Source organism: Cydia pomonella, chromosome 5 (genome assembly GCF_033807575.1).
Source record: "Cydia pomonella isolate Wapato2018A chromosome 5, ilCydPomo1, whole genome shotgun sequence".
Lineage (NCBI taxonomy): Eukaryota > Metazoa > Arthropoda > Insecta > Lepidoptera > Tortricidae > Cydia > Cydia pomonella.
Window position 1 is genome coordinate 19,153,300 of NC_084707.1, and position 1,111,299 is coordinate 20,264,598.

At 37.6% G+C, this 1,111,299-nt stretch overlaps 38 protein-coding genes, 2 long non-coding RNA genes and 2 other non-coding genes across 65 annotated transcripts; 18 read left to right on the forward strand and 24 right to left on the reverse strand.

Moving 5' to 3' along the window:
* The first annotated feature begins 3,313 nt into the window (after window positions 1-3,313).
* LOC133518001 (mucin-2) lies at window positions 3,314-63,380 on the forward strand. Its single transcript, XM_061851538.1, has 6 exons — window positions 3,314-3,453; window positions 9,451-9,580; window positions 50,393-50,507; window positions 59,537-59,694; window positions 60,154-60,302; window positions 60,434-63,380. The coding sequence occupies exons 1-6, from the start codon at window positions 3,397-3,399 to the stop codon at window positions 62,252-62,254; spliced, it is 2,430 nt and encodes an 809-aa protein (XP_061707522.1). The 5' UTR covers window positions 3,314-3,396; the 3' UTR covers window positions 62,255-63,380.
* A 38,424-nt stretch (window positions 63,381-101,804) lies between these two features.
* On the reverse strand, window positions 101,805-101,876 carry Trnap-agg (transfer RNA proline (anticodon AGG)). The gene has a single exon. It is a non-coding gene; the product is annotated as a tRNA-Pro (tRNA).
* Window positions 101,877-103,309: 1,433 nt separating this feature from the next.
* Window positions 103,310-103,381, reverse strand: Trnap-ugg (transfer RNA proline (anticodon UGG)). Its single transcript has one exon. It is a non-coding gene; the product is annotated as a tRNA-Pro (tRNA).
* A 71,017-nt stretch (window positions 103,382-174,398) lies between these two features.
* On the forward strand, window positions 174,399-177,811 carry LOC133518002 (uncharacterized). The gene is made up of 6 exons (XR_009799431.1): window positions 174,399-175,149; window positions 175,564-175,694; window positions 176,081-176,209; window positions 176,589-176,718; window positions 176,957-177,040; window positions 177,533-177,811. It is a non-coding gene; the product is annotated as an uncharacterized LOC133518002 (long non-coding RNA).
* A 43,206-nt stretch (window positions 177,812-221,017) lies between these two features.
* LOC133518012 (uncharacterized) lies at window positions 221,018-227,604 on the reverse strand. The gene is made up of 4 exons (XM_061851547.1): window positions 227,213-227,604; window positions 226,261-226,411; window positions 225,244-225,334; window positions 221,018-224,068 (listed from the first exon to the last, which is right to left on the reverse strand). Exons 1-4 carry the CDS (start codon window positions 227,405-227,407, stop codon window positions 224,029-224,031), a joined length of 477 nt encoding a protein of 158 aa, XP_061707531.1. The 5' UTR covers window positions 227,408-227,604; the 3' UTR covers window positions 221,018-224,028.
* Window positions 227,605-227,771: 167 nt separating this feature from the next.
* On the forward strand, window positions 227,772-229,593 carry LOC133518008 (secretion-regulating guanine nucleotide exchange factor). The gene is given in 4 exon segments (XM_061851543.1): window positions 227,772-228,049; window positions 228,123-228,161; window positions 228,163-228,979; window positions 229,055-229,593. Coding segments are annotated over 4 exon segments (1,134 nt in total). The 5' UTR covers window positions 227,772-228,031; the 3' UTR covers window positions 229,315-229,593.
* Window positions 229,582-231,572, reverse strand: LOC133518011 (coiled-coil domain-containing protein 43). The gene is made up of 4 exons (XM_061851546.1): window positions 231,393-231,572; window positions 231,083-231,304; window positions 230,835-230,980; window positions 229,582-230,432 (listed from the first exon to the last, which is right to left on the reverse strand). Exons 1-4 carry the CDS (start codon window positions 231,555-231,557, stop codon window positions 230,360-230,362), a joined length of 606 nt encoding a protein of 201 aa, XP_061707530.1. The 5' UTR covers window positions 231,558-231,572; the 3' UTR covers window positions 229,582-230,359.
* A 234-nt stretch (window positions 231,573-231,806) lies between these two features.
* Window positions 231,807-233,508, forward strand: LOC133518010 (proteasome subunit alpha type-7-1). Its single transcript, XM_061851545.1, has 3 exons — window positions 231,807-232,035; window positions 232,196-232,666; window positions 233,268-233,508. Exons 1-3 carry the CDS (start codon window positions 231,934-231,936, stop codon window positions 233,442-233,444), a joined length of 750 nt encoding a protein of 249 aa, XP_061707529.1. The 5' UTR covers window positions 231,807-231,933; the 3' UTR covers window positions 233,445-233,508.
* A 13-nt stretch (window positions 233,509-233,521) lies between these two features.
* On the reverse strand, window positions 233,522-243,103 carry LOC133518009 (uncharacterized). The gene is made up of 6 exons (XM_061851544.1): window positions 242,657-243,103; window positions 242,409-242,553; window positions 241,261-241,356; window positions 234,921-234,990; window positions 234,163-234,442; window positions 233,522-233,677 (listed from the first exon to the last, which is right to left on the reverse strand). The coding sequence occupies exons 1-6, from the start codon at window positions 243,026-243,028 to the stop codon at window positions 233,522-233,524; spliced, it is 1,119 nt and encodes a 372-aa protein (XP_061707528.1). The 5' UTR covers window positions 243,029-243,103.
* Window positions 243,104-243,929: 826 nt separating this feature from the next.
* On the forward strand, window positions 243,930-265,288 carry LOC133518006 (protein FAN-like). Its single transcript, XM_061851541.1, has 13 exons — window positions 243,930-246,054; window positions 246,215-246,824; window positions 247,510-247,581; window positions 251,395-251,597; window positions 251,985-252,228; window positions 252,380-252,502; window positions 253,240-253,501; window positions 253,829-254,252; window positions 254,823-254,911; window positions 255,993-256,125; window positions 256,494-256,701; window positions 258,168-258,312; window positions 262,283-265,288. The coding sequence occupies exons 1-13, from the start codon at window positions 246,041-246,043 to the stop codon at window positions 262,381-262,383; spliced, it is 2,628 nt and encodes an 875-aa protein (XP_061707525.1). The 5' UTR covers window positions 243,930-246,040; the 3' UTR covers window positions 262,384-265,288.
* A 333-nt stretch (window positions 265,289-265,621) lies between these two features.
* LOC133518007 (uncharacterized) lies at window positions 265,622-268,780 on the reverse strand. Its single transcript, XM_061851542.1, has 2 exons — window positions 268,262-268,780; window positions 265,622-267,935 (listed from the first exon to the last, which is right to left on the reverse strand). Exon 2 carries the CDS (start codon window positions 267,927-267,929, stop codon window positions 265,698-265,700), a length of 2,232 nt encoding a protein of 743 aa, XP_061707526.1. The 5' UTR covers window positions 267,930-267,935; window positions 268,262-268,780; the 3' UTR covers window positions 265,622-265,697.
* An 18,090-nt stretch (window positions 268,781-286,870) lies between these two features.
* LOC133518003 (class E basic helix-loop-helix protein 22) lies at window positions 286,871-292,087 on the reverse strand. The gene is made up of 4 exons (XM_061851539.1): window positions 291,526-292,087; window positions 288,932-289,028; window positions 288,439-288,578; window positions 286,871-288,122 (listed from the first exon to the last, which is right to left on the reverse strand). The coding sequence occupies exons 1-4, from the start codon at window positions 291,723-291,725 to the stop codon at window positions 287,978-287,980; spliced, it is 582 nt and encodes a 193-aa protein (XP_061707523.1). The 5' UTR covers window positions 291,726-292,087; the 3' UTR covers window positions 286,871-287,977.
* Window positions 292,088-295,114: 3,027 nt separating this feature from the next.
* On the reverse strand, window positions 295,115-319,637 carry LOC133518004 (ras-related and estrogen-regulated growth inhibitor-like protein). The gene is made up of 7 exons (XM_061851540.1): window positions 319,252-319,637; window positions 304,689-304,780; window positions 303,859-303,915; window positions 303,402-303,502; window positions 300,336-300,530; window positions 298,248-298,425; window positions 295,115-297,997 (listed from the first exon to the last, which is right to left on the reverse strand). The coding sequence occupies exons 2-7, from the start codon at window positions 304,759-304,761 to the stop codon at window positions 297,894-297,896; spliced, it is 708 nt and encodes a 235-aa protein (XP_061707524.1). The 5' UTR covers window positions 304,762-304,780; window positions 319,252-319,637; the 3' UTR covers window positions 295,115-297,893.
* A 52,487-nt stretch (window positions 319,638-372,124) lies between these two features.
* Window positions 372,125-373,765, reverse strand: LOC133518005 (uncharacterized). The gene is made up of 2 exons (XR_009799432.1): window positions 373,356-373,765; window positions 372,125-373,085 (listed from the first exon to the last, which is right to left on the reverse strand). It is a non-coding gene; the product is annotated as an uncharacterized LOC133518005 (long non-coding RNA).
* Window positions 373,766-393,136: 19,371 nt separating this feature from the next.
* Window positions 393,137-433,754, reverse strand: LOC133518031 (alpha-tocopherol transfer protein-like). The gene is made up of 6 exons (XM_061851579.1): window positions 433,660-433,754; window positions 411,512-411,653; window positions 410,792-410,886; window positions 397,630-397,780; window positions 397,079-397,272; window positions 393,137-396,554 (listed from the first exon to the last, which is right to left on the reverse strand). Exons 2-6 carry the CDS (start codon window positions 411,648-411,650, stop codon window positions 396,207-396,209), a joined length of 927 nt encoding a protein of 308 aa, XP_061707563.1. The 5' UTR covers window positions 411,651-411,653; window positions 433,660-433,754; the 3' UTR covers window positions 393,137-396,206.
* A 10,731-nt stretch (window positions 433,755-444,485) lies between these two features.
* On the forward strand, window positions 444,486-479,833 carry LOC133518028 (alpha-tocopherol transfer protein-like). 2 transcript variants are annotated; one of them, XM_061851571.1, is made up of 7 exons: window positions 444,486-444,701; window positions 468,956-469,135; window positions 474,241-474,335; window positions 474,936-475,089; window positions 476,824-477,017; window positions 477,896-478,157; window positions 478,535-479,833. In XM_061851571.1, exons 1-7 carry the CDS (start codon window positions 444,611-444,613, stop codon window positions 478,564-478,566), a joined length of 1,008 nt encoding a protein of 335 aa, XP_061707555.1. In that variant the 5' UTR covers window positions 444,486-444,610; the 3' UTR covers window positions 478,567-479,833. The 2 variants fall into 2 exon arrangements, with proteins under 2 accessions (XP_061707555.1, XP_061707556.1); XM_061851572.1 differs by lacking the exon at window positions 444,486-444,701 and adding an exon at window positions 463,358-463,517.
* Window positions 479,829-499,108, reverse strand: LOC133518030 (alpha-tocopherol transfer protein-like). 3 transcript variants are annotated; one of them, XM_061851576.1, is made up of 7 exons: window positions 498,873-499,108; window positions 495,772-495,866; window positions 495,110-495,263; window positions 485,847-486,040; window positions 484,607-484,753; window positions 482,813-482,927; window positions 479,829-481,260 (listed from the first exon to the last, which is right to left on the reverse strand). In XM_061851576.1, the coding sequence occupies exons 2-7, from the start codon at window positions 495,820-495,822 to the stop codon at window positions 481,214-481,216; spliced, it is 708 nt and encodes a 235-aa protein (XP_061707560.1). In that variant the 5' UTR covers window positions 495,823-495,866; window positions 498,873-499,108; the 3' UTR covers window positions 479,829-481,213. The 3 variants fall into 3 exon arrangements, with proteins under 3 accessions (XP_061707560.1, XP_061707559.1, XP_061707562.1); XM_061851575.1 differs by lacking the exon at window positions 498,873-499,108 and adding an exon at window positions 498,621-498,866; XM_061851578.1 differs by lacking the exon at window positions 498,873-499,108 and adding an exon at window positions 496,282-496,595.
* Window positions 499,109-509,494: 10,386 nt separating this feature from the next.
* Window positions 509,495-533,580, reverse strand: LOC133518013 (clavesin-1). 2 transcript variants are annotated; one of them, XM_061851548.1, is made up of 6 exons: window positions 533,451-533,580; window positions 530,477-530,714; window positions 518,971-519,127; window positions 518,052-518,194; window positions 512,109-512,270; window positions 509,495-510,880 (listed from the first exon to the last, which is right to left on the reverse strand). In XM_061851548.1, the coding sequence occupies exons 2-6, from the start codon at window positions 530,702-530,704 to the stop codon at window positions 510,695-510,697; spliced, it is 876 nt and encodes a 291-aa protein (XP_061707532.1). In that variant the 5' UTR covers window positions 530,705-530,714; window positions 533,451-533,580; the 3' UTR covers window positions 509,495-510,694. The 2 variants fall into 2 exon arrangements, with proteins under 2 accessions (XP_061707532.1, XP_061707533.1); XM_061851549.1 differs by lacking the exon at window positions 533,451-533,580 and adding an exon at window positions 533,262-533,406.
* Window positions 533,581-539,580: 6,000 nt separating this feature from the next.
* On the reverse strand, window positions 539,581-547,569 carry LOC133518014 (general transcription factor 3C polypeptide 5). The gene is made up of 8 exons (XM_061851550.1): window positions 547,364-547,569; window positions 547,079-547,286; window positions 546,570-546,675; window positions 545,944-546,241; window positions 544,789-544,999; window positions 543,409-543,578; window positions 541,645-541,824; window positions 539,581-539,684 (listed from the first exon to the last, which is right to left on the reverse strand). Exons 1-8 carry the CDS (start codon window positions 547,472-547,474, stop codon window positions 539,592-539,594), a joined length of 1,377 nt encoding a protein of 458 aa, XP_061707534.1. The 5' UTR covers window positions 547,475-547,569; the 3' UTR covers window positions 539,581-539,591.
* A 3,645-nt stretch (window positions 547,570-551,214) lies between these two features.
* LOC133518329 (myb/SANT-like DNA-binding domain-containing protein 4) lies at window positions 551,215-553,570 on the reverse strand. 2 transcript variants are annotated; one of them, XM_061851998.1, is made up of 6 exons: window positions 553,036-553,566; window positions 552,770-552,964; window positions 552,582-552,644; window positions 552,102-552,258; window positions 551,391-551,544; window positions 551,215-551,264 (listed from the first exon to the last, which is right to left on the reverse strand). In XM_061851998.1, exons 1-6 carry the CDS (start codon window positions 553,237-553,239, stop codon window positions 551,228-551,230), a joined length of 810 nt encoding a protein of 269 aa, XP_061707982.1. In that variant the 5' UTR covers window positions 553,240-553,566; the 3' UTR covers window positions 551,215-551,227. The 2 variants fall into 2 exon arrangements, with proteins under 2 accessions (XP_061707982.1, XP_061707983.1); XM_061851999.1 differs by lacking the exon at window positions 552,582-552,644 and having other exon boundaries at window positions 553,036-553,570.
* A 243-nt stretch (window positions 553,571-553,813) lies between these two features.
* Window positions 553,814-557,379, forward strand: LOC133518017 (putative nuclease HARBI1). The gene is made up of 5 exons (XM_061851553.1): window positions 553,814-554,327; window positions 554,869-555,059; window positions 555,139-555,271; window positions 555,500-555,641; window positions 555,965-557,379. Exons 1-5 carry the CDS (start codon window positions 554,106-554,108, stop codon window positions 556,345-556,347), a joined length of 1,071 nt encoding a protein of 356 aa, XP_061707537.1. The 5' UTR covers window positions 553,814-554,105; the 3' UTR covers window positions 556,348-557,379.
* Window positions 557,043-575,802, reverse strand: LOC133518016 (nuclear pore complex protein Nup93-like). Of its 2 annotated transcripts, XM_061851552.1 has the most exons (15): window positions 575,418-575,802; window positions 575,149-575,329; window positions 574,493-574,795; window positions 572,532-572,674; window positions 570,247-570,474; window positions 569,912-570,053; window positions 569,482-569,647; window positions 569,260-569,365; window positions 569,088-569,173; window positions 568,555-568,681; window positions 562,067-562,232; window positions 561,523-561,603; window positions 561,130-561,363; window positions 560,461-560,667; window positions 557,043-557,229 (listed from the first exon to the last, which is right to left on the reverse strand). In XM_061851552.1, exons 1-15 carry the CDS (start codon window positions 575,585-575,587, stop codon window positions 557,110-557,112), a joined length of 2,460 nt encoding a protein of 819 aa, XP_061707536.1. In that variant the 5' UTR covers window positions 575,588-575,802; the 3' UTR covers window positions 557,043-557,109. The 2 variants fall into 2 exon arrangements, with proteins under 2 accessions (XP_061707536.1, XP_061707535.1); XM_061851551.1 differs by lacking the exon at window positions 557,043-557,229 and having other exon boundaries at window positions 559,118-560,667.
* A 1,416-nt stretch (window positions 575,803-577,218) lies between these two features.
* On the reverse strand, window positions 577,219-589,072 carry LOC133518018 (regulator of nonsense transcripts 2). 2 transcript variants are annotated; one of them, XM_061851556.1, is made up of 11 exons: window positions 588,253-589,072; window positions 586,769-586,981; window positions 584,702-584,953; window positions 584,425-584,561; window positions 583,596-583,890; window positions 583,279-583,494; window positions 582,846-583,154; window positions 580,964-581,704; window positions 580,234-580,383; window positions 578,058-578,203; window positions 577,219-577,572 (listed from the first exon to the last, which is right to left on the reverse strand). In XM_061851556.1, exons 1-11 carry the CDS (start codon window positions 588,940-588,942, stop codon window positions 577,398-577,400), a joined length of 3,324 nt encoding a protein of 1,107 aa, XP_061707540.1. In that variant the 5' UTR covers window positions 588,943-589,072; the 3' UTR covers window positions 577,219-577,397. The 2 variants fall into 2 exon arrangements, with proteins under 2 accessions (XP_061707540.1, XP_061707538.1); XM_061851554.1 differs by having other exon boundaries at window positions 580,225-580,383.
* Window positions 589,073-589,533: 461 nt separating this feature from the next.
* LOC133518020 (asparagine synthetase domain-containing protein CG17486) lies at window positions 589,534-592,031 on the forward strand. Its single transcript, XM_061851558.1, has 8 exons — window positions 589,534-589,691; window positions 589,762-590,022; window positions 590,181-590,355; window positions 590,448-590,656; window positions 590,761-591,167; window positions 591,259-591,430; window positions 591,509-591,750; window positions 591,825-592,031. The coding sequence occupies exons 1-8, from the start codon at window positions 589,623-589,625 to the stop codon at window positions 592,006-592,008; spliced, it is 1,719 nt and encodes a 572-aa protein (XP_061707542.1). The 5' UTR covers window positions 589,534-589,622; the 3' UTR covers window positions 592,009-592,031.
* LOC133518022 (zinc finger protein 300-like) lies at window positions 591,466-593,527 on the reverse strand. The gene is made up of 2 exons (XM_061851560.1): window positions 593,203-593,527; window positions 591,466-593,035 (listed from the first exon to the last, which is right to left on the reverse strand). The coding sequence occupies exons 1-2, from the start codon at window positions 593,320-593,322 to the stop codon at window positions 592,154-592,156; spliced, it is 1,002 nt and encodes a 333-aa protein (XP_061707544.1). The 5' UTR covers window positions 593,323-593,527; the 3' UTR covers window positions 591,466-592,153.
* A 1,713-nt stretch (window positions 593,528-595,240) lies between these two features.
* On the forward strand, window positions 595,241-600,880 carry LOC133518021 (arf-GAP domain and FG repeat-containing protein 1). Its single transcript, XM_061851559.1, has 6 exons — window positions 595,241-595,443; window positions 595,536-596,033; window positions 596,127-596,257; window positions 597,685-597,750; window positions 597,830-597,963; window positions 598,705-600,880. Exons 1-6 carry the CDS (start codon window positions 595,280-595,282, stop codon window positions 598,753-598,755), a joined length of 1,044 nt encoding a protein of 347 aa, XP_061707543.1. The 5' UTR covers window positions 595,241-595,279; the 3' UTR covers window positions 598,756-600,880.
* On the reverse strand, window positions 600,865-616,317 carry LOC133518019 (cell division cycle protein 23 homolog). The gene is made up of 7 exons (XM_061851557.1): window positions 615,810-616,317; window positions 609,391-609,739; window positions 606,503-606,682; window positions 604,547-604,711; window positions 602,288-602,534; window positions 601,609-601,795; window positions 600,865-601,183 (listed from the first exon to the last, which is right to left on the reverse strand). Exons 1-7 carry the CDS (start codon window positions 616,236-616,238, stop codon window positions 600,965-600,967), a joined length of 1,776 nt encoding a protein of 591 aa, XP_061707541.1. The 5' UTR covers window positions 616,239-616,317; the 3' UTR covers window positions 600,865-600,964.
* A 249-nt stretch (window positions 616,318-616,566) lies between these two features.
* Window positions 616,567-617,910, forward strand: LOC133518023 (heat shock factor-binding protein 1). Its single transcript, XM_061851561.1, has 2 exons — window positions 616,567-616,807; window positions 616,967-617,910. The coding sequence occupies exons 1-2, from the start codon at window positions 616,709-616,711 to the stop codon at window positions 617,117-617,119; spliced, it is 252 nt and encodes an 83-aa protein (XP_061707545.1). The 5' UTR covers window positions 616,567-616,708; the 3' UTR covers window positions 617,120-617,910.
* Window positions 617,911-630,495: 12,585 nt separating this feature from the next.
* Window positions 630,496-637,170, reverse strand: LOC133518029 (CBY1-interacting BAR domain-containing protein 1). 2 transcript variants are annotated; one of them, XM_061851573.1, is made up of 8 exons: window positions 636,932-637,170; window positions 636,693-636,852; window positions 636,213-636,362; window positions 635,341-635,565; window positions 634,679-634,714; window positions 633,856-633,972; window positions 632,503-632,607; window positions 630,496-630,754 (listed from the first exon to the last, which is right to left on the reverse strand). In XM_061851573.1, the coding sequence occupies exons 1-8, from the start codon at window positions 637,066-637,068 to the stop codon at window positions 630,701-630,703; spliced, it is 984 nt and encodes a 327-aa protein (XP_061707557.1). In that variant the 5' UTR covers window positions 637,069-637,170; the 3' UTR covers window positions 630,496-630,700. The 2 variants fall into 2 exon arrangements, with proteins under 2 accessions (XP_061707557.1, XP_061707558.1); XM_061851574.1 differs by lacking the exon at window positions 634,679-634,714 and having other exon boundaries at window positions 636,932-637,168.
* Window positions 637,171-637,282: 112 nt separating this feature from the next.
* LOC133518024 (rab3 GTPase-activating protein catalytic subunit) lies at window positions 637,283-683,107 on the forward strand. 3 transcript variants are annotated; one of them, XM_061851563.1, is made up of 5 exons: window positions 637,283-638,647; window positions 639,120-639,307; window positions 680,556-680,808; window positions 681,577-682,330; window positions 682,942-683,107. In XM_061851563.1, exons 1-5 carry the CDS (start codon window positions 637,406-637,408, stop codon window positions 682,989-682,991), a joined length of 2,487 nt encoding a protein of 828 aa, XP_061707547.1. In that variant the 5' UTR covers window positions 637,283-637,405; the 3' UTR covers window positions 682,992-683,107. The 3 variants fall into 3 exon arrangements, with proteins under 3 accessions (XP_061707547.1, XP_061707546.1, XP_061707548.1); XM_061851562.1 differs by having other exon boundaries at window positions 681,577-682,326; XM_061851564.1 differs by having other exon boundaries at window positions 681,577-683,107.
* Window positions 639,562-680,546, reverse strand: LOC133518026 (vasorin). The gene is made up of 5 exons (XM_061851565.1): window positions 679,666-680,546; window positions 644,793-644,963; window positions 642,977-644,530; window positions 641,425-641,953; window positions 639,562-641,305 (listed from the first exon to the last, which is right to left on the reverse strand). The coding sequence occupies exons 1-5, from the start codon at window positions 679,666-679,668 to the stop codon at window positions 641,043-641,045; spliced, it is 2,520 nt and encodes an 839-aa protein (XP_061707549.1). The 5' UTR covers window positions 679,669-680,546; the 3' UTR covers window positions 639,562-641,042.
* A 17-nt stretch (window positions 683,108-683,124) lies between the features above and the next one.
* On the forward strand, window positions 683,125-751,815 carry LOC133518027 (G-protein coupled receptor 179). Of its 3 annotated transcripts, XM_061851566.1 has the most exons (11): window positions 683,125-684,267; window positions 736,513-736,665; window positions 740,144-740,668; window positions 741,103-741,330; window positions 744,080-744,148; window positions 745,341-745,508; window positions 746,146-746,340; window positions 746,771-746,974; window positions 747,111-747,308; window positions 748,071-748,091; window positions 749,250-751,815. In XM_061851566.1, the coding sequence occupies exons 2-11, from the start codon at window positions 736,537-736,539 to the stop codon at window positions 749,400-749,402; spliced, it is 1,890 nt and encodes a 629-aa protein (XP_061707550.1). In that variant the 5' UTR covers window positions 683,125-684,267; window positions 736,513-736,536; the 3' UTR covers window positions 749,403-751,815. The 3 variants fall into 3 exon arrangements, with proteins under 3 accessions (XP_061707550.1, XP_061707554.1, XP_061707553.1); XM_061851570.1 differs by lacking the exon at window positions 748,071-748,091; XM_061851569.1 differs by lacking the exon at window positions 683,125-684,267 and having other exon boundaries at window positions 735,692-736,665.
* LOC133518235 (lactase/phlorizin hydrolase-like) lies at window positions 706,813-727,323 on the reverse strand. Its single transcript, XM_061851867.1, has 12 exons — window positions 727,307-727,323; window positions 725,850-725,986; window positions 724,948-725,630; window positions 724,536-724,844; window positions 724,037-724,114; window positions 722,508-722,668; window positions 721,210-721,365; window positions 709,080-709,216; window positions 708,288-708,961; window positions 707,901-708,209; window positions 707,135-707,373; window positions 706,813-707,016 (listed from the first exon to the last, which is right to left on the reverse strand). Exons 1-12 carry the CDS (start codon window positions 727,321-727,323, stop codon window positions 706,857-706,859), a joined length of 3,060 nt encoding a protein of 1,019 aa, XP_061707851.1. The 3' UTR covers window positions 706,813-706,856.
* Window positions 751,816-760,525: 8,710 nt separating the features above from the next.
* LOC133518035 (cytosolic carboxypeptidase 6-like) lies at window positions 760,526-782,629 on the forward strand. The gene is made up of 12 exons (XM_061851588.1): window positions 760,526-760,967; window positions 764,662-764,909; window positions 765,295-765,389; window positions 765,986-766,202; window positions 772,424-772,592; window positions 773,073-773,140; window positions 773,358-773,516; window positions 774,442-774,533; window positions 774,771-774,985; window positions 775,505-775,718; window positions 776,018-776,190; window positions 781,197-782,629. Exons 1-12 carry the CDS (start codon window positions 760,961-760,963, stop codon window positions 781,355-781,357), a joined length of 1,818 nt encoding a protein of 605 aa, XP_061707572.1. The 5' UTR covers window positions 760,526-760,960; the 3' UTR covers window positions 781,358-782,629.
* Window positions 782,630-782,633: 4 nt separating this feature from the next.
* LOC133518037 (TATA box-binding protein-like 1) lies at window positions 782,634-791,041 on the reverse strand. 2 transcript variants are annotated; one of them, XM_061851595.1, is made up of 4 exons: window positions 790,771-791,041; window positions 787,958-788,490; window positions 786,499-786,593; window positions 782,634-783,288 (listed from the first exon to the last, which is right to left on the reverse strand). In XM_061851595.1, the coding sequence occupies exons 2-4, from the start codon at window positions 788,473-788,475 to the stop codon at window positions 783,080-783,082; spliced, it is 822 nt and encodes a 273-aa protein (XP_061707579.1). In that variant the 5' UTR covers window positions 788,476-788,490; window positions 790,771-791,041; the 3' UTR covers window positions 782,634-783,079. The 2 variants fall into 2 exon arrangements, with proteins under 2 accessions (XP_061707579.1, XP_061707581.1); XM_061851597.1 differs by lacking the exon at window positions 790,771-791,041 and adding an exon at window positions 790,049-790,203.
* A 170-nt stretch (window positions 791,042-791,211) lies between these two features.
* Window positions 791,212-821,275, forward strand: LOC133518039 (rho-associated protein kinase 2). Its single transcript, XM_061851599.1, has 13 exons — window positions 791,212-792,216; window positions 792,838-794,766; window positions 795,249-795,409; window positions 797,203-797,412; window positions 805,867-806,057; window positions 807,196-807,370; window positions 807,654-807,811; window positions 808,168-808,369; window positions 808,622-808,890; window positions 811,296-811,453; window positions 812,270-812,395; window positions 815,882-816,092; window positions 816,430-821,275. The coding sequence occupies exons 1-13, from the start codon at window positions 792,033-792,035 to the stop codon at window positions 816,521-816,523; spliced, it is 4,068 nt and encodes a 1,355-aa protein (XP_061707583.1). The 5' UTR covers window positions 791,212-792,032; the 3' UTR covers window positions 816,524-821,275.
* On the reverse strand, window positions 821,264-845,976 carry LOC133518034 (villin-like protein quail). Of its 3 annotated transcripts, none has more exons than XM_061851585.1 (17): window positions 845,524-845,976; window positions 841,291-841,380; window positions 829,087-829,200; window positions 828,621-828,829; window positions 828,122-828,323; window positions 827,703-828,008; window positions 827,281-827,431; window positions 826,899-827,044; window positions 826,537-826,707; window positions 826,147-826,233; window positions 825,964-826,057; window positions 825,337-825,567; window positions 824,524-824,661; window positions 824,143-824,298; window positions 823,182-823,288; window positions 822,715-822,900; window positions 821,264-821,956 (listed from the first exon to the last, which is right to left on the reverse strand). In XM_061851585.1, the coding sequence occupies exons 1-17, from the start codon at window positions 845,536-845,538 to the stop codon at window positions 821,843-821,845; spliced, it is 2,517 nt and encodes an 838-aa protein (XP_061707569.1). In that variant the 5' UTR covers window positions 845,539-845,976; the 3' UTR covers window positions 821,264-821,842. The 3 variants fall into 3 exon arrangements, with proteins under 3 accessions (XP_061707569.1, XP_061707568.1, XP_061707571.1); XM_061851584.1 differs by having other exon boundaries at window positions 844,797-845,976; XM_061851587.1 differs by having other exon boundaries at window positions 845,407-845,975.
* A 5,202-nt stretch (window positions 845,977-851,178) lies between these two features.
* LOC133518038 (uncharacterized) lies at window positions 851,179-853,007 on the forward strand. The gene has a single exon (XM_061851598.1). It carries the CDS (start codon window positions 852,455-852,457, stop codon window positions 852,941-852,943), a length of 489 nt encoding a protein of 162 aa, XP_061707582.1. The 5' UTR covers window positions 851,179-852,454; the 3' UTR covers window positions 852,944-853,007.
* LOC133518036 (elongation factor Ts, mitochondrial) lies at window positions 853,003-856,693 on the reverse strand. 6 transcript variants are annotated; one of them, XM_061851594.1, is made up of 4 exons: window positions 856,507-856,693; window positions 855,614-855,751; window positions 854,554-854,805; window positions 853,003-853,649 (listed from the first exon to the last, which is right to left on the reverse strand). In XM_061851594.1, the coding sequence occupies exons 2-4, from the start codon at window positions 855,635-855,637 to the stop codon at window positions 853,128-853,130; spliced, it is 798 nt and encodes a 265-aa protein (XP_061707578.1). In that variant the 5' UTR covers window positions 855,638-855,751; window positions 856,507-856,693; the 3' UTR covers window positions 853,003-853,127. The 6 variants fall into 6 exon arrangements, with proteins under 6 accessions (XP_061707578.1, XP_061707575.1, XP_061707573.1 ...); XM_061851591.1 differs by having other exon boundaries at window positions 855,614-855,763; XM_061851589.1 differs by lacking the exon at window positions 856,507-856,693 and adding an exon at window positions 856,127-856,264 and having other exon boundaries at window positions 855,614-855,763.
* A 600-nt stretch (window positions 856,694-857,293) lies between these two features.
* Window positions 857,294-902,443, forward strand: LOC133518032 (dynein axonemal heavy chain 7). 2 transcript variants are annotated; one of them, XM_061851581.1, is made up of 75 exons: window positions 857,294-858,024; window positions 859,726-859,930; window positions 860,438-860,573; window positions 860,967-861,133; window positions 862,108-862,261; window positions 862,882-863,031; window positions 863,288-863,476; window positions 865,759-865,887; window positions 866,063-866,310; window positions 866,905-867,126; window positions 867,865-867,946; window positions 868,027-868,151; window positions 868,463-868,640; window positions 868,728-868,849; window positions 869,210-869,494; window positions 869,582-869,704; window positions 869,893-870,046; window positions 870,251-870,477; window positions 870,548-870,692; window positions 870,958-871,086; window positions 871,260-871,422; window positions 872,251-872,366; window positions 872,455-872,611; window positions 873,247-873,383; window positions 873,460-873,690; window positions 873,913-874,078; window positions 875,089-875,234; window positions 877,731-877,856; window positions 878,453-878,575; window positions 879,425-879,585; window positions 880,324-880,495; window positions 881,145-881,327; window positions 881,566-881,697; window positions 881,782-881,895; window positions 881,994-882,101; window positions 882,504-882,701; window positions 883,208-883,331; window positions 883,632-883,807; window positions 883,945-884,096; window positions 884,188-884,335; window positions 884,464-884,676; window positions 884,762-884,934; window positions 885,020-885,161; window positions 885,270-885,383; window positions 885,490-885,600; window positions 885,686-885,874; window positions 886,043-886,272; window positions 886,367-886,592; window positions 886,869-887,051; window positions 888,163-888,388; window positions 888,480-888,625; window positions 889,023-889,218; window positions 889,308-889,378; window positions 889,510-889,667; window positions 890,624-890,777; window positions 891,118-891,251; window positions 891,321-891,594; window positions 892,042-892,183; window positions 892,498-892,676; window positions 892,895-893,058; window positions 893,151-893,292; window positions 893,549-893,615; window positions 893,717-893,862; window positions 893,942-894,094; window positions 894,172-894,301; window positions 894,816-895,057; window positions 895,914-896,070; window positions 896,443-896,609; window positions 896,889-896,897; window positions 897,051-897,071; window positions 897,182-897,419; window positions 897,504-897,655; window positions 899,949-900,086; window positions 900,291-900,434; window positions 901,390-902,443. In XM_061851581.1, exons 1-75 carry the CDS (start codon window positions 857,730-857,732, stop codon window positions 901,594-901,596), a joined length of 12,036 nt encoding a protein of 4,011 aa, XP_061707565.1. In that variant the 5' UTR covers window positions 857,294-857,729; the 3' UTR covers window positions 901,597-902,443. The 2 variants fall into 2 exon arrangements, with proteins under 2 accessions (XP_061707565.1, XP_061707564.1); XM_061851580.1 differs by lacking the exons at window positions 896,889-896,897; window positions 897,051-897,071.
* A 531-nt stretch (window positions 902,444-902,974) lies between these two features.
* LOC133518033 (dynein axonemal heavy chain 7-like) lies at window positions 902,975-936,288 on the forward strand. Of its 2 annotated transcripts, XM_061851583.1 has the most exons (74): window positions 902,975-903,529; window positions 903,613-903,837; window positions 903,983-904,187; window positions 905,096-905,231; window positions 905,783-905,946; window positions 906,026-906,179; window positions 906,268-906,417; window positions 908,289-908,480; window positions 908,564-908,692; window positions 908,938-909,185; window positions 909,408-909,629; window positions 910,171-910,252; window positions 910,334-910,458; window positions 910,548-910,725; window positions 911,520-911,641; window positions 913,415-913,699; window positions 914,433-914,555; window positions 914,672-914,825; window positions 915,302-915,528; window positions 915,746-915,890; window positions 916,221-916,349; window positions 916,684-916,846; window positions 916,964-917,079; window positions 917,441-917,600; window positions 917,679-917,815; window positions 918,173-918,403; window positions 918,483-918,648; window positions 918,852-918,997; window positions 919,111-919,236; window positions 919,524-919,646; window positions 919,721-919,881; window positions 920,116-920,287; window positions 921,223-921,405; window positions 921,588-921,719; window positions 921,934-922,047; window positions 922,125-922,232; window positions 922,399-922,596; window positions 922,678-922,801; window positions 923,207-923,382; window positions 923,465-923,616; window positions 923,694-923,841; window positions 923,919-924,131; window positions 924,338-924,510; window positions 924,785-924,926; window positions 925,129-925,242; window positions 925,483-925,593; window positions 925,680-925,868; window positions 925,998-926,227; window positions 926,309-926,534; window positions 926,888-927,070; window positions 927,530-927,755; window positions 927,855-928,000; window positions 928,071-928,266; window positions 928,498-928,568; window positions 928,651-928,808; window positions 928,887-929,040; window positions 929,119-929,252; window positions 929,326-929,599; window positions 929,782-929,923; window positions 929,994-930,172; window positions 930,497-930,660; window positions 930,759-930,900; window positions 930,975-931,041; window positions 931,127-931,272; window positions 931,359-931,511; window positions 931,579-931,708; window positions 931,929-932,170; window positions 932,405-932,561; window positions 932,758-932,924; window positions 933,796-934,033; window positions 934,107-934,258; window positions 934,359-934,496; window positions 934,610-934,753; window positions 935,063-936,288. In XM_061851583.1, exons 2-74 carry the CDS (start codon window positions 903,618-903,620, stop codon window positions 935,267-935,269), a joined length of 11,934 nt encoding a protein of 3,977 aa, XP_061707567.1. In that variant the 5' UTR covers window positions 902,975-903,529; window positions 903,613-903,617; the 3' UTR covers window positions 935,270-936,288. The 2 variants fall into 2 exon arrangements, with proteins under 2 accessions (XP_061707567.1, XP_061707566.1); XM_061851582.1 differs by having other exon boundaries at window positions 902,975-903,837.
* Window positions 936,289-1,022,455: 86,167 nt separating this feature from the next.
* LOC133518040 (uncharacterized) lies at window positions 1,022,456-1,026,783 on the forward strand. 2 transcript variants are annotated; one of them, XM_061851601.1, is made up of 2 exons: window positions 1,022,456-1,022,717; window positions 1,025,159-1,026,783. In XM_061851601.1, the coding sequence occupies exon 2, from the start codon at window positions 1,025,165-1,025,167 to the stop codon at window positions 1,025,660-1,025,662; it is 498 nt and encodes a 165-aa protein (XP_061707585.1). In that variant the 5' UTR covers window positions 1,022,456-1,022,717; window positions 1,025,159-1,025,164; the 3' UTR covers window positions 1,025,663-1,026,783. The 2 variants fall into 2 exon arrangements, with proteins under 2 accessions (XP_061707585.1, XP_061707584.1); XM_061851600.1 differs by lacking the exon at window positions 1,022,456-1,022,717 and adding an exon at window positions 1,024,542-1,025,001.
* Window positions 1,026,784-1,111,299: the final 84,516 nt, after the last annotated feature.

The window sequence follows — 1,111,299 nt, forward strand, 5'->3', positions numbered from 1 at the left end:
CTACAATCATGGACACCCTACAACGCTTAATTAACAAAGATAAAACCTCTTTCACCGTTATGACAGTACTTTGATTATGAAGAAAACAAAATGTCACACTTGAGTGAGATACGATTTTTCAAAAGTAACCAGACTCCGATGACATTAATTTTGTCACTTTGTTATTAATAAACCATAAAGGGTGACCACAAATGTCGTAAATAAATGAAAACTTTTTTTTAAAACAGTAAAAATTAAATTAACGTTAATATCATAAATAATAGTACGAAACAGTAGCTTATAACTTACTGAATATGCAGGCTTGATCCTGCTCACGTCTCCTGAATCATCCTGTATATGTACAAATCGAAGAGTTATGTTACCACTTAACGTTATAAAGCGTAAATATTGTCATAGTCATTTAGTTTATTGTTGCGGCATGAAGCTGTAGATGCCGGCAGCATTTCCTCGCTGTTCATTTACCTCAAGGAAAAGATACCATGATACTTACCATGGTAAGCAACGAAGGTACCTTCTAGGGAGACAATCTGACAATGCATCATAATCATAATAGGCTTGATAGAGAAACGCAAACATCGCAAAATAGTTTCTATTTTGATATATATATCTGTGGTCGACACAAATACTCCACGAATACTGTACTGTTTTAGAACACCTCCCCCGCCTAAGGCGCCTTGTCAGTGCACCGCTATTGTCGCGACACGTGACGTCACGTGCCGATTGGCCATTCCTCGCGCTGGACTGTTTAATGGTAAATACACTCCAAGGCAATGGGAACGGGTGATCTTGTGTGAAAGTTTTAAAGAAAGCGACACGTTTCAATTGCTTTTGAGTGAAAAACTTATATTGAGGTAAAAGTATAAACAATCTATTTTATATGTTTGAGCTACCAGGCTAGCTTCATCATAGTGATGGGTCAGTTGAGCTATCGGAGAAAGAAAAAATCAAGAGACTTCTACCAAATAGCCACTTATACACAGCGCAGTGAAAGACTATGAGACGTAAGGAAAATAGACGGCAGTGATCTTCGAATACATTAAAAAAAAAAGTGGAAAAATTTACTGTCTTGGGTGAGGCTTGAACTCTCGATACTGGATCGCTAGCCCATTGCTCTGCCATGTGAGCAACCAAGACCTCAGACAAGGACAACAAATATTTCTACCATATGGGCTTTTTTAGAAAGGCACCCTAGTGACCTTTACCGTAAGTATATTATACTTCTTAGACAGCTAGCGGAGTTCCAATTCATATTGGAAATTCACCAGCACAATGTGCCACATAATACTAAAACATTTTTTGTATCTAGCAGAAACGTCTACGAATGAATGATGCTATTAACCAGACAAGATTAAACAAGACCGCAAATTTTTCCACTTTTATTATTTATTAATTTAAACTTTGTTGCGGCCTTAACGCTTTGAGGCATCTACCAGTCAACCATTGGGCTAAACACAAATAGACACCGTTTAGGGGCATAAATATCAAATTGTCAGAAAGTCCTACTCACAATGTCCTACTGCCAAGTAGTTCGAATGTATTATTGTCCTAATGCCAGAAAGTGTAGGTGTCGTAACTTTAGTCGCGAATGTTTTCAAATAAGTGTTTACGCAACTTGCTTTAAATGAAAGCTTACTCTGAACTTATTCTAAGTTTAGTAGCATCGTTCGCATACGTTTCTGCTTAATATTTTTTATTCGGTAGTGATCTTCATTCCTCCGCGAAAACGGTCGCCGCCGTGACTGGAAGCGTTTTTATCCTGACAGTTACTTAATTAAACTTTTAACTATTTGTAACTGCAGGTCAACCTTTCAACGGAGGCGGTTGGTAAGAAGTTATTATGGTCAGCTACGGATTACCTGTAGGTATGAAGCGGATTTTCTGTATTATGTTAAGTAATTAAAAATGTAATATTACAGTACGTATGGTTCTACTTTACCGCCCTAGTGCGTAACTCGCACTATACGTGCGTATGTCGAAAATTTCAAGGGCCATGTGTGCTGTAAAACGTTGTACAATACACGTGCGAAAAGGTAATTCGTTTAATTAAGTTTTCTACTTTTCAAATATTTGGACAATTTTCTAATTTTATTAGTCAAATAAGTAACACAGCATTTAAGTAAAACCAAGGCACTGTGAAACTACAAAATAAAATACAATACAGGGAAACAATACCTATACATGAAAACAGAATTGGGTGTGGGTGACGAGTTGACGACATGACAGCGTGGCTCCGTAACATTGTCAGACTCATCGTAAGATACGGCAGGTTGCCCCGGAACCGCCGAAACATATGTGGACCATTTGGTCAGAAGTCCGCGCTTGCAATGGTATCCTGCAGCGGCCGGGCACCACAAATGAACTGAAGAGCATATAGTGACGCGACTGCAGCTGGTGCACCCTCAGCGTGTACCCAGCCTTCCGGCGGACGTACTCCACCATCTCGTCGGCCCCGGCGGAGTAATGCAGGCCAGTGCCTTACTTGGTGTCGCAATCCGTAGATCCGTATCCTGGATACGGATCTACGGATTGCCGGATTAACCATTAAGCAAAATAAGCACTTGCTTAGGGCACCACGTCTAGGGGGGCACCAAAATCGTAGGAAAAAAAACGCGCAGGCTGCATCGCAGTCGTAGTATTTATGTACACGAAACTTTTTGTCGACTTTGACGTGTGCAAGTACCCATCTAATAACGAAGGGTCGTAATAGAGTGAGGACACGTAAGCACATCTCCAACCCTTCGCGGAGGCCCTCAAAGCTCATAGCCAAAATATCTTACCGTCGGGCTTGTGGCCAACCGATTTTCTCGACGTAGATTGCCGATTTTGTAGCGAATTTTGCTCTCTTGCACGCCAGATGTGTCGGCCTGGCCGAGTTGCTGCAGATCCTGTGACATTTTATAAGGGCACTTAATCATTTTAATATTTATGACCCAAAGTCAACTTGTATAGTCAAAATGATTTCTCCGAAACAATATTGCATAATTTTTATATTTAGGTAGGTATGTGATATTTTAGGAGTACCTATATTTAAAATTCAATTGGTATCACACAGATAAAATACACATAGATAAGATAAAACTTGTATATCCATGAAAATGTATCTTTAGCAATAAATAAAAAAGAAAAGCCTGAATTCTATACAACAAAAGCATATCAATAATTTACCAAAGAAGTTTGTTTTGCTCAGTGACCTTCGTTTCGTTGAAACAAACTCAAGGTACTTACACATTTTACTGTCGAATACTTTGTTTACATAATGTACAAGGAAGGTCCGAGCACCGAGGTCGAGGCGGGCAGGCACGCGAGCGGCACGTCGTAGCACGTAGTCCTCGTAGCGTCAGTGCCGCGGAGGCGAGCGCACCGACCGGCCGCTACGACGCTACGCGCGGCTACGCAATGTTGTGGTTATCCGTTACGCTTTTGGCGCTTTTTGCTTCGGTCCAAGGACGAGCGGTAAGAATAACTTTAAGCTTTGCTTCAAAAATGTTGAATTTTATTATTTCTTTATTTCTATGTATCAAAGTTTCAGTCAGTATTTGTTTTTAAAATGAAAATATTTCATAAACAGTGTCATGGTTTTTAATTGTATTAAAAACTTAGGTAAAAAAATAATTTTGTTTCTAGTGAATGGTGCAAAATTAATTTCGCTATAAACCATTGATAAAATTGAATTTAAAGTTCATCAACACAAAAGTTTATGCTATGCCTATTTCAGTAGTAGTTTATAATCAGTGATTAGTTTATTTATTAGGATATAACAATAAATAACATTATTAATGCTAAATTGTAAATACAATTCTTTCTTGCGTCTAAACCCACAAAATTAAATATACTAACTACAACAATGAAAATCGGTACATTTTGCATATAAGTTCCATAAATTGAACAAGCCTTTAAGTTGTCACCTAAGTTTGAACAAGTTCGGAGCTATGATAATAATACACGTTGCATCAGTTTTGAGGCAAAGACAGTTTTGTGTTTTAGTTATAGTTGGTCATATTAAAGCTCAATTAAATACTATGTGCTTGGTTTTTAAGTAACTATATTGTGTACCTACCCTGTATATTAAATATGTTTGTAAATTGTTAACTGTTTCTTTTTATAAAAAAATATATATACGGTAATACTATACAGTATGTATTTATGTTTGATATTGATAGTTTTGAGAAACGATGGTTAGATTGTGTGAAAGAGGATATGAGAATGAAAGTAGTGAGTGCTGAAGTGACGAAAGTTAGAGGAGAATGGAAGAGAAAAACATGTGCTAATCTCACGTAACGTGGGCGTGGGATAAGGGCAGGACGAAGAGAGCTATGATAAAAAATCTAGCATACTATTACGTAGGTATGGTGTAAGTGTTACGTATGCAAATCTAGTTTGGGCTAAGAGAAATGCTGACAGTCAGTAACAAATACAAAAAGTATATTGTATTGTTAAGTTTAGATTATAAAATTATATTTTTTTAAATTGTTAGAAGAGTTAAATTTATGTTAAAAGGGTTGTAACTTATAAAATAAAACTAATAGATATAATTAATCTATTTAAAAAAATAATAAAAGCTACCCGACAAGCCTTGGCGCGACAGTAAAATAATATTATAAATATGTATTTAGTTACTTCAGGATTTTATTTCAAAGACAAAAAATAAACATACATAATAAAACTTATATATATAATATATAAATGTAAAAAGTTAAACACCCATATCTCGGAAACAAATATTCTTGATAAACACACAAATAAATGCAACTACCAGGATTCGAACCCGGGACCCGTACTTCGTCATCAGAGTCACTATCAACGAGACTAGGAGGCCATTGAAAAATAAGTATATTATATTTCTAAGTTAAATCTAAATAATAAATTGTTTTTGTCCATAGAATCTCTTCATAAAGTCTTAGGTACTATTTATGGTCAGCAAATATATTACGTACCAGCACCTTACCTACGCACCTACTAATTTACAATCGACTTCATGTTCATTTAACATACACATCTTACTGGAGCCGTGTATAACTATAATTAGATTAAGTGGATACCTCCCTTGCCGCCGGTGTCTTGAGACTGTCGGTTACCCACCAATCACCTCGACCACATTTCAAGCGTAAGCGTTAAATGGAACACGCTCCCTGGCCGTTTCCAGCGCGTCGGGGGTTCATTTACCCACCTCTCCATATACGATATACGCCTAATTACCTACCTTAAACGACCCGACACACCGCCTTAAGTGCTATCTTAATTACTCTAACGTAACTTACTTTACAAAATATAACTCACAGATCTTCAATCACCTTTATAATCTATAACGGTCTGGAATCTTTAAGGATATCAATATCACGAGTAAATATATTCCCAGTAATCCGATCCGAAAACAAAGATTGGCAATTAATTTATTTGATTGAAAACAGTGTTCTCCGTATACTCGGTTGTTTGGACTCCAAAGTCAAACGAAGGCTTCGCTAATTAATAATAGAACCGGGTTGTTTTGTCTAGTGAAGTCAAAATATATTCAGCAATTATAAGTTCGTACTGACTTGTATTATTGCACGTCTGACACGAGATATCATACTCAAATAGAACCCGAAAGTTAGCAGATAAAAGCGAATATGAAATTAGCTTTAGTGAAGTTGGTGAAACACAGACTATATTGAAGTGGAGGTGGTTGAGACCGCAACCCAGACGAATTTTCAACTGACAGAAGACAAAAGGGGGTTCGATGCATATATTTTGACCGGTGTGAAGTTAGCGGCTAAAGTTATAACAGCATATGACGATAAAATTTACCAACTAGGCATCAAAAATGACTTGAACAGATCCCAACAATACGTACTACACAAATTAACTATAAACGCATTTATAGCCATAAAGACGCTTCAAATCTATTATTCACAGAAGATTTTGAATAAATTCTCACATTTAATGTTTACGAAATAAGTAATAATATAATTTACCATGATAATTAGAGCTTTTGTTAAAAAAATAGTATATACGGCCATAACATTCTAAACATACGAAACTAAATTAAACCCTTTTCTAGACCGAAAGACATTTTCTAATTTATACCAACGGTAAAGAGTAAATATTTTTTAAAATAAAATGCTTTTTGAACCGACTTTCTTTGCTATCTATAGATATTGCAACTGAATAATAGCAAGCAAATTTTTTTTTTAAAGTTAATACAATTCTAGATTATGGAAAGTAATTATTACATCAATGAAAACCGTGAATCCAAAGCTTTCGTCAAAGCTTTCGAAACCCAATCATATCACTTTTCAAAGTTGTTTTCCGAAAAATATACATTGGTCGAGTCAGCTATTTTGTAGCTAAGGGGGAAGGCAGTACAGAGGGGCATTTATGGAGTTCAAGTCAGATACGTACAGTCAGCATCAAAAGTAGCGGATGAAATAACGCGCCAAAAGTATCTGATATTCCGAATAAATTTTCTAAATGTAGATAAAAGCCTAAATTTAACGTTCAAATGTATATCTTTTACAGACCAAATTGTTCTACATGTAGAACTACCGCTTTTTGTTTAGCTGTTACAGAATGGTAGATACTTTTGAAGCGCTGTTTGATCCGCTACTTTTGATGCTGACTGTACAATCAACATTAAAAGATGCTGATATCAGTCAGGCTTTGCGTCAAAAGTATCTAAAGTTCTCTGATAGCTTAACAAAAATAGTATATATAACCATTTAGCTGTTGCAGAAATTTTGAACGCGAACTGTCGAGATATATATATTGGGAAAGTATTTGAATATTGATGATGGCATCTACTTTTGGCGCATTGTTTCATACGCTACTATTGATGATAACTGTACCACAATATGATTATTAAATTTACTATGCCATAAGTAAATATTTTTACAAAAATAGTCAATAAAAAATTACGACATGACCCAAATCTAGTAATAAGGCATAGAATCCACGTAGCGGCGTGGCACCGTTCCGCCGCGCGGCACGGCGGCGCGACGCGAATTTTTGTATCGTGGTGTAGGTAAACCGTCTAGTCTGTGCCCACGATGCCGCGCCACTGTGCGGCGCCGTGAGCCCAGTCGTAGCGGTTTACTCAAATTGCGATACAAAGCTTCGCTATAAGGTTGCCGTCGCGCCGCCGTCGTGCCACGCGGCGGATGGGTGCCACGCGGCTACGTGGGTTCTGCGTCTAAGCTCAAGCAAGTTGAACCAGCGCAAAGGTGTTCATCACACTTGCCGCATTACCACGTTTAATGGTCATATGCAAATTCAAAATTTAATCGAATATTACCTGAATTTTAATTTAGTTATTGACGATGATTGATGATGGTTCATAAGGTATATTGCATGTAATGTTTTTCATAAATATACTTACACTTAGATACACTTTTTTATAAAAGGTGTAATTGATCCCGCTAGTATATTCTAAGGGCTGGTTGAGGCAGTCGTTTGCACTCATACTCATAATCATTTAATCAAATCAAATCAAATCCAAAATCATTTATTGTTCGTCCTTACAAAGTTCGCCCTTTCATACAATAATTTATAACCTTAGGACCTATGTAAAAATATTCTTTTCTGGTATAGGATTCGGCAGATCCCCACTGAAACAGCAAAATAACATAACCGCTCAATATATTATACTTATTAAGTACTGTCACTAAAATTATATTGTCTAGTTCTTTATGCGTTGAAAGCTAAGCTATGTTAATCTGACCACTCACATGAGTGAAAAAACCACCGGTCCAAGTTTTAATGTCAACCACCACAAACGCAGTCCATGAATCATTTCCTTATCAGTGGCTCTGTTCTATTCGGTGGACAGATTATTTCAACCGGCTCGGCTCGCTTTGCAGCCCAATGTGTGAAATCGCATCAAATTGATTATCAGATAAATTTTTAATGGAGTTATTAACTGCTGATTGCTTACTAGACGGTGGTTGGAATATGATATATCTGACAAGCTGGTTTCTATATTGTATTATGCTTTATTTGTTTTCATTTTGAAATAAATTGTTGAAGTAAATGTACTTTCAGAAGTAACCTGTCAGTTAGATTATATTCGATTCTAGCGCCATCTGTGTTAAGCTTTGTTCATTTAATGTCATAAATTTAAATGAAATATTCGTCAGCGCATGCAAGCTCTCTGATTAACCATATATGTCTACCTACACGCTGAGCAGGCAGCGCAACTTGAGACATAGCTTCAGTTTGAAGAGCACTTTAGAACCATTCTGCTTAACCGAGCAGTCCTCGCGGTTATGCATGTAACTTCCAAAAGACCTTATTCTCGTATCCGTAATTCACTTACCAGAATAATCTTGGGGGTGTATTGGTTGTATGCGTTTGCTTTAGGGCGTTGCGTATAGGTTCGATAACAATACTGCTGTTAATACCTCCCCAAGACTATATACTCACTCCACAACAACCATTTGTACACTAGATTGTATGAAACAATGGTTTCCTGCGATATTATCTAGATCGTTGGTTGATCAGCCCGCGTACCCAATATGCCAATCGTTAACGCTCCGTAGCGAACGAAACGCAACTGTCGTGTCTCACTAATATGGAAGAGTGATAGAGAGAGATGACAACGCTACGCTATAGAGCTTTAACGATTGGAATGTTGGCTACACGGGTTGGTTGAGGACCTTTCTGTCCCAGCAGGCATCATTTATGCTTGCGACGTGTACAATTTAGTCATCGGCGCACTGATAATTAATATTGAATTGATATTATTTAGGAGTGATTCGTTTCTGAATACAGTTGTAGTCCGTTCGTGGTTATGCATGTAACTTCCGATAGGTATCCGTGTGCGCTCGAGTAGCACTGACTTCAAAACTTCCCACTTCGCCGCAACTCCACCTAACTGAGTGCGGCGACTTTGCCGTCTATTGCCAAACATAATGGGATCTGTATTGCTTTGCTGTTTAAGTTTTGAATGGAAATTTATTTCATTGTTGATATTTTATCAAGTACTCTGAATCCGCAAACAGCTTCCGAATTATTTGGGAAAGCGATGTATTTCGCTCCAGTGGAATTAATTAAACATTTCTACTTTAGATAAATTCGCGGAACAGTTGGTACGCCAACAGATAATTCCATATCCGCTTTGATTTAATTTTCAATGCTATAATATTCATAATTAGGTATTACTGACGATCGATTAAATGAACATCAAGCACTTTTTATATGTCATTGTGTCGAGTTGATTGTGGTATTTTATAGTTATTAAACCTTATTTATGTAAAGTACGTATTTCTACAAGTCGCCAGAAATATGCAAATTTCAACGAAGTGGCTAATTTAGTGTTTGAAGTGGGTTATTACTTAGCACTACCATAGTTGGTACTTTGAATCTTAATTTACAGCGATAGAATGACGAATGGGATGTCAATCTGCCAATTCTTGCAGGCAATATGTCACACTTTGGGACGTTTACGGTATGCTAACGAGTGACTGTGTGATGGTTCAGGTGAACATCAGCAACACGTGGGTGCTGCCAGAGGAGGGGTTCCCGGTGTTCTACCGCTACTTCAGGGACCGCATCTCGTGGTACGAGGCCGACGCCGTCTGCCAGTTCCACCATGCCAACCTCGTCACAGGTCAGTCAATTAATAAAGTCTGTAATGAATCCGCAAGTACAGCGAGCTGCAAAATTGCATGGACATATTAAGAATGGAATTCATTCATAATGTACCATGAAAATTTGCAGCTGTATGTGGTCAGCTGCTGAGAAAAGTGCCCCCCACCCCCTGGCCGTACATCATTTAATAGCACCATTTCAAAACATTAAAAGGCACACGAACCCGTGGCCAAAAAGCCTCTCCCATACAATTGATAATTACAAATTGTAATGACAAAACACTCTTTAAAAGTTATTCAATCGTTGGATGAACATAAGATATTACAGCAAAGTGTCAAGTTTAATCTTCAATCTTGCTCAGCATTTCCTAAGAATAGCAATTCATACTGACGAAACATAATACCCTGAATAAACACAAAAGACTCCACAACAGAGTTATTAAGAATTCCTCAGCCTCGCTTTTTGTGCGGAAAGCCGGCATGGGTATGGTGGATGAGGTACATTTCAATATGGCGGGGTAATCGGCGGCAATCCAGCGAGACCCCATTACCGCTGATGGCGCACTCGACCCTTGAGCCGCCAGATACCGACCTATCACAAATGAGTATACCCGCCGGTTGCCCGTAACGTAAATGTATAAATAAATACCGCCTATAAAGTGCTATGGTATAAATAAAACGGCAATATCAATGTAGGTTGGAAATATTGTAATTATTCATTTTTAATTTGCTACTATATATTGAAGTTCGTCATTAATTATAATCCGTTGCTTTTATCGCAGATAAAATATTGTATTACATTTGCCTACACCTATATTTATAATTGGGCGCTCAGTTTACAATAAGCAGCTACTTTCGTAATTCGATAAATTAATATTACAAAACAATGTTTAAAAACTTATTTTGTCTATGCAACTCCTAATAACATGAACAAGCGTTTAGTTTAGGAACGGTTAGTTTTTCTCTATAATCAACCACGTTGAAAACAAGTGTAGTTATCGATTTACTTTACATTAATACACAAAAAATGCCATTAAACGTAAATATACCGAAAATATGACCAAATGAAGGCGTCACGATGCCCCGTTTGCCTAATGATATTATGGGAGAGATATTTGAAATGTATTCACGATATCAATGAGTGATAAGAAGGATACCTTAATGGGCGTTAGGGTTGCTCTGGAGAGGGTTGCTTAAGGCGCCGGCGAGGAGTGGAAACCGAGATAATGACGACTACGGCCAATGCTCAATTCCCATGATACTTACACTTGGCAATGTTTGACAGTATTTGGAAATATTTAATTAATACTTGGCAACGCAGTGTATTTAGGCTGGGTGAAAATACGAGTGTAGACACCAAGAACAGACAACAGAAAGAAAGACAGCTAAAAACAAATTGCTAATCTACTACTATTTGATGGTTGAATGCAAAGACGTTGTCACTATTTGGCGTTTAAAAACTAAAGAAGGTTGCTTTAGAGGCCTAGGTGTGTAAGGCTGTATGGAATTCCTTTCCATATCATCTTCACTCATCGAACCGGATACGTAGTATTTCCGGACTTCATTTGAAGTAAATCATGTCAACATTTCATTGCAAGTTTGAGAAAAGTGTGCTTCCATAAATACTGGCGTTGGAACTCTAGGTCCCAGCGCACACAAGTTTTTTACAGAAATCGCGAAGCGTCCGGTTGACGTAACTGGTGACCGAAGAGCGGCTTCTTCGCACAACGTATTGGTATTGCGATACAACGAGGAAATGCCGCCAGCATCCTAGGTACAATGCCTCAAGGGCCTACTTTAGATTTAAGTTAGTTATAGTAATCTTCTCTATATATATATATTTATCCATTATGTGTATTGTTATAAACAGTTTGATTTCGTGTTCAACAGATAACCGCATTCTATGGCAAATACATCTTACACTAGTAACGAGTGTATTTAAATTCAAGTTTTGAGGTGCCAGGCGTACAACAATAGTTGATAAGTTACGCTACAGTTTTCTTGTTGAATACTGTTGTTTCTTTTGCTTTGAAAGCACAAAGAAACACTGTCTCGTTTGTTATCCGGTGCTTCAAAAAACTATAGAGGAATAAGCAAGTAAGTTTGCTTACTTATTTCTCTATGATAAGACCAAGGATTTTAAATGAGGTGAGGTAATGAGGTTCATAGTGTTGTGTTCCTGCCGGTGAGTAAGGTTGCCAGAGCTCAACGAGGGGGGGGGGGGGAGGGCGGGTTTAGGGTCGGCAACGCGCATGTAACTCCTCTGGAGTTGCAGGCTTACATAGGCTACGGAGACTGCTTACCATCAGGCGGGCCGTATGCTTGTTTGCCACCGACGTAGTATAAAAAAAAAAATGAGGTACAAATTTTTAACAATACGACTATATGCTTTTGACATTCATAATAAAATATAAAGAAAAGCTTTTAAGCTTTGGTTGTTTTCAGACCTAAAGTGATCTTAGTGGTCTGTTTACCACATAAAGATGCGGTCCCTACGGAACTTCTCGAACAAGCAATATTGTACTTTTATTACCTACATATGTACCTATATTAAGTAACATGTGCCTTGTTATATTATAGGCTCACAAAAAGCCTGTTAGTACGTGTATTTTTACAGATATTTATTGATATCCAGAATGGGTAATTTGTCGCTTCATACAATTTCGGCTTTTATTTCACGGGCTAGACTTCGAATTGATTGATCACACAAAGAAAAGGTAATCAGTCAATGTCTATCACAAATATATTATTCCAGACCAGTAAAAATAATAAAATGGTGAGCTTGTACTCCTAGTACAGTTTGCCGAAAAATAATTTAGCGAGAAGAGGAGGAATATGACGTAGGCAATCAGTTAGTAATTAGAGAGGTTATTGGAAATTATTATTAGGTGCGATGTTCGCCTCCCTTCCTCGTTCTTAATAGTTTTCGGTCAATACCTACCCAATGTTTTATTCTGTTTCACGACACGAGTAATAGGTATCTTTATTAAAAGTTATAAAGTACAAACATCCGAAAACTTTTTACATTTATTCTTGCTTTATTTATACAAAATTCAGATTTGTAGAAAATATTTATTTTTTTACGTAATTGTGTGTACGATAAAAAGTGCTCATACATCATATGGTAAATCTTTAAAATGAATTTTCAAGCAGTATTTTTAAATAATTTGTGGATATTTCTACATAATAAAAGTACAAACTAAATATAACGTTAGGTTGTCTATGAGTTTTAGCAATATATTAATATCCCATGGTGCCAATATTTTTTTTTGTGAAGCGTCTTCTGGCAGTCTTTTCCAAGTTTTCCTGTTACAAATATACTTTAATTTTTAAGAAAACTACGATGGTAATTTAAATATGATCGATACAATGACAAAACCTAAAAAAAGATTTTAATATCCAAAAACAAAGAAATAAACATACATAATAAAATAAAACTTACTAACAACTTAAACTAAAGATAAAAAATTTGGCCCAAATCGCCGTCAATGGGCAAGGTGCCTAGAAGGCTGGCCGTATTTCCCCGCTGTATGGCGATACTTATACGCTGAGCGAAATAGTGGCCAGCCCTCTGGTCGCCCGAGGCCTCTATTAGGCGCGCCGACAAATCTTTAAAAAGCCGACGCGCACTTGGCCCCCATGGCCCCAAGGTTTCAACGCCAAACGCCGCAAACATGTAGCTGCTTCCTAGTGCTGAATATTTGCGGCGCTTGAGGCTTTCGGCCGAGGATGCCGCAGCGCCAGCGGTAACTTTGGTGCTCGGGACATGGGACGGTGCCAGGGTATCAACGCATGTAGCGTCCCACACTAGCGGCCGACCCATGCTCCAAGGCACCAGTGTCATTCCGTCGGGTCGCTTGCCATCGTCCCTGGCTAGACCGCTGGGCTCAAGTACTGCCGGCACTCTGGCACTAACAAGGGCCCGACGGATAACATCATTGATACTGGCGTGGCGGGGCATTCTTCCAGCGCTTCGGACGCACGAGAGGCCATGGTGGCCTAGGATGTCCACCATGGCGCCGCATTGACAGCGATGTGGTTGGTTAGTTGATGCCCCTAAACGTAAGCTAGCTGCCAGGCGGAAGGTAGTGTCATCCAAAAAAGAATGTCATTAAAACGTCTAAACGTCAACTGTCACGAATGTTTATTTATCTACCAAAATAAATTCGTTTAAATAAAATATATCGGGTTAAGGGATAATTTAAGCATATAAAACGTCATAAATGTGTATATTTCTGCTCCAATAATATGTGCAAAGGTTTTTCGGACATCATGGGGAGAATGTGATGTAAAATATTCGAGTGACAGCAGCACCACGCCTTGTGAATAGATTGTTTTGCGTGAAAACCCCGATTTTATTCAACAACCATTCCAAGGTCGTATGAATTCGCAGCTGAAGGGATACCTCAAATACTGTAAGGACTATCATCTCCTTCCTTGCCGTATCCGGCAATGGCGACCCCATCAACAATTCTTATCCGGATTATGAAATGCCCTTATGTGGCTCGCAAAACCAGCGCAGACAACGTAGGTGGAAGGACTATCTGAAAAGCATAATAAGCGGCAAATATTCTACCTGCTTAATACGCACAAGAGTGTGCATCCCAAAGCGCCTCTAGGAGTTCAAGAGTGCCAACACCCCCTAAAGAAAATCGCATATTTAATTTTTAATTCTCTTTACCTATTTATTTAAGGCTTTAGGTTTATTTTTTGTATTTTATTTTAAGTTGATTTTAAGTGTCGTATTTTTTCTTAACGTGTTGTTGATGCCCCTTGCTAGCCTTTCCTGCCCTATACAAACTGCTGCATCGCCAGAAAACCGTCTCCGTTGCCCAGAATGCCCCAAACCAAGTTTTTTTAAAGGCCCTCGAGGCCTTAACATCCATATCGCCAAAAAACATCAACGAAGCCACACTCAACCCTCATGTCCCGTACTACCCCAGCCTAACGTTCCGCCGCCTTCACAATTACCAGACCACACCAGTTTAGACGTACCATTTCACCAAATTCTTAGTGATCTGAAAAATTCACGCCCGGTTTTAAAACGGATACCACGCGGTGCCCGCGTATCAGTTTCTAAATCCCTCAGCCACACAATTAAAACAGTCCTCTCAGATAATTCCAAACCCAATTGGGAACATTTACTTACTTTCACCTTTAATGTTCTTCATGTAAATTCAAACGAAAATTCAAAGTCACTAACAAAAATCGTTAAAGACAACTGCTGCACTGATACTTTGTTTCAGCCCAAATTCGATAATGTTAGGAATTCCAACAAATCAAATTTATTTAAAAAAGTAGAGAGTAAAGTTTCCGATGGCGACATCAAAGGTGCCGCTCGCTTGCTGTTTTCTGACGATGCAGTAGCCCCAAATAACTCTGATACTCTCACAGCCCTACACAGCAAACATCCACTTCCAGCTACAAACCTTTCTCTACCTGATCCCCCACTAACTAGTGACCTAAGCCTTATTGCTACCACACAGGATGTCTTTGGAGCCGTAATGTCTTTCCCCAATGGCTCTGCAGGAGGTCTGGATGGTCTGACACCTCAGCACCTGAAAGACCTCCTGTGCAGCGGTTGTGGAGAAACTGGGGAAATACTCTTAAAGGACCTGACAGCCCTGGTGAATATCATGTTGGCTGGTCAGGTCCCGGACGGTATCAGGGACGTCCTGTATGGAGCAAACCTTTGTGCTCTTACCAAAAAAGACGGCGGCATCCGCCCTATTGCAGTTGGCACCACGCTCCGACGCCTTGCTGCCAAGATTGCGTGCCGCTCCATCCTTTCGAAGCTTACCCCAGAACTTCAGCCTGTCCAACTGGGGTTCGGCTCCAAAAGTGGATGTGAAGCCGCCGTGCACGCCGTACGAACTTTCCTCGAGCATAAGGCTGGAGAGATCCTGCTGAAGGTGGATGTTTGCAATGCCTTTAATTCCGTAGACAGAGGCGCCTTGTTGACTCAAATAAAAGACAAAATTCCTTTAGTATATAAATTTCTTTGGCAATGTTATAGTTCTCCTTCCAAATTATTATATAAAACCAACGTTTTGGCTTCTTCTGTAGGTTGTCAACAAGGCGACCCGCTTGGCCCAGCAATTTTCAGCCTCGCTATACATCCCATCATTAAGGAACTAAATTCAAAATTAAACGTATGGTATTTGGATGACGGGACCCTTGGCGGCGAGGTAATTTCCGTACTGGAAGATTTAAAAAAAATTAATACAGACATGAAAAAAATTGGCCTCTCACTTAATTTTTCCAAGTGCGAACTTTTTATTACCGATTCTTGTCCGGATAAGGAAAATACAATGAACCTTTTTAAACAACTCGCCCCAGATATCAAAATTCTAAACAATGATTCACTTCACCTCCTTGGTTGTCCCGTCCTAGATCAATCCTTTGAAAATTTCATCGATGAGAAAATTCTAAATTTCAAAGCAACATCACATCGTTTGGCAAAAATTAATCTACATTCAGCATATTCGATCATTAAGCATTGCCTTTTCGTCCCAAAATTTACTTATATACTTCGCGGAACCCATCTTTGGAAATATCCCAATTTGGTCTCAAAATTAGATACTTTAGTCATAGAAACGCTCACATCTATCTTCAACATTTCTTTTGACGAAAGATCTTGGACCCAGGCTAGCCTACCTATTAGGTTTGGCGGCCTGGGAATCCGCAAAATTTCCTGTGTTGCTCTACCTGCGTTCTTGTCCTCGGTGCATGGTGCTCAGAGCCTCATAGGGAAAATATTAGATTCTTCCATTGGATCTATGGAGGCCGCACACTGCTCCGAGGCCAAGAACGTTTGGTCTATAACCTGCCCCAACACGGATCCGCCTGCCAATCCTTGCTCGCAGAAGCAATGGGACGAGCCTCTCTGTCAACTAGTACGGAAAAACCTTTTAGATACGTCAACTAGTTCGACAGACCGAGCTCGTCTCCTTGCGACTGCGGAGTGGGAGTCGGGTCTGTGGCTGCAGGCATTACCCTCTCCAAATATTGGCACTTTTTTCCAAAACCTATAAACCATAATTAAAATTAAGTACCTATAAACGAAGTAAATTAAAACGAATAAACTGTTTAGTTACAATATACTTTATTAAGTACGTTCTCTTTCCACAATAGCAAAAATTTTCCTAATTGTATTCAGAGATAGTTCTGAGGTTTTTCTAACTTTAGTGAATTTAACTTTTGGAAAAAAAAGCCAAAAAATCAACTTTCAGTGCTTGGAGTGGAAAGTCTTCCTGACTACAACAATGAACAAATACAAAAGAGTTTGAAAAAGTATTTTTTTGGTAAAAAATCTTTAAAAAATTTAATGTAATTGTGACATTGTAGCAGGAAGCGAGTGAAGATTGTCACAAAACGATGTACACTAAATTAAAGGTACAATGAAATATATTTGCCGAAAACTCACACATACCCATACATTATAATACGATTGTATTTGTATTATATAGTATTATATATACAGATTATTAAAAATAAATAATTGCTTGAAAATATGCATTCGGTGCAAAGATAAACCCGATCATGCACTTTTTAGTGTGGACAGTCTTTAGATAGGAATATAATAATTACATATAATTCGAAATATAGATTTCGATGAAAGGCTGTGTAAGTAAAATAAGATTATGATCCCTGTCGTTAACAACTGAACTGGATATACATTGAAGGCTAAGCCCCTTCAAAAGCTTCTCTGTAACGTAAGGCGCCATTATTATAAAACTTTAATTAAGTAGCTTTAGAAATAACAAAGGTATTTAATGTCTTTGGAATTTACGAGATCCCTGTGACTATTAAGCGCTATTCAAATGTTTTCCCTCGACGGTAACCTAAAACGGATTACTATTAAAAGATATTTACCCATCAGATGAAATGGGAATTTCGTAAATGAAAAACCAATTTTCGGCACGCGTTGGGAAACTTGATGTCGTGATTTGGTGAACATTGGCTCTTGGGATTTTTAATTTATTTATTTTTCGGGAAGATTATGTTACTCGTACATTCACAAAATAAGACACTTCAAATGATGTCGTCCACTTGATAATATCGAAACAAATGTATTTCAGGCTCATGACTGGCGGATTCCAATTAGTCACACATTATGAAATAAGGCATTTTGTTATAATGACCAATTAAAATATTGGCAAAAACACATGAAGTTTAAATTTGTTTATTAGGTACAGTGAAATTTGACGATTGATGGTTTATGGCTTCTTCTCTATCTTATTGTCCTCTACACGATGGGCCATCATACTGGCCCACTAAGATTGGCCAGTGTGTAGAGAGGGTAGTGGTGTCGGATGGCTTATGGCGCGGCAGGATGGCGATAGAATAGCCACGGTGCCGGTTTTTCGGCCGCACATCAAGGGAGTGGGCCAGTGATGGTGCGTTCACATCTGCACGAGGCCCACCCGTGGATCCATAGTACGTACTCTCAACCATCGCGTGGCCATCTCGCCGGTCCAGCGCTCGGCCATTAGAAATATCGATTGATTCGAAGTTCCGGTGACATGAGTTGAATTCAAGGGGACGTTATAATATCATGTACAAGGTAACATTCAGGTTCAGAATATTGCAACATGAATGTTGGTCAGCAGTTGCTGCAGGAAGCGTTGATATCAATGTCGATGTCTAGAACGTGTGTAGATCGTGACCACAATATAGTAGGAGATACGTTATAAGAAATATATACCCTCATCTGTTATTTATTTGTCATAAGAAATAAATGATAGATAATATTCACATTGACACGTTGCAAATAGGTCGCATAGTTTGTGCAATGTGAATATTATCGATCATTTATTTCTTATCACAAATAAATAATAACATATTACGGTATATATTTCTTAAAACGTATCTTAGACCACAATGTCAAAAGTGTATGAAGAAAAATTGTATTGAGACTTGAACTCCTGAGGCGGGTCGTGTTTGAGGGTTTTGCTTACATTATTTAAGCGCCCTGTAGTCCGGCCCTTCGGATGGAACTCTCGTGTAAATTGCCACTCAAACTTTGAATATTAAGTTTTGGGATCAAGTTCTCCGACGATATTTTCTAAACTTCTATTACGAGAGTTTTGATTGACGACTTGCTTTCTTTGAATAAGAATGCGTATTGAAATATAAGAATTCAATAGAGTTCAGTATAATTTGCAAAAGTTGTTTTATTTAAAACTAATATGTTATGCATTTGTAGACAAATTTTGTAGAAATGAAATAATAGTAGGTAACTAACAGAAAAGTCTTATAAATCTAGTACATACTTAAAACTTTCAGCAGTCAAGACCATGTTTCGTAAACCAGGCCAGTGAAAGGGTAGGTATCCCACGTAAAATTCACTTTATAGGTTCCTACTACTACAGCTATCATTTTAAGCTACAGGATAGAGTGAGATAGGAAGATAAACGACTTTACATGTCTCTTTCTTACAAGACTGGCGTGTATGGTCGTGCGAGTACTTAGTAATATTTTTTCAAGAATCTCACGCGTGCATATACAGCTTTTATACACAAACACACCTTCTCAGTAGAAAAAGGCGCGAAATTAAAATTTTACGTTATTTATTTTTATTTCAGGTAAACTCTTGGCGCCTACAATTTTAAAATTTGCCTCCATTTTCCTTTATTATTTTTGCCTTTTTGTGCTTTTAAAAAAATAGTTAAGAAGGGAAATTGTTTTTAACGTTTTTGATGTGAAGGTTCGATTTGTGTGATGTGCTTATATAATGATTATTTGGCCTTATTTTCTCGCATACCTACTCGTATTTGGAGAAAAGCACTATATAAGCCTCGCTTCGCATCGTGGTTTTCACTTTTGAATTTCAAGTCTCCATTTTCCATTATTAGTACGTTGGACGCATAACAAATATGTCGTGAAATTCAAAAGAAAATTCTTTTATCTAACTACATTTGCACATATATAACTCAAGTCTCAAGGATTATGTTTCAAATTTGTAAAATAATGTAAATGTTAGTTTAAAATGTGTACCTAGTTACCTACTTTGACGATCTCATTATGTGTGCATATTTTTGTTTGTATTAATGAAAATTGTGTATTGCTATTGAGAAAATATCTCTGAATCTGAATTTGATAAGAGGCCAAATAAAATTGTGAAATAGGTAAAAACTCCCCTATTCGGGTATTGTATGTAGCTAGGGGCGCGTGGCGACAGCTGACCTCCGGCCATATATCACCGCGATATATCGACTTGGTGGAGATTTCATCCGCTTCACAGATCATGTGCTCACTAGACGTAGCATATTGGACGATTCGCGGACATTACCCGCCTACACTACACTCATTTAGTATGATCAAGTGCGCGATTGCTTATTTTAAATTTGTTAATTGTTCACTTTTGAGGCCTGGGGCCTAATTCAATAAAAAAGGTGATATAGCGACTATAGCAAAGTATCGACTTTTCTGTGATATATATTATTATAACTGTGTAATATTGCAATGCAACAGGTCATCTTATGTCGTCTTTCATATTAATATGACACTTTGCCATGCCATCTTTGTCATTGTCTCCAGTCAATCGGGCCTCTAAATTTTATTTACCTACAAATATTGACAAAAAGTTTGAGTGGATAAGTTCTTATAGTTTCTTAGCAAAAGAGCAATCATGTGTGGTGTTCTGGTGTGAGAGTATAATGCGTTGTCCATAGAAGGTAGTCAATGATTTCCTTACATAGTGTTTTTTCTCCATTTCCGTTTTGTGGTGAAATGTTATCATCAAAGTCGTTTATAGTGGGTATTCCGCCGGCGAGCGCGTCACTTTTTTAGTAGCAAAAACCTATACGAATTCTTGGGATTACGTAACAAATTAATATATGAAAATCTATTGACTATATGTATTAAGGGACTATCGAGACAAATATATTTATTTTTGGATAATCTTCAAATTAGGAGACAAGTTCAGAAGTCGAATGTGACTAATAGATTTTGACTGATTTTAAATGGCAGTCACATAGGCACGGCAGGGCGTGTGTTGGGGCGGCCATAACGCCCGTAACTTTTTCCAAACATGATCGCCTGGCGGGATGGATAGGAACGTGACACGCTGCCCAGATTTTTATTTACCTACGCGTTTCATAAGTACATGCAGTGCTTAGCTATGAAGACACTGAACTTCTACTTAAGCTTGCCCTTAATTAATTGTAAATCTATGCTAAATAAAACAAACTGTGTAATTCTATATAATATTCTTTATTTAAGCAAGTACATAACATAAAATGAAATTGTAACATTAGTTAAACATTTACACGCACACACATACACGCGCGCGCAAACACACACACACACACATACACGCGCGCGCACACACACACACACACACACACACACACACACACACACACACAGACATGCACATAAATAACAATCTCACAATCACTATCACGCACACACAGACGCACCCAACTATGGGTTCCTATTTAACCGTAAGGATATTATTACTACAACTGCTCTGTCGTCGTAATGAGTAATAAGTACTTCTAGTTTGTAAGTTATAGATAAGTAATTAAATAGTTAAAATTGTTACAAACAACCACTGTTTATTATGGAGGAACGGGACTTCCTGACACAGGTATTTCTTACCTACTAGGAAGACCCAACCTTGTTTGTCATATGTGTACCCAACATTAATGAAATACATCATTTTCATTATCATTTTTTTTTCATTTTCATACTTGTTTATAATAATTATTAAGTATGTATATGGATAAACTGCAAGAAAGTTACAACAGAAAATATATTTTATTAAATAGAATGAAGTAAGCCCTTAAAAATTAAGGTATACTTACAGTAATTCAAATATTGTCTATAGATGTTTATGATCTTGAGCTGATTTAAAATATTGCAAATGGAAAGGACACAATGTTTGACCCTTTTTCTGGATCTGTAAATACTATCTAGGTCCCTTATTATAAACTATCACATAACTTGGTTGCATTGCAATCTTAAGAACGTATGAATAAATCTCACGTCAGCAATCGAATAGCAACATATTATGCCTAATTCCTGTTTTCATTATGAATCAATACATAGAAAGCAGTTCTGATAATAGATATATGACAGATACGCAAGGTAGACATCTTGAAAATTGAAATATGTATATATATTTTATATGGTGTAAACCTCCACTAAGAAAGGATATACAGACATTCAACTCCTAAGAGTGAAAATGGGGTTTAACGTTTTTTCAACGATTTCACGGACGAAACCGCAGCGGGGGCTGTTTTTCCCACATCATCATTTAACGGTGTCCGGGGATCGGTTATTATTATTAGATCCCAATGATTATGCGCGATGGTGAAAAGCTAAGGCCAATATTTTTTTTATATGCTATGGATATAAATATTAAAGGCTAAGCCAATATTTACTACCTACATAAAATAAACATAAATTTAACCGAGTCCGTTCTGAATTTTGATAAAGCGTCCGTTTCGGCATGCATTCAGGCATCGGCACAGCTAATAGAGGCACTCAAATCAGGGCTGCAATTCCCATCGCTCGAAAACATTTTCTTACTGGGATAAGATGATCTCCCATAACGCATCGTAGCTATGGAGCTTGGAGCCACACTTTAGACTAGTTAGTCTGTGAGCAATAGCAACATCAGGGAAGGCTCGCAACGTGCGCGTACGTACACGTTGATTGATCCGTGCAGCTCTGCGGGCCTTTGATAATATTCGCTTTTGATATCGCTTTGGCAGATTAAATTGATCACAAATATTAACATCCCAGGATATTCTCTTTGGAACTAATAATGTTATTGCATGAAATCTATAACTAGTATTATTTCTCTGTCGAATTCAGTTCAATCTCTGATTAAGAGGGGACGTAAAGCCAGGATATTAGAAGGCAACAAAATATATGGACCGCCGCGCGTAACTTTTGACGGAATTCAATTTCAATTTATTTATCCATTACGCAAGTTACATGTAAATTTAATTATTTACATTTACATCTAATGTCTATTTTTATATATCAACAACAATAAGTATCTCATTTTAATAATCATATAAAAAAATTCTGATTCATATATGAGTAAAACCACCGAAAATATGTAATTTTGCTCATCAGATCTCTCGGCTATTTAATATCAAAATTATACTGCTATGATATGCAGGATAACAATAAAACGTGTAAAACTTCAATTTGAACTACAATTTTGTTTCAGGTTTAGGTTAAAGTTTTTTTTAAATACTACCAGATCATTAACAATTTTAATATAAGGTAACATTCGATCACAACAAGTGGGACATATCTTACTTAGTAATACTTTATAGGAGTTATAAATAGTCTATTGCACCTCTGTAATCTATTGTAGGTATTCTTTTAATCATTTTGGCTGCAAAACATGCTAAAGAAATACATATAAATCTTGTACATGTATGATACTTGTCCCCAGAAATATTATGTAGGTACGTTCTTCATTTGTTATATTATACCAAATATACAAATGATTAGACTACCTACAAATATTGCAGTGATATATTCCAGTAGACTATTATGCGTAGTAAAGCTTATCAAAAATATTTTTATTATGTTTATTAGGTCAACATATTTTTACAGCTCTAAGGATATTATAGCCAGATAGGGCAACGTGGAGTAATATTTTCGTTCGGTGTTTATTTTCCCGCTCCCACTCGTAAACTGGGTGCGCCTGAAACTTACGACTGTAGGCTCAATTATCGTAATGTCATGAATGCCTACTAGCTCTTTACATATTTATAAATGTAGGTATTAAAATGTAGTAATGTTTAGTTTTTATAGTTGCCCAATTTCACAGTAGATGTCGCTATTCTATCAGCTACTTCACGCTATTAAAATTTTTCTGCAGACCTTGTGGAAATATGAAGTCTTAAAAACTTTGTGAATTTTCGCGGTAACGTACACTTAGAATGTTTCGTGTAAAAAAATCATTAGTGCAATTTTGAGTGAACAGTACGTATCTACTCTTGTTCAAACCGCCATTATAGTACATTTCTAAAATAAAAAACTGGCATTCCTATTAGGCCTATTAAGAAAACCGCAAACGTGCAACATTTTTGTGTTGCAAATGGGTGACTTTAATTTATAAAACTACCTTTACCCGTGAATGTTACCTTGTTTTTTCATACGTTCTAAGTATTTGTTTATTAACTATTTAATTATCGATTTTACTATAGGTAACTCAATACTGATAGCCCACATTTCTCTTTTATGTTATATAAAACTAGTTTTACGAATTACATGTTTCATCTTTAACTTTTAAAACAAGTGAAAATATATCTATAAGTTCTGTGTAATTTTAACATAGCTCAGGTAATACCATTTATACTGTATGTACCTAGATCGTGTATAAAAATAATATTCAATATTTGCTTAAATTTTCGACAATATTTTCATTTATTTTCCACTGTTAGTTTTAACGAATTATTAAAAACTGTGGCCTTCATATTATGTACGATATATTTTTACACAACTCTCTTTTCTATCCCAGAGAACCACTTGTCGATTAAATGAAATAGAGGCACCAGAGACACCTCCCCGTGCGTAGATTGCCGCGACGTGCTTGCTCTATGTTACACCTATAAGGCCTTCGGTAGCTACTCTTTCTTGTCGTAATTTCCCTCGAGGATTCGCGTCATATATTTCTCTTAGTTCGTGGGATAACTTAAGCCAAATAACTAACTTTGCCTCGCTACCAATCTGTCTGATACTCGCTGTTGGTACAACAAGCGAAACTTGATCAGCCTAGTCACGTCTACGGGAACAATATACTAATAATTGCGTAATAAGGAAGTTCTTGATAGAATTTTCCTTGATTAGGGATGCTTTTGTGTTCAGGTGTATATTCTGCATATACATTTTTTGTTGTATGATGACGATGAGTAACAGTTCAGTCTTTCCTTTTATGAGCTCTTTTATACTTAGGTATTCTTTTGTTTTTGGAGAAGCACAACATTTTTTTAGCCAGCTATAGGCAGCTAGTGACTTTCTTAACAAATAGTGACTGTGATAATTCTTGGGATTAAGTTGCCGCACAACGTTAGGGTACGATGTGCGACTTCTTAACCTTCTCGTTACGAAAAACTGGGGAAAAGGGTAGGGAGAAGGAGGGATATTTATTTAATTGAAGAAATTATATCTTCAAATGAAGTGACTTATAGAATATCAATCGAACTTCACTTCAAGAATTTCCTTTGATCATCAATAATACCTATTAAGTTAGTCCTAAAACGCTTTTAATTATCAAAGTAATTATTATTATTCAGGACTCAAATGCCTATGAAATTCCAGTCGCTGTAGAAAGATAATAATAAAAAAACAGCAACTTTATTTAGTTTATTTAGAATACGAGTTGACTGATATAATTAGTAACAAAAAACAATCTCTTAAATTTACGTTTTTATTTTAATTTACCAAATGTTAGTTATGATATTCAAGATAAAATTACAAAGTAGCAAAAAGCGTTAACACAGCTTCGGCCACATGGCTTGGGTGACATGGGCAGTGAGAACAAAAACTTGCAACGTAAAGCGGTCCAGAACGGTTTTTCGGTCTTTAAGTTAACAAAACTTTTTTAGCTTATGTTCATTATACTCGTATGCTAGAGCACTATTTAGGACATGGGCAAATACATAGGCATTGGATCGCCGTAACGCATCGAGTGACTAAAATTAAAACATAACGTGTACATTCTGCATCACACAATTTTAAGATCATTGTAACTCACAGTATGACAATAAATATTTTAATTTCAATACTTGCTGAACGCGTCTGTCTGAATAGCTGTAAGCCTAGCCATCCACCATGGCTCCACTATTTTGAAAGAAATTCAAAACCTAAATGGACTAAAAAAATCTACATACTTGTCGAACCTGCTCACCAAATTTCGGGGGAATCGGTTGAGAATTGCGACCTGAAGATATCCGGGGGATCCGGATAATACGGAAGACCCAAGATGAAACGGAGATCTTCGCTTTCGCTCGGTCAAAAACGAGGGAATATTCTGATGCGCTTTCATTTTGATATCTCGGAGTATGCTGCACCATAAAGAATAGAGTTAATGTCCTGAGATTTTTTTTCCTTGATTTTTTAAAATACCATGTCAAATATTGACAAATTGCAAATTGTTTTATGTATCTTTCCATCATCTCAACTACACTTTCAACCCACGACCGCAACACGTTCGGGCGGCGTAACTATAATCTCACTTGAAATCCAGACGGTCAATTTGAGTTTAAAATGACGGTCGTTCTCCTTACAGACCTTTGCGCAAACTTCCCTTCGCAGAGTTTGGAATTGTAGCCATTTATTATTTAAATTCGACTGGACATAGGAATTCCAATCCGTTTATGTAAATCGATGCTAATGTTCTCTGTAGCAGAGTGTTTCTTTTTGTACCGGCGTGTCGGTCAGCATCTTTTTAGAATCCTTTTAACTAACTTGTACTTTTATGGTTAAATATTTCGAACAATATTTCGCTGGTTTTAATTTGCGAAGTATTTTGTGGTAGTTCCAATTTCTTATCGAGCGAACTTTATGTAATCGTGTTGCTAACAGCTTAATAATGTCTTTGGAAAAGTTCCAACTAACATTATTAAATACTTGGGAAGTTGAGTATAGAAAATTGAATCTTAAATATCAAATATCAGTAAATTAGGTAAACATGGGATAAAACAACGTGAAGGCACGCCTGATATAAAATGTATGATTTGTTTACGCTTTGACCTATAAAAATAAATGTGTTTACTTACCCTTGAAGGCAAGTCACCTTGTAGCTTGTTCGAAAGGGGTTTATCGTGCGCGTAACGAGGGTTATCGATGTCACACGAGATGTTTCTTTTTTCAATTAAAGTCTGATAGGTAACTTAAATTTCATGGGTCCTAGGCAGTTTGGTATACGATAAAGATACAACTTTTTTACCCGGCTGGTGAAGACCTAAAGTTTTTTTTTTTATTTCTTTGGCATACTCCTGCAAGCCTAACGGAGTAACTGGCAGGCCTAACGGTATTTAATATAAGTTTATTCTATGTATTTGAATTATCAACTTAAATCCAATTTCACCGATTACGTCATATTGTATAAACGTTTCGGTGGCAGACGGCCCGATTCGAACTTTAAAATACGTCAAATATTAGGTCTAGATACGATATGGATCGGATATGTCGGTGTCAAAGTGACGTTTCTTCAATAAAAAACGTCACTTTTAACACTGACATATCCAATTCATATTTGACGTAGGTAACTCAAAGTTCGAATGGGTCCGAGAGTTGTTTCAGCCCGATTAGCCAACGTGCCAATCGTTAACGCTCCGTGGCGGAGCGTAGTCATCTCTCTCTTTTACTCTCCCATATTAGTGCGACACTGACAATAGCGTTTTGTTCGCTACGGAGCGTTAACGACTGGCATGTTGGCGACGCGGGCTGACGCGTCAGCTTTTAATAAACCATCGAGTTATAAAAGGGTTATAAATGTCGCTGTTGAAAATGAATTGAAATATGTAACTCTACCTACTAGTTTCATAGCATATAATATATATTATATTATAAATAAGAGATTGCCCATATTTTATAGTTTGCAACATCTACATAGGTGTATTCTAATTATTTATGTTAAGTATTTAAATGAAAAATTACATTTAATTAAAACAGACATAAGTAGATAAACTGAGAACAAGGTATCGGGAATATCTTATATTTGTAAGCGGTATTTTGTTCAGCAAAGACTCAAAAAGGAATCGAAATGGGAAAGAGCCTTTTGTCCGCCAACAAGCAAAAAAAAAAAACGTCTCATTTTTTTGTTTTTAAATATGCTTCATTAATGTTCATGTCGGGGAGCCATAACAAACCGGTCTAGTTTATCGCCGGTAAATCAGCCATAATCTGTTTCAGCTAAGGTGCGGCTTTATTAGCACGCGTATTAGCTGGCCACTCCGCGAGGTGTGCCACATATCGATCGCCTCAGGTGTCTATTTCAGTCCCGTATATTTCAAGGGTAGATTTAGCTGTAGATATATATTATTCAAACACGTATTTGTGACGTCGACTCGACGAATTAAGTGATTCTTTAAGGGTTTCTTATAATTAGCTGATCTTATAATTGGACACTTCATGAGTGTACCACAAATTGAGCACTTACTCCCGTGGTAATTTGATGGAGTAGATTTACAAATATTAATCTTACCTGATTGTAGATACTTGTACAGTATGTGTATGTATACCTACTGAATGTGTAAACTATTATATAATGATTTTATTAAGGCATACATATAGTGATTTTTATATTTTCATCAACAAATCAAGCATTTACATTTAAATGACATTTAATGAAGTGGAACTGCTGATGCTGATCAGAATGGAACTATTCAACGCCGCATAGTTCACATTTGACAATTTGTTCTCTTTGCGTGTTTGTGAAGAAGTTAGGTTTTTTAAGGCAAATTTTTGTGAAGCTTGAGTTCTGATGATGGATTCCGTCAGAATTAAAGGTACTTTTCAACTCTTTTATGCATACTTGTATCCATTATTATTATTATTTGATGCGGTGGTGTGAAATAATTTAATTTGAATACAGTCGAATACCCTATTGCGGGTATCTTACCAGTCAACCATAGGGCAAATCTGAAATGTGTGAAGGTGGGTGCAGTGACAAAAAAAAAACATTTTACCTCCTTTTCTACATAATTACTTTAGGCGTCGGACGCTGTTTTTTTAATTTCATTGTATGAATGCTAAAATCAAAAATAATATTTCTCCGGTCTGCCTCATTATAGTCGGTTTCTTTTCTTAAAAAATATTATATTATATACAATGTGTTTGTCCACGTATAGTGGAGCCGTTAACCACGTATAGAACGATGAATTTTATCGACAAATCATCCCCTATACTTATGTTTTTTCTCAACCATTTTAAAAATCCACCGTTTCAAAGTTTTATGTTGCCGTACACTACTGCACTTGGTTAATGTACCATTATCTGCCCATTTACCTATCGCACATTAAAAAAAAATCATTCAATAGCTTATGAATTAGGGCATAAATTTGAAGCATAAATGTCACAAAGAGTTTTCCACACTTACTCGATAAAAATTGTCTTAGAAAATTTCCTTTTTTTTACATTTTATCTTTTTTCGAAAACAAGGTCGTTGACCTGTACTTTTTTAATTGTTAAATGATAATACAGGATATCAGCTAAAAGTTGAAATCAAAATGATAGCCCTAGTTAAAATACTTCACAAGTTACACGAGTCCAAACAAGACCTTCTGTAATGAGCGTCAACTTAAATAGTTCTAAAGAAACATTGCCCGCCGCCCGAATTATCATTTGGAATTGAAGCAACTTAGTTCGGATAAAGCGAGTCTTGCAATCCCTGTTCCGGCTAAGGATTGTATAGTGCTTTTCTCAAATAATGTAAGGAAATATTATAATTAAAATAACTACTAAGTAATCACTTAAATAAGTTTAAACTTGACATTTGAAAAAGCTATTCGAGCATCATGTTTAACCGCTTATAAATATAGTACCATAGATTTTGTTTCTTTTTTTTAATCTGAATGTCGCAAGTATGCTTACAGAGAGAGTGGTCGTTGGCTGCAAAGAGCATATAATCACTACGTTTTAAGAGACGGGACTTCCATACTAGCGAGTGGACTCAGTTTGTTTCGCAAATCATTACCAAAATCTACGACAAAGAACTGTCAAGGAACCATAATACCAACATAACCGATTTAAATAGTGTAGTACGCTACACGCTTGCGATTCTTATCGATATCGATAAAATGGGGAGGGTTGAAACATAGGCTCCTGTCTACAAATTTTGTACTCGAAATCAGGTTAGCATCGAGTCCACATTTAAGTTGTTATATAGTGGATAGTTCTTTGAGTGGACTAATATCTGGTCGGGCTTAATGTGGACCCGAATTATTTTAATACAGTTTTTAAGTCGTGTTTTTTTTATTTTATTTAAAGCTTTATTTTCAAAATGTTCTGCACATACATGTTTCAATAAATGTTACTTTTCTATGGGAAGATGTATCGTCAGGTCTTCGTTCCCAACAAATTTGACCCACTGCCTGCATCTGAAAACATACAGCCTTGGACAAACATGACTTTATCTACAGTTTATATTCCAAGTATTTCCTAATGAGATGATCAACTGATTATTTAGCGCTAATATGCATCTATAAATCATGTTTTTCGGCATCCAGTTATCAACAACCCTTTATCAATGCTCTAACTTTTTATGTATTTATATGTCTGTTAATCATGAGAACCGGTCTGGCCTACTGGGCAGTAACCCTGCCTATGAAGCCGATGGTCCCAGGTTCAAATCCTGGTACGGGCATTTATTTGTGTATAAACATACAATTATCGATAGTTTTAGTACATCCCTAGTTCACAACTAAAAATAATATAAAATATCAAATTTTCAATGTGTTTAAAGCCTGCTGCACCAAAATAAGGTCAAAAGTATCTAAAGCAATACGTACCGGTCTTTATCCAAGGGAAATTTTGCCATAAAATCCCTTTTTTCGTGATTTTCTCGAGTGGCTCGCTTGCCACATATTTCACACTTAGTAAACCATTTTCTCGGTGGCATTATAACAAAGTCGCTCTTTACTCTGATCACGATTCACTATTTTCGATATTTTCACTAAATAATAAAGAAATTGCACGAAATACTCGAACAAAACATTGAAGCCTTCATAACAAACAAAACAATTAGGTTGACAGTTGACTTGATGTAAACTTGACAGAATAAATAGCACTGACGTTTTATTTTTCTTTGTTGGCAAAGATTTGCGAAACAAGTTCCATACAAAACTTATTTTGTTCCTAGTTGCGTTAGCCTGGTTGGCTGTATGTAATTTTTTTTTATTATCGTTCCATAATACTGACACTGGCAGGTAGTACTAATTCTTCAGCATAGTTGCACGGAATAAATAAGACGTACCCGTAGTTAGTCCTGTGCCAACAAAGCAGTTCGCTAAGTAAATAAGATGAAATTAACAAGTTTCATTACTTATTTGCATACCCAAACTTTTAACGTGTGAGTTCATAGCATTAAATTACAGAGTAGCAACGAACTACAATTATTACAAACAAATTATTACATCTAAAAGGGTAACACGATAAAGCTCACATTTCAAATTAGATACACAAAAGAATGCTCTCTCAGCTCATTAACTAAGCTTAGGTACACACATGCAATGTTGACATGCGACAGACTTTAGCAGACGGCTGAACACCTTCACATATATTTTATGGCACTATTATTCATTAGCGTTGGCGCTAAGGACACACCCTCGTGAGCTGAGTTATTATACGTCATTAATTCAACGACATGAATTGAAGAGCCTCTCAGGCACTTTTAATGATACCCTATTACTGAGGGCCGATGGGCGATAAGGAAATGAGGACTAAAGTGTCGATCGTTGTCTAGAATACTTTAAAAATAGATTGTTGATAATCCTATCTATCCGTTATATTTCTACCCGTTTTGTGTGCACCTAGTTGTAAATATGTTTTCATTTCTCATACTCTGATAGAGGGTTATTCTAAAAAGTGTGCTGAAAGTCATACGTTTCTGCGCTAGAGCATTTTACTTTCCATGTACGATTTTTAATTTTTTTACGTTAAGAAATTGAAATTTGGTCTGAATTGGATTCGTTATACAATTTCCATTCTGATATTTAACTCCCCATTCCATAAATAACGGCACTTTTACCTAAATAGAAAGTCAAGAAATGCTATACCAAATTATACTTAGGTAATTATGTTTAAAAAAACACAGGTATTTTACTTTTCTCGAGTAAAGTAGAGAGTTTAACTCGGTTGACAGGCAACATTTCAGCCTCGAACTATCGCCCAAACTACCTTGGCAGAAATGAGGACCTTTCATCCCTTGGTTGTCTATTAATACAACAGACCGAACCCAAAACGATTCATTTTTCGAGAAACCGTATTAGGCAAGTGCGACGCACAATCATCGAATCACCGCTGAACTACGATCGTAGCGCTATGTCATAGCCGATAACACATGTTTCCCGGTATGTAGCGAAACTGCTTCGCAGAGGCAAAACGACAACGTGTCGTGATTATATCGCTCAATGGGTTAATGGTGCGCAAATAAATAAGACACCTAACAAAAGACCATTCATCTTCTTAGCGTTGTCCTGGCTTAATAAGACTAAAATATTGTTTTGAGTGATAGAAACACTTGATACACAAAAAAAAAAACTGAATTCGTGCACATAATTTCTACTTTCTCGGAAATTTCCGTTTCGGATGCGTTCCCGTAAACGTTCTCGCTATATATACGTTTGCAAACATTCTCGAGAACGCAACATCCCTACCTACAAGGCAATTATATGTACGTTGCTCTACAAAATGGCCCATTGCTATTTACTACGAAGTGCCCGCAGAATGTTACTAACGGTAGCTCCCTCACCGCGTTCAGGCCTGAATTATAAATAACAATCTGCTAAGTTCGGTAAGGCCCGTAGTTTTTTAAAGGGTATTTTGGTGACATTACGACAGGCATTGTGTATTCTGTGCCATTTCGTGCCGCAGAATAAAATAGTGGAATTATTTACTGTCAAAGATAATATATTTTGAAATTCGTATTCCGAAGGTAAACATAAGAGAAAACTGTGTAAAAAATAAATATAATTCCTATATTCCGACGAACTAATAATCAAATTTCAATTCTGATGAAAGTGTAAACGTCCTGAAAACTCAATTCTAAATAAAAATGTTTTTATTTTTATTAAAGCTATACCTAACTTATGACGGAGTACTATAAAAACAAAATTGAAATATATAAAAAGGGATTGAGAACATCCTACTTTCTTTAATAATTAGTTCATATCTCCTTGGATTTCACGGGCCTATAAATCCCGGTCTTTTGATAGGCTTGCATGGGGATATAGATCCAACACGTAGAGGCCTCTTGGAGAGCTTTAATGTCATGTAGAACGCCTGCTGGAACCCGTTCACGGGCGCAACAATAGACACCAATGAACCGGTCGCAACAGGCATTGGGACTATTGTAGTAAAGTGAACAGTATAACGGTCTATGGATTGAAGTTTGGGAGGACAATGAGACTGGGTTATTGCAAAGACGTCCGGACACCTGCCATAACAATGTTTTCACTAGTTATCGAGGCAGGCGGTGACTCGCCGCCCACTAGATGGGCCCCTGAAAATGCCGTCCTGAAGACGACCAGGAGCAACACCGGTGTGAGCGGCTCAGGGGTGTCGAGAGGTGTACGCCGCTTTCTACCCAGTGGCTGATAACAGCCACTGTGCCAACTCGCGTCTTATGCAAGTTTTCACTTCCACCCCTGAAGCATTTAGCTCTAACGACTCCTCTCTGGACGGCCAATGAAGGCAAGCCAAAGCTGAGAGTCCTGCGGGTCCCCTTGGGGTCCACTCCGACCGACGAAGACACGCCGGAGACGGAGACCCTGACCGACTCTCGGGAGTACTCGGGTCCGTGGGGTCGTTACTCCCCAACAGCTCGCCACAATTATGTTATCAAAATACCCATTCATTCATTGTACGTTGATAGTAAAGTAAATCACGTACACACGGATCCTCATATACCAAAATTCTCATGAACAAAGCCGCGACCTGACTATTTTCACATAAGAAAAATCAAAGCTCTCTACTCGTATATCGACAGTAACGTGCGTTGATATAGGTATTGTTTAGGGCAATCCATCACGCAGGGCATTGTTGTGGCTTTACAGCTCGTAATAGAATTTCAGCTGAAACTGATAAGCCCATGCATCACCCTAATGGCTGGTAGGAAGGTAAACTACGCGTAATACGCATGTGCTGCCCGCTGTAGATAAAGCTAAGTACCGTACTTTGCGCGTCTTCTAAATTGTTTATGACAACTAAGTGTGGCTTAAACCAAATTGGCGTGGGTTCACGAACAACTAAAAGCAGATAGTAGGTATATTATATTCCTTAATAATTAACATACATATTTCTAATTGGTTGATAGTTTTATAAAACTATAGTTAGGTTTGTTGTTTTTTAAATATTTAGCAATCTAGCATTTTTGGTAATTTATATAAGGTGTATACATGCAAAGTCTTCTTCCTCGCGTTGTCCCGGCATTTTGCCACTGTTCATGGGAGCCTGGGGTCCGCTTGGCAACTAATCCCGAGAATTGGCGTAGGCACGAGTTTTTACTGTAAACTACTCAAGAGCCGAATGTGCTCACGTTCATCTTAATTGTTACTTGCTATCAGGTTGCAAAGACAATACAAAATACTCTTTATTAAAAAATAAAAATATTATTTATTAAGGTATAACCCCATTACATTATGTATAACAAATTATTAATTAATATTACACTACAACTACACTAAGATTAAAAAGGAATAAGTGAAACCTTACTCCTACAATAGTATATTTCGTATACAGTCTTAACAAACACCTCAATACAGAAACTACAGGTGCTCTTATCGCTAAAAAAAATCGGCCAAGAGCATGCCGGGCCATGCTCAGTATAGGGTTCCGTAGTTACTCTTCCATCACAATCAGCTAAACTGGAGCTTAAGTATAGAAGATTGTTAACCAAGGGATGAAACGGTACATTTTACCCGAGTTAAACAAATAGGCAAATTTACATAATCAGTTTCTAATTAAAGTAACAACTTACTTGTAATCGGAGACTTTGCATGTCTAACGATAAATCTCCCATAGCGAAAAACATTTAGATTGCTATATAGATGAATAAAACACATATTTTAGCAAACTGCAGTAATTTTAAAATGATTTGGTTCATTAAAGCATGAAAAAGTAAAGAATAACAATAAGTCCTAGTCATAAATGCATCGTGCATGAGTGCAATAAACGAATATGAATATAAAATAACGCGGGATTGCCTCTTACTTGTTAATTTTTACTCTTTTGTTCTACAACTGCCACAAGTCAACGACTTTACTCATACAGCCAATGAAACTGTTATAGACAAATTAAATATTAAATAAAAATACAATGAGTAAAAGAAAAAAATATCTTAAATTTTAGCTTATCTATGTAGATAATGCCAAATAACTTTAGCTACCCATTTATTGTCGTAATAACGTTTAACTGTGGATGTGCGTCTTTTTATTATGAAGGGGAAACTTTTTGCGATAACTCAAAAACAGATAAACTGATCATGTCCGCTATAGTTTGCATTTAATGTCTTTCTTAAGCGCTACTTCTACGATTTTTTACATATATTTTGGACCTATGGTTTAAAATTTAGAGGGGGGGGCTCATTTTTTTTTCTTTTGGAGCGATTATCTCCGAATATATTTGCTTTATCAAAATATGTTTGCTAAATACCACTATTAGTTTTAAAATACCTTTCCAACGATACCCCACACTGTAGGATTGAAGCAAAAAAAAATGTACCCCCACTTTACGTGTAGGAGAGGTACCCTAAAAAAATTAAATTTTTAGATTTTATTGTACGACTTTGTCAGCTTTATTGATTTATATGTCCATGCCAAATTTCATCTTTCTAGCACTAACGACCACGGACCAAAGCCTCGGACAGACAGACGGACATGGCGAAAGTATAAGGGTTCCTAGTTGACTACGGACCCCTAAAAAGCGATCTATTCCAGACAGGTTAATAGCTGGACTGTTTATAATAAAAAAATGTAAGAAAAATACAATTGTCGTAGGTAGACTATAATTTCATATAGCTGATCTAGAGAGTAGACACAATTTTTTACAAAAAATAATAACATGTGGCATAATATATGACTAATATTACTCCTATACTTTTTCGCAGTTCTTCCAACACTCACATGCGTAACTTATTGTGTTTAATATCGCGGACAGGGTGAAAAAAGTAAGATGTAAAACTGGCTCATGTGTCCCCGTCGAGCCGAATAAGCGCATAATGAAAAGAGGCACAAAAGCGGCGCGGTCCGGCCGCCTATATTGCTTCCGCTAATAAAATGCGAGACGAAAATTCAATAAAAATTTCGAATCACTTTTTACAGTTGACATTGACACCGTAGCTTTAAAAGTTGGTTAGAGTTATGGGTTTTTTCAGTTCTTGTCAGACGTGATTTTGGTCTTGGATGTTCTTGACATGTCTATATTTTGGTATGATTTATGAGTAATATGTACACGTGATATCAGTACCTTACGATAGAAAAGAAACTCACTAGTCTTACTGTACTACTGCTTGTACTATAATATTACTAGACGTTGCACTGAACAATAGACTGTAGTAGGTTTGTTACATAATAAGTTTTTGGCAAAAATTTCATTTTTGGGTCAAGCTTTTATCGCTGACTGTACTTTTCTTTGCACAAGCAACTAATACTCATCGAGACAATTCTAAAAACCCTAAACATAATTAGGTTAGGTTGTTTTATCACAGAGTTCCTATGGCCATCTCCTGTCTCCATGATCAGATCATCTCGATGGTACCATAATATTGCATTGTCATCCGACTTACTCGTACATATATGTATGCAAATTTTCAGCTTCATCGGAAACCGGGAAGTGGGTCAAATTTAACTTGTAAGATTTGATTACAAACAGACAACGGTCAGGTAAAAGTAAATAAAAGCTTGTAAAAACCGCACTAGTGCGAGTGGGACTCGCCCACCGAGGGTTCCGTACTTTTTAGTATTTGTTATTATAGCGGCAACTGAAATACATCCCCTGTGAAAATTTCAACTAGTCCCCCTGTGAAATGTCTAGCTGTCGCGGTTCATGAGATACAGCCTTGACATGACAGATGGACAGCGGAGTCTTAGTGATAGGGTCACGTTTTACCCTTTGGGTACGGAACCCTTTTTATTTTTGTTCCCGGAGTGGGCGAATACGTTTACGCACCGTCCCCCCGGCCACGGGAAGGCCATGATGAGGGGTGTGTGGAACTCGCCGCTCCTGTCCCCTGGGTACGGAACCATAAAATAAATACCTACTTCACTGTAAGGTATATTTAAAGTAAACTTCTCTCTCATTGGCTCTAGGCGAGGGACGACTCGAAATTTTTTATTACATTTCTCACTTTGACCCTTATCACGGGTTAAATTTCAAAAAGCTAGCACGGTCTTCGGTACCCTTCACGTACGAGTCCTTGTAGTAATAAAATAAATTGAAACAGCGGCCTGGATATTCGTAAAATTAATAGCATTTTCCTTACACGCAAGAGTATTATGATATGATAAAAAGCTTGGTAAAATACAAAGAAAATAAATAATATTTATGTTTTGTCAAGCGTACTTTAGGGTTGATTAGCTCGGATCGGGAAATATTTTCTAGATAAATAAATTCGATATATGCTCTGCACGTAATAATAACATACCTTATAAATATTACTACATACACGAACAATATAGCAAATAGGTATTCCAAATATGTTTTCGACTTGTTTGAAGTTGACGTTTGTTATTACGAGTATTGTCAATAGTCACGAACTAGCAACATTAAAGTAAAAATAGGTACAGATAAACGTTAAACGTAGCATAACATTTATTTACGTAATTAACTATGGTAGAAATCTTTACATACGAGTATTTGTGACAAAGCTGAACTGAAAGGGTACAGCAAATACTTAATGCAGGAATAGTAGATTGTTAACCAAAAGATGAAAGGCACTCATTTCTGCCGAGGTAGTTTGACGCTCGAACGCAGTGAGATAAACATTCTACTTTTCATTTCAAATACCTACGTGGAAAGTAAAAAACATGTGTTTTTTTTAAACATGCTATTTTTATAGCATTTCTTGAGGGAACTTTCAACTAACCTCTGGTGTTGCAGGTGTCCATGGGCGGCGGTAATCGCTTACCATCAGGTGATCCGTCTGCTCGTTTGCCTCCTCTACTATAAAAAAATAAAAATAAAAATAACCATTCATATAAAAGTGTCGTTATTTATGGAATGGAGAGTGAAATATCAGAATGAAAATTGTATAACAAATCCATTTAAAACGGAATAACAATTCCAAAAATTAAAAAAAGACCGTACTTGGAAAAGTATAACTTACTGCACACTTTTTAGAACAACAATGAGCATGAGAAATTAAAAAATATTTAAATAAGAATATTAATGGTGAGTATCAAGGTCATTGAATGCAAATCAGGTAAGATTTATTTATGTTATTCAGATATAAACATTACCTACATACCTACCTTCTTCATTTTCCTGTTCCCATTTCGCAATTTCATGCCCGAGTAATCAAATATCATGAAATATATTTCACATAAAATAATAAAACAAGTTCCAGTTACGTTTCCAACGAGGAAACACAATCCGGAGAAATGTGTTCGAGAAAGCTAATAAATCATTTGAGTGCCAAGTATTTGTAATATACTCCAATGTTATGGAAACAACCTTGTTACGGGTTATTTTTCCGATGGAAATATATATATTACAATTACCTATGTCTTGCTTTTTATTTTTTAAACCGTAATATTTTATGAGGTATCTTATACGTCCCTAACGTACCTATGATGCCACAAATGATTCTCATTCCGTGCAAATGAAAACGGGGAAAATTATTTCACGATGTCTGTAAAACTACTACCGCTTTGCGCGTTAAATATACTATTACTATTCATCTTTTCTGTTTTCGACGTGTTTAATGATAATGTTTATACTGCAATTAGTTTCAACATAATTAACAAATTAAAACTAGTTTTTTTCTCATTTATGGACAGTATGTCACCGTTTCTTTTAGAAGAGACTGAAATTCACGAAACGTCAAACTTAAACAGCTCTCAGTACCCCTAGTGTAAATATTTTCGACAGCGAAACGTGACGTACGCGTTTGCGTTGTCATTTTGTATGAGATTTTTGACTTTCCTAAACGTCCCGCTTGGCGCGCTGTTCAAAAACCCATACAAAATGAGACTTAACGCAAACGCGTACGTTACGTTTCGCTATCGACTAAATTTACACTAGGGGTACAGATTCTTGGTTTACGTTTCATTATTATTTCGTTTTACCATAGGTATTTTTTTGAAATATAAGTTCTAGCTCAATAAAGCAAGCATAAGTTTATTTGCGATAGTATTATATACTGGGAACGCATATAAAATGTAACAATTACAAAATGAATATCATGGATGATGAATTTAATTTATTACTTTCTGTATCATACGATATGTCGTTAATAGTAAGTATATACATAATTATTTATATACACAATAACATTAGCGAGGATATTAACTACGAGTAATTTGCACTAAGTGGTGTGACACGATGTTGACGATAATGACTGGCGTCGTCCATCGTAGGGCCCCGGGGACAAATGGTACACATGGACTAATTCAATGCGTTGGTGTTTGTTATGCACAATTACGTTTCATTATTAATGTGATACACATACACACAAAATACTTACTTTTGTGAAACATTATCCCACCGCCTTCTTCACTGAGATATAATATAGCAGGTATTCAACGGGCCAGTAATTAAGACATTGGAGTTGTACATTTGTTTATAAATACGAGAGTTAATGGCCTGGAACCAATTAGTAATGGCGATGGCGCTGTAAGCCCGCCCGGGGCTATCGTATCGCTGTTTTAATTGCTGTTAGTTGGGCCCGCGACCCATCTTTGCTACCAAATGTAATTGGGCCTTTATTACTCGATCAACAAAAAAATATTGCAATATAAATTAAATGCCATTCACCAGTCTGGTATATTTTACCAATTATTTCAATTACAAATATGATTGAAATTATCTTAATGCATGTAAGTACTTTACCTACGTAATGATATGATAATTATTAACAATAATATCAAATAATAATTGAGGCGTAGGGATGTGACGATCTCATCGCCCGCTGGTTTTAACACTGCAATCAGTCAACTCAGGGCAGCTTTTGGTGAGCTGTAGGGGAGTAGCGATCCCACGTACCCAAGTGCCCCTAGGGAGTTCTGTCAACCGAAGGAGGGTGGGTGGGACAGGATTATCTACCTCTGGCTTGCCTTAGCCAGCCGTCCAGAGTGAAGCCGAAAGAGCTGCGTTCTCGGGGGTAAATCCGGAAACATAAGTGGCGAGTTGGCTATATGTTTAAAGTCCAGGGACACCTCTCTACCCTCAGCTCTCATACCGGTGTTGCCATTGAGCCATCTTAGATGTCGCTTTTATATATATTATTATGTTTGCTGCTGCTGAATACAGAGTTGTTATTGTTATTAAGATACCTTACCCACACGGTTGTAATACAGGTTTGGTCGACAAGCATGAAAAATAAAAATACATAAAAATTCATGCTATATATTGCTCTGATAGTTAAATTACTTATGATGACATTTGTGTTAAGTGTTTATCAACAAGCCTACTTGAATAAAGAATATTTTGATTTTAACATTTATTTTATATGTACCTAATTAGTAGAAGCCCAATATCATTTTGAATTAGGTAGGTGAAAATTCGTTTATAAAGAATTTTACTAGGAAAAAGTACCTATATTACTTATAAATATTATATTTTCATCAAATACAAGGCTTGTCCTAAAAAACTATAGGTACATGCTGTTAACAAGACGCAATATATAGCTTTGACAACATAGAGACCGATTCTGTTTAAACAATTTGGTTTGGTATGGTTTTGGCAAGCGCGATGGACTGCGATCGAGTTCACGCAGTAACGTAAACGTCAAGTGTCAACTCGTAGTATGGCTACTAATTCAAAAGTAGCCATACCACGAGCTCGCACTTATGTAGTGGTAGTAGAGAGGGAATGCGATTGAGTTCACGCAGATTCTAACGTAAATGTCAAACGCCAACTCATGGTAGCCGTGCTGGGTCGTGAGCACCGATCAGCGTTAGCAGCGAACATAAGCACCTAGTCTCGAATTGCAATTATCGTCTCACTACTGGCAATCAAAGTCGTACCTATTAAAATGAGACGAAACCCATATTAAATTCTTAAAATAAAATCGGACTTGGGGACGTGATCTAGTATTTTTGCACCATACTCACCCATGTAGTAATGGCGGTTATACTCACATAAATTTTACAAAAAGCAGCTAAGAGCCTCTAAAGATTGAGCTTTGATCCAAGTAAGGCCATAAAGAGATAAAGGTAATCCTTCCAATTCGGGAGGCATGACACCGCACACTCAGTTCAACTCACCTAGTGTCATATTAACATTAGGTTGAGAAGTCTTATTATTTTCTAAGGGCAATGTCCTATGAGATTAACGAATTCAGAGTCAGTCATGAGGTCACACATCGCCTCCTCTACGAAATATTTTCGCTACGCGACGCGCAAACTTTGATATACGCTTACTACGTTGCGCTAAGAGCCTAGCATAACAGTGAATGAGGCATTCATTAGCACTGCTATATTATAAAAAATAACACAACCAAGAACTTCGTTCGTTACCGTTATGATGGTGCCAATATTCGCTCATTTGAAATCTATAAAATCAGCACAAATAAAATATGTACATTCGTAGCACTGTGCCATTAGCCTCTGTTTGAGACGTTTGAGTAGCGATAACGTCCCGCAGCCTTCACGACAATGTATCGTGATTACAAGTAACAATGAAGGAGTTAAACAGATCAGCAGCTACGAATGCTTGTGATTGCCAAGCCGCTCTTAAATAATAATGAATATAAAGGTGGTTATGCGACCATTGTCGTATTTAATTACATTATTTTTGCTGACCCAAGTAACTAAGGAAGTACCAATAAAATCAAAAGCATGTTCTTCTATCGGACTATCAAGTAATTTTAATTTCCTTTAGTGCCTCGAAACCCTTTATAATTACTTTAAAAGGGTCGGCTGTTATATTTCTATAGCTCAGTGTTTACTGCTGATAAATTGGTTTTAAATTGATGGTATTTGATTGAAGTGTACCTTTTACGTTGTATATCTAGTAAATTATGCTTTGAAGCTTTCGATAAAAAGAACAGCATTGATTCTACCGCACAATAATCATAAAAGTGTCTGAAAGCTAAAATAAAATATTTTCCCAAAACTTGTGTAATTCAGGAGCTGGGGTTTTCATATGCAGCCCTTCGGGATCCGGCCTAAACTTTTACGCATAAAAAGAAAAACCGAACTAAACGTCTAACTTTTCCATGACCATTTAGGCATATACGTTTTTAGCTTTCGAATTGCACATTTAAATATACTTACTAAGGGCTTGTGCACAAATCACGCGGAGTTCATGGGGGGGGGGGGAGAGGCATAGATCACGTTGGAGGAGGGAGGGGGGATTATAAAAAGACCTCATGTATTTTTCTACAGTAAGCGAAACTTACTACTTTTTCTCGGTTTCGTTAAATATAAATCTTCTCTTCGCACTTCAAAATAGCGAGTCTATTTTACGAAATTTTGGAGCACATATAATAAATATATCATCAAATTATGTCGAATGAAAAAAAAAAACACAAAAAATACACGTGAGGTCCCCACAAACCTCACGTGTATTTTTTGTGTTTTTTGTGTTGTAAATCTATGCCTCTCCCCCCCCCCCATTTCGAGGGTAACCAAAAACCTCACCAAATATCACCGAATTGGTCAAAAAGTAGTCAAAAAAACCTCGAGTGATTTGTGCACAAGCCTCAAGTAAAAAAGAACCATTCTGTAGGTATTGGTAACCAATAACTAATTGTCATATCAATAGTACCTAAATTTCGTTGAGTGAACGTTGCGAAATGAGCATCATGTCACATTACAAAATGACAGCATGCGGCGACACTAAGCACTGGGTGTACACACTAAAAGCCGATATACTTCGATTTGGCGAAAACCGCTTTCCCAATGACTAAATAAATACGTCAAACAATGAAACCACAGAGCACTATTGAGCTGTCAAAGCGTTCTTTGTCACTCGACCGAAGTATTTATCGAATGTTCGGATTGTGCGTCTGTTTTCGTTGCTACGGAAGAAGACCATACACCTATGACCTCACACTTTATATTGATCTGAGGCGAGCAAAAGAGATATTCGCTTAAACGTTATATGAAAATTTCGTGAGTGCGAAAGAGACGTAGCATAAGCATTTGCGTCACCAATTTTGAGCTTAAAATTATTAATCCATTAAACCGCATGAATCTAAGGTTTGTAAGTTTGAAACTCGAAAAGCAGCAATCAAGTTACGTTCTGTTTTCTCATCGCGTTTTGGATTTTTAAATATATGCGTGTGTATTTTTCATTACCTCGGAAGAAGATGTACGTACCGACTGTATCAGTAACTGAATACGTCTAAATAAATCAGGATGGTTTGAGTTAAAGTTAATTAATGATGCTGGATCCCGGAGGCGTCTGTTTAACAGCTAATTCGGCCGGAAAAGCGCCTCCGACGACCTGCCTTCATGGAGGCGCATTCCGATTTAAAAATATCCTGTTTTACTTTCGATAAGATATTAGCTTAAACTAAATGCATTTCACTCGCACCAATATATCAGTACGAGCAAGAATTACTCAGATTAATCAAAGATAAATAATTACAAATCAAAATCATATTTTTTCGGAAATTTGGATCGTTGTGAACACCCGATTTCTTACTAACTACTTAATTAGACATGTCTTGCATGTTTGAAGTTTTCAAAGAAAAGCCCGTTTGCATATTTAAAGAAAGAAAAAACGCATGAGATTTATCGAAATTTCGAGTAGGCTAATACTTGGAATACTTCCCACATCCTCCTATGTTGCCAATACTATCTGCAATAAAGTTGTACCTTTTTTAAAAATGTGATATTTATAGAAAAACCAGGCAAGTGTATTTTCTATTACATAAGTGTCATAAAAGCGTACGCTTACAACTTGAATGGCAGTTTAACATCCCTAGTATTACCTACATGAATTATCTGGGTAATGGATTAGGCCAAGGGTAATGGATATCATTTTTGGCGACTAGGATAATACACAAGTACAGCGATAATGTAGCGATTGTCATTTAATATTTAACATAATCCTAACTAAAATGCACTAATGGAAAACCCCTAAACGGCTCACTGTTTTTGTATCGTATTCTTTCTTCCTTTGCAGAATTCAATAAGTAGTTAAAAAAAAAGTATTATATTCTATTTAGCTTGTGTCGTAACCGAGCTCTTGAGTGCACTGAAGCCGTCGATCAGCGGGTTATCTCAGAGCGGTACATCGATTTACTTACTGAATAGCTCCGACGCTTGCGGTGCGCGCTCGTCTTACGATTAATTTGAAGCCTATTCATCGCAGACTACCTAGCTTCAGAATTGTCAGTGTATTATTACATGCCTAGCTGTTAGGTCTTAGCTACTCTCTCTTGACGTGCATGACACTCATGTAAATAGGTATGTTCCAAAACCTGAGTAATTTCACAAATCGATTGAATGCGATTGACACATTATCACGTTTGGCTATCAGCCAGTAAGTTCTGGCTCCACAAGCTGTTGTTTGCATGGCAACAGTGAAATATTACCTGCATGTTTTCGATGCTGACGACTTTATTAGTAATTTATGTTCAGCGATAGGATCAATTCGAACATAAACATGCAAATAAACACGCAAACTACCTATTACTTGTAAAAGGTGTTGTAGTAGATATTTGTGATATCATCATTTCAATGATATATACCATAAATATCAGTATGAATTGTTTATGTATGTAGTATATCCATAAAAAAAATATTTTGAATGAAACTAATATAAAAAGCCTAAGTTTCCCATAAGCCTAAATGCGCACTTAAGAGTCCGCAGCAAATTCGGCCGAATTTCACCTTCCCATACAAACGGAGTTTCGTTCTAATTTTAAAACTACGTGTTGGATTCTAATGAAACTTACACACACATACAATCACATAAGGTATATCTTTGTCTGTAACTAGTTTATATAACTCCAGCTATATAAACTAGTTACAGACATAGATATACCTTATTTGATAACAAAATAGAGCTCAAACAAGTTTTGGATGAAAAACTTAAAGCCGCTTTTTTAAAACTATGGTATCGAAGCTACATTAACTAATTACCTTATCCTATTGTAAGTTTCAGAGCTAATCTAGTTAGTCATTTTAAAATGAGATCGTAACTACGTTTGTAGCGAGAACCGAGCTTGCTGCGGACTCTTAAGAATTAATCATGAACATAGAAATACTTGCAGATTACTAATTTATAAAGGTGTAAACATTAAGACAAGTGAAGTATGTAATAATGCCTGACTTATCATAATGTTAAAAGTGTATGTTGAGTAAATTTAACAGTGTTTTACTAGTAAAAATATTAAAATAGTATTGCTTTCCATAATATTCCTAGAAAAAGAAAAATGTCTCCTGTATTTCTTTTTATTTCATAGGTAAACACTTTACTTTATATTTCCACTTAACCTGCCATCGTAAATTCTCTTTACATGGCTCGCTGCAAAATCCATTACCACCACAAAAGTGCTCACGAACTAAATTCCCAATATGCATAAATATTGATACAAAAATTGACGTAACGGCAATATCGCAGAATAAATATTGCCACGCGCTAGAGAGATAGGTACTTAAGCTCAAACGCTGTTGCCGGGCGCCTAGGGCTAAATTGCGCCTGCCTTTGAGCTACGACGTTAGGTACATAAATGAATGTATTTAAATATTGCATTTTATAATTATTCATTAAAAGTATATAGTTTCATTGCCCTAGTTTCCGTCCAGCTCTAGTTTACACTTGATGAAATTTGAATATAAACATATCTTGCCGGCCAAATTTGGACTTATTGAAATCAAACAAAAGATCTATCCACATACGATTATACGTCGCAAGTTGCGAATTAAAAATTAAATATATTATTCGCTACTCCGTCAAATGGACGAAAACTAGAGCTTAGATGGAAACCAGCGCAAGGACCCTAATCACACATGCAAAAAGGAAACAAAATTATCGTCAAACTAACTATTTTGAACAATACGGGGGTTGAGTATTAATATATATTTTTTATACACATATTAATGCTACTTATCTTATAAGTAATTAGTTTTAAATACTCAGGTAGATAAATACCTAAAGAACCGCATATTATAAATATAAATGCGTTTGGTAAGAACTTGACCAGTTAAGAGAGGCTCTAGAACCTGGCCGCGTAGCCAACGTGCATATCGTTCACGCTCCGTGGCGAACGAAACGCAACTGTCACAGTCGCACTAATATGGAAGAGTAATAGAGAGAGATAGCTACGATACGCTACGGAGCGTGAACGATTGCAACGTTGGCTACGCGGCCTGTTTTGCTGCTTTAAAGTGTTGCGCCCTATCAGGGTCCACGTACTGTACACCTATCATTAAGTGTGTTTCGTACTTGGTTATAAATAAATAAATAGGAACTGAAAATTGTGAAATATAACTTGCAGCTTTGTGAAATGAGCTCTACGTTATTGTCAATTTCTTTTCAATATGATTTTTGCCTTGCTTGAATGGGATTGAACTGAATGGGAAACAGTTTTCAGTAGACGGAAGTTTCCAGGAATCACAAAACGGCCCAATTCGAACAATACTTTTATTCATTCATTCTTTTAAAATTATGGCTTCAGTCCAGTGGTATTTCGCCAGTATCAAGGTATTAGAAGCTACGACTAAAATTGTACGGTCAGTAAGTAAGTGCAAGACAGTGTACGGTGATTTTATTAGCTCTTGTAAAGCGACAGCTGGACTTTACAAGTAGCACGTGGACAACCGGCCGTTGACTTTAACTACTTTTTGACTTTTTACTACTTGACTTTTGACTGTTGACTAAATAATAAATAAATAAATATTATAGGACATTATAACACAAATTGACTAAGTCCCACAGTAAGCCCAATAAGGCTTGTGTTGAGGGTACTTAGACAACGATATATATATAATATAAATATGTATAAATACTTAAATACATAGAAAACACCCATGACTCAGGAACAAGTATGCATGCTAATCACACGAATAAATGCCCTTACCAGGATTTGAACCCGGGACCATCGGCTTCATAGGCAGGGTTACTACCCACTAGGCCAGACCGGTCGTCAAAATGATGATTAATTGCGTTTCAAGATTAATTCTCCATTCATTGCATACTATCACATTAGTTTACTGTATAGTGAGCTATCGATACTACACTTTAAATAATATTAATGGGCAAAAAATGGGCGAAGGAATTAATCACGAGGCTAACTATTAAGATGGCGTACGACCCGCAAGCCCCGAACAATACTTATAAGAAGTCATAGCGATACGATACCGATCTATCAGAGTCAAAAGTGACATTTATTCAACCAAAAATTTCACTTTTGACACCGACAGATCGGTATCGTATCGCTGTGACATCTTATAAGCATTGTTCGAATTGGGCCGTAAGTTGTAGCTGCAGAAGCATTATGAAAATATTTGTCCGTTTTGTCAGAGATGCTCAACATTCGCTACGTCTTGCAATGGAAATACAATTTCTAGGTCAGCACGCTCTAGAGCGCAGCTGCACTCCACTAAAGTAGACTTTTGTTTATATTTCTTTCACAATCCTTCGCTTATTATAAAAAGAGACAGAGGAATTCTTTTAATCTGATTAAAAACGAAAATTAACAATATAGTATTTCTGATGCGTGCCAGATAAGCAAGCAATTAATATCGTAAGTAGCGTGTGTTGGGACAGTTAAATGGCATCGCAAATATTGACTCGGCGGTCCCGGAGCCGCGCCGCGGGATGCCTGGCGCTCCGCCAACGCCACTTGTGTATAACTACGCGCCGCGCCGTGTCGACGGAGAAAACATCAAAACGTTCTGAAACTCCTAACATTTGTGTAATACAAAACTTTTTCCGACGCCTGAGTTTTACTAATGGTGTTAAAGTTAACGCTGAAGTGTTAAATTCCCCTAAGTAGCTTGCCGTGAAATTACAGGTCTAACATATTCAATGTATGTTAAGTACAATATATAAATATCTAAATAAAAATTCAGGAGAATTTTGATTAAGTGTGCCGCATCTCGCTTGGATGAAAAATTACTTTCAAATAAAAAAAGCGGTTTCGCGTCGGATAATACCACAATGTGTTATTACAGTCCAAGTTAATCTCTTTTGTTATGATTTCTGAAAGGATTAAGGGGATTATACTTCTTTCCTCTCATCCAGCCGGTTCAATAACGGCTCAATGGCTTCATTTCCGCGGTGGAACACCAATAAGATTAAGATAAAGAGAGGTATGGGCATTGTGAATGTCATCTCGCTTTGTGTGGTAGGGCACAGCCAGTGGATATCATTCCAGATCTAGAGCAGAGCCCAACTGGGGAAGTACCTTACAGAAAATCGCAGCCAAATAACACTAGACCCTACTCAAAGTGTTGTGTTCCTGCCGGTGAGTAAGGTTGCCAGAGCTCAACGAGGGCGGGAATGCTAGGGTCGGCAACGCGCATGTGACTCCTCTGGAGTTGCAGGCGTACATAGGCTACGGAGACTGCTTACCATCAGGCGGGCCGTATGCTTGTTTGCCACCGACGTAGTATAAAAAAAAAACAACACCCCAATAGGTTTGACATTATCTAATATTTGTAGGTGTTAGATAATTAATTGAGCTCAACAAATTTGAACGGGAACATTTACTTTTAAGGGTAATTTAGTAGGTTTCACGACGGCAATATCTCGTTTATTTCCTTACACGTAACTCGATAGAACAATAATTTTATGTCGAAGCTCTCACTCGTGCGTGTGTACGTAATTAGTACTGAAAAGCTAACATGTTGAAGGTTTCCATCAGTTTAACCGAAGAAGGATTTTGCGTAGGAAGTACTAACGTATGTCCACATCCGGTATCGCTTTGAGGGCGCGTCGTGCACCCGAATTAATGACTTCAATTTGAATACGAGTACAGACTACTGCCGTCTTGACGCCTCTTGGCGGTGGTTAATGCAAATTTCCGTCTCGTGGCGGGAAATCTCTCGAGCCATCTCTAGTGTTGGGGTTAGGTGACGCAAGAGTAGTCTTTTTCTTCTTCTCGTGTAGATGGTTTCGTGATTCATATTAAGCGAGACTAGAAGGTAGCGATGCTTAACGCCCTGTCTGTCGCATCCCGTAGATCTTGCTCGGAACAGGTGTGCGGGTTCGCTGGGCAGGACAGCATGAGCATCATGGTTTGGAAAGCCGTGCCACATGTACATAGAGCATCTGAGCCGCTTAGACTGCCCCACCTTATCAGGGACCGCAGTTTATTTAAAGCTTTCCAGCTTGGCCACGGCTGTTTATGCCTTGCCGGGAGCTTTTCAGCGTTAGCAAGAGTAGTGTTAATCAGGCATTCTGTACCTGGAAGCTGTCAGCGTGACGCATTGCGCATACCTACTCCAAACATATTATGAAACAGGAATAAATCTAAACTAAAATTACGCATTAAGGTACATTAATTATTCACCGAATAGTAATCGAATCTCTTTACATTTAAGATTTCTGGTAAATAAAATAGTAATTTAAACATTCGACGTGACAATGTAAATTCTGTGTTTATATAATCGAGAAATAGTTGAAAGAATATCCAACAATATTTCTTCTGTCGCCGTTAGCTTCACGATAACAGCCGCGTGATAAGTGGATCTAACAGCGTCCAAGTGCAATTCGTTTTAAATGCACGAATTACAGAAAAGTATTGCACTGTAAAATAGTTTTAGTTTTCTTGTTTTTCTTGAAATAGTTTCAATTCCATTTCCATTTCAATTGTTTCAAAGATTTTTTTTAGAACGTAATCATGAGAGAATTTTAGTTGGATGTTAATTCGTTTGTCATGGTATTCCCTATATGATATTAGGATAGGTACTTTTTAATGGATTAAATATAATTTACGTAGCTATAATTAACGACTTGCCTCGCAAGTATCTGTCAAACTTACATCCCTAGCCGTAATTATAGTTTCCAAAGAAACCCTAACATGATTCCCAAGGCATAAATTTTATGATATCATGCAAAGGCGACCTCGTAAACTCACAATTATTGTTCACAAACAAATTTAGGGACTTTGCGAAACATATAATGAAAGAGATAGATTAAACTAAAATTGGGCATAAATCTGGTTAAGATCACCATGTATGTAATTATAATGGGGGTATAATAACCACCGTAAACGACTCAAGTCGCTATTATGGATATTATAGTGATTCGTGATGCTAAACTAAGTATTTGAATATACTCGTAAGCAATTTGATGCTTCAATTACCGTACCTATTTTTGTTGATGTGGGGAGACGGACAAATACGGGTAAAGGGGTAAAATCCAACACAGTCGGGGTTATGATTACTGCATGTTTTAAATTAGCCTGTTTCTCTCGGAGAGATTGCACAAGCGTTATATACGCTCAAACCAGTTTCCTCTTTGGTTCTTTTCATATTAGAATATTTTTCTTAATTATGACATTTGCATCTATAGCTATGACATTTGCATCTATTGCACCTATAGCTAAAGCACGTTATCACGTTAGAAATGATTCTGCTAGATTCAGACAGACAAAGAAGCACAGACGTGCAAGTGTTCATTTAAACGTCAAAATTCTAGAAATTGTAACGTTTAAATACCACTTGCACGTCTGTGCTATATAAATGGCTGCAGAGTTATCTTGGTCTAACTCAATTAAGTGCTAGTTTCCTCTTCCTCTTTTCCATGGTATCGGCTTATTACATAACGTTTGAAATTTCAAAGTAGTAAATTATTAAAACCTGATACTAGACATGGATGTATTTACTTACATAATTGTTCTTGCCAAGTTTTCAGTTACGAGTATTTCATGTCGTTTTAATGAGAGCGTAACTTTGACCATATGTAACGCTTAATTTACGTAGGTAGGTATCTAAATAAACACAACCGTATATGTATGTAGTTAGTTCTGTATGTAAATATGGCGCGATGAATCAACCTATTTGTTACAGTGGATACAACAGCGCAGTACGACGCTGTGCGGGCTTATCTCAAGGAGCTGGACATCTCCAGCGCCGTCTGGGTCGGCCTTATTCGCAGTAATCCCGATGGAGACTTCACTTGGACGTAAGTTAACTTTTCGTTGTTCACTTTTCGTACTGGAGAAACTTTTGAGGGGCTATATTTTCTAACTTATGAATTATATGATTTCACTTACATTGAGGTTGCGCAGAAGTGTTTTGCGTTTATAGATTAGGCCAGGGGTCGTCAAGCCGCGGCTCGCTGTGGCTCTTTGAACGTACAATTGCGACTCTTCACGTCGTCGCTCAAAAGATTAACATTTGAGTGATTTTAGACAAATTGTGACTGGCTCTTCTTTTTGGCAAAAGTTTGACGATCCCTGAACTAGAAGAAATGAAAACTAGTACCAGGAGCAGATCCTAGAATAGCTTAAATTAAGTCGATTCCGGCATTTATATGCAAACAATTTGATAAAAGGTTTTAAATAATATTTCTTCAATTACAATCCTCTCTAGCCATGATGCTGTTTCAAAGCAAGTAGATCCAAAATTAAGCATAGGTTTCAGTCAAATCTCACTTAAACTTTACTATAAAACTTTAGTATGGAATAGGTTCAGAGGACTGATTTTCGACTGACTGGACTGAAGTATACTTTCTGAAATAATCAAGTTTATATACAAGGTGCCCGCGAGGAAACGGAAAAAAATTTACCACGTGTTCCTGAGGTCATAAGAAGGAAAAAAATCTTATACAAATTGAAGTCCATTCCGGCATTTTTTTTTTTTACTTAATGTATGTTTTTAAACATAATGAGTACATGTTTTTGGAAAATGTATGGATTAATATGAATTGTTACATTTTTTTTTCATAAAATCTATTCAAAGGGTTCATTGTCAATTTAATATCTGTCAATAAGACAGTCGAGACTAATTCACATAGTGGCGGCTTCGCCATCATAAAGGGTTTATGCACTGAAACACAATAAAAAAAACAGTTTTTTTAAATTGGTATTAACTCTGAAACTAAACGAATAAAAAAAAGTTTATATGACATTTTTGTCTCTAAATACGATCCGGAATAGACAGTTAAAATCTTTCCGTTTCCTCGCGGGCACCGTATATAGACAGTTAGTAGGTATCACCAGTTATTAATTAGTATTATGATTATTTTAATTCATTTGCTTATGATAACGTAATTTAGAGAGATACAAAATAGAAATACAAAATTCTTTATTCACTAAAAACACGTAAATTATAATCAAAGGGATGGAGCCTCCCTGCAAGCAAAATAAATTGGTGTTGGGAGACACCGCTCTTCCTTTGGTAACTTGAGGTAATTATGAGATATTGTGTGTGTGTGTTTGTGTGTGTGTGTACGCGCGCGTGTGTGCGTGCGTGCATGTGCATGAGCGTGGGCTTGTGCGTGTGCGTGTGCGTGTGCGTGTGCGTGTGCGTGCGTGCGTGCCTGCGTGCGTGCGTGCGTGCGTGCGTGTGTGTGTGTGTGTGTGTGTGTATGAGAGTGAGTGCGTGTGTTTGTTTTTTATTTATTTTATTTTATTGGTATTCAGGATAACAACAGCCGTAAATATAACTAAACATATAAATGCTTACATAAAAGAAGGCCAATGACAGTCATCCATTAAATTGCAATACATAACAAAGTAAAATAACAAAAAAATTAAAAAATGTACAATATACACACAAATGCTCGAAACCTTAAAAAACCTTAATTTACTTTTGGCAAAAGACCATAAAATTTGCATTAGTAACATCCAAATAAATACCTGAACATAGTATTTGAACTGAATGTTTATTAATGGTAGAATTAGGTAGTAAGAAATAAAAATTTCAACATTTAGAAAGAAACTCCTTTAAAAAAAAAAAAAAAAAAAACCTCTAACAAGTTGCATTGCATTTTCCTAGTACCCATCAACACATAGCTTGAAGAAGTTATGATATGCCTTCTTAGATATTATTATTGTAAGATTTGTACTTGTTTTCTTATTTTACGAACGAATTAGAACAAGTGGCAAAAATAATACAAAACGGATTTTATATTAATTTTCGTTATCTCTGAGCAAAACGGAATATATGTCTTTTTTAAATGTATACTTAGACCCTACAAAAGGATCGGCAGAGCAGAATTCGGTGTTATACAAGTGTGGGATCCGTGATAAGACGGCGTTAGAACCATAGTTAGTGGAGTGGAAGGGAACATGAAACAGAGTTGTGTGTCGAGTTCGACGTCTTGGAACTCGAAACGATAAGCCAGATAACAGTTCAGGGCAGTCTAACCCATTTCTAATTATATCGAAAAGTAGGCTCATGTCAGCCACTTTGCGCCTATCCTCGAGTGAATGGAGATTATATTCCCGACAGTTACCTTTGTACCCAGCAGATGTTTTCTTGAATTTATAATTTAAATGAGCAACAAATTTTTTTTGAATTTTTTCGATGCGGTCTTTATAAACAGCATAACAAACTGACCAGATAGGTGATGCATATTCAAGGATGGATCTCACATATGCGTAATATACGACTTTTAGACATGACAAGCTTTGGAAAGGTTTACAAGTCCTCATGACGAAGCCTAAACTGCGATATGATCTGTTTACAATGGAGTCTACATGATTTCTCATAGTCATTTTGGAATCTAGAATTACTCCCAAGTCACGCACAACATCAACTCTGTTCACCGCTACGCCATTGAAATGGTATGAGTAATTGATTGGCTTAAGGCTGCGAGTAAAACTTATACACTGACACTTAGTAACACTAAGTGTTATCTTATTACGGGAGTAATACTCGACTAGGTTATTAAGATCATTCTGCAGGAGTTCGCAGTCTGCTAAAGATTTTACACGCATGAAAACTTTTTTATCATCTGCATATAACAGATGGCGTGCGGTGACAAAACACGTATTTATATCGTATATGTAAGCATTATAAAAGAGAGGACCGAGATGGGAGCCTTGGGGCACGCCAGAGGGGATATCGATGTAATCTGACCTGAAGCCGCCAAGAACTACAGCTTGGGAACGATTAGTAAGGTAAGATTTGACCCATCTGAGTAAGTCTCCATGAATTCCTAGTGCTTCAAGCTTCATGAGAAGTATGGCGTGGTTGACACGATCAAACGCTTTTTCAAAGTCGGTATATATCACGTCAACCTGACCGCCACCCTCCATTTCTGTTAAAACATGATTTGTGAAGCAAGCTAGGTTCGAAACTGTGGAACGTGCCTTTAAAAAACCGTGCTGTTTATCCGAGATCCCAGAAGACACAAGGGGATAAATATGTTTAAGAATTATAGATTCAAAAAGCTTTCCTATGGTATTGAGTATGGAAATAGGTCGGTAGTTCTCAATATTGGATTTTGAATTTTTTTTATATATAGGAATGATGTGGGCCTTTTTCCAAATGGAGGGGAAAATACAGCTTTTTAATGATTGTTGAAAGAGAATGGTTAGTGGGTATGCAAGGCTTTCAGCACAAGAGGATAAAAAGATAGGTGGAACGCCGTCACAACCTGGTCCCTTAGTTTTATCTAGGCGCTTTAAAAATCTTAGCACGATTTCGCAAGTTACATCGATACCGGACAGTGCATCGCGCTGATTGATATTCATAGAACTATTATTAGGGTTATAAGAGTAGTTTGTAGTGTCAAATACGCTCTCAAAAAATGTATTAAATGCATTACAGATATCCACGCCATTGTTGTAGTGATTACTACCTAAATTGAAACAGTTAGGGTAATTAGAGCCTCCCCGTTTAGATTTTACGTATTTCCAAAAGAATTTAGGGGAGCGTTTGATGTATGATTCGGTGTTGTTACTAAAACGCTGAAAGCATTCACTCTGTACACGTTTCTGCCTAGCTCTAAGCATAGAAAATTCGTCATAATCGCGTGGGTTTAAAAACTGCTTCCATCTTGCATGAACTTTGCTCTTTTCTTTTATTATCTTTATGAGTGCGGAACTGTACCAAATAGGGTATGAGACATTTTTTGGGTATGATATGGGTACAAATTTAACAAAACATTCATTTAGCGTGTTATAAAAAATGTCAACAGCTTTGTTTACGTCGCTTGTGTTTAAAATTGTATTCCAGTCTATACTACGTATATATGCATTTATTTTAATATAATCGCATTTAAAAAAGTTAAAGCGAGGTATCGTATTATGATTTAAAGGTATTATAAACAAATCTAAGATATCAATTAAGAGAGGTGGGTGAAAAACATCTAACTTAGAAATTGGTTGACATTGGGTCACGAGCATAGGCAAGTTACTGAAACACAGATCTAAAATATTGCCACATGAGTTCGTAATAAAATTGTATTGAGTTAAGCCTAAATAATGCATGTCTTCAACGAAAGATAAAGCCGCGCTTTGATAATCCGACCTACCCTGATTTAACAATGAGAAACCTACATTACGACTCCATGTTATACAAGGTATATTAAAGTCTCCTAATAATAGATAGGTACATGAGGGAAACGATTCGATCATACGCGTCATATTAGTTTTTATGTCGTCTAAGTTTATTGGCAAATTTTCCTCAACAGGTGGTAAATATGCTAATGCAGCAATTAAATCGGTTGGGGCGCCGAGAGCTCGGCCCGGTATACTTACGCACAGCGATTCGATTCCCGCGCAAGACCACTCACGGTACACCGCGGCACAAAGATTGCGACGGGCACACACCATAACCCCGCCGCCCGTACACTTATTAGTTAGGAGAAGATTCCTATCGCACCGGAATACATCGTATCGGAAATCACAGAGTTCTGAGTCCAAAATGTCACTCTGTAACCAAGTCTCAGTTAAAAATATTATATCATAATCATTATGAAGTATATTATTGTATATATCTAAACACTTTGTCCGAAGACCACGGACATTTTGGTAATAAATATTTAGCTTAGTGTTTACGTTAGAATATAGCGTGTTATTCACTGTAGAAAAACAAAATAAAGATCAAAATTAGTCTTAAAATCTCGATATGTTTGTAAGATAATTTCGATACGATGTTTATAATTATGTTCGATAAAGAAATATGCGGTATAAATATTTAATAGAGAAAAATGTTTAGCAATAGTAGGTAAAAGGTTTGTTGTTATATGTAATATTGGGGATAAAAATATTAATTGTTGTTCATTACGCTCAGTTAAGTGTTCATATGTTAATTTTCCCTCATAGTGAAGTAATATAAGTTTTATGTTTAACGAATTAAGGGCGTTAATGAGTTGGATCGAATAAGCAATATGGAATAAATAAAGAAATGAGCGATAAGGAAACATAGTAGTAAATATACCTATTAAACAACAGATGTTTGTGTGATGGGTACTAGGGGCATGCAGTAGCGACGACGGTGGCGTATATTTAACAAAACAGACGGAGTTAGGTAATTTAGGTATTGAGACCATTAATATTTGTATAATTTGAGGCTTATTTTGCGGTTTCTGACTTTTTGAGGTACATAAAATAGTACTTAGTTTATTTCCATAAGATACGTAATTTTCTATAAATTTGAACAGGTTATAAATATGATATGAATTAATTACATGATTTTGATAAGCACGAAGAGCAGCAAAAATAAACAACGCTAAGACTAATTGCACTAAAATTAAAGCACTTAAAATAATATTATATAATAGAAGTCACTTAATTTTTTTAATGTCGTTCGCATCTTTTACGTTGATAATAGGAGATTTGTCAGATTTTCTTGCGAATATTTTACAGTTGCGTACCCACACATACTTATAGCTTGCTGCATCTGCCGCGTCCTTTGTTTCCTTGCGTAGTTGCTTGTAGAATGGAATCAGATGTTCGTTTACATATATTTTGACTGGTTCACCTGGCATGCCAATATCCGTAGTGGTAATACCTTTGCGCCTTCGTATACCGGATAAAATGCTGTCCTTGATAAGTTGCGAGTTCAATTGAACGACGATGTTACGTGGCCTGCCAGCTACCTCCACCCGTGGTTGTACGCGGTTCACATGCAGAATATTTGCTGTGGTTATCTCCACACCAGCTGTATTAGCGATCTTTGAGACAGTGATAGAAAGGTTTTCAGCTTTGTTTTCCGGGATCCCCGAGATTTCTAGGTTATGTAGGCGGTCGCGTTGCTGTAGTGAGTGATGTTCTAATTGCAGGTTATTATAAGATTGTTTTAACGTGGAGACATCCTGTTCTAACGATTCGATCCTCTTAACACTGAGTTCCATTGTGGCGACACGTGTACACAGATCATCCTGCCGGCCGGACTGAAAGCTGAGAGAATCCTTGACCTCCGCAATATCGACCTTGAATTGGTTGTGTTCGATAACCAGGTTTTCAGTCGTCGCCCGCATGCTAGAGAGCTGGTCCTTGATATCAGATACATCCGACTTCATACCCGTGATATCTGACTTTTGGGATTTGCAAATATCCATCAGGTCTTTCATATCCTTGCGAAATTCCAAGATGTCATTTTTGAGGTCACTTTCAAAGTCTGGCTGTTTGCGTTTTCGAATTGTGATTTGAGAATCGCTGTGGTGGGTATCCTTTAATTTGTTTAAATCTGGCTGCGAGCCTGTGATACGTGCCAGATTACCTGCACTGGGTTTATCCGTGTTGAGATTGGGATTATCGACCATGTTCACGGGCACGAAATTCGCTAATTGCTTGAAGTCAAAGTGGTTCGAGGTGATTAACGCTGCCACAGTAGATAAGATGCACGCACAATAAAGACGTAAGTGTATCACTGGTGATTTATAGAATGTTCTTTACACTCATAGATATACGATCTATTTACCGGCGGAACAGAAATAATAAAATTTATTTATTTCACGAGCGATTTGTGGAAGTATGCGACGCGTCTGTTGTGAGAGACGGCCGCGCGCGGAAAAAAAGGATTTGTGAAGGATTATCGAATTACATTCTCTGTCTCATCGTACGTTTTTGTTTTAAGCCAGTTTATGAGCTTTTTACACTCATGATTTGGTTTTGTGTGAATGTTTAATACTTTATTTAGTTTATTGTATCCGTTACATTTGTTATCCCAGCCGGGGGCGCTGCTAGTTTGAGGATTTGTCAGAGTATTATAGACTTCACCTAGTGTGGTGGGTAATAATACAAATGAGTTAGATTGTGTAGGGAGGCGATTGAGGTACAGGATCAGATCAGATCGTCTTGAGGGTTTGCGTCAATTTGTTGGGCTAGCTCTTTTCCAATATTAGCAAAGTATTTATTTATGTAGTTGGCTGATTCAGTAGGAGTGTTTTAAACATTTGATAGCTCTACGGTAACTTTATTCTTGTTATAGTATATGTTAGGTTTTTTATATTTTTCCAGAGTAGTTTATTATCATTTACAGATTTAATCAGGAGTTCTCTTTCATAGTTTCTTTTAATTTTTTTATAAGATTATTACAATAGTTTCGGTAGCGAGAGTATGTTTTTTTGATAATTTTGTCATCAGGGTTACTCCGTAACTTTTTTTGCAAATTGTTACGGTTTCGTATACAGCGCAATATCCCGGGAGATATCCATGCTTTTATAATGCGCTTCGTACTAGGTATCGTAGTAGTTGTAGTATTTTCTTTTATAGATTCGCTTAACATGTCAATCAAACGGTCTGTTACAGTGTTGGGGTCCTTACAAAACATAAGTTGAGATATATTTTTTCCTTGAAGATATTTTAAAGCATTTGTAAAGTTTATTTTGGTTTTTGTTTTACAGGCAGGTGACGATTTCTTAACTTTAGATAGTGAGAGAAGTGTAGTAAAGTGGTCTGTTATGGTGGTTTTTAAGATAGCAATAGTGGAGGAGTATTTAATTTTATTTACCTTAAGCATAATATGGTCTAGGCAGTTTTTTTCTCTCGTGGGCTGAGTATGCCCGGCTAGTAATCCAAAGATCGATACGGTATTTAGATAGTTGGTCCTGATTTTGAACTCATGACAAGGTTCAAGCATTTTTGGTTTTATGTTGATGCTAATATCACCTGAAATTATAATACTATTTCCGTTATTAACAGTTTCTAAGTGTGTGTTTTAATGAGTCTATATAGCGGGAGATCGATATATACATAATACCTTATTATGTATTACGTCCAGCTGAAGACATCATGTATCTCTTTCACTCTATGTTTTAGGGTATTTTTAATATAAACAATGATTCCATCATTTTGATTTAACTGACAGGTAGTGAAATATGAGTCGTAGTCAATAAGCTGAGTACTGATAAATTGTGACTTGAATAATGTTCCTGTCTCATAAACATTGCATATTAACAATTATCTATGTTATGAAAGACGTGCATAACAAAGCAATGAGGATTCACGAAAAATAGATAAGTTACATATATTATTTATGAAATACTAAATTTTTATGAAGCATTTATCTAACATAATCTAAGTAAGCCGCGCTTAACCATATTCTCCGCCGGTCTCTTGCCAGCGTGAACGTGCCAGCTCTTCTTGAGCCAGCTGGTATTGTAAGAGACGATGGTAAGAGACCGGACGGAATGTCACTAATTCCGTGGAAGATGTGACGGGTGCTGGTGTGGGACGCCACATGTGTAGACACCCTAGCCCCGTCTCATCTCCACGGCACAACTGCAAAAACCGGCGCGGCGGCAGAGGCGGCCGAAAAATTAAAAAAAGATCAAATATAGGGGTCTCGGCCCCGAATACGATTTCGTACCTTTTGGCGTCGAGACCCTTGGCCCGTGGGGTCCGAATGCATCTACACTGTTCAAGGAATTATCCAAAAAAATAGCAGACGCTACCGGTGATCGTAGAGCTGGCAGCTTCCTCGCACAGAGCATCTACGGCACCATGCCGCAGGGGGATAGTTTTAAATTATTTATTTTAAGATTAGTTTTATTTATTTTTAGATTTAGATTTTAAGTTTTATATGTATTATGTTGTGTTTATAAATACTAAATTGATTATTTGTAAAAGTATACTTTTGAGAGAGCTGTGTTCTTATAAAATAATAACCAGGAGACTTGCATCACCACCGAAACCACTTTTTCCCTGTGTTTGCTGCCGTTTCTTTAATGTACGTACCATTAGGTTCAAATTTGCATGGACAATTAATGAATAATTTCATTATCAATATACAAAATCGAGTGTAATATGGCAGGGACTACCGCGGCTTAAGCGGAGAAGGGTACTGGAGCTCAGCCCCGGACGCTCGCTCCGCCCCGCTGTGTGCGGCCGCAGACCCGGCCGCCGACTACCGCTGGGAGGCTCGAGCCTGCGGCGGGCCTACTGTAGCCTCCTTCATATGTGAACTACCTGGTGAGTAGACTAGCTCAGCCGCAGAGAAAGATACTCTCCGTAAGGTAGTGACGGGCCACAGACTCGGTGGAGAGAGGGATACCGGTGGAAGGCCCAAACCTGCCGCGGCTATCCCTTCCCTTTTTATCTTTTTAGCCTTAACATCTGGCCTTAACATGTGGCCTTCCTGATAAGTCTTTCATAAGCCCGATAGTCGCGGATAACGTGGGCATCCGAACATATTTATCCACTTTACTTATATGTATTCCACGACTCACTTTGGGTCATCGCGCTAGCCAAGTATGTGTATTCCTAAAAATTTTTATCGACATACACTAATTTCATATTACTTATTTCTTAATCTCGCATTGCCAATATTTTAAATAAAAAATCCCCAACTTAATTTCAATATGAACAATATTGCAACTGTGGGTGTAATATCTGTTTGGTCTTAGTTAAATATAAATTATTCTTCACCAGTGCCTCAATGGGCGCTCGGCAAGGACGGTTGCATGGTGCGCGCGCTGCCGGCGCTGACTGCACTGTACCTGCCAGAAAGTGCAGCCGTGCAACTCACCGCCGACTGCGGGCTGGCCGGCGTAAAGCGAGTTCAATGTACTGGCAATGTGGTGAGTTCTTTATAAACCGTTATGATTTAAATTAACACTCGGTAAAGATGGGTGCGATTCGAAGATCATTTTTCATCAGGCTCTTGTTTAGGACAATGACAAATTTAAATCCATTTATTTCTCTTAAACAGAAACGCGAAGAGCTGCTAAAAGAGCTATCCTGTAACGAAGAAGATGAACTCTCGAGTACTCCGAGCCTGACATCAACCAGCACAATATGGCCGGCTACTGACACTACATTCACTGATCAGGAAGTAACTACAGAAGAACTATCTACGTTTGAAAATGTTGCTACCGAAGAAAAGGAGATAAGTAGTTCGCCGCCACATATTACTGAAACGTCTACTTCGTTCAGTTTACATTCAGAACCAGAAAATTCCACACCAACAAAATTGAGTTTAAACATCCAAAATTACGTTAGAATTCCTCTAGATAAAGAATTCAATCTAGAACCTATTCATAGTAATGATATTCCACAACCTGAACACCAAGAAACGATTGGTAAGGATCATCTTAAAAACATCGAGAATAACAAGAGTTATCAACATCGGCTCTTACACGATGAGATGACTCGACTAGGTAATTCAGAAACTATATTTACGCAGCCCACTGATCATTTTGTACCACCGCTTGTCATGGCAAAAGCAAGAATCAGCGATGATATGACTGTTTTATCTCTAGAAGAAAAGCATGCCCAACAAATAGCTGAACACCAGCGCCTCTATAACCATAATAAGTTAGTGGAGCATATCAGTGTCACACCATCTCCAGACACTACCCCTATTGCAACATCAAGTACTCTAGCCCCAACGAACGTTATAAAAGAACAAATATCAACAGATACACCAGTACTTATAGGCAGTGTTAAAAAAGAAACAAAATCGAATGTTCCTAAGAAATATTCAGAAAAATATGATAGTCTAAAGGCAAAAACATACAAACTACAAAAAGCTGTAAAGCTTGATACTCTTTCTACATTGCAACCACCAAGCTCAGAAAAAGAGATTGAAACAGGAATCACCAAATCACAACTAGATTTACACTCTTCTTCAGAAGAGAATCCGAGTATTGATCTCACTGTGATTATAAACGAGCAGGGTGCCGGGAATGGTCAACAAATATTTTATTCTAACCACACTAATACTTTAACAAGAAGTGAGCAAGTAACCAGTTTGACAAATTCAAGTACAAAACAACCTGCAGTAGAATCCTCAACAACAGAAATGCCTATTTTAACAACAAATCCCGTTACTCAACATAACTCACAAGAATCCTCAGCTGTTACGCTCAATCACGAAATAATTAAAATAACAATAATCAATGATAGTACGAGCACTGAAAATTCATCTCCGATTGTATTTGAAGTTTCAACTTTAGTACCACTCTTCAATCTTTCAAATTTTTTGCCTTCCTCGACAATATCTGGTAGCAATAATACTATGTCTCCAACTGTTAACAATAACTCTGTAACATCTACCACTGTCGTAGCTACAAGTAGTTCCAGCAGTACAACACAATCTTCCGTAGAAAATAATTCAGACAGACATTCTACCTCAGAGTCAACTACTACTATTCACATGGCTACCAACAGGGATAAAAATGTTTCTTCGACCGAAGTGCCAGTCACATCACCAGAAATAATAACAGAAGCCGCTACTTTAGCCACAACCACGTTATTAGTAAATGTGAATGCCACCGAAAAGGTTACCAAAGATGCTGCTACGACTACGAAAATAGAAGATTCGACACCAGCACAAACTGAGATATTTAACCACACTGATAATTTTGAAGAAGATCACGAGAACGAAGATCATGATAGAGAAATGATAGATGATTATCAATCACCGTTACTTTCTGCTGCCAACGAGCCACTGCATCGACCGCGGTCCCGGAGACCCATGCCTAACCCGAACCGGATGAAAAAATTTAATCCATTCCGCATATTAGGTTAGGTTAGTCACCAGATGATATGAGTTAGGCACCAAGGCACAAGATGTAATTCTACTGGGGGTGAATGACGACTGATGAAATATACACTCTGCATTTCATTCATATAATTAATATCCCATAACTGTCACATGAGAGTGATATGGTGTACTTAATTTAAAGAATGATATGTTAAATGTGCGAATAGTCATTGCCGTTATATGTTATATATACATATTTTAATAGGTATACACAGTATACCAAGTTTACATGCACGAATTGTTAAATATGTACTTAATTATGTGGTTTTTTCATATCTATAGATTAACTGATTCATTCCGTTCTGTTATATCAATCAATAATGAAAACTATTTAAACATCAATCCTATTATTAAAGAAAAAATTACGTTGGTTATTTTGCTAGGTGTACCTTACAGGAAATGATGATTAGGATAGGATAGTTCGTTATCTTGTATTCGTTATAAACTTCGAACAATTTTTAGTCGAAGGTATTTGTCAATTCTATTGGTTTTAAATATAGCATAGCTATCATTTTTATAATTACATATAACCATAGCGATCGGTCATAGTACTTGAATTCATTTAAAAGTACCTACGTATCACACACAATTTTGAGATTGCCAAAATACACACACACCCTTAATATTAGTATCTACCGTACATAGAACTTTAGATAGTGAGCAGGATTATTTTAATAGAAGAACTATAAAATAAGTGTAATACAATTAAGTATAGCGAGCGGTGATCATGTTCATGTTATGGTAGAACTCACAATCATATCATGTAGGTTAAGAATCTATGTGTTTGATGAAATTATTTTTATGTAAAACTTTTTGGGGTTATAGATGTGCACAAGTGAATTAATTTATGAACAAGGAGGCTGAAAGAAGGTATGAGGGGCTTGGGCGACCTTTGCGGCGGGGGCTTTATGTGGCTTAAATTACTCTATGGAGTCGAATATATTCATAGATATTTGAACTCCGAAGCTTAATTGGAGTTACGCGCCGCGAGGGCTCTTTATTTAGCAGATGATACTATACTTAACAATGAATGTTATCTTTTGTGTTCAGATCTATTTGTCATGTATGTAGTAATTTTAGACTATTAAAATTTTACAATAAATATTAAAAACCCTGCTTTTTTTATAACAACCGCATTTCCCAAATCAATTTGAAATCTACCTAACTTCGATATCAAATCCTGTATTATTTGTTCATGCTGTATATGTCAGTTGAATATTGATATTTTATAAAACAACACCGTAATTGTCAGAGGATTTCCTTTGTATTGTTAGGTGCTTGCCTAAACCAAACCCTTTCCTCACATAAAATCAAGTTAATTCGAAGGTATATTACGGGTGAATTAGATGAATTTTTTTCTGTTTCTGAAAGCGGCGCAGCGCGAGTTCATAAAGGTAGCTAGTTAAGTTCGCGGTAAGTCGCAAGTTTCGGGACACTCCGCCGCTGTCAATATTGGCAGAGCACTCACGACATCTCACTCGAGAGCTAACTTCACCTCAAGCCACCCTGTATTTAGGTACTATCGCAAATAAATTTGAAAAGCAACTACCTCTAGTGACTAGGTATACAGCATGGTATACAATATGAACATATTTTGGAAAAAGCATTCTACTTAAGTAAATAGGATTTTGTTGCCAAAAGTTGTAGCTTTGCTACCAAGAAACGCGCTATAGAACGCACATGTTGCAAATTAAAATTCTTGCAAAAAGACAAGCCCACTTTGCTATAATTTTGGTTAAGGATAACATACAAACTATGCAACTGTAACTTTTTTAGTTTATTTTTTCACTTTTAATTATAAAACAAGGTTTAACATAATAAGCTACTATTGAAAAACTCTAGGGTAATAGTTGGCGAGATCGCGAGGTCCGATCCGCGTTTGCTTAATACTATTATTACACAATTATATTTAACTAGGTAGTATTTGTTACTTATTTAATCGTTATTCGATTATTCTTTATTGGCACACAACGTAATTTTCCATTAGTGGTTTCATAGATAAGTTATATCTTATTAAAATATTGCAATACAAATGCAAATGCAGAATGCGGTATCTAATCTTGGAGATGTCGCGTATAGTACGTCGGTGGCCCTAACCATCGGCAGCTGGAGTCCTGCCCCGCTGCAGATGAAGCTCGGGATAGGTTTTTTGTAACGTATCTATATACGTCTATTGTTTTGTAAGTGTTTTATATATTAATTTTATATTCATATTATACCTCACTGTTAAGTTCTCACAGGTTTGAACCTACGATAATTAGATAATTAAAATAACAATAAAATAAATTGTCGTGGGTTATTTTTAACTTTCGTTATTTTACACCAAAACATCGTAACGATGATATCCTCTTCTACAAACCTTCCTACTTAGCAATATAAATGTTTTAAAACGCACTTCAAACATAAGGCATTGTTCTAGAGAGCGCTATGAAAAACATTTCTAGTCTTTATGCGTTCATTCATCTTAATGCTCACAATGGATATATATACGCGCGGGCTAACGAGGCAGGGACATGGAAAGCCCATAAAACTGGGAGCTCGGAGCCCGCACTCGATGCAAGTGCGGTGTGAACTGCACGGATGCAATCCAGGCGTTTGCTCTGAATAAGTGAGTTAAATGTCACTAGAACCTCAGAATATCATCATACGAAAAAAAACAATTCAATTACTAATTTATGTATAAGTATCACAAATATTTTTTGAGGCTTGAATGCTATGTAAGCAAAAAGTTATATAATGTCGTAATAGATACCTGCTTGAGAGAAATAATTGGGGGAACGCCAATAAATACCCGCAAAATCAAGTTATTTCAATAAACTTAGGATAAAAACAATATAAACTAGGTATACTTTCAATTTACTTTAAAGAACACAGGTACAGTACCAGTTCTTCTTCTTTAGTTACCTCAGCTGGTGTATTCCCATTTATCTCCGCCCCACATGAGCGCGGCCAGACAAATAGGAAACATTCATAGGAATAGCATAAAAATGGGGGCATACCCGCCGGGCACAAATAGGAATACACCCGTTAGCTACTTTTTCAATATAGTTATAGCACGCATATACTCGTAGCACGAATCATACAAGCTACGAAATTCTCCGTCCCAAACAGGGTCACGTAAATCAATCAATGTACTGATGCGCACTGAAACTTACAGTCTGGAAAGAATATGTGTAATATAAATCTTTTAAGGTTAGTACCTTAAGACTAAATGTAGGTAGTGTATGTACATACAAATGTGTTGACAATAAATTGCCTAGTTTTATAATTAATTGCCCAGTCCATTCTTGTGGGTGCCAGTGGGATGATTTTAGGCTGCGCAATCAGGAATTGGAGGGACGCCATAAAAAATGTCGTAGGAATGTAATAAAGTAAGTATAAAAACCCGCATGCAAATGACGTTATGTGGATTCGAAATGTGCTCTTAAATAAATTGTTTGTTAAAAAATAAAAACAACGGGTTGCACTCCGGGAGTGCCGGCAGAAGTGAAAACTTGAATATTAACGTTGTGCATTTTTGATATTATGGAATGGTTAGGGAATAATTTTGCACGAATTGCTTTAATTATCAGTATTAAAGAACTAGGATCATTTATGTGGTAAAATACAATATTCATTTATTGCGCTATCGTACACAAATATGTCAATTTATATTACATTAAAAATGTAACACTTCAGAATTATTATAATTATTTAACATTAAAAAGTTTATTTCTCAGAAAAATCAACTTCCATCCATAATTTCAAGGACTCTTACACCATCATCATTACTATAACCATCATGGAGTTTTTCGATCAGGTCACGTGTCCGTCTTACGAATTTTCAATCTGACGAATCTGTCGGTTACGTGACCAGTCGCGAGTTTAACATTTTTTCCCCATCACAAAAAGTGCACAGCGCCGCTAAAGAAGTTTTCATTTCCAAAATAAACTAACTGTTTTTCTATCCGTAGACGTAGGTAGTAGCCGAAGCTTAGTTTGAGAACAAAGTCAAAATATGCACGCGAAATGTCAATCAATCTCGCAAATAAGAAATCTTAGGGAATCAGAAAGATGCGGTGGTAGATGGAAAAAAAGGTACAACCGAGCATATTTTTATAATGTTTGAGGTGTATTGGAATATAATATGGTTTGGCTTTTAGGTAGACGTTTTACGTTTTAGTGACAATAAAAGAAGATCGGATGACCTATTCATAGCGAACATTTGTAAGACGTACAGCATTCTTACTAATCCCTACCTATAGGAGGTTGGAAAAACCTTTGTGTCTAGCTTAACTTACCTACATAATATGGATTATGCTATGTTTATGCCATTATTGTTTCCACCTAGTCGCGATTCTACACAATATGAATTCCACGCAGCTGAAGTTTATCACGTGCGTTATTCTTCACAGTCATTATTTCAACACAACCTTGACTCTACCTAGTAGCGATTCTACACAATATTTATTCCACACATCTGCAGTTACATGCGTTATTCTTCACACAAATATATGACTATACAATCGTCGCAACTCTTATTAATGTGGTTCTACACAACTCCATTTATTTTTTGCATTTGCTGGGTGAGAAGTATTAGATGGAGGCAATACGGACAATATTATCTATCCACGGATATCAGTAAAAAGCAGATCAGCTCTACTAAGTTGAACGTTTTTATACTTTCGATCTATTCTCACTAACGTACTTATAAGTAAGTAAGAAAGAGATAGTGCCTTTTTACCAGAAATGTGACCGATTTCGAACATTAATAAGAGTTGCGACGATTGTATAGTAATATATTTGTGTGAAGAATAACGCATGTGATAAACTGCAGATGTGTGGAATAAATATTGTGTAGTATCGCTACTAGGTAGAGTCAAGGTTGTGTTGAAATAATGACTGTGAAGAATAACGCACGTGATAAACTTCAGCTGCGTGGAATTCATATTGTGTAGAATCGCGACTAGGTGGAAACAATAATGGCATAAACATAGCATAATCCCATAATATGAACAAGAAATAAATATGCGCCCGAGATAATTAAGTCAGTGGCGGAGTCAGAAATATGAAATAGGTGCACCAATAAACGAATAAAATTTTATGTTTCTCATACGAATAAAGCCCTTTTTACACTATTGATGATTTAGTACTTGCAAATTGTAATTTACAGCTTTGTGAAATGGGGCCCAGGAGGCATATTCTGATTGTAATAAAAGGTTATAGCTTTGATCTAACTAACATTTTATTACAATCAGAAAACGCCTCCAGCACTCCGTTTGCCAGTCCGTATCGTGAGAGTGCTTAGTGTGAGTAATGCTAGCTGAAGTAAGCTTAGCCCGACCTACCACGCGAGGTCAAGGTTGCTCCGCAGCTATTATATAAATAGATACAATACGAGATTTGGCTGCAACCAACGACACAGTCTGAACAATAAGTAGGTACTGCACTTACGAAATATACAGAAGATATCTGAAATGGTTATTTATTTAATAAATGGAGAATCTTTAATGAAGTAAAGATTTTAATTATTTGTTATTACTTTCTGAACATTGCACTAAGGGCCACTTGCGCGTTCCAGGGTTAGCCAACTAACTCGGAGTTAACCGTTTGAGCAGGGTTATACTGTACTGCTAACCCGCAGTTAACTGTTTATACAGAGATTAACTCTGAGTTAGTTGGCTAACCCTGGAACCTGTAAGTGACCCTTACAGTGTTAAAATATAAGGAACTCGCTACTACAACTTCACTGTAAATATTCCGTGGTTGACTATAGTTATAACTTAGAACTGAGTGAAGTCTTATTAAGAAATACCTCGATTTCTATCTCCCTCTAGGATTCACGAGTTAAATATCTTAACTAAGTGCCTAGTTCGACGTAACAGATAGGTACCTATCGTCAACAGCAGATTAAAATAATTCTCCAGTTTAATCGGTTTAGTCTCGTAGGTATGTACCGATGTATATTGAATTAACTTCGATTTGAATATCAATACATCAGTTTTCATCCGCAGAATATAATATATTACGTGCGCAGTGCCTTTATTCAAACAAAGTTTGAAATATTATGTTCAAGGTTCATGGGATTTTTGTAAGTAACATAATTTAACTCGCACAAAAAATCTATTATACCTATGCAAAAATGTTTTACATCATTTAGGAAAAGAGCCCTCTCTCACTCTCATAAATAGAACCACCGCAAGAAAAATCGCTTTCACTTAAAAAAAACGTCATCGAACTCGGCCCATCCATTGGAGCACAACGATGCCACAGACAGAAAGACAAACATATAACACCCCTCCTTTTGCGTCAGTGGTTAAAACCAAACATCAAAGAAGTAATATCTGGACTAAAATCGGAAATGACGGCCCTAATGGGGCGCTTGATTAGTTAGTATACTTGGACACTCCACTACTAAATAGGGCAGAGGTCACACGAGACCCGCCGATCTCATCCATTATTCAGAATTTTGTCGTTCTTGCCGCCATGGGTATCCTACTCAATTTGTGTTAATGGAGATTAAGTGTTTATTGAAGTTTACCTTTCTTGGCGCGGCAGAATCGATGTTGTTTGTCATGTCGCAATTTGCCATGGTGGAGTCAAGATGCCCTTAAATAGAAATACTTACTACGGTTAAGAAACTTTCCAGAAATCAAAGGAATATTTCAAGCGAGCTGCTCGTGATTTTGATAGATTTTAAAAACATAACATCAAAGGTGAGAAACTTCGCTCGCCTTGTTGAAGTTGTTTCATCTTATCTTCGATAATTTTCATAGCGAAGTATGATTACTGTGTTTTGTGTTCATACAAAACGAACCCAAAAAGTCTTTTAATGTTGCTCTGTGTCGGGCCGGCGAAACAAAAATAATAAATTTAAATTAAGCACTCGACTTCCATTTTCTCGGAAGCTTCAAGATATAAGACTGTAAGCTTTTATATGTCTGTTATTTTAGTTCCCGGATTTCGTCGGTTCACTTTTCCTTGAATTTGAGAAAATGTTTTGATAGAAATAAAACATCAGTTGGTTAAACATATTTGAAAATCAATTTATGTAACGAAAATGTACGTACTAGGTTATCTATGTGTAAGTAAGTACGCAGTGCCTTACCACCAATAATGAATCACCGAATGGATCTTTCATTCACAGTACTCGCGGTACAAGTCATACTTATAATTGGTTGGAGTGAGATGCGCTGTAAGTGATAAAAATAAAATGAAATTGGAATGTTTAAGTCAGCATTATTTTAGTACGTATAACCTTCACAAACAAGTTCCTTTCAACTTCATGACGCATAACAGAAATAAAAACAAATAAAAAAAGGAGGAATTTGGATTTCTTGTGTGAAAATGCGGTACACTGTTGTATGAATTTGAATAGTTGTTATACGTATCGTAGTGGAATAGTATACTTATAAATAAATATCTAGGTACGATAAACGACGATGCATTCCTTCCAATTCTTGACCAAGCTAATACCTTTAGTTATCGGCAATAAAGGCGACGCAGTAAGACTAATTGCAGCTTAAAGCCAATAGCTTTTCAGCGCTATTCTTGGGTCAAAACAAAGGGGCAGCTCGAGTGTAGGTAGTATTTCAGGAGAGCAATAAAATTTTACTCTCGGTGCATTTGTGGCCTTCCGGAAAATATTTCGGATCCTAGAGTTCTAATGGTCGGCCTAACAAATTCTAAAGTTTAAAAATTATAACCAGAGTAGTGTGCTAAGTTGGTCATTACACACGAGGCGATATTGTGCGCCCGAGCTGTAAGCGAGCGCGCAATAAGAAAGCCGATGTGGGTAATGACCAATACACTTGCGAGGAAAAAAACAAACTTATAAATTAGTCTTTTTTTGTCAAAACAGTAAAAGTACCTACAATTTTCAAAATGGTGACTTACAGTTTTAACATCGAATAATTGCAGTTGAACCAAAGCGTGCTGGGCTTGTAGACATTTATTCGCCAGTTCATTGAAGTAAGCTACCAACACGTTTTCCTAGAAAGACTGGGCTTTTTTGCTGATTTTCCATTGAATAAAAGTTTCATATACCGCCAATAATTTTTCACCCGATTTTGTTGGTAAAAGGCTACCGTTCTCGGCTCTTGCCTCTATTAGTATTACTAGCAGCGTAAATTTTATGTGAACTTCATTTATTGTCAATATATAAACTAAAAACATGCAAAACTATTAAAATTTTATGACAAATACGGAAAATCGCTGGCGCGTAGTTTTTTTTTACGCACGATTCCAATTCCAATGCACGCGTAAGGCAAAGGCGCGAACGAAATCGACAAACAGCCAATTATAAAAATGTAAAAACCTAATATTTTCGTATTTCTATTCGACGGATGGAGATCAAATCGATAAAATGTTATGTTTATTCATTAATGTAATTTACGAGATACTTTAATCTATAAATTATATTTGGTGTGATAAAACCTCTTTGAACTAATATTTGAAATCCAATAGCAAAGAGCATAATAATCACTACGTGTCCAATAGTTGGTTAAAAAATTTTTATTACTCGTCCAAATTAAGAAGGCTCCGTTTCCATGCATATTATTAGCAATCAGTTACCTTCTTATCTCAGTCCGATAATATAATGAAAAAGCTCGAGTGTTATAATATACTGAGAAAGCACGCGTGTTTAATGTCTAGGATTATAAGCCAAAAATCGGTGGAATAAAAACGTCGTTTTGAACAAGTGTGTTGAAATAATAGATTGTTAACCAAGAGATGAAATGGTAACTTTCACCAGAGCAAAAAACTTTATTTTCATTTCGAGTACGAGAAATGTAAAACACATGTGCATTTAAAAAACCGGGTAAGTGCGAGTCGGACTCGCGCACAAAGGGTTCCGTACCATTATTCAGGGATCGGAACCGGTTTTTTGCAAAAACATCGAAATAACCATATATTTCGGTTTATTTTATACCCTAAATGTAGGACTCAGTTGTGTTTTCAGATAACGACTTCGTATTATTAGATTGCCTAATTAGAAATGAAGTAATTAACAAAGAACGAAAAAATACCGTTTTCGTTCCCATACAAAAAATACCGGTTTCCGATCCCTGCCATTATTTATAAAAACGGCAAAAATGTTTGTTGTATGGGAGCCCTCCTTAAATATTTATTTTGTTCTGTTTTTTATTTGTTGTTATAGCGGCAACAGAAATACATCATCTGTGAAAATTTCAACTGTCTAGCTATCACGGTTCATGAGATACAGCCTGGTGACAGACGGACGGACGGACAGCGAAGTCTCACAGGAGAGTCCCGTTTGACCCTATGGGTACGGAACCCTAAAAATATGCCTAAGTAGGTATAAACTCCAGTAGTATTTCTTGCGGGTTTATTTTAAAATTTATGGAATGGGGAGTTAATTACAATAATAATAATTATACAACAAATCCATTTAAAACCAAAATTATAATTGCTTATCGTAAAAAAAGAGAAAAAAAAACGTGCTTAGAAAGTACAGTGCTCTAGAGCAGAAACGTATCATTTTCTGCACACTTTTTAGAACAACAACATACCACTTTCATAGCATGAAAAACGAAAAAAATATATACATACCGATTCCGACTTTGTAGGTAAGTACCTACTTATTGACAGTTGTATCTACATTCATGCGCGTAGAAAAAACGCAGTCATGTCACGAACAATACTCTAAGCTCGCTCAAAAACCTAATCAAAACCAGAACGACAAACCTTATAGAATTTGGATTTGAAACGTGTGAGATTCACACAGTAGCTCGCAGTAGCAGCTAACTAAACTTAACCTAGCTACGCATCGACTTAATAATGCACTATAAAGGGGTCCACTGATCACCAGTTCTCCGGACTATATCGGTCTGTCAGTTATTCGCAAAAGCTGACAATTGCGATTAACTGACAGGCCGATATCGTCCGGCGAACTGGTAATCAGTGAGCCCCTTTATCAATTTGACTTCTATTCAGCCGGATGTCCCGGCTAATCTGAGGTGTTTGCTTAGGGAACAGTGAAATTTGAGTCGAAGCCTTTGATATGCACCAGCACTGTACAATTCACTGCCCAGTCCGTGACCCTCGAGTCGCACAAATCACAGCGCGTTATCTCTCCGGATTACAGCAGTCACACAGTGTGTGCACAATTAAGCCGGGATTTTACTAATTGACTATGTACCGTAAGGAGGTATAATACAATGCGATTATATTGTAAAAATTATAATTGTTAGCATCGATATCCCAGGCCTTAGACCATGCATCAAATCTACTGACATGAACTACTTAAAAAGTAATGTTGAGTTATAGACTTTCTTTTCAGGCAATGACTGCGTACGTACTTATTTAAATACATAAATAATAATGTTTGTATATTAATGTATAGTCAGCAGCAGGCGAGGTGTTAAGAATGATCTGGAAACAACTTTGTTGTTAAGAGAATAAGTGCGTGCCTGTAAACTATTTTGAACCCTTCTGCTGCATAATCGTAGCTATTCCATCATGGTCCGCATTTCTTTAGGTACCCTCAGAAGGCCTACCGCGAACACCGAAGTTCGCGAATTGCGAGCATCTTTCTCAGTCACTCTAATTATCCCTTAATTGGACTGAAAGAGAAAGATGCCCGCAATGTGCAAACTTCGGTGTTCACGGTAGACTCTCAGTAGCCGGCTTCTGCAATCGATGACGAGGTTCGGCCGCAAATCCAAGAAAGCAACAGCTGTATAATGCCTTGACGTTTAGTGTAATGTTTGATAAGCAAACAGTAAAGTTGGACACGTCAGTCGGCAGATTATGCAAATCACGCGATTTCCTGCCCAGGGTGCGACCCGCTCGAGCACAAATCACTCCACGTTAGCCCTCTGGATTACTGCGGTAACGCTGTCGAGGATTAGCCGGGCTTCTTACAGTACCCGTTTTACTACCGCAATTAGGCCCACTAGTCTATTTCAGATAATGACTTTCCTTTTAGGCTGTGACTTTGTACTTCTAGAGTTAGTAGGAGAAATCAAGCATTGTGCGAATCTAATTTCTATATACCTAACAAACGTATTCGACATTTAAAGAATAGGTGTTTTAAGTAATTTAGAACTTACTCAGTACCCAGTACCAACATGCACTGCGCATCATCAGCTCATATCATAGCAATGACAAATCAAGTTTAAATTTTCAAATATTGAATTCCACTCCAAATTGCTAATTTGATTAAATTATAATTTGATAAAATAAACTCAGCCCTACCTATTTGCAATGGCCGCGCATAGTGCAATGGGTCATGCAAGCAATCCTCACTGTTTTACCGTATTACCTATCGCTGCAGCATTTTTGAAGCATTCGTTCCGAGGCGCCTGGCAGCGTTCTCAGCACTATTCTACTGGTGCAATTAGAACCGCTGCGGATAACGACTCTCCTAATGACACGGAGGGTTTTTGCATGTCTTCGTAAGGTAGGTTCTGGAGAATGTTTAAAATGTAGATACTGCGATGATACATTCATATTATGTCTACTAAAAGTAGTTAGGTGTATTAACGTGGTGTTGTTATACACCCAAGGCCGAAAGTATGGAAACAAGGTTGTTTTCTTTAATATCTTGTGTTTCTGTCTTCGTTTTATAATTGTAACCTAAAATTTACATTAAGCAACCAAAAAAGGTTAAAAATACTCGCTAAATATATCAAAAAAAAAATCTAAAATATTGGCAAATAAAATTAAAACATTAGGAAAAGTAACATAATTATACCCCTTAAATTGTTTTGAAAAATGTTGAACTGCAGTGCGTTAAATAGGATTCCGGTTTGCACTTTTTACAGTGAAATCTATAAGCTTCTGTCTTCTGTCGGATATCATATTTGATGTATTTGTATCTAATATGAGAACATCTTATGGGTAATAATTTATTTTCTCTCTTTCTATAAACTATAAACCAACGTTTTGATTCACAAATTTATAGGCCCTTACACTTATCCCAAGGCGGTTTAGTTAAGAAATTATACGGTAGATCTATAGTTTGACCGCATTTATTTTGAAGAACTTTCCCGACGTAAATTTAGAAAACAAACTACACTACTATGCGGGTATCCATGTTTCATGTCCTGCACGCCCGCCGACGGGCCCGCTCGAGATACCTCGACTGCCGAGAATTTATCGAGTTGCGGAATGCAGCGCGTAAGTGCCCCAATAATTGGGTTGGCGGTGTCGAGCCACGAGCCGAGCCGGTGCAGCGGTATTGATCTAGCGTTTAGACTTCCGCAGGATTCACATTCATTTAGCTTAGAGATTGGTTGGTTTTGTAAATAGATGTAGCTTTATGAGTATGATTTTTGACCCCCGACGCAAAAAGAGGAGCGTTACAAGTATGACCGCAATATGTGTGTATGTGTGTCTGTCTACATAAGTATGTTTTCTAGCGGAGGGTCTTAGAAATGTTTTATCAAAATCCTTTTCATAGCTATAGGGAGATTTTTTAATTTTTGTATAATTTATCCCGCTAATGGAGCAGTGGCATAACTATAATTATAATCATATCACAAATTCTGTGCATGACTGGCGCTCCATGAATATTAATTGGAATAATATGTATATAGCTAATATGACTGCACTTTGAATACACGCAATTGGTAAAATAAACCCGTCATTTCTACTTCGCTTTGCTCGTCTTGGTGGAGGGCACTACCGTGCCCCCAGATCAGACCTCTGGAAGAGCCAAGCTTCTAACTCTACAAGCCTTAACTTCACAAACTCTACTCCTAAGTCAAAATATGTGGCTTGGCCGTTCTGTTACTACAAGAAGTATTGTATAATAAAAATAATTAATAGTGAATACATTTTTCACCTTACGCCCATGTGAAGGTAGTAACACGGCCAAGGCATATATGTCGACTAAGGTTTAGAGTTTGTGATGTTAGGGCTTGTAGAGTTAGAAGCTTGGCTCTTCCAGAGATTTGACCTGAGGGCACTGTTTTTCATGGGATTCATTATAATGGAGTTGATTTGTCTAAATCTAAATATAACATTTTATAAACAATAAACTAAAACAATTAATATATATATTAAGACTTCCTTTCCTAACATAACAATTAACTTTTGCAATCACACAAATAAATCGAGACTTATCGTATGAAAATTTTAATTTCGAAGATCCAATATACAAATCAGACGGCTGAACAATTCATTATATTCGTAAGCGATTGTTTGTTCATTCAGTTGCCTCTACTTGACTTTCAGAGAGTTTCTGAATTGAAATTCTAATAAAATGCGAAGTCAGCCGGGCGGAAATTAAAAACAGAAAAAGGAGAGGAAAGATTTAATTAGCGGCGATCAACAGAGCGCCCTCTTCCATCCGCAATAATACAGTTAGTTATAGAAACGGCTATTCAACGTCAGCTTGTTTTTTATCCTTCGTCGTTTTTCAAGTGTTTCTTAGCAGTTTATAGGATATTCCTGATGAATAATAACCGTGGTCTATTAAAGACATTTTACTCTTTTCAATAAAACTATTAACTGATCAAATTTGGCAATAATAGGTATTTACAAGAAAACTGCATAGTAGTAGTAGCCTTTATTTGTCACGCGAATAATCTTATTATTTAAACTTTTGACATTCGTAAGCATTGAAGGACACGTTTTCAAGTGAGCTTAAGACTAAACTAAATCGCATCACATTACCGTAAACGCAGAGTCTCATTCAAAGGCAATTCAAAAGATTATGTCATTTTATTTTATCCTTTGAAAAGGCTAGCGCGAAAGGGTAATAAATTGTAATAAAAGAAGAACCGGATCCAGCTTCAAAACGTTTAGCAAATTGTAGCATTGTAAATCATTCTTTGTTATATTCTCAAAGACGGGATTGCTTGTAACTGTGTTATTTATAATTATTTATTTATTTAACTCAAATATGTTTGGATTTATTTAACTTATGTAAATGTTTACGGTCTACATTGTAAATGTACCTTCGTTTAAATCTGGCTGGCTCGAAAACCTATCACAATAAAGCCTGTGTAGTTAAATTTAAATCCTGTTTAGGGACCCTCGTCAGTGCTGTCTCTTGCTCCTTATTAGGGATACCAGTCTTCGAATTCGCGTACAAGAACTGATGTAATTATTTATGGGGCTCCTTGCTATTGTGTTTTAGAGACAAGGGATTAAATTATGTCAATAGATAATGAGTAACTAAGGCGAACTGCAATTCTCTTGTATATGTGCTTAGACGTTACATATCATTAGCGTACCTAAATAATAAAGCAAATTGAAGCATTTGTTACTTGTTTCTTTTTTTGATAATTTTTTAAATAATTACAAACTTTAGGTTGTATTTGGGATTTGTTTAAACATATAATATTTATCTATGGATTTTAAGAAAAAACAGCAAGTGATACGCTTCAAATATAATTAATTTGTTAGTTATCATTGCATAGGAAAACCCAATAAAATTTGCGAATTGGGGAAGAAAAATGGACAATATTTTTTTGGAAGATATTTTCATCTTACGTCTAAACAATTCGTAACGTTCTGTTACGTTAAAATGTATTTTTATGTCCATGTCTAATTAAAAAAATACTTATAAGACTAGATTACCTTTATTACTTATATTTATTTGTTTGAAAGTATATTTGTACTCGATGCGATGGTTTATCTTTATCTGTTAGGTATTAAATACCGAGAGTAACAAGACCGACATACCTCACAGCGACCTCAATGCTAGGGGCACAACGTTGGTATTTTATTTTGCAAGCTACCTGTAGTACCTGTCTTTTGAATTCGAACCCAATGTATACACAGTGGGCAGATAAAACCCGACAAATTTTAAAGGTGTATTCTTGACCGCATTTAGAGACTAAAATGTGATACAAAGTTTCCTGAAATCGGTCTTGTTTTAGAGATAATGACAATTTTTGGAAAAAAATTGTTTCTGTAATAACTTAGTGAAAAACGCATTTTTGGCTGCGACGCTACCACTATGTGACTTGGTTTAGATATACCTGTTGGCAGACATAAAAGTTTTATAAGAAACTCGCAATTTTTAGTGTAAATAAAAAAAAACTTTAGTTATTCGTTGTAACTAATTAGTTTTTTTTTCGACAAGATGTAAGAAGAAATCACGTGTTGTATGAAGAAAAAGCAAAAAAAAAATTTTTTTGTCTGATAAAAAACTTGGCTGGACCTTGTTAAAAGTTCTTTAACTTAACAAATGTCTACAACTCCCTGACAAGTATTATAAATCTATTTTAGTTACGCTATTCTTTTGCAGAAATGCCGAGTTGTTCGGTTCGTGTGTAGTCTTCTCGGTGTGGATTGGATCCTTCAAAGTTTTTATCTTACTTGGAAGCAGAACGATTAGAAGTTTTAAGATTGATGAATCTCCTTGCCTTAAAAGTATTTTACTAAGACTTTTTTCAAGATAGCAGGGTTGAAATTTACTGACTAAAGTTTAATTACGGCATAATCTGAAGCCCTGTTCTTCATCATTTAATAGGTTCCGTCGTAAAAGGCTTGTTTTGGTGTTAGAGATAGGGTATTATGACGGAAAATGATCTACTTACTCAGCTGATTTTTATGACGGTCGCCGGTAAACAAAAAAAGGTCGATAAAGCCGATTACGTAAGTAGATGTTATTAAAAGGGTTACTGTTGTTCTGTTACAACTTCTATATTTATACTATCTCCAGGAACTTAGTTTAAATGCTCATATGTAGATGTTATCGCTACTCGAACACAAAGTACTTAATTCTCAATTTGCAAGCCAAAGTTGGCCTTCGGTACACAGACGACAATAATTACCGAAGCACCGCATATTATCGTAATATACAACTGCTATGCAAATTTTATGGTTTGCCCGCGGTACGAATGTGACCGCACTTCGACCCCAGCCTATTACGGATTACCTACATAATGTATGCGAACGACTATCGGTCCAGTCTGTAGGTGCGGTGGTTTGTACGTGGTAATGTACCTTTAGGGTTGGAAGAATTATCCGCCATAAATTACCAGACAGAATAAAATTAGTAATCCTTCTGTGAGAAAATACCTTTATGAAATCCAACCAACGTTGATAACACAAAATGGTTTGGGGAATTTGGAATCAGAAAATGATCTCCGATTTTTCTATTTAGAAATCTATACATCATAATCTCAACTTCACTAGGAAATCAGTTGGCAATACAGGAAAGCAAAGAGAATGCAATATGTGTTGTGGTGGGTTCTATTTGTCAGAACGCTATTCACCAACTCCACAATTAAGACCCAAAAGCACATGCCAGTAGTTTGTAATTAAGTGCCTTCCCTTTGATACAGTTCAGTCATTTTGGGGAATTGCTTGTGCTCCAACGATGTCTTATATAAGGATAAATACACGTAAGTACATAGTTTAAGGCAATATAAAGAAGTAACGGACATGTAGTATTGTAATTCTGGGAAAATGTGACAGAATATGTTGTCAGTAAGCACACAAATGTAAATGCTAAGTACAAAACATACTTTTTAAGGACAATTTTCAACGTTATAATTACTCGTATATATCGGTGTCGTGTTGACAAAAGCTTATGAATCTACCCATGAGCCAAAATATAAAATAAAAAACAATAAAGGTAGGTAGGTAATATAACAAAAGGAATACATCGCACAACCAAACTAAAACCAAATTAAAATTTATATTAATATTTCAAGTAAATTTTTCAGTGAAGAATCGACCTTCATTACATATTATATATGCTTTACGATTAATCTAGTACCTACTGATACGTCTAGTATTTATATCGCTTGTAAATAGGCTAAATATAGGCCTAGTCACTCCGTACACATGCCTACCAACTTGATTCGAGTACTAATTATAGTACTAATTGACCTAAGCGCCACGCCACCCTACTAAACTGGATTGCACTGATAATTATTGACTGTTCACTCACTTTAATGAGAAGTTAGTTACGTTTATTACGACGGAGTTCAAACAGATTTAAATATAAAATCAATTAACTTAAGAAAAGTAGGTGCTTTAAACTTAGTTAAAGGATAATTTCTAAATAGGTATTATGGTTATCACTTACAGAAAACCTAAGTTTATTTAAAAAAATACATTAGGTACTTAACTGCTATGAATAACACTCATTTAAATTTTTACAAATTTTATATGTCATTATTGACTTAACGGGACCATGTGATTAAGTTCTAATATGACCTCCGTTCTTTCGACATTTCCAACTATGAACCTATAAAAATACCTAGCTTACCTATAAAAATATCCGTCTATACCTGAGCTTAGATTTCATGAGTTGAGAATTATCGATGATCCGCTGTTTGAAATTTACGCTTCAGCATGTAATTGATATCACTTAGAGCCGACGTGCGAGCGTGTTAGACGGGCGTGCGGTCTGGAGCAGCGTTCGCAGTTGTAAAACGACGTATATGCATTGAAATACTCGCGTGCACGTGCTCCTTTTAAATAAACTAATATAATCACTTCTGTCGTGGGCAATTTAGATGGCTCTTAGTGCCGCGCCACTCCGTCACGGCGGGCGACGACGCCTCGCGTCCAACCGCCGTGACGACTAGGTCGTGACGAGACGAGTAATCGCATCGTGTAAGTGCGGGGAAACGCTTAATATCTTTAATGGATGTTTGATAAATACGCATGTTGAGGTGCTTGATGGTATTGCTGATACAGACATGAAATGTGTTGCGGTTAATGTTATTTGCCGCAGATATATTAGATGGTATTACAGTGTTTAGTTATTTCTGTAGCATTTATGTAAACAAATTAACTAAGCTAATGGGTTTGAATAGTTAGTGAAAAGCGGCCAAGTGCGAGTCGGTCTTGCCCATGAAGGGTTCCGTACCATTTATGACGTATTAAAAAAAACTACTTACTCGATCTCGTTCAAACCAATTTTCGGTGAAAGTTTGCATGGTAATGTACATCATATATTTTTTTAGTTTTATCATTCTGTTATTTTAGAAGTTACAGGGGGACGACACACATTTTACCACTTTGGAAGTGCCTCTCGCGCAAATTAAGGTAGGTATTCAGTTTAGAAAATAAATATATTAGAAACCTCAATATCATTTTTGAAGTCCTATCCTAAATTTTTGAGTTTCAGTTCTAAGTATGGTGAACCCCCAAAATTTATTGTTTTTTTTTTCTGTTTTTGTGTGAAAATCTTAATGCGGTTCACAGAATACATCTAGTTACCAAGTTTCAACAGTATAGTTCTTATAGTTTCGGAAAAAAGTGGCTGTGACATACGGACGGACTGACATACAGATATGACGAATCCATAAGGGGTCCGTTTTTTTTCCATTTGGCTACGGGACCCTAAAAAGTGGTGTACATTAAACCGATTTTGATTTGACACATAAACAAACTCAAGCCGTAGGGATGGACAATTTTAACAATGCCTATGCTAATTTTTTGACTAAAATTACACAACGATCAAAATATACCAAAGAAATATGAGTAATTTTTTTTTAAATAAATAAATAGTTATAAACTGGGGTAAGTGAACTTGATAAGTTGGCTTCAGGCGGGTCCGTCTAACAGGCATTGAATGACTGTGCAGTATACTTGACTGGTAAAAGAAACACATGAGATATTTCGGGTTTCCGGTTCCACAGGGTGCTGCCGTTTTATCACACGGGAAGGGTCCAAAGACGCACATTTAGAAAATAAAACGAGCTCGTTTTTTCCCCGTTTCCCTTTACAGTAGGTAACTAAGTATTGTGTTCCTACATACGAGAATTTATAGGTTATTAGAAAAAAAAAAATACTTAAAAAGGTTATGCAGGTAAGATGTTTTGCTGATTCTTAAATAAAACAGTTTTATATAACTAGTCAGACTTAAATAAAACAGTTTTATATAATGGGTTAGGTCAATCTTCTGTAGGAAACGAAACGTTTTCATTTCCATACAGTATTTACGTTTTTTTAGCGCTATGTTTCATTTTCTGGAAACGATTTTCATCTCGACTAGGCTTCCAGATGATTTTGATTCGTTGTGATAGATTTTTTTTAGAGGTAGATTTATTTTGCTTGTACGAGTAGTACGAGTCAGGTTACTTTGCATAATAGTTAGTCATCACTAGATCCGGAAAGGGTACGCATATCATCATTAACGTATTGTTAGTAAATTGGGTAAGCAGTCTCCGTCAAAAAATCCGTTACATAATATTTTCTGTGTAAAAATCTCAATCAATTAAGATCATATTTTCTCCAAAAACGAAGTGACATTATCAGTGATCCGCATAGCAAAGGGCCCGGCAAGAAAGGCAGTTAATCAAGATGATGTCTGCTGAGCGCCATTAGCGGCTACTTTTTGTACTAAATTCTTCAGACGGGGTGTGGTCGCGACACTCCTGGAATACTTGGCAAGATTTATCGAAATTAAACATTCCGTTGGAGTATTTGATGGAATACTTGTAGGAAACTGTAAATAACGAACAACTTTAAGAAAGTTTTCGGGACATTTTATGTTCAAATCGGAAATTTGGTAGTAAACACTGATAGGGCATTACAAGTTGGGTCAGGTTAGGTCAATTCCATAAGGTTTGTTAATTTGTGTGATATTGCAAACGTGTTATCTGTGACAAGGGAATTATATAGACTGGCAGTATTATAAAGACACAAGAGTTCACGCAACTTACCTTCCGTGCAGAAAAACTATAGACTAGTAGTTCTGTGAGCTGTAGACCTCACGACCATACCTTAAAAGTGTATAAATGTATGGCTCTACTGTTTAGAAGAATTTATAAACACTAAATTGACAAAAATCCCTAATTATCGAATAGGGTAGTCCAGCTTTGTGAACTTTGTATGTAGAAAAAAACTGGAATAGATTTTATCTTCACCAGGCTCCGTTTATTTGGGTTCCGTAGCCAAATGGCAAAAAACGGAACCCTTATAAATTCGTCATGTCCGTCTGTCTGTCCGATTATTATGTTATGGAATAGTGGTCTATGTGCCAAATTTGAACTTATTTGCAAATAATTTAGTGGTCGCTATGATTTAATGATTTGCAATATCCTCAAAAAATTTAAAAAATGCAAAGTAACCTAAAAGTAAAAAAAAAAACGATCGCCATATTTTTAACATACTTATAACTAATAAATAAAACGTAGAGTCCTTAAAGACATTTCCCAAGCAGAATTATTGATGGGTCAATTTATTTTCTACAATGTTATATAGCAGAATTGTTTCGCAGAGCGACCTGCCCTAAATGCTCAAAATTTTGCTACGATACTTTTTACTAAACCACATTTTTCTACATCGGATAGCTTTCCTAAAATATCAACAGGAGAAATCGTCGCAACACTGTATTCCTGGAAATCCTGCATTTTTGTAGACAAGATCTATAGCAGTCATCGCCGACTGTTAGTAATCTATATACACCAAAATTATCTAAAATATGCCACGAGCCGTATCGTAACTTTCTGCCGCGACAGCCATCTTGAAACATTGCTGCCGAGGCTGGGGAAAAATGCTAGAAAACTGTTTCTCTCTTTTAGCTATGATATTAATTTTGGTAATGAAAGCAATATAGCATACATTTACGTTTAAACTTCTGTTCCTAAAATAATATCAATATTCCGATCTACAACTAATGAAACTAATCTATAGAAAAGCCAAATTTGATAAATTCATCTAAGTGCAAAAAATGCGCCAAAAATTCTGAACATGGATCCCCCACACATCGCACCTGTTTTCGCCTACACAACTGTTTATCTCCTTGAACTTTACCAGCTGAAAAAGAGTTCAGACAAAAAAACTGAAATGAATGCGCAATCAACAATACGAGATATAAGTACAAAAAAAATGTTACAATTCAGGGGATAGATCCAGGAACCTCTCTCTCCCTACTACAAAGCTTAGTCAATCAAAAATAGGAAATTAAAGTGCAAAACAACAGCCAAAACAGAATTTTATGTTCGGGATTGGAACCCAGAACCTCGTCATTGCAAAGCGAGCGTATTCCAACTGAGCCACGAATGGATATACATGGCATGTTGAAATTAGGCCACTTATTCTCGAGTATAATCTAAATATCTAAATACCCCCTAAACCAGCGTTCTGAAATATCTGAATTTTTCGCAAATCAATCTGTTAACATGTCTCATAATGAAGAAACTCTTACGATATGGATACGGCTATTTGTTTAGGCGCCACGTACCTTAAATTCGCCATTTTGAAAAGTTTCCAAAAACTGGATCGACAAAAAAATTCTATTTCATTATAGAAGATGGTCACAAAATTTCATGCGAATCGGTTGAGAATTGCGACCTGTAGAGGAGAACATCCGGACATACGAAAGCAGATTGCCCGAGTCAAAACGTAGACCTACGCTACGCTTCGGTCAATAAATGACATTCGAAACCCATTAAATTGTTTACCATACTCTAGCAAAATCAATGCCAAGTTCACACTGTTTGTCCAATGTCACTTACGGTTGTTATGAGTGGTACGGCTGCATTGCACACCCATATAAGTACTCATCGAATTTAAAATGTCGTGAGACATACTAACATTAAACTAATCGGCGAAGCACGACCGTCGTGAACGCTGCTCGCTCTGTTAATGCTTGAGAAATGAGACCTAGGCACTCGAAACATGTCGCGCGATCGTCTAAAAACACTTGAATTTAAACCGTAGTAGTTATTTACGATACAAGTGCAGACAATAGGTAATTCGCAACGAGTGGTGATAAATTAAAACACGACTGAAGGAAATATTTTAAATCGATACCAGTTGCGAATTTCCTATTCGCACGTGTATCGTACAACGTTTTACAGTACATATGGCTCTTTAAAAAATCGACATATGCACGGAAAGTGGTCATTCCTGCACGCGTGCGGGAAAGTAGCACCATATGTACTGTAAAATTAGTTAAACTCTTATGTACTACCTTATGTAATGCTTTCTCAAAAGTCTATACTACTACACTTTATTATTTACTAGTCTCTGGTTCAAATCCAATATTGTTGTCATAAAACGCTTAATCTAGAACTGTGGACCCGTTTTATGATCTTTCAAAAATAAAGCGTTCATTACGAGAGCAATGAACAGAGTGCTTTTGTAAGATGACTTGATCTTTTCCACTTGATTTGAAATGTTTCCGGAATTGAAATGCGATGAATTAAAAATGTCTTTCTGCAAATGTCATTCAAAGAGCTTTTAGAGGGAATAAAAATATAATTTCGCTGTCCTTTCTAATGTACCATTATGAATTCTTATTCCTAAATCTAATAACTTATGCGTGTATTCAATACCCACTTGCTTTGTAACTTCACAACGTAAAATTGTAGCGTTGTGTCAGAGATGCAATAAGAAATTAACGCATGTAATAATATAATATAATACTACCAATTACTCCAGCAGCAGGTATACATGATTCCATAAAACCTTCTCCATTACAGAATACGGTCGAAAAAGAACAATAAAAATACAAATATTCTTTGAAAAAAACCGATTTCACGCAACATTTTGAAATGCAATTTAACTATTTACAACCATAGTGCATATCGTTATAATTATAATCCTCAAGATTTTTTTATAGTACATTATGATACAAGTGTGCTAAGTTGGTCATTACACACGAGGCGATATTGTGCGAGCGAGCTATAAGCGAGCGCGTAATAAGAAAGCCGATGTGTGTAATGACCATAGCACACGCGTTTCATACGACGTTTTCAACACACTTGCGAGGAAAAAACAAAACTTATATATATATATATATATATATATATTCTTTTCAAAACATTAAAAGTACAATTTTCAAAATGGTGACTTACAGTTTTAACATCGAATATATGCACCAAAGCGTGCTGGGCTTGTAGGCACTTATTCGCCAGTTCATTGAAGTAAGCTACCAACACGTTTTATTGACAAGAAAGACTGGACGTTTTTGCTGATTTTCCATTGAATAAAAGTTTCATATGCCGCCAATTATTTTTCACCCGATTTTGAGTTCTCGGCTCTTGCCTTACTTGTATTACTGGCAGCGTCAATTTTATGTGTTCTTCATTTTTAATGCTTTAAAATGACATTTTCGTCAATATATAGACTAAAAACATGCAAAACTATACCAATTTTATGACAAATACGGATAATGGCTGGCGCGTAATTTTTTTTTACGCACGATTCCAATGCGCGCGCAAGGCAAAGGCACGAACGAAATCGACAAACTGCCAATTAAAAAAAAATTGTAAATATATTATTTTCGTATTTCTATTCGACGGATGGAGATCAAATCGATAAAATGTTATGTTTATTCATTAATGTAATTTACGAGATAATTTAATCTATAAATTATCTTTGGTGTGATAAAACCTCTTTGAACTAACATTTGAAACCTTATAGTTGGTTAAAAAAAATGTATTACTAGTCCAAATTAAGAAGGCTCTGTTTCCATACATATTATTAGCAATCAGTTACCTTCTTAACTCAGTCGGATAATATAATGAATAACCGGCCAAGAGCATGTCGGGCCACGCTCAGTGTAGGGTTCCGTAGTTACTCTTCCGTCACAATAAGCTAAACTGGAGCTTTAAGTATAGTAAATTGTTAACCAAGGGATGAAACGGTACTTTTCACCTGAGTTAAACAAATAGGCAAATTTGCATAATCAGTACCTAATTAAAATAAGTCTTTTTACTATGAAGGGAAAACTTTTTGCGATAACTCAAAAACAGCTAAACTGATCATGTCCGCTATAGTTTTCATTTAATGTCTTTCTTAAGCTCTACTTCCACAATTTTTTTCATATTTTTTGGACCTATGGTTCAAAAGTTAGAGGGGGGGGGACACATTTTTTTTTTTCTTTCGGAGCGATTATCTCCGAATATATTCACTTTATCAAAAAATGTTTCTTGAAAACCCCTATTAGTTTTGAAAGACCTTTCCAACGATACCCCACACTCTAGGGTTGAAGCGAAAAAAAAATTTCACCCCCACTTTACCTGTAGGGGAGGTACCCTAAAAATAATTAAATTTTTAGATTTTATTGTACGACTTTCTCGGCTTTATTGATTTATATATCCATGCCAAATTTCAGCTTTCTAGCACTAACGACCACGGAGCAAAGCCTCGGACAGACAGACAGACAGACAGACAGACGGACATGGCGAAACTATAAGGGTTCCGTTTTATGCCATTTGGCTACGGAACCCTAAAAAGCACGTGTTATAAAATATTGGAAAAGCACGCGTGTTTAATATCTAGGATTATGAGCCAAAAATCGGTGGAATAAAAACGTCGTTTTGAGCAAGTATGTTGAAAAATATTTTGTCGCAGAGACCAAATAGCACTATTTAAATACAAATGCTTTGCTATGAAGAATCGCTGAAACAAGTTCCCTCGATTCCTCATGGATCCCATCATCAGAACTCGAGCTTGAAAACCTAATTGCTTAAGAGGCTGTCAATACCTAAAGCGCGCACACTGTCTATTTGTATCGGAGTAAATGACATAGCACTGTCGCATGTTACTGGGCCTGGGCAAGGGAATAATAAGAAAAATATTTAAATAAAAAAAAGTGGATTATTAGTGTAATATTTTACTCAATAGCGGTTTAGATATACCTAAATGTTTTGAAATTGTAATTTTAATTGCAGACCCATAAGTCAAAACAATAAAGATATAAAACCGTTTAATTGTGATTTTAAGACCAATCTTTGCAATTATTTTCTATCGAGCCGATTTCGTTCAATCATGTATCGAGTACAACCACGGTCTTTGAAATATAATTAATATGAACATAGATTTTTCTTACTTGATTAAAACAAATAGTCTTTCTTAAAAAACTGTTTAAGTAACATCAATTTCAAGGACATTGGGTGTTGACAGCCTCTTAACAAACATATATAACGAATCGCCAAACGTGAACTAGGTACCTATGCGTCGTCATTCCGTTTTGATTATCGACAGCAGTTCCACTTCATCAAATGTTACTTCTTTAAATATTGAAAAAAATACAAAAATCAGTATATGTGTGTTACTGTAAAAGCCCGAAGTACGGTAAAACGTAGGATTTACTGGTAAAACCTAGGTTTTATCGATGCCGATCGGTAAAAGCCCGAAATATTCAATAATTATTGTTCATTTCGGGCTTTTACCGACATGGATTCGGTAAATCCTAGTTTTACTACGGCGACCGGTAAATGTTGAATCATGCACTGGTTCTTGACATTATTAGATGAAAATCTTGTACCAATGTAAGAAACGTTACGTTTAGCGCCATTTAGAGTGATGCTTCGTATTGTTTCGGCTATATTATTACTCATGTAGATCTACATAGGTCTTATGTATGCCTTTATGATTTAAGGACTTCCCTCGATTTCTCGTGGATTTCTCACCATCAGGATTGCCAAAACTGGATCAATCTGTATGTATAATTATACTGTTAATCAAAAAAGAATTTTCAAAAACGGTCAAGAAATGACGGAGTTTTGGAGTAACAAACATTAAAAAAAAAACATACAATTGAATTGAGAACCTCCCCTTTTGAAATCTTGAAGTCGGTTAATAACAACATTACCTAATCTATCATAAAAGCTGAAATCAGAGTTTATAGTCAGAGACTAAAATAAGGTTTTGGCAAGGCACCTACACCTTCACAGTTTAAGTACAAATTAAATATTTTTTTATCGCAGAGCGTAAAAGACTATGGCATTTTAAGTATAAGCGGTTTAAATCCGGTTTATACCATCGGAAGTCTAGCAGGGTTAGAAGACGCCGCAAAGGCTCATAATTGCTTCTATCCATAAGCCGTCTTATGCCAGGAGCCAGCAGGATGTTTACCCGGGCGGGCCTGTTTGCCTCCTCGGTCACAAATATTGACACAAACACCGACTTATGCGCTAATATCAACTGCTATACTTCACTCTTATTACGAGTAGTACTAGTTCGATGTAGCAGTGCATTGTTAAAATTATTTAAGTTACCAAAACTGCACTATAAAACCTATTTAATGGAACGGACGCAAAAAGAGCTTGAAGGAAGAGGTAGAATCGTACTCGGTTGGAGGCCTGCCAGCTATCTAACGAATTCTTGAACGCCTCTCCACAAATGTAATTTAGAACGGATTCGAAAGAAAAGACAAAGCAAATTTTTTTTAGATAAAAAAATTCTCTAGTTGCTTTGGGGCTTCACCGCTTAAAAACAAAGACCGTCCGTCTATCTGTACGTACCTATCTGATAAGCATTACTCAGAAACTATGAGCTGTATAATTAAGTAGATAGTATTAATAATGGATTTGAGACACGCACAGTGTGTTTTATCTACTTACTGCCTCACCAGCCTTCAAAAGAAGGTGTCGAACATGCGAGGAGCGTTGCACGACACACATTTATCAGGTGTTAATTTTTTTAAAGTTTGTACTTACTGAGGTATTTTTAGCTTTTATTTATATTTTAACCAATAAGTCAAGATGTCAAGAAGGCTGCTTGAGATTCAGTAATTGCTCTTTGCTTATTCAAATGAAATTAAAATTAATTATGTCAATTACGCTCTCGTTCCTTCAATTTAGTTTATTTAGACAGGCGTTTCTTTTCAGAGAGGCAAATTTACACTGTTTTTTTTAAATACTTACTGTAATGACATGAAAAATACTATATGTGTATATATATATATATATATACACAGGGTGATTTCTGGGTCATGATCCAACACCACTTTTTCTGAATCTATAAATGATTTACATAATCATACGGTAGTAATTGATTGAAAGATAATTAGATTGATTTTTATTATTTTTGAAGTAAAATTAATCTTATACGAAGTAATCATGGTCACCCTATGACTTTTAACATACGCTGTATAGAAAGCGACAAGACGTCACATTGAGTAGGGTGACCAAACTGTATGCAAACATGTTTTTTTCTACGTTGTAGCGCAGCCGTGCGGCCTGTGACGTCACTGGCCGCATGCTTTTTGTATGAGGCGTTCCAGTTCGCGGTACACACGCCACATTTATTTCCTCAATTTGGAAGTTTCTGGGGTACGTCGATTGTTATCGGTGTATTAGAAAAAAAATATTTCTCTTGTAAAGTAGAAAATCGGTTGATATCATCCAAAACATTCATGCGTAATATACTCGTAATTACAGCCTACATATAAAATTTGACATTATATTCATGTATGTGCTTTTTTTGCTTGAATGTAAATTCCATGTTGACATGTAAAAGTGCCCGTGTGGCCTATATGTGGCAATAAATGGTCTAAAACCAAGCTGGAAAGTAGGCAATAGCTGTAGCACCTGAACCACCACTACTACAATGTTTCATTATTATCATCATCTGTCATTGGTGATGGTAAAAGGTTTTTTATTGGCGCACCTTTTTTATTCAAAAATAAAATTAGGTTATTTATAGGACCAATTACTTGTTTAAAAAAAAAAGAAACGTCAAAAGCATTTAGTTCACGCTTAAGGCGTTTTTACTTTTGTAGCTGTTTGTGGTTTTTTTTAGAAAAAACGCTTCTAAGTTTAGAGTCGGTTTTAAGCAAACAACAGAAAAACTCCTCTTAAAAGTGTAAAAAAAAGGTAAGAAAGGCGGGATCGGAATATACTGACTGAATTGGATAGTGTAAATTGTGTTTCACTAAAAAATACAATAGACACGTATCTTCGCTATAAAAATGAGTTCTTCTAGTGATACATCGCTTTCTTTCAACAACTGTCCTCATGCTAATATAAATATTAATTTCTATTAAAGTACTTATGCATAAGTTTTCTTATTTCCTCACAGTAGTCGTGATAAGCACTATGTAATGCCTCGGCCGGAAATGTCGTATCTCGTATTACTTGAGGGCCTCCACTAACGTGTCCATCATTAAGCCGTTTTCCGGCCTCTCCTACAGTGTACTATATTACGAACCTTGTTTTAAAAGTACCTGCACAGAGCAAAAACACCGTTGGCAGCATTGGCAGTGACCAGTTTCCAGTCGCTGTTTACTTAAAAAAGCATACAAACGGATATTTGCTTTCGGGACATCAAACTCTGTACGTGGAGTTGGAAATTGTTCGATTCAGTTGCAATGTCAGATTGTATGTGTGTTTTAGTTGAAATTCAGCCATCATTTTTGAGCAGATTTTTTGCCTGTATCTCTTGGAACTCGTGGGTATAAATGCTGCAAAAACTTCGTATTTCAAAGAAATGTCATTCATTAATATACGATCCAATATATTATAATCATCATAATCTTCCTCGCTTTGGCTCATAGGCTTGAGGTTCGCTTGGCAACAAATCCTAATAATTGGCGTAGGCACTATTTGTTACGAAAGCTCCTGCCTTCTGACCTTCCAACCCAGAGGAGAAACTAGGCCGTGTTGGGAATCGTTCGGTTACCTCAGGATGTTTTCCTTCACCAAAAAGCGACTGATAAATATCAAATTACATATAGTTACATTCGAAAAACTCATTGGTACGAACAGGGGTTTAAACCCGCGACCTACGGATTGGAAGTCGTACGCTCTTACCGCTAGGCTACTAGCGCTCTACTCGTAAATACAGTGTGTATTTTTGATTTTTTTTAGTTTAGTCTTCACTACCAGAGCATAATTAATATTTGTTTTTTTTTCGAGCGGCAATGTACCTATTCGTATCATAATCACTTGTGACAGTTGTGACGTCGCGTCATTAATGAGACGTTTTGAGTTAAAACAAAGTAGTGATATACATTGCTTGATGAATTATTTTGTATGAAAAAATAATATCGTCCATTTTTTATAAAACCTATGAAAGTGTGTTAATTACAGCCGAAACTAACTGCCCTTTGATTATGTATTCGTATCAAAAATACACGCTGTATAATCATAATCACACATACATTCTAAAAAGTACCTATAGAGATAAGAATGCATGAAATGGCCAGATAGTTTGCCTGAAAAACCTATTTACTGTCAGCCTCTTCATTAGTCCGTTGTGTGCCTCTTTCGTTCTTGCTACAGAGGCAAATAGACAAACGAACAAAATAAGTAGTTCCCCATTATAGCCTAGTTCTTTATAATTGAAGATCACAAAATAAATACTTACCTTATAAAACGAGATCTTGATTGAAATTGCTTTGTACAACAACGCTAAGTAGTCTAAGTACCGCGACGGAAGACTCCTCACTCGTCCCAAATGCATGAAATGCATCCTTTTTCCTACTGCGCAAATGTGGAAACAATTCGCCCGCCTCAAATAAAATTTACGCTCTTTTTACGTGACAACGGCGCTGTAAATTCATCGGAATGAGGATGTAATTTTGGCGACTGTGAACGCGTAATGGCACCGTTGCTAGTTACTAGCTAATGAGTAGGAACATTATTAATTGGGTACCTAATTACAATTTAGTAAGTGAGGGTGTGTACTCAAACTGGTATGTGTGTCAACCTGACAGGCAATAACGATTAGTCATAGAAAATTAGATGTGCTTAGTTAATGTTTATTAAAGAAATAGCAATTAAAATACCTACTCAGTTTTAGCTTCATTGGATTCACAATGAATCCCCGTCACTCGCGATAGCAACTAAGATTGGCAATCGGTTGTCCAAAAGTACCTATAGATAATTGTGTTACTCAACCAGTTGCCAAAAACTAATTTGAACTATGCGGAACATAATCACGTTATCTTTTGGAGCATATCCGAAACGATGTTTGTTGTTTATTATTATTATTAAAAATTATTTATAATTATTATTATTTTATATTATTATTTATATTATTTCTATATATTTTCTCGAGTGTCATCAAGTTATACGTCTCACTGACGTAGGTAAGTTGAGTTCAATAGAAACTGCAAATAATGTAAACTAAACAAAACTTTTGTTTCATTGGATTTTATTATTATTAAGATTTTTGTTGATCTAAGAAAAGAGCAGTACCTCTTAACACAGGTAAAGATTTACTTAAAAAGAGGTACTAAACACTATATGTTATCTGTAAATTACTCTTGATTGAATAAATAATTTTTAATTTTTTTTTTAATTTTAATTTAAACAGATATGACAGATTTTTAAGCATATAACCTGCTGATAAGATCATAATTGCCTTTAAAAAATACAAGATTACGAAGTTATGAAGGTAAAATGGTTTTCCGTTATTTGTCATTCCTATTGAACATCGTTTTAGTCTTCAAATATGTATGTTGACCTAAGTGTGGTTTTTTGTTGGCTTAATTTTGCATGCAGGTACTTATATACCGATAGGTATTCCAATCTCTTTTTATTGTCATAATATGATAATAAAAATATTATGTATGTGTGGGTTCCATAGATAAACCCCATGCCCCTGTTGCGTGGTGAAATTGTATTTAACGGATGATCCCTATTCCGACGCAATTGAAACCACGAATAATTGATGGCAAATGAAGAGTAGACAGGCATACGGTTTTACTCAGTTATTTATTCAAAATATGTGCTTGGTAGCCAAAATCTACCATAGAAAGACAAACCAAATTTTTGGTACCTATATAAGGTATTTAAGGTATTTAATAGGCATCATTTTAATGAATCATATTTTGAAGTAGGTGAGTATCAATGATGTCTGCCGACTCCAGTGTAATTAATTTCTAACTTGTCCAGTGAAATAGGTATACAACTATTGACTTTGTTGTATACTCGTTCGTATATATTATATATCACTACTCATTCCAGTCTCAGGGTTTCGATAAACGCCTACTAACGATATTACAACTCAATTACTATATTTATGAAATTACCCTCTTCATTCCGGCGCGAAAGCTGATTATGATAGACCATCATAGTTTTCCTAGATCCCACTGAATTTACGACCCAACGTCGCCTGTTCTAGGCCCTACATTAGGCTAATTCGAACGGGCGTCTCCCTTGCACTAATACTTACATATGCGATGTTTTACCGTCACTCGATAATATTGTTATTAAAAAATCTATGGGGTAACTTAATACGTAATTAAATTATCTGACGTTTATTGCTAGTACCAGAATTTTTCATGAAATCGCATCATTCGCATCACTAATCGCGATCGGCTGACAGTGAGTGAATAAATGATTGCGCATCATATTCCGCCGGACGAGCGCAACGGAGGCTTTCCTTTAAATTGCGTATTTAATTGCGGTGCCCCGGGCCAGCGAGATATACTGCGATACATAATTATATTTTACGATGTCTACCTACTGTATTGTATTCACTTTTTCTGTGCGATTTATTTTTATTTAATTTATTTGCGATGTAGAAATAACGGCCAGGTTTGAGTCAAAATTACGCTCCAAGTTTACCTTTTTTTGTGTAAAAAATAAAATTTAATCATGGTTATTTAAATACAGTCACCAGACAGAAAAAGGATAGCTAAGGGTTTAGTAATAAAATAAGGTTGCTTTTGTAAATTTTCGGGTACCGACCTACAGAGGCTACATATTTCTAAAAGAAGCCTTCGTTTTACCTTCAGTAATAAACTGACTAGGTATTACATTTTATGTTTATATACAGCCACCTAATTAAAATGCGAGTGCTGCTCCGTATACAGAAGAACAGTCCCAATTAGCGCTACAGGCTTTAATATTAACGATGGTTAAATATACAAGCGCTAATCACTCTAATGTTCCCTTTCTTTGCGAAACTGCATATTATGGGCGACATAATTGTAAGTACGTAAGTTTTTGTATGTATCTCTAACAATTTTATGCCTCTATTATAGTATTTTTTAACTCGCGTAGGGTGACACCTGTCAGCGTACCCATCGAGGTTGAAAAGTACCAGAACTCCCTTATAAATTGATTACTAATTTTTGCATTATTTTTAAAAGACATTGCTCGTTTAATAAATACAGGCGTTATATTTCAACTATAGGTACCTACTCGCCGTAAATTATGTTTTGGATAAATTCAGTAATAGTTCAATTGATAGAGCTAATAGACATATATATAGAATACTCTTTATTGGCATACCTCAGTAAAAGATACAGCTTAAAGGAACAATATTGATTAATAATAAATTTAAAGACATACCTATTTTATGTTCGAATAATAATTAAAAAGTTGTAAGCACTGTGTACTTCGTTTAGTCAATTGGTTATTTACTTAATAGGAAGTGTTGATAAATATAATCACAATAACATTTTTGCAAAAACATAAAAAGGAACCACCCAGCCCGCAGAATAATCAATTGCCATTATAATTATGAGTTAGGGAAGTGGGGTTCTGACCTCCCCTGCTTTATGACGGTTCAACTAATAAAATTATGTGATGGCGTTGGTTACTTAAGCTATCATTGTTAGATACTCTCTACTACCTACTTTTACTATGTAGGTTTATTTTCTGTTTTTCTCTTCAAACTTCACATACTTACAGATAGTATGGTATAGAGTAATTTTTCATTCCTTTCGAATTACAGTAGTCGACACATACAGGTTGTTTATTTAGTTACCTGCAATAATTTACGGAGTGAATTTATATGTAGGTCATACTGAGCAACTTTTACTAAGGTACCATTTCGAAATCGCGACCTTGACATTTTCTATAGGCGAGTATAAATTATTTCGCGATTTCAGGGTTGGTCTCATAGTACAAGTTGCTCAGTATGACCTATATATTCACCCTAAATGATTACGGGTGACTAAATAAACGTCCTGTATAATAATAGGCCTGTATAATAATGTAATGATTAGGTGATATATGTATACCTACTGATGTTTATGTGCACTGTTTTAAAATAATTGGAATTCTAAATTTAAGGTAACGTTAAAGACCTATACGTACTTGGCGTTTTTTATCTTGCATTTAGAATAGTTATTAATAATTTGGCACTTCTCCATACCAAATGATATCAATTGAAATCACAAAGAAACGAATGATTAATAAAAATAAAATGTGTAAATGTGTAATGTTTAGGTCATACTGAGTAACTTTTACTATGGAAGCAACACAGAAATCACAAAAAAATGAGACTGTTTCATGCATTTTGGCTAAGTAGTCTTATGTTGAAATTATCTTCGGGAGGGCAATTTTTTTAGTGATTCCGAGGTTGGAGGATCCATAATAAAAATTGCTCAGTAAGTATGACCTAAAAATTTGCGGGTTTGAGTGAATGGTTTTAGTTAATAAACATACCGTATATTTACGCGTTAACTTTATATAACGTAGTACAGTCCTTTAAATTTACTGATATCTACCTAAATGTAAAATCACGTGTTGAAATAATAAACAAAATGAAAATATAAAACTTGAAATCGTGATCTCAACATCTTGTTCTGACAGAATGACGCATTGAATCCCGCAACTTTCATTAATAAAACATTTGGAAGCAAATTAACTTCCGTAATTTTTCCCAAGGCCATAAATTCTCATCCCAAATCTCCTGCTAGGTAGACGTAATTTCTTGTTAATCGTGATTGTACTTGACAAATGATTTCGGCCTTATATTGTTTTATGATACAAATAAGGAACAAAGTGACACGTTTGCATTGATCATGAGCGTATGGTAGGTCCACGCAGATATTTACCAGAATATTAACGTAAAATCTATCTGCCAGGTCAACCGGAATCACTTTTATCTTTAAGTAAGTTATCTTTAGGAGCTTCAGCACATGGTTTTAAGGCAAGCTGATGGGGTTATATGGACACTTCGCCCCTGTTTCTAAACCATCATTTGTTACACACGGTGCTAAAAATAATTTTGCGCACATGTCAACTGTTGCGAGGGCCGCCATACAAGAGCTTGTACGAGTATAGGTATAACCTATACGTGACATGGCGGGTCGTATTGGGCTCGTTTGTGTAATTGTGTTTGTGTATGCCGCGGGCTTGTCACCGGCCGGCATCAATTCCGGCGTGACGTGGACAAATTGACATGTCCTGCCCTCGCTGCTTGACTTATTCCAACTCGCTTTTTCGTTCCGTAAAAGGGAAATAGGTCGATGAAGACATTTTTTTCATGTTCGCTCATTTGGATGCAGTGTTTTGCCTTTATGTAAGGTTTTATTTTGCGTCGACAATTTTTCAAACAATTGAATTTGTTTCTGTTTTTGTAACGTTGACACTCATAGTGTAAGTGCATATATAATATAACAGTTACCTACTTATTATTATATTAAGCGCCTTGGTTTATTACACTTAGGGCTTATTCGTGATTAAATTAATTAAATTGAAACAAGAAAGGAACTAACCTACTTGTTTTGGCCAAGAAAATCTAATGTGACTTGTGTCTTTCCAATAAAATAGCTACTCAAAACATGAGGTCGTGTGAATTTATTTGTGGTCCTTTGTATTTTATGGACCATCATGCCGTTAAAGTTCATGGCGACTTTATAAATTAATTCATTGATGATTTCTCCATGCAATTTCGCAGCTCACTGTGCAAATATATGCCTATGAACACTTGCATGAACGAGACAAGAAATCATATAACGGATATGTCTATGTAATTCGGTTCCGGCGTCAAAAAAGTAGTTTATTGTTAGTGTATGTAATATCATACTTATGTCGTTTTTAACTAGAATTAATTTCAATTCAAGTCAACATAGTTCCATTATTAAAGTCCAAAAGAGCAAATGAGAACTTAACAGCTTTCGTTTGTAAGCTAGGTGAGAATTAACAAACAATTATCCATCATCGATGATTTTTTTACCATAAAATATATAAAAAATGGAAGCATGAATACAGTGCTGATTGGTTATAAAAAATAGGGCAATATCCACAGCTTCAGCCGCAGGACAGATAAACCGCCGACCCGGGACCCTTCATTTTGCATAACAAATCAATGTCATAATCCCCGATTGTGCCGCCTCGGCCACCGATATTTCACCCCGTGAATGGACTGGGATAACCCGTGTACTTATTGCTCAAATACCGCATCATTCCGTCGTTGGCACCTTTTGGTTTCATATTAACCCTATAATTCATATAAATCAAAATATATTGCCGATAAAAGCTATTCGCACCGTTAGTAGTCACCAACCATCCATCCGAATGGATTTTCTTTCCATGATATATTTTAAGAGCCCATGACCGCAAACTAAAGCTATTTTTATATGGATTTTAATAATTTGATATTTATTTCATTACACAGCTAATAAACATGCAATCGTATTGATAAAATACTCTTTTGTTTTTTTTGGAGTTTGTTAAAAACCACACAGAAAATAATAAATAAATAACAAGTTTTTGGCTGAAATTTCACTTTTGGTACAAGCTTTTCTCGCTGATTGTACTTTTCTTACCACAGGCAACTAATACTCATCGAGAGAATTCTAGAAACCCCAAACACAATTAGGTTGCGTTGTTTCAACAAAGAGTTCATATGACCCCCTGTCTACTTCATTAGATCAGCTCAGTGGTACCATAATATTGCATTGTCACCCGACTTACATATCTATACATCATTTCAATCAGAAATCGAAAAGTGGGTCAAATTTCGCTCTATATATTATATTTATCTATAACTTACAAACTAACAGGGCAAGTTAAATAAAAGCTTGTAAAAACAGGCACTACGAAACTCTTCCTTGCAAATAATCTATGCGTAGGTGTAGATATAGACAAATAATTCACCTAATTCAGGATATAGGATTAAAGGACTAAGTATAGGTTTCCTCGTGGTTCCCTAGAATTATGTAAGCGCTATTATCCAGCTAAATATTTTGGAATAAGGATATCGCTCGATGTATGAGGTGGGTTAATGTGATACGCGCCGAAACAAGCTAAGCGGATAAAAACGAATTATGACCACGATATAAATGAGGAAATTCGCTGTTCACATATCAATATCATGTATGAACACGATGAAACGTTATAATAAACACACACACGCAGTTTATTCAATTACCTACTATTATTAATCTATTCAGTTGACGTACAATTTTTTTTTGGTAATGTTGGCGTATAATTTTGCAGAAAATGTGTTTCTACAGTTTTCGGTAAAATGATCAATTTAAAAAAAAGGGTAATCGTGAAAATGAAGTTACGGGTCCTATCTTATCATTTTTTGGATTAAAAGTATAGAATATTATAGAAGTTTTCTCTAAGTATTTAGAGAAAACTTCTTTATTATACGAGTAACTAATACAAAATGAAAAGTTGTTAAATGCCACCTTCTTCTAAATAATATGACAATCACGTTCTTTGTACAGTCGTGATCAGATATATCAGAGCGGCCAAGGTGCTCACAAATGTCTGGATCTGGACACGCCTCTATTGTCAAAGGGTTAGAGTGCGTGTTCAGATATTTTGGAGCACCAAGTCCGTTCCGATATATCTAACGGCGACTACACATAAAATAGATAGTTAAGTACATAGGTATATGTGTTTAATGATATTGTATATCCTATCGGTATCCGTCGGGAGGATCTTAATAGCTTGTGCAATTTAAACAGAAACCCAAACCCACGCTAGATTTATCTCGTTCTCAGACTAAACTTATTGAGCTCTATTGTTTCCCATAAAGTTTTAAGTTATAATGTATTTGTCCACTTTTTTGATAGTCATAGTTTTTCTAAGGATTGGCATGAAACAAACCTTACTTTATTATGACTAATGATAATCTGACCATCATTACATTATGACTTCCTAGTTATGTAAAACAAAGGGACACGGTATTTATATCTATATTCTGCCAACACAAGGTTCTTTACACATAGTGGCTTGTATTTGCAAGAATTACATAAAATAATTGATGATTTTTTACGACTATGTCGTAGTTGGGGAAATCTAGCGATTCATTAACACATAATCGCGATTCATTGACGACCGGTCTGGCCTAGTGGGTAGTGACCCTGCCTATGAAGCCGATGGTCCCGGGTTCAAATCCTGGTAAGGGCATTTATTCGTGTGATGAGCATGGATATTTGTTCCTGAGTCATGGGTGTTTTCTATGTATTTATAAATATTTACATATTATATATATCGTTGTCTAAGTATCCTCAACACAAGCCTTATTGAGCTTACTGTGGGGAACTTAGTCAATTTGTGTAATAATGTCCTATAATATTTATTTATTTATTTATAATATAACAAAGGATAAGTAATACATGTAAAGTTTTTTTTAAACACACTGATTACATCAATTGCTACAAGCTACTTGACTGTTTTTTGTAAATAATGTCAAACGATCTGGATTTTCCTGAGGATCAAATGTCTATATAGGACTTTTTTTTTTATACTACGTCGGTGGCAAACAAGCATACGGCCCGCCTGATGGTAAGCAGTCTCCGTAGCCTATGTACGCCTGCAACTCCAGAGGAGTTACATTTGACTCATGGCATTTAAGCAACACAAAGGTCAGAAATGAGAGTTAAAGTCTGACGCTCGCACTCGACGATTCAAACGCCTCTAACAAAATGATAAGGTGATGTGACGTCACATCATATAAGTCTGTCCTAAATGTATGGAATATCAAGGAAATTGCCATTTTGACCCTGAAATATTGCGTTTATGTGTATAGTTGTCATATAATTTATTTTTCAATAAAATGTAAGGAATCGAATGGATCCATTTTCTTTTCTATTTTTGAAAGACAAAATTTTTTTGAGACTTCGGAGCCTTGTATTTTTTTATAATCTCAATATATTTTTTTAAATTCCACTTTTTTATAATGGATGGCTCATTTTCTATCCATTTAACTAAATTTTGTTTTAATATTCAATATGTGTCAAGTACCCAATTGTCATCATTATCGCCACCAGCATATATTCGTTGTAGTAGGTACTTCTGGGTAAAAACTGGGCACTCTTATTCTACAAGAGCTCTATCTTTATCTTATTTTACAAGATTATTTATGTTAAAGGTAAATCTATTTATTGACAATAACAATATACATAATGGATATATACAGATGAATACTATAACTAGCTTATATCTAAAATAGGCCCTTGAGGCATTGTACCAAGGATGCTGGCGGCATTTCCTCGTTGTATCGCAATACTGATATATTGTTTATGTTATAGTTTCCAAGTTATCCTTATGCGAATGCAAGATGTAAGCATGTTTCCTTATGATATTTTCCTTACCTAATCAAAAAGCATATAGTAAATATCAAATGTTATTTCGTACAAACCAGGAGCGAGCAAAAGCCATTTTCATTTTCATCGAGTTCTTTAGGAAGGCTTTCGAAAACCTTTACTGACATAGAAATATTCATACAAATATCACTTTGCTTTGTAAAATAATGGAATTGATTGGAACGACGTTTTGCTCTTTACACAAACCATACAGCTTCTTCATCCTAGCGTTTGTCCCAACTAATTGCCACGATTTATGGGACCCTGGGGTCCACTTGGTAACTAAAACCAAAAATTAGCGTAGGTACTAGTTTTACGAAAGTGTCTGCCATCGGACCTTCCGACCCAGAGGAGAAACTAGACCTTATTGCCATACCATTGAGCCTAGTAAACCGAATTGCCGTATGTGAGAGGAGTTAAGGTACTGATTTACAATCAGGTCCACTGTGATTTGGACTTTTGGAGTCCCGCTCTGAATCAGGCACTCGTTATTAACAAAGCCATTGAGGCAGATAATGGGGCTCAAAACAATTTGCAATTCAATGAGAGGCGTCTTGCTCCTTAGTTTACTGTCAGGATTATCTTTTTGGATCAGCTACTCGGAATAATTACAAGTGGGTAAGATTCTTAAGGATTATTTTGTCGCTTTGACCTAGATTGAAGATGTTGGTACCTACACAAAAAATTTCAAGGCATTAGATGCTTCCACGAACCCTACTTATAGTATAAATGCGAATGTTACTCTTCCTAGTCTTAAAACTGGAACTCTGCCTGTCTGTTTGTTATCTCTTCACGCCAACTAAAATCGCTGAATTGATTTATACAAGACGTTACAAAAATAGTGAAGATCCGTCCAATGGCATATTCGGTATCGTGTTCTGATGAGGAAAAAGTTTGTATAAAGGTCGGCCGACTTGGACGACCTGCCTCATAAATTTGTTGTGCGTATTTTTTTTTCTTTTTCCTAATCAGGACACAATATGGAATAATTATGCCCTTAAACGGATCCCCACTATTTTTGTTACACCATGTATTTGGTATGGAGAGGTAGGTTGCGTCCCACCGGGGAAGGACTAAGATCATTTTTGTGTTGTGTTTGTTGTTTAGGCACTCTTAAAAAGAAAATGGACGACTACTTTTCCATTCAAATGTACAGTCAACCAATTTGATTCCTAGGCCACTATAGAACCATGCCATAATGACTTCTACGACAGTGCTTATTGAGTGATGCGTGTCAAGTATCTAGTAGTTAAAGCGACAAGGTTCTATAGTGGCCTAGGATTCTAATTGGTTGACTGTACCTAAATGGGGACCCGTTATCCTCTTTGTGTATTGAAATTAGGAGGTAAGAGTAAAAAAACAAATTTGGAAGGTCGACCATTTTATAATTGTATTGATTAAAATCTAATCAAATCAAACGAAGCAGCATCGAAACAGTCAACGAGCACAGATGTGGTTATATAAACATAAAATGGTGTAAAAATATTTTCTATTGATAATTTTAATATTCAGAGAGGAAAACGGGGACTATGTAAGATTGTATGGCCAAAAGGTCGTCCACTATTGTATCTTATTATTTTTAATAATTTCCTATTTTAAAAAAAATCCATGGCTTTAACTAATCTGTAAAAAACAAAAAAGTTATTTGGGCTCGTCCGGGATTTGAACCCGGGACCTCTCGCACCCTAAGCGAAAATCATACCCCTAGACCAACGAGCCGGTTGAGTCACATGCCGAAAATTTGTATAACATTCAGACATGCGTATACGCAGAGGAGAAAGTTGTTAAGGTGCTTTTGCCTATACACGCCTGACACGCTATAATTACATACCTCCGCTGTGACGTATGTCTAACTAAACTCTAAACTCGGCGGACTACCTGCAAGTCCTGCAACGTAGTAGAAACTCGACCACTATAAATCACTATATAAGTAGATAGGTATTTCTGTTTTTTTTTTTTTTTTTTATTTCGAATGTGAAGAAAGTATAACAAGACCCTAATATGAAAATTTGAAATACAAGAATTTTCAGTACCTGTATCAACTATTTAATAGAAAACGTTTTTCAATTCATCGTCGTTTATATATCGTGTCAATCAAGAAGACGCGTGTCTTGACTCGTATTGTTATGTTATTAAAGGTTAGAGTTGACAAATCTGCTATAATCTGCTGCTGACACGAACTATATCTACAATTCAAAATGTTTAGATTAATGAAAACCCATATATTACCATAAAACAAAACGTTCGGAAACTTGGTTTTAATTATTCCGAAAAATTAGCATTTATCCGCCTACTCCAGTTATTTTTCTTTTTAGGTACGCATCTTTTATTTTTAAGCGTCAACGTCAAAGCCCCTGTCAGCTTAATTGACATGGTTTTAGAAGAGTCTCCTTTTAAAAATAATGGATTAAAGGTAATTACACAAAAACCTTGTATTAAAAATAAAGTATAGAGGTGTTTATTTAGTCACCTGCAATAATTTACGGGGTGAATATATAGGTCATACTGAGCAAATTTTACTATGGGACCAACCCCGAAATCGCGAAAAATAAATTTACTCTCCCATACAAAAGGACAAGGTCAGATAGACATCAGGTCAAAATGTATGAAACGGACAATTTTTTTAGGCCCCGTAAATTATTGCAGGTGACTAAATAAACATCCTGTATTTTTATATGGCGTTTTATTCGACCAATAAATACCTAATTTAAATAAAATAAAAAAATGAGTTTACCATGACTGTGACTATGAATATAATTTTTAAATACAACGTACAGTTTGATCGCGAAACCTAGAATCAAACAACTGATGCATACTCGTACCTACACAACTATTAAAATAGGTACACCAAAACATAAATAATACTTATTTGCCTCTAATTCATTCATCAGATATCTTATCAATATAATATACGTTTTATTAGTTCACTTATCAGCAATTTAGTAGTTAGTTCGTTGACCGGAACCGTTCTCGATTGTGATTGGACATTGACTAAAAAACGAGTCACACATGATCATGACTCAGTCATATCTTAATATAAAAATCTCAAGTCCATCTGTCAATTAAATAATAAAAAAGAGTCTGTAAACTACTATAATTAAAAAAAAGTCAATCATAAACAAGTAGCTTAATAAATAAAACAGTAAAAAGTCGGGCTCGTCCGGGATTTGAACCCGGGACCTCTCGCACCCAAAGCGAGAATCATACCCCTAGACCAACGAGCCGATTGAAGAGTTCGACGAAATTTCGATTCACAATAGCTAAGGTTATTAGAAAGTAATAAACAAAACAAATCACTAGAGATGTGCCGACTACGGTTTTGGCCGACTAGCCGACTAGCCGACTAGTCGGCAGTCAGGTGGCCGACTAGTCGGCCGACTAGTCGGCGTAGCCGACTATGGTCTTCGCCTAAGTTCGGGCGTAATCGGGAACGTTCGGGTCGCCTGATTCGCTGCCGCACGTGGTTGCGTTTTCATGTTTTGACTGGTTTTGTTTACCTTTCCGATTCACTTGTTGCTCCGGTGTGTTATTATTAGAAAAACATACAAAACGATTCGTAATTGTTGTTTAAAAGTTTAAATAAACAAGTAGTGATCTTTATAAACATTATGTCTAAAAGAAAATCACGCGTGTGGACATTTTTTGACGATGTTGAAGGTGATTCAAGTAAAGTAATCAATGCCAAGTACTTATTTCGTGAGGTGGACTGGTACCAATCGGCAAACACTTCGAGTATGGTGGTTTTTTATTTTATTTCCTTATTTTTTTGGAAGATCTAGGCAGCCGACTATTCGGCTCATTTTGCCGACTAGTCGCCGACTAGTCGCCGACTATAAATGTAGCCGGATAGTCGGCTTTCCCGACTAGTCGGCGACTAGTCGGCACATCTCTACAAATCACTGTTACATTGATTACGTCATGCGAACTCAGGCCTCGAGGCGTATCACGTATGAAGAACTCATTAGATCCGCATAAAAACGGCTTTGATATGTTTCCAGTTTTAAAAGTTATCTTGACGACAACGGTAGGTATATTAAAATTGGGTTAAGGTTAGTTCCAACTTTGCGAGTATGATAATTTTAAATGCTATTGATGGAAGTGATTATATGCATACTTTATATTTCGTTTAGGTATAGTATGCATTACTTACGTAATACGGTATTGCGTTATATGCCTTTAAATACATAACAACTTTTAGCAAGTGCAAATATGAGGAAACACCATATTAGTACACACAAAATGGTAAGTAAGTAGTTTGTGTTAAAATAAATAAAACTTATAACGTTATTTTTCCCATATTACCAATTCACATCATTCTCAATTCGTGATCAGGCAATTATTACTTAACTAATGTCATAATAACGGTTTCAGGGTGTTCCTGGGGTTGCCTCGATTTTGCAGTGCGTCGGGGATGTTTGCGGAAGCTCACGTAGATAGCTTTCAAGCTATAATGCGCAAGAGAGTGGCCTCCCTGATGCGCCGTGTTAGAGTCAGCCCCAACAGCCTTCTGAACACTGTTATTGACAGTTTAGATTGTCCAATAGTTGCAAAGTGGAACGCTATGCACATGAACAAATTGAACAATAGAGGTGTTGTTGGGCTATTTTAGTTATAAGACTTAGATTTAGGTTAGTTTAATTTATTGTAAAATATGGATAAATTAAATTAAATTATTGCATTTATATCACGACATTATTATCATCACGTTGTAATATTAAATTAATATTTTTAACTTAATTATTATTTTAAAACCTGACATTTTTTTTTTTCATTTTTAATTTATTCTTATTAGTGATGTTATGATTTGACAATGCTTTAAATTAATTACTTAATGACTTTTTTTATTATTAATTTTTAAATGTTTCTGTTTTTATTATTATATTGTGTAATAAGTAATGTATGGGTCTTGTTATCCGAAATAAATGATGAAATTAAAAATAATTATCATCTCATTAAAATATAAGAAAGGAGGATATTCAGAAACTGAATAATTTTATACCAACATTTGAAACTATCGGACGCGGAGACGAAAGATAAGCTCATTCTCAATCTTTCGAGGTATTTTCACGTAACGTATCACTTTCTGCACATTTCATAAAACAACAAGGACCCACTTTCAGAGCATGACAAATGAAAAGTATTTAAAATTTTGAGTGTAGTGCCAAACCCACGATGAGACTAGGAGGCAAGGAAGGAGGCCTATATCTGAAAGTCATTTCTTGTAATCAAACTGTTATGAACATGATCTATCAATTGTCAACAGTAGCATTTCTTGATTGAAAATCCATAAATAAAAAATAAATAAAAAAGATGCCTTTAATTTCTCGGACACAAAAAAATACACATCTAATAAAATTAACAATATAATAGAAAGTACGATAACCCCTCTACAGGGTATAGGCTTCCTCCAAGGTTTTCCCGGGCGCTGTCTGAAGCTGTCGTCATCCAGGTTGGGCCAGCGACTGCCGTTAGGTCGTCTGACCAGCGCGTGCGCGGCTTGACTCTGCCGCGTTTTCCCGTAGGTCCGGGCTGTGGTCCCCCCCCCCCCCCCAAAATTGTGTCCAAAAAATATGAAAAAAATCATAGAAGTTGAGCTTAAGAAAGACATTAAATGAAAACTATAGCATACATTATCACTTATCAGTTTAGCTATTTTTTAGTTATCGCAAAATGTCTCCCCTTCATAGTAAAAAGACAGTTAAACGAATAACGACATTAAATGGGTTGTTAAAGTTACTTGGCATTATTCATGTAAATAAACGAAAAATTAAGATAAAAATTGCTTATTTTATTCATTCTATTTTTATTTCATACTTAATTTATATAAACAGTTTTAATAGCTCTGTATGAGTCATTACTCACTGCATCCGTTGACTATGGGCAGTTGTAGAACGAAAGAGTACAAAAATAAAAAGTAAGAGGCAATCTCGCTAATTTTATATTCATATTCATATTCGTTTATTGCACTCATGTACAATGCATTATGTCTAGGACTTATTACTGTACTTTACTTTTTCATTCTTTAATGAACAAAATCATTTAAAAATTACTGAAGATTGCTAAAATATGTTTTTTTTTTCATCTATACAGCAATCTAAATGTTTTTCGCTATGGGATATTTATTTTTAGTAAGTCCAAAGGAAAAAAAATGATGGCCATACGTCTATTACTTTAATTAGGTACTGATTATGCAAATTTGCGTATTTGTTTAACTCGGATGAAAGGTACCATTTCATCCCTTGGTTAAGAATCTACTATACTAATAGCTCCAGTTTAGCTTATTGTGACGGAAGGGTATACGGAACCCTAGACTGAGCACGGCCCGTCATGCTTTTGACCGCTTTTACTTCTTTAATTGTCACTTAGCGCACTTTGTCTATTCTTTTGATTTTTAGAAATCCATGACCGTTTGATAATATGAAATTATTATATGAATAGGCCCGTAGCATTTTTCTGTCAAGAGATGTTGCAACACACTATAATGCTTTACAATACATATAATTGTAGCAAGTAGATAATAACGAATTTTATTTGTAAATTAAAAAAAAAATTTAAATACTCAATGGAAAATACCTGGATATTGCATTACTTATGAAAAGTTAATCCGAAATACATAACGTATGCGAAGTACCTATTTATTTCATTAAAAAGAGAAATTCAAATAGGTGTATTATACTACGTATTTAAATTGAGACAAGAATACAAATGTTGTGTACGCCCAATAGAAGAGCGGTGGGTAGGTAGACTCATAAAACTCGAGACTTGGGTGCCTATTTTCTAAACGCTGAAATTTTTCGCAAACAACTTTTATTTCCTCTCCATTTCCTGGTTTGCGACTTTTTTTTGGCGTTTACATTAGGCGATTATTTTTCTATGAAAATTTTTGACCATTAGTCACAGAAAAACAAAACTCTTGTATCTGTAAATCTTTAGAAATTTCGCGTTTACTGGGACAACGGTAGACAATTTCATGGAATGCTCCATTAATCGCTTGATATTGGCAATTCATTGCTGGTCCAAGAAGTAAAAACATTCACAGTATGTTCCGTCGTTACTTACCGACCCAGAAATGAACAATACAATACAATACATATTTTTTTATTAAGCTCGAAAGTTTTACACCTTATACATCATTTCTTATAATATATTACTTAGGAACAACAGAAAAGTAAATTGTCAATTTGGTGATATAGCCGCCAGTTAGTCATATCGAGTATTTCCAGAATAGCAGACCCGTGTCGAACAGTCGTAAACCCCGAGATACCGCGTCCGCCGCGGCCGCCTCGAGCCGAATAAATGTACCGCGCGATTTATTCATGCGGCCCGCTGCACCGAGCTTCAAACTGGTTTTACCATTCCGAGTTATTTATCTTGAATCGAGAGTACATCTAACTAGAGCTTGACCTGCTCTATTGTTTAACGAGTCTATTAAAATGCGGTTGTAAAAGAGTATATGATTTTTTATGGTAAAGGTCAAAACCTTGCTCCAGTGTATGAACATGACAGCGCTATATGCGTACCTATATAGCGATGTCCCACTCACACACCGGAGGGGTGTGCGAAATCGCATCCAATATGAAAACTGTCTTAAAAGGCATAATATGAAAAAATAAAAATATAAAAAAGCCAGTAATGTACCTTCAGTCATATGATTCATCCTTTACGTAAGGCAGGGTATCTATTGGCTATACTATCCGCACACGGTATACTTCGTGTAAACCGTCTATTCTAAATAGCAAGTAATGGCTAACGAAACTATGAACGTAATGTGAATGACTTTGAAATACATAGTACCTACCAAAATTCCTTTTTTAACATTCTCTCCACACCACCCGTGTCAAGAATGCTCTATTTCTGATTATATCGGGTCAAACACGACTTACGTCACAATTCGAGGCCGGATCTCTCCCAAAGGGTAAAGAAATCTTACAGAACAATTACTGAAGACGCCGTGGCACGCAGCTTCGCCGTCGATAATTCGAAATATTTCAAATACGAGGGGCAAACTTTCTTGTTCGGTGAGTAGGTACTCGAAATAACTTAATTTATTTAATCGAAACTTCTGAAGTAATATTTGAAATCTTCGTCTTGTTATCAAATTGAAATGACTACTTTAGGTACATTGTTGACTCGATATTCACGGGAAACGTGCAAGGCTTCTTTCACTCGAGAAAGTAACAAAAGTTGACATGGGTACCACATAGCTATCATATGTGCCTGGATTAAGCCAAAGAAAATTTTTCCTTCGGCTTTTAAAATTAAAAGGTATGCTAAAATGATGTGTATCCTTTATTTACGACCTGGAGGCAACCATTAAGAGTCACATATTTTCAACCATCAGAGATGTTACTGTTGACAGCTGGCAGATCCTATCCATACCTTCATGCGACTGGACAATATTCATATAGGATAATCATTATTTACCAAGCGCTTTACAATGTATAAGTACCTACATTTTACAAGATTTGATATACACTCACAAGATAGGATGTGGCTCCGTGGCATGACATGCATGCCTAATGGCACGTTCCTGAAGCGAATTGGTTGAACTTCATACCTTTGAATTTCTTCGCTGGTGTATGCATGTTTCCATAAAGTGTTTTTCCCGGAAAAACAACAAGTAGAAATACTCAAACAATTACGGAATACGAGTTTTAGAATCAAAAAGTCATTATTTAAGTATGGAGTCGGAACTACGACCTCCGGTCTGGAATATGGCACGCCTGCGGCTCGACTCACAACTGTAGTGCACCTTGTATGTACTCCTAACTCGTTAGCGACAGCGGACTACCTATGTAAAAACGTCTCGGACAAGAAGAGGAGTATAATGGAAATAAACAACCAATCATATGTAAATAAAGCCAATCAATTTATGTCCTTACTCCGCCTATACTCCTAATTCGTTCAAATAGGGCGCTCTTTACTTTTGAAGAATTGAGTATGAACACAAACGATCGAAACGATGAAAGAAATTCAACTAATATATTAAAATAATCCCAAAACCTTATGTACTCGTACAATCCCTATAAACATTTCTATAGCGCGATGTAGAAATCGCCGCTCCCGGTACAGCGCCATCTCGTGTGATATTTGGTAAACATGTTTTATATGACTCTGCGGAAATACGGACGCGAACACACCTCTTTGCACGTTCGCATATCTACATAGTAAATGTGCCAAATATGTATAAAGTGGGTATTTTATACCGGCAACACAACTTACGAACTTTACCGTTCTGTACCTGATCGTGAATGGGTTATTTATGCAGTGAGAGAACTACGGCGCCTAAAGACCATTATTTATTGGCGTCAAAACCGCAGATGGAGCCGTTTAAAAGGGGAAATCGTCATTATTCAAACCATTTGTCGCAGTGAGTTGGCAGGAACTAATGGGAGTCCTTATAGTACGGTCGCCAAATCTCAAAAGCCCTCTAGAAACACGATTTAATTGACTCGGCTCGGCCTTACCCACAACCGGTATCAATGTGTTCGGACAGTTCTCCTGATCACCGTACATGCGGTAGTAAAGCGGAAAAATGGTGGAGGGGATAGTAATGACGTCACAAAGATGGCGGCCGGACCTATTCTTTTTGGCGGTGTATCTCGAAAACCACTTAACCGATTTTAATCATCGAGGTGTCAAATAATAGCTTATATTATGGAGATTATTTCCTTTTCTACAAACATTTACGTGAAACCTATAGGAAAAAAAATAATCACAAAAAACAGTTTTTTTATAAAATTATTTTTTTTTATTTTGTAAAAATCTCCGTAAATATTAGCATTTCGCAAATTTTGTTTAATATAAAACATATTGCTTCATTATCAAGGAATATAATGAGCCTTAAAACATACAGATCGAGTAATAAACAATGAAGCTACACTCATTTATTTGCGCATGGGTAACGATAACTGGCTTTTACCGGTCGAAACTGTGGTGACTGTTACGATACGTATTGAATGGAATTTATAGAGTATCGGTTTTAATTACTGAAATTATAATGACAATTATAAAAACCAGACACAATAATGTTACCTTACTTCGACGTTTAGTCTCTTTTTCGTCTTAATCATAGGTAGGTACATATTTCTTTTTACTTAAAAATTTTATACAGGGTGAACTTTTAACCACCAGTCATACTCTGCGCAGCGACTTTATAGGTCATACTGAACAACTTTTACTATTAGTAGTCCCCAAGCCGCTCCGAGGCCAGATTTAATTGACTCAGCTCGGCCTTACCCACAACCGGTATCAATGTGTTCGGGCGTTTCTCCTGATCACCGTACATGCGGTAGTAAAGCGGAAAAATGGTGGGAGGGGATAGTAATGACGTCACAAAGATGGCGTCCGGACCTATTCTTTTTGGCGGTGTATCTCGAAAACCACTTAACCGATTGTATTCATCGAAATGTCAACTAATAGCTTATATTATGGAGATTATTTCCTTTTTACAAACATTTACGTGAAACCTATAGGAAAATAATAATCACAAAAAACATTTTTTTTTATACATTTGGTTGGTAGGTTTGTCTTATGTTTTAAAGCAGTAAAATCTTTCAAGTCGAAACACAGTATAAATATACATTTTGTTGTCTAATCTAAAAGTATGATGTTCATTGTTTAAGACTGATTAGTGATTACTGAATGAAATAACATGCTATTTGTTATTTTTGTTTTATTTTTTAAATCAGGTATTAATTTATTCACTATGTATCACTATACAGGCAAAATGTGTATCATAGTTGGTCTGTAAGTACTTACTACTTGTGTCGAATATAGGTATAAGATGAAATTTTAACCACCAGCCATACTCTGCGCAGTGACTTTAAAGGTCATACTGAACAACTTTTATTATGGGACCAATGCCGAATCACGCAAGAAAATTTGGATCTGGAATGACACCCACTGGCTGTGCCCTACCACACAAAGCGAGATGACATTCACAATGCCCATATCTCTCTTTTGGACGTAGTTTAAGGACGTACCCGGGTCCATGACGCATGCTCGCCACACCGCTGCTTAAAATAAGCTGACGCACCGTAAATTGAACTGCGTAAAAATCGCAAAAAATATTACACGGAGATCTTATGGCAGACACCGTACCGGTGACGTAAAAGACGCAACTGTTTTGCGAACAAAAAAGATTCGCGTGAAGCACGTCACTGCGATTCCGTACCGTCACCGTTTTTTAAACAGCGGTGTGGGGAGCATGCGTCAAAAACGGTACGCATACGACGCGTCACTGCGATTCCGTATCGTGACCGTTTTTTAAGCTGCGGTCTGGTCGCACCTTGTATTGTATTGTATTGTATTGTATTGTATTCGGGCGATTTTTCCGCAACTCGACGACTTGCGCCTATTTTGCGTGATATGTTGGGGGTGGGCTAGTCCTGCCAGCCCAGCTCCTCGAGGAATCCTATCAAACCTTTGATGTTGAGTAGGACCTCGGGGAGGTCTCTCGGAGATCCGAGATGTTTAGCCCTGTATGGAGTCACTCCGCTGCATTCCAGCACCACGTGAGAGGCTGTTTCTTCTGTCTCCATGCAACCTCGGCACAGGGGACTGTCTGTGACACCTGTTGTGAAAAGATGTTTGTTAAATAGTCCATGACCTGTTATGACACTGGTTACCATACTCAGTCGGACCTTCCCTAGTTGCAGGAGCGCCCTTGTGAGTTTTCCGTTGATGCCAGGCATGGCTTCTTTTGCCTGTCTGCATCCAGTCTGGTTCAGCCAGTGTTCTGTGTGTAGTTTCCCTGTACGTGCCAGCAGCATTGAGCGTACCTTGCTAAATGGTATCGGAAGAATCGGTTCCGGACCAATCGCCCCCGCATTCGATCCTTGCCTGGCAAGCTCGTCCGCAGCATCGTTACCTCGGGATCCACTGTGTCCCTTGATCCATTGTAGGGTGATCTTGTTATTATGACATACCTCCATTAGTCGTTCGTGGCATTCGTGTATAAGTTTGGATGTAACTATATGGCTATTTAGAGCCATTAAGACTGCTCTACTGTCGGAGAGTATGCGGATGGAGGATCCTACTACCTTCACTCAGCTTGGAATACCGAGTTATGGGCTCCTAGCGGAGTGGTGATCGACATGTTCAGGTCTTCTGAGAAGGTTCCAGAGCCCGATCCGCTGTCTGTTTTGGACCCATCAGTGAAGATTCTCCGCTCCCGGGGATTGAGTCGTTCATGATTGTCGTCCTCATATAACTGTATTTTGTACCTTTTATCGAAGATAGCTTGTTTGTGAATCCGGTCCGTGCCTGACCTAAGCACTGGAAATTCGTCATACACCTTTTCCAGGCATTTTGTGTGAAGAGCTCCTGTGATGTTAGACCATATCTTGAGGGTTCGCAACCTTACCGCTGAGAGACTGGCCTCTTGCTGTATGTGTAGGTGCAGCGGTGGAAGGTTTAGCATGACCTCCATGGCTGCAGTCGGGGTAGACCTCGTGCAGCCAGTGGTGGCCGCGCATGCGAGCCTTTGAAGTCTTTGTAGTTTGTCTCGTACGTTGCCTAGGTTTGTTCTTGGCCACCAAACCAGAGCACCGTAACAGAGTAAGGGGCGGATTATCGTCTTATAGAGCCAGAGGGTAATTTTCGGGTTGAGTCCCCACCTCTTACCAATCATCCTTCTGCACTGCCAGAAGACAACTCCCGCCTTGTCTATCCGTTTGTTGATGTGGTTGTTCCAATTGAGTTTATTGTCGAGAGTTAGTCCTAAGTACTTAACTTCATCGGACAGCTGTAGCTCAGTTTGGAAAAGTGTTGGTCTGGTAAAGTTGGTCGCACCTTTATATGGGACAGTCAAATTTTTTTTCGCGATTTCGGAATTGGTCCCATAGTAAAAGTTGTTAAGTATGACCTATAAAGTCGCTGCGCAGAGTATGACTGGTGGTTAAGAGTTCACCCTGTATAAAAATTTTAAGTAAAAAGAAATATGTACCTACCTATGTTTAAGACGAAAAAAGAGACTAAACGTCGAAGTAAGGTAACATTATTGTGTCTGGTTTTTATAATTTTAATTATAATTTCAGTAATTAAAACCGATACTCTATAAATTCCATTCAATACGTATCGTAACAGTCACCACAGTTTCGACCGGTAAAAGCCAGTTATCGTTACCCATGCGCAAATAAATGAGTGTAGCTTCATTGTTTATTACTCGATCTGTATGTTTTAAGGCTCATTATATTCCTTGATAATGAAGCAATATGTTTTATATTAAACAAAATTTGCGAAATGCTGATATTTACGGAGATTTTTACAAAATAAAAAATAATAATTTTATAAAAAAACTGTTTTTTGTGATTATTTTTTTTCCTATAGGTTTCACGTAAATGTTTGTAGAAAAGGAAATAAGCTCCATAATATAAGCTATTATTTGACACCTCGATGATTAAAATCGGTTAAGTGGTTTTCGAGATACACCGCCAAAAAGAATAGGTCCGGCCGCCATCTTTGTGACGTCATTACTATCCCCTCCACCATTTTTCCGCTTTACTACCGCATGTACGGTGATCAGGAGAACTGTCCGAACACATTGATACCGGTTGTGGGTAAGGCCGAGCTGAGTCAATTAAATCTGGCCTCGGAGCAGCTTGGCGACCGTACTATTAGGACTCGGTTCATTTGTTACCCAGAAGCTTGTTTTATTTAGACTTGACAACATAACTCAATTGTGATCAGGATTTTATACAATCATGAATTAATAATTAGGTATCTATCTTGTTATTTGTTAATCCGTTTGAAATTAGTAGTACCAAAATCGATATTCAACCATACGACACCAGATTGACGGTTTCACTACTAGATCAATTCTTGTCAAACTGCTTAATAAAATTGGTTACTTTAGCTGAACTCTTTCATTTTGGTTATGTCCAAAGACCCATCTTAAATGGCGCCAACGCACTTACAACCCCTCTGGTGTTACTGGCGTTCATGGGCGACGGTAACCGCTTACCATCAGGCGATTCGTCTGCTCGTCGGCCTCCTAAATCTTAAATGTTTTTTTAGTTTGCATACCTATTCATATACTTTGGACATAGGTATAGCTTGTAATTTAAAGTTTTCGCGTATTTACTCAGGTTCAAATTACAGTTTCAGATAAAAATTAAACAGGTTTTAATATTATCTTTAATTGTGACTAGATAAATATCAAATTAGTTTCAAACTTTCAGTTTGCTTAATGCTGTAGTTTCATTAACGTTGCCGAAGGTTCTCTTGAAAATATATCTCTTGTTTATCTTATAAGAGTTATAGTAAGTTTGAATATTAAATAACATTTCTAGTTAATTCTATGCGGGTATAAATAATTCTTGTATATTTAATAAACATAAATAATTCTCCTGATTTTACTTGAGTCTACAATAGCGGGCTAGATTATTAACTATCAAGTTTTGATCACGCGTTGACAACAGTAAGTCGCTAGGTTCAGATAGATAAACAAAATACTTAGGTAATACCTATTTACCTTATATAATATGCAAACCTGGGATAACTCAAGGCACTTATACTAAAGTGACGTAGCAAAATATTCTATCAACAATTCAATCGATGTTACTGTCAACATCTACATGTTCTGCAAAATAAATATATTTATACAAAATCGCTTCATATACTGCTTCTTAAATACTAAAAAGGTGTTTCTTGGAAGCATTTATTTTATTTTTAAACCAGGTCAGCATTTCCACATGGGCACTAAATGTATCATTCTTAACATTTTATATAGTTATTTATTATTTCTCAAACATTACCCATTCTTCATTTATTGCTAAAAGTACATAAAAAGTGAAATTTACCTCAAGTCATAAAAGTACCATTAAAATATACCGGAAAGGAGTTGTTTATCAAAACTATTTCGAGAATTTTCAATGAGCACATGTATTATTATATATTGACATCTTTCTTTTATTTATTTATCTTCATATGTTAGGCTTTTTACAATATGAATATAAAAGTAAAATACAAAAACACGTACAAAAACAATACAAAAAATATTTATAAATGTTACTGTAAAAGCCCGAAGTGCGGTAAAACCTAGGATATACCGGTAAGACCTAGGTTTTACCGATGCCGATCGGTAAAAGCCCGAAATGTGATATAATTATTGTTCACTTCGGGCTTTTACCGACATGGATTTGGTAAATACTAGGTCTTACCACGGCGACCGGTAAAGGTTGAATCAGGCACTGGTTCTTGACATAATTAGATGAAAATCTTGTATCAGTGTAAGGGGCGTTACATGTAGCGCCATTTAGAGTGATGCTTCGTATTGTTTCGGCTATTTTACTAGTCATATAGATCTAGGTCTTTCGGTTTTGCTGAAGGTGAGAGTGAACTTTACTCACTGCAAATTCGAACGCCGTGAGCAGGGATGTAGAAGTCGTGAGAGTAGAGTAATGTACAGTGTGTTAATGTACAATATGCCCAGTTGGTAGCATATTGCTTACAGAGCGAACCGCGAGAGAATTTTCGGGCTGTAGCTAGCCGCTGTAATGGGTAACAGAAACGAGTTCCGTATGTGCTTCGCTTTCCAGATGACTAGGGTGCACTGCATAATGCAGAGATTATCGTATCGCGAACGATTTGCATCTTAACTAGGTACCAAGGTTTAGGTATAGTTTACAGTAAAAACAAATTAGGTATCTATTAATAGTTCTCGCTTGTTAAAGCGATCAAATGACACCCAGACGCTTTCAATTAAATCAGCTCTCTCTCAGATCAGAGTTAAAGAGAAAAATAAAAATAAGAACTCTCTTAAGATGTGTGGAGAGTAGGGGCGCAGATTGCCATACTCTATTTCGCTCTCCCAATTGCCACCTCCACCCAAAACTTTATAACGGGGCAGTCGAGGTGCTCAACCAACACCTTGAGTAAACTGTTGCTGCTGCCGCGCACCCGTCTCAGCATGGAGGCGATTCTTTTCCGCCTGGTGGCAAAAAGTCATCTACTTGCGCCTCAGCGAACATGCCGGACGCGCTGCAATGCTTCGGCAGCCGCAACAGCATCCTCAAGATGTTATTATATTGAACACGCAATGCGCTATAGGCTCGTTGTGTAAACTTCACCCACAGGCTGCACGTGTAGAAAGTCTGACAGTAAACTCTAAAGAGCGTCAATTTTACTGATGTGTTACACCGTGCGAACCTGCGGGCAAGCATATTGCCTCTCACTGCCATCGCTCTTTTCTCCCTTTCCAGATCCAGATCGTCATTCAATTCAGTTGTAAGCATATGCCCCAGATACTTAAAGCGATCTACAACTTTTAGGGGTACGCCACACAACATGATCCTCGGCTCTGTAGACGAGTTATACTTACGAGCTTTGAATATAACAAGCTGACTTTGAGCCGTATTGTATTTTAGACCATGCTGCCCGGCGTATTCCTCACAAATATTGATGAGCTGTCGTACCGCGTCAGCCGAAGGCCCCAGCAACGCCATGTCGTCAGCCTAACTTATATTATTAAAACACACATCACCTGTATGGCAACCGACATGTGCCCTGCTGAGTGCCTCGATCAACTCGTTGAGATTGTAGAGGTTGAAAAGGAGAGGGGATGTTAGCCCTCCCTGTCTCACTCCACATTGTAGTTTGTACTCGTCAGACTCGTCTCCCGCCCATCTCAGTCGGTTTACCTGGCTGTTGTACCAATGTTTAAGCAACGCGACATATTCAATGGAATCTCCCGTTTTTGTAAGCTTGTACCATAGATTGTCGTACACAACCAGGTGAAACGCCTTTGGCAAGTCCAGAAAGCACGCATAGATCGGCATGTTCCTGTCCTTGTAGTACCTGACAGCTTGCTTAAGACACAAAATCGCACTTTCGGTCGACAGCAGTCTTACAGAATAGAGCTGTAAGATTCCGGTTCAAATAACCCTTTAGCAGCGCGGTTCCTTTGTTCCGACCGGCCGTACCAATAGTTCCTAGGGACACAGAGGTCTCCACATCAGCTGTCCACGGCGCTTAAAGACGTTCCTGGCTAACCAGGAACGGCCCTCGGTACGACCAACTAGCATGACAGGGGAGTACCAACATACCACGGAACCAGACAGGCTTATTTTTCTACCTTACGAACCACTACCATGAACCATGCTTGGCAAAAGGTTTTTTACTTAAAATAAAATTATTTAATTGAAAACATTTGGGTGTCATTTGATTACCCAGCCATAGTCGCTTCAACAGGCGAGAACTATTAATAGATACCTAATTTGTTTTTACTGTAAACTATACCACTTTGGTACCTAGTCAAGATGCCAATCGTTCGCGATATGATAATCTCTGCATTATGCAGTGCACCCTAGTCATCTGGAAAGCGAAGCACATATGGAACGCGTTTCTGTTACCCATTACAGCGGCTAGCTACAGCCCGAAAATTCCCACCAACTGGGCATATTGCTTACAAAGGGTATGCGACACACTACATTACTCTGCTCTCAGGACTTCTACATCCCTGTTCACGGCGTTCGAATTTGCAGTGAGTAGAGTTCACTCTCACCTTCAGCAAAACCGAAAGACCTAGATCTATATGACTAGTAAAATAGCCGAAACAATACGAAGCATCACTCTAAATGGCGCTACATGTAACGCCCCTTACACTGATACAAGATTTTCATTTAATAATGTCAAGAACCAGTGCATGATTCAACCTTTACCGGTCGACGTGGTAAGACCTAGGATTTACCAAATCCATGTCGGTAAAAGCCCGAAGTGAACAATAATTATTTCACATTTCGGGCTTTTACCGATCGGCATCGGTAAAACCTAGGTCTTACCGGCATATCCTAGGTTTTACCGTACTTCGGGCTTTTACAGTAACATAAACATATTATAAAAAACCTAACCTAGGGTGCCGCCACCAGCAGCGAGGCAAGGCCCAAGCTGCCGGTGGTCAGGGCCGCAGAGAGAGGAACCGCCGGACTATCCGCGCCGTGTCCGAGATCACCGCCTTCTGCATCTGACCCTTGATCCAACCACCTAGCGAGAGTCTCTCTAGGTGTTGGTCGAGACTCTTCGCTATGAGACCGTTATCATTATCAAATCCCTAGAATGTGCCCGAGTTATCACAGGTTTGATAATATGTACCCACCGATAACAACACAAAACTCAACATATATTGCCCCATGTTAAGTCAATAAATTGAAGGTCCGACCACACCGCTGCTTTAAAAACGGTGACGTTACGGAATCGCAGTGACGCAACTTGAGCGTAACGTTTTTATCGCATGCTCCACACACCGCTGCTTAAAAACACTAACGGAGCGAAATTGCAGTGACGCGTCGAAAATGTCACAATTTTAACGCATGTCCTCCTAGGAAAGCCGTAAAATTTACGGTAGGTACGTCAGTAAGATTCCGCAACGTCACCGTTGTTTGAGCAGCGATGTGTGGGATTATGGGATAAAAACGGTACACTTACAATGCGTCACTGCGGTTCCGTACCATCACCGTTTTTAGGGTTCCGTACCCAAAGGGTAGAACAGGACCCTATTACTAAGATTCCACTGTCCGTCCGTCCGTCCTTCCGTCCGTCTGTCACCAGGCTGTATCTCATGAACCGTGATAGCTAGAGCTCAACGAGGGGGGGAGGGGTGTTAGGGTCGGCAACGCGCATGTAACTCCTACTCCTATTTTTTTTTATTTTTTTTTTTATTTATTTATTAAAAAAAAGCTAGACAGTTGAAATTTTCACAGATGATGTATTTCTGTTGCCGCTATAACAACAAATACTAAAAAGTACGGAACCTTCGGTGGGCGAGTCCGAATCGCACTTGTCAGGTTTTTTATTTATTTAGCGGTGTGGACGGACCTTTAGTGTTCATCCACAATTGTAAAGGATAATAATCTATTGAAAATCAAAAGCAGTTAACACCACGCCTTTAATTCTATCAGCCTCCCATTAACACACTCTTAGGGTAATTAAAAACTTGGATAGGTACTAAAAGATAAACTGTCTAAATCCTCAGTAAATTTTGTCGGAGTTCTAAATTCGAATCGCGCACGACATAATCTGTGGTAAGCCATTATATCTGTCCAGAAATCTCATTTCCGGTTGGAGAAAAACGGACTGAGAGCTAGGTTTGTTTCCCACCACTTCTCGGACGCAAGTGAGTCGAAAGCTAAGTCAAACTACCTACACTTAACTAAATTCAGACGATTTCAGATGTAAATGTAGTAAGTTTCCGTTGTGCAAAAGTTAGTTGTAATTTTTCAGTGATTGGAAACTGAAATCCCTTTTATATGCGCTATCAACTGATGTATCTGTAATGGCAAATGAGGCATCAGAGCCAAGTGAATGCAGTGGAAATGCGAGGGTTGAGAAGTGTGTGTGGTGTGAGATTACAAGACAGAACAAGGAACAGTGTGATAAGGAAAAAGTGTGGAAGGTACGAAGATGGAGTGACATAAATTGAGAAAGCTATGTTGTATGACACGTGAAAAGAATGAGTGAAAGAAGGCTAACAAAGAGAGTGAATAAGGGAGAAATAGAAGAAGGAGCTGGAAGGGGTAGACCTCGGCGGACTTTCTCTGATCAAATCGGGGAAATACTGAAAAAAGGCCAGGTCAAGAGCACCCTATACCAGCGAACGTGTATTATGAATGTTATGTAAGTGAAAGAAGCGAAAGAGATAGTCAGGATCGTATCAAATCAAGTGAATATTCATGGTCTCTGCCTACCCCTCTGGTAAATAGGCGTGTATATGTAGAAGTCGGTTTTTTCTTTATAAAAACTAATAGTAGGACTCTTGTAGTTTTCACAAATAGTCAATACCTTTGTCACAAACCTCATAAATTTAGCTACCATGATACATAATTGTAAGATATCTCTGGGTCAATCCACATCGGTAAGCCTGAGCGATCGACTCGTCTGTACTAAGTAAGCATTGGAGGAACACAGCCTGAGAGTCGCGGGCGGTTTGGAAGTGGGTCGCGAGTCGAGCTGAGGGCACTTACCTATATATACCCTGCGGATCGACATCGATACCTCTTGTCAGACGAAAAAATCTAGATATGGATCACATCAGATGTTAATGTTTAAAAGAAAATTTAATTCCTAAGTTTTTTACGATTTTTTGTGTCGAGACGAAATTTTCTGGGGGATGTCAATAAAGTCTATTCGTAATAACAGTTTACAAGAATCATGAGATTTTAGGTGTAATTATTAATTAGTAATACTAAAATACAACAATAACTTGTTGCCACTAATTAGCAGGTGCGTAGATACGACAACCATTAGCGGTTCTTGAATTTCATATACTATTTAAATAAAAGAAAAGAAAACTTAGTAAAATAATGTTATTATTTTACATTTATTTAATAATTATATAATGAAAAAAAAATCCCTCTGGTATAAAATAAGGTTTTATTTTGTATGATCGTGATTATTGTATTTTTAATTAATTAACACTAGCATTCTGAGAAAATTTAAATATTAAAATAAACCAAACGAGCTGAACCTATTTTCGGGCTAGCAAGAAATATCGAAAATAAAAACAGATATACCTTTTTGTACTGTTACTCGTACTCAAATAAAAATACACGTCAAATAATCACAGCTTTCTTCTAGCTGGATAGATACTCAATTTCGAAGCAAATCATTTGTCTGTGAAAACGAAAATAGTAATAATAGGTACGGTTTCCCAGTAATTTCCTGTTTCGGTTAGGAATGAAGGTATTTTCTTACAAATTACCTAATTTCTCTCCGCGGCATCGTCACCGTGTCACATCAATCTGTCGGGGGATTTTCTTTGACGTGAATTGATAGAACCTGTCGGCCGTTTGTATAGTGAACTTTACTTCTTCGCAGGTCGTACTAAGCTCACGTTTCTGTCATTTATTAAATATTGTTTGTAATTCGAATTTTAACCACAGATTATACGATATTTATCGCTATATCAAATCCGGTACTCTTGAAAAATCATGTTTCGCACTATTACCAAGCGCACAGTCGTTCTTGTTCTTTTACGATATTTTTGCGAGTATCCGTTGCGCGATCGGTTAGTAATTTAAGTCTATTTTTGCTTGGGATTGCCAATTTAGTAGAACAATTATATTGGAAATTGTAGCAATATTAATAATTCCTCTTGTTTGCATACAAATGTCCCATCATCGACCTATCATAAAGCTCATAGACATAAGAAATAATAAAAATTAACAACCAATCAGGCGATCAAGTCACCAGACGATTCGTTTGCTTGTCTGCATCATCAGATAATCACACAAAAAATAACAATACCAAACAATTAGAGTACCTGGAAACAGAGGGGTAGCATTAGACAGCATTTTTTCACTATGAAATTATATAGCTAGTTGATAGATTGAACCTAAGGCTGTTGTAATCCAATTAAGTACAGTATGGTCAGCCGTATTCATATGAGTTTTTACTTGTATTTTTCTACTCTAGTCTGTCCCCAGTTACCCTATTTAACAGTGTGTTAACGGCACCAATCATGGGACATTTAAGAGAAAATTTGGAGTATTTCACCTACATCTGTAAAACTTCTACCGCTTTATGCTTTAAAAGCTGAATGTAAAATTCGTCCCTTATATTTTCTATATATTTAATGAAAGCTACTTCAATTGGTTTCAATATTATTAACCATTTTCAATTTCACAAATATCAATGAAAAATTAAACTTAAACATCTCTTTGGCTCTTGTTTATGGTAAAATGTTGTCAGCAATTAAAAACTGATGGTAAATAGTAGTTTTACAGGACTTGTCTATACCTACCATCCCATTACTGGTGCCTGTTCCATTATACCCCTATAATGTTGTTTGTATATGTTTACTTTTTTTTTTGTTTGAGAACGGCGCGGAGTTCTACTACAATGTTCCTCTTTGCAACTACCATTGCCGGCTCACACTTGTTACGAACGGATCCCCGACAAAAGCCTACGTATCCCTGTCATAACGTCGCCACAATACTAATTATGTAAGAAGCGCCGGGTTTATGTAAATTCTGTTCGGCGGCTTATCTCACTGTAACTCGACTCGCCAGTAATTACGGCTGTAGACAAAGATAATTGCCTCGAGATTCAACCTGGCTTACTGTTTTTTGAGACCACAGACTATCTCCTATAGAGTTTGCATTGTTAAGCATTTAGGAAGTCGGTCACTACTAATAAATAGGAGTATTTTTTAATAAGATACGCCGTGTAGTACTCAGTTGTGTCCCATAAACGTTAAAACTTCATGAATTACAAATCAACACTATAATTATATTGTAAATCATTATGAGTAATAAATAATTAGTGAGTTCTAGTTACAAATTACGACAGCATATCTTATATTTATAGAACTAAATTAAACCAAATTAGTTTATAGAAAAAAAAACAAAGGTAATTTTTTTAACATTAAATTGGTTTATGCGTCGTTGGACTAAAAGTAAATATAGCGATGTATAAAAATGTCTACATATGAAATAAAAATTGGTCCAAGTATTAGAAAGCCAATACTTCAAAATGTTTAAGTCTTATCAAGTCGGAATATAAAAATGACTACTTTCAAAGTATACAAATGTCTAAGTCTTATCAAGTCGGAATATAAAAATGACTACTCTCAAATTATATACGCCCGAACTTATGTAAGTGGACATTTTTATACATCGTCATATTTACTTTTAGTCTAGTGCCGCAACATATTTATATTTGGTCTAATGTACAGATGCACATTTTTATACTTCGTCGAAATTATATACGCACGAACTTATGCAAGTAGACATTTTTATACATCGCCATATTTACTTTTAGTCCAACGACGCATAAACCATTAAATTGCGTAATTAATTTAATATACAACTCTGTATGTTTGTATGTCTACTAAAAACATATCCCACCAAAAACATTCTGTAAAAAACTAGCCAAGTCTTGATGGAGCTGCTTATTTATCTCTAAAAAGTAATGAAATCTAGACAAAGTCGTGCCAAGTCTAAGGTTCCTTACTGCCATTTCTTTATTATTATAGTTAATGTTGTGTGACTTGGCCGTTGAAGGGTACACAAGGGTACAAAACCAGGTGCTCCATGACACCATTGCACCAAAAAAAAAAAATTCCAGTACCGACAGACTTCTATTAATGATTAGAAGTCCGTCTGTACTGGAAAAAAAAAATTATACTGTTTGTTTAAGGCTCGCCTATACATAAGTAATATTGAAATACGCAGCTTTATCAAGCCTACAATTGACTGGTTATAGAATCAACGTTTTCTAAGTTGCAATTTTCCATCGTCAATGGGTAGCGGTTCTGGCGACAGATTGGTGCAATGGTGTCATGGAGCACCTGGTTTTGTACCATTGTGTACCCTTCAACGGCCAAGTCACACAACATTAACTATAATAATAAAGAAATGGCAGTAAGGAACCTTAGACTTGGCACGACTTTGTCTAGAATGTTTTTGGTGGGATTTCACTTCTTTTTGTAGAAACGTGGGCTTATTGATTTATTTTATTAGATTTTCTTATTTGACACAGTTTTTTTCTTTTTAGAACTAGTTTTTTTATTATTATTTTGTCCCTGATTAGAAAAATCAGGGTCACCGGGTACTCCAGATCTTCGATTGTCCTAGTTTTTATAGTTTTCCCTTTATGTGGCCATTAAACCCTAACTCTGTACCAAATTTCAGCTCTTTGAGTTTATGGGAAGTACTAGTTCTATTTAGATGATCATGAGTGAGTGAGTGAGTGAGTGTTATAAATGCGAAACTTTTCTTTCGCTTAACTTCGGAACTAAACGACCTACAGACTTGAAATTTTGGATTTTAAGTAGGTATGTGATTATAGCTTACTGGATGACGAAAATTTCTGCGTTCTGGTCTTATCCAGAGGTTCTCAAATAGGGGCCTGAAAATGCGGCGAAATGGTTCCAGTAAAGGATGGTACGGCAATGTTTGCTTCGCGCTCGACTTGGCGGGGGCACTGCCGTGCCCCCAGGAATTAATCGTTATTTTTGTAAAAAGTATAACATAACGATTTCATAATTGACATGACTAATACTCAATTAAATTCGTTAATCAATTAATTAGTTAGCTTAACTAGTGGTTAGCGGGACTGGGCTGATGAGTATCATAATTATGTTTTACAATTTTCATCATAATTTACTTGCAAAACAAGTGATATTTTTTTTCAATGCGGCCGACATTGGTACAATATCGGTTCCTATGAGAATGAGTAAGCTCGAGTTATTTTATATGCTTTATCTAGAGGGTAAAGTGATCATTTCGAGCCTTTGTGTTACTTACTCTTTGTACTCATTGTCAGCTGCATACTCAAGTCGTAATAAGTCCTTGAGTTTGGCTTACAAATCGCCATTGCTACTGTTTACATTGTGACTTTCCAAATTAATTATTCTTTGTCCGCATTTGTGGAATGCTATTACGTGTTTAATTGGAATTTGGAACGTGAACTGCAGTTCGCACTAGGACTGATTGCTGCTGCATTCAAGCTGAATTTCGCTGAACTGGCATTGTTTTTTCGTAAATTAAATGTTTATTCATATAGCAAGACAAGTTCGCATAAATAGATACTATGATTCAAATCTTTGTATAAAGCGATAGACATAAGTACTCGTAACTTAAGCAGAAATGTACACAGTGTTTTTATTGAATTCCGTTAACTCCGGGGTATGGGTAAGTACGTTTAAGGAAACTAAATGCATAGTTAATAAAATAAAATAAATCTTTTATTTTTATAAAAAGTAAGTAATTAAATGTTGCATATAGCGTTGTTGTAACATGGGCATTACATTTAATTCAACCAAACAATTGAAAACTGTGACATATCAATATCATTTCGAACATTAATCGTCCGAGATAGTACTTACGTTTAGTAGTAAATGTATACACTCATACTAAACACTAATTAATATGTAAACAGGCCCTAAGGCAATTGTATACGCACGTAAGGGTGTTTTAAGATAAAAGTAAATTATTGATTATGTCCGAAGTGGAGTTAGTAAGAATACCGGTGTCTTTGCGAAAGTTACTTAATTTAAGCTCAGGAATGCACCCTTGAAATTAACGGAAAGAAAAAGAAAATTCTTCAAGAAATGACGATAAGTACTTAAAGTCAGAAGTCGCTTACTGGGTAAGGTGTTAAATAAGATCAGCACACCATCTTGTTCTCGTAATAATTCTGAATATACAGAATTGTTTAAGAACAAAGAATAGGGTTCTCATTTAATGAAATAGCCTCACGTACGTGCTAGATTCATCACCGCGCGCCGTCGTCAGCAGCGCCCGTTTGATGACGAACACTTTCGCGCTCCGCCCTGGGGTGCTGACAAATCAGTGCCTACTACGTATCGGCAGTCATTTGAACCCCACTTGTTCTAATATTTCTAGTTCCCTTTACGGTATCAAACAAAAGCTTACGGTAAGGTTAATATAAAAATGTAGTATAATCTCCAAGCTACTAGATAAGTATCAATTTTTTTAACACTAAGATGAGAGATATTTTACTCATGTTTTGCAATTTATACCCGTAAATTTTCAAGTACCTCAGTATCTTTTTTACATTACATCTTATAAATTAGTTATGTTACTTATCTAACATAGTTATTAATAGAATTTTGTAGCAACAATGGACAAAAACAAATATCCATTTAATTGAATGAAAGCGTACGTGCTGGATTCATCACCGCGCGTTGTCAGCAGTGCGCGTTTTCCGATGACGGACACTTTTGCACTCCCGAACGCTGACGAGGCAGTGCCTACTACCAGTCAGAACTCTGCTGCACCTTACTTGTTATATAGTGTTGTGTTATTTTTTTTTTCATTTCTAATTCTCTGAAAGCGAGTCGTTGTTGTTCTATAAAGTGTGCAGAAAACTCTAGAGCAATTTACTTTCCAAGTAAGTACGTTGTTTTTAGTTTTTTTTTTACGATAAGCAACTAAAATTATATTTGAAACTAGTGGAAGTTGTACAACTTCCTTTCAGATATTTAACTCCCCATTCCATAAGTAACGATACTTTAAATTTTATATTAAAGGAAAAATTGAAAATTGTACACCTCCGGCAGGACTCTTGCGACCATTGGAACATCGGTCCAATCGCTTCTACCACAACTGAGTTATGGAGGCCTATCATATGTGTGCGAATTTTTCCATTCCTTCCCTCAATGTTTAATTAAACGCCTTAGGGTGGCGTAAAATAACTAACATTAAAACAATATCAAACTAAACTAGGTCACTAATTAAATAGGTTCGTAAAGTGTTCCCGTGTAAGTGTTTCTGCAATTGAATAAGTTAAGTGCGAGTGCGAGACGTATTAGCCCCGGCGGCGCTCGCCTCTGTCACAGGAAACCGACGACTTTGCACCGGCGAGGCGCATTTTGTTTTAGAAAACGGGGAGCCCTTCAATTCAAGTTATATTCTAAATAAGAGCACTTATGTCAATAGAATAAAAATAAACAATCAGTTGCCTGAAAATATTAATTCGCTGGATGAAGTTCAATTTAATCGTAGGTTAAAAGATTGGATGCTGTAGGTAAATTTTATTACGATTTAAATGAGTATTTTTTTTGTAATTTAGACTAGCTATTTATAATTATTCCTTAGACGAGATATATTGTACGCTCGAAATGGGCAAAATTGTTGATAAATACCTATTTATACATGTTAATACTTTTTACACAATTTTCACAATTAAATATTATCTTACTATTCTGATTTTAATATATTGTTCTGAAACTGTTCTGGATTTTATGTGCCAGCTGTCGGGTTTATTTAGTTCAGCTTAGGAAAAAATGGCTTTCATAAATTTTATATCATGATTTCGCCAATATCAAATTGTGCTCGTAGAGCATGACATAGTACGGTAGTTGCTCTTAGTAAAGCGATAGCTGAACTTTACAAATAGCTACGACAAATTGTTAAGTAGGTAATGGTTAAACGCATTTCAAGATTAATTCTTCATTAGCTGCACACTTCTACGTTAGTTCACTGCATAATAAGCTATCAATATTACACTTTAAATAATATTAACGAGCAAAAAACAAAAAAGAACAATATTTTCAACCGGAAATCGTTCAAATTGTTATAACGTTTCTGATTTTATCAATAAAGGAATATGAATATGAATATGATTGAACAAAGCAAACAAATGTCATATCCGTACAAATTCTTAACCTGTTATTAGTTATTACAAACAGAATACACCTCCCGGAGCCGCATTTCTTTAAAAATCTCAACATAATAACGATAATAATTAGGATTAGTGCTAGAACGCTTCAATTTGGCATCGATATATAAAGGGTCAGATGCAGAAGGTGGTGGTCTTGGACACGGCGCGGATAGTCCGGCGGTCCCTCTCTCTGCGGCCCTGACCACCGGCAGCTTGGGCCCTACCCCGCTGCTGGCGGCACCCTAGGTTAGGTTTTTTTATAATGTGTTTATATATTTTGTATTGTTTAGTAACTGTGAGATGAACTGCTATGAATGTCAAGTTTTTATTAAATTGTTTTTTAAGTTCAAATGTAGATTCTGGCTATGAATTCCAACAACATTTATTTACGCAAGTAGTCGTACTACATAATGTTCCTAAACTCAGACGAAACTTTAAACTTCACAATAACGTACATATGTATTTCATTAGGTATATATCTTAATTTATCTTTTTACATTCCGTTTTAAAAAAAATGTTCACTTTTTTCATACCAGCGCGGGAGTGATCTCCGAAAGAATAACAATTGCTACGTAGACACAGACAGCTATCAATTAAAAGTAATATATTGCAGTGCATGTCAATCAAACACGCTTTTGTTTATAATAGGCTTTGTGACTAACAAAGGCTGCACGGAACTGTTCACATAAACAAACAATTTGTTTGAAAAAGCTGTTAGATTTGTGATGTGAGTATTCGATATACACGTTCAAAGGCAATCAAAATGAAAATATATTGAACACGCGCCAATCCTTTGCAAGGACGATTGAATTTAAATCATTTTTATGATTATATAAATACTTTTAGATATCGTTGAAGCGGATCATGTGTAACACAATAATATTATTAGACACAATAGACTGCTCATAGAGATTTGACAAACTATGGTGTACAGTCACTGACTTTAAATGTTGAGCCATTTATGGTTAACTTTACATTGGACATTCATACCGTTAGTATAGACAATTAAATTAGCTTGAACAAAACCAAACCAACCAAATCTGTGACTGTGCGTTTTACGATTTACTTACTCGATGAAATAAGATGCATTTATGTCACCTTCTCTCACAAATAAGCCTAACTCCCTTAGGATATCGTTTATTTTAATAAAATGAAGTATAATTTTTTTAAGATTCTCCTATTATTATGTTTAATTATTGTTTATTTATAACTTAAGTTTCATAAATAAACATGAAACAAATTGCGGTGTTTTAATGCCATTCCATTAAAAATGATCTGAACGGTTTAATATATTTCTTCAATTGTTTAAATATACAATTTTTACAAAAAACAATACAAATACAAGTACAACGACAAGTTTTTTTTTTAATTTTTATTACGGGGACAACCTTCTTATACATAGCTCTACCATATAAATAAAAGCTAATATCGACATATAGGTTTATCTCGTTCGAAAGTATCTCAAAACAGCTTAAACGCAATCCCCAGAGCCCTCCGTCCTACAGATGCTCAACCCTAAATACAGATCATTATTCGAGTTAAATGTATTCACCTATAAAATTTCCCTGGAGCTTTTACTCGCGGTAACGACCGCAGTTCGAACCGTATAATATACATATAGATACGTGTATTATAGAGTGCGAACATCGCGTCGTCATATCTTATGTTTTACTGCCGAAATTCGCGCAACATCAGTCACGGTGGTGACAATACCCGAGACAGAATCGTTAGCAATAAAAATCGTATCTGCTCCGTCGTTCCATCTATCTTGTGCTGATAACAACGACGTTTTGAAGTATTGCTTAGGTAACACTTCAGTTTTTACAACATCTGTTTATTGTGATGCTTTTTGAGCAAATAATATATTTTTGGATAACAAATCGAGCGTTCAAGTACTTCGAGTGCATGAAAATTTATTTAGAACACTATCCTTTTATTTATTACACGATATGAACTAACATACGCGCATTTAATTTGCAACGGGTTAACACTCTCATGATAAATTTATTAATTTACAATGACTAAAGATACACGTTTTTTTTTCTGGGGTTCTGATCTTTTCTACATCTACATCTTTTGTTATTTCTCACTAAAAAACCTTAAAAATAAATACAATCTGGTTATTTGAACTGTCCCGTTAAAGAAACGAAATGGACGGCTGTGAGACGAATTAATAAGGGAATTCAGTGGGATCCACATCAAATGAAACGGATTAAAAGGTGCTTGTATCAGCAGTGAGCAGACCGTTCGACCTGTTCGTCCGACAGATATCGGCAATTCGAGTCTACTACATTTATTTTCTTTTTTTACAAAAACACTATCTAAAAGTAAATTAACAAACCTCGCACAATCACTAATTGAGTTTAGAAATAAAGGAAAATTGTAAAAGCTAACAAGCTTGAGCTCGCGACTTCGGGATATCAGCCCGCCCGCTCTCCCAACCTAAACGAGCCCGTTGACGTGAATACTTCCACCATATCATTCATATGCGCCTTAGGGGGCGCCACGCGACATCTAACGCAAGAACATGCGCTTCTTAAACTGCTACCAAAGTTATAACCAGGGCCCGTACAAGTCATGCGGTTGACGTAAAAATGACAAATGATTAATTATTGCGAAAAGACTAATTGGAATCATACTCTAAATATGTAGCGTGACGTAATTTTTCCGTCTACGGCATGAAATGTACGGGCCCAGGTTATAACACTTATAAGTCATACTCGTATTCAAAATGTACCTGTTAGGATGTGTTACCCCATACTTGCTAATTTGGCGCAATGACCCAGAATGAGTCTAGGCCTCCAACACAAGAGCACGCAATTTCACCCGATCCTGCGCGGCTTCACTCCGTTTTCACTAACGCCGAGCTCCCGGAGATCTACCTCCACTGTATCTGCCCACCGATACTTAGAATGACCTACAGGACGGCGCCCCATACTAAATTAATTTTGTTTTAAGCAGAAACGTCTGCAAATGATACCACAATGGTTAGAAGTAAAGCAGCAGAAAATTGTTCAATATGACCAACATATTTGATTCGCCCCTCAGAGTATGATCAATATAACAAACTCAATCTGTATAAATATCCACTAATACAAGTTATTAGGTGACGTAGGTACGTTTATGACCACATTGTTACTTTTTCCTATTCTGTGGCGGCCGGATAAGTGAAACCTATCTCTTAATCTGTATATATTTAAGAGCCCCTTAGGTTTTATCTTATTAATGTAATGGTATATCTCGGGTCCTTTCCGGATGTTGCTTGTCTAATCAGACCCGAGACTATTATGTTTTTATATAAGTATTGTAGCGGTTTTCTTATGTTTTTATCCTTTACGTGACCAAAGTAACTTGGTACTTGTTTGTGTTATAATATAATCGTATAATTTTTCGGTTATTTATCATTTTTATCAAGCGTGACAAGGGTTATATCTAAGCATCAGTATCTTAACCAAATAAGAATTAATCAAGTACCTAGCTTGTTTCATTTCGACTAGGGTAATGATCAAATCCACATGTATATTGTGTACATTAATTTTTCGTTTATTTATCTCCCGACATCAATTTGACATCATGAAGAAAATTGCCATGTATAACATGGGAAAACCAATTTGTTAAAATACAGACTCAATTAAGTCCTGGAGGCCGATTAAGATTTAAAAATTGGATACAATTTTGAACCTATTTTGATACAGCCTTGAAGATCACTCAAGCTGATTGGGGCATGCGGAATGAAATGAAAGTCATGCGTGGGATGCGCGCGAATCACCTAGATGATCGCCAAGGACTTGTCAAAACCATAAGAAATTGTTAAAATATAATTGACCTCCTGATTGGTTGACATTATGTGCGAAAATTGGGAAGCTTTTTCAGAGAGCTTGTTAAGGTTATTGTGACCGCAATATATGTAACATCAACATCGTAAATAAAATGCGATGTGAAATTCATCATAGCTCACGTCGGCGAAAAGATCGATTAAATGCAAATATAGCATTTAAGCTCTCACAGTAAGGCAGAGGAGCGTGAGCGGCGGCGAAGCGTGAGGGCGAACAACGTCAGTTGATTCAGAGTAGTCCATTTTCCGAGTTGTTATTAGAGAAATTAATAAAGCTTCCACGCCTAAAGTCGAGTGAAGAAAGAAAGAAAGTAAAGAAGATCATTAGTATGATCACAATGATCTTTTTGGAACTAATGTACGAAATATCATTTAATTTGTGTCCATAAGCTGCGTTCACAATTATCAATTTATGTGAATGTTTTTGTTTAATTAAATTAAAATACCTTTTTGTTAATTTTAGACCTAGTTCAATTACTAGCATACGCACCTCTGTAAATGCTAAATCTTGCTACTGTTTATTTTACCTTTTTGTCCATAATCTAGCGTAGAAATGACATCTCACCTCTCTAGCGATAAATTGTAATTATATGTCCTTATCCTTATGTGCACACATGTTTACAGTCATAGTTTAGATCTGAATTGTATGCTAATACTATAATTTCTGCAATTGTATAACTTCTATGTGAGCCAAATAATTAAATAGGCCTTTGTTTTTCCTCTGAGTTGGAAGCTCAGATGCTGGAAAGGGTAGAATAAACATTTTTTGACGCGAAAATAAAAACGATTGCTATGGGGCAAGTCGTCCAACTCGGCCAACTCTATTGTCCAAAAATTTATTGCGTCAAAATATTTTTTCTCCCACTTTTTCCTAATCAAAACACGATACCGAATATGCCCTTAAACGGATCCCCACAAAAAAATTGTTACACATTGTATTAATAATACTGATTTTTATAGAAATTAATTGGTTTAGTAGAAAACACAATTCCCCTAATGAGGGCGCTACTGGACGGTCGATTTAGTCTTAAGAGGGAAGAATAGTTTTGCGATTCTAACGAAATAACGGTAATTTTTCTATGAAATCCCACTTGGGGAGAAAAACGGTTTCCACTAACTAAATCAAAACAAATCACTTCGATTTTGATGTCGATCGCTTCAGCATAATATATTCCAAGTTTATAGGTTTCGCTTTAAAATTATTATTTTTTTGTATTGAAAATTTTGAATAAAAGGAAAACCTATAAACCTATTTTTCTTTTTAATAACATATTAAAAAAATCATGGAGAATGGAAAATATTTAGAAGTGGAAAAAAGTTTTCTTAATGGCTGGAGATAGGTTACTCTCCTTGTCCTTATACTCTACGAGCGGCTAAAACGCGCCTATGAACCGAACGCAATTAGGTCGGCTGATTTGCTCCGGTTTCGCCTGCAGTATTTACCAGGGGAAAGAAAGAGATAGCGCACTCAACGTGCCAGTGGTTAAGACAATGCGCTGGAATTGTGAATATACAGGGCAAACTGATGACAAATAAAAATGTCCCTATGCCCTTGTAAAAATCAAATTTATCAATAGTTTTACGAAAATTCTATAAATATTTGTTTTTTTAAGAAACGGTGACGGTAAATTTAGAGATTTAAAAAAAAATTTACAGATGTTGAGAAAAATTTACAATGTATCAAGGAGCTGTCTTTAAATAAACAATTATGTACATGCGGTGCGAAATTCATCACAGCTCACAATGGTGAGAATCGATAAATGCAAATATAGCGTTTAAGCTCTGGCAGTAGGTAAGTCACAGGGGCGTGCGAGGCGGCGGAGCGCGAGGGCGCGCTGGTGAACCGAACGCTACCTATTAGGACGCCTCAGTCGCTCAGGCTTCACGGCTGCAGACTGGGAAACAAGACTGCCCAACAGTGCATTTACAATTGTAAATGCTATGTGAGCAAGACAATATAATAGAAATAATCATTTTCACCTTCTATTTAAATAGTGTTATGTTTTATCTCTTTAAATTAAAGAACGTAAAACCACCCAAATATATTTGTGTGAAAATCCGGCACTGTTTTTTACCTGCTCTTCGAGAAACATATCATTGCTTCCTTGGCGCTAGCTAGCCGTGCGCTCGCATTACCAGTGCAAGCGAGGTCTTCGAATACGTATCTTTGTTTCGGATCGCAGTGCCACAAGTTAAGCTGGTTTGAGAGCGTTTAGTCGCCTACCTTAGACGCACCAATAGAGATCAGACAGCTATTCTGTTAGAATTCTGTATTAGTTCATAATGAATCTTATTCCGTGCTCAATAGAGTAGTAATTCAATAAACGCTACCTATGCGGCCTCACCATTTTTTCATAGTGGCACGCGCCTTTGCGGTTTTTAAAAAATAGATAAGACGATAATCCGTAGAAGCTCACGGAGAAAAATAGAAACTATATTTAGCTTTTACATCTTTACATCATAGTAGCGACCTACGACCGGACCGGATTGGCCTAGTGGGTAGTGAGTGATCCTGCCTATGAAGCCAAAGGTCCCGGGTTCAAATCCTGGTAGGGATATTTATTCGTGTGATGAACACGGGTATTTGTTCCTGAAAGTGATGGGTGTATACTTAAATGACTTAAAGTATTTATAATATTTATACATTATAAATATAGTTGCCTAAGTGCCCACTACACACTTATTCAATTTATGTAATAAAATCCCATAATACTTATTTATTTATTTTATTTACTAGTTATTACTATCAGTCCCCATAGTAGATCTACTTCCGTTCTTAAGGATAGGGTTAATGTGTCATAATTCACTATCCTGATCATTGTACATACTCGCATCAGTGTTCAACATACAGGTTGTATTTATTTTACCTTCTGACCCATTTGAATTGCTCAACCTGTATAGGTACAATTACTTCAAGCCAGTATGGGAAAACAATGGCGTCAGTTCTGCCCGCACGCCGCACGTGCGATCGAGTGTTTACTTAACCTACTGACTCTCTTGAGCCTATCATTGTTTAGCCTGTAATTGGGTAAGCCAATTTACCCCTCCACACACGTAAATCTTACGTACCTACTTATAACAGTTCTATTTAGATACAAATCATATAGAAATTACAAGGGATAAAATGCAGCAAAATTAATGTTTGTATACAGGGTATTTTTCAACCCTTCGCCATATTTTGGGGAATGAATATCTACGTCATACTGAGCAACTTTTACTCTGGGACCAACCCCAAAATCGCAAGAAAAATTGGCTGTTTCATACATTTTGGCTGACCAGATTTCGATGTTTTCTATGAGAGAGCCAAATCATTTCTCGTGATTTCGGGGGTTGGTCACGTTCGCATTACATACATACATACATACATATAATCACGCCTATTTCCCGGAGGGGTAGGCAGAGACCACGGATTTCCACTTGCTACGATCCTGATCCCTCATACACGCTCGTCCATTTAGGGTGCTCTAGACCTGGCCTTTCTTCAGGATTTCCCCGATTTGATCAGAGAAAGTCCGCCGAGGTCTACCCCTTCCAGCTCCCTCTTCTACTTCTCCCTTATCCACTCTCTTTGTTAACCTTCTTTCACTCATTCTTTCCACGTGTCCAAACCATCTCAACATACCTTTATCAATTTATGTCACTTCATCTTCGTTCAGTCCACACTTTTCCCTTATCACACTGTTCCTAATTCTATCTTGTAATTTTACATTAATTCGCATTAATGGTTCAAAAACACCCCTAATATGGGTAACAATACTAACAATATACATATGTAATAGCGTATATGACACGCCAACTAATTTGTTACAGGTTAACTGAGAGTGTAAATCAGACTATCAACTATACATGCCACCAAAGGATCCTCAGACACACCATACGATTGCTCCGATTTCAACCAGTTCACAATTATGGTAAACAAGATAGATGAAGTCAACAGAAAAATCCACATTAGGTCATATAACTGAAACGAGCAACAAACAGTTTTTCCGTTTCAACTTCCTGGAAACTATAAAAAAAATCAATTATTTAAATTACCCATATTTTTTTATAATATGGAGCTATGGAGCGCAGCATATTAGGTGTCAAACTAAGGGATAGCATCCGGAACACCACGATGCGCTCTAAAACTCAGATTATAGATGTAGGTTGAAAAGCGGCCAAGTTAAAGTGGGACTGGGCTGGGCATGTCTGCCGCATGCCGAATGATTTGTGGGCCAAGATAACCATGGAGTGGGTACCCCACGAGTCAAACCGGGGATCCGGCAGACCTCGTCGGCGATGGCAGGATAACTTATACTCCTTCTTGAGAGACTGGCCAGTTGTAGCTCAAAGCCGGGACGAGTGTAAGAAGAGGGGGAGGCCTTGCCCAGCAGTGGGGCACAATAGACTCGTAATAAATATTAATATTGGACATGTTCAAAACTGCACCAATATCATTAAAGGATAACGAACCAACGATAAGAAGATTGTTTAATAATTAACCTACAATATTATGTATTTTTATCCGTGTACCTACAAATTAAACACACCGAAATGTACCTGTTAATATCTATAAGGAATACCAGTATTCGGTCCATCTTAAATGTATAACAATCTTGGGACCATTATGAAAGTATGTCAGAGGTTTAAAACAGGTATTAAATCAAATCACAGGAAATATCTTGCTGTCTGCCGGGCTAGCCAATGATTGGCGCGACAGTATCTCGCGCGGGAAATAGACTGACTACCCGTCTTTTTCCAAGTGTATTAATTAAAGAGAAACAAGCAGTCTATCTCGCGGGCAAGATAATGACGCGCCAATCATATGCTAGCCCGGCTGACATAGTTCCATAGAGGCCCAGCGTTCCATTTAGTTGAATGTACATTTCACTTGAACAGTGCGACGATGAATGAGAATGAATAGAAACCCTTTAGGACGGCGTGGAAGCTGAACATTCCGAACAACGAAGTAATTGGGATACCGTCAATGATATTATATAACTATAAATAAATATCATACCTACTTATACTTGAGGAGCACTAAAAATACTTCCATATTTATTTCTATGCCTACGAAGAATCATGTTATTTTTAATTTATTTTCACGTTCGATCATCTTTGTCACAATCGTTGTTAAAAACATAATCCCTACTTCAGAACTCTTTCTCTTTCGGCGTGCGGGAGCTAGTAAAGTTAGCACGGGCACATGTCTCGGTTGCCCAGCCGTGAGTAAAGGCAAGTAGTACAATTTATCGCATCAGTTTACGAACGCCTATAACCTATCTTGAGTATCATTGGATACCGTTAGGTAATAGTTATTTATGATACAAGTGCGGAAAGTAGGAAATTCGCACCGAGTGGCGAAAAATTAAAACACTAGTGCGGGAATGAGCACTTTCCATGTGCTTTGTCGATAGTTTAAAGGGCGATATGTACTATAAAACGTTACACGATACACATGCGAATAGGCGATTCACATATTTTCTACTTTCGGCACTTGTATCGTAAATAACTATTGTAGTTTAGCCTTCCAACCATGTTAATCATGTAGCAAATACAATGAATATAATTATGTAAACCTGTGAAAGGGTGGAATAACTGAAGATTTTTTTTACGCAGCGATTCTATAATTTTATTTATTTATTTTTATACTAGTAGTTCGCCCCGAACTACTAGTATAAAACCGCCAAAAAGATAGATCAATTGAATGCACCTAATACAAGTCGGCAAAGGATCGAAAACCGCGTGTGATTTATTGCAAGGTCTATGGAGCCCTTACTGATTTAAGTCACCATAGAGAATAAACTGTATCTGTGGTAAGCCATAATCTTTCTTTTCAAATGTCAAATACAAACATTATCTTTATTTTATTTCGTTCTTATCTTGGTAATAGTTTTACAATCGTAAAAAAAATTGTAAACCCAAGCACTTTCATTTGATACCAAACAAATAGCTTTTTGGCCTTCTAGGCTCTTCTAGCTCCATAACTCCTTGATCAAGCCTACTCATAATATAATGAATAAAATCAGATGCCCTCAACTACACGTTTCCTCAACTTCATTTAAATTACAATACTCGTACATTTACTTAAGTTATTGCCCATCAAACTATCCTCTGATAGTTCATCTTAAAAACATCGAATGCCGGAACGTGCCCCTATTAGCCAGCCGTGTGTGATGTGTTCCAAGTTGAATGTAAGAACGTCGCTACGTCGGTTTCCTCGCTCGTTCAACTACGTCGGTGGCTAACAGGCATACGGCCCACCTGATGATAGGCAGTCTCCGTAGCCTATGGACGCCTATAATGGATAATTTGATGAGAATTTAGACTCAAATTTTAAAGAGCGCGTAAAGTTTAGACACAACTCGTTAAATGGGACACAAATATCGTATACGCAGAGAGAAAGACAAAGAGCGTTTCAATAAGTTACACTTCTAAACAATTCTTTTTTAAGGAAATCATAAGGATTTGGATAAAACCGCACCTATTTAAGAGGGGTTTTAAAGTCAGGTAATTAGAAGGAAACCAATATATGACGATCCGCACGAAACTTGCGACGCACTTCTGATTACATTTGTTATGGATATGATATGTTATTGTCAAATATATCTTCAAGAAATACGCCCCCTAAAAGATTAGGATTGGGATATCGCGCCGGTATAAACCATTGTAAAGGTAAACCTAAATTATTACTCTGAAAATATACTTTAGGATAAAATTCTACTCCTCACGTCGCTTTATGCTAAAATTATATTGGGTACTTACTATGCGATGCAGGATAATAGGTAATATACAATTGAAAAGAAATGAAAATTAGACATTAAAAACTGAAAAAGATGTCATATACCTAAATTTTGATACCTAAATAAATCATTTTTAATTATTTTTCATTTTCAGTTTTCATATACTTATAAAAAAAAGTGACAAAGGCCTTCAGTAATTCGGATTTTGCTTTATAATTTTGAGTAGGGTGCTGGCTATTAAAAAAGAAAGAAAAATTTGATAATCTCGAAAACCACGACACTTTTAGTAGACCTACAAGTCTATTTTCTGAGGGCCTACCGCAAACCACGTTCGACGTGTTGGCTCTCTATCGCACTCGTAAATTCGTACGTGAGTGTGACAGCGAGCCAACACGTCGAACGTGGTTCGCAGTAGGCCCCGAACCCGGCCCGGCCCGAACCGGCCGGCCTAGCCGGCCCGGTAGAGACCGGCCTAAGCTGCCATGTCGGTGGTTAGAAGGTTATCCATTAATTACCGAACACCCGGTTTATTAGTGTGACGACTTAAAAACACAAAGTATTTGTTAAAAAAATATATGTTCCTAAAGTTGTGCAAAAATTAGACGTTTTCGTGTTTTTTTTTTCTATCAAGCCAACTTTAATTTAATAAGGTTCGAGTCTGCCCAGTCAAATAAGAACGAAGAAACGTTACATTTACTACATTATAGTTTTCGTGTGAAATTTTTTCCATGATATTTGCCCTTGATTATATAACATTTAACAATTTAATTTTAATTACTAATTTTGCGTTAGCCTCCTCTTAAGAGGAAAGGGGAAGGCCATAGTCCCCATTTTCCTCTCTGGATATTGACATTATATGTAAAATATTTTTATATAATTTGATGTATTATGATGATATGCCCCTACGTCTGACTTTTATCGATGTTTTGACTATTGTAAAATTAGGAGCGAAAAGCAGATGCCATACAAATTTTTGAATGCTCCTAACACTTATATTAACTAACAATTTGAAAAAATCAAACGTAGGGACATGTTTTTTTTTATTCATCTATTTTTAGGCCTCGCTTACAGTGCGGGCGGCCTACAACTCTTATTATCCGTACTACAACAATTACAACTCTTCTTAGGGACGAGGCTATGGTTGATATACTCGTACAACAAATCGCGTCAAAATATTTTCAATAATGTTTATATCCAGACAGATAAATGAAGACTACGTTTGTATGAAAAAGCCATTTCGCACTAGTCCTCCACTTTCGTCTTAATGGCGTAAGTATTTCATATATGCAGTAAATACCTACGATAATTGCGTCGATGATGTAAGTAATGGCTTATGAGTATATAGCAAATGCGATAATTAGACATTAAATGTCAGTTCTTCAATAACAAATCATGATTTCATTTCCTTTCTGCTGTTAGTATGTATGTTAACATTATGTACCTACTTAATAACGAACCTCTATCATTCTTAAGTATATTAAGTACACTACATTGTACTTCAAATCCATTTCTATATGTGACTGTTTCTGTTCTAAATAAAAAATAAAAATAAGTTCTTATTTGGATACCGTTCATTTAAATTAATTGTTTTAACTTCGTTATTCGAAATTTAGGATTTGGTTACATAGCTTTCACCACAAATCCAATTAATACGGTCGAAAGGAAATGTTTCCAGTAGCTGGTACATAATTTATTAAATAGAAGGGAGATTCAGTCATTAGGTACCTAATCTATAGGTATTAAGCCATCCACTTCGTTATTTATAATTTATAATACATATGAATATTGCTAAGTAGATAAGTATAGATATCCACTTCATTTCAAAGATTTCAAGCGATGAGTTTCGTGTATCGTGAAAAAAAAAATAGAAAACGGGTACATTTTTAATCAGTAATTTATCATTTATTTCTTTCATGTGCACAGTCAGCTGCAGCGATAGTTGACGAACGTCCATGCAGGGGGTCTATTCAAATGCACCTCTCACACATTTGAATGATGAACAGCCATAAACCCTATGAGGGAGAATTGGTAGGTGCTGCACATATGACGCCTCAGAACTCGTGGGCGCCTACACCTGCAATAACCGCTTACCATCAAACGGGCCACCATAATTTTAGTATGCATTTTTGCATAAACGAAAAAAAACAACTCTGGTAATATGCCCGCTCAAGGAGATTAAAATCGAAAGCCGATTACTTACCTTCTTACTCATGCTTTCTCGGAACTTATTTTTGCTTTATTTTCAAACTGAATGGACTTAGTAAATTAAGGCGTGAAGGGCATGAACTTCTAGCCATGAAGGTTGAAAACATGCCTAATGCATTTAATGTTCAAATTAACTAACAATGCGCGCCTGGAGCACACATTACTTTAATGCCTTCATAATGTTATTATAGGGAGCGTGCATGAACTGTAGGAGGCAGCACAGAAGCCGTCAAATTTTTGGCGCGAGGCGTAAATGTGATGTTTTTTGTTTCGATGTAGCCCACAAGGTGGCAGAACCTACTATGCACAAGAAAACACGTGACGTGTACATTTGCATGTTTATGGTTCCGATTCAGACCACAAGATGGCAGACCCTCCAACGCGCACGGTCCCTATTAAATTGGCGCTCACTGACATTAAGCAAACAAAAGACAATTTCGCAAACACGTGTCGTATCTTAGCCGTTCAGTTTAAATTACTTTTAAAATTAAGACAATAAGGCCTTATTCTCGCATTTACTGGCTGGAGCGAATACGAGATTGCTGATAATTTATTGAATTGCGAATTAGTGTGCTGCTGCGCTTAGCATCGGGATCCACTGTAACTGCTTGTGAAACCTCATTCCATTGTGTACTTTGTGCTCATATAATAAAGTATATGTATGATTATATTTTTAATACACTTACGACGTATACGTTAAGTGAGTTGGTGTGGTTTTACAATCACGACCATTTTTAATCTAATTACCGCGTCTCTGTTTAAGTAATTGCGTTGGAATTCGGGACGAGTATGCTGGTTTGAGCAAAAATGATTGTACCTACAAAAGATACATATAACAAAAGCCATATCTATACGTAGCTGGTTAGTATTAAACTTTGTATGTACTCGTATTATACAATCGGGGACATTCGCGGTGAACCAGTTCAGATTTTTTTTGCCTCTATGTCCCTTTGTTGTTGCCTTACGAGCGAGCTTAACTCCGCCTCCCATAGAGTTATTACCAATTACGATGCATTTAGAATTCTTTATCGTAATAATGAAAAGGGTAAAAGCAGGTAATGAGACAAACAATAGGTAGTAAGGACAGTTTATTAGTTGTTGTTTAGGTTAAACTTTTCCTCCCCATAGAGATAAACCAATTAGGAATATTAGGATGCATTTAGGATTCCTTATCGTTCGCAAATGCCGGGATCTACAATGACAATGGACGACAATAAACTTTACCTGAGCTAATCTTTTTTTTCGACACCCACTTTTTTAAGTGCCATACTATTGGTCGTCACTTTTGTGTTATCGCCTCCCCGCCTGCAAGACGTTTAAAAGATTTTCGCCCTTAAGGTCGTTCACCGCGAATGTCCCTGATTGTACCTAGAACTCTTATTATGTGATGGCACGCTGAAGAAATGTGAGTTGAGCATTTTACTTTATATTAATATTTAAATCATTTTATTCCCATGTTTTTCTAATTCTACGAATCTAAACATCTCCGACACTCAATATTTTCAAAACATCTTGTAGCAAACTTTGGATGAAGCTCCGACTTTTGGCGGGTCGCTAAGTACTAATCGATACATAAATGAGAGGTTAATTAAACCGTATAAATAGTTATACCTACATATAAATAGTTATTAGGAGTTAATAATATTGTTATTAATTTAATACTGTCCTAGAAAAAAAACCGTTTTGTACAGTTTGCACTGATCTAGTCCCGAGCTTTTAGGTATAGTGTGTGCTCCAACCTTAAAATTGATTTTTGGGCCTCGTTACGGGAATACCTTTAACATTGAGAATTGCCAGACAGTGTATGATAGGTATTAATCACATCTCGATGGATAAGGATGTTTTTTCCTAGAGATAATAAATAGCAAATAGTTAATTTTGATAATAGAAAATATTTCCATTGCCCAACTTTTTTCGACTATAAGTAATTCACTTTTACTTGTTTTACTCCATACCACCGAAATCAATTGATAAAGTTGGTCGGGAATGTCGGGGCATTTCAGCTACCTATTTTCTTTCACATGTGTCACAGGTGATATTCTAGCTATGTTAGATTATTAATAATTTCTCGGTGAATTTACCCCAGGTTAACAGCAGCGCGTTCGGCTTATCCTTTTTGGCCTCTACGTCTAGCCTGAATTGGTCATATAAATAAAGAAAGCTTACCTTGCGTAACAATTTTATCATCTAAAAACCCTAAAAAACAATATTTTTGTAGCCATGTCTAACGTCATTAAACTAGAAACCGTTACAAATGACAGGAATATCAAATACGAGTATTCATAATTGTCTGTCAATCCCCATGAAATGTCTGTGTCGCTGATAAGAATAAGAAGTTATATTAAGTATATAGATTCATGAGCAAATATAACGGGTCAATTTGTATGTTCATACAATGTCACCTGCTTTCTTTCTTTGCTTAGCACTGTAACGCCATGTTTTTTAAATAATAATAACCTAACTGAGAAATTTAAAAAAAAGGCGTTCCAGTTTTACACAGACATCAAAGCGCTGTACGAAATGCATTATGAGAAACAAACACTACTTGGTATTGCGACTCCGTTCTTTAGTTTTCTTTGTCTTTGGTTATATTAAAGGTAATTATATTTTATGCCTCATTGCATGCTCCAATAAACGAAACGTTAAGCCAACTTAATAAGTAATTAATAAAATTATAGCAACGGCTCGAGCTGTTCCCGTAGCTTGCATTCCTCGACGTGGCACTTAAGCAGAGTGATTAAATTAACGTCGTAATTTCTTAATGGCAAATTGCATTTACGCTCACGGCATATTTGAAGAACCTAGCTGTTCTAATGACCTTTAAGTGTAGTATACCTAGATCTAAACCTACACCATAGATTTTTTAGCTTTGTAGATAATAATTACTCAACGACATCCTGAGAAGGGCGCTCGTCAGCGCCAACGTCCCCGCAGCTCTGGAGCCCCAGATCGTGCGGGACGATGGTAAGCGCCCCGACGGGATGTCGTTGATCCCCTGGAGGATGGGCCGTGCGCTGGTGTGGGACGCTACTTGCGCCGATACGCTGGCAGCTTCCTACTTGCCAGCGACCAGCAGAAACGCCAGGGCGGCGGCTGACGCCCGAGAGCGTTTTAAAACTAATAAATATAGCTGTCTCGGCACCAACTACGAATTCGTAGCTTTTGGTGTCGAGACACTTGGTCCGTGGGGCAAGGGTGCGCGTGGGCTCCACAGGGAGCTTGGAAAGCGATTGAGGGAGGCAACGGGAGACCCTCGTGCAGGCAGTTTTCTCGCGCAAAGGCTTGCCGTCGCGATACAGCGCGGGAATGCTGCCTGCGTGATGGGCACCCTGCCAAGAGGCCAGGGTCTGTTTTAGGTTTCTTTATTTTTTCTAGGTAGGTTTAGTTTTAGTCGTTTTATTTTATAAGTAGTCATAATTTAATTTTAATATTATTATTATAAATAAAATTATTAAATAATGTATATGAAAAACAGACGACCTTAATTAACCGATTATGATAATGTAGATTTACGATATAAATATATTGTAACATATGTACCTATATTGACTAAATGTACAAGTAATTTACTTGCTCTTGCACTTAGATAATAGTGACGTCGTTGTGGTATTCTTAACTTAAGTCAGCAACAGGTATTTGGTATCCAGCCCCGAATAACTTGGTAAAAAAAAACAATAACACACAAAGCAAGCGAGTGGGCCTACTAGCAGAGTACATACCTAGAAATAAACAATGGAAGCAATTTTATTTCAATGACATTCCATAAGGCGGATATTCTCTATAATACGAACGCAAGATGAGACGCAAGGCAGAAAGACAACGCAATCTTATTATGCTAATTTGACAAAGAAGCAAAGAATTACATTGCCCTACGTACATTTTAAATTAGCAAAGCATTCAGGCCAGCTACGTATACGTAATGGGGACGAACTCTTCTCTTCCGGGACAATTTACAGACGACGAAAAATTATCTCTAACATGCATTTTCCTTTTCAATGTTTTGCTCGGCGGAATTTACGGAGACAAATTGTCAGACTTAAGCCGGGTAAAGTCTTCCGGTCAGCCCTAAATGGATGGGAGTTGTAAATAGAAGATGAGGATATTAATACCTAGTACGTTGTTACATTATAATAATTACTGCAAAATGGTTATTTACTATTATAATTCAATATTTATTATTACAGAACATAGATAGATAGATAGAATACTCTTTATTGGCACACCTCAGTAAAAGATACAGATTAAAGAAAAAACAATTGATTAGTGATAGAGGCAGACAACAGGCGGTCTTATTGCTAAAGAGCGATCTCTTAGAGATAACCTTCACACACAGTAACATCACACACAGTAAAGTCAATAAGGCTTGTGTTGTGAGTACTAAAACAATGATATATATATTTAAAATAATTGTAATTAAATACATAGAAAACACCCAAAAACGCTTTTTTAAAACATATTCTGCCATTTCTAGGGATTAGTTGCCATGCGGACCCCTCAGGCTCCCATGAGCCGCATGAGCAAAATGCCGGGACCACGCGAGGAAGAAGACATACTCGTAGAACACCCAAAGACATAAGGACATAATAAAACTAGGCGTAAGTATTAAATGACAGGCCTAGCAGAAATTCATTGTTAGCGAAGCAAAGAATTAGAGACTGAAATAATGATCATCAATTCATGTAAATAAACGAAACAGAGCATATGAGGCTGAAATAATGATCATTAATTTATGTAATTAAACAACAAAAACAAAAAATTATGACTTTATTTCGAAAAAAATTGCTTTCTATCTCAAGGCTCATCCAAAAAATACCCTCGAAACCTATGTCTTTTTCTGCAGGAAGTTGTACCTAAGTTAAAGCACGAGTTATTAACTCGTAGCCAGGCGGGCCGAGATGAACGATCTCGACGCATCACGCTCGCTGGAGTCTGGAGCGTGCTCAGTTTGTGTTCCTCTAATTAGGTTAAAAATAACTTTGAAATAAAAATAATTTGTAATAAATAACTTTTGTGAAATATTATACTTTCCCAACTATTAAGACAACATCACGCCTAGAAATCGTGTAATTAATTTGTTAACCTTAAATAATAATATATTGCTTAATAATAGATAGTACCAAGCTACAATAAAAAAAAACTGTAACAAAAACTAGCTTCGACATTTTTCAGATACTTACGCGGGTTTACGTTTTCTTAAGATATTCAAAACAAGAACCCATACTTATCAAGAAAAATAACTTTACACTTTCGCATCCGCCTCGCCTGTCAAAAATTTGCCATTTATTTAGCAACCATGACATATTCATGTTTAAGTTGAATTTGTTTGAATATATATGGAGCTCCTGCTCCTAAGCATACCAAAGGTTAATACGAAAAGGAAAACCGATCTTCGTCTTTTTAATAAACCCGGGAACCGTTTATTTAGGTACAAATGAAAAAGCTGGGCTTTATTAATGTTCACAAATTCATCACAAACGTAATCTTTTACCTAGATTTCGGGACAGCTTATTATTTTCATTGGATCTGTTTATCTGAGGTGGTTTCTGATATTATTTTTTTAGGTTAACATGATCATTGATGCAAAAATTTTTGAGCATGGGCATATTGGACTGAAGTAAATATAATTTACATAACAATTCGAAAGTGACAAAAATTGTAGTGATCAATTGTTAAAATAAATTAGAAGAAAAAAAACTGTCAAGGCGTCACGTCAAATAATATTATTTCATTTTATTTTGCTATTTTTCTATTTCTTATTTTATTTTGTTTTCAGTATCAAAATTATCAGTGAAATATATCAAAAAATATTTTAAGACACAAATGGACGACGACGACGGAGGAGACGATGCAGAAATAACACCATTACAGCCACAAACATCCACAGTAACAAAGGAACTATGCCCGGCATGTTTTATGCCAAAAAAAAGGTTTAAAGAGGCATATCTTCATGTCCCACCCGAGATAACTTAGCCAACCTACCACATTGAATTGACAATCCAAAATGTAAGACAAGCTGATGAAACAATCCATGCACCTATCAACCAAACACAAATACCAGACTCAAACCAAAACCTATTCCTAAAAGGATTTAACGCTAGGCTACTTAATAGCGAAGGTGGCCCAGACTCAATTTGGAGACAACGTTTAAAAAAAATCGCAGTAAGCAGTACAGTATCCCACAAGGAAACGTAGGCAGAGCAGACAATTAACTACACTCCTCGCTACAGAAATAAAAGAACGCACTAATGAACTACAGAGAGACCCTATGATAAAATCAGGGCAAGAATGGCAGGATATTAGACAAACTCTTCAAAGAAGATATGTGGACCTCAAATCACTATGATGAACGGATTGCTGAAACGCTACTCTGTAATTCAAAAATAACAAAAACAGGACGACGATCATGCTGTCAGAATATTTAGTCACCTTATGCTGCAAGGAAAAATTAGGCAAGCAAATAGATAGATAACTGAAAGATCAGGGGGTGGAATCAATGTACCCCAATGAAAAATCTGGAAATAAAACAGTATATCAAATATTCAAAGAATAACATCACGACCGAGCAACCATCCAAGTTACAGATTTTTTAAACTATCCTGAACTCAGATTATGGAATGGACAATGGAAGTCACCCCTGCTTCGTTTTGGAACCCACAGCTCCGATCTGAGAGAATCAATTGCAGCTCTGACAAGAAAACGAAGCACTGAAATTGTCGAGTGGGACTGTATCAGAACTCTACTAACCCGAAGAGGCATAGCATTAAACAAATGTCCAGGTGCAATACTACAACGCATTATTGTATAAGCAACGGCTACTGCAACAGGGCTAGACGTTCAACAAGCATGCGGATCCGATCAGCTCTGAATAAAATCAGGCATTGAAGGAGAAATCCATGCTATGACCAAATGTTTTAATGAAGGCGATAACGATGAAGACCTCCTTTTAGTAGAAATGCCTTTAACGCCCTGAACCGTCCAATCGCCCTTTGGAATGCTAGAATCTATTGGCCCCGTTGCGCAATATTTATTTTCAATACTTATAGAGGATACGCAGTCATTTGTTTATCAGGCTCCAATGATTATATTTTAAGCAAGGAAGGAACAACACAGGGAGATCCATTAGCGATGTTAATGTATGCAGTCGGGATTGTACTACACTAATTCAAAGCTACAAAGATCCTGGAAAATATATACAAAACTGGTACGCCGATGACTCAGTGTGCTTTGGTAAACTAAACAATATAAAATAATGTCTTGAAAAAATACTTTGAACTTTTTTTCGATAACTCATTTGGAGCATTCGTAATTATATTACACATATTACCACTGCTATAAGCACAATCCACGAGTACTCGTGGATTATATTCATTCCCTCAGAATATAAATCTAAAAACAGCTCGGCCGCATATAAAAAAAGCATTAACATTTTCCCTGTAATATTTTCCACGAGATAAAACACCCAACATTTTTAAATAGGAATATACTTATTTGAGTATTCCCTTTCCCACTGTAATTTTCTTATGAACATGAGGCAATAACGGAAAAGAATAAAAAGCTATTCATTAGAGCGACGGCGGAAACGTGGCCCGCGTATATTTGAGTTTGAAACAGTTGATTTCGTAATCAAGTTTGATATTTTATTCTTATAGAAATACCTGGGGACTCGCTTCAGTAAGGTTCACTGCGTTGTAGCAGTCAACCTGCATTTCATAGTTGAATAAGCAACGACGGCAGTCTACTAAGATAAATAAAATAAAGTTTATTAATAATCAATATGTATAAGAAGCAAATAAATACGCGACGAGAAACGAAATAATGTAATTAGGTACTGAAGTATAATCATCATCATCTTCCTCACATTGTCCCGGCTTTTTGCCACGTTTCATGAGAGCCTGGTGTCCGCTTGGCAACTAATCCCAAGAATTTGCGTAGCGTAGACCCTAGTTTTGCGAAATTGACTGCCATATAAGGCCTTCCCACCCAGAGGGTAAACTAGGCCTTAATGGGATTAGTCCGGTTTCCTCACGATGTTTTCCGTCACCAAAAAGCGACTGGTAAATACCGAATGATATTTCGTACATAAGTTTCTAAAAACTTAATGGTACGAGGGGTTTGAACAAGGGACCTGCGGAAAGTCGTACGTCCTTATCGCTAGGCCACCAGCGCTCCTAAGAAACTAGTGAAAGTGAAAAAAAATCGTAGCTTATTTATCGTTCTTAAATTATCTTCCAAAAATCATTTAAAACGAAAATATATACTAGATTCTAAACTTACGCTGCACTTTTATAGTAATGCCATCCCGAAATCGATATACCTGTATCGAAGATTGATTATGCATTCCCGAAGGTATCTACAAATCCATCCACCTACCTTGTACAACAATACAAATAATAACAGACTTTATACCAACGCTATAAGGACTTGGCGGTAGTTAAGATAAGTTGGTGGATCCATACCTGCTATGCTCGCAAACAGTGTCGCATTCACTTATAGATTACCTTCAATAGATTCCATGAATCCACTATGAACCATAAAACCACGCATAGTAGCACGCAGCCATCGGAAAACCAATTGAGCAGATTATTGCGCGGAAATATGGTAAAAATTACAATGTGATATCCAATAGCTGTTACGGTTGATAAGCCTGGTGGGACAGACATACGTATTACGTAGGTACGCACGAGTACGAAGGTTCACCGTATAAAGTACTACGCCGCTGAGCGCATGCGCACCATGTCCCACACCAGATCGCACAGTCGTCTCTAAAACAACGGTGAATGACCGCTGCACACGGTGGAGCGCGTACGGACACAGTCTTCAAAGCAGGAATGCGGAAGAGATCTCTCACATCCTCACCCAAGGAAGGGTGTCAAATGAAACCCACACACACACACACACACACACACACACACACACACACACACCCATACACGTTCGCGCACCATTCTTTGAAACCCAGCATCTTGCTATACTACATAATCCATGTTTAACTTTATAGTCCAGTAGAAGTTAATAGTTCATGTGGAACTCAATTATTATTGGCATTTTTAACATAGAATAGAAACCTCGTTTTGCCTCATCATCATCAAAATGATACCTTACCTACATCATCAAAAAGGTACCTTAAGATGAATTATGAATTACTATAAAATCAGTCATCAATGTAGGCAAATGATACGTAATCAAACTTTCCAATTTAAGTTCAGGCTTAATTACCATAAAGCATTTGAAACGACCGATGGCACTATCATACTGTATCGTAATAAGGTATTATTACAAAATAGGTAGAATATGCGTGCCAGTGTTGGCCAAACGCTTCTTGCAATTGACCGACGACTGGTCTGGCCTAGTGGGTAGTGACCTTGCCTACGAAGCTGATGGTCCCGGGTTCAAATCCTGGTAAGAGCATTTATTCGTGTGATGAGCATGGATATTTGTTCCTGAGTCATGGGTGTTTTCTATGTATCCCTCAACACAAGCCTTATTGAGCTTACTGTGGGACTTAGTCAACTTGTGTAATAATGTCCTATGATATTTATTTATTTATTTATTTAATAACCATTACAAATTGAACTGTAAACCTTAACGGACTATTACAGTTTACGGTTGTAATGGCTAATGGTCAATTGCATTAACGTTTCGGCCAACACTGGTGCGTGCTAAATGCGAGAAATCTTATCTTACATACGCCGTTTATAAGCAAATGCTCTGTGTACTGCTACTGAGAAATGTCACGTAGACTATGACGGCGCGCGGTCGGGGGAGATAGCAACGTGAAACCGAATCCGATGATACGATGTCATCTGACACAATGTCGCTGTGGGATATAAATGGTTCACTATACAACATCTGTGGGCAAGTGCTCTGTGCACTCACTACTGGGAGATGTCACGTAGATGACGGCGCGCGGTCGCGGGAGATAGCGACGTGAAACCGAATCCGATGATACGATGCCATCCTACACAATGTCACTGTGGGATATAAATGGTTCACGTATCGGGCAATACGATCTCGTAATGTGTTATTAGAGCTTGTGACCGTATGAAGAAAATCTAAGCATACTTACTATAAGACTATAATTAATTTCCGAAAATACCCCAAACCCACGTATTTTCGTGTTCCAATTGTTGCCACCACAATACATAACTTTAACTTTAACAAATTGTTAAATATAAATCGAGCTCCCGTTTTGTAGTGCCATGAGGCCATCGGCCCGATTCGAAGAATGATTAAGACACGTTTAAGATCTTTAAAAGATCGATAACTAAACGACATGTCAAAATGTATGTTTATTTCAATTCCGCTGTGATCCCAATAAGATCTATCTACGATATTTCTAACGTCAAAGTCACATTGGTTGCCCGAATCAAGCTGCTTCTGTCAATTATACGACATACAAATGATATCTAAATGAGAACTTTAGATAACCAGAACTTACCGTTATCGTATCTCATTCTTCGAATGGGGCCGCATGCCATGATCATAGGCCTTAGCTTAACAGTAAATGTGTTTTGAAGCCTTAGCAAGCTACGTAGTACAATGTGCTACGGCGTAGAATATCAGGCGCCCGGTGTATGTGTCGCAGCCAACTGGTTAAATTAGCAAGCTAATTACCTAGCTGGCTGAAGTACAACCAGCCAAGTCATTATTGCAACGTTTAACCAGATGGCTGAACGTCGTGTAGTCATTTAGTTAATTTCGAGATTGATGAATTTGATGTTCGGTCAGGTTACGTTATTGTAAATTTATTAATTATTTATTTATTTCATCTTATGTTATTTCATTTCTTTAATTCTTAGGTTACATTTAAATCACTTAGCTGAGTGAACTAGTCGTTTTCAAAGAGCTGACTTACAATACGCCAAGTTGTTAAACTTTGAGTGATTTTCTATCGGCCTATGCGACTAATTAGCTGGCTAACTTAACCAAATGGCTGCGATATATGCATTCATTATTCATTTTACGCACAATGGTGCCTCTTAACTTGGGGCATATTCGGAAGTGTAGGTGTCAAAATATTGTTAAGTAACGACAAAACGGCGTGACCCCCTTCATGACAAAATGCTGACATTCGCGCGTGCCTTTTGCTCGTACTTATTCATAGTACATTTGCGCGAGGGAGACAAAAACAAAGTGAAATCATTTACATAAGTAGATATCATGCATGTGGTGTTTACCTATAAGTAATTGTTACGCTTAGCGTTAATAGTCAAAACGTTTGTATTTATAACTTACAAAGTGTAAACAATTGTTGGTGAACCAATATTATTTGCCTCTTGTTCAATAGTCTCTATTGCCGAAACATGACGCCCCAGAGTTAGTACTCAGTGCACGCAAGTCTCCTGAAGCGACCGCTGCACGTCACTACAAATGCACGGAAATGCAATATATTGCGAAATTGGCTCAACTAATACAGGCTGTTTATTTATTTAGTCACCAGCAATATATTACGGGCTGAATATATAGGTCATATTGAGCAACTTTTACTATGGGATCAATACCGAAATCGCAAAAAAAATTACACTCCCATAGAAAAAATCAAGGTCCAAAATGTATGGAACAGCCAATTTTTTTTCGCGAGGCCTATATACCCCGGAAATTATTGCAGATGACTAAATAAACACCCTGTGTGTCTGCAAGCGCAACGCACTGAAATCAAATTCTCTGATTTTATCCCTGACAAAGCTATCATAAGGCCCAAAAACTTTTTAGTATAGTTGAAGGTTATTGCATTTTTCCTTTCTACATCATAAAATAAATGCTTTAAATACGCATTTTCTCGCTGGACTCTTACAGGCATGTTGAAACCTTTAATTTTTCTTTTTTTTTTAATTGTCCGCTAATCGTTAACAATTATGTTGTTTACAGAAGAAAAGTCCGTTTTACTACGCGGTTTTGACTCATATTTATTTCATTTAGTTATTTGTTATTTGTTGCAATCCATGTTATAGTCGTTCGGGTTGATGCTGGCCCGAAGCGGCTAATCTTTTGTCTATTGTTAACTAAAACCGCGCGTGCCACTACCTGCAAAAAGAGGGTCGTATAATTCTAATTGGCACCAGAGCGCGGGCTAGTCCAACGCTCAAAAAACCAGTGTAGGTGTGCTCTCCGATAACGCGCCTTTGTAACGCATATCGAGGACACATTTTAGACTGGTTTAGTAGCGTTCGACTCGCCGGCACTCAGTACCGTATAGGGACCACACAAGAAATCGCAAATTATTTTTCCATTTCTTCATTTTGAATCTTATTTCAATTACCATAGGAGTGTAATTAAATAACCGGTTAAAGTGACCGGGCCCTTTTTTTGCAGGTAGTGACACGCGCCGTTTTAGTTAACAATAGACAAAGGATAAGCCGTTGGGGGCCAGCTACAAATCTAACGACTATACATTCAGTTGTTATCTTAAATTAGATTGTAACAACATGGACCCTGAATAGGATGTAGCAAGTCAACCTTAATATCTAAATTTAGTAATCCATGTATACTTCCGAAAATAATTTAAAATACATAACAACCATTGGTTTTGCAGTCACAGTAAATAATTTCACGTAGATATGTAACTGATTCAACTATAAATCCACCAGAATAGTTATCTCAATCTAAGAAACACCAATAGTATTGCGGCACATAAATTATGAAAGTTAGGACAGTTAGCTTAGACGCGCCGCATGCAACACGTGTACGAGACTTGTAACGCGCTTGCATTAAATTCGAGAAATGCGAATGCACGTGTGGAATATTAAATTCTCATCCCGTGATAATTTCAAACTGTGTTGGGAACATGTAATTTTGCAATGTTAGTGACTAATTTAACACTAAGTGTTTAATATTTTCTTAATTTAAATCAAATTAGTTTAGCAGCAGGAATTTGTATTATGAAAACGGGACTTAATCATTACTAAGGGCTAGTTACCCCAGTGACAGTTGATGGACTTATCAAATCCATAATATTAGTTCATACCTTCTCACACCTTTCCCTGTCTAACCTGTCACAGCCTTGCTAGCCATTCAAAGATCAGCTCGAGAATTTAATTGGGACTTGTACCATCGTGGCCTAGGTCCAGGGCGTTAAAGCGTAAGCTGAAAAGGCTGGTTCGATCCCGGCCTCGGCTATCGGAGCGCTTGGTCATTTTTTCTTTAGCAAATGACATCTATTTTAGTTTATAGTACAGTCACGGACTTTAATTGTTGAGCCATTTAGGGTTCAGGCTTATTTGGTTGTCAATACTAACGGTATGAGAATGTCCAATGTAAAGTAAACCCTACAACATCAACTATTAAAGTCCGTGACTAAGAAGGTTTGAATATACGTAGATAGTATCATGTCCTCCCTGCAGCAGCTAGCACCAGTAGTGTTTGTAGAGCCGCTATTACTGCAGCTATTTGCACGGCTCATTGTTATTCCTAGCGCCCTCGGCAAAAATGTTCGCTCTCCACGAACCGAGCGCGAAACACCTACTTTCATTATTTTGAATGTGTACTTTGTTTTAAGAATTAGTTTTGTTGTCTAACATTGGCTGTCTATGTATGTATGTATGTATATACTTTATTGTACATAGAAATAAAAACACGAAAAACACAGTTACAGAGTACATTAAATACAACAAAGGCGAACTTATCCCTGTATGGGTCTATGTGTGGGTTTCGTGTTTTTTTACGAGTTTACGTGTATTTTTTGTTCCCACTTATTTGTCGCCGTGTTCTTCGGAAGCTTAACAGTAACATATATTAAGCAGTGTCTGTAGGTAACTAGTTGTGTTAAAACACGTTATAAGAGCTTAACTAGCTTCATCTCACCTATCTTACATATATTATGTTATAAAAGCGATCGTGTGCACAAACAGATGTGGAATGTGGATCGTTCTACATGAGACTCGTTTTGTTCATTATGCTGAATAATTGAATATTTGATCTAAAAACATATACTAGATTTAGTTATAATGACGACAACAGCAAACCGAAGACGATCGCGACGACCAGACACTCTTTCCGCGATGAAGCGTCAGTAATACGTAGTAAGCATGATGATGATGTTGATAATATACCTATTTTAGAAGTTGATGATATACTATTACGCAAGTTAAGTAGGTAATGTACTTTTCTAGACAATAGTTGCCAGTTCACCAGGCGACATCGCCGCTCTTCACAAAAGTACTATATGAGTCATCAGAATGACTATTTCAGTGTAAAAAATATGAGAAACTTAAACATCAGATATAGGTAGTAACCATGTCATGACCTACCACATAGACGATTCGAGCGGCCTTAATAAGTAAATTTATGAAAAAATACAATTTATAGCAATAAACTCTTCACAGACACGCTTAGAGACAAATTAAGAACGTCAACTTTTAAAACGCCCGTAACTTTTCAAAGAAAAAGTGTCGTTAACAGTTTGCAAAAGAATGTCGTTAAAATGATTTAAATTCAAGGCAGTAATTTCCTATACTCCAGTCGGCCCAGTTTTTTGTTTCCGCCCGGGTGGCGTCAGCAATTAGAAATGTTTGAATGAGAGCGAACCAGCAGAGTTGTTAAAACAAGTTGTTAGCCGCACTGCCATAGATATTCTAATTAGTCGCGCGAGCACAAGCGAATAGAATCCTTTCTTATGGGGACCAGAGTATCTTGAGCCCGTGACCTGTAGCAAATACATATATGTAAACGAAGCGCATATTTATACCGATTCATTTGAACTTTTGACTGGCACGGTAAGTATGATTGAAATTATCTTGCCGTGTATTGCTACTAGGTAAAAATGTGCCAATTATATGTATACACTACCTTAATATATATGGGCAATATACATATTTTTGTCACTTTTTTCGTATCAATATTTTCAGACGTGACCGTACTTAGGGAGCGTAGGCATTTGATTCAGGGAGTAGGTAATTAACGTTTATTACCTACTCCTTATTGGACGTTAGGTACTTATTAATTGCTCACCTATGTACTAACGGTTTTACTCATTAGGGAGTTATTGTATAGCGATATCAATCAATAGGAAGTAACGGGTATCCTTAGAGGACGATCATGGATGTAAATCCCTAGAAAGTAGTTAGTAGTTTTAGTGCGCACAAAACAAAACAACTCATTTATGACCTTTTGTACATTACACTAATATACATGAATTGTAGCTATGTCTCAGTAAATTACTTGCATATTAATTAAAGTGACACAGACTGACAGAGGTCCCCGTACCGTGGCGGCCTTAACAAGCAGTGCCAGGACCCTCGGGAGGTCAGTGGGCGGCGATGTCAGAATGCGACGAGGGCCCACTATTCATTAAACCCTTGATAACCGGGACGGGCGCAGTTTTATACATTAACTAACAACCCGGAAGACTATTCAAACTAAAAATCAACATAAATCTAACAACCCCAACGCCAATACGAACTTTAAAAATCGCAACTTGGTTTGATATTGCCTTGACGTTATCCGTGCTGGTAACAATGGGCATGTCCAAAGCCACAATAGGATTTTAACTGTGTTTCTAGAGAGTACATATAATTACCTCGGTTTGCTACTATATACCTTTTTCGCCAGTAGGATTTTTATACGCACGTCTTAATAATAAAGATTGTTTATGGACTCCGCATTTTAAGGGGCTATAACTCAAAAAGACCAAGAGATTTTGCCACAAACCTTGCAGATAATAAGAGACAAAGGACATTTAAGGTACACCCTCGCGTACGCATATATTTCGTTTACCTTATCTACTGTATCTAGATAAGCGCGAGTTTATGGAACAAGTTTAGAGCAAAACGATTCCCACGGGTGCCTGTCCGTAAATCCAGGTGTGTTTCCTATTGCTTGGCGAGATAGGGTAAATTGGTATCGGTAATAGTACTTTCGAACCAGTAATACCAGTATATAGTGGTCACAAATGTTAACCGGAAGAGCGACAGGATTATCGCTGTAAAAGTGAAAACGTAACACTCAATAAGTGTGTATGCTCCTCAAAGTGGATGTGATGATATAGCGAAAGAGAAGTTTTGGGAGGATTTTGATACAATTACAATGGATATACCACCAAATGAAGAAATAAACGTGGATGGAGATTTTAATGGACATGTGGGAAGAATGAATTGTAGGGTATAAAAGACGGACCCGGGTACGTCCTTAAACTACGTCCAAAAGAGAGGTATGGGCATTGTGAATGTCATCTTGCTTTGTGTGGTAGGGCACAGCCAGTGGATGTCATTCCAAATCTAGAGCAGAGCCCAACTGGAGAAGTACCTCCACCTTACAGAAAACAGCAGCCAAATAACACTAGACCCTACTCATAGTGTTGTGTTCCTGCCGGTGAGTAAGGTTGCCAGAGCTCAATGAGGGGGGGCGGGTTTAGGGTCGGCAACGCGCATGTAACTCCTCTGGAGTTGCAGGCGTACATAGGCTACGGAGGCTGCTTACCATCAGGCGGGCCGTATGCTTGTTTGCCACCGACGTCATGGCGTCTTCAATTTTGGAAGCCGTAACATGCAGGGTGAAGCATTGTTACATGCAGCAGCCGCTTTCGACCTGGCAATAGCCAACACCTGGTTTCAAAAAAGAGATGAACGCCTGATCATCTACAAAAGTGGCAAACACACGACGCAGATTGATTATTTCCTTGTAAAGCGAAATAAAATCAACTGTATCAAGGACATTAAAATCATACCAGTCGAACATCTTACTTCACAGCATAGGCTGCTTGTAATCGATCTGAATATAAAAGTCCAGTCACTTAAAAGAAAAGAACGGCTTCCGCCAAAGATACGATGGAAAATGCTAGAGAAGAATGAATGTGCAGAAAAAAATCAAAGAACGTGTGGTAGATAAAATGGAGAGTAGCGAAAGATGTCTTGAGAGAGTGAGAGATGAAATATATTTGAAGTATGTAACTTATTTCCACCTATTAGTAGGCCTGTTTATCTTCTATGCATTTAACTAGATACAATTATATTATTTACGAGACCAGTTATGCTGGTCGTCCGAGCACCCAACGGACCCGTGCTTAATCAGTCAACGAATGCTAATACAATTCCAGGTGGAGAGATATGCACAGCTTCGATAGGCGGTAATTTCACGAGAGTCGTAAAAGTAATGCCTAAACAGGATTTATTACCGAGTGGCTCGAAAGCCGTGTTAATTGTCTGTACAAAATACTAATGCTATTTAGGCGCAGTTAATTTACAGATTTCAAGCTACTAAAAATAACTAGATTGAGATTAATTGGATATGGGTGAGAAAGGTCTGGTCTGGTTGAAGATTTCGTTAGTGGTTTGTATCTGAACTTTGATTATGATTTTATTTTGATTTGCCGTTATTTTCTGTGCACCTCGTTTGCATTTATTATTTGGTTCTTTTAAATGTTAACATTAGAATTGAAATACTTGAACACCGCGTTGTCGTGTTTTGGTTTTATTTTAGATAATAATAACATCTAAGTTCAATATGAAACTTTACCTTCTACCTACTACATTATTAGTAATATTACTGATTTGTAATCAACACCGTTTACGCTAAAACACGGTATTTCGAATTTTCGGACATTATTAATAATAGGTTCGAAATTTGCCGACTAATATGATCAGTGAAACGGTAAAATTTGTGAGTTAACATTGGAACATTGTTATTAATAGAGCAAACTCGATATTATCAACGAAATTAAATGCGACAACAGCCTGCCATCGAATTGCCTTTTTATAACATACATAGGCATTTTCATTTGTACTTAAAACTGAATTATTAGATTTCTGAGCATGTACAAACTAGAGTAAAAATATGGGTCCATGCAATTTAGCTCTTCATTCACTGACAGCTTTGGGACATATTTATGAGTATGAGCAACTTGTGTGGACCCATATTTTTACTATTGACTGTACCAAGTGTGTTGATGTTCGCACTCAACAATACAGAGACTAGACGTGAACTTTCGTGTACTAACATTTTACCGTATAATAACCGTACTGCTGTGAATCGCGTTCTCACAACGAACAACTATGAAGATTTCTTGTAGTTAAAGAGAAAAACAAAAAATCTCAATAAATAAAATAAAAACTTATTTTAATACGGAGGTAACGCAAAATTGAAGTTTTTATAAAGATTACCTTTATGTTTTAATCAAGGGGTATTGCCATGAAATAAATCGCACAGAAACTAGATTAATTTGCAGACTCAAACCAAAACTTTAAAGTTGGCAAGATTGAAAATATGTCTAATTTTCGTTTAATGTCAGTTGTGTATTTGTATTTTATTGCTGTATAATTTTAGCAAATTTTAGTATAAGTGATATGGCCGAATGACGTCACAAGCAAAATTTTAATCAGAAGTATTTTTTTAGAGTAGGTGATTGAGGTAAAGCGTTTATGTCCTTACATTCCATACTTCGCTAGATTTGCGTGGCGCGCCATATCTTTTGTTCTCTTCTAATGACCATGGTTTTACTGGCTTTAGACCCCCACTTAAAAAGAGTCCCAGGATGCGTAGACAAGACGTGTTAACGCTACGTAGCGAACGAAACGCAAGTGTCTCTGTCGCATTAATATGGAAGAGTGATAGAGAGACAGCTACGCTACGCCAGGTAGCCGTTCTGTAATAGTACCTATAAAAAAAGGATTGAAAACTACATAGACAAAAGGTACTCTACTTTTACAAAAATGTTATAGAATATCTATGGGATTATGTAATAATTTCCAGCCCAGGCAACCTAGTTGATACTACCAAATACAGTTCAAGAACACCGCAAAATTATCACGCGCTATTACGGGCTGAACACTTGGTTCATGAAGAACCCACTGTCATAACGCCTCAGGAGGTAACTCATTTCATAATATGCACGTTCTAGGGAAAAACGAGCGAAATTGCTGCTTATTTTTGATATCGAACAGTTTGCTGCGTTGGCGGGATATGTTCCATCTAGTAGTAAGTAATCTGAAAGGCTAGTGTCACCTCGGCGTGCGCCGTAATCCGGCGCCCATGAATCACGGCGAATACCACAATTTATCGCCGCGCGACGCACCGTACACGCTACGCAGCGCGTCTTTTATTATGTGTTGGCGTATGACCTGAATAATATGGTATCCGATAATCGAACTGGATATCCAATCCAATTATGCACTTGATTTATTTGTTTAAATTTTCTCGCCTCATGCGAGATTCCGCTGTTCTGCGACACTGATCTAGCGAACTGAACTACCGAAACTGGTTTCTTTCTTAAACTACGTCAGTGGCAAACAAGCATACGGCCCGCCTGATGGTGAGCAGTCTCCGTAGGCTATGGACGCTTACAACTCCAGAGGTGTTACATGCGCGTTGTCGACCCTAACACTCCGCACCGTCGTTGAGCTCTGGCAATCGGCAGGAACACAACACTATGAGTAGGGTCCAAGTGTTATTTGGCTGCGGTTTTCTGTAAGGTGGAGGGACTTCCCCAGTTGGGTCCTGTTCTAGATCTGGAATGACATCCACTGTGCTGTGCCCTACCACACAAAGCGAGATGACATGAACAGTGCCCATACCTCTCTTTAACATAGCCTACCGCATTGCATACTCCTTTATACATTATCTTTTATTATTTTGCTTGCTCAAGACAGGCGCCAAAAGGGCGTGTTGATTTACGTCTTAAACTGCATTGAAAATCATTAGTTACAGCTACCCCGTCATTATTAGGTACCTACGTAACTTTCAAAACGAAAACTTAAAAATATATTAAAAAACAATTAGTTATCTTCCTAACAATTCCAAATTTTGAACAAAATTTGATGATTTGTTGCCAATATTTATTTAGGCTGCTTTCTACGGTATTTATATACCTAAGTTTTAACAAACTTTATACAAAAACAAAAGCTCCTATCTCCCAACTCATGATTAAACACGGCATATTTGCTTTAACGCCACAATCGGGCAAGGCGATCACCGCAATAGCGCGAAACGTCTATAGAGCGTCGATTGAAAGACCTCAAACGCCGCGCGTGTCCTCTCCTCTTTGTACCCGCTCTTTTGATCTCGACTAAATGTATAGCTACTTTCATTCCCTTTTACCTTTTACCAATCTTTTCTTTCACTTTTATTTTCCGCTGCGAAGTGCGAATGTGTGATTTCGGGACCCGTTCAATCACGGTGCCCGGATATTCATCTATGTATCTTTCTTTTGCATCTTTTTCATCAAATGTAGCAATCAAAGATACCTTTTATGTACGATTTAAATCAATAATACCAATATAACCATGTTTTAAAAGTACATAATTAAAATACAACATATCTTACCTAACATTCAGAATACAGAAAGTTACTAATTATAAAACGCAAAGTATTGAAAATAGCGATGTACGCGTATACATGACATATTATTTAATACATGCATAGCGTTTAAAAATAAACAACTTACAATGTTTATTGTGACACACTAAAATTTTCAAGTATGTGGCACAGTAAAGGCTTATGCCTTGGAATAACTAAAAAGACTGCACAAGTGTTAAAAAACTAAATAAACACAAAGGTTAGATGCCTTTATAAACTTTGTAATGGATTTTGCTCGTACTGGTACCCTACATATTTAGTATCCAATTATGCACTCATTCTACTCATTTCGTCAAAGGTTAACTGGAAGAGATCCCATATAGGGATAAGTTCGCCATTGTTGTATTTAATTTACTCTGTAACGGTGTTTGTGTGTTTTATTTCTATGTACAATAAACTATATACATTCGAAATAAATGCTTTACAAGTTACGTAAGACTAAGATCAATTTGTTGAATTCGGATTCGGTTTCTCATAGCGCCTATATGTAGTTAGTGATGAACAACTAGTACCTGTTTGTTATTGTTACAAAATTCAAGCTACAGCTTCTACTTTAAAGTGTAGCTTGCACTCAACTAACTCTTGCTAATACAATGAGTTAGAATGGCTTCGTAGAGTACGTAACACCTGCGCTTTGGCTGGAGTGCTCCACAGCTACCGACACTGGACGTAATTGAATAAGAAGGTGAGATGGGGTGGGGTAGGTGTATAAACTACAATAGCAACTATAAACAATGCTGTACAGTTTGTAAACTGAATATAGTTCAAATCTTGGAAAAAATTAAAAAGGCGAAATGTTTTTTTATGCTACGGCAATTAGTATGTCCATTCAGATATGAGAACTTAGTTAGGCCAATAATAGAGAAGTTGCTCTCCTTCGAAGAATGAATAATTTACTTAAATAGTGTAGCTTAAGCATGCAATTTCTCTGTCCTTATAGAATACACTGTTAAATGAGACTGCGTCCGCACTGCAATACGCCACATATTACAAAATGCGCCTGATACTAAGACTCAATGTGGAGTGTGGCGAAATGTGACACTACTGCTCACTTCAAATTAAGCCTTTTATGAATACCGTTACGGTTCAGTTTGGAGTGAGGCGAAACGTGCGGTTACTGCCTGCATTCGGCAACGGAATGACACCTTCTACATTTGTGCGATCCGCTGATTATATTTAAATTTAATATAAGTACTTAATATTAAAAATAAAATGCAAAGTTTCAAAGGAGCTTACGCTGTCTGAAATGCAAGCACAACTTAAAAAGAAATTTATTTTATGCTCTGAGTGGCAGATGTCTTTTTTTTAAATGGGTAAAAATAAATAGTACTATTTTAAATCGATCTTCAAACGTTATCGTAGATCTGTCTGAATTCTCCAAGGTTTGCTTCAATTAATTATATATTTCTAGGTGAAGAACTGTCATTTAACTTTAAATAAAGTTACTTAATTACTAAATATTTGATATTTTATTTAAACTTTAATTGCCTGTTTTGTTTTTACAGCTACTAGTTATTCCATTCACGTCTTGTTACATGCACAGGCCTTACTTAGATTTAATTTATCATTTTCTATTATTCGAAGAGTAGCTGTCAAAATATAAACAATTAGCTCCTTGTACCCTGTAAAAGTGCATACTGAAGAGCTATGCAAGTGTCACTTCACTAGCTCAATATAACAGTTTTAAGTTTCACTTTTAATGAATTGAAATTTGAACGTTGTCATGTCACTATGACTAAGTCTAATTTTAACTATGTTGGACATATAACAAAAAAAACCTTTAAAATTGGGCCAGCGACTTGTAAGTAACCATAATTGCAATTTACAGAGGCACCCGTACCTGATCCTGAAACAAGGAATCAAAGCGCGATTGGACCGTGCCACACAAATTTAGATCACGTAAAAATTGATCGTTCCTTACGGGATCTAAATATGTGTGGTATGTTTCGATAGCGTTTAGATCACTTGGATCAGACTCAGGTGCGGACGCATCTGTACATTGCAATTATGGTTACTTGAAATTAAATCGCAGCTTACTGAATCCCATGAATTATTCTATAGATTTGTAATTTCTAGTAAAAATATTACTGAAAATAAGACTGCTGGTTTATTGTTACCAAGCAAACTATTGTGAATTTTAGTCATGGGATTAGTAAAACCAAGAAACAATACACTAGATAAAACTTCTCGGCTTAATAAATTCCATGACTTTTTTTATAATTCCTAGTAACAGGTATAATAAAACCCATAAAAAATTTACTAGAAATAAAAAACTATTCTTGTCTAATGTTAAAAATAAAAGTTTGCTTGTTTTTAGTAAACAGTATTATTTTTCCAAAAAGGACAAATTTTTGGTGTTAGTAATTACTAGTAGTAAAACTGGTTTTAAACCGTTAGTATAATCTCCTTGTCCGGGGATTCACTAAAATTTTACTAATGATTAATATTTTTTACTTGTTTCTACTAAATTTTTCTTTCCAAGCAAAGCTTGTGCTATGGGTTCTTGGCGACGATATACATATGTATATAGATAAATACATACTTATATATATATATAGAAAACTCCCATGACTAAGGAACAAATATCTGTGTTCATCACACTGCCCTTACCGGGATTCGATCCCCTCGAGTTCGAGTGTAGTTACCTTTAACTATAAAGGTTAACTGGAAAAGATCCCTTAGCTCAATCAGCGCCAATCACAACATGGTTTCGATGTCGTTTTGCCTCTAGCATTTTCGCTTTATACCGGAAAAGCTACTTATGTCATCAGCCATGACGTAGCGCTAAGACCGTGAGCCCGATTCTTATTTAACAACTTGTTAAATCGGCTCACTCTGATTTGTGCTCGCGAAATTAAGTGAAAAACGTCGCCAATCGACGAGAGAATCGTTAAGGTCGTATCAAAACTGTAACAAGTTGTTGAAACTAAATTTAGCTCCGTATTTAGTCATAAATTATTTAACACATTTACTGCCAGCACGAGCTACACGCTACGTGTGTAGCCAGCAACACGGGAAAACCCGTAAATATGTAGCATGTGTGCTTACGAACAGAAAACCGGCCTAGCGAGTCGCTGGTCTGATTGGCCTAGCTAGTTTATGTAACGTGTTAAGATCGTCAAAAATTATGTTTTATTTGGCAACCATTTTTGTGCACTAAAGTATTTGAACTTCACCAACAATTGTTTAAGCCTTATAATTGGGAGCATTAACGATCAAGTTTGCTCAGGGCCTCGAATCTTACAAAGGCACGTCGCTACGTCAGCCGCGCTGCGGTCAGCCTGACAGTTACTTCGCTTAGAAGGAGAAGAAGTTGAGGCTGGTTTACACTGAGTTAACTTTCATTACAGCTTCTTGTTTATATGTAGATATTACTTTAGTTGAATGGTGGCTTTAGACGAATGCGGGAGGTTGATAAATACGAGTAGTAGACTGTTGTATTTAGAACACGGCTAAGTATAAACTTCAGTAGTAGGTATTTCTTGAGCTTACTTTCAATTCAATTTATGTAAAAATATCGTTATTTATGGAATGGAGAGTTACTCGTAATTATTAGAATGGAAACTGTACAGCAAATCCATTCAAAACCAAAATTTTAATTTATAAAGTTTACAAGGGATAACAAGCGATTTAAAAAAATTCAACCCCTAAGGGGCTTAAAAGGGGTTGAACGTTTATATAGCGTTCAAGTTTTATTTTAAGCTAGGAACTTGAAATTTAATGTGTTTTTTTAAATTCATTCCCTAATATGGTAAAAACAGGTTGAAATTTTTTAACGGGAACGACTTGAGTAGGGACTTTAAATTAGTAAGAAGAGAAATATTAGAAAGTACGAAAAATTATTTTAGTTGTATTGTAAATTCAGCCCCTAATAGGGTTAAAAAGGGGTTAAAAGTGTGTTTTAGGAAATAAACCTACGCGGACGAAGTCGTGCGCAACAGCCAGTCTCATATAAATGAAACTATTTTTCTTAGTAAGCCGTATTATTGTAATGTCAGCAAAAGTCGACAAGCTTGTCAGAACCATTAAATCGTTTTCGGATAGTACTTTCGTTGCCTTGCGGAACATAAATTCTGCACGCATTTTACAGGTACTCGGCACTAAAACGTGCTTACTGCTTATTTTGTTCCGTACAAAGGACTAGGAGAAACACCATTAACCGTTGTTTAATGTAATTAAACTCGTCCAAGTATTCTGTAGTCTTTATCTCGCTTTAATTGAACAAACAACCCCCTTTTATTATCCTTAGTTTGTTTGGGATCTTCTAATAAGTGTTGTTTTGATAATTATCGCGAGTAAAGTGTTCGATGCAAATAATTTCGGTCGAGTTAAGCCGTTCTCGGCGGCTTTACTGGTTGGCCGCTCTCATGGGATTAACGAGGATTTTTTTTCAGTCAGCTAACCTCAAAAATTTGATTTTCTTTTTTAATCATTAATTAGCTTGTAAAAATGCGGCTGTACGATATTTTCCCCCTCCTAACAGGTTTTCTTTATGCGTATCGGAGCGGGATCTTTTGTAAGTTATTTTTGTTATAGTTTACCTTTCAACATTCATGTTGTCCATTCCATAGAAGACCTGCTGCAGACTGCTTAACAAAAGGCCTCTAGGATCCCATTTTACGTGGTCACTAATCAAGGATTGCCTTATTGATTTCACCGGCAAATAAGTCTTGTTATTTTTTTAAACTATATCATCGACCATGATTCGGAGTCTCTACCTAAATCGATTTCGCAGAGGTAGGGCACAGCTCCTTGCGCCTTTTGAGTGATTCTTCTTATGGGATTAATTGCGAGTAATCATATCTCAATGCCGTATCATTAATGGTAAATCAATCATTATTTTATGGCACTCTAGCGAATATAGTGAATGAGAAAATTTTAGATACCTGTCTAAACTCAGGCATTTCAACCGAGTTGGATTCGACTGATATGATTGATGACAAATTTCATTGGATATCTAAGTGTTGTATGATCTTGTTGGCACCCAAAAAAATTCAATAAATGACGTAACACGTGATACTGTGATGTATTGGGTCGGTCGCGACTGGAACGGTAACTTATTGCTTGTACGAGGTCGACCAGTTCAACTTGTACTGCAAGTAGGTTGTGCTCCCGATACTGATTTTCTACAAAAAATCAGCCTCGGTAGCAGCAATTTTCGCCAACCAAATTCAGTACCAGCAGGGAGCATTATCTAACTCCAAGCCAAAATGTTTAGGCACACACAATACCCAATAGAACAAATTTATAAAGAAATACAATACAAATAGATAATTACCAGAAGAAAACCTAGTCCCTGTAACCTACATACATTAGTTAGTCGTTGCACGTAGACTAATTTCTCCATGGCTTAATGCATATCCAAGCAATAGAGAGGCAGATGAAGAAAAATAATTTTTTTGTTTTTCGCAGCAGAGAATTAGGGATACATCTTAGTTTTTTTTGACATGGAAATTACAATCAGCCGGGTGTAATCCGGCCCTATTACTCTTTACCCTGAGAAACAATACATGCTCGTCTATGAATACTCGCCTTAGATTTTGCGGCCGTTAGCGCGCGGGCTGTCACTTTGATACTAATGCCGTTTAGCGTCGCCTCAGGAAACAGACGTGACATTCAAAGTACACTTTAGCTAACGCCGATTCGCAAAGCCGATATTTTAGCAATGAAACGAAGATACTCGTACCCTTGAGAGTGAGCTAAGAACCTTTGTACCCTCCCCTACCTACCAAAATGTACCTCACCTTTAAAATTGATACCACCCTTAAATTCTACCCTCATAATTTTACCCCAACAATAATTTTACCTTAACAATAATTTGGCCAAGTGATCGTCTAGTTAAAGGTTAGGACCCCTCGAAGTGAACCGCGGTACTCTAGATTCTTTAATGAGTAACAACTAAATCTTGGACTCTGATTCTACCTGATTAAGTATTACCTAGATGCTAAGACTCAGAAATTTACTATACTAAATAATTTATTATGTTGATAAGAAGTAATCGATAGGATTTTATGTTAAGATTCAACCTTCAGCAAAATACCGTAAGAATATGTTATTCCAAACCCCCTTCTATATCAAATATGACACCCCATAAGTAGAATGAAAATATATAACAATCAACAAGGTATGAGCAGTGTCGCGGTAAAGAATATAGGCTCCGCCCACACTATCAAGATCGTAGGCGACGGGTGTAGCCTTAAGTTACAGAAACTATCAATGATTTTTGATGTAATGTAAGATATATTTTTATTAATTTATTAGAAAGATATTTAGTTATTGCAGCATATATGATTATGAATATAAAAATATTTTTGGTAAAATCCTGCTACTCCTATTAAGTCTTCGGGGTAACATTGAAGCAGCACTCCTGGGATAAGCCCATTTACACACTTATATTAAGATTAAAATATTATTACCTATCAATCCTATCATCTTCTAAACGAGGTGTGAATGGATCACACGTGCTGCCTCTAATGCTAGATGCAGGTCTGAAGACTCTTACTCCGATAAGCAATATCAATCGGGCCACCTACTCCTATCTTATTAGCCAGACGGGCTATGACCAACGCTTCGCAACCCTATGCAAACCTAAGGACTGACGAAAAGTAGCGATAAGTATTCGTCAGACACCATTTACTTATCTCCTTTTTTTATATCCAAAAGCTAAGGCTACTAAGCCATTATCCCAGTCCCCATAGCTAAAAGTAGGCTGAATTCCTAGGCCTTTTAAATGTATAAACGAAGTACAAGTTAACTCATTACTGTACTTTATGAGATCGAACTATCAAGGTGAGTATTATTCCACTCAAAGATTCCAATGGACTGCGCTCGCCTGCCAAAGGGTCTCTAAAACAAACCATTCTTTTATCCCAGAATAGTCTGTGTTCCTAAACCCAACTTGATATTTAAGGATTGAATATATAAATACCTTAGGACCTGATCGTAATACTCAGTACTTCGTCTCTACACCAAAAACCCAGAAATGAAAATAAATAGATATAAGATGTTACAGATAACCCTCAACTTTCCACTCAGAGTAACAGTCTGGAAGATTTAGGTAATTAAAACCCATTACCAGTATCTCACTAATATTATCATTAGTACACGTTATAAAATCATAGCTTCACGTCATTAGAACCTTTTGAAAGATATATACATACACCAACCAATCGAATTTCTAGATCAAACCTAAGAGAGACCCTATAACAGTGTGTGTGACTACCCTATTCCTACCCTTGGACCCTAATCTAGTATGTCCAGAACACAGATCGTACTTACCATTGATCTAGTGATTTGGAACACACACAAGTGTATCCCTAAGTCTAAGCTGTAAGCATTCGGCCGACAAAACCGAGGTATAGCAAACCCTAGTGTCTGTGTGATTGGCCCCCTCCTCATCGCCACGTAGGCACGGTGGATGAGAATAGACCGCCCTAGCATGTCTATAGGTAATCAGCACACTAGCACACACACCCGTACCAGTCACATGGGATACCCTGCCATGACTAAAACTTTATCTGTGTTTGTTACCAATCATGACAGAAGCCCTCCCGTGACCAGCACTAGCATGAGCCAGAGCACCGAAATATATAAATATATTTAATACGAGACCTAGCCTCAATTACTGCAGACTTCAGTGAGCCGAGATTACTCTCAATGGCACGCACGTGATGCCCTCACATTCATCTAACAGCTGGACTTTGAGACTAAGGAGAGTATGCTCGCCTCTTATGTTGGTAAAGAAGAGACGCCAAGTCCTCTCAACTTGGAGCAAAAGACTTCTAAACAGCTGCAATTTGTCACCGTTAGGGAGCAGCTGATTAGATGGACAAACTGTTAGTCCAAACAGTGATCTGGCTTTATAAAATAACAAACTAACCTCATAGAAAGATAGTAAAATAACAAAGTTAAATTTTACTAACAAAAAACTCACAATACAGTAACACAAATAAGGAAGTAAAGAATCTCCACCATAGCCTAAGCTTAGCATTACGACAACATTGTCCCCGCAATGCCAAACACAGACATAATCTTACAAGTTTAAATTCACCAGGATAATTCCCAGCAAACACAAACAAATAGAAAGAATAGTAGAGAAACTTGACTTACTCAAAGCCAGAGATACTGCTAGTCTGATAGTCGAAGAATGAATCCCCCCCTACCGTACTTTCCGGCCCTTTTATACTCTTTAATAGCGACATATTAGCGACTGGCGACAAAATAGCGACATAACAGCGACTGGCGACAATATAGCGACATAATAGCGACACAATGACGACACATTGGCGACTAGCGACAATATAGCGACACAATGACGACACATTGGCGACTAGCGACAATATAGCGACACAATAGCGACACAATGACGACACATTGGCGACACATGAAGATTTATGACGTAGTTCTAGCTTTGATGTACCAGGGCATCAAAATCAGAGAAGAGGTTGTTCGCTTCGCGGCACGTAACGACATACGATTCATGAAGAAAGGTCATAAGTTACATCTTATTTACCAATCCATACTCCCTATACAATAACGTTCACATTAATGCCAATTATCAACTGTGTCTCTTTCGCATACACGGCTCAGAGAAAGACGGAGATAATTTCAACGACGTTTAAGCACACTACCTTGTTCACGCACACAATGTCGTTTACGCTCACAATGACAGCATTTGCTTAATAGTCAGTTTAAGTAGACCAAAACAATCGATAAAAAAGGGATCGTTCCAAAACCTGTCAAACATGAATATGCTATCACCATTATTTAATTTCAGGTATTATAGTTTTGTTTTCTGAAAATAATGCCTGTATTGAAATATTTTATGTTTATTATTAAGTAAGTCAATGTTTTTTGTACCAACACTTATACATTTTACATGCATGTAAGACTACAAATATTCTTTTCAAAGAAAACTAATACCAGGTAACAACTAGCGGTCTTAATATTATTTATTATTTTCGCGCATTGATATAAACCAAAATAATGAATATTTACTGTATGTTACGTATTTAATTGTCATCACAAGTGGTGAAATACGGAAACGTGTCCTTCAAGTCGTAATTGTCAGAATACGCAGTGAAATTATGAATGAAAAATGCAAATGAAGAGGACTTGTTTTTCCAAGATATTTCGTTATTTTTTTATGTATTTTAATATAAAATCGAGGCTAATATTACGCAATAGGCATATGGCTAGTCACAATCGCCCCCAAATTTAAATGTTTTTATGACTTACAGAGAAAGTCATAAAAAATTTCAATTTCCTCTAGATTAGTCGGTAAATATCCCCCCTTTTTTTTTAAACGTGTAGTGTGTATTCCAATACTAAGTGACTGTTAACGACTCAGCTTTGAAATCAGTTCATCAGAACTCCGTCAATGAACCAAGACAACTTTTTCCCCAGAAACCTCGCTCTGCCAGAGATACCAGATTGTGAGTCCGATAGGTCCTATTAACCCGTTCTTGCCAGCTCACCCCGGTCTCGGCGAGATCTTTTTCTCTGTGGACCGTACACTTCCGTAGAAGAGCATCTAATGAGACAGCAAAAACTTCCCATGCAAAACGAAGAATCCTTTAATTTTTATAAGTACGAAGCTTTCAAGTTCCATTGCCAAAATTCGAACCAAATTTCACTGCCTTATCACTCTCAGCCACGTTTTCTTGGCGAGTGTCTCATACTTAAATAAGATACACCGACCTTTAAGTTTGTTTGGGTGTTTTTTTTTTTTTAAACAAACTTAAATTTGACACTAGTGAGTACCTCAATATGGTACAGCAAAGATATTTTTGTCTAAACCAAAGAATTACTGAACCAAGCTAAATAAGGTAAAAAATATTTGCTGTTTATTACACCTTATACCAATAAAAACAATAAATATATTTAATTAATTCTTGGAAAGAGCCTCGTCCCTTCTAGACGCTCACGGCCCATAAAAACATGTCGAATGTCGGATATATCCCATCCAAGATGAGTGTGTGGGTTTCGTAAGTGTATTCATACCTTGTAGAGTACTAACTAGAAAAATCTACCCTTTTAAATGGGTCTAATCCAATGGATTTTAACCTACTGATAAGACTTTTCCAGTTAGTTGTGTTTCCCCTTCCCCCCCTTTCTGTTCCCCTGCAAACACCGACAAATCTAGTTTGATTACACTCCAGCCTTTGTCTATCTGTATCAATCCATTTTTTCCAATATAGGTACATCCGTCTACTATACGTCCATCATCTGATATTCATACATCTCATTCATAAAACCTCACATATTCATAACTATAAACACTCATCATGCATATACATTCCTCCTCAGTTACGCATTCACACGATTTTTACAGACAGCCGAGACTCTTGAGACGCAATCAAAAATTAAATAAATAAAAACACAAAATTTATTATTGTACTGTCACTTGTAATATAAAAAAAAATGTAAGAGAAAAAAAAACATTCTGTCCTAGCCCCATACTAGCCCAATACCGGTTTTATTCATTTAATAATTACTACCTGAATATATTTTGTATTAAATATTTATTTCAATTGACACACGATTTTTTTTTTTTCAAATATTATTTTTATTGTTATATTTTATGACAACGCTCCGCAATTAATTCGCCTGCCTTTTGCTCACTAATGCCGTTGAAAAATGCAGTGTCGTTTACGCATTATACAGTAGACCATCGCGTATAGTCAATTGCCAAAAGTACCCCACCCTGTATTAAAGTTTGTATGCCGGAATGCTATGCCAATATGGAAGGATTGAGAATAATGATCTACGCAGGCGCCTAGCCTACTACTACGAAGGCATTGTGCAGAATGAAAGGCCTCAGTGGACCAAAGAATGACCTCAGATGGCCGGGACCCTGAGTCACGAGGAGCCGAGCAAGAACACAAACGAATAGTATTGCTAACTGTACATACATAATATAATGAAGAGTTAATCTCGAAACACGCCCAACCATTCCACTGTCTACCCCAGAGAATCGATATGATTGCTCTTGATGTCTAACTATTGCTCTAAAAAAAAAACCACGCACTATTATGCAACAATTACATATCAGCTAGATGTCATACAATTTTTGTTCGCATTACCTTGATACCGGGAAAACTGTCCCACTGGGCAAAAGCCACTTATCTACAAAACTTGGGTTAAATTGGAATGCTATGGCAATAAAAACCTTAAATTGACTCTAGATGTACTCTGCTTCTATATGATTAAGCCATATCCTAGGCAGAATATTTCAAAATATACTCAATAATCTATTATAAAACCAATCCGTGTGATAAAATGAAATATTAGGTATTTCTTCCCAGTAAAATTCCGAACATTTCTCAAATAGCATTTGAGATGATGATGATGATAAATAATAAATATTAATTGATCATATATGAATATTTAAACAATGAATTGAATTAAAAATATTTTCCCGCACAATGCATTTGACATAGGTCATTGACATGTCACATTTTCATTACACCAAATATATCTATGTAACTATTACACCCTAATATATAACCAAATTACAGCAAATATGTTTAACAAGATTTGAAACAACAATGTACTTTACTCAAACTATCCGCTTAATTCATTACTTCATAGTAAAATGCAATATAAATTAAAAATGTTAAGAGCACAAAAGTTCCATCTATAAAATGTTTAATAGCAAAGAAAAAGAATTTTATAACAATTTTTTTTTTCATACTTACAGTATCTGTCTTTGACTAACACAAGTTGCTTGTGATTTCACACATTAATCTTCTTCATTTACCACGATGCTCAGTAGGCCTTAGGACAGTTGCAACAGGAAAGTCAGTGATTGTCGTTACTTGGTTTCACCAGCGGCACCAGTGCTTGAAGTCTGGCTATGGTGTCTGTTCTTCTCCAAATTGCCCGGCATTAACTAATAGTCTAGTCCCGGTATCACAATATTCTCTTGAATTATAGTTCAGGTTTTCATTAATTCACTTCAATTATAACCACATTAACACTTTTTACACTATAAGACACTCCACTTTTCACTCAGATACACATAATTTAAACCCCTTTTTTAGAAAATGCCTGCATTTGATATTTAAAATCAACTTATAAAGGTAAAGTTTTTCTTAAGAATATTAAACGGAGAAAAATAATAAGCCACGTAACTACAACAAACTAAAAAAAAAATGAAGCCCTAAAATGATCTAAAATATAGCAATGTAATCGCAAAGTTGGCTAATCATTTAATACCGATTCACAAAAACAAAAAAAAAACTTATTTACTCACAGTGGGATTCGAACTCAGGCAAAAAGCATTTAGTCTACAGGCAACCTACAGAACCATTACGCCACGGGAGAGTAATTGTAAGAGGTGAATTTAGCAATAGATTTTTAGCGTAACCTTTCGCTGATTTCCTTTTGTTATTCAGGTGTTTCACACACGTACTGGCAAGTTTTATTTTTAAATGAAGAGACAAAAAAAATATATATATACATTTAAAACGCAATTAAATACGCATATATCCAAATAAAATAAAATACGAAATTGACGTAGATATAAAATTCAACAACACATGTTAATTAACAATCCGGAATTTTTATAGAATTTGAGTAAGTATATTATTATTATATTTTATATAACGCGAACAGAAGATTTAAAATTTGTTTCATATACAAAGAGCCTACAGATGTTCTTATCAAAATATTCTGTACTCACGTTTCCAATGCAATTCCTTGCTAATGTATCCACTTTTAACCACTGTTACAGCACTTATAATCAATCTCTGGGATAATATCTATATTTGTTTTTGTTCTAAACACTATCCAATTTATTTTAACACTTCCTAATGGCATATTTCTGTCTAGACAAATACTCCCGGTTACAAACACCATTTTTTTATTATAACTAAGATCGACCACACGTCATGACCTCAGTTTGCTAATACACATATTATCCTAAACTTCACAACGATTTTTATTTCTCTCACATACGGATTTCCATTATTAAAACGACCTAGGCTTATTTTTACGATCACTTGAAAACAAAAACAATTAGACAGTCTATACTCCATCTTCAAGGCTTCAAACTGTCAAACATATCGGAAGCGTATATTATAGGCGGCAAACTCAAAATGTATGAGCGAAAAGCTGACTTCCTTAAAGAAAACTTGTACCCGGTGCATTCTGCTGGATTGTATTTGATGATATTGATTTTTAAGAATTTATCCTTTTCATTTTCTTATCCCTAGCAAAATATACAAATAAACTTGACCATAATTATCATCGATGTTGTTGTCATGTCGATGTATCAATAATCGATGTTGTTGTCACCTAGTGCCAAGTAGCGACACTATTACGATGGTTATCTACGTATTCACTTCCGCACTCTAGTAATGTCACAGTTCGCCGTCAGATGACGCCGTAAAGATAAGCTGCCAAATTTCATTTCACAATTCGAAACAACAGATTGGAGAAAATAAATTTTGAAATACATGCTACTGTATGATAATCGATGAATAGTACTAGCCAAAGATAAAGTAAAATAAAAAACGATGATAAATAAAACCTCCTGACTAATTAAATTACTCTAGTATTTTTGATTTTTAGCGCCACCTACTAATTAATTTTAGTCATCGATCAATCATGGAACGTCTAAGTACTTCTACTCGACACTAGATGGAAGTAGTACTCGGAATTTATACATTTTGAGTTTATTCAATTCTCTGCCAAAAGATTATTTCGTATCTGACCTGTTAAAAATAAAATGCAATATTTTATTAACTATTTTTAATACTAAATTAAATCGATCGTGTAAACCCGCTTTTAATCATAAACAATGTTTTCTAGATGTCGGCCATGTGCGACAAATTTAAAATACGTCCAACAAATTATTTTTTTGACATTGGTGATGTCATTTTGACGTACAGAAAGAATAAATCCATTTAAGCCCCTAAAAAAAAACGCCTGCACGAGTGACTTGAACGTTTGTTTTTAAGAAATACGTCCTAGCATCCCTGACAACATACGAAACACTGCCTACATGATTTAATCGGATTGTAGCCGACTTAGTTAATGTTCCCCATAGATGGCGTGTGTAACTAGAAATAAAAGAAAACAATGAAATTTGGCCGTTTTAAGATTTAAATATGCATTTTATATTAATATGATAGTAAGGATGCATTTATCCAATAAGTAAATTAAAGTAATTGATTCAATCATGTCATACCATAAACGATTCTAGACGTACAATGATATTTTAATCATGGCAGCCCTAAGCTCTGACACTTTTCTTACTTCCGTTCATTTAAGTTTTTTTTATTAGTATTTTCTATTAAGAGCATTCATTTTCAATGCCTAAAACTTGTTATTAAATCTCGAAATTATTAATTAAGGTCATAAATACCAAAGTTACCTTAACTATCAGTGTCACAGTGAATTAAAACCTTAATAAGCAAATAAATGACAACCATCTAACCGCCATATTGTAAATAAATAAGCTGTATGGAGAAAGTTGACAAAGCATTATCACGACAGAAATTTTAATTGTACTGGAAAAGATCGTCCTCGCGTGTGCTTTTTACGATTCTCTAAATATTCTACCCATTGCCAATCGCAAGAACTGTACAAGACAAACGCAATAGAATTTCGGATTAAAACACGATCATGTTCTTCACTTTCGTCAAATTTTATAAATCTTCAATGAATCTAGTGCCCTACGATGACCTATGAGTCCTATGACCTAAAGTTTGAACTGTATAGAAACAAGGATGTTTAATTAATGTGCCGAGTTCCTGTTCGAATCGATATACCGATCGAAATGGGCTCAAATATGAAATCTGTCACTCCTAGCAAGGTAAGTTTCTATTTTTATTCTGTCATTTAGAAAAATCACTGCTATTGAAGCCCTGTCAAACATACTCACATACTTAAAGCCTGATAGAAAATAATAACACCCACAAATTGACCTATCTATCAATAAAACTGCTTTTCCAATAAATACGAGTACTGTCTGTTTCAGGCTAGCATTAAGTTTTTCCTAATTTGGTATTATTCTACTTATAGTGGCCTAGAGTATTGTATTGCCTTATTTTTACTGTCTTGTTCACCAATACAAACACATTTCTTTTCGAATAAAACTGAAAATAATCAAAGTACTGACGGGATGACATTCATAATTTTGTTTTATGCTGCCTATCTAATGTTATTTTGATCCTTTACTACGCGTTTTCTATTGCAATAAGACTTACAAACTATATGTGTCTTTCAGTAAACTGACAACTCTATTGGAATAGTCCCTGTTGCCTGACTTACATGAACTGTAAACAATGACAATGTATTGAAATTATGCTGGAGAACCCCGCTTGCTGGATTTGATGAATCTTTACACAACCTTAAAGAGTAAGTATGACATTTTTAATACTAGTACTAGACTACTACTAAACAAATTTCCTTTAGGCCTTACTTGACTGTATTTGGAATTCGAAAAATGTTATTGTTCTATAAGATGATATATGGGTGTCTGTTTTTTTTTTTAAATATGAGTTTTTTTTTTTTTTAATTTGGAAGTGCAAGATGTTATGAAAATTTAAAATTATGTGATGACTTCAGCTAAAATATGAATAGGATTTCTTGCGTTACTGAAAATTTGTTAGTGAATTTGTAGTTTTCTTTCTAAAAGGATCCCGGCAGTTGTCCGGTAACTGAAAAAGTGAACCTAAACTTGAACCTGTCATAAATATTCCTCTTCTTGCAATTAACCTTACAATATATGTTTAATTTTTCAGCAAACAGAGACAACTCTGATGGCTGCCTATATATACCCATACCTAGTGTTTGGTGATGTTTAAGCCGAGCGGAGCAAATTTCCGTTTGCTGTTTTCATGGACTTTTCCGAGTCTCTCGATAATCTCCAAGTAAGTTCAACAACTATGTCACTAAAAGGAAAAGATTTTTTTCTTAATCCTACTTAAAAACAGAAATTTTAGAAAAAACTTTCTCGCTTAAAATTTTTTTTTGTACCTACTAAAATTTTTTTTTTTTTTAAATATTAAAACCTTTCTAGTTTAAAATAAACACTTCTAATAATACTTATAAATAGCTATCCTCAAGTTTATATAATTTCAGACTAACTTTTGTATAAATCCTATTACAGTGTTATTTTGAACATTGACCACGTGCAGTACATTGAGTTGGTCATTTTGATGTTTGCTATCTACTCATTTATTTTTATCGGTCTCAAATATCCTACTTAATGCAATAAAATGTACAATATACATATGTTTAAATTTTCAGCAAACAGAATGGTTTCCTGATACCTGGCCGTTAGGTCACCTAGCAGTCAGTTAAACTTAAGCCAAGCGAAGGAAATCTCGATGGTTATTTTCATGATTCCTGTTTCTCCATGTCTTACCACAATTTTCAAGTAAGTATAGTAACCAATGCCACCTTGAAAAGCTATCTTTAGAATTAAGCCTACTTAGTAAAATAAGCAACTTAATTTTCTTCATTTGTCATAAAAAAATCTGAACTGTTTAGTCTTCCTTTTTCTGAACTGTGATGTATGTGAAGTATCTTATAGTAGAAAATAAAACCCTTTAAAGAGACTTAAAATTAAGTTTTCTTAAATATACCCTACTTAAGCTAAACATTTTCAATTTCAGTGTTCCGGAGAACTAACAGTGCCCCGCAGAGTCATTACGTCTAGCCTCAAAATACACACTATGGAATGCTTCTATTTCTGAAAGGTATTTTTTTCTTTTTGTAATAAATTGTACAAAATGTAATGTTATGTATGGACCTCTTGACTTATGACTGACACTAATATATATTTTTTTTAAAACCTAAGTGATGAGTTCCCAATGAAAGAGTAGAGAAATTAAGTATGTGCTTAGCCTCACATAACCTATTCTAATTCTATTGACTAATTGGACTTAGCCTAGCTTATTTGGGACCTAGATTATAGAAGTATGTCCTGCAAGGCAAAGATTTTCAAACTTTTTAGAATTATTTTATTTGCAAAATTTAAGTACCACCTATTCTTACATTATGAACCCTAATATTTCTATAAAATGTGTGTTATGTATTGAAAATAATAACGCGCCCCCGCGAATGGACGCCTTAAGAAAATTGTTGATATATAGCCTAACTAAAATTGACCCTCATAAAGGAAAATATAATGCTACCTATTCCTCTTTAATTTTAACAGATTTTTTCTAATGCTTGCCTATTTATTTCAGATTACGAAGGACCACACCTCTCCAGACTCCTGTTCAATAATTTTATTTCACAACTTTTGCTGTAACAATGGCTGCTGTCTACTGCCACTTCAAAGTTCCTGTCCCACGGCTCTATTTCTAGAAACCCGCACCCACAACAGCAGTGGTCTACATTGAATACTACTTATAGGGAAAGTGACACTCAAGATCTTTTATGTTAGGTACTTAGTATGCTAGGCTTAACCAATCATGTACTATTATTCGACCGTAGTCAGAATACGATGGAAAAGTACCGTCAACAGACCGTCCGTCCGTACCGTCGTCAGTACTGTAATCCTAAGTCAACCTATGTCTAGTACTACAAATAAGTATGCTTTTGTATGTGCGCCGTTAGTCAGGGCAGCAACGCGTTACAAATCTCAGTTGATTTTTGAAAGATAAAGCACTCATAGAGACCCTAGTAAATAATAGCAATGACTGTAGATAGTAACTATGCACATATTTCAGTGCTATTTTTAATAAATACAGTGGGAGTTCTGAAGAATACCTATGTAGCTAAATTCTCATACATATGTGTATGTTCTACTAATCCACTAATAATGCCTTTATGACGTACTATGACTGTTTGCTTTCCTAAACTAAATGTCCTAACATGTGTGTTAAATATCTCTGTTTGTCAGATGAACTCAAGTAGATCCTAGTTCATACATACATACATGATTATCCTACAATAACAAATGTATGGTTTTTATATACAACAATCAAACCAAACATAGTCCTAACATATGTGGTTGTCATTTAGATCTACGCTTAGGCGATTAATTGTACCTAATAGAATTAACTGTTTGTTGCTACTACTCTATGAATGACAAAACTTTTCTTAAGCGGCAGAAAATGTATGAACTTTACTATCCATTCCATAGCCTAGTGAGCGTTGTTTTATCTGTAACATAGATCGAACTCTTATATTATCACACGCGAGTAGCTATTTATATGATATAGAAAGCAAAATGGCAAACGAATCGCCCGATGGTGAGGGGTTGTAAATGCGTTCCGGCATTTAAGATAGAAAAGTAAGAAAGATGCGGAATACGCCCCCTGTTCCTTAGTATTACAAGAAAATCTACGTGAAATGGAACTATTTCACGCCCCCATGATTTTTCGACTAAAGCATAACTTCTAACACACCTGTGTCTTATCTAGGCTATACCTAACTACATCCTAGATTGACTTAGATAATATTTTCTTATATCTAGACTATTGGCAACAGCCTCCTAACTTACAATGTAACGACCCTGCCTATGAATGCTGTCTGTCAAAAGCATCCACTTGCGCGTCTACCACGTATAAGTGCTGCGGGTCTATCAAGAATATGCGTTCCCTAAGTCATGGATATTATCTATTTATCTAGATTCTGAGTATGTGCTTATGCATAGAAATATGCACTAACGTTGCCTAGTACCTATAGCACAACCTTTGCCTACTCTGAGACTAGGTCGATACGAGTATATGAAAGACTTACTTGAAGATATTTATTTATTTATTTCATTATTGTTATTGGTCCCTGCTATAAATATAATTTCTTAACAAATCTATGACGCGAAAGAAACAAATATAATTATTTTCGCTTAAGATAATCGTTTTATGTACTAAAGTTATACTACATGGGTTTAAAATTTGTTACTATTTTTTTTTCAGGTATCAAGGCGCAAGAAGGTGAATTTATAATTGATTATTATGTGATGACAATTCTTAGCTGAGGAATATGAAAAGAATCCCTAACAACGGCGAGAAGAGAACGAGTAAAGAAGATTGATAAACTTATTAAGTAGACAATAACTCTAAGGTTTTTTCTAAGTAGATAATAACTATGGATTTTTTTGTACATAGTAATAGTTTCAGAAATAAACGTTAGGTTTCATGAGTTTTATTCAAAACACAATAAAAAAACAGAGTCCAAAACTCAGTGTACCCACTCCATCTCACGCCAACAAAATGTAGCCTGAACGGCTACTTTTACTTTCTATCCTAGGTGTCGGTTCCATCAAAATGTGACCATTAAGGTTACGTTCTATACTGGCCACTGCCTACCAAAATGTAGCCTGAATGGCTACTTTTACTATTCTTAATTTTAGAACCCTTGGTATCCAAAATGTGCCCCAAAAGTGGTACACTTTAGATCCCTCGGAAACGGCACCAAAATGTACCCTCCCCTACCTACCAAAATGTACCTCACCTTTAAAATTGATACCACCCTTAAATTCTACCCTCATAATTTTACCCCAACAATAATTTTACCTTAACAATAATTTGGCCAAGTGATCGTCTAGTTAAAGGTTAGGACCCCTCGAAGTGAACCGCGGTACTCTAGATTCTTTAATGAGTAACAACTAAATCTTGGACTCTGATTCTACCTGATTAAGTATTACCTAGATGCTAAGACTCAGAAATTTACTATACTAAATAATTTATTATGTTGATAAGAAGTAATCGATAGGATTTTATGTTAAGATTCAACCTTCAGCAAAATACCGTAAGAATATGTTATTCCAAACCCCCTTCTATATCAAATATGACACCCCATAAGTAGAATGAAAATATATAACAATCAACAAGGTATGAGCAGTGTCGCGGTAAAGAATATAGGCTCCGCCCACACTATCAAGATCGTAGGCGACGGGTGTAGCCTTAAGTTACAGAAACTATCAATGATTTTTGATGTAATGTAAGATATATTTTTATTAATTTATTAGAAAGATATTTAGTTATTGCAGCATATATGATTATGAATATAAAAATATTTTTGGTAAAATCCTGCTACTCCTATTAAGTCTTCGGGGTAACATTGAAGCAGCACTCCTGGGATAAGCCCATTTACACACTTATATTAAGATTAAAATATTATTACCTATCAATCCTATCATCTTCTAAACGAGGTGTGAATGGATCACACGTGCTGCCTCTAATGCTAGATGCAGGTCTGAAGACTCTTACTCCGATAAGCAATATCAATCGGGCCACCTACTCCTATCTTATTAGCCAGACGGGCTATGACCAACGCTTCGCAACCCTATGCAAACCTAAGGACTGACGAAAAGTAGCGATAAGTATTCGTCAGACACCATTTACTTATCTCCTTTTTTTATATCCAAAAGCTAAGGCTACTAAGCCATTATCCCAGTCCCCATAGCTAAAAGTAGGCTGAATTCCTAGGCCTTTTAAATGTATAAACGAAGTACAAGTTAACTCATTACTGTACTTTATGAGATCGAACTATCAAGGTGAGTATTATTCCACTCAAAGATTCCAATGGACTGCGCTCGCCTGCCAAAGGGTCTCTAAAACAAACCATTCTTTTATCCCAGAATAGTCTGTGTTCCTAAACCCAACTTGATATTTAAGGATTGAATATATAAATACCTTAGGACCTGATCGTAATACTCAGTACTTCGTCTCTACACCAAAAACCCAGAAATGAAAATAAATAGATATAAGATGTTACAGATAACCCTCAACTTTCCACTCAGAGTAACAGTCTGGAAGATTTAGGTAATTAAAACCCATTACCAGTATCTCACTAATATTATCATTAGTACACGTTATAAAATCATAGCTTCACGTCATTAGAACCTTTTGAAAGATATATACATACACCAACCAATCGAATTTCTAGATCAAACCTAAGAGAGACCCTATAACAGTGTGTGTGACTACCCTATTCCTACCCTTGGACCCTAATCTAGTATGTCCAGAACACAGATCGTACTTACCATTGATCTAGTGATTTGGAACACACACAAGTGTATCCCTAAGTCTAAGCTGTAAGCATTCGGCCGACAAAACCGAGGTATAGCAAACCCTAGTGTCTGTGTGATTGGCCCCCTCCTCATCGCCACGTAGGCACGGTGGATGAGAATAGACCGCCCTAGCATGTCTATAGGTAATCAGCACACTAGCACACACACCCGTACCAGTCACATGGGATACCCTGCCATGACTAAAACTTTATCTGTGTTTGTTACCAATCATGACAGAAGCCCTCCCGTGACCAGCACTAGCATGAGCCAGAGCACCGAAATATATAAATATATTTAATACGAGACCTAGCCTCAATTACTGCAGACTTCAGTGAGCCGAGATTACTCTCAATGGCACGCACGTGATGCCCTCACATTCATCTAACAGCTGGACTTTGAGACTAAGGAGAGTATGCTCGCCTCTTATGTTGGTAAAGAAGAGACGCCAAGTCCTCTCAACTTGGAGCAAAAGACTTCTAAACAGCTGCAATTTGTCACCGTTAGGGAGCAGCTGATTAGATGGACAAACTGTTAGTCCAAACAGTGATCTGGCTTTATAAAATAACAAACTAACCTCATAGAAAGATAGTAAAATAACAAAGTTAAATTTTACTAACAAAAAACTCACAATACAGTAACACAAATAAGGAAGTAAAGAATCTCCACCATAGCCTAAGCTTAGCATTACGACAACATTGTCCCCGCAATGCCAAACACAGACATAATCTTACAAGTTTAAATTCACCAGGATAATTCCCAGCAAACACAAACAAATAGAAAGAATAGTAGAGAAACTTGACTTACTCAAAGCCAGAGATACTGCTAGTCTGATAGTCGAAGAATGAATCCCCCCCTACCGTACTTTCCGGCCCTTTTATACTCTTTAATAGCGACATATTAGCGACTGGCGACAAAATAGCGACATAACAGCGACTGGCGACAATATAGCGACATAATAGCGACACAATGACGACACATTGGCGACTAGCGACAATATAGCGACACAATGACGACACATTGGCGACTAGCGACAATATAGCGACACAATGACGACACATTGGCGACACATGAAGATTTATGACGTAGTTCTAGCTTTGATGTACCAGGGCATCAAAATCAGAGAAGAGGTTGTTCGCTTCGCGGCACGTAACGACATACGATTCATGAAGAAAGGTCATAAGTTACATCTTATTTACCAATCCATACTCCCTATACAATAACGTTCACATTAATGCCAATTATCAACTGTGTCTCTTTCGCATACACGGCTCAGAGAAAGACGGAGATAATTTCAACGACGTTTAAGCACACTACCTTGTTCACGCACACAATGTCGTTTACGCTCACAATGACAGCATTTGCTTAATAGTCAGTTTAAGTAGACCAAAACAATCGATAAAAAAGGGATCGTTCCAAAACCTGTCAAACATGAATATGCTATCACCATTATTTAATTTCAGGTATTATAGTTTTGTTTTCTGAAAATAATGCCTGTATTGAAATATTTTATGTTTATTATTAAGTAAGTCAATGTTTTTTGTACCAACACTTATACATTTTACATGCATGTAAGACTACAAATATTCTTTTCAAAGAAAACTAATACCAGGTAACAACTAGCGGTCTTAATATTATTTATTATTTTCGCGCATTGATATAAACCAAAATAATGAATATTTACTGTATGTTACGTATTTAATTGTCATCACAAGTGGTGAAATACGGAAACGTGTCCTTCAAGTCGTAATTGTCAGAATACGCAGTGAAATTATGAATGAAAAATGCAAATGAAGAGGACTTGTTTTTCCAAGATATTTCGTTATTTTTTTATGTATTTTAATATAAAATCGAGGCTAATATTACGCAATAGGCATATGGCTAGTCACACCTTTAAAGCATTTGCTCGCTCCAGTAAGCAAAACTTTCTAAATAAAAACAGACATAAGTTTTCTGTGTAATAGTAATGTAAAACATTAAATAAGATAAATAATAATTATTATTATTATTAGTCTAGGGAAGGTATATTAGAAAGAGCTCTATAGAAAATTGACATTTTTAATTCGAGTAAGTGCATGTGTTTTTTCTTGTGTAAGTAAAACACCAGATATTCTGCAATACTGTCAAAACAATGAAAATTTATGCCAAAAATTTATGTAAATGAAATGTTTCCGTACAAAAATATACAGTCTCTCATGCAAATAACTCTCGCCTTGCAAAAAAAGGGATGAAAAACTCGAGCGAGACAGCGCCTTCACTTGTTTTAATTTTATAGTGAAGATACCTATAAAGCCATAACTTTAATAGTGCGGTCACGTCTGGAGCGACGTCGCTAAAGACCGCGCGGTTTCTAACTCGGCAAATATCCATTTTGCTTCGTAGCCGCTAGTTCCCATAAGTTACTTGCTAAGCTAGCCTTTGTGAAATTTTCTCTTCGAGGTGCTGAGCGTAGTAAGTTCAAAGAGCAGTAAATATCTGAATATAAGTACTTACTTAGATTTTATTGGCTTGCTTTTCATACCGCGTTTGAAAGGTATTCGTTTTGTATCTATTTCACATCGAGTAGTCTAATAGCTAAAGGAGTTTTAAATTAAGCAACCTTAATCTCAGTTTTGTACTTATCTCACATCGAGTAGTCTAATAGCTAAAGGAGTTTAAAATTAAGCAACCTCAATCTCATTTTAAACCGACTTCAAGATTTCAAAAGGAGGAGGTAGGTTCTCAATTCGGTTGTGTGTTTTTGTTATGTTTTTTTATTTATGTTTGTTGCTTCAGAACTCCGTCATTTCTGAACCGATTTTATAAATTATTTTTTGGATTGAATTTATTCATCCCGTTTATGTCAAAACTCATTTTTAACGATGGAATCTATGAGGAATCGAGGGAACTCTTCAAATGTAAAAGGCATAGTAAATAGTGTTTTTTTTTTTAATTTCATCAACGTTTCAAGCATTTACATTTAAAAAAGTGACATTTGATGAAGTGGAACTCCTGATGCTGATCAGAATGAACTAGAGGAAACTTCTCAAATGTTAAAGGCATACACCGTGTTTTTTTTTTCGTTAATTCAAGGGTGCATTCTTGAGCTTAAATTAAGTAACATTGTCAAAGACACCATTCAAATTAACTCCATGTCGGAGATAATCAATAATTTATTTTAAGGCCTTTACGAGCGTGTACACTTGCCTTAGGGCCTGTTTACATATTGAGTAGTGTAGTACGAGTTTACACATTTGCTACTTACGGTAAGTACTATCGCGGACGTTCGATGTTCGAATTGATATGTCACAGTTTTCAATTGTTTGATAGAGTTAAAAAAATGCCCGTGTTACAACAACGCTATATGCAACATTTAAATCTTTTTACAAAAAATAAAATAAAATAAAAAACTTTTTTTAATGAACTATATCATTTAGTTTCCTTAAACGTACTTACCCATACCCCGAAGTTAACGGAATTCAATAAAAACACTCTGTTTAGTGATTTTTGTATTTTCATAACAAATAAAGCATTTACATTTCAAAAAGTGACATTTGATGAAGTGAAACTGCTGATGATGATCAGAATGGAACTCTTCAACGACGCATAGTTGCGTTCGATGTGTTTGTTAAGCAAATTCGATTTTCAAGACAAATTTTTGTCAAGTTCGAGTTTTGACGATGGGGTCCATGAAGAATCGAGGGAACTTCTCGAAAGTTAAAGGAATATATATAGTGATCTTAGTATTTTCATCAACAAACCAAGCATTTACATTTGCAGAAGTGGAACTGCTGATTATGAACAGAACGGAACTCTTCAACGACGTATAGTTCGTTTGGCAATTGTGCTTTATTTCATGCATGGTGTGAAATAATTTATTTTAAATTCAGTCGAATACCCAATTGCGGATATCTTACCAGTCAACTATAGGGCAAATTTGAAATGTGTCAAGGTGGGTGCAGTAACAAAAAAAAACATTTTACCTCCAATAATTACGCGTAACACGCTGTCTTTTTAATTTCATTGTATGAAATCCAAAATCAACAATAATCTTTCTTTCACCGGTCTCCCTCATTGAAGTCGGTTTTTTTTTTCTTAAGAATGATATCGATTACTTACGATAAATAATTTATCACTTTAATTAATTTTAATTTTATTTTTAAATGACGCTAATTCATCTTTTCAAGCAAGCGTGCAACCCACCTGAAGTTATGCAGCCACCGCAAAATATGGGCGCTTTTAACTCTAGTGCAGTTACACGTACGTTGCCACAATGCCGACCTTACAAAGATTCAAACCTACACAACACTACATAACTACAGAGTAATTAGCAGCGTGCTGCGAGGTCTTGATTGAAGGTTTGAGTGAAATATCATCTCATTCGAATCTGGAGTAGCCCAACCCGTCCGTACGGAGGTACTCCTGCAGTTGGGCTACTCCGGATTCGAGTGAGATGATATTTCACTGTGCCTTACTTTACATTAAAGATAGGTGGAATAGGAAGAAAGAATTATAGTATCTAAACCAATTTAAAGTATATAAACAGGTGCATCAAGAATATACAAGAATTTAAATATTACAATGGATCCTAAGGCCCACATACCAACCAAAATGTAATTCGTTACATTATGCACAGTGCGGTGTAAAGGTTAATTGACTTAGTATGCGCCGAGCAAGTTCCGGGTTCGTGTTTTATTACTTTTATGCCACATTTGCTTGCTTCCTAATTGCCCTACTTCGCTCATTCTACGTTATTCCGTTTGAGAATTGCATTATGTTTCACGCTGAGGGAAACAATATTGCAACATAATGCAAAACAGTTTGTTTAACTGAAATTCCTAAAAATGCCATGCAGTGTAATAAAATTAATAACATTATTTTCAATTCGAATCATGTTTGTAAAAAACTAAATGGCGCGGTAAACTGAAATAGCTATTGTGCTAAGATTTAACAATGTTAATAAATGTATTAAAAGAAACTTGGTTATTAAGATCTTGTACAAACCACGTGACTGGCTGCATAATATTTTTCAGAATATTTCCAGTGTTTTATTCACCAGCTAAGGAAGCTTGAAGTAAAGTGATGAATATTGAATCCGCCGGGCGGTTAAATAAAACATTGTGGCGGAGCTGAATATTACAAGAGCGGCATACCCTTGGGCCGACCCTTCCGCACCAGAACAATACACGGATTGTGAATAAAATTAAAAATATATCAAGTATCCCAACATTTTACGAAAAAGGGTTCATTGCTTTACGGAGATTAATCTTCGTTTACCTTAGAAACGTACATAGCTTGTTGGCACGGGTCACAAACAGGCTGTTTGTGTCAAGTGCACAAGTCATTTTCGAAATACAAAAAAGCGTCAAACCCGTTTACTGTTGAGACCATTATAGACACTAAACGGTGCATCTTAAGGCTGATGTTCCAATGGATTTTATTCTGGATTTAATGTAGTTTAGATTTGTAGGCCGGCCTATGTGGGGATGTTTTTAAGCCCCGCTAGTGCGGACTTTGCGCCGCCATTAGGCATTCCCTCTCGCGATGCACGTCTGTCACGCTCTGGCGTGGCACGTAGCAGGAAGCGAGGCCGATAGCTACCGTCCGTACCATCTCATTCCACATTAACTTGAATTGAATATATTACTTCTGGAGTTACGAGTACTAACCCACCATTTCATCGTGACTGAAAGTTTTATATCTTAACAAGTCCTTGATGTATGCATGCAACCTAACGTTCATATGTTAAGTAATAATATAACTTTGTTTCTAATTTCGATTTTAACAGGAATTTACGAAAATTATGAAGCAACAGTAAGTCTTAAGTGTACCTAGGTATATGTGTGGTTCAAAATAAGAGCTCATTGACTACCTATCAACTGTACCTACTCGTTTTCGTTGTAACATGTATAACAATAGCAACAAAACAGGTCAGACAGTTCGAAACCAATCAAGACGTACAAACAAACAACATCTATCTCACTGTTAAACGTTAATTCCAATACCAACGAAAGAGAACGTTAAAGCTCGTGATACTTGCTCCAATCCAAATATTTGTCTTTGTACGATAATCGAATCGGATCCATGGGAAACTTTTATAGCAAATGGCTCGTACAGATCTCTATATTTCATTTTATCCGGGCGGAAAATAAAAACATTATCCTCTGCGGCAACCGAGCGTGAATGTACCGGCGAAAAAACAAATAGAAGTTTATCAAACTTTGTTTGCCTTTTATGGTTAATTTCATGAAACAAAGACGTACTTAGTTTGGTTTACTTAGTAAGTTTGGCTTTATGTAGAAATAGGATCCATATATGTAGGTACCTACTTCTACTTCAGAAAAAACCGACATATTCGTTAGTACACTTTCGTACTTTTAGTGCAAAATTTTACATTCATGCAATGAATAACCCAAAAGTTCAAACAAGACGAGACGAAATTAACGAGATATTTCGGAAGACGCAGTCTATTTTTAGTCTGCAGGTAACGAGCTGCCATTAATGTTCAATTATTCAATCATGTCTCCAAGCATTCAGAAATTGGTTCGTTCATTGTTCCAAAACGTAATCGTAATGCGGTTATTATGTAGGTTAGGTACCTAGTATAAAAACCAAGCGAAATAGAAGGCAAAACCGTCAGTCAACAGTCAGCTATAAAAACTAGTTATGAAACTCCGATTCGATTTTGTTGCAAGCGAAACGGATGCAGCGCATCGTGGAATATACCTTAGAAAATTGCTTTATAAATGTCAAATGTTGTTATAGTCGAGCGAGATATGAAACGAAATGGAAGGGAGGCACTGGCCGTGAGCTAGATGGAAATTGCAATATCCGAGCAGTCGAATTAGCCCGTCTGGAAATGCCATCGAAAATGTGCACCTGCCTTAATCCGCCGTGGATTGAAATGCGCTGGATGACGTCGCGCGGACTGTCAAAGAGAAACACCCGTTTCATCCACAATGCGGTTCATTTGCATGGAGCACGTGCTGTTAGTGTTACCGCGAATGCAAAGCTATCTACATAGTGTAGGTACTTACTTACTCGAGTAACTCATTTTCATTGCGCTCGATCGAGGGTATTAAGTATATACCCTCGATCAGTCGATACCCTTCTCTAAAAAGTATTTAGAATTTATTATAATAATGAAAATGGGAATGCAATAAACAGGCCGCTTAGCAATACTATTTAGGCAAGCAATCTCTGTTACGGCCGGGATAAGTACTAGATATTGTGGTTTTTTCAAAAACACAATAAAATATAACCTAAACATATTATCATTTTAATGAATGTAGCCCCAGCCGCACGCTAGTAATAACACAAATAATTTTAAAGTAAGTCGAATTCATAGTCAACACCTCTTTCTAAAGTGCTCGAATGCGATGTATCAGGGTAACTTTAGTATTCGGTCAGCATATCCAGGCGCTACTCCTACATCCTGGACATTAGGCCTGGTGGGAGATTGGATCCCGAGCCGGCTTAACTAAACTTCATTAGTCAAGTTTGGATAACAGTGCGACGGCGGATTACGTCGTTAGTGCTGCGACGGACGCACGCTAACGCTATCATTAGCGACATACATTTATAAATATGTCTGAACGAAATCAGCATATTAATCATTAGATGAATGATTCAAACAACGCCTTCTTCGTGACACTTTCATCACAGAGTATTACTACATTTCAATGCATAAAATAAGGGATTGAAATCAAACCTGTTCAGCCGAAGGTCTTTATATATTTTTTTCTCAAAAATGCCGACAGATTACATAGAAATAAATAATAACATAAATGTTCATAGTAGGTGCAACTAATCGGTAACGCCTCTTCTCCTAAAGCGCTCGAATGCGATATAACTTTCAGGATAACTTTACGGATCTTTATTTAATCAGTCAGCATATAAGTATATCTAGGAGCCTACTCGTGTAGGCCTTGTGGGACATTGGATCGGGAGCCGGCTTAACTAAACTTCATTAGTGAAGTTTGGATAACTAACGTTATCATTAGCGATATGTATTATATATCTAAACAAAATGTGCATTAATGATGAATAATTGAATCAACGCGCACTGTGGTGTGACATTCGCTATCTCGTTCATCAACACCCTCAGACCTTGAAAGGAGTGGGAGGAGTGGGTGGGACTATAACCATAAAGCTAACGTATGTCTGTAAAATTATAGAATTCCGATTCTCATAAAAAACTTTTAATTTAGTATCAATAAACAGTATTTGTGACGATCCACGGTAAAAGGTACCTTATGGCGGTTGGCGCTTACGTTGCATAGCATGGCATTAGTATTGGAGCGTCGTAAATAACAGCGTAAGCGCCAACCGCCATAAGGTACTTTTTACCGTGGATCGTCACATTTAATCACTTAAATTGCTGTATCGGCATTAATGCCTCAAATATTTTTTTTCTTTGGATTTCAAGGCTCATGATTGATGACAGTATACTTGAAACTTTGTTATTGAAACCAACTTAAAGCTTTTTAGCCAGGCATACTCAACCTTTTCCTCGCAAGGGCTACAACATCATATTAACAATTTTAGAATAATTAATGAGAGCGCCAATGTAATTTCCGCGCCACTAAATATGTAGGTACATATCATACAAGCTTAGTGATTTTGCTGAACCAGCATTGTAACTTGATTAATTGCTGTTAGTTAAATTTTGCAATACAATTAGCCAGCCGTTGTTAATTTGTGCTTAACATAACCCCTGTAATCATTGCAAAGTGTACAGATCACGAATCCTCAGCTAAAGTCACCAACTCTTTAACGTCCCTTTTATTTAAACAAACTAAAAAGGTGGAACTTGTCTTTGTGTTATATTTTGAATTAAGCCCAGGGATATATATTAAAATAAAACAGTTCCCTGTCAAATTGCTAAACAGGCAGACTACTATTAAGTAACTTGACCCACGATGATAAAAGGCAGGTGAAAAGCGTTCCTCAGATCACTGTTACATTGAAACAGTAGTGTTTAACCACAAGTAGGACATCACTAACATTCCAGATTTCTGTCATATTTATGAATATGTTTCGAAGATATCTTCAACCATCCTGATCTTGGACACCTCGCAGCAGATGGCGTGGGGGCTGACGTCCATGCAGTGGTCATTCTTCAAGTCCAACATCTTGTTCTTCGGACAGGACTCACTCGTGAGGCAAACTCCCCGTTCACCGAAACAGTAGGGGAACAGTTTTGCAGGCTTTGGGTATGCTGAAATTTAAAAAAAATACTTACTTACTAGTCACTAACGATACAATTACAGGCGAGACGTTCAATAGTTATTTGTGCAACAAGAGAGGAAAGTTAGGTTTTCTCGCGAGTGTTGATTTTGAGTCCCGAGTAAGCGAAAGATTCTATAATTGAATCACGAGCAAAGCGAGTGATTCTAAGTTAGAACCTTGAGCGTAGAGAGGGCCTCAAAAACACGAGATGTAAAATAACTTTGCTCTCGTGTGACACATACAACTTTTCACTCCAGTAGTGAGAACATATAAAAGGTTAAAAAATGTTAACAACAATTCCTGTATTCATGGCCTTCACTAAATTAAAAAGCTACTTTGTCTCACTCCCTGGAGTGACGAAAGTAGGCTAGTTCGAGCTGCTGAGGTGAAAATACTTTTTAGACGGTCAAACAAAGGGTAGTCAAATAAATTGTGGACAAGTTCAAATTTCACCAACCCCGATGTTATAGCATGAAAATATTTATAGATATAAACCAAAAATACTTTAGCTGTCCATTAGTAGTTCATACACATCATTTTACGCTACTTAGTAATACATTTATTGATGACCGTCACCATCAATAATTACTTACATGGTTTAATTATATTAATAGCTAAGTACTCACCCTTGTGCGCATTTCTAATCCCGTAACAGTTTATAAAACCAACAAACATTACAGCGTACGAAACTACATAAAATGTGTAAGCCGCCATTCTCTTCATAACTCTCAAGCAGAATCGATTAGGACGTCAATCAAAATGGAAGAAAAAGGCCGTGCAGTTTTCAGATTTCTGTACAGAAATAACCAATCAGACGAAAAAATACCCTATTATACGGTTGTAACTAGGAGGCATATTAAAGGTATTGAAAATGTGATACCAACATAGGTATCTCTATGTCTCAGTTACACTAATAGCCATGAATATAGTTGCAAGTGACATCACAGTCACAGCACAGTTGGGCACAGCACAGCGGACGTAATTCTAGATCTAGAACAGGGGGCCGATTTTCGAATTTCGAGCGCTCGAATTCGTCACTCGAAAATCTGTGGAAAACGGCGAATTGATATTTTAGAAATACGAGCAATAGAAATTGGGAATCTAGTAATATTGACCACTCTTTTTCAATTATATTAGTAGAATTTAAAGGACTAGTAGTGGAGAAATAAATTGAAGGGAATTACACGAAATCGAACACTCGAAATTCAAAAATCGGCCCCCAGAACCAGTGGGGCGACACTCCTCCACTCGGCTTTTCTCAGCTCCGTTCGGCTCAGCATTGCTCCGAGCAATTATTAGGATTGGCACAACTTGCGGTCCCTATACGTGTACTACACAGATAAGATAATGACGTGAATTTTGACAACCCTAAATGGCCGAAAGGGATAGTGCCATATATTAGAAAGGGACAGCATAATTCGTCCCTGAATAGCTGTCAAACTTCAGTTTTGTAGGAAGTGTCATTCTGGACGGTGGTTCTATTATTTATTCTGTGGCAGCACCCAAAGAGGCTATTCTTGATGGCGATGACTCTTTCTATAAAATATTTCAACCAGATGTTCTGAGCCTTCCTTTTAAGGTTATGAGGAAAAAATGGTCTGTCCGCGGGTCCTGAGCTAAGAAATGTTTCTATCCAGAAATTCAGATATCCATTCCATCTCGTTCATGGTCCGTCCATTTCAAAAACAGATCTCTCTCTAAAAGGCACACTAGTATCACCGTTAGACTTAAATTGGGCCGCGTCTGCTCGTCAGAGCAATTATATGAATTTAAAAAGAAAAATTCTCCCATGTGCGATTGTGGAAACGAAGTAGGTAACATCGATCATATTTTCTTTAATTGTCCGGTTAATAACAAACCCCCTGACCTTTATTCATGTCTGCCAAGGACGTACTAACGTACCGTTACCCGCTAATATGGCCTCACTTTTATATCTAACTGATAGCAAAAAAAATATTTGCGTCGTAAGCAAATGTATGACTAAAAACAACATAAAAATGTAAATATATTTATACACTTTATGTTTATTATTATCAATGCTTCATGTGTTTAAATTCTCATTTTTCGATCAAATGGTTCAAAATTGATGGTGGTTTATGTTAAATTGTGTCCGTTGTAATTTGTTCCAGGTATTACACAAATTAACGATATCTTTCTATTGGACTTTTTATGATCTTCCCTCATGTCAGCCGTGTGAAGCTCGAAATTTGTTTTTGGCAGAATAGGGTTGTTTCCAATTTTTTGAAACGCTTGTATTACGTTCTATATTAACTAAAAGTTGCCCTAAAATTTAACTTTTATACTAAAAACGGCTTTAAATATGTTAAATTAACAAAATATATTTTGACAGATGCTTTCGCGCCCAAAACACTCTTTGAAAATTGTGTGACGTCACCGTTTACGGTATGACACATAACTTCATACACACGTAGAAGATACGAACTGTCAGCTGACATTTGTCATGTGTTGTTTATCGCCTAACTGTCAACAGTGTCAATCCGTGAGTTGTGACGTCATCAGAATCTTCAATGACGTTTCGAGTTTGGTCACGTGACGTGTGCCAAAAGATATTTTAAATTCAATATTTACAAAAATATGGTCACTACAGGTCCCCTAAAAGTAGTTTAACATGTTCTTATAATCCAAAAGAATTTATTGGGATGCAATTCTGTCCTAAGATTTGTAGATGGAAACAACCCTATTGTGCCTAACTGCGCGGTAGCCATAGACAAAAGAATGAAGTGAAGTGAAGTGATTCTGTGGCAGTTCCCAACTGGGGAAGTACCTCCACCTTACAGAAAACCACAGCCAAATAACACTAGACCCTACTCATAGTGTTGTGTTCCTGCCGGTGAGCCTAGTTTACCACTGACGTAGTATAAAAAAAACTAAGATGACAATCGTCAATAGAAAACGCCAATCGAAACTTAATTATTTAATATGTGGAAATTAAATAGTCCCTCGAATTTTCGTAGCATCTGTTATCCCGTTTTCCTTTCGTTTGGTGTTTATCGATGTAGGATAGTCATCTTGGCTAGGCTCCCAGATGTATCCGCGGCCCATTCTCCGGTACACTATTTGTACAAGATAGACTGATAGATAGACTGAGGTTAGTATCATGTTGATCGCATATTTTAATAGAATCGGAATAAACCTAGGTAAGTTTATTGACGAGTTGGAGGCGTTGAGTTTTTCTTTAAATTCACACATGTACACTTGTGTTTGTTATGGGGAACGTGCATGAGCTGTAGGGGGCAACACATGAGTCCCCTATTTATTGGCTCGATGTGTAAATGTCGAGTTTAAGCTTCCAAGTTGAATAAGATGGCAGAACCTACAACGCATAAGAAAACGTACGTGAACTCTAGAGGGCTTTGGCGTGAAGTGTCAATGTATAGTTTACGGTTCCGATTCAGGTCACAAGATGAAAAAATTTTTGACCTCTATATGGAAGGTTGGCCGACTTGACCTACCCCATAAACTACTGTACTACCGTTAAAAAAATCTACTTTTTCCTAATGAAACACGATACCGAATATGCCCTTAATCCCTAGTATTTTTGTTACACCTCGTCTGATACATACTAATTTAAAAAGAAAACACTTGTTTACATTGTATTACATACTTTTGCATTAAATGGCATTTAATTTAAAGTTTGAAATGCAGTTCCAGGTCGCATCTTAGGTTCAGAGGCGGCGCTAGGCGTGGGCGTGTGGGCGACCGTTCACGTGGTGTACGACCTCGCGGTCCGAGGGGCCTCGTGCCTCAAATACGTATAACTGGGAACATGGGAAGTAAAGTAAAAATTTATTCGTTATTTCTTGCGCCACCAGAGGGCCTCACTAAATTTACCTTGCCCACAACAAATTTTGGTCTTGCCTCGCCACTGCTTAGGTTATAATGGAGTCATCTTATGTAGTCACATTAATGACAAATAACAAAATATAATATAAACTTGAATAAAATGCTCTGTGAACAACGAATACACGTCGGTATCCTGAAACGCTAGATCATTAAATATTCAGCCGTATAATTGAAAATTGCAATCAAACACGTTAATTGAACGCTTAATAATTAATAGTCGCAATAATAAAACCTATCAGCTCGACGTCATGGAAATGGTAATTAATATATTATACGACATAATATTATACGACATTATTACACAAATTGACTAAGTCCCACGGTAAGCTCAATAAGGCTTGTGTTGAGGGTACTTAGCCAACGATATATATAATATATAAATATTTATAAATACTTAAATACATAGAAAACACCCATGACTCAGGAACAAATATCCATGCTCATCACACGAATAAATGCCCTTACCAGGATTTGAACCCGGGACCATCAGCTTCGTAGGCAGGGTCACTACCCACTAGGCCAAACCGGTCGTCGTAATTTCCAATAATGAAAACCTAACTAATTCCGTTAAACTCAATTTTCTGGAACTTTAGCTCCACGAGAGTGTAGTGTGATAAAAAAAAGGACATATAGGGACACGGGACCATGGACCCAATATATACACACTTGAACGGAATTTTATGCAATATCTCGCTTGTTGACATAATAATATATAAGTAACGTCCTATTTTCCTTACTTCAGTTCAATGTGATGGTATTATCTACTATTTAAAATTATAAATAAATTATTGAGGCTTCTGAATACTCACCTACTGCCTATTTAAATTCATTTTACTATATTTACTAATTCTGCGTAAACCTAAAATAGAAATGCTCATTAAATATTTATTTAATGCGGTGCCTATCAGCGTCACGTTTGCTCTAAACATTACCATAATTGTTTCAGCATCGCATTCGAAATAAACGTTACAGTACCGCTCGAAAACAACCGACGGGAAAACTCGCCGGAATTAAATGGTAATGTTCATAAATCCTCTTAAAACAATTTAGGAATGTTTCCGATTCCACGCTGATACAATTAGCAGGACGCCTAATGAATTCCTGATACGTTTTCCCGGGAATTGGAACCCGTTTGCGCAACCCGAGTCCACATACACTCGTACCAAATATTTGTGTTTATTTTAAACAGTTTTTAAAGTCTTCTTTAAACATTTTCATATTAGAGATCAAGTGTGGTCCGTGTGGAATGGGTATTTGACCGGCATGAATTATTGATATAGTGAAAATCCTTTAAAATATTATTAACCTGTACTGGCATATACATAGATGACCCACTTGGCTGAAGTAATTTTGTCGAGAACACCGAATTTCAATAGAGGAATATTACATTTTCTCGGCGATGTTCACCAGTAATTGAAAACACTTAATTAAAATAAATTATATTTTATAGAACAATGACTGATTTAGCTTGGCATAGGTACATATTTATTGTATGCAGGGGTGTTAATTAACAGTTTTCCTGACTGTACATAAACATATCTCACACAAATATTTCACCGATATATAAAGGCATAGGTATATAAATGTACGCTTCAGAAACGTGGACGACCTACTCCAAGCAAGAGCGTCGCCTAAACGCATTTCACATGCGTTGTCTGCGAACCATATTAGGAGTAACTTGGAAGGATCTGGTAACGAATGAAGCTTTTCTTTCAAAAACCAAATGCAACAGCATAACGGCTATGCTGAAACAGAGACGACTCCGTTGGCTAGGACACGTTCCTAGAATGGACCCTGACAGATTGCCACGTGAAGTCATGCTCGGACAGATTGCCGACACTAAGAGACCGGTTGGTCGACCCGTACTCCGTTTCAAGGATTCCTGTAAACGTGACATAAATGGCTTCAACATACCGGTTAACTGTTGGGAGGAACGTGCTGAGATGAGACTGGAGTGGCGTCGTAACCTGCGGGAAGGCATGGCAAAGCATGACGAGCTCTGGATGGACCACCTCAAGCAGAAGCGAACTCGCAGAGTTGCTGGACCACCCCAGGAGACAAGACATATCTGTGATCGATGCGGCAAGAAATGCCGATCGGCCATTGGTCTATACGGTCATCGCAGTCGATGTAGGCTGTAGACTACTTCCTCAAAATACCTCCTTATTCGCTGCAACTATCATCTGCAAAGATGCTGTGGCCAATGATGATGATGAAGTATATAAATATGTTAAAGGGCATAAATACACAATAATAACAGAGCGTATATTTGTCGCAAGTCGGAGAATAATGCAACCGTGATACAAGTGATGCATAACTAAACTCTTAGGATAATAAAACATCCCAATATATTTATACTTGGCGAGAACCCTCGCGTTCGTAAATATATTGCCACTCCAGAGTCTCTTCCGTCGAGTGTTGTAGGTACTGAAATGGAGCTCCCTCCAGCCGACAGCCGACAAAGGAAACCAACAACGGGAGCCACCTTTATTAAATTCTGACTTAGATCCCAAGCACACTGTAAGAGTCATTCAAAAATATCCCCTTTACAAACCCCTAATTTGAACAGTTACATACCTATATTATATCTTATTTGCTCAACTTATTGTAACAGGCAAATATATTTCGACACCAAGAAGTCACTACTGGAAAAAAACATTTATTCATCAAACAGTATACAAATTCCACATTATACAACTTCCGCCAAACTGTATAGCAGTTTGTTGGCAGAAATAGGTTCCCTTTCTTCACATGTTGTGTTTTTAAGTTATTTCTTTTCTACTTGTTTACGTATTATGAATTACAAATGTAAGTTAGTTATATAATATAAATTAAATATAATATTTCGATTTAGGTGAAATTTGATATGAAGATAGTGTGAGGCCCGAGTAAGAACTTAGGATAGTTTTTATCAATTATCATTCTACGCAGACGAGTTCGTGGACAGAAGTTAGTTTTTAATAAAAGCAAAATTTCCAACTTCTTTCTATATAAAAACACCAACTAAACTCAATTATGCTCCCAAGTCCAAAAAAGTGACTTTTCCTCTCAAAAATTCCTCTCAAAAAAGGAAATTATTTCACGAAACATCTTGTAGAGCGGATCATCTGGGAAGATAGATGTGGTCGCCTGTACGGGACTCCGTAATACGCACTTAGCAAGTTCTGTCCGACTCGACAAAGTTGCGGCTTTTATAAGTTGGATATTAAATTGTTATTTGCTTAACACAAAGTTTTCAGTCCTATGGTTTTGGCCTAAGGCATAATAATAAATTCATTAACCAAGTTCTGGTAGAAAATATAAGATTTGCACTTTGGAATATTATGAAATTCCTGCATAACTTTAAGGGTCAGAAATTCAAGTGGAAAGGTTTATATCATAATATATATATAAGGGCTTCCCTTATATTATTTATGTCAGGGGCTTCTTAAGGTAGGAATGTTTAGCGGGTTTGTTTCATCCCAATTTAATTGAAATGGTAGTTATGTTTACAATTGTTTAAGGGTTTTACCTACCTATCGTTTCAGCCATATTACGAGGACCTATCTACTAGGCTTTCTGCTGTACGTCCTTTCACTCATACTTCTGTTTGTTTGTTAGCAGGTTGTATATCTCTTAAACTGTAAGACTGTAACACGTATTTATATATATAGTTGAAAAAGAAACAGGGTTTTATTATAATTTACTTAATGTCCCTTAATAAAATAGTTTACGACTAATCTACACTCACTCAATTGAACTAAATTTTTATCAAGTCCCCATTCAATCAAAAAAGAGGACAGTGGTGAACGTGTTTTTCCGTTAAAACATATGCAAGTTAGTTTTTAGGTTATTTCTAGTTTAAATTTTTTATCGGAATGCATCTTGGACCTACGTTTACAATGAACCTATAATACTTAATAAAGACGAAGTACTATCTTCATGCAAGAAGAAAATTAATATTCCTGAAATTAGGCACATCTGCGCAACACAAAATTCAAAATCCATTTAATACCCGTGGAATCATGATGCTGGTTTTGAGTTCCATACTTAACATAAAATAGCCGAGGTATGTTTATAAAGGTTCTTGAGCCTAGCGTCGCGAGCCTTGCAGGGCGCAACGAGGCGCCCTCGTAGATTTGCTGGCGCGAGCCGCGAGCGGCGAGCCGTGGCCACACTAAACACCATAAAGAAACAATGACAGTAACCTATCTAGGACCGTTGAAAACCGGTAGCCAAGATGACAACCGTAAACGTTGATCATATAAACGTAAATGCTAGGTGAAACGAAAAGTGACGCGATCTTTTCCATACGATATTTACGTTTCGTTTGGCATTTCTATAAACGATTGTCTCTTGGCTAAGCCCTGAAATGCTCATGACGTCACTTAGAGCTGGTCTAGAGCTCTATACTTAGCATAAAATAGCCGAGTATATTTATAAAGGTTCTTGATCCTAGTGATGCGAGTCTTGCAGGGCGCAACGAGGCGTCCTCGTAGATTTGCTGGCGCGATACGCAATGAAGGGACATTAACAGTATCCTATCTATAATTATACCTATATTATACCTACGGCCGCTGAGGAATGCTCGTGCCGTCAGTCACCCTTGAATACGATAGCTTCTCCCTACTAAAGACCAAATGACACTGGAAATTCAGATATTCCGTGACTATGAAATTCAGAGATTTAGGAAAACAAGTGACATAGACTACACAAAATCATAATGTATTCCAGGATTATAGACATTCCGGTTTTTTTTATATTTTATTTAGCCCGTGTGCTCAGAAGAACTCCATTGTAGTTGCAGTAGCTGTGCCTGCGTACAGGTATCGTTACTACATTTTCGCACTCGGCCTGTGCATATTTTGGTCAGGCTGACTTAGATTTGATTAAAGATAGACTACTATTGTTTACACCTACTCTAGCTCTACGCCAATAAAAGTAAGCGGCTACGACACACAACTCTTTGCAACGGCAGGTAAGTAAAGCAAGTCGTTAAACGTGCGTTAGTAACTAAAGATGTAGGTATACTTTCTAGTGCCTTAGCTTTTACTCTAAGAAAATACATTTCCAACACATGCAGAAGTAAATTCATGTTAATTGTGTTATTTGTAGTTTTTTCTTAATAAATCTCGACGACAATGACGATCTCGAAAGACAGCGGCGGGCCATAGCGATGAGAAGCAACATGCTGGCACGTCGGTTTGCTCACTGTTCCGACCAAGCCAAAATAACTTTGTTCAAGGCGTACTGTCAGGCGTTCTACACTAGCCAGCTGTGGTACCATTTCACGAAACGATCGTTCAATAGACTTCGAGTACAGTACAACAACGTGTTTCGTGCAATGTTACGGCTACCGTGGCGGTGTAGTGCGTCTGGTATGTTCGCTGAGAACAGAGTAGATGACTTTTACGCTATAATGCGTAAAAGGCACTGGTCGTTTGTCGGGAGAGTGAGCGAAACGGCGAACAGTATTGTTAAAGTAGTGTATACAACCTGCTACTGTATGAGCAAGGTTTCCCCGCTGCACCTATATCTATAGTCTTAATTTTAATTGTATATTTTATTTTATTGTATTGTTGCTTTATTGTAAATTAATGGGTTAATACCTGAATAAATAACATTTTTATTTATTTATTTATTTATTTATTTAAATGGGGCACTTTAATTCAAAGAACGTGAGAAAAGAAATCACGCTTATATTACTTTGATATTGCAAGCTGCAAATACTCGTAATCAGTATTTTATTTTGTTTGAAATGTAAGTTTTTAGAAATAATTAAATTAACGCCAATTTATTCAACACAGCTCGTAAATAATAAAACTCGGTGAATAAAAAAAAATCACAATTTAGAGTAAGATATTCAATCCGCACAAGTTTGAACGAGTTAGATAGGAAAGTCGGATCGAGAGAAAACGGTTCCATTCCACTCCAATAAATAGCCAAGTCAAATGGACATCAAATAAAATCTTTAGAAGTGTTTTGAGATTTGTTTGCTAATTCCAGTAATTTATAGTAAATATCTCCTTACAGATTTATCTGAAACGTGTCTGAAGATCAAGTGAAGATAGAATAACAGAGCCTTTTGCTCGAGTATCGGGTTGCGTAGGTAAGTAAAGTGGTTTCAGAGTTACAAATTACAAATTAGAGCAAACATAACGACTGCGGGTGTATGTTAAATGAGACCGCCTACTCCCGCGATAGATTAGATGCTTATTATTGTGTTACCAATTAAAAAACATTTTTCAGTTTTTTCATTCAACTCTTTTATAACACCGATTTATTAAAAAAAACTAGGCACTTACGTTAAAATTGGTCAGAAATTGATGACATAGTGGAAAATCGCTAGAGGGGAGTTTTCAACGGCAAATATTATATGTACCTCTACAGTCAGCATCAAAAGTAGTGGATCAGACTACACGTCAAAAATATCTCTACACTGAAAAAATATGATCTATCGACACACATTAAAGTGATGTTCATTAAAATTAACTGCTTTACACAATCTCAACGAATATTTGAAAAACAGTAAAATTCAAAACAGTAACGTTAACTGTTTAAACATTTCTAAATATTGAAAAAACAATAAAAATAAACAAACAGCCACTACATTTTAGCTTCTCAAAACAGTATTTTCGTAACAGTAAAATTTAGTGTTTTGTTCGCTAGGCTCATATGGAACTGTTTAAAGCATTATAGAACGATTAGACGGTTACAGATAGTTTTGAACGCGAACTGTAGAGATACTTATTATATCGAAAAGTGCTCCGTAGTGGCAAATACTTTTGGCACGTACATTCATCCCCTACTATTGATATTAACTGTAATCCTATAGTGATAGATATATGAACATTCATTTTAGTACTTTAACTCGTGCATTTTCTCTCGGAAGACACCATTCTGGTGATGTTTTTCAATGAAGTGGAACTGCTGATGAAAACTATTATAAACACTATTTTGGTAAGTCAGTATTTTTAAAGAAGAAAAATGAAGTGGAATAGGTATTCAAAAAAATATTTTCCTCTAATTATGTCTAATATGCCGCTTTATACTTGAGTTGATACCTAGTGTACGCACCTATAGTGCTAGGAATACTCCGAACCTTGTTAATAGGTAGCTAAAGATCTATTAAATTCTTAGGTACATCGAAAGCTTCTGGCCTATAAAGATACTATTTGCTATGTAATATATTAACAAGTTAAAACAAAATTGACCCATAAAATTTCATTATAGCTCATTGCGGATGTTTGGGATTCCACCCGCGTCAGTTCATGGAAATAAAATCAAGCGTGAACTTTACATTCAGGAGAGCCACGAATTTACATTTTACGTAGTCCTTATTTTAAGTCCGCGAAAAATAATGCAAATCGCCGCTTAAGGAGTGGCGGCGCGCATTGGAAAACGTAGCTTTACACACATTAGGTACGAGAAAACCAGCCGTTTCATACGGCATACCTTGGAATTTTTCATAAATAAATTGTCGGAGGAATAGTACTGAGCCTTTATGATTAAAATAACACACGCGATGCTTGAAACAAATTGTGTTATCCTCCCACTGGTTAGCAAGTCATAAGTGAATTAGGTACACATCACACGACGCTAGGTTTAGGCAGATGTCTACTCTTAAATTCAGCCAGTGAGGCTGTAGGGCCACCAGCTCGCCTGAAATATTCAGTTCGGTCGGCTGCCATGTTTTATTTAAGGCCCTGCGCAGTGCGCCTCCTTTCAAATATTAACTAACGACCACTGAGACGAGGCGTTACCTCCGCAGGCACTATTACTCCCATGGTGCACATCTTAAGACACGTGTAACTTAGAGATTGAACGTCATTCATTCTTCACAACGTTAAAGTTGATGTTTGGTATCGCTATCTTTATCGCGCTCGTATCGTCAATAAAATCCATCTTGATACTTTTAGGAATAAGCTTAAAAAAGATATAAAATGAATGCTACTTAAAATGGCGCATTTCGTGGCAGCTATCTTAGTTTATAGCATGTGTATAAAATGCCAATGGCAGATTTGTGGGCTCATAAAGCCTAAGACAAAAATATGGCTCCACATTGTGATGTAACACTGATTCATGACTTTACCAGACTTATTCTAGGTTTATAACACCTGCTATGCTGCTATAATGTGAAGATAGATCTTGAAATAACTGCGCAAGTGAAGAGTAGAGTGCTAATTAGCGTTAAAATGAACGTAGTAGAAATAGAATAATTATCCAGTGCTACTAATTACATGCACGTCCTGATAGCGAGGGCCCGAGCTGAGCCTAACTCCCACTCTAATTACTTTTTAAATGCAAGAAACTTTGTCTTAGTCAGAATATACACATTTACAGGTAAATTAATGAAATGAAAAGTCCGATAATATAAAATAATAATTGTAAAATCAACGAATATAATAATAAAAAAATATATGGGACATTAATAACGCGTTGTTGCACTTAAAAATAAAACCTGTTCGCAACGTTCGATTGTCCATAATTGAGGCACTTCTGTGAGATGCATGATTACTGCAGCCCATATTATGTAAAATTTATTAATGATAATTTAACATTAGAAATAAAAAGTAACATTGTATACTAACAAATTGTATGAGTCTTGTTACTCGAATTAAGTAAATGAAATTTGAAATTATTACACAAATTGACTAAGTCCTACAATAAGCTCAATAATATAATATATATTATTTCGATAAATTAATAACAGGTCTTAGTTGTCACAGATGTAGAATAGAAGTATAACGCTAAATCGTTCAAATAGATAAAAATATTTCATCATATTCTGTTTTTGTATTGAAAAGTTCGCGTTGACAACGAATTTTTGCAAAAATTTTGGTGGTGGCAAAGCGAAAGTTGTTTAAAGATTAGTACCGATTTATATTAAAACTATTAACAGTATGTATCTTATTTTAAGTACTTACCGAAGCAATTGCGGAGCATATTTATGGATCTGAAAAATATACAAAGAGCGAAGCAAAATATACAGTATTAGTGAAAAACTACCGCTCTATATATCTTAATATAAAGGAGTAGTCAAGGTTCTCACAAATATCTGAACAAATCTCTAATATTATCAAAACGTTAAAGTGCATGTTCAGATATTTTGATCACCTTGACTTACAATAACGTCTTGTGATATTTTAAACACATTCGCGTATACATATAATTATGTACTTCTTCTGTTACGGAAATTTTGTAACGATTATCTAGGTGCCCGTTTTATTTTTGTACCTATATTTAATGGACTTTTTAGTATAAGATCCTCTAAATTACGTGCATCAAGCTGAGGGATAAATTGGTATTACACGGGCCACGTCCGACGAAATGCAATAACGGAGAGAGCGCTATCAACCTGCAACCTGTTATTCAATCACTGTGTCACAGGTACACTCGGCGTCAAAGATATGTTTACACTTTTTCACTTTATTCCTTTGTAATAAGGCGAAAAATATATCTTTCACTTCGACTGTATCTACCTAACCCGTGATGCTGTGACATTTTTTTAGGTTTTAATTTAATTTATGCGCGAAAATAGCTAAGTGAAGACCGTACATTATCATATGTGACGATCTACGGGAAAAGGTCCTTACGGCGGCTGGCGTTTACGCTGTTATTCACGTCGCTCCTATACGAACACGCTACTACGACGCGTCGTATAAGGTACTCGTACCATTTACCCGTGGGACGTCGCATATTTTTGGGGGTTACCGCGGCGACTGACTGACTTGAGAGCCTACCGCGAAAAACGAAACGGACACACGTCGAGCACAAATATTATTAATACATTTTTTTTCTCTCATCATATATGATGGCATATAGCATCGCATCGCACGGTTTTAAAAAACCAGAAGTTTAACTTAATGTACAGAATAGTTTTCAGCCAAGTAATGCAAGTTAATCAAGAATCTACTATCAAAGTTTCATGTGAACTGTTAATTTCAAGCTCATCGATAAATTGGTATTACACGGGTCGCGTCCGGCGAAATGCAATAACGGGGAGCGTCATCACCTGCGACGTGTTATTTAATCACTGTGACGTGTTCACAGGCGTGCTGCAGCAATTTTTCCTGTACACGGGTTTTTAACGAGTAACGTAAATGGTCTAGGACTCAATTAGACCGGTGCCAGAACTCGCATGCGAGTTTCATTACATTGCGGTATTTGATCGGTCGGCTGAATTGGATGTATCTAACCTCAATAGTCCGCAATGTAACTAAAATCGCCTGCGAGTTCACGCGCTGTCTAAATGAACCCTTATAGACCGGGCTAGACGAAGGTATCTATTTCAGCGTTGGCCAAAATGCTTTCGGATGTCCGGCTGTTCTCTTCTAGGAAGCCAATTCAAAACTACATTGTGGCATCAAAATTATGTCAGTCGCGCATGCATATCGCTCGTACTCGTCGGTACATGTATTGGCGTGAGCGAGACACACGGGTGACTGATATCATTTAGATATAGGTATAAGTTTGATGACACATTGTAAGTTGAGATTTGGTCTCCATATCACATTTTTCAAACCATTTTTGTGAATTATTGTTAGTAGAACGCGTGGAATAGGCGTTAAATTCCTAATTATTATTATTATATGGAATTTTTTGACAGTCTGCGAATATTTCTAAATAGTGGAGCTATATGAGAGTTCACGAGGGCGTCAATGTCTCGAAATCTACATATTAGTTACCAAAATTATAAGTACATTGCATTTATAAACAAAAAAATCAACTACATGTGGCCGTTTATTAGTAGGTTTGCAAAAACATCACTTTTTGGCACAAAACATATTACAATTATAGTTTTCTTAATCGATTTCCAAAGCACGGGCACGGCCAATAATAGTTAGAGGTATCTATTGATCAATAACGTTTACTCTTTTTTCAATCAAGGTATGATTCGGTACACGGTGGAAAGAAATTGATAACTCAAGATAAAAAATTGAAGAAATTTGAACTGCATAACGTTCAAATTTCTTCAATTTCAGGTATATTTCGAGTTATCAACTTCTTCCCGCCGTGTACGTATATAACCTATGTAACTTTCTGCACTATAAAAGTTTCAGCATTTGATGAGAGTCTGAAAACCCCGTTAGAGTATCGGAGTTTATATTAGTTTAAGGTTAGTGGGAAGGTAACTGCATTACCTTGTGTAGAGTGCACCTGGTTGTGGCCAGCGATTTATCCGTTTTGATACTACGATGCAGTAAAATACCAGCAATATTAACTTTACCGAACCAATTATAATTACATATAACGGCCCGATTCGAAGAATGAGATACGATGACTGGTTTAGGTTAAGTTAGTTCATATATCGTTTGTATGTGGTATAATTGACAGAAGCAGTTCGATTCGGGCAACCAATGTCACTTAGACGTTAGAAATTTCGTAAATTGATCTTACTGAGATCACAGCGTAATCGAAATAAACGTCAATTTTGACGTCGTTTAGCTATCGATCTTTTAGAGATCTTTCCAAGATCTTAAACGTGTCTTAATCATTCTTCGAATCGGGCCGTAAGTCGACAGTCGCGTACCTGTCAGGTATTTTCAGATTTCAATCGCACGTGAACATAACATTAAGTTATGTCCTTCGATTCGATATGCTTGTTTGCGTTATACAGCATTATATATTTTAGTCAGCCAACTCTTGGAACATGAAACGACCCGCAAATTTTGTAGATATAAAATAGTGGTATCAGCTATTTTTTTAATATATATTATATAGCACTTGAAAAGGGAGAGTACAGCGGTTCACCGTCAGCCTCTGATAACATGACTACGTATTTAACAACTGAGCCGCAGGATAGAGGTCGATTCAAATTTAACAATTTGTTACGGGTTTGGACTGGTTTTGATACAACCTTGACGTCGTCTGAGTGATTGGCGTTCATCTCACGCACCATTTTCACTTCATTTAAAAAAAAAACAAAACCTAACAAATTGTCAAATCTGTATCGGGTTCATCTGGGATATTTATAGTTTATAGTCTTTCGCTGCACCTAAGTTTTAGTATCAAGTACATAAAAGTCAGTAAGCCAGTAGAGATAATCTGCGACTATTATTTTGATTTTGAAATCCGTAGACCATAATTCTGTTTAAATAAGAAGTATTACGCGTAACTCTGCGTAGGGAGCGGCACTATTACAATCCAGGATCTACCGCGAAACAAGAAAATCTAAATTTCTTTATCTAACCCCTCTATCACTCTTGCATATTCGAGCAATAAAGAAGGAGATAACCAAATTTCATTAATGTCATATTTTATTACCTGTGAAAACTTGACACAATACAGTTTAAGGCACAATATGTATAAGTTATATGTAGCAATATGTATGTGTGCTCTATGGTTTACGATAGGTGCTAGTGCTTCACTCTGGAGGCAGAACCTTGCAGTTATACCCCCTAACGTCAGTGCGTCACGATGTAGGTACGCGGCCAATTTAAACTTACACTTTGATATCAAAATTACATTTAGCTCATACCTACTTGTTCGTTGGCGCGAGCGACACACACGGGTAAATGATAGCAAAATTACATTATTTCGACGTCAAACTGCACATTTGAATTGGCATCCATATCAATCTGCGTCAAATGGAGACGCATATCAAAAATAGTTTTACTGTGCTGTAGATGAAATAATGCTATAATAGTCTACCCACAGATCAGTATCTCTTTCTGTAATATCCGCAGTCCATGTCCAACAAGTTTCTAAGTAAAGTACCTAGATAGTGTCTGCAACACCATCGCTTGGGGACGCGTCGATGTCTGGGATGTAATAGCACGGATGGCTGCATCCGAAATTCGCTCTAGCATCCGTGTATATTGTATGTTCCAACGACGTATAATCTCGTAAAGGTACGATAGACCGAGCAGTGGCACGTAATCATTATATGTATAACCCATTGAGTTTTAGTGTATACACGTCAGCTTCCTCGAATCTCCCGGCGCTTATGCGCATACGTTTACGTAACTGCTAAAATTGTGGTAGGTATATACTCGTATTTATTCAGAATTACAAGGGATTAGAATGGTGAGGTTTCCTCTGCTCCCAAGAAGAATTCTTAGTAAAGTTAGGTATGTAACTCCACTAGAATTGCAAGCGCCCATAGGTTGCGGTAGCTGCTTAAAATTAGGCGAGCACGCATGTTTGTCATCATCGTCGTATTAAAAAAGTCAACTGTCTTTAATTTTAAGCGTATAATAAATGAGCTTCACAAAAATCGCAAGTCTAAGAAAACATTTAAAAGCCATAAAGGCGTATCACATATATAATTATATGTATAAGTCATTGTGAAATGTATTTTTGCAAAGATTGTACACATAGGTATTTCTCTATCAGAGTAAATTGAGTTAGTTAAAATCAGACTCGTAAAATAAATGATCAATCCGTGCAATTTAAAAATAAAAATAAACGATGGCCTCGTCGAGCGGAAGCAGTGAGCACAGGGCGAGTGGCTCTAAACCCAATCATGCGCGTTATTGGGCACCGGCCTGTGATGCGTCCCGGGTAAGGGGTAAGGATAGCGCAAGCTTACTCTAGTGAACTAAACTAGCGTACGGCCTAAGGGCGGGTTGCATTACGCACAATTGGCGATCGGGTTATTTTCAATGTGAAATTGGCTGCTCTTATTTTATGAAGGACTGCCGACCGTACAATAGTTTTAACGAATTGAGATTGCGATTAACGAATTTAATTAGTTTCAGTTGGTATGGCGGAACAGCTAATCTTAACCTATGGCGCGCAATACTGCTAAGCGCATGCAGAATGAAAACGTCTTTGAAAATGGAGATTGTAGATATCTACATGTCAGAATTCCAAAATTTCCAACAAAATCCGTCTAGAGGATACCTAAAGACGTGCAAAACCAACATCTGGAAAGTCGTTTCCAAATTATACAGAGCGGGCAAATAAGAAGTATACATTTTGTTTTTGTTTTTTTAATTTTAACTATAAAGTTCAAAGAATATTAAGTATTGTTTTAAAAATATTCAGGGTTGGTAAATATTCCCTTCATTCAAATATTATACCTAATTAAATCAGCACGCGATTTTTCATAATATGTAAAATAATTTAGTATACGTACTATACATAGTAACGCATTATTCCTGCTAATTATGGAATTCCCAATATAATTTCAGACGCCGCTCCCGTTAAAATAGAGTAGGTTACTTGCTGTAAAATCTCTTCCGCGTCGTTGAAATTTCCCATGTTTCCTTTGCTTCAAGATAGACATCTACCACACATAGTTATGTTCCCAGCAGAAGTTCTCAAAGCGGATTGTTATACCTTGAAGTGAAACGAGTCGTGTCCTCGAGCGGCGTATTGGCTCAAGCAGCGCTCAACTTTGCTAAGTAGGGGCTCGCCTAGGTATCACGAAATTCACAAAGCAGCCTGAGAACGGCTTCGTAGAAAGAATAAACAGAATCGACTTGCAACTTTTCCGTGGGGACTTTCCATTTGGAAGTTGTTTAGGCATATAAGTTTGTTGCTGACAGAATCAGAAAAAGTCAGGTAAGTTAGGCACGAAGTATTGGTAAAATCGTAATTGGGAAGTACAATTTTATGTTACCTACATTTAGGAAGCTACAAAATTAAATGAACTTTTATTCGTAAAAATACACAATACATACAAAAAAATAGTAATGGTTACAAAAGTAGAGCCGACTGGATTCGCATAAATTTATGTACCTAAATAATAATGTATATTGGAGGTGTATTCAGAAATGTGAAATGTAATATTTACATCATATTAGTGTATTTCATGTTAATAATAAATAAATAAAAATAAATAAATAAAAATGTTATTTATTCAGGTATTAACCCATTAAATTACAATAACGCAACAATACAATAAAATAAAATATACAATTAAAATTAAGGCTAATTATATGTATAGGTGCAGCGGGGAAACCTTGCTCATACAGTAGCAGGTTGTATACACTACTTTAACAATACTGTTCGCCGTTTCGCTTACTCTCCCGACGAACGACCAGTGCCTTTTACGCATTATAGCGTAAAAGTCATCTACTCTGTTCTCGGCGAACATACCAGACGCACTACACCGCCACGGTAGCCGTAACATTGCACGAAACGCGTTGTTGTACTGTACTCGAAGTCTATTGAACGATCGTTTCGTGAAATGGTACCACAGCTGGCTAGTGTAGAACGCCTGACAGTACGCCTTAAACAAAGTTATTTTGGCTTGGTCGGAACAGTGAGCAAAACGACGTGCCAGCATGTTGCTTCTCATCGCTATGGCCCGCCGCTGTCGTTCGAGATCGTCATCGTCCTTTAATCTCTCTGTCAAAACATGCCCTAGATACTTAAAACTACTTACACATTTTAATTCTGTCCCGTTTAACCTAACAGGTGGAACGAAATCTGGGCCCTTATCATATTTAAAAACAATTATTTCAGATTTTTTTACATTGTATTTTAGTCCGTGTGTTGCAGCATAATGCTCACATATCGACACTAGCATCCTAAGGCCCGTGATAGAAGGGCTCAGCAGCGCCATATCGTCCGCGTAGCTAAAGTTGTTGGCACATACGCCCGCGACATGACACCCGACGGCGGCGCTGCTGAGCTCCTCTATCAGGTCGTTTATGTAAAGATTAAACAGCAATGGCGATGTCAGTCCACCCTGTCTAACTCCGCATTGCAACTTATACGGGTCCGAATTGGCATTTCCCCATCTAACGCTATTCATCTGGTTCCCATACCAGTATCTCAACAGAGTGGCTATTCTACTCGGTACACCTGCCTTTGATACTTTATCCCATAATAAATCATAGTCAATAGTATCAAAAGCATGGCTCAGATCCAGAAAACAGCCGTAAACCGACGTCCTTTTCTTAAGATATCGGTTTACGACGTTTTTAAGACAGAATATCTGTTGAGAGACCCGGACGGAACCCAAACTGGGCGTCGTGTAGACGTATGTGTTTGGCAAGTATCGGGTTAATTAATCGTTCAAGAACTTTGGAGAACACGGTAGCTAACGAGATAGGTCGGTAGTTGGACGGGTCACTATGATCGCCAGTCCTGTTTTTAACGATGGGAACCACATTCGTAGTCATAAATTCATCAGGTAAGTAGCCGTGCGCTAAACACAAATTAAATAATTGCGCCATCTTTACATGCAATAATGGGCCCCCATACAAAATATGTTCAATACTTAGACCGTCGTGGCCCGGCGACTTTCCGCGTTTCATTTTTCTAACACATTGCCATATCATATCTTGCGTAATGAATAACTCGGAACCTGTACGATGTAATACGAGTACCCAAACTTATATAATGAATTCATTGTATCTTGTGGGTAAATAAACGCTAGAATTATCTTTTGCTACTAGAGAGAAGACAAGCAAATAAGTTATTCATTAGTTTGTACTAACACGAAGAAATTAACGAATACGTTGCTCATCAAGTATTTAACGAAACAATTGTAGTTAGGTAATTCGAATTATTTACTTGAACAAAAACACAAAATAATCCTACTCATTATAAGCTCTAATAGATCTGCACATGAAAAGCATATGGTCGGATAAGAAGTTAAGCCCAAAATGACTTTTTAATGTATATTTACTAAATTTTTGTTTCTAATTCTAAGACACCAACTCTTATGTTTCTATCTTTGTTCATTGTCGAGATAAATTCATGCATAAAGTCCGATATGATGAATTTCCGAAAATGTTGTAAGGCATGTGGCATTATTTTTATTAATACCGTTATGACATAAATTACGAATACCTAACAGGGACGCATTATAACATAAAGCGTTATGCTTTGAAGTGATATTTTTCGCCGCCAATCTTCGCGTTGGGTGTGTTAACAGATACGTCCTTATGCTGCCAAAGTTTTTAGCGAAATATATATGTGTTTCATAACATATGCCATTATGCTAGTAATTTGTTGTATTTTTCTAGCAATGCATATTATCGCATTCAATTGTGAGACATTATTGCTGTAATATTGACAACATAATAGTTAGAATTATATGCGTATCAAATTATAAAACCTTATGTCTTCAACTTGTTCGTAATTCTTAGTTCAAATTTTGGTCGCTTCCGATGATAGTTCGGATATTTCCTAATAACACCGAGATTGTCGTGCATTGCAGAACCACCCAATTGTAAGTGAGGAGCAAACATTTTTTTTTCTCGCTTTGTCACGACTGCTATTATGCATGTGCGGCCGGCCAGAATTAAAAGTAAGGTACCTACTGTATTAACAAAACAAAATCTCATTACGCGGGTCAGTTAGTTGTGAAAAAATACAATCACAAGTGATAATAAATTGTGTTTAGTTGTTTTATTGTATGGCGTTATGGAGGATAACTGTAAGGTAAGTTATTTAAATCATGTGGATTTTGTAATAGTTACATGTAAATTTGTGGTTTGCAACGCTACACACATATATACTGAATTTACCTTTTCGGTCCGAGATACCTATGTATGTTGAAAAATAATAAGTAAAATTACAAATCTTCTTCTTTAACACACCTACCTATAGGTAAGTAACAGATATTTTTAAATAATGCTTAGCTATCCATTGTTTATACGGGTTTGTAACCACAGCAAAGTAAATGTAACCCTATTTACCCTATTCAAATAAATAGTAGTGATTATGTCGTTAGTCAAAAGCAATTAAATACATCTATTCTTTTACATAACTACACATGGAGATAATATTGAAAACAAGGATGACCCAACTCTTTCATAATAAGTAATAATTACATCGACGTGGAAGGTACAAATAATCTGCATCTGAAGATAATAAATTACGAATAAAAAATTGTGAATACATCGAAATGGAAAAGGAATGCATCCAAAATAGCAAGATTGAAAGGATCTCCATGTCGTTCTGCTCTTGCCAAAAAGATACCTGATGTTGAGGGCCGTAAACTAAAAGACCCTTGTTCATGCAAAGCACAATGTTATTTAAAAATGTAGAATAATCAAAGATTGTAAATATTTAAGGAGTTTTGGAAGAAATGTCAAAGTTGGGATCAGCGTCGGCAATTTATTGTAGGTAATGTGAAGAAAAGTAAAAAGCGATTGATGAAAACCGACGGTGACTTAGAGATGGACAGAAGAAAATTCTCATACACTTACAGTCTTACAATTGGAGGTTTAACTTAAAAGGTCTGCAAGGTTATGTATTTGAACACACTTTCAATAGGAGAAAAAATCGTTAAAATAAGCATTGAAAAACAACTGGCAGGAGGATTGACAATTGGAGATCAAAGGGGCAGCTTGTTCCAGGAAACAAATCACCTGAACTGATGATTCTAAATGTAATGGATCATATACAATCCTACCGATTTTATGAAAGTCACTATTCGCGTCAAAAAAGTGAGAAAAAATATTTAGGCCCAGACTTAAAAATTTCAACCATGTACGCTCATTATAAAATACTAATGAAAGAAGAGAATACACCTCAAAAACTGATTGCAAAAGAATGTATATACAGAAATATATTCAATACTAAATTTAACCTAAGCTTTAAATTACCATCCCTAGATACCGCTGGAAAGCTACCTTGCGTGACACACCGACTCGCAAAGTCAGGAAAACTCACACACGTCATGGGTCGCAAGATCTATAACCACCTCCCGGGTGAAATCATCGCTACACATAGCATAGCAATATTTAAAACAAAACTTAAAAAATGGCTGATATAGCAGGCGTTCTACGATCATAAAGAATTATTCACTAGCAATAGTTCCTAGTCTTAAACTAAAATAAGTATATTTACAATTGTATTTAAAATATTGAGATGTAATTATTATTACCAATAAAATAATATGAATATGACACGTGATGATTATGATGAATATCAAAACAATTTAAAGAACGCAAAAGATGAAACCGAAAAAAAGGAAATAGAAGAAAAGTGTAGATAATTAGCATTCTTATTATTTTTTTTGACTTAAATAAGTTTTAATAGCATTTCCAACCTTTTGCTTGAAATACTTTATTTCCCACTACTAAGAATATACTAACATCTGACTATATGCATTTTAAAAATAATAACACCATAACGCGATATTTCAATATACAATCAGACTTGAGCAATAAAAATTGCTAGCATTAAGTCGGATGTGAACATAACGTACGTGTCAACTACGGTAAATTAGATTATTTCAGGCATAAAGTTGTATTCGTGTGATAAATTTAAATAAATATGATAAAAAAAATTATTTAACGAGAAGTGTATGCAAAACTTAATTAAATAAAACGTATAATAGCTTACCTTCGATGACAGAAAAAAACAGACTTATCGCATGTAAATTGAGTAAATTATTGGCAAAATCATTATTGGTTTTTATTTTTGCTCTCCTGGAAACCTTGATATTACTAGATCCGACCATATGCTTTTCAAGTCCAGACTGATGTCAATGATACCAGATAAGTATCATAATACTACAGAAAAACTGGCAAAGCCCTCCAATGTCGGAGGCCGGATTCGAACGGGCGTCTTCAGCTATCGCGTCTAACGCCATGGACCACTAGGCTACCCTGTTACAGCGGTACCCGTTCCAATTTCTTGAAATACTAGGCGTCTAACTAACTCTAAGGGCGAGCAGTATGTGCTTGCATATATCGTGCTCATGAGAAACCCGAAAGATTTTGACAGTGTATGCTTGATCATATTTAAAATATCCTATAAACTTTTCTGGATTCCCCGTTTCAGGGATACTGCCAGTAAAAAATATTGTTACTTAGTGCAAAACGCCTTTTTGATAACGATTACGGGGCCTAGTCTAAATATCCTTATTGACAGACTAGCGACCCGTCCCGGCTTCGTACGGGTTATACCAAACCTTGATAAATGATACACCTAAACATTCCTCAATAACCACTCTACTAAGAGGTGAAAACCGCATGAAAATCCGTTTAATAGTTTTTTAGTTTAACACGAACATACATACAAACAAACAGGCAGATGCGGCTAGGGACTTTGTTTTATAAAGTGACGTGGTATCAAAAAATGAAAAGTAACACTTTGTAGAAAATAGGTTTTACAGAAAAAAATAGCAATTTAAGTGGTAGTTTTAAACTACTTTTTATATAGGTACATTAAAAAATTGAAATAAGAAAAAAAAATTGGCGATTGTGACCTACTCATATAGGTAACATTTATCCTTCTTTTGGCCCCGGAACTACGTGGATCTTTCAGGTTCCCCATGAGCACGTTGTATAGTCGGTAGTGACCCTGCCTACAAAGCAGGAGGTCCCGGATTCGATTCCTGGTAAGGGCATTTATTTGCGTGCTTTGATCGTAAATATTTGTGTCTGAATTACGGATGTTGTCTATGTATCTGAGTATGTATGTATTCATTTACAGTTAATGTCCTACTGCCAGATACATTTGCAGTGTGACTACTTAAAAATACAACTCAAAACATTTGAAAAAACTATTGATTTATTCCCAAAAACTTGAGTTTTACTCATCTCAGAACGAAACAAGACAGAGGATAAGCAGGTCGGAAGACGAAGACGTGCCGCTACCTACGTCAATATTGCAATTTAGAAGACTCGCTTGAGGCTTGGAAGTGTAAATGAGTTGTACATAGACTGTGGCTGCCCTCATCGGGCACGTTCATCTATCTACCTTTAAATTTATTGTTCCAGCAAATGACTGCGAGCGACCGGGCGACACGTCGACTATAATTTAATTTTAAAATATTGCTCGCTCAACCGAAACTGAAAGGCGAATATTTCTTGTTCAGCTGTATCGGCTATGCTACTGCGCTTTGCCGGATATTGAAATAATGGATAGATATGTGTTCTTTATTTTAAGTAAGAATAAGATAAGAAAATATTTGGAATAAGTAATCGTAGCTAAAATTTTAATTTATGTTGATATGGTACGATTTAACTAAAATAAATAATATTATATTGTTGTAGTTTCTGAAACCGGTATGATACGAAACATTTGGTTTTGCCTAATCTGGGTACCTATATATTTGTCAGTTTGACCTGTCATTCTTGGATCAGGTTGTTGCAGATATACCTAAGTCGTTTTCAGAAGCGTTTAGAGAGGGCAATTAGTTCTTAATAACAGTAAGTTACAATAGTGAGCGATGTCGATGTACGCGATTGTTAAGGAAGTCCATATCATTAATATATACGATAAATTATAATATGATATGGGTCCCTACTGTCTCTAGATATATCGGGTGTGGCCTGTAATACGAGCAAACAATTAAACTGTAGGCTGTACTCCTCAAACTGACCAACATTTGTTCATCAACTTTTAATAAATTTTAAGGAAAAAAAACCGACTTCAATGAGGGAGACCGGTGAAAGAGCGATTATTGTTGATTTCGGATTTCATACAATGAAATTAAAAAGACAGCGTCCTACGCCTAATTATGTAGAAAAGGAGGTAACATGTTTTTTTTGTCACTGCACCCACCTTGACACATTTCAGATTTGCCTTATAGTTGAATGGTAAGATACCCGCAATAGGGTATTCGACTGTATTTAAAATAAATTATTTCACACTATGCATGAAATAAAGCACCAGATAATTATTAAAAAAACTAAATAGGATAGAAATATAAAAATGTGCCTTGAAAACCTAACTGCTTGACAAACATGCAAAGAAAACAAATTGCCAAACGTGAACTATGCACTATGCATCGCTGAAGAGTTCCGTTCTGTTCATTATCAGCAATCAGCAGTTCCACTTCATCAAATAACATTTCTACAAATGTAAATACTTGATTTGTTGATGAAAATACTAAGATCACTATAAAGCGTGTATTTTTGATACTAACACATAATCAAAGGGCAGTTCGTTTAGGCTGTAATTAACACACTTTCATAGGTTTTATAAAATTTGGACGACTTTTATTTTTTCATACAAAATAATTCAGCAAGCAATGTATCACTACTTTATTTAACTCAAAACGTCTCATTAATGACGCGACGTCACAACTGTCACAAGTGATCATGATGTACGAAATACATTGCCGCTTGAAAAAAATGAAAAAAATAATTATGCTCTGGTAGTGAAGACTAAACTAAAAAAAACTTTTAGAATTGTTTTATAGCACTAAATCCTACGTCTAGTTTAAGTTTGAGGTTATATCAAAAATACACACTGTATATATTTTGACGACCGGTTTGGCCTAGTGGGTAGTGACCCTGCCTACGAAGCTGATGGTCCCGGGTTCAAATCCTGTTTAGGGCATTTATTCGTGTGTTGAGCATGGAGATTTGTTCCTGAGTCATGGGTGTTTTCTATGTATTTAAGTATTTATAAATATTTATATATTATATATATCGTTGTCTAAGAACCCTCAACACAAGCTTTAATGAGCTTACTGTGGGACTTAGTCAATTTGTGTAATAATGTCCTATAATATTTATATGCCTTTAACATTTGAGAAGTTCTCTCGATTCCTCATGGACCCCATCGTCAGAACTCGAAATTGACAAAAATTTTGCTTAACAAACACAGCGAAGAGGACAAATCGCCAAACGTGTACTGGCGTCGTTGAAAACTTCCATTCTGATCATCATCAGCAGTTCCATTTCATCAAATGTCACTTTTTTTAATGTAAATATATGATTTGTTAAAAAAAACACACACACAAAAATCACTATATGTATGCCTTTTACATTCCATCCCATCCCATCCCATCATCAGAACTGAGTTTTGACAAAAACGGGACCAATCTGTATATATATATTACATTTATGCATTAAAAAAAAATGAACATACAACCGAATTGATAACCTCCTCCTTTTGAAATCTTGCAGTCGGTTAAAATAAAAGTAACTTTTATTTTGATTTTTAAAACACTTTTAAATTTATTCTTAGACGCAATGTAGGTATTGCGAATTTTGTTATGTTTAAAGCGTGGCAATCAACGTCAATTACACTAATGACAGCGTACATTGAAGGTAATATTTAATTTGTATGAAAAATAGGAAGTCTAAAGAATTCATAATTTTCAAAAATCGCTGAACAAATGTTGGTAAATTTGAGGAGTACAGCCTACAGTTAAATTTATTGCTCGTGTTACAGGCCACACCCGGTATAAAATACTTAAAGTTAGCTGAGTCAGAGTTGTGTCAAATGCCGAAGACAAAAGCAAAGTTTGCAGACGCGGTGATTAATCACATACCTACGCGCAGATATAAGATTTATTACATGCTGTGTAGACCGAATAGGCCGCATGAGGATGATTCTGTTTTATCAATTTGATGTGATTTTCACTTTTCATGGTATTTTGACACGACCTTGAGTCAGCATGCGCCGTTTCACCAATCGCGTGAGCTGAGCAGCATCAAACGCTGATTGGTGCTCATTGATTGTCTGCTGGTGTGAGGCTGAGTGGTGCTCATTGGGGATTGGTGGTCACGAAATGCAATCAGGTGTCGTCTCATCTCATAAATAGCATTAGTTTCTCGCTCGCACTTATTGGTGCGCGTGAGATGCCTGATCTCAAGGTCGTATCAAAATAAGATCAAAACTTTGTCTCATTTGTTAAAACAGAATCGGCCTCTGGGATAAGAACCCATCTTCGTCAACTTTATCGACCGAAATCAGCAGAAAACAAGGTTAAGTGTAATTATGTCACTAAGTATAACACATATTAGGCATTACTTAGGTTAAGATCTCTACAGATATCTAATATCGACTTGAATTTTGATTATCTAAAATCACAAGCAATTAGTTGCAATGTGAGTTAAGCGCTTTATGTAACTAGATTTTACAGAAGCAACTACCATAAAATCAGATTCAAGCCGAATTAGGCTTAAGCCCCATTTAAACGGTTCAAAAACTTGCATACAGAGTACAATTAATTCAGTCGATCGACCAACTACCGCAATGTAGGGAAAATTGCATGCAACAGCGTTGATTTGCTACTCGCTGCGCCGCGCGCCGCTATCGTCTAGTCCGTGGCCTGAGAGTGATTCAGTAAGAAAATCAAAATTAGGGTAAAACTGTAACATAAGATCTTTAGATTAATTAGGTTTTCTGGAAGAGATCGCTTATTAGCATTCATTTTTAAATTTATTTGTAGTTACATGTATGTAAAATGTATAATTGTTGGTGAAACAAAGAGTATTTCCTTACATTAGATTTTTTATATATGCAATACTTGACATTGTTTCGAAATTAACTGTAACCTCTACTTAAATAATATTGGAAGTTAAAAAAAATATCAAGAAAATCGGCTTTTTTACTAACTTACTATCTAATAGAATTGATCTGAAGTGTAACCTTTACTTAAATAATATTGGAGTTAAAAAAAAAACAACGGGTTGCACTCCGGGAGTGCCGGCAGAAGTGAGAACTTGAATATTAACGTTGTGCATCTATGATATTTTAGAGAAATTGAGTAGCAATTTTATAAAAAGAGATAATTCTCTATTATACCTACGTAAATAAATTTGAGTGTGGAAGATATTTTGAAATGCGAATTTTAGTGTTAATATATAACATATACAGAGTAATTCATGAGACGTGAGCAGGACTACAGCCTATACAATCAGTAAATGTTAATGAAACGTTCACCATCATATTAAGTAAAACAATCACTCTTCTTTTCTGTTATTTAACTTTTTGGTAGGTAGGGAAAAATTTGAGTATCTACAATCATGGACACCCAACAACACAACACAACAAAGATTAAACCTCTTTAACCGTTATAAAGAACACTTTAATTATGAAGAAAATAAAATGTCACATTTGAATGAGATACGATTTTTCAAAGGTAATCAGGTTTCGATGACGTTCAATTTGCACGTCACCATGTCACGTGTCCGTCTTACGAATTTTCAATCTGACGGTCACGTGACCCCTGACGTGAGTTTTTCCCTAACATTTTTTCCCCATCACAAAAAGTGCACAGCGCCGCTAAATAAGTTTTCACTTCAAAAATATCAAGAAAATCGGCTTTTTTACTAACTTACTATCTAATAGAATTGATCTAAAGTTATAGTTTTACCCTAATTTTCATTTTCTTATTGACTGCTATTATATTGCACCCAACTGTACGTGTTCCACAACAATTAGTAGTTATACTATCTACTAATTTTAACAACGTCTGTTTTCTTCATTATACTTGTGTTCTTGTTAATTTTTGACGTGAGGATGAGTATTTACCCAACCTCCTTAGTTCGCGGGAGTAATATTGGCTTATATTTCTTGTACTATGTGGTGTTACGTGCAAATGTCATGAGAAATTAATTGATACTAGATTTGAATACTTGCAATCTTATCAGAACTAAATAGGCGTCAAGAATTAATTTAAAGAAGACTCATTCAGATTTTTGTGGATATGTTTGTGGACATTAAGCCATATTGTTAAGTATAAAATAAAATATAACCTTTACATATCTCCCACAATCAATAGTTAGAGTTATTTTATCGTCATATATCTGGGCTATCAAAATCGCAGCCAACTTAGCTTGGTCTAACTCTAATGGCGTTATTCATAAACGCATTACAAGCCTGAATTAGCTACGAATCATTTGTCTTTATCTGCCATTTTGACTTTTGTACTTGTAAGAAAGGGATAAAACATAATTTAACTAAATTAGACTCGTAAAGTTTTATGAATAAGGAGGTAACTCTTTGGTTTAACCTGCGTTGATACCTGATGATTGTGTTTGAACGAGACCCACACGCATTAAAACATTATTAGTTTTCAATTCTTAATCATTTATTTCGGTTTTCAGACAAACCTCACTATAACATGGGGCAAACAAAACAAGTACCTACATGTACGAACGCATTAATTTACAATCTTAAATATTTATTGATAATTAATAAAATGATAGTGTACATAACTTTATATGAAATCGACAGAAGAGGGTGCCTAATTTTAATTGAAAAAATTGAAGGTAGGTATAGGTACTTAGTCATAGTGGTCCCAGAATTCGAAAATGAATATGACCACATTTTTTCGAACATTCAGTGAACAGATATGTATCATCTAATTCTCCATTAAATTCTGATACGGTACAGTCGACATCAAAGATATTATGTTTCCATTTTTCGCCTTATTACAAAGGCGTAAGATGCAAAAGTGTAAACATATCTTTGCGGTCGGCTGTACAATTAATAGTACACAGCTTTTAATTCTAATTTGTTGAGTTCATATGAAACGACCCCATAACTATATGTACTTTATATTAAATATATTATTATTTTGATAACTCTTTTCATGCGATATCTACACATCCATGTAAGATGTTTTAACGTGGTTTACGCTGCGCGCTATTATATCTGAGAATTATTTTTGTTTCCTCAGTACTCTGTTATCTTTTACTTAATATAAAAAAAAATACTTTTTTTAATCAATAGTTTGATTTCTTTGGGCGTTCAGTACCCCTAGTGTAAATAAATTCGATTTCCAAACGTGACGTACGCGTTTGCGTTTAGTCTCATTTTGTATTGGATTTCGAAAGAGCGCGCCAAGCGGGACGTTTTGGAACCTCAAAATCCTATACAAAATGAGACTTAACGCAAACGCGTTCGTCACGTTATGATGTCGATCAAAGTTACACTAGGGGTACAGAACGGATCTGTACAAAACGTTTATGAACTATATAATAATGTTGTATCGTCGGGGATAGTGCTGTGCGCGTAACTGACCAAGTCAAAAGAGTTCGAAATTCAAACAGCATTCAAGGAAGTTGGACTTTATTGTATTTATTAGTTACGGGGTATTGCACTATCATAATCATAAATCATAATCATAATCATATTATATTTTATTGTACTGAGTACAAGGAACCAGGCGATATGAGCTGCGCGAGTGGTGGTTCGCGCGCACGGCACGATCAAAATGTATAGACTTGAATGAACCTGTTTTGGACGACAGTGGTGGCCGCGTGCCGCGTGCGTCCAGTCCGCGGCCTTATGAATTAATGTTATGCCATCGTCGCTTTCTAATAAAATTTTGCTTAGTATGGTACAAAGTCTAGTTCAATAATTTAAAATATAACCTACTTATCGAGTATAATAATATAACAAAAATAAATATACACTTAGTGCAAGGCCTGAGTGGACACTCAAGTTGGGCGTGCAGCGGAGCGGAGCGTGCGGCCTGCATGTTTAACAAATGCAAACGTATAGGAGCGGCCTTAGTGCACGCTGCTCAAATCACTTGTGAGCCCGACGCCACGCTGCACGCCCCGCCGAACGCTCCGCTTCGAGCGTCCACTCAGGCCTCACACTTACACTGATAAACCTTCAACCAGCCCATAGTCAACCAAAACAGACAAAACATACACTTACTAAAATTATAGATAAAATTCCTATTATCTTTTCTGACATAACCATATCAATAAAAAAGTGACGTGTACACACACGTCACTTTTTGTATTGATAACAATTTCCTCTATTTAACTTAGATATTAGCGTGGTTGTCACATCTACATACGGTCAATACAAGTGAGTGTTACCCATAGTGACCTTACACCTCAACCAGAGGTACATTTTATTAAGACGTGTAAAATCTAAGACAATTTTGTGCTTCGAATTTGACAGGTAAACGAGATGGCGCTGTACAGCTCCATACATTTTGCGTATGGAGGGTAGAGGTAAGGAGAACAATCTCTTATGGGAGAACTGTTGCTAGTGTCCAGCTGGCAGATGTAAATAATAGTTCGAAATCTCTCCGGTGGCGCTAGGGTAGCGCAAGGACATGACATGAACTTAGACGTTATTGACGGAGTGAAGTGCGCTGTCAGTGATTTGTATTTTTTTATCAAAGTCAAAAATGTGCTCGAGATGAATTGTGGCGCCACCTATTTAAGGTTTATTGATGGTCACTTTTCATACACATAGATTATTCTCCTTTACCTCTACCCTCCATAATTTTGCGATAACTCTGACTCATTAATTTAATTAATTATTAATATAATTAATTATATTTTTTTTATTAATTTCAGTGATTGTACACTTTTGTTTGTGTTTGTCATTCATTCACCGTTACTTCTGTTTTACTCATTTCCTCAAAGGTTAACTGGAAGAGATCCCATACAGGGATAAGTTCGCTTTGTTGTATTTAATTTACTCTGTAACTGTGTTTTTATTTCTATGTACAATAAAGTATATACATACATACATACATACTGTCAAAAGTTGACGTTTGACAATTCAGTGATCGCAAAACAGCGTAGTACAGCGCCATCGGTTTTAGCTGTCAAACTAAGGGGCACGTTTTTTTTGACTATTCTCTAATACCATGAATTCTCTTTGCTTTAACCTTTTCGCCATCATTATCTTGATACTTGACATAAAGTCAGTATCAGTACATTTAGTGCCCCACACGCCACTGTTATACGGGTTCAGTTCACTTCAGTTTTTAGTTCTTATGGCATCTGTCCATAGGGACAATTTTGCCAGCGTCAAGGTTGTGGGAATGCTGAAGTTCGGTTGCAGGTCTCGATCCAGTCCTTGTAGAATTGTAGATGCTTGATCGGTTCAGAAAATATAAACTTCTAAATAGAGATCAAAAAAGGGGGGCCTACATAAACCAATAGAAAGAAATGAGTTAGCTGCCAATATATATATTTTGTTCAAATGGGGACAGTTTGAGTATACAAACAGGAAAAAGAGTTTGAAAGGAGTTAGAGTTTGATATTAAAATCTTTCATAAACTTAGCAAGAACATAAACAAAGGGAGTGCTAACCAAAGTACGGATATGATTTATATTAATAGGACGTTGGATAACTTGGATATAGTCAGGAAGAAAATTATACAAACTGGCATGAGTATTGGGATAGTTAAAGAAAATGTGGTCAGGGGTGCCCTCCTCAAGGCCACATTCACATAAAGAATGATCTAGTATATTTTAGCCCGCCAAGCAGGAGAAGAATTGAGACCGAGTCGGAGACGAATAATAGAGGTGACCGATTTGTGAATCTTATGGAATTTGAGAAACCAAGGTCTGACAAGGATATCAGGTTGAATACTGTAATAGTGGTAGCCAGTAGATAGGCTAGTAATATGCCACTCTTCAGCCCACTGTCTGACAAGATCTGCTTTCGCAGAGTTACGAAGGTCCTGCATATAGCACTTGGGGTGAGAGAAAGAGCAACCAATTTCAATCGCCTGTTTAGCACAGGTATCTGCCTGGCTATTACCATCAATGTCACTATGACTAGGGATCCAGGCAAGAACCACTTCTAACCTAAGTAAAGAACATTGGTAAAGGAATTGTCTAGTCTTAAGGGTGATATAAAGATTATCCCTAGAGCGAAGTGGAAACTTATGTAAATCTTGAAGGCAGCTAAGGGAGTCACAAAATATGATTGCTTTCGGAATTTTGTGAGACTGAACGAATGAGACAGCTTCAATGATTGCTATTGCTTTCCCTGTGAACGCCGATGTGGGAGGAGAGCTTTTGAAACTTAAGATTATTTTGTAACTGGGGATCCAAACATTATCTGGGTTGTTTACGTGCAAATTGTGGCTTGGCGTTTATGACACTTTATTACTTCATTGATGTGGCGGCGAAAAGGTTAAATTACAGAACACATCAAGTTTTGGTCTTTTTAATAGAATATTTATACAAGTGCTTTTATTCTCAGCACTTTAAAATTGTAGACCTAATAAAAAGGCCTTCATATCTAATATTGTGTGCAACAATACTAACATTTTCCAAATCACGATGCAGCTGGTTGAACTCATTTCTTCCTAGCTAATTCTTCTAACGCGCTGGCTATCCTGAAAGCAAAGAATATACAATTTAGTTATCAATAATAAAACATCCACTTCGATAAGGAAAAATGGGAAAAGTTACGCTTCGCGGCTTACGATTTCAATAGGTTAAGAGCAAACGCACGGATGTCGGAGGTTGCGGGTCCAGTCCTACCGGAAGCGTAACTTTTTCAATTTTTTCATTTAATATAAATTTGGAGTATCACTCGCAGACGTATCTACTTGTTAAAAAAAATACTTTAAATCATCCACTCCTCTTCTTCCTCGCGCTTCTTCCCGGCATTTTTCCACGACTCATGGGAGCGTGGGGTCCGCTTGGCAATCCCGAGAATTGGCGTAGGCACTAGTTTTTACGAAAGCGACTGCCATCCGACCTTCCAACCCAGAGGGTAAACTAGGCCTTATTGGGATAAGTCCAGTTTCCTCACGATGTTTTCCTTCACTGAGGGGCGACTGGTACATATCAAATGATACTTCGCACATAAGTTCCGAAAAAGTCATTGGTACGAGCCGGGGTTTGAACCCGCGACCTCCGGATTGCAAGTCGCTAGGCCACCAATGAGCGCTTCTACTTTAAAATTTTAAATCATCCATTATTTTGAAATAACGTAATTGACCCATCAAATATCAATTTCTACATTTTTTCATGTAGTTACACCAGTACACGTTATGTCTCACACCAGTACATTATGAGTTTATTTAGTTTACTACAAATCAATAAAACTATACAGCAGCACTTTCCGAGTGGGCCCAGTGAAACATAAGATGACATGCTGGTCAAATGGGTTAACAACCGGTACTAATAATATTTAAGACTGCCGAGATGTGGGTCTCGAATTTAGCAGTTTTTGTTAGATGGGTCAGAACCCAGTCTACTTTGAGAAACACTGCTATTCAGTATTTTATAAAATCATGATATAATTTAGCGTTTCAGTCGAGTACCGTAATTAGAGCACGAAGCTTGCTGAGTGGCCTAAGGTTTTAAGGTGAGGTTTTGTCCTCGTGACCAAGGCAAGATGTGATTAGTGAAATTCATTATAATATTATCTAGTTCATTACAGTGTTTCGTAATCAAGTCAATATAGTTCAGTCAGAAGCCCATAGTGAACATTTATTATTTGGTATACAAAGTCTTAATTCAACCAATAAAGTTGACAAGTAAAAAAAAATACATATCTCACCTTGAAAGGACTTCTATCTTCTGGACCTTATATTCCCTTTCCACTTCCAACTTATCTCTTTCTATCCTCAGAATTTCCTCATCAAATGAAGCTGAAAACAGAGCTTAAATACTTAATTTATGATGTATATTTTGAATGTTAGTAAAATTAAGGAACCTCTTCACTATGACCAGAGATCGGACAAATTTGCGTCATTGCTCGCAATAATGTGGACATGACTCCAAAATTAATCAAATATGTAATCATTTAATTAATTTCTTACTTGACTTAAATTTTAATTCCTAGTCCATAAATACAAAAGTTTGTTAAAGTATAGATTTATTAAAGAAAGTAATCAGTATTTTTTCCAAATTTTCTGCAGTCAGTCTATTTCTTTTTACATCAAAAATATACTTAAGTGCTGAAAAACTCCGCTCGCACTCCACTGATGTTAATGGGGCAAACTTAAGTAGTTTTATAGGAATATTATTATTCCAGTATAATTCAGAGTTTATTTTCTGTTCTAAGTTGTGGGCAATAACCTCAAAATCGGGATAAATTAAACAAAGAAATAGACTGACTGCAGAAAATTTGGAAAAAATACTGATTATTTTCTTTAATAAATCTATATTTTAACAAACTTTTGTATTTATTGACTAGGAATTAAAATTTAAGTCAAGTAAGAAATTAATTAAATGATTACATATTTGATTAATTTTGGAGTCATGTCCACATTATTGCGAGCAATGACGCAAATTTGTCCGATCTCTGACTATGACACAGAATTATATTTTGGATTTAGTTTTTATTATTTTCCATTTCCTCTTCTTGTGTAAGATGTACCTTCTGAATATTAAATAAACGTATATAAAATAATATTATATAAACGTATATAAACGAATATTAAATAAACGCGAGAGGCATTTTCCATGCCTCGGCCGTTTCGAGCTTGAGGAAATTGGCTCATGTGAATGCTCGCTCAGTATGGACCTGGCTATTTAGGCATGTTAACATTATTAAAAAAGAGAAAACAAATACCAAATCTTTTCTTTGGAGGCATGTAATCACCATCACTGTTCTGACCATCAGCATGTAAATTATCTGAACTAGGTCCTACACTAGTATCACACAAGGACTGCTGCTGTTTCAGGGCCCGCTTCTTTGTGTTTGATTTCAGGTCTCTCCATGTCTGAAAATGTTAAGGTTCTAATTATTCACAACTTTTATATTATACATTACACAACGAAATTAATGTAATGTATAATATAAAAAATAAACTAAAAATTACAGAATAAGCCAAAATACAGGCCAGTGACACACCTCTTGGGGTTCAAAATCCTTATACTAGTATAAAATACCTTCAATGAAATTAGAACCAAAAATAAATGGAAGTTTTGTTTGATTTTAAAACAATACAATTCAACACTATTTTAAAATATTGTTGATTCAAATTTGACTGTCAATTTTTCTTGTATGGTGGACAGCTAGAGGTTTAACCTCTAGCTGTATACCATGGAGAAAAGAGTACATGGATCAATGTCCTTAAAGATCTGGCACTAGAGAGGACAAAGCAGTAAAACATTGTATAGAAATTACCAGGAAACCCGCAATTAACCGGTATTATCAATCGAAGTAAATATTTGGGAGAATCAACTTTTTAGCGTCACTCGTTGCCATGGTTACGATTAGTTGTCCAGGGGACAAAAGTTCATTGAAATACTGATTCTATGGTACTTAAATGTATTAAACTTGCGTTTTTGTGGTCGTTATAACCAATGTCCATAATGGGCCCCCTACTAAGCATGTTAATAGAACGGCATACAACGTCTCTTCAAACAAACTGTGCCACTGTTGTCCCTTGGACAACGGGACAGAATAACAAAACAAAAAAAGTTGATTCAGCCATTTACCAGTTGCATTCCCCCTATCTGGCAGATGCAATAATATATCAATAAGGAGAAAAATAACACACTACCTATATCAGTTTTACCTGTTTCCATTTTTCCGTAGATTTAACAGCGCCGCCCATAGAGTTGAGCATTGAAGTGAGGTCTCGCCACTGAGCCTCTATGTCTTCCCGCTCAAGTCCTGAACTCATGCCCTTGGCCACTTCTGAATGTTCTTGCATGTAGTCCATCAGTGCTGTCACTTGGGCAGCGGTGGCATGCCTCTTTGTAGTATCCATTTCTCTTAATATCGGCTTATCATGTAAATAACTGATATGGTCCAATCTACTATTGGTTTTAGTAGACCTTCCACTGTATCTACCAGATTATTATGGGACATACGTCGTTTAGTGTCTACATGATGTGTTATTGCATTTTATTATTTAATTTAATCTAATATTTGTAAAATTTATAATGCAAAACACTCGTTTCCTTGTCACTCTTCAGACAAACAAAAGCGATTTTTTTAAATGTCCACAGACATGTCAAATTAATAGTAACCTATATGAAGCTGATAGATAATCAGACTAAATCATGTTAGCCAACATTAGAACTGTTTAATCGACAGCAAAAGAAATTGAGTCATAAAAATGTGAGAAAAATACATCTGCCTTTTGTCAATGTCAAATCTTAAGTTTATGTCATGTTCATATAATAAGATTCATATCATATATTAGCCGGGTCTTATCAAACCCCGACATTGGCAGAATCATCAACACCTTGATGGAGCCATAACACGAAAAATTGATTGAAATAACTGGACTAAATATAATATTAATTAATAAATGTACGAACCCGAGAAATGCAACTGGTGACTAAATCCAATATTTATTGAATCATCTTTCAGTTCTCAGTCATTGAACATGTCACTTTGGTCATGGGTAAGAAAAAACCTTTTTTTATTTAGTCTCATTACATTTTTATCAGATTCTAATAATTTACTTAATTTTAAAGGGTGCCAACTCCCATGGTCAATTAAGCATCGGTGAAAACTAACGAACAAGTTAAAACTCCTACCAAAGTAGTTTATGAATGTTGTAACAGTCATGGAGTGCAACAAGTTGCTTGTGGAGGTGGTCATAGTCTTCTACTAGACAGAGACGGTAAACTGTTTTCTTGTGGCTGGAATATAAAATTGCAACTTGGAAAAGAAAATGAAACTGACATGTTTGAGAGGGTGTGGAAACTAAGTGGCATTAAATTCACTAACATTGTATGTGGCTGGGACTTCAGTTGTGCTGTAACTGATGACAATTTCCTGTTTGTATGGGGCTCAAACAGTAATGGGCAACTTGGATTACCAAAAGAACACTTTACAGATGTAGTGAAACCCATTAGGCTACAAGTTAATGCATGTTCCGTAGCCATGGGATTGAGGCACACAGCTATTGTCAACTCCAAAGGTGAAGTGTGGATTACAGGATGTGGGAAACATGGACAACTTGGTTTAGGTGAAGAAACTTTACAATCTGACAGATTCCAAAATGTACAAAAAGTGGGAAAAGTAACTCACATTGCTTGTGGACAAAACCATACAGCTGCATGGTGTACAGAAGAAAAAGCTTTATATGTTTGGGGGGACAATAAGCATGGACAACTGCTACTCAGTCCTGACAAGTATAAAAAAATTTACACTCCACAGAAAATTGATATTGATGTTAAACAAGGAATTCGGAAGCTTCTAAGTGGCTGGACTAACATGTTACTGTGGCTTGAGAATGGAACATTACTTTGCTGGGGACGGAACAGTTATGGACAACTAGGGACTGAGCAGCCTTTTGTGGGAAAAATCATCAAGGTTAATTTGCCAGGTCAGTTTTCAGAAAACATTGCAGACTATTCCAAAATCATACCTAAATTATGATAATTGTTACTTTTTGTTTCAGATAACAGAGTGGTCCAAGATATAGCACTTGGATCAGAACATACAATCTGTTTGGCTACAGACAACACCCTATGGGCCTGGGGTTGGAATGAACATGCCAACACAGGCACTGACTCAGGGGAACATGTGTTTCAGCCGACACAGATCCTTTTAAATATGAGACCTGGTGAAAAAATCACACAGATATATGCTGGAGGAGCTCACAATTTCATATACATTGAAGATACTAAACAAGAAGTGGAACAAATTACTGAAAAATAATTAATTGTGATTAAACTTACACAAACTTTCTAGTCATACTTTACATGTATTACTTATTTTGATTTTCATGGTGCTTAACCAGTTTTAATTATTCATAAGTGTTATAATAATGATGTCACTTTATTAAAACTTCACAAAATATCATGATTAAAATAGAAAAATGCTAAAGTTGAGAATGAGATATTAATTGTGTATTGTTATCTAAGGGCCCTTGTTGGCTGGAAATCATTTTTTCTATTATTTTTTCTCTATGACAATAATAAAACATTGTTTACAAAATGCAATTTTTATTACAAAATATTACACATGTTTCATTATGATGTATATATATATATATAATAAATAACAACTATTAAGTATAATGAAAGCACTACAATCCAATTATTCTATTGTTTCACTATTTCAATACAAAGGCAAAATACTGTAAGTTACAAAATAACTGGTTATCTTATCAACATATGAACCATTTAGAAATAGGTCTCTTCATACAAATAATATAAAATGAATGACTTAATACAAACTCTTGACAGGAAATAAATCATTTACTAAAATGATAATCTTTGCATACTCATGTGTAAGTTGAAGCATTTTTCAATGTCAGTTAAAGCTAATCATAATCAACTTTATACCAACATTCTCAGCGATTTCATAAATGCAATTTGGTAAGACTGCAATATAAATCATACTTTTTACATGAGTAAAATGTATTGGAATTATAATGTTGTAAAATACAATGTAAACATGTAAGACATGCCACTATAACATAACACTATTTGTTGGTTAGACAATTTAGTTGTAAATACAGTAGGGCCTCACTAATCTGAATGAGCCAAAAAAAATCCGCAATTCTGGATTGAATCTATCTGGATTACAGGGATCACTGGATTAGTGAGTCTAGGTTACCACTGCTCAACTGTATTACAAATACTCAGGCAATTCTTCATGAAGACAACTATAAGGTAATTCCAAGACATTTTAATCTAGTAGATTTATCTATTACTACATAATTTGGAGCACCCTAACAACACTGTAAACTAAGAAGTTGCTACCTCTTCCTCTCTCCCTTTTGTGTTTTGCGCTTTTCTTTCTTTTCTTCTTTTAGTTGTTTTTGCTTTTCTCTGAAAAGAATGTGATGAATTCAATAAAAAAAAATTAAATCCAAACTAAAAGGGTTACTATAAAGCTCTCATGGGCGTAGGCAGGTACAGGCAGGGTTGTCGGCAGCTGCCCCCCTTAGAGCTCAAATTTTATTTATGCCCCCCTCCCCGCTAGTTCACTGGTCGGCTACACCCTTTTGTTTTATTTATTGTTAATTCATACAACACACAACCCTTGAAAGCTCTTGGAGAAAGTTAACTAAATAATTACTAAAAGTAGTGACATACTAAACAGCAACTTTAACTTGTGGCACCAAGCCAAAGGACCTGATACAAAGTATGGTTAATTATGAGTTACACTAATTGTAACAGTGATTATGTGATAAGGCTTCTCACAAGAATTCCATAAAATAAAAATCTCACCTATCCTCTTTGTCCTTTTCTTTTTTACGCTGTGCATCAAGCCGTGCTTGTTCCCGGCGCTCTCTGGCAGCAGCTGCTACATCCAAAGCATTAGTGTTCTTAACTAGGTCAGGACTCTCTGTTTCTTCCAGATTTTCTGCATCAGCCTGAAACATAAGCATTTGTCATTTGGGTATCTATAAGTGCAATTCAAAAAAATAATGATATATGATAAAGACATAAATTTTGATATGCAATTTGCCACCTACCTCATTGTCTGATAGCTGGCTATACTGCGATAATATTGCTTCTCGGATCTTTTTCTCCTCATCTGTGTATTCTCGTCGCGTGGTAGTGGCGAGGGACTGAGATTCCAACATCTTTGTTAACTGAATGTCTACATCTGTCGCTGGTTTGGGAGCTTCTTCCAAAGGGCGACTTGATTCCCATTTTTCTAATATTTCAGTGACATGGATTGATATATCATGCTCCTGTAGATTACATCAGAATATAATTGAGACAATTATTTCATTAAAATAGCTGAAATAACCCTCACGAAGTTGAAAGTCCACGACTTACCACAATTTCAGACAGAAGACCCTCTAAAGCATCTCTTTTTTCGTCAATGGTATCTTCACCTTCTAAAATTCCTGATATATAAGATCCAAACACACCTTCATCGGTTTTTAATGATTTTAATTTATCATTTAACCACGGCTCAAAGTCGGTTAACGCTGCCGCCATATTGACTAAATGTCGCTGTTGTCATTTTTCGTCATAAAAAAAAAACTGGATATCACAATTTATTTTAACGTATTTAACAATGTCTTGAACAGATTTTGACATTGAAAACTAGTTTTTTTTTTACTAAAAAAATAATTTAATTCTTAAAATTGTTTAATTCTGTCTTACAAAACATCACCTTATATTTTATTAATCCTTTATGTATTTATTAGTAACTGAAAAAAAAAATACATTTTTTTTTTAACTAAAACAATTCTGAACGCCTATCATTACTTGTCAAAAAAGCTTCCTTCGAATTTCTCGTTGTCATCTTCGTTCGCATTACGGTGTTGAAGTTTTTGTCATTAAAACACTATTATTTTTGTTATTACTTAAAATGTCGGCTAGATACGACCGGGCTATTACTGTATTTTCGCCGGACGGCCATCTATTACAAGTAGAATACGCGCAAGAAGCTGTTCGCAAGGGATCCACTGCAGTACGTATAGCCTATATATTGGTTACCTGAGGCCTCTTAATAATCTTACAATCTTATTTTACTACGAATCTATAATATTACAGTAGTCTTATTTCTTAATCATTATCCACTTAAAGTTACTTAAATTTGTATAAAAATATATTTGTCTTCATCGTTTTAGGTTGGTGTTAGAGGTACCGATGTAGTAGTCCTGGGTGTTGAAAAGAAATCTGTTGCGAAACTGCAAGAAGAAAGGACTGTAAGAAAAATATGCCTACTTGATGATCATGTTGTCATGGCATTTGCTGGATTGACTGCTGATGCTCGCATCCTGATCAATCGCGCTCAAATAGAATGCCAGTCTCACAAACTGACTGTTGAAGATCCTGTGACATTAGAGTACATCACAAGATACATTGCTGGCCTTAAACAAAAGTACACTCAGAGTAATGGTCGTAGACCTTTTGGAATTTCTTGTCTGATTGGTGGCTTTGATTATGATGGAAAACCACACTTATTCCAAACAGAACCATCTGGTATTTTCTATGAGTGGAAGGCAAACGCAACCGGACGATCTGCAAAGACTGTACGGGAGTTCTTAGAGAAGAACTACAACACTGATGAGGTTGCCAATGAGAAAGGAGCGGTAAAGGTAATAATCTTCTTTTACTTTACAGAATAGTTCAAAATTTTACCTTATAATCATCTTTAACCTTTTCGCTGCCATTGACTTGATATTATAAAGTCAGTACATTTCATACACCCCACAACTTCATATCAAGTCATGGTTTTGGTCAGATTTGTATACATGTAATTTTTGATGTGGCGTTGATGACACTACTTCATTGACATAGCAGAGAAAAGGTTAGGACCACACAAGCCACAAGTACTCTATATTAAATATTCAATTTCTAGTATGACCAATAAACAAGCTAGTATTTTTACATAAAGTAGATCTATCTCATTGTGCCTCGGTCTTTATTACATTAGGTTGAATATAACATACTACCCCTATTTACCGTCTTAGTAATATAGTTTTTTTGCAACTGACTATATAGTTAAACCTCTTGACACTGATTAATAAAGTAATATATTGCTGAAATTTGGTTCTGATATTAAGAAGTTAAATATTTATTTATTAGCACTTCATTATTTTATAGATTTAATACATATATTTTTAATTTTCTACTGTAGACCCCCTTCTTTTAGAAGGAGTTAAGTAACATACTCATAACTGTATTGTACTCTTTTAGCTTGCTATCCGGGCTCTTCTGGAAGTTGTCCAGTCTGGCCAGAAGAACCTAGAGATTGCTGTAATGAGACGTGGACAACCTATTCAGATGCTGGATGCAGATACAATCAACTCGTATGTATCAGTTATTGAAAAAGAAAAAGAGGAGGAAGCTGAAAAGAAGAAGCAGAAGAAGTAATAGGAAAAAAGCATTTTTTCATACTATATTTTATTGGTTTCTAAGTAAATATGTTTGAAAATAATGAATTGTCTCAATTAAGAGTTAAGTAAATCTATAGTTCTTGAGATCTGGGAGTAGAATTCCTTCATATCAGATCCACATTCAGGGCCAGAGCTCTTGTTGCTAATAATGTCATTAAACATTTGATCCCACTCTCCATGGTAATGTTGGTTAGGGTCATCTCTATCTTTCTGAAATTGAAAAACACAATTAATTATAAGGACCACCGCATTTTGCATTTGGTTGTTCCATTGGCTTTTTCTTAATTTCAGTATTTTCTGTACTATAAAGTTGCCTCTTGCTTTACAACATTGCCTACCAGGCCACCATGCCTTGCCTAAAAACAGTGATTTTCTATCAAACAGCTGTCTACATCTGATACCTAATAATGGAAGAATAGCAATTGACATGAGTAAATATTGACAGCCATACAACGAAATTTATGTTACACACTCTTGGTCTACTTGCGCAATCCAGGGTTAGCCAACTAACTCAAGAGTTAACTGTTTAAACTCAGAGTTAACTGTACAGTAACCTTGCATAAACAATTAAGTCCGAGTTAGTTGGCTAACCCCGAAAACCCGCAAGTGGCCCTCATTCTGTATTTGTCACATTTTGAAAATTAAATATCACATAGTTGGAGAAAAAAATGGAATATTGACATTGTAGCACTAACCTCCACATCATCAATTGGGTCATTGCCAATTGAAGGCAATACGCAGTTTAAGGAGTTTAAGACATTCTCGTTTCCCACTCCTTTTTTGGTGGCTATGCCATCATCATTATCATTGTTAATATTAAATTCTGCAAGCAACTCCACACCAGAGTCTTCACATGGTCCTTGATCGTCGAGATCTGGCATGGATAAGAATTGATTCGGGAAGTTATCATTGTCACGTTGAGAAGCTGCTCCATGATTACCATGAAACACTATCAAACTCTCTTCACTTACATCTCTGAAATTAGAAATATTTTTAATTTCTTTTTCTTACAAAAATAAAGACGAAAAGGAAGTCATTGTTTTTGGCATGCCTACAACTCCAGGGATAACTGCAACATGCGCGTTGTCGACCCTATAGAGACCTGTACACTTTTTTACAAGAACCCTATTTTGTAATCCCAGGATAACGCTTCTTCCACGGCCCTAGCGATAGATGGACGAATCTACGGTGACTTAGCATTAGGTACAGTCAAACGGACAAAGTGCCAGAAATATATACTTTAATGTATGGGCAATAAGGTCGTGTATACATAGTTTGGGCACTTCGTTCGTGTCGATATTCAATACCTTGACTGTACAACATTGGCGTATACCATCGATTGTTGTATTAACAACGCTCAAAATAACATACTCGTACCTACTCTTAGTTTTTTCATAAAACCATTTAGACTAGTCTGAAAAAAGGTTATAATATTAGTAAAAATAGCACTTACTCGTAATTATCATTACTTCCCGTGTCAATGGTACTTGCTCTCACATCCTCCGGTTCTGGTTCCTCATTGGCTAAGTCGTGAAAAGGACGGATTAGATAAAGAAAAGGAAATTAAGGTTATTAACCCTTTGACCGCCAAAGTCGTCAACTGGGGGCAGTGCCGGATTAAGAAATTTTGATGCCCTAAGCATTCTAGATCTTGGTGCCCCCTTTGCCTAGGCTCATCCAGATTACATTGGCAACATTGTTTTTTTTGGTAAACTAAGTGACGTTGATGGTCGCATTATTGCTGCAATTTGTATTTTCAATCCATTATTTATTTTATCAAGGAAATGTACAGTGCTGCAGCAGTAACGTTGCAACAGTAGGTAATGCTGGTGCAGTCGCCATCCTAATGTCACCTTTATCAAAGCATGCGTGAACTAAATGACTGAAATTACCTATATCTATGATTTTGTACTTGCCTCTCCGGCTAACTATGTGATTAAAACCTGCTTTGGTTCACTTCACAAATATAACCTAGAAGTAACGTGACCAAAAGTAAAGTAACCCGAAAGTTACATAAAGACTTGTTTCTACCGTGGCGGGCAATCGTGCGAGGCCGAAGACCGTACTGCAGGATAGCAGTGTTTGGAATTGAACCAATGGAGGCAATAGTCAAAAAACGAATTCAACGGCCATGCTCATAAGGTTGAAGATCCGGAATGCCCACTTGGCGCTTCCGAGCAAGACCTAAAGGCGGAGTTGCGAGAGAACTGGGTTTTGTGACTGAAAAAATACCCAGTGTAGGCGAGGACTAAAGGTCGAGCTCCACACAGGGTTGAAAAGAGAGCTTTTCTGAGAAGCGCATTCATGTGAGGCTTAAGGTTGAGCTTCAGCAGGGCCGAGCTCTGGCAAGAATCTATGGCCAAGTGTCTTAAAAACTAAGTCTTTTACGTATGAGGCCAAAGGCCACGCTGCAAGAAAGCAGAACTTGGAATTGACAAATTGTGTAAATGAGGCCGAAGGCTGAGGTCCTCACAAGGTTAGACGCCCGGAGAGTCTGATGGCGGCGCGCTATAAAAAAAACCAATGGCGAATTGTACACAAGGCATAATGCTCAGCCGCGAGAGACGAAAGCCTGGATTTGGACACATGGCCAAATTTATGTGAGGCTTAAGGCTAACTTTTGCATAAAGTAAAAAGCCGAGTATGAATAAGACCTAACGAAATCGAACCAATATGATCATGGCACTCCTGCTGCTCCGCATTTGGCCTCGCTCAAAAGGGCACTTGATTAGAGTTAGTTGCAGCCGATGAAATAGGCGTTTCGAACCGAAGATTTCCTTTGGCAGGATTGGCCCCTAGGAGTTAGGACCCAAGGGTTGATTTAGTTAAGAAGTGGAGCCACCAAGTTTTGTAGTGTACATTTTCAGAGGAGGGGGTGGGCTCTCAACTTTATCTTGTTATCTACATCAGTTAAGCTAGTAGGCTATGTTTGGTATCGTTTTCGTATAAATCGGGAATGCCGAACTCATTTACGAATATGGTATAACATTGACACCATTCCGAAGTGGAAACATGTAAACTTTTAATTTTTTTTAATATTCCTTTTCACGCTTCAACCGCTGAACCAATTTAGTTGAAATTTGGTATACCTAGAGATAATTAGTTTAGTCCCAAGAAAGGACAGGATAATTTTAATTTAAAAAGTCATCGCTAAGGATGTGTAAAGGAGGGTGGAAGTTTATGTGGGGTATCAATAACCGCTGCACTTATTTGAATGAAATTTGGTATGATCTACATTTTAGATTTTGTCGAAAATGATAGTAACTTAGAACCTAAACTTAAACAGTTATTGACCTCCGACTGACCGACTTCGCCGAAGCTGAAATAAACCTGAATCAAAAATCTGGGTGGCATCACTTTTTAATTACATCTTAGGAAAACAAAGATTAATTATGGTAAAGGAAACCTTTGGTTCAAATAAAACCATATGCTTTTGGTTTTCGGCCTTCGTGGGGCCCCAAACCTGCACTTTACCCTTTGATTCCGTCATCAGTTTTTTTATAATAAAACTTTGTCAATTAGTTCGCACGATCGCGGCTCTGCAGCTTGGCCGTGTGCAATACGTCGCAAACCAATCTGGTGTGCAAGAGCTCGGGCAGCATGAGTGACAAATTCCGATCCTCGAAAATCTGTTAAGACTTCGGTGCAAAGCCGAAGGCCGAGTTGCAAGAGAGCGAAATTCGGACACGACATAATTATAAATTAAGACAAAAGTGTAGAAGTGTGTGTGTTAAATTCGACACTCCGAGAAGGCTGAAGAACAAGCCCCACGTAGGGTTTAAGACAAGTAGCTTTCTAAAACTGAGCTCTACGTTGGGTGTATAAGGCCCTTTGGCCCAAAGGCTGACAGATTTGCAGAATATTGGAAATCAAAAATCAACCACGAACCAATGGGTAAAGTATGAGAAAAAAATCAGTATCGTCGTTGCGCTTTCCAAATCTGATTAATGCGCGATTTTAATTAAATGAATTAATACCTTATGTGTATTGTTGCTAGGTAACTATTTGTCAATCAAAAATCGAGCACATTGACGAGTGTATCAGCTTTGGACAGCGCAACGGCGATATTGCAAGCCTGGTGGAATGGGCCTCCTCGTAGGGACCTGCGTTGGAGACGTGCTTACGTGCCCTATACACGACGCACAAAGGTTCATGTACAAACTACCCGTTTTTTTGCCAACGATTTTGGTGCCCCCCTAGACGTGGTGCCCTAAGCAAGTGCTTATTTTGCTTAAGAGGAATTCCTAGTTGTGATTTTTCCATACAAACGCTCTCGACTGATTCCTCCCTGGATTTTTAACCTAGAGCAGTGATTTTTTCAAATAAGATCAATATCATCAATATCTGTGCCGCTATGTTTTGCTTTTTTGGATTATTTTATTTTGAAGAAAGATACAGCGCCTCGAAAATCGCAAAAAACGGCTAAATTGAATTGGCTGTAAAAAAAAAGGCACAGTATACAAATATGACAAAAAATATCAAAAAAATCAAAACATAGCGGCATAGATTATTTCTTCCTCTTGCAATTTCCAAAATTTCATAATGATTAGTTGCGTTTTGGAGGAGGAAACAGTCGAGAGCGAAACCTCGATTTTTGAGTTTTTTGCGAGTGAATTTCGGTCCGAGCTGCAGTTGTCCTTATCGCACGAATTAGAGGCGGAGACAGTTTCTAAATATACGTACACAGAAGGAATAGTGATGGGCATAATATCCTTATTAGGGATTGCAGAACCGGTACTGTTTTAAAGAACCGGGATTTCCCGGTACTTTCGGAACTGGTCTAATTATTTCATTATTTTAAATAAAACGACAGCATTTTGCGATTTGACCACCCTTCGTATTATAATTTAATAATCACATTTTCTTTTATTACGTAGTAGGCAATTTTTTTAGAAATATAGTATTTTACATTGCTCACACTTGTGCGTCACAAGTAAAAGATAACTACTTTGATGTTTGCCACTAGATAGCAAATTTAATGAAATTACATTGACGAGGGGATTTATATATAAGTATCGCAGTCGTATTGTATAATCCGCCGTATTACATTACGGCTAGCCCATATCAAAATAAGGGCCATTTTGAAATGCGGCGGTTCAACGATTAAGGTATGTTGGGTAAATACCGGATGTGGGTGAAGAACGTAGGACATTCATTTCCTCCTAATTTGGCTTTATTTTTTAATGTTGGCAACATTGTGTAAGACGCCATTTCATTGCGCCTCGACTGTCAGTGTCCCCGCGACACTCAGGGAGTTGGGTTAGTGCTATGTGCAATCACAGAGAGCAAGGTAAATTTCGCGAATTCTTCCTTCTATCCGATCTTCGCTCTGTAATTTATTTTGCGTATTGTGATGAAACTGTGTTTGTTTTTGTAATTGTGTTAACAGACCTAGCACTGCTGTAGACCGATATCCGATCTTGACCCTTCCAGGTAAAGATCGGACCAGAAACAATCAGATCTTTACCTTTTTAAAAAACAGCAGTGATTATCAAATTTTAAATTTTCTTCAATTTACCTACTGACCTTAATTATCACATTTATTGTTTTCTTGATCACACTTTCGTACCATTATTTTTATCCAGTACCACTACCAGCGCGACGGTTACTGACAATGTAATTTTTTTAATTTCCACAACTCAAAGGTTGCCTTTTAGCGATAAGACCGCATGTTGTTTACCTGTGCTTATGTGTATGTTTTCTTTTGTATTGTTTTCTTTTATTGAGGTGTGCAATAAAGAGTATTTATATTGTATAGGGATGATGATACATGTTAAAATTTATAACAAAATCGAGTAAAATAGATAGCAAATGAGCAATTTTTCGCAATAAAGTACCTACACATACGTATGCATATGTAGATGTGCACGCATACATACATTGCTAGTTTCGGATACAAAATAGAGATAGGGCTTCGAAATTCGAAAAAAAAAAGATTATATATCAACTATATATATATATATACATACATAATTATATATATATATATACATAATAGCAAAATTAAACCAACAAAATCGCAATTTTAATTATTTTCCATACTTCAAGATGGGCTCTCAGTGACCTTGACCTTTTTAAAGAACTACTTAGTCTTTTTGATTTCTAAGTTTGATTCTTATTTTTTTGGCGACCTTCATTAAAAATGACTGGGCACGATTATTTTTTATTTTGATTTTTGTCCGTCCTACTTAAGTACTTAATATCTTCCAGTACATTCCATTCAATAAACAATACATTTACACTTTCCCTAAACCTGTACAGTTCACGAACTCTTAAATTGTCAAAACTTCGCAACGTATCTATTATTTTAGTGGGTTTTTTTTTATTACTTCGGGTAAACCTTACAATAAGAGGTTTCTTAGCACATTGTTTACTTATCAAATTGCCTTATGACATAGGTATCAAAGTTTGAGAGCCACAATTTTACCAATTTTTGTATCAGGGTTAAGATCGGATACAAAAGGGTAGACACCGGACCTATTTCTTTGTGATACCTTATTCTCTTTCCATTAGAAGCAACTTTTTTTCACCATCCAATGTTCTCCCTTGATGGCAAAACACTCGTTACCTTAAAAAAAAAAGTATGTCTCATCTTTACACAGGTACAAAACTAAAACCGTTCTATATTGAACATTACCAAAATTCAGGCCGAATCTACGGTTATTATTTAACGATTCGCTACGTACTTCAAGAATCTGTCACGTGTTGAGATCTCGAAAAAACATTTTTTCACGAGTTCTCTCAATTGGTCCCAAAATTGTCCGGCATTATCCCAACACACTTTACCCAGATTGTCATTGCGATACGTTCTTCAATAAGGCGGCCCAAGTTTAGCCCCATCGTACTACAAGTTAAATAGATTGTAGTTTAACCATAGGTATATTTATACCTACTTACAAAATTTCACAACACACCATGCTAACTCCCAACTTACTGATACGGATAGGTACAGTCAAGTGTAAAAATATGGGTGTACATATCTTACTCAAAAATATGTCCCATAGCATCTTATTCCAGTGTAATAAGAGCGTAGTACCATATTTATGAGACGTTTCTTTCGATACATATTTTTGCACTTGACTGTACGACGACAACCGAAGCTGAGACATCATTCTTTTTTGCAGTTTTAACCTATATGGTAATTAATATCAATCAATCAATCAATCATTTATTATTTCGTCATCATAGGTGTAAAATACATTTAGTACAGGTGATAGGGTGTTTGGTATTAGGGTGTAATAGATACAGTATAATATAAAAATGAAAAACAATATTTCGTGGTAACAACAAAAACAACTTGCGTCGGGCAGCGCAGAATAAATTCCGTCCGGCTCGCGGGCGATGTCGACGGAACGGCGCGCAATGAGCGAGCGCACGAGTCTCGCGTCTGTGTGCGCGCACTCACACTTAGATAGCTCCGGCTCCCGCCCACCGCAGCGCGACAGAAACATAGCTTCAAAAATTCGAGATTTGAAAAGTCTCTCAGCTAGGAATTGCTCTTAATGGTTAATCCGGCACTGACTGGGGGCCTACCGCAAAAACCGAAATTCGCAAATTGCGGGGATCTTTCTCGTTTACTCTCACTAAAACGTAATTAGAGTGATAGAGAAAAATGCCTGTAATTGACGAACTTCGATTTTCGCGGTTCTAGCCCTGACTCGCGCGCCTACAGCCCAATGTTAACCTTAGTGTATCCGACAAAATTCACGATGACGTGGCCTTCAAAGGATTAAGGAACAATATGGAAAGGACAGTCAAGGAAATCGTGACAAAGGAAAAGTGGATGGAGAGACCTGGTGCAGGGGGTTCTTCAACCATAGCGTTTTCTGTGGTGAGCCAGTCAAACTCGATGTTTTCCTCGCCTTCAGGGTATCCTTCTGCACCGTCATCTGGAAAATGTTTTAGTAAGGTCCTTAGTCGGGCATATCATGACTCATCTTTGGCTCTCGTTATGGGTGAAACTGGTGGAAGCTCACTGCAGCGCGCGACTAAATTATCCCGCCGCTTTGTTCCGAGGGCCTACCGACCGCGAACACTGAGTTCGCAAAGTACGGGCATTTTTATCTTTTACACCAATTAAGGCGTAATAAGAGTGACAGAGAAAGATGCCTGCTCTTTACGATCTTCGTTATAGCCCCTTTAAGATAAAGCGCGCGCTGAGCGATTTTGAGTATTGACGTGGCATAACCAAAAATAACTAACCGGACGAGGTACCTATCTGATTCAAAATAATCTGAACAAACTATCTACTTACCTATATCGTATAGAACACCTGACCCGCTTAGCCATTTTTGATGCCTACTGTAAGAGTACTATTAGGTACTACACACATTCAATTTTGCTTGTATCATCATTATATTCATTATAGGTACAAAGTAAGTTTAAAGTACCTACATAGATATCTAGTAGCCTATTAATGTTACCTAGTTAAAATTTTGTACATGTAAAATGTTTTGTTATTGGAGCAATAAATAATATTGACTTAGTACATTGTGTATTAGGGGCAGTAAACAAGAACGAACGAACGAGTGTGATGTGAAGCCGAAGGCCAGGACTTAATGAATACGAGTTCGTAATTCCTGTAACCGCCCGTGGCGGCCGTGGCACACATCGTGAGGAAAAAATAAAATTTCTCCCCAATCTCGGGTTACGTTTACAGCCCTAGGTCGAAATTTAGGATTTCCGGACCACATCGCCTACGTGTAATAACACATTACGTGTGATTAAAAATACTTAATAAAGATATCATGCTGTCTAAACATTTGCAGAGTCCTAGAGTTCCTGATTTAGCGCAGCGTGCAGTAGTGTAATTAATACCCACGCCAATTCTTGGCCTTCTTGAATATCAGAATCAGAAATAGGCAATGCAGGGGCAGAGGTAGCACAGGTTCGATGATAATTGCATTTTTGTACGTATAGATAACATTGAAATGAGGCTTACCGCTAGAGCCTAAATTGAATGTACATAAGTTTGGAGAATGCTGTATGAACAAGTCCTGGGCCGCTTTTTTAAGAGCTAGGCGTAAGGCGCGACGAGCTTTTTGTAATGGAGTCAGTATGGTTTGATCTGCATAACTGTTGGGGCTCTGAAAATATTTGCAGTTGTTAATTCATGCATGGTGCATTCGGATACTTCCGAAGATAAACTCTGTGATGGAATAATGGGATGATTGAATGAAAGGAATTTACCTTCGGCTTGAAACTTTTCTTCATAGTCAATGCTTTTCGTGTTATTTTATTTAATAACTCAGGCATCCCAAGTTGAAAATAATCATGTACATATTCATGCATGTAAGGATTACTCGAGTTACATAGCGGATCTTGGAGATGAGAAGTTACCTTTCTAAACCCATACAAATTTAACTGCCTGACGAAACTCGAGATATTCGTGGTTTTGAATACAGAGTGGTCGCATTGTAAATAATTATGCAAAATTCGATAATTTAATAAAATCGTCCGTCCTGTTCCTCCCCATAGAATTGCATCTGTATGTAAATTAAGTAAATACCATAACTTTTGCGGAAATCGCATTTGAAAAATTGCACTTTTATCATCTTGCATTTTCTTATTAGTTATTTTATTACTCTACTATCGCCCGCTAGGCTATGCGCTTCAAATCTAAATCCAATAAATCCTATAAATTATTTTTGTTTCTTACCGCCATATTGCACATAGACTTTTTGGAAATGTTTTTTTACCCAAATTCTACAAAAAAGTTGTAACATTCAGTTCTCCTTAGGTTACGAATACATTGTATATTTTGTGTCTGTTTGTATAGAATTGAACGACTGTATAATATTGCTTATAAAATGATGAATAAAGAACATAAATAAAACACAATGTTATACTTATGTTTGTCTATCTTTTGTGTACTTACAATACAATTTAGTTTTGTTTGACATTCCGTCGATTTCCATACACAAGCATTATGTATGTAACTAGGCTAAATTAAAAATCTTTTTTTAACAAGAGACGGACCTGGCGCGCACCCGCATATATATTTTTTTGTTGCTTGTAACCACGGACTTATAAGATTATCCGGATAGGGTACATTGGCCAAAAAGTGTGTCCACATGAGAAGACAAGGTGGGCCGTTGCATCTCTTTCTAATTAGGGTGACCATGAGTTATATGTATCTGGGATATTAGGATAACGTGGAATATATAGTTTGGCCAAGATCTTTTCTCATTCGTGCATAGTCAGAGAGAGTATTATTGTATTTTTGCTGTGCTAGTATTGTGGCCCCTGAAAAGGAATGGATATTTTGAAATTGAAATATTTTTATTTCAGGTATTATACCCATATATGTAAGAGTAGTTACAAATTTTCTTAAATACTATGTTAGTAACTTAGTATCCACAGTTTAATTATTACATTAATTTTAAGTAAATAATCACAGTCACAAATAAATAAATTAATTAAAATTGTTATTAAATAATGAACTAGTATAATATATCAATTAAATTAAAAGATAATATATAGTTTATTCTCTTCTGTAAAACGCTTCACAAAATCTTACTTAATTTAGTCGTCCTAAAAGCTGTTGCTGATAGGCGTACTGGACCGCCACCATGATCGATCGTGAGGAAGGTGGTCCGCCGTAACTTCTGTCAAGAACACAGGTATGAGTAAGAGAGAGAAAGACATATGCTGACAGGACCAGGGTCGTGGTCCGCTCGGCCCGTTTATTATAGTTTTTAAGCGCTTGTCAATGGAGCGTAATAGACATTAGAGAGAAACATATTATCTTATTCTTACGATAGTATTATGGAGCTTGTTAGAGTCGAGACTACCGCGAACGCAGAAGTTCGCAAATTGCAAGCATCTTTCTCTGTCACTTCTAACTCCTTTATATCTCCATGTATAAATTATTAACGAGTTTTTCAAACTACTCTCACTTGGTCTTGTTTATTGACTTGAACATTTTGCGCACTAGGGATGTTACTCTGTCGACTCACAAAACTAACGATATCCGATTTTTCGACTGTCGATATTCGTTCTCGCTTACATATACTAATTATTGGGGGCCTGCCGCAAAAACCGAAATTCGCAAATTGCGGGGATCTTTCTCTTTTACTCTAACTAAGACGTAATAAGACTGACAGAGAAAAACGCCCGCAATTGATGAACTTCGAATTTCGTGGTTGTTGTCCTGGATTCCATGTGGATGAGATTTATATTTTCTAATTAAACTACTTAAGGTTTTACGATGCCGGACATGTGTTTGAAAATTAATAAATAGCGGTCGTTAGCCGCCACTGTCGAACTCAAAAATGGTCACGATTTTTCATTTGTAGTCTGCCTCTTTCGCACTCATGGTATATTCATATGCGTGATGGCTTACGTTTTGCACTCTTTAACTATCTTTAATTCTTTAAGCGTCATCTACTCATCGTAGATCTGTGATTGCAACTAGTTTTTAAATTTGCCGCCTTTGTCGCTTTGCCGGAAATGTGTGTCCAACCTATATCGAATCGATTACGTATATATAAAAGTTAGTAAAACCGTTTCAGTATTAAAATATAATGTATAAACGTAAGTCTGGAATGTTTAAGGACTTTGGATTTAAAATTTGGCAATTAATTATTCTGTATGAGCTATCATTCCACCAATTTTATCATGGCGAAATATAGATATACCTAATTAGATAAACTTACTTAAGTATTTAATAAGAATTGTGTAAAACTGATTCACATCGTGCGGACATCATGGTCACCCTAATGAGTTTGACAGTTATAGTCTTGTTTTTTTTAACGTAAAATTGAACGATTGTGGTTCACCTGTGAAAATATATACCACAATCAGCAAAACTTTCCCTTCTACCAACCTGTCACACAACATTTTTTACCCATTTTTGAAATATTTCGCAATTAAATGCTGAGCCCCAACATTCACGTATTTTGGAAATATCTCAAAAATATGTCGTCAAGTTGGGGATACCAATTAATATTCAAAGTTTCTACAATGTCTACCATGTTAAAATTAACGTTTTTTTTGTTGTGCACATGCTTGGTTTAATCAGTTAATAATATTAACATCATAATTATTTACAAATTACTTAAAAGATTTGAGAACCGCACTCTGTATATAGCACTAAAATAGTATAAGAAAGTCTTTAATTTCGTGTTTTTTAACATTGGCAGCATGTGCAAGTGAGACACCGAGCCCAACTTTTGCTATCTCAAGTGGACCGTTTTCTCTAGTCTGGTAAGAACACCTTTCTGCCTCCGTGATAAGGTTCAATTTACTATGACAAAAAAAAATAGAGTGTGCTCCATTTTATATCTCCATGCCTTCATCGCTGTCATTCAGTACTGTCACTGTCAATTTGTTAAGTCAAAATAGCGCCTCCCGAGCCAGCTGCTATAAGCTATAAGCCTTTCATTTTGTTTAGACGGAAACGAAAGGAAAGTGAAGTACAAAGAAGAAGTAAATGCCAGTTTGTTATTGTGGAAATATTTTTGTAAATGTGTATATTGTAAATGACTAAAACGTGTTATTAAATTTTTTACTGTCACGGAAAGATTAATAAGTACATCGTGATCTACTAAAAGTTTGGATTGGATATAAGTTATGGACAAATCAAGGTATTTCTTTCACGTATTATACTTCTCTTTGTTGCTATGACTCATAAGATTTATTACTGAATTGATGCTGCACGTCTTACGATGTAGTCTACTTTAGTACTTTCTGTTATTGAATATTGTTTTATGTATTTGTCATTACCAAGTGTAAACTCTTTTGCAGATTTTCGATGCTTCTTTTAGAGCCTGGTGAAATTTACTTTGAAGATTATTCATGTATTTTCAATGATTTTGAATCATTACATGGAGGTAATTCCAGACAAGGTAGACTGAAACTTTGCTCAAAGTCCCTTGTGTTTGAGCCCAGAGACTGGACATATCCATTAATAAAGTTACACTTTAGAGACTGCATGAGCATAGATGTGATAAAGGCTCAAACTTCTGAGAGTCCACAGAATGTAATCAAAGTAGAAATAAAGCAGTATGCAGAAATGCTAGAGGAGAATATATTGGCCCCATATAAATTTCAATATGAAAAGAAAACATTTTATATATTTTTTGATTTTGCTTCGGCAGAAGAGACACTATATCAAATGCATCAGTTGCAAAGGGCATCCACTTTGAATGCACCTGAACACAACAGCATGGTGGCTACTATTCTGCACTCTAGATATATGCGGATGGTATTTGACCCAGTGATGATGGATGACTTTACTGAGGAGATAGTTTGTGAGCTGCAGGCGGAGAAAATATCACCCCTAGTTAGGCATCAAGGCAAGCTGGCTTTAACACCAACAACATTATATTTTCAACCCTTTAGTAATGTTGAAAGTGTGAGTATATTTATATGATTCATATTAGATACTATCAAAGCTAGTGCAAATATTATGAAATTGAGTTTGTTTGCCAGATAAGATAGCTGTGACTAATCAATAACCAGTTGTCGCTGAAATGAATGTTGACTACATCTGAATGGTGATTTGAATACCGGATCCCTTTGTTTAGCATAATCATTGAAAGTCATAATCTAATGATAGTCATATTATCATTAGTCATAACTCTGAAACTGTTAACTTTTAAGGAATTTCCTTAGGTTATTTTATAGATAGGTTTGGTTTGTTTTATGGCAATCCTGAAAAGTGTGTTTCTGAGAAAAAGCAAATTATGGCTAATGAAAATGCGGACAAACAATACATTATGACTTAAAACTTTACGGGAAATAATAGAGACCCTTTGAATACAGATGTTTCTTATGTGTATTCAGATCACAGCATCTTTGAGAAAATACACACCTTTTTGTTTGGCTGTTTTAGTTGTACAATTACTCAATATATTTTTTTCGGTTTTTCGTTTATGGGGAAATTTAATGTGACTATATTTAATTTTAATTTAATTTTGAAGTAGTTATACTTAACCTACTGATGACTGGCTTCCTATACATAGTACAGTCACGGAAAGCCCTCCCTGCGTACCTGCCTACGTCCATGACTTTTATTTGTATTATTAATTTATTTGCAGAGTCCAATTTTGAAACTAAAGCTAAGCCACCTGAAGCGGTTGTACAAGCGCAGATTTTTACTAAGGCAAGTTGTATGTATCACTCAATGTTGTTCTGTTATTCCTTATCTGCTAAGCTATATTTGTAAAATTATATTGCTTTATTCACTTAATGCACTTAATGTAGGTATTGCCTCATTCACTTTATCAGCTGTACATCCTGTCTAGTTGGAAATAATGCAATAATTTTATTAGTTTTAAAAAATTTCTTGTTATTACCAGGGGGGAGAAACTGATCCTTTCGGACATTCTCGGCTCTGTCTGGCGCAGCATTGCTAGCAATTATTATTATTTGTAAATTTGTATGTCACTAACTTAAATTAATTTTAAGATTTGTTGTACTATACTAATACTATATGGATCTCCCTAGATTAGAAATAAATAAATAATTGAATTATTAGGGTTGATACAACTTGACGTCCGTTTGCGGGCACAACCACAGATAAGATATTGACTTTAACTACTAGAAAGGGACAGCATGATTCATCTCTAAATTGCTGTCAAACTTCGGTTTTGTAGGAAGTTTCTTTTCTGTATGGTAATACTATTACTTAATCTGGGTCATTACTAAGAAAATCATACTGTTGGAGGTCAATAAAAAAAAACTTGAAGTTTGGACGAAGCTGTCAATATTAGTCATAGCAGTCACCTTTGTAAAAACTAGTGCCTACGCCAATACTTGGAATTCATTGACAAGTGGACCCCAGGTTCTCATCATCCCATAGCAAAAAGCCGGGACAAGATGATTGTCATCATAAAATACATAGTTTATTTTTAATATTCACTTTAACTTATGAATTGAAACATAATTAAGTATGAATTATAAGTCAATTAACGTTTCATCGTTTTCATTTTGTTTGATTAGTCTGCTTTTTTGTCTCCTATATATTAAAAAAAAAAAAACATTTCAGTTTAAATTCTATGTAGGTATATTTTATCCTAAATCGCCATGAAATGCTCGCAGTAGCTTTTCTTTTATGGAGTGTGACCTTCATGGTCATTTACCGTAACTTGCAATTATCGCTGTTTACAAACGGAGGCTACCATTGTAGTTCGTTGCACAACTTCCTTATAATTAGGTATTCTTAACACTCCATTACTGCAGATTAGGTTCTATTTGGATTGTATTTAATTATGTTCATAATACGAGTATTAGTAGGTAATAGGTAGGTTAGGTTAGGTTTGGTGAAAGTTAGGTTTTTAATAAGTACATTGATCTGCATAACCTTTTTTTGTTAGTATAGTCAGCAAACGAGCAGACGAGCCGCCTGATGGGAAGCGGTCATCGTCGCCCATGGATATTTAGGGCTGTTAATTGTTATTTTAACTTTTAGTTAGGGCTCTGTAAATATTTGCAGTTGTTGTTAATTCATGTAAGGTACATTCGGGAAATTCCGAAGAAAAACTTTGTGATTGAATCATGGTATGATTGAATGAAAGGAATTTACCTTAGGCTTGAAACTTTTCTTCATAGTCAATGCTTTTCGTACTATTTTTTTTTTGATAACTCAGGTATCCCAAGTTGAAAATAATCATGTACATATTCATGCACGTGAGGATTAAAATATTTTTATATAAGTTCAGATTAGAGTTTCGAGTGCCTCATTTTTTAAATTGTGTATTTTTTCATACTGTAAAAGTTTGGTAAGAAAATTATGTATGTTGCCCGCGGTATTTCCAGACCGATATGACCTTCAAACTTTCAAGAAAAGAGTGTACACCCATCTTAAATTTCGGCAACGCACTTGCAACTCTTCTGTTGCAGTTGTCCGAATCAACTAGGGCGACGGTAATTTAGCAACCATCAAGCGATTCTCTGCTTGATTGCAATCTGGAGGTCGCGGGTTCAAACCCCGGGTCGAACCAATGAGTTTTTCGGAACTTATGTACCTACGAAATATCATTTGATATTTACCAGTCGCTTTTCGGCGACGGAAAACATCGTGAGGAAACCGGACTAGTCCCGATAAGGCCTAGTTTACCCTCTGGGTTGGAAGGTCAGAAGGCAGTCGCTTTCGTAGAAACTAGTGTCTACGCCAATTCTCGGGATTAGTTGCCAAGCGGACCCCAGGCTCCCATGAGCCGTGGCAAAAATGCCTGGACAACGCGTGGAAGTAGGTATATACAGTCAAAGGAAATATAAGCGGATCAATTCGTATGCTATTTCCGTAATCGGGGTAGTCACAATATTAGGTGCCCAAAATCGGCAGCATATTCTACACGTGTCACACACCTCTGAGGCCCTACCGCGAACACCAAAGTTCACAAATTGCGGACATCTTTCCCTTTTACTCCAATCAAGGCATAATTACAGTGATAGAGAAAGATGCCTGCAATTTGCGAACTTCGGTTTTCGCGGTAGGCCCTCTGTATCGCAGTTACATATGTGCGATGGCAGGAGTAGTGCCGTCAACCCACCATCACGCAAAATAGGCGCGAATTGCGACGTCGAGTTGCGGAAACCAAGCCCGCGAATACGAATACATATGTGCTAACTCGAGGCACCGATATTGATTATTGATAAAATTCGCTACATTTCTGAAAATACTAATTTAGGAATACATAAATAATATAAAAAATACACGCAGACAAAAGGATACTGACATTTTCAACAATGCTGCATTATGTATGACAATGCACTGTATTTTTTATTAAAAAAATAAAGAGTTGCTAAATGTGGTTTTGATGTCATCTAAGATATTTTTTGCGTTTTTGCGTTTTAGTAATTCATTGTAATATGTAGTACTTAGTTTTTTTTTTTGTTTGTTTTTTTTTTTTTTTTTTTTTTTGTTTTTTTTTTAAGGTTTGTTGTGTCAGTTGAAGACACAGGGCCCTCGCTAGGGATACGGGCGACCCTGTGCCCGTGGTGACATTTGTGAAAAGGCTGGTGTGATTTATGCGATGCCGGGTCCGGCATCACCATCAGTCAGAAAGCAATGGTGATGCTCGAGTTGAAGACCCGGCGTTGTTGTTATGATTTTAATTGGCCCCATGGTCCCCGCGTTAAATACGGGCGGCCATGGTTCCTGGTTGATATTTGTTAGGTGAAGTTGGTTTATGCGATTTATTTTAGATTTTTGTTTGTGAAATTTATGTTGTTGTAATAGTGAAATTTAGTTTGGTTTGGTTGGCTGAAATTTTTGGTTTGGTTGAATGTTGAATAGTTTTGAAATGGTTTAGTTTAAATTGGTAGAATTGGTTGTGGTTGGAGGGACCGCAGTAGAAGTAAATAATTCACTCAACGGACGCTGCTGCCCGTCCGTCGGTTATCCCTTAGTCGCCTTTTACGACACCCACGGGACGAGATGGGGTGGTGCTATTCTAAACGCCGGCACCACACGGCGAGTTGAAGATGATGAAGTTGAATTGTTTTTTGATGGGGGTTTAAATTGGGGGTTTTGGTTTGTTTACGCGAATAGGGACCGCAGTAGGTGTTGGTAACACTGTTCAACGGACGCTGCTGCCCATCCGTCGCTTATCCCTTAGTCGCCTTTTACGACACCCACGGGACGAGATGGGGTGGTGCTATTCTAACGCCGGCACCACACGGCGAGTACTTAGTAGTTACCTACTATATTTGACGATCTTATACAAAAAGTACCACATTGTGGGATGTAGATAAGGTTTGTTTCTAATTAAATATAGCAGAATAACTTTCTTAACTACTGACTTTAAGCTATTTTTGTTTGTAATTGCATTTTTGATTAAAATAATACATATTACTACCAGACACAGAGATCTTTATATGAAACCAACTTGGATCCTGGTTTGTTGCAATATATCTCAATCAAACAAGTTTATTAGAAAGCATATTATGAATAAGCATAATATTTGTATCTGTTACAGGGCTTGGAAATATACAGTGCAGAAGAGAGCTCAGTAGCCCACATCTACCTAACATTTCAGTCTCAGGACGACAGAGACAGAACTTACGATATTTTGGAGCAGTCGCCCAGTGTTCTTCTCGAAAGAGTTCACGCCGAGGAAACGACGCTGCAATGGCAAAATGGAGTGGTTTCTAATTATGACTACTTGATGCATTTAAATTGGTAATTATAATTTTAACTATTTACCATTGAGTAATACCGAGGTATGCAATATGGAATGATGTTTTCTGCTATTTTAATGGGACCCAACCGGCAATTTCTATTTGAACGGGAAAGGTGTGAAAAGGGGAGCCCCTTTCTGATTCACTATATTATAATTAATTTATTTATTTTGCACTCTAGTGGAAGTGGGCGGAAACCAAGCACCGGTAATATATATTTCAACGAGTTATAAAACAACTCATTGAGGGAATTTAATTTAAAGTCCGGACGGCTGAGCGAGAACTGAATAAGACGAAGATAAAATGGATATTTATACTCCGAGTTAGACTCAGCTCTGCTTTTTACTTCGATTACAAATTAATATGTCATTTCCCATTTGTTTTTCAGCCTCGCAGACAGAAGTAAAAATGATCTCACTCAATACCCAGTATTTCCATGGGTAATATCGGACTATACATCTACAGAGTTGGACTTAGACAATGTTGATGTGTACAGAGATCTGTCAAAGCCCATGGGGGCGTTAAATCCAGATAGGTTAGAGAAATTAAAAGACAGATATCAGGAGATGTCCCATCCTAAATTTATGTACGGTTCACATTATTCCGCCCCAGGATTGGTGCTATTTTATCTAGTAAGTAAAATTACTACTCTTATTAATGTAAGTTAATTTCGATGACGCGCAGATTTGTCAAATATAACCTTTAATAACATGGTAATACGAATCACGCGTCGTCATGAATGACGCGATCTATACTGCACCTAAACATGTTTCTGATTTTCAGGTCAGAAAATATCCCGAATATATGCTTTGTCTTCAGAATGGAAGATTTGACCATCCTGATCGAATGTTCAATTCAGTGAAAGATGTGTATAATAACTGTTTAAGAAACATGTCAGATTTTAAGGTAAATTAATTTAATTTTCCTTTGTTACTTGTACATAAGCAGTTATTAGGTAATATGCCCCTTTTTCATCAGAACACTATAGAGTTAGACCTAGATAACTTGGCAACGATTTTTATAGAACTGATGTGCAAGTGTTATTTTAAACGTCAAACTTCTATGAAATTATGAATTTATGATGTTTAAATAACACTTGCACGTCTGTGATATAAAAATCGTTGCAGATTTATCTTGGTCCTACTCTAAGTTTATATGTAATGCTAATGTTCAAAGAGAATTTGAAATAGAGGTGGATTGTCAAAGAAAAGTTTGTAGCCACAGTAAATGGCTCGAAACGATGCCGCCATACCTTTGGCCTATGATCTAGTCGATGACGCCACTTTTGATATTTAACAAATCTAACACATATCAGTCAAAGAATAAGGATCAAAGTCAAATAGCGTTCTAAAAGTTTTATTCATGTGTCGAAAGATGGCAGTAAATTCTGTAACTACAAAATGTATTTTGACATAATTCCACGTCTATTTCAAATTCTCTGCCTGTAGGTACATGTCCAGGTCGGTAAGTAACGAGATTTACTTGTTGGACGGTAAATTGTCATTGTCAGATTTCAATGTCAGCGTGGTAAAACAGGGCCCTATTGACTAAATTTGCCAAGCAAAAAAACACTTTTCCGTTTCAAATTTAGATTTGTGTTTCTTTTACTGAATATTTTTATAAAAGCACCCTATAAATTACAGGAGCTAGTTCCCGAATTCTATGATACAGACGCTAAAGGCGATTTTCTAGTAAACAAATACCAAATAAATTTTGGCGATCGTCATGACGGGACCAAAGTAAACAACGTGGCGCTCCCGCCCTGGGCAGATTCGCCGGCAAACTTCGTGGCAAAGCTTCGGGAGGCGTTGGAGTCCGAATATGTCTCTAGGCACTTACATTTGTGGATCGATCTCATTTTTGGATACAAACAGAGAGGGGAGGAAGCTATTAAAGCTAATAATGGTACGTGGTATTGTTTTTTATTGATGTGTGCAATAAACCGTATTTGTATTGTATTGTATTGTATGTGACTTTCTTGCAAGCGTATTTTATTTGTGTTTATTGAAAGCATTTCGCATTATTTTTAACCGTTTCTTAAATGGCTTATATTTTCTGACATCTAAGTATTTTATTTATTACCGCGATGGTGCCAACGCATATGACCTGTATAGTATCTAAGCAAATGAAAAAATATAACTATTAATATCACTCCGTTTATTTGAATATTCTTTTCCATGCACATTTTTGTCATTCGTGATTGGAACATTTTATAATTTTATTTTTTTTCAGTTTTTCATCACGTATGCTACGAAGGCTCCGTTGACTTAGACGACATCTACGACATGAACGACAGGCATGCGTTAGAAGTGCAAATCATGGAATTTGGTCAAGTACCAAAACAACTTTTTACTAAACCCCACGTTCGAAGGGTGACACACGAAATACCGAAAAGTATAAAAGAGGACTTGGAAGAAAACGATATTGTTTATAGACTGGAATGCATTGACAGTATTCAACTACATAAGGAAGAAGTCACGTGTGCATTAAGACAAGGTCAAAGACTGATTTCTGTGGGTAAAGATGGGACCCTAAAAGTATATGATACGTCATTGAAGAAGCAAATAAGAAGCGTCATACTGAGCGCTACGCCGCTTAGCTCGTGCGTCATGGTCGATGAAAATATTGTCGCAGCTGGCTCGTGGGACAATGAAATGTGAGTACTTAATTTTATTGTATTGTGCACTAAAACTGACCTTTGATTTCGCTTTCTCATATAGTTTTCCTTGACATTGATTATGGTTTTCTGTTGTGTTCTGATTACAAAAGTTTTCTTGGAGATTAAATAAATTAAGGTCACTGTGGTTAAGACCGTCTATCAGATAAGACCGCCTACAAGCTCTTTCGTTGCTTAACACATTCACTGCCGGGAACGCACCTGGTGGGCGCTCGTGAACTTTGTTCAGATGCCGGACAACCCGCTGGGCGGGTTGTTTTGTACGCAGCTATAGACCACCGGTTTCTGGGGTAGTGCGCCGTTTTTTGTCTGGCAGTGAATGTGTTAAATTCTTGTGTTTGTACATAAATCTACTCCACTTATATTACAGAAGGTTGGTAGAAGGACGAAGCTCTTCCTTTCTGATTGTGTCTAAGCGAAGTACGTTTTCAAATACGAGAGTTCTTGCCCGGCTTATGGGCATAATTTGACGGTCTTCCAAACCAAAAAATTATATACCTCCACATTGTTTTTTTCACATTGAACCTTATAAATCGTTTTTTTTTTCAGATATTTGTACGACGTGGATTACGGTAGAGTGGTGGAGAGCTTCCGAGCGCATGACGACTGCGTAAGCTGTTTGTTGTGGCTAGAAAAAGGTAAATAACTCCATCTATCTTTCCCTGCAGCATCTTGTACATATCTCTGTCTTCTAGCTGGATACTGCTTATTCAGCTATTTATTTACACCACTCTCACGGATATTGCGTAGAAACTATTTTTTACGTTTTTCCGCTGCTTACTTTAGAAGTCAATTTAAGGCATTCCTTACATTGGATATTCTTCGACTCGCTCCAATCTCAAAGTTTTTCCGACGTTGTCACTCGTTGAAATATGTACAGTCCCCAACAGATCAGTATCGGAGCGGCCGAGGTGCTCAAAAATATCTGAACACGCACACTAACGCCTTGACAGCGTGTTCAGATATTTGTGAGCGCCTTGGCCGCTCCGATATATATGATGGCGACTGTACTATTGAATATAATTGATACGTGTCTTTGTATAATTATGAAGCAGAAAGAGAAAAATATAGTACATTGTGCAACGAGAGGGGTAAGTGAAATTGTAAACCCGAGTTTGCAATATTCTTACCCGGGGGAGTTACACACAATATTTTTCATCACACTTGCGAAGAAAAAACTTAATTTTAAGCGAAATAATTCTTAAATACGGTGATATATCAAATATTCGTCCGCCATTTTGTAATTTCTTGACAGATGAGGCATTGAAGGCACAGGCCTATTCGGCATTCAGCCACGATTGAAAATTATGTCAAAATATTTTAAACGGCTGTTAAATTAATAAAATTAAATAATTTTAAACATAAACAAAATTATAAACGTCAGTATTTTAAAAGTAAAACTCATTTATGCTACTTGGTTTGTATGAATAAGTGACATTATAAAAAGAACTATAACTCCCTAAGGAGTTACAGCTTTTTTTCACAATCCATAAGTCCCGCGGGATCAATATAGGCTTTTGCCCTTCAGTACACCTGCATGAAATAAGATCTTTTTCGAGCAAGAGTTAAGAAAAAAAATGAATCGGATTCATAGATGCTGCGAAAAGTCAAGTGACGATACATTTCAGTTTCGATTGCCTTTTCTATCAACGATTGTCATCTTGGCGAGGTCCCCTATTCTACCTTGATTATAATACTCTTAATTTGTTGGCTTGGCAGAGCGGCTCCTGATATCAGGCGGACACGACGGCGTAGTGCGCGCGTGGGGCGAGCTCGGCCGCACGGGGCAGGCGCTGCGCGGGCTGCGCGCCGAGTTCGACCACGACGGGAAGGTGTGCGCCGTCACCTTCAGGTACGTGCTGTTAGACAGAGACAGATATCGCTGCGCGGTCTTGGCGCTGAGTTTTCAATAAGGATTGTGCCTTCACCTTCACTGACGTACTGTTACACAGAAAGTTTACTGTCATTACGATATTCGATAAAATCTTGTTTACGGTACACGGGAAAAGGTCACGCCATTGTGAACCTAACTAAAGACATGCGATAGATGACAAATATATCAAGTGGGCATGATATCTCGTTTATAATTTTCATTCCTGTATGTACACTAAAAATCATGCATATGTTTAGTACTAGTCTGGTCTGAAGCAGCAACTTGCTAGTATGAGAGACCGCCAAACACACAATAACTTACCTTTGCTCACCTTTTCATTGTTTCAGACGTCGCCGCCACAGCGTAGACATTATCGCCGGCACGAGCGACGGCGAACTCTACGTATGGGACTTAATGGCGCGCGAATTGCTCGCCAAGATGTCCATCCACACTTCTCCCATCGTTGGCGCCTGTTTTATACCCGCCGGCGACCGTATTGTCACCATCGCGCGCGACACCGACATGAGCGTGACAGACCTGCTCGTCTGCGACTCGGTGAGTACTAATCGCTATATGCGACAAGCACATGTAGACAAACAATGACGGAGCTAACCATATTGCATCGTGCTCTTATTACTTAATACGTCAACTGCATATAATTTTTTTTTTCTATTTATTTAGAAACAAACAGTCATACACAATTTTTGATCAAAACTTATAGACAAAAAATAGACCTATAGTTTCATATGTAGAAATAAAATATAAACAGGTCCGTGGCTATTACAAAAAACAAAAATACTTAAATCTGTATTTTATATATATAATTAAGAATGACGGAGCTAAGTAACACTACTGCATCGTGCTAAATTACTCGCCAAAATGTCCGACCACACTTCCTTATCGTCGGCGCCTGTTTTATAGCCGTTTGCGATCGCATCGTTATGTAAAGTTGCGTGTGACACGGACATCAGCGTGACAGATTTGCTCGTTTGTGACTCAGTAAGTGTCTACTCTACTGTAGGTAATACGGGAATTATACTTAGGCAAGCAAGGCTCGGAACCGGGTGTAAAATAGCGGTAAATACCGGTTTATTTTGATTTTACTCCGAACTTTCATAAGAACGCGAACGTTTTAAGAACTTTATTGTAATCTAAATAGACCGGTTTATTCGAGCGTCGAGACGGCTGGCTAGCCTGGGTGTGTGCCGCGTAAACAAAGAAATAGGTAGAAACCGGTTTTTATTATTCTAAACCGGTAAACCTGTCAAGAATTTTATGGAAATGTTTTTCTAAAAACCGGTTTTTTCAAATGAAACCGAAATTTAAACATTTTGCGCCAAGTACATGATAATGGTTTGAAAAATTAACCGGTTTCCGAGCCTTGTTGGCAAGCCAACTTTGTTAGTAGAAAAAGGCGCTTCCTTCGCGACTACATTTATAAAATTTGGCGCCTTTATATACACACAAAGCTGAATTGCCAGCCTATTGCCCAACATATCCGATCACACATAGTCGTGGCGCGCGACACGTTAGTGAGCGTGACAGATCTGCTCGTCTGTGACTCAGTGATTGTTTACTGTATTGTACTAGTTGTGTAGCAACAACATGTCCGTCCACACATCGTTGCCGCGCGCGACACCTCTACACGAGCGTCACCGACCTGCGGGCCGATTTTTGAATTTCGAAAATCTATGGAAAACGGCAACTTTTTTGTACACAAGTGATAACAATTGGGAACTACTGGTAACGAAATACACGATATCGAACGGTCGATATTAAAAAAACGGCTCTCTGCTCGTCTGCGACTCGGTCACCATTTTTCTAACTCTTTTCTTCTCTTTTCTTTTTTTTTCTTTTTTAGGTATTATATATCAACGATCTTGTTCGTGGTTATATGTAAATATATCTAACTGAAATATCAAACGGCTCACCGCATGGCATCTTTAGGTGGTACTACTCGTATTCTGCTCAGGGTCGAGAATCGTATAGTAGATGTTGGTAATGTAGCATTATTGGGACAGGTATACCACGCTCAGCTGGCCGAAGGCGCCGGCGCGCTGTGCTGGCAGGGCCCGCGCGCGCTGTGGCTGGGCGGGCGGCGCGGCGCGCTGCGGCAGTGGGACATGATGCGCGCGCAGCCGCGCGCCGACACGCAGGCGCACCGAGGTATGGACCTGGTTCAACATGTGCAACTTGCGGAAACTTTATCAAAACTTGAAAATTTTCTCGGAAATTTAGAAACAAGGGAAATATTGATTTTGGAAATGGAAAATTTCAATTTCTATACAAAGATATGAGAAGGATTCGAAAATTTTCCAAGTAGATATTTCAATTTTGGAAACTTATCGACGGCATATCAAAGAGTAGGCATACTGTGACACGGCGACCTTTCAGTAGAAAAAAGTGGCAAATTTAAAAATGTAGGTGTTAAGAGTTGACTTCCCATAGAAAATTTAAATTTCGCGCCTTTTTGTGTGTGTGGGCACTGACAAGTTGGGTGTGTTGTGTAGTTCATCCAACGATACATACATTCATCGTGCAGAAGATCAGTTTCTAGGTTAAGAATTTGCCCTTCCCATACAAACGGAGTTTCGTTCTCATTTTAGTCTCTAACTACGAGAAACATTGCACATACAATTACATGAGATATATCTAGTCCTGTAATTAGTTAATATAGCTCCAATTTATAAAACAAACGAAATGGAACAAAAATAAATTTTGTATGAAAAACTTATATTCGCTGTATTTTTTTTTACTATGGTATCTGAAAACTACTACATAAACTAATTATAAGAGATATACCTTATCCTATTGTAAGTACTAAATTTTAAAGCAATCTAGCTAGTCGATTTAAAATGAGAGCGTACTACGTTTGTATGGAGAACCGAGTTTAGTGGGCACCCTTAAGCATGACAGTAGGGCGTGCTCCTGGTGCCGTGCCGGTACTTTCTACAAAATCAGTCCTCGAACCGGGACTTCCTGGTTTTCGCCATACTAATTTAATCCCAGCATTCCCTTCGTGAGACGATCATAAGGAAAAAAATCAGGTAATTATTATTATGGAACCCTTGGGGCACGATTCGAGTCGGAATCGTATTTAGCGGTTTTATTCCATACCGTGTTTTTACTCGCGTGTAATGCTCGTAGTAGCCGTGAATTCAAACGTAGCACTGAAGAGGAAAGTGCGGACTTTCGAAGAATGACAGGAAAATGAACAATACGAATATTTACTAAAGAGGTGAATGAGGAAAATTATTTATGCTTCGTTAGAGAAGAATGTTGAGATTATTAAGAGAAGAATGTTTATGGGTGACAATTTTTTTTTGAATTATCCTTTTATATTTATTGTATCTAATTTAGAAAGTAAATGTAGGAATTTTGTAGAAACTTTTTTTATTTTATTTATTAAAAGTATAAAGTTATTTATAAATATAAAGTTATTTTTTTTATTTAGAAGTAGAGAAAGTAGAGAATTGGGTTTAATAAAGTTATTTATAAATAAAACGCTGGTGGCCTAGTGGTAAGAGCGTGCGACTTGCAAGCCGGAGGTTGCGGGTTCAAAACCCCGGTTTGTACCAATTAGACGTGTGCGCAGATTAAAAAATTATCGGCGGCGGTGTTTGCCAAAAAATCGGCGGCGGCGGCGTGTTTTCGGCGTGATTCAATCCGATCTTATAACTCTCCTTTTTCTTATGATTTCCATGGCATATCGTATTAAAATTAAAAATTACGTACTATAACAAAATTCCAAATATCCTTGAATTTTGCTAGACTGCTAATACTGCTATGGCTTTCATTTAATGGGTTTACAAACATGACTCTAAACACCAGGCTCACTGAGCCGTATCTTCTTTCTCGTTTTCTCATTGCTGAGGATCGCGACCACATGTAATCTGTTTCCATTTCATGCGGTCTTAAGCCGGGTGTACTACACGGTGCAGACTGCTGCAAGAACTTTTCATAGCATTCGACTATCTCACACATGCTCCAACTCGAGCACGTTTGCCGAATGAATCGGTTCGGCCTAAATTCATGTGTTCCTCCGCATCATGCCACCACATAATATATCCGAAGAATCTACCAAAGGCATGTTGTGAAGAACTGAGTGGCGATATTGAGCTCTCTGGGAACGGAGGGGTTTATTATTTTAGCTGTCCAAGGTATAATCAGCAGTCTTCGTTAACACCACATCTCAAAAACGCCAACCTTTGCTACTTCACACTTTTTGAGACCCCATGTTTCGCCACTATACTGGAATATTGAAAAGACGAGAGCTCGTACCAAGCGCACTTTAGTTGCACGTCAAATACCTCTGTTCTTCCAGATCCTGTCGATGTGAGCCGTAGCAATTAGTTTTCCTTTTCTGTTCTGATGAGATGAGATGAGATCTACTTTATATATCGCTCCCTCATTTTTCTTGATGCTTCAGCAGATTAAAGTAACTGAGGATTACTCCGTTACTTTAATCGGTGTTTCAAATCGTTTGAACAACTGGAACAATTCTAATCTGTTTCATTTAATTAATCTATACAACTACTATTTATTTGACAACTGTAACATATATAATACAAAAAAATCCATATTGTTATCCAAAAACCAACTTCGAATAGCTAATTAACAACACTCAAGGTTACGCCGATTTCACGCCGATCATTTATCGGCGGCGGCGGCGTGGCAAAAAAGTCCGGCGGCGGCGACGCGCCGGCTCGGCGCACACGACTAGTACAAATAAGTTTTTGGAACTTATGTACGAAATATCATTTGATATTTACCAGTCGCTTTTCAGTGAAGGAAAACATCGTGAGGAAACCGGGCTAATCCCAATAATGTCTAGATTACCCCTCTAGGTTGGAAGGTCAGATGGCAGTCGCTTTCGTAAAAACTAGTGCCTACGCCAATTCTTAGGGTTAGTGTCTAAGCGGACCCCAGCCTCTCATGAGCCGTGGCAAAATGCCGGGACAACGCGAGGAAGATGATGAAAGTTATTTATAAATAAAAGAAAATTATCGCATGGCGAAATTAATACTCGTAGTTACGGGCGTATAAAAACAATGGTTCTTAGATCATTTTCACACAACTTTTCCCGTTGAATCTACTCTATTTGCATATATTTACGACTTACGACATAAAGGTTGTTACAATCTTTATGCAATAGTTGCAAGTCATCTTAAGGGCACGACATAGAGGGAACAGTATTTTAGAGCCCTTTTACATAATCCGACAGACCGACATGGTATCAAGAAATCAGTATAGCTTCTCATGTGTTCCATTTTTTTCAGTAACTGTTAAAATGACCTACGCATGATGTTGGTTTATTACCAAATACATGTTCAAATAAATTTTATTCATAAAGTGGGTATGTACTTTTGTAGCTGTGTGTCCCTAAACTGTGCAGGCACCTTCAATTATATCTTGTCCAAGAAGCGTGCAACACAAGTTAGGTATTTCTGTTGCTTATTGTACAACCAGCTGCAAAAGTGTAGGTACATTGAATAACCAAAATCCGGCAAGCACTGCTAGACGGAGAACATAAGCTTCGTATACTCGTACGTGTTGCTCATTTTGGGACATCGTGACGTAGCACGGCAGAATTATGAATGTATATAGCACGGTGTGGTTTGGTTTCATTGCACCTAAATATCAATATATGCTACAAAATATCTAAATATCAAATTGTTTCCTTCTAAAAATGGCCGAATATCATAATGACTTATTCAGTAATTCATATCGTCAAAGTCTCAAAATACCAAAGTCTCAAAAAATATGTTTTGTCAAATGCCGAATTAAGTGCATTTGTATAACCTTTGTTTTGTTAACAATAGTTTTTAACAATCTTCTGAAACTAGAAACGATAATATTGGATAAAATACCAGTCATTGATGCATGTAAGTAATTAAAGATTTAGGTATTATGACCCCACGTCGATTTGAAGCAGCATTTTGGGAATGTGGTATTTTGAGAAAAAAAGTTAGTCATTCTGAGATTCAGGCATTTTTTCACTTCCGTTTTGAGATGTCGGAATTTTGGTATATGGGTAAAATGAAATTAACGTGCAATGAAACCAAATCGGTACTGTGAGCTCAGTGTAAACACGCCCTAAAGAAGGAGACGATTAATACTCCCTATATTGTTTCAGACGTGATCAACTGCGTGTATTACGACGCCGCTACGGAGACTGTCGTCACCGCCAGCAAAGACAAAACTGTCAAGATTTGGAATATGATCTCAAGCTCCTGACAAAAGAGGCTCAATTTAGTGAACAGTGCTATTAATTATACTTTATTATTCTTTCTATAAATTATTGTAGTGATAACTTAAGTTTTGCAGTCAATCCTGGTGTCAATCGATTTCCGTTAATTATAATTAACGAATTAGTTAGCTATATATAGCTCTAGATATTTAAATCATTACTTTTGTTTTTATCTTTAACCTTCGTGATGGCAATTTAATAATATTACGGTTTTGATTCGTTATTTTTAGATACAAGCGCCAATTACATCCACACTTCCCGATATCGGGTCCGAAATCAGTCCGATGTCGGGCCTGATAATCGTTTTCCGTTTCACGGTAACTAATACTATGTCTCTAATTGCCAAAAATGTTCAATGTTTGATATTTTTGCATATGAACCATTTTTTTACATTTCGAATATTGTAAACGATGTGCTGATATTTCAGTACAAGATCCCAGACCCGCCAGACTTTACTTATTTTCTCATGAATAAAATGTATGGGATAATGTAGTGCTAGTAAGTACTTTTAGTGTCCGCATACTTGCTATATTATCCCGACGGCCATTTGTTCGGTACAAGGTGTTAAAGGTTGGTAAAGATATTTTTAACTTTTGTTAATATTCTCATGGCTGATTTGTATGTATGTTGTAGAAAATTGAATTGATAATCAACATTGCCAGACCATTTCCGCCGGCGGTAACTTTTACCAGACGCTTTAAAACTGTCAAAAAGATATTGTAACTTATATTCTCACTCTTGATTTTTATATATGATACTTAGGGAATGTTGATTATCAATTTTTAACAATATTTTCTAAAACTTACATAAAAAATCAGCCATGAGAATTTAAGAAAAGTAAGTAATATTTTTTACCTACCTTTAAAGCACCTTGTACCGGACAAATGGCCGTCGGGCCAATACAGCAAGTATGCAGACATTAAAAGTACATACTAACACTATATTATCCCATACATTTTAGTCATGAGAAAATAAGTAAGGTCTGGCGGCTCTGGAAACTTGCTCTATTTGGTGAAACGGAAAAATACTCCTGCTCGGGCCCGAGATCGGGCCTGATATCAAGCCTGACAAAATGTGGATGTAATTGGCACTACAGACTGACATGTTCCTTAAAGTCTGGGTTCCCATTTTTAACCCCCGACCCAAAAAGTATTTGTGCCATTGAAGCTTCCAAAAGTATGAGCCGATATGAATGCATTAAAAAATTAAATACCGTGAATTGTCTGTTGACATAGTTATTAGCTAGATTTTTTGTATGCTTACGAGTATAATTCAAGATATTCAGTTCGTATTGGAAGTAGACGCAGGGTCTCTTTCAAGACAAGCATTTTTCTATTCATTTTGGCGCTTTTACTGGTTATATTCTAGAAGGCAGTTATTACAGGCACAAGTTTTAACGAAGTTATAGGCCGTTTAATATTATCTGAGCATACATAGATACCAGGATTGACTGTGTTCCAGTCAGTTTTAAGAAAATATTGAACAGAACAAAATTGTACTCATGAATTTATCAATATTTGTAGAGTCGAACTAACAAAATAGATAAGTACTATACGAATAATATTAAGAATTCCGCAAAATTGTAGTTTTTATTTTGAAATTTTACACGGTTTAATGAAGGGCAAATGTAATAAAAAAATCATACGAAAACTAGACCATATTTCCGAGAGCAGACTCTCAGAAAAAAAACCTTAAAATGTTAAAATTGGCTCGATAGAAAAAAAACCATGAAAACTTGTTTAATGGCTCAGTTTCATTGGTCGATATAAAGCGTGCGGGGACTCCCCGCTGGCGGAAAAACGACTAGTGAAACTCATAAGTCTATAGTTCGGTCGATATACCTACAACATGCGGGTGACTCCCCGCAGGCGGTAAGGTGGTATAACGACTAGTGAAACTCATAATGGCATGCGTTTTGGAAATCTCCCGCACCCCGGATACGGACCCTATCGACCAATGACAACAGTTCCCCGAATGCGGGCCCTATGACATGCCTTATGGAAAACTTCCGCACCCCACATACGGGCCCTATCGACCAATGAAGCCGTAGTTTTCATTTATTTTCAATTGTATATCGAAAAGCTGCATTCCATAGCAGTGTAATGAAGTATAAAATAGCTAGTGATATAGCCGAGGGATTTGACCAGCGAAATTTTAATCAGAAGTATACTTTCAGAGTTCTCGAGGTAAAACGTCAAAACCCGCGCGATCGTCAAATCTTCCGTAGCAAGCTCGCGCGTTGCGCCGTATTTTTTTTGCCTTTCAAATTTCTTGGTTTTTCGCGCCCTCTTAATACGGAAGTAACTGTTCCCTTTCAAACTAAACTAAACTACAAAACTGATTCTGACTAAATCTGGCAAGTAAGCCCTGCTGATGGCTTAGCACAGGAGCGCCGCAACAGTATCTCGCCCGCTAGATAAGACTACCCTTCTTTTTGTAACAGTATTAATTAGAGAGGGACGAGTAGTCTATTTCGCAGGCGAGATACTGTCGCAGCGCTCCTGTGCTAAACTTACTGGGGATGGACATAAGTTACTTTATTTTGTTAAAAAATCTATATTTTGGAGGGAAAAAGGAAAAACGACACAGACCGATTTCCACGTAGGCACAGCCGCGGGCACGGTTAGTAATATTATTATATTATATGTAACGTCCAATCAGTCCTAGTAGGTATAATAACTAACATTGAATAGGTACCTAGACTAGAAGTTTCAAAATTGTAAGATGTGATAAATTTCAAGGTTGTTTTAAGATGTTATTTTGAAATAGCGATATTGCACAACGTGCTAGTTTGCTTTTAAAAATATTTTATTGTATTAAATCTTGTGATATGCTTAAGGTACCTGTATAAGATCCATTTAAATGACAATAAAATGTATCATATAAAATCTTTTTCGTGTTTTTAATTAATCCGACTACGCCAGTTACGCGACTAAAATAATGTTACTTTTAGTGTTAGGTACATTTTAAATTGCGTAGGTATTATTTGTGTCATTCATATCCTTTTTTGCCAAGTCAGAAAGAAACAATTGCTACCTTTGTCACGCGACGAAGGTATTGTAAGTAGGTACTGAAATTCTCTTAGGATTTTAAGATGATAGAGACGCCCAATTAGCTGCAGCTACCTGGCAGTTTTAAATCTATGGTAAAGAAAGGCAGGTAGATAAGGGTAATTCCTTGATAGCGAATAGGAATGAGCGAGCGTTGAGAGGGTACAAATTATAATCAGCTGAATAGTCCAATATAATTAAAACTTAATAACATGATAATCATTAAGACGAAAAAGACAACAAGAATTCATCTACACAGTAACAGATTCTACCATAGTTTTCTTAATTAATTCACCGAAATTGTCAGTAGTCTCGGTAGCATTGGTCTCAGCCGGCGGCGCCGCGATCTGCTGCTGCAGGTCTGACGCGTCCTGCGTCGTCTGGTCCGAGTGGTCCAGGTTCAGCAGGGTATTGTGACTGAACCAATTCTCATCGTTTTCCTCTGTTTGCAATTTATTGCTAGTTTGATATGGCAACATCATGTTGTAATGAGAATCTGGCTTGTTCTCAGTATTCATACACTCCGTAGTGTTCTTGTATACGCCGTAGTGGTTCTGAGATAAAGGATACTGCATTGAGTCATGCTCGTGCAGGCTTGTGCTCGGTTTGTGGCTGTAATCCGGAACGTACATATGGCCGTAGTGACTAAACATAGAAATATGGGAGTTGTGGGCGAACTCTTCGAAACTTGTTGCAGAGAAGCTCGTTTGCAATCCCTTGAAATGATTATTATCAGATTGCTGTCCATAAACATAGTTGAGATCGTTGTGAAACCTTTGTACATTGCTCGACATGTCGAAGCCCATACTGTTAGGCATGGAGTAAGGGGGGCCTTTACCTTGAAGTATATTGCATGTATAAGAGTCCGCGCGGTTGCTATGGAGATTCTCTTCAAAATGCATAACACTATTTTCATTAATATTTCTATGGTTTAATGCATTGTTTGCGTAATTGTAATTTTTGTTATCCTGCATATTACTGCTTTGAATGGCAACATTGTTCATGTCGCAGTGCACATTGTTAAAACTTCCAGCATTTACACACGATTCCACTTCTACTCTCGGAGTTAAGTTGACGTCGCGTAGTAACCCATCTTCGTGCGTTAGACAGCGTTCTCTATCATATGATGTGTTTGAAACACAAGAAGCTGTATTGGTACTGTGAGCTTCAACCCATTGTCTTTTTGCTGCTTGGTTTTCTTCGTTTTTCTTCTCTAACCCCAATCGCATGAGAGTATGAATAAAGTGTGTCCGAACTCTCACAGGGTTGAACTCTATTCGCCCTGTGGTATTGCCACACCCATCTCTAGTACAGCCACAGGGGAAGTTTAATCTATCAACTTGGCATTTTATGCCAGCCAAACTACATGAGCAATTCTCTGGATTGCAGACTCCTTTGCAAGCACATCCACAGAACTCTCGCGAAGTTCTTATGTCCCGGCACTCGTCTTTTTCATAGCCTTCAATTTTTCGTACTCCCGCTGCCCGTAAAAGAGCTCGCCTTTGCCGTGTGGGTACTGGCTGTAGAAAGTAATAGCTATCTAAATCTAATTCAGATTCAGAAATATCGCTTGCTTCTTCTTCCGTGTCACTATCCTCGCTAGAAGATAGCGCCGCTCCTTGCAATGAATGACGTTCACTTTTCAATTGTTGCAAAATTTGCCTATGTAGTCTTCTTTGTTCTAAAGCATGCTCTGCCAGCGTAAACTTTTGCGAGTGAGTGTGTTCTCTTTCCATCCCTAAAGTAGAACCGCCTTGGGATGGAACACAGGTGAATCCTTGGGTCCTAGGGAAATAGTAAACAGTAACGTTATCAAATTTAATCCCCTCTTTTCTTTTTTTCATCGGTGGTTCTTCTTGACTTTCGTCGCTACATTTTCTTTTAAGACTACTTCGAAGGGGTTTCTGGCTTTGTGCTTCAGAATTTTCTTCTGTGAATTCATTTTTAAAACTGTTACTTAGACCGGCTGAGTGTTCGTGACTTTCAGCATTATTTAGGCCGCTCGTGCATGGCAGTTCAAGATTAAACTTTCGTTCTTCTATAGTTTCTGATCCGATACCAGAGTCACTTCCGTCTGAACGGTCCTGGGCCTCTTCGTCCCGATCATTGCTGGTGCTGTCAGGAGGCAGGCTACCGAGCGCCGAGTCTTCGCTGTCAGCTGATGCAGTGTCCGTCTTAATATCATCTATATCACTTAACGTATCATTATCATCACTTTTAATAGCGTAATCTGCTTTGCTATCGGTATTCTCATAAAACTGAGAGTTATTGCTGGTATCAACATGGCTTTGTTCATCATTTGAGCTAAGATCGTCACTGTTGACATCACTATCACTATTTTTTTCGTCCTTTATCACAAATAAAGATTCTTGTTCTACATTTCTGGGTTCCATTGTGTTTCGAACCGCTTCTTGATCACTAATGTCCTTTGTCGCGTCTGGATTTTCATCCAGCTGATTCTTGGGTAGTGTTGTGTCTGCCATGGCGATCTGTAACAACATAAATAACAAGATTAGTTTTGTGAATTTCTTAGTAGAATTTTGGTAGTGCATATTTAGAAAGACTCAATTGAGCCAAACTGGAATTCAGACTTAACTTGAAATTAAAGGTAGAAATTGCATAGGTTTATTGTTAGAAAAGCTCCTCTTAATTGGTTGAATTTACGAGTACAACAAATCTTAGGTAGGTACGTTATTTTCAAAATGTATTTCCAAAACCCATGAACAATGTATAGTGACAAAGTACAGGGCACCTTGCACTCAGACGAACGAGGCAACATTATAAATCAAACAAAATGATAATTCAAAACCGGTACCTGTTCAAAAGGCAGCGGCCTCGACGAACTTCACCGGTATTGGCGGGCTTGCCTTCGAATTCTCCAGTCCATGGTGATAACGCTCACTCAACTCGCGATAACACTGCTCACCGCTCATCACTGTCCGACATACCTAAACTATCACTACTGTTCCTACTAATCATAATTATTTCTTTTCATAATTCGGTCACCAACTCCAATTCCTTTGTGCGAGATTCACTTTAACGCTGCTATACAATAAGGTTCACTTTTAATCACAAATCACTAGGCGATGTAGAGTTATAACCTTATTTATTTATTTTCCGCCTTATTTTGACGGCAATCTTCTGCTCCTTTTATGGTTGCATGTCCATATCTTCACCCATCGATATTACTGTACTAGGAGACGGTTTTCGTTGGTAGAGAAATTTATTTACACGCGTATGAAGAACAACAGTCGCACTGAGCCAGCTACTTTTACTACACTGATCTCGTTGTTCCCACCTCGCCTAATCGCGTTGGACGACTCAGCCAGCGGGCGGCGACGGCGACGAACGACGCAGGCAAGTTTGTACACGACTAAATTGCGGTGCGCGTTCAAGATGGCTAGTAGAGCGAGGTGGAGGGGTGTTTTAGATTTAGCCGTGTTCGTGCGTTGTTCGACGTGACGTAGCCCCGCCCCGCCGCGCGCCTCACTCCGGCCTTGCGACCCTCCGCGCCGCTCCGGGCTATTATTATTATCGCGCTCTTACAATCGCTTCAATAGAATCTGTAAAAGTGTGCTCTCTAGCTACGAATTTTGCTGCAAATCTCAAGGTCCTATTTGTAGTGGTTTGCCCGAGGAAAGTGCTCGGTGTGTCATGAAAATAGCGACCCTGCGTTCACCGTTGGGCTCGCGCAAGCGCGTTCCGTCTTTCGAATGCTGTGATACCATTTTCTAAATATACATTCCCGTAAAATTCCATTTAAGATTGTATAATTATATGTATTACAAATTATATTCCCATTTTACGCAGTAATTTATGCAAGTTACTTAATATCTGCGTGAGTTGCTATCAGACAGTTGTGTCATAGGATAATTTTATCAGCCATATTAATCTTTGATTGCAATGTGTTTGCAATACGCATACCTTACACAAGCGATAAAAAGTGCATATTTTAAATGATCAGATATTTTAATTCTCGACTATTCCTTCAAAATTCGGGAAATAGAAATATGGCAACCCTAATAGCAATCGCACACAACCTTTTGCTGTTACTTGGTTGGGCGAGCTCTACATAAACATACTCCATCGCATCATGCCAGCATCAGCTACGTCATTGCCGTCATTGGAACATAGCTATAGAGCTGGATAAATATAGTAATTACCTACTTCAGCACTCGGATTCTTTTACACTTATGTTTTATCCATGTTGCTCTACTTATTTATACATTGTATAGGTAGCCAGTCAAAACATTTAGCACAAGCAATCATTGTTTTCTTTTGTTTTGAGGTTTCATCAAACTTATGTGATTGATACCTATAAGTCCTATATAACTTTAAAATTTGTTTCCGGTCGAATATTTGGGCAGTTCATAGATCGTGTCATTCGCGAAGGCGCGTGCTTTGTCTAGTATTATCATGTTATTAAGGGCTAGATTTGACAAACATACGCGTCATCGTGGATGACACGAACTATGCTTAAGAGCCTATCAATATGCTCACTAGCGCCACTGCTAAATAATTGTGATTATTTAAATTTAACGATAGTTATTTAAAAAGGGGGCCGCTACGTACTGTATTTTGTATTTAAGTAAGTACCTTTTGAATACATCATAATAGTTTTTACATTGCTTCGTTAGTTATTGAGCTTACTCTAGGGCTACGATTTGTGTAAGATGTCTTATCTTCTTTCCCCTAGACCGGTTACTCCCATTTACTTGAACGGTAGTTTATTTTAATTATATTTTATTTCTGATACTTGGAGGTTTCTCTAAAGAATTGTAGTATTAATTGTCGTTTGTATTTTCCTATCATAGTTTTTTGTGTAATTCGACATTTAGAGACTGTATACATCTCTAATAAAGTATCTAATATTTCATTGATTCCATATTTGTAATTGTATTTTGTAATTTTTATTGATTGTAAAAATATGACATGTAAAAGCCCCTTAGTTTGACTTGGGGTCGGCCCTCCTGGTCCGCATCTTTCACGGAGCAGGATTCTGTGCGGCGTTTGTGTCAATGTGAGCTGCTCCAAGGTCTTTTTCGACCGTCGTTAGCCAAGTTGTGAATGGTCTTCCATGGCCGCGTGGCTGGTTAAGATGTCCTATAATATTTATGTATTTATTTGCGTGACTTTACCTGCGTATACAAGTTTCTACCCTCAATTTCACCCCAACATACCTAATGGAAATACTTACGAAATAAAAATTTGTTAATGCAAATCCCACCAAAACATTTACATATAAAATGTTGCTAAAACGAGACCACATGGCTCGCACTGTCGAACAATAATCAGATCTCATGTAGAGCCAAGCTTCTAACTCTTCAAACCCGAACTTCACAAACTCTAAATACACCTTAGGTAGTCAAAATATGTGGCTTATTGGCCGTTTCGTGATTCTGAGTAGAAGTAACATAAAAATTCCCTAATTTGAAAAATAAATGTATCTTTAAATAAATAAAATGGCTTATTTGGCACTACCTACTAACAGCAACATTCCTAACTGACCGTCGGTGGACCATATGTCTAATATGTGTTTGTAATAAGGATTTAGAATTTCTCAGTGTGTGTGTGAATTTAACAGTACGCGATCACTTAAAAGCTTACAAAATAATTGGAATGTAAACCTCTAGCAGCAATCGGATCAGTTCTGGTCAATGTATACGAAACCAGTAGCCACAATTATGTCGTCATCAACACACGTAATCCATAATGCTAAACCAGAGACGCTTTTCACATAGATTTTCGATCATTGAACCCACCTGCTATCTAAAAATGCATTTTATTCAATTAACTATAATTGTTTATTTATGTTAAAGTAGAATATACACCTAACTGTAGGTTGACATGTAAATGAGCTAGCATACGTCTTATTTACAGAATAAACATTTTGATTTTGATTGCTGTCAAACGTGCAGGCATCTAGGACGGGACAGCAATATAATTATGTGCGTGCAATAGAGATAGCAACAGGCGGGTCAATGTACGAAAATCTACCTGGAAAGCGTCTCTTCTTTACTGCATGTTAAGGTAAACTTTTATCATATGGTGACATTATACGTTATTCTTAAGTCGAACACATTCGATACGAATTAATAACAAATGTTGTAACATTTTTTTTTAGAGAACATCTAAGCCAATTGCATAGATTTTGCAGTGACAGGGTGTGAAAGTTTATCGTAGCACTTCCACGCTCTGTCGTTTGCCAAGTCGGTAAAAATAGGTTGATCTGAGTCTGACTCTACGGGGTTTTTAAATGTTTGCTATGCATTTTCTATCTCATGTATGCTCCGAAAAACTGTCCCGGCCGCTTCTTTTCGCCATCGCTCTACACAACAACATTTCCATCTTCACCACTTGATGGTTGATAGTCCTCTACTATGCGTTTCTCGATAACTTTCTGCTTCGCACAACTGTGGAATGAACTGCCACCTGAAAACACCACTCAAAAACCACACTCCCATCCAGCAACGCACTTTACAACCCTTCTGATGTTGCGATACAGCCGTGTCGTACGGCTGCGTTCGTGACCCACAAATGGTCTCGCCGGAAGATCAGCGCTGACTTTTGAGTTAGCATTAATGCTGAGGCGGGACCATTTCGTGGTAAACTATTTATTTATTCTATGTTTCTTTCTTTTGTTATGTTGTTATACTTTTGTATGTCAAAGTTTATCACGAATAAATGCAATGATTTCTGATTTCGATAGTCCATGGGCGACGGTAATCGCCTCCATCAGGTGATTCATCTACTCATTTGCCTCATATATCATTTAAAAAAATCAAACTGTAGGTTCGACAATGAATGACGTATATATTTGCACTACCCTGCTCTGGTTCGACCACAGATATATGATTATAAGCTAATGATTATTTCGTCAGAGCGAGCAAGGTGGCTAATATTATGGTAGGCTAGGCAACGCGCATGTTATACCACCATAGGCTATCAATGGCAACCTTTTAATATCATGCAGGTTGTGTATTTAAACGTCCTTATCCGTCCGTGGATCAATTTAACCCGAAAGATTTTAACCACGCATTGCTTAGATCACAAGGAGCAAAAAATGTCATATATATGAGTTTTGGCCAAATTGGTCGAAAAACATTTTTATTTATTTTTACACCTTAGTTGAAAAAAACATTACAGCAAATAAGTAAAGTTTTTTTGAAGTAAACACTTCTTTAGCGGCGCTGTGCACTTTTTGTAATGGGGAAAAAAAGTTAAACTCGCGACAGGTCACGTGACCGACAGATTCGTCAGATTGAAAATTCGTAAGACGGACACGTGACCTGATCGAAAAACTCCATGATGGTTCTAGTAATGATGATGGTGAGAGATAAACTTTTTAATGTTAAATAATTGTAATAGTTCTGAAGTGTTAAATTTTTAATGTAATATAAATTGTCATGTTTGTATACGATAGCGCAATAAATGAATATTGTATTTTACCACATAATACTATCATTTTACACTGATAATTAAAGCAATTCGGGCAAAATAATTCCCTAACCGTTCCAAAACATCAAAAATGCACAACGTTAATATTCAAGTTTTCGTTGCACGTTGATTATTTTTTTCACATATAAAAATTTCGAGTTTACTTTAAAAATTTAATGTCTGCAATGTCAGTAGGTATGTCTAAATGTGACTTGGACATAGTGGCAGTCTCACAGCTAAAAAGGCGTTTTTTACTAAGTTATGACAGAAACCAATTTTCACAAAAGTTGTCTTTATCTCTAAAACAAGATTGATTTCTGGAAACTTTGTATATTTATCACGGTGTATATTTTTACAAGTTTCAAAATATACACCGAGATGATAAATTAGTCAATTTTATTTGTATCTGATCAAATTATTTATGACCTATAATTGTTTGTACTTAACATAAATTAAGGCCCAGTAAGTTCGTGTTCTTCTCTCACTCTCACTGAGCGTAAGCGGGAGCGAGATATAATTGAATTTTTGAATTGAGATTTTTGGTTCGGTTTTGTTTTGTTAATAAAAAAGTAACCATTGATTTCCCTCAAGCATAATATTGCTCTATTTTAGAAATAATGTTGATATTTTTAATTTAGTGGACAATTTATTATAATATAATATATACGTGGTTTTTTTTCTATCGAGCAAAAGTCAAAAATTAAGGATTCGTATTCCTGATGTCTAGAGAAATGAGGCCTTTCTGCCTTTAGATTGCTAATTAAATTTTTAGAAACCGTATTTTGATCTAAAAAAGTGCTACGACTTTTCAAAACTCCGTTCTCTGGGCCTCCTGCACCTTAAACACTATTAAGCTCATTGAAAATCGTTTGAGAAAATTAAAACAAGTAGCTAATTACCGAAACTAATAACTTATCTATCATTACCGTTACAATTACCTATCATTATCATACCTGCAAAAAGGGGGGGGGGGGGGGGGGGAGTTATCATAATATTTACTACTCGTAAAAACCTTATTAGAAGTCTAATTTTATATTTTTTTTATAGGTAGGTACCTTCAGGAGAACCTTACACCAGTCGTTTTTACATATGAAGAATACAAAGCCTGAACCATTAAGTTTGAAGCACTACACTCGGCAACACTAAATCTCGATCGTCGACTGCTCTGTCACTTTCCCTCACCATATGTCAAAGCATTCCCTGAAAGAGACGGCACCACCTAACTACTCTCCAAGTTAACAGGAGTGAGAAGATTCCTACGTATAATGGATATGGATAGGTGTTTGAACAAACAATCTTTTTCAGGTCAGAGTTCAATAACATCCGTAGAAGTATAAAAAGCGCGGGGAAGAGTTTTGTAAATAAATACTAATTTGTGCGTGCCAAACTGAAACAGAAATGACTATTTTTCATCGTCACCGCAACTATTTTTAACGTGAACGCGTTCGTGGGAGTCGATGACGTTTGCCATCGCCATTACAGCGGATAGTTAGTCCGTAGAACGTACCTACTTGAAATAAATTGGTACTCCACGGTACCTAGCCGCCGTAGCGTACCACAGGGCGAAGAGCCCGCTATACTTACCGCCTTGTACGTATACGATAATCAATAGATATTTTCAGGAGGCTTTCGCGGAGGGCGAAAGCGACGCTTGCATTGCGCCCTTCTCGCTCTCTCGTAATTTACGTGACACGCGAAAAAGCTCGAAGAAACATTTACTGGAATTGGTTTCTTGATTACTTATGTGATATACTCGTAATAGAAATGAATATCAGTGTAATCTTCGATGAATTATACAATACAGAAAACTTGATTTAAAGGTCGTAATAGCTTAAAATGCACTATTAAAACGGTGTTGTGTTCCGTTAGTTATCAAAAATAACAAAGTTTTTTATCTGGCCCGTAACGGTAAGCTACGTCGCCGCTACTTGTGTAGCAACACGTATATAGGTACCTACGTCGTGCGCATGTAGTGGTTGGTACGTTGGTAGTCTTATATCTACTGGGTATAGACCGGGAGCTGAATGCCATTTCCCACTACTTGTATAATATGTCAAGAAAGCTCATATGCTTTAAGATGAAGATTAAATCACTTTTGGTGGTTATTTGAACACCGAATATTTCTTATTCGCTTAAGTACACATACCAAGCCGTTCCATCGGCTTCATCACGACAAGAATCTGGGTAACTATTTAATTAAACATTTATTAACCCTAACAAATCATGACGAGCATTTATTTTAGGTAATATTTATGAGTATATAGTTAGTAGTTGTAATTACTTTTCGCGGTATTAGTACTTACTTATGCAATCAGATGCATTGATGATTTTGTCGTTTCAAGTTCAACATTGTAGCCGGGCTCGAATTACGACGCAGTGACAAGTTACAGAATGATTTCCCAGCCTACACGCTCGAGGTCACGTCTAGCCCTAAGCTCGCTACGTATCACCAGGCGCTAGAAAACGTAATCGTTCACATGGAAACGTTGAAAACAAACTCACCTAACCTTATTACAGTAATAACCCTACAAGACCTGGCCACAACCATGAATAAATTATAGGAGAGTGCACAAAGCTCGTATGTATATATCTAATCTATTATGTGTGGGTAGGTAGGTAGTAGCTAGGTCGTCGGGCGGGCGCAGGGCCGCGTGGGGGGCAGACAGGGGGGTAGATTAAATTTCGTACCACACCGCTAGCTGCCTCAAGCTCGCTTATATTCATCACCGTTAGGGTTGCAATTGCTTCCCAGTATATTCCAGCTACAATGGTCCCCGCATACATCCATACTATCCCTACGTACGTCCTGGGTGCCCCTGCGATGCAGGCTTTGTAACGTATCTACATGTTGCTGGATAGCTTACGGAATCAACATCTCATTTCATTTTACTTACAGTCAGGGTAACGTACTGGGGCTATTCTATTTTTTGATGTGTAAAAGTGCACACGAAATTCAGTGAAGATACCAGAAGAGTGTTCCAGCTATCCCAATTTGTAGGTAGTAGGTACAGACAGCATTAAAACTAGCGGATCAAACAATTAATGAAGTGATGATTCTATATGTAGAACAATTAAGACGGTAAAAGATATACTTTAAACCGTTAAAAATATTGTTTTGTATTTTTAACACCCTACGCTAAAGGACTAATACTAAAAAGCGGCCAAGTGCGAGTCGGACTCGCTCATGAAGGGTTCCGTACCACTTATGACGGATTAAAAAAAAATACTTACTAGATCTCGTTCAAACCAATTTTCGGTGGAAGTTTGCATGGTAATGTATATCATATATTTTTTTTAGATTTTTCATTCTGTTATTTTAGAAGTTACAGGGGGGGGGGACAGACATTTTTTCACTTTGGAAGTGTCTCTCGCGCAAACTATTCAGTTTAGAAAAAAATTATATTAGGAACCTAAATATCATTTTTGAAGACCTATCCATAGATATCCCACACGTATGGGTTTGATGAAAAATTTTTGTTTTTAAATTTTATGACGTATTAAAAAAAACTACTTCCTAGATCTCGTTCAAACCAATTTTCGGTGGAAGTTTGCATGGTAATGATATGATATGATATGATATGATTTATTTATCTCACAATATACAATTTCACTTAAAACTACGCGTGGTAAATTCTTAGGAATTTATATTGTGATTGTCGGTTTGTCTTACTTTATATACATAGGAAAAACATGTGACAATTAATAATTCATTTAAAATTACGAAAGTTTTTAAATTTCAATTGTATAAATAAATTCACCAAGAACGGGTCGTCATTAAGGTAGAAAATAAATAGTAACAGTTACAGAAATAATGTCAGCATAAGAAATAATGTCACCATTAGGGTCGTTATTAAGCTAACAAATAAGTAAATTATAGTAAATCTTAAAATACAGATGTCGACAATATGCTTACTATTTAAATAAATCTAATTGGTAATGTCATAAAACTCTTTTATAGAATACAATGGGTTATCCAATAAAAAGTTTCTCAAACGGCTCTTAAATTTTTCATTAGAGGGCATACGGGTTAATGTATATCATATATTTTTTTTAGATTTTTCTTTCTGTTATTTTAGAAGTTACAGGGGGGGGACACAATTTTTTTCACTTTGGAAGTGTCTCTCGCGCAAACTATTCAGCTTAGAAAAAAATGATATTAGAAATCTAAATATCATTTTTGAAGACCTTTCCATAGATACCCCACACGTATGGCTTTGATAAAAGATTTTTTTTTTAAATTTTATGACGTATTAAAAAAAATACTTACTAGGTCTCGTTCAAACCAATTTTCGGTGGAAGTTTGCATGGCAATGTATGTCATATATTTTTTTTACATTTTTCATTCTGTTATTTTAGAAGTTACGGGGGGGGGGGGGGGCACACATTTTACCACTTTGGAAGTGTCTCTCGCGCAAACTATTCAGTTTAGAAAAAAATTATATTAGAAACCTCAATATCATTTTTAAAGACCTATCCATAGATACCCCACACGTATGGGTTTGATGAAAAAAGATTTTTTGAGTTTCAGTTCTAAGTATGGGGAACCCCCAAAATTTATTGGTTTTTTTCTATTTTTGTGTAAAAATCCTAATGCGGTTCATAGAATACATCTACTTACCAAGTTTGAACAGTGTAGCTCTTATAGTTTCGGAAAAAAGTGGCGGTGACATAATCGGACAGACAGACGGACATGACGAATCTATAAGGGTTCCGTTTTTTGCCATTTGGCTACGGAACCCTAAAAACAACTATTAAAAAGTAAAACTATAACTATATCTATAGATGTTTTGTTGAGATTTTAAGTCACGGCGGGGTATCGCTAAGTAATAATAGTATATTACGATACGAGTGCAAAAAGTAGGAAATTTGCAACGAGTGGCGATAAATTAAAACACGTCCGAAGGGAGTGTTTTAAATCGACCCGAGTTGCGTTTTTTAATTTTGGTCGTGTTTTAATTTATCGCCACTCGTTTCGAATTTCCTATTTTTACACACATCGTAATGTGTTTACAGTAGTATGTACTGCTTCTTTACCGCATTACTACGGTAATTAGCACTTTACGTGACTATGTCGCCACTACGAATTCCCTACTTTCCGCACTTGTATCGTATTGTAACTCGTGTCGATTAAAACACTCCCTTCGTCGGTCGTTACGAATTTCCTATTTTTCGCACGTGTATCGTAAATAACTATTAAATATCCATTCTGAACTTAACGGTACCTCGCCGCAACTTTAAATTTCATGAAAAACGGGTTGTTTTTTATTCTTAGGTTTTTTTTTGCGTAGAGGGTTTTTTAAGTTTTAAATTTAAGCAAGTTATTTAAGCTTTTTAGTTCCTAAGAACAATTTTCACTAATTCTTTTTTTTTTATTTGAAGTGACGCGTTTTTATTGCCATTTTACTTTATAAATAATGCTATCATTGAACATGATCTGCTTCGACTCGTCATCTTGGGACGGATCATTTTACTTAACGCCAATCATTATTCTCAATTACCTCCAGTTAACTTCACATACTCGTATACAATCTATCATTCGTATAGCTTTATCCTATACTAAAGAGAAATAAGTAAGCATAAAGAGCTCGCTCCATACATCAGTTTTCTTACTAAAACGCTTATTATTTTCTTAGTCGACATCTAGCGTCGAATAGCGGATTTATCAGTACTGCTACTGGACAAAGATGTCGCGACGAACGAAAAGTGTAATGCTCAACAATTTTCAGCTAATATCGCGGAATTCTATTTTCAACTCCCTCTTACAACTAATACGAGTATAAGTTACCTAAAATTAATACTGTGGTTAATACTGTGGTTACCTATAATTGGACAAACATCTACCCTTAATGTTATGTAAGCTACAGATTATTTTTTCTCTGATGTATTGTCTGTTGGTGATCCTAAATAAAAAAAATAAAAAATAGAATAAGTTGTAGATTGTCGAGCAATACACTTTTGCGTCAGTCGCGACACCCGTGACATCTAGTATCAAGTAGCGGTGCAATTAATCCGCCACTTGACGCTAAATGCTGACTACAAAAATAACAAGCGTTTTGGTAACAAAACTGCTGTATGGAGTGAGCACTCTATGCTTACTTATTTCTCTATGCCAATACTATTTTTTTACATGTTGTGATACTTAGCTTCCGTTTTATCATCATCTCCGGATAACTTGAAAGATATGTTAAGTACCGAAAGTACAGTAAATGCACAATTCTGTATGGTTGATTTTGCCTTAAAAGTTTAGAGTTAATAAAGCACAAATGCTATTGTATCATTGATTAAGATTGTGCGTAAAACTAGGAAACGAGGACATCGTGCGGGTTTTAACGTTTTATCTGATTGAGTTTGAAATGATCTGTTTAAATTCTGCTCGTCACTTTCCTTATACAGCGTGTTTTTAGGATTCCGTACCCAAAGGGTAAAACGGGACCCTATTACTAAGACTCCGCTGTCTGGCCGTCCGGCCGTTTGTCACCAGGCTGTATCTCATGAACCGTGATGGCTAGACAGTTGAAATTTTCACAGATGATGTATTTCTGTTGCCGCTATAACAAAAAAAATACTAAAAAGTACGGAGCCCTCGGTGGGCGAGTCCGATTTGCACTTGTCCGGTTTTTTTATACGAAAGCATAGCCAAAGGGTAGTTAGTTTAGGCTTTATGAACACACTTTCATAGAGTTTATAAAAAAACAGACCACTTATTTTTCCATATTTTTTATAAAACCTACAAAAGTGTGTTAATTAAAACATAAACTAATTACTCTTTGATTATATGCTCGTATCAAAAATACACGCTGTATACTGCTGCCGTGTTTTTTAGGGTTCCGTACCTCAAAATGAAAAAAACGGAACGTCCGTCGTCTGTAACGTCCGTCCGTCTGTCTGTCAAGCCCCTGGTATCGTGTATCGTGTTGAAACAAATAGTAGATGGTTAACCAAGGAATGAAAGGCACTTGCTTAACGTCAAAAAAAAAACGAACTTGCAAAGTAAAATGCTCTACAGCAGAAACGTATCACTTTATTCACACTTCATAGAAGATCAATGACCAACTTTCAGAGCATGAGAAATGAAATACATACTTATATACATAGAAAACATCTACTTTTAAGCAACAAATATGCTTGTGACAGAAAACCCCACTGTAAATATCTGTGTTCATCACACAAATAAATGCCCTTACCGGGATTCGAACCCGGGACCATCGGTTTCATAGGCAGGGTCACTAGTGTTAAGTAAACGTCATAATTTCATAGAAGGTTGACGTTTAAAATAACACGTGCACTGTCTGGGACATCAAAATCGCTGCCAACTTATCTTGGTCCGACTCACTAGACCAGACCAGTCGTCAATATCTAGATGTGTCAATATCAGTGCGTCTTGCGCGTCTAGCGCCTATTACATATGTGCGAGCGTGAGGCACTTATCTGAAAATCGAATTCACATTATATTTTACGTTTCTTAACACGCCCCAAATACAAAGGCTGATCGACAAGTGTTTGTCAGACTCGAAGCCTCGTAGGCTTCAGTAATCTGTTTGACGAGCAGTCAAGCTTTCTGCATAGGCATCGCATAGAGCGATCGCTGCGAATGCGTCTTATGAAACAAATGAATGAATATTTATTTTTACTCACAGCGGGGACTATACAAAAAATAGGATGTGTCCTAAAATTTCTGAATATGAATCTATTTTCAAATAATAAATTCCATGTTCGAATACGTTAAGTTTACGACACGATTCGAACTATAAGATACGTCAAACATTTGCTGAAGGTACGATATGGATTAGATAATATATGTCAGTGTCAAAAGTGACGTTTCTTCAAACAAAAATTTTTAAAGTACCCCTAGTGTAAATTTAATGGACATCATAACGTGACGAACGCGTTTGCGTTAAGTCTAATTTTGTATAGGATTTTGAGTTTCCAAAACGTCCCGCTTGGCGCGCTCTTTCTAAATCCAATACAAAATGAGACTAAACGCAAACGCGTACGTCACGTTTCGAAATCGAATTTATTTACACTAGGGGTACAGATAGCATAATTGTTCTATTCTGTAAAACCTTAACCCATGTTTATAAAACAAATTTCCATTTCTCGAAAGCACTGACGCTTATTATTATTGCGCGTAAGTTCATTATCGATAAACTCTCTCGGCTTCGTGAGATTCCAAAGCAAGCTACCTGTCCAACGGCGCCATTAGGATCATTTAGAAAAAAACTAAGGATGAGTAACGCTGAGCAGGTAGATACTATACCTTCTATGGATAGGCGTGCAGATCTTAATTTTGATAAGGGTAAGGGTAACAAATAAAAAAACAATTTAGTACGTAGCGTAATAAGATGGAAAACTGTTGTAAAGAAAGTACGCTTAGCACGGGGAATTTCATACATTCTCGATTTGGGACCATAGTGCGGCGTTCAGTGACCTGTGCGAGCGGGACAGCAATATAATTACGCGCGTGCGATAAAGATAGGAACAGGCGGGTCAATGTACGAAATTCCTTGTCCTAAGCGATCTTTCTGTAGTTAGTAGTAGTAGTAGTAGTGGTTTAGGTACTTAGTAGTTTGGGTACACTGCCTCACAAAAAATATATGATAGTTTAAATCTTAAAGTGTGATGTATTTTTAGCTAATTGATTTTGTCACACTTCTTATTAAATATAAACCTTTCCATGCAACGCATTGGTTTATTATCTAAGATTTTCTATAATCACATTAAGGAGCTTTTTGAGCAAAATAATATAAATGTGTAACATGAGTATTTACTGCTAATTTTCGTACATTTTTCATAAGTTGTCCGCATTGTGATAGACTTTTCTCTGTAGTACATACCTAAGTATGAATTTATGAAGTCATAGATGGATGGAATTGTTCGTTTGCCTATATATTTAGTTTTCCTACAAGCTATGTATTTGACTGATACTATGTGTTGGTTTGGAAGTTGACCGTTTTCTAATTTACAAAGAAACAATTTATAATTTGGCACAGGCATAGATAAAGATAAGCATAGAGTGCTCACTCCATAAATCAGTTTTTTTACTGAAGTAACGGATTTATCAGTAGCGCTACTTGACAATAGATGTCATGATTGTCGAGAATGACGAAAAATGTCTCGCTGAACAATTTACAATGTTTTTCTCATTCATATAGAGAAACTCCCGAGCGAAAATATTACCCAAGAAAATGAGAAAACATTTGAAAAAACACATCAGGAGGCTGTAAATTTCAACAGCCAACTCCAGTCCTGCGCCATGATCACGGCATCATAGATCACATGGACGCATGGTGGTATATTAAGACAGCTCGAAAAAGTGTCTTGAAAACGGACCTTTTTGATTCTGCGATATAATTACCACGCGATAACCATGTTCATCCATATTCCTCTTGAAAGAAATGCTACTAAGCAGGAGTGTGCAAACCCTTGCAGTAGCGTGACTCGTCGCTATGTGCGTGTAGAGGTGATGTCAGCGCAGAAGCATGCACAGACGGAGCTCTTTTTGTTTTCAGACATTCATGCATTCGTTATATTGGCTCTGAAGCCTTTCTATCTTGTATTCAGCTGGTACAGACATCTTCATGTATCTCAGACGAATGGTTGATGGCAAGAAAGCCAGCCATGTACTATCGTACAGGAGACTATCTAACAAACCGTTTTTTTTGTCCTCAGGTACTATAAATTGGTCTCAAATCGGTCCAGCCGTCATCGAGATACACTACTCATAACATAAAATAAATCTCCACGAGTTGAGAATCCTTCAAAATAATGAAATCAGTTAAAACGTACTTTTTAGTTTACTTTTAGAAAATTGACCCTTTCCATATAATTCTCAGTGGATGTCATTCCAGATCTAAAGCAGAGGTTAAAGGGTTTAGGGTCGGCAACGCGCATGTAACTCCTCTGGAGTTGCAGGCGTACATAGGCTGCGGAGACTGCTTACCATCAGGCGGGCCGTATGCTTGTTTGCCACCGACGTAGTATAATCTCATAGCTACAACCGTGACCCTCAGCCTCAAATAAAGATAGGTGTTTACCTAAGTATTAATCAGGTAATGTCGAAAATGTTCAATCAATAATCATCGGCCACACCTACCATTACCCGGCAGACTTGCTACGTACCTATATGCGAGACTGTTCAGTACATAGGTAATTCTATGTGGTTGCTTGCGATTGCGACCTTACCTATAAAATACGTTGGGCCCGGCTGCGGAAAATCGTCCTTATTTTCATGGCAATAAAGTGCAAAACGTTCCATTTCGGTCGAAACGAATCGGAACGCTTAACGAAATATATTTTTATTAAGGTACCTGATTTTTATCTCGTCTTGCATTTTTAGTATAATTACAAAAATCTTTCAGATGGGGAATATCATATCACAGTCGACATATACTTCCTTTCCCAGCTTCAACTGAACAAATAATAGTCTAAATATAACTTTGCCAATTGGACATATATATCTATATATATTATGTGTTAAAACTGCTGACTTTTGTCATTGTTTCTGCAATCAGCAGCGATGTTTACCTGCTTTAGACATATTTTGTTACGACACCAGATTTGGTGCAGGCTGCGCGACGCGGAGTGGAGTGGCACAGGCGTGTGTCACTCCACTCCAACTTTTAAAAAGTGTACTACCATAAATAACTTTACACAACTAAAAATACTTGGATTATTTGGACTCATAATCACGAGGACTATTAATTAAAACAAAGAAAAAAAGTGTCCCCAGTTTTTCATACAAATTTTGGGTGTCAGGTTTGTGACGGTCCATACATAATGTATGCGAAAATGCGTAACAAATCTGTAATTTTTTTTTGCATTTTTTCTTTTTTTTTTCAACTCCCACTAAACCTGCGTAAAATTCCATCCTTTATGAGCAAGTCTGATTTTTTTATATATATCTTAAACCCTTTCACATCGCAATATATATAAATAAATAGATGCTGATGCTTAGTCAGCTACCTTTAACTGCCAGATGTCGTAATTCGTGTCATGGCTTTTAATAACGACTAATATTTCTGTCCTGATAGCATCGCTACATTGTTTTTAAGTGTATTATTATTGTTAATTAGTGATATAGCGGCGATAGAAGTTGCGACTGCAACATAACCTTATACTTGCATAGCATGTTATGAATGTTATGATAACCGACATTGCGTAGGACAGATCCAGTGAGGAAATATAGTTTTAACGGCGCCATTTAGGTACGTGTAATCGCTTATCGCTGATCAGATTAAATACCCGATCATAACAATAAATTGATGCAAAATTCGTGGTCCGAGGCTTTCGTGAATCGTACTATTACCTATACATTATATATTATGCTCATCTTCAGACAGTTCCTCAACCCTCGAGATGTCCCTTCACAGGCTCAGTGACCCAAATGGGATCAGGCCTTTGACACAAGAGAGCGCCGCTCTGCCCTATTCTGCGCCACTTCACGCCAGTTGGTCATTCCGAGGGCTGAAAGGTCTTTTAGGTTTTCGTCACTCCAGCGGTATCTGGGACGCCCAGATGGTCGTTTTTCATCCGGGTGCCCCACATAGGCTCTTCTCACAACACGATCCTCTACTATCCTCTCCAGCCTGGAGACTGCAGGTGACCGAGCGAGGGAATCGTGTCAGCACTCGAAATACAAATTGCTAAATTGTTTGTTCAGGCGTTTTGATCTCTGATATTTATTTCCATGCACCAGACAGAGAAACGCTTGCCATTGCTTGCTCGATTGCTTGCCTTGCTTGAGCACAAGCAGACCCTAGACTTGACCCGTACTAATAAAATCCAGTGACAACGCTAGGAGGATATAATTATTCAAGAGTCTCACGACGGATCTATATCGGGATTCCTAAGGGTTTTTCTCTTATTTCTGCTTCCCCTAATACTTTTTGTCATAATGATCATTTGTTCTAAGCCCTAACGCTCATATGGGGTCTCTATTGTTTCCCATAATGTTTTTAGTCATAATGTATTGTTTGTCCGCATTTTCGTTAGCCATAATTTGTTTTTTCTCAAAAATGCGTTACTTTTCAGGATTGCCATAAAACAAACCTAACCTAACCTATCTATAGGATAACCTTCCTATAGATAGGTTAGGTTAGGTTTGTCCTAATATCCATATCTGATATCCATATAACACAAATTGACTAAGTCCCACGGTAAGCTCAAGAAGGCTTGTGTTATGGGTACTCAGCCAACGATATATATAATATACAAATACTTAGATACACACTATACATAGAAAACACCCATGAATCAGGAACAAATATCCATGCTCATCACACGAATAAATGCCCTTACCAGGATTTGAACCCGGGACCATCGGTTTCATAGGCAGGATCACTACCCACTAGGCCAGACAGGTCGTCAAAGGTATTTAATAATAATTAGATGCCATTCATAACCTGTCGCATCCCCTTTGTTGAATAGTTAATAAAAATTACTGCTATAAGCTGCCTCCGCCTGCAACTTCCTTTGCGTAGATAAAAGACTTCATTAAAAACCTTCAGTCCCATTTTCACCCCCTTGCTGGTAGAATTTTCAAAAATCATGTCGTAGTGGAGCTACAGAAATTCGTAAAATATACATTTCTTACAAGGTCCTACCTTTCATGGTTTATGCTGTACGATATCTGTCTGTATATTTGTGCCGCGACTATTTTATATAATATAATTCGTTCATAATATTTTATTAGTTTACTTTTCGAGGTTTAAAAGTAGCGATGATTTCACTCGTCGCTTTGTTCAACTATTGATCAAAACAGGGTGCTCTGCTTTCCGCCAGCCTAGACTTTAAGCGCCATCTGTCAACGAAGGCTAGAACTTTATGGCGATAGCGTAGAAGTGACCGTCAGAAAGGTTGAATGGTTTTCACTTTTTCCACTGCATGGCGTGATAGTTAAAAATATGGCTTACGATTTCAAATCCTTCTATTTCCTAAGTTTGGGAATTTATGACAAGATTTTATTATTAAAATTAATCGATCATTAGAAATATGTTTTTTTTTTTCTATTCAAAATACTAGTTTTATTCCGAAAAGGCATTTTTTGGATAAACTCAAATAACTTGAAACCTTGTATATTTAGACCTGTAGTTGACTGGTGAAATTTTTACATATGAGCTCTACAATAACCCCTTTCAAGAAATAGGTCCAAATAAAAATCACTTGTATTGTATCTGAGATACTTTTCTAATTGGAAATTTGTAGTACTTTGTTGCCAGTAGTTAATTTTGGACTTCAATTATTAGGTATAAATTAACGTCTATGCGTTCTTTATTTAGTACTTGTATCCATGTGTAAGGCTGCAAGTAGACTATCATAGAAATTATTAATGAAACATTTCTATTTGTTTCAATGCGATACGAGTAAATCTATTTCATCTGAACTCTTAACAGAGACTAAGTAGTGATTAAAGGCCGCAATTAGACTATCATAAAAAGCAATCTTACAATTATGATTATATACGCCTAATTTGTTAAAATTGTTATTATTACACCATCATACGGTAATTAAATAAATAAATCACTGAAATAGATTTAGTCGTCTGGCATGGAAACAAATAGACATATTTCATCAAATAAATCTCAATAATATAAGTAAGTGTGCATTACCATAAAATCATACTCATAAAGTAAGTAACTGGTAGAGTCAATAAAAGTCTTTCTGCAGCTTTTATTCCCTTAAATATAAATTTACATTTTAACCCAGGAAGACACAGGGAACTTACATAAAAACAATAAAAATATACAGATACCTTTATTTTTACGTCACCTAAATTAAAATAATATATTAAATAATATTATTGCTATTAACAATCACAATTTCACTTTGGCTTATCAACATAGTGTGTTGAGCTTAATATCTATGATGACTTATAATAAATGTAACTATAATAGGTATGAAATAAAACAATAGACAATCAAATCAAATTAAATAATTTACAATCCACAATCTCGTTAGCTAACACACATATACGAAGTCTAAAAAATCTATTAAGCTATTGAAAAATCTTACAACACCTTTAATCGTAGCTAAACTTACCTAGACGGTCCTTAATTATTTTGGCACGTTGATTCACAGTCCTCTCTTGTCTTCAAGAAGAGAAATAACATAATTTACTCGTATATCTAATGCTATTTTACCTCCAACTTCTTTAAAATATACATCTAAAAATATGGAGGGTTAAGTACATAACTAACACTAGCTACATAGGTAGTTAATTAATTATACAGCCCGAAAATAGCTGCAAGAAAATATTGACAGAACATTAGGTAGGTATATCCGATTTGTAGCAGTTGTAGCTTTAACAGTATTACATCACTACATTCATTTATTCATGCTTTCATTACCTATTCATCATAGTTCATAAACGTGCATAATCTAATCATTGCAATAAGGTATACTCGTAATGTACCGCGTCTTATTAGTTTTACTTGACAGAAATTTTGTTTCATTCTTGTGTGTACATTTGTGAACTTGAGTATATTTCATTGTCACTATTGATAAAATTACTTATTATTTTATTATCTACCTAAATAAATACATTTAGAGTCAAAACTTACCTAGCGATTAAATTGAAATATTTGTTCGACATCAGACGGTTTGAATGAATTCGAAAATGTTATTCTAATATCAAACTCTATTCATTTATCCTGTATGTATAATAATGCCTATTTTTTTTTTGCCCGTCTATAAAACCACAAAACCATCTGCTAGGCCCTTTTAAACATAAATAGTAGATAGTAGATATTATAAGACATTTTTAAAGAGGTACTTAGTTTACATCATATGTATGACAATAAAAGTATTATAAGTATAAAATTAATGTTTAATGTAGGTTCGGTCTGTTAAAAAAATTATATTGCATTACCATATTCGGGACAAAAGTGTATTTTATACCCAAGGAATTGTCACTTCGTAAGACAAAGCATAGATAACGACATAACATGTAGTTTGCAAGGTATATGCTGTATAAATAACAAAATCTAGAAATGAAAACTCTCTTCACATTTAACGCCAAAATGTACACTAAGATGTTCGTATGATGTCACTAAGGGGGTGATGAGATGGGTTCTAGTTTGACGGGCGGAGGCAGATCTCAAGATGGTGGGTCTGGTGGAGCTGGCGGGCCTAGCGTGGGTGGTTGCAGCAACTTGGCGGCGGCTGGTAGCCCGGCCAGGTCGAAGCCAGGAGGTGGCACTATGCCTGCTGCCGTCGCTGTGCCTTGAAGATATGCTACCAACCTGTAAAATATAATCATTTAAAATTTTTTAAATGCACTTTACCATTGAAATAAGGATGTGTTCCGATATATTTGGTTACTTTGGCCGTCAATATCTATTTGATGGTCAGTGACCGTACACGTCTAATACCTTCGAAATTTCAAACGTTATTTATGACAATTTTGTAATATGCCAGCCTTTTGTTATTTTTGTATGTTACTCGTACCCTTAAACTTCTAACATTTGTAATCGCTTCGGAGATTCAATCGAATAATTACTCGTATGTGAAAAAAAAGTCGCCTGAACTGATTGACGACTGATTAAAAAGTTTTTTTACCTTCGCAATTCGTCTAAGGCGCTGGCCTGCATCAGGATGTAGTTCTTGGCTAGCAGCAAAGTCGCGATCTTGGATAGCTTGCGGACGGACGGCGAGTGCGCGTAAGGGATCACGCTTCGTAATTCATCGAGGGCATCATTCTGAAAAATCAAAAACGGATATCAAGGTCCAAGATTGTAAATTATACATTCGACAACAAATAAAATCAGAATTAAAACAATGCGTATTGAGTTTGTGGGTGACAGTGTCGACCGCCTGGTGGTTATAAATTGGCAAGATATAGCACACTTACTTCGAGCATCGCATCACTGAACTGCCAATAAATAACTGAACTAAAATGTTGTTTAACTAGCAAACTTTTTATTCATAAAAAATACGGAAGTAGTTATTTTGTTATAAGAGTAGTCTTATTTTTTTTGCTAAGGTTAGGTATAGATATAACTAATCCAAATTTTTCGAAATATAGTAACGGGAAAAAATTTCGATTACTTACTAAGTCGTGCATTCTTCTCCGTTCCCTAGCGTTGATGTTGAGTCGTACTGTTTTTCCTTGTCGCATTTTCTGTTTTGATTTTCCTTCGCCCATAGGTCTGAAAAACAGAGTTCCGTTAATAAATAAAAGTAATACTTATTGTAATAATACGTTTACTTTATTCCGTGCGTATTGCCAATGTTTCTACACTAGCGGTTTGTAAGTTTTATTTAAGCAGAAATCCTTTGACTCTCTGACGGTCCAGTATAACAACGTTATCAGGGCCCTTTTGAGGCTCCCGCTACTGTAGTAACTGAACTATTTGATACTGTAATTTTGGGATGATATATCAAATTACACGTTCACAACCATATGGTTCGGTAGATCGTCAACAAAAATCAGCAATCTATCATTTAAGTTGCCTAATTTAATTTATTCAATTTATTGTGTAATGTAGCTTGGAAGTTAATACTTATTACTAATAATAACAGAGGAATGCAATTGTTTGATTTTTTTTAATAATACAAATATGATTGGCAATTATAATCATATTGTGCCATAATATAGGTACGAATACTTTTTATTTTTTACAAATAAACTTTCTAAAACAGATGGTTCTCTAGAAGTCGGCTAAACATCAGTAATCGTTCCAGAAATAATGGTCTATTTAGGTAAATCATTTATTACGCCATTTTGTTTAGTTTTTACTTTTGACAAAGAGTATCGTTGTGCGAGACAAGTGGCCGATTTTAGCAGTGAACATTTGGACGAGTGCTATTTATCCCCTAGGCAGTGTCAAGGGTAGAGGGTCTTTATGACAATTCTATGAACAACTATATATAATCACACTTATTTTGAACTAATTATGAGCGCGTTTCAAATTAGAATACCTTTTCAAAATTCCTATTCTATTTTTCCTCTACAGAAATACAATTGAATACAACTGGAATACATCTGACCCAGAACCAAAAAAATACATATCTTTTAAACATTTTATTTTATTCAAACATTTTATTCAGTCAATTTGGTTTTGAACTGAATACTCAATAAATAAATCAGTAAACGGGCTATGATTGATTCCTGGACAACTATTGTCTCATAGTGAACTGGCGAGCGGGCACTTGACAGGGGTGCCGTGGCGGCCTTTATGTACAGATGCTAACTCCATTAGAAGCACATCATTGTGCTACCCTTTGTATTTGTACCACACATGTGCACATGTGGTAGGATTTATCCGTGCAATCTGTGCATATTTATCAGATATTCACTGCCATGATGAAAAAAAAAAAACAAAAAGATGTGATAAAAGGTACAAACACGACAGTCAACTCTTCAAGATATTTTTCCAACGGATGCCCTAGCTATTTTGTAACGCTGCCGAATGTGATTTAACATTCAAAACACAAACTGTTATATTTTTCATAGGCCAATCAAATTACTCAAAAATAGCGTTTTGAAAAATTAATTCCCAGCAAGCTGGAAATCGTTTTAGTACTTTCTTTTAGTCCTAAAACTGTGTAATCCGAGATTCCGCAATCCCAGGAGGTGTGAATCAATACTATCGAGTCGTTTCTAATTTACGTCTATTTTAGATTTAAGCTAGTTATAGTAATCCTCTGTATATATCCATTATATATATTGTTATTGTAAATAACATACATACATACATACATATAATCACGCCTATTTCCCGGAGGGGTAGGGGTCTCTGACCACGGATTTCCAATTGCTACGATCCTGACATACCTCTTTCGCTTCCTTCACTTTCATGACATTCCTCATACACGCTCGTCGGTTTAGGGTGCTCTTGACCTGGCCTTTTTTCAGGATTGTAAATAAAGTCGTATCAATCAATTTACGTCTGAATCAGAATTGATCTAATACACGCATACTAAACATTTGAAAAAGCTACACTTTCATATAAATAAGTACTGTTATAATTTTGTTGTTAATTATTTTACGTTGTAGGATTTTTTCAACAACGTTAACATTTTGAAATCTATGAATAAATTTTAACTTTTTTTGTGCTGATAAATTTCTGCATTCGATTGTAAATTTCATTGCAGCCAATCACGAAATTGGTAACCATTTATTCCAAATTATAGATTGTGCCATTCACGAAGACGCGTTCCTTGACTCGTATTGTCATGTTATTAAAGGTCAGATTTGATAAATCCTCACGTCACCCTAAGACGCATGCGCCACTTGCTGAACAGATACAGCCGACATTATAAACTTTCGAGCCTAAACATCATACAAATAAGGCCGAGAGTTGCCAGTGATGTGATGCTGGAGTTTCAAACGTCAAAACAGACTCGATTATGCAAATTTTGGCTGTTAGTTATGCTACGTTGGTTTTGCTTTAGCTGAGATACATTTGAAGATGATAATTATGCTCTGCGAAATAAATGCTCTTAAATCTTATTAGAATTCTACAAAGTGCGTGTACTAATTAATATGTTCAACCCTCTAACCTTACTGTTTTTTTACGGGTTCGACAATAAACTTATTTTATGTATTAAAATATTATTGCCAAATTTAGTTATAAAAAATGGCATAGTTTAAAGTGTAATAATGATCTCTTCACCTCTTACATAAATTACAGTTGAACGTACCTTTGACCGTAACTGGTCCCCGGTTCCGGCTGGTTCTCGTCGGTCTGATAGCAGTGCTGTGGCGGTGGCGGCTGCCCACCTTGCATGTAAAATCCTCCAAGCCCCACGGCTCCCAGCGGCGTCCGTCGCCCCGGCACCGACTGCGGTGGCGAGTGCGACTCCACGGGCACGCCATCCCAAGCCCTTCGCCCCTCCATCATTTAAAAAATTAACACATAACACTGGCCGAAAAAATATCTGTCACCACTTTGAACTGACAGGTTATTGTCTAGGTGTACGGTTGGGATAGGTTAATTAAACAAATAAAAAAATAAACAAACACTGGGTGAAAGATCGGGACGTTTGGATTGGGAACCGTGTAGTCGGATAGTGCAGCGTGGCGAGAAGTTGGCGCGGTCCACAATCGATCGCGGTACGCAGCTGGGGTGCGCACCCCTCATCTCGCATTGTTCGAGATGCGATTGTGATTTGTTGTCGCGTGGACGACATCAAATTGGTTTTAAACGCTTATGATATTGATCGGTGGCAGTTATTGCATCTGGTCAATTTATGGTCATAAAATCTTATTAAACGATATTTTTTTGGACATACGATTTACGAGCAAAAACCATATTTATATATAACACATTTTTTAATAATTTTGTCAAAAATCCCGTCAGCATCTTAAACGTGTGTGCAACTTAACTTTATTGCTAGAGTTAGACCAAGATAAGTTGTCAGCAATTTTGACAGCCCAGACAGTGTATTATTTTAAACGTCAAACTTGTATGAATCGCGGTCAACTTAGCTTGGTCTTACTCAAAGTACGAGTAATAATATTTAGCTAATAAGTTCGAACTTGCCTTACAATTCCATTAAATCTGACTAAATGACTGAATATCAAATACATCCAAACTTCATAATACTTTATTATTTATTTCTCACTAATGAGAATGATTGTTTTTATTTTATATTTAGGTATTCTATGCTTAAAGAAATTAATTTACTTACGTGGTTGCAGTTTCTAATCTTTACTGACTTTCACACTAGTAGATGAGAAGAGAACCTACGCACAATTAGTTATTTGTACAACAAGAGAACAAAGTTTGATATTTCTTCGAATGCTTGTTTTGAGTCCCGTGCAAGCGAAAGATTCTATAAGAAAATCTAATTTAGAATCTTGAGCGTAGTAAGGGATTCAAAGGCGCATGAGATGCAAGTAACTTTGATCTCGTGTAGTACACAAAATTTTTCACGTCAGTCAGTCATCAAAAAATACAACCTGAAAAAAAATTATAATGAAGACTCATCACTATTTCAGTCATGTTTTCTGAAGGTATTCTAACAATTAACTTTAATTACCGCAATAAAACAAAATGAAAGAAATTTCAATAAAATAATACGAAAATAATGAATTAACGAACATCAATTTTGACAGATCGACACATTCGAAATGTGGCTATATAGGCGCATGCTAAAAATATCCTGGACCGATATAGTTACGAATGTGGAAGTACTAAAAAGAATGGAGAAAAAGTTGGAGGTTTTGGTTACGGTGAAAAAAAGGAAAATATCTTATTTTGGACATATATACAGAAATGACAAATATAATATACTACAACTAATATTGGAAGGAAAAATTGATGGCAAGAGGGGAAGGGGAAGAAGGAGGTTCATCTGGCTTGACAATATTAAGAAATGGACGAACGTGAATAACGCAGCCATACTGGCAAGAATGGCCAAGAGCAGAAGAGAGATGGGAAAGGTGGTCGCCGACGTCCGTTAGGGCATGGCAAATAAAGAAGAAGAAGAATTTTGACAGTTCAATCGACAACATTTTTTTGTAAAAAAAAACTTTGTAAGATACGGTCCGAATTGCGGATACTACTATTTGTCAACTATAGTAGAGATCGTTAAAAGTAGTTAAGTAGAATTATTTACTGCGTAACAATTGCGTAAATTTGTATAAGTTCATTGTTTTGATTGTATAATAAAATATGGTGTTTTTATTACATTTTAAACTTTTATTTCATTAATTAATTATTACGAATGAATACTCGTAAGGTGTTTTGGAACGATGCGGTCTGACTTATTTCGGGGGTCTATTATAAACCGTCAATATACCCTTGAATTACGTATGCACTTTTTTGCCTCTTTCTTTTTGCTAATGACGTGAAAGGAACAAAGACAATATAATCCAAATACTTGGAACTTGTATTAGGCCCCGGACGTTGAAATGACATTCAAATATAAAGGTCAATTGAATGTAATTTTGTCTCACTCAGTGAGCAAAATGGGATTTGCTCACTGTTTTTAAGAAGCAAATTATCCTTGTTCGAGCTGCTGACGTGAAATATCTATTTACGATCGAATTCCTAAATAGTTGCGATACGGAAGTGTAAAACAATATTAGCACTATTAACAGCCTAAATGACCTTGTTTCAAGCAATAATGCGAATGAGCATTTAGCCCACACATTCTTAAACCCATTCGTAAATATCATCGATAATCCCTAGCAGGTATCTCAAAACGGCGCGGTCATTGCCCTCTAGCGTGTTCATCTCTATCTCAAACATTTTCCCGGACTAATTTATGGGCGTGCCAGCAAGTGGGTTAACTCTGTAGAGCCCATCAGCATATATCTTTGGCGTAATGATAGCAATGATGTTAAGGGATCGAGAACGGGGTATGGCTATGTTCTTTATTGCTCAATTTATGTGAAGTATGTGGCAGTAAATTATTTTTGCGAATTTTGAAATGTCAGCTCGTATTAAAAAGTACAATAACTACGAAATCTTTAATATTTTAATATAAAATTTTCATCACACTTGCTCATATCATAAACTATGCAGCTATTACTGACCTATCTACAATAGCTGATTTTACCCCCAGGGGGGTTATGTACAGTTTTGAAAATATACTTCATTATGAAGTCAAGTGAACCAAAGCGTTTCGGAAAACAAAATTTTAACTTGAAAACACGCTTTTGCACCGAGGTGATACGGAAAAATTTTAGCCAGGAATAACCCGTTTTCACTAAAAACGGGTTTATACGACGGTAAAATATACGGTATATTTTTTTGATAATTTATTAAATTTGTTTATGATGTCATTAGGCATCTTACGCGCACCAACAATGCGAGCAAGATGCCTAATGATATTACCGTGCTTGCATTATGCGCACACCAATCAGCGTGAGCGATTGTCAAGGTCGTGTCAAAACAAGATTCTTAACAAGTTTTTAAATCAGAATAGGCCTCCTGAAATACATTTTAGAAGGCCTATTCTGCTATTATATAACTACAGCTATGTGAAACATTTTTACACGATTCTGAATCACGATTGTCTCATGAATGGATTTTTAATATGCTTAATTAACAATGGCTATTGGGTACATTGTATTGTTTACCTCCATTTTCAATGTCAGGTTTCTGTTTGATTAATATCTGTCTGTTGCCTACTCCTCTTGAGCTACAAGTATTATTCATTCAAGCGTAACCTTAGGGAATGTAAGTAATATTTAAAAAATAAGATTATAAACGTTATAGCAAATGTTTTGGTCTCATGTGTTGTTTAAAGGTTTTTACCAGATTATAATTAAAACAAAACAAATAATTCAATAAAGTTTATTTTAAATATGTCATATTAAAGCTAGACAATTCAAAATTATTTACAACTTATTCCAATCAGTTCCGACTTTTTAGTCATTATATTTTAAATCATATTTCATAATATCAACACATAAATGCAATGCACGCCCATGGAGTACGTACTGGTACTGGCGCCATATTATTTCCTGACGTTTTATGACAGCTCACCAAATCGTTATTATTAAGACCAAAATGTCACTGATGACACAAAATTCTATTTTTAGACTTATCTTTTTAGTATATGTTGAATAATAACACACAACAGTAGATAGGCGATGTCATAAAATCGGCAACAAATAATAACGTTTAATGACAACAACCTCAGTGGTTCTGTTATACGTCGTCATATCGGTTATGGCTCTCGATTAGTTGACACAGTTACATTTCCATTGCAAATCTCAACAGATCTTAGGAACAACCAAAGAGATCAAAAGAAACTCAAACTTTCATGATTGTTGGTATTAAATATGTTGAGAAAGGTAGATAATTTATAAATGTGACGTTTTGAACTAAAAGGTACCACATTTTCGGTTGTGGATAAGGTTAATTTCAAATTGGAGCTTCAAGGAAATATCGCCTTATTGGCAATCGACAATAAGTACCCTTTGATTGAAAATGGCACAAATACAGCTGACTGTAAGCTTCATATTTTATAAATATTTATCGAACAGAAATAGGGTAAACGGAAATACTAAATTTTAATTTTTAAATTTCATGCCAAACACAAAGTGCACATCTAATACCACAAATTTAAACTATGTTTGTAAAATGATTAACATTTCTCTTCTAACATCTTTGTTAAAACTATTTCATGGGTTACAACAGGGACTAGTTTAATCTTGCAATTTACCAACAATACCAACATGTAGTGTTTATGTATATGTAGAAACAGTTTGACGTTTAATTTTTATTACTGAAGCAAGTTTATAGAGACAAAGTAATTTGAGACTTAGCATACTAATACTGTGCAAAAGTAGAAAACTAGTAAGAAATAGTCCAAGTACCTACTAAAATTCATTTAGGCCATTATTTAGAGTACATCCATATAGTCATAACTTCATAAGTATTTTAGACTACCTACATAAGAATCAGAACACCCCTTTATTAATACAGCACTTAGTGTAGATATCACACTTGTTCACCTAGTATTCGAATAGTTCCCATTTTTGGCACAGTTCTGAGCCCTATCTAATCATATCAAAAACAATGTCTCACTAGATTCCAGTTTCGTACCCTTGTATTCTTATAACAAGCAAAAACATCGAGATACGAGATATTTGTCAATATATCCTTATTTCTAAACAGTATATCAGAGACATATATATTCAATTATTAGACATGTTGGTTCATAAGTTTAAAGCTAGGTTCATGGTTTATAATAGTTGCTTTAAAACGAGTAAGATCAGGTTTAGATCAGAAATCGAGGAATCTATTAAGAGCATTACATATATTATAATGGTACTTATGGTTTGTATACATTGAGATATAATGTAGACATTTAGACAGCTACGCAAACACTGATATACTAAAAACTCTTATAATTCCATAATTTTGGAATATAGTACAAGATCATTTTGAGTGCGTACATATAATTTGTTACAAAGACAATGAGAAGTTATTATAGTAATGGGTATGCAACGGGGATAGGGTAATATATGTTTCATACTTTCATTTCAATGATTCTATAACTATCTAATATAATAAAAACATTTGGATACATTGGCCTGATAGTAAACTGTTTTGTAGGTATGGGAATTATTGTCTTATTTGTTCATAGAACTTTAAAACCATTAATTCTATCAACACTAATTAACATCCACCGAGAATTCCATAACTTGTTTCGTTTCCTGCAGAAAAAAATAGTTTTTACATATATTAGAAATACTCAGTATGAGTACGATGAAAGAGTTAATCACCATCGATAAAATAACCATCACTTTCAGCAAGAACGCGAATGCTGGATGCTTTATCGACTGCACTCAGATCATGATCATGATACGCCTGCAAGAACAATACATTCATAAAATTAACATCTATCTACCTAACTAAACTCTCGGTTATCTTAAATGTTTATCTACAATATAGCTATAACAAATTTATTTACAATATCATAATTTATTAATGTAAGACTAGGAATTACCATCTTTGGCTTGTTTGGTGAGATAGCTTTTGTTCAACAACGATGCTTTTTTCTTGACCGCCGACTTCTTATTGCACCATAAGGATGGTATCTCGAAAAGTTACTCGCTTATGATTAGGTACAAAATCAATTAAGAATACCTAATCTCAGATATTTTGGTATAAGTCTGTAACTATTGTTTCCAGGTGCGGACTTTTCATTATATTACTCATTGTTTTCTTCTGGTTGACTTCTACTTCATCAATAGAGATCAGCACCATTGTTTGTTAAAGGTGCACTATACCATTATGACTCGATTAACTTCAATGGTTTTACTAATGTTATTCTTAAACAGTAGCCATATCCTAATTGATAATTAGTCTGCACATAAATCTCACAAACTCTCTTCTTAAAAATCCGATCTATACAAGTAAATTATATACAGTTCATTAAAATGTATATCAATTTAGGCCGACTGAAGTACGGTAACGAGTAGCAAATCACATGGTGGCGGAAAGCGGCGCGGCGGCAAAGCGGGTGGGCACGGGCAGGCAGGCCAGCCATACGGCGCCCGCGCCGGCGAGGCATCAACGCGCGCGGTGCGCGGGCGCGGCGGCCGGTCAGGGCGCCGCGGCGGCCAGCGGCGGCCGCGACGGCGTGGGCACGCGCGGGCACGCCACCATGGACCCGCTGCGGCTCGCTTGGTTGTTGTTCGTCGCGCCACCTGTGTAAAATACTTCTGTTGAACATAGAACTTATATTTATCCAGAATCTTAAATATTTTATGGACTTTTGTACGACGTTACCATGAGATCAGCTATTTAGCTTTTAACAAAATTACAATCCAATCCAGCAAAAGCTTTGAGTTTTTTTGGAGATGTTATTTTTTTATAGGGTATGACCTGATGTGATTACTAAAGATTTTGTTGTTTGACTTTGACTAGTTACGTAGCTAAAGTAGTTTCTTATCTTACCTATGAGAGAGCCCAGCATCTTGGTGACGGAGAACTTGCGTGTGCGCAGAGGCGTGCGCACCTCGGCGAGCAATCTGTCCACGCAGCGGTACAGGTCGCCGGAGTTATCGGCTACGCTCGCCTCGCTAAACGATGCGTTATGAGCAGCGCTTATGCTCTGACCATCCTGAGTCGTTACCTGTAAAATAACCAATATTTAAATTTTAATCTCCTTTTTTTCGTGACCGGGAGGGCGATTCGAAAATAATCTTGTTATGAATTGGTTATGGACATGATCTGTTATCTGTCAACAGTGATGTTTCTTCAATCAGATATGCCAATAATGACAGCTGGCAGATCACATCCATAACCGGTGCATGAGAAGAAATTACTATCTGAATAGGCCTTAATATAGCGCACATGAGTTTCATGTGCGCCAAGAGGTGCTACGATTATTTTTCCACTACCTCAGAATGCTACGTACGCGCTACGGTATGCTACGAAGTACACTGAATGAACTAACGGTTACCATAAAACTGTAATAGTGAAATGTGACTCACTTTCAAAGGTTCTACATAGGTATAGCTATACATATGTATATTTAAATAGTATACCTACTTAAACTTTTACTTTACACAGTAAACCGTGTTAATATTTAATTTAACGAAACATAATCTCAAATCTAATTTGAATGTTGTTATCCCACCTCTTTAATGGTGTAATTTGAGCAAACTTTTCTGTTCAATTCGGTCGTCCATTCGGGTTGGCCCCGTTACGTAACTTTTCCTGTCCGAGCCGAGTTAGGCCGTAAATTGGATGAAAAGTCATTTAGTTACGAGTTTGTTATGTAATTCTTTGATAAATGTGTCTGTTTCTGATTAGAATTTTTAGGTCAATTAAATTATGTAATCGAGTTTTTAGGAACAAGTACTTAGATTATTGTGCGATGGAACAAAATTATAGTTGTGCTACTGTGAGGTAGTCTCGTAAAACGTAAAAAGTTAGAGAAAGTAACACAAAATTGTACCTAATCGATTCCACTAAAGTTAGAAGAATGTATTTGTGTAACATGTCTCTGTTATCTACAGCCCTTGTTATGCCTCATCAAAGTTGCTATAGCCGAGTGCACAAAACGAGAAAAGGGAACTTTCACAGATAGGAGTTTGTGACATATGAATGGCGTTTACACCAGAGCCCGCTATTGTTCGTCTAGTAAATGCTGACGTTTGTTTCATGGAGATGGGAGCAATGTCATTCATATGAAACATGCGTAATAAATAACTCTCTGTATTCCTTTGTCTACTCATTCTTGTATACACGATATTTATATTTGTATTTTTTATTTGCCCAGTAATTTATTGTCTCGAAAAAGAATGCTCATCTCAGTAGATGGCTATCATAGTGGTATCTTATTTTTAAAGTCATATACGCCTCCAGTGTGGATGAGGTTACGCTTTTTTCAGTATGACAACGATAAAACTGCACAAGTCCGCTGGTTGATTTTATTTTTATAATATTGACATTTATCACAAAACATATATGATTGTTTTTCGGTCCAAGGGTCTCCGAATGAATGATGATCGCCCGTAAATTCACAGCATATTCATTTGTAGTCAGTGGGCGTGAAATAAGAAATGAGGTATATGTATTTATACGTATTGATATATAAAATAATGAAAACGAACATTATTACAAAATGTTAATACATGTGAATCTTATTTCATTTTTAATCTATTAACGTTGATTCAACTTGCCGCCCACATAGCGAACTGGCAGAAAGACTCAGGAGCATACATAGGTCAGAATTATTAAATGATTATCTTTAAAGGTCATATTGCAGAGCAAATATTATACGGCCAGTCATTTAAAGTCCGTAATGGATTAAACATTGTTTAAAGTACGTACGGTTTTAGGAATTGTCTGTAAATGTATATCAAAAAAAGAAATATCTAACAAGAATAATTATAATAGGTACCCAGTTTATGTCATCTTAATTTTTAACTAAAAGTAAGTTAGATTTTTAATAGTTTTTAGTCAGGTTTGTTTTTGCCACGAGTTAGGTATATACCTGTACCTGTAGATATGTATATTTTTAATGTTTCTACTGACCTGTCTCAAATGGTCCAGGTCTGTCTTATTTCCTAAAAGAGCTAGGGGCATGGGCGTGGTAGCGCCCGCGGGCCCGTGCGCCGGGCTTGCGGTAGCGGGGGCTCTCCTCAGGGCTTTCAGGACTTCCGTGGCGTATTCGAAGCTGCTCCTGTCCGTCACCGAGTACACGACTAGGCATGCGTCTGCCCATTGGATCTGAAACAAAAAAAAAACGAAAATTAACGACCATAGGAATATTGTTCTATTTATACTAAAGGCACATTTAATTATACTATAGATAGATTAGACAGTGAGTGCCGGTCTTTTTCTTCAGGTGCCGTCTGCTATCGTCGCTTGGCAATCAACATAGTTATTTCAAGTCTTGACTTGGCAGCTTTGAATATTGACCTAGCACGTTTTTGCGCAGCAAATTCCTAAGCCGAGATTTTATTTTTTGTCCGGTATTTCTTTTCCTAGTGCTTTAATAAAACTGTTCTAATGAATCATTGTCATTACTGTTTAAACACTTAGTGTCAGAAAAACACGTTTTTGTTTTGATATCGCGAAAGTCATTTAGCGCTCTACTGGTGAGGAGTTAATGGATTACGAATTACGAATAGCAAAAATTTACATTTACTGGTGACATCACAAACTTTCCCAAGAAAAGCCATGTGGCGTTATTGAGCTGTTATTGAAATAAGTCAAATTGCCTCCTGTTATTGTTTGTCTTGTTTGTAAACGTGGGCGTTAAAAATATACTGTGAATCACCTGTGTAAGCCGGTCTGTACCTTTATTAATCGTTCCGGAGATTTTGATTGATTATTTTCTAAAGTCTGAAGAAGCGCAGGCGAGCTATGCTATCCGTAAAAAGCTCAGGATTCAGACATAAATGATTAATTACGGGTGGAAGCCAACATTCCGTGTTAAAATTAGACTTTGGCGGTTCACGGGCGCCCCCGCCGTCGCGACGCAGGGCGACTGTGATTGGCGATGCTCATTGTTGGGCCAAATTAAACCGAATTGCTTTCCAACGCTGATCGCTTACTCCCACATTTCGGAAATAGCTAATGACCTCGCAGCTCATTCATGAGACGTGTTGTTGACGTTTAGACCCATTCAGTATTTGAGATAGGTAATATTATGTATTTTGGTTTCCCTCATATTAAATCTAGAAAAAACAGCATGATAAAGTGCATGATTTCAGTTATTTCCACTTTGCAACGAAAGTTGTCCAAAAATACATAAATTGGGTGACGTTCCATCATTTCATAGATGGACGTCCGTCTTTTAAATATAAACTGATCAGCGATTGTCTCTATTTCTATCAGATGAAAATGAACTAGGTACAGAGTCGAAGATAAAACGCACTAATAGCCTATTTACTTTTGTTTTAATTGAAATAAACTAACAAATATTTTTAATGGTATCGATTTTTATTTTATTAAAATTGCACCCGTTTTTGGCCGATTGTATAAAATTAATAACTCTGAGCAAGCCTATAAAAAATACTTAGGGATGGATTATATAGCTCAAATGTCACCACGGTAACGACGTTAAGTATCTTCCTAAGGGGTAAGTGTCAGAAGATAATGTTACATTTACCTGCCTCATGAATATTGTGTAGATAACAATAGACCCCTAATAATAACGTCACTTAGTAACAGCGACAATAAATGATGACCTATATTGTATAAAGTAAGGATAAAAAACAGAACAAATTGTAACATATTCGATAGTGAATTTTTAATCTAATACTTTTTAATAATAAATCGATCAACACGCTATTTCTTTTCAAGAACTTAATTTCCTTCCTATATAATAGGTGTATTCTAATAACAAGACTACACCGAAGTAGCTTGATATATTCAAGAAAAGCCTGCGTGGGTAGCATTAAGTTAAGCTTTGTAATGGATCCTTCTGATTCCCATCGATTAGATATCTAGCCGCCGGCCCGCCCACTCCTGGTGGACGGGGATGACAAGGGATTTCCGTTTCAGATGTCTTTAAACATAATAAATACTAAGTGGAAGTGTTTTAGGATTCGTAATGCTTGTAATATCGCATTATATAATTATTTACTTATAACAGGAGATTGACGTCGAAGTTCATTAACGCTCAATACGAGTATCAATTTTACACAACAAAGTACCTAATATATAGATATACATAATAATACATTGTATTAGCATGGACTTATTTATAAATTTATTTTTAGGGTGTAACTAAATATAGTTAGTCTATAATTGTCTTACTTAAAGAATACTTTAAGTAAGACAATTATAGACAACTGTTTAGGTAAATCAATCTAGAAATATTTGAATGGGGCTTTCCCCTGAAGAGTTGAAAATAAGTCAGTAGATAATGTATTGGAACGTAAACATTGTGAGTCATGTTGCAGCAGTCTAGCTGGTCACTGGAGCAATAGAAGCCATAATTCATTCCACTCGTATTATATTAGCGACGATTAACCTAGTTGCTAACTCATAAAGGCCAGTTTAATCTTCAGTTAATCTCCCATTTTGTTTGCGGAAGGCGATGCGGGATCGTTACTTCGATCCATTGCAGACAGAAGCCAGGTGCAGTCCGGGAGCGTATCAAAGAAATTATTCATCATAAACAACATCAATCGAACAAAGTACAATGCCAATGATTCATGAGAATAATTATAACCAAGGCATATTCACTGAGACAGCTGATACGGGAGTTTAACCAATGTTTCAATTTACATTTAGATGTTCTTGAATCTTGACATATCACATCACCTACGTATTATTAATGTTCATTACTACGTCGTAAACAGAACCAGATCAATAATGCAAGATCAAGGATTATTATTGTATGTTCGAAAAGGCCGTCTCTAATCTTGTAGTTATTTAGGATGTATTTGCCGTTTAAATTAGCTGTAACCTTCCCATAGTTGTTGAATTAAGCTTTTAACGTGAAGGTGAAGTCTATTGGAGTCGGGCAAGGTCTCGTAAAGAACTGCATTAACCTACATCTTGTTCCAATTACAGTGGAAAGAACTGGAGTAGAAATGTAACCTATTTATAAACAGTAGTAAAGTAGGTACTTTATTGATCATTCACCTGTTCTGCTGGAAATTTGTCCGAGTTGGAGCCCGAGACATCAATAACTTCTAATTCCACCGGGCTGCTGTTTATTTGAACTGTCTGCCTGTATAATAAATCTGCAATAAAAATAAGTAGGTAAATATTAGGGGACATCTTACAAACATTAACGTAGCTCTAAACTAAGCAAAACAATAAGCTTGTACTATAGGTCTAGGCGACGATAGACATACTTGTATACATAAATACATAGAAAACACCCATGACTCAGGAACAAATATCTGTGTTCATAACACAACAAACAAAATACATTTATTTGTGGGTATTCCCTTACCGGGATTCGAACCAAGGACCATCGGCTTCATAGGCACGGTCACTACCCACTAGGCCAGACCGGACGTAAAAATATAGATATTTTAATTGTATAATCATATTATGATTTAAGCTAATTGTAAAGCTTATCGATTTTTATTACCTGTATTTGAATGATATTCTCCGATGTATCGCCTTGTTAGGTATCTTACAATAAGAGCTGTAACAAAAAAGGTCAAAATGAGTATAAGTTAAAAAGAAGTGGTTTTAGTGAAAAAAGCAAAATTACAAACTTATGTAAGAAATTAGATGAATGACTCTTATAAATAACTATTACGGAGTTTTAAAAGTTACAATTGAAAAATATAAAAACATCGTCGGCAATTCCAAATTGATCTATAAGTTTTAATGTTCGTTTTAAATGCTGGTATTTAATTTTATATTTATATTTATGAGGTAGCACAGACATGATGTCTTGTCGACGGGTCTTGATTATATTTCTATGATTCATCTTATATTTGGTTCATCCGTTGGCCGACTTTAAGCAGGTTGAAGTACGAATTCACTAGTAGAGATTGATTGGTTGTTGTTAAAGAAAACAGTATTACATCACCAGTAGAACGGGTCACTGGAATATGCCTTGCTGTTTATGTAATGCCGAGTGGGTCAGGTTATAACACTTCTGCTAGTTCTTGATAAGAGCGTAAAAGCATTTTATATGTTTTCTTAGGGCTCGTGCGCCCACGCGCTTCGTGAGGGGAGTGGAAATCCTTTAGTATTAGTTTAGAGTTCTATTTCAGCCAGAGTATTTACTGACTTAAACTAGGACTAATTACATGAAACTCCGTTCTAGGGAGTGTAGTATTTAGGCCACAAGATGTAATCAGTGATGAGATCTAAAATGTTTTTAACATGACACATTCTTGGACGTGCGTTCTTAATACTTACCTATTCGTCGTGTATTAGTGTTTTTTTTGTAGGAGCATTAATTACCTGACTTTCCCACTCGTGAGCTGCCGAGAACTGCGACGCGCACGCGCGGCGGACTCGCACGCTCGTCCTTCATTTTTAAAATTGACGAATATCTAGAACAATAACAAAAAACAACATATCAGCACTAAGTTTATTTTATTTTTTATTTTTATTTATTTGGAGATCCAACAGCTATGACATTAACATAGAAAAATATAGTAGATACAGGAAGCCAATTATAGGAACTCACAGGTAGTGACATAATACTAAACCAGGGGTTCCCAAAGTGTGCGCCGCGGCGCCCTGGTGCGCCGTAGAAAGTAAAGAGGGGCGCCGTGAGTTCTATCATTATCCGAAACCACAAATTTTCGCGGGTACCTATTTGAGCGCTCGCATCGGTACCTAAATAATATAGCGTCGTGTCACTCTTTTTCGACCGCGATTTTAAATTTACAAGGGCGCCGTTGCAAAATACTAAACTTGTAACTGCGCCGCATGTTGAAAAAGATTGGGAACCCCTGTACTAAACTAAGATTACGCACTATTGCAAACACATATGTGAACAAAGCGAATACAAATGATACCTAATAAGGATAATGTGGAAGTTAAAAATACGAATTAACTTAGTAACATAATAAGTTTATATCACAGTTAGATAACTTATTATTTTTCCAATTATTCTATAGCTCAGATCTCTAAATGGGCTAATGTAACGTCAGATGAGGCGCTAATTGGCGCGTTTGGGTTTCAATAATTTGGCTTAATTTGCTTTCTAATGACGTACGTTCTTAAGCTAAAGACGCAGCGAAAGAGCGTCAGAATCGTAAAATACACAAATAACTTCATATTGTTGAACGACTTTCTAATATAAGGTTTGAAGGTTTTCCTAGATCATTTAAAGTTAATTTATTGAAATAATTTCGTTTAACGACTTTCACAGTTTTAGCATTTTAAATATTCCGGGTGTAATTTTCTTTTATTTCACCAAGGATGTTGTCTATTCGCTAATCAGTGTTACGCAAAACGATGGCAAAAACAAAACATGCGGCAAGTAGTCTATATTTACAGCGTCGATGCGACAACCTGCGTCAGTGCCGCACCACACCGCGCGCCCGCAAATATGTAGTTGAATAACCCTAAAATACAATGAATAACACCACGGAGGCGGACGGCTTGACAACAATACTGACACTGACCACCCAGCGATCTATTATTCATAACAAGTGCATGTGCTAACTTATCGTTTTCTATTTTTGAGATATATTTTGCTTGAGCATATTATAAAGTAGGTATTTCTTATCACCAAAATTATATAAGGCTAAATTAAATACATTTGAACTATTTTAAAAGTCATTAAGTTGTCATCTTGGATATACATATAATTTAGCTTATTACCTATATGTATATAAACAGAAACCGTTTAATCCACACATGATTACGTCGTTTTGTGACGCAGGAATACTAAATAAAATATGCAATGTTGATGTAGGTACATAAATACTTCCACCGTTTTACACCGTTCCACAATTTGTAACACAGACTGGCATAAAAATTATTACCTACAACATGTACTATTTTTTTAAAAATAAACCATCTTAAATTAATTTTACAAAACTCCACATTTGACGATCTAAAGTAGTATCTACATATTCTTGAAATTTCTATAATTTTATAGTTAGTAGGTACACTTACCTACTTATATAATAAAATATCTATACAACTCTTACACAAATAGATGTATGTTATACGTCAATAAAGTCAATATGCCTTGTGTAGCCCTTGCCACATATTCGTAGGCACTGGTAGCATTCAGTGTGGGGTGTTCTCGGTTAGTGAACATATAACATTATGTACGCATACAAGTACCAAATTAAAAAATCGGATTTATGAACGCTAATTTGTAGTTTAAAAAAGTTTTTTACAGAAAAATCGTGACAGATATACAGTGTATACTAAAATATCTCTAAACCGGAATACTGATAGTGAGCCGCCTCGCCGGCGACGCCACTTTTTATTTACGTTTGGCGCCAAAATTAATAAAATTAATCTATCAACCGGCTGTGGTCACGAGCTGCCAAAAAATTATACACTCCGCAGTGAAAACGTAGCCAAAATAAATGAAATTTATGCATTGAAGACCATGCAGCAGGATGTGGATACTTAAAAAATTTGTAACGAACTTTTCCTCCTCTACATCCATTGTTGTGGTTGTGATAGAAACGCGATGATATTTTGCATGTCTCGTTAGATAAATTGATCTTGTTGATGTGCAACAAGCTTGTTTGTCGTTGGTTTTTTTCCATTTTATTTTCCAGTTCATCGCAATAACAAGCAGAGGCGCGTGGAGTGTAAACTATGAGCATATGCCTTGTTACGCCTTCCTATTCTGTTGCGCACTATAAATTGGAGATCCAATACCGGCGGCGGATTTAAGATTAGGTAGATACCTAATCTTGAGATCCGCTGCAAAGGCGATTGTTATAGCGTATGTTGTAATGTGTTTATTTACTTAGATTTTTAGTGCGCATTGTATTTACATATTGCTGGCAATTGTTCATGTTTACTCAGATACAGTTGGCAATTGTAGTACCTACGAGGCCGCTTGTGAAAGAGCGCCCAGTGGGTAAGTCGCTACGTGAGACTCTGCTTTAATATCAAGCGAACTGACAAATTACGTCGTAACTTACAACTTTTCACCCAATGTAAAATGTAACTACTTATAAATAATAGCTACCTCTAAACATTAAGTACACACCCGGAACATTTGTAACATATTATTGTTAATAATATTTTATGTTTAAGTATTGAATGACGTGTAAAATTTATTTATTCTACCAATAAAAATCTGTATATCAGTAAATGTTTCTATAAAAACAGTTCTTCTTCCTCGCGTTGTCCCGGCATTTTGCCACGGCTCATGGGAGCCTGGGGTCCGCTTGACAACAAATCCCAAGATTTGGCGTAGGCACTAGTTTTTACGAAAGCGACTGCCATCTGACCTTCCAACCCAGAGGGGTAAACTAGGCCTTGTTGGGATTAGTCCGGTTTCCTCACGATGTTTTCCTTCACCGAAAAGCGACTGGTAAATATCAAATGATACTTCGTACGTAAGTTCCGAAAAACTCATTGGTACGAGTTGTCTATAAAAACAGTTGAACATAGGAATACTTACAGGTAAGGTACGAGTATCAACAAATAGAATTTGCATTGCAACTCACACTTAGTAGTTCACACACACTCAAACTTCAAACTACCAATTCAAAAAGAAATAGGTATATAATACTTTTTTTAAGTTAGTCACTTAACCAATTTATATAAGTAGGTCGATACCTCGAAATTACATACCAGCTTGTATATGATGATGGTTTTCATCTACAATGTTAAAACAAATCGAAGGAAGGAAGTCGTAATAAATAAGGGACAACAACCTTTCACGGGGGAAGGTTCGTCACCCTTAAATTTGTCAAAAGCAGGTAAATCGCAAGATATTTATGGAAGATATTTGAAAAGGCCAATATTTACTTATTATTACGGTTCCCTACCTCAAAAGAAAAAAACGGAACCCTTATAGGATCACTAGTGCGTTGTCTGTCTGTCCGTTTGTCACAGCCCATTTTCTCCGAAACTACTGCCCCAATTAAGTTAAAATTTGGTACATATGTGTAAGTCTGTGACCCAAAGACGGACATGTAACGTAAACAAATACTTTTTAAACATAGGCGGCACTTTGGGAATAAATGAGAAATTAAAAAAAATGCAAACTAAATCTTGTTACATACTGAATGAAAGAGCTAATTGTGAGGATCTCAATTATATATATATATATATATATATATATATATATATATATATATTTTAGTTTTAAAATAAACATTTTAGAAGTTATTTAAGAAAATAGGCGAAAAATTACCATTACTTTTCGCACACAGTATCCTCAAAAAAAAATTTTTTTTATTTATTTATCCTCAAACAAGAGCAATCGTAAAATATCTCTGAAATATCCCAAATTTTTATTTTTTTGCATCTTGTTACAATTCCAAGTATATTATTGTAGTAATTAAGTAAGCTAACAAATGACACCTTTTTTTTCAAAATATGTCCATGGACTGATACGATCACTAAGTAAAAACCGCGCATAAGGCAAATTTTAGCTCCGAATGCGTGGTTTTTAGCGCAAAATCAGCCCCATCTCTGTTAGCGGTACGTTTAATTCCAAGTAATGCCTCCTTTCCTAAACATCTTTACAATATCTATACATATAGCTATTATAGTTGTAAAGATATAAGCCACTCCGCCATAACACTTTCTGTTGCATCTGGTTTGTGATCCGATTCCGACCCTTTCGGATTTTCAAGACGTTTCACTCACGTTTCATTTTCAAAAAAAAAAACATTGAAAATTGCGTGATGTATAGAACCCTTGGAACGTGAGTCCGACTCGCACTTGTCCGATTTTATTTTTAATACGAGTGATTTTTTATATTCCATTATTACATCAAAGCGGTAAAGGTTCTATGAACTCAATAATTTGAGATACACTTGAGGTCAAAGATATCTGATGACACGAGAAATACAATTCTGTTTTTCCCCCAAGAGTATCTATAGTAAAAAGACTAAAAAGACGCTCTATTGCTTGACGCTTGCAAAGCCTTACATAACGCCCTTCATCTTAGGCGCTCAGTTAATGGCCACGACCTTTGGGTCAAATAGGCCCTTTAGGATTTTCCCATAGGGGTTGAAGGCAAGAAGCAAGGACGCGTCAAGCTGACGCGACACTGGCGAAGGTCAAGATTCGCATGACAAGCAGCCCTCGGCCTTGGTGGAGCCGAGAATAACTAACGATCGGATTAATCACAGTTATCCGTAAAGAATGGCGGTCGGCAATTTGGAGGCGACTCAATTACTAAGCAAAGTCCAATTAGACTTTTTATACTTAAAATAAGAATAATTCTGTGGTTACTTCCGCCACTTCAATCATGCTAGGTATATAAATTGATAAATCCTGATCCCCCAATACGAAAATTAATTGCATTTAAAGTTGTTTGCTAATTGTAACTAGGCCTCCATACCGCAGTAACATAATTTAATTGTTATCAATGTGAGGTAAGTACGTTCCGTAGGTAGATATATAATTCAGTTGCTCACTCGGTAACACTAGCGTTATTAAAATTGCCCACTCTTATTCAATTCTCTACCCTAGTTACCTAGCATGTAAAATAAGCAAATCGTAAACCTACTGATCGAGTTCAAATACCACAGTTCATGGCTCAAGTGATTTAGTTTAGTTTGCATACACTGTGTTGTTTTATACAATACGAGAAACCTTGAAGCGTGGTCTACTTCACATCTGCCAAACGTTACGCCGCAACAATTTTACGACCACTTTCTTGATATCATAAGATTCGTAAACTTTGTGTACAGTAGTGGTCGTGCGATTTAACCATTTTATTGTTGAATGTATTGTGTGATGTAACTGCGGCATTCTGTAAACAAATATTACTAACTGATTTGAGATTTTTAAGAGGATACGGGAGCTGAGATTTAAATATTTTAGGTGAATATATCCGTCTCGCTAACGGAAGCGGATCAAGAAATCATTGTTCTAGCTTCAAAAACCACCGAAGAAACAGTCGAGTACGTTTGTATTGAGAAATGACCACTCCTGTTGCCTCTTAAATGATAATTTAACCGAGGAGTTCTGTATGAGAACAAAAAAGTATGTAGATATCTACAAAAATCCATCCATTGCTGTGACAAATTGCGAAGCTTCCAAGCTTCTGTTATACATATCTAGCAGTCACAGCGCGCTAGTTCAATGCAATTTCCTTATTCCGCTACAAACCATGTCGACGTTGAGGAACCTGAGCGTACCTACTCGTATTTGAGGAAGTTAGTTTACCTGCCATAAATAGCGAATTTGATAAAAAAACAGACCACTATCAATTTTTTTATTTTGTAAGAACAGCTTATTAATATTATTTCAGCAAAGAAAGCTTTGTTTTTTCATTTCACTTTGTCTAAATTTTTTTGTCTTTACGTTAATGAGGCCAGCAACCCCAGGAGTCGTTGTGCTCTAAAGTGTGTTATCATTTTATAAATGGTAATGTTGGGACCCCGAAAGTTGTTAAGAGCATTTACTGCCATTTAAACAAGCATCTTTTCCCTAATGAAAAAGGAAGCAACTTAAGTAACTTTTCCTTAATGGAATCAGAATACCTATAAGTAGGCGACACGCCTCCTCGTAACTGTCTCCTTAAAAATCATTATCTTAGCATTTCAGCAACGGCTTGCTGAAAATTGCCTCTTTATCTATTTGACGATCGAGCATAAAAGTGTTATTAGTTCAGTAACCGAACAATAATATTCAGTTTGGCTTTTATCGCCATGCCATGCATCGTCGCGTATACTTTTCAACGTTCTGCGACTTAATGCATTTTAGGTACTTAAATAGTAACATTTGACAGTTCGTCGATATTAGGTACAGCCACGTTTCTTATACTTTAATTTTCTGTGCTAAATAAAGGGGCCCTTGCTTCAACGGCGGTTACATCTGAGGTATAATTAGACTATTTTTTAAATACATTTCTTGTTGCTGTGAAACTCATTTTGCGAAGAGTTCTGAAGCTTTGACTTAACACAACTTACTCGAGTGCTCGGTGGTCCGCACCTCTCGGTCACAGATTCGAAGCTCAATATAGAAGTGTTTGTGACCCATTAATCCTTACACTGCTGTTACTTTCATCAAAATAAGAAACCTGGAGGCTTATTTTATTATGAATACTGTGTGATTATAAGATGTATTTGTTTTGGATAAGATCTGTTAGCTATCAACAGTGACATTTCTTCTCCCAGCAATGTTGAAATTGACATCTGACAGATGCAGATGACAAATCCAGATAAAATTGATAACTAGTTATCACGTTTAGAATAAGTCTTCTATGTAATTTAAGAACTAAGCAAAGCAAATTAAATTTGGTTGGAAGCTTTTCGAGGACTTGTTTTATCTTATAAGCCCAACGAGTTTGTTCTTATTTGTGGCAGATACGACATAAAGTGGGTCACATATTTTCTCTCAGGCTGACATCAACTACATTTTGATGGAAGAGAAACTCTAATTACATAACGCGCCTACTTTTCCTAAGGCATTTAATTAAATCTGGTATTTAAAAGTAGGTTAAACAAGTAGGTTAGCGAGGGGAAAAATAATTCGTGTCACAGACTATTAGATATTTCGTTTTATTTAGCATAAGGAAGAACTTCGCAAAAGTAAGTAAGCTTGTGGTTCCAGATCGGGCACTTATTGCGGTAAAAATTTGAAGTAAATAATAAGTACGTACTCGTATTGGCCATGCTACATTAGATAATTATTTTTAACAACTAAAGGTCCTGATATGTAAGTAATTGTATGTAAGAAGAAGTAGATTGAAAAAAGAAGGTCCTTTTCTTAGTAAAATAATTTTCAGGCGAGGGAGTATGTGTCAAGTAAATATATCATACCGTATCATCGAAATCGCATATGTAGAATAATTCATAAAACGTTTAAATCGCAACCATTAGGTCTAACTTAGCATGTCAGAAATCTATGCGTAAATCGACACGCTTCACTCTATTAAGTGTGTTTATATATCCAAAAGATTTGACTTGCCAATAAGGTCCATAGCCCTTTAACCCTAATAGGGAAAAATGATAAGTACAAACTGTAATCTCTCTTTTAAAATATCTACTTTTAAAGTTTCTAACTCAACCAGTAATAACAAGGTACTTTATATGTTTGGTTCACCCTTAAAATACCGACTGTTTAAAAAGGGATCGTGACCCGGTCATTCAGGACGTCTGAAATGGAAACCCTATATTGCTAGTTATGTTACATCGGTCTCCAATTTTAATTTCAAAAAGTTTCGTCGTAAAAAGCTTAATGATTGCCGTAATTATTCGACCGACGACCGGTCTGGCCTAGGGGGTACCCTGCCTATGAAGCCGATGCTCCCAGGTTCATATCCTGGTAAGGGCAATTATTTGTGTGATAAGCACGGATATTTGTTCCTAAGTCATGACTGTTTTATATATTTTATTTAAGTATTTATATGTTAAAAATATTGTTGTCTAAGTACCTATAACACAAGCCTTAATTGGGCATACTGTGGGAGTGTTGTCCTTAATAGACTTAAAACGACCGGGATATGAACCGTGATTACCTTTTATATTGTTTATGAGCTCCCGATATTTCGACGCAGTTACATGCATCTTGTTCACGAGTAACTGGAGATAGCGGGTGTCAAAGTTGTGTAGACCGCGCTCGCTCGGTCTACCCTCATTCGCGCGGGTCGGCTGCGTTCGCTTTCAACATTACCGCTGGTCGTGTCCACACTTCACGGTTCACATCCCGGTCGTTTTCAGTCTAGTGAAACTAACCGTGAAACATTTAAAACTATTAATGTCCTTAATGTCTTTAATTATATAAAGTTTCAAAGGACTTGCTCGTATCTACGCTTTAAGTACCTCGGCGTTTTTAATCAATAACATGAAGCACTGATAAGCAAACAGGTATAAAAATTGCTATTGACTCGCTCAGTGCAGCCCGTGCGTATATTATTCATCAGGCACTCTGTACTAGTTGTATGTTGCAACGTTCTCCCAAAACGACTCGTACTTGACCTAATATTCCGTTATAATAATTAATCTTCGAAGCAGCACGGTTTACAAGAAGTGTAGGGTACACATCGGTTGCGAAACCATTGTTATGCGCCGGCTGGATTTCTTAACACCCTTTGTCGTTTATATTAAACGTCCGGCCTTGACTGAAACTATCGTAGAACACCTGTTATACATTTTTTAGAGAGCTTTTTATTAACATTATTATAGATATTTTAACCTTGACCTCGATATATTTGTAAATAACATAAAAAATCTAAGTAAAATTATTGTTTAAAATTCTTCTTTGTTTGACAAATAAGACAAATTTGATGAATGAGGTAATTTTCCCAAGAATTTGTCATACAATGGCAGACACTCTTGCGCAACTGAGCCATCCATCAATATCAGTATTTCTAGTAAACTTGACCCAGTTCACTAACAATGTTATGAAAATTACGCAACCTCGGTGAGTCATGAAGTTCACCGAGTATATGTAGAGTAAAACTATTTAGTTAGCATCCCTCTTCTTATTAGTTTTGTTGACTGCACATATGCCTTAACTAGGCTAATTAAGAATTTTATTACTTATACCTGGAGCACATACTTAATTTACTTTACTTACGTACAGTAAGCATAAACCGCAAATTCTTTTATAAAAGGTTGGAAGGGTACAGTCAGCATCAAAAGTAGCGGATCAAACTACACGTTATAAGCATAGGTAATCATATAAAAAGAGACTTTATATGAAGAATAATTAGACTGTACCTATAGAAAATGCTTTTGAACAAGAACTATAGATATTTATCTCCATCTGGAAGAGTTATTATTATTAGATGGCAAATAATAATGGCGCGTTATTTCATCTGGTACTATTGCTGCTAACTGTACCAAGTGACCATTTGGTACGGTGTGCCACTCATTCCCTGCACTGCATAAGACTAATGTCCTGAGATAGTTGAAAAGCCTTGTGTTTCCACAATTTTGCGTATGGTATATTCGTGTCATTAACATACTGTTTATTCTCTCACTTGTGGCTCATATCACGCACATCATATGCCAAAATTGTAATCCGCGAAAAATATTGCAAAGTAGCTTTAAAATATATGTTGATTTTCCCAGATTGCAATACGGGATTAGAACTTTCAAAAGTATTTTTAGCACGCAGGAAAATAATTTGATATAAGAAGTTAAGAGCAACATTATCTCGAAATGTTTTCATTATGTTACGTATCCTAATTATTCATTAATGTGAGCACGTGTAGCGTAAGCAGGAGATAATTAAAAATAAGATATTAACGTGGAACGTGGTATCATGAATAATCATAACGTATTTAAATAACACCCCACTTGGTATTGGTTACCTACCTATATGCTTGGCAGAAACCAAGGTAGTGGAGAAGATGTTTGGTAGAGAAAATACAATGTATTTATAATAATTAAAAGACGTTATATGTAAGTACACTTTTGTTATTCTAGACTGCTTTCTAATGCTATCTTTAATTATACCTCTAGGTTAAATCGATTGATGACCTAAGTGATTAAGAATTTCTAGAATTTTTCATCTGTTTAGACGTCAACGGATGTTTGTTCGGTATTTTTCTGTAACGATCTATTGAACGCTGATCGTTAATCACATAATTATCCCGATGGCGGCCAGTCTGCTCCTAATATTGAGTGAGTATCGGATAATTTTTTTTTTAAATTGCTCCCGCTAGAGTCTTTAATTAGCTTATCAAACGTCTACTAGTAAGAGAACACTTTCTGTTGTCATAATAGGACTGTCACAGGTCCAGCTCGTAGCTATTTATTGCCTTCACGTTTTTGTATTTGTTATTTACTTACGATTCTCTAGCTCCGTAAATGAATCGGTTTGTAATTATCGTTATATAAGTAAACAAAAAATAGCTGTGGTTATCTGACTGCTGAATAATCTTCCTTCCTAGTGTTCCTAGTGTATTAATGTGTACTTATTATTTTTCCACTTTTTACTATTTTTTTTTGTGTAATTTCCCTATCCTTTTTTGTGTAATATATGTTTATATGCTTTTCCTTTAAATTATATATATATTTATATCCTTTATCTTTCTGGTAGCTAGTTGTACATGTTGCTGCGTTTATCACACTCTTGTCACTCTCTCTTCTCATGTACTCAAAAGTTAACTGGAAGAGATTCCTTAAAGGGATAAGTTCGCCTTTATACTTATCTTTTTATAATTGTAAGTTCCTTTTATTATGTGTTTTTGTACAATTAAGGATTCTACTACTAAAATATAGTGTACAATAAAGGTACAGTTTAGTTAATTACAGCCGAGCGCTAAATTAGAAAGGTATCCTAGGTACGACGACACGATTAGGTACCTACCAAACTGTGTCGTGATCGATCTCGGCTCCCAGACACTTTTTATGGCTCGGAAAATTTCCAGTTTGTGCAAAAATTCCGCCCGGAAAACCTGTGTCCACGGGGTACGTAATGATAATGGATGAATTCTCGGGCTTCCCCATCGGGAGCTGCTTCGCGCATTATTGTAATTTGTTGCCGTGTTTCGCCGCTAGAAGTTGAGGTATGTACGAGTAAGTGCGGTCGCGACCAGAGAACAGTTCATTTTATCCTGTTACTATGTGGGAACTTACTTCAAGATTTTTTGAGGCTTAATATTTCCGACGAAAAAAGTTTATTATTAAATTGTGTTAGGCATATTGTATCTGTCATCTTGTTTTCTTAAGAAAACCAACTTGTACATAATTTTCGTTATTTAATTAACCTTTCAGTAGACAGAGGTCGCTGACATCTTAAAAGGTGTAAATACAGTTAATTGGGTACAGGAGGATCGTGGGAAGATCGGTTCGACACTTCGGCGGATAGTAAAAGGACAAAGGGAGGTTAGCCATTTACTGCTACTTGGGGTGATAGCTCGAAGTACTCGTAAATGCAAATATCCGAGCTTTTTGAGGTTATGTTTAGCTAAAAAGTTTTGCTGCGATGTTTAGCTGTTTTTTTGAAACTTCAAATTAGGCCCGCAGGCAGGTCAATTAGGGTGTTGGTATAGGCAACGTCACAGACAGAATATATTTAATTTTAAACTTTTTGATTTTGACTAATTTGGAATACATTTCCAGGCATTTATGAACAATTTTTTGAATGCAATAATAAACGGAGCTGACATACTGTGTATCAATTAATATTATTTGTCCGGCAATTAATATTGAAAATTAATGTAGCCATTTGTAATGGACAAATGGCGTGGAACAGGATATCCGAAAATATCGTGATCCATGACAGATACATACTATTAACGCCGGCGCGAGAACGCTACGCTGCGCCTACGTCTTGCTCAAATGATGAATTTCTCGAATATTTGCTAGATTACGTACAATCCGGGCTTTCAAATTAATGCCATTGCATTACATCAATACAATTCGTCATTTTAGTTTCTCGAATACACTTCCTATGTCGGTTGGGTGATGTACAGTCGATATTTTATTTATTTATTATTTAACCTTTGCACAATACAAAAAAAATACAAATGGCGGACTTAATGCCTTAAGGCATTCTCTTCCAGTCAACCATTGGGCCAAACAGAAACTTACAATTGATAATAAAATAAAATCAGTACAGAGAGATAAAAGTCACTATCTAAACACTACTATTATCAAAAAAGCGGCCAAGTGCGAGTCGGACTCGCCCATGAAGGGTTCCGTACCATTTATAACGTATTAAAAAAAACTACTTACTAGATCTGGTTCAAACCAATTTTCGGTGGAAGTTTGCATGGTAATGTATATCATATATTTTTTTTAGATTTTTCATTCTGTTAATTTAGAAGTTACAGGGGGGGGGGGGGGCACATTTTTTCACTTTGGAAGTGTCTCTCGCGCAAACTATTCAGTTTAGAAAAAAATGATATTAGAAACCTAAATATCATTTTTGAAGACCTATCCCTAGATACCCCACACGTATGGGTTTGATGAAAAAAATTTTTTTTTTTAATTTTTATGACGTATTAAAAAAAAACTACTTACTAGATCTCGTTCGAACCAATTTTCGGTGGAAGTTTGCATGGCAATGTATATCATATATTTTTTTTAGATTTTTCATTCTGTTATTTTAGAAGTTAGGGGGGGGGGGGGACACACTTTTTACCACTTTGGAAGTGTCTCTCGCGCAAACTATTCAGTTTAGAAAAAAATGATATTAGAAACCTCAATATCATTTTTAAAGACCTATCCATAGATACCTCACACGTATGGGTTTGATGAAAAAAGATTTGTTGAGTTTCAGTTCTAAGTATGGGGAACCCCCAAAATTTATTGTTTTTTTTCTATTTTTGTGTAAACATCATAATGCGGTTCATAGAATACATCTACTTACCAAGTTTGAACAGTATAGCTTTTATAGTTTCGGAAAAAGTGGCTGTGACAGAATCGGACAGACAGACGGACATGACGAATCTATAAGGGTTCCGTTTTTTGCCATTTGGCTACGGAACCCTAAAAACATGCATCTATTGCCTGTTAAGTGAAGTATGTAATTGTGTAACGAATAGCAATGTTACTAATAGTTTCTAATAATTAAGTAGTGACATTGCTAATGGTTACACGGTTATATGAAATCACAAGTGAATAAACAAAATTTGACATATCAATCTTAACTAATGGTTATGTGCATAATTAAAGTCTCTTGACCCATAATAAAGCCATTCTTACCTGCCATACTCTATGTTGCCATACAACTTTTCTTGGTCAACCCGTATACCTATGGTCTTTTAGTATATCATATGAGACAATTTTATTTAAGACTATATTGTTATGTTCTTCGAGGTTCGTAAGTCATTACAACATGACTTAAGACATGACATTAGAACTATAAGGTATTCTCAATATTGGAGTATTGAGATTGGATCTAAATTGTATCAGTGTAGGTACGCAATTGCTTGTTCTAAATTAAGTAAAATCATATATGCCAGACCGCCACCGCTAGTCAAATGTATCTTAAGAAATTGGAATTGTATTGTTGTCATTGAATTCAGGCCCACGCTTAACATGTTATCACTCCCGCTTACACGTGTAGCTACATGAAGCTACTTGTGTCCTAAGCGAGAATAATAAGTCGAATCTGAAGTAATAAAAGGAATATTTTGGTAATACCGAATACACGTCTTTATGAAAGTATTATTCTATCAAATATCAGAAATAATATCAACGTTCTAATCTCATAACCTGAGAGGCTCATAACCTTTTACCATTTGGAAACAATTGTTTTACGCAACCTTTCTAAAATATTATAGTGTAAAAAAATACAAATAAATGTGTTCCTTTTTACTAGTGAAATTTCCCGAGCCCCCTTATTGTATACGCCCCCTAGAGAGCCGCGCTCCAGAGTTAAGAAACTCATGACCATCCCAAATCCAGAATCAATGTAAACATCCATAGATAAAAATGCCTAAGTTACAATTAACAGAGATCAATGGAAAACCACTAGTGACGTGTGTTTATGTCTAAACATCGATGTTTCGATCGAAGCAGCTTTTTAGCGTTAATTATACCTGCATCAATATTTTAGCACATGTAATTATTCGCTGTCAGTTTCCTTTTATGCATTATAAATTATAAAAGCTCATCATATATGTTACCTGTGACATCAAACGCATCACACAGCATTCAGTGCTATCCTATCAATATTATGTTTCTAAAGCCGCATATCCTCTATCGGGTCTAAGAGTATCACCTGTATGGTCTCATTGATAAAATCCGTGGTAACTGTAAGCGTTTCATTGGTGCATTATTAATTACCTCCGTTTTGGAGTTACTTCTGAAAATTACTAACGGATACAAAAACCACTACAAATATCACCTTAAACTGCTAAATAAAATGAAAGAGTAGATATTATTGTAGGTTTTCAGATGACTTTTGACGTTAGCTGAAAAATATAACTTAATGAATGAAAGCTCACCTGGCGGCTTGAACAATGGCAGACACGGGCCTGGGCAGCTACAAGTCGGCTTAACCACCGGCGAATCACTGCAAACAGTCTCAATCGATCCACAAAACACACTAATTTATCCCGACCTACACAATGTTCATCAGTTCAGTCTTTCCAAGAGAATTTAGTGAAAATGTAATAGAAATAGTAGAAAGCTGTCAAAGCGCAAGCTCCGACATGAGGCGCTGGCGAGCGACGGCGAACGACTGGGCGCCGCGCAGCCGTCCCGTCTATATATACGGCGTTGTAGCGAGCCGCGCCGCCCGCCCTCCGCGCTTTTTGTGCATACAAAAATATCAAAGGAATCCGGAGCCTAATTTTCGCTGTCACTGCCTTAATACCGACACAATGAGAGCGTTGATCCCCGGGACGCCTGCATGCTGAGACAGCTGACCAAATTCCTTGAAGCTGAGTGATGACCGGCTCCAGGCGTAACTCGTGAATACGACTCCATAATTTATACAACCTTGATTTCATTTAACCGCATTCCATTAAAACATAACTTTTTAATAGCTAACAAATCATTGTTGTTTGGTTTGATAACAAATGCAAAGTAATGAAGAGCGCAACTATAAATCCTACTAAAAAGAAACCAGTTCAAGGACTGCACCCATTTGCAATCAACATGAGATTTTTTTAAATATTTATTGATATACTATAAGTATGCTTCGCTACTACGTACTAAAAGTAAACGAGAGGAATTATTTTGTTCGTTAATATAACTGGGTACTTACGGTCTAAAGAAATATGAATTCTTAAATAAATAAAAAAATCGTAAGAAGATGTAAATAGTTAATGATTTCCAGCCAACAAAGGTTCTTCTTTATCTTCATATCGATTTTCTTAAAAAGTCCAAGTAAACATAAATTCACTTTATCTTTCAATTTGCCCTAACAAGTTAGCGTACACCCATTTCTTATCTTCTGAAATCGTCTGAGTGCGTAGTAATGGAATATTTTTTCTGTGCCTATTCAGTTGTATTGTTTGACGACCTTAACTTTCAATGCATAAACAATGCCTCAAACAACGGTACTATTGACATTTTATTGACAATAAACCAATAATGTGATCTATTCACGACAGACGACCTGGTTATTTAGGCCAAGAACGATGAGATTTTTACTACCTTTGTAAATGTTACCGGACTTATAGTTTTCAGGTTTATATTATAACTCTAACCTGCAACGAAATCGAAACTCAGGTCTACACTCTGGTATGTCAATAAAATCCCTACTTCTAATATTAAAAACACTCTTTAATCGCTGAACCGATTAAACCCGGGGCAATATTTTTGCCAAAAACTTGTCTCAAACAAACAGCTAGAAGTTCGTTTTATATGTGCATAAAAATATTTAACAGGTTGCTAGCTGACATAAAAGACCTTCCAATCAACAAGTTTAAAAAAATATATTTTTATGGCTTTGTGACATGTATTTTTATTCCATACATGAATACTTTGATTATGAAATTGAACAGTTATAGAAATTTGAAATTGTAATAAATCGCTGCATGATTTTTCTAATGTTAACAAAAAATACATAGGATAGCTTTTATCAACCATCATTATTATTCCACGTAAACGAAGTCGCAGGCAAGTAAATTATAATGTTCCGTACCTATCTATAGGGACCGTGCGCGTTGGAGGGTCTGCCATCTTGTGGTCTGAATCGGAACCATAAACAGGCACATTTACACGTCAAGTGTTTTCTTGTGCATAGTAGGTTCTGCCATCTTGTGGGCTACATCGGAACAAAAACATCACATTTACGCCTCGCGCCAAAAATCTGACGGCTCCTGTGCTGCCTCCTATAGTTCATGCACGCTCCCTATATCTGTCTATAGTATAGACTCTATACAATTGTGACGTCTAGACTCCGATGTATGACAAGTTACGACCCATCTGCTCGCCATGACAGTTGACAACGGAGTGTCGACTTGCAGGTAGTTCGCATTACACTTTTATTGTGTAAACGTCACAATTAAACGAATAGTTTTTTAGTCTTTAAAAACTGAATGGTTTACACATGATACCTGGAATATGTAATTAACATACTATCTAGGTACTTTGATATTAAATTAAATTCGAATCAAGTACCTACATGTAAGAGGAGCGTTCCACGGGCTGTCCCGTACGGACGCATTTTATTTCCTGTGCTGCGACTTTTTTTCCGGCTGGCGATTATTTTTCTCTGCATATTTTTGACCATTAATCATAGAATAGGATACTCTTGTACCTGCAAATCGTCAGAAAAGTAGACAATTTCATGGAATGCTTCTAAAAGAGTTGAGTATTTAGGTACGTTAGGTCTCGGTTTTTAATACAAAAGTCGTTTAAAATATGGTAATGTAAAAGTGCATCGATACCATTAGTATGTCGATGATCTCGATGCAATTTTAAATTTCTTGTGTAGTAAACAGGTTCATTCATTAGCGTACATGAGTCAGTGCGACGCAATTCCAGGTTGAAAACCGATCTGACTTTAATCTATGTATGGAAGTTTACAGAAATGAACATTCAGTATGTACGTTAGGTGCCATATTTGGTTTTGTATAACTAATAATATCTGCCTAATTCAATTGGTTGGAACAATATTTTATATGCGTTATACTTATTTTTGAGTGTAGTAGCCGGCTTATGATGGTCGGAGTTATTGAAATGATAATACCACCAATAACTTTTTAACATTGCCTCATTGAAAGAAACACACACTGAAGCCAATTGAAACTTACATTTACATGTCGAATTGTACGAACACTGCGAACATGTATGAGCGGTATGCATACACGAATGAAAACAGAGTGACATTATTTAGGGGCATGGCGCACTACGTCCGATTCGCACGTCGCGCGTCGGTCCAAAGTTTGAGCGGGACAACGCTATGCGCGTATTATAGCGACATCCCGCTCGCACGTCGTTCCACTACGTCACGCACACATACAAGTGGGAAAATGTTTTCACACTAAGGTGTCGGCTTACGTGAGCGAATAACTCGCGAACGTGAAGCGGCGCGGCGCGGGTGAATTCAATCCTTTGATACCTATGGAAGTATCCTACGTGGGCGATCTCGTTGTGAACGCGAATGCCGTTGGGCCTCCGCGCCGCGCTGCGTTGCATCGCGAGTTATTCGCTCATGTAAGCCACTGCGTAAAACGTGACGTAATGGAATGGACATTTTGGGACATCTTTTTAATGGTAGGATGGAAAATGCTGCCGAATCTGAGTAGAATGACCTCAAGAATGTCCAGATTTGTAAGAATCAGATTTTCAATATCTATTACGCTGCCACGTAGTCCCACTATCATATCCGTGCAGTTCTATATTTTCAAGTGCATCGGGGTGATTATTGGCTTAAAGTAATAATAACACAGTAACAATAATTTAAGACGAAAGTGGAAGACCGTTTCGAAATCGCCTTTTCATACAAACGTAGTCCTCATTTTCCTCTCTGGATATTAACATTATCGAAAATATTTTAAGTCAAGTTGTTGTATATCAGTCACAGCTAAGCCGCCACACAGTTAGGAGCATTAAAAAATTTGTATGAAATCTAAAAAGTCAAGCGTAGGGGCATAGCTATTGGTTAATTAATATACATCAAATCATGTAAAACCATTTTCCATAATGTCAATATCTAGACAGAAAAATGGTGACTACGTTTGTATGGAGAAGCGGCCGTCCCCTTTCCTCTTAAGAATCGCCACTTTCTGAAACCTGATAGTAACAAAAATGCTCTATTTTGCCACCGTGCATTATTTATTTATAAATAAATTGTGCGCGATCACTAAACTGTGCGTGTCACTTTGACGTTAGAAATATCGTAGATAGATCTTCTGGGGATCACAGCATTCACAGCGGAATCGAAATAAACGTCAATTTTGACATGTCGTTTAGCTATCGATCTTTTAAAGATCTTTCCAAGATTTTAAACGTGTCTTAATCATTCTTAGAATTGGGCCGTGAATCCAATTCAAACTTGCATTCCACTATCTTATCTGTACGGTCCTATATTTTAAAGCGCATCGGAGTGATTATTGGCATAAAGTAATATTAACACAGTGACAGCAACTTAAGAATCGCCACTTTCTGAAACCTAGCGTTAGTAACAGAAATGCTCTATCTTGCCACCATGCATTATGCGCGATCATAATGGTACGCTACACTTGGCCGCCTACGTGGCCAAGTGTAGCGTACCCAACTAATACTATTTCATTATGATACGTCAAATGCGGAATCAAGAACAACGATCCAAGTTTCCGAGAAGATGCTAAACGTAGCGTTTCCCATTTGTTTACTTTAAACATATACCGCTGCTGCCGGTTCATCAGAAGCATTGTTTAACTGTAACTGAAAACTCTTTAAACATACTATTATCAATAACTGAAATGCTTAAGGATAAATATTTAATAGAAATGGTAAAATAAAATATACTCGTTCGTATGATTCTGCTTACTGCGTAGGTACGTGTTTCCGTAGTACGAGTAGGTAATAATTTACGTTTTTAAGAATGGCATTTCAATTGGGAGTTACTATAACAGGATGTTTAATGAGATGGTGAGAAAACTCGATGGTTTATTAAAGCTACCTACATACCTATATATTTATGCATGTACATCAGCAAAGTAAGTTATAAAAAACGGGACAAGTGCGAGTCGGACTCGCCCGAAGAGGGTTCCGTACAAATTTAACTTTTTTTATTTATAAATTCATAGTTTTAATATTTTTACCCTGTACTTGTAATATAATACGATATGACTTGCTAGGTCAACAGAAAATTTCCTATAAATTTTGATTTCCTCGAGAGTGTCAAAATATACGTTTTTTGCGGCATTATCGGCGGTATATTTTTTTTTACTTTAACTTATAAGTTTGTTTTTCCACAGATTCACGCGTTCTCGAGATAAAGGGTCTTGACAGACAGATGGGCGGATGGACGAACGGACAACAAAGTGATCCTATAAGTAAGCTTTCCATTTTTTCCTTTGAGGTCCGGAACCCTAAAAACAAACTAAAATAGATTGACTAATCCGTTAATGAGGATTAATAAGCAGATAATAAAAATATAATCTTAAAAAGGATTAAATGTCCTAAACTCCTATTAGTCTACGTTCTATAATAAAAATAGATGAACATAATATCATACTTTTAGCTTTCATTCATGAACATGAAATACGTAGGTGGAATGGATAGCCTGTTGCCCTATTCAGAGTGTACATGAATAAAGTTCAGTTTGGAACTTGAACATGTAACCAACCCACGTAATTAGCGCTTATTGTGACAATTTCTAACATTTGAAATGGTCCAAAGCGAGCTAAAACTTCTGTCTAAATATACCGGGATTCATGTGTTAATGGAGTGTCGAGTCGAGTGGCAAACATAGAGATTAAAACGTTGAGAGCGACAATGCCAAAAAAATATATATTGACAGAAGCCACGATTGGTATTTATACCCCATTACATTTATGGCGGGATTCCATTTGGAACTGCACAAAGAAAACCATAATGTTGATCGATTGTTTAACAATAGCCTTACGAGCTCTGCTCTTCAAAGTCAGCGTGTGGTGGTATTACTTACAGTGAAGTTAAGCGACATTGATACTTGAAACTACTTGGGAATATAAATATTTGAGTTATATTTGAGTTGGCGGTGGGTAAGCGGAAGTACGGTGGTCAGCACCTGCTCTGCAAGGACGTGCTCAAACGGCATCTGAGCGCTTGCGCCATCGACCCTGAGCGTTGGGAGGAGATTGCTGGAACGAGGTCTTCTTGGCGTTCTACCATCCATAACGGTGTCAAAACATTTGAAGATAACCACCTCACTAGCCTAGACATAAAACGCCAGTTACGGAAAGAGAGACCTAAGCCCTCCTACGTGTACACGTTCAACGCAGCTGGCCAATTTTATTGTCATGCGTGCAATAGAGTATTTAAGAGTAAGTTCGGCCTGGCCAGCCACATTAGGGCTCATGCTAGACAACGTCCATAATGTTTATTTGGGATCGCCGTCATAGAATACGATGAGGAGGAATATATATATAAATATTTATGTTAAAGGTTAAAAACTTACAGTAAAAAAAAAACTATTTAACACATTTAGTGCTAGCGCGTGCTGTGCGATACAAGCGTAGCTGAAAACATTGAAAAACTCGTACATATGTAGCGAAAAGAAACTACGAACAAAGCGCCCTCTTGTTGGGTTACTGGCAGTGAATGCGTTAAAATGAATGTGTTAAGCATCATCACCATTTGTTTTTTTATTAAATTAAATGTAATATCTCGTATACTTTTGTACTCTTACTTATATATATAAAAAAGTATATGAGATATAGCGCTGGTGGCCTAGCGGTAAGAGCGTGCGACTTGCAATCCGGAGGTCGCGGGTTCAAACCCCCGCTCATACCAATGAGTTTTTCGGAACTTATGTACGAAATATCATTTGATATTTACCAGTCGCTTTTCAGTGAAGGAAAACATCGTGAGGAAACCGGACTAATCTCAATAAGGAGTTGGAAGGTCAGATGGCAGTCGCTTTCGTAAAAACTAGTGCCTACGCCAATTCTCGGGATTAGTTGCCAAGCGGACCCCAGGCTCCCATGAGGCGTGGCAAAATGCCGGGACAACGCGAGGAAGAAGAAGACTTCTATACTCTTACTTACATACTAAACTAGGAGTGATATTTGAAGTTTCAAATGTGGTAACTGATTTAACACTCGTATTAATATAAATAATAATATATTACTGTCAGTATATCTCACGTTTCCTTAAACAAGGAAATTCTAGTTCAGGCATTCGTAAATTATTTTTCTCTAATAACAAATTTTAGTCTTTAAGAGCAACCGCTATGATATGATATTTATTGGTAAATATTTACATTTACAAGTCATTTTATATACAATTATCTTGTCGTAGATTTCACATTGCATGTCTATAAATGTTTTTAATTATTTTCCATATTCATGTATTAATAACTTTTTTTCAAAAATTATTCGTGTTTGTATGGGCGCGTACGAGTAAATGTCGTATGAATTAAGAGTTACCAGTTCCGGATTAACCATTAAGCAAAATAAGCACTTGCTTAGGGCACCACGTCTAGGGGGGCACCAAAATCGTTGGCAAAAAAAAACGGGTAGTTTGTGCGTCGTGTACAGGGCACGTAAGCGCGTCTCCAACCCTTGGGCTTGGGTCCTAACTCCTAGGGGCCAATCCTGCCAAAGGAAATCTTCGGTTCGAAACGCCTATTTCATCGGCTGCAACTAACTCTAATCAAGTGTCCTTTTGAGCGAGGCCAAATGCCGAGCAGCAGGAGAGCCATGACCACATTGGTTCGATTTCTATTTCTATTTCGTCTCTCGCGGCTGGGCATTATGCCTTGTTTACAATTCGCCATTGTTTTTTTTATAGCGCGCCGCCATCACACTCTCCGGGTGTCTAACCTTATGAGGACCTCAGCCTTCGGCCTCATTCACACAATTTGTCAATTCCAAGTTCTGCTTTCTTGCAGCGTGGCCTTTGGACTCACACGTAAAAGCGCCGGTCGGACCGCGCTTTCAGCCTTATGAAGAGCTCAGCTTTCCACTTAGTTTTTTAAGACACTTGGCCATAGATTCTTGCCAGAGCTCGGCCCTGCTGAAGCCCGACCTTTGGCCTCACATGAATGCGCTTCTCAGGAAAGCTCTCTTTTCAACCCTGTGTGGAGCTCTGCCTTAGTCCTCGCTTACACTGGGTATTTTTTTCAGTCAGTTATAAAACCCAGCTCTCTCGCAACTCCGCCTTTAGGTCTTGCTCGGAAGCGCCAAGTGGGCACTCCGGATCTTCAACCTTATGAAGAGCATGGCCGTTGGATTCGTTTTTTGACTATTGCCGCCATTGGTTCAATTCCAAGCACTGCTATCCTGCAATTCGGCCTTCGGCCTCGCACGATTTCCCGCCACGGTAGAAAAAACTGAGGGTCAACCGTGAACCACATTCGACGTGTTGTCTCCCTGTCGCACGTACGAATTTACAATTGCCCCTGGGCCTCAGTCCTTATGTAACTTTTGGGTTACTTTTGGTCATGTTACTTCTAGGGTTTATTTGTGAGTTTTAATCACATAGTTAGCGGAAAGGCAAGTACACAATCATAGATATAGGTAATTTCAGTCATTTAGTTCACGCATGCTTTGATAAAGGTGACATTAGGATGGCGACTGCACCAGCATTACTGTTGCAACGTTACTGCTGCAGCACTGTCAATTTCCTTGATAAAATAAGTAATGGATTGAAAATACAAATTGCAGCAGTAATGCGACCATGAACGTCACTTAGTTTACCAAAATAAATCAATGTTTTCAATGTAATCTGGATGAGCCTAGGCAGAGGGGGCACCAAGATCTAGAAATGCTTAGGGCATCAAAATTTCTTAATCCGGCACTGAGAGTTACAAATCATTGTTAGCTACGGATAAGCAATACTACTAATGTTTTTGAAGCGTGATTAATCATCACTCTACTCTTCTGTACTTATTCGTTGTTGGCAAATCGTTTAATATTCGCAGATGCACTACGAAGGGCCGCGTGGGTGCGCCCACATGCCATCTAGCAACACTTAAAAGCCTCGCTTAATGAAAATCTAGCACCCGTATGTAGCTATTTTCACACATAGAATGGTAATGGCAATGGACGACAAAAGTTTTGCAAAGCATCACAATACATACAAATCTATTTTGAGATTTACTGGTTGGCTTATTGAGCGCCCGTTCTATAATTATGACGAGTTCAAAATGACCAAGAAATAATTGTATGATTTACTTTGATTACTCTCTATTGAAAGTGTTAACATTTTTTATTATTAGGATTATATACTTAATTAAATTTTTTATTTGTATCTTTTTGTTTTTATACATTTATAACTGACATTTTATTCGATTATGCTTACTATGTAATGATTTTTTAGTAAAATTTTAAATTAGTTACTAAACTGACATGTAAATTTTAAAATAGTTACTAAACTGACATGTAAATTTTAAAATAGTTACTAAACTGACATGTAAATTAGCTTAACGAATAAAATGATTATGATTCTGTAAAACTATATTTGATATAAAAATTATTTGAGAAGTTGGAACAAAAATTCTAACCGATGTATTGAGTATACTAACCTAATCGCTATCACGCTATCGCTATTAAGCGCTAATCACGACATGCGGCCCGATTCGAAAAATGAGATACGATAACGATAAGTTAGATATGGTTTGTACGTCGCATAATTGACAGAAGCAGCTCGATTCGGGCAACCAATGCCATTTTGACGTTAGAAATATTGTAGATAGATCTCATGGGATCGCAGCGGAATCAAAATAATAGTATCGATCTTTTAAAGATCTTTCCAAAATCTTAAATGTGTCTTACTTCGAATCGGGCAGATACTGTCATTTCGCCTGTATGAAGCAATTTCGCTACATACCAGAAAACCTAGGTTATCGATAAATACCTACGTAGTGCTACGACCGTAGCTAAGCAGTGAGAGAGCAAGGTACGGTATGTCAAAAGTGACGTTTTTGTTTGAACAAACGTCGGTATGTAGCGAAATTGCTTCAAATGTTTGACATATCGTAAAGTTCGAATCGGGCCGTAAGTTAAAGTCGGAGTGTGATTGGCAAAACTTAATATCGTTATAGATATTTTTTTATATTGTATAAGAAGAAAGCTAACACGAAATAGCAAGTTTTCTACGCTTTTGGCACTAAGTTTACATTTCACGTTATTATTTTTAAGTACTAAATATAATGTAATAACGAAATTGCATTCTTGACATTTCTTGTTGATTTACAGCAAGTAAAAGTTACATCTTTTAATTATTAATAGTCAGATAACAGATTTATCGTTGCTTCATTTTGTCAACCATCGTTTGTGCCACAAAAACTTCTATGTTTGTTGATAAGATAAATGTCAGCAGCTATTTAGTCATATGTAGTAGTTAGACGTCACTATAGTAGGTGTACAGTAAACAGAAGATTCTAAATACAGCGGGAAGCAGCCTCCCACGGCTCGTAGCCAAGCCTCCGTAGCTCTGCTACGCGGCCCGTAGCTCGTAGCTCGTAGGCGTCAGCTCTACGTTACAATTAAATTTTGGGTCCCCTCAAATATCAAGCGACAACGTAAATAAATGTTGTATATTTATGTAAATTTTGATCTTTGCCTGATATTACACTCGGGAGAGATCAGATAAAGGATAGCAAATACATAACAAACGTAATTATCCATAAGTACTTACCTTACCTCAAAACAAGTAATTGAAGTAAAATTTGTGTTGTTGAAATACATTACTTTTACTTACTTACGCCCACATTGGTCACGTTCCTCAAATGTATGTATATTTTGTACGTGGGTGTGACATGTTGCCTAGACAACTTTACAGATTGAAACATAAATGGCTCCAGATTCTTCTAGTAGCTTAGCTGGCTTTTGGCAAACAAATAAAGTTGATATTTTTAAATTTTAAAAGGCGTCCTGTTTCAACAGTGATTACTAAGACAGCTCACAGACTAATCCTTAAACCCGTTCGGATTTCAGGGCTTCCCAAGAAGTAAAGAAAAAAACGTATGGGTAGTTTTACAAACTTCAGTAAAACGTTACCCTCCCAATGAAGTCATTCGGGTCAGTAGGCACACTTCGGCGTACAATGTGCCGCTAAACATCTAGAACACGTTCATTACATAAGGCAAGTTATCCAAGAGCCAATCACTCACGCAATCTGTGCCACGGCACGTAGCATGGAAGCTGCTATTCCTGTAGCTGTCCGAGAACATTGCCTCAGGCGAACCTGGAGGCCAACTCCAACATTTTGATGTCAAAATCATGTCATTTGCAGTGTTGTCCGAAACGTTAATGCAATTAACCATTAACTATTCCAAATTCAACCGTAAACTGTTACCGTAACATGTATTGTAAGACAAGCTCATAACATTTAGGCTCCTTCAAAAAACCCACCTATAAGAAAGCAACTCAAGGAAGCCAATTCCAACTTACATGTTGTAAGTCGTAAGCCTTCAGTAAGAAATGCATATACTTGGAAAAATTCAACCAACGCTGCCGTGACCCCGGTGGCCTTAGGCTTAGGCACCTGCCGCGATACCAGAGGACCCTGGTTCGATTCCAGCCGAGGGCACTGGAGGCCTTGGTCACTTTTTCTTAGTATATGACATTTATTTCAGTTTACATGTTGATATCAAAATAATGCTTTTTTGTTATTATTTGCACGTGCATTTTGCATACTCGTCCATACACGTATTAGCCGAAGCAAGACGCACAGGTGAATGATAAACAAATGACCAGTGTTGGCCGAACGTTAATGCAACCATTAAGCGTTACAAATTGAATCGTTAACTGTAATGTGCAGAAATTGAAACCCGTGGCGAAACAAGACTATGGGGAATATATTGTACAGCTAATTTGAATGTATGTGAACGATACGGTTTGGTAAAACATTGCCTACAGCGAAAAATATGATAGGAATTAAAAAAGTGTGAGAAATTATATGCTGGTGATAATGAATGACGCCTGGAAATAAACAATATGGGGAAAAAGGCGGATAGGCATATAACGATTGGGGAAAAAAATATTGGGTAATTCATCTGTACAGTCCAAAAAGTACTACTTTACGTAGCTGTTTAGCGTGCGGAAAGTTGGATTTGCGAACTAGTGCTTTTTACTTTTCCACTTGTTCCAATTAATGACTACTTATTGATGAGTGTTAATGTTAGTCTCCTTTAAAAAGCCGTAATCAACATAAAAATAATAAATATAAGCATATTTCATATTTTATTACTTACCTCTTCATCATTATAACACGTTTATTTTTTAATATTGAATATTGAAAAACCGTTCTTAATAAGTTTGTCTGAATGGAACGGAATAGCTGCCGAAACGCCTGTCAAAGCAGAGGCGTTTTTTTCTTACTGCAAGAATGTTTTAAGAATGCAACATTCGATATTGTTTTCATACAATTTAAATATACGATACACAAATAATCGTAAATAACGATACTTAGATAATAATAGTACTATAATATTTTATATTTACAATTGTTTCTGTCTTATAGAACATGCATAAAAAAGTACTTGTTGTTTTCATATTTTTTCGCAACTGTATTAAAAAACGTCTTTCGATACACGTGCGGAAATGTCATTCTTTCCGCACTACCATCGAAATGTACTATTACATAATTTGATGCTATGCATAGCTATGCCCCTACGTTTGACTTTTATCGATATTTTGATTATTGTAAAAATTAGGAGCGAAAAACACATTTCATACAAAATTTTAAATGCTCCTTACTCTAATAACAATTTAAAATTTGGAAAAAATCGAACTTAAGGGCATAGCTGTGGTTAATATATTACAAATAGTGTCAAAATATTTTCAATGATGTTAATATACCGAGAGGAAAATGAGGACTACGTTTGTATGAAAAGGTGATTTTGCGCGGGTTCTCCACTTAAGTCTTAATATACTGGTTTTCCTAAGACGACATGCTTGGCAGGCGATAGAAGTAATATCTCAGTGTGCTGTTGGCTCCCTGAGGTATTGCCGTATCCCGGATATCCAGTCATTTACGGCCCGGAACTAAACCAGGGCCCACGTAACGGACTGACCGTGTCGCAATAAATCATTTTGTCGCAACGCGTAAGGGGCACTTAACTTGATTAGTTTTATGGCTAATTTTCAACCTATAAACGTTCCGCAATTGAGTTCAGTAATAATAAAACGGTGATTATACAGGCAAGCTGTTTCCCTATTTGGGTTAGCATGTCGCCTAGAATTGCTTTGGTTTCGTTGCACCTAAATATCATAATGGCATTGTCTTTATTTGTTTTAAATTTCAAAACAACTTTATCTCAAAATCTCTAAATGTTAGTATCATTCCTTTCTTAAAATGGCCGAATGTCATAATGACTTTACCGAATAGCTGAATTTTTAAAAATATATTAAAATTAACTTATCTTTTTTATCATATCCGCAGTGTACACAGCGCTAATATAACATGGACGAGAGGGGTAGAAAGAATATATAGATTTTACCTTTGGAAGTAGATGATTTTTAAGGCGTTTGTATTAATTATAAATGTCAATTACAAAGGTATGCAATTATAAATGTCAATTACAAAGGACTGCATTCGAGTTACATGTCTAAATATCACCCTATTATTGCGCATGATACGTGTTCAGTCACCTATTGTAATAGCACACAGCTGTAACTACAAAATGGATTGAAACGGGTCTCTATTGTTTCCCATAAAGTTTTAAGTCATGATATTATATTGTTTGTCCGCAGTTTCGTTACTCATAATTTGTTTTTTCTCAGAAACGCGTAACTTTTCAGGATTGCCATAAAACATACCTAACCTAACCTATCCTATCCATAGGCAGAGATTTATATAACTTCGTCTATAGGATAACCTTACGAAAAACTTAACGGTTTCAGAATTACGACCAATGACAATCTGACAAACATTACATCATGACTTACAATAATTATGTCAAACAAAGGGATCCGAATTGAAACTGATTATACTAAATACCTACTCCCGACACCAGATACACATCGCAGTTGGGTCTTTAATTGCTTTAGCTCTGGCCTGTGTAATTAAGGCTTTCAGCGTGGCCACGTGCTGGGCTGGATACACTTATGTACCTAAGTTATGTATTATCTTACAATTATAAAAATAGTGCTCATCTCATGATCAGCCTATTACGTTCCATATATATTTCTCCAGATACAGGTATATATTTACTTAATAGGAGGATCGAAATCCAATTGTTTCAAACTGTTTAATCTAATAAAAATTTTCACTGTCCTCTCGATACCTAGAGGGTGCCCAATGCGGTTCGGAAACTCCTTCAGCCAACCTTATGATATTTTACTTTATTACAGCAACTGGTAAATATGTATCACATGTTATTTCGTAGATAAATTCCATATAGTACATAATATGCTATGAGTATCTAATACTAGTGTAGTAAATAGTGCTAATTTATGTTTACAAGGTTTATAATGACTATTATCAATCGTGACAAAACATTAGTCTGCAGATCACCTCGATTAGGTCAGATTATTCACCAGTAAGGTATTTTGATGGGGTCCGCCAAAACACGACATGGATCTAAAAGGGATATTATTCGAAAATGGGTCCGTAATCAGGGGAGTCGTGTCTATAATTTAAACGTCTCCCAGCTCTATTGTAGTTACCGTTCGTGACCTAATTAACTAGCAATCCTAACGTTAGGCACAAACGGATGTCAGTAACAGATTGCTTATACTACGTCCCACTAATATTGCAAATGTTAAAGTTGGCATAATTTAATGTTTGCGGTTCAATCAAGCAAAAATGGCTATCATTATTTGCATAAAATAAAGTTGCGCATCTTTCCTGTAGACACCATAAACGGACTTTAAGTCATATTTTCATTCTTTACCGCAGGCATGTTAGTACCTTTTACTTCTTAAAAGGCTGTGGCAGGATAAGAGAAAATCTTGTGTCTTAGTAGCTTTTCGGCCTGGTTTTTTTTTCTGATGATGTGTCACGTCATTAGTATTCGTTATTCGTTATTCGTATTCGCGGGCTGGGTTTCCGCAACTCGACGTCGCAATTCGCGCCTATTTTGCGTGATGGTGGGTTGACGGCACTACTCCTGCCAACCCAACTCTACCAGGAAGCCTACCCTAAGACCCTTGATGTTGCCGACAACTTCTGGGAGAGACTCCGGACAACCGAGGTATTGTGCCCGGTATTCTGCCACCCCTGGGCATTCAAGAATGACGTGGGCGGCTGTCTCCTCCTCCTCCATGCACGCTCTGCAGAGGGGGTTATCTGTAACACGTAGGGTTAGTAGGTGTTTGTTTAGTGGGGCGTGGCCGGTTATGGCCCCAGTCAAAAGCCGGAGCTGTGGCCTCTTCAGCTGTCTCAGCCTCCTCGACAAACCGGGGTCGATTGTCGGGAGGGCCTCCTTCGCCTGCCTGCACGTGCCTAGGTCTTTACGTCATTAGTAAGTGTTATACTAAATTTTAGCATTCGCTTCTTTGGATTTTTTATAAAAAATGTTTTTCATGAAATATTTCGATTCCAGTAGAACAAATTATTTTGTGCTTTATACGTGTACTTTTGTGATATCTACAGCAAATACGTTTTTTAACCTTAACGCAACTAAGTTGCTGGCAAAAGCTAGTTCTACTTAAATAAATTGGATATTTCATGTATTATTTTTCAAGTAGTGAAATTAGTACCGACAACAAATATTACTTCAATGAGATATTTGTTGCTTACTGTCAAAGTAAAGCTACCAATTTCACTGTTTCTTTTCCAAAAATAGATAGTCCTTAAAAATTAGAAGTAAAATTTATCTATATTTGATACGAGTACTTTGGTACTTAACGCTTACTCTTAATATAATTCCTTTTCAAGATCTAGGCCAAGCATCACTCAAGACTGTCAGGTGTACCTAATTCAAAGGCCTTTTTGTACAATCAAATCCAAGGGATTTATTCTCAAATAAAATCACGAGATAAAAAGTACTCAGATATAGGCTACTACATAGGTCTATAAATAGCTGACATATGTTAAGAATGAAATTCATTACTTTAACCTATCGAAAGTGCTGTTAACGCTGTTAACGTTTACCTTTTAACGCTGTTTAAAGCATGTGTTAACCATGATCTGTTACTCGCCACTTTCAGGCACCTGATTATATCTTCATCTGCGGCTGGTTGGTTTTCTTCGTAACTTCTGGACCGCGGTAGTCGGTTCGTTCTGATCGTACGTTTTCTGACTGGTGCACTCTTACTTCTAGTGTTCCACAGGGCGGAATTCTCTCACCTCTTCTTTTCTTAATTTTTATTAACCTTATTGCTTCTAAAATTGAATGCTCTTACCATCTGTATGCTGATGACTTGCAGCTTTATACCCAATCGAGTGCAAATTATCTGGGCCAGGCAATATACCTTAACCGTCCGCTACACTACTCCGCTACGCATTAAATTTGACTATCTCCGGCTCACATTAAGAGAGTCAGAAAAATTTGGTTTTACAAAAAGTGGACGTGGGCATAGTTCCCTACATAAGTTCAGGGCTATTTCAATCCCTGGGCAATTTCGACGCATCATGGTGAATTGTCACCATATATTTAAAAAAAATTGGGATGTTCTGAAAACAATTTTTCATTCTGCAGTTTATTGTATTTTTGCCTAGTTCATATATTATGTTGATACTACTAATACTTAGTCTAAGCTAATCTACCGATCAATTAATTGCACTTAGCTTCCCACTCATGCATCAATAACGTGCGTAATATTAATTGCTATTCCATCAATATTCACTCTATTTACTAATCAGTATGAGTGATTACAACACGTCAATACCAATAATTGCATACGATTGTACCACTCCAGGCATTTTGTGTGCACGGCACATACGAAGTATAGAATATCGGTCATATGAATGTTAGTGCAACTGCCCAGGTATCGCGCAGAGACCTTCACATGACCACACGTGCCATTCTGATTGTCAATAGATTTTCTGACAATAGGTATTCGTTTTCACAATAGAGCATACCCTACGCCCCTAATAATAGGTCACAGGATACACAAGAGTTCCAATGCTGGCAAAAAATGCCTGTAATTCGAACACTACACGCAACGTAACGCAATAAGTTCAATAGGTACTTGACCTTTTATCGAGAACTACTTACTAAACTTGTCTTCCTTGAACTAAATGGCTACTAAACATGTGGCTTGTTAATGGATTGACCAGATCTGGCCAGATATCAGCTTATATAACTAAATTTAGTAGGTAAGGATAAGTAGAAAAGTACCCATAGTGGTTTCACTGACATTGTCTGGGCGAGCGACGACGGCATCAAGTGGGCGCTTGGTATCACTGAGGACACTCGATAAGTTATTTTTAGACTAGTAAGCATTTATTGAACGATTGCTATCTGATAAAATGGTGGTTTGCTGCGATTGGCTATACCTGCTAACGTTTTACGCAATAATGTTACGTAAAGTGTGGCTTTTGCTCGTTGTTTTGTTTTGCCTGTTGATACTCGAACAACATGCATGTCACATGTATAACATCTGTTAATTTTACGATTGTGTTGTTTCAAATAAATTATTTAAATGAAAATATTTTTTTCAATTGTGTGTTTTTGCCAGATTCACCCCGTTAAGAAAGTTATTTTGTAAGGCCTTTGCCTAGCCAAGGAGAAATTTTCGAAGTTGCCTAATTTCTATAAGAAGTTTATATTTCCAAAAGTTGTCAGAAATAAAATCCAGCAAACAATGAAAACATGTCAAGTCCTTAATAGACTACAGCCTTTATTAGATATTCCTTCTGCCTATCTAATTAATAAATGATATATATTAATATAATTAATATAAAAAATCCACATGAATATTTCTGAATGAAAACTTGCTTCTCGTGTAGGTTTCTGGAAAATTCCGAGAAAATTCCTGCATTTTTAGAATGTTTTGATTGTAAAGCAACTGTTAGGTAGTATTTAGTGTCATCTATGTTACTTACTAACCAACAAACAAAGGTTTTTAAACTCTCGGTTGCCTTATCGGATCGCGTCGCATACCATGCCATAATGTATTATAATACCTAGCGGCCCGATTCGAAGAATGAAATACGATAACCATAAGTTCTGGTTTAGATAAGTTCTCATTTAGATATCATTTGTATATCGTATAATTGACGGAAGCAGCTCGGTTCGGGCAACCAATGTCACTTTGAAATTAGAAATATCGTAGATAGATCTTATTGGGATCACTGCGGTATCGAAATAAACGTCAATTCCGACATGTCGATTAGCTATCGATCTTTTAAAGATCTTTCCAAGATCTTAAACGTAAGACACGACACAATCATTTTTCGAATTGGGCCGCAAGTATAGGTAATGTAACTTAGTATGTAAATGTTAAGCCTCTCTTGCATGTAGTTGTATAGGGTTTATAATAATGCATTACGTACATAAATTGACATTGATATCAATTTCTGCGTAATCTATATGAAAGTCTATATCTGTTACCATGAAAACCCGATCTTAGTGAAAACGCGTTTCCTTGAACTGAGATGCTACTGAGATGATGTCTTCTGTCCATCTCTTTTTTTGTTTTCCCTTGCCTATTCTACCTGCTGGCCCTGTCCAATTTGTAGATTCTAGTGTCCATCTTCTGTCTTTGTACCTAATAGATAGTATATGCCCTGCCCATTGCCATTTGAGGCGTAGGCTCTGATGGAGAGCATCTGTAAGCTGAGTTTTCTTCCTTATATTTTCATTCCTGATTTTTTGCGACTTTCCTAATTTTTAGAAGACTCCTCTCCATTGCATGTTGACAGGTTGTAATTGTATTTTTGACTATACTTGTATTTACCCATGTATATTTGGTTATTGTCCATTACAATTTTCTTTAATTACCTATTATTTTTTCCATGCAATGTTTACACGTCTATTTATACTAACATATACCTGTTTCCCAAGATGTATTTTTGTACATATTCAATTTAGGTACCTGCCACATATATTGTTCTTCTTCGATTGTTTGTCATTACGTTCGTTTTAGTTGTATTCAGGTGTCGTCCTACTATTTTACTTTCTTTATCTAGGGTGTTCATCATATTTTCCAGTTCAATATCAGACTCTGCCAAAATTATAATATCATCTGCGAAGCGTAGATGGCTTAGGTATATATTTATTTTAGATAAGTAGTGAAGACTAATTTTTAACAAGCACTATGTGAAAACTAGTATTGACAAAAAAAAACAGTTAAAACTAGTTTTCACCGATGCCTTACGAAAAACAAGTTTTAACTAACACGTTTTCGCTATAAACGCGTTTTTACGGTAGCATATATACACGTGTATATTATAAATTTCAAATATAAAACGTATGTCTGAACATTTCACACTCATACAAAAGAGCCTACGTTTTTAAACATACTGATGAAGAAATAATAACGTGTTTTACAAGGTTGTATATTCCGAAGGCTTTTCATTGTTTTAAATAAGCTATTGAAAGATATTTTTATGATTTCCCATCAGAAAATTTATTTTTTACAACAAACACCGAGTAAAGTATTGATATCAACGCTCCTATAATATTTTCATGAAAATAGGGCAATTGCGTTGTTATGAAACAATAATTAGCCACGCTGTAAAGAAAGTGAATCCCTACAAAGGCGCAGCGGAGTAGGTTCCCCGAAGCGCGCTCAGCGTCGCCGCCGCCGGCGCGCCGTCGCGGCCCGAGCTCTTTGGCTTCTTATCCCTTTCCGGAAACGTTTCTTCGAATAACAACATAAAACCTCATTTATACGGCTAAGACTGGCTGAGCACAACTAGTTACAATGCATATAAAGAAGATTAAATATGGTTGCTCCAAAAACATATTACCGTTTGCCATGTCATAAACAACAGTATAATTGAAAATTATTTCTTCAATTGTTATTTTATTAATTAAAGAACGGTCATTCAAAATCAGTGTTAATGGAGTTTATTGCCTATTTAGTATATAATTTGTGTAAACATGGACGGTTCTGTTTATGCATAATGTGAATAATGTCTTTGTGCGCATCGCGTGCCGGAGAGTTATTTTAATATTTGCCCTCCAAATTTCATCGCAAGTCCAATTATTATTTTTAGTCATCGACGGAGCAATTCACTGCCGACGCTATGGACAATGTAATAAATGGGAGCCGTTAGTAACATGTATTAATCTGAGCTTGTGTTATACTGAGATGAAAATAAAAACTATATATACTCCCAAACCAAATGGCATAAGTACCCCGAAATCTTCGCGTTAATACCTAAGATAAGATACTATCATTCGCCCTTTACAAAACATGTCTTTGTAAGAAGTTAAGAAATTACCCAGCAGGATCCTGCTTCAAATACATTATTTCAAATTATGAGCGTGCATCGCCTATATATAATAATTCCATTTGATTTTACGACCCAAGTGAAAACATAGCCGACTTCTCGCTTGATAAGACAAAGCAAGCAGCAGAAACAAGTAGGAATACGCAATTATATACATAGAATAACTTTTTTAATTATATATATTTATTATAATATATCTGACGGCAATTTGAGTTAAACAACAACGTTTAGTCATTTTAAATATTAAGATCATGTTGAACATGACACAAAGTGGGGCTCTGCTTACTGAGTCACACGAATACAACATATTTAATAATTATTGCACGTAAACAAGTAACCTTATTAAGTTATTATTATTCCCTTTGAACAGGAAAATATTCCTATTATTTATACAGGTTGACTTTGTTATTATTGGCGAATTTTTTTCCAGGCACTATACACATAGCTTCCATTTCGGGAAAAAATAGGCAGCAATTTCTTTTTTACTTCCGTAAAAGTATTTTTCATGAAATGTGGTTACCCTGTTACGCCAGGTGTAAACAAACCTAATTGATATACAAATTTCATGAACCAGGGTAGTTTGCAGTTTAAACTAATAGCAAACCGGGCGGCTTAGCATTTTTTGTGATGTTTTAAGGGAATTTAGAGATTAAGCTCTATTCTATTCCTAGATCGAACCGATGGGACATCCCGGGGAGATTGGCTTACCGTTGGTCGCTTGCGAACCTTGACTCGGGATTGTACTTATTTGTTTTCGTCGGTAAAATGCTCTTTAACTATATATCCAGCGTGTATTTTGAATCAGACCGCATAATCAATAGGTTAGGCTTTAATGAACACACTCTCGTAAGTTTAATAAAAAAACAAACGACTTTTATTTTTCCATATAAAATAATTCAGCAAGCAATTATGTATCACTATTTTGTTTCTGTTGGCCACAAAGTCAGAGGTTTTTTTTTTGAGACAACTTTAAATAAATAATAATAAATATTTGGGGACAATCTTACACAGATCGACCTAACCCCAAACTAGCCTAAAACAAAGCTAGTTAGTAATATTTTAGTTTTAATTTATATTGTGTTTTTATAATGAATAAAATATTGGGTTTTTTTCTATAGAGACCAAAGCTTGTACTATGGGTTACTATTAGGCCAAGATATACATACGTATATAGATAGATATATACTTATATACATAGAAAACACCCATGACTCAGGAACAACAAATAAATGCCCTTACCAGAATTCGAACCCCGGACCGTCGGCTTCATAGGCAGGGTCAATACCCACTAGGCCAGACCGGTCGTCTTTGTAGTCCTATTTCTCAAAAAAAAGTCCTAGGTTATATTAAAAGAAAAAAACGCGATTTATTATTTTTCACGCACTTGCTTATGACCTTATGTTTCAATTTGGTCAAAGATAACAAGGTTACGGTGTATAAATATTAAGTATACGAGTCATTTTCGATATTTAATCCTCGAATAGAAATATGTTGCTAATAGATACTGCACGTGCTTCGATTTTGGAACAAACCCAAAACAAAGAATGATTCAGCATACAGCATATTCTAAAGATTCATGATCGGTTTCCCGCTAAAATATGACTGAACACAATGCAATCCGTTATTTGTGAACATCGTAAGTTTCATTCCATGTTGAAGGAAATGCCAAAATCTTTCGCAACTAATAAAAATACCTACATTGTAGGTATTACGTAAAAATACAGCTTACCAAGATCGCAATTTAGAGAAAAAATGCGGCATTAATAACATCGTCGTAACCAAAACGGAGTGTCAACGTGCATCTGCTAATATTAGCTGAATTGCGTGTCGTAAAGTTCGTAAAAATAAGTGGATTTGTTATTTGTCGCCCACGAACTCGTTGACTGATGACTCACGGGCGAGCCTGCTGTGAATAATGACTTTTACAGGTATGTGGCATTTATTAGGAGCCCCAATGATACAAATACGTCGCTTGTCAGCTCACTAATGAAAGGACAAATGAACGATTAGCCGCTCGAATATGTCGCCACTCGGTACAAACAGCTGAAGTAAGATCCGCATCTGTATCTTTACATTATAAAAGATTCTTTTTGTCAAAACATATACATATTTCACCTATGATCAAATAAAAATTGCAGGCAACGTGCAAGAGAGTGAACTAGGCCTAAATTTTGAATGTAAACTCAATAGAATTTCTACCTGATCTGATCATTAGTGTGTTCGTGGTTTGATCTCCTGTACTGTAAATTCATATTTGCAATACAAAGGGGAAATTAGAAATTGAGTGGGAACCCTTTTAAAAATGGGAAGTAATTAAATGATCAGTCGTTCATAAAACTGATCTGCAAAAAAAAAAAAATGCCATGAAATTATTTGAACAGCATACAATCATTTTGCTGGCAATAAATAAAAATCGAGCTACAACTCTTGTTCAGCAAATTATTCACAAACAGTCAATATTATTAACAATATCGATCTGGTTCTGTTATAATTTATAAAGAGTTGATCTGCAAAATGATCATTTGGCCAGCAAGATTTAAAATTGGTTGTTAGAAAAAACATGTCTCTAAGCAGTTTAATTGAGACGTATACATATTAAAGGAATTACCAATCTGAAATAATAAGGTGGCTAGTGGCGTTTAATATAAAAAATCTGCAGAGCTGCAGGCGGAGCGAAATCTGCCCACGTGACACGATACCACGTCACCAAAATCTCCAGGTTACCAAATGTCAAGGTCATCTAAAACCGAATCAGCGCACCCCACTATCCACGTGGTCTTGTCTGTCCTACCCCAAGAGATCAATTGCGAAAATAGAGGCGTTGAGGAAGGGCAGCGCTCGCCCGCTGTGACAGAGTGCGGGAACGAGCGAGGCGAGCGGCTCGGAGCCGAGTGTAGTGGCCGTGCTTCGTCACGCGAGGGAGGAAGGGCTGCTCTTCCGCAGCGCAGGAGCTACCCAGATCCAACAGCTTTACCCAGCCGCAGTTGCGTCCCGGCCCCCTCACCCCTCATCATACCGTCCATATTGTAAACAATGATAGCCAATATTTGTTTAAAAAATCAGTTGATTAGCAAAGGGGGTTCGTCAGGTTGGTTAGACATTTGCTGATCAACAGATTTTTCAGGTAACCAATTTTTGCGGATCAGGTAAATTGTAATCCAAAATGAAATAATCCGCTTACCCACTGCCTGCTTATCAAAATTTGATTAATGATGGACCGCTTACTGCCGATCAAATAATTAATTTGCCAACTAAATCAATTTAAAGCAGCTCAGTGTGCATGCAGCATGTTATAAGTTGTCATAAGTTCCTGACCAAGTAGTAGTAGTAGTAAAACACTTTATTGTACAAAAAGAAACATAAAACAGGAAAGAACACACATCATTTGTACAAAGGCGAACTGATTCCCCAAATATACATTTTGGCTGATCGAATATACACCGTGTTTTTATTGAATTTCGTTAACTTCGGGGTATCGGTAAGTACGTTTAAGAAAACTAAATGGCATAGTTAATTTTCAATAAAAAATATTTTTTTTTTTTGTTTTTTTTTACTATTTTTCTATTATAAAAAGTAATTAAATGTTGCATATAGCGTTGTTGTAACACGGGCATTACATTTAACTCAACCAAACAATAAAAAACTGTGACATATCAATGTCATTTCGAACGTCGATCGTCCGAGATAGTACTTACGTTTAGTAGCAAAGGTATGAACTCGCACTAAACACTAATCAATAAGTAAACAGGCCCTAAGGCAAGTGTACACGCTCGTAAGGGCCTTATAAGATAAAAATTAATGATTGATTATCTCCGAAATGGAGTTAATTAGAATATCGGTGTCTTTGAGAAAGTTACTTAATTTAAGCTCAGGAATGCACCCTCAAAATTAACGCAAATCAAAAAAAACACGGTGTATATTTTTGTTAATCAAAATAGTAAAAATTTAATCTATATCTACCCTTTAAAAATTAAACCTGCAAAGTGCAAACGCATAGAAACGGACCGTAGAAGGGCGTTTTCTAAAATAAATATTGAAAATCTGATTCTTACATATCTGGGCATTCTTGGGCTTATTCTGCTCAGAATCGACAGAATTCTCCATCCTACCATTAAAACAAAATGTCCGTTCCATTACGTCACGTTTAATGTGGAAAATTTGTTCACTTATATGCGCGTGACGTAGTGGAAACTATAATTTTCATACAAATTTTTGGGACATTTTTTTAGCATCAGGATTGAAGATGTAAGTAATTCTGAGTTGAAAGAACCCAAAAACACTAGGATCTGTGATAATCAGGTCAGGTCTTCACTTTTTTAAAAAAAAAGCTCAGGTCCCTAATGTTTGTAATAGAAGAACTCGACTGCCTATTATCTGCTCGGGTACCGTCGGGTTCTTATTATGACATCTTTCATACTAGTTTGAATAATACTACCTGTCACCAATCCATGCCGTTCCCTATACCGCAGTCTATATAAAAATCGTATAGTCTTTAAATTGTAACTTTAGCAATTTGCCAACAAGTAAAGCCTATAAACCTTCTCGACATATAACAGTTGTATGTTGTCAGGAAGAAAAGTACGTGGCGCCATCAAAGTGTCGACCTTTTTTCCCGTCTCAAAGGAAGTCGGACTTTCCAGGAGTGTTAACTGGCCAATTATTCCCGTGTATAATAAATCGGGCAGGAATGAAATTGAAAGCTTGCATCGTTTACAGATGGGCGGCGTCGCGGCGGCGGGATGTAGTCTGCTGTCGAATTCCACTCCGACAACTTAATCTCGGCAGTCTAATTAATGGCGCGCTCACGCAGCATCCGCGGCATGTCAAGTGCGGGGCAATGACCGACAGGTGAGAGGTTCCCCGGCCACTGTCATCGATCCCGGGGTGACCTCATTTCAAGAAAAGTATGCCATTTATTGTACGATTCCATAGTAGATTTTTAACCAAGGGATGGAATGGTGATTTTCACACGAGTCAAACACTCTACTTTTCATTTCAAATACGAGAAAATTTAAATACATGTGTATTAAAAAAACATGAGTATTAACTTACATAAAATATTTTTAAGGCTACTTTAATTTATCAATTTATTTAGGTAAAAGAATTGTTATTTATGGAATGGGGAGTTAAATATCACAATGGAAAATGTATGTAAAATAGTTATTTACGATACAAAAATAGGAAATTCGCAACGAGTGGTGAATCACCACTCACCAATCACCACTGGTGATAAATTAAAACACGACCGAAGGGAGTGTTTTAAACCGACACGAGTTGCGAATTACCTATTCGCACTTGTATCTATAATCTATGTGTAAAATATTAAAAACTAACTTGGAATATAAAATGCTCTAGTGCAGAAACGTATCACTTTCTGCACAATTAGTAGAACAAAAATGAGCCATTTTTAGAGCATGAGAAATGAAAAAGTTATATCTAGTTCAGAAACGAAAAGTGTAAATAAAAACAATATGGGCAATTCACTTAAAGGAAGGGGGGCATGCATTGTAGTATGTATATTAGAGCCAACGGGATTCCCTGCGAATAATGACAATATTAGATCCATTTTAAAGTTCGAATCACGGAGTAGAGAAAACTTAAAAATAAAACTAAAATTGATAACACATGGAATAAATAGGTAAGTACCTTCTATTTCTGTTCTGTATGAACATACACACATCACACACACACTTAAACACATCCTTAAATTTAATTGATTATTATGTTTGTAAAATAAAATATTTATTGCAATATTGCGATTAGGTAGATAAGTATTTTCATTTGGTTTATATTTTCTCTGCAAATCGTACCTATACACCGTGTTTTTTTTATTTCCGTTAATTTTAAGGGTGCATTCCTGAGCTTAAATTAAGTAACTTTCTCAAAGACACCGGTATTCTAATTAACTCCATTTCGGAGATAATCAATAATTTATTTTTATCTTATAGGGCCCTTACGAGCGTATGCACTTGCCTTAAGGCCCTTTTACATATTGATTAGTGTTTAGTACGAGTGTGTACATTTGCTACTAAACCTAAATACTATCTCGGACGATTTTTGTTTTAAATGACATTGATATGCCACAGTTCTCAATTGTTTGGATTAATTAAATGTGATGCCCGTGTTACAACAACGCTATATGCAACATTTAACTACTATTTATATAATTTTTTTTTTTAATTAACTATGAGTTTTATTTAGTTTCCTTAAACGTACTTACCCATACCCGGAGTTAACGGAATTCAATAAAAAAAACGATGAATAATGACATTGGTTATGTCCTTATGTCATGTAGGTTAATTTTTTTTAATTACTAATTTGCGTCCGCGTTAAAGCATGTTATGTTTATTGTATCGAAAGCTAAATAGCGGTTACAGTTACATTTATCTACCCACAAGTAAATCAGTACTCAGCAAGTAATCTATCTATCATAGATATGCAAAGATACTGTATAAATTAAGTCAGCCTGGATTAAATCTCCGACCCCGATATTGGAAATCTGGGAAGTAATTATCAATGTTATTAGCTAATCCGATTAGCACTTAAAATTTGTTTATGTAATGTCTATCATCACTGAAACCCACGTTGTTCGCAAAGGTTATACATAGTTACACAGTAATTAGGTATTAGAGTCCGTCTCAGAACTCTTTAACGAATTTGACGGAACAAGGTGTGAAGGAGTTATTATAAGCGTGATGTTTTCATGGAAAGTGAAATTTCCACACTTTGTCTTGGCAAGTGTCATCGAAAGTTAACTTGGTCTAACTCTAATGATATTTTAGATAGATCAAGAATACACGACCCATACTTGTTATATTATTACATACTTGGATGGGTTCAGTTGTGAAGGCACCTACGCACCGAAATGAATGTCACATTCAGACGTGGTGCTAAATTTTGCCTTTTACACTAAGTAACGTATATGTATAACAACAACGGACTTATACTTAACCGCTACAAAGGATAACGTTTAATTGGAAATCGTCGCGAACGCGTATATAAATGTCAAATACCTTTTATCCGAGAATTTAGGTACTTATCACAAAAGCACCGATATGATTACTACGAGTACCTACTTAACCTACATAAAATTACTTGGCTATTTAACCTACATAAAATCATGGTCTTCCTTATATAGGTAGTCTTGAAAGAGCCAGAGGCAAGCTAACCACTAGAGTGAGGTAGAAATACGTACATGTCTGACCTGTCTGTCTCATTAAAGAAATCAAATTAGGTAATATAGATAAAAATAAGGTTATATCAAGGTGTCCGGTTTTATATTCGGCAGGCTAAAAGTTACTCAACGGTATTCACAGATATGTGAATAATCATATACTATTTCAGCCAGTCTCAGTACAAAAAGTACTGCGTTTGACTGAAGTAGGATGACAAATACGAATGTTTCCGAGAAAATACGATGGCAAAGTTTTCCATATTGGTCTAGTACCTACTTATATTTTAGGTTTTATAAACTTTCAAATATTTACACCACGGCGAGTGCTGTCTCTTTGCGTGTCCCATGATATGGGTAGGGGCAGCATATACTCGGTGTACTTCTTACGTTTCATAAAGTTGTTGTAAGTGCCTTGTTGACTTCAGCTCCGTGCCTGCCCCCCAAATGTCCGCGACACTATTATAGGAAAATAATAATACCAATCAATTTTAAAACATTTAAAACATTCGGCTCATTAAGTATTGTATCAAAAAGGTAGAGAAAAGATTAAAAGTTTTATTACTTACGGCCCGATTTGAATTTTAAGATACGTCAAATATCAGATCCAGATACGATATGGATCATATGAGTCAGTGTCAAAAGTGACGATTCTTTAAACAAAAACGTCATGACTGAATAATATTTGACGTATCTTAAAGTTTCCTTTGTCTTTCAGACTTATTTTTCAACCATAAACAAATGTCGTCTCTTCAAATCCAAGCAATAATTTTGCGGGAAATTAGGGCAAGCCAAGTATTAGTTATGGCAATGGATTTGTACATTTTGAACGCAAATAGTCAGCTTATCAAATGAACACACATTTTGAAATAAAACTGAATATTTACAAAGGTTACTATGGCGTATACATTTTCTGCAATAAAGACAACCTTTGTGCCAACATCAATGTGCAAGATCACTCAATGATAAACTCGACGATACTTTATTAATGATTATTGCTAAATGTATGAATAATCTTTGACGCCCGGTTTGGCCTAGTGAGTAGCGACCCTGCCATGCTGCCTGCTATGAAGCCAATGGTCCTGGGTTCGAATCCTGGTAAGAGCATTTATTTCTGTAAAACACACAGATATTTCTTCCTGAGTCATGGGTGTTTTCTGTATTTAAGTATTTGTATATTAATATAATATATATCGCTGTCTGAGTACCCACAACATAAGCCTTTTTGAGCATACCGTGGGCCTTAGTCAATTTGTGTTAGAATGTCCCTATAATATTTATTTATTATTATTTATAATCTATTATCTGTAATAAAGATCGATTAATCGATAAAACAATATTTCGACTGGTTATAATAATTGTTTTATGTATCAAATATACATAAAAGCAAAAGACTGCGAATTAATACTAATTTATTTCTTCACCAGTAGGCCTAGCACATGATGTGCGCGACAGTATCTCACGGGGAGATAGACTACCCATCTTTTTCTATGTTAATTGGGAACGAAGGGACGAAGGTAGTCTATCTCGCCGTGAGATACTGTCGCGCATGACATATATATCTAAGAACGGGCCTTACAGGCATTAAGAATGGCGCTATTTCAGTGGTGTCACTCTCGAATTCGAGCCAATCGTGCAATCTAATCAAGTAATCATGTGCTAGTCCGGCTGCTCGCATATTTTCTTTCTTCTTTTACTGTTTAAGATCCATAGACCAAAAATAATTATTTGTATCGTTTCTTTAACAATTATGAGGTAGGTTTTCAAATTAAAGGTTGCATAATTTATTGGTATCGTAAAATGTGCAGCCTGCTTGAAAAATCTCAATTATATTGACTTATTTGTCCTATGTCCCCTTGGTGGGGCAGATGCCGTCCACAGTGCGCCGCCATCTCGTTCTATGTCGGGCTGCGTGGTTCGCCTCGGGTCATAATCGCCTGAAAATATATTAAATTATACCATTTATTTTTATATTGTGGTAGGTACTGTCACGGACTTTCTAAATAAAAACGACCAAGTGCGAGTCGGACTCGCCCATGAAGGGTTCCGTACCATATATGACGTATTAAAAAAAACTACTTACTAGATCTCGTTCAAACCAATTTTCGGTGGAAGTTTGCATGGTAATGTATATCATATATTTTTTTTAGATTTTTCATTCTGTTATTTTAGTAGTCTCTCGCGCAAACTATTCAGTTTAGAAAAAAATGATATTAGAATTAGAAACCTCAATATCATTTTTGAAGACCTATCCATAAATACCCCACACGTATGGGTTTGATGAAAAAAGATTTTTTGAGTTTCAGTTCTAAGTATGGGGAACCCCCAAAATTTATTGTTTTTTTTTTTCTATTTTTGTGTAAAAATCTTAATGCGGTTCATAGAATAAATCTACTTACCAAGTTTGAACAGTATAGCTTTTATAGTTTCGGAAAAAAGTGGCTGTGACATAAACGGACAGACAGACGGACATGACGAATCTGTAAGTTGGCTACGGAACCCTAAAAAGCGCTGCTGGCCTAGCGGCAAGAGCGTGCGACTTTCAATCCGGAGGTCGCGGGTTCAAACCCCGGCTTTTACCAATGAGTGTTTCGGAACTTATGTATGAAATATCATTTGATATTTACCAATCGCTTTTCGATGAAGGAAAACAACGTGATGAAACCGGACTAATCCCAACAAGGCCTAGTTTTACCCTCTGGGTTGGAAGGTCAGATGGTAGTCGCTTTCGTAAAAACTAGTGCCTACGCTAAATATTGGGATTAGTTGTCAAGCGGACCCCAGGCTCCCGTGAGCCGTGGCAATGAGCCGGGACAACGCTAGGAAGAAGAGAGGACGTACTGTCACGGACTTTAATTGTTGAGCAAATTAGGGTTTACTTTCCATTAGACATTTCATACCGTTAGTATTGACAACCAAATTAGTAAAAAAAAAATGAAAAAATAATTTATTATTGCGCACACAAAAACGGGTTCAACAGTGGGGAATATACACTAAGTTGAGGTTGCGTGCATACAGCGATACTTTTATAATAAACCGTTTGAACAGGGGTCCCCAAACTAGGCATAGCCTGTATCTTGGGCAACCAGCGAATGAATTATGCCTAAAATATAGATAATACTATTTAACCTTAGCTAGTAAGGATTTTTGTTAGTCAGTCTGTCAGTCAAATCCCTTAAGGATAAGTGGAAGGATAAGTGTGTTAAGCTTGAAGCTTAAATGGCTCAATAATTAATGTCCGTGACTGTACCTATGCCGATTAAAGTAGACCGTCTCTACTATCATCTTGTACCTAATACTTAAATGAGGTTTTGATATAGTTTTCATATACCTATTAAAACTGTTGGAGCACAAAGCACAATTACCCAGTGGGGAGCAAAGTACGTATTTTACGGTATTTATTATTGATGTTATTTAAAAACTTCTCATATAAAAATCATTAAGTATATAAAATACACGTTTTTTCATAAAGCCCCTCATAATGCTGTGAACTTTTCATTAAACTATTTACACCAAACCAAGCCCGCTGCCTTTGTTGGCGGCTTCTCCACGTGATACTAAGCCCCGTGCTTACAACGGAACGTTCTCTCAGACAGCAGTCCGCAGCCCACGTGCAAGGGTTGAAAAGCGTCAGTAAACATTCCCTAGATAACAATGACCTTATATAACAATGAATGATAATTAAAGGACCGTCGGGAGCTTTTGACATTTTTCAGTAATTGGACACGTTACGGTTTTGACATCTCCTGCATGCGGCTTGCACGAGTCATACACCTGACTATGCATTAAATGTGTCATCGGCCAATTCGAACGTACATTGACGTCAGAATGATATTTATTTACCAACCACCAAGAAGAACCAAGACCAAGACCAGCGTCCAGATCCTTAGGTGATATCTTGACATTAAGCTGAGTGGAGACCGTTTCAGGGACGCTTAATAATAAATTGATTCTGTCGTCTCATGTATTACCTAAACTTAAGCGTTTTCTGAATAAATTTCTTCTATTCTATTCTATTCTAGTTATCATGCGTCTCGCCCGCTCCAATTTATGTCCGGAGAAATACAAGCGAAATGCACGATTATTAAATAATATGATTCAAATATCGTTCTGATGTCAATGTACGTTCGAATTGGCCAGTTTTACACATTGGGTTTTACATACCTACTCAATATGATGCGGGTCGAGGCCGATATGTCAAATAACTAATTTTCATTTCTGTCGAGAAAACTTTAAATTAAAGTATAGTAACCTGATAACAAAGTTTCGTTGCTGGAAAATTCCTCGAAGAGCCCTCGGCCACTTCACTTTAATGGAGTAACGAGATCTCTGAAAATATTTAAGTACATTTTTCACATTTACTTTATGGTGCCGTAGGCTCGGAGAGCGGAGTTTTTGAAAAATCATACTTTTTGATATAATATTACGGTCGCCAAAAATTTCATCAGCAATCATGAGGATTTTCTCTAGGGACTTTAGCAATTCGAATCCTGATTTATCTACTTTCGCTCGATAGAAAAAAATAACGAATATAGGCCTACATCGCCCTCTATAAATTTGTAACAATTAATTTACAAAAGTTAAAAATATCAAAATTGCTTCTAAAACTGCGCAATTTCATTTTTGACGAAACTCAGCGATATTTTTTTTCTTTTTTAAAATTACAACAAATTAAAATACAAAAACATGATACCCGCGGCCCCGAGCACGCACATCCATCTCGCTCACGCTTACGCTCAGTCAGAGTGAGAGCAAATTACGGGTGAATAACCTGTCCCTCTTCTACACTCAATTATCGTTCGCAAATTTTTCACGCACGTCTGTGTGTAACATAATCTGCGTTCGAGTGCGGCGCGGCGCTGGATGGTGCGCGCTGCACAGCGCACCACAACAATGAGTCACGCCGCGCCGGATCCAGGTCAGGCGGCCTCGGGGAAGGCCGGCTCCCAGCATTACACGGCGCGTTGTAAACATTCACGCACGTTGTTCAGTCGACATCAAATGTATTGGTGCGGACAAAGTGTTCAATAATATCTGAACGCTCGCCTTGATGGCCTGTTTCGACATTTTGTGAGCCTGTTGCTTAACCGCTCTGATATGTTTGACGGCAACTGTATAATATCGTATCTAGCCACTCCAGTCTGTACTTAGTTTCTCGAATTCATAGACACTTTTAGAAGTATTTACTAAAATACTGAGTCATCGCCCACTGGACTGGATAATAATATTATTAAAAATTTCTTAAAGCGGCTTATATTTGACGACCGGTCTGGCCTAGTGGGTAGTGACCCTGCCTATGAAGCCGATGGTCCCGGGTTCAAATCCTGGTAAGGGCATTTAATCGTGTGATGAGCATGGATATTTGTTCCTGAGTCATGGGTGTTTTCTATGTATTTAAGTATTTATATATTATATGTATCGTTGTCTAAGTACCTTCAACACAAGCCTTAACTATTGAGCTTACTGTGGGACTTAGTCAATTTGTGTAATAATGTCCTATAATATTTATTTATTTATTTAATTAGTTGTTGTTACTAGATAAGTACGAGTAGGTACGCAAGGTCGAGTTTAATACCAAAATCGACCTGCAGCGAAATTCTGATTTCAAAAATCTGGGGGCCTAACCGAAATGACAACCGTACCGTACATCAAAAAACGCCAAACGAAAAGAAAATATGTATCGGAATGACAGATGCTACGAAAACTCACGTGACTATTTCCATGCATTATTTAAGTTTCGCATGGCTTCCTATCAACGATTGTCAGCTTGGTTAGCTCCTTTGTTATTGTTAAATTTGCTACTATTTGAAATTAGCGAGAGCGAGATGTACAGAGATATGTATGTCATATGATATCAATGTCATATTAATAATAGATTCATCAAATCAAGATTCCGCTAATGGCACTAATATATGTACTTATTAGATATTCGTTTGATTAATTCGCACCATGGATTCAGTAAGTATATGTTAATGGAATCCAAACACAATTCAAGTTGAGTACTATTCTAAGTAGTTAAATCTATGTTTATAAGTACGTATATAAAAAGAAAAGAATTACATTAAAGCAATAGAAGGTTTAAATTAACAAATTCCTAACTCTTTGGAATTGTTATATTTTCGAAGGGAAAAGCCCCTGTAAGGTAACACCCTGAAACAATGAAAGTATTCGTGATATAACAGTCTCTCTTATATTATTTTCTTCAGCATTCTTTATAGAAACGTTTATTCTTAAACTGACAAAGAAGATAATTTTCGCAAAGCTTATGCTGCAGTATTTTAAACTTTAAAATCGATGGAACCATTGCTTTATTTCAATTCTGACAAATTATTTATAGTTTCTAATTTCCGATCCATTTTTCGCGCCTAACCTGTAGTATATGGTTACGAAAAATTAGGAATTTTATGTCTACGCATTTTTAGCAATATCCTCTAAATCAAACTGCTAATTTGGCAATTTGCTAATTTAAATACCGCGTGTCCATTATAAGTGATATAAGTCTAAGTTCTAATGTGGGCGAGTCAATTGTCCACCCTAGAACTTACTGAAGCTTGTAATTTTTGAGTTGTGTCTGACAACTATTGTCTCACTTCATTCATTGCCATCTAGAAATTTAACCACGATATCAGTGTATAAAAGTAACCATTAAATAACTGAAGAATAATTGAACAAGATAATTGCTACCTATATTTTTCCATTTTGTTTCGTGGCTCTACGTTAACAATATCTGGTGACAATCTTGCACGGAAACATCTAATTAACTACCTAGTTACCGAATCCACTTACAAAACATAACAACATTGTTAGTTAAACCGTGAACTGCGATGAATAGCAATGTCGTCTTCAAACTGACGGTTGGAATGTCCGCCAGGTGGTCTTCACGCGGTGGAAGTAAGTGCTCTTCTGAATGAGCTTTATAATATACTTAAATAAAACTACATGACATGCATGAGAAACGTTTTTGTCTGAAGGATGTCGTATTTCGCCGGTTCGGGGTTAAATCTTCGGTCAACGGGACAGCCATTATTTTTAATCGCAAAACATTGGCTTTGAAAATAGATATCTACTGGAAAACGATGTTTCTGATTTTGAAAAATTCACAAAACGCATGTCTTACAGGATGGCGTTTATAGACTTTTTTCAATTAATAAACGCCACCGTAGGTTGCAAAATAAAATTAGTAGGTACTACACCTACTCTCAAGAACGCATTGCTGCAGCTTGACTGCTATGTTAAAGCAGAGCAGAGCTTCGCTGGCTCGGTCACGTACATCGTATGAGAGACTACCACGCCAAGTAATGCTGGGTCAGATAGCGGACGTACAAAGATCTGTTGAGCATCCAACTCTAAGGTTTAAGGACTCCTGTAAGCGGGACATGAACAGTTTTGGCATTCGGACCGATAGTTGGGAGAAACGCGCCAAAATGAGATCTGAATGGCGTCATGACATTAAAGTCGGAACATCAAAACATGCTCCAGCTGGAGAATCTTAAGCAGAAAAGTCTTTGTCGTGCTCCACCACCTCCTGCGGACTTGCGTTTTGTGTGTGATCGATGTGGCAAGAAATGCCGCGCTGCTAGGATTTTATAGCCATAACGGTGACCCCATAACATAAACCCACAAGCGCCGCAACAAACATCTACAACAGATGATGCGGCCATTGATGATGACCCTTGATTGCAGTCAACGAACTTGTAGAAAATGAAACAATTGCTTAAATGTTTACTATTTGTATAAGTAATGATTAGAGTTCAGTCACGAGACCGTAAACCTTTAGGTATCGATCACTGACTTCAGTTCTATTATGATTAATATAAGTTTGGATCTCTTCACTTGGAACCTCCACATTTGTACCCATCTAATTATAGCGTGTAAGGTATCACGGAGGGCATTGCCATATTGATATTGATGTACGATTACCTTATTTGGAGATAGGGCAGATTATTGGCCTTTAACATTGTTAGTGTTGTCACATGCTTATCAATGGTGTATCCCATCTAATGGGAAAACCGCAGCCTATATTTATTCACAAATTATAGGCTGCATACTGCTAGTACTTACTAAATATTTGAAATAACTGACTGAACGACAATATTCTATAAATTAAATGAAAAATAGACCTGGGACCTTTTTCCAAACGGTGGCAAGTTTTGAAGTTGTCGGGCAACTATTAGCTTTAATTATATTAGCTTTAATAAAAAAAAAATAGTATCGCCTGCAGACGTGCAGTTACAGGTTGCTTGATAAAAAAATATGGGAACTGCTTTTTAACAATTCGCTTAATAGTTATGTGCCTGAACCATCACCATCAGGCAGCAAAAAAAAATCATCTCTATTAGCCGAATTTGTACGGTCAGTACAAGACAGTGTACGATTTTATCAGCTCTTGTAAAGCCGTAGCTAGACTCTACAAGTAGCACGTGGACTACTGGCCGTTGACTCCAAAATGGTGGCTAAACGCGTTTCAAGATTAATTCTCCATTCACTGCACACTCCCACATTAGTTTACTATAGCTATCGATAGTACACTTTCCAAAATATCAATGAGCAAAAAACAAAGGAATTAACCACGAGGCGGGACTATCAAGATGGCGCTCGAATCGGAAGACCAATTAGCGGTAACTTCTGAGAGTCAAAAGTTGACGTTTGACATTTCAGTGACCGCAAAACATATATGGCACAGTACATCACCATCTGTTTAGATGTCAAACTAAGGGGCACATTTTTTCTTAGACTTTACCTGTCTATTATAATTATTATTTTTGCTACTATGTAAACGTGGTACTATTTTCGTTAAAGGTTAATGCTGCCCATTGCATGAGTGATACAATTGGGAGTGCTAAGATTTATTAGAATTGAGTGTAATGACCGCGTACATTTTTTCACTTAGTCATACAAGAATAATGCATGTTGTAATCCTCACCCTGATTCGCGGTAGCGGGCGCCGGACGGCGGGCGTTTCACCCAGTCACCCAGAATAAAGCATGCTACATACCATGCTGCTGTCGGCGCGCCGTCTTTTCAACAACTAATCGTCTCGTAACGAGTGAAGACGCATTTTCTCACTGAATCCACATGCTCATTATTTGGCTTGAAAAGGTTGTTATGGCAAGCTTTCAGATATTGAAATGGAAGAATTATCAGAATGGCAGTCTTACCAGTAGCGTAACTATACCATCTGAGGCCCGTGATAATTCATACGTTGGGGTCCCAATATTACAGTAAATACGCTATGGATATACACGTATGGTTTGAGTAGTTATTTGTATTAATTTTAGTAAATATTTAGGTACATTATTCTTATACGCATTTAGTGTCGTTTTGTCGCATACATATATTAATCGTTGCATATCAGCCACAAACAAAAACACGTCGTTCATTATCATACACCTAAACCATGCCGAAACTACTTTCCTTACAGGTTACACAGGGTTTACTAGCCGTCTGCCGTTACAATCAGCCACGTTTAAAGCGTGCCCACTCGCAAATCTGACCTAAATAAACAGTACATTACTTACCTAGGTAATCTAAGTAAATCCATTTAATATTCAGTGGTACAGATTAAGAGTTGGCCTGTTTAATAATGTTGTCCCATGAATTTAAATAATACAAACTTATGTACTTATGTGCCTGTTGTTACAATATTTCCCTACTACTAAGTAAGGGTCTCCCCAAACCAGTCGACGCGGAGTCGGCTTTCGCCGAGTGTTTTACACCACACTATTCGCATTTAGCCGATCGACCGTCTCCGCGGTTGGACACCTGCGTTTAGCAGTCTCATCCTCCTTGCGGCCGTAGAGACGCCCGATCGCCTGCGACTTGCTATCGCAACAGTTGTAAAGCGACGGTCGGCTCTCCCGTGCTCCGTCCTGCCGTCGAGACGTCAGACAGCACACGTACAGCCGTTGAGTCCGACGAACAGATGTAGGACAGCGGGTGATCGGCAATCGTAAATCTCATTTTTGGAGACTGGTTGTTAGTAATAACCTGAGTTTGAAATTGAACAGACCTGTAAGATTATTTTCCTTAATAACCTGTGATGATGGATATTTTACGTAGACGGGCATGGAAAAAAAGGCTTACCAGCATTTTTATCGTAGCCTACTTGTTGAAGAGCTAGAACAGCAGCAAAAGCGGAGGCGACCGTGGGTTGATTCTTTGTGGCAATATAGATTAAGTGAAGGTGAATTTAATTTACGATATCCTCGTTTGAGACTCGATCCAAAAATGTTTTACGATTATTATGGCCGTCATCGGCTCTGTTCGGCCGTCGTCAGCTATGTTCGGCCGTCGAAGACGCTAATCGGCTTCCGCCAGCTCTGACCGGTCCTTATCGTAGGTACTCGGCCGTGATCGGAGCCGTTCAACTCTTTCCGGCACCGTACGGCGGTATAAGGAGATTTATGAATGCGAACGTGTGCGGTAGGCTGCAAACAGCGTCGTACGAATGCGAACAGCTTTACGGCAAAACGCCGTTTTCCCGTCGAAAGACGTCGTTTCGCGTGGGCCGAGCCGATTTACGACTTATTCGCTCTTATTGCGTTGACATAAAGCTTTTTCCGTACGCGATTTGCCGAAACGGCGTCGACTAGTTTGGGGAGACCCTAACAAGACTGTAAGTTATGGAGGAGCGGGGCATCCTGATACAGGTTCATTCACCTAAAAGGAAGTCCCAACCACTTATGCCAATTTGTAAACCTTTACTTCATAAGGAAATAAATATTTTTCATTTTTTTTTTTTCATTTTGTTACCTGGTTGTATTTTCCTTTAAAATCTATTTGTAGTTTTAAAGTATAGGTAATTATTGGTGCAATGAAGATTATTTATTTACTTACTTACCTAGGTACATAACTTACGGATCTCTTCAGAACAACAAACAAATGATGAACTATTGCTATATTTTGCTGCACAATGTTTTACGCTCATGTAGAATAATATATAACAACCAACATACAAATCCATGCATATGAAGTCGCGGGCAACAGCTAGTACTTATATAAAAATATTTTGATTTCTTTAGTACGAACCTACGAACACTTTTTATAACAATGTTTAAGTAGCCAATAACCTACTTCTCATGATAAAGATTTGCCGAAAGTCCGACGTTATATAAATAAAAAAATATATGAATATTTGATTTATTCGTATGATTAGACTAAAAAATGGAGCAGTAAATTTGTAGGCTAAAGAGCAAAGGTTCATATACGTGACATTGTGTGCCTTTCGACATCATGTGGGCAGAACAATTAATTACACTTATCCCTATATAGGCGAGAATGTAATAATAAATCTTTTTTTCAGTACGATTGCTTGGGATTTAGAACCATTAAAGTACCATTCAAAAAAAGAAAGTGGTGATTGGCTATGTTGCTATGAGTAAAGTCAGCCTAAAATATCTGCCACCCTTTTTCCAAATAAAGATATATCTCTACAGTTTGCGTTAACACATACAGAGACATATGGTAGATACTTTTGACGCGTAGATTGAACCGCTACTTTTGATGCTGACTGTATATACGGAATTTGATTAAACAACTTGTAAATTGTAAATATATACCTTTATGGCCATATGAATAAACGTATCCTGTGCTTTTTCGATATAATTACGTCTAAAAATCTAGACGTTTTAGCGATGAAATGACTCTAGTACCTACCTAAGATATGCAATCAGCAAATCACAAAGAACTACAAAAAGATAAGCCAGAAATATGTTAGTATGACGTTACATCTGATCTGCCTCGTTAGTTACAGCGATCAAGCTATGTTAACCCCGAATTTAAAAAAGGAGACATTATGAACAAAATAAATCAACTCGAACCACTAGATGCGGCGCGACTAAGAAACGAATTCTTAACACGCCTCACAAACCCTTTTATTATGTATTTTTTAATATTCACATCTCTTTCAGACTTTCACTGAAACTAACGGTCGAGAAGGATATACGATACGTCGGCTAATGTGGTTTTTGTGTGGAGATGGATAGGTATGCGCACTGCGGATTGCATCTGGCAGATTGCCAACTATGTGCGAGCTAATAGCTATGGAATCCACCGTGTAAGTTCCATTTTACTGCCCTCAAAATGATCGCAGATTTTCTTCTAACGTTTTTTGCGCGGTTTATTAGTCTAACCTTAAAAAATAACTGTCATGATCGTCTGCTGTTTGTTTTAAAATAATATTGTTGAATTGAAAGCAAAACAAAGTATAAAACTTTATAACACTGATAAAATTAGTACGATCGTCCTATCTTGAATCACATTATATATAATTCAGCTGCTGATATTGCAAATAAGAATCCTTATTTATAATATTTTATCCAATAATTCTCTAATTTATATTCAAACATAAGCTCCTGTTCATGCTTAAATATAAATTGGATAAGTAGAGAAAATATCCCTGTGCTCCGCATTGCTCCAAAATGTTTCTCCTCAAATATTGAAATTAGTCTGGCAAACAGTAGGAAGTCATACATGTTATATGAAAGTAAACCAATGATTAATAAAAATTAAAAGCTCTCTCCATACTTTAACCACCCAAACACGCGTGTCGTCGTAGCTTTACGATGCGCACTCCACACATCTGTGCTAATTTAATATGCCGTATGTTGACACCAAAATTCACGATATCTTAGTTATATTTTGATTACCATTTAACCATTGCCTAGGTTTTCTATCAGCCATGAAACTATTTCTTAACAGTAGCTGAGGCAATGCGTAATTTATGGTTAGCTGAACTGCGATCGATCTTTTGATGAATTCGTAGTAAATCAATCAATCACTCCTTCAGTGATGACGCACTGAATTTGAACCACAATTTACGTATAAGAGCAAAAAATAGTACTTTCAAGACTGCAATAAACAAGTATTTATTTATTGGCTTTTTTGCGCTGAGTCGCTTGTATCGAGTTCAAATCCCTTAGGGATCGAACTTCCACGATAAAAAGTGGTTTATGTTGTTTCTCGGGGTTAACGCTCTCCCTTTTCCAGACTCCATGATCGGTACAGAGGCGAAATCCTGAATGTGTACAAATGTTAGTACATGTGAACTGTATGTAAATGCTTACTCAATTTTGTTCATCTTCGTTAAGATCCTGCGCAGAGATGAATATGTCAATAAAATTATCAGCTTAATTTAGAGACGCAGTATATGGATCAATGGATCTTTTTATTGCCTTAGTGTGACTTAGAAAAGATAATAGATACCAATTTATTTTCTTTTTTTTCATACTACGTCGGTGGCAAACAAGCATACGGCCCGCCTGATGGTAAGCAGTCTCCGTAGCCTATGTACGCCTGCAACTCCAGAGGAGTTACATGCGCAATACCGAACCTAACAACCCTCCCCTCGTTGAGCTCTAGCAATCTTACTCACCGGCAGGAACACAACACTATGAGTAGGGTCTAGTGTTATTTGGCTGCGGTTTTCTGTAAGGTGGAGGTACTTCCCCAGTTGGGCTCTGCTCTGATCTGGAATGACATCCGCTGCGCTGTGCCCTACCACACAAAGCGAGATGACATTTACAATGCCCGTACCTCTCTTATGGACGTAGTTTAAGGACGTACCCGGGTCCAAAAAATAATATTTTTAGACTGAACTGATCTAAATTTATAATTATTGGGTTAATACATATTTATGGCATCAACATCATCGGAAATTTGCGTATTGATCCCTGGCATTAAACCACCACCTGCAATAACACAGAGCCAATGTTCACTAATATTCAGGTGTCTGGCACTGGGGGGTTAGGCAATGCATCTCTTAATGGACTGTCCTTTAGTTACTAACTTTACAATACAATGAAAATTTTAAGTCGATACTGCATAATATTACTGAGAAAAATCCAGTTGTTATTTACAATGTTTAACCGTGCGTCCAGCAGCATAACAACTTAACACGTGCAGAATGCAAATTATAAGGAACAGGCAAAAGAATCCGGTCATAGCCTTGTTTCTCTGTTTTTATGGCAGGTATCGGGGTCAAAATCCTTCACCTGAAGCAAATTATAGATTATAATGTTTATCTGTTACGAATGATGACTCCATCAGGTCCGATTCACTGAGCACGAGCACGAGTATGGTGCAACGAACCCCTCGGAAGGAAAACAAGGGGTCGGGCCATCTCGGGGGAGGTCAGCTGCTGTTACGGAATCCAATCAAACGTTAGAAACTTGTAATAGGAAAAACACGGTCGCGGCATTGTTTGATTACATCGCAGCTTCTTAACTTATATGGGTTTGTATTTTTTGCAAACAAGGAGTGTGTGAGTGTGTGAGTGTTGTATTCAACGATTTTTGTAAAATTATCCGATAGGCATAACTTGTTTAAATGTTTAGACCTTAGAATAATATATCTTGATTTTGTATTACAGCCTTACTGAGCTAGAAATGTATAGCCTTATGTACAATGAATTCCCATACCAACCGGCTGGAGGCGGGCCGCGCCGGAGTACATTATCAATGTGGCTATACATTATGTAGGTAACGCAGAAGCGATGGAATCGATCCGGAGTCGTGCGCGTTCGCGAGTAGCCGACCGGCTTCCGGCGATACAAATGTGTATGTGCCGACTCCGCCCGTTCGGTGGGAATCATACTTTAAGAGTCACACGACCCTAGTACCAGACATACTTATAAATATATGGCACGTAAATGTTCATGGCAAATAACTTCGATTGCATGGGAGCGGCTTTTTGGCGGCGGGTCCAACTCTTAATTTACGACAATAGACGGACGGTTGACTGTAACTTCTAACCGCATAGTAGAAATATAATTATACGAGACTACAATAAAATATTTAATTTATATATATAAATAAATAAATAAATATTATAGGACATTATTACACACATTGACTAAGTCCCACAGTGATCTTTCCGGCCGATTTCGATCATGGCGACCACTTCGACTCCTAGTTAGCTCGGCGCTCATGCGTCCCACAGTAAGCTCAATAAGGCTTGTGTTGAGGGTACTTAGACAACTATATATTTAATATATAAATATTTATAAATACTTAAATACATAGAAAACACCCATGACTCAGGAACAAATATCCATGCTCATCACACGAATACATGCCCTTACCAGGATTTGAACCCGGGACCATCAGCTTCGTAAGCAGGGTCACTACCCACTAGGCCAAACCGGTCGTATATAAAGCATTGGGATTATGAGTTGATCACTTTTAAGTTATCAATTCAACCGCTCTTGACACAGCGTTGCAATAATCATCCGTCAGGGATACTGTTCAATCGTCGCCATATGAATTAATACGTTGGCTGCCCAGTGCCCACCATACTTCACCCAAAGATTTGCTCTCACGCCCCATACAAATTCAGTGATCAAAGATTTTATATGTTCAACATAGGTAAGTTACAAGATGGTACTTAAATATTTCAGTATCATTAGGTCGTGCCTATTGGCCCACCGGTGATGCTCACAGCATCGGACTATTACTGAGGTTTAATAAAGAGGTAATGAGCTTTTGATCCCACCGGTGAAGCTCATTGCAGTCAACGTGTTAAACCTTACAAAATGACACTAAGTTATTGATAACACCAAATCCTTTATTACAAGAAAGTTACCGATAAAATAGCTCACCTATGAAAAATGTATTGTTTTTCTAGAGCACGACGAGAAAATTCTCGGAGATTACTCTTAACACGAAAAAAGGTTACAAAAGGTAAACTTCTTGCCACGGCATGTAGCTTGCCACTAAAGGAACATTTTGGCGAATTACTCCACTGAAATTACTTTATATGATTCATGAAGCCTCGCGATATTTCGAGAAGAAAAATATTGGCTTCGTGGTATTGATTTCAAATCAGCCTTCGCATACATTTCGTTATCAATAATAAGGTAGCTGTGCTTTTGTACCTACTAATAAGGTGTATAGGTGTACCAGTATTTTTGGATTCTTCTCGAGGCAGGGAAGAAAACTGCTCAAGAAAAAAGTAATTCCATTCATACATTTTCAAATAGAATTTCCTTCGGGTTTCTCAAGTTTCGGCTGATTTATACCTTACCCGAGGTCATCAACCGTGAAACACGCATAGGTAAATAAAAGGGTTCAAGGGACTTTTCCGTATTTAGAGCATTGTTATTTCGCTAACATATTTAGCGGTAATCACGACACATTGTTATCGCGCCTCTACGGTTGCATGTCAAGTGAAAAATTGTAGTTCTAGCTCTCGTAGAATACAAGTATATATATATCATGACTAGTTTAGATCTCCTGTGTATTTATTCATATGGAATACCATGTAATCATATAAACCTGTCTCAGTAGATGGATAGATATCTGCAATATACCCCAATACTATTCGACGTATAATATGTGTGGATATACGTGGTTGGTAGTTTGGCAGCCGCTCCGGCTGCGCCGGCGTTCATTCAGCAGCGCTGTCGCAAGCGTTGCACAACCGCAGACACATTAGAGCAAACATCCGGATTTATTTGGGTTATTGTTTCAGCTACTCGAATACTGCGGGCTTCATTAGACGACAAGGTTATGTAAATCTTGCCAATGTGCCGTTTAGGGAATCTGAACTTGTTATATTAGCTGTTCACAAAATCTTGGAAACTTTTATCTCTTCCCGAAAACAAGTGAAAATTTTAATTTACTTTGAGTCGTGTATAACAAGTACCTTTAAATAAACAAGACTTTAGGAGTTTTCGGTACATTTATAAATAACTTTTAAATTTGGAGGACTTTCTAATGAAAATGTCTAATTTAATTATACCTAAATACTTTCCTACTCATTACTGTGTTATGATGTCCGTATGAAAATTTGGCTTCTGATAGAATGATGTAACTTCTTAATCATAAATTTAGTTTGTCTCGTTCTTAGAAACTCACTTTTACATTTAATGATGATGACACACTTAATGAACTTTCCCAGAAGTAGTATTATGACAACATCGTTATCTTATATTATCGATGTAGGTACATCTGTTTCAAGCACGCTTTCCTGCTAAATTATGCAAGTCTGTAACGGACAACCAATCATCTGGGAGTTATCTTAGTTCTTACTACTTCGGCAATAGAGTCTGTTTTTGCTTCGTCAGAGTTTTATATAGATAGGGTTTATATAGGAACGTGTAAAAAGACGTGACCAAGAAATAGGTCGACCCTTTTTAAACTTCGCCATTTCCGCGTGGGAACCGTGGTGATCATAGGAAATGAACCAAGCCCTTGCTAAAGTGGTTAGGAGCTACGTGCTGAAGCGAAGCATGTTATATTTTATTTACTGCCGTGAATGGTTTAATTATTGAACTAAATAATTTAGGTATCGTTACGCGGTTGTAATTATTTATTTAAATACCGAATTAAACAAATGAAGGAACGAACGAACAAACGAATAAAATGTATATGTTTGTATTGTAAAATAAATAAATTACTGATTAAATAAATACATTAGGAGGACAATTTTACAGAGATCGAACTCCCACAATATGCTCAATAAGGCTAAAATCTTATACCTTTAAACGAGCAATTCTTGTATATATATATATGTAGTACCTGGGCGACCGAGCTTTGCTCGGTTATAACTATTTATTGTAATATGGTGGTGTATAGGTGATAATCTATATAAACTTAAAAAGTAAAATGTGTACTGACAATTATTATTATTTACAATCGATTTTAACCTTATAGCACTTGTCACAGAGTAACGCCATCTATTGTCAATTTCTCTTATTACATCACAATTCCCGTTGTTGTATAAAATATCAACAACAATATTACAATTGTATTTTATCAGAACAATTCTTTTGTCTTACAACAGGTATAATTCTTCAATATTGAATCCAGAATGAATTCATTAAGAAACGGAAGATTTTCAATTAAGAAAACTCAAATATTTACAACTGAATAACTCAACTCAACGAACGAGGGGGGGGGGGGGGGGTAGGGTCGGCAATGCGCATGTAACTCCTCTGGAGTTGCAGGCTTACATAGGCTATGGAGACTGCTTACTATCAGGCGGGCCGTATGCTTGATTGCCACTGACGTAGTATAAAAAAAACTCTTTCAAAACATGGGTTTTTCAGACCACCCTTTCTCTCCCCTCTCCTTCCCCTCCAGCGTAATATTAAAATATTTAAAAACTTAAACGTTAATAAAAAAAGAAGGAATATCTATAAAAACCGGCCAAGATAATGTTGGGCCATGTTCATTGTCTACCGTAATGACCCGTCCATCACAATAGACTTTTTGCAAAAACTCTGAAACACATTTTTTTATTTCAGAGATATAAGATTATTTCCGAAAATAAACGTTTAACAAAAAATGGTTCTTTAAGACCCATCATCATCATCATCATTTAAGAGCATGGCTCTTGTCGGTGGAGTATTAGACGCCAGTTTTCGCGGTCTTCGGCCAAGTTCTTTAGGTCCCTGTAAGACACGAAAAACCTATCCAACGACACCCCATACAATTGGGATGAAGCGAGAAAAATAATCATTGCCACTTTTCGTGTAGGGAGTCTCCTTAAAAAAATGTTTTCTAGTTTTGAGGACGGACAGATGGACAGACAGACGGACAAGGACATGGCGAAACTATACAGGTTCCTATTCCTAGGTGACTACGGAACCCTAAAATACCGTAATCGTTTTACGTTTTCTTAATATTTTTCCCGTTTTATATTTAGACTTAAGAAACAGTTAACACTAGCAGTAGATCACACTGCAACGTATCTCAAACGTGTCGGTTAATAAATCTGTCTGAGATGGCGGTAGTTGCAGAGTTTATGAATGGGACGCCCACGGCACGTATCTGTGACGTAGTTACACCGCTGTGAAAACAAAAAATAAATAAAATCTGGAATATCAAACTACAAGTTGAATTTTTTATGTTCGAACATACGCTAAGGGGTGGATACAGGGTTACCTATTTACATAAGTAACCCTGAAATCGTGCAAAAAATCCACCATTTCATACATTTTGGTGAATCACATGTCAATCTTTTCTATGCAACAGCCGATTTTATTTTCGTGATTTCAGGTTTGGCCCCATAGTATAGTCCTCCATGTCGTATCCGACAACGGCGACCTTTACAATTTCCTCTGATGAGCACGTATATGGCTCGCGAAACCGAACTTAGTCTTAAATGCCCGGTCGCAGTAAAAGTTGCTCAACAATTCAACATGACCCACATATTCACCCTTCAGCGAATATCAATTTAACCCTATATAGGGTAAAATTATCCCAATTATCAGCGCCCTAAGTACTTTTACCCATTTTAAAGACAATTATTTCTTTAAAATGTTTTCCATCAATACAGGACTACAGCTAGTCAGTCAACAGCTAGCCATCCATTCACAAAAACATATTTCATTTCGAATGTTAGAAATCACGTTCCATTTCGAATTGAAGATGAAATTGCTAGTTTTCCTGTCGAATCGAGTAAATTCCAATAGCACAGTTAACCTCATTTACTCGTAGATTGCATCTATCACTGCTCTACTTTTGAGCGATTAGCATAAACGTTTTAAAGAAAATAACTCAAGACAGATGGAGGATTTTAATAAAATTTAATACTGAATAATACCAGTCTCTCCATTCATAAAATTTTCAGTGTGTTGCGTAATGGAAAATAGGGCGGATGAGGTTAAATAATGTGCATAGACTAGAGATGAGGAGAAAGGTCCTCTACGATAAAAGATAACTATTTCATATATTGTTGCATTATTATACCTTATTTTTAATCTCTAAGGGTATATGGTTATATATTTTAGGACCTATTGAGTGGAGGCACTTTTTAGACTTGGCTAGACGAGTATATAATGGACGGAGTTCGTCTCGTCGCCTAGTATTATAGTTGTGCGCGTCACCGCGCGTCGGAAATTGTTCAAGGTTACCTCTCACGTATTTGGCTACGTCGAAAATATATAAGCTCGGAAGGGTGAGGATTTTGGTATCCTTGAACAATTCACGAGCAGGGTGATCCCAGGGGACCTCACGCAAGCAACGAACTGCTCGCTTTTATCGATTGTAGATATTAACTACAGTAGTTTTCAAAACGAAATTTAAAAGCAATTTAAAAATATAGATATAAATGAGTGTTTAAAAAAACACATATGCAGCAACTATGCAGTAGCAATGGCCTATCATAACGTTGGCTGCTGGTCGTTGGTTTAGGCTTGAGATGTTACCTAAGAAAGCATAAGCTCGTAGGTAGATATAAAGCATTGATGTAAAAATATCAAATAGGCACGTAAATAAAAGTAGCTTTCGTAAACAAAAACCTCAGTTTTGACACTGACATATCTAATCCATATCATATCTTTAGCAAATGTTTGACGTATCTTAAAGTGCGAATCGGACCGTTTAATTCTTAAAAAGTATAAGACTTACGTTATGACGCGGTAATCTCATGAAATATTCGTTCGCAAACGACCATTTTATTATTCTTTCTGATCCTGGATACGAGTGAACAGTTTTACATGTGTGCGTAGGTACCTACTTTTATGATGTTAGGATGACATTGCCAAATTGTCAAAATTTGCAAAAGTTAAATTAAACTTAGTACACGAGTAAAATAAAGCTCCAATAATTAGAGTCTATCTCATAAATAACTACTTTGTTACCTACACACTATATGTGTACAATAAGAAACTGTATGGAATAAACAAAATACTCGTGGATATGGTTGATACAAGTAGCATGATGGCCTGATTAATATAATGATTGGCTCATTTGACAGATATTTGTAAACATTATTAAGTGGGTTGGCGTTTGTTTTTTTGGGTTTTAATGTTTGAGTTGAACGTTGGCCTAGTCATTAGTTTATGAATTCTAAGAATGGCTAGTCCTTAATGCCTATAACTAGCACATGAGTCGGAGACCTTGGAGATCAGTATTATTATTTTACGTTGCATTATGGCCGAGTGTTAGTATTCTATACGTCAGGCGTTAATGCAGGGAGTCCACGTCAAAAGCTTAAATGTTAAATTTAACTACACATAAGCCACGTTGTCTTCGTAACAGTTCTGTGCATTTCGTACGTTATTCTATGACTATAGATTTCAGTGGCCCATTCATTCATGCGGCGCTGCTTTACGCGACGGGGACCGAAGTATGGCCAGCAGCAACATGTTTATGTCCTAGCAAATTTATGGTTTGGCCGCTGGAGTGCCAGTTACACAATGTGTTTAGTTTACCGTAGACAATAATACGCAAATAGCACAGTTACATAATTTTATTACACTTTCAAAACTAGTGAATTTTAATCGTTAGTAGACACTCCGTGAAACGGAACATTAAAATACTGAAATACATCCCTCTTTTATTCCTGCATTTAATTGGTTCACCTTGGAATCTGTTTTATTAGGTGCCCTGACTCACAGTATTAATTTTCACTAAACAACTGTTCACCTTGAATCTTGCTGAAAACAAATTGTAAGTCCCTTATAATTTGTCTGAACTAGACAGGTGCTAAAAACTATTTCCTGTGGCCATGGTGGACAAAGCAAGGGTATGCGATGTCAAAACATCTTGAGTTGTATGATAGATTCATTAATTAAGTTCCGCCTCCAAAGAAGCGATGAAAATGAATTATTTAAATTAATTTATGCAAACGTTGAGTAAAAAAGATTGATTCTCACGATTAGCAATATAGGTAGATTAAATTGAAGATGTGTAGGCAGAAATAGAAATATGCACCGGCTATTTTTTTTTGATGGTATGATGCAGTTGCGCCACTTGAACCTATATCCTTTTTTTTAATACTACATCGGTGGCAAACAAGCATACGGTCCGCTTGATGCTAAGCAGTCTCCGTAGCCTATGTACGCCTGCAACTCCAGAGGAGTTCCAAAGTTTTCCAAAGGAAAGTGACCCAAAGACGCAACGCATTAGATACAAAAAGGATAATATTGGCTTACCAAGTTTGGAACTTTAAAGATTACATTCGGATTGCGACTACAGCAGCCTAAAGACGAAAGTGGAGGCCCCGCGCGGAAATCGCCTTTTAATAGAAAGTATTTCTCATTTTCCTCTCTGGATGAGAGATAACATTATTGAAAATATTTGTACATAATTGGTCGTATATCAACCACAGCTATAAGAGTTAGGCTCATTTAAAAATTTGTATGAAATTAGTTTTCGCTCCTAATTATTACAATAATCAAAAAAATCTAATAAAGTCAAACGTATGTGGCTTTAATATACATCAAATTATGCAAAAATATTTTTCATAATGTCCTCATTTTCCTTCCTAGATATTGACATTATCTTATTCTTCCAGTGCCATCTCCTACCGGAGGTCGGCTATCATGAGGGCTATACGGACTTTAGACACAGCCGTGCGGAATAATGAACGTGTGCTCTGTTTAAACCATGTTCGAAGATTTTTTAAACCATGAGTTACGTCTTCGTCCGGATGATCTTTTCCCTTGGATCTTTCCTTGGATAATTAGTTGAAGGAGTTCATACTTTTCGTTTCGCATGATATGACCAAGGTACTGTAGCTTGCATTTTTTAACTGTCCTTAAAACCTTGACCTCTTTATTTACTAACTGCAGAACTCTTTCGTTGGTTATTCTATCCGTCCATGATATTTTCAGGATTCTTCCGTAGACCCACATTTTGAAAGCCTCCAAGCGCTTACACATATTCTTGGTCAGTGTCCACGATTCTACTCCATACAGAAGAACCGAGAAAACATAGCACCGTGCTAAACGCACCCTAGTAGAAATCTTCAACGAACGGTTGCAGAGAAGATGTCCGAGTTTCATGAAAGCGTTACGCGCCTGTTCAATTCGACACTTAATTTCGACACTGTGATCACTCTGGTCGTTGCATCCTAAGTACTTGTAAGACTGAACACTTTGAACCAACTCATTTCTTATAACTATATCAGCTGTTACAGATGGTCCTGACTTTTGCGGCTTTCTTACTAACATAATTACTATACACATTGACATTATGGCAACAAGTAATATGTGTGTGTAACTGTTACAATAATAATAACAAAATCGAAAAAACAAAAAAAAAACGAAGGGGCATAGCTGTGGAGGCAAGATACTTTAAATTTTATATACATTATTCCTGTAATGTTAATATCCGGAGAGGAAAATGAGGACTACGTTCGTTTAGAACAGCGGTCGAACTCGAGAATGGTAAGAGGACCTTTATTGTGTGATTTAGTATATAAAAGTTGGTCTCACTACACTATACCGAGTCTGTAGGTAAAGTAGATTTTTAGTCTTTAGAGCCCCGAAACTAGACTAGTGGTTCTGTGAGCTGTAGACATCGCGATAAGATTGATATGCTTAAAACATGTAAAAATAAAAAAAACTTACTTTGTTGAGTCATTATTACGCTTCTCACAATGGTCTTAAGTGCCATAGACGCCAATTACCACCATCTTGAACATTCCAAAAAAACTAAATGACAAAAAAAACTATGTAATTACCGAACTTCCTCATAAAATTTCACGAGAATCAGTTAAAAATTAAGACCTGTAGAGAACATCCAGACATACGAAAGCACATTATCCGAGTCAAAACGGAGACCTCCCGCTTACGCTTCGGTCAATAAGTATCTGCGTAGTTTGTGATTGCCCAGTTTTGTGCATTTTTGCGTTATTGCGTCGTTCATAAGCTACGAATATAGGTATTTTTAGATTTGGAAAGATTTTATTTCAATTATAAATTTCTGCTAACGGCATACGTGTAAGACCCGCCTTCCGCTCTGCGCACTCAATAAGACTTTAATTGCCCTTGAAGTACTACATTTAAGTAATATATTTGTTTTTAACGAGCTTTCGTCGCGAAAGCGGAGAAAAATGTGCGGAAAACATCAAATTGGCGCCGAGACGCAGTAAAAAGGTCAACAGCCCTGTAAAAATGGCAATTAGCACACAGATTTTGAACACTTAAGGACGTTATCATTGCCCCGACTGAGGCGTATAGCTGAAAATAAATAAATATTTTGGGGACAATCTAACACAGAATCATGACACAGATCGACCTAGCCCCAAACTAAGCAAAGCATGTGCTGTGGTTAATAAAGAATTAGTTATTTACGATACAAGTGCAGAAAATAGAAAATTCGCAACGAGTAACGAATAACAACTACCGAAGGGAGTGTTTTAAATCGACACGAGTTGCAAATTACCTATTCTCACGTGTATCGTACAGCGTTTTACAGTACATATGGCTCTTTAAAGTTTCGACATATGCACGGGAAGTGCTCATTCCCGCACGCGTGCAGGAAAGTAGCACCATATGTGCTACGTATATACTGTAAAGTTACTTTACGTGAAGGTATCAAGGAACTAATATGCAATTCAGATTACCCTTGCGAAGTTACAAAACTACGGGTAATGTCACAAAACTTTCCTGCCATCATTTCAAAGAAAAACCAATAATACAGCTTCCGAGTAAGAGAATTGTCATGAAACTCATGAATAAGGTATGCGAGGTCTTAGCCTTCGCTGGTTTTGCAATATTGGCAATCCCAGGAAGAATGTCGCGAGCTTTAAGCTTTGAAAATAGGTACGTGTTTGGTTAATTAGTGATCACCTTCGGTTTGAAAATAGCGACGGACGTAGTAGCATTGACGGTACGCTAATATTCGATTTTAGATATCATGTCTGCGCCATAATTTTTATGTAGGTTTTTTTTTATTTAATCGTATGGCATAACATAATACAGAAGCATATAATAACCAAAAACTTTAATACTGGTACGAAATAGTTGCTAATAATTTCCTAAATGCGGTATCACCTCACCTCTCCTGAATCACTTGTACCCACGTAGGTAGCTACCAAAAACTTTGGTTTATGTAGGTACAGTACAGGTACCTACGTGGGTACAAGTGATTCAGGAGAGGTGAGGTGATACCGCATTTAGGAAATTATTAGCAACTATTTCGTACCAGTAGTAGTAGTAAGATTAATGTTATTTTTCTATAGTGTACCAAAAAAGTTTTAGAGTTAGACCAATTTCAGTCAGTCTCAGTACAAAACATAGACATACAATATAACTAGACAAGAAGTCGAGCGACCAGGGGTAAGAGAAAGACATATATGACGTCATCATGACATCATAATATGGGGTTACCATGGTCGCAAAAAATTACCCTAAAATGTAATAGGAAAACGATGCAACAAGTACTTAAATTACGTAATGAGTGAGTCGCCATTTTGACTCCCTAACTTGCGAAGTATCGCAAGAGAAATCGCGAACATAATCGCAACTAGTAGTCGGTTTATTTGTTTTTGTAGTAATTTGTAAGTAAGCCTTACTTACCTATATGAAGTTTTGAGTTGATATAAGATTAGGTGATTGTTGGAATAAAAAGGATAAACTATCAAAAGAGGTAATTTCTTTATTCAAAACTTATATTATTGTAACTGTACTTACTAGAAATAATAATTAAATGTGTCGTTCTCAAGTAAAAGGTACCACATAGTCGCTTACCATAAGGATACAATTTGCTTGCTCTCTATACGAATAACTTGTAAGAGCGTCCTTATGATAAGCGACAATGCGGTACCTTTTACTTGAGAACAACACAAATAAATTGAATTTTTGAAAAAATTTATTGATTGAAAGGTGTATGACACGTATGCAGATTCTCATTGGCTCATCAATATTACTAAAAACGTAAGATACTCTTCTTCCGAGCAGGTAATCCTACCGATAGTTGAACCGGTGACACTCGGTGGTTTTGCCTTGAGCAGAGTGTTCATTTTTTAATACCTAGGACATATAATTACTAAAAATCTAAAGGACGATGCGGATATTGAAAAGGACCACAGCGCACTGACATTTATAGCTATAATATTGATTCGCAGTATATGATTTTAAGTTAACATGGTCATTTACATTAAAACTGTTACTTAAAACCGAATATTTATGTTTAAATAAAAAATCTTACGTGTTGCGCGTTGTACATACTGTGGGGGTCAAGAAAACTTTATTTACACATACACTTGTAACCTGTGGATCAATTATATGAAGTTCAATAATAGCTTCAGAATGCTGTTGAGACTGCCACGACGACGACGTGCACGAATGGACGATTTCCATGACATGATGAAGAAAAGAATTTTTTCTCTCCTCTCCTGCGGGGTAGTATTAATCAATTTTAATAAATACATTATTTTAGAGTTTAATACTCATATAATCCGTAATCCCATGTACCAAGCCTCCAAGAAATAATTTAAAAATTTAAGTCTGTGGTCTTATATAGGGTTATTCCTGCTAGTTACCACCAAGTTGTTACTAGTGGTAACTACTAGGAACTTTTGTCCACCTTTTACCACAGGTAGTTACACTAATTTTATTCCCACCTTTTACCACTGGTAACTACTGGGAAATAAAATTCCCACTGGTAATAGGTAGGATTTTTAATTCCCAGAAATTACCCCCAATAATTAGTTAGAGTTTAATACCATTAAAACCCGTAGACGACCCGTGTACAAAGAACCCAAATAAATACTTCAAAACACTGTGAGACCTATGTTAAGATGTACCAACTCTAATAGTGTATAGTGTAACGGGTTATTCCCACTAGTTACTATTACTTATTTAATAACAGCCAACTTACGTGTATGAACAAGGTTGGAAAAGAAAACTTTTCGATGAAAGTTCGTTTGCCCAGTTTGCGGACACAATGTTGTTCAAAATGTTTGGAACAAATACGCAAGTATTTGTGAGGCATCCAATTTGATTTTCCAGTTCCCGCGATCCATTCTTTAACAATTTCATCCTCCGTCGGAGAGCTGGAAATATCAAATAGCTTAAAACTCCCGAAATATGGGGTAATTGCAGGGGACTTTTTTTTCTATTTGTTTGCAACCCTAAATAAAATACTACTGAATTTGACTGGTTTACATAACCAAACTTTCTATTTTATTTTTAGCAATAATTTACTGATATCTCCTATTTTATCAAGTTTTTCATAATCCAAGTAATGATGTAACTCAGTAACTTGGTTCCTGTGAGATTTGAGAAAGAAATACATGATCAAAATACGAAAAACTTGTACTTACGCATGAAATGTTACACCCGCTTATTTTCGCAAGTTATTGCTTTTGTAGGCAACCACTGAACACCCCACCATGTTAATTGTACGTAAAAACTTCTTACACCTCCATTAAATACTTAATAAACACAATCATTCACTTTATAAAACTTCTACAATAAGAAAACCACGTTGTTTACTAGCACTCTTGACAATATGATTGACAGTTTAATGTATGGCATCTTGCGGGATTTTGTCTCTTTCACTCTTATAAATTTCTGTATATCGCCATCACCCTCCTTCCTAAGCTGCCATAACCCGACCATGAAAAAAAACCCGGTCCGTGATAAAGACAAAGCATTGCACTATTTTCTCTTTCCTCTTATAGGAATCGCAATAAGACTATCTTTCTCTATCAAAGCGTGTCAGGCCCTTGGTACAAAATGTACTGGGGTTGCCTGAAATAACATGACATATACGAACGATCCCGAGAAAATAAAAAATTACAGGAACAAGTTGTAATTGTTAGCTAATTAGACACTAAAGCTACTTAATCTTTCTGGTTTAAACCATCGGTTGACTGGTAGAGAATGCCTTAAGGCATTAAGTCCGCCATTTGTACCTTCATGTATTGTGCAATAAAGATTAAATATATAAATAAATCCCATAATATACCATACCATTAACATTCATACGTAAAAACACGCATTATTTTTTTAACAAGCAGAAACGTCTGCGAACGATGCTATTACTCGTAAGCTTAGAATAAAAAAAGTGGAAAAATTACTGTCTTGGGTGAGACTTGAACTCACGGCCTCTGGATCTGGATCTGATCAGAGGCCGTGAGTTCAAGTCTCACCCAAGAAAGTAATTTTTCCACTTTTAAATTTATTCTAAAATACGCATTGTCTAGTTATTTTATATTTTGTTTCAAGTAATTAACCAATTAACTAACCTATCTACCTAATAATTATTAGTACATGTTTTGCTTAGTTCGAGTTAAACCAAACAACCTTATTAAGTAATTACCTGAAGGGCATATCTTGATTTATACGTATGTACTGCGCTGCCTAGACACCTAGGTATCACCAACGTCAAACCGAAAGTGAATAATGAATTTAAGTAGGTACGTACCTAGCCTCCACTGAGCGATGTAACACGACAACATAGGTACTCTTTTTTTTTGTATACCACGTCGGTGGCAAACAAGCATACGGCCCGCCTGATGGTAAGCAGTCACCGTAGCCTTTGAACGCCTGCAACTCCAGAGGTGTTACATGCGTGTTGCCTACCCTAAACTTTACCATCTATACTATACCATCATACTACCCATCGCCGGTCGAAACATAGAAAGTTCATTGGACATAATAATCATTTTTAGTGAGTTGCGATATATGTGAAGTTTGATGCAAATAATAGGTAGGTATTTGGCTGGGTACATCGTGCACTGTTTCTTGTTTGTACATATTTGTGTCATTAACTGGATTCTTGGACTTCTGCGAAATATTATACGACTTACTAAATAGCTACAGTTGTATAATACTGTACACACGCCATTCCGTTCCATTTTTGTCGCCTGTCACTATGCCTCTCACTTTCGTACTTTCATACCTGTTAGAACGAGACAGACATGATGACAGGCGATAAAAATGCGACCTTGCTACTGCCGCTGGAAAGGAAAAACTGCAACTATATCCTTGACGATATATATGTACCATTTTCAACCAAAAGAATACTTATTGTCGGTTGTCAATAAGGCGCAATTTCCATATAGCTTCAATTTGAAATCAACCGTATCGAAAACTGACAATGTACTTTTTAGGGTTCCGTAGCCAAATGGCATAAAACGGAACCCTTATAGTTTCGCCATGTCCGTCTGTCTGTCTGTCTGTCTGTCTGTCTGTCTGTCTGTCTGTCTGTCTGTCTGTCTGTCTGTCTGTCTGTCTGTCCGAGGCTTTGCTCCGTGGTCGTTAGTGCTAGAAAGCTGAAATTTGGCATGGATATATAAATCAATAAAGCCGACAAAGTCGTACAATAAAATCTAAAAATTTAATTTTTTTTAGGGTACCTCCCCTACACGTAAAGTGGGGGTCAATTTTTTTTTTCGCTTCAACCCTAGAGTGTGGGGTATCGTTGGAAAGGTCTTTCAAAACTAATAGGGGTTTTCAAGAAACATTTTTTGATAAAGTGAATATATTCGGAGATAATCGCTCCGAAAGAAAAAAAAAATGTGTCCCCCCCCTCTAACTTTTGAACCATAGGTCCAAAAAATATGAAAAAAATCGTGGAAGTAGAGCTTAAGAAAGACATTAAATGAAAACTATAGCGGATATGATCAGTTTAGCTGTTTTTGAGTTATCGCAAAAAGTTTTCCCTTCATAGTAAAAAGACTTACTTTAATTAGGTACTGATTATGCAAAGCCTATTTGTTTAACTCGGGTGAAAGGTACCGTTTCATCCCTTGTTTAACAATTTACTATACTTTAAGCTCCAGTTTAGCTTATTGTGACGGAAGAGTAACTACGGAACCCTACACTGAGCGTGGCCCGACATGCTCTTGGCCGGTTATTGGTTAAAAACGTCACATATATTATAACTACAATTTTTAAAATATTTTAAACCGCCAGTTACCTGTGAAGGCTTTAAAAACTCTATACGGAAAGCAATAACCGGATCAGTTTGTATGAATTTCATTGCAGTTTTCTTTAATTCTATTCAGTATAAAATCGCTGTAAAATACACTTCTTCAGTAGATAAATAAAGCTTTCTACTATGAGGAAACTAAACAAGAAAGTGAGTAAAAAATATTAAATTAGTATTTTCCCCTTAGTGATAGAACTTTACCTCTGCAAAATGCCTTTTTTTTTTTTTTTTTTTTTTTTTTTATGGCATCGCGCTCCTGGCGCATTCAGCCAAACGAGTAAAACGGGGAAACGGAATTAAAGGATTACATTATAACGGATATGTCGGAATTTGGATAAGGATCAGGGAATGGTAATATATTATAATTTTATATTATGACGTGAGAGGAATGAATACAATGATTTAAATATATATGGAGAAGAATTATTAATATACAGGAGTGTTCTAATAGATGTGGGAAACGGAACTTTTAAATCTGACAGCTGTCTTAATAATATAGAACGGTCATACAGGTTACAATTAGCTATTTGATCTATGAGAGCGCCGTGTGAGTCTGTTCACTTTTAGGTTATATTCCTTTATAAATAACAAATTCATCCTTTTTTTATTAACTTGGTTGTGGTTTATTTATATAAATTAGGTTAAATATACATTTGCTCTGATATAAAGCTAGGGTAAGGCCTTTTTGGCCCTTAGGCCAATGGACGGGAATGAGAAGGAAAAGCCCCCTGACGAAGCCGATGGTAACTCTAATGTTGGCATGGACATTGACAATAATACTAGAAAAAGAAACCTGCAAACATTAGGCTTATCACCGGTAGGTAGCCCACAAGAACCAGCTCCTAAAAAAATTACAATCCACGTTCACAAAGAGATCTCGGACCAGGTAGCGACAGTATGTGAGAATGTCGTCATCCCCCACGTAGATAAACAACCCGATGAGAATGCTGCGAACCCACTTTTGTATAAACACCCTGATCTTAGCACAGAAGCCCGCGGATACAATGCTGACGACGATGGCCCATTTGTGGTTCACATCTCAAAGGAATCCTCTGCTGACTCCAAGTCATCACTAAAAGCTATCTACGTAGGTATGCTCTTAACACAGGCAAATGTCACAAATATTAAGAAGGACGGGATAAAATCTGTAGGTCGTAATAGAGTTTCAGTAACTTTTGATAAAGCTGCTGATGCCAACTCCATTCTAAAAAACCCTATGCTAGACAAATACAAACTATCGGCAAACATACCAACATACAACATATCTCGTATGGGGCTAGTTCGAGGAGTTCCAACAGATTGGTCCATGACAGATTTTGTAAAAGGTACGAATTTAGAAGAAGGTAAAGGTAGGATTCTGAAAGCGCGCCGTCTACAGAGAAAGGTGACCAAAGAAGATGGCTCCCCATCCTGGGTACCAACCCAGACAGTGGTAGTCACTTTTGAAGGCCAATCTTTGCCATCTAGAATATTTGCTTATTATACCTCTCTAGTGGTGGAGGTATACCAACTGCCAACAATTCAATGCCGGAAATGCCTCAGATTTGGACACATTCAGACCCAATGTCGCTCAGATGCCCGCTGCTACAAGTGTGCCCAGAAGCATCCGGGTGATGGTTGTAATGTAGCTCCCGAACACATCTCTTGTATTTTCTGCACTGCCCGACACTATGCCACTGATAGAAACTGCCCAGAACATCACCGCCAAAAGTCCATAAAATTGATAATGTCTGAAAGAAATATTTCATATGCTGAAGCAGCCGCACAAGTGCCAGTTGTAAATCGTAGGCCCTATGCGGATGTTGCAAATATAATGTTCGGCCCCACAAGGGAATCACCCCCCCCATCACAATCTCCCTTTGACCCAACTGATTTACCTTCTACCCCTCCTAGAACCTCTCACCGCAAGACAGTCTTTTTGTCACCTAGACCAAGGCCTTCCCTGTCCCCAGGTTACGACAGACAGGCCCATAATAATATTGTCCGACCCCCTCCATCTGAAATTCCCAACGGACAGGCCCTTAATAATCCTTACAATAGAGTAACTCCGAATGAGGACCTCATGGAGCTCCTCCTTAAACTCTTAACTAATATCATCGCCAAATGGAGTGATTGCTTACCGAACGACGTTGCACCTTTAATGTTGACCCTTGTCGAGAAATTGTCTTTCCCTAACGGCCCCCCAGGTCACCTTTCTACAATGGAATAGCCGCAGTCTAATCCCAAAAAAAACAGAACTCACCCAGCTGATCAATGACCATGCTGTGTCTGTCGCGGCCATCTCGGAGACGTGGCTGAGACCCGGATCTCGGTTTCGGCTCCCGGGCTTCTCATGCCTCCGGGAGGACCGCGTTGACGGACGTGCAGGATGTGCTTTATTGATTAAGCAATCTTACCCCTTTTCCCAAATTCCTCTCCCTCCTCATGGAGATGAAATTAATGTCGTAGCCGCTAAGGTTATGGGCATTAATTTCATTTCAATATATATTCCTCATCCTGACCTTGACCTTATTCCTGAAATATCTTCTATCCTAACCTCTGTCCCACCTCCCCTTATAGTTTTAGGTGATTTTAATTCACATAACATTTCTTGGGGATCATACCATTCGGACAGGTTTTCATCACTCTTGTTGGAAATCTTCGATGAGATTGACGTTTGCGTTATAAACGATGGAACGCCCACACATCGAGTCTATCCAGGACAAAACCCACAATCCGTTCCTGACTTATCAGCTTGCTCCCCCAATTTGGCCTCATTATTATCTTGGACCGTACTTCGTCAGTCCTTTGGCAGCGATCACTTCCCCATTATTATTTCCAAGCCCTCCTCCGTTCTTCCATCTCCGGCTCCTGAACCGCTTCTGAAATACAGATTGCAATCAGCTGACTGGTCGAAATTTTCTCTTTATGTCGAAACAAAAATTAAAGAATGGGACACGAACTTAAATGACCATAGGGAAAACTACTCAAAATTCAAAAAATTACTTTTAGAAGCAGCTGATAAGTATTTCCCCCGGAAAAAACACAAAAAGGATAAAATCTCTTCGCCACCATGGTGGAACGCCGACTGCACAGCTGCCGTAAAAGAAAGAGATGAAGCAGAACAAAGATTTAATGAATCAGGTGCTATGGAGGACTTTATCAATTTTAGGAAAACCTCGGCCCGCACAAAACGCCTATTGTCCAAAACCAAGAAAAAGGGATGGAAGGGTTTCTGTGAGAGCCTGTCCCCTAGAACACCTCCATCAATTATTTGGAAAAACATAAAGCGGTTTAGAGGCTCCTTTAATCCAGATATCTTGTGTTCTGTTGACAAATCGGCTTGGCTCTTGGACTTTGCTGACAGACTGGCACCCCCAACTGCCCCAGAATTATCCTGTGTAGTATTACCACCACTCCCTCGTCCGTCAACCACCCTTGACGAACCATTCTCGTTTGCGGAGCTCAAAATAGCTTTGGATGGACTACGCAACACTTCACCGGGGGAAGATGGTATTCCTTATTGTTTTATAGCAAACCTTAGCTCCTTCTCACAAGAATATTTCCTTGGCATTTTGAATCGCGTGTTTGACACAGGAGAGGTCCCAGAAGATTGGAAAACCCAAATTGTCATCCCAATCTTGAAACCGGCTAAAAATCCAGAAGAGGCCAGCTCGTACCGACCAATTGCGCTCTCCGCTACAATGGGCAAGATTCTTGAGCATTTAATAAAGAATAGGCTGGAATGGTACGTTGAGAGCAGGGGACTGTTAGCAAACACTCAATTCGGATTCCGTAAAGGTAGGAGCACAATGGACAGCTTAAACATACTAACCACGGATATCAGACTATCACTCTCTAAAAATGAGGAGCTACTAGGATGTTTTCTTGATATTTCGGCAGCCTATGACAATGTCCTTCTTCCGGTGCTCAGAGCAAAAATGCTACATCTGAGCATTGCCGTGAAGATTGTACAAATTGTCTCCAAACTATTCATAGGAAGATCCATCAAAATCCGTGATGGTAACTCATATCTTCCTCCTCGTACATTGTGGCAGGGCCTCCCTCAAGGATCCGTTTTGAGTCCAATACTTTATAGCATTTATACATATGACCTAGAGCAGTCCGTGTTACCCTTTTGTAATATTCTACAGTATGCAGACGATCTAGTCCTCTATGCTTCTGCAAAATCCATTGATACAGCGGCTACCAGGTTGAACATGGGCCTTAGTTACCTCAAGGATTGGCTTGAGGAGCATGGTTTGTCTTTGTCACCTTCCAAGAGCTGTGCCGTGACTTTCAGTCGCAGAAGGAACATGCCCATCGCAGATGTTCATTTTGGTGAGGAAAACATTCCCAATGAAGAATCAACCAAATTCCTGGGTGTTGTCTTGGACTGGAAAATGTGTGGAAAACAGCATCTGAAATACATACAAGACAAGTGTGAAAAAGGAATCAACATTTTGCGAGCACTATCAGGAGTTTGGTGGGGATCTCATCCATATTGTCAAAAGCTACTTTATAATGCTATTATTCGCAGCCACATGGACTATGGATCCTTCATATTAGAACCATGTAACAAGGAAGCCTTAAAAAGGTTGGATTTAATACAGGCTAAATGCTTAAGAATCGTACTTGGTGCCATGAGGTCTTCTCCAAAAAACGCAATGCAAGTAGAATGTGTGGAGCCTCCACTGGCACTGCGCAGGCAATATCTTGCCAACAGGTTCCTCATAAGAGCTATCTCCAATTCCAATCACTTGCTGATTCCACGCTTGCAGGCTCTTGCTTCACTGGTCACTGAAAACCCATATTGGATGCATAAGGAGTTTCCAAAAAATATTATTACTTATTCTAAATTAAATCGTATAAACCCTATATTATATAAATCAGGAACAAACCCCATATTTGAAACAAAATTTGAAACTTTAATTTACTCTCCTAGGATTATTCTAGACCTAGGAATATTTAAAAATGATCCGGGAGCTAATAGCAAATTTAAAAAACTTTTAGAAAAGTGGGCTGGCTACTTACCAGTGTTTACTGACGCATCAAAAAGTGATCCCACAAAGTGTGTTGGAGCCGCAGTGGTGATTCCAAAATATAACATTGTCTTGATGTTTAAGTGCCCTCCAGAATCATCAATCTTTACAGGCGAGGCTGTTGCCATCTTAGAAGCTGTAACGTATGCCGACTCTCACAATATAACAAAAATGATAATATTTACAGATAGCAGGAGTTGTCTGCAAGCTATTATGGGCAATCAGTTTAAAATGAAGACAAAATTTCCCTTAATACTTCAGATCAAAACCTTATTAAGAAAATGTGACTTAAAGGGGTTAAAAATAGTACTCGGGTGGATCCCAGGCCATTGTGGTATTGCTGGAAATGAGTCTGCAGACTTATGGGCAAGGCAAGCTATTGAGATGGGATCACCAGGTCACGATAAGATATACAGCTCTGACCTTCTGAGCCATGCACAGACTGATCTGTTTAACACGTGGCAAAATCTCTGGGATTCTTCCAGATTGGAGGTAGGAAAGCATTATGGCCACATTCAACCCAACATCCCCCGTAAACCATGGTTTTTTAAATTCCGAGCTTATCCTAAATGGGCCACGTCTACAATCTGTCGTTTACGCTTAGGGCCAGTTTGTACGCCAGTATTTCTTGCTAAGATACGGGTCCGGGATACCTCACTGTGCGAATGCGGGTTCGATGAAGGCACCGTAGATCACATTTTCTTTTCTTGTCCGAGATTCAATTACTCTTTGTATGATGTGCTACCTGAAAATATTCCACGACCTATAAATTTCTACTCACTTCTCACTCTAATGGACCCGCCTCTAACTTCTATTCTTATTAAGTATATACAGGAGCATGATATAAAACTTTAATTTTTACTCTTACTATATTTCTATCTATCTATATATTTTAATTTCTATGTTTTTTCCTCCATTTCATCCGCTATGTTGCTTGCCTTAACAATCAGTCATCCGCTTTCCGCTCTTTTTACTAACGTTGGTATTATGTGAAATGTGTCATGTCATGTGTTTGTCTGTGTTGTCCATAATATTTGTTTGTTTTAGGTTCCCAGTCTATCCTTCCACAAAAATCAAAATTAAACCGAACATTCTCTGCTCACATAAGTCAAAAGTCCACACCTCGACATTGGCAGAATCCACCTTGCTAAATTAGCGAGGAGTAAAAGCCATTTATGGAAAAAAAAAAAAAAAAAAAAGGTTACAATTACCTGAAAAGAATATATGATTAAGATCAGCGGGATCAGCTCCACAAATACATGCGGAACTGGCCACGCGATTTTGTAGTTTCAGGTGTTCCGGTGTACATACGTGACCCAATCTCATTCGAATTAACATACTGGTTGCAGGCTTTGGCAAAGAGATTTTAGCAAACCAAGGTTTGGCAGGAATTGATCTTTGTATGCTCCGATAATGTAACGCAGCGGCACCCGCACCAGATGCCCATAATTTTGTCCATTCCTTTCTTAGGTATATTTTAGGCAGTGCCAACAGGTCTTCAGCAACATTCTTAAATGGAAACATGTCTCCAGAACTAATGGCATCACGAGCTAAGTCATCCACCCTTTCATTACCTTTAATCCCTCTGTGTCCAGGGATCCAGGCAATGGAAACCGAGTAACCTTTAAGATGACATTTTTGCAGTAGACTACGGATTTGATAAATAATTGGGTTATTAGATTTAGATTTGAAAGGAAATTTAGATATTGATTGAAGAGAACTTAAAGAGTCTGAAAAAATGACTGTTTTTTTAAGATGCATTATGATGATAAACTCTAATGCTTTAAGGATTCCAAAGCACTCACCACTATACACAGAGGATTCTGGAGGCAATTTTATCTTTTGGTAAATATTAGATTGAATGTGAAGCACACCAATACCGACACAACCATTGATGGACATCTTAGAAGCATCTGTATACATATGGTTAGCACCCTGATAATCAGTATCAATAAAACTCAGAAATTGTTGATTTTGATCTATATCATTCTTTGATATACCTATATCCAGGAGAACTGGTGGAACTAGTATAAGAGACTCATATTCATGCTGAAAAATGGGAAGTGATGAAGAGCTAACAGTGGGAGCTGAAATAGATTTAAGTTTTTGAAAACTTTTGATTAAGCAAGGAGGGCTCTTGTGTTTCCAATAGTTGGATGTACTTATTTGAAGTAGAAGGTTAGACAAGATAATCCAGAGTTGGTGATTAGAGAATTGGGAGCAACGGAAAATAAATCTATCACAAAGATATTGGCGTCGTAAATGGAGCGGAGGCTCACAACACTCAACTTGCATAGCATTGATAGGGCTTGATTTCATGGCACCACAAATTATTCTCAAGGCTTTAGATTGAATATGATCTAGTTTTTGGAAGCCAACGACATATCCAGGCTCTAACAAAAATGTCCCATAATCTAAAATGCTTCTTATTAAGGCATTGTACATTAGTTTCATACAAAAAGGATGGGAACCCCACCAAACTCCAGAAACACACCTAAGGATATTAATATTTTTTTCACATTTAGAAACTATGTACTCACAATGTGGGAGGCCTGTTAATTTACTATCTAAAATGACACCAAGGAATTTAGTTTTATCTTTTACTGAAATGGAGTAGTTATCAAATTGCACATTGATTGGAGGAGGAAATAGTTTTCTAGTAAATAAAACTACAACACTTTTAGGAACAGAAAGTTCTAAACCATTAGAATCTAACCATGACCTCAAGAAACATAAGGAACAAGTGAATGATCTACTAGCCTGTTCAGGAGAAAGATTTGATGAATAAAGTAATAAATCATCGGCATACTGTAAGACCCTAACAGTACCATTTAGAGATGACTCTAAATCAGATGTATAGATATTGTATAATAATGGACTTAATACAGACCCTTGTGGTAGACCTCTCCACACTAAACGAGAAATTCTATTGTTGTCATTTATAAGACTGATGGACCGTTCAGATAAAAGGTTTATTACAAAATGACTTAACATTTGTGGAATGCCTAACTTGAAAAGCTTTTCCTGTAACACTGAAACTAATACATTATCATAAGCAGCACTTATATCCAGAAAAGCAGCTACTACTGACTCATTTTTAGAAAATGCCAGTCGTATATCTGCAATTAATATTGACAAACTATCATAAGTAGATCTACCTTTTCGGAATCCAAACTGACTATGAGATAATAAATGGTTCTTTTCAACAAAAAATTCTAGCCTGTTTTTAATTAAGTGTTCAGCTACTTTTGCAAATACTGAGGAAAGGGCAATAGGGCGATAGGAAGAAACATCTGATGCTGGTTTATTGGGTTTTAAAATAGGAATAACTATCTGGGATCTCCATGAATCTGGGACTATACCGGACTGGATAACCGAATTTATTATGCTCAGATAATAAGTAAGTATGCCATCACTGGCATTTACTAAAAATGAGTAAGGCACACCATCTTCACCAGGAGCACTATCTTTTAAATTGCTTAAAACACCTTTTAGTTCCTCCATTTTAAAAGGGCAATTAAAAGTGGAGTCTAAGGAAGGATCATATAAAAAGGTTGCAGGTTGGAACACAAACTCTTCAGGAACAGATGAAGGTGCTAGTCTGTCTATAAATTGTTGTGCAAGATTAGGAGGCAGTGTACGCCTTGAGGGTTCATTGAATGCATGTCTGAACCTTTTGATGTTGTTCCAAACTATGGAAGGTTTTACATTAGGATTGAGAGACGCACAGAATCGTCTCCAACCTTCATATTTCTTCCTACGTAACAATTTTTTAGTATCACGTGCGACCTGCATGTAAGACTCAAAGTTTTCAGTAGTCATAAAATGACGATAAAGTTTTTCAGCCTCCTTTCGTTGTTTAATGGCTTGGGAACAATCCTGATCCCACCAAGGAGGAGAGGGGATTTTATTAATTACAGTATTTTTTACAGGAAATACATCATCAGCTGCTTCTGTAATCACCCGGGCCAAAGCAACCGAGCAACCAACTACGTCAGTATCATCTAAACTAGGCAAAAACAATAATTTCTTCTCTACACAGCATTTAAAGTTTTTCCAGTCAGCATTACATAGATTGTATTTAAGCCTAGGGCTAGGTTTCGGAGATGGTCGTGTAGATGAAGGAAATGAGACTATAATTGGAAAATGATCACTACCAAATGTAGAATCTAGAGTTTGCCAGGTGAAAGAAGATGCCAGTTCAGCAGAGCAAATGGATAGATCAACAGCGCTGGGTGATTCTGTAGGCGCTGTACGGCGAGTTGGAGAGCCAGTATTTAGGACACAAAGATTGTGATCATCTAAGATTTTTAAAACACGATGTCCATTATAGTTGGATACTGAACTGCCCCAAAACTGATGGTGTGAATTGAAATCTCCTAGAATCAACAAGGGCCTAGGTAGAGAGGAAATTATTTGTTCTAATTCATTAAAAATAGAAGATGATTGATGAGGAATATATACAGAGAGGATGCAGATGTTATTTACAATGGCAGCAATAATTGAAAAATCATCACTATGAGATGGGAGATGAAGAGATGAAAATGATTCAGAATTCCTGACGAGTAAAGCTACTCCACCCCACCCGTCAGGACGGTCCTCTCTGAGGCATGAATAGCCAGTAGCTCTTAGAAGAGCTCCAGGCTTGAGCCATGTCTCAGATAGGGCAAAAACACAAGGTTTAAATTTATTTAGTAAATGAATGAAATCATGTTTTTTATTGATTATGCTTCTGCAATTCCATTGTATTATATTGTCCATTGTTTTTAATTGCAAATGTAAGAGAGTCAATCATAGGGGCAACGTGGGACGGTAAAGTAAGGTTTGGCTTGGACAAAAGAGTTCTTAAGGCCTCAATAGACTCAGCGATTACTAGTCGTTCTTCCTTTTCTGTTTCCTGACGTAGAGCACAACCGTTTGCAGGAGAAGGGATGGAGTATTCACTTATTATGGCCCGATGTGCAGCCACATCATAGCCATGGGTAGTCTTTTTAACAGAAGGACGAGGTTTCAACAAAATAGTTTTTCTGCTGCTATGGCTAGGAGGGCGCATATTCGAACTAGGGTTTGTAACTGAATTTTGAGCACTATTATGTGGTAAATTTGATAGTATATGTGGTTGTGACTTAACCATATCAGCAAACGATTTCGATATAGCTGGGTGCAGTTTAACGGCTTCTCCATAGGAGATGCAGTTATTTGCCATACTGACTTTAATTTCTTTTTGCCTTACATGTTCTGGGCATGACCTGTTTGTGGCAAAGTGAAAGCCATTGCATAAACAGCAAATGGCATCCTCCTCCTCCACTGCACAGGTATTTCCAGGATGCATTTCCCCGCACTTGAAACATTTAGGCTTCGAACGACAGTTATTTTTGGTATGTCCAAATTTACAGCATAAAAAGCATTGAATGGTAGGAAAAATGTACAATTCAACGGCAAGAGAGTTGTAGCATGAAAAGACTCGTTTCGGTAATACTTGACCGTCAAATGTCAATACAACTGTCTCTGAGGGTTGCCAGGTAACAGAACCGTTAACCACAACTCTGTGGTTCAAACGTCGTACTTTTAATACTTTTCCACACCCCATGGGCACGGAAATGTTGGAAACTATTTCCTCCTCCGACCACTGTGCTGGAATACCTCGAACCAAGCCCATACGGGTCACAGAAAACGACGGAATGTATGCGGTAAGATTTTCTGATTCAAGACACGTATCAGTAACAAATAAGTTTGCGTCAACGTAATTTGAAAACGACATCGCTATACGTGTCCTACCAATGCGCTTAACACTTCCATTTATAATGTTTCTGAAGCCTTTTTTTAGTAAAAATTTCCCAAAGGACACCGGGTGCAGAGATGATTTTGCATCTGTTTGTTTCATTTGTACGTGCACCGTGAAGGGAGCAACATCGGAAGATGAAAATAAATTCCTGCCAACCTTGGTATTAGAAGAGTCATTTTTTGTATTTAAGTTATCCGAAGAGTTTTTGGTAACCTGAATGTTAGAGTTTGAAGGAGCTTGGGTTTCTTGTATGATGTTCTGACAATCGCACGAATAGTCCCCGCCATTATTTTTCCTTCTTTTTTTATTACATGTTTTGCATCTTTTGTGACTCTTATTTCTTTTCAATTCACTTCTGCTCCCCACAGAAGAGTCCGTGTCCATTGCTGAATCGATAATAACATTACTTCCGACCTGGAGGTTATCACCTCCAGGGTCGGGAGGATCGTCATCCCCCATTACATATATACGAAAAAACTTACCAACTACGACGAAATTACACTAATTATATATACAAATACAACAATATATACAAACTATGTGAAAAATTATATACAAATTACTGATTCCCTGATCTATAATATTAAAATGGAAATTAAATTTACAAGAAACCTAAAACTGGACCGCCGCGTTTCACGTTTCCCGCGCTTTTTTCGCAAAATGCCTTTGTCATAAGTAGCGTTGCAAAAACCGGAAAATTAAAAAAAAAAATCAATTTCCTTTCAAAGCTTTTTTCCTTTTGTGGTTTGGTTGCTGGTTTCTTTTAGTGGCAATTTGTCAGGTAAAAAAAAAAATTCAATTCCGTATTTTTAAATTTTTGCAGATTGTTTTCTTAACGTAGTTTTCGGGCTATCGTATCTACATATCGTATAATGTTCATTAAACATATTCTATATTTACAAATAAAGGACATTAATATAAAAAAAAAAACACTCAGAGTCATTTATATTATTGTAAGCATATATAAGTTTTGATAACCGAATTTCATAACTTTCACAGAATCGACTATAAGTATTTAGGTAATAGAACAGATAAATTCGTTGAATATCACGGCGTGGCAACTACTTAAAACAATTTAGATTACAAAAACTTTACACCTACCTGTACATTACTATACTTAAATAGCTCTTAACTTTTTTACAGCAATTTTATAATAGTTTTAGAATAGTTGTATCGAATCTTTTGTCTTCCAACTTCTGTAGAGTACCCACTTCCATCAATTCCAATACACAACTCACACATAGGTAGGTTATACCGTTAATATACGATGTCTTAAGTATAATAGGGTATCTTACCCTGTACATCCCTTTACAATCACATTAAAATTTTACCGGCACCCCGCGCCATCTCATAAGGTACGGATAAATGTAATGTAGGACAATGGCCTACATCCTAATCAACATTAGAAACACCAGAAGAGCTCTGGCTGGCTGATCATATCGGGCGAAGTGGCGCCAACGTACCGACTCTGCTCGTCTCTCTTTTTAAGGTCAACCTAGAATATAAGGATGATTCTTCATGACGAATGCTACCGATAACTGAATATAAATAACAGATATCGATTACGGTTTGATGTTACAAATAACGACATGTCTAGGTCAATAAGAAGGCCGAAGGCAACCGCCTTGATATTTTATAAAGCGTTTCGCGGCAGATGTTAAAAGTGCACCTATTTGCCGAGTAAACATCGTAAATTTTTGATGCTTTGAAGTTCTCAACGACGGAACTAATCTACTGCGCGGTGGTCACAAACAGCATTGATAAAAGGAAACTTGAAACTTGGAAACACAAAGGAAACTTGAAAATATTTCGCGGGATACATTTATAATTTGTAAACTACCTACGTCACTAAGTACTTGGGAACGCTTTTCAGGTCAGCGCCTAAGTTTTTATGCAAAAGGGCGGCTGATTGAGAACAGCCATCTGGATCATCTTGATCTTATTTTAAGATGCAAATTTTCCTAGTTAAATGGCACAGACCCTTCCCGGAGGATTAATGAACGAGAAGTCACCGAGTCAACGGCCGACCCCGATATATGTTTACAACCGTTTGATTAATTAAACCCTCCTACACTCGTGACTAGCATAGAGGGACACTCAGTAAAAAAGGGCTCAGCTGCTGCCGGAGCCTTAAGTACCTAATTACAATGAGACCAGGCGAACAAAGCCTTTGTGTCCCCGGCAGCCTGCAGCTATACCTACCTACTCACAATAGAACGTAAAGATGAAAAGTAACACATTATAACTTTCCGCTTCATTCCCCAGAAATTTTCAATAATTGACTCAAATAACGAAGGTATTTAATTGAATAGATTGGATAATAAAATCCCAAGAAATCAAATGTACGTACAATTTAGGATTGTTGAAGTTAAATCTTTTTAATCCACCCCTTACTGCATGTAATAAAAAATATTTGTTGAAATTTGAACTTTAAAAGCTACCAATAGAGTTGAATATCATATCTTCCATATATGGCTTTGTATGCGGTTAGGTGTTAAATCGACAGAACACACGGTGAGTTCAAACCTCCTCGTCGCATGTCCAGTATTTTGGACGTTGCTGATTAAGAAATGATGACTTTGTATAGCGCCTGTACTATTTCGCGAGCAAAACTTTCTTCTGAACAGTTTTCCGCAAATTCATTTACCTACTTTTCCCACTGCCTCGGAAATTTACTGGAGTTTGTGTCTAATATCCAGTTTTCCCTGTTTACTTGACATTTGATTGCCACATTTTCATTGAGGAAGCAATAATATTTTGAGTTCCATGCGTCAATACTTAAAGAAACAAACAAGGTATTAATAACTTGATAATCAATTTAGGTCCCCATTGCTTTTACGCCATCAATATCATTTGATGAATTAGCGTGGAAATTTTGATGCATGCGCTTTGCCATGTGATTTTCATCATGAAGGAAAGATGATAAATACTACTTATCATAAATAGGTAACAATTTGAAATAAGTACGTAGGTATCTAAAAAGAAAAAGAGAAATAATTAAATTAACTAGTCGTGATTACCTTTCCGTGCTATAAGTTTAAAGTGCTTCTAAGCAAACTCCCAAAATAGATCATATCGCTAGGCTAGGATTACTTACGAACTTTGGCTGCATTGTCACTTGGGGTCAAAGATCGCTCTCACAGGGCAACGACTCTTTTGCCAAAGGTTTTTTCTCTTGCCTACTTCCGTTTCGGCGCACAGAGATAAGTGAAAATAATGGATTTTGTCCTAATCCAGGGCTTGTTCACATAAAGGGCTTTGTGTGGTTTTTATGGGATTTACTATAGACCTCTGACTGATTTTTTGTAAGAATGCTTTATGAGACCTAAGCGAGGACTAATATGTGTAACTGACTGTTCTTATATGCAAACATAACCCAATATAACCTGCATGTCATGTAAATAAAAAACACGCTGGAAACTTGAATAAAAATAATAATATGACAATTGTTGACAAATGAGAACTAAATTGTCAATTGTGAGTTTTTAAACAGATATTATATTTAATTTTGTCAAATAGTAATATTAGGAACATATAATGATATCTTAAACATGTCCTGTGAAATACAAATTATAGGTTTAATTTGCCAGGGATGCAACAAGAGAATGCTGTAAAACATAATAAAGAGGAAACAGACAATAAATCATTAACTGCCCTAAACAGGTCATTGGAGGAATCTGAAGATGAGGAGTTGTTCTTTACAGCTAGTTTACGTTTCCTTAATAAAAGACTTCAAGAGAAGACTAATTTATCGGTGAAACTGCATCTTACCTCTCAAAGCTGCTGCCAATTTACACTACTCGAAGAAAACTCAGAAGCAACTACCAGCAACCCAACAACATTTGAAAAACACGTGCGATTCGGATTGGAGCCTGTTAAGGGACCCACCCTATCTTTACATCAACTATTACCCGCCCCAAAATCGCACAGAACCAGTTTCAGTTTTGTAAATCGATTTAAGAAAATATTCCGAAAGTATCGACAATCAGCCGATATTTCGGAGACAAACAACGCGTATGACGCAGAAAGTTCTAAACGAATATCTAATTTTAAATTTCCTCGATGTGTTCGACGGACTAAAGACCTCCATCCATCCTGTTTAGTCAAGATATCAGAGGAATCTTCCAATGAAAGAGTGAAGACACACGATATTAACGATGCCATTAGCGAAGGTGATGTTTTATAAGTAAACAAATAAAATATATATTTTTAAAGTTTAAAGCTTCATATTTATTATTTTGATTGATTTCTGTCTAATATAGATTGTAAACATTTTAATTGCATCCTAGTGTAGTAGCTTAGATAATAAGTCTATTGAAACTTCAGATCGCTTAAGGTTCTGATTTACCAACCTTAACTTTCCAGTTGTATGTCGGTAAAAGCCAACAGTAAGATCATATTGTTCAATTATCCTCATCATTCCTCTTTTAAGACATATTTGTTTCTAGTATATACTCGTACATGCACCTGATGCACTAAGGACTAAGGACACATTAAGACAGCACTTTGCCAGGCAACTATTGTTCGCCAAGTTATCGTTTTGGTTCGCAAGTGCGAAACTCCTCACGCTCTAGCCGCGCCGTACCTCCGGCCGAGGAACTTTCGCGAACCACGTTCGACGTGTTGCCTCCCTGTCACACTTACGTACAAATTTACAAGTGCGACAGAGAGGCAACAAACACGTCGAGCGTGGTTCGTGATAGGCCCTCAGGTTTCATGGTTGCTGCCCGCTTAAAATGAGATAAACTAAGCTTGACTGAGACAGTGCAGTGACATCGTTTTTAATTTTATAATGGAGAAGCTAACCAATAATTATTATTTAATTTTATTTACATTTCGTTAAATAGAGAGTTATCTGTATTATGACCATTTGGCTGGTGGGTATTGTTGTATGTACTTAGTAAATTATATTTACAGTTGAATTCACGCATTTTTACCGAGCGATATGTTTTGAAAGGGATAAAAAAGGTTATCAATATCAATTCGACTGTTTTTTTTTTGTATATTTGTTACCTCAGACTTTGTCAATATCCCAGTCAAATTAAGGGTTTCAGCTAAGGGAGAGCTGGAAATTCGTATACTTAGAGATACACTTTCATTATAGCATCTAAAATTTGTCTTACAAGTCGTAAAAAATATCGTGCGCGCGACGAAAGTTATTCCAGGTCAAAGGTAACAGAAATAAGTTTTTCGCTAATATCAAGGTTTCTAAAGCTCCAATGATGTTTACATCTATTACATAAGAATCGTAGATCATTAACTTAACGTTACGTACGTCGTGACGTTATGTTCCAAACATTTTTTCATGCGGTCAATCGTTTTCAAGATAGCGCCAAACGCGCAGCGGTCAGCCAAAGGTAGGTACTGGTTGCAAGATCAGATATGAATATCTATAGATCAATGATTTCAAAGATAAGCCCCATGCATACAGTTCCGACCGAACATTCTCGTTAAACAAAAGACAACGCCATCTATTGTATACTGAGTAAACTATGTGGCCGATCAGAGCAAAGATATAATCAATTTTCTTTGGCCAGAGACATACCTACATTAAAGAATGTCCCAAAAAACCTGTCTAGAAAAATAGCTCTAGGGAGACCTTAGTCGTTTTCTTTCTTAACGGCGACGATGAAGTGACCATCATCGCAGCTAAACAAGCCATGCTACTATTTTATTAATATATATGTCATTACTATAGATTCTGCCGTGCTAGTTTTCACTTAAGAATACTACCTACAAAATACGTCATAACCAAAGAACCTTGATTTTTACTGAATGTCAACATTTATAAAGGGACTACTCTTAAGTGAGTTAATAAACTAGGCTAACTACCTCATCAATAAAAATGACATTTATTTTAATAAATATGGTAATAGCAGAGGTCTCCCTCGAGCTATCTCGCTCGGCACGTTTTTTGGAGGCGAAAGTGCAGTCTACTGAAATATGTGTCTCTGTTTTCACCGCATCGTATCTAGCGCCGCCGAGCAACGTCACAATGAAACAAAATAATAGCTTGTTTTAAGCAATAAATTAATGTATTACAAGATGATTTACCGATGATATGAAATCGTATGTCTATTTGATTTTTCTGTAATATGTAGTTTTTACACAATTTTTTGTTTTTGTTGATCTTCTATCAAACTATAATATACATCGTTGTGTGTATAGTTAGTTATCTACGGAAGAGGCTTTGAAATATGATAGGGTCATCGAACTTAGAAAATTAAACGTTCCTCCATTAATCATTCCAGTGGAGACGCGGTTTGGGTATTTAGGAAATGTCAAGTAACTTGAAATGAAATATTTACGCACGATGAACCTTTTGTCGCAGGTGAAACGTAAATTAAACAAAGGCAGAAATCTGATTGGAATATTCATAAATATCATATATATATAATATTGTCATAAATATCATTAAATTAACTTAAGCTAGATTGTTGGTTATTTATAAATTGTCCGTACATTAAATAACATAAAATGAAAATTACACCCTTCCTTAAAAATCTACTAATCTAATGTTTTGCCGATTTTACACAAAATAATTATTAAGAAAATATGAATATTACTTACGGTACTAACATAAACTCTTTCCCTAAAATGAAATAAGAACTGCTAGGACTTACTAATTACCTTCGTATTGTAAGTGTTTAAGTTGAACTAGCTCGTCAAGCGACGACTCTTGATACAGAGGAAGCTGGCACAAATCCTCTACAGTTATCATAAGATATAACTAAGATTTAAGAATAAAACGCACTTTTATATCACAGACTCTTGACGATTTCTTTAATCAATATGATCTAAATACGCCTAATTATAACAGAAAAAACAGTCTACGTCTAAAGTAGGTATAGTATCAACCGAGGATCGGACTAAGATGCCAGAAAGTATTATGAACAACATGAACATAGGTACTTTGTGCATTAATACAATACTCCTACTTCTATTTTCAGTCAAACAAATTGAAGAAGAATTACAAATACATTCGTACTAAATTTACCTTGTTATTCCAGTTCCATACAGTAGCAAATAAACAATAAGAAATATAATAATTACAGGCATCGGAGTTTTTACCGCACTGTAAGACTTTAGCGAGCTATGGAGTCAACATTAGTAATAAAATTCAACTCATATTCATACTCATTCATTTATTCAATTTTATAATCAAGGACAAGAATGTTGAGTTTGTTAACGATCCTTTCTTTTTTTTCTTTCAGGACATAAACATTACAAATAAGAATAATTACTATTTATTTGTTGTATTGATTCATTTAATATTCATATTATTTATTTCTCTTTTAATATACAAATTGTTGTCTTTTAAGAAATTTCGTAATATAATCCATACCAAAAATGGTCCTTATTCTTATTTGTAATATTTATACTTTCAAAGACAAAATTATAAGATCATATATAAATTCGATAACGTTCTTGTCCTTGATTATAAAATTGAAATCACTAATTAATTAGATGAATGAGTACGAGTACGAATATAAGATGAGCTTTATTGATAATGTCAATTCCATTACTCACTAACGTCTTACACGTGCGATAAAAACTCCGATGCCTAATAATGAATAAATAAATATTGGACATTTTTACACAAATTAACGAAGCCCCACGATGAGCTCAAGAAGGCTTGTGATGTGTGTACTCAGACAACGATATATATACATATAGTATATAAATACTTAAATACGTATATAAAAACACCCATGACTCAAGAACAAATATTTGTGCTCATCACACAAATAAATGCCCTTACCAGGATTCGAACCCAGGAGCAACGGCTTCATATGCAGGGTCACTAACCACTAGGCCAGACCGGTCGTCCAAATAAATTAATAAGGTCGGTAAATATATATAGTTAAAACTAATATCCTCTCATCTTGTCTGAATAAGATGCCATTAATACCATTATACCTAAACTTCTAGTATATTGAACTACCAACCACATTACTCATAAATGTGGTAAATTAAATCAATATCGCCTAAGGATCTCTTACTGGCTATTTTTATTTGCTATTTAATCTCCTTACATTATATTAACTATAAATTAGGTTCACCTACGTTATAAACAAACACGAAATTATTACATTTACTGGCATTCAAAAATAATGTACCCGTGACAACAAGGTTCTGTCACAAACATATTAATCTAAACAATAAGGTGGCTATTTTTTGTCAGTTTTTATCGACTACGGCAAAACCAAATATTATATACCACCATCCATATATAAAACTATTGTTTTATATATGGATGGTGGTATATAATATACATTAGCGTACTATATTCTACCGCAGCGGCAATACCACTAAGCCGGCATTGTATATAGCTCGGGTGACATACATATAGAGGCTACCTACGTTTAGATTGCCTTCCAAAAAGCATTAGATCTAATATCTAATCAAAATTAGTTGGGTTAAAGTTAATAAAACTTTTCGATGTTATACCACCATTGAGGTACTATGTAGTACTAGAGAAGGCATCTCGAAGAAAACGTTTTACTTCATTGCGTTTAGTACGTCTCCGACTACTAGCGAGATGCCACGCATATAACGAAAATTGTTAAAATAATGAAAAATGCCTTTATGTGTAATGAAAAATTATACTAATAATACCTATAAACATATTAAAATCAATATAATGACATTCCATTGCGAAAAACTGTTGTTTAAAAACTCAATTTAAATTATATTGAAACGTCAATTAAAATCATTCAGGCTCATAGGTTACATTTCGCAGAAGTAACACGTAGGTAGGTTATTGTTCACAGAATATATGCAAAGTAATTACATATAATTCTTTAACCCGTTATTTTTTATAGTTTTTTTACTTTTTTACTTAACATAAAGAGTTATTTGTGCTATAAACGTGATTAGAAAAACAACGAGAGGTAGTAAGAAAGGGTTTTATACCTATTTTATATGATTTTTATATCGCTCATGTTACATACGTAAACATTATTCGTCACAATTGAAAATAATAAATAACATTTAATCACGATTCTTTGCCGTGCGTATGTAGGCAGAATATGAACAGTTGTCATAACAGTTTCGCCTCGGGCTTATTCTTTAGCTTAGTGACAGACGTCAAACATCAAATTTGTTCTCGATAACCTTTCTAGTACGTACCTAGTACATTTAAGTCAATGGGTTATACTAATAACTATGCTTAGATCGCTCAACCGATAAATTGTTTCTCTGGCCTAATTCCAAATGATCTGCAATCTCTTTAAATAACACTGTTCATGAACATTAACCAATGAAAATTACTGAAAACCTGTTTATTATCCTTTAAAAGTTATTAAGGTTGTATCCAAGCCAAGGTATAATTTGTCTTGTTCGCCGACAGCCCGGGGCGCCGAACTCCCCGAACACATCGCCGCTCCCGGTACGTTTCAATGTTATGCTAGATATCGTGGGCATAATTTCACGACAACTTTACTCCTTCATCTTTTAGTTGTCTAACAACTTCGGGGCACAACTCTTCTTCGCGAAACTTGTAACCGCAACTAATCATCTCTTTAACTACTTTGTAGTTTTTCTTCAATGACTCCAACCATATCGTGTAAGAGTAGTCGGGCCAGATACCGCCATATCTCTCTGGCAAATGGTCAGGGTGGATATGTTTGTGCAGGGATTTTACATCGTATCCGTGGAAATATATCCTGGACCGCATTTCAGCGTTGAGGAACGGCTTGAAGATATTGTATATTTTGTCAAATACCCATGTGTGGTTTATAACGTGGATGGCGTGGGTATTTGCAGGAAAACAGGACTGGAACAAAAAAATTAAAGCTATAAGATAAAGACAATAATATAGACTAAATAAATATGAATCCAATGAAACCTTAAGTTGAAAACTTTTTCACTGTGGCTGGCAATACAACGTCAAGGATGCTACAGAGAAATTCAATCAGTGATAGTAGGTTTATGTGTACGTTCTTAAATAATGTTTGGTCATAGTTATTTATAAAGCAAACCGGAAAAAATTAATTGGTACACCAAAGCCAGTTTGATTTTTTGTAATCATTTGAATCAAGTTTTATTGCATAAAATATCACAGACAAAGTTTTGCGTGGCACAACTTCAATTCTTACGTAACTTAAATGCTACAAAACAAATAAATCTGTGAGCTTGGGCACATATCGACATGCTGAATCATGGTACACAACATAAGACATATGATACTTTTATCCTTAAATTTATCTTTTAAGGGGTTCAAAGTTATAAGGGAAACACTGGGGGAAAGAAAATTTTAATACGCGGCAGTAGTATAGAGAGCTAGATTGTAATAAATACCCCCAACAGCTTGACGATCTTGGAGGCGATGGCGGGCGTGACCTGCCAGGCGTGGTGAAGCCCGATGTCTTCCAGGTCGAAGATGGCGTGCGCACCCAGGATTTGACTCGCCGGCTCCATCATGCCCAGCTCCATGGCTATGAGTGTCGCCCTGAATAGATCGTTCGTAGGGATCGTGTTCGGGTCCCAGCAGCCTGCAAATATGCAAATAATCATACTGTGGAGAATTACATGAACAATCGGAGTTAAGATTACCCATGCTAAAATAATAAAAAAATACAATGAAATATAATAAGTGCTTAAGAAGAAGAGAAAAAGAGAATACTCCATCCATACGTTCGAGGCGACCAAGAAACTGGGTTTTTATTTCACCATTAATTATTTGCCTTGGCCACTGGATCTTCAGTCTCGTTGTTTTTATAAACCCTGACATTTTCCCCTGCTGTTCTCATTAGAGCTAAGTCATGTACTACCACTGATAGCCGTTGTCGATGAGCATTCCGGTAACATCATCTCTCTCTCTATTTTTACATATTATTGATGGTAATCACCGATCCTGTAGATCATGACGCGACGTCCGTCCTGCGCGAGGTAGGGCGGCACGGCCAATATGCTGCTGTCACCCACGGCGCGCAGATCCAGCGGGAACACGTCCGAGCACAGCTGCGGGTTCTCTTCCCGGAACTCATAGTAGTTTACCATCTGTAATAACGATTTGCAAATGCTTCAAATAAGTTGACAAGAGGGTAAAGATGACACCTCGTGCTATTATTGATACCTTCACTTAAGTTAATTAATTCTATCAGCCAACATGAGAAAACAACTCAAAAATTGCTTTAAGTTACTTTCTTTGCAACTCTTGTTGATAAAATGCAACTTTCTCATTAGTTTTTAAAGAACAAAGAAAGCCTTTAAAAGCTTGTGTTCGGAAAAATTATCTACCTTTCTTACTTTATGTGTTGCGTTTTTGTAAACTGTACGCACTTACATATAAGGGGATTTTAATTTATTCCGTTTTCCTGTCATATTCGTAGGTACAGATATGTAGTAAATACATTTTTTCCATTATATTTTTCGTAAACGTTCGTGTTTGTCATGCTACTTCAGTCTGCCTCAGTATACCTTTTGTACTGCGACTGACTGAAATAACATTATACGGTACGACCGGTACTTTTCCGTGAAAATACGATGAGAAAGAAAGGTTTATGCACTACATCTGTAAATATTTATATACATATTTGCCTTTTTAGAGACTAGGAATTGAGCAATACGGGGAATGGGGATTATATATGGGGAAAGGAGGCATTGAACTAACCGCTAGCTATATAGATTGTAGGCGTAGGTGTAGCTAAATAACAATAATGAAATGAAATAAATGAAATGGAAGCATTTATTTCGGACAAAAATACATCCATATTATGTTAGTGTTACCACTTATATTAGGTGTGTTAGTAGAAAATATAATTACAATTAGACTGCACATGTAAAGACATCCAGTGAGTGAGGATAGGGCTGTCCATCCTCTCAGCGATCACCTTCAGGAGAGTGTTGGTACTGCTCCACACACGCTCGTCCAGGGACGCCACCCGCTTGCGCAGCACGGCTTGGAAGTAGTTCCCCACGCGGCGAACATTCCCGACGCGCTGCAGCGCCAGGGCAGCCCCAGCAACCCCCTGAAGGCGTTACTGTACTGGACGCGCAGAGCACTGTAGGCTTTTTTGGTGTAGTCACTCCACAGGTTGCACATGTATAGGGTTTGACAATACGAATAATAGGAATAATAGGAATAATATTAATTTTTCACCACACCTCCTGGGGCCTTATTCGAGATGCACAACTGTCAAATTTCGCGTCCACATCAAATCAACACTTGATTCTATCGCATGTTGATTGTATCAAGTGTTGATTCTATCAACTGTGGATATTATCATTTGGAACAATCAAAACTCATTCATAGAAAAAATAATCAAACAAAAATCAACTTTGTTTATTACTACTATATAGTTTGAAATGGCTCTGAACTCAAAGTGGTTCGGTTTGATTTGATTGTCACCTGACTGTGGATTGCTAATGTCAAATTTTGACAAGTGTTGATTTTATTGCTAGACTTTTTTGTCCATGGGCTTGGGCACCATCTTGGATTTTTTGACGTACGACAGGGAATACCCTTCCTTTCCTACAATATATGGCATAGAGTAAAGCGTCTTTTTTTTTTAAACATAAGTTTACAGGAATCAGCGACATCTTGTATTCGATAGGATAAGTAATGCGCTATGAACAATGCGGCGGCGAGTAGTGAAACTGTACCTGACAACGTCAATCAATTAAAAAGTGACCACACAGTTGATGGTCGATAAAGGCGATTATTAATTGAATTTTAACGAAAATAAAGAACTATTGACATGCGATCTTTTTGTTGAACCCACACCTACACGTCGAATAATTCTCGCTCCACATATTCTCCTATAAACGCTCAAAATTGTAAAAAAAATTGATGCAATTTACTCCGCACCCAGTCTCAAGTTGCTTCTAAACCACGTTCACGAACCAAGTTGTAACCTAACACATCTGTAAATATAAGGCATATGATTTAGAGATAAAGTCCGTTTTTTTTTAAATTACGAGATGGTTCATGAATAACCTTTATTACTATAAAAATAATACTACATTTGTCAAATTTTTTTTCTGTATTGTGCTATTACATAATGCATAAAATTGATATAAAGATAGGTACCATAGTAGCTCGCTCACTTGGTCTATCAACAACTATTTTAATGTTCTTTGTACTCGTATACGCGACCCCATTGTATGTACAGTCGCCATCAGATATATCGGAACGCATGTATGAGATCTCAAATTATTAAGATAAGACCTACTGTACTGTCTATATTACTTACCAAGACCTAAGTACCTATTATTTATATGTACCTACACAAAGAGAATTCCTATGTTAAAAGGAGATTAAATACATATTTTGTTATTCAACTACAAATAAAATAAAAATTATCTTTTTCAGTTAACACATTTTTTTACCGATTTCTTTAAATATTTTAATATAACATTAAAGTATTATGTGACTATATTTCATTGTCTTCGGTGTAGATTATTTACTGATTTTCCAATTTCCTGTATCAGTTTGGTACCAGGAAATATAAAAACTACACCTCTTCAAAAACTTTGCTGGTAGTTCGACATCTGTAAGTTTAGATATAAAACATGATAAAAACACTTAAGTCAAAAACGTATACATAAAATATTTGCCCTATATTCTGGTCGCTCGGTAGGGTGCTCAGAAGGCTGGGTGCATTTCCGCGCTGGTTAACAATGCTGATCCTCTGGTCACCAGAAGCCTATATAAGGCGCTCTCATAGAGCCACGCTAGTGCCCTAGAGTTTCAAATTCAACCCCAAGTGCCACAAATATGTAGTTAAGGGTTTAAATTCTGGATTAAGAAGATGGAATACTGTTCGCTAGTAAGGCCATAGGTATTAGAAAAAAATAATAGTAGGAGACGGCCGTGGTCATGGTAGGTGGTACAGGTGGGCCAGGCAAGCTCTGAAATTATGCACCTATTTTACTATAACTTTGTTCACCTGTGTATATTTACTGTTTCCATGATAATCATTTTTAATATGTAGCCCGTGTAATCGGGCTGTATCATTAGTCTCATATTTTTTAACACAAAATCATAATTTTAATTCAATAATTAATGGTGTTTTACATATTAATCATTAATGTACCTATTTTGCAAAATTTTCTTGCATATAATAATATTGTTTACTTCAATTGACGTGTTTATTATTTTCGTTACTATGTCAACGTTAATACTTAAAAAATTATAACGTGAAGGTTGAGTCCGCAGTACAGTTACAGTTTACGTACATAGTGGCATTAGCATAGTCGGATTAGGACCAAACTCGAAATGTCTGAACAGTCATGAAATTTGGTATGTATATACGTTAAAGGCCCCTTTTTCATGCCCACACCATTTGACATTTGGGGACCTTGAGGAACCGCAGCCATCTTGGAAAATGTGGACCATCCAGGAGAAATTCGCGTTTTACTCTAAATCTACGTTCTTTATTCAATAATCGTGTAAGGCAACATTCAAGCTTATAAAATTCTACATAAAATAGTTTTAGACATCTTTGCGAAAAAAAATGATCTTGCTTTAAAAAATACTTGCTAAACCCAGATTTAGCCCTTATACCCTTTCATGGGATATTCTCTTAATAGGAAACTTGGAAGAATAAAAATTCCACTTTTAACTATACATTTGTATATAATCTACCCCAATATCAATATTTTACTTGAATGCAACTTAACCAGAAAGTAGGGTTATGGGTATAAGTACTGAGGATTCAGGACAGCCTGTAGCTTAGAATACTGGACGGATTTTTTAAATGACGTATTATTTAGCCCTAAACTTTTTTCTTCCGTTAATTTTAGTAACTTTGTATTGCATAGCACTTGTATACTAACTGTGGATCTACTGATGTCTGTTTTACTGTACCCCGGTCAATAGTTTAGGCGCTAGAAGAAAAAATATGATTTAATATTCGGAGTCCTCTCAAGGCGGGTGTATTGATTTTTCTTTAATAGAACAAGTAAAAGTAGGTTGTGAATGGCAAGAGAAATATAACGATATGTCATTTAAAAAAATCCGTCCAGTATCCTAATACCTAGCTACTGGGTGTACTGAAACATCAGTACTTACACCCATAATCCTTCTTTCTGGTTTAGTCGCAGTAGAGTAAAATGTTAATATTGGGGTAGACCACGTACAAATGTATAGTTAAAAATAGAATTCATATTCCTCCGAGTTTCCTTTCTAGAGAATGTCCCCTGGAAGTGTATAAGCGTTAAACTTAGATTCAGCAAGTATTCTCTATAACAAGATGTATTGTTCCGCAAAGATATCGAGGACTTTTTTGTGTAGAATTTAATAAGTTTTAATGTTGACTGTTGTGTTGATGGTACACATTTTCCAAGATGGCTCGGATTCCTCGAGGTCCCCAAATGTTAAATGGTTTGGGCATGAAAAATATATATATATACATAATAAATTTCATGACTGTTACAGAGATTTCGAGGTTGGTCCTAATCCGATTATGCTACATTGTGCGTCCGCAGCAAATACGGTTCTCCATACAAATGTAGTTTCGCTCTCATTTTAAATCGGCTAGCTAGATTGCTCTGAAACTTTGTACTTACAATAGGATATGGTATGTCTATGCCTATAATTAATTTAAAACATAAATGTGAAATAAGAGCCAATTAAGTTCAATATTAAGAATATGTGTCGTTGTTGACTCGCCGACAACGGAATTGAGATCTATATGGGTGCCATGTTCTGTGCTGTGTAGAAAATCCTGAAATTATAAAGGATTTGTCTTGGCTAGTTTTTACGTATAGCGTAGCCTATCACCGAAACGTCACAAACACCACGAAGGTTCGGCTTGTACGGGCCCTCGTTTTTCCTATATTCTTATACGCTGCGGAGACCTGGACTATCCGAAAGACAGAGGAGAAGACGATAGACGCCCTAGAAAGAGGAAAATGCTGGGGATATCCTGGACCGAGTTTCGGACTAATGTCTCCATCCTTAAAGAACTCCGCATACTCAGTTTTTTCGGTCACGTCTAGAGGAGGAACAACGACTCCATAGAGCGTCTAGTGGTGCAGGGTAGAGCAAACGGAAAAAGACCGCGCAAAAGGCCACCTATGCGATGGACTGACCAAATCAAATCTGCCATGAAGAGTCCGCTGAACGCATTTGCCAGAATGGCCCCCAACCGCGAAAAATGGCGAGAAATCGTACGGCAAGCAACATCTGCGCCTGATATCAGCAGTTGACCACGACGCTCTGCAAAGAGTACAACGACAAAGAAGAAGAAGACGTATCATATTTGTCTAAAATTTGGTTTGTTGGTACACACACAAGGGATAGTCTCTAGCTAGGTACGGGGTGCCACACTCGTCAGCGCGACGGCGATATTTTTTACCTTTTACCTAAAAATCTCAAATTTGTGTACGGGCTCAGCTCCTGTTTCGTCTTAAGCCTAAATTTAACAGATTCTGACTCATAGGGGGCTTTGAGCATGCTGTTGCGCTCGTTTTCAAATTTTGAAAAAAAAAAAACTAGCCTAACAACACAATAAATGCTTGTTTTTCCGCATTCTTCACTATATCTCCCTGTCTCACTACTATCTGACCTTCTAACCCAGGGGGGAAAATATACCTTATTGGGGCTACTCCATCTTCCTCATGATAATATATTTTACTTTACTGAAAAGCAATCGGTACATGTTACAAGATGCACATTGTTAAGAGCCGGGGTTAGAACCCACGACCATTGGTTTTAAAATGAAGCTTTGTATATAATTTGTATTTTTATAATAAATCTGTTTTCTTGTTGACATTTTGTGGTATTGTATTGCTTTATGTTAATTGTCAAGATATTTTTTTCATCCTGGACAATTGTCACATGCGTCACATGTACGTTTTTATGATAGATCTACATCGACGCAACTGCATGTCATTGTCAAAGGGCATATAATCACTACGTTTTAAGAGACGGGATTTCCATACTAGCGAGTGGAATCAGTTTGTTTCGCAAATCATTACCAAAATGTACGACAAAGAACTGTCAAAGAACCATAGTACCAACATAAGCGATTTAAATAGTGTAGTACGCTACACGCTTACGATTCTTATCGATATCGATAAAATGGGGAGGGTTGAAACATAGGCTCCTGTCTACAAATTTTGTACTCGAAATCAGGTTAGCATCGAGTCCACATTTAAGTTGTATGTTATATAGTGGATAGTTCTTAATTGGACTACTATCTGGTCGGGCTTAATGTGGACCCGAATTATTTTAATACAGTTTTTAAGTCGTGTTTTTTTATTTTATTAAATGCTTGATTTTCATAATGATGTGCACATACATGTTTGAATAAATGTAACTTTTCTATGGAAAGATGTATCAGGTCTTCGTTCCCAACAAATTTGGCCCACTGCCTGCATCTGAAAACATACAGCCTTGGAAAAACATGACTTTATCTACAGTTTATATTCCATGTGTTTGCTAATGAGATGATCAACTGATTATTTCGCGCTAATATGCATCTATAAATCATGTTTTTCGGAATCCAGTTATCAACAACCCTTTATCAATGCTTTAACTTTTTATGTATTTATATGTCTGTTAATCATGAGAACGGGTCTGGCCTTGTTGGCAGCGACCCTGCCTATGAAGCCGATGGTCCCAGGTTCAAATCCTGGAACGGGCATTTATTAGTGTGATGAGCATGAATATTTGTTCCTGAGACGTGGGTATTTTCTATGTATTTATAAATACTTATAAATTAGGTCTATGTACATATACATTATTACACAAACTGACTTAGTACTAAAGTATGAATGGCATGTGTTGTGGGTATATATATATATTGTTGTCTAAGTACCCACAACACATACCATTCATACTTTAGTACTAAGTCAGTTTGTGTAATAATGTCCTATAATATTTCTTTATTTATCATAAAAACAGAGATTAATTTTCTTACATTTTAGGTTAATATATTAAATAATCACTAGATAAAAAAAAATATGTTAACTAATGACCATTAATGCATAAGTAATAGATAATTTATGCATTATTAATCTTCGACGAATTAATTATGGTCATATTGCATGCTAGTTCTAAGGAAATTTCACATATTTAATTTAATTATTTACACTGATATACAAATAAAACTACAGTTATCGATAGTTATAGTACATCCCTAGTTCACAACGAAAAATAATGTAAAATATCTAATTTTCGATGTGTTTATAGCCTGCTGACCCAAAATAAGGTCAAAAGTATCTAAAGCAATACTTACCAGTCTTCATCCAAGGGAAATTTCGCCATAAAATCCCTTTTTTCGTGATTTTCTCGAGTGGCTCGCTTGCCACATATTTCACACTTAGTAAACCGTTTTCTCGCTGGCATTGTAACAAACTCGCTCTTTACTCTGATCACGGTTGACTATTTTCGATTTTTTTCACTAAATAATAAAGAAATTACACGAAATACCCGAACAAAACATTGAAGCCTTCAAAACAAACAAAGCAATTAGGCTGACAGTAGACTTGATGTAAACTTGACAGAATAAATAGCACTGACGTTTTCTTTTTCTTCGTTGGCAATGATTTGCGAAACAAATTCCATACAAAACTTTTTTCTTCCTAGTTGCGTCAGCCTGATCGGAATTTGGCAGCTAACTCCATCTTGCGTCCAGTAGAAGAATCAAAATCGTACAGAAAAAACTGCTCTCTGCCTTAGGATCCCCTTTTAAATGTCATAAAACCAAACATGGCAGCCATACCCATCGACAAAAAAGTCTACCGTTGATCTAATTTCATTTGACAGTTAACTAATACGTATTCGACACGCTTATATTTGACAACTAGAATCCTGACTAGAGCTGGGACTGCGTACCAAAAGTACGTCTCTGTTACTCGTACCAAAAGTACGTCTAAAATACCAGTTTTACGAGTATGACCCCCATTAGGCAGTTTACGTATTTGCCGTGCTTAGGCGTCTTACAAATAAGGATTATTTATACAAATATCGACTTATTATTTCGGTAAGGGTCGGAAATATGGTGACGTTTTGAGTGAAGGCCATGAATCTTGCCATATTTTTGTTATATATTATTACATTATTTTTAGATACAAGAGACACCCAGACGACCATCTGTTAACAAAATTTTATTTTACCTAAAGTAACGGTAAGAATGGAGGTACGAGGTGATAAAAGTTTCATATTTGTTTTATTTCAGAAATCAAAGTCCGTACTTTTAAATACTCGACAATCTAAAAGTAATAGTCTATTACAAATAACCTGTTCCTAAAACTATTCCGGTACAACGCCCCGCCTCTAGTGTGGATATTGTTCACTGACAGGTGGTGATAATAGCAATTCGACAAGTCACAATATTTCTCACATCAAATGGAAATCAACACGAAACGTCACTTTTAGCATGTCGAATAAGGGCCCTGGTAAAGGCCTTCTTGTTCAAAAACTAATGACAAGTTGAATTTTATCCACATGTGGGGCAAAGTAATCAAATGCAAATTTTGTGCTGTCTCCTTATGTTAGCTATGATAATTTTGAATGATACATTTTTTAATATTTTCATTTGGATTCCATTTTTTTGGTATTTCATGGTTAGTATTTTCTACGCGTTGGTCTGGTGAAAAAGATTGTGTTTCACTCGAAGGCAAAGTTTGGTTAACCCTCGTGCCTTGAAACCCTCGCAACGCTCAAGATTCCACTACTTGAACCACTCGCTATGCTCGTGGTTCAATTTTGGTATATTTGGCTTGCTCGGGTATCAAGGCACGAGCGGTTAAACAACAATTTTGCCACCTTATAAAACAAATAACTATTTATTGTTATTTAGTTATTATCCCAACTAGCAAAACAGTCCTATAAGAATTGATTTACTCAGCTTGTTATCGTATAATAGCCGAGTTACGGTTGTTGAAACACCACTACATCGTATATAATAGCGGTAATCACGACTATTTAGTGATTTTCGCTAATTTATGTTATAATCATGTCGTATAAACGTTTACAGCACTATCTTTTAGCACTTTTATTCCACCTTTTAACAAATGCTGAGTTAGCACGACTAAATCACTCATATTCAGCACTATTGTTGTATAGTAATCATATAACAGCTATAGAATAGCTAATTGCCTGAATAAGGCGCTTTAATACAACTGTTACCACCCGACTGTCTTTCGTGTTGCTATAAAAGCCGAGTAAAAGCAATCCAATAACTATTTGGCAACAATGTTGCGGTTACTGCACGCTTATATCGAATTTCGTATAATGGGGTTCAAACCGCTCTTATAGGAGCTTAAGTGTATTTACAGGTTTTATACAAAATTTACTCAGCGTAAAGTACTTTTAAAGAGTTTTGAACTACATTAACAGCACAAGTCAGCCATTTTGTCGTTTAGTTACAATTTGTACGTGGTAATTTTGCTAATAAAATGGATAGGAATAAGTGGAAGAGACATAAAAGAAGCGGTAAATTTCGTAGAAAAGTTAAAAACACATTAAATCAGATGATACTCAGCTATGATTTTGATTCTTCGACATGAGGAACCCTAAATCTATTAACATGGCCGCATCGTGTGTTATAAATGTAGCAGTAAACACAGTTACTCGACTTATAATCGAAATGAGATATCACACTAACTAGATCGTGTAAGCAAATTTTTACTTATTTTAATTAATATTTTATTATTTGAATTTAAGTAAATAGGCCCATGAATATATATGATCAAGTGCCTTTGGTTTTCACAATAAAGTATTTTTCGCACTAAGTTTTACTGTATTACGTTTACTAACAAACGGTAAAAACTTATGTACACATTGATGGTAAAAACATCATGGACGACATCAGTAAAAAATAATTAAGTACCGTCTTTGTTCCTTAATCTTGTTGTTTAATCGCTTACCTGAGACATATTTTTAGCACATATTAGTTTAATAAAAGCATTTTCTCCACTCTTACACATTTAAAATGCCGAGTAAAAGCAATTTGGTAGCTTTTACGTAACATACTTATTTGCCGAGAAAAAGCAGTGTGGCTGCATTTATAGAACAAATAATCGAATTAAGGCGCTATTGTTGCTATTAAAACACTAGAAGTGTTTTTATCTACTTTTACTCAAATCTTACATCATCGATTTGCTTCTTATACAGCGCTTACTCGTGTTTTATAACACTCTAGTCTGTATAAAGTGCGCCTTTTTCGCGTCAAGTAAACATTTACAGGACTTTTATTCGAGTGTTTGTTTATAGCATCAAAAAGCAAATATAGAAACTTGCTTGTAGCACATAGATTTGCTAAATATAAGTATTTTCAGCGAATGCTTTCACTTCGGTTCGGTTCATCGGTAGATATTAATAAACCAATATTGAATATCTACATTGATACCTAGTCAGCACACTTCCGAGTATTTGATAATATCAAATATGTATGTTAATTAGATGTATTAGGTGATAAACGGTCGCAATAAAAAACCTGTTGTTATTTTATAACCAGAGCTAATCACGCGATGTTACTGAAACACGAATAATATGAAGTATGCACCGAGTTAGTACCTAATGTATACAAGTAAGTAGGTATAGTCAACTTATTAATATCGACACGGACAAAGCGTTAAAAATATGTATACACGTTATTGCCCTTTCATTAAGATGGTGCGTACATATTTTTTGCAATAAGGTAAAAAAATGTATACATATTTATGAACTCGACTGTACCTAATAATTAACTGTAACATCAAATATGAAGTTTGAAAGGCAAAAATGTATCAAATTCTGGAAAATGTATGCCCTTACTTGATTACCTACCACTATTAAGAATACCAAGTACATTTAAGTAATAAAACCTACTTTCTTAAACCTTTTACCACATCACTTCATTATATAATATGAAATCGTATGCGACTTTTCTTGAGAAATAACCCAATAGCACAGTTTTAGTTTCCAAATAAGGTATTACGACTTAGACAATATCCATTCGAGCCCGAGGCGCTGGTTTAATTTAAAACTTATATAAAAAAAGCGGCCAAGTGCGAGTCGGACTCGCCCGTGAAGGGTTCCGTTCCATTTATGACGTATTATAAAAACTACTTACTAGATCTGGTTCAAACCAATTTTCGGTGGAAGTTTGCATGGTAATGTATATCATATATTTTTTTTAGATTTTTCATTCTGTTATTTTAGAAGTTACAGGGGGGGGGACACACATTTTTTCACTTTGGAAGTGTCTCTCGCGCAAACTATTCAGTTTAGAAAAAAATTATATTAAAAACCTAAATATCATTTTTGAAGACCTATCCCCTAGATACACGTATGGGTTTGATGAAAAAAAAATTTTTTTTTAATTTTTATGGCGTATTAAAAAAAAACTACTTACTAGATCTCGTTCGAGCCAATTTTCGGTGGAAGTTTGCATGGCAATGTATATCATATATTTTTTTTAGATTTTTCATTATGTTATTTTAGAAGTTACGGGGGGGGGGGGGGACACTTTTTACCACTTTGGAAGTGTCTCTCGCGCAAACTATTCAGTTTAGAAAAAAATGATATTAGAAACCTCAATATCATTTTTAAAGACCTATCCATAGATACCCCACACGTATGGGTTTGATGAAAAAAGATTTTTTGAGTTTCAGTTCTAAGTATGGGGCACCCCCAAAATTTATTGTTTTTTTTTCTATTTTTGTGTAAACATCATAATGCGGTTCATAGAATACATCTACTTACCAAGTTTGAACAGTATAGCTTTTATAGTTTCGGAAAAAAGTGGCTGTGACAGAATCGGACAGACAGACGGACATGACGAATCTATAAGGGTTCCGTTTTTTGCCATTTGGCTACGGAACCCTAAAAACCGGCCAAATGTGAGGCGGACTCGCGCACCGAGGGTTCCGTACAAACCTGTAGGTATATATTATTATATGGTGTAACTAAAAATTTACGGTTTTGGCAATTTTCCTTTATCTGTGCTATAAGACGTTACTTCGTACCAAATTTCAAGATTCTGAGTTCATGGGAAGTACCCTGTAGGTTTTGATTCCCTTGGAGTGGCGAAAATTCTTCTCTTTCAATCAAATCAAATCTTTTGATTGCGTTGGCTTAGAAATTTGATTTTTTCACAGCTCTAAGGGACAGTAGACTTGAGTATTTGATTGTTTTAAATCAACACGAGTTGCGAATTACCTATTCGCACGTGTATCGTACGACGTTTTACAGTACATATGGCTCTTTAAAATTTCGACATAGTAACTTAATGTACTAATTATCGCACTAGTGCGATAAAGTAGCGCCATATGTACTGTAAATATTATTAGTTTGTTGCCATGGTAACCCATACAATTTGACAATACGTGTGCCAATAATAATAATATTAGACTAACACCGTTCGAGAAATGGGCCCCAGGGATCCATTTCTCGAATGGTATTAGGCTAATATTATTAGTGTGTTGTCATGGAAACACATACGATTTAATAATTTGTGGACTAATTTTAGACTAATAACCACTTGAGAAATGGGCTCCCGAGCGTTAACGTCAACGTCAAGCGAATTCGATTGGGTTCGCAGGTTAAGTCTTTTAAGTAGAATATAAAAAGGTCGCCAATATCGACTAGAATAGTTTATTTTTACATGCTCCAGTAAAAGTAATTTCCTATAAATGTCCGAAATCAACTTCATTTGTCAAAACACAAGACCAGGTCACGGCTGTGGGATGGGAACCTTTCCAGCCGGCCGTATTGTGATTATTTCACCAATCGACAATACCCGTCGTAATTAAAATGACTTGAATATACAAAAGCGTTGCTTAACACATTTTTACGACCGTTACATAACCTTTTTATGAATAAAAGCTGTAGGTAATTTTGTTGTGTCTAACTAAAAAGTACAGGGTTTTAAAAATGTTGCCCACTCGGCAAGGCAATAAAGTACAAATTGAAACAAATCGTCTAGTATTTTCTTCTTCATACTTCAAGTATTATTTAAAAATAACTGCATTCGGGGCAAAAAATAAGGATGACGGAGGAGAAAAGATACTGATCAAATTGATCTAGATTTCAAAAATTACCTATGTTTATACCTAATGAAATTAAAATCTTACCAGCCTGTGCGCGCGCTGAGGTATGAATTTTCGGGCACGAAGGAATTTGATCAGGAACTCGTCGTCAATCCGGTGTGGCGTACATTCACCCCGTTCTGTGAACACGTAGACTACTAAATTTCTGGGAGGGCTAAGTGATGTTGTCACAAAAAAGGTCATATTTCCCTGGCTATAATCTGATTTTATTATTGTTAGATCAGCGCCCTTAGAATGTTATACTCGAAAGGGAAAGGTTAATTTGTAATCATAAAGTATTGCTTGACATTCATGAAAGTTGTAAGACTTTATTTTATATCCCCAGCCAGTTCATGCAATTTATAATATATCAAGTTAGGTTAGGTAATGATTCTTATACAAAAATAAGTGCACCTTTCTATTTGTTACGGGTGCGTTTCATTCGATACGATAAGTTGATATATTCTTGATCCATATAACGTTTAAATATGAATGACATAAATAATACATTAAACATATGTAAATGATGTCGTTTTTCTTATTAGATATAACTAACACCTAATAGTAAGCTAGTATTTAAGTATTAAAAAATATTTAGCTTAATGTCAGGTGGTGTCGGTCTTGAGGCGTTACGTGGCGTAGCTCGAAGATGGCCTTTAGTCGAGTGTCGGGGTCTTCACCGCAGTGCTCCCGCGCGAACTCCTGCACCTCGACCGACACGTACCCTAGGTGTAGCACTAAGTCGGCCTCGTAGCGTTACCGTACCGTATACTATGTCGCGCAGCTCAGAGATGGCCTTGAGCCGTGTGTCGGGGTCTTCTCCGCAGTGCTCCCGCGCGTACTCCTGCACCTCGGCCGACACGTCCCCGAGGTACAGCTCTACGCTGTACGCCGGGCTGGGCATTTTCTGGAAAATAGGGACAGTGCCTTAATGATTTAGATACCACGTAACATGGGTCAAACAAAATATTTATTTTGTTTGCGTAGTAAATACAATCAATTTAGTACGGTGCGTAACAGCGATTGGCAATCAGCTTCGCTTATATTTTGGTTGATGACTGATTTAAGTTACAAGAGTTGCATAGATTTAATGTAGACTACAAATATCTATTCTCTGTTTAAGTTTTGCATATATAAAAGCATCCACATAATTTTAGCAGGTATAGTGAGCTGCAAAAGTGCATAGTTACCCTTTTTACGAATTTTAATCAGTCCTAAAGTGGGCATGCGCTTTTAAACCTGATATTTTACCAAACCATATTGATAACCGCTGGCATGTATTGGACGTATGTTGTATTATATGCTCCATAAAGAACGTTAAAGTGGACCCGGGTACGTCCTTAAACTACGTCCAAAAGAGAGGTATGGGCATTGTGAATTTCTTCTCGCTTTGTGTGGTAAGGCACAGCCAGTGGATGTCATTCCAGATCTAGAGCAGAGCCCTTACAGAAAACCGCAGCCAAATAACACTAGACCCTACTCATAGTGTTGTGTTCCTGCCGGTAAGTAAGGTTGCCAGAGCTCAACGAGGGGGGGGGGCGGGTTTAGGGTCGGCAACGCGCATGTAACTCCTCTGGAGTTGCAGGCGTACATAGGCTACGGAGACTGCTTACCATCAGGCGGGCCGTATGCTTGTTTGCCACCTACGTAGTATTTAAAAAAAAAGTAAAATATCACGCTTATCACGCAAGCTATAGTGCCAAAACTAACGAATAAAACTTGCACAACGTTTGTATGGAGATGGAGAATGCCTTGCCCTACCCTGCGCCTTAAGCTGGTTATTATATCACAGTCATCACATTAGGGTCTAATGTTGCCTCCACTAGGCCACACTGGAAGTGTAAAACTGCTTCTCTTACAAAACTAGCTACCTACTTATTTATGCCTGTCACAATGTTACTAAACCTACAACGACTCATGCAGCCCTGTCTAAGGTGATGGGCTGATGACTTTGTCTCAGTACTATGCGCATTTTGCTAAATGTGGTTTCTGTGTGACTAAACATAATTACCTACTACATAACTAATTTAAATAGTACGGGCGACAAACAAAATTACATGCACGTATGTACCTAGGTGACTGGTGACGTTTGTTTAGGTCCGAGGTTTCTACACGTGTGGGTAAATGATTAAGCACAATGCTTATGCAGTGCAAAACTACGGATCAAAGTACGAGGGGCAAACAGAATGCTTTTAGAATAGAAAAACTGTAGTATTTTAATGCGTGCATAAACTATTTCTGATCACGCGTTCATTAGATATACTTAATCACCCTAAAACGCACATTTCATTCTCCCGAAGCCCTTGTACCTATTTGGCAATCAAAAAAATCCCTCCTCGTCGCTTCGTTCTCCTCAGTTCTGATGATCCTGACCCCCTATGTGGATCACATGATTCCGGATAGCAGATTTCCAAGCCTTTCGATCTCTTACAACCTCTGAGGCATCATGGACCTGGGGGCCTAGCCACGATGCCAAGCATTTGCGCTGTAGTGAACAAAATGCTAATGTATCTCTATCACTTTTCCATATTAGTGCGATAGAGAGACATTAGCATTTCGTTCGCCACAGCGCAAACCATTGGCATCTTGGCTAAGGCCCCGGGATGGAGAGCATTTTTCTGATTTTCTTGGACAATTGCGTTGGACTGCAGCCCCTCCTTTTATTTTCTTCCACCTAACCAATGACCATAAGTTTTTCTAGTTTGTCTCAAGTCTTCCTGGCTATATGTCCAAAGAATTCAAGAACTCTCCGGAGACATGTGGTTGAGAGCCTGGTGGTGACTTCGATCTCCTTGAGTACCTATTGATGCGTTGGTCCGGTGTTCGGCTCAAAAAGTGCGCTTCCTATCAGTCGATTTAATTGTACAGGTCTCAGACGCATACATAAAAAAATATAAAGAATTATATTTTCATAAATATCTGTTTCAGTTATATTATATCTAATTAGCCCAATCTAAGAACGTTTATATTCTCATGCTCTGAAAGTGGGTCTTAGTTATACAATGAAGTATGCAGAAAATAATACGTTTCTGCTCTAGAGTATTTTACTTTCTAGTACTTTTTTTTCACTTTATATGATAAGCAATTAAAATTATGTTTTAAACGGTTTCGTGGTACAATTTTCATTGTGATATTTAACTTCCCATTCCATTAACGATACATTTACCTAAATTGTTAGTTGAAAGTACCCTCAAGAAATATCTAGGTATGTACTATCAAATTTTACTTTCCTCGTATTCGAAATGAAAAGTAGTTTTTTACTTGGGTGAATGGCATCATTTCAGCCTCGGAATATTGGCGCCAAAAGTACCTCGACAGAAATGAGTGCTTTTCATCCCTTGGCCAACAATCTAATTTCATAATGACATATGCATATTATAGGTATCCATCTTTCATTTTAACATGCTTTTACTCTACGGCTATTATTAGAATGAAGTGTTGGTTTATATCTCGAGGTTTAAGTATACTTTATGCACTTGTGGGTGTTTGTTATTGCTCTTGTTGTGCTTACGTAAATGGCCTTCACATTTTTTATCGACTACTTCACCGCGTTCACCACAGACTGACCAGTATATGTCTGAACTCTGACTACGCTTAGTTCTTCTTCAGCGGGGTCTCTATACTTATACTAGAAAAAAAATCATAGTCGAATGAAAATGTTTTGGAAATTATAGATCTGATATTTGCTCTTGCTAGGTAAACTCGCGGGTCGTTGACCCAAACACAATATGTACGAGATAAATAAAATTATAAGATGGCCTTGCACTTGAATGATGAGTCATGGTAAGAAAAAACGTAGACATCCAAGTCTACAAATAGTAAGTAGTAGAAATTTGAAATAATTTATACTTATTTACATGCGAAATATTAAACTAGCTTGAAATAAGATGGCATAAAATTCGTAGGTGAAATATATTATTATATTGACTATCACAATTTAATTTTTTTGCTGGCTGTAGCTCCTTGGTATACCTACTTTAACCTAACTTTAGCATCTTTAGAAAGATTTCTATAATCCCAACATCGATATGGTTTATTTTGTTGAATAAATTTTTTCTGAAAAACGAACTCACTGCAATCGAAAGGATTCGCAAGCAACCGTCTCAAGTCGTCTCAACCATAGTGAACCGTCTTATTAAATCAAATGTACGTTGCTTTGACGGAGTGTTACGCTCTTAGAAGAAACTAACAATGTGTTATTAAAGATGTCTGTCCGATTAGTATTCAACTTAGGCTACCTAGTTTCGACACTTCTTACTTAACATCCGAAATGGAGGTTAGGTAATACAGTCATAAAATTTGTGTTACTGTGAACAGGTTTGTTCAAATCTGATCTGACTTAATAGGTGCCTTCGTTATGTAAGATGAATCTCATAAGCTATATGCATTACTAAATGCTAAAGTCTGCATAAATTAAGCGTGCGTGAGAAGAGGGAGGACATAACATAACACTTCCTCCTTTTTAAATCGGTACATATTGAATTATAATAATTGATGTTATCATACCTTAAATTTTTAGCTTGATTTCATATTTATGTTTTTTAATATTATGAGTAACTAGATAGATTGGATGTTGCTGTAACGAGGCAAAAAATGCTTATACACCGTGTTTTTTTTTTCGTTAATTTCAAGGGTGCATCCCTGAACTTAAATTAAGGAACTTTCTCTAATACACCGGTATTCTAATTAACTCCATTTCGGAGATAATCATTAATTAATTTTGATCTTATAAGGCCCTTATGAGCGTGTACACTTGCCTTAGAGCCAGTTTACATATTGATTAGTGTTTAGTACGAGTTGATACAGTTTTAAATTGGTTGCTCGAGTTAAATGTAAAACCCGTGTTACAACAACACTATATGCAACATGCTGTAATTACTTTTTATAAAACAATTTTTTTTTTGATAATGAACTATGCCATTCAACTTCCCTAAACGTGCTTACCGATACCCCAAAGTTAACGGAATTCAATAAAAACACGGTGTATAAATAAATCTCTCGCGCATGAAAGAGACCTGTGTCCAGCAATGGGACGTATATAGGCTGAATATATTATATTTAGCCTATATACGTCCCATTATATCGTATCATTATATAAATAAATAAATAAATATTATACGATGTTATTACACAAATTCACTAAATTCCCACAGTAAGCTCATTAGGGCTTTTGGGTACTTATAGACGACGATATATATAAAACATATAATAAATATTTATAAATCCTTAAATACATAGAAAATACCCATGACTCAGGGATAAATATGCGTGCTTATCACACGAATAAATGCCTAAGGGCAGGATTTCAATCTGGGACCATCGGCTTCATAGACAGGGTCACTACTCACTACCCACTAGGCCAGCCCGCGCTGTATATGCTGTATGCGCTGTGTATGTGTATGCGCTGGTGACAATGAATTTTATTATATAACGTAACAGAGGAAATAATTAACATAATGCTGTTGCATAGCAGTTTCACAGTGATGGTTTCTTAAATGAAATGAACCGAATAGGCACTAATATTCACTTGCATCTTGCATAATAGTCGCCAGTTACGTTCCAAACTTCACTCTTTCATTATTTGCAAAATAAAATGTTACGCACAGGTTTCCTGCGATGTTTACTTTACGTAAACAACTTTCAATGAAATGGCTTAGAGGCATTTTACCTGTAAACCTCCATTATTATGCAGATGGCAGCGACATTCGTTGCGTGGAACTAATGGTGCATAATAGGAGAAAAACATGGGTTATACAAGAGACCAATCATATAATGTGAACAAAGGGTTTCCAATACAAACACTGTAAAGTCTATAAACACTTTCCTTGGATGTAAGTATCACTTTAAACCAAAAACTGGAGGTCCGTGTATGTTAATATCCCCATGGAGGATCTGTGGATAGATGCCATGCAATTATGACCTCGGAGTTATAAAATACCCTGAAAATATGTTACATCGACATACTTGTAACATATTTTGATAGAAATATAACGCCACCGCATGCTACCGTCGATTTTATTAATATGGCGCGATAAAAGCTTCTAACCAGCCACTAAATCCCTACTAATATTATAAATGCGAAAGTTACTCTGTATGTCTGTCTGTCACTTCTTCACGCTTACACCGCTAAACCCGTTTTAGATTGAACATGGTATATTTGAGGCCCGGGGAAGGATATACAATATTACAATCATCATCATCACACAAGGCAATGGCAGTTACATATCAAATATAAGGTAAATTACATAGATACCTACGTTTTTCCCGTGCGTGCACTACTGACAGTATTTGCCTACTTATATTAGTTATATTTAACCATTTATAGCAGACGGCATGCTATGACATCATATTGGTTCTATTTTTTACAATCTTTAAGATCTTTCTAGATGATTTTAAAGACTCCAAGCGAAAACTAAACTAGCTAACTAGCGTGTTTTTTAAAGATTCCAAATATTATTTATTATTAGTACTAACTCTAGTAGGCATGGCAGTAAACTCCATAAATCTTCGGGTGCGTGGTTGCAAAAGGCTAGAGAAAGTGCAGTGAAATGCACCCGGTCCGGTCGGGAACAGGCTCCTAGCTAACGTCTGGTCACGATATGTCTATTTCTACTTGAAACGCTTTCCTAACATGGATAATTATTTGCGTGCTGCCCAAGGATATATAATTTGATAAGAAGTTATTCCATTAACATGAAAATCGAAATTAATTGCGCTGTAGCTTGTGCTTGACAATATGTATAATTATATTATACGTACTTGTGGGAAGTAAAAATCAAGGTAATGAAGCTGATGCAAATCAATAGTGTATACAATGGGCATCCGTGTGTTGTTTGACATATATTAACGCCTCCTATATCCTCCTATTTATTTACTTAATCATGTAACCGGAATAAAAAACTATTTAATTACAGTAAAAAAGTATTTGTTTTCCAAAGTAATTATATATAAGTAATTTGAATTTATAATTAGAAAGGATTTTTTTAACCCGGTCTTGATTTTATTTTAATGTTAATTAGGATAACTGCTCTAAGGTTATACCTGTACCCCTAGTGTAAATAAATTCGATTTCGAAACGTGACGTACGCGTTTGCGTTTAGTCTCATTTTGTATGTGATTTAGAAAGAGCGCGCCAAGCGGGACGTTTTGGAAACTCAAAATCCTATACAAAATGACACTTAACGCAAACGCGTTCGTCACGTTATGATGTCGATAAAACTTACACTAGGGGTACTGATCACAGCTATGTTTTACACTATTATTATACAGGTAACGCATTCCCCGTTTGCATCTTATATCTAAATACTAAGAACTTAATATACATAACTTAAGACAGATCAGTCATTAGTGATTGGCTACTTGACAGTTTTAATGAGTGTGATAATGTGATGTGACGTCACATTATATAAGTCTATCCTAAATGTATGAGAGATCAAGGAAATTGCCCTTTTGACCCTGAAATATTACGTTTATGTGTATAGTTGTCATACAATTTATTTGTCAATAAAATGCAAGGAATCAAATGGTACTATTTTTTTTTCTATATTTGAATGAAAAAAATTTTTTTTTTTTTTAGACTGGAGCCTTGTATTTTTTTATAATCTCAATAACATTTTTTAAATTCCACTTGTTTATACTGGATGACTCATTTTCTATCCATTTAACTAAATTTTGTTATAATATTCAACATGTGTCAAGTACCCAATTATACTCGTAATAGGATGGTGCAGAAACCGTTCTATGTGTTTGATATGAAAAATGAACAAGCAAGGCCGATATAGTTGTATATACAAGTATCTAAACAAGTATGATGTGAATGTTCACTTTCATAATTCGTCAACAACTGAAATTTAACATAGAAATTAAGCTCTCTAACTAACCTAACCTAACCTAGACTAGTATTTATAAAAATGAAGGATTAAAATGGAAACAACTAACGGAAGAAGAGAGATCAGATTAGCCACTTTGACGGAGAGGAAATCGCGGGCAAATAACCTGAAGCGAATAATTATGTATATAAGTAATTTATATGTAAATTTGGATTGACTACAATAGTAATTCTATTTTATTACAACAATTTGTCTGCTTTGCTGGAGCTTGACTGATAAAGAATGTTCTACAGCATTAATTACATAAAATATTTTATTTCATATTTAAAGAATAATATCAGTTTCATAACTACTTCCTGACCTATTCCGCTAAAATATTTCCTTCCTACATAACGTCAACCTGGGAGAATGGGGATGGCTGGGGTGAATAAGGACAAAACTTAAAATGTGACAGGTGATTTACCTGACAAATTATTAAAAAATACCATAATACATAATTTATACAATTTCTGTGGCCAGTTATTAAAAATAGGCAGTTCAATCATCGGTATCTATGGGAAACTGAATCAACATCATTCCTAAACACAAACATTGACCGTTAAGGGATTACGGGAGGTGAAAACTATCGGCCCGATTCGAACTTTAAAATACGTCAAACATTTGCTAAAAATACGATATAGATTGCATATGTCAGTGTCAAAAGTGACGTTTTTGTTTGACAAAGTTTACTTTTGATACTGACTTGATTAGGAAATTATTGACGTATCATAAATTCCGAATCGGGTTGTATCTCATAAAAATGTAATACATAATACGCTGAAAAAATTGAGTTGGTTTTAATAGGTTTTAATAGTCGTGAACAAATAACCTAAGTTCACGACTTAGAAGTCTTAGAACAGAATCACCTGACCTTAGACCTATTTATTTTGGCATATAAACTCTACAATTTGTTATTTCTTATCATGTTAATAATCATGAGATTGATAATTTAATGTTTTATTAAAGTTTCTTTCCATTACATTTTATTCTAGAAAGTTTCTAGACTACTATTTTTAAATACAATTTTAGTGTTTGATAATCTTATTGTGAAATTCTTATTATCAAGTTTGACATCTCTATAATAATTCAATGTTTTTTATAATAACAATGATAATAACATCAATAAATTGCTCTGCTATTTAAATTAAGATGATATTTATAAAACTAGACCTACTTGTTGCTAGACCTACTCGAATGAAGAATATTTTGACTTTTATTAAATTCAACAAATAAAATTTTAGATTGTACGCAAGCGGATTACCAATACCTTTGCAGGTACCTGTCTGTGCATAAAATGAATCACAGCACTATCGTATTAGGACCAACCTCGAAATCAATGATTCAGTACACCTGTAGCTAAGGATACTGGACGGATTTTTTAAAACAACATATCGGTTGATTCCTCTTACCCTTCACAACTTGTTTAGACTTGTTTTAGTACAGAAAATTTAAACCAACCGCCTTGAGGGGACTCCGAATATTAAATCATATTTTTTTCTTCCAGCGCCTAAACTATTATTTAAGGGGATTTCAATAAAATAGATATCAGTAGATCCATAATTAGTATACGAGTGCTTTGCAATAGAAAGTACTAAAATTAACGGAGGAAAAAGTTTTAAAGCTAAATAATGTGATTGCAAAAACAGATTTTAGGTCTTAAATGTGGTTCAAAAAATAGTGATAGTAATCTCACACCTAAAATTTCTGGGATCCCTGTTTGCGTGTCATAAAATTTGACCTCCCCGAGACCACGGGGTTCAGACGGCATATGAAAAAAAGTATGCTACTTATTTGTTTTTTCTTTTTTTCTCTGTTGCTATGAATTTAATATGAATATTGTGTAGGGCGAAAAACGGGTCTTTCATTTACATATATATATATATACCAAATTTCATGACTGTTCCCGAGATTTTGAGGTTGGTCTTAATCCGATTGTGCCATCATAGGTATTTACATATTTACTTCTTGCGTGCCATCATAGGTATTTACATGATTACTTTATTCTTGCGTATACCTACCTATTCAAATATACTTGAACCAGACGGAATGATTATTGATTTTGAATTATATTGGATTCAATTGGTTATCGGCAATTGCAAACACTGATGTCACTGAACGCTTCTTGCTATTTTTAAGAACAGTTTGGATCCTATTCCTATACGATTGAACGTCAATTCTCCCGAAGCAACAACCTGCGAGAAAAAATAGTTATTTTTACAACAAGAGAGCAAAGTTTGATATTTCATCAAGTGCTTATTTTGAGGCCCGTGCAAGCGAAAGGTCCTATAATAGATGATCTAATTTAGAATCTTAAGCGTAGTGAGGGACTCGAAAGCGGACGCGGTGTAAATAATTTTGATCTCGTGTAGTACACAAGACTTTTCAACTCTGAGCATACTTGGAAGGTAAAAATACAATCTGTAAAAATGTAATCCTCCTTCATCACTATTTCACTCATGTTTTCTTATGGTATTCCAATAATTAAGTTTAATTACCGCAATAAAACAATAAGCCAAAACGAAAGAAATTTCAATAAAATAATACGGAAATAACGAACATCAATTGACAGTTCAATCGACGACTTTTTTGTCAACTATAGTAAATATCGTTAAAAGTAGATTTATTTATTTTGCGTAATAATGTTTGTTTTTTTTTAAGTTCATTTTTTTGATTGAACAATAGAATACGTAATATATGGTGTTTTTATCAAATTTTAAACTTTTTTCATTTATTGACTTATTTCGGGGGTCTTTTATAAACCGTCAATATACCGTTGAATTACGTTTTAACTTTCTTTTTTGTCTCTTTCTTTCTGCTAATGGGAAAGGGACAGACAATAGAATCCAAAAATTTCGAACTTGTATTAGGCTCCGCACGTTGAAATGAAATTCGAATATAAAGGTTACTTGAATGACATTTTGTCTCACTCAGTGAGCAAAATGCGATTTTGCGCACTGTTTTTAAACAGCAAACTACCCTTTACCACTTGCTGAGTTGAAAAATAGTAGTAGTAATAGTAGTTTAATGGTTAAATTACCTATGTTAAGAAGAAGTAACTCCGTACGTATGTCACAGCGATTTTACTCGTAAACTATAATCTATATATTTTAGTGACATTTAGGAAAAAGCTTTTTTTTAAGAACTGCTACCACAGAATAAGTAATAAGTAGTAAGTAGTACAAAAAAGAAACTTCCAACTAAACCGAAGTTTCACAGCGATTCAGGGACGAATCATGTTGTCCCTTTCTGATGTCTAACTATCCCTTTCGACTATTTAGGGTTGTCAAAATTCAAGTCATTATCTTATCTGTGGTTGTGCACGCAAAGGGACGTCAAGTTGTGCCAACCCCAATAATTGCACCAATGCTGACCAGAACGGAGCCGGAATGCCCGAAAGGGTCAGTTTTGCCCTACTACCGCTTACCAATTAAAATTTTAAACTGTTTTAGTAGGGGCATGCATGCAATGCATAACTAATAATAATAATATTACATTATTATTACATTCAATCTAAAATAATACAATAATACTAACTCTTCTTCCAGCCCTTATCCCCCGTTCTCTTTATCTATCGTCACCTCAGCACTCACTCCTTTCTTTCTCATATCCTCTTTCACACAATCCATCCATCGTTTTTGGGTCTACCATCCGCCCTCCGTCCATCAACATTCATCCCTAATATTCTTTTGGCTATATGGCATTCATCCCTCCTCATTACATGCCCATACCACGCTAACCTGCTACTCCTTACCTATCTTCTCCGCTACCGGTGCTACTTTCACACTTCCCCTTATATACTCATTCTTAACCCGATTCTTTCTCGTCCCTCCACACATCCATCTCAACATTTTCATTTCCGCTGCGTGCACTCTTCTTTCATCCGTCACTTTCTTCACCCAGCATTCTGATCCATACATAACAACAGTACCCCTAGTGTAAATTTTATCGACATCATAACGTGACGAACGCGTTTGCGTTAAGTCTCATTTTGTATAGGATTTTGAGTTTCCAAAACGTCCCGCTTGGCGCGCTCTTTCTAAATCACATACAAAATAAGACTATACGCAAACGCGTACGTCACGTTTCGAAATCGAATTTATTTACACTAGGGGTACCGGTCTCACAATAATACTAATAACTAAAAAACCGGCCAAGAGCATGTCGGGCCACGCTCAGTGTAGGGTTCCGTAGTTACTCTTCCGTCACATTAAGCTAAACTGGAGCTTAAAGTATACTAAATTGTTAACCAAGGGATGAAACGGTACCTTTCACCCGAGTTAAACAAATAGGCAAATTTGCATAATCAGTACCTAATTAAAGTAAGTCTTTTTACTATGAAGGGAAAACTTTTTGCGATAACTCAAAAACAGCTAAACTGATCATGTCCGCTATAGTTTTCATTTAATGTCTTTCTTAAGCTCTACTTCCACGATTTTTTCCATATTTTTTGGACCTATGGTTCAAAAGTTAGAGGGGGGGGGACACATTTTTTTATTCTTTCGGAGCGATTATCTCCGAATATATTCACTTTATCAAAAAATGTTTCTTGAAAACCCATATTAGTTTTGAAAGACCTTTCCAACGATACCCCACACTCTAGGGTTGAAGCGAAAAAAATAATTCACCCCCACTTTACGTGTAGGGGAGGTACCCTAAAAAAAATTAAATTTTTAGATTTTATTGTACGACTTTGTCGGGTTTATTGATTTATATATCCATGCCAAATTTCAGCTTTCTAGCACTAACGACCACGGAGCAAAGCCTCGGACAGACAGACAGACAGACAGACAGACAGACAGACAGACAGACAGACAGACAGACAGACGGACATGGCGAAACTATAAGGGTTCCGTTTTATGCCATTTGGCTACGGAACCCTAAAAAGTGAAAGGTTTCTAAAAAAGTTTCTTGGCCATAAATACTTTTGAAAATAATCATTTCAAAAATCTTATAAATTGTCCCTCCCCCTCCCTAACTTTTGTATTGGGCGTACAAATTTTTTAAAAATATAGCAATATAGACGTACAGCTTTGCTTGTATGGATTTTTCACATCGCATGAAGATACGGAAACCTATCCATTATGCGTGGCCGGTTTTTCAAGACTACTTATGCGACACGCCCGTGCAGTCTGGAGCCAACATTTTACGAACCAGGACCCCAGACGGGAAGAATGCAAAACCGGTTACGGTCGCCTGCACTCCAACAAACAAAAATTGAGAACCGATGCAGATGTAGACGAGCCCGTCGCTTTATGTTTATTTTTACAAACGCACTCGAGAAATGTGCTCAATGTGTTGTCTCTCTGTCGCACTTGTAAATTCATACGTAAGTGTGACAGGAAGGCAATACGTCGAACGTGGTTTGGGGTAGGCCCTCAGGTTTCCAGAGTGCCTAGCCAAGATGCCAATACTCTCTCTATTACTCTTCTATGTTAGAGACAGGCGTTTCGTTCGCTACGGTGCGTAAGCGATTGGCTACGCACGCAAGACACCCTCGTATCCAAAGATTCGCTTACCCCCCTCGTTGCACAATGTACTATTTATTAATTAAAAAAAGAACCAAATACATGACAAGTGACTGTCGATGAAAACTTAGAAATTACTTTGGTCTCATCCAGATCCCATTTTCGTAAGTAATTTATTTTTGACCAGCCTCTGCTTGAGACTGTCTGTATTGAAGTATTTGAACTGTTGAGATCTCTCCGCTGTTAGTAATAAACACCAAATACCTAAACACTCCCATTTTAATCTGTAACTAACAAATTTCATGTGATTGAATAACAAGCGCGGCTGGCAAGAATCGCTGGTGGCCTAGTGGTCAGAGCGTACGACTACTTGCAATCCGGAGGTCGCGGGTTCAAACCCCGGCTCGTATCAATGAGTTTTTCGGAACTTATATATGTACAAAATATAATTTGATATTTACCAGTCGCTTTTCGCTGAAGGAGAACATCGTGAGGAAACCGGACTAATCCTAATAATGCCTAGTTTCTCCTCTGAGTTGGAAGGTCAGATAGCAATCGCTTTCGTAAAAACTAGGGCCTATGCCAGTTCTTGGGATTAATTCCCATAAGCCGTGGCAAATTACATTTCATGGCTGTATGGAATACGCAGGTTTAATATTCCATAATAAATTATGTAAGGGCCTTAAGTAGGTTCGTGTTCTTCTCTCACTCTCACTGGTTGTAAGCGCGAGCGAGATGGACGTGCGTGCTCGGGACCGCGGATATCATGTTTTTGAATGTTGTTTTGTTTTTGTATTCCCTCAAACATGATATTGCCGATTGTTAGAAGCAATTTTCATATTTTTAGGTTTCTTGCAAAATTTGTTATAAAATTTTAAAGTGAATTTTAGACATAAATATGTTCGTGATTTTTGTCTATCGAATCGTTGAAGTCGCTCGAGAAAGGTCAAGATTGCTAATTACATTTTTGACAGCCGTATTGTGATCTAAAAAAGCGGCCAAGTGCGAGTCAGACTCACCCATATTCGCCCGTTAAAAATTAAAAAAAAAACTACTTACTAGATCTCGTTCAAACCAATTTTCGGTGGAAGTTTGCATGGTAATAATGTACATCATGTATTCTTTTGAGTTTTATCATTCTCTTATTTTAGAATCTCAATATCATTTTTGAAGACCTATCATAGATACCCCACACGTATGGGTTTGATGAAAAAAAGATTCTTTGAGTTTCAGTTCTAAACCCCAAAATTTATTGTTTTTTTTTTCTATTTTTGTGTGAAAATCTTAATGCGGTTAACAGAATATAACTACTTACCAAGTTTCAACAGTAAAGTTCTTATAGTTTCGGAAAAAAGTGGCTGTGACATACGGACGGACAGACAGACAGACATGACTAATCCATAAGGGTTCCGTTTTTTGCCATTTGGCTACGGAACCCTAAAAAGCACTACGACTTTTCAAAAACTCTGCTCCCTGAACCTACTGCACCTTAACAAACAAAATGCAGTGACGTATCTGCATAAAGTGACAGCGGTCTAGAGACTGAATACTGTGATGCATGCGTTCGCAATTGAATCTGCGCGAGTGTCATCAAGGCCGACGGTGCATGAAGCGCTCGAGTTACAGCAGCATATAGATATAGTACATACACGGTGCCCGGAACATTGTGAGAGATTTTAACAGTATACTGGTCATATTTAAAGACTAAAATGTCGTATGAACATTTTTGGTATTCGCCTAATTTAAAGCCACTTACAAAAAAAAACATCTATTTATTGTTACTTAGTGCAAAACGCCTTTTTGATTGCGATGTTGCCACAATGGGACCTAGTCCAAATTTCTTATTGATAAATGTCAAAAACTGACAAGTTTTATAAATAGCGCTTGCAGTTTATGTACAAATACATACAAAAAATTAGCATTTTTTTTTTGTTATGTGATATAGACCTAAACTCATATAACATTCTTTCCTTCTTTTGGCCTCAGAAATGCGTGGTTAAAATCTCTCGGATTCCTCGTGGGCACCTTGTATGTACCTCGGCAATAACCAAATTAAAGTTATCTTAGGTAACAGAACTTGGCTTGACAATTATTTTTAAGTGATTTGAATAAAATACTGTCAATACCCCTTATAGTTCATAGTTGAGAATACCGGGAGTAAATAAGTATCAAATAAATCCGTTCATTCGTCTGGAAGCTATATACAAGCACGAAAGTGAAACATAAAACACTTCTTAATTTCAGTTGACGAGGAAATTCAACGCGGTTTATCTTTGCGCGAATAATAAAACCAACCAAACAGGCCAATTCGAAAGTGCACTGACATCAGAATGATCTCAATGATGTCATTAAATGTCATGCGCCTCGCTTCCGCCAATACATGTACGGATAAGTACGAAAGGAATGCACGATAACTGAATGACATCATTCTGATCAGTGTTCGTTCGAATTGGCCTGAAAATCTTGTTGTTTATTTTTTTGGATACTTTAATACAATGACCAATGATCCTGGCCGGTGAGTGGTCCGACCGGTCATCGCGGTTTAGGCTGCGCGAGCGCCGGTGACCTTGGGGCCAAATGCCGGAACATGCGTTGTTTTGCGCGTCGGCTACAGGTAACAATTAGGAGTACATATCAAAATAATGTGTTTGTCCAAACAAAATGAACAAAATGATATTGCTACTTTACCTACCTACTTTAACTTCCTGTTTCATATATTAATATATGTCATTGCATAGCGTACGCAGGTATATATGCTACTTTTAGTACCATTGTAAGGATAAATTACTATGATGGTTTTTTTTTCGGTTTTTCCTTTTTTTTGGACCACAGTACTAACGCTCGAAGCACTGACAATTAGATTGAATTCAAATTTGTATTAGTTGTTGCCGAAAGCAGTCCATTGATTCAGTCGGTTGGCTCAAGCTTGCGTTCAGCAGAACATCTCTTTTTTTACCATAATACACATAAAATACTAATAGCACATAAATGTATTATACAGGTACCATGTCTGCATGTATAATAGCAACATTGTTTCATTTGAAAAATACATATCACGTCGAACCAGATGTAAGCATTAAGTATCAAAATTAAACCCATTGTTATAAAGAGTTAGTCAGCGATCCATTATCACGTATCTAACGAGTACAATGCCTACTACATTACACTTGCACAACGCAACTGACACTGCCCTATTTTCTGCTGTGTTATCTGTAGGTATCAATTACTATTCCATATGTATATCGTCTTAGTTGTCTGCAAGCGTGGTTAAGTTTCCCACTACTATTTAAGTTGCTTCAATAATCATTCAAGTAAAGGTGCACTTTCCTTTTAGATTTCCATAAGTAAATCATTGTTTATTTAATAAATTGATGTGTAATTGATAACTCTTAACAGATGTAGAATAAAAATATTTATAAACAAGATATAACTAAGTAGGTAAGTTAGATAAACATGATTAGGCGTAAACACGCATTAAATCAAAACAAACTTAATTACGTAAATAATCCGTTTGATAAAATGTCCGTTTATAGCCTACTCCAATAAAACGCAACACTTAGTGCTTATGTAATTCTATGAACCCTAGGCCCATGTTTGAAGGCTATAACCTTCTCCGGCAGTTATAGCATTAACAAGTACTTATTTATTCACTCTAGGCCTAACAAGTTTAGCTGTTGGGTCGAGGATTTTAGTATCCTGTTGGCACTTATATATAACGATAAAAGTCCTGATTAAGTATTCAAATTTCGTTAGATCAACTCATCGAAACTTTTATAAGGTCAGGAGGCTTCCGAGAAAGTTAAATAGGGCAAAACCAAAGAAGCATTTAAGTTTTAGTATTTGGAGTTTTGGAGTATAATTTTAATAATAGGTATAGTAAAATATAATAATTAATAATTTAAACATTACAATTTAAAAATAATATTGAAAATTACTCACCACCACCATCACCTCTCTCACATCTACATATTTGATAAATCGATATTAGCCGGCTTATTAAGACTATTGTCGAGGGTAAGTATTGCTCGAATTGAGAAGGTAGTTAAATGTACAGTCATTAGGAACAAATGATTACTTACTAGTATAGTCAAGTTAACAAAAAGTATGGAAGTAAGTCGTGTAGTCGTGCTTTTTTTGGATTCGTTAGATGGCGCAACTAGATTATTTCCCCCGAGTTGCACCGTTTCTATTATGTACGGAAGACCGTTAAATTTTAGGTATAAACTATAAAGTGCCGTAATTTTGGAGTAAATTAAAAGCTATTGGGTTCAAGCTAAGTAGTGTATAGAGAACACCTTGGTGCATAGTACATCTTAATTAAAAAGATGTGCAATGTATGATACCCTAAAAAAAATTTTTTTTTCGATTGCGGCTCGAGGATAAGTCAGTCGGTTGGTGCAATCTCAAGTTAAGCTTTTTAAAGCATTATAAACATTCAGTTAACTTTGCACGCCTGGGCAAATTATGGAACATGTATTTTTAATTATTTTGTACATTGTGCTTCGGGGGAAATTAAGAGAGACGTGAAAATTTTAAAAACGGTACTTATCTAAAGACACTACATTTGCACTAAATAAAAAATAGATTTTTTTTACCGGAAGTTTCTCAAAAAGTAAATAGAATTAATCGCAACGAACTGCAAGCGAAGGTGGTTGCCGCACACGGCGCGGGGCGCGCGGGGCGGGGAGATAGCGCATCGCGCAGCTAGGGTTTGCAATATCCGACAATTTTTCGGATCGGATACATAGAAATAGGATATCAAGAACGACTGTCAAACTTCAAAAGTGCGACCAAAAATGAAATGCAAGTTTGTGCGTAAATTGTCTATGTGAGATCAAAAATAGTGATGTCATGTTACAACATATTAATAATCTATCGGTGTTTGACCGCTTTATCGACTACTTATTCAAATGTGTTTGATTGTATAAAAAAATGATATACGAGTAGGTATGAAGGCGCTTCCCTTAGGGTCATATAGGGCCCAAAAGGTGCCTTTGATAAAACCAGCACCATATTTTAGTATGTTGTTAAGCATGTTATTTTGACAAAAAAAAACCATCGGGAGACAGTTTCTAACGTGGTTAAGTCACCAGTTATGACGTCATCAAAATGGCCGGTGCCGTGTTCAGAATATTGCGTATACCACAGAAAGTATATCACATGTAAGCTTGTGTGGGGTGTCATAAAAAGCAAAATTAAATGCGCTACAATATTGTTTATACATTTGACCTTGTAAGTACCATAGTTTGCGAGAAATTTTAAGTTTTATTTAAATTTTCCCGAAAAAAAAATCCGTTTTTTGTTTTCATCAACTTTACTAGTAACTTTACAGGAAAACATTGTATCAAGATATGAATGCTACATTAGTAAGCTATTAAATTCCATTAAAATTTTGAAAATCGGTTTATAAACAAGTAAATTACACTATTTTTGTTCCATACCGGATGACACCACCAAGAGTCGGATGGCTGTTTCAATACAATTTGCAAGGCAAATGATGTTTAAGTAAAGGTAACTTGCTGAACGATATTTATAGTAAAGTAATATTTTCGATAAAAGTATTATTATCAAAATTAAGAATACTGAGATCGTTTTGTTGTAATTTACTCCGGATCTAGCTAATTAAAGTTACACACTAATTAAACAATTTTTTTTTTTACGTGTTATTTTATCCCAGAGCATGCACCTTCGCATGCGCAAAGCATAGTGTATTTAAATCCGTGTTTTACTCACCCACACCCTGTACAGCGTTATTTGCACTTGCAAGACAATAGCTCCTTGCAGCTGAGACTAGCATCAGGAAGGGTTTTCTACAAAGAGGTGTACGCTGATCCATCATTTTTCTTTCGCCAAGCCTAGTTGCAAGAATCTAGCATTTGTGGGTCGCTATTCAGGTAAATTGGTCCCAATGTGGGTCTGTTAAGCCCTTTTTATATGCTGTAAGAGAGCATCCTGTTGACGGAATATACTCGATCGCTCTGTTTTTAGGGTTCCGTAGCCAAATGGCAAAAAACGGAACCCTTATAGATTCGTCATGTCCGTCTGTCTGTCCGATTATTTCCTAAACAAGATCCTCCTCGCAGTATTTACATTACCTATTTGTGTCACTACTGGGTGTCACTACTATATGTAGGGTTTGCAATTAGAATATTGTGATATTCTAATTATTCGAATATCCACCAAAATAAATATCCGAATAAACGGATTTAGATAACACAGAAAGAACGTTTTTAACTATGTTTTAATACAATGATATTATCTCAACCAATTTTAAATGATTACATGATTATTATAATAGCTAACATAACGTTATATCTAAAACCGTACTTAATAAGGAGGGTTTATATCTGGATTAGCTGGTGCATAATTGGAAATACATCCAATGCCTCACCTCGTGTTCATTCGTCATGAAATACTAACTATGAAAGCAATACTTACTTACTTCACTGGATCAAAATTATTAATAATATTATTGATGCTCCGTTTTTACTACATTCACTTTCCTTCAGAGTCCCTCGACGTTGTGAACGTGCTTGCAGGAAAAAACCCCTCTTTTACATCCCCCGTAGTCGGACTGCTTACGCAAGAAATAGTTTTGTTAGAAGGGCGTGCAGGTTGTACAACGAAAAATTTCTAAGCCTTGATATTTTCTGTGAGAAACTTAATAGATTTAAAACACTATCTATGCAGTGTAATAATTCATAACCCAAATGTTTAGATTGGCGCTATAAAGAAATAATCTCAGTATTAGATGTTACTGCTTTTTATAATTTCTTTATTAATAGATAATAAATCCTTGAGATTTCAGTTTGTAAACAATACCATAAGGTTGTTATAATGCTCTTATGTTTTTATTCTCATAATTTTTCTTTTCTTTTGTTTGTTTTTTGTTTTTGCGCGCACAAATAGCTCTGTTTTACTATGTAGAAACTACTTAATAAGCATTATGTTAAAATATTTTCATTAAGGAAACTGTAAGTCTAGTTTTAAGAAAAGTTCCTGTGCTATATATAACTATAAAAGACTGTTTGTTTCTTAAATAAATAAATTAAATTAAATCAGTGACCCAAAAAGAATCTTGGCCTTTGACACAAGTACAACGTCACTCTGCTCTATTCTGCACCACTCCACGCTAGTTGGATACTCCGAGGGCGTTTTAGGGCTACATCGCTCCTATCTTCTCACAGCCCGATTCTCTCCCGTCCACTCCAAGTGACCAAGTCTGCGAAGTCGTGCGGGTATAATCTCGTTAATTATATTGGGTGCCGCAACTAGCTACTCTAGCTCCCTATTTTTCCTACGCTTTCATCTTCTCTATCTTCATCTCTGATAGGTCCCAGAATATTCCGCCAGAATTTCATCTTCTTAACTAAGAACTTGTTCTTTTTTTTCTGATTCAGAGTCCAAGTGTCTTACCGATGCCATTCATCAAAATCTAATTATTGTCTTATAGACTTGAAACATGGATCTACTGATCAGCTTGGATACTAGAACTCGGTGAAGCGCTGCATCTTAGGGCATTTTGGATTCGAACATCTATCTCCTCTTCCCGATTACTTTAGGTAGGTCTTTTCTTTTCGATCTGCGGTGGCAGCATGGTTCTATTTTTATCACTTGTCACTATGCCCTTCATGACAAATGATAAAGAGCCGACCATCTTAGCCCTATTCATTTGGAGATATTCTAGTGGTTGATTATCAGACCAATTTTCTCTCCTTCCTACTCTACTATCCTAGCCTTGGCCTCCAGGTCGCTTTTGTTTTGAGCCTATAGCCCCAAGTCATCAGGATATCCAATGATCTAATGTTTGCATTAAGCAACATTCGCATTCATTGTATAAAGTTACTGCGTGACATGATGTACTTATCAAAATTGATGTGCTGTTAGTATTTGAATTGCTTAAATATATGAAAATACTATATTTAAATGACAAAATTATTCATAAATTTCATTAGAAAATTGTTTCGGTTATAGGTCAATAACCATATTTAACGGATCCGTAATATCCGGATCTTATGACCCGCTAGATCCGGATCTTATAGTTGACGGATATCCGGATATTTCGGATATCCGGATCTCAAACCCTACGCGCAGCGATTGTTCCGAGACAGTTTGTTTGACACTTTTGACGGGCAACGAGCACAAATCTTGCTTCTGGCATTAAAACGGAACTATTGTTTTAAACAATCATTGAGTGAACTAAGTAGTCTAACGTTTTCGTAAGTCTATGGAAAAATGCGATTTTTCGAATTTAACAAACATTGAGCGTACCTGTATTTAATTTGTTGACTGTCTGTCTGCATACTCAGAAACCTTTTACGAGAGGTATGGGCATTGTGAATGTCATCTCGCTCTGTGTGGTAGGGCACAGCACAGCGGATGTCATTCCAGATCTAGAGCAGAGCCCAACTGGGGAAGTACCTCCACCTTACAGAAAATCGCAGCCAAATAACACTAGACCCTACTCATAGTGTTGTGTTCCTGCCGGTGAGTAAGGTTGCCAGAGCTCAACGAGGGGCGGGAGGGGGTTAGGGTCGGCAACGCGCATGTAACTCCTCTGGAGTTGCAGGCGTACATAGGCTACGGATACTGCTTACCATCAGGCGGGCCGTATGCTTGTTTGCCACCGACGTAGTATAAAAGAAAAAAAAATCATACTATTTTTGCAGTAGGTACATGCCACTACTCGTGCCTCAAGAGCCGTGCTTCGTCGGTGCATCTACGCGCGTTCCTTCTCTTGCCACTAATCACGCGCTTGTCGCTTCTGTGTATTTATTGCTCTACGTTTTTGGTACTTGATTACAAAACTGCATGTTCCGTATAAAAATGCCAATTTTTTATGGGGTGCGAATGTAAATAAAATCAAATGAATATGATTGCATCAATTTACAGTAGTATTAAAATTTCCCCCGAAGTACAACGACAGTAAAACATGAAAAACTACTTTCCGGGTGTCGCACCCTGGTGCGAATTTGACATTGGATTTAGATATTTTTTCTAATTATTTACTCAATTTGCACCGAGTACATTACTTTCCCCAGACCCGCAATGGCCAAAATAGATTTTTTTGTATGTTGTTTTTTTTTTTACCTGTTCCGTAGCTTAAATTAACATAAATAACACGTGCGAATTTAGATATAAGTGTTGTAAAACGTACGCCAAATTGCACCGAGTACACCTTTTTTCTCTTCTTAGTTACAACCATTACATTATTTTCAGCCGATTTCACCCCTTTCCGGGGGGGTGAATTTAGTAACGATTGTATAAAGTTCGATTTTTAGCCCATACAAAACAATCCGTAGTGATTTTATTAGTCCTTAGAATTAGTTCCTGACTTTAGTGAAATTTGAGTTAATTTGACCGTACTATACCTGTTAACAGCTATGTCTAGTTTAATATGATCAATGAGAACATAACGAACTATAATAATTATTAACAAAGGGAGTAGGACTCAGGATTTATTCAATATTAATATAAGAAATTAAGCCAATATCTAATCTTGCATATGCTTGGTGGCTACTTAATGTGTATTTATTACGATTAGTAATGATTATTAAGTAAATAAATATAGCGGTCTCACCTTGTCAAATTCAAATTGAAAATTCACAAACGATGCGCGCACGCAGTTGTAAGCCGCGGACTAGACTGTGCAAACCGTTCCAATGCTGGGACTTAAAAGACATTTACTCATAACTGAAGCGATATCTACGCGTTCTCAATAAACAATGTTCAACACTGCGCCCAGCATACACATCGAAAACATCGAAACAAAGACAGCGATGGATTACAAAATTCTGTTGCACGTCAGAATAAGTCCTGATGATGTACACAACTATTCCCTGTTGTTGCAAATTTCTGGAGCAAACATAAGCGACGTTGTGTAAGGAGACTTAGGAGACACAGTTAATACAGACTATTATTTTTTTGCGAATATTTCCATTTCAAAATATACCTACATTATTTCCTACGAATAGCAATCATAAAGGTGGGTAAGATGTCAGGAAATTAATACCTACACTACATGATACCACAAACCAGACCTAGAAAACAATACTTTATTCTAATTACCTAAACTTGCATAAGTCAATAGAATTGTTTATCTCAATTTTAACATAGAATAGTCACAGACAATAGAGCAGAGAGTAGAGTAGTAGAGTGACATTTCTTCAACCAGAAACGTCAAATCATATCTGCATAACAAATCCAGATCAAATTCAAAACCTGTTATTACAATCAGTATACGCCTCCATCTGTATTTCGTCATTCATATCCGATTAAAACGCAGTTACAACAGGTATTAGTAAATTGCATACAAATCAAAATCATATTAATTAAAAAAATTCGCGATATGATTTTTCATGCGTGTATAACAGCTGCTAACCTGTTAAGAGGGAAGGATAGCTTTGCGATCCTAGCAAAATGACGGTACTTTTTCTATGAAATTCAACGCTATCTCAAAGACCGCTTTAGCTTTGTTCAATCTATCAGATGTTCGCAAAATTATCTTCTTAAAGTCCCGTCATCGTCTTCTAAATTTTTTAATGATTCTTTTACGTTCCAGGCATGCTAAAATCACTTCATATTTTTAAACTCAAGTACAAGAATATTATTTATCAGTTCAGTAATGTTATTTTACAGTACATATGGTGCTACTTTACCGCACTAGTGCGAAAATTAGCATATTACGTTACTGTGTCGAACATTTAAAGGGCCATTTGTACTGTAAAACGTTGTATGATACATGTGCAAATAGGTAATTCGCAACTCGTGTCGATTTAAAACACTCCCTTCGGTCGTGTTTTAATTTATCGCCACTCGTTTCGAATTTCCTATTTTTCGCACTTATATCGTAATGTACTATTATGTTCTGTTCCTGTTTCCCTTTAAATTGTTGTTGGCCGCATTGTGGTGATTTATATATATTCGTAAATGTGTTATGTATCATATTTATTTATGAATGTAGTGTAAGTAGTTTATACTATTTGCTATTTATGTATGTGTATACATTGATATTATTATTTCTCAACGTCTATCATTCACTGCATTACCTACTCACATTACTGTTTTTTTACCTTGTCTCCACTACCTTAAAGGTTCTCTGGAAGAGATCGCTCTTTAGTGATAAGTATTGTATGAGTTTGAAGTCGATCGCTTCAGCATAATATATTCTAGGTTTATAGGTTTCGCTTTAAAATAAATAAATAATTATTATTTATTTGATTTACAAATTTTGAAAAAAGAGAAACCCTATAAACCTAGTTTTCCATTGTCTCAATAACATACTAAAAATCATGCAGAATGGAAAATATTTAGAAGTCGAAAAACGTTTTCTCTTTTTGTATATACGATCGCGTGGTATACTTCCTTCTTAAATAAACGTATTACCTATATTTTGTTTACATGCATTAGGTATGTCCTACCTACCTCAAACACCGGGTAAGGTAAGCAATTATCTTATTTTAAAAATGTGATGCATTTCAATAGGTACTTGTTTAATAATTACTTTCTTGCAGAATATTGATCAGTCACACGAGACGGAACCTTCAACCATACTGCTTCCTAACACCCTTTTAAGTACATAAAGCTATACTTTCCTTTATGAAAAATTTGTTAAGGGAGTCCTACATAAACACCCTTTCCGCGACGCCTAATTCTCCCTTATATATGTATAAATTATATATACAGGGTTGGGCAGATTAAGTGTCCTAGATTATTACTGTCATTTTACTTAAATATAGCAGACCTTTTTTTAACTATATAATGTTTTATTAATCAAGAATTTATGTGTCTTTATGATTTCTAGACGTCAGCTTGATATCTAATGTTTTTATTAAGTCCCGTTTGTGTTAGTTAATAATGTTTTTATATTGTTTTCAACATGGATACGAAACGCGTTGTAAATTTATACAAGCAAAAATTCCGACCGTGGGAGATATTTAAGAAGCTAAAACATTTAGATATTAATGTAAGGTACATATCTCGGACCATTAAGCGATTCAATAAAATAGAATCTAAAAGCGTTCGTCAGCGTATTCGACGAAATCCAGCCCGAAGTGCAGATAAACTCGCTGAAGGCATGAAAATATCCCGACGATCAACGAGTCGTATTTTACGAGTTATTTTATTTTACTTATTACTTATTTTACGACTGATCTTGGATTGAAGGTCTACAAAAAACCAAAAAATCATGGATTAACCGAAGCTCAGTAAAAAGCTAGAGTGAAAAAATGCAGGGACTTGCTAGCTTGGTATGAGGGCGATGAAATTATTTTTTCTGACGAAAACAACAAAATGATCGTGTTTACGGTGCTTCTTTGAGGGATATTCCAGTAGGCAAATTAGCCGTACAGCCGCTTCAAAGTGCGTCGGCTGTCATGGTACGGGGTGCCATATCACTTAGGGACAAACTAACACTGCTGTTCATTGATCGGGGAGTAAAAATTAAGCAAGACATTATTCAGAACGTTGTAGGATCATATGCTAGAAAATATCCGAAAATTGTTTGAGGATGACTATTACTGCTTTCAACAAAACAGTGCTCCGTCTCACAAAGCTAAACGTACACAAGACTGGTGTGGAACAAATTTGACAGATTTTATACCATGGCAAGAATGGCCTGCATCTTCACCAGACTTGAATCCGTTGCACTTTTCTATATAGAGATACGTGTTCAGCAAGGTTGGGAGCACACAGGGAATGAATTCAAATTCATTCAAGCATCGATTGGTCAAAATTTACAAGATATGGGACGATATACCAGATGAGGTAGTGCGTGCCGTGTGCAACTCATTCTATGGTAGAATGTGTAAAGGTATTATTTATTTATTTAATCTTTATTGCACAATACATGAAGGTACAAATGGCGGACTTAATGCCTTAAGGCATTCTCTACCACTCAACCAAAGTTATATAGGTTAAAGGAAAGCGATTTGAGCTAATGAATTAATTTTGTAAATATAGAGTGTGCTTAAAATAAAAACAACTTTAATATTCAGATCTGAAGTTTTGTTTTAATTTTATGGCTATTACTTTTACTAAGGCTAACCCCTCCGAATGAGGCGACTCACAAATTTAAAAACACTGCGACCGTTGGACAGATCTATCACTTATCTGCCTTCATAGCCAACATGCCAATCCCCATACAAAAAGAGAAAACGTTTTTCCAGTTCTAAATATTTTCCTGTTTCCAGGACTTTTTAGTACCTTTATTATTGGCACAATGAAAAACTAGGTTTATAGATTTTCCTCTTTTGTTCAAAATTTGCATAACGATTTTTTTTTAAGCGGAACCTATAAGCCTAGAATATATTATGCTGAAGCGAATATCAAAATCAAAGTGATTGTTAAGATTTAGTTGGTGGAAACCGTTTTCTCCCGAAATGGAATTTCATAGAAAAATTGCTACGGACGAAGCGTAAGCGATTGGCATGTTGTCTACGCACCCAGTATTTCCACCAGATAGTGCTCTCTATCGGTAGAACGTTACACTATCAGAGTTAGTCGAGAATTTTACTGAGCGCCACACCAAATACAAGACATAGTAACTAAACAGTTTTCCTACTCAACGCTAGATGTCAGCAGTTAACTAGCACTTCATTTTATAGGTGCACACAGCTGACATGGGCGACGGCACTGTACAGCCAAGGTATTAAATATCGATACGGACAAAGTGCCACAAATATGTAAACACTTCCTTAATGTATGGGCAATAAGGCCGTGTATACATATTTTTGGCACTTTGTCCGTGCCGATATTTGCTAGGCAGAATGATGGCAGGTGTACTAAAATGTTAACGGAATGGTGGCCGCTTTCGGATGAAAGAAGTCCCTGGCGTCTGTTGGCTCGTTGGGTGGATTGCGGGTCACTTCTGGATGAGATTAGCTCAGTACCGGGACAAGTGACGTACTGGAAAAGAGGCCTATGCTCAGCAGTGGGCGATAAAGGGCTGATATGATGATGATGATGATGATATTTAATACCTTGACTGTACATCGCCATTACAGCAATGGCCCTGCTTATCGCAAATGCAGTAATCACATTGAAAAACTCGTGCAATTGTTCATCTTGTTCTCCTTTTATAAGGCCTTTATTTAAACGTTTTTTTTTTCATACAAGTACTGCATTTGCGATAAGCAGGATTGCCTTAGGCAATCCAAATTAGCACAAAACGTATCTCGCCTTACATTGTCAACTACTTCTGTTGTTGAATTTGCGGCCACAATATTTTGAACTAGGTACTTCATGCATCTTATTATCCTATGGTTGATTAGCACAAAAACGTCGAGCACTAAGTTGTAGTAATATGTGTTGTGCAACTTGCAATAAAACTACATACGAAAGACAAATGCAAAGGCTTATTTTATGGCTTATATTATTATATTTTATATAATTACTTGTATTATTTTATGGCTTCTTTGTTACATTGTTTTGTCTTACTGTTTTATAACCAATTTTTTTTTTTCTATCCAACTTTTACACGAAAATAATCCCTACGATGGATTGTTTACGATGGATGGATGGATTATTTTCGTCGAAGGCACTGAGTCGGTTTTCAAGAAATAGTTAGTAGGATAGTAGGATATCGTTTCGTCTGTATAATCAAGTCTACAAAGAGTAAAATTTTAACTGATTTTCTTTTTATACGAGAATAATTCGTAGGCAACGGTGCAATTATACTAGAAGGCCAATTCAAATTTTAATTTTGACATCATAATAATATCTAAAATGATCTCTTTTTGTTATCTTTCGCCTGTGCGTCTTGCGGCCCCATTCGAAGAATGATTAAGACACGTTTAAGATCTTAGAATAGTTATTTTCACCTCAGCAGCTCGAACAAGCCTACTTTCGTCACTCCGGGAAGTGACGAAAGTGCGACTTTCCTCACTCCAGGGAGTGAGACAAGCTTTCGTCATAATGATGATGCTTTTCATTCATGAATGTAAATAAATGTGCTTAACTTTACTTGATGTTGAATTTTTTTAACCTTTAATAATTATGTTCTCTTAAATCCGTGGTCCCTGCCTACCCCTCTGGGAAATAGGCGTGATTATATGTATGTATGTATGTTCTCACTACTGAGGTGAAAAGTTGTATGTGTCACACAAGAGCAAAGTTATTTTACATCTCGCAAGAAAAACCAACTTTCCTCTCTTGTTGCACAATAGTTATTTGTGCAACAAAACAGTTAACCACATTCATGAATGAAAGGCATCATCATTACATTATAACGAAAGCTTCTAGAAATATTCCTGTATTCATGGCCTTCACTAAATTAAAAAGCTACTTTGTCTCACCTGGAGTGACGAAAGTAGGCTGGTTCGAATTGCTGAGGTAAAGATATTTAAAAGATCGACAGCTAAACGACATGTCAAAAATGTCATTTATTTAGATTCCGCTGTGATCCCAATAAGAATAAGATCTATCTAGGATATTTCTAACGTCAAAGTGACATTCGTTGCCCGAATTGAGCTGCTTCTGTTAATTATACGTCATACAAACGATATCTAAATGAGAACTTATCGTTATCGCATCTCATTCTTCGAATTGGCCCTCTAGATATCATTTTGATGTAAAATCTAAATTCGAATTAGCCTCTGGGTCGTTCACCGGGTCGGTCGCCGAATGCAAAGTATGACGTTGCTAGGCAACCGACATTGTTTACATGCGACGAATGATCCAAGTACAAGTATCTATTGTTATTACAAACGTCAGCGTTATACCGGAAGCGAGATTGCAGTCGGGATGACTGTACTTACTTCGATGATGCATCACGAACCTTAACGACCATGTCGTCTTTGTTTTAGAAACAAAACCCAAGACTCGCTAGTTGATGTAAATCGGTAGTTTGTTTTTGTTTTTACAATTTTTACATATGTCATAGAGTTTTGTGCGTAGATCGCAGATCACATTGACACCTTTTAATTACTTACGTCACACCTAAGCGGGTGGGATGAGATCACGAAATGTGACAAGAGGAGACTAGAGTCACAAATTATGTGACGTCAGTTTAACTTCATTTGTACTGTAAAATTGTTTTGAATTTGCTTATTTGCTGTAATAATAAAAATCAAAAAGTTATTCACTTATTCCCGTTTATAATTTGCATGAAAACTAATATACTTATATATAGGTTAGGTAAGGTAAGCTGAGTTTAACATTATCCGATAGTCGGATAAGACAATACCTAGGTCTTAGGTATTAACTAGGTAGGATATATGAAGGATTTACAGAAGTCAAAGATGAGCCACCCGACGAAACATTTAAAATTCTGTTAAGAAACATTTTACTGAAAAATCCATTGTATTCAAAAAGTATGTATTAGCAAAAAGTGAGTATTATGACATCACTGACTAGTGTTTTATTACATCATTTTAGATTCCGAATTTTAATAGGTACTTAAATAAAATTAACTATGGCATTATTCATAGATGCCATCTAAGCTAACTTGAACAGAACAAATTGTGGGTGTGTCATTCATCATATTAAATGATAGGTAAATGAATACTAACAAACAACGGCAAACGAATGTGATCTTAGAACTATCCTGTTCTTAAATCGCGAAACATATATCGCTGCAGCACTACCCTTCCCTCATCTACAAGCCTTAACCTTTCGTATGTGTCGCGCCACGGTCGTGCCGTATAGAACAGAAGAAACCCATAGATACTTATAGAAATTTGTGATTAATGATGACATTGCCATTACACATGTTTTATTATTTTTCAGCCAGGAGAAAATGGCCTATATGGGATTTTGACTTCAACTGGGAGAGCCCTTCATTGAGCTGAGAAGCTCTTGCTTCAGAAGGTATATTAGTCTTAGGTTCTTTCATTATAGTTAATTTATTTTCCTCGAACTTACACAGTTTTAATTTTATCATAAGGTAATAAGCTGTTGCCCAATGCCCATCACGACATCGTTCGCATGTTTTTTTTTATTCGTTGTCGTTATTCTACATAAACTTGAGCAGATAAAAAAAGCAATTGTAAACACGTGTAATATGTGTCACAATGTCTTCCTTCAAAGTTTCAACTCCTTGAATCGAAAAAAAAAAAGTTCTATAACAAGTACACCCCTGTCAACCCCTTTAGAGAAAGAATTTTCCGAAACCCATTAAAAAAACATTTTTGTTTTCGATACAAAGTTTCAACACCTTTTCCCCTTATAATGAGTTTTATGAAAAGTATGAATTTTCAAAAACAATGAAATTACTTCTTTTGTTTTCTACAGATCTTGACGACGCATGCCTTGACTCCTGTATTGTCATGTTATTAAAGGTTAGATTTGACGAATCTGCGTGTCATCGTGGATGACACGAACTATAACAGTGTGCCTTTCTCCGAAGTTTCAAATCTCTCAAAAACATTAATTCCCGAGACAAACTTTCAACCCTTTATTAATTCTATTAAAAGATTAATTTTCAAAGGCACAGATTTTTTGTTTTTGCTTTTTAGTGTTCCGTACAAAACTTTGTTCACTGAACACTTATTTAATATTGTGTTTTGCTACGAAGTTTCAAGTCCCGTATCTATTGAATTGAAACCTTTCCCGTTACAAACTTTCAACACCCCTTTAAGCTCCTCAGCAGATTTTTTTAAACGAGGAAACTTTTATTCTTTTAAGGGTTCCGTACTAAAAATACCCTGATGGTGCGACTCCGTTCGTCCGTCCGTCTGTCTGTCTGTCACGTCGCTAAATATCTCGAGAACCACTTAAGCTATCGATTTGAAATTTGGAATAGTTATGAACAACGCTATCCGAGACACATTGAAAGTATTATTTTATTTTAGATTTTTTATTAACTAGGGGGCAAAATTTGTCTGGTGGCTAGGTCAAGTGGGGAATCATTTGAAAAAGCTCAAATTGTACATTCCAAAACAATTTTTTCTGTTTTATTTATAGAAATAAAATTGATTTACGAAAAAAAAAATTAATGAAACCATTGCACCGGTTGTTTTATTTTATTATTAAAATGTTTTCCTACGAAGTTTCAAGTCCCTTAGGGGATGAATTTTCAAACATGCTGAAATTACTTTTCTAGTCATTTATTAAAAATATTAAAATGTCTTGTTACGAAGTTTCAGGTTTCTCTAACTGTTTAGGAAGTTGAATTTCTCAAAATCGTTTCTTATTTCTTGAACACAACGTACATGGAACTTTTAGTTTCGGCTCTGCGTTGATGAGTCAGTCAATCAGTCAGGACATACTTTTTTTTCAAAAAAATACATATGACTATATACATAAATAAGCTTTGCCAAACTGAAGACAGTTTGTTGGCGAATAGAGCGCTCTCAATTATTATTATAATTAATAGTCTGTGCCTTATACGAGTATAAGGTACCTACAGGGTACAGAACAAACTTCATATAGTATACTTAGGTTAATTTTAAACAAAATTTGCGTGAATACATAAATTGTTAAACCAGATCGGTTTTTATTACTATACAGCTAGCATGTGTACCTACTTCATCTCCTGACGGCATTGACCATGAACCTTATTATTATGCTATTACGTTTTATAATTGTACCAGGCCGCTCTTTTGTGATGAAATATCTACGCATGCCTACCCACGCGATTAATACATAACTAACACTGATAAAACTGTTAAAATATACTATGTATTTAAATTATCTAACAGTATTGATTTTATTCTTTTCTTAAACATCTGTTTACTACTACATTGGTCGATTGAACTTACGGATTTATATTTATACATATATATTATGGTGAGAAAAGTTCAGTAGTAAAATATATGAGAAAAGACTTTAGATTTGTATGATAATAGTAGTGAGTAGTAATACGTATATTGATTGTATGGCATAAATGTAGTATACCTACCGCTCTAGTTAAGTAGTGTATAAGTTATAATTATGAAGGTTATAAATGGGTACAACACAACATGTTAAAGAGCGCTTAATCCTCCAACAAACTGTCTTCAATTTGGCGGAATATAATTATGTAAACACCATTTAAGAGACGCTTACAATTGGTGCAGAGAGAAAGAGAAAAAACTCACAGGTCTCTCTCTAGTGTCTGTGTTTGGCCCTATGGTTGACTGGTAATAGAGAATGCCATTTGGCATTAAGTCCGCCATTTGTACATTGTTGTATAGATTTTGTGCAATAAAGTTTAAATAAATAAATAATACCTTACTGATTGCAGCCCGCCGCGCAGTTTAATTTTTGCAGCACACCTCTAATAACAGTAATAACTACATTATAAGCCACTACCTACCTAAAGAGTGTCAACCGCACCAAAACCTAACTAACCTAAAATTCTAATCACTTAAGAACATTTAGACCTATTTCAAGTACGCATGTTTAAAACAATTACAGCGACTTTGGAAAATATGAAGTAATCGGATAATCCACTCATGTGCTAAGTTATGAAAATATACCAATTTTAAAAATCCTGTGTAGCTAGTTACTTCAATAATAATGGAAATACTGCTATTGATATAGGTACATACTAGTAATAAGTATATCCACTCAAACTCAATTGATCGAAATGGATTGAAAATTAATTGCTAGGTCGGAAGGCATCGACAAAACCAGCCGCACGTTGTATGCCGTTAAACCTTGATAACCGCACTGACACGTCTGTCTGTCTGCCTATATCTAGAGCTACTCCACTCAACGAGGACTTTTCACTGATTATTTATTTATTTATTTAAACTTTATTGCACAAAAGAAAACTTATCGTACAAAAGGCGGACTTAATGCCAACAGTCATTCTCTACCAGTCAACCTTAAAGTAAAGAGAAAGAGAGATAAGGGAGAGAGAGAAGGCACCGCCCACAATCTCTCTTTATCTTTATCTCGTTTTAGAGGCCAAGACCCTCTTTGGATTACTGCGCCACAATAGTTAGTTAGTTCCATTTTCTAAGCTTATCGCCATACAGCTCACCGAGCCACTAGTATTTAGTATTTATTGCTTATTAAATTATTATAACGCGGAAGCGCTGGTGGCCTAGCGGTAAGAGCGTGCGACTTTCAATCCGGAGGTCGCGGGTTCAAACACCAGTTCTTAAGTACCTACGTACCTATGAGTTTTTAGGAACTAATTGTACGAAATATCATTTGATATTTACGAGTTGGTTTTCGGTGGAGGAAAACATCGTGAGGAATCCGGACTAATCCCAATAAGGCCTAGTTTACCCTCTGGGTTGGAAGGTCAGATGGCAGTCGCTTTCGTAAAAACTAGTGCCTACGCCAATTCTGGGGATTAGTTGTCAAGCGGACCCCAGGCTCCCATGAGCCATGACAACGCGAGGAAGAAGAACTTATTATAACGAGTACCCTTAAATCTTATAGAAAGACTATGATAATAAAATGATTGAGATAAGCTCGTAATTGATCAGACTACATTTATTTAACAACAATCAGCGACCGGAGAAATGCGCGCCGAAGCGCAGGCGGCACCAGTCTCGATCCAACAGCACTCCGCGCCGCTCGCCCTTGCCCTGACAGGGAAAGCATGATACTACTTTACAACTAAATCACGAGTGTCGCACAAACTTTAGACTTGTTACATGAAAGTTGAAGGGAAGAAAACAGTGAGCAAGATGCCGGAAGGAATAGAGCCCGTGTCCAGAGTCATCTACCGCGAAGTCACGCCGGAGCGTAAGTTTGTTGTTTTAGTTGACAAATTAGATCACTTGCTTTTTACATCGGATGTACTTTCACTCTTATTTGAGAGGGACCGGAAATGATTCGGCAAAAATTTTACCGCTTAAAATATGGTACGTAAGTTCAAAGATACTTACGATACAATTATTTTTAAAATAAGGATTGATTTTAGAATTATTCTGGTTTAATTTCCGGGCTCGTTCGTGGTTACTGCAAACTATTTTTATTTTTAGGGCTTCGATTTTATTTTGGTCATGTTTTATTACATGACAGAAAAAGTAAACTTCTTTCACCTTCATGTTAGACATTATTGTATTGTGATTTGTGACCCAAATTATCTAAGTACCTAAATATTAAATTAGAACTTAATGAAAAGTTTAAAAGAGAAGTACAAATATGTACCTAAATAAACAAATAGGTACGGTGTGTTAAGACAGTATGAATCATAAACAAGTTTAAATTCATGAAAAATATTTTCAGTATGAATTAAGGTGACATTCAGATGGCCACTGAAGCTGCATTACTGGTACGACATTACTGCGTCGGCGTTTTCTGAGTGACGATTGAACGTCATAATCGCGGAGTAATGCGGCGGCGAACGTTACTCATTTTATCAAAGACTGGCGACCCGCCCCTACTTCGGACGGATTACAGAAACAAATTATACACATAAACCTTCCTTAAGAATCACTCTAGTGATTAGTGAAAACCGCATGAAAATCCATTCAGTACTTTTTAAGTTTATGGCGAACATACATACACACGGGCAGACGCGGCAAAGGAATTTGTTTTTTCAACGACGCTGCAGTAATGTCGCAACACGAATGCAGCTGCATTTGACATCCGAATGTCCTCTTAAATAATTAAAGTATTCATCATAACAAGCAAACAGGCCGCAAATGATTCACGTATTTTATACGTATTCTTTCGATGGACAAATGTGGAATAATACAGTATATATATAGATATTCGTCTAATACCTAATATAAGCCTAGTTACTATAGAAAGTACTGAGATTTCCCTCGCCTAGATACCTTTAAGATGTTTACCGCGAGATCTGAAAGAAACTTAAGTGTGTGGCTTACACTTTCAATTGAAATATTCAGTTCAGTTAAGTTTTCTGAATAAATAACTTTGTCCCTTCAATGCTTTTTATTTCCTCTCCTTTGGGAGCAATTTATTTCATTCAAATAGCTACCCATGAGATGGTTTTATATTATGATTGGGAGGAAGTAGGCAATTGATCGCAATTTTTCGTAATTCGTTATGCTATCGATGTTCTCACCATTTGAGGGATATGTAAAACAAAGCATTCTAAAACTATTTATAAACATTAATACCTACTATAATGTTTATATAATTAAGACTAGACTAAAAATCTTGATTCGTCCACATTTCATTGAGTACACTATGTATTCTTGTATTTATTTCATAATCAGTTAAGTTTATAACTTACGCATAAAATTTCATGTTATTTTCAGTAAATTAACGTTAGTTACCGTTCATAACTAGATATTTACATTCTGTTGCAAATCATTCCAATTTCACAATTTAATTATAATTGATATGTTGTTTATTTATAATGGGATTTTGGTCGAAAAGTATACATTTAAATTATGAGTCCTCCGTTTTTCATATTAAATATTTTCTCTAGCCTCCGAAAAGTCAAATAAACATTGTGAAATCATGCCTGAACTTAGAGCAATGTACATTTTCGTGCGTTAACTTGTGTAAATTAATGTAAATATAGCAAACACTGTGACCCCTTCGCGAAGGGTTACAAGACACTAGGCATTAAACACCTTGAATATACGCATTATGCGCACGTAAGCGCCCCAAATTCGTTTATTATTTTGATAATGTATTTGCGACGTCTGTTACTCATACCTACTTTTTAGTTATTCTGTTTTAAATACAGGTATATACCCGACTTTAACAGATTTTGTCAGAGTCGGGTATGAAATACCAACAAACAATAGGCGAATAAGGTCGAAACTGTTAGGCACAATTTTAAGTTCAAGCAGAACGTTTCGCTACATCTTTATAAAAATTACCATGTCACTAAAATTACTACTAAAACTAATTTTATTTAAATTAAAAATAAATCAGTTTTTAGATCTTTACTGCTGAAACCACCTGCATGTGCATAGATTAAAAACAAGATTACGAATTTATACGATAACTATGTTGTGATATCGTTGAATATTCTTTCGTTCTACTTCGCTTTATCTATATCACAAGCAATAAGTATATTTATTTAAGACTCAATAATAAACGTAAATGTCACAGTTCACATATTTTACTTACTTAGAACTGTAAAAAAGTGATACCCTTTGATTGCTGACCGTACCTTGTGTTCTTTCGCACGTCTAGCAAATTATCCCAAACTGATGTCAATGCCCTTTTTCGTTGAAGAGTTCCTTAGATCACTATCCGACTACACCATAATATCAGCTTTGGGTTAACAAATTACTTATTGCAAAGTTTATATAAAGGAAGGAGAAAGTTTACCAAATTTCAGCTCAATCAGACGCCGGGAATTGGCTACAATTTAACTTACAACAATTGAATCCATATACAAATATACAGAGTGAAATTAAGTAAATCCGTCTATTACTAAACATAGAACATCCTGATCATCGTTGTCATAGCAAGCTACACACACATAAAAACAAGTTTAAGTTCGTGTGCCATTATAGTGCTTTTGCGATATTGCTAATGCAGTGATTCAACTGCTTTGTTAACTCGTTGAAACTCACGCGATTGTTCTGTGATTTTCCACATTTTCTAATATAAAACAATGACATATATTATGGTGAAACTATTTCGCAAATAGGTAAAGAATTGTACCGCGTAAGACAACATATCTAATTTTTTTTTTTCAATGGTAAAAATATTTATTGACAATAATGGATATATACAGATGATTACTATATCTAATTAATTATCATCATTTAAAGGAAAACACACACCACCATTTTTAAATCTTAGGTTTTCGATTGTACAAAGTATTTTGCTATCATTTTCTTTCCGATATTAAATAAAATAAATGTTCTGATGGATTCCTCAATTTGTACCTCATTTGTTACAGTTTAGTTGAAACAAATGTGTTACAAATTGAGGAAGACTGAGATATATCACACTCAAGTTTCATTGCATCACTATGAGTAAGTACTTCATAACTTAATAACATCGACTTTTGAGAATGTCCCACTCAATTTATTTTATTTCTCATCGGAGTAAGAGCAAACGATAACCAGTGTAATTTCAATTAAAACTAATACTTAGGTACTAAAAACTGAACTAATACTTATCTACGTAAATTTTGAAAGTGCACTGCACAATACACATAGCATGCATTTTAGGTACTTATTAAATTATTATGATGCTTATTTTTAAAGTGCGAAAACAATTTGTGAAATCCATTTATTGATCAAGCGAAATAATTAGATGTAATTGTAATAATTTTTCCTGCAAGTTCAAACAAGAACAATGGATAGCTGAGGGCATTCAGTGCACAATGACAATTGACAATTACTTGACACTTAACTATGATGAAAGGAAGTAGCGTGATCTATTGATCATTGCTGATTATTTTCGCAACTTAAACTCAACAATTTAATATAAGAATTAATGTGATCAGATAAATTACTTAGGTACCAACTGAAAGTCCCACAATTTTTTTGTCGCAAGAGGTAGAAATTATGACTTTCGGCCCGATTCGAATTTTAAGATACGTCAAAAGTGACGTTTCTTCAAACAAAACGTCATTCTTGACACGGCCATATCGAATCGGGCCGTAATATGATATGCAATATCAAAGTCTAAACATAAGAAATATTACCAGCGGAGGTTATTTGTCTTCCATCTGGACTCTAAACCAGCTGGCCTACCAATCGAGAGGCACGGTCTATTTCTAGATATGTGAGCTTTTTCAGTACCCCTAGTGTAAATTTAGTCGATAGCGAAACGTGACGTACGCGTTTGCGTTAAGTCTCATTTTGTATGGGTTTTTGAACAGCGCGCCAAGCGGGACGTTTTGGAAAGTCAAAAATCTCATACAAAATGACACTTAACGCAAACGCGTACGTCACGTTTCGCTGTCGAAAATATTTACACTAGGGGTACTGATCTATTAATAATTTTACAGTCTGTCATTAAATCGAACGAAGTAGAATCTTCACTTAGTAAGTAAAAGTTTAGTTGTAGTATGTACCAGACTAGTACCAATTCCTGAAAAATAAAATTTCGTCACACTTGGTCGGAAAAGATCTTATTTCATGAATGATATCATGGGTGTATTGAAGGACAAAAGCCTAAATTTTTCCCGCGAGAATTATGGATATTGAAAAAAAAACTATAACTTTCGAGGGACATAAAATAGCCTGTATACACTTCGTTTGTACCTATAGGATATGAGGACTGTAGAATTGTAAAATACATACTATTTCAATCATTGTCGTGTTCACTCCGAGGGAAAATATTCAGAAACCCTATCAAGCCATACCCGTAAGTAACCAACTAAAGCTGTACATATGTAAATAATTTCGAACATTGTCGTTGTTTTGATGTTTAGATTAAAATAAATAATTGGTCAAACGATCTAGTAAAGACGCGCAACGGAGAGATACGCGGGATCAATAGTTCAGCGGAGCATTTTATCATCTGATTTTGTTTATTTTTTTCCTAACTTTGAAATAAATCATATCCTATCACATAGTACAAAAAATAGGTACGAATTATTATCAGAAATTACACCGAGTATCTTTCGAAGTGTCAAGGAGAAATTGATTTAGAAAGTGGTACACATAAGGCCACCTGCACATAGTTAACCACAAGGTAACTATAGTGCAAGGTAAAGTACCCTTAAAAGGCTGAAGACCTTGTCATGCAAATACTGATTTTGAAGAAATTTACATCTGAAAATTAACGAAGTAGCGGCGAGGTGAGCCGGCGCGCAGGGACGTCCTGGCTATTTGCATTATGACTCACGCTGCACATTACCGCAGTTAATGAATGATTACGCATACCATAGGTAAGTAACTACGCATATGGGGTCCGTTTTTCTTTATATTCATTCGTGTGTTATTACTGCACACGCATATACTACTAAGTATATACGTATCCACGCTTATGATAATTATTAAATATGAATATTTTATTGCATATTAACTTGGGCATTAGGTACTACGTATTCATGCAATATATATTATGGATGGGTAGTACCTACCTGTTTGGTATTAGTGACCAGTATTTCGCAAAAAGGATGAGCTATAATGATTCCAGGACATATTATCAAACTATGCGCGACTGTTTAATCTAATTATTATTAACGAGATTCAGAAGTAGATTTACTAGATCATTTTTCCTAGATTCCTTACTTGTGTGGCTTTAATCGCCTATTTCCACTATTCTGTTGGGATTACCGCGAGATTCCACTATTTTAATACAGCATTATATTCGTAGGCGACAACAGCGTTCATTAGTGTTCAGCGTCCGGGAGCTCTCGACTGCACTCGGTGCAAGTGGCACGTCGGTCGCTCACGTCCGCGGTGACCGTGACATTCGAAGCACCAACATACAGAAGACATGTTATAATGTCATTATGACGTCAACTAAATTTAGCTAAGCATAGCTGCTATCGAAAAGGATTTAAAATTTTACTATTCACGATATCTGCATTGTCTTGGTGAATAACAATAGAAATAGCGAGATATGCAGATATACATAGATATAGAAACGCGTATTAATAGCTATTGACTATTCTTAATTATTTTCTTTTCTTCGAGAGCTAAAACAATGTAGAAAAAAAAAAACAAATTATTTTACAATCAGTCACTTCCCTCCACCCTCCCTGCCACCATATTCTATGTTTTAGAATCATTTAAGAGACAAGAATGCATATCAGCCATTTTTTATCGCTCCACTCGCTTCGTCTTACTTTCTCACCTCAACTCAACAGAAATGATTGAAGGAAAGTTCATTCAAAAATAAATAGTGATAGGCAATTTTCCTCAAGTCGCATCGGCGCCAAGTGCCAGTGAAGTCAATGGGGTCACGTCTTCACGTCTCGCCGACCGTGACATATCTCCCGAGCCACTATCAGCCACTGATCTCTCAGTTCTTATTAATCGAGCACGTTATTTCTGATTATGTCGAACGTGTGTGTATATAAAAGTGATAAGGAAAAATTATGGCCAAATTGAATTGATTGCGCATAATATGTCACTAAGGGGCATGGCACACTGCGTCCGATTTGCAAGTCGCTCCGATGTCCAAGTGGGATGTCGCTATAATACGCGCATAGCGTTGTCTCGCTCAAACCTTAGAGCATGTAATAGCCGGAGTCGCCTTTAAGAGCTTACGAGGTGTAAGCCGCCGGAAAACATGCACAACATGCATACTTATTGTATGGACTGATGTTTATCTGACATGGCTGCTTGTACGTTACGTATATTTGACGCGCCCCTCGGCAAAATCGGCAGACTGTTTTGTACAGAAAATGACAGACAAGGCGTCTCCAGTTCTAAGGCTCAAACTTCAGAGCGACGTGCGAATCGGACACAGTGTGCCATTGCCCTTAATGTTCACAGTGATCCTATTTACTTAGCCACATACACGTCACACACATGTAACTTCATAGATGGAGTTAAATTCCAGAAAGCGCTAATGACGTATCGAAATGAGTCAACTCAAAGCTGAAACAATTCATCTATTTGGTTATCACTCCACTACTGACCTACTTATATTGTGATTTATGACCTACCTAACCTGGCTGTTTAATACGATTTGGTACTAAAAACAAATAATATAAAATTTAGAAAAGAAAAATGACTAAAAATTAGAATATCTAAGCTTTAATGAGGTTAATTCCGTAAAAATAAATTCCGTTGTAACTGTTTACGTCGTTACAAAACAATAACAACAAGTGCAGATATATTTGTATAAGTTTTTCTTACATATTATTAAATATCAGGCTTAAAGATGAAGAATGATCCCCTTACCACCTTACCTTACGTTTTAAGCTACAAGCTCGTGAAGAGTGATATCTGGATGACCATGACGTGTCTCAGCTATGTATCCTTTTTAGTAGCTGAATCCTTTACTAGATTGTTTGTAATCAGAGTTCAAAGTGTATTGATTATTCCCAACATTTTTCCCTAAATTAATATGTGCCACATTATTAAACAACTAAAACAGTAAAAAAATTATAACATCTATTTTCACTGCGAAATCAGTGTTAGAAGTTGAATAGGCTAATTCATATTAATGTAAGTATATAATATTCAGTAAGAGATGTATGAAAAATCTTACCAAAGGTTACACTATTTATTTACGGGATGTCGTTGATCCCCTGGAGGATGGGCCGTGCGCTGGTGTGGGACGCTACTTGCGCCGATACACTGGCAGCTTCCTACTTGCCAGCGACCAGCAGAAACGCCAGGGCGGCGGCTGACGCCCGAGAACGTTTTAAAACTAATAAATATAGCTGTCTCGGCACCAACTACGAATTTGTAGCTTTTGGTGTCGAGACACTTGGTCCGTGGGGCAAAGGTGCGCGTGGGCTTCACAGGGAGCTTGGAAAGCGATTGAGGGAGGCAACGGGAGACCCTCGCGCAGGCAGTTTTCTCGCGCAAAGGCTTGCCGTCGCGATACAGCGCGGGAATGCTGCCTGCGTGATGGGCACCCTGCCAAGAGGCCAGGGTCTGTTTTAAGTTTTTTTTTTCTAGGTAGGTTTAGTTTTAGTAGTTTTATTTTATAAGTAGTCATAATTTAATTTTATTCAAAATGTATCCTTTTTTCATCATAAATAAAGTTTTTTTAATATTTATTATATATACCTATGATAAAGTTTTTAAATAAAAGATAATTATAAATCCCAAAAAAAGGCCCAGAATCACATACAAAAAATCATCAACTTCTGGGTTTTTTAAAGTTTTCCGACATTTCGTCTTAAAATAAATATAATTTTTATAAATTAAAATACTGCGTAAAAAGTAAAAAGTCGGAACAAAATATCAGTTATTCTATTGAAATAACATACAGAAACGAATAGTTTTTGTCTGATTATGAATAGAATTTGATCTTTTTGTTGTGTAGGCTGCATCCTACACTATGCATTTAAGGGATAAGATATTTAAAAAACCGGCCAAGAGCATGTCGGGTCACGCTCAGTGTAGGGTTCCGTGTTACTCTTCCGTCACAATAAGCTAAACTGGAGCTTAAAGTATAGTAAATTGTTAACCAAGAGATGAAACGGTACCTTTCACCCGAGTTAAACTGCAAATTAAAAATGCAAATTTGCATAATCAGTAGGTACCTAATTAAAGTCTTTTTACTATGAAGGGAAAACTTTTTGCGATAACTCAAAAACAGCTAAACTGATCATGTCCGCTATAGTTTTCATTTAATGTCTTTCTTAAGCTCTACTTCCACGATTTTTTTCATATTTTTTGGACCTATGGTTCAAAAGTTAGAGGGGGAGGGACATCTTTTTTTTCTTTCGGAGCGATTATCTCCGAATATATTCACTTTATCAAAAAATGTTTCTTGAAAACCCCTATTAGTTTTGAAAGACCTTTGCAGCGATATCCCACACTCTAGGGTTGAAACGAAAAAAAAACGACCACGGAGCAAAGCCTCGGCCAGACAGACAGACATTGCAGACAGACAGACGGACATGGCGAAACTATAAGGGTTCCTAGTTGACTACGGAACCCTAAAAAAAGCATCATCTATCGATTTTAACAATTCCAAAGGTCAGTCGAAAGTTCGCTCCAGTCAGAGAACTGACTAAATGTTTGACAGAAACAGAGTCAGACATATTAATTTGATATATTTTATCACTAGACCTTTGCAAATTAGCCTTCGTAACTTTTGAACATTTTTGCTTTTTTTGAATTTCGACGGAATGACTTCCATATCTCGTTGTTAGATGTTTTAAAACACCTCTTTACATAAGTTACCTGCCTTGTAAACGTTGCATATAAACATGCATATATTATTAATAAATTATAATGCATTTTTAATGCCTGCACATTAATTACCTGCGTACAACATACATGCAATCACCTATGACGCACATATTCTTACCATTTTAATGAGAAAAACTGGACAACCAGTAGTTCGGGACTGTTCTTTATTGAGCAAGAAAATTACTTAGGCTGTATTCTAACGAAAATGTTATACCGATACGTCCGATACTATAATTCTAGTTAAATAATAGTGGGTTGCTTTCGTACCCAAGCTGTTGCCTTCCTGTCTCTCTACAGCAAGCAAATACATGCAAGCAAAAAAAAATCATTATAATTTTAATACGTTAAATGCATATTTGTGAAGGCCCCTTGCAATAATTAACATGCGTGCGCGCCCCGCGGCTTGCGACACGCTTATCTTTGTTCCGTCCTCATTTGTTTTATTTATCTGCTGCCGCAGACATGTAAACATTTTGTTGTCTGACTGTTATTCCTAAGGATCGTATTGGCTTGACCTCGCAGCGGAAATTTTAGTCTTCCTGTAAAAACAGTAAAAATTTGCAACCATGAAAAGATTTGATAGGAGCAAGCACTTAGTAAGCACTCGTAGTTTGTAATAACTCTATATATTAAATTAATATCTATTGTTAAAATACATGAACATTTTAATGGATAAATTAATGCCTTAATGTATTGTTTACCAGATAATCATACCTAATTTGTAGAAGGATTAAAATATAATAGTTATTGTTTAACCCCTCGTACTAATGCTAATATTGATTGCACGAGCAGGCGAAAGTTTCCGAAATTGAACCACGAGCGTAGCGAGTGATTCGAAGATGAAGTCTTGAGCGCTGCGAGGATTTTAAGGCGTGGGGGTTAAACAAATTTTGTCTTTGAGTGAAACACTAAACTTTTCACCACACCAACGCGTGGAAAATACTATGTGTAAAATAGTACAAATCAAATCCAAATATAATGCTATATATTTATCATTCAAAATCATCACTTAAAATTCAATTCCGCTAGCCAAAATGAGAAAATAAATCAAAATGTGCATCTAATTACTTTTTTTTTCTTTATTTAGGATTACCAACAGATAATACATCTTACATGCTCTTAAATCTATATGACAATCTGGACTGATGCTTATCTAATTATACTTAGGTAACCACATCTTGTGGATAAAATACAACTTTGTCATCAGTTTTTGAAGTGTCTTTACCAGCTGGTGTGGTAAAAAACAATAGAAAGCAAACCTTGGTATGTGCCTAGCAAGCGGCACTAAGTATCTATTTATAAACGATTGTTGTTGATCGCCGAAAGTTTGAATAATTTTACTTTACAAATAAACGTAATTACTTGCGTCATTTATAATGACGCTAATCATTCCGATTCGGGTCACTTTCAAATGGGCCGCAGAGAACAGGTCCATTTGTAACGGATACATTGAAACAAACGCATTTGTTGATATGCTTGATGCCACGTGTTGCAGTGCATCAACCCGCGCTGGCGAGCGCCCAGACATGTGCTCACACGGTGATGCTGAGAACATTAATCGATGTATGAAAAATGACATAATGACCCCGTTTCTTTCTATCCTCTACAACTAGCTTCATTTGTAAATGACTTTCCTGGGGAGTCCTAGTACCTAGTCTAGTTCAATATACCTAGATCGATTTTTACGAATGTTACCCTACAATATCAATATTAAATAAACTTACTTTGGTTGGTTACCATTAATTAAAATCAGTCACTTATAACTGTTTAAAAAGTTACGTGAAGCAAACGTATATTTTAGAGAGGAAGGTTTTAAGGTTTTAACACTTTTAACAATGATACCACGTCGTTGGCAAACAAGCATACGGCCCGCCTGATGATATGTTTGATTGAAACATAAGATCAACCTGTTTTTAGTTTTTTTTTTTTTGCTATTCCATATATACCTATAAATCTATACTAAAATGATAGTTCGAAATCCCCAAATAAGTATATACACTATACACTTATGACGGGGCCACACACTCAACGAGTAGTATGGGATGTGAGGGAAGTATACATGGCAGTATGGCGGCCGATGACGAGTAACGTGCCCCTCGCTATTTCCCATACCACATCTCGAGTGTATAGCCGTGCGATAAGAATTATACGCTATGAGCCAGCTAAGCTACCGGTCGCCTTCACCGAACCCCCGCTCAAACGGTATCACTAGGCTAGGGGTCGTGGTGGGGTTGGGTAACGATCGGTAGCGAAGAGCTGGCTCATACACCAGCAGCACACACCGTCCCCCACACGACGGTCAATAGACCTCCCCACCGACCCGCGACAGCCGCCGTAGCCGAAAGGCCGAAGCGCCCACTCATACCTCCCGCGAGGGAGGTATCGAATGACATCCAGTCAGTATACGCTAAGATGAAACCGGACGTATTGCTGGTACCAACTTGTACTTACCTCCTTACATTTGTCGCATAGCATATCTACCTACTATTAAATGGAAATCTTAATACTTATTATACAGTACTGTGTGCGTCAAACTATATAAATAGTGATCTAAGTGTAAATATAGGTACTTAAATAAATAATTTATGATTTATGCATCGTAAAATAGAAGCTTCCCAAATGAAGATGCAGTAAGAGTGAAAACCGACTCTTGCGTTGAAGTTGGCATAGGTACGTAATACTTTCCGGCTCATTACATCATATTTCAGGGATTTTTCATTATTTTTTTATGATATAAGAGGCAAATGAGCAGACCTATCGCCTGATGGTAAGCGATTACCGTCGCCCATGGACATCCGCAACACCAGAAGGGTTATAAGAGCGTTGCCGGCTTTTAAGATTGATCATTTTATTGAACTTTAAAAGTTTCGGCATAAAGACTATTCTGCGACTTATTTTGAGTGTATATACCATTAACTATTACATAAATATAACCACACATTTATTCACATGCTATTAATAAACATTTACACCTATGAATAAGTACACATTAAGTACACATGTAAATGAAGAGATGGCGGGCGGCAGAGCCGACAGAGGTGTATGGCAGGAAAATACATACTACTCATAGAACTCGTACAACCTACTCGACAAGTAAAGGATGACTCACATTACACCGGCCCGGGGGGTTCGGTTACCACGGGATGCTTTCTGTAGAAAACGAAGTCGGACGCCCCGGGCCGGCCCCGGGCCGATCTAACGTGAGTCATCCTTAAGTGGGACAAGGGCAAGCGAAAGATGATACCTACTCAATTAAAGATAAAATCATTTTCCTGCCTTTTGAGATGAAAATCCCCTTCATCTATCGTTAACTCATTTAGAAGAAGATTTCCTTAGAAATTTTAGGAACCGTAAAACTACACAACTATAGTCCAATACTGCAACCATGGTCCACAAGTTCGAAAGGAAATTAAGTATCTATACCAATGTTCCTTTTGGTTTACTCCTAGTTTTACCTTCCATTTATAAACATACTTTGCCTTAGAACTACAAAAATATAGTAAAATACACACCTGAACGAGAAAAATTGAGTTTATTTGTGGACCATAGTTGGGAGCTTTGGACTATAGTTGGGTGGTTTTACGGAACTTATCCTTCACAGAACCAACCACCGTATTTACCGATTAAAATTAAATGATACCACGGTAGGCCAGATAATTAGAGTGCACGAGGCTTTATCATTTAGTTTATAAAATCTGGTTTGATCAAGCGGTCAATCATTAGTTACGTCATACAGATCTTATAGGTACAAGCCATTAGAAATTTATTTTACGTAACTTTTTAAATTCTGTGTCCAAGGAGATATTTGATTTATATTAAGGATCGGTTGTACCCACCTTGCACCAAACCGCCTATCTACAGCTTTGATCAACAGTGTCAACGTCTTCGTATTTTTCTTGTATGAAAAGATTTAATCTCTAGTATCAGATGACAACTTTACTGCCACCGCCATATTCACCATATCTGGACAATTTTAGAAATGTACACATGGAACAACTGTTACAATCGACAATCCAGTGAAATGTATGAAAATACACAATGTAAAACAACAACACGGAATGATCTTTTGTCTTATGAACGTAATATTTATGTACATTTGCAAGTTCATCTCGATGTCGCTCGTCGCATTCTAATTGGATTGTGCTAGAGCCAGGGCTGGCACTCATTAGTACAATTGTAGACCATTTGTGGAGCGACAGTGTACAGGCGGATCTGTGCCAACTCAAAGCCGATAACTGGCAGGAAGTGGCACAGGATCGGGACAGGTGGCGTTCTCTCGTTTTGGAGGCCAAGACCCTCTTTGGATCACTGCGCCACAATAGTTAGTTTAGTTAGATCAGTAAAAATGTATACATGGCCCATTATGAAAATGGCTTAGAACTAAATACCACAAAAATGCACATTACATACCACCTTACAGAAAATCGCAGCCAAATAACACTAGACCCTACTCATAGTGTTGTGTTCCTGCCGGTGAGTAAGGTTGCCAGAGATCAACGAGGGTGCGGAGTGTTAGGATCGGCAACGCGCATGTAACACCTCTGAAGTTGCAGGTGTACTACGGAGACTACTTGCCATCAGGCGGACAGTATGCTTGTTTTCCACTGACTTAGTATAAAAAATGGTAAAATTAAATATGCCTATATGCTATAAAATCAGCGTTCAAGAGTTGTCTAGACTCTAGGGGAACGTAAGTAAGGCAATGAGTGGATATGATTTGAAGTTGATGAAGTTGATTCATCCATTATCCCTTATTTTTTGTTTTAAAGTGTTAACAGCTATCATGAGCGAACAAAATATTGTAGAATGTTGTTAGTTAGTTACTACTAACTAGATTAACAATGGGAACGCAACAAAGAAAGAAGTTCCAAATATAAACCGAGAAAGGACATCGCTAGGTTCTGTCCTAATAGGGAGCGTGCATGAACTGTAGGAGGCAGCACAGGAGCCGTCAGATTTTTGGCGCGAGGCGTAAATGTGATGTTTATTGTTCCGATGTAGCCCACAAGATGGCAGAACCTACTATGCACAAGAAAACACGTGACGTGTAAATGTACATGCTTATGGTTCCGATTCAGGCCTCAAGATGGCAGACCCTCCAACGCGCACCTATACTGGATTCGCTTGACAGTGACAGTAGATTTATTCGACAGTACTAGATGTCGCTAGTCTTTGTTGACAGGATAGCATTAAGCAATTAGTAACGTTTCGATATCAGTGATATCAAAACGTTATGGTATTCTTTTTAAACGACTTCACTTAGTTAATATATTAAAATCATTTCTTTGTGCAGTATTTACTGTGTGTTTCGGCAAAATATTCAGTGAATTTAGATATTTTGCAAAACTTTTCATCTTTGTTTGACCTTACTCCATGTCTGTGGGTATAGGTAGAACCTGGTAGGTACCTACCTATTAAAATAGCCGTCTTTGTGTCTCTCTTACGTTAGGTCAGATATCAAAATAGTTATTGACGAATGCTTTATTGTACTTTCCAAATAAATTGCCATTTTTAATATTTTTTGTTAGTTTTATTATAATTTACAAAAATTAAACAAAGCTGTTTCTAGTAGGTACATGCATATTAATATATTCAAATTAATTTATTGAATAATCAAGCTAAACAAAATTCTATGAAATTATGATGATAAAAATAACACTTACACAGTCTGTACCTACCATCAAAATCGTTACCGAGTTAGCTTAGTCTGACTCTATAATGGAGGGATAAAAAGATGAACAATCTGAATTTTGACAGCGGCATAGTGAATTAACCTGTCCTGTCAAATTCTGAAATATTCCGTAGTATAGGTAGAGAGATTAAAGAAAAATATTACATCTCAATTGTATCACAGGATCACAGGAAATTTAGTTATAAGTTTCGGATTTTCATCAAACACTGAGTAACTGCTCATACATGTATTGAGACTACGTAGGTTCTGTGCAAATAACGTACTTTCTCAAACTCTAAAAAGCTCTGCATTAAGTCGCTCGTTGCAGCCCTGTTTTGGTTGGCAGCGGCAGCGCGGCGGCGCGTTGCTCCCGCGCGGCCGCGCTCAGTTCTAGGTCACGGGCTTGTACATTGTACAAGCCTGTACAATCCACTTTTGCTCTTACATTACGCCATGTTTATAAACTCAACTCGCTTCCTATCAAAATAGAGCTTTTTAGGTTATTAAGAGCCCGGTAACGATTTTAGAGCAAAAAATTCAAATTGATAGATTTGGTCGTTGAAATTGTACACCTATATATTCACCGCGTAAATTATTGCAGGTGACTAAATAAACACCCTGTATGAGTTCAATATTACCATTACCTGCGTCAGTACGTTTTGTTTGTTTTTGATATTCTGTTTAGCCCAGAAAACAGCCAAAACAATTCGGAGTTTTAGAGGAAAAAAATCGAAACTAAAATTACCTACTCCAGAGCACGCGGTCGCTGTGGCCAAAATCGGTCAGAAGAGCATCATCATCGGTGACAGTAAAAAGGGAGGAGTGTTGTCATATCACATTTTTAATAGTACATTACGATACAAGTGCGAAAAATAGGAAATTCGAAACGAGTGGCGATAAATTAAAACACGACCGAAAGGAGTGTTTTAAATCGACACGAGTTGCGAATTACCTATTCGCACATGTATCGTACAACGTTTTACAGTACATATTTTATTTTCGTACTAGTGCGGTAAAGTAGCACCATATGTACTGTAAATGTCCATTATTATTTTGTGTATGTTTGTTACCATAAAAATTCGTCATTCTAAACCGAATATATACCTATTTCAAATTTGCCCCGATTTTGTCAAAATTCTGTTCTGATGAAGGAACCCATGAGAAATTGAAGGAAATTCTCGAGTCTTATAGGCATAAATAACATTTTATTTAAAGAGCCTGGGTCAGTAAATATTAACAGTATCATAAAAATAGCACCGCAGAGGTACTTACTTTTTATGCCAATGACCTTCGTGGATCAATAAACTAGTGTTCCACCTTTGGAACGCCGTATCCGCTTAGGCATGCAGTGTTTTTCAAACTACGCCTAAGAGATAACTTGGCCATTTCACGGGTAATACGTAAATAGTATAGACATAATATAGATAAACACCATCATTCAATTTTATAAATGATGTAAACATAATGATGAATGACTAATACTTAATTCAGACATGCAAATTAACAGAAGGTATTTTGTGCGTCACTAGATATTGCTTTTAACTCACAATGCTACTCAACACTAGATGGCGCTATTTACCGCCGCTCGAACGGCGCGCTTGAACAGTCTTCGTAACTAATTGCCATCAGGCAACAGATGTCACTATCATGTGTGTTAATGTTAGTATCATAATTCGTTAATTCTTTCCGATAAAATCGAGGTTATTTTGATAACTGGACAGCGATTATAATGACAATGATATATTTAATATTGTGATTGTTGTAACCACTTTTGGCCATCATTGCCAAACCTTTCTTGGCTATTATTTCAATCAGTTAATAAATACAATTATTACCCATGTAGGGATAATAACATCACATCACCTCACCACGCGCCTGTGTAGCTGAATATGAGCCTTGTTGCCGAATATAAAACTTAAGTAGATATATAATAAGAAATAAAACTTAATGATAATTTTCTAACACAGATTGCGAAGACCTTACTCACAAATAAGTATTTACAAAATTAGTCTATACATCATACATGTATACACTTATTTTGTACATAAAAATACCGGCAGTACAGTTTCTTATCGCGTGCGAGCAGAGATTTAAACAGCCTGACAAACAAACATCATATTGTTGGACATTATTAAATTAAGTAATATAATTCCAATCTTAACGCCATTACGACAAAAGCGTCACACCAGAAACCTCAGTGATTGCTTCCCTTTCTAACAATCAAATACCATCCAGGTTGCCAGAAATAAATTCAAACAGCGAACAAACAGCAATACACAAGCACCACGAGCGTAGCCCAATGTAGCTAGTGCGAGTACTTACCCGTTATGCTCTGTTCGCCAAGTTGCGCCCATAATGAATGAATGAAGTTACGTTTTGGTCGCGGTCTTTGACTCCGCCATCGTAACTGATGCAATTAGTGACTTGAAACGGTTACCTTTGATGTCCACTGTATTGAGCTCTCAATACCGTCGGTAGACTTCAAATATTTCGAGCTCACCTGAATTTAAAACATGGACAATTATTTACTTACCAAAATAAAACCGTAACTGTAGGGACACCGGGGTATACAAAAATACCTAATTTAATAGGGCTACTCGTAAACTACCAGATAATGTAGATCATTTCGACCTTATTAAAAATGTCATATTTTTAGAGATAGAGCTAACTACACTTTGAAATCCACCCACAGATGTTTTCTAAAGTGTAGTGGTGGTTAACTAGAATCATATACGCGCTATAGTTATTTTTTTAGCATTATAAAAAAGATAAACAATCTTGATGTGTCTTTTTATTGAAAATAATTGAAAAACGCTTTAAAAAAATAGTTTCTTTTACTTACCCCTCTGTCGAAAACCTCGACCAATGGTCAATTGTATTGTATGGACCGACGTCAAATGTATGGCTATTTATCTGAATAACCATACATTTGACGTGCCCCTCCCCCGCAAAAATTGGCAGACTGTTTTGTACAGAAAATTACAAACAAGACGTCTCCAGTTGTTAAATCCTCCAAGCTTATGAAGGCAAATGAATGTGAATAATCGTATATGATTTATAATTGTTACATATTTGCTGTGACTTCTTTTTAAAAGGTGTTTCTTTTTTATTAAAATACACGTCATTCCCGCATACCTCCTTTCTTATGCTAAAAAAAAAAACTTTAACTACCTAATGTCCGAACGAAGTTTCGGTTTCGACAGGTTTTAGCATAAAAATCATGTTCCGGCCGAAAGTCCGTTTTCGGCTCGGCTTGCTGAAACTGTATTTTTACTGGTGTCCGGCTTCGGCATAAAAATTATTAAAAATATTTTGACATAAATTCGACCGACGGTTCGGTCTCGGTTGTGAGTTGGTTTCCTAATATGTACTGATAGAACATAGATTCATTGTCTAACCAATTTGCAGGATGAACGTAAGTGGTATGGAAAATATAACCACCTAAGTACTTCACATTTTCCCCGGACGCATTTGGGTTTTTCTGCTTACTGAGTACCCATCTTCTTAAAATCTAGTACACTTTACATTTTAAAATTTAAACGTCTTCTCAACAAAGTTTAATCATGACTAGATAAGTATAATTAAATATATTCCATCGTTGGAGTCTTATTTATCAATTTACATTGTGGATAATGTCAACACTTTGAAGATTCGGTAAATATCGTAATGGGTCATAGTCATCCTCAAAGTCGTCAAATCTTAACGAATTTAACCAATTCGTACACAATACGCGGACACTTGTTTTATAGAGTTGATAAAAAAACAGCAAACACGGATAAAGTAGCTACGGTCAACAATTACGGCCTGTTATATTGATCGCTTGCCGAGCATTCGCTCAGGCTTTTCAATTTATGTGTAGTTTTCAACTAGGCAGAGTTGTTTGATAACGATCGAGATTATAATATTTATAATTATGCATGTACACGGGTGGTTGGTTTGTGGTATATTGATTCGCCTGAGGCAAGCACTCGCATCTGAAACGTAAGCAATCGGAATGAACATCTTCGCGGGTACCACTCGTGGCACATATACAAGCCGCCCGTCACGCACCACGCCGCATTCGCGTTCGTCCTTCATTGCGCTCCGACCGTCCGTCATAGCAGCCGTTTTGTGCATTCTTTGCGAAATCCTTAAATTCGGTGACACTAGCCAAAATGGGAAAACGTGAGTAATTTGTTTTTTTTGTGCAACCCAATACGCAGCGATTTTAAAATTTGCGGATTCATTCGGTCTGTTTATCTTTTTGTTTTAATACACACTCTTTTAATTGCCTAGTATCTTTATTGGAATATTGGGAATTTTATCCAATGAAACTTTTGTAACTACTCAGTCAAAATGACATTTTATTGTTAACATAAGTCTACTTGCTTTCTCTATTTCCTGGTAGGGTAAAATTCAATACATGGGTTTCATGAGATTAGATGCAAATAGAGCATTAAAATTATAATAAATAAAACCAAGGGACTTACATCTAATCTTAACCAGGGTTTATATTCATTTTTAGTAGGGTAATCGTTTCATGTAGGTACTACCAGCACTATTAAGATAAAGGAAGGCGAATGACCGCAACAATGACTACTATGAAACTAATAATATAATATGATAATATGAGTCACTGCTTTATTTACTTTTCCAATGAAATAGCTAACAAATATGCATTCTTAAACGTATCCTTTACGAATTGGTACGCATGTATCTACATTGAGTTGCAATTATTGCTAATGTGGCACAATGTACAATGTACTCTTAATCCACCGTTGTCAAATCTTAAAAACGATATTTGACTAAAGTCAGTAACAATTACACGTATTGAATTATGGAGGTACCTACTGTACTTAACAAGTAGCAGGTGTTAGACTCCTAACAAGTAGACGTCAGCTGATTGTGTTTTCTCATTTTGTTATTATTAGATGCTAAACATTAACCCCTTATTCATATACGTGTACTAAAGTTACGATGCCGCTGATCATCGTTTGTCACTTTCCATCATACCAATACGTCGGAAAGGAACAAATGATGATCAGCGGCATCGTAACTTTAGTACACGTTTATGAATAAGGGGGTAAATATTTATTAGAATCAACTTTTTTTGTCTTTTTATGTTAATGTACAAAAACCTCGCCTACGTGGTGGAATAGGTAAAATAGCCTACCCACATAAAAAAAAACATTAGCCTTTAAGGTGAAACAGGTTTGTTGACGCACAGTACCCTAACGGTACCTACCTACCAAATAACGTCAAACCCAAACACGAGTTTTTTAGAACAGGTTGCATAGGACTAAAAATAACTTAAGTGGCTGACCAAATCTTAAAATAACCCCGGCATGATTGGCTTTAAAATAAGGCAGTTTAGCGTGAAAAAGTTATTAAGTAAACCGGCCTACTTACCTGGCTGTCTATCTTTTTATAAAAATAAATCAGCCAAGACCATGTCTGGCCACGCCCAGTGTAGGGTTTTGTAGTTACCATTTTATCAGAACAGACCAAATGGGAGCTATTATTAATTAGTAAGTATCATGTAGATAGATGTAGATACATTACAAGCATAAGAGTACCTTCGCAGCGCTTTGTACGTCTTTTTACTAAGAAGAGAAGACTTTTGCAATAACTAAAAACGGCTGGACCGATCATGTTTGCTAAGATTTTATTCATATTTTTTGGACCCATGGTTCTAAAGTTAGAGGGGGAAGGGGGGCATATTTTTTTTATTTCCTGCGATTAATTCCGGAAATATTAACTTTTTAACTTTATCTTTAAATGTTTTTGGAGACCCTTATTTGTTTTGAAAGACCATCCAAGAATACCCCACACTATTGAGACAAAGCACAAAAAAGCAAAAAATCTTTTTGTGCGGCAGTAACCCTAAAAAAATGTTTTTTCTTGTTTTTATTGTCTTGTTATTTTACCGTTCTGTCGCCATGCATAATTTATGTATCCATGCCAAATTGCAGCTTTCTAGCACTAATAGCACGATTTTTAGATATTACGTAGAGTGGAGTGGAAATAAAAGGAATTCAAGTTTCCGCCTTTTATATAAACCTCTTAACACTTTTTGAACAGCGTCTTCTCAGAGAATTGATGAGGAAACATAGTTTTTTCTTTAAATTTTAGAAGCTACTTAATACCTTAGTTAGTTAGTGCTTCTGGGCATTTTCCGCAACCCGACAGCTGTTGTGCCTATTTTGTGCAAAATCGAGGCAGCGGTACTCTAACCACCCCGGCTTCTCCACAAAGCTCTACCTGTATACTTAAAACCTAATTAAATTGCCTTTTGTTGAATATTTAACTTTTTTTATTTGACTTCACTCTGAGGTAGTTACATGGAATTTCCACTTTTGTGTATTTGCCTCTGTCAGAGGTTAGATTGGAGAGACTTCCTGACAACCCAAGATAAAATCCAGTTAATTGGTATAACTTATTCGTAAGATGATATTCCTAAAAACATAAAACAAGTTGTGAAATGGAAAATGGAATGTCTCTGATTCAATTGTGGCATTGTGGATAACGACAAGTGAAGATTGTCAATTTTCATTAAAAATTAAAACTAAATATTTTAATTCTCAAATTGTGTTGTCTAAGAATACATTGCAATAAAAATGAGAAAACTCCAACAATCTCATATTTTTCAATATGATTTTATTTCAATTTTATAGTATAATATATACAGATTATAAAATAAAAAAAATACTTCATAACATAATTAACAAGACAGAAAAAAATATACCAGATAATTCGCTGCTTCTTTTTTTACTGAAGTACTCCTTAATTAGGTAATAACAAATTATACGTGGGCAATATGTACAGAAAGTTTCTATAATGAGAACCTTAGAGATCACGACCACGCAGTGAAAGAAAAGGTTTATTGTTTGAAAATCTAACTCTTTACCTACTTTTAGAGGTACAATGTATTTGGATGTGATGTGCATTTTAGGTATGCTGGCAGTTTGAAAATTGTGTGTCGAACGTTTTCATAATTTCAATCCGAGAAAATTTCCGTGCTAGAATTTTATACGACTTACAATATGATTTATGTCAACAACAAAGTTGTACCAGACTTCGAGTACTAATCTATATAGAAGTCCACTTCTCGTGTGAGTGTTTGTGGTAGGTTTTACAAATTTTGTCGCTTTCGTCTTAATCTAATGGATTAAAATCGAGAAGAACGTCTTTACAGTGACTATCTATACTAAAATCGCAGCTGAGTAATAATAAGTTACAGATCTCATATCAGCAGATTCAGACATTAAGTATCCAAACTAAAAAAGCGGCCAAGTGCGAGTCGGACTCGCCCATGAAGGGTTCCGTACCATTTATGACGTATTAAAAAAAACTACTTACTAGATCTCGTTCAAACCAATTTTCGGTGGAAGTTTGCATGGTAATGTATATCATATATTTTTTTAAGATTTTTCATTCTGTTATTTTAGAAGTTACAGGGGGGGGGGGGGCACACATTTTTTCACTTTGGAAGTGTCTCTCGCGCAAACTATTCAGTTTAGAAAAAATTGATATTAGAAACCTAAATATCATTTTTGAAGACCTATCTAGGGAGTATTAAAAATAGGTCTTCAAAAATGATATTTAGGTTTCTAATATCATAGACACGTATGGGTTTGATGAAAAAAAATTTTTTTTAATTTTATGACGTATTAAAAAAAGTACTTACTAGATCTCGTTCAAACCAATTTTCGGTGGAAGTTTGCATGGTAATGTATATCATATATTTTTTTAGATTTTTCATTCTGTTATTTTAGAAGTTACAGGGGGGGGGGACACATTTTTTCATTTTGGAAGTGTCTCTCGCGCAGTTTAGAAAAAAATTATATTAGAAACCTCAATATCATTTTTAAAGACCTATCCATAGATACCCCACACATATGGGTTTGATTAAAAAAGATTTTTTGAGTTTCAGTTCTAATTCTAAGTACCTATGGGGAGCCCCCAAAATTTATGTTTTTTTTTTCTATTTTTGTGTAAAAATCTTAATGCGGTTCGTAGAATACATCTACTTACCAAGTTTGAACAGTATAGCTCTTATAGTTTCGTAAAAAAGTGGCTGTGACATAATCGGAAAGACAGACGGACATGACGAATCTATAAGGGTTCCGTGTTTTGCCATTTCGCTACGGAACCCTAAAAAGCGCTGCTGGCATAGCGGCAAGAGCGTGCGACTTTCAATCCGGAGGTCGCGGGAAAGATCCTACATACGTCAGAAAATATTAATCTAAATAAAATATATTACAAAACTACTAAGGGCCCAAATTTTCATGCTTAAAGTGCCTAAGGAAAAATGAGCCGTGTACTTTCAGGATGATACTGTTCTAAAGAAAATGTATATGCATTGTCAGAAATATCAATAAATTACAGAAACGGGACTTAATCGCATATTGAGTTCTAAAATTACTTCCGACGTTTCCAAGACGGCGTTGTCCCCGTGGTCTCGGCGAAAACTGGCTAAAGTTGACATCAACATCTTCTAGCCGCGCGAGTTTTTAGAACTACCCGCACTTGGTCTTGTAACCCGATTGAAATTACAATGTTTTTTTATTTCAATGGCTCCATTGGCTCCCCGCACTTTTCTGCTGTAGAAATGCGCGATTAAGTCCCGTTTTCGTAATTTAATAATGTATAAAAATCGTGAAAGTTTAAATCAGTGTTGTCAGAAATAGTTAAGAAAATTATAAAAGAAAATATTACCTTTCTACTACAGTTTTTGGGATTTTATTAAGTTTCACCATACCATATGTCGCTCATTGTCGAAACTTAGAAAACAAATAAATCTACGTAACCTTTTATCATTGTTGATTTGTCCCTATATTATGTTCCTTATTTAATCACCGGCATGCATTTACATTTTGGCATGGGACCCTGAACAACACATACCTATTGCTAATGTTGCCCGTGCCGTGGCTAGGCCAATATGGCAGGTATGACATAACACAATAATTTGTGTCATTATGAGCATAAAACAATAATTTGTATACCTACCTAAATCTATACATGAACATAGAGAAATAAGTAAGATATGAAGATTATTCGACGAGTCCATACCTATAACATTCACGTCGACTAACCCAACCTCTTTTGATTTAAAAGTGTACATTTTCAATAAAGGCTCTTTTCTAGGTTATCAAATTTCAAAAGACTAAAAGGTCTATAAGATAACCTTTGATACGGACTATTTTTACGAATGACCGAAGCGGCTCTGCAAGAAAATGAACATCATCATGTTATCAATGTAAACCGGGGCAATATGGTCATTGGTCGTTATCCTTATTGATATTTGGCCAATGCTCTAAAGTCCAAATAAAGCGACCTATTAATTGCATGCATTTCCTTAATGTTCTTATTTATCCTATAATATCAAAACACAAATGCTATTCAAATGTAATTCGAACGTAACGAAACCTAATGACACGAACATTCAGAGTGCATTAAAACATGTACTAAACAAATACACACCTTTTTTTGTCAGGTCTGTGACTTCTGTGAGACGTAGTCAAACAAATATACCTAAGTTGGACCACATTCAGGTTAACTCCTTATACTACATTATTTTAAGCATTCTGGAAAATAAAATAACTCATTTTTTTCTATTCTAGTGTCCCAGCACATGTTGACGGATGTGGACAAGCTGCCGGCAGTGCAGCTCGGCGACTTCCTGCTGCAGATAGAGCTGGACGAACCGAGCGACACTTTCCGCGAGATCGCGCGCAAGGAGCTGCGGGAGACGCCAGAAGTCACCGAGTCCGCCATTGCTGAGCTCAGGAAACTTCTAGAAGGTAAGAGATAAGAAGAAACTAGATGATTTGTCCTTATCACATCAACTGTTGATGGACGTGGCCAAGCTGCCGGAGGTGCAGCTCGATGACTTCCTGCTGCATATAGAGCTGGACGAACCGAGCGACTTATTCCGGTAGATCGCGCGCAAAGAGCTGCGGGAGATACCAGAAGTCACCGAGCCCGCCATTCCCGAGCTCAGGAGACTGCTAGAAGGTAAGAGATAAGAAGAAACTAGCTGACTTGTCCTTTTCACAGCAACTGTTGATGGACATGGACAAGCTGCCGACGGTGCAGCTCGGTGACTTCCTGCTGCAGGTATACATATTTATGGGTGCTTTAAATTTGTCTCTTTGAAATATTTTTACAAATTACAAATATGTAACTCTTTTTGTTTGGATATGCAGTGGTTGTCCTCTACCGCATACAGGAAATTGTACATTCATTTGTCTAGCTGAATTAAAATTCGATGTTTTCAAATTTACCTTTGTAGTAAACTGTATTATATTGAATATTCGTGAACGACGCAAAAAAATACGAAGACAATGAATTATTCAAAATTTACAACCATTTATATCTTATGACAATAGAATCAGAAGTGGACAGGAATAATCAAACTTGAAAAACAAGCAAATAATGAGTTTGCAAACCATATAATCCAGTAGCTTTGTCTCCTTTTCAGGCGTTTTCGAGATAAAGCCTTTCAAAGTTTATAATTTTTTCGAACTTGAGTTAGTAGGGTAAATAAGTGCAGTGCATCCTGCGCTTTTGTCTCAGCCGATGCCGCTTGGCATGGTTGTTCCTTAGGTCAAACAAAGCTGATTTGGCCTGATAGCTATGAGATCGTACCGTGCCTTCCCCTACAACAAAGGAGGGAAAGGCTCGGCTCACCAGGTCCAATCTATGCTATATTTCTTCCTGCTCTTAGCAACTAGGGTAAGTTATATATCATTTTCATATATTTTCTCCACAGGTTCAATCTATGCTAGATTGGACCTGTGGAGTTTTTAGGGGTAGTGGCGGAACGATCTCATGACTACCGGGTCAAATCAGCTTCGTTTGATCTTAGAAACAATCGTGCCAAGCGGCATCGGCATCGCCTGAGACAAAAGTACATACTCGCTGTAACTGCACTTATCCTACGAATTCAAGTTCGAAAAATTATACATTGAAAAGCTTATTTCGAAAACTATTAGATTTACAGAAACAATTCTAGTCTCATATTGTAGCAAATTTAGTCAACTTTAAAAACGTTTTGAGAAGGTACTAACAAAAACTAGTTTTCGCGGTTTTTTCGATTTTTGACAAAGTTGCGTTCGGCGTTCGAGGTCACAAACTTGGATTATTCATTAGGCCGACGTCATAAACAAGTCTGCAAAAACTCAGAACTACCGGATGTGACGCAAACGCATAAAGTTACCGTATTAATACGTTATATTACAAATTTCAAAAATGGAAGGTTTATTCAAACACTTCACTCACACATGCAAGAGGGGCTTTAGTATAGTTTTTTTTCCATAGATAGATGATTCCATGCGCGACATAAGTATAACGTGCAAAACCTATAGGTTTAAATTCAAGGCGAATGCAGTGTTTAAGCAGATGTGAGACCTGATGGGAGTGCACTTAAGTACTTCATGTGCGACTTTACTTTTACTGCTGGTAAAATAGGTACTGAAATATAAAAAGAGGTGAATAAAACGAAAATGAGATTAATAAGTTATTGAAATCTGTCTTAGAATCACGTACTCTTACGATCCTAATAAGTAGTAAGATCGAAAAAGCGTGGTACTGAGTAAAAAGAACATACAATAATCTAAATTGAAAAATTTATATATGGAACTTTACCTAGAATTTTTCCAAAGTCTGTTTTTTTCTATCCAACATTGAACCATATTTTAACTAAGAATTGTTAAAAGATTAGCCTGATACCCTTTCATTTTAAACATCTGATGATTAAAACCGATACCAGGACCTGGTAGTAAGAAAACAACAATTTAATTAGCAAATATTTACGAGTTACGACATTTGTTCAATTATTAAAAAACCGCCGTCTAGTCATCCTTATTTACTCAAACATTTTTTCTGTGCTTATAGTCATTAACAAATAATACATATTCTTAGATAATCTTCCTATTGACGTAAACGGACATGTTTAGCTATTAAAATGTTAATTTCTCAGGGCAAGAAATTTTTCATTAGCACTCTTAGTTACTATTGGCGAATAATTTTGTACGCTGCTGCGTGTTTATAAAAACAATATTATCTCTGACGTCTAATCTTAATTTTTGATGAATTGCCTAAGATAACAGGTATATATCTGTCTGATCCAGCCAACGCTTTACTTTCGCGTATTTTTTTATAACTTTTTTGATTTTATGGGATTCCTATACTGATAAATTGAATAAATAACGATAAATCACATTAAACATTGACAGCACGTGCCCTAACTGTACAAAAAAATTGCAATCATAGCAGAAAACAAAGTTTAGTTTCTACTCCATTTTGCCAGTCTACAACAACTTGCGTATCCACTCGAGCTTAAGGTTATTCAGGAGCACTTTGTCCTCATTGAAGCATTCTGGCGCTTTTTTATAAATATGAAAATAACTGTCTGTCTGTTTTTCTGTTACCTCTTCACGCTTAAACCGCTAAAACAATTTAGATAAAATTTGGAATGAAGATAGTGTGAGTCCAAAGGAAGGATGTATAATAAGTATGATAATTTCTTATCACGGAAATCATTATGCCACTCAGACGAAGCCTTGCGCAGAAATAATAAATATGATTTGGTCGTGTTTGTACACAAATTTCCTCTATGTACTTACTGTACCTATATATTACGATTACCTGCTGCCACCCGTAGGGAAGATATCCCAAAAACGGCAGTTCGCGTAAGACAAGCAAGCTAGCTACCTACTCAAATTGTTCCCGTCACAAACTTTCAACCCCTTTTTAACCCTATTAAGGGATGAGTTTTCAAAAACGCTGTACATATATATATATATATATATATATATATATATATATATATATATATATATATATATATATATATATAACGATTACCTGTTGCTACCCAGAGGGAAGAAAAGGGCAGCCGGCCTAAGATGAGCAGGCTAGCTAATAGCTACCTACTTAAATATTTTCTGTTACAAACTTTCAACCCTTTTTTAACTCTATTAAGGGATGAATTTTCAAAAACGCGGTACCCATATGTAACGATTACCTGTTGCCACCCGGAGAGAAGATATCCCAATAATAACCGGCCAAGAGCATGTCGGGCCACGCTCAGTGTAGGGTTCCGTAGTTACTCTTCCGTCACAATAAGCTAAACTGGAGCTTAAAGTATAGTAAATTGTTAACCAAGGGATGAAACGGTACTTTTCACCTGAGTTAAACAAATAGGCAAATTTGCATAATCAGTACCTAATTAAAATAAGTCTTTTTACTATGAAGGGAAAACTTTTTGCGATAACTCAAAAACAGCTAAACTGATCATGTCCGCTATAGTTTTCATTTAATGTCTTTCTTAAGCTCTACTTCCACAATTTTTTTCATATTTTTTGGACCTATGGTTCAAAAGTTAGAGGGGGGGGACACATTTTTTTTTCTTTCGGAGCGATTATCTCCGAATATATTCACTTTATCAAAAAATGTTTCTTGAAAACCCCTATTAGTTTTGAAAGACCTTTCCAACGATACCCCACACTCTAGGGTTAAAGCGAAAAAAAAATTCACCCCCACTTTACCTGTAGGGGAGGTACCCTAAAAAAAATTAAATTTTTAGATTTTATTGTACGACTTTCTCGGCTTTATTGATTTATATATCCATGCCAAATTTCAGCTTTCTAGCACTAACGACCACGGAGCAAATCCTCGGACAGACAGACAGACAGACAGACAGACGGACATGGCGAAACTATAAGGGTTCCGTTTTATGCCATTTGGCTACGGAACCCTAAAAAGGGCAGCCAGCCGAAGACGAGCAGGCTAGCTAATAGCTACCTACTCAAATCGTTCTCATTACAAACTTTCAACCCCTTTTTAACCCTATTAAGGGATGAATTTTCAAAAACGCGGTACCTATATATAAGGATTACCTGTTGGCACCGAGTAGGAAGATATCCCAATAAGAGCAGCCGGCCTAAGACGAGCAGGCTAGCTAATAGCTACCTACTCAAATCGTTCCCATTACAAACTTTCAAACCCTTTTTGATGAATTTACAAAAACACTGTGCCTATATATAACGATTACCTGTTGCCACCCAGAGCCAAGATATCCCAAAAAGAGCAGCCGGCCTAAGATGAGAATACTATCTAATAGGTACCTACCTACTATGATTATTAGTAAGAATGTGTGAATGCGTAAACTTGGCCCGACTCTCGATCAGTCACAGGTCACAGGCAGAGAGTTCGTCACGGTGACGCAAGCGTTTGCACACAACAATAGCCTTTGTTAGTAAACGATACATGAAAAAAATGTTATGCCAGATCTGACTATGAATATACTTTGAATTAGGAATATATTTGAGACACCGGTGCCGTTAAGATAGAACATTCTTATGGTAGATGCATGTTGGTTAATAATGTTAATATCAATAGGATATTTGACTACTAATCAAATCAGTTTCTTTTTTCGAACTGTCAAAACGATTTGCCACTATGGAATTTACATGAAATACTAGCAAATGACGTCACGGTCAACTTACCAACTCTTTATAGTTCTATACAATTTATAAAATAGAAATTGTGTCTAAAAATATTTCTGTCTACGTTTTTCTATGAATGTTTTGGTGTTTTTTTTTAATACAGTCAACATCGCTATTTGAACGTTATTCCAAAAAGGCGCAAGTTTAAGCTTTCCCGAAGCGGTGAAATTTGCCAGTTTTCCCTCTATGTTTAAAAAATTTTTGCATCGCTTATATACGTATCTACTCGATGAAAAAAAAAACGCAATTTATATTATTACTTACTTAGTTTCACTATTATTCAATAGGTACGTTTTGCCGCGTCATTTGTAGGTAGGTCACAATGGAACTCTAAAGATAGGCTAACGATCGTCTAAAAATGCCTTATTCCTAATTTTCTAAATGTATTGTTACAGCGGACAAAGAGTTACACGTGCCGCTGGAAAGTGACGCCTGGCTGGTTAGATTTTTGCGACCGTGCAAGTTCTACCCTGAAAGTGCATATGAGCTGGTAAACATCCCTTTTTTCAACTACATAACGTAGACTAACTTCTTACACATAAATAGTTGCAAACCTACACCTAAAATAACTAGCAACTTGTAACGGCATTCTCACTCTGTCTCACTTTCCTGAGATTAAGAGGAAAGAGGACGGCCGCTTCTCTATACAAACGTAGCCCCCATTTTCCTCTTTGGATATTGACATTTTGAAAAATATTTTTAAATAATTTGATATACATTAACCATAACATTAACTATGTAAAAATTAGGAGCGAAGAACAGATTTCGTACAAATTTTTAAATGCACATATACATCTTATATTATAAATTCTTAAAAAATCAAACGTAAGGGCATAGCTGTGGTATCTATGCAATAAATTGTGTAAAAATGTTACAATAATGTTAATACTCGTATCCAGAGAGAAAAATGAGGACTACGTTTGTATGAAAAGGCGATTTCGCACGGGGCCTCCACTTTCGTCTTAAGGAGGGTATTTCTGACGTTACAAGGAGTAGCCAGGTCAGTTTGTGCTAGCTAACTTTAGGCATACTTCAATGTTTTTTCATAAATATATATATTATAAATATAATAGCATTACTAACTTTCCAGATCAAGCGTTACTACGACTTCAAGGTGAAGCACGCGAAGCACTACGATGGCCTGATGCCCAGCAAAGAGCAGAACATCTTTTACCAGGACATCCTGGCGGTGCTGCCAACGCGCGATCAGCTGGGCCGGCGTATTCTTGTCGTCGAGTTGGGCAGTAAGTGACATACAGTACAGTATAGTAGTTCTATTATCGCTGCCCAAGACATCTTGATCGTGCTAACTTGACCGATTCTCTGTTGACTTTAGCAGTCAATAGCTTTAGCAGCAAAAATTGTGGCTTTCCACAGAGAAGGGTAAGCTTTATTTGCAATAAGGACGTTTCTATCAGAATTTCTGTTGGAATTTCAGATGGAAAAGTCCTTTTTTATATACTTCGTCGGTGGCAAACAAGCATACGGCCCGCCTGATGGTAAGCAGTCTCCGTAGCCTATGTACGCCTGCAACTCCAGAGGAGTTACATGCGCGTTGCCGACCCTAAGACTCCGCACCCTCGTTGAGCACTGGCAACCTTATTGCACTTGAAGCATAACGACCCTTCTGTGATGGAAAGCTACAATTGGTCTCATACCCTTTCAATTGCTATGCAAAGATAAATCCCGAGCTTATAAATTTCCCATTTGAGTTATATTTGCTCACATACAAAGTCAATTTGTTAGATAAACATGTGTCGTACAATGTAAAGCGAGTAATTTCCAATAAACATAGAGTCGGTACAGACGAATAATTATACCGTTATTTATTTATTTAAACGTTATTGCACAAATAAAGAAAAATCTACAAATGGCGGACTTAATGCCAAAAGCCAGTCAACCATTGGGTCAAACAAAGACATTTGTATATGCTGGCGCAGGAGAAATAATTAACTAACAAGGAAAAATTTTAGCGTGAAGTCAATGTCTACTTATATAATGTATAAAAGATAGACATTTAATTATGTACATATACCTGATAGCGAAAGTTATTTAAATTATTCAGGCAGAAGATGCTTGCAAACTAGTCTTTTGAAAACGGGTTTGCTTGGGGCTTGTCGAAGAAACGGAGATCGTTCGATCGTTATTATTTTTATTATTCGTACACCTTGTCTTGTGTGCACCGTCATAGTCATAATGCTGTATTTAAGTATTTAGGTATGTCCTTGCCAGTTTCCTTCTATGACAGCGCTAAGATATGTGTTCCCTGCATTACATAACAGTTCAATATTTTTGCTTGTAATAGGTAGTTTATTTAGTTAGGTATATCAAAGCCATAATTTTACCGACACGCTTGCTGGTGAAGTAAATTACTCATTTTATGTCGTCAGATGCAACCTTTGTACATTTTTATATTAAACGTCACCTAGTTAATCTCCATTAAAGTACCTAATACTTATCTGGGGTCTTTGACATGGTAGTTACATATGATTACTACTTAAACACATATGACTTGTGATATAATAACACGATTCGTTGTCATACATTGACGTCATTCCCATTATTCCTAAACAATTGGTGACATGGCACAATAGCTAAATTTATTATTACAACGTAGAAATTTAAGCTTTTGTCATGATTCAGATTAAAAGTTCTTAATAAGAGTTGTGACTGACGTTATAATGGCAACCACACGTACTTAGGTAGCTAACTTTAGTGTGGGCATTTTTCAGTTCGATTTTATAAGCGTTATATTTATGAGAGATATCTTTATAACCGCAACTATCACTAAAATTTGAGCAACAAGGTTATTAAACACCAGTCACTAGACATCTTCGGAATCCTCTCCAAACTTACCAACTTCTGATGAAACTTTGTTATTTGTCGAAAGTGTTATCTTTAGGAAATTTTTAAACCTTTTTTGTTTAATATTTTTGCTGACGATGATATTAATTAAAGTAAATGTTTGTACCTATCAGAACGCTGGAAGCCAAGTAAATGCACGCTGGACGAGGCTTTCAAAGGCTGTGTTCTGTTCCTCGAAGCTGCAATGATGGAGCCAGTGTCACAGATATGCGGCGCGCAGGTCATCATGGACATGGAGGGGCTGTCGATGCAGCAGGTCTGGCAGTTCACACCGCAGTTTGCTAAGCGGCTACTAGACTGGCTTCAGGTTAGATACCTATACTTTACAGCACATATTTAAATATATTTATACCGGGTCTGTGACAATCTCCACCCGGCATTTGCTGCTGGTCTGTTTAGAATCCTCGAAACAGGGCGAAACATGTGGTGCGAAATTCGACATAAATGACGTGAATGGCTCGATATAAATATATTTTAATCGTATGTCTACTTCTCACGGGTTTGTTTTATTTTAAGGCACAGTATAGGTAATAGTATATTACATACGTAATAGGGCAGTAAAGTAAAAAATCTCTGAGTCGAAACCGAGTAGAAGTAGTGTAGACACAAACATGTGATCTGAGGCTTTCTTATTTCATTTTTTAAATTTGTAATATATAACGTATGGTTTGCAAATTCATTATTTAATTACCCTTCAAGTTTGATTACTCCTATCCACTTATGATTCTATTGTCATGATAATCGTTGTCAATCTTTTTGAGCCATTCATGAATAAACAATGCTTATGCGTTGTTTTTGCAAACTGTACACAACTACACGCTTTGTTTTGCTTGCCTTTGCTAAAGATTTTTTTTACCTATACAGCTCGCTCTTTTCCTCTTACACTTACGCATAGTTAGGTAATATTATTGTAATAATACATACCTACCTACTAAGTTGAACTCACCAAATGATTTACGGAGCACTCCGGACAATTTTCCTTGTGTGGAGATGACCTGATCGGTTATATTATGAAACGTTAGTGTATTTTAGCCTTTAGGCTTAGTATAATTGTTTGTTAAGTTTGATCTTGAATTATTTATAAGAGTATTATATAGTCACTAATTTACAGTATTGATTTACTTATGCGATGCGAGGAAAAAATGATCGTTATAAATCTTTAGAAATATTTCTTTACATTTTCAGGAAAGTATACCTCTGCGAATCAAAGGCGTGTTCATAGTGAACCAGCCGTACATCTTCAACATGGTGTTCCAACTGTTCAAGCCGTTCCTCAAGGAGAAGCTGCGGTCGCGGCTGATCTTCGTGGGCAAGGACTGGGAGCTGCTGCACAAACACGTGACCCCCAAGTGCCTGCCGGAGGCGTACGGTGGCACGCTCAGCATCCCCAAGGTCACCGGCCCGCAGTGGCTGGAGCTGCTCATGATGTGTGATAAGGAATTTAGTGGTAAGTAATTCAATGGGTAGAATTGACAAATATTGACTTATAGTAGACCCCTAGTAGCTTACAAAATCTTGAATGAGACTTACAAATGAAAAGATTACAGAAACACTTGTTTAAACGGTATAATCGCATCCATAGGGTGTTGTATTTAGAATTACACGAAGATCAATTAGCGATCAATTATCACGGTCAACCTATCGAAAATTTTGCCAGCGGGGGGATTAGTTGCAAACTTCACATACAACTTGATTTACTTCGCGAATCACTGCGACTGGTAAATATCAAATGACGTTTAATACATGAGATCCTAGAGACAAATTAATACTATCTCGGCTTCCAACCTCGAACCTTTATTTACCATATTATTTTCTTTGTTTCAGCCATCGCATCGTACGGGTATGTGAAAAAGTAATTGGTGTATGCCTGGCATCAAACGTGTAGTGATTATTGATTAAAACTATAAAACCAATCGGACACTTATTCGCTTATAATGTAAGCTGTGAAACGTTAGTATGGCCCCATTCCTTAGGTCATATTGTGTGATGATCAACGCGTTGAAAAAATAAAATTATATAGTAAATATTGTAAATTAATCAAGACATCACAGATGTCCGGAAGTACGTAGGAGGGGTTGTTTGTTCCGAATTATATTTGGTAGTTGAATAAAGTGCTTGATAAGTACAAACATAATTATCTAGAAGTTGCCTTAATTAGATACGATGCAGTAAATTTTACTCGCACTTACTAGTATTATAGGTATATTTTATTTACGTACGATATTGCCGTGCTTGATTCTAGCTTTTGAGTATAAATTTCGTTAACTACTTTACAATTGCTCGCTGTTGATCGACTTTTTGAAATATTTTTAGTTATTATAATTATATTTGATACATTTTCGCATTTATAATTTAATTTATCATAATTACATCACAATTAGTTATGTGAAAATATATTTCAAATTAAATGGCAATTTCGTACATAAAGCCGTAATACTGTCTAGAACTTTATAAGGACGAGGTCACCCCTCGACCTGCCTTGCCGCTATGCATTCCTGAATTATGGTTCTCTTGAACATGTGCCAATAAGACTGACTAATTACTAGATTTGTCTATTCTATTTCAATTTCTTATTGGTACTAACTTTCAAACCATAATTGTCTACGTTAACTACCTGTTTATTGTTATTCTAAGCCTACTATTTGTGATTTTTATTGATAAGTATTTTTTTATATCGCGACATTCACAGAGGTAATGTTAGTGTTGATATCTATTTAGAGAAGATCACGTGGTTATGTCACTCATTTATTCTACTGTATATATACAAATGATATTATTATAGTATTCTGGGTCGTTGATAGAAAACTGTGTATTTACTTTATCACTCAATTTAAACAAATAATAAAGCAACACTGTGATAAGTTAATATTTTATGAGCCGATGATGACTTAAATGTTTAAATTGGTAAGTTCATATAAATCCATGACAGAGTATCTTCTGTAATTGTTATTAGTAAAATATTATATATTTATGGAATGTACACATATTTTTAGAAATGCAATTTAACAAGGAATGTTTTTTGGAATTCGAGTTCGGAAGTGAGACTAACTTTTTTAAAAAGGGAGAGTAATTGTTATTGTTTATCTAGAATTATTTAAAATAATAAAACGAAGGTGCATCCTTTTCTATTTGTTTTATTATGAATTTATTGAATTTTTAATAAGTATGTACATATGTTTAAAACAAAATACTAAAACAAAACACAAGCTTTCCAAATGATCACATAACATGGAGGTAACTATTAATATTAATAGGTAAGTACCTACACAACAGATGTTGCTAATCTGTCTTCTTCTTCTTCCTCGCGTTTTCCCGGCATTTTTCCAGGGCTCATGGGAGCCTGGGGACCGCTTGACAAGTAATCCCAAGATTTGGCGTAGGCACTAGTTTTTACGAAAGCGACTGCCATCTGACCTTCCAACCCAGAGGGTAAACTAGGCCTTGTTGGGATTAGTCCGGTTTCCTCACGATGTTTTCCTTCACCGAAAAGCGACTGGTAAATATCAAATGATATTTCGTACATAAGTTCCGAAAAACTCATTGGTACGAGCCGGGTTTGAACCCGCGACCGCCTGATTGCAAGTCGCACGCTCTTACCGCTAGGCCACCAGCGCTTCAGATGTTGCTAATTTGTGAAAATCAGGTCACATCAACAGAATAGCAGCTTGTATCATTTTTTTGGTCTGATACTGCGTTTTCCTGTGAGCAAACCTAATACCTCATGACACAGTGCTATTCTAAGTAGTAGGTACTTAGTCCTCCATGTGGAATGTAGGTATGGTAAATGTCACATTGCTGTGGCAGTTTATCTATAAAAATGTATTATGGAAAAAATAATATACCTATTTATAATATTACCGTAATTCTCCCTAAAGTTTTATCCTAATATCACCTGCCATTAAACCTAATAAAGGTATGTTTCTTTTAACCATATATTTTGTACAACAAAGAGCAGAACTGGAAATATATCCGACTCTTGCCAGAAACTTGCACCCTAAGTATGTGTAAAGCTGGCCATACACACTAGGGTATGCCTGCGCAGTTTTACCAACTGCAAAGGAGCGTATGTGGCATTCGACAGTTTCCTAAACAACGTTACCTGTGCAGCTGAAATGTACAGGCAAAACTGTGTGTATAGCCAGCTTAACATGCACGTATGACAACATTTGACAACGACAGCATATGTAATTAGCATAGTTTACCTACATTAAACGTAAGCTTGTGCCGTACTTAAGGGTGCAACCAATCACATTTAGATCGTTCATCTCTAGTTCTCAATGAATCAAACTACGAGGTTGTCTGGCAAACGACATTGTTTTCATGAGACCAACGACTCTGAATGATTTCACCCTATTCCCTGCCCTAGTCCCTGAGAATGACGCATTTACAGAAAATATACACAACATAGGTACTTTTATTTGTGGACCCACATCCTTATTTATCCTATTAACTAACGATATGTGAATATTTACTAAAAAGTAAATAAGTACCCTATGACGTATATTATTTGCGATTTTCATTGATCTTCACATAGCCATAGGAGTTAGCCTCTGAAACAAAAACATCCGGATAAAAACAAAGTTGGTAATAAGTATACAGTAAGTATCATAAGTTAACATTTTGTTCAATGAATACAATCGTACCTGAGTAAAGAGTCGCCTTTTACTGCAATATTGGGACCGTACGAAGTACATGGTGGGGGTAAGTAAAGCGATCCCAGCGTATAAGGTGGTAAAAATTAGAACTAACTGCGGATAGCCTATATATTACACAGATATCTTTAACAGTTCGGACAAGTTATACGGCTCGAAATGAAACTCTACGGCTCTGTATGAAATGCTGAATATAACTAACTAACTAACTAACTGCTTTGGCTCAGCGATCCAAAAAGAATCTTGGCCTCCGAAACGAGAGAACGCCACCTGTCCCGATCCAGCGCGGTTTCCTGCCATGAATTGGCATTCAGCCGACGCAGGTCAGCCTCCACGATATCACACCAGCGGTACCTGGGGCGCCCGATCAATATAACTAGCGTATTTAATTTGATAATTATTAATACTGTATCCGTGTAAACAGCTTTGCAAATGCCACATATTATGTGATCTTTTTCTAGAAGTTATGAATGGGTATAGTAAGTTATCCTTAAAAGATAGACATTCAACATCGCGGACTTTTTTGTAGATTCATAAATGAGAGACAACCCCACCATACATTGTGTTGTTATAGCTCAAACGGATATGGCAGCGTTTTCGATTAAAGCTCCTAGCTTATGTGATTTTTTCCGACAATATCGTTATATTTCAACTAATTTACACACAATCTTAACTACTTATATAACTTAACCTTCCTCAAGAATCACTCTATCGATAGATGAAAGTCATATGAAAATCCGTTAAGTAGTTTTTAGTTTTCGAGTTGGTTTAGAAGGGAATTGTCGTTTTCCCCAAGGCTGCTAGGTTGCGTGACAGTCGTGCACATAGCGAATAGATTTAAATGCTTTATTCGATATAAATGTGATCAATCATATGCTGAGTCCTTAAGTGCAGAACAGAAACTTGCTTAAGCATAGATAAATAAGTAAGCATTCTGTTCATCTGCATTTTCCAAAAGCAGCTCACCGGTAAGCATAGCACCGAGATAAAAACGTAGTATTAACCGAGTTTTGCGAAAACTATATAAGATTTAAGCTTAATAATTTATTACGTTTTCAGCAAGTTCTAAACTTATTAGCAATACGTTTTACATCGTTTTACCATACCTCCCATACAACTTAATATTATTCTATGGAGAAAACTGAGCATTACGAGTATATGCTTACATATTTCCCTATGGCTTAAGTATGCACATTTGAGTTTTCCCTACTTGTTTAATATTAGGATCATTCTACGAAAATTTCATTCCCCTGGACATACCTATTTGCAAATTCCCAAGAAATTCCGCTTTATTAGCGTCTCATTTTTGGTTACTTTGTAACTCGTGCCTGGTTCCATCTACAACCAAAATATAAGCGGAATTTCCTGATGATTTACGAATAGTTATAGCCAGAGGAATGAGAGTTCAATGACCCAATTTGCCAGCCCTGTTGAAGTATAGCAGACTTACCTTTAAAGCCATCCTCGTAATGTGACAGCATTTTCCAAAGCAGCTCACCGGTAACCTCCATCTCGGGCAGCGAACCACCGTGGCGCGGACGCAGCGCTTTGCCGTCCACGTGTGCCTTTAAGAGAAAACAATTTATTAGGTGAATTCATTTAGTTTCTATATGACTGAATTATTATTAAATCGAATTGATGCTCGTGCTATAACGAGGCTCCGGAGTTTTCATAGCACGGTAAGACGTAAAAGTGAGCTATGGAGTCGATATTAATAACATTAAAATTAAGTAGTCATACTCATCCTCATTCTCATTCAGTAATTTTTACATATTTGTACCCAAATATTTTGTGTATTATTTGAAAATTACGTTTTATTGGAATTGTAATCAAATTTTAACTTTTAAAAAGTAAATGGAATTTGTAAAATGTCCATTAATATATAAATATGTTTAACTATGTAACTAAGATAAAATATAGCAAGAACTATAAATTTTTAATAAATTAAACAATAATTATAAAAGGGAAGTAATTAAATGATCAGTCGTTTATAAAACTGTCCTGCAAAAAAAATTGTCATTAAATCATTTGGACAGCATTCAAACATTTTGCTGGCAATAAATAAACTGTCAACATTATAAAAAATATCGATCTGATTGTGTTATAATTTATCTGCTTAATAAAGAGTTGTGCTGCAAAAAGATTATTTGGTCTGCAAGATTTAAAAATTGGTTGGTAGAAAAGACATGTCTCTAAGCAGTTGAATTGAGACGTATGCGTAAAGGAATGGTAATCTGATATGATAAGATGGCTAGCGTTTGATTTGAAAATTCGGCAGAGCTGCAGGCGGAGCGAAATCAGCCCGTAGGTCACGTCACCAAAATCTCAAGGTCACCAAAATGTCAACGTCATCTAAAATCGAATCACAGCACCCCACTATCCAGGTGGTCTTGTCTGTCCTACCCCTAGAGAGCAATTGCTAAAACGGAGGCGCGGAGGGAGATCAGCCCTTACCCGCTGTGACGGAGCGCGGGAACCAGTGAGGCGAGCGGCTGAGGCTGAAGCTGTGGAGCCGAGTGTAGTGACCGTGCTTCGTCACGCGAGGGCGGAAGGACTACTTTTCCGCAGCACCGGACCTACCCAGATCCAACAGCTTTACCCAGCCGCAGTTGCGTCCCGGCCCCTTTACCCGTCACCGTACCGTCCATATTGTACATTTTTACCCTTGAATACACCCGCTCCAACAAAGATCTAGTTGCGCACATTTTGTGAATGGACAGTGAGTTTTTTGAAGGACAAAATCTAAGGGAAATCATCAAAGATGCCAAAAAAAATTATTGTTTAAAAAATCAGCTGATTAGCAAAGTTAGGTTGGTGAGACATTTGCTGACCAACTGATTTGTAATCCAAAATGAAATAACCTAACTATAATTTAGGAGAACCTAAAGAATTATCGAATTTGTACGATAACCCTAGAAAGCCTGTTTAATTTGCTTGAAAAGCAACCACATTGCAAATAAATGCAAGTCTTTCCCAAAGCTGTGACTTGTAAATTTTAATTGTTTTAAATATATTTTATGTGCTTCGTTTATCAAGTGTTTCAATAAATATCGCGAGTTCATTACATCTGACGGCCTTCACAGACCGACCGACCGACCTTTTAATTACTTAGAAGCAAATGCTAAGAATTTTTATAAAGGAATTTCAGGCCAAAATATCTGGGTGAGAATGAGGATGAGTATATGACTTTAATTTTAACCTTAATATCGACTCCATAGCTCACTTTGGCATCGGAACGGCATACCTTAAGGGAGTTCATGTTGTTGCCGTGGAAGTGTATGCGCGAGCGCAACTTCTCGCGCAGGAACGGCTTGAACAGCGCGAACACCATATTGAACACGTACGGCTGGTACACGATGTGCACCGCTTTTAATCGGATTGGAGTACAGTCCTGAAATAAACACAATTGTCATTAAGTAATATTATTATTTGTTTTATACGCTTGACGGTAAACTATTAAGGGTAGCCTATAGACACTTTCATCCACATGGGTTACACGTAGGGGGTCAAAAATCAATAAATGTTTCAAAATAGTTTGAGTATTGTGGACAGCGACAGACATATTTCAAAGATAAACAGGCCAATTCGAGTTTTAGTTATTAAATCTCATTCCAATATGATACTCAACTGATACTGATCTGTCAGTGTCAAATGTGACGGTGACGGATTTGGATTCAAGTTTCAGTTATTATTAAAGATCTCATTCCAATTTCATACTGATCTGTCACTGTCAAAAGTGACGTTTTTGGTTGAAGGTTGACATAATGCACAATTCAGCCATAGCAGGTCCTCTTAAAGAGATTGGAACCATCTCATGTTGAAATGATGTTAGATCCATGTTAGATCAGTATCACATTATATTGTTGGAATAGGCATGTAACGGCTTGACGCGCAACAATCAAAGTCACGGCCTGAATTACTGCCTTCAAAGTTATTCGCTAATGTTAGAATCGTGTAAACAGTTACAACGGACGTCGTAATGACGTAAATGTGCAATTACATAAGATGAGGTCCTGGGTATAAGGTTCAAGCCATATTTTATGGATTTTCTAAGAAGCAAGAGTGAAGGTTGTGGCTGTGAGTCACATGTCACAAACACGTAGGTGCCTACTGGATTTATGATACAATTGCCTGACAGATAAAAAAAACCTTTTTACAAAGAACCTTTAGCAAACGCTTGGTATACAACAAATTTTATACCAAGCGTTTGCTAAAAAAGCGTAAACGTAAGCGTAAGCATAAGCGTAAGCGTGTAAAATTACAAAAAAGACATGAAAGAAAAAATCGAAGTTATATGGACTTTTGACTGGACTAAGAAAAAACGGGCACCTAAGAGTTTCCGAGAAACAGGATACTTTATTTTTTTCTGCTTTCAATATGATTTATTTTGAGAAAATGTATACCACATGCACATACACAGTGCACCATGCGGCTTTCATTAGTAAACAAACCCCCAACACCGCTCAGTAAAGGGCAAACTATACCTGCACCCAGTCGACGACCATCTTGGCGAAAGAGGGCGTGAACTGCAGCACGTGGCTAAGGGACAGCCCCTGCATGTCCATGATAACGATGACGCCAGAGACCTGCGTGCGCGGCTCCGTCATGGCCGCTTCCAGGCCCAACTGCACGCCGCGGAACACTTCGGATAGAGGCACCGCACGAGGGTCCCAGCCCTCTGAAACATGAAATAGGTGGGTCAATATTATTTTCGCTGTCTTGTTTCTGACCACTCTGTCACACTTGTATTTTTGTCTTTTGTCAAATAAATAAAAAAGATGTGTGATAAAAAAAACTAAATTTCACCCCATGCAAAAAGCTCCACTCCGTCACATTTTTTGGGACAAAAAACAATACAACGAAAAGAATTTTGAGCCTGGTATTATAAAATATTTTAACTTGTTATTTGTTTACGTACAAGTACAATGTATAAATAAATAAATAAATAAATATTATAGGACATTATTACACAAATTGACTAAGTCCCACAGTAAGCTCAATAAGGCTTGTATTGAGGGTACTTAGACAACGATATATATAATATATATAAATACTTAAATACATAGAAAACACCCATGACTCAGGAACAAATATCCATGCTCATCACACGAAATATTGAAACATTTATGCGATGTATATACCTCAAGTTAACATTAAGACTAAAGTTCATCAGTGAGATGGACATCAAATTATGCAATTATGTTCCCACTCGCATAAGAAAATAATCAACATCAGCTTACGTCGGATTTCCTGCGTCTAATAGTTGACCCCAGGGTTAGTAATTAACTATGTCACTAAGGTAGGTATAGTTATAGCGTTTTTTTTTTCATACATATGCTCTGAAATTCAAAGACAGAGCGGCGTTAGGTTAATTAGTTTAATCTCTTGAAAGAACGTCGTGAATTATCATATAAAATAGGTTTGTACTTTGAGCTCATATTACATCAGGTTGCCCCGGAATACTGGTATACATGGTATACATAATATTATAGGACATTATTACACAAATTGACTAAGTCCCACGGTAAGCTCAATAAAGGTGACAGTCCATTTCCAACTGCAGCTGCACTACCGTTGCGACATTACTGGTGCGACATTACTGCAGCGGCCGACTGCTGCTGTTTGCGGCGTGCAGTCGCGGCAGCGTTCGTCAGTTGATTGCCAAATTCAATGAATAATGTCACTGTCAGACGTATAAATAAAATTACTAATTTACTTATTTGTATTTTTTACGAGAAGAAGTAAGTGACGATAATGCTACATGGTACACGAAAACGAAAAACAGTTTGCCTTTGTACAAAAGTCACATTCAGTCGAAGGCAGCTACGCAATATTATTAAAAAACCAGATATTGTTGGTGATCGTTTGTTTGCCGATTAAATGAATAACAATTTAACTTCAAATTGAAGAAATACAACCAAATTACTCGAATTAAATGAATGCAGAGGAGAAATATTTCTTCACTTAAGGTAAGTTAACATTTTGAAATTATCTTCCCCATCCTCTTGACTAAATGCGTGACCACTGCACACAGCAACCCGACGAGAGCGGGACTCATATTGCTCGTGATGGATACGGTATGCGCACTTGATCCACTTGCATCACGTGATGCAGCCAAATCCAGCCGGTGGTGTCTGCACGTTTTTGGTGGCCTAGTACCGCCTGGATGTAGAAGTCTGCGATAAACGTCCCCTCAAAAAGCTAGGTAGGCTCTTTTATCTCGGGTTTACTTTATTTTTGCAAAGGGATTCGTGGGTTTCGGAGATGGCGATGCGACAAAATAAATTCTCCAATGCAGTCGTTCAGTGTTAGCAAAATATTACAGATTTATCTTTCTGAGTTTTCATATTAAACCAATCTTTCATTAGTTACCTAAAAGTAAAGAATAAACGATTTGTAAGAGCTATAATTACGCAATTTACACTTAATATTGTCCAGTTTCCTATTTCAAACTAAAGCACAAATTTAAATCTTATAATCGCTCTTGTGTTGCAGGTGTCCATGGGCGACGGCACTCGTGGTCGTGGCAGATACAGTGTATGACTAGACCATATAAAACTTGATGGGCGAGACAAGAAATCCTTTATGAAGAAAGCTATTTACGTTAGCCAAGGGGTTGATAGAAAGAATATTTAATAAATTAATCGGAATAATAAATATTTTCCTCGTGATGGTGTGATAAAATAAATTCGTGTTGCGCTCTGTAGCAAAGTTTGTTTAACCCTCATGCCTTGAAGTCCCCGCAACTGTCAATACAATTTTATTTTAAAACCGTTGTCGCTTCTCTTGTGGTTCAATTTTGTAATTTTTCTTACGTTTGAGTATCTATATGCTACCATGAGGTGTTAAACAACAACTTTGCCTTTTGTATTTCTAGGTAATACAACTGAATTATTGCTTCTTTTATCTCAAAAATGGCTTTGAAATGACAAAGTGAGAAAGTGTCACGATATTATACACCGTGGGCTGGTAAAACCTGATAGTTTTAAAGTTGTAGGTATTCTTAATCGCATTTAGAGGCTAAAATATCATACAAATTTTCTGTAATCGGTCTTCTTTCAGAGATAATGGCAATTCTTGCGAAAATTTGTTTCTGCTATAACTTTGTGAAAAACGCCTTTTTCGCTGCGGCGCTGCCTCTGTGTGACTTGGTTTAGTCATACCTTCTGACAAACATTACTCAACTAAAAAGAACACTCGCAATTTTGATCTATAGATGAATTAAGAAAACTTTAACTGTAGAAAGAAATAACGTGCTGTGTGCAGAAAATGGCTTTTAAATCGGCTAAAAAAAAACAGAACATTTTTTTTTCCGAATTTTACTAAACATTTTTTGATCCTCAGGAATGCGTGGTTAAGATCTGTCGGATTTTACCAACCCACGGTGTATATAATATGATATTACGACACTTTCACATTTTATCACGCCAAATTCACTGTGCCACGGTACTGTCAGCGAGAATTCAGTAATTAATCCTGTTAAATATAAGCGTCACTGAAACTCCTAAGCACGCCTTTAACTCCAGAAGTGATACATGCGCGTTGCCGACCCTTTAAAAACCTGTACACTTCTTTTTTCAAGAACCCCTACTGTAGACCTACAGAAAAACCTCGGCAGGGAGCTCATATTAAAGCCGGAGCGCCCGCGGGAGGAAATTCCTCTTAAGCCGCACAGTGCGCGACCATTGTTGCCACTAAAAAATGTAATCTACTGTGGTTTCGTAGTATCCTAACACAAATATAGAGGATACAGAGTAAGCTATTTCATTCAAAACATTTTCTCAGTCAAAATTTGGAAAAAGAGAGAAAGAGGAAAGAGAGAGGAAATTGCATACGACCACTCCGTTCAGTATTAGAATCATCATAGAAATATTATGTTGTCACATTTTTATGCTATGTGTACATAATTGTACGATAATGGTTAGCATACCTACATCGATCTTATTCTAACACATAAGTGCGTCCTGTAATTTAGTAGTAGTAGTAGTAAAACTTTTTATTGTACAAAAATGAACACAAAACAGGAAAAAGCGGCCAAGTGCGAGTCGGACTCGCGCATGAAGGGTTCCGTACAATTTAAGACGTATTAAAAAAAATCTTCTTATTAGATCTTGTTCAACATTTTACACTTTGGACACACATTTTACCACTTTGGAAGTGTCTCTCGCGCAAACTATTCAGTTTAGAAAAAAATGATATTAGGAACCTAAATATCATTTTTGAAGACCTATCCATAGATACCCCACACGTATATGTTTGATGAATTTTTTTTTTTTTTAATTTTATGACGTATTAAAAAAAAACTACTCACTAGATCTCGTTCAAACCAATTTTCGGTGGAAGTTTGCATGGTAATGTATATCATATATTTATTTTAGATTTTTCATTTTGTTATTTTAGAAGTTACAGGGGGGGGGGGGACACTTTTTTTCACTTTGGAAGGTTCTCTCGCGCAAACTATTCAGTTTAGAAAAAAATGATATTAGAAACCTTAATATCATTTTTGAAGACCTATCCATAGATACCCCACACGTATGGGTATGATGAAAAAAAAAATTTTTAAATTTCATGACGTTTTAAAAAAAAACTACTTACTAGATCTCGTTCAAACCAATTTTCGGTGGAAGTTTACATGGCAATGTATATCATATATTTTTTTTAGATTTTTCATTTTGTTATTTTAGAAGTTACAGGGGGGGGGACACACTTTTTTTCACTTTGGAAGGTTCTCTCGCGCAAACTATTCAGTTTAGAAAAAAATGATATTAGAAACCTTAATATCATTTTTGAAGACCTATCCATAGATACCCCACACGTATGGGTATGATGAAAAAAAATTTTTTTTTTTTTAATTTCATGACGTTTTAAAAAAAAACTACTTACTAGATCTCGTTCAAACCAATTTTCGGTGGAAGTTTACATGGCAATGTATATCATATATTTTTTTTAGATTTTTCATGCTGTTATTTTAGAAGTTACGGGGGGGGACACACTTTTTACCACTTTGGAAGTGTCTCTCGCGCAAACTATTCAGTTTAGAAAAAAATGATATTAGAAACCTCAATATCATTTTTGAAGACCTATCCATAGATACCCCACACGTATGGGTTTGATGAAAAAAGATTTTTTGAGTTTCAGTTCTAAGTATGGGGAACCCCCAAAATTTATTGTTTTTTTTCTATTTTTGTGTGAAAATCTTAATGCGGTTCATAGAATACATCCACTTACTAAGTTTGAACAGTACAGCTCTTATAGTTTCGGAAAAAAGTGGCTGTGACAGAATCGGACAGACAGACGGACATGACGAATCTATAAGGGTTCCGTTTTTTGCCATTTGGCTACGGAACCCTAAAAAACACTCATCATTAATACAAAGGCGAACTAGTTTTCCTCTGTATCCTGATACAGAGGAACTACCGCGAAACACAGAAACTATCGGGGTTGTCTATCCACGGGTGTAATAAACTCCTTATATTGTAGTGGTTATATCCTCTTTGCTTAGAGCTTCTAATATCTGTGACCAAAGACATTTCTGTAAAGATTTGACGTGCGGTTTGCAGTTGCGGTCGTATGTACACGAAACACTAAAAATCACCATGCTACGTGCAGTCGGTCTTGTCATCATTTTACTATGGAATTTGACAATAACACTGACGTATTCAGGCCGCTGCAGTAATGTCGGAGCAGTAGTGCAGCTGCGGTCGGAAATACGTTAAAATTACCATATTACGTGCAGTCGGTACCGTCATTGATTTTACTATGGAAATTGACAATAACACCGACACGATCAGGCCGTTGCAGTAATGTCGGAGCAGTAGTGCAGCTGCGGTCAGAAATGGACTGTCACCTTAAAGGTGACAGTCCATTTCCAACTGCAGCTGCACTACCGTTGCGACATTACTGGTGCGACATTACTGCAGCGGCCGACTGCTGCTGTTTGCGGCGTGCAGTCGCGGCAGCGTTCGTCAGTTGATTGCCAAATTCAATGAATAATGTCACTGTCAGACGTATAAATAAAATTACTAATTTACTTATTTGTATTTTTTACGAGAAGAAGTAAGTGACGATAATGCTACATGGTACACGAAAACGAAAAACAGTTTGCCTTTGTACAAAAGTCACATTCAGTCGAAGGCAGCTACGCAATATTATTAAAAAACCAGATATTGTTGGTGATCGTTTGTTTGCCGATTAAATGAATAACAATTTAACTTCAAATTGAAGAAATACAACCAAATTACTCGAATTAAATGAATGCAGAGGAGAAATATTTCTTCACTTAAGGTAAGTTAACATTTTGAAATTATCTTCCCCATCCTCTTGACTAAATGCGTGACCACTGCACACAGCAACCCGACGAGAGCGGGACTCATATTGCTCGTGATGGATACGGTATGCGCACTTGATCCACTTGCATCACGTGATGCAGCCAAATCCAGCCGGTGGTGTCTGCACGTTTTTGGTGGCCTAGTACCGCCTGGATGTAGAAGTCTGCGATAAACGTCCCCTCAAAAAGCTAGGTAGGCTCTTTTATCTCGGGTTTACTTTATTTTTGCAAAGGGATTCGTGGGTTTCGGAGATGGCGATGCGACAAAATAAATTCTCCAATGCAGTCGTTCAGTGTTAGCAAAATATTACAGATTTATCTTTCTGAGTTTTCATATTAAACCAATCTTTCATTAGTTACCTAAAAGTAAAGAATAAACGATTTGTAAGAGCTATAATTACGCAATTTACACTTAATATTGTCCAGTTTCCTATTTCAAACTAAAGCACAAATTTAAATCTTATAATCGCTCTTGTGTTGCAGGTGTCCATGGGCGACGGCACTCGTGGTCGTGGCAGATACAGTGTATGACTAGACCATATAAAACTTGATGGGCGAGACAAGAAATCCTTTATGAAGAAAGCTATTTACGTTAGCCAAGGGGCTGATAGAAAGAATATTTAATAAATTAATCGGAATAATAAATATTTTCCTCGTGATGGTGTGATAAAATAAATTCGTGTTGCGCTCTGTAGCAAAGTTTGTTTAACCCTCATGCCTTGAAGTCCCCGCAACTGTCAATACAATTTTATTTTAAAACCGTTGTCGCTTCTCTTGTGGTTCAATTTTGTAATTTTTCTTACGTTTGAGTATCTATATGCTACCATGAGGTGTTAAACAACAACTTTGCCTTTTGTATTTCTAGGTAATACAACTGAATTATTGCTTCTTTTATCTCAAAAATGGCTTTGAAATGACAAAGTGAGAAAGTGTCACGATATTATACACCGTGGGCTGGTAAAACCTGATAGTTTTAAAGTTGTAGGTATTCTTAATCGCATTTAGAGGCTAAAATATCATACAAATTTTCTGTAATCGGTCTTCTTTCAGAGATAATGGCAATTCTTGCGAAAATTTGTTTCTGCTATAACTTTGTGAAAAACGCCTTTTTCGCTGCGGCGCTGCCTCTGTGTGACTTGGTTTAGTCATACCTTCTGACAAACATTACTCAACTAAAAAGAACACTCGCAATTTTGATCTATAGATGAATTAAGAAAACTTTAACTGTAGAAAGAAATAACGTGCTGTGTGCAGAAAATGGCTTTTAAATCGGCTAAAAAAAAAACAGAACATTTTTTTTTCCGAATTTTACTAAACATTTTTTGATCCTCAGGAATGCGTGGTTAAGATCTGTCGGATTTTACCAACCCACGGTGTATATAATATGATATTACGACACTTTCACATTTTATCACGCCAAATTCACTGTGCCACGGTACTGTCAGCGAGAATTCAGTAATTAATCCTGTTAAATATAAGCGTCACTGAAACTCCTAAGCACGCCTTTAACTCCAGAAGTGATACATGCGCGTTGCCGACCCTTTAAAAACCTGTACACTTCTTTTTTCAAGAACCCCTACTGTAGACCTACAGAAAAACCTCGGCAGGGAGCTCATATTAAAGCCGGAGCGCCCGCGGGAGGAAATTCCTCTTAAGCCGCACAGTGCGCGACCATTGTTGCCACTAAAAAATGTAATCTACTGTGGTTTCGTAGTATCCTAACACAAATATAGTGGATACAGAGTAAGCTATTTCATTCAAAACATTTTCTCAGTCAAAATTTGGAAAAAGAGAGAAAGAGGAAAGAGAGAGGAAATTGCATACGACCACTCCGTTCAGTATTAGAATCATCATAGAAATATTATGTTGTCACATTTTTATGCTATGTGTACATAATTGTACGATAATGGTTAGCATACCTACATCGATCTTATTCTAACACATAAGTGCGTCCTGTAATTTAGTAGTAGTAGTAGTAAAACTTTTTATTGTACAAAAATGAACACAAAACAGGAAAAAAACACTCATCATTAATACAAAGGCGAACTAGTTTTCCTCTGTATCCTGATACAGAGGAACTACCGCGAAACACAGAAACTATCGGGGTTGTTTATCAGAGATCCTGAAGAGAGTGGAGAGGTTCAAATACCTGGGGCATATCCTTACAGAAGATCTGAAGGATGACCTAGACCTTGAGAGGGAGAGAAGGTCGATGGCGGTGCGTGGTAATATGATTGCCCGCAGATTTGCAAGGTGTAACGAACAAGTCAAAATGACGCTTTTTAAAGCATACTGTCAGACGTTCTACACCTGCAGTCTGTGGGTAAATTTTACCCAAAGGGCATACAACGCACTGAGGGTCCAGTATAACAATGTCTTGAGGATGCTGTTGCGACTGCCCAAGCACTGTAGTGCATCTAGCATGTTTGCGGAAGCGCGAAGTGATGACTTTTTCGCAATCAGACGCAAGCGTGTTGGATCATTACTTAGGCGAGTGCGTTGCAGTGGCAATAGCCTCCTCAGGACATTGTCGGAAAGCCTAGACTGCCCTACAACAAAATACTGGGTCGAAGTCGCCATTGGAAGGGCCAAATAGGAAGTTTTTTTTTTGTTTTTATTTGGTTTTTGTTTTTATTTTATGTGTTTTCTCAAACTAACATAGTTATTAAGTCTAGAGTATAAGTACTAACATAATATGGATCTTTGATCTGAAATAAATAATTTTTATTTTATTTTATTTATTTTATTTATTATCCACGGGTGTAATAAACTCCTTATATTGTAGTGGTTATATCCTCTTTGCTTAGAGCTTCTAATATCTGTGACCAAAGACATTTCTGTAAAGATTTGACGTGCGGTTTGCAGTTGCGGTCGTATGTACACGAAACACTAAAAATCACCATGCTACGTGCAGTCGGTCTTGTCATCATTTTACTATGGAATTTGACAATAACACTGACGTATTCAGGCCGCTGCAGTAATGTCGGAGCAGTAGTGCAGCTGCGGTCGGAAATACGTTAAAATTACCATATTACGTGCAGTCGGTACCGTCATTGATTTTACTATGGAAATTGACAATAACACCGACACGATCAGGCCGTTGCAGTAATGTCGGAGCAGTAGTGCAGCTGCGGTCAGAAATGGACTGTCACCTTAAGGCTTGTTTTGCAGGTACTTATACAACGATATATATATTATATACATGTTTATAATTACTTAAATACGTAGAAAACATCCATGACTCAGGAACAAATATCCATGCTCAACACACGAATAAATGCCCTTACCAGGATTTTAACCCAGGACCATCGGCTTCATAGGCAGGGTCACTATACCCATTAGGCCAGTCAGTTTTATCTTAAAAGTCAACAGAAAGAATTCACAAAAAATATGTAATACGTATAATAACAATTAACTTACTGCCAGATTCGACGAACATGATGCGCCGACCATGCTGGTCGCGCGGCGCTAAAATAGATATGATAGAGTGGTCGAAGGCGGCTCGCACCACCGACGGCATCAGGTCGTGGCAGTAGGTTTCATGCGCTTGGCGGAATTTGTAGAATGCTTGTATCTGAAATTTGCATTAAAATAACAATGTCATCTACAGAGTGTTCGATCAAGAGAATACAAATATGTGAAAACCAAAATCTCTCTTGCAAATTGCAATATCAAGTAGTCTTAATCAAATACTTGTTTTCCAAAATTTTGCATGAATTAGGTTCTAAATAGGTAGTTTAAACAAAATTACATCATACCAAATATCGGGCTACACAAGCGAGATCGCAAGCAACTTAGTCAGTGTCTTATATAAGTAACCCATGGAAATACATTTCGCAAACCATAATTTGATAGCGCAAGAATGGACCATTAGGTAAATATTAGCGTATCCGAATCTCTTAAGTTTATTCGATACAAAGGTATGGAGCAATCACAGTGGGTCATTATAAGAAGACTATCGATTGCTTGGCAACAACAAAGTTTGATTCCGCAACCGATGAACGATTCACTATTGTCTGCACCCTTAAAGCGGGTACTTAACATTATGTTTTATGTAATTATATTTTATATGGGATACCAACCTTCTTTAGAGCACTATCTGCATAAAATTTGCAAGGCCTTAGGAATTTCATCAGAAAGTCATCATTGTCAATAGGAATGTTAAGGTTTTTTTCACCTGTAAAAAATAAAAATAACATATTAAACAGTACAATCCAGTCTTCTGATTTATATTTTTACGAAATACGAGTAAGTTTGAATCAGCAACCTCTTACATAAAGTAGCAAATAATCTATCATATTTTTCTGATACATTTGCGTAATTTATTTTGTTATTTTTTTAAACGGCTTTAGCGATATCAATGAAATTAGGGTAGGGTACATTTTTAAAATAGTAGTTTGCCCGAGTTTTCGCGGTAACCCGGTGGGTATTGAATAAGTGAAATGTGAAAATCTTGGTCTCGTTCCCTGAGTGGACCGAGCCCCGCTATGCGCTCCTATTTCTGGACTGTTTCCCTTTCGGACATCTGAAGAAACACCTAGCGAAGGTTCGTTGAATGTTGCTTCAGATGGATGGTAGGATAGGTATCCTACCTATCTATTGGTTTAATGTGACCACCGTCAAAACATCACACAGGAACATTACGATCTGCCTGACTTTACGATCGGCCACCGACATATACACAACGAATTTGTCTCCCCAGAGTCCCCATACAGCGCTTCGAACAAGTGCGTTAAGCGACAAAAGACGGTGCAACTCTTCCTGTTCACATTCCAACCCCACGTGACTTCCTTAATTGGCATGAATAAATATAGAAGACTAAAATGGAGATGACTTTCAATGTGAAAACTAATGAATAAATGAATCCTTACAAAGTCATCTGTCACCTACCGATAAGCTCAAATGTTCCTAATTATACCTACATAAAACCTACAATAAACAACAGGTCAAGGGCAGAGTTTTACGAGTAATGTTAGTGCCACAATGCACAAACAGATTATGCTATAATTAGTACTTTGTTCGTTTCATCGTTTCCGCGTTAGGTATTGTTCTGATCGTTCGGTGCTCTACTTATAGAGCTGTTGCGTGCACTTAGGGTACGTAGAGCAAGATCAAGGTCCGAATGGTCGTATCATTGTACTTATAATATTGACATCAGAAAACTGTATCCTTTTAATTCCTCAAGTAATTGATTAGCACCTACGATAGTCATAAATTACATCTTCACTAGGCACGTGATATACGTGTATGTTTGCGGCGACGTCTTTCAAGGTTGCGAGTGACAAGAGTATGTTTTTGTTAATAACACAAAAACTGCAGAATCAGACGATTTTATTTACCTATTTACTTTTTCTCTGTCATCAGTACATATAATTAATAAAATTAAGAAAAGAATGAACCGGTTATTTTATACTTTGCAAAAATTGTCTAGTCTTAACTTAAGTAGGTACTCAAGTACAACGTATTAAATATTGTAAAAATATCCCACAGTTTTACCGACTCTTCGCTGCCAATAGGCCAATTAAATTAGATCCAAAAATTGCGTTATGACGAAATATTCCCAGCAAGCTGGAAATCATTAAATAGATTCATTTGGTCCTAAAATCATTAGGTACTCGCTAAATCGAGCTACTTTTACTATGGGAATAACTCCGAAACGCGTTTTTTTTTTTGCTTTTCCATAGATAACATTGCATCTGATCAGCCAAAATGTATGAATAAGATTAAACTAATTCTATGGATTCCACTCACGTGTTTTTAGTCACTCGCGCGACATATTTCGGAGAGTCTAGGTCTCCTTTCAACACACAAAACGGGGCTAGGTAGATTAGTGTACGATTGTCCACGGGCCCTAGCAGGCAACTGTTGACACGTATAATGTAAAAATAGACCACCTTTGTATGTACACAGTTATACAATAAAATTCTATTCTATTCTATTCTATTCTATTCTATTCTATTCTATTCTATTCTATTCTATTCTATTCTATTCTATTTTATTCTATTCTATAATATTTATTTATTTGTCTCTCAACAAAGGATAAAGTTTTTAGGTGAATATGGTTTATCCTCGTCTAGAGTCGATTTTCTCTACAAATACACGGTGCCAGTGAGGAAACGGAAAGATTTTAACACTATATTCCAGACCGCATGTAGAGACGAAAATTTCATATAAACTTTTTTTTTTCGCCTACTTTCAGTGTTTTTTAACTTTTTTTTATTGTGTTTCAGTGCATAACGCCTTTTTGATGGCGATGTCGCCACTATGGGACCTAGTCTACTAGACGTCCTTATTAACAGATATCAAAGTGACAAGGAACGCTTTAAATAGATTAGTTTTTTACGAAAAGAAATGTACCTATTCATATGAATCCATAAATTTTCCAAGAACATGTACTTATTATGTATAAAAACATACAAAAAGTAAAATAAAAACGAAAAAAAAACTTTTTTTTTGGCAGAATTGACTTAAATTTGTAGAAGATTGTTTCCTTCTTATGACCTCAGGAAGACGTGGTTAATTTTTTCCCGTGTCCACGGGCACCTTGTATATTTTGGGTCTCGTTGGAGATAGGCAAGCATCATTAGGGGCTATCGCTGCCAAACGACAAATTGGTTTTGAAATGAGGACGAAACAATAGACGCGGATATTAACCTCTTCAATTCCTATCTAGTTATCGTCTAGACAATAAAGTAGCCAATTGAGCATTTAATTATTTTGTAAAGAATGTGACTCATCAAATATTATTTTTAGGTACCTACCTATAGTTCAGGTACCATCAAAACCTGAAAAACTTTCTTGATTTAGTTCATTTTAGAATTATTCCAAAATACTTACATGAATGTATCTACTACGTCAACTTTCTAAAATTATAGCTTAAATTGGCTATATTTTTTAATATTTTGTTTTTTCCATATATAAGATTATTTACCTTTTAATAGTTCCCTTAGTTCTCGTAAAGCTTTCGCAACAACTTCGGGCGTCTCCCGTAATTCGGTCTCTGCCTTTTCTGTGTAAAACTTTTCCTTGATGGGCCAATTCTCGAGTTGGATCTTATTGTCTCCCCACATCACGAACGGCGTACCATTTTCTTCATATTGCAAATCCATTTTAGTTGCAACGGAAAAATACTAAGTTTCGAAAGTTTAAATTATACCGTAAACTGAGTGAGCGTACAACTTACACAGCCGCTGGACCTAAATGTCCCTTCACCGACACTTGGACGTCTAAACACGTACACTTTAGGATATATTTAGGTCATACTTCTGAGAAACTAAATATTTTTGGCACCAGTTTATGTAAGGATAAAGTAAGAAGTGATCCAACCGGTTCGTCTGTGCAGTGAAGATTGCCGAGACGTCGTGGTCGCGGAGCGTCGTCCGCGCGCGGCCTAGCACTGGCCGGTGCGTGCTCTTAACGGTACCCTGCCACTTCCATGGCACCAGAACTCATTTACGTAGGTGAGCTTACCACACTAACTCATATATCCAGATCTAATGTATGTCAAGCTTCCTTAATCTCCGATAAACAGTGCACCTAATGCCACAGTGACGAATGAGGAATGGTGATTTCACGGAAATGCATATTATATTGTTTCCTTCTATAAATATAATCCTATATTACAAATGATAAGGTAAAAATTTAACCACATAACTAATTATTGTCATGAAGACACTAGAGGAGAGTGTAACGTTAGCTCGGTGCCAAGAATGGTGGGCAACGCAATGTAACACCTCCGGAGATGAAGGCGTCCATAGGGTACGGAGATCGCTTATCAGCTTTTCAGGCGGGCCATATGCTTGTTCGCCATCGACGTTATATTAAATAAAACCGAACATAATATTAAAAAATATATAAAAAATAAGCCTTTTATTTCTTGCATAGTAAAATGTCGGATCTATCTTGAGCTTTATGTATCCAGTTTCTCCCTGCGACTTATTATTTTGTCTGACCATCGCGTGCGTGGTTTGCCGCTGTTATGTTTTCCTGATGGACCTGGCCATATCGTCACTTGTTTTGCCCATCTATTGGACTTCATCCTGGCGACATGTCCTGCCCATCTCCATTTTTTTGTTTTTTGCTTATTTGAGCGCGTCTATCACATTGGTTTTGGATCTAATAATGCTGTGATTGATTTTCTGAAATTTTCTAACATTTGTCATACTTCTTTCCATACTTCTTTGGCATGTAATTATTTTGTTTTTAATATTTTTAGTAGACTTCCAGGTTTGCGCGGCGTACGTGAGCGATGGAAGTAAACATGAGTCCATGATTTTCTTTTTGAATTTAATAGGTATTGTGCTCTTCAGAATTTCTTTTTGGCTCCAGAATTTGTTCCACGTGATCTTGATTGTCCAGTCAACTTCATGTTCAGCGTTTTTCATGTCAAATGAGATTTGTTTACCCAGGTGTATGTAATTTTTAACGTATTCTCTATAATATAATATAAGTAATCGTAATTAGCAACGTTACAAGTGTTACAACAACCTAATAACTAAGACTAAATGTAATACTAGGTAATATTATAAATGTGAAAGTTTGTATGTGTTTGGCTATTCATATATTTAATCATCTGCCTAACGAAAGAAATCCTCTAAGGATTTAAAAGATGCTTAGGAGGCATTTAAAAGATGCTTAAAAACTTTTTATAAATTAATAGTATTTTATACAATCGTGATATAACAGCGATCTTTTCAGTCGAGTACCGTGTTCAGGCAACGAAGCTTGGAAAGCTTGATTGTATCACTATTGTATACAATACTTTTTCTACGAAGCATCTAAAATAATACTTTTTGTACTATAAAACCTAAATAATGATTAAAAAATGTTAAGTACCTCAGTAGACAAAAATCTAGTACAAAAGACATGAACGCGCGACTATTTAATCTCGCGCCCGTTTAGTCTTTTGTACTCGTATGAGAGTGCGGCGGCACGTGATTGGTCATTTTTTGTGAGTTGCGGGCCCATATATGAAGAGTACGCAATTATAGTTTAGTACCTACCTATATGAAATCTTAATTCAACCATACAGTCGACGAGTAGAAAAATAATTTTACAGCTATGTAAACCTAAATGTATATTAAATTATGTTTAAGATAACATAAATTATACTTATGCCCGAAATCCTAGTTCAGTGGTTCCTAACCTTCTCAATCCTGTCACCCCTAAGACTCTAGGGATCCTGATTTTACCCCTCCTCCCAATAATAATCAATAGTCTTTCTTATAGGTCTAATCTTTGTTATCTTTAATTATGCGTATTAACCCTGTGAAATACCAGTTTCACCCCCAGGTTAGGAACGGCTGACCTAGTTACTTATACTTATTTTACCTACACAGTACTTTTTAGCGATAAGACCGCCTGTTGTTACCTGGTTCTATTTTCCTTTAAAATTCGTTTGTAGTTTTACATGTATATAAAATGTATAATTGTTGGTGCAATAAAGAATATATACTTACTTACAGTTTAGGTTTACCCAATAGGTAAATTTCTGATTTCAGTACCCCTAGTGTAAATAGATTCGATTTCGAAACGTGACGTACGCGTTTGCGTTTAGTCTCATTTTGTATTGGATTTAGAAAGAGCGCGCCAAGCGGAACGTTTTGGAAACTCAAAATCCTATACAAAATGAGACTTAACGCAAACGCGTTCGTCACGTTATGATGTCGATCAAATTTACACTAGGGGTACTGATTTGCGCATCACGCCAAAACAGTTGAACGAATTCCTAGTTTGATTTGGTTTATAACCTGAAATTATTATTTTTAATGGGCATTCACTCGTACCTATTCGAACTAAAATAATCTTAAAGCTAGTAGACCTTCCTTTTCAATTTTGACAACTAGTTTTTAATTATCCACCGTATCCACCCATATAATTAGAATTACGTACACGTACTTACCTACTAATCTAACTTGTTACAGTTTTATTACGATTAATCTGATTTTAATACCCTATACTGAACCGGAATCATATTTCCTTCCTTTCAACATATAGTGGTGCAACACATCTTAACTGCAAATTGTATTGCTATTCTCCTTTACCTGCAACTTTTGACCGCCATTCTAACATTTGCATACATATACATAACTATTTAATGCAATATGTTACGAAATAATTAATTGCGAGATTGATACGCTTGCAAGGTGTCTAGCCAAGACGCAGAATTGATCAAAGCAGGCAGGGCAATTCTACTCAACCACACATAATGCAGCATCCATTACAAAACCAGTCTGAATTTGGTACCTATTTATAGCGCGAGATTATGGTAAGCAATTAAATGAGTTTTCTCCAATATGCGCGGAAACGTTCACCTTATTGTAACAAAAATAGCACGGGAAGTTGTTCATTAATTCATTATGGTAAAATTTAAAAAAAATCAAGCCATTATTGTACTATTTTAGCGGACGAAAAGTTCATTAATGTAATGTTTTTTTTACTTTTTAAAAATATGTATCCACTATGAAAAATGTAAACAGCCAATCGTGTAGACGCTTCGCTTCGTGTCGCCCGACAATATCGAAACTAATCCACGAATTGTCCTTTCCCGGCCTCTGCAATAATGTACTATTTTCAATGGCAATTAAGGCTTTTATGCGAGAAGGGCATTGTTTTTCCTCTTGAACCTATCCAGAGTTTACCATTGAAACGGTTAAGTTCTAATACTTATTGTCAAATTAAATAATAGTTCTGAACTTACTTACCTTTACAAAAACAGAATTATAAGTAACTCTCAAAAGTAGGTACGATCATTATAAAAAAGACTAAGTTTATACATAGGGGAAAAATCATAGATATAAGAAGTAAGGAGATTTATAACGAAGCATAATTTCAACGAGTCTCGCTGTCTCCAACTGTCCCCCACCACATCATTAAAGGCGTGGCCAGACAACCAACTCACGCGCTGTGATTGGCCAAACCGCGCGGTGTAGGAGCCTAGAGCGGCGGCACTAGAGTGAGGACAATTCGATAGAGCTATCGATATTTTACATGTTCTGAAAAAGCGCTGGTGGCCTAGCGGTAAGAGCGTGCGACTTGCAATCCGGAGGTCGCGGGTTCGAACCCCGGCTCGTACCAATTGTGTACGACTTATGTACGAAATATCATTTGATATTTGCCAGTCGCTTTTCGGTGAAGGAAAACATCGTGAGGAAACCGGACTAATGCCAACAAAGCCTAGTTTACCCTCTGGGTTGGAAGGTCATCGGCAGTCGCTTTCGTAAAAACTAGTGCCTACGCCAAATCTTGGGATTAGTTGTCAAGCGGACTCCAGGCTTCCATGAGCCGTGGCAAAATGCCGGGACAACGCGAGGAAGAAGAAGATGTACCATGATGCGAAAGCTTGTTTATGCTTAACTAATCAAATTGGTTTACATTTTAGTCATTAGTTGATGTAATGTTTGTTTAAATTGTTTACTTTGGGATTGTCGTTAGACGCGAGCGCTTCATTAAAAAAAAAGTTTCAGTTTATTATAGCATATTTCGTCACCAATTGAAAGCAATTCCAGCATGTTATATAGTAAGTATAATGCACCATTAAATAAGCTTTTATATCATATGTACGAATAATAAGGAAACAGTAATCATAATTATCAGTAAAAATCTTTCTGATAGAACTTTTGGATCGACTAAGTATACAATATAATATTATTTTAAACATATTTATATTCTATCTGTAACTGTAACTGTAACTGGAAACATTTTTCTTGAAAATGATCCGAACAAATAACACTTTTCTCGCTCGTAAACCAGTTAGGGCCCTCTTCCTGTAGCATCTATCCATTTTTCGTTAATACTGGGATTTTCGGGAAACTGAAAAAAATTGCAATCATAAACATATTTCTTTTTTGAGTCACTGTAAACTGTACCTCTGTAAATTCCATTCACCACCGTTTCTTTTTCAATTGTTTAGGTACTCTAAATAATTGTAAATTATTATTTTCAATTGTAGTATTGTTTTTTTTTTTACTTGTAAACCGTATTATCCACCACAGGACAGGCTATGCCTAGTGTGGGGGCCAGCATAAATGTAATACTGTTATTATTTTATTTCTGAAATAAAACATTTGTACATTTGTACAATTGTACTTAATTAAATCAGTTTATTTTTTGGCTTACCTTTTCGATTTTTAATCCAAATTAATAAGTATTAAATTAAACATTAGGTGCATATAAAATAATTGTAAAATTTTACTTGAAAAATAATTACTTTCGTATGAAAGTAATTATTTTTAATGTGTGTATACAGTATATCCAAACATTTTTTTTCGATAACGCTCAAAGATCAATTATATGCACGAGCACCACTCTACTTCGCGGCGTCAATGAAGGGAGCGGTTGGCGGTCGTTAGGGAATGCAAACCGGTTTTAACCGAAACCGAAAAAACCGGTTAAAACCGGTTTTTTGACGGAAACCCAAAACCGGGTTTTTAGAATTTGAAAAAACCGGTTTCGGTTTTATTCGGTTTTTTTTTTATTTAACTAAGTTGCATGTTTTATTCATTATAAGGGTGTAAATCGGTCCTAAACCGGTTGAATCGACATCAAATCAAATAATGTGGTGTTGTGTTAGTTTGATCAATAAACCAAAAAAATAATTTTATATAATTGGTTTGTTCCTATTCCTAGTTACAAATAACATTAAGTCATTTGACAATTCCCATACAATACAATATAATAGTCAGATATTCTGTCTTTAATTTCGTGATAAAATCGTGTATATACGAGGGCTGCTATTTATATATCCGGAAACCGGGATTACAATCTTCTTAAATAGTATATTTGACCTCCATGGTAAAATTTGAACTTGTTTGGCTGGTATATTTTTTCTTTCTTATTAACGCTAGTGTTTTGTTTTTGACGGGTTTTAAATGTCATCTCGCTGCAAGAATGGAACTCACTCGTGAAAATATTCGTGCTATGATTTATTATGATTCTCGGCGTGGTTTAACGCAACAACAGTGCATAGATCAACTAACTTCAACTTTTGGTGATGAAGCTCCATCTAAAACTACTGTGTATCACTGGTTTAGTGAGTTCAATCGTGGACGTAGTATGCTTACGGACGAAGTTAAGGCAGGTCGCCCGAAATCGGTCGTTGTACCACAAAATATTGAGGCTGTGCGAAAACTTATAATGGACGACCGACATGTTACGTACCGCGAGATAGAGTCGACTCTGGGTATTTCTATGACTAGCATTAATAGAATATTACATGATCATTTAGCTGTAAAAAAAATTTGTTCGCTTTGGATACCGCACAACTTAACTAAAGAGCAAAAAGATGCTCGCGTTGAATGGTGCAATAAAATGTAAAAAAAATATAACCGTGGTGACTCAAAGGCCGTTTATAACATCTATACAGGTGACGAATCCTGGATCTGCATGCGATCCCGAAACGAAGCAACAATCAACGGTATGGGTGTTTCAAAATGAGCCGAACCCTACGAAAGTTACTCGTGCAAAAAGTACATTGAAACAAATGGTGGCCTGCTTCTTCGGTATTAATGGCCATGTAGCTACACTGCCACTAGAAAACCGTAAAACGGTTAATTCAGATTGGTACACGACCATTTGCTTACCGGAAGTATTTGAACAAATTCGTAAAACTAACCAGCGACGAAGAATCATTCTTCATCATGACAATGCCAGCTGTCATACGTCACGCGAAACAACTCTATTTTTGGAAGGTCAAAATGTGGAATTTACGGGTCATCCGCCGTACAGCCTTGACTTACCACCCAATGATTTTTATTTATTTCCCAATATAAAAAATAAATTACGCGGTCAACGATTTTCGACCGCTGAAGATGCTGTCGACGCATTCAAACAACACGTTATGGAGGTACCTCAGGCGGAGTGGTAGAAGTGCTTCAAAAATTGGTTCACACGAATGCAAAAGTGCATAGATCATCAAGGGGAATACTTTGAAAAACAATAAAACCATTTTCAGCCGTGTACGTTTGTTTTTTTGTTTCCGGATATATAAGTAGCAACCCTCGTACTATACTAGCATTCGTTTTTACACGTGAAGCAATCTTTTCTTTATTCCATGGCGATGAATTTAAGAATTGTTGATTCTAAAAACCGAAACCGGTTTTAACCGGTTTCGGTTTTTTTTGTGGTAAAACCGAAGAAAAAACCGGTTTTGAAAAACCTCCGGTTTTTGCATTCCCTAGCGGTCGTACCAAGAAACAATAATGTCCCTGTGAATATCGTTAGCGGTTTAATGCATTGCACCGTTGCTAAGGACACTACAAATAGTTTTCCATGCCAAAGCGTCAATGTAGAATGCATAGACAAATTGCCACGCGTTTGTATGACAACATGGTCTGACTCAGAAAAATCATATGTCACTGGATTTATTTGTTAAAATGTGTGGTTTTATTGACTAATACGTGAAAAAAAATGTACTATGTAACTCCATGATCCTTATAGTTTTTGGATGCACTGCTATTTCGACACAAAATAACGCTATAATTCGGCATTTCAATAAAATTGACGCGCACATTGTTCAATGACAGCTAATTTGCTACTGTCTTACGGCGGGCCGGTATGGCCACGATGTGGCCATGTCGCGGCGACACGCGCCACGCCTCCGTCAGCCATCTAGTACTTTCTATGATCTGAGGGAAAAATCATAGATATAAAAGCTATTTTGCTAATCACAAATTAGAGGTAAACAATTGTTATTTGTTTTGCGAGGGGGTAAAGTTGTTATTTAACCCCTCGTGTTAATATTGATATCCAAGCAAGTGAAAGATTCCAAAATTGAACCACGAGCGTAGCTAGTGGTTCGAAAATTGGAATTTTGAGCGTTGCGAAGGTTTAAAGGCACGACGGTTAAATAAACTTTGCTCCCAATTGAAACAAAAAAATTCACCACACCAACGCCAGGAAAATACTAACTATAAACCATTACAAATCAAATTCAAATGAACATTATTAAATATTTATCATTCAAAATCATCACTTAAAATTCAATTCTATCAGCCAACATGTGGATAAAATGCATCTTTCTTATCAGTTTTAGAAGTACTTACAAAGAGTGCTGGTGTGATGAAAAGTATATGAATGTTTCGAATATTATTAATTTTACCTTGAATACAGCGAAATCTGTATTACAGCTCTCATAAAACATAAACATGCGCGATATGCACATCTTACGATATGATGAGTGGTTGAGAAATGTGAACATCCTAACCGTTTAAACCACATTCGAGGCCAAGGATGTCACATTCACATGGATATTGTCGGCTACTATCAAGTCAGTACATTTCTCATAATGATCTGCAGCAGCATTGGAATTTTACAAATTGATCTAAATTTGTTACCATGCTGTCATCGTGCATCGTTTGCATCATCACCCATTGGATTATTTTTTTTACGAAACAGAAAACGTTATTTTAAACTTTAAAGGAAAAATAGTATAATTTACCGCGTTAGGCAAAATTCTAACACGCGACCTTTCGTATCACCGATCCAATCACTCGAACCAACAGAGCTACCGAAGATCGCCAGAAATGTGCGTATGTTTCCATTCGTATTTCTGCGGTTTCCATCCCTAACTTTATTTACGCGCCTTAATAGGGGCGCGGGAGGCACATACATAGCAACATCTACTGTAAGAGTGCTTTAAGGTGGAGGTAAGGAATGGAATCTCCATACACCAAAAAGTGTCATCAAAAAACCTTAAATAGGTGGCGCTACAATACCTAGAATACTTGAAAAAAAATCAAATCATAGACAGCGCACTTCACTCCGTCAATAACGCCTAGGTTAATTCTTAGCTACTCTAGCGCTGCTCTGGAGAGATTTGGAATTATGATTTATAGCTGATTAACGGTTCTGCCGGCCTAGCCAAGGTGACAATCGCTATCGCTACGACAACGAAACGCTTTGTGTCTCTCTATCACTCTTCCATATTAGTGCGACAGTTACAGTTGCGTTTCGATCGCTACGGAGCGAATTCAATTGCAAACATTTCTGTTTAGTGGAAAAAGTAATTTAGTATAGGATAACACATAGTTACCGGTATTAATATAATTTGAGTATACGGTTTTTGTTTTTTTTTTTAATAACGATAAGCAAGCGTTTGACCACGATCTCACCTGATGGTAAGTGGTGTGGACGGTGCTGTTAAGGTAAAATACTTACTCTTACAGTAGATGTTGCTATGCGATACCTACCCTAAAGGGGCCCACTGATTAACGGCCCTATTCGAAGAATGAGATACGATAACGATAAGTTCTGGTTTAGATAAGTGCTCATTTAGATATCGTTTGTATGTCGTATAATTGATAGAAGCAGCTCGATTCGGGCAACCAATGTCACTTTGACGTTAGAAATATCGCAGATAGATCTTATTGGGATCAAAGCGGAATCGAAATAAACGTCAATTTTGACATGTCGTTTAGCTATCGAGTCTTAATCATTCTTCGAATCGGACCGTAACAGTCCGCCGTACGGTGTTGGCCTGTCAGTTGTTCGGCACTGTCAACTTTTACTTCTAACCAACTTCTAACCGACAGTGCGACGGACTATTAATCAGTAGTCCCCTTAAGGAATGTAAACCAAGGAAGGAATGGAAAAAATTGCCGAAGCTGACAATCTTCGGTACCTAGAGTCAGATCAAACTAAATCTGTAGTTGCAGTACGGACTGCAAGGGTTATTTTAAACGCAGCTTATGACAGCTTGTGCAGCAGGTTTTCTGTTTTATCAAAATCGCTGCAGAGTTATTTTAGTGGGATTCAAGCTCAGTTGGTTAGAACGATCGAACTGGTGCTATAAAATAAAAGATTGAGTAATGTTCTTTCTCCGTGTACATCAGACGCAACGGGCGAGATTGAATCTTGCCCGTTGCGTCTGACGTCTGATGAACACGGAGAAAAAAACATTACTCGATTTTATAAAGTACCTAGTTTTTTTACTGGCTTAATTACTGACTTTTAATCAATAATACTAAAGTTTAGCTATTATTACTTGCAAAACCTAAAAAAATACAATACTTTAGTAAATACCAAATGAATAGATTGTAACATCCATTTATCAGTTTTTTAAGTATAGGTATTCCAAATGATACCTCTAGTTTAAATATCTTTACTTCAATTTGTTCAAAACTGTTATTAAATTGAGATCAATTCGTAAAATTCTAATGCCGCTCCTGAGACTTTATATGTTTTGTGTTTCATTATTGCGTTGCGTTATTGCTATAACGACATGTCTAGGCGCGTACGCAGCATTATTTACGTAAAATTCCACAGCAGAATTGATTGTTAAGTTGTTACACAAAAGAAACTGTGGCCCATGTACAGCAGCGTTTAGTACGTTGTGCTAAATATAGACACGGGCAAAGTGTCAAAAAGATGTACTGGCAATTTATGTATGGACAATAAGGTCGTGTATACATATTTTTGGGACTTTGTCCGTCGCGATTCATGTCACATTATAAAAGTACCGTCTTACAGAGCCAAATGCATTTTTTAAGATACCTAGTGAAATTGGTAAAGCTATTCTAAGGCGGAATTCATTTCAAAAATAACAAAGATTATCTCCTCCTTCGCAGGCGGAGGGAGATAAGAGTTCCGTAGATAACTAGGGACCCTTTAATATTCGCCATTTCCGTCTGCCTGTCTGACTGTCCCCCAGCCATATCCATAGCCATCCATCGACTGCTAAAGTCTTAAACTTCCTTTTGGCTTTGAAAATCTCTTGTCATCTTTGAAAATCAAGGGAAACTTTATTACAGAAGCCTTATTTAAGGGGAATTTATATTCTTCACTCTCGTTAAATAAATAAAACAACCGTTACTTACTAAAAACTTCTTTTACTTAAAACACATTTCTAAAAGGACACTTTTTCATGTATATACATAATATCTATTCTTTGAGCAAGTCAGGTATCAAAACATGTTTTTTTTTTAATTTAATTGCTAATTCTTGGAATGATTTTTTGGAGACAACGTAACTCGACATCTAATTACTGATTGCGCTCTATCCACGAGGCTAGAGAATTGTCTCCTTTTCCCGTGTATCTTATATATATCACATACATGTTGACGATTTATACCTAAATCTACATTTTGGTGAACATGGTAATCAACTGGCACGTACTACATAACATTCACAGCCTCTGTATATTTGAATCATAATTGTAAAAGGCACACAATTTCATGTCACAATTTAAAATGGAACCATATTTGAGTTTAAATTATATAATTATTATATATCCATTAATAAAATATTTTTTCATACATAGTATATAAATGTCATGATATTCGCCCACTTTTCCGCAAAATGATGCAAATATTTGAATTACATTTTGAACCAGCCCAGCCGTTTCAAAGTAAGACGAAGACATACAATTTTTGTGTAATGTATCAAATATCTCAATCAAAACATTGCAGCTGCTCCGACCATTCATAATGATTATTATTACAATAACTTAAAATAGCTACCTACACAACTAATCCATAAAGACATACACAACAGTTGTCATGGGCATTCATGCGACACTAATTACGTAATTACCTAAGAACCCTAATCTGAACAGCAGCCTTTGTATGCTTACCGTATAGAAACACTTGTTTATGGCAATCTTCTATTAATCTACCCTAACCCCTTATCTTAGCCTGGAACTCGAGGTCGCATGTGAAAGGAATCCATTTACAACCCGCGGGAGCGGCTCGTCGAAGACAAAGGGGTCTTTATATAGTTTGTGGCTTATCCACATTCTTAAAACATTAGCAAAGAGCATTTGTTAATCGTGTGAAAGGGACACCTGTGTTGACGCATATTAAACTTGCATATAGTGATCTATCAGTCTTATAGGAATGCGAGATACCTATTTCAAATATCGAGGACCTAGATCTGGAAGGACTATTGTTCAGATAATTCTTTGCATTGTCTTTTGGGGACTGTATTGACACCTGCTCAATTTTAATATATGTCAACACACGAAACCAGACAAATGCGCTTCACCAAGGAGTAAAAAATCACTAAATGCATTTACGAGGTCTTTGCGAACCCGTAGGAGTTCCACTTCTCGATGTGCGGGATGATCTCGTTGATGACGGGGTACCACTCGGCGCCGCGGTAGTCGATGGCGGGCAGCTCGCCGCCGTAGTCGGACGGCAGGTGCGACGGCGCCAGGTACTTGTGCAGCGACGGCATCTTAGAGCCGTGGAAGAAGATCTGCGAATTAATGATTATTAGGTTAGATATAAGAACGCATCCCAGTCACATATCATATCAGAAATTAAATGACATCGGTGTTAAAAAGTAAGGGAAGGGAGCGTAATGATATAAGGAGGCAGACATATTCTGACTGCGGATGTTATGCCTACTGACCAGCGATTGTTAATACGATCGCTGCTACTGACTGAACCACATTTCACGCAATAAATTTCAAATTCAAGATAATCCATGGATGAAAGGCACCCTTTCTAACGAGATATTTATAACGAGATGAAAAAAACTTGATTTTCTATGAAACTCACAGGGTAAGGCGCGTAGGGGCAGTATTTCAGTCAAATATATTATTGCTATTGCTAAAACAGTAGTAACTACATAGAGGGATTTAAAGGTTTCTTTTGGGACGATTTTTCGGGTCTCCGAATAAGTCTTATGAATAACTATTTTTCTGTAAATCTAAACATAACACATATCAATGTAGGTGATGTATGTAGGTGTAATGCAATTGTATTAAAAAAAGCTAATAAATTACATAAATTATTAACTTTTTTTAATACTACGTCGGTAGCAAACAAGAATACGGCCCGCCTGATTGTAAGCAGTTACCGTGGACGCCTGCAACTCCAGAGGTGTTACATGCGCGATGCCGACCCTAACACCCCGCACGCTCGTTGAGCTCTAGCAACCTTACTCACCGGCAGGAATACAACACTATGAGTAGGTAGGGTCTAGTATTATTTGGCTGCGGTTTTCTGTAAGGTGGAGGTACTTCCCCAGTTGGGCTCTGGTCTAGATCTGGAATGTCATTCGCTGTGCTGTACCCTACCACACTAATCGAGATGACATTCACAGTGCCCATACCTCTCTTTTGGACGTAGTTTAAGGACATACCTACCAGGGTCCAAAACTTTTACTTCTCTGAACCTTATTCTGATTTTTCGATTACTCAAGCTATTTCTGGCTTGCCAAGATAAAGTTATGATATGAAGGGTAGGCACGTCCACGCAAGGTTTGTTTTTATACTACGTCGGTGGCAAACAAGCATACGGCCCGCCTGATGTTAAGCAGTTTCCGTACCCTATGGATGCCTGCAACCCCAGAGGTGTTACATACGCGTTGCGCGTTTACACGCCCTGGGAACCTTACCTACTCACCGGCAGGAACACAAACACTGAGTAGGGTCTAGTGCTATTTGGCTACGGCTTTCTGTAAAGTATTATGTACTCACTCTGTTCTTGAGCTTCTCCCTGACGAAGGGCTTGAACATGTTCCAGACAACGTTGAAGACCATGGGCTGCTTAACGAAGTGCACCTCCTTCAGCCGCAGCGGCATGGCGTCCTGGATGAACGTCAGCAGCCGCTTCGAGAAAGACGGTGTCAGACCCATTGTCTGCAAACAAAATTAAAAAACTGCAGTCAGAATACAGTCAACGTATTTGGTCTATAAAAATGAGTTGTTTACGCATTTTTAACGCTAAAATGTTCATTAATGTAAGGTTAAAGTACAAAGACCTGATTATTGCACCCACTTTCTCAGCTGATAAAATAATAAGTATTGTTTTGAATTTCTGATATTCCAGTATCGGTTGCTACCTACGAACGTTGTAAGTACTTGGTTATTTAATATGATATTATCAATTAATCAGTCAGTGAGATATTTTAGTTTTGTATAAAAATGATTAATCAGTTTCATTAATGAAAAATTTAGGTGGTGATAAATGGTAGTGTCCAAAGTTATCTATGTAGATACATATAATTCAAGTGCAAGCGGATCTACCCTACTTACACAATATTAATACCTAGGTACGGTGCTGAAACAGATTTTTACTACTAGTTAGTACTAGTGTACGTACCGACCTATTACATGTGTTACAAGAGCCAACAAGAACGTACAGTACATTTATCTAAATAAGATTAGCATCCAACCCGCAAAGCTTTGCAAATTGCGACCAATAGAATGGCAACGGCATTTCTTTTTAAGCACAATATGCAGTAGTTATTGGCGATAACACGTCATAGATCACGGCCGTCTTGTGGCTGACCGCAGGTGTCACCCTCAACATCGGACACCAGTGTGCCGAGATACGAATAACGTGCCCACACCTACTCGTGTTTACCCGTCAAACGTTTATGTCCTTAAAGCATTTGGAGAGGAAAATACACTTCCTCCATCGCCCTGAGACATAGAACGGATGTGTAACTAAAATATTGACCTATCTGAGAGCCCTACTCGGCAAAAATTATCACTGCAGATAACTTGAACAAACTAAGGAAAATGGAGAGGTGTTTTTAATACATACACAATTGGAGATGTGCTTGGACACCCTTGTTCTCATTGCATGTAGGTCGATCTTCGACGCGTGATGCATCTCAAAATTCCTAACATGTTACACTATAACCGGAATAAACGTTGTTTTATGTACTAGCCTCGGACGTGACGTCCCTTGAGCCTAAACCCTGAATCGAATAGCGTTTTCCTCGGAGATCGATTCGTTGACCGTCCGATCATGTTAGCTCCGTGAAAATTAATTCAAGACACCTTCGTAAAATCACAAAGTTATTTTAGAATCATTTGGCTGTTAACAAATCTTAGTGCAGATACAAGCAAGCATAACGATCGATAATTGGTAATTAAGTAAAGGAACTTGATCATAACAACTTGGAAGGTTGATTATAACAATAATGTGTTTGCAACAATGGCAACTAAGACACGTGCTATGAAAATTAAGTTTGACAATGGATTACGCACAATAATGGATACGTGTAAAATCTATTAATACCTTCTAGCTTACATATATTGGTGTAATACATAAAAATTTTGTTGATAATATGATAATGATATATGACGTTTTAATCTATAGAATTAATAGAAAACATCAATCATGGGTTGATAATTCATCATAAGTAGTTATGAAATATGTCTTGAAGGTTTTCTTAGATAATGAAGATCCGGTATCCGTTTTAAAATCTTGTCCATTTAGGTCTTCTTTAGTAAATATCGACGTAAACTTAATCTTTTCTTGAAAATAGAAATTGTATTGGATTGTATTGACGTTCAATAAAAATTGTATTTGTATTGGTTTGGTAACGACGCTCTTTGCCTCTCGGGAGTAACCGGGGTAATCATATAATTCTTTAAAATAATATTATAAGATCGTGGAGCACAGAATTGATAATTGACTAAGAATTTAACTATTTCACAAGCATATTGGAACCTTTCTTGCTCTCATTTTGTAACAGTTCCATTAATACCAAGTTTTATTAAATCTAACAATAAATTAAGAGACAATAGAAAGGACGTTCTCAAATATTCTTTGTAGGGAGTATAATTGCATTTGCTACGTACTTAAATTTTAAACAAATACATTGTTTTAAGCGGTGTGCTGTGAATCACGCGATGAGAAGTGCAAGTACCTTCAGCGTGCGAAGACGTGAGTTTCATGCAAAAGCATCCAGATGTAGTTGCTGCCGCCCTTACTCGAGAATAAAAGATATAAGATGTATGACATGCCAGGCATAGAAGCATAGGTATAAATGTAAAGTTTGAAATCTTTTTTGTTTGATTGAAATTGGGTTATTGTACTAATAATAGATATACTGGGTATCATGATATTACCTTATCTAATACCTACCTAAATCAGAAACGAGTAAACTAGGTAAATATTAGTCTGTAAAAATATGCTCTACTAACATTCAAAATAGTTATCTTGAGACGACTCTACTCTCATTGCCTGTGTAAGTATTAGTATTAGAATTACTTACTAATACTTACATAGTATTTTAATAAGTATTCCTTTGATTTAAGAGCGACAAGCCTTAACTTTTCTCTTTTTTTGAAATAAGACTTGATACGAATGCACTTTAGTTAAAAGCGGCAATGTCACCAGCGTATTTGCATAAGAGTAAGAAACATGAAAGTATATGTATGGAAGGATGTATGCAAAATTGTGTGATAGATACCTATGGTATAGGTATTCTGGTCATGTTGCATTTTTCATAAGTCAGGTAATGTCACAAGCTGCCTGTCAAACTGCACCCCAGTCCCTTTGTTGTGGTTGCGCACGTCTTTTGTCATTCGGCATGCGCGTGCGACGGCGAGTGAAAGTGAGGCGATAGCGGCGGTTACTCGATCCCGTACAGAGCGATCACCTCACCGAAACCAGTACTAAGTATGATCTCTGGTTGCGCATAGTTGTTATCATTTTAGAGGTCAAGTTATAATAGATATTCGGTAGCTCTACATACAGATTGTTTCAGAATTTGACAGATGTTATCATTCATTGCAAAAATGCTACAAGGTTATATGTATATCTGACAATACCTTTTATACATTTTGATATATTGATAGGTATCTTGTAGCATTCATACCTATTTATTTATCGTATGGCGTATGTATGTCACTGGATTAAGTACATAGATAAACTTATAATTAGAATTTCGCCCTTCCTAGGTACGCAACCGCTTCTTCTGATAGGATCTTAAAATCATCTACATTAAATATATAATTCATACCTAGATTTGTTCACAAAGATTCACTTTATCGGACAATACACACTCAAGAGTAAGCGATAAGCTTAAATTAACAATAATACGTAAACAAAGTATATCTCTGTACGCGCGTGTTATCGTTAATTTATTATTTGACTTTTAGTTTGATTTGGCTTTTATTTAAAAAACCGTTTCTACAATCACGTGTAAAAGTATATGTATGTATATCTTGAGGCTTGACTTCATTAGAAATAAAGGGCTTTGTAATTTATTGTATGAGTTCCCTAATGAACTCGGGGACTGGGCTAGCGTGCCAAACACCTGAGCAAGCCACAATGAACCCTAACACAATAGGTGCAGAGGCCATTGACGCCTCTTTGTTGCAAAGCCGGGTGCGTCTTAATCTAGGTTTTATCAAAGACGTGTATTCATTAATACTGGGTAGACTGCATACAAGTTACTTGCGTTTCTCATCATAATTGTAGATATCACAATAGTTACAGTTTATTGCTTTTTAAAGTTTCTAACAACGAGTGTTTTGTAAGAGATTGAAAGTTTATATTATTCACATGTCTATACATTCATAAAACACGAATACAATGTGTAATCACGCGCTTCGTAACAATAACACAGATGCTATGTTTGAACAACGTAAATCTAAATCCATCAACAAGTGAGTGCTAGATTTCTTAACCTAATTTACTGGAAAGTCTACGCAGTAATAAGATAGTCCAAAGCTACAAGGTATAAATAAAATCAATAAATATTATGGAACATTATTATACAAATTAACAGAGCCGGAGTAAACTCAATAAGGCTCGTGTTGTGGGTAATTAGATAACGATATACATATATTCCGTGGTCAGATCATAGAATATGAGCACTTTAGAATTGACCACTTCATGATATAGTTAGGTTAGGTTTGACTTTTTCAGGATGTGACCAACCGATCATTTCATGAAATAATTTTACGTCATGATCAATTCAAAGATCTGGCTACGACATATTAAATATAAAAATATTTATACCTAGAAAACACCCATGATTCAGGAACAAATATCCGTGCTCATCACACAAATAAATACCCTTACCGAGATTTGAACCCAGGACATCGGCTTCATAGTGTTACTACCGACTAGACCAGACAAGTCGTCAAAATCAAAACGAATTATATAAAATTGCACCCATACTTACTCTTATACTTAGAAGTACCAATTATCATCCCTTATCACTTTGTTATAAGGGCTAATTGTTGGTATACAGTATGTATCGTTAAATTACATAAAATGAAACTAAGCCATGAGATCTATTTAAAAGATTACAAGCGGTGAAGACATACGAGTATATGGCGAAACCAGCAACTCGACAATGAAGTGCAATGGCTGTTATGATCTAAGATAAATCTAAGGATTAAGTACCAACTCTAAAACAGTATCATTGTGCATGCTGAATAACTTTAAGTGGTAACGCTAGAATTAGTGCAAGGTTACTGTAAATGCCTAGTTAAAATAACGTAGGATTACATTCGGTAATCAATAAGTATAAGCTAAATCTGATGTTACTGTATAAGTAATAAAATAAACATCGACAATAATAACCTTCTGCCTTAATTATGTAGTATGGGCTGTAATGGCAATTACTTTTGCCTCAGCATCTGGTTAGCACGATTGTTCCATAATCTATAGTCAAACTAAGCTGATCAGGTCCCCTAGCTATGTGGTCAAGCACTGGCTACCTCCCAAAAAGACGGACAGAAAGAATTGCTTCAGCGGTCCTGTCTGCAATCTATTTACCCCACTAGCGGGTAACTACGAAAAACTTCAAACTACTTAAGAACCATATTATTTCCTGCTAAGAATTATAATAATAACTAGGGAAGATGTGATTGCTCTACAAAAGCATGCGTATGTTGGCGAAAGTTGTATTTATACACACGTCAATCTGTACGAATAATTAAGAACCTTTCGCTACGTACATGGCTGCATAACTAGCATTAGAGATATCTCCAGTGTATCGTGTTTCAAAACAATTCATCGTCAGTTCGTGGTTGGCAGGCTGTTTTGAAATTAATTGTCAACAGAGGAAAGTCAGTGACTTATCCATGTAAGGTGGCCGATATATCAAAACCAAAAACAGTACCTACACCTACTACGCTAATTAATTATTTACACTAAAACATGTTAAAAGCAAGAATGCTTTTAACTCATTGGTGGCAAATGGTCAATGCTTCAAAGTCTTTTAGTAAGCTCAAAAGTCAGAGAAGTCATAGGTTCAAGCCCCCACGCGTAAGTTTTTCAAACATACCTAAGTATTATAAACAAATTAGTGAAATTAGTATGTGTATGCAAATGCTTGTTGCACATCACAAGACCCATGAGACCGTCCTAATATAGAACCTCATATGTTCGTTTACAAAACATTCTCTACTAACTGTGCACTCTTCTATAGTAACTAAACCCTGAGATTTATAACAAGTAGTCGATTTAGACAAGGCGCGACCGTCCAAATGTACAGCAAGCTGCAAATTTGCATGGACACATTATGAATCAATTCATTCATAAAGTGGCCATGTAATTTTGCGGCTGGGTGTCCCTGTCCCTACGTGAGAGACAGGACTAACTAAGCCCGCAAATCAGTAATAATAACAACTATCCTGGTTAATCAGAGCTGAATGAGTACTAACCTGCGTCCAGCCCATGTTGTGGAAGTCCATGATGACGACGGTGCCGCGCACCTGCGACTCGGGCTCCAGCATGGCCGCCTCGTGGATCAGATAGAACAGCCGGAACAGCTGGTCCGCGTTCACCTTCTTCGGGTCCCAGGAACCTGATCATACACCAGCTATCAATACTATGTTACTTTCTACAGTTTGTTTTGTTTCGAGAAAGATAAACGTGATCATAAATTGTTTGTTTGAAACGTAAAGGCGCCTTGTTTAATCTCTTAATAATATATAAACCAAGCATAAACTTTGATAATACAAACCCTAGTTTCGAGATTGAAAGGATTAGAATTGAGATAAGACACCGATATAATATTAAATAGGCCTGTTTTATTAATCCTGCATATTATTTACTTTATCTACACTTATATTACTAATGCAAATAATAATTAATAAACCTGAAGGAAAATAGATACACCGTATTTTGTAATTGTATTAAAACAATTGTTAATTTACAAACAGACATACCTACCCGCATCGTATAATTACCTAGTTGATTAACTATACCTAGTTAGGTATAATTTATAATCGTATTGTCTTCATTAATAGTACATACAAACATTAAAACGGGGATTATAAATGTTATAGTATTCCTATTCTTGTATTTTTTAAAGTATGTAAAACTCTTATTCAAGCCATCATTGCGTAATTACGCAGTATATATAAACAAACAGAGATTCGAATTCTGGCCGACTCAATTTACCTTTTTGAAATAATAGCAGATAAAAGTTCATGTGAAGTGTCAATCCACACAACCAGCGTTACCTATGAATATTCCTAAGGTCATATGTCCCCTGTGTACTGTGATAAGTAGGTACTTAATAACAACATCCTTTGTCTTAGGACACGAATTATGTGCATACAAGTTTTAAATATTTACCTCCGGCATTAACGATGAGCACCCGCCGACCCTTGTGGTCGCGGCCCTTCATGACGTTCACCACGTTGTGGTTAAGGAAGGCATCCTTCTCGTGATCAGGCATCAAGCCGTCTAGCAACGACGCATTGTCGCGCTTGAACTCTGCTATTCTTCGCATCTGTGAAATACAAGCATTTTTAGTGAATTCTAACCATTGTTTGATCAGAATAAAAAATATGATACGATTATTCCCCAGTGGTTATCACATTGCTGCAGATATATCCTGTTGTGCCCCAACCTCCTCCATAAAGCCAGTATTACAACGTGGGTAGGTACTTAAGTTGGGACACTTAAACCTTCGTTTTTATTTGCGTGGAATTCTGACAGCTGTCATAATTTGACGTTTCAGGGATCGTGAACATATTTTTACTGTACATATTATTATCAATTATTTTTATATGAAGTTAATATTTCTTGCATGAACTCTTATTTGATTGAAAATTTTCAAAGTCGGCAGTTCCCTTGAACGTAATTTCAAACACATTCACATGTGCAAACTGTTGAAAGCCGAATGACATGAGTCATGACGTAAACAATTATGCAATTTATTTGAAATGGAGGGTAGCTTTTAACTTTACATTAATCGGTTTTATACGAAGACTTCTTCTTTGCACAGCGCTGGTATTTCTAATGTGTCTCGGTTATATACGAAAACATTAATTGAATTTATAACGACACCCATTCTGAAGCAATTGTGACCTACATTTGTTTATACATTTGTTAACTATGTCGCATTAACGGCGATCGGAAAGAAAACAAATTTGTTACAGCATTTCACCGCTGCGTAATAAAATTCCGCCTTTCGCAAACAAAAATATTATCCATTTGTACAGTTGGCTACATTGTACCTACTTGTCATCACAATGATCACGTCGTTTACGATACCTGGGGACACAATGAACCTCATTTCCTTATATGATTTGTATAATGTATAAGAGTAAGTAACTATTAACTACACAATAAGAAAACTACCGAGAAATGATTTGCTGAAGAAAATATGCAACTACTTAAGTGAGTAAATTGTATAGCAAATCAGCCATGACTAAAGGTCGAAGAGAAGTCTAGGTGGCTGTAACTTGTCTGGCCGTTTTAGTGACCATTATGTAGGTACGGGGATAGTACATGAAAATTACAACACGGGTTAAAGTTTAATGTACCTGAATTTATTATGCTATTAAGAATCACATTGTAAAATCCTAACGTCTCATTGTAACCAACATGTATTCAATAATATCTTTGAAGTTATGAATTATGTACATGTATCTTAATGGCTTAGTTTGCTATTGTTTTAGAAAGGTATTTATAAAGCTAAACAAGAGATTACGCGTCCAATAATAAGTATTTAAAAATGTGAAATGCCAAAAAAAAACAGGAAAAAGGTGTATCTAGTTGCTTTACTTTAATGTTATGGTAAGTGGGATTGGTCCTGCTCACGTTTCATGAATCACCTTTGTATAAATAAATAAGTCGGACTAAACCCAATAAGCCAAAGTCTGCCTTAGCAGTCGCTTTTGGAATAATTTTTAGGTACCATCAGGATAGCCTCCTGCAGAATGCAACCAGGAAAGCGTTAAGATGAAGGGCGGTATTGTTACTGTTCAGATGTAAGATGGTTGATTGAGATTCTAAAATACCAGCCGGTTTTGTCAACATGCGACATAGAGTTAGACCAAGATAAGTCTGCAGCGACTTTGATAGCACAGACTGTGCAAGTGCTATTTTAAAAATCAAACTTCTGTGAAATTATCACGTATAAACAACACTTGCGCAGTATGTGCTATCAAAATCGCATCTCATCATTCGAGTGGAAGTTCATGTTTGCGAATTAAAAATAAATACATGTATATTCAAAGTATATGTATGTGTATGTTTTTCATGTACATGTATATTGTAGTTAGGCCAATTTTGATGTATGGGTGTGAAGCTTGGACTCTGACTCAGAAAGAAGAGAGCAAGCTCTTAGTGGCGGAGAGGAAAATCTGGCGGAAGATTCTGGGACCTATCAGAGATGAAGATGGAACTTGGAGGCGTAGAAAGAATAGGGAGCTAGAGGAGCTGGTTGCGATGCCCAATATAATTGGCGAAATCAAGGCCACACGACTCCGCTGGCTCGGTCACCTAGAGAGGATGGGAGAGGATCGTGCCGTGAGAAGAGCGTATGTGGGGCACCCGAGTGGAAAACGTCCGTCTGGGCGTCCCAGATACCGCTGGAGCGACGAAGTCCTAAAAGACCTGTTCGCCCTCGGAATACCCAACTGGCGTGAAGTGGCGCAGGATAGGGCAGAGTGGCGCTCTCTTGTGTCAGAGGCCAAGATCCTGTTTGGGTCACTGAGCCAGTGAAGAAGAAGAAGAAGTATATTCAAAATTTTTGGCAATCCATCTTCAGCATAATTTAAATTGCGAGTAGACCTCAGCTGCATACGAATGACCGCGGGTTGCCCAACCACGTGCGACCGGCGGGTTAACGACTGATTGCAATAACGCGGCAACCCATGCCTTCAGAGCAACCATGAGGTTGCCTAATCATTATTCCGTTATTAAATGTAATGGAGCTGCCAATCGGTGCCGTTGCATCGACATAGATTGCAATGGTCGCCATCAAAATGATGTATATGAAATGAAAAATGAATGCACTTAAGGCTTTCTAGTTAAGAAACTTTGTACAAGCGCCTTATGCTGATATGTCAATATAGAAAGGTCATATAGCTGTGTGAACAGTAAAGACATTCACCACTTTTTACTTCAGCAGCATTCGCATTGTATAATAGTGTTCGTTACTTTTTAACACCAATGTATAAAATTATTGACATACATAATTATTATGTCATTTAATTTGCCGCGTAGGTAGGTATCATAATCTTGTTGGTTACTTAAAATTTGTTTTATAACAACGCACTTACAATATTTACGGTTTAGACGACCTGTTTGGCCTAGTGGGTAGTGACCCTGCCTATGAAGCCGATGATCCCGGGTTCAAATCCTGGTAAGAGCATTTATGTGTGATGAGCACGGATATTTGTTCCTTAGTCTTGAGTGTTTTCTATATCTTTAAGTGTTTATTTATATATTAAAAATATATATTCGTTGTCTAAGTACCCGAAACACAAGTCTTATTAAGCTTACTGTGGGACTTGGTCAATTTTTGTAGATAATACTTAGTCTGTCACAAATGTTTTTACTGATAAAAAAAGTTATCCCTTATTACAAGTATTCATATATAAAGATTGAAAGCTTATTTAATGCTTAATTAATTCGGAAAAAAGTTAGAAAAACATGCAAAAAATACGCTATATTTTTACCTTTAGGTAATTATGATCCCTGTTTATTTATTTTTCTTTTTTACATAGTGTATAAAACTAAAGCTGGTCTTTTATCTTTCTTTCAATATATATTTCATGTGTATTGGACTACCAAAATTTCAACTGTACATGTTTTACTAAACCTTCTCGTTGGATTTTACAAGCTATGGTTAATATCATCAAATCATGCAAAAAAAAACCATAAAGTAAATATCTAGAGAGGAAAATGAGGGACTACGTTTGTATGGAGAAGCGGCCGTCCCCTTTTCCTCTTAACGAAAGTCTTAACCACCTTATGCGTGTTCTACCGCTAGAGAGCGCAAAAAAGTAAATCAAATCATAGCTCGTCAATCCATGACCTATTAATGTTAAGCAAAATGAAAGGGCAACAAACTTGAAAACTAGATAACAAAGAAACAAACACTAGTGTCGGCTAAAATAATTGGTGTTCTTGCTTATCAGTCGTGCCCGGCGAACGGTTGAGTTGAGTCGGTTATAGGTATCACCCTGCATGATATCGTGTTGATGCGTTCGTCACATCATCCACGAATACATTATTACATGATCCAGTCATTGGCTTGTTCTCGTGTGTCAACGTGTGAATCATTCAGTAAAGTTTAAAAACAATACAATAAGGTTGTCCAGCAACGTAAAAACTATTATGATGTATTCAAAAGGTACTTAAATACAAAATACAGGGCGTAGCGGCCCCCTTTTTTAAATATCTATCGTTACATTTAAATAATCACAATTATTTAGCAGTGGCGCTAGTGAGCACGTTGATGGGCTCTTAAGGTAAAATACAGAGATATATTTACTTTTTCAAATTAAATAATCCAATGTTATAAGGCAAAGTAATTAGTACCATACATTGAAATTGACTGTTAAGTGTAGGTATTGGTGCGGCTGCAGGCGAGGTGCCTGCGCGGGCGCATCCGGCTCATATCGCAACAAACGCGGGACGTGTCACCGCCGCGCCGCCGCCGCCCTTTGGACCATCGTAATCTAACACAAACACTACAATATTACCGCTTCATTACTTATTGATACTTATCATCCATTAATTATGTCATGTAAGAGATAATAATTACAATAAATAAATAATTATTGGTAACAATCTTACCGGTCATATATTAAACAGGGCGTGTACTAAGTATAGTTAAGGAATAATTAATTATATTTGATTATATACGTGTTTATGTATATAGAAAAATAAATATTTGAGTAGAATGTAAACAATTAGCACTCAATGCGCGTAGGTACCTTACTAACAATTTAACAAAATTTGTTCCATTTTTTTAAACCCGGTTTAGGTTAGGTTTTTTGTTAGGTAAAGGTAAAAACTGGGTTAAGTATTTTCAAAACCTGGGTTAAACCCAGCATGCATTATTAAACTGTTTATGAATTGCATAATTAATAATTAATTACTAGGTACACTTAAATTATGCACTTATTGGCACTTGTGCACGAAATTACACAATACATATACCTTAAATGAATACGGTAATAATAACGTGTACCTACTGAGATTTGAATATTTATATATTAATATATTCAAATAATTCGCCTATATACCTAATTATTTAATTCGCTCCATGTGCTATAACACTACACCTAAGTAAAAATCATATTGAATAATAACATAAGCCACAGAAGTTAGGAAATAAAACGAATTATGTAACTCCTTTCAATATTTTTTATAACATCGATTAGTCATTAAACACAAGAATGAATCACATCTGCATACATGTAATAAATCCCCTGTAAAGTCATTGTTTAGTTTTATTTTTCATATATACAGTGTGGAAAAAATAAATGGGCCCTGGAGGTAAAGTGCCTTAAAACCGCAAAAAATAAACAATGCTGCATTTAAAAAAATACTTTACAGTACATATGGGGCTACTTTATAGCACTAGTGCGAGAAGTAGCATATTACGTTACTGTGTCGTACATTTAAAGGGCCATATGTACTGTAAAACGTTGTACGATACATGTGCGAATAGGTAATTCGCAACTCGTGTCGATTTAAAACACTCCCTTCGGTCGTGTTTTAATTTATCGCCACTCGTTTCGAATTTCCTATTTTTCGCACTTGTATCGTAATGTACTAATTTGCTTGTCTCGCCGGGGAATCAAACCGACTAAAAGTTCCTAAAAATAAAAATTGCTTTTTTATTCCACTAGTCGATACAGTTAATGTTAAAACATTCTCCAAGAAACATTAGGTCTTACACTCGTCTGTCGTACAAATTATCCATAAGTACACAAAAAAAATTACAAGCTAATTGTAAAATATCTTTGTGTGCAGTTTTGTTTCTTTTCAAAAATAAAAGAATGTTTCCTTTAAGTAAAATAAGCTAAATTAAGGTTATAAGACTTATAAGGTGCTTTCTCCCCAGGGCCCATTAATTATTCCTACCCCGTATATTTAATGTGCCGAGCTTTATCTAAAGTTAATTGCATTTTTGACAACTGTTTAGAGTTGTGACTAGTTGTTTTTAAAGACCTATCGAACGACGTGCCACACGTTGATTTTTACAAGTTTTTTTCTTTTGTTAGCCTGTGCACCCCCAAAAATACACTGTTTAAATGTTAACTTCTAAATTAAGTAGCGACCCCCAAAATATATTTACACGCCTACAAACTAGACGAACATGTCGAAACTGTTATGAGATGAGCTGTCTATAAAACGAGTCAAATGAGTCCCGGTTCTAATTCACGTTCATAAGTTAGTATATGCACGAATAACGATTGCACAGGAAATCCTTTGGCGCCTGATAACTAATGATAAAATGTAACATTCTTTTTTTAATAATAAACCTTGGCACATACAAACATTAGAAGCCTTGGCACACTGTTTTCCCCAATATCGTAGAACGGTAAGCTATTGCATTCTTCCGTATGATTCAATCATCGAGTTCATGAATACAATTATCCATGTTGCACCGAGGCAGTGTGATTACTTCGTACGATAAACAACCTGTGTTATCGGTCCTATTAAGACGTATCACAAAATCACTTAAGTACCTACATAATAATCCAGATTTATTTCAAGATTAAAAAGTTGAAATTACCTGTTAATACGTATATTCGCTAGCCTAAGAGGTTATACTTTAGGTTATTAACTTGTATACAAAGGTAATCACAAAGTATTGGAAGTAATGATGCATTCGTTTTTTGGTTTGGTGGAATTAGTCCGATATCCTTACGATGTCTTTTTCGGCGAAAAGCTCGGATCTAAGTACAAGTACGAGCCATGGATCGAACTCCTTACTCGGATTTAAAAGTTACAATTGCTTTATTACTTATTTTTATCATCTAACTAACAATAAATAATTATTTACATATAATTTACTTGCTGGATAAAAACTTATGTTTCATTTGTCAGTCAAATACATACCGACATAAAGCACCAATGCTAGTCAAACAGAATTAAAAAAAGAAAATCCTCAAGATTACTAATTCAAGTACCAATATAAAAATAGCAATAAACTCATAATAAAGTGCATCAATATCGATGCCCTCCCGGAACGTGCACTGTGACTTACATGTGCATTGTAATGTACCCGAGTAATAGAAGTAGTTGACATTGGGCACTGCCGACAATATTTATTCTGCCGGTCCTTGCCGCGGATGTTTAGCGCCAGCAAATAAACTAAGGATAAACCGATTAACAACATGTCTTCTGAACGAGAGTTTACTGTCGGTGAGAGTAAATCTTAGCAGAGGATAGTATTCATAATCGTTTCATTATTTGCAACTAGTTTTACGATATGCCATCATTCATTCCACTTTCAGGTATATTTGTGTAACTGCAATCGGGTCAATAACTGCAATTCTAACTTGATTTGATCATCACAGACAAACGAGTACCTACCGATACCGATAACCTAGCCACATGTCCCATAGATAGTATCGATGTAATTTAGAATACTGTACCAACTATTACAAAAACAACCCTAACGTGAAAATTATACCTACTATTTATTCAAAGATATTAAATGTACCCTGTCTGCCATAAAAATAATTCCCAGCAAAACCTAACAATTTTCTTAGACGTACGTAGATATTAGACAACATTTCCCTGTCAGCAATTTGTTCGTTGAAAGCGTTCTAATTACAGGGGGTTAAGTTAAGCGAGTCTCGTGGAGCATATCACTCGTCTATCCAGTTTATAACTAAGTAGTTTCCACAACGTTGCTAGGCGGGGATAACACGTTGTTATTGAAATGCTGCTGTTAGTTTATATGGAGCAAGCAATATGTCGATAAGCGATGCACTTTGACATCGGGCTATCGTATGCGCTTCCGGATGTCGTCATGTAAAAGTCTAGGTATCTCCTTATGTAAATGTATGTGGGACAAACAGAGGTTACACTGTTTACAGTGATAATGCCTTTAACTGTTAAGTAATCGGTGACAGATAAAGTATCGCTAATGTTTCCATTCATAACTTTAAACAAATGCTTAATCTTCTCTTTTGTTGTGTATCTTATCTACGATTTTATGCCACACACATTTCCTTTTTCATCTGCAAAAAGTGAAATCGTTTAAAATAGATTTTAAAGGCCTACGGGAGGTTCGGGTTCTTCTCTGACTCTCACTGAGCGTTGACAGATATCATGTTTTTGAATTTTAAATTGTTTTAAGTTTGAACAAAAAAAAAGTAATATAAGTTCCCTCAAAATATTAAATTTTTAGAAGCAATTTTCATATTTTTAGCTTTTGTGCATACATTGTTACAATTTTTAAAGTGCAGTTTAGACCTATGTTCATGATTTTTTTCTATCGAGCGAAAGTAAAAAAAAGGATCCGAATCGATGAAATGACTAAAGAGAAAAAGTGTTAAAATCGTCGATATTTTACAATTTACGCTCGTGAAAGGAAACGACTATCGGTCGCTGTTACGTCAACCCACTAGATAGTATATGGATCAAATATACGAGTATACTTTCGAAGTTTTTAAACAATTACTGTCAAAGAATAAAGATGTTACGACAAAGCGCATAATAGATTTATACCTATTGCTTGTGGTGTTGTAAACGCGAAATGTTATATCTTATGTAAATACACAAATGGTAATTAATCATCGCTAGGTACTGCAGAAATACTGATAGCCAAATGATTTCCAAATAAATGTGTTTTTGGTAATGTTTGTAGTTTTCATCATCCAATTAGGGACGCGCATACCTACCTATTTACATAGTACGTAAACATTTTTCAAAAATTAAAAAATCAAAATTTTTCAAAATTTATTTTTAACAAATGTTTAGTGTCATAGGTGCCGAATCCTCCTTTTAAGTTAAAAACTTGTGGTTGGAGGTAATAAATTCATTTACTCGTACAAATGAATCATGTCATATTATTTATCTCATTGACAAAATATGTAAAATAATATGTAATATGAATATTACGATACAAGTGAAAAGACTACCGAGGGGAGTGTTTTAACTCGTCACGAGTTGCGGATTACCTATTCGCACGTTATCGTACAACGTTTTACAGTATATTTTCGACATAAGCACGTAAAATGCCACTTTAGTACTGCACTAGTGCGGTAAAGTAGCACCATATGTACTGTAAATAAATAAATGCACAACCCCTACCAGATAATAGCCACTTAAGTCTATAAAGCAGGATCTTCTGTATCTAAATTCAACGAACTTGCCACCGTAGCAAGGACAATATCGCAGTGCCAGTCTTCCGACTTCGATTCCGGCCTCGACCACCGGAGGGCTTGGTCACTTTTGCTTGAGTATATATTTCCATGACATTACCTATTTCAGTTTATAGGAATAAATAATTAAGCACCTACTCGTATATTACTGACCGAGCAAACGCGAAGCGCGTTTTTTTTTTTTACTTGGGCAAAAATGCTTTCGTATGTCCGACGGGTTTCCTATACACGTCGCATTATCTCTGCCCCTTTGAGAGAAACACCACAAACAATAGACTACCTTCTACGATCATACCCAAAATTCAGCATAGCAAGATTCAACCATGAAATCATCTGTCATAATCTCCAAATTCAACCTTACAGTCTTCAAGATCTCATTAGCAAAGAAAGTACATTGACCTCATTTTGCAAACTATCCAGCACCATAAGACACAGTCTAAAAAAGTTCAACGACACATAAAATACAAATCATCTATGTACACCCCCCATCTACCAAAACTTCTTAACATTCATTACCATCATCACCTTTCATAACAACACAACATGATCCCAGTGCCACATAATTCATTAGAGATATAAAACATCCCACAGACCTTACGGATCCAGCCGCCCGTAAACTTCGCGGAGACTGGACCCAAAATTTTAAACGCATAATAAATAAAAACAAAACTTTGCATTTCTCAACCAATCCTCGTGAATTTTTGTGAACAGACTCAATTATGTCGATTCAGTTTTTGTAAGTGTTTCAAAATTGCGGAGCCATGTGGGTTCGTGAGGTCTACAACTCACAGAGCCACTAAGTGCAATTCTGAGATACAAAAGACGTACATTACAAAGATTACGCAGATATTAAACGGTGACCTGTGAGGTCTAGGCCAGTCTCACGAAGTCGGCCGTTAACATCTAACACTAAAGAATTACTCAACAATACGTCATTACGATGGGTCAAGTTACGCAAATTTGGTACACTGCCGGCAGCCCGTATGGCATGCGTAAAATTTGTCGGTCAATGAGCACTTATATTGTATAAATAACACTACGGTCCATAAATCATGTTGCATGCCTACTACTGTTCTTTGGGCCGCATGAAACTGCATATTTTAATATTTGTTTTTATTTTTTAACCAGAACCACCTTGACCATATATAACACATACCTCCTATAAAGCTAGAATATTGATTTTAACATTTTTAACACAGGCAGGGCTAATAACGTTGTCACGAGTGCTTTTACAAAAAGTTAATAGTTATTTACGATACAAGTGCGAAAAATAGGAAATTCGTAACGAGTGGCTATAAATTAAAACACGACCGAAGGAAGTGTTTTAAATCGACACGAGTTGCAAATTACCTATTCGCACATGTATCGTACAACGTTTTACAGTACATATTGGCCCGTTAAATTTTCGGCATAGTTACATAATGTGCTAATTTACGCACTACTGCGGAAAAATACACCATATGTACTGTAAAACAAGTTGCAAGCTATTGAACCTAAACTTAATTTCGTCCAAGTAGGCGCTAGTACTTTGAGATAAGTATTAGTATCTAATCTAGTATTAGCCGAATTTAAAAGATGCACGCACGCACCGTAGCTTTTTTATAAGAGTAATTTACAGTCAATTACATTAAATGAAATTAAATTGCATGCCACAGACAAATGAAAATTAACAGCTCATTTTGAGATTAAACTATTTATCTACTTAACTATTATTATCCATCGTGGTAAAATGTCGAAATGATGAATTATGGTGCTCCAAGGATTCTGCGGCGCCCCGTTTCACAAACAACCGGTCACTTAGGTATGCGATTCACGTGGCTCATACAGATGCAGTGTCAAACGTGGTTAAACAATGAATTATATAACTTGCAGTAAGTTCAACTTCTGGCGAAATATCAGATACAATGAATAGTCTGAGGTCATTTTAGTTTACAAAATAATGATGCTGGTTTTTGATAACGACAGCTTTCGCAAGACGTAATTACTAAAACGACTTATTTAAAAACTTATTAGGTACCTATACTATATGTTTAAATGGACCCCATTAGATATAAAAAAACGATGCTTAGGGCCTCACGGAAAGTCGTCGAGATAAGAGAGAACTTCTAGTAAGAGCCGATAGATCATCCCTAATAGTGAAGACTGCGGGTCACTTCTGGATGAGATTGGCTCGGGACCGGGATAAGTGGCGTACTATAAGAGAAGCCTATGCTCAGCAGTGGGCGATAAAAGGCTGATATGATGATGATGAACTGAAGTAACGAAAAATCGAGTTGTACAATGTGGGTCCTCCCATTTAAAGTGTTAGTGTAATGTGGCATCATAATAAAAACAATATGGCAGACTGAATACACCGTATTGCGAGACCTACAGAAAAAAAGATCTGTAAACCTATCGAGTGAGGTATCAAAATGAAAAGCTTTAAAAGCCTCCTAATTCAGTTCAGAACGTAACCTAAAAATGATAAATATTTAATAGTAGTAAGTACTCACCAGCGCAAGAGCGCTTTCCGGGTACCACTTGCAGGGACGGAGGAAAATTGTAAGCGTTTCATCATCATCCCCAAAGTTCAGGTCCTTGTTCTCTTTGAGCAGTTCGCGCAGGCGCTCCAGAGCCTCGCGCACGCGCTCGGGGGTCTCGCGTAGCTCCTGCTCGGCCAGCGCGCGCGTCTCCGCCGACAGCTCCTGGCTGCGCTCCAGGCGGAAGTCCGTGGAACTCATGGCGGTTTTACTGTTGAGGAAAATTCATCAGTATTCATGCTGCATAAGTACATGGCATGCGAGTCAAATTTCATGGTAGAATTGATATAGGCTAAGGATGAAATGCTGAAGTTTATTTTATTTTCTAAACTACCTATTGTAAAAGTAAAATCTCTTGTGATAACAAGTTGCCAGTTAGATTCTTAAAGTCAAGTCATTAGACGAATAGGTACAACGCGACCAGACTCGTATAATTGAAGATATATACAACTAATTGCGACTACAGCCAGCTTCAGTAAAACACTCACCCAAAATATTACCAAACCAAGTTAGTACAGACTCTTCAATTACCTACACAACTTTTATTATTTTTAAGTAAAGCAAACTATTTTATAATATAGTTTAATAACGATTATCCGTAAGATTCATGTTAAGACTGCAGACTTCCTAGAGATGTCGGCCGTCGGGTCCTACTTGACACTGGGCCCCGAGGTGAGTGAGGGCTCAATTAGGATGCAGGGCACGCCGGCACGTGGCCGCGCTGTTTTAGATCGCTTAGTATTCACCTGTCTTCGGAAATTAACCGACTTGACTTATCACTAACGCGGATTGTTCGTAAGATTAATGTAATTGGTTGTAAATCGATATAAATTAGGTATTAAATTAAAGACTACAAGTGAACCATATTGTTGTCACAGTCGTCTTGCAAAATAGATATGAGTATGGTTCACAGTCGCCGTAGTAGGTATTATTGTTTAAGTTTATACCTAAAATGCATTCTGTGATCTAACTAGGCAGACCTTAGGTTTAGATTTTTACATTTGTTCAGCCAAGCCATAGAGTAAGACAAGTTAAAAGTAAGTAAATTTGGCAACAAATTGTTTTTCACTACACCCACTCCAAAAAGGGCTTTTTCTTCCCTGTTAGGAGGGATCAAAGTGGCACTTTTCTTCCCTGCTAGAAGGGATCAATTTTCTGTTCTAGGACACTATTTTATTTATTTTTTGCATAGGTATTTTTTGTTAGTTTAAATATTATTTTGGAATACAATAATTTCCTCATAGGTGATGTGAAAAGCAGTAGATATGTGACACATGGTTATTTCCACCTTGGGCGCTAACACTAGAATCCCTCACTACGTTCAGAGTTCTATTTTAGTATTATTCATAGAACTTGGCCTATTTTAAGCCTATTTTTGTTAAGGTGAGGTTAATATTACTTAAAAGTTGAATTTACTTAGGTAATTGAAACGGATATAGTTGGGTATAATTGTAGGTACACTAACCGTAAAAACTACTCTTTAGTAACACTAAGAATTAAACCTTGACTTGATATAAAAAAAGTTGAGAGTGATTAAATACACTGATTAAATAAATAGTAGGTATTTTAGACAATGATTAGAGTAAAACAGTTTACAACATAATGAGCATTAAAAATAATAATTTCTTAAATAAGTACTTAGCGACGTTTTCCAAATTTGAGTTTTCAATATCAAAAGATCTTTGAGAATTTCGGTACAAAAATCGTTTTTTTGATGCAGCTACATTGATAAGATTCTGTTTATCAAAGAACTTGATTATAACATAATTCGAAAAAAAAATGTTCGAACAAAGGATAAAATTGTGCAATAGGTACTCGAATATTTAATAGGTAGTCTGACTGTATGAATACCCTCAGGGCACAAATTAAGAGAATGGTCTCATTTTACGCAGCGTAATTAATTCATTATTTTAGTCACTTGGTCAGTAACACGTATATGTGAATACACGTGTACTGTACTCGTTTTACCAAATAAAATTACCTATTGCCAATGATGCACTGTAGATAAGCCGCACTATCATGATTTGTGTGCATGGCTATAGAAAATTAAGTACCTATTATATAAATATATTTGCTTTGTGGTATTTTGCTAAATATTTTTCTATGATCTTCGGTTCAGTCAACCCTGCACGCGCTTGTGTTACTACACTTGTTCCCAATTATTTTGCACACTTGCACGTCGTTTTTGCATCGATAGCTTTTCTCTCGCAATAACGCAGTTACTCGTACTAGACAATGTATTCCTTACGCAAGAAACTTTGATATATTTTGTCTATTGATGACTAAGAAACCTTACTCTAATTGTTACATTTCTCTCAATCGCAATGACACTTGAATGAGATTTTCAGGATATTACTTATCTGCTTGTTAGATATTTATGGTTTAGTATTTATTAATTTATGACAATAAATAAAAATATGTATTTAAATTATATGTATTTAGGTTATATGGTATTCATACTATATTTAAGGAAACTGTAGGTCTATAAGTCTATTACCCTATATTGTTGTAACAATTTATCAATATAAAAGACTGTTTGTTTTTAAATAAAGAAAAAAAAAATTTTGCGGGTAAACTCTTGCACCGATCTATTATTTCTACTATAGTGCGCGGAAATGTAGAGATATATACTAAGCCAAAAGAATGAAGGAAAATTATTAAATTAAAAAGTGAACAAAAAAACTATCCATTAACAAATATGTAAGAAAGTATCTATATAGGTACTTAAACGTTACGTGTTACAAAATTTTAATTTTACCTCTTTCAAGTAAAAAATCACTACTAAAAGAACAAAAATCACAATTGCAATTTCGAAAAGCAAAACAACGGAACCTAATTTCACAACAAGCGAAAACAAACGAGCACGACACTGAAAGATGCGGACTGGTGCAGTTGCGCTCCAATTTGTTCACACAAGCGAATAAACTTGTGAAAATCGCACACTAACCTCGCTTGGATCGCGTAGAGGAACTCGCGCGCCGGTGGAAATGGCAAAGGGCGGGAAATCGATCGTGCGGCGCGAGAGAGGTGCGCGCGAGTGTGCGCGCGCGCGCCTATCCGCCCCTTATATACGAGCGATAAGGCGCTCTTTGTGATCGCATAAACACAGGGTGATAAACAATAAACATATTAACTACCAAATTTAAACCGCTAATGATTATGAGGGTCATAAACAAAGGGATGAGACGGCGTTGTTATGTCACCTTTCTTGTGGTTTCTTGGAAGTCTTCGTTGTTTTGTACAAATGCAGAAGGAACCTTCGTCCTTGGTGCCGTTGGACTTTGCTTTGGATCAGTCACCGCAAGCCGGTGCACCCCGCTCGCATCCAATGTCCGCTTGATGAATAGTAATAGTATAGGTACCTATAAAACCTACAATAGGTAATTATGAAAAAACTATCTAATAGGTACTGATTTGCAAATCTTTAAATGAAACCGGCCAAGTAAGAGTCGGCCTCCTCAATCCTAAATCATCAATTCCTAAAATTATATCTGTAGAATTCAGCTATCATAGTTATTAAAGAGTTGCCTATTTAAAATTACACCAGTGATTGAAAACTTTTCGAACTCCTCATTTTTTTTTTTCAAAAATAAAGTCCTGGTAGGACTTTAGGTGGGCCAAAATACTTTTTAATGCCTAAAAACTTGTCCCTTTTCAAATAAAAATCAATTTCTAACGCAAAAATTTCAGGTAACGTATGAGAAAATTACACTTGTTTTCAAATATAGATAATACAATTAACTTACAATCTTGCCCCAAATATTTATTAGCATAATTTATAAAATGAAATAAAATACAGTAATATTTATTTTACAGTACATATGGGGCTACTTTATAGCACTAGTGCGAGAAGTAGCATATTACGTTACTGTGTCGAACATTTAAAGGGCCATATGTACTGTAAAACGTTGTACGATACATGTGCGAATAGGTAATTCGCAACTCGTGTCGATTTAAAACACTCCCTTCGGTCGTGTTTTAATTTATCGCCACTCGTTTCGAATTTCCTATTTTTCGCACTTGTATCGTAATGTACTATTAAATACTTTGACTCCCAAAAGTTTCTTGTTGTTTACCACTAAACAAACCAATGCTGTTCCTGCAACTTTTTTTTCTAATAAAATATAAGGATGTAGTAAAGTAACGCAGTTGTTGTTGGGTCATCCCATGTTTTGTTTTAATATCGGCATAAATCATATAAGCAGTTATCGTGAAAACATAAGCTGCATAAATCCCGATAAGTGTGCCTATAATAAAATAGGATCTCATTAGTAGATCCAGACACAGGTACTTATCTTAAAAAATAATATCCAAATCGATTCAGACATAAAACATAAACAGAACATAAATACATAAAAATAGACATAAAGATCCCGACGAATGGAACCTACTATACTAGAACCTCGATAAGACGGAAACGTCGATACTTAAAACGAAAATGTTGTTCCCTTCCTTCCAACGATTCCCTTCATGGGTACCAAATACAATTTGTATTTTTTTGTCAACTCTATATTTTTACCCACTCGTATTTTATCAGGTCACTTCTAGTTGGAACTAGACCTCAAATGAATTCTATTTGAATTACTCTGACCACATACACTTTAGAATGTATAGTTGATCTACTTAAGTACCTATTGCTAAATTAAATGTGCGAAGTTACAATGAACATTTAACAACAGAAACATTAAAAGATTTTCACCTATATGATTAGTATGATTACCTACCCTGATTATTTTAATTTAAACCCATTTTACACTCAATTAAAGAGAAGTTATTTGTCACCACGAATGGCAAAACCTCTCATTTTGTCACTAGCCATAAGGACGCCTTGACAGGTTATTCGTATAAAAATACAAGCAAATATCGTCTTTATGGCAAGCGACAAAGTTGGACGTTTTGCCGGCCGCGGTCATATTTTATCGTTCATAAAAATCGGTGTCACACACTGCTTACAGTTGCTTAATACGCAGAGTCAAGTGAAGAAACACTGAAGTGACAGTCTCTTGATGGTTGCATCTTTGCTAAGCGTGTAGTAATGGTGCGAGTTGAGCTTAATAGATAATGCAGACTTGAAAACAACTTACCTTACTTTTGCAGGGGTTTTCTTAGATATCAAAAAAATTAAAAGTATAAGAGCTAAGCAATTGAAACTTTTTATGTTTAATAGGTCCACTATTTACATTATATCCCAAGAATTTTATTTATCTGGGATAATTCAAACCCAAGTTATGAGGATTCAAGAAAACGACGAAGCGCTTCGGGAAAAGGTAGGTAGTGCCCTTGCGCTTCGCTTGGCTCGTCTTGGGAATAAGGTTATTACGCTATTCCTATCTGGGGTTATTACCCTATTCCTATTTTATTTTATCATGTTTAAAGTTCATTTATAGTTTTTTGGTAGGCAGGTACCATTATAAAGAGCTTACGAGTGACGCGAGACGCATGAATAAAGAACATGCCTATTTTCAACACTGAATTCATAAACTTTTCTTTTTCAGTATTTTCCTTGAGTCCTGCTGAGTAACCATTCCTTTCACTAAATCCATCTTCTGCCCCACCGTCAACCCTCCGATCTCTCAATCTCACAACCCCTGAACCTAAATAGAGAACGAAATAGAAATAAGTTTATGAATTACTGTGTAAAGGCAGCAAAAAAGCAATTAAAAGAAACGCAACAAGGTAAAAAAATCTATGCTGTCATAATATAGTAAATATATTACAAATATGCATAAAATTTAAATTGTAATAAAAAATCGCGTATAATAGTCAAATATGGAAGTACAAAAACATATCAGTAGATAAAGAATATAGAAATAAGAATAATAAAGTCACTGAACCAACGTCCCATGTAAAATAAATCCCAGCAAAATATGTATTTGAAACCCTAGCTGTAATTAATGTAAAGAAAATAAACTATGGCTCCCTATTTATTTCCCTGTGATACCACAGAAATAAAGAAACACGATAGGGAAATGAGCAATCCCACCCATCAAAGCACAAAAGATATGATGAATTAAAAAAAGATCACGTATGCAGAATCTCAGCACGAGAGGTAAAACTGCGAGAACTAGTATGAATGAAGAACCAGTAATAAGACCTCCGATCATATGATGATATGTATGAGACAGCCAAGAAAAAATAAAAAACCCTCAACCTCTGATCACTGAAACCCTCAACCCTGAACTTTCAATACCTCAACCGCCAATGCCCGATCACCGTCCCCTCGACCCCCTGCCCCAAACTTTGACCCGTCAAGCCCCATCCCCTCAACCCCCAACCGCAGACCCCTCAAACACCGCCCTCTGACTTCACCTGCCACACCTACCCCTCACCTCTCAGTCGTTAGTATTTTTTCACTACATAAAAAATCATAATATTCATAATACACCCACTTTGTAAAGGGAGTTCCACATACCATCTGTGGTCTACAACTCTACATCATCAGATCAGTCCACTCTATCAAATTAATTAATGAGTGGAAATGCTTGAATTGCTTACGAAAACACCCAAATTTATTTATTTCACCATGCATGTAACTTTTGATACGTTCCCTCAATTCCTCATGGATCTCATTATCAGATCAGAACCAAATTAATATGGGGCTACCTTGGAGGTTGAAAAAGAATTACTCAAATCGGACCACGGGTCGCAGAATAATCGGTGAACCGAATCCAGAACCTCCTCCTTCTGAGGAAGGAAGTCTCGTGAACATAAGCACTATTATGAATTAATAATCCAGTGCCCTCATATTAACATCAATAGAAACTGCGCGTTGCATTGTAGCAAATCTTTCCTTATCCGATTTTGAAACATTTGCTTGCATTCAGTTCAATAACCACTGAACTCAATCTAATTATTGTAATAGTATTAGTTTCAGTCACACTGATAAAATATATTTACAAGAAAAACATAAAAACTAGAACCCGATTCTTTTATAGAACTACCTTATGGCAATCGATTAAAATTGTATATTTGCTCTATAATGGGTTTCGCTGCTATTTGCGTTCATTCAAAAAGCTGAGTATATTTGACGCTATGGTAAGAACACATAATAAAAGATACCCACTCAGCCACTCGTACAGTTGCTAAAAATATATTGGAGTGGCAGTCTTGATAATAAATTTAATTAATACTGATATTTCTGAACACCTTTGCCGCTCCATGTGTCTGATGGCGAATGTAGACTGTAAAAAAATAACTTTTCCTTTTGGCTTTGCCATAGTCGGGTGAAAAATAGTAAAATTTCGGTTTAATAACAAAACGACGCAGACTACTAAAGCTTCGGAGGCTAAACAAAGCAAGGATCAAAGTTTAAGGAGCGGTGACTCATTACATTTATATACAAGTTAGGTGCAATGGTCAGCGTATCGAGTGTCCCGCTATAAATCTATATTTACTAATCCTAATTAATGTGACAACCACAATGAAGACGTGTTTACATACTGTAGGTACAAAGGGATTAAATACAGTTGTAAGTATTATAAGATTTATACGTATGTAAATAGGTGTAGTTCATCTACTTACTTAGAGGGTGACACATAGAACCAAATAGCAAATCAGCGTTTTCAATTCTGCTGATGAAAACATGTGTAATAGGTAGTGTTGATGGGGGAACTGTGTTATAAAAACCGGCAAAATGCGAGTCAGACTCACGACCCAAGTGCCATCTTACATTTTACTATCATAGAGTTTTATTTCTCAACGTGGCTCGGCGAGAGCTCAACGCGGGTGCGGGATGTTAGGGTCGGCAACGCGCATGTAACTCCTCTAGATTTGCAGGCGTTCATAGGCTATTCACTGTTAGCGACCCGCTAGGTGGATCTCTCTGTCCGTAGGTGTATTTTCGATACAAAGCGGAAACGTGTTACCCGGTACGCTCGTTTATCACTTTTAGGATACCGTAAAATGGCCCTACTTTACTCCACTTTAAGGAAATTATATATTTTATTAAACTATTCATTATTAATTATGAAATATTGTTTTATATATTTGAAGCAATGAATAAGGATCAACTATGTTTGGGGTATATTTGTTCCCACCTACAGTTTACTTAGAGGCGCCTTGTTACCCCATTGTGCACCAAATTAAAAGATGCACGCCAAAAAGAGAGATTAGTTCATGACCAACGTAGTAATTCAAAATATAATATCATTTTCGTTCAGTATATAAACAATAACATAGAAATATAATAATTAAACATATGACACGAATTGGAGCATAATTGGCTGGGAGTAAAGTACGGCAATTTTACGGTAAGTCATTAACAGAATTTCAAGAAAGTTTCCGTTGTTTGTAGTGGACGTGTATATTTAGCCTATGTGATAAAACTGAGAAAAGTGCGGAAGAAATGCCTGTGGACACCGCACGTGCGATAAAATGTTGGAGCTGTGCACGCCCACGTCACGCAAGCGGTGTGCCGTCTCTCATAAGAATCTGTATATTACAATGCGCACATCTACGGACATGCAGCCTATATGCACAGGCCTTTAAAAGTTAAAATATAACTAGGTATGATACTCATACCAAGACTACAGCCGAAGTTCCTATCCACGAGAATTAAATGCTCAAAATCATCTAAGCAAGATAGCTACCTACAGATTTGATAGCTACCTAATTTTGATACCTACAGATACATCTGCGGCTAAATTACTAAACTACACAACTAGGTAACTAAATATTGAATGAACCAAGGGGCCGATTTTTTAATTTAGAGCGCACGATTTTGTCACTAGAAATTATGGGAAAACGACGAAATGCTATTTTTTAAATACGAACGAAATTAGTGGTATTGACCACTCGTTTTCAATTCCATTAATAGAATTTAAATGCCTAGTAGGTATTAGTAAAGATAGTATTAAAGGGAGAACACTAAGTTGAGCGATCGAAATTCAAAAATCGAATCCCAAGTCTACATTACCCTGGTTTTCTATACATAAGCTATAGAATAAAACATTTACTTACACTGTGGTTTAGCTTAGGTATAGTGATACCATTAAACTTCAGTTCAGGTCATGTTGTCTTATGATAACTTCTTTCCATAAATTGTAAGGTGATTTATGATTGTAATAAAAACCATAGTATTGAATGTAGATTATGTATTCGAGGTGGATGGCTCATCGTTTTCCGTAACATTGGCACTGGCGCAGGCGTCATCTGAGTTAGCTTCATCATCGCTGCTCGCTTGCTGCGACAAAAAAAAACGGTTTTAATATACATAGATTGTATATTAAGATTGTATGTAATAAATAAATAAAAAAAAACAATTACAAATATCGAATCTATGAAATAATAAATACTTTATTAGAGATGTATACTGTCTCTAAATGTCGAATTACACAAAAAAAACTATGATAAAAAAATAAAACCATAAAATACTAAAATTCTTTAGAGATGTATAAGTCTCTACGTGTCAGAGATAAAATATAAAAATATATATTAAATTATCCTTAGAGATGTAGAGGGTCGCCAAGGCTTGAATTCTTATATAAATAATTAAAAGACAAAAAAATTAAAACAGACAAGAACCGAATGAAGTGTCTCACGTTAATGTCACTCAAAAGTAAAGTTACATACTTTAACATAACCTGTACCCCATGTAAGCTTAAACAGACCGGTCTCCACAAACAGCACCCGTTCACGAGTATGACGTGTATCTCAGCCATCGCCTCCCTCAACCTTCATTTGGGAAAGTGGCGACCCGATCAACGACGCCACCGTAAGTAAAGACTTTTAAGCGAGCATGACATGTTCAAGCTGCCGGGTTGTATTAATATTAATATAATAAAAAAAAATGTGAGATACAACATTTGTGCTTGTAAGTTACATTAAAGACGGCATAGCGCCACATAAACGCGACTACATATTATTCATAAGGAGTGCCTACCTATAAAACTAAATTATAAATTTAATTTGACTTAGAGATGTACAGGTCTCTAAGTGTCCAAATCATTAAAATAGGTATTAAAATAAAATGAAATTTAAAATAAAATAAAATCTTAGAGGTGTATAAGGTCTCTAAGTGTCCAAAACTAAAATAATACAATCAAACGAGAACATGATGTTCTCTTGTGTCAGTTCTACTGGACGCTAGTATGGTTATTTCACAGGAAGAAAACGAAAACACTATTACTGACATTTTTATCATACTATCAAGATCAAGCTACTGGCTTAAAGGCATCCTTATCATCTATGAAATCATTCACAGCATAATACGCCTTACTTAACAAAGAGCTCTTAACGTGTGACTTAAATTTGTTAAGAGGCAAATTCACTATATCAGTGGGAACTTTGTTATAAAAACGTGTACAGTTCCCGACGAAAGACGTACTAACCTTACGGAGGCGGTGGGCGGGCACAGCAAGTTTATGCTTGTTTCTAGTGTTATAGTTATGGATATCACTGTTAAGCTTGAATTCGTTAATGTTTTTCCGAACATACATAATATTCTCAAGTATGTATTGAGATGCAACGGTAAGAATGCTTGCATCTTTAAATTTCTCTCTTAGGGATACTCGAGCGCCCAGTCCATAGATGGAACGTACAGCTCGCTTTTGCAGTACAAATATTGTCTGAATGTCTGCCGCTTTTCCCCACAACAGAATTCCATACGACATAACACTATGGAAGTAACTAAAGTATACCAGCCTGGCCGTCTCTACGTTTGTTAGCTGTCCGATTCTCCTCACTGCATAGGCTGCTGAACTAAGTTTGCCGGCTAAAGTGGCTATATGTGCATGCCATTGCAGTTTTGAGTCTAAAGTGACTCCCAGGAAAACAGTTCGATCTTCAAATTCCAGCGTATCACCGTTTATTTTAATCTTGCTGTTATTTACCTGCTTGACGTTAGGTAGCGTAAATTTGATGCATTTGGTTTTCTTTGCGTTCAAAAGCAAATTGTTTATCGTTCGTTTACATCATTGACAGCCCGAGACGATGTGCGACGTGCGCTAGCTCAAGTAAACATGTAGGTACATAAGTAGGTAGTACTTTACAAATGCCCTCTTTGATAAAGGGAAGGGGTCATTGATGGATTTCAACTATCTATAAGTCTTCTTGGTGCACTGGAAAATGTGGTCCAGGCAGACGTGGTAGGTGCTGGGCGGCACCCAGCCGCGGTGTTGAACTACAGCGATAAGTGTACTTACTTCAAGCTTCAAATCGGCGCTATGCGTAGCGAGCAGGGTTTTCTTGACGTTTCGAAAAATATGGTCGCGGCAGGCGTGGTCGGTGCCGGGCTGCAGCCAGCCGCGCCGCGCGTGGCACAGCAACGTCGCCGGCGGCACAGCCAGCAAGGCTTCCACTTCAGGTAGCTTTACGTCGCAGTACTAGGAAACAAATGAATTATTATTAGTGCGTTACTTTTCATTTATCGCAGGGAATCAGGGGGCAAGTAGGATGCAGAAAATGGTCAAACTTTTAAGACTTAGCTTTTAATTGAATGCAAGTTAATTATAATATGTAATGTTTTGAAAAGATGTGTCTCGCCGAATTTCTTGCCGTTCCATATTGTGATACCCTCGTATAATAATTTAGGAGGGATTAAAATCTCGGATCAGAGATGTTGGGTTAGAGCCGGAGTAGCTTTATTTGACTCATAAGCGCATTGTAATATGCCTACACTTATCTACTATATAATTAAACTAAGATGATAAAACCGATTTAAACAGTGAATTCAATCATCACGCCTGGTAGAAGATCTAGCGCTGCGCGAGGACCATACCCGAGCGGAAATAGACGGAGCCCGCGGGCAAGTATTCGGTGGCGCTCTCCTACATGCGCGTGTTGGGCTGTTGGATCGTTCTTGTAGTGCACGAGATGGCAGGTCACAGTATTCCTACCCGATAGAAGATCTGGCGCTGCGCGGGGACCATACCCGGGCGGAAATAGACGGTGCCCTCGGGCAAGTCTTCGGTGGCGCTCTCCTACATGCACGTGTTGGGCTGTTGGATCGTTCTTGTAGTGCACTTGATGACTAGTCACAGTGTTCCTACCTGATAGAAGATCTGGCGCTGCGCGGCCACCATACCCGGGCGGAAATAGACGGCGCCCTCGGGCAAGTCTTCGGTGGCGCTCTCCTAAATGCGCGTGTTGGGCTGTTGGATCGTTCTTGTAGTGCACTTGATGACTAGTCACAGTGTTCCTACCTGATAGAAGATCTGGCGCTGCGCGGCCACCATACCCGGGCGGAAATAGACGGCGCCCTCGGGCAAGTCTTCGGTGGCGCTCTCCTACATGCACGTGTTGGGCTGTTGGATCGTTCTTGTAGTGCACTTGATGACTAGTCACAGTGTTCCTACCTGATAGAAGATCTGGCGCTGCGCGGCCACCATACCCGGGCGGAAATAGACGGCGCCCTCGGGCAAGTCTTCGGTGGCGCTCTCCTAAATGCGCGTGTTGGGCTGTTGGATCGTTCTTGTAGTGCACTTGATGACTAGTCACAGTGTTCCTACCTGATAGAAGATCTGGCGCTGCGCGGGCACCATACCCGGGCGGAAATAGACGGAGCCCTCGGGCAAGTCTTCGGTGGCGCTCTCCTACATGCGCGTGTTGGGCTGTTGGATCGTTCTTGTAGTGCACTTGATGACTGGTCATAGTGTTCCTACCTGATAGAAGATCTGGCGCTGCGCGGGGACCATACCCGGGCGGAAATAGACGGCGCCCTCGGGCAAGTCTTCGGTGGCGCTCTCCTAAATGCGCGTGTTGGGCTGTTGGATCGTTCTTGTAGTGCACTTGATGACTAGTCACAGTGTTCCTACCTGATAGAAGATCTGGCGCTGCGCGGGGACCATACCCGGGCGGAAATAGACGGCGCCCTCGGGCAAGTCTTCGGTGGCGCTCTCCTAAATGCGCGTGTTGGGCTGTTGGATCGTTCTTGTAGTGCACTTGATGACTAGTCACAGTGTTCCTACCTGATAGAAGATCTGGCGCTGCGCGGGGACCATACCCGGGCGGAAATAGACGGCGCCCTCGGGCAAGTCTTCGGTGGTGCTCTCCTCCATGCGCGTGTTGGGTCGTACGCGGTCGTTCTTCTTGTAGTGCAAGACTTGATCGCGAGTGTTCACCATCGAGTGCACGCCCGCTGTCAAAAATAGACTATTACTTAATAAAAAGTATATACTTAAGTTAAGGCAGCGACTGTATTGTAAAGCTACAAAAATGTGCAGAAAGACAAAGCGTCATCAATGTTATTATTTATTACGAGTACCTATTTCATCATGGCACAAAGTACATAAGCGTGTTCTAAAAGTCCTAAAACACATATATTGTATATTTTTATGATATTTTTTTATCTTTACCTACCCTTTATTGCACGTACTCTCTAATGAATTCAAATTGTCGTGAGCCCTACTCACATTAAATTAATTTTAAACCGTAATAATAATTTAGTGCTAGCATGGCTCACTCACGGTTTTTAGCCAAGCGCGAGTTGCACGACATGTATGTATGTATAAACTCTTTATTGTACAAAAGACAAAATATAAATATGGCACAGGATAAGCAGTACAAAGGCGAACTTATCCCTTTAAGGGATTTCTTCCAGTTAACCTTTGAGTACATGTTTCAGAAAGCACCGGTTCACATTGCCTGCGCGCTGCGAAACATGTCGCACGAGTGCCTAAAAATTCTTGAAATTAACTGGATTTACTTATTTTCTCTTTCATCTTCCTTGCGCTGTCCAGGCATTTTTACCACGGCTCATGGGAGCCTGGGGTCCGCTTGCCAACTAATCCCAAGATTTGGCGTAAGCACTAGTTTGTACGAAAACGACTGCCACCTCGCCTTCCAACCCAGGGGCTAAACTAGACCTAATTGGGACTAGTCCGGTTTCTTCACGATGTTTTCCTTCACCGAAAAGCGACTGGTAAATATCAAACGATATTTCGTACATAAGTTCCGAAAACTCATTGGTACGAGCCGGCGTTACAACCTTACAACCCGCGACCTCCGGTTTGAAGTCGCACGCTCCAACTGCTAGGCCACCAGCACTTTTACTTGTTTTCTCTTTGATTAAAAAAAATACATGCTGATTGAAACCCTGAATTATTAACCTGCAGAAGTGCATTAAAGGACCTTATTGCATGGTAATAAGGTTTCCAATTTATCAGAATAATTTGGTTTAAAGAATCTTTATTATCTAAGAAATTGAGTAGTTCTATAGTTTATTTAGTAAAAAAGTAAAATTTTACGTTAAATCTGTTTAAACATCAGTCCATACCAGTTCATTTACCAAATGTTATTCTACAGTAAGTAATAAAAAGTTGTAAAAACAAAACTTGTAAAAATTTTACCTTGATGCCTCAACCTAAAATCCAAAGTTTGATACATTCTTGCTTCAGGAATCTTCCTAGGATCATAACCATATTTGACCCATTGCATCCTCCACGGCCCATCCTTCATGTAGATAGCAACACATGGCAGAATCACCTTTAGAGAGCTTGATTTCATTTTCGTGAGGTATCTGAGCAAGTTCTGAGACCAAATTGGTCTTTCTTCAAACAACTAGAACAATAATTGCTCAGAATAAGAATTAAAATGCCAACATTATTTGGAATGAAACATTTTTTATTGCTGTTAAAGTTTTTAGCTTAGTGGCAATTAAAAACACACAAAAATTATACAAAATGGTGGAGCACATTACTGAATCATGTAGATGGTTCAGGTGTGTTTGTAAATTTTAAATTAAAACACTGATTTAAACTTCCACGATTTTTACACATTATTAACTAACACAAACGGGACTTAATCGCGTATTAAGTTTTAACTTTACATCCGACGTTTCGAGGACCGCGTTGTCTCCGTGGTCTCGGAGAAGACTGGTTAAAGTTGACATCAACATCTTCTAGCCGCGCGAGTTTTTCGAACTACCCGCACTTGATCTTGTTTATTGACTTGAACATTCTGCGCACTAGGGTTGTTACTCTGTCGACACACAACACTAACGATATTCGATTTTTCGACTGTCGATATTCGTTCACGCTTACATATACTAATGACTGGATTCCATGTGGATGAGATCCCCAAACCCTCGTCCCGATTGAAATTGCAATGTTTTTTAATTTCAATGGCTTCCCGCACTTTTCTGCTGTAGAAATGGCGATCCGTGGAAAGGATTGAGCTGCATAACCCTAAAATCCTTTCCCTAGTGCGCAGAATGTTCAAGGATCAAGTGAGGGTAGTTCGAAAAACTCGTGCGGCTAGAAGATGTTGATGTCCACTTTAGCCAGTCTTCTCCAAGACCACAGGGACAACACCGTCCTCGAAACGTCGGAGGTAAATTTAAAACACGATTAAGTCCCGTTTATATTAGTTATTAATATTCTTCATTTCTTAACCCATTCACTGTCAAGAATATACATGTGTGTTTATTTTGTACTGGAAACAGTGCGCCAGGCACCAAAAGTGTTAATTTATTATCTTTGTATTTATAAAACTAGTTTTTGTACCTTATGTATAGTTTCCATCTCCTGTTTCAATGGAGGATAAACAGACAACCTCAACTGTTGCTGCTTCACATAAGCCTCGTGAGGTTCCGTAGGCAGACTATCAGTCAAATTGAATGAATAATGAGCCATGCCAATCCCTCTCTCACTTCTCCTCTTGTTGTGAAACTCATCTTTGTCTGATTCCTTATCCTGGGCTTGCTCTTTTTTGTTGGGATATCTCTTGTCAGAGTATGAGTAGTTTATTGGCTTGTCAGACCTTGTGAAGTTGGCAGGGACCACAAACAAAGAAGACTCCTCCCTGTGTTAATAAATAACAACTGAGTTTTCCTAGTTTTTAAAAAAACACTAAGCCTATTAATATAAAGCGCAACTAACAAAAAGTTCGAAATTCAAATAATGTACAAGGCAATTTATTTGCTGCATTTATTTGTTTCAGAGTCACACTATATGAATGGACTGAGAACATAATATAAGCATATTGTGCTGTGCATTCTGTGAAGTTTTTTTTTCAGGTGGTAAATAGATAACACATGTGATTTAAACATATAAACTTTATTGCATGTGAACCCCTTTATCAAGTGTTCTCCGCCACACTAGATAGTATAATAAAAATAAATGGTACTTACGTCAAGAAATTAAAATCATCTGTTCCCGAGGGTAATATTTCATCTATAATGCACTGGGCACTCTCTCCCTCTGTTTGTATAGGAAGATACTGGAAATCGCACATAGCTGTAACACAAAGCAAATTCATAAAACCCTTGTACCATAAAAAAAGTATTAGAGACATTTGCGTCGCATTTTATCTTGGATCAACATTACTGAAGGTGTAACTGTAGGGATCCCTTTGTTTGACATTATTATTGATAGTCATAATGTAATGATCGTCAGATTATCATTAGGCATAATTCTGAAACCATTAACTTCTCAGGATTTTCGTAAGGTTATCCTATAGATAGGTTAGGTTTGTTACATGGCAATCCTGAAAAGTAACGCGTTTCTGAGAAAAAGCAAATTATGACTAACGAAAATGCGGACAAACAATACAATATGACTTAAAACTTTATGGGAAACAATAGGGACCCGTAACTGTAACCACCAGCAGCAATAAGATTGGCATAGATTTAAAACTTACAATCAAATTTATAAATTTTCTTCACTTGTCCCACAACGGAGGTACCCACAACCTCCCTCTTAACTTCATCCCCATTCTTAGTTTTCTTTACTTTAACCTTCAAAAGCACACCGGCAGTCCTTTTGTTATCGCCATAAACTTTCTTTATGAATGGGTTTTGAGGCTGAAAGTTCAGACCCAGCCTCTTCTTGTTTGGTTGAGCGAATACCTTCGAAAGAAATATAATTAAATCAATTATCATTTGTCCAGTGGCAAAAATACAATTAAAATACAGTAAAAATGTACCTCGGAAATATTTCGGATACCTCCTAAGCATTCCATTGCTTTATCTTCGTTTTTTACAACTCCCGGAAATTGAACACACACCAACTCTCGATTTAGATCTTCGTTTTCCATTATCGTTTGATAATTTTCTTTCTTAGAAAATGAGAAAAAAACTAATTTATCGAGGAAAAGGGAAGCGCTTTTTATTTTTATGTTGATTGATTGTTGACGCTGTTGAGATTTCAATTTGACACTTCAACAACAACATGATTATAAAGGCAGTATGGCTTACAGCTTTAGCCTGTCCAGATCAAAGAATATAATACTGGGGGCCTACCAGGAAAATCGAAATTCGCAAATTGCGGGGATCTTTCTCTTTTACTCTCACTAAGACGTAATTAGAGTGACTGAGAAAAATGCCCGCAATTGACGAACTTCGATTTTCGCGGAAGGCCTCCTGATCCAGATGGACGAAAAAAAAGCAACATTATTATCGTTCAGAAACTTGACAATTATTTCATATGCAAAGGACTGCAACTCACGCGACCACTAGAGATATATATACATGTGTATCTCACTTCTACGTATTGCTACGTGTCTGTCGTCAGTTACTGGATTCAGTAAGATGTGTGAAGCGCTTAGAGTCAGACCAAGATAAGTTGCCAGCGATCTTGACAGCCCCGACAGTGCAAGTGTTATTTCAAACGTCCGTCTATGAAAAAACGGCACCGAAAGTGTTAATAGGGTGCCTTTTTTAGGCGGCTGAAAATAGTCTTCGTCTAAATCAACCTTAAGATACGCGGTTTTTCGCCAAATTGTAATGTTAACTGCACCCAGACGCCCCAGACCGATAGACCAAGATCAAGGTGACACTGACATTGGACCGGCTTAAGCTTGGTTGGTCACGGTGCAAGTCTTAACAAACGCGATTGCTAGAAAGGGAGGAAAATATATATCACAAGTTACAGACCTTCTTAAAACATGACCACATGACATTGTATGACTTGAGGCGGTCGCCAACAAAGCTTCCGGCCAAGGTGACCGTGCTAGTTTGCCTTGGTGCTTTTTTTACCAAACTTCATTCGCCTCGACCTTATTATTGTTGTTGTCCTAAAGCACCCCAGAGGTGCAAAAGGCCTTCAAAAGCTCGCGCCACGCCGCGCCGGTCTTCTGGCCTCGCTCCAGCTCAACCCGACTGCTCGTAGCTCTCTTAGGACGGACCGTTGCCAAGAGTGAACAGGACGACCGGAGCCACGGCTTCCGTCCGGCGGTTTCCACGCGAAAGCTATGGTAGCATTATTCGTTTCCCCTCTTCGAATAGTATGTCCTATCCATCTCCATTTCCGTGTCGCAATTTCTTCTTCAATGGGTGTTTGCCGGCATATACTCCATAGGTCTTTCATTTGCCCTGCATGTGCTTCCTTCGTATAAAGAGCGTATTATGCGGACGATACAGGTAGGGATACCCCTCCTGCTTAGGCTAGACCACAACGCGCTCCATTTCACAGTGTCGAAGGCCTTTTCGAAGTCAACGAAAGCCAAGAACAGTTCCGATTGCCATTCGACACACTGTTCTATAAGGATACGTAGGGTGTTGGTGTGGTCAGTGCAGGAGCGACCCGGGCGAAAACCCGCCTGTTCTTCGCGCAGAGTATCAGCTACTTTTGGTGCGATGCGATTGAGGAGGACTTTTGCCAAGACTTTGGCAGCAGCTGGAAGTAGTGTGATGCCACGCCAGTTATCGCACCGCGATAGATCACCCTTCTTCGGGACTTTCACCAGGAGTCCTTGTTTCCACTCGGCGGGTACTATGTCCAACTTCCCATATACGGGTTATTAGGGGATACAGTAGCGTTGAAGATGTGGCGATATCAGCCTACAGCATATCAACATGCACATTGTCGATTCCTGGCGACTTACCCGGCTGCAAGGATTTTAGAGCCGTGACTACCTCATCAATGGCGGCATGGTTGAAATGTCCAGCTTCCAGGCAGGTTCGCTAAAGGTGCTGCATTACGGGTCCGGTGACTGGGTTTGGTCTAAAATGTGAGTAAAGTGCTCCGTCCAACGTTACAGCTGTTCTCTCGCTGTACATAGTAAGCTACCGTCGCTTCCCTTCAGCGGTTTCCTGACTGCACGAGCACCACGCCCACTGAGCGAGCGCGTGATGTCGTACAGCTCGCGCATGTCCCTGCGGTTAGCGGCGGTGTTGGCGCGGTCTGCCAGCTCGTCAGCGGCTTTCCGGCGATCTCGACGCACGATTCTCTTTATTATAGATCGAAAAGTGCCGTATTCCTCCCTCAAGCGGGCTGTTTGAGGCTCTACAGAGGACAATAATTGGGTCTTGATGTTATGCCTAGCTTAAATAGCCTGCCACAGCTCCGGGGACATCCAGACCTTCCTCCTTGGGTTAGAATACCCGAGCACTTATTCGCCGGCGTTCGCAAAGGCAGTGCGAATGCGGGTCCAGGTCTCCTCCATCTGCTCGTCCTCGAGTTCCTCCAGGAGCTCGAACTGATTCCGGAGACATAGACGGAAGTTCTCACGACACTCGGGGTCCCGGAGTTTCTGCACATCAAATCTTCTGGATGACTTCTCAGATTTGCGATGGGGGATTGCAAACTTAATTCGCACTTCCGCCAAGACCAGGTGGTGATCGCTAATCCACGTCGATTCCGCACATCAAGTAAAGAGGACCTCCATGAGCGGCTGATCGCAATATGATCAATTTGGTTGCGTCTTACGCCATCTGGAGAGATCCGAGAACGTCACCTTATGGCACTCCTTGTGCCGGAAGAGTGTTCCTCCCACTACCAGGTTACGCGCAGAACACAGGTCGCCGAAGAGTTCTCCGTTTTCGTTTATGTCTCCAGCAGCTCCGTGGCCGCCCATGTAATGTTCGCGCCCTGTGCTGTCGTTACTCATCTTAGCGTTTAGATCGCCCATTAATATGACGATATCTTGCCTGCGTATGATCCTGAGTGTGAATTCCAGCTGCTCGTAAAATGCCGTTTTTGCTATATCGGAGGCCGAATTGGTTGGAGCGTAACACTGGATAATATTGATTTTTCGAGCTCGCGAGTCAAAACGTGCTGTGATAATGCGCTCAGATACTGGCTTCAAGCTCAGAAGACTCTTTTTGGCACTACTACTTAGCAAAAGGCCCACTCCGTATTCACGTCTCTCTCGTCTTCTTTACCGCTGTATAAAAGAGTGGTGCCATAGTCCGCTGCCTCCTCTCAAAAACCATTCCATCTCGTCTCGCTTAATCCAAAGATATGGATGCCGTAGTCTTTCATGACTTTGGCTACCTAAGGAAGCTGTTCGGGTCGAGTCATGGTTCTGATGTTATGCTCATGTTTGGTACATACCTGTAGTCATATGACTCCAAACCGAATACGTTCCAGCATCCAATCCGTGTCCGTTGTTTCATGCCAAAAGTCGTCGTTGAAGGAGTCCGGTTATTTTGCGATTGTAAAGGTTTTATAATCATTTAAAGTTTAAGGATGTGCAGGTGATTAGCCCACAGCACCCCGATCACGACGTTATTACAAGGTCACAAAGAGAGGCAAACAGTAACCCTTTAATACTTTCAAGTCAAGGGTACCTACCTACCTACCCTAATGTATCTATAGAACATAGCATTCATATGATTCATAATCATAAGGCAAAGGAAAATTTTCCCCGCATGATTTTGAACTTTGTTTCAAAGTGATAGGGATTTTGAATAATTTCTGACATCCTTTTGGCTTATAAAGGGTTAAAATGAATACTATTAGTTAATAATGTACAGTGTGTAATGCATAATTTAACAATTTTAATCTAACTTAATGGTATACTTATAATACTGTATAAAAATAATAACTATCTATAAAATAATGGAAGTCATCTACGTGCTACAGCTTCTACAGCAACTAGAAGTCTGAAAAAAAACCATGAAATATTATGTATGTGTAAAACATGGAATGAAATATAATAAATTAACACAGATCGGAATAGGTGTAGGTTTCATATAAATAATTGGGAATACACGAACTGAAGGACTTACTTTTCTAATAACATATTCCTTTGTCGCTCAATCTCAAGTCTATCCTTCTCCATTTTGAGTCTTATATTATTGCATCTCTTCTTTTCTAAAAGCTTTTGCTTCTCTATTCTAATCCTCTCTTCTTCCAAGTTTAAAAGTCTGTCATGTACCAATCCTGCAAAAAAAAATAGTTTTTTTTTAAATCTCCACAGATTAAAAAAATATAGTTTAATCACCAGTATTTTACTGTTATTCTTTCTGTGTAAATATAAATGACAAGTAAATATTTGGGGACAATCTTACATGGATTGACCCAACTCCAAACTAAAAACCAGGGATCGGAAACCGGTATTTTTTCTATGGGAATGAAAACGGTATTTTTTCGTTCTTTGTTAATTATTTCATTTCTAATTGGGCAATCTAATAATACGAAGTCGTTATCTAAAAACACAACCGAGTCCTATATTTGGAGTATAAAATAAACCGAAATATATGTTTATTTCAAAGTTTTTCCAAAAAAACCGGTTCCGATCCCTGCTAAAAACTATGCAAAGCTTGTATTATGCGATAATATAAATACATACTTATATTCATGCACCCATAGTGTTCATCACACAAATAAATGCCCTAACCGGGATTGAATCTGGGACCATCAGCTTCATAGGCAGGGTCACTACCACCTAGGCCAAACATTCATCAATAATCAAAATAATATTCTTGAAATATACTTACTGACTGGTCTTCCCCTTTTCCACAAAGGCTTCCCAGTAACTGGAGCAGAGGACACCTCATTAGCACCCATGGCTTGGTCCACGCCATCCCCAACTCCATCGTCTAAACTCATGTCTATGTCTGCTTGTGTAAAATGTTGTGGATCTGATGACCATTTCTATTGAAAATATAAAAAAAAATCATCAATAGCCGGGTCCACACAGAGCAAGCATACGCGCGAGGCAATTTCCTCACACACTGTACAGCCAGTGTAGACGTGCCTCAGCCAAGGTGGCGCACTCGGGCGAGGAAAACGCGCGCGCCGCCTCGGCCGAGGCACGTCAACACTGGCCGTATTGTGCGTGAGGAAGTTGCCTCGTGCCTATGCTTGCTCCGTGTGGACCCGGCTAATAACCATAAAGTAAAAGTGCAGTAAAACTGTTATCTTCCTTTATTAAAAAAAATAATATTTTGCAATAAGCATTAATATTAATATTTTACCATACTGCTGGTAGATGGATCTGAACTGCATATTTCATTTGAAACATTACTCTGAGATGGAACCTGAAATAGCCAAATTTGATAGGTAACATAAATCTCCCTACTTCTTTGAATTTAATTAAATTAACTTGTAATACATCTTAATAAGAAATTTGATATGTCTTATTCATTTAATTGCATTTTTTTACCATATGATTTGATGAGAGAGCTGATGTTTCAGGCACTCCTGGTAGTCCAAATACTGAAGTATTTGTACAAATTAGTCTTAAAATCTTCTCTTCAGAATCTGTTAACTGAGTGCTTGCATTGCAACCGGGAGTAAAGCGGTTTTTACGTATTTTAAATGCTTTCTTTTTCACATTAGATTTCCAATCGCGCCATGTCTGAAAAGAAGCATACTGTACTCATTTATGCTCATCAGAAACTATTCTTTACGTAGGTTATGCTTGCTTACCTGTTGCCATTTATCAGGAGTTTTTATAGCACCAGATCCAAAACCAGAGTTAGCATTTAGTTTTTCGGTAATTTTAATCCAAGCATTCGTTTGTCGAACTCTACCTTCCAAGCCCGTGAATTTACCTATCGCCAACTCTTCATCCCCCTCTAAGAAGTGCAGGAGCATGTTCAACTGCTCGGGGCTTGCCTTACGCCTTTCCATCGCATTAACTGAACAATAACATCAACAAGAATGGATTCAGCACGGAAAATAACAAAGTTTATAAGTGAAAAGTCTAATTATACAGCACATTCTCGGTTAATGTTGTTAAATAAGTACAAGATAATTGGTCTTTAAGTTATTTTCGCTATTAAACATCTCTTTAGTAATGCCTTTTTATTTTATTTTTGTATTTTAACAAACCAAAGTTGATGCATTTGCATTGCATTTTTGACATTGACATATCATCTTAGGAGCTAAAAAGCATTATCTAAAGCCTTTGTACTAAAAAAATATCAACTTTAAACTTAAAGTAATAAACCACATTTTACAATGACAAATAAGGTAAGTTTTATGTATTGGTTTTACATCATTGCAGAATACGTTCAAATACCTAATTTTAAAACACGTAGATACCATAAATTTAATCTATTTATTGACAATAACAATATACATAAAGGATATATACAGATGATTACTATAACTAGCTTATATCTATAATAGGCCCTTGAGGCATTGTACCAAGGATGCTGGCGGCATTTCCTCGTTGTATCGCAATACTGATACGTTGTGCAAGGAAGCCGCCAGCTCTAAAAAACTTGTGCGCACTGGGACCCCATAAATTTAAGTGAATATGTAAAATTCCAAAAAAACCTAAGACTGGTGGTATACATATTTCTTTAGTTAGCATTGCTTTAGTGATAGTCTATTTAAGATTTCAATGAAGTAGTTATAAGCGAAATATTGAGAATATAAAAAAAATGTATCGAAGGAAAAACAAAACGGTATTTGACCACACTGACAGCCCCTAACTTTTTGCTAAGATATTGTTAAATTAGTATTAAAAGTCTTAAAAGGGGAATAACGCGATGAACACTCTTTTAAAATTAAAATTGCTAAGAGGCAGTTCTCGCAGAGAGAAAATAGAACGCAGAAACCTCCGAGATGTATCCGATTGTGTAAATATGCCTGATTCGTATTTACTCAAAAACTGTGGAGTTAACCGGATGGTATTCCATCGAATTCTACTAATATTGGAGCCTGTTGTTCCTAAGACACAAAGGTCAAATGGTATACCGTTCCCTTTAAAGGTACATCATTATTTTTTTACGAAACTACGGTATTAATAACTATAAATAAAAATGGTCCTTCGAACCGGATATTAGCGTTATTTTTTTTTTACCCGACTTGAAGGGTTATGATTATAGCAGTATATAATTCTATATATTATGTATGTTTGTTTGTGTAGCGTCAGAAATTATGAGCAAATGTTGATGAATCTTTACCAATCGTACTGCGCGGGTGACATAGGGCTAGATTTCAATCAATCAATCAAATCATTTATTTGCTAGAATACACTCAAGAATACATTTCAAAGAACAGTGTATTCAGTCAGCTAACAGGCATACAAATCTTATATTCACAAATAAAATTAATCTAATGTATACTACATTATACTAAATTTAATAACTATGCGGCATATGCCGGTCAAAATATTCATTTAAAGAGTAAAAAGCATTTTGTACAAAAAAATCCAATAAATGTTTCCTAAATACAGGCATTTCTTACCAACGTTGAAAGAGATTCAGTCGGATTAATTGTTATATAATACATTTCCATTTTACTTTGCAGGTACTACTGACTTTGTCATTTCTGGCTAGTGGGTCCCATCAGAAGTCAGTGGGAAAAGATTTCAATGTCAGTATTTCACAAAAATCAGTGAGTAGAGTTATCAAGATCATTGTGGAAGGGCTCAACTTCGTTTTGGATAAATGGGTGGTATTTCCAAGTAGTTCTCTTCAGAGGGAACAAATTAAAGATGGGTAAGTTATATATACCTATATATACCTAACATACTATTCTTATTGTAATTTTTTACTTAACTATTTTGGTAATTTGCAGTTTTTACAGGAAGTATCACTTTCCTGAAACCATTGGATGCCTTGATGGCACTTATGTTGAAATAGTGTGCCCAAGGGATGATGAAGAAGCATTTTATGACAAAAAATGCCAATACTCCATACATGCACAGATTGTAAGTTTTATTTGAAAAGTGTAATTAATACCCATCAAGTTTTATTTATTGGATTGCTTACCACTTAATCGCGTACTGTAATTTTGCCTTACTCAAATTTACTATGAAAATCTTCAATCCAGTCAGTCCATCTAAAATTAATAAATAGAAGTAGAATAATGGTGGCCTTATCAGTTTTACTATGGCTAGTTCATTTATTTATTATATCGTTACTCAATAATTTTCCAGTTGTGTGATGCGGATATGGTGATAACAGCAGTGTGCTGCCGTTTCGGCGGGGCGTCAAGCAACGCGTACATCTGGCACAAGATGAACATTCGGCCTTTTGTCGAGTACGTCAGTAAGCAGGGCGAGACTGGCTGGATTATTGGTGGGTACATCATCTATATCTATTGTATATTTAACCCTTAGGGCTCCTACTAACCTGGGGTTAACCGGTTAAACCTGGAGTTACCATGGTTACCAGTACAATTTGACAACGGTTTAACCGGTTAACCCCGGGTTAGTGGGATAGTGCAAGTGGCGCTTAGAGTTATAGGCTTTTAGAAGCAGCTTTGCTATAGCTACAATTTGGTCACTTTCTATACATTTTACAATGTTGTTTCAAAAGCGACAGCGTACCTTACTTAATCTTGTGGGGCCGATGTTGATCTCAAATGTCAATGTATAATTGTGTCACTTTTCTTTTTCCAGCTGACAGCAAATATCCGCAAAGACCATGGCTTATGACACCAATCCCCCACGCACCCCAAGGCACGCCAGAATCCCAGTACAACCATTTCCAAGCTCGCACGAAATCCTGCATCAACCGCTGCATTGCGAATCTCAAGGGCCGATGGCAGTGCCTCTATAAAAGACCCCTACATTACTCCCCCCAACGAGCCGCGAAAATTATTAATGCTTGTGCTGTGCTGCACAATCTTTGCACAAAGGCTGGGTTGGACACGGAGCCTTATGTAGAAACTGAGATGCTTACGATGAATGAAGCTGGTGAACTGCCTGAAGATATTAATGACTTTTATATTGGTATGGAAGTAAGACGGGAGTTGGCGGAAAGAATTTATTATAGTGTTTAAGACACTGTTTGAAAAACAATAAATGTAACTCTGTGGTTCCCGGAAGTTAAGAGGGGCTTAAAAACAGGAACAAAAGATTAGGCTCGCCGCGCGACAAATGCGACGGTAGATTTCGCGATCGCGCGGGTTTTGACACTTCGTCAAATCTCTAAATGCATACCTTTGTTTAAAATTTTGCTACTCAAATCCCTCGGCTATATTATTAGTTATTTTATACTAAAATTACACTGCTATGGTACGTAGGGTAACGACATACAATTGAAAATATTTCGTGATTTATTCCATCGAGCCAATTTTCACTTTTCAAGGTTTTGCTTTTCAACAGTCTGCCCTCGCAAATAGAGTTTAGTTTTTGACACAATTTTTTCATGAAATTTGCTGCTCCTGAAATTAAAGGTATCAAAATTAAATATAAAAACCGCAACTTTGCGTCAACCCCCTCAACGTAGTGATTATATGCTCTTTGGCCCCCTCTTTAAGATCTCGTCTCCAGACTTTTTCCGTTCTGGCTAATTTAGTGCGAATGTAATAAAAGCCTCACTCAAGAATATCAACGAAGATATAAGGCTGTTGACGTAGTTTTGGCATGAACTATGTCCTTCACTATCGGGCATAGAATTAATCTCTGTAATATGACTCTATATTAAAATGTTAAATATTATTATGTATTATGGATAGAAAATAAAACAAAAGACTGATCTTATGAATTACAAAAATACTTTAATAATTACGTAGTTGTTATTCCAAAATGATTTTAACTCATTAGTGCATAAGGATCTGCATCTGCGCCAGCTGGCTGTAGGTGTCGCCGGGCATTCTGTACGCGATATTGCCCGCAAATGTGTTCAGCACCTCCGCCTGCTCTCGTAGCCATTCCAATTGCTGTAATAAAATATTTTTGAAAATAATGCTTCAATATGACGTCAATTATCACTTTTGTCTGCCTGCCTGCTGTCTGCCTCTACATTTAATCAATTGTTTCTTTTCTTTTATCTTTTTACTGAAATGTGCCAATAAAGAGTATTCTATCTATCCATCTACTATATGACTTAATCAAATATAAAATCTAATAAATATCTAAATATCTTATCATAGACATAGGAGTAAGATATCTTTTGTGTTAACAAGCATATCCCATCGACAAAATGAGGTGACATATTGATATATTATGGAAATCCTGACCACTGGACTGCTCGTTTAATTTATGCGGTTCGTTTCGAGGTTTCACCTGTATCAAGCAGCAGTTTGGTAGGACAAACACTTTATCGCTAAAGGCAGCGTGCAAAAACTGTAGGGGCTGCCAAGGCTTTATTGGCGCAAGATCAACTCTCTTATTAGGGCCATAAGATTGCAGACCCTTGTATTGTAGAGCCTTGTAGGCGCAAAGGAGCGCGCGCAAACTGTAAGCGGCAACACCTGCTAAAGGCATTCAGTTTTATGAGGTGGCAGACACTCTAACGTGCACGGTCCCTTTTTATGTGTGAACCCCGTACGCTGCGCTGCGCCACGAGGATGGTGCACACGGCGCGCAGCACGGCCGGCAGCGCGCACAGCAGGGCGCCTCTGTATGTGAACCCCCTACCTTGTCGGTGTTGGTGTGCGGCGCGCCGAGCATGGACTCTCTCGGGGCGGCGCGCAGGCGCTGGCGCTGCGCCACGAGGATGGTGCACACGGCGCGCAGCACGGCCGGCAGCGCGCACAGCAGGGCGCCTCTGTATGTGAACCCCCTACCTTGTCGGTGTTGGTGTGCGGCGCGCCGAGCATGGACTCTCGGGGCGGCGCGCAGGCGCTGGCGCTGAGCCACGAGGATGGTGCACACGGCGCGCAGCACGGCCGGCAGTGCTCGCAGCAGGGCGCCTCTGTATGTGAACCCCCTACCGTGTTGGTGTTGGTGTGCGGCGCGCCGAGCATGGACTCTCTCGGGGCGGCGCGCAGGCGCTGGCGCTGCGCCACGAGGATGGTGCACACGGCGCGCAGCACGGCCGGCAGTGCTCGCAGCAGGGCGCCTCTGTATGTTAACCCCCTACCTTGTCGGTGTTGGTGTGCGGCGAGCCGAGCATGGACTCTCTCGGGGCGGCGCGCAGGCGCTGGCGCTGCGCCACGAGGATGGTGCACACGGCGCGCAGCACGGCCGGCAGTGCTCGCAGCAGGGCGCCTCTGTATGTGAACCCCCTACCTTGTCGGTGTTGGTGTGCGGCGCGCCGAGCATGGACTCTCTCGGGGCGGCGCGCAGGCGCTGGCGCTGCGCCACGAGGATGGTGCACACGGCGCGCAGCACGGCCCGCAGTGCTCGCAGCAGGGCGCCTCTGTATGTGAACCCCCTACCTTGTCGGTGTTGGTGTGCGGCGCGCCGAGCATGGACTCTCTCGGGGCGGCGCGCAGGCGCTGGCGCTGCGCCACGAGGATGGTGCACACGGCGCGCAGCACGGCCGGCAGTGCTCGCAGCAGGGCGCCTCTGTATGTTAACCCCCTACCTTGTCGGTGTTGGTGTGCGGCGCGCCGAGCATGGACTCTCTCGGGGCGGCGCGCAGGCGCTGGCGCTGCGCCACGAGGATGGTGCACACGGCGCGCAGCACGGCCGGCAGTGCTCGCAGCAGGGCGCCTCTGTATGTGAACCCCCTACCTTGTCGGTGTTGGTGTGCGGCGCGCCGAGCATGGACTCTCTCGGGGCGGCGCGCAGGCGCTGGCGCTGCGCCACGAGGATGGTGCACACGGCGCGCAGCACGGCCGGCAGTGCTCGCAGCAGGGCGCCTCTGTATGTTAACCCCCTACCTTGTCGGTGTTGGTGTGCGGCGCGCCGAGCATGGACTCTCTCGGGGCGGCGCGCAGGCGCTGGCGCTGCGCCACGAGGATGGTGCACACGGCGCGCAGCACGGCCGGCAGTGCTCGCAGCAGGGCGCCTCTGTATGTGAACCCCCTACCTTGTCGGTGTTGGTGTGCGGCGCGCCGAGCATGGACTCTCTCGGGGCGGCGCGCAGGCGCTGGCGCTGCGCCACGAGGATGGTGCACACGGCGCGCAGCACGGCCGGCAGTGCTCGCAGCAGGGCGCCTCTGTATGTGAACCCCCTACCTTGTCGGTGTTGGTGTGCGGCGCGCCGAGCATGGACTCTCTCGGGGCGGCGCGCAGGCGCTGGCGCTGCGCCACGAGGATGGTGCACACGGCGCGCAGCACGGCCGGCAGTGCTCGCAGCAGGGCGCCTCTGTATGTGAACCCCCTACCTTGTCGGTGTTGGTGTGCGGCGCGCCGAGCATGGACTCTCTCGGGGCGGCGCGCAGGCGCTGGCGCTGCGCCACGAGGATGGTGCACACGGCGCGCAGCACGGCCGGCAGTGCTCGCAGCAGGGCGCCTCTGTATGTGAACCCCCTACCTTGTCGGTGTTGGTGTGCGGCGCGCCGAGCATGGACTCTCTCGGGGCGGCGCGCAGGCGCTGGCGCTGCGCCACGAGGATGGTGCACACGGCGCGCAGCACGGCCGGCAGTGCTCGCAGCAGGGCGCCTCTGTATGTGAACCCCCTACCTTGTCGGTGTTGGTGTGCGGCGCGCCGAGCATGGACTCTCTCGGGGCGGCGCGCAGGCGCTGGCGCTGCGCCACGAGGATGGTGCACACGGCGCGCAGCACGGCCGGCAGTGCTCGCAGCAGGGCGCCTCTGTATGTGAACCCCCTACCTTGTCGGTGTTGGTGTGCGGCGCGCCGAGCATGGACTCTCTCGGGGCGGCGCGCAGGCGCTGGCGCTGCGCCACGAGGATGGTGCACACGGCGCGCAGCACGGCCGGCAGTGCTCGCAGCAGGGCGCCTCTGTATGTGAACCCCCTACCTTGTCGGTGTTGGTGTGCGGCGCGCCGAGCATGGACTCTCTCGGGGCGGCGCGCAGGCGCTGGCGCTGCGCCACGAGGATGGTGCACACGGCGCGCAGCACGGCCGGCAGTGCTCGCAGCAGGGCGCCTCTGTATGTGAACCCCCTACCTTGTCGGTGTTGGTGTGCGGCGCGCCGAGCATGGACTCTCTCGGGGCGGCGCGCAGGCGCTGGCGCTGCGCCACGAGGATGGTGCACACGGCGCGCAGCACGGCCGGCAGTGCTCGCAGCAGGGCGCCTCTGTATGTGAACCCCCTACCTTGTCGGTGTTGGTGTGCGGCGCGCCGAGCATGGACTCTCTCGGGGCGGCGCGCAGGCGCTGGCGCTGCGCCACGAGGATGGTGCACACGGCGCGCAGCACGGCCGGCAGTGCTCGCAGCAGGGCGCCGCGAGCTGCGCGGGCACCTGCCACACGTGCTTCTAGTTCACTGCGGCGAAGCGGGACTAGCTCGCACTCGCGTAGCGTCTGTGAAAATACAGATTTCGCAATTAAACAAGTCCTTATCAAGGCATAAAAAATTTACCAATCACATGCGGCACTGGAAACGTCTTCTATATTATTTATACATTTTTAAGCTGAGTCTGCATAAGAATTGAAAAGACGGCTGATCTAGCTTCAGTTTAATTTTTCTTTAGCCTGTAGTGATATCTTTCGATGCGATCTTATGGGCCCTGCAAGGAACGAGGTATATTAAATTAGCCAAGTCAAACATACTCTCATCGAGTAATTCGTAAAAATAAATTAACAGACAAATGAAGCACGCAGCCCTGGCCGCGAACGGTTCACCTTGATGCTGTTTGCACGGACTGTTGTGATGACCAACCTATAACGCGATAGTTCACATCGAAGTATAACAAAACTTTTCAACTCGGTCGGACATACGTAGACCTAGGCACACATAGAAAGTCTGATTACTATTACACTAACCTCCAGCGCAGCGTCGTAATTCTCTGCATGGAACTGATCAAAGAAGGTAATCAGCTTGCACAGCTTGGTGTAGGCCTCGACGAGGGCGGGCGGCAGCGCGGGCCCCTCGCGGCGCAGGCGGCGCGCCAGCAGCTCGGCGCGCGCGCCCAGCCGCCCGCGCAGCGCGCCGCCGCCGCCCGCCGCCAGCACTTGCGGGAGCAGCATGCAGAATAGCTCTAGGACCTTTTCTAGGTTCTGAAAAAACAATAAAAGTTAAGCAACCATAAATAACAAGCGATGAGGTTTCGTCTGAAAACTAAGTGACTTTTTCGTTTACAGTACATATCATATTTAAAATAACGGTTAATATGACAATTACGCATATTATTTATACACTTTTACGATGAGACGTACCTCAGCTATGTCATAAACAGTAATAGCGTCTTCGAACAGGCCTTTGTTGACGAGCTGCTCGGCAACATTCAGGGCGATCACCTGCAAATAAATGAAAATTTTGAAATTAATATACCACCTTTAATCTTTGGGTCGCTCGGCGCCTTTCTGGATCCAGTATGACCGACAAAAGTGTACACATATGCACATGAATACAGATTATACAAACAAATGTGTTAATAGTGATAAAAAAATCATGACGTCCAAAAACCTAACCATTGATACTAAAACATGAAACTCGATGCTACTTCTGATATTATAGTCGACCCTATCCAGTTGCAATACGGGCAATTAACAGCGTCCTTGCTAGGTAAGAATACTTACTTTAATATCTATATGCGGGTTATTGTTATTGAACTATTTGAGCAGGCCGGGGCTACGCACGCCGGTGTTGGTGTCGGAGCCCCCGAACAGCAGCTCGTAGTCGCGGCACTCCAGAGCTAGCTCCGTGCCACCTAATAGCCGACCTTATCTCATAGTAGTAAGGTATATTATCGGTACTCACTTTGCTGTCAATGTGTGGGTTGTTGAACTGGTCGAGCAGGCCGGGGCTGCGCACGCCGGTGTTGGTGTCGGAGCGCCCGAACAGCAGCTCGTAGTCGCGGCACTCTAGAGCTAGGTCTGTGCAACAGCACATGAATAGGTTCTTGCCTTCGGGGTCTTTCAAGTTTCTGCAACAATGATTTAAAATATTAACAATAGACGAAGTTATATTTCTTCATAAATACGAAAATAAACCAGGGGTGTTCAAACCCAATAAGTCGAGGCAATGGGTTTTTGAAATTGGAACTATATGTGACGTGTGTGGATTTCTAATGTAATGAAAAAATATCTAAACTCTGGGTTTTAAATCCGTAGAGTTCTGACGTTTCCAGGTACTGCCATGCAAAAAAAATACTCTTAAATGTTGCGGTAAGAATTACAAGCCAAAATAAAATATTGTAAATACATTTTGACATAATTATTTTTACTTACAATTATAATAATTAAATTAAATTGTATTTATATAAGACCAAATAAAGGATCAATATTGTTAGTGACGCATTTAATGTTACAACTAATTAGTAGATACATTCAAACTTTTTAACTCATATTTAAATATTTATTTATTTACATATAATATGGAGTGCACTGCAGTGGTTCAGATAGGCCCCATCTAACCTGTCTGCAAACATGGCCAGGATGCTGTTGGTGCTGTTCCATACCCTACATAACAACGAAGTGGCTCTTTTGCGCATAATGGCAGCAAAACCATCCACACACGCCTCCGCAAACATAGTTGACGCGAAAAGTAATACTTTATTCGTGAAAATAAAAATAGTTTAATTTTAAAGCGCACTATTTGGACATAAGAAAATATCAGACGGTTTCCTGGGGTGAAAAATATTTGTAACAAGTGTCATACTAATGACTTTCATGTATCATAAACCTTTAGACTATAATTATATTTTTTAGACTTTGTACAATCTCGTCTCAGCTTTATGAGATAAATGGCTAGTATACATAATTATACTGTCAAGCGAAAAATAAATCCCGTGTTGCAGTTTCGTAAAAAAACCAGTTGTCAGTGTCATTTGTCAAATATCCCCCCAAACAAATTGGAAAACTGTTTACGTCATGATCCATGTCGTTCGGCTTCCAACAGTTTCAACTTGAACGTGCGACTGTGTTTCTCGGTTAAATGTTCATGCAAGAAATATTAACTTCATATAAAAAATTATGGACACTAATATGTACAGTAAAAAAAAAAGTTTACTACACCTGAAACGTCAAATTATGACAGCTGTCAGAATTCCACGGAACTAAAAATCAGAGTTTATACTTGTACCGCTCAGCTCTCGATATAAAGAAGCAAAGTTTGTCCATTTTGTTACCAAAAGCATAGGAGATATTACAAACCAGAGCTTAAATCTAGTTGTGAATTATATCGGCCAAAACCGCTCCCGACGTAGTGTTGGCACGGACACAAAGTAAAATAAAACGTACTGAATTATCTTTGTGTAGCAAAACAAATGTTTGTCAGCGGACTCAGTGGAATATCAAGAATCATGTTGTTCCTCAACTACGTTCTCAGAACGTGTTAGATAGATTGTGACTTAATTAAATAATTACTGCTTAGAGCAGTTGTGAGCCGAGCACGCCTTAACTATTGAGTGATAGCGCCACTAGTTTATAGTTCGTGTCATCCACGATGACGCGCAGATTTGTCAAAGCTAACATTTAATACATAGAAGGTGGAGGTAATTCCATTCTATTCGTTACCAAAAAATTGGTCATTTGTTTTACCAATGTTCCTTTTAGGTACAGTAAAGATAAATTAGAACCTGAATCTGTTTACAAAAAACAAAATGAAAAAAATGAAAATGAAAAATATTTATTTTCCTTATAAAGTAAAGGTTTACAATTTGACATAAGTGGTTGGAGCTTCCTTTTAGGTGAATGAACCTGTATCAGGATGCCCCGCTCCTCCATAACATACAGTCTTTTTACTTAGTAGTAGGGAAATATTCCATAAGTACATGAAAGATTTATAGCTATATTTATTATATATATATATATATATATATGCTATTTGATTTATGTTCTAGCCTAATTAATATATGAATATATGAGTGAATATACGAATGTATATATATACACATATATATATATACATATATACATTCGTATATTTGTGTGTGTGTGTGTGTGTGTGTGTGTGTGTGTGTGTGTGTGTGTGTGTGTGTGGATTAATGTATGTGTTCAGCCTATATATTACGTATAGTTAATAATTCACGTGGTACAATAATGACTCCGTATCATCATAACTTAGTTGTTTCAGCCATTTTGTGAGTTCTATCTTACACTTATACAACAGTAATGGATGGATATGAATTAGCTTATTTATATTATTGTAGATGTATGCCGATTGCGCTTTATATTGCCTTTTGCCAAACATAGATTTATAGCTTGATAAGGGGGCAACACTGTTTTGACGTCGACGAGTTTCAATAGTAGAGTTAAAATCTAGGGTTTTATGTAGCCTGAGCGTTGTATTCAAAACATACAGTTTCCTGATTGTTAATTGGTCACTAATTTCGTATAGTTCTTTTGTAGGAAACCTGTATGGTTTTGAGTACATCACCTTAAGCAGGCAGCGTTGCCCTCTCTCAACCTCCAAAAATTTTGTTTTGGCAGCGCCACCCCAGACAGTAATACAGTAGCTCATGACAGGTTGTGCTAATGTTATATAAAGTTGATTCAGTAGTTCCTTAGTAGTAATATATCTAAAAATCTTGAAAATCCAATTAAGTTTTCTTATTCTATTGTTTACATTTTCGAGTTGCATGTGCCATGACAGGCGTTGATCAAGTAGTACACCTAGATATTTAGTAAATTTAACTTTTTCCAGTTCAATGCATACACAGGGGGAAGGATCATCTTGGTTACACATGTGTATTTTTAGTTTTAAGTTAACATTAGGTTGCGAACTGTCATATTTACTAAAACATATATAATTAGTTTTGCTGGCATTAAGCGTAAGAAGGTTATTTCTAAGCCATACTGCCACTCTGCGGAGGCCTGATTCTGCACTTCTAAACACTGACTCCCAGGATTCTCCATCGAACACTATAGCTGTGTCATCAGCATAAGAGCCGATGTGCCCACGTTGTAGTTTGAGATTCGTCAAATCATTGATATAAATAAGAAACAACGTGGGCCCCAGAACGCTTCCCTGGGGGACACCATAAGTTATATCCGTTTCGTTGCTAATGAAGTCTCCTATTTTCACCCTTTGCGTACGCCCCTGCAAGTAGTCATTCAGCAATTTAAGAGGTAAACCCCTTATGCCAATTCGTTCCATTTTTTGCGTAAGAGTGGAGAGAGACACGGTATCAAACGCCTTTTTTAGGTCTAAAAATATAGCGAGACATTTCTTTCCCTTATCAATTTTATCGGTAACTAAAGATGTAAGGGATAGTATAGCATCTTCTGTGGATCTGGACTGCCGAAAACCAAATTGGTTTTCGGAGAGTATGCTAAATTTATTTAAAAATGATATTAGACGGTTATTTATTAGTTTTTCTATAACTTTAGATATGGCAGTCAACACGGAGATGGGTCGATAATTGCTTACGTCATCTCTCTCTCCACTCTTATGCACTGGTGTCACAATCGATTGTTTAAGTGGGGCGGGGAATACTCCTCTTTCAAAACAGAGGTTTGCTAGGTGGCTAATTATAGGGGCGACAACAGTACAGGCGTGTTTCAGGAATTTAGTTGGTATGTTATCCCACCCAGGGGCGCTATCGGCTCTGAGACCCATGACAATACAGTGTATTTCCTGGGGGTCAGTGTTCAGGAAAACAAGTGAGGAAGTGGTACAGTCGGGCAGGTTTTTTTCTGCATGAACATTTAGGTATCGATTATTTGAAGTACTTAGGATTTCTTCGGCCAGTGTTTTGCCAATGCCAGCAAAATAATTATTTACATAGTTAACAGAGGATGTTGGAGATGATTTAGTGTTTAGTAGATCAGTATTTTTTGTTTTATCAGATTTGTAATTAGTTATCCTTTTTATTGTCTGCCAGAGCATTTTAGAGTTTTTAGATGATTTAGCCAGTTGTTCTTTTTCGTATTTGCGCCTGATTTTTTTTATTAGATCATTACAAAAATTGCGGTATCGTTTGTAGGTGATTTTGAGAACTTCATTATGAGGTTCCCGTCGCGATTTGAGTTGTAGTTTGTTACGGTTCCTAATGCAGCGCAACAAACCAGGGGTCATCCAGGGTTTTATTATTCGTTGACTTCTGGGTATAGGTCTAGTATTTTTACTTTCATCAAGAGATTGTCTAATCTTGTTTATAAGTTGAATTGTGACAAGATATGGGTCATTGGATAAGAGAAGAATGTCGATGTTTTTTTCCAGAAGCTTTTTAGTGCACTGTCATAATTAATGGTTACTTTTTTACGAGGAGTTCGTTCATTAGGTTTATTGTACGTTAGCGTTAAGTGAAGTGTTAAATGGTCGGTGACAGAAGTGTTAAGAATAGTGACATATGCAGTGGATTTTTGGGATTGTATTTTCAGCATAAAGTGGTCCAGGCAACTGCCTTGTCTGGTAGGTAAAGTGTGCCCAGGTAGGATACCATGGGATGACAGCATATTTAGATAGCTAGATCTGTTAGATATTTCATAATTTGACTCGTGCTGTTTAGGAATGAGGTTAATATTTATGTCCCCCGTGATAATAATGTTGCTAAATGTTGTCAATTTTTCAAGATGATTACTCAATGAGTTGATAAAGTCTATTGCGTTACAGTTTGAGGGACTTCGATATATACCTAGTATGACAATATTTTTAAGTTTTATCTGTATGCATGTAGCTTGTTCTATTTTGATCTCTATAGCTTGAGCGTTAAGTTGAGTTTTCACATAGGCCACCACTCCATCACATTGATTTACGTTATTGACTGTGGATATAGTAGAGTAAGAATCGATTTGGGGAATTGGTTTATATTGGTTTAGGTGACATTCCGAGAGTATAATAATGTCGACCGTATGATTAAGTTCAGATAGGTTCAACATGAGGTCATCTAGGTTCCTATACACACTCCTAATATTTTGTGAGCAGATCGCTAAATTGGAATTTTCATATGGTACGTGTTTATGTAAGTCCTGGATGTCACACTGCATAGAAACCGCAACTTCCACTTCGTCTATTTCATTTAAAATATTTGTGTTACAAGTCATATTTTGATTGGACTAGAGTTATAAGTCATCATAATAAATGTCAATAATAATAATAGGCTACTTTTATGGCATGAACCAGTCGGTTGAAAGAACAGCATGGCTTTGCTGAGGTGTATGTATGTGCTTGTTTTATTTGAGTTTATCATAAGTGTGTGTGTGTTTATTTGATTAGTGTAAAAGTGAGTGAGTGAGCTGGTAGTAACAGCAGTTATATTATAATAGGGGAAGTTAACTAAACTTAATCTAAGTTTTACCGCTTTTATATAAAAGGAATTATTTTTCTTTTTTTCTCTGGCGGAGTAGAACAAACATTTTGAAAACATAATTACATGTGAAACATAACATAGTCATTTTTGATTTGATAAAGAGGTGATTTGAGCCTCACTTGTTACATGTACGATGTTCGCGTTGTCATCCTTTTTTAGGTAAATGTTGCCGTACGCCGTCCAGCAGTACTTGTACTGTTGTTGCCGTTTGAGCTCCCGGGCTAAGAAGTACAGCCGGGCCGCCCTAGGCGTCAGCTGCTCCGAAACGAACACGGGGGTCTCTTCTGAGCTACGCAGGCCTAGGTGTTTGGCACGAAGTTTTTCTTTATATTTGGCGTTGAAAAGTTTACATGATTTCAGGACATCATTTTTTAAGATAATAGAGGAGGTTTCAACTATAATGGCGGTTGCTTGAGGGCCACCAGGCTTAGCACGGACCCTATAAACGTCTTTGATATCGGACTTTGTTAAGGGGCAGTCAATTGTTTTTGACAAGTTCATGACAATGTTGATGAGTTCGAGTTTTGTCTCACTGCCCAATTTGGGTACATTTTTTATCTCAAAACTCGTCCGCCGACTGTGCTTTAAAACCTCTTCGACCTTGTTCTCCAACAGTGTTATTTGTTTTTTATCCTCAGCACATTGTTTTTCGAGGCACTCGATCCTGCTATTTGTCGCTTCACTTTCCGCCGTTAAAAATTCAATTTTGCTTTCGATATTTCTATTTGATTCTTTAATTTCCGAGAGTGTTTGAGAGTTTTTCTGTATTTCCAATAGTTGCGGCTGCATGAGACTAGTCATTAAGGTTCTCATCTCATTTTTAAACTGCTCCAGGTCGGCTGCAAAGTCGTCATTGTATTTACGTTTAAAGCGCGTAGTGACATTGTTCACCGGAGTGCTGTTGTCATGTGTTCCTAGTCTGAGATCGGATTCAGATTGTGACTTGTTTAGCGATGCGGAGTTTACAACAATGAGTTATTTCTGACAGTCTTACCTGAGGAAGAAGTAGTAGTGTAGAGCATCGGAGGGGTCTGTGAGCTCAAACTTCCTCACGTAGAGCAACAACAGACGGGCCAGGTTGAGACGGCGCAGCGGCGGCGGGTCTTCCGTGTCCACCGACACTGCAACAATACTCAGTGATACAAAAGTGCGAGAAGTTAGGACCTGTGCGTGTGTATTTTTACCGGACTATGGCAAATGGCCGGTTTTGTTAAGTGTACTATAAGCTGCAGAGGTGTCCCCCCTGCTTACAATCAGTCTATGCAGGGGGGGGGGGTCACCTCTCTTCACGTGTTAACACTAACTTAAACAAGCTCAAGTGAGGGTAGTTGGAAAAACTCGCACCGCTAGAAGATGTTCATGTTAACTTTAGCCAGACTTTCTTTGAGACCACGTAGACTATGCCGACTTCGAAACGTCAGAATTTTCAAGTTTATCTAAAAGCGATTAAATCCCTTTAAGTGAATAATAATGAGTCACCATTGCTGCCTTCAAATAAATGTGTCAATAGTTAATGTGTATACTTACATAGCGGCGCTTGGACGTTGCGAGGTGTCCCCAACATGTAGACGTCATGTAGCGCCAGGGCCATATGAACACCATGTACTCGATATCTAAGCAATAACAATACATATTTTCATTTAAACAGTTCACTCTAAAAGAAATATGAAAAATAGAATAAAATATATCTAATATGCACCTTGGTATTCTCGACAGGAACTCAATCGCAGGTTCAAACTGTCCAGTCAACGTTAGCACTTGGAAATACACCAGTGGTTTCTCGTACGCGTGGTAATGTGTTTCACCTGTCAAAATATATTGTAGTACATTTTTATACATGTGAAGTTTAGTTTGATGCCCTAGCTAACTAGTTCCAGTTAATCGTCGATATATAACAGATCCTACAGACGACAAATCATACCGTATTCTTCTAAGATCAGTTTCTGCAAGTCGGAGTACGTGAAGGACTCTGTCTGTGTGGAGCCGCTCTTGATAACGGCCAGTTTCAACCACAGGTAGTCATCGGCCGTACGAGCTACTTCGGAATGTTCGTCGCTCGGGTCACAGCCGCCCACCACGCAGTACACCTACAAACACCATGGTAAAGTCAGAATGAGCCTAGATAAGTTGTAATGTTGTTATAACAAAGTTAGGCCACGGAAGGGACGCACGCAACGCACGGCTGTCGTTTAAAGCACGTTCATTCAAGTCTATACATTTTGACCTTTTTTGGTAGTCAACTGAATATATGTATAACAAAAATGCTGAAACAGTACATCAAAAACGCATCCAAAGCAAATACAGGGACAAAAACAATGTTTCAAGTGGTCTCTCAAATAAGCTATACTCACAGCTCTTTTATATGGATCTGTTGAATTGCGAACTTGGATTCTGTACTGGAAGTTGACAGCAGTTTGCAGCTTATCACTTAGAGCCTTCTCCGGATTGCTGATGTGCTCCTCCAGAGCCGCAATAAACTCTTCATGGTCTCGCCTATGAAAATTAACAAAAAAAGCTCTAGAAAGTTTACGAATAAAAGTGAAAAAGTTGATTGTCATGGAAAAAGGGATCAGTTTTATATTTTAGGCTTTTAGAAAACTCTCTTTGCCAAGCATCAGGCACTTATAAAATCGTTTTAACTAAATTCCACAGATATAAAAAAAAAGGAAAAAAAAGCTTCACTGACCCAGCCTTCCTGAGACAATGCAGCGCCGCAGTAGCATCACCACTTCTCAAACAATAGTACACCATAGGCCAGAGAGGACGGTCGTCGATGGTGCCATCTGCAAGCACGGGCGCGGCCTGCAGCCGCAGGGCGACGAAGCCCCGCACGAGGGGGTAGGTGCCCGGCTCGCCGCCGCGCAGCGCGCCGCCGGGGTTCGTGCGGACCACATCGCTCATGTACTGCTTGTACCTGAATATATATGAATAGTCTTAGGCCAGTGTCAAGAATTAAGGATCACATGACTGTTTAAGCCTCTATATCATACAAAGCCATATTTGGCAGTTATAATATTCAACTCTATTAACAGCTAATAAAGTTCAAATTTAAACACTTTATCTACACATCGCATCAAAACGTCAAATCAAGTGGCTTTTGCAGCCTGATGTAAAGGTCTAGACATCATTATCAAGCATACCATAAACGCATGTTTTATTCAATTCCATTCCACCAAAGGTTTTTACTCAACTAAAATATTACTCTTCATGGAAACACTGCATTTTGATGTTGCAATCAAATTTTAAATATGTAATGTAACACATAACAAGTCTAGGTTAACTACTCGAAGATATATTGAAATTAAGTTTAAACATAAGTTTTAGAGCTGAAACTTAAGTTTAAACTTAATTTCAATATAAAGCTATAGTTTTGACATTAAGAAGCAACAGGAGTGGTCATTTCTCCATACAAACATACTCGACTGTTTCCTCCGGGGTTTTTTGAAGCTAGCGCAATGATATTTTTAACACAGGATCATTATTATTATTAATATCTGTGTCTGTCTGTTTTGCTTTTTTGATATTTTTGTTTCTAAAGGCGTTAGTGCACTTCAAAAATTCGCAAAAACGGCCTAATTTAGTAGGCCGCAAAAAGAAGCATGGGTTCAAAACTGACATCAATTAGCCTAAAAAGCAAAACTGACACAAATAATTTCATTGTTATTACGATTTAGATCTCAAAGTTTCGTTACATTTGTTCGTGTCGCAAGTTTTGGAGGAGGAAACAGTCGAGTACGAAACATCGTTTTTTAAGATTTTTGCGCAGGATTTTTCGCCTAGCACGGCGTTATCTTCAGGCTTCGGAGTATTTTTAGCACGGTAAGACTAAAGTGAGCTATGGAGTCGTTGTTAACTTTAGAATTAAAGTCATACTCATACTCATTCTCATTAATGTAATTATTAAAATAAATAATAACTATAAAACAAATACACCACCATCTTCATTCACGAATAACAAATAATATGCAGATACTCCAATAAATCCATAGAACACTCAATATCCATAGAACACGTAGCATGTTTTAGAACTTCCTCAAATTGTTGTGAGCTTGCAAACATACATATTTCATTAATATCTGTGTTCCTTTCAATAACTTTTACTAATTTATCTTTAATTGTATCAGGACCAAAACATGTTAAAAATTGTGTAATGTCGTGTATTATTTGAAATGCTTGCTTTTTTGGAATACTCGTCCACTGTAATTTTGTAATAGATTCAACAATAACGGGATAATTGTCATTAATACAACTAAGCTCCTTTAGCATATTGATATTCATAGCCAATAATGCGTTTTGAGCGTTTGCTATTGCGATGGCTTCTTTTCTTGGATATTGATTATATTTTTATAATGTAACATTTAATTGCATATATGTAAATAATATTACATAAAACAAGTAGCAATTAAAATCATTGTATAGGTGACACAGGTCAGGTAAGAAAGCACATCAAATATTTTTTGTAGGTAATAGCAATCTGTCAGATTTATATAATGTATATTCTCATTTCTATATTAAATATTTTTCGTTTCCCTTTGTAAGAATTCGATATGTTTTCTGAAAGAGCTACGTATTTGTATGATTTGATATGACATATATATATATATATATATATATATTTAAAGAAAAGTAGCTAGTTTGTAATTGCATGATTTCTATAGTAATCTAAATTGTATTTTTTTTTCTATTTAATGCATGTTGATTATAACATGTAATGTTTTGAAAAGATGGGTCCATATTGGGATACCCTCCTCCAATTGAGGGGGATTTAAATCTTCTCGGGTCAGAGGTGTAGAGCCGGAGTAGCTTTATTTGTCGTTCATAAGCGCATTGTAATATGCCTACTTGAATAATAAACTGTGGGACTTAGTCAATTTGTTTATTTATTTATCTTATTCACCTATATTTAAATCTCAGCTCCCTATCCACTTAAAATAAAATTATAGACATATGTTGGAATGGAAAGTCACTAACCTCTTTTCCAAATACTTCTTCCCTTGTGCTATGAACAACTGCTGGTTGGTGGGGTTTCCTCGTAACTTCAAAGGGTCCTCCTCCCTTGCTAGTAGTGGAATATTAGCCATGGTCTTTATAATTTCCCACATCTCTTTCACTTTCTGTAATAGCAATTACATTTTTGGAAGTTAAAAAAAAGGATTTATTTAAGCGTATGGCGTAACATTGTAGGCAATATTAATATACTACGTGTATCTATTTATTATAAGTCGACATCCAGGCCACGCAGCCAACTGATCGCGTCCGTGTCAAATTGGCATAGAGGCCCTCCGGGCTGCCTTGGAAACGTCTCTTTGGGCATCATTCAACAATGTGCTGGGTAGTTTGTTCTTCAAGGCCACAGTCACACAACGGACTCTCGTTCCATCCCCATTTGTGACGCATATAATTGCACCTGCCATGACCTGTGCGGATTCTGTTGAAGTGGCACCAGTATTTCCTCTGCAGCGCGAAGGCCTTCGGCTTCCTAGTAGGGTTTTGGGTACTTTTGTGGTGACCAGTCGCCGCCTCCGTCCATTCTTCCCAACACACCTGCTCCAGCTGAAAATCGCCACTCCTCAGTTTTCTCCCTGCCTCGCTCGTAGGTGGGCGCGATTTGAGTCGCTGCGGTGGTGGGTTAGTGAACTCTTTGTGGACAGGTAGATCAGCTCGGATCCTGCGTAACTGAGGCGGAGCTATCTGGCTAAGCACTGGTAACCAGTGAGTCGGCGTAGATTTTATCGTACCGGAAACACACCTCATTGCGTCGTTCAGACTCGTGTCCACTTTTTCTACGTGCGCGCTTTCACACCACCGAGCTATTTGCAACAGAGAACTACTTCGGAAGAGAACTACAAAACTGGCCGTACAAAAAAAAATGTGAAAATTTTAATGCTGGCAGATGGTTTGGTATAACCAACACTAAAAAAAACCGGTCAAGTGCGAGTTCGTTTTACTCGCGCACCGAGGGTTCCGTACAAACTTTGAATTGCCTCTTGTAACTATGCGAAATGCTTTTGATCAGATGTACCTATACTAAGCATAATTAATTGTGTACAGCACTGTCTATCAGCAAATTATCTAACTAATTTGCGCGATGTAATGCACGTATGTTCTCTATCATGTGAACCGATTTCTAAAAATTGCTCTTTTATTTAAAAAAAGGTGTCTTTAATATAATCTCATAGCAATTTCCAGTGTAATCTTCTTTTCATCCTGTTACCCCCTGCTGGGGTGTAGGGCTCGAACCATTTTCTTCCACTGACTCCGGTTCCAGTATAATAAACATACTTATAGTTGGTTAAATTGCAAACTGAATTGGGAAATATTTTTTGTTAATTAAAAAAAAGCTACCAAGATAGAGGTCTGATTATATTTTTCCTGTAAAATTTGTAGTATCATATTATTTTATAATTTTTCATCAGTAAACTTCAGATAAGGGATGTGGAATGGTATTTTTTTTTCACATTTTCCTCCATAAATCAATTTTCACTACTAAAAAATAATAAAAAATTTGGAAATGATCAATTTGTGCTCTTTCAAATGATACCCCACTTGACCTAGTCACTAGACTTTGAAATTTTGCCCCCCTTCATATTGGGTATTTCCCATAGTCATTAAAAATAAAATAACAAAATAATAATAAAATACTTTCAATGTGTCTGGGTTGTTCATAACTATATTCCAAATTTCAAATCTATACCTTAAGTGGTTCTCGAGATATTTAGCGTTGTGACAGACAGACGGACAGAGAGAGTCGCACCATAAGGGTTCCTTTTGTACCTTTTTGGTACGGAACCCTAAAAAGAGAGTTGCAATTCTGTTACACTAAAATATAAGTTGGTATTATAGCAAATAGAAGGCTTTATTTGAGCACTATATGAGAATCAGTATTTTTTTTCTTTTGATAAAATATGCCATAATCCAGCAAGAACACTTACCGGGTCATTCAGCTCCTCAGCCACCTGTGCAAATTTCTGATACAATGGTGTCCTCGACTTAGAACCTTGAAACACCAGCTTATTGTACTGGTAGACCTGCTTTGAATATGTCACCTCTACCGGATCTAGGATAGAGTGTCCAAATTTCTTGGGAGTATCAGCAATGCTAGGAGGCTCAGCTGTACGCTTCAGGTCGAGCCAGTTCTGTGAGGGACCTATCATGGCATTCATTAGCTTGATCTTCTCTTTGTTCCATTCTGAGACCATGTGCTCCCATTTTTGGTCTTCAACTGTTTGTAGTGCCTGGATGTAACATTGTCAAATGATTAAAAGGATATTTTTTTTATTTCAAAAGTAAAATAAGATCAATATAAAATTTAATTAGTCAATGTACTAAATTATAAAATAGTTATTAACATAGGTTTAGTATATTAGGTAATAACTTAGTAATATGGAAATTTAATTCTGAAATAAATGTTTATTTAACTTAATTCAATTTTTAAAATTGCATTATGGTGTTTGTAAATTTTATTTATGTTTATTTTTATATAAGTACCTAATGTTACAGTATATTAAACAACACCTTACATTTTATAAATTGCAGCAAAGGAATTAAAATCTTAATTTAATCAATTAATAAACTGTACAGTACTTACATTTCTGTTGACTTCATCAATTAATGATAATATAGCGTTTTCTCTCTCATTCTTCAAGAAGCTCTCGACGTCTGAATCCGCAATAGGCTGCAGAGGCTCAAATGTGCGTTTGGAACTCAATGTATCTAGCTTTTGAGATATTTGCTGCAAATCTATTCCTTTTGAACCAAACAGCAAATGACTACAACAAATAGACGTATGAAAATACCATTCACTCTTAAAATAAGTACTTACAAACACCATTTGCAATACAAACATAAGTTACATACGCTTGGATGTCGTTGGCGCCAGATTGAATAACTTTGGAATATAGCTCCTGTGAAGCCTCCAACACCTGCCCCAAGGAGCGCTCAACCCTCGGCAGTTCTTCATTGCCTTCTATCTCTGTTGTCAGCTGTTCAGCTTGCTGTAATAACTTGCTAAAGTCGGAGTCACCCATGGTTTATAGGTTATACTTCCTTAACAATACCGGTTAGAAAACTTTAACTACGGTATAATATTCCACAAACGTTTGTTAAATCATTAGAATGGTCAATTTAATTTCTCAATCAAGTTCTACGATGACACAACAATACGAAATTATTTTTAAATCGGCCACCGTTTGGAAGTAAGCGTTTTTGTAGCTTGCAGCTGTCATACGTGCTAATCTGTCAAATGTCAAAATTGGACCACAGATAACGTATACCAATGTGCGTCCGTATCAAAGGTCCGTATAGGGACCGTGCGCGTTGGAGGATCTGCCATCTCGTGGCCTGAATCGGAACAATAAACATGTACATTCACACGTCACGTGTTTTCTTGTGCATAGTAGGTGCTGCCATCTTGTGGGCTACATCGGAACAATAAACATCACATTTACGCCTCGCGCCAAAAATCTGACGGCACCTGTGCTGCCTCCATAGACATACAATATAACGCTGCCTCCTATAGTTCATGCACGCTCCCTATCAAAGAGTAGAGGTTCGTATACTACTCCGATATGTTTGTCTTGCACATGGCGCATCTAACTTAATAATTTGAGGTGCTTGTGTAGTTACATAATATACATCCGGTATAAAACAGTGTGCGGGTTCAGTAGGATCCTAGAAATTTGAGCATGTATTTATATGGCTATCCGAGCAAGTAATCAAGCAAGCTAAATAGTGATCTTTGGGTAAAAGCGTGATCACTTAAATTATTTACAAGAGCAATATAAATAAATTAAATCAACTATTAACGTTAATGCACACCTATCAACTTTATGCAAGCATGTGTACCTACCTCTAACTTCAATTTTCATGTTGATTATCACCTACTTTGTTTAACTAATTATATTTGTATATTATTTTGCACCCAACGGATAACTGTTATTGGCCTAATACTATGTAAAAATACCTATGTAAATTGTATATATACGGCTGTTGTTGTCCTGAATACCAATAAAATAAATAAATAAATAAGCACAGCGTAACTAAAGCAAATAGGAGACCAGAACCTTAAACAAGTAACGCGCGTTAATTAAAACGAGTGGCATGCCCTGTGTGTAAGAGCTATGAGCTAAATTATACATAGTACATTTCATTATATACAATTTATAAATAAATATTTGGGGACAATGTTACACAGATCTACCCATGTCTCTGGTGACGATATATATTTACATTGCACTTTGGTGATGATATACATACGAATATAGATAAATACATACTTATAACATTGAAAACATCCATGATTCAGGAACAAATATCTGTGTTCATCACGCATTCATATATAGGGAGCGTGCATGAACTACAGGAGGCAGCACAGGAGCCGTCAGATTTTTGGCGCGAGGCGTAAATGTGATGTTTTTTGTTTCGATGTAGCCCACAAGATGGCAGAACCTACTATGCACAAGAAAACACTTGACGTGTAAATGTGCCTGTTTATGGTTCCAATTCAGACCACAAGATGGCAGACCCTCCAACGCGCACGGTCCCTATAGGCAGGGTAGTGACCCTGCCTAGTGGGTAGTGACCCACTAGGCCGGCCGGTTGTCATAAAAGGGGTAAGTAATTGTGTTTTACAGTGGATCTGTTTTACAAATAGACACAATTGTTTCCTCGCTTCATTTAATAACAGAGATACACAACATGAAGTACTTGGAAGTACAAATACAAATCCGATTACAACTTTCACTTTACTAAACGGAAGGCCAATGCTCCATCGAAACATTTGAAGTGAATGCCATCAGTAGAAGACAAGACTCATAATTCCATTGAGTCGAGTCTGTTTCATTTGAATTTCTTTGGTCCGAAGATGAGGTCGGCGTCGGGAGCGCCCTTCGGGTGCTGGTACTTCTGTCGGACATGTTGGCCGCGGTTGGGGTTGCCGAGCCCGCCGGAGCCGCCGCCACTTTCGGCGCTGTATTCTTCTTCTTCTTGTCTTTCTGATATATTTAAGGTTAACCTGTAAAAAAAAAAACATTAGATCGTATCACAGACTTATAATCAATTAATTTTCACACAGTTGTGCCTGATTATTGTTGTACATAGCTTATGGCAAAACACCACTGCCTTATTCACAGGCAGGCAAGCAGAATAGGGTTCAGGGCTATAACCGCGAAAATAGAAGTTCGTCAATTGCGGGCACTTTTCTCTGTCACTCTAATTGCGTCTTAGTGAGAGTAAAAAAGAAAGATCCCCGCAATTAGCGAATTTCGGTTTTCGCGGTAAGTACCCAGCTTCGAAACGAAACTACGAACGTGAAGTGATTTATATTGCATATCAATTTCTCTGGCATAAAAATAAAAACGTACGCCACCCATCTAGTATTTAAGTTGGCTCACAGCTCAGTGTTACGAACATATGTTGCTGCGTTTTTTAAAAGGAAAATAGTATGGCAAAATCAAATGACGATACCACTTCAGGTATCTTTATTTGGAGACTACATACCGTTTAACTCTTTCCTTCTCCTGCTTATCAGCCAAAGCCTGCAGCTGCAAGTTGCTGGCCAGTTCCGGCGGCGCGTTGAACGACTTGTACTGTGGCTTGGTGCCTTTTCGGACCATTAGGACAAATTCTACTCCTTCCTCCCCTTGCTGTAATAAAAAATAAAATAAAGCATAAACATACGCACTAAGATACATCTGTGGGCACGGTAGTGCCCCCGCGAAGACCAGCAAAGCGAAGCGCAAGGGCACTACCTGCCTTTTCTCGCAATGCTTTGTCTTTTTTTGAACCCTCATAACTTGGGTTTGAATTATCACAAATAAACAAAATTCTCGGGATATGATGTTAATAGTGGACTTATTAAGAATAAAAGGTTTCCGTTGCACAGCTTTTATACTTTCGATTTTATTCATACCAAAAAACCCCGATTTCGTCACTGACTCACTCACTCACTGGTGATCATCAAAACCTTTAGGGTACACCAAACCGGCTGCCAAGCCAAGCCACATATTTTGACTAAGGTGTAGACTTTTTTGAAGTTGGGGCTTGTATAGTTAGAAGCTTGGCTCTACAAGAGATCTGATATATATCTGTATTTTATTTTATTTTATTATGTAATTGTATGTGTAAATGTATAATGTATATGGAAATAATTTTCCGGATTAAATTAATTCATAACTTTTTGACAGTGCAAGCCTTATTATAATAATAAATCCGTTTATTAGGGTTCCGTAGCCAAATGGCAAAAAACGGAACCCTTATAGATTCGTCATGTCCGTCTGTCTGTCCGATTCTGTCACAGCCACTTTTTTCCGAAACTATAAGAGCTATACTGTTCAAACTTAGTAAGTGGATGTATTCTATGAACCGCATTAAGATGTTCACACAAAAATAGAAAAAAAAAACAATAAATTTTGGGGGTTCCCCATACTTAGAACTGAAACTCAAAAAATCTTTTTTCGTCAAACCCATACGTGTGGGGTATCTATGGATAGGTCTTCAAAAGTGATATTGAGGTTTCTAATATCATTTTTTTCTAAAGTGAATAGTTTGCGCGAGAGACACTTCCAAAGTGGTAAAATGTGTGTCCCCCCCCCCCGTAACTTCTAAAATAACAGAATGAAAAAACTAAAAAAAATATATGATATACATTGTCATACAAACTTCCACCGAAAATTGGTTTGAACGAGATCTAGTAGGTAGTTTTTTTTTAATACGTCTTAAAATTTAAAAAAAATTTTTTTTTCATCAAACCCATACGTGTGGGGTATCTATGGATAGGTCTTCAAAAATGATATTTAGGTTTCTAATATCATTTTTTTCTAAACTGAATAGTTTGCGCGAGAGACACTTCCAAAGTGAAAAAATGAGTGTCCCCCCCGTAACTTCTAAAATAACAGAATGAAAAATCTAAAAAATATATATGATATACATTACCATGCAAACTTCCAACGAAAATTGGTTTGAACGAGATCTAGTGAGTAGTGTTTTTTTTAAAACGTCATATAATTTAAAAACAATTTTTTTCATCAAACCCATACGTGTGGGGTATCTATGGATAGGTCTTCAAAAATGATATTTAGGTTCCTAATATCATTTTTTTCTAAACTGAATAGTTTGCGCGAGAGACACTTCCAAAGTGGTAAAATGTTGAACAAAATCTACTAAGTAGATTTTTTTTAATACGTCTTAAATTGTACGGAACCCTTCATGCGCGAGTCCGACTCGCACTTGGCCGCTTTTTATTTATAAGGACATAGGTCCAATCGCATTACAATGTTAAAAACCAATGAGTTTTGACCCCTGGTTGACTGGACTTAAATCACTCCAAATAAGCTGTAGAATAACCCCCTTGAAGGAATACGACGAATTACCAGTCACCCTGTATTATTTCGTCTTGGCAACATTTTATATGAAAATGTTTTTGGTGGGAGGTATTATTCTCTTATTATGAAGGACATCAAATAATATTTCAAGTCTTTTATCGTTTTGATCGCGTTTTATTCTAAAAACTGACGGATAGCTTCATACTGAATAAACCGATTATAAATGGCGCTGTTTTTTTTATCAAAGGTCGAGACTACTACTAGACTAGATGTCGCTATTTTAAATTTGCCAAGGGTCTTAATGTCAGAAAGGTTATATGTAAAAAAAAAGTGTTTGTACAGACAGAGCCTACCAGCAGCTGGTCGTAGGTCTTCTTGGTGGCCTGGCGGCACGTCATGGGCACGGCGATGTCGCGCTGCTGCGGCCGGTTCTCGCGCTGCCGCTCCGCTATATTCTCCATTACCATCTTTTCGAATGCTGACTCGAATTCCACGTCTTCAACCTACGACATGACTTAATTATGAGAAGAGTATAGGGATCAATTACCATTATGATCAGTGCAAATAAGATATTTAACGATGATAGAGTAAAGCTTGCTAACGTTGCTTATAGACATAATGAATGGCCGAAAAAAAAATGTTTTACAAGAAGAGAAATCTATAAAGAGGTTTTTCTCGCAAATGTTTTGAATGTTAGGATTCCTTTTATTTGCCATCTAGTGAAACTAAAATTCACTGACTGTTATCATAATCTTAACGTAACGTAGCGTATTTTTCATTATAAAATTGCTCCATATTAAATTTGTAGTGCATATGACTCAACTATTTTAACATAATTCCGTTTTCATTCTTTTTGATATAGGTACAGTCACGTATAAAAATATTGATACAAACATACACGACCTTATTGGTCATATATTAAGGTTTATACATATTTTTGGCATTTTGTCGTCCATATACACTTATATTTTCAGACGTGACCGTACAGTACACATGTTGACTCAGGTGCAAAATGAATGTAAATACGTAACTAATACATTAAAATAAATAATGTATGTTTATAGACTATTGTAGGAGCATTACCGGCTTAGGCGCGGGTCTCCTCGGCTCGTTGCCCATATTATTATCATCGCTCTGCACGTCATTATCCTCCGTGCCAGCGTTCTCTGTCAGCGGCTCATCATCCGAGCTCTCGTCCATCAACTGCGGGTTGTCAGTCTCATCATCAGTTTCTATTATCGTATCCAGCCCATCATTCACGCTATCTTCACCCTGATCTTCATTGTCATATTCCTCCTCGCCCAATTCAGGATACAACGTTTGCCTTAATTCCTCAATCGCGTCTTTACATTGCTGCCAATCCGTAAACATTGTTAATTTCGGTCGCAGCGTCGTTAAGCACTCCTGATAAATATATTTGACATAAATAGGGAATTTGTTTTCCTCAGTCCAAATCGGGTCGGAGCATTTGAACCAGTAGTAATTTTGGAAGAATATTAAGAAGTAGTCGAGGCGTTTTTTGCTTGAGCCGCTGTTAAAATACGCGCCGCACGTTTCTAAGAGAGCGCATACAAGTCTGATTCGGAAGACGTTTTCGGGTGGATCGAGCGGCGAGATGACAGTGTGGTCGTTGCTGACGCCGAAAGTGATGAAGGAGTATAGGACAGTGAAGACGTCGCGCGAGTCGAGCAGCTTGTAGTTGTAGAGCTCGCCGAGGTAGCGCACGGTGGCGATGCGGCGCTGGTTGTGGCGCGGGTGCGGGTCCTCCAGCGTGGCGCGGATGTCCTCCAGCACCGCGTCCACCACGCACGGCGCCACGACCTCCTGCAGGGCAACGGAACGTTTTACGTTTCATTCCACATCCTCATGAGTCTTAGATGCCCTTTCAAAGGCCTTCCAAAATCGAATTTTTACTTTTATGATCTAAGTAACACAAGGATAAAAATTCAAAAACAAAACTAAAGCTTCTGGGACTTGGGGGGTGTTAAAATTAACATCAGTGATATTGGTAAAAATGAGAAATTCATAAATTATAATGTATCATGGTAAAGATGACCACTAATATAGTCCACTTAATAACCGAGGGGTCGTTCATGTTCCACGTAAGTTAATAAGTAGGGAGAGCTCCTGATGGCGAAGAGTCAATTTACGGGATAATTTATTCCTACAATATAAATAAAATAAGCAATTAGTGTTCCTTTATTTACCTAATTTACCTTTATGATTTTTAGTACTACCACGATAATACATATAAATGTGTCGTTTTCAAGCAAAATGTACCACACTGTCGCTTGCCATAAGGATCGGGTGACAGGTTATTCATAATTCGTCCTTAGCAAATTTCGTCCTTACGGTAAGCGACAATGTGGTACCTTTCAAAATTCAAAAATTTATTCTGCAAGTAGGCCTGAAGGGTTTTTTAACAAGTCAATACAACATTTATATTTATAAATACAACAGCCATTACCTGGGTAAACATTATATTATAATAATCTTAAAATAAATAATTACTAAAATACAAAGAGATGTATAGTCTCTATGGTTAATTGAGAACGTCACAAATAGTAACTGTTCCAGAAAAAAAACTTATTAATTACCTACATAGTTTCTCGGAGGAGCCTCAGCTCTAGAGAACGCGCCCCAGGTGGCGGATAGGGGAATGCTCACCAGTGTTTCGACACTAAAGGGTAAAGGGGGGTAAAAGGGAAATCGAATACCTCCCGCGGATCAACAGGCGCCCCCGTCGGGCCGCTCGGACATATCCTGACACCGGGCCGGCGTGGGGCAGCGGCAGCAGGCAGGCTGTCGTGCAGGGGACAGCAGCGGAGGAACGTAAGTCAACGGTGGCATCCTACGCCTCAGCTAGCAAGAGGCGTAAAACCCACGCAATTTCATCATCCTTGTCCTAAACATGAAAAGCGCCACAAATTACCTAGAAGGTCAAGCTAAGTAGGTATATGAATACCTGCCAGGCGGCGAGCTCGGCCGCCATGCGCGCGAGGGCGCGCCGGGCGCTCGCCCTGACGCGCCAGCCGCCCGCCAGGTGCTGTATGGCCACGGCCGCTATCTCCGGATCCTCCCAGTTTATCTTCCGCATCAGTCTGAAGATCTTCTCCTCGTTACTCTTCTGCAGATCTTCGTGTAAAATTTTCCTTATGAATTGATGCATCGGTGGCTCTTCTTCTTTAGGTTGGGCCGGGGCTTCAGGCGGGCAGACGTAGTAGAACGCGTTCTCGATCTGCGTTACGTAGCGCGAGTCGAGGGCTGAAACAGTCTAATAACACAAATATGATTAGATTATAGTCTTAAATTATTTAAATGAAAAGAGCAACATTAGCATATCTAAATGTATACATACCTCAAAATATAGTGAACAAAGTTTTATCGATATTAATTACCTTTTTCCTCATCATCTGCTGCAAATAAATCATTGTCCGCTGATGAGTATCAGGATTGCAGTACAGATACCTCCCGCACGTTTCAAGTAGGTTGCACGCCATCTCTATGTGGTGATGCTTAAAGTCGTGTAGTAACACTTTCAGGCAGTATAGAGCTTCCATTTTAGAGTAAAGACCGAATTTCACTAATTCTCCAATAAATCTCACTACTTTAATCTGTCAACAAAAGAAAAAACTTTAATAAGGTCTCAGTAATGCTTAGAAATAAGTCTCAGTACATAATCTTTACACACTATACCGATTTTAGCAAAATATACCTTTGATTCAATGTTGATCTGGTCCTTTTTCCTAACATGGTATTTAAAATCTTGCTTCAACATCTGGCATAAGTCGATGCAAACATCAGGCAACACTGGATACAGATTTGCCGCAAACCGGGAATAAAATGGCAACAAATCTAATCTGGTTCTGGCAACACTGAACAGGACCCTTGTTAGTTTTTTCCTATTGTTTTTGGTATTAAGATTTAGGACGAAGTCTACAGCGGCGTTGTCAATAAGTTCCCGATTGATACAGTTGGGCAGTTCGTTCAAAAATGCATCTAGAGCGTATCTGTAACAAAATATTACGCAGATAAATATCAACGAATTCATAAGTGAGTCTTCTAAATATTTAATATTCACGAAATCACTGTCTTGCCTAGATGCGTCAAGTCCAAGGCATACGCGTTTTGATAAGCTTTATAACAATGAACCAAGTTCACAAGAAAATGATGGCTTTATTTATCTATACTCTGTATCTTTAGGTATATACATTAATGTAAACAAACAATTTGTAAGTTCTCGGGTAGTTATAATATTTATTGGTTAACCAACCAAATACAAGACCGCTCAGATCTGCCACTAAACGACCTGAGTTTAACCTATATTATTTTTGTTCATGTAATGTTTTCATCTACCTTCAACTGGCTTAAGAAGCAATTTGAGGGTAGATTTTGTTTACTTTTATTTAAATACCCACTATATTTCCCAAAAAAGAAAAATACATCAAATATTTTGTTGTAAGATCCTTTAGATTGACGCTGCCTGGAAAAAGTGAAGAAGAGCAATTTTCAGAACTCAACACTAAGGAATTGACTAATAATACTTGTTGGAGACACTGGTGGGCTGATGGTCGTCTTCCACGTCGGGCACGGCAGGTTCCTCGCTGTCACTTAGCTCGTCTTCTTTCAGGTCCTCGTCCAGCATCTCTTCTGTCACGGTTTCAGTCTTATTTTTTGTTGTCTGCAATGTTTGTGATTTGTTAGTTATTTTCTTAGACATAATAAAAGAGAGACATCATAAGGCTCAACACATAGCTCTCTCTTTTAGCAGGCACACACATATTATTGTTTCTTTTTTATTTGATAAGTCAAAACCTTTACCTCCTTTAATTGATAGTTAGGCATAAACACTTTCAAATCCGGTAAGTGTGTATAGAACGTCCTCGTGTCCTCATCCTGCCAGGGGTCGGTGCCGGCCTGCATGTTGAACTCCTCGGTGCCGCCGATGGTGACGGTGCCGGGGGTCTCGATGACGGTCATGGACAGTGTGGGGGGCTCGCCCGCCTCGCCTAGCTCCTCGCCGAGGACCTCGGCGAAGCTTTGAGCGCCGGCTAGCAATTTGTCGTAGGTTGCCTGCAAACACGTGGAAAATTAGGGTCTAATTGGTTGGGAACAGGACAATAATGATTGTATTTGGCAAATTGGAACATAGCTACTAATTAGGCGGACCCGCCTAATGACAAACATGTATAATGAATATATGAAGTTGCAAATTTTCAATATTTTCACTGTAAGATTGTAAAATGTTTTACTTACTACAAAAACTGATAGAAATCAGCAATTCACAAAATAAAACTATTAAACGTGTATAATGAATTTTAAATATTATACATCCCCACGTTTCAAACCCTTTACAGCATTCATGGTAAATGGACCAGACAAGACTGTGAGAGCATGTGTAAGACGCGCGAATGATGACAAAATGACATAATATTTATTTTATTTAGATATCAAAGTGGACTGTTGAGCTTCAAAAGCCGATGGCGTCTCAAGGATATTTTATTTGTTCTTTGCTCATTATTGTTCCTGAGCTGTGGTGACATTGATACCTATTTATCACACGTCTTCATGTACATTTTATATCCAGACATAATAATGAGACAAGAGTCTGAATAGGTGGAACATGCTTAATTTAGCTTCTTTCAATTCATTTATTTATTTTTGAAATATAGTTAAATAAAATTATGGCATGGTGGGTTGGGTCATTACTCATTTTATAAGTGGTGATAAAGTATTGGCCAATGTTAATATTGTGTATTGTTTTATGTCAACAAATCACTGCACTTGTTGTTTTATACGATTCATTTTGATAATTTTAAATGTTATTCAAGTCTGTTTTTAAAACTGTTCTCTGAAGGAGCATTTATCACTGCTTCTGGTAATTTATTCCGCTCGCACACGACGCGGTTTGATAGAATGTGCTTCCTAGGATTTAAATATCAATACATTTTAAATAAATATATTATTTTTTATAAATAAACTAGCCATAGTTGGTGCACAGTTCATATTTTTTCATTGTGATTGACATGTGTATACACAATTTATTATTTATAAGGCGGGTCCACACAGAGCGAGCATAGGCGCGAGGCAATTTCCTCGCGTACAAACCGGCCAGTGTAGACGTGCCTCGACCGAGGCGGCGCACGCGTTTTCCTCGCCTGTGCGCGCTGCCTAGGCCGAGGCACGTCTACACTGGCCAGGTTGTGCGCGAGGATGTATGCTCGCTCTGTGTGGACCCGCCTATTGGCCAGTCTATACCTGGTAAAGTAAAAAACGGCAAATCAATAACAAGATGGGAAGAATGCCTCATAGAATCAATGGGAAAAAAGTGGAGAGAATGGCAATAGTCAGACAAAAATGGAAGAAAATGTTTGACAAATACCTAAATATAATAGAAAAAGGTGATTCGGAAGAGGCTTAGGACCTTACGAACTTGCATATAGAAATTTAAATATAATAAGTAATTGTTAAATACGGGTAAAATGTCAACAGTTCGTATAATACAGGCTTTAATAATTATTAATAATACTCCTCTGGTGCAGCGACCCAAAGTGTGTCTTGGCCTCCAACACGACTGCTCGGCACTTATCCCGGTCCTGTGCAGTTTCTCGCCAGTCTTCAACCTGGAGCTCGCGCAGATCCGTGTACATCACGGGCGGCGTGTTGTCCGGTTTCCCTCAAACGCTCTTTTCGCCGCCCGATCGGCTCCCATGCACTCTAGATGACCGAGCCACCGAAGCCTTTGCGCCTTTGTGACACCCATGACATTTGGCTCAGCTACTATCTGTTCGACTTTGACGTTTTTGCGGATTCTCCAGCTGCCATCGGGTTGCTGCGTTGGGCCGAGGATTTTGCGAAGAATCTTATTATTATTATTCATAATATTACCTGGTGGTGTTCCAGCTGGTCCTTGCGCTCCTGCGAGAGCTCCCCGCGCGTGTGCAGTGTACGCTGATTGGCTGCATGGAGTGCCTGCAGCTGCGCCCGCTCCTCCAGCAGGTGCTTCAGTAATGTGGCGAAGTAGTCTTTCAGCAACTGGCGAACTACTGCCTGTTTCTCGGCTGGCAGGAAAGTGTTTCTAGGTATTTGCACATTCAATTTCTGTAATGGATGAGAAATTAATGGTAACATAACTGAAATCTTTAACCCTTAATTCTAGAACATCCAAAAAACTGAACATAACTTTTGAACCTCTTTTTGTATTTTCTTCCTAAACAAAATCATTACTACTATTGAGCTGTAAGCAAAATGAACTCACAACATTCTGTGTTTTGTGTTGATTTAAGTTAGAATTTAAGGATAATGCCATTCCTAGTGATCTTTAAAAATAGAATCAACCTCAAACATTTATTCAGTTAATAGGCCACAGGGGCACTTTTACATGTCAGTTTTTTACAAACAATACATTACAAATATGGAATAATGAAATATTAGATACTTATCAGAGATGTATACAGTCTCTAAATGTCGAATAATACAAAAACTATGATAACAGAAAAATACAACCAACAAATACTAAAATTCTGTACAGATGTCAAAGTCTCTAAGTGTCAGATATAAAATATAGTTTAAAAAAAATGAGTATTAAATTATTCTCAGAGATGTAAAAGGTCTCCAAGACATTGTATTCATATAAAATAATAAATAATTAAACTAAAGAATAAATAATCCTCCCTCAACCTTCATTCGGGAAAGTGGCAACCTGATAAACAACACCACATAAGCAGCAGTATGCTAAGACTTTTAAGCGAGCATGACATGTTCAAGTTACTGGGATGTATTAATATATATGATCTGTGAAATACAACATTTGTGCTTGTATGCTACATTACAGACGGCATAGTGCCACATATTGAAAAGTAGGGTGATTAATGTTGTCTAATCATATAATTGTTTCCAGAATTTGGCTAACATTTATATTATATACTATCTGGTATATTGTGTCAAGATCTTTCTTAATATTCTTTTGCTAAATGATATCTCTCATCATAAGGCCAGCAGGTAAGCTATAGTAGATGACATATTGGCAGGTGTTATTGTTTTTAAATTGAGGAAACTTTTGTATATTGGTGGCAACAACCAGTAACACAATAGTAAAGAAGCTTAAGGTAAATGCAAACCAATAAATTAAAAATACTAACCCCCTTTCATAATCATAAAACTTCACAAGCTTTAATTAGTTAATCTGTGTTTTATACCTTTCTTACAAATTCATAAGTCAAAGTAATAGATAAATGATTAATAGCTAATTCTGACAAAATGCCTTAACAACATTAAGTGCTTTATTTGATTCACTAGAATTGAATCAATTAAATAATATTAACCTATTATGTACCAACCAAGTCATCTTATTCATAAATGTATAATGTTACCTCTGCAGTATCCTTGATTTTCTTGGGCACTAACCCTGCATAATCCTCACCACAGTGCTTGCAGAATGACAACAGTATTGGGATATTGTTAGGCTCCTCTTTGTCCATGTTGATCAGTACAGTTAGAACATTTCCCAAAAGAGGCAAACCAATTTTATTAGGGAACACGCCCACAGCAACTAACTCTGCATAAAACCTGATATCCACACGCAATTTAGAAGAGTTTGTTATTTTATCTGTCACTTTAAGAAGTTTCTGCCAATTTTCAAAGAAGTTTGAAGAGAATTCTGAATATGTGCGGTGTAAAGCTGAACACAAGTTTATTGCAGCTGGTATGTCTGACATCTTTAACTTCGCTTCTGCTATGGCAGCCGCTACCTCAGATATATATTTTGTAAGGTTCAATACGCTGAAATCTTTCAGTAACGCGTCCATTTGTATAGCACTAAAAGACTTCAGTTTTTTTACAAAAGTGGTGTTCTTTTTTAAGCCAGAATCTAATTTTGAAAAGTAGTTATCTGGGGGTCGGACGCAGTTCAAATTACTATTCCTCATTTCAGTTTTCTGTTTTATCCTTGCTTCCAGGGCAGATATATATTCGGCAAGCGCCACTTTATCATTCTCTTCCGTATTTTCAGCCGTCTCATCAGCTGCACAGTTCGCTCCGGTTTCATTATCTGGTCCACTCATTGTGAAATCAAATATATCATATCCGCATTACGTAAAACGACTTTCTGTTCTTATTTGCTATATGTTATAATGTTATTTACTCCGTTTTGTGTTCCACGTCCGTTCACAGAGAGCATTTTTATAACATGCTATGACATGCTATGACAATTATGACATTTATGACATCTAACTTACTTTTTATAGAATGACGGCCCACAGATATATTTTTCTGACTTATCCTAGTGTTTTCAATTTACTTTCAGCAATAAAATAAATATGTATTCTACTTCAATAATTTGAATTTGTTGCTAAGTTATTTATTTACCATAACAAAATACATAATGGATATGTACTGATGATGATTACTATTACTAGCTTATATCTAAAATGGCCCTTGAGGCATTTTACCAAGGATGCTGGCGGCATTTCCTCATTGTATCGCAATACTGATACGTTGTCCGAGGAAGCCGCCAGCTCTTCGGTCACCAGTTACGTCGACCAGACGTTTCGCGATTTCTCCAAAAAACTTGTGCGCGCTGGGACCCCATGGACCTAGAGTTTTTTTACATTTTATCATGGAGAATTTACATTACATGGATTACATGTAATCGGTGCCTCCACCTCTGATAACTGACAATGACAGCAAGATTTTTAGGTTACTTAAATTGATATTTAACTTATTTGTTAAATATTTGTTCTAAATGTTAATTGTTATAATAATGTGTGGAATAATTTGTGAAATCTGTTGCTCAAGATATGTAACGCCTAAGGTATGTAGTGCTACAACTATGAACAAGGCAATTCAGGTTAGCGCCAATTTCAAACTTATTTTATTTTAAGGTTTACAATGATCGTACCATTTTACAACGTATTAAGAATAGAGGTCCAGACTGTGTCAATACTACTGAAATAAATGCTGGTGATGGTATAAGAATATTTTTCTGTGGTGCAGTGCTGTGGATGCAGGGCCAGGAGCTGACACCACAGCCTGTTGAAAATAATGTTGGAATTCTGCTTTATAATGGAGATATTTTTGACGAATCTTGGAATGAAAGTGTCTCTGATACAATGACTATAATGAATAATCTTGCTCCAAAAACAGTAAGTTATTACAATGGAATAATAAGTTTGGTAAACATTTGAGATATCTATTAGGGATAAGTATGCCTTTATAAATATTAAATCTTATACTTTGTTATGTCTATTTCTAGTCTATACATACATACATTTGCATATATATATATAAACTTTTTTTTCAGGATAGTTCTGCAAACGAACATATTATTGCACAGTTAAAATTACTCAAAGGACCCTTTTGTATTATTTACTTCGATAAACATTCTCAAGAACTATATTTTACTCGTGATCGGATTGGTAGGAACAGTCTACTGTTCCATAAAATGGATAATTATATAGCAATCAGTAATGTCTTGGGTGAGCAAAAAATACTTCTAAAAGTTATTTTATATGGTGCAAATATAAAATAACTTTAATTTAGCTAAAAGTAATAAATTTAATATTTTTAGATAGAAGATACAATTGTGTAGAAGTTCCAGCAACACATATTTACTGTTTTAATATTAAATCTAATAAAGTAATATTACACTCATGGGCTGGTAATGAAACAGAACATTATTTAATTGAAGATCTATATAAGTCCTTCCAGAAACAACAAAACATACCTGATGAGGATTTCAAAGTTGCATCTGAAACTCCAAGAGAGCTCTGCATTGAGGTGGGTGGGTCTGTATGGACCCGGCTAATAGCAAAAAATCAATGTAAGTTCACTAAATATTTCTTATACAAATATTATTTCTTAATGTGTGTTAACTTTTTCAGGATGATCTGATAGAGTTTCTTAGAGCTACATCCAAAAACAATGATGGGTATATGAAATTGATGGAGACACTTTTAAGCCATCCAACTATTAAAACAACTGTTAGAAGACTGACTGAACTTCTACAGAAAAGTGTAAAAATCAGATTGAAAAGACAACCCAATAAGTGTAAAAACTGTCTTATTTCTAGAGAAAACACTTGTTCTCATTCTACAATTGGTGTCCTATTTTCAGGAGGTTTAGACTGTACTATTCTTGCATATCTGGCTCATACATATGTATCTAAAGAGCAAAGCATTGACCTTATAAATGTTGCCTTCAAAAAAGATTCCATGGCATCATATGATGTGCCAGACAGATTGACAGGGAGACAGTCTTTTGAGGAATTAAAAACTCTATGTCCAACAAGGTGACTCATTTATCACCATTTTGCTAAATTTGATTACACTTTTATGTAAAAGTTGTGTTACACATCCCTGATTTTATTTATGATCTTGCAGAAAATGGAATTTTATAGAAGTTAATGTTCCCAAAGAAGAATTGGAGGAGTTTCAAATGAAAACAATTGCAGATCTAGTGTTCCCAAGGAAAACTATTTTAGATGAAAGCCTAGGATCAGCTTTGTGGTTTGCCTCTCGTGGACAAGTTGAGGATAGTACTTCATCTTGCAGGGTAAAGTGAACTCTATTTTAATGCAATAAAATACATTGTAGGGTTTATAACTTTTTATTATAGCAATTGTTTTTACAGGTTTTGTTAATAGGTTCAGGTGCTGATGAATTATTTGGGGGATATAAAAGGCACTATAACGCATTCAAGAGACATTCCTGGCCAGGGCTTAGTGAGGAACTTCTATTGGACTGGAAGAGGATATCTTTTAGAAACCTGGCGCGAGATAACAGAGTGATATGTGACCATGGGAGACAGCCCAGAATGCCATACCTTGATGAGGAGTTCATAGACTATGTTTTGCATTTGAAACCCTGGCTGAAGTAAGGTTTTAATTCATATTTACATAATTTATTAAATTAATATACAAAATAAATTAAATCTTTTTCTATTCTAGGTGTTTCCCTAGTGATGATTTTGGTCCTGGCATTGGAGACAAACTAATGTTGCGCCTTGTGGCCTTTCATGTAGGTTTAAGAAATGTTGTCACCCTTCCCAAAAGAGCTCTACAATTCGGATCAAGAATAGCCAACAAAAAAGAAAAAGGCAGTGATTTGTCAAGTAGATTCTTGAATACTTAAAATGAACTATTACCATTTCTGTATGTGATCTTTTTATTTACCACCTATGTCCCTAATCCATAAATACTAAGTACCCATTGCATCATCACATCATGACCCTAAAACATTTTAATAGACAACTGTTTCAACCATTTCATGTCCTGTCTCATTTAATAATTGTGTTTTCTCTTTTACAATGTGATTTATAATGTTTCCTAAGGCCACTGTGTGAAGTGTAGCTCTTGTCACAAACATTACAGCTATATGGTTTGGCTCCGGTGTGTGTTCGTAAATGGCTTTGTACATCACCAGAGCGCTTGAATCTGCGGTCACATCTGGGACAGGCATAATTCTTATCGTCGCTATGAATTCTCATATGTCTGATTAAATCTTGGCGTTTTGTAAATGGCCTTCCACATACTTCACAAATGTATGGTTTGATACCCAGATGGATTCTCATATGAACAACCTTATGTTCTGCTCTTGTGAATGTTTTTGAACAAAGTTTACATGAAAATTGTTTGATACCAGAGTGTGTAGCAATGTGTTTAACTAATACCGATTTGTTTTTTAATATACGCCCACAAATCTCACATTGGTATATTTTTGGTTGAGTTGATTCTTTTTTCCTCAATTTTCTGGATTGTTTTTTAAGATGTATTTTATTATCATCATGTTGTGGAAAGTTGTTCAAGGTTCCTGATGTAGGTTCATTTTCTTCTTCCTTACCAGGGACTTGGTTATTAAAGTAGTCCACATAAAATGCTGAGTCGGCGTCATCTGACAGCCAAGAATCCAACGTGTTCTTCAACTCACAATCCATTTTGTTAAAAATATCACATTCTAATTTAATATCCATCTTAATATTGTCCAGATCAGTGTCATCCAAAGTTAGTTTGCTTGGTGAATATTGACAGTTCTTAGCTAGTAATTCTTTTCTTAATTTAGAATCAATATATATACACTTTTGCTTAAAATCATAAAATGTTTTGACATTATTTTCACACATTTTGCATATGACTGCAGGTAATCCGTCGCCAATACTAATCTGAAAAATAAAATTCAATATTTTAGGCATCACATAATAAACTCGCGCGATGATTTTTAGGGTTCCGTAGCCAAATGGCAAAAAACGGAACCTTTATAGATTCGTCATGTCCGTCTGTCCGTTTATTTATTACTAAAAATTTAACTCATTCCGATGCTTTTACCTACCTGTAAATCAATACATGCACTGATTTTGTTATCAAGAGTAAGATCACCATCCACTGAAAATAAATTGATAATTGCCTCTGTATTCATGCATAGCCTGCATGTTTTTTCATTTACGGACATTTTTGATAAATAAAAATTTGTTCGGTCTTTCACAAATACAATCAAAAGTAAACAACTAATTCGGGCCTTCGTTTGAATACTACTATATTATTATGTAGAGATTTTTCGTTCCACCGCCTTTGAACAAAAAGCTTATAGAATTATAAAACTAACCACACATTCGTTTTCTGATATAAACAAGAAGAAAATGACTATTAGGTTGTTTACTTATTAAGGTTGATTTCTAATCAATTTAATAAAATCCGTGGAATATTTGTCTGTAGTGGCAAAATGTAATAATATTGGAACGCAAGTTGTCACTGTCAAATCGATGAGATAAAGTTAGTGCCACACACGGATCTAGAAAATAAACCGAATAGTGTACATTGACCAAAAAGTGTGTCCACATGAAAAGTCAAAGTGGGCCGTTGCATCTCTTTCTAATTGGGGTGACCATAAGTCTTATGTATGTGTGATATTAGGATAACATGGAATATATAGTTTGGCGAAGATCTTTTCTTATTCGTGCATAGTCAGAGAGAATCGTACTGTCTAAGTGGTGCTGTGCTAGTATTTTTTTTTTTCCATAAATGGCTTTTACTCCTCGCTAATTTAGCAAGGTGGATTCTGCCAATGTCGAGGTGTGGACTTTTGACTTATGTGAGCAGAGAATGTTCGGTTTAATTTTGATTTTTGTGGAAGGATAGACTGGGAACCTAAAACAAACAAATATTATGGACAACACAGACAAACACATGACATGACACATTTGACATAATACCAACATTAGTAAAAAGAGCGGAAAGCGGATGACAGATTGTTAAGGGAAGCAAAATAGCGGATGAAATGGAGGAAAAAACATAAAAATTAAAATATATAGATAGATAGAAATATAGTAAGAGTAAAAATTAAAGTTTTATATCATGCTCCTGTATATACTTAATAAGAATAGAAGTTAGAGGCGGGTCCATTAGAGTGAGAAGTGAGTAGAAATTTATAGGTCGTGGAATATTTTCAGGTAGCACATCATACAAAGAGTAATTGAATCTCGGACAAGAAAAGAAAATGTGATCTATGGTGCCTTCATCGAACCGGCATTCGCACAGTGAGGTATCCCGGACCCGTATCTTAGCAAGAAATACTGGCGTACAAACTGGCCCTAAGCGTAAACGACAGATTGTAGACGTGGCCCATTTAGGATAAGCTCGGAATTTAAAAAACCATGGTTTACGGGGGATGTTGGGTTGAATGTGGCCATAATGCTTTCCTATGTGCTAGTATTATAATATTTTTCACATAGCTTGGGTTCTGTGACAGCTGTCATCTCAATACAATTTGGCATTTTAAGATTAAAAATTGTATTGAGATGACAGCTGTCACAGAACCCAAGCTATGTGAAACATATTATTTGTCCCCTGAAAAGGTATGGATATTTTTATTCTCTTCTGTGAAAAGCTTCTTCATAACCTAACTTAATTTAGTCGTTCTAAAAGCTGTTACTGCGTAAGCGGTAACTTGTAGACAGTCCAAAGGCAGAGCTTCAAGAGAATGGAGCTCGGTCGTGAACTAAGTAGGTACCTATGTGTTATAAAGAATAAGAATAGAATAATAATAAGAATACTAATTATTTATTGTCACAAACATACAAGAATACAAAGACGATAAAAGAAAAACAAACAAGTAGACACGTTGAATAGAAGAGCAGCAACAATTAAATTAACATAATTTCTTAAGTCTATCCATATTATGTGAACAATAGTGTGACATAAGGGATGGACTCAGCATTTGTGTCACAGCGCTGGTTTTCAGTTCACTCCATGCTTCCACCTTTATATCTCCACGAACGGGGGGGCCGTGGTCGAATATGTTTTATGTTGGTACTAGGGTTTGTTTTAGTTACATATTCTGTGGTTAGTGGTGCAAGGGCGGAACTTGCGATTTGGCATTTCTTATTATTTTTAGTCTGTCTATTACAAAAATGGCTGCAAACCGTCGCAAGCAAGACGACAAGAATTTAGAAATTTTACGTGAACTTATATCTATAAATGGAAACAAATATTGTTTAGACTGCAACCAAAGAGGACCTACATATGTTAATGTTACAATCGGTTCGTTCGTTTGTTCAAAATGTTCGGGAATGCTGTAAGTATTATTTTGTGCGTTATTGTGTTGTTGCTTTTGTGCTAGAAATTAGATCAACAAACAGATAATTCAAACTGCACGATTTTTTGCAGACGTGGTCTGACGCCTCCCCATCGAGTAAAGTCGATCTCAATGGCCACATTTACCCCCGAAGAGATAGAATTTATAAAAGTGAGAGGAAATGATTACTGTAGGCGCGTTTGGTTAGGCCTATACGAGGGTGAAAGTGTGAACTTTACTGATGAACAAAGTGTGAAAGATTTTATGTCGGACAAATACGAGAAGAAACGTTACTATCTCGATCAACCGCTGAATAATACTGTTACGAACGGAAGTTTATCATCTAAGAGTAAGTTAAAAGTTAAAAGCGGAAGTGCTGCAGCGAGCTCAGCACAGCTGATATCAATAGCGAGCCCGGCGCCGAAGTCGACGGTGAACAATAATACGCTCGTGAATGCGCCCAAAGTGGGAAATAGCTTTTTCTCTGGAGGCAATGATGTCAGTATGAAGATAGCCCGGCCGGTGCACAGCATACCCCAGCCCAGCCCGCTCGCGGCGCCACCTGTTGTCGCTCCTGCTCCAGTACCTGAGTAAGTAATATATGGTATAATAATTCTTATGGATTAATATGTATATATTCCTGTTTTGTCTTGTTTTAATGCTTATAATTATTTTTGTTACAGTTTTCCTGTTGACTTTTCAACTGCAAATATTTATAACAGTAGCCAGTTTAGTAATAATGTAAACAACAATTATGTGCCTGCCCCATCCACCACTACAAGTTTTGCAGCTTTCACTCCTCCATCTACTGCTAGTGAGTAGTGCATTGCTATTTTTAAAATAAGCTAATTTACTTAATGGCAGCAACCCAAAATGAATCTTGGTATACTGTTTAATGCTACTCTATACATGGTGTAACATGAGGAAACTGAAGAATTTAACACTGTATTCCTGTTCACATTTAGAGACTAAAGTGTCATATAAACTTTTATAGATTTCACCTAGTTTCCGAGTTAATACCAATAAAAAAAAAGACATTATAACTTAGTGCTAAAAGCCGTTTTGATGGTGATGACGCCATTATGGGGCCTAGTCTAAATATCCTTTTCAACACACTTGCTGAAAATGATGTTTTTATTCCACTGATTTTTGGCTCATAATCCTAGACATTAAAAATGCGTGCTTTTTCAGTATATTATAACACTAGTGCTTTTTCATTATATTATCCGACTGAGTTAAGAAGGTAACTGATTGCTAATAATATGCATGGGAATGGAGTGTTCTTAATTTGGTTGAATAATACATTTTTTTTAACCAACTAGGTTTCGAATGTTAGTTCAAAGAGGTTTTATCACACCAAACATAATCTATAGATTAAAATATCTCGTAAATTACATTAATGAATAAACATAACATTTTATTGATTTGATCTCTATCCGTCGAATAGAAATACGAAAATGTTAGCTTTTTAAAAAAAAAATTATGGCTGTTTGTCAATTTCGTTCGCGCCTTTGCCTTGCGCGCGCATTGGAATCGTACGTAAAAAAAAAAACGCGCCAGTAATTTTCCGTATTTGTCATAAAATTGGAATAGTTTTGCATGTTTTTAGTTTATATATTGACGAAAATGTCATTTTCAAGCATTGAAAATGAAAAACACATAAAATTGACGCTGCCAGTAATACCAATACAGGCAAGAGCCGAGAACGATAGCCTCTTACCATCAAAATCGGGTGAAAAATAATTGGCGGTATATGAAACTTTTATTCAATAGAAAGTCAGCAAGCAGCAGCAGTCAGCAGTCTTTCTTGGAAAATGTGTTGGTAGCTTACTTCAATGAATTGGCGAATAAGTGCCTACAAGCCCAGCACGCTTTAGTGTAATTATTTGATGTTAAAACTGTAAGCCACCATTTTGAAAATTGTACTTTTACTGTTTTGACAAAAAAAAAACAAATTTATAAGTTTTGTTTTTTCCTCTCAAGTGTGTTAAAAAACGTCGTATGAAACGCATGTGCATTGGTCATTACCCACATCGACTTTCTTATTGCGCGCTCGCTTACAGCTCGCGCGCACAATATCGCCTCGTATGTAATTACCAACTTAGCACACTTGTATCATAATGTACTATTCCTTCTTTTGGCCTCCGAAGTGTGTGGTTAAAATATTTCAGATTCCTAGTGTTACACTGTGTATAAATATTCTATGATCCATTTGAATAAAATAATTAATGACTTTTCCAGATGATCGCTATGCAGCATTAGCAGATTTAGACCATGCACTGAGACAGCAAAACATGAAGACAATGGGTAAGTAAAATTATGGTAAAAATACAGTGTAAATAGGAATATTTTGAGATGCTTTGTCTAATTCACTTGTATTTTGCAGAGGAAGGTAACAATATAAATAGCAAGAATCCGTTCCAAAGTGCACCAACCAATGACTTCTTCGGCAGCAAAAACCCTTTCTTCAATGGAAGTTGGAGTGCTGCTCCGGCGCCTGTGCCTGTTAACCCTTTCATGGTAAGTCAAAAGCAGAATAGTGTTAATTTTTCACAAACAAATAAAATACTTAAACTATAATGTCAGATTGGTTCATCAACTTAGGGTATTTGGAATACGAAAACAAGGCTGATTTGAACTTGGAACCTTTATTTAAATTTGCTAAAGATTTGTTTCTGGTAGGTATAAAGTAGGTTTTTATTCTGGTAGCTTTCAGCCTTGATGAGTGATCTTTCACTTAAGTTCAAGGAACAAAAAGACATTGTTACCAGACCCATATCATAATTAAGATGATAACATTATTTATGTCATTGTTTATTATAGTGAGTTCATCATACTGCTTTGTGTTCTTATTTTAGATCATTGATAATATTGTTATAGAGAATAAACTTTGTTATGGGCAAATTATGTAATGACCATGACCCAAGGAACAGTTAATCAATTTAATTGGCAGGGTACATGAAGATATATTATGGGCATTTACAAATATGAATGTATATCATGCTAGTACAAAAGTGTGGGATACTTGACATGCCTTATCTTCTGGAGGAAGTTGTAGTAATTTTGCATAACAGTTCACAGAACTTCTTATCAAACACAAATTTTGCACATTTATTTTTGTGTACATTCCAATGACTCATCAATCTCATGTGTATTTTGCTAGTGAATTATGGTTATTTGGGGTTTGCCCTGAGTGGCTCGAGTCACCTTCTGCTTATTTTTAAATTTATCCTACTTTAAGGAAACGTTTTTATTTTCCAGCCTTCATCTAACTCTGGGAACTATGTTAATTCGAAGAATCCTTTTCTTTGAAGAGGTGGTCCATGATTTGGAGACAAAGAACAAATGTATGCAACAAAAAGCACAAAGTTAGCTACAAATTTATTATAGTCTACATTTTTGAATAATTATATTATGTTTTTACAAATTTCTCGGTGATATTAAATTGGCATTACAACTATTTATCAGTCTTAGATTAATGTGCTTAATTTTAGCAACGGAAGTGCCTCTTTATGCCTTAAAAAGTTGTAAATTTCTCATTATAGATATATTAGGCAAGTCAATGTCGTGAAAGTATTGTATTAGTATGTCTGGGCTCAATCAATCAGGAAATCTGTGTGAACATGTTGCGAGGCAATGTTGCTGTGTCCAATTTATTCAATTTATATTGTCCATTATGTGGTTAGGAAATGCTCAGTAGGGCCTTATTAGGATTGACTGGGGCTAGTTTTTATAGGTCTTGACGATTATGTACCTATGTATATTGTATACGATGACGCAATTCGCGACGGTCTGATGATCTTATCACACCCAACTTGCAGTTTTCGTGCTTATATCATTTTCCCAATAAATATTTGATATATATTGAAGTAATTGTAAGGTTAGCGAGCAAAGACTAGGTATTTCAAAGTATAAAAATTGTTAATTATATTGGCTATCCTATTAACTTATTTGAATGAAATAATTTTGTGGGATGTTTTTTATCTTTGCTGCTGTTATTCTGAGAATGAAGTAAAATAGTATAGATATAATAATATGCTAGGTATATAATATAAACAATTGAGGCGAGGCCCATTCCAGAAGAGGATTTCCCTCCCGTAATTAACTAACAATAGTATTGTTGTTGAGTGCACTTCTTACACAATCGATAAAATTTAAAAACATAGATTGATTGCTGATTTCATCGAAACATAAATGCCAATCTAGTCAATTATGAATGATATTGTGTTCTGATGACCATGTTTTAAGGAGTTGAGTCATAATAGATACGTTGGCGTAAATATCCGTTTGTTAAAATTATCAGTTCATAATAACGTAACTATTGTGGTATAATCGCCTAAGCGTTCTATTTCATTATAGTATAAAGATAAACGTATCTAGGATATTTATTTCCAGTAATTGCATCATATTACCAATAATGCAGTAACTTAGTGAGACTACAAAACGAGATTAGTATTTAGATTAGGCAACAAGCTGTGTGTGATGAGTCACCGGGCGCGGGGTGCGGCCTTATTTTCATAGTCATGCCTGCCATGAGGAAGCGAGCTTAGTACCTAAATGTTACTGTTTCCATCCAACTCAACGCATCAAATTAACACATGTTAATCCTAGTTAGGGGTGATATTAATTAAGAATACGGTGCCGAAAACGAGAAGTAGGCAGCGACCAAACATTTCCACACAAAGTATTTTAGTCTTGTAAAGCTTTTAATTATCTGGATGGATTGTTTATTTACACATCATTATGAAGTTTTAAGAGGCTTAACATTGTTATTATTTTTTATCAATTTGTTTCCTGATTAATGTGTACGTGTTTATAATCATGAATTGTTTTAAATCCGACTATGCCATCTTATCTAGAATTATATATTTCTATTGTATAGCAAGTATTGATTACTTTTACTGGTTAAAAAAACCATGACAAAGTAGGACACGACATGTTTTTGTAAGAATCATTTTTGTATCGTACGATTTCACGTCATTGATTAATTATTGTATGTTTGGTACTTGACGCCTAATCATATAAGTATCAGCTTCAATAGTTATAGCTCACATCACATCTTATCATAATTTGTTTCATCTAATACATGTCTGAAGCCGGCTATCCATCAACTGACTATTTAGTAAAAATTGATTGTAGGTATTATGTATTTACTTGCATCTACTGTGATCAGTTAAACTGATTGTAAGTGAAGCTTATAGCTGTACATTTAGCCGGCGTAAACAAGCTCTCAAATCATGTGCTTGATCTGGTCTGTGATTTAAATCAGTAACTTTTTTAGTAATCTTAATCATTTAATAGCGAACAATCTTTACTTATCAATGCACTACTATTTATTAATTAGTTATTAAATTAACGTATTGTTTTTTATTTGAGCACCAAGATCTGTTATGTTGTATTAATGGTGTAAAAAATAAACACTTATTTTTTTTAACAAGGATATTTTTTATTTATTCACGATTTATTCGTCTTAACAGTATCAGTCTATTTATATTTTCGGGTATGTGCCGACGATAGTCGGTCACATTTTATATTTGGAGTTCCGGGTGAACATGGGCGTGGAGAAGTTGTCTGGGGTCACGTTGGGGCTGGGCAGCGGCGTCTTGTCGGCCGCGGACACGGTGGACGCGTTCTTGATGGCCTCGGGCAGCTCCTCGTGCGAGCAGTGCGGCTGCGACGACGACGCTGCTAATCTTTTTTCGGATATTGTTTTTAATAAGTTTTTACCAGCTTCTTTGGTCTGAAAAAAATAAATACTAACATAAATGCTCGGTCCTCCTAAGTAGAGTCGCCATTAGATACATCAGAGTAGCCAAGGCGCTCACAAATATCTGAACACGCACTTTAACGCTTTGACAATAGCGACTGGATTTCTGTTTTTGATTGTATGCGTTGCGTGTTTAAGATAACATTCTATTTGAGCGCTGGCGCATTGGAAGGGCGCACATGTATTATCTCATTCTCTACCTATCAAATTGAAGTCACGTTGAGAAGAAACATTTGCATGACAGGGAATTGCATATCTTAAAAAGATAACTGTGATAGCAATGGTTTAGAAAGATTTTTTTTATTTTTTATTACGTAATGTATTAAGTTTGTCACATTTAAATTATTCTACTTGTGGCCTTGTTCGAAGATATTGTAGTATTGTAATAGGGTGCTCACAGTGTCGTGTTCCAGGCACTTGTAGGCGTAGTGCGCGGCGTGGTCGAGCAGCGAGAAGCGCAGGTAGTAGTGCGCGAGGTAGCGCACGGCGGCCGGCAGCTCCTTGCTGCCCGCGTGGGCCGGGTCCTGGCACGCCGCCGTGTAGGCCGCCGCCGCGCTGTTCGGCATGTTCGACTTCTCGTACAGTCTGCAAAATTTATTGTTTGTAGGAAACGAGGTGTTAACCCTTCGTATGTGTGTGGGGTCGAAAATCGTGAGTTCGAAGTTCGAACTTCACTAGTGCCGCATATAGCAGTACAAAAAGATGTAGAAATAAATGCAAAAAGATGACCAAAAATTCGGTCAAGATCCTTAATTAAAAAAAATAATAATATTGCAGTGCCCAACAGGGTTCACAAAGACCTAGCTTATAAGTTTACCACCTGTACAAGTACTTTGTGAATTTGCAATAAAATATTGAGTATTCAGTAATTATAAATTTTAATATAATGGTATAGTTTTTTGTGTGCAGAAGGCCGGCGCGGTTAACAGGTATAACCAAATTAATAACCAGTACCACTCATCGCTTCGAATGTCAACGGCAGATTAAACGGCCTTGAGCTGTGAAATTAAAGCCTATTGACAACTGCCGATGTTTTATCGATCGGTCGTAGATATCAGTTACCATGACTGTACTTACTTAGCTAATTTAAATAACGCCATTCCTTCAATATCCCCCGTACTATGAGCTTTATAATAACATTTCAAAGCATTAGGTATCTTATCCATCTTCTCATACGCCTCCCCGAGAGAGACCAGCATTCTCGAATCGTCCGGTTTTAATTGCGCCGCCCTTGAGTAGTAATAAATACAGTAGCTGTTCAGACCGAGTATTTCGTAAGCCTGGCCGAGACCGTTCCAAGCGCGATAATCATTGCGATCCACATCTGAAACAATATGGCCTAGTTTAGCTTCAATTTACAAGAACAGAGCCTTATATAACTATTAACTCAATAACTGTGTGAATTAGGATCCAATTTGAATGCAAGCTTAATATGAACGGTGATAATTTACAAATTATATACAACATCAACATAGTCGTAGAATAGGCACAAGAATGCATTTAAACATACTAATTAATTATACATACTTACAACAAATATAGATACGGACCTACTACTAAAGTCACGTCTGAAAATAAAGATGCGGACGATAAAGTGCCAAAAATATGTATATACCCCTCCACCATCTTTGGGTATCCAGGGGCCGTGAGTTCAAGTCACACCCAAGGCAGTAATTTTTCCACTTTTAAATTTATTCTAAGCTTAATAGCATCCTTCGCAGACGTTTCTGCATGTTAAATATTATTATGTATACACCTTAATATATGGGCTAAAAGGTCGTGTATACATATTTTTGGGTCTTTGTTCGTATCGATATTTCCAGACGTGACAAAGACAAATCAATTAAGGTAGCCAAAACAAATTGTTGAGTCATGTATTGCTCTGCGGAACTCCATATTTAATTACTAGATAATCATTATCATTGCTTTGCTTTTGATTATTAATGTGTTGTTAACTAACTGCGCTTCTGAATTTAGTAATGAGGTAATTAAATAATTCGACGGAGATTAAATGAGGATAATATAAACTAATTGTAACAGTTGTTTTTATTCGACTGTGTCATTAGGAGGGTAATGTTTTCGAGCGTATGTTGTAATAATTAATTAATTAATAATAATTCCTCTTGTTTCTTTATATTTACTTCACATGCTTCGGGATTTAAATGGCTTGACATAAGTATTTTAACATTTATACATTTTAAGAATATATAATAAATATTGAAGTTGGGTTACTGTGAACTGATACTTAGTTAGGTACTCTTTCTTCCACCACACACATGAAGGTATTATGTCATGTAACGTCCTACATACAGTAGAACTTGGATAAGTGGGAACTTCCTTAGCTAGGACTCGAGGTCCCGACACTTCAGCAATGAAATACTCCTGTTAGTGAGATAAAACAAACCTCTATGCCTGGGACTAGTATTTTCGATTTTATAGTCTTAAATACCTCTATAAATGAGACAGAGATTGTATTTCACCTCTTTTACTGAGATTATACTTCGAAGAATACTTTTTCTCCATTGTTTTTTTAGAATGTTATAGGAATTTACCTTTGTGTCTGAGATGAAGTCAATGTATTACCTCTCTAACTCGGACGTTATTGCAGAGCAGATCAATTTCCGTTTTATTTACAAATTCTTAGTCTTCCTACAAATGCCGCACTCGTTTATGTTAAAACGACTTCAAGTATAAGTTTGATTTTGATATCGTCCGGACGAGTTCTATTAATAGAACCCTCTGTAAATGAGACAGATATTTATCCTACCAAAAACATTTTCATGTAAAATGTTGCTAAGACTATATGGCTCACATCGCACTGTCAAAAAGTTATCAGATCTCATGTAGAGCCAAGCTTCTAACTCTACAAGCCCTAACTTCACAAATTACACTTTAGGGCTTGTGCACAAATCACGCGAGGTTTTTTCGGCTACATTTTTGACCCATCTTCTTTATCGCTCGAATATGTAAGAGTGATAGAGGTTACATAACGAAATTTCGGTTTTCTTGTTTCGTGGTAGACCCTCAGATTTTGATGGATTGTGGAAGTGGTGCCCTCTGTGCAGAGTTTCGCGTAATATTCCCTATTTAAATTTTATATTAAAACTAATTTTAACCTAGGCTCACCGAAACATGTCGCGCGAGTGACTAAAAACACGTGAGTGTAAATCGTAAAATTAGTTTTATGTTGGTATGTATCACGACAGTTTAAATTCGAGTTCCAGATATCACTGTATAATGGGACATTTATCAGACGATATAACCTTAGATACTCGTACGTGTCTCGAAACGGTTAAAGTAACACATCAAGCATAAGCAAACATAAAACATATTTACCAATGGCCTGCCTATAGCACTGGATAGCGGCATTGGAGTTCTGCAGCTCAATGAATTCGTGCCCCATGAGTATCCACGCGGACAGGTATTGGGGGTCCAGTGATAAGGCTCTCTGGAAGTAAATTACGGCCTTTTGGTGTTCACTCCGCAAACTGTAGTAGTTTCCTGAAAAACCATTGTGATCGTTAGGTGGTCAGCGGTCACATCGCACAGTAGCTGCAGTTCAAGTTCGCTATAGCTATAGACATGCATAGGTAGACCACGTCAGTGTGGTAACCGCGTTAATTAATAAAGATTATGATGAAATTAGAAAAAGGCGAGTTTTTGACGCAATCTAGTAATAAAGAGTCAGGTAATCTCTCCTGGGACGAGGTCACGAGGTGAAAGTATTGTCAAAAATGAAAACGTATTATTTAATTAATGACCTCTTAAGAGACCTCTAATGAGATGGGACGATGACATCGCGCAGGTAGCTGGCCGTACCTACCGGGAGCAGAGTGGCAATAGATCGGAGAGAGCGGAGATGGTTGGAGGAGGCCTACGCTGAAGGTCAAGCATACAAAGAATACAAAAGATGTGAGATAATAGAGAGAAGGAAGCGCTGGTGGCCTATCGGTAAGAGCGTGCGACTTGCAATCCGGAGGTCGCGGGTTCAAACCCCGGCTCGTACCAATGAGTTTTTCGGTACTTATGTACGAAATAGGTATCATTTGATATTTACCAGTCGCTTTTCGGTGAAGGAAAACTTCGTGAGGAAACCGGACTAATCCCAACAAAGCTTAGTTTTACCCTCTGGGTTGGAAGGTCAGATGGCAGTCGCTTTCGTAAAAACTAGTGCCTACGCCAAATCTTGGGATTAGTTGTCAAAGCGGACCCCAGGCTCCCTTGAGCCGTGGCAATATGCCGGGACAACGCTAGAAAGAAAAAGATAATAGAGAGATAATGTGCAAACTGTTCTTTGTTCTGTAAATAAAGGCGACATCTGTATATCTAAAGACGGGCCTTACGGGCAATAAGAATAGGACCAGTACAGCGGTGTCATGCTCACGAATTTGAGCCAATCGTGCAGTGTAACGCCACAACGCGATTGGTTGATAAGTTCGCATCACCCGCGCGATTGGTTGCAACTAGTTGCGTTAGACAGGTTAGACTGCACGATTGGCTTTAATTCGTGAGGGACACCACTAAACTAGCACTATTCTATGTGTCCGTAAGGTCCGTCATAGATATATGTTAATGGTGGCGCAATTAATCTAGTTCAATAGGAGATGTGACAAGTCTGGCCCGGATAACAATCCGGGGTTACGCATTTGACCCTGGACTCAATTATGATCTCATGTTATCACATGTAATTGGTTCAGAATCAATAAATACCTACGCACATCTCAAATGGACAGTGCGTATATTTACGACCCTGACGACACGATAGCTTAATTGGTGATATTGATGTATAATAACGATATCGTCAAAGATAATTCATTGTAATAGATAGGTAAAGTCTAAGAAAATAAGCAAAAATTCTTAAAAGTGAGAAAACTCATGAAATTATTTTAACAAAATTGTAATATTAAGAGAAAATATAAACTTTTATAATAGTAAATTAAGTCAGACTATGGTTAAACCTTGCTTGCTGATTTTGCTGGAGTATGGCTTTTCAACTATGCAAAGGTCATCAAACTTGATAACACTTAGCTGAGGGTAGCTCACATTTTGCTTAATAAGAGAGTGAGACGCAATGCACATTGAACCAAGAAATTGGACAGGTGGAATACCACCCTTAGATAACTAACCAGCATGGAGCTCAAATCCTTACAGTGGAATCCTGAAGTTTTTCCACTTATACAATTTGATGGCTTTCTTTCTCCACACAGAGTGCTAATCTTATTAACAAACTTGCAACTTGCATTATATTAGATCAGAACTAAAAATATAGACTACTACTACTTTATTACTAACCAATTACGCAGCAGGTCTCCACTCTGTACTTGTCGATGGAGACGGCGCGCTGCGCGAGGTGCGCCAGCTCCATACGCCGCTCTTTTAGATACAAAAGGTGAGAGTACACATCCCAGTTGTCCAGTCGGTACGGGTCGATTTGGCAAAGCTCTCGGAATAGGGCTAGGGATGAATCCACATCTGAAAGAGACAGCTTGGGCTCATTCAAGGCAATGATACAAAAACTTATTTATTGATGTGTCAGCTTCAACTTAGTGTGTCAGCCTGCTCTGCTGACACACTAAACTTTGTAATCACAAAAAAATAATTAAGTAGATAATGTAGGTATCAGCTGCGAAATGAAACTGGCAACCGGGGAGCTCAATTTTGTGGTCTCCCTTTAAGAGTCTGCAGCAAGCTCTGCCGAATTTCACCTTCCCATACAAATACAAACGGAGTTACGTTCTCATTTTAAAACAACGAGTTGGAGTGTAATGAAACTTTACACATACACTGACATGAGGTATATCTATGCTTCTAATTAGTTTATATAGCACCAGCTTATAAAACAAATAAAATAGAGCAAAAATTTGTTTTTTATGAAAAACAACTTCACTGTATTTTTTTACTATGGTATCTGAAGCTACATAAACTAATTACAGGCATAGATATACCTTATCATATTGTAAGTACAAAGTTTCGGAGCAATCTGGCTAGTTGTTTTAAAATGAGAGTGTAACTATGTTTGTATGGAGGTTGCTGCGGCAATTAAAATCTACTAATATAATTGAAAAGGAGTGGGCAATACCACTAGGTTCCCTATCTCTTGTATCTATATATTCTCTATTCAAAGATTGCATCGTACATGCACATTTTCAGTAAAATTTTGGAACTAGCCTTTATGAAAAAGAAAATAAGTATGTATCTAACTATGCTTCTCATAGAATAAAAAGTTTAAATTTACTGCAAACAGTTTTGTACAACCATTAACAGATTTATCATCAATCACCATTATTATTTTTAGGAGGAGGATAGCAGTTATTCAGAAAATGAGGCAGTGGGAATACTGAAAAAAAAAACTCTGAATTATATTTAAGTATAGCTTAACCACTGTTGCCGAAATAAAATTAATTAAATTTAATGTTCTTTACATTTTCAAGACATTCTTAATTACAGGAGCTTTTGTTGCCTTTTATTTTTCAAAAATTTGCTTATGAGAAGAGAAAACTTTGGAACTACAAACTTATTTCTAACAATACAATCAAACACACATTAGAATTGATGTCATCAACTGGTCGCATTCAACACTCACTGTGGAAAGTTTCTAATTCCACTGATAAATTACAATCACACTGTCCTCCTATAAAAACTGGTAGCTCCTGGGCAAGAACTGACCAAAAAAGGCCTAAGATTTCGCATCACACTTATCGGAAGTATTGTCGAAAATTCCAAGGACGAAAGTGAACTGGATAAAATACTTAACCAAGATACTAACTCTTAACTATGCTTACATATAAGGCCGCCGTCGCCAAGAGAGATTTCAAGGCTGTTCCGAAATTTGGACACTAAAAAGGCACCAGGCTATGACTTAATAACACCTAAGATTCTTAAAGAACTGTCTAGGAAAACCATTACTTTCCTCGATTGCTTGTTCAATGCAATCTTTAGAATAGGATGTTTTCCTGGATTGTGGAAAGTTTCACAGATCATAATGATCCACAAAGTGGGCAACCCGGCGCATGAAACTGGGTCATATCGTCCCATCAGCCTGACTCCTGTGCTGTCCAAGGTGTGGGATAGAATATTTTTGGTTCGATTAAAATCTCATATAGATGACTGTGGAGTTATATCCTCGGCCTCACACCAATTTGGATTTAGAAAGTCACTTTCCACAACTGAAAAAGTACATCGGGTGCACAATACAATACTTACCTCAAAGTTTTGAACACGAACTGTACTGCTCTGCGGCGTTCTTGGATGTACAAGAAACATTCGATCGTGTCTGGCATGAGGTACTATTGTGTAAGATTAAAGAGAAACTGCCCCATTCGCTGTTTCACATCCTAGCCTCTTACCTATCTGGCAGAATTTTCCAAGTGAAGCATGGTGATGCGAGATCAAAATTTTAAAACATAGAAGCAGGTGTGCCACAGGGCTCAGTGATTGGACCTACTCTCTACAACATATTCTCGTACGACTTGCCTACCTCTGAGCAGGTGACTGTTGCTACTTACGCAGATGACATAGCTTACCTCTCCTTCCACAAGTCTCCTGAAAAAGCTAGTATGCAACTACAGCTTGTACTGGATAATACTCATAACTGGTTAACACAATGGCGTGTAAGAGCTAGTGTTTACAAGTCAAACCATATCACCTTTAGCCTAAGAAAAGGAGATTGCCCTCCAGTCAAACTTGGAAATGATTTCCTGCCACATTGCAAGTGTATCAATAACCTAGGATTTCATCTAGATAGGCGCCTTACATGGAAAACTCACTTAAAATACAAACATAATGAAATTATATTAAAATACAGAAATCTTCATTGGCTAAATTACTCCTATACAACACAATCATTAAGCCCATCTGGAGATATGGGATCCAGCTATAGGGAACTGCTAGTGATAGTAACATAATGTGCCTTCAAAGAGGACAGAACGCCATCCTTCGTGTGTTTGCCAACGCATCGTGGTCCACCCAAAACGATGAAATACACAATTATCTCAATATGACCAAAATGAGATGATGGTCTCCAAAACCCTAATGTCAATTCCTACATACTTACATCAAAACTGATTATAGTCGTTACCAACTGATGGCAGTTCCCGACAGAAAAAAAAAACAAACTTATTTTTGATTTATTTCCTGATAATTAAGTAAAATAAGGTGCATGACAGATTGAAATATCTCACCCCTTCTGTCATGATGAGCAATAGCCATTTGTGCTATAACATAAGTACTCTTATCAAACCCCGCAGCAGTCAGCACCATATACCCTTCCAGTGCCTGTTCTGATAGCTTCAGGTCCACAAAGGCATGTGCGGCAAAGAAATACATCATCCAGTGCTTCGGTAACTGTAAGGAGTCCAGCGCATCATATTCATTGGCTAGGCCTGCTAGCTCGACCCAGGCACACCAGAGGATGGGGACTGCAGAGACTGCGGCTTGCAGTGCTGTCACTGCCTGGCTCCGAAGGTCTAGCTTCTTTAATACTACTCCTTGTAAGTATAGTAAGTATCCATCTAGGTTGTTGCGGTTTGCCTGGAATAAAAGATAACAAAGTTGTCATTTTTCTTTTTAATTTGTTGTAATCAAGCTAAGTGTAATCATACTATTCGAAGAGGGGAAACGAATAATGCTACCATAGCTTTCGCGTGGAAACCGCCGGACGGAAGCCGTGGCTCCGGGCGTCCTGTACACTCTTGGCAACGGTCCGTCCAAAGAGAGTTACGAGCGGTCGGGTTGAGCTGGAGCGAGGCCAGAGGACGAGCTGAAGATAGGAAGGCGTGGCGCGAGCTTGTGAAGGCCCTTTGCACCTCTGGGGTGCTTTAGGACAACAACAACAACATGCTAAGTGAACTCTGATTTAGACGTACCAGCATCAGCTGCCTGTCTAACTAAATAATAATAAAAAAAAAAAAAAAAAAAAAAAAAAAAAAAAAAAAAAAAAAAAAAAAAAAAGACGTTGTCAACGTCACACGTGTTTTGTAATTTCTCCTAATTTATTTTCTATGTTTTATATTTACGTGTTGATTTTTACGTTAAATTTATGGAAAATAGTACCCAAAATGACAAGCATACGATCAAGTATAAACCGGGTCTATAAACTGCCATAAAAGTTCAGCATGTACTACAACTACAAAATACCAAAGAAATGATAACGAGGAGCAAAGCACGCGATCAATCAACGTCCATACGAAACGCACGTCCACCACCCTCGCCTGCCTCGTCCGTCTCCTTGCAATCGTCGTCGGGCGATGAATTCGCTACCGCGCCCGACACCAGCGAGTCGAGCGACGAGTGCGGGCCGCCGCCGCCGCCGCCACGACCACCTGCGCGACGAGGGCGGCCACCGCTGCCGGCACGCTTGGGGCCTGCGGGACATCCTGCCCCGCCCACGGCTCCCGCTGCCGGTGGTGTAGTGCGTCGCATGCGATGGTCTCAATCAATTAATGAGAACGTCATGCGCGCCTACTATGGGGCTACAGAGGGGGGAACACAGCTATCCGCGTATCGCTCAAGAATACTGCCTCTGTTTCAGGCTCTTGAACCTACCATCACCGTATCGGAGCAGCGATTATCGGATCAGGTACGCGTCATTCAGCGGCTAAAGCGGTTGGATGACGCGACACTTGATCGGCTTCGCCTGGAGGCTCTCTCTGCTCGCGTGGACTCCACCTCTGTGCGGGATCTGCCCGCCACGTCGCCGGATCCGGTGCCTGCACCCGACCTGGCACCGGGGGCGCCGCGGGTAGATTTCAGTACCGACGAGGGGGACTTTGCGAGTCAGAGCGTGAGTACATCTGCCAATGAGCAATTGAGGAGGACTTTGGAAGAGGCGATTATGCAGTATCGCACCACAACCAATTCTAGGCCACGATTACCACGTCTGCCTATGAATAGACGCAATCTAGCGCTAGTGGGAGCCCTAAACGCTTTACTAGAGCCACATTTACGGACTAGCAAAGATTTAGATGATACACACTCGATCATGTACTGCGGAGCCATCGCGGCGTGCCGTGTTGCTCGAGTCAAGTTCCCGGACGCTGAACGTGCACCTAGGACCGCCGGAGGTGTCCCTGCATGGCAAGCACGGATCGAGCGACGTATCAGCTCGTTTAGGACTCTCATTGCAAAGCTGACCTGCTTCAGGGGGGGCAACCACCGCCCCAGAGTAATGCGCTTTGTGAACCAGGCGTTTGCGGGGACGGATATCAGGCCCCGCGACTACATGGCCAATGTCACGGAGCGCATCGACTTTCTGAAGCAGAAAGTCTATGCATGGGCTAACCGTATTCGCCGCTACAGAAAGCGTGTGGATCGATTCCAGCAGAATCGTCTTTTTCAGAGTGATCAAAGGAAGGTATACCGAAAGTGGGAGGAAACCAACCTTCGTGCGTCCGACACGCGGTCGCCGGATACTACTGCCATGACTGATTTCTGGCGTAGCATCTGGTCAGTGCCTGTCGAACACACCGAGGGGAGTTGGATGAGTGTTGTCGAGCGTGAGTGCGAGTCCATTGAACCTATGGGGGCAGTCACCATCAGCCCCGATGACGTAAGTTGTGCCATCCGCACGGCCCAGAACTGGAAAAGTCCTGGGCCGGATGGATTGCACAACTTCTGGCTAAAATGGTTCCAATGCTCGCACTCGCGCTTGGCAGCACAATTTCAACAAGCCCTCGAGCTTGGTTCTCTCCCACCTTCCTTAACAACTGGTGTCACCTTCCTGCTCTATAAGTCCGGTAGTACCACGGAAGCAAAGAACTACAGACCCATCACGTGCTTGCCTACACTCTACAAGCTCCTTACATCCATTTTGAGATCAAAAATAAACGCGCACATTGTCGCTAACAACATTTTGGCCTCCGCTCAAAATGGATGTAGGGTTGGGTCCCGTGGTACTAAAGAGCTCCTCCTCATAGACATGACCATTTGCCAACAAATCCGGCGGAATAGGGGGGCCCTCTCTGCGGCTTGGATTGACTACAAGAAGGCCTATGATTCGGTGCCTCACTCATGGCTGGGGAGGGTCTTAGAGCTGTATAAAGTTGATACAGCTTTAAGAGCCTTCCTAAGCGCGTGTATGAGGCAGTGGACCACAGTCCTTCGTCAACCAGGAGATGGGGATGACCGCCCTGGCCCGCAGGATTTTATAAGGATTGAGCGAGGAATATTTCAGGGTGATAGTCTGAGTCCCCTGTGGTTCTGCCTAGCTCTGAATCCCCTCAGCACCCTGCTGACGGATTCGGGATTAGGTTGCCGGCTTCGGAGAGAGGGTGAAGTCATTTCTCACCTTCTGTACATGGATGACCTCAAATTATTTGCACCAAATAGCCAAGACTTGTTGGAGCTACTGAAAACCACCGAAGATTTCAGTAGTGCCATCAACATGGAGTTTGGTGTCGATAAATGTGCGGTTATGCATGTACAGCGGGGGAAGGTTGTAAATTCAACAAATTTACAACTTTCTGAGACAATGTCTTTCAGATCTATCTCTGAATCAGAAACCTACAAATACCTTGGTATGACACAGTCGTTGGGTATTGAGGACGAGGGTATTAGACAGTCGGTAAAGGAGCGCTTTTTCAGTCGGCTCACAAAAGTCCTTAACAGTCTTTTGTCAGGAGGCAACAAAGTGCGCGCCTTCAACGCCTGGGTAATGCCCCTACTCATATACTCCTTTGGCATACTAAGATGGACTCAGACCGAGCTGGACGCCCTGGATCGGAGGGTCCGACTAATGCTCACCACACATCGTATGCTGCACCCACGCTCGTCAGTTATGAGATTGTACATCCCACGGAAGAGTGGAGGTCGAGGCTTCCTAAACGCCAAAGATCTCCACAACCGCGAGGTGTGCAATCTCAGGAATTATTTCCTTAACAACGAGTGTGGGATGCATCGGGATGTGGTGGCAGTAGACAGGAACCTCACGCCGCTCTCCTTGGCAAACGAGAACTGGCGCAAACCTGTGGTACTAAGTACTGCGGATCGCAAGGCGGCATGGGAGAGTAAGGTGCTACACGGGCGGTTCTACAAGGCCCTCACGGGACCCGACGTAGACCTGCTCGCGTCGGTGAACTGGTTACGATTCGGGGACCTCTTCGGAGAAACCGAGGGTTTTGCCTGTGCAATTGCGGACGAAGTTATGATGACGAACAACTATCGGAAATATATCCTGAAGGACGGTACGGTCGACATTTGTCGGGCATGCCGCCGTCCCGGAGAGTCACTCAGGCATATCATTTCCGGTTGTTCTCATCTTGCTAACGGCGAGTACTTGCACAGACATAATCTCGTAGCCAGGATTATTCACCAGCAACTTGCTCTTCTATATGGCCTTGTGGACCGCGAAGTACCGTACTACAAGTACTCACCTGCGCCAGTTCTCGAAAATGGTCGTGCCACGCTCTATTGGGATCGATCTATTATTACTGACAGGACTATTGTAGCCAATAAGCCTGACATCGTGATAATAGATCGATCGCAACGCCGGGCCGTGCTCGTCGACATCACCATCCCCCATGATGAGAATCTCGTGAAAGCCGAGAAGGACAAGTCCAGTAAGTACCTAGACTTGGCTCACGAGATAACCGCCATGTGGGATGTTGATTCGACGATCATTGTCCCGATAGTCGTTTCAACGAATGGTCTCATAGCGAAGAGTCTCGACCAACACCTTGAGAGACTCTCGCTAGGTGGTTGGATCAAGGGTCAGATGCAGAAGGCGGTGATCTTGGACACGGCGCGGATAGTCCGCCGGTTCCTCTCTCTGCGGCCCTGACCACCGGCAGCTTGGGCCCTGCCCCGCTGCTGGCGGCACACTAGGTTAAGTTTTTTACAATGTGTTTATATGTGTTTTGTATAGTATTTTTTGATGTATTTTTATATTTTACTTTTATATCCATATTGTAAGAAACATAACCTAAGAAGAAAGAGAAATAAAGAGAATAAATAATAATTTATGTCACAATCTACACTGTATGAGGTCACCTCACATTTGTATAGCTCCATTTGGCAGGTGAGGTGATCACAAGATCTATATTTCAAACCAGGGAGTTTCTAGTACTCACCACACTTTTACAATTAAAAAGTATGTAGAAATAAACAACATGTTTATCTGTGAGTCAAGTTTAGTGGTTATAACATAAAAGTTAGCAAATGTGGCAAATAACATCTTTTATATTACCTAATAGTTACCACATGTGCATCAAAATTTTTAACTCAATTCCAGAAAATTTCAAATTTCTCCCTTTACATTTATTTAAAAGACAGCTTTATCAATGGCTCAAGGAACAAATGTTTTATTCAACGAGTGACCTCTTCGACAGGAACACATAATATATGTTACGAGCTTACGAGTATGTATATTTTAAGTTTAGTTTTAGTACTTAATCTTAATCTAGTTTTAAGATTACTTTGCATGCTATTGTGTAGCAAAATATGTTTTTGTACTGGAATTTTTACTTACCACCACCATTGTACCATATTTTATGCGAATAAAGGACTTTTACTTTACTTTAACCAAAATTTAGGGTATATAGAATAAGAGACTATGGCATGTAATGATTTTTCAAGGGCGGTAATATGGCCATTGTTATTGGTAAACTTGGATAGCATTATGTTTAGGGCTCCCGGTATCCGTGTTACACGCCGAAACAGATACCCGTGTTCTTAAGCCCGGCGATTCTAAGAACACGGTTTACACGGAACCGCCGGGATCCGGATTCGTCTCCAAGAAACGTTTCTCAGATACGTATCTCCGTTTAAACGTGTACTTAAGACCGGCCCGAACGGATCCGAAACAGTTTGAGCCAATGCTTACAAGGTCTACTATTGAATATTGACTTCAAATGAACTTGTTAAGCGTACAATTCTTTTTAATTGTTTCTAACTGGGTTGATATTACATATTTAGCCAACTATGCAATATATAAATCGAAGTAGGTGTCCCTATTCTATATTGTCTATTATTTTTAATTTTAAACCTATTCGTCCCTAATTTAGAACGAATTCGTCGCGTACAAATTACAGAATTTATTTCCTCAGTTCATAACCTTTCTAAAAAGGTACAATTTATGATATTTCATGCTCATTTTTTACAATTAATAATAATAATACCAGAGCAGGTACAGGACTTAGCGTACTTGACTTTACTTGTTTGTGTCGTTTTAAACTCGCCGAAGGCATACTTTGTCTCCAGTTTCTTATCTTCTGAGCCAAATTTTTATGTAAATGTGACGGGGCGGCAACACGTCGAACGTGGTTCGCGGTACGTCCTCTGCTCAGTTTTGCAAAATAACCGTTTATTGAATTTCGACTCTATAAACCAGGGAATAAGGTTAAATATGGCAGAAAGTCTAATAATTTGTAGCTCTTAAGTACGCCGGTCCGTTCCTTCGCTGCTCGTCAAGGACGTCTTCGGGGCCACGGGTAAATAAGATTTGTTTCTTCAAATACCCGTTTATCCATGGAGATGGATCTTAATTACACGTGCGGAACCGGCCAGAAAACCGTTTACGTGTTATTCGGTAACGGATAAACGTGTAAACGAAACACGGATTCGACCGCAAGCCCTAATTATGATAGATGCTAAATGTCAAGCTTACCTTAAAAAATGACAGGAGATCCAGCAAAACCTGGGTGGATTCAGTGTTCTCAGCTCCAGTGTCCGTCGCGTTGTCCAGGCGTTTCTTCTCACTGGACATGTACTGCGCGTACCGGTGCAGGAATACGCATTTCTCGCTCGTGCAGTTCTCTAAGAAGTGCGCCGCCCTGTCGTACTCTTGACAATCGAAATAACTTTTCGCTAATAAATAAGATTCCTTCTCCTCCGCTATAATTCCATCATCGTAACCCGCGGCTGGCTCTTCTATTGTAACTTTATGATCCTTTAATGCAAAATTTAGTTCTGCAAGCCATTTAGTCGTCTGTGACAGACCCCGAGCTGAGCATTCACGTATTCCGTTTAATATATCCTTTCTGACCTGTTCCAGGTCTATTGGGATATCTCCTTTAGGATTCATTGTAAGCGGCATCTTGAGGAAACGCAAATATCCACAAACAATAAAAAAATCATCAAGCACCGGCAACTAACGAATTATGTCAGTGTCAAGTCAAGTCAACGTCAAGTCAATCTTCAGAAACGTCAGATTGACTTCGTTTAGAAATGACAGAAAAAAGTTTATACACTCTTGTTATGTTGGTACACATTTTTTTTCTAAATGATTGTATATTCAGATCATACTTATGTAGATTTGTTATCTATACTAGTATATCCAAGAGACATTTAAAAACGTTGGTTGGTCCTGCAATATCTCTGTACGAGATAGTCTAGTGATAGATATCTGTTGAAAAAAAAAACAAACGTAATTTACATTTATTTCATTCCTTTCATTCATTGTATGAACGAAACTGAAGGGAGGACGATTTGTTTTGCGTTTTAACTTGAGATTGAGCAGCGGTCAGTTGCTTGACGAATTCTAATAAAAGACTGCAATATAAAATCATGGCAGACTCAAACATAGAACCTCCTACAAATGATGTAGAGAGTAACTATTCAACACCTGCAAATGATCCCAAAAACATGCAGGAAGTAACACAGTATGTAAGTATTGTAAGTTTGCTTTTATCTATTACTTTCTGTAAATATATTGTATTGGATATTATAGGATTTTGATATTCATCTCTATTCATTGTTTCTCATTCAATTGTAAAAAGTGGCCATAAAATGTAAACTTAAAGGATTTTAAATGGTTTCTTACAGGTACAATCACTGCTCCAAAATATGCAAGATAAATTCCAAAGCATGTCAGACCAGATTATAAACAGAATAGATGAGATGGGGACTCGAGTGGACGAGCTTGAGAAGAATATCACAGACCTCATGACTCAAGCAGGAGTTGAGAATGAAAAGTAGGAGTTTCATGCACAATGTTATGGTAACCTTAAGGTACTTGCTAGTTATTTTGCAATATCAAACATGTTTAGGTAGTATCTAGTTATAATGCAGTTCAAATTATTATAAACAATTTAGGTAAAAATAATTATCTTTGATTGGATGTTGTGAAATTTGTGTCATTATGATGTTTTGTGGTTTATAAAAATATATTTAAAATCATTAAGTTACTTCACTTGCCAAAATTTGTATATTGTACATGTTTTGTATAAAAACTGCATTATCACATAACCACACCCCCCACATTAGCTTTCATAAATAAGTGTACCCATTACGGCCTGTTTTTACATTGATCAGTGTTAAGTGCGAGTACAGTCCAGTGCAAAAATATGTATTGAAAGAATCGTCTCATGAATATGGTACTATGCTCTTATTACAATGGAATAAGATGCTATGGGACATATTTTTGAGTAAGATGTCTACACCCATATTTTTACACTTGACTCAAGTAGCAAATGTATGTACTCACACTTAACACTAATCAATGTGTAAACTAGCCCTTAGGCTAAGTAATTATTCTTAGGCAATGAAAACACCAATTGCTATTGATAACCTCTAATAAAAGCAATGTACCAATACCATGTAATTTTAAGAAACTTGATTTTGTAATATAGGATTTAGCATTTATATCACATAATGTGCTAGTTTTGATGTACCATTTTGAAAATAAGCACACGTTTTTTGATATAAGTCAATTCCAAATTATTTAATTTGTAGCCCTATTTTATAAATTACACTTAGTCGAAAGTACATATTGGTTTCTTTTATTCATACAGATTCATGTTTAGTTTGGAGGGTGCATATTGATTATCACAGTGCCATGCACTGACTGGCACAAGCAAATATGGAATCAATACACTATGGTACTTATGTCTGCCAGACATGCACCAAAATGGCAGACATAAGACAAGTTAATACAAAATGATCTAAAACAGATACATAAAGTATAGGATAAATATTCTGACTGAAAACAACAACCCACAGACAAGTGAAATTCAGTTATTTCACATTCATACACTTTGCACTCTAGACAAGCAATGTCTGGCCAATTTTAGCCAAATTGTCTGAGATGTACTTTCTTTCAAAATAATCAGTTCAAATGTCTACCTTATTGTCTAGACAGAAAATATTAAAATTGTACCAATAGTTTTTGACACAGTTTTTGATATTTGCTCAATGTTTGCTCAGTTGTAAAATGTAAACTGTGTAAACATTTTAAAACAATTATTGTTCACGCGTTCTTTTGTATTTAATATTCAAGCCGCCAAATACGTCATCTCGTAAAAACTGCGATAAGGCCAGGGCGTGATGTCCCCGACTTTGATCGAAACTAGTTAGTTAGCGTGCCAAAGCCATCCATAATACGGCCACTGGAATATTACAATCTTTTTAGTTTTTATCTTGCCTTGGCCTTTTATAACATATGAAAACTCAAAGAAGTTTTGTGGTTGTATTAGCGAGCTGTTATGGCAACCTTCGATCTTCATTAGTACCTAGATCAGACGATACCTAAGTTAAGGGCGTCGCCATGGGGAGGGGAGTGGGGGGCTGGGGGGGGGGGGGAGCAGAGGGTGCAGCTGAATCTAAATTTGTCGGTTGCCCGATCGAGATCTTGACCGGAAGTGAGATATTCAAGATGGCGGCCAATATTGCCCTACATAGCGACCTTAATGAGTTTATATCTTATACCCTTAAACGAGCAATTCTTGTATATATATATATATCTCGGAAACGGCTCTAACGATTTTGCTGAAATTTGGTATATGGGGGTTTTTGGGTTTGGGAAAACGCGTGCTTTCGAGTTTTCATGCGTTTTTCTTTCGACGCAGAATATGGTCGCTAATTTCGTGTTGCCGGCCACTGTCCGTTAATCCAGTCCAGCGGGTTAAGACGCGGACTGTTAAACGAGTGTTACGGGTTCGAATCTCGCCCGGTGATTTACTTTTGTTTTTTTTTTTTATATGTTCAAGTTTATATATATTTTTTTAATTTTTATTGTTTTAGACAAGTTTAATTTAGTAAAAAAAATGTAGTTAAGATTATCACCTATACACCACCATATTACAATAAATAGTTATAACCGAGCAAAGCTCGGTCGCCCAGGTACTACTTTATTATAATAACACTGAATTTTCTGAAAGTCTAGTCTGGAGTACCTACCTGAAATGTTTCAAAATATACATCCCTTTAAAGATAGAGATAGCGATAAAATCATCGTCTGCGTCGCACCGAAATACGAAATCCCAGTAATAAGGCATCGTTTAGGATTTAAGTAGTCTTTAATTTTTTAATATACATATATACTCATTTATTTAATTAATTCAATATTTTAATCATTAAATACGCGTTTAGGACATTTAATCTATGTACACATACGAACTAAGACTTGTACTTATAAAAATGCGTCTAGTATGAAAACTAAGATAATTAGGAATTAGTATAAATAATTAATGAATCAATCGTTTATTACTCAATTTATTAGATAGATAGATAGATAAATCATTTATTTGGCAGCTGCAAAAACACACAATAAAGTTTCAATCATCATAAAGAACACAAATTATTACAGGAACAAAATAAAAATAGCACAAAAGAAAATTGAGAAAACAAAATAGGCATAATTAATAAACAATAAAATAAGCGGCACGAGGAGTTGTGGCTCACAGTGGAGCCGCGGGCCGCCGCCGGCGCCGCGCCCCACTCCCCGGGCGCCTCGCGTCGATCGGCCGGCCGACCGCGGGCGCATGGCCCGCTGTTGCATATTGCTTGTTGTTATTTTCCACATAATGATAGTCATATCAATTCCCTGCGTTGCTTTTTTGACAATGCGGCTAGGATAATGAATACCTACCCAGAAGATATTTTCGTTCTTATAGGTGATTTTAATGTATCTTATGCCTCATGGACCTTGTGTGCGGATTCAAATCGTCTCAATATTGAGACTAGGGCAGATCCAACTGCTATAGTTCTTTCCGATTTTATCGCTCTAACTGGTGTAAGCCAATATAACAATTGTTTTAATATAAACGCACGTGTGTTGGATTTGGTAATGGCCAATGTTGATTGCACGGTTGGTGCCTGCTCGTCACCGCTTACGCAGGAGGATCCGCAACACAAGGCGTTGAATATTTCACTAGCCTTAAACTTAATGAGTTATTTACCGCGCTTGTTACCTAATCAATGTACTAGACCCATCTTTCACCGCGGCAACTATGACCTTATTCGCAAGGAGTTATCTGAAACCGATTGGTCGTGTTTGAATAATATGAATGTTGAGGATTCAGTTACGTATTTTTATTCGGTTCTTAGAACACTTATTTTCAGTCATATTCCACACAAATGCGTTAATAGTAATACTGGATACCCTCCTTGGTTTTCTCGTGCACTAATAAAAGTTCGCAAACAGAAACTATCAGCCCATAAAAGGTGGAAAATATATGGTAATCCGCTAGATAGGGCGGAATTTAATTTATTAAGAAAAAGGGAGCACAAACTAGCCAACGAATGCTATAATAATTTTATTTCATTAGCTGAGGATAGGATACGTAGCGATCCTACTTATTTTTGGTCGTTTATGAAGTCAAAATTCCCTAGTAACTGCGTACCCGACCAAATGTCTTACCTTGGTGAATTTTCTAAAGATGGTAACACAATTAGTAATTTTTTTAATAGATATTTTAATTCTGTGTTTGTTACTGATTCTTCTGTCTTACCAGATTATTTGTATGTAGCTAATAACTCCCTGATTGATCTTAATTCCGTTGAAATCTCCGAGGATTGCGTCTTTAAGTTTTTAGAAAGAGTAGACATTAAGAAGGGTAGTGGTGCTGATTTGATTCACCCCCTTTTCATTAAAATGTGCGCCCGTGAATTGGCAGTGCCTTTAGCTCAAATTTTTATTAAGTCCTTAGCTCATGGTCACTTTCCCTCCTCTTGGAAAAAAGCCTTGATAACACCAATTTACAAAAGTGGCGATGCGCACCTGGTAACTAATTACAGGCCCATTAGTAAATTAAACATATTTGCGAAAATCTTTGAAAAAATCGTTTACAACAAAATTACTTCTGCCTTCTCTCAGCACATTGCGCCTAACCAACATGGTTTTTGTCAAGGTCGTAGCGTTGATACAAATCTCCTGACCTTTACCGATTTTATTATCAATGGGATATCTTCTGGCTGTCAGGTGGACGTCGTGTATACTGACTTTTCGAAATGTTTTGACAAAATTAATCACAATAACTTAATAAAGAAACTCTTTGAGCTCGGTATACACGGCGACCTTCTTAGATGGATAAAGTCTTACCTGTCCAATCGCAGTCAGGCGGTTGCCTTGAAGGGTTATACTTCTTGCTTTCTTCCTATACCTTCCGGAGTACCCCAAGGATCACATCTTGGTCCTTTACTGTTTATTTTATATGTCAATGACATGGCAAACTGTTTTAGGAACTCTGAGCACCTCGTCTATGCAGATGACACAAAAATATACAAAGCTGTGTCCTCAGAAGCAGATTGCCATGCATTACAGCATGATTTAGATAACTTTTTCCTCTACTGTTCAGATAATCATCTTTTGTTAAATACTGATAAATGTCTCGTAATCAGCTTTAATCGTAAAAATGATCCGTTAGTTTTCAATTACACCTTAGCTGGAAAAAATATAGCCCGGGTATCGTCCGTTAGAGACTTAGGTGTTACTTTAGACTCAGAATTAAATTTTAATTTACATATTGATAATATATGTAAGCGAGCTTATAAGAAGTTAGGGATGATTCTCAGGATCGGACAGCCCTTCAGGCGCCCCAATACTTATAAACTATTATTCTATTCCTTTGTTAGGAGTATACTTGAATTTGGTTCTGTTGTTTGGACGCCTCAATACCAAGTCCATATTGATCGTCTGGAAAGGATCCAAAATATTTTTTTAAAATCACTCTGTTACAGAACGGGTAATTATTTTGAACGTACTTCGTTAGCAGCGAAGCATTTTTGTGTTCCTTCCCTTGATAACCGAAGACACTATTTAGATATAATGTTCTTGTTTAAAATTCTTAAAGGAGCGATTAAATGTCCGAATCTTTTAGAATTAGTCACTTTCAGTTGTCCGCACCACCCCCTACGTCCTAGATCTCTATTTTATATCAGCTTTGCCCGCAAGAATTACTCTCGGCACACTTTTTTCAGACGAGTCCCTAGTTATTATAATAAGTACCTACTTGATATTGATCCTTTTCACACTTCATTGTCTAGTCTCAAAATGATACTTAGACGTAAATTGTTTTAGTTCAAGTACATATTTCATATAATTAAATGTAATACAATGTACACAATGTATAAATGTAACTTTCCGGTTGTCCTAATACCTACCAAATATTAGTAAAAAAAAAAAAAAAAATACAACATATCCGATAATTAATGAAACAGACAGTAATGTCAAACCTGTTTATTGTATTTTTTTCTCCTCTGAAGACTAGTAAATAGAATTTAAGTATGGCTCATGATTTCATGATTTCATTAGGGTTCCGTAGCCAAATGGCATAAAACGGAACCCTTATAGTTTCGCCATGTCCGTCTGTCTGTCTGTCTGTCTGTCTGTCTGTCTGTCTGTCTGTCTGTCTGTCTGTCTGTCCGAGGCTTTGCTCCGTGGTCGTTAGTGCTAGAAAGCTGAAATTTGGCATGGATATATAAATCAATAAAGCCGACAAAGTCGTACAATAAAATCTAAAAATTTAATTTTTTTTAGGGTACCTCCCCTACACGTAAAGTGGGGGTGAATTTTTTTTTTCGCTTCAACCCTAGAGTGTGGGGTATCGTTGGAAAGGTCTTTCAAAACTAATAGGGGTTTTCAAGAAACATTTTTTGATAAAGTGAATATATTCGGAGATAATCGCTCCGGAAGAAAAAAAAAATGTGTCCCCCCCCCCTCTAACTTTTGAACCATAGGTCCAAAAAATATGAAAAAAATCGTGGAAGTAGAGCTTAAGAAAGACATTAAATGAAAACTATAGCGGACATGATCAGTTTAGCTGTTTTTGAGTTATCGCAAAAAGTTTTCCCTTCATAGTAAAAAGACTTACTTTAATTAGGTACCTACTGATTGTGCAAATTTGCCTATTTGTTTAACTCGGGTGAAAGGTACCGTTTCATCCCTTGGTTAACAATTTACTATACTTTAAGCTCCAGTTTAGCTTATTGTGACGGAAGAGTAACTACGGAACCCTACACTGAGCGTGGCCCGACATGCTCTTGGCCGGTTATTTTCTTTATGCTGTTGGTATGTATGTTAACATTATGTACTTAATAATGAACCTCCAGGTCTATGATTCTTAAGTATGTTAAGTACTCTACATTGTACTTCAAATCCATTTGTATATGTGACTGTTTGTGTTCTAAATAAATGAAAAAAAAATAAAAAATAAAAAATAAAATAAAAGTACCTACCTACATACTGTGTGCGTTGCAGCAGGACAAAAGGGTCACAGCTCAGTGATACTCTTCACTCTTTCGAGTAAAGCACTGGTTTTCTGCCGGAACCCAGGTCACAGCAGATGTATAAAATGAGGGTATGTGTGTGTTACATGTTTATAATATATAAGTCGTATGTGATAATAAATAAGTCGGCAAGGATGTGAACAGTGTGTAGGATTCTGAAATCTTATTGGGAGTGTAAGGTGTCAGTGAAATTAAGAAATATTAAATAATATTTATTTTTTATTTATTTTATTTTGAAACGTAATAATATACAGCATTACAGTCGAGACCAAAGCACTGTACAATTCAGATTATATAATAGGATTACATACTAGGAAAAACAGATCGCAATCAACTTTCGTCCATCACATGTTAAATAAGCCCCAATTATAAGTTCGTTAGATAGCTCTAATGCTGAAGCGCCGCAATTGACACATAAAACCAAAAAAATATTCTTAATGTTACGGACGTTAAAGTGATTATGATATATACGTATTTTAAAGAATGTTTATTTATTATGAAAATTAGCTAACAGATTGTAAAGAAAAATTTGGGGTTTTGTAGGGTTCCGTACCTCAAAGGAAAAAACCGAACTTTTATAGGATCTAAGGTCCGACCGAGAACGCTTTTTCTGTCTCGGCCGAGAACGAGACCGAGACCGAGATTCAATGGTATTCTCGGCCGAGACCGAGACCGAGACCGAGAATTTATAAAATAGAAGAAAAAAACACGATTTTTGCAATCAAAATGTTTTAATAGTCGAAATTCGATGATTTATCAGAAAAAGGTTTCATGGCCACTTCGTAGCGCTATTAAATAAATAGTATTTTTAGGGTTCCGTAGCCAAAATGGCAAAAACCCTTATAGTTTCGCCATTGCCGTCTGTCTGTGTCTGTCCGTATGTCACAACCATTTTACTCGAAAACTAAACGATATATTTTATAACGATATATGGAATGAAGGTGTATTATGTTATGTAAGTCCGGTCTATTGACGACCGGTTTGGCCTAGTGGGTAGTGACCCTGCCTACGAAGCTGATGGTCCCGGGTTCAAATCCTGGTAAGGGCATGTATTTGTGTGATGAGCATGGATATTTGTTCCTGAGTCATGGGTGTTTTCTATGTATTTAAGTATTTATATATTATATATATCGTTGTCTAAGTACCCTCAACACAAGCCTTATTGAGCTTACTGTGGGACTTAGTCAATTTGTGTAATAATGTCCTATAATAATGTCCTATAATATTTATTTAAGTCGCATCTTAGTAAGGTAAATAATCAAGCTGTAATAAATACTTTTACAGGAAAATGATTTTGAATATCTTCTTATTAAAATGAAGGAAGTGCCACGAACATTCGCTCTTTTGCTTGTCTGGCTTTTTGTATTGTATGAAGGTACGGAACCCTCCATTATGCGTTGCCCGACACTTGGCCGGTTTTTCTACTACGGATGTGCACAAAAAGAGGTAAGTACAGTAACAATAATCAGAATTAAAAAAGTTATATATTGTTACCCAAAAAACGTAATTTTTCAGCGTTATGGTCCGTTATATTGTGACAATGCTCGTCGTTTAACTGGTCAGTTAGGGACCTGCTACTAAGCTAAGCCATATTAAATGAAAATCAACTTATGTCTGAAAAACCACACCGCGAGTTTCGTCAAAATTGCATAGAAGCATCCGCAAAGTTAGCATGAAATTATGTCCAATATTCCACAACAGTAATCCGCCACAGGTATTGTTTTGTACTTACCTACTGCTTTACCTTTTCCCGTAAACAAAAATATATTCAGTATCAAAATATCCAGTGTCATCTTACACCCACATCAAGTTAATTTAAGTTACATGTCAATAACAATATACACTCATTTATTAACTCTTCCGCAATTACAACGACCACAAAACGAAAAGAACCAAAGAACAAGTCATTACTGGCAACCGAGCCTATCCAATCCCAACGCCGTATTTGATAAGTAATTGGCTTAAAATGTGGGTACCTACGAAACCAATCAAAATCACAAAAACGTCACACCAAGCGGCCGAAGCAACCAACGGGTGGCTTTGAAACGGGCGCTCGTGCGCGGTAAATTAAAAATCCACCAATGATAACATACTGCCTAGTCTCGGTCTCGGCAAGAATCTCGGCCCATTTTGGCCGAGAGCCGAGACCGAGATCTCGGCCCGATTTTTGGCCGAGAATGCCGAGACCGAGACCGAGACCGAGATCTCGGTCGGACCTTAATAGGATCACTGGTGGGTCTGTTAGCCCATCTTTCACAGCTTATTTGCTCCGAAAGTACTGGATCAATTAGTTTTAAATTTGGTACACATAATCTAAATCTGTGACCTAAAGGCGAACGTAGGTACATAAATGAATTTTAAATATAGGTTTTTTGGGCTAAATGAAAAAAAAATGTTTTGCAATTTATATCGCGTTGTATATCAAATGAACGGGTTCGTTATGAGAATCTGATATAAATAATTACTATTTGAAGATAATCGTTTAGAAGTTATTAAAGTAAATATTTCAAAAAATACACAGTCCCAATGGTTACTTAAATCGTTGTGTGATTTGGTGTGGAGAGCTATTGCAAAGACCGAGTTCCGCGTAGGGCCGAAGACCCGAGGAGACTTGGAGAGGGGCGCCTACACTTGAAACCAAAGGTCGAGATTCGAGAGATTAGTGCTCAAACACAGAATAATAGTACAAGTATCCAAATGCGAAGGTCGAAGACTAAGCTCCGTGTAGGGCCGAAGGACTCGAGCCTCCGACAGGTCCGTGCTTCCTGAACTCGGCAATTTCCCATGGCCGAGTTCTGCGTAGGGCCGAAGGCGCCAATCGCTGGCCAATACGCGCGAAGGCCAAGTTGCGGTAGGTTAGTATTTAAATACATTACAGCATCAAGCGAGACCGAAGGCTTCCAACCGACGTAAGAACTGCAACACAGTACAATGAAGGCTCGCTCCCTGCAACTTCCGCAAGTAGATTGTGAAAGCCGAAGGCCGAGCTCCGCATAGTGCCAAACTAATGCGTCTAAGAGAGGCTCGCCTTTTTTGTTTAAACACAGAATAATAGTACAAGTATCTCAATGCGAAGGCTGAAAGAGTAAAACTTCCCGCAGCTCGACCTTCGGTCTCGCTTAGTTGCGCTCACCCATCAGCCCTAAACAGAGCTCGGCCTTCAGCCTTCACAATCAAGATACTTAGAAACGTATTACGTTTCAGGAAGTTGGAGCTTACCCACTAATAATAAAGAGTGTCTTGATAAGTTCGCAGACGTGTTCAACCTTTAACTTACGCGGAAATATGAACCTAGCAGACGCTATGCGTCTTCAGTCTTCGCTAACCCTGACACCTTGTAATCCTAATTAATTAATTAATAAAACGATTGCTTCATTAAATATTTGTACGAATTCTCACATTTCTTACTAGAGGCATTTTTACACCAAAAAAGGTTTATTATGCACACATAGATTAAATGTCCCAATAGCCCTTATAAATAGGCGTGTCCACACAGAGCGAGCATACGCGCGAGGCAATTTCCTCACGCACAAACCGGCTAGTGTAGAAATGCCTCGGCCGAGGCGGCGCGCGCGTTTTCCTCGCCTGAGCGCGCACCTCGGACGAGACACGTTTAAAGAGGTAAAAAACCTGTTTATATATGTTGCCAAAAAGTAATATGATTTGCCAGTCGACATGGATTTGTTCAAAATATGACCTGATATAAGGCCCAGCCATACCTACTAATGAATAATCCAACATTTGCCGCTGAAATTTGAACCTATCGTGCAGTTGATTTTATTTTAATTCAAAACACAATGAATACCTATATAATCATAAATCTAAATCTAAATTAGCCTGAAGCATTGTTCCCAGTAAACTGGCCGGGTACCCCCTCTGCACAGTGAGGCTGAGTTATAGTGCAAAAAAAATCTTTTATTAGTTTTTTGGTGTCTGACGACCTTATGTACGAAATATCATTCGATATTTACCAGTCGCTTTTCGGTGAAGGAAAACATCGTGAGGAAACCGGACTAATCCCAACAAGGCCTAGTTTACCCTCTGGGTTGGAAGGTCAGATGGCAGTCGCTTTCGTAAAAACTAGTGCCTACGCCAAATCTTGGGATTAGTTGTCAAGCGGACCCCAGGCTCCCATGAGCCGTGGCAAAATGCCGGGACAACGCGAGGAAGAAGAAGAAGAAGAAGGTGTCTGACGACCAAGGAGCGAAAGTTTCAACCGCAAGTGCCGCAAATACATAATTAGTTTTTAAAAATGCATATATGCGACACTTGGCAATTTGGGCGTCGTCTGCTGCCGTCCCCGGCTTCCTGGTAGAGCGCCGGACATGAGATGGGGCCAGCGTATCAACGCATGTCACATCTCACGCCAGGGGCCGCCGCAGGAACCAAGGTAGTACGAGCGAGCAGCCGTCGGGCCTTTTGCCATCTGCCGCTGATAGACCAACTGGCTCCAGGGTTGCTGCCGTTGCTGGTATGTAGACGCTACCAAGTGCTCTGCGCATTAGGTCGTTTAGAGCCGTGTCTATAAAATCGGCCGGCGCTTGACTGGCAGTGGTGTCCGTGGTGCTCATAAGCGTCAACCTGGCTTCCACAACGGGAGCAAGCGTGTGGCTCGCCGGCTTTCAAACCTAGCCTGAGGCATACGGCTACACGCAGTGACGCCGGGTCCAAAAAGGAATCAATGTTCCGCGATGGTAAGGCGCGCAGCCAATGCCCTGTCTCGGGTTTCGATACTGCGAGCAGTCTAGCACGTTCGCAGGGGTTCGAACTATTGTCCAAAAGGAATTTGTGGGTTCTTTTTTCAAAACTGAACGAAACTAAACAAATGCAACTCTGTTCCAATTGAATATGATTTAAAGGGTGTAGCAGGATAGCCTAGGAAAAACTGCCCCCAGCGATTTTGGGCCGAAACTGTAATCAAACGATGCCTTTTGGGGAGGTTATACTCTGCACAAAGTTTCATCCCTCTGTTACCCCCTGGGGGTAAAAAACACCCGATTAACCCCAAAACTGTTTTAATTATTTTTTCCTAAACTATGAAAGTGACGAATTTCAAATTTCGTACAAATATTAATAAGACTAAAAGCTATGTGCTAAAAAAATATTAACCCCCTAACCATTGAAATTCTTGTAAAAAAAACAAAAATAAAAAAAGAATCAACCTGTATATCAAGTTTGGCTCATGGTACCACACCATTTTTTTTTTCAAAAATGAACCAGTTTATATTCTACATGATACAAAAGTTTCATGGACCTACTCCAGAAGGAACATTGCGAAATTAATATGTATTGGCTCTTTGGTGCGTACTATTCATTGAACTCCCACTAAGAGCCTTGCATTATTAATAAACAATGGCTTGCGATCGGACCGCTGGCGCTGCTCGTGCCCGATTTGAAAAAGGTGGGGATAAAGAAGTATGAATCAAACTCATTTGTATTTATAAAAACATTTTTAGGGTTCCGTAGTCAACTAGGAACCCTTATAGTTTCGCCATGTCCGCCTGCCTGTCTGTCTGTCTGTCTGTCCGAGGCTTTGCTCCGTGATCGTTAGTGCTAGAATGCTGAAATTTGGCATGGATATATAAACCAATAAAGCCGACAAAGTCGTACAATAAAATCTAAAAATTTAATTTTTTTGAGGGTACCTCCCCTACACGTAAAGTGGGGGTGAATTTTTGTTTTTTGCTTCAATCCTACAGTGTGGGGTATCGTTGGAAAGGTATTTCAAAACTAATAGGGGTCTTCAACAAACATTTTTTGATTAAAAGAAAATATTCGGAGATAATCGCTCCGAAAGAAAAAAAAATGTGTCCCCCCCCTCTAACTTTTGAACCATAGGTCCAAAAAAAATTAAAAAAATCGTGGAAGTAGAGCTTAAGAAAGACATTAAATGAAAACTATAGCGGACATGATCAGTTTAGCTGTTTTTGAGTTATCGCAAAAAGTTTCCCCTTCATAGTAAAAAGACATACTTTAATTAGGTACTGATTATGCAAATTTGCCTATTTGTTTAACTCACGTGAAAGGTACCGTTTCATCCCTTGGTTAACAATTTACTATACTTTAAGCTCCAGTTTAGCTTATTGTGACGGAAGAGTAACTACGGAACCCTACACTGAGCGTGGCCCGACATGCTCTTGGCCGGTTTTTTTAAATTATTTTGTTTTCGGGTCCGAGACGTTGCGTATTAAGCATGATACGAGTATAATGATTAGTAGCTACGAAATAGTACGTTTATTTTAATTTCGCAATGTTCCTTCTGGAGTAGGTCCATGAAACTTTTATATAATATAGAATATAAATTGGTTCATTTTTGAAAAAAAAAATGGTGTGGTACCATGAGCCAAACTTGATATACAGGGTGATTCTTTTTTTATTTTTGTTTTTTTTACAAGAATTTAAATGGTTAGCGGGTTAATATTTTTTTTGCACATAGCTTTTAGTCTTATTAATATTTGTACAAAATTTTAAATTCGTCACTTTCATAGTTTAGGAAAAAATAATTAAAACAGTTTTGGGGTTAATCGGGTGTTTTTCACCCCCAGGAGGTAACAGAGGGATGAAACTTTGTGCAGAGTATAACCTCCCCAAAAGGCATCGTTTGATTACAGTTTCGGCCCAAAATCGCTGGGGGCAGTTTTTCCTAGGCTATCCTGCTACACCCTTTCATCGAACTGAATAAGCCCTAAGCTATAGGTAGGACCTTTGCCCTTACGAGGCTATTATATGGTATTATTTTATTTTTTAATTGGAAACTGGGATGTGAGAAGACTTGTAAGTTTTGATAACGGATACTAGGACAGGTGAAACTAAATATAAAAACTAGTAGGTAAGTAAAAGGAATAAGATCACAATAAATGAAAATGTTTTTATTATTTTCTTAGTCATATTCAATTATTTGCTAAACTCGGTGACGACAAAATGTCATTACTTACATTATTAACAAATACCTGTCATTATAAAAAATACGAAACAGTCAAAGCCAAACAATAACTACTTCAATTATAAAAATAATATAGATAATTATTGTAGAAGCTGGACTGGTTTGCTTAACTAACGCGACTCAGTTTCTTCCGACGAGGTTCCTTCTTCAGATTCATCAGAATCCTAGAACAATCAAGCATAGTAACGTCCTTATTACGTATCGAAATTACCTACTGTCGATATCGTGCTGAAAGAGTGTGGGTAAGGTAATGTTTCAGATTGCCAATTTAAATTGACCTCCGTATACGTATATTAGCACATATCAAATCTCGGGGTTAAAATATTCTAGGGGTAATACTAAGTAAATGAATAACACGACGAAATATTATACACCTCGACAGTTTCGATTCAGCTGAAAACATCAATACGACATATTGATGTTTTCATATTTTTTAACTCTAATTCAATGTCAAAAAGCGGCCAAGTGCGAGTCGGACTCGCCCATGAAGGGTTCCGTACCATTTATGACGTATTAAAAAAAAAACTACTTACTAGATCTGGTTCAAACCAATTTTCGGTGGAAGTTTGCATGGTAATGTATATCATATATTTTTTTTAGATTTTTCATTCTGTTATTTTAGAAGTTACAGGGGGGGGGGGGGGCACACATTTTTTCACTTTGGAAGTGTCTCTCGCGCAAACTATTCAGTTTAGAAAAAAATGATATTAGAAACCTAAATATCATTTTTGAAGACCTATCCCTAGATACCCCCCACGTATATGGGTTTGATGAAAAAATTTTTTTTTTAAATTTTTATGACGTATTAAAAAAAACTACTTACTAGATCTCGTTCAAACCAATTTTCGGTGGAAGTTTGCATGGGAATGTATATTTTCATTCTGTTATTTTAGAAGTTAAGGGGGGGGGGGGGGGGGGGGGGTGGAAACACACATTTTTTCACTTTGGAAGTGTCTCTCGCGCAAACTATTCAGTTTAGAAAAAAATGATATTAGAAACCTAAATATCATTTTTGAAGACCTATCCATAGATACCCCACACGTATGAGTTTGATGAATTTTTTTTTTTAAATTTTAAGACGTATTAAAAAAAACTACTTACTAGATCTCGTTTGAACCAATTTTCGGTGGAAGTTTGCATGGCAATGTATATCATATATTTTTTTAGATTTTTCATTCTGTTATTTTAGAAGTTACGGGGGGGGGGGGGGGCACACTTTTTACCACTTTGGAAGTGTCTCTCGCGCAAACTATTCAGTTTAGAAAAAATGATATTAGAAACTTCAATATCATTTTTAAAGACCTATCCATAGATACCCCACATGTATGGGTTTGATGAAAAAATATTTTTTGAGTTTCAGTTCTAAGTATGGGGAACCCCCAAAATTTTTGTGTAAACATCATAATGCGGTTCATAATAGTACATTACGATACAAGTGCGAAAAATAGGAAATTCGAAACGAGTGGCGATAAATTAAAACACGACCGAAGGGAGTGTTTTAAATCGACACGAGTTGCGAATTACCTATTCGCACATGTATCGTACAACGTTTTACAGTACATATGGCCCTTTAAATGTTCGACACAGTAACATAATATGCTACTTCTCGCACTAGTGCTATAAAGTAGCCCCATATGTACTGTAAAATACTTACATCTACTTACCAAGTTTGAACAGTATAGCTTTTATAGTTTCGGAAAAAAGTGGCTGTGACAGAATCGGACAGACAGACGGACAAGACGAATCTATAAGGGTTCCGTTTTTTGCCATTTGGCTACGGAACCCTAAAAAAGAGATGTCCAGGTGCCCAGTTATTTTTTAAACGCGTGAGTCTTCATCAGTAACAGACTTTTGCAACTGACAACCGTAAATATAAGCAACCTAGATAACTATTCCCCACTATTGGACTGACCGTGGTTTCCTCTTCCTGCTTAGAGTTCATGAGGGCCGCCAGTGAAGACGCCCGAGGCAGCGTGGACGCCCCGTGCTTCTCTGGGGTTCGCAATCTCCGCATGTTCTGCAAAGTTTTCAAATATTTTTTTGCCAAAAATTTAATTTTTGGTTCAAGCTTTTATTGCTGACTGTACTTTTCTTTCCACGGGTAACTAATACTCATCGAGACAATTCTAAAAACCCAAACATAATTAGTTTGCTTTGATTTAGGTATCAGTTTTATCACAGAGTTCCCACTTCCACCTACCTCCTGTCTCCATTATCATCAGATCAGTACCATGTCAGTATAATAGGTATTGCATTGTTATCCGATATACGTATGTATGCAAAATTTCGGCTCTATGGAAAATCGGGAAGTGGGTATAGCTTCCAAGATTTGACACTAACAAGGCAAGTTAAAAACTAGCGGAAACAGCTCAGTTTAATTACTTACTCAGAGAAGAATAGTAACTGGGAATGGCCTCGTGGCTTAAGGGAAATGGCCTACTGGAGGTTGTGTTCATGCTACTAAATAGGTAACATATTTATACAAATACATATTTCTATGATCCGGCCTTGGGAAGTACAGAATTGCCTTCGGAAGTTCACTTAGAAACACCCTACAGAAAAAAAGGAACCTACTCTCGGGTAAGTCAATGTCAAGCAATGAGCACACTTAATTAGAACCCTCTGTAGGTGGTTTTAACAATTTAGGTGAACGGTGCCGATAGGTTTCGGGACGACCGAGTTACTTCATTGTTCTACGAAAGTTTCTAGACGATAGGCTGTCATATTCATACCCCAAAATGACGAGAGTCCGGCACGGCGCCGTAAACTTTGGGTAACGGACAACGCTTTGTCGGACTGAACAATGTGCCGAAATGTCTTGGAATTGAATGCTGCGAATACCTTCGTCATCTTTGATTGTAAATATTATGATTGTGTATATTGCGGCGCCGGCCGTGCTTATGGATGTCTACCATCTACCGTTATACTACCATATTTATCTAAAGTTTAATGTTTCATTGTATTACCTACAGCAAATGTAAGATACGCGTTACAGATAGCATGTAAGTAGCTAAATATGCACATTCATTTAGGCATAAGGAATTTGATGTGATGTCACAGATTCGGAATATAGCACGACTATCACGACGCTGCTGGCGACCAGCACGAAAGTATGACTAACTCGCTTCTGACCCTACAGGGAACGGGTATGTTGGGACAAGTGCGGATCTGGGTCACGGTTATCTAAGTCAGTTTTTTATAGAACGAAGTGTTATTTTCTATTGATGAGCTAACATCTCATGAGCAGAGCAGTGAGGGTTCTCACCGCGGGGTTGTCGTCTCGAGCAGGCGAGGGCTGCAGCAGCGACGCGAGCGACGAAGAGCGCGCCGACACTCCGGTGCTTACTTGCTTTTCTGGAGACCGCAGCTTCCTTCTGAAGTTCTACAAATTGACATAACAGTCTTATGTTCTACTCGAGTATTATGTGCGAGAAAGCAATTTTTAGGCAATGCGCAAAAGGCGAAGTTCAACTGTCAATCATTATTCAAAAATATTTTTGATTAATACAATACCTTCAAGGGCCACTTGCATCATCCCACTAACCCGGGGTTAATGGGGGCCTAAGAGATAAAAAGTTTTTGGCAAAAATTTCATTTTTGGTACAAGCTTTTATCGCTGACTGTACTTTTCTTTCCACAGACAACTAATACTCATCGAGCCAATTCTAAAAACCCCAAACACAATTAGGTTGCGTTGTTTTATTACAGAGTTCCTATGTCCACCTCTTGTCTCCATCATCAGATCAGCTCGATGGTACCATAATATTGCATTGTCACCCGACTTACATATGTATGCAAATTTTCAGCTTCATCGGAAACCGGAAAGTGGGTCAAATTTAACTTGCAAGATTTGATTACAAACAGACAACGGTCAGGTGAAAGTAAATAAAAGCTTGTAATTATTATGAATCTAATGTATTAGGTGCATGAGATGTACACTTAAGATTTATGCAGTGATTCTATCATATCAATATAGCTCTTCAATTTAACTTTTGATGATATTGACTAATGAGTGTTTGTTGCTGTAATAAATAAAACAAAATAAAGTAATAGAGTGGGTAGGATTCAAAATTACTGAAAATATTTACCGTTGGTTCCGAATCTTCCGAGAGACCTGTTAGAAGCTTTACGAGAAACACAATAACTTATTAAATACTGTTTTACATGGATATTAGCTACACTAATTTCGCTTTATTAAGTTAGTCAGCACCCAAATAGCTAAGCGTCACTTGCACCATCCCACTAACCCGAGGTTAAACCGCTAACCCAGTGTCAAATTGTACTAGTGACTCCAGGTTTTACCGGTTAACCCCGGGTTAGTGGGATAGTGCAAGTAGCGCTAAGCGGGCCAGATATTCAAAATTAACTGTTTAGAAACACTTTTATTGTTGACGTAGTGCATAAGTGCGGTGCGTGTTCAGACCCACACCACTGGCATGTGATAACTAGCCTAATCTTTTTAGCAATTTCAGCCAATAATCATACAATCTTGGTTCTGGCATATGAGAGTTCCAAGAGGTCTTACATCGAGATCCACCTTGTCATTGATATCAGGTGACCTGCTGATGCACCAGCACCTTGGCGTGGAAGTTCAGCTCAATAAACATGAACTTGCTAAACTGCTTTTCAGCTGCTGCAGCTTGTTGCGCTCGAAGAACTCCATCTGCATCAGACCCTTCGCCGTGTGAGACTCTGCTGACGCCTTTAGAAGCTGCGATTCCGTGAACACGAGAGTCTCGAGAGTACTTACATCGAGATCCGCCTTATCGTTGATGTCAGCGACCTGCTGATGCGCCACCGTCAGCAGCTCCAGCGCCTTGGCGTGGAAATTCAGCTCGATGAGCATGAAGTCGCTGAGGAGCGCCTTCAGCTGCTGTAGCTTGCGGCGCTCGAAGAACTCCGTCTGCTCGCTCAGACCCTTCGCGGTGCGGGACATCTCCGCTGATGCTTTTAGAAGCTCGGATTCCGCATACGTCTACATCATATTGTTTTTATACGTACGAGTAGGAAGCAAATATTATTTAAAGTGAAGTAAAAAGTCACATAGAAATTAACTAGGACATCTTATATCATATAGGACATATTATACCTATAAGCAATATGTCTCTTTCAGGCAACATAAAATTTGTAGCATCAACTAAAAGTATCTACACCACAATATTTATCCCAATTATATCATAATAGTACCTATCATTAAGTATTACGCCAATACGGTTACTAGACTGACGGCAATGCGTGAGACTCGAGCATGAAAGGATATGTGCGTGTACCGAAGGTTGGAGGGATATTCCTAATATTATATTACAAAGCCAGTTTCTAAGAGAGATAAAAAACCTTGTAGATTTAAGAGAAATATTGGAAATAACGATTTTTTTGCTGACGAAACCTCTCCTTTATTTTCGAATTCGAGGACACACAAGTCACGCATCGACACACGTGACATACGTCCCTGTGCAAGAAAGACTTAAAATAACAATAAACATACCCTTTGTTGGACACCTCAATATCAATTCAGAAAACAATCAATACAGTAACTCAAGAAGAGGTAAACCACAGGCGGTCTTATCGCTAAAAAGCGATCTCTTCCAGGCAACCTTTGGGTAGCGGAAATTAGTAACTTACCACTTGCTGTCTGTTAAAGGGTTGCCGTTCCCGGGTTTTGTCCAGAACCTTCTTCCTGGCCAGTTCTTTCTCTCTCACGTTCATAGTGTGCTTCACCTCCTCTCTCGCGTGCTTGCATATTGCCTCGTACTGACAAAGCTCTCCAATGACCTGACACAAAATATATCTCTGATTCTTAGGTATAGTACAAGCCATTTTACTGTAATACACACGAGACAAAAGCTACCCTCAGCAGCAGCAGAACCCTCGGCCACCATGGAACTATGTCAAATTCACAATAGTGAGTGAGATTCCTTTCGATCAGAGTCGTATTTTAGGTACTTATATCGACTGTTTATTTTTAGTACTGCTATAGTTCGTGTCATTCGCGATGACGGGCAGATTTGTCTATTCTACCCTTTAATAACATGACATTACGAGTCAAGGCACGCGTCTTCGTGAATGACTCGATCTATTTGGACTGTAGGCTCTTACACATACCTTGGCTTCTAATCGTTGTACTTCGCAATTTCTATATTCCTCTATAGCGGTCAGAGTTATTGATAGGTTTTCAAGACCAGCACTTAATGACTTATTGACTATTTCATTGTTGGCGTATTCCTTGAGGACCTTAGCAAGCTCGTCGCCTTGATCCCGTAGTCTAAGGATAAGTAGAGATTATTCAAAAAGCTGTGAAGGATAATTTGAAAGAAAATAAAGAATGTAAGCAGAAAATGTACCTTGCCGTTCTCCTGGCATAATCACCAAACGCAACGCACAATTCCCCAAAGTTTTTTTCGACATTAGTAATTCGTTCTTGAATAAACTTTGCTTGTTGTTCATAGCTTAAGGAGTGAGAATTATCACCTCTAAACATAATTGCAACAATTTTATTTTATTTATTTACACAGTGTTTACATACAATGTTGCTATAGAAACCATTTTTTAAATTAGGCGCCATAGACGCAATAGTTTTAGCGTAAAAAGTTAGATTGAAGACTATTTTTTTTTCTGTAAACTGAACTTAAAACAGGAGAGCCAACGTAATAAATGATGATATTTTTGGCAGTATAAACTATGTCTTTAACTAACAAATGTCAAATTGACATTGACAATACGGAAAAGAGATTGGTCGATTTGCCTAATTTCATTGTTTTCGATAAACAAACAGCTGTTTTTGTGGAAATATAGCATAATCGTTGCCTTGTAGCAATATGAATGAAGAAATTGATGAATTTGAAATTTACCATCAAGATTTCACAACTGCTTCAGAGTGGGAAGTGTTTATAGCACGATTAGAAGAGATACTTAACGAGTGGTCGCTGTCCAAATCAAAAATTTCCCTAAATTCAGAATGTAGTACCAAATGGGTCAGTAAATGCGAAGATATCAAGTTCCATGGGCTGAATTTCAAACTTTCATATCACTCGCTAGATTCTACTGGAAGTAAAACTGATGACAATGATAACAAGTCTTTGTTAGAAGATTTACAAAATGGTATTTGGGCATCAACTGCTAACTTCATCGATGAAGCGGACGGCAGCAGTCCTTTCCCCATTTCTACATGGTTCGGTCTTAAACGTTACGTGATGCTGTGTCCAAGTGAGCCTCTTGTTGATGGTAGCCTTATAAAATTAGTAATGAGTTCAGTAAACATTGCCTTTGCCAATGTAGATTGTGGAGCGCCTTTCTTTATTAAACTTAGGGAACATTGGCAACAGTGTTATTTGGGTTTCTATGAGGACAGCGAACTTAAGACCAGTTTTGATACAATACACCTGAAGCGCATCTCTAATCAGTGTTCTCACCTCAGTGGCCTTGTTAGTCTGTTTAAATCAAAGATTGCTTCACCAGTTGCCCTTGGTGCTGTTATAGTATCAGCTAAATTTTCTTATGAATTGAAGGATGTGGATGCATTTGCCTGGACTCGCACCACACATTCAAATGAATTCCTATCTATTGATGGCTTTGATGTTAAGAAGTTAATAGAACTGCCTTTTGGTTCTGAAAAAAATCCTATTTACAGTGCACTATTAAATGCTATCTGGCCAAAGTTCTTAGAGAGCTCTATAGTTGATTGTTCTACATTTTCTGACATAGACCCAATAATGGCTCCTACATGGACTATTAATTTGAAATTGAGAGACAATTTAACATGCCAGTTGTCAGAAACAATTGATAAGATGATGAACTTGCTTGATAAAAAGAATCTGTTAATGGATACTCTGGGCCTGAGTCGGAGTCTGGGGCTAGTCAACCCTTTGCACAAGATCACGGAGGCTCCCATCACAATATCAAAGCTTGTGAAAGCAGCAATAGGCCAGGGCACCAATATGCATGAGTTCAAAGGCCCCATTGCAGATGACTTGCTCATGTCACTGCTGTATTACATTTTTCCTGATGCTGTGGAGGATGATACATTTAACTACCCAGAAAAATTAGAAGTAGAAATTAAGGTGGGTGAATCAACATATATTGGGCGAATATACATTTTAAGTGCAGTAATCACACCAATGACAGCCCAGACAGTGCAAGTGTTATTATATTAACACATTCACTGCCGGGAACCCACCTGGTGGGCGCTCGTGAACTTTGTTCAGACGCCGGACAACCCGCTGGGCGGGTTGTTTTGTACGCAGCTATAGACCACCGGTTTCTGGGGTAGTGCGCCGTTTATTGTCTGGCAGTGAATGTGTTAAACATCAAACTTTTTTGAATGCTGTGTTTTCAAAATCACTACCAAATTAGCTTGGTATAACTCTAATCTATTTTTAATTTAACTGAAATTATTCTCTAAATTAAAGAAATTTGCAGATATTTAATTTTTATAACCCACATCCTGCATAAATTAGAACTTATAGCAGTATGTATTTGAGAAACCAGAAGTATAGGCAACTTTTTCATAATTTTCTTTTTTTCTCATTCCAGGGTGAGGGTAGTGAGTCTAAGTTACTCGGGTACTTAAAGACCTCGCCCCGTAATGGGTTGGTATGGCGGTTGTCGGTAGCGGCTGCGCGCCTCCTGGACGCCGGAGGCCTGCCCTACCTGGCCCACTTGTGGTACGAGTTCACGCAGGAGCTGCAATACCGCTGGGAGCATCGCATTCTCGTGCCAGGGTAAGTTAGACATGATTAGACAGTATTTTTTTCATCATTTTGAATAATATATAAACGGTATAATATATTCATGAATAATATAAATGATTAGGGTAGTTCATTGAATAACAGGAAAAAATAGATAAGTAGTTGTCCTCTGAGGATAGATAAAGAATCATCGAAACAATGAGCGTCTGTTATAGTCATTACAACAGTTATATTTTAAAAATAAATTACTAAAATTAATGGGCGTTTAAATAAAGCTTTTCAAGAAATTTGTGGTATAACAATTTAATAGTCAAAATATTTCAATTTATTAACAACATTGATTTAATTATGAGTAAAGTGTATGTACAAATTGTAATAATATTTTAGCACCATTTGGATTATGCTTCTCTTGTATTTGGTTATTGGATAAGTAAACTGGATTATATTATGCACTTTCTTATTTATCTAATATTTACAACTTAAAAATAATTACAATACCTACTTACCTATTAATGACATAACTTAACATAAATCGACAAAATAAACAAGAATGATGATAATAGCGGATATTAAATAATATTGCTTTTCCACACTATAAAATAGTCAAATATATGATCCTAGTCTTATAATTTCGTTGGACGGAAAAATATCTGATCTGACTAGTTCTTAATTAAGCAAATGGAATGCATAAGTTGCTCGATTTCTCCATTCATAATATTCGTTTCGTTATTTCGGGTGGAGCCTAATTTTAGTCTTGTGTGCGCAGCAGCAGAAGCTACGTAGAAAATGAAGCTTTTAATTATTTACCCAAGTCTCTTTTTTAGGGTTCCATAGTCAACAAGGAACCCTTATAGTTTCGCCATGTCCGTCCGTCCGCAACTTTGGTCGGTGGTCCTTAATGTTAGAAAGCTGCAATTTGGCATGGACATAGAAATTGTATAATAAAGTGGTATAATAAAAACTAGAAAACTATATTTTTTTAGGGTGCCTCCCCTACACGTAAAGTGGGGATGAATTTTATTTCGCTTCGTGTGGGATATCGTTGAATAGGTATTTTAAAATGAATAACTATTATTGATTCAACAACTATTTTTTTATAAAGTTAATAACTTCGGAAATAATCGATTCCGACGACAAAAAGGCGTCCATGAAAATTTTTTCGAAAGTAAAGCTTATTAAGTTTTCAATGAAAACTATAGCGAACATGATCGGTTAAGCCGTTTTTGAGTTATTGCAGTCTTCTCTTCTTAGTACAATCAAAGCGCCGCGAAGGTACTCCCTTTTGTTGACTGTACATGATGCTTACTAATGGTCCCCGTTCAAGGCAGACTACTGTGACGGATGTGTAACTACGGAACCCTACACTTAGCATGTCCCTACATGCTCTTGGCCGGTTTTTCTTTAGACAAAAAATTTTCAACGCTAACCTCTTCAAAAAATCGGTCAGAGTAGCGACTTCCGCTGCTTACTGTAAATATGTCATCGATGACGTAAATTTTCCATGTGAGCGGTCAGGGTAGTGGTAACGATCTCTACTACGAGGGTCACCCTCGGATCACTTCTTGTTTTTGGAATCGACCTTCTTCTCGAGGCGTTCCCACGGCGGGCTGTCGCCGGCCTCGGCCCCCCGGCGGGCGAGGCGGGCGGGGCGGCCGCGCGGGCCACGCTCACGAGCGGACCACGAGGTGCACGGCGCGCCGCGCCGCGGCGACGGCGAGTAGCGCGCGCGTGGGCTCCCCGCGCCCCGCCCCCGCCCCGCCCGCGCTCGCTATAACGGCACCAGGCCGCCCCGCGTCGTCGGGTTCCGGGCCATATAGATGTCCATGTCGTGGTCGGTCCAGTTGTCGGACGTATCGCAGTAGCCCATGCCGAGCGAGCCCACGCTGTACCTGCTGGCGGGCCGCGAGCGCGAGCGCGGCCGCCGGCGCGAGTTGCCCGTGCCGCCCGTCGCACCGCCCGCCGCGCCGCTCAGTGACAGCCGCGACGCACGCTCCGATGCCGCCCCTAGGGACTGCCGCGACTGACGGAGATCTGAAAAACCAAATCCCATGTTGAAAATAATATGCTACCGGACGCATACCTAAGCTACGACAGCGATAGTGAGAAGAAAAGGAAGCGTTTAGGATCGGGTCGGGATTAAGCTAACTTACCGGTTCGAGATCCGAGGAGGCTGCCCGGGTAGCCGGGCATCCCGTAGCGGGCCGAGGGCGCGTAACTATGCTGAGATTGGCCGTCGGCGAGGGAGCGGGCGCGGCCGGGCCGGCCGGGCAGGGGATCGGGGGGAGCCGGTTCGGTATAGGTTCGTGCTCGCGGGATCGAACGTGCGCTGTAAGCCGACACTTGATCCCACTCACGCTGCTTGCCGAACGCGCCGAGCGTGGCGAGGGAGGACAACGGGCCGCCCGGGCTGGGGGTGCCGAGCGCGCCGCAGCAGGCGCCTGGCAGCTTGTCGTTGTGCAGTCTGTGCACCGTCCTCGCTCGCCGGCGAGATGCCGCCGCGAACACGAGAACTGCCACCACGATGGTGCCGCAGATGGCGGCGCTGGCGGCGATGGTGATCTTGTCCATGTTGGAGGCGGCGGCGGACACGGTGCGCACCTCGCGGCACTGCGAGTACGGCACCGTTTCGGGGCTCACGTGCACTTCTTCTAGCGAGATAACGCATACCACTATACATTCCTGTAAACATACAGAGATATTACTAACATGTCGGTACAGCAATAAAACAAATTCATACTTTTTATGATTTGCTATTATAATAATACGACCAAAACCGTGATCTTATACATGAAACAGTTGATTTAAAGTTTTAGAATGTAAGCGTACTTAGGTATAAACTTTATACATCGGATTTATAAAAGAACAAGGGGCCTAGCCAACATGACAATCGTTGATAAAAACGCCAACCGCAACTTTAATAATGTATGGAAATAATTTAATTCTTTATAAAATACTTCAGTTACTGTGTACTGAGTGCATTCGCAAAAAGTAGGTACCCTATATCGCCTAACCCATAGAGAAATAAGAAGTAATAGAGTGCTCACTCCATACATCAGTTTTGGTACCAAAATGATTATTATATTCGCAGTCGACATCTAGCATCAAGGAGCGGAACTCTCAGTACTGCTACTCGACAATAGATATCGCGTCAAACAAAAAGTCTAATGCTCAACGATTTTCAGCTAATATTATAACCAAAGTAAGTGTAGGAGTTGAAAATAGAGTTCCGGTTACTCTGGTTATAACATTAGCGGAAAATCGTTCCGCTACTCGTTGCTAGATGTCGACTGCGTATATAATAAGCATTTTGGTACCAAAACTGAAGTATGGAGTGAGCACTCTATTACTTCTTATTTCTCTATGCCTAACCTAAATAAGCACCGTCAGCAGCGCGGGGTGAATAGGGATGGTGGGGGTGAACAACTGAACACGGATAAAACTTGGAAAAAGATTTTCCTGATAATTTCTTAAAAACTACCCACACAAATTATATCGTGCGGTTGAAAATCATTAAATTTTGTATGACACGATTTGTGTTGGTAGTTTTTAAGAAACCGTCAGGTAAATCTCATTCCAGGTTTTTTCCCATTCACCCCCGCCATCCCTATTCACTCCGGTTGACGGTATTTATCTTTCTGCGTGCATAAGACGTGTCTGTTTATGTATAGTATACACTTATTTAAACATTTCTGTAGCACCCACCTGGGATGGAACGTTTTTGATTTTAAATTCTCGCTCGCTGGCTTCAAGCGGCGGGCCTTGCTTGAAACTTTTATCACCAAACAATCTGTACACCACTCTGAATCCAAGAATATTGGCTACGTCTGAGTCCCACTGTATAATGACGGAGTTGTCTTGCCTGTAGGCATTCTTAACGATGACCTCGTTCGAGTCGTCCACTTTTGGTTTCTGGGGAAAGTTCATAACGAGTGGCGGGCGCTGGTGAGGGGCATGTCGCCAGGTGGGCGACGCGGGCCGCACGGCCGGTGGAAGGCGGGGCCGCGACGCGCCCGTCGTGGTCACGGGCGCCTTCGACGTCGCTTCACTACTAGTAGTTGTCACAGGACTGGTCGCAGCCGTTGTCGTAGTAGTTGTAGTACTTGTGGTTGTACTTCGCGCAGTTGTCGATGTTGTCTGACTTATCTTCCAATCATTGATCTGCCTCTGTGGCGTGGTCGACTCTTCTGGAGTAGCCGTCGTCTCGTGCTCACAAACCAGCTCGTTCGGTTGAAAACTGTAGAAACCGCGCTCACGGAACTGTGGCGGGTGGCCACAGAATTGAGGATTTCTTTCTCTAGAGGTCACTTGTAGTTCACCGTCTCGTATCCATTCTATAATCCAGCGAAGACGACAATCGCAATTCAGAAATCGTCCTCCGATACTTAAACCTCGAAGGGTATGGTTTAAATGGCTAAGAGCTTCGGCAGGCACTGTGGGTAACGGATTACCATCTAATGCCAGAAGTGTAATCGATGGATTACTTCCAAAAGCATTTCCAGGCAGCTTGTTTAACAAGTTGAACCCTATGTCGAGAACTCTTAATTCCGTTAATGTGCCAATCGCAGCGGCAGGAAATTCCGGCAAAAGATTATTTAGGAGACTCAAGGAACTTAATGTGGTTTTAATACCAGCAAATGCGTCTTCTTTAAGCGTCACAATCAGGTTTCGTTCCAAGTTAAGTGCTGTCAAAGAATCTAACCCTTCAAAGGTTCGCTTGCCTTCAGGTCCGGGTAATTCTCTGATGCTGTTCTGCGACAGATCGAGGAACGCTAAGCTGCGAAGACCTCTTATACATTCTGGGACACTTTTTTGTTTAGTTCCTTTAAGATTTAAATTTTTTAGCGAATTTTCCAGACCAGTCAGCGCATGTGGCGCCAGCGTGACGTTGTTGTCTGATATTTTTAATGTTGTCAGTTTTCGCAATGTTATAAACGAATGGTTCTCTATGTAAGTGATGCGATTCTTTGAGATGTCAAGCAGCGAAAGATTTGTTAATATCTTAAAAGCTTTAACTGGCACTTCATACAACTCGTTATCTTGCAAGTTCAAATTCTTCAGATGAGGGCCTTGCCCGCGAAAGGCGTCGTCGTCGATTCGGGTGATTTTGCAACCGGAAATTTGAACGTTGTGAATCTTTAAGTGCGTAAACATGCCATCCGTGAGCGCCGGTATTGTTGAATTGTTGATGTACAATAAGTCTATTGGAATGTTTCTTGCGCTCGAATTCAGTGCTTTTAATAGCACAGCGAAGTCCACCTGAAATATAAAGAAACAAAGTATTAATCAATAGAATATTGGTTAGCACATTTTGAAATTACGTCTGATAAAATAATATCATTGTATTTTGAATATTCTAGGAAGAAAAACAAACTTAAATTGTTTTGGTAGATTTTGATTTGTGGTTGGCCAAATGACATATTATTCGATATTTTTTTGTAAGGGGCTAAGGTGAATATTGTTGAGTTATCTCTAGATCCACTAGAGGTCGCTAGCGGTTGTCAGGAATGTGGGGTCATACCTGGTCGCACTGCACGGACAAGTCCCTGGCGAGGTTGACGGCGCACACGCAGGCGGCCTGCAGCGCGGGCACAGGCTCCCATGGGCACGTGCCGAGCGCCTGTGCCAGCGTCGCCGCCGCCACCACCACGCGCACCCACGGCCGTAGCCATGAGACGCGCATTCCCACTCCCTGAAAACAATAAACACGGAATGTCATTCGTAATGGTCATAATTATGGTCGTGTAGTATTCGAATATATATCGGATGTGCATGAATGAAAGTTTATTCACGAGAACATATGGTACAGATTAGATATCATTAAGTGTACATTATTGACCCTTGATATGTTCGACCTTAGGGCATGTGTTTTTTTTGTACTGACACGGTTCATGCATGTCAAAGGATACGTTACATAAATGTCGTGTCTTGCTAAAATATTATCAAATTTTAAATTATTAAATACAAACGTCAAGTTTTAAGTCTCAATCTACAGTCAGTTAGTCATTCAAATTCATCACATAAGTTTTGACGACCGGTTTGGCCTAGTGGGTAGTGACCCTGCCTACGAAGCTGATGGTCCCGGGTTCTAATCCTGGTAAGGGCATTTATTCGTGTGATGAGCATGGATATTTGTTCCTGAGTCATGGGTGTTTTCTATGTATTTAAGTATTTATAAATATTTATACATTATATATATCGTTGTCTAAGTACCCTCAACACAAGCCTTATTGAGCTTACAGTGGGACTTAGTCAATTTGTGTAATAATGTCCTATAATATTTATTTATTATTATTTATTATTTATTAAGTTCAAAATATTAGCAAATAACTAGTTAAATCTAATTTACTTATTTTTGTCAAAAGTTTACATGTCAAAATGAATTAATAATTAGAATTTACAATGTGAAAAGTTTACATGACTATTAAAATAAAGCAGTAATTAGAATTTATAATGTCAAACGTTTACATGTTAAAATATTCATCAATGTTATAAAAGCTTGCATTATACAATATATTTTTCAATTTAAATTTGAACCCGTCATTTGGTAGCGACTTAATGTTTGCAGGAATTTTATTAAATATTTTTATAGACATGTGATATGCGCCTTTTCTTCTTATTTTAAGCTTATAGGGCAGTAATGTCATGTGAACAGTAAACGTACACGGTATACTGTCAATCGAAATGTTTATGTTATGGTCATGTAGTATCTTAGCAGAGTGCAAGTCTTACTAATTAGCAGTTTTCATAAGGTCGTGGGTGGAGTGGAGTATTCAACCGAGTTTAGAACGGGATGAAATGCCTCCTCACGGTAGGGCGAGGCTAGGCAGACATGCAAATACAAGGAACGAATAATTTTAATTTAGTGCGAACCTAGAGTTTAGGCCGTATATAACTAATAGGTATTGTTTCAAGATTATTTATAGGTATTAAAAAAAAGAAAAGCCGTGAAATCCCACTTTCTTCACACAAACGCTAATTGAAGGCATAAATAACCCGAGTAGGTAGGTAAGTAAGAAAACTGCCTTATAATTAGAAAAGCGTCAGAAATGAAGATTTCACGAGAATCTTGCAAAGCGTTGTGTGAGCTCTAATTGGACAGGCGAGGAATCCGCGCGGTGACATTTTCTCCGCGAGTGTCTTTCCGTTCCGCTCATCCTCACCTCACCTCACGTCACGTGTTTAATTATTTGTTAAAGACGTCTTGCTTTGCTCACTTTCTGTTTCTCGGTGCATATTTGAATAAGCTTTTACATAACTTATTTATTAAGTTTCGCTAACGCACGTGACGCATGTGTTTATGTATCCAATAGAAAAAAATCAATACGGATTGTTTTATTTCGATTTCTTTTGGAAACAATGTGTGCGCTTGGATTTCCACTTTTTTTTTTCTTCTAGTTGTCATACTCTATGGAGTAAAACTAAGGAATAACATTCAATAACATTGCTGGCCTACGAAACATCAAATAGATCGAACTTCAGATAATTGTATCGCTCATCTTAGGGTGTTACCACTCCGTCATCAATCGATCGATGGTAGAATGGAACCGTCTACGTTGAGCGATAGTTTCTACCTAGACCAATCGATCGATCGACAACGACTGTACCATTCTACCATCGATCGATTGGTCTGTTAACACCCTTAGTAGGTGCCATTTTAGAAAACGATGATTGTGAAGATCGAGTTTTAGTATTTTGTGGTTAAGATGTAAGAGTATCGATGATTACAGTAAGAAGAATGAAGTGTGGCTAATAAAACTACGCGTTTCTCCTAATAAAGCTATGCACAAGAAAACCACGGTGCATGTTACGAGTGGCAATTAAGCGGTGCATGGACCGTTGCAGGGAAGTGCAACGTGGCGGCCGCAGCCACCGGCCAGGAAACGCGGGCTTTCCCTACCACGCGCTCATTCCCGCTACTTCAAGGGACGAGGGTTACCAAATGTGTGCGTTCTGACATGCTAAGAATTTAGATCAGCTGTGGAGAATGCGAAATTGCTGAAACGCCAGGAAATAATTAACTGCTCAAATGAACTTAATACTGATTGTTTATTACACAAGCGCAAGGGCTTCGGTAATAAAAAACATGCTGTTGATTTTTAAACATTTACCTAATCTTTTTTTGTAGTGTTTGAGATATAAGGGACGATTGCCACAAAATTCTTTTGCTTCCGGGTGCTGTTGAAATGTGTAGTACTGCATGCAATACGAGTAAAATACTTATTGCACAATATCAAACTTTTTTTAAACTTTACAATTAATAATAAATAATAATAATTTCCGTGATGATACAATAATAATAAATATTATCTTATACCTTTAAACGAGCAATTCTTGTATATATTTCGGGGATCTCGGAAACGGCTCTAACGATTTCGCTGAAATTTGGTATATGGGGGTTTTTTGGGGGTAAACAATCGATCTAGATTAGTCTTATGTTTGGGAAAACGCGTGTTTTCGAGTTTTCATGCGTTTTTCTATCGACGCAAAATATGGTCGCTAATTTCGTGTTGCCGGCCACTGTCCGTCTGGTCCAGCGGGTTAAGACACGGACGGCAAGAAACAACCAGTGTAACGGTTCGAACCCCGCCCGGTAACTAACTTTTGTTTTTTTTTTATATGTTCAAGTTTATATATAATTTTTTTAATTTTTATGGTTTTTAGACAAGTTTAAAAAAGTTTAAAAGTTTAAACATCACCATATTACAATAAATAGTTATAACCGAGCAAAGCTCGGTCGCCCAGGTACTAGGACATTATTACACAAATTGACTAAGTCCCACAGTAAATTCTCTTTATTCATTACTATTTTCATTATAATTTCAATGAAATGCGGACAAAGTAGGTAAGGTCTGAATTTAATGTGATTTCTTTACCCTGTTACCGTTAAATACGTAATGAGGCGCGTGGCTACAGCCCAATAATATTAACCTTCGTGCATTTAGACAACGTTAACGGCGTTTGCATCTATCTTGTAACATGGTCCAGTAATCGCGTCTTACATTAACATTGCCCACACAGGCTGACAGGCTGCGGCAAACATTTGCCGATGTCCAAAAATAATTGACTGCTGTTTGTGGACAAACGATAGTATCAGATTACACTCGCAATCAATACCTCTTGTGCCTATCTAGACATGTACAATGTACTTTACATTGGATTCCACTGACTTCAAAAAATAATCCATTATTTTTGATAAAGAAAGAGTTCATGATCATTTGCGTAATCACTTTTAAAGTTTAAAAACTCCCGACAAAATTAAAACAGAACAATTTAGTCAATTTAACTTATCTCGATAAACAACACTTTCGACTAAAAAACCGCACTCAAAACGGTTCATCAATTAGGGAGGTAACATATGCCACAGTATACGCACAGATACACACCTTAAACTAGTATTTTTTGGTCGGGTTTAAACATTTAAAATAATACCCAATAAGGGTCCTTCCACGGCTTTTACCGTTCTAACTACCGAGGAGATGTTCTTTATGAGTTAAAACCGAGTACGTTGAACCTTGTTGTTGTAACCTACATCCAGCGCGGCAATTCCGCAAGTATTTTTGGTACTTTTGGACTGGGGAGTCGGAATGGGGTGGATATTTTAAGTAGGGCAGTATATTAATTAATTGTTTTTTTTTTTGTTTTAGTGCTTTTGTTTGTTTTTTTTTTTGTCTTTTATGTGCATGCGTTTGGTTTTTAGATTTTAAGTTTAGATATAGTGATTTTTGTGTATGTAATGTTATATGTATTAATTCATTTATTGAATAAATTAGAAGCGAAAATCAGATTTCATGGAAGTTTTTAAATGCTCCTAACTCTTATAAAAAATTAAAGTTCGAAAAAATCTGACGTAAGCGCATAGCTGTGTTATATACCTACAACCCACTTAGTTTTCATTTGCGTGTGTGAAAAGTACGATTTTAATTAGTCAGTTCATTGATTTTATTTCAGTTGCCTAATAAAATTACAAGCGTGGTTGATGCCGAAGGAATTTAATGATGTAACTAATTATTATCTACGTAACACAGGTAAGAGTTTACGTGCATACTGCCAATGAAAAAATACGTAGGAACATAGGTAGTGCGCCTTTTTGCGTTGGTAATGTTCTTCAATACTACGAGTAAAAAGCCAATTTAAACTGCCATCTGAATCATATTCGAATGATATCATTTAATTATCTTGCGTATCGTTCGCGGCAATACATGTACGGACAATTCGAGTAAGATTTAAGAGACTACTTACCTAACTTAATACCTTTAGAACAGAGACGTCAAAACTTACTAATACATTAGGTACATACAGTATGTTTAGGTTTGTAATTGTGGTCGTTTACGGAGTAGTGTATAGTGTGTACGGGGTAGGTACGGGTTACTGATATTGAGTTAACATCAAAATTCAAACATAAAATATCAACTTGGACATACAGATGAATGCATAGACAAGTTTTTGAGTAAACTTGTAATACTTGTTAAATAAGTTCTTGAGTTATAAATAGAGAGTTGATGAGACTCCTGTTTATGGCACCTGCGTTGAGGTGGCACGCCACACTGGCCCATTTGCATGCGTTTACGAACATCTTCGATTTCGCCGTTAACGGGACCGCGAGCTTACGCGATTCACTTTCGCGTCTCGTAGCTTTGAGCGCGTGCTCGTTCACTCCCAACAACGATGATGCTACGATTTCGTAAACCACTTATTATTTATTTATAAACCCAGTTTAATTATTTGAAACTTTTCGGTGAAATTGTGACAATTGCTGCGTGGCGGGAGTAGTGCGATTCTTGATTTGTTACGCCTTGTTTTGCGGCTCTTGAAATTAATTTATTATGGTTACCTTTTCGTCTTAAGTATGCCATTGTATTATATTCATTTTCTTAAGACCACCTTGGATAGAACCTTGTTGCTTTCCCGAGACGAAAGTAATTACGAACTTAGGTGCAGCAAATTGCTCTGCTGTTACAATCCAGGTTTAGTTCCCGTGTAAGAAACTTTTCCGACATGCATGGATTAAGCAATCTTAGTCATTAGTACAAGTGCCATATTAGTAAAGTTGTCTCTTAACAACCGTTGTAAGCTTTGATTTTATTCGGGGGTAAGTATGTCGCTGTATCTGACTTGGGTTCTTGTATTTATTCTTACAATTCCTAGATTTGTGCGCTACAGTGACAACATAATTATGTAGTTTCACATGGTTTCTAATAATTTATATTTGTATTAAACCATCTGTGGCGCACTTGGAAGATACTCGTCCAAGGTGGCGCAGACGTCATGAACTCGTCATTTATTTTTGCCGTGATCTTCAGATACTATTTAATTTGTTCCAAATGATTCCCCAGCGTGGTTTGCTGAATGACAGCTCTATTAAACTTTGCGCAGTTCCATCAGATCAGTGTTATACCTGTGACACGGCCGATGCGACCAGCAAGCAGATTTTATTGTTTTCAACTTTTGGCAGCCACCTGCCGCTCGGTACAAAACTCTTAATTGAAAGCGAGTTAACTGGAAAGAGTCTAAATTGTGTCGGGTTGGTACCGAACGGGTGTTATGTCAAACTTTCTGAAACATTTTAATTTTACTCGGCGGTGCCCGTTCCATTTTAGTATTTTTTTTTTTTGTCGTATTTGCCTATTTATATTATGTTGCAAAGATACAAGTACTAGTTCTTTAAGTTTAGAGTGATTTAGTTGTACGAAACTGCCAGTATCAATCAGGCATACTGATAACAAGCTTTATAGCTGACGCCAACAGATGGCGCTACTGCCGTCCTCGTCTTTTCATTGCGGTTGACGTATTTCAATGTCACTTAACTTATTATTAAAATATTTTCTCTTTTCATACGTTAACTATAAAAAACAAGTTTTAGATGTAGCAATATTTATTTGTTGTATTCATAATTATTATAGTAATTTAGTTACCCAATTCCTTACTAGATGTCACTTTAGCAGAATGAAACTAGCTAACGCTTGTTCATCATGGAATGTACGAAACCCGCTGTGAACACAACTGTTTTGATCTTTCCAAAGGTTAACGGGGAATGATGATTGGATTGGACATGCGACTGCGTGAAGTCCGCAACCACTGTTACGCTTTGGCGGGCCTAAATTCCACTGACCCCTATTTTTTGGAAAGATCAATCCAAAGGAAAGTACATAATGTAGTTTTTTTAAACGATCGATTACAGTGGCAGTAGTGAAAACTGGAAATCGACTAATTTCCAAACAAGACTTGATCTTGAGTCAAGTTTTCCAAAAATTGTAGAGTAGGCTCCTGAATGTTTTAGATACGTTATAGGAGGGGTCAGTTATTTAGAACAAAGCTTGTGTTTACACACCACTGCTGAAACTATTTATTTCATCACACTTGCTCGAAAAAGATGTTATTTCATGCAGCTGTTCTGAAGGACAAAGGCCTATATTGTTCCCGCGGGAGTTGTGGATTGTAAAAAAAGCTCTATAGCTTTTTTTTATTAATTCACACGAATTAACTAGATATACATGAGATTTACTATTAAAATATTAACGTTTCTAATGAAGTATTTTTGTTCAAGATTAAAAATTTGTAATTTGATCATTTTAATAGCCGTTTAAAATATTTTTACACAATTTTCAATTGTGGCTGAACGTCGGAAAGGTCTGTGCCTTCGATGTTTAAACTGTTAAAACATGATAATATGGCGGACGAATGTTTGAAATGTCACCGTACCTATTTAAGAATAATTTTGCTTAAAATTAAGTATTTTTTTCGCAAGTATGATGAAAAACATTGTGTGTAACTCCGGGGGTAAGAATATTGTTACTCGAGTCTTTAATATATAGACTCGTACAATATTTCTCAAAGGTTAGCTGGAAGAGATCCCTTATAGGTATAAGTTCGCCTTTGTACGTAATTTTTTTTTATTTTATTTTGTCTGTTTTATGTTAACCTATGTATGTGCAATAAAATAAAGTGACATACATACATATTTCACTTACCCCCCTCATTGCACAATCTACTATTGGAAATTGGTCTGTTGGAAGTTGTTTTAAGTTTCAAAATTCATTTCATAGAACCATGCAAACAGTGTTCGAGTGCAATCGTCCAGATAAATTCTAATCAAAGTTTGACATCCCTAATATCCCAATTGCTCCTGCCAACGCGAAACATAATTCACATAATTGTATTGTGCGTTGCGTCACGAATAACGCCCCTAATGTTCGTATTATTAGTATATCGGGTCAGAGACTAGTTATTATTAAAAACCACTTAAAACGAAGTACCTACACCACCTACTAATAAATCTGCACGGGCACAAAGAGGCGTCTAGCAGAGATAAAATCAGTAGACGGTATCACTTTAACGAAGCATAGGACCTTTACTTACTTATATAAAATAATTGATCAAGATATATCAAAGTGTCATTACATGGGTAAACGAATATCAAAGCACCATACAAAATATTGTGTGGAACTGAGAAAGTAGGTCTCTAATCTCTATCGTCTACAACAATGACAAGAATAAGTAGTCGATTCACACTGTAACCTATCTTTGCAACATTCTTATCGGATTGCGATTAAGCGAATAAAGTAATTTATATGGAGATTAGGGGTCTTTACCATACAGATTTACCCAAAAGAAAACTGGAGAAAAAATGCACAGTTTTTATATTGTCTACAACTCCGTCGTGACCGGTTTTAGGTGATATAAGTTATAGCTAGAGGTACCTATTGAATATGTTTGGACTTCCGGTAGGTACTGAACTTGTATGGCGAGATCTTTTTGGGGTTAGGGTCGGCAACGCGCATGTAACTCCTCTGGAGTTGCAGGTGTACATAGGCTACGGAGACTGCTTACCATCAGGCAGGCCGTATGCTTGTTTGCCACCGACGTAGTATAAAAAAAAAATCTAAAAATTCCCGGTTCTGGTCCGATTTTTTATAGGAACCTAACGATAACATTATCCTTACTTTCAGGGGCATACGAGACACAGTTGGTCGTGTATGACCCATTAGCAGTCTATGTTATACTGGTCTCTATTCGGGAGCGTGCCGCCGCGCATCCACTTCCACGGGCTATTCGACGCACGTCCGCAAATTACGCCGCGGGATAATTCAAGACACGATTCTTATGCGGCATGAGACTGGATACTAGCACTACCGTTACAAACGCTTATCTAGAGCGGGCGAGGCGAAGGTCACGACTAACCAGTATAACACATGTCCTTGACCGCCGTAACAGCTATGCGTACTCGGGGAGCGTACTTATACTGGTTATTATACGCGTTGGACTTTTATAGGCTCGGTTAAGCGTTTTGAATAACATCCCAACGAGCAGAATCCTCTCTGTGTTTATAGAAAAAAATGCCGCTATACAATCTGACTGCGAAGCAATCAAGTCACTGGTAGATACAATTCGAATATCATACGTTTAAAAGAGAGTATTAATAGCACGTTTACACGTTAACATCTAGATGTTTGTATAGGTAAAGGACTCTCACAATCACAATATGGAAAACTAGTGTCCGACCGAAGTTTCGGTTTCGTCAGGTTTCGGCATGAAAAACATGTTTCGGTCGGACACTATAAGGGACGCATTAGACTAAATAAAGACTAATTCTAGGGACTAGGTACCGAAGTCCATCGCACCGCACAGATCCAATACGTGTTTAAAAATAATATTACAACTTCTCCATATTCCAGCTACAAGGATATACGGTTCGAAATTTCTAAAAGCACTGTTCTAACTTTTATTTTATATCCCTGATACTAAAATGCCAGTTCGATTACCCATTCTCCTACCCAACTACCCACTTAATCTAGTTGGATTGTGTAAATTGCATAGTAAATTGACGAATACATAGAACTGTCTTTTTAGTATCTAGGAAATAAAAACATAGTTTATACATATAAGTGTAAGTGTAGTGCAAGTTAAATAAAAGCTCGTAATAAAAGTCGCTCCAATCTATTTCCTCTGAAGCAATCAAGTTACCGATAGACGCGGATACAATTCGTATTCACGTTGGACTATGAATGAAACGAGCGCAGATAACGATATCAACCGCGCTTCAGTGGGTGTGTGTTTACAAAAGCGCGGTTAAATAAATATACTCACTATAAACAGTCAAATAAAACGACTATTTAAAAAGTTGTAAAACTCGCTCGATTATCCACCAGCGAACGCCTGTTTTGCATTTCAATATTATCCTGCATTTCAGCCGTGCGAGGTGAATTGGATCTTGAAATTCTGATAGTTAATAGTTTAACAACTATAACGATTGCCAGAACTATCTTTAACACAAGTAGGTATCTAGGTATATCAAAACTTCGTAAATCTGCAATAGATTATCGCATTCACTGCCAACGTTTTCGTAGCGCTACACGCGTAGCCGATTCTAGCGTTTTCCCGCTTTGTAGAGGAAAGCAACTACGAACAGAGCGTCCGCCAAGCGGGTTCCCGGCACTCAATGTGTTATTCTTAGTTCCTGTTCAATATTTTATGTCGAAAAATCTTTTACCTCTGGAACGCTTGACTGATCGGATAATGTTTGTCTTAAGTATTTTGAAAGTGAGTATATGAAGTATATCATCAAATTTGCATTGCCAATCTGCAGGAGATTTATATTGTTTACTTAATTCTTACTTGGCTCTCAATATTTTATGCGTATAAAAGTTTGTAGCTCCGTTTATAAATTTATCGCAGCTCTGCCAAGATACGCCATTAAAGTTTCATGCTCCCGTCACTCCGCCTGGAATGTTGGGAACTAACTGACGCATCGCAATTGGCTCCAGGGATAAGTTTCGTGACAACTTTTGGCGTTATTTATAAGCTTTAATTGGCTTCTCGGCTACGTGCTTAATATTGAATATGCAGACCCCCTAAAGCTTGTTTTATTAATTAGTTTTACACTCAAGAGTAATAAAAAGGAGTAACATTATATAGAAATTAAAAATATCCATAGGAATAGGAAGTGACCCGATTCCATTGATCTCGATTGTTTTGTGGGACTACCTACGTATTAGGCGAGATGTGAGGTTCGTCGTAATTCTAAATTTGGAAAATAATCCGAAATATGAGTAGTTCGTGTTATGTTAACCTATTTCGTCGTCTTTTCCACACTTGTGTGTGTGGGTGGAAAACGTGTCCTTTGTAAGACGAACATTTTTTTATAAGAAATATTAAATGGAACGCGACAAATTTTCGGATTTTTTAAATAACACTAGATTGAAGTGAAGCTTTGATTAAATGAATATACCTAGTTTGAATGGTCGAGAAAATCGAAATACTAAGCGGAGTGTTGAATACGAGTCTCCACTAGGTACCGTAGCTGCGAAAGGTCTCCAAATTAAGACTGTCACGAGAATATCATATGACGCACTTCGTCGAAGATAACATCATGAATTAGGAGTTAACGAGTTGCACAATATGAGATCTCTCCTAAACAAAGACAATTTTAAAAACGCCATTTGTCACATACACAGCGAAAGTCTGTGATTCAGCATTGACACGACTCCGAGAAGTCATGGTCTCGGTTTGTACCTTTCTCCAGTGATTCACAAGCAGAATGACGAGATATTTGGTAACAAGCAAAATGGCGACTCAGGAACGTTACTGCTTTGAGTACCTACCTATATGCATGTTTTTTTGTACCTACTCTCAATGTGTTATATTAGACTCAATGTGTGTGGTGTTTTTTGTTTCCATTATCAGAGGTGGATCAGGTGGGTGTTTAAGTAAATACTTAACTAATAAGCCTCGTTTTCAGTTATACTTATTAATTTGCTTGTTTTCAGAACCATATATATTTTACGTGAACACAAGACTTCACTATCTCTAACTGACTATCCGGACGATCATAAGAGTGTACTAAACCCCGTGTTTATGTAACTGAAATCCACTTTTTTTTTTTTTTACTACGTCGGTGGCAAACAAGCATACGGCCCGCCTGATGGTAAGCAGTCTCCGAAGCCTATGTACGCCTGCAACTCCAGAGGAGTTACATGCGCGTTGCCGGCTCTAACAACCCTCCCTCCCCTCGTTGAGCTCTGGCAACCTTACTCACCGGCAGGAACACAACGCTATGACTACTATGAGTAGGGTCTAGTGTTATTTGGCTGCGGTTTTCTGTAAGGTGGAGGTCGCTTTGATGCGTGATTCGACCAAAAAGGCACATACTGAAGCAATTTTTGCCCAAACTAGGTACTGAACACGCGCGTTCCTTCGCGGATTTGTCGTCACCAACAAACTTAGCGACAGGGGACGAAACAGATTCACTTCTTTATACCAGTCCTATGTGGTCTCAAGAATATTAAAATTAGGCTTACGAGAAAGGTGGAATTGTTTAATGTTACGCTTTAGGCAGGACGACAAAGTTGCTTGAAGTACTCTGCATAAACAAGGTCATGATATTCTCAACTAGTTGATCATTTATTGCGGCAGTTCCGTTGTGGCCATTTAACCGGACTGTAATGTCGGTCATTATGCTTCTGGAGCGTGCGGTATCGGCATGAATCGCCTAGTTGTCCGTCGAGAGGAACATCGCGCTATTTAATATGCTGTCCTAGCTATCTTTCCAATGAATAACTAGGAAATGTTATATGGACCAGGCTAAAGCTATATATGTATACATATATTGTCCTGACTGATTGACTGACTCCTCCTCAACGCAGAGCCGAAACTACAAATGCTAGAAGGTTGCATTTATAAAGTGTACAAGAGCTAATAAGCGATTTTGAGAAATTCAACCCCTAAGGGGGCTAAAAAGGGGATGAAAGTGTGTATGAGGTTCAAGTTTTATTTTAAGCTAGGACTTCGATACTTCGTAAATGTATTTGTGTTCAGTGTTTTTGAAAATTCATTTCCCAAGGTGGTGAAAAAGGGGTTGAAATATTGTACGGAGATCAATACTTTTTTTGTGTGCGGGGCTTGAATCTTTGTGTAAAGACATATTATTAGAATACAAGAAAAGTAATTTCAGCGTTATTAAAAACTCATCCCTTAAAAAGTGGTAAAAAAGGGGTGGAAAGTTTGTATGGAGATCAAATCTTTTTTTGAGTATGAGACTTGAAACTTTGTATGTGGGCATATTATTAGAATACAAGAAAAGTTATTTCAGCGTTTTTAAAAATTCATCCCCTAAAAGTGTTAAATAGGGGTTGAAAGTTTATCTTAGCGCGGAGCTTGAATTTTTGTTTAAACACATAGTATTAAAATACAAAGAAAGTAAATTAAGCGTCTTTAAAAATTCATCCCCTAAAAGGGTTAAAAGTGGTTGAAAGTTTGTATGGGGTTCAAATATTATTTTAAGCTAGGAACTTGAAACTTCGTTAAAAGGTGTTTTTTTTAAGAAGAAAACTAATTTCAGCGTTTTTGAAAATTCATCCGCCAAGGTAGTGAAAAGGGGGTTGAATATTTGTATGGAGATCAAACATTTTTGTGAGTGCGGGACTTGAATCTTTGTTTAAAGGCATATTATTAGAATGTAAGAAACGTAATTTCAGCATTTAAAAAAAATCATCCTCTAAAAGGGTTAAAAAGGGGTCTAAAGTTTGAATCCAGTAATAATGCTTTAAACCTTTTTAGAAAGGCATACTTAATATAACATTACTAAAATAACTACTAATATTAACTCTCCTTTTAAAGTAAGCTAGGAACTGGAAACTTGGTAAAAGGGCATTATATTAAAACAGACGAAAACTAATTTTACCGTTTTTGAAAATTCATTCCCTGAGTTGGTCAAAAAAGTGTTGAACGTTTGCATCAGGAACGAAATTTTTTGTAAACAATGAACTTGAAATCTCGTAAAAAGACACAATAATAGAAAACAAGAAAAGTGATTTCAGCGTGTTTAGAAATGTATTCCCTAAGGGAGTTAAAATAGATTGAAAGTTTTGATTAATCTCCTAATTCGATGAAAAAGGGTTGAAAGTTTGCATCGGGAGCGAACATTATTTTAAATAGTGGACTTGAAAGTCTTCTAAGGGAGCTGAGAGGGATTATGTCGAGATTTTTTTTTCAGTTAGGGGCTTGAGTCTTCGTTGGTTGGGACAAACAATTAGGCGTTGTAATTGATTAACCGTCCCGCTACTGCTATCTTCTGCTGCATAAAGTTCTAATAAGCTCATGTATAAAATATATAACCTCCGACAAAAATCCACGCGTACGAAGTCGCGGGCAACAGCTAGTATTATATAAGTATATGTATACATATGAACTGATGTGAACTGAAGCAAACATTTGCTTATGGGCTCTTGCAACTACAGATACATATGATGATGTTGGTGTATTGGTGTTGAATTACATTCATAATATGTGTCCATGCAATTTCGCACTTCGCTATGCAGATTTCTCTCTGTCAAAACAGTACCTGTTCATTCTCAGGAGCCCTAACCACCTTTCTTACCAATGACAACGTAAAAAAACCGGCCAAGTGCGAGTCGGACTCGCGCGCCTAGGGTTTCGTACAAACTTATATTTATTATATGATGTAACTAAAAATTTACGGTTTTTGCAATTTTTCCTTTATCTGTGCTATAAGACGTTGCTTCGTACCAAAATTCAAGATTCTGAGTTCACGGGAAGTACCCTGTAGGTTTTGATTCCCTTGCGAGTGTAGATAATTTGCGGCATAAACGGCTGTTTCATTTGATTGCGTTGGCCTAGAAGATTGATTTTTTCACAGATCCAAGGGACATTAGACCTGAGTATTTGATATAAATTCCAGCTTGATACCTCCACGCGTTCCTGAGAAAAAGGGTCTTGACAGACAGACAGACGGATGGACAGACAACAATGTGATCCTATAAGGGTTCCGTTTTTTCCTTTCGAGGTACGGAACCCTAAAAATAGGCGTCCACACTAGAAGTACTCTCCAGCTGCCTTTGTTTACAAAAAGTGAAATGTACACCAAATTGCCAATTGCGGTAGGTAATGTAGCCGTACGGTCGTCTAACGACTTGTTGTTGATTGCGCTGATTGCCGCGGTATCACCAGGCTGTGCATTCCCATTGCTTGCGTGATCACGGGGTACACACGGGGCCCACTCAGGCGACTAACCAGTATACCGATCCTGAGACTCACTAGTTTAAACAACGTACAATCGGAGTGCGCATTTATATTGGTTCGGTTAGTAACAGTCGGAATGCTACGAGTACCACTGCGCGCTCGTGACCCAGCTTAGGCTTTCTCCGCTGACAATTGTTTCTCGCGGCGTACACTCATTACTATTACTTCCACCTGTTTCATATAAACGTCTCAATGGCAGTTTTCTTTCAATTGCGTTAATTGCCAATTTTTATGTGTGATGGTTCCCAATTTTAGTCTCGTTAATGTGAAATGGACCATGTGTGTAATGAAAGTAGCGGAACCGTTTGACAATGGCATGTTAATAATATTTTCACTTTCTTGTTTTTTATTTACTAAGTAAACTGGTCTTTGCGGTGTTTTTATGGAGGTACTTATTGTAAATAGTTCATTGTGTAGATTTTATTATGTAGATAATTCTAATGACGGGAAATAAAACCACCATTTGGCATAAGTAATATGATTAAATCGATTGAAAAGATGGCGCGCGTCCAAAATGGTTTGCGGGGTATCTATTTGAATAACTTTTAAGAGTTTTCAATGTGATATCGAAATTTTTATATCGAAATCATTTTACCAATTATATTGTACAAGGTAGTTATCTCACTTTCTGGTAAAAGTAGAACCGCAAAGTCCATCATTTCACATAGGTAGTTAACAAGGCAATCTCACAATTCTCTAAGGACCTCTGACCCATCTCAGCAAGTATATGGCGGCCGAGGGGTCAGGACGGACGTACTTAGGCGATATTACGGCATGTCGGATTGACGTTCTAAATCCTATTTTGATCGTCCCGATTTCACGTTGCTGTCAAACGACGATCGACAGGGCTTTAACTCTCGTCTCGATTACACCCTCATCGTGAGCCCCACTGTACCTCGGATCTCGGATTATAACTTTTCGAAAAGTTGTCAAATATGTTATATTCATAAACAGATTTTAAATACATTTATTTAATGTCAATACTACGGCTATTACCTAGTTGGTTACTAAGTTCTGTTACTCGATTTGCAACCTCTTTATTTCCGTTAAAACAAATGCTACCGAAAAAATAAAAAATGACATAATGTGGTGGATTTGTGAGCTTTAATTATATACCACACATAACGCTTATCTCGTCGTATCTATAATGAATTGGGGCCTAAATTGCAAGAAACCCCGTCCGGAAGCAAAAGTTGTTGGCAATACAGATGTCTGTGAAGAGAAGCTCCCTAAAAAAAGTTATAAATGAAGACCTTGGACTTACCGCAGGCAAAAAGGTCATTTGCTTAATGGACGATTAATGACTATGAGGCTAAAAAGAAGTCGCGTGCTGTTGAAGCGGTACGCACAAAATGGCCACCGAAAAATACTATTTACAGTTTTACAGATAAAAAAATTTTTACCATTGAAGAATGTTGTAACCGCCAGAATGACAGTATGCAAAAAACAGTCAAGAGGCGATTGCGGCTGTTCCGAGAGTGCAATGAGGCCATCATCCCTCTTATGTGACGATTTGTCTGGGTGTGTCATACTCAGGGCTAACACAGGTTCATTTCTGTGAAAAAGGTGTGAAAACTGGGGCCAAAGTTTACCAGGAAACCGTTCTCGAACCAATAGTGAAGCCCTTAAGCCACACCCTATTTCAAAACTAGCCATGGGTCTTTCAACAGGACTCAGCTCCTGCACATAAGGCGCTGGAGAAGCGCTGGTGGCCTAGCGGTAAGAGCGTGCGACTTGCAATCCGGAGGTCGCGGGTTCAAACCCCGGCTCGTACCAATGAGTTTTCAGAACTTATGTACGAAATATCATTTGATATTTACCACTCGCTTTTCGGTGAAGGAAAACATCGTGAGGAAACCGGACTAATCCTAACAAGGCCTAGTTTACCCTCTGGGTTGGAAGGTCAGATGGCAGTCGCTTTCGTAAAAACTAGTGCCTACGCCAAATCTTGGGATTAGTTGTCAAGCGGACCCCAGGCTCCCATGAGCCGTGGCAAAATGCCGGGACAACGCGAGGAAGAAGAAGCTCCTGCACATAAGGCAAAAACAACTCAAGTTTGGTTTCGAAGGAACAAAATTGACTTTACTGCCCACGAAGACTGGCCGTCCTTCAGCCCGGACCTTAACCCCCTGGATTATGCCATATGGCAGGTTATTGACGAGAAAACCTGTGCTAAACCCCACACAAATCTTGACTCCCTCAAGCGGGCCATAGTTAAGATAGTGACGGAATTAGACATGACAATCGTGCGTGCCGCTATTGATGACTGGCCTCGTCGTTTGAGGGCCTGTGTCAAGGCCAGAGGAGGCCATTTTGAATGATATTGTCATATGTAATTCCTGATTTTGTGTACTTCGTTTTAATATATAGTTTATTCAACTTTCGTTCGTATATTTTATGTAGAATAAAGATTATTGCAGTAACAGAATTTAGTAACCAACTAGGCATGCCTTCAATCTAGCATTTATCGATGATTCAGTATCGAACACTAACTTGGTTACTTTTTGACCTTCTGCTGTAATATCCAATGCTTTAAGTGTGTCGTTATTTTTCAATCTGCGGCGGTATCATGGTCGCATTTTTTGTCACTGTCATGTCATGCGTCACTTTCGCACTTACCCAGTTGTTAGAACGTGACAGACATGATGACAGATGATAAAGAACCAACTATCTTAGCCCTACTGAGCGTAGGTAAGTGCATACAGTTATATGCGCTTTTAATCATAGAGGAAAAGTATAATAGGGTTTCCGTCCGTTTAGACTTGTGTAACGGTTACCGTGAGAAGAAAGCGCGACTCGACTAGGTTCGGGTGCCTGCTCGCTACTGTTCGATACATAACAGTACTGACACACGTACCTACTTGTAGTGCTATACGAATTATGGGCGTCTACGTATTAAGTAAGGGCAGCCACGCGAAGAAGCTTTGATCGTGCAGGGAGCTGCTTACTACGATGTTCATTAGCACCGCTGCCTACATACCGATGTAAACAGTTAACACGAATTGTGTGTCATCATCTTTACTAGGTCAAACTTGCCTACCGCTCGTTTACAAGCATTATGACTTATTTATAATAACAGTTGCCGTTAAACGTAGGCTGTTGGAACAACTTTCATGTTTATGAGAAATCGGATAATGATCTAAAGATTTGTATCTATGAATGATATCAAGATTTCCAAGCAAAAAACAAGTATTAGGTGTATTTACTATAGTTTTCCCGATACGGTTATACATCTGTATCCGATTGATAATAATTGCAACAGGATTAATAGACGGATTCCGGATCCCTTCTGCAATGTAATTTAACTTCCCTTTGGTTATTTTTGGTATAATTATGTAGCCCCGATGAAACTGATTTTACTTGTAAAAAGATAATTATTCATGGGCGCGGCTTCGTGAAAACATGTGTTGTCGGCACAAATATTAAGTATGATATCAGGCAATTAAAGTTCCGAATGTAATTATGTTTAATGGTTTATCGGAATTCTTTCAGCGAGCGCTGTGCTGGGTCGGTTGCCGAGCTAACGTAGGGTTACCGGATACAAATCCTGATAATATACCTCATTATTGTTAATAGATAAATCCTGTTATTTTATGTACGATAGCGTTTGGTGTTCGAATTCATAAATAAATTAACAGGTAAGTACTCGTATTTAAAGTCCCTATATGACCATAAAGTCCTTGCTTGTGTACGAAGTAACACATCATATTTTCCACTTTCTTCTTTGTTCCTCGATGAAGGAAATTCTAAAGGACAATAGCCCAAACGTTATAGGATAACATTCTTGTACCTACCCAACAGTGGGACGTACCCCGTGTATTTGGTATTAAATAAAGCTCAAAATATTTCTGTAATTCCAATGTTTAACTTCCTAATGTTTTACAAAGAATCCAGACGTCTAGTAACCCTAACCTGTGTATGAAGAGCGGGGAAGTGTGAAATGCGCGGTATGCGGGGCGTCAAGTTAATGAATCGAAGCGGACTTTACTAGTCGCCGCGTAAAAACGCGCGCCGTTGGCGACCGCGATGCCGAGCGACGCGCGACGATAGCCTGATGCTGATGCTATCGCGCGTACACTTGGATTAACACTAGTGCGTTTAATTTAAATATATACAGTACCTACCCGTTGATAAAATGCTGAGGTATTCATGATATTTAGATAAATTATATCTTATTCGTTTATTTATCTCACAAGTGTAACGAACGAACTCTATGCTTAGAAATATTTGTATTTTTTGATCAATGTTTGAAAAGTTACAACGCCTAGTAGCAGGCAGTAAAATAAAATAGTCCTAAGAAAGCTCAATTTTCCATCTTCAAATCTGATGTTTTTTTTCGTTTAGTAGATATATAAATGTGTCGGGAAAGTATTATACCTAAAAACATTGAATACCTACATAGTTTCTCATCATGAACAGGACACGTGTAAATTATATTTTGGTGCCTATGGAGTGACTTACTTTCCGAGCTTCGGAAACGACTTAAGGGGTACCAAGGGTAAGAGAGATAAAGGCCGTTTGTAAAGATGTACATTGCTACGTAACAAAAATAAAGTGACATAAATTGAATAACGTATTCAATTTTACTTTTATATTTGAAGTAAATATGCAAAACAAAAATTAAACCCAACAGGACCTTGTTTAAGACATTTCAGTATCTTGGAGCGGAATCTATTGAAAAGCGAGTTTCCAGATTTAATTGGGATTTCCTTAGAAAACCGCTTCCAGATTCGCTTCATCGCTGGAATGCTGTTAGCTGGCTTATTCCCAGTCGAGATAAAAGTTGGTGTCTTTAGTTCATCGTCTGACATGTAGTATCTGTCTCCCGCTACTTGCGTCGGATCCAGCGGCCCGTAAGTTCCATCATATAAAACGAAGAAAAAAATTCGATCGATGGGAATGCTACCCTTGTAATGGATTGTATTTGGGGCTGCGTCTTTTCTTCCTGCTTCGAATCCCAGCTGCTTTCTTTATTCGCCGATATGTAGACAGGATCAAGCCAAGTTCTCGTGAAGCGATGTGGGTGGGACAGATTTGCTACGATTTTGTCTCGCCCACTTTAACACTTTCTTTTGCAACCTGGGCGTGCTAATAGTCGGTTTTTGACCAGGAAGTGGCTTGAATCCCACTTGATGTTTGTCTACGTACCGTTTGATCAAATTTTGGATGGTTCGGTAAGGTACATTTTGCTTGCGAAAGTGATGCAAAGTCAGTCAGTACACGATTTTCAGAATAGCGTCTGTAAAATTCTATTATTGACGTAGCTCGGTATTCGTGCTCGGTACGGTAACGTTTCATTATATTTTTGTACACAAAATTAAAATTAAAATAAAATGGATTTTAACTTTAATCCAATTGTTTATTCTCGTAGTCGTATAAACGGCTGCAGAAAGCAGAATCCAGTCTTGGGCGTAATCAATTACTTGTGTAATTTTAATTACAAATTTTTTGAGAATTCAACCCCTAAAAGGGGGAAATATGGTGACAAAGTCTAAAAATCAACATGGGTATTATTTCTGTGATTTATCGGATCGCTGATTACGAAAATAACAACGATTGTAAAATCTAACGAAGTGGACGTGAAATACAAATCCCTGTTGGGGTGCGATGAGGTTGAAATGACTAAATAGCAACTTGGGTGTCGTTTTATGGTTTTTTGGGACGTTATTTTAAAATTTAATAATGTGCATTGAATGATTTTAAAATGTAATATTGTGGACATGAAAAAAGTTGAAAGTATTTTTGCCAAATTGCAATTCAATCGGTCCAGTAGTTTCGTAGCAAATCGGTTGTTACAGATGGATTGACAGACAGCCACACGTGATCCTATAAGGGTTCTATTTTAGCTTTTGAGGTATGGAACGAGACCCGCGTTATCCCAATAGATATTTAAATTTATATTTGGTGCCATCTCGATCGTCGTCAATCGGTACTTAACCTATTAAGGCGAGTGCGGGCGGCGCGGCGGGACGAGAGGAGGGAGTAGTCTTGTTTTGCGGTAGACCCTTAGATTTTGATGGATTGTGATAGTGGCGCCCCCTACGCAGAGTTTCGCGTAATATTCCCTATTCTTTCTTTTTTCTTAGTCTGTTTCGCCATGTCCATAAATAAGTCGCAAGGGCAAAGTCTCAAATTCGCCGGAGTGGTAGACCTACGATAGGATTGTTTCTCCCACGCTCAGTTCTATGTGGCGTGCTCCCGTGTAAGTTCACCTCAAAGTTTGGTTCTATTGCTACCACCTTCAAACATGGCAAAAAATGTTGTTTTTAAGGAAGTACCTACTTCAACAAGTATAAAGTAGTTGAACACTTCATGCATTTTTCAGAACATGATTCTAAATCTAATTATCGCGGACAAACATTCATACCTACATGCGTTCATACAAACATACGGGTCAAACTGAGAACTTTTTTTTTCTTAGTACGCGGGCGAAGCCGCCGAACTAATAACCGGAGAATCCCGAAATAAGGAATATGGGCAATATGGACGGTCAACGTGACCTTGGGCCGCGGCGTTTTAAACACAAGAAAATGACACGTGACGTACGAACATTTGCTACATTCTGATTATTATTCTGTGTTTGAAAGCATAAAGCTATCAAATTAAGAGTATCACATATTATTTTTTACTTGACTAGTATTGATATTATAGCAAACAGGAAAATACGAGTAATAGTTATCAAATATCTCTTCACTTCATGGAACTTACTGATCACCTGACAAAAACTCGTTTTTGCCCTAAAATATTCATATTTTTAATAAGTCCCTTTGTACAAAATCTAGTAAAATGAACATTCCTTTTTTTATAAGAAAAGTCAAACTTGATAATTATGTTAAGATTAACTTAAAGCTCGTTAATTTTTTTTAACCTGATTTGGGAAACAAAGATGATCGAAAACATTTTGTTGAATAAAAGTAATTTTTAATCGCATAAAGTAATTAATTACAGATTATAAATATAAATAATAAAAAAAGAAATATTATAGGACATTATTACACCAATTGAATAAGTCCCACAGAAGCTCAATAAAGCTTGTGTTGAGGGTACTTAGACAACGATATATATAATATATAAATATTTATAAATACTTAAATACATAGAAAACACCCATGACTCAGGAACAAATATCCATGCTCATCACACGAATAAATTCCCTTACCAGGATTTGAACCCGGGACCATCAGCTTCGTAGGCAGGGTCACTACCCACTAGGCCAAACCGGTCGTCGAAGATTACAATTACAAAATGTAGTTTTTCATTCGATTACTAACTACAAAGTGTAGTTAGTAATTGTTAATCAAAGGCTCAGCTACTTTTTCCTAGTAATTGTAATTTGTAGTTACACCTACATTTTGTAATCATAATCGTTAATCTGATCGATTTGTCATCCAACTACTGTTCTGCCCAACATTGGCAGATTCTATCTCTGGACCACCCTTTATTATTTCGCAATGCATGCTTTATTGTTATGTATTTGAATTTACCGATTTCATTGGATTATTTATGCCCCTTTAAATACGCATTCGCTGCGTATCGTAATAAGCAGATTAAATCTAGAAAGTAAGTAGCTCGTAAAATATTAAGTAACTTCTCGAAAAAACCCTGAATCAATTACTTCCTTATGTCTATCTTGGATTTTTTTGCAGGTTAAGTAATGTTACATCAATTTGATTAGGGTATCCATTCTGCTTTAAGCCGATTTGCTTTGTTGCATTCGCTTTTTTGCCGTACCTATTTAGGTTAAAGCGTGCATTATAGCACAATCAGTATAAACGGCGGAAACAATAGGCAGGCGCGTTGTCCCTAATGTGCACAATGTGTATTAGAGCCAACGTCCGAGTGTAAATCCATCATGTGGTCCGAAGACGTGACTAAGATGCATGTCGTCGCCGCACCTGGCCGCGCGGGTCAATACACCACATTAGTGGCATTAGCTGCGCTCACCGGCGTTACCGCGCCCCGCGTGCACTATATGTATAAAGTAGGTACTCACTGAATTCGCATTGTAAATCGTAATGACGACACACAAGGTCAAGTCGCTTGAGGAGCGTTCAGCCAAAGTGTAAGACGGAAACCATTTGAGTAATATGAGCATGCTACGATTGTTGTATTATGACAGATTTCCATAATATGTAAGTAGAGTAGAGATGTAACACTTTTTTTTATCCTTAACTTATTAACATATTACCATGTGTTTTATTTGAACGTTTAGAAACGTCCCTAAATAACTACACTAATAGAACTGCAAACGAATTAATTAATTTTATCTTGGAAAGTATGTCCGGAAATCGGGTAACATATTATATATTTTTAATTAAGTTGTTATTTATTTAAGTTTGCTTCCTATCAAAATGTACTTAGCTCGACATTTATAAATTCGAATGATTTTCTATCCACGGGCACGTGGCTGCGGGCATTCACATGTAAGTACCTATAATATTGTAGCTACGTTTTACAGACTCGGTCCGGTGTCAGTCACGACGTGCCGTGTCCCCAATAAGCTCTTAAAATCCGCAAATCGCTCACGCCTTATACGCATAGTCCCGGTTCGATGTGCCCTTATTCGGCAGGTTTTGTTGCTAACCTTTTTACATTTGGTACTTACATTACTCTATCTTGATTTTACTTTTGATTTAGAACTTTGCAGTTTTTGTAATAATATTTATATAAATGTTACTTATTTTATTTTTATACCACGACGGTGGCAAGCAAGCCCGATGGTAAGCAGTCACCGTAGCCTATGGACGCCTGCAACTCCAGAGGTGTTACATGCGCGTTGCCGACCCTTTAAAAATCTGTACACTCCTTTTTTGAAGAACCTCGTACTGTAGACCCTATCAGTTATAATGCTATGTGGTCAACAATTAATTACGTCACACCAATTTCATGGTCACATTGGCAATCCCTTCCCCCACGTCACAAATTTTAGCGATTCCTATCTTTGATAAAAATATTGTTTATTTACACGAAGTGTGATTAGGAATAAAAAATTAAATGAATGAAAAATATTTATCAAAACTACTTATAGGTACCTAATATTTAACTGTATATTGAATAAAAAAATATGAATTTTAGGTTAAACATTATTCTAATTTTGTTATTATTATTAATTATGTTTTCAGTTTTAATAAATTATATTTAAAGTGAAATCACAATATTTCTCTAATTTCGCCATCATTGGAGTAAAAGAGAAAGATCCCCGCAATTTGAGGATTTCGGTTTTCGTGGTCTGGTAGGCTCGCTGCTTTGTATTTAGCACACAATTGTCATCAGATGTTTCTAATACACACATCTTATATTTATCACCTAACAGCCGGAGATAAACCTTTGATGTCTCTCAAACGCTTGCTTATGGATATACGAGATGATTTTATGTTTAGGTAATGGCGGTTACTTAAAGCTTTTATGGAGCAATTCTTGCGTCGCGGCAGGAGCAAAAATGACAAAAGGAACGATCAAATCTTGCTATATAGCGTATAGTATAGTAAGTAGCTACTGTGTTCTCACAACGATACATTTCGTAAATGAGGGGCCGTGGTAAAATTAAAACATTGAAGTGGGCATTTACATTGAAGAGAGTTGTTAGTGACCCATATTCGCGGCTATTAACCTAGCTGCATGGTTGGCGCGTCTGCACGCTTGCCGCGGAGTTTGTTGACGATTCGCGCATTAATCTTGACGGCCGGCGGAGACAATACGCGCCATGTACAATAGCTATTGCTTTTCTTACTTGCCTTGCTATAGCCTCAGCGCTTAGATCTTCGATTACATATTCTCAAACCGGATGTTAAGTACTCACTTATATTGGTTCGCTTGAGATAAACGGTCGGTAAAAGACTGGAATCCTAGGCCTAGTGTCCCACGGCGCATGCTCTGCTGAGCTCGCTAATAGCGACACAGTTACTCTGCCCATTGTCTTACGTGCGTCGTCTAAGGTTTTTGTCCACTCGAGACGTCGATAAAAATTTGAGGGAGAATATGCTAGACGGCGATTTACCTGGTCCTGTTTTTTGTGCATTTCATAAGTTAAGATAAAAAGTCACAGTAGAGGTTCAGTATAGCATCCAAAACGCTTCAGTACAATTTGATCAGTAAATAACAATTTTCTTCGTAATTTTAAAATGAATCGAGTTGCTTTCGTTATGGAAAAAAATCGGGTTCAAGTCAGGACACTTACCAACCAATGAGTTTTTCGGAACGGAATAGGTATCATTTGATACACAATCTTTTGGTTGTAGAGAGCCTTTTGACACTTTAATGCAATGTAAAGGGTACACCGAGCGGATGTTGCCCTTGCTCGTGTCATGGGACGCACCCAGAGGTAGCACCCGACAGGGTGTAAGGAATATTGATAGGAGTTGATGAAATCTAAAATGTGAAATGCTATGGGGTGAAAGCGATGGACTAAATATTTGGCTATGGGATATAAAACCACGGCACGGCAGACGGTGACTCGCCCCAACAAGATGGGCCCCCACAAAAAGCGATATCTAGAATGGCTCAAGGGCAACACCGGTGTGAGGGCTGAGGATAAGGACATCACTGGAACTTAAACATATAGCCAACTCGCCACTTACGTTTCCACATCTAGTTATCTTCCCTCGAGAATGCAGCTCTCGCGACTCCACTCTGACCGGCCGGCTAAGGCAAGCCAGAGGCAGAGAATCCTGTCCCGCCCACCCTCTATCAGGTGATAGAACTCCCAGGAGCACTCGAGTACGTGGGGTCGCTAATCCCCAGCAGCTCGCCACAAGCTGCCCTGCCGAATTTCTATCATTTTGATTGCTTTTTATATTTTCCGCTATGTTCCTTTTTAGGATTCCGTGGGCAACTATCCATGCCAAGGCCATGTCTGTCTGTTCTTAGTAAAGTAAATTTTCTTAGGGTACAAAATTATTATATTGGGGAAAAATTGCTTTAACCTATTACTTTAATGAATAAAGGTTTTTAAGTTATTGTAAAAATTCTTCTCTTATAAAAAGACGTACCAAGGGCCAGTACAGACAGATTGCAAATTTTGCGTGCAGTTCCCATAAAAATTGCGGTCGGGTTCCAGTCGGTCTGTATCGGCCCTAAGCGCTGCGAATGCACACCCATATGCTTGCTGGTAACTACGGAACCCTACACCGAGCATTGCCCGACATGCTCTTTGCCGATTGTTTTATCTATTGTGGCAACAGTCCTATGAATTTTCGCTGCCGATAACGTGGACGGTTGACGTGCGATAACGCGAATTTCCCGCCCGCCTACACTCACTCGCGATAATGAATGCATGACATTAGCTTACATAATTGCGCTACTGGAAACTAGATTAAGTTTACGTACAATGTCCCATCGGCCGTAAAAGTGTATGGCGACTTTATCAATGAATTTCTTCATGCAGTTTCACAGCTTAACATCATTAACATCGCTTTTTCCCCTCAGTATTAGCTAGGACTAGATTTTGCTGTTTTGATGCTAGGGTACAAGTGAATAGGCGAGCGAGCGACGAGCACGTACGTGCGAGGCAATTTCCTCACGCACAATACGGCCACTGTAGACATGCCTCGGCTGAGGCGGCGCGCGCGTTTTCCTCGCCCGAGCACGCCGCCTCGGCCGAGGCACGTCTACACTGGCCGTATTGTGCGTGAGGAAATTGCCTCGCACGTATGCTAGCTCTATGTGGACCCGGCAGAACAAAAGGTGAATAGGTACGATGTTTAATTTCAACTGAATATAAACAATACCTAACCTTCTGTCGCATAAATTAATAATCTGCACTTTTTTTTTACTTCCAGAAGAGAAGTCTAAATTGAAGTAAGTGGTTCGTGTACTTTATAATTATCGAAGGAGTGAGCGAAGCGAAGTGAAGTTCTTACATTCAACTTGGAACACACGGCTGATTAGGTGCACGTCGCAGTCCCGGCTTTACGTTTTGTTTTTAAGCTGAACTATCAGAGGATAGTTTGATGGACAATAACTTAAGTAAATTTGTTCTAATTTAAATGAAATTGGGTAAATGCGTAGTTGAGGGTATCATATTTCAGTCATTCAATTATGAACAGGTTCGATCAAGCAGTTATGGAGCTAGAACAGCCTAGAAGGCCAAAAAGCTATTTGTGAGGGATCTTGCAATTTTAGTCATCTTATTTGTAAGAATGTATGGTCGAGTTTTATAATATTAATATTTTTCAATCTAAGTTTTTAAAATAATTTGCAAGATAAAAACGAAATAAATAAAAACATAATGTAGGTATTGGACAAGAAAGATAATGTAAGATTACGGCTTACCACAGATACAATTTGTTCAAATCTGTATGGTGACTTATACTCGTATCTATCAGATAAGGGGATCCTTTGCCGACTAATAAGGTGCATTCAATTGATCTATCTTTTTCGAGAAACGCGAGTACTAACTAGTACTTAGTTCGGGGCGAACTACTAGTGTACTTAAATTTAGGTACGTGAGAACAACCACGGAATATTCTGTGAGAACTACTGACTATAGTGGTTGTCAGACCACCTATAAGTTTCTGCCTTCTATTATGATGTATTAAATACTTATATAACATGTTTTATAACAGTTTTATTAACCATTGTCTTTATTTACTTTATCTCGATAAAGTGATATTATATGATTATTTACGATAGGTGGTGCTTTTTATGAAACTCGAAAAGTGTTTACGGACGATTTTCTCATCGTAACGACATAAGCGGCCGCGGCGTTGCTTCACGTTTCAGGCGTCGTGGTGGGAGGAGGCTCCCCGCGACCCTGGCTGTCATGCCACGCGCTTACCGGACATGGGCGAATACAAAGCTCAACAAACCAGTATACTTGTGCTCTCCGATTACACATAGCTCTTACTGATCACGGAGTCAAGAACCCACCCAGCCCACGCTCGCGCGGTATTTGGAATATAAGGCCCTATGCAACCTCTCCTGGGGGTACCAAATACTCCTATAAATAGAAGCTTTTATCCCGAAAGTTACTATAAATTTACAACCACATATAAGTAACGAAGTGTTGCGAAAGCAATCACGCGTTCAATTATTAATGCTTATTACATTACACGTCTATCTAATAAGGCATATTAGCAGTTCCATTATTTCATTTCGCAAACATTGTAACTGTATGTACGACCGTTTAGAACTCTGAAAATTGAATGCGCGCACGCGTTGTATACAACGTGGAATGTCTGTATTAAACATCTAAAGTATAAAAAAGAATAAATTTGAATAAGTAGTTAAACTTTTCAAAGTTGGCTGGAGCTTGACGGGCCGCGTGCCAAAATAATGTTATTTTAGCCGGAAGTTCTGCGGTTCGGTACAAGAAGTGTGTTGATTTGAGGAACTCTGCTGCAATCATTAAAATTTAGGCCCCGATATTACTGCTTAATATCGCTATCTTGTCTTGCGGCTCTTAAGTATTTTTGTAATATGAGCTGAGCGGGTTGTGTAATTGCGTCTAATGGTGCTCCCACAAAACAGTTTTGTTTTGTTATAATATAAAACATTATTTGAAAAGGAAAACATTATTTAATACTCTAATGAAGTCGAATGTTATTTGCCCGATATATTATTACATGATATACAAGTCACACGCATTTTCGAATCCATATTTTGGTATACCGTTTCGGTTACTACACGGTTTCCAGGAATAGCAATTTCGTAGTAAGCGACTACCCCAATTACCGTCACTCGCTAGTCCGGAACACCTGCCTTGTTAAACACTGCAAATGCCAGATATCCCTGACGCTTCCAGTCACAAACAAAGCACTCCGGACTTCGAACTTGCAGTTTAAATTACACTTCTCCCTCGTGTTTCGGCTGGTTCGACTTCAGCTATATTACTTATTATGCATTGGTGTTTGGTCGAATTGTTTATTTGATGCCTCGGTTTTTCAGGTAACGTAAGGTAAGGTACTTACCAGTAGTGTGCAATACAATAGCAGTTTATTTATATTCGAGTAAATTGAATCAACAATTTCTAAAACAAACACAACACAAACAGTCATGGGGATGGTTTGTTGTGGGCGGCACTACCACCAGAGCCTCAAGCAAGCAAACAAACCAAGTACTTAGTCGGTCAAAATTCAACAACAAAGTCTGAACGATGATCTGACACTGTGCGAGAAAGATCGTCTTTTAGAAAAGTTTCATATTTTCTGGACGACATGGGTTTAGATCTTAGAGCATTTAGACAGAAGCCGCCTTTAAGAACTTACCCCTCTGCCGCAAACCTTGCACAATTGTGCATACTTTTGTATAGACTGATGGTTATCTGACGTAGCTATTTGTAGGTACGTACAAATAGCCATACACTTGACGTGCTCCTCCCTCGCAAAAATCGGCAGAGTGTTTTGTACAGAAAATGGCAGTCATGGCGTCTCCAGTCTAAATGCTCTAAGGTTTAGATATAAAGCTTCGATTGAAAATAAAGTTACAGATTATATCAGAGAATAATAACAATTGTATATTATTCATTGAATTTTCATTTTTATAAGACCATCAGTAAGTAAGTAAGTAAGTAAGTATGCGTTGTTTGCCACCGTCGTGGTATATAAAAAAACCGGCCAATAGCATATCGGGCCACGCTCAGTGTAGGGTTCCGTAGTTACCCTTCCGTCACAATGAGCTAAACTGGAGCTATTAGTATAGTAGATTGTTAACCAAGGGATGAAATGACACCTTTCACCTGAGTTAAACAAATAAGCAAATTTGCATAATCAGTACCTAATTAAAGTAATAGACGTATGGCCATGTTTTTTTCTGTTGGACTTACTTGCAATCGGAGACTTTGCATGTCTAAAGATAAATATCCCATATCGAAAAACATTTAGATTGCTATATAGATGAAAAACACATATTTTAGCAAACTGCAGTAATTTTAAAATGATTTTGTTCATTAAAGGATGAAAAAGTAAAGTATAAAATAAGTCCTAGACATAATGCATTGTACATGAGTGCTATAAACGAATATGAATATGAGTATAAAATTAGCGGGATAGCCTCTTACTTTTTAATGTTACTTTTTACTCTTTCTAAAACTGCCAATAATCAACGGCATTACTCATACAGCCAATGAAACTGTTTTAGAGAAATTGATTTTTAAATAAAAATATAATGAGTAGAATAAGCAATTTTTATCTTAAATTTTAGTTTATTTACATGAATAATGCCAAATAACTTTAACAACCCATTTAATGTCGTAATATAACGTTTAACTGTGGATGTACGTCTTTTTACTATGAAGGGAGACTTTTTGCGTTTTCATTTAATTAATGTCTTTCTTAAGCTCTACTTCTATTTTTTTCATATAAGGGTTCCTAGTTGACTACGGAACCCTAAAAAAAGACTTTCTGCTAGGAAGTAAATAAACCGAATTTCGTAACTATTATGTTTTTTCCTCCAATATTATTTAAGCCGAGTTTACAGTTAATTTTGAATTCAAAAATAATACCTAATCTACTCGTAAGTCATCATTATATGATCCATATAAAGTTATGGTTTTCCCTTAATTTTCATTGCTTAATATTTACTCATACTCATTTATTCATAAAGTCAATTTACATGTCAAAATAAAATTACTACTAAATTAAAGTTAAAACTAACTTAAAATTAAAATTACAATAAAAATTAAAACAAAGCCTATTTACATTTAAAATAGAGATCAGAAATTAAAATTAGGATCAAAATATACATAAAAATAAAATTAACAATGAGATCAAAATTAAAATCAATTAAAATCAATTAGTATTAGGATTAATATTTATGTACATACTAGTAGGATATGATAAATATTGTAATAGTTTAGTATTAATATAAGTAAGGATGTCTGTTTTAAGTTCCGATTACAAGTATTACAACGCTGTCGTAAAATTATTGTCGGAACTCCTAGTGGGAATTGTGTTAGGATGTTGGCTAAATTTATTATTTTAGAATCTTATCCGTATATATTACTGGCCTGTATCTGTTTTTTTCCCCAATAAAGAAAAAAAAATATATCCCAAGTAAAATTAAAAATGAAAGCCAAAAAATAAAAATAATATAAAATTAGAATTACAATTGTAATAAATTAAAATTGAGATTAGAAATTTAAACATTAGAATCAAAATATAAATAAAAATAAAATTTAATCTTAATAATAGGTGAAATTCAAGTAAATGTCAGGTTAGGTACAAGGTCAAGGTCAAGGCCTCTGATCAGTTTTACGAGTGAATTTACTCAATTCGTAGTTATCAGTTCCCCAATTATCATCGTTTGCTAATCCAAATTTCTAAAACTTAGTAGACGTAGACCCGGATCCTGTAGTGACAGCAGTAAACAAAGAAGCGCTGAAATTTCAACTCGTAACTAGTTTAACTACATAACTTGGTCCTCATGTTCATGGACTATACTTTTGGTATTCTTATAAACGCGAAGGCAACGTTAATTATTGCAAGGCAGGTATCGGATTTGGCGTAGCGGTAACGTGAGGTCACACACAAGTCACGCTGAGGGACAATTTTTGGAGTTTGCTGTATAAATGTGATGTGCATGTCGTAAAATTTGCTGAAATATATACTACAGTACTTTTCATATGAAAAAATCAAATGAGACAATTTTATTTTCAAAATTATCCTTAATTATCGGTTTTAGGTAAAGTCAGACCAAGCTTGTCACAGCGTTACCAGTTACCACACACTGCGCAAGTGTTATTTAAACGTTAAATTTCTATGAAATTATGACGTTTACTTAACACTTGCAAAGTTATTGACGTTTACTTAGCTTGGCCCGACTCTATCTTTGTTCAAGTTCATGTTTCTTACAATCTTATTTTATTACTGGTGCTAATATGGAGAGAAGTGCGTCTGGGTGGGTTTTTATGTAAACAGTAATAACGCTATCATTTATCAACATCGGGGAAAACTATGTAGCGCTAGCGATTCGCAATTTAACACGTGCTCAATTACGATGCGTACATATTCTTACGTAAAACGAAACGGTAACTGTAACAGCACATCGTAATGCGTTTTTAATATGTTTTAAAGCACTGTTGTGCGCTGGGAGCGCTCCGGGCCCCGGGCACACGTCAGGTGCCTCGCGTGTTTCCCATTGCACCGCTATCGAAGTATCGACTGACATCTCGCTTATCGCGGCCTGTGGATGTGCTGTTAATGTAGCCTTTATCCGTTGTTCCGTTGATCCGTTGTGGTGACATTTGTTTTATAAGCTGGTGGCATATTCAGATATCTTTTGTTTCGTTTTGTCTCTTGATCTTCGATTGATGTGGATGTATTCCTTAGTGATCCTTTTATCATCTAGACAAGTCAACAGAAATTCACTATGTACGTACTGAAGTAGTTTACCTATTTGCAGCATTTCATTAGCAGCAAGTTAGGGTATGCAAATGTAGAACAAAGCGAACAGCCGCCCGCCTAATATCCGGCGCCGCCATTTCTCGAAGCGAGTCGATTCGGTGCCGTACCGCATTTTCGAACTTGTATTCGGCGTATTCAATTATATTAAAAACGGTTTCATTATGTTTTCTTACTGGTTTTAAAGCGCAGCTACATGTAGGCGATCCCTATTTTTTTATGGAAGTATTTCCTATTTGACCATGATGACCATCCGACAACAAGTGTCCGTATTGGAATTACGAGTAGTACTTTTAAGAGTTTATTTTATAAAGCCAGGATAACCCACAGCTTATGGTTTGAAAGTTCTACAACGTGACGCGTCACGTTGTCTTCACGAGTAAGAGGTAGTGTAGGCGTCATGACGCACCGGTGGCAATATTGGATTGGTGTTTAACTGCATCTGTATCTTGGTTTCTGAATGTGTTTCCCCGTTTCGGAACGCGCAACAATAATGCACTGTCGAGTCGCGGAAATGCAACGTGCCGTCGAAACTGCCAATATTTCGCAGGGAAGATTACGAAGGCTCTCGCTCGTGTGCAAAATATTGATGAGGGTGTGGTGTAATGGAGCAAGCGCGTCCGCATATCGATAATTACGACCATTAGGTACCTATCGCTGGCTGCATACAGGAATTGCGATTGATATGAACATGAAGTGTGTAGGTAGATCTATTGACTTATTGATAACGAACATGTATGCCGAACGTACGCCAGTCGTTTAGTCCGCATAAAAAGTATTTGAACAGAGGCGTGTTTATTTTTCTCAAGAATTTTATAACGTCTATATTTATTATTTATGTATAACAGTCATTTTTTTTAGTTACGTTGGTTTAAGAGCCTTACGCCTTTAAGAAGGAAGTTCACTTTACTATGATTATATTTATATTAAGTTGTCAAACATTTCATTTTCATTTACCCTTTTAAAGATCTGCAATAGAGCAAGTTGTCCCGATACTTCCAGAATTATTTCCCGTAATTCCAAAAATTCCCGACAAGTAGATACGTCGGGCATTAACACTTCCGGTGTGTTTGAAGATGCCGTAATCCGGCGTTAATTTATTAATTAATTAAATAAGTCATAAGCGAATAACGTCGAAACGTGTAAGCATAAATGACATTATCGAAACGATTCTGCACTGATTTGTAATTTTAAATCAAACTCAGCCATAAAACGAATGGTGAATCGGAGGGTTAAATCGGTACAGCTGGCGTGAATAAGATGCAACCCCAGCGTCCACTTGTCATTTTATACTGCACTCGCTTCTGAGAACTTTGCGTTGGTTTATTTTACGACAGGGCATTTATTTCACGTTCTCATATCTTGCTAGTTTATCATCTCTAGTTGACGCGAGCTGCTCCGGCAGTATAAGCCTGGTGTAAAAGTTAATAACGCGGTTTAAAATGCAGATGTGACTATAAAGAGCGCATAAATAAATTGAGTCAATATAGCGTTTCTAAGATATTTCCGATATTGCAAATACATTTTTTTCGAGAAATCTGAATAATCTGGAGAAAGTTTGACGGAACCACGCGTGCGGCAAACAGCATCGCATCGCTGCGTTAAACACCCACTCTAGGGTGAGTCTAATAAATTCAAAATGGTTAAAAACGGGGCTGGATATTAAATAGGTAATAAGTATCGTTTTAAAATATGGAATCATTATAAATATGAAAACGAAAAAGGACTTTACGCTCCCAATTTTATTATACCAAAAACTATATCCATCAACAGATTCTGATAAAACGATAAAGATAGATATCTTAATAATCATTGAAGGCTATCCAGTGCTTTAAAAAATACAAAGGTATTAAAAATAAACACGCGGCACAAATATAACCCGGTGTACGCTGCGTGCAGGAAAATAATATCAATCAAGACTTGCGTGTGCCTACCGTTATGCATATGTTTACGTATCTGAGAAAGAAATAAATATATATTAAATTTCTTTTAATATCAATGTAAAAAAGACATGAGCCTGGTCGTGTTTTATAAAATTGGAATTGAAAGTAGTAGTCTGTTAACATAATGTGGGTATTTATACGTAATAGGGCTATATTTATGCGTAGAAAGATCAACGCAATTTTTAGCAGTCAAGTGTCGATTTTGGGCCAAATGTCTGTTTCCATGATTTTAGTAGTATATTGTTTACCTGACATGTCCTTTAAGAGCATTAAAAAAAACTGTTGCACTTATAGGATGTTCTTCTTTCAGTAGTTTTACCGTAAGGATTCTTTTCAGTAGTTAAATTTCATTCGTTTTTAGGGTTCTGTAACCAAAAGTTAAAACGGGACTCTATTATTAAGACTCCGCTGTCCGTCCGTCTGCTCGTCTGTCACCAGGCTGTATCTCATGAACCGTGATAGCCATTAGCCAGACAGTTGAAATTTTCTCAGACGATGTATTTCTTTTGCCGCTATAACAACAGATACGAAAAAGTACGGAACCCTCGATGGGCGAGTTCGACTCGCACTTGTCCGGTTTTCATTTATACTACTCCAGATAAACGAGATGTTTTTGGTTTGAATGCAGCTTTCGTCTGATTCAAGGTACCTAATTGTAGAAATGCGACCTCTCCTGGTCGCCGTATTTGATTTGCCAGCCAAACAGCCAAGCAGAACGTAAACACAGCCAATGTAAACGAATCCAGTGCACTCTTGTAAATTCGGATGGCCGCTGCAGCTTGCTGCTGCATAGTTATGCGAATTTTAAATTGGGCGACTCCAGGAAAATGTTTATACATATGTGAATTACATTTTTATATATCTGGATGTGAAATTATGCCTTGAAGCGTAGAACTACTTCTACTTCCGTGTGCATATTTGATAATAATACAACTTTGAAGTGTTTTGCGCGAACAAACCGTGTCGGATGCTTATGTTCAGAAAGTGGGTCAATGTACGGAAAGAGATTTTCTCTAGTGTACCCTCGGCTTGAAATTTTACCTGCATATCGTGCTTTAAACTAGTATGCCCAACTTACCATGTCGCGTATAATCCTCACGGGGTAAGCGGATAATCCTTTGAAAATGGCCACTTTCGACGAACACTGTCACGTAAGAAAATTTTATTATATTTATTTGAATGAAATCACCGATAATTTGTCATCGTTGGGGCACAACAGTGGTAAAGAGGTCACTTTCGATTAGCGATCAGGAACCGGTGCGGTGGCTAGGCCGGCGGTAGCAGAGCCATGTCTGCAAGATGCACTCTCGGCAGTCGGCGGCGGACTGTGCGCTGGCGCCGGCCCCCACCAGCTCCTGACCTACACCGCTGCGGCCGCGCCGGCTCCGGTAAACAAACGGTTCACCGACCGATTGCGCGCGACCACGAACCGCGCAGCCTCCTCACCACTCCCAGTCAACATTTGTAATTCAATAAGCTAACGGTCCCGAGAGCGTTCGCGCGCTTAGCTCCCGGATAATCTGGGTCGTGGCACACAAAACACGACCATAATTCGGCTGGCTTAATCGGCGTCAGGTGTACATTATGGCAGCGCCGATCACGATACGATACGTTTGTAAAGCATTACAATCAATCTGCCGCGGTCCCTCGAGGCGGCGCTCGATGTGCGAAATTTGCATAGGTAAACGAAAGAGAAAATGTTTCGCAGCTCGCGTTAGTCGCCAAGCGCTGTTTTGATTTATTTAGGTGCTTTCTTTTCGAGGTCGTGCATTTGTCTACTCAAATTGCTTACAAAGTGAAAGTTAAAACGACGTTGGTGGAACGTGACAGTTGTTATTTAATGATCACATGTAAAAAAAACTTACCTACTAACTAGCAATTTGCTTTTTTGTGTAGGTACATAAGAGATAGATAGGACAGGTAGGTTACACACATTTGGTGTAAATTTCTTATTTTTGTTGTTAACAGAATTGCCGAGGGAACTCCGAACGCGAGAACATGTTTACTTCATCAAAAGCTGCAGCTGTTAAACTGCTGCATCCAGCGCTCACAAGAGTCAGGCGGGGCACCCGGCAACTCCTCCGAGGACGAGTTCTACGACTGTTCGGAGGGCGAGGGCGCCGACTCCCAGTTACCTTGGGACCGTCCAGTCGGCAGGCTAAAGCGCCTCGAGGAAGCTACCCTTAAGAATGGAGCGCCTCTCTATATTCCTCGCACTCAGGTTAATAACAAACAAATAATAGCGGGGGATACAGTGGCAGCACTGAAATGTTATTGTACTTAAGCACTCTTCTGTCTCGGACGACGGCGCTCGGCACGATTATTACTTAAGTTAAACTAGGCTATTCTAGTCTCCTATCCACGCGGCAAACCCGCGGATACCGCCGGAGCTTTAATTTTCCCTCCCATTTTGGGAAGTAGCCAGGGGCTGACTACAGGATTTGATCAGCCTGGTTTGGCACAAGGAACAGTCGTGCCAAGCGGCGTAGTCTGAATCATAAAAGGAAGGTCACTGCTACTTCAGTCCCCGTTATGGGTAATGTAAATAAGTAAAAACAAATGCAATTAATTATTCGTATGTTAAAATAATTATTTAATTAACTACGACTATAAGGCTAAAAACATCAACATTTTTAACCTAAAACAAAATGATGCAAATATTATAATTATGCATTGTTTTCAAAGTTTGTACGGAACCCTCGGTGCGCGAGTAAATGGAACTCGCACTTGACTGGTATTTAAAAAAATTATGCATAAAAAAATTGCTGACCATTTTTAATTAAGTATGTTAAAATATGAAGACGGAGTGTCGTAGGTAATAATATGTACCATCAGCCGTAAAAGTGCATGGCGACTTTATCAATGATTTAATTCATAATTTCTCCATGCAATTTAGCAGCTTACTGTACAGTTAGGTATATGTTAATGATGCGCTTAACTTCGTGTCTAATATTTAAAACGGATGTAATAAAAAGGCGTTTCAATGTAGGACCCGGCTCCGAAGACGGAAGACCAGCTGGAGGAGGATGCCGAGCTGATGGTGCGGCTCGGCGACGACGCGCGCGCCTCCGAGTTGCGGGCGCGCATGATGAGCGCCTCGCTGCTCTCCGACATGGAGGCCTTCAAGGCGGCAAACCCCGGTGCCGAACTCTGCGACTTCGTGCACTGGTACTCGCCGCGCGACTGGCGGCCCGACGGCGGCGGCGCGCTCGGCGACCGCATGCTGCTGCCCGGCAACCCCTGGGTGGAAGCCTGGGAAGTCGCGCGTCCAGTCCCCGCTGCGCGCCAGCGTCGCCTCTTCGACGAGACTCGCGAGGCGGAGCAGGTTCTTCATTTCCTGCGCTCACGAACTATCAGCGGCGTGGCGGAGCTCCTTTTACCGGCAATTTTGCGAGCGGGTGCAGTCAAAGCACAGGCGGAAGGCGTCACCGCGGTCAGCGCGGCGGTGGGCGGGGTCGATCAGAGGCGGTCATTCGAGATAGCCGCGCGGGAACTTTACGATGCGGAAAGGGAAGCGTGTCGGTCTATCTGTGTGCGCACGGTGCTCGGTGACAGCGAGGAAGACCGGCCGCTCGACTCCGCGGGCAGGAGCCGGATCCTCATCGCCGTGGGGAACAGCCTGCCGGCGGCCGCGCGGCGCGAGTTCACGCTGCGCGTGCGGGACGACGTCGCTCCGCAGGTCATGCGCGCCGCCCTCTCCACCGACATGTTCGTCATCGGCGCCTTCACAGAACGCATAGTGTGTTTGTAGCGATACAAATATTTAACCCCTTTAGCCATCATGTCACTGTACGATCACTTTCATATTTATATTAAGATTATCAACCGTTATACTAAATGTTACGATTAACGAAGCCTTTGCCAGTATATCTATTTAAATCCAATCATCATCATCAAAAATAATAGCGCAACGCTTGCAAGAAAGAAGAAACTAAATGCCCACTTAGTTCAGTCTTCCTTGATTACAGATAGTGATCGATTCTGGTAGATGTAGATAGCTAGTACCTACAGTGTAAAACGAGTCAAATTAGAAGACAGGTCGCCTTACCGCTTGCTCAATTTTGTAGATTGGTTAAACAAAATAAACAACACTGAATGTGTAATCATGCGCAAGCTAGAGTTACGTCGATCTGTCTCGTAACAGGTAGATAAATAATGTTAAGCGTATTGGTGCAATTATAGTTGAATAGATAATGTTGAATTGTTCATAGAATTTATTAATATATTTATAAGAACTTGTTTGTAATGTTCTAAATGTTTGTTTAAATGTTACGGTTACCTATTCAATGAATGCATTACGTATTATACTTCTGCTAGTTTGTGAGTTTTAAGCCTATGTTATATAATGTTCCAGACCCAGACGCTAAGCTGGCTTATCAAATTCTACGCCAGCAGTTTTTATGATGGCTGCCTACTTGCAACACCGAATTTCTCTCAGAATACTCTCGTGAATATTTATTTTGTTTCGATCATATGTTTATTCCATAAAACGTGACTATGTAAATTTATATCGACAACAAGACCGTGTTTTATTTATAGCGCGAGTAATAGGGTCCAGAAATTCCCGCATCCCAAATAACGTGGAATATTCAGCGCCGAAACAAATTCAAAGCCGAACCTTTCGACTCGCACTCGCATCAGAGTGTAAGCACCAATTTACTCGTGTTATGTTCAAGATGATTTAATAAATTGCGACGCGTTACCAAACAACATCACTTGTTGTAGGTATCTTCGTGGTAGTTCAGAAGGAAAGTATTAGGGGAAAACGGGAACCGAGATAACTCTCGCTGTCGACTTCTGAGATCCGAGATCAGTTTTATTTGCCGGTTTATGGCTGTCTTATTGCCGTTAATGAAATAAGACGGAGTATACGAGCAGTCGTCTCGGCGTCGCAGAACTTGTGAGCGGACTTGTGACGTCATTTTTTGATCCTTGTGCTGTCACTGACTCGGTACTCTGATCGTTATTATACAGCGAGAAACGAACGACAAATAAATGTGAAGTGTGTACATTACTGGGTGCGGTAGGTTAGGAACGGCCAGAGTGTTTAGCTCGGTGGAGATGGAGGGGCACAGGCTCGGGCGGCGGAGCGCGGGCCGGGCGGCGCATGCGCGCGGCGCTCCGGGCCGGGAGCCTCGCGAGTCCGCTCAGTGGTGCGTCGGGACGCCCGGTCGATTCCAGGGGCGCGCGCAAACTCTCCTCTTTCCAAAAACCGAATGAACCGTAAAATGTGTGTAAGAAAAATCATAAAAACGCCGCCATGCTAAATGGATTTTAAAACTATTCCTTGCCTCCTTGCACGGCTACCTATTACTGTTTAAATACTGAACAATATTGCGGTCAAATTTGTCGCGAAATCGGTATTTCTGTAAATATTTACTATCAATTAATTAGAAAATGAAGGTGCGTAATCACACATGGATTGTGCAACTCGTCATGTCATATCGAAAGTAAATTAATAACAAGTTTGCGTGAGAATACGTTATTTTAAAAATTAAAAATGTCGCATTCTTGATAATAAATTAAAACGCTAAAGTGTCGCAGTAGAAAGGTTATGAAAATTAACAAGTTTTAATAGGCCGTTTATTTTTTTATACATTGGTCGTTAAGTTTTAATATGTGCTAACCTGGAGCCGGTCCGCAGCAGAACTGAATGACAGAGAAACTTGTTGTACCTGAGGTAAGTGCCTTTTATATTAACCTTATTGGAGAGAACACGGAATCATCTATAGCAATTGCTAAATCGCAACTAATCTGCAGTCTGCAACTGATTCAACAGTTGACAGACTAAAGTTTATCCATAGGTAGTCGTCGCGTTGCTTACCTGTCCTTGAAAATTCGACATATAGATTTATACATCATGTTGATACGTTACGATAGTGCCAATGACCGAGAACTTGTAATAGAATATTAGTTTCCCTGTATCGCACATCTATAAAACGTGTATTTCTGGTTACGCGAGTGAAAGGCCGGACCTCATCAGTGCCATCGTTGGTATCGAAAATTGGAAATACCTTAGAAGATAGCCAATGGTAAAATGGTGTTAATGAATTTCAATAGAATTTCAAGTACGCGTAGTCGCGTAGATATCTTATTTTGTCGTAAAACTAAATATAGTAGGATTACTTACTATTAGTTAGTTAGTGCTCCGTACAAAGCTTTGTTCACTGTTCTTTTCTCGTGTCGAGGTTTCCCTAAACAGTGAATGCCCAGAAAGCAGCGGTGCTGACAGCCCGGACGTGGCGTCTCTCAGGTCAGATTTAGATAGAGCACGAGTGCGGGCACACGGGGCAATCCAGCAGGTGCGCCATGGTTTGCGGTGCTGTGTCGCAAGCACATTGGATAGAGTGGCCACGAAGTAGTCCCCATTCGACAATGCTCTGTTTACAACGGCCAACCTGGGACTTGAGCCCGTTCATCACCTTCCAGATGGGGGGATGCACACCCGCAAGCTTGAGCGGAGTCGGCTGAAGGCATCCAGTTATAGTACGGCAGGTGTCTTTGATTGCGGCTGTTACAAGGCCCGCGTATGCATATCGATGCCAGACTGGATAGGCAAACTCACATACTGAAAAACGCAAGGTTTCTTCGACCCTCTCAAACCTGTGCTGCTAAGGCCAGATCGTCAGCGTATAGAAACCGTTCCATTCCTGGCGGGCAGGATTGGTCGTTTGTCAATCCTGCCCGTCAGGAATGAAACAATTGTTAGATGTTAAAGAGGGTCGGAGCTAGTAATAGCGCTGTCATCTTCGTGATATTCCGAATTGGTAGGGGCTGAGGTAATTTTCGGTGGGGCGGTTATCCGTTCAGCAGCAGCTGACGATTTGGTTGGCCCTGATTTGTCCTGGTCGGGCAGTTGTAGGTGCGTCGCCGGTGAGTTTGTTCAGGGTTGACCATCAAGCTCTTTTACTGTTGTGCGTCATGTCGATGTTGGCAACAGTATGTTCCCATTTTTTCCTACGCGACTCAGCTATTTCATCCATTAGTTGTACTTATGCCTGTCTGTATGGTTTCAACAGAGAAGGGGTCGTTCGCGAGCTTCGGAGTTATGCAGCATCGTTGTCGCAGCGTTCACTGTGCGCTTATGGGATCACTTCGGTCTTGAAAATCGGTTTTCACTTTTTTTTTTTTTTTTGTTGGTCTTGGGTTCGAATCCTGTTAAGGGCATTTATTTGTGTGATGACCTAAATATTATGGGTGTTTTCTATGTATTTAAATATTTGTATATACGTGCAACTTCGCATATTAGGTACAGTGTCGGCACGCCTGCAAGAATGATACTTCGTAGCTCCGTTACAAGATTGATTATACTTGGAGACCCGTACATAAAACATAACCCTTGTCGAGTGTCCCACGTCTGTCTGTATGTCGAAAGCTCGCGCGGACGTAATAACCTAAGTTGAAAATTACCACAAAAATGTCGACTGAGTTAAGTTGTGCTGGGTTTCAGTAGGAAGAAAGAGATAGAGTATATAATTTAAAAACACGTGAATGCCAAATACTTACACGTACGTCAGTTGTTTTTTTTGTGCTGGATTGGTAAACTGGTTTCTAGAAAGGGTCAGACTAGTACCTACGATGAGAGAGTAAAATACCTGAAAAACGTATACATTTGCTAAAGATTATAATTGATAACCCCATTTTTAGCTTTCTTACCCTGATCTCATATGTAGGTTAGCAATTCTATAGGTAGGTATAGATACTTGTACACAGGTACTATGTGTTATGACTGTTATGTGATACGCTTGTATGGAAACAAGCGCACTCAACCACCTCAAGTGTCATATTTAATCGGCAGTAGTGTATGCATAACGCGTACCGTTTGAGGTATGGACAAAAGGTGCGGTCGTACGATGGTCGACGTCAAAGTTATGTTTATACTTTGAACCTTATTTCGTTGTATTAAGGCGTCATGTTAAGCCGGTCGTATACATATATCGTCTAACCTAACCTACCCATAAACATGGGGACTGATTCGTAACCCCGCAGGTTACGTGTGTAGGTTTTATTTAGCGTTTCCGCGCCGCTCCTGCAGCTGCATGACTAGTGGAAAGTTGGACCTTGGCCGCAATATTTTTGGACCTAAGGCAGGTATATATTATTTTTAGGGTTCCATACCCAAAGGGTAAAACGGGACCCTATTACTAAGACTCCGCTGTCCGTCCGTCTGTCACCAGGCAGTATCTCATGAACCGTGATAGACAGTTGAAATTTTCACAGATGATGTATTTCTGTTGCCGCTATAACAAAAAATACTAAAAAACAATAAAATAAATATTTAAGGGGGCCATACAACAAACAAGATTTTTTTTGCTCGTTTTTATAGATAATGGTACGGAACTCTTCGTGCGCGAGTTCGACTCGCACTTGGCCGGTTTTTTAATATTACAATTGAGGTTTATATGATGAGCTCTAGTCTATTTTGTTAATAATGAGATACCATTAGGCGAAGACATTGGAATAAAATAACTGTAACATTTTTAAAACACGCACTTAGGAAAACTGAATCGTTAGTAAAACATGGGGTTATTGGGGCTAAAACTGTAAATTATTAGCTCATGCCATGCGTTCCTGTTTGGTTTTCGTCATATTATATTTTTATGTTAATACATTTCATATGTATTTTTATATATTTCTACTACCTAATTTATATAGGTACGCACCCGAAATTCAGTAAACTGAATTAAAAAAAGGTGGTGTCTAGAATTTATTCTATTAACGCATGTGGCCCACATATGCGAGTAAAGTAGCTATATGTTAAATGGAGCGGTGACCACGTCCTCCATGTCCACTGAATGGTCCGACCATTATAAATAGACCATTATAGTGTGCGCTCGTGTGGACAATGGCTAGGCGACACTTCGGTGCACGTCTTGCGGAGTCTGCCTCTACCCATGTGGCAATCTCTTCGACATACAAATTTACATATTGCGGTATTGATGGTAATGGATTGCATACAATTGAGTTTATGTAACTAGATACCTCTGATTAGGGTTGAGGCGTTTTACCGGCGTTGTTTTTTTATACGGTGGCGCATAAAGAAAAATCTTTATTTTGGTATTTACAGCATGTAACGTGAAGCTGTCTATTAATTCAACCGAGTTTACTTAATTCATCATCATTATCATCATATCAGCCTTTTATCGCCCACTGCTGAGCATAAGCTTCTGCTCCAGTACGCTACTTATCCCGGTCCTGAGCCTATCTCATCTAGAAGTGACCCGCAATCTTCCGAATGTCTTCCACCCAACGAGCCAACGGACGCCAGGCAGTTCGTCTGAAGGTGGCCATCATTCCGTTAACATTTTGGCCCACCTGCCATCACTCTGCCTGGCAACATGTCTCACCCAGCTCTATTTTAATTTGGTAATGACGTGTCCGACGTCTTGCACCTTGGTACGACATCGGATCTCGACATTCCTCACTCGGTCTTGAAGTTTGATGCCGAGCATGGCGCGCTCCATGGCTCTCTGTGCCACTGTACTGCGGCTTAGTGAGCGTCCATGTCTCGGCACCGTAGGTCATGGTGAGCAGGACACATTGGTTAATGAGGCGAGTTTTCAGGCATTGTGGAATGTTAAAGGGCTTGAGGATGTCTGTATGACGGGTTTACTCAATTATAACGCATTAACATCTCGTTTAAAAGTCTACCGGACCATTAACACCTCCAGCATCTCCTTTATAGAAACCGGGGAAACATGCGTCCAGTATTTTATTGTCACTGATGAGGGTTTGATATACTTATGTCTCTGATACTTGGAATATAAACTGCATAAAATACGCAAGTACGAGTAAACACATGAATTGAATGACACGAAATTATTTAATAGAACATCAAAGCAAAAACATCGTAGTACAGTCAGCGTCAACTACTTAGTAGCAGTCAAAGTGGCCAAATAGTTCGGTACACCATACTAAATATATGGTGTACCGAACTATTTGGCTACTTTGGTTGCTACAAAGTATTTGACGCTGACTGTACCTAAGTATGGAGGAATAATATGCGTATAACATTTTTTGTCATAGATGTTATCCAAAAGAACGAAAAATGTTCTTTCAAGTTGGTAGGTATCATAAAGTCATTAGGTAATATTAGCACTGCACCAATATAACTTAGTCCCTTAGTCATGTAGATACTTAAATGTATATCTACATAAATACAACTCTGGCCTTTTATATTGCGTGATTAATTATTTTATCGCCAAACCCGTCAAACTACAGCCGGAAACAATTATACGATAACATTTTTCGGAATTGCTAGGTTATTCTAAAAGTGTTAGGTGGAGCGAGCGTCATGTACATACCTATAGCCAATGTATGTACCTACACACTACCTAGCTAGCGGAATGTAACCGTTTTTGATATAGCATATTTCCCGGATATAGGCAGGAGTCTCTGCCGGAACCTCGGGTTCGCGGCTGCCGATTACATTCCCGGCGAGCCTTCCCATTTCCATCACGGTTTTTTATGTTGCTATTACAACCATTTAAATACTAGACCTATTGGTACTAGAGATCATACCTAATTTGTTTGCTTAAACAGGCTTCGGCTAGTAGCTAAATAAATTACCGCTTTTAGTCTGAGTGGTGACTGGTGACTAACTGAGCGCTTTCGTGTTATGGAAGGCGCTAAGCTGTTGATCCCGGCTTTTGTTTGCAACAGAAGATAGGTAATTGAACTAGGAACTAACTACACAAAAAAACTATAGTAACCTATCTAAAGTTCAATTATCGCTCTAGTTCTGGGTTACAAGCTCAAGAAGAGTTTTTTGCGAAAAATAAACTGGTTTTAAAAACATTGCGGTCTCCAAGCATTTATAGGTATGAGCTGCTAAATCATTGTAGCTGTCTCATTATATGTATGGACTACAACTACATAATAGTATCCAGTTTATATGCTAAGATATATTATATGTTTAGGTACCTACAGTACAGTATAACAAAGGGTTCTATGTAGTATGGAGATTCATCTCATTTGATTGCATGGAATTCTGAATGTAGCTCTCCATGCAATCTCGCAAACGACGGAAACGTCAATGACATCGCGATATCCAAGGCGCAATAGTAGTGGGCAATCTAACAATCGACTACTCCCAAACTGTTCATTGATGTAATAGGGTGATTGAGGAAGAGATAACCATCCCAAAGCGTTAGTTTGCTACGCAAACGTCATAACATACGGATTATAATACTTATACCGTAATGGGAGAGCTGATTGCTTATTATGTTTAGATTTGCTTTGAAAAGAGTGTTCGTATTAAACATATCAGTACCCCTAGTGTAAATTTATTCGATAGCGAAACGTGACGTACGCGTTTTGGATTTTGAGTATCCAAAACGTCCCGCTTGGCGCGCTGTTTTTAAATCCCACACAAAATGAGACTTACGCAAACACGTCATGCTATCGAATAAATTAATACTAGGGGTTCAGATAATGGTTGCAAACTACACCATAAGTCAAAGTCACCGTTCTTCTACTACACGAAATGTTAACGCGAGGAATGCCGAAGGACCAGAGGAAAAGCGCAGTCCAAGAAATACAGAGGGACTATGGCTATGAGAAAACTAAAAATGAGAATAAAATTAAAAAGATGTTAATTATGAGGCCGACCGTACCTGGGTATAGATTCCGATTTGTTAACGGCGGCCGCCGTATTTAATTTTTGGTTCGTTCTTCTCTCTCCTTACTCCTTCACACTCACGTTTATCACTCTCGTTTATAATAATTATTTCATCGTATTATTTTATTCATATTATCAGGAAAAAAGTATATTGATTTTTCACTTCATTGACGTTGTCCAACCATTGACATGTATTTAAATTTTTAGCTTCTTTGTTTTGCGTTTAAGTAGGTCGGCAAAAAGGCGGGTGATATGAGAATAAAAATGAGGTTGAATAGAGTAGATAGTATGAAAGAAAAGCGAGCGAGATGGATGAATATGAATGATAATGAATGAAAAAGGGCGCGAACATTTCCCCCCGACCTTAAAGGGTTCCTTTAAAGGAAAGAAAAACTAAATATAATAAATAATAACCCTTATCATCAAATTAAACTAACATTCACAATAATATAGCGAAATAATGAACTAAAGAAAAAGTATTATTCTAACGAAGTATACTCCTATTAATTATTGGTTAGGCAGAGGGCATAATCGCACGACAGGACGGACGAAACTTCCTTTATTTGTCCTGACAGTGACAACGCGGGTTGAGCCGTCCTTCGAAGGATGTACTGCCTCTACGACGCCTAAAGGCCATGAAAATGGCGGCGCATTATCTACTTTTATGACAACCACTGTACCAGTTACGATAGGAACTGATGGCGTGGTCCATTTAGCTCGAGACTGCAACTGATGCAGATATTCTGCACGCCAACGTTGCCAGAAGGACTGCACTATCTTATCCAGAAGTGCATGTCGGTCACGCAAATTACCTGACTCGACCAATGGAGCAGGTAAGGACAACAGCGGAGCAGTGTTGAGGAAATGAGCCGGGGTGAGAGCTGAAGGCTCAGCGGGATCACTAGTCAGAGCTGTCAGTGGTCGCGAATTTACAAGGGCCTCTATCTGCGCAAGCGTAGTCAGAAGCTCCTCATATGACAGTATTTGCGTACCGATTACCTTGAAAAGGTGATTTTTTACTATTTTCACCATGCTTTCCCATGCGCCTCCGAAGTGTGGAGAAGCGGGAGGAATGAACTTCCAATCAATGCGGTTCTCCGCGAGCTCCATCTCCAAATGTGGACGATGACCGTCTAAAAACTTGTAGAGGTCACGCATGTAAGAGTTGGCACCGGTAAAATTAGTCCCATTGTCCGAATATATGCATTGTACGGGGCCACGCCGCGCCAAGAAGCGCTTTAAAGCAGCCAAAAAATTGGCGGTACTCAATTCCGTCGCTATCTCGATATGAAGGCAGCGCGTCGTGAGGCAAGTGAAAATGCATAACCAAGCCTTGCGACTCTTGACTCCTCTGCCTCGAGTAGGAGTGTACTGCAAGGGACCTGCATAATCACACCCCGTATGTGTAAACGGTTTATTCACTTGATTCACGCGACAGCTCGGTAGGTCTGCCATGAGCGGGAGAGACGATTGTGGATTCGCTCTGAAACACGTGTTGCATTTGGCAACGCGGTCGCGAATGACACGACGAGCCGACAGTATCCAATACTGAAGCCTAAGTATAGTCATTAATGACTCAGGACCAGCGTGCAAATGCTTTCTGTGGAAATAGTCGACGATCATATTGACTACATGATCACGTCGTGGAAGCACAATTGGGTGTTTCTGCGAATATTTCATGTCAGCATTTGACAGCCTGCCTCCAACACGAATCAGCCCGTCTTTATCTAAGAATGGTTTAAGCTTTTGCAAGGCAGGTGAGCAATACCTTTTGCTCTTTATTTTATCAATGTCGTCGCTAAAGTGTTCACTTTGCAACGATGAAATAATTTTACCCTCAGCGAACTCTAGGTCATTTCGGGAAAGTGCTGAGAAGCGCGGTTTCGGTTTAAGAATGCGGTACACGTATACCACGATGCGCAATAATCGAGACCACGACGATATTCGCTGAGCGAGTGAATAAAGTGGTGACTCTGACACATCCGTAGTTGCAGCGTGTGCAAGAGGCTTAAGCTCCGGCACTTCACCGATGGACTCTCGATCGAGCTCCCTTAAAGGCCATTCCGATGGATGCTTGGAAGCCCAAGCCGGTCCCGTGAACCACAAAGGATGGTCCACGAGCTTAGAAGGCGTCAGGCCACGGGACAAGCAATCCGCGGGATTTTCTAAGCCCGCCACATGATGGAAGCAGTTGGCCGGAATAGCTTCGATAATCTTAACTACCCGGTTGGCAACAAACGTTTGCCAGCGGTGGGGGGATGACTGAATCCAGCAGAGAGCAACTTTCGAGTCTGTAAACGCGTAGACCTCGTTAATGTTATAACGAGGTTCGAAGTTATCTTGCACCTTCCGCATGAGCTTTGCCAGGAGGACCGCAGCACACAGTTCCAATCTCGCGACGGAGACTGTTTTAAGGGGACAGACCTTCGACTTGGAACACACCAGCCGAACTGCCACTTCGTCTCCCTTTAGAACCTGAAGGTATACGACGCCTCCATATGCACGCTCGGATGCATCACCGAAGCCTAAAAGGTTTATAGTACAACCCTGTGCTACTCCAAGATGGCGCGGTATTTGGATTCCATTGAGCTTTGGCAACTCCGAACAGAATCGTTCCCATAAATCCACAATATGGGGTGGGGGAGTCTCATCCCAGTCGCATTTGATCAACCAAAGCTCCTGGATGAGGAGTTTTGCGTATAAGACAACTGGAGCTACTAAGCCCACGTTATCCCATAGACGTGCCACTGCGGACAAGATCGTCCTTTTAGTGCACGTTGAGTCTGGCTCTGTCACCTTGAAATGAAAGTAATCACCAGATTTATTCCAACATAAGCCAAGGACCTTTTGGGAGACCCCTGGGTCGATTTCAATGTCTACGGAAGCCCGATGCGAAGCAGGTATTTCGCGTAGCACGGCGTCTGAATTGCAGGTCCATTTCACAAGATCAAATTGACCGCATTTGAATAAATCAATCAGCTCCTTAGCCGCGGCGATAGCAACAGACTCATCCTGCTGCTGCGAGTCATCTGACATAATGCTAAAGCATACGTCATCCATGTATGTACAAGAGGACGCGATCGCCGCTGCCGTTGGGTACTTATGCCCGTCGTCTGCAATTAGCTGACGGACGACGCGGAGCGCGTGATAGGGACTCGACTTCATACCAAAACACACGCGATTAAATTCGTATGTGGTAATGGGATCTGCCGGGCGGAATCTATATAAGATTCGTTGAAACTTGCGTTCCGCTTCGCGAACACCAATCTGTAAAAACATTTGGCGACAATCGGCCGAAAGCGCTATTTTGAATAAGCGAAAGTTCAGAAGGATTGAAAACAAATCCCCTTGAAGATTGGGCCCTGAGTGCAAAACGTCATTCAGCGACAGACCTGTGCTTGTCTTGCTACTCGAATCCAGGACCATGCGCACTTTGGTCGTTGATTTGTCCTCGCGTATGACAGCATGGTGAGGAATTATGTATGCGACAGCTGGAGAGGCCTTCATGGAGATAGTTACCTCCGATATGTAACCCTTACTGACGTATTCACGAATGATATCGTCATAGGCGGCACGTAACACACTCGATGACTCTAGCTTTCTTTCAAGGCAAAGAAAGCGCCTCTTAGCAGCAGAATGCGACTCTCCGAGCTTGAACACGTCATCTCGGAAAGGCAATGCGACAGTATATCTACCATTAGCGTCGCGCGTAGTGGTGGCGCGAAAATAATCCTCGCATTCAAGGTCATCTTGACTTTGAGCGGGCGGAGCGGATATTTCCTCAAGTTCCCAAAACCTTTTGAGAAGGTTGTCTGTGGAGTCTTGAATAGAAGTACAACATGCTGAAGTATATTTACGCGGTGACTGTAAAGCAGGGACCGAACCCATTAAAATATACCCCAATACTGTCTGAATAGCCGGTGGCAGATAGTCCACATCGCTTTTAACAATGTGCGGCAGTAACAAATGTGGAAATATAGTTGCACCCACCAGTACATCAATTGCGACGGGCGTATCCAACGTGTCGTCAGCCAAAGGGAGGCCATGAACATGTGTGAGGGTTGACATGTCAACCGGCACTGATGGCAAATCGTCGGTGATGCGATCGACCACAAAACTCGAAACGTCAAAGTTGACGTTTTCGTCGAATCGCGAAAATATTTTAATATCTGCGTTACCCTTAACAATTTTTTTAGTTTTTCCAATGCCAAATACAGCGCTTGGCTTTTTATCAAAATTCAAACCTAAGCGCTTACAACACTCCTCAGTAATGAAGTTACTTTGTGACGCGGTGTCAAGTAAACATTTGACGACTTGCGTGCCACCCTTATTATCGCGGACGATAACCTTTGCGGTGGACAGCAATACCGTATCACACGAAGATGTTGAGTTTTGTTTTGACATCTTATTGTTAGAGGCCGCTAGTGCTTGAGTCACGATAGACGTGTTACAAGATGTGCTTTCCGGCGGCGGTGAAGACGACTTAGCTACGGCGCTCGCAGATACACTTGACACATCAGACGTCGTAGCTCTTTCATCCTTGTCTTTGTCAAAATGCAACAGAGTATGATGCTTTTGATGACAAACTCGACATTTCACCTCGGAATTGCACTCGCGGGTGCGGTGTTTGATACTTAGGCAGTTAACACATGCCTTAAGCTCTTTAGCGCGTTTGAAGCGTTCGGAAGGCGTTAAACTGTTGAGGGACGGACATTTAAATAAATGTTCATGAACAATATTGTCACAAATACATTTAGTAGTGCTCGCGCAAGCAACATAACTTTGTAGTTTTGGTGCGGCACTACGCGGCTGAGACGACTTAACACCTTTTTCGCGCGATGGATTTGCTGCGGCGGAGACGACGACGGTGCTTGGTTGCACATTTTGATAAATCCTAAACTGACTCTTCATAAAATCTGTCAAATTGCGGAAGGTAGGCAATTTCGTATCTCGGTGTAACATTTCAAATGCTCGAAGAGTTTCCTGGTCTAGCTTCTTTAATGCCATATGAAGGAGCATGAAATCGCATAAATCATCGAGCTTAAGCGACTTAAGCGCATTCGCAGCTGTGACAAACTTATCGATGAATGTTTGAAAATTAGACGAGGAAGCGGGACCATTAATCTTTAAATTGAGCATTTGATCCATGTAGGTCGAGGCAAGAGTGCGCTTGTCTTGAAATCTGTCAATTAGACTATCGATGATAAGCTGATAGTTTTCAGCGCTCGGAGTTATACCCGCGATGACGGCTTGAGCTTTTGGTGACAATTTCCCAATAAGATAGAAGAGCTTCTCTTCATCAGTAAGCGACAGATTTTCGTGCACTCTGGATTTAAAACTAGCGTAGAAAAGCGGCCAGTTACGTATATCTCCATCGAACGCTACCAGTTCCATCGTTGGCAAAGAAGGTCTGGCTCTCTCCACTATAGAAGGCAGCGAAGAGGCCGGCGGTGCGGCTGGTTGCAGCCGCTTAACCACTCTCCTGATGCGGCAGTACAAATCTTCGAAGGCTATAATCGGCTGATAATTAGGGACAGCAGCCGCCCTAGCTCTTAGCAACGTACGATTATACTCATTAACCACCTCTTTGAACTCTGATCGGAGTTCGTCGATAGTGTCAGCAGCATCAAGGAAACTCTCGCGACTGGCTAAATCGGTATCGACAACTAGCGATTTTTTGTAAATACCCTGGACGAGTTCAAAGAAGATATTGCGTTTTGCTTCAAGCATCGACAGCTCGTCTTCATAATACGCGCTGTCGACGCTTTCGATATTTCTTGTATCTTTCGCCATAATGCAGGAGACGGGTTAAGTAGTTTAATTTTATTTATGCGGTAAAACAATTTATGTTCCTATGAATAAGGATTAACTCTTATAAACGTATACTTAAATTGCGGGTGCGATTAAGAAATTATATTTAGGTAATTAATTTATAAGGGCGGCGCGGCGAATAGTAATACTCATATAAATAAATACCTAAACTGCGGGAGCGATTAATATAGAATAATTTAGGTAATATTTATAAGGGCGGTGCGGTGCGGGAGGAGAACGATTAGCAATGAATGTATGAGGAGAGAAGAGGGAAAAGAAAAGAGAATCCGGTTCGAAGACCAGAAATGTTAACGCGAGGAATGCCGAAGGACCAGAGGAAAAGCGCAGTCCAAGAAATACAGAGGGACTATGGCTATGAGAAAACTAAAAATGAGAATAAAATTAAAAAGATGTTAATTATGAGGCCGACCGTACCTGGGTATAGATTCCGATTTGTTAACGGCGGCCGCCGTATTTAATTTTTGGTTCGTTCTTCTCTCTCCTTACTCCTTCACACTCACGTTTATCACTCTCGTTTATAATAATTATTTCATCGTATTATTTTATTCATATTATCAGGAAAAAAGTATATTGATTTTTCACTTCATTGACGTTGTCCAACCATTGACATGTATTTAAATTTTTAGCTTCTTTGTTTTGCGTTTAAGTAGGTCGGCAAAAAGGCGGGTGATATGAGAATAAAAATGAGGTTGAATAGAGTAGATAGTATGAAAGAAAAGCGAGCGAGATGGATGAATATGAATGATAATGAATGAAAAAGGGCGCGAACACCTATACTTACTCGTACTATTGCTTTAGTTCTGTCCATCTTAAAGGTGATCTTCATCGGTCTGGACTTTCGTTTTTCCTTAAAACATACTTGGCTAAAGAACTTTAAAATGCTACGGAATATACTTTATCTAATATCGACGAGTTATCTAGGTATGTTAGTACATATATCTCTGTCAATACTTCAGCTGCAAGTCTGAAGTCGATCTCATAATCCGGCGCTGCTCGCGCGCGCTATTAATCCGGGCTTAAACGTCTAGAATAGATAGCCGAGAGCAAACTAAAGGGAGCAAAAGATCCTAGGTCTGATGCCTGACTTACGGAGGCGAGGTAATCTCTTAAAGATCAACGGCAGTTCTTTTAATGCGGATTAAAATCCGGAAGATTGCAACTATTAACTACTGGCTTAGCCATTTGAATAATGTTTTTAAAAATGGTATGATGGGATTTTTCATACCAAGAATACATACACCTACTTACTTATATATGCTTATAGCTACCTGAACTGCTAATTGCCTGTAGATAGTAAAATTACATTATCAATTTAAAAAATACTACAGTCAAAGTCACTTGCGCAAATTCTAAAACGTAATTAGGCGAATAGACATTACATTACATACCTATAATATGTACCTAATTAATTTCACAAGAAATGTATGATATTAGCTGAGTCCCCTACAACATCTTGAAACTCAAAAACACAGCTGAGGACGCACTACAACTTTCAAGTTGTTATTCCGAGTTATGTAGCGACATTAGAACCTTATTATACTCAAATTTCTCAATTTGATCTCTTGTTCGTGGTAATATATCATAGTATAGACAAGATGTAAGTATAATAAATTTCCCATAAAGAGAGACAAAAATACCTTGGAAGCTAATCGTAATCACTGCAATGAATCGTTTGCGCAAAGTTTTATAACAATTATATCCTCAAGCAAGATTAATTTGACAAGTACCTAGGTAATTTACGCCTACTCGCTTCTTGAAACTCAAATAACTCTCGAGATGTAAATTCAAGACAAGGCGTGTTTACCAGAAGTCTCCGGGCTGGCAGCGCCGCTCGAGCCTCGTGAAACGACCATAAAGCGAGTCGAGGGCGTCTGAGGGCCCTCCCGGTCTCTCGCTTTTTTACAGTTTCTCACTGAATTTGCCACAAATTTTATGGACAAACTATTTTCGATTGGCAGTAAGCAGTAACTGTGGCACTAAATAAATGATACGATTATGGCTTTTATCGTAATGAGCTCGTATTAAAATATTGCTTAATTTTTATCCAGGGTGATTTAATATACAGGGTGATTGTAGATACTTATCTATAGGTATATTAAATCACCCTGGATGAAATATACGCGATCCGTTGTTTAGAAACCTTGGAAGGTGGTGTAATAAAGTACGTACCTACTTCTGTTTTCTGACTTTGCAAGATTTGGCTATCTTTGCTTAACCCCGAAGCAGTCGACTGAGTCCTATTTATCTTAGGACCTATATCCATATTTGCGTTATTCGATGAGATCTTTTCTTTACATTTCTCCGACCGGTTGCGTCAAAACGCGTTCTGGTCCGCGTGCATTCCGCCAAAATTATCTGTTCTTTATATGCGCTGTCATAACAGGGTGCCTAGCCAACGAGCCAATCATTTACGCTCCGTAGCGTAGCGTAGTCATCTCTCTCTACCACGCTTCCATATTAGTGCGACAGGGTTTCGTTCGTTCGCTACGGAGCGTACAATATTGGCACGTTGACGAGGCACCCAGTATCATGCCTGATTTAAATCCAGTTTGAGAGACATAGTCCGTTATGTAAGATTTTATATGTACGGGTAGCGTAGTTGAAGATGTAAGTATATAAAACTAGAGTCTTCAATTCAACCCTGAAGAAAATCATCATATTAATATTTTTATTGAAAGTTACTAACGAAATTATATTTTCTTTCATTAATTCTTGTTAATTAGATTACAATTTCTGTCAGAACAAAATCAAAATCTCGTAATCAAAGCAGCTAATTAGTCTAAGGATTAATGTAATTAAAAATGATTAATAGGTAATTTAAAGACTTTAAAAATACTATAGGCAAATGAATATTTTGTAAGTTGGCAGCAATGCACTTAGTTTAAAACTGTATTCGTTTTGATTTTGTTAGGTAGGTAGCCATTAATCGCAGTAACGTTATAGCGATTAAAAGCACAAGTGCTGTTATGAGGAATAGACAATATAGACTTTTCTTGAAACCTTTTATGTATGTTCTTATATTCGTGTTAATGAATGCATAAATGACAGATAACAGTAGAGGAGTAGGAAATAGTTATTTGTACAACAAGAGAGCAAAGTTTGATATTTATTCGAGTGCTTGTTTTGAGTCCCGTGCAAGCGAAAGATTGTATAATAGATCTAATTGAATCTAATTTAGAATCTTGAGCTTAGTAAGGGACTCAAAAGCGCACGAGATGTAAATAACTTTGATCTCGTGTAGTACACAAAATTTTTCACGTCAGTCAGCCATCAAAAAATACAACCTGAAAAAATGTATTCCAGACGGACGGATCACTATTTCACTCATGTTTTCTGAAGGTATTCTAACAATTAACTTTAATTACCGCAATAAAACAAAACGAAAGAAATTTCAATAAAATAATACGAAAATAATGAATTAACGAGCATCAATTGACAGTTCAATCGACAACTTTTTTTTTGTAAAAAATAAACTTTGTAAGATACGGTCCGAATTGCGGATACTACTATATATTTGTCAACTATAGTACAGATCGTTAAAAGTAGTTAAGTAGAATTATTTACTGCGTTACAATTGCGTAAATTTGTATAAGTTCATTGTTTTGATTGTATAATAAAATACGTAAAATATGGTGTTTTTAAACTTTTATTTCATTAATTAATTATTACAAATGAAGACTCGTAGGGTGTTTTGGAACGATGCGGTCTGACTTATTTCGGGGGTCTATTATAAACCGTCAATATACCGTTGAATTAAGTATGCACTTTTTTGTCTCTTTCTTTTTGCTAATGACGTGAAAGGGATAAAGACAATAGAATCCAAATATTTCGAACTTGTATTAGACCCGCACGTTGAAATGACATTCGAATCTAAAGGTCACTTGAATGTTATTTTGTCTCACTCGGTGAGCAAAATGCGTTTTTGCTCACTGTTTTTAAGCAGCAAATTACCCTTGTGCGAGCTGCTGACGTGAAAATATATATTTCTTGGTTGATTTCATTGTTCTACTTTATTAAAACGTTAATTAGTAGTTAACATCAATTACATCAAAAAAAAATCTGTGCCTATTAAGAGTCCAATAAAAGCAATCCTCCTGAAATTGTGAACCTTAATTATGCAATCAATTTTCGATGAATCTTCATTCGTAGCTAATGAGGGCATTACCATTCAATTAGATTTAAAAAAGTCCCGATCCCCGATGCCCGTTTTCACCATCATCTTGCCGCGCCGACTTACAAAACCGAAGGTGAATAAACGAGAATAAATTTCGAGTTATTTACGTCCGGCTTTACGACTTTTACGGTTCCAGAAGCTTTTGCAATATTTATATTTTCACTTTAAATTTACTGCTTCTTGTTAACCATTTATATCAGCATAAAACTGATTGCTAACATTGTTTACATAGTTTGGTTTTCTTTTCACAAGCTTTTATTTAGTTTCACCTGTCCCGCTGTCTATCTGTAATCAAATCTTGCAAGTTAAATTTGATCCACTTCCCGATTTCCGATGAAGCTGAAAATTTGCATATATATATAAGTCGGGTGACAATGCAATATTATGGTACCTTGGAGCTGACCTGATAATGGAGACAGGAGGTGGCCATGGGAATTCTGTGATAAAACAACGCAACCTAATTGTGCTTGGGGTTTTTAGAATTGGCTCGATGAGTATTAGTTGCCTGTGGAAAAAAAGTACAGTCAGCGATAAAAGCTTAAACCAAAAATGAAATTTTTGCCATAAACTTATTTATTAATAGGCAGTGATCGGAACTATGGGAGTAAAACTTTAACAAAACTTATCAAGCGGACGTAAAAAGATTGCTTATAGCCTTAAAAATATTCGAATATCTATGAATGTAAATATTTTTATGGCTGTAAGTACTATACTTACTATTCCTATCCCTATGGACATTAATATTTTTAGGGCTGTATGCACTATTTTATGTCCGCTTAACAAGTTTTGTTAAAGTTTTACTCCCATAGTTCCGATCACTGTTAATAGGTCACGAAAGCTGTCTGGAATAGTGACACTTTTACATCAATGTCGATCACACCTCATCTTAACTTTTTTCGTGATCCCTTTGAACGCTGCCGTGCCCTCACTAAAAAAGTGTGTCCTTCAGTTTGATATCCTATTTGACAGATGGTCACGAAAACGAAAGAACGGTGTAGTAGGACGTCAGCCTTGGCATACACAGTGTTTTTTCAAGTTCGTTTATTTGAAGTGTACCTACAGAGCTTAAATTAAGTAACTTTCTCAAAGACACTGGTATTCTAATTAACTCCATTTTGGAGACAATCAATGATTTAATTTGATCAGATAAGACCCCTAAGAACGTATACACTTGCCTTAGGGCCTTGATCAGTGTTTAGCATGAGTTTATGCATTTGCTACTACACGCAAGATCTCGGACGATCGATATTCGAAATGTCACTGATATATGTCAAAGTTTTCAATTGTTTAGTGGATTTAAGTTTGTTTGTTTGTTTGTTTGTTGTTGTTATATATATATATATATATATAACAACCCTATTAATTACTTTTTACAAAAAAATTACTATGCAGTCCAGTTTCCTTAAATGTAGCCATACACCGAAGTTAACGGAAAAAAGCACCGTGTATAAAACATGATTTTCCTGCCTCTAAGCAGAACTCGGTTGCCCAAATGCTAAATGCTTGAAATAAGAAAAACACGTGTTTAAAAGTCACGTTGACAGATTTATACACACGTTGTTTAAGGGATAAATATTGTTGATATATGAAAGTATTTGTGTCAGTTACACGTTGCACAACGGCTGGATTGTTTGTATGCCTCAGATAACTTGGCGAGCGGCCAGCAATTGTTTCCGCAACGTGGAAAATACATTGACGACTTACAACGGCCGATATGGTCGCACGAATTGATGACCCCAGCCGATCGATCATGTTTTACTCTACGTATAGCGCCGAAGTAAAAAACGTATAGGTATATACAGACGATTATATGGCATGGCTCTACATAATGCGTTCTCAGTTTGTAGTAACAGATTTAAACTAATATCCACCTATATTAAAGACGGTATCGGCACAAGAGCTGAGCTGAAGTCAGGCACACATAAATAAAATCGTGTGATGACAGCGAAATTTTGCAAATAGTGTTATTTTTTCGTACCGATTTCTAGCAAGTTAAATCGTTCGCTGCAAGATGGACCAGAAAGTTTCTTCAAGGTTTTTTTTTTTCTTTTTAGAAATATCGTGAGCTTAAGTCCCATTCACTCATTCATTCATTCAACACTGTTTATGCTATTAGTGCAGTGTGTAGCTGTGTGTGTAATCATTCACCTCAACTCTCCTGCCGATCCCTATGGAAGGAATGTAAAGCCTATAAAAAATCGTGCCCCCAGTTTGACAGGTCTTATGGCAGCTGTATTTCGTCATAGGTTTTGTGTTCACTGAATTGTCAAACGTCAAATTTTGACAACGATAGTTACTACAAAATGTACAGAGTCGCCATCTAGAGTCAGGCCAAGCTAAGTTGGCAGCGATTTTGATGGCCCAGCCTGTGCAAGTGTTACGTAAACGTCATAATTTCATAGAAGTTCGACGTTTAAAATAACACTTGCACTGTCTGGGCTGTCAAAAACGCTGCCAACTTAGCTTGGCCTGACATGGTCTGTGTCTAACTACATTTGCTATGAGATTCGAAGAATATTAATCTCAGGCTTTCCATTTTTTATACAATCAATTTATATTTGCCAACGTCTTAAGTACTACTTCTACTAAAATCTATTTACTTACTTATAATATTACTTATACCAAAACCGCGTTGATATTTCGGGGTTTAAAAAAATTGGGTCATCATTTGTGTTAAGGATCTCGGGGAAGCCCTCGAGCGTCATTGTCGAGGTTTCACAATGGAGGTGTTCATTATACGAAATGTAACCAATATTAAGCACGGAGGCTGCGTCCGCCCGACGTCAATGTCTATATATACCTAAGCACCTTGTTTCTTTCATAGCACCTTGTTACTAAATAATGACACATAAGTAATTTTAAGACGGACTGCATTTTGTTTGTTTTGACGTAGTATTAGTAAAAATATGTGGCATAGTTTTCCATCTTATGCTATCTAACTAGGGAACAAATCAAATTATTTTATGAATTAATATATTTTAGTGGTCAGGACGTTAGCCGCTTCGCCCCTTTTTCATGAGTGTATTATATCATACTTCAATTTATATCTTATACAGTCAATCAATCTTTGCTTATTCACCTTGGCAAGTTACCGTACGGTGCACTGACATATCGTGCTAATTAATATTGCTATGTGCAGTCAGGCTTGCCATTAAGTACGGTATTACTCTAGCCTAGAGAGCGTGTCAGTATAAGTGTACTCCATTGTGGTGCCGTCCGCTACCAATACCAACCCCTACACTGTGAAATTGCCTACGACACAGATCACTTACAAGTACATGGTGTTTATTGAGTCACCTGCAATAATTTACGGGCTGAATATATAGGTCATACTGAGCAACTTTTACTATGGGACGAACCTCGAAATCACGAAAAAAAATTACTCTCTCGTAGAAAATGCCAGTGTTAGACAGCCAAAATGTATGAAACAGCCAATATTTTTTTCGCAATTTCGGGGTTGGTCCCATAGTAAAAGTTGCTCAGTATGACCTATATATTTACCCCGTAAATTATTGCAGGTGACTAAATAAACAACCTGTATATATTCAGAACATGCAGCAAATGGAGACGTTTTTAATTGTAATAACAGGTTAACAATTTAAACATGAAATGTCAATTTTGACACTGACGTTTCATATCTATAACAGATCAAGATGTAATTCATAACCTGTTATTATAATCACAATAAGCCTCCCGGTCATCACACATACATGTGCTTCGACAGCAATTATGGTAATTTAGTACGACACGCGCTCTTTTCAGTTGCGGTCACATTTCCCACCAATTTACCTACTCTAGCTATGTTAGGTACTTAGAAGCAAAGCAATGTGGCAGAGACACATATATCGTATTAGCGTAGAGTAATTTACAAATATTTGGAGAAAGATGACAAACGCCTAGACGAAAAAAATTTATCGAGTCATGACAGATGCTGCGAAAAGTCACGTGACTATTTCCATACATTATTTAAGTCATATTGGCAAGGCCCTCAAAGCACCTCCCTATATGGTGACTGCAAGTCTTCGTCTATCCGGTCTATCCCTCATAACACCGAGTCCATAGGCGATAATCTATGGCCCTATGACTATAACCTACGAACTTTCACCCCCTGCATTATAATGGCTTTCCTTTCTTTGAAAGGTTACAAGGTCCCTTGTACTGCACTTTTGGCAATTCTTTACTATTATATGACTCTTTAATAACACTCCGTTGAGTTATTTTTTGATGACCAGAGGGCCTACCGCGAACCACGTTCGACGTGTTGCCTCCCTATCACACTTACGCATGAATTTACAAGTGCGACAGAGAGGCAACACGTCGAACGTGGTTCGCGGTAGGCCCTCAGATATTGCGCTTTAATCATGTGTGTGTACAAATTCTCATAATAATAATTAATACTTTCCACGAATATAATTTGAACATATTTCTTACATACATCTTCTTATTAAAGCGACGTAAGTGCCGCGATTGTTTGTATGGAACTCTGTATTATGCGTCGCCCGACACGCAGTTGGCCGGTTTTTACTCTCTATTATTAAAAATCGTATTCATAGTTAATCTAGATATTGTTATTTTATGATAACGAACGATACTAGTGATGGCGTCACGAAGTGGAATTCCTCGAATGACTTACACTAGGTCTGCTGATATAGCCCTGGATATGCCGCTAGAACTTCATTCGGTGTGTTATTATGAGGTACTTGTAGAGACAGGGACTTCCATTATTGTGCTACGCTAGTTCAGCCCGTTTATAAATATAACTTAAATAAATATTTCTGGTCCACTCACAAGGACAAAATTTACAAAATTGATGTTAGAGCGCGAAAAAAAAGTACTGCGGCTTTGACTAAAAATTGTTCAATAAAATATGTAAAAATATTTTTTGTTCACAACATGGAATGATTATTTAAAAATATATAAATTAAGTCCATGCCAGTCTTTAGGGTATACAATGTGTATTTTTTTATATAACCGCAAATTTAAACTAGACGTTGAATTTAGTGCTATAAAACGATTATGAAAGATTTTTTAAATGTAGCAGCTACCAGAGCATAAATAGTTTTTAAAATTTTTCGCGCGGCAATATAGTTCGTAAATCATAGTCGATTGTGACAATTGTGACGTCGCGTCATTAAATGCAACATTTTAAGTTAAACATTGCTTGCTGAATTATTGTATATGGAAAAATAAAAGTCATCTGATTTTTATGAAACCTATGAAAGTGTGTTTGGTTATGCGGTCGTAATAAAAAACACGCTGTATAATAAGTTACAGCTGCGACAAATAATTAAAAAAAGTATCCCAATATGTCACGACTTTCGTGTTTGAATTAGAAATAGAAATATATTTATTGCAAAAACATAGTGTTTTGATACAATTAGTGGTCTTAGAATAAAAAGTCCTTATGTTCTACCCTATGAAAGGCATGCAATATAAAGCAAGCGTCAAGCAAAAATGCAAACAATACAATTTAAAATATAAACATTTAGAACATATCATATCGGATGATAAAAATTACAAATAGTACATTACTGAATAAAGTTAAACATATCAATTTTAAAATCATTGCTTAAATAAAAATGAATAAATTACCAATAAGCGTTAAATAATAAAATCATGGAAAAAATTACAAATTTCAATATGTCAACATAATAGCAAAATAATTTACTTATTGATTTTCGTCGGACATGATTTTTGACATTGACTATTGTAACGTTTCTTATCGGCATAATGTACCTACGGCACGACAGTGTTCCCTCTCAAGTGTTACCTGTCACGCCTGTCATCTGTAAAATAGAGATTGCAAACTGTAGATAGCGTTCAGGTTGCTTACTTCTAAAGACATTCACGTGGGGCATTTTGTAGATATCAAGGGAACGATATTAATGAATTGTGTTAGCCAGCAATAAGTCCGAAAGTAAATATGTTCCATAAAAGTAAAGCCTTGAGATTATAAACACGTTAATTATCATAATATTAATGTATGTCATTAATAAAGCTGTTCAATCAAAATAGTCTACGCTATAATTTTACCTTCGTAGCACTGTTTTCCTGCTAATGTAGTGAAAACTTTTCGTAGCGCTAAAACGCGATAGAGCACCAAATGCAGTGAAAGGGTTTACATAGTTATACTTTTATACATATCGGAGGCGCTTTTTGTACAATAGAAGACAGCTTGCCCTGTAATGTGATTTAGCAATTTCCTTCGCATTTTACCAACAAAAGCATTGGGGGATGCTCTAATAATTTTATAGGCTTCTGTTTTATAGGCACTTACTTATTTAGTATTGAAAAGGTACGCCGTTGTCGTATAATGTATTTTGGTGAAAAACATTCGTATAAAATAATTTACTAGCAATATATCTAAGCACGTTTACCTTCATATTTATTTATGCTTAAGTACTATAAGCAGCAGTACTAGGCATTGCAAACCGACACATGTACAAGGAAGTTAGAATAATAAGTATATTGTGTTATTTAGCGCTGCTTCGACATATCCAACTTTTGGCATTAGTCGACATATCCGACATATACAACCAAGGCGTTTGGTTTTAGATGTTCTGCTGATAAAGTAGGAAAGCTAAAAATAAAATTACTCATATATTAAAATAATTCTTATTTCATTTAAATTGAGATCAATCAATCAATGTCCTTCGTCGATGGTCATGGCAGTAGCGGTGGGCTCGTAGTGAGGGTCGAGGGTGCGAGAACGGACTATTTCCTTGTAGACGAAGGCAGACTTGCGCGGAGTGCGTGTTCGAGCCGGGTCCGTGTAGTCCACCTCGTACAGACCAAACCGCTCTCTGCCAAAAAGTCAGATAAACAAATAAAAATACTATGTAGGAAAAGTTTTTGGGACATAATAAAGTAACCTTATTGTAAATAACGGCCAAGAGCATGTACATGTATAAGATTACTTACGTGTAACCCTGCATCCATTCGAAATTGTCCATGAGGCTCCAGGCGGTATACCCCCTAATGTCGGAGCCCTCGTCGATGGCGTCCAGCATGGCGTCCAGGTAGCCCCGGTAGTATTGCACGCGGTCCTCGTCCGCCAACCCCCCCAGCGTCGCGAAACCGTTCTCCGTGATGTACACCGGCGGGTTGTTGTAGTCCTTCCTTATCTTAGTTAGAATTTTGTAGAATCCCCATGGCGTGTACTAGAATTAATTGTTGTATTATGTATTCAGAATTTTTCCAAAATTCGAAAGACTCGGTAAGAAAATTCAACAGATTCCAGCGAGAAGAGTTAGGGGCCATTCTTAATACAAATCGACTACGCGATTGTATGTTCGCCCGCATTTTACTAATACGAACGCACGATCAAACATATTATTGTCAAGTAAGTAGGTATCCTAATCGAACTTGAAAATTGCGTCGCGCCGTGAGTGATGATCGCGTATTCGCGCTCTAACTATGTAAGAGTCTTAGGATACCCAGTTTTTGTCATCGCGCGTCCACGCGATGGTCGCATTGCTTGAACGCGTAGTCGTGTTGTATTAGGGCGACCTCTAAGACAATATATAAAAGAATGAATATATAAGTACAAATACAAACCTATCGTATTGAGACAGTTGTAAAATATGGTGGAGGCTTTTTGTCACCCAAAAGGACACTAAATTATAAATTAATCAAAGGAAGACAAATGTTTATACCTCCGGTAGAAAAGTTGTTATTTACAACTTACTTTAACAAAACCTGATGCTCCAAATTTCCAATCTTCTAAAGTGTATGTAATTGCATTGATGTCATCCCAGAAAGAAGGAGTGGCATGATATCCGTGTACAGTTTCATTTCTGTATGTTAATGTCGAATAGTAATGATTCAGGCCGAAGTAGTCAGATGTCCCGCGAACGTATGCCTTTTCCTCTTCGGTGAATGCGGGTAATCTGGATTTAGGATACCCTTGCATAGCGCTCTTGCCAGCTATTTTTTCAACCATTTCTTGTGGATAGCCACCGTTTTCTGAGAAAATAGGATGAGCATATTGGCCCCACTGAGAAGAAACACAATGTGTTTAAAAATAATGTAAATAAGTTTTTACACAGTATTAAAATAAGAGTGAAGTCCTTACATCAAATTGGTTAGCATCTTCAGCGGCTTGAATATGTTCCGGGTTGCTTTCATCTTCAGGCTCATACCAAGTAGAGCTCATCGTAATACTGACGGTGCCGCTCTGTTTCGATCTATACTCCTCATCATACATATGCCAAGTTTTAGCATGTGACATAAGTATATTCTTAGAGCATAAATACTCTGCTACCCCCTTTATATTTATTCGCGGCGCCATAGTCACGTCACCGTAGCCGGCACGGCAGGAAGCGTGTGGCTCATTGAAGGTGATCCAGAACTTAACTCTATCTCCGAATAACTCAAATGCAGTACGAGCGTAGTCAGCGAACCAGTCTACAATGTTAGGATTCGTCCAACCGCCCATTTTCTGCAGCTTTTGAGGCAAATCCCAGTGGTACAGTGTAATCATAGGTGTTATATTATATTTTAGCATTTCGTTGATGTAGTTATTGTAAAATTCCACGCCTGCCGGGTTTATATGATCGGGAAAGCTGGTGGGCATTAATCGAGTCCAAGACAGAGAAAATCTGTAGTAATCGATTCCAAGTTCTCTTATCATCTCTACATCCCTTTTATATAAATGGTATGAGTCGTCCGCGATATCTCCATTGGAACAATCTTTAATAGCGCAAGGATCGGTATGAGCTAAATTATCCCAAATGTTTTCCGATTTCCCTGTGAAATTGAAGATACATTAAACCTTAGGTATATGTTTAACAGCGTAATGCTCTTTTTAACTGTAGTAGGGTGTAGGGGTGTATTTAAGTTACGTTTATTCGAGCATATAGCGTACCATCTTCATCCCAAGCCCCCTCTATTTGGTAGGAAGCAGTGGCCGTTCCGAACAGGAACCCGTCGGGGAACTTGCGTGGCTCGTGCCGACTGCTGGCTGATTTGTTTTCAGCCAAGACAAGCCATACTGCACTTAAACTGAAAAGCAAATATGCACAGTGTGTATATATTTCTTTCATATATGTTCTATATAGTTAATCATGTGTTACCCAATATAACAACAGTATAAGAACCATTTTACCATGATTAATGAAAATAAAATGAAATATAATGAACTTAACGTCTATAAATTTAAAATAAAGGCCATGTTAATGTGAATTACAGTTTACAACTATATATACCCAGTACGGCACTCTTTCTTATGAAAATCCCAAAAGTATAGTCCCCATCAGAAAGTAAGTTCTGGTTTACAAAAAAAGAAATGTAAACAACTCGTCAATAATTCAACTTCTAAATATAGCTATAACCTAAAGTAATTGATGATATTATGTGGGCTGCCCACGGTATGCATGAAAGCAGCTTTCTTTCGGTTAGAAGTTTGAAGCTAAGAACCCGTGTACCTGATACCCAGATAATCCAGTAACTTTGCTGCCTTTTGTAACGGGGCTTTTTTTAGATTTGGGTGATTTTAACCCTAAAAGACTAGTTTTTACGTGGTTTGTAGAGGGTGGGCAAATAAGAGGTATTATATAAATTTTAAGCGCAAAGATTATTAAATATTTTTCATGAATAATAATAGGGTTGGCAATTATATATATATATACGGAAGATAATATCTGCCAAATGTATACCTCTATCAGCAAGATTTTTTTCTCAAATGTTTGTGTTATTTAAAACACGTTATTTCCTCAATTAATTTAAAGAAACAGTGACAGTTATTGGCACCCAAATTCCCCAAATTTTGCAGCTCCTGACTTATTTCTGTGGGTCTAATTAAAATGACGTATCTATTCTAACAAGCTAATAGTAACATTTAAATGGTTAAAATCCACCAAACGACACAAATTTACTAAGATAACGCCGAAAACGTGCAAAAGTATACTGAGAACTGCGATGATAAGGGCTCACGTCTACTGTTAGTAGTAGAAATTTGTCGGACATTATGTTGCGCATGTATTTGCCAACCCTGAATAATATATTTATAAAATAATGCTAAATAAATTTTGAACTTAATAAAAGTTAAAATTTAAAAACAAAATGTATACTTCTTATTTGCTCACCATGTATATATAAACGTTAAATAAAGTAGGTAGTATTTTAATACTCACAGCACACCTTTCCACATTTTACTATTGTCAAACCTCTTATGAAAATACTCAATTGGCAATGTGTTTATATATTGCTAAGATAAGAACACTAATTCCTGAAATATTATCATTTCAGAATACACTATCATTTCAGAGATTGATAAAACGGCCAAAGATCATGTGTGCATCATATTATCTAAAATCTGAAGTGTTTAAACAATAGGTGTTAGGACTTGCTGTCATACTCGTAACACCTTTCATATTATCAAAATAATATGTACCTAAATATCTATATTTAGGTAGGTACATGTGTCACTAGCGGGTTGCCAGGCCTGGGTGCTTAGCCAACGTGCCAATCGTTACCACTCCGTAGCGTAGCGTACAGAGATGTGAAAAATAGTTTATAAAAAGTATTTTAATACAAAATACAAATACTTCCTTGATAAACTATTTCAAATACTAAATCTAAACCTAATACTCAGGACCCCACGCACTAATTATGGGAAAAAGAGCTTACTTTACGAAGGTTAATAAATAATAAATTACCAAATACTATAAAAGACGCCAAATCGAATACAACTTAAAAAAATACTTAAACATCATGTTTTAAATAATCTGACTACAAATAATTAATAAGTATACATATCTACTGTAAATGATTAAAAAGGGTTCACATAAAAGCTCAATAAAATAAACAATTTAACGAAATGTATTTATATAGGTGCAATAATTTTTAATTATTTTTTCAACACACTTACTCAAAACGACGTTTTTATTCCATCGATTTTTGGCTCATAATCCTAGATATTATTAAACACGCGTGCTTTTTCAGTATATTATAACACTTGGGCTTTTTCATTATATTATCCGACTGAGTTAAGAAGGTAAAAGATTGCAAAAAATATCTTAAGAGCCTTCTTAATTTGGTCGAGTAGTACTTTTTTTTTAAACCAACTATGAGGTTTCAAATGTTAGTTCAGAGAGGTTTTATCACACCAAACATAATTTATAGATTAAATTATCTCGTAAATTACATTAATGAATAAACATAAAATTGTATCGATTTGATCTACATCCGTCGAATAGAAATACAAAAATATTAGCTTTTATACATTTTTTAGATTGGCTGTTGGTCGATTTCGTTCGCGCTTTTGCCTTGTACGCGCGCATTGGAATCGTGCGTAAAAAAAAATAACGCGCCCGCCGACCATTTTCCGTATTCATTAAATTGGAATAGTTTTGCATGTTTTTAGTTTATATATTGACGAACATGTCATTTTCAAGCATTGAAAATGAAGAACACATAAAATTGACGCTGCCAGTAATACTAATAGAGGCAAGAGCCGAGAACGATAACTTTTTACCATCAAAATCGGGTGAAAAATAATTGGCGGCATATGAAACTTTTATTCAATGGAAAATCAGCAAAAACGCCCAGTCTTTCTTGGAAAACGTGTTAGTAGCTTATTCCAATGAACTGGCGAATAAGTGCCTACAAAACCAGCATGCTTTGGTGCAATCATTCGATGTTAAGACTGTAAGCCACCATTTTGAAAATTGTAGGTAACTCTACTGTTTTGACAAAAAAATCTGATTTATAAATGTGTTGAAAAACTTCGTATGAAACGCGTGTGCATTGGTCATTACCCACATCGGCTTTCTTATTCTTCTTTTGACGACCGGTTTGGCCTATTGGGTAGTGACCCTGCCTACGAAGCCGATGGTCCCGGGTTCAAATCCTGGTAAGGGCATTTATTCGTGTGATGAGCATGGATATTTGTTCCTGAGTCATGGGTGTTTTCTATGTATTTAAGTATTTATACATATTTATATATATATATATATATATATATATATATATCGTTGTCTAAGTACCCTCAATACAAGCCTTATTGAGCTTACTGTGGGACTTAGTCAATTTGTGTAATAATGTCCTATAATATTCGCTCGCTTACAGCGCGCGCACAATATCGCCTCGTGTGTAATGACCAACTTAGCACACTTGTATCATAATGTACTATTATTAATCATGTCGCAATAGTATAAATTAAGCCTCAATGTTACAAAAAATAAATAAACAAAAATAGATTATTTTAATAATAAAATAAAATGTCAAATGAATAATAAGTATTGAATATTTGATAACTACCCACATCAATATTTCTTTGTCTAGTTTTGCAAGAATCTTAAAATATTTGTACTTCATGTTATGAACAGATATAAAATATAAATGTACTCGACACTCGAATTTCGAGTTGTTTCCTCATGTTAACCAGTAGAATGTACTTTTAAGTGATGGCTTTTAACGGTAATTTTTTAAAAGCCTTAATTTAGATTGGTAATTTACAGCTAGTATAATATGCCTTATATACCTCTCGTTGGTGTGGTGAAAACGTCTTGTTTTTGTTTCACCAGGGCAGAAGAGTTTGTTCACCTCTTCGTGTCTTGAAACTCTCGCAACGCTCAAGATTCCACTTTTTTAACCACTCGCTACGCTTGTGGTCATGTGCGGCGTTACTATAAAGATTCCACAGTCCATGTTAAAAGAATAAGAGAGTTGCAAAGATTGTAATGTCAGAAGAAATTTTAACTCCTACCTACCTACAAAAAACCGGCCAAGAGCATATCGGGCCATGCTCAGAGTAGGGTTCCGTAGTTACTCTTCCATCACAATAAGCTAAACTGGAGCTTAAAGTATGGTAGATTGTTAATCAAGGGATGAACTGTGGGTGTACGTCTTTTTACTATGAAGGGGAAACTTTTTGCGATAACTCAAAAACAGCTAAACTGATCATATCCGCTAGTTTTCATTTAATGTCTTTCTTAAGCTCTACTTCCAAGATTTTTTTCATATTGTTTGGACCTATGGTTCAAAAGTTAGGGGGGGGGATACATTTTTTTTTCTTTCGGAGCAATTATCTCCGAATATATTCACTTTATCAAGAAATGTTTGTTGAAGACCCCTATTAGTTTTGAAAGACCTTTCCAACGATATCCTTTATAACGATATGTAGGGGAGGCACCCTAAAAAAATTAAATTTTTAGATTTTATTGTACGACTTTGTCGGCTTTATTGATTTATACATCCATGCCAAATTTCAGCTTTCTAGCGCTAACGACCACGGAGCAAAGCCTCGGACAGACAGACGGACATGGCGAAACTATAAGGGTTCCTAGTTGACTACGGAACCCCTAAAAAAGTATTTTGAAAATAGAAAATAGGTCCCAAAAACGATTTCAAATAAAATAGAAAATAGTTTTTGTCAATAGGTATTTAAATAGAAAATAAAAAATAGGTATTTTGAATTTTGTATTTGCATTTTAAGTATTTCATCTAAGTCACATCACTGCGATATTAGTGCCATATTAGTGCGACAGTGACATTTGCGTATCGTTGGCTACTCACCCTGAGGCTTCTCATGTTTTCCCCTCTTGTGACTTTAGCAGGAGGGTTTTTCAATGACGACGTTTTAAGACGTACCACGCACGATAGCTGAAGCTTTATTCGTTATACAACAGATAATAACATTTCTGGACTGTAGACAGCTGACAGATCAAATCCCATAACAATTTCAGAATAAGAAATTAAAATCATAATCCACCCGGGCTCCACCCGGGTATATGGGACATGGACCTCCATTCATAGCAGGTTAACAATACAGTTGACACGGAAAATTGATTTTCGTTGATAAGGGTTTCGTAATCACCTAGAAACCCTTAGTTTCGCCATGTCCGTCTGTCCGTCCGTCCACCGCTTTGTTCCGTGATCGTTAGTGATAGAAAGCTGAAATTTGGCATGGATACATAAATCGTGCATAGCGACTGAACGGTAAAATAAAAAATACAAAAGAAAAAACAATTTTACCTTACCTTTCAATATTATTTGTTTTTTTTTTTTTGCTTTGACCCAATAGTGTGAATTATCGTTGAATAGGTCTTTCAAAATGAATGCGGGTCTCTAAGAACCATTTTTTTCGGAATTAATCGCTCCGAACAACAACAAAAAAAAATGTGTCCCCCGCTTCCTTCCCTCTAAATTTTTAACCATGGGTCCAACAGAGCGATTATTTACGAAAATATGCCGTTTATCAAAAAATAGTTATTTAAGATCCGTATTAGCTTTGAAAGACCTAATAACGACACAACACTATAGGGTTGAACCGAAAAAAACCACCCCACCTTTGGTGTAGGCGCCACCTTACAAATTTTTTCGTCTGGTTTTTATTTTACGATTTTGTCGGCATTTTTAGGGTTCCGTAGTCAACTAGGAACCCATATAGTTTCGCCATGTCCGTCTGTCTGTCTGTCCGTCCGCAGCTTTTCTCCTTGATCGTTAGTGCTAGAGAGCTGAAATTTAGCACCAATAGTCAAAAATAAAAACTAGAAAAAAAAAAATTAAGGGTGGCTCCTCTACACGGAAAGTGGGGATGATTTTTTTTCGGGTCAACCCTTTAGTACGATGATCGTTAGAGAGGTCTTTCAAAACGAATAACAATATGTTTTTAATAATCGTAAAGTTTCCGGAAATAATCGCTCCGAAAGAAAAAAAAAAATTTTTTTTATGAAGAGGAGGCAAACGAGCAGACGGATCACCTGATGGTAAGTGATTACCGCCGCCCATGGACACCTGCAACACCAGAGGTTTCCGCCTCTACTTCCCCTAACTTCTGAATCATGAGTCCAAAAACATGAAAAAAAATCGTGCAATGGAGGTGAGTAAAGACTTTCAAGGAAAACTATAGCGAACCTGATGCTAAAACTTTTGTCTTAAGTAAGTATTATGCTATTCGTAAAGATATTCGAGATATGACAATCCCCACCCTCGAGGATTTAAGTATGTTCACCTGGACACCACAAGGTACGAGTATAATTGTACCTATACACGAATTATTTCCCCTGTTTACCCATATTCGGGACAATTTTCTTGAGCTTGATGGTTGATTTTATATGTTACAATTTTTTTTTTAAGTCGTAGCGATTTGTATTTATTTTTATTGTAACATAGTCGCATAATTTTATATTTCTGGCCGTAGGTACTTTAAGTTGCAGCAATATTAGAAGACGATCACCTGTCGAGCGTCTGTATCGGTTAGCTTGAAACTACGCAAACTATATGTGACTTGTTCGCATGGAGATGGGCGACTGTGTGCCGTGAATGTCTAAGGTTTTGCGAATCGATGGATGACAGGCTGTCGAGTAGTACTTTGTTTGATGACGTCTATATTTTCTCCTGTTATAATTTCTCGGTGTATTGGCTTGTCTGTAATGCCGTGTAAATATATTGTTAAGAAACAAATTAGAGAGCACCACCGCCATACACGTCTTCATCATCTTCCTAGCGTTGTCCCGGTTTTTTACTGTGGCTCATGAGCCTCGGTCTGCTTGCTATTTTATACAGCGCGCAGATTCGAATCACGATAAGTTTTCATGTCAGTCGCTCTGTAAAAATGTTTTTATGAACGTGTTTTTAGCGAGCATGTACATATTATGGCTGCGCTTATTGTTCCATATTCTATTAAACTGTTATCTGTTGCCTAGTTAGTACGATTATGAATTACTATCGTGGGATGTACCGTCTTTCGGTATCACTCACTTAAAGATCGTAAATCAATTCTTTTCTGGCAAGCATAGCAAAATACTAACTGCGGCGAGTAAAACAGGCACCTAGTCCCGTAGTTTTTTTTTCTGTTAGTAGTTTCTAGATTCTAACTAGGTATAAGCTTAAAGTCGCTTTCGTAAAGCCTGATGCCTAGCAGCCGCATTAACGAACAAGAAAAAATATCGAAAAGTAGACGTTAGTCCCATGGGTTACGATTACGAAAGAGTAAAATATACGATACAAATGTGCCACTGATGACGAAAATTTGAAAGCGAATATATTAATTACGAACAACTTCCATATAGCGACGAAATTTGACGAGTAAAGCAACGAGGAACGTTTTAAGTTAAGTAAAAGTTTGCCAGTGTCGTTTGTTTGAAATATATCCCGCTGAGTGTAACTAGTGAATGCAATCCCGACTCGGGATTGCAAATTCGAGATCCCGCGGGATTAGAAATATCAATCCCGCGGGATCCCGGAATTTTCGGGATCCCGAGTAGATTAAAAAAAAAGTAAAATTCGAATGAATTAAAACGATAATAACGGCATGTTTGTGATGGTGACGTTAATTAAAATAACGTATTAATAGACAGAAAACAAAAACCTTTATTCTTTAATATTATTAACCAAATCATCATCAGTTTTCCTTGGAAATTAACAAAGGTAATCAAAACAATAAGTATAACTGTAATAAGAATCAAAACAACAAGGAATTAGAGAGTATTACAAGTGATTTTGAAAGTGGCTTCTTAAAAAGCCAGCTGCTGAGAATGCCCTCTCCGACTCAACACTGGTTGGCAACAGCGTGTCGAAGCAATTATATGCAAAGTGCAAAAATCTCCCCCTTGTTCCTCCACACTCAAATAAATCCATTTCCTTTTTTATGACAGACTCTAATCTGTCTAAGCTCGTGGATACACGTGTAAAGGGACTTTTAGATGCTCGCAGAGTTTGTTCTCTTTAAGTGACATATTAGTTTGTACAGCAGTAGCACGTAAATTCAAATCTTCTGCAATCATTGAAAGAGGCAAGTCATCTTCATTTAATACTGCCGTATTAATCTCTGCTTAGTTCGGTTCTTTACGATATAATACGTGTGTTACATCGCTGACGACTGCCGCCCAATCCCGTCAATCCCAAACGGGATCCTGTCATATTATGCGTCGGGATTGATCCCGAAAAATTACACGGGATCTCGCGAGATCGGGATCCCGCGGGATCGGGATTGCATTCCCTAGTGTAACCCGGGGCTTAAGCCGCTCGCGCCGATAAACATTCAAGTGCTTTTCCCAAAATAAAGTGTGTTATTTTCTCAATGTGTATTAATTTAAGGGAGAAGTGGATTTTGCTGAGTAATGGGCGTAAAGGTTTGCCGATTGAAATTAACTAAATAAAGAACACTTTTGAGATATTAGGGTCGTTTTTGCTAGTCTATTTGAAATCAATAAATTAAGGCACGTATTTAACCGATCAACTAATTAATCTAATCTCGGTAGCTTACCGAAATAGGTACTCATAGAAATAGGTACTAAAATTAATAGTTTTGGCAACAAAAGCGGAGCTTTAAAATATTTCAATATGAGTAGTATTTAATGGCCTTACAGCTTTTGTTTATTTTAAGGCAAGTACCAATTATTTATTTAGCGATCGAATTATCATATTGGAGACTTTCTATTATTAATTTAAAAATGAAATTCTTTTTACCCATACAAATTTTGTGCAAAAGTGTGCATTTACCTTAATTTGCCATCTAAATAAATGCACACTTAAAATTTGTATTACGACCATCATTACCTGAGCTGTCATTTTAATATAAAAAAAGGATCCTAAAGAATAATAATATAAAAAGTTATTGTGGTCGTATAAACATCGAACCTATGGGTGGAATACTTAAGGTGTTTGATTAAGTCGTGGTTCAGATAACGTTTATGGAATAATAACGGAATGTTACAAAAATGTATGCATGAAATGGCGGCGCAACTTCACAAACACATCCGTTATTTAGTCCAGTTAATTACTGACTCATAATCAACACTTGTTGATCTTACTATAGCAACGTCGTATTGAGCTTACTATAGCCAAAGAGAATTTGAAATAGAGGTGGATTGTCAAGCATGGCCAAAGGTATGGCGCTATCACTCGAAAAGATATGGCCATACCTTTGGCCTGTGTTCTAGTAGATGGCGCCACTGTTTGATATTTAACAAAAACACATATCAGTGAAAAATAAGGATAGTTTTTATTTTTTAGGGGAAGCGCTGGTTTCGAAATTCAAGAGCCTTCGTGAATAGTTTTTGTAATCTTTTTATTCTGTTACTGTGTACGTACATCATAACAGGGGTTCCATACTACAGAAGCCAATTCTAAGCCACTTCTGACATAGCTATTATAAAGTAACTTATACGTCGGGGGTCTTCGAAAGGGTTTTGCAACGCGAAGAAGAAAGCCTAACTGTTTATATGCTTTATTTAGCATATTATCGATAAGAAGATTAAGGTTTAATTTTGTGTCCATTATTACCCCCAGATCGCGTACCTTTACTTTCCCGCCGAGTTAAAGTACCTCCACTTAAGTAGTCATTATTTAAAAAGAGGTTATTCTGAGAACAGTAGTCCTCAAAAAATTTCAGATCTTCTTGCAAATCAGAACAGTCAGAGTGCGTTTTAATAACTCGGTAAATTTTGGTATCATCTGCATAAAGAAGGGCTCTCGAGTTGGACAAACACTCGGTAATATCATTTATGCACAAGATGAATAACAACGGGCCCAAATGTGATCCCTGTAGGACGCCTGATGTGGTCTCTATGAAGACAGATGAAAAACCACCCAGTACTACCGCTTGTGATCTGTTATCTACGTATGATTTAACCCACCGGAAAAGGTCACCATGCATACCAAGGTTCCATAGTTTTAATAAGAGCGTATTGTGGTATTGTAAGAAGTTTTATCAAACGCCTTTGCGAAATCTGTACACACTGCATCTACCTGGTATTTATTGTCCATGGCATGACGTATAATCTCGCTAAAAGACAAAAGATTACTTTCGACGCTTCGACCTTCGTAGAGCTGCTGGTTTGGATTGATATGACGACGAACGGCATAAGAAAGCTGATCAGTTACCATTTTTTCTAATATTTTGCTGAAATGGGTTTATAGGTTCATTGTTATGCTAACTTCTGAATTTCTAACGATTTGGTATAAAAAGTTTCTAGTTATGATTGTATCTCCCTTTTTTATGTTAACAAAACGTAAATCGTCTAAAATTCATAGATTAGCATAAAAATGCTCGTGAAAACCCATTTCACTTTTTAACAGTGCGAGCCTTATGGTTTCGTCTTGGCAATATTTTACATGAAAATGTTTTTGATGGGATTTCACTTCTTTTTGTAAGTTGCTTGTCCAATCCTCCATCCCCTAATTTAAAGGGTTGGGGTCATTTGTTATCAAGAGTCCTGAAATACGTATCTGGGGGCATATTTTATAAAATCTGCTTTTTTACTTTTTCCCTTACAAACTCCAAACCCTTTTCCCCCCCTACCGCCCTTTTGCTCCCCTTTTCACCCTTACGGGGTGATTTTGGTATTGAAAACTATTATATATCCTTCTGCATAACAAAACTAAAACATACCAAATTTCAACTAAATTCAGTTCAGCGGTTATTGTTCCCCCATACCCAATCCCTTAGGGGCAAAAAATTCAAGCTATTGAATATTTTTGTTGTTTGTGTACTAATACTATCCTACATACCAAATTTCAGCTAGGACTTCAGGAAGTACCCTAAGGGTTTTAATGATCATCAGTGAGTGAATGACTCAGTGACGAAATCGTGGTTTTTTTAGATATGAATAAAATCTAAAGTATGAGAGCTATGCAATTGAAATTTTTGTGCTTAATAATTCCACTCGGCGGGTGGTGGCCAAGTGGATATGACGGCCGACTTTCAATCCGGAGGTCGCGGGTTCAAATCCTGGCTCGTACCAATGAGTTTTTCGGAACTTTTGTACGAAATATCATTTGATATTTACCACTAGCTTTTCGGTGAAGGAAAACATGGTGAGGAAACCTGCATACATCTGCGAAGAAATTCAAAGGTGTATGTGAAGTCCCCAATCCGCATTGGGCTAGCGTGGGGATAGCCCGAGCCCTCTCGCACATGAAATTGAAATTTAAAATATTTATTTCAGATTTACAACCATCCATATTTGTTAGTATAACTTAGGAACTAATGTTAATTTTGTACTTAATATAATATTACAACTAAATACCTAACCTATTTTCTAAATTTCAAAAATCCTATAACTTGGCGAATCCAATGAGCCAGTATAGGATTCTCAACCCTCTCTGAAATTACCTCCAGAATGCTGTTGGTACTGCCCCTAAGCCTGCCCATCATCGAGACGATTCGCTTTCGAATAACCGCGTGAAAATCGTCTGTATGGGCCTCGGCGAACATGCGCGATGCACTACACCATGTGGGCAACCCTAACAACATTCGGAGTGCGTTATTATACTTATTATATTGCACGCGCAGGGCATTTAAGGCTTTTTTCGAACAATTCACCCACAGGCTGCTCGAGTAAAATGATTGAATGAAAGCTTTAAAAAGCACAATTTTTACTTCTCTTGAGCATCTAGCAAACCTGCGGGCGAGCATGTTAGACCTTACGGCCAATGCCCTGCGCTCCCGCTCTGTATCTAGGTCATCATTAAGGTCTTGCGTTATAATATGACCTAGATATAATAGCTCGTCTTGGCGTATGATAGATATGAAGTAAGCCAAATAATCACAAATAATTCGTGATATAAACATCTGTGAGGATATTACTTTTTTCGGTGCTTGAATTATATTGTTTTTTGTTCCTGCTCCATGACCATACATTGTTTTTGAAAAAAAAATCATAGCTCGACTTTTTTCATGCCAAATAGTTTGAAATTCATAGTTTGGCATAAAAATGATGGGCAAGACCATTTCAATAAAAAAATAAAAATGATAATTTCGGTTTTTACCACTTTTCATAGAAACAATTGACGTTTAAAAAAAACTCGCACCCGTGACGGAAATATGTAGTATGCCAAAAAATCACAATTAATTCGAAAGAATTTGATTTTTCGTTCCTATTCCATCCATTAAAAAAAAAGTTTTTATTGTACCTATAGTACCTATTGCTACATGTCCAAAAATTTCCAAGACGTCTTGAGTTAGACGCTCTATTTATAAACCAGGAAATTTCACGAAAACAAATTAGTCAAGTATTCTTATTTTATTTAAGTTTGAGATGAATCAATGTCCTTCGTCGATGGTCATGTCAGTAGTGGTGGGCTCGTAGTACGGGTCGAGGGTGCGAGAACGGACTATTTCCTTGTAGACGAAGGCAGACTTGCGCGGAGTGCGTGTTCGAGCCGGATCCGTGTAGTCCACCTCGTACAGACCAAACCGCTCCCTGCAAAACAGATAAAAAAAAATTATAACTAGTAGCTCTGTGAGCTGTAGACCACGCGAGCATAGCTTAAAACTGAATAAATGTATGGCTATGCTGTTTAGAAGAATCCAGAAAAACGAAATTGACAGTAAAGTAAAACTAAATTATCGAACCTACCCACAAAATTTCACGGAAATCGGTTTAGGAATGCGACCTGTAGAGTAAAACAGATGGACATACTGGACCCGGACATACGAAACAATGTGTGCCTAACAGGCCAATTCGAACGTTCACTGATGTCATTAACATCTAAATGATGTCATTCAGTTATCGCGCATTTCGCTCTTAAATTAGGTACTCCGTGCATGTAATGGCGAGACGCACGATGACGAAATAAAATGATTCGTATATCATTCGTGCATTCTGATGTCAGTGTCCGTTTGAAATTGGCCTGTAAACTGTAACCAAGATGCTTCGTGAGTGTCCGTTAATGATCCATATTTTTGTTAGTAGTTACAGATGTAGAAAAACGGTTAGTAAACAATAATGACTATCAATAAATTAATAAATTTAAAATTTAAATTAATAAAACATACTTAAATAATCCTATAACAATATTTTCCGGGTGATAAAACTCGACAGCATGTGTTTTCTCACCCAGAAAAATAAGATAGAATTGTCCCATCTCTCGGCAATGGCTTTCAGGATGCTGTTGGTGTTGTTCCATAATAATATGGTACAGCACCAACAGCATCAGGGAGGCGACACGTTTACAGATTATTGTATAAAAACAATCCGTTCGAGCTTCCGCAAACATTCCCGATGCACTATAATATTTTTTTTAGCCCCATCAGCACCCTGAAGTCATTGTTATACTGGACCCGGAGAGCACTGTACGATTTCTGCGTATATCTGGTCCACAGGGCGCAAGTGTACATGGACTGACAATAAGCTTTGAATAATGTTATTTTAACTTCATTAGTACATCTTGCGAATCTGCGTGCCAGCATATCGTATTGCAGCGCACGGCCAGCGCCCTCCGTTCCCTCTCCATATCTAAATCATCTGTGAGATCGTCCGTGACCCAGTGACCCAAGTACTTGAATTTTGTAACCCTCGCAAGCGGCTTGCCGTTTAGTGTTACTTATTATAGTATTTCTTACGTGTAACCCTGCATCCATTCGAAGTTGTCCATGAGGCTCCAGGCGGTGTACCCCCTGATGTCGGAGCCCTCGTCGATGGCGTCCAGCATGGCGTCCAGGTAGCCCCGGTAGTACTGCACGCGGTCCTCGTCCGCCAACCCCCCCAGCGTCGCGAAACCGTTCTCCGTGATATTTTATTTTTTTTATTTATTTAAAATTTGATTCAGGCAACAAGGCCCATATTACAAATACCTTACAGACTAACATACATATACATTTTATAAAATTACAACTAAACACTATTTAGGCGACAAAACGGCGTGGCTCCGTTGAATCGGCTGTTCTTGTGTCGGATTCGGCAGTTTGCCCCGGAACCTCCGAAACACGACACCCTTCGGCCAGAAGTCGGCGCATTCGATGGTCCCCTGCAGCGGTCGCGGCACGCGCACAACAAAAGAGTTGAAATGCACGTAGTGGCGCGATCGAAGCTGGAACACCCTCAGCGTGTATCCGGTCTTCTGGTGTACATACTCCACCACTTCAGCAGCCGTGGCGGTGTAATGCAAGCGCGATACGTACAGCGCCTTACTCGGTGTAGCAACCCGCAAGCCAGAATTAGCCGGTTCGGCGGTACCACACTGAGTCTTACGAGGCGCCGTGCGCGCCTTCTTCTTTCTTGATACCAGTGTGAACTCCTCCTCATCCACACTAGCAACAGGGAGCTTCTCCTTTGGAGTCGCTCGCTCTTCAGTACCCGTTACAAGTACACTAAACCGGTTCGATGCAACTTTCGGACCGGCGACGACATCCGCGTAAACACGATGACGTGATTTGGAGGAGGCGGGGGGAGGGCGCGCGCGCGGGAGGCTCGCGGGCGGCAACACGGCTGATGCGACACATTTGACAGTGTCAGCAACTCGCAAACTGACCGACTCGGCGCTCGTGGCATGCCGGTCATCGCACTTGAAATTCGACGCCGCCGACCGAGTAAGGGCACTGTTTCGCAAACTGATGACTTCGTTGCGTAACTCGGTTATAGTGACCTGGGCCGCTTCAAACTTCGAAATGACATCCGCTAATCTTGTTTTTAGGGCCACGATTTCCTTCAACAAGCAGCTAGCGTCAACATGATCCGGAATATAGGATGGCAGGCTGGAGGCACCCGTCGTCATAAACTCCGGAATCCGGTCTTCATTCTCCCTTAGAACTTTTATGATGTCCTCAAGGGTCTTCTTCCCAATTTCATCTCCTCTCCGGTGAGGTACAAACGTGCCGGCGATCCCAAGGGACTGGTGCAGCACCTTCTTTGCTGCACAGATGTCCTCGACGGAAAAACTCGACGAACAGATCTGGACAGCAGACACCGTGTCCATCACTCCTTCCAGCAGCAGCTTCCGTTGCAGAAAGGCGAGGAGCTCGTTCACGATAGGTGCACTCAGCTCGAAGGCACTCATCGCGTCACTTCGCTAGCTGCGGCCGAGCCGCGCTAATTTCGCAATTAATTAAATTAATTGATCATCAATGCGTCTTTGTCGATGCGCGCATTGGACACGACTGATATACACCGGCGGGTTGTTGTAGTCCTTTCTTATCTTAGTTAGGAGTTTGTAGAATCCCCATGGCGTGTACTAGAATTCATTGTTGTACTTATTTAGAATTTACCCAAAATTGCCAAGACTTGGAAAAGAAACGCAGCAGATTCAAGTTGGACTTTATGTTTTAAAGTAGTAGATAGATTAGTACATAGTTCTTATTGAGACAGTTGTGAAATATTATGGACGCTGTAGGTAAAAGGAACGGGTAGGGAGGTTAGGAGGAACGCAGATCCGGACTCAATAACTCCGAAGAGCGAACGGGCATCAAGTGCACTCTCCACGATAGCTACTCGTCCATATTTATAGCGAGGACCAGATATCCTTACCACCTCCAAGGCAAAAAACCAACAACCAATAAAATGATACCCATACTCGTACCGAGGTACAAATATTCGTAAGAATATGGTTAAGCAATACTTATCTACTATAGAAAAAAAGCGAAAACACAAATTACTTTAGTCAAATCTGATTCGCCAATTTTCCAATGTTCGGAATCGTACATAATTGCATTTACGTCATCCCAGTAGGAAGGAGCGTCATGATATCCTTTTACAGTTTCATTTCTGTATATTATAAACGAATAGTAATGATTCAGACAGAAGTAGTCGGATGTTCCGCGAACGTATGCCTTTTCCTCTTCGGTGAATTCGGGTAATCTGGACTTGGAGTACCCTTGTGCCGCGCTCTTAGCAGCTACACTGTCGACCATTTCCTGTGGATAACCTCCATTCTCCGAGAAAATAGGATGAGCGTATTGGCCCAACTGTGAAGAAAAACAAAGCGTTAAAAATAAGGTAGGTAGTAAGTTTAAGTGTATTAATATATGAGTCCATTTAACAGTATTAATATACGAGCAAACTCCTTACATCAAATTGGTTGGCATCTTCAGCGGCTTGAATATGTTCCGGGTTGTTTTCATCTTCTGGTTTATGCCAAGTGGAGCTCAACGTAATACTGACGGTGCCGCTCTGTTTCGATCTGTACTCCTCGTCATAGATGTGCCAAGTTCTAGCGTGTGACATAAGGACATTCTTAGAGCATAAATACTCTGCTACCCCCTTTATATTTAGTCCCGGCGCCATACTCACGTCACCGTAGCCGGCAAGACAGAATATGTATGGCTCATTGAATGTGATCCAGAACTTGACTCTGTCTCCGAATAACTCGAATGCAGTACGAGCGTAGTCAGCGAACCAGTCAACAATGTTAGGATTCGTCCAACCGCCCATTTCCTGCAGCTTTTGAGGCAAATCCCAGTGGTACAGCGTAATCATAGGTGTTATATTATATTTTAGCATTTCATTGATGTAGTTATTGTAAAATTCCACGCCTGCCGGGTTTATATGGTCGGGAAAGCTGGTGGGCATTAATCGAGTCCAAGACAGAGAAAATCTGTAGTAATCGATTCCAAGTTCTCTCATCATCTCTATATCTCTTTTATATAAATGGTACGAGTCGTTCGCGATGTCTCCATTGGAGCAATCTTTGATAGTAGCGCAAGGATCTGTATGAGTCAAATGGTCCCAAATGTTTTCAGATTTTCCTGTAAGAAGTTAAAGATACGTTAAGCTTTTAATCTTATTAGCGACTAAAACATGCTCATTTTAACGGTAGTAGGTTACTTAGATTGAGCATATATAGCCGGTCAAACAACTTTGTCAGTAGAAAAAGGCGCGAAAATCAATTTTTTTCTGGGACGATAACACTTAGGGCCATTATTTGCCGTTGTTTTCTAATGATGGAAATGGCTTGACGGACTTTGTCATACCATCTTCATCCCAAGCGCCCTCTATTTGGTAGGAAGCAGTGGCCGTTCCGAACAGAAACCCGTCGGGGAACTTGCGTGGCTGGCGCTGATTGCCAGTCGATTTGCTCTCGGCCAGAACAAGAAATACTGCACTTAAACTGAAAATCGAATTTAAACTGTCGTGAGTCATACTAACACTAAGCTATGAGGCTTAAGAGGGGTTAACGCCAAATTAGTTATATTTAATTATTATGTTTTTTATCAAGGACAAATTACATGAATAAAATCACACAAATACTAGACTACATTTGCAAAAAATTACGAAAACATGTCTTATATTCATTATTTTTAATTTTATATCGTTACTATGCATATCTCAGCAATATAATTGTAGTATAAAATAGCTGGTGATTATATAACTTGCAACAAACAGACGTATACCTAGGTACTTTCAGAGTTATTGAGGTAAAACAGTTAAATGCTAAAACGCGCCAATCCGTCATTTTTTTAAATCGCAAGTTTACAAATACGCGAGTAAGCGAGTTAAACCGTATTAGTCAGACCAAGATAAGCTTAGAGTTAGGCCAAGATAAGTTGGCAGCAATTTTCTCAGCCCAGACAGTGCAAGTTCTATGAAACTATGACGTTTACTTAACGCTTGCACAGGCTGGGCTATCAAAATCACTGCCAACTTAGCTTTGCCTGACTCTAGTAAACTGAAAATTAAATATGGACGTGTTTAAACGGCATACTCAGTGAAACTTAATGTACTGTAAATTTTAAGGCCCTATGGATTCAGGTTCTTCTCTCACCCTCACTGATCGAAAGCGTGAGCGATGGCTGTGTGCCCGGGATCGCGCCGGATATCATGTTTTTGAATTGTTATTTTTAATAAGTTTAAATAAAAAAAGTTAGTATCACAAAAGCTAATATGAAAATTGCTTCTAAAAATGCACAATTTAATTTGTTGGTCTTAGTTATTGATCAACAAATTAAATTGCGCATTTTTAGAAGCAATTTTCGTATTAGCTTTTGTGCAATCATTGTTACAAATTTTTAAGGTGCGTTTTAGACCTATGTTCGTTTTTTTTTTCTATCGAGCGAATGTCACGAAAGTCAGGTTTCGAGTCGATGAAAGAAAGGCATCAATATTGCTATTCCCATTTTTTGGCAACCGTATATTGTTAAAAAAAGCCTAGCGATTTTTCAAAAACTCTACTTGTTGAACCTACACCTTAATGTGATTTACATCTATGGACATCTGTAATTACATCTATATTAATATAAATTCAAACGTACGTAATATATGCATCATACATAGGCCTAAATTCAGTGTCTCTAAATTAATAAAAACATCACATCATGTTACTTAATATGAATTCCAACCATACATAGGACGACTCCATGTCGCTTTCTTAGTAGGTAAGAACCCATTACCATGCCCATACCATGCCTAAAAAAAATAAAAAAATACTCACATCAAAACTTTCCACATTTCGCTATTCTGCCAAATCTATGAAGAGACAGCCACTGGCGTTGTATTTATATATTGCTAGTCTGCTAGATAAGATCATAGATTTCTATAAATAAATTATTAACACTATCGTTTTAAAGGTTGATAAAACCGCCAGAGTGGTTTACCCGTGTCACTTTTTATTTCACATTATCTAAATTGTTTAAACTCAGGTCTTAGGAGTTGTTGTCATATAACATCTTTCATACTAACAATATAGTAACTTAGTAAGTAGTGGCTAGCATAGGTATGTAGTGACGGGCTGGTGAGTTATGGAGATTGTCCGTTATGTTATGCAACCCGTTGTTAATTTTTTATTTTGCTTTGGGACACGTTTGATGGGACCATATCCAACGTTGCATTGTACCAAAGTAGAAGTGAAATCGTTTAATATGGGATATGAGGGATACATTTTTAGCAGGTTAATATACAGCTGAGACGGAAAATCGTTTTATTGTTTACTTACCGGACCACCAAAAATTTAGCCACGCGATGACTCGATGAGGCGATTCCAATTTGCACACCGAACACAAAATTTACACATCAAGCGTAACAGGAATACGAATATTGATTGTATCACGTTTTCAAATTAAAAGGCGGAAAAGATGAATTCAATAATCATGCATTGGGATTCGTAACAAAATAATATTTTTTTCCATTCATTCGTCGAATGGGATCAATTTGAGCCTTTGCCACAAAGACAATTAAATTGGAAGGCATGGCAATTTGTATTTATGTTTATTGTTATAAAGTCACGCATCTCAATTTCTGACCGCAGGTACAACGAGACACATTATGAATAATTTATTAATAAAGTGGCCATGCAATTTTGCGGCTGTGTGTATATTCAGTTTAATTAAACCATGAAGTTATATCTAAGGTGGTTTGAAGTGCAGCATACTATGGCAACATAATTAAAAGACAATTAACAACTGTACCCGTTAGCTAGAAGTTTCGCAAACATATTAGAGTCCATTAAAGTCGAGCTTGAAGTCAAACTTCCTATAATAATAGGAAGTACATACTACCATGACACTGAACTTTTCACGACATTTTGTTCGCAGAACACATGTGTACACGTGTTTAGCCACTTAAACACTTTAGTAATTTCAGTGTTCAGTTGGCGGAGAAGACTTCGACAAATGATCTGTTCAACAAAGTCTTGATAATGGTTAGGACGACATGCAAGGCCATATTATATCGTGTACTCAATCAAGATTATTCCGATTCTGGCGGTTATATTTTTAACCGACTTCAATTTCATAGAAGGAGGCGGTTCTGTATTCGGATGTGGCTATTTTTTATGTACGTTCACGACGTTCACCGATAACTCCGATACCCGTGGTCCGATTTGAGTAATTATTTTTTTGTTTGAATGGAGTTACCACCAAGTTGGTCCCATTTTAATTTGGTTCTGATCTGATGATGGGATCCATGAGGAATTGAGGGAACTCCTCAATTTTTAAAGGTACATGTATGGTGATTTGACTGTATTCTTAAGCAACTTAAGCATTTCCTCTCGAAAACTACCATTGATGTAGTGCAACTGTAGCCTTAGGCTACTTTGAACTCTTATAATTGGGTGTATTATAATTTTTCATGTAAGAGGTGAGGGGTAGGTGTGAGAGGTGAAGGTAGACGATGGTGGTAAAGTTAGACGGTGGTCTGAGGTTGGGGGTTGAAGGGTTGGGGCTTGACGAGTCAGGATTTGAGAGGTTAGAGGGTAGAGGGTGTGGTGAGTTTATGGGTCGGAGATTGAGGGATTGGGAGTTCAGGAATCGGGGGATAGAAGTCGAGTGGTCGGGGGTTGGAAGTTGAGGGATTGGGGGTTAGGATTAGGAGTTAAAGGGTCTGGGGTTAAGGGGTCGGGGATTGGCGATTGAAGGTTTGGTCGTTCAGGGTCGAGGGGTTCAGTGATCAGGGGTTGATGTCCTGTGAGGTTGAGTAATCGGAGGGTTGAGGGATTGGGTCAGTGGTGGGGCGGAGGATAGATTTAGAATACCTAGTTGCAGGAATGATTTCTCAGACGGCCTCGAGGAAAATCCTGATTATTTATTAAAGTTATCGAATTTATTAACGCATTGAAATCGTGCGTAAAAAAAAATAACGCGCCAGCCATTTTTCGTATTTGTTATAAAATTGGAATAGTTTTGCATGTTTTTAGTTTATATATTGACTAAATGTCATTTTCAAGCATTGAAAATGAAAAACACGTAAAATGGACACTGCCAGTAATACTAATAGAGGCAAGAGCCGAGAACGATAGCCTATTACCATCAAAATTGGGTAAAAAAGAATTGGCGGCATATGAAACTTTTATTCAATGGAAAATTAGCAGAAATGCCCAGTCCTTCTTGGAAAACGTGTTGGTAGCTTACTTCAATGAACTGGCGAATAAGTCCCTACAAGCTCAGCACGTTTTGGCGCAATTATTCGATGTTAAAACTGTAAGCCACCATTTAGAAAATTGTACTTTTACTGTTCTAAAAATCTAATTATCATATCACATCTAAAGGAGGGAAACAGTTTTCTTATATTTTTCCTGCCTGCTGTCGCGGCAGAAAGTCACGGTACGGCTCGTGGCATTATTTTGGAAAATTTTGATGTAGATAGATTACTAGCCGACGATGCCTGCTATAGATCTTGTTTACAAAAATGCAGGACACGAATTTATTATAAATAAATCTCCTGTTGATATTTTAGTAAAGGTATTCGATGTAGCAAAATGTAATTTAGCGGATTAAATTACCAAATCCTATAGAAATAAAACACTACAGAGTAAAGCTCTGATGGCGCTCCTTTTTGCCGACGAGGATGGATGGAGGTGGTTATACTTTTACCATTCAGGGGATGACCGACTGACCGTATGGGCGTTTGGAAACGGGAAGGGGAGTATCTTTTGACACATGATTAAAACTTGTAGAACGCCATTTGACTTTGATCCATATTGTTTTACTGATATAGTAAACACCCCTATAATGGAACAGGCACCAGTAATGGGATGGTATAGATAATAAATCCTTAAAACTACGATTTAACATCAGGTTTTAATTGCTGGCAACATTTTAGAGCCAAAGAGATGCTTAAGCATAATTTTTCATTGATATTTGTGAAATTGAAAATTAATGATGCCATACATCCCATGACTGGAGTAAAAAAAACCATAGTTTTAATTGGTTAATAATATTGAAACCAATTGAAGTAGCTTTCATTAAATATATAGAAAATATAAAGGACGAATTGGACATTCAACTTTTAAAGCATAAAGCGGTAGAAGTTTTACAGTATGTAGGTGAAATATCAAAAATACTCCAAATTTTCTCGAATTGGCCTCTTAGGCAAACATTTATTTATTTAGTATGTCCATCTGTTCTACTGTTCAGGTCTTATTTCTAAACCGATTTCCGTGTTTTTTTTGGATAGGTTCGATAATAGGGTGGTCCAAAAATATAAAGTTTTTAGAGCAAATAAACATCATTTAGAGGTATAAATGAAACAATTCTGCCATACAAAATTGTATGAAAATAAATTGACCCATCAATAATTCTGCTTTATGGGCTCTTTATACGTTTTATTTATTAGTTATAAGTATGTTGAAAATATGGCGGGCCTTTTTTGTTACTTTTTGGTTACTTTGCAATTTTTTTATTTGTATGAGGATATTGCAAATCATAGAGACCACTAAATCATTTCGCAAATGAGTTCGAATTTGACACATAGATTACTATTCCATAATATAATAAAGGGAGGCTTGTGAAGATAAAATCTATTCCACTTTTTTTCTACATACAAAGTTGGACCATCCTATTCGATAATTATGTTTTTTTTGTCAATTTAGTTTTTGTAAATACTTCTAAACAGCGGGGCCATACATTTATTCATTTTTTAGCTATGCTCGCGAGTTCTACAGCTCACAGAGCCACTAGTATATATAAACATTTTTTTAAATCTCGTACCTTACTTAGGCAGCTCAGCAAGCTTCGTTGCTAGAACTTGAATGAAAATCTCTTTATTATATCACGATTGTATAAAATACTACGTATTAGGTGCGTACTTAATATTAATTAATGATATCATGAAACCAAAGTTGCAGGCAAGTTTTTGCCGCGGCGAGGTTCCAAAAGCTTGGGGCGGTTAATTGGAAATCCTCGTAGCGGTTTCGTCGGCATTTTTTTTGCTGCTCTGAAGTTTGACTTAGATTATTTGGATTAACCCAGATTTAATAAATACTAATTAATAGTATTTATTGTCCATGTATTATCTTTTGCTTACTAGATATTTTGTATTTCATTAAATGTAACTATCATTACTTAGTAATTGTAATACTCAGCCTTACTCAACGACTATGAGTTTGCGGCGCTCGCGGTTGAGACTTTGGGTCCCTGGTCAGCATTCATGAGGGCATTGTCGGCGCGGCTGGTCGGCACAACAGGGGACCCCAGGCCTGGCGCGTACCTCTCTCAACGCATCTCCCTTGCGATACAGAGAGGTAACGCCGCCAGTGTCATGGGGTCCATGCCGCAGGCCGACTTATAGGACGGGGTGTTTGTTCTCTATGTAATTGGGTTTATTATTATTTAGTAGGTAAGTATATTTTTATTTTTCCTTTGTTATTCTATACTTAATTTTATTTTTAGCTTTAACTAGTTTTCATTTCATTATAATAGTATTATTTAATTTAGTTAGTTTTATTTAATTTTATTGCAATGAAAATATATCAATTACTATAATATTGTTTTTACTATATCGAAATTACCACTTATCCCATACTATATACCTACACTTTTTCTCGTATTAAGGATGACTCACGTTAGACCGGCCCGGGACCGAGCTGGGGCGTCCAACACTTTGTTTCCTATGGATAGCATCACGTGAGTGATCACTCGTCATAGAAAACGAAGTGTCGGACGCCCCAGCTCGGCCTGGCCTGGCCCCGGACCGGTCTACATGAGTCATCCTTTAATTAGGATTAAAATGGCTCGTAATTATGAGTTTCAACCTCAAAATATCAGTTACTCACAGAAATATTTAAAAAAAAGTGTAGACAACTTCACCGTCTTTCTTCAACTCCCTTTACTTGGGGCAGAAAGCGTTCATGAAATCACTGAATTCTGAATCACGAATTTCTTCGTCCTTCTGCTTTCAAGTCGTCTGCTAGAATAACCCCATGGACCAAGAGGTAACCATAAATAAATAAATATTATAGGACATTATGTATGTATGTATATATATACTTTATTGTACATAGAAATAAAAACACATTTACAGAGTAAATTAAATACAACAAAGGCGAACTTATCCCTGTATGGGATCTCTTCCAGTTAACCTTTGAGGAAATGAGTAAAACAGAAGTGTACAATCACTGAAATTAATGAAATGCACGTTTTGAATACATATTCATACAAATATACATAGATAGGAAAATAACCATAAAAAAATGCATAAATAAAAATATAAATAATAATAAAAAATAAACATTCAATATATAATATAAATAGATATGAATTCGAACCAGAAAAGTAAAGGAAATTAAAAAAGTAGAAGTACTCAATGGAACTAGGAAGTCGTAACCAAAGTATCGGAAAGCCACAATTTTTAAAGCTTCTCCTTGAGTGATGCTACAGATTGGGATACATTATTACACAAATGTACTAAAGTACCACAATAAGCTCAATAAGGCTTGTGTTTTGGGTACTTAGACAACGATATATATAATATATAAATATTTATATACAAATACATAGAAAACACCCATGACTCGGGGACAAATATCCGTGCTCACATCACACGAATAAATGCCCTTATCAGGATTTGAACACGTGACCATCGGCTTCATAGGCAGGGTACTATCCACTAGGCCAAACCGGTCGTCGAACCATAAAGTTAACATATTGCAAATCTTTTGAAAAGATGCGACGGCCGTATTCATTAGTCGGTTTTTTGGTCGGTCGTTTTGCAATATTTGACAGTTTAGCCGGGACATTGCCAATTATTACGACAGTTTCATTTCGATAGCCATATATGTATGTAGTAACACTTTGTCTGTTAATTAATACCTCGATTACATAAAAGACACATCTCTGTTTCGATTTCATTAAATTAGATTACTGATCGACGTCAAATATAATAATATCAAAAATCGTCAAAGCATATTTGACGTCGATTTTAGGTACATAACGTAATCAATACTAATAATTCAAATTTAACCGTCAAAATGTGTGCAAAGTATATAATAAGATACAGGTTGGTATATAAACAAGCTCCAAGTACTATTATAGTAGCTGAAAATCTTGCAAAAAAAATTATTCAGTCTTCCTGCGATTTAAGTGTTGTAAATTTGCAAGTATTCGCCCGAGACATCCTCTCCTCCCCCTCATTTAATAGATTTAAAAGCCTTTTGCAATTAAGGTGACACACTGTCTCTTCCCAACATTCATCAAGAAAGTACTTGGGATGAGTGCGCATTTATAATCGTTAAAGGTCATTAAGAGAGTATTTATTTAGATGACTATGTCACTAAAAGCATCGCCCTTAAGTATTGTAGTAGTTTTTTTTTGTGGATTTATTAACATATTCGCCTAACTCACTAAGTATATTATGTATGTTATTGACCTTGCTGGTCGACTCAGTTGCTGATAGTGAATAACGTGTACTTTGTTCCTCACATTGCTGGAGTCAAAAGGTGGTTTTGCTAACATCCTCTATCACTTCTTAAACTCACATAATCTACTTACTCGTATATACTTGGGCTGGGCGATTCTTTGTTTTCGTTTTAGATTCACTCATTTAAGACAGGTTTTTAGATTTACTAATTTAAGACAGGTTTAAGATAAGATAGGGAGCGTGCATGAACTGTAGGAGGCAGCACAGGAGCCGTCAGATTTTTGGCGACTGACGTAAATGTGATGTTTTTTGTTCTGATTTAGCCCACAAGATGGCAGAACCTACTATGCACAAGAAAACACGTGACGTGTACATGTGCATGTTTATGGTTCCGATTCAGGCCACAAGATGGCAGACTCTCCAACGCGCACGGTCCCTATAGGTACTTATTGGAATTTGAATAATTTTTTTATACTATGTCGGTGGCAAACAAACATACGGCCCGCCTGATGGTAAGCAGTCTCCGTAGCCTATATACGCCTGCAACTCCAGAGCAGTTACATGCGCGTTGAAAAAAGAATTCTTATTTTTTTGTATCGGAATGTGTCCTATAATTGATGTCGTATAATTGCCTTTACTATATGCACAATGTATGTGACGCACGTCAAAATTGGCTTGCTAGAAAAATAAAAATATTGAAGAAAGATAATTTTTTTTTACCAAAATCTATAACATTTGGGTGGCTGATATTTTGCATACTTGCTACTAATATAAAGCTAGATCATCAAAAAAAATTACAAGCCAAATCTCGCTGGGGGCAGATTCACTTAGCTTATTCAGGCATGGCCTTTGGTGAGCAGGTTCGGTAGTCAGTTTTTTTTTATGTCGTTTCGTTATTTGGAAAATGTTCAAAATGGTAGAACTTAGCATAAAATACTTAAGTGCCCGTAAACCTACCGAAGTAATTATTTTAATTTTAAATTTTTTTTAGCTTATGAAGCTTCTAGCGAGGTTTCCTGATTTTGACACATGATAAGCACGATTAAAAATAATAATAAAAAAGCGGCCAAGTGCGAGTCGGACTCGCCCATGAAGGGTTCCGTAATACCATTTAATACGTATTAAAAAAAACAACTAATTTTCGTTGGAAGTTTGCATGGTAATGTATATCATATATTTTTTTTAGTTTTATCTTTCTGTTATTTTAGAAGTTACAGGGGGGGGGGGGGGCACACATTTTACCACTTTGGAAGTGTCTCTCGAGCAAACTATACAGTTTAGAAAAAAATGATATTAGAAACCTCAATATCATTTTTGAAGACCTATTCATAGTTACTCCACACGTAAGGGTTTGATAAAAAAAAATTTTTTTATGACGTATTAGATCTCGTTCAAACCAATTTTCGGTGGAATTTTGCATACATCATATATTTTTGTTACTTTTATCATTTTCTTATTTTAGAAGTTACAGGGGGGGGGGGACACATTTTACCACTTTGAAAGTGTCTCTCGCGCAAACTATTCAGTTTAGAAAAAAATGATATTAGAAACCTCAATATCATTTGTGAAGACCTATCCATAGATACCCCACAAGTATGGCTTTGATGAAAAATTTATTTTTTAATTTTATGACGTATTAAAAAAAATCTTACTAGATCTCGTTCAAACCAATTTTACATACATCATATATTTTTTTTAGTTTTATCATTTTCTTATTTTAGAAGGTACAGGGGGGGGGGGGGGGGGGGGGACACAAATTTAACCACTTTGGAAGTGTCTCTCGCGCAAACTATTCAGTTTAGAAAAAAATGATATTAGAAACATCAATATAATTTTTGAAGACCTGTTCATAGATACCCCACATGTATGGGTTTGATGAAATAATTTTTATTGAGTTTCAGTTCTAAGTATGGGGAACGCCCAAAATGTATTGTTTTTTTTTTCTATTTTTGTGTGAAAATCTTAACGCGGTTCATAGAATACATCTACTTACCAAGTTTGAACAGTATAGTTCTTATAGTTTCGGAAAAAAGTGGCTGTGACATAATCGGACAGACAGACGGACATGACGAATCCATAAGGGTTCCGTTTTTTGCCATTTGGCTACGGAACCCTAAAAAAGGTAAGAAGGTAGTAGGTAATTAACTAAAGTGGTACATTAATTGCGAAATACAGCAAGTATGGTATTTAAATAATTGCACTTAATTTACACTAAGTAGTAATAGGCATATTACAAGTATGAATGGATATTAGCTGGAGGAAATGTTTTTCAAAGATGAATTTCGTAACCATTCAGATCCAGAGCGTCTTTGATCCTTTCAAAACAAATAGGGCATAGCAACTTTGACTTAATGGTTCTATTTGTTTGTTAGGTCAGTGGCATCACATCGGTTTTATGTCGTGGGTGACAAGAGATACATTTTTAATTTACTCTGGAAGAGAAGAAAGTAATATGTACAAAAAAGATCGTGGGCAGGTTAAAGTTTTAACAATAGTTTGCTAATTCATGTAAGAAAATGCTGCAGATATAACTTTACAATATGCCTAAAGATAAAACTGATGTTCCAGATGTGGCGCGGCTGGAGGTGAGCGATGCGGGCGCGGTGGGCGGCGTGGGCGTTCGCTTGGTGCGCGTGCGCCGCGGCCGCGCCCGTCGAGTCGCCGCCGCCGGGGCCACTCTGCGACCCGCTGCTGCTACGACACCCGCCGCCTAGGCCCTCGGTGAGACTTGTAGCAGATGTAGCGGGGGTAGATGGATGTGCGGCGTGGACGTTTGCTTGGTGCACGTGCGCGGCCGCACCCGTCGAGTCGCCGCCGCTGGCACCACTATGTCCCACAGCAGCGGCTGCGACACCTGCGGCACCCGCTGCTTAGGCACTTATTAAGAACACCGAAATTCGCAAATTGCGCGTATCCTTCTCTGTCACTAACAACCTCAGTAAGATGCCCGTAATTTGCGAACTTCGGTGTTCGCGGTAGGCCCTCAGATGTCGCCGTCGAGTCCGACGACGCTAACCCAAGGGCCACGAAACGCACACTCAGAGCAGCAGCGTTTGGTAAAATGTAGGTAGGTACCGTTGGTTTGAAATATATCTAACACAATAAATTGCCGAATCTGAATAAGTAGGTACCTACCTTAGAACTACAAACCGTTTTCCGTTGAATAAACCTCAGATAAATATGCATTCGCCGTATTTAAAACAACCTGAAATTTAATTGAACTGCTGTTTTATATCAGATCAATGTCTACCATAAAACTGGAGAATAACAAATTTAAACTTTCTTTATCAAAATCATCAAGTTTCTAATATCGGACGAATTGAGCATTAAAATCGAGCTTATTCTTCGAATTAAAACTCTTCTGTATTCCTGAAAGACATTATAAATAATTCATCCAATTATACGGGCGTCGCAAGGCGAAATGCACCAACTTCCAGCGGCCAAACTTGAGGAAATTAATTTTAAGCCAAGAAAAGTATATGTATTCCCTTACCTCACCGAGCTATCTAATGGTAACGCCGAGCCAGTGTTACCCGTGACCTCCGATACGTAATCGTTATAGGTAGGTACGTCACCGGGGAGCGCACTGGATTTACTGAGCGTTGGACTCGCTTGTGCTTGGGGAGCCCTCGCTCGCAGGCCGCGGCGAGTCCGGGCCAGTTTATTTTACGAAGGGTCTTCGTTAAGTTAAAGTTATTAGGCTAGAGCGTGCTTAATCTGCGCTGTGCTGCTCAGACAGTGGCTCAACCTCTGAATATTACTTTGATATCGTGATTTTTTCAGCTACTTTTGAAACATTTTAGCTTATTAACAAACTATACGTAGTACGTACGTACCTATAAAATCGGCAGTCATCATTCGCAATCGGGTCTATCAAACGTGGCAATGACGTGATAAAAATATTAACAACAGTTTTAAAATAAATTAACCCGACCGTTATTTTTTCCACCACTAGTCAAATCAGTTTCTTTTTTCGAACTGTCAAAACAATTTGCCAGTATGTACTCGTAATTTATATGAAACACTAGCAAATGACGCTACGGTCAAGTTACCTTCTCTTTATACTTCTATACGAATTATAAAATAGAAGTAGTGTCCAAAAATAACTGCTGTTTACGTTGCTTTATTTCGTGCATAATTTTAAATACAGTCAAATACCCTTTATCAAAATCGCCGCAAATGAAGGCGCGGGCAACAGCTGGTAAAATAATAAGTACTTAAAAGTTCAGCTCAACCTTTTCTAATCTAAATTGACGAGAATGATGAGATAAATGCCGAGTGCTTTATACTAATGGTCCAAAATAAAATTTGCCTTTATGTCATCCGGAGTCATGGTCGGGTCTCATACAGGACAGGCTCTGTAAATACCTATATCATCGCACCAAGCGCAGACGACCTGATACTGAAATAACATTATGCGTATTTTGAAAGCTATTGCATACTTTGGTTTGGATAGTAAATAGACAGGACGCAATACCTTTTTCCGGAAACCTGTCGTTCGTGTAAACTTCCTACGCGTGTCAGGAAATAAATTGCCCGAAGTTGTGTTCTCAGTATATAGTAGGTATAAATATTATAGTATTTTGGGGGTTCCCCATACTTAGAACTGAAACCCAAAATTTTTTTTTCATCAAACCCATACGTGTGGGGTACTCGTATCTACGGATAGGTTTTCAAAAATGATATGGAGGTTTCTAGTATTTTTTTTTTCAAAACTGAATAGTTTGCGCGAGAGACAATTCCAAAGTGGTAAAATGTGTCCCCCCCCCCCCCCCCCCCCCCATAACTTCTAAAATAACAGAATGATAAAACTTAAACGTACATTACCATGCAAACTTCCACCGAAAATTGGTTTGAACGAGATCTAGTAAGTAGTTTTTTTTTAATACGTCATAAATGGTACAGAATGGGCGAGTTCGACTCGCACTTGGCCGCTGTTTTGTTAGAATGGAGTCGAAACAAGAAACTCTGCGAAAACCAGTTTCTACTATGTATAGAATATAGAATTCTTGCACCCTTGACTATAAATCGCAAAAGTGGTAGTGGCTAGCCAACGAAGATGATAACCAAGGCACGCCTGAATTAACTCCAAAGCACTTTTAATTTTAGGAATTCCATGAGACAACGAGATGCCGCCAAATTTTTTAACTGTTACCAACCATACTTTTGTCGATCATTAAAAAATAAAGATCTGGAATGCTGCTAGAAGGTAAGAGTCCCGGAATACACAAATCAGTAAAAATCGACCATTATGTGTCAGTGTCGCTAGATGACTCGAAATTACAAAGGGAAATCATTCAGTTTGGATGATGAAAGTTATTTTCCTTTTAGCAAAACTGATATACCTGGAAATGGTTGATACTATATTAGCAATAATTTAACAATACCAGGCAAACACAAGTATTATTGACAAGTTTGAGCAGACATACATTACAATTCTTGGACTCCAATAACATACCATTTGTATGTCTTACTTCCACAAAGTCGGCTGATTGATAGTTTATTTTTTGCTGTTTGAGTAGTTGAGTGTATAAAAATGGTTGGAGAGCTGAAAATTGTGCGCAGCTGATGAAAATGACTCAGACTTGTGTTCCGAAAATGGACAGAAACGGTGTCGAATATCGGTGAAGAATTCGAACTTTATTATCTATATCTAAACTACGTCAAAATTCACAGCTCTGGAATAATTCTCATTTTTTCATATTGCTACTAGCACATATAAATATTTATGTTATAATTTAAATGTATATTAATGTTATCTTTTAAATGTATAATTATTTACCTGGTCTGTAATAATAAAAAAGAATGAGGTTGTCAATTCATTGGTTTTTTCATGTTGCTGTGATTTGCTGTGTACCTCAAGCTGGCTGATGGACCGATTTGGAAACTTATTTTGTTTTATACGGCAACAATAACAAAGCAAGAGCAAGGGCAACAATGGAACCAACTTAACTGTGTGACCACCTTTGCCCTTGTTTAAGACTTCGTGACGTAATGTTTACGCCAGGGTTTGATGATTGGACCCTGGAGAAAAAAAGGGAACACTTCATATTTTCTTCCTAGTGATTAACTCGTATAATTTCGCTGGAATAACACCATTTAGTGAAGTGGAATTGCTGAAAAAGTGGATACACTTTTTTTTGTAAATGATTATTATATACATATACATAAGTAATGAATTAAAATTTTGTTTGTTTAGAATGTGTTGGAGGTGGAGTCAGCTGCAGCGCAAGCTGCGCGGTCGCTGTCCGAGCTGATAGAGACGGGCGGCGCGAACGAGTCGCGCGCGGCGGCGTTGGCGCGCTCCGTGCTGGCCGCCCAGTTCGATCCGCCGCCCGACGCTGTGGCCCTCGGCGCGCCGCAGCTCCGCCTCGGCGTGCTCTTCGTGGCTGACCCACCCAGACTGATCATCTTTCAACAAAACAACTCTGCAGCCCTCCAGCAATTTTGGAAAACTTTAGCCTCTGCATGGAACGCGAGTAATGTCGTCTGGTCAAATGCCTGGTACTCATGCGAAAGGGAAGACAGAGGCTGGTGGAGCGGTGCGGCGGCGGCGCGGGGATCGGGCGCTCTCCGCGCCGCGGCGGCACTGTTCCGACGAATGCCTGTTATGCCGTGTGAGGAAGCAATGTACGATCGCATGAGTGGGCCGCCGGCCTGCGATCCGGACACAACGGATTGTGAAGCCTTTCCTGCCTCGGGATCAGACTTTCAGAATATAGAGGTAAATTTCCTACAAACAGGAGTGTCAGAAGGCCCAAGAGCGGGTACCTACGTCATCAAATTTCTCATCCAACTCAATTTATTCCATTAAGAGGTTCCATTAAGGACTTACCTATTGTCCGGGGACATTGCGATTTATTATTATCATTGCCGGTTAAATATTTTAACTTGGACTTCCCATTTAGACTGTTCAAGAACTGGTCTGCGATTACATTGCGGTATATATAGTCGATCGACTGAAATTATTCTACCTACAGAGTAGGCAATTAGCAATGTACTCGTATCGAATATGCTTGCAAGTTCTAGTACATACTTATTGTTAGACGTTGTTAATGTATCCCACCTTCCCGGCCCTCCGACAGCGATGTATCTAGAATATGAGAACATTTAAGAATAATATGTGAATATGATATCATAAATTTGTTTGTTTTAAAGTACCGGTGCAAGTGCCGGCGGGGCTATTGGCACGAGATCGGCAGCGGCTGGCTGAGCGGGTCGGCCATCACGGAGACGCTGCGCTGCGCGGCGTGCGGCATGGGCAGCGGCGACGAGGCGCAGTGTGACGGGGAGATCTTCCACGCCACGCTGCTGGCCGTCAACCTGGCCGGCATGCTCGTGTGTCTCGTCATTGGCCTCATTATATTCAGAAAGAGAAAATGCAAAGTAAGTGACTCTTGGATCCGTAAAGACATTCTAACAGGTTGACGGAAAGCGTTGCTCAAATGCCATCATTAATAAAGATGTCTAAAATACCGGACTAGATTTTTCACAAATTTTGTAAGTTGGCAAATCGACTTATGGTTTGTTATGCTTCAAAATTAGAACGTTCTGCCACCATTACACTTGCACTACACTTTCTCAAGTCAAAACGAGACCCAAATTGGGCCATGAATATGTTGTGACGCCAACTAAAAATATTAATGCATCAAGGAGGCGACCCAGTTTTAAAACAGCATTTTAAAACATATGATAAAATTCTAAAACGAGCAGTATATATATAAAAAAAAATTAACAAATCCAAAAACAAGATAAAAACAATGTGGCAAATTATTGGCGAACAAACTAATAAAGCCAAAATAAAGAAAACCGAAAATAAGAGTCTAAACATAAACGGTGGTATTATAAATGATCCGCAACTAGTGACGAATACGTTTAATAATTTTTTGCTTCCGTAGGATCAACTACTGCAAATAGTACACCGCGCGGCCGCCCCGTCATTAACCAAACCACCAACACATTTTTCTTGTCGCCGGTACAACCCTGCGAGACATTTAAATGTATTCAACATTTAAAGACTAAAAACAGCTACGGATTGATGAAATTCCTCCTTCACTTGTCAAATTATGTGCCACCGAGTTAACAAATCCTCTTACAGACCTGATAAATCAGTCATTTTCCTCAGGAATAATCCCAGATAGCCTTAAAATCTCACTAATAAAACCAGTACATAAAAAAGGAGACCACTCAGACACCCAAAATTATCGACCCATTGCTTTGCTCAATACTTTTTCAAAGATTTTTGAGTCCATTATGGCCAATCGACTTACATCATTTTGCAACAAAATCAACGTGTTTGATGAACGACAATTCGGATTCAGGAAACAAAGATCTACTACCTTAACATTATATAAATTTGTTCAAGAAGCCTTAACATTAATTGATAATAAAAAATATGCATTCGGGTTGCTCCTAGATATGAGCAAAGCATATGACGAGTCCGACATGATATACTTATAAATAAGCTATACGGAGTAGGTATTCGTGGCATTGCGTATGAATGGTTTAAGTCTTATCTCAGGAACCGCCAACAAATAGTCGAAATAGAATTCTACAATGACAATACTAAAACAGTATCCAAAATAAGATCATCCACTATAAGAACAACTTGCTCTATCCCACAAGGTAGCGTATTGGGTTGCATCTTATTTATACTATATATAAATTACTTGACACTATTAATATCAAATCCCTACTCTATGCAGATGACATCTCAATCGTGTTTTCTAGCACGAATTCCACTGAAGTTACTAATACCCTAGACACAATATTTAATAATGTTTTACCTTGGCTTGAAGAACACAACCTAACTATAAATCTACAAAAAACGAACTTAGTTCAATTTAGACCACACCAAAGATTAGCATTACAAATTAATTATTCATACCAATCACAAAATCTAGAACTAACCAGCACCTGCCCACTACTCGGCTTGAGCATAGATGAAAACCTTAACTGGAAAGCCCACATTGATAAAATCTCGGCTAAATTATCAAGATTTGCGTATGCGCTCAAACAAATATTATTAAACACCAATTTAAAAACTGCAGTAACTGCGTACCATGCTTTTGCACAATCATGGCTCCAATATGGCATAATTTTGTGAGGAAATAGTGTAAACATTAATGACCTATTTTTACTACAAAAAAGATGCATACGAGTTCTAGCCAAGACAACAACTGAAAAAAGTTGCAAACCACTTTTCGCAAAATTAAATATACTCACCCTCACATCCTTATACATCTTAGAAACTTGTAAATTTGTGCGAAAATACGAAGACTTGTTTAAAATCCAAAACCCCAAGCCACAACTACATAACTTGCGTAATCGGAATAAACTTGTGCAAGCAATTCCAGCCAACCTCCAAATGTTCAGTAAAGGCCCTTACTCAATGTCCATTCGAATTTATAACCACATCCCTCAGTATATAAAAAATGAAACCAAATATAATAATTTTGTAAATAAGCTTAAGAGTTACCTTCTAACTGAATGTCCATACAACCTACAAGAATTTATGAATAATTCGAATAAATAAATACTTAATAATAACCATAATTATGTACTTAATAAAAATGGAACATGATAAATGTTAGAGTGATATAATAATAACAACACTACTTATATGGATGATACGTGATTTTAATTATTGTAATGCTGTAAATATTTGATTTTAATTACCTATTATTCTATTTGTCGTTGTTGTTTACAGATTTATTTTATAAGAGTGCCTTAGAAATAAGTACTTAGACATAAAAATGTTGCTACGCCCTAGTAGGGTCCATGATTGTACTCTATTTAAAGAACATCTGTAATACCACGGTTGCAACGAATAAATGAAATGAAATGAAATGAAAAAAGTGATACCACTACGTATCCACTGAGTCACATTGAGGCTACTGTGTGTGACATTTTTTCATGGGTTTGCTCGTTATGTGGCTACTGTCCTGTTTGTATTGTGTTCAAATCAAAACAAGGATTGGCTATTAATATGGTCTAACTCTAATTGCTGCTGCTACTGCTAGTAGATATTCAATGTAGCCGATTGACAAATATCAATGGCTGCTTGTTTATTTTGTGAAAATTATACCGAAGTTAAAAGGGCTAGAAGTACCTATTATTCTGTTATTGGTTCCAGGCCGTGGCAATGGGCATGTGGACTGTACTAGAGGTGGTGTTGCTTGGGGCTCTGTTGATGTATGGATCCGTAAGTAGCAAGTGGTACACGTGTATCATATTTAAGTAGATTCTGGCACCAATCGGGCAATCGCTCTTCAACTTTGATAATGTACACAATTTTGATATGATCAATTGTTAAAGTTTAGTAATCTGACGTTATCTTGCCATCCGCGTGCAGTCAACATACTAATGTTATCAACAGTGAAAATAATGTATCTTTGCACTTCTTACATTACAGTTTATCTGTCTAAGTTTGTTTTGAATGGAATCGATATTTTATATTTATCTTATCATTAACAAATCGTGGTAACATATCACGTGTTATGCAGGTAATAATTATGACATAAGACTGGGAAGTAGATAGATTATTATTAGGAACATCGTTAGGTGTAAGTTTAATGTTGGCGGTGATTTGATGTTTCGAGGGACTTTGTGTTTTTATGAGAAAAATTACCCATTCATTTCCAGTGGTTGGCACTGAGCTGACATATCTTAATAGGCATAAAAAGCGTTTTGGTGAATGAATTTCCAGTAAGCTACAATCGTTTTAAAATATCTTCATTTGATCCTAAATGTGTCTAATAGCGCAATCCCTGGGAGCATTTTGTCAATCCACTCGATATAGAAGGAACCCACCAGGATCAGACACTGGTGAAAAGGCGTTATCCTTAATAAAATATAAGTTTACCATTAAATGAGAAACGTTCCCGGTTTCTAATTTTTCTTTTCGGCTGTACCACTAAACCGTTTTTGAAGTTTTAGATGCTCATTGTACGTCATTCGACGTATAATTTAACCCTCTTTAATATTGAACTGAATGACATTTTCCGTTGGACATACCGTTTTCGAGCTACAAGCAAAGAAACGGAAAAAACAGCTGTTCTTAATTTGATTGTGCAATAAAGTTTAAAATAAAAAATGCACACCTCCTGGGATTACGCATACTCTGATTTCAAGCATTTTGGACCAAATGAGGGTATTAAAATGATTTCTAGCATGCTGGAAATAGATTCTTCGAAAAAAACTAATTTGATAGGCCTAAAAGCATTCATCGTAGTCAAACCATTTTTTAGGTAGTCAACCTAGGCAACATTCTAGAAAAAAATAGCCTATAAAAGTTTTTGGGCCATTATTAGGGAGGTCGGGAGCAGGAGTTATGTTTTACCATCATGGTTAGTTACTATTTGGTTACTATTATATTCTACCTCTATATTATGCAGGCAGCGACACAATACATCAAGGAGCCGCGGTGGCGCTGCGTGGCAGGCGCGTGGCTGCGCGAATTGGGTTTCGTAGCGTGCTACGGCTCAGTTGTGCTGCGGCTGTGGGTGCTTCTGGCCGAGTTCAGGACTAGGAAGGCGCACCGGTGGACTCCAAGGGACTCTGAAGTAAGGCATAATTGATGCAGTATATATATATAGGTATGAGACTAGAGTCACGCTGATGGATGGGCGTGTTGCTTCTCGAGCTGGGCTTCGTAGTGTGCCATGATTCAGTGGCGCTGAGGCTGTGGGTGCTTCTGGCCGAGTTCCAGATTAGGAACGCGCACCGGTGGACTCCAAGGGACCCTGAGGTATGGCATATATGTGCTACATGATGCAAGTATATGTATAATGTGAGACTAGGGTCACGCTGCTGGATGGGCATGTGCTACGGCTCAGTGGTGCTGCGGCTGTGGGTGCGTCTGGCCGAGTTCAGGACACTCCAAGGGACTCTGAGGTATGGCATATTATATTGTTATACCTACTGCTCGGTGGGAGGGCGGTTGCGTAATGTGTGAGTATAGTTTTGAGGTCTTTTCATTTTAGTTCCTAGGGACTCTGTGGTACGGTATCTTTAGGCACATATATGATACGCTATATTTTGATACTGGAGTGGTGCTGAGGGGCGCGTGGCTGCGAACGTTAATCTTCTTAGAGTGCTAGGGTTCCACAGAGTTGACTAAAGGTACTCCAAGTTGAATCGGTTGTGTATAGCTGGTTTTACATACAAGTTGTTTTACCGATAATTATGTGTACTTTGCAGGTGCTCCGAATAGTAGGCGCGATGCTCTGTGGCGCCATATGTTATTTAGCAGCCTTTACTGCGACAGCGGCGTGTGAGCGAGAAGGCTGCACCAATGCGGCTTGGCATCACGTTACCGCTGGTGCTGAACTACTGCTGCTAGCCGCTGGAGCTAGGATCGCTTATGCGGCGAGGAACGCAAATGTGCCCTTTCAGGTAAAAATATATCTTAAAAGTGATTAGGATAAAAAGCAATGAAGCACAAAGTCATAGAAGGGAGCCCGCCAGCCGTCCGACTGCAACGTAAAAGCGAGACGACTGTACAAACGAGACATGGCCCTATGTAACTGAACGGGTGCTGAACTTCTACTTAATGCTGCAACCCATTTCGCGAACCTGAATATAAAGCATATCTCAATAAGTTACAACGATTCGCAAAAGTAGAGGGAGTTAGGCCGGCGCCCCACTGCTGCGCACGCTACATCCACGGCCCACGTTTTAATACAAACCGTGGGCAAGCCCACGAAATTTTGTATAGGAACGTGGGTCGTGTACATAGCGTGCGCTGCAGTGGGGCGCCGGCCTTAATCCCCGACACTTCGATACCCAAAAAATGACGATCTAATAAGCATTGTTTTGTATGCAGGAGCGCGGTTGGCTGGCTACTGCGCTGGCATGCGAGTTTTTTAGCGGGCTAGCGTGGCGCGGTGCAGCGTTGGCAGGTGCGGCGCCCGAGCAGGAGCCGCTGGCCGCCACGGCGCGTGCACAGGTCTCCTCCGGCGCCGCGCTGGCATGCGTGCTCGCGCCGAGGCTGTGGCATGGATACCGCGCACGATCGCTTGCGCAAGAGGTAAGAGTGCATAAACTATTGGACAATCGGATGGAACTATTGCAGCAATTTTGTTACGAAATATATCTATGCTTCCTTGGTTGGAAAAGGAGTTTTTGGAAGCAAAACAAATTTATCTTCAAAAACTTGGTTTCAGGTGTCTCGCAGAGGCCCAGCAGAGGGCTTTGGCGTAGAAGGCGAGGAGGAGCCCACGTCTGAGGAAGTGAGAGCCGAGCTGAAGCGGCTCTACGTGCAGCTAGAGATCCTCAGGAACAAGACGCTCCGGCGCGACAACCCTCATATCAGCAAACGCAGGGGGGGACGCAAGCCGCCGCACAGGCGGTTTTCCTTACAGGTATACTTGGTGCCGGGTTGATATAATTGTAGCATCATATCAGGGTTGGATTATCCATTTCTATCGCCGAGGTTCTACCCGGTAAACTATGAACCAATGGAAATAGAGCTTAATCCGACCCTGAGACACATCATACGCTTCAACACTTTAAATATTAGCACATGAAATAACATGTATTATTCAGTACACTTCACGCGCCATAACAGCAATAAGTGCATACAGATTGAGCTTATGATATGAGTAAGCTTAAGTAAGTCCAATTTGAATTTTCATACTTATGTTCATGGGTCATATATTATCAATGTTATATTATAAGTAGTATATTACGTAGACCAACAGACGGACATCCGATAACAACAATTTTGTCAAAAATTTGCATCAACAGAACACTACCATCCCATAACCAATGTATGCCATAACCTACCAACAACCTCCCATTTTTATATCTGAACATTTCTGGACAGTAAAGTAGTACACCCATACGAGTATGCAATAAGCAAGACCCATATTTACTACCTACTTACTACATCATTAACCACTGCTAGTTAGTTTATATCCCGTATTTCTGCAGATTATACCTGTAGTAGGTCTGTTTCCCAAAGTTCGTACTCGTGACTACCTTCATACAAACCTGCCGATATATTTATTGTATATTCTTGAACAGTAGGTACTTATGTGATACCTCAACCCTTCTGTATCGGTGTTATCTATCTTCATTGCCATTAATTGAATGTTTCATCTTCCATCCCACACCAACTTTAGAAAAAAGGCAGTCGTGAAAAGGTAAGGAAAGGTGTGATAATATCGCATGTGCACTGACGTGGAGCACCCGCATGTCCCTGGACCCGCGCCCCGCGCCCCGCCGCCGGCGGCCTCACCCTGTCCGTCTGCAATGCTCGGATGTCTGCTTTATCTGTTGCCGGGCCCCCAGCCATTGGGCGCCCGGCTCTCCGCTCAGAACTATCCGTTTTATCTTTCAATTGAGATTCCTTGATTGAAATCATAATAACGGATGTTTTTGTTCGCTATTTCTGCCGTTCGGCTTGATCTTCCTTTGAGCGTCTTTCATCACGCTGACGTTTGTTTGTAGAGATTAAACCGATGCTACACGAATAAGTTATGATTCACGTTTCATCCTGACCTGTCTAAATGCACTAGATATTACAAAGCGTGTTGAGTTTTGTATCTATTATCCTAATAATCTAATAATTAATAATAATTCCTTAGTACTTACCTAAAAGTCTCAATTAGCTACATGCTTGAATGTTTTGGAAGATTTCAACCGATTCTACTTCCCGTTCGATTCAAATGTACCAATCCATTGTACCAATTTGCAAAAATTAATGAGGCGCGCGCGTCGCGAGGAAAAACGCTCTATAAAAAGCGCGCGGCCTATGACTTTACATGCCACAGAGGAAAAAATCAAAAATATAAAATACGTTATTGAATTATTTACGCCGTAAAAAATCATTTAAGTATATAGATGCCATATTATTTTCTCGTTATACATAAGGAATGTAATAAAAGTGTATAATATACATTAGAACAATAAAAAAATTGTTACAATTGTACGTTAGTAAACTGTTGACAAACTCTCTACAAAAATGTTACAAAAAATTGCGTATTCCACATTTTTTCATTAATTTCGTTTTGTTGAAAGTGTTAATTCAACAGACAATAAAACAAAATTCATGCATGTCCCTTTAAAAGAGATAAAGGTTCAAGTACTTACTTAAAATCGTGCCAAGACTGGATGCTTTATCTTATCATTATTACACGATAAACGCGATCATAATATTCAAAATTAACATGAGTGCATTGAGGCTATGACTCACTCTTGAAACTCTACTACGCCTAACTACACATAATTATTATTAAAAGTCAACACGCTTCATTACCTGTCATTGTCGATGGTTCTCTAACCCGTGGTTCTATGTCCAGGCGCTGCAGGCGCGGCGAGGCGGCAAGGGCAAAGCCGGCGGCAGCGCCAGCGTTGTGGAGGCCAGCGAAGCCGGCGACGCCTCTCGCACGCCCGAGGACTCCGTCTGCTCCAACGAGGGCCCCTCGCACTACACCGACTGCGACCAGACGTGATCCCGCCGCCGCGACGGGAACTCGTCCAGTCGCTCCACGGCCAACGGCTACGGCGACCAGCTGGAGGTTTGAAGACTCGGGTTGTGCATCACCGTGTGTTGGTTCAAAATTCGGACAATTGCAAAAAGTTCGTGATTGTAATTCACTTATTAATCGTCTAAGTACTGTTCGAACTGCGTTTCGGCAGCTTTTGTGAATGATTCTTCTCTCAATATTAGGTACCCGACTAAAATGAATGGGGTAAATATTGCTACGAGCAATAAAATCACATACCAACGCAAAAATTTGGATGTGTTTATTGAAATTGTAATTAAAAATATTGAGCTTTTGTCTTAAAACATTTAAATAAAGCTCATGAAATGAGCACGGCATGTGGCCCGTACCTAAATGTTAGTAATAAATACTCCTATGTAAAGAAAACGCCCATTCTGCTGAAAAAGGCAGGTCCGTTTCTTTACTAGGTACATGGCTAAACGAGTAAGATCATGTTGGATAAGAAAAATAGGAAAGTGGCCGGTAGTTTTCATATGTGTTGCGTTTAGAGCGGAGTTGATTGGTGTATTAATAGATGAACCACGTGGGATCGATCCTTTTCCAGAGCAATAATTTGTCTAGTCTCTGACCACTGATATTATTGTAAATTAGGTTTATAAGTTGCATCCCATTCAACTACGAAAACATAACTTCACATGCGCTAGGTATGCCGGATACCTATCTTTGTTGAACGAAAAAAGTCGCTGTGGTCTCACGAATAGCAAAATGTTTTAATACTGCAGTGCCATCACTTATAACAAAAGTAGCTACTTCTGCCACCTGGTTGAGCCCGCTGAAGTACTTGACTATTAGGGTACCGCATGGTAGTTATTGCCAACGACAAGTGATTGCCATGACAAGTGATAACATAAACATTGTTAAGCAACCTACATATTAATAGTTAACAGTTCAAAGCAGCAAGATAGGGCGTGATTTTAAAATCTGTTCGACCGTGATGGATTTACCTATATGGAAATCAAAATATCTAGGTGTCAAATCTTACCAAAAATCTACCTACTCTCGAACTCCCTAAAGTGATGCAAATGCAATCAAACATTAATTTAGCGCATCAAATCTATAAACTGATTTTATAATTGGTTTGCTACGATTAAGGAATTGCGTGCCTTTAAGTGGATAACGAAATATGGTTTATTTTTTCTACTGCTAACACATGGTGAAATCAGCAGAAACAAGTATAAGATCATTAATATTCACAGAAACTAAAAACATCAAACCGAAGCAATATAGGATATAGTAAAACATTCTTACAGTTTTTTTATCGCGATAGTTATTCTAATGGTCCATAAAGCACAAGCAATACGAGTTTCCTTTTTAGTCACTCGTGTAGGTACAAACATAATAATATAATAGTTTTATAAGTTGAAATGTGATTCTCAAGACCAAACGAGACCGCTTAAGTAGATATTAATTAATTAAAGTATAAGGACTCGAACATTCCAGTTACCATCCTGTTTCTGTTCTGAATGCGATTATTGACAGGCAAATATCAATAACAGGAGCTTCTTTCTTTAAATTTAGGTAAAATATGGTATGACCTAAAATAAGACGTTAATTTAATGAACTGCTTATTTTCTAGTCCATCACAATACAATACATATGCTTAACATTTGTTTAATATATTGATAATATATTTGTTGTTGTACTTAGACCTAATTTAAAGTAATTTTTCGTTGTAAGTGTTGACTATTCGTTTGTAAAAAAGTGAATATCCTACCTAAGCAGCATATTTACTTATTTGGTTGTTGTACATGGTGTATAATTTATATATCAAGGGGAACAATGGCAGGCAGATTTTAACGATAATTGCATTAACTGCCTTAAATTCGGGACTTTGAGTATTCATTTCAGATTTATTAATATGATAGCAAAACGTAATCAATTTTAGGGCGTCCCTCGCGCAGCAATATGTAATTTTAAGTGCCGTGACGTAACGCTCCAAGATTAATATCATATTAGTATCTTCATACCTACGCCTCTTTATAATATACACCCAAGTATTGTAGGGACCCAACTGACAAGTAAAAATATGCTGCTAAGTGGGAACACATTTAAGATATGTATGTAGGTATGTAATTTTGTTTCTTAGAAAATTGGGACTTTCGTGTCCAGTTGTTATTGTATTTAAAGCATTTTCTCTAAATTACATTGATGGATAATAGATAGCGCGGGTGTTATATAACAATAGATACGTGTACATATTAGAGTAAGTGTTCGACATTATGTGTGCGAAGTCTGGCAGTTTGTTTGTGTTCCGTTGAGCTTTGTTCCATGTTTGCGATGCGCGAGCGCGTCTATTGTGATGCCGAGTAGTATTATATATCGATTAATATATTATTTATTAATAAACCACATGTTCATATTTGGTGCCGTTTTATTTGCCTGAAAGGTAATTTTCACAAGCTTTTATTTTAATTTTACTTGTCCCGGTGTCAATATAGACCAGCGGTGGCAGCATAGTTCCATTTTTAGCACAAGAGATAAAAATGGAACTATGCTGCCACCGCCGACTATGCCCGTCACTTTCGCGCTTACATACTTGTTAGAACGTGACAGGCATGGTGACAAATAACAAGTATGTAAGGGCGAAAGTGACGCATGACATGACAGGTGATAAAAACGCGACCATGATACCCACAGAACTATATGATACCGCTGCAGCTAATCGACAAATCTTGTAAATTCTATTTTCATCTCTCCTGTTCGGAAAGTGTGATTTTCATGAGCAGATGCTAGATAGCAGGGTGGAAAATAGCTTTTCCCACCCTAGGCACCCCTAGGGTAGAAAGTATTTTTTTTAAGTTATGCTGAGCAAGCTTATGCTATATAATGGCCGAAAATGGCCGTCTCGCTCGCACGGCGTCAACACCCATCCCGCGTAATTTAATAACTAAAAATAGTCAAACTTACTCTAAAGACGTAAAAAGGTTTTAAATTAATAGATTATAGTGCAAATACTTACGACAAGTGTTATCTTAATAAACAGTTACTGTGTAAGACCAATAAGTGTACCCAAAAATGAAAGTGTATTGCTAGTGACATTTAAAAAAAAATAGTTTTCTAAAAATAAACATCTACTCCTATGCAGTTGTCCAGATCAGTGTTTATAAACATTTCGAAATTAAGTGATGACAATTACTGTTATAATAAACAAAAGATTTAAATTGCTTAACTGCCGCGAAAACGGCACAACTTTCAAAAGTCAATGACCTCACACTGAACTTTAATAAGTGCAAATAAACCGTGCAATTTCAATATAATAGTGACAGTGAATATAATTACTTGCTTATACTGTGACGGAACAAAATCCAAAATCATTAAAACATAGTATATAATGTTGCATACAACCTTCTGTTGGACATTTAAATTCAAATCAAAACACGAAATGTAAACAAACCATAAGCCAATAGCAGCGTAAAAGACCCGACCAATCAGGAGATACTACCATAGATAAGATAGAGTCAGTACCTAGCGCAAGCCCGTATACGCAAAAGTGATAAAAGACAACAACGCCATCTAGATTTTAATTCCAACAACAGTCATAGAAAAGTAGCATCCGATTAAGGAACTTATTTATTAAATTTTTAGCGAATGAAACATAGAAAGCTATTACTATAAAAATACGATTTATTCATCTCAAATAATACCAGAAGCTTTGTATGCGCAATAAAATGGGCCAACCAACGAAATGTGGTCATTGTGACACCAGAATCTCGAGCAGACGTTCACTAGACTGCTCCTATTGTCAAGTGCGGTACTGTGTAGACTGTCTAGAACGAATAGGAGTGAGTGGCAAACGATACACTCTAATGACTATAGAAGATAAGAAAAAATGGAAGTGTCGAAGTTGCTGCGATAAATCACTACCACAACAACCAAGTACCCTTTTGCCTAAACCTGGCACGTCAATGCTGCCGCGCTTAGTATACCCTCAGCCGAAAGTCAGCACCTCCAGACAACTGCAGAAGTTACAGAAGCCTCATATTAACGACTCAATTGTAACAAACTCGTCCACGGAAAGCAATGCACTAAGTGAGCTAGGTGATACAAAGTCTTCTCTAGCGGACATAACAATAACGCCAAATAAGTCAGCTTCAAGTACAATCGTAGATTTGAATATCTCGCCAAATAATCCTCAGTTAATCACACAAAATGGATTAGCGTCTTTACAAAACACGCTGGCCCTGTCAGTTGCTGATTTTGTAAAAATAATAGATGAACGTCTAGAAAAATCAAAAATCACCAAGTACACAGGGAACTGACCAAAATGTAACCAAAAGTACGATTTTGGAATCTCACACTTCGAACAAGTTTTTAATCCAAAAACAAAACACAACAAAGAACCCTATTACCATAGAAGATTTTAGTAAGCTTCTTGACGAGAAATTGGAATTAAATAACCAGGCAATAATTTCACGTTTCAAAAATATTATACAGTACGAGATTCATGCGGCAATATCTTTATATAAGTCAGAAATGACCAAAAAAACTGATGATCTATCTACTAAGCAGATAGAAGACAGTATAAAAAATCTAAGCCACAAAATACAGATAATCGAAAATGAGAAGAATGAGCTACAAAAAAACATACAGCGTATACAAGAAAACACCTCACAAACGGGCTCAACAAAATACAATCAAACTATAGTACTACATGGTCTACACGAATACTATGGAGAAACAGAGATAGAAGTCCATCAAAAACTTATGTATATATTCCGAGACCTAATGAATATCAATATAGAAAATTACATTGAAGAAGCTCGCCGTATAGGTAAAAGAAAACAATCGAGACCTGTGGCAATAGAACTTAACAGTAAAAAGATGATAAAACAGATACTACAACATAGACAACCTTTTCCGAAATACCGGTCTTGCAGTCACAGAATATTTAGATGATATTTCTCTGAATACAAGAAGACAACTAACAAAGATTCTACAGGAAGCCAGGCGTGCAGGGCATCATGCTGTAATTACAAATAACCAATTATTAATAAACGGTAAAGTCTATGAACCCTGCAAACAACAAGACGCAACGCATCAAGGACAAGACTTACCAAGTATACCTGATAACACTACACCGCTTACACAAGAAACTGAAGTCATTGCAGACAACCTAACAAACAATCAACCGAGAAATCATTCCTTTCGGAACTGATTTTTCGATTTTTATACAAAACGTACAAAGCTTAAAAAACAAAATGCAAATATTAGAAAGTTTCTTAAGCGAAAAACAATACCAAGCAATCTGTCTTACAGAAACCTGGATTAAAAAGGACCATAAGGACTACATTAACATACATGGATATCATCTTGCCGCAAACTTTGGTCGATCTGAACACAGAGGAGGAGGCACGTCGATCCTGCTAAAAGATGGCATCGAATACAAGGAGAGACCCGATATTACAGAACTTTCAAAAGAGCGTGTTATAGAGTGTTGTAGTATAGAAATTAAGCCAGACATATTATTAGTGACTATTTACAGACCTGACCGTAGTATAGAATCATTTTTCGAAGTTTTAGATCAACTTATGTGTAAATTAAAACTAAAAAGCCATAAGCATGTCATTATAGCAGGCGACTTTAATCTTAACAAATTCCAGAACTCAGTTTACTACAAAAGGCTAATTAATACAATGCTTGAACTTAATCTCCACCAAGTTGTAGATGTACCAACCAGAGTAACAAGTAATACAGCCACTTGTATTGACCTCATATTCTCTAATTATAAAAACTTTGAACTGAATGTAGAAGATAAAGGACTCTCCGATCACAAATCTTTAACGTATAATTTTAAGCTGAATGTAAATTTGTCGAATAACATGTACACCCTCAAAAGAAATTTTAATAATAACAATGTACAGAGATTTAAAGCAGCCCTAAATGATATCAATTGGAACAATATTTTAGCTAAACACAATAACATTAACACTAATTACAATATATTTCACTATAATTTACACAAACTCCTAAATAAGATAATTCCACAAAAAAAACATTAGGCTTAATAAAAGTAAGCGTAAGCCTTGGCTAACAAAGGGTCTTAAAAAATCGTGCCTCCACAAGAGATTATTAAGAACTATAGTTAACGAAAATGACAACGATGTGTTTAAGAAACATTATAAGTCATATTCAAAAATCCTACAAAAATGCATAAAAAAATCGAAAAAGCTTAGCTACATCCAGGACATGGAAAAATCTAATAACAAAACTAAAACTATGTGGCAAGTAATAAAAAAGATAACAGGAAAAGACACGAGTAAACAACACAAAAATATAGAACTAAGAAATCAAAACACTATAATTAAAAATCCTCAGATCATCGCTAACACATTCAATGATTACTTTAGCTCTGTAGGCCAAAGCACGGACACAAATCAGCCCCGTGGTCGCCCTTGTCCTTCCCCATCCATCAAATCAATGTTCCTTCAGCCCGTCACTGAATTAGAAGTACAAAGAGTTATAAAGAACCTACCAAACAAATGCACTTACGGCTTTGACGAAATACCCCCAACTCTAATAAAGGCATGTAATGATGAACTAACACCACCGATCACATAATTAATCAACCAGTCCTTCCATGAATGTTGCTTTCCTGACAAATTAAAAATAGCAGCTATAAAACCAGTTTTAAAAAAGGGCGGAAAACAACATAATATTGCCGACTACAGACCAATCGCTCTTCTACCCACAATCTCAAAAATATTTGAAAGATGCATGGCTGACCGAATTTATAACTTTCTAGAAAAGTTCAACTTATTAGAAGAGAACCAATTTGCCTTTCGCCAAAATCGATCAACCACCTTAGCAGTCTACACATTTATCCAAGGAATACTGGAACACCTTAAAACTAAAAACTACGCTATTGGTCTTTTGTTGGACATGTCCAAAGCCTACGACAGAGTTTCTCACCCAATATTACTCACCAAACTGTATGAAATCGGGATTCGTGGCGATGCTCATAATTGGTTAAAATCATATCTTAACAATAGGCAACAGTTCGTACTAATAGACCATCACTATAAAGATTCCGACAAACTAATAAAACAGCAATCTAAATGGCACACCATTAATAATTCTATCCCCCAAGGTAGCGTATTAGGATGTTTGCTGTTCCTAATATATATAAACGATCTTCCTAAAATAACCAACCACAAATGTATCATATTTGCTGACGACGTGACCCTCCTGTTTAGACATGACAACGACTCCAATGACTACTCCTACATTAAGGAAACTTTCACAAATATCACAGACTGGTTACAGGAACACAATTTAATAATTAATACAAATAAAACAAAGATAATACAATTCAGACCCTATCAGAAAAAGCCTACCGATTTAACACCGCTGTTGCAGGATCTAAAAATAAATGAAGACACAGAATGCACTTTATTAGGAATAACTATTGACACTCATATCAACTGGACAAAACATATATCAAAAGTAAAATCAAAACTCCTCCTCCTTCCTTTTTGCCCTGAGCATTCTAAAGTCAAACACTCATACTGAGTGCGCCTTGTCCGCATATCACTCTTACGCTCAAGCTTGGTTACGTTACGGTATTATGTTATGGGGTCATAGCAGTGACGCTCATGATCTCTTTATAGCCCAAAAAAAATGTGTCCGCATACTAACTAATATACAACAAACCGACAGTTGCAAGAAACATTTCACCAACCTCCAAATTTTGACTCTCCCCTCTCTCTACATTCTAGAAATTTCAACTTTTGTCCGAAAGAATATAAAATTATTTGAATATTGTAAAAGTGCACGTCGAAATAATAAGCTCTCACCCCCGGAACCAATTTTAGACATCTACAAAAAAGGCCCTTATTTCAGGGCCATCCAGGTTTACAACAAACTGCCCAACAAAATTAGAAACATAGAAAATTTAAAGTCATTCATATCAAATTTAAAATTATTTTTAATGGAGAAGGCATACTATTCCGTCCAAGAGTTCATGGAAGATAACTTTATTTTGTAATTACTAATGATATTCCCTTATTGCATATTATATATCCCTAATTAACACCTTGTGTACTGAAATGTTAATTTAGGTACGACTATTTAATTCTTAGTTAATTCTTTAATAAGTTTAGACAATGTTGTTTATATTTAATTAAGAACATTACATGATAGAAACTAGAATACCTAGATGTAAGATTATTTGCAATGCCCTAACAGGGTGCCATGTGTTTTCACACTCTAATATAACATCTATTATGTACCATGGTTTCGCAATAAAGATTTCTATTCTATTCTATTCTATAAAATAAACCCAGTGTCTGTACCTCCATTCATTTAAGGTAGTACAGACACCTATCGCTATCTCTTTCTGTCTCTGAAAAAAAACTATACAAATCATTCTACTATTCCACTCATTCATGGTGGTAAAGACACCTATTGCTATCTCTTTCTGTCTCTTAAAAATAGGTAATAAAATGTCTGAAACCATAGACAATCTAGCAATTGAATGAATGAAATGATTGAATAATGGGTTTTATAGACTGAATTCGTACTGATTCGTACCCACTTTATCGGGATTGTATCAAAAATCGTTTGCGATTTGTTGCATGTGTTTTGTTTGTTATAGTGTCTATAGAGTAGAGCCCATTACACTGAAACTTTTTAATTAGAAACAAAATCAAATCATAGAAAAGAAAAGGCGGGAATAACAGATAAAACAAGAAAATTGTTCAGTTCTGAATAAAAATGGATTTATCGTGCGATTCCAGTGACGAAGAAATTAATTCAACTCCCGAATCGATAAAAGTAGCTTTACTTTTAGGTGAAAACGGCGATCGATAGTTTGTTACCGGAATGTTCTAAGGAGAGATACATGAAGGCATACGACCAGTTTATAAACTGGAGAAGCGCTAAAAAAGTAAAGTCGCTGTCGGAAACCGTGTTTCTGGCATATTTCGCAGAAATATCGAAGACATTAAAACCATCTACACTTTGGAGCACGTATAATGCTTAAATGAACTATTCATAACAAGCATTAAGTTGATTTGAAGAATTTTAAGAACTTGTTAGCATTTTTAAAATGACGATCGGAAAACTTTAAAAGCAAGAAATTAAAGATTTTCACTGCTGAAGAGGTTGAGAGATTCTTAAACGACGCCCATAATGTCCTATTAATTTGTCTTTTTCGAATTGTTCAAATTTCTCTGTAAACTTTAATTAACTAATTTAATTTCATTGTTGTTATGTCGTTTACCTATCGCTGTAAGTACTTATGTATCTGTTAATAATTTGTTCTAAAGAAATATATCTATAATAAACCTACATTTTTTGTGTTTTAAGTTTCCTCATCTCATAATCGAAATGATTAATTCGGGTAAAAGTAACCATCTCACCCTCGAACTATTTATTGGTCTAAATATCTCGGGTTAATTTACAACCCGATTCGGATATTAAAATACGTCAAAATTTTTCCAGTGTCAAAAATGACGTATTTGTTTGAAGAAACGACACTTTTGACACTGATATATCTAATCTATATCGTATCTTTAGCAAATGTTTGACATATCTTAATAGGGTTGTTTCCAATTTTTTGAAACGCTTGTAAATACGCTCTATATTAACCAAACGTTGCTATGAAATTTAACTTTTCCCCTAAAAACGGCTTTAAATATGTTAAATTAACAAAATATATTTGTCACAGTTTACGGTTTGACACATAACTATGTACATACCAAAGAGTAAATTAAGTATATAGGTACATATACACGTAACACCAAGGCCTCCCGTTGTCTACTTATTCTCAGTGCAGAATTTGATACTCAAGCCGTAGCCATTTAGGTGGTGGGCAAGCTGTGTATGCGTGCGTGTGGGTTTTTAACCGGCTAATAAAATATGTTTTCTGTAATAATGAGTTATTATATATCATAAAGTATTTATTATCCATTAGCATTTCTATGATGTTACTTTTTAGTGCAGATATCGAAGCTTCAATTAATTGCCCACCACCAAAATGGTTACGGCTTGAGTATTAATTTTTGTGCGAGAACAGACCTATATACTTACTTCACTCTTTGGAACAGACAACTTTGGCCTACCGCAAAAACCGAAAATCGTATATTGTGGGGATCTGGGATCTTTTTCTTTTACTCTTACTAAGACGTAATTAGAATGACAGAGAAAAATGCCTGCAATGATGAACTTCGATTTTCGCGGTTATAGCCCAGTGTCAAACCGTGAGTTGTGACGTCATCAGAATCTTCAATGTCGTTTCGACTTCGGTCACGTGACGTGTGTTAAACGATATTTTAAATTCAATATTTACAAAAATATGCTCATTAGAGGTCCACTAAAGGTAGTTTAACATGTTCTTATAATCCATAAGAATTTATTGGGCTACTATTCTGTCCTAAGATTTGTAGATGGAAACAACCCTATTGTCGAATCGGGCCGTTAGGTACTTTCTGGTTCCCGACAATCCCGATTGAGTTAAACATCATACCTACATAACTTTGGTGGCAATCGAATGTCATTGTAAAGAAACTTGTCTGTTTGCCTATTTTATTAACACACACACTATTTTGCGCGTAAATTAGGTACTACATATCACAAACTAATGTGTCGCATAGGCATACATTTTCCGGCACGTCCATGACCCTGCGTAGCGGAGCCTTGTAACCTCTCGGCGTGTCGAACCAGGCCGCGTAGCCAACGTTACAATCGTTAACCCTCCGTAGCGTAGCGTAGTTATCTCTCTCTATCACTCTTCCATATTAGTGCGACTGTGACAGTTGCGTTTCGTTCGCCACGGATGCACGTTGGCTACGCGGGCAGCTCGTAGCCGCTATCCAATATGCAATATGTCGATTAATCAGCTACTTATGTTACTATAAAGTACACATTAACGGTGACGTCACAGTTAATACATCCACTTCTACCCCTCCGAATGAGATTTTGTTAAAATAAAAATAATGTACAGTGCATAAACCTTTTTCATATTGTTTTTCTGCGTATTCTAGGAAATATTTACACTCATCTCTAAGAATCAACCATATTCACCCTTTTTGCCTTTGATTAATAATCAGTCCGGACATATATTCTCCGGGGACCGGGAATCCTTTAACCTATTGTTAAAGGATTTTCTTTTGAGCGTACTTAAGGCTTCTTCGTAACCAGAATAAGTTAGATTTCCAATGTGCATGGTTTCTTTAACAGTGCCCACTATTTACGCTTATTGGCTATGTAATGTGCAGTCTATATACGTTATGGCTGTTATGTTATGATGAACGCATAGCACGTGCCACGCCGCGGGCGTCGCCTAGCAACAGTTGCTCATATTTATGCGTCCTACGAAATATTTTTGTTTTTGTTATAGTATGAAAATGACGCATGACGACTACCCATGGCAACGGCAGTCAAGTGAGCTAAGGGAAAATGTAGCCGAAACGCTAAATACTTGTTATTATGATTCAGTTATTATGGAAAGATGAGGCATAGCGATGAGATAGATGGTAGCTTGGTGAGAGGATCGTAACGCCAACATGTCAGGTAAGTAAAGTAGAGTTTTGTACTTTACGCATAAGCACTCACTGTGCCTAATGGTTTGTTAAACTTAATAAATAAGTAAAATACCAAAAAAATCTTGGTATTTCGACAGGCTACATATAAACTATAGCAATATTGTAGCTACTATCTGAATTATATTTATAATCTTAATGTTCATATGCTTTGAGTTGTAAGCCTATTTTTACAAATTCCGTATAGTTTATGGCAAAATAAAAAATACAATGCTGTGAGAAATAATGTGGCGTTTAATTTTGTAATGCTTTACCGTGCCTGTAGAATTGTTTCACGAGGCATGTGGGCTAGAAACACGACACCCGAGCATGCCACACGCCACCCGGTCTGTCGTACCAGATATGAGAGCCTAGCAATTCAGGCTTTATTAAGATTTGGAAAGGCACTAGGGCCACTAGGCATTAAGAGCCAAGCTAAGCATTTTTCCAATACCTTGTTATTTTCAATTAAAAGTGAAAATAAAAGTGAAAACTGCATGAAAACCCGTTAAATCGTTTTTGAGTTTATCTCGAAATACATTAATAAATGTATACAGACGCGGCGCGGCGCGGGACGTTGTTTTATAAGGTGTAAGGATTGTATTTTTATTTTAAATGATATTTCACTACACTTTTAAACACTTAGAATTTTATAAAGAAATAAATAAATTTCTTGAGAGCACATAATTATAATATTGATCTTGAAAAATATTGGATTATAGTTAATATATTAATTTATTAATAGTACTTCAAACGCATTGAGTTCTCATTCGCAATGGGCGTACTATGGGCGTACTTTTTACATGACAGATCCAAATCAAATCTTCTGTCAGCGGCCAGTCCTGCTTCTGGCTTCTAAACTTTTTGACAAAAATTGGTTTAAAGCATATTTAAAAAGGAATTAAGATCGGTGACGCTCTAAACTAAATGTTATACTTAGTCAGGTCATAAGTTCTGTCAAAAAGGTTTTGACTGATAAAAAAGCTATAGGTACCATCACAGGCCTTTGCGTCTATTGCAGACGATTTAAACATTGCTGATTAGACAACGGGCTTGGTGACTGTGGAGGCCGATGCGTGAGCGGTACGACCTTCCACATTTTTGGCAGAGAAAGCTCATGCCACCTGAGGTTCCAGTCCCGGATTGCTTTCTGCGACACCTCTTGCTATCTAATGCATTAAACCAGGCTTGGTCGCATAGCCTTCTCCCCTCCACAACACGCTTGCGCCATCCATCACGGTCTTCTGCTTAGGTTACCCAGGCAGGCAGCGGCAATGTATTTGCGTCTCTCATTTATTGATAAAAAAATAAATTTTACAAGTCAATATTAAAATCAATGACAGAATTTCAATTATATTAAATTATTTTAATTGTTTGTATGCAATTAATTAGTTTAGAGTAGGTGTCGAAATACTTATTGCATTAATAGCGTGAAGAATGTTGCTGCTGACTGTACTTGAAGCACATCGACCCCGACCAATGGTGTAGTGTTGTATTGCATGAGTTTAAGGTGTTTGCGAATCAATTCGCAATAAATAGTTAACCTTTCAATCGTTAGCAGGTGGCGTGTCACTGTGAACGGTTTGCATCGTGGACTCACCACCAATCTTATGGGGCACTAAGTTTAAACTACGTGAACTGATATACAGGCTGATTTCGGGGCGAATGTGTATAAGTAATAGTTATTTGTGCAACAAAAGAGGAAAGTTGATTTTTCTTGCGGTAAAATAAATTTGCTCTCGTGTGATACATACAACTTTTCACCTCAATAGTGAGAACATATTAAAGGTCAAAAAAATTCAACATCAAGTAAAGTTAACCACATTTATTTACATTCATGAATGAAAGGCATCATCATTATGATGAGCTTCTCGAGAATATTCCTGTATTCATGGCCTTCACTAAATTAAAAAGCTACTTTGTCTCCCTGGAGTGACGAAAGTAGGCTTGTTCGAGCTGCTGAGGTGAACAATATATTCTCTAATAATTTATAAGTTTGAAAAAAATATTTTATTATATTTATATTCTATTGTATATAAAAATATATATTTTATTATATTGTATACCTACTAAATGCGATCGGTGTTTTGGTCTCAAAGAGTTTCTGCGGTTTTTATTTACCGAACCGTCTTCTATTTATTGACAGAGCGTTAGCGAGCGGAGGTCTCCATTTCAGCTTGGGCAAAAATGCTTTCGTACGACCGGATGTTCTCCTCTGCAGGTCGCATTACTCAACCGATTCTCGTGAAATTTTGTGAGCAGGTTCGGTAGATAGACAGATTTTTTCTGTTGTATCGTCTTTTGCGAAAAGTTCAAAATGGCGGGAATTGTCATAAAGGACTTAAGCGTAAGCAGTAGGGTCTAACGCACTTAATACTATTGTTAGTTCACTGTGATAATGACTCAACATTTTTAAAGCTTATTCCGAGGTTTATAGCTCAAAGAGCCAATAGTGTAGGTACTAGATACCAATATTATGAGTGATGAACAGGGACTTTAATGCTCTAAAATAGTAGAATCTGATTTTAACTGTATACCTACAGTTAAAATCAGATTCTACATATATTGAAGTTAAAGAAACCTTTGGTCCGGATTGTCCACGCCCGTATATTCGAAACTCACCAGCAAGGAAAGCATCCGCTCTTCGGTACACGTTTCTCACTTATCTGTCACCACCTGTTGGACAGCTGTCGGTTTCGATAGCTATTTACTTGGGAGAGTGAATGCCGGGGTATCGGTATGGTTTCAATCTTATGTCGCGAATCGGGGTGGGCCTTCGAAGCAAATACTTATTCAACTTGAAAATATTAATGAAAGGTTCATAGACAGTATCTACATTAGGTACTTACCTATATTTTAGGACAGATAGATCTATTCATACAGTAAGCTCAACAAGGCTTGTGTTGTGGGTACTAGACGATATATAACATAAAGCTAACTTTATGCCTAAGCATATATAGGTAAATACATAGAAAACATCCATAACTCGTGAATAAGTTATTAAATTTGTGGTAAACACACAAATAAATGCCCGTTCCAATAGATTTAGAACTCGGGACCTCTTACTTTGTAGGCAGGTGCACTACAGACAGACTATACTAGGAGGCCGTCTTATTAAAAAACCTTATTCCTTTCCCAAATGGAGCAGCCTGTAGCAAGTTAACAGGTAGGCGCTAGTCTAGGCCGGGAACGGTTCCCGCTGAGAAACACGATCAGTCCTAACTATGTCTTCGTATCCAAACGACCTGGAGCACACCTCCATATACACGAGGGATATTAATGGTATTCCATTCCGTATATACCTACAAGAGAAATAATGCGTTTATGGCGGTAAAAAAATTATCTGTTTTATGTACGTACAATAATATAAGTAATTTATCCTCCTGGCCGCTTAATGTTGGTGTTTAACGGCGAGGGTCCAGTGTCAGTCAACTGCCGACAAAAATTTCGTAAGCTCGAACGCGTACATATATCAGTTTATTCAAGTTGTTATAGTGTGTCTACTTACCAACATGAACGTTATGATGATTCCGATTAAAAAACGTAAATACTTCCACCACTCATTGTCACGTAGGTATCGAAACGAAAGTTAGAGCGCGAGTTCCATGATGCACTTTCGCATATCTCCGTCCAATTCCTTAGAGATGCAGAGTGTAGTAAAAACCAGTATCTTCTCAAATTACCAGACAGCGAAGAGAGCGACGGAGAAGGAGGGCTTGGCAACCTGAACCGGCTGATTGTGAGGCCGCCGGGCCACAGCGGCAAGGCCAAGCGCGGCCAGCTTTGCTTCGACGCGGCCTTCGAGTGCGGGAACTTGGGCCGAGCAGATCACATCACTGAGCTCGAGTACGATCTCTTCGTGCGGCCTGATACATGCCGCCCGCGCTCGCGGTTCTGGTATAACTTTACCGTGGAAAATGTGAAGCAGGATCAGGTTTGTATTCTTGAAATTCTAAATGCCTTTTTCTTACAGGTGCATTTACTGTTTGTGACACTAGTACTTACTTTAGTACGGACAACGTAATCCAGGATCCGGTTACCTACTCTTCTTAAAATTATGAAATCCTCTGTGCCATTTGGTTTGTGAATGATTTAATTCACATTATAATTTTTATCATCTTAAATACTAATAGGTATCACTCAAAATTATATACTTAGGGACCTAGGCATTGGCCTAAAGTAATAGCCACGGTAATAGATTAATCTATCTATATACGTCCGATGTACATAAATCCTCAAAGTACTTCAGATTCATTATTTTTGACACGCTTTCAACACTGAATAAAACAATTTAATAACCAGCACCTATCGTATTTCAGAGAGTAATATTCAACATAGTGAACTTAGGTAAAGAAAGAACTTTATACAACGGCGAAATGACACCGCTAATCCGCTCAACCTCGCGTCCAAAATGGTAAGTTTACATTACAAGCATACAAGCTAGGTCGGCTACATAAGTTAGCGTGTGCTTGCACACTGGATGCAATTAGTTTCCGTACGTGACGTGACCTATGCACGGTACAATCAAGCTCGACACTTTGATTGTGCTGCGCCGCGTTCCGATCGTAATCAAGTCGACCATGCATGTGCTAGTAGGTTAAACTTAGAAGTTAATAGCTGATACTATAGATATCTAAAGATACACATTTTCACACAAATTGAGTAAGCCCCACAGAAAGCTCAATAAGGCTTGTGTTATGGGTACTTAGACACTTAGACAACGAAATATATAATAATTATATAAGTACTTAAATACATAAAACATCCATGACTCGGGTAGAAATATATATGATCATCACACAAATAATTGGCCGTACCGGGATTTGAACCCAGGAACAAGGCCAGACCGGTTGTCTAAATATAATACAACGCTAGAGTTCTACCCAGCACTGAATGTACTTAGACGTAACTAAATAACCAATATATTAAGCAAACTACTTATTGGATTTTATGAACCTTCTGGTTGGTTGGTTCTGCGTATTTTTTATACGTTGTTATTTTCTATGCCAGGCAACGCATTCCTCGTCGTTTCATCTTCTACCACAAGTCACCAGTGCACCGCGGCCGGCGCGTATTGAGCCTCGCCTTCGGCTTCGACCGCGAGGAAGACGTTTACCATTTCACGGCGGCTGTACCCTACTCCTACTCTAGGTTGCAGAAGTACCTCACGCTGTGGGAGAAGCGCGCACAGACGTTTGCCGCTAGGGAGTGCATTGCGCAAACTACGGTGAGACTAGCACACTATCACAAATGATGAGTATTGATGAGCCATACGAGGATGTCTACAACTTCACGGTTAATTCAAGAGAATTTTTCAATTATACTTCGCGCCTCGTCCTCGAGATTAGTAACTGAAGATATATATATACATGTAGTTACGCCGGTAGGTGTCACCACTCTGCACTTAGTTTGGAGTTGTTTTTAAATTTTTATTCCTCAGTAAGTGGGTATGCCTAGATTCCACTTCCTGGCTGCCATCGCTCTGTCCGCTCATCGACCACTCAAGTCACTTCTTAAAAACTTAACTAAGTTTCTTGTTCGTGGATTCTCGCAAAAATACCGAAACGTGAACATATTAAGAAATACAAAGATGACATTGATCATCTACTGGATAAAAGTCGAAAATTAAAACGTAAAATACGATATAGTGAAAGTGCTTCGTCACACAGAGGTTCCAATGAGGAATTTATACCACAAGAAACAAGTAAGTCTTTTTAATTTTCGCTTCTGCAAATTTTAAACGACCAAGGTTATTAAACCTAGGTATGTGGTGCACTCAGATTTAGCCATTGGGGATAAATCAAAGCACAAATTGTATCGGTCGGCGTTCAGTTCATTGGGGACTGGTACCTAAATAAATGATATGTATAATTGTATATACATATAAAATAAAATAAAAAAAGCTATTGACTGTACGGAACCACAATACGAGTTCATACTTGTACATACATCAATGCACTCCGATTAGCCGTTGGGGCTAAGTCGACGCATGGCATGACGGTTGGCGTACAATTCATTGGGAATTGTTACCTAGCTTTATGATGGGATAACATGCGTTATCTAGTTTAGTTCAGACGATTAGAATATTAATAATATATTTGATTTTTATGAGTAAAAAATAAAGTCATAGATTTTGTAATTACTTATTAGTTAATAGTAGTAATTTATACATGATATTATTATTGGTATATTGTTCACATTTTCCTTAAATATAGTCGTGAATATGTTCATTTATCTATTTTGCTGTTATAATAGACGAGCATATAAAAATAAAAGCAAACGAAATATTGCTTTTTGTTCTCAGCATCACTGGTTTTACGATTAAATGATGGGTTTCCGGAATACCCGGATTATGAACTGAACTACAACCCATACAGTCAGAATTACCTATATAATAGCGCTGAGTGTCTGAAAGAGCCTATTGAGGCCGATAATTGTCCTATCGAGGATCCTCAGAACTCTGTTGGAAATTTGCATAAAGCCTATTGAGGCTCAGCAAAGCGCACCATAGACCAACACACAGCTCCAGCGCCATAGTCGGCGTAAGCGCCACTGCCGTACCAGGCACAAGCACGTCCAATGTCTGACGAAAAAAAAAAAAAAAAAAAAAAAAAATCGCTGACACAAACGATTTGAACGTTGATGTATTTCAAAGAGATTCTGGGAGATGACCTCTCGTCGACCACAATATATGGCAAAGATGTGCAGAAATAGCTATCCGTTTTACACATGTAGCCATAGAAGTTATAGCTAAAGAAATCCGTAAAGATCTCCTTAGTAAATACATAATCTCTGCTATTTGCGTGAAAATAGGCGCGCCAAAGGTTAGACCCTTAGATCAAAGCTGCTATTTCAGAAAATTTTGCAAAACCACATAAAAAATATTGCAAAGGCATCGAGTCCAAATAAACCGATATGGCTTTCGCAATATCTTGTCTTAGCGAAATAATTACATCGTAATTAAATTCGAAAAATAACGACCTGTTACAAAAACTTATAAACATCGGTCGTATTTTGTGCGACTTATAATACGCAGAGAACGTAACCACACGCAATTTTATACTTTTCTCACTGAATCTCGACTGGTATTCACCAAGATTGGCATTCGATTTGGTATTCACCAAGATAGACTCTTGCTTATTCGGCAAAAACTTGCCGGAAACACTTAAATCAGCTAAAGCCATTATTAATTCCGGCGGAGAGATGAAGGCTCTTGTTCCTAAGCAGCCCATAGCGCCCCCGCCACCCCCGGCGCCGCTACTACAGACCGCCGTACGCGCACCAGCCCCCGCCGCGCCACTACTACTACACACATTTAAGTACGCCGGCCGTTTATCGCTAAATTAGAAACAGTGGGCGCTTATTATTCGAACCGCGCCATACTTTCATATCCATACTATCCAGCTGGCTATAAAATCAAATTCTCAAGTACTATTTGTTCAACACTTTTTGCCCTCATCGCCTGAATATTCTAGCGTAGAGAGGTCACATTTTGTAGATGCCATTAATTAATTAATTAGCTTTCCTGGCTTACCGTGGGACTGTCGCTATAATATTTATTTATTTACCTATTTTATTAATAATCTTTTGCATCTCCGAGTGTAATCCTTGCGACGGCCAATTTGTGCCCAGTATTTTTCTCGCGTCGAAGCCGAACGGAAAAATGCGTTTTATATTCAATCTTAAATAGTTAAATCAATTTATATATTCATCTGTATATATCCATTATGTATATTGTCATTGTAAATAAATACTTTTTAATCAATTTATTAAAACTGACCATTTCAAGCTTGAGGATTTGCGAACAGCTGTTAAGCTCTTAACACAGGATTGTTATATGAATACGCTTGATTTTATGAAAAATCACGCAGAGTCAAGAAAGCACTTTCGTTTTATCTACTAAAATAAAACGTACCTATGAGTTCAATGTATTACCGTCCGGCCTCGTAAGACTGAGGCCGCGCCTTATATGATTTCACCAAAATCACAAGAACCAAGCAGGCCTCCTCTCTACTCTGTATCTCGATGATTGGCTCCTTTTCGGTCAAAGTTACGAACAATGTATAGAAAACATAAAACCAACAATACAGTTATTAATTTCATTAGGCTTTATCTTCAACCAAGAGAAAAGTAGTACACACTTACCTACACCTATGACGTCGTGCAAATTCTTATAGGAATGATTATTAACTCGCGTCAGTTGCGACTTAGCTTACCTTACAAAAACATGCTTAAAATCTGAGTTACGAGTAGAACAGTGTTTAAAAATGAAGCATTGCAAAATTAGACAACTAGCAAAACTCACCGGCCTACTCAGCGTGCCCGGCTATCGGGTACGGATGGCTCTATATGAAGGAACTGGAAAGCTGCAAGTTCCTTAACTTACAAGGCCCCGATAATTTTAATCACCAATAATTTCCGAATTCAAATATTTTCTGACGCCTCAACTATGGGGTGGGGAGGAGCCTGCGGGGGTGGTACGGCAAGCGGCCAATGGTCTAGTATCATATCAACTATTTAGAGCTGCCTGCCGCATTTATTGCTCTTCAAATTTACTCATGTAATTTGTACAATTGCCAGATACTCCAACTACTATTAGATATTACCGCGATTGCCTACATTAACCGAATGGGCGGTATACAATACCCTCATCTTACCCAGGTTAAGAGAGGTCTGCGGCAATGGTTGTTTGTGTTTGCACCATATATAATATCCCGCGATAATATTATAGCTGATTACAAATCAAGGAGATCACATCCGGATATAGAATGGGAATTAGCCAATTGGGTTTTTTAATGAGATAATATGCAATTTGGTTTAGGTACCTTTAATCGATTTATTCGCAGGTCGTATAAAGAAGAAATGCGCAAAATACATTTCTTGGCACAAAGACCCTGATGACTATGCGTATCGCTATCGTGTTATCAGAGACTCGTTTACTGTAGCCTGTACAGGCATGTTCTTTTACGCTTTCACACCTTTTTCGTTTTTATTGAAAGCTCTTCGAAAGATTATTTCAGATAAAGCTACAGGTATCGTGGTCGTATCGTTGTGGCCAACACAACCAAGATACCCTGCTTTTAGAAGTCTCCTTGCTTTGCTAGCAAGTCATAATATTTCAGCCTTGTGGCAATGCTTCAATTTCTCACTCCTGTTCCCAACGAATACACAACTTGATTACCCTGGCTGCAAGGATATTGTGCGGGTAACCCTATCGAGGAGAAGCCTACCATCATCCTGATTGGATATAATGATAGCTTCCCTATCGCCAAATTTGCCCCTCCCTATTGCTATAAAACAGTATGATGTTTGTCTTAAAAAGTGGTGGCCCTTTTCTAATAATAACTTTGTCGACGTATGACTCGTCTATTCCGACAGTAGGTAGTCTATTTTTTACCAATCTGTTTAATGAAGGTAGTTAATATGGAACATTAAACTCCTATAGATCGGCCTTGTCCTTAGCCTTCCAACAATATCACATGATGACAGGCTTTAGAGACTCATTAAATGAGTTTTTTCCTCTACGGCATCTGACGCCTAAGTACAATGAAACTTGGGATACCAATCTTGTATTAAATCAGTTGAGCGATTGGTTTCCAAGCGATAAATGAAATTGAAAGGCTTTCAAACAAAACGGTTACATTGCTGGCTCTCACTACGGCTCACAGAATCCAAGTGAAATATTAATATAAAAAACATTGAAATAACTTCTGAATGTATATCTATTAGAATTCCAGATATTGTAAAAACATTAAGACTTAGGCGTAAGCAACCTATTATATATCTACCTTTTTTCCGCGAAAACCCTTTTTTTTTATATGTCCAGCAGAGGCGATTTCTTGCTATGTGAATAAAAGAAAGCCCTTAAGAATATCTGACAGTCTGTTTGTTCATCGCTGCTAAAAAGCCCCATAAACCAGTAGACTCGCAGACGCCCAGTCAGCGGATCAAGTACACACTGAGCGAGTGCATGGTCGGCGCGGCGGGCCGCCGTGTCGCACGCGCACGCGCACGCGCACGGCGTCGGCGTCGACACCATCCGCAACACCAAAGGGTGGAGCGGACAGTCCAATACCTTTGTAAAGTTTTACAAAGGTCCATTTTAAGTAATGAAGACTGTTTGTCTCTGGTGTTATCCGTATTAAATAAATAATGAAAAGATAACGTATTCATCTCGTATCGATTGAGTATATTACACTGCTAAGCTATTAGAAATAGGTTTAACAAAAAAAAAAAAAAACATAATTATATATTATATTTTAAGGTTTAACAGATTTGTTGACTTACCAAAAAATTGTACCAAGTTAGAGGATGAAACATCTGTTTAATTTAAGAAACAAACTTTTGCATAGCCCTACAAAATCTTATATATAGTAGGCATTTATTCTTGTAATTGTACCAATGAATATCCAATGAAGACTTCAATTTACTTAAGTACACTTAAGTGACTAATTTCAAGTTTATACAATAAATTAATGGTATTTAAGGTGTTAAAGATTGATATCTTGCCTGATATTATTCGATCCTACTTTATAGTACAGTACATAACATATCTACAAATATGTCGATTTTATTTTGATATCATATAAATAGAATGATTCCTGTATCAATGCTGAGAGGTTATAATATAGTATAAATTGTCTAATATTATATTACATAAGTATATCGACATTGATTGATGGTTTTTCGGGAAATATTACTCTCAAAGTCTACATGTATATATATATCTTCAGTTACTAATCTCGAGGACGAGGCGCGAAGTATAATTAATGATTAAACGAACTTACCTTAAGTGAAGTTCTATCATAATTATACGAAGCGCCTCGTCCGAAGAGATTAGTAACATAACTCCCTCCCACCCATCGCTTCGCTCATCCGCTTACTATCTTATATAAAACACATCAATCAATGTATTCATATATATGTAAAATATTTCTCTCAACTTAATGAGCGGACAGAGCGATGGCAGCCAGGAAGTGGAATCTAGGCATACCCACTTACTGAGGAATAAAAATTTAAAAACAACTCCAAACTAAGTGCAGAGTGGTGACACCTACCGGCGTAACTACATGTATATATATATCTTCAGTTACTAATCTCTTCGGACGAGGCGCTTCGTATAATTATGATAGAACTTCACTTAAGGTAAGTTCGTTTAATCATTAATTATAAGTAATAAAAGAGATTGCTACTTTTAAGCCTGGGCAGTGTTCCTCATCTTAACGTTTTTCTGTTGCACCGTACCGTAACACGACGGCAAGGCAATGCAATCTATTCCTAATTTGACGTAGTTACTAGTTTAACTAAAAGAGAAGTTGATTGTAAGATTAGAGTGATTTTACTAGGTACTAAGACTAATTTTATTACAAAAGTACAAGCTGTTACAAGCTATGATCAGTAACGAAATACATTCACATTCAACATAATTTTTCTTAAAAATCCTTGCAGCAAAAACGCAAGGTTGACCTCATCACCATAGGGGAGCTCGGAGTCCAGGATAAAGAGATGAGAGAAGAGTCCGCGGTGAAGGGTAATAAGGGAGTTCCAAAGAAGCGCGTCGTGCTTATCCTTGCGCGCACGCATGGCGGCGAGCCGCCGGCATCTTTCATCTGCCAAGGTCCATGTAAAATAAATCCCTATTTTATTAATAGTAGGATTATACCTTGTACTAGTTATGCTAAAAGTATGTTCAATATGTATTTGCATGCATTAAAAATATAAGCTTAACAAATAAAAAATTAAGATATTTATACGATACAAGCTCGAAAAATAAAAAAATCGCAACGAGTGGCGATAGATTAAAACGTCGGCCACGGTCGGCCACAGATGGTCGAAATAAATGATAATTTATTTATTTATTTATTTAAAACACCATTGAAGGGAATGTTTTATCTGGATACAAGTTGCGAATATCCTATTCGCAGATGTACCGTACTACGTTTTACCCTACAAAATTTTCGACATAGTCACGTACACGTAATGTTTATGTAATGTGTAAAAGCATTTCTTATCGACACAATTAAAAATCCCACCCAGAGGCCTATTGCATAATTATGTAATAGGCCCCGGTTTATGCAAGTCCTTTATTTATTTACAGGTATCCTTGATTATTTTTTAACTTCATCCGAAAAGGCATTGGCGTTACGCAGCAACGTAGCTGTTCAGGTAATAAATAGTACCTAAAATATTGCAGTTAATTTCTGCGAAATCAATAGACAATCGGTGTGATCCGGTTCCTCATTACCTAATCTAGCCTAAGAATGTAGAATTCGTACTGGTACATTGAACTGAAATGTAATTAGTTTTAGCAATTATTCGCCAATGTACCTAGCTTACCAAACCACACACTCTAGTCCTTAGCCAAACCAAACTCTAAATACAGGTGGTGCCGATGTTGAACCCCGACGGTGTGTTCCTGGGCAACCAGCGCTCTGACCTGCTGGGCGCCGATCTCAACCGCAGCTGGGTCACCGCCACTACCTTCGCCCATCCTGCCGCCGTGGCCGTCAACGACCTCGTGTCCAAGCTCGTCGCTGAGAAGGTGACATTGGTGTAACTCATCTCTCTATCTGTCATATTTCTGACCAACCAGCTGTGGAACCCGCTGGGGTCCTACTTCCGCCGTTGACATGTCCATCAGCGATCGTGACTATAGAAGGTAGAGGCAAGGAACAAAATCTCCTTAGGCAGAACTGTTGCAAAAGTGTCCAGCTGTCAGCTATAAATAATAGTTCCAAATCTCTCCAGAGTAGCGCTAGAGTAGCTAAGAACCTAGGCGTTATTGGCGGAGTGAAGTGCGCTGTCTATGATTAGATTTTTTTCTCAAGTATTCTAGGTATTGAAGCGCCACCTATTTATGGTAAGTATTTTGTCGGACACTTTGGTATATGGAGCTTTCATGGAAATTCACACTGTACATACTGAAAATCAGTAGGAATCAAATGCAAATAATATAATTTGATACACCATTGCTGCAAAGTAACTGTCCATATTTTAATTACCTACTTGCATTTAATTTAGATTAATTTTAAATTTTATTATAAGTAAGTAGTTTTTTATACATATATGTATGTAAAGTGTTTGCTGTGTGTAGTGTTAATTGCTGCAAAGTGTTTTATGAACAAAAATAAATCACACTTAAATTAAGATTTATTTAATTTAAAATAAGTAATTAATAGTACATTACGATACAAGTGCGAAAAATAGGAAATTCGAAACGAGTGGCGATAAATTAAAACACGACCGAAGGGAGTGTTTTAAATCGACACGAGTTGCGAATTACCTATTCGCACATGTATCGTACAACGTTTTACAGTACATATGGCCCTTTAAATGTTCGACACAGTAACGTAATATGCTACTTCTCGCACTAGTGCTATAAAGTAGCCCCATATGTACTGTAAAATATATTTCAATTAGGTATGCAAATATTATATGATGTTTATAATCAAAGTCTGTGTTTTCAGTCTCTTCAATTGGATTTTATAATCGACTTGCACGCGGACATAAGCTTTGAAGGAGTTTTCGTTCGGGGAAACTCATATGACGACGTGTACAGGTGAGAACGAATTAACTTAACGAAGTAACGTGAGATGTTGGAATGCTCTTCGGGTTTTAGAATACGTCAGGTCAGCATGGCTACATTAGAAATAAAGAGCTTTAGAAGAATTAATGCCTTTTGAAAATTATTTGTTCCAGGAGATAATAATGTTCTCCGCGCCTCGAGTTTCAATTTTATTTTAACTCGTTTGACGTTTGGGTAATGCACTTTTAAACATGAAACAACCCATTATAGGTTTGAGCGTCACGCCGTCCTTCCAAAGTTCCTGGCGTCCCGCGTGGAAGCCTGGCGTCCCGAGGCATGCCTGTACAACGCGGACCCCCTGGCCGCCGGCACGGCGCGCCGGGCACTGCCGGAGGGCGCCGTGGATGCTTACACATTACTAGTTTCACTGGGAGGACGCCGACTCACTCCTAAGGGACCTTACATACATTATACTGAAGATGCTTGTATCCTTTATAATATTTTATTTTACTATAATGCATGAAATGGGGTACTACTAACGCCATCTAGTGTAGATTAGTAACAAACAAAAATAAAATCATTTAACAGGTTGCTGCCAGTGCTAATAATATAAAAGTCGTTAAAAATAGGTATCGCTTGATACACATATGGTGTATTTTATGATAAACTGATGAAGTGATTTTTTAGTATTTTTAACAAACTTTGTAGTCCTACTAGCGACATCTAGCCTGTTTTCTTGTACTATACCAAGTATAGGAGCCTTGAGTGTTTTTATCTTCAATTTTTATCTTATACTTACTGAAGTTTATTTAAGTAGTATTAATTTGCTTTGTAACAACTCATTTATAAACATAATAAAAATGACAGCTTTACTGCATAGCAAAAACACCAGTGTTGATACAGCTAGCGCCATCTTTTTTCATCATAGTGCACTAGTATATTTTTTGTTCGATTGAAGGAATAATACGTTGTTATGAGGAAGAATAATTTACTAAGCAAAACAGATGCTAAAATCGGCCGATCTATAGTGAAGGCTCTCTGCGACTACTACCGACACATCGGCGTCATACCCCCGCGACAAGGAGCACCAACCAAGAAGAAAGACGGCCGCGGTCGGCGTCGGCGTCGGCGCCCCGCCGCCGACAGAGAAAGGCCAGTCCGCCGCACTTGGTCCCCAATGTCCCCACACGAACACTTACCGCACATACATACCAAAATGTACGATTTATGCACTAATCTTGTCTTTTACCGCATAGCTGCAACACTCGTGTGATTCGACACCCATTCACAGGAACACCCGCGCGAGGAGGTCAAACATATCTCGGTAACTACATCACCAAGTAATTACGTAACTGACACCTCTGTCCACACTACAATAAAATCTTGGAAATTGACTTGGAGAGTATTAACTCGTTATTAAACGAACATTTAAACATTTTAAAACATTAGTACTGTGAGCGCAGCGAGGATCGCAATCGCCGCCTCGCTAAACATTGAACAAAGATTCATGATGACAGGTCACCAAGCTCAAGTCCCGAGCGGCGAGTATTAGCCGGGCGGGTGCTGTCACCGCCGCTGCCGCCGGCGTCCCCGCCGCCGCTCCGGGCGTTGCCGCCGCGCTCCACGCGACTCCGCCGCACCAAGCCCAGAATAGAGCCAGATTTGGACCCGCTACTGCCTCTTATCACAGGTACTACCTACACTGTAGCTGATGGCTTTTAAGCATAATTTAAGGTGGCACCAATACCATGACATCGTTACGTAAGTAGTAACGATGTCATGGTATTCGATCTGTGCTAATGGATATCGAGCCCAACTGGGGAAGCACCTCCACACCTTACAGAAAACCGCAGCTAAATAACACTAGACCCTACTCATAGTGTTGTGTTTCTGCCGGTGAGTAAGGTTGCCAGAGATCAAACAGGGTAGACAACGCGCATGTACCGAACACCTTTGGAGTTGCAGGCATCCATAAGCTACGGAGACTGCTTACTATCAAGCGGGCCGTATGCTTGTTGGCCACTGACGTGGTATAGCAATTTATTTTCGAAGCTAAGCGCTATTTCTATAATAGTTGAGTAATGTCTAAATATAGTCTGTCAAGCCATTTCCGTCAGTAGAAAAAAACGGTAAATTTAAAAAACTAGGCGCGAAGGGTTAACGTACCATAGAAAATTATAATTTCGCGCCTTTTTCTACTGATAAAATTGTTTGACAGACTATAAATACTTTGAATATCCTTCTTACTCCCAGAGAAATATATTTTAAGAGAGTACCTAAATAAGACTAGGTTCCAAATTAAAAAATATTACTAAACTTACTTACTTACTTAGGACTGGGACTTAGGAGCACCTTACACAGCATCTCTTAACAAAAGTCTAGGTAAATACCGTGTTCAGGTCTTTTATGTGTCTCGAATCCTCACAACATTATTGGTCAATGGGAATGGGTTAACTATATTTTTTAAAACTTTAGATGGTTGATGTTGGTTTTTAAAGTAATCGACACCGGTTTCTATTTAAGTTAAGAGGAAAGTATACCGCGTGACATGAAGGTTCACATAAATTTATCTAGGTCCGTGCCACGTGATCGTCCATACAAAAGGAGAAAACGTTTTTCCACTTCTAAACATTTTCCATTCTCCATGATTTTAAGTATGTTATTGACACAATGAAAAACTTCAGGTTTATAGGTTTTTCTTTTTTTTTCAAAATTTGCAAAACAAAAATACTTATATGTTTTTTTGTTATAAGCGACACTTATAAACTTTGAATATACTATGCTGAAGCGATCGACATGAAAATCAAAGTGATTTGTTAAGATTTAGTTAGCCACTCGTGTGCTTAGTGCAACTGTAGTTACCAGCTGTCACCTTTATTTTATTATAATAATAGAAGTCACTGAAAAATATCAAGCACGTGAGTGCTTAGTTGAAAACGTTTTCTCCAGAAATGGAATTTCATAGAAAAATTATTGTTAATTCGTTAGATTCATAAAGCTATTCTTCCCTCTAAAGTAACTGATGAAAGTATGTATGTCGATAGATGGTGCTAGTAGTACCGAGTTTCAAGTGCTCATTGCTTCACCATTAATGTTTATTACGTAAATATAGTCAAGAATAACGTTGTATAACGTTTCTTTCAAAACTTAGACCGTAACCTTGCCCTTTATGTTAAAGCCATACAAAGTTAGGCAACTTGAACACATTGTTTCACCTACCGACCGTGCAACGTGACATAGTCTGGCACGCGGTATAAAAATTTGGCAGGCCGTGTTATGCATGGATATTATATATATGGTTGTAGCGTTGTCTAATTATTTAGCATCGTACTCTCGTATACTTACTCGGTCCCGTTTTACAAGTTACTGTCGCTTTATATTGTCGCCATAAACGTCACTATGAAAATGGCAAACCACACTTTGTGACGTCAAAATCGGTGAAGAGCTGGCTTAGGGCCAGTTGCACCATGCCCATTTGATGTACTGATCATGTGTAAATATGGCGCTAGCGAATGCTAACTGCATATTTGGGTTGCACCACGCTATGTGTCCGTTAAAAAGTTACGCTGCCCTTAACCGGTGGCAGAGCACTGGTTAACAGCAAAGTCGTTCGATAAATATGGCGGCGCTTTTTGGAAATCGTCCGTATTTCACGAATTTATGTTTGATTATTAAATAATTTGAGTAAAAAGTAATGTAAATGATTAAAAATATATTTATAACAATAAAAAGGTGGAAATATCTAAACGCAAAAACGTGTGATAGTTGACATAATGGTTTTAAATGTCATTTTAGTTGCGAGACTACTTGTGTTTCATAAAATACATTAATTTGTTCCGGATATTCAAAGAAAAGGTGTGTTTTAAATTGAAATCGAGTGCAGAATGAGTTTAAGTTGAGGATAAGACCAGATTGATGCTATCACAGGTTAACAAATACGTCCCATAAAGTGAAACTCGACGGCATGTAATGAACACTATTTATCGACAGACTGGTCATTAAAATCAATTTAAAACGCTCTCTGTTTATTGGAATCAAGATAAGAATGTTATATCCCTTGGAAATATTAGTGGACTAACTATGATATTCGAAAACAGCGAGATGACAACTATAAACATATACAAAGTCGGCCTCTGAAAATCGTAACCCAGAAGAGAAGTGAACTATATTTATAACTATAAAATCACATAAAACAAGATGCTACATATGAAATCAAGTATTTTAGTGCGAAGAAAATGTATTGGACAATTCCAGACCAGTCGGCATAATAGGTTATATATAAGTGGGCAAAATATGTACCTAATGTAAAACTGATTATAATACTTCAATTCATACATACTTGCTTGTGTTTTATTTGCTTTTACAACATATCTTATTCATTAACCCTAGAAACAACAACTTTGCAAGTAATTAACTAAAACAGTTTTATTTATGGTGATATTTATATTTAAATTAATATTTATTAGAATACAAAGTTACAATTAGATTTAACAATTAACAGCTCCAAAAATCTACATTTATTTTGAGTGTAGGCTACCTGGGTATCTCTCATCTTCAATTATTACATTATACCTATTATAGGGTCCCGCACCCGTTAGCGACATGGCATGGCAGGGCGTCCGTCCTTCAGCATATTGCCGAGGCATCCCTACACATTGAGCTCTGCTTGTGAATGTCAAGGTATCCCTCTGGAATTTTCAGGTTTACCACAGTGTCTTAGAAATGCCAGATGTTCTTAGCATTTGTTTGTGTGAGGGATGCCTCGGCATGCCCTGACATACTTACCTTGATACTACGCCAAAGGATCTCTTACTGTGTCTAGACAATAGTGGCCTCCGAGCCTAATAAAGTAATTCTTCTGGAAATATCGAATATACATGAGAACAACTGAGTAGTTTAATAGGTATAACCTGCGGTGGCAGCATGGTTCCATTTTTATCACTTGTCACTATGCCCGTCACTTTTGCACATACATACTTGTTAGAACATGACAGGCATGGTGACAAATGATAAAGAGCTGACCATCTTAATTGTTTCCTTTCATACTGGATAACATTTATAAATATAACAGCCAATACCTGGGTTAGATAAAATATAATATGGCCTCCCTTCTGTCACCTGAATTTTACTTGTATTCAACCAGTCATACAGTGAAGTCGCATATAAATAAATTACAATGTAACAATTGTATGTAACCCTAGCCATGTATTGGAAATAACATAACAGTTAATTAGTAAAAATATAATCCATAGGTCTTAATTTGCAAAAGAGCATTACAACATACTTTAGAGAATGTGTAAACCCATTATTTTTAAACCTGACTACACATTTATTATACACACGACTGACTACTGACAATACCCTACCTACATATTAACCCACCAATCCCTATTCATCATCATTTAAAACCTAACATACCTAAATAGCTCTAAAATCAGTCATAATAAAAGGCCCTCAGATTGATTTTATTTGTTTTCCCCATACCAGTTTTTCAACAGCCCATCCATGTTTCATAAATGATTTATATCATGATCACCCCAATAAAGAAAAAAATAATAATAGTTGGAATAAACAAGTGAAGTCACCAGTATGACAGAAAATATAATAAGTAGGCACTTAAATATAATTGTGAAATAATATATTATATGTCAATGAGTTGTTGATTTCTCTCCGGATAACCTTTTACCTCCATTAGTCACTACCTAAAAAGGATTTAGTGTAAGATAGAAAATAAAGTAAGATAAGGTAACTAAAAATGTATTTTATTATCAAAAATTAAATTCAGATATCATTTATAATACTTTATTTTTCGCAACAAGTTTTTCCAGTTAATCTAGTGTATGATTCTTTGATTTCTTGAATCGATTCACTTGTGTGTAACTTTCATCTTGTATTCCATATCAAATGGTGTATATCAAACCTGAAAAGAAAGTAACATGAAATTATTGTGCATAAAAATATATTGTGATCCGTTTCAACCATTGGCAAAAAGAAAATGCTTAGATCAAGCAGGTTTAAATTAAAGTACAAAAGTAACTTGAATATCTGCTACTAACAGAACTAACAGTTATGTATTATTGTGTCAACAATATATGTAATTGGAAATGTTGCCCCAACTGTCGGTATTTGTAGGTAGCGTAGGTAATTCCTTGTGCTTAGGGCTCTGAAAGTAGTTAGGGATACGTATTAAACGAATAAGATAACTTACCGAGCAATGCAGCTCCTTGTTTAATTCGGTATTGCAGCTTGGAAAGCACTTGGACACTGAACAATCGTAGTCAGCAGTTTCACTTTAATTTAATGTGCCATTAATATAATCATAAATATATTCAAGATTGGCATGGCATAAATTGTGTAATATTTAGATTTAAAACCTGAAAAGAAACTAGTTCGCGCCTACAAGTTTTCTCGTTGTTGAAAAATTTGACAACTTTGACATTTATGACTGGGTTGCTATATGAAAAAATAATTCTACCATAAATTTTTTGGTAGGAACGCGTTCATAGTATGGCCACACGATTAGCGCCGACATTCTGTTATTTTATAGTTGGTGCAACGCATTTTATTTAGCAATCGTTAAGACCCCCACGTAAGCGTTAAAATTTAGCGAACTGTGCTTACGTTAGCAGGTGGTTTGGTGCAACTGGCCCTTAGACGGACTCTAGATAATTTTATAAACAGTAGACATGATTGCAGGCACAGCAGTCCGCACGCCCCGGCTGTCCGTGGTGAACCTCAGCGCCATCATCCGCACGCCGACCGGCCGCGATCCTCGCCCGAGGCTTGCGCGCCCGGCCCGACCCTCGCATCCGAGGTTTACCAGCGACGAGTACGACACGCATGACTCCGACTCATAGGCGTCGTGAGAATCTACATGTGTGAGCGGTCACAGCCGCGATAGAGCGGGGCCGATTTTTAAATTTCGATCGCTTCCCTTTCGTGTTCTCCCTTTTCCAATTCTACTAATTATCGTATTTCAAAAATAGCATCTCGCCGTTTTCCACAGATTATCGTGTGACGAAATCGAGCGCCCGAAAATCAACAATCGTCCCCCATTATTGGAACGGGTTGGTTTTCTATTAGAATAAGATTTATTTGATAATCCCGACAAGAATTATCCTGGAAACGGCCAGTTACTGCGCTACGGAGTATTCGGTTCAATCCTATTTTTATTCCCAGTAGGAACAAGTGGAGCAAGGAAACCGCACCCAGACGATGTTATTCCTATTTGTCGTCTTTTGTTACCACTCGTTTGGACTATGTATAATGTGCTGATAAATCTATTGATTTTTTTAGAGGAATTATTATAAAGGACATAATGAGAATAGGCAGAATATTCGAGTGTAGCCAAAAACTCTATCGCGTTAAGTCATAGGGGTAAAATCGCCATAAACAAAAGAACTCGTCAATTCTTCAGTCTAAAACTACTCATGTGCCGTCGGAAAGTTTCCAAAATTCCGAAATTTCTACATGGAAACATTTCATATTTTTGTATTTGAATCTAAATTTTCCATTTCCAAAGTGAAACTTTCCTTTGTTTCCTGTGAAATGTTCCTGATACTTTTGAGAACTTTTCCAACTTTTTGAAAACTTTTCGCATCTTGTCCAGCCTCTAAAATAATTATACCTCAGGTTATACAAACATTTTTGGCTTCGAGAGAGATCTGTCGTTTTATGCATTTTTATTTTGTAAATGCAAAGTCAAACAGGTAACAAATTAACATTTAGTTTTGTCTATTTACAGAAAAAGTACAAAACTCGTGAACAATGAATAAGATCACATGGAATGCACGTATGCATAAATTGTTACTATTTGAGTTAAGAGTGACGTTGGTTTTTAAAGTTTTTATAAAATTAATATACAAGTAAATAAGGACATTTGAAGGTTATGGAATATTAAACCAAAGCTGAAAATGATTGTTTTAAGTGTAAATCTTTAATAGCTCGCCTAAGAATGCTATTAGAAGTTGTAGAAAAAAACTGACTGTGCAATTTAAACGTTCTCATTTTATTCCTCTAATAGCACCTTTTCTCTACAATTTTGTATTCTACCATTTGTGCCTTATGTCGTATAGCATAATATCCCTCTCTCCAGTTTGTATTGTATATTAATAAACCAATAAAACAAACACATTATTTTTCAATTAAATGTATAATGTCCAAGCTTTTTTATATTTACAATTACTAACATCTAACTAATCGTTCAGTCATCTCTTTCGTAGAACATAAGTTATCGAACACTATTACAAATATCACTACTACTCATCAATCATAACTGCAAACGAAAAACGAAATTGAGTATCGCACCGAGATTAATTCTCTGAACATAGTAATTAATTATTAATCAATCGTTCAAGAAACAATTTGGTTTAGACAAAAACGAATCGACGTCACCTAAGCAAACTAGGAGTTAATAGGAGCATCACGAAAATAGTACGTCCAGACGGGGGCCCGGCGGGCTTCCTAATAAATATCTTTGGCATGAACCAACGGAGCTCGTCGAGAATTCACACACTATTATTGCTTTGTATGCCAAATGAGTTGGTCAGTTCGTCGCGCGGGCGCGGCGAGCGCGGCGGTCATTCCCAAGCGTCGGCGTCGGCGTCGGCGCCGCCGCCGCCGCCGCCGGCCGCGCGCGCCGCCGCGGGGTCCGGCGCCGTCGGCGCGCGCGCCGCGCCGCGCCGGGCCCGCAGCTGCTCCTCGTCCTCGGGCGTGCGCATCTTGCGGAACTCGTACACTAGCGGGAAGATGCGCTCCACAGCCGACTGGACGTCGCCCACGCTGCGAGCTGAAAACGATACTATCGTTATTTTCTACCAACGAATAGTCATTTAAAGTTAGGCCCAGGACTGTCTCATTTCAAACATAGACAGAGACAATCACACTGTCTTTGTCTTACGCTAGTACTAGCACCCGAAAGAATGGTGTGAGTATAGTTTTCCTGGTTCTTACTGACTGACAAGTTGTGTTTGCCAGACTATACGACCAATTTAGAGCGGAGGCATGACTTGGCTTGCGCAACGTCATCTCCGTGGGCATACGTGCATCATCATGCATGCGGCGGCTGTTCAGTTTCTTGCTAATTCCAATACAACATTCTCGGCGCATCAGATTGTACATACACTAATGTAAGCCCAACAGAGACAACAGGCAGCGCGAAAATTAACTCGCTGTGGCACAAGACTCTACGGAGATTTTTAGAGGCGAAAGTCTGCTATGGTCGGGAAAGTGGAGAGCAAACGGGGCGACATTTCATTTCCTTTTGGAAACCACGAAATTCGATTGATTCCTATTCGAATGACTGGGATTTTCAAATTTCGATGTTCGCTTTTCGTTTCAGTAGCCTCTCAGAATTAGCCCCCCGAAAATACCATATGAAAACGAAAGCGAAGACAAACGATGACAACTTTATAACTATACCGATTAAGTTAGGATTCGGAGGGGTATAAGTTTTCCACCACGAGTTTCCATCACGACCTTTTCTTAGCTTCGTTCCAACCGAGTGTTCCTACACTCACGCATTTTTTTTCTACATTAATGTAATTTTACCCACAAATGGAAAGTTAAGTCGATTTTGACGAAGGTAGCGCGGGGAGGCTAGCTCCTGCCTAGAAATGCCCGCTTTATTTTGTGAAATCTATATATTTATAGTTTTACAGTATCTCCCCTCTTTTTTTGGAACTCTTTTATATAAATATAGGATTGCGATATTCTAGTCTAAAACACATTACATATCATCAGTACAGTATCGTCGTGTTTGTGTAGTATCAGAGCGGATGCTGTATGACATGCGACAGGAGATAACAGCCGGTCTTGGGGTAAAGGTAATTTGCTGAAACGTTGTTTAGTGTTGACTTGTATCAGTATAGTTGCGAGTAGGCTCGATACTAATGTACCGTCGGTAAATTACGAAAATTCGATGGTAGAAGTTATTAGGTCACCACATTAGATGGTTTTAAGGAACGAAACGAAAATACCGCTCGGTATTTTCGTTTCGTTCCTTAAAACCAGTACTCGAGATATAAAATTGAAGAAATTTTAACAGTACAAGGTTCAAATTTCTTCAATTCTATATATTGAGTTATCATCTTCTTCCCGCCGTGTACGGATATATGCTAAAAATGTTATGATTATGATAGTCGTAATCAACTATTTTCTAAACGTTTGTTTTTACCGTGGTTTATTGGCCCCGGGCTCACGAGACATCAACAGGAAAAAGGAGACTAATCCACGTATACAGTACAGTCGAGTTCACAAACATCTATACAAACCAATGTTCCAAAATAGTCATTTGTGACCCAAGGGAGGAAAAGTAGGAAATTGCGTGCCGCCTAAAATTGTTACCCGAGCCGAAGGCGAGGGTGGCAAACACGCGGGATGGAATGTCCTACGTTTCCTCCCGTGGTGCGCATACTATTTTTCTGCTCGACGGAGGCGGAAAGCGGCAACTTCGCTTTCCGCCCGGAGGGCAGAAAAATATATTTTCATCTCTCCTATTCCGAAAATTCATCTTTCATAGGCTGATAGCCGGGTCAAAGAAAATTAAGACGACCAAGAGTGCTCACTCCATACAACGGTTTTGTTACCAAAAATACTATTATTTTCGTAGTCTACATCTAGCGTCAAGCAGCGGAACGCTCAGTACTGCTACTCGACAATAGATTTCGCGGCAAACAAAAGTCTAATGCTCAACGATTTTCCGCTAATATTATAACCAGAGAAACCGGAGCTCTATTTTCAACTCCTACGCTTACCGGGAGCACAACACAAGCCTATTTTTAATCCCGGTCCCGCAGGTACCGGGATTAAAGATAGGCTGCGGGCGCTACGCCATTGGAAGCCCTCATCTCGGGTGTTATGGTTCAGTTTTCACCTTTGGTTAATAATTCTCCTCTAAGACACTGACGATAAGGTCGTGTGTCGTGTTCTTATATTATTGGAACGTTGGCATGTCAAGATGGGTGTAATTTTTAAATAATACCTACGACTTACAATTAACTGAAATCCAGTAATGCAACAATGATAATATAATAACCCAACCATTTATTGGTTGCTAACAACCACAATGCAGAAATGCACATCAGTATTGAAACCATAGAGGTGAACTGCGAAATTGCATGGAAAAATTATGAATGAATTCATTGATAAAGTCACCATGCACTTTTACGGCAGATGGTACAATAAGTATAGAATAGAGATGAAATGATAAAGCCAGGAGATGACCGAACGAGATGCTCTGATGGAACTTTCAGCTGGAGTAGCAGAGAAAGCGTTATAATTGTTTGTCCTTATCACTGTCTCCATTTATTTCATTCCCAATCGAAAATTTAGTATTGTTTATGGCGGGTAACAAATAACCCGACCAAATTACGTAGGTTGTTTTTGGATGTAGGAATGTTAAAACGTGTTTTTAATGTTGTCCCATTGCGTATGTATAGAAAATATGCTAGATCTATGATTGAAACTTATTACTGATTCATCATTATGTTGTAAAGTTAAAACTTTTTTGCTTTTGCATATAAGGCTTCGTCACACTGCGGAGATGAGAGGAGCCGTACGGGAATCAACCAATAGAATTGGTTGTAATTCACATCTCTTTTCCGCTTCGTTGGATCACAACCAATGCTATTAGCTGATTCCCGCACGTTTCCTCTCATCTCTGCTTCAGTGGAAAGGCCTCTTATGGGCGGATTTGGGTCGCTTGCACGTAGTGTGCGTATTACGCTGTCTTCCTCTTTCTATCAAGCGCGTGAACATTACGCCCAGCACCAGTGTGGCAAAATCCAATATTACATCTACCCTTTTGAAGGGCACTTTCTGCTGGGAGGGACAGAGAAAGGTAACTGATATTTTCCTGTCCCTCTCAGTAGAAATATAGCAATTTAAATTGTCTAATGATAAGGTAGATGTAATAAGTCTATGGCAATCGAGAATGGAACATATCCCATGTCTTATGGTAAAGAAATGATTACAAAGAAAACAAACATGAAATAAGTACCTGTTATTGTGACTCCTCCTGTAGAGAATATTTTTAATGTAGCTTTAGGATTATATAGTTTATATGTGACACCAGGGTGAAGCTCTGGTTCATAGCTGTAAAAAAAGAGATTTGTTTTTAAAACAAAGTAAGTTTAATATGATACACATAGAATAAAACTACTTGAACTTGATAATCTGAATTAGACACTTTATGTTTATTTTATCGGTCATAGACATATCAAAAAAAAATTTGACACAAATTTAAAAAAGTAGTCATATTGTGTGTTAAAATCAAGACAATACATACATGTGTATCTATAATTATTATAATTAATTGTTATGGAGGAGCCCGACTTTCTGATACAGATATAATTTACGGGGCAGTTCATATGACCCATGGCCAAGGGGAGGGGAGGGGCATGCAACATAGAAATTTTGTTCTCTAGGGGGAGGGCAGCCCCCCCCCCCCTGGCGACGCCGATGCAGTGCGAACTATTTCAGCTGCCAAACTAGGGACATTTTTTATTGACTTCTATAGTCTTCTACAATCCTCCTTGACCACTCTAAGAAGCTTTGAATATTTTAAATATCCTGTCTGATTCTATTTCAACATGTGTACCTATCATCTAAGCAAGAACTGTTACTTAATATTCAATTGTAATGAAATGCCATTATTTAATACCAGTACCTTGCAAGCAATGATTTATTATAACTCAAAATAGGTTATAGGCGTTCCAAAATTGAAGTGCTCACCTAGTGACAAATTGTTCAAGTTGTCTTTAGTCACTTCTGGGCAAACGAGAGATGTGCACATGCTAACGAGCTCCCGCTCACCGAAAGAGCTCATGTTTAACAATGAGTATGACAAAGATGAATGGAAAGTGAAAATTAATCAAATAATAGAAATAAATATAATAATAAGTATTTTTTGTGCTCCATATGTATGAGTATAACCTAAGCATAGTTATATAATATCATTGCTTGCAAGTAAACGAACTTGTTTGTCTATTTGTTCAATGTTTCACATATCTTGAAACTTAAGTCCAATGTCATGATGTCATTACACTCTGATCTGATGATGAATTCATTATTTTATAGCAATGAAACAAGTTTTGCAAATGGTTTTTCATCTATACAAGCATGTAAGAAAATTAAATTAAATTTCATTTTAATGACTTACTATTATTTGGTATGTCTGTTACTGTGTTAGTTGTTGGCGTAAGTCAGTTGTATGGGAGGTTAACATTTCTATAAAACTGGCACTTTTCACAGCAGTCTCAACCAGCAAGTCCTAAGATAGTCTGTGCGGAAAGAGTCTTCTCTTTTTGGACAGACTCTAGATATACTGCAGCCACCTAATGTGGGCATTATTTAAAAGTATATTTAGTTTCTTTTTTTTTGATTCCTGAATAATTAAGGCAGATAGTTCAAATGTACTGCCACAAACCATACCAATAAATAACAAAAGCAATACTCACTCTGCCTCCCTATATTTGTTGGAGAATGCCGTAATCCTTATTCCGAAGGGCATTCGACAGGTTCCTAATACATTGACTACGCGAAAGTTCTGGAAGCGCACTTGGAAGCCGAGCTTCTGCAGCGCGCGCGCGTACCGGCGCGCCGCGACCTTGGCCTGGTCCTCGCTGGTGGCGCCCGTGCACGTCACGCGCCCCGACGACCAGATGGACGCCGTCGTGTACGGGCGCCGGAGCTTCATCGTCACCATCCCGTTCTCGCGTCGGAACTCCACGTTTACACCGTTCAAAGCTATTTGTCTCAGGTTCAAGTGGCACTTAACACTAAAACTACACACAACATTGTTTATCATGATGTCTATTTCGGGGGTGTCCTCATCGTCGGGCGGCGCAGCGGCGTCGAGCGCCGCCGGCGGCGCCACGGCCTGCGGCTCGGGCTCCCGCGCCGGCTCGCAGTACTCGTGGTCAGGCACAATGTGATTGCTGATGCTGATGCCATTCTCTTGGATCAGCGTAGCCATGGCACCCACAGCTTGCTGGAAATAATCAATATTACTCTTGTTATATTATTTCATGCAGACATTAAAAATTGTGCATCATGTGTGTGTAAAAAGAAAATAGGTATACACCCAGGAAGATTACATCTTCAGTTCTGTAAGTTAATTCAGAAGGCTTGATTTCAATTGTCACACATTTCTACATCAAATATGAGGCAGCAGTACCTACTGGTCAAGTTAAGGAATCTTAAGACCAATCCTTACATGTAAGGAAATACCATAAACGCAATAGTTGCATTAATAAGCCTATATGGGTCAAATTCATTTTAGAAAAAGGTCACTTCTGTGGACAATACAATCAAAGTTAACGACTGGTAGATCTTAGCCTATTTTTCTTATTTAAGTGTCAAGTACTAAAAAAAAACTTTCGATGTCTATAGGACAGACGCAAACGAGTTTTCTAAAAAATATGTATGACCCATATAGGTGTATGTTTGTGCATTATTTTAGTTAGCACTGAACAATATATTATTTCAACTAAAGTTCTTTACATGTAGTGACAGAGGAGGCCCAAACTTCTCCTCCTTGGCTATGAGAGTAAAATTTAGTAAGACAAAAATATTTGACCTACTAAGTGAAAAGAGGTCAGGAATTGAATAAAACAATTCCTAAACTGGCATGCTCTCAATATTTTACTGAAAAAGGAAATGAGTCAGACCTTTTAATCAACATTGATTAAAAAACATGAAGCAGAGTACAACTATGTGAGTGGTTATCGGCAGCTTCCAGCAGTAAATCGTAAAGCAAACTTTATTGAAAATTGTTGATTGCATAACAATGGCCAATCCCAAACATGCACGTGAAACAATGAAAACAAGTTCTACTCTGCATGGATTCATATGTTATTATGCAACATTTCGCATAATTCTCCATTTTCACTACTTTTTATGAGACAGGATGGTTAGCTTGCATAAATTAAGACTATTTTAGAAAGTGTCACACTACATAGAAGTGTTCTTCATAGAAACCTCTTTTTATTATCAATATAAATATTATTTCTAAAGGATTTGCTTTAGACATTTACTAAATGATTTAGGTTCTTGAATTCATAACATGCCTCATATATATAACTCTTCAAGTGGCATATGTCATTTTGAGTTATTGGAATTCTGATTTTATTTCAATTAATCAAATTTGAAATTTAAATGACAATCAGTTGGGAGTCGACCACCTACCACTCCAGGGGATATAATGCTAGTTGAACATAAAAAAATATAACTGATGCAATTCAAAGCACAGGACAACACCCCTTCTCTATCAAATAAATTTTAAAAAACTACTTATTTTGTTCAATATAATCTGTTAAGATTTTAGAGATTCTATGTAAAGAAACACTAGGAAAAAACTAATGATTCCTTTAATGTTATTTGCAAAAGGAAGGCCTAAAATTATCCAGATACCAAATCTAGGCACAGTATAACCACAACTCAACTCTGAGCACAGTACTTGACACAAAGGAATAGTCCTATGTTCCTGACTTCAGCTTGTTCATTTGAAGTATCATTGGAATGATAACAACTTGACATTTACTGCATACCTCATAGAATACAAAACAGAATCAAATTTCGCGAGATATGAAGAAGGGATAACAATTAGGCTACTTCCCACGGCGTGGCACGACGCGAGAGCGACTATAACAGACAGATGACACTCGCACAGCTGACTGCCGGACCCCCCGCCCTCCCCGCTCGTCGCCCCCGCCCCGCATCCGCCCGACCCTGCGCGGTGCACCCTGTGGCCTACCTGCGCCCTTGTGCCGGGATTGCACTTGCACATGGTAATTTGTCTCGCGAATACTACGCACTCGATGGCCTGTTCGGAAACGGGACATCAAATTCTTTCCGCATACCTTATGCACGACATTGTCAGTCAAATCACAAGAAATCTTGCTATAATATAGTCAATATTATTCTCAGTCAAGCGATCACACTAAAATTAGTCGAAGTCAGCAGTTATTGACCCCATAACGACCTGAACCACACGTGATTGAATTAGAGTACAAAGAAAAAATATTTTCAAGTGTTAGGTAAAATAGTATAGGGTTATCCCGAGATCACTTCCCCTTTCACAGAATATTCAATGACATCAACATATCAGACCACTAAGAAGTAGGTAATATTATTACAAAATAACAAGAAAACTTAAAATAAAATGGGACAGATTCGAGCCATTCAAACTGAACAGGTGATGGTTTTAAAGGCAGGATCTGAGAATATCCGTATATATTATAATCATAAAATTGATTGAAACAACAATTACCTGAGATAATGTGTTATATTTGTCACAATTATTTTTACACCAGCAGCGAAGTAACAAATTTCATTGCAAAAAGTCAAGGTAGCATAAAAGTGAGCTGGTAATTAGATGTCCTTGCACAATAACAACTAGTTCAACTCACATAAAAACACCATCTAATAAACAGTACTTAATAAATTCTTCGATTATAAAATAAATGCAAAATTAAAAACTTATGCACATCCTGCCTAGCACCGCCATGTTCCATTCAAGACAAGTGAACGAATGAAAATGAATTTTGGATTTAATGAATGAAGGATCCTGCATGTCTATGATAAAAGAATGAATGGATTTTTGTCTATGCGTTTTTCTAATGAGCTCTACTGGAGTCCTATCGCAAAAATCGAAGTTCGTCAATTGCGGGCATTTTTCTCTGTCACGCTGATTACGTCTTAGTAAGAGTAAAAGAGAAAGATCCCCGCAATTTTCGAATTTCGATTTTCCCCGTAGGCCCCCAGACGTCCATAAATGCTTTCGTTTTGGAGACATTAGCAATTTCTCAGGTGCAACAAATTCAATCGATGTATTAAATGCCGCAATGTATCAAAAATCGCATGTGATATAAGTTGGATATAAGTGTGCTTTGTAGACTCCTTCAACTTGAAATAATACATTCACTTCCTCGGCAAAAGCATGCAAATAAGATTGAAATATAATTATATTGTACATATTTCATATTTTGGGCAGAAAATGTAAATAATATTTAACACTATAGTAAATTGTCCGATCGTTTAATAACTGCGTTATACAACACGAATGTAGTCATTTTATAATCTGTGGCCCCTCTGAGTCGCCATTGCGAACTTCTTACCTGCAGCTAACTTCATAATATTGTTCGATCATCGGTCAAGCGGTTGAATATTTCGTAATTAGACAATATTTTTAAAGCTGTGCCAATAATTACTACTATTTAGTGTTCGTTTATCAATAATATTTAGTAGAAAGGCGTTTATTCGATAGGATATATTTGCGAACGTGCATATGCTTTGTTGTGAGAACCACCTTTATCTGCTGTCATTTTGAGCTATGCAACACAATTTTTTCGACTTTTCGATAATGAAATATAACTTAGCGGTGGAATAGTGCATCTCGGATAAAACAAACGGGCAGTGGATTCCAAAGGTCGTGTACTCGTCGAGGGTTCGCGATGTGGCATCAGTGGGTGGTGTGATCTGGAGAATGTGCGGTGGCGTTTAGTGCGTGAAGACGTGAGAAAGGGTGTCAGTATGGAGGTAGTGGTGAAGGACGAGGAGCGCTTGCGGCGGCTCCGCGCGCTGGAGGAGCGGCTGTGCGACCCGCGGTCGCCGGGCAACGTGGACTCGTTGCTGGACACGGTCGCGGCGCTGGTCTCCGACTGCGATCACCCGGCCATACGCCGCATGAAGAACGTCGAGGCCTACACTAGCAGATGTAAGACACAACTTTATTTCATATAAAACCTTATTAGTATAATTTGTAACAGTTTTGTGCAAATGTATTGTTAAAGTTAGAGTTGTTAACAATGACATATCATGTACATTACATTAGTTGAGAAGTTTCTTCAACAGACAACGTAATTTCATATCAAATCATATATTATTGAGTTATAATTTATCTTTAATAAATATTCTGGAAGAAACCCCATTTCAGGGATAAGTCTTCCCTTGAAGCCTCTTTAAATAAAGTTAAGGTTTGCTAGTATAGTATAATATTGCAATTATAGTGCTCATCACTGCAGAATATTATTCTTTTGAACTAAAATATTTTGTTATCTTTTGCCAATCATGTTGATTACATTGTCATTAAACAAACTTTTATTTATACAAAACAATTGTATACTACATAGTTTTAATCATAATTGTACATACTTATAGTATGGAATTGTCATTTCATAGTGTATTAATTTAAAACTGTAATTCTGTGTAAATATTAAATAAATGAAATGAATTGAAATTGAACTGAGCGTCCATACTCCATGTATGCTTATTTTATCAGTAATAATGATTAAGGAAGCATTTATTTCATAATAAAAGTAACTCTCTTTTGTTATAGATGAAGAGTTTGCATCTGAAATTATTGATCTTCGTATGAAGGCAGCAGATTTTGACCTGATAAAAGTGATAGGTCGGGGAGCATTTGGGGAAGTGCAACTAGTCAGACACAAGTCCACACGTCAAGTATATGCCATGAAGCTGCTGAGCAAAGTAGAGATGATCAAAAGGTCAGACTCTACCTTCTTTTGGGAGGAGAGACACATAATGGCACACGCTAACTCTGAATGGATTCTCAAATTACATTTTGCCTTCCAAGACCACAAGTATCTTTACATGGTAATGGATTACATGCCTGGCGGTGATCTTGTCAGTCTCATGTCTAATTATGATATACCTGAAAAGTGGGCCAAGTTTTATACAATGGAAATAGTGCTGGCATTAGATGTAATCCATAATATGGGGTTTGTTCATCGAGATGTTAAGCCAGATAACATGCTAATTGATAAGTATGGCCACTTGAAGTTAGCAGATTTTGGCACCTGCATGAGAATGGGCCCTGACGGGCTGGTGAGGGCTAGCAATGCTGTGGGGACTCCAGATTATATTTCTCCTGAGGTCTTACAGTCCCAAAACGGAGAAGGAGTGTATGGCCGTGAATGTGATTGGTGGGCTGTGGGTATATTTTTGTATGAAATGTTAATTGGCGATCCACCCTTTTATGCTGAGAGCTTAGTAGGAACTTATGGAAAAATTATGGATCACAGGAACTCTTTACAGTTTCCTGATGATGTAGAAATATCCAAAGAGGCCAAGTCTCTTATAAGAGGGCTGCTTACAGACAGAGTTAGAAGATTAGGTAAGAATAGTGTTGACGAAATCAAGCAACACCCATTCTTTTACAATGAACAGTGGAGTTTCGATAATCTCAGAGACTCTGTGCCACCTGTAGTCCCTGAGCTGTCCAGTGATGATGACACTAAAAATTTTGATGAAATTGAGAAATCTGATGCATTAGATGAATCTTTTCCAGTGCCAAAAGCATTTGTTGGCAACCATTTACCCTTTGTGGGCTTCACTTACAATGGGGATTACCAACTGTGTGGTCGTAGGAACCAGCACACAGATGTTGTAGACACAATCTCAACCAACCATATCAACAATGTTGGTTCTGAAGCAATTTTGCAGCTAGAAAAACTTTTAGAGAGAGAGAGGGATGGCAGACGTAAACTTGAGGATAGACAAGTGAGCCTTTGCGCTCAGTTGGAAGAACTGTCTCAGAGAGAATCTCGAAGTAAAAAATTAATAGCAGACACTGACAAAGAGTTGGCATTACTTCGTCATGACCTTAAGGAAATTCAGCGCAAGGCAGAAATTGAATCAGAGTCAAGAAGAAAAGCAGAAATGAACTACAGTGAAGCAAAAAGACGGCTTGAGGAAGAACAGAACAAGCGAGCAAAAGAAATGAGTAACCTACAAAATTACAATGATAAAATCAACACCCTAGAAAAGCAGTTAACGGAATTACGCGAGAAACTAAAGCAGGAGTCGGAGGCGGCGGCTAAAGCGCGGAAACAGGCAGCAGAGATGACGGCCGCGCAGGCTGCCGCCGCCGCCGTCAGCGACGGGACAACTGCGCGTCTACGCGCGCAGCGGGACTCGCTCGAGCGCGAGCGGGCGACGTTAGCCGACGAGTTAGCCGCCGCGAAGGCCGGCAAGCAGCGCGCCGAGGCCGCCGTGGCCGAGGCGGGCGGCCGCCTCAGCGCTGCGCATGCCGAACTCGAGCGCTCGGCCGCGCGCCTGGGACAGGTGGCCAACGACAACCGCCAGCTGACGGAGCGCGTGTCGCAGCTCGAGAAGGAGTGCGCGTCGCTGGCGCACGAGCGCTCCGCCGCGCACCACCTGTACCAGCAAGAGCTCCGCGCCCACCAGGACACGCAGCGCTCGCAGCTGCTTTCCAAGCAGGAAGCCAACCTCGAGCTAGTCAAAGGTGAGTTGTCTCCTCCCTTGTCTCAGCCCGTTCCCTCTTTATTTCCTCGTATACCCCAACCTGATGAGTGCTAAATTCAGTAAAGCTAAATGTTGTTTCCCTTAAACGATTTTCATTACTTCACTTTTTGCATGCTTCAGGAACATTGGAAATGATATTTACAGGTATTGTCCAGTTTGCTAATTATCCCCGTAATTTTGCACGTATATGTTGAAAATAATTGTCAAATGTAGCCTTAAATTACCTTCCGATATCCTGGCTACGGTTATAAAACCTTAGTGATCCATTTATGTTAGCTATAACAATTTAGTCAGTGGGATCGACTACATCCAAGTTTAAACTACGCTGATGTGGCATTTATACAGCGAAATATCGCATGCAAACTCAAGATGTTTCACTCCGCCTGCCTACTTCAACATGTTTTGATGTGGCCGGTCCCTAGTTTAGAAGAAAGGATTGTATAACTGTGTGTTGGTGCCCAGCGCTACAAGCTAAGCTGAACGAAGAGAAGGCGGGGCGGCAGCGCGCCGAAGCCACGTGCCAGGAGAAGGACCGCCAGATGTCCATGCTCAACGTCGACTACCGCCAGATGCAGCAGCGCCTGCAGAAGCTGGAGGGCGAGCATCGTCAGGAAAGCGAAAAGGTAATCTATAAACTTTTATAAAGAACATATTATTTTTGTATTGTGTTTTCTGTGGCTCTGGAATCTGGAAGAGCAGGCTCTCCCACTGAACAACCGCAGTTTATCCGATCCGGCTAATATTTCCATTTTAAATTTATTCCATATCTTGTTTTATTTCAGCACGGTAGATCCTTATCAGCCACATAAATACTGTGCACAGTCCCGTGAAACCAAACATGTGGCGTCTATAATACAAGGTGCCCGTGAGCATTGCGAGAGATTTTAACGGTGCATTCCCAATGGCAACAGAAGCAAAAAATTTTATATGACTTATTGTGAAATTCGACATTTTTTTCCCCTTTTTTTGAACACATAAAACGTAATTTTTATTGATAAACACATAACCTAAAATTAACTAAAAAGTTTTTTTTTCTTTGGGGGTAGCCTCTCGAATACATTTTTTTAATTTTTCGATGTCAATCAATAGGTATGTCCAGACTAGACCTCAAAGTGGCAATACCGCAGTCAAAAATTTGTTTTGTACCGACTTATGGCGAAAAAATGATTTCGAAAAACATTTAATTATCTCTGAAACTAGGCCTAATCCAGAAAATTTTATATGACATTTTAGTTTCTAAATATTACCAGGAATGCTTAGTTAAAATGTCTCGCAATGCTCACGGGCACCTTGTATAGCATCAAGGTCTCCGTCCCTTTTCTGTTATTACCGGGAAATAGCATTTTCTGCAACAAATCCATTGGCAGACCATCAAGCTGGTGTTTTTCTCTGTAAATTTTTTTTGATTATTTTTTTATAAACGACGTAATTTTATATTGGAATATAATTTATGTGATCTTTATTTATATAAATATCTTACGCACCAATATATTTCTTGGAACGCTTACTTCATATTACGTCCCTAGGTCACCGTTTACACATTTCATAGTAAGTATGGGTGTGGGAGATGAATTACGTGTTTTGAGACACGAGTTCTAACGTGGCAAAGGGACTCTGGAAGAAAACGATTATGTTCCCAATAATCTTTCTAATCGGATTGATCGATTTCATTTGTTATTTTTTGTAGAGGTTCTGTAATACAATAACTAGTCAACAGTTCTTAGATATGTAGGTCATACCTTACAAAAATGACTGATCGGAGGATTCCAAAAACTTTTTGACAAAAAATATAACCGACTTCAGAAATTACCAAAAGCGCCATAGATGTATCTATAACATTTGAAGAGTTCCCTCAATTTCTCCAAGATCCCATCATCAGACCCCGACTTGGTGCCAACGGGACCATCTCGGGGTTATACCCGTTAGATTAAAAAAAAAATTTTGAAAATCGGTTCACGATTCTCGGAGATATCGAGTAACATACGTCAAAAAAAAAAACAGTCGACTTGAGAACCTCCTCCTTTTTTGAAGTCGGTTAAAAAAGCTAAAAGTGTAAATATTAGCAAACACACATTTATTAAAAAAAAATACCGCATTCCTGGTGTCAATGTCCTTATTGTATACAGATACCAGAGTTGTGGTCAAGTCACACACACAACAAGTTTTAATTGATAGCAGGAATTCAAATTATTTTTTGGTTTCGATATCAACCAATATTAACCAAAAAGATTTCTTCAAACTATTAAGTTTAACTGTCAACGTGCACTTAAATCATATCGATTACATCGTTCATTTACTACCTTTTCGCAACTAGCACTCTATGTAGCGGCGCGTGTAAACCTCCATTCTCCTGCCGAGAGCTGTCTACTTGATCACAGTATGTACAGTACAGAGTGAACAATCGCCTCGTTTGCAGGTGGTGGGTCTGCAAGCGGCGCTAGAGCAGGAGCGCGCCGCGCGCTGCGCCGGGGCGGGCGAGACGGCCGCGGCCGAGGCCGCCGCGCGCGCCGCCGCCGCCGAGCGCGACGCGCGCACCAGGGACCTGCACAGCGTGCGCCAGGCCCTGCACACCGCCTCGGAGAAGCTGGCCGCTGCGAGCGCTGAACGAGACATGTACTACACGAGGGTGAGTCGCTACCTATAACCTTCTAATGGCTAATATAACTAGCGGTAGCACTAGCAACCGCGCAGCCGCCGCCAAGCGTATGGAATTTTTGCAGTTATAGAATTACGCGTGATTATTCGCTCTTAACTGCCTCGGTTGCTAAGTATGAGACCGGAACATCAACCGTCTAAGTCTTCTCACTCAATGTTTCTATGCCCCTTCGACCGAGTAGTAGAGAGTTATGACACTTTTGTAACTTAAATTTGAACCACTTCCCAGTGTATGACTGGTTTCAAATTTGGTTTACTTCCGTAACTATGATTATGGCAATCATGATATTGAGCTGTTCAGATGATATAGATAGGTATCCGACTAAGTAGTCGGAAGGTAGTGGGAAAAATGGACCACCTAGGCGGCAAAACGCTGCCATTGCGGCAAATCAAGTTTATTGAGATAATTTAAAAGGTCTTGTAAAGCAATTGATAAACAGACAAATGGCAGGATGTACAGTCAGCAATCAAGTATCTACTAAAAATATCTTATACGACAGTAACTTGTAGCTACAAATGTCATACGTCGGGATGTATTTTATTTAAAATATATACGCGATATAATCCGTTTACAGAGTTTATTTCATGAGTAACCATCCCGGTAACCGAAGACAATATTACGTTGATAATTAGTAAATTATTAAGCTGAGATACCGTAGAGTAGAGAAAGGAATATAATTAAATTAAAGTAATATGAGGAATATAACCCCCATATTCCTTTTTTGTTTGTATTCAGTGTAAACAAGTACACTGTTATGGGTAGTGTACAAGTGTTATAGGTTGATTTTCATTAGTAAGTAGTTATAGTAGTTCAAGGTTATTGACCTAGTCTGACAGTTTGAACTATTTCCCTTCCTTTATCACTTGTGTAGGGAGTAGGATAACACCGTAACTAACAGAAATTTCCCTGAATAGATTTCCATTACTATACGACTCCATCAAAACTAGTCGCAATAAAAAAAATCAAAACCTTGGTTGAGACATATTTATTGAGCAACCTTTCCTCACCCGACTGCATTATAACATAACCATAAGATATGGTTATGATTTTAGCATTAGGTATGTTCGTCTGCCTATTACGTGTGTTCCTTCGTAGTGTCAAAACTACTGAGCCTATTTTAAGAAAATAATGAGGAGTCAATTGATTTGTTTTTATAGCCCTGTTGGCGGTTGACATAAGCAATATTTTTGACCGATATTGATATACAATGGTACGAATTACATACAAAAAATACTATAGGTAGTTTGAGTTTGGTTTGAGTTTTTTGTTCGTAATTTTCTTTATATCTTACAAATATTTTTTTCTTGTAACAGTTTGGTACGTAATATAAAAAAAAACTATACAACGTCTACATTAACTGAACAGATTGAAATTGATAAAAAATATATGAGTAATGTTAATTTTCTATTGAAATTCCGAGATTTTCACGAAAGAAACATATTGCTTCCTTTGCCTATAGGTTTTATGATTACATATAGTTATAGAGATTATTTCTTAAATATTTAAATAAAATTCTTGGTAAGAGTTCAGCCCCTGGTCTTAAATTATGCTAACATGATGGAAATCAGAAGTTTTTAGGACTTGTTTGTTATTAAGAATTTGTTAAGAATGTTTCAAAACAAGCGGCTTTGTTCGAGAAGAATAATTACGTTGACTAAATTTAATTTTAATTTTATAATTCACCAGAATGCACGTCTGAATATTACTGTATTAATATATTCCTTATTATTTAGCCTTAGACATGAATGCCTTTTCATTAATAACTTAACTGTGAATACATCAATGAACTTAACTATGCTTTTAGTATCTTGATGCGAACTAATCATAATCTCATCACTCCGAAATAGACCGTCCTCTCACGGACTCACGGAGTGACTCATTGTCGACAACAAACACACATAAGTATACGCCTTTTACCTTAAACGCTATACCTGCGTGTGCAGTGTCTCGAAATAAATAAACATACGATTACGTAGGCCGGCGGTTTTTCTCCCGTTAATGTCTTAGTCATGATAATGATGAGATTTGCACTGCTAATAGAATTGTTACAAGCGTCCTCACTGCGGAACGGCGTTGTGAGGGCTGTGTTGAATGTTTTATACATATATTTAATAAAACTATGTCGTTCTCAGCCAAAAAGTAGTCGGTTGTAAATAAAACGCTAGTAGTAAGAAAAACTCGTCCTTATTGTCAATTGACAAAGCGGTAATTTTCGTCTGAAAATGTAACATTCTATTAAGACGTGACGCTACAAACTGAATGCCTTAGGTCAGACAATCTAGTTCACCGCAATTATCGAAAAAGTCCGCGCTGCATGCGCTCTCGTTTAGGCGGATTCATGACTTGCCCGAATATGAATACGTAAGTGTTGTGCGGCCTTGATATTTATGACACAAACATTCCGTAGACAAACGCTGGTGTACGAATATAACTTGAAATTCTTAAATATGTATTATGACCCCGTTGGCGCCGGTGCCAGATTGTTAATATACATTTCCGGGTTCGATTCAATGAAAGTATTAAGGATTATAGCTTTCCATTATTTCCAAAATATGTTTTTCACCTTTATTTTACCTCATTTATTGTAAATTGGTTTTATATCGTGAATCACGTCATACAATGCCGCGAATAGGTAATATTTACGACTTCCAAACTAAATGGTTTTCTCGTTCGTCACTGTCACTGTGTACGAGTTGATTTAATTGGACCAATCAAACGTAGGGCTCGCTGAAAATTCCACAAACGAACCGACATACTAATTCTAGCATGCCTATTGCACGGCACGCCACGTGTGGTTAAAAGTGCTAAACATTGGATTGAATTATTCAGCTTTACAGTCCGCTCCCCTACATTTAATTGTATTATTCGCTATAGTTATGTTAACTGAAAATACGTATATTTTATTCTCTTTGAACTTCCGTCAGGCCGCATTTCGCTCGAAATTGGATATCTAGGTATTAACAGATACATGTGTGTTACCACGTGCTAGTTGTTTGCTTAAACTGCTACTGACATAATTATTAGTTCCGTCCTGTCTGCACTAAATACACTGGATGGGTAACATCTTGGGAAATATATGAAAGAAAAAAATGCAGTACTTCAGTTTTAAATGTTCGCACCCCTGAACTCAGGAGTTGAAAGTTTGGCCTAATATGCTTTTACACGCTTTATAATGTATTGTATACTTTATTATGCAACACGCCCCATGCCCTTTATTCATACTTATACTAGAAATGCGGCAAGAGCTTGTAATTATCCATATTTTTTCATGAATTTTTGTAAGGTTATTCTTGGAAATTCGAAGGGCGGGGAGGAGAAATATTTCTAAGCGAATCCCACACGGTCGGAACCGTATAACTGCTCTGGACTGCTTCTGTACAATAAAATTATTGTTACGTGATTATTCTCAGTGACGTCTTTTTCGTTGATATCAAGATTCCTACACCTACAATCGTGTACACTAATATTGTCGAGACGAACATATAAAGTGTAGTTACTGTGTGTTCATAGTATACTACAATTTAATTGTAGATTTAATTGCATTCTTATCACGAACCTCTTGACCTATAAAACTAAACCATATTGCGAGGAACGTAAATTGTCTCCGCTTTTCTACTCACACTTTATCTCTGGAATGCGACTATAGGTCCTGAAAGTACCGCCCGGAATCTCGCCTCATACGTGAACAAAGACATTGTACGTTATTTATTATAATGAAATTGTTAAATGCAAATTAGTATCATTGACGCCGGGACCATAAAATACAAGTGTTATGGCATTGTTCAGTATACAGGAATGCCCATTTCCTGCTCATCATTAACTAGTTTGACGATTATCGCAGGTTCCTAGATCACTGCGTTTGCATGTGAGATTCTGCGAAGTAAAACACTCGCGTATTGACGTTATCTGTCGAGTGAAATAATCGTCATGGCTGTTTATAATTTTATATATGTGTATGCATATGGACACTGCAAATTTAGGTCGTAATTCTGCCCTTTTAAGAATGGCAAAATTATACAATCATAATCCAGGCGCTGCGGGAGTTGACATATTTAACGGTAGACTAGAACAGTTTAAAAGGAACTTGATAAAATATGTTGGCTCACTGGATATCCCAAAGTAATTAGCCACGCATTCACAGATGCCTTAAAAATACTTAATAAAATATTTGTATATAAGTAGTGAAATATTGTCAAGTGCTAGCATTAGTTTCATTCATTTATCCGTAAGATTACTGCATGTTCACTATTGTTCACAGGTACAACACTTATATAAGTTGTGGATACCTATAATTACATAAGCATCAGTGATTGTTATATAGATTTAAGAGCATGTAAGATGTATTATCTGTTGGTAATCCTAAATAAAAAAATATAATAAAATACATTACCCTCAAATACTCGAGCTATATAACTCTAAAACACTTGCCGCTGTGTAAAAGAATACTACACGGTGTTTAGTTTTGGATTTTTCGACGGAGAAGAACAACAAAATAATTTATGTAATAACGAATAAAACTTTAATAAGAAAAATACGTAACAAGAAAAAAAAACCTTGACAAGTTTTGAGGACAAATTAATTATAGGTAGGTACTAGGAATTCGATTAAACTATTGTTCTAGAAGGGAGTGGTATGAGGCAAATTCGTGCCTTAAATAAAGTTCATTCCAAAAACAGTAGCACTGGAATAAGCGCTGGGTTGTTAGGGCACACGTCAAAGAACCTTTATCAATTATGCCATACATCGCAGTTATATGCCTCGGCATAAAGTGCACTGGGACATATGTGGACGTTATGACGGGTGATTGTGTGCGCTGCACTCGCAAATCACCTGCTCACTAGATAGAACATTTAAGATCTATTTAAGGAGTGTATGAAGTTATGTCAGAAGATGGATAAACGTGATTCTCCTGTCTTGTAATATTTTTACATTTGTACTGTTTGTCCTCTTCTTAGACTGTATCATGTACAGTCACAGACTAGGGTTTACTTAATATTGGACATGTCATACTGTTAGTATTGACAACCTTGATTAGCTTGAACCCTAAAATGCGCCACAATTAAAGTCCGTGACTGTACCTAGTGTGTATAAATACTGTCTGTCATAAATTTCAGTGTTCGTTATAATGCTGTGTAAAAATATGTTTGATTCAATAAAATAAAGACACCACAGATAGACGCCGGGATTCTAACATACTAGTATGTTAATTTGGCCAGAAATATACTTAACCGTCTCAAATTAGTACAACTAGCTGGTAATAATCGAATCCCATGGACGCATCGCCACTGATATAATTACCATGCTAATTTAGTATCTTAGCGTAAACGAATATTTGGTGGCGTTCACGTTAAACCCTTCAATTGCCGATTACTGTTTACGTGTGTAAATGAAAATGTTAACAAATAATATTTAATTATTAACTCGGCTTTTTCAGTATATAATGTTACAATGGTGAAGATGCTACAAAGTGGTGTAGCTCGTAGAGTAGTATTTTACAACTACATAGTACATATATTGTTGAAATGAAATGAAAAATCTTTATTTCCAGGCAACTATTGGCCCATTGATAGATACCTTAAAACTAGCACACAATTTATGAGATATATCTTTCAAACTAAAAACTATTATTTACTTTAACTAGCTGTCATCTCCATACAATTCATAACCTCCTCCATCAGGCGGGCCGTATGCTTGTCTGCCACCGACGTAGTATAAAAAAAAACCTTAAAACGAAAAAATGTATTGAGACGACGGCTGTCATCGTACCCAAGCAAAAAATACAATAAAACTAGCGACGGAGAATCCTCGTGTTATCCTTTATAATGCATAGTCTACTATAGGTAGTCTGCAGCTGCACTCGTACCTTACTAGACGACACAATTAGATTAGATGTGGTCCGATTTTAGCCGCAGAGTAATTATGCTTATAACTCCTAATAGGGAGCCGGTGTCAGGGCGAACTTGTGAGGATCCGTCTTATTTTAAAGCTTTTTAATGCGACATTCTTGCGAACGTACGGACAATTTACATTTCATTAAGATAATTATCTCTTATGGAGACAGGAATAGTAAATGAGCTTGAAATAAAGACTGTCATCAATGGTGCACGCATGACGTCATTTGGAAAAACCGTTTTGTATGATTTGTGATATAATTTAGTCCATATTTTCTGATTTTAACGAATAATAGCATAAATAATGTCATATTTTTTAGGATACTACTTAAATTGTTCCTTTATCCATTGTAGATGTTAATTCTAATCTTTTTTATTATTTTATTTTTATTTTTTTCATACATATATTTTTTGCCTATAAAAGTGTCCCCCTGCTGAGCAAAGTCCTTCTCTCTTTCCCGCCATTTGGTCCAATGCACACTCCCGCCACTCTTCACAAAATGTATCAAGGTCATCCCGCCATCACTGTTTTGCTCTTCATCTGCCCCCCGATCCATCCTGAATCAGAATTCTAATCATAATCAATTAATTTGGTTGCTCTATGTGTTTGTAATAGGAATTTCATTCATTAATCAGTCAATTTAATCGGATTTTTAAATTCATTGAAGAGAAACCAATACCTAATTTTGTATTGGAATACGAGAGCAATGTAGAGCTTGCCATTTGATACTAATCTAATTGCTTAAAGTATATTTGTTGCACTATGTTTGTTAACCACATATGTATTTTTTTATACTACGTCGGTGGCAAAAAAGCATACGGCCCGCCTGATGGTAAGCAGTCTCCGTAGCCTATGGACGCCTGCAACTCCAGAGGAGTTACATGCGCGTTGCCGACCCTAACACTCCGCACTCTCGTACTATTTAATTGATTTACTAATCTGCCAAATACTGAACTTATTTGCCAAAAGTATAAAGATAGCAATCTGCCAAATATGAGTTTCTAAGGTACACTAATACTCCTATAAACGTACCTATGATCTATGATGATAACCCGTAAGAACCTTACAAGTGACATGAATGTATTACATGCAATTATGATATGATATCAATAAACAAATAATAAATAAGGACCCGATTAAATTATATGCTGGAATTGGGTTATTTAGATTGGTAGTAAATAGTTTGAAGAATAGCATAGGAAACAAAAAAAACAGTACAACAAAAATATGTGCTTAAAATACTTTGGTATCAATTATATCACATCCCTCAGAGGACTAATATATATAATTTTAACACTATATACCGTAATGTAGGTCAGGAATAACATAAATTTGGTCCCTTTTTGCTTTTTTTGAACCAGGGATATTAACGGACTGTAAAGGATAAATAAATACCAAAGTAGACGAGCCGTAGTAGACGGAAGCTGCTCTGATAGCATGGACATTAACGCTGGCGTTCCGCAAGGTTCTGAGCTATCCCCAACGCTGTTTCTGCTGCACATCAATGACATGTTGTCTATCGGCGATATTCATTGCTATGCGGACGATAGCACTGGGGATGCCTTTTACACAGGCCGCGCTAACATCCCTCGTTCTGAGGTGCTGGAGAGCCGTGAAAACCTTGTTTCGGATATTGAGAGCACTCTATCCAGAGTTTCGGTGTGGGGTCGGGATAATTTAGTCCGGTTCAACCCAACAAAGACACAAGTTTGCGCGTTTACCGCTAAGAAAACCCCATTTACTGTGGTCCCACAGTTCCAAGGCACAGCCCTTACCATGTCAGGGAGTATTGGGATACTCGGTGTCGACATCTCCAGTGACGTCCAATTCCGTAGTCATCTGGCAGGGAAGGCTGCGCTGGCGTCTAAAAAACTCGGTGTGCTCAATAAAGCAAAGCGATACTTTACTCCAGGGCAAAGACTGCTACTTTATAAATCACAAGTCAGACCCCATATGGAGTATTGCTGTCACCTTTGGGCCAGCAATACTCCACCTCCTTCTTCTTTTTCACCTGGATGCCAGCTTGGGCCCTTCGACTCAGTTCAAAGACGTGCTGTACGAATCGTCGACGATCCCAAACTCACAAGCGGTATTGAACCTTTAAGTCTAAGGAGAGACTTTGCCTCCTTATGTGTGTTCTACCTCTTGTACAATGGGCTGTGCTCTGAAGAATTGTTTGACATGATGCCCACGGCTACTTTCTATCACCGCACCGCCCGCCGTCGTCAGGGTGTTCATCCTCACACCCAAGAACCTAAACGCACGCACACGAACCCGCGCACGCTCCGGTTGTGGAATGAGCTACCTGCCGAGCTTTTCCCGAGGGTCTACAGTATGAGGTTCTTCAAAAAAGGAGTGTACAGATTTTTAAAGGGTCGGCAACGCGCATGTAACACCTCTGGAGTTGCAGGCGTCCATAGGCTACGGTGATTGCTTACCATCAGGCGGGCCGTATGCTTGCTTGCCACCGTCGTGGTATAAAAAAAAAGTTGTGATGACCTTGAGGCTAATGATTGATTTCCTTCTGTACAGAGCGAGGAGCTGCGGTCGCAGCTGGAGAACGAGCAACACTTCAGCCACGTGTATCGCGCGCAGGTCAGCGAGGTGCGCGCGCAGCTCGACGAGAGCACGCGCGCCGCGCGGGACCTCGAGCAGGAGCGCTCCAGCCTTATGCACCAGTTGCAGCTGGCCATAGCGCGCGCCGACTCCGAGGCCATCGCCAGGTAACCTAGCTGACTAGCAACACCTGACGTGTGCCGCGCGGGACCTCGAGCAGGAGCGCTCCAGCCTTATGCACCAGTTGCAGCTGGCCATAGCGCGCGCCGACTCCGAGGCCATCGCCAGGTAACCTAGCTGACTAGCAACACCTGACGTGTGCCGCGCGGGACCTCGAGCAGGAGCGCTCCAGCCTCATGCACTAGCTGCAGCTGGCCATAGCGCGCGCCGACTCCGAGGCCATCGCCAGGTAACCTAGCTGACTAGCAACACCTGACGTGTGCCGCGCGGGACCTTGAGCAGGAGCGCTCCAGCCTCATGCACCAGCTGCAGCTGGCCATAGCGCGCGCCGACTCCGAGGCCATCGCCAGGTAACCTAGCTGACTAGCAACACCTGACGTGTGCCGCGCGGGACCTCGAGCAGGAGCGCTCCAGCCTCATGCACCAGCTGCAGCTGGCCATAGCGCGCGCCGACTTCGAGGCCATCGCCAGGTAACCTAGCTGACTAGCAACACCTGACGTGTGCCGCGCGGGACCTCGAGCAGGAGCGCTCCAGCCTCATGCACCAGCTGCAGCTGGCCATAGCGCGCGCCGACTCCGAGGCCATCGCCAGGTAACCTAGCTGACTAGCAACACCTGACGTGTGCCGCGCGGGACCTCGAGCAGGAGCGCTCCAGCCTCATGCACCAGCTGCAGCTGGCCATAGCGCGCGCCGACTCAGAGGCCATCGCCAGGTAACCTAGCTGACTAGCAACACCTGACGTGTGCCGCGCGGGACCTTGAGCAGGAGCGCTCCAGCCTCATGCACCAGCTGCAGCTTGCCATAGCGCGCGCCGACTCCGAGGCCATCGCCAGCTGGCGGGTTGATGTTTACCGCACAAGTCGGCGAAGTGCCCGGCTCGCTGAGAGACACCTGTACTCCGGGCCTTCACCAGGACTTACTTAGTTTCTCTGAAGTCTATGCAGCTCGGTATTAATAGCCAAATAGCCACCACACTGATAACATTGATCACCAATCTGAAAGTTATAGTAGGTTGTCTGTACAAGTATTTTTTGTGCCACATAAAACGAACACAGATTATTATGCACCGAAAATTAGAAAAGAATTCTCGAAACAACGCTTACTTTGAACGTCTTTTTCCACAGATCGATAGCAGAGGAGACAGTCGGCGAGCTCGAAAAGGAAAAGACCATGAAAGAGCTGGAGATGCGCGACGCTCTAGCATCGCACCGCAGCGAGTTGGCCGCCCGAGACTCCCTCGTGCAAGGACTGCGCGACCGCGAGCATGAGAACCGCGCCACCATCGATCTGCAACGGAAGGTAGGACATGACTCTTTATTTAAGCAGCATCCGTACGTGAGGAATAACGTCTCTCGTGTAAACTACTGTGGGATGGAATTTGCAACCGCATTTGAGGCAGCTAAACTAGGAGGTGACGTAGACTGCAATCTCAGTAGAATTGTCGTTGTTGGCTAGATCTTGGAACCAGGCGTTGTCGTGTCCTAAACCTCCAAATCTAAGCCATAAACTTTCCATGATTGCCAGATTAATTTGTATAATGGTTAAGTGTCAGACTTACTAAATATTGATATTGTGTCCCCAGGAGGTAGACGAGTTGCGGCGCAGCGGCACGGCGCTGGCAGAGCGCGTGGCGAGCTTGCAGCGGGTACAAGAGGAGGTGGAGCGGCTCAACAAGAAGCTCAACTCGGAGATCATGCTCAAGCAGCAGGCCGTCAACAAGCTGGCCGAGATCATGAACAGGTTAGTCTACTCAAACTGACTGTTGGTGTACCTAATCACCTGTGCAATAAAGACGAATAGTCAGTCAAGAATGCAAGTTCCCTGGCCTTGCTCTAAAATTGAGCTAATTAGGAATGATGCTTAGAATGCCATTTTACTAACCCGTCAAGCTTCCACGGAAAAAAGCGGCTGGTTGAAGGCACGCGTACTTATACCAGCGTGAGAAGGTTTTACAAAGAGATGTACTTTATGAGTGTTTCTGTCGGTAAAACCCATGAATAAAGCTCGACTTATCGGAGATCGTATTCATATACAGGAAGCTGTTTATTTCCCTCTAATGCTATACAAATTTATATGTTTTTAATTCTGCCTGACAGGAAAGATATGAACCCGGCCGTGACAAAGAACAAGAGCAAGATGTCAGTGCGCAAGGACAAAGACTACCGCAAGCTGCAACAAGAGCTCACCCGCGAGAAGGACAAGTTCGACCAGCAGGTCGCCAAGATGCAGCGCGACCTGCAGGACACGCAGCAGCAACTGCTAGAGGAGCAGCAGACCCGGCTGAAGCTCGCTATGGAGGTAACATACATATATACAAAGCGATAAGTCACCCGCGAAAAGGGCAAGTTAGACCAGCAGGTTGCCCAGATGCAGCGCGACCTGCAGGACACGCAGCAGCAGCTATTAGAGGAGCTGCAGACCCAAATCTTAAAAATGTCCCTGTCATCTATAACTTTTTCGTGTACCTAAATCACCTTTTAAGTAACATCGTATTTTTGTATTGAAATCGAATAGCATAGTAACCAAGCTTATCTCAAACTCTGTTCACAGGTTGACAGCAAAGATGTAGAAATCGAGCAGCTAAAGGAGAAACTCGCCGCGCTAACTAGCGAAACCGCATCCCAGTCCTCCGCCGACGCAGAGGACGGCGAGACCGAACAGACCCTCGAGGGCTGGCTGTCCGTGCCCATCAAACAGAACATTAGGCGCCACGGTTGGCGCAAGCAATATGTGGTGGTGTCATCGAAGAAGATCATCTTCTATAACTCCGAGAGTGATAAGCAGAATACTACGGATCCTGTTATGATCTTGGATTTGAGGTTAGTGAATTTGTTATTATAGTTAGATATGCGATAACCATACAGCGAAATAATTGATCAGACCCTCGAGGGCAGGCTCTCGGTGCCTATCAAACAGAACATAAGGCGCCAGGGATGGCGCAAGCAATACGTGGTGGTGTTATAGAAAAATATCTTCTATAACTCTGAGAGTGATAAGCAGAATACTACGGATCTTATTATTATCTTAGATTTGAGTTGGTGAAAACAAACTTTAATAGATTGTATTTAGATGTCCATGCATCAGCATGTGTTGCATGTGATGCAACACATGCTGAGATTCGCTCCTTTTTAGCATCATAATTTTAAAAGTTTTTTTATATCTACATGTAAACATAAATTTGTGCCTAATTAAGTTTCATTTTAAGAGCCCTTAATCCTTGGAGTCGTTGGCGCTCGGTACGCGAGCGCCGGCAACGCGACGCGCGTTTCAATGCAGTCTAGAATAATCTTGATAGTTTTCAATATAATTTCAAGCAACATTAATTTTAGTGTTATATGATATCATATGGGCACTCTTTATTTTATTTTATATGCACAGTAGTTTTTTTTATGTACACTACTACTAAGTGTACAGACTACAGAGTGCACTATAGCCCTTGCTCTTTATTCTGTCTCTTTCACACCAATGGAAAATGAAGAAGTTAGTAAATGACTGCAGGTATAAATAAAGTATATCAGTGCGATAGAGAGACAGATAGTGTTTCGTTGTCGTATCGTAAACGATTGGCATGTTGGCTACGCACCCATGATACCTAGCCAAGAAGCCAATCGATTGCGCATATTAGTGCGATAGAGAGAAAGATAGTGTTTCCTTGTCGTATCATAAACGTTTGGCATGTTGGCTACGCACCCATGCTGCCCAGCCAAGATGCCAATCGTTTGTGCATATTAGTACGAGAGAGAGACAGATAGTGTTTCGTTGTCGTGTCGATTGGCATGGTGGCTACGCACCCATGCTGCCTAGTCAAGATGCCAATCGTTTGCGCACATTAGTGCTATAGAGTTTCAGTGTTATTTGAAATCACGTTAGGGTTTGTATTATTATTTTTGATCCGAATGAAGTCCATCCAGGTTCTTATGATGGAGTCAGGAGTTGGTCACCAGAACTCCTAATCTACTCATTATAATTCCATCGTGCTTGGGCTCAAAAGATTTGCCCTGACGAACAACATCGATCTAGATGAGGTCCAGGGTGTCATGACGGAGTCAGGAGTTGGTCACCAGAACTCCCCAGAACTCCTAATCTACTCATCATAACTCCATCGAGTTTGGGCTCAATAGATTTACCCTGATGAGCACCATCAATCTAGATGAAGTCCAGGGTCTCATGATGGAGTCAGTAGTTGGTCACCAGAACTCCTAATCTACTCATTATAATTCCATCGTGTTTGGGCTCAAAAGATTTGCCCTGACGAGTACCATCGATCTAGATGAAGTCCAGGGTCTCATGATGGAGTCAGGAGTTGGTCACCATAATTCCTAATCTACTCATCATAATTCCATCGTGTTTGGGCTCAATAGATTTGCCCTCACGAGCACCATCAATCTAGATGATGTTCAGGGTCTCATGATGGAGTCAGGAGTTGGTCACTAGAACTCCTAATCTACTCATTATAATTCCATCGTGTTTGGGCTCAAAAGATTTGCCCTGATGAGTACCATCGATCTAGATGAAGTCCAGGGTCTCATGATGGAGTCAGGAGTTGGTCACCAGAACTCGTAATCTATTTCATTCGACGACACACGACATTCGACGACATCATAGGTTAGTAAAGTAAATACGAGAGCAACACTAACAGTTCTTAGAAAAAGCTGCTTAGAGATCATATAACAAAAAGAGGCATATTATTTATGAAAATATAACTCTTTGTAATTTTTTTGAGATATATGCCATTTGGTCGTTACTTGTGTTTCGGGATTGCTAGTAATTTGGAAAATGTACGTCGAGCATTATTCCAATTTCGACCCAAGACTTTTTTCTTATCACTATTTTAAACGATTATAATTGTGGGCGCAGACATTTACAATAGGCTTCGGTTATATTTTCCCTCAGTATTTATATGACACTGTTAAAATATTCTTGCATCAATATTTATATGTCAAAAAAAACTAATCCGGAGACCTTCAAGGACCTAAAATCGCCATACAAAAAAGGCATAGGAAGAATGAGCTCACAGCGTTCCAGGGTGGTCCTATCTTAATGAAAATTTATACGCGTGATCGCGTGACAAAGTTCAAGCACGCATTAAACTAAAGAGTGACGGCCTAATTACTTCAGCTTTTTCTATTATAAATACTTTCAGTTTGCCCCTCTTAATTACCTAATTTCCTATTGAGATTGATTCCGTAATATAATAATGAAAAACCAACATTGTTTCTTGCAGCAAAGTGTTCCACGTTCGGTCAGTGACGCAGGGCGACGTGATCCGCGCAGACGCCAAAGACATCCCGCGGATATTCCAGCTGCTGTACGCCGGCGAGGGCGAGGCGCGGCGGCCGCAGGACGCGCTCGACCAGCCGCAGGACCAGACCGACCAGCATGGTAAGGACGGACATCCCGCGGGTATTCCAGCTGCTGTACGCCGGCGAGGGCGAGGCGCGGCGGCCGCAGGACGCGCTCGACCAGCCGCAGGACCAGACCGACCAGCATGGTAAGGACGGACATCCCGCGGGTATTCCAGCTGCTGTACGCCGGCGAGGGCGAGGCGCGGCGGCCGCAGGACGCGCTCGACCAGCCGCAGGACCAGACCGACCAGCATGGTAAGGACGGACACACACAAACTACCGTACAGGTCGCGCCTTTTTTCAGGTCAATTCAAACAAGAGCTGGCACCAATGGAATGAATGAGTGAATGAAATATTTGTGTGTATCACATTAACCCATAAAATGGTGACTCTGACTGTATACCGACAAGGATGTCACTCGGACAGTGAGAGTTTCTTTCATTTCATTTGTTTGCAGCTTTCGTGAATCAACCTGTACATCAAAACTCCAAATGCAAAATTGCAGGAATGTTTATTAAATCCTGACGACGCCGTTGAACGTTAATCGATGAATAATGAAGAAGTTTAAAGTTGCTGCTGCTTTGTGCATTCACATTACGCATCAAAACTATCAAGCGAATGATAAAAAGTAATCGCTAAGCTAGTATTACTTTAACGTCTTGTGGTTATAATTTTAAACAACTGGCAGCACTAGCTGAAAGGACTGGGAAGATCTGCCTAAGTGGCCTAATTCGAAAACTTAAACTTAACAGTCGGCACTTTCACCAATAAAAGGCAGGCTGTTTCTGTCCTGCCCCCTACAGTTCACACACTTTCCCTGTAAGTATTTGAGTGTATCGTTGCTGTGTGGCAGGTAACACGGTGCAGCACAAGGGGCACGACCTGGTCAGCATCACGTACCACATCCCGACGGCGTGCGAGGTGTGCACGCGCCCGCTGTGGCACATGTTCCGTCCGCCGCAGGCCTACGAGTGCCGCCGTGAGTACATTTTCACTTTTTCTCCAATATGCTCGGAAATATTCGAATTATTGTAGCAGAAATTTTACGGGAAAATCTTCATTAATATCAAACTCTAATACAAAAAATATAATCATTATTATACTGTTTTAGCGGACAGAAAGTTCATTATTATTATATTGTTTTTTTACCCCTGATGCAAAAAGAAGAGTTACATATGTTTGACAGTTGACACCAATGTATGTCGGTTTGTCTGTCTGTGCTCTTTGCGTCTGTGCGATTTTTATGCTTTTTTACGTGAAAGCGAGTTAACTTGCGGTGGTTCTTAGCTATGGTTCATAGAAATAGATCCAGCAGTTTGAAGAGTATCAATCAGCTCTTTTCCAAAGTAATGTAAGGCATTTTTGGCATAAATGGATTTTGTTGGCATTTACAAAAATTCCAGGTGGTTTTAAAAAATAATAATTTAATAGTTATTACGAACATGTTAGGAATAAGAAGGAACAATACAAACAGCCAATTATTAAAGCCGCATCTAGACAGCTCGGTACTGCAAACATTTCAAGCTGTAGGATAAAGTGAGAGAGACAGAGACCCATATGTCTCGTTTTTACAGGACAATTTTGTAAGATTGTGTGTTCGTGTGAGTATCTTTTTAGGGTTCCGTAGCCAAATGGCAAAAAACGAAACCCTTATAGATTCGTCATGTCCGTCTGGCTGTCCGATTATGTCACAGCCACTTTTTTTTTAAGATATACTGATTTGCAAAAAAAGCGCTTTAAAATTGCCTTAAATAGTTTTAACTATTTTTAAATTTATGTTTGGAGAAATGCACTTTATATACTTCGGCGGGAATATCAATTCGTGGATTCGTCTCATTGTTGGACTCAGTTCACATACATGTGAAAAGTTAATATCTAACTCGTCATGAGTCGTGAAACACGAGCGTATGCGAGAGGAACAATACCTGAAAATATAAAATGTCTCAAAGCAACTGCATTAAGGAAGATAATGACATGCTTTCTGCAAGAACACTGTTTATATAGTGTCAAGGAATATATTGAACACAAGGACGCAAATAATTAATATTGTTATAATGTAAATAGATAATCAACATATGTAATGTAAAGCCTGACCAGTAAAATATGATCACGAGCCATTTTGCGGAATTTAATCGGAACTAAATTTTTCATATTAAACTGAACTGTCACCCTATACATGAGAATAACAGCGCCCTCTTGACAATGATCGTATATTTCTGGTCGGATTTTAATGTATTTGATGGTAATCCAATTAGTTGAATGAAATGTGCTATTCAATTTGAATCGTAATTTTAGATGAATTAAAGAAACTCTGACAAGGTCGTAGCGTTGATACAAATCTCCTGACCTTTACCGATTTCATTATCAATAGGATATCTTCCGGCTGTCAGGTGGATGCTGTGTATACTGACTTTTAGAAATGTTTTGTCAAAATTAACCACAATAACTTAAAAACTCTTTGAACTCGGTATACACAGTGACCTCCGTAGGTGGCTAACGTCTCACTTGTCCAATCGCAGTCGGTTCCCTTGAAGGATTATACTTCATGCTTTTTGTCTATACCTTCAGGATTGCACCTTGGTCCCTTACTTTTTATCTTATATGTCTATGCAGATGACACAAAAATGTACAAAGCTTTAAACGCAAAAAATTACTAAATTCTCGGAAGCAGATTGCCATGCATTACAGCATTTTTCTCTATTGTTTGGATAATTGTCTTTACTTAAATACTGAAAAATGTTACATACTCAGCTTAACCTAGTTTTAGTTACTTAAGCTGTTAGTTTTCCGATTAAAAAACAAAAAAATACAGTCTAACACTGTACTAAACTGTAAATTATTTTATATCTATAAAATGTACGCAAAGTTTAATTACGACAAATAATAGAATAAGAATATAACACTGGGCTATAATCTACAAGAATACCCTGTAACTGTCAGAGATGTGAAAAATAGTTTATAAAAAGTATTTAAATACAAATACTTCCTTGGTATACTATTTCAAATGCAAAATACAAAATAGTTTTCAAGTTTGTATTTAAAATACTAAATACAAAATAGGTATTTTCAAAATGCTTTTTTAAAATACAAATACTTTGCGATAAAAGGTACTCTTAAATAGTGAATACCTAGTCTGAATTAAAAAGTTAGTATTGCTCGGAATTTACAAGTTGGAAAGGCTTTCTTTATTATTTAAAAATAATGTGTATATCAGTCCTCTAGACTGCAAATTTTGTGTCTCCCCATGTTTAACGGTTGAATGGACTTTTAAGTGATGGTTTTTAACGGTCAATTATTAAAAGCATTAATTTATATTTGTATAGTATATACCTCTCGTTGGTTGGTGAAAACGTCTCGTTTGTGTTTCACCAGGGCAGAAAAATTTTGTTTACCTCTCGTGCCTTGAAACCCTTGCAACGCTTAAGATTCCACATTTTTAATATCTCGCTACGCTTGTGGTCATTTACGGCGTTACTAAACAGATTCACCAGTTCCATGTTAAAATAATAAATAAATATTATAGGACATTATTACACAAATTGACTAAGTCCCACAGTAATAAGCTCATTAAGGTTTGTGTTGTGGGTACTAGACAATGATAAATATTTATAAATACTTAAATACATATACATAAGGTCGATATTTAAACGATAGATACAATAACAGCTTCGACAGGAAAACATAACTAAGTATGTAATAATAGTATTAAGCAAACGCGAATCAGTCCGCGCGATCTCGCCAACGATTACATAAACCCTAGAGGTTTTCAATAGTGGCTTATTGTGTTAAACCCTGTTTCAAAAAAATCATAGTGAATAAATACACTATAAAAAAAAAAAAAAAACAGAAAACACCCATGACTCAGGAACCAATATCTGTGTTCATCACACAAATAAATGCCCTTACCAGGATTTGAACCCGGGACCATCGGCTTCATAGGCAGGGTCACTACCCACTAGGCCAGACCGGTCGCCATAAAAGAATGAGAGAGTTGCAAGGATTGTAACGTCAGAAGAGATTGTAACTCCAACTTACTTCACCGAATAAAAAGTATTTTGTATTTTGAAAATAGAAAATAGGTCCCAAAAACTATTTGAAATAAAATACAAAATAGTTTTCTTTAAAAGGTATTTAAATACAAAATACAAAATAGGTATTTTGCATTTTGTATTTGCATTTTAAATACAAGTATTTCAAATAAGTCACATCTCTGGTAACTGTAATAAAGTGTTCTTACATATTTGCATTTCTTAATAGTACATTATGATACAAATGTGCTAAGTTGGTCATTACATACGCGGCGATATTGTGCACGAATGTGCACGCGTGTTTAATATCTGCGATTATGAGCCAAAAATCGGTGGAATAAAAACGTCGTTTTGATTGATTGATTGAACAACTCGCCTCACATTAGCTCTATTCACATTATTCACTTGCATGTACACGTGCGTGTGATTGTATGCAGGATGCCGCATGAAGATCCACGCGGAGCACGTGTCGGAGGCGGAGTCGGTGGCGGCCTGCAAGCTGCACGCCGACCGCGCCAGGGAGCTGCTGCTGCTGGCGGCCGGCGCGCCCGAGCAGCGCCGCTGGGTGGCGCGCCTGGCGCGGCGCGTGCAGCGCTACGGCTACCGCGCCGCGCACACCAACCACGACCACACCAAGCTGTCGCCCAGGTGCGTGCGCGCGCCCGCGCCCGGTGCCGCTCGGGGCTGTGCCGCCGAAACGCCCTTTAGAACGCATATTTGGTACGCCGGACTAAATATGAAAAATGCTCCGTATGATCGGCCGATATTGGTTACTTCGTTTCTTTGTCAAAATTTGTATTGGACAGTTTCGGCGACCCTGTAATCGGTTTATAAAACAGCTTTAAGGGCGTTAATTTCTCGTCGAAACTTATTACTTTCCAACATGCTTAGAAACTTGTCATATTCTATAACCATCTAATTAGGACCAGCTTTTATGTCAAATCTTTACAGATTAGTTGTTTGACCGGCCTTATTTCGCTTGCAGAGACTCGATGCGCTCCAACCTGAAGCTCTCGTACATGAACGCGAGCCAGCGCAGCTCCACGCTGCCCGCCAACGCGTCGCTGCCGCGCCAGTAGCGCCGCCTGTACTCGCGAACGTACACTAACGATGGAAACATGTGTGAATCCCACTTTCGTTCGTCACCCATCGGTTTGTACTAACACATTATATTTTCGTAGACATCATTTGTTTTGAATGTGATCGGTTTCGTCCGCTCAACGGCGTTATATTTTGTTACGATATTTTTCGATGAATCTATTGAAAACTGTTTTTGTAACTTATTCAGTGATTTATAAAATAAGCTAGTCTCATGTAATAAGTTCAAATTGCGCCTAAGTTAAAGGATTCAGCTTGACCGCTGTGATAGTTTTTGATAATTTACAAGTGAGTACTTACGTGTGACACGCGTTTGGATCGACCGAACGTCGCAGGAACTCAATTCACGCCTTCACATTTGCGAAATTTTCGTACAGAATATGTCAATTAAGATAATTTCTATTCGCACCTTTATGCCAGTTGCGCCTTGTTGAGGTAGTACCTGCAATAATATCTTACACGACAAACCGCGCAAACGGCACATTTATCTCGAATGCATACATATATACGAATAGCGTCAATTGGGTGCCTGGCGTGAATATTATACCGCAGCATGCATTGTTTATAAAATAGCTCACACGCAGACTATATTAATTTTAGGGTGTTTATTACAACACAATACGTAGACTCTCAGGGTATCTTCTTGCATCCTCGTCCATCCAGTAATGATTACTCGATAGTTTTGTACACGCGCCTTCATCTAGCAATATCAAGGCAACGATCATAAAGTTGCAATTTAAAAATGAATTTGGCTATAAACTGGGCTAGATATAATTATGATAATTCATGTTATTATCAGTAAAAGTACAAGTAACTAAAAGTTCCACATTTATGCTCCCTGTGTTATCAGAACACGTGGGCATGTTTTTTTTCTGGGACCTGAAATTCTTTGTATGATCTGCTTTGCAATTCCATACTAAACAAGTACCTTATTCGTTTACCACTGATTAAAAGTTCATACAATAATCCCTATGTTACATTACTTGGACATAGTATATTTCTCTTTATTTTTGTAACGCCTATAACCAGATTTGCATTTTATTATATTTAGATATTTTATTGTTATATTTTGTGTTAAAATTCTTTGTGTTTTAGTTGTTCATAACCAACTTATAATTCGTTATCACTGTATTGTAGAAAAGGTTCCAGAATTTCGTAAATAATATTTTTAAATTTGATACTAATACTATCATGTAAAAAACCTGTACGGCCTACAGTGGCTTGTATTAAAAATAATGGCCGAGTAAGGCCATTAACGTTCCAATTAAATGTTATCGGCAGGTCTCGGACAAATCATGCAGATGACGCAAAAGTGACGTAATTTTGCACACAGGTGATGTTTGTATTTAAACCACCGTGTGACATGTCGCACTAACTAACAAAATAATCGGTGACAGAGTGATGTCTTGAATAAAATAATCTCAAGAAACTTGTTACTGTAAGCAAAGAGGTATAACCAAACTTAGAGTGCTCACTCCATGGGCGTTTCTCACAGCATTTCAACCGCTGACAGTCCCCTGCCCACATTTATGATGAAATTCTAAAAGATCGGTGGGTCAGTTTTGTTTATTTTAAATAAGAAAGGTACTAGTTTACGGTAACCAAAAATAGTATACCAACCTTGGGGAACTTCGACATAAACAGGAGACTGTCAGCGGTTGAAACGCTCTGAGAAACATCCGCGGATACATTTAAAACGAGCATATTAAACAACAAGTAATCTCAAAATGTATGGAGATTATTAATAAGTTTTAGTAAAACTTGATATTTGCAAGTTTTTACCTCACTTACAATGTGAGCTGACTGACAGCGGTTGAAACGCTCTGAGAAACACCTATGAAAAATAAAAATACTATTTGAAATCACCTATAAGTGGCTTGACGTCACCGGCATGATTTGTTTCAGCCCTGGTTATCGGTATAACGACGGAATTGTGACTGAGTAGGGTCTTATAACTTGGTGATAATCTGATTCTAAACCCAATTTTGTATGTCGTATTGCCCTTTTAAATCACTAATTAATCAATAAGAAATAGCGGTAATGACTAAATGCAATTATAATGTCATCTATTCTGGTGTTAAGTGTTAAAACTGGCGTATGTTTCTTTAAGGGAAACATCGTTACAACATCGGCCGTTTAAAAACCTAGTTTTTTTATAATGACTTAGGGAATCACTCTATTGTACTAATAACTGCACTGGTTACTAAACTATTCACATCTGCACTCGTTGCGTTCTTCCATCTTGTACAGATAGGAGTATTACGAGTGATGTGAGCACTCTTGACGGGACCTAACGTGTTAGAGTAAGCAAGGTGCCGCCGCACTTGCGACTTAACGAAATCAGTGCCATAAGTGATTTGTTTAGTGAAACGGCTCCGGTAGTTGCTCAAAACCATTTTCCACTAAATCCAGCAAGTTACTTAATTATATAAGACTCCCATTCGGGCTTCCTTGAATCATACGATCATTTTATACTGTTTAGACTAGTGTAATGCGCTTATTGTATCGGTATTATAATGGCGTTTTGTAGGTTATGCGAACTATACTATCTAAATGCCTAATTCTTTGTCTAACGATAATCTTTGGCGGGACACTGATATTTATGTGATTCAAAGCAATAAAAACAATTGGTTGTCGCACATAGTATCGACTTATATAGTCTAATTCGGAGTATATGGGTGCCAAATGTAGGATTTGGTGAATTACCTATTAATGGTACAAAAATTGTAATTACTTCTGATTGGTAAATGCCGCGAGACGGCGTCAATCGAGGGGTTATTACGATGCCAAGTCAATACTTATAAACACCAATTTTAATACGCCTTCGTAGGTTTATATAACATTTTCTACAGATGTGATTTTAAAGTACAAAAGTGTCGAGAGTACATGCTTGTTCATTGTACTGACCTTGCCAGAAGTCAAGTGGTAATGCGGTATTACTCTTGGCGGCTCGCTCAATTGTTTAAGGCTATGCAGACGGAATGCATTCCAGCTGCATCTTATGCATATAGAAACTGTATGTTGACAACGCAGCCGGCGTAATACAACTTGCAGTATAGTGTTTCGTTTTTGTTTTTGGTCAATCCAATAGTTAGTGTAAGGCCTGAGTGGACGCTCGAGTTGGGCGTGCAGCGGGCGGGGCATGTGGCGTACATGTTAAACAAATGCAAACGTATAGGAGCGGCCTTAGTGCACGCTGTTCAAATCACTTGTGAGCCCGACGCCACGCTGCACGCCCCGCCGAACGCTCCGCTTCGAGCGTCCACTCAGGCCTTAATGGACCTGAAATCTTTGTTCATAGAGATCGAGTCGAGATAATTCTAACGACTATTTAGTACTGTACTGTGTTTTGCGGTAAACTGAACAATTGCTTTCTATTTCTTAAGTACGCTGCGAATTGGATTGGCCAAAAACAAAAACGAAACAATAGAATGCTATCCGTCTGTGCGAGTCTCTTCGAACGCCATACCGCGCTGGTTGAGCTGTGATAGTGAAGACGTGTCTACGAACACCGTGGTGCTACAGGAAGCAGGCCTCCGACGCATTGTTGTTACTAGTGGTTCTTGTTGAATAGATGCACTGTTTATTATTGCTCTACACACTGTTTACATTCCTCCGACGAAAGCTATGTTGAGTTTTGTTTATCTTAGTTTTATATTGACTCAAGTTCAACTCTCTCGCTTGTCCAGTTATCGCTTTTATATTTTTTTTAGATGTAAGTCCGAAACAATCTCTGTTCATTTATGTACTGACATACGAATTTCAAATTTAACTAGGTACTTAAGTGTTTGATAGATTGCAATCACCGTAGTTATACGCTTATTTTTGAGATGCATTTTTAAATATATATAATTAGGCAGCTGTTGCATTGTGTTACTCCATTCCATGATATTTTATTTTTCGAGCGTTTGGAAATGGTTCGTTTGCCAAAGAAAAATTGAAAATCAGCATAAACAAAATTATTTCACGTCTTATTTTAATAGTCCGCGTTTCGTTTCCGTGCTTGTCATTAATATTAATTCAGTATGATAATAATTATTGTTATTTACTATGCATAATTATAAACCTGATGTTATTACACGACATTTTTCGGGAGTATTTTTTTAAGTAATCGTAGCCTTGTCCTTTATACACGTTTGTATGTTAAGAAATACTCCCAAATTGTCTGACGTATAACACTCTAATAGTGGACAATGTAAAATCATATTATGTAAATTATTTATTATTATTCAATTACATCTCTTATTGTAACGTTTTATTTATCGAGCTAAAATTGTAAGTTCCTAACTAGCTAGCTTCTCATTTGTAAAGAATACTTCTCAGTTAGCTTGTCGCTGATAGTTGGTTCGGCTTAACAGTTTATCGCGTAGGTGTAGCGTTATTACTCTAATACATTATGAATCTATTACTTTATAAAATGATTTCGGAATTGAGTATGCGCCCGTGCGCGGGCTGAGCGAATAATTATTATTATATATGCCTACGTAATACGTGTCATGCAATATACTAATACCACGTGCCTTAGCTACGGCCCACTCCCATATCATCTAGGCAAACTATGTTAAATCTATCAACAGTTATTATAATGTACATATGTTTTAAAATAAACCGATATTTTATGGATTTTTAAGGAATTTGTATATTGTAAAGATTATTAATTAATTTTATCATAAAATTAATGCCTAGCTAATAAGTGCTACATTTGTGAAAAATAAATAACATTTAAAAACTCATTGTTTTATTTCGAAACTCTTAATATAAATAATTTCATACAACATAATTAAAATTTGCAATAAAACAATCAATAACAACAATTTGATTATACAGATAACAATAACATCGTGAACTTAATACAATACAATATTCTAGCGGTGTGTGTGGTTCCATACAACGAACCCGCAGGCGGCGTTGCCGTATCGTGCGAAACTTTTATAAATATACTGTTGTGAGCTTATGGCTAAGTGAATACTGATAATGGGATGCGTATTTGGATCTGCGCCCATTCATTCTATATTATCAGCTCCGTCGATAAGTAGAACGCGATATAACATTTTTCGAATACATGATAAGATTGATAAGGCTTGGCTTTAGCAAGGAATAAATCTAGTTTGACAGTGTACTTACTGAAGTTATTATGTACCGTAACTTTAGGGGTCCATGGTTTTATAAAGGGTATTTTGGAACTCCTATTGATTTGCTCAAGCCAGATTGCTGTATCTATTGAATATATGTTCAATAAGAATTATTTCTAGTGCTACAACGGAAATGATACTAGAATCCGTGGAAACAGAACCGTGTACTCAGAACAGGCCGACAGACTTCTTGAGGTCCTTCTGCTTCCAGCCCGGCAGGGCGCGGAACTCGTTGTACGGCATGTGGAACGTGGACACGAAATCGTCGTGCGTCAGGTAAAGCTGAAAATAAGATACTCAAGTTTAGATGATCAGCGAAAAATTTGGTACACGGCGGGAAGAAGTTGATAACTCGAGAAAAAAAATTGAAGAAATTTGAACTTAAAAAAGAATCATATAAGGTTCAAATTTCTTCAATTGTATATCTCGAGTTATCGACTTCTTCCCGCCGTGCACGTAATTATCGGCTTGAACGTTGCACTAGTTGCCAACCGTTGGAGTTTTATTTCGATACGTTTCCAGGATCGTTAACCGCTGCATCACTCGCAACCAATGCCATGCGTGTAATTGCAGTATTTGATCACATGGGTGACACGTTTTTGACCTTTTGAACGCCAAGAACACCTAAAGCCGTCGTAACTATTCGTCGTCGTAATATTAGTCGTGCCTACAGCGTCGTGGGCAACTATAAGTATTATGACCAAACATAGAAGTTTTTGTGGCAAAAACGAGTCTTTGAAAAAATTAAACATCTATAATAATTAAATTAATAATTAAAGATGTAAATTCTACTTGCTGTTAATAACCGAGAAATTTCAAGAATGAAAATTAATTACAAATCTTACAATACACTGTTGTCACTACGATCTGAGCATTTACTACATATAACTTGGCCGTACTTCCTTAGCTAGTGGGTCGAGTGGGCACCGCCAGCGGGTACTTCTCATGCTGTTCGAAGCGCGAGCTGTTGCCGCTATGTAGTGCACTGTTGCCACTCCGAGCCTTATCTAGACCACTTGTTACACATAACTTGGACGTACCTCTTTAGCCAACGGGTCGACGTCGGACGGCAGATGGTCCTTGGGCCCGCGCAGCACCGCCAGCGGGTACTTCTCGTGCTGATCGAAGCGATTGGCGCTGTTGCCGCTCTGCAGTGCGCTGTTGCCATTCTGCACGATCGCCTTGCCTTCAAGGGCGCTGATGATAGCGCTGAATGTCTTGTGTCCCTGGTAAAGAAATGAATTAAGCCAATTTGGTTTCTTGCGAAGTAACGAATCTCTCATAGTTGTTGAGTCAAAAAGAAGGCCTAAGTCTCGGTCTCTGGTGGGCCCCGTACGATGTCAACCAGAGGCTGAAGGTCGTTGCACTAATTTTAAATAAATAACAAATACATATTTCTGTTGTTTTATAGTTTGCCACTGATTGCCGTTGATCTGTCCGTTCATTGCGGCTAATGCAACTGGCCCTAACACTGATATTTACTAGTACGAAGGTGATTAGTATTTACTTTCCACATGGAGTGTTTCCAATGCGGGAAGAAGCCCGTGAAGTGCGGCGGCTCCCGCCCCTGGCTCAGCACAATCACCGGAGTCTCCGGGTCGCGCGCTGCCGGATCTGCGAATAAAACACGCATTGTACGGATGGCAAGTTATCATATAAGGCGAAGTATATTCCACAGGCCTGTTTCACAATGTCCAAGTTAAGATTGGAAAGCTAATTAAGAAATGAATTAATTGCCAGATAAAGTTGTAAGTTGATCATGAGGAAAAATGCGTACATCCGCGAAGAAATTTAAAGTTGTATATGAAGTCCGCAACCCGCTTCGCGCCAGCCTCGAACATGAGAGGAGGCCTGTGCCCAGCAGTGGGGCGTATATAGGCTGAATTATTATAATAAAATTGTGTAGATCTTCCGGTCTCTAAAGGTATAGTGTGAAACGCCAACGATGACTTTATTCGTCAGATAAGTGGCAAGTAGCTTATTTATGACTTATATACTTGGACATTGTGAATACAGGCCTTTTAGACTCTGTAATCTATGTATCTCCGAATTTTTATGTAGTTTTAACATCCGTTAAAAACGCAAATTTCAGTACATTTATATTTGCGTAACGGCAGCCCACTCGCTTCTTACAAATCATACACAAAACAGTGTATTCCCATTATTTTGTCCCTGCCCCACGTGACCGCCGCCAGATATGAGGCGGGGACAGATGGGAATGATTTATATAAATGCACCAATTCCCATCATTCCCAGCGGGGACTAATGGGAATACACCCAAAAATCTGACAGCCGAGTGGGTCAAGCGATCGCCGCGTGCGGCTCGACGCACTATACACTGACTGCTGTAATGCTAACGCGATAGATACATTAGATCGAAAATGTACTAGTCAGTACTGAAATGTTCTTGGGCGTTGTAAGCAGGTAGGTACTTGTACATTACATAAATAAGAATATTTGAAGAATACCTTGCGCGAGGTAGGCCGCCGCGAGCGCGCGAGCGTCGTCCCTAGCGCGCTGGCAGCAATGCGCGCCCAGCCACACGAATACGCTCGCGTGCGCGTCCAGCAATGCCGCCGTTTCTGGCGCCAGGTCGTACTGGCTGAACGAGATGATCTCCTCAACTGAAAATGCAGAAAATTATAATTCAAATTACTAAAAGCCAGTCGAACGACAGCAGACTGCTGACTAAACTCATCGCGTAATATCTGCTACTGCTCCATCTTTTAATAAACCACGTAAGTTGTACGGAGTATTTTTAGGGCCCGGCCCGGTAGTATTTACTAATCAAGTAATCAGCGCGTCATCCCACTTTAATCTGCAATAATTTAAACACACATAAAACTTACAAGAATACTGCCCAGGAGCACCCAAAGACACGTAGAACAGGCGCGGTGGCAGCGGACGTTCCATCTCCTTCAGCGGCGAGGCCACCAACAAGTCGCGTCGATCTCCGATGGCCGCCCAGAAGTCTGGTTTTTCTTTGCCTGAAATTATAACTTTATTTTGCCATAATACTGTTCAATGGTGCAGGCTGGAGGAGAGAGAAGATAAGTCAGTAAAAGAGGCAGGTGGAGCCAAGGAGTTTGATTCAGATCAATATTTTCGGTCGTTAAAATAAGCCCTCGCCTTTTAGGACGCCGTGAAGGACGATAAAGGGTTTGGTGGGATGTGGGATCGTGCTTTTATTAGCAGCCGTAGAAACAGCTCCAGGGAAGGTGAAAATCAGAAGCGCTAAAGTGGGCACCAAGTAAAACGTGTTCAACCTGTACCTCTAGTTTCTTCTCCAGATACCTCTTGGTGTTCTCCATATGTCACATTGACAAGTATTTGTCGGTGAGTATTTAACGGCTAGATATTATATCACATACTTACATAGCTAATAAAGGTCTTGCGACTTTTTGACCATGTACTTATTTTGTTTACCTCTCGCAGACGCAGTCGCGGGCAGAAACTAGTAGGTAAAGAATATATGTATTTATTCCTCTAAAAGCTGGTATCCGCTGTGGCGAGCGTGTGCTCGGCGGCGGCCATGTTCTTGGCGTCCTCGCGCTCATCGCGCGTGGCATGCACAACACACGCAGGCGCACGCCCCTCGCCAGCGCGATCCATGTCGAACTTCCACGCCGCGAGCCTCGCGCGCGTAGAGTCCTAATACCTACCTTGCATGACAAGCGTGTGCTCGGCCGCGGCCATGTTTTTGGCGACCTCGCGCTCGTCGCCCGTGGCGTGTGCGGCGCACCACACCCACACGCGCGCGCCCTCGCGCAGCACGTAGCACGCGCCGCGACCACGTGCGCCCCGCCGAACTTCCACGCCGCGGGCCTCTCGCGCGTACTGCCCTGATACGAGGATGAGCGCGCGCGAGGGAGCCACCACACGACGCCCCATAGCTGGTAAGTTAATAAAACTGATCAGTGGCGGATTTCTTACGCGTGGCAACAAAAGGCGAAGTCCAACTAAAGGCCACAACCACTTCTAGACTAAAACGTCTCGGCCACTTATTGCACGCTTAAGTAAGGTGTGTAAAGACCACATTAGATATCTATTCAGCGATGAATTACAGCTCTGTTTCTATACGCACATAGTACATGTATGTGGGGCATTGAAATATACGTGTCGCGTGCACTTATCTAAAATGGCACTTACGCTTACCTACATCGCGTCGCGTATGACATCGCTTGCTTTACGTGCCCGTATTTGTATTTGTAATTTACCTAACAATTAGAAGCACAAGGAGATTTTCAATCAATATTTTAGACAGTAAATTACATGATTATAGAACTTACGATCGTAGTCTGAAGCGCTGCCAACATAAGTGATCATACGTCCTTTGAAAATTTGCAAGAAGTGCGCCGGTTCCTTGCCTTGATAAACCCACGCCTGAAAACAAGAATTCTTAAATATTGTAGATACTAACTTGTAGAAATCTATTAAATTGGTTTATGTCAAAACGGGTGAGAGAAATTTACCTGGACGGGAAAACGCCCCAACTTATTGTAGAGGTCTTTAGCTTCTTTAGCACCCAAATTCCTCAGATCATTTGGCGAAGAGCCACCCTGAAACACATAAAAGTTTATGAAATTTAACTTTTTTACATCTATTGCTACAGAAAAATGCCTGAAGTAAAAGAGTATGTTTGGGCTGCTCTTCAGTTGGCGTATGATTAGGAGTAGCGGACGACAGTTCTTCCGGTAACACTGTTTCGTTAGCAGATGGCTCCTGATTGAACTAAAGTCTGTACTGGATGGTAAGACTTTAGCCTGCAGCCTGCGGGAGCTCCAATTCTTCAGCCCGCCCTAAACTCGTAACCGTTAACCTAACCTGTTTTCAAACTACACCTGTTTAAACCATTGTCTCACCATCCAGTAGTAGAGAATAGACTGGTCTCCAGTAGGCGCGTGGTAGGTGTACAACACGACGTAGCAGTCCCGGTCGTAGAACACGGCAGCCTGCGGGCGCTCCACCTCTATGAGCCCATTTTGCACACGCCACACACGCAATGCACCCGACCCGTCGTCCGGAAGCTGTGCCTGGATGTGCAAGAACATCATCATTAAATCATATCAGATTCCTGCCAGAGTTGGAATGATGTTTATTATACACGTTGCCTAATTTGATCGGATTAGGTTTGGATACATAAAACATGTGTATAGAAAGACTTCTTGAAATAGGTACTCACAATGCAATTGCGTCTAAGATGTTTATATGTTTCGTCTCTTACCTCGGCTGCAAGCCATGCATTGGACGCCAGACTGACGGCATCCAGCCGTGTCGTAGCAGAACGAGCGACTCGCACGCGATTATCCTGGCGTTTGTCGCACCAGCGCCAATCGTGAAACAACGCAGCGAATTCCAACGGTTCGCGGCCTGAATAATAAGAAAATTATTCCTTTTAGTAATGGTCTGGACTAAAAGCTTTACGAACACTATCCACATCGCAGTTGAGGAGTAATATGAAGTACGTTACCACCACAGTTCAACTGAGGTTCAAAATCTATCAACAGGCGCGCCTGATAGTAAAAAAAGAAAACGTGCTTGTATTTTCCGGGCATCCTCATACACAAGCTCGTTTTTGTTTATAAATAAATAATTTTAATCTGAACCTGCAGCGGTGACAGACACGGGGCCTACGTGGCGTCGAGCGCGTGCGAGACCTCGGGCCGCGGAGAGGGCCCCGCGGCTCGCGGAGGCTACGGCCGACGGGCCCACCCAGGCCCAGACGCCACGGCTGCCGGCGTCTACGATGTACACTCCCTGGAACATAAAAAGGTTTCATAACAATTTAACAATCAAAATTAGGTTTAGCATGTGGTGTTATGCACCTAGTATAAAGTATCGTGCGGTCACAGTAAGTGGTGATAAGCAGTGGGCGTTCATCAATCGATATCGATATGTGTAATCTAGTTCGTAATCTATCTGGCAAGACGAAACGATTGAGATATCCTATACAAGATCCTAGTTCCAAAAACAAGGGTGGGTGGCAGTTTGGTAAATATTGTCCCATCCTAGATTGAAAGAAACTTACATCATCGGCCAAATCCACCCTATACAAAGGCGCCCGCTTGACCTCCTCAAGCCTCGCAGCCGGCCGTTGCGACGGAGCGGTGATGGGCGCGACGCGCGGCGGCTGCGTAGCACGATACAGCCTCGCAGGGCGCGGCAGATCCGCGGGCGGAGTGGCGGGCCGCACGGAGCGCGCGCGCAGCTCTAGTAGCGCGTCGAGCAGCGCGCGGTCAGCGGGCGGGAGCGTCTGCTCGTAGCCGTCGTGTGCTATGGCGATACGACGGGCTGTCATGCCCTTGTCAGCGCCCCGGGCCATGCGGTATGCGATCTAAAGAAAAACGGTAGTAGTCCCGTTAGACATCCGAAGTTGAAAATTCAGACTGGCTGAAGATTGATATCACATGACTAAAGGTATAGTATAGTGGATCATGTTGTGAATACCTTAGCACCGAACATCTTTTCGATCAAGTTAGCCGCGCGTCCGAGCCACAGCACGAGCAGCGACGAGGTATCGAGGACGAACACCCCATCAGCCGCAAGCTGCGACCACGACACCGGGTCCAGTTGGACGAGCACGGGGCGGCGCCCGCGCACGCGGTAGAGACGAGCGCCGCCGTTTAGGTTGCAGCCGCTTCGCAGGATTCTGGAACAACATTCATCGTTTTTGGTTTAAAATAGCCGTAAATATCCGTTTAACGCCGTGTTTTGACACGCTGCATCCGTTTAAATTCCTCGAAATTGTTATATTAACCAAACTGATTCTATCACAGAAGTAGAACAGCCTAGCTAGGGGATTCCCTAAGTGATGACGTTGCAGTGTATGACTAGGCACTGGGCAAGGTCAGGAAGGTCACAAGCTGCGACCGGCCGAGGACCGTCGGAGGACAGAACGCATAGAGATAAGGCTGTTGCTGTAGAATTGCGAATATATTTCACAAACCTAATCCCATCGCGAAAGTACGACAATAGCCGGGGGGACTCCTTGGTGGCGGCCTCGCGGTGAATAACGGTGGGCACGGCCAGGTAGGCCGCCAGTTGGGTCCCGCGGCGGAGTGCCAAGGCCGCTAGGGCTCCGCAACGTTCGCCAGCCCATGCATGGATGTGGCGCTCGGCGCATTCCGCGTTGCCGTTCTCTTTAACTTCTTTTCGCTGTAAATATTTGATAGGGACATTCAGAGATTTGGAATAGTATATAATATACGTAGGTACGAGGATATTCCTTTCGCTAACGAAGATACAATAATTAATGCTTGTAATTGTTGTACAGGCCAAACGTGCATGGGGACGGATTTGGCTGTTTAATTGTAGTACCAGTATAAGTATAGTTTAAGTGTTTTAAACTTTCAGGAAGACTTGGTAGTTGGGAACAGCAATTTGCGACAATAGTTGGTATACTAAATACTTACAATAACATCCGGGCCCGCAGGCTGGCCAGGCATGGACGACGAGTACACTAGATAGGCTTCCCCGTCGTAGAAGGTGCCGTAGTGGGTCCGCGGAAGCATTTCCGTGCCCGATTCCTGCATAGAAAACAGATCTTAGGCAGTGCAGATGTCGGCGGCCGATCGTAAGATCAGGCAGATCGTGAAATTCCTGACACGTGGGTCTCCTATATCTGAACAATTTGCCTTTCGGGCAGCCTAACGAACCTATCCTACCTATCTATTGGTTTAATGTGACTACCGTCAAAACATAACACAGGAACGTTACGATCTGCCTGATAGACAAAACTAAATGACCTTACTATAAGTAAGTACCGACAAAGAAAATGTTCATAATAGTACATTACGATACAAGTGCGAAAAATAGGAAAACGAGTGGCGATAAATTAAAACATGACCGAAGGGAGTGTTTTAAATCGGCACGAGTTGCGAATTACCTATTCGCACATGTATCGTACAACGTTTTACAGTACATATGGTCCTTTAAATGTTCGACACAGTAACGTAATATGCTAATTTTCGCATTAGTGCGGTAAAGTAGCACCATATAAAAGTACTGTAAAAGGTATTGAAAATATCGACCCCATTCAATTATTTTTGTAAATTTTTAAGCCTACCCCTAGATAGAGTTACTGTGTCTTTAGATGTTCAGGGTATACCTTGCGTACTTAGTACCTACTGCTATAAAACAAAAATAACCCTTCAACAAACCCTCATGGTGGTGGTAAATGGGATTAGAAATACAATTGCGTAATCATTACATTGGTATGCATCGTGTAATTCAAGTACGGGTAGATTGACCATTGAAAGTGAAATGCGGCTATGTCCCTCATTAGGCGGCCAATGATCAGTCGTCCGTACCGTCGTCCATTAAACTAGCTGGTATCAATGATACACACGAAGGGCACAATTTGAAAATGTTTATGAAGCCTCGTGAAAACCAATCTTGTGACATTGTTAACACAAGAGAGTTAGTAGAGATAGTAATATTGGTACCTACAACCATACAACATATTATTAAAATCACCTCAACGATAAAACTCTAGCGTCTGTTTTTTGTAACCGATGTTACCGGCATGCAATAATTCTTAATAAACTATGAACAGAAAAAGTCCAACTCTAATGGTAGGTACTTTATATTGTAGATTCGTTTTTCTATCGACAATCGTTGGGAAAATGATGACTAACATTAAGTTCGCTAAATAGGAAATCGAATTGAAAATACAAATCGGCCGGGTACTTATGCCTTATTTTATTATAGAAAGCGTTAAGTCAAAGTTAAATACATATATCCATTATAAGCCAAATTCAGCTTAATTTAACTCATTCACAACGTAACCACAGCCTAATTAACTTCGTGAGTAGGAAAGCATTTCATAATAAGATATTCTAATTGCCTCTGTTTTCTCAAAATGCAATTTAGATTAAAAGCTGAGGCGGTGATTTGAGTTGATTACTGTGCAGAGAAAATATAATGCCCGTGGGCTATGGACGCGGCGAATGCATTCGTGCATACGGTCGGTGCAATCTTGTAGTCACGCGCGTGTCGCGAGTTTTCACGAAAACTCATTTTTTATCCATGCACTTTCGACAGTTTATCTCATAGCTCGTGATGATTATAAATAATTGATGACTTGTTTTGTTTATTTAGTCTGCAAGCGCCTGACGTAGTTAACTAGCCTTGACAAGCCATGTTTATGTTGCACTCTAGAATTATGTAGGCTGGGTTGGGTTGTTATTAAATTACTACTTAAATTAAATATAAAACTGTTTTGTAGCTTGTTAAAGTGTGCGAGTCTCTAATTAAATGGTATTTATTTCTAGTTCCTGGACACTGCGTTCCTACATTACTTGCCTAGTTCGTAAATATTGTCACTGAATATTATTCAATACCTGCTTAGTTTTCAACTGATTTTCATATGGTTCGTTTACCTAACTTTTTAGAGAAAAAGACATGAAACAGAAGCCATAGTTTTTTTAAACCAAGGTTAGGACTTAGTTAGGGGATTGGCTTTTGCTGAGATTCATCTGATAACATTTTTAGAGTAAAAGCTAGTGGGTGCGGGTATAGAATAGACGGTGATGGATATTGCCCATAATTCGTCTTCCATTAATACTATTATGTCGTTATTATTATTATAAAATAATTTTGTTTTTATCAACAATGCTATCATAAGAAAACTTGATACAATAAATAAAGCAAATAACTATGATTTCAGTCCAGACTGTTTTCTTGCTTGCTTGGTCGCGGTCGACGGCCACGGCGGCCAGCGAGCTGTACCTTCCACGTACATTTAACTGACCATTCGAAAACCTTACTACAACGTAATAAGTTCCATATTAGGCACTTGTGCGTGACTTTACACATTGCGCGATGCTGCGATAACGCCGCACGCTTCACTTACTCTTACGGCACAGCCATAGACGCTATATTTGCATGAAACTTAACTCTATCATAAATAGGTATCAGTATTGTGTAGACGAAGATTCTCATGATGATGACTCAATAAGTAACAGTTGCTTTTGAAGAAGAGTTTTGTATTAATAATTATAAAATTGGAGTACCTATCTATTCTATTCTGAGTTTTATTAATTTGTCACTATCACTCGCGCATTTTGATTAATGTTGATGCAATTAATTTTAGGGTAGGTTCTTCGCTACTGCAAACCCCAGGTTTAAATATCACACAAATGTTTTAACTACCGCTATCATTTTGATGTCAACTTTTAGCTGATATCCTGCACTATCATAAGCAATAAAAAAGTACAGGTCAATGACCTCGTTTTTGAAAAAATAGATAAAATGTAAAAATAAATAACTTCTTCGAGTCAATTTTGCTTTTTATTATTGATTCTTGAGTAACTGTGGAAAATTCTTAACTATCGAATGATATCTTTTTAGGGTTCCATACCAAAAAGGTACCCTTAAGGTGCGACTCTGTCCGTCCGTCCGTCTGTCAGAACGCTAAATATCTCGAGTACCACTTAAGCTATCGATTTGAAATTTGGAATAGTAATGAACAACGCTAACCCAGACACATTGAAAGTATTATTATTTTATTTTATAATTATTAGCTATGGAAAATGCCCAATATGAAGAGGGGGTAAAATTTAAAATTCTAGCGACTAGGTCAAGTCCATCATTTGAAAAAGCTGAAATTGTATTTTCCAAAACACTATATTCTCTTTATTTCAGTAGTGAAAAAATATGATTTATAATCAGAACCTTAATCTTTGTAACTTTTTTTAAATTTACAAATAACATTTCCGAATTAAGTTTGCAACTTAACCCAATTTACGTGTGTTTATTACACTTGAAATTTCTATGAGATTACATTGAAGACTTCTGTTTTCATACAAAAGAACAATTTTTGAAATCGGTTCACATGATAGAGAATTATCCCCGAAAAACCAACATACGTGCATTACATCGCGCAAATTAGTTAGACAACCTGCGACACAATCTTCTGTAAATTATATTTATTTACAGCCTGTAACTGAAAAAGAAGTATACACAATAATACAACACTTACCAAACAAAATAAGTTGCGGCATAGATGAAATCCCTTTAATTCTGATAAAAGCCTGTATAAACGAACTCACTCCCCCCCATTACCAAATTAATCAACCAATCCTTCGACGAAAACAGCTTCCCAGACAAATTAAAAACAGCCAAAATAAAACCCATTTTAAAGAAAAACGGAAAAGGTGATAACCCTGCTCAATTTAGACCGATAGCGCTGCTCCCCGTCATATCAAAGATATTTGAAAAATGTATGTCAAATCGCATATATAGTTTTTTAGAAAAATATAACCTGTTAGATGAGAACCAATACGCATTTAGAAAAAACTATTCCACTAGTCTTGAAGCCTACAATTACATACAAACAGTCGTAGAATACTTGCGGAATAAAAATTATGCAGTGGGACTACTGTTAGATATGTCTAAGGCATATGACAGAGTTTCACATACAATCTTACTAAATAAGTTAAAGCGTTAGAGTTAAATGCAATCGGCATACGCGGTAGGGCACAAAATTGGATGAGATCTTATCTAACAGCAAGGCAGCAGTATATCGAAATAGAACATGTAAATAACCAGTATGGAAAATTAGAACGTATAAAATCGAACATACTACACGTGGACAGCTCAATACCTCAGGGTAGTGTTCTGGGATGCGTATTGTTTCTGATCTACATAAACGACCTCCCAAAAATCACGACCCCCAAGATAATAATGTTTATGCCGACGACATATCCCTAACATTTCAATCTCCAGACAATAACTGCTCAGATACAGAACACACATTTAATACAGTAACGCATTGGCTTCAGGACCACTAACTAACAATGACAATAGACAAAACAATCCTTCAACCTACATGCTCTGTCAACAAATCTTAACATCAAAGAGATCACTGATTGTAGGTACTCTGCTAGGCATTACATTAGATAACCATTTAAATTGGAAGGGACATATAGAAAAAATAAAAAACAAACTGTCGCGATGCACTGAGCATATTAAAAAGTAGCACTAGCTTCGATTGTTGTCTGTTGCCTGGCTGCGTATGGTATACTATTATGGGGCCATAGCACCGACATTCACCAACTTTTTGTGATGCAGAAAAAATGCGTGAGAATCCTAGCCAATATCCACCAACCTTATAGCTGTAAGTAGAACTTATTTTAAAAATCTGAAACACTTAATCCTCCCCTCTCTCTACATCCTAGAAGTAGCCATATATGTCCACAAAAACATACACCTGTTTAAATTTTGCCAAAACGCCAGTATTTAGAACTTCCGGAACCAAAACTGGAGATATAAAAAAACGGTCCCTATTACCGAGCTATTAAGATTTATAATAAATAAATAAATATTAAAGGACATTATTACACAAATTGACTAAGTGCCACAGTAAGCTCAATAAGGCTTGTGTTGAGGGTACTTAGACACCGATATATATAATATATAAATATTTATAAATACTTAATGTACATAGAAAACACCCATGACTCAGGAACAAATATCCATGCTCATCACACGAATAAATGCCCTTACCAGGATTTGAACCCGGGACGATCAGCTTCGTAGGCAGGGTCACTACCTACTAGGCCAAACCGGTCGTCAAAAAATCCTGGTTATTTAAAAAAATCACAAACATACTCTAGTTTTACAAAAAATCTAAAAAGTAAGCTGATTGAGAAATGCTACTACAGTATATCGAAATTCATGGAGGATACCTTGTGATATGTTACAGAACACCTTTTAGTTTGTTTAAATTGTTAAGTATTAAATTGTCCCTAAACTACTATTACTATTAATATTTATTTTAAGTCACGTCATGCTTGTTACATGTATAAAACTTAAGTAGTTACATGTATTTGTTTTAGTTTTAAGAATTTTTGCGACGCCCTACCAGGGAGGGTCCATGTGCCTGAATGTTACATTGTAATTGCAAAGTGTACTTGGATGCAAATAAAGATCTCTGAAGTAACAGAATGCAAATAGATAATACTTTAATTAGTAGGTAGATAACGATGTTTAATGTAATAGGTAATTGTAATTGTGTTGGTGTTTTGAAGCTAAATGTGCCTACTATACACCGTGTTTTTTTTTCATTTCCTTTAATCTCAAGGGTGCATTCCTCAGATTAAATTAAGTAACTTTCTCAAAGACACCGGTATTCTAAATCACCCCATTTCGGAGATAATCAATAATTTATTTTTATATAATTATTATTATATAAGGCTATTACGACAGTATACACTTCCCTTAGGGCCTGTTTACATATTGATTCGTGTTTAGTACGAGTGTATATATTTGCTCCTAAAGCTAAGTACTATCTTGGACGATCGATGTTCGAAATTATATTGATATGCCACAGTTTTCAATTGTTTGGTTGAATTAAAATATAAAATATATTTTCTTTTTAAATTAACTATGCCATTTAGTTTCCTTAAACGTACTTACCCCGTAAACGTAACCCGGAGTTAACGGAATTCAATAAAAACACGGTGTAAAAGTAAGTATTAGTTGAAGAAATTAAATTTCCAATTATTTCAGTTTCCATACTTAAACCGTAAATATCGGGAGATTAATACATAGAATTATTGCTTTAACTAAGTAAATAATCTTTCCCATTATGCGATTTAGATTATCCACATTAACAAGTGCCAATAATCGCATTGCGCGCGACCAGCGAGCGTGTTGCAGTTGCCTGCTAGTTAGCATGCATCTCGCTGCAATTTATGCTGCACTCGACTAACTGTACACTTTCTCTTGCAGCTCTATGTATTTCACGTTAGGAAGTAGCCGCTCGAAATGACACTAATTACATTAAATTCCACAGTAAGATAACATATAGCCTATATCCTACTATTATCGCAGTTGTCAAGTCGTTATTTCAAACAGTATTAACGTCCAAATCATGTGCCTAAATAATCTGTAAGGAGTGACTCGCATATCTTACAGGCTTACGTTTCGCCACTAGACTTTACGACTTGCTCACACAAAAGGTACTAATACATGCCAATTTACTTCTTGCGCAAGCGAAATGAAGATTATAATAAAGTCACGACCGATTCTCTATTGTGCTAGTCGTGATAGCGCCAAATAATTGATCTACGGCCAGTGATCTTCTTACCGATATTTGGTCGTGCCTCTGAAGAAAATGCAGTGTAATAAAAGTTAACGATGCGAATGATCATGTTCATTATATTAGACATACCTAACTTATTATCAAAATGTCTATAAAAAACATAATGTATCTTTGACTCTTTCTTAATTTATAGAACCATTGAAAGTTTACAAAGATTATATCCTGCCCATTCAAAAATTATGATATATGCCATATAGAAAGTGTCCAATCTTTCCACATTTGCATTTTTTTCAATTTCAAGATAAGTACAGAAACACAATAATTTGTGGTGGTATGGTGGTAATAACGCCTTTTCTTCCGCTGACCTTTCGCATGACGCGGTTATACGATGTCTCGCCAAATAATGTTTTTGTTCGTAAGTAACTATCTAAGTACCTAATTCTCACGGAGAATTTACCCAAGAAAAAAACTATAACCTAAATGTGTTGACATTCACACTATTGTTATTTTTCATGAATTAAGATTTTGGAGATACAAGCCATTAAGTTTTAACCTACACTATTAAAGTGACAGAACTTGACGATAATTACGGTTTTTGAGCGAGAACCCTCTTATTGTTTTAATTAACCGTTTCCGTTGGGCGCAGTAACGGCACTCAAGCAATTCGATCGGAAACGTCTAGAGCCATTGCAGCCGCTGGACCTTATCTTTTTTTGCAACTGTAAATGGCAAAATTTCTTGGCGCGGTGAAAATGAAAAAAAAAAACATGCTATATTGAGCTGATAATTGAGTTTGGATTTACTTATACTCGTATAGGTATCGACTAACGTTACGCAGATTCTTGGTTCACATACAGTTCGCTTCTGTGTAAATTAGCAGCACTATTATTGGACGATTTTCATTTGGCAGAGTAATCTTTTCGTTTAAGAGGAATTCCTAGTTGCGATTTTTCCATACAAACGCTCTCGACTGATTCCTCTCTGGATTTTTAACCTAGAGCAGTGATTTTTTCAAATAAGATCAATATCATCAATATCTGTGCCTCTATGTTTTGCTTTTTTGGATTATTTTATTTTGAAGAAAGATACAGCGCCTCGAAAATCGCAAAAACGGCTAAATTAAATTGGCTGTAAAAAAAGGGATAGTATACAAATATGACAAAAAATATCCAAAAAATCAAAACATAGCGGCATAGATTATTTCTTCCTCTTGCAATTTCCAAAATTTCATAATGATTAGTTGCGTTTTGGAGGAGGAAACAGTCGAGAGCGAAACCTCGATTTTTGAGTTTTTTGCGAGTGAATTTCGGTCCGAGCTGCAGTTGTCCTTATCGCACGAATTGGAGGCGGAGACAGTTTCTAAATATACGTACACAGAAGGAATAGTGATGGGCATAACATCCTTATTAGGGATTGCAGAACCGGTACTGTTTTAAAGAACCGGGATTTCCCGGTACTTTCGGAACTGGTCTAATTATTTCATTATTTTAAATAAAACGACAGCATTTTGCGATTAGACCACCTTTCGTATTATAATTTAATAATGACATTTTCTTTTATTACGTAGTAGGCAATTTTTTTTTGAAATATAGTATTTTACATTGCTCACACTTGTGCGTCACAAGTAAAAGATAACTACTTTGATGTTTGCCACTAGATAGCAAATTTAATGAAATTACATTAACGAGGGTATTTATTTATAAGTATCGCAGTCGTATTGTATAATCCGCCGTATTACATTACGGCTAGCCGATATCAAAATAAGGGCCATTTTGAAATGCGGCGGTTCAACGATTAAGGTATGTTGGGTAAATACCGGATGCGGGTGAAGAACGTAGGACATTCATTTCCCCTCCTAATTTGGCTTTATTTTTTAATGTAGGCAACATTGTGTAAGACGCCATTTCATTGCGCCTCGACTGTCAGTGTCCCGCGTCGCTCAGGGAGTCGGGCTTGTGCTATGTGCAATCACAGAAAGCAAGGTAAATTTCGCGAATTCTTCCTTCTATCCGATCTTCGCTCTGTAATTTATTTTGCGTATCGTGATGAAACTGTGTTTGTTTTTGTAATTGTGTTAACAGACCTAGCACTGCTGTAGACCGATATCCGATCTTGACCCTTCCAGGAAAGATCGGACCAGAAACAATCAGATCTTTACCTATTTAAAAAACAGCAGTGATTATCAAACTTTAAATTTTCTTCAATTTACCTACTGACCTTAATTATCACATTTATTGTTTTCTTGATCACACTTTCGTACCATTATTTTTATCCAGTACCACTACCAGCGCGACGGTTACTGACAATGTATTTTTTTTAATTTCCGCAACCCAAAGGTTGCCTTTTAGCGATAAGACCGCATGTTGTTTACCTGTGCTTATGTGTTTTAAATTTTCTTTTATTGAAGTGTGCAATAAAGAGTATTTATATTGTATAGGGATGATGATACATGTTGAAATTTATAACAAAATCGAGTAAAATAAATGAGCAATTTTTCGCAATAAAGTACCTACACATACGGATGCATATGTAGATGTGCACGCATACATACATTGCTAGTTTTGGATACAAAATAGAGATAGGGCTTCGAAATTAGTTTCCTTAAAATGCTTCAAGAGGGCTCTCTTTTCCTATATATTTACTTTACTCTTTACATACGATCCTTACATTTTATCAAAAAAAAACCAACAAAATCGCAATTTTAATTATTTTCCATACTTCAAGATGGGTTCTCAGTGACCTTGACCTTTTTAAAGAACTACTTAGTCTTTTTGATTTCTAAGTTTGATTCTTATTTTTTTGGCGACCTTCATTAAAAATGACTGGGCACGATTATTTTTTATTTTGATTTTTGTCCCTCCTAAGTACTTAATATCTTCAAGTACATTCCATTCAATAAACAATACGAGTACATTTACACTTTCCCTAAACCTGTACAGTTCACGAAATCTTAAATTGTCAAAACTTCGCAACGTATCTATTATTTTAGTGGTTTTTTTTTTATTACTTCGGGTAAACCTTACAATAAGAGGTTTCTTAGCGCATTGTTTACTTATCAAATTGCCTTATGACATAGGTATCAAAGTTTGAGAGCCACAATTTTATCAATTTTTGTATCAGGGTTAAGATCGGATACAAAAGGGTAGACACCGGACCTATTTCTTTGTGATACCTTATTCTCTTTCCATTAGAAGCAACTTTTTTTCACCATCCAATGTTCTCCCTTGATGGCAAAACACTCGTTACCCTAAAAAAAAGTATGTCTCATCTTTACACAAGTACAAAACTAAAACCGTTCTATATTGAAGATTACCAAAATTCAGGCCGAATCTACGGTTATTATTTAACGATTCGCTACGTACTTCAAGAATCTGTCACGTGTTGAGATCTCGAAAAAACATTTTTTCACGAGTTCTCTCAATTAGTCCCAAAATTGTCCGGCATTATCCCAACATACTTTACCCAGATTGTCATTGCGATACGTTCTTCAATAAGGCGGCCCAAGTTTAGCCCCATCGTACTACTAGTTAAATAGATTGTAGTTTAACCATAGGTATATTTATACCTACTTACAAAATTTCACAACACAGCATGATCACTCCCAACTTACTGATACGGATAGGTACAGTCAAGTGTAAAAATATGGGTGTACACATCTTACTCAAAAATATGTCCCAAAGCATCTTATTCCAGTGTAATAAGAGCGTAGTACCATATTTATGAGACGATTCTTTCGATACATATTTTTGCACTTGACTGTACGACGACAACCGAAGCTGAGACATCATTCTTTTTTGCAGTTTTTACCTATATGGTAATTAATATCAATCAATCATTTATTATTTTGTCATCATAGGTGTAAAATACATTTAGTACAGGTGATAGGGTGTTTGGTATTAGGGTGTAATAGATACAGTATAATATAAAAATGGAAAACAATATTACGTGGTAACAACAAAAACAACTTGCGTCGGGCAGCGCAGAATAAATTCCGTCTGGCTCACGGGCGATGTCGACGGAACGGCGCGCAATGAGCGAGCGCACGAGTCTCGCGTCTGTGTGCGCGCACTCACACTTAGATAGCTCCGGCTCCCGCCCACCGCAGCGCGACAGAAACATAGCTTCAAAAATTCGAGATTTGAAAAGTTGCTCAGCTAGGAATTGCTCTTAAGGAATGTTTAGGCGAATCACGTTTAACATTTTATACATAGTTATTTTCGAAGAAAAAAGAAAACCTACTTCAAAAAGGATAAAATAAAATATTATCCTTTTTTAAGTATATGCATTAAGCACAGTTTAGGTTTGAATCAATTTTTAACTTATGAACAAAAGCATAGGTATTGTACAAACATCCATACCTTATGCCTTTTGTAATAAGGTCCACCGATGGACAGTTAACAGTGTGGGCCATCGTAATTATGCAATATAGGTTTTTAATATCCGGGAGACCGAGCCTTGCTCGGAGAATGTATAAAACTAGATATGACCTAGCTAGATCGATTTTTGTCGCAAAATTTTTGCACCATTTGTTAGACTATTTGTAAGTTGTTAGCGGAGCAAGTCTTCATGACTTCATGAGTCTCCTTTAAGAGTTAGGTAAGCGCAACCTATTTAAAACCCTGTAGTAGTTGGAAGCGTTTTTAGGCCGACATTTAAATGCAAGACGCACCTATTGCTATCATCATCTTCTTCGTCATATCCTCATGGCTGCGGGACGCGATGACTGTGGACACTTCTCCATCATACTATCGTAGTCGTATAAGAAGTAACGAATAGTAAAATAATGATACTTACGGTGCCATACCTTTGGCTCTTACGAAACCGCCATCTAATGCTCGTAGTAAAAGGTAGTCGTACCTATCTCAAATTACCCACGTGGCGTGAATGACAAGTGATGCATTAGGCGTGCGTGATAGGTCAGGTGACTTATCTGGCCACATTATTGTTAGAGAAAATGTTATTATTTAGAAAACAGTAATGGGCCCGCATGGGGCACGACACCTGCTGACTTGAATGAAAGTCAAGTACGAGTTTGATTATATATTCTGATAATAAAGGCACTGTCTCTTGCGTCTTACTTATTAGACAGTCAACGTTCAATGTTCCTTAGAGGTGCTTTTGACTAAAATGAGTGTCCCTAGATTAGACGGTTGATATCTACATATCTACACTATGAAAATAAATATTATAAGGACATTTATTTATACACAAATTGACTATGCCCCACGGTAAGCCAAGAAGGCTTGTGTTGTGGGTACTCAGACAACGATATTTATCATATACAAATACTTAAATACATAGAAAACATCCATGACTCAGGAACAAATATCTGTGCTCGGCCTATATAAATGCCTTTACCGGGATTCGAACCCAGGACCATCGCCTTCATAGGCAGGGTCACCACCCACTAGGCCAGACCGGTCGTCGAAAATATTTATAGCAAAGCCATACATAAACCCAACCAGTATAATATCTATGGCGTATTTGCGTGACTAAGTATGTGTCAAGTCAAAAGACGCGTGATATACCTACGCTAGTACTAATTAATCTGGATTTCTAGAATACTTACCGCGACCCTCCAGATGATGAAGGCGGTGTGGTCACGCGGCACGGTCCGGAACGCCGCTTCCGCGACGCGAGTGCTCCCGCCATCCTCATCCTGTCGCCACAAACATTAGCTTTTAAAACTTTTTATAGGAATGAATACTCAATAGCAATGAAAATAACTAAAACAAGTCAGTTAGGATGAAAAATATATTACAAAGTTTAATTGTCCTTGAGTATAGTTTAGATAGTAACTACGAGAGGTGATAATCTATTCAGGCAGCTCGCCTTTGGAATAGTCTCCCTGTCAAAATTAGACAGTGTTTGCTTTAAAAAAAAATCAACGGGTTGCACTCCGGGAGCGGAAGAAATGAAAACTTGAATATTACGTTGTGAATTTTTGATATTTTGGAATGGTTAAGGAATAATTATGCACGAATTGCTTTAATTATCAGTATAAAAGTACTATCATTTACGTGGTAAAATACAATATTCATTTATTGCGGTCTACAGGCTTCAATGACATTGTAATAGTCTTTCGATCAGGTCACGTGTCCGTCTTACGAATTTTCAATCTGACGTATCTGTCGGTCTCCTGACCTGTCGCGAGTTTAACATTTTTTCCCCATCACATAAAGTGCAAAGCGCCGCTAAAGAAGTTTTCACTTCATAAATCTTAAGTGAGCACTTTGCTGGCAGCACTGCAAAATCTTAGTGTTTCTGCTTTGTAAGTTCATCTCATTTCATATATTATGTGTATATGTAAATATATGTATTTGCATCTATATTATTTATATATATGTATGTTTATGTTTGTGTATTTCTTATGATTGTATTGTGTTCATACATGTACCTAATTGTATCATCTATACCTCATGTTTTTGCACCGCCTACAACTTATCTGCTTTGCCGCCTTTGCCTAAAGGTTGACTGGAAGAGAATGCCTTACGGCATTAAGTTCGCCTATTGTACAGTGTGTTTATTATGTGCAACAAAGATTAAATAAAATAAATAAATAATTCTTTTAGGTTCCGTTTTTCCATTTGGCTCCCTGTACAGTCGACGTCAAACATAAGTTTACATGTAAACATATCTTTGACGTCGACTGTACGTGTAGGATACCTATACAGGCTTAGTGTGGATGGCTTATATAAAATAATAGTACATTACGATACAAGTGCGAAAAATAGGAAATTCGAAACGAGTAGCGATAAATTAAAACACGACCGAAGGGAGTGTTTTAAATCGACACGAGTTGCGAATTACCTATTCGCACATGTATCGTACAACGTTTTACAGTACATATGGCCCTTTAAATGTTCGACACAGTAACGTAATATGCTACTTCTCGCACTAGTGCTATAAAGTAGCCCCATATGTACTGTAAATGTCTTTTTTTGCATTATGTGATTGAGCCTACTGTCATCATCAAGCTGTTACGTATACAAATACGATCATCATTATGAAGTCAACTTGGTCCTATGAGCTATGAATGCAAATAGGTACATACTGCAACTAGGTGATACCGGCAGGAAGGATTGAAGTGTCCCTGACTTGGAGGATTTAACAACTGGAGACGCCTTGTCGGTTTGTTGTTTGTGACGCAATTTCTGTACAAAACTGTCTGCCGATATGCTGCCGATTTTTGCGGGGCAGGGGCACGTCAAATGTATGGCTATTTGTAACGTAACGTACAAATGGCCATGTCAGATAAACGTCAGTCTATACAATACATATTTATTTCCATTGGCCGAGGTTTTCGACAGAAGGGTAAGCTCTTAAAGCTCTCTGCCCTATGACAAAATAATCTAAGTGAGTACATATTATTTTTTTCAGTTTTCAGTGAGTACCTATTAATTGTTAAATTTTCACTATACAAGTCACCAATCACTATTCAGTCTTTCAGGATATAGATGTATTGTAGGGTGGGTATACCTGCACAATGGTTAGGCTAATGTATTAAGAAAGGGTGCGTCTAATGCCGTGGGAGCGTCCCTTGGATCAATTCAATGTATCAGAGCCTTCGTAATAGAAGAATACGTGTTTGTGGCTAGCTTGCCTAATCTTTACAATGGGTTTGGGAGCGGCTAACAATTGTCTAGTTTACTAGACTACCTTAGGCCGCGGACTGGGCGCAAGCGGCAAATCAAGGCCATTCATACATTGCGCTCGGCAAGGTCGTTTATACATTCATACAATGTATGAACCTATGAACGACCTTGATTTGTCGCTCGCCGCTTGCGTCCAGTTCGCGGCCTTACTGTAATTTCCTAAAAAAAAACCGGACAAGTGCGAGTCGGACTCGCCCACCGAGGGTTCCGTACAACTGTCACTTATTTTTTAAAATTTTAAAGTTTTAGATTTGTTCCTGTATTTTTTGGCCAACGGGAAGTACTGATGTACTGATTCCCTTGAGAGTGTCGAAATATACGTTTATTGCGACATTGAACGGCCGTTTTTTTAATGGTAACTTAGAAGTTTGATTTTTTCACAGCGTAAAGAGTGTGAAGACTTAAATATATGGTTCTAATTTCAACTCGATACCGAGATAGAGGGTCTTGACCACAGATATATGGTCTTGACTTAACTGACGCAACAGTCGGACAACAAAGTGATCCTATAAGGGTTGATTTATAATTAAATAATTAATAAGTTTCTTGAAGTGAAGGGCGTTTGTCCCTGTGACGCGTAACGCTGTTGCCTTCAAAATTAATTTGGAAATCAAATTTATTGACAACAGACAACGCCACACAACGCGCCAGCAGAGCAGCAGCAGTTGCAGGCGTACATAGGCTACGGAAACTGCTTACCATCAGGCGGGCCGTATGCTTGTTTGCCATCGACGTAGTATAAAAAAAGACAGTGTTTTACACTTTGCTTGAATACTACCTACTATTTAACTATTTCCCGTAATAATTATTAGACTCGAGTACAATTTATTTGATTAGAATTGATCGGTGCTGTAATGAAAAAAGAAAGAAAGAAAGCTGGTAGTCACGAAAGTTTAATTGTGACTTAGTTATGTGATGATAAAGATACCTATGGAACGAATACAATAGGTTACCTATTATATACTTACCAAAAATACATAAAATTGAAATAATTTCTTATTATACTCAAAAAGTGCCTAATACAATAGAATAAATAACGGTATCCTTCTCTAAACAAGCAAGTTTATAAACAAGACATTTAACTTCCTACCTTCACTACACATATAATGAATAAGTAGTTGGTAAGGTACGATTGTCAAAAAGGCCAATACGAAAAACAAAATAATTCGACTAGGCCCGCCGCGGCCCCGAGATCCAAACTAAGGTAGGTAATGCAACAAGGTGGGAAAATCTGACCCATTAAATGTTTATGATACAGCAAATATTAAGTACCTACATGTATATTACACGGTCAATTAAGTGAAAAATTATGTTATAAAAAACATACAAATTAACCCACAAGCATGATAAATATAAACTTCATTTTTCTATTTTCACTACCTCATCCCTTAAAACAAAACACTTGAGTTTGGAACATTACTTGGTCAGCGCCAATCTCCAGGACATGCATTTCCGTGTGTGGTCAGGAGCCGACCGGGCCCGCTCCCATCACCGCGCGGCACTCTTAGATTGCGAAGATGCTATCACTGCTATCAGACCGATTTGTAAACACTGGAACGACTCAGGCGACCGCAGCGCTCACACACTCTCCGCGGACTAACCGTTGGCCAGCGAATAATGTGAAAAAAGAAAATTGTTTCACGCTTCTTGCGCTGACGCTTAATAAAATGGAGAATACATTAATTCCCGCGAAAGTCTAGGCGGGACGTACGTCCGATTGATTGGTGGCCGCTATCACGGTTTCATCTGGCTTCGACAGCTGTCTTAACTACTCACTCAATTATTTGAAGTAATGAACGACAAATTACTCTTTGCCACGATTACTTTGTTTTACGGAGCGATTCTCAAATTGCAGTTTACTTTTACACATCTCACTTATGAATGCTAAGGAAAGTTAGATTTTTGTAAGTAGGTAGAAATCTTGAGTTTTTCTTTATTCATCTACAAATTTCAAAAGTTTTAAGTTTGTATTTTGTACTAAGGTTAAGTAAAATATGAGAGAAAAATATTAAACGGTGATTTCAACTTACTCTAAATAAATTTCAAATCAATAACGCTCATGCTCCACCACCTATACAAAACAACTATATTCATAAACAGCCCACCAATTAAAATAGTTTTTGCACAACGCTTGCAAGATGCCCAACCTGATATTCATCCATCCACGTCTTCTGTTATCTCACTTTCTTATTTGCTAATGGATTCGCGGAATGCAGGAGCCACGGTGACAGAGCCCAGGCTCGCATACACTGACACCAGAGGCAGGAGGACTATGGGACTAGCATTTTATTCCACCGACTGACCATAACGAGCAATCGTTTGAGGTTAACCAGTATATCTTAAAACTCTAGATCCAACAAGTATGTGTAAATATCACGCAACACTTTAACTGGTTGCGCCGTGACGAACAATAGTCACCGATAGGAATCAGCGCCAGGATCCACGCTCGGACGCGCACTTTGTGAGCTTCGACATGAGCTCATTCACTTTCGTTTATAATTTGGATTCGTAACGTCCGTAAACACAATGACGTGACAACAAAATAATGCATGCACATGAGGTAGATGCTTGCCAAATTTAGACAGATGTAAGTTATTTGTTAACTACCCACAAAAGGTAAAATAGTTTTGATTTCATATTAGTTCACACAGAGTACATAATGCCATGAGCCTATTGCATAATAAAATACAAGCTAGTACTATTAGTGATTTTGTATCACATATAATCACTAATATAGGTAGTATTAGCTTGTATTTTATTATATGCAATTAGCGACCCACCCGCCCCGGCTTCGCAGAATCACTCTATTGATAACTGAAAACCGTTTTCATTCGGTTTTCAGTAGTTTTTGAGTTTATCGCGAACATACATACCAACAGAAAAACGCGGCGGGGGACTTAGTTTTGTAGGATGTAGTGATAGGCCCCATGCCTGTAAAACGGCGGTATGTTACTCAGCTTGCATACTAGATAGGTAGACCGTTCCTATTGAGATTTGGTCAACCATGCTTTGTGTGGCTGTCTATACATCCGCGGGGAGGACGATATTCTCAAAAGTGCTGGTGCTTTAAATGTACTTAATAATGTAATTATATATCTATCCCTGTTTATTCTCAGAATAATAAATTCTAAAAAGTGACCCGAATTTAAAAACCTTGTTTAACATACAGGCCAATTATAACACGTCATTTAGTCATATTATCATACATTTCGCTCGTAGGTACTTGCCCATACATGTATTGGCGCAAGCGAGACGCATGAAAACTAAATTATATCATTTAGATATCATTTTGATATCAGAGTACGTTCGAATTGGCCTGTTAGTCGAAATGGTTTAGTAATTAATCAAAACTTTTTATAAGTTTCTCACTTATACAATACCTAAACCTAATGTTAGAATGGATAATTTGTCTTAATCTCACTTATTATAGTCAATATTTTACTTAGCAGGTAGTGGGATTGCAATGACTGGCAAGTTACCGCCCCAGATTGTTTGCATTTGCCGTTACTACGCCTACACAATATCGGGCGGGATGTGTTCCTGCTCAAATTGATTCGATACAGTACGCACGAGTAGCCAGCAAAAAACGACCTTGCTTTTGTCTTGCTATTGTCAACTGCGTTACGATTTGTATGCAACGGTACCGGATTATTTGGTTTTGTTATTTGACCTCTTTAAACAACAAGAAGATTAGATATAGAGGGCGCGACAGCTGGTGAGAAATAGATTTTTAAAAGTCCAGCTCATGTCGGGGAGTTTACATATTTTTACGATAGTAGACCACGAGCCTGGAACAGATTTCCTTGACCAATCGCCTCCCGGGCGAAAACATGTTAACGGCTATGTGTGATGCACCCTCATGGACGTCAGCTGCCGCTCCGTTGGTGGGGTGAGAAATCGCAGCCACCGAAACACGTAAAAAGAAAAATTTGTCATCGCCGCCCGTTTTATACTTTGTCAGATGATGGTTCAGATGCTACTGTTATTTAAAAAAATCATCAGCCGGTTGTCTCGCGTCGCGCAAGATCGTCAGCTGGTCGCATGAACATGAAAAATAAGCGCTTTATCTTTTTATGATAGTAAAACAAAATCATGAAACTATGTATGTAGCATTCCATCAGGCGTTTGAAATAAACGGATTACGCAATTTACACATTACGCATAGGTATTTTGCGGACATAAAGTGGTATAAGGCGGGTATTTTTAATAAGAATAATAATTACTTATTGTCACACACATACGTTACAGACTGGCTGGCCTATCACTGGTTTTCAGTTCCCCCTTCATATCTTGTCTTTCCACCGCGATACAACCGGTTGACGTTTTTTGACGTGATAACGTCTTATATATATATATATATATATATATATATGAAAAGGTGCCACTTTGTGGACAGATCGCCATGGTAACGTGAGAAAATCCTACTATACATATATACAATAAATGTAAAAAGTACAAAGATCAATAACAAGTGTCAAGCAGTGTCAAAATTAAAAAGGTACAAAAGGATAAAACGTTAAAAAGGTTAAAACAGAAGCATAACGCACATTGGAGGATCTTAAATATCACACATGTATATCAGTTGTTAATAGCACATTGTTACTTGTATAATTTAAGTTAATAAGCAAATAAATGTTAATTTATCGAAAAAATTGTATTTTTCAATTAACTCCTTCTTTGTATTGTACAAAATAATGATAATTCAGTGATAATAATTCAATTCAAATCATAAATAAAAGTAAGCAATTTTTCATCAATGTTTTCTTATAACGTTATCACGCAAAATTATCTTCCATAAACCAACTTTACAGACAACCATGTTTTATATTTAAAACAGCATCTAAACTATCATCTGACAAAGTACCAGCCGGGAGGCGATGACTGATGACGATATATGCTCCTGGCCTGCGGTCTATACAAGCTAGACCATGGAATTTCATTAAACATGTAATGTTTTTTCCCGTCAGCAGCTCCAACAAGGGTAATTTGCTGCTTAAAAACAGTGAGCAAAATCGCATTTTACTCACTAAGTGAGACAAAATAATATACAAGAGACCTTTATATACGAATGTCATTTCAACATGCGGGCCTAATACAAGTTCGAAATATTTGAATTCTATTCTTTGTCCCTTTCACGTCATTAGCAAAAAGAAAGAGACAAAAAGTTCACACGTAATTCAACGATATATTGACGGTTAATAATAGACTGTGAATGAATATATGAATATAAACACCATATTTTACATTTTTTATTATACAATCAAAACCATTAACTTATAAAAAATTACGCAATTGTTACGCAGAGTAAATAATTTTACTTTTAACGATCACTCCTATAGTTGATTTTTTTTTTATAAAATGTTTGTTATTTCATTATTTTATTGAATTTTCTTTCGTTTTGTTTTATTGCGGTAATTAACCTTAATTGTTAGAATACCTTCAGAAACCACGAGTGAAATAGTGATGAAGACGGATTACATTTTTTCAGGTTGTATTTTTACCTTTCGAATATGTTCCCACTGCCGACGTGAAAAGTGTTGTGTACTACACGAGATCAAAGTTATTTACATCTCGTGCGCTTTTGAGTCCCTTATTACGCTCAAGATTCTACGTTCGCTCTTCTTCTTCCTCGCGTTGTCCCGGCATTTTGCCACGGCTCATGGGAGCCTGGGGTCCGCTTGACAACTAATCCCAAGATTTGGCGTAGGCACTAATTTTTACGAAAGCGACTGCCATCTGCCCTTCCAACCCAGAGGGTAAACTAGGCCTTGTTGGGATTAGTCCGGTTTCCTCACGATGTTTCCTTCACCGAAAAGCGGCTGGTAAATATCAAATGATATTTCGTACATAAGTTCCGAAAAACTCATTGGTACGAGCCGGGGTTTGAACCCGCGACCTCCGGATTGCAAGTCGCACGCTCTTACCGCTAGGCCACCAGCGCTCAAGATTCTACGTTCGCTACGCTCGTGAATCTAATATAGAATCTTTCGCTTGTACGGGACTCAAAATAAGCACTCGAAGAAATATCAAACTTTCTCTCTTGTTGTACAAATAATTATTTCAACACACTTGCTCAAAACGATGTTTTATTCCACCGAGTTTTGGCTCATAATCTTAAAAATAAACTGTATATGTGCTTTTTCAGTATATTATAATAATCGTGCTTTTTCATTATATTATCCGACTGAGTTGAGAAGGTAACTGATTGCTAATAATATGCATGGAAACGGAGCCTTCTTAATTTGGTCGAGTAATACATTTTTTTAAACCAACTATTAGGTTTAAAATGTTAGTTCAAAGAGGTTTTATCACACCAAACATAATTTATATATTAAATTATCTCGTAAATTCCGTTAATTAATAAACATAACAGTTTATCGATTTGATCTCCATTCGTCGAATAGAAATACGAAAATATTAGCTTTTTTAAAAATTTTTTAATTGGCTGTTTGTCGATTTCGTTCGCGCCCTTGCCTTGCGCGCGCATTGGAATCGTGCGTAAAAAAAAAAATAACGCGCCTGCCATTTTCCGTATTTGTCATAAAATTGAAATAGTTTTGTATGTTTTTAGGGTTCCGTAGTCAACTAGTTTCGCCATGTCCGTCTGTCTGTCTGTCTGTCCGAGGCTTTGCTCCGTGGTCGTTGGTGCTAGAAAGCTGAAATTTGGCATGGATATATAAATCAATAAAACCGCCAAAGTCGTACAATAAAATCTAAAAATTTAATTTTTTTTTAGGGTACCTCCCCTACACGTAAAGTGGGGGTGAATTTTTTTTTTCGCTTCAACCCTAGAGTGTGGGGTATCGTTGGAAAGTTCTTTTAAAACTAAAAGGGGTTTTTAAGAAACATTTTTTGATAAAGTTAATATATTTGGAGATAGGTAATCGCTCCGAAAGAAAAATAAAATGTGTCCCCCCCCCTCTAACTTTTGAACCATAGGTCCAAAAAATATGAAAAAAATCGTGGAAGTAGAGCTTAAGAAAGACATTAAATGAAAACTATAGCGGACATGATCAGTTTAGCTGTTTTTGAGTTATCGCAAAAAGTTTTCCCTTCATAGTAAAAAGACTTTAATTAGGTACTGAATATGTAAATTTGCCTATTTGTTCAACTTGGGTGAAAGGTACCGTTTCATCCCTTGGTTAATAATTTACTATACTTTAACCTTTTGACCGCCAAAGACGTCATTAGACGCGCGCGGCTTCAGCCCAATATCAACCTTCATGCGTACCGACAAGGTTCACGATTACGCGCCGCGTACGATACGCGTGGCGGTCAAAGGGTTAAGCTCCAGTTTAGCTTATTGTGACGGAAGAGTAACTACGGAACCCTACACTGAGCGTGGTTTTTTTAGTTTATATATTGACGAAAATGTCATTTTCAAGCATTGAAAATGAAGAACACGTAAAATTGATGCTACCAGAAATACTAATAGAGGAAAGAGCCGAGAACGCCGAGAGCCTTTTACCATCAAAATCGGTAGAAAAATAATTGGCAAATGGAAAATCAGTAAAAACGCCCAGTCTTTCTTGGAAAACGTGTTGGTAGCTTACTTTAATGAACTGGCGAATAAGTGCCTTTGGTGCAATTATTCGATGTTAAAACTGTAAACCACCATTTTTAAAATAGTACTTTTACTGTTTTGACAAAAAAATCCAATTTATAAGTTTGTTTTTTTCCTCACAAGTGTGTCGAAAACGTCGTATGAAACGCGTGTGCATTGGTCATTACCCACATTGGCTATCTTATTGCGCGCTCGCTTACAGCTCGCGCGCACAATATCGCCTCATGTGTAATGACCAACTTAGCACACTTGTATCATAATGTACTAATACGACACATATATAGTTAGACACATTAGATATTCTACATACATATTTGAAATAGGTAGCAAACTTTAAATATGTACACTTTACACCGGAAAGTATAGTTGCTGCCACTATTTATGCCCTGAGGGCCTACCGCGTACCATGTTCGACATGTTACCTCTCGGTCGCACTTCTAAATTCGTACGTAGGTGTGACAGGGAGGCAACACGTCGAACGTGGTTCGCGGTAGACCCTCTGGTTATCTTATAATTATTGTAACTTAATTTGCTTATAGTGATTTTACGCTATGCTGTTATATAACTATGGCAAGTTTTTAAATTTGTTAGTTGGTACAAATGATTTCGAGACCGATATTGACATGAATGAATTAAAACTTAAGCACAGAATAAATAATAGGACTATCGTACAGAAAGGAAATTCATGAACTTTGATTTTCGCGGTTATGTCCGAATCATGTTGTCCCTTTCTAATCTATGGAACTATCCCTTTTGGCTATTTAGGGTTAGGTATCAAAATTCACGTAATTATCTTATCTGTAGTTGTGCACGCAAAGGAACGTCAAGTTGTGCCAACCCTAATCATTGCCGGGAGCAATGCTGCCGCACGGAGCCGAGAAACCCCGAAAGCTCTAGTTTCTTCTCCCGGACTCAAGTTCTTTGGAACTATTACACAATCTGTGGTACGACGCTGTCAAGTGTTCATTGTTAAAAATAAATTGAAAGAGATTGACGAAATCATTATGCCAAGGAAAAATTTAATAGCGCGATTCAGGATACCTGTAACACTGTACAGCGCCATTTAGTGTTTGATTTGAGAACTAATTGTAAATATAAGATTGAGATTGGCTTTGGTTGGAGTCATTATCCCAAGAAAAACCTTAATAATGCGATTCAGGATTTCTGATACTCAGAACAGCTACATCTAGCGTGCTTTTCGTACCTAAACTCTTCCTACCCTCTTCATCTACTCCAAGATCAAACATAGACACGAATGTAGCTAATTATCACAAGGTAACTAACTTCACGTTTTCGTCATAAAGGGATGCACCAAGATACTGCACGAGCGAGACTTCCGTCCTAAAATCCTTTAAAAAATATGATATTTCTTTTTTTTTGAATTACCTTTTTTGTTATAAACCTTATCGGATTTATGATTACTACCTACTTTTAAGTAAAAAAAAACAGTATGGCGCGAAACAATTGACAGATGTTGTCACATCTTTTTATTCTGCCAAAATTTCGTAAGGATAATGTTAACAGATGATAATTCGGATAAAGAGAGCGAGTATGAAGATAGGAGTACTGAGGGCAGTCCGAATATTATGAAGAAGTCATTATCTTCAGTTGGATTCCGAAGTAGTACGGAGAATCAAAATGCGAGGCCATTAGCGTTGCGAGCGACGCAATCCTTCACCGGAGCTGTGGAAGAGCTTCGATTTTGTGGTAATTTTCAAAGAATGAATTTGTGCAACAGGATAAATGTGATGTCAGCACCAAAAATAGCCACGGTTTGTCCTTGTGGATGTCTGCTGCGACCCGCTACAGCCATCCCCTTCCGTACTCGGGAACAGAACACATTGGCACTTCACGTCGTCTCCCCAGAGGTGCTCAACTATCATGGATACTGTTTTGAACCCAGCCAAATAGCCATGTTTTGGAAGAAAGACTGTAGAATGTTCTTGTGGAAAGGCCAGGCTAAAATGAAGAACGTGATACACGCCGATTCTCACAAGAAATAATCTACCTACTATATGTAGCTAGTTTAACAAAACTGTAATTTACTTAATTAAAAAGTGAATTGAATATTCAAGCTATTTATTTCTTAAATTCTGTATAACTAGTAACACCTAATTTACGTGCACATAAATAATAACATCGTAACAAAAACTTTACAAGTATATTCATATTCATACATCGCTAAATCTACTGTAACGTTTGCACCGTGTCCAACGGCTGTTTTTCGACACCGGGCATATTCGCTTCAACATTTTCTCCACACGAGAACCTAACGTAATCGACGATTTCGACTTTATTCTGTTCTAATATTTCTTCGACAGTATAAGAGGGGTCTAGGAGATATTCTTGGAAGATGAGGCAGGTCTCGTCGTCGGAGTCCTTGGCGGGCTTGTCGGTGTTCTTGTCTCCGAGCTTGGCGGGCGCGCAGCCGACGATGTGCTGGCAGAGCTGGCGGCCCACGTCGGCGGCGTCGGCGGGCTGGCGGTAGGCGAGCATGGCGCCGTACTTGCCGGCCGAGTAGTCTCCGGGCGCGGCCGGCGCGGGGTGCGTGTAGCCGGCGATCTTCACGTCCTTGCTGTTCGCCTTCCAGCACTCGGCGCGTCTCAGCACGGCGTTCTCGCCTACGTTACCGATGAATAGCGCGAGGACTTCAGACAACTTTTTGCCATCAGCGGATAGGCTACCGAGCTGCTCGCTATCAAGTTCCATCTGCAATAAAAAAAACAGTATATTGGTTAATAGTGATTTGTTTTCTAAAGTTGTTATTTAACCGCTCGAGTTAATATTGATACCCGAGCAAGCGAAAGAGTCCAAAATTGAACCATGAGCATAACGAGTGGTCCGAGAGGTGGAATCTTAAGCGTTGCGAAGGTTTCAAGGCGCGAGGGTTAAAAAGATTGTAAATGGACTTCTCGTACAAATTGTACGAAGCACCTTCATTACAAACGCACACAAACAGTTCACGATAGTATCGCAAATGCTTACGCCGATTTTGTAGAATGTCAGCAATGCAGAACAACAAAATAATTTTGCAAACTCTGTCGGTTATATGCATGAGTGAGACCGCCACCTAGTGGCTATGGACCCACAACTTATTCTCCTTATTGGACAGATTATGCAATCAGAATGAAATAAAAATTTGGTTGTTGACGATTCAGGTCTATACAAAGTTGCATTCCATCAATATTCAGTATCATATATTGAATGAAAATAGAGTTATTATGAATAGAAGTCTGAGCGTCAAACAAATTAGATGAAACTCAGGCCTATAGGGCTAAGACGGTCGGCTCTTTACCATTTGTCACCATGTCTATCAAATTCTAACAAATATGTAAGTGCGAAAGTGACGGGCATAGTGACAAGCAATAAAAATGGAATCATGCTGCCACTGCTACTTAAAAATAACTCAACTTCCGAGCACTAGATGACGCTGCGAAACCCGAACCCAAAACCAGACGTATACTTTACTCTTTGGCTCTAAGCATTGATCAAAATGTATGGAACTGAAACCTGCTGCATTAGTGATGTCATCTGGCAATAAAGAGAATATTGGAGCAATGCGATTTTGTATAGACATTGTCAAGTTTTTAAAAACATAAATAATTTTAAGTACCTTTGTCACTGGACCTTTCGCTTGCAGGTTGGTGTGTGCGAATTTGAAACAAGCCGCAGCAGCATCTTCCATCAGTTTCTGGAACTTGTCATTTTTGGCTACAAAGTCTGTTTCACAGTTGAGTTCTACCAGGGCCCCATGACTCTTGTCAAATTTGACAGCTATGAGACCTTGGAGTGCTGTGCGTCCAGCTAACTTTGTAGCTTTGGCCCAGCCCATAGCTTGAGCTTGCTCGTTGAGCCATGTTTCTGCCTGTAAGATAAACAAAAAAAATCTTATATTTTATTAATTCATTCGACTTAATTTATATTTATTTGACTTTCTTTACCATGCCAAGACAAACGCAATTTAGATTGGTCAAAATAAAGATTAAAAATTATAATCAAATGGGAGAACTTTTTATATGCCTCTGGGCGGCTAGAGAATTTGAATAATTTGGCATGGAATAGAATATAAAAACTCCAAACTATAACATAATTCATAGTAATACTATATTTAGTCATAATTATGGTTCAGCAACAGGGAATTAGATAACTTGTTTAATGTGATGTGGTAAGTTTGGATAGATGAATTACAGGTTACAATAGCTGTGATAAAACTAAATAATAATAAATTCTTTATTTGGCAGGCAAGAAACCCAAAAAAAAATTACAATGCACATAATAAAAGGTGTAAAAGAAAACATAAAATACAGTAAAGCTAAACTAAACTGAACAAGCACCATAATCTAAATACAGAGGTATGCTCTAATATTTAATACAATAGAAGACTTACTTGTTGGTCCTAGGAGCACATTGCATAAAAACTAACTACTAATTGTGTTAAATGGGAAAACTGAACAGTAGCAATAGCTTTAGCCCAGCCCTCAAGCTATTGCGACCCTGTCCCTGGTAAGGTATTGAGAGAGTGAAAGTCTGGGTCTACATCAGCTACTGTAAAAACCCAGTATAGGCCTGCATGATTTTATATAAGGCAAAGTTTGGAGAGATCTAACATAATGATAGTTAATTCTTAATTTTGAGTATAAAAATACACAAGAATTAAATTTGGCCTAACATACCTTTTCTGAATCATTGTTGTGCATCTCAAGTGCCTTTTTGCAATTAGCAATGGTGTAGCCTGTTTTCTTCCGAAGTTTAGCCAGCAGTGAAGACTCTACTGCTCTGCATAGAGGGCTTGTGTGCAGGCTTCGCACCAACTGGAATATCATCTGAAATTATTGTCAACAAGTACCATATTTTTAAACATAATAGAAATAATTCTTAAATATGATTTGATACTTGAGCATGAATATGATTTCTTTAGAATATCAATAACACTTTCACACTCACACAAGAAAAATAAGAGTTAACACAAGTCTACATTTTGCACATAACTTCTAGTTATTTTTAAACACTTCAGTAAAAACAAACTGATCAATGTTTTGCTCAAAAAGCCAATGCCAAGCCTATGACATCATCCCAGTAGGAAGGGGCACTAGGTACTTGCTTATATCAAGGCCAGTGCTCGAACGTATCATTGTGGTTTTATATGTAGCTATAGAGCGACATAAGCAACAGCTAAGATTAGTTACCTTTGAATAACACTCTACTTTTTGCTTCATTTATCAATTCTTAACCTATAAATTAAGTTTTTTATCAGTCGTATTACCAATTGACATTATACTTGAGATAATATGAGCATAAATACTTTTTATTGATTGATTTTAGCACGATAATACTGGCCAAAAACATCACCATAGATACAGAAACAAATGAAGGCTTCAAACAGTTACCATGGATAAGAGATCGATTGGATATTGTCAGAGTAGTTTTGTAGATAAATTGATTATTATAATTTAGGTTTTTAATATGATTATAGTATTAATTATGAGAAGAAGTTAAGAGATCGATAGGACTGAGATACATAACCAAAAAAACTCTGTGCATAACCTAATTTCTAAGGACAACTTACCTTTTGTTTGGTTACTTGTGGGTTCGGTAAGTATTTTAAGTGTCAACTATTTAATAGACTTGGCAAAACATTCAGTTTTTATGTCATGTAAAAGAATTTACAAGCGAAAATTAATCGCGGAAAGGAAATATGTCAATTTTTTACTTTTGACATTTGACATTGCCGGTCGATTGGAAGTGACATAAATACCTTACCGCCTTGCGTTTAATTTATGCTCATATGGGCACCTTTGCAAAGATGTCTTTAAACGCTGGTCGGGAAAACCTTTTTTATGTTATCTTGTATAAATAGTGAATAGTTAATAGCTGTGTATTGATTTTAAATAATAATAAAAAAAAATATGTCGGTCTTCTGAAAATAACTGAATACGCAAGCCTTCTGTAGTCTATGATATTATAACTATCAGACCGTCTAGCATGAGTTGCGTTCGGGCCATACTTGAAGTCACGAAAGATGGTTGGAGCTGCGCACGAGAAAGCAACTCATGCAAGCAGGTCTGTGGTACATCCTGCTAGACTATAAGCATGACTTGCGTTCTCGCGCGCGAGTATATAAACCTAGTGCGATTTTAAGTATGGAGTCGCACGCGACAATGACGTTATGCTAGCCGGTCAGAAGAAGCTTCCTCTAAAAAAAATAACGACATAAGTCTGCAACGATTTTGATAGCATAAGCAGTGCAAATGTTATTTACACGTCATAATTTCATAGAAGTTAGACGTTTAAAATAACACTTGCACTGCGTGTGCTATCAAAATCGTCGCAGACTTATCTTGGTCTAACTCTACTAATATTTTTTCACTACAGCAACTGGTAAAAGCCATCTTGATTGTTCAAAAACGAATTAGAAAGTTGCATTTTATCCACGTGTGGGGCAAAGTAATGCAAATTTTGAGTTGTTTCCTTATGTTAGCTGGTAGAATTGACTTTTAAATGATGATTTCGAATGAATTTGTTTTTGCTTTCATTTTGATTTGATTTGGTATTTCATAATTAGTATTTTCCTCGCGTTGGTGTGGTGAACATTTTTGTATTTGACTCGGAGGCAAAGTTTCTTTAACCCTCGTGTCTTGACACCCTCGCAACGCTTAAGATTCCACCTCTCGAACCACTCGTTATTTTCATGGTTCAATTTTGGAGCCTTTTGCTTGCTCGGGTATCAATATTAGCACGAGTGGTTAAACAACAACTTTGCCCCCTTGTAAAACAAATAACTATTGTCGAATGACGGTCGTATCTTCAACTATTGCCGTAACTTTTGCTCTTCAACCGGGAATAACCTATTATTCAATTTCAGTCGCCATGGACAAAAACAGCAAACCAACGAGAAAGAAAAGTTACCCTGGACCATCGACTTCCGACACAAAATTACCTAAGCTTCCAAAGATGAGAACAGCCGAAAGCTTAAAAATTAGGACAAGGCCGCTATTCTCACTCGCTGAAGAAGTTCTTAAATTACCACCACCGCCGAAACCTGTTAAGAAGAAGCCTACTGCAGCTCCCAGAAGACAGTCTTCTGGTAAACTTTGTTTATTTTATATAACCTAAAAAGAATAATAAGCGTTTAGAGTTCGACCAAGTCAACTCTGCAGTTAATTGTAATGCACAGACTGTGCAAGTGTTAGCTTTAACGTCAAAATTTCATAGAAGATTGACGTTTAAAATTGCACTTGCATGGTCTGTGCTATCAAAATCTACAATATGCTGCTATCAATATTACAATTGGTATCTATGTTGGTAGGGGTCTACCTATAATTACAGTTGTGCAAGTTGCGGAAAGTTTCCAAAAAGATGGAAAAGTTCTCGGAAATTTCAAGAAAACTTCACATGAAACAAAGCAATCTTTCATTCTGGAAATGGAAACTTTTGATTCCCATACAAAAATATGATACATTTCCGAAGTCGCAATTTTGGAAACTTTCTGACGGCACATAAGCTATGGTGTCAGAGTGATTTGTGGTTGAAGCGCATACGGGATATCAACCGGCCCAGAGCCGCGACTTTTGGAGCCGGAGATCGAGTCTCGCTAGAGACGATGAATTTTCCCACGTTTCCTTTATTTCTAAGCGTTACATTAATTACAAAATTGATTAAGAATGGGGTAGCGCATTGTTACTGGTGAATTTCAAATATGACTTGGAACTCTGGTAGCCGTTTAAGAAGTGTAAATTTTATGCCAGATGTTGTTTGGCGTCTCTCTTAAGGCGCATATGAAGGTTCTGGTGGAAGTATTCGGTGTCAATGGGCAGGTCTCGGTTGCTCAATTGGTTGGAGCGGGCTGACATCCCGGAGTCGCGAGTTCAAGTCTCGTTCGAGATGGTGAATTTCTACCTTCTCCTTTATTTTCTAAGAATTGACATTCATTATAGAGAGTCCTTAGCAAGCTTGGCCGAATTTCAGTTTCGTTCTCATTTAAAAACTAGTACCTGGGCGACCGAGCTTTGCTCGGATATGGTGGTGTATAGGTGATAATCTTAACCAAATTTTTTTTACCTTTTAAACTTGTCTAAAACAAAAATTAAAAAAATTATATATAAACTTGAACATATAAAAAAAAAAAACAAAAAGTTAGTCACCGGGCGAGATTCGAACCCGTAACACTCGTTTCTAACCGTCTGCGTCTTAACCCGCTGGACCAGACGGACAGTGGCCGGCAACACGAAATTAGCGACCATATTCTGCGTCGAAAGAAAAACGCATGAAAACTCGAAAACATGTGTTTTCCCAAACATAAGACTAATCTAGATCGACAAAAACCCATACCAAATTTCAGCGAAATCGTTAGAGCCGATTCCGAGATCACAGAAATATATATATACAAGAATTGCTCGTTTAAAGGTATAAGATTGTGTTGGATTGTATTGAAACTTAGCACATAAAATAACATGAAATATATCTATGCCTGTAATTAGTTTATATGTCTAGCTCCGGCTAATAAAACAAATGAAATAGAGCAAAATTAAGTTTTATATGTGTGAAAAACAAATTCGCTGTATTTTTTAACTATGGTACCTGAAGCTACATAAACTAAATACAGGCACAAATATACCTTATTCTATTGTAAGTACAAAGTTTCAGAGCAATCTAGCTAGTAACTAAATGAGAGCGTAACTACGTTTGTATGCAGAACTGAGATTGCTGCGGACTCTAAGTGCATGGCCACAAAGTGGCGTGCGTAGGTATATCTCGCCTTAACAAGAACGTCTGTTTCTTTTTGTAGTCATGCTAAAATTTACCGCCTTGCGCAAAGCCCGGGAGCAGTTCAGGGTTAAGCTAATGAATCTAATTTGCCAATCCGAGCCGGGGGAGGACGGAGATTGCATTCCTTCGGGAGAAGAGAAGAACATGTTACGATATTACTACTACTTACGATACGGGATTGATAATGTTCATGTTGCTCCGCTTGACAGCAAAATTATAAAACGGTAAGGTTACGGTCGAGAGACAAGAGGGTGCGTTATTTCCTTTTATAAGTACCTACCATCTTATTGAATTACGAATTATAATGTTTACATTTCTATTTTGTGTTTGTGGTTACGAATACATTATTTGTATTTTTATTCTGTACAAACATGAGTTTTCTGCGTGATAAAAAGTCCCTAGAATTTGAAACTGCATTTTTATAACACGTCGATGGCAAACAAGCTTAGGTAAGAATTCGGGGTGACACATCTGCGTTGCGACCTTATGTATGTCCAAGTTTACACGTACACTGACTGACTAAAACGTTTAGTCGTTTGGTGGAGACGGGCCGCGCCGGAGCGCATTTTCTATTTGCTTGTACTTATGGCAGAAGGGAAGGAGTCCGTCCGGAGCCGTCCACGTCCGCGAGGTGCCGACCGGCTTACGGCCATACAAATGTGAATTGCGCTCCGACTCCGCCTGTTCGATGGAAATCGAAATTATAAGTTTAATTAAATATTTTTTTTTAGAATTCACAACTTGATCTCACCGAAACTAAAAAAGTGGCAAGATACCATGGCGATAGCCACAGACGAGATGCGTGAGGATTTCATGATGAGCATGAAGAAAGCCATTGTCGATTTTGTTTTGAAAGACCCTAATACGGTAGGTGTTCCGTACGGCATCCTTAATTTGCTTGTCAATTGGGTAGGTACCATTGTCAGGCGATTTAAGTGGAGGGTGTCTGATGTATGTTGACAAATTAAAAATCTTGAAGAATATATGTGGCCAGCTGCATTTATACTTACAATTCAGAGCAACAAAACTCCTTTAGTGTGCTCAGTGTCAGTGTTAGCTTAACGTTAGATTACATATGTGTGGTCATGTTGATACTAAAAAGGCCTCTGCTGTACTTACTGGTCGAGCTCGCCGATTAGACGCGCTCGTGCACATGGCTTGCCTTGTGGACCTTTTAAGCTCTTCATAATCGTAGGGTTCCGTTGTTTGTGCCACCTACTTATCTACCTATAAATCTTCAAAATAAAATATGTCTTTTAGGAAGAGACGGCTGAAGAAGAAGATACACCACTCAAACAAGAGCTGGCAATGAAAGATGATGCGTGGAGGAATCGGTACGCCATGGCCGTCAAAAAGCTCAACAAGGAACTATTCATCCTAAATCCGTGCATCGCACAAGTTTTGGAGATTTGGTGGAATAACTACAAGTAGGTTTTCAATTATTTACACAGGTTAGTAAAAGAAAGTTAAGAAACCTTAAGTCGTTTTCCAACCTGGTATGGCAGAGAACAAGAGGTCATGGATTGTCGTTTTAGGGTTGGCATTTACTAAACTTCGTTATAATCAGAAAATGTTCATTCGTTCATATGTTTTATAAGTACTTTTATAATTAATTGAATAACTCTTCTTTTTTAATTTTTCTCCTAAAGCTTGGTTGCCGAGATTTGTTTAACAGTTAAATTTTCAAAGCAGCATGCAACTAAAAATCGTCTTCCAAGCCTTTTCAGTAGAATTAAATAACCGGCCAAGAGCATGTCCGACTATGCTCACTGTATGTGTGTTTTGTTGTTACTATTCTGTCAGAATAAGCTAAGCGAGGGCTATTAGTAAGTAGCATGTACATTATATGCATAAGGGAGAACCTTCGCAACGCTTTGTAAGTCTTTTTACTGAGAAGAATTTATAAACGACTTTTAAAAACGGCTGAATCGATCATGTTTGCAATAGTTTTCATTGAATGTATTTTAAAGCTTTTGTTAAAACAAAAATTTTTTTTTTTAATAAAAAATAATTTTTTTTAAAGCTGGAGGGGCGACGGGGTGATTTTTTTTGGAGCGATTATTTCCGAAAATATTCACTTTATCAAAAAATGGTAGTTGGAGACTCATTAAAGATCTATCCAACGATACCCCACACTATTGGGTTAAACCGAAAAAAAAAAAAGTTTTCAATGGGAAGTACAGTAATATTTTTTTTTTGTTTTTATTCTACCGTTCTTTCGCCATGCATGATTTATGCATCCATGCCCAATTGCAGCTTTCTAGCACTAACGATCAGGGAGCAAAGCCGCGGACGAATATGGCGAAACTATTAGGGTTCCTAGTTGAGTACCGAACTCTAAAAAGGATCATACGCCATCAACTCTCTGATGGAAGTTTTATAATCTGAAATTTTGTTTTAGTGATATGCGATTGGTAAATTTAGAAGAGTTAACATCAGCAGCAGAAGCTTACACACTACAAGAATTTAATTCCATTTGTAAAAGACATATCGAGATATCAAGTAATATCCTTCTAACCGAGTGGCTGCCGATGCTGAAAGGTCTTTTTGAACAGGTATCGTACTACATTAATACGTTGACTGATACTGTATTGTATTATTTAATCAACACAATGGGGCTTATTCTCAGATATGTGGACGGCAAATGCACTACAGGTAATATTACAGTGCGGGAGCGACTCAATCAAGAGCGCTACCGAATGCAGCTTCAATTACGCGGTCCATTTGTCAAAGACCCGTTTGCATCCAGACTTTAGCGTTTGGTCACGATCTTTGGTTTGGTTGTCTGGAAGAGATCGCTTACAGCGATAAGACCGCCTGTTGCTACCTTTCTTTACATTGTAAATCTGTTTTTTTAAATTTGTCTTCTTTGTGGTGCAATAAAGAATATTTACTTACTTACTTACTTGACCCAAACCGACACGATGAAATGAAATGAAGGATCGATTGCGGTTTTGTAGTATTCTGGACAGTTATGTTTAATCAGTGCGATGGTTGGCCCTGATGCAACTTAAAGCACTAGTAGAGGTTCTCATACCCTTTCAATGTATCTCACTTCTCACATGTGCGTTAACCTGCTACAACAAGTTTCCCGCTACGTATAGCGTGCTTATACTTTTACCGCATTTGTTAGTTTATTACATTGTACCTACCTAGTTTTTTGTTGATTTTACAGGGGATGAAAAGGAAACAAATTCCGGAAGTCAAACAGGCGTCTAAACTAAAGCATTTTTACAATTGCTTGGGTTGCTTGATGACATATAATTTACAAACGTTATGTTTAAAATCGATGAAAGAATTCACTGAGTACTTGTTGGATGTGGGGGTATGTGTATATTTTATTAAATTATTCCTGATGATTAAGCATGTCTACATGTTTAAGATTCAGTAAAATCTCTTATGAGGTGGCATAATTCGTCCGGTGACAAGCGAAACTCACTAATTACCAGCACAAGTTTAGAACCGGTTTAACCATATTACTAATAAAATAAGGCTGATTTTTGTTTATTTTTTTAAGTAATTACTGAGTTTTGCTTGTCACCTGACGAATATCTTATTATCAAAAGTGATGACTTTCACAGGGTTTAAACCGAGGATTTGTGATAAATCTTGTATTTGCGAATGAAGCGATAGAATTCGAACCCTCATTCAAACAGTTCAGAAATCAGCTGAGACTGTTGTACGATTTTCTCACGGACGCGTGTAGGGTTCCAAGGTTGGAGACCATGCTGTATAAGGAGACGGTCTGTCCCGGTAGGACTACTCTACAGGTAGGTGCCAATGTATAAAATAATGAATATTTTATAATTATAAATTAATCTTTCTGTAGCTTAACATTCATACTTTGATGAGTCAGGAGGAATGAATAGAGTAGGCGAGGTAAGTGTCTGACTCAGTGGCGTAGCGAGGGGGGGGCTAGGGGGGCCATGGCCCCGGGCGGCACACGAGAGGGGGCGGCAAACACGGCATTAAAAAAAATATAAAATTAAGAATTCAACATTTTTCAAATCGCGCCACGAAACGCGCCAATGCACCGCGGGAATGAACGGCTCTAGGCGAAGGGCCTACCGCAAAAAACTAAATTCGCAAATTGCGGGGTTCTTTCTCTTTTACTCTCACTAAGACGTAATTAGAGTGACAGAGAAAAATGTCCGCAATTGATGAACTTCGATTTTCGCGATTATAACCCAGGGGCGGTCCAACGCTGTCGGAGTCCGGCGTTCGGAGCCACCGCTGAGCTTACACGATTGTCCGCTAGTTATATGACGTCACATCAAATTGAACACAACGCCTTCTGCGCGCCATCTAATTTCGGGTGCCGTCGGCGCTTTCATTCTAAAAAAGTCGGACATAGCCCGACGTACTTACGTGGCGCGCCGCGCGCGTTCGGGTACCGGGCGCTCTCAGCGCCCTCACGCCAAAATAGTCAGGCGTAGCCCGATGAACTTAATAAGTAATTAATAGTATTTGTCACGATCATGGTAAAAGCATCGGGCGTAGCCTGCCGCGGGTATTGGGTGCTTTGCTGCGCTGCTGCTTAAGGCGCCCTCGCACAAAATAATGTAAAATGAATGTAAATAATTAATCACGAAATGATAACCCCAAAATGAATTAAATAAAAAATAAGCTCAAAAACTAAAACCAGACTACTGAAAATCGCGCTCTAAAACGTATGAAACAAGAAAAAATCTATCTGAACTAATCATTTACTTTTACCTTAAAGCTTATGACCGTAGCATACCACGGCTGTTCTTTAAATATGTTTGTGAATATTGAATATACACCGTGGGAATAAGTAACCTGACAGATTTTAAAGGTGTATTCTTGACCGCATTTAGGGACTACAATCTCATAAAAAGTTTTCTAAAATCAGTCTTGTCATACAGATAATGGCAATTGTTGTGAAAATCTAGGGGCAACCACCCCCAACCCTTTAAATTAGGGAATGAATCATGGAAGATTGTCATATCATAAGTAACTTACATAAAGTTCGGGCTTGTAGAGGTAGCTTGGCTCTACAAGAGATCTGATAACTTTTTGACAGTGGGAGGCTTATGGTTTCGTCTTGGCAACATTTTATATGAAAATGTTTTTGATAGGATATGTTTTTGTATTAGGTAATAAAATAACTCAGTAAAAACGCCTTTATGGCTGCGACGCTGGTACTATGTGACTTGGTTTAGACATAGATACCTTCTATGTCATTAAAGTTTTAAAGTAAACTCGCAAATAAAAGTAATGACATATGTCATATGCACAAACATATACCCACACTTTTTTTTGCCAAATTTAACCTAAAGTCATCTAACATTTTTTGCTCCTTATGACCTCAGGAATGCGAGGTTAAATCTGTCGGGTTACTTGTTCCCACAGTGTATACAAAATTAGCAGGTAAAATATGTTTTGTTGTATTTCTTTATCTAAAACAGTGGCGGGTCAAGTACGGCCCGCGGCCCAGCTCCGGCCCGCGAAAGGATTTAATCCCGCCCGCCGACGGTCCTATGAAATATTTAGTATATGGCATTGGCCCAGGATAATCGCAAATCCAAATTCAGTTTTACTGCAATTCTGGCCCTCTTCTTAAATTTCTTAAAAAATCTGGCCCCCTAATGAAGAAAGTTTGCCCACCACTGATCTAAAAGATGATCAATATAAAGCATTTTCTGTGTGATTATTTCAGATTTTTTTTCATAATTTTTATTTTTTTGAGCCCGATTTTCAGTAGTCGAGTTTTAGTTTTTGAACTTATTTTTTGTATTTTACCTTTTTACGGAACTTTTTCTTATCTATTAACTAATGTTGATCATAAACGGGGCGGCAAATTTCTGATGGGCCCCGGGCGGCAAGAGCACACGCTACGTCGCTGGTCTGACTCAGGTCAGGATACTAGTTTTGTATCCTACGGTTAGTCAACCTTTGAATTAGATCGAGAAAACAGAGGATAAAGGTTTCTGCCTGAAGGAGAATGTAACCTACGCGTCATTCAACCCAACTATTCCATGTTTATATGCATTTAAGGTACTCACACATATTTAAAATGTTTATTTGTCAGCCAATCATAGACGAAGAATTAGTAGAAGGATATAAAAAGGAAATAGCTGATTTAATTAGTGAACAAAGAATTGGGCCTGAACTGAGAGTTCAGGATTTCGATGATTACGTGTGCTTGTTGAATGGAGAGGTAAGTGCGTTTCATTTGAAATTTTAAAGATCGCCTTTCTTAAAGACTGCCCAGCTTCATACAAAGTTACTTTTATTAGAAATGATACTTGTAAATAGTAGGTACTTAATACCATATTCTATATCCGTCTCCGTAATTTTATTTGATATATTTTAACAACCGATGTTTCTTTTAGTCTATGTCGAGAGTGGAAGCATTCATCAACTCTGACCCTCCTAAAACTTTCGAGGAATATTGCGTGGAAGCGGTACAATATGTAGAGCTAGCCAAAGAAATACCGTCAAAACTAGAGGGGACCATCGTGATAGGGATGTTTCAGATGCAAAGAGGGGATCTTATCAATTCACTCCGACAGGCAGCGACGAGATTGGCTAACACTCTTTTACGGAGGATGACCGATGACTATCAGATTGAGATTAAAGCGTAAGATTTGATACGGTTATATGTTCAATTTTGTTAATTGAGTTACTGGGCAAAAAAGTGTATGAAAATATACTTTACCCTGGTATAATTTATTAATATGTGGATACATTATGAATGCAATTCATTGGTCAAGTGGCCATGCGCTTTTGCATCTGGATGTACGTTTCTCGACGTTTGTCTCGTTAATGTAAAATAAGTTCTTCTTGTTTCGGTGACTTTGCTAGAATATAGAAAGATATTTGCTTGCAATGTAAGTGTTGCAATTTATTTGGCTAGAACGTTTCTAGAACGTTATAGTACATTACTATTTTTGCACCTTGCTTCATTGTAATATGGCGAATTAACCTTAACCCCGACCCCAAAAATAGTGTGCCTAGTGCCTTGTCGTATATATTCAAATCCCATCAAAACAACAGAGCTAACAACGAATTATTTAAGGTACCGAGTCAAGGTTACTAAGCGGAAAAAGTTTTTGAAATTAACATAAGAAAACTCTATTGTTAAGATAATAAGAGCGATTTAGGCCATTTTACTTCATACTTCTGCTGCTGACTGTATCTATAAATAAATACTAATACCCCGCAATTCGAATAGCATATACGACGAGTATTCCCTGATCGCAACCACCCTCCTAACACCGCCGCCGGACACGAGCGGGCTGATGGAGCTCATTGAGTATTATAAGAAGGCTCAGTCGGTCCTCATAGAGGAGATGGAGGACAAGCTGAGGAATGTGCTGCGTTACATTGTGTTCCTAGGAGACTACACCAACTTCACGCCATTGGAACTTAAAGCTAACAACCAAACTTTCCACTGGTTAGGGTCATTGCGCTAGTTTCCGCCCAGCTCTATTTTTCGTCCACTTCGTAAAATTTGAATATAAAACTACCTTGACGCAGAAATTTGGACTTAATCTGTCTACATAGAAAATAATATTTAGTAATAAGCGAATTAATAATAAAATATATTTGTTACCACTTCGTTAACTGGGCTAAAACTAGAGCTGGACGGAAACTAGCCCAATGAACCTAGTTGAAAACTAATTGCCGAGTAAAATCTATTTGTTATTATGCTTTTAACTCGTTAAGAGGGAAGAATAGCTTTGTGATCCCAACGAAATAACGGTACTTTTTCTATGGAATTTCATTTCGGGAGAAAACTGTTTCCACTATCTAAATCTTAACAAATCACTTTGATGTCGATCGCTTCAGCATAGTATATTCTAGGATTATAGGTTTCGCTTTAAAAAAAAATGTATTGCAAATAATAATAAAAAAAAGAAATACCTATAAACCTAGTTTTTCATTGTGTCAATAACATACCAAAATAATCATGGAGAATGGAAAATATTTAGAAGTAGAAAAACATTTTCTCTTTTTGGTAAGTATACCACTTGGACAATCAAGTGGTATACTTGCCTCATAACATTTATCAAACCTAGCTTTTTAATACTTTCGCGTTTAACTTCGTTTGTTCTTATCTGTAACCAGTCTGTAAAATTAATATTTGGACGTACCTATTTAAATAGTTGTTTATAGAGAAATTTATTTAAAGGTATGCTCGCTTGCCCGGTATTATTGAAGAATCTAAAGTTATCTGTGAGCAAAAGAAAGTCGAGTACAAGGCTCTGCTGAAGGTATAAGTAGGATATGTAATTGTACATTTTGTTTAAGTTAAGAAAAGAGAAACATGCTAATTATTCTGTTAATATTTTAGACTAGAATTGCCGAGTTTATAAAGGATTTAGAAGTTTACGAAATCCAATGCAATGATTTGCAATACTGGGGTGACATTGAACAATTACCAAAATATGTCCTACGAGCTCGGCGGCTTGACGAAAAGTAAGTAGTTTTATATATATGTCTTAGGCCTCGAGTCTTAAGCATTTATAAGAATATTTTGCCTAAGAGTAGGTATTTATCCCCTTATTCATAAACGTGTACTAAAGTTACGATGCCGCTGATCATCGGTTGTCCCTTTCCGGCGTATTAGTATGATGGAAAGGGACAAACGATGATCAGCGGCATCGTAACTTTAGTACACGTTTATGAATAACGGGGTTAAAGTTTAGATCAGTGGGAGCATTTGGACAATTATTGGATGGTTATTTGCCAATGTTAAACTTGTGTCTAATAAAATGTTTTATATCCAGATTAGCTAAAGCTTTGGCGACAATCGATCAATTCAACCAAGAAGAAGCATCTTTCGGGTACGAATTATCTCAGTACCCACGGAGAAAACGCATATACGATAAACTAGTACCGTACAAACGATTATATGATTCCGGAAATGATTTCCTCCAAAAACATCACAATTGGATGACATCTAAAGTATATTTTGTCGTTCAATAATTTTTCGTTATCATGCTAATTACAATGTTTCTAAATATTCATTTATACTGTACATTACTTTTACAGGTGGGAAGTTACGAACCCGAAGATATTGAGGGTGACATTGCATATTATTATAAAATCATTTATAAACTCGAAAAATCCTTTCAAGATGTACCCGAACCATTTCGGCTAGCTGTAGCAATAAGGTATGTACCTACATTATACCTACTATTCTTGATATGGGTCGCCGATGTAACCAGGAGGACAGAGGAATCTTTTTATGTGTCCCACTTTGGCGCGCTTTACAATGAATTCTCGCAAACATTTTTTTATGTTTGCCTAATGCTAGCCGCCTGGAAGGGCATAATTATATATTTTTTGTTTAGTAGATACTATGCACGTGTTACCCAAAACAACTTTAAAGCGGGAACCACTTCAGATACGTAAATACGCATAAATGTAGGTACAGCACGATTCTGTTACCCTGTGTAGATATGCAAGTGCACACGCCGGTTTGCCGTTGTATGACTTAAAACGTGCATTCAACCATTTGATTGTTTTATTAGGTCGAGAATGGACGACTTCAAGGTTCACCTTCCGATTATCAATAACCTGGGCAACCCTGGTATGAAAGCTCGGCATTGGGAGAAGATCTCCGACATTGTTGGCTTTCCGATCGTCGTGGACGATAATTTGTCCCTCGAAAAGGTCATCGACTTTAATCTAATGGATTACAACGATAAATTCGAAGCCATCTCGGAAGCTGCCACTAAAGAAAATAATCTAGAAAGGGCTTTGGACAAGATGATGAAGGAATGGGCCGATCTCACTTTCGAGATTTTACCATACAAGTTTGTATATTTATACAGAATTCCTATACAGATTTCAATAGTATGTCAAAAATAGATTTCTTAATCACTTTAAACAAAAAATTACAGGGATACTGGAACGTATATCTTATCGAGTATCGATGAAATTCAGTTGTTACTTGACGACCATATTGTCAAGACGCAGACTATGAAAAATTCACCTTATATAAAACCATTCGAAGAAACTATAACGTAAGTAGTGGCCGTAAATAGTTTACTTTAACTATTTAATTAATATTCACTGGTAGATCAATTTTCTTATTGAATTTTATATTCGGTGTTATCATAAACGCCCGTAATCATAAGACCGAAGTATATTTACCTATCTTAATTTATTTAGTAAGCCTACGATAACCAATTTCATTCGAATTTCTCGTTAGTGATTGGGAGGGCAAGTTGGTATTATTGCAAGAGATCTTAGATGAGTGGTTGAAGGTACAGGCCACTTGGATGTACCTGGAACCTATTTTCTCATCTCCAGACATTCAGCAACAAATACCTGAAGAAGGGCGTCGCTTCAGCGCTGTTGATAAGGTAACCAGCTAAAAAAAATCTTTTGATATTAGTTTCTGGCGGGGTATTACTCAGCAGTCATCGGGTACTTGTTAAATTTACACTCGATCAACGAATGTGGAGGATATGTTTTATTTATTTCACGCAACCTCTGCATGTTATATTTTTTTCATTTGTATATTTTGTATTATCTTATCTCAATAACAAATTCGTTGATATTTGTAGACATGGCGCGAAGTTTTGAAAGCTGCACACCAAGAACCTCGAGTCTTAGACGTGATCATGATAGACAAAATGTTGGACAAAATGAAGAAATCCAATAATTTGCTCGAAATGGTCCAGAGAGGCTTGAACGCTTATCTTGAGAAGAAACGTTTGTATTTCCCGCGCTTCTTCTTCTTGTCCAACGACGAGCTGCTTGAGATTCTATCGGAGACTAAAGATCCTATGCGGTCAGTATTTCTTATCTTCACAGAGTTGCTCTTAAGTGTGCCCAGTACTGCTTATACATTATATTTATAGTGTACAACCTCACCTCAAGAAATGTTTTGAGGGAATCGCAAAACTGTCATTTACGTCCGAGATGGTCGTGACACACATGCGTTCATCGGAGGGAGAGATTGTCGAGTTAACTATGACTATTGATACCGTAGAAGCAAAAGGACAGGTAATATTACATAATCATGCTCCACATTTTAGCACATTCGTTTTGATATCTTGATATTTTTAAGTAGTTACACTATTATAGTGCACTGGGCCCTGGAGAAATTAATACTTTTTTCTTTTGTTAATGACATTTATTTTGTTTTTTTAATGAATAAGGCTCTCTATATACTGTTTCCACTATAGTAAGTCGCACTCGCACTTAAATACCTACTAAAAAAACCGTTGTTTAAATATATAACAGCTATTTTCTTTTTTAATGAATATAGGTAGAAAAATGGTTACTAGAACTGGAGTTCTCGATGAAAGACTCTGTTCATCACGCCGTGGCTCTTTCGTATGATGACTACATGCGGGTGCCGCGGCAGCACTGGGTGCTCGTGTGGCCGGGTCAAGCTGTAAGTACATTCTTCTTTTCCAATTCTTTACACGGCGCGATCCATGCCCTTAAAATATTTATCTGTGTTGTCAAAATAGCGCTATTGGGATACCATTAGGTCACGGTTTCAAATAACGCTCCAGGCAATGTTTGTTTTGCATAGCATTGTTCGAAGCTTTGAATATATTACAGGTGCAATGCATAGCAATGACATACTGGACTTCTGAGGTGACCGAGGCTATTCTCATCAGTGTGGCGGCCATGAAGCGATACTGGGACAAGTGTCAATTCCAAATATCCAAAATTGTGGACCTTGTTCGCGGGGAGCTTAATTTACAAAACAGAATTACTCTTGGTATGATTAATTACATGATACATTTATTAGACTTAAATTTATAATATAATAGACAAACATATTCACATGAATTATGTTCTGTTCAGTACCCCTAGTGTAAATAAATTCGATTTCGAAACGTGACGTACGCGTTTGCGTTTAGTCTCATTTTGTATTGGATTTAGAAAGAGCGCGCCAAGCGGGACGTTTTGGAAGCTCAAAATCCTACACAAAATGAGACTTAACGTAAACGCGTTCGTCACGTTATGATGTCGATCAAATTTACACTAGGGGTACAGGTGAGTTTTCATGTAAAGTACGTAATAGAGTATACGTAGAAATAATAGTACATTGTGAAAAACGTCGTATGAAACGCGTGTGCTATGGTCATTACACACATCGGCTTTCTTATTGCGTGCTCGCTTGCAGCTCGCGCGCACAATATCGCCTCGTGTGTAATGACCAACTTAGCACACGCGTTTCATACGACGTTTTTCAGCACACTTGCGAGGAAAAATGAAACTTTCATATTAAGCCGGGGAGCCCGGCGGCGGGCGGGGATCCGGCTCCCGCCAGTCCACGTTGTAAAATCTACTCGACCAATTTAGGAAGGCTTCGTTTCCATACATATTATTAGCAGTCAGTTACCTTCTTAACTCAGTCGGATAATATAATGAAAAAGCACGAGTGTCATAATATACTGAAAAAGCACGCGTGTTTAATATCTTTTTTATATCGTTAATCGGTGGAATAAAAACGCCGTTTTGAGCAAGTGTGTTGAAAAATGATATTATCATAGTGGTTGGTGTAGCGATTTTTAATTATGAATGGCTTGCATGCTTATTTCAGGGGCCCTGGTTGTATTGGATGTACACGCCCGAGATGTACTCTTATTGCTTATCGACTGCAAAGTGCAAAAGATCAACGACTTTAATTGGCTCTCTCAAATACGTTACTATTGGGAGGTACGATAACAGAAAACTTATTTACTGAAAATATAGTATTTTTATGAAGTATATGTCCGGAGTGTTTACAGTGGAGGTTTCCTTTTAGAAACAAGAAAATCAGAGCATGCAATGTGCAACCCGCATGATCAACTCTCAGTTGATGTACGGCTACGAGTACCTCGGAAACGCGGGTCGCTTGGTTGTCACACCGCTCACAGACAGGTGCTTCAGAACACTGTTCGGCGCTCTACATTTGAACTTAGGTAGGCATTAGGTTTAGGTTTGAGTTGTATGCATTTGGTAGTTACACTTTCATAACAAGCGCTGGTGGTCTAGCGGTAAGAGCGTGCGACTTGCAATCCGGAGGTCGCAGGTTCAAATCCGGCTCGTACCAATGAGTTTTTCGGAACTTCTGTACGAAATATCATTTGATATTTACCAGTCGCTTTTCGGTGAAGGAAAACATTGTAAGGAATCCCAATAAGGCCTAGTTTACCCTCTGGGTTGGAAGGTCAGGTGGCAGTCGCTTTCGTAAAAACTACGCCAATTCTCGGAATTCGTTGCCAAGCGGACCCCAGGCTCCCATGAGCCGTGGCAAAATGCCGGGACAACGCGAGGAAGAAGAAGACCTCCAGTTATATTTACAGTTCCTGGAAATTGCTTTTGGTTGAAGTAATAATCATTTTACCGTATTTTTATTACTTAAATGTTACGAGTATATTTATAAATTAATAAATGTGCTATACTTGAAAAAATGTCTACAAACATTTTAGGTACGTGCCAGGTGCTCCATATAAAAATAAACTGTAATAGGGATCATCATTGGACGCGCGAGGTAGAATTAGATTTAAAACTATTAGTGACGTAATCATTAATCATCTTGATGGTATACTTTTAGGTGGAGCTCCAGAAGGTCCGGCAGGAACTGGCAAGACGGAAACTACGAAAGATTTAGCCAAGGCCGTCGCTAAACAATGCGTCGTATTCAACTGCTCAGATGGCCTAGATTACATTGCTCTTGGAAAATTCTTCAAGGTTATAATTGGTATTGAAGACCTAAGTTTAAAAATCCCAAATATTGGTAACTGTCATCTTACGCATAATTTTCCAGGGTTTGGCATCATGCGGTGCTTGGTCATGCTTCGATGAGTTCAATCGTATTGACCTGGAGGTGCTTTCCGTGGTAGCACAACAAATTTTGTCCATCCAGCGAGGCATCAACTCGGGCGCCACGACATTGTTGTTTGAGGGCACTTTATTGCATCTCGATAAAAGCTGTGCTGTGTTCATTACTATGAATCCAGGTTACGCTGGCCGTTCAGAGCTACCAGATAATTTAAAGGTAAATTATCATATTGTAAGGAATTATGACTTCATTACTCGAGTCAATGTCAAATCGAAAATTAATTTCATAAAGTGTTTTATAGAAATATATTTATTTCTGTATAATAATTAATATGCATGTCGTCTATTTTTATGTCTTCCACTAGAAAATCGCGTTCGATTGCGTTCTTCATTGTTTGTGAACATTTATTTATTAATAATTTAGTGAATAATATTCCAGGCTTTATTCCGTTCTGTGGCCATGATGGTGCCGGATTACGTTCTTATTTCTGAAATCGAGTTATATGCATTTGGTTATTTGAATGCAAAACCACTTGCTGTTAAAATTGTTGCTACTTACCGCTTGTGCTCGGAACAGCTGTCTTCACAGAGTCACTACGATTACGGTAAGTTTAATATACGTTTGATTTGTATGGAATTTCAATAAAATGGCTGAATTCTCTCCACCTGTTTTTGAAGTTTCGAATCACTCTATCAGATCTCTATCAGACTCTAAATGATTTTTTGATTCAATTTAGGTAAAAATTGGGCAAACACTTTTCACCGAATTTTACTTCCCAAGAAACTTTTCCAAATAAATCTTTAGCAAATTTACATTTCACATTTGATTCATTTGGTCAAATTATTATTTGGCATCATTTTACTTTGTTAGTTTTATTTAGACAAAACGTTTATTAAGCGAACGTTTACTTTTGGCTAAAAAAAATATACCAAAACATATTGCTTTAAACTGTCACTTTGCCTTCGCATACTGAACTTAGGTATATCATAAGTTTGATTTATTTTTACTGATATTAAAGTATATAGGAAGGCGTGAAATTGCCTGAAACAAAAAGTGTATCTCATCAATCATTGGTAAGTTAGGTTAGGTTAGAACCGTGGCCCTCAGAGATACGAACTGCTATCACAAAAGTAGGTTAGAACCACTTCTGTCATGAAGCTAGGTTCGGTTAGAACCGTGCCCACAACAGAAACGAAATACGACAAGTATCGAAAGTAGTTAGGGTAGAAATTGTTAAGTTAAATTATGTTAAGTGTAATAATTACTTGCCCAAATTGAAACAAACATCCATGCAGTACCTATGATATTTTCTAAATTGGATCGTAAGCTTAAAATATTATAGTTTATGAAGAGTTTTATGCTAAATGATACATTTGACTAAATAATACTTGGTAAAACAAAACATGACCAAGTAATCATTTGCAAAGCAATAACAAGTCAGTTAGTATAGTTAGTTTGGCAAGCCCAAAGTGCTTTGCTAACTGTAAAATTTGTTATGAGTTGTTTTGACAGATGATTTTTTGGCAAATGATAATTTGGATAAAATAGTTTGCGATGTGATACTTTGAGAAATGTTTTTTGCCCATACATTAGTAAACTCTCACTTTACCATAGGCATGCGCGCCGTGAAATCAGTGCTGCGCGCGGCAGGCGCGCTTAAATTACGCTATCCTGACGAGGATGAGGATGTCATTTTGCTGCGTTCAATCAAGGACGTCAATCTGCCCAAGTTTCTCGAACACGATGTTCCGCTATTCATGGTATGGTACTTTTTATACTCTTCGAGACGATATACTGAGTCTATGATGTTGTCTCATAGTATACACGTCTGTGTACCGTATTATGAAACGTTTACAAAGAGCGCGAGGTCACCACACATAAAGTGGATTCAATAGAAACGTCGAATAATGAAAACAATCCAATTTATCTTCATTACTTCGTAATCTCGCAACCTTTTAGGAAATCCTATCAAGACTTTTATTTATTTATATCAATTTCTAGTTAAAATATCTGATGATTATTAATATTTCTCTGAAAACAGCCTTCATAAAAATGTTAAGGTTATATGTCAGATGCTAACAAAATCCGTCATATTTGTGTATATTATTTACCATTTCTATTGAACTTCATGTTAGGTGCAATTTTACTTGTGAAATGCTACAATTCGAACAGCAGAATTAAGCTGATTCCGACACTATTTTACACTTTGATAGCGCAAATTAACATGTAAAAGGAATAATTTTGTAAATGTTTTTAATTTACATGTGGGTAATGAAATAAGCGGTCGCGTCCTTATACTGAATTAGCCGTACTGATTAGGGTTTCTGCTTGAGAATTCTCGAGGCGAGAAATCTCGAGAAATTTGTCCATCGTCGAGGCGGGAAAAAAAAACTCAATGCCTAGAGAACTCGACAAATAAATCTCTTGTGATAAGTAAAAAGAAAACACGCGTATTGTTATATGTGATGTATCTATGGTGTATTTATTTTATTTTTTAAAATTTTCAGGAACTTAAACATTTATTAATTAAGCAACCAAATGAAAAAACTGCCTTGACTCGCCCTATCGTTCTGGCTTCAACCGATTTTCATGTTTTGAAACTTTTGAACCACTACCCCCAAATGTCTAAAGAATTCGTCTCGTTTTAGGTTTATTACTATACTTCGTTTTTTTAGCATTAGAAAAATGGTAAACAATCTTGACACGTATTTTTATTGAAAAACGCTTTTTTTAGGGTTCCGTAGTCCACTAATAGTTTCGCCATGTCCGTCTGTATGTCTGTCTGTCCGAGGCTTTGCTCCGTGGTCGTTAGTGCTAGAAAGCTGAAATTTGGCATGGATATATATAAATCAATAAAGCCGACAAATTCGTACAATAAAATCTAAAAATTTAAATTTTTTAGGGTACCTCCCCTACACGTAAATTGTTTTTTTTTGCTTCATCCCTACAGTGTGGGGTATCGTTGGAAAGGTCTTTCAAAACTAATAGGGGTCTTCAACAAATATTTTTTGATAAAGTGAATATATTCGGAGATAATCGCTCAGAAAGAAAAAAGAATGTGTCCCCCCCCCCTCTAACTTTTGAATCATAGGTCCAAAAAATATTTAAAAAATCGTGGAAGTAGAGCTTAAGAAATACATTAAACGAAAACTATAGCGGACATGATCATTTTAGCTGTTTTTGAGTTATCGCAAAAAGTTTCCCCTTGATAGTAAAAAGACTTTAATTAGGTACTGATTATGCTAATTTGCATATTTGTTTAACTCGCGTGAAAGGTACCGTTTCATCCCTTGGTTAACAATTTACTATACTTTAAGCTCCAGTTTAGCTTATTGTGACGGAAGAGTAACTACGGAACCCTACACTGAGCGTGGCCCGACATGCTCTTGGCCGGTTTTATTAATTAGTAAACATTATTTGATTTTTAATTGTTACATATTTGCCTCAAATTATTTTTAAAACGTGTTTTTGAATAAAAAGACTCGTCAAGATCGCTCATATTCTTTCTAATGCTAAAAAAAACGAATTATAGGACCATATAATAACAAACATTACCAAAATAAACAATTATCCATTGATCAAATCATCCCTATATATTCGTATTAGCCAAATAGCATAATTTTAGCAGCTTCATTGTTACGTTGAGTAAGGATTAATATTACGTAGTAAAACTTCTGTAAGTTTGTCACTTGGAGATAAATTAATTGACTTGAATATTCTTGCCTAATAAAATACCATATAGTGTGTTGTTTACATTTTGTTAAATACTTAAAGAAATACACTATAGCATATCATCAACGGCGCGCACGCCTAGACCTAGGGGTTTTTTTGTTTGTTGTTGAATTTTTTTGTGAAGTGCAATTTATGGTTACTAACAATTTACCATTTGTTTGATTTTTGATCTCACCTACGACTCCTATGAGTCTGATTTGTTCTAAAGCAAAAAATTAAAATGACATGGTGTTTTATACATTTTTAATATTTCTCGAGATACTCAAGAAACTCGAGAAATCCAGGTCGATAATTCCCATGCCTCGTAAATAAAAAAGGTCGAGAAACCAGAAACCCTAGTACTGATTTAGTATATGTACGGTGACCGCGAATGGGCTTATATGTTCCGTCTAGTAGTTGAGATGGTCTGTGTTACGGGTATGTCTATATTGTATGCAATGCGTTTTAGTAATATCTATTGATTGATGACTTTAACAAGCCAATTAGGAACTTAATTTACCTACTTGTTTCTCTTATTGTTATAGGGCATTATTGGTGATCTGTTCCCTGGTCTACCACTGCCACAAGCTGGATTGCCGCATCTGGTGCAGTGCTGTAAAGAAGTCTGTGTTCCGCTCAATTTGCAAGCCACCGACTTTTTCATTGAAAAGGTTTCACATCATTGTTAATTTTATTGGAATTTGTAATTCGGAATTTATATAAATCAACATAAAATGAAATATTAAAGTGATATTCTAATTTTTATAAAATTAAACATGGAGCCGGGTACGTCCTTAAACTACGTCCACAAAAGAGGTATGAGCATTGTGAATGTCATCTCGCTTTGTGTGGTAGGTAATTCCAAATTTAGAGCAGAGCCCAACTAGGGAAGTACCTCCACCTTACAGAAAACCGCAGCCAAATAACACTAAACTCTATTCATAGTGTTGTGTTCCTGCCGGTGAGTAAGGTTGCCAGAGCTCAACGAGGGTGCAGAGTGTTAAGGTCGGCAACGCGCATGTAACTCCTTTGGAGTTTTATTTATTTAATATTTATTGCACAAAAGAAAAACAATCTTATAGTACAAAGGCGGACTTAATGCCACAAGGCATTCTCTACCAGTCAACCTTAATGGAGTTGCAGGCGTACAAAGGCTACGGAGACTGCTTACCATCGGACGGCCCGTATGCTTGTTTACCACCGACGTAGTATATAAAAAAAAGTTCTTAAGTGAATTAACATTAACACAATATTGGATCTTTTTCAGGTTCTTCAATTGTATGAAATGATCCTCGTAAGACACGGCCTCATGTTAGTAGGATTCCCTTTCTCCGGAAAAACAAAATGCTATCATGCTCTTGGAGCAGCTTTAGGCTGTGTGCACGACAAGGTGTGCCATCGTTTCTCTGTTATTTATTTCTATCTATACACCTCAGTAGACGTACTATTACACACACACTAGACACACATGGACTTAGCGCTCACTTATTAACGCAGAGCATCAGAAAGTTATATTTAGCCTTTTAACTATGTAATAAATAAGTGACGCTATGTGTAATCATGATGGCATTAATCCAGAAATGTATTCAATCTATATGAAAACGTCTGACTGTGTGTGCTGACGGATTTTAGATTTTGTTGAAAAAAATCAGGAGCGTACTTTGGGGTATGAAATTACTAAATCCAGGGGATATTTTTTTTGAATACTTTGTTTTCGGTCGGCTCTCCTTGGAAGTTTGAAATTGTGTCATTTTCTTACTCGTATAATTTAGGTTCAAACTCTGCTTAGCAGCTTTTGCTGAAAATAAAGTTTGTTATTTATTGTTGCTCATAAACTACTATTTCCATAATGACTAATAATATCTAATCACTACGCTTCATAATTGGGTACTGAGGCACTGAAGATTCGTATAAATAGGCTAAATTTCTTAGTTTTTAAACCAGTATTCTGACTTTCCTATTAGACTGCAGACTTTGCAGTTTTATAATAGTTTGTTGGGGTAGGAATATGACACCATTCCGAACTTTCGATGGATGCTGATGGAAACCAAAGTACTTTTTTTTACGACAACGTTATTCGTAATTAAATGTCTCATACTATTTTTTACCCCAAATTTTTTTCATTTAAATCCGTGACCTTGCGGATAATTCATTTCAGACGTTTTCATACGGAATGACTCTATACTTCGTTTTTTTAGCATTAGAAAGAATTGGTTCATCATCAATCATTGCTTTTTAGAAATTAATGGACGAGAATCATGTAGAGTGGACAGTGATAAACCCGAAATCGATTACAATGGGCCAGTTATACGGGCAGTTTGATCCCGTGTCCCACGAGTGGTCCGACGGCATCCTGGCAGTAAGCTACAGAGCATTTGCGGTTTCTCCTAACGATAACAGGTAATTTGATAACCCTTTGAGTGCATGCGCAAACTACAGGAGAAAATCATCCGTAATGCATGTCGATTCTGCTCTAAAAAATATATGGTTTTCAACGTATTTTGATACGACCTGGACCGTGAGCACCAATGAGCGTTAGGCATAGGCGTATTTAGATTTGGTGCCCCGGGCCAGTTAGCTTTGACGTACCATTAAGTGACGATAAAGTATTTAATTTAAGAAGAAAAACTGCTTTGGCGCCCCTTTGCTGCCTGGCGCCCCGGGCCATGGCCCCCTGGGCCCTAGGGTAAATACGTCCCTAGGGTAAATGCACTCAGCACTAAATGGGTTAGTCCTTGCGGCTCCCGTCTTTAAACTTATATTCTGATTTAAAAACACGATATTGTTAACAGTCTCTGAGTGTCCCGCTCTCACTTATGTACTACGCGAGGGTTGCAATATATGGCACACCAATCTCGTGTGCCGTATGTAAAATCTGATATTTAGCGGCATATCAGGGACAATGAGCCCAGGCTTGTTTTGGTATTCAGTATTTACAGGTTATACTTAGAATTGGTTTATTACCTAATGCTCCTAATAGAATGACTATTTTAGTTATTGGTCATTCCATAGTAATTGGCCACACATAACGATGAGACTTCTATTGCCTTGTATCTTCCTGTACTATGGATGGGCCAATAACTATTTCAGTCACCCTAGTATGTCAACAACTTATGAGAAACTTTCGTCAAATTTCAGAAAATGGTTAATCTTCGACGGTCCGGTGGACGCTATCTGGATCGAGAACTTGAATACCGTCCTGGACGACAATAAGAAGTTGTGCCTGATGAGTGGCGAGATCATCCAGCTGGCACCCACCACTAACCTAGTATTTGAACCTATGGATCTTGAGGCTGCTTCACCTGCTACGGTATAATAGTATTTTTACGCCCAAACTGTCAAACGCCACATACAATTCGCCGTTTGAATCACTTAAGAACATTTTGAAACATTGTCTTTAGGAATTATATCCCACTCTTTGTTTTGCTATACTACCGATATATTATAAATCTTGAGAGCGATTCTGAATTAACAATTTGTTACAATTTTGATCTTGTTATGATCATACCCCGGACAGAAGGGGGCAATTTAGTTTTAATAATAGTAAAGAGGCAAATGAAAGTTGAAAATCAGGCATTATTATTTAACTCCTTGGATTTCACGGGCCTATAAATCCCGGTATTTTGATAGGCTTGCGTGGGGATATAGATCCAACACGTAGAGACCCTTTAGAGAGATTTAATGTTATGTATTATTTAACTTATTATTATCTATTTAATTTCCAGACATATCTGGGCCAATGTCGTATCATAACAAAATAATATCTTTAACAAATTGGTCCCTTTGTCAGATTATTTATGCAGGAAGGTATAACGGATGCAATCCTAATTTAAGCTACATTTTACTAGAAAACCACAACAATTTTTCCATCTGCCCGAGTTAAGTTGTACACATGTAGTAAGCATTTTGTGTCTACCATTATTTACTCTAGATATATAGTTTTTAATACGTTTTAACAGGTGTCGCGCTGCGGTATGATTTATATGGAGCCCAAAGGTTTGGGTTGGCGATGTTTGTTAGAGTCGTGGTTAAATACTCTACCACCGTTTCTGAATACAGCCACTCATGCGCTTATCAGAGCGCTTTTCCACCGCTTTATGTCGCCATTACTTTGGCTGGTTGAATTATCGGGACAGCTTAAGGTATGGAAGTTAAATTTAATTCGATCAATCGCCGAGTTTCGCCAAATTTCATGTTCCATCAATGTTAAAACAACCACCAATTATTATAATTACAAGTATAAACTTTTTGATTCAAAAGGTTGGCTTTTCCATACAAAAATAACAAATGGCACAGTCACTGACCTAACGAGATACCTTATTGCTTATAATACGTAAATACGAAATCTCCTTTATTTATTGAATAAGTTTTGTTTTACAGCAAATGTATGTGACATCACGCAGTAACCTAGTTAATGGATGTTTTAATATATTCGACACGTTTATGGATGACTTTTATGATGAAAAATATACAGATTCTATTGCGGAACTCGATGTTAGGGCACAATTAGAGGTATGCATATGCAGTAACCAATGTATACCTAAATCACATTTTGGGTGCTATTGCAAATTATTATAAATAAATTAAATATTTTAGGGTGTTTTCTTCTTTTCTGCCATTTGGTCCATTGGGGCAACGTTGGAAGCAGCTAGTCGCCCTAGGTTTGACATGATGTTCAGAGGTTTACTCGAAAAAGAATTTCCAGAAGAGGTATAGTTTCATTTCCGTTTATTGTACATAAGATAACAAAACCGTACCCCTTTTTCGGCCCATAATATATCCCGCTAAAACTTATTTTTGCTTCTCAGATCAGGGAAATTTTAAAATACCCGAAGGTGATAGACAAGCCAGAAAAGCCGTACATTTTCACTATTCCAAAGGACGGACTTGTATATGACTATCGATACATTAAAGAGGTCAGTAATAGAAATCAAAATATAATTAATTCATTCGTAATAAGCACTTATACAGATGATGGTAAAAGTATACCTTTACCATCATATTTACCCAACTGTGACGTGATCCCTGATCTGGGTTCCGGCTGTATATCAGTGCTTTGCTCGAAAGAGTGAAGCATATAGCAGAGTTGGAACCCTTTTGTTTTTGCTGCAACGTACAGCAAGTAAATCATTTATCGTGTAAGTATGTTATTTTTCTGTTAATTAAATTGTGCATTTTAATTTTGTTTCGTTTGTAATGTATTTGTAAATTGAGTTTTTTTTGCAGCATCTAAATAAACGTTTTATCTATCTATTTAACTTTAGTGCTATAGCTAGTATAGGTATAAGTACGTGTTAATTAAATTAAATAATGTTTAGGGCAAAGGTAAATGGAAGCCGTGGCAGGACGACGTGACCTCAGCGCCGCCTATCAGCAGAGACACCCCGCCGAACCAGATACTGGTGACCACCCTGGACAGCGTCACGTACTTGGCACTGTTCCGGCTACTAGTGCAGCATCATAAGGCTGTTATGATGGTTGGACCCACTGGAACTGGCAAGTCGTCGTACATTATTGTAAGTTATATTGAATTAAGTATATTTTCATCACACTTGCTCGAAAAAGTTTTTATTTCATGCAGGTGTACTGAAGGACAAAGGCCTATTTTGTTCCCGCAGGAGTTTTGGATTGTGAAAAAAAAAGCTTATGTCACTTTTTCATACAAACAAAATAGCATTAAAAGACAATTTTACATAATTTTTAATTGTAAGTGTGATAAAAACATTCTATGTAACTCCGGGGTTAATAATATTGCATAATCGGGTCTTTAATTCCCTCCAGCCTGAGGCTGTCGGGAATTACCACCCTCGTATCCAAAATTTCACTTACCCCCCTCGTTACACAATGTACTATAAGACTGTTTTTCCTACGCTGCTGTACTTTGGTAAAGCATATCTGTTCATCTTGTTCAACGACATCCTGTGGGTTTGCTTAACATGTAAGATCTAATATAGTTATGCATAAATTTTTGTTCGCTTTCTGTGTTGGAGTCATCTATTAATACAGCCTAACTATTTTTTAGGATTTTCTAGTAAAAAGAGTAGATACGAAAGTCTTTAGAGCTCTCATAATGGCTTTCTCCGCTCAGACCAATTGTAATCAGACTCAAGATATTATTATGGGCAAGCTTGATAAGAGGAAAAAAGGTAATGTCACATTTAATTTCATATTCATAACATATTTAACTTCAATTAGTGGACCCTTATGGGAGTTCAATCAAAATTGAGTTCGATATTTTATTTTGGACCAAAATCGCTTATAGTAAATGCGCTATGCCCATGACAATAAAAAATGGACAGCGGAGCGCCAGTGACTGATAACCGCCGTAACCGGAAGTAGCCGGATGTTGCTTTGGCAGTTTTAATCAAAATAGTGGTTAATATAAATTTACATCTGAAAAATGAAGTGACGAAATATAATTTCTAAAACTCATGCATTCACTTCAGGTTACTTCGGGCCACCAGTGGGATCCTATTCTGTAGTATTTGTAGATGACGTGAGCATGCCACAAGCAGAGACTTATGGTGCTCAACCACCTATAGAGGTTTTGCGACAAGGCATAGATTTAGGACTGTGGTACGACCGCAAGACCAACGTTGCTATGCACCTTATAGATGTTCAGGTAATATAACACTATCGTACTCTTATACACATGGCTATAACATTATGCCACATATTTTATAATTTTTGGATCTGTATTCCGGACGCTTTCTAGTGCAAATTCCTTATTAAAATTAAGATGACTGTTTTATTTTCCAGTTTATGTGCGCGATGGGCAAGCCAACGCCTGGAGCAAAATTGATTACTCCGAGGTTCTCTCGCCATTTCAATTTCCTTTGTATCGACGAATTCAATGAGGATACTCTCAAGGTTATATTCGGCAGGATAATGTTGTGGCATCTGGATACAAGGTGCTTACAAGTATAACATAATGTTTGGGATTTTATATTTAACATGCCTTAAAAGGCATTAATTAATCAATTTATGTTTCAATACTTTCAGAGGCTTTTCCAAAGAATTCGATCCCAGTATCGAAGAGATTGTGAATGGTACATTGGAGGTCTACAAACAATGTCGCTTGAATTTGCTACCAACACCTTCCAAATCGCATTACACATTCAATCTACGTGATTTTTCGAGGGTCATTCTGGTGAGAGTTTAGAATTATTGGTTTGACGCTTGTTTCCCAAGCCCTCTTGGTAAATGAAAAAAGGCGCAGCCCAGAAGTGGGAGGTACAAACGCTGGTAATGATGACGCTATGGAACTTTGTTATACAGGGTGTGCTGCTATCTGTGCCGGAAGTGACACCTTCCCTGCAGTCCATTAAGCGCTTGTGGGTGCATGAGTGTCTTCGGGTGTTTTCGGACCGCTTGGTTGAGGAAGCGGACAGGCAGTGGCTAGTCGAGTGTCTGCGGGACGCCACACGCAAACATCTCAATGATGAATTAGATAACATGCTCTCAAGACTTCTAGATGGACCTAACGATACTGTAAGTTAGCCATAAAATTAATATGTTAATATAATATTGTTCATTGTTGGTTCTATAAATACAAAAGGAAATGTTATATTTACAGATAACCGATTATCATCTGCGAAACTTGATCTATTGCGATTTCGCAAACCCTAAAGTTGACACGCGCTTTTATATGGAGACAACTAATATGGAACATCTGAACTCGACAGTAGACGCTTTTCTAGTAGAGTTCAACAATATGTCAAAAAAGCCGATGAATCTCGTGCTGTTTAGGTGCGTTTTTGAATTGTTTAATTAATAGCCGTCGTCGTACCTATGTTTGACAAATATTCTAATGATTATAATTTGTGAAAAACAGATTTGCCATTGAGCATGTGTCCCGAATTTGCCGCGTCCTAGCGCAACCCCGATCGCATGGGTTACTGGTTGGACTCGGCGGTTCAGGGAGGCAATCTCTTACACGCCTGGCAGCTCATATCAACGACTACGATCTTTTCCAAGTAAGTGATCATAAAGTAAAGTTAAAAATGACAATAAATGCACACAGTAGGTAAAGGACCTTCAGTCCAACTGCCACTATCTTCGTATCATTTCAAACTTTATTACAGGTTGAAATGAGTCGAACTTACGGCAAAACTGAATGGCGAGAGGACTTGAAAACTTTACTTAAGAAATCAAGCACTCCTGATTTAATGATGGTGTTCCTATTTATTGAATCTCAGGTAAGTAACCAAAAATATGTTGATTAGAGTCCTAACATTTCTTTTTAGACTAGAGATTTCCGTTCATTTTTCAAATAATAAACAATTATTTTGTCGTATTATATAGATTAAAGAGGAAGGTTTTCTAGAAGACGTAAATAACATGCTAAACTCGGGAGAGGTGCCTAATATATTTGGTGCTGATGAAAAAGCAGAATTGTGTGAAAAAATGAGAGTCGTAAGTAACATAAATACTTAGGTATTTGTGTGATGGTAAAAAATCGTAAAGGATTTCTCCTGAGTTAAACTCGTTTATGTTTTAGATTGATAGGCAGAGAGATAAGTCGTTGCAAACAGACGGCACGCCTACAGCATTGTACGCATACTTCGTGTCGATCGTGCGTGATCAGCTGCACATCGTGCTGGCCATGTCGCCTGCCGGTACCTCGCTGCGTACACGCATCCGCAAGTTTCCTGCGCTCGTCAACTGCTGCACCATTGACTGGTTTCAGGTATCATTGGAGAATATTGATCTATCGTTCGTATCAATCTATTTACTTCTCTTATGAAGAACTCCATATCAGAACATCAGGACGGGAGCTAAATCCACGTAATTCTACTAATACTGTAGGTAATGTGCGCCATGTCGTAAATCCTGATATAACGTTTTATGGATTTAGGAATGGCCTCCGGATGCGTTGCTGGCGGTGGCGACACGGTTCTTAAAGGACATAGAGCTAACAGACCTTGAGCGGGAGACTGCCATCAAATTATGTCAAGTGTTCCACACGGACACGCAAGAACTTACACGTGCCTTCCTTCTGCGGCTCAAGCGGTATAACTACGTCACGCCTACCGCCTACCTCGAGCTCATTAACATGTTTAAAGCGCTACTGACTAAGAAGCGAACGTAAGCAAAACAAATGCATATATAAGTACAACAAACGGTTTTAACTCTTGTTGAGGCCTTTATAATATTAAATGTAATATTATACCACCAACAGAGAGCTACTTATGGGTGAGAAGCGATATCTGACAGGATTGGACCAGCTTGCCATCGCCGCACAACAAGTAGCAGTACTTCAAGAGGCTTTAGTAGTACTTCAGCCGAAATTAGCTGCTGGTGCTGCGGCTGTGGCGGAAACCACGGCTAAAGTGGAGAAGGAAAAAGAAGGAGTTGCATTGGTTGAGGCTGATGTATTAGTCGATCAGGCAGCTGCTGAAGAGCAGGTTTGTAAAGAAACACATAATTTCTGCAATTTATTACACATGTGAATCTGATTGATCATAAATCATGATCGGTACTTAATGACTATGGTAGTAACTGTGGCCTATAGCGCTCAACTGACAGATATGAGTCACATTAATTAATTTTCTAGTCCACACGTGTCTAATATAATACTAGGAATATATGGATCCACGTATAATTTGGATTGTACCGGCATTGCTTTAGAATCTCCACCTTAAACTTCGGATGTAATCAAAAAGTTTTTTATTGTCCATTAGGCGGCAGAAGCTCAAGGTATAAAAGATGAGTGCGACGCGGATCTAGCCGAGGCCATGCCGATTCTCAATTCAGCTCTGGCAGCCTTGGATACTTTAACTCCTCAGGATATCACTTTCATCAAGACCATGAAGAGCCCGCCGAGGGGCATCAAACTTGTCATGGAAGCTATTTGTATTTTAAAGGTAGCGTCATGTCATATTTTCCCGGAACATTTGGTGAGATCAATGTCTCAGAACTACGTCATTTGACGTATCCCGTTTGTAAAACTTATTAAACGGGGAAGTTTATGGTCTGAATTTCTGAAAGTATGTGACTGAATTTTTTTAAAGAAATGGCAAATCTGGGTATATGCATGACTATGACTTGCCGACTTCTTCTTTCTTACACGTCAACCAATGGTAGCACCAACGTGACGTTGTATTGTCACGTCTCCGAAAAGCGAATACCTTGTTTTATTGTGCCGTGATTATTATGAATCTAAAATCAGGTAAAGTACAACATATATATTAGCGTGGCGTTTTACAATATTCGGATAATTATCTTCATCTAGGTTTATAAGCAATGTGCATATTGTGCATGTAGCTGTTTTTAAGCTATACCTACTGACTGGGTTATTGCGGAAACCGTCCTTAGACGCTGGACGCGCATGTGCATCATGCCTGTTAAAAGATTCATGAATGAATGAACCCCGAAAACTTGGGTATTTTCTTGAATAGACTAAAGAGAACGTTGTTTGTGTTATGCATAGGTACTTATTTTCAAAGTCTGTTTTGCTTATATATTTCTATGCTTCTTGCTGCAGGACGATCCGGTGAGTCAAAGTTGTAAACAGCACGTAGACGTGTTTAGAAACAGTGCATGGTTTTTCGATTTGTTCACTGCGCTTCTTTTAAATAAGTATGGAATGATAGTCTTGAAATTTTCGAGCTTCCTTCACTAAAAGTCGCTGACCGATTAAATGGTTATGAGTGGTTAATGCAATATACATATTGCAATCAAATCACACATATACGATATTGTTACGTTAAATTAATACCTATGCTAAGAGTAGGTAACTTAGCTCTTAAGTACTGCTTGTGATTTCAAATCATTGTCTGTAAATCTTTGTACTAGTTTGTTATTTAGTTATAAGACTGCTGCGCCCTTGCAGGGTACATATTATATAATTTTGTGTACTTACCTAATATGATTGCAATAAATGCTTTGTTTTGTCTTGTCTTGTCTCATAGCCTACCAAACTATATATTCAATAAACTATATCTAAAACATATTCAAAATGCCTTCACTCTTCAGGAAATGAAACCAGATAAGGTTCCCAATCCCTCAGGGGTAGGGACCATAGAGGATTATTGGGGCCCATCAAAGAAGCTTCTGAACGACATCAAGTTCCTGGAGGGTTTGCAGAACTACGACAAGGACAACATCCCGCCCGCCGTCATGACCAAGCTCATGAAGACGGTCATGCAGGACGAGGGGTTCGTACCGGAGAAGATCCGAGCTGTTTCTGTCGCTGCTGAGGGTAAACATAATTTATCTTATGTTCTCATTTTCAAAGATTAAGGGCATTTATTTTTTCTTTACTGTTCGAACGCTGTGTTGTTGTGTTGCAGGTATGTGCAAGTGGGTAATAGCCATGACAAAGTATGACAAAGTGGCCAAGGTAGTGGCACCGAAGAAGCAGAGACTCGCAGCAGCACAGGCTGTCTACGATAAGGCCATGGCCGCTCTTGCCGTCAAACAGGCCCAACTCAGGGAGGTAAATATACTTACTACCTAAGCGGTCTTCATATTGGATATGAATACCCTTGCTGTTCTGTTGGGTGTGCGCGACAACGCAAAATTCGCGTGAGCTATACGCGTCTACACTGTCTCGTTCACATAGGTACCGAAGTGGCGTGCAGATCCGCATCAATCTCAACTACGTTAGCACCACTGTATTTTGTAAATCACGCACAACTACAGTCATCTCTTACAAATGTTTTTTTTAAACAAAGGTGGATAATCTATCAGGCATGAATTGAAAACTCGCTATCGTGTGACATCTGCTATTCAGGATTTTTTAAATCATAAAATTCATAAACAAAAAACTTTCAAAAGGAAGGGAAACTTTCATTTTACTTTCACTTGTCACTTTTCCATGAATATTTTTTTAGATTCAACTTAAACTGAAATCATTAGAAGACGCATTAGCCGAACAAAGTCGCCAACAAAAGAAACTCGATGACGAAGTGATGGACTGCAGTAACAAGTTGTATCGGGCCAAAATGCTTATATCAGGATTAGGAGGAGAAAAAACAAGATGGACACAAATCGCCAAAGATCTACGAGCTACTTATAATTCCTTAACGGGTAAGGGTATTCGGTTACGTGTAGACATAATATTGTATGAGCAGAGGTACAAATGTTGAAACTACTGTGACTGGAATTATTTTTTGCAGGTGACATTCTGATAGCCGCGGGTATAATCGCTTATCTAGGTCCATTTACAGCTAGTTTTCGGATTGAACAGGTGTGTTTAAAGAGTATTAATTAGCTTGAGCTTGTAGGGTTGGGAGTGATATTTACAATTATAACATTTATAACTTATCAATACTAAATATGCCTACTAATTTATCCTAAGTTAAAATGTCCAACATGCAGATTAAAAAATGGGCGCAAGTATGTCACGACTGCGGAATTGTGTGTACTCTGAACTACAGTCTTATCAAATCACTGGGCGAGCCCGTCACCATCCAGCAGTGGAACATCGACGGTTTGCCGGCTGATGACTTCAGTGTTGAGAGCGCCATTATTATAATGTAAGAATATCTCCCCACCTTACTATCTTAGGCCTTCATTTGTGCCTTGGAGTGTCGTTTCGCGACAAACTATTTCCCTAGTTCATAGCAGCTATACAAAATGTCTTGTTAAATTTTGTGTCATGAAGGCTCGCCACAAGTGTTTTACGATGTTTTCATTTTCAAGATCTGAGGAAGTATGTCATTTTATCTACACACATATCATAAACCCTCTATGATGCCTTCAAAGTCCGTAAATAATGACCAACATTACGATAAACTGTTTTGTTACAACAAATTTCTTATCTGTGATAATGTTGTTATTGCTCCATAACTACATCGAAATCGCTTTGGTCTCTGATCCATCTCTGAAAAAAAAAACAATTCGTTCTGAACTCTATTCTAAAATCAGCCGAGATGCCTTTTTGTTCGAAATTAAATGTCAATTGCATACAATTGTGACGAATCACGCATGTTAGTTTGTATTGAATGATACGGAAATAGGCCCCCGACTCTAATTTATCTCTGAATGAAAAAAAACTACGGATGCGTGATATATGTGAAAAAAGTTTTCATTTACCGCCATTTGACGCACAGTTTATCTTTTAATTAGTTTTAAGTATAAAATGAATTTGTTTTGTTGTTTTTAAAGTAACTATAGCAAAAGTTTCGTTTAAAATGAGTGATAAAAATATTTCTGTGACGCCACCACATATCCGCGAGTTCCGCCAAGAGAGCAACGTTGGCTGTAATTTGGATTAGTGAATATATCATAGAAAGTTTATAATATGTGTGTAGATAAAATAGTGTTTGTAACTGTACATAATTAGGCATTAAAACATTCGTGTGATCCAATTAAGAAACTTACTTCGTTAGTTTCTTAAACCCACACTCGTGTATTTTAAAGCCTTTTATTATGTAGCAGTCACATAAACTACTATTAAGATCTACACTTTTTTTACCGTGTTCAATTATAGGACAGCCCGTCGCTGGCCACTTATGATCGACCCGCAGGGCCAGGCAAATCGGTGGATTAAGAACATGGAGAAGCCTAACAACTTAAGCGTAGTAAGAATGACTCAAGCGGACCTTGGCAGAGTGTTGGAAAATGCGGTGCAATTTGGACAACCGGTACAATTTAGTTAACCAAACTATTCTAAAAAGGACTCAACTATTAAGCGTCGCTTTGCTAGCGTACCTTGTAATGACGAAGAAGCGACATTCACAGTAGACATTAGATGAGTATACGCATCTTCATTCACCAAATGGCTGCTTTTAAAGTACGTAATAATTTTAAACTCAATAGATTCTGATTAATACGTAGGTTTGGAGAGATTTGTCGGTAGTCGGTACTCTGGGAGGGTAGAGAAAGCTAACAAAATAGTTGATCTAAATAGCCGAACAGTATTTTTTTTTTTTAGAACGGGTATTAATGAATGGATTAAATTGAGATAATAATAATTTTTGACAGGTATTGTTAGAAAACGTTTTAGAGGAATTGGATCCTATGCTGGAACCTCTACTTCAACAGCAAACATTTCGTCAAGGAGGTGCTCTTTGCATAAAAATAGGGGACACCATTGTCGAATACAGCAAGGATTTCAAGTGAGGATATCTAAGTAATGTAGTGTCGCTTATTAAGCATCGAACATTCCATACTGATTTCTTTTGTAGGCTTTACATTAGTACAAAGTTAGCAAATCCGCACTATTTACCGGAAGTGGGCGTGCGTGTGACCTTGGTCAACTTCATGCTGGCTAAAGATGGTCTAGAAGCTCAATTGCTAGCTCGCGTCGTGGCGAGAGAAAGACCAGATCTGCAGCAAGCCAAGTCAGATCTGACCACGCAAGGTGCAGAACACAGGAGGCTTTTGCAAGACATTGAAAAGAAAATATTAAACGTTTTGGCGACCTCAGAACACCTACTGGAAGATGAAGAAGCTGTCCAGGCAAGTTGAAAACAAACGAACCTAATAAGTATGTTGCACAGATATATTACATGTTCGTTGCATATTTTCCTGTCTTTATTCACTAGTTTATTTTATTATTATCGCTTGCTATAAAATATTTATATATATTGCCAAAGATTTATTTATTGTACCTATAAGATGAACTTTATTAAATAATCCATACATAATAGTCTATACATAGAAATCGTGACCCCGTTAAAAACTTTTAGACACGGAGTCGTACTGCTCCAACTACAATAAAATTCCTGACAATTCGAACTACGAATTTGTCTTAGATACTACACATTACACACAATCAATAAATCTTCAGTTCAGTCTGTAAATTATGACTGTGTAATTATGATGAAACCAAAATGCATTAATAGATAAGAAACTCAAGCCACAACGAGCTCCGTTGTTGTATACTGATTTAATTTCCGTTTTTAGATTTTGAACTCTGCGAAAGATACGGCAAATGAAATAAAAGAGAAACAAGTGGTGGCTGTAGAGACTGAGAAAGCTATTGACATTGCGCGGGACGACTACGTGCCTATCGCTAAGCACTCGACGAACTTGTTTTTCCTCATTGGTAAACTTAATTTTGTCTTCTTCCTCTTACCATTCCCGTCTACTTTTAGGCACTGGTGAATTATAAATAAGTAGATATACGCTGACAAACCTATTCTATTTTTTCCCCTGCTACGTATGAATTTTGCTGAATCTATAATCTGAACAGTTAAGGCTTGATTTGTCCCAAAGAATTTATAGGGAAATCGGAAATAGAAAATTTCACAGAACAATTGCTGAGTATTATTCGAAATAACTACCTACATACTTGAAAAATCAAGGATGAACTCATTTTGTAAATAATTACTATAGTTGAACTATTTGGATTATTTACAGCATCATTAGCAAACATCGACCCCATGTATCAATACTCGCTGGGCTGGTTCGAAGGCCTGTTCACCGGCGCCATTGACAACACTGAAAAAGTGGACGAGATTGAAGAGCGGCTGGCGATACTACGCGCTTACTTCACATATTCGCTCTATGCTAATATTTGCAGGAGTTTATTCGAAAAGGTTCTTCTAGCTTTTAATATAAATTTTATTACTTATAGTAATTGGCCTCTGTTTAAGAAAGAAAGTGACAGCAGGTGCCTTAAAATATGTTTAACGAGGGAGGAGGTTGTAATTGGTATAGCCTAGCTCCTCATAATTATTTAATTATTCGTTAAAATAAGTTGACTTGAAATTGGTGCTTAGGGTCAACAAATAGCCCGTGTCATTTGATATTTTAGGATAAGATGGTGTTCTCCCTGCTGCTAACGATAACTATAATGGTGGCGGAAGGCAACCTTGAACAGAGTCACGTGTTGTTCTTGATGGGAGGAGGCCAGCCGAAGCACCTGCCTCCCAACCCTGTCCAGTTTCTCAGTCCAGCCGCTTGGGCTGACTTTAACGGGTATTTATACAAATGCGATTATAGCAATTGTTTTTTAGATTTTTCTCAATAAGCCTTAATCGATCATTTATTATTTAATCATTTTTTTATAGTTTGAACGAGATTGACGGGTTTCATGGGATAGTAGACCATTTCATGGCCCATATTAGTGATTGGGAAGCATACTGTGACACGCCGGACCCTCACAACCAGCCGCTTCCTCAACCTTGGGAATCGAAATTTAAACCATTTGAGGTATACATTCATCTCTAGTTTTTTACAAAATGTATGCTTAGTTCCGGACCCTTTGTTAGGATTTTTGAACAAAGTTGCGATATTTATAGATTGTAATTTATTTTCTGAATGAAAAATTATATTGCAATAAGAAACTGACGAACTGGAAATTTATTGTTATTTTTTATATCACACTGAATTCGTCCTTCCTCGACCGCTTGTTTGCTTTTCCTTATTGGTGATACGCAATTAAATGCTTATCTTACCTTGTTTTCAGAAATTGATGGTATTACGTTGCTTGCGTTTAGATATGATGGTGCATGCGGTTCAAACATTTGTAGAAGGTAATGCAATCAAAAATGATGGTGACAGTAATAACCGAGCAAACTAACACGGATAGGTTTTGGTTTGGATTAAATGCATTACATTTGATGTAACTTTTTAGGTGAGATGGGCCGGCAGTTCGTTGAGCCGCCCCTTTTCGATTTGGCATCTTCTTACTCGGAGTCCCACTGCTGCATCCCTCTTTTGTTTGTTCTTACTCCGGGGTCAGATCCTATGGGAACGCTTCTTAAATTTGCTGATGACCAGGTAAAGAAAGAAACGTTTATGCATACAAATTATACGAGTGCACGGGTGATATAAATTAACAATGGTTATTTTTGTAAAGGGCTTTGGATCGTCGCGCCTTTTCTCTTTATCCCTTGGTCAAGGTCAAGGTCCTATCGCTGTGAAGCTTATCGATGAAGGAGTAAGAATGGGTACTTGGGTAGTGTTACAAAACTGCCACCTCGCCAAGAGTTGGATGCCGATGCTGGAAAAGGTATGATGTGTTTTATAAGTAGGTAATATTAATTTGCCTATTACCGCTTTAATATCCCTATTTTATTTTATTTTCAGATATGCGAAGGGTTAACACCCGACAGTGTAAACCCCGATTTCAGACTTTGGCTTACTTCGTACCCTGCCGACCACTTCCCTGTCTACGTATTGCAAAATGGGGTCAAGATGACTAACGAGCCTCCGCAAGGTAAACATTACACGTGCGTGCGTGTGAGCGTGCGTGTGTGCGTGTGTATGTGCGAGTGTGTGTGTGTGTGTGCGTGTATGTGTTCGTGTATGACTTATAACAACAAGTTTGTGGCTATAATTACTTGACTACTATGATGAGATCCTCTACATCTTCATACGGAATGGGGCTGAGCAAGGCTGTTATTTTTAATTTTGTTATAGTTAAACCAAAGAATGCAGAAAGTTAGGTAGACAGTGAGCGAAAACTAATACAGTCGAAGGGATAGGTACTTTGTAGGTGCACTTTTGTAACATGGAGTTATGATTGGGAGATATTATGACCTCCCTATGTGCATTAGACATCACGCGCAGAACAATAAATCCACTAAGGGTGAGGACATTCATGTCACTGTATACAAGCTATGTTGGCCATGTTGGGTATCTAATGGGTTTTCGAAGAATTACCTTGAGTTCGTTGCGCCTTCTTCAACATAATATGCATGCATATAATACAATCTAACTGGTTATTTCAGGCTTAAGAGCGAATATCGCTCGTTCGTACCAGAGCGACCCAATCAACGACCCAGAGTGGTTCGAAAGCAACAAGCAGCCAGAAAACTTCAAGAAGCTTCTGTTTGCGTTGTGCTTCTTCCACGCGGTAGTGCAGGAGCGGCGGCAGTTCGGCCCGCTGGGCTGGAACATCCGCTACGAGTTTAACGAGACCGACCTGCGCATCAGTATCACACAGCTTAACATGTTTCTCAATGAATATGACGTTAGTGTCCTACTGTTTATTTTTTACATATTATGTGTTTCAAAAGTTTAATTTTATAAGTGAAAAGATTATAAGTTTGTGCAGTTTACTATTTAACGCGTTAAAATTCTCATTTCCTAAGTAGGCTAACTAAGTCCCGGGCTGGATGACTTGGCCATCTTCTGGTCTAGCCAAGATGACAATCGTTGATAGAAAACGCCAATTGAAACTTAATGAATGTATGGAAATTGTCACGTGACTTTTCATCGCATCTGTCATCCCGATACTTTTTTTGGAACGAAGTTCTTTATCGGACGGTAGGCGGTTGGGAACTAGGCGAAATAAAGTGTAAGATTTTCCGTCATGGTCCTGTTTTATTTAAATTCTTTCTCGAGAATAAGTGGTGTAATCGGCAAACAGCCGCTTAGAAACAGGTGGTTACAGCGACGATCCGGGTTCGATCGCCGGACGTGTACGCAGATATTACTTTTTGTATTTTATTTTTACATTTGAATTTCATATTTTTTATTGACTAAGCGAGTGTGAAGCTCGAGCTAAGCGTATCAGTTTCAGCTTATACAAAAATGTTTTCTTATGTTCAGTTGTTTTCCCTGCCTGTAAGTCGCATTTCTGAACAGATTTGTGAGCAGTTTCGATAATTATTATTTTGTCGATTAACTTTTTTTATTTGTTATTCAATAATATAATACGTTTATCAATAATAATATACTTCGTTCCAACCGAGTGTTCCACAACACAAACGCATTTTTCTTTTGATTATCATCTTGGCTAGGCTCCGTTATAGTTTTCTAAAAACGCTACATGTCTAAAAGTCAATATGCATTGAAATAGAAGCTGATAATCAATATTGTGTCAGGACGTGCAATTCGTGGCGCTGCGATACTTGACGGGCGAATGTAACTATGGCGGGCGCGTTACCGACGACTGGGACCGCCGCTGTCTGAATACCATTCTGTACAAGTTCTACAACCTTAGGACTATTCGCGAAGACAAATATAAACTAGAATCTACCGGTAAGTAGCAGAATACGTCTGCGAGCGATACTAAACATTTTCTCTTCCGGCAAGACTCGAACTTGCGTCCTATTGGAATATCTGCCCTATCGCTCTTAACGAACTGAGCTGCGGGTGTTTTTTTTTATAATAAAAAAAAAAACATTTTTTTAATAATTAAAATTGAACCTTATTACCGAGCACCGAGAAGTGATCATATTAGGAAACTAGAAAAAACTGTCCGAAAGATAGAATTACACCATAACTACACCACTAGTTAAGAGTTTTACATAGGTATTAATATATTATAATGAGATAATGACGTTATTGCTCCGATCGCATAGTGAAATTTTATTCTTTCGGATGATGATGTTAAAAATATGTACTTCGTAGGCACATACTATATACCGGACCTGAAGGAGCACGCGGACTTCATCGCGTTCGCGCGGTCGCTGCCGGTGGCCACGCCGCCTGGAGTTTTCGGCTTCCACGCCAACGCTGACATCACCAAGCACTTCCGCGAGGCCAATGAATTGCTCAACACCGCCATATTGACGCAGGTACACTCAAACGAAGTTTCTCGTAGTTGATTTATAAATACAGTTATAATAACAATAGACTGTAATATACTAGTTTTTTAAACATTTTAGTTAGCTTAGTTACCTACTGGTTAGATTTGTCGCAATTTTCAATTAAACTCATTATTGTAGTATCATATAAGAAGCGCATGTACTCGTATCATAGCCATAATTATAAACGCGCATTATAAATATTGTATTTAGTATGTAGAAAACAATATTTTTCTTATTTTTCATTCATTTGCCGGCTCGCGAATCAAGGATCGTTTGGTAAGTGACCTCACAATGATATCTAGTATTTTTTGATATAAATATAACAGGATTCATTATCACTCTATAATAAAAATCACCTGCATTAATATATTTAGACATAAATATACTGCTTATAATATAATAAACCAATTATTATCCACATGCAACAAGGATCTTCACAAGAAATATTTGGTAAGCAATAAAATCAGCCATAAGAATATAGAACCGCTTGATTTTATATCAGAATAAAATATGAGGTAGCAAGACTTTACAGTAGTCAGTCATACTGAATGTGCTTATAGGACACGATGGCCGGTGGAGGTGGCGGCGCAACGCCGGAGGAACAAGCCATGGAGATAGCGGAAAATGTGCTGGCACGATTACCAGCTAAGATCCTATCGGGCATGTCGCACGAGGGCGACCTCAAGCCGGCCGAGATGTCGCCCATGTCTATCGTGGTCATCCAGGAGGCGGCGCGCTTCGAGCGCCTTGTCAGCGTCGTCCGGGCTAGCTCACGTGCTGTTATTGGCGCTGTGCAAGGTACCTACAGCCACTACCAATGCTTGAACAACTTGGGAGCTTAAACGATGAACGAATGAATATTTACATTAATCGTTGACACAGGTGTGAGTGTGCTCACGGACGTAACGGAGGAGGTACTGACAAGCATGGTCCGCGGGCGCATACCGACGTTGTGGGCGGGCAAAAGCTACCCGTCGCTCAAGCCGTTCGCGGCATACGTCGACGACCTTCTGGCTCGACTAGCGTTTTTACAGGTAGCGTTTACGACATACGAGTGTATGCATTATGCATATTATGTGTATAAGGGGTGTACCGAAAAAAAAACTGTAATCTACAAATGAAAAAAACTTATGCGATTGAGAACAAATTAAGGTTTTTAGAATAACTACAATAAAAAACGACTTTTGATTTAGATAATTGTCAGTTTTTTTTATTTATTATTTGTTCTGTAGGAGTGATAGGTAGCTTCTTCCTAGCGCATTCAGTGGCAGCTTTAGCCCCGTTTTTCATATTTGCCTGCATCAGCCCATCACCTGCTGAAATGGTTAATATTTTTTGGCTGTTTCATTTTTCTATTTTAATCAGACATAGATGTTTTTGTGGCACAAACGAGTGTTTGAGAAAATGAAACATCGATAAATCTGTTATCGGTAAGTCAGTCATAAATTAATATGTAATTCAAAGATCTGGCTTTACGTGCTGTAAATTACCGAGAAATATCAAGACTGCCAATCATTTACAAATCAGTACATATGTTTTCTATGACATATAGTTAGTACTTAATAATTAACGTAAACTATAGTATACAGTGCCAAAAATAATAAAAAACTACCAATATATCAAAGAAGATATCGAACGTGTTTTGTATTCCGCGGTAGCTATCTTCTTATATAATGTTTAAAAAATATCTATAACGTCAAAGTAACATCGATAACAGACATGTCGATATTTTATTTAGCAATCACTTTATTTTGCCACAAACACTTCTATGTCCGGGGCTGTCAACACCCAATGTCCTTGAAATTGATGGTACTTAAACAGTTTTTTTAAGTAAGACTATTTGTTTTAGTCAAGTAAGAAAATTATATGTTCATGTAAATTATATTTCAAAGACCGTGGTTGTACTCGATACATGATTGAACGAAATCGGCTCGATAGAAAATAATTGCAAAGATTGGTCTTAAAATCACAATTAAACGGTTCTATGTATATTGTTTTGACTTATGGGTCTGCAATTAAAATTACAATTTCAAAACATTTATATCTAAACCGCTAACGAGTAAAATATTACACTAATAATCCACTTTGTTTTATTTAAATAATTTTCTTATTATTCCCTTGCCCAAGCCAAGTAACATGTGACAGTGCTATCTCATTTACTCCGATACAAATAGACAGTGTGCGCGCTTTAGGTATTGACAGCCTCTTAATACACTTTTGATTTGAGCCCAATAATAGTTGAGAGAACGGCATTGCAGGACGTTTGGAGCTCTTACTCTATTCTATGTCAACTGCCAAATGCGATTTTTGTACGAAGGAAATTGTATGATTTTCGACTTGGCCTAGAATTAAGTAACACACATTTTCTGTAACTTTAGCTATCCTAACCTTCGTACGAAGAACTGACTTTCATCGTAGTTCGTTGCACTTTAGTCGTATACATACCACAGTTTTTACGATAATTATGACAGTCCGCGTAGCCAACTTTACAATCGTTCAGGCTCCGTAGCGTATCGTAGCTATCTCTCTCTCTATCACTCTTCCATATTAGTGCGACTGTGACAGTTGCGTTTCGTTCGCCACAGAGCGTGAACGAAATGCACGTTGGCTACGCGGCCAGGTATGCTTCGTTCTCGCAACCTTTGTGATGTGCCCAGGGTCACTTCATGTTCAAGAGACAACATACTAAATTAGTTATTTATTATGAAATGCACGAAACTTCGAGGTAATTTTAAGTGTTTCGAAATCAGGCATATAGGATGTTGCAAATTTTCTTGGTCTTTGGAAAATACCAATTTTCAGTGATCTCTTCTATTTGCCGGTGTGAAGTCGAACAGCGTAAAACCAGAATTATTTATATTGGAATTATAATATAATAATAAGACTTTTAATTGCGGTAAGAAAGCCGTAGTCATCTTGCATAGAAACAAACTTACAACGGCTTGAAATTTACAGTTTTTTTTTCGGTACAGGCCTTAAGTGTGCTCTGTATGTTTCACCTAGCGTTGAAATCACAGACTAGATTTTGATGATAGTCAATCAATTCGTTTTTGATGCAGGTGACTAAGTGGTAGGCTAAAATTTATACCGACAAGTGAAATTCCTAATCAAGTTGCAGTTTCTACACTATTCACTCGTTTGTAAGAATTGTGTGCTATCATAAGCGAAAAGTGTTGTGAGTGCACTTCTTTATTATTTATTTAAAGTTTATTACACAATGTAAGAAAAAAATTAAACATCGACTCGACCATCACACCAGTCTTCCACCAGGCATTGTTTCTCCATTTTGATAAATTTGTGTTGTGAACACGTTTACCATCTGTGCAGCACTGGCACGCGCACGGACCGCCGGTGGTGTTCTGGCTGTCGGGCTTCTACTTCCCGCAGGCGTTCCTCACAGCCGCGCAGCAGAGCTACGCCCGCAAGTATAAGATACCCATCGACCAGCTCGCCTTCCACTATGAGGTACATAGAACAACATAATTGGCACATTTTTACCCGATAACGCAACGCAAATGTATTTTTACCCGATAACGCGACGCAAATGACGACGGTAATGTATTTATTTGTTGTTGGGATGTGAGACTGGACCTTGTGAAAATAGGGCATTAATGTTATTCCCATGTTACCTTGACGTGCATATAACATTATTATTCGTCAATTACACAGGTGCAGCGTACGTTCGAACTCGAGGAGCGGCCTGACGAAGGCGTGTACATCAGAGGGCTGTTCATGGAGGGTGCGCGCTGGAACATGGAGGACTACTACATAGACGAATCGTTCCCGAAGGTGCTCTACGACACATTTCCACCGGTATGACTTACATGAATTATTACTTTTGGTTCGGAAACAAAATATGACACTTATTTAGTGAACAAATTAGCCAGAACCATTTACATTCAATACCCGGTATCTACCCCGCGGGTTTATTTATTAGTACGATAATACACGTACACAATAGCTAAACGACAAATTTGGAAATCTCTTTTAAAATTTGGTACAATCGTATTGATTCCGAAAAACACAATACTTTAACTATACACATACGTGTTAATAATTGCTTTTTTATTGCTCGTTAGTGACTTAAAAGTGGTTATCGATTTATCGTAATCTATTTTATGTCTTTAAACGAGCAATTCTTGTTATATATATATATATATATATATATAAATTTATATCTTTTGGGGATCTCGGAAACGGCTCTAACGATTTCGATGAAATTTTCTAAAAGAGGATTTCGGGGGCGAAAAATCGATCTAGCTATAAAAATAGGTCTTATCTCTAGGAAAACGCGCATTTTTGAGTTTTTATTTGTTTTCTGTGTGCCGATCTGTCTACCGATATTATTACCGATATATCATATCACTCAAAGCATCTAGTCGTGTCAAGTCGATCGTATCGCATAATTTCGAAATGGTGCATCACTATATTCATTAGGTTGTCTATGCTGCTCAAATAAATAATTTTATACGTCTTGGAATGTTGACGTCACTTCTCCGGAAACGCTCTGATCGGTGTTTCAGTCAACATGGCCGATTGGATAATTTAACACTTTTATTTTATTGAAAATATTATTAATCCTTATGTTTATAGTCAAATTGGGTCATTGTTTAGAATCATATCAACATCACATATGTTGCTTTGATCCTTTATACTGTCATCATGCCTATTTTTTGACTTTGCTAAGTTGAAAGCAATATTCTCTCGCTACACACCGACGATCAACATCCTCAGTATGACTTGAAGATATATTTAATTCGTGTTTCAGGTATGGCTCATTCCTATGAAGAGCTCGGACATACCTCAGGAAGATTTCTACAACTGCCCGCTGTACAAGACGGGCGACCGGCGCGGCGTGCTGTCCACCACGGGCCACTCCACCAACTACATCCTGTTCATGCGGCTGCCCACGAACATGCCTCCTGACCACTGGATCTTGCGCGGTGTGGCGCTGCTCACGCAATTACCGTTTTAGAGGATCGCGATATAGATTCCACCTTTTTATATTGTCCTTATTGTCTAGGTATTTAGGGGACGTTTTCATTACTTTTATTAAGTTATTTTTAAAATTAGGTGTCGGCTTACGTGAGTGAATAACTCGCGAACGCGAAGCGGCGCGGCGCGGGTGAATCCTTTGATACCTATGGAAGTGTCCTACGTGGGCGATCTCCGAATGCCGTTGGGCCGCCGCGCCGTGCCGCGTCGCATCGTGAGTTATTCGCTCACGCCACTGCGTTACTTAGAATACGCCTCCGGGTAGCAGCATATTATTTGTCCTGGTCTGCTATTTGCTAAGATTATTGAGATCAGAGTCTAAACCAGATAAAGGTATTAAATATAAATAAAACATACTAACGACATCTTCTTCTTTCCAATTCCAGCTTAACGTTTTTTAAAGTTCTCTATATTTTTAATTGTAATTAGTTCTTAATACCGAATTTTTCTAAATAGAAAACTTGTTAGACATATTTTAACCGCGGCATGGTTTATGTGATTAATATATTCTAATAGTTTTAATATTTTAATAAGTCTTTTAATGGTAGCCATCACTTTAATTGTGAAATGAACATGTTTTTTTCTTTTCTGAGACAGCTTGTTAGAGGCTATCTCAGTTATTATTAGACAGTTTCTAGTGTGTGTGGGAGAGAAAGAGAGAAGACATAATTACCATGACATGACATCATTATTCCTGTATCACATTTGTTCAGAGTCTTTTGTTATCAACATAATGTATATTGTGTTATTACTACTTATTACCCACTTCGTTATTCTTATCATTGTGTTGTTCTTTATTTAAAGATTAAATTAATTTTAACTGTAAAGTGGTATTTTATTTTTATATGTTGGTATTTTTAAAGCTTGCGAACTATTTTCATTTAAGCCTTTTCCAGGCCGCACCAATCTACAAGGTTTAACCAAAAAATTCAAATATATTCCAATAAATCCAGCTTTAATGATTCATTTGAAGATAAGTCGCATTTTCGCAAAGTCGCAATGTGCAATCTAATTTGATGGCTAAGGTTGAAATTCTATTGGCGTGTATGTGGTCGATAAACTATATCTGGAGAAGGGTTAAAATTAAGTTGTCTTCGAAATGATCTCATTTTGAGATTGAATTCATATAATAATTTAAGATGAAAGGCAACGACGTCACGTAATTACCTTACAAACGTAGTCCCTATTTTCGTCTCTATTGGCATTATAGAAAATATTTTTACACGATTTGATATTTTTACTACACTATTTTTTTAGTATTACTAGATTAAACGGACCGGCCCGGCTTCGCATGGATAGTAAAGCATAATAAAACGTTACATCTCCTAACAACAACACCAAAGAGTATAGTAAGTATAGGGACCGTGCGCGTTGGAGGGTCTGCCATCTTGTGGCCTGAATCGAAACCATAAACATGCACATGTACTCGTCACGTGTTTTCTTGTGCATAGTAGGTTCTGCCATCTTGTGGGCTACATCGGAACAAAAAACATCACATTTACGACTCGCGCCAAAAATCTGACGGCTCCTGTGCTGCCTCCTACAGTTTATGCACGCTCCCTATATTACACAAAGACAATATAGTACAAAGTAGTAGTGCCGAGAATGTGGAGCAAATGTGGAGCAGCTTAAAAATCGCCCTAGACCAAAGACTGTACGAGTGTTGTCATGATAAATATAGACATGAAAACTAAAGAAACTGACCCGCCGTTTCCATGGAGACGTGATAATTTTGTTGTTCTGTCAATAGTATGAATATTATGATTCAGTGTTGTTCATTATTATTTGAGTATTTCAGTTCTTTAATAATTAGTATATAATTAATTTTCATTCATCATTAAGGTGAATAAGTGGAGAAGGTAAAATTGTTTTGCGATAAAATAATAGCTTCAAAAAAGGCTCTTTTTAAACAGGTAAAATACAACTGTTTGCCGTATCGAAATAGTTTTGTGTAGTTATTCATTCTTTCTTTTATTCTATATGCCTATACTTTTAGATATCATGCAACGTGGAAATAAACCAACCCGAAAGAAAACTCAACCCGAATCATCTTCGAGTAGTATGCCAAAAGTACGGAAATTAGATATGATGCCAGAAGACTTCAAGATACGAACGCACCCACTCTATTCATTACCCGAAGAACTCCTCAAATTTCCACCCAAATCTACAAAATCAAAAAAACAGCAAGAATCTAAACCGGCGACAAAAAAACGTCCTACAGGTAAAGTTACTTTAAAAAGTTATATCTCTGTGGAATCTGACAACAATTAAGAATTTATAAAACTGTTCAACTACTTCTCATATGATATGTGACTATCTAAGGTACGTGATACGGTTAATTTATAATTCTTCTATTGATTTCGCAGTGATCCAAAGTTTTAACGCATTAAGAAAAGCACGCGAAGAATTCAGAAGTAAACTTATGAGCTTAATTTGCCAATCTGCTCCTGGCGAGGATGGAGACGGTAGACCGCCGACCGAGGAGGAGAACAAGGCGCGATACTATTATTACATCCACTATGGCCTCGATACTATCCACGTTGCACCATTGGACAACCGAACAATACTCCGGTATATTTATGTCGTGTTCAGCTTTCATTTAAGTAGCAGTGTTCGTACATTGTCTTCAAATTTTGTAAACCAATTTCTGACCGCTTGCTGCTATTTGACATATTTATGTAAGACTGGTGACACTGAGAATATAATATGTTGTGGCGCATTTACGAGTACATACGCGTGCGAGTGGCGAGCCGAGCCATGAGCTGAACCACGAGATAAACGGTGGGTTTTTGGGCACGAGTTAAAGGAACTCGCGGGGGACGCGCGCTTGCTATTTACATTCGCTTTTCATTCGGTTGCAAACATTATACCGTGCCGCTTGTGTTTAAAATTGATAAGTTCGACGAGCTTGGGGGCTTGGGGGGAGACGAGCCGCGAGCCGAACCACGAGGCAAGAGTGTACATTAGCTCGAGGAGCTCACGAGCTGTGGACATGAGCCACGAATGTAAATCCGACCCAAATTCAATTAGGGTTCTTTAAGGTTAGTCATATACTCGTAGATGATTGTTTTAAGAAAATAAATCTTATTAGAGTCAGACTAAGTCAAGTTGGCAGCGATTTTGATAGCCCAGACGGTGCAAGAGTTATTTTAAAAGTCAAAGTTATATGACATTATGCACCGTCTGGACTATCAAAGCGCTGCCAACTTAGCTTGGTCTGACTCTAGTAGGTATTGCTGCAATTTCACTTTATCGTGCCGAAATTTTCGACATAGTTACATAATATGCTTTCTTTATATGGTTGTCTGGAAGAGATCGCTCTGTAGCGATAAGACCGCCTGTTGTTTACCTCTATCTTCATGTATTATATGTGTTTCCATGTACATTGTATTGTATTGAATGCTAATTTACGCACTATTGCGGAAAATCAGCACCATATGTACTGTAAAATAGTTTATTATTTTATCTACTGGTTTAAGGGTGCATAATTTGCTTACTCTAAAATTGAGACAATGGAAGGACACTCTGTTTGCGATCACCGCCGAAATGCGGGAGGATTTCATCATGAGCATGAAGAAGGCAATAGTGGACTTCGTTTTGAAAGATCCAAACGAGGTATGACATAAATATTAAATTAAATAGATACATACTCTACAACATGAAATTAGTGAACAATTGATTTTTAACAGTTTTTTCTTTCGAATAGAAGCGTTTTTGTTCTGCTTATGATGTCTAATGTGTTCTAAATATATAAACGGTTAACTGTCGCGAAACATAATTGTAGACACGTAGAAAAGATAATTTACCAACACCATAAAATTAATAATATTCACATTTATTGGACATGAAATATTGTTCCGGCCCGATTCGAAAAATGAGATATGATAACGATGACTTTCTGTTTATATAAGTTCTCATTTAGATATCGTTTGTATGTCGTATAATTGACAGAAGCAGCTCGATTCGGGCAACCAGTGTCACTTTGAAGTTAGAAATATCGTAGATAGATCTTACTCGGTTCACAGCGGCATTGAAATAAACGTCTATTTTGACATGTCGTTAAGTTATCGATCTTTTAAAAATCTTTCCAACATCTTAAACGTGTCTAAGTAAATCTTAAAATTGGATGATCACTATAATAAAAGTATTTTCTAAATTTATCATAGAAAGAAGATACGGAAACCGAAGGATCGTTTAAAAATGAAGAGGTTTTTAAAGACGGTTCGTTAAGAAGCCGGTACGCCGGTTCCAAGGCGACTCTTCTCAAGGACCTCTACAGCGTGAACCCTTGCATTGCTCAAGTCTTGCAAATTTGGTGGAAACAATTCAAGTAACTTCGACTCATATTTTTACTTGCACTTCATCTATGAATGGTTTGATAATGATTATGAGCATCAATCTTGTTTTAGCAATCTCCGTTTGATAAGTATGAAGGATATAACACAAATATATGAAGCTTACGAATTACAAGACTTTTGTTTCGTTTGCAAGAGACATATTGAAGCAGCTTGTAATGTACTTACGCTTCAATGGATTCCGACGTTGCAAGCCGTTTTTCTTCAAGTATGATAAAGCTAAAATAAAATACATATTGTATAGGTACTCAGTATTCCGTATATATAATAGGTACTTATTTTTTTTATTTTTACAGGGCATCAAAAAGAAACAGATTCCAGATACAAAGTATGCGCGTAAAATAAAGCATTTCTACAATTGTCTGGCTTGCATGATGACCTATAATTTACAAACTCTATGTTTGAAATCAATGAAAGACTTTACAGAATACATCATGGATGTGACGGTATTTGACACGTATTTCCATTTCCACGTAGTTTCAACCTATATTAGAAACTACCTATGTACCTATCTATTTAATATACGAGTATGTAGTGTATTGAGTTCGTTTTTAGGGTTCTGTACCTCAAAAGGAAAAAACGGAATCCTTATAGGATTACTTTGTTGTCCGTCTGTCTGTCCGTCCGTCTGACTGTCAAGGGTCTTACTCGTCACTGTTTCGGGAACGCGTGGAGGAATCGAGTTGAAATTAAAACTATATTATCAGATTATACCTTCAGTACAGTCCCTTGAAGCTGTAAAAGTGAAGTTACAAAAGGGGTACGGCCTTACGAGTATATGCCGCAAAAAACGTTTATTTTAACACTCTCAAGGAAATCAAAATTATAGGGTACCTATTTTCCGTACCGTCAACTCGTCGTCCTATATTTTAGGGAACCCTCGATAGGCGAGCCCGACTAGCACTTGTCCGGTTTTTGTACTCAATATTATTGAATAGTTAGGTCCTTATAGGGCCATAATATATTCCTGTTAAGTGTTAAGTTGTGCAAATTTGTGTGTAATAATATCCTATAATATTTATTAATTGTTATTTTTTATCAGTGTAATCTAAAAAAAACTTTACTAACCAAAATAATAGCATACCATCAGGTCCACAGCGCAGGCTTCGTCACATTACACAAACCTCATCCACCTTAGGTTTTGTCAAAACCTAAAAAAATATTTGTTAAATAAATAAATAATATAGGACATTATTACACAATTGTCTCCATATTCATCTAAATCAGTCCAGAGGTGTAAGCGTGAAGAAGTAACAGACAGAGAGACAGAGTTACTTTCGCAATTATAATATTATTAGGGTATAAATATAAAATATGCAGCAGTAATTTGGTCCTGATAAACTGCTGCGTGACCCAGGGCCTCCGCAGGTTTTAGTTTCGGGCGATGTTTTAGAGCGCGTTTCTATAGCACGGAATCTAGGTCTGCTCATGGACAGTAAGCTGCGATTTGAAGAACATGCACTAGAACTCATCAGCAACTGTTTCTATAGGCTTAAAGTATTATATCGCGTCCGTGATTTTATAAACCTCGATTTACGCATAAACCTTTGTGACACGCTTATTCTGTCCAGATTGAGTTACGCTGATTCCGTCTTTAGGGGGTGTATGCTGGGGCGTACCTCGGTATTAATGCAACGCATTCAAAATGCTTGTGCCCGTTTTTGCTTTTCTGTTCCTAGCCGTTCTCACATTACACCATTTTTGAACCGTAATAATCTGTTAAATATGGCAGCCAGACGTACTTTACACTTTGCATCATAGCTTTTTGGAGTCTCATCACGATAAACAGCCGTCTTATCTATTTGAAAAACTTAAGTTTTCGAAGGGTCATGCACGTGGTGCCCTCAGACTTAACGGCACGCAACACAGTACATCCGTTTTTCGTGGCAGCTTTCGATATGCTGCAACGAAGTGTTGGAACAATTTACCGCCACCAATCAAAAATTGCAAACCCATTACCTCTTTTAAGTACAACTTTAAAAAGTATTTACTCGTAACCCAACAAGTTTTATAACTAAGCGGACATAGTGAAATATAAATATTTGTTAAATCTCTCTCTCTCTCTCTCTCTCTCTTCCTTTCTTACACATGTTCTGTTCCTGTTCTCTTACTATTCTGTTCTATTTTAGTTTTAATTTTTAATCTTTAAGTCTGAAAACCAGTGCCGCGTCTAAAAGCCACGGCTTATGTTGAGCGGCATCTTATTTGGTGTACGTGTAATTATTTACTTTGATGTTTTGTTTGATTTTATGCCATATAAAAATTTTCTATTCTATTCTTCTATTCTATTCTAATATTCATACGTTTCCATTTACAGGGCGATAATCAAGGATTCGTTATAAACGCGGTGTTCCAAGATGATGGCATTGATTTTGAGCCCCCGTTTGATGAGTTTATTGATCGGTTGTCTATTATATACGACTTCCTCATAGACGCCTGTCGACAATATCCACGTTTGGAGACTATACTGTATTACGACTATGTTTCTGATAGTAGATCAACGCTTCAGGTACTATTATATAGACTTACGTTCTAAACACAACATGTTCTAAAATACAAATGTGTAACATTTAATCAATTTACTTATTTTAGCCAAAAATTGATCGGGAACTGGTGGAAAAATACAGACAAGATATATATGATTTAATTAGCGAACAGAGACTTGGGCCCGAATTACGAACCAAAGATTTTGACCCTTATGTTTGCTTGTTAAATGGGGAGGTAAGTAGTTTTTCATAATATATAGCAAATTAATTCTGATGCCCACATCGTAAAACTGTATTGCAACTGCATGAAAACCGAAATCAGACAGATTTTTTTTGCGTACCTATCTAATATGAGAATTGGGTGCTCTTTATTTATATAAACTCGAGAAAATACACTTATACATCTTGTAAAGTTGGTAATCTCTAAGAACCTATGTATGTTTTTATTTTATAACTTACTTAAGCGATGTTTTATTTTAGTCCCGGTTGAAAGTTGAAGCCTTCTTAAAGTCAGTGCCTGAAAAAACATTTGAGCAGTTTTGCGACGAAGCGGTCAAGTATGTGGAGTTAGCGAGAGACATGACACTAAAACTAGAAGGAACTATTGTTATTGGAATGTTCAGAATGCAAAGGACAGATCTTATAGGCATGCTGCGCCAAGCCGCCTTGAATATGGCCAATGTGTTATTGAAAAGAATGACGGATGATTTCCGTAGAGAGATAAAGTCGTAAGTTCATGTCAATGCTTATGCTAAAAAAATGTGATTGTTGTTCAGCTTGTTTGTGCTTGACAGATAGTTTATACATTGTATTTGGTATCTTACCATGACATCTAAACTAAAATATATATGGCCTATTCGGTAAAAAAAATACCAAAATGTTTAACAAGAAGTAACGTAATTTACTGATTAATTCCTTAACTTTTTAATAAATATGACATGTGTTGGCAGGATACACGACGATTATTCAAATATTTCGGCTACCCTGTTGCGCCCACCGCCCGACACGGCCGCCCTGATGGAACTCATAGACTACTACGGGAAAGCCGAAGACGTTCTGGTGGATCAGATGGAAGACCGACTGCGCAATGTCATGCGTTATATTTTGTTTCTGGGCGAGTACACTACTTTCACGTCGAATGAGATCAAAACCAACAGCCAAGCATTTCACTGGTAAATTAAACAAAGAAAACTATCTGTATATGCCTGGTAGTAGATTATAAACAAAATTAACTTTTAATAGAGTTATTATACCGTCATATACGAATTATATAACTCATTTAATATACCATGGCCCGATTCCAATTGAAACTGCACAAAGAACATATAACGTTTACTATTTTTTACCATTGCCTTACAAGGTCAGCTCTTCAAATTGGCACTTGGCGGTATTTCCGATAGTGAAATAGGGTCGAGCTAAGAGATATTGAGACTTGATACTAAACAGGTACCATGTTAATTTTGTCACTAGTGGACGGGCTAGCTGTGGAATTTTCCCAGGACCGAAACTAAATAATTATATACTTTAGGTAGCGTGTATTCACAAGAGTAGTCAGATCAAAACTTATTTTAAAATATATGGTAAGCAGTCTCCGTAGCCTATGTACGCTCGCAACTCCAAAGGAGTTACATGCACGTTGCCAACCCTAACAACCCTCCCTCGTTGAGCTCTGTATATGAAATTAACTATACTTCAAAATGTTGATGATTGTAGGTACACGCGGCTGCCTGGCATTATTGAAGAATGTAAGGTAATATGTGAGCAGAAAACGGTAGAGTACCAGGAGCTTCTAAAGGTAGGCTTCCTACTTGCATTGTACTTTCAATTAAACATTCGCCAACAGAGCTGACATTAATATGTAAAAAATATGCTTCAGGTTCGAATCGTGAAGTTTATCGATGATTTGGATATTTACGAACTGCAATGTGATGAGGTGCAGTATTGGGGAGAAATCAATGAGTTGCCAACATATGTTGCAAAAGCGAAAACTCTCGATGATAAGTAAGATTTTTTACTTAGTATATTGGTAAATTATTAAATAATTTGTTTGTTACGTGCCATTGAATATTTTTTTAATTCTTCTATATCAGGTTATCCTTAGCTTTGACGAAAATCGATCAATTCAACGAAGAAGAAGCTTCATTTGGGTATGAATTGTCACAGTATCCAAAGAGAAAAATAATATATGACAAACTCGTACCATTTAAAAAATTATTTGATGCTGGTCATGAATTTATCGAAAAACATAACAGCTGGGTGAATTCGCAGGTATCAAAATTTTGTTTCAAGTCTTAAACAGATTTTTAATAGCATTTGTTGCCGTCAAAACTTATAACTTGGCCTTTTCAACGAAGCTTTGCCAACCGCTTTACATTTCATTAGAAGCGAAATTTCACGATAGTTCAGATACACTTTATTTTGAATCTGTGGTTTATAGCTAATCATATTGATCACGCATGAGTGAGGATGTGTGAGGGCCAAACAGTGTTGGCCGAAACGTTAATCCAATTAAAAATAATTGGCCATTAACCATAACTAATTGAACCGTAAACTGTAACCATCCGTCACGGTTACGGTTCAATTTATAATGGTTAATTGCAATTAACGTTCGGCCAACACTGGGGCCAAAGATAACCTAAAAACTGAAATGATGTTTTTTAGCTCACCTTTTTAAAATCCAGTTTCTAGAATAGTGAAACTTAATTTTAACTGTTTTTTTCTTATTTACACAAAGATTAGTATATCAACGTGTGAGTATGAGTACCACAAATTTTGTATTACAATATGGAACAATAAACTAAAAAAATTGCTAACAGCGGGATACGTTGTAAAGTTTTATTGTAGGTTCCTAATGTATAAGTCGAGGTCCACTGAGACCTATAACACTGTTATTCGTTATATTATTTTATGATGAATTATTTTATTTTATGATGAATGATAATTACCAACTGGTTGACAGTAACAATAAGAATTATTGTCGGTTTATTTACCAGTGTAGTAGTTACGTTTTCAAGTGACTTTTTTTTAATTATTTTTGGCATTATTTGTTTGTTTTGCTCTAGGTTGGGAGTTTCGATCCAGAAGACATCGAAGCTGACGTGGGATATTATTACAAGAACGTGTTCAAGCTAGAAAAACAATTCCAAGACATGCCTGATACGTATCGACTTGCTGTAGCCGTTAGGTGGGTGCAAGTTTAGTTTTAACTATAAGGTTTATCTTTTAATAAATTATTATACCTTCTACGGGGCCATTATTTAACCCTTTGAACGCTTTACGTCATTAACAAAAACATCACCTTATATGAAAGTGTGTAGGTTACTTTGACAGCGTACCTCATAACTAGGGATTGCAATCCGGTCCGGCGGATCCGGTAATCCGGCCGGATCCGGCACTTTTCAGGAGCTACCGGATCCGGTAAAAATCGCCGGATCCGGACCGGATCCGGTAAAATAAAAAACAAGCCTAAATACAGCACGCACTGTGCGTTTTAGATAAGGAAAAGGCGACGGATGAGAGGTATGAAGTTGAACAGAGCGTAAAACGAATGAAAAACTTTAAATTTAGTTACATAAAATATATATGACGATGACTGGGAACAGAGTTGCCTTTCATGTTGGTGGCACGATATGACGATTACATAAATACTGTTATAGAAGGAAAAATAAGAGAATGGAGATGCTATGGAAGGCATTTGTAATTTATTCTAAAGAGAAGGTTAATGTTGTGATAGGAGATTAAAAGTAAACAAATGAGCAAGATTAAGTCGGCGGTACTCAACCGACTAGAGTTGGGCTAATCAATATGTGTTATATGTGTGAATGAATATATGATAACATTGATAATCTTTAGTTTGCTCAGATTTTTTTTTCAGATATTTTGCTCAGATATTTATACATATATATATAAAATATTGGTTATTTTCTATTCAAATTTACGAGAGAATCTTTTGTATTTATAATTTCATCCAATCTTATGCAATTTCCTTCATCTCCTGGTACATGCTACTCTACGTCTAGCCAATTCTTTATTTGATCCATGTAACTATTCTTAGAGAGTCTCTTTCCGCGATGGATTTCAATCCTACACTATTATTTTTCGCATGAGATCGTCGTGTCGTGCTCCATTCCCTATAATTTGAACAATATAGTTTTCTGTTTCATAAGCGCATTGTAATATGCCTACTTGAATAATAAACTATATTTATCTGTAAATTAAGAAAAAGTTAATTTTATTAAATCATATAGTCTCCTACTTTCTGGGGAAAAAAATGAGCGCAAGCGCAAATTTAATATAATTTTGGTTAATAGTAAAATATCTTATTTTCTTACTGGAATGGATGTCAACGTAACAAAGAATCAATCAAACAACAGTTACGAAAACTTGTCCTTTCAAGGAGTTCCAATTCCCACCCCACATCCCATTACCGGGCTTTGGAAACTAATCAAATTTACAATTGTAAACGAAAATTTGAGCACTTGTGAATGGTTAAATATAATAAATGACCGATTTCATATTTTGTTTTTAAAGTGATATTGACAGTGTCTCACTTTTTACTACTAAGTTCTATTTTATTGTTAAGAAGTTATTTATTAACTTAAATTATAGATTTAGGAATACGTATTATGCAAAAAACTAGAAAAATATGCCATTTAATTAACTTTAATATCCCTATACCAAACCGGATCCGGTCCGGCCGGATCCGGCCGGGTTATGGCCAAAATCCGGCCGGATCCGGCCGGATTGAAAATCAATCCGGTTTGCAATCCCTACTCATAACACTTAGTCGTTCATGGCGCTGTGGGCACGACTATATAGTTACGACGCCTTTAGGTGTTCTTGGCGTTCTATAGGTTAGTAAATTATTATACATTTTATGGTGTTTTATAAATTTGAAGAAAACAGTTATTGACTAAGTATGGAATTAGCTTAATTTTGTAATGTCGTTATTTTTTAGAGAAAAAATAGACGAATTCAAGTCCCATATGCCGATTGTCCAAACCCTTGGCAACCCCGGCATTAAACCCAGACATTGGGAGAAGATATCCTCAATCGTTGGATTTCCTATTATCCTGGACGAGGAGTTAACACTGCAGAAGGTGATCGACTTCAATTTAGCGGACTTCATCGAGAAGTTTGAAAGTATTTCGGAAGCTGCCACTAAAGAAAACAATTTGGAGAAGACATTGGACAAGATGATGAAGGAATGGGCAGATCTTAGATTCGAAATCTTACCTTACAAGTTAGTAGAATATTTTTAAATATTAAGGCTTGTTTTGAGTAATTTATGGTTGAAAATGAATGTTTTGTAAAGAATGACTATGGAAAGCACCACGTGATGACCGATCAGCTGTCATAGAAAATGACGTGTCAGACTCTCCGGCCCGACCCTGGCCCGGTCTAGCGTGAGCTTCGAGCAACACCGGCTTCCAACACGTCGGAAGGGAGCAGCCCACGCGATATCTAGCCGAACAAATCATTCTGCCATTTTTTGCGGGGGGAAACCTGCACACAGTCGCACTTCTCACTCACTACATACAAAATCGAATCTGTAATGACGACACAAATACATAGAAAATGACAAACGTCAAAGACAAATCTTGCACATCTCGATCTCTTTTTGTGTACGAGTCACAACATGCACCGCCATAGGTATAGTTGTACCTATGCTTCGGCAGAGGGAAAATAGTATGAATACCTTCTCCCTTCCCAGTGTTGCTCGAAGAGCGTGAGTCATCTTTAACTCATTTATATTACACCAATACAACTACACAATAAATGATGAAGTACAAGTACACTATATTAGCTTCTGCAGTGGTATCATGGTCGCATTTTTATCATTTGTCATGTCATGCGTTGCACTTTCGCACTTACATTTTTATTAGAATGTGACAGGCATGATGACAGATGATAAAAAACCTGTCACCTTAGCCCGGCTGAATGAATATAAAATTTAAAAAAAATGCAAATTTCAGAGAATCCGGAACTTACATATTATCCGGTGTTGACGAAATTCAACTGTTACTGGACGACCATATTGTTAAAACACAGACTATGAAGAACTCACCTTACATCAAACCATTCGAAGAAATCATTCTGTAAGTAAATAATTAATACAGATAATTACGATATGCATTATGTTCTTACTTAGAACCTGTAATAGTTTAAAAAAAGGTTTACGTACATAAATGCATTGAAAAGTATAAAATTTTAGTGATTGGGAAGCCAAGTTAGTACTGCTACAAGAAATTTTAGATGAGTGGTTAAAAGTTCAGGCTACTTGGATGTACTTGGAACCAATATTTTCGTCTCCTGATATTCAACAACAGATTCCTGAGGAAGGGCGTCGCTTCAGTGCTGTTGATAAGGTTACTAAGTCATCTATCTATCAGTTCTTATACTAAATTTATCCATTCTTTACTATTCAGTGCTGGAATGTAGCTTCACAGATTTATATGAAATTAAAAATATATAGCTTTGCGACGATAAAAAACTGCTTGCTAAACTGTTTTGCGTTTTCCAGAGTTTTCCTGAATTTACACACACCAGTAGAAAGCATACCCTCGAAATAAACATAATAAATGTATATTTCCCAGTCATTCAGAAATTTTACGTATGTGGTTAAACTTCGTCAAACTTTTCGTACGTTTAACATATGGTTTGACAAAGTTTAGACACAGACACAAATCGGGAAAATTTCATGAGGGCGACATTTCACACATAAGGATTTTCAAGTAACGACGACGTCGTTGCTATGCAACTTTCCCTCAGATATTTGTATATAGTATAAGTAAACGAACTAATAAGGCTTTGCTGTTTTGAAACATGTTTGCTGATTTCATAGATGTGGCGAGAAATTATGAAGGCTTGCTTTACGGAACCTCGAGTTCTGGATGTAATCACGATAGACAAAATGGTAGACCGACTGAAGAGATCAAACAACTTGCTCGAATTGGTCCAGAAAGGTCTCAATGCGTATCTAGAGAAGAAACGGTTGTACTTCCCGCGCTTCTTCTTCCTGTCCAATGACGAGTTGCTGGAAATTCTATCAGAGACCAAAGATCCTATGCGGTAATTTCTGTGCCTACTTTGAAAGTTGATTTGATTTCAATTTGAAATATGCTATTATTTTCTTAACTGGAGCCCGATTCTGTTTCAACAATTTGGTATCGACTGAAGGTCGTATCAAAACCAGATGAAAACCGAAAGAAATTTTTCATACATAATTTACCTTCTGTAATATTACTTTACACGGAACATCGAGTTTAATAGCGATTTTTATTCACAGAGTTCAACCTCATTTAAAAAAATGTTACGAGGGAATCGCTAAATTATCTTTCACTAGTGATATGGTTGTGACGCATATGCGCTCCTCTGAAGGAGAAATTGTGGAACTGGTTATGACTATCAATACTGTTGCTGCTAGAGGACAGGTATGTTATAGATTTTAGGTACCTATGTAATTTATACATTACATTTACTATGGATACATTAAATTGAATAGGAATGCTTACATTTGCTTATTGAAGTTAAATAAATAATAGAACTTATAAGAATCTAAATTATTTGATTTTGCAGGCGGCTTCCTCGCACAACGTATCAGTATTGCGATAACGAGGACATGCCGCCAGCATCCTTGGTACAATGCTTCAAGGGCCTATTTTAGATTTAAACTGGTTATAGTAATCCTCTGTATATATATCCATTATGTATATTGTTATTGTAAATAAGTGTCATGTTATTAATTTTTGACATCCACGTAGGTAGAAAAATGGTTACTGGAGTTAGAGAAATCAATGAAAGTGTCTGTTCACAACGCGGTGGCGCTCTCTTACGATGACTACTTGGCGCGCGCGCGGCAGGAGTGGGTGCTCGTATGGCCGGGCCAAGCTGTAAGAATTCTCCTCACTTTCATTTCAATTATTCAGAAAACAAATACAAGATCAGCAATGACGATCTAGAAGTGTATTTAGATTGGAATCAAACTGGTGTATCTTTTTAGTTTGAATATATCCATTTACAACCAAACTTTTGTTTGTAGATTGTGGCAATTTGTGTCGTCTTTTTTATTGTAAACATTCTAAATATTATTGTAAACATTCTAAACTCAGTAACAAATGTTTACGCTCCTTACACCCCTGCTCAAAAACTTTGCAGACAGGGTCAATGCTGAGTAGCCTAACTAGGGTGACTAGAATATTAGTTAAAATGTTGTAATTTTTTTAGGTGCAATGCGTAGCAATGACATTTTGGACCTCAGAGGTGACAGATGCCATCCACATCAATATACCCGCTATGATGGACTACTGGCATAAGTGTAACTACCAAATCTCTAAAATAGTAGATTTGGTTCGCGGCGAGCTAAGTTTGCAGAACAGAATTACTCTGGGTACGTTCATTACTTACATGAGAATTATAAGTAACAGATTATTTAAAAAGTGATTACTAGAAAATAATATTGATTTTATTTAATCAGTAACTAACAAATAATAAAATGTATTTTTAGGAGCTCTTGTCGTACTGGATGTGCACGCTCGTGATGTGCTCATGCTGCTAATTGAATGTAAAGTGCGACATGACAACGATTTTAACTGGCTTTCTCAAATACGTTACTACTGGGAGGTAAGATTAGAGGCTCGAGGCGTTGAGGCTCTACGGGTTACGGCGTAGCACACATCATAGCCCCGCAGACAATCAGTTTTATTAATTAAATATTTTTATAAGTTATATTTTTGTTTCTAAAAAGCACCGAAGTACCGATTTTTTACATACCTACCCACAGTAGCGTTTCTTATTTCGAGTACCTACCAATGGAAGATATGAAAGCAAAATGCACCCTCGTTATTGTTACCCAACGAACTAGGTTACCGCTTACGTGCCGTAATGTAACTTTCGCTACACTCATTACTAATAAACAATTAAGGTTAAAATAAATACCAATAATGTTTGAATTCTCAAAAACTCAGTCTGTTATTATTTCAAGGAACAAGAAGAAGATCTAAGTTGGCAAATTGCTACCCGTATGATCAATTCTCAGTTGATGTACGGCTACGAATATCTCGGAAATGCAGGCCGCTTGGTCGTCACGCCGCTTACCGACAGATGTTTCAGAACTCTCTTCGGCGCTCTACATTTGAATTTAGGTATAGTGTTGCAGCTGAGTTATTATCATACTTTATTCGGATGACGCCTAGCTGCCTACACTTGAATTGTTACTGCAGGTGGTGCACCAGAGGGTCCAGCTGGAACTGGCAAGACAGAAACTACGAAGGACTTGGCAAAGGCGGTCGCGAAACAATGCGTTGTGTTTAACTGTTCAGATGGTTTGGATTACCTTGCGCTGGGAAAATTCTTTAAGGTAACTGTCGTTTTTAGTATGTATGGCTGTATTCTGTGTCAATATAAATGTCATACTGAGCAACTTTTACTATAGGGACTGTGCGCGTTGGAGGGTCTGCCATCTTGTGGCCTGAATCGGAACCATAAACATGTACATTTACACGTCACGTGTTTTCTTGTGCATAGTAGATTCTGCCATCTTGTGGGCTACATCGGAACAATAAACATCACATTTACGCCTCGCGCCAAAAATCTGACGGCTCCTGTGCTGCCTCCTACAGTTCATGCACGCTCCCTATAGGGTTAATCCTGAAATCTCGAGGAGCTGTTTCATTTCAGCGAAGTTTTGGCGTAAAAAATATTTTTTACAATTTAGGGTTTAGCATCCTGCGGTGCCTGGTCCTGTTTCGACGAGTTTAACCGAATTGATCTGGAGGTGCTGTCCGTGGTGGCGCAGCAGATCATGTCTATCCAGCGAGGCATCAACTCGGGCGCCACGGAGATGGTATTCGAAGGCACTCTCGTACAGCTCGATAAGACTTGCGCTGTTTTTATCACCATGAACCCTGGTTACGCTGGACGATCGGAGCTGCCTGATAACTTAAAGGTTGAAACATTTATTATTACTAACTACATATTTTTAATATTTTAAGACCATTTACTTAGTTTACATGAAACATTTACAGGCCCTGTTCCGTTCGGTGGCTATGATGGTACCTGATTATGTATTGATTTCTGAAATTGAGTTGTATGCGTTTGGGTATTTAAACGCAAAACCTCTCGCTGTCAAGATTGTTGCAACTTACCGTTTGTGCTCAGAACAGTTGTCTTCACAGAGTCATTACGATTACGGTAAGCAATTTTTAGTTACACAACAATTACTGTAAACTTATTGGCACCTTATTTTAAGCAGCAGCGGTGTCTTTATTACAAAAATGAGTGTTTATGATTATTGCTTACCTGTGAATTACCAGAGTTTAAAGATATATTTTTTAAATCGATAATAATGCGTGTCAATTTGTCAATTTCTCATTATATTAGTTTCCGTCTTGTAGGCATGCGCGCCGTGAAGTCAGTGCTGCGCGCAGCGGGCGCGCTGAAGTTGCGCTACCCCGACGAGGTAGAGGACGTCATCCTGCTGCGTTCCATCAAGGACGTTAACCTGCCTAAGTTTCTTGAACACGATGTGCCGTTGTTCATGGTATGAAGTGAATTGTCTCTTAGAAATACGGCTACAATTATTTGATAGCATTTCCAAAACTTATAGTTCTTAAAGGTATTCTTTGAATCTTAATTTATTATTATAATTTACAGGGCATCATTGGTGATTTGTTCCCTGGATTACCTTTACCCTTAGCTGATTTGCCACACTTAGTTGCCTGTCTAAAGGAAGTTTGCGTTCCTCTTAATTTACAGGCTAATGATTTCTTCGTTGAAAAGGTATGTAAGGAGTTTCGTTTTTAAGATTAAAATGTACCCTGCACAGTTGTTCACTATACACTTGTTTTACGGCCATTCTAAAATATATATATCTGCATTTCCTGTAAGGTCGTGGCGATTAGGCCGCAGACATTATTTTTGAATGTCCAACTTCACATTTTTCTTGTGAGTATAAATACGACTTCAAGATATACATTTCTAAGTACGTAGGTACTGACATGATTTTGTTTGCTTAAATTATACATCTGAAAATCATCAAAACTATCTATTTTACTAATTATTGCCAGGTTCTTCAGCTATATGAAATGATTCTTGTGAGGCACGGCCTTATGTTGGTCGGGTTCCCTATTTCTGGAAAAACAAAGAGTTACCACGCCCTTGGCGCAGCTTTAGGATGTGTGCATGAAAAAGTATGTATCAAATCAAGGCCAGAAAATGTATTAACTCATTGACTTCAGTTATTATTTAAATCTGGTATTTCTAGGGATTAATGGGCGAAAATCCAGTAGAGTGGACTGTAATAAACCCGAAGTCGATTACAATGGGCCAGTTGTATGGTCAGTTTGACCCTGTCTCACACGAATGGTCTGACGGTATTCTTGCGGTCAGTTACAGAGCATTCGCAGTTTCTCCAAATGACAACAGGTAATTAGTTCACACACTGTATTCAGAGTTTTTTTAACTATGAATATATTACTTTATTTTACAGCAATCATAAAACCATCGTCGCTTTCTTCTCGTTTTCGTGGCGGATAAGTATATCTTTTTTACTAACTCCATAGTAACAATCGCGTTAAAATAAAAATCTGATTTGACTCGACTGTAATATACTAATTGGTACTATCAACTATTTTATAATGTACCTAAATGTGTTTGTAGAAAGTGGTTAGTATTTGACGGTCCCGTAGACGCAATCTGGATCGAGAACTTAAACACCGTTCTGGACGACAATAAGAAGCTATGTCTCATGAGTGGCGAGATCATTCAACTCGCGCCTACTACTAACCTGGTATTTGAACCCATGGATCTTGAAGCTGCATCACCAGCTACGGTATTTATAATTGGATACCTTGTTAAATAAAATATAACAAGTTTTTGACCTTACATTTTTGGTACAAGCTTTTATCGCTGATTGTACTTTTCTTTCCACACACAACTAATACTCATCCAGACAATTCCAACACCCCAAACACAATTAGTTTACGTTGTTTTATCAGAGAGTTACCATGACCACCTCCCGTCTCGATCATCAGATCAGCTGGATAGTACCATAATATTGCATTGTCATCCGACTTACATACGTATGATAATGTTCAGCTTCATTGGAAGTCGGGAAGTGGATCAAATTTACCTTGCAAGATTTGAGCCGTACAAACATTAGATACGAAAAGACAGACCAAGATAAGTCTGCAACGATTTTTATAGCACACGCAGTGCAAGTGTTATTTTAAACGTCAAATTTCTATGAAATTATGACGTATAAATAACGCACTGCGCATGCTATCAAAATCTTTGCAGACTTTTACCATGGTCTAACTCTACTTACATTGCAAGTTAAATAAAAGCTTGTAAAAAAGAAGACATCATAAGTAGCAATTTATACATTATTGCGGAAACAGTGTACGACGCATTTTTGCTAAACGTATTCTGAATTCATAAGTAGGTAAAAATATTACATAATATTATATTTACTTGATTTTGCTCTATTTAATTTATTTTATAAGCTGGAGCTATATAAACTAATTAAAGACATATATATACCTCATGTCATTGTATGTACAAAGTTATATTACAATCCAACACGTAGTTTTAAAATGAGAATGAAACTTCGTTTGTATGGGAAGGTGAAATTCGGCCGAGCTTGTTGCGGACTCTTAATACTAATATTAGTCTACAATACGGTTACAAAACGCTATTAAAATCGGTTTAGTTGCTCGAGACCATCCTAAGAAGTACTTTATGCCAGAAAATCTTATTTGTTATTAGGTATCGCGTTGCGGTATGATTTACTTAGAGCCCAAAGGCCTGGGGTGGCATTGCCTGCTGGAGTCGTGGCTGAACACCCTGCCGCCCGCTCTGCACAGCGTCAATCGCAACCTCATCAGGACGCTATTCAAACGCTTCATGCCGCCTTTACTGTGGCTAGTTGAGTTATCAGGGCAAACTAAGGTATTTTTAAATCCCGTTCTAGAAAATGCTATTTTTCTTAGACCCTATATCCTCTTGTTGGTTAACTTTGCATTGCTACCTTAATATAAGATTAAAAGTGTCCACCATTGGTACAATGCCGGCAGTAAGGTACTTTACCTTATGACATTAAAATAGAGTGTTTATCCATTTTTAAATTCCAGCAAATGTACGTAACATCACGAAGCAATTTGGTTAACTCATGTATGAATATATATGACACATTTATGGATGATTTTTATAATGAAAAATATATGGATTCAATATCTGATCTTGATGTGAGAGCACAACTGGAGGTGAATATCGATTTTTATGTAAAATATTTTCTAGTACTTTAGAAATTGTTTTCTAGAGTTAACCAAACTTCAAAGTATCTAATAAAAGTTCATGATAATGACTAATTTCGTTTGTACGTTCACTGTCTACTTACATACACACCGTTGTCATCGTTGTTTAGGTACTTTATTAAATCGTTAATACGAGTAAATAAACACAAATATAAACTTTCAGGGCATCTTCTTCTTTTCCTCTATCTGGTCTATAGGAGCAACGTTGGAAGCTAGTAGCCGTCCAAAATTCGATATGATATTTAGAGGATTACTAGAAAAAGAATTTCCAGAAAAGGTAATAAACATTTTTGGGTAACTTTTTTTATTTTTTTATTATTATATGATGTCTTGAGTGTTCCTTATTCTTTGCAGGTTCTTGAAGCTTTGAAATGTCCTAAGGTTATCCATAAACCAGAAAAGCAGTACATACTTACTATACCAGCGGGTGGGACTGTCTACGATTTTCGTTATATTAAGGAGGTAACAAAAATATAAAGTATTATATATGTACGTATCTAAATATAGGTAAACTAATGATTTATTTTACAAAACTAGTTACTAACCACTTCAGTGTACTAACTTGCGATTGCGACCTAGCACGCCAAAGGTAGCAGGATTATATTTAAAAACAAAACATATCTTGCAGGGAAAAGGTAAGTGGAAACCTTGGCAAGACGACGTTATCTCCGCGCCTCCGATCAGTAAGGATACTCCGCCAAATCAGATACTGGTGACTACCTTGGACAGTGTCACGTATCTGGCTTTATTCAGGCTCCTGGTCACGCATCATAAAGCAGTCATGATGGTTGGACCTACTGGAACTGGGAAATCTTCCTATATCATTGTAAGTCAATATCATGCACATTGTAATTGTTTTGAAATATTTAAGTTTTAAATGTAATTGTAGTTAATTAAATATTTTTAGGATTATTTGATTAAGAGAGTTGACACGAAGATATTTAAAGCTCTTATAATGGCATTCTCTGCTCAAACGAACTGCAATCAAACGCAGGATATAATTATGGGAAAACTTGACAAAAGAAGAAAAGGTATATTTTTCATTTATATATAGGTATGTATATGTATACACTCAGTGGCGGATCGTTCAAAGAACTCGATTCCCACTGGCTTGTCTAATTTCAGCCCGTTGAGTACTTTCACGATCGGTTCATGGAGAAAAGGAAAGCAAAATTAGCTCCGGGTTCCCTACGAATATTTGTGACGCGCCGCCGTTGGTATACGGCTAGTGTCTCGAAAGCGTTAACTTGTGACGTTCGCTGCCAAGAATGTACAAGTTTTTTTCCGTTAGAACCTCGAAGCTTGAGACTGAAAGTTTTAAAGTCTAACTTGGTTAAATCTAGTCTCCTTCATAAAACATAAGGAGTATGCTAGGCTAGTGCAATTCAGACAAGAGAAGTTTAAGAATTTTATTGAAAGTAACGTATATTTTGCAGGATATTTCGGTCCTCCAGTAGGATGCTATTCTGTCGTATTCGTAGACGACGTGAGCATGCCACAGGCGGAGACTTACGGTGCTCAACCGCCTATAGAGGTTTTACGACAGGGCATAGATTTGGGGTTGTGGTATGATCGGAAGACTAATGTTGCTATGCGTTTAATAGATGTCCAGGTCAGATAATAATATCTTTCATATTTTAACATTGCGTTTTCATTATACATTATTTCCAATAATCAGATAATTCACATTTCAGTTTATGTGTGCAATGGGCAAACCAACACCTGGAGCTAAACTGATTACCCCGAGGTTTTCTCGTCACTTTAACTTCCTTTGCATTGATGAATTTGATGATGACACTCTTAGAGTTATTTTCAACAGGATAATGGCATGGCATCTGGATACAAGGTGATTTCGTCTTTTTATGTGATTCTACACAGAGCTATAAGTGACCTAATACATATCTTTACTTATTAATATTTTAGAGGATTCACAAGAGATTTTGAGCCATGTATTGAAGAGGTAGTGAACGGCACTTTAGAAGTTTATAAACAATGCCGATTGAATTTGCTGCCCACGCCATCCAAGTCTCATTACACCTTCAACTTACGTGACTTCTCTAGGGTTATTCTGGTGAGGCCTTTTACCTGCTTGGCAATCTTTTGCTAACTAACAACTGTTTATATATTAAACTTCTTTTTTTTAAATAGGGTGTACTCTTGTCTGTCCCGGACGTGACCCCAGATACTCAAAGTATTAAGCGCTTATGGGTACACGAGTGTTTGCGAGTCTTCTCAGATCGTCTCGTAGAAGATTCGGACCGGCAATGGATGGTCAAATGTTTACGAGCTGCTACAGAGGAGCATCTCAACGAAAACTTTGATAGAATGCTCTCGAGGCTTTTAAATGGGCCGAAAGATACGGTAAACTCTTTGAAAATGGTATCTACAATGAAGTGGTCAACGTGGTACAAAAATATATAATTGTTTAATTGAAGGGATGTTTACAAAAACTACATAACTGCTTAGAGCGGTTACACTTTTTTAAGAATATTGTTAATCGTTTCAGGTGTCAACCAGTGTAGTCAGTTATGTTGTTTTTGTAAACTTCCCTTCAATTATGTCCACAGATAACAGACCTACATCTTCGGAATCTAATTTACTGTAATTTTGCAAATCCGAAAGTAGATACACGTTTCTATATGGAAACAACCGACATGGAACACTTGAATGCGACCGTGGACGCCTTCCTCGCGGAATTTAACGCTATGTCCAAGAAACCAATGAATCTTGTATTATTCAGGTTCGTATTACTATTAAAACTGGTATATGTATGTACGGTCAACCAATTTGATTCCTAGGCCACTATAGAACCATGTCATAATGACTTCTACGACAGTGCTTATTGAGTGATGCATGTGATGTATAGACTAGTTAAAGCGACAAGGTTCTATAGTGGCCTAGGATTCAAATTGGTTGACTGTACGATAACATCAAGAACATCGAGAATTAACAACTTAAATCAACGCTCGTGTTTTAAAATCATAGTTCGTTTAACGATTACATTCACATTGTAGGTTTGCAATAGAGCACGTGTCGCGCATATGCCGCGTGCTGGCGCAGCCGGCGTCGCACGCGCTGCTGGTGGGGCTCGGTGGCTCAGGCCGCCAGTCTCTAACGCGCCTTGCGGCCAGCATCAACGAGTACGATCTATTCCAGGTATGTTTCAATAATTTATACATATTACTTAATACTGATGTAATGTTGATTTTATTTGCGGGGTCGTTGCTATTTTCAGCACATTTTGAAAATGTAAACATTATTTTTAGCTATAACTGTATCATCAAAAATCTGTTTGGATTCGATGAAGGTGGACAAAGATTTTGACTGGTCAACTAATGTACAAATATTTTAATTTTAGGTAGAAATGAGCCGTACATACGGAAAGAACGAATGGCGAGAAGATTTGAAGACTTTATTGAGAAAGTCAAGTACTCCTGACTTATGTATGGTGTTTCTGTTCATTGAATCTCAGGTAAGATATAGACATTCTTGTTTAAGTAAATAATTAAAGAAGTGATTTTTGTTATGACCATAGTTCATCCAGTTTAAGGATACAAGCATCCAACTTTAAGTAAATATATAAATAGGCTGCTAAAATACTATATAATAACAGCTAAGAACCATGCACCTTTCCCGAACCCTAAGTTTTGGTTTGCCTTAGTCGGATAAAATACTAATCAGTAATCATTAATTTATTTCTTGGTGTAAAAAGATAAAAGAAGAAGGATTTTTGGAAGACGTAAATAACATGCTGAACTCTGGAGAGGTGCCAAATATTTTCGGGGCTGATGAGAAAGCAGAACTATGTGAAAAGATAAGAGTCGTAAGTACAAGTTAGCTATATGTGAGCTCAAATCAAATAGCGTCGTCATAACGTACCTATATTTTATTAATTTGGCATTTTGGTAGATTGACAGACAAAGAGACAGGTCGTTGCAAACGGATGGTAGTCCGACAGCGCTGTACACGTACTTCGTGTCGATCGTGCGAGATCAGCTGCACATCGTGCTGGCCATGTCACCCGCCGGCACCTCTCTGCGCACACGCATCCGCAAGTTCCCCGCGCTTGTCAATTGCTGCACCATTGATTGGTTCATGGTATGTATACATGAAAATGAGAGATTTGGCATAGCTTGAAATACCTACGCCAAAGCTTTCCCACTTCCCCAATGTGTATATTTTATAATGTTTAGTTTGCAAGAACAAACCAAATTGCTCTATTTAAAGGAATGGCCGCCGGACGCCTTGCTAGCGGTAGCAACCAGATTCTTAAAAGACGTAGAGTTGACAGACTTGGAACGTGACACTGCCATCAAGTTGTGTCAGGTGTTCCACACTGACACACAAGAGCTTTCACGCGCCTTTCTGCTGCGGCTCAAGCGCTACAACTACGTTACACCAACTGCCTACCTCGAGCTCATAAATATGTTCAAATCGTTGCTGGGCAAGAAACGGACGTAAGTATTAGTAACAAGTATCTAAATTAGCTATTCTTAGAGTTGCTTAAATGGAAGTAATAACGTCTCTTAAACCATCAGGGAATTACTTACGGGTGAGAAGAGATACTTGACTGGATTGGATCAATTGGCCGTAGCTGCCAAGTCGGTCGCAGCGCTACAGAAAGCCCTAGAAGTGCTCCAGCCGAAATTGGCAGCTGGTGCTGCAGCTGTAGCGGAGACTACCGCGAAAGTGGAGATGGAGAAGGAAGGTGTAGCCGTAGTGGAGGCCGAAGTGTTAAAAGACCAGGCTGCTGCTGAGGAGCAGGTATGACACATAAAGAAAAAACATCTAAGTAGTGAAGTGGGAATTTAATTTTGATAACGTCATACTAGTGCTCATGCTCACTTGAACTTGTAAGAGTTATTGAGTTTCTTTGCTTTTGTTAGTAACCTTTCCTATACATTTGGTTGTTTAAAATCGTGAATAACAAATCTTGTTCGTACCGTATAGAGCAGAAAAAAAAATTGCCAAAAAAATGCAAGAAGTTGAATGAAATATTCAGTCAGGATCCTTATCATTATATATCAAACAAAAACAAAAGGTAATAAGGTTTGATTGAGATATGGTTAAGATGATTACCTTTCCCCTAATTCTTCACAACTGATTTAATATTTTAGGCAGCGGAAGCCCAAGCCATTAAAGAAGAATGCGACGCAGATCTGGCGGAAGCCATGCCAATTCTCAACTCCGCTTTAGCAGCTCTTGATACTCTCACACCGCAAGATATCACCTTCATTAAAACTATGAAAAGTCCACCTAAAGGCATCAAGCTCGTCATGGAAGCTATTTGTATTTTAAAGGTAATGAAAGTTTAAGCATTATCGGGATATACAAATAAAAATAATAAAAGCTTCGGGATATACGAGTACAAATAAAAAAAATCTTACGATGTATGAATGGAATGAAAATAAGAGAAAAATATAAGTAAAGCACTTTACTACGCGCACGCGTGGAAACTATTAAAGTGGTCAGATTTGACATAGAGCAAAATTAGACATACCTGATATGAGTGAGAGAAGCTGTCTGTTTTGGAATACTTTAATATAATATACCTATTTTACCTTAAATTCTGGTTGTGTAAGGCATAAATATAATAATATTTTTCATTTCAATGTCTACTAATAGGACGATCCGGTAAGTAAACTATTCTTCTCAGTTAGAGCACTTTAAACGATATTTATTTATTTACTGAACTTTACTATTCCTGATGCATGTTTCATGTTAAAGTAAGGGTCTTTATGTTTTAAAACTTTATCTAGGAAATGAAACCTGATAAGATTCCTAACCCATCGGGGGTCGGAACGATAGAAGACTATTGGGGTCCGTCGAAAAAACTGCTGAACGACATCAAGTTCCTGGAGGGTCTGCAGAACTACGACAAGGACAACATCCCTCCCGCCGTGATGAACAAGCTCATGAAGACTGTCATGCAGGACGAGGGGTTCGTGCCGGAGAAGATCCGAGCCGTCTCTGTCGCTGCTGAAGGTACTTATACCTAGTTAATAAACTCATTTATATTTATCGTTGCTTTTCCTGATAGCAATTGATAAGAATACAAATTACGAAGAATGTGATATATTATAGGTATGTGCAAGTGGGTGATTGCCATGACGAAGTACGACAAGGTAGCAAAGGTGGTCGCGCCTAAAAAGCAGAGACTCGCCGCCGCACAGGCCGTTTACGACAAGGCCATGGCTGCGCTCGCTGTCAAACAGGCCCAGCTCAGAGAGGTATATCAAGAAAAATCATTTGAATTCTCTGTGAAAACACCAATAACTCACGTCACATTTTAATTCTCAGGTTCAACTCAAATTAGCAAAATTAGAGGATGCCTTAGCCGAACAGAATCGCCAGCAAAAGTTTCTTGATGACGAGGTGATGGATTGTAGTAACAAGTTGAAGCGAGCTGAAATGCTCATCTCAGGGTTAGGAGGAGAGAAGACTAGGTGGACGCAGATAGCTAAAACTTTGCGGGAAACGTACAATTCTTTGACAGGTATATAATAAAATGATAAATAATATAGTTTTGGTCATAAGTTTGATGAAACTTATATCATAACATAATATTCATAATCATAATTTTTTTTTTTTTTTTTTTTTTTTTTTTTTTTTTTTTTTTTTTTTTTTTTTTTTTTAAATCGTCTTCGGCTAATGGCATGGACCTCTCTAAACCACTGTTCATAAATGATCATCTGGTCACTGTTCGTAATCATAAATTGGTTTTTAGGTGACATTTTAATTGCTGCTGGTATCATCGCCTATCTTGGACCATTTACGGCTGCTTTTCGAATTGATCAAGTATGTGATTATTAGATTTACTAGTTATAAGTACAACTTTGTCAGTAACTTTTGAAGTACATATTTGTATTATATTTAACAGATAAAGAAATGGGCTCACGCATGTCACGATTGCGGCATGGTGTGCACCCTTAACTACAGCCTGACTAAAACTCTGGGTGAACCAGTCACAATACAACAATGGAATATAGATGGATTGCCGGCCGACGACTTCAGTGTTGAAAGTGCTATCATTCTCATGTTAGTTCGGTGACATTATTGATTTAAGAAGAATATTGTAGCAGATATCTTTCTCTGAATTTTAATTTGTATTTGCAGGACAGCTCGTCGCTGGCCTCTCATGATTGATCCACAAGGTCAAGCAAATCGCTGGATCAAAAACATGGAAAAGCCTAACAACTTAAATATAGTGAGATTGACGCAGGCGGATCTTGGTCGTGTTTTAGAGAATGCTGTACAATTCGGACAGCCGGTATATCATGTCAACACTTTTTAATTGTTTGAAATGCAATGAATTAGAGTTATCGTTACATTTTATAATATACAACAGGTACTATTAGAAAATGTACTAGAAGAACTAGATCCAATGTTGGAGCCTTTACTCCAGCAGCAAACATTCCGTCAAGGTGGAGCACTCTGCATAAAAATAGGTGATACCATTGTGGAATACAGCAAGGACTTCAAGTAAGTGTGCTATAACTTTAATAATAAATTATAAATTTAGAGCTGTGTACTTTATAATTGTTTATTTTTATAGACTCTACATAAGCACAAAGTTAGCAAACCCTCACTATTTACCCGAAGTGGGTGTGCGTGTGACCTTAGTCAACTTTATGTTGGCTAAAGATGGTCTAGAAGCCCAACTACTAGCTCGCGTGGTGGCGAAAGAAAGGCCAGACTTACAGCAGGCTAAGTCAGATCTGACAACACAAGGTGCCGAGCACAGGAGACTTTTGCAAGAGATTGAAAGGAAAATCCTCAATGTATTGTCTACTTCAGAGCATCTCTTAGAAGACGAGGAAGCAGTACAGGTAAAGTTATTAATCCCCTTTTAAGAAAATATATTTTGTCAGTCCAGTTCTCGCCAGTATATTCTCTATAAACTTTACCACTTCATGAATTCCGAATTCCATCTATGATCAATAGCATTGCACACATGAATAAATAGAGACATTTTCATTTGTAGTAAATATGATACTATTTTGCCTTACAGATATTAAACTCTGCTAAAGATACATCAAATGAAATTAAAGAAAAACAAGAGGTAGCCATGGTCACTGAGAAAGCAATTGATACCGCTCGAGATGATTACGTACCCATCGCTGTCCACTCCACTAATTTGTTTTTCCTTATAGGTAAATAATTTATTTGTATTTATATGTTGTTAACATATATTTATATAACGAAAACATATTTATTTTGCAGCATCCTTAGCAAACATCGATCCGATGTACCAATATTCTTTGGGTTGGTTTGAAGCTCTATTCACCGCTGCCATCAACAATACGGAAAAGGTTGAGGATATCCCACAGCGATTGGGAATATTGCGCGCTTACTTTACATACTCGCTGTACGCTAACATCTGCAGAAGTTTGTTTGAAAAGGTTAATTCATACTAAAACATGATCTAGCATTGTACCATGGCCTTGCGGAGATTTCCTATGAGATACGTATGAGTAAGCTATTAGGTATGACACAGACCGTAGATGGTGCTCGTCCGTAGTGCGTACTCGTATTCGTTCAAACATAGTAAGACATTTCTAAGCTTTAACAATAATGTATTCTGAATGGAAATCAAATTAATTGGTATCATATTTCATAAATGTGAAATATCTGATTACTTCTTTACCTATATATTTAAAATGTTTTTTTTTTTTAATCTGATGATAATCAGCCGAGTGGCTAAGGTAGTTATTTTCATCCTATAGGATAAACTAGTGTTCTCCTTGTTGCTGACGATCACAATAATGGTGAACGAGGGCGAGCTAGAGCAGAGCCACGTGTTGTTCCTGCTAGCCGGCGCCCAGCCGAGGAACGTGCCGCCCAACCCGGTCCAGTTCCTCGGTCCTCAGGCCTGGGCTGAATTTATCGGGTAATAATTACAAAAGGATTGATCGAAAACAATTTACGCTTGAGCATGAGCAGCAGCAGCTCTCCTAACTTATAACTAAACTACTATATGAATTGCAGATTGAATGAATTCGAACGATTTAATGGTTTATTGGACCATTTCATGGCTAATATAAATTTATGGAAAGACTATTGTGACCTAGAAGATCCACAAGATCAGCCTCTGCCCGAGCCATGGGATAAGAAATGTACTCCATTCGAGGTAGTTATTTTTTATTAAAACATGATTCAATAATAATCCTGCATTGTTGGATCTAAGATAGTTCCTTCTTTCAGAAAATGATGATCCTGCGTTGTCTCCGTTTAGATATGATGGTACCAGCCGTTCAAGACTTCGTGCAAAGTATAAAATAACACATTTGCCTTTATTAAAATTACGTTACCTTTATCTCATAGCATAAATTCTTCTCGTTAACTTTACTTTTTAGATAAGATGGGTCGCAAATTCGTTGAGCCTCCACTTTTTGATTTACAATCTTCGTATTCGGATTCACATTGTTGCATTCCTCTTCTATTTGTATTAACTCCTGGATCAGATCCCATGGGAACTCTGCTTAAATTTGCCGATGATCAGGTAAATTCAGTAACAAGGTTACGTACCTAATTAACGTTAATAACAAACATTGATGTAGTGAATTTATGATTAATTTATTTTGTAAGGGATTTGGAGCCTCTCGTCTTTTCTCTCTATCACTGGGTCAAGGCCAAGGTCCTATAGCTGTCAAGCTTATAGAAGAAGGCATCCGAAGTGGTACCTGGGTGGTGTTACAGAATTGTCATTTAGCCAAAAGTTGGATGCCAATGCTTGAAAAGGTATTTGTATAAATGGTGAACGGCAGCGTTTGTATTCGAATTCGCCTGAAAATAAGTTTTTTTACAGATTTGTGAAGGTCTAAAGCCGGACACTACCCACCCGGATTTTAGGCTTTGGCTGACTTCCTACCCCGCTGACCACTTCCCTGTCTATGTGCTACAAAATGGAGTAAAAATGACCAATGAACCACCACAAGGTTAGAAAATAATAATGAACACCTTTTGTCACCCAAAACATTGCAAATGATTTGGAAGACCTACTTCACACATTTTTCCTACTTTGTACAGTTTGTAGGATGTACAGCTAGTAATATGTCTGTATGTTTAGTACCCGTGAACTTTAATGCTAAGGAGAGATTTGCAAATATCTAGTTCGTCGCTGTTTTAATTAAGCCATTCTTGTTTGAATGCTTACAGGTCTGAGAGCAAATATCGCTCGCTCGTACCAGAGCGATCCCATTAATAATCCAGAGTGGTTCGAAGGCAACAAGCAGCCGGTATACTTCAAGAAGCTTCTGTTCGCGTTGTGCTTCTTCCACGCGGTGGTGCAGGAGCGGCGGCAGTTCGGCCCGCTGGGCTGGAACATCCGCTACGAGTTCAACGAGACCGATCTTAGCATCAGCATCACGCAGCTTAACATGTTTCTCAATGAATATAAAGTAAGGGATTAAACTTCTTCCTCTTTTCTTAATGTTGTGTCTTCTTAATTTTAGTGTTCCAAATAAGTGTAACTGTGAACAACATAGGTATAACTTTTTATAACATTGGTCTCATATTGCACGGAATGTATTGAGCTGAGCTAATTTATTATTAATCACTTTAATCAGGAAGATATTGGAGTATTTCAGAATATTATATTAAGGACTTTTTAGAACCATTGCTAATAATACCAGGACGTACAATTCGTGGCTCTGCGCTACCTGACGGGCGAGTGCAACTATGGCGGCCGTGTCACGGACGACTGGGATCGCCGCTGCCTCAACACCATCCTCTTTAAGTTTTACAACCCCAAAGCTATCTACGATAAGAAATACAACATTGACTCAACTGGTGAGAAAAAATATACTAGGTTTTACAACCCTTTTCTGGCCCATTTAGAATTCTTTCAAAGCTGTAAATTCGATCCATCATAACAAAATTTAATTATGAATATGAAGTCTTAATTGCCCGTGGTCGAATATATTTTTACTGCCCTTTTCATGTGGATTTACTATAAAATCATTACTGTTAAGTTTCTTGAATACAGGCATCTACTACATCCCGGAACTGAAGGAACACGGCGAGTTCATCGCGTACGCGCGCTCGCTGCCTGTGGCTACGCCGCCCGGTGTCTTCGGCTTCCACTCCAACGCGGACATCACCAAACACTTCCAGGAGGCCAACGAACTGCTCGGCACGGCCATTAAGACACAGGTACAGGACTATACTCGTACACCTTAGATACTGTGGTCATTATTTTTAATAAGATTTACATGAAATCATATGGCACTGTCTAAGGTATGTTTCCGGCACTGGTTTTTGTATACGAAATAGAACTCATTTATTCGTGGCAAAACGTTGTACATGCAAAAAGTAAATTAAGAAACATGTAAACAATAAAAAAAACCGCGACACATACATAATAATATCAATATACATAATAATATCAACATACGTAGCCACGAAGCGGTCCTGACAGCATGGTGGTAGCGTGGCTGGGCTAACGCTGGTCTTCCATCTCCATAAATACAAATTCAGTACCGGGAGCATTCCATAGCACTGTCGATATTATTAAGATTATGTAGTTAAAAAACTGATAACTTAGTTAACTTAGTTCACCTATAATGTTTACTTGCTTGAATTTACTAGTCCATTAGGTAATAGGTATACGCATAGGTATTTTATGAGTAGTGTTGAATATATTTTTCTTATGTTTCCTTCATTCGCTTGTCGGCATGCTCAAAATAGGACCGTCTGGTAAGTACCATTTATAAACTTTGTTCTTTGTAATAACAAACATTGTTTTATGTTTTTTTTTTTTCATGTTTATTTGTGAGTATTCAATGTACTAATATTTAATATTATGATAAACAAATATAACATATTACGTTTCCCTTCTTGCGTGCATCTAGGATTTGCTTAGAAAATTTGTGGTAAGTAATAATGATGTATACCTAATACAAATCAGCAACTTGCTTATTTATTTACACTAAAATTTCTATATAATAATGTTATACTCGGATCTACACGCATTCTTTTCTGTTTTTTCTTTTGCCACAAAACTAAATAGATAATTTGCTTGTAGGACACAATGGCAGGAGGAGGTGGCGGCGCAACACCGGAGGAGCAAGCCATGGCCATCGCAGAAGACGTGCTGGCGCGATTACCCCCTAAGATTCTATCAGGCCCGTCGCACGAAGGCGACCTCAAGCCGGCCGAGATGTCGCCCATGTCTATCGTGGTCATCCAGGAGGCGGCGCGCTTCGACCGCCTCGTCAACATCGTCCGGTCTAGCGCACGAGCTGTTATTGGCGCTGTGCAAGGTACTACATCTAAGCTTAAACATTTCTTGAGTCTGTTTGATGCGACCTATTTATCCAATGCACTATGTTATAGGAGTCAGTGTCTTAACGGACGTAACGGAAGAAGTGCTGACGAGCATGGTGCGCGGGCGTATACCTGCATTATGGGCCGGCAAGAGCTACCCATCGCTAAAACCGTTTGCAGCTTACGTCGACGATCTTCTGGCCCGGCTTCAATTCTTACAGGTGATGTTTTGTACGCTAGAAGAAAATTTAATATATTTTATATGATTCCAATTTGTATATATATATCAAAGTGAGCGTATACTTATTTGACTGTGTGCAGCACTGGCACTCGCACGGGCCGCCGGTGGTGTTCTGGCTGTCGGGCTTCTACTTCCCGCAGGCGTTCCTCACAGCCGCGCAGCAGAGCTACGCCCGGAAGTACAAGATACCCATCGACCAGCTCGCCTTCCACTATGAGGTGCTCATTATACTCGTAAAACGCAACCAAATCTAGCTGCCCTGAGAATGAGATTGTCTCTCTTTCTGTTTTGTTCACAACCTTTATCAAATAATTTTATTGTCCACGTGTAGGTTCAACGTATATGGCAACAAGACGAGCCACCAGAAGAAGGCGTGTACATCAAAGGGCTCTTTATGGAAGGTGCCCGCTGGAACATGGAGTCCTACTACATCGATGAGTCGTATCCCAAAGTACTCTACGATACCTTCCCGCCGGTAATACGTTTGGTGTTTACAATTGATTAAAACAAAACTGCCATCAAAAATGCTCTTTTCTCATTGTTTACGTTTTCCAAAACTCTTCCCATTAAATTTACCTCCACTCAGATGTTTTTAAATGTAACAATTATCTAGGAAGTCTGTCATTTATACAACGATATGATGGAATACACGAAAAATTGAGGAACCTTGTATAAGTATAGCTATAATATACTTATACAGCACCACACTACGCCTGTGATATTATATACTATTATAGTATGTGTACGGTATAGTTTGTATAACTTTTCTTTGGTTTGGTATTAGGTATGGCTGATCCCAATGAGGACAGTGGATCTCCCCGTAGCGGAGTTCTACAACTGCCCTCTGTACAAGACGGGCGACCGGCGCGGCGTGCTGTCCACCACAGGCCACTCCACCAACTACATCCTTTTCATGCGGCTGCCCGGCTGCAAGCCGCCCGACCACTGGATCATGCGCGGCGTTGCGCTTCTTACGCAACTGCACTTCTAGTTGAAGTTGTTCGAATGCATGAAATCGGGGCGACAAGTAGAAGAAATTGTAATAGTTAATTATTCGTTTTTTTTATTCATTTTCTGGTTCTGTGGTCATGAAGGTATATATGTAGGGACACGTTATAAGACGTTTTCGTGTACACTCAATCAAACACAATGTCTTCTTTGTACCTACAGTTTCAAACCAAATAGGTAGGTAATATTTTTGTGTAGGTATTATTTATTGCACTTGATCTTGCCAAATTCGACTCATAACGCAAGATATGTTTTAACCATCACAATTAACCATCACAAACTGTAATAACTAAGATTGACGTCTTGTCAGTGAATCCTGTGATCCCTACCTGGGGTCGCCCGTTAGAGGGGGCACGAAAATACCGCTGACGCATAGAGGCACATTAAAAATGTACTACTGCTTGGAAGCAAATGACATTTAGTTCTTTTTACGTGCGATACGGAGAGGTATATAATGTGATTTTGGTCCTCTTTTTGGCAGTTATTTTTAGCTAAATCATGATTAGAAATTTTATTCTACTTATTATTAGTACCGACACGCTTACGTCTGGTAGGTATAACTGAGATTAGATCATTCCTTTAATTTTATATGATCATTCAAACGTAAACTTTTATCGTAGTAAACGTTTTCTATCAGTAACAGTAGGTTCGAAATAAAAATGAGCATGCAGTGGCATTTTGACTTTGATTGATAATATGTTATTGATTTCTTAATAATTTATTTGCGAGCGAGATGCACACAATTTGTATTATGTACCTAATAATCGGCCGCATGACCGGATTCAAGTTTGAATGTGAACAATAGTACTTACCTTACCTACTAGAACTAGACTGAATCAGCGGATACATAGATAATTACTTTACTACCTAGTCGTTAAAACTAGTCTTAAACTTTTATTAGTATTGTATTTAGATATAGGTATGAGATAATTGTTATTTATTCCTCGTTTTATAACCGTTTTAAGGTTTTTGTTTATTCTCAATAAACACATTTTAACAATTCATATCCGTTTTATTTATCATTATCAGTATAATATCAAAAAAAATATTATATTCAGGGTCTTTTTTTAATTGTACATTTTATGAAAAAATCTTTAGTAAGGTTCTCTAAATAATACAATTCTGTTGTTATCTATAAATGTAATATTTACTACAAGTGCAACATAAATAGTAGGGTTAGCTAATAACATTAATAACGCTTTACGGTTTTAAAAAAAAGGTTACAATTTATTTTTCACGTCAGCAGCTCGAACAAGGGTAATTTGCTGCTTAAAAACAGTGAGCAAAATCGCATTTTGCTCATCGAGTGAGACAAAATAACATTCAAGTGACCTTTAGATTCGAATGTCATTTCAACGTGCGGGGCCTAATACAAGTTCGAAATATTTGGATTCTATTGTCTTTGTCCCTTTCACGTCATTAGTAAAAAGAAAGAGACAAAAAAGTGCATACGCAATTCAACGGTATATTGACGGATTATAAAAGACCCCCGAAATAAGTTAGACCGCATCGTTCCAAAACACCCTACGAGTCTTCATTCGTAATAATTAATTAATGTAATAAAAGTTTCAAATTTAATAAAAACACCTAATTTTGCGTATTTTATTATACAATCAAAACAATGAACTTATACAAATTTACGCAATTGTTACGCAGTAAATAATTCTACTTAACTACTTTTAACGATCTCTACTATAGTTGACAAATAGTAGTATCCGCAATTCGGACCGTATCTTACAAAGTTTTTTTTTACAAAAAAAGTTGTCGGTTGAACTGTCAATTGATGTTCGTTAATTCATTATTTTCGTATTATTTTGTTGAAATTTCTTTCGTTTAGTTTTATTGCGGTAATTAAAGTTAATTGTTAGAATACCTTCAGAAAACATGAGTGAAATAGTGATCCGTGCGTCTGGATTACATTTTTTCAGGTTGTATTCTTTGATGGCTGACTGACGTGAAAAATTTTGTGTACTACACGAGATCAAAGTTATTTACATCTCGTGCGCTTTTGAGTCCCTTACTACGCTCAAGATTCTAAATTAGATTCACTCGCTACGCTCGTGAATATATTATAGAATCTTTCGCTTGCACGGGACTCAAAACAAGCACTCGAAGAAATATCAAACTTTGCTCTCTTGTTGTACAAATAACTATTGGCGAGATGCGGAGTAAATGCTCGTCATGCCATGGCACAATAGGGTTATCACATAGTCGGCATATTGATGTTGTCAATGCTTCAAAAAACATTTACGCGTTTTCCTTTTAAAAGATTTACCCTTTTACCGCCGCCTTGAGATACCTATGTACGTGATAAAAATTTCATTCCTACACCAAAATCAAAACTCGGGCAAGCATCCCTTCTTACGAAATAAGCTCTACTTTCTAAGTAAATACCGGTTGAATAGTGCCTAAAGGACACAGTAGCCTATTTAAAGCGCGTGGTGACCCTAGACGACAATGGAGCGTAACAATAGCCCCGGAATTAATTCAACCCCACGTGAACTATTGCTCTGAGACAATGGGTTCATTTGCTACACGTTACTGATCACTGCTTATTGTTATTGCTGTTACTTCTGGCAATGATGATACATGCGTAGTAGTATCATGGATTTTTTTATAAACCAACACAAATAGCAGGAACTATTTAATCTCCGTTTGGCTTAATGAGCGACTCGTAAACAACTATGATTATACAGGATGGACAAATAAGAATGATACACTTTGTTTTTAAATTTTAATTACATTAAGTGGAAATTGTATTAAATATTTTTTCATAAATATATTATTCAGGGTTGGCAATTGTATACGGAAGATAATTTCTGCCAAATGTATACCACTAGCAGCAAGCAATTTTATCTCAAATGTTTCTGTTGTTTAAAACACGTTGTTTGCTCGATTAATTTTGAAAAAAAGTGACAGTGATTGGCACCCAAATTCTCCAAATTTTGTAGCTCTTGACTTATTTCTGTGGGGCTATCTAAAATTACGTGTCTATGCTAACGAGCTGATGAAATTTAAACAGTTAAAACCGACTATTCGACACAAATGTACTAAGATAATGCCAAAAATGTGCGAATAGATGCTGAACATTGGGATGATAAGGGCTTACATTTGCCTGCTGTTACAGGTGGATATATGTCAGACATTATGTTTCGCATGAATTTGCCAACCCTGAAGAATATATTTTTAAAACAATACCTAATAATTTTTGAACTTAATACAGTTAAAATTTAAAAACAAAATGTATACTTCTTATTTGGCCACCCTGTATATTCACCCCCATTGAATGATCATTATCATAAGTATAGTATCATAAGTATACGGTATATCCTTAGCTATTGGACAAACCCTTAAATCCCACGTAGGGTGAAATCTCAGGAATGCTCTAACGTTAACATTTTTTAAATTAAAACAAACGATAAAAAATAAACAAACACGTTATTTCCAATAACCGATAACAAAACGAAACACACTGTATGTATGTATGTATGTATATACTTTATTGTACATAGAAATAAAAACACAGTTACAGAGTAAATTAAATACAACAAAGGCGAACTTATCCCTGTATGGGATCTCTTCCAGTTAACCTTTGAGGAAATGAGTAAAACAGAAGTAACGGTGAATGAATGACAAACACAAACAAAAGTGTACAATCACTGAAATTAATGAAATGCACGTTTTGAATACACATTGATACAAATATACATAGATAGAAAAATAACCATAAAATAATGCATACATATATATATAAATAAAAATAAATAAATATTCAATATATAATATAAATAAATATGAATTCGAACCAGAAAAGTAAAGGAAATTAAAAAAGTAGAAGTACTCAATAGAACTAGGAAGTCGTAACCAAAGTATCGGAAAGCCACAATTTTTTAAGCTTCTCCTTGAGTGATGCTACAGATTGGGATTGCCTCACGGACACCGGAATCTCGTTCCATAACTTGACGGCATGGACAGTAAAGGATTTCTTGTATGTGCGCGTCGTATTGGAAGGAATCGTGAGTAAAAGATTGGCGCTTGATCGAAGGCGATGACCACTACCAGCAGCTAAATAATTAAACCTTTCGGAAAGGTAAGGTGGCGAAGCAGGATTAAATAGAACATTGAAAAGCAATGATAGGATATGCACATCTCGTCGACGACGAATCGGAAGCCAGCCAAGCTGAGATCGAAACTGGGATACATGATCAAACTTACGTAGACCGAAAATGTATCGAATACAAATATTTTGCAATCGCTCGAGTTTGTCCAGTAACTCCTCACTAAGGTCCAAGAAAGCAGTATCAGCGTAATCTAACAACGGGAGTAAAAATGAACATGCGAGAGTTATTTTGGTTTGAAGAGGAAGGAAATTTTGAAGACGCCTTAGTGAGTGGAGAGACGCAAAAAGTTTATAGCTAATGTCAGAAACATGAGCTGACCAGGACAAGGTTTGATCAATGATGATACCCAAGTTCTTAACTGTAGAAGAAAAAGGGATAATTGTTCCGTCAAAACGCACTTTGGGTACCACCATCTCTGACAATTAATCATTGCCAGTATTTTAGTCAATTTGTTCGAAAATATCACGTGTTTTCTTGTGCATAGTAGATTCTGCCATCTTGTGGGCTACATTGGAACAATAAACATCACATTTACGCCTCGCGCCAATAATCTGACGGCTCCTGTGCTGCCTCCTACAGTTCATGCACGCTCCCTATTATTAGCCTCATAAATAAAAAAGGTAATCAAAAAGGTCGAAGGTTTCATTCTATGGAGATGTATCTCAGGAGCTGCCAACACATACAGGCTGCTCCAAAGTAAAAATATCGTAATTTAATTTTAATTCGTAACCGCTACTCCGGTTGTATATACTAATTTTAAATACCCTAATACATATGTACATATCATTGTCCAATTACACAGTGTGTCCCTAGATACACTACACACTGTATTGTACAAGCTAGCAAATACAGCTCAGAGATAATTAAACTAAAACTAGCTACCTACCAAAAACTGAAGTTACAGGCAATCTAAGGTGAAATGTTCACAATCGAACAGCAGGAAGCTTGACTGGTGTAGATTTTCTCACAATTTATTTGGCGAGTCGTAAACTTGGGCGAACTCATCGGAACAAGTACACGAGGCGATTCCCCGCTGAGTTTTTATTGCTATGCGATCTGTTCGCGCGAGTTCTTCCAAAACCTATTTATTTCGCGATGAAGAATATTAGTTTTTTGTGGAAACATTCGCTAAAGGTATGTCACGAGTAAATATCTCATCTCAGTAGCTCCTTTGATGTTCGGAATATGAGTTGGTAATTGCGAATAAGCTAGCAATCAACAAGTAATAAAAGGTGTATTCGTAAATAAATTACGAACTAAATATGTAGGGTAGGTAAAGAAAGATCTCAGGCAGATTATAGTATGGTTTATGTTGGAGATTTATTCACTGGAGTTGGATCAGCGGCGGCTCAGCGCACCGGCCGTCGCTCCGCCCGGCGCGCGGCCCCGCGGACGCGCTGACAGCCCGACTCGGCATATTACGGTGCTCTGTCATTTCATTTAGCATGAAAAAGCTTGCATCCTAGATACGTCATGTATTAAATAAGCGAGTAGTGGGGGTGGTGGAGGGGCGGTGGAGCGGGGTCGTAGTACGGGAGGCACTCGGTCTGGCACGGCGTTGTCCCGGTAACGCGAGATATTGATCTGCGCCGTGCGCAGCATCCCGCCCCCGCGCCGCGCGTCCCGTGCCCCGCCACATGCGCGCCCTTGATTCTGCCGCTCGACCGCTCGCGCCGACACCCCTCAGCCACCCACCCATCACCCTTCTCCCCGCGATACAAAATACTTATTACACTCGCACAACATACTCGACGTAATCCAATACAAAAATTTTACTTATGCCTCGTGATGCGGTGGAAAGCGTAATCCGGCAACTTGATTAAATTAAGAGTCCTCTGTGATATTAACTACGGCTTAACAATATTATCCAATAGGTACACGGGAAAAAGTGCTACCGTTTATTAATTTTTGTTAAGCTGGTTAGAAAGTAGACATAGGCAAGTTGTATAGCAACTGAGCAAAATGCAGTATTATTTGAGGGAGGTGTGTAGAATACAGAGAGAATCATAAGATTCTGATTTGCTATAGCGAGAGATTCGCAAGGTGCAAAATATTATAATAACTTATATGCCAAAGGTATACCATCTGTCTAACTTCAACAGCGATAAAATATTCCAAAAAAAATATTTTTTAATGATCAATATAATGTCAATATCAACGTTGCTTTTATACTACGTCGGTGGCAAACAAGCATACGGCCTGCCTGATGGTAAGCAGTCTCCGTAGCCTATGTACACCTGCAACTCCAGAGGAGTTACATGCGCGTTGCCGACCCTAATCCCACCCCCCTCGTTGAGCTCTGGCAACCTTACTCACCGGCAGGAACACAACACTATGAGTAGGGTCAAGTGTTATTTGGCTGCGATTTTCTGTAAGGTGGAGGTACTTCCCCAGTTGGGCTCTGCTCTAGATCTGGAATGACATCTGCTGTGCTGTGCCCTACCACACAAGGCGAGATGACATTCACATTGCCCATACCTCTCTTACCTTTACCTTTACCTTTAATACCTTTTGCTTAAAAGAGTTGCAATGTATATCTCGCTTTAATAGCCTATTTTGCATGTATAACCAGCCTTGAAATGTATAGTTTTTGTTGATTTGTTTTGTATGTTGTGCAATTTTTTTCACATTTGCTATTGTGATATAGTTAATGTATTTTTTCTGTCTCCTGTTGACCACGAACGCAGTAAAGAGTTCGAAAAGTCGGGATGTACTTCAAATTCATTATCATTATACACAATATAAATAGTTTTAATTTATGAATATTAAATAAGTTAAACCACCTATACATGAATAAATCATAAGCACGCAATCTTAAAAGTTGTAAGTGGGAAAGCTGCACTATGAAGTACCAACCAGGATTAGAAAAAGTATCTAACCTAACCTAACAGCGTACAGTGAGCAAAATGCGGTTAATCTCACTATTCTATTACTGCAAACTATGCTTGTTTGAGCTGCTGAGCTGATAATGTTTTATTGATAGGTTGATTAATACCGAACAAATAATCCTGAAAGTGCCATGAATACCGGTCGCATCGTGAGATCGTGACAGTGACTGGCCTGCAAATGGGAGCAGTAACTGCCTGCGCCAGGGACACTTGTGATTAATGCACGGCTTCCGAACGGGTGTCGTGCTATAAACTCGAACCCTAATGATATTTGGCACAATCCACGCCGATCCACACAAATTAGTTGATTTTTCTGCTTTTAAAAAGCTAGTTTTAGAACTTGAAACTGAATGTTTAAATGACGTCAAATATACTTAAATTACAAGGAACATTATTTCCATTCTTAATGAGTTTCTCCTTATCAGAACGATGGTGGACATCATTTCTAGTAGGTATTGATAGCCAGCTAACTACTTAATATACTTAGGTAATATTTGATTATTATATTTATGTGAATAAATTATATATAATATATATATAAACTCCGAAATACAATCATACTTGCTGAACAGTTCATGTGAGAGTAACCACACACATCCGCAAAATTCTGAATGACTGAAATGAAATACTTACTCAAACGTTTTTAATCATGTCTTATCGCGAAGATCACACATCACTGACCTACACCCCGACAGTGTGAACACTAATAAAATCCGACTTCATTAAGTAGAACTTCAGCGAGATGTTTCGCATGAGCTCGTCGACTCGCAACAGGGGCGCGATAATTGAATCAATCGGGAACGTGTAATTGAGTGCCTAAGTACAGTACTCATAAGTAGTACACGTTGGTACCTAAAGTTCAGGTTTCGATAGACCGGCGTGAACTGGACCTACATCTAGCAACAGCTTTATTGATTGATACTTAATTATGCAATATTGGCCAAATTATTATCCAAATCAAATAAACTTCCTTTTATTTCAACATAATAGGGCTTAATCGCATATTTATGAACGTGCTACGCCCATGGTATAACTCATTTAGGAAAAAACAAAATAAATATTAAGTAAATGAAAAGGATATACAGATTAACATTACCGAGAAATGTATGTGATCTCCATCCATCGTTCTCGTTCATAACACTCCATCGTCCATAACACTAAAGTATCCTTACTTTTCAACACTGGCCGCTAATTACACTATAGCGAGCGTAGTTTAGTTAGACTACTAAGCAATTGCCAAGCAAATGGTCAATTATATTAGTCCATAACATAAAAACATTTTTAATTTAATCAATCATTTTAGCAATTTTTTTTTCAACCAATCGCAATTACTATCAATCTTTTGTTCTTCTAAAGTTTGTTTTTAGGGTTCCGTACCCAAAGAGTCAAACGGGACCCTATTATTAGGGTTCCGTACCCAAAGGGTCAAACGGGACCCTATTACTGAGACTCCGCTGTCCGTCCGTCCGTCTGTCCCCAGGCTGTATCTCTTGAACTGTGATAGTTAGCCAGTTGAAATTTATACAAATTATGTATTTCTGTTGCCGCTATAACAACAAACACTAAAAACAGAATAAAATAAATATTTCTTTCCAATCTCCAGGTTCACATCCAATCACCGAAGTTACGCAACGTCGGGCGGGGTCAGTACTTGGATGGGTGACCGTTTTTATAGATAATGGTACGGAACCCTTCCTGTGCGAGTCCGACTCGCACTTGGCCAATTTTTTTAGACGTAAGTTGTACACTTGGCCAATCCCCACCCGGACCACAATCAATGTTAAGAGATGACACCCAATTAGCTATAATTGGTAAAGTAAAGGATTTGTTTTAGTTAAGCAAAAAAACATATGTTAATATTAATTATATTTCAAAGACCGTGGCCGTACTCGATACACGACTGAACGAAATCGGTACGAGAGAAAATAATTGTAAAGATTGGTCTTAAAATCACTGTTACTTATTTGACTTTTTGGTTGATGTATGAGTCTGTAATTAAAATGACAATTTCAAACATTTATACCTACACCAGTAAATAATCGATATTTTTTTTATTTCAATAGTTTTCTTATTATTCCCTTGCCCAGGCCCAGTAACATGCGACAGTGCCATCTCATTTACTCCGATCCAAATAGACAGTGTGCGCGTTTTAGGTATTGACAGCCTCTTAAGCTAAGATTTTGGACGACATAGCACACTTTACATTACTAAAGTCGGTTTCAGCACACACATCCAATCGCTACTCCATTGTGAGGCCATCACCGTTCGGTAATCTGCTGATTGTCTATGTCTACTGCCCGATTATTGTACCACCGCAAAAATTATATGGTTAATTGCGACTGATATATAACAATGAGATGCTGATAGGTATAGGTAGATTATCATTTAGTTGCACACTTGCCTTTAATATAACAAGAAAACAACCTAGGTAGGTAGGTAGGTAGATAACCTAGTAAACCCACGGTTAAGCTATTTAAAAAAAAAGTCTTCAATCCGCCTTAATATTATTATCTATCTAATATATTTGAATGGGAAACCTTTAATTCTCGTTAAATAAATACTTCGGGTATTTAAAGCTTAGCTGGAGTGGTGGTAAAGAATTTCATTATAAATCCCACTCAGCATCGAGGACTGTTCGAGCTACGGTTCTTGAAGAGCGCAAAGTTTGTTTTGTGAAAAATAACAACCGTGAAATGAGAGTTTGAGTCGGTAAGTACGGTCGGCAAAAAGCAAACTAAGTCGCGCTGCGTGCGCCATGAATATTATATGGAGTCTGAGTGGCTTTTTGAGTAATATTATTGCTTATGTTTTTTTTATATACCTACTTACCTATCGTGATGAGTATGCGTTTTTATAAAGTATCACATACATACCCTGCAGCGACGGATCAATGTAGTTTGTGAAAAGTATTAATGATATCCCTGTCACAGGAAAGTGGGAAACGTTGTTATGAGGTGGGTGCACGTCGCATTGTTGTTGGCGGCGTGCGGTGTGCCCGGTGACGCGGCGTAATGACTCGTGTCAACAGCAGTGCTCGCACGGCACCGCCTATTCATCTTGCGCTGAATATTTAACCACCGCCCGACACGCTCCACCGTCAAAAAACAATATTGTGTGCAAAAATAATAATAATCCTCGCGAGATTACCGGCAGCCGCCGCCGGGAGCTAAGAGAATCTGTTTTATTAAAATTCAGCCGTTGCGCGCATTATCATTATCATGGGAGGCGTGTTGGCTCGCTCTCTAGATTTAAATGCTGCTTCAATTTTTCAGGCCGCGAGCACACCGGTGAAAAAAACGGCACAATCCGCCCACAGCGCTATCTCTCGGCAAGAAGGATTTAATTAAAATGCAGCACTTACATCTGGCCGCGGTTCCCGCGCCCCCGTCGTACCGGACCCGTGTCGCCGCCGGCCCACATACTTGTTAGCGAAACTGCCGGTGTTGCCAACCCTTCTAATTAAATGATAAACACTCGGCGGCGGCTTCGCCAGAGGTTTTCATTTGTTTTAATTTGATTATCATTTCTTTGAAGTCCGAGCCATGCGGGCCGAGTATAAAAACAGTCGTGTATATATATAATTGCTCGACCCCATATAATTCGGAAAAGCGTTATTGGGGTGGCTGCTGGTCAAAGTTTAGACTGTCTGATCCGATAAAAGCTCGTTCGATCGGGTCCCCAGGCCGTGTTTATATGGCGAGCGCGGATGTGTGGTAGCTATTAGCTCGGCGGCCACAGTGCAGAGCGTGGAGCCAATCGCTTATTGGGATTGGAGGCAAAGCCTTTCGGGCGGCTGCGTTCGCCAGCGGCCTTCCAATTTTAATGTTATGTAACTGAACCGAATTAATTCGCGCTGCGCCCGCCGCCGCCCGCTAGTTCAAACACTCGCCACCGAACCAATTTCGAATAAATATTGCTTTTTAGCAGTGTAATAAGAGTTGCGGTCGATTTGTCGTAATTAAAAAGCCTATTCAGCTCGAAAATGGTTTCGAAATTGTGGTTTCCGTTCTGTACATTTCAAAACAATTTCATATTGAAATTAATTACAATGAAAAGTTATCTTAATGAAGCCGCTATGTCAATCTAGAGTAGGTACTGAATCAAATTATTTTTGAATAATTTATCTTTACTATGCACATGGTTACAAGAATGGGTAGTTTATGCTTTGGCATGAACCAACATGTTGGTTCAACTACATTTCGCAATTAATTACTTACCAATGTTAAATTGCATATTAGCATCAACAAACACCAATTCTCATTAGTACGATGCAGAGTCGTGCATGAATTTGTCATATTCCTATGCCGCTTTTGTAACATTTGTGACATTATTGGTTTCCACTCGACGGAATGAGTTCACTCGGCTTTGATACCGTCTCATTGACGTGTATCTCATTTGATGCCAACGTGTTTCTCGTTTGTGCGAAATTACGTGACGAAATGATCTGAATTGAAAGATCGGCCGCATTTCCTCTTTTCTATTTGGCAAATATACTTAAATGTACGCAGCAGGTAGGCTTATTGACACAAACGACAAACCCAATAAAGCGGGGATACGCTCCAAAAGAGCTGAATTATTTGTCGTTTATAAAGACGGGAGCTGTACGTGGGGAGGGAGCGCGCGGAGGCGACTCATTACGTGTGAACTCGTACAGACTTCTTTCACGTCGACCACAGCCTCTAATTAGTACAACTCGTTAGCGGTAATACCAAAAAAACTTTCGTCTGATGCCCCATCAGTGGTCTCGAGGAAGCCGGTGATTATGCCCCAGGAGGCTCAGCAGCCCGTGCGCGTCGTGCGTGCCAGTCATCACTTTACGTGTGAATCATTGTTTAATTACGTGGCGGGGGTGGCGCGGGCGCCGGGCGGGGCATCGATCGTCTCGCGTCGCCATGGCTACGCGCCCCCGCGCGCCCCCCGCGCCCGATTCATTTGTAATCATTTGTTTCGCGGCCATCGAATAATGGTGCTCGTCAAACGGCACGAATTTGATGGATTGTACTTGGGGGTTTCCATAGATAATTCAAGTACCTATGTAAACGCCGCCTATGTACTCGCCGTGCTCACGTGAGGCGGGTACTCTTTGTTGGCAGCTTCTCTAGCGGAAGACATAATGCGCGACTACACAATCGCCTAAATTAATTGTGAGTCGGAACAAAGCAAAACGTTCCGCACGGCGTATAACTCTCGCTGAAACCCGACGCCCACACCGAATTCCCTTTATAGAAACAAACGAGTTTCTCTCAGTTGTTCTACATAAATGCCTAAGCCTTTTTATTATACCATATTAGAGTGAAATCGTTGGAGCAGAATACTAAATTGTTTTTTGATGATTTAATATTTGTTTCACTTAAACTTTTTACGACAGAACGCGTCTCTTGCCATTTTTTGGTTATTCGGATACATTTCTTTTATTCGCTTGTTGTTGTAAAGTGGTTATATTTATGTTCGCAATTATCATGGGCTATTAAAATAACATTACCACCGATTATGACTAGTAGCTAAGGTTAAGTTGAAATCGTATGCATATGATACACATCTAATTCTATTATTTGTACATTGTTTTTTTTTGCATTACTTCTTAACATGAAAACTTTACCATTCAATATATAATCACCTGCGAGAACAAACTCAAACGATCATAATAGTAACATTGTCTACAGTTTCAGTATTGCAATACATCCTCTCATCTCAGTAATGTATTACTGCCATTACATAGTCGTGCGCTACGCGACCTACAGCCGGGTCTACGAGCTACGCCGTAGCGCAGGATGATGAGAATTTATACTTGTCTCGCGATATCATCTCGCGCTGTATATTTGCATGTTAGATAACAACTGGCTCGGTGTACAAGGATATTGTTATGATTTATTTAGTAAATTACTTATCATATTAGGAATTGTCATAATATTTAAGTGTCCATTAAATGCACAGACGGGTTCCATGCCATCTTGCGTAAGCGCTCAGCATGTTTAATGCAACGAGCGAGAAGCAGTCCCAACAGCTTTCTGAAAGTATTATCCGATAGATGCGACTGTCGAATATGGAGGCACCTGGTAGTTGTGACTGGGCGACCTGTACGTTGTTTTGTTACTTTTTAGTTTAGTTTAGTTGTAATTAGTAAATACTAACACTAGTTATTAGGTACGAGGCTCAGATAAACTAACAAAATCTATGGATTGTAATGATCTGAAATAAATGATAATTTAATTTAATTTAATTTAAATGATCAACACAAAATATGTTGAATAATTAAAAACATAAAGTAATAAATATTACTGACAAATCTAAAGGCATACACACACAACATGTATTGACCTAGTTACAAACTAAACAAACCATGGATACTCAGCGTGACAGCATGCATCGTTTTTAGAACTTGAGTCCACTAGCTTTGTTACTAGGGTCTAGTCTAGTATTTGCGCAATAGTTACCAGTATAATGAATTTCCACAAACTTCAAATCAATAATAAAGTTTCGCTGGAACAGATCTATATTTACTATACTTTCATTTTTTACTTTGCTATGTATATTTTGTGTAAACTTGTTTATGTGCAGTGAAAGTACAATGCAATTAAAGTGACATACATACATTACATACCATTTATACACATAATGCCAAAAACGCAAAACGCCATTTTGTCGATTTGCGTAATTAAAAAAATACGAACACCGACTAATGGCGTTTATAACTTGAAGTACAAAAGTTCTAGATTACAATAGCAGAGATCTCAATGAAAACGAATTCATCTAGTCCCAGATACAAAGCTCGACCTCCAGAAAGTGGTGTGATGTCTCAAATAATTCTAATAGATGTCCGGTCGGGCGGCGCGGCGCGGGGGGAGGGCCGGAACGCGAAATGAGATTTCCTTTGAGCGCGCGAGCCAGTGACCGCGACACCGCCCGCTAATGCCCCTTGAATCATATCTCAGACATCTACTCCACTTTCCTTCTTAGTACAATGCGAGCTAGCACCAAATCCAACTAAAAGGGGCTGAATGATGTAGTACTTGGAGTACACTTGAGACGGAGTTCACACTATGGTGAAACATTGTCTACAGAGACACATCTTATCTCTTTTGAAAAAAAATGCTATATAAATACGATTTATTATACTAGGACGTTTAGACAGCTGTAATCGTAACATATAAACGAAAAATAGGAGCTTGTTAGTGTATCACTTTAGTAGACTAAAATTTTGTATCGTTGGTCCATAAACAGTTGCAACAAACACAATAAGGTAACGATTAACTGATTAACGCCACTAAGCAGTGAACTTTGAAAGACTCTAAATCCTAAATCTATGACTGGGTGCGTAGACATGACGCCAATCATTAACGCTCCGTAGGGAACGAACCGCCACTGTTTCTGTCACACTAATATGGAAGAGTGATAGAGAGAACTACACTTTTTTTTTATACTACGTCGGTGGCAAACAAGCATACGGCCTGCCTGATGGTAAGCAGTCTCCGTAGCTATGTACACCTGCAACTCCAGAGGAGTTACATGCGCGTTGCCGACCCTAACCCCACCCCCCTCGTTGAGCTCTGGCAACCTTACTCACCGGCAGGAACACAACACTATGAGTAGGGTCAAGTGTTATTTGGCTGCGGTTTTCTGTAAGGTGGAGGTACTTCCCCAGTTGGGCTCTGCTCTAGATCTGGAATGACATCTGCTGTGCTGTGCCCTACCACACAAGGCGAGATGACATTCACATTGCCCATACCTCTCTTTTGGACGTAGGTTAAGGACATACCCGGGTCCAAAAACGCTACGCTACGGAGCTTGAACTATTGGCATCTTGTTTACGCAACCAGAAAAGAAAATTTACGATTAAACTATTAAGTAGCACGTAACACTGTGCGTAAATGCATTCCCACTCCGTCAAAAAAAAAAAAAAAAGGTAAGGTATACTTTGCCTATTATACATATATTTATCAGACTTGTCAAGGAAAGGAAGCAATAGTCGTAGGGACTTACGAGTAGACTGCTTATGTTACCAACATGCACATAAAGGCCTCAATTTCCGGAGATCTTGATTGCAAGATCGGCTGATTGTAAGTTAAATACTCTCTTATTCATTGGAATAAGAGAGTATTTAACTGAACGGTAGGGTAGGTAAGCTTAAAGCTTTTGAGTAATATTGAAGAATAAAATTATCCGGCACGTGGAAATCCCACAAGCAGACGAGAGCTTTTCATGACAGCCAATTTTCTGTAAAAATTGGAGAAGAGAAGCTCGGCGGGGCTTCGGGACATCGGCGTCCCCTTGATTTTAATTTCATCGCAAAACAAAACGAGCAAGCTGATATTGTAGACGCTCAAAGCGCCTCGCCTCTGCACGAGAACGGCCCTCGAGTTACGAAACTTCTGCACTTCTCTAAGTATACTACTCCGTGTCTCAGTACTGACAAGTGTTCGTACCATTTGGGTTAAAAACGATCGGAAAAATCGGCGTTTTTTCTGTGGAAATAACAAAAGTTCGGATACATTTTTCTGTTACTTTCATTATACAAATTTAAGTCGCATTATAACCTTAATTCGTAGGTATTTCAAAAGTATTTTACCTTTGTCGTATTACACTTGTTTACAAAATTCAATATAAGTACTTTCAATATAAGTTTTTTTAATATACAGAATATATTGCTAAGATTACCTAAGTTTATCTAATGTAAACCACTACTCAATCATTATTAACGGAAGCTGTACAACCTCAGCATCGTCAAGCCCATATAGGTTTCACTTCTGAGCACGGCTACCACGAGTTGGCATATGACATTTACGTTAGCGAGAACTCGATCGTCTTTATCACACCAATACATCAGTGTGAGCGAAATTGAGTGCGATTGTGTTTACGCAGTCGCTAACGTAATCGTCAAGTGTCAACTCGTGGTACGGCTATAGTGGCTACCGTTCACGAAAAGGTCTCCCTTGGTTTAAGGCCTCCGCGCCGACCTTAAGAAAGGTCTTACAAATTCAACAATAGTCACGTTAACGAAAGTGGATGAAGATAAATGGACTAACGATATATTCACATTTATATTTTTCAAAAAACGCCCTAGATTTATAGGTTTACAAACGTAAATAATAAACAATGATTTATCATAGCATTGATAACTCAAGATATGTTGCCGTTATCCCTTAGACAGTCACAGTCGGTAGCATCATTTATGATAAACTTGCATAAGTTATGGCTACTGTGTACTAAGTATTTCTTATTTAATTCTGTGATTATGTACATTCATATAAATATAAATAAAATAAATAAATATAATAGGACATTATTACACAAATTGACTAAGTCCCACAGTAAGCTCAATAAGGCTTGTGTTGAGGGTACTTAGACAACGATATATATAATATATAAATATTAATAAATACTTAAACACATAGAAAACACCCATGACTCAGGAACAAATATCCATGCTCATCACACGAACAATGCCCTTACCAGGATTTGTACCCGGGACCATCAGCTTCGTAGGCAGGGTCACTACCCACTAAGCCAAACCGGTCGTCAAATTCTATTAGTCTAATATTCATAGATGTATATCTATTGATATTTATTACATGTATAATTTTATATATATGTAATATTATTATACACCGTTTTTTTATTGAATTCCATTAACTTCGGGGTATCGGTAAGTTCATTTAAGGAAACTATATGGCATAGTAAATTTCCAACAAAAAACCTTTTTATTTTATTTTATAAAAAGTAATTCAATGTTGCATACAGCGTTGTTGTAACACGGGCATTACATTTAACTCAACCAAACAATTGAAAACTGTGACATATAAATGTCATTTTGAACATCAATCGTCCGAGATAGTACTTACGTTTAGTAGCAAATGTATTAACTCATACTTAACACTAATCAATATGTAAACATGCCCTAAGCCAAGTGTACACGCTCGTAAAGGCCTTATAAGAAAAAAATTAAACATTGATTTTCTCCGAAATGGAGTTAATTAGAATACTGGTAGTTGAGAAAGTTACTTAATTTAAGCTCAGGGATGCACCCTTGAAATTAACGGAAGTCAAAAAAAAACACGGTGTATAGGCTACATTGTATTATGTCTATGACAGGCTACATGTTTCAATTATTTACTTGTGTAATGATTGAACCATAGTTTACTTTTTTGTACATAGTGTTCGTTTGTTTTTCACGATTTTACTTTTGACTCTCAAAGGTTGACTGGAAGAGATCCTTTATAGGGAAAAGTTCGCCTGTGTACATACATAGTCAACATTATTTTTTTTATTATATTCTTACCTGTCTCTTATGTACAATAAAGTGTTTACATACATACATATGTTATACGCGTTCCAAAATTGAAGCGCTTATTACCTTGTGACAAATTGTACAAGTTGTGTTTGGTCGCAAGCGAGAGATGTGCACGTCCTTACGCGCCCCGCTTACCGATACAGAAAGAGACAAGCTCATGTTTAACAACGAGTATGACAAAGATGAATAGAATGCGAAAATTAATCAAAAATAAGAATTTTCTTTGTAGGAATCGAAGTATTTTTTGTGTTCGTTATGTTTGAGTATAACCTATCTATAGTTATATAATATCATCCATACTAAATAGGTAGTTCTGTTACCGTGAGCCTCCTCCACATGCATTCTAGCGTGGGCGGCAGTTGTTAACAAGCGCTTCATAAAGCGGCCCAAACAAACGAACAGCGCACTCCGGAGCGCCTCAGCTTCGCGCTCTGCGCGATACGCGATGTATGCACAAAAGCTGTTAAAAACATCTTTAACAAAACGAGTAAAAATTAAATTTACATCGAAATAGAAAATTTAGCAGCGCACACGTTATTTAAAGTTGAGTATGGTGAACATTCGAGTGCGCTTTAAAATCTGCATGATTCTCAACGAGAACTTTTTTAGCGAAATGGAATTAATTTGACTGCATTCTTCCTCATTCTATTTAATATTCCAAGTTTAAAATCTCTTTTCATCACACTTGCTCGAAAAAGTTCTTATTTCATGCAGGTGTACTGAAGGACAATGGCCTATTTTGTTCCCGCTGGAGTTATGGATTGTGAAAAAAAGCTATAACTCCCTAGGGAGTTATAGCTTTTAATTATGTCACTTATTCATACAAACCAAGTAGCATAAATGAGTTTTACTTTTAAAATACTGTCGTTTATAATTTAATATTTTTGTTTATGTTTAAAATTAAATAATTTGATTAATTTAACAGCAGTTTAAAATATTTTTACATAATTTTCAATCGTGGCTGTAGGTCCGTGCCCTCGATGCTAACCTGTCAAGAAATTAAAAAATGGCGGATGAATATTTGATATGTCACCGTATTTAAGAATTATTTCGTTTAAAATTTAGTTATATCTTCGCAAGTGTGATGAAAAACATTGTGGGTAACTCCGGGGGTAAGAATATTTCAAACTAGGGTCTTTAATTCCGTCAAGCCTGCGGCTGTCGGGAATAACCACCCTCGGATCCAAAATTTCACTTACCCCCCTCGTCGCACAATGTACTATTATTCAATGAAATATTATTTAAAGAACTGCAGGGTCATTACCAACTAGGTTAAGGGCCTGTTTCACAATGTCCAAGTAAAGTCCTGAATAAGCTACTTGTCACTTATCTGATTAATAAAGTCATCATTGTGGTTTCACAATCTTCAAATGAGCTTAACTGGTACATAAATACCTTTACAACTTAACGTACTTTTATTTTGCAGTAATTTATATTGAATAAATTACGAATAGGTATTTATGAACATTTATTTATCTACAATTTCACTAAGTATTTAAATACATATAAATAACGAACAAGGACATGAAACGACTATAAATATAGTGTTCGTGTAATAATTACTCTCGCAGTGGTGTTAACGTCACAATCGCGGGTCCCCAGCCGCCCTTTATGGAGGTCCGGGAGCCTTACGCAAACCTAGTTGATCCTTCGCCCGCGGCCCGAGCTCCCATTACATGATCAAGCATTACCAACGCTTTTCGGGGCAAACCAGTATTATACCATCAAACGTGGCAACTTTACCATAATTTTGCTCATAAACTTAAATATAATAAGGCGATAAGTCCGCCTGTTTTTACCTACTAATTTAAGTCCTGTCTTTGTTTGTAATATGAGCTTTTCTTTAGTAGTGCACAATAAAGAGTTTTATTATTATTGTAAAATTATTATTATGATTTGAACAAAAGCAGGTATCACTATCACTACACCTTTAATTATAAAACAAAGTCCCCCGCCGCGTCTGTCTGTTTGTTTGTATGTTCGCGATAAACTCAAAAACTACTGAACGGATTTTGATGCGGTTTTCAGCTATCACTAGAGTGATTCTTGAGAAAGGTTTAGGCATATAATTGATTAAGGTTTTGTGTAACCCGTGCGTATAATGTAAATATTGTTAAGCATATACCGAGGACATGATTTTTGTAACAACTTGTTAAAAATACCCACAAAATAGTATTTTATGGAGGGAAAATAAAAACAAGTAAAATTTACACAGGTTTAGAATCTTTACCTACTTACTGGTTTTCATAGAATTATTCATGTTATTCGGAAACTAGGTAAAGTACTCTTGACTTTTCGAATATATACAATCTATTTGTGTGCAACAACGTACATAGTAACAAAGACTGGCAACACTGCCTAGTAGGTAAAGTTGCCGCAGGTTTCAAGTAATTTGTTTGAAATAGGGCTGTCACAAAAACTCACATCATTAGTTACTAAGAAAACGCATTAATTAAAAAATTACTTAAACTAGATCAATTAGCGCCTAACTAAACTTATTCATTCATTCAGTCTTATTTATTCATTTTCAGTTGACTTAGCTCTAAAATGTCGTTAATTATGGAAGATTCATCGAAGCTTTGTGCGTTCCTACGCAGGTACTGAAATTACAGTTATAATTAACTGTCATTTCAGCACAATTTTATTCATTTCACCTTAAATGGCTACATTTATTTTTTTTGTCACAGTGTTGACAGTGGCAACTTTACCTAACCTCAAGTAACATTACCCATAAATAAATGTTACAAATGGGTATATTTATGCATTTTTGAACATTAAAAACCATGCCTGCAATGTTTTACATGATATATCAAAATTTTACTCAAGAAAATTTTATAATGACACCGAAAAAACGTCTAACTTCTTATCTAGTGAATGGTGTCAAATAAAAATATGTTGCCAGCCATTTTGTCACTAAAGGTAAAGTTGCTTACAGAAGGTTATGTTACCACGTTTGACGGTATGACTCACATATCACTTTGAGACGTCAAAACCGTTAATATAGTGAAATAACGAATTAGTTATTTCACAGGTGATAGTTGGTATGAAAATTCGAGCCTAAAAATGTTCACACATTTTTCTCGTCAAGCGTGAATATCGCTTTTATTCCACCACGCACTTCATCACGCGTCAAGCGTTTGAAACCACGTGCAGCCTTGTATCGGGGAGGCAGAGGCGCCCACTCAATCACGCCGGACGTCCGTCAAGTTTTGTATGCCGCTCTTTTCAATATTACTCATGTTACCCCCGAAGCCTGTGACTAATTCGGAAAATTACTTTCCGAAAACATTGTGACGAAGCGCAAGGTTTAGGTATAATTTGGCGATTTTGGCGAATAGTGTAAGGATTACCAGAAGGGGTTTGTTAGAACTCCTTCAAACTTCTGGTGACGATATAACAATAACTTGCGTGTAAACGAGTTGCACGTTCATTTTTAGGGTTCCGTAGTCAACTAGGAACCCTTATAGTTTCGCCATGTCTGTCTGTCTGTCTGTCCGAGGCTTTGCTCCGTGGTCGTTAGTGCTAGAATGCTGAAATTTGGCATGGATATATAAATCAATAAAGCCGACAAAGTCGTACAATAAAATTTAAAATTTTTTTTTTTTTAGGGTACCTTCCCTACACGTAAAGTGGGGGTGAAATTTTTTTTTCGCTTCAACCCTAGAGTGTGGGTATCGTTGGAAAGGTCTTTCAAAACTAATAGGGGTTTTCAAAAAACATTTTTTGATAAAGTGAATATATTCGGAGATAATCGCTCCGGAAGAAAAAAAAAAGTGTCCCCCCCCTCTAACTTTTAAACCATAGGTCCAAAAAATATGAAAAAAAATCGTGGAAGTAGAGCTTAAGAAAGACATTAAATGAAAACTATAGCGGACATGATCAGTTTAGCTATTTTTGAGTTATCGCAAAAAGTTTTCCCTTCATAGTAAAAAGACTTATTTTAATTAGGTACTGATTATCCAAATTTCCCTATTTATTTAACTCGGGTGAAAGGTACCGTTTCATCCCTTGGTTAACAATTTACTATACTTTAAGCTCCAGTTTAGCTTATTGAGACGGAAGAGTAACTACGGAACCCTACACTGAGCGTGGCCCCACATGCTCTTGGCCGGTTTTTATAAGATGGAAACAATGATGTGATCCTGTAAACATAATAACAAAAGATCGATTGCGTCTCATCATTGCCCTGCAATAAGAAGGCCCGGTGTCCTGAAAAAGAATGTTACAGTCAGGCCAAGCTAAATTGGCAGCGATTTTGATAGCACAAACTTTGCAAGTGTCAAGTAAACGTCATAATTTCATAGAAGTTTGACGTTGAAAATAACACTTGCGCAGTCTGTCGTATCAAAATCGCAGCCATCTTAGTTTGATCTGACTTTAAGAGGTTAGGGGTTAACACATTCGCTACCAACGTTTTCGTAGCGCTACGCTCGTAGCTGATCCCAGCGTTTTCCTGCTTTGTAGAGGAACGCTACTACGAACAGAGAACCCGCCGAGCGGGTTCCCGGTACTCGATGTGTTAAGGTACCAGCTGAATTTGTCATAACCGCAAATTAAAATTCGGCCAAGAGCATGTCGGGCCATGATCAGTGTAGGTTTCCATAGTTACCCGTCTGTCAGAATAGGCTAAGCGGGTTAGGTTAGGTTAGGCTAAATTTGTAAGTATCATGTACATTACAAGCATATGGGACTACCTTTGCAGCACTTTGTACGTATTTTTACTACGAAGAAAAGACTTGTTGCAATAATTCAAAAATGCCTGACCGATCATATTATTATTCGGTATAGTTTTCATTGAAAGTATTTATTCAGTTTTTGTTTATCGACTTTTTTTCAATTTTTTTGGACTCGTCCAAAAGTTAGAGTGGGTGACTTGGAGTCCCTTATTCATTTTGAAAGAAGACCTATCCAACTATACTCCACACCATTGGGTTAAAGAGAAAAAAAAATACATTTAACAACACAATTTTTTTTTGTATTGTTTATTTTACCGTTCTGTCGCTATGCATGATTTATGTATCCATGCTAAAATGCAGCTTTCTAGCACTAACGATCACGGAGCAAAGCCGCAGACGGGCAGACAGACGGACATGGCGAAACTATAAGGGTTCCTAGTTGACTACGCAACCCTTAAAACTAATCAGTCATAAGAACGTATCCCATTTCTGGCAACTTTGTCGTGTAAGAGTGTTATAGTGATTACAGTTTTTTAGAACATAATTAGTTTCAATATTTATTTCTATAGCTATAGCTCGACGTTTCGTACATGTATGTAATAATAAGGGTAAAATGAATGCATTTGAAAACTACAATTTTAAACTTAGCTTGTTAAAACTCAATGACAAAAGCATTTACACGGGGAACATGCCGCGCAATATAAAGCCAGCTGTAGTTTGGAGTTAGAGCTCTAAACTATGTAGCCCACTAACTTTACATGCTTTATTCGCTAACAAACTGTTTTAGGTACAATGCTTAATGAAAATTTAGAGCACGCCAAATACAATAGGCGAACAAAAACTAAAAATAGAGTCTAAGAAACTACAACGTGGATTAAAAAACTTATTAATAGTTTTTCAGAACAAAATAATCGTTTTTAAAGCCACTTTTATGTACTCTTTTAATGGACAATATTATTTCATAAGACAAAAATGACAGTAATTCATAGTTTATAATCAGTACCATATGCTTCGGCAAATGGATAGAAGGATTTCTTATAGATTTGAGCGGTGCTCTTGTTGATGATCTTGAAAATTAGTTGACAGTTGAGTTATTAAATAGTCCACTTACAGACATAGAAGTTTTTGTAACAAAATAAAGTGATTGAGTGAAATATGGACATGTCTTTTATCGATGTTACCTTAACGCTATAGATATTTTTAATATTGTATAAAAAGGTAGCTACCGCGAAATACACAACACGTTCGATATCTTCTTTGATACACCCATTGGTAGTTTTCTTATATTTTGACACTGTATTCTACAGTTTACGTTTTTATTTCTAAATACTTAATATATGTAATAAAGAAATTATAGTTCGGATTTATAATTGATTTGCATTCTTAAAATTTCCCGGTAAATTACAGCAAGTATAATTCACATCTTTTAATATTAATATATAACTGACTTATCGATGTTATTATTTGTCGATATTTAATTTTCTCAAGCACTCGTTTTTTCCACAAAAATTTCTATGTCTGTAGGCCTAGCACATGATTGGCGCGACAGTATCTCGCGGCAAGATAGACTACCGGTCTTTTTCTAACTGTGTTAATTAAAGAACGACGGGTAGTCCATCTCTCTGCGAGATACTGTCGCGCCAACCATGTGCTAGCCCGGCTATCCATTTAAAATAAATATTAATGTTTTTTTTTTAACACGGACTTTCTTTGTATCTATAATGTCGCAACTGAATTGCTCATCCTGCACTCGTATGTGTCACAAGCAATAGAAAACCGGCTGTCTGCGTGGAAGTTGGACATGTACGTGGCTTAACTAACGAAGTTGGGCGTTATAGAGCCCTGGAACTATGTAGCTTACTAACTTTACACGGATTTATTCCTCGCCCAACTATGCTTTGGCCAGTGGACAGTGTTCGCTTTGATGAAAATTTGAAACAGGTTTCATAGAGCTTTGTACCCTGTATTTGATACGAGGGTAATATATTCCCAGAATTCGTGATTATAAAAATATTGCCCGTATTTTCGTTATTTACGTTATTCAGCTAGGCGTACTAATACCTAAATATCTACTAGATACTTAGCTTTCTTACCTTTTCTTTTATTTCTTAGTATTACATAATTTTCCTCTCAAGTAAAAGATATTCTACATTATCCGACCTTCACAATACATAATAGTATGTACTAAACATTAGTAGTTTCGTAATTCGTAATTAATTTATTTCATAGAATATGGTATATACAATTCTGGTGTCGTTGTTTTTTGGTATAGAACAGCATATTCTGCCATCACTGGCGTAGAAATATATACAACAAGAAATTATGTAACTTAAAATTAGTTTGACATCATTAAAATAAACGAATATATAACGCAAGCCACTCACTCACTCAGATAGATATTATGTTACTACGTATATCTCACTAATATAACAGCAGTTTAGGTAGCTACCATGATTATAGTATAGTATAGTATAGTATATCTTTATTTGCTAGAATTATGGTTAACACAGATGTTACATCAAAATTTTATCCAGCACAATTCTGCCGACTTACGGCGTGCAAATTTTACTATAAATACTTAATGCCTAACATGCATTTACTCTATATTTACATTTCATCGATTAATTATTACTTAATAATGTTTATATTTATAAGTTGTTAGTTACAAAAAAAATTAAAAACAAAATGAGTATGAAAATATTAACAAATGTCCTACAGAATACATTACATTAATTAAATTATAATTAGGTACAAACATTTTAAATACAATTAAATTTACAGCCCTTTATTGCGCATAATTATTAAATCTACAGTTGGTTTCTTTTAAGAATTCCTTCACTGAGTAAAAGCACTGCTCTTTCAACCATAAACTAAGTTTTTTGCAAAAACTGTTATAATCCATATCCGTAATTTGTTTTGGTATAGAGTTATAGATCAAACAAGCCATGTAGTAGCAGTTTTTACGGTACAGTTTTAGTAAGTTAGTTAGTAGTTTTGGTTAGTTTTATGTAAGGCATGTGCGACAATACCTGACTAAAACGACTGTTAACTGACCGTGTATGAACAACGGTGTTATGCTGTGTGAGGGATGTGCGCCGCCAGCGATCAGAGCATTACATACGGGCATTGTTAAAGGATGCGTCAGGCACAGAATGTCATTAGGCTGCATGCGATACGTTTGGAACCGACATGATTCCTGTCGTGCCGGCTCTGGTATTCCTATCCGTTGCACTAACGCTAGCGTATCGAGCTCATAGACGAGCCAGTGTAACTCTGTTCACTCCTATGTGTTCTGGAAGAGCTCACTAATGCTTAGGTTTTACTGAGTCTTCGACTCAACCACACTTGGCAAGTGTTGTGAATGAAATGCAGAGCGGACATGGGACCGCCGACCGCGATTCAATCAATGGGAGAATGTTATTTACAACGCTTGGCGATTGCATCATTTTTAGTAAACAAAAAGTACTAGTCTCGTAGTGTCCGTAGTGTTGTGCATCAAATATGTGTAGTTTTTATCTTAATATAAGATATGTTGAGGCCAAGTTGTAATAATAGTACAGGGCTTGCAGTTGAGACAAAACTTTTTGTGAATTAATCAGCAGTACATTATTGCCAATATAGAACCGCAAACACTTTATAATGGGGACCAAATACCCTTAAGAATTACCATCAAAAACATTTTTCCATCGTAATTATGTAATTCGTTTTTTTTTTTTTTTATACTACGTCGGTGGCAAACAAGCATACGGCCCGCCTGATGGAAAGCAGTCTCCGTAGCCTATGTACGCCTGCAACTACAGAGGAGTTACATGCGCGTTGCCGACCCTAAACCCGCCCCCCTTCGTTGAGCTCTGGCAACCTTACTTACCGGCAGGAACACAACACTATGAGTTGGTTTTCACGAGTACATATCCCAAGCTTCAAATTACTGCACACGCTCACATTCACGCAATAAAAAAAAATCAAATTATACAGCTTATATAAAACTGTTAATATGGTCTCTAGGTCTATTCAATTAAATGAATTATTAAATTAGCCTCCTAAGTTTGGGAAAAAACTTGCAAGAAGCATTTTTTTAACTATCCTAAGAAGAATAAATGATCAGAATGTATCGGCAATATTACCGTTACAAATTGCTTAGCGGCGCTAGTCGAAGTATTGCTATGAATGTAAACAGGGGTACGAGTAAAGGGCTCATTTAGACGACGCGCGAACTCATATACCATTTTAGTTACATTGCGGACTATTGAAGTTACATCCATTCATCTGACCGATCAAATACCGCAATGTAATGAAACTCATATGCAAGTTCTCGTACCGTCTAAACGAGCCCAAACGGTGGCGTGCATCGGCCCAATTCGACTCGAGAAAGATTAAGAGGTATTATCGTACATACATTTGTGGTCCACTAATAATAGATAAATACATTTCATATAAGTATAACTAACTAACTAACTGCTTTGGCTCAGCGATCCAAAAACAATCTTGGCCTCCGAAACGAGAGAACGCCACCTGTCCCGATCCAGTGCGGTTTCCTGCCATGAATTGGCATTCAGCCGACGCAGGTCCGCCTCCACGACATCACACCAGCGGTACCTGGGGCGCCCGATCGGTCGACGGCCGGTTGGTCGCCTCAAGTACGCTTCCTTGACTACGCGATCCTCCCCCATTCTGAGTCCATTGAGAGTTTCTGAGTGTTGTATTGTATTGTAGTTTAGTTCATATAAGTATTGTATACTAAAAACAGAATACTCGTAGACAGATATAATTTGCATAATACAGCTCAATGTAAGTAATAATTGTTAATTAAATAAAGCTTTATCATGACACTAATAGTAAAAGTACTAGCAAAATATTCCTGTTTACATACATTACTTCGCTAGCAATGCTACAGAACTAGGAATTCCGTAGCAGATATTAACATAACTTTAGCATTTGCATTCATAATACGTGTTTTCATTTATATTATGTTCTTAATTATTGTCCCAGCTTATTTTTCTACATATGAGATAAGTAGATTTCAAACGTTTTTATTATTATTATATATAAAATGTTCACTATAAACACTTGTTTAATCAAAAAGTTGATGAACAACGATTAATACTTAAAAGAAATAATGAAGCTTTGAATGGCCATAAATCACAAAAGAAGCGATATAGAGGCCATATGGTAGTTACACTGTTACGATACAACCGTCATGTCACTTTCTGTCTATTTCTTGAGTCGAATCGGACCAACACATTACTATTCACGACTGTCTTACCCAATTTAAATGAGACGCACTTCAAACAAAATTGGATTCCACCTGATTTTTACTGGAGACAGGGGATTTCGCTTTTACAGTTGATACACCGAAAACCCATCCAGATAATTGCTTAATCCAGATTAAGCGATGTTTTAAATTATTGATTACTTTCAGTCAAGAGCTTGGAGGGTAAATTAACGTAGATTCTGTTTATCCTGCAATTATTGGGCAGGCGGAGTCGGTTAAGAGCCCTTTTGGTTTAACCTTCCTGCTGATGCTACATAATATTGGCTATCGAATACGATGCCGCCGCCAGAGCCAGTAATGTAAAAATATAAATAAATAAATAAATTTATAGGACATTATTACACAAATTGACTAAGTCCCACAGTAAGCTCAATAAGGCTTGTGTTGAGGGTACTTAGACAACGATATATATAATATATAAATATTTATAAATACTTAAATACATAGAAAACACCCATGACTCAGGAACAAATATCCATGCTCATCACACGAATAAATGCCCTTACCAGGATTTGAACCCGGGACCATCGGCTTCATAGGCAGCGTCACTATCCAGTAGGCCAGACCGGTCGTCAAATAAATACATAAAAATTAACTGGTTAATTAATAATTGGTTTCATATAAATTCTATGCCCAAAACGCGTGGAGGAGCTATTGGTCTATGAAAGAGCTATTAAGGGCAACCGTCTGCTGACCTTAAAGCGGAAACTCGTCGACATGTGCACTCTGCCTGTCCTGACCTACGGTCAAACGTGGTCACTCACCGAGGCGCAAAAGACCAAATTGGAGGTTTGCCAAAGTGCTATGAAGTGCAGCATACTAGGAGTAAAACGGATTGATGGAATCCGTAACTCTACGCTGCGCTCAAAAACACGCATTACTGATGTTGGAGCTAAGACCGCTAAGCTGAAATGGGACCGGGTCGGCCATCTCTGCCGCATGCACCCACAGAGGTGGGACAAAATAACCAAGGTATGGGTGCCGCAAGACGGGCAAGGATCTGGTAGGCCCAGACGCATGACAGGACGACCTGGACGCATATCTCAACGGCTGGGTGGGGATTGCTCAAAACCGAAACGAATGAAAATCGAGGGGGGAGGCCTTTGCCCAGCAGTGGGACTCCGTATAGGCTTCTATTCGAAATTCAACATCAGAAAAGACACTACCAATATCGGTAGCTATCAAAACAATATAAGTTATCCAGCAGCAATATTTGCAAGACAATATTTTGATGGATAATGTGAAGGGTCTCTAACGCAAACATGTATAATACAGCGGCAGCGGCACGCTCGATAATGGGTTTAGTTTACGGCCTGAAACCGTTATTGCACAAAGTCGATTATTTAAGGCTGACCTTTGAAATTTGGCCGGATCTTTTGCAGGGTAATAATTATTTTTAAGCGGAGCTATAGGATACGGGGTGCGGGGGGTAGGTGGCTTGTTGATGTCGATGGCGCGGCTGCGGTGAGCTTTTGGTGTTTGTTTGCCGGATGAGCACACGCATTTCACACTCCGCCGCTCACTGGATAGCCGCCGACCCTCTGTCATGTAAACATCCTCTTATATTAAGCACATAGCTACTTGTCCAAGTTCTAAATTAAACCAAATCAAAGAATCCATACTTTTAATAGAATATTAATGATATTCGTTTTGTACGTGTGATTTTAAGAATTAGATACCGAAAAGAGACCGCAACCCAATTTTTTTTTAATACCGCGACGGTGGCAAACAATCATACGGCCCGCCTGATGGTAAGCAGTCACCGTAGCCTATGGACGCCTGCAACACCAGAGGCATTACATGCGCGTTGCCAAAAGCGTTGCGTTTTCTAAAGTAAGGATAGGCATTTTTATATAATATCAAGCGAACATGCGCACTATATGCGCAACAACAAAAGTGTGCACAAACGCCATTTGCGCACCAACGAACAGCCTCACTTCGTAATGTTCGTACGGCCCGTCTTTACGGATAAGAATAAGTCAATGCCGCAATTTGATAATTTTAATTGAAATCGTGTCGGTCGGATGTGTTTAAATTTTGAATGGCGCATTTAAGATATTAATCGCTTGTCCTTAATTTATAAAAGCTCCTCATCCCTTCGTTAAGACAAAACCGACGCTGTTAACATAATCGGCTTATATCCTTCCTCTTCCGACTCATTTATTCAGACGCAAGGACTCCTTGTAATTTCGCCCCGCCCGGGACAGAGTAATTTAAAAAGTATGACACAAGCGTAACACGACTCGCGCAACAATGTACGATTGTGCTATTGCGTCAAACGCAAATGTTTTAACAGGTATTAGATGTGTGCAATAAGGAATAAGGTATCACTTGAGATAATTTTATGTGATAAGCGGATACGTTCTCTGACTCGACTGTCAGAATTTAAAAATATTGCATATCCGAACTAGATATCAAAACTAGAAGGTTTTCAATAAATTGCACATTTAATTAATTAGTTGTCCGCTGTCACGTCGAGTCTAAGCACTAGCAGGATTATTACCCGAGGGCAGGATTAGGTTAGTGCTCGATTGAGCGCCACTATCCCCTTGAAGGGATTTATTCTTCAATCCGTAACGCGATCAGTAAAGCTCTAGCAGGCGATGTCTAGATTAAATCTAACACAGATTTTACACATCTACGTACAACCTGCCATTTTTCATTTCCCTAAACCCGACTCAACAAAGGCTCCACTAATCTACTTACCAAGAGCTGAATTATTTTTATCTAGGTACAGTCAACATCAAATAAATATCAGAGCGGCCAATGTGCTCAAAAATGTTCATTGGATCATACACATTTTATTATATCCATGCGTAATTCGTTCACACCACCCAAATATCGCAAAATGAATGAAAAGTTAATTTTTGAACTGCATCCTTATAGGCGGGATAGTTTTTTTCAGTACTTGACACTCAAATTAGAGAAACGTGATGTACTTACCCAGGTCGTTAACTTTTGATATTTTGTCCACAGAAGTAACATTTTTCTAAATTGTGTTTGACCCATATATCTACAACGCCAATTGCCCACGATTTCATGCATACACCTATACTCCCATATAGATAAACCCCGGCACGTATTCCGTTTTGGGATGACCCGAAATAAAAAGTATCCCGTATTGGTGTAGTTTATTTTGCGTAATTCAGTAACCAACATCCAAATAAACACATTTATAATATTACATAGTATGATTATAAAGTAATTTAAATAGTAAGTATTTTACGTACAGTTATACTGAATAAACATTATGCCCAGAAATATCTAAACACAGCTCTTCTTGTCATTTTACTGTCAGTCGTCCCCTTGCGGCCACAGAACAACCACGCTACGGCGTAGAGCGCTCCGCGCATGTTTTAATATTATATTTGCTCACTTGAGACACTGCGACAATCGGCCCAATTTGAAGAATGATTAAGACACGTTTAAGATCTTGGAATGATCTTTAAGAGATATGATAACTAAACGACATGTCAAAATTGACGTTTATTTCAATTCCGCTGTGATCCCAATAAGATCTATCTACGATATTTCTAACGTCAAAGTGACATTGGTTGCCCGAATCGAGCTGTTTCTGTCAATTATACGACATACAAACGATATCTAAATGAGAACTTATCTAAACGAGAACTTATAATTAAGCTCTTTATTTAATGCAACTAGTCTTTCAGAAAAGAAGCAACAACTTACGATTAAAATTAAAACCTCATCAGTATTGCGATGTTTGCTTTTGCGATAATACCTCAATACATAAAAGCTGCCATTACTTATATGCTCCGAACTTGCAGGCATAGCATAGTAGTGAGGTTTGTTTTTATTTGTGCTGCACTTAAATTACATTCTTGTTGTCGCTACGAGTCGCTCCGAGCGCAGTGCTAATACGTTTTACAGTATTTTATCTCGTACCATTCGCTTCATTTTAAAATAAATATATCAAGAAAACGAATTATACGTTGCTATTTTGCGCTACCTGCTACTAAATGATGTGTCATAATTACGCATAAAATCGATTCAACGCCTAAAATTTACCTTTATGTTTGCAATTACTGATGGTAATTATAGAATGAACTAAAACGGATGTAGCGTAACATATTAGGTATGGGATAAAAATAACTGACCTAACTAATACTTAACTTGATGATCTGTATGTAATAGTTGGGAAACGTTTGTACAATCCTGAAATACTTCTCCTATTAGAGATATATCTCTATAGTTCGCGTTCAAAAGTATCTATCAGACAGGTCAATTAGAACGTCAGAATGATATCTAAATGATATTATTTATTTTATTAATTCTGTCTTTTAAAGTAAAAAACAAAAAGTACATTTTAAATTTGCAGAAATCGGCTCCAAGTGCCAATTCCAACTTTAACCATTATTAAGTTTTTATTATTTTCATTCCATAGAACCACGGGGTAAATTCTAATTAGTCCTACACATATGTCGTTGTGAAATAAGTTATACATAATATATAAAAAACTGAAAAAAAAAATGTGATTCCTATCCTCATCTCGACTTAGTAATGTTATTTAAGTTTACGTACAGACGCGATCGCTTGGACAGGTCTCCACGGAAGACCAGCGTCAAGATACCTGAAAGGTAACTTGACATCAAGCTGAGGGGAGACCTTTTCAGTGACGTTTATACTTTTTACTAATAAATGTGTTTCAATAGATTTAAGCAATATTGTAAGCGTCCTGAATAAATTTATTTTATTTTCTTCAAAAATTTAGCTATCACTCGTCTTGCCCGTGCCAATACATGTACAGACAAGTACGAGCGAAATGCACGATGACTGAATGACATCCGGTCCGATTCGAACTTTAAGATACGTAAAATATTAGGTCTAAATACGATATGAATCGGGTATGTTCGTGTCTAAAGTTTTTGTTTGAAGAAACGTCACTTTTGACACTAACATATACGACCAGAGTATTTCGTTTGAATAGGCCTGACAATCTAATTGTTCTACATATATAACACACGTTATCTACCAGTAGGCAGCGGCCATTAAAATTCGCTATGGTCTACGGCGCAGTGCTACGAGCGTGAGGCGGGACTACCTATTCAGATTTAAAATCTATAACTTCAAGTCAATCACCATTCGTCTTTCTCGAATTTTTGAATGTGTATTATTAGTGTGAGAGACACGTCCTGTGATTGGAAACAACACGTCTAAAACATCATATCATATACACGGTGTAACATAAGGAAACCGAAAGGTTTTAACAGTGTAATCCTGATCACATTTAGAGACTAAAATGTCGTATGAACTTTTCTGGATTTCGCCTAGTTTCAGAGTTAATACCAATTAAAAAAAAAAAACATTTTCTTATTGTAACTTATTGCAAAACGCCTTTTTGATGTCGTTGATGCCATTATGGGGTGTAGTCTAAATATCCATAACATAAAATATTTTCAGTGCCCGTTTTATCATAACATTAACTTTTTATTTACACATACAAAAAAAATTGTGACGAAATTTACTTTAATCATATAACAAACTTTTCTTCTTTTAGCCTCAGAGGTGCGTAGTTAAAAAAATTCGGGTTCCTCGTGTTACACCGTGTATATCAAGCATGACTTGACATATATAGAAGTCATAGGACTCATGGCTAGATGTGCTATACTTGATTTTTTTATTGAAAATAAGAGGTCAGTTATTAAAGGCAATTATCATGACATGAGTAGGTATTTAGCACCGTACGAGAGGAAAGTAAAAAAAATGTTATTTGCCTAAAAATACGAGACAGAAGAAGAAACTGTTGATAATATTAGTAACAATGTGCCGGGTCCGGTGCGCAGCGCAGCAGCGCCGCCTGGGACACGAATCTACGTGCTACTAATTCACCTGACTTCCATCCGCAAGTTGTCCTACTATGTATTCTCGACTCACACTAGAATTTGGCACATTTTTATTGTTACTAATCAAACAAACTCACCGCAAGTTGGTGGAAGGAGAGCAGCAGTACCTTTAAAAACAAAACATGGTTTGAGCAAAATGTTTACAAAAAGTCAAGTACCTTAACATTATTAAAGGTTACTACAACCTAGTTAAAATGTTACCAATTATGATTATTAAAATAAATAACCTTTCTAAAAATATTACGATGTTTTAAAATTATCATATTTATTTTTAAAACAGTCACAGCATAAGTAATAGTAAAATAGCGTTACATATATCAATTTATATTAAATTCCATATCTTAGTTGTTAAATTGTATTTTTTAACAGGCATCAAACCGACGGCATTTTATCGAATGTATATTTTGGTCGAATAGCATTATACAAATACAAAATATTAAAATAAGTTAACTAAAAACTAGAATTAAAAAGTTAAATATGGTTTAAAGTAATAAGTAAATACAAGTAACCTAACATTTTGGTTAATTATAAATATTTATTTTGGCTACCTACCTATTATGAAGACAAGTTAAGATTAACTTAATTTTTTTTTCTACTCGTCGACTGTAATGGTTGAATTAAGATTTCGTATACTGAACTATAATTGCGTATTTTTCATATAATGGACCCCACTCAACTATACGACTCATTTCAATACGTTGTAGTCAACTGAAAAAATTGACCAATAATGCGCCGCCGCGCTCCCATAGAAACGACTAAACGAGCGCGGGGCGCGGGGCGTTTATGTCTACTGAGATACTTACCAATTTCCATTAATTGTTTAAGTTTAATAGCAATGAAAGTATTATATTAGACGACTCGTAGAAAAAGTATTGAATACAATAGTGATATAATCAAGGGGCCTTATTCGAGATGCACAACTGTCAAATTTCGCGTCCACATCAAATCAACACTTGATTCTATCGCATGTTGATTGTATCAAGTGTTGATTCTATCAACTGTGGATATTATCATTTGGAACAATCAAAACTCATTCATAGAAAAAATAATCAAACAAAAATCAACTTTGTTTATTACTACTATATAGTTTGAAATGGCTTTGAACTCGAAGTGGTTCGGTTTGATTTGATTGTCACCTGACTGTGGATTGCTAATGTCAAATTTTGACAAGTGTTGATTTTATTGCTAGACTTTATTGTCCATGGGCTTGGGCACCATCTTGGATTTTTTGACGTACGACAGGGAATACCCTTCCTTTCCTACAATATATGGCATAGAGTAAAGCGTCTTTTTTTTTAAACATAAGTTTACAGGAATCAGCGACATCTTGTATTCGATAGGATAAGTAATGCGCTATGAACAATGCGGCGGCGAGTAGTGAAACTGTACCTGACAACGTCAATCAATTAAAAAGTGACCACACAGTTGATGGTCGATAAAGGCGATTATTAATTGAATTTTAACGACAATAAAGAACTATTGACATGCGATCTTTTTGTTGAACCCACACCTACACGTCGAATAATGCTCGCTCCACATATTCTCCTATAAACGCTCAAAATTGTAAAAAAAATTGATGCAATTTACTCCGCACCCAGTCTCAAGTTGCTTCTAAACCACATTCACGAACCAAGTTGTAACCTAACACATCTGTAAATATAAGGCATATGATTTAGAGATAAAGTCCGTTTTTTTTTAAATTACGAGATGGTTCATGAATAACCTTTATTACTATAAAAATAATACTACATTTGTCAAAAAAAAATTCTGTATTGCGCTATTACATAATGCATAAAATTGATATAAAGATAGGTACCATAGTAGCTCGCTCACTTGGTCTATCAACAACTATTTTAATGCTCTTTGTACTCGTGTACGCGACCCCATTGTATGTACAGTCGCCATCAGATATATCGGAACGCATGTATGAGATCTCAAATTATTAAGATAAGACCTACTGTACTGTCTATATTACTTACCAAGACCTAAGTACCTATTATTTATATGTACCTACACAAAGAGAATTCCTATGTTAAAAGGAGATTAAATACATATTTTGTTATTCAACTACAAATAAAATAAAATTTATCTTTTTCAGTTAACACATTTCTTTACCGATTTCTTTAATAAAATAAATCATTAAAGTATTATGTGACTATATTTCATTGTCTTCGGTGTAGATTATTTACTGATGCTCCAATTTCCTGTATCAGTTTGGTACCAGGAAATATAAAAACTACACCTCTTCAAAAACTTTGCTGGTAGTTCGACATCTGTAAGTTTAAATATAAAACATGATAAAAACACTTAAGTCAAAAACGTATACATAAAATATTTGCCCTATATTCTGGTCGCTCGGTAGGGTGCCCAGAAGGCTGGGTGCATTTCCGCGCTGGTTAACAATGCTGATCCTCTGGTCACCAGAAGCCTATATAAGGCGCTCTCATAGAGCCACGCTAGTGCCCTAGAGTTTCAAATTCAACCCCAAGTGCCACAAATATGTAGTTAAGGGTTTAAATTCTGGATCAAGAACATGGAATACTATTCGCTAGTAAGGCCATAGGTATTAGAAAAAAATAATAGTAGGAGACGGCCGTGGTCATGGTAGGTGGTACAGGTGGGCCAGGCAAGCTCTGAAATTATGCACCTATTTTACTATAACTTTGTTCACCTGTGTATATTTACTGTTTCCATGATAATCATTTTTAATATGTAGCCCGTGTAATCGGGCTGTATAATTGGTCTCATATTTTTTAACACAAAATCATAATTATAATTCAATAATTAATGGTGTTTTACATATTAATCATTAATGTACCTATTTGGCAAAATTTTCTTGCATATAATAATATTGTTTACTTCAATTGACGTGTTTATTATTTTCGTTACTATGTCAACGTTAATACTTAAAAAATTATAACGTGAAGGTTGAGTCCGCAGTACAGTTACAGTTTACGTACATAGTGGCATTAGCACAGTCGGATTAGGACCAAACTCGAAATGTCTGAACAGTCATGAAATTTGGTATGTATATACGCCCCTTAAAGGCCCCTTTTTCATGCCCACACCATTTGACATTTGGGGACCTCGAGGAACCGCAGCCATCTTGGAAAATGTGGACCATCCAGGAGAAATTCGCGTTTTACTCTAAATCTACGTTCTTTATTCAATAATCGTGTAAGGCAACATTCAAGCTTATAAAATTCTACATAAAATAGTTTTAGACATCTTTGCGAAAAAAAATGATCTTGCTTTAAAAAATACTTGCTAAACCCAGATTTAGCCCTTATACCCTTTCATGGGATATTCTCTTAATAGGAAACTTGTAAGAATAAAAATTCCACTTTTAACTATACATTTGTACATAATATACCCCAATATCAATATTTTACTTGACTGCAACTTAACCAGAAAGTAGGGTTATGGGTATAAGTACTGAGGATTCAGGACACCCTGTAGCTTAGGATACTGGACGGATTTTTTAAATGACGTATTATTTAGCCCTAAACCTTTTTCTTCCGTTAATTTTAGTAACTTTGTATTGCATAGCACTTGTATACTAACTGTGGATCTACTGATGTCTGTTTTACTGTACTCCGCTCAATAGTTTAGGCGCTAGAAGAAAAAATATGATTTAATATTCGGAGTCCTCTCAAGGCGGCTGTATTGTTTTTTTTTAATAGAACAAGTAAAAGTAGGTTGTGAATGGTAAGAGGAATCTAACGATACGTCATTTAAAAAAATCCGTCCAGTATTCTAATACCTAGCTACTGGGTGTACTGAATCATCAGTACTTACACCCATAACCCTTCTTTCTGGTTTAGTCACAGTAGAGTAAAATGTTAATATTGGGGTAGACCACGTACAAATGTATAGTTAAAAATAGAATTCATATTCCTCCGAGTTTCCTTTTAAGAGAATGTCCCTTGGAAGTGTATAAGCGTTAAACTTAGATTCAGCAAGTATTCTCTATAACAAGATGTATTGTTCTGCAAAGATATCGAGGACTTTTTTGTGTAGAATTTAATAAGTTTTAATGTTGACTGTTGTGTTGATGGTACACATTTTCCAAGATGGTTCGGATTCCTCGAGGTCCCCAAATGTTAAATGGTTTGGGCATGAAAAAGGGGCCTATAATTTACATACATAATAAATTTCATGACTGTTACAGAGATTTCGAGGTTGGTCCTAATCCGATTATGCTACATTGTGCGTCCGCAGCAAATTCGGTTCTCCATACAAAAATGACTTGCTAGATTGCTCTGAAACTTTGTACTTACAATAGGATATGATATGTCTATGCCTATAATTAATTTAAAACATAAATGTGAAATGAGAACCAATTAAGTTCAATATTAAGAATATGTGTCGTTGTTGACTCGCCGACAACGGAATTGAGATCTATATGGGTGCCATGTTCTGTGCTGTGTAGAAAATCCTGAAATTATAAAGGATTTGTCTTGGCTAGTTTTTACGTATAGGCTACGTATCACCGAAACGTCACAAACACCACGAAGGTTCGGCTTGTACGGGCCCTCGTTTTTCCTATATTCTTATACGCTGCGGAGACCTGGACTATCCGAAAGACAGAGGAGAAGACGATAGTCGCCCTAGAAATATGGTGCTGGAGGAAAATGCTGGGGATATCCTGGACCGAGTTTCGGACTAATGTCTCCATCCTTAAAGAACTCCGTATCAAGCAGCGCCTTTCGACTCTCGTAAAGACCCGCATACTCAGTTTTTTCGGTCACGTCTCGAGGAGGAACAACGACTCCATAGAGCGTCTAGTGGTGCAGGGTAGAGCAAACGGAAAAAGACCGCGCAAAAGGCCACCTATGCGATGGACTGACCAAATCAAATCTGCCATGAAGGGTCCCCTGAACGCATTTGCCAGAATGGCCCCCAACCGCGATAAATGGCGAGAAATCGTACGGCAAGCAACATCTGCGCCTGATATCAGCAGTTGACCACGACGCTCTGCAAAGAGTACAACGACAAAGAAGAAGAAGACGTATCATATTTGTCTAAAATTTGGTTTGTTGGTACACACACAAGGGATAGTCTCTAGCTAGGTACGGGGTGCCACACTCGTCAGCGCGACGGCGATATTTTATACCTTTTACCTAAAAATCTCAAATTTGTGTACGGGCTCAGCTCCTGTTTCGTCTTAAGCCTGAATTTAACAGATTCTGACTCACAGGGGGCTTTGAGCATGCTGTTGCGTTCGTTTTCAAATTTTGAAAAAAAGAACTAGCCTAACAACACAATAAATGCTTGTTTTTCCGCATTCTTCACTATATCTCCCTGTCTCACTACTATCTGACCTTCTAACCCAAAGGGGAAAATATACCTTATTGGGGCTACTCCATCTTCCTCATGATAATATATTTTACTTTACTGAAAAGCAATCGGTACATGATACAAGATGCACATTGTTAAGAGCCGGGGTTAGAACCCACGACCATTGGTTTTAAAATGAAGCTTTGTATATAATTTGTATTTTTATAATAAATCTGTTTTCTTGTTGACATTTTGTGGTATTGTATTGCTTTATGTTAATTGTCAAGATATTTCTTTCATCCTGGACAATTGTCACATGCGTCACATGTACGTTTTTATGATAGATCTACATCGACGCAACTGCATGTCATTGTCAAAGAGCATATAATCACTACGTTTTAAGAGACGGGACTTCCATACTAGCGAGTGGAATCAGTTTGTTTCGCAAATCATTACCAAAATGTACGACAAAGAACTGTCAAAGAACCATAGTACCAACATAAGCGATTTAAATAGTGTAGTACGCTACACGCTTACGATTCTTATCGATATCGATAAAATGGGGAGGGTTGAAACATAGGCTCCTGTCTACAAATTTTGTACTCGAAATCAGGTTAGCATCGAGTCCACATTTAAGTTGTATATTATAAAGTGGATAGTTCTTAATTGGACTACTATCTGGTCGGGCTTAATGTGGACCCGAATTATTTTAATACAGTTTTTAAGTCGTGTTTTTTTATTTTATTAAATGCTTGATTTTCATAATGATGTGCACATACATGTTTGAATAAATGTAACTTTTCTATGGGAAGATGTATCAGGTCTTCGTTCCCAACAAATTTGGCCCACTGCCTGCATCTGAAAACATACAGCCTTGGAAAAACATGACTTTATCTACAGTTTATATTCCATGTGTTTGCTAATGAGATGATCAACTGATTATTTCGCGCTAATATGCATCTATAAATCATGTTTTTCGGCATCCAGTTATCAACAACCCTTTATCAATGCTTTAACTTTTTATGTATTTATATGTCTGTTAATCATGAGAACGGGTCTGGCCTTGTTGGCAGCGACCCTGCCTATGAAGCCGATGGTCCCAGGTTCAAATCCTGGAACGGGCATTTATTAGTGTGATGAGCATGAATATTTGTTCCTGAGACATGGATATTTTCTATGTATTTATAAATACTTATAAATTAGGTCTATGTACATATATATATATACATTATTGCACAAACTGACTTAGTAATAAAGTATGAATGGCATGTGTTGTGGGTATATATATATATATATATATATATATATCGTTGTCTAAGTACCCACAACACATGCCATTCATACTTTAGTACTAAGTCAGTTTGTGTAATAATGTCCTATAATATTTCTTTATTTATCATAAAAACAGAGATTAATTTTGTTACATTTTAGGTTAATATATTAAATAATCACTAGATAAAAAAAATATGTTAACTAATGACCATTAATGCATAAGTAATAGATAATTTATGCATTATTAAGCTTCGACGAATTAATTATGGTCATATTGCATGCTAGTTCTAAGGAAATTTCACATATTTAATTTAATTATTTACACTGATATACAAATAAAACTACAGTTATCGATAGTTATAGTACATGCCTAGTTCATAACGAAAAATAATGTAAAATATCTAATTCTAATTCGATGTGTTTATAGCCTGCTGACCCAAAATAAGGTCAAAAGTATCTAAAGCAATACTTACCAGTCTTCATCCAAGGGAAATTTCGCCATAAAATCCCTTTTTTCGTGATTTTCTCGAGTGGCTCGCTTGCCACATATTTCACACTTAGTAAACCGTTTTCTCGCTGGCATTGTAACAAACTCGCTCTTTACTCTGATCACGGTTGACTATTTTCGATTTTTGCACTAAATAATAAAGAAATTACACGAAATACCCGAACAAAACATTGAAGCCTTCAAAACAAACAAAGCAATTAGGCTGACAGTAGACTTGATGTAAACTTGACAGAATAAATAGCACTGACGTTTTCTTTTTCTTCGTTGGCAATGATTTGCGAAACAAATTCCATACAAAACTTTTTTCTTCCTAGTTGCGTCAGCCTGATCGGAATTTGGCAGCTAACTCCATCTTGCGTCCAGTAGAAGAATCAAAATCGTACAGGTAAAACTACTCTCTGCCTTAGGATCCCCTTTTAAATGTCATAAATCCAAACATGGCAGCCATACCCATCGACAAAAAAGTCTACCGTTGATCTAATTTCATTTGACAGTTAACTAATACGTATTCGACACGCTTATATTTGACAACTAGAATCCTGACTAGAGCTGGGACTGCGTACCAAAAGTACGTCTCTGTTACTCGTACCAAAAGTACGTCTAAAATACCAGTTTTACGAGTATGACCCCCAATAGGCAGTTTACGTATTTGCCGTGCTTAGGCGTCTTACAAATAAGGATTATTTATACAAATATCGACTTATTATTTCGGTAAGGGTCGGAAATATGGTGACGTCTTGAGTGAAGGCTATGAATCTATTGTCATATTTTTGTTATATATTATTACATTATTTTTAGATACAACAGACACCCAGACGACCATCTGTTAACAAAATTTTATTTTACCTAAAGTAACGGTAAGAATGGAGGTACGAGGAGATAAAAGTTTCATATTTGTTTTATTTCAGAAATCAAAGTCCGTACTTTTAAATACTCGACAAGCTAAAAGTAGTCTATTACAAATAACCTGTTCCAAAAACTATTCCGGTACAACGCCCCGCCTCTAGTGTGGATATTGTTCACTGACAGGTGGTGATAATAGCAATTCGACAAGTCACAATATTTCTCACATCAAATGGAAATCAACACGAAACGTCACTTTTAGCATGTCGAATAAGGGCCAAGAAGCTTTTCAATCTCATACCGTGCTTAGGCAACACGGTACTCGACTGAAAAGCTCTCTATTATATCAAGATTGTATAAAATATTATAAAATTCTCCTAAATAGATACTCAAACGAGAAATGCGTGGAAAATGGTAACCCAGTGCACCTGTACGCCGTACACACGACCGTGCACACGACACAGCCTCGTACGAGTACTTAACTCGCACTAACCAATAACCAACCCTTTCAACCCCTAATAAGGTTGCATTTGATTTGATTGAGTTTCATAAGAGGCCAGAGATTAAAATAAATTCCGCTTTAGATGGATATAAAATGAGATGCAGCGGCAATATGTACGAGATACTTAAATTTAATAAAAAAAAAAACAACGGGTTGCACTCCGGGAGTGCCGGCAGAAGTGAAAACATGATTATTAACGTTGTGCATTTTTGATATTTTGGAGAAATTCAAATATCAAACATTTATTCAGCAAATAGGCCACAGGGGCACTTTTACATGTCCATTTTTACAAACAATAAATTAAAAAAAAAACAATTACAAATATCGAATCTACGAATTGAGTAGCAGTTTTATAAAAAGAGATAATTCTCTATTATACCTACGTAAATAAATTTGCGTGTAGACGATATTTTGAAATGCGAATTTTAGTTTGCTGATGGTCCCGGGTTCTAATCCTGGTAAGGGCATTTATTCGTATGATGAGCATGGATATTGTTTCCTATGTATATAAGTATTTATATATTATATATGTATGAAAGCATTTCGCAACCGCTAGCTATACTCTTTAATAGATCACTTTCAGAGGGAGTCATGCCGCGCTTATGGAAATCTGCCTTTGTTACACCCATTCACAAGAAAGGCAATAGAAGTAATGTTGAAAATTATCGCCTAATATCTAAGTTGTGTCTTATAGCCAAAATCCTGGAGCGCGTGGTTTACAACCAGGTGTACGCCTCTCTTAAACATGTATTCTGTCCCTATCAACACGGTTTTCATAAACAGAGATCTACTGATTCTAACCTTATTTTATTTAACAATTACGTGTCACGAAACTTGGATAGTGGAGATCAAGTCGATGCTGTGTACATAGATTACAACAAGGCGTTCAATCGCATCGACCACGATCGGCTATTAAATAAACTTTTATGAGTAGGTATAAGAGGAGACCTCTTTCGATGGTTCTCCTCCTATGTCTTAAACAGGTCCCAAGCGGTCGTTCTGAACGGATTTTCATCTTCGTGGGTGATTTGAACCCGGGACCATCGCCTTTGTAGGCCCTGCCTAACTGGTCGTCAAACGTCTGTAACAAAATACGATATTTTGTCAAAAATTAAAAATACAATAATTTAACTAAGACAAACCGTATCTTCAAATGTCCTCCTTTGGCTTTGATACACAAACGCAAACGGCTGTTAAAATTATCAACGATATGCACAGAAAATAATCTTTATCGACATATTTTTAGCCTTCTGTATATGATTATCTAACGGCACCTAAGGTTTAAGCTAAGATAAATTAAACTGTTTGTTCCAAAGAGAGAAATATAGAGAGCTCTTCCGTAATACAGAGCTATAAAATACCAAGACATCCACGATATCACAAGTTTATCTACTGGATTCACTGATAGCAAACAGGATGCCTGGTTATGTGCAACACAGCAGCTTGTTTCAGGGTGACTCTCACAAAATATAGATATCCGCTCAGTAGCCGTTATCCTATACCTTTGTATCCCTTGGCCAAACGAGATCTAGTTTTGCCTGTCAGAATATGGCCAAATCAACTTATTGACCGACACAAATGTGTCCATAACTTTTAATCTTCATTGTAAAATTTCACCTTTAAATAATGGCTTTTTCATGTTTCAGTTTAGGGTGTATGTTAAAACATTCAAGGAACAAACTGTTAAACGAAAATGTGTAATAAGCCCGATTTCTTTATAACTCCAGAGACATTTTGAGTCAAAGCAATCGGTCAAAAATATGATTCTCCCATACTTGTTATTAATAGTTATTGTAGTACCTGGGTGAAAATTATTTTTGTTGTCTCGTTTTTTGTCCCCAAAAAATGTGACGGAATGTAGCTTTGTATGTGATGAAATTTAGTTTTTAATTTATCTCATAGTAAATGTAATCTGCAGCTAAAAAGACATGCATTAGCATTTATATTTATTTGATAAAATATAGAAATGGAAGCGTGACAGAGTGGTCCAAAACCAGACAACGAAAAGAATTTCGACCCAATAACTATTAATAAGAAGAGCGCACTGAGAATATATGGGAAAATCATATTTTTGACATCGGAGCTACATAACAGCGTTCTGACCGTCCTCAGTCCGTCTAAGCTAACTTTGAACTGACTTAAATATAACAAAGTGAGGTAGTGTCAATATAAAAGTGAAATTTGACATGATTAAAGACAAGATTACACTTCGCCCTGCCAAAGCCATGAAAAGTTTAGCGAGGTCCGACTCTAGCGTTTGAGAATGACCCGGGCAGGCTCCGCACAACACAGCACTTCCCGCCCGGCAGCTGAAAGTGCATTTCCATATAAGCCCGTAAGCAGGAAACCGCCCGACAGATAGGAAGATTATTTTTAGACTCACTTTATTGATGCACAATTCACTACCTAACTAGAACTAGGAGCCAGGTTTGAACTTCACAACTTTATCTCAATTTGAAGTTAAAATTAGAATAAAAAACCGGGAGAGTGCGAATCGGACTCACTTACCGAGGGTTCCGTACAATTTTAGCTTATTTTTTTGCAAATTATACTTTTCAATTTTTTCTCTGTACATTTAGCCTGTACATAAGACGATATTATTTGTCAAATTCCATAGTTCTAGGTCAACGAAAAGTACCCTATACATTTTGATTCTCTTGAGAGTGTCGAAATATGAGTTTTTTTGCGGAATAAACGGCCGTATCTTTTTTTACGTTAATTTAGAAGTTTGATTTTTTCACAGCTCCAAGGGATTGTAGACCTGAGTATTCGGTTTTAATTTGAACTCGATACCTCGACGCGTTCCCTAGATTTTGACATACAGACAGACAGACAACAAAGTGATCCTATAAAGTATGGAACCCTAAAAATCAAGCTCTTGTCAAAAAAATATAACAATATGAGAAATCTTTTAAATTACAGATTTTAAAAGAATCCGTCGCTCGATAAATCCTAATGAAGGACATTTTACATGATGTTGGTTTAATATCTGTTATTAATCGGAGAGCATCGTGTTTTCACATTTTACTCATTCTTATTTTATACTAGCACGTGAGATACACAATAAGATAAATATCAACTTAATAACATATTTAAAAGTCTGCATTTGCCTCCAGTTAGTCAGTTCTGGAGCCGGCCTGACTGCAACGGAAGTCACACTGGACCCTCCGCCCGCCTCTACTCGCCTCGTATGAGAAAATCTGATTCAAATGCGTTCACGTTTCGTCGCTTTTAATCTTATCCAATACTTTCCCTAGATTCTAAAACATTCTATGCGCTCGACTTCGTATAAACGCAGTTATTGTAAAACGTTAAGGTGATCGTATCCCGATCCTGGCAACCCTCCAACTCGCTCTCACATTGGGCCGTGATAGGTTAAAAATGGATCAAATGTTTTAAAATCTTACGCGTAAAGAAATACGACTGAGATTTGATTTGTGTCGCAGGTGAAATATTATTCAGATCCTTACATGGGAAACGACCCGCACTTATTACAGCATTATTTATGATGCATTCGTTACGATGTCCATTTAATTCGTATGAAAACGATGGGAGAACAGGAAAGAGGAAGAGGGAGGGGGGTCTAATAAGTAGCTTCCATTTCTTCTAATTTCCAAACCCTCTAGAACGATAGCTATAAATATATACATATTTCGGGACACTCTTACACTTGCACAAATCGACCTAGCCCCAAACTAAGCAAAGCTTGTACTATGGATACTAGGCGACGATATACAATTATACATACGTATATATATAGATAAATACATACTTATAGACATCACAAATAACTGTGTTCATCACAGAAATAAATGCCCTTACCATTCGAACCCCTGACCATCGGCTTCATAGGCAGAGTCACTACCCACTACGCCAGACCGGTCGTAATAAGATAATGATGGCAGCTCATGGTTATTTTATTTGGACCATCCCTCATTGTCATCCTGCTTCCACCAAACCAGATGACTCACGCTACAACCACCCGGGTCCGAGCGGAGGCACTTCGTCTTCTATGACAGGTGACACGGTGATCACATGATGCTTTCAATAGAAAACGAAGTGCCGGAAGCCCCGGCCTGGACCCGGTCCTAACGTGATCCATCCTTAACACCAAGATTGTGTTTATCATTTTGTGTGCTCTGGAAACTGTTCAAATACATTATTAGGGTGATATCATTAAAATATGAAATGAGTAGACTCAAATCCCGTACATAGGAACCCGTAACTGGGTCATACACATTTTATAGCAAACTCGTTCGCGTCTTTCCTGTAGACAAGGCAAATTTAAGGGAATCTAAAACTCATTTTTACGCGGCACCTTTACAGGCGGGATACATTTTTTCAGGACTTCGAGACTCAAATAAGAAAAACGTAAATATCTATGTGACAGTGTCGTTAACTTATTGTCAACAGAAGTGACCTTTTTCAAAAATGTGTTTAATACATTTTTAAGTGCCAAATTCTTTACCCAAATTATTTGTAGCATTACAGGTACTTCCAATATAGTGCAATAAGTATTTTTACAGCTTTTGGGTTTAGCGAACTCTGCTAAAGCTTTTCGGGGTAAGTACCCGAGTATTTGCTGACGGTCTCTGCAGACTACTAACCTACGACAGCTAGTCGTAGTGCCATCTGAAGCCACCGGGGTCGCGAGTGCTACGACTCCAAGAAAGTCGAGCAAAGAAGTGCGGTATGTATAAAAAATATCGATAAAACTACCTAAGAAATGACAATTTGAACATTATATTACTTACTATAATTTACGTGATTTTTAACAATTGGAATTGACTGAAAATTTGTTATTATTATTACTAAGACAAGAATAAATAAATAAATATTATAGGACATTATTACACAAATTGACTAAGTGTCATAGTAAGCTCAATAAGGCTTGTTTTTAGGGTACTTAGATAACTATATATATAATATATAAATATTTATAAATATATAGAAAACACCCATGATTCAGGAACAAATATCCGTGCTCATCACACGAATAAATGCCCTTACCAGGATTTGAAACCGGAACCTTCGGCTTCATAAGCAGGGTCACTACCCACTAGGCCAGACCGGTCGTCCAAGAAGCAGCATTTAAGTAATAATTGTCAAAAATCTCTCCATGCTGTTGAAGTTCTGATATTATTTCGAATTATAAAGGACTTACGTGTAGACCGCGATAACAGAGCTCAGACAGCTACAACTATTTTAATCTTCCTATTAGATTCAAATTAGAAACTTTAAAGTCTCTGACAAGTTAAATCCAATCGGATCGAATGCGAAATTTCTAATTTGGGAGCGCTATCTCGCGGCCATATTCTTATTACCGCGGACTGCGAGGGCTAAGCGAAGATAAATGGAAGGAGCGGGTGAATATATTAGTAGCCGCTGTTATTGCACCAGGGTTGTTATTTCGACCGTATTCCCATCCACAGGGGAATATTTTGTTCAGGGGAGCCAGTACTTCAGTTCAACCAAAAACAATTTTACATCAGGAACAACCTTATATACGAGTGTGAGTTAGTAGATATGTTTAAGTTAGATATAGACTACCTACCTTACATACATATAAGAGCCTCGTCTGCCATCAAACCACATTTTGGTTTGGCAGAAGAATCAATATAATTATAGTTATAAGCATGATTCTTTATCTTGATTACACGGTTTCGGCTATCAAGCTCTTAAAGTTTTTAATAAATTACCGGTTGAGCTCAAATCTATTTGTGACCCCGATACCTTTAAAACCAAGCTACATGCGTTTTTACTTCAAAAATGTTTTATACTATTGAAGAATTATTTTAACATGACATAGGGAATTAATTTTTTTTTTAATTGCTGACATTTTATTTCAATAGTTGATTACTGTTTGTTTAGATTTTTGCGCCTTTTTGGAAATTTTAAATTTTTCTTTTCTTTTTACTTGTTCACTTTTTTTTATTTTGCTTAACTAGCTATTTTTTTACTAGGCGACATTTTTTTCTCTTAATTTATAATTTATTTTCTTATTCTGACACGTTACTAATTTTTTTTTTTAATTTTTAAATAATTTTATTTGATTAATTCTTCTTTTTACTTGTTGACATTTTTAGTTTTTTTTTCCCGTATTTTTATTTTTTTATTTACAATTTCTTTTAATTACTATGTTTTTTTTTGGGCTATCTATTTGAGCGGGCGATTTATTTGAATTAGTATTAATATTTATTTTTATGATGTTTATTTTTGATATATTTTTTGTATGCATGTGCCTAGATTTAAGATTTTTCAAACACAATGTAATATTGTTATTGAATAAAAAATGATGATGATGATGATGATCACGACCGGCGCGTGGTTAAAATAAATGAAAGGTGTGTACTTCACTTTATCCAATCCCAAATCCCATATCAAAGTAAACGTCAGACTTCTAAAGATACATAAAAAGTGTTGTGATCTTATGAGCTACCTACAAAATTATTGGACCTAAATTGACATAGCTATATTTCCAATGAATGTTGTCTTGTAGCCTATTTGATAATGTCAAAACGATTTTATTAATGTGTTAAGTAATATTTTTAATGAAAACTTTTCTTTTTGCTAAGGATAATGGATTATCCGGTACTTTAATACCCCTATTGTATAACGGAGCTACATTTACACTGGTTCGCTTAAGACAAAGGGTCGTCTGCCCTCGATAAGTGCTGAGAACACCAGTTGGCCCTAACGGGCCGTTTATGGCCCTCGCGGGCTGTTCTGCCATCACCTGCCGACTTCCTTAACTGAATTAGTGACAGTTTTGAGATAATTAGGGATCTGGGTAATGGCTGTTTATGAGCGATTAACTTAATTCGACCTGCTGTTTAATTTTACGATTGTAATTAAATTTTAATTCCTAAATTTCATGGGATGAAAATAAATAATCCAACCAAACCGAACAAGAAAGCTTTTTATACGTACCCAAGCTATAACTTATTGGTTCAAATCAAGAGTGCCATTTAGCATTAATTTTCAATTATATTTCATAAATAATTAAAAATTCACTAAAAGAGAACAAGAACATGTCTTCGAAAATATAACGATTTAGTAACATTTACTTCTCCAGAATACGTACTCAAAACATATGATAGGTACCTACAGGTTATTACGATACGATATTTTGTAGGTGAATAACACACTTGTTCCTGCAGTCTCTGCATCGTATATTTTGTGGTTTATGTAAGATAACCTTTTATTATGCAATACGTTATCTATTAATCTAATACTGTTTAAGGCAGAAAACATTCTGTGTACGAATAAACATTTCAAGTTAGACAATGAAAACCAATGCCGCTCTCCGTTGTTTTATTTAACTATCCTGCAACGTAAGTGCCTATAAATTTAATTACAGACATTATTGCGCACAAAGCAACATTGTTTAGAGCTTAAACGTGTGTAACAATACACAAGTGTTATAATTAGTAGATAACAATGGCCATGCAAGTTCGCCCTAACGGCGTGTTTAAGTTCCTTTATGGACCGTTCTTGCGCCGCCGCTCTCGTTTCAGTGTTTATGACCATAACGTCGTAAGTAAAATTATTTATCTAGTAATGAGGATAAACTAGAAGCACATTGTATAGCCTGCAAGCAATTATATCAAGTAAGTACAAGGCAGGTCATTTTTGACGTTTATGGATGTATTTATCGAACATCTTCTTCCTCGCGTTGTCCCAGCATTTTGTCATGGCTCGTGGGAGCCTGGGGTTCGCGTAGGGACTAGTTTTTTACGAAAACGACTGCCATCTGACCTTTCAACCCAGGGTAAACTAGGCCTTATTGGACTTAGTTCGATTTCCTCGTGATGTTTTCCTTCACCGAAAAGCGACTGGTAAATATTAAATGATATTTCGAGTCCCGAAAAACTTTTGGTACGAGCCAGGGTTTGAACCCACGACTTCCGGATTGCAAATCGTACGCTCTTACCGTTCCTAGGCCACCAGCGCTTGTTGTTATGGATGTATCGAACATGATATACATTTTTTGTTTATTTAATACAGGCGTGCATGAGTGGCATGGCAACTGATGAGGTGGAATAGAACCTAATGCAATTTTTCAACGTTTACATTTAGTTTATACATGCTCCCATTCATCTGTTGAACCTCATTTTAGATGTTTCGTATTCAGACTCAAATTGAAAGTGGAAATTAGACTGCAAGAAAATCAGTTGTGTCACTTGTGACGGTTTAGTTGTCAAAGTAGTTTTTAATTCTCGTGAACCATTCGTAAATCTGAGGTTATAGCAGAGCTACGACTGCATTTAGTGCAGTATTTCATTATACGAGTGCGCGCGAGAAGGGCACTCGAGCCGGCTGCACAATGCGCCCGACGTTGTTATTCAATTTAAAGATTTCCCTCAGTACCAGCAGCGACTGCGAGCACCGAACAAGTCGGTACAAGTGCCGCGCAATGTGAAGCTTTACAAGCAAAGGAATACAAATTGACATTGCAAGTAGTGTTTCTATTCAACTTTCAATTTACAAAATTAGGGCTCATTTAGATGGTGCGAGTTTCATTACATTGCGGTATTTGATCGGTCGGCCGAATTGAATGTAACCTCAATAGTCCGCAATGTAACCAAAATCGCATGCGAGTTCGCGCGCCGTCTAAATAAGCCCTAAGAGTAGTCTTCGCCTCTTATTAAGTTCTAAATGAAATTAAGTTTCAGTACTTTTTAAAGTCCACCAAAGGCTAGCGTGTAACATCATTTTTGAACGCACAAAGAGATTCATCATCACACGCACGAGAGCGCTATTTTGTAGAGAATTAATAAAAGTGGAGCAGCATAGAGCCAGCCTCCGTCCCGCGAGCGAGGGAGACGTGGGTTTGATTTATTGCAATGCTCGTTCTTGGCATTTTGACAAATTTACTGGCTTGCAGCGACGAGTAAACAGAGTCGTAGCGGGCGACGTTCTTCGTAGTAGCTATAAGTTTGAAGTTTGCGGCGGCGGAAAATTCAGATTTCACTATGATTCGAGTTCGGTGCGGAAGTAGCCAACAAGAGTAATGGGATCTGTGATAGAGAGGTCGTAATGAAGAGCACTCTTGGCGGCCAGGGCTCCGGCGAGATGCACCGAACAATCCTTAATTGAATAGCCCGGCCGGGGCTAATCAGGGCTCAGCTGAGCGGTGCAGGCGGCCCGGCCGGGGGCGGCGGGGCCGGAGCCACGCGGGCTGGCCGCGCCCCCTGCGCGCGCCGCTCCGCCCCGGCGGGCTCATTCAAGTAGCGAGCGCGCCCCGTGCCAGCCGCCACCCTCAGGTATGTCCATTTTGCTTTTGGTGTTTGCACGTACCGTACCGCGCGCTCCGCGAGTGTCAGTACCCAGTCGTGCTGTGAGTGTGCGCCAGTGCCCGCGACCGCCGCCGCCAGAGGTACGTACGCATGCACGCCGTTGTGCCACTACACCATTTAATGTATTAAAGCACCCCCAACTTAATCGTTTCGTGCGTACTAACCCCAAGTGATTATGGCCTTGTGATATGAGTAATTCTCACGACTTCCGGAAAGTTAAGATATACTTTATTACTTCGTTTATCGGATAATAATCTGAGTGCGGTGAAAATTTCGTCTTAAAATATGATAATTAACAATTGATTTAATTGATAATCAGTAAAAGTGATTTTAATATCCATTAAAGAAAGATCAAGCTGTATTATTTTTGATTTTCTATAGTAACGCGAGTAAAATAATTAATAAAGCAACATTAAGTTTTTTGCTCTAATTATTTAAATATTTAGGCAATTGAAAACTCGGACGACATCTTAAGTTTCTAAAGCTTGTAAATAAAAGTGTAAAAAAAATAACGTTTTGGATCAACCTGAAGTATTGTGGATAAATCTTTATAAGGCAATCGATATAATAACGAATTAATTATATATCCAACAATCAAAAACTATTTTACGCAATCACCTGCAGCTTTCTATCGTTTTCCTAATCAAAGGGTTAATTTCCTCAATTCTATTGATATTAATTTATTAAAAAATTCGTCGCATTTAATTAAGATTGTGCTACGGCGTTGTATAAGTGTGCTTTATCCGTATCCACCCTCGCATCAGCCGCGTGCCTCGCGGCTCGGCTCGACTCGACCCTCCGACTTTCACTGGCGCCGCCACTTCACCTTGTCGGCTGGCGCAGTGCCAGCCTCCCCCGCCCCAAGCCACGTCTCCGATAGCTATGTCGCTAGCTTCGTGTGTGCGATTATGAGAGGGCAGCGCTCAACAATACATAACTTATAGGTTTTAAACGTTATTTTGTTAAAACTGAATCCTATAAAGCTAATGTCCAGTAAATAGGTTATGAAACCCTTCGCCTTCCTGTTACTATAATTAATAGGCAATAGTAAAGCGATTTACGCCTTTTTGTTCGATTCTTCATTAATACTTATATACATTTGTTCTCCTTACATTGACACTTGCTTATCGTATGTATACAGATCGGATGTATACAGATGCGTATATATTTTCTATCTATAAATTAATAAAGTAGTCGCTATGCGTAGTTATCCGTAGCGCGTAGCAGTCGCTACGCGCGAGCGGCGTAGGCGCCCGTATCTCGACAACGGAAGAGCTCGGATCACCTTAAAGATTTAACATAAAGCTTGCATTATATAACACGCGTCGTTGTAACAACCAATCCAAAAGGCAAGAAATAAGTGAGTTCTCAAATTATACTAAACCATTTTAATCGTGACCTTGTCAGGTGAGAATTAGAAGTTAATTAGTTCCAGGCCAATTCGAATGTACACAAATTATGTCATTCGTTATCGTGCATTTTGCTCGTAGTTGTCCATACACATATCGGCGCGAGCAAAACGCACGATTACTAAATGACTTCATTCAAAATATCATTCTGATGTAATTATACTTTCAAATTGGCCTGTTCGTCTAGGAGTATAATTTAATCTAGTTTATGATTTAATTCGAATGTGTTGAATAAACCGGTACTTTGGACCTTTGAGGGCGTAGTGAGTTAAGCTGGTAGGTCGTAGTATCTAGACACATTAGTAGCGTACTAATCAAAACAAAATGCATAGTAAACGTTAGCGTGTCGTGCGTGGGATTAGTGTTTCCACGCGGCCACGTTTACGTTAAGTTTGGTATCGATTGGGCGCCGCGATAGTGCGTTATCATCGGCCGGTGGGCGACATGCAATGTTTAGTCACCCGACCTCTCTTTATTCACGTCATTTACAATTTTGATTCGCAAATAGACATTCTGGATGCGATTACTCGACTTCTCTACGTTTTCCCAGACTTTCTTGATCAAAATTATTCTTTACCCAGGTTTTATTCAGTCAACTGATTACCTAGATTCATAGTTTCATGTTTATGTTGCATTTGTAAGGCTTGCTGCTTGGTAATTCTTCTCACAGTGATGACTATCGTGGCCAGTGAGAATTATACACGGTATATTTATAAAATTCCATTAACTTCGGCGTATAGCTAAGTACATTTAAGGAAATGAAATGGCATCAGTTAATTGTCGTATTTATTTTCATTTAAAATGTTTCAATGCTGCATATAGCGTTGCTATAACACTGGCATTATATTTAATTCAACCAAGCAATCCAAAACTATGGCCAATCAATGTCACTTCTAACAACGTGAGCCCGAGATTGTACTTGCGTTTAGTAAGTAGCAAATGTGTGAACTCATGTAAGCAGAACTCAACACGAATGTACACGCTCGTTAAGGGCCTTATTAGATATAAATAAATTATTGATCATCTTTAAAATGGAGTTAGAATACTGGTGTCTTTGAGAAATTAACTTAATTAAAAGCTCAGGAATGCATCCTTGAAACTAACGGAGTTTGAAAAAAACACGGTGTATAAACGGTCGGTGACGACCGTTCTGGCCGAGTGGGTAGTGACAGTGACCCTGGCTATGAAGCCGATGGTTCTCGGTTCAAATCCCAGTAAGGGCATTTATTTGTGAGATGAGTACGGATATTTGTTTCTGAGTCTTGGGTGTTTTGTATGTATTTAAGTGTTTTTATATTATATATATCGTTGACTGAGTACCCACAACACAAGCCTTCTAGAGCTCACTGTGGAACTTAGTCAATTTGTGTAATAATGTATTATAATATTTATTGATTTATTATTTATTTATCTATAATATGTAGTATACATATACAAATATGAGAAAGATAACAATCACTACTTCAAGGATCAGAAGTCAACTGAAGTCTAATACTTATGCATACGACACTGTTCTAGAGACCCTCCTGGGCTTGCAGTCTATTTTATTCTCAATACATGAGCGTGTCGTGTACGGTGTATGTTGTAATAATTTGATTACTAAAACATACAAGTGTATATTAGACACTTATTGTGATTCACAATTGGAATTAAGTTCAGAAGAGCACTTTCCTATTTAAATCGAAATTGAAATTTTATTTGGTTTAAGCAGAAGAAAACACTTATTTAAAAGATCTACCTATTAGGTAGGTACGAAATTAATTTTCACCACACCACCTCGTAAAGCCTAATTATTGAATGAGAAATTTACATTTTATCCACAAGAGTTGCAACTCTTACTTGGACTTACTTTGCAAAGTAAGTTGATGCAAATTTTGAATTGTTTCTTCATGTTGGCTGGTAGAACTGACGTTTAAATGTTGATTTTGAATGATAAATATTTAATAACGTTCATTTAAATTTGATTTGTATTTTACCTAATGTTTTACAGTTAGTGTTTTCCTCGCGTTAGTGTTATGAAAAGGGTTGTGTTTCACTCCATAGCAAAGTTTGTAACCTCTCGTAGCAAATTATTTTCTGTCAAGTACACACCACAGTTTTTGAATTCAAGTACTCTGTCGTTGTCTACAAATTTCAGAATGCAGAAGTTCTTTAGTTTGAAACGCATTTACCTACAACTAAAATCGGTGACTTCGTACCGTTAAACCTAACCTAAGCTTGATAAATGACTTTTCTTTCATCTTAGCGTGTATCCCAATTGCGTCCCCAGCCGCTGCTTTGGAACATAGTTTACTGTAATGTTTTTAAGTTAGATGATTTAACATCTTAGTATAAACAACTAAAAATCAAACAATTTAAACTATTTTAATTGCTTATTTGTGTACCTATTGTAAATTGCATAAAGTATGCCATAATGCAATAGCAGTTTAACATGCAAACGTTTCTGGTAGCGGTACGCCTCAGTTAGTTATACTGTCTGTATCCGTACCTAGTCTACCTACTTACATTGCGTTACTTACAACGCTGCACATTTCGAAGCCAGCTTATAGGTTATTCCAAATAAGTTTTAATTTCTACATTTTCATAGATCTTTCAAACCTAATTATTATTGAATTTCGGTACCTTAAACCGACACGACATTGGTACCAACTGATATTCTTTACCTGGGCCGAGATCCGATACCATTAGGTATTAGATACATTAAAGAAAAAAATATTCATATTACGCAAATACCTATAGTTCCTAGTACTTATAGATGGTACATTTTGAAAACTGAAAGATTAAAGAAAAGTAGACACTTATGTAAGTAATATTAAGCATCCACTGTTTTAGAATGCTCATTGGCGCACGTAGGGGTCCACTCGAGTTCCCGAAGATAAGATCACCCTTTTCAAAAGTCAGAAATACAGACGCAAGTTCATTCTTTCAATCGCTTAAAGTCTAATAACAGCTTAAAGTATAATTACAAGCGAAGTTGATATATTATGTAGCCACATACAGACACTGCTTACATCTCTGCATCTGTTCAGATGAAAGAGGCCTTAATAATGATGATTATCATTAGCTACTTAGTTACCCGTTATCGTAATTCAAAAAAGATATTCTTTTCCGTTTTTGTTCTCTCCGATCTTGTTAATCAGCTCCAGCGTTTTTAGGGTTCCGCACCCTGGTCGTACGGGACCCTTCTACTGAGACTCCGCTGTCTGTCCGTCCGTCTGTCACCAGGCTGTATCTCATAAACCGTGATAGTTAGCCAGTTGAAATTTCTTCAGATAATGTATTTCTGTTGCCGCTATAACAACAAATACTAAACACTGTTGTTTAAAAAACAGAATAAAATAAATATTTAAGGCTTCCATACAAAAAACTGATTTTTAGATAATGGTACGGAACCCTTCGTGCGAGAGTCCGACTCGCACTTGGTCGTTTTTTTTTAGTATAATGCTGCACAAATATCGTCATATATCGGTACACAAATCAAACACATATATGGTTATCGATACAGAGAGGCCAATAAAGTAAAAATCGAACAAACATAAATATTAAATGGACATACAAAAGCAAATAAATTTAAAATCTGTCATAGTGAAAACATAATATATGACTGATAATTGAAGATATGGTCATAACACTTCGCCAAAATTAAAATTTAAATAAGACTATTTTCTTTTTGCTTTGCCGTAATCGGTGAACAACCCTCATTTTTCTTTATTAATGATAAATATGTCAATAGTATATATAAATACTACATTTCTGAGGTTTTTTTTCTTAATCTTATATTTAAGCACATTTATTTGTAGTAAAATAACTGTCAACTAATATAATAGCAAAGTATTCCCTAAATAACCTCCCAAAACGATCTTCCAATTTGTTGATTTAAAGTATTGCTCGTACCAGTTTCTATCGATTACCATTATAGTTAAAAACAATGGCGAATCACGTGTACGTATTTTTTTTAAATATCATTTCACCGCAGGGGGCGTCGGTAGCCTGGCCATTAAGGAGTTCAACTTTTAAACCGGAGCTCTAGGTTCTAACCCTCGCTCGTACCAATAAGTCTCTCTAAACTTATGAACGATATCATTTGATGATATTTACTATTCCCTTTTCAGTAAAGGAATAAATTGGCAGGAACCGGACTAATCTCTATATGGCTTAGTTCTCTGGGTTGAAATATCAGATGGCAATCTTTTTGGCAATTTTCTAGAAACTGATGCCTACGACAAGTCTTGAAATTAGGTTTCTGAGTGAGTTTCAAGCTCCCTAAGATAATATTATAGGAAGATAAAGATTACTAGTAAACACGTTATTGCACAAAACAACAAATGTATACAAAGGCTTATCCCTTTAAGGGATCTCTTCCAGCTTATCATTAAATCGCAGTTTCGCAGTAGATCAATTTTTCTGTGGGTCTAGTGAGGGTTTTCAATACCGTTATTAGGTCTTAATTTTTACCACTAACCAATTCGTAACGCGATAGAGCTTATGAAACCTCTAAAGTGCTTGGCTAATATGATATAATAGATGAATATGACGGCATAAAATTTGTTCGCGCGGTTTCACACGGCCCCCGGGCCATGTTGCGTGACGTCACGCGCACGCGACATGTGCGCGTATCAATTTGATCCGCGCCCGCGCAGCTGCGAGCGACGACCCCTGCGCCTAGACCATTCAACTCTACGCCCAAAAATACACCCCATATTTTGGGTGATTAATCCGAACCGCTTTGTCTAGCCATAGAGCCATACCCTTCGGCATTATTTGCACGCGTAAGCTATCTGCATATATAATACTGCATATTAAAATACATCTATTGTATTCATGACAGGCTCCAGCATATGCGGCTAGCTACAAGCGTGATGCGTGTAATCCTTCTAACCGGTTGTAGTGTAATTTATATTATTATTTTCTAATGCACTTCTATTTAAAAACCGCCTCTTCATTACCTTTTTTGACATTCAATTAATATCAGTTAATTATTCGTATTGTACATAAAATATGAAACCGACCGACCGACCGGTCTGGCCTAGTGGGTATGACCCTGCCTATCAAGCTAATGGTTCTGGGGTTCAAATCATGGTAAGAGCATATTTTTGTGTGATGAACACGGATATTTATTTCAGAGTCATGGGTGTTGATATATATCGTTGTCTAGGTACAGTCAGCATTAATAGTAGCTGATGAAATAACGCGCCAAAAGTATCTGATATTCCCGATAACTTTTCCGAATTAACATAAATCTCTAAAATTCAAGTTCAAAAGGATGTCTGAAGACTGTACAATGAAGACTGTACCTACAACACAAGTCTTATTGAGCTTACTGAGACTTAGTCAATTTGTGTAATAATGTCCTATAATATTTATTTATTTTATTTATTTATAATATAACTACTTTTCTGACTTTACTCTGCCGGGAGTCACCCTCCGCAGGTCCTGCAGACAGCCATTACGCAATAATAATAGCAGATATTCGGCACTGATCGGACCCGACAGAAGTCTCGCGACGTACAATCAAACTGCAGAACAATAAAATCGTGAATCAAACAATCGATCCATCGACGAGTCCATTTATAATCGCGACAGCTGCGCGGGGAGGGGCTGGCACTGGCACCAGGGGAAATGTGACAGGGTCCCATCTCCCACGGTCTTGGCTAGCCCCTACGTCTTTGTCACGGTAACGGCGACGCATCTGATGTCCCACGAGCGTGTTTGAGGCTAGCCGTTAGAATTGCATTAGAATAGACGAAGACCTGTTCCTTTAGAGCTATTCAGTGTAACCCTAAATGCTTGTAGACACCAGAATGAATACTATTATGAAAAGCATGCACTCGCGTTACACTACTTGGTTGACCTATTTTATTATGCCTTCAAGAATATTTTTACATCTTCACTTGTTTGACACAATCGCACATTAGACATCTATTTAATGTTATTGAATAGAGGTGATCATTTGGATGAGCACTTTTACAAAGCATATGTCGATACACAATCTGTGATTGATTAGATTGGCGGCACCCTTCAAAATTGCATGCTTTCATATCCATACAACAACATTCAGTAGATAACGAAAAAACTATACGAATTTAATGCTATTTGCCAAAATATTTCTTGTATGGACACAAAACATGTCAACTAATCAACACATGGCTACTAACAATTAGGTACTAGCATCCTTAGGGTTCTAGAAGGTCTGGTATTTACGATTAATATTTAACGACAGAACTTAAAGTACAGCCCTCAAAGGCAGACAGAATGCTAAAGATGACAACGGAGCCCGTCCTACACTGAGTGCCTTATTAGAATGCGTACGAGCAACATTAAATATTTAGCAATTAAAATGGAAAGTGCGGTTCAACGGCCCGGCCAGTATCATTCCGATCGCTTACCGAGAACGAATGACCAGCTTACCAATATTAGGGTTTTTCGATTACATACAGTTAAAACAGATCTCGAGGTTATGTTGTACTGGATTGCCAAACGCTCGAACCACCCGAACTCGCGCCAGCAATAGGAACACCCGGCCCGGGGCGCCACGCGACGCAGGCCGTTACTACTACAATGCCAACATTGAAAAATAATAAAAAGCAGCTTTAAAGTGTGCTAAGGTCGTCCGGTTTTTTGCCCATAATGAAAGGGTTCTATTGTATTGGAATTTAAAAAAAAATAGGTCTTGGATGTATGATTTTATTGGGTGGCAATTGAACGAGGGGTGCGCTCAAAAATGCGAGGGTGTATTAGACCGTGCACGAATGAACCTGAATTTTTTTTAAACAACAGTAAGTAGTAACGTTAACGTTGTACGTAACGTTATAAGTTGACATTGTGTCGCGTTAAAATGTAGATAATGGCTGGCAATAATACTTAATAATAAATTAAAAAATATTCATAAATATTCATGTTTATACATACCAATACATTTTCATTGAATTGTACTGAATGCATTTATTGCTAACACTGAAAATAAAATAAACCAAATGCAGCAAAAATGAGAAGAATTTAAAAAAAATGGACTGATTATAATGTTATGATCTGTAGCATAACTACTTATTTCTAATTGCCGCTGCAGTGGCTCTTAGTTCGCTCCGGTACAAACTGACAGTGCGTAAGTTCCCAGAATCATTGCCTAAAGCTCATACAATACAAAATCAATAAAAACGACTTTTCTTGCCAAAAGTGTTTTCGACATGGCCCCTAAACTTAATAACAAACTGCCAGACCATATTACTAAATTAGATGACATAGGATTATTCAAAAAGAGTCTGTTAAACTTTTTTGTTAAGTAAGCGTACTCGATTGGACCTGTCTGATTCAGAGTATTAATTAAGTAGGTATATGTACGAATGTCAATTATTAAATTACATTAAATTATATTATAAAATTTTTAAATTATATTATTAAATTATATTTTATTTTTATAGATTAAGTTTGTAAAATATGCATGCACCATCTGGACAATATTTGTATGCCTAATGGCTAAGCATAGTGATACTTTCTTATTTACATTTGTACGATCAGTGAAAACCTATGTTTACAAATAAATATATGATTTATAAATTAAGACATAAAATTGCATTAACTAACAATCACCCTCGTGTTAGTAATAATTTTAAAACGAAGTGGTAGTGCAGTGTCCCCGCGGCTCGGCGTCGGCGCGCACGGAAGCCCTTCCCTCTCGACGTCTACGAACACGTACCCGTAGCACGCCTAGCGGAAGTAGCCATATACTCTATACTCGGTTATACTGGTAGCGGCGGTGGTGGTTATATTGGCTGTACTATAACTGAGTCGTGTACAAAGTAAGTCAATTATTATGCAATATAAATATATAGAAGTTTACTAAAATCTTTTGAGGACACTTTCGTTTGTTTTTCCTAAACAATCACTAGCTCAAATAATGCAGCCATTTTCAAAATATTACATAGCTTAGGTATATACACCTAAGCCTTGATTATGCTTAAAAATGAACGTTCTTAAATATTAAACATTAAGATCGAGGCATTTTTATTGCGATACTTTGAATACCAACGTATGTAAATCCCAACAACTCGACTTGCAACTCAACTTACTCGAATACGTGCTAGTTAGTGCAATAAGTGTAATTTATTTAACACCTAGATCTATATACAACGTTTAATGAGAATGCACTTTGTTTCGTAACAACTAACTATTCTTAGAAAACCAAAACTTTCAATCCAAAAACTCAAACTTGGTAACGTGACATAACCGGCGAGGTGGAAACGTGTAAATAAATAAAGTGTGTCGGTGTCGGTCAGTTCCCCTCGAGGGTGGCTAATTGGCCAGTGTTTACATTCTTTCACCATGGAGAGTGCACAGCAATCAATCAGGTAGCCACGCGCTATGATTGTCAAACATGCCGCGATTGCCTTTCACATAATCCCTGAAAACCCGTAAAGTGTTGTAAGATTTACCTATCTGAATGTTGAGATATGTTGTATTTTATTCTTTTAGTGATTCGTAGTGAACCCTTTCACTGTAGTGCTAGAAACCTTTGAAAAGTGGTACAATTGTTTGTATCACTGAATATCTGCTTGATTGGCCTCACTAGCTTTCTCGCAACCAATACAACTGAACACTTCAACGCCCGGATTATTTAGATCATAATAATTATTTAACTTTGTACGGTATTAACAACCACATAAAGTAGTCTAGTACTCGTTATGATTGTCGAACGTGCTGCGATTATCCTTCACGTAATCCGTGTAGTACGCTTGACGTGATAGCGGTAGATTTTCGCGTTTATCTCGTTAGATTTGCGTCACAAGTTTCCGCGAAAATAACAATCTTCTTCATCTTATGGTGCCGTATCCTGCCGGAGGTTGGCTATCATTAAGGCTATTTTTACTTTTGATGCTGCAGCTCGAAACAGCGATCGTTCATGTTGAACCAGCCCCTGAGGTTTTTGAGCCATCAGGTATCTTCTTCCACGTTTTCGTTTCCCTTATTATACTATCAGCTGGAGGAGGTGGTATTTGTCATTTCGCAATATATAACCAAAGTACTGCAGTTTCCGAATCTTTATAGTAAGTATCTATAATTTCTCTTCTCTTTTGTACTCTCTTCAGCACGCTGTCGTCGGATACTCTATTCGTCCATGAGATTTTCAGTATTCTCCTGTACACCCTCATCTCAAACGCCTCTAGACGTTTAGTTATAGCTTTAGTGAGTGTCCGTGACTCAGCACCATACAGAAGAATCGAAAATGCCGTGCCAATCGCACCCTGGTATTGATTCGGAGGGACCGGTTACAAAGAAGGTGACTTATTTTCACGAAAGCGTTACGAGCTTGCTCTATTCGGTGCTTTATCTCTCGACGCTGTGATCGCCCTGGTCATTGACAATACAGCCTAAGTACTTAAGTCAGGTAACGCCCTTTGTATTCTATCCACGGTCATACTTTGGTCTTTTTGATGTTTATTGTAAGGCCATACCTCGCACTTACAACATCCACAAGCTCGAGCAAGTTCTGTATATCTACAAAGGTAGCCGCCAGCAGAATAGTTCGAGTATCGTTAGCATACCTGATGTTGCTGACAGCGTGTCCGTTTACTTAATGCCCTCGGTGGCATCTTCCCCTAACAATGCATTATTATTATTATCCGGAAGCGATAACCGATCGGTCGAACTATAAATGTTGTTTTAATCTAGAATTAGAATTAGGTCCTTAAAACAATAAAATCTGCAGTCATAACGCTAGTAATAGTTATGATTGTGCGTTAGTAATATCTTCTTTTAAATATATACAAGGTTATTCCCGAGCCGTTTGTCGCCACAGCTGATCGCGATCGATGGTACCTCTCCATACTTCTTGCTGACGCATTGAGATTATATTACCTGCCTGTATTTGCCTGGCAAGGCTAAAGGAACAGACGGCGTCACCCCGCGGGGCAACGCACGCGAGGCATGAATGACACTACCAGTTGGTGCTATTCTCGTAACAAACAACCTTCACCGTGCTAAAACCTATTTATCGGAATGGAAACGTTTCAGATCTGACAGATAACTAAATTGTATAACTTTCAAACTGTGGTTGTGACAAGCCACGTCATTTTATTTTTTAAATTTTTAGCGAAGAGTCATTTTGCTTGGCTTGAGGAAGAATTTAAAGCCCGACCAGAAATATATGATCATTGTCAAGAGGGCACTGTTATTCTCATGTATAGGGTGACAGTTCAGTTTATTATAAAAAATTTAGTTCCGATGAAATTCCGCAATATGGCGCGTGATCATATATTACTGGTCAGGCTTTACTACACTTAAGCGCACTAATATAGAGGTACATTTCTTAAGAGCACCTCGAGACTTTCAAATATTTAAAAGGTATGTTATATTTAAACCATTGAGTAAATTTTACGTGGCAATTAGATATAAGTATAGCGTAACATTTATGACACAGGTTTACGGTGTCGTATGTGTAGTAAAATGCGTTATATTGTATCGATTGCCGACCATTATGCCGGGATATCAGTTACATCAGCGATTAATGTGAAGCCTGTTTGTGTTTACTCGGCTACAATCAGTTTCAATCTACTTTGTACAACATACCATAAAGAAACTTCTAAATCTATGATAAATCTATCTAAGGCTGCTCTAGGTAGATATGATCGTTATCCCTAGGACTATCATACCAACTAGGTTCAAACAAGGTAACATTTAAACAAGCATTTGAGGTAATTGATTCTCCCCGTTTTATACCTATTTTATAATAACTCTATTGATACCTATTTTAGTTAGCACGTTATGGTAGTTACCCATAGATCTTAATAGGGAATATTACGCGAAACTCTGCGTAGGGGGCGCCACTACCACAATCCATTACAATCTGAGGGTCTACCGCGAAACAAGAAAATCAAAATTCCGTTATCTAATCTCTCTATCACTCTTGCTTATATGAGCGATAAAGAAGCAGATAACTAAATTTTTGATATTCACGTTTCCCGGTAGGCCCTTTGTATATACAAACCGCCTTGATGAATCAATGTCACATTTTATTATCAATATTATCATTGAAAACTTGTCAAAATACAGTTTAAGGCACAGTGTGTATAAGTTTCTCCATGGTTTAAGATACCTGCTAGTGCTTCACTCTGGCGGCAGAACATTGCAGTAATACTCACTATTAAAATAATGTTACATAACTTTCTGAAACTTTCATTTATCTTTCCCTTTTAATCTACTTTAAATTTGAATTCAGATTTTCAAACATGACGTTGCGTGTTGAAATTTTGATTCTTGCATGAGTTAATAAAGTGAAGTAAACCGGTTCAAAGTCTTTGTCAAGTAATGTTGGCCAGGTTTGTTGTCGTAGGGCAGTATATTCACAAAGGCTGCAAGAAATATGAGTGTTGTTTGCATAAGTGGAGTGGGCAGCGTAGTGGCCCGCGTAGTTGAAGTCCGAAAACACCGGCTGTATTATTCTCTGTATCTTTGTAGATTTTTTAAATAGAATGAGGTAGAGAGCCAAATACGCGATAACGCAAACGCATGAAATATTTACGAGTACAATTCGGGATTTGTGTCAAATCCTTGTTGTTTTTTTTTTTAATTTTGTGACCTGGATTCCAGTACTTTAAGCCAAATCTCATAGAACAAAACTAGAGACAGGGGCAAGCTATGATGGCGCCATCTATGCAAACCTTTGACAGTTGCCAACCCCATTAGGTCATAGTAATCTTTACTTGCCTATTCTAAAGTGTGTTGAAGGCTTATTTAAAGTAAAAAACTCAAACCCACGGTTAGCTCCAGTTTTCCGTTATCTTTTAGTCCAATGGTAACAAGTAGACGTCAAACATTATATATCGTAGTCGAGTATGTGCAAGCGATATACGTAACGCGTTATCAAATTAGCGGTGGATCGATGGCCGATTGCCGCCGCGGTGGCGACGTCAGTGCGTCGTGTAGGGGACGGTTCCGCGAAGTTGCCGGTTGATCAATATTGCATTATTTATAGGAGTTTGAAATTAGAGCTTCCGAAAAAAAACCCGTTGCTAATTTTACCTGCAGATCCAACCTTTGAACAGTAATTATTTCGTGGTCATAATACGTTTTATTAAGACAGCTCTGTTTACAGCCGGTGAAGCTATTAATCAAATAGCCCTTAACCCTTTTCCAGGCCGGACCAATCTACAAGGTTTTCCCAATAAATCCAAATATATTCCAATTAATCCAGCTTTGATGATTCATTTGAAGACAAGTAATATTTACTGAAAGTGTAATCTAATTTGAACCTTAAATCGGAATGCTAAAGTTGAAATTGTAATGGCGCGTATGTGGTCGATAAATCGTACTATGCCTGGAAAAGGGTTAATCAAATATTAGTGCGTATGAATGAGCTGCCTTGCATAGAATAGAACCAGTTATTATTGGAATAACCGCCCTTGCTATTAATTAATATTATAATTTATTAGTTGCTTGATACTAGTAGTATTATCTACTTATAGCTAAATGTTAAGACACCTCTAACACTAAACTGACAATCCAAAGCAAATTTTTGCAAGAATTTAATATTTATTTTTATTTACTTATTCTAACAACATTTCAGCCAACGTGGGGCAATATGATTACCTAGAATACCTAGATCATCTTATACATTTAATTTCTATACTTGGGCTTTGTCCCTAGAATATCACATAATTAGTTCTGAAAACCAATTTGTAGCTGACAGTATGACTTTGTTTTTGACAACGTTCCACAATAATTAGTTTCCAAAAAACTCGCAGACACAGGGAGCTATTGTCATCTAGTTTTCTCACCTAACTACAAACTCTGCAACTAATGCACCGTGCATTCTAAAAGGTCGTATGTATGTTCCAATTCTAATATCCTTACGATGTTTAAGTTCAATACTGGTCTCTGCGCCGGCGACCCCTCGCGCAGCTGCGCTATTGTGCGCGCACAATGCGCCCCCGATCTATGCTAGCCCCGCATCTAGCCGCCGCTATCAAAAAATTATATTTGGTCTATTATTATTCCTAAAATCGCAGAGGTCATCGACTTGTGGATGGTTTGAACGTGCTTTTAGGAGGTCTTTTTGGCCACGTATTCACTTTTTTTGTTGATTCTTTTTTCAATATAGTAGTATCCACTGGTAAACTGGCATTGTAAGCATTATTTGATAAGTTTGCCTCGTTACGGTAGGTATAAAATTAAATCGTACTTAAGTATCCTTTATACCAAAATTAAACTTACTACCTTCCTTACTTGTTTGCACTCTTTCGCATGTAATGTAATGCTTTCTTATGCCAAAAAACTCACGGTAATAACAATCTTAATGACATTCAACACTTACCTGAGTACATACTAAGTTTAACTACTAGCTAAGTTCATACCTACATACCTAAGTTCTGGAAAATTAATTGGCATATACGACCCAGGATTAAGCACGACGGAACCTCTTTCATTCTAATGGCGTTTCCGTATGCCTTCAAGGACTTACATTAGGCTAATTTGTAGTAGGTAATGCATCGGCACCATCATAAAGTTATCATCAATTAGGTAGACCTATGAAGTTACGTCTATTAGAAGTGAAGTTACGTATATGTTGAATGCATGAAATTATATACGGTAAATACATAGTGCCAAATCGCTATAGAGTTAGTAAATATTGTCAGATGACAATTAAAACGTACTAACTACTATCACAAGTTAAGAGCCATACTGAACCGTGCTTGTATCAAAATATGATTAATTTATTTTTAATTATTTTATGCAATTAATTAGTTTTGGTTGTCATCTGAGTATATGAGTAAACTTAGTTGTCATGTAAGCTTGTATATTGTTCGTTTTCAACTTAACTAGAACAAGAAACTGGTTTGATAATAAGATTCGGCAGTTACCCTTATGTTATCCGTGAGAAATTGGAACGTAGGAAGGATTACAACATCATTATTGTAAAATGTCTAAAATTATCAAAACAGTCTAATAAAGAAACGATTGAGAGCAAGCTTTTCAAATAGTTTTGTAGTTAAAATATATCTAATTTGACCTAACCTGAAATGTTGTGGTAGTAATAAAGTGGGTGTTTCGTAGTGGGTTACCAAGGCAAGAAGTCAAGGGCAAGGTCACCGGCCTCGGCCCTGGACGAACATTCCAGCTCAGCTGTTAACTGATTCTGACTTTGATTTTTATTTATAGTGCCTATTAAGGGTAAACGGTTTTGTTGAAATTGTTATGGGTAGCTTTTATGAAAAGCTGAAAATAACCCTTACATTTGAGATTTTGTATTGAAATTACCTATTAATGATGCTCATGTAAGGTCAATTGTAAGAGCATAATGGAATAATCTTTATTGGAATGGAAAAATCTCGAGATCATTTGACATTATTTGTAATACACCTCGCGCAAACCTAAGGATGAACTAGTCAAACGTCTGAATTTCGAATAAATTAATAGAGCATAACTGACCTGATATAGTACATTACGATACAAGTGCGAAAAATAGGAAATTCGAAACGAGTGGCGATAAATTAATATAAATTAAATCGACACGAGTTGCGAATTACCTATTCGCACATGTATCGTACAACGTTTTACAGTACATATGGCCCTTTAAATGTTAGACACAGTAACGTAATATGCTAATTTTCGCACTAGTGCGGTAAAGTAGCACCATATGTACTGTAAAAGTAGATTTTTAAGTGTGCTCTTCATTATATTGGGTCAGTTGGAAAAAATTCAAACCGTTAAAAAAATTATTGAAATTATAACAATCGTTACACATAATGTTTAACAACCAGAAACGTCTGCGAACGATGCTATTAAGCTTAGAATAAATTTAAAAGTCGAAAAATTACTGTCTTGTTGGCTCAGATGGCAGAGCGCTGGAGTATCGATCCAGAGGCCAGTTCAAGTCTCACCCAAGACAGTAATTTTTCCACTTTTAAATTTATTCTAATCGTTAAACATATTTATAAATCAAAACTCCTATAAAGTTAATGCCCCGTTGATGACATTTGGTGACTGAACCCCAATTATTGGAAGGTCGTTGCGTCAAGCTTTCTATGTACAATATTCATTCTATAACTTACTATATAGCTATAGGCTGGGCCGTCTTCATTGCTCAATCTTGCGACATGTAGGTAAGCAAATTGGAATCTGCTTAGACAAACATTTTCATTATTAAAAAAAATATTCACCTTATTACAAAATATTCCGTAATGATTTACGATCTCTTTCTCTCCCGCAAACGCTATATTTCCCTACAATCTCCCTATTATTAAATTCTTTGCCAACAAACTGAAACGAAGTAAACCATATTTCTTACTCGACAAAGGTAAATATCTAATATTTTATTTTATTCTAAAGCACTGTGTGGACGTTTAAATATTTCCACAAATGGAAATACTCGAATGCGTCATATATTGATGGTTTCAGTCGCGCAACATGTTTCAATTATCAACCGGTCTAAGTTACCAATCTCAATGGTAATATTGCCAAAAGCTAGTAAGATACGAAATCTCTGGAGTTGCAGGCGTACATAGGCTACGGATACTGCTTATCATCAGGCGGGCCGTATGCTTGATTGCTACCGACGTAGTATTTAAAAAAAATCTTCGATTCTCATGAGACTTGATGATTCTTTTATTATTTCATTAAAAGTAACGTTATTTAGAGATGTACTGACCCAACAATTATGGTAGGGGACTCCAGATTAACATAAGGGGGCAGATACTTGCGCCTTCGGTACCTCCACCATGTGTGAGTCTAAAACAAGATCGCTCGTCCAGGACAGCCCATCAGAATAATAAAAAAAACTATCGTAAGAAATAGTCGAACACGTTTGATAAAGGTCCTTTTCAATAATCTGGTGAATTATAAGCGAGTGGCAGGGTCACAAAGTTGCAAAAAACAAACGATACCTTAACGTACTGTATTGTGTATTTCGGTAAGGACTGATAACTAATAAATGTCTAGTATAAAAGTTAGTTTCAATTTTATTGTGTATGGTGCTGACCTAACCTAAGAATTTCAGACAATTTAGTATTAAGTGTCAAGTTATGTTTTTTTTTTCTTATAAATGTTGTATGGAGCAGGAACAAAATATCCATATATCTCAAAAACCGCAAAAATAACCGTAAAATACTTGCAGATAGTTAGAATATAGCAAGGAAATATTGCTAGTAATATTGGTAAGTTACTCGGTAGTAGGTATTGTATTATAGGGTTTCCTATGTATTTTTTTAAGTGTAAAATGGTGGCAAACTACTATCCCTATCAATATATTAAACACAACAAAGTAGTTTATCAATCTTTGTTTCTATCTTTCTCTATATTTCTGTTGAGCGGAAATATTACTACATAGTAGCATTACTGGGAAAATACTCGCCTTGGAAATATTACAGGTAACGACCCATCACTAGTTCCAAAACACCCCGCGAGTATTTATTCGTAATAATTAATAAAACTTATAAAAAAAAGTTTTAAATTTGATAAAAACACCATATTCTACATGTTTAATTGTACACTCACAACAATCTTCTTCTTCTTCACTGGCTCAGTGACCCAAACAGGATCTTGGCCTCTGACACAAGAGAGCGCCACTCTGCCCTATCTCAACAACAATGCACTCACAACAATGCACTTAAAAAATACAAATATTCAACAAAAAAGGTAAAGGAAAGGGAAAGGTACAGGGAAATGCTTAAAAAAATAGAAATATTATTTGGCTAAATAAATAATTCTAATTTTGAAGATCTCTACTATAGTTGACAAATAGTAGTATACGCAATTCGGACCATATATTACAAAGTTTTATTGTACGCTAAAAAATTGGCGATTGAACTGTCAATTCCATATTATTTTAATTTGAATCCTTGCAGGGTTTTCTTGCGGTGATTGAACTTAATTGACGACGGCTATGTGTAGGTATGTATAAATAAACAACAATTTATAACAAAATACTAAACATTACCTAACCGATGATTTATCTATTCATCTGTTCTTCATTGAAAAGCTATCCCAGCTCAAATCAATTGCAAAATAAATACGTACATAGCTTGAAGTCAATTTATTCTACCCTCAGAAGGAATTTGTACTACTTACTTCAGATTCGGAAGTAGGTCAAGCTGAAAAGAATCTTGACATGAAATAATATGATCCGAGGTGCAAATCATTATAGAAATATCGTCTTAAGCTGTGTTTTGTAGCCTGTGTTTTGTTATGACGGTTCGATTGACCAATTATTTCGAGTCGAGTGACAATTATTACCCAATCATCCCTTTTTCTACTGATTTTGTACTAAAAGCACAGATGGATTAAACAAATTGTGGCATTAGATCTGTGAGATCTGTCATTTTAGTATCCGGGAAATTAGTTAACATAGTTTGCAGTATTCAGACCAGAGCCCCTAGTGTAAATTTATTCGATTTCGTGACGTGACGTACGCGTTTGCGTCAAGTCTCATTTAGTATGGGATTTAGAAACAACGCGCCAAGCGGAAAATTTTGGAAACTCAAAATCCCATACAAAATGAGACTTAACGCAAACGCATACGTCACGTTACGCCATTGTAAAATTTACACTAGGGGTACAGAATATTCATGCGCCTACGTAAAATGTTATAGCAAATAAGTTACAGAAATATATGTCGTAATAAACTGAGTAGGTACTGCAATAAAATGGTCATGATATTAAGTTTTATGGATTGGTGTTGATGACTTACGAGAATAAGATTTGACACAAACGTTGTGGTACATAATTATTAGGACTGAAATATGTATACCAAAATACTACAGGGTTTATGCATTCCTGTAAAGTAAAAACTGTGTCCTAAGTAATATTTCCGAGTCAGAGTCTTTCTATCTACATAAATTCTATACAAAATGCCCGTAATAAGGCAACGGTGAAGGTTTTTTTTTTTCTTTTTAGGGTTCTGTACTCAAAGGGTAAAATTACTAAAACCCCGCTGTCCGTCCATCTGTCACGAGGCGAGGCTGTATCTCATGAACCGTGATAGTTAGACAGTTGAAATGTGTACAGATGATGTTGCCGCTATAACAACAAATACTAAAAAGTACGGAACCCTCAGTGGGCGAGTCCGACTCGCACTTGTCCGGTTTTTATTATTATTGTGGAATTGAGTTATTAAAGTAAACCATGGGGTTCAATCATTACGATGTAATCATACTATACAGTATATATATATATATGTGTATATATATGTGATATTTGATTGACACTGAAATAATGTAATTCCCCGTAGAACACATGCATAGCTAAAATCAAATGAACATTGATCACGAATTAGATTAGTAACTGTAGATCTCTCACAATTTAATCAGTACCTTTTTAGGGTTCGGTAGTCAACTAAGAACCTATATAGTTTCGCCATGTCCGTTCGTCTGTCCGTTCGCGGCTTTTCTCCGTGATCGTTAGTGCTAAAAAGCTGCAATTTGGCATGGATACATAAAATCCTACATGGCGCAGAACGGTAAAAATAAAAACTACAAAGAAATTTTTTTGGCACCTCCCATACAAACCGTATTTTTTTTTCTCTTGAACCCAATGGGAAGTATTGTTGAATAGGTTTTTGAAAACAAATAACGGCCCAATTCGAAGAACGAGATACGATAACGATAAGATCATCCACCAATTTTCTAGTATTTTCGCGTGACACACACACATTGACAGTTATCTCTATGGCCTCATCGACCAATCTGCCCTCAGTCGAATTGAGACGTCAGTGCATTAATTGTTCGAAGAAAAAAAATTGAATACGCCCGAGCTAGAAAGGTGTTCCTACCAAACTAGAGAAAATGTACTCAATCGGCCTAGGTATACATTCGTGACACGCACACATTGAAAACGTCTGCCATTGCAGTGTCACAGCTGGTCGTAGTGACGCGGCGGTATACATAATACTTCATATTTTTTTAGCTTATTCTGACAGAATGGTAACTTACGGAACCCTACACTGAGCATGGCCCGAATGCTCTTGGCCGATTTTTATTATCATTATTAGAAGAACGGTAGACAGGGAACTTTGTCAGCCTAATTAACTATTAGCACACATTTCTATTTCATGTACAGGTACGACCAAGTCCACACAATAACCTTTTGCATATTAATTATAAGTGTTTCAAAAGACATATTTATGCAAAGACGACTAGGGTCACGTCACAATGTGTCATTTTTTTGCAGCCTGTTAAACAATAGGTACCTACCTCAAGCACTGACGCTCATACTTATAGCCATATTTCAGCCATATTTGGATTTTGTTTACTAAATAACAGTGAGTGCTAAACTTATTTGTTTCGATTTTAAGTCATAAGTATTTAGTTATAATGCCAACATTACTTCCAAAATTAGTTTTGCAAATTGTTTATTGATCTCGATTACAATTGGTTTTGGGGACGTGTATCGTAAACAGATCGGTGACGCAGCGAAGACATCAAAAGGAAGACAATACAGCAAGAAACAAAATTTAAAAGGGTATAATATCAGGTAGGCAGAATTGCAACAACTGAAGCTTTGCTTATGAAACAGTGTTCTGTTTCTACTCGGCAAATATACTTAACCACGTGAAGGAACATAAAAGAAAAACGAAGCGAAGAAATGAAGAAAGAAGAGCGAAGATATGTCCAACTCCTCGCGTTCACTGCCGGAGCCATTATGTGTTGTTACCGATCATAAGGCACGCGGTGAATGCCAAGAGCGGACTAATACTACGGTTCTGAAGACTGCCAGTTGACGCCCTAATTGCCAGCTTTGCTATCGACTTTCTCAAATTTATTCCATGTTTGTGTAATAACGTGTTAAAATTTATGTTTGATATTTTCAGATCACGTCAATAGGTCAATAGGTATTTATTTAGGTAAATACACTTGACTAGGCACTCGATGACAAACGAGCACACTATGTACATGTATGTGCGCGCAGTGTTGGTTCTAGAGTTAGACCAAACTAAGTAATTTTTTTTTTTCATCAAATCCATAAGTGTGGGGTATCTATGGATAGGTCTTCTAAAATGATATTGAGGTTTCTAATATCATTTTTTCTAAACTGAATAGTTTGCGCGAGATACACTTCCAAAGTGGTAAAATGTGTCCCCCCCCCCCACCCCTGTAACTTCTAAAATAAGATAATGATAAACCAAAAAAAATATATGATGTACAGTCAACCAATTTGAATCATAGGCCACTATAGAACCTTGTCGCTTTAACTACTCTATACATGACATGCATCACTTCACTGTGTGTGCAGCACTGTCGTAAAAGTCATTATGACATGGTTCTATAGTCGCCTAGGAATCAAATTGGTTGACCGTACATTACCATGCAAACTTCCACCGAAAATTGGTTTGAACGAGATCTAGTAAGTAGTTTTTTTTAATAGGTACGTCATAAATGGCACGGAACCCTTCATGGGCGAGTCCGACTCGCACTTGGCCGCTTTTTTAAGTCCTAAATTGCAAGGGTGCATTCCCGAGGTGCATTCTAATTAAGTCCATTTTGGAGATAACCAATTATTTATTTTTATTTGGTAAGGCTCTTACGAGTGTGTACATATCGATTAGTGTTTAGTATAAGTTTATACATTTGCTACTAAACGAGTATCTCGGACGACCGATATTCGGAATGTTATTGATATGTCATAAATAATATGCGAGTACGAGTACGAGCGAGATGCATATAAAATAAGTTACGCACACGCTAGCGAATATATCAAGTGTCAGACTGATGGTAGCCAAACATGTACAGGTCTACAGTAATCACAATTAAGCATACCTATTTAAAGAATGTTGAGTTTGTAAAACCAATGTCGGTCAGCCTCATGTCGTAATACCCCAAACGAGGCTCCTGCGCGTACGTGGGTAACACTCGGTACGTGATTAAGATAACGCCTATCAGCCTCTAGGACATGTTGGGATTGTCCGCTCTTATCAATATACGTTTTGGTTAAATGCCAGCTGGCATTTAAGAGGGAACAACGCAATATTTTAGATTTCATATTGAAGTTTTATATGTTTTAATGAAACGCAAATGCAATGAAATCACGCGGAAACAAGACCAACGGTATAGAAAAAATCACGAAAATATGTCTAATTTGCATTTATTTTCAATTATATATCGTTACCCTGCATACAATAGCAGTATAATTTTGGTAAAAAATTGCTAGTAATATAGCCGAGGGATTCGACTAGCGAAATTTAAATCAGAAATATACTTTCAGAGTTATTGAAATAAGACGTTAAAGGTTTCGCGCAGCGCACCATCTTTTGTCCCTTTCTAATTTCTTGGCTTTACGCCCCCTCTCAATATATTTGTTCCTTTAATAATTTAATTATACCACCATTTGTATAGTAACTTACATGCTTGGTATATCTGTTAGTGTAAGTTAGTTAATAAATAAACAATAAACAATAAACAATAAACAATTTGGCATAAGCATTCAAAAACGTTATGTACACACAAACATTGTTGGCACTTAGCTTTCAAATATACCTAGGTACTTGAAACATGAATACACTTATTGCTAAGGATAATTCAAGTCGCTTCATAAAAGCTTATCGGTTAACTAAGCTACATTCTAAACAATTAATAAATGACATTCTTATGATGTATATTTTCTTTATACATTAAGTAACTTTATTTTTTTACTTGCATGCAGTTTATTAGTTTCATTACTCATTATTTCTTTTTATAAATGTTTTTATATCTTCCAATTAATTAACTAACTAATTAACTAAGTATAAATACCGTTCATATTTACCGGGCTTTTTCTCTAATAAAGTCTCTCAAAGGCCAGTATAACTGTGACCTTGAAATCCATCAATACAGATGCGTTAACGGAGATCAGAAGTTCAAAGTCACTTACCTACTAATATTGACAATGTGCATAGCCGTGTGGCCACATGAATTATTTTACATAGAAAGATGTCTGACTTTATAAAAATTCGAGACAACAAACAATCGTTTTTTTTTTCAAATTGAGCGCGTTCTCTTCGTTTCTCTATTATGCACGCACTTCGCATATAGCCAATTAGCGCAAAGCGATATAATTAATAACCAGCAATTGGACGATACTCTTATAGGCATTATAATTAATTCATCGTCATACATATTAACGATACCTTTGCAGCGTTGGCTATTTTGATAACACCACAATTAACATATTTACGAGAATTACTTGAAATGGGACACAACGATTCAAGAAATAAAAGCGTCCATTTACCTTCCTCTCATTCAGTAGGTATAATAAACATTTACCTAATTATTAGCATTTAGCATATTATTTTCATCTAAGTTAAGAGGTTGTAATTGACATACATAGCTCACAGAGTTGCCAGTTCAACACCTTTATTTAGGTATTCTCAGAAAGCAATACTAGCCACAGCCACAAAATAAAAAATAAACAGAAGGTGCGTTCTCGCCGTTCTGGAAAATACACTACAAACAATACAAACTTGTCCGACTCACTAGGGTTGCTTCTGTATTCATTTCGAATTTTAAAAAGGAGTAGGTAATATAAGTTTACAGACATACAATATCGATTCCTTTATACATACATCTTATCATCCCGTACTTATTATATTAAGAATGGAAGCGTGCTGCTCACACTTATAGATGCGACAACCCAGGACAGACCGTCTTAGAACGAGAAGAGCCGACCCCAAATAATGGGAAGTGGCAAGGGAGAAGAAGGAGAAGAAGCAATTTATAAGTAAAATGCAATACCTATCCGTTTAGTCTGCGCTACATATACAACGCTAGCGTCAGACCAAGATAAGCTGACAGCGATTTTGGCAGCCCGGACGTTGCAAGTGTTGTTTTCAACGTCAAACATCTATGAAATTATGACGTTTACTTAACACTTGCACAGACTGGGCAATCGCTGCCAAGTTGTTTTGGTCTGACTCTAAATCATTTTGTAAATTGCTTATATTACATTATTAACTAAATCCCTAAGCCACAATATCGTTACAAAGAAGCACATACAATGTAAACACATGACGATAATGAGTATAATGACTGATAAAACAATAGGTATATTTTTATCACTTGTCATTGCATATAAATAGCTAAGGTGCATGGTATTATTATTACATAATTCAAAATAACTTTGGAGCAGCAAAGGCAACGCGGTGACTTGATAGAAACGTATAAAATATACCTACTAACAGATCACTAAAACGTACCCGGATTAAGCGATATTTATACTCGTAACCTAAATGTTAGACTAAGAGAACATGCACGCAGCGAACACGCGAGGAAACTGACACGGACGCAGAGTAGTAGCAACCCTGGATGACACATCCTATCTAACCGCTTAGTAAAACTGTGGAATAGTTTGTCCGAATCAGTTATCAGTGCACCCCCAGTAAACGCTTTTAAAAATAAACTCTATGAACACTTTCAATAAGGACAAAATACAATTGGACATTGACGTGCACGTATCAGCTATAAGGAGCCTGTGCATTCATAATATATAAGTACCTGGGCGACCGAGCTTTGCTCGGTTATTACTATTTATTGTAATATGGTGGTGTATAAGGTGATAATCTACATAAATTAAAAAGTAAAATGTGAATTGACAATTATTATTATTTACAATCGATTTCAACCTTACAGCACTTGTCACAGAGTAACGCCATCTATTGTCAATTTCTCTTATTACATAGCTTATTTTTTTAATAAATTAAACTTGTCTAAAACAATAATAATTAAAAAATTATATATTAAAAAAAAAAAAAGTTAGTCACCGGGCGAGATTCGAACCCGTAACACTCGTTTCTAGCCGTCCCGTCCTCGTCTTAATCCGCTGGACCAAACGGACAGTGGCCGGCAACATGAAATTAGCGACCATATTCTGCGTCGAAAGAATAACGCATGAAAACTCGAAAACATGCGTTTTCCCAAACATAAGACTAATCTAAAATGATTGTATACTCCCAAAAACCCCCATATACCAAATTTCAGCGAAATCGTTAGAGCCGTTTCCGAGATCATAGAAATATATATATACAAGATTTGCTCGTTTAAAGGTATAAGATAATATGTTTTCTGTTTCAGTTTTGGTGCAGTCAAGTGTAAAAATATGGTTTTTGCATACAACTTACTCGAAAATATATTCTTAATTCGCCGACATAAGAGCTATGGGACATATTTTTGAGTAATATGCGTGCACCCATATTTTTACACTTGACTGTACAAGCGTTTATTTTATTACTGATTGTACTTTTGTTTCAGTAGTCAACTAATATTCACCGAGACAATTCTACAAACCTACACCAATGAGGTTGCGCTATTTTATCACAGAGTTCCTATGGCCACCTCCGGCCTCCATCACTCCATCATCAGATCATCTCGATTGTACCATGATATTGCATTGTGACCCAACTTACATAAGATTTATTTATACTAGAGTAAATTTAGTTAATAATTTCTCAAAACAGGATATACTCACATGACTTCATTTTTATTTCCATTATTATTTAAGCAAAGTTTACAGTTATAGTATTTTTCAAACTCTACGGGTACTCTACTGACAGGTGTCATTTCCATACAATTTTGCGAGATTTGGCGTTTTTAGGTTTTTTTTTTTTTTTTTTATTGATAAAAATGTTTACATGACATTACAGTTGAACCAATGCGTCACGAAACTTAAACTAACTAATAATTATAAGTATTAACAATTATAAAAACAATAATGGCACATTAACAAATTAAATTGGGACAGTTGAGCACCTAGCATCCATCGCCTCACAGAATCTCAAGCATTCACTATACACTGCCGCCCATCGCCAAGCAAATAGATCGCATTCAGGCGTCGATGCCAGGAGCGCATTGAGCAGTGAGAGGGCGCGGGGCAGCGGCGAGTTCCTGCGCGATACGGTGCGCGCCGGCGGCACGGCCAACAGGTCGCGTTGTCGTGGTCTGAGGGCCATTCTCGGGACGTCCGGAACAAACAGGCGCACGAGACCAGAAACAACTTATAAATTTTATGGAAATGACACATGTCATCATACCCATTGAGTTTGAAAAATACTCTAATTTTAAATTAATATTAAGTAGTGTAAAAGTATAATAATAAAATTTCGAATATGATCGATCTAAAGTTATCGCCCAGCCACATATATATTGTGTAGAGTTTGTGAAGTTAGGGCTTGTAGAGTTAGAAGCTTGCCTCTACAAGAGATCTGATAACTTTTTGACAGTGCGAGCATTATGGTCTCGTCTTGGCAACATTTTACATGTTTTTTTTTGGTGGGTACTATTTATCCGACTAATACAAACTGTATGTTAATTTATACCAAATCTCATTTTATTTTCGTAATTACATCAAACATTAAATATCGAAAAAATATTAAACAGGTTTGTGGCATCGTGGCATGCAATAATAATAATAAATAAATAATAAATATTATAGGACATTATTACACAAATTGACTAAGTCCCACAGTAAGCTCAATAAGGCTTATGTTGAGGGTACTTAGACAACGATATAAATATTTATAAATACTTAAATACATAGAAAACACCCATGAATAAATGCCCTTATCAGGATTTGAACCCGGCACCATCGGCTTCGTAGGCAGGGTCACTACCCACTAGGCCAAACCAGTCGGCAATGTCACTAACTGTAAACAACGTGAAATGGCTATCCACTGAATAAACCACAGAATCTGAATACGATCACTAGATAGATTTCACACTGTCTCCATAGTTCGTTTTTTAGCATTAGAAAGAAGTTACGTGATCTTGACTTATTAAAAAACACTTTTGAAAAATAAGTTACAGCAAATATGTAAAAATTATAAAGCATAAACGATTAAGTATTTACATTCATTTACTTTTATAAGTAATGTAAACTAATTTTTAAAAAGCGTTTTTTAATAGTTTCAATAAAAAGACACGTCAAGATAGTTTACCTTTTTTCTAATGCTCAAAAAACGAACCTATTTGTCCGCAAACAATGTTGTATGTGCAGTTTTCTTTGTGTGGTAGCAGTACAGTCACTTGCAAATATATCTTGTACAACGAATCGTGTAAAAAAATATATACTTAACAGGCTTAATTTGCTGTGTAAGATTTAAATAATTATTAGTGATTGTTACAATGTTGTGGCGTAAATCGTCTAACTTGTTCTTTAATATAAGATGACATATACCTATAGTTGCTATAGTCTTTAAAAAAAGTTTTCAAGCTGAACCAGTTCCAAATTCTTCGAGTAAAGTCTTTATATTAGAAATGGCTGCCGGAGGAGCCATAAAGCTCGCACAGCCAACGTGCCAATCGTTAACGCTCCGTAGCGAACGGAATGCAACTGTCACTGTCGCACTAATTTGAAAGAGTGATAGAGAGAGATGACTACAATACGCTACGGATCGTTAATGTTTGGCAAGTTGGTTACGTGGTCAGTACAAAGGTTAATCTTTATATCTATCTCTATGCCCCTAGGCTAAATAATGAACTGTAAGTACTTGACTGAAATGGCCGGGCCGGCACGCGCCATTCTTAGCGCGTGCGGAGCAGATAAGATTTTTACCGCTGCTTAGTACAATTCATTATGTATTAAGGCCATAGATATTATAATAGAAAACATTCATTAGCGTTCTGAACCTTTTTTTAAAGCGCCTCCGGTTTGTGTTTCTAATACAATATACACAAGGATCTCCAACTAAGCTCAGTTTAAAAACTAAAGACTAAGGGCGGTTTTAGACTAGCATATTTTACGCGCATATACGGTCGTTTCGGCGGTACGAGCGTATACGCGCGTCACATTTCCCTACATTTGGCTTTATGAGCTTACGCGCGCGTTACTTTTCCCTACATTTGGTCTATACGAGCTTACACGCTCGTACGCGTACGCTCGTATAAAACGCTAGTCTAAAACCGCCCTAAACCTCCTCTATTCCGGGTGATAAAATTTAATGTGAAAACAACGTAAAAGCACAAATTGTATGAAAACATTCCACACAACTTTAACTACCCGTCACCGCAATAAGTACTGTTTTAAAAAGTTTAAAATTAGCATTTTTTACAGTTCAAGTTTTTTGAAAATTTTTGAATGAAGAATACTTTAGTACTAAGAACAATTCTTTCTATTTTTCAATGTCAATGAAAAATTTGTATAGCCCTTTAATGATCTCGTAATGATAATTGACCAATCAAACACAATACGAGTCGAGATACTTCGTTGATATTGCCACGATCGGGTGAATTCAACGATAGGAGCGTCGGCGCCATGTGAAAGATGAGCAGTGATAGTGCAGTCATTACGCCCATTGTTTATTTACAAACCATTGAGAAAATCGATAATGAAGTCATCATGCTTGCCCTATTGTCCCATTTACTTGAGATCGAGGTGGCTTGTCTCCACTACAACTAGCACTGACATAAAATGATAATTGCCAAGTTCATATCCACCATTTTAGTCGAAGCCACCACCTTTCACTTACCTAAAGTCCTAAGACAGATTTATAGCTGTTTTCCTCCGCATCTCATGCCCGAACCATGTTAGACAACTTATCCATAACTTTTATAATCGTTTCGGAGGTTCCGAGGCAAACTACCGAATCCGACGCAAGAGCAGCCGATTCAACAGAGCCACGCCGTTTTGTCGCCTAAATAGTGTTTAATTGTAATTTTATTAATGTACATAGGTATACGAGTATGTATATGTACATTTGTATTAGTCTGTAAGGTTTTTTTTATACTATGTCGGCGGCAAACAAGCATACGGTCTGCCTGATGGTAAGCAGTCTCCGTAGCTTATGTACGCCTGCAACTCCAGAGGAGTTACATGCGCGTTGCCGACCCTAACACCCCCCTTCGTTGAGCTCTGGCAACCTTACTCACCGGCAGGAACAAAACACTATGAGGAGGGTCTAGTGTTCTTTGGCTGCGGTTTTCTGTAAGGTGGAGGTACTTCCCCAGTTGAGCTCTGCTCTAGATCTGGAATGACATCCACTGGCTGTGCCCTACCACACAAAGCGAGATGACATTCACATATGGTATGGTATTCAGGTATTCGTAATATGGACCTTGTTGCCTGAATCAAATTTTAAATAAATAAATAATACATAGGTATAATAAAATATATTGTGCTTGCGTTGCAAAGAATAAGTATTCAACACGATTTTTTAATTAAATTCAAATTCGTTGTACGTATCTCAACTATATAGAGTCAGACCAAGATACGTTGGCAGCAATTTTGACAGCCTAGACAGTGCAAGTGTTCATTTATACGTCAAACTTCTATGAAATTATGACGTTTATTTAACACTTGCACAGGCTGGGCTATCAGAATCGCTGCCAACTTATCTTGGTCTGACTCTACTTACCAATTTTTAAAACAAATTGTTTGCCGGACTTTGATTTCCCTCAAGTACGATGTTTGTACGTAAAATCTTCATTTCTATAGATTTGAATTGGAAAGCGTATTAAGAATTAAAATTAATGTGATATTGCACCTCACTCACGTCATTAACGCAATACTCGTAAGAATTAAAAAAAAAAACTTTATTTCCACAAACAATTACAAAGAAATATATACTTACTACTAACCCCACATTTTAAAGATTATCTTGACTAAGGAACTGGGGATGCAACCCCTGTTTATATTAACAAATTACAAAATTAAATGTTAGTGTAAAAAAGTTTTACTCAATACGCCTCGATATTGAACCCCTGTCTATTTTGTAAATAAAATTTACGTGTAAATATACATGTAGGTAAAAGATTCTGCAATGTTATTTAAATCCATTTCGTCTAGGTACATATCATGTACCTGCATACCACTTGGTTGGTTTTCATTAAGGCCACTCAATAAAATTCCCCAGAGAAGACCGCATACGCAGTGACTTGGAAACGAAGGGATGTGCCTTTCTCTATGTGGATAGGGAATAGTTATTCCCAGCATGTGAAAAGGTATTCCCTCATGCAAAATTTGAACAGTAAAAAGGGAAAAGGGCTAATCAAAAGCTCTTATAGTCCGTTTTTTAGGGTTCCGTAGCCAAATGGCAAAAAACGGAACCCTTATAGATTCGTCATGTCCGTCTATCTGTCCGTTTATGTCACAGCCACTTTTTTCCGAAACTATAAGAGCTATACTGTTCAAACTTGGTAAGTAGATGTATTCTATGAACCGCATTAAGATTTTTACACAAAAATAGAAAAAAAAAACAATAAATTTTGGGGGTTCCCCATACTTAGAACTGAAACTCAATAAATCTTTTTTCATCAAACCTAAACGTTTGGGGTATCTATCGATAGATCTTTAAAAATGATATTGTTTCTAATATCATTTTTTTCTAAACTGAATAGTTTGCGCGAGAGACACTACCAAAGTGGTAAAATGTGTCCCCCCCCCCCCCCGTAACTTCTAAAATAACAGAATGAAAATCTAAAAAAAAATATATGATATACATTGCCATGCAAACTTCCACCGGAAATTGGTTTGAACGAGATCTAGTAAGTAGTTTTTTTTAATAAGTCATAAAATTTTTAAAAAATTTTTTTTCATCAAACCCATACGTGTGGGGTGGGGTATCTATGGATAGGTCTTCAAAAATGATATTTAAGGCTTCTAATATCATTTTTTTCTAAACTGAATAGTTTGCGCGAGAGACACTTCCAAAGTGAAAAAATGTGTCCCCCCCCCCTGTAACTTCTAAAATAACAGAATGAAAAATCTAAAAAAAATATATGATATACATTGCCATGCAAACTTCCACCGGAAATTGGTTTGAACGAGATCTAGTAAGTAGTTTTTTTTTTTAATGCGTCATAAAATTTAAAAAATTTTTTTTTTCATCAAACCCATATGTGTAGGGTATCTATGGATAGGTCTTCAAAAATGATATTTAGGCTTCTAATATCATTTTTTTCTAAACTGAATAGTTTGCGCGAGAGACACTTCCAAAGTGAAAAAATGTGTAGTTTTTTTTTTAATACGTCATAGAATTAAAAGAATTTTTTTTTTCATCGAACCCATACGTGTGGGGTTTTTTTCATCCAACCTAAACCCATACGTACTATCTATGGATAGGTCTTCAAAAATGATATTGAGGTTTCTAATATCATTTTTTTCTAAACTGAATAGTTTGCGCGAGAGACACTACCAAAGTGGTAAAATGTGTCCCCCCCCCCCCCCGTAACTTCTAAAATAACAGAATGAAAATCAAAAAAAAATATATGATATACATTGCCATGCAAACTTCCACCGGAAATTGGTTTGAACGAGATCTAGTAAGTAGTTTTTTTTTAATACGTCATAAAATTTTAAAAAAAAATTTTTTCATCAAACCCATACGTGTGGGGTGGGGTATCTATGGATAGGTCTTCAAAAATGATATTTAGGCTTCTAATATCATTTTTTTTCTAAACTGAATAGTTTGCGCGAGAGACACTTCCAAAGTGAAAAAATGTGTCCCCCCCCCCCCCCCTGTAACTTCTAAAATAACAGAATGAAAAATCTAAAAAAATATATGATATACATTACCATGCAAACTTCCACCGAAAATTGGTTTGAACGAGATCTAGTAAGTAGTTTTTTTTAATACGTCATAAATTGTACGGAACCCTTCATGGGCGAGTCCGACTCGCACTTTGCCGCTTTTTAGCATTAGAAAGAAGGCAAGCGATTTTGATGCGTATTTTTATTGAAAACTTAACTTGAAAAAAAGTCACGACAAATTCGTAACAATTATAAATCATTTACGATCATTTACATTATATTGCTTTAATAAGTAATAGCTACTGATTGATTGAAAGACATGTCAAGATTGTTTTTTCTCATAACTTTTTTCTCTAATGATAAAAAAAGATAGTCGTCGGCCACCATATGTATGCAAATAATTGCAACAGTAGTAAATGAAAAGCGTGCATCCATGCAGCTCAAATTCGTGACTACACCGATAATTAACGGATCGAGCGATATCATTTTGCATAATGACCTCCAGTACCGCTGGGTGCGTGTAGATACTGCGTTTATACTTAATATTATCAATGTCTCAGCAGGGCCCGTAGTCACAAGGTGTACATCAAAAAATTCTTATAAACTTATCATTAGACAGAAGTTTTGGTTGCAGAATAAAGTGATTGACAAAATGAAATATCGACATGTCCGTTATCGATGTTACCTTATCGTTATAGATATTTTTAACATTCTATGAGAAGATAGCTACCGCGAAATACACAACACGTTCGATATATTCTTTGATATATTGGTAGTCTGCTATTCTTTTGGCATTGTATACTACCCATGTGTAATTAATGTTCATTCTTGTTATTTCTCGGTAATTTACAGCAAGTAGAAGTTACACCTTTTAATTATTAATCTATGACTGACTGATAAATCTGTTATCGATAGATAACAGATTTATCGATGTTTCGTTTTGTCAAACACTCGTTTGTGCCACAAACACTTGTATGTCTACTTATCATCATCATTCTCTATAAGCTTAACAAAAAATAAGTAAGTCCCTGTATTAACATTAGACTGTGTGACAGATACTTCAAAATTCAAACTGTAGAGATAATATCTTCTTCTTTTTCAACCTAGCGTTTTCGTGGCCTAGCGCCAGAGTCCGCTTTCCTACTCAATCTTCTCCACTATGCCCGGTCTTCGGCATCCTCAGGTTGTTCTCTTCCATGTCCGCTATCACAACGTCCAGCCAGCGCTTCTTAGGCCTACCGCGGCTGCGTAATCTAGGGCCTTGGACAGTGCGGTCGAGGCATCTATTTCCGACGTAGTCTACCGGTCTGCGGCTTATATGGCCATACCATCGGAGGCGACTTTCCTGCAGCTTATCCGCTACGTCAAGGATTCCGAGATAATATGTAGAGATAATATATATTTTTTGAAAATAATTTCAGGGTGGCAGCTACTTTTGGACCGGTTTTCCGCTTCTATTAATACGGACTGTACTTCCATTGATTTCGAGAGCGCTCGGTTCAGAACCAGTACTACTGGTAGCGTGGTTTTGAGAACTGCAATAACTATGCGTAATTAAAAATCATTGTTTTTCCTCTCGTGAATCCTTCTACTGTGGAATAAATTCCTTAGCAAGGTTTTGTTACACTAATGGTCCGATTCGAAAAACGCTTATAAGAAGTCACAGCGGTATGATACCGATCTGTCAGTGTCAAAAGTGACGTTTTAGGGTTGAAGTAATGTAATGTATGTATGTGGGTTTATGTATGTATGAATGTATGTGGGTATCGTACCGCTGTGACTTCTTATAAGCATTGTTCGAATCGGGCGGTAAGCTAATCTCTTTAAGGCCTAGTTCGGACTAAGTTAGTAATCTTTTGACCACATCAGCTGATAAAGGCTCTCTTGATTGTTCAAAAACTGATGAGAAAGTTGAATTTTATCCACATGTGTGACAAAGGAATCTGATGAAAATTTTGAGTTGTTTCTTTATGTTGACTAGTAGAATTTACTTTTAAATTATGATTTTGAATGATAAATATTTATTTCATTTGGATTAGTTTTGGTTTGATTTTGTTGGATATTTTACAGTTAGTATTTTCCTCGCGTTGCTGCGGTGAAAAATGTTGTGTTTCATTCGGTGGCAAATTTTGTTTAACGCTCGTGCCTTGAAACCCACGCAACTTCGCTTGCTCGGGTATCAATTATTAGCACGAGCGATTAAACAACAACTTTTCCCCCTTGTAAAAGAAATAACTATAGTCGAGTTGCGAGTATTACGTGTCTAAACACCAAAAATTTTGTCAGTGATTTAGTCGAGTGGATCCATTTTATTCTATTTTTTCTGACAAGTAAACATTCCCCCACCAGTGTTACTAATCTACTCGACTAAATTTTTGTTGTTTAGACACATTAAGCAACTAAAATACTCGCTACTTGACTAAATTAACTAATATTAATTAAGTCCGAGACAACCTTTAATTTTAAAAGACTGCCTACTCACTTGTCTGTACTAACACTTGTTTGTACTTGTGTGTCTGGTCTGTTGTGTTGTGTAGTGTTGTGTGTAACTCGCTCGTCTGTAATGCGAACGATTTTTGGTCAGTTGACCGATTTTAGTTTACTAAAATACTCGCCACTTGACTAATTACTAACGTAGTTGGAACTAGGCTTAAGACACAGACAAAGATAATTACGCTTACCACTGACGATATATTATATAGGTAAACAAAACACTAATGAGGCAAGCTGAACTGGATTTGTTGTACAAATATATATTTTTAAAAGTAAGACCTAGACTAAATCAAGAAAAGAGAAACATGCTGAAACCCGTCTGAAGTGGTATGGACACGTAATGAGGAGACCCAAACAGCATATGACCAGAAAGATCCTCAGTATAAACACCGGTCCGAGGAAGCATGGAAGACCCCTTCAGACTTAGATGTCCGTCGTCAACAAATGACCTAGAGAAAGCACAAACCAATGACACGATGACCCAGAAGGCCCCAGAACCGAAGAGTATGATGGAGACTGACGAGGAGTGCCGATCCCAAATGAAATGGCATGTGGCTAGGCAAAGAGAGACTTGTTGTATAAATGGGGTAAACTTATTCAACAATGCCTACCTACTAAGAGTATGCCAAACTTGCTTGGGTAAAACACTGTATGTATACCTCATAATGCGGGAGAGGTGCCAATTATTAAGAATTACTTTGGTAAGCTGTTTGGTAGCGATTGTAGCGAAACACTGTTTTTTCAAGTCAGGCAATTTTGAACAAGTTTTCGGTAGGTAGTACATATTTCGCTTGAGATATACTATGTATATGTATACTGTCCTGTGTTGTCGTCAGTTAGATAAGGAATTTAATACCTAAATTCCGGCGTGGGAATTCACGATTACGCATGGTCTGACCTGTTTGTGCGGCCCATTTCTACACGGGTAACAAACCCATGAGTCAGCCAGGCCGCCGCTGCAATTTTGGCCACAGTTTAGTCCGACGGGCATCTCCGTTGTCACTCAGCGATTAACGTGTTGGCCCCCGTCCAGCCTGTACTTAGGTATTTGTATATACAGTCCCTTTGTTTATAGACTGTGACATATATTTTCACATACTACGTGGGTTTTCCTGTGGCGACGCGGATGCCAGTAGGTTAAAGTACTTGCGCCTGCATGTATAGGTACTTATAAACAAGTAAATATTTTATGCGCTCCTGTAGTCAAAATACAAAAATAGTGAATAGGTACGAGAACTTTTTAGTGTAATTAGGTAGGTAATCCTTTGTAATAGGTTTACTGGAAGGTATCCCTTTTAGGGACAAGTTCGCCGATATGACCGCCTTATATTTTTTATTTTATTTTGTCTTTTTTGTGTACACTTGTTTATGTGTAATAAAGTGACATACGTAAATGACATAATTGTGACCGCGGCCGGCAAAACGTCCCATTTTGTCCCTTGCCATAAGGACGCCTTGACAGGTTATTCGTATAAAGATACAAGCAAATCTCGTCCTTATGGCAAGCGACAAATTGGGACGTTTTGCCGGCGGCGGTCACTAAGTATTCAATGATGAGGTGCCAAACTAGAATCAAATTGATAAGCTGATAAATTCTATGCCACGCAACATACTCGTAGATAGATAGGCACATTCGCAAAAGATTAGGAGCTAGGTAAATAGGCACCGACTAGAAACGCAAGATCATATAAATTAAAAAGTAAAATTAGGTGTCAGTTATTATTGTTTTACATTGTTGCATCATTGCACATTGAATTGCAACTCGTTTATTATTGAATTTACAGACTGTGCATTATAATGATGTCATGTTAAATTTGCTTGTTGGTTCCACTAATACAATTGCATAAGTACAATTAAATTTGAATATGAATATAAGCCTTATAATAGTTAATTAAATCAAGATATTGGCACCTTAATTGAAGGGCAGTGATGTTGGATATACCCAGGTAATTAAAATGGAATTTCTACATACTTGATAAAGTAGGCTTGCATATGCCTATATGTAAACAGAATCAACAGGTAGGTATATAAAATAATATAAAATTTCCTTTTCAGTGAGGTAAGTACTCAGCTGAACAAAGGATCTAGATAATTAGGTGCGGACAAAAATAGTCTGTGCGTAGTCGGGCCCTGGCCAGATGACGTCACGGCCAGGGCCGGCGGCGGGGCAAGACGGGCCCCGCGCCAGTGCCGCGCGCGCCGCCCGCCTGATCGCACGTACCGTTGCAGCCACCCAGCGCCAGTCTCGCCCACCACACCACCCCCCCTGCCGGCTGCCTACGCGCTCCCGAACAAACAGACGGTGAGTATTTGACAACCTATCTATTCACCCGCCTCGCATACTACCCTTGTCTACACGTCACATATGCGCTAGGAAAGTTATTATCCAACTGCAGCGACCGATGCACCGAGGTGACAAGTCGTTGCAGATTTCTCCTCCCGGCTGTGATGGGTGCAGTGATCCCACCTAACGCCACACATATCTACATCTATTACTAGTATGTAATTGCACTTTTTATTGTTAATTGGGCCGTAGTTTTCTTGTATCGAAGAGCGAGTCAACCTTGGCGCATCGTGCATTGCAGCGGGGACCTTGCAAGTCACGCGTCACACTAACCTCGGCTCACGCCGTGCTCGTACCTTTACCGCGTTTTCGCTCAATAACGTTTCCAAGACGATTCGTATTCTGATACGCTTTCCATTGCTCCGCCTACTCACAGGGCGCGGCGTCTAACAAGGATGTTCATAGTATTGACCCGCAATGGATTCGAAATGATTTCATAAAGTCGCGTAGTAAACGCGACTTGGTAAGGGCTTGTGTTGATAGACGCGTTTGACGGAGCGGACGCAAACAGCTGACCGATGACGACGTATTTCTTTTTGATAGATAAAGAAGTAAATGACGCGGTCAATCAAGGACGTTAGATCATTATTGAATGGTATTTCCCGTTTAGTGCTAAACTAACTTACTAATGATTCGCCCAAACGACAGTCATTACCAAAGGTATTGTGTTAATCGAATCGGTCGTTTGAATATGTAAGTTAATTCTTTACCAAATCAGGTACCTAATACGGGTAAGTATAAGATACTGAGGCATGCGTGCACACGCATACCTACCTACATATGTACAAGGGGCCTCGGCGTTTCCCGAGCTATCGCGCTGGAAAAACACGCCATACTTTATCGCAGCCGTGCTCACAATCTGCAGTGCAATTCAGAGAGTAGAACTTCAACGCAACCGCAACGTTTCACCATCACTAACTAGAATGTATACTCATTTTGTTTATACGTATATCCCGCTGTAGTTGTAATAAAGTTTGGTTGCAGTGCATTCATGCATGGTTAGCAACACATACGTGAACAGATAGGCGTGTTGCAGTATCATCCGCTCGCCTTCGCCGGCGCCGGCGCTTTAATTGCATTTGCTTCATTTAGGGCAGGGGACCAAAACGATAAAATTGAAAGGAGATCGTCGACTTTTCCTCTCACCGTCTTACCAAATGCACCGCACCCGCTCCAGTTTACATTACTTTCTTGCCTTGAATGGAATATCATTTACCATGCATACGAGTCTGAGCGGTAAAACTAGGTAAATGTAGATTGATCAGTTAGATTTCAGTAACTATTCAGCCTATCTACTGATTCTACTTTATTAGCAAGAGTTACATATTGCACTTTTGACATTTTAATTAAAAGGTTTCTTTATTTGTTTGATGTAACACATGTGTTTTCAAGGGACGAGTGATTTGTATGAGATGTTTTTTTCTATTTTTAACGTTTTGTACGTCATAAGTGAATATGTACAAAGGAATGGATGGACCTATTTACTCAATCGTTTACTGTATTCGTAATTGACGCTGAGGCCCGGGTTGTATATTTTTCACCTCGAGTTGGCATTGAACGTGGTCCACAAAACCGGTAGGTCGCGGTTACCCTTCGCCGAACATTAAGAGACGTGCTTACCGCCTGTTGCGACTCACAGTCAATACACATCGACTGCACTTGTAAATTAGTTAAATTAATAATTTATACGCCAACAGAATACATTGTCTAAAATAGAACACTATCGAAGTCACTGTTAGCCTCGAAAGATAAGTCAGATGATCGTTGTTAGAAAATGACAATCGAAACTTAAATAATATGAATTTTCATAGCATCTGTAATTTTTTTCGGTTTTCATCTGGGCTAGGCTCCCCTGATCTTCAAACATTATTTTTATAATTCCGTAGGTTCACTTTCCCGCTCAAGACCCGTTGTTATTCAGTTCCATCAGATTCTCCAGAATCATATTAAATGGGTCGTACTACTCGGACTATGTCATCAACTCAGTACAATTATAGGCAGTTTAGTTGGGTAGTCCGCAACATGACGCTACAGTCACAAGTGTGACGCACTGCCATCAAGCTGTTCGCGGTAAACGCCGCAAGCCTGTAGGTTGGCAATCCTCGCCCACTTGAAGCGCCCGATCGTGGTCACCCGTGTAGCCCCGCGCGTGACATTGACACACATACTGTGGCCAAAGATTCACGTTACTACTTAGCACTGCCACTACTGGGCTAGCGACATTATGAAATCGCTTGTTCTTGTAGGTATTGCATCTGTAAATGTTATTTCCTTGTCAGATTTTTCCGCAATACAATTCAGTGTAGCTATGGTTTTTTTTAACGTCATTTATCGATTAAGTAGCATTGAAAATGATTAGGTATGAACATGTTATAATTATGTCAATTTTTTTATTTCAGAGTGAAATGGTGAGGAAATACGAAAGAATGAGCGGCCGTCAGTCTTGGAACGAAGCCGACATGGCGAGGGCTGTTGCAGCTGTAGTTTCGGGTAAGATGGGTTACAAACTAGCCGCCAGGACGTTCCATATACCGCGCTCGACCCTGCAGCGGCGCGCCAGCAAGATACGCTACCAGCAGCCAGACGACCCCAAACCTATTATGGGCCACTACAGGCGCGTTTTCACGGAAAGCCAAGAGAAAGATTTAGTCGGCTACATCAAGAGTATGGAGCAGTACTTCATGGGCGTATCTCGCCGAGACATCAGGGAGCTGGCATACCAATATGCTGAAGACAACAACTTGAATCATCCCTTCGATACCAACTCGAGAATGGCCGGCGAGGACTGGGTCAGGAATTTCCTTAAAAGGAATCCCGAGCTGTTGCACAAATCGGAAAAGGACTTTGAGCTGGAGCCAGTGAACTTTGACCAATTCTATCACTTCATGGTTCAGTTCTCATGATTAGTGGTTCACGGTAGCATTATTCCTATACAATAGATGACCTTGTCTGAAAAACTGTAAACTATATGAAGTTAAGAACACTCAAGGTAACACTGAGACCTTACTATGCCGCTCAAAACATTTTATAGTGCCATGGCCTCTTTTCATACGAAATGCAAGCAGTGCAAACCATGGCCAAAGATATGTCTATTGAATAAAACCAGGAGAGGAGCTCATAAAAATATATTTTTAATTAAATGTAGGGAACAAATTAACAAAGCTCAAAAATAGAGGAAAGTTTTACAAGATACCTATGGTAGATATTAAACAAAACCGTGTCGTTAGAAACTACTTATTTTTAATGCTATGATTGTACTTATCGTTTTAATGGAATCAAACCATCCGTTAAATCTTAATTTATAGTTTAAAATTCTGTTATTTAATGGTAAATTTTATCTTGCTAAATTAAGGGCTGTGATAATAAAAGAAATGTATATTTGTGGAACATATCAAGATATAGAGGTGTTGTGTACCTAGGTTTAGAAGGGATGATGGAACGGGATAGGATTGTTAAAAATCTCACTTAATGATATAGATAAGGGTCCAGCGAACCATTAAAGAAAGCTAACTAGTTAAGTTATCAAATATCGGTAATGTTGCGATGATAAAGTGGATTGTTTAAACGAACCTTTATGATATAACAGCAGACAAATAGGCATCGCAGGCGTAATACGGATTGCAAGAGAAATAAGGCCTGTAAGAAATTAAATATCAGTATATATTTTAGGACCCATATGAATCTACTGTACTATTCTTCCTCATGAATATCTTGTTTGTTTGTCATAGCTCGTTCGTTGAATCTATAAGCGCGCGCGCAGCCGCAAGGTCCGGCGCAGGAATCGACTAATGTGATAATCGGTAATTGGTGATATTAGTGAAAAAAAAATTACAGATCAAACTAACTTTTTGAACATTGTTCTTTGAAGTAAAAACGAAATATTTATTCTATAATTATAAGACATTAAGTACCTTATATTTTTTGTCGTTACCTGATTTAAGTTTTGATCTCTTAAGTTAGTTTAGGCTCTAGATTATTTATTTAGCCTCAAAAATATTGAATTTGTTGAAGAGGTTTATTATGGGACCGCAGTCACCTACCTACATGTATGCCAAACCTGTTGATGATTTGAGATTTATTTTAATTTAATTCTTAAGTACCTACTTACTTAATATTAGTGTAACTTTCAATAAATATTTTAAATTGTACTATGATTTATTATTTCAAGCACTCCAAAAAACCATAACCTATGGATAAATGTTGAAAGCTTCAATCAGGATCTAGGACGGGAAATTACCTGAAAGTATGCAATATGAAAATCAACTGTCAGTAAACAAAGATGAAGGGAATTTTAAAAACCTCATATACATGTGTGTTAAGTCAGGCCATGTAACTGTAACAATACGTCACGAGAAAAATACAAATTTAAACTCCCCTAAAACTTTTGAACCATCGGTCCAAAAAATATTTAAAAAAAGCTTTATTCCATAGAAAGTATTACTTTCAATGAAAATTATAGCGAACATGATCGGTTAAGCCGTTTTTGAGTTTTTGCAAACTTTCCCTTCTTTGTTAAAGTGCTACAAAGGACGCTACTCCCTTTTGCTTGTTATGTACCTACAGGATACCCACTAAGATCCCCAGTTCAAAGTAGCCTATTTTGACGGACAAGTGCAACTACGGAACCCTACACTGAGCATGGCCGACGTGCTCTTGGCCGGTTTTTGCTTATTAAAAAACTTAAATAAATAATATAAAATAAAATCAGCTTCATGCAACCACTTCTTCAACCAGCCTGCAGATGACCATAATAACTTCTTCTACCTATCGACTCAGATATTTTACTGTCTGTATATCAGGATCCTAACAAAATTTTTAGAGACCTTATTTCCATTTTCACTGTTCTATGTATACTGCACGACCGAGGTTTATGACCACTTCATACAAATGAAATTTTAAACGGTAGGCCTATAGTAAGTAGGGTATGACGCTTAGCATCTCCAGGTCTTCCAGACGCTGCTTCTCAAATTGATCTACTTTCTTATGAACACTGGAACGCCATTCCGACCTGCAGGATGCGACCTAAGCCCTCCTACATCCGCAACTCGACTCCATAGCGCATCGTGTGACTACATCTTCAAGACAAAATTTGGTTTTGCGAGCCACATTAGGGCATTTCATAATCCGGGTGAAAATTGTTGATGGAGTCGCCATTGCCGGACACGGCAAAGAAGATTGATAAGTAAGTATTGGGAGCTCCAAAGTCTGGTGACTCCCAGTTGTTCTATTATGGTCCATCCACGTAGTACTGCGCTACAATCAGGCCAATTCCAACAATATAAGTGATACTGATCTAACATGGATCTCATATAATTCCAATCCAATATGAGATGGTTCCAATCTCCTTTAGATTAGAGGATCTGCTGAATTATGTCAACCAAAACCGTCACTTTAGACACTGAGAGATCAGTATCAGTATCGAATTGGCCTCACAATTTCCAAATCATTATTTTCATCGCAGACGAATGCATAGATATACCATATGCACGGGCAGAAGGACCTCGTGTAATTAAGGGGAGACTATATGAAACAAGTAAGATAAAATAACACCTTAAACTAAAACCGCTCTATATTTAGAGAAGTATTGCGCATTAATGAAGAGCCATGTATGGAAATGTAAGCTGCATGAAATTGCATGCAAGTGCAGTAGGTTGCAGGAAGCGGCGGGTCGCGACGGGCGCCCTCGGACGTCCGAGTGCCTGCTCCGCGCTGATTGTGCCACTTACACATATTGTACGATGCATAGTATACCGGTATGTATAGGCGCTGTGTATGGAGGCGACCAGTGGACTTAGTTCTTTTATAACTGAATTGTATCATAGTGAAAAAAGGAAATAAAAGGAAAGTCAGGGGGACTAATGAAATTATGTTACAGGTGCCCCAAAAGTAGATGGACAAATATTTTTTAGAAACTTTTTTTGATACTTTTACAACATGTCATTATAATTAAAACTACAACAATTTAACTAAAACAAAATATTCTCCTTTAGCTTTCATACACAAGCACAAACGTTTTTTTGTCACAATTATCAACAATATGGCGCGATAAAAAATTGTTCAGATTATTATTGTCTTTAATTTCAATTGCCTATAATTATCTTGATGAAATTCAAAAACGCAGGGAATAGACGAACTTAATTTACTTAGTCATTGTCATGAGCAAATTAGAGTTACCAATTCCATGAAATTTTAGTCATACAGTGAGTGGGTTTCTTTCTGGTAAAATATCGACGTAAGCATCCCTGTAAGAATATCACTTAGATACTGAACGTGATATTTAAATACCAACGTAAATACAAGCACCGCACAAGACTGACAGAAGCTTAACCAAAGCGTACCAAACATATAAATATGTGGGCAACGCGATATCTCAAAGTTAGCCCCTCACGCTCCGGGCGCTTAAGCCCCCTCTGGGACCAACTCCCAACCCCCTCCGTTGGGGTTAGTTTTTCAACAGAAGGTATTCAGCAAAACTGCCAAACTTGTAGTTCGGTGAATGGGGATATGGTGAAGAGTTCGCGCCTGTAGGTACGTACATTTTAAGCCAAGTTTTGGTAGATTGATGCGCTTCAATACTTCGAAAGTAGATAACACACGTCTTAAAGTTTGAGGAGGGCGACGTCATGCAAAATGGAAGGGCATAATATATAAGTTAGTAGATGTATATAGTTTAAGTATTTATGGCTCAGCTGAATTAGAAGTGCCTTAAGTGTATTTAATCATTAGAGAAGACTATTGAGTTAGTAGGAATGTCACATATAAAGTAAGTATATTACTATGAAACTTTTTCTTTGGTTGATAGGAGTGATAGGTACAAGCGTCTATAAAGTTCTGACCTTTATCAATAACTCATCGACACGTTTCAAACAAGCCGAAAACATACAAAGAATAAATAAGTAAAAGCGTGGAAAAATTCGATTCGACGGAATATTGGTCTATCGGTTTGTAAGCGCCTGTCAGATTGGAATAGCATGAAATTGAGGGACTCAGGCACAGTGTGTATTTGCGTATTTGGTGGTAGGCAATAGACCTTGCCAAACACAAAAAATATAGTATACATTATACTTATGCAGTGTAAGCTCGTGCGAACCATCTAAGAGGTAGCGGTAGACTTAATTGTATCATAAAGGTATTGAGAAATAAACAGTGAAGGAAATATTGGTTACATGTGCCTTGTTCAGAAGAATTTACCGCGTTGGTAACAAATGTTATAAGATAATAAGTGTTAGTAATATCCATTATAAGATAAGCACAAGAATTCGACGAAGGTACCTTCTTTATCTCCTGGCGGAGATTATGAATCCCGTAAAGCACATCTGCTCGGGTTTCAAATTAGATCTCATCTAGCCAATGACGGCAGCAAAAGGACAGATACGATTATGGAAATGATTTTCTGCATTATCACCTGAAAACCTGCAGTTACCTAAAGGACAGAGACTATTGACTACTTTTGATCCTTCTTTTACAGGTCGTTTTGTTAATTATGTTAGCCAAGTCTGCGAAAAGGCATACATACACGTAGGTACCAGACGAAGTTTTAAAATTTAAGTTTTTTTTTACCCTTATTACACTGTTTTTTTTATACTTTAAAATACTACACCATATATTTTCTATTCAAGAAACAAATTAGCGTTCCATACTATTTCCTGCCCAGTACTTCATAATTAAAAAAACAGACTAGTTCTGCACATACTCGGTATATACATACCAAGGGTTAAAATCGACGTTTTAGAGACTTAGTTCATGGTGATCTGGGATCGGCCATACGAATGAACGCCTTGACTATTCAGGTAAGCCAATTAGGAAACTAAAAATTTGTATGGAAGTAGATTATGGGACGCATTTTTATAGATGAGTCAATTGATTAAATTAGTTCAGAAACTTTACTTTTAAACTTTTTTTATGGGGCTCATTTAAAAGATATATGTTTGTATTTTGATATCATTGTGTTTTTCTATAAATATGTAAACCAAAGAGACATATTACCTAAAACATTTGTAAATGGTCAAATTTAGGGGCGACAGAAAGTTGTGATAAGCACCCGATAGGGTGCCAAGATTTGCACAAGTGTGGAAAGTCGCTGGATATGCACTCCAAAGGTATTTATTTAGGGGTCTCCGCTCCCTAGAAACCATTTTTCAATTCAGGGTCCCATTAGCAAAATGTACGTAAAGTTCGATACTACACGGTTAGGTTAGGGGTCTGCTTGGCAACTAATCCCTAGATTGGCGTAGGTACTAGTTTTTACGAAAGCGACTGCCATCTGACTTTCCAACCCAGCGGGTAACCTAGGCCTTATTGCTATCCAATTTTCAAATTTATGCAAAATTGTAGCTCAATTGAGCATTGGAAAATGAGTCAAATTTAAATGTAAGGTTTGATTGCAACCCGTGGCCAGCATTCATTGCGACTAAACCAGCTATTTAGTTAAGAAGGTACTACTTCTTTCTTGAAAGCTATCACGTATTTAATAGTTTATCATCTTATTTCTGTACAGGGGCCTTATTCGAGATGCACAACTGTCAAATTTCGCGTCCACATCAAATCAACACTTGATTCTATCGCATGTTGATTGTATCAAGTGTTGATTCTATCAACTGTGGATATTATCATTTGGAACAATCAAAACTCATTCATAGAAAAAATAATCAAACAAAAATCAACTTTGTTTATTACTACTATATAGTTTGAAATGGCTCTGAACTCGAAGTGGTTCGGTTTGATTTGATTGTCACCTGACTGTGGATTGCTAATGTCAAATTTTGACAAGTGTTGATTTTATTGCTAGACTTTTTTGTCCATGGGCTTGGGCACCATCTTGGAGTTTTTGACGTACGACAGGGAATACCCTTCCTTTCCTACAATATATGGCATAGAGTAAAGCGTCTTTTTTTTTTAAACATAAGTTTACAGGAATCAGCGACATCTTGTATTCGATAGGATAAGTAATGCGCTATGAACAATGCGGCGGCGAGTAGTGAAACTGTACCTGACAACGTCAATCAATTAAAAAGTGACCACACAGTTGATGGTCGATAAAGGCGATTATTAATTGAATTTTAACGACAATAAAGAACTATTGACATGCGATCTTTTTGTTGAACCCACACCTACACGTCGAATAATGCTCGCTCCACATATTCTCCTATAAACGCTCAAAATTGTAAAAAAAATTGATGCAATTTACTCCGCACCCAGTCTCAAGTTGCTTCTAAACCACGTTCACGAACCAAGTTGTAACCTAACACATCTGTAAATATAAGGCATATGATTTAGAGATAAAGTCCGTTTTTTTTAAATTACGAGATGGTTCATGAATAACCTTTATTACTATAAAAATAATACTATATTTGTCAAAAAAAAAATCTGTATTGCGCTATTACATAATGCATAAAATTGATATAAAGATAGGTACCATAGTAGCTCGCTCACTTGGTCTATCAACAACTATTTTAATGCTCTTTGTACTCGTATACGCGACCCCATTGTATGTACAGTCGCCATCAGATATATCGGAACGCATGTATGAGATTTCAAATTATTAAGATAAGACCTACTGTACTGTCTATATTACTTACCAAGACCTAAGTACCTGTACCTATTATTTATATGTACCTACACAAAGAGAATTCCTATGTTAAAAGGAGATTAAATACATATTTTGTTATTCAGCTACAAATAAAATAAAATTTATCTTTTTCAGTTAACACATTTTTTTACCGATTTCTTTAATAAAATAAAACATTAAAGTATTATGTGACTATATTTCATTGTCTTCGGTGTAGATTATTTACTGATGTTCCAATTTCCTGTATCAGTTTGGTACAAACAGCAACACTCTTAACTGTCCATCGGTGGATCTTATGCCTTTTGTAATAAGGTACACCGATGGACAGTTTAACAGTGTGCGCGATGGTACCAGGAAATATAAAAACTACACCTCTTCAAAAACTTTGCTGGTAGTTCGACATCTGTAAGTTTAAATATCATGATAAAAACACTTAAGTCAAAAACGTATACATAAAATATTAGCCCTATATACTGGTCGCTCGGTAGGGTGCCCAGAAGGCTGGGTGCATTTCCGCGCTGGTTAACAATGCTGATCCTCTGGTCACCAGAAGCCTATATAAGGCGCTCTCATAGAGCCACGCTAGTGCCCTAGAGTTTCAAATTCAACCCCAAGTGCCACAAATATTTAGTTAAGGGTTTAAATTCTGGATCAAGAACATGGAATACTATTCGCTAGTAAGGCCATAGGTATTAGAAAAAAATAATAGTAGGAGACGGCCGTGGTCATGGTAGGTGGTACAGGTGGGCCAGGCAAGCTCTGAAATTATGCACCTATTTTACTATAACTTTGTTCACCTGTGTATATATACTGTTTCCATGATAATCATTTTTAATATGTAGCCCGTGTAATCGGGCTGTAGGTATAATTGGTCTCATATTTTTTAACACAAAATCATAATTTTAATTCAATAATTAATGGTGTTTTACATATTAATCATTAATGTACCTATTTTGCAAAATTTTCTTGCATATAATAATATTGTTTACTTCAATTGACGTGTTTATTATTTTCGTTACTATGTCAACGTTAATACTTAAAAAATTATAACGTGAAGGTTGAGTCCGCAGTACAGTTACAGTTTACGTACATGGACCAAACTCGAAATGTCTGAACAGTCATGAAATTTGGTATGTATATACGCCCCTTAAAGGCCCCTTTTTCATGCCCACACCATTTGACATTTGGGGACCTCGAGGAACCGTAGCCATCTTGGAAAATGTGGACCATCCAGGAGAAATTCGCGTTTTACTCTAAATCTACGTTCTTTATTCAATAATCGTGTAAGGCAACATTCAAGCTTATAAAATTCTACATAAAATAGTTTTAAACATCTTTGCGAAAAAAATGATCTTGCTGTAAAAAATACTTGCTAAACCCAGATTTAGCCCTTATACCCTTTCATGGGATATTCTCTTAATAGGAAACTTGGAAGAATAAAAATTCCACTTTTAACTATACATTTGTACATAATCTACCCCAATATCAATATTTTACTTGACTGCAACTTAACCAGAAAGTAGGGTTATGGGTATAAGTACTGAGGATTCAGGACAGCCTGTACCTTAGGATACTGGACGGATTTTTTAAATGACGTATTATTTAGCCCTAAACTTTTTTCTTCCGTTAATTTTAGTAACTTTGTATTGCATAGCACTTGTATACTAACTGTGGATCTACTGATGTCTGTTTTACTGTACTCCGCTCAATAGTTTAGGCGCTAGAAGAAAAAATATGATTTAATATTCGGAGTCCTCTCAAGGCGGCTGTATTGATTTTTCTTTAATAGAACAAGTAAAAGTAGGTTGTGAATGGCAAGAGAAATTTAACGATACGTCATTTAAAAAAATCCGTCCAGTATCCTAATACCTAGCTACTGGGTGTACTGAATCATCAGTACTTACACCCATAACCCTTCTTTCTGGTTTAGTCACAGTAGAGTAAAATGTTAATATTGGGGTAGACCACGTACAAATGTATAGTTAAAAATAGAATTCATATTCCTCCGAGATTCCTTTTAAGAGAATGTCCCCTGGAAGTGTATAAGCGTTAAACTTAGATTCAGAAAGTATTCTCTATAACAAGATGTATTGTTCTGCAAAGATATCGAGGACTTTTTTGTGTAGAATTTAATAAGTTTTAATGTTGACTGTTGTGTTGATGGTACACATTTTCCAAGATGGCTCGGATTCCTCGAGGTCCCCAAATGTTAAATGGTTTGGGCATGAAAAAGGGGCCTTTAATTTACATACATAATAAATTTCATGACTGTTACAGAGATTTCGAGGTTGGTCCTAATCCGATTATGCTACATTGTGCGTCCGCAGCAAATTCGGTTCTCCATACAAATGTAGTTACGCTCTCATTTTAAAATGACTTGCTAGATTGCTCTGAAACTTTGTACTTACAATAGGATATGGTATGTCTATGCCTATAATTAATTTAAAACATAAATGTGAAATGAGAGCCAATTAAGTTCAATATTAAGAATATGTGTCGTTGTTGACTCGCCGACAACGGAATTGAGATCTATATGGGTGCCATGTTCTGTGCTGTGTAGAAAATCCTGAAATTATAAAGGATTTGTCTTGGCTAGTTTTTACGTATAGGCTACGTATCACCGAAATGTCACAAACACCACGAAGGTTCGGCTTGTACGGGCCCTCGTTTTTCCTATATTCTTATACGCTGCGGAGACCTGGACTATCCGAAAGACAGAGGAAAAGACGATAGACGCCCTAGAAATATGGTGCTGGAGGAAAATGCTGGGGATATCCTGGACCGAGTTTCGGACTAATGTCTCCATCCTTAAAGAACTCCGTATCAAGCAGCGCCTTTCGACTCTCGTAAAGATATCATACTCAGTTTTTTCGGTCACGTCTCGAGGAGGAACAACGACTCCATAGAGCGTCTAGTGGTGCAGGGTAGAGCAAACGGAAAAAGACCGCGCAAAAGGCCACCTATGCGATGGACTGACCAAATCAAATCTGCCATGAAGGGTCCCCTGAACGCATTTGCCAGAATGGCCCCCAACCGCGAAAAATGGCGAGAAATCCTACGGCAAGCAACATCTGCGCCTGATATCAGCAGTTGACCACGACGCTCTGCAAAGAGTACAACGACAAAGAAGAAGAAGACGTATCATATTTGTCTAAAATTTGGTTTGTTGGTACACACACAAGGGATAGTCTCTAGCTAGGTACGGGGTGCCACACTCGTCAGCGCGACGGCGATATTTTTTACCTTTTACCTAAAAATCTCAAATTTGTGTACGGGCTCAGCTCCTGTTTCGTCTTAAGCCTGAATTTAACAGATTCTGACTCACAGGGGGCTTTAAGCATGCTGTTGCGTTCGTTTTCAAATTTTGAAAAAAAGAACTAGCCTAACAACACAATAAATGCTTCTTTTTCCGCATTCTTCACTATATCTCCCTGTCTCACTACTATCTGACCTTCTAACCCAGAGGGGAAAATATACCTTATTGGGGCTACTCCATCTTCCTCATGATAATATATTTTACTTTACTGAAAAGCAATCGGTACATGTTACAAGATGCACATTGTTAAGAGCCGGGGTTAGGACCCACGACCATTGGTTTTAAAATGAAGCTTTGTATATAATTTGTATTTTTATAATAAATCTGTTTTCTTGTTGACATTTTGTGGTATTGTATTGCTTTATGTTAATTGTCAAGATAGTTCTTTCATCCTGGACAATTGTCACATGCGTCACATGTACGTTTTATGATAGATCTACATCGACGCAACTGTATGTCATTGTCAAAGAGCATATATAATCACTACGTTTTAAGAGACGGGACTTCCATACTAGCGAGTGGAATCAGTTTGTTTCGCAAATCATTACCAAAATGTACGACAAAGAACTGTCAAAGAACCATAGTACCAACATAAGCGATTTAAATAGTGTAGTACGCTACACGCTTACGATTCTTATCGATATCGATAAAATGGGGAGGGTTGAAACATAGGCTCCTGTCTACAAATTTTGTACTCGAAATCAGGTTAGCATCGAGTCCACATTTAAGTTGTATGTTATATAGTGGATAGTTCTTAATTGGACTACTATCTGGTCGGGCTTAATGTGGACCCGAATTATTTTAATACAGTTTTTAAGTCGTTTTTTATTTTATTAAATGCTTGATTTTCATAATTATGTGCACATACATGTTTGAATAAATGTAACTTTTCTATGGGAAGATGTATCAGGTCTTCGTTCCCAACTAATTTGGCCCACTGCCTGCATCTGAAAACATACAGCCTTGGAAAAACATGACTTTATCTACAGTTTATATTCCATGTGTTTGCTAATGAGATGATCAACTGATTATTTCGCGCTAATATGCATCTATAAATCATGTTTTTCGGCATCTAGTTATCAACAACCCTTTATCATAAAAACAGAGATTAATTTTCTTACATTTTAGGTTAATATATTAAATAATCACTAGATAAAAAAAATATGTTAACTAATGACCATTAATGCATAAGTAATAGATAATTTATGCATTATTAATCTTCGACTAATTAATTATGGTCATATTGCATGCTAGTTCTAAGGAAATTTCACATATTTAATTTAATTATTTACACTGATATAAAAATAAAACTACAGTTATCGATAGTTATAGTACATCCCTAGTTCACAACGAAAAATAATGTAAAATATCTAATTTTCGATGTGTTTATAGCCTGCAGACCCAAACAAAATAAGGTCAAAAGTATCTAAAGCAATACTTACCAGTCTTCATCCAAGGGAAATTTCGCCATAATAATCCCTTTTTTCGTTTCTCGATTGGCTCGCTTGCCACATATTTCACACTTAGTAAACCGTTTTCTCGCTGGCATTGTAACAAACTCGCTCTTTACTCTGATCACGGTTGACTATTTTCGATTTTTGCACTAAATAATAAAGAAATTACACGAAATACCCGAACAAAACATTGAATCCTTCAAAACAAACAAAGCAATTAGGCTGACAGTAGACTTGACGTAAACTTGACAGAATAAATAGCACTGACGTTTTCTTTTTCTTCGTTGGCAATGATTTGCGAAACAAATTCCATACAAAACTTTTTTCTTCCTAGTTGCGTCAGCCTGATCGGAATTTGGCAGCTAACTCCATCTTGCGTCCAGTAGAAGAATCAAAATCGTACAGGTAAAACTACTCTCTGCCTTAGGATCCCCTTTTAAATGTCATAAATCCAAACATGGCAGCCATACCCATCGACAAAAAAGTCTACCGTTGATCTAATTTCATTTGACAGTTAACTAATACGTATTCGACACGCTTATATTTGACAACTAGAATCCTGACTAGAGCTGGGACTGCGTACCAAAAGTACGTCTCTGTTACTCGTACCAAAAGTACGTCTAAAATACCAGTTTTACGAGTATGACCCCCAATAGGCAGTTTACGTATTTGCCGTGCTTAGGCGTCTTACAAATAAGGATTATTTATACAAATATCGACTTATTATTTCGGTAAGGGTCGGAAATATGGTGACGTTTTGAGTGAAGGCTATGAATCTATTGTCATATTTTTGTTATATATTATTACATTATTTTTAGATACAACAGACACCGAGACGACCATCTGTTAACAAAATTTTATTTTACCTAAAGTAACGGTAAGAATGGAGGTACGAGGTGATAAAAGTTTCATATTTGTTTTATTTCAGAAATCAAAGTCCGTACTTTTTAATACTCGACAAGCTAAAAGTAGTCTATTACAAATAACCTGTTCCAAAAACTATTCCGGTACAACGCCCCGCCTCTAGTGTGGATATTGTTCACTGACAGGTGGTGATAATAGCAATTCGACAAGTCACAATATTTCTCACATCAAATGGAAATCAACACGAAACGTCACTTTTAGCATGTCGAATAAGGGCCCAGTAACTAGGTACACAAATCTTACTGAAAAATATGTCCCATATGTAGGCGAATTAAGGACTATGGGACGTATTTTTGAGTAAGTTGTGTGCACTCATCTCAATATGAATATGAATAAAGCTCAGTACTGAGTAACCTTGGAAATTCTTGAATATCGAAGTTTACATGTGACGTGAAGCAAGTAGCTTAAATGTCTGGAAAGATGGGCATCGGTTAGCGGTAGTCCCTTGAATTGCGGCGGTTTTACAAACTATGTAGCTTCGAGCTTCGCCAGAATGTAACTATTCAAACAATGCTTAGAGTAACAAGTACTCGTAAAGTTAACAGTTCGTTAGACGAATATCTTGTTTCGACGAGTGGACGTCTGAGGACCCGCTTAGATGTTGCGAAGTCATAGTGGATTGTAAAGACTAAGGACTTTAGACAGGTTTTTGAAATTTGTTGAATACGAGTTTCGGGTGTCGATTAGGTTAGCTCAAGGTATCTATCTAGTAGGTTTTAGCAACTGTATATGTACGTAGCTTTGTCGGAACGTATGCATATAACGATTAAAAGAATATCATATCATAACTTTAGCGGGTCTACGCGAATTTATTAAAGTTTCCTACCTAGTTCCCTTTATTCCCGTCCGACGTTATACACTTGTCGTTGTCACGGATAACTGATTTTCCAGCAAAATATCAATACAGAGATTTGTGTAACTACCCGAAGAAAAGTCGATGAAAAAGTTAGGAGTTGACATCACAAATTCAAACCTTCAAATCCTTGATCAATCAAGCTTATTCAGTGCGAATTCTTCCAATAAGAAATGCCCGTGGAGATAGAAGATTATCTTAAAACCATCATCGGTCCGCCTTGATCTCAGGGTACCGTGGCCGTAGTTCGGCAACGATGCTTCGCCAAAGTGTTAACAATTCAAACAATGATTTAATATCACTTAAAACTTAGCAGCTAAATAATTAGATCTTGTTACTCGTAGGAATTCCGAGAAGCTGTCTAAGGGCCGGCTTCAAGTTTAAGTGGGTTATCATTAGTCTTGTATAGTAGCACACTTTGTCGTATTTTCCCAATTATTCATGTTTTATCTCTGGAAAAACAAAAGGTACGTATGCATACCTGCTAAACTGTATTTGTACAGATACGTGTAATTACGATGGTTAAAATGTTTTATTATAATTGAAGTAGGTATGCTGCTGGCAACCAGTTGATTAAAAATGACGCTTTTTCATAAAACAAAGGAGACCTAAATTAATCTTCAGCCCCTACAGCTCATTGTTGTGTTTAATTATATAAATTGGAAATGAATAATAAGGTAATGAATTCATTGTCTAGACGCTGAGAATATTATTAAATAGGATACAAAACGTCGCAAACAATTTAAATATTTTGAAATTAGAGATTGTCTCCGTATCACAGTAAATATGCCTGAACAATAACGAAGCAAAGTATAAATACAGTTTCAAGTCCGCATCGTTGTCCTTTATCGCCTAAAAGTTTCGCGCGCGAAACATTTGCGGCGTATTACGAAATCACTCGGTCTGCGGCTTAAGGAATACCTGCGAGGCAACTAAATAAAACATACTTACCTACATTACAATATTATAAGTCTGTGCGCGACCTCTTTCAACAACATACTTCTGTAGAATTTCTTTGAAACTCACCTTTTGATGTCTACGATCGTAGCGACTGTGCACCTTCAAAGAAACTTCTGGGAAAATTTTTCTTCAACTTCAAAAGCTTTTCTATTATAAAAGGTAACTATTTTGTAATAAACAGCAACTAGAAAACGTACAAACACTGTGTTCCAGCAATAACTTGTAATATAAGGAGCAACATTATTAAATTGCAATAACTTATTCTGCGCTCTTACTAAACTTAAATATGGAAGTAGAAGGTCTAAAAGCGGAATTATTTGTATAGGTAATTATCATATGGGAGAAGAAAACAAACACACTAACTTGACAATCTCGTAAGAAAGAAAAGTGAGGAGGCTCAGCTCTCCAGTTCATTTTGGGTCGCTGAGCCAACGGAGTTAAGTCCACTGTTCTGTACTAATCACACGGCATATTTTCGCCACATCTAAAAAGGACTTCTATAGGTACTTCAAATTGGATAATACACTACCTGTGACTTTCACGAGTGGACATGAATTTTGGAAATTATCAGCTAGCGCTATGGCGCCACACCAAGCGCCAAACGACAAACCACACCACAACCACCACGTACGCCAAATCTTGGGATTAGTTGGCAAGCGGACCCCAGGCTCCCATGAGCCGTGGCAAAATGCCGGGACAACACGAGTAAGAAGAAGATCAGCTAGCGCTACGGGATTAGTTTATATTTGACAATGTTTAAATCTGCTACAACGTGCATGTTAATGTTAACCATAAAGAACACAACTGTGAAATCAAGTTAAAGTAATGTAATTATCATTTTCCGATATAAATGCCTGACTAAACATCATCACGAAATCCAAATAAAGTTCTCTAACGCTTTAGTAAACTCGCAATCATAAAGAGGGCGGCAAAACCCATTTCTGTTCGTTCTTATTTGTTTTTAAAGGGAGCTGAAGCCAATTTACGAGGCGAGGACGGCGAGCAAAATAACGTTTGACAGCTTCCGCGGACGCCTTTGAAGGAGCCATTAGAAAGAGCGCTAAGCGTGAAAAATATTGTGCTGATGTTGAGCGCACTTTCATCTGTGCTTTTCTATATTACTAGTAAAGTATCATAATGCATTAGACGGTCGCCGAGATAATAGAGTGTTTTGGAAGCTTTCCGATCGAACCATCTTTCTAGAACGTGTTTTGCAATGGGTGAAATTAAATATTTGCAGACGAACTGTAAGTAGAAACTACTTTAACCCACAGGAATTTGTAGATTGCAACGTAATATCTTAGTGGACACGGTCCAGTCTTAACTTAGACAATTGGTGAGAAATTACGAGTATTATGGTTGAGTATTAAGGTGGCGGTGGTAAGTACTGGGCCCTTATTCGACATGCTAAAAGTGACGTTTCGTGTTGATTTCCATTTGATGTGAGAAATATTGTGACTTGTCGAATTGCTATTATCACCACCTGTCAGTGAACAATATCCACACTAGAGGCGGGGTGTTGTACCGGAATAGTTTTTGGAACAGGTTATTTGTAATAGACTACTTTTAGCTTGTCGAGTATTTAAAAGTACGGACTTTGATTTCTGAAATAAAACAAATATGAAACTTTTATCACCTCGTACCTCCATTCTTACCGTTACTTTAGGTAAAATAAAATTTTGTTAACAGATGGTCGTCTGGGTGTCTGTTGTATCTAAAAATAATGTAATAATATATAACAAAAATATGACAATAGATTCATAGCCTTCACTCAAAACGTCACCATATTTCCGACCCTTACCGAAATAATAAGTCGATATTTGTATAAATAATCCTTATTTGTAAGACGCCTAAGCACGGCAAATACGTAAACTGCCTATTGGGGGTCATACTCGTAAAACTGGTATTTTAGACGTACTTTTGGTACGAGTAACAGAGACGTACTTTTGGTACGCAGTCCCAGCTCTAGTCAGGATTCTAGTTGTCAAATATAAGCGTGTCGAATACGTATTAGTTAACTGTCAAATGAAATTAGATCAACGGTAGACTTTTTTGTCGATGGGTATGGCTGCCATGTTTGGATTTATGACATTTAAAAGGGGATCCTAAGGCAGAGAGTAGTTTTACCTGTACGATTTTGATTCTTCTACTGGACGCAAGATGGAGTTAGCTGCCAAATTCCGATCAGGCTGACGCAACTAGGAAGAAAAAAGTTTTGTATGGAATTTGTTTCGCAAATCATTGCCAACGAAGAAAAAGAAAACGTCAGTGCTATTTATTCTGTCAAGTTTACATCAAGTCTACTGTCAGCCTAATTGCTTTGTTTGTTTTGAAGGCTTCAATGTTTTGTTCGGGTATTTCGTGTAATTTCTTTATTATTTAGTGCAAAAATCGAAAATAGTCAACCGTGATCAGAGTAAAGAGCGAGTTTGTTACAATGCCAGCGAGAAAACGGTTTACTAAGTGTGAAATATGTGGCAAGCAAATTTCCCTTGGATGAAGACTGGTAAGTATTGCTTTAGATACTTTTGACCTTATTTTGGGTCAGCAGGCTATAAACACATCGAAAATTAGATATTTTACATTATTTTTCGTTGTGAACTAGGGATGTACTATAACTATCGATAACTGTAGTTTTATTTGTATATCAGTGTAAATAATTAAATTAAATATGTGAAATTTCCTTAGAACTAGCATGCAATATGACCATAATTAATTCGTCGAAGCTTAATAATGCATAAATTATCTATTACTTATGCATTAATGGTCATTAGTTAACATATTTTTTTTATCTAGTGATTATTTAATATATTAACCTAAAATGTAACAAAATTAATCTTTGTTTTTATGATAAATAAAGAAATATTATAGGACATTATTACACAAACTGACTTAGTACTAAAGTATGAATGGCATGTGTTGTGGGTACTTAGACAACGATATATATATATATATATATATATATACCCACAACACATGCCATTCATACTTTAGTACTAAGTGTCGTTGTCTAAGTGGGTACTTAGACAACGATATATATACCCACAACACATGCCATTCATACTTTAGTACTAAGTCAGTTTGTGCAATAATGTATATATATATGTACATAGACCTAATTTATAAGTATTTATAAATACATAGAAAATACCCATGTCTCAGGAACAAATATTCATGCTCATCACACTAATAAATGCCCGTTCCAGGATTTGAACCTGGGACCATCGGCTTCATAGGCAGGGTCGCTGCCAACAAGGCCAGACCCGTTCTCATGATTAACAGACATATAAATACATAAAAAGTTAAAGCATTGATAAAGGGTTGTTGATAACTGGATGCCGAAAAACATGATTTATAGATGCATATTAGCGCGAAATAATCAGTTGATCATCTCATTAGCAAACACATGGAATATAAACTGTTGATAAAGTCATGTTTTTCCAAGGCTGTATGTTTTCAGATGCAGGCAGTGGGCCAAATTTGTTGGGAACGAAGACCTGATACATCTTCCCATAGAAAAGTTACATTTATTCAAACATGTATGTGCACATCATTATGAAAATAAAGCATTTAATAAAATAAAAAAACACGACTTAAAAACTGTATTAAAATAATTCGGGTCCACATTAAGCCCGACCAGATAGTAGTCCAATTAAGAACTATCCACTTTATAACATACAACTTAAATGTGGACTCGATGCTAACCTGATTTCGAGTACAAAATTTGTAGACAGGAGCCTATGTTTCAACCCTCCCCATTTTATCGATATCGATAAGAATCGTAAGCGTGTAGCGTACTACAATATTTAAATCGCTTATGTTGGTACTATGGTTCTTTGACAGTTCTTTGTCGTACATTTTGGTAATGATTTGCGAAACAAACTGATTCCACTCGCTAGTATGGAAGTCCCGTCTCTTAAAACGTAGTGATTATATGCTCTTTGACAATGACATGCAGTTGCGTCGATGTAGATCTATCATAAAAACGTACATGTGACGCATGTGACAATTGTCCAGGATGAAAGAAATATCTTGACAATTAACATAAAGCAATACAATACCACAAAATGTCAACAAGAAAACAGATTTATTATAAAAATACAAATTATATACAAAGCTTCATTTTAAAACCAATGGTCGTGGGTTCTAACCCCGGCTCTTAACAATGTGCATCTTGTATCATGTACCGATTGCTTTTCAGTAAAGTAAAATATATTATCATGAGGAAGATGGAGTAGCCCCAATAAGGTATATTTTCCCCTCTGGGTTAGAAGGTCAGATAGTAGTGAGACAGGGAGATATAGTGAAGAATGCGGAAAAACAAGCATTTATTGTGTTGTTAGGCTAGTTCTTTTTTTCAAAATTTGAAAACGAACGCAACAGCATGCTCAAAGCCCCCTGTGAGTCAGAATCTGTTAAATTCAGGCTTAAGACGAAACAGGAGCTGAGCCCGTACACAAATTTGAGATTTTTAGGTAAAAGGTAAAAAATATCGCCGTCGCGCTGACGAGTGTGGCACCCCGTACCTAGCTAGAGACTATCCCTTGTGTGTGTACCAACAAACCAAATTTTAGACAAATATGATACGTCTTCTTCTTCTTTGTCGTTGTACTCTTTGCAGAGCGTCGTGGTCAACTGCTGATATCAGGCGCAGATGTTGCTTGCCGTACGATTTCTCGCCATTTTTCGCGGTTGGGGGCCATTCTGGCAAATGCGTTCAGGGGACCCTTCATGGCAGATTTGATTTGGTCAGTCCATCGCATAGGTGGCCTTTTGCGCGGTCTTTTTCCGTTTGCTCTACCCTGCACCACTAGACGCTCTATGGAGTCGTTGTTCCTCCTCGAGACGTGACCGAAAAAACTGAGTATGCGGGTCTTTACGAGAGTCGAAAGGCGCTGCTTGATACGGAGTTCTTTAAGGATGGAGACATTAGTCCGAAACTCGGTCCAGGATATCCCCAGCATTTTCCTCCAGCACCATATTTCTAGGGCGACTATCGTCTTCTCCTCTGTCTTTCGGATAGTCCAGGTCTCCGCAGCGTATAAGAATATAGGAAAAACGAGGGCCCGTACAAGCCGAACCTTCGTGGTGTTTGTGACGTTTCGGTGATACGTAGCCTATACGTAAAAACTAGCCAAGACAAATCCTTTATAATTTCAGGATTTTCTACACAGCACAGAACATGGCACCCATATAGATCTCAATTCCGTTGTCGGCGAGTCAACAACGACACATATTCTTAATATTGAACTTAATTGGTTCTCATTTCACATTTATGTTTTAAATTAATTATAGGCATAGACATACCATATCCTATTGTAAGTACAAAGTTTCAGAGCAATCTAGCAAGTCATTTTAAAATGAGAGCGTAACTACATTTGTATGGAGAACCGAATTTGCTGCGGACGCACAATGTAGCATAATCGGATTAGGACCAACCTCGAAATCTCTGTAACAGTCATGAAATTTATTATGTATGTAAATTATAGGCCCCTTTTTCATGCCCAAACCATTTAACATTTGGGGACCTCGAGGAATCCGAACCATCTTGGAAAATGTGTACCATCAACACAACAGTCAACATTAAAACTTATTAAATTATACACAAAAAAGTCCTCGATATCTTTGCAGAACAATACATCTTGTTATAGAGAATACTTGCTGAATCTAAGTTTAACGCTTATACACTTCCAAGGGACATTCTCTTAAAAGGAAACTCGGAGGAATATGAATTCTATTTTTAACTATACATTTGTACGTGGTCTACCCCAATATTAACATTTTACTCTACTGTGACTAAACCAGAAAGAAGGGTTATGGGTGTAAGTACTGATGATTCAGTACACCCAGTAGCTAGGTATTAGGATACTGGACGGATTTTTTTAAATGACGTATCGTTAGATTCCTCTTACCATTCACAACCTACTTTTACTTGTTCTATTAAAAAAAATCAATACAGCCGCCTTGAGAGGACTCCGAATATTAAATCATATTTTTTCTTCTAGCGCCTAAACTATTGAGCGGAGTACAGTAAAACAGACATCAGTAGATCCACAGTTAGTATACAAGTGCTATGCAATACAAAGTTACTAAAATTAACGGAAGAAAAAGGTTTAGGGCTAAATAATACGTCATTTAAAAAATCCGTCCAGTATCCTAAGCTACAGGGTGTCCTGAATCCTCAGTACTTATACCCATAACCCTACTTTCTGGTTAAGTTGCAGTCAAGTAAAATATTGATATTGGGGTAGATTATGTATAAATGTATAGTTAAAAGTGGAATTTTTATTCTTACAAGTTTCCTATTAAGAGAATATCCCATGAAAGGGTATAAGGGCTAAATCTGGGTTTAGCAAGTATTTTTTAAAGCAAGATCATTTTTTTCGCAAAGATGTCTAAAACTATTTTATGTAGAATTTTATAAGCTTGAATGTTGCCTTACACGATTATTGAATAAAGAACGTAGATTTAGAGTAAAACGCGAATTTCTCCTGGATGGTCCACATTTTCCAAGATGGCTGCGGTTCCTCGAGGTCCCCAAATGTCAAATGGTGTGGGCATGAAAAAGGGGCCTTTAAGGGGCGTATATACATACCAAATTTCATGACTGTTCAGACATTTCGAGTTTGGTCCTAATCCGACTGTGCTAATGCCACTATGTACGTAAACTGTAACTGTACTGCGGACTCAACCTTCACGTTATAATTTTTTAAGTATTAACGTTGACATAGTAACGAAAATAATAAACACGTCAATTGAAGTAAACAGTATTATTATATGCAAGAAAATTTTGCAAAATAGGTACATTAATGATTAATATGTAAAACACCATTAATTATTGAATTATAATTATGATTTTGTGTTAAAAAATATGAGACCAATTATACAGCCCGATTACACGGGCTACATATTAAAAATGATTATCATGGAAACAGTAAATATACACAGGTGAACAAAGTTATAGTAAAATAGGTGCATAATTTCAGAGCTTGCCTGGCCCACCTGTACCACCTACCATGACCACGGCCGTCTCCTACTATTATTTTTTTCTAATACCTATGGCCTTACTAGCGAATAGTATTCCATGTTCTTGATCCAGAATTTAAACCCTTAACTACATATTTGTGGCACTTGGGGTTGAATTTGAAACTCTAGGGCACTAGCGTGGCTCTATGAGAGCGCCTTATATAGGCTTCTGGTGACCAGAGGATCAGCATTGTTAACCAGCGCGGAAATGCACCCAGCCTTCTGGGCACCCTACCGAGCGACCAGAATATAGGGCAAATATTTTATGTATACGTTTTTGACTTAAGTGTTTTTATCATGTTTTATATTTAAACTTACAGATGTCGAACTACCAGCAAAGTTTTTGAAGAGGTGTAGTTTTTATATTTCCTGGTACCAAACTGATACAGGAAATTGGAGCATCAGTAAATAATCTACACCGAAGACAATGAAATATAGTCACATAATACTTTAATGATTTATTTTATTAAAGAAATCGGTAAAAAAATGTGTTAACTGAAAAAGATAAATTTTATTTTATTTGTAGTTGAATAACAAAATATGTATTTAATCTCCTTTTAACATAGGAATTCTCTTTGTGTAGGTACATATAAATAATAGGTACTTAGGTCTTGGTAAGTAATATAGACAGTACAGTAGGTCTTATCTTAATAATTTGAGATCTCATACATGCGTTCCGATATATCTGATGGCGACTGTACATACAATGGGGTCGCGTATACGAGTACAAAGAGCATTAAAATAGTTGTTGATAGACCAAGTGAGCGAGCTACTATGGTACCTATCTTTATATCAATTTTATGCATTATGTAATAGCGCAATACAGAATTTTTTTTTGACAAATGTAGTATTATTTTTATAGTAATAAAGGTTATTCATGAACCATCTCGTAATTTAAAAAAAACGGACTTTATCTCTAAATCATATGCCTTATATTTACAGATGTGTTAGGTTACAACTTGGTTCGTGAATGTGGTTTAGAAGCAACTTGAGACTGGGTGCGGAGTAAATTGCATCAATTTTTTTTACAATTTTGAGCGTTTATAGGAGAATATGTGGAGCGAGCATTATTCGACGTGTAGGTGTGGGTTCAACAAAAAGATCGCATGTCAATAGTTCTTTATTGTCGTTAAAATTCAATTAATAATCGCCTTTATCGACCATCAACTGTGTGGTCACTTTTTAATTGATTGACGTTGTCAGGTACAGTTTCACTACTCGCCGCCGCATTGTTCATAGCGCATTACTTATCCTATCGAATACAAGATGTCGCTGATTCCTGTAAACTTATGTTTAAATAAATAAAACCGGCCAAGAGCATGTCGGGCCACGCTCAGTGTAGGGTTCCGTAGTTACTCTTCCGTCACAATAAGCTAAACTGGTAGTAGTAAATTGTTAACCAAGGGATGAAACGGTACCTTTCACCCGAGTTAAACAAATAGGCAAATTTGCATAATCAGTACCTAATTAAAGTAAGTCTTTTTACTATGAAGGGAAAACTTTTTGCGATAACTCAAAAACAGCTAAACTGATCATGTCCGCTATAGTTTTCATTTAATGTCTTTCTTAAGCTCTACTTCCACGATTTTTTTCATATTTTTTGGACCTATGGTTCAAAAGTTAGAGGGGGGGGGACACATTTTATTTTTCTTTCGGAGCGTTTATCTCCGAATATATTCACTTTAGCAAAAAATGTTTCTTGAAAACCCCTATTAGTTTTGAAAGACCTTTCCAACGATACCCCACACTCTAGGGTTGAAGCGAAAAAAAAAAAATCACCCCCACTTTACGTGTAGGGGAAGTACCCTAAAAAAAATTAAATTTTTAGATTTTATTGTACGACTTTGTCGGCTTTATTGATTTATATATCCATGCCAAATTTCAGCTTTCTAGCACTAACGACCACGGAGCAAAGCCTCGGACAGACAGACAGACAGACAGACAGACAGACAGACAGACAGACAGACAGACAGACAGACGGACATGGCGAAACTATAAGGGTTCCGTTTTATGCCATTTGGCTACGGAACCCTAAAAAAAAGACGCTTTACTCTATGCCATATATTGTAGGAAAGGAAGGGTATTCCCTGTCGTACGTCAAAAAATCCAAGATGGTGCCCAAGCCCATGGACAATAAAGTCTAGCAATAAAATCAACACTTGTCAAAATTTGACATTAGCAATCCACAGTCAGGTGACAATCAAATCAAACCGAACCACTTCGAGTTCAGAGCCATTTCAAACTATATAGTAGTAATAAACAAAGTTGATTTTTGTTTGATTATTTTTTCTATGAATGAGTTTTGATTGTTCCAAATGATAATATCCACAGTTGATAGAATCAACACTTGATACAATCAACATGCGATAGAATCAAGTGTTGATTTGATGTGGACGCGAAATTTGACAGTTGTGCATCTCGAATAAGGCCCCTGAGCATAAAACAAATCAACAATCAACCTTAGTGCGGTTCAATCGTGTGACGTGTTATTTTCTGTGAGTTTCATTGAAATACCTATCGACATAAATACTATATAAATAGAAAATATTCATATTCTAAAATTCGATACGTATTTTTATACACATCACAATTTTTTACACAACTGCGTAAAAAAATGTGATCGATCGTGGTCTACCGATCCCTAAAATAGAGTCGGACCACGTTAAGTTTTCATGCCAAGTGCTACGTCAAGTATAGAGCTTATAGTGTTATGCAAAATGCTTTCTTACTGCCAATTAAGTTTGTGCAAAATAAGAGTGGTCAGACTTTTATCAGTTCCAATAGTCTCCAGCATCAGATCTCTTTTACATATTTTACTCACATAACAAGCCATCCAACACGTTAGTTATATTACATTAACTAAATTAACATCTTTAGGTATCAGAAAATAGCTAATTTCCAATATCGGAAGACATTTTACTCTAAAAATCTCGCAAGGAATATTAGCATCAAAGAAAATGCTTTTCTGCACTCTAATACGTTTACGCTCCGTCTACTTCTCAAATACATCGCATATGAGAGCTCGAGCACTATCAGGTACTTCGTAGTAATAGAGACCAATAAGTAACACACAACAAATGCAGTCGTTGGCAATATTTTAGAATAATTAAGTTAATAATATATGAGTAAATAATCATGATATGATGTGTATTGTTGGCAACCATGGCGCCAAGCGTTGAAAGCACTACGAGGAGCCGCTACAGCGCCATCTATCGGAGAGCTGCGTCATAGGACCAGGTAGCCGCCGCCCCGTCTACCTGGAGTGGCAGCAGACTTCGGCGAGGATACCGAGCCAATAAAAGGGGCTGCACGACCTACAGAGGACGCTTGTTCCCGCGACTGTCGTTAGGGTTACTTGAAGTGAAATTGTAACGTACTTTGTAATTAATTTGATTAATATTTAAATTATTTTTAAAAGTCCAGTATTTCATATTTACTTATCATTGTAATAAATTTGTTTACAGTATGGTCAGGAACTTCAGTAATAAAGACATCATCTACAATTATGAAAAGTGAAACATTGTATGGAGTCTCAGAGGCGGTGCGTCCGGGTGAACTTGGCTTACCCAATTTGAGTACTCTATTCTACAAAGAGGTATATCTCAGAAAAAAGATATCAAAATTTACACTTGTTTGCCCAACAAGTTGTTTAATTTGACACGCCGTCACTGTGAAGACTAATAGTCTTTATATTAAATGTCTTTGGTTGGCAACGGGTATCTAGGCAACAGCACAGGGTCTATTTAAGAATCCGTTTCATTGCCTTTGACGCAAGGGCGTCCTCTTTCATGGCTTGCGTCGTAATAAAGTGTAGCGTAAATAAAAAGAAACGGGTCGGTCAGAGGGTTCTGCATGTAGTTAGGTATCAGATTTAAAAAAAGTAAGAAAAATTATTCTATTTCTTTGAACACTTTTCAGACAACTACATAGGTACCTACTTCATAATGTTCGTAAAATACTAGTAAATAATTTATTATACAAAAACATAAGTACTAAAATACAACCATCATCTAAATCCACAGCGCAAGCTTCGTCAAAAGCGTAGGTATATACTACACGGAATCCGCAACAAACTTCGTCTAATCTACATAAGTGATAATCCGCCACAGGCTTCGTCAAAAATGTACAAAATAAAATCCGCAACAAGCTTTGTCTAAAAACCTAACACTATTTATCTACGCCTTCACGTTAATCTCCGAGACGAAACGTACCCGGCGCAAAACACAAGCAATACTTAATCACAGCAAGTAACATATTTGCTAAGTAGATAGATAATTTGATTAAAGCTCGATCAGGGTGTTGAGGCAACTTCAGCCAATTTATGTGATAGGTATATTTATGCGTTAGAGGGAGCAATATTTTTCCTTTCAAGACATATCTGCTTGCCTTAGCCGCGGATGTATGTCCCCCATCGACTGTTGACGTTATATTGAAAATAAACAAAATTTAGAATCAGATCAAAATTTAGAAGTCGTATTATAAAACTTGTTTTGCAATGACATCGCCACTCATCATGAAACGTATCGTAGCCACATCACCTGCCACTTGTTCGATCAAATAAGAGCACAGCTTTTCTGACGTTTTCATTAGAAATAAAACACACATCGAACAAGTACACCGGGCGGTTTATGCAGGTATGCCTAACTACGGCGCTGTTTACTTTTCAATAGAACACAGGGCCTAGCCGAGATGCCCATCGTTTGCGCCGTAGAGAACGAAACGGTAATGTCAGTGTTGAAACAAAAACGTCACTTTTGACATATCCGATCCATATCGTATCTAGACCTAATATTTGACGTATCTTAAAGTTCGAATCGGGACGAATCTCTCTTTATCACTTGTTTGCTTTTCGTCAGTAGCCAGAAGATTACCCAGGGGGAGCTACATAGTACTACATGAAACTCACCCCTGCTACAATTCTTGAGAAAGAAAAAAGTTCATCGTTTTCTAACGGTCGGACTAGCTTACTAAAGGATTGGTAAAGAAAATATGATGGAAATTTTCAAATTGTCGTATTATTAAATTGTACTAAAGTGGTTGTACCTACTCCGGGACTTGCCACAGAGCTCGTTAGCTGGCACGCAGCGGCGCGGAAGCGGTGCCTTCAGCGCCTTTGAGAGCAAACGTCGATATAATTGGATTGCCGAGGGATTTTTACAGCGAACAGCGTAGTATGCTTGCATACATCGCTTGTGCGATTACGATAGTACTGACACAGTAACATTCTGAAGTAATTACACGTTACTAAGTTAAATGGTTACGATAATACGATACACTGTTAGATGTAGACTTGGTGAACTCCCATAGTTCCGAAATGTTGAAAATTTTCCATAACTAAACCGACAATAAAAACTAATTATTGAAATATCAGTTATAATTGCGGAATACGCGTTTAAACTAAAAATTACTTAACGGATTTCCATGCGGTTTTCACCTATCAAAAAATTGGGGGAAACCTTCTTGAGGAAGGTTTAGTTAGGTATATATAACTGGTTAAGATTTTCTATAACCCGTGCGAAGCCGGGGCCGGTCGCTAGTATATATTATAAAGATACGAGTATATATTATTCACTAACTGCTGACTGTTTACGCTGCTATTAGCAAGAACTTTTTCTGTCTACTAGACACACTCATAGACACCAAAGTAAATATAGTAGCAGGTACGTCGTCATAAAAGTAGTTTAGATAAAATAGAGGGGTGTCAGAGCGGGCATAAAACTGCATCCGGCCCTCCTGGCGTAGCGCGGTCAACGGTAATGTTCCAACTGTTTGCCGAGCGCGGGCAACGTGAACGTTTAGTAAAGATATGGAGTTAGGTCAGTAACAACAGCATAGCAGTGTAACAAAGCTACTATAGCTAGCAACCAGCGTCGTCCAGCTACAAGCACTGAGCGATTTTTTTTGTTTTCTTTTACAATAAACTCTCACTGACAGTATAAACGTGATCAACGTAACTCTATATATGCCTTTGCGCGCATAAAATACTCAATCTTTAGTTGCTTGCACCGATTAGACTGCAAGCATAAGTGTGCGAATCCGAATTAAAAATGACTCTTTATGACGGTCCGGGTCCAGCCGAGGCTTCCGAGACTTCGTTTTCTATGACGGGTGATCGGTGATCACACGATGCTTTCTATAGAAAACTGGAGTGTCGGACGCCTCGGTTCGGGCACGTACCGTTCTGTGTGAGTCGTCCTTTATTGTGTTATCTATCTCGAAGTTACAGCGTGACTAATTTCCCGAAGCTTTTACCTCACCTTTATTCGCTAGGCAACCAGAATTGCCGGGCTGGCGCTGCTTCTGACAGTTCTGATTGTGTTAAAGGTTATGTACAAACAGTACCGAGGATCAAGAAATTTCTGATCAATAACTCGAACAAACTTGAACAATAAACTTGGTACAAAACAAGGAAGAAGTAAGAACACAGTGGAAAGCCGGAAATTGTGGTCTAAAAGCCATAAGTAGGGAAAACGTAGAAACGAAACGAACAAAGTTCTTCTTAAATATATTTAAATTTATCAATATTACAGTTATTGTGTAAGTATTAGGTTTAAATACCTACCTACCTATTTAGAGTGTATGAATACACTTATACAGCATAGTTCAACATCTACAAAAGTCGTTGAAATATGAAAATTCATGTTATGTAACCACTCCCAAGTTCTTCAAGCAATTTAGCAATAACTTCGCGAAAAAGGCCTTACATAAATCCATGATACGAAAATAAAAGGAGTTAGCAGAGTTAGAGGGCTGATATACACTGAAGAACAACTATGTATAGCAAGAAAGCTAAATTAGGCGTTATATGCATGTAATAAGGACTTTTATGGCACGTTTAGCCTACAAAAGGAACCTGGTATTAGGTATACATAGGGTTAACATACACCGCCGTTTATCCTGACTTGTTAGGTATTTGAAATGGGGTCAGCCGGTCGGAGTATTTAACAGATGGCGCCAGCATAGCCCTGGTAATTCCTAGAATTGTGTCAAATTCTTAGTTTCTTTTTTGGAATTTTATGACCTGGGTTCCAGCCCTATAAGCCAAATCTCATGCAACAAAACTAGAGACAGGAGCTACAGGGGGGGACAGGGGATATGATGACGCCATCTATGCAAACCTGTGACAGTTGTCAACCCCATAAGTCGAAATTAGGAATAACCCAAAAGTCGAAATTAGTACCCTCAGCGCTGTACACTTGTATTTTTTTTTACTGAAATGTGTACGCTTTTCTTCAATTAATGGACAAGTAAGTCGATTCATCATACAGTACGTAAACTTACAAAAAACATCTCATGCATTTTACGAGCGCTAATTTCTGAGCAGGTTTTTAAATAACATTCTATCTCCTAAATTCTGTTTACAAAGATCGTGACTCTGAGTCGACTTTGCGCATTTTTTTAAACGGTGCATCTGGTAACCCAAGGCACGGAAAGCAAAAGGCACGTTTTACCTGTCTGTACCTACGCGTTTGACGCCCGCTGCCTCTGCCGCGCCACGTTTTGCATGACAATGCTTTAACCGAATTTAGCTCGCCTTTTATTTTTTCGCTCATATTGTCTACCTTTACAAAATGGGAAAGCCTGATATGCTTATCGTGTTAATGTTTTGACGAAAATTCATCGGTAAACTCTAAACTCTGAATAATTTAATAGGGTTACGTACGGACGTTTCGTCTAACAAAAATCCGATCCATATTTGACTAATATTTGACGTATCTTAAAGTTAGAATTGGGCCGTTACAGGTGCAAAAGTTTTGCACGCTATATGGCAACTATAGCTACTTTTGTGACAGGTGGTTATGTCACGTCCAAACTATCTTTTGAACAGACTCTAAGATGGCTTTAGTAGTTGGAAATCTAACAGATCGGTCGTAATGTCACGACTTTTCTCATATGATATATTAGATATATATGATAAGACATACGGCTACATAACCTTCCTACACATTCTCGAGTCAAATTGGGCCCAAACACTCTTGTGATGAGCAATCCACTAATTTCAGAGTTACGATCGCCGCCGACGCAAGCATTTGTTCGATTGCTTACGCAATTGATTCCCATCATAAAAATGTTCTCATCGAACTTTTTACAATAATAACTTTATTCATTACAGTATTGGAGAACGGCCGGCCTTCGGGTGCAGAATGGTGGTCGTTACACGGTTTTATGTGTGGTACTTATCTCTCCGTAGGGTATAGCCTGAATAGTATATGCTGTGCAATAAAATAAACCTCGTCATTTGGAATTTTCGATTCATAATGAATGTGCATCATAACTCTTGCACAGGATGTATTTTACGTTCGGAAATTGGTATGAATGAGATCGACACATTCTTAACACGCCTTACAGATAGACATACTTTTTTGGGGTTCCTGATAGGTGGAACTAGTATAATCTGTGGAGTTTGGTACAAGAAATAACGAAAAGTAACATGGAGTGGCCGATAGACGATAAACCATAGGACGTAAACGTCACTTTGCAAAATTTTCACTTCAGCCATATAAAACCACACCTGTAATCGCAATACGAGAATGAGAATAGGTACTATTCTGTAGCCAAATGGTCTTCCATAATTTCGTTTTGTCGATTTATAACCCAGAAAATTGCTCCTCATACAAAATTTGTATGTGTAACTTATGTAAAAAATTAGAATTATATATTTTATATGCATTAATCTTTTTTTTAATAAATAAAATAAATAAATAAATATTATAGGACATTATTACACAAATTGACTAAGTCCCACAGTAAGCTCAATAAGGCTTGTGTTGAGGGTACTTAGACAACGATATATATAATATATAAATATTTATAAATACTTAAATACATAGAAAACACCCATGACTCAGGAACAAATATCCATGCTCATCACACGAATAAATGCCCTTACCAGGATTTGAACCCGGGACCATCAGCTTCGTAGGCAGGTACAATTAACTAGCTCCGTTCGTGACACATAACTATTAATAAGTAAATAATATGTACCTACTGTTAATAAGGAGATAATTATTGAACTCTACTTACTCGCAGAGTTCAATAAAAATTGCAAATAATGTAAACAAATGCAACAGATTTTGGTAGCATTTGACACATAACCTAACATTTTTACTAAGGTTATTTTCACTGAAATTCTTTCTTCATTTTCATTACTTACACAATCAAATTGTTGCACATTGTTTAGATAAATACTTACCTACTCTTTATACCTAAGAAGGACTTCTCACCTACCTAACCTTTAAACTGCTGTAAAAAAGTAATGAAATAAAAGTATTTGTATAACAATGTAGGTATTCGTGTGATCATGTGTCTATCCGACGATAACGCTCAGAAAATGCCAGCCGAATGGCTGAGTGAAACTGACTAATCTTATAATAACGAATTGTGTTTATTTTATTTTTAGAAGCCTGAATAATTCGGCCCAAATTCGGTTGTAGCTAGAACGGCTATAAAATATGCAACGGTTTACTCCTAGCTCCGCGTTGGGTGGCCTCTAATAGTAATGAGATAAAATGAAAGAGGGAGTCTGGCGCTAGGCTCTACTCCTATAGAATTGAATTTAGTTTTGTTGAGTTGTGTAATGACCCCTGCTTACCGTGCAAACTAAATTTAAACATTGCAATTTGACTTTATTTTATCTTGCATGTTTTTATTGGCGTCACGCAACAGCTAATTGTTGAATTAAATCAACAGATTTGAGAAATTTACCGCATGTATGTATCAAATAGTATATTAAATAATTAAACTAGCTTTTTGATAACGTCATTAGGGATTGCAATCCGATCCGGCGGATCCGGTAATCCGGCCGGATCCGGCACTTTTCAGGAGCTACCGGATCCGGTAAAAATCACCGGATCCGGACCGGATCCGGTAAAATAAAAAAACGCCTAAATACAGCACGCGCTGTGCGTTTCAGATGAGGAACAGGCGACGGATGCGTGGTATGAAGTTGAAAAGAACAAAAAAACGAATGAAAACGTTTAAATTTAGTAAGATAAAAATATATTTATTATGACAATGACTAGGAACAGAAGAGGATTTCTTCTTCTTCCATGTTGGTGGCACGATTTGACGATTACATAAATACTGTAATAGAAGGAAAAATTTACGGATGGAGATGCCATGGAAGGCATTTGTAATTTATGCTAAAGAGAAGGTTAATGTCGTGTCATAATGTTGTGATAGGAGATTAAAAGTAAACAAATGAGCATCAGGTTTAAGTCGGCGGTACTCAACCAACTACAGTTGGGCAACCGACTACAGTTGGATCAAGATGTGTGAATGAATATATGATAATATTGATAATCTTTAGTTTTCTCCGATATATGTATATATATGATGAAATATAGATTCTTTTCTATTCAAATTTAAGAGAGAATCTTTTGTCTTTACAATTTCATCCAATCTTATGCAATTTCCTTCATCTCCTGGTACATGCTACTCTACGTCTAGCCAATTTTTTTATTTGATCTATGTAACTTTTCTTACGGAGTCCCTTTTCGCGATGGTTTTCAATCCTACATTCTATTTTTTTTCGCATGAGATCGTCGTGTCGTGTGTTGTTCATTATAATTTGACCAATATACTATTCTATAAATTAAAAAAAGTTATTTATTATTATTATTATTATTTAAGTCATACAGTCTACTACTTTCTCGGACAAAAAAATTAGAGCAAGGTAATATTAGAGCGCATTTAATATCATAATTGGCTAAAAGTAAAATATCTTCTTTTGTTACTAGAATCAAAAAGAAGACCAAGAGTGCTCACTCCATACAACGGTTTTGTTACCAAAACACTAATACTATTATTTTCGTAATTTACATCTAGCGTCACGTAGCGGATCTCTCAGTACTGCTACTCGACAATAGAAATCGCGGCAAACAAAAAGTCTAATGCTCAACGATTTTCAGCTAATATTATAACCAGAGTAAGCGTAGGAGTTGCAAATAGAGTTCCGCTAGTACTGAGAGTTCCGCTACTCGATGCTGGATGTCGTCTACGAAAATAATAAGCGTTTTGGTACCAAAACTGATGTATGGAGTGAGCACTCTATGTATTTCTTATTTCTCTATGCTAGAATGGATGTCAACTTTAGAGTCTGTGCGGAAAGAGAAGAGCCGTGGAATGTATGGGGCCCAATACAGACTCTACAATGAATTCAATCAAAGAACAGTTACGAAAACTTGCCCTTTCAAGGAGCTCCAATTCCTACCCCACATCCCATCATCGGGCTTTGGAAACTAATCAAATTTATAATTGTAAACGAAGTTTGAGCACTTGCGAATGGTTAAATATAATAAATTACCGATTTCAAATTTTGTTTTTAAAGTGATATTGACGTTATAACACTTTTTACTACCAAGTTCTATTTTATTGTTAAGAAGTTATTTATTAACTTCAAATTATAGATTTAGGAATACGTATTACGCAAAAAACTAAAAAAATGTGTCATTTAATTAACTTTAATATCCTTACACCAAACCGGATCCGGTCCGGCCGGATCCGGCCGGATTATGTTCAAAATCCGGCCGGATCCGGCCGGATTGAAAATCAATCCGGTTTGCAATCCCTAAACGTCATTCAATCTGTTATGAAGCGTTCCAAAAGGCATATAATAATGCTATTTAAAGAATTCCATCAGTTATCAAATTATTCCGTAATTCCACCAATTTTAGTCCTAACAAAAATTGCGATCTTCCGGAGTAATTTTCGAATAATTTTAAAAATTCCGGCATGGCAGGTATTTCAGATAATATTGTTTGAGTAATTGAAATTTTCCCGTTACACATTTTATCTTTTAAAATAATAAATTAAAGGAAATAAACGTTTCTGAAATTTGGTAAAATAAGGAGTAAACATAAAATATCAGAACAGTAAATACAACTTTGATACTTAAGAAACAAATAACGCAATAAATCGAGTTAATGCCTCCGGTTTTAGTTAATGAGTCAGAGGCTTATACAATCTGGACCCGGTCGATCCACTGACGTCACGGGCTGGTTCACTCGCAAAGGGCTCTGTTAGGGCCCGACGACCCAAAAATGATTCTTAACACTTTGGAACAAGGTCGGTTTTCCGTATCAACACACCTGTAAGGGATGGTCGTGCATATGACTATATAGTCAGTTAACGTGCCGACTTGAACTTGTGATGCAAATTCGTTGATTGTGTCGAGATTACTATATTGTCTGGATATTAGAGCCAGACAAAGGAGTAAATTATTGGAGTTAGCGATCATTTACCCACTAACCAGATCAGCATATCTTCACAATAACAGACAAATACATTCTTGATTTAATAATTTCGTTTCTTAAAGCTATATCAAATTGTAGGCAAATAATTTAGTCTTTCCACTTTGCAAAGAAAATGTGTTCAAAAAGTTGATGCCTCGTTTACATTGTAACAACTGTTATTAGCGGATAACTCAACCACTATTGAATATAAAAAAATAGAGAAGACATAAATGATGGCGTTAACAATTTTGCTATATACTTACATTTAGTATATTTAAGTATAAACTTGCGTCTGTGTATTCTCTAGACCCGGAAAAGCACAATTCCTGCAAGATAAACCTCAAAGCGAAGTCCCAGGCAAATTGAATGAAAGCACTAGGTCGCGGCGCAGCAATATCATATTCCAATATTTCAAGATGGCGGCGATATGCGGCATACATTATCCGCACCTGCTGCGAGTATGGGGGATTCACCTGTTCCAAAGTTCTTTCGAGACTTTTAATGCTATCGAAAATAACTTTGCCTGTTAAGTAGCTTGGAGCCATGCGAGATTCCTGGTATACTTTTATTTTGTGAATTTGAATATGAGGTGTCAGGAAAATCTTTTTGCTGGTTAGTAGTAGTATATAGTGAAATATTTTATTGTACAAAGAAACATAAAACAGGAAAAAACACATCATTTGTACAAAGGAGAACTTATGTACTTACTTACTTATTCCATGTTATTCTTATCTTAGGGTGAACCTTGAATGTTAAATACTTGAACACAGCTCTTTTCGGAAGGATCTAACTCTAGTATTTATTTCATACCAATAATCTGTCACTTAGGTACAATCACTAAAATTTCACAAAAAAATCCAGAATGCCTTAAATAGAGATAAAATTAAAATCTGCGTCCAGATGTGTCTATTCTCCCCACTACATACGATTTTGGCATCCCACAGACAGTGCAAGTGTTATTTTAAATGCCCAACTTCTTTGAAATTACTTAACACTTGCACAGGCTGGGCTATCAAAATCTTTGACAACTTATCTTGGTCAGACTGATTATAAACCTGAATAATTTTTGTAAGTAAACTATATTTTCAAAATTGGCCATCTGGATCCATTTTAGTACATATTACTTACTCCTCGGGCGGACGAATTCATAAAACTACCTAATTCTAGGGTTCGTAAACTTTTTATAGTTATGGACGGTTTCGTTTTTAGAATCGTCATCAAAGGTAACCATTAACTTAGGATGTAATATTTAAAATAAACCCTACCTAAATTGATTTTAAGATTTCTTGTACTCTACTAACTACTGACACTATATGGATCTCCCTAGATTCAATATAAATAATTGAAGTATATATCTATCCATAAATCACTACATAACGCTGTTATAAATTTGACGAGGATATACTTATTTAGGCACGAAAAGTGTAACAGTATTATTTCGGTACTTATTGATTAATTAATCTCAAGGTTAGAGATAGGTACATTTTTCAAATTTTCACATTTGATATAATGTGTTTACATACATACACATTCGTATAAAACGTCTTTGTATAATTGTAAAACAAATACCTAATATATTTTATACCGGGTGTGGCGTGTAACAGGAGTAATAAACTTAACTGTGCTTCTTTTAAAAAATACTTGTGGTTTGATTTTTAGTACACTTTAAAGTTTATTCTAAGAAGTAATGTATTGCGAGTTTTGTTATGTTTAAAGCGTGGTAAGTAACTTCAATCACAATGATGATAACGTACATTCAATACATTATTTATTTTGTATGAAAGATGGGAGGTGTTAAACTAACGTTTTGTGAATTGAGGAGTACAACATACGTTTAATATATTTACTCGTGTTGCAGGCCACACCCGACACATACTCGTATATTCTCAGTCCGATCAAATTAAGATCTAAAACTGAGAATAGTTCAAATGTCAAATTAGTATAATTAGAATTAAAAATAATCTATAATTACTTGCATTGTCAATAGAATTCAAATCAACATTATTTTATAAAACTACATCAAAACCTAATATAATATCATAATTTCAATAAACCCATTTCCAATGTTTACCACGGCATGATAACGTGGAACACAATGGAACAAAAAGGTTGACGCGGCCACTCAAATAACAAAGGCTATCATCAGAATAAATATTCAAACAAAGAAGTGAAAAACATTTGAATGTGAATTCTATCATTCGATATTTAAATCTGCGAGGTGGTGGGGCGGCAAGCGGGCGGGCGGCGGCGCGGGGGACGGGGTAATTAGGCGGCCCGGCGGAGGCTGTATTGATCGGCGCGTCTCCTAGCAACGCGCGAGATGGCAGCACAGCCTGCCCTCAAGCCCCGAACAAGTTTTTTGTTCGAGACCACGCTAGGTGAGACCGCTTTGATGTAATCTCCGACCGAGGGGATCATTCGATTCGATTCGTTTACTATATTCAGCAGGAGATTATGGCTCTATTAGTCTCCTTGTGGAGTTTTCGTGCGGGCGTTTTTATTGGGTTATGGTGCAAAATCTGGTTTAATTTGATTTTTTACTGAACCTTCGTTTGGTTTTATATCTGAAGGTCCTAAGGGGGATTTAATATCGTCTAAGTCACGGGCGGTCTCCGGCGCGCGCGCCGCGTTCAGTGTAAACATAATTACGGTAATGCTTAAGTAGGCTAGGCTTCAAGACGCTTACCGAGCGCCTCAAAAAACCAGTGTACGCATGACCTCCGATTAGAAATAGTTATTACGAGTCTTTAAGTCTCATTTTACTGGTTGAGGCAAACGTACATTGATGGGAAAACTGCCCTAAGCCCGCGCCCTGCCGCCGCGGCACGCGCCTTATATTAAAGGAAATGAACAGAATCCGTTCTCGTTATTAACTTATATCTGATGAAAGATTATTAAACCAACATCCAACTACATATAAATCTTATATAGGTCACCTCATAATACAGGATGATTCAGGAGACGTGATCAGGATCAAGCCTGAGCATTCAGTAAGTTATAAGAAACTGTTTCGTACCAGTATTTGTGAGATTAACGTTCATTTATTTTTTACTGTTAGAATTTTTTTTTAATTTATTTACGACATTTATGGTCACCCTCTTCGTTTTATCAATAACAATTGGCAAATTTAATGTCATCGGAGTCTGGTTACAGTGGTTACTTTTGAAAAATCTTATCTCATCAAGTGTGACATTTTATTTTCTTCATATTCCAAGTGCTGTCATAACGGTTAAAGAGGTTTTATCTTTCTTTATTAAGTGTTGTAGGGTGTCCATGATAGTAGATTATCAAATTTGTCCTTACAGAAAAGTTAAATAACAGAAATAAAGCGAGATTGTTTTACTTAAATATGATGACGAACGATTCATTAACATTTTACTGATTGTCCTGCTCACATCTCATAAATCAACCTGTATACGCACAAGTATGACGATGAGAGCTGAGATTCTGCAGCAAGATTTAACGAAGCAAAATATGAGTTACATAACGGAGATATCTAATTTATCAATAATCATGTGTACTTAAATACGTTTGTCAATAATACCAAGTAGTGGCAGGCTATTACACTCGATTCCCATCGGCTTGCTTGTTTTGTAACAATTGAGCACTTTTTCATACATAATTATGAAGCAAATCAATTTAAGCAAGATTCTTTGCATCTAGATTGCCTGCCTAGATAAAGCACCTTTATTCATGACCTAAGTATAACTTAAAATATAAAATTCAAATTTAAAATATCCATTAGCGACCACCATTGCAAAAAGGATCGAATGAAAAGGATATACGGAATTAATTGAATCCATCCATCAAATGTCCAGACTATTGGAACTGCCACAAATTGCAGAAGCCTTTCAACAGACAGGTATATAGCGAAATTCTCAATTTCTCCGAGAGCACGGAATGACACATTTTCGATGTAATATGCCTCATAAAACGCAGCGCGTGCCCGAGCATTCCCCATTATTACATTTCCTTTGGACGTCGGCATCCGAGGGAAAGTAACACAGACCATTTTTTCAATAGGACGCAGCAAATGCTCATACTTCACGTGTCTTTTTGTAGATATTTTTGCTTTATATGTTGATAATTCTTTTCCCAGTCTGTTGTCAGGATTTGCTCGTTCCACGTTCGTTGCATCCCTTTCCTTGAAAGAGGGCGTAAAGCCAGGAAATTAATAGGGAACAAAAGATATGGCCTGCCTCGCGTCCCTCGCTATTTTATTAAACTAAAAATTTCCTGTTATTGTACGCAGGGTAACGATATGCAACTATTTTTTTATGTATATTTTTTTCTGTCGAGCCAACATTAATATAGCAAGATATTGACTGGAGTCTGCCCTTGCAAATACAATCTTATTTTCGTGTTAGTTTTTTAATGGCCCTTGATTAAATCGTGTAAAAATTCAATTTAAAAACTAAAATTTTGCATCAGTCCCCTCTTAATATGGCAAACGAAAGGCGCGCGACCACACAACGCAAACGATACAATAGAAACTGCCACATTGCTCCTTAATAATTTGAATAACTACAACCAATATTAATTAAAAAAAAACAACAATATTTTAATTAATAAAATGCTCATCGTCTAAAAGATCATAAACTAAAACTGACACACTTGGTTTTCATAACATTAAGGGTACTTGCGGGGTCTAGTTCAAATTACGATCCATGGAAAGTACTTTGCAGTAAAAGGTCTTTAAAATACACCAACTGGGTGTATTATACGACGTTGTGCGGAGGCTGACATGCAACGCGAGGATACTTTGCATTCATACATCTCTTGACGTCCGTCGGTGCGGAACAAACTGCAAGCAAAATTTGGAAAGCCGGAAATATGAAATGTGTTTACATCAAAGTAGGTACTCGCAAAACGGTGATTTCATTATGTTTAACGTACCTTGTATTTTTTTATTGAAGCGTAAAATTATTTGCTTCAAATAATATTTAATAACTGTGGAGTTTTGTCCTTGAGAAAAATCTTTTTCTTTCCTCCAAGCAAAATCTTCTACTTATAATTCTGAGCAGGAAAATGGTAAATTTCTTGGAAACCGAAAACACGCGAACTGATAAAACTTTATAAAAACGTTTAAAGAGTCAAGTTTCTTTGTACGTTTTATTTTTTTCCGATTACTGCGAATAAAACCTCGTCGATATTCCTTAGAACTTTTCTAAAAATGTGTGTTCAAAATGGCTCATCTCTCTCTCATATGTATACGAGCTCATGCGGACCAGTATAAGTGCTCTCTTTGATTACGCAAAATTGTTACTGATCTCTGATTAAGGTTCAAGTTCTTCTCTCACTCTTACTAAGCATAAGCGTGAGCGAGACGGCTATACGTGCCCGGGAACGCGGATATCACGTTTTTGAATTTAATTTTTTTGTAAGTATTCGTTTCTTTGGCAATTGTATTTTGATCTAAAAAGCGGTATTTTTCAAAAACTGTTATCTGAACCTACAGCACATTAAAATGGTTAGCCCAACAATTCAAGTTACCCAAACACCCCGGTTCGAACTTTAATTGATAAATTAATGGATAAGTATGTCAGTGTCAAAGTGACGTTTTTGTTTGAAGACATGTCACTTTTGACACATCCGATCCATATCGTATCTAGACCTAATATTTGACGTATCTTAAAGTTCGAATCGGGACGAAACACGCCCAACCAATAGGAATACAAGTCAGCTCAAGTTTTATAATCCACTGAAGAACTATTCAGTTGGCTAGTCGTAGACGGCTACGGTTCGTAGACGTAGCTACGGCGTAGAAGCGCTTGTATTTGTTCCCGAACTGTGGAACTTGCGAACTCATCAACAAGTGAATCGATTGTTTTCCTGTCGTTTGATAATAGAATATAACTTTACGGAAAGGGGGCAGGGAGGGGGTCGGAAGAGACAATTCGTTGATTATATACAGAATGATTTTGTTATGTTTAACCATACTCTGAGGGGTGGATATGTAGGTAACTTTTACTATGGGGCCAACTCCGATCGTGAAAAATAAATCTGCTTTCCATACAAAATATTGACATGATACTCACCGAAATGTATTAGACGGCAGCGGAGTTGGTCCCATAGTAAAAGTTGTTCAGTATGACCTACATATCCACCCCTCAGAGTATCGTCAAACATAACAAAACCACCCTGCATAAAATCAACAAATTGTCTCTTCCGAACCCCTCCCTCCTTACCTCCTCCTTAAACTTATACCCTATTGAATGCCACCACTTGATGAATCTTCGTGAAAAGTGGACAAGATTTATCAAACTTCTTAGAAAATGCAAATTGCAATTATGGAACATCTTTCCGAACGCTTCACCATTATATACAAAAGAGGCTTTAGCTATTTTTTACCTATTACTACATATTTCAGTCCGTCTAGCTTTAAATTACAGAATATACCTTCAAAACACATTCGACCTTTGAAGTACTAGTCTAAAACATCCCATTTCCTGATTACGGCTTACAAATGACAAAGTTTTATCCCTAATAAAAAAACTATCAAGAACTCCGCAGTCTCCTAGCCAAAGAAAGAAAAGCTATTGAGTAACAGGAAAAGTTTTTCAATTAGTATATGCGGGATAATCGTACTTGAAGTACATTATTTATATATACAATTACTTTGATGACAGTGGCTTAGAGGAATAAATAAATAAATAAATAAAAATAAATATTATAGGACATTATTACACAAATTGACTAAGTCCCACAGTAAGCTCAATAAGGCTTGTGTTGAGAGTACTTAGACAGCGATATATATTATATATAAATATTTATAAATACTTAAATACATAGAAAACACCCATGACTCAGGAACAAATATCCATGCTCATCACACGAATAAATACCCTTACCAGGATTTGAACCCGGCACCATCGGCTTCGTAGGCAGGGTCACTACCCACTAGGCTAAACCAGTCGGCAATGTCACTAACTGTAAACAACGTGAAATGGCTCTCCACTGAATACACCACAGAATCTGCATACAATCACTAGATAGATTTCACGCTGTCTCTATAGTTCGTTTTTTAGCAATAGAAAGAAGTTACGCGATCTTGACTTATTAAAAAACACTTTTGAAAAATAAGTTACAGCAAATATGTAAAAATTATAAAGCATAAACGATTATTTACATTCTTTTACTTTCATAAGTAATGTAAACTAATTTTTAAAAAGTGTTTTTTAATAGTTTCAATAAAAGGACACGTCAAGATTGTTTACCTTTTTAGGGTTCCGTAGCCAAATGGCAAAAAACGGAACCCTTATAGATTCGTCATGTCCGTCTGTCTGTCCGATTCTGTCACAGCCACTTTTTTCCGAAACTATAAAAGCTATACTGTTCAAACTTGGTAAGTAGATGTATTCTATGAACCGCATTATGATGTTCACACAAAAATAGAAAAAAAACAATAAATTTTGGGGGTTCCCCATACTTAGAACTGAAACTCAAAAAATCTTTTTTCATCAAACTCATACGTGTGGGGTATCTATGGATAGGTCTTTAAAAATGATATTGAGGTTTCTAATATCATTTTTTTCTAAACTGAAAAGTTTGCGCGAGAGACACTTCCAAAGTGGTAAAAAGTGTGTCCCCCCCCCCGTAACTTCTAAAATAACAGAATGAAAAATCTAAAAAAAATATATGATATACATTGCCATGCAAACTTCCACCGAAAATTGGTTCGAACGAGATCTAGTAAGTAGTTTTTTTTTAATACGTCATAAAAATTAAAAAAAAAAAATTTTTTCATCAAACCCATACGTGTGGGGTATCTATGGATAGGTCTTCAAAAATGATATTTAGGTTTCTAATATCATTTTTTTCTAAACTGAATAGTTTTACGCGAGAGACACTTCCAAAGTGAAAAAATGTGTCCCCCCCCCCCCCTGTAACTTCTAAAATAACAGAATGAAAAATCTAAAAAAAATATATGATATACATTGCCATGCAAACTTCCACCGAAAATTGGTTCGAACGAGATCTAGTAAGTAGTTTTTTTTAATACGTCATAAAAATTTTAAAAAAAATTTTTTTTCATCAAACCCATACGTGTGGGGTATCTATGGATAGGTCTTCAAAAATGATATTTAGGTTTCTAATATCATTTTTTTCTAAACTGAATAGTTTGCGCGAGAGACACTTCCAAAGTGAAAAAATGTGTGTCCCCCCCCTGTAACTTCTAAAATAACAGAATGAAAAATCTAAAAAAAATATATGATATACATTACCATGCAAACTTCCACCGAAAATTGGTTTGAACGAGATCTAGTGAATAGTTTTTTTTTAATACGTCAATAAATTAAAAAAAAATTTTTTTCATCAAACCCATACGTGTGGGGTATCTATGGATAGGTCTTCAAAAATGATATTTAGGTTCCTAACATCATTTTTTTCTAAACTGAATAGTTTGCGCGAGAGACAGTTCCAAAGTGGTAAAATGTGTGTCCAAAGTGGTAAAATGTTGAACAAGATCTAGCAAGTAGATTTTTTTTTAATACGTCTTAAATGGTACGGAACCCTTCATGCGCGAGTCCGACTCGCACTTGGCCGCTTTTTTTACAATGCTCAAAAAACGAACGAACGAACGAGTTTATACATTTGCTACTAAACGCAAGTACTATGTCATTGATATGTCATAGTTTTCAATTATTTGGTGGACTTAAATAAAATGCCCGTGCTACAACAACGTTATTACTTAGTATTTAAAACAAATAAAATGAGTGTCGGTTCAGTTGCCTTAAATGTACTTAACCATACCCCGAAGTTAACGGAGTTTAATATAAACACCATTAGTAATGAGCGACGGATGTCTAATTTTCGTAGCATCTCTCATCCCGATACATTTTTTCTATTCGTTGGCGTTTGTCGATGTACGATTGTCATCTTGTCTAGGCCCCCAGGTAAGAACACCAGAGATAAAATGAGTCCCTTTTACTTACACGGTGTTTTTAACAATAATTATTTAAATGAACCTTAAGTCATTTTGAACTTGAGCGACATTAAAACAAAAATATTATCTGAGTGTGATATTAATTTTGAGGTGGGTGGACATAAAATAAGACTATTAGAAAGTCTTGAGCAGTGTTTTAAGCAGCTTATACCTAGTAAACTGAGCCTCTTCACATCTAAGGAAACTTATTTATTTTAGCACTCCAAACATGTACGTATGTACTTCTTACGAGCTCACGGAGATCTACCTCCACTTTATCCCCCACCGATACTTAGGATGACCTACAGGACGGTGTCCAGTCGGTCGACCCAAATATGCCCTCTTTACAACACGATCTTCACCCATTCTTTCGAGGTGGCCCAGCCAACGGAGACGATGTGCTTTGGTCTCACCTATTATATTCGGTTCGTTCTATGAGTTCTTCGATTTCGAAATTTTTCCGAATCCTCCAACTGCCATCGTCTCTTTTAACGGGTCCCAGAATCTTTCTTAACACCTTTCGTTCATGTAGGTATGTAATCACATAAATATAAATAGTTGTGCAAATCATACACCATGTAAATACCAGCACAAAACTCGGAAATACATTTTCATCGGTACAGTCAGTGATCATAATTACGCCGTTGACTGTAATAATCAACACATTCAGCGGAGCACGGGGAGCCAATTAAAATTAGTGTGTGTACGTGCACCGTGCAGCCTGAGCTGATTTTAGCGACGGGTTCGGTAATGAGGATTCAACTCCAATATAATAACAATTCAATTGATGTTTTTTATGTGAGCTGTAGACCTCGTGACCCACCATAATTAAAATAAATTAATGAATTGGCAAAAAAACATTACCAACATTACTCACCATTTCCAAACACTAAGTTATAAATCATTGGTGCCCCGCTATACATTGTAAATCATAGTTGCTGCCGTTAAAAAAATGTCAACATCAGAATGTCCCGCTCTCACTTTGTTGTCTATTTAGAGCGAGCGCACACAACTAATTCGGTCTTGATATAATTTTCACACGCCACATACAAATACGAGAATCAAGCGTTAGTGGGAATAACATTTGATGAGTTTTGTTTTACTGTAGAACATAACAGCCTGTATCTCTTATATATAAATGTACAGCTTATTCAGTATACTATTTCCGACATTTGGTGTAACAACTAGCATAATAAAACACTAAATATGATATGCTATTTTACATCTGTCTTGATATACCATTATACTTTAGTCAACTGCAAAGAAACCTCGCTTATTTATGTGCCTTGACTCGTATTGTCATGTAATTAAAGGTTAGATTTGACAAATCTGCGCATCATCGTCCGGATGATAGGGACCGTGCGCGTTGGAGGGTCTGCCATCTTGAGGCCTGAATCGGAACCATAAGCATGTACATTTACACGTCACTTGTTTTCTTGTGCATAGTAGGTTCTGCCATCTTGTGGGCTACATCGGAACAATAAACATCACATTTACGCCTCGCGCCAAAAATCTGACGGCTCCTGTGGTGCCTCCTACAGTTCATGCACGCTCCCTATACGAACTAAACAAACTTACATGCAAACGAGGTCAAATGTTTTTGCAACTGTCTACGTAAAGGAACCTAAAAGTCGGTCTTACTTGAGACTTAGCAGGCCTACTCGTAAATTCCAAAATTTTTATCCCATTTTATATGCAGAAACATTACGCTTACCTAAAAGCGATGGTCATAAAAATCAACTAGCAAGCAGGTCGTATGTTTAAATTAATTTAGACATAATAAACTGAAGCTTCCCTGTAAATAAGAATGTCACTTATTTGCAGTAAATCTCGCAGCAACAATGAAGCAAAATTCTCGACCCCATTGTCCACGGCATTCTTGCTTTTGCTTAACATACTCCACATTGCGTGCGATATTAAGCCTTCCCTACATTCTACGATGCAGAACGGCATTTTAAAATTAAATAAGCTAGCTTCCTCGATATTTGTGCGACCAATAAATTGTTACTACACATTACGGGACCGTTTAGCGGCCATGAAATCTTGGCAAATTTTTATCAACGATTTAAAAATGGCGGTAAAAGAAAGCAAATGTATTCCCCGGCGTTTCGCCAAACTGCATGAAATATATTCAAGCTTATCTACAGAATCGTGAGCAAATGGGTTCGTATGAAACATTCATAGAAACAGTGCGGCAGTGAGACAAATCAATTGAATTGTAATGGATATCAAACATAAAATGTGTAGAAAGCTTTTATCGGTATCTAGCCCCAAATTGCTTCGTAAGCTCGCATATTTATGCTACTGCATGCCTAAAAATGCCTTGCCTTTTTTAATTGAAGAAATATAAGCGAAAACGTCACAGCGACTCTATAAAAAGGCAAGTCGCAAACGTAAAAAAAACTCAGGCAGTGCTCAGCGATTACGCTTCAGCTAAGTCAATAGTATTACTATCTATAAATTTCATATCTACGTATTCTAACTGTACCTTCTGACCACTCTTTTAAGCCTCCCGTCTTTTGTCGTCCACCATTCGGATTAACCCTTTCCGAAATTAGTCACCCCACCTGTGTCTGTGTCCGTCTGTCCAATTAAGGACTATAGTACCTAGCACTACCTATATCTTACATTAATTAGAGACCGATATTGGATCCCTCTGATGTCCGTAGCTAGGTATAAATAGGTTTTAAAGGGCGGCACTGGCGGAGTAATTAGTGCACGTCAACGTCGTGTGCATCTCCCAAATGGTGGACGTTCGTACTTATTTGCAGATAACAAAGCAAGGCGATTCGAGCTCCCTCCCGGGACTGAATTCAGATGCCGAGGTAATGCAACCTACTTTTAATTTAGTAACATCTTAAGTTTTCGTTGTTAGGCAAGCGAATTTAGATCGTATTTTAATGTAATTTGTATTTATGATGGCGTATTCGAGCGCCGCCGGGGGCTGCGCGGTTGCCAATAGTAACATCCGGACCGCGAGCCCCGGGCAACATGCATGCGCTGTGGAAGTTGATATTTGACCAGTGTTCGGTGCATATATCACATTACCACGTAGCGTGCGGCGTCTCCAACTAAATCAATATCCGCTGGTACTTTCATCACATTATTTTGAACATCAGATGTTGTAATTAGTTGAATAATTAACCGGCATCCGGACGTCGCTCGCGGCGGTTTCTGCCGGAGACGAGTTTTAGACAGTTCGCACAGAATGCGCCGCAAACACGTCCGATAAGTGCCCTACGTTCTCCAAGTTGTGTTGTGGTTAGGATGTTTAGTAAACGTTCAAAATATGTAGGGATCAGAGTTACATGACTGCATTGTTCGGTTATACATATGGGTACCAATGGAGGCAATCCACTACTTATTTTACTTTCGATAGCTATACAGGTTTATTGTTATTAATCGTATGGCATGCACAGTTGAAGGACAATCAGAGTATAGCCTTGAGGTCGTCAAGCCAGGTAATTGGGTCAGGAATGACGGAGACCAAATCTTCAGCTGGTCCAGAATAAAACTGAAGGGGGCAGCGCCGGATGTTATGTTCAGTGGTCTGCTCTTCCTCAGTGCAGCCCCATTTGTAGAGAGTTGCAACAACCATGCCCAATCCTCAACATGTTCAGGCGACATCAAAGTTTGCGGGGGAGATCGAACCCTTTTAATATTTGTGTCCGGTCGGTTATAAGGGTTTTGACAACCGGTTTGGCCTAGTGGGTAGTGACCCTGCCTACGAAGCTGATGGTCCCGGGTTCAAATCCTGGTAAGGGCATGTATTTGTGTGATGAGCATGGATATTTGTTCCTGAGTCATGGGTGTTTTCTATGTATTTAAGTATTTATAAATATTTATATTATATATATATCGTTGTCTAAGTACCCTCAACACAAGCCTTATTGAGCTTACTGTGGGACTTAGTCAATTTGTGTAATAATGTCCTATAATATAAATAAAAAAATAAAATAAGGGTAGAATTTCCCGGCCGTGTCCGCAGACCACTCCACCACCTCTCATCTGAGATGCTGAAATTCTTCAGGTTCTGGGTTGTATCACAGGGTGGATTCCGGGCTTTTAGTCGCTGTGGGGGTGGATGTCAAAACCCATCGTAAGCTGGTAGACCAGGGTTCTTAGTGATTTTCTCCTGTGCCTGAAGCCGTCGAACATGAAGCGAGGCAATGTGGCACAGTGACGGTAACCAGTGAACGGGAGTAGATCTGGTGGTCCCAGAAATGCAGCGCATAGTCTCGTTTAGTTTTACGTCCACTTTGTGGGTGTGTGCGCATTTTGTTAGGTGAGTCTTATAGACCTGACCTATCCAGAGTGACTCCAAGATATTTCGGGCAGGGGTTGTACTTTAGAGCATCGCCATGCATGTAGACGGCAGGTTGATAATTGGCTTGCTGATTGTTTAGGTGAAAGTAGACTACCTCAGTCTTGCTAATGCTTGGAATAAGTCTCCACACACTGCAATATGCGGTCAGGGCTGTCAGATCCGATGTTAAAGTTTGAGCTCCAGAGTCAAAATCTACACTATGAGTCACGAGTGCAATGTCGTCGGCGTATATACATTTGGTGGAATCTGAAAATTATTGGTGCCAAGAATGAGCCTTGTTGGACCCAGAAAAACCTCGAAGGCCCTCGCAGACAGCATGTTGGAGATAAGGTCAACCACTTTACTCGGAATCACTGTAAGCATCTTGTGAATCAATCCATTCCTCCAAACTGTGTCGGAGGTAGATATGAGATCAATGAACACCGCACTAGACTTGGGCGTTTCTGATATCCGGCTTCTATTTAGTTAATTAGTGAGTATGTGGCTTGCTCGGGTGGGATTACAACCTATACAAAAGATTCTACCCGTCCTAGGACGAGGCGTTCAAGAAGGAGCAATGGGTCGATAGCTTTCTGGAAGATGTTCAGGTTTGCCCGGTTTGAGTATGGGGATCACTTTTGCTAGTTTAAACTCCTTCGGCAGGATGTTGTTTGCCAGCACATCCGGAAACATAGCAGTAAGTCAGCTAACCGCGACCGGACCCGTACACTATTTTATATACTGGTTGATTATCTAAAAAAAAATTGATAGACATTTTACACACACATCATGTCAATCCGAAATTATTGTTTATATTAGATCTGATAGGGCCTTTGAGGAAAAAGGATTTAGAGTCTGCAAAAGTAAGACTGAATACATGTACTGCAACTTCCCTGGTACTCATCTAATAATACACCATCTATAGACGGGGTCCAACTAAAGAGAGTGGATAAATTCAAATATCTCGGATCTGTAGTAGCACCTAAAGGAGGTAGATACGGAGACAACACAAAACCGTACATTGTGGCGTAAACGAGGGCTGGCCTCTAAATGATATGGGACATACAGTCAGGAAGAATAAGATATTAGATCTGATGGGGGTCAAATAGAAGGTGAGGTAGAAAACTATTAAAAATGTGGAAAACGTGCGAGCGGGACGTCGCTATAATACGCGCATAGCGTTGTCTCGCTCAAACTTCGGAGTGACATGCAAAAAAGAGTGCGAACAAAATATACTTATTGTGGTTCAGTTCACGTGTTCACAAACACAGCTACCATATAGTCAGATTAATTCCATTGTAACTGTCTGCCCACGGGCAGGCCGTGATTTAATAATAAAAGCTGTCCCTGACACGCCGTTAAGCCGGGGCGAATCACAGGAAAGTTCTAAATGGATCCGTTGCCAGTGCAAAAGGTAATGTAAGTTATAGAGAAATGTAGGAAATATAGAAAATTCATGAATGTACGAGATAATTTTTAAAGATTCTGCATACTGAGCAGTAAGCACCTTACTGCAAAAAAAGGAAGGACAGTAGATAAAAGGGGGATAAGCGACGTTATGTCAGTACTTTTGAAATTATCATTTTGTAACCGACGGAAACTTTCTTAATATGCCTTCTATAGGATACATGAAAAAGTTTATTTACTTTGCACAATGCTTTGTTGAAAATATGAAATAAATCAAAAAGAAATTAAAGCAAAATGCACCAATGCATCATAATAATTAATAATCAATCTAACGCTCGAAAACACATACAAGCATTTTGGAGTCCAAGCGCCGGGGGCCTACCGCGAAAACCGAATTTCGCAAACTGCGGGGATCTTTCTCTTTTACTCTCACTAAGACGTAATTAGAGTGACAGAGAAAAATGCCCGCAATTGACGAACTTCGATTTTCGCGGTTGTAGCCCAGGTGTGTTGATCATATATATCGAAGCAGCCAATCGCCAAGTCGCCATCAGATATATCGAAGCGGCCAAGGCGCTCACAAATATCTGAACACGCCTCTATTGTCAAGGCGTTAAAGTGCGTGTTCAGATATTTTTTAGCACTTTGGCCGCATAGATATATCTAATGGCGACTGTACCTTAGAGCCTACCGCATACTATTTATTTCTGTCGTTCGTTCCACTATGTGTCTGTCTATTGCTCGAATAGGCAAAAGAGAACTTTCCACTCACATACTTTTGGTAGCTGTAGTTACTAGCAGCGGTATCATGGTGGCATTTTTATCACCTGTCATGTCATGCGTCACTTTCGCCCTTACATATAACATAGAACGTGACAGGCATGGTGACAAATGATAAATTGCCGACCATCTTAGCCCCGCAGCTGTCCCCCTTATTTTATTATAGTAATAGAAGTCACTGAAAAATATCAAGCACGCGAGTGGCTAGTCAAAACTAGATAAATAATCGCAACATTCACCATATTCGGGGACTTGCTAAATAGCCTATTGAATACAATAGGTTCTATTTACTTTAAATAAGTAACAATATATCAGAAAATATACACCAGCATATTGCGGAAAATGGCTTGCATTTGTTTCCCAATGACAGAAGAACGAAATAGGAATCTTTAGTTAGCTGGCCAACACAAAGCGCCTATCGGAGGACAGTGATTTAAGGTTTGATATAATAACTAAATAATTTTTCACCACACCAACTGGTAAAGGTCCTCTTAATTGTTCGAAAACTAATGAGAAAGTTGCATTTAATCCACATGTGGGGCACAGTAATCAGATGCAAATTTTGAGTTGATATTTTCCACGCGTTGGTGGTGAAAAAATTTGTGTTTCACTTGGAGGCGAAGTTTGTTTAACCCTTGAAACCCTCGCAACGCTCAGGATTCCGCTACTCGAACCACTAGCTACGCTCGTGGTTCAATTTTGGAATCTTTCGCTTGCTCGTGTATCAATATTAACATGAGCGGTTAAAGAACAACTTTGCCCCCTTGTAAGATAAATAACTATTAAGCAAAGCGTTACAGGCAGATAGGTAATTTTAATTTTATTTCTCATGTTCTGAAAGCGGGTCGTTGTTGTTCTAAAAAGTCCGCAGAAAAAAATTATACGTTTCTGCTATAGAGCACTGTACTTTCTAAGTAGGTTTTTTTTTGTCCGATAAGCAATTAAAATTTTCCTTTTAAATGGATTTATGGTACAATTTCCATTCTGATGATTAATTCTCCATTCCATAAATAACGATATTTTGACCAAAATTTTCAATTGAAAGTAATCTCAAGAAATACTACTGAAGTTTAGATTTAGCCGTGTTTTTTAAATGCCCTTGTATTTTACTTTCCTCGTATTTGAAATGAAAAGTAGAGTGTATAACTTGGGTGAAAGGCACCATTTCATTCCTTAGTTAACAATCTACTATTTTCTCGGCAGCTTCTCAGTTTAAGTTAAGCCCACATAACGAGCATAATGTATCGCTCGCGAAGCCTCGATCGAAGAGTATGGATCCAATACGTACAATGTTTGCGGCTCGAATTTGCGCTGTTTCCCGATGTTATTCCCGGTGAGAATTGTCAGTAATCTCAACTCAATACTAAATTTAACTGCATGCACTATCAGTCTAAGAACACGACTCGCTAACTCTCGTGACATTAATGAGAATACGCGGTCTGAGACGAACATCCATCAAATAAGCTTCATGACGTAATGATGACTAATGATTCTGATGTCAGCATGCAGCCTCCACAGGTAAGTTTAATGCAGCCGTGGCATTGCTTCGTCAGCAGAATTGCTGATATTAAGACGGAAGGGGATAAGTCTCGTGACCGCTTCTCCATACAAACGTAGCTCCTATGTTCATCTCTGGATATAACATTATAGATAATATTTTTACGCAATTCGATGTATAAGTATGTCATTTGACTATGCCATTTTCAATTATTTTAATAGTTTATTTTAACGGCCGCTTTCTTTCACCGCGCCGCTCGCCGTCGGCAGGGTGTTCATCCTCACACCCTAGAACCTAAATACCATTTAGGTTCTAATGGTATGGCGAGTAACTGTGCGGTTTAAGAGGAATTTCCTCCCGGGGACGCTTCGGCTGAGGAATGACCTTCCTGCCGAGGTTTTCCCGAGGGGCTACAGTATGGGGTTCTTCAAAAAAGGAGTGTGAAAGTTTTTAAAGGGTCGGCTACGCGCATGTAATATATCTGGTGTTGCAGGCGTCCAAAGGCTATGGTGACTGCTTACCATCAGACGGGCCGTATGCTTCTTTGCCACCGACGTGATATTAAAAAATAAGTTATTAGAAGCTTTTTAGAAAATTGCATGGAATTAGCTTTTCTCTCCTGAGTCTTTATAATAAACATAAAATCGAAAAAAGTCAAACGAAGGCGCTTAGGTATAGTTAATATGAAATGAAATGAATGAATGAAATGAAAATCATTTATTTCGAGCTAAAAACTCATATAGTGTTAGTACATACAACAATTATTATTTATCTACCTATATATCTAAGTTAGTACAATATAAACAAAACAATAAATACCTAAAACTACTTAACATAATCTATGTCGATGATGCGTTGGTCCGTTGGGTTCATGCAGTTGGTTCCAACGCCTCATCAGTGGGCAGTCCACTCTGACGACAAATACGTTTAGGAGACTGTTGGTGCTACCCTGCAACCTATGCAATAGGGATGCCGCTCTTTTACGCATAATAGCGTAAAAGTCATCCGTACGGGCATCGGCGAACATCCCTGATGCACTGCAGTACCGAGGCAGACCCATCAGTATCCTAAACGCATTATTATATTGCACACGCAGCGCATTGTACGATCGCTGCGAGAAGCTGGTCCACAGGCTGCAAGCATAAAAAGACTGACAATAAGCTTTAAAAAGTGTAACCTTTACGTCATTGCTACACTTTGCAAACCTGCGCACCAGCATATTGCATCTGACCGTCAACGCCCTGCGCTCTCGTTCCAAATCAGGATCGTCATTAAGGCTTTCGGTGAGCCATTGACCCAGGTACTTAAACCGCTCTACTCTCCTCAGGGCGGTACCATTTAACTCAACCCTAGGAACTTCCTCTAGTTTCTTGTTGCCGGCCCTGAAGATGAGTAGTTCACTTTTTGTAGTGTTATACCTGAGCCCATGTCTCTCCGCATAATGCTCACATATTTTTAGGAGCTTCCTGAGCGCTCTGATTGAGGGAGCCAGCAGCACCATATCATCAGCGTAACTTATGTTGTTGAGGCAGGTACCGCCAATGTTACAACCAACCTTGGCGCCACTGAGTTCCTCAATCAGCCCGTCCATATATATATTAAATAGGGTCGGAGAGGTTACCCCCCCCTGCCGCACTCCACAGTTCAGCACGTATTCGTCTGAGTGCACGCCTGCCCACCGCACAGAGTTGATTTGGTTGCTGTACCAGTATTCAAAGACCGCTAATAACTCTGCAGGGAGACTGGTCTCGGACGACACCTTGCTCCACAAGATGTCGTACGAGACCAGATCGAACGCTTTGGAAAGATCCAGAAAACAGGCGTACACTGGACTATCTTGCTTTCCATAGTACTGGACTGTACTTTTTAAACAAAATATGGCAGATTCCGTCGACACTCCTGGCTGGAAACCGAACTGAGCATCTTTAGCCTTATAGTGTTTCCGAAGCTGCCTATCCAGAAGCCTGTCCAGCACCTTAGCAGTAATTGTCGCCAGCGAAATCGGCCTATAATTGCCCAAGTCAGACACATCCCCCGTTTTGTTTTTTATTATAGGCACAACAATAGTTTGCATCAGTGCACTCGGCAGGTACGAGTGACTAACACACAAATTAAACAATAACGCAAGCACTCGCGGAAGATGTGTCCCAGCATACAGCAAGTGCTCGATACTTAGTCCATCGTGTCCCGGTGATTTCCCCGTCTTCATGGTTTTAATGACAGAAGAAACATCACTTACCGAGAAACGAACCGACACACTTGATGGACCCGCACCGAGCACCGGCACAGACCGACTTAGCGACGACTTCACCTGGAAATGCTCTTTAAATAAGTTGGCTATATCAGTGGGCTCACATTTACCCGCAATGCTCACAGGCAGGCTTGGTTTCGGATTAAGTTTACCCGTTTCTTTCCAAAACTTGCTAAAGTTTTTTGCTGAGTGATGGGTCGAGATAATATCCAATCTAATCTTTTGTTGATTATCTTGACACCACTTCAGCTTAACTTTGAAATCTTTACGTGACTGAATCATTAGTTCATAAATGTGTCCACTAGTAGGCCTATTAAATGCTATCCACTGCTGAAAGTATAATCTAGCCTGACCGTGAGCATCCTTAACATATTTGTTCCATCCCGTAACGTGCTTATAACGCCGTTTAGTACTTAATTGTTTAGTAAAAGTAGCTGCCTCACTTAGCGTAGAAATTATATTATTATATTATATTATTAGCGTGAATATACTTATGTAAAATAAATTGTGTAAAAATATTTTCCATTCTATTATATCCAGGGAGGATAATGGAGGCTACCTTTGTATGGAGAAGCTGTCGTCCATTATCCTCTTAAATACCTTATAAGGGTAGCAAGTTGAGAGCTCCATTATACTATCCGATGGATATCGGAGTCGACTTGTCGGCTACTATATTGGACTCCCGTCAGCAACCGAACAAATGTGTAAACATAGGTAATTCCAATAGAGTATCGACATGATGAGAAGGGAGTCATTGGTACGAGTATTACGACCCTGATAGTAATTTTTACTGGCGGATATAATTTGGTGTGCTATCCGTACCCACAGGGAAAATAGATATCGGTCCGGAAGCAGGCAAAGTGCTATCAGAAGTGGGATATCGGTTTCGATGTCGGTTTACAATCAACTTTTCCCGGTATCTGAAAAGAGTACCGTGAAACCCTCCAAATTTCCCCTGGAGGGGCTGGAGGGTAAGAGCCTGTCAAGAGCAAACGTTAAACCGTTAGTAAGTAGTAAAAACAAAACATTAATCACTTATACAACCGAGTCCCCCGCCATGTCTGTCTGTATGTTTGCGATAAACGAATCACTATTGATACCTAGGTGAAAACTTTTCTAAAATAGTAGATTGTTAACCAAGGGGTGAAATGGTGCCTTTCACCCGAGCTAAAACATTTCTTATTATTATTTGTATGTCTTTCCATATCTCGGGACCATGGGGTCCCGGACCTTTGAGAGGCATGCGTGGGGCGGAAGCTAACAGCGCAGAGCCCCTTTCAGACAAATTTGATGTTATGTAATACACCAGCTAGAACCCATTCACGGGTACAAATAGATACCCGTAAATCGGTCCCAGCTGGTGTAGGGGCTATTGTAAATAAAGTGGAGAAGAGGGCCATTATGGTGTTGAACTTTGGCTGGTCAAAAGATTGGGCTATTGTAAAAAGATCCGGACACCTGCCATAACAATGGTTAAACACGTTATCGAGGCAGGCGGTGACTTGCCGCTGACTAGATGGGCCCCTTAAACTGCCGTCGTAAAGACGACCAGAAGCAACACCGGTGTGAGCGGCTCAGGGGTGTCGAGAGGTGTGCTGATAACAGCCACTGTGCCAACTCGCGTCTTATGCATCTTTCACTTCCACCCCCGGAGCATATAATAGCTCTAACGATTCCTCTCTGACCGGCCAAGGAAGGCAAGCCAGAGCTGAGTGTCCTGCGGGTCCCCTTGGGGTCCACTCCGACCGACGAAGACACGCCGGAGACGGATACCCTGACCGACTCTCAGGAACACTCGGGTCCGTAGGGTCGTTACTCCCCAACAGCTCGCCACAAGCTGCCCTGCGGGCTTATTATTATTTTTTATTTTTTTTGTTTATTGAGGAAGGTTTAGGTGTATAATTTGTTGAGGTTTTATGTAAATCGTGCGAAGGCGGGGCGTATAGGAGTTTATTTACTATATTTGGGTAAATAATTATTTGCTTTAATAAGTTAACGAGATGTTAAATATTTGCATGACATATTTCATTATAATGTGGTTAAAAATTTGGTGGTTATATTTGTAGGTTAACAATGATTAGTTTTATGTATTTTGAGTCAAATTTAATATTCGGTGATCATTTACTATTTTTATCAGCGTTATATTTTACTATATCTGGGAATTAGTTAAATATACCTGATTGTAACCTACCTAAGCCTATCAAAAATATTTTATTTAAATGTTACAATGTGCAACTACTTCTAGGATAGTGTTACGTGCGTTCTTCGTAATGAATGGCTGCTCATTAACGTTCCTTCGACACGCTCGTCCTTTGTTCTATTTAATGTATCAGGGATGTTATTCCTAACGCCTACTTTTGTTATACCTAGCATTCGTTTTGTAATTGTAAACTCAAGACTTAACCACATTCGTAATAGGAGATCATACTTATACCATATCTCCAAAGTCGCGACCAATATCTACGGTCGCCTACACTAAGTGTGTGATGTGATAGAGTACAATCAGTTATAGCTAACCTGTATAAAAACTTATATGCATTTAGCTGACTGGGACAGGCAAACAGACAAATTCAAATTGCTTATTGCCGAGCAATGCGAGTTGATAGGATTTAGACGGATCGGCAAACCGAAACGCTTTCTGAGCTCAATTGCAGCTCTTCAAATATAAAACAGAATATGTTCATTCTAGGCTAGTTCATTCTTTAATCGTTCAATAAGATTAAATATAGTATAGATTAAATATAGACGATCCCAAACTCACAAGCGGTATTGAACCTTTAAGTCTAAGGAGAGCGTTTGCCTCCTTATGTGTGTTCAACCGTTTGTACAATAGGCTGTGCTCTGAAGAATTGTTTGACATGATGCCCACGACTACTTTCTGTCACCGCACCGCCCGCCGTCGACAGGGTGTTCATCCTCACACCCTAGAACCTAAATGGTCGCGACCGCGGGAGGAAGTTCCTCTTAAACGTGTGTGGTTTAAGAGGAACTTCCTCCCGCGGACGCTCCGGTTGTAGAATGTCTTCCTGAGGGTCTACAGTATGAGGTTCTTCCAAAAAGTAGTGTACAGATTTATAAAGGATCGGCAACGCGCATGTAACACCTCTGGAGTTGCAGGCGTCCATATGCTACGGTGACTGCTTACCATCAGGCGAGCCGTATGCTTGTTTGCCACCATCGTGTTATATAAAAATATATACTTCTTGCCAAATCGTGTAGTAAATGTGTGGAACTCTCTACCAGAAACTGTTGTTAGTGCACCGTCAGTGAACTCTTTCAAAAATAGACTAGATACACATTTTAGAACATTAAAAAGTGCTAAATAAACACAAGTGCTGCAATATATACGCATCAGCTCCAAGAGCTGCTAGTGTATCAAATAAAATAATAATAAATAATAATAATATAGTTGGTAAAGAGGCTAATTCTGATTGTAGTAACTAGTTATGAATTTGACCCGAATTAGTTGTGGATATGATCTGCCAGTCGTCAACAGTGACATTTCATCAACCAGAAAGTTCAAGAGCTAGATGTCAAATTACACTGGTATTACAGGATCTCAACTCGCCCGCGCCCCCGTTATAAACAACAGGTCAGCTGTATGGGGGCTCTCATTATTTCCGGGCCATGATACTCGGTGCTCTCACATACATCACACGTAGCTTTATTATAATATATGTATTCACGAGAAAATAATTCATAGCCATTTATTACTGAGACGGAGTTCTTGCGGGTTCTGCCGGATACGGGCACAATGGGCCGTCCTAATGGCGTATATGAAGGCCTATCCTGCCATGTATCATTGTTGAAACAGTTAAAAGCATTCGTGAACCTTAATGCTACGAGATAACGTCTATCTATGGTCAAATAAGTGTGTTACTGTTAGTACACGACGATAATCTACCTACATGAGTAAGGTTTAATTGTCATGACGAACATAAACATCTTAATTCCAAATTATAAATAGGGATCTAATACCCGAATACAGCCTCCTCTCATTCCATCTTCCTCTAAACCTTATTGGGTTTCCTCACAATGTTTTCCTTCACAAAAGCGAGTGGTAAATATCAAATGATACCTATATTGTACATAAGTTCCGAAATACTCATTGGTATAGTCAGCAACAAAAGTAGCGGATGAAACAACGCGCCAAAAGTATCTGATATTCCTGATAACTTTTCCAAATATAGATAATTCTCTAAAAATCACTTTTAAACTATATCTTTTACAGTCTAAATTGGTCTACATATAGAATCATCAACTTTTGTTAAGCTGTTACAGAATGGTAGATACTTTTGAAACCTTGTTTGATCCGCTACTTTTGATGCTGACTGTACGAGCCGGGGACTCGCGACTTCTGGATTGAAAGTCGCACGCCCTTACCACGCGACTACCAAATACAGTATCTACGAAAAATCCAAACAAATGTGAAGTCTGAAAATCAAAAACAAATAAGAATAATGATTATCTAAATAATCTAAAACTAGTCTAAGGTACATTAGGTACCTACTTTATGTTGCCTGTGACAGTGTAACTACACGTCTAGATCCCTAAATTTCACTCTATAAATAAATAAATAAATAATAAATATTATAGGACAATATTACACACATTGACTAAGTCCCACAGTAAGCTCAATAAGGCTTGTGTTGAGGGTACTTAGACAGCGATATATATAATATATAAATATTTATAAATACTTAAATACATAGAAAACACCCATGACTCAGGAACAAATATCCATGCTCATCACACGAATAAATGCCCGTACCAGGATTTGAACCCGGAACCATCGGCTTCATAGGCAGGGTCACTACCCACTAGGCCAGATCAGTCGTATACTCTATGTAATATAGAATATATTAAGTATTTACCTAAAAGTATATTATTTAGGGTTTGGTAATAACAAATAGTAAATAATGCTACTGCTTCAATTGAAAAGACTGTCTGTGTAGTCGGTATGTATGTCCGTGCCCGAAGTAGGTATAGTTTCTAGATAGTACCCAACTTCTAATTGTTTAAGTCCAATATACTTATTATAAGATATTTCATTGATCATAATAACTGCAGTTGCTGTTTGCTACTCAATATGTATAAAATAGATTGTTAGGTATTAATTTACTATACAATTTATAAAATAGAAATTGTGTCTAAAAATAACTTCTGTCTACGTTTTTCTAGTAATGTTCTGGTGCTTTATTTCATGCATGGTGTGAAATAATTTATTTTAAATACAGTGAACATCCCTATACATAACGTTGATAACATATTATTGCATGTGCCTATGTAAAATAGTGCGTGTTATTTAACTTAATGTTAAATATGAACATGTTGCTATATGTGAGATCCTATAATTGGCTCTGTGTCACTATTTATGTTGTTATTCGCATAGTTATAGCTGTTGTTTCTCAATGTAAAATAAATAAATAATGTCTGCCAAATAACTACCTCTAGCTGCATGGCAGATGTGAATTATCTCTGTGACTGTGTCCTAGATATTTTATGTATTGTAACTGTTGACGGTATATAGGTCTCTTAGTATAGACACGTCCTTTTAGATCCGTCCCGATGGAAAAAAGTCTAGAGCTATTAAGTAAATCTGGGGATTTCAAGAGGCCAATCTATCACCGTTTTTAGAAATTGACCGCAATTTTCTTAGCGTGTCCGCAGTACAAGAACACGTGGTTCAAGCGAAAAACGATCCATAAGGAATTTGCTGGAAATTTGAAAATGGGGGCAAAAAAAAATGTATACGGCCAAGTTGCCCACCCTGTAGATGGTGTCAATGTAGCTAATAATGCCCAACCAAACGCTGTAAACTGATTGAAAGAAACATTCAGCTTAAAGATAGATAGGTGCCGAATTATTCTCGAAATAGTGCCAACGGCACAAAATTATGCATTTGATCAATTTTTCGGGAAAATAGGATAAAAAAAACACACTTTGTTATCTGTGCAAGCACCGTCGGCTGTTTGGGCTAAATGAGGCTTGAAAGTCGTCGGGCGGAGATAAAGCTGCCGGAGGCTGCGAAGAATTGGGACTATAAACTTGATTGAATATTTTTCGGCAGCACGCCATGGGTCGCTCAAGGGTGTTTCTACTTGCTTATAGAGTTGATCGCTCGAAGAAACCAGTAAAAAAGTAGTCCAAGCTTGCGTGTGGTTGTGACGTATCCAGAGATCACGTTGAAATGGTCCGTCCTACTCCGTTCACTCGCGGTTGCGCTACCAATGGAAATCACGGACAGGTACCATTCTGCCTTTACGCGCCGCTTATTCATGCGTAACCATTGCAAGCTGAGAAAATCATTAACGATTTTTCAATACGGACAATTTTCATTATTCTTGTTTAGGTAGAATAGGTACCTAGACAGAATCTTATACATATAGACAGCTAGAAAGGTAATGGACTGGGTATTTCATATGGCTGGAGTCCTTTTGTGTCCAGTTCCAATAGGTAAGTCTCTTTTAGGAGTGAAGACTTTTAAGCGCAGTCTCGCATTGAGTCAAGTTTTTCTAAAGTGTCATAATCATAAGACTCTTGTTCTTAGAGAATCCGCTTCAAAGTAGGTACCTAGAATGCAAAAATATTTGTCTAGTCTTGAGCATGTTTAACTTTAAATACAAGTTATTACGAATACTCGTCAGCAAGTCGTCAAACTCTAGTTAGATAACCGATTATTCCTGCTAAACCACATTTATCTCGGTAAAACAGCTCGCCTCGTACTAAAAAAATAATGGATCTAGCCAATAAACGGCGTTATGTGCACATTTCCCAGGATGAAATAGCGTTTTCAGCAGCTGCTCGCCGTATAAGTAATTCAGTAAAGCTGTGTTTCAGAGATGAATCGACCGTCGTCGGCTAAGATGGATAAATTTAACGCTGCACTTGGGCTATGTGATCATTGATCAACACAAACGAAACCGGTACAAACAATTTTAAGGGTGTCAGTTTGAATAATAATCTCAGGTGATTGTCGATATTGTTACTTGCATGCCAGAGTTGTTTTTTTTATACTACGTCGGTGGCAAGTGTGTTTTATGTGCTTTTAGTTATTATCCATCAAACTTTGTCGATGCATGCATTTTCTGTTCAATTTTTCCAACTTTTTTCAAACTTTCCGCAACATGCCCAATTACACATCTGTACCGGTCAAAGGCAAGTATTTTAGATGCGTACTATTTCTACAACACGTGCGAGTCGTCACGATCACAACTCGCTTTGTCAAATTTGCCCAAAATATTTATTCGAGTGTGCTATTTTATTAGTACAAAAAATAAAGGAATTTTGATGCATTTTTGCTCAAATACGTAAGCGTTTAATGCTCCATCTAGCGGTAAGTACTTATTGTTCTCTACGGCGATACACTCCTGCAAACTCATTATTAAGATTGATTACCGGCTCGCGATATTAAAGAAGCGTGTAAAAGAATCTGAGACAAAGCCCCGGTTTTTATCGTGTAAATGGTGCTTTTGTTTGTGATTATTTAATCTCTTTGTTGGAACTTGCTTGTAGTCTTTAGAAGACGGTATTAGAGATTATTTAAAAAACGTATTTCTTTGTTGTGCAGGCCAATCTAACATAAAGTAAAAAAATTAGTAAATTTTATTGACGTTCAATTTTGTAATAGATCAAAGCTCACAAAAAACCCAGGGACTAAATAGAACCGCCCAGAAGCCGAACTATTGATTAAGCAAGTATATAGGTACCTTTCTAGCGCCTTAACCAGAAATAAAACAATCAATCCATAAAACGCGATTTCTTTCACGTAACGGAAATTAAACAAAACAGTATCATTAAAATCATAACATTTATTTCAATTACTGGTTAAAATATCTGTTTATTATTAATATTTAAAAAAAAAAACAACCATACTATCATATTAAAACATTTTTTTAATAGTAGAGGAGGCAAATGAGCTGACGGATCACCTGAGGTAAGCGATTACCGCCGCCCATGGACACCTGCTACACCAGAGGGGTTGTAAGTGCTTTGCCGTCCTTTAAGGGAGTACGCTCTTTTCTTGGAGGTTTTAAGGTTGTATCGGTCCGGAAATACCATATTTTCAGAAAATATTTTAATTTGTTTTTATTTAAAGTAACACTACTATATAAATGATAAACTGAAATAAAATGTATGTTTTTTCTGAGCACTTATATGACATTTATTTCAGTTTAAAAACAACCATCGTAAAACTTTTAGGTTATACGTCAAATGCTAACAAAATCTGCCATATTTGTTTACATTATTTGCCATTTCTATTAACTCCACTTTAAGTCCCAATTTTCATATTTTTTAACAACTGTCATATAACGAATGTGTCCTGTGTCCTAACCGTCAGGGAGCGCTAATTATCGCTTATACAGCCAATATGCAAATACTGGATACCGGCACTAGGTAGGTATAATTTATATTTAAAAAGGTACCTGATAAATATGACTAATGATCTAATAATATGTTGAGTGTATAAATCCCTGTAGCACAAGATGGCGTATTGTTTGCCCCGGCAGCAATTTCCGGGACTACGCAAACAAATTCATACTATCACATCCTCCATTAGAGTTTTATTAACCATTTTGTATAAGGAGCCGTTTGAAAGGGGGGATAGACAGATAGACTGTACAGGGAATAAAAAAACGGTTTTTGGTAACATTTAGGCCTTGTCAATAGTAGATTGTGTCACAACATTGATTCTATTCTATTTTAGAATCTTTCGCGTCGTCCAGGATTCAAGTGTTAACGCCCAAGGTAGAAATAATTTTGCTACCATGTGACACATACTGCTTTTCACATCACCAATGAGTAAATTATTATGTTTCAAAATAGTATTTAAGCTAAAAAAAAATGTATGCAAAAAAAAAGTAAAAAATGTATCCTAGAACAGAAAAGTGCCACTTTGATCTCTCCTATCAGGGAAGAAAGTGCCACTTAGATCCCTCCTATCAGGGAAGAAAAGTGCCACTTTGATCTCTCCTATCAGGGAAGAAAGTGCCACTTAGATCCCTCCTATCAGAGAAGAAAAGTGCCACTTTAATCCTTAGGAAGAAAAAGCCCTTTCCTGAATAAATGGTGTGAAAAATAATTAGGATCATTAACTGATTTAAAATCGATTTGAAACTTTGTAATGTCCTGTTTTTAAAAGCTAGATCAGATTACTCGATAATAATTTTTTAACTTACTTCATTATTTAAGTTTGTATGTTTTATATTGTACTGATCTTAAAAAAACTGGTAATAATTACACTGTGTGATACAAGATTCACACGATACTATAAGTTAGTTGTTTTTTAAAAACTGGGTTGCCCGCTCCCAAGTTTTATGATTTCGTCGCGTTCGCCTACATTTCCTTCGGCAAACCATAACAGCGATAGCAACCGCACGTAGCTCTCGGGCGACCGCTGCTCGATAAATCACCAATAAGATTCATGCCTTTTGTTGCCCTCGTCCTGGGGTTGTCACATTCCCACCGCCAAAAAACGAACGAAGGCTGAGAGAACCAGCATAAGTGTTGTAAACGTTGTTAAGTATCTATAGCTCACATTGTACTGGACCATCCGAGAGCTCTGTTTTTGGCAGTCTCACCAGCGATAAGAACACGCCCGGGTCACGTTCCATTCCTTTTTTACGCATACACATATAGCTATATACTATCTAATAAATAAGGGACGAAGTGATACAAATAATATCGCCGTCCGGTCGGCGTAATGTACCTAAACATACGAAAACGGTTTGTGATTCTGTCGCTAAAGGAGAGCAAAGTAAACATATCTGAGAGCCGTGCGATTGTGTATGAGGCCGCCGTTGTGCCGCTGGCGTAAAACGCCATTAGATGTGGACGGCCAGTAAATGTATAGAAATATTAGGACTCGGTCCTCCTAATAAAGGCTATTTTAAACGTTACGTTTATAAAATAGTATTTTATAAGTGATTATGTCTGGCGAGGTAACTTGTAATACCTACTCGTATGAGCATTGATGCGCTTATAAGCTAATAGCGTGAGACACTTAAGACACCAGGGGGCCTAGCCAAAATCACAATCGTACATCAACAAACGCCAAACGAAAAGAGAAAGTATATCGGGATGATAGATGCTACGAAAAGTCATGTAACTATTCCGATACAATGTCGATGAATCGAATGGAGTTTTCTACCAACGATTGTCATGTTGGGTAGAGTGACTGGGGGTCACTGGTTCAAGCATGAATGCTAAATGTAAGTTCGTTTCGCGTTATGACGCGCGTGTATCTGAAAAGGGTCTTCCATTCTTCATATCAAAGTGTAGTTATAATATTTATTTCTGTATTTCCAGAAGGCGTATTCTGATTGTAGTAACAAATGTGTAGAAAACAGTGTAGTAAATAGATCTCTGACGTTTCTGATTGAAGAAAATTATTTTTCTACACTGGCAGATTATATCCGTATTTGACGACCGGTCTGGCCTAGTGGGTAGTGACCCTGCCTACGAAGCCGATGGTCCCGGGTTCAAATGCTGGTAAGGGCATTTATTCATGTGATGAACATGGATATTTGTTCCTGAGTCATGGGTGTTTTCTATGTATTTAAGTATTTATAAATATTTATATATTATATATATCGTTGTCTAAGTACCCTCAACACAAGCCTTATTGAGCTTACTGTGGGACTTAGTCAATTTGTGTAATAATGTCCTATAATATGTCCTATAATATATATATATATATATATATCCATAGCAATTCCAAACCAAATTCGTAACCTGTTATTATAATCAGAATACGCCTAATAGGTATGTTAGATACAATGCAATGCAACTTGCTGAGATTTTGTAAAATCTCAAATCGGAAGGGAAATTACAGATTAATAACTAAATTAACCCCGTATCGTGAATTATTAGATTACTATAGGCAAATTTAACTCGTAATAAGTGGAAAAGCATGTGGAGAGTGCAAAGGGGAATTTCATAATAATTGCATTTCAGATAAGCTTTATTACTTTATTATATGTTACGTATACAGTCTGCCCCAATAACCCTACAAACTTTAAACAAGTACTCCTGTCAGTTTTTATGTCACAAAATTCAGCATTCCTTTTCTGTAACTTGACTTTTTAAATGGGCATAGCCGGGTAGTTTGTAAATGTGTTTCACTTTTAAAATTTAATATTTTTGTTCGTGTATAAAAATATTTAATTTGATTAATTCAATAGCCGTTTAAAATATTTTTACATAATTTCCAATCGTGGCTGAATGCCGAATATATCTGTGCCTCAGATGCCTACCTGTCAATAATAACAATATGGCGGACGAATGTTTGATATGTCACCGTATTTAAAAATTATTTCGCTTAAAATTTTGTTTTTTCTTCGCAAGTGTGATGAAAAACATTCTGTGTATCTCTTATAGTGCAAACTCGGATCTTTAATTCCCGCCTGCGGTTGTCGGGAATGACCACCCTCGTTTCCAAAAATGTATACCCCTCGTTGCACAATGTACTATTGCCATCCTAGAGTGGAAAGTTTTTTAACCGTCAGAAATTTGCGATTTCAAGCTAATACGGTCACGTTTCAATATCACGTTTTTCATATAGCACAATCGGAATAGGATTAACCTCGAAATCTCTGGAACAGTACTGAAATTTGGTATGTATATAATTTAAAGGCCTCTTTTTCATGCCCACACTATTTAACATTTGAGGGAGGAGTCGCAGCCATCATGAAAAAAGTGTACCATCCAGGAAAAAATTGCGTTTTACTCTAAATCTACATAATCTATGAAAATATAGTGTAAGGCAACATTAAACCTTATTAAATTCTATATAAAATAGACCTATATATTTTACGTTAAAAATGCATCTTGTTATAGAAAATCCTTGCTGATCCAGATTTAGCGTTTATACCCTTTCGGGGGATATTCTCTTAATAGGAAACTTGTAGGAATATGAATTCCACTCTTAACTATACATTTGTACATGATCTACCCCAATATCAACGTTTTACTTGACTGCGACTTAACCAGAAAGTAGGGTTATGGGTTTAAGTACTGATGAGCTTAGGATACTGGACGGATTTTTTAAATGCCGTATCGATAGATTTCTCTTGCCCTTCGCATCCTGTTTACACTTGTTTTATTAAAGAAAAATCCATACAGCCGCCTTGAGAGGACTCCGAATGTTAAATCATATTTTTTCTTCTAGCGCCTAAACTATTGAGCGGATTTCAATAAAATAGACATCAGTAAATCCATAATTGATACACGAGAGCTATGCAATACAAAGTTACTAAAATTTGTGGATGAAAATGTTTAGGGCTAAATAATGTGATTACAAAAAACAGATTTTAGGTATTAAATGGGGATCAAACAATAGTGACAGTAATAAAATTTGACACCTAACATTTTTGGGATCCTTGTTTTGCGTGTCTTAAAATTTGAGCTTCGGGGACACCGGGGATCAGAAGCCATAAGAAAAATTATGCGACTTTTTTGACACATTTACCATGATGGCTGCGATTCCTCGAAGTCCCCAAATGTCAAATGGTGTGAGTTTGAAAAAGGGGCCTCTAATTTATATATATATACAAAATTTCAGGACTGTTTCAAATTTCGAGGTTGGTCCTATTCCGATTGTGCTAATAGTAGATACTCGTATAGATAGTGATAACGTATTCAAAATGTGTTTTCAGTATGATTTTAATTTTGATATACTCCTGATTTCACAAGTCTAGTTGACCATCCTTTTCAAGTTTTTTAAGTGAGAACCAGGGACCACTATTATATTATATATAATTATTAGGACAACATAAATATTCTTTATTTATTTATACTTTATTGCACATAAAATATTAAGTACAAATGGTGGACTTAATGCCTTAAGGCATTCTCTACCAGTCAACCACTGGGTCAAAAAGAGACTTGTTAGGTGCGGGCTTTGTACTTGAGAATAAGATATCACTACCTACTATTTACAAATTAAATACTAATTCATACTTAATTAATTGTTATAAATAAACAATCTCCTATTATGTGCTAAATGATCCCTTTGCAAGTGATCAGCCATAAAACAACCATAACGCTATTACTGTAAAGCAAAACCATCATAAATGTAAATGACGCGCTGGCTATGATAGTATTCGAACAATTGAACAACGCATTACATCGAATTTACGCGAAATGGCGCTTTGGCGAATGGTAAAAGGACCGCGTGAGCGGACCGACTTTATATGGGTTCTATAGGGACTGCCCGTGTTTCAGTGAGGGTTTCTTAGTACTGTGGTTATAGCTTATAACACAATATAGAGACGGGGGCAAGGTCGGCCCTGACTGAAGATACTGGTATATTATATATCATTAATATAACTAGATAAGTTCAATTTTAGAACATACTAATACATAAACCCGTTAACATTCCACAATGCCTGAAAACTCACCTTTAACCAATGTGTCCTGCCCACCATGACCTACGGTGCCGAGACATGGACGGTCACTAAAGAGACTGTGCATAAAATTCGAGTGGCACAGAGAGCTATGGAGCGCGCCATGCTCGGCATCAAACTTCAAGACCGAGTGAGGAATGTCGAGATCCGACGTCGCACCAAGGTGCAAGACGTCATTCCCAAATTAAAATGGAGCTGGGCGGGACATGTTGCCAGGCAGAGTGATGGCAGGTGGGCCAAAATGTTAACGGAATGGTGGCCGCTTTCAGACGAAAGGAATGCCTGGCTCCGTTGGCTCGTTGGGTGGACGACATTCGGAAGATTGCGGGTCACTTCTGGATGAGATTGGCTCAGGACCGGGATAAGTGGCGTACTGGAAGAAAGGCCTATGCTCAGCAGTGGGCGAAAAAAGACTGATATGATGATGATGATGATGACAATTTTGATGCCTCCGATTGTTTCTTTGCGGCACCAAACAGATGCACTCATTGGAAAAAAATTATAACAACATTTGAAACGCATTTTAGACAGTTATTATATAATCGCATTCATCGTAAAGACAAAGACGTGAAGTTTCTTTCCGATTTTCACATTATTCTAAGCAACTGAGAACCCCTTAATGATCATTTTCAGTAATATATAACAACAGCAGTATATACCGTATACTCAAAGAAAATCCTAAGCTCGTCAAAAAATAAATTGGCAACAGTAACGCCAACGATGGAACATTGTATACCCTTTGCAAATCCGAGCGTGCTCATTAACGAACAAAGCAGAGCGATAACGACAAGATAGAAAACATGTTACACATTTTATTCAGTAATTGTTAAAATTAGAATTCTGTTATGCTCAAAAGGACGACAAACGACAAAGGTATCCTGGCGACGAAGTTTCATTAAAGAAAATAATTAAAAGGCAGCCTCAGGAATAAGAGCGCGCTCCGCTGAGGTTGCCAGATACAAAATTGAAAGGTCTTTGCAAAATTCCTGATTTTATAAATGCAATGCTAATTTTTCTGCTACCATAAAAATCAATGAATACATATTCACTTCGCGTAAGTTGTAGGATGTAGTTAAATTTGAAATAATATGTTCTCATTCCTGTAAGCTACACTAGACCATGACGCACCTTGTATAAATCAATATTTCTGGAATACATCGTCCGCACCGCACTCCTGGACCCAATTTTAGCACGCTGCCAATTTTTGCCTGACATTGACAATTCGTAATACATGCGGGACAAAAAAGGAAATATTTTACCGACCCTGAACTGCTAGCTAGCGTTCTCGCGCGCGACTCCATACATTTTGGGCGACTTCAAGTATGGACTCGATCGCCAGAACGCAACTCATGCTAGACGGTCAGAACTGCTAGCATAAGTTGCGTTCTCGCGCGCGACTTCATACATTTTGCGCGACTTCAAGTATGGACTCGGTCACGAGGACGCAACTCATGCTCGATCAGAAATATAGAGGAAATTGTCAGTACCAGATGTCAATTGTCAAGGTGGTGAAATATGTGCCTGACCGGTATTCGTGACAAGTCAGGTAAAGTTTCTACGCCTGGTCACCCAATGCGCGGGGCGAAGTATGGTCTGAAAATAAACCACGACCGCCAGACGCTGGCACCTGTATTAATGCAGCACATTTGCAGGCGCCTTTATTGCCCGCTAGACAAAAGAACTAATACTCCGCCCGGGAATTCTCTATAAGGCCCTGTCCTAACCGAGTGACAACCAATAATGCAACCATGACAACGACACATTGCGAACGATTCAAATACTTCTGATGCTGTTTTCTCTCTGTCTTTTTTTTATTGAGGTGTGCAATAAAGAGTATTTGTATTGTATTGTACCTATATATACCTAAGGTGCTAACAAATTAGTTACTTACCAGTATTTTTACATCTGATAGTACTCGGTTCCTGGAGTATATTTATATTCAAGTATGAAACACTGTAGGTTTTATGATGTTTTTGGAGAAAATTGGAAGACAAATTTGCTACGTAAAACACCCTGTTAAAAACATGTAGGGACAAGTTAAGTTAAGTTAAGTTAAGACTGTAACATACAATTTTTAACCACACCGACGTAAAGAAAATGCAAACTGTAAAATATTACAAATCAAAACCAAATGAAAGTTGTTAAATATTTATCGTTCAAAATCACTTGAGTAAATTTTGCCAGCCAACATGAGGAATCAACTCAAAATTGACATCTACTTACTTTGCCACTCTCGTGGATAAAATGCTACTTCTTATTATTCTGAAGAATAAAGAGAGCCTTTACAAGCTAGTGTGGTGACAAAGTTTTTGGTATGCAAGTTAAACGTCACACCGCGTTACCGTGTTTGTCGCTCAGTTGGGACCAGGCCGAAATTTATGGGTCGCAACTCGCGTCATTCGCGTCGCATCGCTTTCGTCGCTCAATCTGGACAATGGAGACAACGTGCAATGCTATTTCTCGTTTTAATTTATAAATAAGGTACGCCACGGCACGTACGTGACTGTTTTCTGTACCCCTAGTGTAACTAAATTCGATTTTGAAACTTGACGTACGCGTTTGCGTTTAGTCTCATTTTGTATTGGATTTAGGAAGAGCGCGCCAAGCGGGACGTTTTGGAACCTCAAAATCCTATACAAAATGAGACTTAACGCAAACGCGTTCGTCACGTTATGATGTCGATCAAAGTTACACTAGGGGTACAGTTGTATTAAATGGTGCCTTTTATTACGCCATTGACGTGGCAGGTACCTATTAATATAGTTAGCTATAGATTACGTACGCGGCATTAGAAGGTATTTATGTAAATTTAAAACCTGTAAAAAGCTTGTAATTGTAAGATATTACTGAATATTTTTTTCAAAATTATTAGCCATTTTCTTTGAAATAAAGCTTTACGAGCAGTTTCAGTAAATGCCATTAATACAATCTGTTCCATTCTCGTACCCACATGCAATTTTTTTTTATGATAGAGGAGGCAAACGAGTAGACGGATCACCTAATAGTAAGCGATTACCGCCGCCCATGGACACCTGCAACACCAGAGGAGTTGTAAGTGCGTTGCTGGCTTTAAGATGGGAGTACGCTCTTTTCTTGATGGTTTGAAGGTCGTATCGGTCCGGATAAATACACTCTTTGTCTCATTATAGAGGTAAATGTGACTATAAAATCGAAAATACTAATCTCAGTTATAGAGGTTTGTTTCGTCTCACTAACAAAGGTAATTCTGTGCTGAAGTGTCGGGACCGCACCATGAGTCCCAGCTATGGAGGTTTCTCACTTACCCAGATCCCACTTAACCAAGTTTCACTGTATTATGCTGAAGCGAACGATATCATAATAGTATTTTATGCAACAGTTGTATAAGAAGGGTCATAAAAGGCGAGTGGCGTGAGTTACAGTTAGTTATTGTAAAGGAATACGCCACGAGCATTTTTTGACCTACTTATACAACGTTGCATACAATATTTTTCCTACGAGTCAACAAAAATAAATCTTAATTTAGGTAAACAAATTACAGCAAAAGTATATAGCCAAGACGCGCGAGCATACCTTGTTACGCGCCCGGCCCGCCCCGGGCCGCGGCCGGCCGGTCAGCGACACCTCGTAACTCATGAGGCCCTGGTACTTGCTACTTGCTAAATTAAATTTTTGGACAGTTTTTTCTCAATTTTGGCCACCGTAGCCTACGGAGACTAACAAGCAACGCTAAGCGGTCTTCGTAGTCTATGGGTGTTGCTATATTATGGGTGTCACATGCGTGTTTCTGACTTATGAAGTAATTATTTTTACTATGCAACCAAATGAATATTTTGTAAGTTGGCAGCAATGCACTTAGTTTAAAACTGTATTCGTTTTGGTTTTGTTAGGTTGGTAGCCATTAATCGCAGTAACGTTATAGCGATTAAAAGCACTAGAGCTTTTATGAGGAATAGACAATATGGACTTTTCTTGAAACCTTTTATGTATGTTCTTATATTTTATTTATTTATTTATTTAATCTTTATTGCACAAAAGAAAACAATCTTATAGTACAAAAGGCGGACTTAATGCCACGAGGCATTCTCTACCAGTCAACCTTAAATATATATTCGTGTTAATGAATGCATAAATGACAGATAACAGTAGAGGAGTAGGAAAACAAAGTTATTGGTAAGATTTAGTTAGTCGGTATTATATATATTATTAAACGGTGTCCCGTTTTCTTTCGAAATGGATATTTCATATAATAAGTACCGTTATTTCGTTAGGATCGCAAAGCTATTCTTCCCTTTTAAACAACTAAACATACCTACATAATCCCAAATTAATGAGTAACATAACTAATTATAGCTTTAAACTTTAAAAGCAACCTTGGTACTGTTCAATCTAAAAGTTATTGACGCATTTTATAATGCCATTTATGTATCGCTAAGTAATCCCTGGCCGAGATATTAAAGGCGAAAGTTTGTACACCCTCATCCCGGCACCGAGCCGGCGCCCGGGGCACCGGCTTCGGCCCTGAGTAGGGTGGCCACATGACAGGGCGTTTTCTTACATTTCAGGCGTTTTCCCCTAATTCCAAGCCCCAGCTAGCCCCAAGACGGAAGGGTTACCAAACGTCAAAATTATTCTCTAGTCAGGTAGTTTTTTAGGGTTTCGTTCCCAAAGGGTAAAAACGGAACCCTTTTACTAGTACTCCACTGTCCGTCTCTCGGTCTGTCTGTCAGCAGGCTGTATCTCATTAACCGTGATAGTTGAAATTTTCACAGATGATGTAACAGTTGCCGTTATAGCAACAAATACTAAAAACAGAATAAAATAAATATTTAAGCGGGGCTCCCATACAACAAACGTGTTTTATTTTTGCTCTTTTTTGCCTAATGGTACGGAACCCTTCGTGCGCTAGCCCGACTTGTATTTGGGCGGTTTTTCATTCGTTATAATCAATGCGTCAGGAATACAGGAATGACGCAGTTTTCGATAGATAAGCTAGTTTTACTCAAACAGACTGCCTGCAGAGCATACGATAACGATTTTCAGAAAAGTACCGCTACCAGTCTACCACCAGTTTTGAGATTGACATATTCACTCACGTCTACGTAACTTACTTTCTATGTAACTCGCTCGTACTGGACGTACTGGCATATTAGTGCAAGCGAGATGTATTCAAAGTAATTTACGTAGACGTGAGCGAATATGTCAATGTCAAAACTGGTGGTAGCCGTAAAGGTAAAAACGTTAACGTAACAAGACTATAAAGGCCGAATCACTCTTTTAGTAAATATGATTCAAACTACTAATTGTAAATAAATAAATAAAATATTCATTTTTTGTGATGTTATAATACATTTTCGCTTTAAGCATGAAATAGATTATTTTGCTCGCAATTACGCATTTATTGACAGTACGCAAATGTTTAACGTTGGATATAAGTACGAGTACAAATACACGTCCGGGTCCGAGTAGAAAAAAGAATGCCAGGATTTTCTTACAAAAATCAAAGATGGATGTCAGGACTTATCTACATTATAAACTGGTTACCCTTACCCGGCGACCCGAGAGCGACACTGATACGCTCCCGGCTACTTACCTTATTGCATATTGCGTCCTTTTGATGTCCTAACAAACTCGATATTTAAAAGCGATGCGAACCACTCAAAGGACCATGTGAATATATCTCCTAATGAAATGATTTGATGCGGAAATTAATTCTTGTAACTAAGGTAGGTACCTACCTATATTTTCGAATAAGTTTTAATTGAAATGGGTTCGTTAATTTGTCCAATTACGAGGCTTAATTGGAACGATACTATAATTCGTACCTTCTGAAATATTTAATTGACTGCTCGATCAAGTTATGAATACCCGGATTACATATTTCGCTTTAAATCTGTCGCAGAAACGCCTAGGTGAAATAGGAGTTTAAATTTCTACACAATAATTTATTTGAAAAATCTGTTTTAAAGCGTACCTGAAATGGAATAACATTAAAGGCAGGGATGCCATATCGTCAAATTCCAGCGTTTTGGGTAAGCCATGTTCAGTGATCCGAAGTTCGTTTCGATTCAATACATCCTACATTAAGACTCCACATGTACAGTCAGTGTGATTAGTGATGTGCCAAACTCAAGGAAATTTTATGATGAGGTATTTGTTTGATTTTAGGTAAATACATTTTATTAATATTACCTATGCTTAAAGTAAAATATGCACTAATGTGATCTCATATAATTGTGATGAAACTATAGTAGTAGTAGTAGTTTGCTATTTATTTATAACATGACTACGCCCTTGCAGGGTCCACATTATGTAATATTAAGTAATATGCTTGCAATAGATATTGGGGAATTTTCATATTGTCTAAAAGAGCATAGCCAGCCGTGAACTAGGGGGGGGGGGCAAGTTATATCACCGGAGGCCTCGGGGGTGGGGGGGGGGTAGTTAGCAGAGACCGCAGAGGAGCATACATTGTATGTAAATTATCGGTATGCACCAACCTCGTCTTAAAAAAACTAAATAAACAATGCATTTTTTCCCATGACAATATTTTGATAGGTCATCTACTCGAGCCCAAACCAACATTCGTCAATTTCTGATATCGTTTAAAAATTAAATAAAAACATAGCGCTCTAATTGTATATGTCATTGTTTTGTTTTGTATTCCACGTGTCTTTTAGGTGAATATTCCCAAGAAGAGGTGTATTCCCTTGGCACATCACTAAGTGTGATTCAGGATGAAAATAATGTTAGAAGGGCTCAGACGTGAACGCACTCAATTTGAAATGGCGTCACGCGGTCTGGCAACATGGCCGACACGCTCCACTGTTATTTACAGAGCTCGGCACTTTTCACAGACCTTCCTTAAATTATTTGATAGCCGATTTAATATATCAGAATTAAATGTTGGTTGGTAGGAACGACTCATTATGTGAAGTACTATATAATACTCGTAGGTATAGGTACTACCTAATGTTCAAAAGTGATAAAAATAGAATACATTTTCCACTGTCAATCTGCAAAAAAAAATGTAGGACTCGCTAAGCTGCCCTTGTATTATGCAAAATATGAAACTATGTAGCCCCCATTAATTTCTGAAAATGTATGCTGAACGTCCATCACGCGATTTTATTAAAAAAAATTTGCTCATTTTTAAGGCTAATTACTAATTCATTTCTCAACTGACATTAATCGAATATAAACCGTTTTTTGCGTTATTTTATAGGTAACAGTGAAGTAACATAAATCCATTAATAAGCCTCTTACCCTATCCGTCTAAAGTCAACATCGGTGTTCTGGAGAAGGCGGGTGGTGTCCCCTCTCCTGTTGCCATGGCTACGGACGGGGGCCCGGACCCGAATTTTATCGATTCGGTACAGACAGCAGCCGCTCTCGCCTACGCTAACACGATTCAACGCCCGTGTTTGCAGATCTCCGAGGTTTAGAAGGGCTTTGACATTTGGACTGTTTAAATATGTACATGTAGCTAAACAGTCCTCGTAAAACAAATCGCTACTGTCCGCTCCTGCAGATAAGCTGCGTAGACATGGTACATAGGAACCCTAAATCATTACCTACTACTTATATGATAATATTTTCGTTCTTATCATAAGTATTCAGAATCTAAGTAAAGTCTGTCTCGAAAAGATATCTTTTTTAAAGCAGTCCTCTTATTCTTTACCGTCGTATTTATTTTGTTTATGTTTGCGCCTTGTCATCCTTCTTTCACTATTCGTTTTTTTATATATATTATTATGATCTCTCTTATTTATTTCGATGCAATAAAATTGTTAAGAGCACTTCGTTGTAATTGGTGAACATTGAAACCTAAATGTATACAATAACGCAATTACACACACAATTAATATTGTAGATACAAGCAAGTCTAAAAAGTTGCATAAATATGAGTAAAAGGACAAGACATTTTTTTCCCTAGACTAAACATATTAAAGTAGACATATTTCAGTAGGTATTAAGTAAATATAAGAGAGTAGGTATTAAGTAGGTATAAGAGAGACAAACATTTACAAATAGTTTCAGACCAAGCTAAACGGTCGGAAGGAATGGTGTCAATGGCTATATGAAGTCGCAGTTTTGGGGCGCTGATAACTAAACCCCTCAAGATTAAGAACAAGCCGTTTAGTTCAAGTTAAGGAGGTCAAAACTAAATACCGTGCTCCGTGATATAGTGTCCAATTGTTAATAATTTATTTAGGAACTATTAAAAATTAAAATGTAAATCTCCGAAACAATTGAGTTTAGCTCTAGTTTAGTTACTGCCATCTTATGTTTGCTTTTTCCGCTGTATGCGACAACTCCCACCTTCACCACTTAGATGGTTAACAGTCCTCAGCCGTGCGTTTCGCCAGAAAATTCCTGCCACGCACAGCTAAATTATGAAGTAAATTGCCGGTCGAGGTATTTCTGGACCGATACGACCTTCAAACCTTCAAGAACGTACTCCTATCTCAAAGTCCAGCAACGCACTTGCAACCTCTGTGGTGTTGCAGGGGTCCATCGGCGACTGTAATCGCTTATCATTAGGCAATTGCCACCTATATAATAAAAGGTTACAATAAAGAACTATAGGATAGTGAATGGAAATAAAAATGATCGCCGTATCCACACATTGGTCAGGCATTATATATGCACCCCGCTCCAAGCAAAAATTTGATAACAAAAAAATGGGAGCAGTAGTTACCTCGCCGAGCGAAAACACAACACTCAGAGCGTTTTTTGAGTAGGGATAAAAGGAAAGCGGGGTCGCAAAGGGTTTCAAGTAGGGTTACCAGTTACATGTTTTATAAGTTCTGACTAAATCGTTGATTCTTGGAAAAAATCCCTGACACATCAACAAAATCTAATGGATGTTCTATTTCATATCATGCTAGATTGTTTATATATATATATATAAAAATCAGTCGGCAGAAAAATCAGGTGGTCAGCAAGGATTAAGTTAGGATAGACTTTTGCTAACCAATCGATTTATCTGCTAGCCATTCTAAAACAATACAAATATTGAACAACATTAATGTTGATAACAACCATTTTAACAGCGGCTAATAATGTTATATTTGAACATCTATAGCACAGAAGGTAGCTACATTAAGCTCCTGTATTATATTATATTAGAAAATAATATAATACAGGAGTTTAATTCTATGTTCCAATATTAAAGCGCCAAAAAAACTGCGAATAAATTCTCAGTTATAAATATGACAAAAATCCTGACATTTCACCAATATTCTTGACACGTCCAGGAAATCCTGACGCCTGGCAGTGGCGGGCCATCTATACAACTTGATTCCAATCGGCCTATATCTGAACAATTAAGCACCTATCCTACACGTCTCAAAGAAAAACCAAAAAAGCTCCGGCTTGCCTGACCGATATGCTTGCAGCTGACGCCTGGTTACCCTAGTTCCAAGCGAGATATGAACTATTGCACCCTTCGCAGTCCCCTATCAATTGTTACCAGTTGCGCATATTTTTACCCACAAAAACAACCCTCCGGGAGCCGTGACTACCGTATTTTGTTATCACGAGAATATATGAAGGTTGCTTAATCAACACGGTACCACAGCATAAATTAAGATGTTTGTTTTCTTATTACATATATGACTACGGTAGAAAAATTACAAGGTCGTTTCACCAGATGTTTATACGGAGGCGTTTATGAGATGCATGGGACACCAATCCCAACATACTTTTCGGATCAATTATACACGAGTACTGGGTATAAAGAAAACGTAGAAAAATGGTATGTTATATTAGTATTACATTTTGTATACTTGAATTGAATATGCCCCACGATCGTTACATTTCATGTAGGTTCCTAAATATTTTTTCCGGTGTGTTCGTTCCGTGCCAGAGACAGGTGTCACTCACAACACAAGCTTATGAGTTCATAAACACATGACGACTGTTATGAAAATCAACGCACGCTTATTTAGCTATAAATACCTATCTCATATTCCTTATATAAAGGTCAACTAAAAATGATCAAATCCTCTGACCAAGGTACGTTCGAGTTAAAAACAAGTCAACGTTTAATAATTTTTAATTTAAATATATTTTTGGAGTAAAGATTTTTGTGAACTCGACTCGGTAGTTAATTAACTATAACTGTAAAACTGACAATAAAAAACAGGACTAGGTAAGCTAGTGGTAGAACAAAAAACCTATTAAAACGTTACATGCCTACCAACCATCCTTAAAAAAACGCAAATCTAAACTCGGGTGAACGAAAGTTACACGACCTTTAACAGACAAAGGACAATCAAAGGCAAAGGACGAATCTGCCGGCAAAAACAGTTTTTCCAGACGACTTCTGTTGACGTAATTCGTAAAAAGTATCGCAGGGTCCGATTAACACAGTATCCTTGAAGATGTCGCTCGCAAAAAGGGCCATGAGGGAACAAAGCGCCCTGAAACATTTCTCATTGAGGCGAGGGGTGGCCACCCCGCCCGCGCCCCCTGCGTGCAGACTCCAGCCACGATGTCCATAATTTATGCTTTCTAGCGGACCACGAAAAATAAATGAGCGCTAGTTACAAGAGGAAACGGGAAATAAGTTGTCAGAACGGACGCGAGTTCATCAATCGGTTTCCAATTGTTTGACTTAGGTGGTATTGACACCTCCAACGTACGTCCCATGCGTATTCACGTATTGGCATTTAGTTTTGTGCACTGACATGATAACCCGTCGTTATTGTAGTAGTACATTAAGCCTCAAGTAACGCATCAGACAAGGTGCAAGACGTCGGACACGTCATTACCAAGTTAAAATGGAGCTGGATGGGACATGTTGCCAAGCAGGGTGATGGCAGCTGGACCAAAATGTTGACGGAATGGTGACCGCTTTCAGACGAAAGGAGTGCCTGGCGTCCGTTGGTTCGTTGGACGACATTCAGAAGATTGCAGGTCACTTCTGGACGAGATTGGCTCAGGACCGAGCTAAGTGCCCTAAGTGGCGTACTCGAAGAGAGGCGTGTGCTCAGCAGTGGGCGATAAAAGGCTGATATGATGATGAACAGATCAGACTCCGCAACAAAAAGACGTAAGTGCCTATATGTAGAACAATTGACTGTGACAGATAGTTTAGATCACGAAATGTAGAGATATTTGAAAAATAATTCCTGGATAGCAGGTACTTTTGGAGCGTTGTTTCATAAGCTATAACTGATGCTGACTGTACTCCTATTTATTGGTCGTCCTAGCACAGACTTGCCTTAGCCGTCGTTGGAGCTTAAACGATTAAGTAAATTATGAAGCTATAGAAAACCATGAAATAATATTTAATTGAATCCGATTAATAACGGTTTAAGCTCCGTAAATTTCTACCCTCATTTGTTATTAGATTCGGGACGGATTCGGACCGGACGACCGGTCTGGCCTAGTAGGTAGTCATCCTGCCTATGAAGCCGATAGCTCTGGGTTCGAATCTTGGTAAGGGCATTTATTCGTGTGATGAGCACGGATATTTGTTCCTGAGTCATGAGTGTTTTCTATGTATTTAAGTATTTATATATTATATTTATAGTCTGAGTACCCACAACACAAGCCTTCTTGTGCTTACTGTGGGGCTTAGTCAATTTGTGTAAGAATGTCCATTATTTATTTATATAATAATGTAAAAGAACAGGTACCTACATAGGAAATTACATTGACAGACTGCACATTTACACAGTTCATTTAGATTACATATCTGCAATGGTTAACTCTCGAGAAATGTTTATTGAAAATTGTATGCTTATTTTGACTTATTATTTACAATGGCATTGAAGAAAAAAGAAAGGTAAGGAAGGAGCTTTTTACTAACTTGCACACAAATACTCCTTTTATAAATCTTCAACCTAACAATACTCTATTGATAATTTCCTTTTCAATAAATATTACGGAAACTCGTAAAAGAACGGTCCTTTCAAAGAAATAATGAAACAATATAAAGCGTCCCTGCCGAGCGTGCAAACTCAAGTACAACAGGCGATCCGGCCTGGTCACCCTACACAGGACAGAGGATCTCAATAGAGTACCCATTCGATACGATACATAATACATCATGATATTGTATTAATTTGTGCCTGCCGCGTGGCGGAGGGGCGCCGTAGCATTTTTAGGGAGTAATTAATGGGCCCGAGCACCTCTCGGGCTTATTTTGATTCCTTGTTTTCTTTCTCTCGGCGAATTGAAAAGCGATGGACGGGCCGGATAATTTAATCAATCCCGGTAAATTAAGGACACTCAAATATTTTTTCAACCTCTGAAAACAGCCCTCGCCGGCTCCAGTCACGGACAAAGGACGCTCGCTGTTCTGAATCAATTAAGTGCTTCGGACGAGGAGACTTGAAAATAAATCGGATTTTGATAAAAAAAATATTTATTATCTACAAAAATAATTTACAATACATTATTGTCACAGTTAAACATTGTTGTCAAGCAAAACAATAATTATATCCTATAATCACCAGACATCCCTTTTACACACATGAATGGATGGTTTACAATAATGTCTTTGACGATTACTCTATTGATTTGATTACGTCGTTAATCAAACGTACACGCTGATTACATCCATTACTTAGCTGTGAAGTATGATATTATAAATACATATATTTAGAGACAAGACCTTTCATCAATAGTAATTTAACTACACACAGGCCAATTCGAACGTAAACTGACATAAGAATTATATTTTAATCATATTATTTCGTTATCGTGCGTCACGCCCGCTTCATTGCAAGTAAAAGCGAAATGCACGTTAAGAGGCAACAGGAGTGGTAATTTTTCCATACAAACGTACTTGACTATTTCCTCCGTGGTTTTTGAAGCTAGGGCAATGATTTTTTTCAAACACACATTATTTTTATTAATTATTATTATTTTTATTTAATATTAATTAATATCTGTATCGGACTGTTTTGCTTTATTTGATATTTTTGTTTCTTAAGGCGCTAGTGCACTTCAAATATTTGCAAAACGGCCTTATTTACTAGGCCGCAAAGATAAGCATGGTATTTGCAAAACGGCCTTATTTACTAGGCCGCAAAGATAAGCATGGTATTCGCAATTTCATTACCATTTAGATCTCAAAATTTCGTTACATTTGGAAGAGAAACAGTCGAGTACGTATCGTTTTTTGAGATTTTTACGCTGGATTTTTAGCCTAACCTGGCGCTGTTCTTATCGCACTAGTTTTAGAAGCCGCTTCCGTTAGCGTGACAGATATATTCACCTAAAATATTTAAATCTCAGCTCCATTATCCTCTTAAATTCTTTCTTCGAAAACTAGACTTCGAATTGGCCTGTACGTAAGAATCTTAGATGTGTTATTTACATACATCGGTTTGGCGGGAGGGCAGCACTAGTGTCGATATCAAGAAGCAATTCATAAATTAAAAGCGATAGCTCGTTCGGTATCCACTTGCAAACCTCTAACATTTCATAATTCATTTTGTTCTTATTTCTACAATAAATATCTGAAATGTAAGTGACATAGTCATTCTGACAAATTTTAAAATTACATAGAATAATAATTCACTTCTTACACCAACCATTGTTACACCATTCATAACGAAATTGCTCTCGTAAAACCGAGTTATGGTTATTCTCCATGGAAACACCAACATGTTTAACCAATAATGACGACCTGGCCTGGCCTGGTGGGTGACCCTGCCTATGAAGCCGTTGGTCCCAGGTTCAAATTCTGGTAAGGGCATTTATTCGTGTGATGAGCATATTTGTTCCTGAGTCATGGGTGTTTCATATGTATTTAAGTGTTTATAAATATTTATATATTATATATATCGTTGTCTATGTACCCTCAACACAAACCTTATTGAGCTTATTTAGTCAATTTGTGTAATATTGTCCTATAATATACAATCATCAAAGAAAAAAAATGAAGTTTATTCACTAGCAGTAGAAGCCGGAAACTAAACCTGAAACCTTTATTAAAGATAACTGATTGTAACAGAGGGGTAAAGTCCATGTTTATGCTTAGTATTTCTTCTAATGTACAGTTGCCATGTTTAAAACAACGCGGTGTATACACAATGCACAGTTAACACAATAAGTACAGTTGGTTCTGAAAGCTGTCTTAAACTAGTCGCACTACTTAAACAAGGCACGTCGAGGCAAGTACTTCACAATCTAGGCTAACTTACATCCAAACTTTACACTAAAACACTACGTTTAAAGCCAATTCTAACTTAACGCTCTACCCATAAGGTTTAAAATCGCTTGTTCAAGTAACCGTTTTTCTACCCCAGCCGAGCATAGTTAATAACGTAGATAAATGCGTAAACTCCTTTTTTACTATCGTATCAAACCACAGTTCATTATCAGCGAAGGAGGAGTCGATTGTGTCCGTCTGTATGTACGTGTACGGAGCGAAGGCTAGATGGTTTCTTATGCTAAATACTGAATCTGATTCTGGTATGTGCTCGGTCAGTTTAAGAACGACTTGAGGATGTAATCGTTGGAAGACCACACCGCTCTGCCGGCCTGAGAAACCGGCTTCATCCACCAAGCAACGCACGACGTCAGAAGTGTACCCTTTGAGCACCCTCTTTTGTTCGATGTAGCTTTGATCTTTCCTGTTCTCCTTGTTTGATTGCATTGCGAACATTATTTCCTTGTATCTGAAAGAACGAATATTTTGTCAGAGGAATTGTTTTGAAAAAAAATTGTAGCCTGAGGTAGAGTTCTTTTTCTTTGTTAAGAGCCGCCAGCAAGCTCGGTTCTCTATACAGACGTAGTTACGCTCTCATTTCAAAACGACTAGCTTGATTGTTTTCAAACTTTGTACTTACAATAGGATAAGGTATATCTAGTCCTGTAATTAGTTTATGTAGCCTCAGATAGCATAGTTAAAAAAAACAGCGTATTTAAGATTTTCATACAAAACTTGTTTTTGCTTTATTCCGTTTGTTTTATAAGGTGGAGCAATGTAAATTAATTTCAGCCCTAGATATACCTCATGTCATTGTACGTGAAAAGTTTCATTACAATCCAACGCGTTAATGGGAATGAAACTCCGTTTGTATGGGAAGGTGAAATTCGGCCGAGCATGCCGGGACTCTTACGTTTTTAGTATCTATTTTATTTTGTCTATCAAGCGCATTCCAATCACAAATAGAAATACTATCTTGAATTGATACATATTAGCTTCAATGGATTTTGCAATCTAGCAATATACAAAAGCGAGCGTGATGCACTAAGAGTAATGTAAAATCGAGATCATATTCTTAAAATTACATATAATGCATGTTAGAGAGCAGAATTGCATCCAGAATTGTCACGTATATGAATAGATGATCATAAAATATGGTATAAACCAAATTATACGAACTCCATTTAAATATAACAAGTACTATTATATATACAATAATAAAGGGACGTAAATATTACTTACAAACAAACCCACGTAAAAAAATGTTTCTACGATGATGAGTAAAATGTTACATGAGTAGCAGCCACCAAGAATTAGTACATATAATAAGGAAGCACAGAACGGTACCACACGAATAATAATAATTTAGAATCAATGTGAGATATTCGAGAAAATTTGCCCGTTGGATATGAAATGAGTTAAGTTTATTTTAGTAGACTGCAACAGCGCCATCTGTATAAATTCATAATAACTAAGACGTGGAGCGCGTTCGCTAAGCTAAGCAACGGGAACCAAGTAAAAGCTCCGACCTTATGTTGTTTGATTTCATAAAGTATAGGTGTAGTTTACAAACGTTTGACACAGGCCATGCAAATTTTATTCCTAAAGGCGGGATACCACCAGTGTGCACCGCTGTGCAGTAGAAGCATTTTTGTTCTGAATATGCTTGTGCCGCACAGATTCGAACACTGGTGGAACCCCGCCTTAAGGCCCACCGTACATAAAAAACCATTCGAAATTAAAATCAATAGCGAAGGAATTGTTTGAATTTATTTTGTTTTGAAATCGACACGTAACAGAAGAAATGCAACTTTGTTCCAATTGAAAATGGTTAAATTAAATTGAAGTAATTAGTACTACGGGTGGATCCGAGGGCCTTACGAGGATATTGTATTTTCTAATATTAAACCTACACGGTTTCATCGTTCACACTCACGCTGTTAACTGAGAATTCGTAATCCTTATTGCTAAGACATACGGTCCACAGATAGTTAGAGTGTTGCTGTTAATATAATAAAGTATGAATAGTATTACATCTTTATATACATGCGTGCCTAAATCACTTGAATGATTTCAACAGCTTTAATAAAATAGTCCTATAGAATGCTTATCTAATAATAATTTGAAATAGAGGTGGATTGTCAAAGTAAACTTTGTAGCCACAGTAAATTTACTGCCATCCAATCAATCATTTATTGACAATCCACCTCTATTTTAAATTTTCTTTGATATTAGGTAGTGGTTATTTTTTTTTTATAAATGCTGTAGATATTGTGAAATTTGTTTCAACAAGCGTTGTGAACGATGTCATACAAGTATAGAAAGTGTGAAAATAGATAATTAAAATGACACCGATAGCATTACTCGGTGCAATATGGATGACCTAAAATGGAAAATAGATAATTATTGGTGCATAAAAATATTTACTTACACTACTGTTACACAAGAGTACGTATAAATACAAAATGACATCCTCTTAATAGGTGACATGCCCCGAAAACTTCCGATATTTATGGCTACCCCACAGTAGCGTCTTTTGAGTGTCGGCGTCTTGTCAGCACTATGGAAAATGGCGTCGCTGCGCAGTTGCAGCAACGTTGCTTCGAACAGCAACCATACAGTTGACTAGACGCCGACGCTCGGGAGACACTAGTGGGGTGCCCCTTTAACCTCAAACCAGATACAGGCGCCTAAAGTATTTTTATTAATTATGAACCTTATTACGAAGAATGAGGGTTAAATATGATGCGGTAAGATCGATTAAAGGACTAAAGCAAAGAAACTGTACTCACGTGAGGATCAGCGCGGCCACCTTGTCCAGCAGGTCGGCGGAGACGGTCAGCAGCGGCAGCGCCAGCGCCGGCAGCGGCGGCAGCTGTATAGTTACTGTACTCACGTGAGGATCAGCGCGGCCACCTTGTCCAGCAGGTCGGCGGAGACGGTCAGCAGCGGCAGCGCCAGCGCCGGCAGCGGCGGCAGCTGTATAGTTACTGTACTCACGTGAGGATCAGCGCGGCCACCTTGTCCAGCAGGTCGGCGGAGACGGTCAGCAGCGGCAGCGCCAGCGCCGGCAGCGGCGGCAGCTGTATAGTTACTGTACTCACGTGAGGATCAGCGCGGCCACCTTGTCCAGCAGGTCGGCGGAGACGGTCAGCAGCGGCAGCGCCAGCGCCGGCAGCGGCGGCAGCTGTATAGTTACTGTACTCACGTGAGGATCAGCGCGGCCACCTTGTCCAGCAGGTCGGCGGAGACGGTCAGCAGCGGCAGCGCCAGCGCCGGCAGCGGCGGCAGCTGTATAGTTACTGTACTCACGTGAGGATCAGCGCGGCCACCTTGTCCAGCAGGTCGGCGGAGACGGTCAGCAGCGGCAGCGCCAGCGCCGGCAGCGGCGGCAGCTGTATAGTTACTGTACTCACGTGAGGATCAGCGCGGCCACCTTGTCCAGCAGGTCGGCGGAGACGGTCAGCAGCGGCAGCGCCAGCGCCGGCAGCGGCGGCAGCTGTATAGTTACTGTACTCACGTGAGGATCAGCGCGGCCACCTTGTCCAGCAGGTCGGCGGAGACGGTCAGCAGCGGCAGCGCCAGCGCCGGCAGCGGCGGCAGCTGTATAGTTACTGTACTCACGTGAGGATCAGCGCGGCCACCTTGTCCAGCAGGTCGGCGGAGACTGTCAGCAGCGGCAGCGCCAGCGCCGGCAGCGGCGGCAGCTGTATAGTTACTGTACTCACGTGAGGATCAGCGCGGCCACCTTGTCCAGCAGGTCGGCGGAGACGGTCAGCAGCGGCAGCGCCAGCGCCGGCAGCGGCGGCAGCTGTATAGTTACTGTACTCACGTGAGGATCAGCGCGGCCACCTTGTCCAGCAGGTCGGCGGAGACGGTCAGCAGCGGCAGCGCCAGCGCCGGCAGCGGCGGCAGCTGTATAGTTACTGTACTCACGTGAGGATCAGCGCGGCCACCTTGCCCAGCAGGTCGGCGGAGACGGTCAGCAGCGGCAGCGCCAGCGCCGGCAGCGGCGGCAGCTGTATAGTTACTGTACTCACGTGAGGATCAGCGCGGCCACCTTGCCCAGCAGGTCGGCGGAGACGGTCAGCAGCGGCAGCGCCAGCGCCGGCAGCGGCGGCAGCTGTATAGTTACTGTACTCACGTGAGGATCAGCGCGGCCACCTTGTCCAGCAGGTCGGCGGAGACGGTCAGCAGCGGCAGCGCCAGCGCCGGCAGCGGCGGCAGCTGTATAGTTACTGTACTCACGTGAGGATCAGCGCGGCCACCTTGTCCAGCAGGTCGGCGGAGACGGTCAGCAGCGGCAGCGCCAGCGCCGGCAGCGGCGGCAGCTGTATAGTTACTGTACTCACGTGAGGATCAGCGCGGCCACCTTGTCCAGCAGGTCGGCGGAGACGGTCAGCAGCGGCAGCGCCAGCGCCGGCAGCGGCGGCAGCTGTATAGTTACTGTACTCACGTGAGGATCAGCGCGGCCACCTTGTCCAGCAGGTCGGCGGAGACGGTCAGCAGCGGCAGCGCCAGCGCCGGCAGCGGCGGCAGCTGTATAGTTACTGTACTCACGTGAGGATCAGCGCGGCCACCTTGTCCAGCAGGTCGGCGGAGACGGTCAGCAGCGGCAGCGCCAGCGCCGGCAGCGGCGGCAGCTGTATAGTTACTGTACTCACGTGAGGATCAGCGCGGCCACCTTGTCCAGCAGGTCGGCGGAGACGGTCAGCAGCGGCAGCGCCAGCGCCGGCAGCGGCGGCAGCTGTATAGTTACTGTACTCACGTGAGGATCAGCGCGGCCACCTTGTCCAGCAGGTCGGCGGAGACGGTCAGCAGCGGCAGCGCCAGCGCCGGCAGCGGCGGCAGCTGTATAGTTACTGTACTCACGTGAGGATCAGCGCGGCCACCTTGTCCAGCAGGTCGGCGGAGACGGTCAGCAGCGGCAGCGCCAGCGCCGGCAGCGGCGGCAGCTGTATAGTTACTGTACTCACGTGAGGATCAGCGCGGCCACCTTGTCCAGCAGGTCGGCGGAGACGGTCAGCAGCGGCAGCGCCAGCGCCGGCAGCGGCGGCAGCTGTATAGTTACTGTACTCACGTGAGGATCAGCGCGGCCACCTTGTCCAGCAGGTCGGCGGAGACGGTCAGCAGCGGCAGCGCCAGCGCCGGCAGCGGCGGCAGCTGTATAGTTACTGTACTCACGTGAGGATCAGCGCGGCCACCTTGTCCAGCAGGTCGGCGGAGACGGTCAGCAGCGGCAGCGCCAGCGCCGGCAGCGGCGGCAGCTGTATAGTTACTGTACTCACGTGAGGATCAGCGCGGCCACCTTGTCCAGCAGGTCGGCGGAGACGGTCAGCAGCGGCAGCGCCAGCGCCGGCAGCGGCGGCAGCTGTATAGTTACTGTACTCACGTGAGGATCAGCGCGGCCACCTTGTCCAGCAGGTCGGCGGAGACGGTCAGCAGCGGCAGCGCCAGCGCCGGCAGCGGCGGCAGCTGTA

Bases quoted from the DNA above. Each gene is read 5' to 3' on its own strand.
- LOC133518028 (XM_061851571.1), top strand. From the start codon at position 444,611: ATGAAAGTTGAAGGGAAGAAAACAGTGAGCAAGATGCCGGAAGGAATA. The intron at 444,702-468,955 runs GTAAGTTTGTTG...TTTCTATTCTAG, and splicing joins CCGCGAAGTCACGCCGGAGC to TGTCCCAGCACATGTTGACG. The intron at 474,336-474,935 runs GTAAACATCCCT...CTAACTTTCCAG, and splicing joins CTGAAAGTGCATATGAGCTG to ATCAAGCGTTACTACGACTT.
- LOC133518014 (XM_061851550.1), bottom strand. From the start codon at position 547,474: ATGGAAAACGAAGATCTAAATCGAGAGTTGGTGTGTGTTCAATTTCCG. The intron at 547,287-547,363 runs GTACATTTTTAC...TTTCTTTCGAAG, and splicing joins GTATCCGAAATATTTCCGAG to GTATTCGCTCAACCAAACAA. The intron at 541,825-543,408 runs GTAGGAACACTG...TTTGTTTCCTAG, and splicing joins AGCGCCAGATCTTCTATCAG to TACTGCGACGTAAAGCTACC.
- LOC133518017 (XM_061851553.1), top strand. From the start codon at position 554,106: ATGAACACTCTTTTAAAATTAAAATTGCTAAGAGGCAGTTCTCGCAGA. The intron at 554,328-554,868 runs GTACATCATTAT...TTTACTTTGCAG, and splicing joins GTATACCGTTCCCTTTAAAG to GTACTACTGACTTTGTCATT. The intron at 555,060-555,138 runs GTAAGTTATATA...GGTAATTTGCAG, and splicing joins AGGGAACAAATTAAAGATGG to TTTTTACAGGAAGTATCACT.
- LOC133518031 (XM_061851579.1), bottom strand. From the start codon at position 411,650: ATGCCCAGCCCGGCGTACAGCGTAGAGCTGTACCTCGGGGACGTGTCG. The intron at 397,781-410,791 runs GTAAGATTTTAA...TCGTTATTACAG, and splicing joins CTCAGCGCGCGCACAGGCTG to ATGGTAAACTACTATGAGTT. The intron at 397,273-397,629 runs GTGATTACCATC...GCATATTTGCAG, and splicing joins CGTCATGATCTACAGGATCG to GCTGCTGGGACCCGAACACG.
- LOC133518329 (XM_061851998.1), bottom strand. From the start codon at position 553,239: ATGGAAAGGCGTAAGGCAAGCCCCGAGCAGTTGAACATGCTCCTGCAC. The intron at 552,259-552,581 runs GTAAAATATTAA...TATTTTCAATAG, and splicing joins ATCCATCTACCAGCAGTATG to AAATGGTCATCAGATCCACA. The intron at 551,545-552,101 runs GTAAGTATATTT...TTTTTTTTGCAG, and splicing joins GAAAAGGGGAAGACCAGTCA to GATTGGTACATGACAGACTT.
- LOC133518030 (XM_061851575.1), bottom strand. From the start codon at position 498,798: ATGGATTTGCAATATGAAGAAAATGGTACGCCGTTCGTGATGTGGGGA. The intron at 482,928-484,606 runs GTATGCCGTTCC...TTTCTCTTAAAG, and splicing joins ACAACATGAACTCCCTTAAG to GCACACGTGGACGGCAAAGC. The intron at 481,261-482,812 runs GTAAGTCTGCTA...TTTTTGTTTCAG, and splicing joins TTACGAGGATGGCTTTAAAG to AGGCTAACTCCTATGGCTAT.
- LOC133518003 (XM_061851539.1), bottom strand. From the start codon at position 291,725: ATGATGGAGGGGCGAAGGGCTTGGGATGGCGTGCCCGTGGAGTCGCAC. The intron at 289,029-291,525 runs GTACGTTCAACT...TCTGTTTTTCAG, and splicing joins GGGACCAGTTACGGTCAAAG to ACCTATGGGCGAAGGAAAAT. The intron at 288,579-288,931 runs GTAAGTAATCGA...TTGATTTTTCAG, and splicing joins GGAGAAGAATGCACGACTTA to AATGATGCCCTCGATGAATT.
- LOC133518032 (XM_061851581.1), top strand. From the start codon at position 857,730: ATGACGGTCGTATCTTCAACTATTGCCGTAACTTTTGCTCTTCAACCG. The intron at 893,616-893,716 runs GTAATGCAATCA...GTAACTTTTTAG, and splicing joins GGTTCAAACATTTGTAGAAG to GTGAGATGGGCCGGCAGTTC. The intron at 894,095-894,171 runs GTATGATGTGTT...TTTTATTTTCAG, and splicing joins GGATGCCGATGCTGGAAAAG to ATATGCGAAGGGTTAACACC.
- LOC133518029 (XM_061851573.1), bottom strand. From the start codon at position 637,068: ATGTTTAGAGGTGATAATTCTCACTCCTTAAGCTATGAACAACAAGCA. The intron at 636,363-636,692 runs GTATGTGTAAGA...ATTTTGTGTCAG, and splicing joins TACAACGATTAGAAGCCAAG to GTCATTGGAGAGCTTTGTCA. The intron at 633,973-634,678 runs GTAAATATTTTC...GTCAATTTGTAG, and splicing joins CGGAAGATTCGGAACCAACG to AACTTCAGAAGGAAGCTGCG.
- LOC133518010 (XM_061851545.1), top strand. From the start codon at position 231,934: ATGTCGGCTAGATACGACCGGGCTATTACTGTATTTTCGCCGGACGGC. The intron at 232,036-232,195 runs GTACGTATAGCC...TCATCGTTTTAG, and splicing joins TTCGCAAGGGATCCACTGCA to GTTGGTGTTAGAGGTACCGA. The intron at 232,667-233,267 runs GTAATAATCTTC...GTACTCTTTTAG, and splicing joins ATGAGAAAGGAGCGGTAAAG to CTTGCTATCCGGGCTCTTCT.
- LOC133518039 (XM_061851599.1), top strand. From the start codon at position 792,033: ATGGAGGTAGTGGTGAAGGACGAGGAGCGCTTGCGGCGGCTCCGCGCG. The intron at 807,812-808,167 runs GTTAGTCTACTC...TCTGCCTGACAG, and splicing joins CTGGCCGAGATCATGAACAG to GAAAGATATGAACCCGGCCG. The intron at 812,396-815,881 runs GTGAGTACATTT...GATTGTATGCAG, and splicing joins GCAGGCCTACGAGTGCCGCC to GATGCCGCATGAAGATCCAC.
- LOC133518020 (XM_061851558.1), top strand. From the start codon at position 589,623: ATGTTAATTGTTATAATAATGTGTGGAATAATTTGTGAAATCTGTTGC. The intron at 589,692-589,761 runs GTATGTAGTGCT...TTTTATTTTAAG, and splicing joins CAAGATATGTAACGCCTAAG to GTTTACAATGATCGTACCAT. The intron at 591,168-591,258 runs GTGACTCATTTA...ATGATCTTGCAG, and splicing joins AAAACTCTATGTCCAACAAG to AAAATGGAATTTTATAGAAG.
- LOC133518018 (XM_061851554.1), bottom strand. From the start codon at position 588,942: ATGAGTGGACCAGATAATGAAACCGGAGCGAACTGTGCAGCTGATGAG. The intron at 584,562-584,701 runs GTAAAGGTTTTG...CAAACATTGCAG, and splicing joins CTAACTATCAATTAAAGGAG to ACAACAAAAAATAAGACTGA. The intron at 580,384-580,963 runs GTAATGCTCCTA...GTCATGTCGTAG, and splicing joins GGAGACCCGCGCCTAAGCCG to GTTGAAGACGTGGAATTCGA.
- LOC133518012 (XM_061851547.1), bottom strand. From the start codon at position 227,407: ATGGATACTACAAAGAGGCATGCCACCGCTGCCCAAGTGACAGCACTG. The intron at 225,335-226,260 runs GTATTTGTTTTC...CTCTGTTTTCAG, and splicing joins GCCTCCAAAGAAAAGATTTG to CTTCATTTGATGAGGAAATT. The intron at 224,069-225,243 runs GTGAGATATGTA...CTTTGCTTTCAG, and splicing joins AAGATAGAAGTCCTTTCAAG to GATAGCCAGCGCGTTAGAAG.
- LOC133518022 (XM_061851560.1), bottom strand. From the start codon at position 593,322: ATGTCCGTAAATGAAAAAACATGCAGGCTATGCATGAATACAGAGGCA. The intron at 593,036-593,202 runs GTAGGTAAAAGC...TTTATTTTTCAG, and splicing joins GTGCATGTATTGATTTACAG to ATTAGTATTGGCGACGGATT.
- LOC133518235 (XM_061851867.1), bottom strand. The intron at 722,669-724,036 runs GTCCAATGCGCG...AATATCACGGAG, and splicing joins CGCCGGTGTATATCAGTCGT to AACGGTTTCGCGACGCTGGG. The intron at 707,374-707,900 runs GTAAGTTGTAAA...AATTAATTCTAG, and splicing joins GAGCATCAGGTTTTGTTAAA to TACACGCCATGGGGATTCTA.
- LOC133518037 (XM_061851595.1), bottom strand. From the start codon at position 788,475: ATGGCTACGCTGATCCAAGAGAATGGCATCAGCATCAGCAATCACATT. The intron at 786,594-787,957 runs GTGAGTATTGCT...CTTTTTTTACAG, and splicing joins AACAAATATAGGGAGGCAGA to CTATGAACCAGAGCTTCACC. The intron at 783,289-786,498 runs GTACTTATTTCA...TATCGTTTTCAG, and splicing joins AGGAGGAGTCACAATAACAG to CTCGCAGCGTGGGCGACGTC.
- LOC133518035 (XM_061851588.1), top strand. The intron at 773,141-773,357 runs GTAATAAATAGT...CTCTAAATACAG, and splicing joins GCAGCAACGTAGCTGTTCAG to GTGGTGCCGATGTTGAACCC. The intron at 776,191-781,196 runs GTACTACCTACA...ACATGATTGCAG, and splicing joins GCTACTGCCTCTTATCACAG to GCACAGCAGTCCGCACGCCC.
- LOC133518011 (XM_061851546.1), bottom strand. From the start codon at position 231,557: ATGGCGGCAGCGTTAACCGACTTTGAGCCGTGGTTAAATGATAAATTA. The intron at 230,981-231,082 runs GTAGGTGGCAAA...CTTATGTTTCAG, and splicing joins GCCAGCTATCAGACAATGAG to GCTGATGCAGAAAATCTGGA. The intron at 230,433-230,834 runs GTGAGATTTTTA...CATTCTTTTCAG, and splicing joins GAAAAGGACAAAGAGGATAG to AGAAAAGCAAAAACAACTAA.
- LOC133518024 (XM_061851562.1), top strand. From the start codon at position 637,406: ATGAATGAAGAAATTGATGAATTTGAAATTTACCATCAAGATTTCACA. The intron at 638,648-639,119 runs GTGGGTGAATCA...TTCTCATTCCAG, and splicing joins AATTAGAAGTAGAAATTAAG to GGTGAGGGTAGTGAGTCTAA. The intron at 639,308-680,555 runs GTAAGTTAGACA...TGTTGTTAACAG, and splicing joins CATCGCATTCTCGTGCCAGG to AATTGCCGAGGGAACTCCGA.
- LOC133518007 (XM_061851542.1), bottom strand. From the start codon at position 267,929: ATGGCAGACACAACACTACCCAAGAATCAGCTGGATGAAAATCCAGAC.
- LOC133518001 (XM_061851538.1), top strand. From the start codon at position 3,397: ATGTTGTGGTTATCCGTTACGCTTTTGGCGCTTTTTGCTTCGGTCCAA. The intron at 59,695-60,153 runs GTGAGTAGACTA...ATTCTTCACCAG, and splicing joins CTTCATATGTGAACTACCTG to TGCCTCAATGGGCGCTCGGC. The intron at 60,303-60,433 runs GTGAGTTCTTTA...TCTCTTAAACAG, and splicing joins TTCAATGTACTGGCAATGTG to AAACGCGAAGAGCTGCTAAA.
- LOC133518019 (XM_061851557.1), bottom strand. From the start codon at position 616,238: ATGCCGCTTACAATGAATCCTAAAGGAGATATCCCAATAGACCTGGAA. The intron at 609,740-615,809 runs GTAAGCTTGACA...CTTTTATTCCAG, and splicing joins ATCTCCTGTCATTTTTTAAG to GCAAACCGCAACAACCTAGA. The intron at 601,184-601,608 runs GTGAGCACCCTA...TATTTTTTTCAG, and splicing joins AGTGCCTGGAACACGACACT to ACCAAAGAAGCTGGTAAAAA.
- LOC133518038 (XM_061851598.1), top strand. From the start codon at position 852,455: ATGTTAACAGATGATAATTCGGATAAAGAGAGCGAGTATGAAGATAGG.
- LOC133518006 (XM_061851541.1), top strand. The intron at 252,229-252,379 runs GTAAGTAAAATT...TCTGATTTTCAG, and splicing joins GATTGGTGCTATTTTATCTA to GTCAGAAAATATCCCGAATA. The intron at 258,313-262,282 runs GTATGGACCTGG...ATATTGTTTCAG, and splicing joins CGACACGCAGGCGCACCGAG to ACGTGATCAACTGCGTGTAT.
- LOC133518023 (XM_061851561.1), top strand. From the start codon at position 616,709: ATGGCAGACTCAAACATAGAACCTCCTACAAATGATGTAGAGAGTAAC. The intron at 616,808-616,966 runs GTAAGTATTGTA...GGTTTCTTACAG, and splicing joins TGCAGGAAGTAACACAGTAT to GTACAATCACTGCTCCAAAA.
- LOC133518021 (XM_061851559.1), top strand. From the start codon at position 595,280: ATGGCTGCAAACCGTCGCAAGCAAGACGACAAGAATTTAGAAATTTTA. The intron at 595,444-595,535 runs GTAAGTATTATT...GATTTTTTGCAG, and splicing joins TCAAAATGTTCGGGAATGCT to ACGTGGTCTGACGCCTCCCC. The intron at 597,964-598,704 runs GTAAGTCAAAAG...TTTATTTTCCAG, and splicing joins TGCCTGTTAACCCTTTCATG to CCTTCATCTAACTCTGGGAA.
- LOC133518004 (XM_061851540.1), bottom strand. From the start codon at position 304,761: ATGAAGGACGAGCGTGCGAGTCCGCCGCGCGTGCGCGTCGCAGTTCTC. The intron at 303,503-303,858 runs GTAATAAAAATC...TTTTTATTGCAG, and splicing joins AGAATATCATTCAAATACAG to ATTTATTATACAGGCAGACA. The intron at 300,531-303,401 runs GTGAATGATCAA...TTTTTGTTTCAG, and splicing joins ACAAATTTCCAGCAGAACAG to ATCCAATGGGCAGACGCATG.
- LOC133518013 (XM_061851548.1), bottom strand. From the start codon at position 530,704: ATGAGTTCCACGGACTTCCGCCTGGAGCGCAGCCAGGAGCTGTCGGCG. The intron at 519,128-530,476 runs GTGAGTACTTAC...TGTATTTCACAG, and splicing joins CGGAAAGCGCTCTTGCGCTG to ATGCGAAGAATAGCAGAGTT. The intron at 512,271-518,051 runs GTTAGTACTCAT...TTTTGTTTGCAG, and splicing joins ACAACATGGGCTGGACGCAG to ACAATGGGTCTGACACCGTC.
- LOC133518009 (XM_061851544.1), bottom strand. From the start codon at position 243,028: ATGCAAGATGATAAAAGTGCAATTTTTCAAATGCGATTTCCGCAAAAG. The intron at 242,554-242,656 runs GTAAATTCCTTT...AAATATTTTCAG, and splicing joins AGAAAAGTTTCAAGCCGAAG to AGCCCCAACAGTTATGCAGA. The intron at 234,991-241,260 runs GTCTCTCCATCC...TTCACGACTTAG, and splicing joins TGAAGAACCCCCTGCACCAG to CCAATGAGGAACCAGAACCG.
- LOC133518033 (XM_061851582.1), top strand. From the start codon at position 903,597: ATGCCTATACTTTTAGATATCATGCAACGTGGAAATAAACCAACCCGA. The intron at 922,048-922,124 runs GTAATAAACATT...TATTCTTTGCAG, and splicing joins AAAAAGAATTTCCAGAAAAG to GTTCTTGAAGCTTTGAAATG. The intron at 930,173-930,496 runs GTTAATTCATAC...TTCATCCTATAG, and splicing joins GCAGAAGTTTGTTTGAAAAG to GATAAACTAGTGTTCTCCTT.
- LOC133518027 (XM_061851566.1), top strand. From the start codon at position 736,537: ATGCGGGCGCGGTGGGCGGCGTGGGCGTTCGCTTGGTGCGCGTGCGCC. The intron at 740,669-741,102 runs GTAAATTTCCTA...TTTGTTTTAAAG, and splicing joins CAGACTTTCAGAATATAGAG to TACCGGTGCAAGTGCCGGCG. The intron at 746,975-747,110 runs GTAAGAGTGCAT...ACTTGGTTTCAG, and splicing joins CACGATCGCTTGCGCAAGAG to GTGTCTCGCAGAGGCCCAGC.
- LOC133518036 (XM_061851589.1), bottom strand. From the start codon at position 856,156: ATGAAGCAAAAAGTAGAGTGTTATTCAAAG. The intron at 855,764-856,126 runs GTAACTAATCTT...CAATAATTTCAG, and splicing joins AAGTAGAGTGTTATTCAAAG to ATGATATTCCAGTTGGTGCG. The intron at 854,806-855,613 runs GTATGTTAGGCC...TTTATCTTACAG, and splicing joins ACAACAATGATTCAGAAAAG to GCAGAAACATGGCTCAACGA.
- LOC133518026 (XM_061851565.1), bottom strand. The intron at 644,531-644,792 runs GTATGACCCCAC...TTTATATTTCAG, and splicing joins TGTCCGTGCAGTGCGACCAG to GTGGACTTCGCTGTGCTATT. The intron at 641,306-641,424 runs GTAAGTTAGCTT...TTGGTTTTTCAG, and splicing joins CCTCCTCGGATCTCGAACCG to ATCTCCGTCAGTCGCGGCAG.
- LOC133518016 (XM_061851551.1), bottom strand. From the start codon at position 575,587: ATGGGTGACTCCGACTTTAGCAAGTTATTACAGCAAGCTGAACAGCTG. The intron at 562,233-568,554 runs GTAAGACTGTCA...TCATTGTTGCAG, and splicing joins CACTACTACTTCTTCCTCAG to AAACTTGAAAGACCCCGAAG. The intron at 561,364-561,522 runs GTACGTCTCATC...TTGTTTTTTCAG, and splicing joins CTGTTTATGACATAGCTGAG to AACCTAGAAAAGGTCCTAGA.
- LOC133518034 (XM_061851584.1), bottom strand. From the start codon at position 844,826: ATGCATGTCCTGGAGATTGGCGCTGACCAA. The intron at 829,201-841,290 runs GTAAGTATTCTA...TTTTCTATGCAG, and splicing joins TCATCATCTGGAGGGTCGCG to GAATCGGGCACGGAAATGCT. The intron at 825,568-825,963 runs GTAAGTTCTATA...TTAACTTACCAG, and splicing joins CAGCGCTTCAGACTACGATC to CTATGGGGCGTCGTGTGGTG.